The sequence below is a fragment of the Peromyscus maniculatus genome, chromosome 22 (assembly GCF_049852395.1).
Source record: "Peromyscus maniculatus bairdii isolate BWxNUB_F1_BW_parent chromosome 22, HU_Pman_BW_mat_3.1, whole genome shotgun sequence".
In the NCBI taxonomy this organism is placed as follows: Eukaryota; Metazoa; Chordata; class Mammalia; order Rodentia; family Cricetidae; genus Peromyscus; species Peromyscus maniculatus.
This window is the reverse complement of record NC_134873.1, coordinates 195594-1349026: the sequence shown is the minus strand read 5'-3', so window position 1 is coordinate 1349026 and position 1153433 is coordinate 195594. Positions and strand designations below refer to the sequence as shown.

The following is a 1153433-nucleotide window of genomic DNA, read 5'->3' as shown; positions in this document are numbered from 1 at the left end:
CCTGCCTCTGCCTGTGGCCGCCGCTGCACCTGTCTGTCTCTGCCGGCCGCCGCGGGGCATGAATGTCTCTGTTGGCCGCCGTTGGGCCTGTATGTCTCTGCGGGCTGCTGCTGGGCCTGCATCAGTTACATATTTTTATTTCCTCATGTTGAGTTCAGAGTTGAGTACATGCTTTATTTCTCCATTTTAAATCTTTATTACATGGATTCCCTACACTGATACCAAATATGCCTCACTTCCTTTAAAAAGAAATGCACATTGTTATTTCTCTGTAAATTCACCAAATAAACTGAAACATACTAAACTGACTGTCTAGATCTATGCCTACAGAATTGAGAGTGTCTAAGGAAGAGCCCTCAGTGGGCATCATCTCATGGGATATGTCTGTATGAATCATACATAAAATCAAGCAAAAGTATAATGGAAAAATATGGGTCAAATGGGTAAAAATGGTAACAAAAATGTCTGAGAATGAAAAGATGTGGGGAAAATCTATTTTCAATACTTTAAGAAATGATAAAGATATAAAATAGTAGGTAAGAGAAGTTATCTTTTCACTCGGACTATCCTGCACCCAAATCAAAAGCAGCTGACACAGGCAAATCCTATCCTTATAGAACCTGTGGAGGGATTCCAAATTCACTGCTTTCAAGGGCATTATGTCCTCTAATTTGGTATTCCTGAAGTGCTGTGCCAAGCTTGTGCCAGCCACCCTACTACTGCAGAGCTAGGACTGAATGTGCTCAGAGTCTGAGGAATTAACAGAAGCACAAGATACATCCACAAATTGCAAGTGTCAAATATGGAACATAAACCACTGAAACAAAATCTCTTTCTTTGCACTTGAGAGGACAAAAGGAGTAAATGAGAAACAAAATTAAAGAGAGGATTTCGGAAGGACAGATAGGGAGCCTCCTGATAGGATATACATGCAATAATGATGTTCAAGCCACACACATCCTAGGACACATGAATCTTAAAAAATAATGAGTCAATACCAGATATTCTCCACCCAAAGATACCTTTTCTGATCCTATTTTGCTCTTTCTGGGAAATAAAAACAAATAGTGAGAGTGTACCAATGACCATCAACTCACTGTGTAATCGATATTTTTTTTCTGGTAGGCAGGAAGAGGTTGCAGTTGTACACATGAGCATTGGCATCTGCGAAAACCAAGAGATAAATGCCAGTACCCGTGTATTAATAGATGTATCTAGCAAGATGAATGTCTTGGGATTGTGGGACACACAGTGTGTAGCCTGTATATACATAGCTCATGTGCTTGTGTGCATGTATGCTTGTAATGTTGATGACTGAATTTGTCACTCTAATCAGCCTCAGATACTTCCAAGGATCCTTTCCACTACTACTTGAGAGTTCTGTGGTTCTTTCTCCTTCAGGCCATGCATCTGAGGCACCATACTCAGTGATAAACAAGCTGTTGCATTAAGTGACATTTTCTTCTCCAGCCACAATCACAAGTATTTCCTCCAAGACTTTAAGCTCTCTGGGTTGGGCTCTCCTTCTGTATATATGGCCACAAGGGTTTACCAAGGAGGAGTTCATGTGAGAGCCTTGAGGATGATATAAACATGTTACATTAGAGCAAGCTATTTTTGGTGAAAAACAAACAGACAAGGAAAGTCCCATCCTAGCCACTGTTAAGTTAAATTAAAGGGGTACCATAGACCCCAAACTTAATACTATTGATCTTACATTTACTTTTTATTTTCATACTGGTCTAAGGAATCAGAGAGCATTCTGTCTATGGCACATGCATGTCTCCTCATCAATATTATGTCCATCCTCTCCTCCAGACTGTTTGTGTCTCATCCTTGGGAAACCAACTATCCAGTTGAACTTCTCAGTACATATGAGTTACTTAATTTCATTGCAGAAATCTGATTGCATCTTAGCTTTGATAATCTATACTGTTGCTCTCTATTTTTATCCAGGCTGGAACACTGAATCAATATGTATTCTGTGTCCTCCTTCCAGTCTTTGTCACCACTCTTTGTCCTTTTGTGACATGAGAGTATCAGAGAAATCCCACCATTTCTCCAAAGAACATAATAGCTGCTGAAAATCTCAGTGTTCCTACCATGAAATTACTAAACAAACATATCACAAGTAGGGATTATTTCCTAGCACATAATACAATTTTAGGGCAGTGAAAATTTTTTATGCTGTAATGTACACATGGTTGCATTTTCATGTTAATTTGCTCACTATGAAAGCTCTACAGCTGTGTCCTGGCCAAAGAAATGTTTAAGTCAACACACATATGTGATCTAGGCCAGTGTGTTTTTGTTCTGTGCCTTGTAATTATTCTCTCATGTGCTTAAGCCCTCACTTTTAGGATTTCTGGCAGTAAAAACAACTTTTCAAAAAGCAATAGTGGAGTCCTAGGGTAGAGACACTCCTGAGTTACCAGTTCAAGCAAGGATACACTAAAGATTTTTAGGTAACCCATCATTGCCAAGTCAATTGTCACACCCTGACATATCAAAAAGGCTGTCAGATGATGTGTGCACAAAAGTCATTCAAGGAGAGTCCCTATCACAATAAGCACATTCCACCACTGTGAAGCTTCCAAGAACTCACAATTCTTGATAGAAATGGGTAGAAAACCTAAAACTGGGTGGTATGAGTGTTTGATCAATGGGTAAACAGAGAGAGAGAGAGAGAGAGAGAGAGAGAGAGAGAGAGAATATGATTGGAAGAGAGAAAACAGTGTTTCAATTGAAGATTAAATCAGAACACAGTAGAATGTGGTGTAAACATGTAAACACACTTTACATGATGGTGGGTATATGTTTTTAGGATCTGAGTCTCATATATAGAGGTTGACCTCCAAATCAAGTTCCTCCTGCACTGCCTTATTTTGTGATGGGATGGTAGGCTTGTGTTCTGCTGCATCCATGGTGTTTCTCATGAGCTAGAGAGTTAATTTCAGTAATTGGTTAAGTGGATGTGGAACAATGAGAGTGTTACATGATAAGAATTTATGCTCACAGCTGATATATCTGGCCCTGACCCTGTGCTCCTCTGATTTCCAGATCTCCCCTAATCTCCTCTTCCATCTTTAACCTCTCCTGTCCTCCCTTCTTCCACTCAAACAGCAATGCCCACAGGGGTTCTAACTCCTTATTCTGAGTGGATAATTTCTTCCTGTATCTTTGGCAGCCACTCACTGATAGGTGAATCCAACTTCTAGCCTTCTGAGCTTTCACCTACCTTAGAATATGAAATACACGCTATGCTAGGCAGAAGACTGACACCCTAATGACCAGATAAATTATGATGCTTCTGGGTGTTGAAGAGGCATGGGAGAAGAAGGCCCAATGCAAAAGTTTGAAGGTGGACTGACTGACGCAGGGCTTTCAACATTGACATACAAAACACTCAATCTGACTAGTTTTTAGAATAGGCAACAGCTGGTAGTATGTGAGAAGTCTAATGGCCTTCAGTTATCAGTAGTTGCTATATGTCAGTACCATTTTAAAGATTTCTAACTGAAGGTAACTAGGTTTTTAATTAACTTTAACATTCATTGATACTTTACCTGATCAATGACACAGCATTGGGAGCACTGAGAGCCATAACATTTTCCCTACTTTTCAGACTGACTGGTTCCTGCCTCCAGGCAGCCCTATAAGTCTTCCATTATTTATTGAAGTTGTCAAGCAAGAATTTCCACAACTGTCCATTCAATCCCATGGTATCAATCATTCTATGGTTCCCTTGGAACAGGGTTTGGACCAAAACTCACTTATATGTTGAAAATTGGGGGACCCATTGCAGTCCTAGACCATACTAAATCCTGATTTGGGCCAAATCTTCACCCTTTCCCCTTTTATCTGCAGTGTTCCAGCCCCAGCAACAATAAACAAACAAATATTTGTTAAATAAACTCATTATCTAACTTAGTGTGGTGCAATGCTATCTTGATTTGTGGTCTGGCCTATCAGAGAGGGTTGATATCTTTTTGAGAGAAAAGGCTCATGCTCTGAAAGAATTTTTGACTTTTATAATAGTCTTTGGAGATATTAATCCATTTCATTTGCTTTGCCTACTGTTAGTATGTTGAGTTTAGAGGTCACGAAGCTCTATTCCAAGAGCCCAGTAAATCTGAAATTTTGGTGTGTGAGGGATGGGATCTCTGGACACTGGTGAACCTCTATACATTGTCTTTAGGAGCAGTACTATGTATGATTGGTAACCAAAGTCAGGCTACCTTTTGTGTCTTCCTCTACTCACCCACAGCACATTGCTGTGGCAGTTGTTTTTTTTAGGAATTCAGTTCATATGGTGTGAGTGTTGAGACACTGAAAACCCACTCTGTGGTAATATATGTAAACTGATTTCAGATAATCACATATTTCCCTTTCAATATGAAATGAAATTTTCCTTCATTGAAATCATGAATAAAGTGCTCCACCAGGATTTTGAAACTAACACACCGAATTGCATAGAACATCAACATGAGAAATGATATACTGTATTTGAAAGAAGGGAGAATGGGGATTGTGATTGAACTCATTGGAACAGTAAAAGCCTTTCTGAGGACAAACTTCATACACAGGCATTAAAATGAACAGGTTATAAATTGTACCACATGGAAATAAACATACTCTGTACAGCAAAGGACATCGTAATTTCAGCAAAATGGCAGCCAATGGAAAGGGGAAAATGACTTACCAATTATATAACAGTTAGGCAGTTACTTTCTAGAACATATGGAGAACTCAGAAAATTGAACTTCAAGACAACAAACCAATTAAAAATGATCTATACAACTAAACAGAGTTTGTTGCTGGTGGGCTTCTCTCCAGGCTCCACCAAGCCCCGCAGTCCCACAATCCATGTATAAAATAATCACTCAGACACTTATATTATTTATAAACTGCATGGCCATGGCAGGCTTCTTGCTAACTGTTCTTTTATCTTAAATTAACCCATTTCTATAAATCTATACCTTGCCACGTGGCTGGTGGCTTACCGGCGTCTTTATATGCTGCTTGTCCTGGCGGTTGCTGCAATGTCTCTCCCCACTTCTTCCTGTTTCCCCAATTCTCCTCTCTCCTTGTCCTGCCTATACTTCCTGTCTGGTCACTGGCCATCAGTGTTTTATTTATATAGAGCGATATCCACAGCACTTCCCCTTCTTTTCTTTTTTTAAAAAGGAGGGTTTTAACTTTAACATGGTAAAATTACATATAACAAAACAATTACCAAGCAAGAATTACAGTTACAATATTAAAGAAGATATCCTCTTTATCTTATATTTGTGAGTTTAAGGTTTTATATCTAACTTATCTTTTATCATAACTGAGGAAATTACAACTATCTAGTCTTTAACCACATCAAAGAAGAAAGAAGAAATGGAATGGATAGGTATAGGATATTATGGTAGATCATTGTATATACTAGTAAACAAATTTAGAAAAATAGCAACCTTAGATAATTTTCACTGTAACTTGTACTGTTATGGATTCTTATATGTTGAAACAAAAATAAACTATTTTTATATTCCTGTTTAAGATAATTTGTATATTGATACAAATACAGAACTATATTTGTTATAATGTACATATATTTCTACTCTTATTTGAAATATTTTTATATTGATACAAATGTAAATTTATATCTGTCATACTTTATGTATGTTCTACTTCTGTTTAGGATATTCGGTATATTGATACATATTTAAGATTATTGTCACATTGCATATTGCACTATATATTCCTACCTCTGTTATAAATATCTTGTGTATTGTCACAATTTTGAAGTCATCGTTCTTCACCATACATTTGCTTATAGACTGTTTACCTTGTTTACATGAAGCATTAGTCCTTAGGTTATTTCAGTAGATAAGACTTATAGATTTATTGTCACCCATGCCTGTCATCTCTATAGTTACATTAGTTAGGTTATCCAGATTTACAGATACATAGGTCAGATGGACAGGTAATCTTCAAACACTTCATAGACCTAGAGAATATGGCATTTAAATAACTTAGAATTCTGTTGACATGAGACACAATTGCTCCTGGCTGCACCAATTTGATCCCAAGAGAATGTTGGGCTTCTAAGACATTTCCATTTGGAAGTTTGTCTTCTTGGCACAAAATGGCCTACTGGGCAAAGAACTGCCCTTGCCTTGATGGCTGACAGTACGAATGCAATGCTGTCCTTCCTGGACAAGCGGGACACAAGGAAAGTGACCACTGTACTCTGCCAAGACAGGGTAAGATGGTCTTTCAGAATTCCTGCTTCTGATAATGGTCTGTCAGATACTCTAGTCCTGTAGCCAATTTGAATGCACCAACAATGCTGAGAAACATTAGGTGACTGTCCAGGCTGCCAGCTGTCTTGGTCTACTCTTGCAAGACTCCCAAAAGTTGCTTAAATCCATCTTCCATTTCTCAGGTACCATTATGTTCCTTCTCAGGTCTTTGATGGGATTGAAGACTGGCAGTTATAGTTACAACTTAGTATATATAATATCTTAGATAGAACATATTAAGTATTAGATTCAGGTTCTTTAGGATAGGACACCTTTTGGAATGATCTTTGTAACATGCCATTTACCTATGCTCTAGACTTCTCTGGATTTTAGTATGTGTTTCTTGCTTGATATTGTTTGCATTGGTTGTAGTTCCATCTTATCTAGGTTATTATCCCTCATTATTCCTGGACAGTATTTGATAACCATTCCTTTGTATATAGTCTTGTACTAGTTTAGAACCTTCTTATTTAGACAAAAAGGGGGAGATGTAGTGGGTAGCCATTCCAGCTTGGATCTGGAAGTTCCAACCCCCATTGAGACTCTGGCAACTGTCACGCCTATGAGGTGGGGCCAAAGGAGGCATCTGGAGACTCGAGACCTGGATGGGCGCACTGTCTCTGTTCCTGGACCCTAGATGGTGGAGGTTGACTGAGCAGAGCTCCAGAGAACACCGCTGGACTGCGATACACCTTCCCCAGACCCCTGCAATCTACCTATTCCCTCATTTGTAAGTCACCCACTAAATAAATCTCCCTTTTAACTACATGGATTGGCCTTAATAATTTCACCAATAAGAGTTCTCCAAAGATGAAACACAAAGGGCTGAGAAACCCTTAAAATATGTGTCATTTTGATAAATGGAATTTAGAAAAAATAAATGACACTACAATATATTATATTGATGAATATAATTGAGAATCAGAAAAACAAATATAGCACACTCCTTCTCATATGTGAACTTAGCTCTAAATTTTATCTATGCACTTCTGTGTAGAGAGAGAGCGCAGATGACAGCAAACTTCAAAGGAGTTCATGAGTGAGAATGTTTTCTCTTTGCAGCAGAAATTTACCCTATAATTAATACAGAGTAACTAGAATATTTGCTTCTTATAAAACTCAAACGCCTGTGTAAGTAGATTAGTATCTTACCTTTTATGTAAATTTCTAAAAATTGTCTTAGAATTTATGCTTAAATTTCTTACAGATTGACTTTTTCTTCAAGTTTTTAATGTTTGTTGTATATATTGTGATAATCTGTGAGGAAATTTTTTAACATTTCTATGTTTCTACTGAGTTTCAACATTAGTTTAATATTATAATCAATAATGGTAGAATTCACTTTAAAATAATTTGATCATATCCACCTTCCCAGATTCAGCCTTAATCTCTCTAGTGCCCCAGTATTTTATTCTTTGTTTTTCTAAATAACAAAATGTGCTAGATTTGTACTAGCCATTTTTAATGAATGTGGGGTCATCCACTGGAATATGGTCCATAACTAATGACTCCATTCTTGAAGAAAACTGATTCTCCTAACAAGGGAATTAATCTATGAGAATAATTATTTATTAGATATTATTATAAATTATGATACCACAGCATTTTCATTCTAAGAAACATTTACTCACTAACAAATATTTTCCATTTTAATGCAGGTCAGTTACTTTTTCACACCTATAAATTAACCTTTATGATCTTATTTTAAAGAAATATTTATTTTCATCAAGTTCTTAAAAATATCTTCTCTTAACTTTCAGTATTTCTATTAATGTATTTACTTTAGGGTGCATGAAAATGCCAGGATATGCCACTGAAAGGGAAAGCTAAATGTAAATAGAACAGTGATATCTATGGCCTCTTCTCCAGTGGTTGACACTTAAAACCTCCCTGTAGCACCTAGATTTCAGGTAGGTATATAGTCAGAGACTAACATACATATTTGCCATGATGATTCATGCAAAAATTTGCTTAACAAGAATATTTAATGGTTCCCAAATCCCCGCAAAATTCACAGATACATGACCACTGTGACAAATTCATAAATGATAGAAAGCAAAAATGATGAAGTTTGTAAGCATTTTTAATACAATATTTTTATTGATTACTTGGGAACTTCATCCAATGGATCCTGATCCCATTCTTTTCACATTCCTCCCAGGTCCACCCTCCTATACTTGTTTCCCCCGACCCCCAAATACATCAAATGCAATTTGTGTTTCCCATATTGGAGCATGGTCAAATTCCCAGTGGAGAGCCCCTTAAAGATAACAGAGTGCTTCCCCACCCCCTGGCAGAAGCCAACAACTGTAAGGAGGTACACTTCAGCATCTTTATCACAATTTTTAAGGACTTCCCTCAATGGCTGTCTGCCTAGTCTTTTTATTTTTGCAAGGCCCATGAAGTTTATGCAGAAGCTATCAACGTCTCTCATCCTCAATGTTGGGAGTCATTGATAACACTGTAACAGATGTCTACTTGCCCATGATAGCAAGCAGCAGCAAAGATCAATGACTTCCACATGATTTTCCATAATTGCAGGGACCCCAGACAACAATATGTTCTCAACTTCAACAAATGTCTACAGCATACAAATATGTACCAGGTAATTCCAGGTCTTATGAATAATTTTTAAGAGGCAAAACTCATATTTTCTATACCTAAAGAAATATTCATCTGGGCATGGTGGTTCATGTCTTTAATCCCAGCACTGCCAAGGCAGAGGCAGAAAGATCCCTGTGAGTTTGAGGTAACCCTGGTCTACATAGTATATTTTGGGACAACCAGAGCTACAAAAGTGAGACCCTGTCTCAAAAAGTAAACAAAAATATTCAAATCTTCTTATGCTGCACTTCCACACCACCACCAAGAGCAACAAAGAATAGGCCAATGATTGGATCAGCTCTAATCTACACTGAGATTAGATATTGTGCATGCTTTTGAGGAGAAGTTGTTTAAAGCTCTGGGACTCTGCCATGCCCAGATCAAGGCAATATCTGGGAAGTTAGTGTTTGGGTGGGAGTTCCACCTCAAGCCCTGTCATGCTGGGATGATAGATTTTTGCACCCTGAAGGCCTCTCCACTGACATAGCAATCCAAATAAACTGAATCAGACCAAACTGGAAAAACCCAGGTTTAATGGGTAAAGTGTTGCTGGGTGATTCCCTGGCCACTCAGAGAGGAGACCAAGATGAGAGAACAGAAAAACCACTTGTGTGTTTTCTAGGATGCAGATTATATAAATGGTGTTTTGTTGTCTGGTCTGGTAGACACAGGAGCAGATGTTACCATAATTACACCAGAATTTTGGCATGCAACTTGGCCTCTTCAGGAGGTAAACGTTCAATTGTTAGGAATTGGGACATTATCTCAGGTGAAACAGAGTGTGAGATGGCTCGAATGTATAGGTCCTGAAGGACATAGAGGAAAATAAAAACCATATGTGGCTAACATAGTTATGAACCTGTGGGCTTGGGACTTGAAGCAACAATGGAATACTCAGATTAACATCCCTCCAATCTCAGAAACAAATCATAAAGTAGCACATGTTTCTGAGAGAAATATTAGAAGATATTATTCTAATGAGTAGTCATCAGCCATCCATATTATACAAAAGAGGGCACAACAACTGATGATCTTCCAAAGACACCAACAGCTCTACCTTTAAAATGGTTAACACACAAGCCTGTATGGGTTCAGCAATGGCCCTTAACGACAGAGAAACTCCAAGCTTTAGAAGAGCTGGTAGAAGAACAGTTAAATGCTCAGCATATTGAAGAATCAACCAGCCCTTGGAATTCTCCTGTTTTTGTTATTAAAAAGAAATCTGGTAAATGGAGAATGGTAACAGACCTTAGAGCAATTAACAAAGTAATTCAGCCGATGGGCTCTCTAAATCTGGAATTCCTTTGGCTACTCTGTTACCAAAAGGATGGCCTCTCATAGTTATTGATTTAAAAGACTGTTTCTTTTCAATACCCTTACAAAAAAAAAGACAGAGAAAGATTTGCTTTTACAGTGCCTACTTATAATAATTCTCAACTGGTTAAAAGATTTCAATGGAGGGTCCTTCCACAGGGAATGTTGAATAGCTCAACTCTGTGCCAATATTTTGTACAACAGCCATTGGAAGTGATACGTAAAAAATTTCCTAAATCTATAATTTATCATTATATGGATGATATTTTAGTAGCTGACTCAAATGCAGATACTTTAGAAAGAATGTTTGAAGAAGTAAAGAAAATTTTGCCTTGCTGGGATTACAAATTGCTCCTGAAAAGATACAAAGAGGAGATTCTATTAATTATTTAGGATTTAAAATAGAGCTACAAAAAATTAGACCCCAAAAGGTGCAAATTAGGAGAGATAGACTATAGACTCTTAATGACTTTCAAAGATTATTTGGAGATATTTCTCATCTACAAACTATTGTTGGGGTAAAAAATGATGAACTGAATAATTAGCTCAAAACCTTAGAAGGTGATAAGGACTTAAATAGTCCAAGACAATTATCACCTGAAGCTGAGAAAGAATTGACCTTGGAAGAAATGGAAATACATGAAGGTCACACGGATCATATTGACCCAAAGCTAGATTGCATTTTTGTTATTTTACATTCTAGGCATTCCCCTACTGGAATATTAATGCAGAGGGAAGATATTATATTGGAATGGATATTTTTACCAAATAAAAAATTAAAAACTCATGTGGAAAAATTCTCTGATTTGATTTGGAAAGGAAAATTGAGACTTCGTCATTTAGCAGGAATAGACACAGCAGAAATTGTCATACGTTTAACTAAGGAGGACATTGAAAAATTATGGACAGAAAGTGAACCTTGGCAAAGAGCATGCAGTAATTTTTTGGGAGAAATTAACAGCAAATATCCCAAAAGCAATAGAATTGATCTTAAAAGAGAGCTGATTGGATCTTGCCTCAAATGGTATGGGAAAAACGCATATCTGGAGTTCGTACATTTTATACAGATACCAACTAACAAGGAAAGGCAGGTTACAAATCAGAAAATTTAAGTAAAGTGGTTCAAAGTTCTTATAATTCAGTTCAAAAATCAGAATTGTATGCTATTTTGTTGGTATTAATGGATTTTTCAGAACCTCTCAGCATAGTAACTGACTCTCAGTATGCTGAAAGAGTGGTATTACATATTGAGACTCTAGAATTTATCCCTGATGCTTCAAAATTAACTTCACTGTTTATTCAATTACAAGATACAATCAGGAAAAGGAGTCATCCTTTATATATAACTCACATCAGATCCCATACTTGTATGCCAGGCCCTCTAGCACAAGGCAACGATAAGATTGATAAATTATTTGTAAGAAATGTGATAGAGGCCTCAGAATTTCATAAAAAACATCATGTCAATAGTAAAGGTCTAAAAAAGGATTTTTCCATAACCTGGCAACAAGCCAAAGAAATAGTAAAGAAATGTCCTACTTGTTCTTTCTACAATCAAACGCCATTACCAGCAAGATGTAACCCCAAAGGTACTCAAAGGAATGAAATCTGGCAGATGGACGTGTTTCACTTTGCAGAATTTGGAAAATTGAAATATGTACACCACACCAATGATACTTATTCAGGATTTCAATGGGCAACTGCATTGAGTTCTGAAAAAGCTGATTCTGTAATCACTCATTTGCTAGAAGTTATGGCCATCTTGAGTATACCTGCGCAAATCAAAACTGACAATGCTCCATCATATGTCTCTGTTAAAATGAAACAGTTTTTTGCTTATTATAATATAAAGCATATTACGGGAATACCACATAATCCTACAGATCAAGCAGTTATAGAAAGATCAAACAGAACTCTAAAGGATATGCTAAATAAACAGAAAGGGGTAACAAAAACCCCCAGAAAAAGACTGCATAATGCTCTATTAACTTTGAATTTTCTTAATGCCAGTGAGAAGGGAACAACAGCTGCAGAGAGACATTGATAATAGAAAAAACTACAGAATTAAATCAGCCTGTATATGTTAAGGATGTGCTGACCTCAGAATGGAAACGAGGGTATGTATTACATTGGGGACGAGGTTTTGCTTTTGTTTCTACAGGAGAAGATAAGCTGTGGGTACCATCAAAATTGGTAAAGGTTCGATTTGAAAAAGAGAAACCTCTTAATTAGAGGAGGTGATAGTTCATCAACCAGCATGAACATCCAATTTAAACTAACTTATACCAGTAACAAGTTTTATCATTTAATCAGATAATAACTTGCCAAAAAGGAACATCCCCAAAATTAGTCTTGGGGAAAGGTTTTTGTTTTCGTCTTTTAGGAGAATGAAGGTTAAGGAATCTGAAGAACACTGAACAAATGAAACAACTGAAGAAAAGGGACAAATCATCTATCCCAGGAAACAGAGTGAAACGGCGTATGGGTATATATTATCTAAAAAATTTTATGTCTTCCTAAATGTTTGTTTCTGCTTTTCTCTAAAGATTTAACACTATTGGTCTTCTAACAGTCCCAGTTCAATTAAAATTTAAAGCTGACTTTGGAGTTGGAGAATGGCTCTCTCCTTCTTTAAACTCAAGCATGTTGTTAAAAGGAAAATGCAAACTCCCTGTATCATGCCAGAAGAAAAGAGCCATCTTCTGCTATGGGACAGGAGAAAAGCCAAATTAATTAAGGGACTATTCTATTACTAATCTCAACTCTTTGATTCTATTCTGATTCTTTAAACTTTTCTTAAAGTATGAATTTTATATCAAAATTTACAAGATTAATAGATAGATGATAGATAGATAGATAGATAGATAGATAGATAGATAGATAGATAGATAGATAGATACACATTTTAAACTTTGTTAAGATATGAATGGTCATATAGAGTACTAACTAATTCTAGAAAAAAGGCTTCAATTAGCTGCATATATATGTCTTTGTGTTCGAGTCTCTTATCAGTTTCCTGCAGGAAATCATGGCCAGGCCTAACATCAACTGAAGTCTCCAGGAAGAAGATAGGGCCCCACAACAACAATTCCACATGGACAATAATAATATCACTAAGCTGACAAACATCATCTACAGATCAGCTTTGAACTACAAGGTTCTCAGAGCAATTTTGAGATGACTAGCTGAGATGATCCAGTCTCAAAGACTACTTGAATAAGAACTTGAGATAAACCCTGAACTTTGGCATTATACACAGACTGGATAATGAAGGACATAGTTACCTTTCCTAGAATTTGACAATTAACATAAATTTTTCTTTCAGGATAAAGATAACTTCGCCCATACCCAGCAGGAAGCAATTTTAAGAATACGATGCCCACATTCCCAAAGAGGTGGTGTGGAGTGGGTGGTTCTTTTGGTCTTTTTAATGGGCTTTGGGTCTGGGATAATTTTCATTGTTTAGGGGAGTTGGTTACAGGTTGTTGTCAAGGGTTAGGAAAAAGGCTAAGCAAACGATATTAGATTAAGTTTCTTGTTTTAAAAAAGAGAGAAAGAAAGAAAAGAAAAGAAGAAAAAGATAATTACTAGTTTTAAATACTTTACATTGGATTGGATTGTTTTATATTATATACAAATTTGAAATTCATATCATTAGAAAATGCTATATGTATATTTCTAATTGTATTTATACCATTCATTTAACAATGTAATGCAATTTTCTGATCCTTGAGTGTCTTTATTAACAACTATTAGGATATAAAGAAATGAAAGTTAGTAATTAGACATTACAATAGAACTTGTAGTCATATTAGATATGTTTTAAAAATTGAGCAGATATATTTTAGACAGGTCATCTTCAAACCCTTCAGAGATCTACAGAATATGGCATTTAAAATGTCTTAATAACTTAGAAAATTTTTCTTTTTGTTATGACTATGAGACATGTCGGCTCCTGGCAGCACCAATTTACTTCAGAGAAAATATGGGCATTGAAGAAACTGCATATGGATTTAACTTTCATTGTGGCCAAAGTTAGCCACTGGACAACAAAGTAACCTTGAATCAACAGGACAAAATGGACAGACAGAACACACACACACAAAAAAAAAAACGACTACTGATTCTTGCCAAAACAAGTGTGCTTATGGCTTTATCAAAAGGCATCTTCTGAGGGCAGGGCAATATGGCACCATCACTGAAGTGGCCTTTGCAATCCTGAAAAGGTACAGTGCCCTTTTCTTCAAAGGCAGCTGAACAGGCAGTGGGCCGATGGCTTCTGTTATGCAATGGAACAGCAACTGAAACAGTTATTCTTGATGAGTAACTAAGCTCACACCTCTCAATAGTAGACTGGCATTTTATAGAGGGATGTGAAGAAGGAGGGGATGCTGAGATAAAGCCATATATACACAGCCAAGAAGAATGGACAGCTGAATTCAAAAACTGTCAACAATTTCCAGAATTTAAAATCCTGAATCATGACAGGACACTAGTGGAATTCAGGTGTTTCTAGTACATGGACTGCTCTCACCCAATGTGAGGTTGAACTGTTGACCTTGTGTACATCCTACTTCACAAATGAGTCTGTCAGATATGCTAAGCTTATAGGCTGAAGATGATGGCCCAACACTGTGGAGAAACCTCAGTTGACTGTCCAGGCAGCTGGCTGTTTCTATCAACACACAAATTTTTTAGAAGTTGCTTGCATGTACTTCCTGTTTTTATTTTTGTTAGCTAATATTATTTCCTCCTTGGGTCTCTGAGGGATTTGAAGATTAGTTAGTTATAGTTGAAGATTAGTTAGTTATTATTGAAAATTAATTAGGATAGAAAGTGAATTAGATACATTTTGGACTTACCAAAATAGGATAGATAATAGAATTATTTTCTCTGATTTGTCAAATACAAATGGACTAGACATTGTTTAGTTATTTATTTCTTGTATATATTGTATATAGTTATTGTACTTCTGTATATAGTTTTTCTTTTGTTAGTTATAACCTTTTGCTTTTTTTTCTTTTTATTAAAATAGAAAAGGGGAAATATGGTGGTATTTTATTTGTACTGAAATGTGATTTTAATTGTATGTTAATAAATAAAGTTACCCAGGGGTCAGAGCTCTTAGAGCCATAGCAAGAGCATGGCAGTGATGGTGCACACCTTTAATCCCAGCACTTGGTAGACATAGCTAGGTAAGTCTCTGTGTGTTCAGGGATACAGCCAGCATTGGAGACACATGCCTTTAAGACCTGGAGGGCTGTACATACAGGCAATGACGAGGCAGTCATGTGTTTGGGTTTATAACCAATGAGATGGCAGAACAGAAAGACTATATCAAGACAAACACACAGGAAGTAGGTCTCTTTCGGAGAGATAGGACCACCGCAGGAGGAAGGGTAAGGTTTTAGCTCTGAGCTCTGACCTCTTGACTTTCTTCTTTACATTTGTTCTGTGTTTCTTATTTAATAAGATGGTTGGTTATATCTACACTGACTTGAAGATTCAAGTGAGAAGAACTACCACTTTTTTATAAAAGACCTTGAAGCTACAGGGAGAAGAAAAATCAAGAGTAAATAAATTCACAAAAGATGGTTCTTCAACAAATGAAAAGTCAGAATTTCTGAATGGCATATTAGAGTTCAGCTACATGGGTCAGAAGCCGATATACCTTGGAAAAAATCCTGAATGAGAGTTAAGTAGATTAAGAACCCCCATGGGACTTCTGTTAACTTACAAATGGGAAATGGATTAATTAGAAGTTTTTCTTTTGGGTGTAGAACAAACTTTAACAGAAATAACAGCCATTTCTGTGTGCTGCTCCATGTGGACATAAGCCATTTGAAAGAATGTGCTCTTCCATCCAGCAGGACAAGAAAACCCAAGGGCACAGTAGTGGAGATGTTCAAGGAGCAACTATTTCAGGACAAAGAGTCTATGAGGTAAAAGCTCCTCCATGATTGCTCACTTGGCACACGTGCATAGGCCTGAACACAAGTAAATGGTGGCCCCAGCCACCCTAGTCAGTGCAAAATATACATGGGGAGCAGCCACACAGGGAGGGCACCCCACCCTATATCCACCACTATGCGTCTGGGCAAAACAATCTGAGCTCTCTGGTGGAGAGGAGCCTATGAATCTTTCTGCATCTATCTCCTCTCAAGTTTTCCTCCTTTTATCCTAGGAGAGCATAGAAAAGATCTGAAAAAGGAAAGTGCAGTTGGTTCAAGCATCCCTGCCAACTCGTGGACAACTCCACCAAACCAAGCTCCTTAGGAAAGGCTTCCAACACAGGTGGTAGGGCCAGACACTCAGGCTGTACTGAGTCATGCACAAAGCACCCCGCCACCATGCAGATGCTTGGGACTTTGCAACAGTGTATGAAAGCTGAAGGTCAACATGTCTGCATTCAGGGTTTGTGACTCTCACATGTGGTTGCCAATCACCAGCCTAGCTGCTGCCTTGTTCGCTGTATCTCCTGTAAATGAGCACCAGGTCAGTGTTGTGTCTGTATATTTCCTTGAAAATTATTTTGAGATTGAAATCATGAAGGCCTTTAGTACTCTGCCTTGGACAATGTCATCAGATGTATTCATTTCCTATGACTTTTTTTCTTTTTTCTTCTCTGATTATCAAAATTGTCTTTAAATTATGTCACCTACATAGCACGGCCTTGTCCTACTTTATATTCTCTCCATAATTACTGTGAGGCAATTTTTTTCAAAGACTTAAGACCTGCAGTTGTGAAAGAGAGTCCATTGTGAATGATGATCAATGAAATATATTGCTGCCCCACAGTTTCTACAGAGAATGTATCTGTGTCCTTATATATTAGTGATGAAGGAAAGTCTGATGTGCCACAAAGGTTACCCTTCAGGGATGGTCAGGTTTCCAGAACCAAGATTATGTATGTGGCCACGCAAATACATGAAACTATTGTATCACCGAACAATTTATTGAGTAGACTTAGAAGACTCACTGTCTAAATCCTAATACTAATTGTTTCAGCAGTATAGAGTGGGCAGATGATAGATGGAATGGTCTGGCTTGCTCTTGCCATGAAACTGATGTTTCTGTGAAGAGATGCAGATTGCAGTGTACAGGTTTTTCTCATTGGCATTTGTTATCATTCAGTGATGATGTTCCTCTAGGTGTTTGTTTTTCTATTTCAGCTTTTTAATTCTGATTTATATTTTCCTCGCATACAACACATCCCAACCAACTGTGGTTCCCCTCCTGCCACTCCTCCCAGTTTCTTCCCACACTTCCCCACCTCACCCTCTGTATTCCTCCAGTTCCTTTCAGAAATGAACAGGCCTTGTGCTCTGAGGGAGGGACCTCATGGGGATCTCCAATTTGGACTCTCTCTCTCTCTCTCTCTCTCTCTCTCTCTCTCTCTCCCTCCCTCCCTCCCTCCCTCCCTCCCTCCCTCCCTCCCTCCCTCCCTCCTTCCCTCCCTAATGTTTGGCTGTGGTCTCAGTTTCTGCTCCCATAAGCTGCCAGAAAAAGGTTTTGCGATGAGAATTAGGCTAGGCACTGCTCCGTGAGTATAGCAGAATATCATTTGGATCCTTTGGAACACATGTTTTTTTTTTTCTATTGCAGGTCTCTGGGCTTTCCAGCCTCTGATTCCTGATCTTCCTAGCAGTGCTGGGTATGGACTCCCTTTTTGTACAGTGGGCCTCAAATTAGTCCAATCACTGGCTGCCCACTCCCAAGAGTTCTACACTTCCATTGTCCCTGCATATTTGCAGTCAGGATAGACTGTAGGTAGAAGGTTTTGTGGCTGGGTTAATGTCCCAGTCTCAACACTGGAAGGTGTCTGGTTAAAGAATATGGCCAGTTCAGACTCTATTTCCTTCATTACTAGGAGTCTTCCCTAAGGTAATTCTCATAGTATTCTGGAAGTTTCCACTGCACTAGGGTTCCACGTAACCCCTCAAAACCCCTCTCTAATTCCACTAGCCTCTCTCCTGTACTCTTTTCCTCCATCCCTCCCCTGCCATTTGATCCTCCTAATCCATCTGAATAATCGATTTCCCCTTCCCAGGGAGACACATACATCCAGCTTTGAGCCCAGTTTGTTACTTATCCTCTCTGGGTCTGTGGGTTGTAGCATTCTTAACTTTTATTAAAGCTCACTTCTAAGTGAGTATATACCATGTTTCCTATATGGGTTACCTCACTTAGAATAATTTCTTCTAGTTACATCCATTTACCTGCAGATTTCATGATGTGATTATTTTCATCAGCTGAGTAAATACTCCATTGTGTAAATGCCTCACATTTCCTTTATACATTCTTTGGCTTAAGGACATCAGTTACAAGTTTCTGGCTATTGTGAGTAATGCAGCTATGAGTATAGTTGGGCAAGTGCCCTTGTGGTAGGATGGAGCATCCTTTGGGTATATACACAAAAGTATTATAGCCGGGTCTTGAGGTAGATCATTTCTCAGTTGCCACCTCCCCCTAGTCCACTGGCAAAATCTATTTCCTCTTCCCAGGGCAATCCATGCATGGGAATTCTTTCATCCATGTGTTGGATTCTCTTGGTGATGCTTGCGTGTTTTGTTCCTGTTTACTTACCTCCTTTTTTTAATTTTCAGAATTACTTCAGTTTGTGTTTTCTTTATTGTTTCCTTTTCCATTTTTAGGTTTGAAAAGTTTTTATTCATTTCCTTCTACTGTTCTTGTCTTTCTTTAAGGGATTTATTAATTTTCTCCATTTTTTGTTTCTGTTTTTCTTGATTTCTTAAAGGGATTTATTTGTGTTTTCTTTAAGGATTTCTATCACCTTCATAAATATGATTTTATTGTAGTAAGATAGCTGGGCTCTGGTGGTGACGTTGCCTTGGCTGTGGTTGATTGTGTTCTTGGGCTGGCATCTAGGCATCTGTTTGTGGTGATTATAGATGCAGGTGTCAGTTTCTGAGTTTATCTTTGTTGGATGGGTGTTTTTTTGGTTTCTGTATTATCTCTGGTCTCCAGGTTGATGTGGCCTGTGGTTAAGCAAATGTTGAGGGCTGGGTTTCTAGTGGCTGGGGAGGCAAGCAGGATTTTGCCTGAGCTGGAGGTTCAGACATGGTGATGAGGTGTTGTGGGTGAATTGAGAATGGGAAGTGCACTGAGTGTATGAGGTGAATATTGTTGGTGTGTGGCCTACTTGGTCTTATGGTGACCAGCATGGCTTCTGGTCAATCAGGGGGTCTGTGCCTGAGTCAGGGGCTGGGACAGGGCAAGGAGGAGGGTAAAGAATGTTGGGGGTAGGTTGGGTAGGCACTGAGAGAGTGGAGTGGTCTGCAGGTGGGTGACCTATCTAGAGTTCAAGTGGCCAGCATAACATCTTGTCAAGTAGGGGGCCTGCGTCTGAGTTGTGGGCTTGGACATGACACCACGAAGTGAAGATGGGAGGGGTTTGAGAGGAGGGTGGTCAGGCAACTAAAGAGTGAGTGAATGTCCTCTGGCAGATGGCATACCTGCAGTTTTGGTGGCCTGCATGGCCACTGGTCAAGCATGGGGGTCTCTGTTTGAGTTGGGGCCTGAGAACACAGTTTTTGAATATCTGAAATATATTTGTCCCAGGAGATTTCTTGCTCTTATCATTCTCTTGATTCCAATGCTCAGTGGTAAATTCTCAATAGATTAATAAGTTCTCTTTATCTTTCATACATTGTACCACAGTGCATTTTATAAGCAAAGCAGACCCCATATTGATATTGCATCATGTGAAATATGAAGTAAGACTTGTCTAGAAAGTGTTGTCTTCAATTTTCTAGTCTCAGTGAATGCCTTTCTTAAAGATTTTGCTCCCTTTTCTTTTAGGAGGAGGAAATTCCTCCATCCTATGGTTTTGCTTCCCCAAATTTACTGTATTCTCTAGGTGGAGATTCTGAAGTGAGTTTGCAATGGACAGGTTTCCATTTCTTTCTTTTAAATACAGTATATTTGCATATGTGAATGTTTTCTTCATGTTTTTATATGTACTGAATGCCTGCCTGGTGTCCTGAGGTTGGCACCAAACACTTGGCACTGGAATCAGGTACTGTAGTGAGCTGACATGTGTAGATAGAATTAAACTAGGTTTCCCTGCAAAAACAGCAAGTTCTTTCTACCACTGAAGTCTTTCTCTAGCCTCCAGCCTTACATTTCTCATGGACATTTTTGAAAAAGTGAGGATATAACCTTGTGTATTCTTTCTGAAATATGAAAGAACAAAAATAAAGGACAATTTTTCTTGGAATCTAAAATTATCTTAGAGGAGTAAGCTCAAATATTGAAGTAAAGAACAATGTTAGAATGACAAGATTAAAATTTAAATTGAGCTGATCTCATAGGAATCAAAATACTTAATGAAGAATTAGTATAATTCTGACAAACTTTGTATATTCTTGTTGATCTCAGAATATCTTTCTACTTCATATGAATGCATTTTCACATAGGCTATTTATTTATATAAATTCCTCTAACAATTCTATAGTAAAAACATATATGGAACTTCTGAAATTGTTATTCACCTGCATTGGCTTGTGGAATAACAGTATCTATTACTGATTTTTCTATTTATTTCATGGTAGTCAAAGTAGTGTCATAACTTAACATCACAGATTATTTGACTTTGTTGTGTATTTTAGAACATGGGATATATACACACTTACTGATCTTCCTTATCAGTAAAACAACAGTCCTCATTGACTCTGAATTCATCTCTTAATTCTGCCTTCCACATTGTTCTACAAAGGGTGTAGCATGGAACCTGGGCTTCAGTATCCCAACTGAGCATTTTAGAATAGCATCATGCAAAGCCAACATTCAGATTGAGCCAGTATCCACATGAGAGCAGGACTATAGTTGAAGCATTTGCAAACGGTTTTGCTTATCATAACTTTTCCATGTGAGATTAGACATGATGATAATGTTTGATATCAAAATGCCCCTCATAAAAGTACATCTATACTTCAAGTAGTTATTTCATATTCCCTAAAAGTTTAATGTTTGCACATTCTTTATGTCATCCTGTTTTCTTTTATTATTAAGAAATTTTCTATTCACTTTACCTACCAACCACAGATTCCCTCTCTTCCCTCTTCCCATCCCCCAGTCTTCCCCGCCAAACCCACCTCTCATCCTCACATTTTCCAAGTGAAAGTCTCCGATGGCGGGTACTGGTGGCACACGCCTTTAATTCCAGCACTTAGGAGGTAGAAGATAGGCGAATCTCTGTGAGGTCAAGGCCAGCCTGGTCTACTGAGAACAATCCAGGGCAGGCACCAAAACTACATAGAAAAACCTGTCCCCCCCCAAAAAAAACCCAAAACAAAAACAAAACAATAGCAACAACAACAAAAAGAAATGCTGGGATGTAGCTCAGTTATCTGACTGCTTGCCTAGCATGCACAGAGCACTGGATTTGACACCTGGATCTAGGACATGATGGTACATACCTGCAATGCCAGTGCTTAAGAGGTGAAGGTTAGGAGAACAGTTCAAGGTCATACTCAAGTACATCTTATCTCATAAAAAAATAGGAAGGAAAAAGATTGGCCTTTATAGATCTGGGCCACAATCTGTATGTCTTTATACCAAATGTGTCCATCCTCTGTGGTCCTAGCCAAAGGTAATGAAGCTCCTCTCTAAACAAAGGCTCCATTCTTTTGAAGAGACCCACCCCACATAGTGGGGGCTTTCTCCTGGTCCCTGAATTAGGCACAAACCACACCCCAACACTGTTTTCACAGGGAGATCCTTTATTAAGCAGGGAAGCAAATTAAAGTGGCTGCTTTCTGATTTGGGCAGAAAAACAGCAGCAAAGTACCTTGCATGTGTAATATTTAAAGAAGAACAAAATAACACACATTCTATGGTGTGCATCAAAGCAAAGGATATTTGCTAGATCATAAGATCCAAATGAACAATTAAAAGAGCCCTAAAAAAGAAGGCCCAACATTTTGTTAGTTATATAATTTCCCAGAAAAGTAGAGGCGGTTACCGCAACAGGCATTGGATAGGTGGGGCAGGGACTAATGCCCATAGATCTTCAGCCTGAACAATTGTTGGCAGGATCAGTAGCAAGGCTGTCAGCAAAGGGAGAGGTCTTTTGTAAGATTTTCTTGATCTGTAGCATGCCTTATGTCTCTAATTGGCACCCATATTGGCTTAGCTTGATCCTGTAGAAACACACAAGCATATCCTCGCCCACATGTTAATAAGGGAACAGGAGATTGCCAGAGATTAGTATAGTGTACCCCCATCTGACTAGAGGGAGTGGTATTTCTCTGGGAAGAGAGGCCCATGCTTATAGGCTGGACTTAGGCCTTTATTATCAAATGACAATAAGTTCTTCTTAAACAGAGCTTCCACCAGGGCCAAGTGTATATCCCTCTTCATTTCCTTGGGTGTTTTTTGTAAGTCATCCTTTAGTGAGTGGTTTGTTCTTTCTACAATTGCCTGTCCTTGGGGGTTATATGGAATACCTGTGGTATGCTATATTTTCCATTCCCTAAGGAAATTCTTAAACTGTTAAGAGGTATATGTTGGGCCATTATCAGTTTTTATGCTCCAAGGTACTCCAATGACCATCATAGTGGTTTTTAAAGCCTTGATTGCTTGGGGAGGCTTTTCCCCCAGTCTGTGCTAAGGCAAAGGTAAATGAGGAGTATGTATCTACTATTACATGTATATGTTTTAAGTTGCCAAAGGGCAGGTGATGAGTAATATCCATTTCCCAGAGTGCATTTGGGCATTAGGCCCCTGGGGTTAACTCCTGCTCTATTTAGTGGTTCAAGGGGTTGTAGGGGAGCACAGGTGGTATAAGTTCATTAATACCTCACCAGGGACCCTAGGTAAGGCCTGTTGAACATACAACTGGCATAAAACTGGACTGTTTTTTATACCCTGGGGTAATACCTTCCAGTGATAACAGGAAGTAGGCTTTGAACATTGGGCTCCCAGACAGTGAGAGCAAAGTGCTCTCTGTCCTCTGCAGCCAGTGGTATTGAGGAAAAAAAACAACATCTTTAATATCTATTACAAGAATATGCCACCCTGGTAGACAGGCATGGCGGCAGCAATAGGCAGAGACAGACAGGCCCGGTGGCAGCCCACAGAGGTAGACAGGTGTGGCAGCACCGACAGGTAGAGGCAGGAAGGCCAAGCAGCAGCTGGCAGAGACAGACAGGCCTGGTGTTGGCCCGCAGAAGCAGGTAGGCCCGGCAGCGGTTGGCAGAGGAAGGTAGGCCCAGCAGGCGGCGGCTGAAACACAGTCGCAATAAAGACCAGAAACAGAGCTGTTACCCACTGAAGAGCTAGTGAAAACAAGTTCTTAATCAAGAGCTTGGAACAGGGACACCTTTATCCCAACACCCGGGGAAGAAGCTATCTCCGTGGGACGGAAACAGAACGAATCTGAACACTCCATCTGAGGCCAACCCAGGGCTCAGCTGCTGATCCTTCGAAAACCAACAACTTGGAGGTGTTGGTGAGACTACCCTGCTCAGCTGAAATCCATCTGGGAGAGGATTCAGATCCCTACAGTTTGAAGTCTGAAGAAACGAGATCAGCTGAGGAGTTGACGAATGAACAAAATGTGACCTGGGAACACAGAAGAAGGCGATGCCCAGCCACCAAACCAGATCACCAGAATCATAAGTATATACTTCACCAACTGAGATCAGCTCCTGAAGAAACAGCCCAATAGCACCAATTTAACCAAGAACTCCTAGTGAACCAAGACTAAAAATAAGAACAAGAGAGGCACTCTCAGACAAAGACACCAACTGCACCGAGCAGAGGAAGAGATGAGTAGACGCCAGTGCAAAAATACAGGCAACAACATAAAGACCTATATGGCAACATCAGAACCTAGTGATTCTACACGTGCAAGACCTGAACATATCAAGACAGAAGAAACAGAAGAAATCAATCCTAAAAATGACCTTAAGAAGATGATAGAGGCCTTTAAAGAAGAAATAAAAAATTCCCTTAAAGAGGAAATAAAAAATTCCTTTAAAGAGGAAATGAAAAACACCATTAAAGAGGAAATAAAAACTTCCCTTAAAGAGGAAATGAAAAACCCCATTAAAGAGGAAATAAAAACTTCCCTTAAAGAGGAAATGAAAAACTCCATTAAAGAGGAAATAAAAAACTCCCTTAAAGAAATGGAAGAAAAAACGAACAAAAAATGGGAAGAAATCAAATCAAGCCAAGAAAAAGCAATTAAACAGATGAAAGAAACATTCCAAGATCTGAAAAATGAATTTGAGACAATAAAGAAAACACATGCTGAGGGAATACTGGAAATAGAAATCCTGACTAAATGAACAGGAACTACAGAAACAAGCATAACCAACCGATTGCAAGAGATGGGACAGAGAATCTCTGACACTGAAGACACAATAGAGAAAATAGATTCATCAGTCAAAAAAAAAACCCACTAAAAAAAAAAGCCGTAACACAAAACGGCTTTCTTTCCCAAAAGAAATTTGGGACACCATGAAAAGACCAAACCTAAGAATAAGGATAGAAGAAGGAGAAGAATATCAACTCAAAGGCACAGAAAATATATTCAACAAAATCATAGAAGAAAACTTTCCTAACCTAAAGAAAGAAATACCTATGAAGATACAAGAAGCTTACAGAACACCAAATAAAAGTCCCCTTGCCACATAATAATGAAAACACTAAACACACAGAATAAAGAAAAAATATTAAGAGCTGCAAAGGAAAAAGGCCAAATAACATATAAAGGCAAACCCATCAGAATAACACCAGACTTCTCAATAGAGACTATGAAAGCTAGAAGGTCATGGACAAATCTTATGCAGACACTAAGAGACCACGGATGCCAACCCAGACTATTATACCCAGCAAAACTCTCAATCACCATAGGCGGAGTAAACAAAATATTCCAGGATAAAACCAGATTTAATCAATACCTGTCCACAAACCCAGCCCTACAGAAAGCACTAGAAGGGAAAATCCCACCCAAAGAAGCTAAACACATCCATGAAAAATCAAGCAATAGATAATACCACACCAACATACACCAAAGAAGGACAACACAACACAACCACAAAAAATAACAGGAATTAACAATCACTGGTCATTAATATCCATCAATATCAGTGGTCTCAACTCACCTATAAAAAGACACAGGCTAACAGAATGGATAAGAAAACAGGACCCATCCATCTGCTGCATACAAGAAACACACCTTAACTCCAAAGACAGACACTACCTCTGAGTAAAGGGCTGGGAAAAGGCTTTCCAAGCAAATGGACCTAAGAAACAAGCTGGTGTAGCTATCCTAATATCTAATAAAATAGACTTCAAACTAAAATCAATCAAAAGAGATTAGGAAGGACATTACATATTTATTACAGGAAAAATTCACCAAGATGAAGTCTCGATTCTAAACATTTATGCTCCAAATACAAAAGCACCCACATTCATAAAAGAAACACTACTAAAGTTTAAAACACACATCAAACCCCACACATTGGTAGTGGGAGATATTAACACACCACTCTCACCAAAAGACAGATCTACCAAACTGAAACTTAACAAAGAAATAAAGGACCTAACAGATGTTATGACTCAGATGGACTTAATAGATATCTACAGAACATTCCATCCTAACACAAAAGAATATACCTTCTTCTCAGCACCCCATGGAACCTTCTCAAAAATTGTCCACATGCTTGGCCACAAAACAAATCTCAACAGATACAAAAAAATTGTAATAACCTCCTGTATCTTATCAGACCACCATGCCTTAAAGTTAGACCTCAACAACAACAAAAATTATAGAAAACCCACAAACTCATGGAAACTGAATAATGCCCACCTGAAACATCAATGGGTCAAGGAAGAAATAAAGAAAGAAATTAAAGATTTCCTAGAATTCAATGAAAATGAAAGTACAACATGTCCAAACTTATGGGACACTATGAAAGCAGTGCTAAGAGGAAAATTCATAGCTCTAAATGCACACATAAAGAAGATGGAGCAATCCCATACCAATAAATTAATAGCACAACTGAAAGCTCTAGAACAAAAAGAAACAAACTCACCCAGGAGAAATAGACGCCAGAAAATAATCAAATTGAGAGCTGAAATCAACGAAATAGAAAAAAAGAGAACAATACAAAAAATCAATGAAACAAAAAGTTGGTTCTTTGAAAAAATCAACAAGATAGACAAACCACTAGCCAAATTAACCAAAAGGCAAAGAGAGAGCACCCAAATTAACAAAATCAGAAATCAAAAGGGAGACATAACAACAGACAATGAGGAAATCCAGAGAATCATCAGATCATACTTCAAAAACCTGTACTCCCCAGGAGTGGTATAGCTGGATCTTGGGGGAGATTGATTCCCAATTTTCTAAGAAAGCGCCATATTGAAACTTTATGCTGAAGAGGATTGGGACTAGGGGAACTCTCCTACACTGCTGGTGGGAATGCAAGCTTGTCCAACCACTTTGGAAATCAATATGGCACTTTCTTAGAAAATTGGGAATCAATCTCCCCCAAGATCCAGCTATACCACTCTTGGGCACATACCCAAGAAATGCTCAATCATACCACAAGAGCACTTGCTCAGCTATGTTCATATCAGCATTGTTTGTAATAGCCAAAACCTGGAAACAACCTAGATGCCCTTCAACTGAAGAATGGATAAGTAAATTGTGGCACATATACACAATGGAATACTACTCAGCAGAGAAAAACAATGACATCATGAGGTTTGCAGGCAAATGGATGGATCTAGAAAAAATCATCCTGAGTGAGGTAACCCAGACTCAGAAAGACAAATATGGTATGTACTCACTCATAGGAAGATGCTAGATGTGGAACAAGGATGACTAGACTGCTACTCACATCACCAGTGAGGCTACCTGGAAAACAGGACCCCAAAAAAAGACACGGAGAAATGGACGAGATCTACATGAATAGCCTGGTCATGAGTGGGAACAATGAAGGGCGACAGTCGAGGGAAAGAGTGGGAGATCCTAGCTGGATCAAGAAAAGAGAGGGAGAACAAGGAATAGGAGACCATGGCAAATGAAGACCACATGAGAAGGTGAGAAGGGGAGGAAGCAGAGAGCTAGGGAGGCCCACGGAGATCCACAAAGATACCCCCTCAAAAGACTGCTGGCAATGGTCGCGAGACAGCAGGAACTGACCTACTCTGGTGATGGGATGGCCAGACACCCAGATAGTGGTGCCATAAACCCCATCCAAGGACTGAGGAATCTGAAGGCAGACATCCATGGCTGGGCCCCTGGTGGAGCACTGGGAGTCTAATTAGTGAGTACGAAGAGGGTTTATATGAGCGAGAATTGTTGAAGCCAAGGTTGGATAAAGCACCGGGACAAATAACCAAATGAATGGAAGCACAGGATCTATGAACCAAAGGCTGAGGGGCCCCCAACTGGATCAGGCCCCCTGAACGGGTGAGACAGTCATTTGGCTTGATCTGTTTGGGAGGCAGCTGTGCACTGGTGCCAGGTCCTGGGCTCGTTGCATGAATTGGCTGTTTGAATCCTGGGACTTATGCAGGGACACTTGGCTTGGTCTGGGAGGGGGGAATGGACCTGCCTGGACTGAGTCTACCAGGTCAACCCCGGTCCTCGGGGGAGACCTTGATCTGGAGGAGGTGGGAATGGGGGGTGGGCTCTGGGGAGGGGTGGGCGAGAGGGGGAGAACAGGGGAATCTGTGGCTATTATGTTGAACTGAATGGTGTTGTAAAATAATAAAAAAAAAAAGATGTGGACCATCAAGTTTGCACTTTAGAGAGTGATTCCAATCCTCTATTTTATCAGAAATTGAGGTTTTTCTTGCTTTTAGCTGGAAAAAATGACCATCTGCCACTTTTTTTTTACAGTATTTGCTGGTTTTTGACATTCAGAGTACAGCACATGCATTGTGCAAATTGTTGATTCAGCAGGACTAAGAGAAAAAGACAAGGAACTACTGAAGAGCCTAGTAACTACTGTTTCTGTGTGTAGTGTTTAACCTTCCAAGCACATCTTGAGTCTGTTGATTTCTAATTGGCATGCATAGGGTGCTCTGTGACTGAAGACTTGGAGACCAGCTTTACACCCTTCAGGAAGAAGCCCTGTGATTGGACGTTTACTATCTGCCAGAAAGTTCAAGATGGTGGAGCTCCAGTTGTATTTTATGACAGCAACGCCTCCCTTGGTTGGCTTCCTTTTACTCCATCACTTGTACCCCTACTGTTTTATTTTATAAGCATATTTATGATGTTCTTGATTTGTTGACTACAGAAATCAATTTTGTTAAAGTCCAAAGATAAGTCTTTAGGTACATTTTATATCAAATTAAAAAAGCAAAAAAATGTGATTTCATAGATGCTACAAAAATAAATAATGGAGAGATTTGGTGCAAAAAAAAACCAAAAAACCTGTACTCCACAAAAATGGAAAACCAGGAAGAAATGGACAATTTTCTGGATAAATACCACATACCAAAATTAAATCAAGACCTGATAAACCATTTAAATAGACCAATAACCCCTAAAGAAATAGAAACAGTCATCAAAAGTCTCCCAACCAAAAAAAAGCCCAGTACCAGATGGTTTCAGTGCAGAATTCTACCAGACTTTCAAAGAAGAACTAATACCAATACTCTTCAAATTGTTCCACACAATAGAAACAGAAGGAACACTACCAAACTCTTTTTATGAGGCTACACTTACCCTGATACCCAAACCACACAAAGATGCAACAAAGAAAGAGAACTACAGACCAATCTCCCTCATGAACATTGATGCAAAAATACTCAACAAAATATTGGGAAACCGAATCCAAGAACACATCAAAACAATTATCCATCACGACCAAGAGGATTCATCCCAGGGATGCAAGGATGGTTCAACATATGAAAATATAAACAAACTGAAAGGAAAAAAAAACATATGATCATCTCATTAGATGCTGAAAAAGCCTTTGACAAAATCCAACACCCCTTCATGATAAAGGTCTTAGAAAGATCAGGAATACAATGAACATTTCTAAACATAATAAAGGCAATTTATAGCAAGCCAACAGCAAACATCAAATTAAATGGAAAGAAACTCAAAGCGATACCACTAAATTCAGGAACAAGACAAGGCTGTCCACTCTCCCCATATTTATTCAATATAGAACTAGAAGTTCTAGCTAGAGCAATAAGACAACAAAAGGAGATCAAAGGGATACAAATTGGCAAGGAAGAAGTCAAACTTTCACTATTTGCAGATGATATGATAGTATACATAAGTGACCCCAAAAACTCTACCAGGGAAGTCCTACAGCTGATAAACTCCTTCAGTAAAGTGGCAGGATACAAGATCAACTCAAAAAAATCAGTAGCCCTCCTATACACAAATGATAAAAGGGCTGAGAAAGAAGTCAGAGAAACATCACCCTTTACAATAGCCACAAATAATATAAAATACCTTGGGATAACACTAACTAAACAAGTGAAGGACCTTTTTGATAAGAACTTTAAATCTCTAAAGAAAGAAATTGAAGAAGATATCAGAAAATAAAAGGATCTCCCATGCTCATGGATAGGTAGGATTAACATAGTAAAAATGGCAATCTTACCAAAAGCAATCTACAGATTCAATGCAATCCCCATCAAAATCCCAACACAATTCTTCACAGACTTGGAAAGAAAAATACTCAACTTCATATGGAAAAACAAAAGACCCAGGATAGCTAAAAGAATCCTATACGATAAAGCAACCTTTGGAGGCATCACCATCCCTGACCTCGAACTCTGCTATAGAGCTATAGTAATAAAAACAGCTTGGTACTGGTATAAAAACCGACATACAGACTAATGGAATCGAATTGAAGACCCTGACATTAATCCATGCACATATGAACACCTGGTTTTTGACAAATGAGCCAAAACTATACAATGGAAAAAAGGAAGTATCTTCAACAAATGGTGCTGGCATAACTGGATCTCAACATGTAAAAGATTACAAATATATCCATATCTGTCACCATGCACAAAACTCAAGTCCAAGTGGATCAAAGACCTAAACATAAATCCAGTTACACTAAACTTAATAGAAAAGAAAACAGGAAGCACTCTTAAACGCATTGGCACCAGAGACCATTTCCTAAGTAAAACACCAACAGCACAGACCCTGAGCACAACAATTAATAAATGGGACCTCTCAAAATTAAGAATCTTTTGCAGGGCAAAAATCACAGTCAATAAGACAAAAAGACCACCAACAGAATGGGACAACATCTTCACCAACCCCACATCTGACAGAGGGTTGATTTCCACAGTATATAAAGGACTCAAGAAATTAGACATCAAAATACTGAACAGTCCAATTAAAAATGGGTTAAAGAGCTAAACAGAGAATTCACAAAACAAGAATCACATATGACTGAAAGACATTTAAAGAAATGCTCAACATCCTTAATCATCAGAGAAATGCAAATCAAAATGACTCTGAGATACCAACTTACACCTGTCAGAATGGCTATGATCAAAAACACCAATGACAGTCAATGTTGGAGAGTATGTGGAGCAAAGGGAACACTCCTCCACTGTTGGTGGGAATGTAAGCTTGTACAACCACTCTGGAAATCAGTATGGCAGTTTCTTAGAAAATTAGGAATTGAACTACCTAAAGACCCAGCCATCGCACTCTTGGGCATATACCCAAGGAATGCTGATTCATACCATAAAGATACATGCTCAGTTTTGTTCATAGCAGCACTATTTGTAATAGCCAGAACCTGGAAATAACCTAGATGCCCGTCAACGGAAGAATGGATGAAAAAAATGTGGTACATATACACAATGGAGTACTACTCAGCAGAGAAAAACAATGAAACCATGAAATTTTCAGGCAAATGGATGGAACTAGAAAAAATCATCCCGAGTGAGGTAACCCAAACCCAGAAAGACAGTCATGGTATGTACTCACTCATAAGTGGATTCTAGATATAAAATAAAGTACAATCATACTACAAAATAAATGAATAAATCTTTTAAAAATAAGAATATGCCACCCTGATGGAATAACACCTGGGTGTGGTAGCCCCACTTGAGGGGAACCCATTTTTTCCATCTGTGCATTGATTTGCCTTAAGTCTTGCAGAAGGCGATATTTTCCCAACATTTTCTTAATTACAAAATGAGGGTGTTAAATCTACTGTGGAAAGGCTCAATATGGCCCAATGATAATTACTCTTTTTCTCAACTCTGATAGTTTGGGTTCTATAATAGGCCACTGGTTCACCCACACAGGCTTCTGCAATGTTCAATTTAATGATATTGGCCTTGGAATGTTTATATCTTTGGGGGGGCAGTGGCCATTAGAATTGGGATGAAGGCTAGAATTTCTACCAGATTGACCTGTCTTGTCAAGTGTTACTATATCCTCTTAAAAAGGCCTTATCATCTGTGGTAAGCATAGCCCCTATTTCTTCTAATCGGTCACAACCCCAAAATGTATGGGGTGTATCAGGTATAATAGGGTGAATTCACCCCTGATTGCCATCAAGATCCTTCCAGTGAACCAGGTGAAGGGTTGTTTTAAAAGGCTTATCTCCTTCTACCCCAGTGATGGTTGGGCTCTCTTTTAAGTTTCCAATGTGGGAAGGCTTGAGCATCATGAAGAGATTACATTGGCTTCTGCCCCAGTGTTTACCAGACCCTTGGTGGGTCTGCCACCCAAGCAGATGGTCATCATGGGAGATTGTGGGAATATTGGAAAGGCCCAGAACAGTCTGGGTTTGGAGGACTCCCCTCTTACTTGCTGGGCTGAGGGATGCCCCTCCTGGAGTTTAAAGGAACTTGTGAAGAGCTCTTGCAATCATGTGCCCAGTGAAAGCCTTTTTGTCATCTAGGGCATTTAGTCTTGGGCCTAGCTTTGGGACAATTCTATGAAGGTGCCCTGACTGACCACAGCCCCAGCAAGAATGGTCAGGTGGGAGGAGGAGGGGGGAAGACTTCCCACAATTATTGTCTTTGGAAGCTAATAGTTTGTTGAGATCAGGTCAGGATCAACCCATTTCTGCACTGCCATGTTGACTTGGGCTAAGAAGTCAGTAAACATTCCCCTGGCTGCTCTATCAGATTACAAAAGTATGCAGTCGGGTCCTGAGGAGTGCAGGATTTCAAGGCTTTAAATGCAAGGTCAGAGACTTGCTGAAAATAGGCATTTGGGGCTTGGGTCATGGAACTAACATATTGGTCCCTGCCAGTTAGCATGTCTAGGGATATAGCAATGTTATATTGAATATTTAGGCATGCCTGTGTTTTAGCTTGTTCTTCACAAGCTGCATGGCAATTAGGAAAAACTGCCGGGTCTAATACAGCTTTCCTTAAATGCCACCAATCATAATAGGTTTGTAAATGCATTCTCCGTTTGTCATAGTAACTTATTCAAAACACAGTGAGTCAGGACCTGATTTATTAACAGCTTTATGAATCAAAGTCAGATCTGTAAGGGGGGGGGTACCCAGGGCTGGGTGGCAGCATTAGGCCCTACGTTAACTGGAACAGCAAAAGGGTTAGTAGTGTGATATTTAATTGTTGGGGCTTGCATAAGGGGCTCAGGCAATGGAGCAGAGCAGGCCTTAGTTACTGAGGATGGTATGGCCTTAAGGGAATCACAGTGATGCTCTTCAGGGCATGAGGATGAAGACAGTTCTGCCCAAGGATAGATAGTTCCCTATTTGGGAGGAGAGGCAAAAGGGGGTTGTATTGGAGGTTTCTTTGGTAGGTTGTCCTCATCCTCCAAATCTTTTGTGTTTTACAGTGGTCATTAAAAGCTTTAAGAACATCATCTGTGGTACCTCCTTTTGTACAAGGTATAATGCCTAATAAAATAGAAATAAATAATGCATGTGGAGATTTTCCTAATTGAACCTCTCTTTTTCTGGCTAGGAATAAAACACTCACCCAAAGGGCCGGGTCCCAGATATTATAAGGAGATATCCAGGGTGCTATGGCGAAGGTTTCAGCCCAAAAGCTAGCCAAGTTTGCACGCTTGATATGAATATCCCTGGTCTGTAAGAGAGATTCAAGGGCTCAAACTGAGGTTCTTTCACGGTAGCAGAGAAATTACCCATTGTTAAAGGAAGGGTAAAAAATGCACTCTCCTGGGATAAGAGATAGCTGTCAGCAGGAGTTAAAAGCTGCAGCTGTTGAAAGGGACTAGGTGCTTCTGAAGCCCGGAACTGAGAGCCCTACTCTTTCCTGATTGCAGCCTTAGCCACTGGACTGGGTGCTTCCCGCCCTGGGGAGTGAAAAGGCTGCAGCAGCCTGGGGCTGAGAAGCCCTTTTGTGATTGCAGCCACAGCCACAGCCCCCTGAGGCCTGGAGACCTTGTGGGAGGGACCTGCCTACTCTCCTGCCTGCAGACCCGGCGGGCACAAGTGAGTCCTCTGATTTCAGGTGGACCTGCCTTATCTCTGCCCCTGGGCGGGCGGGAGAAAGCGATAGTGCCACCACCTTAGTGGGGAACAGCACATGGGTTTATAGGGGAGAGGGGCCTGGGGGAGAAAGGGCAGGACAGTTACGTGTTTAGTTTGGCTTTAGAGGTGAGCTTATAATCAAAGTGGGCGGGGCCAGGACAGCACGCTTGAGCTGTTGCCTGATGGGCAGGGCAGGACAACACTGTCTGCTGCCTTTGTTATGCCTTGGCCCTGCTGCACCCCTCAGCCATCGTCTGAGTCTTGTTTTCCCTGTGGATCATGCCTCATGCCTCTGGCGCCCTGATGGCGTTGGCTGCAGCTCCCCATGGCTCAGAGTATGGCTGCACTGCTGTATAGGTACCCGGACAGCCACTGCAGCTCCCCGTGGCAGCTGTGCCAGGCTGTGCTGCGTGGCTGGCAGCCACTGTGGCTCCCAGTAGCTCTGGTGCATTCAAAAGCACAGGACACACATGGCTGGCAGCTGCTGTTGCTCCCTGCGGCTTGTGTGTGCCGATCTCACTGTGTCACACCTCCATGCAGACACCCTGCACTTTCTCACCGCAGCAGGGACGGGCTGGCAAAAGCAACAGCTGGCCCTCGCAGGGGTGGGGTGGGGTGGGGGGCCCTGCCTGCAGCCAGCTGAAACAACAAAAGCTTCTCCCAGCGTTCATGCTCATAGAGGGCACCCAGGACAAGCAGGGATGCCACTGTTGCTGGGTGGACCGAAAGCAGCTGGCCATGACAGCAAAAGTGGCTCCCTGTGCTCAGAGGCTATGGGACCAAGACAGAGTGGGGACAAGGCCTGGCTGGGCGAGGGCTAGCAGGGAGAGAGCTGGTGGGGAAGATGGGAGATAACAGGTGAATGATAGGACTAAAGGAACTGGCATACCACAAGAGGAACATTCCCACTCCTCTCTCACTGGAAGGGAGCAGGGGATTCCTGCAGGGGGTAGCCAGAAAGCATCACCTTGAAGATAACAGTCACTGCCCTTATGGTTCTTAAATGGTGGTCACATAACCAAATTCAAGGATAGAGGAATATACCAAGAGCCTTCCACCACACGCCAAAGGGGCTGTCGGGTTCTCTCCATCGGGCAGAGACCTCTTCAGTTTCTCCTGAAGAGTAGCCCCAGGCAAGAAACTTCAGTTGATTCAGAGCCATGGAGGGTCTCTCATGAAGTCCTGGGCTGGAAATGAAAGAAAAGGCTTGTGTTTGTGGTACCGAGTGTAAGTGCTTTGTGGGGGACTTCCCACATGGTGTCTCGGGAGAGAAAAGACTGTTTGGGAGGTCAATTATTGATTCCATTTCCTAGGTGACCAGCCCTTATGTGGAAAAGCTAGGACAAACTGAGAATAAACAGTATGTGCCCTAAAGATGAGTGAGGGGGAGGGAATGAGGATAGAGAGGAGAGGGGGAGGGGAGGGGAGGGGAGAGAAAGAGGGGAGGGAGAGGGGAGGAGGAGAGGAGAGGAGAGGAGAGGAGAGGAGAGGAGAGGAGAGGAGAGGAGAGGACAGGAGAGGACAGGAGAGGACAGGAGAGGACAGGAGAGAAGAGAGGAGAAGAGAGGAGAGGAGAGATTCCCAACACTCACAGGTGGGGAAGAAGAACAAAGAAATGAGAAGGGGGGATCTACTCACCAGGAATCAGCCATAGGGGGCGTATCACAACACCGAGTCAAAATTGGAATCAGGACAGCAAGCCGGCCAGCAAGCAATCAAGAACGCCCAAAAGAGAAAGTTAAAGAGGACCCAGAGAGCGATCCTTAGGAATGGGTCCATATAGTCCACATTGGTGCCAGAATGTTGCTGTCTTTGCAGCTGGGATCCCACAGTCTCTGGTCCCAGGGGCAGGGGGTGAATAGATGCAGAACCAATGCACAGGCTCTGGGAGGTTGTAAGCAATCTCGTTTATTAAACAAAGGACTGAGTTATTCATGTGTGTAGTTTTTGGTGGGCTCTGCTTCCAGCTGCTGTGGTGTTTCCTGGTTGGCTCTGGGTTGTATGTCAGCAGTTGTCATCTTGAAGGTCCAATTTCAGTCTCCTCTGGGTCAGGATACTACTGTGCATGTCAGAGCTCTTTGTTTGCTTACGGCATGGCCCAGTGCTTTCTGCCTTACCTGCCTCACTGCATTATATAAATATACCATATTTTTTCTATCCATTCTTCCATTGAGGAACATCTAGGTTCTTTCGAGTTTTTGGATATTATGAATAAAGCTGCTATGAACATAGTTGTGCCATTGTCCTTGTGGTAGAATGGAGTGTTCTTGGGGTATTTGCCCAGAGTGGTACAGCAAGGTCCTGAGGTAGATCAATTCCCAATTTTCTGAGAACTTGCCATATTGACTTACACAGAGGCTGTAAAAGTTTGCACCTGACCAGCAATGGAGGAGTGTTCCCTTGCTTTATATCCTTTCCAGCATAAGCTGTCATTTGTGTTTTTGATTTTATCCATCTGACAGGTGTAAGATTAAATCTGAGTCATTTTTTATTTGCATTTCCCTAATGACTGACTAAGGGTATTGAATACTTTTTAAGTGCCTCTCAGCCATTTGAGATTCCTGTGTTGACAATCCTCTGTTTATATCTGTACCCAAATTTTTCATTAGATTACTTTTTTTTTATGTCTAGTTTTTTGAGTTCTTTATATACTTCTGTAAGGGACATGTAAGGCCTAGGGTGAACAACCCTGGTGAGGAGTGATAAGCAATAGAATGACATAAGTAAACCACAAATGGAGTAGTGATAAGCTATAAGCTATGTGTGGAAGTAGGGATAAGACTAGAAACCTAGCCAGAAAAGAATATAAAAGATGAAGCCTCAGACCCGACCAACAGAGCTCATTAGGCCCTCGTGTGAGACGACTCTCCTCCACCAGAGATGTGAGATCCTGTCCCCAGTGTAGACGTGGCTGACCTGAGGAAGGCTGACCCAAGATCCAGAGGAACAGACATGGTGAGTCCAGACCTATACACCTGGAGAAGTACTCCTGCTTCCATTTGGAAGACAGGATGAATATTGCTTGTAATCTTGTTATGTGAATAAATGAGTGTTATACCAAGTCTGAATCAAGAGTGATTATTCCTCCCCCCCGTAACCGGGGTATGTGCTCACTACACTTCTTAAATCAGCCCTCTGTTGGATGTGCAGTTGGTGAAGATCTTTTCCCATTTTGTAGGCTTCTCTCTTGTCCTTGTGGTAGTTTGAATATAATTAGTCAAAATAATCTCATATGTTGGAGACCGACTCTGGACAGCTGTGTCTTGAACCTTGTGTTACCTGCCACGATTTATCAAGCCTCGTGTAAATAGGAGGCTTTTAGTCTAACCTAGGAATGTAGGATTAAATAAACCTCTTTAAATCAGCTAGCTACAGGGGCCTGGGACCAAAGCGACCTCCTGCTGACCCTCCTTAGGAATTTTCTTTGTCCTCTCCTCACTCCTGCTCCCCCTCCCTACCTGAAGCCCTGTTTATAAGCTCTAACACCCAGTCAATAAACGAGACCTTGACGCAACTCAGACTGACTTTGTCTTTCTTCACGCGCTTGGTCTCCTGTCCCTCTCACCCCCCATTGATTCACAGGTGGTCCCTCCTCGAGACCCTCGAATAACCTGGCCTGCTGGACGGGTCACTCATAGGGAGTGGCATGATTACAAGGTGTGGCTTTGGTAGAGTGGGTATGATCTTTTTTTTTTTCATTTTTCTTCATTAAGAAATTTTCTACTCACTCCACATGCTATCCCCAGACCCCCCTCCCATCCTCTCACCCCCAGCCCTCTTTCCTGAGCCACCTCACATTCCCAAATCCCCCAAATCGAGGTCTGCCATGGGGAGTCAGCAAAGCCCAGTACACTGAGCCTAGGCAGGTCCAAGCCCCTTCCCACTGCACCAAGGCTGTGCAAGGTGTCACATCATAGGCACTAGTTTCCAGAAGCCTACCCATAGACCAGAGACAGATCCCAATCCCCCTGCCTGGGTACCCCCCATACAGTTTGAGCCAAACAACCATCTCCCATATGCAGAGGGCCTAGTCCAGTCCCATGGGGGCTCCACAGCCACCAGTCCACAGTTCATGGGCTTCCACTAGTGTGGCCAGTCATCTCTGCACGTCCTCCCATTATGATCTCGACGCCCCTTGCCTGCAGTATCTCACCTCTCTCTCATCAATTGGATTCCCAGAGCTCAGCCTGGTACCTGGCCATGGATCTCTGTATCTGCCTCCATCAGTCACTGGACAAAGGCTCTATGATAACAGCTAGGTTACTTGCTATGCTGGTCACCAGAGCAGACTGGTCCAGGCACCCTCTGGACCACTGCCAGCAGACCAAAGTGGGGTCAACCTTGTGGATTCCTGAGAGCCTCCCCAGCACCCTGCCTCTTCCTATTCCCATGATGTCCTCATCTATCATGGTATCTTCCTCCCTGCCCTCCCCCCTGTTCCAGCTTGATCCTCCCATTTCCCTATGTTTTCATCTTGTTGGAGGAAGTATGTCACTATAGGTTTGGGCTTTGAGGTTTCCTATACTGAGGATACTGCCAAGTGTCTCAGTCCATTTCCTGTTGCCTGCAAGATTTAGGACTCTCAGATACAGCTACATTACTACATCTGCCTACACAGTGACATGCTCCACATCATGATGATAATAGATTGAATCTCAGAAACTCTAAATAAGCCACCGCAGTTGAATGTTGCCTTCATAAGTGTTGGTCATGGAGTCTTTCACAGCAATAAAACCCTAACTAAGACAGTCTTTTTAATTGTGACTTTTGCCTTACAGCTTCTTTTTGGTTTCACGAGCTCCAATTTATTGTTGATCTTAGTGCCTTTGTGATTGGTGTCCTGTCCAGGAAGTCATCTCCTGTGCCAATGCATTCAAGGCTATTCTCCACTTTCTTTTCTATCTGGTTAGGTGTATCTGGTTTTATGTCAATGCCTTTTATCCACTTGGTATTGAGTTTTGTGCAGGGTGACTGATATGTATCTGTTTGCAGTCTTTTACCTGCCAGCTAGAACAGCATCATTTCTTGGAGATGCTTTCATTATTCTATTGTATAATTTGGGCTTCTTTGTCAAAAATCAAGTGTCCATAGGTCTGTGAATTTTTTTCTGTGTCTTCACTTTGATTCAATTGGTCAACCTCTCAGTTTTTATGCCAATACCATTTAATTTTTATTACTATAGCTCTATAGGGCAGCTTGAAACCAGGGATGATGGTACTACCTGAATTTCTTTTATTGTAGGATTTTTTTAAAGCTATCCTGGGTTTTCTGTATTTTCATATGAAGTTGATTGTTGTTCTTTCTAGGTCTGCAATGAAATCTGTTGGAATTTTGATGGGGATTGTGTAGAATCTGTGTGTTGCTTTTGGTAAGATGGCCATTTTCTACTCTTAATCCTACCTATTCATGAGCATAGTAGATATTTACATCTTTGCACATCTCCAGTTTCCTTCTTCAAGGACTAGAAGTTTGTCTTTCACTTGCTTGTTTAGAGTTACATCAAGATAGTTTATACTATTTGTGGCTATTATGATTGATGTTGTCTCCATGATTTCTTTCTCAGTCTAATTAACATATGTACAGAAGAAGGTTAATGATTTTTTTGAGTTAATTTTTTATCCAGCCACTTCATTGAAGGTGTTGTAGAAGTCTCCTGGTAGAATATTTGGGGTTGGTTATGTATACTAATTACCATGACATCTGCAAATGACACTTTGGTTTCTTCCTCTGAAATTTGTATCTACTTTATCTTCTTTCATTTTTCTATTGTTCTAGATAAAATTTCAAGTACTATATTGAATAGATATGGAGAGACTGGACAGCCTTACCTTGTTCCTGATTTCAGTGGAATTGCTTTAAGTTTTTCTCCATTTAATTTGAAGTTGGCCATAGGTTTGTTATATATTGCCTTTCTTGTGTTTAGGTATGTCACTTGTATCCTTGTCTCTTCATGACTTTTATCATGAAGGGGGTCAGATTTTGTCAGATATTTTTCTGCATCTGATGAAATGATTATGTGATTTTCTCTTTCAGACTGTATATATGGTGGGTTCTATTGACAAATTTTCATATGTTGAACTATCCCTGCATCTCCGAGATTAACCAGACTTGACTATGTTGGATGATCTTTCTGATGTGATCTTGGATTGGGTTTGCAAGTATTTTATTGAGTTTATGGCATCAAAGTTCATGAGTAAGATGGGTCTGTAATTCTTTTTACTTTTGAGTCTTTTTGTGGTTTTAGGCATCAGGATGACTATGGCCTCACAACATAAATTAGGCAATGTTTATTCTGTTTCTATTTTGTGGAATAATTTGAGGAGTATTGGTATTAGCTCTTTGAAGGTCTGGGAGAATTATGCACTAAACAACCTGGACCTGGGCTTTTTGGTTGGGAGACTTTTAATGACTGCTTCAATTTCCTTGGGGATTATAGTTCTATAGTCTGTTGTTATATCCCCTTTTCTTTTCCTTTTCTTTTTTTTGGGGGTGGGGGGTGGGGGAGCTCAAGACAGGGTTTCTCTGTGTAGTTTTGGTGCCTTTTCCTGGATTTCACTCTGTAGACCAGTCTGGCCTCAAACTCCAGAGGTCAGCCTGCCTCTGCTTCCTGAGTGCTGGGATTAAAGGCATGCACCTTGCCCTCTTTTCTTTTCTGATTTTGTTTTTTAATTAGTCTCTTTGTGCATTTTAATTTGGATAAGGGCTTGTCTATCTTGTTTATTTTCTCTAAGAACCAATTCTTTGTTTCATTGATACTTTGTATTGTACACTTGTTTCTGTTTTGTTGATTTCAGCCTTGGGTTTGATAGTTCGTGCCACCTATTACTTGAGTTCATTTGCTTCTTTTTGTTCTAGCACTTTCAGGTATCCTAAGGCTGTAGTATGAGATTTTTCAATTTTTTTTAATGAATACACTTAGTGCTATTAAATTTCCTCTTTGCACCGCCTTCATTATATCCCATAAATTTGGTTTGTTCATTTATTTTCAATGAATTCTTGGAAGTCTTTAATTTCTTTATTTCTTCCTTTGAGGCAGTTGTAACTCAGTAGAGAATTGTTCAGTTTCCATAAGTTTTCAGGCTTTCTGTTGTTGTTAAAGTCCAACACTGATCCATGATGGTCTGGTAATATACAGGGGTTATTTCAATTTTGTTCTATCTATTAAGATTTGCTTTGGGGTTGAGTATATGGTCAACTTCAATGAAGGTTCCATGGGGTGTTGAAAAGAGGTATATTCTTTTTGGGGGGTAAACTGTTCTGTAGATATCTGTTGTGTCCATTTGATTCGTTCTGTTTTTTTCCCATGATATTCTGTCTAGTTTCTGTCTGGATGACCTGTCAATTGGTGAGAGTAGGAGATTGAAGTCTTCTATTATTTATGTGTGGGTATGATGCATGGTTTATGTTTTGGTATTGTTCCTTTTACAAATGTTGGTACCCTTGCATTTGAGATATAGATGGTCAGAATTGAGATGTCATCTTGGTTGATTTTTTTTTCTCTGATGAATTTGAAGTGTCCCTCTCCGACTATTTTGATTTTATTTGAAAGTCTATTTTGTTACTTATTAGAATGGCTACACTAGTTTACTTCTTGGGTACAGCTGTATTGAGAAATCTTTTTCCAACTCTTTACTCTGAGGTAATATTCATCTTTAATGGTGAGGTGTATTTCCTGTATGCAGCAAAATGATGGATCCTCTAACTGTATCCACTCTGATAGCCTGTATTTTTTAATTTGGAATTGAGTCCATTGATACTGAGTAATATTAATGACTGGTGATTGTTTATTCTTGTCAATTTGATGTTAATAGGAGTGGAGATAGTTTTTGTTTCCCTTGTTTTGGATTTGATGTTGTGAAATTATTTATTTCCTGTGTTTCCTTGGGTGTCATTTACCTCCTTGTGTTGGAGTTTTCCTTCTGTTATCTTCCATAGGGCTGAATTTGTGGATAGATACTGTTTGAATTTGGTTTTTTAAAAACAACAAATACTATTCCATTGCAAATTTTTATAGTAGTAAAAACTCCCATAACAGCAAAAGTCTGTATAACAGAAAATAATACTGCAGAAGAAATCTCTGAGGATTGACATACAGTCCAAAGAAATTAAAATATGAATAAATGAACACATGCATGTAGAGCATCTGAGGTTCATGAACAAAGGCAATGACAGTCATTTGCCATAATTCATTGCTATTTTTAACTCTTGGATTAACTCCAGCTATGAAACTGACAGTGTAAAAGGATGTAAGTAGGACCTTCCCGCACGATTTCTCACTTCTCTAAGTGATATGGTGTGGGGTCCTGCCCCACTGGTAACTTAGGTCACCTGTGAAAAAGTGGCCTGGAACCGAGGAAAGGTAAGTGCGAAGCTCACCCATTTCCCAGCCTTCCTCTTACCTGGAGACAATCAGACTCAGCAGGGAGTCAACAATCAGACCTAGTGGGGAGTCAAGTCAAGCAAGAACTCATTTATTGTTAGGCAGTAAGCCTCTTTTATAGCAAAAACCTCAGAACCCTAGGAGGGTGTAAAGGAAACAACAAATCATTTTAAAGGTCACCCTATACTCATTTTCTTGTTTACGAGTTGTTTATGCCTTGACATCATCTCTTGATTTTAGTATTTTACCTCCACATAAACAACTTGAGCTACTTCCTTTCACACCTTTGTATCTAATCTCCATATAAACAACCCAAGCTAACTTCCTCTCCACACCATCCTCTGTATAAACAGCTTAAACTCTATTTAACTTCCTCTCAGCACCCTCTTTGCAGCCCATGTATGCCCCCACAGTATGGGGTGTAGCTAGAGTTTTCCTACCTTGCCTACAGTCAGGAAAAATCTGTCACCCACCAGTCCCACAGCTGCTCAGACCCAACCAAGTAAACACAGAGACTTATATTGCTTACAAACTATATGGCCATGGCATGCTTCTTGCTAACTGTTCTTATAGCTTAAATTAATCCATTTCCATAAATCTATACCTTGCCATGTGGCTTGGGGCTTACCTGCATCTTCACATACTGCTTGTCATGGCAGTGGCTGGCAGTGACTCCTTCCACCTTCCTGTTCTTTTTATTCTTCTCTCTGTTAGTCCCACCTATACGTCCTGCCTAGCCACTGGCCAATTAGTGTTTTATTTATTGACCAATCAGAGTAATTTGACATACAGACCATCCCACAGCAATGGGGCCCTGTACATAAAGTATATTAGCAGTAGTGAGTAGGTACGGAGGTTCGTTTTAGAGAAGTAAAAATAAGGCAGGTTCATGCATCAGCTAGTATTGGTGAAATTATTAAGACCACTCCACATAGTTCAAAGGGAGATTTATTTAGTGGCATAACTTACAAATGAAGGGATAGATAGGTTGCAGTGTCTGGGAAAGACGGAGCCGCAGTCCAGCAGTATTCTCTGGAGAACTCTGCTTGGTCTACCTCCAGCGTCCAGGGTTCAGGAACCAAGAGGGTTGGTGCATCCGGATCTCGGGCCCTTAGGGTCCTCCTTTGGCCCTGCCTTGTAGACATGACAGTTACTGAAGCCTCAATGGGGGTTGAAACTTCCACACCAAAGCTGGAATGGCTAACCACTACAAGCTAGCTTTTTTTCCTTCTGAAATAAAAACAGGCAGGCCAGAGTATGCAGAAGAACAAGCAACAAACAAAGGTCACTTGGGAGTTTTAATCAAATGTTTCTGTTCCTGTAGTAATAAGAAACAAAACAGGCAGTGAAGATAATATTAAAGCAATTTCTATGCTATAAACATTCCTACAACATAAACAGAATCTGATACAATATTTCCAGGTTTATAAATTAGCTGTAATACATGAATCAAAACAGCAAATTCTACATGTTGAGCTCAGGAAAAAGAAGTATTAATAGATTGGTGAATGTCTGGTTATGAATCCTTCCTAATCCATTAGATGAGCCATAAATAAAATAAGTTTCTGTGGAATGAGAGAAGTTGGACAATTTTGTAATCACCAATTCAGGTCATATGAGAAAACCTCTCTCTTGCCAACAGGATAACAATTTCCTGTCTTTCCAAAGTAATGTGCACATGATTAAGTCCACACAGTTCTTTAAAGCACTTAAATACTGATTGTTCTTTAAGGGATAGATAATACAGCAACAATCAAGTATGTAAAATTTTTGACATTGGGTCCTGCCCTAGTTCAGTAAATGAGCAAGAGAGCCAAGGAAAGGTGATATGGTGTAAATAAGTTCATTTCAAAGTTTTCTCCTCTTGTGCTGTAATACCTATATGAGATGTGGGACATTTACCCACCATCCCCATAGTTCCCCAGAGTTTTCTTGAGTGCAATAAGCAGGAAATATTAGATAGAAGGATTTATTGAGGAGAATATCGCTGAGATAAACAGATAGAAAATAAAGGATAGACTCGAGAGGGCCTGGAACCTATTCCAACGGGCCCCGACTGTCTCTGCCCCAGGGTTTTTATAGAGATGCCAAGGGGTGAAGCAAAAGACCTCCTCCCCCAGCACAGCCAAGTGCAGACCATCTCAGACACCTGCACTCAGGCCTGTGGTCCTGATCATCCTCTATTCAGACCTGCTGGATAAAGCCACGAGGAACCCGAGAACAGGCTCCCACAGGTCCCCCCTTCTTAATATATAAAAAATAACTATTAATGGCTTACAGCAATCTCCATAGCTGTTACACCTCCCAGTATGGGAGTAGAGGATGATATAGATGGCATTTCTCTTTTGAATTAGGTCCAAGGTGACCACAGCAGTCTTAGCTGCCTCAAGCCTTTTCTAAACCAAAAACTCGGTGTCTACAAACTTAAAGAATCCCTTAGCTTCATCATTACCATTAACAGGTTAACATAAATATTGCTATACATAGTCACACTTCTCTCAATCTTACAACTCAAAGCAAACTCTTAACAGAACCATCTAAATTAGTATATATGGTGCTATATATAGTTAACAATTTTCTCTGTCTTACAACTTTAACTCAGTCATTTGAATTTTCTTGTTAACAGAACATAGGAAAAATTTCAATGTATTCACATCAAACTTAAACATTTCCTTAACTCCACAAAACAAGGGTGCATTAATATCAATAGGTTTCTGTGAACATAATTCAGTCTCATAACTCCTCCTCTTTTTTATAATTTTTTAAACAAAAACTCAAACCTAGTTAGAGGAACCCAAACTTATACAGTTCCTATCAACCCATATTGAAATGCAATATTCTCAACCTAACCATTAACGCTTTGAAAACTTTTAGCAAAACATCCAAAAGCAGTTTCTTAATAAAATTCTTTACACACTTTAAAAGTAGTCTCTTAGTATACCCCATTTGCATTTCTTACTAACAAAACATGACATTAATCTACTCAAACAACAATTTAAATTAAATAGACTAAGAACTATTAACTCTCCCTTTTCTTTATAATTTTAAGCAAAATCTCAAGCCTAGTTAGAAAACCCAAACTTTTCTGTTTAAACAGTTCCATAAGTAATTCCATTTTTACATAAACAGTTCCACAAAACAATTCATGAGGGCTTGAGAAATGGCTTAGAGGTTAAGAGTACTGACTGCTCTTCCAAAGGTCCTGAGTTCAATTCCCAGCAACCACATGGTGGCTCACAACCACCTGTAATAAGGTCTGGTGCCCTCTTCTCATCATACATGCTGTATACATAATAAAAAAAAATTCACGAATCACCAGTTAATAAAGCATATATGCACACACAAAATGGCATCTTGATTCTTGGTAGAAATAAATTTCTTCATTTAACCCAATTCCAGAAAACCGTTCCTAGGTCATTACTCAAAATTGTCCCATTGCAATGAAATCTCTATTGTTTATTTCATTTCTTAAGTCTTAAAATTTAAATGATAAATTCTGGTACTAGCCTTCCAAATATGAGAAATACATAACCAAAATCTTTTTGTAATTTTATCTCATTTTAAGTTCAAACAAGAAAAATTCTGGTATCAGGCTTTCACTTCCAAATATGAAGAGACATTTTTTAACCAAAACTTTTTGCAGTTAATAATTTTTGTTCAAACAAGCGTCTCTGAACTTTTATTCTCAAGCCAGAGACCTTTTTAGGTACAGTAGTATTCTAAACTGCACCGTTTTTGATGTTAGCTCAGGTTTTTCTGTGTTGCATCGATTTTCCACAGATCTTAGCTGCGAATGCCTTGTTGTGCTGGTTCTGGCGTCTGCCATTCATAGCTTCTTAGTGGCTTCTGGAGCTTTTGAAACCATTCAGACTGCCTACTTTGTAATCTACTGGGACACTAACCTTCTGTGTCTCAGGTTCTTTCACCATATACATTAAGAATAGATTCACACTTAACATTTACACTTTTTTACAAACTCACATAACATGTGCTTAAGCATAAACTCACTCAACATTTACACATTTTTACAAACTCACATATAACATATTAACATCTACTTATTTATACTTTAAGGAAACTATAGAACTACTTTAGCAAATATATTTCTTATTAATTCTTATATACTTATATTCATTCCATCTTATTTCTTATTTAAACTTACATTTACAACTAGCATCTTTACTTGTTACAAGCTTATTACTACATGTCTTAAGACTACCTTAGATACTTCTTGCAAGCTTATATTCTTAAGGAACTCTATAGATCTATTTTTACAAACTTATATAGGGCTACTATTAGCATATATTTAACTTAACACCTAAAGATTTCTTAACAGAGATCTAATAAGACAGAATAATTTCTACAAACTCACATATTTTATTTTCATCTTTCTACTTCTTACTCTTAATTATTATCACTATCTCTATTATAAAGATTCTCTTAACTAGACAGGAAGTACTTACATCATTTCTAAAGTTTAGAGTTTATAGTCAGCTTTGTTATAAAGCACTGGGATTTAGTGAATGTTGTCATTACAGAGTTGTGATACTTGTTGCTAGGGGACTGTAGCCTTCCCAGGATGATGCCACACTCCAAAGTTGCCATTTCTCTCAGCTGTTCTGGACCGTCAGAGATGCACTGTCAGCGGTAGACAGTTTTTAACTAGAGGCTGTTCCTTCACCCAAATTCATAATAGCTCCCCTAAATACTTTAATTCAGGCAAACGTTTCTATCACAGCAGTACTTTTGGTTTGTTCTACCGAAAAACTTCACTTCACACTGAGGGTGAAATTACTGTATTTAGCTGCTGTAAAGCTTGTCACCAAATACTGCACAGCTATTAGGTGATATAAAGTATTTTTCTAAAGGAGCTAGTAAAGCTAAAAGCAGCACAGCTCCAAACTCTTATTTCCTCACTGTTTGCATTAACCAGTGACAAGACCTCAGAAACACTAATCGAGCCACTTTCATTCTGGTTCCTTTATAGGAACGTCATTGGAGCTGACTTTTCTTAGTTCCACGCTCCTTACCAGATGTTCCGGTAACCACCGAGCTTCATTCTCCTCTTGTGAAAAAACACAAACATGTCCTCCACCCCATATTAACACAGGATAGGGACCCTCCATAATCCCAAGCAGGGATCTTTCCATTTCCCTTGAGTTTCAGGATTTAGTATTTTCACTTCATTAGCTTTAACTCCTGATGTTATTAGCAGCGGTGATATTTAGCATTGATTTCTTTTTTTTTGTGATATATATTTTTTATTTTACAATACCATTCAGTTCTACATATCAGCCATGGGTTCCCCTATTCTCCCCCTCCCACCCCCTCCCCTTACCCCCAGCCCACCCTCCATTCCCACCTCCTCCAGGACAAGTCCTCCCCCGAGGACTGTGATCAACTTGGTAGACTCAGTCCAGGGAGGTCCAGTCCCCTCCTCCCAGACTGAGCCAAGTGTCCCTGCATAAGTTCCAAGTTTCAAACAGCCAACTCATGCAATGAGCACAGGACTTGGTCCCACTGCCTAGTTGCCTCCCAAACTGATCAAGCCAATCAACTGTCTCACCTATTCAGAGGGCCTGATCCAGCTGGGGGCCCCTCAGCCTTTGGTTCATAGTTCATGTGTTTCCATTCATTTGGCTATTTTTTTTTAATAATTGAGTAAAACTGAAATTTATTATATGCCACAGTCGTCCTAGGGACCTCCATGCTATATATATAGCCTCTATGGTTCTATGGGTTGTGGTCTGATTGTTCTTTATTTTATATCTAGAATCCACCAATGAGTGAGTACATACCATAACTGTCTTTCTGGGTTTGGGTTACTTCACTCAGGATGATTTTTTCTAGTTCCATCCATTTGCCTGCAAATTTCATGCTTTCATTGTTTTTCTCTGCTGAGTAGTACTCCATTGTGTATATGTACCACATTTTTTTCATCCATTCTTCCGTTGATGGGCATCTAGGTTGTTTCCAGGTTCTGGCTATTACAAATAGTGCTGCTATGAACATAGCTGAGCATGTATCTTTATGGTATGAATCAGCATTCCTTGGGTATATGCCCAAGAGTGGGATGGCTGGGTCTTGAGGTAGTTCGATTCCTAATTTTCTGAGAAACCGCCATACTGATTTCCACAGTGGTTGTACAAGTTTACATTCCCACCAACAGTGGAGGAGTGTTCCCTTTGCTCCACATCCTCTCCAACATTGGTTGTCATTGGTGTTTTTGATCGTAGACATTCTGACAGGTGTAAGGTGGTATCTCAGAGTCGTTTTGATTTGCATTTCTCTGATGATTAAGGATGTTGAGCATTTCTTTAAATGTCTTTCAGCCATTTGTAGTTCTTGTTTTGTGAATTCTCTGTTTAGCTCTTTAGCCCATTTTTTAATTGGACTGTTCAGTGCTTTGATGTCTAGTTTCTTGAGTTCTTTATATATTGTGGAGATCAATCCTCTGTCAGATGTGGGGTTGGTGAAGATCTTTTCCCAATCTGTTGGCTGACTTTTTGTCTTATTGACTGTGTCTTTTGCCCTGCAAAAGCTTCTCAGTTTCGAGAGGTCCCATTTATTAATGGTTTTGCTCAGGGTCTGTGCTGTCGGTGTTTTATTTAGGAAATGGTCTCCGGTGTCAATGCGTTCAAGAGTGCTTCCTATTTTCTTTTCTATTAAGTTTAGTGTAACTGGATTTATGTTTAGGTCTTTGATCCACTTGGACTTGAATTTTGTGCATGGTGACAGATATGGATCTATTTGTAATATTTTACATATTGACATCCAGTTATGCCAGCACCATTTGTTGAAGATACTTTCTTTTTTCCATTGTATAGTTTTGGCTCCTTTGTCAAAAACCAGGTGTTCATATGTACATGGATTAATGTCAGGGTTTTCAATTCGATTCCATTGGTCCGTATGTCGGTTTTTATACCAGTACCAAGCTGTTTTTATTACTATAGCTCTATAGTAGAGTTTGAGGTCCGGGATGGTGATGCCTCCAAGGGTTGCTTTATCATATAGGATTCTTTTAGCTATCCTGGGTCTTTTGTTTTTCCATATAAAGTTGAGTATTTTTCTTTCCAAGTCTGTGAAGAATTGTGTTGGGATTTTGATGGGGATTGCATTGAATCTGTAGATTGCTTTTGGTAAGATTGCCATTTTTACTATGTTAATCCTACCTGTCCATGAGCATGGGAGATCCTTCCATTTTCTGATATCTTCTTCAATTTCTTTCTTTAGAGATTTAAAGTTCTTATCAAAAAGGTCTTTCACTTGTTTAGTTAGTGTTATCCCAAGGTATTTTATATTATTTGTGGCTATTGTAAAGGGTGATGTTTCTCTGACTTCTTTCTCAGACCTTTTATCATTTGTGTATAGGAGGGCTACTGATTTTTTTAGTTGATCTTGTATCCTGCCACTTTACTGAAGGAGTTTATCAGCTGTAGGAGTTCCCTGGTAGAGTTTTTGGGGTCACTTATGTATACTATCATATCATCTGCAAATAGTGAAAGTTTGACTTCTTCCTTGCCAATTTGTATCCCTTTGATCTCCTTTTGTTGTCTTATTGCTCTAGCTAGAACTTCTAGTACTATATTGAATAAATATGGGGAGAGTGGACAGCCTTGTCTTGTTCCTGAATTTAGTGGTATCGCTTTGAGTTTCTCTCCATTTAATTTGATGTTTGCTGTTGTCTTGCTATAAATTGCTTTTATTATGTTTAGAAATGTTCCTTGTATTCCTAATCTTTCTAAGACCTTTATCATGAAGGGGTGTTGGATTTTGTCAAAGGCTTTTTCAGCATCTAAGGAGATGATCATGTGGTTTTTTTCTTTCAGTTTGTTTATATGGTGTATTACATTGACTGATTTCCGTATGTTGAACCATCCTTGCATCCCTGGGATGAATCCTTCTTGGTCGTGATGGATGATTGTTTTGATGTATTCTTGGATTCGGTTTGCCAATATTTTGTTGAGTATTTTTGCATCAATGTTCATGAGGGAGATTGGTCTGTAGTTCTCTTTCTTTGTTGCATCATTGTGTGGTTTGGGTATCAGGGTAATTGTAGCCTCATAAAAAGAGTTTGGTAGTGTTCCTTCTGTTTCTATTGTGTGGAACACTTTGAAGAGTATTGGTATTAGTTCTTCTTTGAAAGTTTGGTAGAATTCTGCACTGAAACCATCTGGTCCTGGGCTTTTTTTGGTTGGGAGACTTTTGATGACTGTTTCTATTTCTTTAGGGGTTATTGGTCTATTTAAATGGTTTATCTGGTCTTGATTTAATTTTGGTATGTGGTATTTATCGAGAAAATTGTCCATTTCTTCCTGGTTTTCCATTTTTGTAGAGTACAGGTTTTTGAAGTATGATATGATGATTCTCTGGATTTCCTCATTGTCTGTTGTTATGTCTCCCTTTTGATTTCTGATTTTGTGAATTTGGGTGCTCTCTCTTTGCCTTTTGGTTAATTTGGCTAGTGGTTTGTTTATCTTGTTGATTTTTTCAAAGAACCAACTCTTTGTTTCATTGATTTTTTGTATTGTTCTCTTGTTTTCTATTTCGTTGATTTCAGCCCTCAATTTGATTATTTCCTGGCGTCTATTTCTCCTGGGTGAGTTTGTTTCTTTTTGTTCTAGAGCTTTCAGTTGTGCTGTTAATTCATTGGTATGGGATTGCTCCATCTTCTTTATGTGTGCATTTAGAGCTATGAATTATCCTCTTAGCACTGCTTTCATAGTGTCCCATAAGTTTGGTATGTTGTACTTTCATTTTCATTGAATTCTAGGAACTCTTTAATTTCTGTCTTTATTTCTTCCATGACACATTGATGGGCATTATTCAGTTTCTATGAGTTTGTGGGTTTTCTATAATTTTTGTTGTTGTTGAGGTCTAACTTTAAGGCATGGTGGTCTGATAAGATACAGGAGGTTATTCCAATTTTTTTTGTATCTGTTGAGATTTGTTTTGTGTCCAAGCATGTGGTCAATTTTTGAGAAGGTTCCATGGGGTGCTGAGAAGAAGGTATATTCTTTTGTGTTAGGATGGAATATTCTGTAGATATCTATTAGGTCCATTTGAGTCATAACATCTGTTAGGTCCTTTATTTCTTTGTTAAGTTTCAGTCTGGTAGATCTGTCTTTTGGTGAGAGTGGTGTGTTAAAATCTCCCACTACTAATGTGTGGGGTTTGATGTGCATTTTAAACTTTAGTAGTGTTTCTTTTATGAATGTGGGTGCTTTTGTATTTGGAGCATAAATGTTTAGAATCGAGACTTCATCTTGGTGGATTTTTCCCATGATGAATATGTAATGTCCATTCTGGTCTCTTTTGATTGATTTTAGTTTGAAGTCTATTTTATTAGATATTAGGATAGCTACACCAGCTTGTTTCTTAGGTCCATTTGCTTGGAAAGCCTTTTCCCAGCCCTTTACTCAGAGGTAGTGTCTGTCTTTGGAGTTAAGGTGTGTTTCTTGTATGCAGCATATGTATGGGTCCTGTTTTCTTATCCATTCTGTTAGCCTGTGTCTTTTTATAGGTGAGTTGAGACCATTGATATTGATGGATATTAATGACCAGTGATTGTTAATTCCTGTTATTTTTTTTTGGTTGTGTTGTGTTGTCCTTCTGTGGTGTATGTTGGTGTAGGATTATCTATTGCTTGATTTTTCATGGATGTGTTTAACTTCTTTGGGTTGAATTTTCCCTTCTAGTGCTTTCTGTAGGGCTGGGTTTGTGGACAGGTATTGATTAAATCTGGTTTTATCCTGGAATATTTTGTTTACTCCGCCTATGGTGATTGAGAGTTTTGCTGGGTATAATAGTCTGGGTTGGCATCCGTGGTCTCTTAGTGTCTGCATGAGGTTTGTCCATGATCTTCTAGCTTTCATAGTCTCTATTGAGAAGTCTGGTGTTATTCTGATGGGTTTGCCTTTATATGTTACTTGGTCCTTTTCCTTTGCGGCTCTTAATATTTTTTCTTTATTCTGTGTGTTTAGTGTTTTGATTATTATGTGGCGAGGGGACTTTTTTTTCCGATCCAGCCTATTCAGTGTTCTGTAAGCTTCTTGTATCTCTATAGGTATTTCTTTCTTTAGGTTAGGAAAGTTTTCTTCTTTGATTTTGTTGAATATATTTTCTGTGCCTTTGAGTTGGTATTCTTCTCCTTCTTCTACCCCTATTATTCTTAGGTTTGGTCTTTTCATGGTGTCCCAAATTTCCTGGACGTTTTGTGTTAGGACTTTTTTGTCTTTATTGTTTTCTTTGACTGACGAATCTATTTTCTCTATCATGTCTTCAGTGTCAGAGATTCTCTGTCCCATCTCTTGCAATTGGTTGGTTATGCTTGTTTCTGTAGTTCCTGTTCATTTAGTCAGGATTTCTATTTCCAGCATTCCCTCAGCATGTGTTTTCTTTATTGTCTCAAATTCATTTTTCAGATCTTGGAATGTTTCTTTCATCTGTTTAATTGCTTTTTCTTGGCTTGATTTGATTTCTTCCCATTTTTTGTTCATTTTTTCTTCCATTTCTTTAAGGGAGTTTTTTATTTCCTCTTTAATGGAGTTTTTCATTTCCTCTTTAAGGGAAGTTTTTATTTCCTCTTTAAGGGAGTTTTTTATTTCCTCTTTAAGGAAAGTTTTTATTTCCTCTTTAAGGTAGTTTTTCATTTCCTCTTTAAGGAAAGTTTTTATTTCCTCATTGAGGGAATGTTTTATTTCTTCTTTAAGGGCTTCTATCATCTTCTTAAAGTCATTTTTAGGGTTGATTTCTTCTGTTTCTTCTGTCATGGTATGTTTAGGTCTTGCAGGTGTAGAATCACTAGGTTCTGATGTTGCCATATAGGTCTTTGTGTTGTTGCCTGTATTTTTGCACTGGCGTCTACTCATCTCTTCCTCTGTGCGGTGCAGGTGGTGTCTGTGTCTGAGAGTGCCTCTCTTGTTCTAATTTTTAGTCTTGGTTTAGTAGGGATTCTTGGTTAAATTGGTGCTATTGGGCTATTTCTTCAGGGGCAGCTGCTTTCGATCGGTGAATTATATACTTATGATTCTGGTGATCTGGTTTGGTGTCCGGGTAGCGCCTTCTTCTGTGTTCCCAGGTCACGTTTTGTTCATTTGTCAACTCCTCAGCTGATCTTGTTTCTTCAGACTTTAAACTGTAGGCATCTGAATCCTCTCCCAGATGGGTTTCAGCTGAGCAGGGTAGTCTCACCAACACCTCCAAGTTGTTGGGTTTCACAGGATCCGCAGCTGGGCCCTGGGTTGTCCTCAGACGGAGTGTTTAGATTCGTTCTGGTCCTGACCCACGGAGATAGCTTCTTCCCCAGATGTTGGGGTTAGGGGCGTCCCTGTTCCAAGCTGCGTCTGCTTGTCTCCGTCCCTGGGCCTGTCTACCTCTGCGGTCCGCCGCTGGGCCTGTATGTCCCTGTCAGCTGCCGCTGGGTCTGTCTGCCTCTGGGGACCGCCACCGGGCCTGAATGTCTCTGCTGGCTGCAGCCGGGACTGAATGTCCCTGTCGGCCACTGCCGCCGGGCCCGTTTACCTCAGCTGGCTGCCGCTGGGCCCGTCTACCTCTGTGGACCGCCGCTGGGCCTGAATGTCTCTGCTGGCTTCCGCTGGGTCTGAGTATCCCTGTCGGCTGCCGCTGCTGGGCCCGTCTACCTCCGCGGGCCGCCGCCGCAGGCCTACCTGCGTCTGCTTGTCTGCATCTGCTCCCTCTTTTCTCAGTTCTGCCTTGTCATCTTGCTTCCTCTGTGTCTGGCTGGTGACTCCTGACTCCAGCATTGATTTCTTATAGGGAACTTTCAGGTAAAGCAACTCTTTTGTAAGACAGCTAGATTTTCTGAAGTTTGTTTCCCATCTATAAAGCAGTCATTTCTTTTTTGAATGCCTGTTTCCTTGTCTCTTTATTAGATTTGCAAAGGAATTACTCATTGCAGGCAGTTTGTTCAAAAGATAAAGAACTTTTAATTTCAATGTAAGTTTCTTCATATCTAAGACAATGTTCAGTGTATAAACTCTTTTCCCTTGTTTTAAGGATTTTAAAGTGGCTTGTTTGCTCTTATAGGTAGCTTTTTGTCATCCAACTACCATAAAAACTTTGCACAGCTATTAGGGTAAATAAGGCATTTTGCCAACTTAGCCCCAAAACTCGAAGCACCTACTTCCATATCCTTGCAATCTTTCATTGGAACTGATACTTAAACTCTTAGACGACTTTCCTCCTTATTCTTTTAAAGGCTGTATTTTAAGTTTACTATGAACGTATTTTTGAGCTGACAAAAGTGTTTCAGGGCAATGTCGCCATCTTTAGCAGAAAAACTACCTTTCCCAGAATGCATTTCCCTTACATCAGTCCATAATAATATCACTCCCTTATATCAATCCCTTATATCATTTCCCATATTTCTTTTCGGGTCTGAGAGTCAACTGGTTCTCTTTTACTAGACTTGCTTACAAATTCTTGCCCGGGAGGTTTGAACAAAGTCTCTTGCGTTTGCAACCAGAGATTTGAACAAGTATTTTACATTTTCAGCTATGGCACATTGGGAGATTCCTATTCTGTCCTCCTTCAACAGGAGTCTCTCCTTCATTAGACACTGGCCCCCAAGTCAGAACTGCACCTGCCTCCTTAGCTGGCATTGAGGCTGGCATTTCTGATAGCAACTTTCCTCAGGGCTTGTGTTTGTCTTAGCCAGATCCTGAAAAACAGGATCACGTACAACAGCTTTTCCATAGCTCTTTCAGAGAGATTTTCTCCCACTCATCTATCTCATTTCACTTGTTCCTTGCCCCCCAGATGCAGAGCTTCAGGTATCTGTCTGCTGCTCTGTACCTCTGCTAGCTGCCTTTGGAGGTAGGGGCTTTTTTTTTTCTCCCTCCGAATCTGCCTCAAATTCTAGCAGCTTTTTCAGGTCACACATTTTCTGGGGAGGAATCTGTCCCCTCTGTTTCTTCAGAGTATTTCTCCCTGACAGTATCCAGTTTGGTCTCAGTTTATCCCCTCTACCCCAGAAACAGTTTCCGACACTAGAGTGGCAGCTTTCCCTGCTACTGAAGGTAGGGGTTTTTTGTCCGTTTCTGTTTTCGGGGGTCTGTGTGGTTTGCGTAGAGACTGAAAATCTAACAAGGGAGGTTTTTGCCATTTCTAAACTCCCATTAGGACAGGTGTTTTGCCTCATCAGGCCTTCACCTGGCCCAGTCCCCCAGTGGGTTGTTTTTGCTTGTCTGGGTGCTTAAGGACAGAGCTTATGCCAGAGGCAATCACCCCTTAGGGCTACACTCCCTCATCTCACCGGGAGTCAGTTGAAACAAAGCTTTCTCAAAGAGGTGCTTTCTCTGACAGAAAAGAAAGCTTTACTCCTGGATAGTTCTGTTCTGCCCTGACTGGGCTCTTTCCCCAGACAGTGTTCTGACAGGGGAGCACGACTGCTTCAGACACAGTTCAGCTTTACTGTTTTCCCAGAAAGGTCCTTACTCTGATAGGAAAGCTTTTTCTCAGATTTCTTTTTGTAGCTGTGGACCTATCAACCCGGGACTTGTAGGAAAGTGTGCAACTGTGCAGTTCCCACCAGCTTTAGCTTTGTTTGTTCATTAGCAATCTTCCCCTGGGTCCTGCACCTTCCTGCCTCAGCTCTGTGCTCCAGGAAGTTTGCAACTGCAGGAACCCTAGTATCCCCAAAATGCACTCCAACTCAGAGACACTGGCCAGTAACCTCTAGGTTTTTGGTCAGAAGAGAGGATACAATGCTAATAGTTTGCATTGCTTCAGGGGTTCTTTTCATTAGGACGATTAGGAGCACCTTTTCATTCTGAATTGCTCACTCAAAACCTTTGCTGCCTCAGCTAGGCTGTAACTGAAAAGCTTGACTCTTTTGCTTTTCTCAGGTAAAGTTTCCTGCCCTTTTTGGGCTCTCTGTAGCTCTTCACCCTTACTCTCCCCAAGCGTTTCCCTCAGGGTACTCTGACCCACTGTCTTTTACTAGCTTGAAGAGACAGAGCTTAGAAGGGGTTTTTAGAAACTTGTTCCTGCCTCCTGCATTGCAGGGAGGATTGTTAAAACTTGAAACAACTTAGAGAGGTTTTGCTGTCTTAAGTTTGTTGTTTTCCCTTAGAGCTAATCATAGGTGGTCCCCATACTAATATCTTCAGGTGATTCTAATTTTTGTCCTTCTGAGAACGTTAAAGGCTTTAGTTTTTAAGTTTAAGAGCTTTTGAGAAAGATTAAGGCTTTTTAGAGAGATTTTTTCCCCCAAAATTTTCCAAGAAAACCTTTATAGTTTAAGAGAAAGATTTTTTTACCCCCAGGAGAGAGACCAACTTTCCCCAAAACTTCTGAACTTTTAACTTTGACTTCTTACACCCCCATTTTTGCATCAGGGAGAAAACATTTTCTCCTGCCGCTTGGACTTAGAATTTCAGCTGTCCCCAGGTCAAAAGCTTCCATAGGAAACTTTTTCTTCCCCATAAGCTCAGAGAAGAGTTTTACTACCTGTAAAGCCCAAAGAAAGATTTTTTCCCCAGTTTGCTTTCATAGCCCCCAAAGTTAGATAATAGAAGAGTTTTTCTGTCTAGTTGCCTTACTTATTTTTTCCTACACAATCTTACATTTATAAGTTTTTCCTGCACTATATTTCTACCCTATACCTTATACTTATTTTTCACAGATAGAAATTGAGAAAGGGATAGAAGACAGAAAATTTTGACAGAAGAGAATTTCGCTCTACCATCGGACATCCTTCCAGTCCGCTTTCCTTTTCTCTCGAGGATAAAACCCCTGCCTCCCAGAAAAAATATATTTTTTCCATAACACCGGCATGCCTTTCCACTGGCAGGGCTGACAGCACTTTCACGAAAAACTCTGTAATAAAACTATTATTTTCCTTTATCTTTAGTCCCTATTACTTTGTCTTTAGTCCCTGTTCATTTGTCTTTAGTCCCCCCCTTTTTTTTGTTCCCTTTTTTCTTTAGTCCCTTTTTTTTCTTTTTTTCTTTAGTCCCTGTTCATGGCGCCATTCTGTGGGGCACTTACCCACCACCCCCACAGTTCCCCAGAGTTTTCTTGAGTGCAATCAGCAGGAAATATTAAGACAAAAGGATTTATTGAGGAGAATATCGAGGAGATAAACAGATAGAAAATAAAGGATAGCCTCGAGAGGGCCTGGAACCTATTCCAACGGGCCCCAACTGTCTCTGACCCAGGGTTTTTATAGAGATGGCAAGGGGTGAAGCAAAAGACCTCCTCCCCCAGCACAGCCAAGTGCATACCATCTCAGACACCTGCACTCAGGCCCATGGTCCTGATCATCCTCTATTCGGATCTGCTGGGTAAAGCCACGAGGAACCCGAGAACGGGCTCCCACAATGAGATCCTTTAGTGAGGGAAATAAGTGCATTTAAAGGGAGCCAACGATCCACAGGATCCACAAATGCCTCTTGTAGTCTGGATTCAAATACCTGTAGTTCTTACTTTTCCTCTAGAGGTAATATGTGAGGACTAACCAATGATGTCTCGCCTTTTGCAGTTTCAAATAGATTAGTTAGTGCATCATTAGGTACTTCTAAAGGAGGACATAACCAATTAATAACCCCTAACAATTTCTAAAGTCATTGTTTTTCAGTTGTCTTGTCTAATGGACATTTTTGTGTTTGGTTTAACAGCTGTTGTAGTAATTAGTTTTCCTGAATATTGCACAGAGTCTGATCATTGTAACATTTTGGTTCAGTAATAAGGCCACTGTTTTGTTTCTTTGTTTGTTTTCTGGCATATCATGAGTCATATCATATATAAATTGTAGTTCTTCCTCTTTCGAGCAAACCAACAGGATATAAGGCTAAGGGAAGGCCTGCCTCTCAGGCTCTAACATATTTATTATGTAGTACTGACACATAGTAAATGGGTTTGTCATGTCTTGAGACATTACAGTCCATTGATATTGGAGAGAAATTTTATGTTTGAGTGAGGGGATACAAAAGGCAAAATGCATATTATCAGGATGAATACTCTTTAAAAACATTCTTTTAAATCCAAAACTATTGAAGGCCAAGCTTTAGGAATTTCTATGGGCCTGAGTAAACCTGCCATTGGCCAATTTGTATTTTCTGGCTTTTTCTGGCTTAGAAATCCATCTATTCCAAAGGTTTATCCTCTTGTGCTATAATATCTGTGGGTAACAATTCAGTGGGGGTAAATAAGTACTTTTGAAGGCAGCAAAGGATCCACAGGATACACAAATACCTCTTTGGTCTGGATTGAAATAGCTGTAGTTAATTTTTGCCTCTATAGATAGTACGTGAAGATATTCCAATGCCATTTCTCCTTCTAGAGTTTAAGTGGATTGGTTAGTGCATAATTTTGATTTTGCTGAAGTTGCACTGGAAATGCTAATCACACCTCATGAGGTCAGGAAGAAATATGTAAGTAAAGTCAACTTTATGACATCCTCTTCTAAATATTCAACAAAATGGAGAGAATTCAAGATTAGATTGATCATCAAAGTACTCACCCCATGCTTCAGGGTCAATTTCAGAAAATGGAGGATATGTATGTAAAGGAGGCTGTAGTGGCAATGGGACCTGGGAGAATGGAGCTGATAAATAAGGACAATTAAAGTCTCATACAAGAGCCAACTTTATTCATTGCCTGAGATAATTTATACTCTGCAGATCAAGAAAATAACATGAGTGAAGTTCTCATGAGTTAAAGTTAAAGTATACAATGATAGAGCAAGCCACATGGGACAAAAACATGTTTTTCCATTCAGGCATATAAAGGACAGGTCAAACATTTAATTGAGCAACACCACCAAGCAATAATGAGTAACCAAGAGACAAATCACATCTATCTGCACAAAAACACATTTCAAGAACAATTTTTGGATTTGAAGAAACTGAGGTCACAAAACTTTTGTTTCATTTTCTTGGAGTGTTAACATAAGTATTCAGAATTCTCCTCAAATGACTCCTTTCCAAGACCATGTCTGATAAAAAAAAAAATCTAAATTAATTTTACTTTTATTTTAGAATATATATATATATATATATATATATATATATATATATATATATAAAATATACTCATGAAGAAAGTTCTTTTAAAAATATGGAGTCTCACACACACACTTACACAAATAATTGTCTTTGCACCATTTACATACCTGGTGCCCTAGGAAGCCAGAAGAATGCATCCTATCTCCAGGACAAGGCTTTATAAGCAGTTCTGAGCCATCTGATGTGGGTGATTGGAACCAAATTGGGTACCTAACAGCAGCTTTACAACTGAGTCAAATTCTCAACATGCCAATATGTCATGATATTATAGAAGATGAGGTTGTGCCATTACTGTTTCTGTCTTCTATCACTGGGAGGTGATGAAATTTCCTATATGATCACCGAAGGGCTAAATGCTTTCTATCCCTCTGTGAATAGACTCTGACCATCTCTTCTTATTGTAATTGTAAATACAGTTCTCTTAATGTAAATGAAGACAACAAAATATTTAGTAGAGATGAGTCCAGATTATGGAAGGGAAAGTTCCATAATGTGATATATTCTTATTAAAAATAATTTACTTTTACTTTATATTCATCAGTGTTTTGTTAGGATCTAAGTCTGTGTGAGGGTGTTGTGTTTCCTGGAAGAGTACATACAGACAGTTGTGAACTACTTCCCTATTGGTGCTGGGAAATGAAACTGTGTCCTCTGGAAAAACAACCAGTGTGTTTAATTGCTGAGCCATCTGTCCACAACCCTAATTTTCGATTTTTGAGACAAGATGTCTTAGTTAGAATTTCAGCAATGAAACACCATGGCCAAAAAGCATAATGGGGAGGAAAGGGTTTATTTGGCCTAAACTTCCATATTGCTGTTTACCACTGAAGGAAGTCAGGACAGAAACCTAAATGGGGCAGGAACTTGAAGCTGATGCAGAGGCTGTGCAGTGTACCTCTTAACTGGACTGTCCCCCATGGCTTGCTCAGCCTGCTTTCTTATAGAACACAGGACACCTCCCCAGTCAATCATTAATTAAGAAAATGCCTTAGAGCCAGATCTTATGGAGTTTTCTCAATTGAGTTTCCTTCTTTCATAACCACAGCTTGTTTGTGAAGTTGACATAGGACTAGCCAGTGCAATTGACCACTTTTCAACTTGACACACAAACATGGCACTATTAAGCCCCAACCTTTCTTTTCTTATTCATTCACAAGATACTGCATTAAAAACACAAATAGCTTTAACAAAAGCCCAACAATCTTTACAAATTCATACACATTAAAGTTTCTCTTTAAAAATATGCAATCTCACTAAAAATCTAAAATCTCTTTAAAAAATTCAAAGCCTTTCAAATATGGCTCACGAAAAAATCAAAATTAAATTAAATACTGTCTTTGTGCAAGAGGAAGAAGCAAGGCAGTCAAAACCTGAAGAATGAAGTCTGACAGTATAAATTAACTCAACCTCTAGTGACTGGGATCCATGCATAATCTTCAGGGATTCTCCAAAGGGCTTGGGTCACTTCTTTGGCTCTGTGCTCTGCAGTGCACATTACTTCTAGGCTCTTACTGGTTCCACTTTACCACTGTTGATGGTCTTGGTGGACACCGCATGGTACTGGCATCTCCAAAATGATGTATTCTGTGCCTGGTGTTCAAAGCTTTACCTGATTTATAAGGTTCAAGGGATTTTTCTCTAGGATGTATTTTTTCATGCCTGTGAAGATGACTTTATATATAAATGCTCTAACATATTAATAGACCTTCTCTCCAGTATGATTTCTTTCATGTTTTTTAAGAACACTGGGATATTATGTAAAGGCTTTACCACACTGAATACATTGATAGGGTTCTCTCTACTATGAATTATTTCATGCTTGTGAAGATAACTGTTATAAGTGAATGCTTTACAACATTAATTGCATTCATAGACTTTGTCTCCAGTATGATTCTTTTATGAATGCGAAGAAGTCATTTCCATGAAAGTCTCTACCACATTGATTACATCCATAGGGTTTCTCTCCAATGTGATTTCTTTCATGGCTGTGAAGATGACTTTTTCATGTAAATGCTGTACTACGTTGAATGATTGCATTCATAGGGTTCCTCTTCATTATGACTTCTTTCATGACTGTAAAGATGACCTTTACGTGTAAAGGCTTTTCCACATTGATTACATTCATAAGGTTTCTCTCCAGTATGAATTCTTTCATGATTGTGAAGATCACTTTTCCATGCAAATGTTTTACCACACTGATTACATTCATAGGGTTTCTCTCCATTATGAATTCTTTCATGACTGTGAAGATCAGTTTTATATGTAAATGCTTTACCACACTGATTACATTCATAGGGTTTCTCTCCAGTATGAATTCTTTCATGTCTGTGAAGAGGACTTTTCCATGCAAATGCTTTACCACATTGATTACATTCATAGGGTTTCTCTCCACTATGAATTCTTTCATGACTGTGAAGATGACTTTTACTTGCAAAGGCTTTTCCACATTGATTACATTCATAGGGTTTCTCTCCAGTATGACTTCTTTCATGTCTGTGAAGAAGACTTTTCCATTCAAATGCTTTACCACACTGATTACATTCATAGGATTTCTGTCTACTATGAATTCTTTCATGACTGTGAAGATGACTTTTACTTGAAAAGGCTTTACCACATTGATTGCATTCACAGGGTTTATTTCCATAATGACTTTTTTCATGATTGAGAAGATGACTTTTTTGTGCAAATTCTTTACCACATTGAATACATTCATAGGATTTCTCACCAGTATGACTTCTTTCATGTCTATGAAAAGAAATTTTCCATGCAAATGCTTTACCACATTGATTACATTCATACGGTTTCTTTCCAACATGAATTCTTTCATGACTATGAAGATGACCTTTACATGTAAAGGCTTTTCCACATTGATTACATTCGTAAGGTTTCTCTCCAGTATGAATTCTTTCATGATTGTGAAGATCACTTTTCCATGCAAATGTTTTACCACACTGATTACATTCATAGGGTTTCTCTCCAGTATGACTTCTTTTGTGATAGTAAAGATGACTTTTATATGGAAATGTTTTACCACATTGATTACATTCATAGGGTTTCTCTCCATTATGAATTCTTTCATGACTGTGAAGATCAGTTTTATATGTAAATGCTTTACCACACTGATTACATTCATAGGGTTTCTCTCCAGTATGAATTCTTTCATGTCTGTGAAGAGGACTTTTCCATGCAAATGCTTTACCACATTGATTACATTCATAGGGTTTCTCTCCACTATGAATTCTTTCATGACTGTTAAGATGACTTTTACTTGCAAAGGCTTTTCCACATTGATTACATTCATAGGGTTTCTCTCCAGTATGACTTCTTTCATGTCTGTGAAGAAGACTTTTCCATTCAAATGCTTTACCACATTGATTACATTCATAGGGTTTCTCTATACTATGAATTCTTTCATGACTGTGAAGGTGACTTTTACTTGAAAAGGCTTTACCACATTGATTGCATTCATAGGGTTTATTTCCAATATGACTTTTTTCATGATTGAGAAGATGACTTTTTTGTGCAAATTCTTTACCACATTGATTACATTCATAGGATTTCTCACCAGTATGACTTCTTTCATGTTGTTTAATAATACTGGGATATGTAAAAGTTTTACCACATTGCTTATCTTCATACTGTTTTATTTTAGCATTAGTTCTAGGTAATTGAAGATAACTATGACATGCAAAAGCTTTAAAACTTTGATTATATTCATAGGGTTTAATTTTCAAATGTGTTCTTTGCTGTAACTGTAAAGGGCAATCAGATCTAAATGTTTTATCATGTTGTTTACATTCATAAGATTCCTCTTCTTCATGGGTTCTTTTGCATGTTTCAAGATACTTGTGATGGTTCACACCTTTAGTACATGGCTCACATTTATCAGTTCCTTTTTCCATATGAGTACTGGAAGAACTGAGAGCTCTACCACACTGAGTGCATTCATAACATTTTCCTATAGTGGGAGTCACATTACATGTGCAACATGAACCAATACAGACAGAAAAATTTCCAAGTTCTGTGTACTCATAAGGGTTTTCTCCATTGCAAGTATGTTGGTGTATTTCCAGTGAAGTTGGAAATCCAGTTAATTCTATATTTGTTTCACGATCACACTGTCTATTCATAGTGGTAACCACTGCATATCTTTTGATTTTTCTGGGTAAGAAAGAGGTACCTATCTTCTTTCCAGATCCCTTATGCTCACATGGCTTATATCCAGAGTGACAGATGATATACCTGTGAAAGGAACAATAACAAACAAAGGGTTTTCACATTGCATTCATGCAGTTTAACTTTTTGTTCCTCATAGAGATGTAGTGCAGGGATTAAGGTTTTTCCACAACGACAAAACATTCTTGACTCTCATAAACTGCCACTTAAATTAAACTATGGAAACTCTCTTCAAGTATACGAGTACCACAAGCTTAACTAAGGGACAATTTGCTTATGATCGTTTTTGGACATACCCTAATCCCCTAATCAATGTGAATGCCTTTTCAGTAGTTGAATGGATCTCAGGGAGTTACGATTGATATGGTGACATTTGTTAAGGCTTTGTTTCTTTGTCTTGTCTCTTACAGGAACACCTTGTAAACACATATCAGTTATCTGAAAGTGAGGTACATGATATTGTAAGAATTTACAATTATTGTAATAATCATCACAAAGCTGTAATTATTTATATTGTTGGTTTTCATTAAATACCAGAGCACTTTAAAAGTTCTTTAGAGGCATAAATGTATCACTTTGTACATGAAAATTACCTTCCATGTCTTCTAGAACCTTGACAATGTTCTCCAATATTGTGGTCCTCCCATTTGTAGCCTAAAATATAGTACCAGAAATGAATTATATATTATTGGAAACTATGCAAAATTTGAGTTATTATATTAGTGAACCTTAGAACCATGCCTAATTTATGTACCACATTCTTCTTCTTTCACAGTAGAAATCACAGTGGAACAAAAATTCCTAAAAAGCCTTGTAATCGTAAGTTAAAAAGTGAAGGAAAACTCATTCTTACCTATAGCAGTGAGATTATAACATACTTCCAGCATCACATCTCTGTAGAGACTCTTCTGGGAAGGATCCAGCAAAGCCCACTCTTCATGGGTAAAGTTCACTTGCACATCCTCATAGGTCACTGTATCCTAACAATCACATACACATATGAAACAGAAATGGTAAGACTGAATGCTCTGCAAATGTACACTTCACTGGGATTATATTTACATAATTATGTGTGCTTGACAAATTTATTTCATATCACAGAACTTCAAATGAAATCAGCAACCATTTTAGAGGGAATTAGAGAAAGAGGATTATGACTCTCATTTCTGATTCCTATGAATACTATATAGCATTGCAAGCGAAATGCTGACCTATAGAAAGAGAGAGAAAGATTCAAACAAAGCAATAGTATTGAGTAAACAACAGCAAACTTGTTTCAAAATTACTGACATCAAAAATGGATGGACAAGGAGACCAGCCCCCAGGTCCCATCCTGCCCCGGACGTCCCTTCTGGACCAGAGGTGAGTGTCCTGGCTTAGCCTGGACCCAATCCCTGGGCACCAGACACTCTGGGGAAGACCTGCCCAACTTGGCCCCAGGTTCTGGGCACCAGGTAGGTTCCCTTCTAGCCCCACCTGGAAGGATCACCTTCTCCAAGACCCCCGGCAGACCGTGAAATGTCCACTCCCTGCCCCCACGCCCATCCCCCTGAGAACCCAGCCACTGCCTGAGATTTAGAGACTGGGCCCCAGCTCCCATCCTGCCCCGGACTTCCCTTCTGGACAAGAGGTCCCATCCTGGCCGGGACTTCCCTTCTGGACCAGAGAGAGAGCTCCCATCCTGCCCTGGACTTCCCTTCTGGACCAAAGAGAGCTCCCATCCTGCCCTGGACTTCCCTTCTGGACAAGACCTCCCATTCTGCCCCAGAGTTCCTATTTAGACAAGAGAGCTCCCATCTGGACAAGAGAGAGACTTCCTGAATCTGTCAGCTCTGTTTGAACCAAGTGCGCTGATAAGGCCAAGAACAAAATACAAGGAGATGGGCACACGTCAAGGCAGAAGTACATACAACAAAATGAAGAGCAATACAGCATCACCAGAACCTAGCTCTCCTCCAACATCTAGACCTGAACATCAAAAATTGGAAGAAGCAGAAGAAAACAGCCTTATGAATAACATCGTGAAGAAGGTAGAGGCTTGTGTAGAGGAAAATACAAAAAAAAAAAAAAAAAATGGGAAGAATGCTATAAACAACTAGAGAAAAGGGCAAACAAATTAGAAGAAAACAATAAAGTCCTGGAAAAAAAACAATGGTCCTGGAAGAGAACAATGAAGTACTGAAAGAAAATCATGAAAAAGCAATGAAACAAATGAAGGAAACAGTCCAAGACCTGAAAAGGGAAATAGAAAAAATGAAGAAGACACAATCAGAGGGAATGCTGGAAATAGAAAATCTGAGTAAACCATCAGGAACTTCAGATGCAAGTATAACCAACAGAATGCAAGAGATGGAAGAGAGGATCTCTGACGTTGAAAATACAGTAAAGAAATAGATTCATCAGTCAAAGAAAACACTAAAGGCAACAAAGTCATGACCCAAAATGTCCAAGAAATTTGGGACACCATGAAAAGACCAAACCTACGAAGAATACCAATTCAAAGGCACAGAAAATATATTCAACAACATCATAGAAGAAACCTTTCCCAACTAAAGAAGGAAATGTCTATGAAGATACAAGAAGCCTGTCGAACACCAAACAGACTAGACCCCCCCCCCCAAAGTCCCCTCACCACATAATAATTAAACAACTAAACATACAAATAAAGAAAGATTATTAAGAGCAGCTAAGGAAAAAGGCCAAGTGACTTATAAAGGCAAACCCATTAGAATAACACCTGATTTCTCAATGGAGACTTTGAAAGCCAGGAGGACCTGGACAGATATAATGCAGACACTAAGAGACCATGGATGCCAGCCTAGAATAATATACCCAGCAAAACTTTTGATCATCATAGACGGAGTGAACAAGACATTCCAAGACAAAGCCAGATTCAAACAATACTTATCCACAAACCCAGCCCTACAGAAAGCACTAGAAGGAAAATTCCAACCTAAGGAAGTCAGATACACCCTCAAAAACACAGGCAATAGATAAAGCCACATCAGTAAACCCCAAAGAAGAGAAGTAGACACATAATACCACCAAAAAATAACAGGAATGAACAATCACTGGTCATTAATATCCCTTACTATCAATGGACTTAATTCACCTATAAAAAAGACATAGGCTTACAGAATGGATATGAAAGCAGGACACGTCTTGCTGTTGCATACAAGAAACACATCTCAAATTCAAAGATAGACACTACCTAAGAATAAAAGGCTGGTAAAAGAATTTCCAATCAAATGGTCTAAGAAACAAGCGGGTGTAGCTATCCTGGTATCCAGCAAAATAGACTTCAAACTAAAATCAATCAAAAGAGATCAAGAAGGGCATTACATACTCATCACAGGAAAGATCCACCAAGATGAAGTTTCAATTCTGAACATTTATGCCCCAAACACAAGGGCACACACATAGTAAAAGAAACATTACTAAAACTTAAACTACATATAAAACCCCACACATTAATAGTGGGAGATCTCAACACCCCACTTTCAGCACTGGACAGATCTCACAAATAGGAACTTAACAGAGAAATAAAGGACTTAACTGATGGCATGACTCAAATGGACTTAATGGATATCTACAGAACATTCCATCCTAACAAAAAAGAATATACCTTCTTCTCAGCACCCCATGGAACCTTCTCTAAAATTGACCACATACTTGGCCACAAAGCAAATCTCAACAATCCAAAAGAATTGGAATAACCTCCTGTGTTCTATCAGACCACCATGGTTTAAAGTTAGATTTCAACAACAACAACAACTACAGAACACCTAAAATCTCATGGAAACTGAATAATGCTCAACTGAATCACCAATGGGTTAAGGAAGAAATAAAGAAAGAAATTAAAGACTTCCTAGAGATCAACGAAAATGAAGACACTACAAACCCAAACTTATGGGACACTATGAAAGCAGTGCCAAGAGGGAAATTCATAGCACCAAATGTCCACATAGAGAAGTTGGAGAAATCTCACACTAGGGACTTAACAGCACACCTGAAAGCTCTAGAACAAGAAGAAGTAAAGTCTCCCAGGAAGAATAGATGCCAGGAAATTATCAAAGTGAGAGCTGAAAACAATTAAATAGAAACAAAGAGAACAATACAAAAAAATTAATGAAACAAAGAGTTGGTTCTTTGAGAAAATCAACAAGATAGACAAGCCCTTATCCAAACGAACCAAAAGACAAGAGAGAGAGCATCCAAATCAACAAAATCAGAAATGAAAAGGGGGACATAACAACAGACATTGGGGGAAATACAGAGAATCATCAGGTCATACTTCAAAAACCTCTACTCCACAAAACTGGAAAATATAAAAGAAATGGAAAATTTTCTGGATAGGTACCACATACCTAAGTCAAATCAAGACCAGATAAACTATTTAAATAGTCCAATAACCCCTAAGGAAATAGAAACAGTCATTAAAAGTCTCCCAACCAAAAAAAGCCCAGGACCAGATGGTTTCATTGCAGAATTCTACCAGATCTTCAAAGAAGAGTTAATACCAATAATCTTTAAATTGTTCCACACAATAAAAACAGAAGGGACATTACCAAACTCCTTCTATGAGGCTACAATTACCCTGATTCCTAAAGAAAACAAGAATACAACAAAGAAAGAGAACTACAGACCGATCTCTCTCATGAACATTGATGCAAAAATACTGAATAAAATACTAGCAAACAGACTCCAGGAACGCTTGGCTCGGCCTGGGAGGAGGGGACTGGACCCACCTGGACTGAGTCTACAAGGCTGATCTCAATCCTCGGTGGAGGCTTTGCCCTGGAGGAGGTGGGAATGGGGAGTGGGCTGGGGGAAAGGAGAGATGGGCGGGAGGGGGGAGAACAAGGGAATCCGTGGCCAATATGTAGAACTAAATTATATTGTAAAATTAAATTAAAAAAGAAAAGAAAACACAAACCAAGGGAATTCTGGAAATGGAAAATCTGTGTATGTGAACAAGAACTACAGATGCAAGCATCAACAATAGAATACAAGAGATGGAAGAGAGAATCTCAGGTGTTGAACATTCACTAGGGGAAATAGACTCTTCAGTCAAAGAAAATGTTAAATCCAATAAATTCCTAACACAAAGCATCCAGGAAATCTGGGACACCATGAAAAAACCAAACCTAAGAATAATAGGGATAGAAGAGAAGAATCCTAGCTCAAAGGTACAGAAAACATATTCAAGAAAATCATAGAAGAAAACTTTTCTAATCTCAAGATGAACATGCCTATAAAAGTACAATAAGCTTAAAGAACACCAAATAGGCTAGACCAAAAAAAAAAAAAAATCTCTTACTACGTCATAATCAAAACAATAAACATATAGAATAAAGAAAGAATATTAAAGTAGCAAACAGAAAAGGTCAAGTAATGTATAAAGGCAGACCTCACAGAATTACTCCCTACTTCTCAAAGGAGGCTCTAAAGCCAGAGGGTCCTGGACAGACATTCTGCAGACAGGAAGAGACCATGGATGCCAACATAGACTACTATACCCAGCAAAACTTTCCATCACCATAGCTGTAGAAGACAAGATATTTCATGACAAAACCAGATATAAACAATACCTATCCATAAATCCAGGCCTATAGAAAATACTAGAAGGAAAACTCCAACCCAAGGAAGTTAGTTGCCCCCCAAAAAGCAAAGGAAATAGATAACTGCATATCACCAAAACCCAAAGGAAGAAAACATACACACAGGGACAAACATGTACAAGTGCATGCATGCATGCATGAAATACCACCACCACCACCAATTCAAACCCCCCCCAGAAAAACAGGAATTAACAAACACTTGTGATTAATATCTCTAAATATCAATAGACTCAATTCACCCATAAAAAGACACAGGTTAACAGAATGGATATGAAAACAGGATCCATCCTTCTGCTGCACACATGAAACACACCTCAGCTTCAAAGACAGACATTATCTCAGAATAAAGGGTTGGGAAAAGATTTTTCCAATCAAATGGACCTAAGAAGCAAACTTGTATAGCTATCCTAATAGCTAACAAAATAGACTTCAAATCAAAAGAAAAAGAGGACACTGTATATTCATCAAAGGAAAAATCCATCAAGATGAAGTCTTAATTCTGAATATCTATGCCTCAAAACACCAGGTGGCCCACATTTGTAAAAGAAATATTACTAAAGCTTAAATCATACATCAAAACACATACATTAATAATGGGAGACTATATCACCCTACTGGATGGACAGGTTTGCCAGACAGAACCTTAACAGAAAAACAAAGGAACTAACAGATGCTATGACTCAAGTAGACTTAAGACACCTAAAGAACATTTCACCCAAACACAAAAGTATATACCTTCTCAGCAACTCATGGACCTTTCTCGAAAACTAGCCACATACAAAATCTCAACAAATACAAAAAATAGATCTTATTGGATCATTCTGGATTAAATGGACATAAACTCAAAGTGATTCCATAAAAATCAGGAACAAGACAAGGATGTCCACTCTCTCCATATTTATTCAATATAGTATTTGAAGTTACTAGCTAGAGCAATAAGAACAAAAGATGATCAAGGGGATACAAAATGGAAGGGAAGAATTAGAACTTTTGTTATTTGAAGATGATATGATAGTATACATAAGTGACCTCAAAAATACTACCAGGGAACTACTACAGCAGATAAACACCTTCAGTAACGTGGCTGGATTCAAGATTATGTAAAAAAAGAAAATCAGTAGCCCTCCTATATACAAATAATAAACTGGCTGAGAAAGAAATCAGAGAAACAACACTCTTTACAACAGCCACAAATAATATAGAATATCTTGGAGTAACTCTAACCAAATGAATGAAAGACCTGTATGACAAGAAGTTTAAGTCTCTGAAGAAAGAAACCAGAGAAGATATCAGAAAATGGAAAGATCTCCCATGCTCATGCATTGGTAAGATTCACATAGTAAAAATGGCAATCTTATCAAAAGAAATCTACAGATTCAATGCAATCACCATCAAAATTCCAACACAGACTTCAAAAGAACAATACTCAACTTCATAAGGAAAAAAATATCCAGGATAGCTAACTCAATCTTGTATAATAAAGGAGCTCCCAGAGGTATCACGATCTCTCACTTCAAGGTCTACTATAGAGCCATAGTAATAATAATAATTAAAAAAAAAAACAGCATGGTATTGGCATAAAAGCAAACACAAGGATCAATGGAATTGAATCGAAGACCCTGAGGTAAATTCATACACCTGTGAACACCTAATTTTGAAAGAGAAGCCAAAATTATACAATGGAAAAAAGAAATCATCTTCAACAAATGGTGCTGGCATAACTGGATGTCAGCATGAAGAAGAATGCAAATAGATCTATTGCCCTGCACAAAACTCAAGTCCAAGTAGATCAAAGACCTCAACATAAATCCAGTTACACTGCATGATAAAAGAGAAAGTGGGCAGTAGCCTTGAATGCACTGGCAGAGGAGACAAGTTCCTGAATATAACACCAGTAGTACAGACATGGAGAGCAACAATTAATAGAGGGGACCACCTGAAACAGAGATGCCTCTGTAAAGCAAAGGACACTTGTCAATAAGACAAAACGGCAGCCTGCAGAATGGGAAAATATCTTTACTAAGCCCATATCAGAGTGTGGATCTCCAAAATATATAAAGAACTCAAGAAACAAGAGACATCAAAATACCAAATAATCCAATGAAAAATGGGGTACAGATTTAAATAGAGAATTCTCAACAGAAGAATATCAAATGGCTGAGATATACTTAAAGAACTGTTCAACATACTTAGGCATCAGGGAGCTGTAAATCAAAATGACTGAGACACCATCTTACATCTGTCAAAATGGCTAAGATAAAAAACACTAATGACAGCCTATGTTGAAGAGAATATGGAGTAAGGGAAACACTCTTCCATTGTTGCTGGTGGGAGTGCAAGCTTCTACAGCCACTTTGGAAACTGGTATAGTGGTTTATTAGAAACCTGTGAATCAATTTACAAGACCCAGCTACACCAATCTTGTGCATATAACCAAAAGATGCTCAATTATACCATAAGGGCATTTGCTCAACTATATTCACAGGCTATTCATAATAGCCAGAACCTGAAACAACCTAGATGCTCCTCAACTGAAATAGATAAAGAAAATGTAGTACATTTACAAAATGGAGTATTACTCAGCTGTAAAAAACAATGACAGATGAAATTTGCAGGCAAATGGGTGTAACTAGAAAAAAAAAATCCTGACTGAGGTAACCCAGGCCCAGAACAAAAACAGGCTATGTACTCACTCATAAGTGGTACTAGCTGTAAAGGAAATGATAACCAGGTTACAATCCACAGCCCCAGGGCAGCTAGGTAACAAGGAGGACCCAAAGAAAGGTTCAAGGATTTCCTTGAGAAGGGGAAATAGAAAGAGATCTTCTGGGTAAACTGAGGGGGGTGGAGGTACAAGAATATGAGGAATCAGGTTGGGTGTGTTGAGGGTGGGATGGATGAGGAGAATAATGAAAGAGATACCTTGATGGGGGGGGCATTTTGGGACTAGGGAGAAATCTCATGCCAGGTAATCTCCCAGGAATCCATAGGATGAAACCAGCTAAGACTCCTAGCAATAGTGGATAGGGTGCCTGAACTGGCCTTCTCCTGTAATCAGATTGGTGACTATCTTAATTGTCATCGGAGAGCCTTTAACCAGTAACTGATGGAAGCAAATGAAGAGATCCACGGCCAAGCACTGGGCCAAGCTCCAGGACTCCTGTGGAAAAGAGAGAGGAAGGAAATTATGAGGGTGTGTGTGTTTGTGTGTGTGTGTGTGTGTGTGTGTGAAGGTCATGATGGAGGAACCCAAAGAACCAGCTGACCTGGGCTCCTGGGAGCTCCTTGACTCTGGATAGACAGCTAGGAAGCCTGCTTGGGACCACCCTAGGCCCTCTGCATGTGTGTGACAGTTGTGTAGATTGGTCTACTTGTGGGGTTCCTAGCAGTGGGATTAGCAACAATCCTGGTGCTTGAGCTGGCTTTTGGGAGCTCATTCTTGATGCTGGGTTGCCTTGCCCAACCTTGATGCAGGGGGAGGAACTTGGTCCTGCCTCAATTTGATGTGCATGTTTTGTTGACTTTCATCAGAGGCCTGCCCCTTTCTGAATGGAGACAGAGGAGGAGTGAACGGGGGAGAGTAGAAGGGAGGTGGGGGGAGGGAACGGGAGGATAGGAGGGATGGGAAACTGGTTGGCATGTAAAATAAATGAAAAAAAATAATAAAAAAAGAAAAGCAAAAGCAAATGAAAGCTAAAAAAGAAGCATGCAATGAACACCATAATTTACTTGAGATATAGAAGGTGATTATTTTCTTATTAACCCATCAGCTTATAATAGTTTATGTAAATATTACATATGTTATAAATATTGCCAGGTATGGTAGCTTAGGCCTTAATTCCTATATCTCAGGAGATAGAGGCAAATGGATCTGTGAATACTAGGCCTGCTAAAACTACACTGTGTATATATATGGAGTAGAATTGACAACAGTCTTTGCTCTAGGGAGACAACTCTCTTGAATGTAAATTTTGAAGATTAATTGTGTATCATGTTAATTTATTTTTTCGCATATAGATCCTCATAATTGTTTGGATGCTTTTATATTGATAAAAGATTCAACTTTTAAATGTTTGAAAAAGTAAACCTGTGGTTTTAAAATTACAGAGATTTAATACTTGGATTTTTGGTTGGAGAGACGGCTCAGCTGATAAGAGAACATGCTGCTTTTGCAGGGAACTCAAGATTAATTCCACAACCTATACCAGGCAGAAAAGCTTGACTCAAAATAAATAAATAAATAAATAAATAAATAAATAAATAAATAAATAAATAAATAAATAAATAAATAAAACAGACAGACAAAAAGGTACACAGACTTATCTTTCTTTAAGGTTTTTTGAGATGGGCTTTCACTATGCAGCACTAGGTGGCCTAGAAAACACTATGTGCTGTTTCACAAAGAATAAAGATATCAATAGAACATAAGAGAAAACTTATAAAGATACAATTAATATAGAGTCAATTTTGACTCACCAGGCCAGGAAACCCAGCATGCCTGATCTTACTGACACAAGTGACTGGAACACCCTGGCATCTACATGCAAATATATTAATGGCACAGAATTTACGCCCTGCACAGAATTAACTGCAGACCGGTCCTACACCTGAATGTTCAGTGCCAAGTGCAGAACTTCTAGAAGACACTAGTGTGACCAGGGCTCTGTGAGTTAACAACCTGCCTTCCACCAGCAGTAAGGCAAGTGGCGCATGCGTGCGCACAGCTTGCTGATGTCACAATAAGGAAATATCCAGCCACAAGACCCACATCCCTGTGTTCTGTGTAGCCACAGCCGCAGCCGCCGCATATGGAAGTTACTCAGAGGCTGCAGGACTTCGGAGTTGCAGGAACAGCAGGGAACTCAGACCTCGCGGGCCGCCGCCTCCGCCGGTTCCCGCAGCCCCGGGACCCACACCGGCTCCCTCGACTCCTCCCTGCGTGGGGACGGCGGCCCCTCGCTCACCATGGCGGATTCCGAGCTCGCCCCGCTCTCCTCACAGCTCCCGGCAGCGGGTTCAGCGCAGCACACGGAACAAGAGAGTCTCCCTCAGCCTTGGAGCCGCGGAACCTGCAGCATGGAGGACCGGAAATGCCCACCCTATTCTGACTCGGAGGCCCTGATTGGCTAGTGTGTCCTGAGTGACAAGACCAGCTCCCCTAGGGACACAGTAGCAGAGGGACACAGCACAGTGGTTCCCAGCCTTGGCTTCCACCTCGGGCACAGACCTGTCCCAGACAGGCTGAGATTGGCTTTGCTGCAAAACTTGGAACTGGACTGCAAGGTCGTCCCTGCACCTTTCCTGCAGTCAGTAGGCACTTCTTCGTCCTGGACACAGGGTGTTAGGTCTCAAACCAGGGACAAAAGGCTGAGGCGCCTAATTAACATATCCAAGCAAGACATTATTGCCAGATTCTCCCTGCATCCTTCAGCCCCTATCTGTTACAGGGTGCCGTCTATCATACACCTGGGCAGGCCACCCTTTCCTGTGCACTGTACAAGTGAGCTACTCAGGGACCTTCTTTCTGGGCATGTGAAATGATATTTTGCTCCTTTCTCATCCCTAGTATGCTCCTAGACCTGTGTCCCCCGCTCCTGAAATGTTGACTACACAAAATGCAGGCTGACTCAGTGATGGAAGCTTCCACGGGTCCTGCAATCTCAGGAGAAATTCCCTGAACTCAGGTGTTACCCAGTAGGGCCAGAGTAACTGTCGGGTCAGGCACCTCCAACCCTACCCCCAAGCCCTTTGTAGCACCATGGCACCCCACTCTACAGGCTGCAGTGGAAAAAATATGAAGGGCCTGAAAAGGCTGAAAAAAGAAAACAAAATAAAACTCGATATGGCTTTCTAGAAGCCTAGTTCTTGAGAATACAGAGTCAGAGTTCTGCCATAGTGCAAGCACTGGAGCAGCCAGAACATTAAGTTGAAATAGCCTGCTAAGAAAAATCACCTGCTGCAGCACATCACCAAAATCTGGGATGGTTAAATGCATCTCCCAGTTAAATGTAGCTGTCTGGCCAGGCCCACAAATAAGGCTGGCTCTCATGGACCTGAGGATAAGGCAATGCCAGCCACCAGTGCCAGGTGCTAAGTGGAGTCTGGTCAGTTGAGGTTTGGCTCACAAGGTCAGAAAAGACTACAGGCACACAGTAAGGACAGGCCCAGATGGAATAAAAAACCTCTAAACAGATTATATTGTGCATAAAATGTGCTTAAGTGCATGAAAAAGAACATAAAATGGGTATTGTCACTCATATAACAAATAAATAGCTTATAAAAATGTCAAGTCTTTAAAGAGAGAGTAAAGTAATACAAAAGAAAAAAGCCACATGAAGATGGGAAATACACAGGGATTCTGGATCCTGTATGGTGTTGTGTTGACTTTGTGCTGTGGATATTACTCTATATAAATAAAGCACTGATGACCAGTGACCAGGCAGGAGGTATAGGTGGGACAAGGAGAGAGGAGAACTGGGGAAACAGGAAGAAGGAGGGGGAGACACAGCAGCCACCGCCAGGACAAGCAGCATGTAAAGACGCCCGTAATCTACCAGCCACATGGCAAGGTATAGATTTATAAAAATGGGTTAATTTAAGATATAAGAACAGTTAGCAAGAAGCCTGCCATGGCCATACAGTTTGTAAGTAATATAAGTGTCTGAGTGATTATTTTACACGTGGATTGTGGGACTGTGGGGCTTGGTGGAATCTGGAGAGAAGCCCTCCAGCAACAAATGACGCCCAACAGCTCGAGTTTCCACCTTAAACCTGAGAATATTTAATAACCAATTCTAAACAGAGCCAAAACCAGGTTCCTGCTTCTTGTCTCATACGGGCAGCTAGACACCACAAAATGTAGGTTTAAACACTGGCGGGTTGCTGGCATGTGCGTTTGACTGGCAGTATGGTGGGAATGAGGCGTCTGCCAGTGGCACATTACGCTGTGTGGTAGATTTAGTCTTTACTAGTATTTTTTTTTTAAAAAGAGGTTTCTGGGCTACACGCTGCTTTGATAAAAGCATAGACCTACTATTTCTGAGACTTGATGACTCCCAGAGCTGGAGAAAACGTACCACTGCCAAGTTGAAAAGCTAAAGGGGGCGGAGCCAACAGCCACAGCTCCATTTCAGGCTTAGAAGGCTACAGTTTAAAGCAATAGGTTCACAATAAGACTGATTCAGATGAAATAGTTTATAATGCATGTAAAAATGTACGTAGCCTTAAAAGAAATAAAATATATATATCATTATATAAACAAATAGTATCTAAAAATAAAGTGTTTAAAAAAACAGTAAAGATAATAAGCCACATAAAGATGGCTATCACACAAAAAATCTGGATTATGTTGTCTTTGATATTCGTAACTAAAGAAAAACATTTGATTGTAAAAGCTGTTCAGTTATGCCAAAATGTAAATTTTAAAGGTACCTTGACTTCAAAATTTGGATATAAGGATATGTTACTTTGGAAAAGAGGTTCTGCTTTTGTTTCCACAGAAAGCCAGAGGCTATGGATTTGTTCCAGATTAAGATACATCAGGTTTCACCAGCCAAGACCCCCTGAAAGATCTCCGATGACACCATGGCCCAGATGATCCAATATCCAGAACAGTTTCAAGGCAACTGGCTCCCACAATACAGCCTCAAGGACCACCCCATAGGCCTAAAATTTTCTTAGCATCCCCATAAGATACAGCACCCCCGCCCCCCTCCAGCAGGAAGTAGTAAGAGATGCTACGCCCAAATTCCCAAATATACCAAGCTGGCTTTAGAGGTGGAATTGGCTCATGCCCCATCTAAACCCAGACATATTGCTTAAAAAAAAAAAATGGTTAAGAGATTCTTGTGTCCCAAATCAGAAGAGCCCTCTGGTGTTGGACAAAGGAAAACCAATATTTTTATTTAAAACAGGTTGATTATAAATGTGATCTCTTTCTAAAAAAGAAAAGGGGATATGATATAGATATATAGGATATAGAGATGATAAGAAAATGGGTAGATTAATGAACCTACTTTTAAAGAACAACAACTTGTTTAAAATGTTATACATTGGTATAGATTTTAGTTTATGTTTAAAATGTTTTACATTGGTATAAATTTTAGTTTATTGATACAAACTTGAAGTTAATTTTGTTATACTGTATATATATATATATATTTCTATGCTTGTTTGAGGTATTATGTTTATGTAAGTCATTTAAAATTGTAATGGATAATTAAAAATAGATTAATAATTAGTCATCTATGATAATTATATTTGTAGCCATGTTAGTTAAGTCTTCTAGGTATACATAGATATATTTCAGATAGCTAGGTAATCTTCAAACACTTCATAGACCTAGAGAATATGGCATTTAAATAACTTAGAATTCTGTTGAGATGAGACACAATTGCTCCTGGCTGCACCAATTTGATCCCGAGAGAATGTTGGGCTTCTAAGACATTTCCATTTGGAAGTTTGTCTTCTTGGCACAAAATGGCCTACTGGGCAAAGAACTGCCCTTGCCTTGACGGCTGACAATACAAATGCAATGCTGTCCTTTCTGGACAAGCAGGACACAAGGAAAGCGACCACTGTACTCTGCCAAGACAGGGTAAGATGGTCTTTCAAAATTCCTGCTTAGAAAAATGGTCTGTCATATACTCTAGGCCTGTAGCCAATTTGAATGCACCAACAATGCTGAGAAACATTAGGTGACTGTCCAGGCTGCCAGTTGTTTTGGTCTACTCTTACAAGATTCCCGAAAGTTGCTTGCATCCATCTACCATTTTTCAGGTACTATTGTGTTCCTTCTCAGGTCTTTGATTTGGTTAAAGACTACACAGTTGTAATTTCCTCAGTTATAATAAAAGAAAAGTTAGATATAAAACCTTAAACTCACAAATATAAGATAGATAGGACATCTTCTTTAATATTGTAACTGCAATTCTTGCTCGATAATTGTTTTGTTATATGTAATTTTACCATGTTAAAGTTAAAACCTTCCTTTTTAAAAAAAGAAGAAAAGGGGAAGTGCTGTGGATATCGCTCTATATAAATAAAGCACTGATGGCCAGTGACCAGGCAGGAAGTATAGGCGGGACAAGGAGAGAGGAGAATTGGGGAAACAGGAAGGAGGGGGAGACACAGCAGCCACCGCCAGGAACAAGCAGCATATAAAGATGCCAGTAAGCTACCAGCCACATGGCAAGGTATAGATTTATAAAAATGGGTTAATTTAAGATATAAGAACAGTTAGCAAGAAGCCTGCCATGGCCATACAGTTTATAAGTAATATAAGTGATAAGTTTATAAGTGAGTGATTATTTTATATGTGGATTGTGGGACTGTGGGGCTTGGTGGAACCTGGAGAGAAGCCCTCCAGCAACAACTTTGAATTTTTTAAATGCTGATTTGTGAACGACAGCTGCTGTGAGACACTAGATTGTAAAAGAGACTGCTGAGTTAAACCAGCCTAGGTATTTAGGGGATGTCTTAACTTTAAAGTGGAACACGGGAAATGTATTGCATTTTGGGAAAGGTTATATTTTTGTTTCCACAGGAAATGAAAGACTGAGGATTCCTCCAAAACTAATAGAGATCAGGTAGTCAGATAAGCCCTTCACATTTCCATTACACAGAGATTGACAACAAATGTTAGAACTTGTTTTCCTGGGACTTGACCATTATCTCAATATTCTCAGGGTTCCCTAATGATACTGTTACCCTCAAATAGCAAGAAACAGTCTAGAGAACACAATGTCCTCATACCCAAGAGTTTGAGTAGGTGGTTTTTGGTCATTCTGTGGGATATGGATGTTTGTCATCATTTGGGGGAGGTATAGGAATATAGGCTAAAAAGAAAACCATTAATATCAAATAATTTACATTGGTATGATTTTGGTATATTGATACAACTTGAAAATTATTTTTGTTACACTGTTTCTACTCTTCTTTTGGGTATTGTGCTCATGTAGCTCATGTAAAAATATAATTTGTAATTGAGTGCAGGTTAGTATTTAGTCATCAATAACAATCAAACTTGTAGTCATATTATGTATGTTTTCAAGGTTAAACAAGTATATTGAAATAGGTGGTGTTCAAACACTTCAAATACCTACAGAATATGGCATTGAAAATATTTTGTAACACAAGGCTTTTCATGGGAGTGAGACACATCTGCTCCTGGCATCACCAATTTGCTTCAAAAATGTTGATGGGCATTAAAGAACCTTTGTATGGAGTTGGCTTTCAGTGTGTCAAATGTGGCCATTTGGACAAGAAAACTGCCCTTGCCTCGACTTCTAATAGTATACCATCAAAACTGGATATGCAGGACACAAATAAAAGTGACTGTCAAACTTTGTCAAGAAAAGGTGGGACAGTCCTTCAAAGTTCATGATTCATAGAAAAGTCTGCTAGATATACTAGATCTGTAGGCCAAAAGTGAATGTCACAAAGATGTAGGAACCCTGGGTGACTATCCAGGCAGCCAGCTGTTTCTGTCATTTCTGTAGTTTGGAAGTTTCTTGCTCTGCACTTCATGTTTACTCAGGTAATATATACTTCTCAAGTCTTTGATGGTGATAGTGTTTTTTCTGAGTTATGATAGAAGGTAAATTAGGTACAAAACTTTGGACTCAACAAGATTTAATATATAATAATTACTCTGAATTTGCCAAATACAAATGGACTAGACATTTAGAATGTAATCCTTATTTGATAATTATTCTTGTTGTATATAGTTTTGCTGTATTAGAGTTAAAACCTTTCTTTTTCATCTAGAAAAAAAGAGGAAATGTAGTGGGATATTATATCACATGATGATCTGTAGTTTGAAGCTTCTCTGGTGACAAGTGGCCCTGTCATCCTGCAGGCACTTATGAAATAATTACTCAGAGGCTTAATATTAATTACAAACTGTAAGGCCTATGGCTTAGGATTCTTGCTAAATAGCTTGTATAACTTAATTTAAGCCATTACTATTAGTCTATGTATCACCATGTGTTTGTGGCTTTACCTGTATCCAATTTCATGTTGCTCCTTGGACATCAGGCTGGCACTTCCCCACTCTGCCTTTTTTCTCTTACTATCTCTTTTGTATTTTCCCTCCTGGCTCCATCCTGCCCTGCTGTAGGCCAATGAAGCTTTACTTATCCAATGGAAGCCACACATATTCACAGCATACAGAAAGATAACCCACAGTAGTGAACCCCAAGTTTGCATTATTTAACTATGTAAAGATGTGTTGCATTTGTTTTTCTCTCTCTTTTTTTTTAATTTTATTTTATTTTATTTTACAATATAATTTAGTTCTACATATCAGCCATAGATTCCCTTGTTTTCCCTGCTCCCAGTTCCCTCCCCTTCCCTCCCACCACCCCATTCCCTCCTCCTCCAGGGCAAAGCCTTCCCCGAGGATTGAGATCAACCTTGTAGACTCAGTCCAGGCAGGTCCAGTCCCCTCCTCCCAGGCTGAGCCAAGCGTCCCTGCATAAGCCCCAGTTTTTAAACAGCCAACTCATGCAATGAGCACTGGACCCAGTCCCACTGCCTGGATGCCTCCCAAACAGATCAAGCCAATCGACTGTCTCACTTATTCAGAGTGCCTGATCCAGTTGGGGGTCCCTCAGCCATTTGTTCATGATTCATGTGTTTCCATTCATTTGGCTATTTGTCCCTGTGCTTTATCCAATCTTGGTTTCAACAGTTCTCACTCATATAAACCCTCCTCTTTCTCGCTAATTGGACTCGCAGAGCTCTACCTGGGACCTAGCCTTGGATCTCTGCATCCAGTTCCCTCAGTAATTAGATGTGGTTTATAGCATGACAATTAAGGTGTTTGGCCAGAGTAGGTCAGTTCGGGCTGTCTCTTGACCATTGCCAGCAGTCTATTGTGGGGGTATATTTGTGGATTTCTGTGGGCCTCTCTAGCACTTTGCTTTTTCCTATTCTCATGTGGTCTTTATTTACCATGGTCTCTTATCCCTTTTTCTCCCTCTCTGTTCTTGATCCAGCTAGGATCTCCTGCTCCCCCAAGTTCTCTTTCCCTCAACCTTTGCCCTTCATTACCCCTACTCATGTCCAAGCCGTTCATGTAGACCTCATCCTTTTCTCCTTCATTGGGTGATCAACGTGTCTTTCTTGGGGTCCTGTTTTCCAGGTAGCCTCCCTGGTGGTGTGAGTAGCAGTCCAGTCATCCTTATTCCACATCTAGTATCCTCCTATAAGTGAGTACATACCATGTTTGTCTTTCTAAGTCTGAGTTACCTCATTCAGGATGATTTTTTCTAGATCCATCCATTTGCCTGCAATTCTCAGGATGACATTGTTTTTCTCTACTGAGTATTCCATTGTATATATGTACCACATTTTATTTATCCATTCTTCAGTTGAAGTGCATCTAGGTTGTTTCCAGGTTCTGGCTATTACAAACAATGCTGATATGAACATAGCGGAGCAAGTGCCCTTGTGGTATGATTGAGCATTCCTTGGGTATATGCCCAAGAGTGGTATAGCTGGATCTTGGGGGAGATTGATTCCCAATTTTCTAAGAAAGTGCCATATTGATTTGCAAAGTGGTTGTACAAGCTTGCATTCCCACCAGCAGTGGAGGAGAGTTCCCTTAGATCCACATCCTCTGCAGCATAAGGTATCTTCAGTGTTTTTGATCTTAGCCACTATGACAGGCATAAGGTGGTATCTCAGAGTTGTTTTGATTTGCATTTCCCTAAGGATTAGGAATGTTGAGCAATTCCTTAAATGTCTTTCAGCCATTTGAATTTCCTCTATTGAGAATTCTCTGTTTAGTTCTATAGCCCATTTCTTAATTGGACTGTTGGACATTTTGATGTCTAATTTCTTGAGTTCCTTATATATTCTGGATATCGGTCCTCTGTCAGATGTGGGGTTGGTGAAGACCTTTTCCCATTCTGTAGGCTGTCGCTTTGCCTTGTTGACAGTATCCTTTTCTCTAAAAGCTTCTCAGTTTCAAGAGGTCCCATTGATTGATTGTTTCTCTCAGTGTCTGTGCTACTGGTGTTATATTTAGGAAGTGATCTTTTATGCCAATGCGTTCAAGACTACTTCCTACTTTCTCTTCTAGCAGGTCAGAGTAGCTGGATTTATGTTGAGGTCTTTGATCCACTTGGACTTAAGTTTTGTGCACAGTGATAGATATGGATCTATTTGCAGCCTTCTACACATTGATATCCAGTTATGCCAGCACCATTTGTTGAAGATGCTTTTTTTTCCATTGTACACTTTTGGCTTCTTTGTCAATAATTATATGTTCATTAGTGTGGGGATTAATGCCAGGGTCTTCAATTCAATTCCATTGGTCCACATGTCAGTTTTTATGCCAATACCAAGCTGTTTTTATTACTGTAGCTCTATAGTAGAGCTTGAAGTCAGGGATTGTGATGCCTCCAGAGGTTGTTTTATTGTACAGATTCTTTTGGCTATCCTGGGTTTTTTGTTTTTCCATATGAAGTTAAGTATTATTTCTTTAAGGTCTGTGAAGAATTGTGTTGGTATTTTGATGGGGATTACAGTGAATCTGTAGATTGCTTTTGGTTAGCTTGCCATTTTTACTATGTTAGTCCTGCCTATCCATGAGAATGGGAGATCTTTCCATTTTCTGACATCTTCAATTTCTTTTTCAGGGACTTAAAATTCTTGTCATATAGGTCCTTCACGTGCTTGGTTAGTGTTACCCCAAGGTATTTTATGTCATTTGTGGCTATTGTAAAGGGTGGCGTATCTCTAATTTCCTTCTCCGCCTCTTTGTCAATTGTATATAGGAGGGCTACTGATTTTTTTTGAGTTGATCTTATATCCTGCTATGTTGCTGAAGGTGTTTATAAGCTGTATCAGTTCCTTGGTGGAATCTTTGGGGTCACTCAGGTATACTATCATTTTATCTGCAAATAGAAAAAGCTTGACTTCTTCCTTTCCAATTTTTATCCCCTTATTCTCCTTATGTTGTCTTATTGCTCTGGCTAGAACTTCAAATACTATATTGAATAAGTATGGGGAGAGCAGAAAGCCTTGCCTCATTCCTGATTTTAGTGGAATTGCTTTGAGTTTCTCTCCATTTAATTTGATGTTGGCTGTTGGCTTGCTGTAAATTGCCTTTATTATGTTTAGGTATGTTCCCTGTATTCCTGATTGCTCCAAGACCTTTATTATGAAGGGGTGTTGGATTTTGTTAAATGCCTTTTCTGCATCTAGTGAGATGATCATGTGTCCTTTTTCTTTGAGTTTGTTTATATGATGTATTACATTGACGGACTTTCATATATTGAACCACCCTTTGCATCCCTGGGATGAAGCCTACTTGATTATGGTGGATAATTGTTTTGATGTGTTCTTGGAGTCTGTTTGCCAGTATTTTATTGAGTATTTTTGCATCAATGTTCATGAGGGAGATTGGTCTGTAGTTCTCTTTCTTTGTTGTAGCCTTGTTTTCTTTAGGAATCAGGGTAATTGTAGCCTCATAGAAGGAGTTTGGTAATGTTCCTTCTGTTTTTATTGTGTGGAACAATTTAAAGAGAATTGGTATTAACTCTTCTTTGAAGATCTGGTAGAATTCTGTGCTGAAACCATCTGGTCCTGGGCTTTTATTGGTTGGAAGACTTTTAATGAGTGTTTCTATTTCCTTAGGGGTTATTGGACTATTTAAATAGTTTATCTGGTCTTGATTTGACTTAGGTATGTGGTACCTATCCAGAAAATTTTCCATTTCTTTAGATTTTCCAGTTTTGTGGAGTAGAGGCTTTTGAAGTATGACCTGATGATTCTCTGTATTTCCTTAATGTCTGTTGTTATGTCCCCCTTTTCATTTCTGATTTTGTTGATTTGGATGCTCTCTCTCTGTCTTTTGGTTAGTTTGGATAAGGGCTTGTCTATCTTGTTGATTTTCTCAAAGAACCAACTCTTTGTTTCATTAATTCTTTGTATTGTTCTATTTGTTTCTATTTAATTGTTTTCAGCTCTCACTTTGATAATTTCCTGGCATCTATTGTCCCTGGGAGACTTTGCTTCTTCTTGTTCTAGAACTTTCAGGTGTGCTGTTAAGTCCCTAGTGTGAGATTTCTCCAACTTCTCTATGTGCACATTAGTTCTATGAATTTCCCTCTTGGCACTGCTTTCATAGTGTCCCATGAGTTTGGGTTTGTGGTGCCTTTGTTTTCGTTGATCTCTAGGAAGTCTTTAATTTCTTTCTTTATTTCTTCCTTAACCCATTGGTGATTCAGTTGAGCATTATTCAGTTTCCATGAGATTGTAGGTGTTCTGTAGTTTTTGTTGTTGTTGAAATCTAACTTTAAACCATGGTGGTCTGATAGAACACAGGAGGTTATTCCACTTGTTTTGTATCTGTTGAGATTTGCTTTGTGGCCAAGTCTGTGGTCGATTTTAGAGAAGGTTCCATGGGGTGCTGAGAAGAAGGTATATTTTTTTTGTTAGTATGGAATGTTCTGTAGATATCTATTAGGTCCATTTGAGTCATGCCATCAGTTAAGTGCTTTATTTCTCTGTTAAGTTTTGATTTGGGAGATCTGTCCAGTGGTGAAAGCGGGGTGTTGAGATCTCCCACTATTAATGTGTGGGGTTTTATATGTGGTTTAAGCTTTAGTAATGTTTCTTTTACATATGTGGGTGCCCTTGTGTTTGGTGCATAAATGTTCAGAACTGAAACTTCATCTTGGTAGATCTTTCCTGTAATGAGTATGTAATGCCCTTCTTGATCTCTTTTGATTGATTTTCGTTTGAAGTCTATTTTGCTCAATATCAGGATAGCTACACCCACTTGTTTCTTAAGTCCATTTGTTTGGAAAGTCTTTTTCCAGCCTTTTATTCTTAGGTAGTGTCTATCTTTGAATTTGAAATGTGTTTCTTGTATGCAGCAGAAAGACAGGTCCTGCTTTCATATCCATTCTGTAAGCATATGTCTTTTTTATAGGTGAATTAAGTCCATTGATATTAAGGGATATTAATGACCAGTGATTGTTCATTCCTGATATTTTTTATGGTAGTATGTGTCTACTTCTCTTCTTTGGGGTTTACTGATGTGGCTTTATCTATTGCCTGTGTTTTTGAGGGTGTATCTGACTTCCTTAGGTTGGAATTTTCCTTCTAGTGCTTTCTGTAGGGCTGGGTTTTTGTATAAGTATTGTTTAAATCTGGCTTTATTTTGGAATGTCTTGTTCACTCTGTCTATGATGATCAAAAGTTTTGCTGGGTATATTAGTCTAGGCTGGCATCCATGGTCTCTTAGTGTCTGCATTACATCTGTCCAGGTCCTTCTGGCTTTCAAAGTCTCCATTGAGAAATTGAGTGTTATTCTGATGGGTTTGCCTTTATAAGTCACTTGGCCTTTTTCCTTAGCTGCTCTTAATATTCTTTCTTTATTCTGTTCATTCAGTTGTTTAATTATGATGTGGTGAGGGGACTTTTTGTGGGGTCTAGTCTGTTTGGTGTTCTATAGGCTTCTTGTATCTTCATAGGCATATCCTTCTTTAAGTTGGGAAAGTTTTCTTCTATGATCTTGTTGAATATATTTTCTGTGCCTTTGAATTGGTATTCTTCTCCTTCTTCTATCCGTATTATTCATAGGTCTGGTCTTTTCATGGTGTCCCAAATTTCTTGGACATTTTGGTTCATGACTTTGTTGGCTTTAGCGTTTTCTTTGACTGATGAATCTATTTCTTCTACCATATCTTCAACGCCAGAGATCCTCTCTTTCATCTCTTGCATTCTGTTAGTTTTACTTGCATTTGAAGTTCCTGATGGTTTACTCAGATTTTCTATTTCCAGCATTCCCTCTGTTTGTGTCTTCTTCATTTTTTCTATTTCCCTTTTCTGGTCTTGGACTGTTTCCTTCATTTGTTTCATTGATTTTTTTATGATTTTCTTTCAGGGCTTTATTGTTTTCTTCCAGGGCTTTATTGTTTTCTTCTACTTTGTCCTTTCCTCTAGTTTTTTTTTATAGCGTTCTTCCCATTTTTTGTTTGTCTTTTCCTCTATATAAGCCTCTACCTTCTTCATGATATTATTCATAAGGCTATTTTCTTCTGATTCTTCCAATTTTTGATGTTCAGGTCTAGATGTTGGAGGAGGGCTAGGTTCTGGTGATGCTATATTGCTCTTCATTTTGTTGTATGTACTTCTGCCTTGACATCTGCCCATCTCCTTGTGGTTTGTTCTTGGTCTTATCAGCGCACTTGATCCAGACAGAGCTGACAGATTCAGGAAGTCTCTCTCTCTCTTGTCCAGATGGGAGCTCTCTTGTCTAGATGGGAAGTCCGGGGCAGGATGGGTGCTTGGGGCAGCTCTCTAAGTCTCAGGAAGTGGCTGGCAACTAGGGTGGATGGGTTTGGGGGCAGGGCGTTGAGATTGCAGGGTCTGCCGGGGGTCTTTGAGAAGGGGAGCCTTTCCAGTAGGGCTAGAAGGGAACCTGCCTGGTGGCTGGATCCTGGGGCCAAGTTGGGCAGGTCTGCCCAGATTAGCTGTGCCCATGGATGAGGTCTAGGCTGAGCCCAAACACTCACCTCTTGTCCAGAAGGGATGTTGGGGCAGAATGGGAGCTGGGAGCCAGTCTCTAAGTCTCAAGAAGTGGCTGCAGTCTCTGAGGGATGGCGTGGGGCAGGGCATGGAGATTGCAGGGTGTGCCAGGGGGTCTTGGAGAAGGGGAGCCTTCCCGGCAGGGCTAGAAGGGAACATGCCTAGTTGCCAGAACCTGGGGCTAAGTTGGGCAGGTATTTCCTGGAGTAGCTGGTGCCCAGGGATTGGGTCTAGGCTGAGCCCAATCACTCACCTCTTGTCCGGAGGGGAAGTCCAGGGCAGGATGGGAACTAGGGCATGTTGCATTTGTTTATGTTGCATTTGTTAACAATTAAAGATGTGTTGCTTTGCCTACATAAGGTACCTAATTGGTCTAATAATAAGCTGATAAGCCAAATAGCTAGGCAGAGAAAGGATAGGCAGTGCTCTTGGGCAAAGAAAAAGGGGGAAGTAGAAGAAAGGGGAACCATCTAGTCAGACATGTAGGAATCAGGAAAGCAGAATGGATAGTATGTAGATGAGGTAGATGAACCTTGGGGCAGCACACAGATTAATAGAAATATTTTAACAAATCATATCTCCATAATTTCATTGCAATATTAGCCACATTTGGCTTTAAATTTCCTCTCTGTCCTTCTGGCCCTATACATTCAACCCATCTTGTGCTTTGTTTTACCTGAGATATTGTTCCAATCCCTAAAAGCTGGACATTTCCCTCTTTAAGGAGCCAATTTTGATGTCAAGATTGTGGGGCAATTATTGTTACAATTATTGTTTGAAAACCTTGGGCTTTTCCCCTCTAATATTATAACCTAATAGTGACATTGGTTCTCCTTTTCAACTTCTCTGTCTGAGTCTGACTATCCTATGATCTGTCTTAATAAGTTTTTCTAAGTCCTGTATCTTGGCATTTATATCAACCAACCTTTTAAAAGGTAAACCAAGAATTACCAAACTGATAATTAGAATTATCAAAATGAAAATTCACATTATGTCAATCCAGTTAAGTTGACTATCCCTTCATTTAATTGTTCCATTTTTAAACCATTTTGAACAGAAACTTAACTCCCTCCATGATATTAGTGTTTCCTATTTTTTTAGTGTGGGAAAAACTCTCTTTTTTTAAACTTTAAGAATTCCCAATTGTCTTACCAAATCTGCTGATGATGACAGTGAAGATGATGGTGAAGTATGAGCCTGACTGCTGCTGTGTAGAACAGTAGAAGCCTGAGATGGTGTCATGGCAGCTACCTAGTGTGTCAGCAGCTCAAGAAAGGGATCCAGGTAAAGCCTACAACCCACTGGGAGACTGGCTGACTGAAAATTTCACACAGGGGATCTGCAGAAGAAGCACATATAGCAGAAGCTGCCTGAAGGCAGAGCTGGCCAGTGGTAAGGAGCTAACTCTGGTGTTGTTTGGAGCCCAAACACCTGTGGAGTTTGCTGAAGAAAGGCTACAACAGAAAAATCCCATACTCACTCAGAGGGCTTGGGGAAAAAAGAAACACTTAGCCAATGAGACAGTGACTTTGATAGAAACCCTTATGTGCAGCTCTGTCATGTGCTGGTGGCTACAAAGCTACAGGAAAGTGACTTTTTCATGAATTTGTGCTTAAAAAGTTGGACACCAGATGAAGCATGATATTAATTTAATTAGTTAACAACAACAAAAGCAACCTGGAGTCAGATATTGAGAATAAAAGCTGAAAGTTCAGAGAAGCACAGCAACAGCTCCTAAAGACTTCTTACCTCTATGAATCCTCAGACTGAATGAGATTGAGATCCTGTCTCCACCCACCTTATATTCCTGTCTCCACCTCCTGATTGTGCTGGGTTTAAAGGCATGGGCCTTCCCAGTGCTAGGATTAAATGTGTGAGCCACCACTGCCAGATTTCTGTGGTTCACTAGTGGCTGTCTCTGCTTTCTGATATCCAGACAAGCTTATTTGTCAGAACACAAACAAAATATCACACAACAGCTTCCTTTTCTTTAGGTGTTATAGGTCTATTTTGATTGTTTTTCTGGTCTTGATTTACTTTTGGTATGTGGTACCTATCAAGAATATTGTTTGTTTGTTATTTTAATTTTCCAATTTTTTGGGAGTACATGTTTTTGAAGTATGAGCTAATGTTTCCCTGGATTTACCTGGTTTCTGTTGTTATGTCCTCCTTTTCATTTCTGATTTTGTTAATTTGGATATTTTCTGTATGTTTTTTCATTAGTTTGGATAAGGGTTTGTCTATCTTCTTGATTTTCTCAAAGAATCAACTCCTTGTTTCATTAATTCTTTGTATTGTTGTATTTCTATTTTCTTGATTTCAGCCCAGAGTTTGATTATTTCCTGTCATCTCCTCCCCCTGGGTGAGTTTGCTTCTTTTTGTCCTAGAGATTTCATGTGTTCTGTTAAGTCACTAGTGTGAGATTTATCCACTTTATGTAGGCACTTAGTGCTATGAACTTTTCTCTTAGCATTGTTCTCATAGTGTCGCATAAGTTTGGATATGATGTGGATTCATTTTCATTGAATTTTAGGAAGTCTAATTTCTTTATTTCTTCCTTGATCCAGAGGTAAATTAGCTGAGAGTTGCTGTTCTAGGATCACTGGGTTCTGTTGGCACTATATTGCCCTTTTTGTAATTGAATGTATTCTCATACAGGTGCTTATTAATCTGTTCTTCCAACTGGTGTGGGTTGACCCTGTGCCTATGTAGTCTTCTGGGGTTGCAAGGCAGTGTTGGATACCAGAAGGATAACTAGGTGCATGAGTTTGGGTGGAGAAGCATGTCGTGTGGCAACAGAATTCAGGGGGTTGTGTTGGTGGTGGTGCAGCCTGGAGGCAGGTCTGTCAAACCTGCTTAGGATTGTACCAGAGCAGTGGAGTTCCACCAAAGTTGGAGTAGGGCCCAGATGCCTTGCTGGTGCTGAGATGGAAGGGGAAAAGGCACAGGATGTGCCTGGGGTTTAGAGTCTGGTTGGTGGGGCAGTTCTGCTGGGAGACCAGTCACTTACCTGTTCTACCAACTAGAGTGTGATGTGCCTGTGCCTGTGCCTGTGTAGACTCCTGGAGTTGTAGGGGAGGGCTGGCCATGTGAAGATGACCAGGAGTGTGTGTTTGGATGGCAGAGTGGGTCTTGGGGGAATATGACTTTCATGGCTTTCAGAGGTGGTGTTTCAGCTAGGAGGTATGTCTCAAACCTGCCTGCTGAGGACTGCCTTTTCAACATGGTCTGGAGCTTTCCCCATAGGTTTTATTTCAATTTCTGTTAAGGTTCATTTGTTTATTTTGTTTTTATTTGTGCATGCCTGAATGAATGTATATGCTTGCCTACTTCTCTCTGACAGTAGAAGATGGGTCAGATCTGTTGGAGGCTTGTATTGGAATATGTATTGGAAAGAAATTCCATGAATGTAATAAATGTGGTTAAGTGTCTTAAACGTCATGAAAAAAGTCAGACATTTTGCAAGCTTTGAGAATCTGAGTAAGTTATTAAAGGAACAGAAACAATGAAACTGATTCATGATGTATTGTGCATTAAATTTGTCAGTATCAGAGATTAAGTATTTCAAAGATTGGCCAAAATGTATGTCAAATCAAAGTTTATTTAGAAATATCTACTTATAGAAATATTATAAATAGTTAAAAGTTCTAGACATGTGTTTTTCTCATCTTCTGGATATTCAGTAACCATACTTGGAGGCTATTTTAATGTGGTCAGAGGGATTAACAGCAAGAATATTTGCCATTTACACATCAGGGTCAAAGAGGTCCCAGTGGGCTGTGGGCCACTGATCAATGTCCTATTAAGTCTGGAAAATCACAAGTTCTCTTGTATTCAGAGGCAATGTAGAGCTGACTCAAAGAATTTGAAACATTGTCCAGTCTATAAAAAATGACAATGAATGCCAGTTTCAAATGAAGCCACAGTCAGTGAAGCAAAGCCTTTGACTTATACTCACATTGATGAACGACCGTCAAAAAAGTTATAGAAATCTGAGGGCTGTCTTAATCCCATGAGACATCTGAGGATCAGTTGCACAACTTACCTTGATGTAGGGCCCTGATCCTCATTTTGGGTAGCTGTTGCCTTGCTTGGTGACCTTGACCTTGATGTCCTTCCTATGCTGATCCCCTGCCTGTAGATGTAACCAACCTTCTTATTAAATAAGAAACCAATGTAAAAGAGAAAGCCGAGAGGTCAGAGCTCAGAGCTAAAATCTTACCCTCCATCCTGAGAGCTCCTAGCTTCCCAAAAGAGAGCTATTTCCTGTGTGTAAGTCATTTCATAGTCTTTTGTTCTGCCTTCTCATTGGTTGTAAACCCAAACACGTGACTGCCTCATCACTGTCTGTATGTACAGCCCCCCAGGTCTTAAAGGCATATGTCTCCAATGTTGGCTGTATCCCTGAACACACAGAGATCTACCTAGCTCTTCTACCAAGTGTTGGGATTAAAGGTGTGTGCCACCACCGCCACACTCTTGCTATGGCTCTAATAGCTCTGACCCCCCAGGGAACTTTATTTATTAACATACAATCAAAGTCACATTTCAGTACAATTAGAATACCACCACACATTTCCACTTTTCTATTTTAATAAAAAGAAAAAAGCAAAAGGTTATAACTAACATAAGAAAAACTATATACAAAAGTACAATAACTAGATACAATATATACAAGTAATAAATACCTAAACAGGTATTTGACAAATCAGAAAATATAATTCCATTATCTATCCTATTTTTGTAATTTCAAGATGTATCTAATGCACTTTCTATGCTAATTAATTTTCAACTATAACTAACTAATCTTCAACCATAACTAACTAATCTTCAACTCCCTCAGAGACCCAAGAAAGAAATATTAGCTAACAAAAATAAAAACAGAAAGTACATGCAAGCAACTTCCAAAAAATTTGTGAGTTGACAGAAATAGCCAGCTGCCTGGACAGTCAGCTGAGATTTCCGCAGTGTTGGGGCATCATCTTCAGCCTATAGGCTTAGCGTATCTGACAGACTCATTTGTGAAGTAGGATGTACACAAGGTCAACAGTTCAACCTCACATTGGGTGAGAGCAGTCCATGTACCAGAAACACCCGAATTCCACTAGTGTCATGTCATGATTCAGGATTTTAAATTCTGGAAATTTTGACAGTTTTTTAATTCAGCTGTCCATTCTTCTTGGCTGTGTATATATGGCTTCATCTCAGCATCCCCTCCTTCTCCACATCCCTCTATTAAATGCCAGTCTACTATCGAGAGGCATGAGCTTTCAGCTGCTGTTCCATTGCACAACAGAAGCCATCGGCCCTCTGCCTGTTAAGCTGCCTTCAAAGAAAAGGGCACTGTACCTTTTCCAGATTGCAAAGGCCACTTCAGGGATGGGGCCATATTGTCCTGGCCTTAGAAGATGCCTTTTGATAAAGCCATAACCACACTTGTTTTAGCAAGAATCAGTAGTCCTTTGTTTCATGTTCTGTCTGTCCATTTTGTCCTGTTGATTCGAGGATACTGTGCTGTCCAGTGGTTAACTTTTGCCACAATGAAAGTTGACTCCATATGCAGTTTCTTCAATGTCCATATTTTCTCTGAAGGAGATTGGTACTGCCAGGAGCCGACATGTCTCAAAAAAGAAAAATATTCTAAGTTATTAAAACATTTTAAATGCCATATTCTGTAGATCTCTGAAGGGTTTGAAGATGACCTGTATAAAACATCACTGCTCAATTTTTAAAACATATCTAATATGACTACAAGTTCTATTGTAATGCCTAACTACTAACTTTCATTTCTTTATATCCTAATAGTTGGTAATAATAACATTCAAGGATCAGAAAATTGCATTGCATTGTTAAATGAATGGTATGAATACAATTAGAAATATACATATAACATTTTCTAACAATATCAGTTTCAAATTTGTATATAATATAAAACAATCCAAACCAATGTAAAGTATTTAAAACTAGTAATTGTCTTTTTCTTTTCTTTTTTCTCTCTCTCTTTCTCTCTCTCTTTCTTTCTTTTTCTTTCTTTCTTTCTTTCTTTCTTTCTTTCTTTCTTTCTTTCTTTCTTTCTTTCTTTCTTTCTTTCTTTCTTTCTTTCCTTCTCTCTTTTTTAAACAAGAACCTTAAATCTAATCTCCTTTGCTTAGCCTTCTTCCTAACCCTTGAAAACAAATTGTAACCAATCCCCCTAAACAATGAAAATTATCCCAGACCCAAAAACAATTAAAAAGACCAAAAAACTACCCGCCCTACACCACCTCTTTGGGAATGTGGGCATCGTATTCTTAAAATTGCTTCCTGCTGGGTATGGGCAAAGTTTTCTTTATCCTGAAAGAAAAATTTTAGGTTAATTGTCAAATTCTAGGAAAGGTAACTATATCCTTCATTATCCAGTCTGTGTATAATGCCAAAGTTCAGGGTATATCTCAAGTCCTTATTCAAGTAGTCATTGAGACTGGATCATCTCAGCTAGTCATCTCAAAATTGCTCTGAGCACCTTGTAGTTCAAAGTTGATCTGTAGATGAGGTTTTTCAGCTTGGTGATATTTTTATTGTCCACGTGGAATTGTTGTTGTTGTGGGGCCCCATCTTCTTTCTGGAGACTTCAGTTGATGTTAGGCCTGGCCATGATTTCCTGCAGAAAACTGATAAGAGACTCGAACACAAAGATATATATATATGCAGCTAATTGAAGCCTTTTTTCTAGAATTAGTTAGTACTCTATATGACCATTCATATCTTAACAAAGTTTAAAATGTATATATATCTATATATCTATATATGTTAATCTTGTAAATTTTGATATAAAATTCATAATTTAGGAAAAGTTTAAAGAATCAGAATAGAATCAAAAAGTTGAGATTAGTAATAGAATAGTCTCTTACTTAATTTGGCTTTTGTCCGGTCCCATAGCAGAAGATGGCTTTTTTCTTCTGGCATTATACAGGGAGTTTGCATTTTCCTTTTAACAACATGCTTGAGTTTAAAGAAGGAAAGAGCCATTCTCCAACTCCAAAGTCAGCTTTAAATTTTAATTGAACTGGGACTATTAGAAGACCAATAGTGTTAAATCTTTAGAGAAAATCAGAAACAAACATTTAGGAAGACATAAAATTTTTTAGATAATATATACCCATACACCATTTCACTCCGTTTCTTGGGATAGATGATTTGTCCCTTTTCTTCAGTTGTCTCATTTGTCCAGTGTTCTTCAGATTCCTTAACCTTCATTCTCCTAAAAGACAAAAACAAAAACCTTTCTCCAAGACTAATTTTGGGGATGTTCCTTTTTGGCAAGTTATTATCTGATTAAATGAAAAGGCATGTGTTATTGATACAAGTTAGTTTAAATTGGATGCTCATGCTGGTTGAAAAACTATCACCTCCTCTAATTAAGAGGTTTCTCTTGTTCAAATCAAAACTTTATCAATTTTGATGGTACCCACAGCTTATCTTCTCCTGTAGAAACAAAAGCAAAACCTCGTCCCCAATGTAATACATACCCTGGTTTCCATCCTGAGGTCAGCACATCCTTAAAGTATATAGGCTGATTTAATACTGTAGTTTTTTCTATTATCCAGTGTCTCTCTGCAGCTGTTGTTCCTTTCTCATTGGCATTGAGAAAATTCAAAGTTAATAGAGCATTATGCAGTCTATTTCTCGGGGGTTTTGTTACCCCTTTCTGTTTATTTAGCATATCCTTTAGAGTTCTGTTTGATCTTTCTATAACTGCTTGACCTGTAGGATTATGTGGTATACCTGTAATATGGTTTATATTAGAATAAGCAAACACTGTTTCATTTTAACAGAGACATATGATGGAGCATTGTCAGTTTTGATTTGTGCAGGTGTACCCATGATGGCCATAACTTCTAGCAAATGAGTGATTACAGAATCAGCTTTTTCAGAACTCAAAGCAGTTGCCCATTGAAATCCTGAATAAGTATCGATGGTGTGGTGTACATATTTCAATTTTCCAAATTCTGCAAAGTGAAACACATCCATCTGCCAGATTTCATTCCTCTGAGTACCCTTTGGGTTACATCCTGCTGGTAATGGCGTTTGACTGTAGTAGGAACAAGTAGGACATTTCTTTACTATTTCTTTGGCTTGTTGCCATGTTATGGAAAAATCCCTTTTTAAACCTTTACTATTGACATGATGTTTTTTTATGAAATTCTGAGTCCTCCAGCACATTTCCTATCAATAATTTATCAATCTCATCATTGCCTTGTGCTAGAGGGCCTGGCAGACCAGTATGGGATCGAATGTGAGTTATATATAAAGGATGACTCCTTCTCCTGATTGTATCTTGTAATTGCATAAATAGCGAAGTTAATTCTGAAGCATTGGGGATAAATTCTGCAGTCTCAATATGTAATACCACTCTTTCGGCATACTGAGAGACAGTTACTATGTTGAGAGGTTCTGAAAAATCCATTAATACCAACAGAATAGCATACAATTCTGATTTTTGAACTGAATTATACAGACTTTGAACCACTTTACTTAAATTTTCTGATTTGTAACCTGCCTTTCCTTCTTTGTTGGCATCTGTATAAAATGTACAAACTCCAGATATGGGTTTTTGCCGTACAATTAGAGACAAGATCTGATCAGCTCTCTTTATAGGATCATTTCTATCACTTTTGGGATATTTGCTGTTAATTTCTCCCCAAAAATTACTGCAAGCTTTTTGCCAACCTTCACTTTCTGTCCATAATTTTTCAATGTCCTCCTTAGTTAAATGTATGAAAATTTCTGCTGGGTCTATTCCTGCTAATTGATGAAGTCTCAATTTTCCTTTCCAAATCAAGTCAGAGATGTTTTCCACATAAGTTTTTAATTTTTATTTGGTTTATTGGCTAAAAATATGCATTCCAATATAATATCTTTCCTCTGCATTAATATTCCAGTAGGAGAACTCCTAGAAGGTAAAATAACCAAAACGCAGTCCAGCTTTGGATCAATATGATCCACGTGCCCTTCATGTACTTTCTTTTCTACCAAGGCCAATTCTTTCTCAGCTTCAGGTGATAATTCTCTTGGCTTATGTGAGTCCTTGTGACCTTCTAAGGTTTTAAACAAATTAGTCAGTTCATTATTTTTTACCCCAACAATAGTTTGTAGATGAGAAATATCTCCAAATAATCTTTGAAAGTCATTTAGAGTCTGTAGTCTATCTCTCCGAATTTGCACCTTTTGGGGTCTAATTTTTTGTAGCTCTATTTTATATCCTAAATAATTAATAGAATCTCCTCGTTGTATCTTTTCAGGAGTAATTTGTAATCCCCAGCAAGGCAAAATTTTCTTTTCTTCTTCAAACATTCTTTCTAAAGTATCTGCATTTGAGTCAGCTAGTAAAATATCATCCATATAATGATAAATTATAGATTTAGGAAATTTTTATGTTTCACTTCCAATGGCTGTTTTATAAAATATTGGCACAGAGTTGGGCTATTCAACATTCTCTGTGGGAGGACCCTCCATTGAAATATTTTAACAGGTTGAGAATTATTATAAGTAGGCACTGTAAAAGCAAATATTTCTCTGTCTTTTTCTTGTAAGGGTATTGAAAAGAAACAGTCTTTTAAATCAATAACTATGAGAGGCCATCCTTTTTTTAAGAGAGTAAGCAAAGGAATCCCAGATTGTAGAGAGCCCATTGGCTGAATTACTTTGTTAATTGCTCTAAGGTCTGTTACCATTCTCCATTTACCAGATTTATTTTTAATAACAAAAACAGGAGAATTCCAAGGTCTGGTTGATGCTTCAATATGCTGAGCATTTAGCTGTTATTCTACCAGCTCTTCTAAAGCCTGGAGTTTCTCTGTTGGTAAAGGCCATTGCTGGACCCATACAGGCTTGTCTGCTAACCATTTTAAAGGTAGAGCTGTTGGTGTCTTTGGAAGATCATCAGTTGTTGTGCCCTGTTCTTGTATAATATGGTTGGCTGGTGACCACTCATTAGGACAATATCTTCTAATATTTCTCTCAGTAACATGTGCTAGTTTATGATTTGTTTCTGAGATTGGAGGGATGTTAATCTGAGTATTCCATTGTTGCAACAAGTCTCGACCCCACAGGTTCATAGTTATGTTAGCCACATATGGTTTTAATTTTCCTCTCTGTCCTTCTGGACCTATACATTCAAGCCATCTTGTACTCTGTTTTACCTGAGATAATGTCCCAATTCCTAACAGTTGAACATTTACCTCCTGAAGAGGCCAATTTGGATGCCAAAATTCTGGTGCAATTATGGTAACATTCACACCTGTGTCTACCAGACCAGACATCAAAACACCATTTATTTTTATTGTTTATTTTGGTCTTTGTTCATTAATAGAAGCTTGCCAAAAATTTTCTTCATGTTTTTTCCTGAATTTTCTATTCTCTCTGTTTCATCCTCCTGACGAGCATGATTTATTCCAATAGGCATTTGGTTATTTAATCGCTTTGAGCAGTGGTTTCCTCTATGGCTACAGGAAAGGTTTGTACTGGATTTGCTATGGGGTCCTGCATGAGGCCCCTATGGGAATTTCCCAAAGACTGAGGCAAAGGATTACCCTGTCTGTCCTTTGTTGATCTACATTCATTGGTCCAGTGTTTTCCCTTACCACACCTTCTGCATACTCCAGAAGGAAGGGGCATTCTGTTGCCATTGTTCCTTGAAGAAACATTGTTTCTAGGAATGACCTGTTTACAGTCCCTTTTCAAATGTCCTTGCTTTCCACATCAAAAACATCTAACATTCCTCAAATCTTTTGGAATTGCTTTTCCTACCCACATATCATCATGCTCATGAGCCTCAACATTAATTGTGTCTCTAATCCATTCTTCTAAAGGTGCAGATCTTGCCTTTAATGGCCTGATTATTCTTTTGCATGTTACATTCGCATTCTCAAAGGCCAAAGATTCAATTATTGCCTTACTAGCTTCTGAATCGGAGACCATTCTCTTTACTGCTGAAGCCAGTCTTTGTAAAAAAAAAAAATCTGTAAAATATTCTTTTGGGCCTTGCATAACCTTTGTAAATGACTCAGATTCTTTTTCCTGGTTCCTCAACTCTGTCCCATGCATTCAAGGCTGCCGTTTGACATAAAATTAGGGTTTGTACATCATATAAACATTGTGTTTGTACTGAAGCATATTGGCCTTCTCCAATAAGCTGATCCTGGCACACTTGTATTCCTTTATCCATCCATTGTTTTTCTATGTTTTTAGCCTCATCCTTGAACCACGTTAGAAATTGAAGTCTTTGGCTGGGTTCCAGAACAGCTTGTGCAAGGTCCCTCCAGTCCTGTGGTACAATCCTATTATATGTTGACAGAGAGTTTAACATTTGCTTTACATATGGGGAATGCATGCCATAAGATACTATTGCCTCCTTAAGCCTTTTTAAATCCTACATTTCAATTGGAGCCCAAATATTTTGTGTAGTCATTTGATCAGCCATCTGCTGTACGGTTACAGGATAAATTAAGGGTGACTGTGTGAAAACAGGCTTTCTTTCTGTAGCTTTATGATCCAAACTTGAAACTACTTCACTGTTCATTTCTTTTGTCTGAATTTTTACAGGTTTAACAAGTTTTTCTAAAGCTGTTATCCTGGCACTTAAATTGACTATCTTTTTAAATATTAAAATGAGGATAAGTATAGTGATAAACTGCATTATTCCAACAATACTAATCTTCTCATATAGTTGTTCCATTGTCAGACTGCCTATTATTTCGAACAAAACCCAATTTTCTTTCAATGTACACATAAAACCCATTTTTTTTAATGTGGAAAAAATTTCTCTTTTAAATAGTTTCCTTTAAAATATCTGATATGTTATGACTTACCAAATCTGCATAGAACAGTAGAAACCCAAGGAAATTTCAACACAGCCACTTAGTATCCGAGGTGTAAATCCAGAGAGAGAGAGAGAGAGAGAGAGAGAGAGAGAGAGAGAGAGCACGCAAGAGACCATAGCTGGCTAAAGCTTAAATCCAGCCACATGTTCCCTCTTGAGCCGAGTCAAGGCTTGGCTCTACCTTCCTTAAGCTCTGACCACATGCGTTGGCTTTACAGGTAGGGGCCCTGTTCGGCAGCGCAGGCCTGAGTTGTTTGTAGCACTGGCTTTAAGCAAGCAGGCTTTAAGCAAGCAGCCCACAGTTAGTCTGGCCTGAGGCCAAGCAGACCTAGGCCCAGGCTAGGAAGCCAACCGCCCAGCCTGCTGCCATCTCAGGAAAGTGGACCTGCCACCAAGCCAAGTGGTTTTTAATGGATTCTTGTCACGTTGGGCGCCAGATGTAGATGTAACCAACCGTCTTATTAAATAAGAAACACAGAACCAATGTAAAAGAGAAAGCCGAGAGGTCAGAGCTCAGAGCTAAAATCTTACCCTCCATCCTGAGAGCTCCTAGCTTCCCGAAAGAGAGCTATTTCCTGTGTGTAAGTCATTTCATAGTCTTTTGTTCTGCCTTCTCATTGGTTGTAAACCCAAACACGTGACTGCCTCATCACTGTCTGTATGTACAGCCCCCCAGGTCTTAAAGGCATATGTCTCCAATGTTGGCTGTAACCCTGAACACACAGAGATCTACCTAGCTCTTCTACCAAGTGTTGGGATTAAAGGTGTGTGCCACCACCGCCACACTCTTGCTATGGCTCTAATAGCTCTGACCCCCCGGGGAACTTTATTTATTAACATACAATCATAATCATATTTCAGTACAATTAGAATACCACCACACCTGCCAGTTTCCTTTCTCTTGAATGCTTACCAGAAGTTCCTTGTCTGTGTATCCTGTATATTGGGCGTTAACAGCTTAGATGCAAGAATGTAGAACATCGGTAGGGAACTTCTACCCTCCGGGGTTCTCCCATTGTGCTGTAAGCCTGTATTTAAGCCCCCCTCCCTCCTTCAATAAACGGCATTTGGCATTCTGCTGAATGAATGACCTGCTGTCTCTTGTCTCTGTTTTTTGATCCACAGTCCCTGGCTCAGACATGGTGAACAGGTGGTGGTAGCTCAGGCACTAGCGCTACACCTTGAGAGTACAGAGTGAAAAGTTAATTTTAATCATCTACATGGTCTTCAGCACTCAGCAGGATAGTTTAATCAAAGATTAAGATTATTTGTTAAAAACCCAAGGCATCACAGACTCTATATATTAGATGTAAGTTTGAAGGAAATGATCCTTACACAAATATTTCTCACTAATATTTTCTTTTTGATGAAAAAATGTTGCCCATATGTAAGACATCACTCTTTGACTCTCTAAAGCAGCTGCCTCCAGCCAAGGAAGACCAGCCAGTTTTGTTTTAACATAAACATGAAATGATGGTAAATACATATTTTCACCTATCTAGAATCCACATGGGAAGGGCATTATGCTCACTCCTGGCTGATGCAAGAGCCATTGTAGGACATGAATGCAGATTGTGGGATCATCACTCTGGAAAATAACCTTAAAAGTCAAAGGAAAACCAGGAGTTTAATATACAGGGCTCTTGTGAGCCTATTGGGAAAGTGTAATGGATTATGGATATTTTAATCTTTTCAAGACATCAATGAAGACCACCTTTCCTCTCTACATCTGACGGTTGGGATCTTTTAGAGAAGAGCACTGATGAGTTGCCCCAACACTGCCACCTGACATGCCAGCTATAGCAGGAAGACACCAGGTCAGTTGTTGCTCCATTCCAGCAGACCTCTTCAGATGGGGTCGGAGGAGAACAGGAGGCAGAAATTGCATAGGCAGTTTGGCATAAAAAGACCTCAAAGAGAATGAACCAGTTGTTTTCTTAGATAAAACCCAGAAGTGTGACTGGGACTTTTAGCAGCTTCATCCTTGCCAGAGGCCATAGGTGCTAAATGTTGTACAGTTTCCACCAGAGGACACTGCTCAGTCAGCTGTTTAAGTCTACAGTAAGTCATTATTAGCCATCCAGTGACTACCCTGGGCAATCATATCCCAGTGCAGCTCCAGGCCTTTCTCAGTGTGAGTTTTAAGCACAAAGACATGTTATGGCTTGACATATTTCACTTAACAAGAACAATTAGATAAAAGCAGAAGTACAGGAGCCAAAAAACACACTTAGTTCATTCAGAGACTTAGAACTCTGGACTTTTTTGGATTTGGTTTTTACTTTGGTTTTGGCTGGTAGTGCTGTTTACTTGCTGAGTTTTGCACCATGAATGGCCTTCCATCATGGAGTCAATTGTGCTAAGGTGTGGAACATATGAAGATATGTGGCTGTGTTACACTTCCCACTGGTCTTAGTAAATGAATCCAATTGTGGTCTAAAGAGGCGTGATGGGTCTAAGGATGACTAATTTTAATGAACTGATGCATAGTTAGTCACATCATTTAAGACGCTGAGCCCCAATGTTCTGACCAGAATGGGAAGTAAAGAACTAGCTAGAGAGGATAGCAGAGTAGTTAGCCTGAGGCACCAAAAGAACAAAGACTGATACTAATGACCATATTTATGTCTTTGTCACTTTCTCTTTTGAAGTTTTCCTTAGATTAACTAGATTTTTTGCTAATTGCTCCTTATCAAATAGTAGAGAAACAACAGATTTCTCCAAAAGCCATACATAAATTTTTTATCTCATGAGAAATAAATCAATTCCTCTCCAATTTTGTAGGAACAATTCTGCAAATAATCTAATTGTTGCTTTGATTTAGAATTGGAAACATTTCATTCCTCTAGGTCCTCATTACACTGTCAATATAGTTTGGAAAGCATCAGAAGACACACATTTAGTCAATCCCTTAGTACATGCCCACCAAGTAGCCTCAGTGGCTCAGTATATTGCTGTTATGCAGATGAAATAATGCATAAGGCAGAATAGCAGATATCAGCATAAGGGGACCTGCCCAGGAAAAATCTTCAAAAGTTAATGAGGCCAGTATTCAGTCCTGATGAATTTTGTTAATCAATGGGCATACAGTCTGGTTAGTTCCTATACCTATGTAATATAGGGGCCAGGTGTCTAAGAACAACAGCAATATTGGCCACTTTCTAGCTGGGAGTGATTAACTCTGTTCCCAGTGCCCCTTCCTATGTAATAGGGTCTGATTCTCCAGGTTTTTCTTGTTTTTTAAAGGCCAGAATTTTGTAAGGGCTTTTTAAGAAAGTCTCAGTTACAGAACGCCAATTTTTGCAATGGAAATGCTCTTATTGGTGGTAATAAAGGGGCACAGTTAGAGGCATGTATAAAATTGTAAAGTCTGTATTGCCACATCAAAGGAGAAAGAAAGTCCCTACATCTTTCCCATTTGCAATAGAAGCAGATGCGGAAAGTGGGCATGAAGAAGCAAAGGTCAAGATGGAATATGGGTTGCTGGCCTGCAGTCATACTAGCTAATACCTTCTCTCTATCTCTCTTCCTCAATTTCCAGTCCAGGCCTGAGAGCAGTGGGGGTTGGACGATGACTCCATACTCACAACCACAGGAGAAAATACAAGACTCAGGAGGAGATAGAGGGGCAGGGAGTGGAAGGGCCTAGGGCCCAATGAAACCTTAACTTCAATGCATGCATAGTCCAGAGATAGTCCTTTGGTGATCAGTGCCTGTGACTATTGCTTTCTTGACCAGGGTGTGATGGATCCATGGTGTGATGACACCTACATTCACATCCATAGGAGTGGAGAGAATCTCCATACATGGTCCTTTCTGTGTTGGTTCTTGAGCACATTTGACCACACAGTTGACCCAGATTGTATCATTAGATCCCAAGCCAGAGAAAACTGATGGTGGACACAGAGAGTGTCTGAATCTCTTTGGTAGTCAATGAATACCCATGGCGGAGAACTGGAAGGCCTATAGTGACTGGAGACAGGAAGGGTGATACAGATTTGCTCACTGCTGGTCTCTGAGCCTGGGAAGCAGTGGGAGAGATCTCACAAACATACTTCATAGGCAGTGAATCCTTTCCTGTATGGAGGCCAGGATGCCAAGCACAGCAAGAGAAGTAGGCCTAGCCACACTTTGCTGGACTCTAATGAGAGTTGTTAGAGTCTTTGTAACGTCCTGTTCATTTTTCCTACATGCCCAGAACTCTGAGGTCTACATGCACAAGGAAGTTTACAATTTATATCTTAAGCCTTAGCTATTAATTGAGAGGTTTTGGCTATGAAATCCAGGCCATTATCAGATCCCATTTCAAGGGTGAGGCCAAATCAAGGTATCAGGTTCTGGAGGAGCTTTTAAAGCTACTATTCAGGCAGTTTCAGTATGACTATGGAATGTTTCTACCTATACAGAAAGGTATCTCAAAAAACTAGCAATTATTATGTACTGCCCTGGTAGGGTGGATCTTGGTGGAGAATGTTTCCCAGAGCTCACCAGCATGTTGCCCTCACATTTGGACCTCTTTCTGGGTAAAGAATCCTCTTTAGGAATTACTTGAGCACACACCTTGCATCTGGGTGAAACTGCCCCTGCTAGGCTCTCCAGTCTAGGTATAACAAACCTTGGTCTGAGCAACTCAGAATGTTTTGAGGACCCCAGATGTGTACCCTGGTAAAGGCCAGTTACCAGAGTCCTGCCAGCTGTTTCTGAGAGAATGATCTTTCCCGCTGGGTCCTCCATCAACATGTGGCTTTGAGCTGTACCTTTCCTTTTTACCATGGAGTCTTAGGCAGTATCCAGTCAGGATACATTATCAGAATATCAATAGGCCCCACTGGCCCTAGAGCCATTTGTTGGGCAGCCAGGTCAGTGGCCCAGAGAGGAGGATAGCATTTCATAGGGGAAGCCAAGTGGCCTTTAGGAGGACCAAGATTTTTAGTGCCACTTTTCCCAGCTGTGATAATCCATCTTTCTCTGTACTTCATATTGTGGACATGCCAGTAGTAAATGCATAGTTATCATCCAGGTATATGATGGAGGACTTTCCTTTTCCCCATCTGAGAGTTTGGGTCAAATTGATGATTTCTGCTTTTTATGCTGAGGTACCTGGCTTGAGACCAAATAGTTACAGTTAAAGTGGCTATTGCAGGTCTCATGTACCTGGTTTCATCTTTCATCTCATGTTAGTTGAGGCAGAGCACCCATGGGCAGTCAACAGGGAAGAGTAGGTTACATGGTGAAGGGATTCTCAACCCAGACTTGAGGGTGGTGAAGGAGTAGGGCCTCATATTTTGTCATACAGGAAGTAGAGAGACATTATTCTGGTGCTCCTTTAGGAGGGCCTCAACTGCATTATGGGGTGCTGTGAGTATAAGATCATGACCCTGAGTTGTATTTTAATTTTCATTAGACTAGCAGTAGTTGCCACAACTCTTAGACACATGGGCCATCCTGTAGCTCCCAGGTCCAGTCCTTCAGACAGGTATGTCCCAGAGCATTTCCATGGACCAATATTTGAGTTAAAACTCCTTTTCTGTTTTGTTCCATGGAAAATCATACAAAAATGTTTCAAAACATCCTGAAAGCCTCAAATGACTTTTTTGTTGTTTCAGTCCAGATTAGGGGCTCTGTGATAAGAGGCCTTGCTATTTCAGAAACTGTGGTATCCAGAGGGAGCAATACCGAGCTGCACCAAGGAAATTTCCAACTCATCTTTTAGTCTTTAATCTGGTATCTGAAGAAGGGCAGCAATACTATTGAGAGTCTGTATCCTTTGTCTCCCCTCTGGTGGTACCCAGGATAGGTAGCCTCTGATGCACAAAGTTGGATTTTCTGGGCTTAGCCTCTGTAGCCCAAGATCTGTAAGTCTTGCAGCAGTTCCTCAGTGGCCCTTAAATAATCCATTTTCCTGGGGAAAATGACTAAAGGACAGGATCCAGACAAAGAGCTCTCAGCTTCCATGTCTGCCAGCATGATCCCATCCTAGTCACCATGATGACAATGAACTATATCTTGAAACTATAAACAAGCCAAAATAAATGCTTTCCTTTATAAAAGTTTCCATGGACACAGTGCCCTTTCTCAGCAATAGAACACCGACTAAAACAGATACCAATATTTGACTTTTAAAAGAGATGAACATAACTAATATAACACTTAGCTATATTGATTTTAAAGAAGATTAAGCCTTTCCCTGGATGAAGGAATGCCATTAACAAGAGACTGTATAAGCTTGTCTCCCGTAAAACGTTAGCTGCTGAGTGGTGCATGAGACAACCAGGATATAGCCAAATACCCTGTGTCTCAATCCTGTCCCCTGACTGAAGTGAGTCCACTTGCTTTGTATTTAACAGTATAAGAGTGTTTCCTAAATGAAAATTTCATTGGCTCAAGGTAACTCTCCTGCGTTGTATATCCACCAATTTGGTTTGCTGTCATTTGTAGGGTATGAATTAATGCCTGCTGGGAAAGTACACAGAGAGGCCCTTACCTTGTCACATCAGATCCTTATTTGTAACAGAGATTCCTGAAGGTCACTGACTTAAACTTACACAACTTGCTGCTGTTATTTAACTAAATGTTTATGACACCATCAAAAAAACATGTTTGACATTGTAACGTACGAGGTGTTGGAGAGTGATGGACATCAGAGGCCCAGAGTATAGGGAGTGGTGTTATAATGGGGTCAGCTGGTACCAGTGGTAAAGTCACAGTGATTCTTTCTTCCTTGTGACTATAACCTGGGGGTCAAATTTAAAATTTGAGAGTAAATAAGGAAAGTGCATGAATAACTTTTGGGATATGCCCATTTTTAGTATTTAATAACTGCTGTTTGAATGTTCTATGTTGTCTTTCAATTATATCCTGATATATAAGAAATGTGTATCCTGTGATTAGTACTCCATATTTACACGTCTTAAATTTTTATTTATTATTTATTTACTTATTTATTATATCCTGACCATACTTTCCCCTCCTTCATCTTCTCTCAGTAGCTCCAAAATCCACCCCCATGACATCCACTTCTCCATTTCTCTATAGAAAAGGGAAGGCCTCCAATAGATATCGACTACTCAGAGCATATCAAGTTTCAGTGAGAACAGGCACCTCTTTTCCTATTAAGGCTGCATTAGGCAACATGGTAGGAGTAAGGGGGCCAAAAAGAAAACTACTGAATCAGAAAAAACCCATGTTCCCACTTTCAAGAGTCCCACAAGAAGACCAAGCTACACAACTGTAACATATATGCAGTGGGCCTAGGTCATTACCATTAGGCTCCCTGTTTGTGCCGTGCCTGCACAGCAATTGGGCCCAAAACCTGGCGAGGGAAGTCGGGATGAACACAGCACACACCAGTCAAGTTGCAAGCATCAGGACTCGCTTTATTCTTTCTTCCCCATCTTATATACCCTTTCAGGAAGAAACAAATAAAATTGCTTATCAAGCACCCAGGGTCAAGGAACGGTCAGCATGCACCAGGAAGCCATAGCTGCCAAACCACAAATTATACCAAACAGCAAAACATCCTCAGAAGAGCCTGACCTTAGCCCACTCAGAACAGGGGAGGTGGGGGCAATCTTAGAGGGGTCAGAGCCATTCTGATCCCAACAGTTTAGAAGTTGTTTCTTTGTGTCCCTACAAAACTAGGTTAGTTGACTTAATGGGTTTTCTTGTGGTTACCTTTGCTCCTACTACCCTACCTCCCCCTCTTCTCAAGATTTCCCAAGCACTACCTAATATTTTCCTTTGGGTCTCTGCATCTCTTTTCATGAGCTGCTGGGTGAGACCTTCCTGATGACAATTGGGTTGGTACCAATCTATGGGTAGAGTAGAATATCATTAGGAATAATTTCATTGACTTTTTTGTGCCAGTCATGTTTGATTCTACTCTAGATGTCTAGGCTATTCAGCCTCAGGTCCTGGCCCTCAAGGCAGTGTCAGCATATGGGTCGCAAGCTGGAGCAGTCATTCCTTTGTCACTCTCACAATTTCTCTGTGACATTTAAAACAGCATATCCTGTAGGCAAGACAAATCGTAGATTGAAGGTGTTTGTGGCTGGGTTGGTGTTCCAGTCCCTCTTCTGGAAGTCTTCCCAGGTCACAGAAGATGGTCAGTTCAGCTTCCACATACCCTTTGTTAGGAATCTTGTCTAGGGCCACCATCATAGTTTTTTGGGGGAGTTTCCATTGCACTAGGTTTCTAGCACAATTCAGAGATTGTCCCTGACACTAGTTGTCTCATCCGGAGCGCTTTTTCTCTCTCTGTCTCTCTGTCTCTCTCTCTGTCTCTCTCTGTCTCTCTGTCTCTCTGTCTCTCTGTCTCTGTCTCTCTCTCTCTCTCTCTCTCTCTCTCTCTCTCTCTCTCTCTCTCTCTCTCTCTCCACCCCCTCCTCATTCCTTCTGTTTCCATTCCCAACCCCTTCCTGTCCACTGCATCCATACACCAGCAATGGTTATTCTATTTTTTCTTCACAGTGAGATTCATGCCACCACATCTTGTGACCTCCTTGTATCTTACTTTTTCTGGGTCTCTGGATTATAGCATTGTTGTCTTTATGGCTAATATTCACGTACAAGTGCGTACATACTTGTATTTCTTTCTGGGTCTTGGTTCACTCTCTCAGAATGATCTCTCTACTTCCATCCATTTGTCAGAAAATTTCCTGATCTCACTGTTTGTGACAGCTGAGTAATACTGCATTGTATAAATGTACCACAGTTTCTTTACTCATTCTTCCATTGAGGGCCATCTAGGTTCTTTCCAATTTTGGTTATTATAAATAAAGCTGCTATGAACAAGTTGAGCCATTGTCCTTGTGGTAGAATGAAGTGTTCATGGAGTATTTGCCCAGAGTGGTATAGCTGGGTCTTGAAATAGATTGATTCCCAGTTTTCTGAGAACCTGCCATATTGATTTAAACAGAGGCTGTAAAAGTTTACACTCTGACAGCAATGGAGAAATGTTCCCTTTCTCTACATCCTCTCCAGCATAAGCTGTTATTTGTGTTTTTGATTTTATCCATCTGATAGGTGTAAGATTAAATCTCAGAGTCATTTTAATTTGCATTTCCCTAATGGCTAAGGGTGTTGAATATTTCTTTAAGTGCCTCTCAGCCATTTGAGATTCCTGTGTTGACAATCTTCTATTTATATCTGTACCCAAATTTTCATGAAATTACTTGGATTTTTTTGATATCTAGTTTTTTTTAGTTCTTGATATATTTCTTAAATCAGCCCTATTTGGATGTGCAGTTGATGAAGATCTTTTCCTATTTTCCACTTTTGTCCTTGTGGTAGTTTGAATACAACTGGTCCCAATAATCTCACAGGGAGTGGCATGATTACAAGGTGTAGCTTTGGTAGAATGGGTATGTTCTTGTTGGAGAAAGTATGTCAATATAGGTTTGGGCTTTGAGGTTTCCTATACTGAGGATACTGCCAAGTGTTGCCTGAAAGATGTAGAACTCTCAGATACAGCTACATTACTACATCTGCCTACACACTGACATGCTCCTCATCATGATGATAATAGATTGAATCTCAGAAACTCTAAATAAGCCACCGCAGTTGAATGCTGCCTTCATAAGAGTTGGTCATGGTGTCTTTTCACAGCAATAAAACCCTAACTAAGACAGTCTTTTTAATTGTGACTTTTGCCTTACAGGAGTTTTTTTGGTTTCATGAGCTCCAATTTATTGTTGATCTTAGTGCCTTTGTGATTGGTGTTCTGTCCAGGAAGACATCTCCTGTGCCAATTCATTCAAGGCTATTCTCCACTTTCTTTTCTATCTGGTTAGTTGTATCTGGTTTTATGTCGGTGCCTTTTATCCACTTGGTATTGAGTTTTGTGCAGTGTGATATATATCTGTTTGCATTCTTTTACATGCCAACTTCCAGTTAGAACAGCACCATTTGCTGGAGATGCTTTCATTTTTCCATTTTATATTTTGGGCTTCTTTGTCAAAAATCAAATGTCCATAGGTCTGTGGATTTTTGTCTGTGTCTTCACTTTGATTTAATTGGTCAACTCAGTTTCTATGCCAAAACCATCCAATCAGTATAGTTTTATAATACATATTGAAAGCAGGGATGATGATTGTTCCTAAAGTCCTTTTGTTGTCAAGGATTGTTTTAGCTATCCTGGTTTTCTGGTGAAGCTGATTTTTGTTCTTTCCAGGTCTGTAATAAAATGTGTTGAAATTCTGACGGTGATTGTGTAGAGTCTATAGATTGCTTTTGGTAAGATGGCCATTTTTTACTGTGTTAATCCTATCTATTCATGAGTATAGTAGATATGTACATCTTCTGACATATCTAAGTTCCTTATTCAAGGATTAGAAGTTTGTAATATACAGGTCTTTCATTTGCTTTGTTAGAGTTACAGCAAGACAGTTTATATTATTTGTGGCTATTGGGAATGGCATTGTTTCCATTATTTCTTTCTCAGTCTGATTAACCTATGTAGAGAGGGAGGTTAATGAATTTTTTTGAATTAATTTTTTATCCAGCCACTTCACTGAAGGTGTTGCAGAAGTTTCCTGGTAGAATGTTTGGGGTTGGTTATGCATACTGCCATGTCATCTGCAAAGACTGATACTTTTATTTCTTCTCTGAAATGTGTATCTACTTTGTCTTCTTTCATTTTCTATTGTTCTAGATAAAATTTCAAGTACTATATTAAATAGATCTGGAGAGATTGAACAGCTTTATCTTGTTCCTGATTTTAGTGGGATTGCTCTAAGTTTTTCTCCATTTAATTTGAAGTTGGCCATACGCTTATTATATATTGCCTTTCTTATGTTTAGGTATGTCACTTGTATCACTGTCTCTCTAAGACTTTTATCATGAAGGTGTATCAGAAATTTTCAGATATCTTTCTGCATCTGATATGATCACGTGGTTTTTTGCTTTCAGCCTGTTTATAAGGGGGGTTACATTGACAGATTCTCATATATTGAACTATCCCTGTATCTCTGGGATTAACCAGACTTGACCATGGTGGATGATCTTTCTGATGTGATCTTGGTTTGCAAGTATTTTATTGAGTATTTTGGCATTAAAGTTCATGAATGTGATGGGTCTGTAATTCTTTTTATTTTTGACTCTTTCTGTGGTTTACGCATCAGGGTGACTGTGGCCTCACAACATGAATTTGGCAAGGTTCATTTTGTTTCTATTTTGTGGAATAATTTGAGGAGTATTGGCATTAGCTCTTCTTTGAAGGCCTGGTAGAATTATGCATTAAAACCATCTGGACCTTGGGGTTTTTTTGGTAGGAAGACGGAGAATTTTAGTGACTGCTTTAATTTCCTTAGCGATTACAGTTCTACTTGATCTTGATTTCACTTTGGTAAGTGGTATCTATTTCTTTTAGATTTTCCAATTTCATGGAGTACAAGTGTTAGAAATATGACCTAATGATTCTTTGAATTTCTTCAGTGTCTGTTGTTATATCCTTTTCTTTTTTGAATTTGTCAATTCGGTTATTCTCTTGGTGCATTTTAATTTGGAAAAGGGTTTGTCTATCTTGTTGATTTTCTCCAAGAACCAACTCTTTGTTTCACTGATTCTCTGTATTGTACACTTGTTTCTATTTTGTTGATTTCAGCCTTCTGTTTGATTAGTTCTTGCCATCTCCAAGTTCACTTGCTTCTTTTTGTTCTAGCATTTTTCAGATTTCTGTTAAGTCTCTAGTATGAGAACACTCAATTTTTTATGAATACACTAAGTGACATTAACTTTCTTCTTTGTACCACTTTCATTGTATTCCATAAAAATGGGTTGTTTGCCGGGCGGTGGTGGCGCACGCCTTTAATCCCAGCACTCGGGAGGCAGAGCCAGGCGGATCTCTGTGAGTTCGAGGCCAGCCTGGGCTACCAAGTGAGTTCCAGGAAAGGCGCAAAGCTACACAGAGAAACCCTGTCTCGAAAAACCAAAAAAAAAAAAAAATGGGTTGTTCATTCATTTTCATTGAATTCTTAGAAGTCTTTAATTATCTTTCTTTATTTCTTCCTTGAGGCAGTTGTAACTCAGTAGGGAATTGTTCAGTTTCTACAAGTTTTCAGGCTTTCTGTGGCTTCTGTTGTGGAAGTCCAACATTGATCTATGGGAATCTGGTAAGATACAGAGTTTATTTCAGTTTTCATCTATCTATTGAGACTTGCCTTGGGGTTGAGTGTATAATCAACATTATTGAAGGTTCCATGGGGTACTGAGAAAAAGATATATATGTGTGTATATATATGTATATATAAACTATCTTGTAGATATCTTTTAGGTCCATTAGATCACAATTTTTTCCCTATGATTTTTCTGTTCATTTACTGTCTGGATGACCTGTTGATTGGTGAGAGTGGGAGATTGAATTCTACTACTCGTGTGTGGGGTCTGATGCATGGTTTATGTTTTAGTAATGTTTCTATTACAAATGTTGGTGGCCTTGCATTTGTTGGGAAGTCACACTATACCTCCAACTGTCAAGAGAGGTATCCTTGATACCTACATCTGTGAGAAGAAGGGTATCCTGACTTGTGGGAAGTCAAGTTATACCAGGGTGTGTTGCCTTCACTGGCTCTTGGTTCAGGGTCAGGATGCTAGAGTTCATGCTCAAGAATTGCTTGGTTTCCTGCTCAGGAATTGGTTTGGTTTTTTGCTCAGGGATAAGTTGGTCTCATGTTCAGTTGGTCAGGGGCAGAGTTGGCTCTCATTTCAAGGCCCAAGTGAATTTTGTTGACTGGCCCATTTTAGCCTCTTTACTCTAGTTTCAGGGCCAGGGTGTATATCTTTCACTGGCTCTGGTTCCAGGGCCAAAGTGTTTTTCTTTGGCACTTTGGGCCAAAGTGTTTTTCTGGCTTCAGGGTCAGGATGTGTTTCTTTGATTCTGGTTTCAGGACTTAAGTGTTTCTTTCACTAACTCTTTTTTTCAGGGCTAGGGTGTTTCTTTCACTGGCGCTTGGTTTAGGGTCAGGGTGCTAGAGTTCATGCTCAAATGCTGGTTGGTTTCCTGCTCAGGGATTCGTTCATTTTCATGTTCAAGAAGAAGTCAGCTTCATGTTCAGTTGGTCAGGCACAGATTTGGCACTGGTTTCAGAGTCAAACTGTTTCTTTCACTAGCCCTTTTTACCCTTTTAGCTCTAATTTCAGAGCCTGGGTGTATTTCTTTCACTGGCTCTGGTTGCAGGACCAAAGTGTTTCTTCGGTTCTGATTTCAGGGATAAAGTGTTTCTTTTACTAACTGGGTTTTCAGGGCCAGGGTGTGTTTCTTTCACTAACTTCAGTGCAGTGCCTTTGTGGGTTTCTTTGTCTGACCCTTTTACCATATACATAGGTTTGGTCTTTTCATAGTGTTCCAGGTTTCCTGGATGTTTTGTGTAAAAAACATTTTAGATTTAATAATTTCTTTCACCGATGTATCAGTTTCTTCTATGGTATCTTCTATGCCTGATATTCTCTTTTCTATTTCTTGTATTCTGCTGCATCTGTAGTTACCGTTCACATCCCTAGATTATCCATCTCCAGGATCTCCTCATTTTGTGCTTTTCTATTTTCATTTTCAGATTGTCAAATTTCATTCATTTCCTTATTTTATTTGTATTTCCCTGGATTTCTTTAAGTGATTTTTTTCATTTCTCCTTGAAGTTCCTCTATCATCTTCATGAGATTGGATTGGAGGTCATATTCTCTTGCTTCAGCTGTACTGGAATAATCAGGACATGATGTAGTAGAATAGCTGGGCTCTGGTGGTGATATATTACCTTGGTTAATTTTGATTGTGTTCTTACCCTACCTCTACTAAATTGGGTTTGGTGTCATTGCAGGTTTAGGTGCTGATAATGACTTTATCATTGCTAGACAGATATTTTTTGTTAGTTTACCACTTGGTTTCTATTTCCTCTCTGGTGTTTTTCCGTGAGTGGCCTGGCGTTCTGGTGATAGGTCCACCAGGGTATTTTCACTGAGGTTATTACATCTTGCATGACTTTTGTGATTTTGGGTCCAATGTTGCCTCTGGGGTTCCAAATGCCAGTGTGTCTTCTGAGATCCTTAGCAAGGTGTGGCCTCCAGTAAAGTGGAAGGATCTTGCCAAAATTGTGGACTGGGATATGGAGCACAGTTGGGGGCTGTTTGGCTGGCTTTACATGGTGTCAGCTCGAAGTAGGTTCTGACTTATGTGGGGTTCCAGTATTAGCATAGCCTTCAGTAAAGCACAAGTCCTCTGCCAGAGTTCCAGCCAGAACATGAAGCCTGGGGGAGAGGATGCAGTCTGAGGCTCTTTGGCAGGCTGTAAGGAGTGTTAGCTAGTAATGGCTGGTATGTTATCTGGTATTCCTAGTGCCTGCATGGCCTCTGCTAAACAGAAGTATTCTGATAGCATTGTGGCCATGATATGGAACACAGGGAAGGTGGTCTTGGAAGCTGTTAAGTGGGTTTTATAGAGTATTCGTAGGTGGTGGGCAGTGTTTTACCAGGGGTCTCATATATAGGCCTGTCCTCTAGGAAAGCACAAGCCTTTTTCCAGTGTTTCGGGCTGGAATATAAAGCCTAGGAGTGCAGGTGTTTTGAAATCAATAAATTCAATTCCATTGCAAATTTTATAGTAAGAACTCCCATAACAGAAAAAGTTTGTATAAGAGAAGGTCATTTTGCAGAATAATTTTCTGAGGATTGAGGTACAGTCCAAAAATTACAATATGCATAAATGAACACATGCATGTAGGGAAACTGTGGTTCAAGAACGAAGGGAGTGACAGCCATTTGCCATAATTCATTACTATTTTTAACTCTTGGATTAACTCAAGCTATGTAACGCTGACAGTGTAAAAAGCAGTGCCTTCCTGCACAATTTCTCACTTCTCTAAGTGGTATGGGCCCTGTACATAAAGTATATTAGTAGTAGTGGGTAGGTGCTGAAGTTCCTGTTCTAGAGAGGAAAAAATAAGGCAGAGTCATGCATCAGCTGGCTTATTTCCTTCTGCAATAAAAACAGGCAGGCCAGAGTATGCAGAAGAATAAGTAAAAAAGAAAGGATGCCTGAGAGTTTTCATCAAATGTTTCTGTTCCTGTAGTAATAAGAAAACAAAACAGGCAGTGAAGATAACATTAAAGCAATTTCTATAAACAACATAAACAAAATCTGAAACAATATTTTCAGGATTATAAAATAATTGTAAAATACATGAATCAAAACAGCAAGTTCTACCTGTTGAGCTCAGGGAAAACAAGTATTAATAAATTGATGAATATCTGATCTATGAATCCTTCCTAATCCATTAGACAAGCCATAAATAAAATAAGTTTATGCTGGTGGAATGAGAGAAGTTAGATAATTTTTATAATTACAAATTCAGGTCATATGAGTAAAACTCTCTCTTGCCAGCTGGATAATGATTTCCTATCTTTCCACAGTAATATGCACATGATTTAAAAGTCCATACAGTTCTTTAATGCACTTAAACACTGGTGAGGACCAATGATGTCTCTCCTTTTGCAGTTTCAAATAGACTAGTTAGTGCATCATTAGGTACTCCTAAAGGAGGACATAGCCAATTAATACCCCCTAACAATTCCTAAAGTCATTAAGTGTTTTTCAGTTGTCTTGTCTAAAGAATTTTTGTGTTTGTGTGGTTCAGCAGCTGTTCTAGGAACTGGTTTTCCTAAATATTACACAGTGTCTGATCATTGTTGCATTTTTGTACAATAATAAGTCCATTGCTTTATGTTTCTTTGTTTTCTGGCATATCATATGTCATATCATATATGAATTGGAGCTGTTCTTCTCTGGAGCAGGTAGATAGGACATAAGGCTAAGGGAAGGCCTGCTTCTCAGGCTTTAACACATTTCTTATGTAGTATTGACACATAGTAGAGGAGGTTGTCATGCCTTGAGACAATTCAATTCATTGGTATTGGAGCAGAAGTATTTTATGTTTGAGTGAGGGAACACAAAAGGCAAAATGCATGATATCAGGATGAATAAGTATACTTTAAAAGCGATGTTTTAAATCCAAAACTACTGAAGGTCAATCTTTAGGAATATCTGTAGGCCTGAGTAAACCTGCCATTAGCCAATTAGTATTTTCTGGGCTTAGAGTGTATATCCATTCATTCCAACAGTTTACCTCTGGTGATATAATATCTGTGGGTAACAATTCAGTGGGGTAAATAAGTACTTTTGAAGCAGCAAAGGATCTACAGGATACACAAATACCTCTTTGGTCTGGATTGAAATAGCTGTAGTTAATTTTTGCCTCTATAGATAGTATGTGAATATATTCTAATTCCATCTCTCCTACTAGTGTTTAAATGGATTGGTTAGTGCATAATTAGGTGTTAAACTGTTCGATTTTGCTGAAGTTGCATTGAAAATACTAACCATACCTCATGAGGCCAGAAAGAAACTTGTAAGTAAAGTCAACTTTATCATAGACTCTTCTAAATATTCACCAAAATGGAGAGAATTCAAGATTAGACTGATCATTTAATTACTCACCCCATGCTTCAGGGTCAGTTTCAGAATATGGAGGATATGTATGTAAAGTAGCATAAAGTAGCAGTAATGGGACCTGGTTGAATGGAGCTGATAAATAAGGACAATTAAAATCTCATACAAGAGCCAACTTTATTCATTGCCTGAGACAATTTATACTCTGCAGGTTAAGAAAGGTTACATGAGTGAAGTTCTCATGAGTTAAAGTTGTATACAATGATAGAGCAAGCCACATGGGACAAGAGCATGCTTTTCCATTCAGGCATATAAAGGATAGGTCAAACATTTAATTGAGCAACACCACCAAGCAATAATGAGCAACCAAGAGACAAATCACATCTATCTGCACAAAAACACATTTCAAGAACATTTTTTGGATTTGAAGAAACTGAGGTCACAAGACTTTTGTTTCATTTTCTTGGAGTGTTAACATAAGTATTCAGAATTCTCTTCAAATGACTCCTTTCCAAGACCATGTCTGATAATAAATATAATTAATTTTATTTTAGAAAAAGAATGTAACATATACATGAAGAAAGTTCTTTTAAAAATACGGAGGTACACACACACTCACACAAACACATAATTGTCTTTGTACCATTTACATACCTGGTGCCCTAGGAAGCCAGAAGAATTCATCCTATCTCCAGGACAAGCCTTTATTAGCAGTTCTGAGCCATCTCATGTGGATTGGGTACCTAACAGCAGCTTTACAACTGAGCCAAATTCTCAACATGCCAATATTGTAGAAGATGAAGTTGTGCCATTATTGTTTCTGTCTTCTATCACTGGGAGGTGGTGAAATTTCCTATATGATCACTGAAAGATTGAATGTTTTCTATCCCTGTGAATAGACTCTGACCATTGCTTCTTATTGTAATTGTAAACACAGTTCTCTTAATGTAAATGAAGACAAAAGATTTTGTTGTGTAGACATGAGTCCAGGTTGTGCTAGGGGAAGTTCCATAACATGATATATTCTTTTAAACATAATTTATTTTTAATTTATATTTATAGGTGTTTTGTTTGGATCTAAGTCTGTTTGGGGGTATTGTGTTCCCTGGAAGAGGACCCTGGAAGAGGACATACAGACAGTTGTGAACTTCCCTATTGGTACTGGGAATTGAAACTGTGTCCTCTGGAAAAACAGCCAGTGTGTTTAATTGCTGCGCCATCTGTCCACAATCCTTATTTTGGATTTTTGAGACAAGATGTCTTAGTTAGAATTTTGGCAATAAATGGGGAGGAAAGGGTTTAGTTGGCCTAAACTTCTATATTGTTATTTATCACTGAAGGAGGTCAGGACAGAAACCTAAATGGGGCAGGAACTTGGTGCTGTTGCAGAGGCCATGCAGTGTAGCTTCTTAACTGGATTATCCCCTATGGCTTGCTCAGCCTGCTTTTTTATCAAACATAGGACACCTCCCCATCAATCATTAATTAAGAAAATGCCTTAGAGCCAGATGTTATGGAGTTTTCTCAACTGAGTTTCCTTTCTTTCATAACTAGCTTGTTGTGAAGTTGACATAGGACTAGCCAGTGCAATTGACCACTTTTCAATTTGACACACAAACATGGCCTTATTAAGCCCCAACCTTTCTTTTTTCATTCACAAGATACTGCATTAAAACATAAACAGCTTTAATAAAAGTCCAAAAATCTTCACAAATTCATACACATTCAAGTTTCTCTTTAAAAATATGAAATCTTACTAAAAATCTAAAATCTCTTTTAAAAATTCAAAGCCTTTCAAATATGGCTCACGGAAAAATCAAAATTAAATTAAATACTGTCTCTGTACAAGAGGAAGAAGCAAGGCAGTCAGAACCTGAAAAAAAGCAAAAAATGAAGTCTGACTGTATAAATTAACTCAACCTCTAGTGATTAAGATCCACACAGAATCTTCAGGGATTCTCCAAAGGACGTGGGTACACATAATTTCTAGGCTCTTACTGGTTCCACTTTACCACTGCTGATGGTCTTGGTGGACACCACATGGTACTGGCATCTCCAAAATGATGTATTCTGTGCCTGGTGTTCAAAGCTTTACCTGATTTATAAGGTTCAAAGGATTTTTCGCTAGGATGTATTTTTTTCATGCCTATGAAGATGACTTTATATATAAATGCTCTACCACATTAATAGACAATCTCTCTAGTATGATTTCTTTCATGTTTTTTTAAAAACACTGGGAAATTATGTAAAGGCTTTACCACATTGATTACATTGATAGGGTTCTACTATAAATTCTTTCAGTAGGTGTGAAGATGACTGTTATAAGCGAATGCTCTCCAACATTAATTGCATTCACAGACTTTGTCTCCAGCATGATACTTTTATGATTGCAAAGATGTCCTTTCCATGCAAATCTCTACCACATTGATTACATCCATAGGGTTTCTCTCCAATATGATTTCTTTTATGGCTGTGAAGATGACTTTTCCATGTAAATATTGTACCACATTGATTGATTGCATTCATACTGTTTCTCTCCATTATGACTTCTTTCATGACTGTGAAGATCACTTTTATGTGTAAAGGTTTTACCACATTGATTACATTCATAGGCTTTCTCTCCAAAATGAATTCTTTCATGTCTCTGAAAAGAACTTTTCCATGCAAATGTTTTACCACATTGATTACATCCATAAGGTTTCTTTCCAACATGAATTCTTTCATGACTGTGAAGATGACTTTTACGTGTAAAGGCTTTACCACATTGATTACATTCGTAAGGTTTCTCTCCAGTATGAATTCTTTCATGACTGTGAAGATCACTTTTCCATGCAAATGCTTTACCACACTGATTACATTCATAAGGTTTCTCTCCAGTATGATTTCTTTCGTGATAGTAAAGATGACTTTTATGTGGAAATGTTTTACCACATTGATTACATTCATAGGGTTTCTCTCCATTATGAATTCTTTCATGACTGTGAAGATCAGTTTTATATGTAAATGCTTTATCACAGTGATTACATTCATAAGGTTTCTCTCCAGTATGAATTCTTTCATGTCTGTGAAGAAGACTTTTCCATGCAAATGCTTTACCACATTGATTACATTCATAGGGTTTCTCTCCACTATGAATTCTTTCATGACTGTGAAGATGACTTTTACTTGCAAAGGCTTTTCCACATTGATTACATTCATAGGGTTTCTCTCCAGTATGGCTTCTTTCATGTCTGTGAAGAAGACTTTTCCATGCAAATGCTTTACCACACTGATTACATTCATAGGGTTTCTCTCTACTATGAATTCTTTCATGACTATGAAGATGACTTTTACTTGAAAAGGCTTTACCACATTGATTGCATTCATAGGGTTTATTTCCAATATGACTTTTTTCATGATTGAGAAGATGACTTTTTTGTGCAAATGCTTTACCACACTGATTACATTCATAGGATTTCTCACTAGTATGACTTCTTTCATGTTGTTTAATAATACTGGGATATGTAAAAGTTTTACCACATTGCTTATCTTCATACTGTTTCATTATAGAATTAGTTCTGGGTAATTGAAGATAACTATGACATGAAAAAGCTTTAAAACTTTGATTATATTCATAGAGATTCAAATGTGTTCTTTGCTGTAACTGTAAAGGGCAATCAGATCTAAATGTTTTATTGTGTTGTTTACATTCATAGGATTCCTCTTCTTTATGGGTACTTTGGAATATTTCAAGATACCTGTGATGGTTCATGCCTTTAGTACATGGCTCACATTTATCAGTTCCTTTTTCCATATGAGCTTTTACATTTCTTTGAAAAGAACTGGAAGAACCGAGAGCTTTACCACACTGATTGCATTCATAACATTTTCCTATAGTGGGAGTCACATTACATGTGCAACATGAACCAGTACAGACAGAAGAATTTCCAAATTCCTTGTACTCATAAACTTTTTCTCCAGTGTAAGTATGTTGGTGTATTTCTAGTGACGTTGGAAATCCAATTAATTCTACACTTGTTTCACGATCACACTGTCTATTCATAGTGGTAACCACTGCATATCTTTTGATTTTTCTGGGTGAGAGAGAGGTACCTATCTTCTTTCCAGATCCCTTATGCTCACATGGCTTATATCCAGAGTGACAGATGATATACCTGTGAAAGGAACAATAACAAACAAAGGGTTTTCACACTGCATTCACACAGTTTAACATTTTGTTCCTCATAGAGATGTAGTACAGGGATTAAGGTTTCTCCACCATGACAACATTCTTGAATCTCATAAACTGTCCCTTAAACTAAACTATGGAAACTCTCTTCAAGTATACGAGTACCACAAGCTTAACTAAGGGACAATTTGCTTATGAATATTTTTGGACATACCCTAATCCTCTAATCAATGTGAATGCCTTTCCAGTAGTTGAATGGAATGAAACAAAATGGATGCATGGATCTCAGGGAGTTACGATTGATATGGTGACATTTGTGAAGGCATTATTTCTTTGTCTTATCTCTTACAGGAACATTTTGTAAACACATATCAGCTATCTGAAAATGAGGTACATGATATTGTAAGAATTTAATAATCATCACAAAGCTGTAACTATGTATATTGTTAGTTTTCATTAAATATCAGGGCACTTTAAAAGTTCTTTAGAGGCATAAATGATTCTATCACCTTGTACATGAAAATTACCTTCCATGTCTTCTAGAACCTTGACAATGTTCTCCAATATTGTGGTCCTCCCATTTGTAGCCTAAAATATAGTACCAGAAATGAATCATATATTATTGGAAATTATGCAAAATTTGAGTTATTATATCCAGTGAACCTTAGAACCATGCCTAATTTATGTACCACATTCTTTTTCTTTCACAGTAGAAATCACAGTGGAACAAAAATTCCTAAGAAAGGCTTATAATCGTAAGTTAAAAAGTGAAGGAAAACTCATTCTTACCTATAGCAGTGAGATTATCACAGATTTCCAGCATCACATCTCTGTAGAGATTCTTCTGGGAAGGATCCAGCAAAGCCCACTCTTCATGGGTGAAGTTCACTTGCACATCTTCATAAGTCACTGTATCCTAAAAAATCACATACACATATGAAACAGAAATGGTAAGACTGAGTTCTCTGCAAATGAACACTTCACTGGGATTATATTTACATAATTATGTGTGCTTGACAAATTTATTTCATATCACAGAATTTCAAATGTAATCAGCAAACCATTTTAGAGGGAATTAGAGGAAGAGGATTACGACTCTCATTTCTGATCCCTATGAATACTACATGGCATTGCAAGCAAAATGCTGACCTATATATATATAGAGAGAAATTCAAACAAAGTAATAGTATTGAGTAAACAACAGCAAACTTGTTTCAAAATTACTGACATCAAAAATGGATGGACAAGATGGACATGGTAGTGCACACTTTTAATCCCCAAACTCAGGAGGCAGAGACAAGTGAATCTCTGTGATTTTCAGGCCAGCCTGGTCTATGTAGAGATTTCTATGATAGTCAAAGGTACATAGTGAGACCCTGTCAAACAAAGAAAAACATCCAGCACAAGGGGCTCACTCTAAATTCCCTCCGGGAGCTAAACATACATTCTAGAAATGTACATGGCTTTCAGAAAACTGGAGTGCCTCATTTGAACTATACAGCTAATATGATATTCCTATGAAAAAAATGCATTTTTATTAAGTTACTGACAGACATATCAAAATGATTCCCAGAAACATTAGTGAAGGAAAGGCTGATGTTAAACCATAAAAGAAAACAAACAAACAAGCAAAGCTCCCAGTAGAATTTAAATACGGACCAATAGTTAAGATCATCTGGAGGTGGAGAGCTTCTCTCTAGGTCCCACCAAGCCCCTGCATTCCAACAACCCACGTATAAAATAATCACTCAGACGCTTATATTATAAAGTGTATGGCCGTGGCAGGCTTCTTGCTAACTGTTCTTACTCATATCTTAAATTAACCCATTTCTATTAATTTATAAGTTGCCACGTGGCTCATGGCTTATCAGTACCTTATATCTTGCTTGTCTTGGTGGCAACTGGCAGGTCTCCCCCCTGCCTTTCCATTTCCTCTTTTCTCCTCTCTGTTAGTCTTGCCTATACTTCCTGCCTGGCCACTGGCCAACCAGTGTTTATTTATACAGAGCGATATCCACAGCAATCACCTTTTACTTTTGCAGAGGACTTGCATCAGTCCCTAGGACTCAATTATGGCTCCCAACATTTGGAACTCAATTTCAAGACTATCCAGGGCTCTCCTCTGACTTCAGTGAAAGGCAGGCAAACATGGTACACCTGCATATATACAGGAAAAAGACTAATGCATGCATTTCAAAGAGTAAAAAATATTAAAACATGCAAAAAGATATGTAGAATGTTACACATCTGCAATGTAACAATTCAGGAGATCTGTATTAATGTCATGAATGCAGGCCATCCTGCTGGAAGAAAACAAAACCTCTGCCAACATTTAAAATTTAAAAAGTGGGTAAAGCTCACCAAGATCAAATACTTCACATATAGTAAAACCTAATGCTATCAGCCAAAAATATAAACTAAATATATCAGAGCAGAAAAAAATGTCTTATCGAGGAAAAGCATTTGCTTCTATAATACCTTAAGTTATTTAAGGATGGAGTGTGTTATGTTGGAAATGTGGCTGCATGAGAATGAACAGGGCTGCTTAGTTTTAACTACACAAAGATGTGTAGGGGCCCCCAAACAGCTTGACCACACAGCTATCATGACAGGCTTAGAGGCCCGGATACTATTTCTGGAAGGCAATGCCCAGATCCAGGAAAAGCCATAAGCTGACATCAACCAGTAATCCACCCAGGGATGGGGAAATACCTAACATCCCAAACATTCCAACCATTAGATAAGGTGGCCAGAAGTCCCTGAGTCTAGCACACACCTATTTTTGTTTCACAGATACCCATAGACATTATCAACAAATTAGGGTCCTGAACCTTGGAAATCCCCTCACCCCAACCTTTACGATAAAAATCCTACCCTGCCTGGGCTCAGGGCTCTCTGCTCTCACCATTGCATAGGAGAGACAGATCAAGCCTCGGAGCCTGAAAATAAAGGGAGACAGAGAGACCAAGCTCAAAGCTTGAAGAGATTAAAGGCTCTTTGCTTTTACATGAGGGATTTGATCTCCGAGGTGGTCTTTTGGGGTTCCCCATGATCTAGGCATAACATTGATAAGAGTGGTTGGAGTATAAATACTAAATACCCATCCCCAGAGACCAACATACTCATGGAAGGCCCCTGATTCTAGAGATACCATTTGCACCCTAAGGAAACCAGAAATCTCAGACAAAGTCTCCAATACATCTTTGTACTTGGGAGATTTTTCATTCAATCTACTATTTGACACAGATCATGATAGGCTCACATTCAACCCATAATGTTAAATGCCTTTTAGGCTATCCACAAAGATCCTTATATTCTATAACAGTCCCCAAACTGTTAAAATGTACTGTTTCTTCTGACACTGAAGATAGTTTCTAGAATGTGTTATCTTGTAAAATTAAAAATGAAGTTATATCTATGTGCACTAGCTGGTCTCTTATGTCAACATGACCAGGCTAGAATCATCAGAGAGGAAGGAACCTCAGTTGAGGAAATGCTTTTGAAAGTTATAAATTTATAAACTCAAGTTCCATTTGCTTTTGGGATACCATCTTACAAGGACTCCAATTTGCAGTAAGGCTCATTAAGGAAGGGAATGGGTCAGTTGCCTTTAGTCTACTGGCTATGGGTGGGTTAGGACTTCTGTTGGTCTTTTCTATGTCGAACACACAGATTGCAAGCCCAGCACCACTTGAGATCTTTGGTAGCAGTTAATTCTGCAGCTCACACACAATTGAGCGTGTATGATAATGAGTATTCAGAGAAGGGTAATGCCTGGGGGGCGCTCACCAACCTAAGACAGAGTGCCTGTGTGGCCTGGGCAGGTGTCTCCATGATGGGTAAGATGACCTGTTGACGTCCCATGCAACCTAAGTCAGAAGCTCATTTTTTAGAGGGGACCTGTAGGGCCCTGGCCCCCGTTTTGGGTAGCTGTTGCCTTGCTTGCTGACCTTGACCTTGATGTCCTCCCTATGCTAATTCCCTGCTGGGTTCCAACCTCCTGAATGCTTAAGTTAAGTTCCTTGTCTGTGTATCCTGCATATTGGGTATTAACAGCTTAGATACAAGATTGTAAAACATCAGTAGCGAACTTCTGCCCTCCAGGGTTTTTCCATTGTGCTGTAAACCTGTATTTAAGGCCTTCTCCCTCCTTCAATAAACAGCATTCTGCATTCAAAAAAGAAATTAAAAAAAAAAAGAGAGATTATATCTATGTGCACTGGCTGGTTTCTAGTGTCAGCTTGACCAGGCTAGAGTCATCAAAGAAGGAACCTCAGTTAAGGAAATGCCTCCATGAGATCCAGCTCTAAGGCATTTTTCTTTTAGTGATTAATGGGGGAGGGCCCAGTCCATGGTGGGTGGTGCTATCCCTGAGCTGCTGGTCCTAGGTTCTATAAGAAGGTGGACTGAGCAAGCTATGTGAAGAAAGCCTGTAAGCACCTTCCCTCCACTGCCTCTGATTCAGCTTCTGTGACTCTGGGATCCTGCATTTTTAAGTTTCTATCCAGACTTCCTTCATAAACAGCAATGCTGAAGTGTAAGCCAAATAAACCCTTTCCACCCCAATTTGCCTTTTGGTCTCACTGTTTTATCTCAGCAATGGATGATACTACACAACACACAAAGGTACAGAATACACATTCCCTTTTCAAAGAAGTGAGGAAAGATTGGGCCAAGGCAAGACTAAAACCCTGCTGGGCAAACACCACATCCTACAGCTCTGAGACAGAAAGCTGGGGCTTCAGTTTCAAAAGAATTAGATGGCTCTTTCTCTTTGACACTTTTCACACATCTCTACCTTTGGTTACTTCTACTCCCTGTGTGCAGGTGAGTGGAAGTAACCACAGGTAGAGATGAAAGGTGTCTCAGAGCTTGTTCATCTCAACATCTAGTGGTCTCAAAATGCAACCCAGTCTTCATTTTCATACCTTCTACAATGACCTGTCACAGTCTCCACATTAGATCCTTGACTCTGCCAAACAATTGGCTGCAACAGTGCTGAACTGAAAGTATACTGGAAGAATCCATGACCTTTAAATTGTGCATCTTTCCTCTTTTAAGAAAATGTGACACACGGATGATGTGTCAACATGGGGTTCTAGTTCTAGATTGACCCTGCCCCACTGGAACAGATCAGCATTAATTCTGTATGAATTTTTTTTTTTCTGGGACTAGGACTCTTGTTCCCTCTCCCTTTCCTATTGAAACACTTTACTTGGTGGTACAGTACCCATGCAACACCTTTTCTATATTTCCAAAGAAGAGCCTGTGCCTTCTCTTTAATGTCACTAACCTCCCCAATAATTACAGCCTCTGTTCTAGCCATGACTGTCCTCTAACACCACCTAGTACTGTTTTCCTTTCCAAACACACAGGTTTCATTAATATCTGCCCTGATTGTTGCTCCTTTACTCTACTGTTGTAGGAACTTAGCAGAGTCACTGTATCTGTGGTACATATTAGAATGAACAAGCATTCTTTAGAAGTACTTTTACCTTGAAAAATCCTAATAGAGAGCAGTGATTGTTTTGCAGAATGGACTTTGCAGCCATCCTGTCACTATGATTACAAGATGCCTCAGGCACATCTGAAGATCTTGTATTATTATGCATTGCACATAATACATAAAAAAGACTAGAGTCATGGATCCATGTGATGCTCACCTTCAGTAGAACATCTAGATCAAGATTAGGGACTCTGGTGTGAGGAAATACTTTGTCTAACTTTCAATACACCTTTGTATAGCTGTGTAGTGGTATTTGCTAGGTCCATGACCTTGGGCTATATAACCTAAAGGAGATGGTATTTCCTGCAATTGTATGTGACCTCACAAAAGGACAGGAAAGAGGGTTATGGGCTTCCCTCTTCCTTTTTCTTCTTCTTTTTTTTTTTTAATTTTTATCCTGGTGTGACAGGACACCTGATGGCCTGGGAATTGAACAAGGATCCTCTGGAACATCAGTCAGTGCTCTTAACCACTGGGCCTTCTCTCTCCTCTCTTAAATTAAAGATGTCACGTACAATGGCAAGAAGCACAGCCTCACTTGGACTGTAGAGCCCAAGGTCATGGGCAAAGTAAAACAACCACACAGCTGTTTGGGTTCAGTCCATCAGAAGAGGCTAGCTAGACCTTCCTGCTGCCACAAAGGCCTTAAAATTTCTTCTTGGGGGTGCCTCTTTCTTCAACTGACCCACATCACACAGTATACCTGATATTTGGTGACCAACAATATGGGGCAAGGAAAGACCAATAATGTGGTCCAGACACTCCAATACTGGAGGTAACATATGCCAATAGTGGTGGGTGAGACTCCAGCATAGGGCAGGAACTTAGAGAATTTAAATTCTCCATCTCAGCAGTGGCAACAATAAATTAGCTCCTGGGACAAAGGAGAAGTCAAGGAAGAAGAATCTTTCCAGGAGAAAAAGAGAATAGAAATGAAATTTAAAAACATACCTTCACAATAGAGAAAGGTGAAGGAAAGGAAATATGAAAAGGAAATTTCGGGATGGAAAAAGGAAAAATGTTTAATCAAGAAAAGAGGATTTTTCTGGTGGAAGAAGGGAAAATGTTGAATAAAGTCCCTATAAAGGAAAAACAAAGAAAAGAAAAAAAGGCTCTTCACAGGAGAAACAGGGAAAGAAAAAAAAGGCTCTTTCTGACAATAGAAAAAAATTAAAGATTTCTGAAACTGAGAGCTGCACTTTACCTATCACCTCCTTCAGAGACAGGCTCGGTGGGCATTGAAAGGACCAAGCAGATGCCATAACAGGCTGTTCAGTCTTGTCTCAGAGATCAGGCCTCAATTTCAGTTTCCTGAGACTGAGCAAGCAGTCTCTGGGAGGGCTGTGAACAAAAGACATAGTCCTTGCAGTAGCTCCCTTTCTGCGCGTACTCTGACTGCTAAAAGTTCAGCCAGATGTTTACTGTCTGGGGCCCCTCACCAACTTAGAGTTATGTGCATGACGTGCTAGGCCAGCCAGCCCCCATGGTAGCTCAAGGACAAAGCCTGGGACTTGTGCTGGACAGCCCCCAAAGTGATAATTGTAACCACCAACCAGTAAATTCAAAGGTTACATACCCTCACCCAATTAAAAGAGAACAGAGATAAAAATAAACCAATCCGAGTTGCACCCGTGCAAATTCCCCTAACCCCCCTGAAGGGCTTGTGGTTTTTGCCTTTAAATAGCCAGCCACACAAAGAAAGAGGGACTCTTCCCTGCCTCACTGTATTGGGTGTAGGAATGAGTCCCCTGTCTAGACTTGTATCTGCAGAATAAACCTTGCTGTTGCATTCTGGACATCCAAGGTCTTCGATGGTCTCTTTGGGGGCTCACAATCTGGGCATAACAGGCATTACTGATGCAGCCTGAGCAAGCACAGCAAATCCAGTGCTTAGAACTTTCTTGTTTGCTTAACTTTGGTTTAAATGCTTGTTTGTTTTTTCCCCCCTCAGAGCGGGAATAACTCAACATTAAAGGTCCCTTTGTGGCAAATGTTTTGTTTTTCTCTAATAATGGATATAACTCATCAATGGTCTCTTCAAGGAAAAAAGCAAAATTGAAAACAAGCCCAACTTTTAGTAAAAAATAATTGTAGATAGGAGATGAAGTATTAAGTCAATGCTGTTTGAATTTCCAATGGTATTAGTCATTCACTGTATGGAGGTTGTTCTTGTCTCTTGTGTATATAAGTAATGTTTGAATGAATGTTTATTTTTCATAATAAATTAACTAAAAATAAAATTTGTGATTTTAAACCATATTATTATAGGGTCTTGTCTGCTTATAATTACTGATAATTTGGCTCTTCTTACTAAATTTCTTTCTGGAAATGCTTGATTAAATCATTTAAAAATGGAATACTGTAAACAGAACAGGTTGTTAGCTTATTAAATAATGTGGTTACTAAGTTAAAAATTCATAAAATATAATCTCTTACTGATAGCCTAGAAAAGTTGTTTTTCCACTAAATAAAATACAGAAAAATTGTTTGTTCCACAATGGTAATAACTGACAAGTTGCATTATCTTGTTACTTGGGATCTATTAAAAGGATCCTCTTTTCAAAATTTTATAAAAATACTCTGAAAGTATTGCCTAAAGTTACTTAAAATCCTATAGAGATTGTTTTTAATGCTTTTATAGATGGCTTATGTAAAAAAGACTATGCAAATAGAAGCGGTGGTAGAATTCCTCAATTACCTTAACTAAAAAAAATTACAGGCACTTGAGCAACTAATACAGGAACAGTTAGATGCTAGACACAGTGAGGAAAGTATAAGTCCTTGGAATTCTCCTATATTTGTAATAAAAAGAAATCTGGAAAATGTTAACAGACTTGAGAACTTTAAACAGATTAATTCAACCCATATATCCTTTAAAGCCTTGAAATCCTTTACATTCTTCATTACATAAAGCATGGCCTATAATAGTTGTTGACTTAAAAGATTGCTTCTTTACTATTTCTTTACAAGAACAGTACAGAGAAAATTTTGTTTTTACGATTCCTACTTATAATAATGCTTAGCCACTAAGTGATTAATTAAAAGATTCTTCCCCAGGGAATGTTAAATAATCCAACTCTCTGTCAATATTTTGTAAATCAACCACTAGAAGTGGTTTGTAAACAATTTTCTCAGCCTATTATTTATCATTTTATGCATGATACCTTAATAGCTTCCTCTGATATTGATATCCTGGAAAAGGTGTTTGCTGAGGTACAAAGATCTTACTTCATTGGTGGTTGCAAACTGCTTCTAAAAATTCAAACAGGGGATTCTCTTAGGTATCTAGGATTTAAATGAGTAAACAAAAAATTCAGCTTCAAAAGGTATAGATTAGAAGAGATCAATTATACAAACTTAATGATTTTCAGAAATTATTGGGAATATTAATTGGTTGTGGCCTACCATTGGATTGTCTACTTAAGAATTAAGTACTTTGTTTCAAATTATGCAAGGTGACTCAGATTTAAATAGTCCAAGGCATTTAACAATTGAGACAGAAAAGGAGCTGACCCAGGTAAAAGAAAACATACAGTGACTACATAGATGGATTGGTATCACAATTGAGTGTATTTTGGTAATTTTCCTTTTTACCCCTTCCCCTACTGGGCTTATTATGCAAAGGGAAGATAATATTTTTAGCTCATAAACAGAGTAAAAAGTTAAAAACCTATAGAGAAAAGATTTCTGAATTAATTATAAAAAGAAGAAACAGACTTTATCAATGGTGAGGAATAGATCCAGCTGAGATTGTAGTACGTTACACTCATGTTGAAATTATGCAATTATGAGTAATTAAGGATGACTGGCAAATATCCTGTAGTAATTATTTAAGAGAAATTAACAATAAATATCCCCAAAGTAATAGACTTCAGTTCATAAAAACAACTGAATGGGTTCTTCCCAGCATGTTGAGTCGAGCGCCTATTTCTAGGGCTCTTACACTCTGTGCTGACCCAAGTAAATTAGGAATGGCTGGTTATAATGCAGGAAACATCAGTAAAGTAATTCAAAGTCCACATGCTTCAGTTAAAAAATCAGAGTTGTATGCCATTCTAATGGTTTTATTAGACTTCAATAAATCTAAATATAATTATTGATTCTCTGTAGTCAGAAGTTTTCCTGTGTCCCATCTGGCCTAGCGCATGCGTTAAATGTAGCAAATCAAGTCACAGAGTGGGGAAAAAACTGCCTTTCACCTCAACTGCTGCCAAGACCCTGTCCAGACTGTGGAGAAGCAGGACACTGAGTGATGGATTTCCTGCATTGCCAGGACAAGACACCTGCATGTTCCTGGGGAAAGAGTGATGCTACTGTATCAAGGAATCCGGCCTGGTGGAAACTAATATCGAGTCACTCCACAAACTGTCTGAAGAACTTCATCACTATGACCAGGGCCCATCTCCATTGCATTCTTTCTGGCAGTCTTCACTCTTCCCACAGCTAGCCCTGTTCACAGGGTCAGTGGTAATAATCTATTTTTTTTTCTCCTATCAACTTGCTTTTTCCTCTTCCTCCCAGAATGGATTCTTTAGGTTCGATGGTAGTTAATCAGATGCTTCTTCACCCATACCACCCACTGAGCATGAGCCAACCGACTGCCTATTCCCTCTCCCCACATTGTCCCATGCTAAGAGAAAGCAGCCAGATTTAAACCAGCACCCATATACCCAATAAGAATGGGATGTTTGGCTGGAACCTCCATGCCTGGCTATCTAAACCCCGTCCTTTCAGAAAAACCACCAAAAAGCCCAGTTCTGCATTCTTGGCAGCTGGAGGCTCCTCCCCTGAAGCTGCCTGTGGCCCAATCCCAGCATTATACTTGGGCACAAATACAGCTCTTAGAGGAAAAGTCATCACCCTGCACCTACAGAGTATTTAGCCTCCCTCCTTTTGGATTGGCCATGTGATTCCTCTCCTGCTCTCCTGAGAGTCACCAGGGAGCTGCTTTGCTCTGTTCGTTAAACCTGGATTTATTAAATTGACTTCATAAGACTTACTACCTTAGCAGTTAAGGATATCCAATGACCATGGATCCAAAACTCATCAATGGGAATTATTTCATTGACTTCTTTTCATAAAGAAACCTAAATTGCTGAATTTGTTAGCGACTGGCATCAGATTTCTACAAAACTTTGGGCTCAGCAGAATTAAACAGATGGTGATAGTGTTAGTGAAACAGCAGACTTGATGCGAGCTGTGTTACTTTTAGGAGATCAGTTAGAGACTTAAAGGGGACAGATTCTGTTAAAATGTGTTGGTAATGTTAACATTTAATTGTATTTCACCTACTGTATTAAATTTAATGAAAGCAAGTATGATTGGGATAAGGTTAAAATGCTATTGCTGAGTCACCCTAATGGCTCTCAAATGATATATGATTTACAACAAGAAATTAAGGAAATCTTTTCAGTTAAGCTACCTGACGTGTCTGGAATGGATGTCATGGAATGCCTTGCAGACACCATACCTTCATTTAATCCTATGAATCATTTGGATAAGTTTTGTATTCTGGCAATTGTTATACTTGTTTTTGCTATAATAATTTTAACACTTTTCAAATATATTCTGACTTATGTACATGAGACTATGTTCACTGCACAGCTGCATAACCTTCAACGTAATTAGATTAGCTTAAACCAAAGGGGGAAATATAGGAATTTAGCAGAGTCACTGTATTTGGGGTAATATTTGAATGAACAACCAGTTCTCAGAAGTACTTTGACCTTTAAGAATCCTTATGGAAAGCAGTGACTGTTTTCCTGAAAGGGCTTTGCAGCCATCCCCTGACTTTGGTCACAAGATGCCTCAAGTACACCTTGGCCTCTTGTATTATGGGCATTAAACATAGTACATAATAAAGGACTAGAGTCATAGAGGCAAGTGATGGTCTCCTCCATTCAGACATGTAAATTAAGACAGTCTATGACTCTTTAATTTAGCTGTACTTGTTTTCACAGGATACAGGAACAATACATGTAGACAATATGCCAAAATACTACACAAAACATCTATCATAATTACTGCTCTGTTGCTGTGAGGAAACACAATGACCAAAGTGACAGTGATAATGCAAGGCTTTTTATGTTGGGACTGGATTACACAGACAGAGGATTAGTCCATTATCATCATGAATGGCAGCATCAAGGTAGGCAAGCATGGGGCTGAGACCAATCTCCTGATACAGACAGGCAAGCAGAAAGAAACATTGCTTTGGCTTTTGAAACCTCAAAGCACACCTACAGTGACACACCTTAACAAACAAGGAAGGTAAAGGAAGACAATGCTTGGCTTCCATTGTTACAATTTGTGGTAAGACCCATGGATGGATTCAACTTGAGGCCACAGAATTCTTTCTTCTATTACTTTGTTGTATGGAGCCTACATGTCTAAGCCATAGTTACCATCACCTCCTATATTCATGCTAACCTAATTAAAAAGTTCTATTAAGGAACAGGCACAACAGGGCACATTTAAACCTTGAGAAGTGTGGGTCCAAGCAGGCCTTGTGTCTGATGGAGGACGGAAGCGTCATAGCAGAGAGCTGGGCTATCCTTGCCAACAAAGTATCCCTGTGGTTTGCTGCCCTCTTGCCTATTATGTCAATAGTACATTATGAAAACACAGAATTTATAGAGTAAACAGAAGTTGAATATAAAGTCTAATAATTTATGCTATCAACAACATTAAACTGATGACATAAGGACATTATGAATGTAAAAAATGATCAAGATCGAATATATAGCACACTAACGACATCATCTGACTTCAAAAGTTCAAGTGCGACTAACATAAAGATTGTACTGTCTGGGAATGAAGAGATAACAGAACTTCAGAGAAAACAGACATAAGAACACAACTGAAATACAGTCACTGTTGAAAAATGAGACCAGTATACCCAGTATGGCCTTACTAACACAGGTGACTGGAACACTGTGTCATTTATATGCAAATGTATTAGTAACACAGATTGTAATATCTGTGCAAAATTAACTTCAGTAGGATGCTACCACTGCATGTTAAGTGGGAAGAACAGAACTTCAGGAAGCCCCCAGAGAAACTAGGGCTTTGTGAGATAGCAAGTCTGCCTTCCATGGAGACAATAAGATCAGGAGAGTTGTGCTCATGGCATGGTGAGATCAAAAATAAGCATTTTTATTCTCAAGAGCTCCTGCTCCTCATGCTTTGAGGGAAGGCATGACAGGAACTCAAGCAGCCCAAGAACTTGGAAGCAGGAGCTGATGCAGAGGCCATAGAAGGTGCTGCTTACTAACCTGTTCACCATGGCTTGCTCAGCTTGCTTTCTTCTAGAACCCAGGAAAACCAGCCCATGGGGGGCTCATCGACAATGGGCTGGGCACTTCCCAATCAATTACCAATTAAGGAAATGCACTAAGGCTTGCCTACATCTAGATCTTATGGAAATATTTCCTTAATTGAGGCTCTCTCCCCTCAAATGACTATAGTTTGCATCAAGTTGACATAAAACTATCAAGCACCCTGATGATTTACATTAATTGGATTAAATGGGAACACAGATGCATGACCTCTCAAGTTGGGGAGAACAGAAAAGAGCTGCCAGAGCCTAAGTCCTGCTGGATTGAACTCCTGGGACAAGAGGAATGTAAATGCAGTCTGCTGTTAGTACTTCTGTTTGATTAGGCAGTCTTTAGCCCAACTCTTCAGGAGAATTTTAAACAATATATCAAGCTGACTAGTGACACATGCCTGTTATCTCAGCATCCAGACTAGCATGGCTGCACAGGGAGGTACAGGAGATCAGGGCCAGCAAAGCAGAATTCTGTCTCAAGCAAGATGATTTTCTGAGGTGCTAGGATGGGATCCAGAGCTTTCGCATGCTTGGCTAGATATTTTACCCCTGACCTACATACCCAAAACCCTTCTTCCATGCATGGTGGCTTACATGTCACACACATGTGGAAGTCAGAGAATAACTTGTCAGAGTCATTTTTTTTCCATCAGGTGGGTCCTGGGGATTGAACTCAGGCTCAGAAGCAAGCACCTTAATCACTTGTAGCTATCCTACTTTCATAGGTTATGACATCTTCTATGGTTTTGCGTCAGGGACAAAGTCTGCTCATGTAGTCCTGACTGGTCTGGATCTCTATGCAAACTCTAACAAAAATTTGCTTCCCTCCTTCTGCCTCTGCCAACTGAGTCCTGATATTATACTGTGCCCCACCACACACAGCTTGTTTTGTTTGGGGTGGAAATAGTCTCAAGTAGCTCAGGTTGGCCTCAAGTTCAGTAAATAGCTGAGGGTCATCTTCCATTTTCATCTCTACCTAGCTACATTCTCCAGGTAGTGATATTTAAATAGTAAACAATGAGGCTGGGTACAGTGACAAGCACTTTTAATATTAGCACCAGCGAGCCACAGGCAAAGTGCTCTACATAGTAAGTTCCAGGCACGTGAGCATGAGTTAGTAAGACCCTTCCAGAAAGAAAAAAACAGCACTGAGAATAACTTTTAGGCTTGATTGTTCCTCAAATCTTTAATGACATTTCTTTATAGTGTGCCTTCGTGCACATGGATCATAATGTGGGTGAGTTAGTCAACCAAGCACACAGGGCACCACGTTGCTGTTACAATCATTACCTGGCTGTCCCCACAAAAGACCACAATGCCTGTGGTCAGTAAAGGGTAGGGAAAAGAACTCCTCCAGAGATGGTCTCAGGGAACAGCATCTGCTTTACTGCATGTAAGCAACTACTTATATAGTGGAAGCCTATCAACTCTGATTGGTTAGTACATCACATTTGATTAAAAATGAATGCTCATACAACCCACCTGGGTTTCTATGTAGAAGAGGAACATAAAAGAGACATGGTAAGCACACATATGTTAGCAGGCCAGCTATTGGCTACTCATGCTACTTTATAATTCAATCATCTCACTTCAGGGAATATTCAGGAGCATGATGGGCCACGCTTGTTACTTAGACGCACAGTGTATGAAGTAGACTAAGAACCAGGACAGGCCTGCAATTTCCCCCTCTAAATCATTTCATTTTCCTGAGTGCCGAGCCTCATGATCAACAAGCAGGATATGCTAACAGTATTATTACAACTAAAAAGGTAATGACATTAGTTCAAGGAATAACAGCGCCACTGACAACCTCCCTGGAGACAGTTCCTTCCACTCCCTTACTGAAACCTCCTTTAAATACTTAGCCACTTTTGCGTGAAGATGACCTTGAAGCATGTGGTGAGGAATTCTATAATCTATGTAATCTTATATTCCCTCCATTTCCTGATGAGGACTTACGAGAACCTATGAAAATGCTAACTTTACAAACTAGGCAAGCTAGAGCATGACAGGAAAAAGGAATTCATTTGTCAATTCTTTATCAGCCTCATGAGCTCCTCTTGGTATTTAGTGGTATTTCATCAAAATCAAAATGCCTAATACCTAATTTTGCACCAACCAATTTATTTAAAGCTCTACAATGTGGGACAGCATTGAAGAATCCTTGCACATTAAGAGGAATAAAAGAACTAGAGCTATTTGGATCCTGACTAAAAATGGCTACTTAGTTCTACCTGAATGTGGAAAATGGAAGGTAGAATCACATGAGAATGGCGATTATATAATGCCTGGACAATTACTGATAGCTCATGGATGGGTCAGAGTTGCAAGTTCACAGTTGTACACAACTGTTAAAAAGACTAGAATGCAGAAGGCAATCTGTGGCTAAAGATGGCTTTCCCTTACCTAGTGATTTTGCTGGGGCAAAGTATCTTAACATTCCAGCACACAGAGTATCAGGTCATTTCAAAGTATAAGTTTATGTTTCTTCGAAGCATCTTACTTGTGAACATGAATATAGCCATGAGGACTATGGTCAAGAATTCTATAGTGACTCTTGCCCAATTGAGGGTATCAAGTAGCACTAAGGGGTTGCCATTTGACTGCCAGGTTTATGTCATTAAAAACATAAAGTTAAGTGGTGATGATACACGCCTTTAATCCCAGCCCTCAGGAGGCAGAGGCAAGGGGATCTTGGTGAGTTCAATGCCAGCCTAGTCTACAGAGCAAGATCCGGGATAGGCACCAAAACTACAGAGAAATGCTATCTCAAAAAAACAAAAACAACAAACAAAAGTAAAGTTAAGTAAAACCATCTTACAAGGGTACTGGCTCATTAGCTTAAGAAACCTGCAGTGCCTGCAGAGAAGGCTGAATTGTCAAGACTGTGATACTCTCACAGAGGACCTGACCCTGGTTTCCAATACCGAGAATGGTTGTATCACATGCCTACAGCCCCAACAGATCCGATCCTTCTTCTGATGTGAGAGGAAAGGTGGCAAGCATATATATTCATGCAGGAATGCACAAAAAAAAAAAAGATTAACAGAAATTGAAATAAAACATACAGAGAAAGCTCTAGACCATGTTAAAAAGAAGCATGAGGAAGTCCCCAGCAGCCACCAAGCAGGTTAGATTCTGTTCCTCCAAGATCCATTCCGCCGACCAAACCCATGCACTTGGTAATCCTCCCATGGCCAGACGTCCCCAACAACCCCAGTAGATTACATAGGCTAGGCACATCCCATTCCAGTTGGAAGAGCAGGTGAGTGACTGGTCTCGCAGCTGAACTGTCCCATCAACCAGACCCTAAATCCCAGGGCACATCTCATGCCCCTCCCCAACCCATCGCAGCATCAGCAAAGCAGCTGGGCCCTGCACCCATATCTGGTGAAACTCCAATGCTCTGGTGCTGTCCCAACCAGCCAGTAAACAGGTGAGAAAGCTGCTCCAGAATGTACCACTATCACCACAACCCACTGGATTATGTTCCCCTAAGACACACTCCACCACCCAAACCCAAGCACCTGGTCATCCTCCAAGTGGCCAGCCCTCACCTGCAACACTCATAAGCACAGGCACAACCCACACCAGTTGGAAGAACAGAAGAGTAAATGCCTGTTTAACAATACCTTCAACAACAGAAAAAGGGCAATATGGCGCCATCATAACCCAGTAATTGAAAAACAGCAAGACCTGAACCTTCCAACACAACTGAAGCACAAGAAAATGACCTAAAAATAACTTTATGAAGATGATAGAATCCCTTAAAGAGGAAATAAAAAATTATCTTAAAGAAATCAAGGAAAAGACAAAAACTTGGAAGAAATCAATAAATTCCTTAAAGAAAGTCAAGAAAATCAATCAAACAGGTAAAGGAAATGGTTCAAGCTTGAAAACTGAAATTGAAGCAATAAAGAAAACACAGACCAAAGGAATTCTGGAAATGGAAAATCTGTGTATGTGAACAAGAACTATATCACCAACAGAATACAAGAGATGGAAGAGAGAGTCTCAGGTGTTGAAGATACGCTAGGGGAAATAGATTCTTCAGTCAAAGTAAATGTTAAATCCAATAAATTTCTAACACAAAACATCCAGGAAATCTGGGACACCATGAAAAGACCAAACCTAAGAATAATAGGGATAGAAGAAAGAGAAGAATCCTAGCTCAAAGGCACAGAATACATATTCAAGAAAATCTTAGAAGAAAACTGTTCCAACTTAAAGAAGGACATGCCTAAAAGGTACAAGAAGCTGACAGATAGGTCAGATGGTCCAAATAGGCTGGACCAAAAAAAAAAAAAAGGTTCTCTTGTCACATAATAATCAAGACACTAAACATATAGAATAAAGAAAGAATATTAAAAGCAGCAACCAGAAAAGGTCAAGTAACATATAAAGGCAGATCTCTCAGAATTACACTCTACTTCTCAAAGGAGACTCTAAAGCCAGAGGGTCCTGGACAGACATTTTGCAGACAGGAAGAGACCATGGATGCCAACATAGACTACTATACCCAGCAAAACATTCCATCACCATAGATGGAGAAAACAAGATATTTCATGACAAAACCAGATTTAAACAGTACCTATCCATAAAGCCAGCCCTATAGAAAATACTAGAAGGAAAACTCCAACCCAAGGAAGTTACTTGCAGTAAATAGATAACTGCATATCAGTAAAACCCAAAGGAAGGAAACACACACAGGGACAAACCTATGCAAAAGAACACATGCATGCAATACGACCACTACCACCACCACCACCACCACCACCACCACCACCACCACCACCACCACCACCAAAACCAAACCCCAAAAATAACAGGAATTAACAATCACTGGTGATTAATATCTCTAAATATCAATAGACTCAATTCACCCATAAAAAGACACAGGTATACAGAATGGATATGAAAACAGGATCCATCCTTCTACTGCACACAAGACACACACCTCAGCTTAAAAGACAGACACTACCTCAGAGTAAAAGGCTGGGGAAAGCTTTTCTAATCAAATGGACCTAAGAAGCAAAGTTGTAGAGCTATCCTAATAGCTAACAAAATAGACTTCAAATCAAAAGAAATGAAGAACACTGAATATTCATCAAAGGAAAAATCCATCAATATGAAGTCTTAATTCAGAATATCTATGCCCCAAAACACAAGGGGTCCACATTTGTAAAAGAAATATTACTAAAGCTTAAATCACAAATCAAAACCCACACATTAATAATGGGAGACTTCAACACCCCAGTCTCACCAATGGACAGGTCTGCAAGACAGAACCTTAACAGAAAAACAAGGGAACTAACAGATGCTATGACTCAAGCAGACTTAAGACACCTAAAGAACATTTCACCCAAACACAAAAGTATATACATTCTCAGCAACTCATGGACCTTTCTCGAAAACTGGCCACATACAAAATCTCAACAGATACAAAAAAATAGATCTTATTGGATCACCCTGGATTAAATGGACATAAACTCAAAGAGATTCCATAAAAATCAGGAACAAGACAAGGATATCCACTCTCTCCATATTTATTCAATATAGTATTTGAAGTTACTAGCTAGAACAGTAAGAACAAAGATGATCAAGGGGATACAAAATGGAAGGGAAGAATTAGAACTTTTGTTATTTGAAGATGATATGATAGTATACATAAGTGATCTCAAAAATACTACCAGGGAACTACTACAGCAGATAAACACCTTCAGTAACGTGGCTGGATTCAAAATTATGTAAAAAAAAGAAAAGAAAAGAAAAAAAATCAGTAGTCCTCCTATATACAAATGATAAACTGGCTGATAAATCAGAGAAATAACACCCTTTACAATAGCCACAAATAATATAAAATATCTTGGGGTAACTCTAATCAAACGAATGAAAGACCTGTATGACAAGAAGTTTAAGTCTTTGAAGAAAGAAACCAGAGAAGATATCAGAAAATGGAAAGATCTCCCATGCTCATGCATTGGTAAGATTAACATAGTAAAAATGGCAATCTTATCAAAAGAAATCTACAGATTCAATGCAATCACCATCAAAATTCCAACACAATTCTTCACAGACTTCAAAAGAACAATACTCAACTTCATAAGGAACAAAATATCCAGGATAGCTAACACATTCTTGTATAATAAAGGAGCTTCCAGAGGTATCACGATCCCTCACTTCAAGCTCTACTATAGAGCTATAGTAATAAAAACAGCATGGTATTGGCATAAAAACAAACACCAAACACATGGATCAATGGAATCGAATCGAAGACCCTGAAGTAAATCCATACACCTGTGAACACCTAATTTTGAAAGAGAAGCCAAAATTATACAATAGAAAAAAGAAAGCATCTTCAACAAATGGTGTTGGCATAACTGGATGTCAGCATGAAGAAGAATGCAAATAGATCTATTGCCCTACACAAAACTCAAGTCCAAGTAGATCAAAGACCTCAACATAAATCCAGTTACACTGTAGCTGAAAGAAGAGAAAGTAGGAAGTAGCCTTGAATGCACTGGCAAGGAGACTAGTTCCTGAATATAACACCAGTAGTACAGACATGGAGAGCAACAATTAATAGATGTGACCACCTGAAACAGAGATGCCTCTGAAAAGCAAAGGACACCTTGTCAATAAGACAAAATGGCAGCCTGCAGAATAGGAAAATATCTTTACTAAGCCCATATCAGAGTGTGGATCTCCAAAATATATAAAGAACTCAAGAAACTAGAGACATCAAAATACCAAATAATCCAATGAAAAATGGCGTACAGATTTAAATAGAGAATTCTCAACAGAAGAATCTCAAATGGCTGAGATATACTTAAAGAACTGTTCAACATACTTAGGCATCAGGGAGCTGTAAATCAAAATGACTGAGACACCATCTTACATCTGTCAAAATGGCTAAGATAAAAAACACTAATGACAGCCTATGTTGGAGAGAATATGGAGTAAGGGAAACACTCTTCCATTGCTGCTGGTGGGAGTGCAAGCTTCTACAGCCACTTTGGAAACTGGTATAGTGGTTTATTAGAAACCTGTGAATCAATTTACAAGACCCAGCTATACCAATCTTGTGCATATAACCAAAAGATGCTCAATCATACCACAAGGGCATTTGCTCAACTATATTCACAGGCTATTCATAACAGCCAGAACCTGAAAAAACCTAGATGCCCCTCAACTGAAATAGATAAAGAAAATGTAGTGCATTTACAAAATGGAGTATTACTCAGCTGTAAAAAACAATGACAGCATGAAATTTGCAGGCAAATGGATGGAAATAGAAAAAAAAAAATCCTCAGAGGTAACCCAGGCCCAGAACAAAAACAGGCTATGTACTCACTCATAAGTGGTACTAGCTGTAAAGGAAATGATAACCAGGTTACAATCCACAGCCCCAGGGCAGCTAGGTAACAAGGAGGACCCAAAGAAAGGTTCAAGGATTTCCTTGAGAAGGGGAAATAGAAAGAGATCTTCTGGGTAAACTGAGGGGGGTGGAGGTACAGGAATATGAGGAATCAGGTTGGGTGTGTTGAGGGTGGGATGGATGAGGAGAATAATGAAAGAGATACCTTGACGGGGGAGGAGGGCATTTTGGGATTAGGGAGAAATCTCATGCCAGGTAATCTCCCAGGAATCTATAGGATGAAACCAGCTAAGACTCCTAGCAATAGTGGATAGGGTGCCTGAACTGGCCTTCTCCTGTAATCAGATTGGTGACTATCTTAATTGTCATCGGAGAGCCTTTAACCAGTAACTGATGGAAGCAAATGAAGAGATCCATGGCCAAGCACTGGGCCAAGCCCCAGGACTCCTGTGGAAAAGAGAGAGGAAGGAAATTATGAGGGTGTGTGTGTTTGTGTGTGTGTGTGTGTGTGTGTGTGTGTGTGTGTGTGTGTGTGTGTGAAGGTCATGATGGAGGAACCCAAAGAACCAGCTGACCTGGGCTCCTGGGAGCTCCTTGACTCTGGATAGACAGCTAGGAAGCCTGCTTGGGACCACCCTAGGCCCTCTGCATGTGTGTGACAGTTGTGTAGATTGGTCTACTTGTGGGGTTCCTAGCAGTGGGATTAGCAACAATCCTGGTGCTTGAGCTGGCTTTGGGAGCTCATTCTTGATGCTGGGTTGCCTTGCCCAACCTTGATGCAGGGGGAGGAACTTGGTCCTGCCTCAATTTGATGTGCATGTTTTGTTGACTTTCATCAGAGGCCTGCCCCTTTCTGAATGGAGACAGAGGAGGAGTGAATGGGGGGAGAGTAGAAGGGAGGTGTGGGGAGGGAACAGGAGGATAGGAGGGATGGGAAACTGGTTGGCATGTAAAATAAATGAAAAAAAAATAATAAAAAAAAAGAAAAGCAAAAGCAAATGAAAGCTAAAAAAGAAGTATGCAATGAACACCATACATTTACTTGAGATATAGAAGGTAATTATTTTCTTATTAACCCATCAGCTTATAATAGTTTATGTAAATTTACATATATGTTATAAATATTGCCAGGTATGGTAGCTTAGGCCTTAATTCCTATATCTCAGGAGATAGAGGCAAATGGATCTGTGAATACTAGGCCAGATAAAACTACACTGTGTATATATATGGAGTAGAATTGACAACAGTCTTTGCTCTAGGGAGACAAGTCTCTTGAATGTAATTTTTGAAGATTAATTGTGTATCATGTTAATTTATTTTTTCGCATATAGATCCTCATAATTGTTTGGATGCTTTTATATTGATAAAAGATTCAACTTTTAAATGTTTGAAAAAGTAAACCTGTGGTCTTAAAATTACAGAGATTTAATACTTGGATTTTTGGTTGGAGAGATGGCTCAGCTGTTAAGAGAACATGCTGCTTTTGCAGGGAACTCAAGATTAATTCCATAACCTATACCAGGCAGAAAAGCTTGACTCAAAATAAATAAATAAATAAATAAATAAATAAATAAATAAATAAATAAATAAATAAATAAATAAATAAATAAAACAGACAAAAAGGTACACAGACTTATCTTTCTTTAAGGTTTTTTGAGATGGGCTCTCACTATGCAGCACTAGGCGGCCTAGAAAACACTATGTGCTGTTTCACAAAGAAAGATATCAATAGAACATAAGAGAAAACTTATAAAGATACAATTAATATAGAGTCAATTCTGACTCACCAGGCCAGGAAACCCAGCATGCCTGATCTTACTGACACAAGTGACTGGACCACCCTGGCATGTCTACATGCAAATATATTAATGACACAGAATTTACGCCCTGCACAGAATTAACTGCAGACCGGTCCTACACCTGAATGTTCAGTGCCAAGTGCAGAACTTCTAGAAGACACTAGTGTGACCAGGGCTGTGAGTTAACAACCTGCCTTCCACCAGCAGTAACGCAAGTGGCACATGCGTGCGCACAGCTTGCTGATGTCACAATAAGGAAATATCAAGCCACAAGACCCACATCCCTGTGTTCTGTGTAGCCACAGCCGCAGCCGCCGCATATGGAAGTTACTCGGAGGCTGCAGGACTTCGGAGTTGCAGGAACAGCAGGGAACTCAGACTCACGGGCCGCCGCCTCCGCCGGTTCCCACAGCCCCGGGCCCCACCCCCGCTCCCTCGACTCCTCCCTGCGTGGGGATCGGCGCCCCTCGCTCACCATGGCGGATTCCGAGCTCGCCCCGCTCTCCTCACAGCTCCCAGCAGCGGGTTCAGCGCAGCACACGGAACAAGAGAGTCTCCCTCAGCCTTGGAGCCGCGGAACCTGCAGCATGGAGGACCGGAAATGCCCACCCTATTCTGACTCGGAGGCCCTGATTGGCTAGTGTGTCCTGAGTGACAAGACCAGCTCTCCTAGGGACACAGTAGCAGAGGGACACAGCACAGTGGTTCCCAGCCTTGGCTTCCACCTCGGGCACAGACCTGTCCCAGACAGGCTGAGATTGGCTTTGCTGCAAAACTTGGAACTGGACTGCAAGGTCGTCCCTGCACTTTTCCTGCAGTCAGTAGGCACTTCTTCGTCCTGGACACAGGGTGTTAGGTCTCAAACCAGGGACAAATGGCTGAGGCGCCTAATTAACATATCCAAGCAAGACATTATTGCCAGATTCTCCCTGCATCCCTCAGCCCCTACCAGTTACAGGTTATGACTGGCAAGCCCTGCCCACTGCCCTGAACTTCTCTAATCCAGAGACTAGGCTGCCCTTACCACCATAATCCAGCCATCTTGGTAACCTGGCTTTTTCCCCTCTACCCTTTAGCTTCCTGATCTTTCTCTCCTCTCCCCTAGCTCCTCTTCTCACACTGATCACACTCATGTCTGCTCTGGACTCTCCCAAACGTCCTTGCCTTTCCCTGCACTCTGCCTTTTATCTAAAAAGACTTTCTCCTCCACCATACCTAGTAGCAGTCATGTCCTTTCCTTTTTTATTTCTTAGAACCCCCATATTCTTATGTCAGACCCCAGGGCAGGCCACCCCTTCCTGTGGACTGTGCAAGTGAGCTGCTCAGGGACCTTTCTGGGCAGGTGAAATGATATTTTGCTCCTTTCCCATCCCTGTTATGCTCCTAGGCCTGTGTCACCAGCACCTGAAACGCTGACTCAGTGAAATCCGGGCTGACTCAGTGATGGAGGCCTGCATAGTGGGGTGAGGTACCCCCACCTCCCACCCAGAGAGACAACTGTGGTATCTAGAACCTTTGCTGGGACCAGCTACCTACTGAGTCACACCTCAACTCTGTCCAGCTTCTTGGGAGTTCAGGACTCATTTCTGGGGCACTAGTCATGTTTGCTATGAAACTGTAAAAGTACAAAGAAAAACCTGTCAGTTTCAGGGACAACCTTACATCAGGCCAACTGTGGAAAACATACTATGATTTTCACTTTTGTAAAAAGGAAGTTTATTTTAAAAATAAATGTACATTAGTACATTTAAAATGTACTAAAAATCTGCAATCTCTTAAACACCTATTCTATAGAAAAGGTCTGTTGCTGGAGGGCTTCTCTCCAGGTTCCCCAAGCCCCGCAGTCCCACAATCTACATATAAAATAATCACTCAGACGCTTATATCACTTATAAACTGTATGGCCGTGGCAGGCTTCTTGCTAACTGTTCTTTTATCTTAAATTAACTCATTTTTATAAATCTATACCTTGCCACGTGGCTGGTGGCTTACCGGCTGCTTCTCTTGGTGGTGGCTGCAGTGTCTCCCCCTCCTTCTTCCTGTTTCCCCAATTCTCCTCTCTCTTTGTCCTGCCTATACTTCCTGCCTGGGCACTGGCCATCAGTGTTTTATTTATATAGAGTGATATCCACAGCAAGGTCTGTCAATATAAACACAAAATTTTAGTCAACTAAACCCTACAGGATCAAAGTATTTTTACTTAATCACTCCATATTTCCTAGAGAGACTCTTGATATTCTGACAACTAAATATACATATTTTACTGCCTATTTTAATATGAGTCTTCAGATTTACTTTTCTCTCAATTCTGCATCATTACTGAAAATTAGGTAAGCCAAATGAAGAAAAAAATGTTTTCACATCATGCTCCTATTGTTTCATTTTCTTCATCAGGGCCTTACTCGGCCACCCCTCCTGGTCTTGAACCCATTATGCAGACCAGGCTAGCTTTGAGATCATAAAGATCAGTTTGCCTCTTCTGCAGAGTGCTAAGAATAAAAGGCTGTGTCACCATGCCTGACTTGAATTAATTATGCACATTTAGTTTTTAAATAAACAGAACCTAGGTATGATACACAACTGTCCTCTGTACCGAGCACACTGTGGCAGGAGGATCACTGTGACGTTTAGGCAAGACTGGGTTAAAGGAGAGACCCTATCTCAAAAGAGCAAATAGCAAAGCATATGAAGTCTCTGCCACCCCAGCTTTTAGGAACATTGGTGTCAGTCTTTGTCTTGGAGTCAACATGGATCTATGGCACCTTGCCCTTTACACCCCAGTCCACTGTTCACTTTTTAAAATCCCAGCCTGCAATCTGTGACGGTGCTGAAGAAGCAGCCAGCAGCAGTGGCAATGGCATGAAGAATTCCTGTTCAGCTGCTTTATTGCTGTGCTCCACTGCTCTGTGGAGGAATTTTATCCTGCGTCCTGCCTGCAGGCCTTCCGCTGAGGATTCTTTACAGCTACCCTAACACTTGCCTGACATGTTCAATCTGGCTCACTATATGATTTCTAGCTCACGTAATATACTTTCCCAGGGCTTCTCATTTCTACCTCACCTTGGAAAATAGCAGGTGTAGTCACATGCTAATATGGATTGCAGAAGTGTTTGAACAGTCATTGATAGCCCCTTGATGGATCAGAGGTTTGTAGTGGTATATTTGATCACACTGTGTACCCTGAGTTTTCATTTGTTTAACTATGTAAAGATGTGTTGCTTTTGGTATGTTGTGGAATATTTTGTTTACTATGAAAAATGTTTAAATATGTAAAGTTGTGTTGCTGATTTACCTGGCCTGATTATGTCACCTGATTGGGCTAATAAAAAATTTAATGGCCAGTAGATATGCAGAGTAGGGATACATGGGGCTAGTGGGCAGAGAAAAAAGGGGGAAGAAAGAAGGGGAGCCAGCTAGCCAGACATGGAGGAAGCAGGAAAGCAGAATGGACAGTATATAGATGAGGTAAATGAGTCTTGGAGCAGCACATATATTAATAGAAATGGGTTAATGGAACTTAGAAAAGCTGGCTACAAACAAGCCTAAGCTAAGGCTGAACTTTCATAACTAATAGTAAGTCTTTACATCATGCTTTAGTGGTTGACAACTAAGAAAGGCTGCTACATTTGAAGCCCAATGTGTAGCCTGTATTTCCTTGTAGGTACTGAAAAAGCTAAAAAGTGAAAACAAAATAAAACCCAACATGCCTTCTTAGTAGCCTGGTACTGGTACATAAAGGGGCACAGGTCTGCCATACTGCAAGCCCTCGAGCAGCCACAACATTGAGTTGAACCTGCCTGGTAAGCAAAAAACCTGCTGCAGCACGGCATTAAAATCCCAGAGCTGGGGTAGTTAAATGTGTCTCCCAGTTAAATGCAGCTCTCTGCCCAGGCCTGTGAGCATAAGGATGGCTCTCATGGACCTTAGGATGAGGCAGTGCCAGCCACCAGTGCCAGGTGCTAAGTGGAGTCTAGTCAGTTGAGGTTTGGTTCATAAGGTCAAAAAGACTACAGGCATGCAGTAAACACAGGTACAGATGGAAAAAACCTTCTAAACAGTTTATATTGGCATAAAATGTGCTTAAGTGCATAAAAAAGAACATAAAATGGGTATAGTCACTCATAGAATAAATAACTGGCTTATAAATAATGTCAAGTCTTTAAAGAGAGAGTAAAGTAATATAAAAGAAAAAAAGCCACATAAAGATGGGAAATACACAGGGATTCTGGATCCTGTATTGTGTTGTGTTGACTTTGAATTTTTTAAATGCTGATGCGTGAACTACAGCTGCTGTGAGACATTGTATTGTAAAAGAGACTGCTGAATTAAACCAGCCTAGGTATTTAAGGGATGTCTTAACTTTAAAATGGAATATGGGAAATGTATTGCATTTTGGGAGAGGTTATATTTTTGTTTCCACAGGAAATGAAACACTGATGATTCCTCCAAAACTAATAGAGATCAGGTTTGATCAGGAGAGATCCTGATCAAATATTGACCAGTGACATAGAGAAATAAACCAAGAAAAAAACTACAAGGCAATTGACATGTATGCTGATCCCTATACATGGGAAAAGCTCTGAAACTGTATGAGACATGATACAGCTTGTTGGCTACAGAGTTTTCATAATGATTTGGTTATACAGTCCAAACTGACATAAAGATGACAGGTGCCTTCTATCTGCTCAAACATAAAACAAAAAATCATTCATAACTGAGTTGTGCACACTCACATTCCATACTAATATTAATGAAAGCATATGTGTTACCTTTCAACATTTGTGTGCTTTCAGAAAAAAGGACCAAACACCAATAAAGACAAGTAGCCCAGGTGGCCCAGCCTCTAAGAATACCCTTGTTAGAGTTTCCTCAAAAATCTCTAGAACAACTTCAAGGCAGCTAGCTAAGGTTGTCCTACCTCACAGAACACTCCAGCAAGATGTCAGATAATCCCTTCATTTTCCCATTATACAAAGAATGGACAGCAAATGTTAGAACTTGTTTTCCTGGGACTTGACCATTATCTCAATATTCTCAGGGTCCCCTAAAGATACTGTTACCCTCAAATAGCAAGAAACAGTATAGAGAACACGATGCCCTCATATCCAAGAGGTTGGGTAGGGTTGGGGGTGGTCATTCCATGGGATATGGATGTTTGTCATCATTTGGGGGAGGTATAGGAATATAGGCTAAAAAGACAACCATTAGTATCAAATATTTTACATTGGTATGATTTTGGTGTATTGATATAACTTTAAAATTATTTTTGTTACACTGTTTCTCCTCTTGTTTTGGGTATTATGCTTATGCAGCTCATGTAAAAAAGTAATGTGCGGCCAGGCAGTGGTGGCACATGCCTTTAATCCCAGCACTTGGCAGGCAGAGCCAGGCAAATCTCTGTGAGTTCGAAGTCAGCCTGAGCTACAGAGTTAGTTCCAGGAAAGATGCAAATCTACACAGAGAAATCCTGTCTCAAAAAACCAAAAGAAAAAAAAAATGCAATGTGTAACTAAGAAATGCAGGTTAGTGTTTAGTCATCAATAACAATCAAACTTGTAGTCATATTATGTATGTTTTCAAGGTTAAAAAGTATATTGAAATAGACAGGTGGTGTTCAAACACTTCAAATACCTACAGAATATGGCATTGAAAATGCTTTGTAACAATGATTTTTGTGGGAATGAGACACATCTGCTCCTGGTAGCACCAATTTGTTTCAAAAAAAAGATTATGGGCATCAGAGAACCTCTGTATAGAGTTTGCTTTTAAAGTGTCAAACGTACCCATTTGGACAAGACAACTGCCCTTGCCTCAACTGCTAATAGTATACCATCAAAACTGGATATGCAGGACACAAATAAAAGTGACTGTCAAACTTTGCCAAGAAAAGGACAGTCCTTCAAAGATAATGCTTCATAGAAAAGTCTGCTAGATATTCTAGACCTGTAGGCCAAAAGTGAATGTCACAAAGATGTAGGAACCCTGGGTGACTATCCAGGCAGCCAGCTGTTTCTGTCATTTCTGTAATTTGGAAGTTTCTTGCTCTGCACTTCATGTTTACTCAGGTAATATATCCTTCTCAAGTCTTTGATGGTAATAATGTTTTTTTTTCTGAGTTATGATAGAAGGTAAATTAGGTACAAAACTTTGAACTCAATAAGATAGAATATATAATAGTTACTCTGAATTTGCCAAATACAAATGGACTAGACATTTAGAATATAATCCTTATTTGATAATTATTCTTGTTGTATATAGTTTTGCGGTATTAGAGTTAAAACTTTTGTTTTCATATAGGCAAAAATAAGGAAATGTAGTGGGATATTATATCACATGGTGAAGTGTAGTTTGAAGTTTCTCTGATCACAAGTGGCCCTGTCATCCTGAAGCCACTTATGAAATAATTACTCAGAGGCTTAATATTAATTACAAACTGTATGGCCCATGGCTTAGGATTCTTGGTAAATAGCTTGTATAACTTAACTTAACCCATTACTATTAATCTTTATATCACCATGTGTTTTGTGGCTTTACCTGTGTCCCATTTCTTGTTGCTCTTTGGACATCAGGCTGGCATTTCCCAACTCTGCCTTTCTTCTCTTACCATCTGTTTTGGATTTTTCCTCCTGGCTCCATCCTTTACTGCCATAGGCCAATGCAGCTTTACGTATCCATTGGGAGCCACACGTATTCACAGCATACAGAAAGATATCCCACAGTAGTGAATCCAAGTTTGCATTATTTAACTATGTAAAGATGTGTTGCATTTGTTTATGTTGCATTTGTTAACAAAGATGTGTTGCTTTGCCTGCATAAGGTACCTAATTGGTCTAATAATAAGCTGATAAGCCAAATTGCTAAGCAGAGAAAGGATAGGCAGTGCTCTTGGGCAAAGAAAAATGGGGAAGTAGAAGAAAGGGGATCTAGTCACACATGTAGGAATCAGGAAAGCAGAATGGACAGTATGTAGATGAGGTAGATGAACCTTGGGGCAGCACATAGATTAATAGAAATAAGTTAACAAATCATATCCCCAAATTTCATTGCAATATTAGCCACATTTGGCTTTAAATTTCCTCTCTGTCCTTCTGGCCCTATACATTCAACCCATCTTGTGCTTTGTTTTACCCGAGATAATGTTCTAACTCTAAAAGATGAACATTTCCCTCCTGAAGGAGCCAATTTGGTACCAATATTCTGGGGCAATTATTGTTACATCTGCCCCTGTGTCTACACGACCTTCAATTACTATGTCATTCATTTATAACTTTAGCTTTGGTCTTTGATCATTTATAGAAGTCTCCTAAAATATTTGCTTTATTGTTCCTCCTGAAATTTTTGTTTTACCTTCTAAAACTATTCTATCATCTACTATAGGCATCAAGTCGTTTAATTGCTCTGGGCTGGAGTTTCCCCCGTAGGGACAGGGAATGACTGAACAAAATATGACATGGGGGCCTGTGAGAGGTCCCCCCCCCAGGTTTTTTCTGATAGCAAAGGGTTACCCTGTCTGTCCCTTTGTTAATCTGCATTCATTGGTCCAATGTTTGCCCTGCCACACCTTTTGTATACTCCAGAAGGGAGGAGCTTTCTGTTTGGATTAGCCCTACAATCCTTTTTCAGGTGACCTTGTTTGCCACAATTAAAACACCTGTTTTTGATTTTCTTAAAGCCTCTGAAAATCTCCTCTCCTATTCAAGCATCATCACAGTTATGACATTCAATATTGACTGCATCTTGGGATCTATTTCCCTATGGGTGCTGATCTTGCCTTTAAAGGCCTAATTTCCCTTTTTCATTGTGAATAAACATTTTCAAAATCCAAAGATTCCATTGTTATTTGTCTAGCCTCTGAATTTGGTATCATTTTATTTGCAACTGAAATCAATCTTTGTAAAAAACAAAATCAATGAAGATTTCTTTTGGGCCCTGTTTAACTTTAAGAAATGACATAGTTCACTTTCCAATATATTCATTTCTGTTCTGAGCATTCAAAGCTGCTGCACAATATAGTGCCAGGATGTGTTCATCATATAGAGACTGTCTTTGTACTTTGTACTTCTCCAAAAACTTGGTGTTTGAAGATTTGAATACCTCTAGCCCTACCTCATTGTTCAATGATCCTAGCCTCATCTTTCCACCAGGTCATCATTATAATTGAAGATCAGACTCAAATACTGCTGTAACCAAGTCTATCCAGTGTTATGGGACAATTCTATTATTAGGTGACCATGAATTTAACATCTGCTTCACAAAAGGTGAATGATATGAGAGTATCACTTCTGTAAATATCCTAAAATCTGACATTTCCACAGGAATTCAGTCAGCTCTTACACAGCCTTGGGAATATCTGTCATTTGGCAGTTGTTCCTGTGGGTGACTGGATAAATTAAGATTGGTTGTTTGAAAACCTTGGGCTGTTCCTTGCTAATGTTATAATGAGTAGTGATATTGGTTCTTCTTTAAATTCCTCTGTCTGGGTCTGGCTATCTCTATGATCTGTTTTAATAAGTTTCTCTAAGTCCTGTATCTTGGCATTCATATCAACCAACTTTTTAAAGGGTAAACTAAGAATTACCAAACTGATAATTAGAATTATCAAAATGAAAATTAGCATTTTGCCAATCCAGTTAAGTTGATTATCCCTTCATTTAATTGTTCCATTGTTAAACCATTTTAAACAGAGACCAATCTCCCTCCATCATAATAGTGTTTCCCATTTTTAATGTGTGAAAAACTCTCTTTTTTTTTTTAAATCTAACTTTCCCCTTTAAGAACTCCCAATTGTCTCACCAAATCTGCTGATGATGACAGTGAAGATGATGATGAAGTATGAGCCTGACTGCTGCTGTGTAAAACAGTAGAAGCCCAAGATGGTGTCAGGGCAGCTACCTAGTGTGTCAGCAGCTCAAGAAGGGAATCCAGAGAAAGCGCACAACCCACTGGGAGAGGGAGCTGGCTGACTGAAAATTTCACACAGGGGATCTGCAGAAGAAGCACATGTGGCAGAAGCTGCCTGAAGGCAGAGCTGGCCAGTGGTAAGGAGTTCTGGGGTTGTTTGGAGCCAAAACACCTGTGGAGTTTGCTGAAGAAAGGCTGCAACAGAAAAATCCCATACTCAGAGGGCTTGGGGAAAAAAAGAAAAACTTAGCCAAAACTGAGACAGTGACTTTGATGGAAACCCCTATGTGCATCTCTGACATGTGCTGGTGGTGGCAAAGCTACAGGCAAATGACTTTCATAAATTTACACCCCAAAAGTTGGACACCAGATGAAGCATGATCTTAATTAGTCTTAACAAAAAACCCCAAAAATCTGGAATCAGATATTGAGGAGAAAAGATGAAAGATCAGAGAAGCACAGCAACAGCCCCTAAAGACTTTTTACCTCTATGAATCTTTGGACTGAATGAGGCTGAGATACTGTCTCCACCCACCTTATATTCCTGTCTCAATCTCCTAATTGTGCTGGGTTTAAAGGCATGACCCTCCAAGTGCTAGGATTAAAGGCATGGACCTCCCAAGTTCTGGGATTAAATGTGTGAGCCACCACTGTTAGACTTCTATGGTTCACTAGTCTCTGTCTCTGACCTCTGATCTGACAAAGATTTATTTGTCAGAACACAAACAATTATGACACAACAGCTTCCTTTTCTTTAGGTGTTATAGGTCTATTTTGATTGTTTTTCTGGTCTTGATTTACTTTTTACTTCATAGGCAGTGAATCCTTTCCTGTATGGAGGCCAGGATGTCAAGCATAGCAAGGGAAGTAGGCCTAGCCACACTTTGCTGGATTCTAATGAGAGTTTTTAGAGTCTTTGTAATGTCCTGTTCATTTTTCTACATGCCCAGAACTCTGAGGTCTATATGCCCATTTTAATTTTTATTAACTGATGCTTGAATGTTCTATGTTGTTTGTCAATTACATCCTGACATTTAGATGTATAAGAAATGTATATACTGTGATTAATACTCCATATTTATACTTCTTAAATTTTTATTTATTTACTTCTTTATTATATCCTGACCACATTTTCCCTTCTTCATCTTCTCTCAGTATCTCCAAAATCCACCCCACCCCATGACATCCACTCTTTTTCCATTTTGCTATTGAAAAGGGAAGGCCTCCAATAGATATGAATTAGTCATAGCATATGAAGCACCTCCTTTCATATTAAGCCTGCATTAGGCAACATGGTAGGAGTAAGGGGGCCAAAAAGAAAACTACTGAGTAAGAAAAAGCACATGGTCCCACTTTCAAGAGTCACACAAGAAGACCAAGCTACACCACTGTAACATATAGGCAATAGGCCTAGGTCATTACCATTCAGGCTCCCTGTTTAGAAGTTCAGTTTTGTTGGGTCCCTACATAACTAGGTTAGTTGATTTAGTGGGTTTTCTTGTGATTACCTTGAATCCTTTGCTCCTACTATCCTACCTCCCCTTTTTCTCAAGATTTCCCAAGCACTGCCTAATATTTTCCTTTGGGTCTCTGCATCTGTTTTCATCAGCTACTGGGTGAAGCCTTCCTGATGACAATTGGGTTGGTACCAATCTATGTGTAAAGCAGAATATCATTAGGAATACTTTCATTGACTTTTTTGTGCCAGTCATTTTTGATTCTACTCTAGATGTCAAGGCTATTCAGCCTCAGGTCCTGGCTCTCCAGGCAGTGTCAGCATATGGGTCTCAAGCTGGAGCAGTCATTCCTTTGTCACTCCCACAATTTCCCTGTGACATTTACCCCAGCATATTTTGTAGGCAAGACAAATTGTAGGTTGAAGGTGTTTGTGGCTGGGTTGGTGTTCCAGTCCCTCTACTGGAAGTCTTCCCAGGTCACAGGAGGTGGTCAGTTCAGCTTCCATATAACCCTTTGCTAGGAATCTTGTCTAGGACCACCATCATAGTTTTTTGGGAGTTTCCATTGCACTAGGTTTCTAGCTCATTTCAGAGATGGTCCCTGACACTAGTTGTCTCATCTGGAGCACTTTCTCTCTCTCTCTCTTGATCCACCACTTCCTCATTCCTTCTGTTTCCATTCTCAACCCCTTCCAGTCCACTGCACCCATACACCAGCAATGGTTATACTATGTCCTCTTCACAGTGAGACTCATGCCACCACACCTTGTGACCTCCTTGTACTTAGTTTTTTTGGGTCTCTGGATTATAGCATTGTTGTCTTTATGGCTAATATTCATATACAAGTGTGTACATACTTGTATTTCTTTCTGGTTCTTGTTCACCCTCTCAGAATGATCTTCTCTACTTCCATCCATTTGCCAGAAAATTTCCTGATCTCACTGTTTGTGACAGCTGAGTAATACAGCATTGTATAAATGTACCACAGATTCTTTACTCATTCTTCCATTGAGGGCCATCTAGGTTCTTTCCAATTTTGGCTATTATGAATAAAGCTGCTATGAACAAGTTGAGCCATTGTCCTTGTGGTAGAATGAAGTGTTCATGGAGTATTTGCCCAGAGTGGTATAGCTGGGTCTTGAAATAGATTGATTCCCAGTTTTCTGAGAACCTGCCATATTGATTTAAACAGAGGTTGTAAAAGTTTACACTCTGACAGCAATGGAGAAATGTTCCCTTTCTCCACATCCTCTCCAGCATAAGCTGTTATTTGTGTTTTTGATTTTATCCATCTGATAGGTGTAAGATTAAATCTCAGAGTCATTTTAATTTGCATTTCCCTAATGGCTAAGGGTGTTGAATATTTCTTTAAGTGCCTCTCAGCCATTTGAGATTCCCGTGTTGACAATCTTCTATTTATATCTGTACCCAAATTTTCATGAAATTACTTGGATTTTTTTGATATCTAGTTTTTTTTAGTTCTTGATATATTTCTTAAATCAGCCCTATTTGGATGTGCAGTTGGTGAAGATCTTTTCCTATTTTTTAGGCTTCACTTTTGTCCTTGTGGTAGTTTGAATGCAACTGGTCCCAATAATCTCATAGGGAGTGGCATGATTACGAGGTGTAGCTATGGTAGAATGGGTATGTTCTTGTTGAAAAGTATGTCAGAATAGGTTTGGGCTTTGAGGTTTCCTATACTGAGGATACTGCCAAGTGTCTCAGTCCATTTCCTGTTGCCTGAAAGATGTAGGACTCTCAGATACAGCTACATTAGTACATCTGCCTACACACTGACATGCTCCACATCATGATGATAATAGATTGAATCTCTGAAACTCTAAATAAGCCACCGCAGTTGAATGCTGCCTTCATAAGAGTTGGTCATGGTGTCTTTTCACAGCAATAAAACCCTAACTAAGACAGTCTTTTTAATTGTGACTTTTGCCTTACAGGAGTTTTTTTGGTTTCATGAGCTCCAATTTATTGTTGATCTTAGTGCCTTTGTGATTGGTGTTCTGTCCAGGAAGACATCTCCTGTGCCAATTCATTCAAGGCTATTATTCTCCATTTTCTTTTCTATCTGGTTAGTTGTATCTGGTTTTATGTCGGTGCCTTTTATCCACTTGGTATTGAGTTTTGTGCAGTGTGATATATATCTGTTTGCATTCTTTTACATGCCAACTTCCAGTTAGAACAGCACCATTTGCTGGAGATGCTTTCATTTTTCCATTTTATATTTTGGGCTTCTTTGTCAAAAATCAACTGTCCATAGGTCTGTGGATTTTTATCTGTGTCTTCACTTTGATTCAATTGGTCAACCTGTCAGTTTTTATGCGAAAACCATTCAATTTTTATTAGTATAGCTCTGCAGTACATCTTGAAACCAGGGATGATGATTGTTCCTAAAGTTCTTTTATTGTTGAGAATTGTTTTAGCTATCCTGGGTTTTCTGATGAAGTTGATTTTTGTTCTTTCCAGGTCTGTAATAAAATGTGTTGGAATTCTGATGGTGATTGTGTAGAGTCTGTAGATTGCTTTTGGTAAGATGGCCATTTTTTTCCTGTGTTATTCCTACCTATTCATGAGTATAGTAGATATTTACATCTTCTGACATATCCAAGTTCCTTATTCAAGGATTAGAAGTTTGTAATATACAGGTCTTTCATTTGCTTTGTTAGAGTTACAGCAAGACAGTTTATATTATTTGTGGCTATTGGGAATGGCATTGTTTCCATTATTTCTTTCTCAGTCTGATTAACCTATGTAGAGAGGGAGGTTAATGATTTTTTTGAATTAATTTTTTATCCAGCCACTTCATTGAAGGTGTTGCAGAAGTTTACTGGTAGAATGTTTGGGGTTGGTTATGCATACTGCCATGTCATCTGCAAAGACTGATACTTTTATTTCTTCTCTGAAATTTGTATCTACTTTGTCTTCTTTCATTTTCTATTGTTCTAGATAAAATTTCAAGTACTATATTAAATATATCTGGAGAGATTAGACAGCTTTATCTTGTTCCTGATTTTAGTGGGATTGCTCTAAGTTTTACTCCATTTAATTTGAAGTTGGCCATATGCTTATTATATATTGCCTTTCTTATGTTTAGTTATGTCACCTGTATCCTTATCTCTCCAAGACTTTAATCATGAAGGGGTATCAGAAATTTTCAGATGTCTTTCTGCATCTGATGGTATGATCATGTGTTTTCTCTCTTTCAGCCTGTTTATAAGGTGGGTTACATTAACAGATTCTGATATGTTGAACTATCCCAGCATCTCTGGGATTAACCAGACTTGACCATGGTGGATGATCTTTCTAATGTTATCTTGGTTTACAAATATTTTATTGAGAATTTTGGCATTAAAGTTCATGAGTGAGATGGATCTGTAATTCTTTTTATTTTTGACTCTGTGGTTTAGGCATCAGGGTGACTGTGGCCTCACAACATGAATTTGGCAATGTTCATTTTGTTTCTATTTTGTGGAATAATTTGAGGAATATTGATATTAGCTCTTCTTTGAAAGCCTGGTAGAATTATGCACTAAACCATCTGGACCTTGGAGTTTTTTGGTAGGAAGATGGAGAATTTTAGTGACTGCTTCAATTTCCTTAGTGATTATAGTTCTACTTGATCTTGATTTCACTTTGGTAAGTGGTATCTATTTCTTTTAGATTTTCCAATTTCATAGAGTACAAGTGTTAGAAATATGACCTAATGATTCTTTGAATTTCTTCAGTGTCTGTTGTTATACCCTTTTCTTTTTTGAATTTGTTAATTTGGTTATTCTCTTGGTGCATTTTAATTTGGAAAAGGGTTTGTCTATCTTGTTGATTTTCTCCAAGAACCAACTCTTTGTTTCACTGATTCTCTGTATTGTAGACTTGTTTCTATTTTGTTGATTTCAGCCTTCTGTTTGATTAGTTCTTGCCATCTCCAAGTTCACTTGCTTCTTTTTGTTCTAGCATTTTTCAGATTTCTGTTAAGTCTCTAGTATGAGAACATTCAATATTTTATGAATACACTAAGTGCTATTATCTTTCTTGTTTGTACCACTTTCATTGTATTCCATAAATTTGAGTTGTTCGTTCATTTTCATTGAATTCTTAGAAGTCTTTAATTATCTTTCTTTATTTCTTCCTTGAGGTAGTTGTAACTCAGTAGGGAACTGTTCAGTTTCTACAAGTTTTCAGGCTTTCTGTTGCTTCTGTTGTAGAAGTCCAACATTTATCCATGGTGATCTGGTAAGATACAATGTTTATTTCAGTTTTCTTCTATCTATTGAGACTTGCCTTGGGGCTGAGTGTATAATCAACATTATTGAAGTTTCCATGGGGTACTGAGAAAAAGATATATATGTATGTGTATATACATATATACATATACATATACCCATACCCATACACACACACACACACACACACACACACACACACACACACACACACACACACACACATATATATATTAAACTATCTTGTAGATATCTGTTAGGTCCATTAGAGTCATAATGTTTTTTCCCATCATTTTTCTGTTCAGTTACTGTCTGGATGACCTGTTGATTGGTGAGAGTAGGAGATTGAATTTTACTACTCGTGTGTGGGGTCTGATGCATGGTTTGTTTTAGTAATGTTTCTATTACAAATGTTGGTGGCCTTGCATTTGAGGTATAGATGGTCAGAATTGAGATGTCATCTTTATGGATTTTTTCTTTGATTAGTTTAAAGTGTCTCTCCCCAACTATTTTAATTTTTATTCGGAAATCATTTTGTTAAATATTAGAATGGCTACACCAGCTTGCTTCTTAGGCTCAGTTGTATTGAAAAATCTTTTTACAATGCTTTATTCTGATTTAATGTCCATCTTTAGTGGTGAGATATGTTTCCTGTATGCAGCAAAATCATTAATTCTATTTTTTATTCATTTTTTTTCATTTATCAGAATAGTCTTTTTATTTTAATTGGGAATTGAGTCCATTCATACTGAGGATTATTATTGAGTAGTGTTTGTTCATTTTTGTCAGTCATTTTGATGTTGGTAGGGGTAGAGATTGTGTGTGTGTGTGTGTGTGTGTGTGTGTGTGTGTGTGTGTGTGTGTGTGTGTGTTTCCCTTGCTTTTGCATTTGATGTTGCACAATAATTTATTTCCTGTATTTTCTTTGGTGCCATTCACCTCCTTGTTTTGGAGATTTCCTTCTGGTACCTTCCATCGGGCTGAATTTGTGGAGAGATAGTTTAAATTTTGTTTGTCATGGAATATCTTGCTTTTTTCGTTTATGGTGATTGAGCTATTTACTGGGTACAGTAGTCTGGGTTGGCATATGTGGTTTCTCAGAGACTTCAAGACATCTGTCCATGCCCTCTTTATTTAGAGTCTCTGAGAAGTCAGGTGTAATTTTAATAGGTCTGCACTCATATGTTACTTTGCCCTTTTCCCTTGCACATTTTAATGTTCTTTATTTATTTTGGACATTTACTGTCTTGACTATTATGTGGCAGGGGGACTTTATTTATTTGGCCTTCTGGACACTTCAAGTACATGTATAGGCACCTCTTCCTTTTGGCTTGGAAAATTTTATTCTATGATTGTGTTGAAAATATTTTTTGGGACTTTGAGCTGGGATTCTTATTCTTTTTTTTTTTTCTCCCATTTTCCTTGTGCAAGTATTACAGATCCAGAGGAAAAAAAGTATCCTGACTTGTCAAGAAGTCAGGGTATACATGCAAGTGTTAAAACTCCAGAAGGAAAAGTATCCTGTTTTGTTTGGAATTCAGCCTATACTGAAGCTGTGAAGGAAAGGTATACTGGATATCTACAGCTTTGGAGGGAAAAGTATCCTGTTTGTCAGGAAGTCAGGCTATAACTGTAAAGTTGGTATGATAGATACCCACAGCTGTGAGGAGAAAGTTTTCCTGAATTGTTGGGAAGTCAGGCTATACCTACAACTGTCAAGAGAGGTATCCTTGATACCTACATCTGTGAGAAGAAAGGTATCCTGACTTGTGGGAAGTCAGGTTATACCAGGGTGTGTTGCCTTCACTGGCTCTTGGTTCAGGGTCAGGGTGCTAGAGTTCATGCTCAAGAACTGCTTGGTTTCCTGCTCAGGAATTCGTTTGGTTTTTTGCTCAGGGATAAGTTGGTCTCATGTTCAGTTGGTCAGGGGCAGAGTTGGCTCTCATTTCAAGGCCCAAGTGAATTTTGTTGACTGGCCCATTTTAGCCTCTTTGCTCTAGTTTCAGGGCCAGGGTGTATATCTTTCACTGGCTCTGGTTCCAGGGCCAAAGTGTTTTTCTTTGGCTCTGGCTTCAGGGTCAGGATGTGTTTCTTTGGTTCTGGTTTCAGGACTTAAGTGTTTCTTTCACTAACTCTTTTTTTCAGGGCTAGGGTGTGTTTCTTTCACTGGCGCATGGTTTAGGGTCAGGGTGCTAGAGTTCATGCTCAAAAGCTGGTTGGTTTCCTGCTCAGAGATTCATTCATTTTCATGTTCAAGAAGAAGTCAGTTTCATGTTCAGTTGGTCAGGCACAGATTTGGCACTGTTTTCAGAGTCAAACTGTTTCTTTCACTAGCCCTTTTTACCCTTTTAGCTCTAATTTCAGAGCCAGGGTGTATTTCTTTCACTGGCTCTGGTTGCAGGACCAAAGTGTTTCTTCGGTTCTGATTTCAGGGATAAAGTGTTTCTTTTACTGGCTGGGTTTTCAGGGCCACGGTGTGTTTCTTTCACTAACTTCAGTGCAGTGCCTTTGTGGGTTTCTTTGTCTGACCCTTTTACCATATACATAGGTTTGGTCTTTTCATAGTGTTCCAGGTTTCCTGGATGTTTTGTGTAAAAAACATTATAGATTTAATAATTTCGTTCACCGATGTATCAGTTTCTTCTATGGTATCTTCTATGCCTGATATTCTCTTTTCTATTTCTTGTATTCTGCTGCATCTGTAGTTACCGTTCACATCCCTAGATTGTCCATCACCAGGGCCTTCTCATTTTTTGCTTCCTTAATTGCTTCAATTTTCACTTTCATGTTGTCAAATTTCATTCATTTCCTCATTTTATTTGTATTTCTCTGTATTTCTTTAAGTGATTTTTCCCATTTCCCATTGAAGTTCCTCTATCATCTTCATGAGATTGGATTGGAGGTCATATTCTCTTGCTTCAGCTGTGCTGGAATAATCAGGACATGATGTAGTAGAATAGCTGGGCTCTGGTGGTAATATATTGCCTTGGCTAATTTTGATTGTCTTCTTACCCTACCTCTACTAATTGGGTTTGAAGTCATTGCAGGTTTAGGTGCTGATAATGACTTTATCATTGCTAGAAGGAAATTTTTTGTTAGTTTACCACTTGGTTTCTATTTCCTCTCTGGTGTTTTTCCCTGAGAGGTTCTGGTGATAGGTTCACCAGGGTATTTTCACTGAGGTTATTACATCTTGCATGGCTTTTGTGATTTTGGGTCCAATGTTGCCTCTGGGGTTCCAAATGCCAGTGGGTCTTCTGAGATCCTTAGCAAGGTGTGGCCTCCAGTCAAGTGGAAGGATCTTGCCAAAATTGTGGACTGGGATATGGAGCACAGTTGGGGGCTGTTTGGCTGGCTTTACAGGGTGTTAGCTCGAAGTAGGTTCTGACTTACGTGGGGTTCCTAATACTAGCACAGCCTTCAGTAAAGCACAAGTCCTCTGCCAGAGTTCCAGCCAGAACATGAAGCCTGGGAGAGAGGATGCAGTCTGAGGATCTTTGGCAGGCTGCAAGGAGCGTTAGCTGGTAATGGCTGGTATATTATCTGGTATTCCTAGTGCCTGCATGGCCTCTGCTAAACAGAAGTATTCTGATAGCATTGTGGCCAGGATATGGAACACAGGGAAGGTGGTTCTTGGCAGCTGTTAAGTGGGTTTTATAGAGTATTAGTAGGTGGTGGGCAGTGTTTTACTAGGGGTCTCATGTATAGGCCTGGCCTTTGGGAAAGCACAAGCCTTCTTCCAGTGTTTCAGGCTGGAATATGGAGCCTAGGAGTGCAGGTGTTTTGAAATCAATAAATTCTATTCCATTGCAAATTTTATAGTAAGAACTCCCATAACAGAAAAAGTTTGTATAAGAGGTTATTTTGCAGAAGAATTTTCTGAGGATTGAGGTACAGTCCAAAAAAATTACAATATGCATAAATGAACACATGCATATAGGGCAACTGAGGTTCAAGAACAAAGGGAGTGACAGCCATTTGGCATAATTCATTATTATTTTTAACTCTTGGATTAACTCAAGCTATGTAACTCTGACAGTGTAAAAGGATATAAGCAGTGTCTTCCCGTACAATTTCTCCCTTCTCTAAGTGATATGGGCCCTGTACATAAAGTATATTAGCAGTAGTGGGTAGGTGCTGAAGTTCCTGTTCTAGAGAGGAAAAATATAAGGCAGACTCATGCATCAGCTGGCTTATTTCCTTCTGTAATAAAAACAGGCAGGCCAGAGTAAGCAGAAGAATAAGTAACAAAGAAAGGATGCCTGAGAGTTTTCATCAAATGTTTCTGTTCCTGTAGTAATAAGAAACAAAACAGGCAGTGAAGATAACATTAAAGCAATTTCTATAAACAACATAAACAAAATCTGAAACAATATTTTCAGGTTTATAAAATAATTGTAAAATACATGAATCACAACAGCAAGTTCTACCTGTTGAGCTCAGGGAAAACAAGTATTAATAAATTGATGAATATCTTATCTATGAATCCTTCCTAATCCATTAGATAAGCCATAAATAAAATAAGTTTATGCTGGTGGAATGAGAGAAGTTAGATAATTTTTATGATTACAAATTCAGGTCATATGAGAAAACCTCTCTCTTGCCAACTGGATAATGATTTCCTATCTTTCCACAGTAATCTGCACATGATTTAAAAGTCCATACAATTCTTTAATGCACTTAAACACTGGTTTTTCTTCAAGGTTATATAGTATAGCAACATTCAAGTCTGTAAAATTTTTTGACATTAGATATTGTGCTGGTTCAGTAATTGAGCAAGAGAAGCAAGGAAAGCTGATATGGTATGAATAAGTCCATTTCAAAGTTTTCTCCTCTGTGCTGTAATACCTGTATGAGCCAACTTAGTTAGGAAAATAAGTACATTTAAAGGGAGCCAATGATCCACAGGATCCACAAATGCCTCTAGTAGTCTGGATTCAAATACCTGTAGTTCTTACTTTGCCTCTAGAGGTAATATGTGAGGACCAACCAATGATGTCTCTCCTTTTGCAGTTTCAAATAGACTAGTTAGTGCATCATTAGGTACTCCTAAAGGAGGACATAGCCAATTAATACCCTCTAACAATTCCTAAAGTCATTAAGTGTTTTTCAGTTGTCTTGTCTAAAGAATTTTTGTGTTTGTGTGGTTTAGCAGCTGTTCTAGGAAGTGGTTTTCCTAAATATTACACAGTGTCTGATCATTGTTGCATTTTTTTTTTAAAGATTTATTTATTATGTGCATAGAAGAGGTTGCCAGATCTCATTCCGGATGGTTGTGAGCCACCATGTGGTTGCTGGGAACTGAACTCAGGACCTCTTGAAGAGCAGTCGGTGCTCCTAACCTCTGAGCCATCTCTCCAGCCCCTCATTGTTGCATTTTGGTACAATAATAAGTCCATTGCTTTATGTTTGTTTGTTTTCTGGCATATCATATGTCATATAATATATGAATTGGAGCTGTTCTTCTCTGGAGCAGGTAGATAGGACATAAGGCTAAGGGAAGGCCTGCTTCTCAGGCTTTAACACACTTCTTATGTAGTATTGACACATAGTAGAGGAGGTTGTCATGCCTTGAGACAATTCAGTCCATTGGTATTGGAGCAGAAGTATTTTATGTTTGAGTGAGGGAACACAAAAGGCAAAATGCATGATATCAGGATGAATAAGTATACTTTAAAAGCGATGTTTTAAATCCAAAACTACTGAAGGTCAATCTTTAGGAATATCTGTAGGCCTGAGTAAACCTGCCATTAGCCAATTAGTATTTTCTGGGCTTAGAGTGTATATCCATTCATTCCAACAGTTTACCTCTTGTGATATAATATCTGTGGGTAACAATTCAGTGGGGTAAATAAGTACTTTTGAAGCAGCAAAGGATCTACAGGATACACAAATACCTCTTTGGTCTGGATTGAAATAGCTGTAGTTAATTTTTGCCTCTATAGATAGTATGTGAATATATTCTAATTCCATCTCTCCTACTAGTGTTTAAATGGATTGGTTAGTGCATAATTAGGTGTTAAACTGTTCGATTTTGCTGAAGTTGCATTGAAAATACTAACCATACTTCATGAGGCCAGAAAGAAACTTGTAAGTAAAGTCAATTTTATCATAGGCTCTTCTAAATATTCACCAAAACGGAGAGAATTCAAGATTAGACTGATCATTAAATTACTCACCCCATGCTTCAGGGTCAGTTTCAGAATATGGAGCATATGTATGTAAAGGAGGCTGTAGTAATAATGGGACCTGGGAGAATGGAGCTGATAAATAAGGACAATTAAAATCTCATACAAGAGATAACTTTATTCATTGCCTGAGACAATTTACACTCTGCAGGTTAAGAAAGGTTACATGAGTGAAGTTCTCATGAGTTAAAGTTGTATACAATGATAGAGCAAACCACATGGGACAAAAATATGTTTTTCCATTCAGGCATATAAAGGGTAGGTCAAACATTTAATTCAGCAACACCACCAAGCAATAATGAGTAACCAGAACTCCAATCACATCTATCTGCACAAAAACACATTTCAAGAACAATTTCTGGATTTGAAGAAACTGAGGTCACAAGACTTTTGTTTCATTTTCTTGGAGTGTTAATATAAGTATTCAGAATTCTCCTCAAATGACTCCTTTCCAAGACCATGTCCGATAATAAATATAATTAATTTTATTTTCATTTTTAGAAAAAAAATAACATATAAGTGAAGAAAGTTCTTTTAAAAATATGGAGTCTCACAAACACACACACAGACACACAGACACACAGACACACACACACACACACACACACAATTGTCTTTGTACCATTTACATACCTGGTGCCCTAGGAAGCCAGAAGAATGCATCCTCTCTCCAGGACAAGGCTTTATAAGCAGTTCTGAGCCATCTGACGTGGGTGATTAGAACCAAATTGGGTACCCAACCGCAGCTTTACAAATGAGTCAAATTCTCAACATGCCAATATGTTATTATATTGTAGAAGATGAAGTTGTGCTATTATTGTTTCTGTCTTCCATCACTGGGAGGTGATGAAATTTCCTATATGATCTCTGAAGGATTGAATGCTTTTTATCCCTCTGTGAATAGACTCTGACCATTGCTTCTTATTGTAATTGTAAACACAGTTCTCTTAATGTGAATGAAGACAACAAAAGATTTAATTGTGTAGAGATGAGTCCAGATTATGTTAGGGAAAGTTCCATAATGTGATATATTCTTTTAAACATAATTTACTTTTACTTTATATTCATCAGTGTTTTGTTGGGATCTAAGTCTGTGTGAGGGTGTTGTATACCTTGAAAGAGGCCTACAGACAGTTGTGAACTCCCATGTTGATCCTGGGAATTGAAACTGTGTCCTCTGGAAGAACAGCCAGTGTTTCATTGCTGAGCCATCTGTCCACAACCCTAATTTTGGATTTTTCTGATAACATGTCATAGGATTTTGGCAATGAAACACCATGACCAAAAAGCATAATGGGGACAAAAGGGTTTATTTGGCCTAAACTTCCATGTTGCTTTTTATCACTGAAGGAAGTCAGGATAGAAACCTGAATGAGGCAGGAACTTGGAGATGATCCAGATGCCATGCAGGGTGGCTTCTTAACCCCATGGCTTGCTCAGCCTGCTTTCGTATACAACCTAGGATATCTCCCCATCAATCATTAATAAAGAATATGCCTTAGAGCCAGATCTTATAGAGTTTTCTCGATTGAGTTCCCTTTTTTGATAACTGTAGCTTGTTTGTGAAGTTGACATAGGACTAGCCAGTGTAACTGACCACTTTTCAACTTGACACACAAACATGGCACTATTATGCCACAACCTTTCCTTTCTCATTCATTCACAATATACTTCATTAGAAACAGATAACTTTAATAAAAGTCCCACAATCTTTATAAATTCATAGAAATTAAGTTTCTTTTTAAAAACAAGCAATCTAACTAAAAATTGAAAATCTGTTTAAAAATTCTAAGCCTTTCAAATATGGCTCATGGAAAAATCAAAATTAAATTAAATACTGTCTCTATGCAAGAGGAAGAAGCAAGGCAGTCCAAACCTGAAAAAAGCAAAAACAAAGTCTGACTGTATAAATTAACTCAACCTCTAGTGACTGGGATCCACGCAGAATCTTCAGGGATTCTCCAAAGGGCTTGGGTCACTTCTTTGGCTCTGTGCTCTTCAGTACACATAATTTCTAGGCCCTTACTGGTTCCACTTTACTACTGCTGACGGTCTTGGTTGACACCACATGGTACTGGCATCTCCAAAATGATGTATTCTGCGCCTGGTGTTCAAAGCTTTACCTGATTTATAAGGTTCAAGGGATTTTTCTCTACGAAAATCTAGAAAAGATGTATTCTTTCATGCCTGTGAAGATGACTTTATATATGAATGTTCTACCACATTAATAGACCTTCTCTCCTGTGTGATTTCTTTCATGTTGTTTAAGAACACTGAAATATTATATAAAGACTATACCACATTAAATACATTAATAGGTGATCTCCACCATTAATTCTTTCGTGAGTTGAAGATGACTGCTATAAGTGAATGCTTTACAACATTATGTTCACAGCCTTTCTCTCCAGTATGATTCTTTTATGATTGTGAAGAAGTTTTTCACAGCAAATTCTTTACCACATTGATTACATCCATATGGTTTCTCTCCAGGATGAATTCTTTCATGGCTATGACGATGAATTTTCTATGCAAATGCTTTTACAACATTGATTTCATTCAGAGTTTTCTCTCCAATATGACTTCTTTAAGGATTGTGAAGATGATTTTACATGTAAAGGCTTTACTACATTGTTTACATTCATAGGATTTCTCTCTATTATGACTTCTTTCATGACTGTGAAAATCACTTTACCGTGTAAAGGCTTTACCACATTAATTAGATTCATAGGATTTCTCTCCAACATGAATTCTTTCATGTCTATGAAGAGAACTATTCCATGCAAATCCTTTACCACATTGATAACATTCATAGAGTTTCTCTCCAGTATGTTTTCTTTCATGATAATAAAGATAATTTTTATGTACAAATGCTTTGCCACATTGATTACATTCATAGGGTTTCTCTCCAGTATGACTTCTTTCATGACTGTGAAGATGACTTTTACGTGTGAAGGCTTTGGCACATTGATTGCATTCATAGGGTTTCTCTCCACTATGAATTCTTTCATGACTGTGAAGATCACTTTTCCTTGCAAATGTTTTACCACATTGATTACATTTATAGGGTTTCTCTCCAACATGAATTCTTTCATGACTGCGAAGATGACTTTTACGTATAAAAGCTTTGCCACATTGATTACATTCATAGGGTTTCTCTCCATTATGAATTTTTTCATGACTGTGAAGATGACTTTTACATGCAAATGTTTTACCACATTGATTACATTCATAGGGTTTCTCTCCAGTATGATTTCTTTCATGATAGTAAAGATGACTCTTCTGTGCAAATGTTTTACCACATTGATTACACTCAAAGGGTTTCTCTCCATTATGAATTCTTTCATGACTTTGAAGATCACTTTTACGTGCAAAGGCTTTACCACAATGATTACAGTCATAGGGTTTCTCTCCAGTATGAATTCTTTCATGTCTGTGAAGAAGACTTTTCCACGCAAATGCTTTTCCACATTGATTACATTCATAGGGTTTCTCTCCACTATGAATTCTTTCATGACTGTGAAGATGACTTTTACTTGCAAAGACTTTACCACATTGATTACATTCATAGGGTTTCTCTCCAGTATGACATCTTTCATGACTGCGAAGATGACTTTTACGCATAAAAGCTTTACCACATTGATTGCATTCATGGGTTTTCTTTCTTTTATGACTTCTTTCATGAATGTTAAAAGCATTTTTACATGTATAGGATTTACCACACAGATTACATTCATAGGGTTTTTCTCCAGTATGAGTTCTCTCATGACTGAGAAGATGACTTTTTTGTGCAAATGCTCTACCACATTGATAAAATTCACAGGAATTCTCTCCAGTATCACTTCTCTCATGTTGTTTAAGAATACTGGGATATGTAAAATCTTTATCACATTGTTTATGTTCATACTGTTTCATTATAGTATTTGTTCTAGGTAATTGAAGGTATGTATGACATGCAAAGGCTTTATCAGTTCGATTATATTCATAGGGTTTAATTTTCAAATGTGTTCCTTGCTGTAACTGTAATGGGCAATCAGATCTAAATGTTTTATCATGTTGTTTACATTCACAGGATTCCTCCTCTTTATGGGTTCTTTTGCATGTTTCAAGATACCTGTGATGGTTTAACCCTTTAGCACATGAGTTACATTCATCAGTTCCTTTTACCATATGAGTTTTTACACTTCTTTGAAGACAACTGTAAGAACCCCAAGCTTTATGACACTGATTGCATTTGTAACATTTTCCTATAGTGGGAATCATATTACATGTGCAACATGAACCAGTACAGACAGAAGAATTTCCAAATTCCTTGTACTCATAAACCTTTTCTTCAGTGTAAGAATGTTGGTGTATTCCCAGGGATGCTGGAAATCCAATAAATTCTACACTTGATTCACAATCACACTGTCTACTCATAGTGGTAACTACTACATATCTTTTGATTTTTCTGGGTGAGAGAGAGGTACCTATCTTCTTTCCAGATCCCTTATGCTCACATGGCTTATATCCAGAGTGACAGATGATATACCTGTTAAAGGAACAATAACAAAAGGTTTTCACACTGCATTCACACAGTTTAACTTTTTGTTCCTCATAGAGATGTAGTACAGTGATTACGTGCTGTGGGTTGGTCTGTATGCCAAATGTGTTGCTCTGATTGGTCAATAAATGAAACAGATTGTCCAGTAGCCAGGCGGGAAGTATAGGCAGGCTTAACAGAGAGAATTGAGAGAACAGGAAGGTGGAGGGAGACACTGCCAGCCGCTGCCATGACAAGCAGTATGTGAAGATGCCAGTTAGCCACGAGCCATGTGGCAAGGTATAGATGTATAGAAATGGATTAATTTAAGATGTGAGCACTAGATAGCTGAGCCATTAGGCCAAACAGTTTAAATAATATAAGCATCTGTGTGCTTATTTTATTAGTGGGCTGTCGGACTGCCAGGGTTTGGCGAGACTCAGACAGAAAATTCTCCAGCTACAAATGGCACCCAACATGTGGCAAGAGTTTCTACCTAAAACCTGAGAAAAAAGATTCTAAAACAGAGCTAAAAACAGTTTCTAATTGTCTTTCTCAAGTTAGCAGCAGCCTGCGTGTTTGAGGTACTATGGCAGGTTCCTGGCATGTGTGCTTGACCTGCAGTATGGCGGGAATGAGGTCTCTGCAAGTGGCACATTAAGCTGGGCCTCTACAAGTGGCACATTAAGCTGGGCCTCTACAAGTGGCACATTAAGCTGCATGGTGGATTTAGCCTTTGGTAGTACAAAAAAAAAAAAAAAAAAAAAAAAAAAAAAGAGGTTTCTGGGCTATACGCTGCTTTAATAGAAGCATAGACCCACTATTTCTTTTTCTTTTCTTTTTTTTTTTTTTTTTTTGTTTTTTTTGAGACAGGGTTTCTCTGTGTAGCTTTGTGTCTTTCCTGGATCTCGCTCTGTAGACCAGGCTGGCCTCGAACTCACAAAGATCTGCCTGCCTCTGCCTCCTGAGTGCTGGGATTGAAGGCATGAGCCACCACCGCCCGGCTTAGACCCACTATTTCTAAGAGTTGATGGCTCCCAGAGCTGGCGTAAAATGTACCACCGCCATGTTGGGAAGCTGAAGTGGGTGGAACCAGCAGCCACAGCATTGTTTCAGTCCTAGAATGCTGCAGTTTAAAGCAACAGGCTCAATGTAGTAAAAAAATAAGCCACATAAAGATGGCTACCACACAGAGAATCTGGATTATGTTCTCTTTGATATTTATAACTAAAAAAAAAAAAAAATCATTTGATTACAAAAGCTGTTGAGTTATGCCAAAATGTATATTTTAAAGGTACCTTGACTTCAAAATTTGGATTTAAGGATATATTGCTTTGGAAAGGAGCCTCTGCTTTTGTTTCCACAGAAAGCAAGAGGCTATGGATTTGTTCCAGGTTAAGATACATCAGGTTTGACCAGCCAAGACCACCTGAAAGGTCTCCGATGACACCAAGGCCCAGATGATCCAACATTCAGAACCATTTCAAGGCAACTGGCTCAGATGATACACCCTCACGGACTATTCCATAATCCTAAAATTTTCTTTGTGTCCCCATAAGATACAGTGCCCCCTTCCAGCAGGAAGTAGTAAGAGAAGCTATGCCCAAATTCACAAATATACCAAGCTGGCTTTGGAGATGTGTAAAAGTTAAAACCTTTCTTTTTTTTGTTTTAAAAAAGGGGAAGTGCTATGGGATGGTATGTATGTTAAATGTGTTGCTCTGACTGGTCAATACATAAAACACTGATTGGCCAGTAGCCAGGCAGGATGTATAGGCGGGACTAAACAAGAGGAGAATTGAGAAAACAGGAAGATGGAGGGGGACACCAGCCTCTGCCATGACAAGCATCATGTGAAGATGCCGGTAAGCCACAAGCCATGTGGCAAAGTATAGATTTATAGAAATGGATTAATTTAAGATATAAGAACTAGATAGCTAGAAGCCTGAGCCATTAGGTCAAACCGTTTAAATAATATAAGCATCTGTGTGTTTATTTTATAAGTGGGCTGTCGGACTGCCGGGGTTTGGTGGGACCCAGAGAGGAAACGCTCCAGCTACAATTAAGGTTTCTCCACCATGACAACATTCTTGCATCTCATAAACTGACCTTTTAACTAAACTATGGTAACTCTCTACAAGTATAAGAGTAACACAAGCTTAACTAAGGGACAATTTGCTTATGAATGTTTTTGGACATACACTAATACTCTAGTTAATGTGAATACCTTTCCATCAGTTAAATGGAATGAAACTAAATGGAGTCATGGATCTCAAGGAATTATGATTGATAAGGTGACATTTGTTAAGGCATTGTTTCTTTGTCTTCTCTTTGACAGGAACACGTTGCAAGCACAGGTTAGCTATCTGAAATTGAGGTACATGATATTATAAGAATTTAATAATCATCACAAAGCTGTAATTATTTATACTGTTGGTTTTCATTAAATATCAGGGCACTTTAAAAGTTCTTCAGAGGCATTGTATCACCTTGTACATGAAAGGTATCACCTTGTACATGAAAATTACCTTCCATGTCTTCTAGAACTTTGACAATGTTCTCCAATATTCTGGTCTTCCCATTTGTAGCCTAAAATACAGTACCAGAAATGAATGATATATTACTGGAAATCATGCAAAATTTGAGTTATATTCAGTGAACCTTAGAACCATGCCTAATTTATATACCACATTCTTCTTTCACAGTAGAAATCACAGTGAAACAAATATACATAGAAATGCTTGTATCCTTAAGTTAGAAACTGAAGGAAAACTCACATTCTTACCTATAGCAATGAGGTTATCACAGGTTTCCAGCATCACATCTCTGTAGAGACTCTTCTGCCAAGGATCTAGCAAAGCCCACTCTTCCAGACTAAAGTTCACTTGCACATCTTCATAGGTCACTGCATCCTAAAAATCACATACACATGAAACTGAAATGGTAAGACTGAATGCTCTAAAATTATAATTCACTGGGAATATACTTACATAATTATGTGTGCTTGACAAATTTATTTCATATCACAGAATTTCAAATGCAATTAGCAAACCATTTTAGAGGGAATTGGAGAAAGAGGACCATGAATCTCAAGTTTAAGTCCTCTGAACAACATCTGGCATTGCAAGAGAAATGCTGACATATATAGACATTCAAACAAAGCAATAGTATTGAATAAACAACAGCAAACTTGTTTCAAAATTGCTGATATCAAAAAGGATGGACAATATGGGTATGGTGGTGCAAACTCAGGAGGCAGAGAAGTGAATCTCTATGATTTCCAGGCCAGCCTGGTCTATGCAGAGATTTCTAGGACAGTCAGAGCTATATAATGAGACCCTGTGTCAAACAAAGAAAAACATTAAACTCAAGGGGTTTACTCTAAATTCCACCAATGAATTAAACATACATTCCAGAAATGTATTTGGCTTTCAGAAAACTGGATGCCTCATTTAATCTCTAAGGCTAATATATTCCTATGGAATAATGCATTTTTATAAAGTTACTGACAGACATATAAAAATGATTCTCAAAAACTTTGTGAAGGAAAGGCTGATGTTAAACAATAAAAGAAAACAAACAAAAAATCTCAGAATATAAATATGGATCAACAGTTAAGATCAACTTTTGTTTTTGCAGAGGACCTGCATCAATCCCTAGGACTCACTTGTGGCTCCCAATACTTAGAACTCAATTTCAAGAAAATCCAGGGCTCTCTGACTTCAGTGAACACAAGCCACAATGTTACACCTGCATATATGTAGGAAAAATAATCATGCACACATTTCAAAAATTAAAATATATTAAAACAAGCAAAAAGATATGTTACACATCTGCATTGTAGTGATTCAGGAGATCAGTATTAATGTCATGAATGCATGCCATTCTGCTGAAAGAAAATGATACCTTCTGCTAAAGTTTAAAATTTAAAAAGTGGGTAAAGCTCAGCACAAGATCAAATGCTTCATATATACTAAAACCTAATTCTCATAGCCAAAAATATAAAATAAATACATCAGGGCAGAAAAATGTCATATCAAGGAAAAGCATTTGCTTCTATATTACCTTAAGCTATTCAAGGATGGAGTGTGTTTTGTTGGAAATGGAGTGGCTGCATGAGAAAGGCTGCTCAGTTTCAACTACAGAAAGTAGACAAGTGTGGTTGGAGTACAAACACTCAACACCCATCCCCAGAGACTATCATACTCATGGAAAGCTCCTGATCCTAGATATAGCATTTGCATCCTAATGAAAACCAGAAACCTCACACAAAGTCTCAAATATATCTTTGAAATTGGGAGATTTTTCATTCAACCCACCATTTTGACACAGTCCATGATAGGCTCACATTCAACCCACAATGTAAAATGCCTTTATTCTAGCCACAAAGATTCCTATATTCTGTAATACTACCCAAAATGTTAGAATGTACAGTTTAGTCAGGTGGCACACGCCTTTAATCCCAGCAGTCGGGAGGCAGAGGCAGGCGGATCTCTGTAAGTTCGAGGCCAGCCTGGTCTCCAAAGCGAGTTCCAGAAAAGGTGCAAAGCTACACAGAGAAACCCTGTCTCGAACCCCCCCCCCCCCAAAAAAAAAGAATGTAAAAAGTTTCTTCTGACACTGAAGACACTTTCTAGAATGTGTTTTCTTGTGAAATCAAAAAAGAAATTGGATTTTCTACTTAAGAATTAAGTACTTTGTTTTAAATTTTGCAAGGTGACTCAGATTTAAATAGTGCAAGGCATTTAACAGTTGAGGCAGAAAAGGAGCTGACCCAAGTAAGACAAAACATACAGAGTGCCTATATAGATGGATTAGATTTCACAACTGAGTATATTTTGGTAATTTTCTCTTCTACCCATTCCCCTACTGGGCTTATTATGCAAAGGGAAGATAGTGTTTTAGAATGGATATTTTTAGCTCATAAACAGAGTAAAAAGTTAAAAACCTGTAGGGAAAAGATTTCTTAATTATTTATAGAAAGAAGACTTCATCAATTGTGAGGAATGGATCCAGCTGAGATTGTAGTACCTTATACTTATGTTGAAATTATGCAATTATGAGTAGTTAATGATGACTGGCAAATATCCTGTAGTAATTATTTAGGAGAAATTAAGAATAAATATCCCAAAAGTAAAAGAAGTCCGTTCATAAAAATAACTGAATGGGTTCTTCCCAGCATGGTGAGTCGAGTGCCTATTTCTTCAGCTCTTACATTTTGTGCTGACCCAAGTAAATTAGGAATGGCTGGTTATAAAGCAGGAAACATCAGTAAAATAATTCAAAGTCCATATGCTTCAGTTAAAAAATCAGACTTGTATGCCATTCTAATGGTTTTATTAGACTTTAATAAATTTCTTCATATAATTATTGATTCTCTGTAGTCAGAAGTTTTCCTGTGTCCCACCCAGGCCCACAGTCAGGACTAAAGTCTTTCACCCATGTCCTGCAGCCCCTTGGTGGCAAATAAACACACAGAGGCTTACATTATTTACAAACTGTATGGCTTATGGATCAGGCTTCTTGTTAGGTAGCTGTTATAACTTAATCCATTTCTACTAATCTGTATGTTGCCAAATGGCCATGGTGTTACCGATTTGCTGGTATCTTGTTGCTCCTTGGCCAGTTGGCTGGCATCTCTCCACTCTCCTTTCTTGTCTCTCTCCAGTTCGAAAGTAACCTTATTCTGCCTCACCATTGTCCAAACAGCTTTATCAATCACTCAGAGCAACATATATTCACAGTGTACAGAAAGACATCCCACAGTAATTCTCAATATGCAGAAGGGGTTGTATTACATATTGAAACTGCTGAACTTATTCCTGATAATTCAAAATTAACTTTATTATTTATACAACTACAACAGGCAATCTGAGAAAGGAACTGCCCACTTTATTATTACCCATATTTGGTCTCATACTGGATTGCCTGGGCCATTAGCAAAAGGAAATTTTAAAAAATTGATCAACTATTAATAGGAAATGTATTAGAGGTTCAGAATTTTATTTTAAAAATCATGTTCATAGTAAAGGCTTGAAGGATAAAATTTCCATAACCTGGTGACAAGCTAAAGAGATTATAAAAAACTGTCCCAATTGTTCTTTGTATAACCAAATTCCTTTACCTGCAGGAAGTAATCCTAAGGGTGCTCAAAGAAATGAAATTTAGCAAATGGATGTATTTCATTTAGCAGAATGTGAAAAATTAAAATATGTTCATCATACTATTGATACATGCTCTGGATTTCAAAGGGCATCTGACTTAAGTTCTGAAAAGGGTGATTCTGTATTTACACATTTATTCGAGACAATGGTTGTAATGGGTATACCAATACAAACTAAAACTGATAATGCTCCTGCTTATGTTTCCAATGAAATGAAACAATTTTTTGCATATTATAACATAAAACATATTACAGGAATATCATATAATCCTAAAGGACAATCAGCTACTGAAAGATTTAACTGGACTCTAAAAGAGCTTCTTATAAAACAAAAGGGGGATATGAGGACTCTCTGAAGTAAATTACATAATGTTTTACTAACTAAATTTTTTAAATGCTAATGAGACAGGGACAACAGATGCTGAAAAGCATTGGACCATAGAAAAACACTGCTTAAGTAAGTCGGCTTGTGTCCTACAATGATGCCTTGACAGCTATATGGAAAATGGGAAAGGTGTTATGATGAGGCCCGAGGTTATGATTATGTTATGAATACCATCAAAGTTGACAAAAGTTCTAAAAACCTTTTAAATGCTACAACAACTTTGTTCCTTGCTACATAATCTGTGGTAACCGTTGAGGTAACAGGGACTGATCATGCTTACTGGGCCTATTTTCCCAATTCTCCAATTAACAGAGGAATAAGTTGGGGAGATATGGATACTCCTGATGTGGTTAATGAATCCTCTTGGCTACCTGGTTCTTATGACCACAGAGGAGCTGCTAAACCTGAGGAAGAGGGTAAGAAGTTTACAAACTATACTGTGAGGATGCAAGGAATTCCTATTTGTATGGGTAATGGGATTCACCACCTAAATATAACTTTTCAATTTTGGCTATCTTTAGTTAGTCATAGTACTGCCCAGAATTTTCATGATAAATTTTACATGTTTCATCCATCTGCTTTTAGAGGACAGGAGATTAATGCTGCTAGGTCCATAAATCTACCATCTTGTGAGATGTGGCTTACCAACAAGGATTCTGACTGGGTACATTAGCAACAATGTAAAGGTGAGAAACCTCGAGTGCTTATTAATATCTCCCATTGACATATCATTGATTGGAGCCTTTATGGCCTTCCTTGAGGAAAATATTCTCATTCAAAGTTAAGATGACAGAGGTATAGTTTGAATGGAATTGTGGAAATTAGTTCTAACATCAAGTAACCTATCCAATGACAATAGCAACAATGACATGGAGGTGGAATGTCAGGGTCCATGTTACAATTTGGCAATTCAGTTCAGACTAATTTGTGGAAATTGCCAGGTGCCTTACACCTTCTTAAACTTTGGAAAGTTAAATGTTTATGATGGTAAGTATACTTTATCTTTTAGATTGAATCAAAGTCACACCTTAGTAGCATGTGTACCATTACCTTATATATTATTGAAAGAGCTACACAATGGTACCTTAACAACTATAGAATCACTATATACAACAATAGAATATAACTATTTATAAATATATAGTGTAAGTATAGTATTGTATTTTGAATGTTTTACTCTCCATACCTGTATTAATGTTAGCATGTTATTGGATGTTACTTCTGAAAGATATATGTTCTTAGAGCAAGGCCAGCAATCTGGTTATCAGTGAAGTTTTTGAGGCTATGGTAAGACTCACCTGTGCTGATTCTAGTCCAGGAGCTCCCAGAGAGAATGTTAAAAGAACATGTCCGACGACTGGACTGATTATTGCTATAGTTATGAGTGTTGGTGATCTCCTACTTGGGGCCCCATTCTACACTCAGGTCTCACTACTCCCATTCTAGACCCTGCCCCTTCAAAAAGCCCACCAACCAGCAGATCCTCCTCTCAGAAAGCCAGCCAAGGGTCATTTCTTCCCCCTAGGGGTGCTCAAGATCATGCCTGCAGGCTACTTAAGACCTGGTAGCCATATTTACCACATGAATCCACTCTGAGATGATTTTTCACTCTTACATTCTCCCCATCCCCCAATAAACCTCTTACACTAACTCTGTTGTCCCTGGCATGTTTTCTTAGTGGTATACTTTGCAAGGGCCCACAAAAAAGTACCCACTTTGCCTTTTTACTCTCTAAGCTCTCCTGGCATTTGGTCTGGCTATGGTGGGATTCTAGCCACAACAGATGCATGCTCTTTGTGTGTTCCTGTCTACTATCCCACTCTAAACTGCATAAATGTTCCATCCTTACATTTCCTACTATGTGGGAGTCAGAGATACAGAGGCTGGGTGCTTCATACCTAGAACATGCCTGTTCTCCCTTACAATGTTTGATGAGCTGTCCCTCAGTGAGAGACATGCCAGCTCCCGGCAGCACGCCTATTTTCTCTAAAAAGATGGATGGTTGTAAAAGAACTTCCCTTGGGTGCTTGCATTAAATGTAGCAAATCCAGTCATAGAGCAGAAAAAAACTTCCTTTCACCTCAACTGCTGCCAAGACCCTGTCCAGACTGTGGAGAAGCAGGACACTGAGGGACCATGCTTTGCCAAGACAAGACGCCTGCATGTTCCTGGGGAAAGGGTGCTGCTACTGTATCAAGAAATCTGGCCTGGTGGAAACTAACATCGAGTCACTCCACAAACTGTCTGAAGAACTTCATCACTATGACCAGGGCCCATCTCCATTGCATTCTTTCTGGCAGTCTTCATGCTTCCCACAGCTAGCCTTGTTCATAGGGTCAGTGGTAATAAACCTTTTTTTTCCTCCTAGCAATGTGCCTTCTCTTCCTCCCAGAATGGATTCCTGAGGTCTCAGGTGGTGGTTAATCAAGATGCTTCTTCACCTATACATCCCACATGGTCCCATGCCAACAGAAAGTACCCATATTTGAACTGGTGACTCTATACCCCAAAAGATCAGGATGTTTGGCTGGAACCTGCATTCCTGGCTATCCACACCCTGGCCTTTCATAAAAACGACCAAAAGACCAGTAATGCATAGTTGGCAGCTGGAGGCTCCTCCTCTGAAGCTGCCTGTGGCCCAATGCCACCCTAAAGCATTATACTTGGGCACAAATCCAGTTTGTAGGAGAAACATCATCACCCAGCACCTACAGGGTATTTAAGCTCCCTCCTTTTAAATTAGCCATGTGAGTCCTCTCCTGCCCTCCCGAGAGTCACCCAGAAGTTGCATGGCTCTGTTCATTAAACCTGGATTTATTAAATTAGCCTGATCAGACTTCTTATACTGGCGGCAGAGGATATCCAATAACCATGGATCCAAAACTCATCAATGGGAATTATTTCATTGACTGCTACTGTTACAACAGCCTGAGTAGTCCTTCATAAAGAAACTTAAATTGCTGAATTTGTTAGCGACTGGCATCAGATTTCTACAAAACTTTGGGCTCAGCAGAATTAAACAGATGGTGACAGTGTTAGTGAAACAGCAGACTTGATGCAAGCTGTGTTACTTTTAGGAGATCAGTTAGAGACTTAAAGGGGACAGATTCAGTTAAAATGTGTTGGTAATATTAACATTTAATTGTATTTCACCTACTGTATTAAATTTAAAGAAAGCAAGTATGATTGGGATAAGGTTAAAATGCCATTATTGAGTCACCCTAATGGCTCTCAAATGACTTATGATTTACAACAAGAAATTAAGGAAATCTTTTCAGTTAAGCTACCTGACGTGTCTGGAATGGATGTCATAGAATGCCTTGCAGACACCATACCTTCATTTAACCCTATGAATCATTTGGATAAGTTTTGTATTCTGGCAATTGTTATACTTATTTTTGCTATAATAATTTTAACACTTTTCAAATATATTCTGACTTATGTACGTGAGACTATCTTCTGCATAGCTGCATAACCTTCAACGTAATTAAATTAGCTTAAACAAAGGGGGGGGGATATAGGAATTTAGCAGAGTCACTGTATTTGGGGTAATATTTGAATGAACAACCAGTTCTCAGAAGTACTTTGACCTTCAAGAATCCTTATGGAAAGCAGTGACTGTTTTCCTGAAAGGGCTTTGCAGCCATCCCCTGACTTTGGTCACAAGATGCCTCAAGCACACCTGGGCCTCTTATATTATCGAGTATTGCACATAATACAAAACTAGAGTCACAGAGGCAAGTGATGCTTTCCTTCAGTCAGACATGTAAATTAAGATTAGGGACCTTGTATGAGGAAATACTTTGTCTAACTTTCAGTAAATATACCTTTGTATGGCTGTACGGGTTCAGTCTATCAGAAGAGACTGGGCCTTCTTGCTGCAACACGGGTCTTAAAATTTCAGCTTAGGAGTATCTTCTTTCTTCAACCAACATGGGCTACACAGTGTACTCTGACACTCTATATACCTACTTAAGTGGTAAGTAATAACCAAACAACAGACTAAATGTTTGGTCAAGACAGTCTATGAGTCTTTAATTTAGCTGTACTTGTTTTCACAGGATACAGGAACAATACAATGTAGACAATGCCAAAATACTACACAAAACATCTATCATAATTACTGCTCTGCTGCTGTGAGGAAACACAATGACCAAAGTGACAGTGATAATGCAAGGCTTTTTATGTTGGGACTGGATTACACAGACAGAGGATTAGTCCATTATCATCATGAATGGCAGCATCAAGGTAGGCAAGCATGGGGCTGAGACCAATCTCCTGATACAGACAGGCAAGTAGAAAGAAACATTGCTTTGGCTTTTGAAACCTCAAAGCACACCTACAGTGACACACCTTAAACAAAGAAGGTAAAATACCTGGAAGACAATGCTTGGCTTCCATTGTTACAATTTGTGTGAAGACTCATGAATGGACTCAATTTGAGGCCACAGAATTCTTTCCTATATTACCTTGTTGTATGGAGCCTACATGTCTAAGCCATAGTTACCATCACCTCCTATATTCATGCTAACCTAATTAAAAAGTTCTATTAAGGAACAGGCACAACAGTGCACATTTAAACCTTGAGAAGTGTGGGTCCAACCAGGCCTTGTGTCTGATGGAGGACGGAAGCATCATAGCAGAGAGCTGGACTATCCTTGCCAACAAAGTATCCCTGTGGTTTGCTGCCCTCTTGCCTATTATGTCAATAGAACATTATGAAAACACAGAATTTATAGAGTTAACAGAAGTTGAATATAAAGTCTAATAATTTATGCTATCAACAACATTAAACTGATGACATAAGAACATTATGAATTTAAAACATGATCAAGATCGACCATATAGCACACTAAAGACATCATCTGACTTCAAAAGTTCAAGTGCAACTACCATAAAGATTGTACTGTCTGGGAAAGAATAAAGAGATAACAGAACTTTGGAGCAAACAGACAAAAGAACACAACTGAAATACAGTCACTGTTGAAAAATGAGACCAGTATACCCAGTATGGCCTTACTAACACAGGTGACTGGAACACTGTGTCATTTATATGCAAATGTATTAGTAACACAGATTGTAATATCTGTGCAAAATTAACTTCAGTAGGATGCTACCACTGCATGTTAAGTGGGAAGAACAGAACTTCTGGAAGCCCCCAGAGAAACTAGGCCTTTGTGAGATAGCAAGTCTGCCTTCCATGGAGACAATAAGATCAGGAGAGTTGTGCTCATGGCATGGTGAGGTCAAAAATAAGCATTTCTATTCTCAAGGGCTCCTGTTCCTCATGCTTTGAGGGAAGGCATGACAGGAACTCAAGCAGCCCAGGAACCTGGAAGCAGGAGCTGATACAGAGGCCATAGAAGGTGCTGCTTACTAACCTGCTCACCATGGCTTTCTCAGCTTGCTTTCTTGTAGAACCCAGGACCACCAGCCCATGGGGGGCTCATCCACAATAGGCTGGGCACTTCCCAATCAATTACCAATTAAGGAAATGCCCTAAGGCTTGCCTGCATGTAGATCTTATGGAAGTATTTCCTTAATTGAAGCTCTCTCCCCTCAAATGACTATAGTTTGCATCAAGTTGACATAAAACTATCAAGCACTCTGATGATTTACATTAATTGGATTAAATGGGAACACAGATGAGTGACCTCTCAAGTTGGGGAGAACAGAAAGGAGCTGCTAGAGCCTAAGTCCTGCTGGATTGAACTCCTGGGACAAGAGGAATGTAAATGCATTCTGTTGTTAGTACTTCTGTTTGATTAGGCAGTCTTTAGCCCAACTCTTCAGGAGACTTTTAAACAATATATCAAGCCGACTAGTGACACATGCCTGTAATCCCAGCATCCAGACTAGCATGGGCTGCACAGGGAGGTGCAGGAGATCAGGGACAGCAAAGCAGAATTCTGTCTCAAGCAAGATGATTTTCTGAGGTGCTAGGATGGGATCCAGAGCTTTCACATGCTTGGCTAGGTATTTTACCCCTGACCTACATACCCAAAACCCTTCTTCCATGCATGGTGGCTTACATGTCACACACATGTGGAAGTCAGAGAATAACTTGTCAGAGTCATTTTTTTTCCATCAGGTGGGTCCTGGGGATTGAACTCAGGCTCAGAAGCAAGCACCTTAATCACTTGTAGCTATCCTACTTTCATAGGTTATGACATCTTCTGTGGTTTTGCTGTCAGGGACAAAGTCTGCTCATGTAGTCCTGACTGGTCTGGATCTCTATGCAAACTCTAACAAAAATTTGCTTCCCTCCTTCTGCCTCTGCCAACTGAGTCCTGATATTATACTGTGCCCCACCACACACAGCTTGTTATGTTTGGGGTGGAAATAGTCTCAAGTAGCTCAGGTTGGCCTCAAGTTCAGTAAATAGCTGAGGGTCATCTTCCATTTTCATCTCTACCAAGCTACATTCTCCAGGTAGTGATATTTAAATAGCAAACAATGAGGCTGGGTACAGTGACACACACTTTTAATATTAGCACCAGGGAGCCACAGGCAATCGTGCTCTACATAGTAAGTTCCAGGCATGTGAGCATGAATTAGTAAGATCGTTCTAGGAAGAAAAAAAACAGCGCTGATAATAATTTTTAGGATTGATTGTTTCTCAAATATTTAATGACATTTCTTTATAGTGCATATGTGCCTTTGTGAACACAGATTATAATGTAGGTGAGTGAGTTACCCACGTTGGGTACTAAGTTGCTGCTACAATCATTACCTGGCTGTCCCCCCAAAAGACCACAATACCTGTGGTTCAGTAAAGGGTAGGGAGAAGAACTCCTCCAAAGATGGTCTCAGGGAACAGAATCTGCTTTACTGCATGTAAGCAACTACTTATATAGTGGAAGCCTATCAACTCTGATTGGTTAGCACATTACATTCGATTGAAACATGAATGCTCATACATCCCACCTGGGTTTCTATGCAGACGAGGCACATAAAAGAGACATGGACCTTGCAGATATGTTAGCAGGCCAGCTATTGGCTACTCATGCAACTTTATAATTCAATGTACTGACTTCAGGGAATATTCAGAAGCATGATGGGCCATGCTTGTTACTTAGAATCATAGTGTATGAGGTAGGCTAACTACCAGGACATGTCTGCATTTTGTCCTACAATTTCCCCCTCTAAATCATTTCATTTTCTTGAGTGCAGAGCCTCAAGATCAACAAGCATGATATGCCAACAGTGCCACTGACAACTAAGCTGGTGACTGTTCCCTCAGCTCCCTTTAAATATCTATTTTGTATTGCCTAAAAGGGATCATGAAGCATGGGGTGAGGAATTTGATAATCTATCTAATCTTAAATTCCCTAAATTTCCTAGCAAGAACTTATAAGAACCTATGAAAATGCTAACTTTACATACTAGGCAAGCCAGGGCATGACAGGAAAAAGGACTTCATTTGCCAATTCTTTCTCAACCTCATGAGCTGCTCTTGGTATTTCCAGTGGTATTTCATCAAAATCAAAATGCCTAATACCTAAGTTTGCACCAACCAATTTACTTAAAGCTCTACAATGAGACAGCATTGAAGAATCCTTGCACATATCTTAAGAGGAATGAAAGAACTAGAGCTATTTGGATCCTGACTAAAAATCGGCTACTCATTTCTACCTGAATGTGGAAAACAGAAGGTGGAGTCATATGCTATTAATGGTGATTATATAATGCCAGGACAATGATTGACAGCTCATGGATGGGTCAGAGTTGCAAATGGTACCTTTGTTACAACTGTTTACAATTGTATACAATTGATAAAAAGACTAGAATGCAGAAGGTGATCAGTGGCTAAAGATGTCTTTCCCTTCCAAGTTTACCCTGCTGGAGCCAAGTATCTTCACATTCCAGCACACTGAGCATCTGGTAATTTCAAAGCATAAGCTCCTGTTTATTTGCATCATCTTACTTATGAACATGAAGATAGCCATGACAGTTATGACGAGAATTCTATAGTGACCTTTGCTTTTAAGCTTATCAAATATCATTGAGTGAGTACTTTTTGACTGCCAGGTTTATGTCATTAAAAAAATAAAGTTAAGTAAAAACCATCTTCCAAGGGTACTGGCTCATCAGCGTCAGAAATCTACAGTGCCTGCAGAGAAAACTCAGCTGTCAAGACTGTGCTACTTTGTAGAGGACCTGAGCCTGGTTCCCAACACCCAGGATGGTTATATCACAAGCTTACAGCTCCAACACACCTGACCCTTCTTCTTGTGTCAGAGAGAAGCTGGCAAGCATATACATTCATGCAAGCATGCACAATAAAACACACAAAGATTAATTAACAGAAATTGAAATAAAACCTATGGTGAACGCTCCAGATCATGTTAAAAAGAAGCATGAGGCAGACTCCAGCAGCCACCAAGCAGGTTAGATTCTGTTCCCCCAAGATCCACTCTACCGCCCAAACCCATGCACTGTGTTCATCCTCCCATGGCCAGCCGTCCCCTACAACCCCAGTAGACAACATAGGCTAGGCTCAACCTATGCAAGATGGAAGAACAGGTTAGTGACTGACCTCCTCAGCTGAACTGCTCCACCAACCAGACCCTAAACCCCAAGGCACATCCCGTATCTCTCCCCCTTCCATCTCAGTATCAGCAAGGCAGTTGGGCCCTGCCCCCAAATCTGATGGAACTCTACTCCTCTGGTGCTGTCTCAACCAGCCAGTAAGCAGGTAAGAAACCTGCTTCCAGGCTGTATCACCATCACCACAACCCACTGGATTCAGTTCCCCCAAGACCCACTCCACCACCCAAACCCACAAACCTGTTCATCATCTCAGTGGCCAGTCCTCACCTGCAACCCAAGCAGACTCATAAGCACAGGCACAACCCATGCCAGTGGAAGAACAGATGAGTTAACACCAGTTTAAGAATACATTCAACAACAGAAAGGGCAATATGACACTACCAGAACACAGAGATCCTAAAACAGCAAGACCTGAACATTCCAACACAACGGAAGCACAAGAAAATGAGCTAAAAAATAACTTTTTAAAGATGAGAGAGTACCTTAAAGAGGAAATGAAAATTCTCTTAAAGAAATGGAGAGAAAAAAAAACAAAAAAATTAAAAGAAATCAATAAATCCCTTAAAGAAAGACAAGAAAGTCAACCAAAGAGGTAAATGAAATGGATCAAGACATGAATATTGAAATTGAAGCAATAAAGAAAACACAAACTAAGCAAATTCTGGAAATGGAAAATCTGGGTACGTGAACAGGAACTACAGACGCAAGCATCACCAACAGAATACAAGAGATGGAATGGAAAAGAGAATTTCAGGTGTTGAAGATTCGCTAGGAGAAATAGATTCTTCAGTCAAAGTAAATGTTAAATCCAATAAATTCCTCACACAAAACACCCAGGAAATCTGGGACACCATGAAAAGACCAAACCTAAGAATAATAGGGATAGAAGAAAAAGAAGAATCCTAGCTCACCGGCACAGAAAACATATTCAAGAAAATCTTAGAAGAAAACTTTTCCAACTTCAAGAAGGACATGCCTATAAAGGTACAAGAAGCTGGAAGAATGCAAAACAGGCTCGACCAAAAAAAAAAAAAATCCCCTTGCCACATAATAATCAAAACACTAAACATATAGAATAAAGAAAGAATATTAAAAGCTGCAATGGAAAAAGGTAAAGGTCAAGTAACATATAAAGGCAAACCTATCAGAATTACATCCTACTTTTCAATGGAGTTCTAAAAGCCAGAAAGTCCTGGACAGACATTTTGCAGATGGGAAGAGACCATGCATGCAAACCCAGACTACCATACCAAGTAAAACTTTCCATCACCATAGATGGAGAAAACAAGGTATTTCATGACAGAACAAGATTTAAACAATACCTATCATTAAATCCAGCTCTATAGAAAGTAGTAGGAAAATTCCAACCCAAGGAAATTAGCTGCACCCACAAAAACACAGGGAATAGATAATTGCATACCAGCAAAACCCAAAGAAAGAAACACACACAGGGATAAATATGTGCCAAATGTATGCATGCACGCAATACCACCACCACCACCAACAACAACAACACTAAATCCAAAAAATAACAGGAGATAACAATCACTAGAGATTAATATCTCTAAACATAAATGGACTCAATTCACCCATAAAAATACACAGGCTAACAGAATGGATATGAAAACAGGACCCATCCTTCTACTGCACACAAGAAACTCAACTCAACTTCAAAGGCAGACATTAACTCAGAACAAGGATTGGGAAAAGATTTTCCAATCAAATGGACCTAAGAAGCAACCTAATAGCTAACAAAATAGACTTCAAACTAAAATTAATCCAAAGAAATGGAAGACATTGAATATTCATCAAAGGAAAAATCCATCAAGATGAAGTCTTAATTCTGAATATCTATGCCCCAAAACACAAGGGGATCCACATTACTAAAGTTTAAATCACACAACAAACCTCACACATTAATAGTGGAAGATTTACACAACCCACTTCTCAGCAATGGACAGGTCTGCCAGACAGAAACTTAACAAAAAAACAAGGGAATTTGCTATGACTCAAATGGACTTAACAGACAACTAAAAAACATCTCACCCAAACACAAAAGAATATAATTGTAATAAACCCCTGTATCATATCGGATCACCCTGGATTAAAGTTAGAGATCAACAACAACACAAACTAGAGACAAATTTCAAACTCATGGAAACTGAACAACTCTTAACTGAATTACCACTGGGTCAAGGAAGAAATAAAGAAAGAAATTAAAGACTTCTTAGAATTCAATGAAACTGAATCCACATCATATCCAAACTTATGAGACACAATGAAAGCAGTACTAAGAGCAAAGTTTATAGCACTAAGTGCCTACATAAGACTTTGGAGAGATCTCACACTGGTGACTTAACAGCACACCTGAAAGATCTAGAACAAAAAGAAGCAAATTCACCCAAGAGAAGTAGATGGGAGGAAATAATCAAACCCTGGGCTGAAATCAATAAAAATAGAAACAAAGAGAACAGTACAAAGATCAATGAAAAAAAAAAGTTGGTTCTTTGAGAAAATCAACAAGATAGACAAACCCTTTATCCAAACTAATTAAAAGAGAAAAAATATCCAAATAACAAAATTAGAAATGAAAATGGGGACATAACAGACACTGAGAAAATCCAGAGCATATTTAAGTCATACTTAAAATACCTGGACTCCACAAAATTCAAAAATCTAAAAGAAATAGACAATTTTCTGGATACGTATAACATACCAAAATTAAATCAAGACCAGATAAACAATCTAAATAGACCTATAACCCCTAAGGAAATGGAAGTAATCATTAAAAGTCTCCCAACCACAAAAGCCCAGGAACAGATGGTTCCAGTGCAGAATGCTACCAGTATTTCAAAGAACAGCTAATACCAATAGTCAAATTGTTTCACACAATAGAAAAGAAGAAACATTACCAAACTCTTTTTATGAGGCTACAGTTACCCTGACACCCAAACCACACAAAAATGCAACAAAGAAAGAGAATTACAGACCAATCTCCCTCATGAACATTGATGCAAACATACTCAATAAAATACTGGCTAACTGAGTTCAAGAACATATAAAAAAAAATCATCTATCATGATCAAGTAAGCTTCATCTCAGAGATGCAGAGATTGTTCAACATCTGAAAATCTGTTAGTGTAATCCACCATATAAATAGATTGAAATGAAAGAGCCACATGATCATCTCATTAGATGCTAAAAAAGCCTTTGACAAGGTCCAACATCCCTTCACAATAAAGGTCTTGGAGAGATCAGGAATACAAGGAACATTCCTAAACATAATAAAAGCAATATACAGCAAGCTGATAACCAACATCAAATTAAATGGAGAGAGCGATTCCATAAAAATTATGAATAAGACAAGGCTGTCCACTCTCTCCATATCTATTGACTATTATATTTGAAGTTCTAGCTAGAGCAATAAGACAACAAAAGGAGATCAAATGGATGCAAATTGGAAGAGAAGAACTAAAACTTTTGCTATTTGCAGATGATATGATAGTATACATAAAATTCTACTAGGGAACTACTACAGCAGATAAACACCTTCAGTAATGTGGCTGGTTTCAAGATTAAGTTAAAAAAATCAGTAGCCCTTCTATATACAAATGATAAACTGGCTGATAAAGAAATCAGAGAAACAACATCCCTTGCAATAGTCACACATAAAATTTAAGGGGTAACTCTAATCTAACAAGTGAAAGACCTGTATGACAAGAACTTTTAGTCTTTGAAGAAAGAAAGTGAAGAAGATATCAGAAAATGGAAAGAACTTCCATGCTCATGAATTGGTACAATGAACATAGCAAAAATGGCAATCTTACCAAAAGCAATCTACAGATTCAATGCAATCCCAATCAAAATCCCAACACAATTTTTCATAGACTTCAAAAAAACAATACCCAACTTCATATGGAAAAACAAAAAACTCAGGATAGCTAATGCAATCCTATATAATAAAGGAACTTCTGAAGGTATCACCATCTCTGACTTCAATGTCTACTATAGAGTTATAATAATAAAAACAGCATGGTATTGGCATAAAAACAGACACGTGGGTCAATGGAATTGAAGACCTTGAGGTAAATCCACACAGCTGTGAACACCTGATTTTGAAAAAAAAAAGCCAAAATTATATAATGGAAAAAAGAAAGCATCTTCAGCAAATGGTGCTGACATAACTGGATATTGGCTCTCTCATTCTTTAAACTCAAGCATGTTGTTAAAAGGAAAATGCAAACTCCCTGTATCATGCCAGAAGAAAAGAGCCATCTTCTGCTATGGGACAGGAGAAAAGCCAAATTAATTAAGGGACTATTCTATTACTAATCTCAACTCTTTGATTCTATTCTGATTCTTTGAACTTAAAGTATGAATTTTATATCAAAATTTACAAGATTAATATATATATATATATAGATATATGTATATACATTTTAAACTTTGTTAAGATATGAATGGTCATATAAAGTACTAACTAATTCTAGAAAGAACAAAGGCTTCAGTTAGCTGCATATATATGTCTTCATGTTTGTGTCTCTTTATCAGTTTTCTGCAGGTATTCATGACCAGGCCTAACATCAACTGAAGTCTCCAGGAAAAAGATGGGGCCCCACAACAACAATTCCACGTGGACAATAATAACATCACTAAGCTGACAAACATCATCTACAGATCAGCTTTGAACTACAAAGTACTCAGAGCAATTTTGAGAGGGCTAGCTGAGATGATCCATTCTCAAAGACTACTTGAATAAGAACTTGAGATAAACCCTGAACTTTGGCATTATAGACAGACTGGATAACGAAGGATATAGTTACCTTTCCTAGAATTTGACAATTAACCTAAATTTTTTCTTTTCAGGATAAAGATACCTTCGCCCATACCCAGCAGGAAGGAATTTTAAGAATACAATGCCCACATTCCCAAAGAGGTGGAGTGGGGTGGGTGGGTTTTTTTTTTTTTTTTTTTTTTGGTCTTTTAATGGATTTTGGGTCTGGGGTAATTTTCTTTGTTTAGGGGGGTTGGTTACAAGTTGTTGTCAAGGGTTAGGAAAAGGGCTAAGCAAATGAGATTAGATTTAAGGTCCTTGTTTAAAAAAAAGAAAGAAAAAAGACAATTACTAGTTTTAAATAATTTACATGGAATTGGATTGTTTTATATTGTATACAAATTATATGTATATTTCTAATTGTACTTATACCGTTCATTTAACAATGTAATGCAATTTTCTGATTCTTGAATGTTATTATTACCAACTATTAGGATATAAAGAAATGAAAGTTAGTAGTCACATTAGGTATGTTTTCAAGATTGAGCAGATATATTTTAGATAGACAGGTCATCTTCAAACCCTTCAGAGATCTACAGAATATGGCATTTAAAATGTTTTAATAACTTGGAAATTTTTTCTTTTTTGTTATGACTATGAGACAAGTTGGCTCCTGGCAGTACCAATCTACTTCAGAGAAAATATGGGGATTGAAAAAAACTGTATATGGAGTTAACTTTCATTGTGGCAAAAGTCAGCCACTGGACAACAAAGTATCCTCGAATCAACTGCTGACAACAGGACAAAATGGACAGGACATGAAACAAAGGACTACCAATTCTTGCCAAAACAAGTGTGGTTTTGGCTTTATCAAAAGGCATCTTCTGAGGCCAGGACAATATGGCACCATCCCTGAAGTGGCCTTTGCAATCTGGAAAAAGTACAGTGCCCTTTTCTTCTAAGGCAACCGAACAGGCAGTGGGCTGATGGCTTCTGATGTGCAATGGAACAGCAGCTGAAACAGTTATTCTTGAAGAGTAACTAAGCTCACGCCTCTCAATAGTAGAATGGCATTTAATAGAGGGATGTGGAGAAGAATGGGATGCTGAGATGAAGCCACATACACACATAGCCAAGAAGAATGGACAGCTGAATTAAAAAAAACATCAACAATTTCCAGAATTTAAAATCCTGAATCATGACATGACACTAGTGGAATTCAGGTGTTTCTGGTACATGGACTGCTCTCATCCAATGTGAGGTTGAACTGTTGACCTTGTGTAAATCCTATTTCACAATGAGTCTGTCAGATATGCTAAGCCTATAGGCTGAAGATGATGCCCCAACACTGTTGATAAACCTCAGATGACTGTCCAGGCAGCTGGCTGTTTCTGTCAACTCACAAATTTTTGGAAGTTGCTTGCATGTACTTCCTGTTTTTATTTTTGTTAGCTAATATTATTTCCTCCTTGGGTCTCTGAGGGAGTTGAAGATTAGTTAGTTATAGTTGAAGATTAATTAGGATAGAAAGTGAATTAGATACATTTTGGACTTACTCAAATAGGATAGATAAGGGAATTATTTTCTCTGATTTGTCAAATACAAATGGACTAGACATTGTTTAGGTATTTATTACTTGTATATATTGTATATAGTTATTGTACTTTTGTATATAGTTTTCTTATGTTAGTTATAAGCTTTTTCCTTTTTTCTTTTTATTAAAATAGAAAAGGGGGGCCGGGCGGTGGTGGCGCACACCTTTAATCACTGCACTCGGGAGGCAGAGGAAGGCGGATCTCTGTGAGTTCGAGGCCAGCCTGGGCTACCAAGTGAGTCCCAGGAAAGGCGCAAAGCTACGCAGAGAAACCCTGTCTCGAAAAAAACCAAAAAAAAAAAAAAAAAAAAAAAAAAAATAGAAAAGGGGAAATATGGTGACATTTTATTTTATACTAAAATGTTATTTTTATGTTAATAAATAAAGTTGCCCGGGGGTCAGAGCTATTAGCAAGCCATAGGAAAGCTGGGCAGTGGTGGTGCACGCCTTTAATCCAGCACTTGGTAGGCAGAGCTAGGTAGATCTCTGTGCATTCAGGGATACAGCCAGCATTGGAGACACACGCCTTTAATCTCACTACCAACCATAGAAAACCGGGAGGTCTGTACAGATAGGCAGTGCCGAGGCAGTCAAGTGGTTGGGTTTACAACCAATGAGAAGGCAGAAACGAAAGTCTTTATAAAGACTTTAACACAGGAAGTAGGTCTCTTTCTGAGAGGTAGGACCACCGCAGGAGGAAGGGTAAGGTTTTAGCTCTTAGCTCTGACCTCTTGGCTTTCTTCTTTGCATTGGTTCTGTGTTTCTTATTTAATAAGACGGTTGGATACATCTACAGGATGTCAACATGTAGAAGAATGCAAATAAATCTATTGCCTGCACAAAACTCAATTCCAAGTGGATCAAAGACCTCAACATAAATCCAATTACACTGAAGTTGACAGAAGAGAAAGTGGGAACCAGTCTTGAACGCATTGGCAGAGGAGACAACTTCCTGAATATAACACCAGTAGCACAGACACTGAGAGCAACAATTAATAGATGGGACCTCATGAAACTGAGAAGCTTCTGTAAGGCAAAGAATACTGTCAATAAGACAAAATGTCAACCTACAAAATGGGGGAAAAAAATTCACCAACCCCATACCAAACAGAGGGCTGATCTGAATAATATAGAAAGAACTCAAGAAACTAGACAACAAAATACCAAATAATCCAAAGAAAAATGAGGTACAGACTTAAACAGAGAATTCTCAACAGAAGACTCAAATGGCCAAGATATACTTACAGAATAATTCAATATACTTAAGCAAATAAAAATGATTCTAAGATACCATCTTAAATCTGTCAAAATGGCTAAGACCAAAACCACTAGTGACAGCCTCTTTTGGAGAGAATGTGGAGTAAGAAGAAAATTTCTTCACTGCTGGTAGTAGTGCAAACATATACAGCCACTATGAAAATTGGTATGGCAGTTTCTCTGGGCATATACCCAAAGGACGCTCAATACATGTTCATAGCTGTATTAATAGTCCTGGAAACAACCAAAGAATGGATAAAGAAAATGTAGTACATTTACACAATGGAGCATTACTCAGCAGTAAAATACAATGACAGCATGAAACTTGCAGGCAAATGGATGGAACTAGAAAAAAAAAATCATCCTGAGTGAGGTAACCCAAATCCAGAACAAAAACAGGCTATGTACTCACTCAGAAGTGGATACTAGCTGTAAAGGGATAACAAGGTTACAATCCATAGCCCCAAAACAGCTAGGTAACAAAGAGGGCCCAAAGAGAGATGCATGGATTTCCCTGGAAGGGGGAAACGGAAGACATTTTCTGGGAAAACTAAGAGGGGAGGAGGTATGGGAACATGAGGTAGGTTAGGGGTGAGATAGATGGGGAGAATAATGAAAGAGATTTCTTGATGGGGAGCATTTTGGGATTAGGGAGAAATCTCATGCCAGGTAATCTCCCAAGAATCCACAAAGATGACCCCAGCTAAGACTCCTAGCAACAGTGAATATGGTGCTTAAACTGGTCTTCTCCTGTAATCAGATTGGTGACTATCTTAATTGTCTTCAGAGAGCCTTTAACCAGTAACTGATGGACGCAAATTCAGAGATCCAGAGCCAATCACTGAGCAGAGCTCCAGGAGTCCTGTGGAAGAGAGAGAGGAAGGAAATTATGAGGTGTGTGTGTGTGTGTGTGTGTGTGTGTGTGTGTGTGTGTGTGTGTGTGTGAAGGTCTAGATGGAGGAACCCACAGAGCCAGCTGACCTGTGCTCCTGGGAGCTCCTTGACTCTGGATAGGCAGCTAGGAAAGCTGCATGGGACCAACCTAGGACCTCTGCATATGTGTGATAGTGTATAGCTTGGTCTGTTTGTAGAGTTCCTAGCAGTGGGACTAGGACCTGTCCCTGGTGCTTGAGCTGGCTTTGGGAGCCATTCCTGATGCTGGGTTGCCTTGCCCAACATTGATGCAGGGGGAGGAACTTGGTCCTGCCTTAATTGGAGGTGCCATGTTTTCCTCACTCCCATAGAGGCCTGCCCCTTTCTGAATGGAGACAGAGGAGGAGTGGTTGGGGGGAGAGTAGAAGGGAGGTGGGGGTAGGGAACAGGGGGATAGGAATAATGGGAAACTGGTTGATCCGATAATAAATGAAAAAAATAATAAAAAAAGAAAAAGCAAATGAAAGCCAAAAAAAGAAGTATGCAATGAACACCATACATTTACTTGAGATCTAGAAGATAATTATTTTATTAACCCATCAGCTTATAATAGTTTATGTAAATGTTACACACACACACACACACACACACACACACACACACACACACACATACACACACATATATGGAGCAGAGTGGACAACAGTCTTTGCTCTAGGGAGACAAGTCTTTTGAATGTAATTTTTGAAGATTAATAGTGTATCATGTTAATTTATTTTTTCTCATATAGATCCTCATAATTGTTTGAATGCTTTTATATTGATAAAAGATTCAACTTTTAAATGTATAAAAAGTAAACCTGTGGTTTTAAAATTACAGAGATTTAATACTTGGATTTTTGGTTGGAGAGACGGCTCAGCTGTTAAGAGAACATGCTGCTTTTGCAGGGAACTCAAGATTAATTCCATAACCTATACCAGGCAAAAAAGCTTGACTCAAAAAAAATAAATAAATAAACAAAACAGACAAAAAGGTACACAGACTTATCTTTCTTTAAGGTTTTTTGAGATGGGCTCTCACTATGCAGCACTAGGCGGCCTAGAAAACACTATGTGATGTTTCACAAAGAATAGATATCAATAGAACATAAGAGAAAACTTACAAAGATACAATTAATATAGAGTCAATTTTGACTCACCAGGCCAGGAAACCCAGCATGCCTGATCTTACTGACACAAGTGACCACCCTGGTATCTCTACATGCAAATATATTAATAACACATAATTTACGCCCTGCACAGAATTAACTGCAGACCGGTCCTACACCTGAATGTTCAGTGCCAAGTGCGGAACTTCTAGAAGACACTAGTGTGACCAGGGCTCTGTGAGTTAACAACCTGCCTTCCACCAGCAGTAACGCAAGTGGCGCATGCGTGCGCACAGCTTGCTGATGTCACAATAAGGAAATATCCAGCCACAATACCAACACAATACCAATCCCTGTGTTCTGTGTAGCCACAGCCGCAGCCGCCGCATATGGAAGTTACTCAGAGGCTGCAGGACTTCGGAGTTGCAGGAACAGCAGGGAACTCAGACTCACGGGCCGCCGCCTCCGCCGATTCCCACAGCCCCGGGACCCACACCGGCTCCCTCGACTCCTCCCTGCGTGGGGACGGCGGCCCCTCGCTCACCATGGCGGATTCCGAGCTCGCCCCGCTCTCCTCACAGCTCCCAGCAGCGGGTTCAGCGCAGCACACGGAACAAGAGAGTCTCCCTCAGCCCTGGAGCCGCCGAGCCAGAAGAATGGAGGACCGGAAATGCCCACCCTATTCTGACTCGGAGGCCCTGATTGGCTGGTGTGTCCCGAATGACAGGAACAGCTCCTCTAGGGACAGAGTACCGAGGGACACAGCACCGGCGGGACACAGCACAATGGTTCCCAGCCCTGGCTTCCACCTCGGGCACAGACCTGTCCCAGACAGGCTGAGATTGGCTTTGCTGCAAAACTTGGAACTGGACTGCAAGGTCGTCCCTGCACCTTTCCTGCAGTCAGTAGGCACTTCTTCGTCCTGGACACAGGGTGTTAGGTCTCAAACCAGGGACAAATGGCTGAGGCGCCTAATTAATATATCCAAGCAAGACATTATTGCCAGATTCTCCCTGCATCCTTCAGCCCCTACCAGTTACAGGTTATGACTGGCAAGCCCTGAGCAAGACATTGTTGCCAGATTCTCCCTGCATCCCTCAGCCCCTACCAGTTACAGGTTATGACTGGCAAGCCCTGCCCACTGCCCTGAACTTCTCTAGTTCAGAGACTAGGCTGCCCTTACCACCATAATCCAGCCATCTTGGTAACCTGGCTTTTTTCCCCTCTACCCTTTAGCTTCCTGATCTGTCTCTCCTCTCCCCTAGCTCCTCTTCTCACACTGATCACAGTCATGTCTGCTCTGGACTCTCTCAAACGTCCTTGCCTCTCCCTGCACTCTGCCTTTTATCTAAAAAGACTTTCTCCTCCACCATACCTAGTAGCAGTCATGTCCTTTCCTTTTTTTATTTATTAGAACCTCCATATTCTTATGTCAGACCCCAAGGCAGGCCACCCCTTCCTGTGGACTGTGCAAGTGAGCTGCTCAGGGACCTTTCTGGGCAGGTGAAATGATATTTCTGGGCAGGTGAAATGATATTTCTGGGCAGGTGAAATGATATCTTGCTCCTTTCCCATCCCTGTTATGCTCCTAAGCCTGTGTCACCAGCACCTGAAACGCTGACTACAGGAAATCCGAGCTGACTCAGTGATGGAGGCTTCTGCAGGTCCTGCAATCTCAGGAGAAAGTCCCTGAACTCAGGTGTTACCCAGTAGGGCCAGAGTAACTGTCAGGTCAGGCACCTCCAACCCTACCCCCAAGCCCTTCTAGCACCATGGTAGCCTGCAGAGTAGGGTGAGGGATCCCTATCCCACCCAGATGGAGAAGTGTGGTATCTAGAACCTGTGCTGGGACCAGCTACCTACTGAATCACACCTCAACTCTGTCCAGCTTCTTGGGAGTTCAGGACTCATTTCTGGGGCACTAGTCAGGTTTGCTATGAGACTGAGAAAGGACAAAGACAATCTGTCAGTTTCAGGGACAACCATACATCAGGCCAGCTGTGGAAAACGTACTATGATTTTCACTTTTGTAAAAAGAAAGTTTGATTTTTAAAAAAATGTACTAGAAATCTGCAATCTCTTAAACACCTATTCTGTAGAAAAGGCCCATCAATGTAAATATTTTAGTCAACTAAACCCTACAGGATCAAAGTATTTTTACTTAATTACATCATATTTAGTATGGAGCATAGGTGTCTACACATACGTAGGCAAATGCCCATTTTCCATATGAAGGAATATGGGTTACATCCATTTGCCATAAATCACAAGGTCGTAGGCCTCGTGGATTAACCCCCATTGGGAGAGAGTTTGTATTACTCGGACAAATACTACAATTACACACAATGGATCTGGCAGATTCTAGGGGAATTTGAAATTGAAAACAGAGAGCCATGGCATTTTGATGGTGTAAGGCATGACTTTTTAAAGCAGCTTCTGTGGAGTAGGCTATCACTTTTGTTAGAGAGTCAGCCATATGATTCCCATCTTTGATGGGACCTGGAAGCATCATATGTGCATGAACATGAACAATAAAGAAAGATGAGTCCTAGACTGAACTAATTCCTGCAATTTTGAAAGCAAAGTTTAAAATTGTAGAGCGATTAGAAGTGAGGGGGGCAGTCTCTATATGTGGGAATAGTGTAACTATATATTGGGAGTCTTCTGTCCTTGAGTCTCTCAAAGGCAGCAATTACTGCTATCAATTCCACTTTTTGAGCAGAGGTTTCCTGTGTAAGGAAAAACTCTTTAGAACCATCAATAATTAGTGCAGCTCAGCCTGAAGCAGAGCCATCAGTGAATACTAACGCTGCTGGAGGATGCAATGGATCTGATTTAATTCTACATGGAAAAATTGCAGGATACAAGCATATGAAATTTAATAGATAATCGCCAGGCAGTTCATATGAAAAGGTGCCAGTATATCCTATTAGAGCTACCTGCCAATCCACAGACTCACAGGGCAGGATATTGTGCTGTTCAGCTGTATAAGGGAGGATTATCATATGGACATCCTGTCCAAACAATTCTTTACTTTGCTACCTTCCCTTGGTCAATAGAGAGGCAACTAGAGAATTATAAGCTGTTACAACTTTTCTGTGAGTTACAGGTAAGTGTAACCATTCTAAAGGCCCTTCTTGCCACAAACAGGCCATGGGTGTATAAACAGTAGGCAAAATAATCAGACTCCATGGTTTATTGTAATCTATATGAAGGAGTCTTTTAGAGTTAAGTCCTTTTTCTATCAGAGCCAAGGAGGTTTTAGCTTCAGGCATTAACTTTCGTGGTGATCTTGGGTTAAGGTCACCATGAAGGATGTCATATAAGGATCTAAATACCACTGTGGGTAGATCCACATAACTATGTACTCAGGAAATACCCCCAAGCATTTTTTGAAAATCATTTAACGTTCTGAAACAGTCCATTCTTAATTGAAAAGGTTGTGGAGAGATAAAGTCCGTGTGTATGACATCCCAAATGTGAGAAAGGAGGCTGAATTTGTATTTTTTCAGGGGCCACTTGGGAGCACATATAAAGTCAATTGTTGGACCAGAAATTATAGTACCTCCTGCAAATATGCTCTATCAGCATGAGAAATTAATATATCGTCCATATAATGAATAAGATAAACATCAGAATACATTTTACAAACTTGCAAAAGCACTGTATCCACAAATTTTGGACACAAGGTTGAGCTAATTTTGCTTCTTTGGGGTAAGGTTTTCCACTGGTACCTCTGATAAGGTTTGTGAAAATTTGGGTCAAAATGCTGACAATCTTCAGGATGGAGAGATATGCTAGAGAACAATTTTGTAGATCTATAACGATTATATTTTGATTTTTAGGGCTGGCCTTAGGGGATGGCAAGCCAGGCTGTAAGGCCCCCATCAGCTCCATGATTTCATTTAATTTTCTAAGATCTTGTAACAGCCACCATTTGCCTGACTTTTTTCTTAATAATAAATATGGGGGTGTTCCATGAGCTGGTAGACAGTTCTAAATGCCCCTTTTCAAGCAGTTCCTTTATTAGACAGGTAGCAGCTTCAATTTTCTCAATACTTAAGGGCCACTGTTCAGACCAGATGGGAGTGTTGGACTTCCACTTAATGGGGTCGGCAGTTAGGAGAACAGTGACTCCTGTGATAAATTTTTATAACCTATGCTATGTCTGTCATTCTTTATTTCTGGAATACTAGGCTCAATTCTACCTTGGGCCTGTTTACCCAGGCCCTTTTGGGGGTTATAACCCATTGTAGCATTTGAGCTGAAACTATTTCATTAGCAGAGATTAATTAACACACCTATCTGTTGTAATACGTTTCTTTTCCATATTGTGATAGGTATGGAGGGAACAAAATATGGACAGAATTTATATTAATTTTCTCCATCTGACCATCTTAATATTTCTGAGCTTCTGGCAACATTATTTGATTGACCTAGGCCTACTAAAGATGAAGGAGTAATAGCCATTTCCTAGGTATTTGGCCAATCTTTTCCAGAAATGCAAGAAATGTCTGCACCCATGTCTAAAAGATCAGTTATCTTTATTCTCTGTACCTTAAGAGTTTTTGTTGGTATGGAATTTTTAATTTCCTGAATCCAGAAGACCATATCATTAGAACAGAGGCCAGCTTCTTCTCTACGTGGTACAGAGGTGGAGTGTACCACATGACCTGATATGGGAGCAGCAATATTTGCGCTATGCGCTGTCCTGGATGGATCTGAATTGTTTTTGTAGGGGGTTGTACAATAATCTTAATTTCTCCAGTGAAGTCAGGGTCAGTCAGTCATGGGACAATTTTTGTACCCTGTACATCTGAGGAACTACGTTCTGTTATTAACTCCAGCATCCCTTCTGGGGGATGTCTGTACACTCTGGTATTAATGCATATTGTTGGGGATTCAGGAGTTAATATTGTGAAGGTGATGGAGTGCAGGTCCAGTCCTGCGCTCCAGAGGGTGGCTATTTGTAATTGTTCGATTGACCTCTGTTCAAGAAAGGGTTGTTTATTGCTCCCATTATTTCTGGGGCTGGAGATGCCCCATCACCCTGTTTCCCTGAGTATGGGGGGGATGGTCCTGCTATAGTTTGGGAGTTAATAGTATCTTCTAGTGGCGTCCCATTCTGATGGAATTGGGATCTACAATCTTTTTTCCAATGATAGCCTTTTGGCAGCAAGAGCATATTCCCATAGGCCTGTTATAGTTTGCAGCCTGGGTTATAGCTGGGGCATTAGAATCTATATTATTGTTTCTGGGATTTGGCTCTTCCTTGAAAGGGACATTGTTTGCTGATATGTCCCATTTGTCCACATGAAAAACATTTAGGTCCTATATCCCTTTGGTTAAGCTGTTTATGTTGTTGATTTTTTATGAATTCAGTTGTCGTGCATCCCTGTAATGCAGCTGCAATTGCCACACTTTGAAAGTAAGAGGGACCGACATCCACACATGCTCTGATGTAATCAGAGATGCTTCCCAGTTTCTTTACTTGTCTCAGTAGAGATTTGCAAGCAGTAGAGGCATTTTCATAAGCCAATTGTTTTAAAATTATATCTCTTGTTTCAGAGCTGGGAACCATTCTCTGCACAGCTTCCGTCAGCCTGGCAATGAATTCTGTGTATGGATCTTCTGGATTCTATGTTATATTAATAAGCCCTGTGGGATTAGCACCAACAGAGTGTAAGCGTTTCCATGCTGTAAGGGCTGCTGTGGTAATCGCCTTCAAGGCATCTTGTGATAATTTTAATTGTTTGGCTGTATCAGCATATCTCCCTGTGGCAGTGAACATTTCATAAGTTAAACTTCTCCTTGCCAGAGATTTGGCTGTCTGTTGTCTGGCTATTCCTCATATTCAGTCTTCTATAACAAGTAGGTACCTCCTGATAAACAAGCCGTAGTTAGCTACTTGGAACCAATCACAAGGAGTGAGCCACTGGTAGGTTAGACTTTCCACCATGGTGAGCTTATATGGAGAAGTTGGGCCAAAAGCAGCTGTTGCCTATTTTATTTCTTTTAGCATTTTAAAAGGCAGGGAGGGGTTCCCATTGGGCTTCGCCTTCTATGCCAGGATAGATCACAGGGAAACATGCTAGTGTTTCCCCCTTGGAGGCAAACTTATAGGTGATAGGGTAGGGAGAGCCTGTAGGTTACTAAAAGTTAAAACACTTTTTTCCTCTGCTGCTAGTTTCCTGACAGGGTTGGGGAAGAGTACTGATACCTAGTCAATCTGCATCACAGCTTGAAATGCCTGGTAGGAGGAAAACCCTTTTGTTCTAAGAAGTTCTCTGGGGTGGTAAGAGAGCTGGGCAGGAGGCCTTGATTTGCACAAGAAACAAAGCTTGTCCATCTAGTGGGCAGGCACTTAGCCTGTGAGACAAGTTGTCTCAAAAAGGACATTTTATCTTAGTTCAGGGGGTGGGGGAGAGGGGGTTCAGGCGTCTAACAGATGGCTTGGTAGCTATCTGTCCCTTGCTGGTCTTTTAAGGCTTTGTTTGGGGTTGACTCTATCTTAGGAAGTAGCTCATGGAGGTATCTGCAGATACCCAAAACAAATGCTAAAGAGAGGGCCTGGAGCTCAGAGGCAGAAGGTTCTGTCTACATGACTATCCAGGTACCTTGAAATGGAGATTCACACACACATACACATTTTAGGAGAATTATGAGCACAAGGATTTCATAGCAAGGCACAACTGAATATTAAGCTGCACAACACCAATAGACCCTGCTGATTGGCTTCCCACTCGACTGACCCTTGGTTTGGTCAAGGAATAGCTTATAATATACAGCTGGACTTCTATTTCATATTTCTGTGGCTCACCACAGTGCATAGATTATTAGAAATGGGTTAATTGAAGTTAGGAAAGTTAGTACAAACAAGCCTAAGCTAAGGCTGAGCATTCATAACTAATAGTAAGTCTTCAGTTCATGGTTTGGGGGCTGGCAGTACAAGAAAGCCTGCTACATTTGAAGCCCAGTGTGTGGGCTGTATTTCCTTATGGGCCAGAAAAAGCTGGGGGAAAAAAGAAAACAAGATAGAACCCAACATGGCTTTCTAGTAGCCTGGTACTTGTAGCATACACAGGCACAGTTCTGCCATACTGCAAGCACTGGAGCAGCCAGAACATTAAGTTGAAACAGCCTGCTAAGAAAAATCACCTGCTGCAGCACAGCACCAAAATCCCAGAGCTGGGGTGGTTAAATGCACCTCCCAGTTAAATGCAGCTTTCTGGCCAGGCCCACAAATAAGGCTGGCTCTCATGAACCTGAGGAGGAAGCAGAACCAGCTACCAGTGTCAGGTACTAAGTGGAGCCTGGTCAGTTAAGGCTTGGCTCTGGAGTTCAGAAAAGACTACAGACATGCAGTAAAGGCAAATCCAGATGGGAAAAACCTCTAAACAGGTTATAGTGTACATAAAATGTGCTTAAGTGCATAAAAAAAGACACTCATAGAAAAAATAGCTTATAAATAATAATGTAAAGTCTTTAAAGAGAGAATAAAGTAATATAAAAGAAAAAGCCACATAAAGATAGGAAATACACAGAGTCTGGATCCTGTATGGTGTTTTGTTGACTTTGAATTTTTTAAATGCTGATGAGTGAACAACAGCTGCTGGGAGACAGTTGATTTGTAAAAGGGACTGATGAATTAAACCATCCTAGATATTTAAGGGATGCCTTAACTTTAAAATACATGGATATTTTATTCCATAAAATATCTATGGAATGGAGTTGACAAAGTCTTTGCTCTAGAAAGACTACTCTCTTGAATGTAATTTTTGAATATTAATAGTGTATCATGTGAATTTATTATGCTCCAAGAGATGATCCTCATAATTATTTGAATGTTTTTATACTGATAAAAGAATCAACTTTTAAATGTTTGAAAAAGAAATCTGTTGTTTTAAAATTACAGAGATTTAATACTTGGGTTTTAGACTGGAGCTATGGCTCAGGTGTTAAGAGCACATAATGCTTTTGCAGGGAAGTCAAGTTTAATTTTATGACCTATATCAGGTAGAGATAACTTGACTCAAAAAAATGAACACAGATATAATTTAAGATTTTTTGAGATGGGCTCTCACTATGCAACACTAACTCGCCTAGAACTCATGATTTGCTCTTTGGGAAAGAATAAGAAAACAACAGAACTATAGAGAAAACTTAGATTACTGTAATCTAAGTTTTACTTAATTTACATTAATTAAAAAATTAATATAGAATCAATTTTGCCATGTGAGGCCAGGAAGCCCAATATGTATGGCCTTACTGACAGGCTAATGGACCACCTTGACATATACATGCAAATGTGTTAATGACAGAGACTATACACCCTGCACAGAATTAACTGCAGATGAATCTAACACCTAAATGTTCAGTGCCGAGTGTAGAACTTCCAGAAGACACTAGAGAATCCATGCCTCTGCACCTTAACGAATCTGCCTCCAGGGCGATAATGAAAGCATTACATGCTTGCGCCTGAACAGTGTCGTCAGCAATAAGGACAAATCTGCACACAATTCACCCAGGCCCGAGTTCTCTGCAGACACAGACCACAGATGGAAGACATTCAGAGGCTGCCTGGACCAGAGAGTGGCAGGGACAGCAGAGACATCAGGGAACTCATGTGACCTCAAGGGGCTCCTTGTCCAGTTACAGGTTGCCAGGGGCCAGGGATCCCACACTGGCTCCCACAGCTCCTCCCATTTGGAGACTGGCCGCTTGCTCACCATGGCCGGATTGTGATAAGCTCCCCCAAGAAGCTCGCCTGACTTCTCTCACAGCTCCAGGCAACAGGATACAGTTCACCACAGAGAGCAGCAAGTGCCTCACTCAGGGAGTCTGCAGCATGGCCGACTGGAAGTGCCCTCCCACATTCTGACTGGTTAGTGTGGCCTGAGTGACAGGAGAGAGCTCCTATAGGGAGAGAGTGCTGTGAAGGGAGGCAGCACAGTGGTTCCCAGCCCTGGTTTCCACCCCAGGCACAGAACTGCCCCAGACCTGCAGAGACTGGCATTGCAGCAGAACTTCAAAGATGTACATATTATGCAGCAGTTTCAATACTGTTTCAATATCCAAAGTTTCTTCTGAAAATCAAAGCAATGTATTGAATGTGGCATCTTGTAAAACACAAATTATATATGCTCAACACATTAGCACGCTATACACATTTCCTTTTCAAAGAGGTAAGGAATTATTGGACCAAGGCAAAACTTGCAGAGAAATCACCAAATCATGCAACTGTGTATCAGGCACATGGGGCTTCAGTTTCAAAGGTATCAGATGTCTCTTTCTCTCTGTAACTTTTCACACTTCTCTCTTGGCTTCTTCCACTACCTTCATGTATCTATTCTTGGCAGTGTCTCATAGGCTTGGGTCACTCAATATGTTATACTATCCAAATGCAACTCAGGCTTCATCACAGATTCAGCAGCAAACTCTCACAGTCTACTCACTGGGATAAGGATTCTGCCAAACAGGTGACTTAAACAGTGCTAAATTGAAGCACAGAGGAAGAATCCATGAACTTTAAGTGTTGCCCCTTCCTTCTTGCAAGAAAAAGTTACACATAGATTTCACTGCCACACAGGGTTCTAGCTTTGGATGGACCTGGCCCTGTTGTAGGAATTTTACAGAGTCACTCTGTCTGGGGTAGACATTGGACAGCTGTTTTTTAGAAGTACTTTGACCTTAAAGAATCTTCGTGAAAAACAGTGATTCTTTTCCATGATTTGTAGAATTATATTGCTGAAGGGGCATTGCAGCCATCCCATGACTTTGGTCACAAGAGGCCTCAGGCACACCTGAACCTCTTGTATTATTGTGTGTTTAAAATGATACATAATAAAGGAGTAGCGTCATGGGGGCATGCGATACTCTCCATTTGTAAGAAATATAATTAAATTATGGGCCTTGGTTTGAGGAAATACTTTGTGTAACTATCAATAAATACACTTTTGTATAGCTGTTTGGGGTTCAGTCCACCAGAGAGGCTGGCCTTCCTGAGGCCACATAGGCCTTACAATTTCACCTTGGAGTGCCTCCTTTCTTCAACAAAACTGGACAACACAGTGCACCCTGACATGGCCCCATTCAAACAGAGCAGAGCAGATTCTGTGTGAAATTGGTTTTGGGCACTAGGAATTACCTTTCTTTTCTTTCCATGGCTAAATGCTTGGCTGGGTGGACAATGCCCTTACAAAAACATTTCTATATTTCCAGAGAAGAGGAGTTGCCTTCTCTTGAATGGCCCTAACTTGCCTGATAATTACAGCCTCTGTTTCAGCACATGGCTGCCCTCTGAAAGTACCCAGTGTTGTTTTACTTTCCAAACTAAACAGGTTTCATGAACCTCTCCCTACATGGTTGCTTTTTTTCACAATAGGTCTGCATGAGTCATCAGTAATAACCATACCATGGAATAAATGTTTTGTCAAGACAGTCCATTACTCTCTAATTAAGACTTACTCAATTTCACAGGACATAGGCACAATACAGAGAAATAATACTCCAAAATATTAGACAGACTACCTGTATATTGACTGTTCTATTGCTGTGAAGAACCAATATGACCAAGGTGACTCTTACAATGGAAGAACTTTAATTTGGGCTTGATTAGAGTGACAGAGGATAAGTCCACTACAATCATGAATGGAAGAAACACAATGGATAGCCTTGGCACTGAGACTTACATACTGCCAGAAAGGCTGACAGGCAGAAAGAAACATTTATCTTGTACTGGCATTTTGAAACATTAAATCTCACCTACAATGACACACCTTAACAGAAAGGACACAACTACTCTCACAAATATTGTGGAATATTACTAACTCAATAAATATGCATTTCATTTGTTTATGCTGTAGACTATTACTTTAACTATGTAAAGGTGTATTGCATTTGTTTATGTTGATTTGTTTAATTTTGTAAAGACATGTTACTGTTTTACCTTGCCTGCCTAAGACACCTAGTTAGTCTAATAAACAGATGAATGGCCAACAGCTAGCCAGAGGAGGGATAGACAGGTCTGGTGGACAGAGAGAATAAGAAGAGGAGGAATCAAGGCACAAGAGAGAGAAGGGAGGAGAAAGGAGAGGGGCCAGCCAGCCAGGAATCCACCAGCCAGGTATCTGCCAGCCAGCTAGATGTGAAGGAAGCAGGAAGCAGGACATACAGAATGAAGGAAATCTATAGGTTGTTTTCTGAATTAGTGATTGATGAAATAGGGTCCATCTCACTGTGGTTGGTACTACCCTGGGCAGGCAGTCCTGAGTTCTTTATGGAAATAAACTGTGAAAGCCATGATAGCAGGAGGGCAATAGACAGCATTTCTTCAGGCTGACAGCATATGTGGAATGCATAAGCCTATTGTGTATATAAGTAAGCTAATCTGTTCCTGGCCAGTTCTTCTTTGTGTGTAGATAGAGCTGGAGACTTCTAATTACTGAAGTGATTTTTTCTTAATTGATCTCTAAATGTGTGGCATGATTTCTCATTGGGAAGTCATATTAATTCCAAAAGAGTAGCACCTTCAATCTTTCAGAAAATTATTTTGAGAAAAGTTTTGTTCTGTTGGCTCTCTTTACCTTGATCCCTGATTTAGGACTACAGGGCATGGGCTCTGTTGTATACCTGACTCAATCTCCTCAATTCTTGACAAAAAATTTATGACACCAGATAATTAAAAAACTAACCAATTGAAGCGTAGTGCTGACTGTCCATTGCACTAACAGGAAAAATGTTTGTGTGTGGAACATTGCTTCTCCATTGACACCAGAATAGCAAGGAAACACTGTGAGTCCCGAGACTGCATTATTTACTGGAAAACCCTGTTTGTACATGTGGTGTGGCTCAGTTCTTGCACACACCTTTAATGCAAGAGCTTTCTGATTGAATATTTTAACCAGGATTAAATAGTAAACCATAAGTCAAAAGGCAGAGCAAGCAACCACTTGACATGAAGTTAACTATAATGAGTCTTTCTCTGCCCCACCAGCTCCCAGTTAATGACACAGAGACTTATTAATTAGGAAAGGTCAGCCTACGGCTTAGTCTTGTTCCTACCTAGCTCTTATAACTTAAATTAACCCATTTCTATTAATCCACATTCTGACAGTACCACCCATCCTGCTTCCTCTATCATGTTCTGCAGCTCCCTTGAGTGCCTAGATTCACTTCCAGTTCCTCTAATTTTCCAAAAGTCCCACCTAACCTCTCCTGCCTAGCTATTGGCCATTAAGCTTTTTTATTGAACCAATCAGAAGATACCTTCAGCAGAGACACAGCTTGACCATATACATGAATATTCTGCAAAATTTAACATAACATAACATAGAGTAATGGAAATCCAGGAGGATAGATAACTGCATAGAAAATTGAAAGGAGGGACATGGAGTTTAAAGATGGAGTCACTTGAGACAAAAGAGGGAAAGGAGTGTTTCTGGGATGATGACTGAGGAGGAAGGTCAGATGGGTTATTTCTCTGTCTCTCTGAGATAGCAGGCTTTCATGCCAAATCTGGCTCTTAAGGATTTATTGATAAAATCAATTGATTGAGACTTAATTACAAACAATATTTGGAGCTCCAACATGTCACCACCAAATGGACAGATAAATCACACCAGCTGCAGACAGTCTGAAAAGCTATAAGGTTTGGTATGAACCTGGTAAGTCCTCAAGGAGAAAGTTAAGTAATATTAGAAAGAAAAATCATTCTCATGTAAAGGATGGAACATATGGAATTAGGATCATATATAGTGCTATGTTAGATGCATTGAAAATAGAAGAAAAATGAAAAGATAAATGATATTGATATTGTACCAATTATATTTAATATCAATCTGTTAATACATATTTTATCTTTAATAGCCATAATGCTTTTTTGTGCCAAATATGAAAAGTGAATTGACAAGATACAAGCCTTAGAAATACTTATAAATGAAAATAAGAAAAAATACTTAGACCCAGACAGAAGAATGTATACAATAATTTACCATGCTCCCTCATGATGGAATTGAAGAGGGGCAGACCAACGTTGTTAGAAAACCAAACTTAGTTTTTCCAGTTATTATAAAACAACTACCAATAGATGATAGGTATGCCCAATGTTATGAAGATGTTAAATGGAATCCTACAAAAATATTAGAGTTGAGATTGAAGGAAGCAGTCATTTTATATGGTATGCATTAACCCTATATGAAGCAGATATTAAGTTCAGGGGCAAATCAGAACTTTCCTATACTTCTATCCCCTTCAGCCACACCCAGCCTCTGATCTAGCCCCTAGCCTCTGGCACTATGCCTTAGACTCTGCCTACCTTCATAAAGCCATTGGTGTATACTAGGCAGCAGATGGTACTATATTACTCTTATAGCACACATTAATATTCCAGTGCTATGGTCTGTAGCTAGAGTTTTCCTGCCTTGACCACAGTCAGGACAAATCTTTGTCACCCACCAGTCCCATAGCCTGTCAGACCCAACCAAGTAAACACAGAGAGTTATATTGCTTACAAACTGTATGGCCATGGCAGGCCTCTTGCTAACTGTTCTTATAGCTTAAATTAATCCATTTCCATAAATCTATACCTTGCCACATGGCTCATGTTTACTGGCATCTTCACATGTTGCTTGTCCTGGCGGTGGCTGGCAGTGACTACTCCTGCCTTCCTGTTCTTTCTTTTCTCCTCTCTGTTAGTCCTGCCTATACTTCCTGCCTAGCCACTGGCCAATCAGTGTTTTATTTATTGACAAATCAGAGCAACAAATTTGCCATACAGAACATCCCACAGCAATGGTTAATGTTAATCAATTCATATGTTATTTAATCAATAAATATCAATTATATTCTTATACTTTTTTTTACCAGAACCTATTAATTTTCATACATATTCAAGGTGTATGGAGCCTGTAATGGAAGGGGTGGGGAAGGTCAGGAAGAGAGGGGCCACAGCATAGGAAGAGGCAACAGGAGGCAGAGTAGGAGCTGAGCAAGAGAAAGCAATGGGAAAGACCAGGACAAAGTGGGTGGAGATCAGTGCAAGACTGACCTTAGCACACAAGAGCACCATGGTGCATCCATAACGCCCCTGCCTCACCAGTCACCCATAAACCCACACACCTATGAAGACTTCTCCAAAAATGCACACATGCAAAGATTTCAGCCATGTTGACACACACACACATCTCACATACCCCACACATATATCAATCACACACTGCCTACTCAACACAAACATACAATCACATGTTTCTCAAAATGTATGATTTGAGTCAGGGAGATGGATCAGCAGATAATGTGGCTTGATGCCAAGAGTACTGACCTAATTTCATATCCCACATGATGAGAACCAATTTTCAAGTTGTCTTCTGACTGCCACCTATACACTGTGGCATGTGCACCACCTACAGATATGCACAAAATAAATGTGATAAAATATCTTTACTAGCACATAGTTATAGCTGGTGTTCTCTCTCTCCTTTGAGGGATTCAGTACAAATAGACCTTCAGGTCCTACTACAATGAGGGGCTAGGAGGCATGGTCAGATGTGGATCCCCTACCTAGCATTTCTCAGCAAGTAGATGGGTGTGTGCCTCAAGTTGGGAGCCCTGTCACTGCTGTAGAGGCAATGGGACCTGAAAGAATGGAGTTGATAAATGAGACAGACTGAAGTCTCATATAATAGCTTTATTCAGAGACCCAGACAATTTATACTCTGAGGATTGAACAGGTCACATGAGTAAAGTTCTCATGAGTTCAAACTGTATACAATAGTAAGGAGATACATATGCAAATAACAAGTATTCTCATAGAGGTATAAACATTTAAAATAGCAGCAAGAAATAATAAATAATCTAAAGCAAACTCATTCTATCCACTAAATATTTGAGGAGCACAAAACCGCTTTCCAAGAACAATTCTGTGTTTTGAATAAGTTGAGGTTAACATGACCCTTGTCATAATTTCCTGGGGTATAATCACAAGCACTCAGAAATCTCACAGTACTCCATTCCTGAATGGTGTTTCAAGACCTCCCCATTTTTAAATTTTTTAAATGCAGTATATCCAGACTGGTTTTGATTTAAGATTTTATATATAAGTTGAATTCTCATTTGATACATGAGTATTCTGTAAGCAAGCAAATTATAAATATAATGAATAATATTAGAACAGTGAAATCATTGTGTGGAATAATTTGCCACCAAGAAGAAGGAATCATTATATGTTAAGTACTATTGGTTATATTACCATATTGATCAGAAAATCTAGAGAACAGCTTGAAAACAGACACACATGATAGACAATTAGGACATCTTATAGAATATAAGTCCATATTTGCTTTTAATAGGAATATAAATGTTATGATGTTCAATACAGATGGAAGTTATCCAAATCCCCAGGAAAAATTAGATGCAGTTCCTTTTTTAGATGGATGAATGAATGTATTCTGGTCTCAAGATGCAGTTATATACAGAGTCATTAGTAATAATGACAGAGACTGGATAAACATGTTCAGAGGCACTTACAGCAGATGCACAGGACAAAGAAGATAGCATCACCAGAAAGACATTCTGATGAGGCATGGGGCTTTTTGTGTTTCATAGAATATGCTCTCCTTTGGTATATAGGGCCTTAAAGTAACCCTAGGTGGGCAGTCATGAATTCTGATGATATGGTCAATAACTCCATTTGCTCTGTAGCTGGAGATTTGCTATCTTTCTGGCAGTTAACACTGTCTCCCCACACTTCACCCTTGCCCTTAATTGCTCAGAGTTGGAGGAGCCAAAGAGGAACTAATAATGTTTCAGTATTTCTATATGCTGTGAGAGATGTGTACCCCTTCACAACCAACCCAGTTTTCTTCATACAACTGAGCTTCTAGGTCTCAAATTGTTTAAACTACCCAGACCTATTTACTGCAACTTCTTTTATTGTTTATTAAAAATAAAACTCAGGAGTTAAATATTAGGAAAATATTTATCCTGAGAGATCCAAGGAGCACCAGAGAAATGATGGTTACCTGCTCTCCTTTCCATCTCCCCTGACTGAAAAGACCACACATCACTTTAAGTCCCTCCATAATTATTCTGTATGTCCGCCTAGCTTCCTCTGAGTCTACCAGAAAACTCGATGGGCCACTCCCACAAATTTAGTGTGGGCTTCACCCCCTGAACCAAGGTCGAACTCTATTGGCAGTCTTGGAGGGGCAGCACAAACAAATCTTTTTTTTCCTTTTCCCCTTTTCTCTAAATAAAAAGAAAGGGTTTTAACTCTAACATGATAAAACCATATACAAAAAGAACAATTATCAAGTAATAAATACACTCACAATGTCCAGTCCATTAGTATTTTGCAAATTCAAAGAAAATACTCCATTATCTATTCTTAAAGAGTTCAAAATTTTGTACCTGATTTAGTTTCTATGATGACTACAGAAATATGTAACTATATCTAATCTTCAACTCCATTAGAGACCCAAGGATATAATATTACCTGATTGTACAATAAGTGCAGGGCAAACAACTTCCAAATCTAGGAAATGACAGCGACATCTGGCTGTCTGGACAGTCATTCCAAGGTTCCTCTGCAATGATGGGGCATCCATCTTCAGCCTACAGGTATAGAATATCTGAAAGACATCTCTGTGAAGCAAGAATTTTGAAGGATTGCCCTACCTTGTCTTGGCAAATTTGGCAGTTGCCTTCTTTTGTGTCCTGCTTATTGAATTTGGACAGCATACTGTCAGCAGTCAAGGTAAGGTGAATTTCTTGCCTAATGGCTAACTTTTCCACAGATGAAAGCAAACTCCACATGGAGGTTCTTCAATGTTTATCTGTAGCAGGAATCTTAAAAGTTCTTATTAATAAAATCAAACCTGAGGTGAGTTATTGGGGTCCATGCTGGTAGATCAGAGAGACAGAACAAGCCACAGCTATCTCACCTCGCCGGATCCTCAGCTGGTCTTGTCTCCTCAGACTGGAGGCCTCTGAGTCCTCATCCAGAATGGGTCTCAGCTGAATTACTACTCAAAAGCCTGAATGCTTAACCAGCCAAAATCTTTTAGTTTCTGGTCCTCACGCCTTATATATCTTTCTGCTTTCTACCACCACTCCCTGGGATTAAAGGCTGGCTTTCTGGGATTAAAGGCGTGTGTCACCATGCTTGGCTATTTCCAATGTGGCCTTGAACTCACAGAGATCCAGAGGGATTTCTATCTCTGGAATGCTAGGATTAAAGGTGTGAGTGCCACCATTTTCTAGCCTTTGTATTTAGTGGCTGTCTGTTCTCTGACCCCAGATAAATTTATTAGAGTACACAATATTTTGGGGAACACAATACCACATTTCCTCTCTTTTTGTCTAAAATTAAAGAAAGCTTATAACTAATACAAGAAAAACTATCCAATAAGTATATACAATATATACAGCCAAAAATTACATTAATGATGTCTAGTCCATTAACATTTGACAGATTCAGATAAAAACTCCATTATATATATATATTAACAATGTCCAGTCCAGTAACATCTGATAAACTCAGACCAAAAAATTTTCATTACTTATCTTATTTAAAACAAGTAGTTCCTTTTTAAAAGTAGATTCCATAATCTCCCTTTTTATCTTATCATATCCATATTTTCTCTTTTTTCTTTTCATAATAGATTCAGTAGTCTACCTTTTGTCATTTTTATATCTTCCCCTTTTGCTTCAGTGTAGATTCAATGATCCACCTATTTATCCTATTATTTCTTTATCTTTTTTCTCAGAGTAGATTCAATGATCTATCTCATATCTATATTCTCTTTTTCTTTTTGCTTTCTAGGGTGAAGATATCTTTAGGGAATCTTGAAAAGAAAATTTTGGGGTTAATCATCAAGTCCTGTATCGTCTGTCCAGTCTCTGCATAATAGGAAAGTTCAGGGCTTGTTTCAAGTCCTTGTTTGAGTAGTCTATCAGGCTGGATCATCTCAACTAGTCCTCTCGAAATTGTTTTGGCCAGTTTGTAGTCCAAAGTCAATTTTTCCATGGTGTTCATCAGCTTAATGGCTTTATCATAGTCCATGTGGAATCATCGTTGTAGGATCCTGTCATCTTTTTGAAGATTTCAAAGTCACTGTTAGGCATGGTCATGGTTTCCTGCAGACTTTTTTTTTTTTGCCTCCTCTGTGGTTTGGAGCAATCACAGTCTGATAAATTTCTGTCTCTCAGAACCATGAACGTTCTCCCCTAGAACAGAAAATCTTCACAACAATTTCTTCCCACCATTTGTCTTGCCAAACTTTTCCAAACTGACCTTTGCCGATGCTTTCTTGTAACATGATGGTCCTGGCAATTCTTCTCTGAACCAGCAGCAGTAAACCCTTTGTTCCAGGTAGCAGCATCACCGCAGTCACCAACATGATGAGAAGGAGCTGGCAACGTGGAGCAGTAGCCACTGCTTCCATGGTCCCACCACTGTTTTTGGCTCAGTCCGGGCCTAAGCTTCTCCAAAGCCTCCAAGGCCGGCCTCAAACTCGGGATCCTACTGCCTCTGCCTCCTTCAGCAAATCCTACCGGCGTGCGCCACCACAACCGGCTGAGTGTAGCTCGGGCCTGAGCTGGGGCTCACAAGGCCACAAGCAAACAGCTTTTTCATGAATTCGTAACACAAACGTTGGGCGCCAGATGTAGCAGGAATCTTAAAAGTTCTTATTAATAAAATCAAACCTGAGGTGAGTTATTGGGGTCCATGCTGGTAGATCAGAGAGACAGAACAAGCCACAGCTATCTCACCTCGCCGGATCCTCAGCTGGTCTTGTCTCCTCAGACTGGAGGCCTCTGAGTCCTCATCCAGAATGGGTCTCAGCTGAATTACTACTCAAAAGCCTGAATGCTTAACCAGCCAAAATCTTTTAGTTTCTGGTCCTCACGCCTTATATATCTTTCTGCTTTCTACCACCACTCCCTGGGATTAAAGGCTGGCTTTCTGGGATTAAAGGCGTGTGTCACCATGCTTGGCTATTTCCAATGTGGCCTTGAACTCACAGAGATCCAGAGGGATTTCTATCTCTGGAATGCTAGGATTAAAGGTGTGAGTGCCACCATTTTCTAGCCTTTGTATTTAGTGGCTGTCTGTTCTCTGACCCCAGATAAATTTATTAGAGTACACAATATTTTGGGGAACACAATACGACATTTATCATCCTTGTTTACAGTCAATTGGTGCTGCCAGGAGCAGACGGTTCTCACTGTCATGAAAAGCTTTGTGTTATTAAAACATTTTAAATGTCATACTCTATATGTATCTGAAGTATTTGAAGACTGTCTAGCTAAAATATATTTTTATTTGACCTTGAAAACTTACCTATCATGACTATAAGTTTGATTGTTACAGAGGACTAACTACCAACCTATATTTCTTTATTATCCTAAATATCTTTCATAGACTTAAACCTTATATTACATTTTTAAATGAGCTTCATAGGTACAATACCTTAAACAAGAGTGGGAACATATAATACAGTATAACAAAAATAACCTTAAATTGTATCAATGTACAAAAATACCTTAAACATGTATAAAAATTTATGCACAGCATAACAAAAATAACCTCAAAATTGTTATCAGTATACAAAAATCCATGCCAATGTAGAATATTTGATACTAGTAGTTACTTTTTTTAGTTTTAAAGTAGATTCAATACCTTTCTACCCTTTTATTCTATCATTTCTATATCCCCCTTTTTATTTTCAGAAAGAGATCCATGAATCTACTTTTCTTTGCTTAGTTTTCTCCCTGACCATGACCAATGACAACATGTAACCAAACCCCCTAAATGATGCAAACATTAATCTAATGACCAAACACCACCTTCCCCATTTCTTGAGAACATGGACACTGTGTTCTTAAAATTACTTCCTGTTATCTGGGGGGAGATATTGGAGTCTTTAGATGACCCTAAAAATTGAGATAAAGATCAAGTTCTGAGAGAGCTAGATGTTTTTCAGTCTTGGTGTGATGGGAAAGTGCAGGGCTTATGTGAAGTCCTAGCTGGAGTAGTCTATGAGGCTGGACCATCTTAGCTAACTGCTTTGAAGTTGTCCTTAGCAGTTTGTAATCCAAAGCTGACATTTAGGTGGTGTTTTTCAGCTTAATGGAATTACCACAATCCGGGTGGATTCGTAATTGTGAGGCCCCAGCATTCTTTTGGAGATTTCAAAGTCACTATAAGGAATGGTCATGGTTCACTGCAGAAAACTTAAACATTTTAGATGTCATATGTAGCAGATCTCAGAGAGATTATAGAACCATGATCTACTGAATATATCCAGGGTACACAAGCTTAATTCCTAATTACCTGCTTCTGATTCAAACCTGAAATCAGGTACAGGAAGCTAGATGAAGCCTATTTCTGGAATTAGTATTCTATATGACCATTAATACCACAACAGAAAGTTTAAATACATATATATATTAATCTTATAAATTTTGAGATAATATTTATACCTTAAGGAAAGTTTTAAAGAATCAAAATAAATCCAAAGATTATGAGATTAGTGAAATAGAATAGTCCCTTAATTTGGTTTTCTTCTATCCTATACCAGGTAGCTGCTTTGGATTTTCATCTAACAAGCATGCTTGGGTTTAGAGAAGAAGGGGGCCACATTTCAACTCCAATGCTAGCTTTAAATTGTAACTGAGTTGTGAATACATAAAGACCATTACCTTATACATCTGTAGAGAAGAGTAGACAAAAGATTTGGGAAGATTTATGGAGTGTTTTTTCTGTTGGAAATGCATTATACTATTAAGCCAATTTACTCTTTGTTTGGGGACTTTGTTTTCTGGATGGTTTGTCCTTCAAATGTCTCAAGTCCAGTATTCCTCAGATTCTTCAGTTAGGTGCTTTCATTCTTCTGGGAAGACAAAACTAAAACCTTCCACCAACCTTAACTCTAGGAAGTTTCCATTCATGGCAGGTTATATCTGATAAATGAAAGACATTTGTTAGTTTTATAAGTTAATTTAGATGGAATGGCCATGAATTAATAAACTGTCACCTATCCTAATAAAGAAGTCTCTCCTGTTCAAATCTAATCTTTATCAATCTTGATGGTATCCATAGACTTTCTTCTTCTGTAGAAACAAAAGTAAAACCTCTTATGTAACATAACACATATCCTTCTTTACATTCTGAGGTCAACACATTTTGAAGTATATAGGCTTATTTAATTCAGCAGTTTTCCCCATCATCTAATGTCTCTACACAGCTGTTGTTTCTTTCTCATTAATATTTGAAAAAATTTAAAGTTAATAGGGCATGGTGTAATCTACCGCTGGGGATTATTTTTTACTCCTTTCTGTTTATCAAGCTTATCTTTCAAAGTGTGATTAGATCTCTCTATAATTAATTGTTCTGTGGGACTGTGTAGTATACTTGTAATATGCTTTATAATGTAATATACAAAAAACTGTGTCATTTTATTAGGGACATATCCTGGAACATTGTCAATCTTAATTTGTACAGGTATCCTCATAATGGCCATAACTTCTAACAAATGTGTAATTAAAGAATTAGCCTTTTCATAACTAGAAGCAGTTTCCATTGAAATCCTGAATAAATATCTATGGTATGGTGCACATATTTTAATTTTCCAAAGTCTGCAAAATGAAACATACCCATTTGCCAAATTTCATTTTTTAGAGTTCCCTTTGGTAATGGAGGTAATGCAGATAATGGAATTTTTTATACATAAGACAAGAAGAATTTTTTTTTATAATTTCCTTTGCTTGTTGCCGAGTGACAGGAAAATCTTTTTTCAAACCTTTCCTATTAACATATTTCTTATAAAATTCTGAGGCTTCTAGCACATTTCCTGTGAATAGCTGATCAATTTCATCATTACTTTGTTCTAGAGGACATGGTAAATCTCCATGGGATCTGATATGTGTTATATGCAAAGAATGATTTCTATTTCTGATTACATGCTGGAGTTGAACAAATAGCCAAGTTAATACTGAATCATCTGGAAGAACTGCAGGGTTACAATATGTAAAACAGCTCTTTCTGCATATTGTGAGTTATTAACTATAATAAAAGATTCAGGAAACTCTAATTATACCATAGGAATTGCACACAGCTTTGTTTTTTTTAACTGAATAATAAAGGCTTTTATCCATTTTATTTTCCTGCCTTTGCACATTTATTTGCATCAGTAGAGAGTTCTGGGACTCCATAAATTGGTGTCCCTTTTACTATATGAGGGAGAATCCAATTAGTTCTCTTTATAAACTGAAGTCTCTGAGATATTTGTTGTTAATATCTTCCAAAAAATTATTGTAAGCTCTTTGCCAATGTTCATTTTCTGTCCATAATGAGGAAATCTCAGCATCAGAAAAACATAATAATTGCTGCTGAGTCTATTTTTGCTAATTAATGAAGTCTCATTTTTTCTTTCAGAAACATTTTCCCTTCAGAAAACTATTCTGCATGGGTCTTATTTTTTTCAGTCTATTTATGTGCTAAAATTATCCATTCTCATGGATATTAGATATCTAGTATATTCTAAGATATTATCTTCTCTCTGCATAAGAATTACTGGAGGAGAATGAGAAGGCAAAATAATTAAAATATAATCAAGCGTATTCAAGTTATTCACATGTGCATCCTGTCATTCCTTTTCTACCAGAGTAAATTCTCTAAACCTCAGCTGATAATTTTCTCAGACTATTTAAGTACTTACCACCTTGTAAGATTTGAAATAAATTACTTAGCTATTGAGTACATAATCAAATTCTGGGCTTAAGCCAGTTAGTATCTACCAGCAATTTTGAAAATCACTCAGAATTTGTATTTGATCTCTTCTGACTTGTACTTTATGTGGTCAAATTATCTGTAAACCTATCTTATATCCAAGATAATTGATAGAATCTGTTCTTTATATTTTTTTTTCAGGAGCAATTTGTAAACCCCAGCAAGGCAAAATTCTTTTTACTTGATCAATTTTTTAAGGTATCTGGGTCTAAACCAGCTAGTAAGATATAATCCGTATAATGAATAGTCTAAGACTGAAGAAACTGTTTATGAATTAATTCTCACAGCTTTGTACAAAATATTAACACATGGTGGGGCCTTTTAACATTCCATGTGGAAGAATTTTTCACTGAGACCTTTTTAACAGTTTGAACATTTTTATAAGTAGAAACTGTGAAGACAAACTTTTCTCTATCTTTTCATAAAGGTATGGTAAAAAAGTAATCTTTTAAACTAAACACTATAATAGACCATCACTTAGGTAATAAGGCAAGGGAATCTCAGCCTGTAAAGAGTCCATTGGTTGAATCACCTTATTTATGACTCACATCTGTTAACATTCTCCATTTTCCAGATTTTTTTTTTAATGACAAATAGAGCAGAATTCTGAGAGCAGGTCAATTCTTCAGTATTTTGAGCATTTAGCTGCTCCTGTGCCACCTACTCTCACATCTGTATTTTTTCTGACTTAAAAGCCATTGTTCCACCCACACAGGTCTGTCAGTTAACCATTTTAAAGGTAGATCATCTGGTAACTTTGTAAGACCATCAGCTGTTGTGTCCTGCTTATGTACAACTTGAAGAGTCTGTAACTGTTCTTGATAATATCTTTCAAAATTTCTCTCAGAAGCATTTATTTTATGGTTTATTTCAGAGATTGAGAAATGTTAATCTGTGGTTTCTGTTGCTGCAACAAGTCACATCCCCAGGAATTCATGGCTATACTAGCTACAGATGGCTTAAATTTTTATATATGTCCTTCTGGCTCCATACCCTCAATCACTCTTGCACATTATTTTATCCAAGAGAAACTTCTAATACCTAGATGATAAATATTTACCTCATGAAGAGGAAAATCTGGATGACAAGATTTTGGTGAAATTATTGTTAGATCTGCTCTTCTGTCTATTAAACCTTCAATTTCAATGCCATATATTTGTATGTTAAGCTTTTGTCTCTACTCATTTGTGGAAATTTGCCAAAATACTTGTTTTCTGGTCTTTCCTGAAATTTTGTTTTCTCTACCGATGCTGTTCTGTTCTTGATTACATTCAAAACGTTGATGTTTTTAACAACAGGCATTAGGTTTTCTAATTCTTCTTTGGATGAGCTTCTCTGAAGCTGATAGGGAATGACTTTTTTCAAATTTAATATCAGAACCTGGGGGATGCCCATCAAAAAATTTCCCAATGGCAAAGGATTACTCTGCCTGTCCTTCATTGATCTGCATTCATTAGTCAATGCCCAGATTTGCCACACCTTCTACATAATCCAGAATGCTTGGAGCTTCTTTCTGGATTATCTCTTGAAAAAAATTGTTTCTAGTAACACCTTTCTTAAAAATGACCTCACTTACCAAAATTAAAGCATGAGACATTTTGATTTTTCATAAAATTTTTAGTAATTACTTCTCCTAATAGAGTAGCATCATACATATTAGATTCAAATTCAGCCATATTTCTTGTTTCTTCATCTATTGCTGCTGATCTCACCTCTAAAGGTGTAATGACCCTTTTGCATCCTGAGTTGGAATTTTCAAAAGCCAACAATTTGATAAATATTTGTCTGACTTCTCATCTTTTACTATTCTATTTACAGCTGAAGTCAATCTTTGAAAAAAAAAAGTGATGACTTCTATTGGGCCTTGTATAGTTTTAATAAATAACTCAAGACTTCTCCTGATTCTTCAACCTTGTTCCAAGGATTTAAAGCTGCCTCTAGCCTTATTTCATTGTATTCTGGCCCTAGATTCCTCTTTCCACTATGTTCACTATTATACCTGAAGACTAGCTTTTATTATTGCTTTACTAAATCTTTCCAGTCTTGGGAGTTTTTCTTTACTGAGTTCCCATGAATTTAACATCTGCTTCACATATGGTGAATGTGTACCATATGACTGCTACCTTAAATCTCCTCAAATCTAACATTTCTACAAGATTTTGTTTACCTTCTTTATAACCTTGGGGTTGCCTATTATATGCTAGAAGTTATTGTATAGTAACTGGATAAATCAACATTGGTTTTCTAATACCCTTAGGCCTCTCCTCTTCAGTTTCATCAGGCAGTGGCATAATAGGTTCTTGTCTAAATTCCACTGTCTATGTCTGAGTATTTTTCTTATTCTCATTTAAAAGTCTTTCTGAAGCTTGCATCTTATCAATCCACTTTTCATATTTCTCACAAAAAAAACATTATGGCTAGTAAAGATAAAATATGAATTACCAAACTGACGGTAATTATACTCGATATTATATCAATCTCAGTTGAGTTATTTATATTTTTATTTTCTGATTTTATTTTCAAGCCATCTAAATTAGCATTGTAGAGTCCTAATATTCTGGATTACGTTTTCCATTTTTAACATGGGAAAGATTTTTTCCTTTTAATATTAGTTAATTCTCACCTTGAAGACTTTCCAAGTGTCTTACCAAGTCTGATAGCTTCTCAGTTTGTGCACAGCTGGAGTGATTTCTCTGTCCCTCTGGTCTTTTTACCCATTGGAGTACTAAGTGTTGTGTTTGACTAAATCTCAATCATTTAATTTAAATAATAAAGACTCAGGAGCCAGATGCCGGAGAGAAAGTCTGCTCTTTCAGAGAGCCAATGGAAGCAGCAAGCTGACCCTTCCTTCTCTGCTGATGTCCCCTCAAAAGACTCCCTCTTCTCCTCTGCCTTCTCAAACAAACAAACAAAAAACCTAAGTTGAATGTCCCTCTTTTCTACTTTCTGTGCACCTCTCAATATGTTTTCCTGACTCCCTCTTTCTCTCTGTTTATTCTTATTCACTTCTGTCAACTGGTTACTTGCCCCAATTCTTGACCTATGTTTGAATTTATTCAATCTTGTTTACAATAAGCAAAAAGCTCTTGCATTAAAGGTGTGTGCTAGGACTGAGCCACACCATAACTAGAAACAGTTTTTTTTTCAATAAATAATGTAGTCTTGAGATACACTTGAGATACAGTGCGACCAAGTATCCTTCAACACAATTAGAATACCATAAGGGGAGGTGTCCAGGGTGATCACCTGCAATGAGAAGATAAAGATTCAAAGTTTGGGATCAGTAGATTTCCTTTAAGCAGATGGCTCATGTTTGTCTGAACATGGTCCAGGCATGGAGTCATGTTGGAATTCTCAAATGTTGGCTACATTGTCCTAAGTCTCACTATCTGTAGAGAGGTGACAGGGCTCCACAAACAACCATGCCCCCAACCCATCACTGAGAGATTCTATACAAAAGCTTAATGCCTAATCCATTCCCCAAGCTCCTCATTGGAGATTCTAAGCAGAGACTTTATCCCTAAGAAATGTCCCAAGATCTTCATTAGGGTTTTCTAAACAGGGATTTAGTCACAGTAACATTCCATGTTTTTTTTTAAATATTGCATAGCAGTGGTGTTTTTTTGCCATAACTGAGTTTTGGGTCCAGGAGCTCAAACTAACTATCATGGGCTCTCTCCTGCCCCATCCCTGCCATCACCCAGTGTTCCACACTGATTATATTTCCCTTTCACAGTGAGTTTTCCTTTCACAGTGAGCTTATACTTTTTGTTTGGATTGTTGTGATGTGGGTGGTATAACAGAAGTTGTAATACAGTCAGTTGTAGCAGAGTGATAAACATCAGAGGGCCAGAATTGAACCAGTCATGTCATGATGGGGCCAGCTGAGCACCATTGGTAAGGACACAGGCTGGTCTCCTAGTACATAATGAATCCTGTTCATTAACCTGCAAGCTAAGGAAGATGGTCCCTGAGGTGTCAGCTTGTAGAGGTGAAGGATAGAGACTAAACAGCTGCACTGTGTCCTCAACAGCCCTGGGCCTGCAACAGCTGCATCTATAGCAAGACACAACCATACACATCTGCACCTGAATCAAAACCGTACTTTCAGTGGCCATAGATGGCTGAAGCAGGGACATGACCCTGAAGCTCTTCACCCAGGCTGGATCCCGCAAGCTATGCCTCTCTGTACAGCAACTGTCCTCTCTCTATGTCCCATCACTTGACTGTCCTCCACAGAGCCTCCACCCTCTGCAGGAAGTCTATCATTTGGCCTCTTAGTTTCTCTCCCTCCTCAGATCTAGCCAGGATAGCCAGCTGCACCCTCAAAGCCTCCTTTGACATAAGGGCATCTTTGGCAAATTCTGCAATCTGGAGTGGGCAGGAGGCTTCATGGGCAGCCACACTGAACCAGGGAGAAACCAGTGACATTTTCACTTGGCACATTGGTACAGGGTCACAGGTTCAGGACAGGAGGTATTCTATTTGTATACCTAATATGCTGAACATGTCCCTCATATTTTTAAATGTTTAAGAAGGAAAAAACATCTAAAGAAAGAATAATTTTGTGACCCCTGAAGGGATTCCAAATTGCATTTTGATGTTTATCAACAAAGTTTTAATGACTCACTGCCTTCTCTATTCACAGATCACAGAAACCAGTCACTGTGTGGCCTACAGGTCATCAAATACTTTGTCTATTTGGCTTTTAATAGAAAGTCACCATGCCTTCTCTGTTCTAAGGGTCTCTGTTGGCACATCTTGGGGAACACTGGAGTCTGGAGATGTCTGGCCATGCACAATAACCCATAAAGTCAACTTGAATTTTATTAACAATTTATGGGATGCCCAGTGTTGATTTGTGACCTCCACACTTGCACATGCACACACAAAGCACACACAAATGATAAAATTTGGGGTCAGTAAGATGATTCATGGGGTAAAGAAACTTGCTGTCTATCCTGTCTTTTTACCTGAGTTCTATTCCTGGAATGCATTGTGGGAAAATTTTTACACTGTGTAAAGATGTGTTACTGTGATTGATATAATAAAAATCTAAATGGACAATAGCTAGGCAGGAGAGTATAGGCAGGACTTCTATGCTGTGGGATGTTCTGTATGGCAAATGTGTTGCTCTGATTGGTCATTAAATAAAACACTAATTGGACATTGGCTAGGCAGGAAGTATAGGCGGGACTAACAGAGAGAAGAAAAGAAAGAACAGGAAGGCAGAAGGAGACACTGCAAGGTGCCACCATGACAAGCCACATGTGAAGATGCTGGTAAGCCAAGAGAGCCACGTGGCAAGGTATAGATTTATGGAAATGGATTAATTTAAGCTATAAGAACAGTTAGCAAGAAGCCTGCTATGGCCATACAGTTTGTAAGCAATATAAGTCTCAGTGTTTACTTGGTTGGGTCTGAGCGGCTGTGGGACTGGCAGGTGACAAAGACTGGCGGGTGACTGTGGTCAAGGCAGGAAAACTCGAGCTACACTTCTGGGCAGAGAGAAAATTCTGGGAGGTAAAAGAGAGTCAAGTTACCAAGAAGATGCAAAAAAAAGGAAGACATACAGAATGGGATTTAGGTAAAAGCCACATGAAGACATAAATTAATAGAAATGTGTTAATTTAAGTTATAAGAGATAGTTGGAAACAAGCCTAAACTAAGGCCAAGCTTTCATAATTAATATGAAGTTTCCATGTCATTAATTAGGAGCACACTGGAGGGAAAGAGGAAGACTCATTACAGGGACCCACATGAGTGAAGGAGAAAACTGATTTAGATAAGGTTTCCTCTGACCTCCACACATGCACCCTCATACCCCTACTTTAAAAAATACATGCAATTTTTAAAAACTTTGTAAGCGTGTACATGGGAAATGGGTTCAAATTCTGTATTATGATCCATTTACTGACTGTGTGACTGTGAATGGTTTCATCTCCCCATGTGCAAGTGTTACAGCTCTGGAGGGAAAGGCATCCTGACTTGTTAGAAAGTCAGGCTATACCTGCAATTATTACAGCTCTGGAGGGAAAGGCATCCTGACTTATTAGAAAGTCAGGCTATACCTGCAATTATTACAGCTCTGAAGGGAAAGGTACCCTGACTTGTTAGTAAGTCAGGCTATACCTACTGCTATGAAAGGAGGTATCCTGGATACCTATATCTGTGAGGAGAAAGGTATCCTGACTTGTCAGGAAGTCATGCTGGGGTGTGGTGGAGCATGATCTCCCTGCAGGATGTGGCAATCTTGCTTCTCTCCCAGAGAAAGCCATTACAGCTGAGCTCTGATTTATCCCCCTCTGCTTCATTCCCAGCAGAAGTATCCATTTCTTCTCAGCTTCAACCCAAGATGGTACTTCTTCTGCTTTGCTCTGCTAAGGGGAGGAAACCTCTGCAGAAATATAGCAATCTGCTCTGGCTCAAGCAAAAACTTACTTCTGCTCCTTTCTCCAGGGAATTTTCCAGCAGAGGTATCAGTTGCTTCTTCTGCTCCCCCCTGCCCCAAGAGAGCTTCCCAGCAAAGATTCTGCTCTACTCTGATGAAAGAAGGTCTTCACTCAAACTCTTTCAGGAGATTTATTTGGGAAGGAAGAATCCAGGAGAGTGGCTGCTTCTGCCAGGGTGGAGAAGGACAGCTGCCAACTGAACAGGAAGAGGAGCTTATATAGGGCTTCTTAGGGGCAGAGTTTTTCCAGAGAGATTTTCAGGGAGGGAATTGGTCAGATTTCAATTTCCTTGAGCTTGGACAAGCTCAAATTGGCAAGATTTTGTGCTCAGAGACTAGCTGGTTTTCTGCTCAGGGATTGGTTGGTTTTCTTGGTCAGGGGTTTGTTGAATTCCTGTTCAGTTGGTCAGGGGCAGATTTGGCTCTGGTTTCAGGGCCAATGTGTGTTTCTTTCACTGGCCCTTTTCAGCCTTTGACTATAGTTTCAGGGTCAAGGTGAATTTCTTTCACTGGCTCTGGTTCCTAGACCAAAGTGTATTTCTTTGACTCTGATTTCAGGGTCAGAATGTGTTTCTTTGTTTCTGGTTTCATGGCCAAAGTGTTTCTTTAACTAGCTCTGGATTCAGGGTCAGGGTGGGGTTTTTTTTTGTTTTTGTTTTTTTGGTTTTTTGTTTGTTTGTTTGTTTGTTTTTTGGACTGGAACTGGTTTCAGGGACAGGCTGTTACTTTGGCTGGTTCTTTTAATCTATACTTTTTTTGAGACAGAGTCTTTCTCCATTGATAAGGCTGGCCTTGAACTAACACTGTTGCACTTAACCTCCTGTTCCTTTGCCTTAGCCTCCTATATACCTGGAGAACAGGCCTAGACCACCAAGGGAGGATACAGGGCACAGACAGGCTTAACTATGTATACAGGAATACACAGATAGTTGCCAGAGTTGCATGGCAAGATCAGAATGTTCTTAGGGTCTTTTTTTTTTTTAAAAGAGATAGGTAAGCTCTCCAAACTTGTTACCATGGTTACAATAACCAGATGGAGCATCATTACCCAGAATTGCTCTAGCTGAGACTCTCTTCCATCCATGTACCTCAGTTTGCAATATGAGAAGTCAGAGGATTTTGCAATATCTTGACATCTGGGAGGCTCTTTAATTTTGTATAATTACAGCCTAATGTGCCATGACAGCAGAAAGGAACCTTTCTTTCTGCCATTCTCTTTGTCCTTGTCCAGGGACTCCTGGGCACAACTCTGGGCCTTGTATGGCCATGCAGCCTCTCTGTGCCCTGGCTTCCTCACATGGTGGTCCAAGCCTGTTCTTTAGGTACATAGGAGGCTGAGGAAAAGGAACAGGAGGTCAAGGGCTACAGTGTTAGTTCAAGGCCAGCCTAGGCAACTGAGAAGACTCTATCTCAAAAGAACACACAATTTCTTTTAACAAAAATGCTTGTTTGCAGAAAATTGTTTGTTGTTGAGACAGGGTGTCAGTGTGGACCTTTGTATCACCAAGTCAGATACATCAGTGTTTTCAGCTCAGATGGATCTCATTGGGTAGAGCACTAGCCCAGTATGCACCGGGCCTCTGAACAAACATAGCATGGTAGTGAAACCTGTCATCTCAGTAGTTGGAGGTGGATACAATAAGGTCATGATTTCAAAGTCTGCTGAACTTCCTAAGACTCTTTTTGAAACAAAATCCCCAAAACTATGATTAAAAAATATGAGGACTCAGTGGATGCTCTGGCCTGGCTCAGTTGGTAAAGGTGTTTACAGCCAAGACTGATGGACATGGTTTGGTCCTTCGTATACACATGGTAGAAGGAGAAGACAAAGGCTGTCTTCTGACTTTAGAACTATACTATTCATGTGCACACACAAAGACAAGAATGATAAATTAAATCTTAAAAGAAATATAAATAGTGAGAGATGGTTCAGCAGTTTGTTACCTGGCATGGACTGCAAGGTGAAAATTGCATCTTGACAAAGTCCTGGCATTTTAACTTACAGATCACAATTCTCCAGCACCTTTTTACTTCCATTTTTAATAATTCTCACTACTTGTTATGGGAGTTTGCTTATGCATTTTCCTTTGGTAAATTTTGTGAGGGCTTCATTGGAAGATGAGGATGTATACAATGGTAGTCTCTTTAAACAAAATAATTCTTTGGAAAATATCCACATCATCCTGGAATCATGTAGCATGACAACTGTGCCTACTTCTACTCAAGACACCCCATTGTCCATCCTCCACACACATTCCCACCCCTAATTACACCAAGACTAGAAAACTTAAAGATCTACTAACTGGACAATGTCTTCTCAAAGATGGAAGCACAATATGGAGGGAAAACAATGAGCTCACACCTAGATAGGCATTTAGATACTTGCTGAACTTATCACTTTTTGCCTCATGAAAATGCTGTGATAAGGTTGATGGATGCTTTCATCATAGAATCATTAAGTTCTCCTTCAATCTCATTTTTGGCTAAATTATTGTGCAAATATAAAGTATAAGAAGTGTAGCATTGTAGTTGAAAGTTTTCCTGTGTCCTACCTGGTCCACAGCTGCTTAGACCCAAGTATACACACAGAGGCTTATATTAGTTAAGACTGCTTGGCCATTAGCTCAAGCCTACCACTGAATAGCTCTTACATTTAAACTCAGTCCATTTTCATTAATCTATATGTTGCCACATGATCTGTGGCTTGATCTGTGTGCCATCACATGCTGCTCCCTGGATGGTGGGCTGGTGTCTCCTGACTCAGCCTTCCAACCTTCCCACAGTTCTTCTTGTCTTGTCCCACCTATACTTCCTGCCTAGCTACTAGGCATTCAGCATTTTATTTATCAGCCAATCAGAGCAACACATTCATAGCATACAGAGCAATATCACTCATCATTTCCCCTTTTCTTTCTATTTAAAAGAAGGTTTAAACTTCAACATAGTAAAATTACATACAACAAAACAGTTATCTAGCAAGAATTACAGTTGCAATATCTCGTCCATTTGAATTTGGAAAAATTAAAGAAATTATCCTATCTATCCTATATTTGTGAGTCTAAAGTTTCATATCTAATTTATCTGTTATTATAACCTAGGAAAACTACAACTTTCTAGTCTTCAACTACATCAAAGACCCCAGGAGGATATAATATTACCTAAGTAAAAAGGAAAGACATTGTAAGCAACTTCCAAAATTCTGGAAATGACAGAGACAGTTAGCTGCCTGGACAGTCACCCAAAGTTCCTCTGCAATATTAGGGCATCCATTTTTCAGCCTACAGGCCTAGAGTCTCTCAGTTGCTTCTTCCTGCATCCTATAGAATGTCTGGCAATTTCCTCTGTGAAGCAGGAACCTGAAGAACCATTTAGTCTTGTTTTGGCAAACTCAGTGGTCATTTTCCTATGGGTCCTTCATGTCCAGTTTATACAACATATTATCAGCAGTCCAGGAAAGAGCAGTTTATTGCCCAAACGGCTATTTTTGCCAAGAAGAAGATAAACTCTATATGGAGTGTCTTCGATGCCCATCTTTCTCTTTGAAGTAAATCAGTGCTGCCAGGAACAGACATGTCTCACTGTCCAGAAAGTCTAAGTTTTAAAACATTTTAAATGCCATATTCTGTACATCTATGAAGTGTTTAAAGATCACCTACCCAATTGAAATATATCTATGTATACCTAGAAAACTTAACTAACATGACTATAAGTTTGACTATCATAGACTAATGATTAATCTGTATTTCTTAATTATCCATTACAATTTAAATGAGTTACATAAACATAATACCTTAAATGAGAGTAGAAATATATATATACAAGACAGCAAAAATTAAGTTTAAATTTGTAATAAACTAAAATCTATAGCAATGTAAAACACTTATCCTATACTTCTATTTTATATTCCTCTTTCTTCTTTTAGGAAAAAGATTTTATTTATAATCAACCTGCTTTAAATAAAAATAAGCATTCATAAACAATATTTTGGGAATTTGGGCATAGCTTCTCATACTACTTTCTATGGTGGTATTGTTTTCCCCAAAATATTGTGCAACCTAATAAACTTATCTGGGGTCAAAGAACAGAACAGCCACTAGATACAGAGGCTAGAAAATGGTGGCACTCACACCTTTAATCCTAGCATTCCAGAGGCAGAAATCCCTTTGAATCTCTGTGAGTTCAAGGTCACATTGGAAACAGCCAGGCATGGTGACTCATGCCTTTAATCCCAAGAAGTGAGCCTTTAATTCCAGGGAGTGATGGCAGATAGCAGAAAGGTATATAAGGCATGAAGACCAGGAACTAGAATCATTTGGCTGGTTAAGCTTTCAGGCTTTTGAGCAGCAGTTCAGCTGAGATTCATTCTGGATGAGGACTGAGAGGCATCCAGTCTGAGGAAACAGGATCAGCTGAGGAACTGGCAAGGTGAGGTAGCTGTGGCTTCTTCTGCTTCTCTGATCTTCCAGGATTTACCCCAATAACTGTCCTCAGGCTTGTTTTTATTAATAAGAACTTTTAAGATTCCTGCTACAACTTTCTGCTGATAGAGGGGGCTGGTAATCATATGGGGATCCTGAGAATATTAAGAATTATAGTTAAATCTTGGCTGTAGCATCTGTGATGATGGATCATTTCAGTCAGTTGCTTTGAAGCTGGTTTTGGATGTTGGATGATCTGGGCCATGGTGTCATCAGGGACCTTTCAGGGGGTCTTGACTGATCAAACCATGTATGTCTAGAAGCAATCCATATGTTCACATCTTCTGTGGAAACAAAAGCAGAACTTTTTTCCCAAAGCAACATATCATTAGACACAAAATTTGAAGTCAAGATACCTTTAAAATGTACATATTGGTTTAACTTAGAGGCCTTTACAATAAAATGTCTCTATGCAGTTACAAATTCCAAAGACAATATAATCCAGACTCTGTGTGTGATTTTCATCTTTACATGGCTTATTTTTTATATTACTTCTACTGTTTCTTTAAAAGACTTTATTTTTTAAAAGTATTTATTTATATAACTGCATATATTCTGTTTCCTCTCTCTTCTAAGCCTACATACATTTTTACATATAATGTAAACCATTTAAAATCTTATTCCACCTGAATCTGCCTTATTGTGAATCTATTGCTTTAAACTGCAGTGGCTAGTACTGAAGCAGAGTGACTAACTCTGCCCACTTCAGCTTCCCAATATGGCAGTGGTACATTTACCACCAGCTCTGGGAGCCATGCACATGACCAACTCTTGGAAGCAGTGGTTTTATGATTTCATCAAAGCAGCATGTAGCCCAGAAACTTTTTATTTTTTGCCTGTACTAGCAAAAGCTAAATCCACCATACAGCATAAACCTCTGTGTAATTTGGCAGCAATCCACCATGCATGCTGTAGCTCCAACCGGCACACTAAGAACCTGCCACAGCCAGGGACTTGTCACTGTACCTCAGCCCGCCATGAGTGACATGAACTAGGAAGGTACTCTTAGCTACATTTATAATCTCTTCTTAAGCTCTCTCAGGTTTTAAATGGAAACTTGTCACCACATCTGAGCACCATTTGTAGCCAGAAAGTTTCTCTGGTCCCACCAAGCCCCCACAGTCCCACTGGCCTGCTTATAAAATAATAACTCAGAATCTTATATTAATTATAAATGCTTGGCCATTAGCTAAGGCTTATCACTGACTAGCTCTTACACTTAAATTAACCCATAATTCTTATCTATGTTTAGCCATGTGGCTTGGTACCTTTTCTCAATTCTGCCTTGACATGTTGCTTCCTCTCTGTCTGGTTGGTGACTCCTGACACAGGTAAACTTCCAGCTACATAGCATTTTTTCAATAAAGAATTAGTTATCCTGATTCTCCTTCAGATCATGTCACTCTCCTTCCTTCACTGACTCCACATCTCCTCTTTGGGACATCAACTCCACTAGAATTGGACTCTGGCAAGTATCTCTTTGCAGAAAACAAAGCTCAGTTTCCACATGGCACCCACAGCACACATCCGTACTTCCAAAGCTCCAAGGGATTCAACCATCTCTTCTTGCAGAATGGACAGTGACCTTGTGAGTGGACAGACATGCAGATACCCATGCTCACTGTGAAATATACCGTAGTGAGAGTCTAATGGTTGAGGCCACTCATCTGGAAGACCTTTCACTTGTCCTCTCATACCTGGACCCCAGATATACCAGATGCTTTTGTAGCTGGGTTATGTGGTCTGGCAGGGTGCCCAGAACATGTGTCCTAGCATTTACTGGCTTCATCTCAGGTGGAGCAAGGTATGATCAAGGCTTCCACCACTGCCCAAATTGATGAGTATCTCTGTGCATGTTTTTATAGTTATATACTTGGTAAAGCTATTTTATCACATTTTTTTTCTATTGTGTGTATCTGCTGGTAGGTGCATAGATGACACAGAACACAGGTTGCAGTCAGAGGACAGGTAAGAATTGGTTCTCTCCTTTCACCTTGTGGGAAGGAAAGTTAAGTCAGTAGGGTTGGCAGCAAGCCACATTATTGGCTGCTCCATCTTGCTGAGCCTGACTTTGAGCAATATGGGAGTATATTCTTGTGGTATGTATTTGAGAGGGACTGGTATATTTATATTTGTAGGCCATGTGTAATGAATGTGTCAATTTGGCTGCTATCTTTCATGTGTGTTTGGAGAAGTCTTCATGGGTGATTTGGGGTTGTGTGTGGCAAAGGTGTTGTTAAGGCACAATGTTGCCTGTGTGAAGCTCTGGCATGTCAGGTTTGGTCTGGCAATGACAAATTTGGCCAAACTTATTAAGCCAGCCCAGCTATCTTTGTTCCACCCAACTCAGCACTTGTAGTTCCCATTTCTTTCTCTGGCTCAGCCTCTGACATACACACTACTGGACCCTCCTTGGATGTGGCCCTGCCCATCCTGCCACTGCCAGCACTGGATCCACCCACTGTGACAAATTCCCCATTCAACCCTGTCCAAATTCTTCTGCAACTTTCCCCTAACTTCATCCCCCATCCAAGTCTCCAGCCACATTTAGAATCTGTTCCTGATCCCGGCATCTGACCCCACTCTGCCCAATCTGTCTCTGTGCCCACAGATGCACCCCAACATTCTCGTTTCACACTCTGGCCTTAATACTGCCAGGCCCCATACACTTCCCTGAGTAATACTTGGAAACAGAGGGAATTGTAATGGGAGTAGAAACCTTAGGTATATTGGCAACTTCTTTATGTAACTTGCTTGTGCCTTCAAGGACATGCTTAGCCAAATCAAAAATATATCACTTACATTTGATAATAGATTCCTGCTGTGAACATTCTAATTTATGACTTGATAAGTCAGATAGCACCCAGCTCATGATAGGCAAGTTTCATGTGACATTGTGGCCCATTGTCAAATGTTCAGGTTCCACTAAGGCCTAAGAGTATGCAAATAGCTGTCTCTGAAAGAAAGAATAGTCTGTAGATGGTGTTAGAGCCTTGCTCCAAGTTCACAAAGGTTTCATCTTTGATAAAACTATAGGATACAAGCAAAGGCTCCTAAGATCATTCCTATCTGCCATAGACATTGAATCCCATCAAATCTGATGGTCCAAGTGGTAGAGAAGCCTGCATAGCAACCTGGGCCCATTGAAGACCTTCTCCTTTTCCAGGACACATAAAACTTGCAGCTTTCCAAGTCACTTGGTCTATGGGCTGGAATAATACACCCAAGTGCTGCCTTTGGGATCCAAACAGGCACACTAAATGTTGTGCTTCTTTCTTGATGGTGGGAAGGGCATGGTACAATAACTTGCCCATCTTAGAAGAAGTATCTCTGCATGTTCCACATCACTAAACTCATAAGCATTTCAATGAGGTAGAATACCCTTGAATTTTGGTTGGATTTATGTCTCATCCTCTAATGGGCATATGTGTTACCAATGAGTTCAAAGGGGTTGCTGCTTACTGCTCATGTGGTCCAATCAACATAACGCCACAATAATAGTTCACCAATGTGATATTTTCTGAAAGTGTCAGGTGATTGAGATCCCTTCTAACCATGATATGACACAGTGAGGGAGAGGTAACTTAATATGGGTGTTAAACTGTGAAGGAAACAGTTTAATGCCATTTTTCATTACATAGTTTTAAGTAGATTGGTTAGTACATGATTAGATGTTAAAATTTTTGATTTTTCTGAAATTGCACTGGAAATAACAATTGCAATTTATGAGGCCAAAAAGGAATTGGTAAATGAAGTTAGCTTTCCCACAGAATCTCCTTAGTCCTCATCAAAATGGAGAGAACTCAAGATTAGACTGATTAGTAAATTACTAATCATGATTCAGGATCTTTTTCAGAAAATGGAAGATATGTATATAAAGGAGGCTCCAATAAGGAAGCCGAGGGAGCTGTCATCTTCATTTATGTCAATGGTGCTTTACTTTTGATTTTGCCTGAATAAAGAAATTCAACTTTTTTGCTTCTTTTATCAAATATAATATTTGGTCATTAAGTTTATGTTCATTCCAGGAGTATTCCATGAATACCACTTCTTCATGATTAATATCTTCCTTAATTATTGGACCAATAGTCCAAGTTAATGACCAAGTGACCCAAAATCAAACAAGGATCTTTCCCTTGTTAATATGTCTTTTCATTTCCCCTTTGAACTCTGTCACACACTTCATCTGAACTGCCTTCTTCTGGAAACCAGGGCTTATAAACAATTTTCAGGTAATGTAATAGTTGTGCTTTTAATACTGGTGCTCCTCCTTACTTTTAAAATGATGCACCAGCTCAACATAAGTCAAAGGCTCTCCAGGTTCTGCACCATTATTCTCACTCACCTCCTTCTATGAGAGTCCTCATTCTCTTATCTTGTAGCCAATTACTTGTCCCTGTTAAGGAACCACCTGTAATCATTCTAGAAACTCTGGAAGAATTGATCTGATAAATGAGGCACACTACAGTCTTATAAATAGTCCCTTTATTCAAAGCCTGAGATAATTTATTGTCTTAGGGTTAAGAAAGGTCATCTGAGTAAAGTTTTAATGTGTGCAAGCTGTATACAGTGACAAAAACAATCCACATTGAACATAAAGACATATAAAACATAGTTTAATTGAATAACACAATTATAGAGTACAAGTAACATGAAGGAAACTCACACCTAACTGCTGTATTGGGAGGAACACAAAAACATATTCCAATGACAGTTCTGTGTTTTGAAGAAACTGAAGTCACAATTGCTGTGGGATGTTCTGTATGTCAAATGTGTTGCTCTGATTGGTCAATAAATAAAACACTGATTGGCCCATGGCTAGGCAGGAAGTATAGGCGGGACTAACAGAGAGGAGAAAAGAAAGAACAGGAAGGCAGAAAGAGTCACTGCCAGCCTCTGCCAGGACAATCAGCATGTGAAGATGCCAGTAAGCCACAAGCCATGTGGCAATGTGTGGCATTTGTGGAAATGGATTAATTTAAGCTATAAGAACAGTTAGCAAAAGGCCTGCCATGGCCATACAGTTTGTAAGCAATATAAATCTCTGTGTTTACTTGGTTGGGTCTGAGCGGCTGTGGGACTGGTGGGTGACAAAGATTTGTCCTGACTGTGGGCAAGGCAGGAAAACTCTAGCTACAAATGGCACCCAACATGTTGGCAAGAGTTTCCACCTAAAACCTGAGAAAAGATTCTAAAATGGAGCTAAAAATAGCTTCCTAATTGTCTCTCTCAAATGAGCAGCAGCTGCAGGTTTGAGCTACTTGTGGGTTCCAGGCGTGTGTGCTCGACCTGCAGTATGGTGGGAATGAGGCCTCTGCAAGTGGCACATTAAGCTGTGTGGTGGATTTAGCCTTTGCTAGTATAAAACAAAAAAAAAAAAAAAGAGGTTTCCGGGCTACACACTGCTTGGATAAAAGCATAGACCCATGATAGCTCCCAGAGATGGCAGTAAATGTACCACCCCCGTGTTGGGAAGCTGAGGTGGGTGGAGCCAGCAGCCATAGCACCATTTCAGTCTTACAAATGCTGCAGTTTAAAGCAATAGATTCACAATAAGACAGATTCAGATGTAATAGTTTACAATGTGTGTAAAATATACGTAGGCTTGGGCTGGAGAGATGGCTCAGAGGTTAAGAGCACTGACTGCTCTTCCAAAGGTCCTGAGTTCAATTCCCAGAAACCACATGGTGGCTCACAACCATCTGTAATGAGATCTGGCGCCCTCTTCTGTATACATAATAAATAAATAAATCTTAAAAAAAAGAGAGATCTTTCCTCTGTGCATATAAGGAGGGAGATCTCCAATGAAATATACGTAGGCTTGAAAGAGACAAAAAGGTGATATATACAGTTATATAAACAAATACATATGTTTAAAAAATAAAGTCTTTAAAGAGACAGTAAAATTAATATAAAAAAATAAGCCACATAAAGATGAATATTATACAGAGAATCTGGATTGTGTTGTCTTTGGGATTTTTAACTGCAGAAAAACATTTGATCATAAAAGATGTTGAGTTAAACCAATATGTATATTTTAAAGAAACCTTGACTTCAAAATTTGCATATAAGGATGTGTTACTTTGGAAAGGAGACTCTGCTTTTGTTTCCACAGAAAGCAAGAGGTTATGGATTTGTTCCAGATTAAGATACATCAGGTTTTACCAGCCAAATCCCCCCTGAAAGGTCTCTGATGACGCTATGGCCCAGATAATCCAACATCCAGATCTGATTCAAGGAAACTGGCTCAGACAATACAGCCTCATGGACTATTTCATAATCCTAAAATTTTCTTTGTAGTCCCCTTAAGATGCAGTGCCCCCCTCCAGCAGGAAGTATTAAGAGAAGCTACGTCCAAATTCCCAAATTATATGTAATTTTACTTTGTTTTTGAAAAAAAAAGAGTGCTATGGGATGTTCTGTATGGCAAATGTGTTGCTCTGATTGGTCAATAAATAAAACACTGATTAACCATTGGCTAGGCAGGAAGTATAGGCGGGACTAACAGAGAGGAGAAAAGAAAGAACAGGAAGGCAGAAAGAGTCACTGCCAGCCTCTGCCAGGACAATCAGCATGTGAAGATGCCAGTAAGCCACAAGCCATGTGGCAATGTGTGGCATTTGTGGAAATGGATTAATTTAAGCTATAAGAACAGTTAGGAAGAGGCCTGCCACAGCCATGCAGTTTGTAAGCAATATAAGTCTCTGTGTTTACTTGGTTGGGTCTAAGCAGCTATGGGACTGGTGGGTGACAAAGATTTGTCCTGACTGTGGGCAAGGCAGGAAAACTCTAGCTACACACAATTGTCTTGTTTTATTTTCTTGAAGTGTACACACAAACAGTAAAAATTATCTTCACATGACTTCATTCCAGGACAGTGTTCCAAAAATAAACATGAATAAAAGTAACTTTATTTTAAGAAAAAAATAACAAATACATGAAGAAAACTCTTTTCAAAATATGGAGTCTCCTTTTCTCATCTTTTTGCCACACACAAAAATACATATGTATATGTACACATACACATATACATATCTCTGCCTTTATATCATTAACATACCTGGTGCCCAAAGAAAGCATAAAATTGCATACAACCTGCTTGATCAGGATTTATAGGTATTTCTGATCCACCTAATTTGGGTGCTAGGAACCACACTTGCAGCCTAACAGCAGCAATGCTACTGAGTCAACTCTCCAGCTCCCAAAGATGTCATTATAATTCAGAAAATGAAGACATTCCCTTACACCTTCTGCCTTCCATCATTTGCAGGTGACAAAAGTCCCTGCTACCTGATCAATGAAGGATTGAGTGAATTTCCATTCCTTTGTAAATGGTTTCTACACATCGATTATTTTAATTGTTAGTACAATTCTCTTGATGTGAATGACCACAACTAATGATTTAGCTGTGGAGAGATGAGTTCACATTATGCTAGGGAAAGTTCTAGAATGTGGTTTATACTATTAAAATGTGATTTTTTTTAAATTTTAGATGAACAGGTCTTTTGCCTGCATGTATGTCTGTATGAGGGTATTGGATCCCCTAGAACTGGACTTAGAGACAGTTGTGAGCTTCTTTTTGTTTGTTTATTTGTTTGTTTTGCTTGTTTTTGCTTTATATTTTGAGACAAGATTTCTTTGTGTAGCTTTGCAGCCTGTCCTAGAACTCAGTCTGTAGACCAGGCTGGCCTCAAACTCACAGAGATCTACCTGCCTCTGCCTCCTGTGTGCTGGGATTAAAGGCACATGCAACCACCGCCTGGCTCAGTTGTGAGCTTCTAGCTGGGTACTGAGTATTAAACCTGGGTCCTGTGGAAATGTACCCTATTCCACATTACTTTTTTTTTTATTTTTATTTTTATTTTTTTTGTATTTTAGAAAAGGTCTCTAAATATACCCAAGGCCTTCCTGGAACTTAATATCATCTGGCCATCGGGCTTTGCAGCAATGATATTGACCTACTGATAAAATTTTCTGCCATTCACTTGTGTTTGTGAGAATATGTTAAGAACAAGTGTTTAGTCATCAGAATGAAGTAACATGATTCAAAAATAATGGATGAAGCATAAATATTATTTTCCTTTGCAAATGTGCTTTACTATTCAAAGAATCATACGTTTCTATATTCTTGGAGTATAACTTGTAAAGGAGACAATGTTTTAACTGTGACTCTACAAATCCTACATAATCACCAATGAGATAGCTCAGTGGCAAAAATGTATGTGGACTGTAAGGCTTTACATCATTTATTGGGTTCATGGAGATTTTCACAGTGTGAATTTTTCATGATTTTGAAAGTTACTGCAACATGCAAAGACTTTACTACACTGATTACATTCATAGCATTTTCCACCAGAATGTCTTCTTTTATGTATTTGGAGATAACTGGGATGTGCAAATATCCCATTGATATTTATACCTTTTTCTTCTAGTATGAGTTGTATGTATTTAATGAAGAATGTGACAAGCAAACGATCTATAACATTGATTATTCATAGTTTTCATTCCAAGTAAGTTCTTTGGTGCACTCTTAAGGAGGAATCAGATTAGAGTTTATCATGTTGACTACATTCATAGAGATCCTCTTCATTATTGGTTGCTTTGTGTGTTTGAAGATACCCTTAATGGCTAAAGCACTTAGTGCATGGTTGACATTTTTTACTCCCCTTCCCATATGAGTTTTTTTTTGTTTCTTTAAAGAGAACTGGAAGGACTCAGAACTTTGCCACAATGATTGCATTCATAACATTTTCTGAGACTGTGAGTGCAAAGTGATCCAGTATAGACAGACATATTTCCATATTCCCTGTAATCATAAGGGTTTTCTCCAATGTGAGTTTATTGATGTATTCCCACTGAAGTTGGAAAATCAATTCATTGTAAATTTGTGTCACAGTCATCATGCCTTCTCATAGTAGGGACTACTACATATCTTCCAGTTGTTCTGAGAGAGACAGAAGTACAATGTTTTTTTCCATACCCCTTATGCTCACATGGCTTGTATCCAGAGTGACAGACGATGTACCTGGTAAAGTAAGAATAAAAAAAGGTTTTACCCTTGCATTCACATAGTCTAATATCTTGTGCCTCATACAGATGTTGATATTGATTCAGGTTTCTACACCATGACAACCTCATTGTCTCTCATGAAGTGCTCCTCTCACTAAACTATGGTAAGTCACTCACTTCAAGTATATGAGGAACACTACTTCTAGTTTTAAAGATTTGCTTATAAAATGTCTTGGGCATATAGTAATCCCCTTATCATTCATATATATATATATATGAATAACATGATAGGAATTGAATGGACAGTTCTATAACATGCTACTCATAGGGCTATGCTTAAAATTGTGAAATCCTTTATGGCATTGTTTCCTTGTCTTGCCCTTAAAGGAATGCTTTGCAAACAGTGCTCAGCTATTTGCACTTGGAGTACATGGATTTGTGAGAATATAATTATCATCACAAAGCTGTGCTCACGTACACTGATGATTTTCATTAAAAGTTCAGGGTACATTAATATTTCTTCAGAGGTACATATGTATCAGCTTGCACATAAAAATGACCTTCCATTTCTTCCTGAACTTTGACAATGTGCCTCAATATTGTGGTGTTCCAATTTGTACCCTAAAATACAGTATCAGAAACTGTATGCAATGTATTACTGGAAATTGGGCACGGTTGAGTTTACTGTCTTTCGTGAATCTTAGAACCATTCCTGATTTACTCACTAGATTCTCCCTCTTTCATGTTCATAACCACAGAAGAGCACCAATCTCCAAAAAGTCTTGTCTTCTTATATTAAAAAGTGATGGAAAGCTTACATCCTTACCCTTAGATGTGAGGTTCCAGTAGATTTCCAGCATCACATCTTTGTAGAGACTCTTTTGGGAAGGGTCTAACAAAGCCCATTCTTCATAAGTGAAGTTCACATGCATATCCTCATAAAGAATTGCATTGTATCCTAAAATATCCCATATATATGTGCATATATATATACATACATAATAGAAATATTGAGACTGATACACTTCATTGACAATATATTTACATAATTCTTTGTGCTGGATAAGCTCTATGACACGGGTCATTAATAGAAAGTGAAGCCACTACCTCATTTTAAAAGAAAACAGAAAAGGAGAATGACACCTTCCATTTGCATGCTCACCAAATAGAATATGTCATTCCAGGAGAAATGCCTAGTAATATATACAGAGAGACATGCGAAAAGAGTAATACTATTTAGAATACATCCACAAAATTTTATTACAATTGTTAACTTCAAAAAAGTATTGACAATATGGGCAGAACTTTAATCCCAAATCTCAGGAGTCAGAGACAGGTGAAATGCTGTGATTTCCATGATAGCCTGGTCTATGTAGATATTTCTGGGACAGCCTAATGTACATAGTGAGACCCTATATGAAACAAATAAACAAAACTAGCAAGCAAACAAAAAATAGAAAGCACTCAGTGCTCACTCACAATTCCTCCATAGAATTTAACATTCACTCAAATTCTGTACTTTTCTAACATAAACTGCAATGATTCCTTTAAACTACGAGGCTAATAATTCCTAGGAAGGAAAGTATTTTTAAGAAGTTACTGACTGACAGTTCAACAAGTTTTCAAAAAATTAGTAAAGAAAATGCTGATCCTAAAATAGTAAAACAAACAACATCAACAAAGGGATGAAGTATGTAAAGATGGCTCAAAACATAAGATCACCTGTTGCTTTAGAAGAGGTCCTAGATCAGTTCCATTGAGGTTTTCAACTATTCCTGTCATCAGGTCAAGAGAATCCAATGCTCTCTTCTGATTTCTGTAAACAATTGGAAGACAAGCCATAAACACCCGTGTGTGTGTGTGTGTGTGTGTGTGTGTGTGTGTACACACATACATATGCATATATGTGTGTATGTATGTATACACACACACACACATATATATATATATGCAAAAGATTTACACATTTGAAAACAATTTAAAACTTTAAAAGCATACACAAAGTTAGGGACAACAGTAGATACCTGTAATTCAGTGATTAAGGAGATCACTACTAATTTCATGAATGCAAGTATTCTTGGTCTGAAAAATGACACTCAAAAGTCATGAGGTAGATAAAGTTCAGCACCTGCTTGACATGTACAAATACCCAATTAAGTCAATGAAAAATATAAACATAAAATTATCAGACAAGAAAAATTAATTATCAAGGAAAAGCAATTGTTTCTATTTTACATTATTTAGGAATTGGAGTCTCTAATGGTGTTGATGGTGTGGTTACATGAGAAGGAATGGGGCTGCTTATTATCAACCATACAAAGAAGTGTGGTGATGGTATAAACACTCAAAGTCCTTCCCCTGAAAAGACTCTTCCTCCTAAGGGTTTCATAAGTCACCAATGAAGACCACAAACCTAAGACAAATTTTCAAATACAGCACAGTATCTGGAAGTTTTTTCATTCAATCCTCTATATTTGAGACAGATCATGATAGGCTCACAGTCAAATCATGATGCAAAGTTCATTTAGCCTAATTTCAAAGATCCCTATATTTTCTAACTGTCCCAACATTGTTCTAATGTTTAAAGTTTCTTCTGACACTCAACTCAATCTCTGGACTATGATATCTTGTAATGTCAAAACACAAATTTTATATATACCCAACATGTAATGACACAAAATACACATTTCTCTTTCAGTGAATTAAGAAAATACTGGAAGAAGACAAGTATGAAACCCTATAGGGCAAACACCAAATCCTGCAGCTCTATGTCAGCCACCTGGGGTTTTAGTTTCACAGGGCTTAGTTGGTTCTTCCTCACTGCAACACCTCATACATCTCTCTCTTTGGCTACTTCCAAATCCTACATGAATCTTTCATTGCAGGTGTCTCAAAGCTTAGGTATATCAATATATTCTTACCTGAAAATGCAACTCAGACTTCATTTCATGGCTTCATGCAAGGAAGTCTCATAGTCTCCTCACTGAGGTGAGGCCCCCAAGTTCTAGACCCATCACTAAGGCTGTAGGTTATTATTATCGAGACAGGTGTCCTGTAGCCCCAGGTGACATTGAATGCCTTGTTTAACCAAGATAGTCCTGAACTTAACCTTCCTTCCTTCATTTCCAAGTGCTAGGATTATCAGCTTCAGGGCTACAGTTTTTAAAGTGGTTAGAGCAGAGTTACCTCATTAAATGACACAAAGAAAACAGGGATACATGAGATTTGACCATTATTGTCAAAGGGAAAAACAGGTGCAAATGCCCTGAGGTGATAATGTGCTTGACAACCCAAAGCACTGCAACATGATTAAAGCAGTATCAGCAGAGAACCATGAAAAACAATGGACTTGGGAGGACTTGATGTTACAACGAACTTGATTTGTCAGGCCTTTGGTTTTGAGAATAAATAATGTGTATAGTAACATGACCTAATTTGTTGTTTAGATCTCTGGCACATTACACATGGTTCAGTGGTTAAAGAAAACTGCTGGATTTTTCAGAGGACCCAGGTTTGATTACATGCTACCCAATGGACACTCAGTGATCAGTAACTCTAGTTCCAGAGTAATTAATGCCTTTTCTGACATTCTCAGACTGCAGACATATACATGGTACATGGACATACATGCAGGCAAACACCCATACATATACCATAAAACAATAATTTACAAAAATAAAAAAGGTCTGACTGCTGAGTTAAAACATAAATGTTTGAAGAACTAGAGATTTTTGGATGAGATTAGAATAAGTTCAAAAGGGCCATAGGAAAGGCAAAGTGGTTACCAGCACTTGATGCTCCTCTAAAGAACTTGGGTTTGGTTTCCAGTACCCAGGTTGTTACACAAAAACACCCCTATCTCTATATTTCTAGGTCTAGGAGATCTGAAACTTTTCTGGTCTCCATAAGACCAGGTATACCATCTGTACATAGGCATATAAGCATGAAAAACATTTATACATAGCAAAATATTTAAAATTCTATTAAAAAGAAAAAGATTATAGGACCTGAAGATGTAGCTCAGTTGGAAGCATACTTGCCTAGCATGCATGAATCCCTCAGTTCTATTCCTATTCCATAAAGAGGACAAGGATAGTGTGGTGGTTTGAAAGAAAATGGCCCTCAAAGGAAGTGGCAATATAAGGAGGGGTGGCTTTGTTGGAGTAGGTGTCACATTTTTGGTGTGTCATTGTGGTGGTGGGCTTTGAGGTCTCATATATGCTCAAGATACCACCTGGTGTCCCAGATCATTTCCTGTCCCCTGCAAGATATAGGACTCTCATCTACTTCTCCAGTACGATGTCTGCCTGCACACTTCCATGTCTGAGCATGATGATAATGGACTGGCTCTTTGAACTGTAAGTGAGCCATCCCCCAAAAGTGTTTTTCTTTATTAGAATTACCATGGTCATCGTGTCTCTTCACAGCAATAGAAACCCTAAGACAGATAAGGGTGCCTGTCATTCCAGCACTTAAGAGGTGGAGGTAAACTGATCAGATTTTCAAGGTCATTCTTGGGTTCATAGGGAGTTTGAGGTCAGCCTGGGCTATGAGACTCTGCCTCAAGAAAAAAGAACACAAAATGAGTCACAAAAGAATATCCCAGGAAAGAGAAGAACAAAGCATTTAGGATTCATATCAAAAAGGAGTTATGAAAGATCACAAATCTGGAATAAATGTTGATTTCATTCATAGTCAAAAGAATTGGCAATCTGAGGGTGGGAATTGAAATTGGTCCTAAGCAAACTTCATATGCACACTTACCACTGAGCAAACTTTCCAGCCTATTTAAACTGTTCAAGTACAACTACAATGTAGTTTTGGCTTCTGAATGTTATTACCAGAAGACATATACATGTTTATCTTGGAGGAAGAACACTTTTAAAATGTCCCAGCAATGGCTGCATTTAAAGGAATTAGAAATTTATTTTTTCACAAGCAACAGTTAACAATTAAATGAACAATCTTTCTTTGTCAAATTATTTCCATTATATCCCTATATAATTATATATGGCTCTGAAAATAAAATATTGAGTATTAGGCTAAGGACTGTAGCCTGCAGAACAGAGGTCTCACTAAAATTTAGCTTTTAGTGAAATGTCTTTGTCAGGTAGATATGGAATCCTGACATCTGTCATCATTAACAAGGATGTGGAAACAAGAGAATTTGGAGTTCAAGGCCAGTCTTAGCCCATTGAGATCCTACCTAAAAAAGTTTCTCTAAGTGACACATAAAGGTGCCAACTGATTAAAGGGAGTTGTAGGAGAAATAGAGAAATAGTATCACCTAAAAGCATTTCATGCCGGGCGGTGGTGGTGAACGCCTTTAATCCCAGCACTCGGGAGGCAGAGGCAGACAGATCTCTGTGAGTTCGAGGCCAGCATGGTCTCCAAAGCAAGTTCCAGGAAAGGTGCAAAGCTACACAGAGAAACCTCCGTCTCGAAAAAAACCAAAGGAAAAAAAAAAGCATTTCATTTTCATTGTATTAATTATCTCTTAATCATACAAATTCATAAGTTGAGTTATGCATCACTAATTGAACCAGGTTAGCATTAGACTTTTTGTCTCTGACACCAAAATACTAGGATGAGAAGTGTGAGCTCTTATGCTCCATTAAAAAATATACTTATTAAATTCATGTATAATACAGAGATATATGGCAACTTCTAGGAGAAGGACAAAAATAAAGTGAAAGTGACAGATTAGTTTTAAAATATTTTAACACTTGCCAATGGAAAGTCTAACCATGAAACAGTCATCACCATTGGGTCTACTGGAGGCAAGAAAAACTTTGCACTTTATTTCTCAAGGACATACTGTAGAATTTGCACATAGTGTGCCCAGGTGAGATCTTTGTCCTACAATAAGGAAATTGTTTTGTGTTTTTGGACCAAGGTCTCATTCTGTGTTCTAATCTGACCTCTAGCTAGTGGTGATCTTCCTGCTTCAGCTTTTCAAATGCTGGTGTTACAGGTGTTCGCCACCATGATTGACTGAAGGAAATTTGGTGTAAAAACTGACTCAGTAGTACATTATTTGCCTACCATTTGTGAAGCACTTGGGTTTGATCTTTAGCTCACAGGAGCTCATTACTGTGGCTTTATTGCTCATCCAAATGCCCATAAGCATATAAAATGTCTGTTAGTGTCTTCAAACCAAAATTAATCAAAAGAGATGGGGAATGACAGTATATAGTCATCAAAGGAAAAGTCCACCATGATGATGTCTCAATTCCTAACATCAATTCTCCAAACACAAGGGCACCCTCATTTGAAAAAAGAAACACTACTACAGCTTAAATTGAATACTGACCTTCACACACTGATAGTGGAAGATGTCAATACCACACTTTCACTCATGGAAGGCAATATAGACAAAAACTAAAAAGAGAAATACTGAAGCTACCAGACATTATAAACCAAATAGGCCTAAGTAATATTTACAGAACCCTTCACTTAAACACTAAAGAATACACCTTCATCTCAGTCCTGTAACATGTTCCAGACCTTAGAAGGACCCCAGACTTTAGCACAACTGACTTATGATGGAAATATAATACAGGCTGTAAAACTGAGCATATATACAACACCACCTGCCAAAACTAAAAACAAAAACATAGTCTATCAAAGTCCAAATTTATGCCAAAATCTATAAATGAGCTAACTTTGCTGTTTAGGTTCTATAGTTCTGCTTCTGGCTATCTGTTCTTGTTAACTGAAGTATGTCAACTCAGAATGTGATTTTTTTTGCGCATAAAAACTCATCCTGAAAGAGGCATGGGGCTACATTGGGAACACAAACCTTCAGTGTAGTTCCAGGCTGGTTAGTAAAGACATTTTATTGGCTGAAATCCATGCCTGAACAGTATTCTCTCATGAATTTCCACATTTCTGGATATCCTACTGAGTTCACAGAGACCAGACCACAGAACACCAGGTATCTCAGGGAGGAGGAGGAGTGCATGCTCAGGTGACTACTAGGGGGTATCCAACTACAGATATTCCAGGTCCCCAAGGGTCCTAGTTAGGATTTTATTGCTATGAGGAGACACTATGACAAGGTCAACTCTTATAAAAACTTTAATTGGGACTAGCTTACAGTTCAGAACTTTAGTCCATTATCATCACAGCAAGAACCATGATGGCATACAGGCAGATATGGTGCTGGAAAAGGAGCTGAGAGTTGTATGTCTTGATCCACAAGCAGAAGCAGCAGCAGCAGCAGCAGGAGACGGAGACACACAGATCTCAAAACCCACATTTACAGTCATTCATTTCCTCAACCATATCTACATCTACTCCAACAAGGCCACACCCCTAATAGTGCCAGTCCCTATGGGCCAAGCATTCAAACACATGAATCTATGGGGGGCCATTCCTATTCAAACCACCATATCCCATACCTTGGCCCTCACAGGCTTATAATCATAACATAATGCATTCAGTTCACATTCAAAAGTCCCCACAGTCTATAACACTCTCAAACTTGTTTAAAAGTCCACAGTTCAAAATCTCTTCTAAGGTTCATGTGCTCTCTTAACTGTAGCCCCCTGTCAAATCAAAATATAAAAGATCATATACTTCCAACATACAGTGGCACAGGATATACACTACCATTACAAATGGAGGAAAGGGTATCATAGAAAGGAAACACTGGACTAAGCAAGATTGACACCATTTGGGCAAAGTCCAAACTCTGCATCTCCATCTATGATGTCAAAGTGCTCTTCAGAATGCCAACTCCTTTCATCTGTGTTGACTGCAACACACATTTTTCTCTTGGGCTGGTTCCACTCCCTGTTAGCAGCTCTCCTTGGCAGGTATTCCACAGTTCTGCATCTCCAAATCTACAAGGCAATCCAGGCTTCACCTTGATAGCCTCTCTAGGACTCCATTCAAGGACACCTCTGTCACATGCTTGTGGCGCCCAGACATGGGACAAGAATTTCCACCCAAAACATGAAAAAGCTTTTAAAAAGGGTTCTAAAATGGAGCCAAGAGCAGCTTTCTAATTGTGTCTCTCAAAAAAGCTGTGATTCAGAGATGTTGAGACCAGAGGGCTTGAGTTACAGTATGGTGGGTTCGAGGCTTGTTGGCTGAAACACAGCATGGCAGATTCCTGCTGCAGTACACAGAGGCATCTCCAAGCCACACAGTACACTGCATGATGGATTTAGCTTTTGCTAGTACCATTTGAAAAAAAGGTTTCTGGGCTACATGCTGCTGGATGGAGGCATGGACCTACTGCCTCCCAGGGTCAATGAAGAGCATGGCTCCCAGAACTTGTGGTGAATTACCCCTGCCATGCTGGAAAGCTGAGGTGGGCAAAGCCAGCAGCCAACGCTGTTATTGTAGTCCTAATAATGCTGCAGTTTAAAGCAACAGATTCACAATAAAGCAGATTCAGATAAAATAAACCTCTAAATGGTTTACAATTTGTATAAAAAATATACATAGGCTTGAAAGAGAGAGAAAATATATAGACAGTTATATAAAGAAATAGAAAGTTTTAAAAAATAAAGTCTTTAAAAAGAAAGTAAAGGTAATATAAAAAATAAGCCATGTAAAGATAAAAATCACACAGAGAGTCTGGATTATATTGTCTTTGGGACTTTTGGTGCTTTCTTTTTTCTTTTCTTTCTTTCTTTTTTTCTTTTTCTTTCTTTCTTTTTTTTTTTTGGTTTTTCGAGACAGGGTTTCTCTGTGTAGCTTTGCGCCTTTCCTGGAACTCACTCTGCAGACCAGGCTGGCCTCGAACTCACAGAGATCTGCCTGCCTCTGCCTCCTGAGTGCTGGGATTAAAAGCATGCACTGCCACTGCCCAGCTGGGATTTTTAACTGTAGAAAGACATTTGATTGTAAAAGCTATTGAGTTAAGCCAATATATACATTTGTAATGGTATCTGGACTTCAAAGTTTATGTCTAAGGATATGATGCTTTGTAAAGATGTTCTGCTTTTGTTTCCACAGAAGATGAGAACCTGTGGATTGCTTCCAGACTAATATGATTTGACCAGCCAAGACCTTCTGAAAGGTCTCCAATGACACCATGGCCCAGATCATCCAACATCCAAAATCAACTTCAAGGCCACTGGCTCAGAGAATATAGCCTCACAGAATACTCCAGTCAGGACTTGACCATAATTCTAAAATTTTCTTTGTGTCCCCATAAGATTACCAGTACCCTCTATCAGCAGGAAGTAGCCTAGAAAACTATGCTCACATTCCCCAAAAATGGATTATGGATATTTGTCTTTGTTTAGGTTGTTGGTTACAAAATGTTTTTGGTCATAGTCAATCTCCTTCTAAAAGAATAAAGGGGGATATGATATAAAAATATAGGATAAATATTCTACATTGCTATAGGTTTTAGTTTATTGATACAAATTTAGAGTTAATTTTGTTATACTTTAGATGTATTTCTACTCTTGTTTAAGGTATTATGTTTATGTATGTAACTCATTTAAATTGTAATGGATAATTAAAATACAGATTAATAATTAGTCTATGATAGTCAAACTTATAGTCATGTTAAGTTTTCTAGGTATACACAGATATAATTCAATTACTAGGTAATCTTCAAACACTTCAAAGACATACAGAACATGACATTTAAAATCTTTTAAAAACTTAGACTTTCTGGACAGTGAGATATGTCTGTTCCCAGCAGCACTGATTTACTTCAAAGAGAAAGATGGGCATCGAAGACACTCCATATAGAGTTTATCTTCTTCTTGGCAAAAATAGCCATTTGGGCAAGAAACTGTTCTTGCCTGGACTGCTTGACAAAATGTTGTATCAACTGGGCATGCAAGACCCATAGGAAGGCGATCACTGAACTTTACAAGGTGAGATGGTCCTTCAGGTTCCTGCTTTGAAGAAGAAACTGCCAGACATTTCACAGAACACACACACACACACACACACACACACACACACACACACACACACACACACAAAATGATTGAGAGACTAAGCCTATGGGCTAAAGAATGGATGCCCCAACATTGCAGAAAAACTTTGGGTAACTGTCCAGATAGTCAGCTGTCTATGTCTTTCTGAATTTTTGAAGGTTGCTTACAATGCTCCTCTTGTTTACTTAGATAATATTATATTCTTCTGAGGTCTTTGATAAAGTTGAAGACTAGATAGTTATACTTTTCCTTGGTTATGAAGCTTAGCTGAGTGTTATCATGCCCTGAAGTTGCCACTGTCTTTATTCTATTTCTTAATCTGTTTATCTCCCTGAAAATAGGACATAGCCCCATTCTTCTTCCTGGTGCCCCCTTTCTCTTCAAATTGTACATTTTTAATTTTTCATTGTTCACCATGCTCCTTTTCATTATAAATCATCATAAGAGTGAAGACTAGTAACCACGCCACAAAGTCAATCTAGACTGTTTTGGGATTTCCTCTGCCAAAGAAATTAATCCAAAACCTTTCACTTTAGCCACAGGCAGACTCTTAGGACAAGGGCAGAAATCATGCACATTCTTCACCAAAATATAACAAAACCAGTTTCTTGGCAATATACTAACATTCTTCTCTTCTCAAACCTCTTGATCCAGGCACCCACAGTTCAAATCACACCTCATCACCACTGACCTCCATGCTCTAACTATGATGGTCTATTAAGCAGCTCTTAAAGCATTCCATTGCTTCCCTAACTCAAAATCCCAAGGTTCAAATTCCTTCAAACAAAAACACAGTCAGACAAATCACAGCAATAGCCCAATCCCTAGTACCAATGTCTCCATTAACTGGGGTTTTATTACTGTGAAGAGACATCATGACCACAGGAATTCTTGGAAGGGAAAACATTTAATTGTAACATTTAATTATATTTCAGAGGTTTAGTCTATTGTCATCATGAGAAGCATGGAAGCAATATTCTGGATAATGAGCTGAGAGTTCTACATCTTGATCAGCAGGCAGCAGAAGGAGACCAAAGCATATTAGACCTAGATTTAGCATTTGAGACTTGAAAGCCTACTACACATTGACCCACTTCTTCCAACAAGGCTGAAGATGTTTCCTAAACCTCTGTACAAAAATTGGTGAAATGGCTTTTTAATATTTTTAACACCTGAAAGGAGACAGCTGACCCTTCTCAGCAGGTTCAGTTACAACAGAAGGCTGTGCTCCAAGTTCATGCCCTGGCAGCTGCTCTGAGGCCATTGGCACCCCCTCAGAGGGAACAGGGGAAGTCCACAAGGGTCCATCCCACCAGGGCCCAGCTAAAGTCAAGTCCACCAGGGGTCTGCTTCAAATACGGGGTCAGGAAGGCCGTTGGTCCTGATGCTGCCCTAATCCTCAGCTACAAACAAGGACATACCCTGTCTGCCGGCAGCCTGGCCACTGGAAGTTGGAATGCCCCCATGCAGGCTCATCCTATATGCCATGCCACAGAGGTCCAGCTCCATCAGCACAGGCATCTAAGACTCTTCCAGCCTTTGAGCTCCTCAACCTGGCAGAGGACTGATGGCACCCAGACTCAAGGACTCCCATCACCCTTGCCAAGCCAATGGTAATGCTCCAGGTAGCAGATAAGTCCACCATGTTCCTGGTGGGCATGGAGGATAATTTTTCTTTCTATCTTGACCTTTTACTCAATACCACAGTTCCCTTGCCAATTTCTGTCACAGGGGTGGATGGGACTCCCTCCTTTCTGCCTAAGACCCTGCCACTCCCTGGCATTCTTGCAGGATGATTCCTCTTACACTCTTTTATAACCATACCCATTTGTCTGATATATTTATTTGGCTGCTGTATCCTCAGGCAATTTGGGGCCCCCCTCTTCTTGGCCTTCACATTCTCTTTCAACTCCCATCTTCTTTCCTTAATTGCCTCACAGGTCTCTGCAACCCTTCTCCCTATCCCTTCTTCCTCTGATACCCCTTCCAACTTCTGCCTGGAGATCTGTGGGGGCCTTACACTTACCCCGGCCTAGTCTCCTAGACCAGCCTCACACAGATCCCTATTTCACTATCTTTGTTAATGGAAGCTCCTTTATAGACAGATCAGGACACTGCCAGGTGGCTTATGTGTTAGTCACTTCCACTAAAACAGTTGAAACAACCAGCCTGACAGTGGGGATCTCTTCTCAAAAAATTGCCTTAACTAGAGCACTCCAAATAGCTAAGAGTCAATGGGCTAACATGTATACCAATTCTAAATATGCCTTTTTAGTAGCACTTACCCATTCTGTCCTTTGGAAAGAAAGTGTCTTTCTCACTACCAAGGGCACTCACATTGTCAATGGATCCCTTATAGCCAAGCTCTTGGAGACCCTCCAGCTCCCTGCAGAGGTATCCATAATCCACTGCTGGGGACATCAGTGCTCCAAGGACCCATTAGCCTTAGGCAATGCCAGAGCTGACTTGGTAGCCCAGTGACCAGCCTCCAGGCCCACTGGATCAATAGTACATGTATTGTTTTTGAAACCCTCCTATCAGTCCTGTTACCAAACAGAGGAGAGAAACAAACTACTGAATAAAGGGGCCACACAGACATAAGATGGATGGTTCTACATAAACAAATGCCTCATCCTCTCTCAGGATCAGGCACTCTCCATCATTTCAGATATCCACCAAACCTTACATATATATAGGCCCCAAGGCTTTGTTCCACTTCTTAGAGACCCTCTTTTATCCCACACATCTTTGAGCCCATATTTTATCAGTCTACTCCTCCTGACAGATGTGTGCCAATGCTAACCCACAGGGGACCCTCCAGACACACCTGATATAGCACCAGTTCCAAGGACACCAACTGGTTAAGGACTGGCAAGTTGACTTCACCCACAGGCTCATTCACAAAAAACTCCACTGTCTCCTAACTCTTACTGACAATTTTACAGAATGGATAGAGGCATTCCCCACTTCCAGAGAAACAGCAGATGTGGTGGTCCAGGATCATCAAGCTCATGTCTAAAGCCCTCAATATCTCCTGGAAACTCCATATCCCCTACTGCCCACAATCCTGAGGAAAGGTGGACAGGGCCAATGGACTCATCAAACAACAACTCAACAAGCTTTCTATTGAACTCAACTTTTCTTCACCCTCCCTCCTTTCCACTGTACTTACCCAGATCCAGGTCACTCTACACTCTCATATAGGCCTATCTTTTGAGATGCTTTACATAGGGCCATTCTTCCTTAGCCACCATCTCTTGGCCCTCCATTGGCCAAAGACCTACCCTACCTTTCCCTCCTATGATCCTTTCTCCATTCACATGCTGACAGTTATCTCCCTGACTCCATGCCAAGAGAACCAACTGCTCCTGAGCCCACCCCACTCTCCCTGGGGAACCAGGTACTCCTCAAGAAATTATCTTCTAAGTCTCAAGAGCCCTGGCAGGCAGGACCCTACACTGTGATCCTCACTACCCCTTCAGGTGCCAAGATCCTGGGACATCAGTGCTGGTACCATCTTTCCAGGCTCTAGCAGGCACCTACCCATGATGAATGGTTTGTAGAGCAAGTGAGACCCTCCACCCTCTGGTTTTTCAGAATGTCTCAAAGAGAGCCATGATGGTCAGCCTATCTACTCTTCTGTCTTGCTCATTTGCCTTTGTCTATTTTGTCTTATGTGCTATATTTTCCCTCAAAATGTTCATGTTTTTTAACCCAAAGCCATAGCCTTTGCTATGACACCAAGGTGTCAGTCAATCTGTTCCAGCTTGAATAGGCACCTACATATTTCTGGGGAAAGAGTATTGCTACTGTATCAATGAATCTGGCCTGGTGGAATCTAATATTGATTCACTTCAGAAATTGTTTTAAGACCTTTGCCAATACAACCAGGACACATCTCCATTCCATTCTTTCTGGCAATCTTTATTCTTCCCATAGCTATCCCCATTCATATGGCCAGGGGGAATACTCTATTTTTTCCTCTAAGCATCTTGCCTTCTCTGCTTCCTCCCATAATGGATATCTGAGGTCTCCAGAGTGGCAGTTAATGGAATGCTTCTTCACCCCTACCTCCTGCTGAGCACAAGCCCTCTGACTCATGACTCCCCTCCCCACATCATCACAAGTCAGAAGTAGTGAGATTTGAATCAGTACCCATGTCCCCCAAAGTGTTGGGATGTTCAGCTGGAACCTCCAAATCACTCCTGCTTGATTCAGAAAGCACCATTCCTCTCTCTCCAGACTCCACCCTCTCAAAGAATCCGAAAAAAGTAAAGGTGCCAAAAGCCAAGTTCTGTATTCTTGAAGGCTGCAGCAGCTCCTCCCCTAAAGTTGCCAGGAGCCCAAGTCCCTATCTAACGTGCTCAGCTTTTGACCATACTTGGGCACAAACCTGGCTTATGGCAGACATGTCATCACCCCTCGCCTACAGGCTATATAAGTTCCCTACTTTAGTTTGGGTGCACGACTAATCCAGCCCCAATCTCTGGAGCTGAAGGACTCTCCCAGGAGTTGCTTTGCTCAAATATATATATATATTTGCTTTTTCAATTCAGCATGATCTGGCTTACTCTGTCAGTGAAGAAACCTATTATTACAATACAGAAAACCTATTAACCCATATGGTGGGGGACCAAAAAGGGCATAGCAGGGAGAGAGGACACTTACTAAGCAGGGGAGGAGAGATGGATGGTGAAGTAAGGTGGATGGAAGGTGCAGCTGAAGAGGCAGACTCGAGTCAAATGTGAAAGGTGGCATGACAGCAGAAGCAAATGATCCATACATATCTTAGGGGAGTCAAATCAGCAGCTTGGTTCAGAGCCACAGAGTTCCTTGGGGAGGGAACTCATTAAGTCACTCATGGATTTTACTGTTACACTTTGTCTGTTGTGTGCCACAATGAAAGAGATAGAAAGGCAGCCTCATGAAACAGCAAAGTCTTTATGAATCACCACACAATCAGAGTTGATGGTTGATCAGGCCTTCAGGACAATGACTGGGGAGCCTTACTTTTCCTTGACAGCCTTAAGCAGGGCAGAAACAGGGCTTATAAGCATAAAAAACCATAACCATTTGTTGCCACGTTACAATTACAATTTTCACCAATTAGGAGTCAAAGATTAGGGAATTTCCTTGTGTGTACCACCATTGTCAACTGACACAACATGAAAAATTTTAAGTCTAACCAATCATTCAATGTGTTGTTTCTGCTGATAGAAATAGACATAATATTTTAGAGAACTTTGGGGTATAACAGACCATTTCCATTGTCTAAGGAGGAGGTTTTTCAACTATTGTGAAGTTTCCAGCTCCCCTAGGGCTAGGAAACTGAATTTTATTTCACCCTACAGGTAAAATGGAATCTGAAGTCAAAATGGCAGTGCTTAGTACAAGGTGCTTTTGCCTGCTCCCTTGTATGGTGGTATTTTGTTTGTACTGAAATGTGATTTTAATTGTATGTTAATAAATAGAGTTGCTTGGAGGTCAGAGCTAATAGCAAGCCATGGCAGAGCTGAGCATTCGTGGTGCACGCCTTTAATCCCAGCACTTGGTAGAAGAGCTAGGTAGATCTCTGTGTGGTCAAGGATACAGCCAGCATTGGAGACATACACCTTTAATCTCAATACCATAGAAGACCTGAAGGGCTGTACATACAGGCAGTGACGAGGCAGTCATGTGTTTGGGTTTACAACCAATGAGAAGGCAGAACAGAAAGACTATACAAAGACAAATACACAGGAAGTAGGTCTATTTCGGAGAGGTAGGACCACTGCAGGAGGAAGGGTAAGGTTCTAGCTCTGAGCTCTGACCTCTTGGCTTTCTTCTTTACATTGGTTCTGTGTTTCTTATTTAATAAGACGGTTGGTTACATCTATACCCTTGAGCATCAGATGAATGCCAAAAATAAATAAGAAAGAAAATGACATGACTGTTCCTAGGTGTGTTGGAGAAGAAAAAATTTATTGTAAATATGTGGGAGAACTTAGCCATAGACAGGGACATCTGGGAGATTCCAGAGTGGCTATGACCAGACTGAGCAGAGCCATGTGTAGAGGGGGAAGAGGAAGAAAGAGAGAGGGCAGAGGGAATTCAGTTGGAGCAGCCAGGAGGTCATAGGTTCAATGGAAGGGTGGGTGACCAAAATGTTTGGATTATATACTGAAGAGCCTCTTAATGAAGGTAAGCTAAACCCTTGAGATGCAGAGTTCATGGTAGGGGGTGGGGTATGCCAGCCATGTCCTGTAACAGGTAGGAACTGAGGGATGCTGGGAGAACCTGGTGGCCAGGTTTAGCTTTGATACATTAAATAGGCACCTCAGATATTTGTCCAGGGTTTGAAACTTAAAACTACTCTTATCTGTTTATGACTATTGAGTATTTAGATTTTTTTCTAAAATTCTTTTTGGGAAACTCTCAGTTAATTCTATAAAAATGTAACACTTGAAATAGAGCAGGTTATTAGCTTATTAAATAATGTGCCTGCTAAAGCAGTAGCTCATAGAAATGGTTTCTTACTGGTCAGCAGCACACAAAATTCTTGTTGCATTGAATGAAATGCTGGCAAACTGTTTATTCCACACTGGTCATAACTGGTAGGTCACAGTAACATATTACTAAGGAACTTTTAAAAACTAAAGATCTTTGTTCCAAGACAATATAAAAATACTCTGAGTATTGCCTACAGTTACATCTTAAAATACTAATCTGGGTATAGTGATACAAGCCTTTTATGACAGCATTAGGGAGGCAGAGGCAGGCAGACCTCTGAGCTCAAGGCCATCCTGGTCAATAAAGTGAGTTCCAAGACAATCCAGGGCTAAAAAGAGAAACGGTGTCTTGAAAAAGAAACAAAAATTCTATAGTAATTGCTTTTATAGATGGCTCTTGAAAAAGACAAACAGCAAATTTACACCCAGATTCTACATGATCCACAAAAAAGATTGTACCCACTCAGGGTTATAGAGAATAAAAGTATAATATTGCTGTAAACAATCAGTATCAGTTTTATTAGATGTTTCTCAGCCATTGAATATTTTTCTATATTTGTTTGTTGTTATTATTATTTTATATTTTCACTTTTAGAGATGGGGTTTCTCTGTGTACCAGACTGTCTTGGAACTCATAGAAATCCCCCTGCTTCTGCCTTTGCCTCCTGAGTGCTGGAATTAAAGGCATGCACCACCATGCCTGGCTGTCACTGAATCTTTTTACTGACTTTGGTGTTTATTTAAATTTGGATCATAGTTTTTTGGATGGACTGAAAAGAATCAAAGGCTTACAGTCATAATGGATAGCGTTGAAACTTCCGTTTGTGCATCTTTCTCCAAAATGGGTATGCTTCCTCCAAAATGGTTCAACATTAACTGATCTCATATATAAATTAGCACATAAAGGATATAGAGATGCACTAAGAGGAGAAAGTGATCTAACTTGAGAGAAAAAATATTGCAAATGGATTGTGAATGTAGAAAGGATATAGTAGAAGAAAACATTTGGAATGAGGTACTTGAGAATGGAGTCTAGTTCACAGAAAGTTGAAATGGATGGAACATGAGTAGTTTGGAGAGAGAAATGTAAAGGAGACAAAAAGTGGAACAAAGGACTTAATGTACTCTATCTGCTTCCTGCTTAATAATAATAATAAATAAATAAATCCAATCTTACTGAAGCATGAGAGCTGGTAACTCCATCTCTCTAAAAACACTAGCAGGAAAAACCTGCCATGAAGGAAAGCCAGAATCAGCTGAGACTGTTGTTAAAAGGCAGCATCTATAAAATGTATTAGTCTTAATGAGTCCCCTGCTTATTATTTTATCTACCTTTTAAACTATGGAGACAATAACAAATCTCCAAAATATTTTAGATTAGAATGGATTTTGTACAATGATAAATTCCTAAGAATAAAAAGATATATTCAAGTTAACAAAATCTAACTCTGTGTGTGTGTGGGTTTCCTCTTGTGGCAAGTTGTATCTTTTCTAAGGCAAAATTATTTCTGGCAGCATAAAACTACTATCTTTCAATTAGAAACTATCATTGTAATTTTGAAACTAGCTATACCTTAGTATGTATGGATATATATGTACCTATATTCATATATATATATATATATATATATATTCAAGTTTTAATTGTATTTATTTTTAGAACACAAAGGACATTCTCTTTGCATTTCCACCTGCTTTTTGCAAATAGCATTTAAATTTAAATCACTGTAATTCTTATGTGCCTTCCTCTTCCTCTCAAGTGTTGGAATTAAAGGTGTGTGCTTCCCAAGTTCTATTAAAAGAGTGAACTACTACTTGGCTACTAATTCCTTAAAACTGTTATTCTCATAAGATTGTCCTAGTTTAATTTGGTTCTCCATTTCCCCCTATTTTTTAGTATTAGGAGTGAACTTCCAAGTTTTTCCAGTGTGTAATCTATCATTTTTTGCTGATTTATTCTGAATTTATTTCCTGGAAGATTTTAATATTCTAGTCTTAAACACATCACCAATTTGCCCACGATTTCATTATTTTCAGACATTTTGTCTGTCTTGCCTGTATGAGCTAAACAGAATTTGATGTCCTCACTAAGTCTTTCTAAGTTTTGCCATTTCCAGTCATGTCTCCCATGACCAGATATCTTTGCCATTTAGCTGCCAGTTAGTGGTTTTCCAATTTGATGACCATTTAGCTATACCATTGTACATGCCCCATGAATTGGAGAAGATAGTGATTTTCCTATTGTTTTCCTAGTTGTTTGTCTTATAGCCAATAGTGCTGTGCTGATTTTGTGATTCCTTCCTCAGTAATGGCCATTCCATCCCCAGGTCTACAGGTGGCCACTTTCCATTTAGTTTATGTTCCATCTATGGTTGAAGAGTCATCAGTAAAACATGAATTTGCCAACTGTTGTGACCATTTAGTTGGCCCCCACAGTACAATATGTGCTTCTGTTGGGGGAGGGGTAACCAGTTTATAGATGGGGATTATGGGCAGCTGAGCTATTTCCTCAGTGCGGGAAAAGCACGGACTCTTTTGCTACCACATTCTGGTCACAAAGGAATACATTTCCACTGTAATACGTTTCCTTCCATTGCTAAGTCTGGAAAGGACTCTGCCTTCAAATGGATCCAATCCACCATTATAAGCGGCACCCTTATGAGCAAAGGGTAGTTGGCAATGACTGTATATAAGGTTCTCCATTGCTCATAAAATTTCCAGATTTGTTTCTTAAAGACAGAATATTCTCCCAATATGGAAATCATTTGTAATAGAAACCAACAGGCAAATGTTGATGGCTCCTTTTGGCTTTATGAAGAGTCCCCAGTTGCCAATTCACCAATAATTATGACATCCATAATTAGGGTATCATCTTGTTCAATATTGGTCAGGGTTGTGTAATACTGTAGAGGGATTTAAAAAAAATAACCTGTAAAAATGGCATGTGATTTCTTTAGTGCACAATCATACCAATTAGGAGCTATATCTGAGTTTTGTTCTTGGGTGGCAGGAATAAAGGCGTTCACCACCACCTTTTCACTGTAACACTAGAATTTAGAAAACAACTAACTTATAGAGATCTGGGTATCTCTGCTGGGATTAAAGGCATGAACTAAACCCACCCAGCTCAAAAAACTTATCTTAGCTCCAAATCACTCTAACTCTTAGAGATTTGGAAAACTAGTTTGAACTGTAGTAACCATTTGAACTTACTTAAAACATTCTAAAGTTCTTAACTGTGTTTTGAATAACAAACAATAAAATATCCTTTTATTTAAGGAGAAAGTTCAAAAGCTGATGTCCAAGATGGTGTGGGCCACATGACAATTTACAGTCTAGCATTCTAACATGGAATTAATAAAAGTAGTTTAAAAAATTTATATCTTGCCAGTAAGGCAAGAGTGCCCTTGGTAAATTATTGCTAAAAATTATTATTATAGCTTATTTTTAATTATTTCACATCTGATCAAGTGAAAGACATTTGTTAGCCTTTTAAGGTTAGTTTGGTTTGAATGACCTCCCTGTCTGATGAACTATCACCTCTTCTCATTCAGGAGGTCTCTCCTGTTTGAATCTAATCTTTATCAATCTTGATGGTATCCACAGCTTATTTTATCCTGTAGAAACAAAAGCAAAACCTCTTCCCCAATGTAACACATATTCCAGTTTCCATTCTGAGGTCAACACATCTTTAAAATATACAGGCTGTTTGAATTCAGCAGGGTTTTTTTCATATCTAATGTCTCTCTGAAGCTGTTGTTCCTCCCTCATTAGCATTTAAAAAATTAAAATTAAAACAGAGTTGTGTCACCTACTCCTATGTGTTTGACAAGCACATCTTTTCAAGTGCAATTAGATCTTTCTATAACTATTTTGTAGGATTATCTGGTATACCTATGATATGTTTTATGTTGCAATATTTTCATTTTACTAGAGACTTTTGCTGAAGCATTGTCAGTCTTAATTTGGTCAGGTATCCCCATAATGGCCATGACTTCTAATAAATGAGTAATTATGGAATCAGCCTTTTCAGAACTTAAAGCATTTGCCTATTGAAATTCTGTGTATATATATCTATGGTATGGTGCACATACTTTATCCAAACTCTGAAAAAATGAAACACGTTCATTTGCCAAATTTCATTTCCTTGGGCACACTTAGATTACTTCCTGCAAGTAATGGAGTTTGGATATACAGGGAACAAATAAGTCATTTCCTTATAATTTCCTTGTCTATTCCTTTGCTATTAACATGGTGTTTTTTTTTTTTTACAAAATTCTGAGACTTCTAGCACATTTCTTATTAATAGCTGATCAATTTCATCATTACCTCATGCTATAAGGCCAGTAGACCCCTATGGGATCTGATATGTGTTATGTGTTATGCTACTCATAGCAGTTGAATGACTAGCAAAGTTAATATTGAATCACCTGGAATAAATTTAGTTGTTTCAATATGTAAAACAACTCTTTCTGAATATTGAGTGTCAGTAACTATATTAAGAGAGTCAGGAAAATATAATAATAATACTATGAGAATGGCATACAGCTGTGGTTTCTAACTGAATCCTAAGGACATTGAGCCACATATTTTTCCTGAATTACAGCCTGCCTCTCCTAATTTATTTGATTAGTAGAGAACACAGGTGCTCCAGAAATTAGTGTCCTTTTTATTATACAAGTCCCTTATACTATTTACTATTAGTTCTTTTTATAAACTGAAGTCTCTTGCTTTTGGGATATTTGTTGTTAATCTCTCCCAAAAACTTACAGCAAACTCTTTGTCAATGTTCATTTTCTGTCCATAATGAGGAAATTTCAGCATGAGTAAAATCTACCACAATTTCTGTTGGTCCTATTCCTGATCATTGATGAAGTCTCATTTTTCCTTTCAGAATCAATTCAGAAACCTTTTCTACATAGGTCTGTAGTTTTGGACTCTGTGTGCTAAAAATATCCTTTCTAAGATATTATCTTCTCTCTGTGTAAGAATTCCTGTGAGAATGAATAGAAGGCAAAATAACTAAAATTCAGTAAAGCTTTGGGTCCATGTGATCCACATGTGCATCCTGTAATTTCTTTTTTTACAAGAGTCAATTCTCTCTCAGCCTCAGCCGTTAATTTTCTCAGACTATTTAAGTCTTTATCACCTTGTAAGATTTGAAATAAATTACTTAGTTCTTGAGTGGCTATTCTAATTGTAGGCCACAGACTGTTAATACCTTCCAACAATTTTTGAAAATATTAAGATTTCATAATTGATCTCTCCAGATTTTTACTTTGTGTAAACTTATCTTATATCCTAAATAATTCATTGGATCTCCTCTTGGTATTTTTTGGGATTAATTTGTGATCCCCAACAAGGCAAAATTCTGTATAGGAGAGTAAGGCATGTACGCACAGAATATGGAAAGATCCTCGGGAATAGGCATTGTGCTAACTATTGAGAGTAAGTTCTCTGGACACCAATCATATAAAATCAATGATAAGATCTAGTATATTCAAATGGGGGAAATGCAATGTAAAATAATGGATGGAAAGATCTATCTTTTACAATACATAGGAACTTATATTGGTGGAAGAAGTATGGTATCATGAGATGAGGAAAGAGTGCCTTATCAAAGTCTGCCTTTTACAGAGATTGAGACATAAGGGCCTCTTATAGAAAAGAGAACTTTAAGCAATCATATCTTGCAGACATGAAAGAAATGTCTGGGTTTGAAAATTGTTGTCCTTAAAGCATCGTGCCCATGTCTATTACTTTTTAACTTTATAACTGCAAGTAGCTGCCAGGTGACATAAGCACAGCGAGAACAGGATGTGTCTGGTTCAATATTTAGTTAAGCCTGCAAAAATGCTGAACTCTGTGCCTAGACTAAGGTTATATAGGGGGTGGGAAGATGTATTTGGGAAAGCATAAAGGGGAACTATGGAGGCTTTCATAATAATTATGATGCATTCCTTAAAATATACTCTATTTCTTAAAAGTCAAAAATAGGAGGCAATAATAAAAACTGTTTCTGTAAGCCTGGTAGAAAAAAAACACTGTTTAAGTATAAATAAAGATGGTCAAAACTATTTGGGGTCACTTGAGTCAATCTACCTGGTGGTCAGAATTTTTCTTTACATCAATACCCCATCCTTGCCTAAGGACCTGAAACCAAGCTGTAGGTGGGCCCTGGCAGATAGGGAATGATTTAATCAAATTTAATATTGGAGACTGCAGGAGGCCTATCAGGGCATTTCCCAATGGCAAATAGTTTTCCTGACTGTCTTTTGTTGATCTAAATTTATTAGTCCAATGCTGGCTTTTGCCCTACTTTCTGCATATTCCTCAAGACTATGATCTTCCTTGTGGATTATCTCTAGAAAAATCGCTGTTTCTAGGAATACCTTGGCTACAGTCCCTTTTCAAATGACCTTGACATTTTGATAGTTTTTAAACTATTAGAAATTATTTCTCCTTTCAGAGTAGCATCATAAACATTATATCCAACACCAGCCACATTTCTTGTCTCTTCATCTATTGCTACTGATCTTGCCTCTAAAGGTGTAATGACCCTTTTGCATCCTGAATTAGAATTTTCAAAATCCAAAGATTTGATAAATATTTGTTTGGCTTCTCATCTTTTACTATTCTATTTACAGCTAAAAATCTTTGTAAAAAAAAAAGTGATGACTTCTATTGGGCCTTGTATAGTTTTAATAAATAATTCAGACCTCTCTCCTGATTCTTCAACCTTTGTACAAGCATTTAAAGCTGCTAAAGGATGTAACACCAACCTGTAATCACCAAATTCAATCTGCCTTTGTAACTAAACTTATTGACCTTCATCTAAGAACTGATCTTGGGAAACATTAATACCTCTTCACTGTTTTATGACCTTAGCTTCCTCTTTCCATTATCTTCACCACTGTAACTGAGGATCAGCTTTCAAAATTGCTTTTGACAAATCTTTCCAGTTTTGGAGGTTAATTCTTTTCTGAGTTCCCATGAATTTATCTCTGCATCACATAGGGTGAATGCATACCATATGAAATGACTACTACATTAAATCTCCTCAAATTTAATATTTCTATAGGACTTCATTTAACTTCTTCATAATCTTGGGGTTGCCTATCATGTGCTAGAAGTTCTTGTATAGTAACTGGATAAACTAAGGTTGATTTTCTAACAACTTTGGGCCTCTCCTCTTCAGTTTTCTCAAGCAGTGGCATTGTAGGTTCTTGTCTAAATTTCACTGCCTGTGTCTGAATATTTTTTCATATTTTCATTTAAAAGTCTTTCTACAGCATGTATCTTATCAATCCACTTTTCATTTTTGTTACAAAAACAACTATAGATATTAAAGACACAATATGATTCACCAGACTGATAATTACAGTAATTATACTTGTTATTATGTTGATCTCAGTTGTCATTTATTTCATTCAGCTTCTATTTTCAAGCTATCCAAATTAGTGTCCTAATGTTATGTATTGTGACATTTTCCATCTTTAACACTGGAAAGTTTTTTTCTTTTAATATTACTTAACTTTCTCCTTGAACATTTCCCAGGTGTCTTACCAAATTTCATTTGGCCCATAACTAGAGTAATTTCTCTGTCCCTTTGTTCATTCCACCCACTGGAGTGCCAAATATTGTTTTTGACTAAATCTCAATCATTCCATTTAAGCAATAATGACTCAGGAGCCAGATGCTGAGGAAACCTGCTATCTCAGAGAGGCAGAGGAAGCAGCAAGCTGACCTTCCTCCTCAGATGACATCCCACCCAAAGACTCCCCTTTCTCTTCTGCCATCTCAAACAGAAACCTCAAATTGAATGTCCCTCTTTTCTACTTCCTGTTCATCTCTCTATATGTCCTCCTGACTCCCTCTTTCTCTCCATGGTTTTCTCTTGTTCACTTCCTGTCAATTGGTTGCTTGTCCCAATCTTGACCTATGCTTGACTTTATTTAATCCTGTTTACAATAAACAGAAAGCTCTTGGATTAAAGCTGTGTGCTAAGGCTAAGCCACATCATAACTAGAAACAGGATTTTTCAGTGAATAATACAATCTCGGGATTCACAGTATAATCAAGTATCCTTCAACACGATCAGGATCCCAAAAGGGGTGTGTGTGTTCAGGGTGATCACCTGTGATGAGAAGATAAAGAAAGAATGTTTGAGATCAGTAGATCTTGCTTAAGCAGATACTTCATGCTTGTCAGAACATGGTACAGGCATAAAGTCATGTTAGAATATTCAGTTGTTGGCTACATTGTCCCAGGTCTCACTATCTGTAAAGAGTTTACAGGGCTCCACCACCAACTATGTCCACTGCCCATCACTGAGAGAGTCTATACAGGAGCTCAATAATTAACCTATGCCACAAACTCCTCACTGGGGATACTAGGCATTGGCTTCACCCCTAATAAATGCCCCAAAGATATTCATTGGGGTTTTCTAGAAAGGGACTTTACCCCTGAGTCACAGCAATATTTCATGTTTTTTTTTTTAAATATTACATGGCAGTCATTTTTATTGCCATAACTAAGTTTTGCATCCAAAAGCTAAAACTGTCATGGGAGCCCACCTGCCTCATCCCTGCCATCACCCAGTGTTCCACACTGGTTATGTTTCCTTTTCCCAGTGAGATTATACTCTTTGGTGGATTCTTCTGATGTACGTGGCATAACAGAATTTGTAACATGTTGGGTGTAGTAGAGTAATGAGAATCACAGGGACGGAATTTAGGGAGCCATGGCATGACAGGGTTAGCTGAACACCATTGGTAAAGTCCCAAGCTGGTCTCCCAATGCATAATGAGTCCCATTTCTCACTCTGCTGGCTAGGGAAGGTACATAATTAATTCCATTCATCAATATGCTCCACAAGACTTCAGTTTACAGAAGTGAAGGATAGAGACTGAATGGCTGCACTGTGCATCCTCAATAGCTGTGGATATGCATCAACTGCATCTCTATCTACACCTAACCACACACCTCGCCACCTAAATCAGTGGTCATAGATGGCTGAAGCAGGGACCTGTCCCTTATGCACCACACCCTGGCTGGATCTAACAAGCTATCTCTCTCTCTCTCTCTCTCTCTCTCTCTCTCTCTCTCTCTCTCTCTCTCTCTCTCTCTCTCTCTCTCCCATCAACTGACTGTCCTCCACAGAACCAGCATCACCTCCACTCTCTGCAGTAAGACTGTCATTTGGCCTCTCAGTGCCTTCCCCATCCTCAGAGCTAGCCACGAGGGCCTGCTGCACCTTCAATGCCTCATTTAGCATAAAGACTTCTTTGGCAAGTTCTGTAATCTGGAGGTAGCAGGGGCTTCATGAGCGGCCACCCTGAACCATAGAGAACCCAGTGACATCTTCCCTTGGCAGCTTGGTACAGTCTCATTAATTAAAGACAAGAGCTGAGCCTACTCAGAACTTGTATTTTTATATCCCAGGTGCTAAAAATGTTCCTCTTACTTATAAATGTTTGGGACAGGAAAAAATCCAAAGAAAGAATTACTTTGTGACCATTGAAGAGATTCCAAATCACATTATTATGTTTATCAGTAAAGTATTAATGACTCACTGTAAGCCCCTTCAGCCAATGAGTGGCCAAAATCCTCCACTGAGGACCTCTAATTGCCAGGTTCCACCTGCAGAGTACTCTAACTGCTCTAACTGCTAGAATCTGTCTCCACCCTACAATGTAAAATCCCAATCTCTGGATGAAATCCCACCAATCTCCACCCTGGATAGCTCCATCCTGAAAAGTTCCACCCCCTTTCCAAGAAACTCAATATAAGCCACATGTCCACTTCAGTCTGTTGCTGTTTCTCACCCAAGTAGAGGCAGCCACCATCTTTTTTCCCCCTCCCAATAAATCTCTTGTGCGAGGCTTGTTGTTCAATATGACTTCATTGTATTCCTGGCTCTTGACTGCCAGAATACCTTTTCATCTAAGCTTCAATGCTTACATTTGGTGATGTTACTTGGATACTCTCTTCTAGTGCCTGCATTTCCCCTTATGATCTAAGTTGCACTGGCCCCCATCCCTCATTTCCAATCCACCCACAACTGACTCATCTTCTGGCTCACCAATTGCTCAGCACCCCATCTAACAGTGGCAATTAGGTACATTTTCTCTTTGGTTGGTATAAATGTTCCCTGCATCTGAGCAAGTGACCATTGAGTGTCTGACACCACTCTGGTACTCTTGGAAGTGGAAGTACCCTTGCCCATGTTCTTTAAGGCTACAGCTGACTCTCTTCACCTGATCCCATCCCACCCCCTTGGAGCTGCAATCCTGAAATTTCCTTAGGCCAAACCAGGCTGTTGTGCCCCTTCCTGCCCTCTTCTTGAACCTTCCCTCTGGAGCTGCCTGTAATTCCACAACTCCATCAGTCCCTTGCGGCTTCTTTGACCAGTTCCCCAACCCTTTCCTGTGGATGACCCTCCCCTAGAGCTTGGTTTTCTCTTGCTTTCTAGCCTCTGCAGAAGATCTATTACCAGACACTGACTCTCTGCTAGCTTAGCCAGCTAAGCTCCTGAACCCCATTGAATATGGTGATGACCCACTGAATGGCTTGGACCTCATTTGGTCCTCCTTGTGTCCTGGGAATGCCCACAACTATGGGCTGCAGTAACAGTTTCCTTTTCTCTCATTCATGGGAATTTGTCTTCCATACCCTTTAATTCCCCCTTTGTGAAAACCTCTTAGAAAACCTCCAGTCTCTCCACCTGACACTCAACCTGAAGGGCCCTAAATTTATTCACTTTTGCAATAAAATTCAGCTTCAATACCCCTTACATAATCAATCCAAGAGGCCACATAATGACATCTTAGATCATAATATTATTTAGGACCCTTACAGATACTGTGAGCAATTAGGGAAATGGAAAGATTCCCCATTCACTATTTCTCTGCTCCAAACCCTATTTGTTTTTGTCTAGTCTCTCCTCCACACCTCACACACATTGTGTAAATGTCCTGTCTTTTAAGTTAACATAGATGGATCTGTAAGTTTGCTGCAAAGTGGGATCTAGAAATGAGACCTAGCAAAGAGGGGAAGAAAGCAAAAAAGCAGGCCAGCTGCAACATGCACACACCACACACACTCTCTTCACTGACTGGTGCTTCTCTCAGCTCCCTCCTGAAGCATCATTTGCCCATAGTCAGGACTCAAACATTTCCTATCTCTAAGCCTTCTTTGTTTTCAGCTTACTAGATTCAGTTTTATAGGAATCCAGGTGTCTTTTAGGTATGAGTGGCATTAGACTGTTGTTTTATACTGTACCACTTGAAATGAAATCTGATGCTGGAGTAGGGTATGGCTCTCCCTCCTCCAGACCAAACCATGCTTGTTAAAAGGGTTCTTTCAAAAATCTCTGTCCCATATTAGAAGAGCCATCTGCTGTGTGACAGAAAAAGGATACCAAAACAAAATAAAGAGACAGACTATTACCATTATGGACTATTACTACTCATCTCATATTCTCTTGGTTTTGGTTTAACTTTGGCTAAGGTATAAATCTTATCTCAAAATTTATAAAATGTACAAACTTCCTGTATCTCAAGGTTTCTAAGCATATTGGGTCTGATTAAAATCCTGTAAAATCTGTAACAAAATGGTTAATTTAAATCTCATAACAGCATGGTTGATAGCTAAAAATCTATATAAAGGTAATCTTAAAGAAAACATTTGGCTTCCTGGCACCTTAGCTGCTATTATCCCAATGGGATGAAAGTAGCCATGCAACTGACAGCTATTGTTGCTAGAGTTGGAAAGGATGGACTTTGCCATGTGATCTCACTCTCACCTTGATAAAATGACCACATGGCATGAGCCATCCAAGAAAAAACACCTCCTAGCTGTGAGACCCAAAGCATATGATTCTTACACTATTTTCAATCACGGTAAGAAGCCTCAACCCACAGTTCCTTCTCTTCATCTCCAGCCTCTCTGGTTTCCCTTTGTCCCTTCTCAGTGACAGGCTACCCACAGTCAAGGTTGAGGCCCTCCCTGATGAGTACCCTAAATGAAGTTACAACACCCCAGAGAGTATTCTTGCTTGGGATCAGTTTTAACTTGCCTCCTGGCTGGCCACCCTTAAAGAGATAAATTATGAAAACAATCCAAGAGGTCATTCAGGACAAACATGATAACTCATTTCAATTTCTAGACCACCTTACCAAGGCCATCTTACAATATATCAATCTAGATCCCAAAACCACAGATGGAAAACAACTCATTATGACCTACTTCTTCTCCCAGGATTTCCCTGATATTAGGGCCAAATTGAAACATCTAGAGAAAGGATCCCTGACTCTACAGGCAAAAGTCTTAGCAATGGCCTTTAAGGTATGCAATAAGAGAGATGAAAACACCATAGAACAAAAATATCTGATGCTATGTAAAGGCCTTTTGGCTGACCTTAGCAACTGCTCAGGCTTCCTGGCCTCCCAAAGACTGAGAACCTCTGTGTCCTGTTTCAAATGCAGTCAGGAGGGTCACTGGGCCCAGGCCTATCTGATCCCTCATAAACCACCCAGACCATATCCAAGGTCCCATCAGGAAAAGCCTGTGGTGTTGACTGTCCCCATGTCCTTCATGGCATGGGGACATAAAGCCCAGATGGCCCATCAGCTGACCTCTTAGATCTGGTTATGGATTACTGAGGGGACCCTGACTCCGTTGGCCTGACCACTGCCATCTTTCTCTAGGAGCATCTGGTAAACATCACAGTTCAGGGTGCTCTGTCTCTCTCCTTCTGGATATGGGGGCCACCTATTTAGTCCGGATGGAGTTTTAGGGACCCACATTTTCTTTTTCTCCTCTTGTCAGGATAGGGTAACAGCTTTACCAGCTTCATCAAACCCCACCCAATGTATCACCCAGGCTCAATTCTCAGTCTCTGTCCATAGCCTCAGGGGACTTAAGCCTCTTATCTCTGATCTTTTAAAAAAGACTCTTCTATGCCCTTTGGGCTTTCCCCCAAATGGGCATACTCTCTGAAATGCCCTTCAGGGCCACACAACATGTGCATTTCCACTTACTGAGATACTTGCACTTCTCTAGCAATTTTCTCCTCTAACTGCTTTAACCATTTGTCTCTCCCCTTCTACTATGTGTCACTTTGGAGCCCCCTGCTTTGTTTAATTTTACTACAAATGCTACCCAGGTGGACCAAAATACCTTTCTCTTCAGAGCTGTAACACTTACATTTTTGGTGCTGAGTTCGGGGACTATTTCCTTAGGTATTTACCATCAGTCTTCCTCTTGGTTCATCCAGGATCCCCAACAGGTGGCTCCAACCATCCTTATATTCCAGGGTCAAATAGATCACTGAGCCACCATAAGTGCTACAAAATTGGCAACGATTAAATTCACTAACAGGAGAGAGAAGTGGTCTTTGTGTCTTCCTTAGGGAGGAATGTTGCTTCTATGTCAATGAGTCAGGTATAGTAAAAGATAAGACCTGACAACACCAAATGAATCTCCAAAAATGTAAGAAACAGCTCAATGCCTCTGGCTAGTGGCTCATTGATAATCCAATAAGGAATTGTATACTACTCTTCTTAACCCCTTCTCTTGCTTTTCTTAATCCTACTAGTTACAGCCTGCATTATAATCTTGTCTAGAATTCTTAAAAAATCCCTAACTAGACTTTTAATCAGTGGCTATTACAGGGTTACCAGCCCCCAGCTACAGAGCAAAGCCCAGAAACTCCCAATTATACCCTGATTGTGAAGATCAAATTCACCCAAAGGACTTTGACGCCCTGATTCACCAGGAAGTAGCCAAATACCTGGACATGAAATCCCACCAATCTCCACCTTGGAAAGCTCCAATTCAATAAGTTCTACTCCTTGTATCCTGTATCCTGTTCAGTTTGCTGCTGATTCTTCCCTGAGCAGAGGCACCCAACCTTCTGATTTTTTTCTCCCAATAAATCTCTTGTGTGAGGTTTGTTGTGTGGTGTGACTTTGTGGTAGTCTTTGGCTCCCAGCTGCCAGGATTGCTTTCCATCCAAGCTGTAATGCTTACACTCACTGCTCTGCCTACCTACAGCCCAAAGAAACCAGACACCACATCACCTACATGTCATCAAATACTTTGTCTACTTGGCCCTTCATAGAAAACCACCATACCTCCCCTGTCTTAGGGTCTCTGCTAGCACATCTTTGGTAACATTAGAGTCTGGAGATGCCTAGTCATGCCCTGTAACCCTTAAGTCAACTTGGATTTTATTATCAATTTAGGGGATTGACCTGTGACCTCTATACTTGTATATGTACACAAACAGCACACACAAATGATAAAACTGGGCACCACTGAGATGATTCTAGGGGTAAAGACACTTGCTGCCCAGCCTGTCTTTCTACCTGAGTTCCATCGCTGGGGCCTATTTTGGGATAGTCTTTTCACCCTGTGTAAAAATGTGTTGTGATGATTGGTATTTAAAAAGCTAAATGGCAAATAGCTAGGCAGGAGAGTATAGGTAGGACTTCCAGGCAGAGAGAGAACTATGGAAGGAAAAAGAGGTTGAACCACCAGCCAGATGTGAAACAAGTCAGACATAAAGAATAGGAGGGCAAAGCCACATGGCAGAACTTAAGTTAATTGAAATGAGTTAATTTAAGTTATAAGAGCTAGTTGGAAACAAGCATAAGCTAAGGCCAAGATTTCACAATTAATAAGAAGTCTCCATGTCATTATTTGAGGGCAGGCTGCTAGGACAGAGACTCATTATATGGACCCAAATGGTTGAAAGAGAAAATGGATTCATATAACTTGTACTTGACCTCCATACATGCAAGCCTTCACCACTACATTAATAAACACATGCAATATTAAAAACTTTATAAGGGTAGTTGGGAAACTTAGGTTCAAATCCTAGTTTATTATCCATATGCTGGCTGTGTGATTTCTGTATAAGTAGCTTAACCTCCCTTTACAGAAGTAAAGCTTTCCACACTTGTTACCATAGTTACAATAGCCATATGGTATTGTATGGTTATTGTACCCAGAATTGCTCTAGCTGAGACTCTTCCTCCTCTGTGTCTCAGTTTCCTAAATGAGAAGTGGAAGGATTTCATAATACCATGCCATCTGAGAGGCTCTTCAGTTTTGTGCAATAGTTCAGTAGGCCCTGACATTGAGCAGAAGGGAACCCTCTTTTTTTCATTCTCCTTGTCCTTGTCCAGGGACTCCTGGGCACAGCTCTGGCACTGATATTCGCACTTTACCTCTACATAGAACAACTGGAGCTGCTTGGCTATGGTCAGGTGGGCCTCAGTTGTGTACATCTCTCACTTCATAAACAATGCCTCACACTGCGTTTGTGGCTCTAGCCCACATGAAACTCTCAGAACATGTAGACCTGAAAAAGGATAGGACCTCAGCCTGTTCCTATCCTCCCATTCTGAACTGATGACATTCCACCACAAAAAAAGGTACTGGATTCTGACCTGACCCTAAGAACATTCTGATCTTGTCATGCACCTCTGGCAACTAGCTGTGTATTACTGGACACATAGTTAAGCCTCTCTGTTCCTTGACTTCCTCACTCAATAGTACAGACCTATTCTCCAGATACATAGAAGACTGAGGCCAAGTGTCAGGACTTCAAGGACTACCTTGTTATTTTAAGGTTAGCCTAGGCACTGACAGAGATGCTCTCTGAAAACACACACATACACACAATTTTGTTTAACTAATTTTTTGTTTGTTTGCAGTTTCTATTTATTTTTTGGACAGGGTCTCATTGTTGACCTAGGTATCACCAAGTCGGATACATCAATGTTTTCAGCTCAGATGGTACTTATTGGGTAGAGCACTATCCCATTATGCACCAGGCCTCTGCATAAACAGGGCATGTTGGTGAAACCTGTCATCCCAGAGTTGGAGGAGGAAGCAGGAAGGTCATGATTTCATGGTCATCCTGAACTCCATGAGCCTGTTTTAAAAACACCCCCCCACACAATGATTAACAAAAAATATCAGGGCTCAGTGGATATTGTAGCATGGTTCACCAGGTAAAATTGCTTGCAACCAAGACTGATGGACATGGTTTGATCTTTAGGACACACATGATAGAAGGAGAGGACTGGGTCATACAGGCTGTCTTCTGACATTAGAAATATAGTATTCACGTACACATACAAAGACAAGAATGATACATTAAATCTTAATGAAAGAAAAAAGGTAAGAGCTGATTCAACAGTTAAGTACCTGGTGTGGGCCACATGGTGACCATTGCTCCTTGACAATCTTCCAGCATTTTGACTTTGCAGATCACAGTTCTCCAGCATCTTTTTACTTCCATTTTTAATAATTCACACAATGTTTTAAGGGAGTTTCCTTATGCCTTTTCCTATGGGAAATTTTGTGAGGGCTTTGGTGGAAGATGAGGATGCATACACTGGAAGTTTCCTTAAAAAAAATAATTCCTTGGAAAAAAAATCCCCATCAGCAAGGAACCATAAATTGTGATAACCCTGACTACACCCACACAAGAATACCCATTGTCTTGTCCTGATTACATCAAGAATGGAGAAGTTGAAAATTTACTAACTGGACACACCTGGTCCTAAGGATGGAAGCACACTATTAAAGAGAAACAATGGGCTCGTGTCCAGATAGGCATTTAGATACTTGCTGAACTTGTCACTTTTTGCTGTAAGAAAAAATGTTGTAATAAAGTTGATGGCTGCTTTCATCCTGGAATCATTAATTCTGCTTTTAATCTTGCTTGTGGCTAAAGTATTATACAATTTTAGATTATAAAAGGTGAAACTTTTTTTCAATAAAGCGGCAGCTATTCTGATTCACTCAGATCCTGTCAGCCTCCTTCCTTCACTGACAACACACCTCTTTGGAACCTTGAACCCATTGGAGCTGGATTCTGGCAAGTACCTCTTGCAGAAAACCTGGCTCTGTTTTCAGCACCTACATGGGGGTTCACACGTGTAACTTCAAAGTTTCAAGGGATCCAATCACCTCTTCTTGCTAAATGGACAGTGGCCTGTGTGTGGACAGACATGCAGACAGATATCCATGCTCAGGATGAATTATACCTTAAAGATAGCAGGTGGCAGAAGACATTTGTGTGGAAGACCTCACTCATGTCCTCTCATGCTTGGACACCTGCCCTAACAGCTGCCTCTGTAGCCAGGTTATGTGGTCTGGCAGGGAGCCCAGACAATGTGCTCTATCTCTTACTGTCTGCACCCCAGGTAGAACAGATATCCTTAAGGTTCCCACAACCTCCCAAACAGATAAGAATCTTTGCGCATGCGTAATTATGTATTGGTAAAGATATTTTATCACATTGTATTCCTTTTGTGTACATCTGCAGGAAGGTACACACATGCCACAGTGCATTTGGCAGAAAGAGGAAAACTTGAGAATTGGTTCTCTGCTCCCATTATGTGGAAAGCAAACTTAGTTAAGTAGGGTTGGCAACAAGCCACATTATTGGCTGCTTTATCTTGCTGACTCTGAGTATACATTTTGGGAAATATGAAAGTATATGTTTACAGTATGTATCTGAGTGTGACTGGTGTGTTTATATGTGTAGGGCATGTGTGTGTGTCAGCATGGTTGACATATTTGCATGTGTGTGTAGTAGTCTTTAATGGTGTTTGGGTTTGTGGGAGTCTTGTGTGGGAGATGTAAATGCACAAGACTGCCTGTGTGAAGCTCTGGCATGTAAGGCTTGGCTTGGCACTGACAGACTTGGTCTAATTCTACCCACCCATACACTTGTAGCTCCTATTCATCTCTCTGGCTTAGCCTCTGCCCTGCCCACTCCTGAACCCTTCTTGGATGTAGCCCCACCTCTGCCAGTACTGGCTCCACCCACTTTGATGAATGCCCCCCATCAGCCCTGTCGAAATCCTCCAACTTTAGGCAAATTTCAACCCCCTTACAAATCTCCAACCACATCTAGCCTCTTTTCCTACACCAAGCCTCTGACCATACCCTGCCCAGCCTGTCTTTACACCCACACCAACAAACATTCCTGTCCCTACTTTTTCCCTCACCCACCTCCATGAGTCTATAGTCTCTATATATATTTGGCAGCAGAGGGAATGGTAATGGGAGTAGAAACCTTAGGCATTTGTGCAGTTTCTTCATATAACTTGCTTGTGTTTTCAGGACATGCTTAGCTAAATCACAAATATATCACTTCTACTTGATAATAGATTGCTTCTGTGAACATCCTAATTTATGATTTCATGGGCCAGATAACACCTAGCTCATGATGGGCAGGAAGCTCAGGTTGCATTGCAATGTGCTGTCAAATGTTCAGTTTCCAATAAGGCCCAATAGCATGTCAATAGCTGTTTCTAAAAGGGAGAATAGTTGTTGGCAGATGGTGGTAGTCTCACTCCAAGATCCAAAAGTTCTTTTCTTTGATACAACAACAGGGGACCAGCAAAGGCTCCTAAGAGCATCCCTATCTGCCACTGACATTTTGAGTAGCATCCAATTGGGTGGTACAAGTGGTAGAGAAGCCTGCACAGCAGCCTGAACCTGTTGAAGACTCTTGTTCCAGGACCACAAAAAGCTAGTAGCTTATCAAGTCACTTGGTATATGTGCTGGAATAATACTCCCAAGAGAGGAATATGCTGTCTCCAGATTCCAAAGAGCTCCATTAAATGTTGTGCTTCTTTCTTGGTGGTGGGAAGAGACAGGTACACTAACTTGTCTGTCACCTTAGAAGGAATATATCTGCATGCCACACACCAATGAATTCCTAAGAATTTCAATGAAGTAGAAGGTCTTTGAATTTTGGTTGGACTTGTCTCATCCACTGATGAGCATATGTCTTACCAATGAATTCAAAGTGGTTGCTAACTCTTGAACACATGGTCCAATCAACATAATGCCATAAAAGTAGTTTCACCAATGTGTTTTGTGGAAGAGTCAGGCAATCAAGATCCCTTCTAAGTTATGACACAGAAGGGGGAGGTAAAATATTATTGATGTAAAACTGTGAAGGAAGACAGTCCAGTGACATCTATTCTTCTATAGTTTTAAAAAGATTGGTGCATAATTAGACATTAAATATTTTGATTAGGTTGCAATTGCACTAGAAATAACAATCACAGTTCATGAGGCCAGAAAGGAATTGATAAAAGAAGTTAGCTTTCCCATGGACTCTCTTAAGTCCTCATCAAAATGGAGAAGATTCAAGATTCTATATATATTAGATTTATTAATCTAATTAGATTTAATAATAGATTAGATTTCTTAATAAATTACTCACCCCATAATTTAGGATCTTTTTCAGAAAATAGATGATATGTATCGAAAGGAGGCTTCAGTAAGGGAGCTGAGGGGACTGTCACCTGCATCCATGCTTTACTTTTGATTTTACTTGAATAAGAAATTCAACTTTTCTGCCCCTTTTACCAAATTTAAAGTTTGATCATGCAATTTAAAACATGGAGTTTCTCTCTCTCTTACACACACACACGTATACACCATCACCATACCTGGTACCCTAAGAAGGCAGAAAAGTTCCAGTCCTCCTGGACCAATAATTACAGGTACTTCTGAGCTACCTGATGTGGGTGCTAGGAACCAAATTTGGATACTCAACAGCAGCAGTACTACTGGGTTCAGTCTCCAGCTCCCAAAGATGCCATTATAACACAGAAAATGAAGATTCCCTTTACCTCTTCTACCTTCTATTACTTGTAGGTGATCAAAGTCCCAGCTACTTGGTTAATGAAGGACTAAATGGTTTTCAATCCCTTTGTGAAAGGACTACTCACATTGCTTATTTTAATTGTTAACATGATTAATGTGAATGAACTCAATGAGAGATTTAGTTGAGTAGAGAAGAGTCCACATTATGCTAGGAAAAGTTCCATAATGTGATATATACTTTTAAAAAATGTTTACTTTTATTTTATGGGAAAAGTGCTTTGCCTGCATTTATGGCTGTATTAGGGTGTTGGATATCCTGAAACAAACTGTCCTCAAATTCAGAGATATATATCCACTTGCCTATCTCTTCCAAGTGCTGAGATTACAAGAGTGCATCTCTAGATACAGGTGAGATATGTTCTTTAAATGACCTATCTTTGAATCAGATACTGAAAGAATAATATAAGTTAAAAACATAATATAATATAAACAGGAAGAACCTTTTTTAATGAGCAAAAATACTTCTTGGGATTTTTCAATGTATTAATCTGGTAAATTGTATCCTATGTTGTCAATATTTTGGTTAATTCTTTGCATTGTAAATTTCCTTCCTTTAAAAACTTTTTAATGGCTGGATGTTGGTGGCATACACCTTTTATCCCAGCACCTGGGAGGCAGAGGCAGGAAGGGTTCTTTGAGAGTCAGCCTGGTCTACAGAATGAGTTCCAGGATAGCTAGGGCTACTCAGAGAAACTTTGTGTCAAAAAAAAAAAAAAATGAACTGTGTGTATAGTGCCATGCCAGGGTGTGTTGTGGGACTTTCCTCTTTTCAACCAATGGCTTTGGGTTAAAAAGCCCTAGGGCGTGGTCTTGTCTGTGTATGTGACTGCTTAGGAGCTGAGAAGGAGGGGTTATGTACTCTCCTGGGGGTCGAAGCCAGATCAAGCAGTGGAGAGCAGCTTGGGTTTGGTCCTCATCACCCTTGGACAGAATGGCAGCTGGATCAGCAGTGGCACTTACTTGTTCCATATTCATGAGTGTGATCCCCATTTTATTCCTTAATAAATAAGTCTTCTTCCCAGACATCTGCGGATTTCTCGCATTAATGGTGTGCATGTGCCCATCAGAGGACAACTTACCGGTATCTATTCTCTCCTTTCACTATTTGAGTATTAGAGATCAAATTGAGGTAGTCAAGTTTGACAGTAAGTGCCCTAAATTGTTGAATGAACTCATTGGACCTTATTTTACCTTCAAAAATATACATGGTGTGTTGGTGTGTGAGTGTGCATACAACCCAACTGTAGCAATCAGAGAAAAGCTTCTATGATTAATATGTTCATTATCCCAGAGAATGAACTCGGGTCACCAGGCTTAGCAGCAACAACATTCACCCACTGATAAAATTCTCTTCCATTCATGTTTCTGAGAAAACGTTAAGAACAAGTATTTAGTCCTTGGAATTAGTAACATGATTCAAAAATTATGTATGACAACATAAATATGATTTTCATTTGCAAGTAGGTTTTATTATTCAAACTATCGTATGTTCCTGTATTCATCAAATGCAATATGTTTACAACTTGAAAAGGACACATTATGTTAATGGTGGAGTGGCTCTATTAATCGTACTCAAGCACTAGTTGGATATAGCTCAGTGGGATAAATGTAGGTTGAGTGCAAGTCTTTACCTCATTTATTAAGTTCATGGGGATTTTCACCAGTGTGAATTTTTTCATGATTTTGAAGTTTTGGGCAACATGTAAAGACTTTATCACACTGATTGCACTCATATGGTTGTTGTTGAGTCTGATTTCTTTCATGACTGTGAAGACGACTTTTATATGCAAAGGATTTACCACATTGACTCCATTCATAGGGTTTTTCTTCAGTCTGAGTTCTTTCATTAATTTGAAGATGATTGTTACATGCAAAGTCTCTACCACATTGATTATATCCATAGGGTTTCTCTCCAGTGTGACTCCTTCCATGTCTGTTAAAATGACTTTTATATGCAAAAGCTTTACTACATTGATTGCATCCATAGGGTTTCTCTCCAGTATGACTTCTTTCATGCCTATGAAGATCACTTTTACATGCAAAGGCTTTACCACATTGATTACATTCATAGGGTTTTTCTCCAGTATGACTTCTTTCATGTATTTGAAGATGACTGTTCTGTACAAAGGCTTTACCACATTGATTACATTCATAGGGTTTCTCTCCATTATGACTTCTTTCATGCCTGTGAAGACTACTCTTTTGTGCAAAGGCTTTACAACATTGACTACATTCATAGGGTTTCTCTCCTGTATGACTTCTTTCATGCCTGTGAAGATGACTTTTGTATGTAAAGGCTTTACCACATTGATTACATCCATAGGGTTTATCTCCAGTATGATTTCTTTCATGCCTGTGAAGATCACTTTTACATACAAAGGCTTTACTGCATTGACTACATTCATAGGGTTTCTCTCCGGTATGACTTCTTTTATGTATTTGAAGATAACTGTTCTGTGCAAAGACTTTACCACAATGATTACATTTATAGGGTTTCTGTCCAGTATGGATTATTTCATGCCTGTGAAGATTACTCTTCTGTGTAAAGGCTTTACCACACTGATTACATTCATAGGGTTTCTCTCCAGAATGACTTCTTTTATGTCTTTGGAGATAACTGGGACATGCAAAGGCTTTATCACACTGATCATATTCATACCTTTTCTCACTAGTATGAGTTCGACTCACTAAATGAAGACTGTGAAATGTTAAAGCTTGGCCACTTTCACTATATACATAGGGTTTTAATTCCAAATGTGTTCTTTGGTGTACTTTTATAGAGGAATCAGATCTAAAAGATTTATCAAGTTGATTATATTCATAGAGATCCTCTTCATTATTGGTTGTTTTGTATGTTTGAAGATACCTGTAATGGTTAAAGCCTTTAGTAGATGGCTCACACTTATTATTTCCTCTTCCCACATGATTCTTTTTATATCTTTGAAGAGAATTCAGAGTTTTACCATACTGATTGCATGCATAACATTTTCTTAGACTGTGAGTCACACCACATGTGCAAAGCAAACCAGTATAGACAGATAAATTTCCATATTTCTTGTAGTCATAAAGTTTTTCTTCAATGTGTGTTTGTTGATATATTCCCACTGAAGTTGGAAAACCAATTAACTGTAAACTTGTACCACAGTCATATCTTCTCATAGTGGGGACTACTACATATTTTCTAACTGTTCTGAGAGAGACAGAAGAACAATACATTTTTCCACATCCTGTATGCTCACATGGCTTGTATCCAGAGTGACAGATGATATACCTATTAAAGGAAGAATAACAAATAAAAGGTTTACACATTGCAGTCACATAGTCTAATGTTTTGTGTCTCATACAGGTGTGGTACAGTGATTCAGGTTTCTTCACCAAGACAGTCTCCTTGTCTCTCATAAAGTGCTTCACTCACTAAAATATGCTGTCACTCACTTCAAGTACTTGAGGAACACTAGCTTTAATATGAAAAATTTACATATAAAAGTTCTTAGACATACACTAATCCCCTTATCAATGTGAATACCTTTTATGATAATTGAATCATATGAAAATAAGTAGACAGACAGACACCTTACAAGATGACTCTCATAAGACCATGATTTAGTTGTGACATGTTATGGTGTGTTTCCTGGTTTTGTCCTTAAAGAAATGCTTTGCAAACCATGATCAGCTACCTAACACTGGAATATATAATGTTGTGAGAATTTAATAATCATCACAGAGCTGTGCTTATTTACACTGTTATTTTTCATTAAAAGTTAAAGGTAGCTGGGTGGTAGTGGCATATGCCTTTAATCCTAGCACTGAGGAGACAGAGGCAGGTGAATATCTGTGAGTTTGAGGCCAGACTGGTCTACAGAGTGAGCTTTAGGACAAGCTCTAAATCTGCACAGAGAAACCCTGTCACAGAAAAAAAATGATCAGGGTACATTAACATTTCTTCAGAGGTCAATATATATTAGCTTACATATAAAAATTACCTTCCATGTCTTCTAGAACTTTGACCATGTTCTTTAATATTGGTGTCTTCCCATTTATACCCTAAAATACAGTACCAGAAAATATATATTACTAGAAATTAGGAACAAATGAAATTATTATCTTTCATGAACCTTTGAAAAAAATGCATGATTTATTTACCAGATTCTTCCTCTTTAACATTCAAAATTATAGGAGAGTACCAATGTACAAGGAAGAGTTATCCTCTTAAGTTAAAAACTGACAGAAAGCTCACATTCTTACCTATAATAGTGAGGTTCCAGTAGGTTTCTTGCATCACATCTTTGTAGAGTCTCTTCTGGGAAGGATCCAGCAAAGCCCACTCTTCATGAGTGAAGTTCACATGCACATCCTCATACGTCACTGCATCCTAAAGTATCTCATATATATACATAATAGAAATGTTGAGACTGTCCGCATTGCAAACGTACACTTCACTGAGAATATATTTACATAATTCTGTGTGCTTCATACAGTCTATAACATGGGTCATAGAATTTCAAATGCAGTTACCAACCCATTTTAAAAAGAAACAAGCCGGGCGGTGGTGGCGCATGCCTTTAATCCCAGCACTCGGGAGGCAGAGCCAGGCGGATCGCTGTGAGTTTGAGGCCAGCCTGGGCTACCAAGTGAGCTCCAGGGAAGGCGCAAAACTACACAGAGAAACCCTGTCTCGAACCCCCCCCCCCCCCAAAAAAAAGAAACAAAAAAGGATATAGATATCTTCCATTTCGTTGCCCAATGAATAGAATAGGCAATGCAAGAGAAATGCCTATATATATACAGAGAGGCATGGGAACAAAGAGTTTATCAAAATTATTAAGTTCAAAAAAGGGTAGACAATATAGGTGTGGTGGTGCACATCATTAATCCCAAATCTCAGGAGGCAAAGGCTATGTGATTACCAAGCCAGCCTAGTGTATGTAGAGATTTCCAGGACAGCCAAAGGTACATAGTGAGACCCTGTCTCAAAGGAAAAAACAAACAAAAAATAGAAAGCACTCAGGGGCTTACTTGAAATGCCTCCACAGAATTAAACATTCATTCCAATTTTGTACTTATTTATCATAAACTGGAATGACATCTATTAAACTATAAAGCTAATAATTTCTACAAAGAAAAGCATTTTAATAAGTTTTTGACTGACGGATCAAAGAGTTCTCAGCAACATTAGTAAAGTAAATGCTGACCCTAAAATAATAAAGCAATAAAAAGTGATGGCGTATATAAAGTTTAGTTAAGAGGTAATATCACCTCCAGCTTTTGAAGAGGTCCTAGATCAATGCCCATCACTCGGCGTAGGTTAAAAACTATTCTCAACATCAGGTCAAGGGAACCCAGTGCTCTCTTCTGATGTCAGTAAATATCAGACACACAAGTGATACACATCCATATATATGGACAAAAGATTCAGACATTGGAAAAGTTAAAAAATGTAAAAACATACACAAAGTTAGGGACAATGTTACACACCTGCAATTAATTCCCTGACTCAAGACATTACAATTAATTTCATGAATGCATACATTCTTGTTCTGAAAAGTGATACGCTCTGCCAAAGTTTATAAGTCATGATACAGGTAAAATTCAGCACAAGAGCAAATACTTGACATGTACAAAAACCTAATTCAATCAGCCGAAATTATAAACATAAAAATATCACACAAGAAAAATAGATTAACAAGGAAAGGCAATGACTTTTATTTTACCTTACATTATTTAGGAATGGAGTCTCTAATGGTGGTGATGGAATGGCTACATGAGAAGGAAAGGGGGCTGCTCAGTTTCAACCACACAAGGAAGTGTGGTGATGGGTGTAACCACTCAGAACCCTTCCACAGAGACTACATTACTCTGGAAGGGCTCCTCCTTCTAAGGGCTTCATAAGCCACCAACGAAGGTCATACACCAAAGACAAGGGCTCAAATACAGTATGTTTTTATTCCACCCACATTTTGACACAGGACACAATAGGCTCACAGTAAATCCACCATCATGAAAATTGCATTTAATCTAAATCAAGAATCCTATATTATGTAATAGCCCATACACTGTTGGAATGTCTAAAGTTTCTTCTAACACTCAATGCAAACTCTTGAGTGTGACATCATGTAGTGTGAGACACAAGTTATATCTACCCAACACACAATGGTACAGAATATACATTTCCCTTTCAAAGAATTAGTGAAAGAAGACAAGTCTGAAACCCTACAGGGCTAATACCAAACCCTGCAGCTCTGTGTCAGACACCAAGGGCTTCAGGTTCAAAGGGCTTAGATGGCTCTTTATCTCTACAACTTCTCTGCAATCTCTCTCTTTGACTACTTCCACTTCTTACATGCACCCATGACAGGTGTCTCAAAGCTTGGGAATCTCAACATACTGTTACCTAAAACTGCAAGCCAGGCTTTATCTTCATGGCTTCATGAAGGAAGTTTCATAGTCTCCTCACTAGGGCCCAGGAGCTCTAGACCAAACACTAAGAGTGCAGGTTATTATTATGATTGAGACAGGATGTCATATAGCCACAGCTAACCTTGACTGCAATTTGTAATCTAGATAACATTGAACTTGATCTTCTTTCCTTAATTTTCAAGTGTTAGGATTATGGGCAACATCCACTACTCTGGTTAAAGTGGTTGGAGCAGGACTTCCTCATTCATTGACACAAAGGAAATAAGGGATACATGAGAACTGACCATTCCTTGCATAGGAAAAAACAGGTGCAAAGCCCCTGAGGTTATAATGTGCTTGACAACCCACAGGACTGAAGCATGGTTACAGCAGAATGAACAGAGAGCTAGGAAAAACAGTGGATTTGTAAGGAGCTGATTTCCCAAGGACCTTCACCATCAGGCCTTCAGTTGTGAAAATTAATAATGTGTATAGTAACATGATCTAATTTGTTGTTTAGATCTGATACTTTACAGATGGCTCAATGGTAAAGATCACTGTTGACTCTTCTAGAGGATCCAGGTTTGATTCCTTGTAACCCCATGAAGAATCAATGATCAGTAACTCCAGTTCCAGATGCTTCAATGCCCTCTTCCGGCATTCTCAGACTGCAGACATGTACATACTACACGGTCATATATGAAGGTAAAATATCCATACCAAACCATAAAACAATAATTTACAAAAAAAGAAAGATCTGATACTGAGTTAAAAGATAAATGTTTGCAGCAGAGAAAAACAATGAAAGCATGAAATTTGCAGGCAAATGGATGGAACTAGAAAAAATCATCCTGAGTGAGGTAACCCAAACCCAGAAAGACAGTTATGGTATGTACTCACTCATTGGTGGATTCTAGATATAAAATGAACAATCAGACCACAACCCATAGAACCATAGAGGCTATATATATAGCATGGAAGTCCCTAGGACGACTGTGGCATATAATAAATCTCAGTTTTACTCAATTATTGAAAAAAAATAGCCAAATGAATGGAAACACATGAACTATGAACCAAAGACTGAGGGGCTCCCAGCTGGATCAGGCCCTCTGAATAGGTGAGACAGTTGATTGGCTTGATCAGTTTGGGAGGCATCTAGGCAGTGGGACCAAGTCCTGTGCTCATTCCATGAGTTGGCTGTTTGAAACCAGGAACTTATGCAGGGACACTTGGCTTAGTCTGGGAGGAAGGGACTGGACCTCCCTGGACTGATTCTACCAAGTCGATCACAGTCCTCGGGGGAGGACTTGTCCTGGAGGAGGTGGGAATGGAGGGTGGGCTGGGGGTAAGGGGAGGGCGTGGGAGGGGGGAGAATAGGGGAACCCATGGCTGATATGTAGAACTGAATGGTATTGTAAAATAAAAAATATATATCACAAAAAAAAAATAAATAAAAAAAAAAAAAAAGAAAAAAAAAAAAAAAAAAAAAGATAAATGTTTGAAAAATTAGAGAATTTGAGGGTGATTACAATCATACCACCTGGGGCCAAAGTGGTTACCAGCACTTGATGCTCCTCCAAAATGACCTGGGTTTGGTTCCCAGCACCCATGTGGTCACTCACAACCACTTATAACTCCAGTTCTAAGAGATCTGACTCTTTTCTGGTCTCCATGGGCACCGGGTGTACACACTGTACACAGGCATATAAGCAAGAAAACATTCATACATAATAAAATTATAATTTAAGTCCTATTAAAAAGAAAAAGAATAAAGGATCTGAAGCTGTAGCTTAGTTGGTAGCATACTCATCTAGCATGCATGAATCCCTCAGTTCAATTCCTATTCCACAAAGGGGATAAGGATCAGGATGCCTGTAATCATCTGGATAACAATATTACCGAGCACCTGAGACTGCTTGGTGGGCATGTTTCACTAAATGTGACTGTACAGATGCTTTTGAAACTAAATAGACAAGTTGATGAGGCCATGATAGTATTAAAAGTTGTCATTTCTGAATTAAAACAACAGTTAGATTCCCTTATGAAAATGACCCTACAAAACTGAAAAGGCTTAGACTTACTTATCATGACATAAAGGAAACTATGTATGGCTTTGGAAAAATGTGTCATTTCTATGCTAATTGATCAGGAGTGGTTTTTAAAAATATTGCCATGGTTGGGAACATGACTGATAGTCTCTGTTCTCTTGGTCCCTCTGACTAATTACTTTGATATCAGCACTGACTAAGCCTTTTACTTACATTCTGATTGGAATAATGTTGGGGCCCTACATGTTAAACTAAAACAGAATGAGTCCATGATTTGACTCATTAAGTTCATTTGGGAATGTAATAGGCCCCTGATTTTAGTAAGCCCCTATGCCTTAGCACTTCCATGATGGAAGTGCCATTCAGGCTGCAAAACAGCACATAGACATCACCACCTTGAAAAACAAAAAACAAAAAACAAAAAACCCCACAAAGGCCTAATCCATCAAAGTCCATATTTATGGGAAGTCTATGAACACAGCAACCTTACTTTTTAGTCTGTAGTTCTGCTTCTGGCTAACCATTCTTGTTAACTGATGTATGTCAACCCAGAACAGGGATTTTGTGATTAAAAGCTCATTCTGAAAGAGGACTGGGATCTAGAAAACCCATTGTACTAGCAGGCCAGATAATAAAGACCTTCTATTGGCTTACATTCATGTCCCAGCAGTATTCTCTGGTGAATACCCCACCACAAGTACCTCATGGAAGGAACTTTCTCCAAAACTGATCACATATTCAGACACAAAGTAAGTCTCAACATATACAACAAAATTTAAATAACTTCTTGCATCCTGTTAGACCACCACAGATTAAAGTTAAATATCAACAATGGCAGAAGCATCAAAAAGCTTACAAACTCCTAGAACCGGAACACCTCTCCAATGAATGTAAAATGGGTCAAAATAGAAACAAAGAAATTAAAGACTTTCTAGAAATAACTATACAACAGACTGAATGCTTTATCAAGAACTATGTCTATTACTCTTTAATTTAGCTTAACTTGATTTACATAGGATATGTACAGAATGCAGAGAGATAATATGTAAAAATATTACACAAAGAACCTTAGCTCTATTGCTATGAAGAAGCACCGTGACAAAAGCAAATTAAATAATGGAAGGCTTTTGATTTGGGGATTGAGTGTTGTAGAATGATATTTTTGTACACAGTAAATATGTATTACTCTCATCGGCTAATAAAAAGCTGATTGGCCAATGGCTAGACATGATTTTCGGGACAGAGAAAATGCTAAGAAGAGAGTGGAGTCTCAGGAGTGAGGAGGAGACACCATAAGATACAGAGGGAGCAGGATGGAAAATACATACATGTGGTAAATGAGCCACAGGGCAACACAAAGATGAACAACGGGTTAATTTAAGTTATAAGAGGCAGCAAAAGACAAGTGTAAGCTATTGGCTGAGCATTTATTATTAATATTGGGTCTCAGTGTGGTTACTTGAGAACTGACTGGTTGGAAAGAAAAGTCTGCCTACAAATGGTGCCCAGTGTGGGACACCTACATCCACATAAGACCTGAGAAATCTTCACAAAGGTTCTAACCACTCAAAAATGGTGCAAAATGTGGCTTCCTAGTCTCATATCTCTTATGCTTTCCTCAGTACTGAGATGTGTCTCCAAGCTGGTCCCTATGGGTTTGAGCCCCCAGTGCAGGCCCCTCCAGAGCAAGCTCTGCCAGCATGCCATGAACTAAGCCACATGGTGGGTTTAAGTTTTCCTCATGCTGAGAGAAAAGATTACAGTTACATAGTAAAGACAGATCCAGATGGAAAAAACTCTAAATGGGTTAAGGTATGTTTAAAAAGGTACATAGGCTTTGGAGAAAAAAAGAGAAATTATATACAGTCATAGAAAAAATAGTTTAAAAATAAAAAATAGTGTTTATATAAAAAATAAAGTAATATAAAGAAAAAAGCTACATAAAGATGGAAAATACATGGGGAGTCTGGATCCTATATGTTATTGTCTTTTCTTTAAATGTTTTGACTACTGATAAAGGAATGATAGCTGATAATAGACATTTGATTATGAAAGCTGATAGATTAAACCAACCAATTTATTTTAAAAAAATATTGATTTCAAAATGTAAGCGTAAAGTATGTTGTTTTGGGGGAGAGGTTATGCTTTTATTGCCACAGGAAATCAGAGACTATGGATTCATTCCAAGTTGATATGGGTCAGGTTTGATGGGAGAAAACCCCTTAAAAATTCTGGCTACAGACATAAAGAAATAAACTTAGAAAAGCTATAAAACATGTAACATATATTTTACCTGTACAAACATAAAATAAGAAATCATCTTTGGCTACCTTGTGTATAACACAGAGTCTATATGTATTAGTACAGACATGTATGTTACCTTTAAAAGTTTATGAATTTTCAGAACAAGGGGACCAGATATCAGTGAAAACAGATGGCCCACGTGACTCCACATTTCAAAATGCTTCTGTTACAGTCTCCTCAGAATTCTGCCTCCGGAACAGCTTCAAGGCTGCTGTCTGAGATAGTCTACCTCACAAACTACTCCAGCTAAGACATAACCTTTATGCTTAATTTTCAAGGTTCCCCCAAAGATAGCAGTGCCCACAGACAACAGGAAGTAGCCTAGAGAATGATACCCACATTCCCAAGAGATGAGGTATTTGTGGGGTTTGGTTATTCAATGGATTATAAATGTTTGTCATTGCTTAGGGGCATTGGTTACAAGATGTTATTGGTCATAGTCAGGAAAAAAACTAGAGTTAAATTTAAAGAACTCTTTCTAAAGGAAAAGGGGGGAAATGATATAGGCGTGATGAGATAAAAGGATAGATTATTGAATCTATTTTAATCCAAAAAGCAACTATTAATCTTCAATATTTTACATTGGTATGGATACAAATTTAAAGTTTTTTTTTGTTGTTGTTATTTTGTATGTTTCCACTCTGAAGATATTTATGTAAATTGACACACATTATCATGGTATCTCTCATTGCATCCTCCCTCCCTCCCTGTTCCAGCTCAACCATCCTATTCCTTATACTCTCATCCCCTATCTCCTACCCTCCATTGCCAACCCTCATCCCCAGTATACTCATGGAGATCTCATCTATTTCCCTTTCTCAGGGCAGTCCATGAGTCCCTCTTTGGGTCTTCCCTGTTAGTTAGCGTCTCTGGAGTTGTGGGTTATTACCTGATTACCCTTGCTTTATATCTAGCATCCATTTATAAGTGGGTACATACCATGTTTGTCCTTTGAGTCTGGGTTACCTCACTCAGGATGATATTTTCTAGATCTAGCCACGAGAGAGACATCATGGGGATAGAGAGAAACCTGGTGCTAGGGAAATTGCCAGTAATCCCTAAGGATGACTCTAGTTAGGGCTACTAGCAATAGTGGAGAGGGTGCCTTAACTGAACTGGCTTGCCCCAGAGATCAGACTGGTGAATACCCTAACTATCATCACAGAACTTTTCCCCAACGACTGATGGAAGCAGATGCACAGATCCACAACCAATCACTAGATAGAGATCTAGGAGTCCAATCAAAGAGAGAGAAGAGGGATTCTATGAGCAAGTGCATCAGGATCATGATGGGGAAACATTCAGGGATGACCAAACCAAACTAGAGGGACTCATGAAAGTTGGGTCAATGGCTGTAGAGCCTACATGGGACTAGGCCCTTTGCATTGTGAGTCAGTTGTGTAGCTTGATCTGCTTGGGAGCCCCCCTGGCGGTAGGATCAGAATTCATCTCTGTTGCATGACTGGGCTTTGTGGAGCCCACTACCTATGATGGGACACCTCGTGCAGCCTTGAGGCAGGGGGAAGGGCTTGGACTTGCCTCTACTGAAAGTACCTCCCCATGGGAGGCCTTGCCTTCTTGTGGGGGGGGGAGTGGAATGCTGGGAGGGGCAGGAAGAGGGAAGAGGAGGGTCTTTGGTGTGTAAAATGAATGAAAAAATTTTCTTAAAGAAAGGAAAAAAATTGACAGAAATTTAAGGTTATTTTTGTTATATTGTACATATGTTTATACTTTTGTTTAAGGCATTGTACCTATGCAGCTTGTGCTATACATTTCATTTAATTATGCAAGGTAATGTTTTAGTACTTGAAAGATATTTATGGGCTAGAGAGATGGCTCAGTGGTTAAGAGCACTGGCTGCTCTTCTAAAGGTTCTGAGTTCAATTCCCAGCACCCACATGGTAGCTCAGACCATTTGTAATGAGATCTGGTGCCCTCTTCTGGCCTGCAGGCATATATACAGGCAGAACACTGTATGCATAATAAATAAATAAATCTTAAAAAAAAAAGATATTTAGGATAATAAAGAAATACAGGTCAATAGTCACCCATAACTATCAAACTTATAGTCATGTTTGTTGTTTACAATGTTATATAGCGATATATTTTAGATAGATAGGTGACCTTCAAATATGTCAAAGGCCTACAGATAGAATATAGCATTTAAAATATTTTAATAACATAGGCTGTTCTTGACAATGAGACATGTCTGCTCCTGGTGGCACCAATCTACTTAAAATTAAAAAAAAAAAAAAAAAAAAAAAAAAAAAAAGGATGATGAGCACTGAAGAAACTCCATATGGAGTTTGCTTTCTTTGTGGAAAAAACTAGCCATTTGGGCAAGAAATTGCTCATGCCTCAACTGCTGACAGTATGCTGTTCAAATTGGACAAGCAGGATACACAGAACAGTGACTGGTGAACTTTGCCAAGACAGGAGAACAGTCCTTCAAAATTTCCTGCTACACAGAAAAGTCGGTCAGATATTCTAGGCCTGTAGGCCAAAGTTGGATGTCCCAGTGTTACAGAGAAACAATGGGTGACTGTTCAAGCAGCCAGCTGTTTCTGTCATTTCATTTTGCAAGACGTTTGCTCTGTACTTCCTGTTTATTCAGGTAAGAGTATATTATTCTCAGGTCTTTGATGGGGTCAAAGACTAGATAGTTAGTTATAGTTCTCCCTAATCACGGTAGAAAGTCAATTAGGTACAAAACTTTGGACTCTTCAGGAGAGGACAGCTAACGGAGTAATCTCTCTAAATTTTCCAATTACAAATGGATTTGGCATTGAGTATATATTTCTTAATTGATAATTGTTTTCATTCTATGTAGTTTCATTTTGGTTAAGGTTATTATTACCTTTCCTTCCTCTTTGGATATTACCTGATAATCATTCTTATGGTATAGTTTTACTATGTTACAGTTAGAAAGTTTCCCTTTTAATTGGACAAAAAAGGGAAGAAGTTACAGGAATCTTATGTACACTGTGGCCTGATGTCCACTTAGGGTCAGGTGTTGGTTTAAGTGGTGAGGTTTTACATTCAGCTGATCAGGATGGACCATAGTTTCCCCAGACTCAAGAAAAAGTGGCCTCCAGAGAAGGGGAGGCAGAGTTGGAAGGTTGTATGGGTGTGTCATGGCCACAGTGATTGTCTCAGGTTCTTATCTTATATTTGCCCCTGAGTTTTACATTATAATAAACAGTAAAATAAATCACAATAATTGAGTATAGTGACAGAGGATTAGTCTATTATCATCTTGAAAGGAAGCTTCAGTAGGCAGGCATGAAGTGCTGCATCCTGATACACAGGCAGGCAGGAAGAAAGAAGCACTTCCCTTGCCTTGGTCTTTTGAAACCTGAAAGCCCACATACAGTGGCACACCATAACAAACAAAACAAACCCACTCCACAAGGGCATACCACTCAATTTTACACAATTACTTCCACTAATTGGGGACCAAGCATTCAAATATAGGAGTCTCAGGCTGTTGACTAAATATAAACCATGAGAGGAACAAAGCCTAAGAAGAAAGAGCTCTAAAGGAAAAGAGTAAAAAATATTAAAGCAAACAGAGAGAGAGGAAGAGTGAAAGAGACAGAAAGACAGGTAGAGAATAAAGACAACAGGCACAAGCACCTTGGCCTAAGTACAGTCATTCTGACTTCAGACTCCATTTTACCTGTAGGTGAAATGAAGCTCAGGTTCCCAATCCCTAGGAGAGCTGGGACCTTCTCAGAGTGGCTGACCTCATCCCTAAACCATAGAAATAGTAATTATGCACCTTTAGTTCTCTCAAAACACTAGCTGTTCCTAACAACAGAAGGAACAAATGAATCTGACTGGTTACACTGAAAGGCTGACATTGGATGTCAGATGACAAAGCTCTCAAGGACTCTCCTAATCTCTCAATCCTGATTGGTAACAACTCTAACGAACTTGGCAACAAATGTTTGTGGTTTTTGTGCTTAAAAACTCCAGTTCTGCCCTGCCCCCCCAGGGTTGTCAAGAGAAACAAGGCTCCCAAGTCCTTGTCCTGCAGTCCTGATTGATCAGTGACCCACTTATGAGGTGATTTAATAAAATCTTTGGAACACAAAAGTGTTGTCTCTCTCCTTCCTCATAGTGCATAATGAGCTACATGTAATGGGAGGGGGGGGGGAGAGAAGGAAACAGTGTTTCCTTCAAATAGGAGTGAGCCAACTCTGGCTGGGCAATAGGCTTCCTTAATATAACCTTCTCTATCCCATCTAAGGAAAGATTAAATAATTCAAGGCCTCCAAATTTATGTTTAAGTACCTACATTTTCTTTGAGTGCATGCATTCTCCCGTTTCCTGCCCTACTGAGTTCTCTCAGAGAACCTGCGAAACCTTAGACTAGTTCTGGTAGAAGCAATAAAGACAGTTTCTCAGAAGGCAGTCACTTGGTGTGGGAAAATGTGACTGTTGAAGATGATGCCATCTGGAAGCTGCACTTCTAACTGGGTAGAAGTGCCTCACAAGACTATTAGGAATTTAAATTTGATTTAACTAATTTTTTCTGAGACAGGGTTTCTCTGTGTAGCCCTAGCTGTCCTGGAACTCACTCTATAGACAAGGTTGGCCTGGAACTCAGAGATCTGCCTGCCTCTGCTTCCAGAGTGCTGGAATTAATGGTATGCACCACCACTACCCGGTTGATTTAACTACTTTAACAAGTTGTAATCCAAAGGTCTTAAATTCCCGACAACATGGAGAGTCAGATGTGTCTGATCACAGCTCAGACCATACTCAACTGAGATAAAGTGGGGCTAGCAACATCTTATGTCTGAGGACTGAGAAGATGGTGAAACATCTGGATGAAAAATGCTTGGCTTCCACAGTTACAATCTGTGTGGTAAGAAACATGGATGGATTCAACTGTCTCTACTTGATGCCACAGAATTCTTTCCTCTGTTGCTTAGCTGTGTGGGGCCTACCTGCCAAGGCCAAAGGTACCATCTCCTATATTCATGCTAACCTAATTAAAGTGTCTTTTTAAAGGAAAGGGTTTAACTGTGCATATTTAACCTTTGGGAAATGTAGAATCCACCAGGTCTTACCTGATAGAGGATGGGCTCACCTTAGCAGTGAGTTGGGCTTGAGTAGAAATCTACCTTGTGGCTTGCTGCCATCTTGGCTAATATGTTAATATTAAATTACGACAATAGAGAATGAGAGTTATAGATTCAGTAAAATTCCAATAAAAAGTTTGACAATTAAAAGCCAGATGTTGTAACATGTGTCTTTAATCCCAGCACTCAAAGGCAGTGAGTGGCTTTCAGTGAGTTCAAGGCCAGGCTGGTCTACAAAGCAAGTTCCAGGACAGCCATGGTTGTTACACAAAAAAAGTCTGTGTGTGTGTGTTGCAGGGGTGGGTGTCAAAAGTCTAACAATTTATGCTGCCAACAACAGAAATTGGATAAGAAAAGGTCATCATGAATGAAAATTGATCAACACATGAATAAACAGTACACAGAGTGACATCATCTGACTTCAAACTTCCAAATGCACCTGCAATGAAGACTGTACTGTCACTGGGCGGTGGTGGCGCACACCTTTAATCCCAGCATTAGTCAGGAAGAGGCAGGACGATCTCTGAAACCAGCCTGGTCCATAGAGTGAGTTCCATGATAGCCTGGGCTACATAGAAAAACCCTGTCTTGAAAAACAAAACAAAACAAAACAAACAGGGACTGTACTGTCTGTGAAAGAATAAAGAGGTCAACAGAACATGAGAGCAAACTAAGAAAGAAAAGCAAAATTACTATAGAGTAAATTTTGACCCATGAGGCCAGAAAACCCAGTAAGTCTGGCATAACACATGTGACTGGACCACCCTGGCATCTACACCCTGTGTTAATGACACAGACTTTACACCCTGCACAGAATTAACTGCAGAAGGATACTACACCTGAATGTTCAGTGTCACGTGCAGAACTTCTAGAAGAAACCAGAGCTCTGTGACTTAAGGAATCTGCCTTCCCTGGCAACAAGGGCTCCTGTACCCCATGCTTTGTGTAGGCATAGCAGGAAAAGCTAAGTCATTCAGAAGTCCCATTTCTGCCTGGTAGTTGCAGGGACCTCAAGGGACCAGACTGAATCGCTCTAAATACTGAGATTCCAGCCACTGTTTCCCACAGCCCCAGGACAAACCCCAGACGGGCTCCCGCAACTCCATGGCATGGAGACTCCTTACTCACCATATCTGGATTCCTAGCTTGACCCGCTCTCCTCACAACTCCCAGCAGCGGGTCACAGCACAGAACAGATCAAGAAGGTCTCCCTCAGTCTGGAAAGGAAGCCTGGAGTATGGCAGACTGAAAGTGCCTACCCCATTCTGACTGATGTGTACCGCTGGAGGCCATGACTGGCTAGTAAGGTCTGAGTGACGTCTCTTAAGGACAGTGTTGTGAAGTGCCACAGCACAATGTTTCCTAGCTCTGCCTTCCAACCAAGATACAGAACTGTCCCAGACTTGCAGAGAATGGCATTGCAGTGGAACTTGAGCCTGGACTGCAAAATTGACCCTGAAACTTTCCTAAACTCAGTAGGCGCCTCTTCTTTGTACACAGGGGCTCTAGCATATGAAGGCCTTAAAACAACTTTCAATGAAGCAAACCCACTGTCTCACAGCTTAAAGTACACTCAGTCCACCAGTGTCAAATTTAAACCCCCAGATTGATATTCCCCAGGCATTGGCAATTTTAAAAAGACACATCGAGGATTTCTCACTCCTCTCAGCTGCACATTGCTAGCAACAACACTAACAATTTCCAACCTTCTGTGGTGGCACTGACCTAGCACACAGTCTTTTTTGTTTGTTTGTTTTAGTTTTTCAAGACAGGGTGAAGGCCGGACTTCAAAAATTTAAGCCTGATATATAGTGAGAATTCCAATACAGGCAGGGCTACACAAAGAAATGCCATCTTGAGGGAAAAAATTTAAACAAGCTGGGCCTGTGACACCGAACACCAACAGCGAGGGTTCATAAAAGGGTTGTGATCAGAGTGACTGGAATGAGATGTTCAAGATAGAAGGTTTGGGATCAGCATGTCTTGCATAAGCTGATGGCTCATGCTAAGCAAGTTAGTTCATAAAAAGTACAGCCTAGCCAGTCATTGTGGTGCACACCTTTATTCCCAGAACTTGGGGGCAGAGGCAGGCAAATTGTTTTAATTTCAGGGCCAGCCTGGTGTACAAAGAGAGTTCCATGGCATCCAGGGCTGTTACACAGATGGAACCTTCCCTTAAAAAAGGGGGGGGGGTCCCAGCCGTTCCCCGGGAACACCCTGCCAACTTGGCCCCAGTTGCTGGCCAGCAGGCAGGGCTCCTGCTGGAAGGCTCCCTGTTCACCAACACTTCTCAGCAGCAGACCCTGCAATCTACATGCCCTGCCCCCATTCCTATCTGCCTGAGACCCCAGCCACTTCCTGAGACTTGGAAACCAACACCGAGCTCTACTGGGCTTAGAGAGAGAGAGTGCTCTCATTGGACAAAGGGCTGTCATTGGACCAAGAGTAACCTCAGCAGACAGGGAATCTGCTAGCCCTCACTAGACCAAGAATGGTTTTCTGAGAAGTAAAATCTCCCACCTCTCATTGGAACAAGACAGGCTTCCTGAAACATAGAATCAGTCAGCTTTGACTGGACCAAGAGTCCTGAGAAGACCAAGAAAGCATCTGTGACTCACAGAATCAACTAGCTTGGGTTGACCCAAGAGCAGCTCCCTGAGACACAGAATCTGCCTGCTCCAATTAGACCAAGAGCTAAGATTAGATTCAGAAGGGCCCCCTGAGACACAGAAACAACAAGCACAGAGTAGAACAACAGCAACTCACTCAGACACAGGCACCTCATATATCCATTAGAGGAGGAGATGGGCAGACATCAAGGCAGAAGTACACACAACATAAAGAGCAATACACCATCACCAGAACCTAGCTATCCTCCAACAGCAAGACCTGAACATCACAAGACAGAAGAAGCAGAAGAAAGCGACCTTAAGAATAGTATCATGCGCCGGGCGTGGTGGCGCACGCCTTTAATCCCAGCACTCGGGAGGCAGAGCCAGGCGGATCTTTGTGAGTTCGAGGCCAGCCTGGGCTACCAAGTGAGCTCCAGGAAAGGCGCAAAGCTACACAGAGAAACCCTGTCTCGAAAAAACCAAAAAAAAAAAAAAAAAAAAAAAAGAATAGTATCATGAAGATGCTAGAGGCCTTTCAAGAAAAAATGAAAAATGAAATTGAGGAAAAGATAAACAAAAAGTGGAAGAAATCAATAAAGAAATTGAGAAAAAGACAAACAAAAATCGGAAGAAATAGAGGAAAAGACAAATAAATTGGAAGAAAAAAAAATCCCTTAAAGAAAACAATGAAAAAGCAATGAAACAGGTGAGGGAAACAGTTCAAGACCTGAAAAGGGATATAGAAACAATGAACACAAACAGAGGGAATGCTGGAAATAGAAAATCCGAGTAAACGAACAGGAAACACAGATGCAAGCATAACAAACAGAATACAAGAGATGTAAGAGAGAATCTCTGGTGTAGAGGATACAATAGAGGAAATGGATTCGTCAGTAAAAGAAAACACCAAAGCCAAAAAAGTTATAACACAAAACATCCAAGAACTCTGGGACACCATGAAAAGACCAAACCTAAGAATAATAGGGATAGAGGAAGGAGAAGAATACCAACTCAAAAACAAAGAAAATATATTCAACAAGATCATAGAAGAAAACTTTCCCAACTTAAAGAAGGAAATACCTATGAAGATACAAGAAGCCTATAGAACACCAAACAGACTAGACCAACCCAAAAAATCCCCTTGCCACATACCAGATTTAAACAATATCTATCCACAAATCCAGCCCTACAGAAAGCACTAGAAGGAAAATTCCAACCTAAGGAAGTCAAATACACACACGAAAACACAGGCAATAGATAACCCCACAGCAGTAAACCCCAATGAAAAGATGTACACACACACTACCACGAAAAGATAACAGAAACTAACAATCACTGGTCATTAATATCCCTTAATATCAATGGACTTAATTCACCTATAAAAAGACACAGGCTAACAGAATGGATATGAAAGCAGGACCCATCTTTCTTTGCATACAAGAAACACACCTTAATTTCAAAGATAGACACTACCTCAGAATAAAAGGCTGGAAAAAGTCTTTCCAATCAAATGGTCTTAAGAAGCAAGCTGGTGTAGCCATCCTAATATCCAGCAAAATAGACTTCAAACTAAGAGCAATCAAAAGTGATCAAGAAGGACATTACATACTCATCATAGGAAAGAACCACCAAGATGAAGTTTCAATTCTGAACATTTATGCCCCAAACAAAAGGGCACCCACATTTGTAAAAGAAACATTACTAAAGCTTAAATCACACATAAAACCCCACACATTAATAGTGGGAGACTTCAACACCCCACTCTCACGACTGGGCAGATCTGCCAAATCGAAACAACAGAGAAATAAAGGACTTAACTGATGTCATGACTCAAATGGACTTAATAGATATCTACAGAACATTCCATCCTAACCAAAAAGAATATATCTTCTTCTCAGCATCCCATAGAACCTTCTCTAACATCAGCCACGTACTTGGCCACAAAGCAAATCTCAACAGATACAAAAAAACTGGAATAACCTCCTGTTTTCTATCAGACCACCATGGTCTAAAGTTAGATTTCAACAACAACAAAAATTACAGAAATCCTACAATCTCATGGAAACTGAATAATGCTCAACTGAATCACCAATGGCTCAAGGAAGAAATAAAGAAAAAAATTAAAGACTTCCTAGAGATCAATGAAAATGAATATACCACATACCCAAACTTATGGGACACTATGAAAGCAGTACTAAGAGGAAAATTCATAGAACTAAATGCTCACATGAAGAAGTTGGAGAAATTTCACACTAGTGACTTAACAGCACACCTCAAAGCTCTAGAACAAGAAGCAAAGTCACCCAGGAGGAATAGACTCCAGGAAATAATCAAATTAAGAGCTGAAATCAAAAGACTGGAGAGATGGCTCAAAGGTTAAGAGCACCAACTGCTCTTCCAGAGATCCTGAGTTCAATTCCCAGCACTCACAAGCATCTGTAATGAGATCTGACACCCTCTTCTGTGTACATAATAAATAAATAAATGTTAAAAAAAGAACAGTTTTAAAAAGGCTGGGCGGTGGTGGAACACATCTTTAATCCCAGCACTTGGGAGGCAGAGGCAGGCGGATCTCTGTGAGTTCAAGGCCAGCCTGGGCTACAGAGTAAGTTCCAGGAAAGGCACAATGCTGCACAAAGAAACCTTGTCTCAAAAAACAAAACAAAACAAGAAACAAAAAAAAAAAAGCAAAAAAAAAAAAAAAAGAAACAAAAAGAACAAAACAAAGAATCAATGAAACAAAGAGTTGGTTCTTTGAGAAAATCTAAGCCCTATCCAAATTAACCAAAAGGCAGAGAGAGAACATCCAAATTAGCAAAATCAGAAATGATAAGGGAGACATAACAACTAACATTGAGGAAATCCAGAGAATCATCAGGTCATACTTCAAAAACCTCTACTTCACAAAAGTGGAAAATCTAAAAGAAATGGATAATTTTCTGGATAGGTACCACATAGGTAAGTTAAATCAAGACTAGAAAAATATTTAAATAGATCAATAACACCTAAGGAAATAGAAACAGTCATTAAAAGTATCCCAAGCAAAAAAAGCCCAGGACCAGATGGTTTCAGCGCAGAATTCTACCAGATCTTCAAAGAAGAGTTAATACCAATACTCTTTAAATTGTTCCACACAATAGAAACAGAAGGAACATTACCAAACTCCTTCTATGAGGATACAATTACCCTGATTCCCAAGCCAAAAAAAGATGCAACAAAGAAAGAGAACTACAGACCAATCTCCATCATGAACATTGATGCAAAAATACTCAATAAAATATTGGCAAACAGACTCTAAGAACACATCAAAACAATTATCCACCATGATCAAGTAGGCTTTATCCCAGGGATGCAAGGGTGGTTCAACATATGAAAGTCTGTCAATGTAATACACCATATAAACAAACTCAAAGAAAAAAAAAACACATGGTCATTTCACTAGATGCTGAAAAGGCATTTGACAAAATCCAACACCCCTTCATAATAAAGGTCTTGGAGAGATCAGGAATACAGGGAACATACCTGAACATAATAAAGGCAATTTACAGCAAGCCAACAGCCAACATCAAATTAAATGGAGAGACTGTTGGTTATTTTGATGTCTCGTTTCTAGAGTTCTTTATATGTTCTGGATATCAGCCCTCTGTCATATGTGGGGTTGGTGAAGATCTTTTCCCATTCTGTCATTTTGTCTTGTTGACCATGTCCTTTGCCCTACAATAGCTTCTCAGTTTCAAATGGTCCCATTTATTCATTGTTTCTCTCAGTATCTGTGCTACTGGTGTTGCCAGTGCATTCAAGACTACTTACTTTCTCTTCTATCAGGTTCAGAGTAACTGGTTTATGTTGAAGTCTTTGATCCACTTGGACTTAAGTTTTGTGCATGGTGACAGATATTGATCTATTTGCTTTACATCTAGTATTCACCTATGAGTGAGTACATACCATGTTTGTCTTTCTGAGTCTGGGTTACCTCACTCAGGATGATTTTTTTCTATATCCATCCATTTGCCTGGAAACCTCATGATGTCATTGTTTTTCTCTGAGTAGTACTCCACTGTGTATATGTACCACACTTTATTTATCCATTCTTCAGTTGAAGGGCATCTAGGTTGTTTCCAGGTTCTGGCTATTACAAACAACACCAGTAGCAAAGACATTGAAAGAAACAATTACTCAAAGGGACCTCTTGAAACTGAGAAGCTTTTGTAGAGCAAAGGATATTGTCAACAAGACAAAGCAACAGCCTACAGAATGGGAAAAGATCTTCACCAACCCTACATCTGACAGAGGGTTGATATCCAGAATATATAAAGAACTCAAGAAATTAGACATCAAAATGCCCAACAGTCCAATTAAGAAATGGGCTAAGCCGGGCAGTGGTGGCGCACACCTTTAATCCCAGCACTCGGGAGGCAGAGGCAGGTGGATCTCTGTGAGTTCGAGGCCAGCCTGGGCTACCAAGTGAGTTCCAGGAAAGGCGCAAAGCTACACAAGAGAAACCCTGTCTCGGAAAAAAAAAACAACTAAAGCCAAATTCTGGGTAAAATGATTAAGATAGATCTTAGTATACTACTGACATGGGACTAAGAATTCACTGGGACTGAACCTAGCTTGAAATTATAAAGGTATTTAATGAGAATTGGGGGCATCAAAGGGGTGTAAGGGCTGAGTAAAGACAGGAAAGTGAAAATGTGTGCAAAAGAGGATAAATGATGAGATTGGCATCCTCAGATTTGATCTTCCTACCCAGCCTTTTAATGGCTGGGAATTCTTACTTTGTTTGTTCCCCAGGACCCACATGGTAGAAAGAGAGAACCAACTCTCACGACTCTCATAATTTCTTATCTGGGATCCACATAGGACAACAGCATTTGCATGCCCCTCCCCATACAAGCTAGCAAACAGATACATATGATTTAAAAATGGAAATATTTCTATATTCTCATAAGGAAAGCCACTGATTTCCTCAAACTTGGCAAGGATCCTGCCGGTTTCCTTCCCCATGGCAAAGATCAATGGTGTGCTCCACATTACTCCACTCCTACCTTACACTTCAACTTGTTGATCATCTGTCTCATTCAAAGCACCCTATTTCTATAATAGATCCTCAAGAAAGAAATCCAGTTCATCAGCAACATATAGCTTATATCAGAAGGAACCAAACTGAAGCCATTTTGGATAGAACTGCCATTTTGAATGAAGATCAAATAAAGTTTAAGTTCCCAAGACATCTCTAGATCTCCCTGGTTGGCAAGGTGAGACAGGAATGGTGGGCAAGCCATCCTGTCACATGAGTAAACCAACCATGTGGGAGGCCAGCTCCCACCTTTTAAATGGTTCCTATCAGGAGGAGTGAGAGACATAAGAAACTTTTAGGTAGAAAGACAGCAAAGAAGAGAAAGACAGAAACACAGAATAGCTTCAGGAGGATCTAGATCAAGACCCAACAGCACCTTCTGCCTCTTCAAAAGGGCTTTTTATAACAATGCAGGGAGGCAGGACAAAACACCCCCCCCTTGCTAGATCAAAGCACACTGCACAGCCAAGTGTAGACCCTTCCAAACACTTGGTAACCACACCGTGGTCAAATCATCCCCTTATGGAGCCCTGCTGCGTGAAGCAAGCTCAGATTCTTGGACCCTGAGTAAGTTCTCACTAGGAAACCTCTGTTGGTCTCTACATAACCAATGAGAAAAAGATAAGTGTATCACAAAGAAATGTTCCTAGAAAAGTCTCTAATCCCTGAATCCTGATTTATGAAAAGTGTAACTTGGCACAGATATTTGCAGTTTTCAGGGTTAAAGCTCTGTAATATTCTGCCTAGGGGTCAAAGTTCAGCTCCTGAGTCTCTTCTGTGGCTCTAATCAATCAGTAGTAGCTGGATTACAATAGTTTTTTTTTTTTTTTTTCTGCAATGGCTTGGTATCTGAGTTGTGTTGGCTCCAAGTAGACTCCATAATGTTGTTGGGTGGAACCCCCCTAGTAGAGACCACTTTCTACTTGTGTCTGTTTATATCATCAAACATAGAATAAATATATTTCTTTCTTCTTGTGAAATACTCCTTAGATATATTTAGAACTTTGGAAGTGGAGTATGAAAGAATATTGTATGATGAAGCATTTCATTATCAGTTCAAAGTGCTGAGTAATACTGTGAACATAAGAGAACACTGAACCTAGTATATCAGTATCATTTGTGCTAGCTAGTGTTTCAACCTACTTATTAATTTATTTGTTTACTCATTCATTCATTTATTCATTTAAGGGACAAGGTATCATGTATCTCAAGCTTGCCTCAAAAGCCCTATGTAGTCAATGACAACCACAAACATTTGAATGTTTCTATTTCATTGTTTGGTGGTGTGTTGTTTTGTATTTTGTATTTACTTGAAGACCAGTTGTATTACTGTAGTCCATGCTAGCCTGTAATTTGCTCTCCACTTGTCTCAGGCTCCCAAGTGTCATTACAGCTGTTCACCTAGTGTATGCTACACAGAGCACAAATCACAAACTTAGTACAATGCCAAGCCAAAACTCCACATAAAGAGCTTCAAGTCCAGATTTGACGTTTTTTTTTTTTTGTAAAGTATAGATTTTTGTGTTGAGAAAAGGAAAGACATCTTTATGAAGAATGTAGGGCCTCCAAAACCTGTCACATGAGTAAGTGTAAATAAAGTGATTCCCTAATGAAGGCAGGCTTCACCACTACTAATATAAACACCAAGAGCTGTCCTAAAAGTTATGCAGTAGGAGAAGGTCACCAAAACTCACAGTTGGTTTATACTTGGTTGGTCAGCATAAAAGGACAATGGACATCCCAAGTGTGGGCTCTTCTGGTTCTGAACACTTTACTTTGTGAAATCTAATATTTTACAGGTAGTGTCAGAAGTGGATTAAATTATAGACAGCTTGTGCCAAGAGAACTGATGATATGAGGGGGATCATATGCAGTGTCTGAAGTATATGTAGATAAAGTGTGTTTCAGGGGCTGAAGATGTAGCTCATTTGGTAGACTGTTTGTGTAGCATGCAAGAAACATTGGGTTCAATTCCTAGCACTACATAAAATAGATATGATTGTGCATGCCTACAATATTGGCAATTGACACAAAGGAGCAAGAGGATTGGAAGTAAAATGTCATCCTGGAACATATAACAAGTTCTAGGTCACCTAGAAAGACATTAGATCTACCTACTCACACATACCCAATCAACTAGATGGATTTTAAAGAACTTGGGTAAACAAGTCCAAAGCAAAAGTGAGTCCATTATTCCAGAAATTAAAAATGACAATTGGCCTAGGGTATCAAAACTTACCCTAGGGGCCACTATCCACTGCTGACCCCATTAACCAATTGCTTTTAAATGTTGAGAGAATTGTAGTTGCTACCTGTCTGGTGGAGGAAAAACCCAAAAATAGGATATATAAAGCCTCCCACAGGTCCTTGAGTCACCCAAATATTTGTTGTTCAGAAAATATCAGGCTATAGGCTGTTAAAAGGCCTTAAAAAATTAAATTTTTGGAGTCTATGGGAACTTTATAGCCTGGCTTGCCATAAGATATGCTTGTGGTGGTATTGTGTTCCCCAAAATATTGTGTACTCTAATAAATTTATCTGGGGTCAGAGAACAGACAGCCACTAGATACAAAGGCTAGAAAATGGTGGCACTCACACCTTTAATCCTAGCATTCCAGAGATAGAAATCCCTCTGGATCTCTGTGAGTGCAAGGCCACATTGGAAATAGCCAAGCATGGTGACACACGCCTTTAATCCCAGAAAGCCAGCCTTTAATCCCAGGGAGTGGTGGTAGAAAGCAAAAAGATATATAAGGCGTGAGGACCGGAAACTAGAAGATTTTGGCTGGTTAAGCTTTCAGGCTTTGGAGCAACACAGTTCAGCTGAGATTCATTCCGGATGAGGACTCAGAGGCCTCCAGTCTGGGGAAACAGGACCAGCTGAGGAACTGGTGAGGTGAGATAGCTGTGGCTTGTTCTGTCTCTCTGATCTACCAGCATGGACCCCAATAACTGGCCTTGGGTTTGATTTTATTAATAAGAACTTTGAAGATTCCTGCTACATATGCTTGCATATTTCCACAGGATGCTGACTTGCCTTATGGATCATGGATCGCTTGATCACACCATATAACCAGGCTGCTGCAGGACAAAGGCACTCCTAGCTGACAGTCTGATTACAGGCTGTTATTTACCTCTCCATTCCTAATAATTGGGCTTCTACTTTATATATGAATTGATACAATTTCAGATCCTTTTGATGAACTGTTCATCAATGATATCAAAACATATAGATCTGATATATTTATAAATGACACATTTCAGATTTCTTCCTCTAGCTATCTATCCTGCTATTTTGTTGAGACTTGAAGGAGTTGTGGGCAGAGACCTTTGCCAAGACTTTCCCTTAGGAGGGCTGAGCAGAGAAAGTAACAACTTTTCACCAGAACCTGAGTAAATTGCTACATTTCTGCAAGGGATTCCCCTTTAGCAGAGTGTCCCAGAAGAAGTAACATCTTGGGCTGGAGCTGAGAAGAAATGGACACCTCTCTTAGTACATTAACTTAGGAGAACAGAGCAGAAGTGGATAGCTTATCTGCAAAGGCTTTATCACATTGATTACATTCACAGGGTTTCCCTCCAGGATGACTTTTTTCATGCTTATGAAGATGACTCTTCTGTGCAAATTTACCATACTGATCACAGCCATAGTTTCTCACCAGTATGACTTCTTTCATGCATGTGAAGAGGACTATTACATGTAAAAGCTTTACTACATTGAATACATTATAGGGTTTCACTCCAGTATGAATTCCTTCATGACAGAGTAGACTACTTTTATATGCAAAGGCTTTTCCATATTGATTACATTCATAATGTTTCTTTCCTCTATGACTTCTTTCATGACTGTGAAGATTACTTTTCTGTGTAAATACTTCACCACATTGATTACATTCATAGGGATTCTCTCCTGTATGACTTCTTTCATTACTGTGAAGATTGTTCTCTGCAAAGGATATATACTTTTTAACAGTTATTAATTTATATTTTATATGAAAAGTTGTTTTGCATGCACATATAGCTAATGAGGCTGTCAGATCTCCTGAAAAAGGAATTACAGACAGTTGTGAGCTTCTATGTGGATGATAAGAATTGAACCTGGGTCCTGTGGCAATACATCTATCTTTCCAGTTTTTCTTTTTTTGATTTTTTGAGAAAGGACCACTCTATATACCTACAGCCATTGTGAAACAAAATACCAGGTCATCAGGCTTAGCAGGAAACACATTTACCCACTGATAAAATTCTCTGCCATTCATTTGTTTCTGAGAATATGTTAAGAACAAGTATTTAGTCCTTAATAAAGTAACATGATTTAAAAAATAACAGATAACAACTTTGGTTTCTCACTGTGGGGGTGGCCTTTGAGGTTTCCTATGCTCAGGATACTGCTGAGTGTCTGTTGACTTCCCATTGCCTGCAAGGTGCAGCACTCTCAACTCCAGCACCACATCTGCCTACACGCCACCATTCTCCCTGTCATAATGATAATGGACTGAAGCTCTGAAATGATAAGCAAGTCATGCCAACTGAGTGTTTTCTTTATAAGAGTTGCCATGGTCATGGTGTCTCTTCAGAGCAATGAAAACCCAAACTAAACCAACAGAATAAATATCATTTTCATTTGCAAATAGGCTTTATTATTCAAATTATTCTGTGTTCCTGCCTTCTTGAAACACAATGTTTACAACTTGAAAAGGAGACAATAGCCGGGCGGTGGCGGCGGCGGCGGCGGCGGCGGCGGCGGCGGCGGCGGCGGCGGCGCACGCCTTTAATCCCAGCACCCGGGAGGCAGAGCCAGGAGGATCTCTGTGAGTTCGAGGCCAGCCTGGGCTACCAAGTGAGTTCCAGGAAAGGCGCAAAGCTACACAGAGAAACCCTGTCTCGAAAAACAAAACAAGAAAAGGAGACAATAATTTAACAATGACTTGTCTCTATGAATCTTACTCAAGCACTGGTGAGATAGCTCAGTGAGAAAAATGTATGTGGACTGCAAGGCTATACCTCATTTATTAGGTTCATGGGGAATTCTACCACTGTGAAATTTTCCATGATTTTAAATGTTACTGTAATGTGCAAACATTTTACCACACTGACCACATTCGTAGGATTTCTCTCTAGTATGACTTCTTTCATGCCTGTGAATATGACACTTATCTGCAAAGGCTTTATCACATTGATTACACTCATGGGGTTTCTCTCCAGTATGACTTCTTTCATGCATATGAAGAGGACTATTACATGCAAAAGCTTTACTACATTGATTACATTATAGGGTTTCACTCCAGTATGAATTCCTTCATGACAGAGTAGACTACTTTTATATGCAAAGGCTTTTCCATATTAATTACATTCATAGTGTTTCTTTCTTCTATGGCTTCTTTCATGACTGTGAAGATGACTAATACATACAAAGGCTTTACCACATTGATTACATTTATAGGGTTTCACTCCTCTATGACTTCTCTCATTACTGTGAAGATTATTCTCTGCAAAGGCATTACCACACTGATTACATTCATAGAGTTTCTCTCTACTATGACTTCTTTTGTGACTGAGATTAGTCTTCCATGCAAAGGCTTTACCACACTGATTACATTCATAGAGTTTCTCTCTACTATGACTTCTTTTGTGACTGAGACTAGTCTTCCATGCAAAGGCTTTACCACACAAATTACATTCATATGGTTTCTCTCCAGTATGCGTTCTTTCATGACTGAGATGACTTTTATGAGCAAAGGCTTTATAACATTGACTACTACATTCATAGGTTTTCTCTCCCCAACGACTTCTTTCGTGACTGAGAAGATTCTTCTGTGCAAAGGCATTACCACATTGACTACATCCATAGGGTTTCTCTCCAGTATGACTTGTATGTATTTGAAGATAAGGCAGACATACAAAGGCTCTACCACATTGATGATATCCATACCTTTTCTCTCTACCATGAGTTCTATGTACTTGATGAAGACTGTGACATACAAAGGTGTTATTGCTTTGATCATATTCCCAGGGTTTTACTTAAAAATGAGTTATTTGCTGTACTTCTAAAGAGGAATCAGATATAAAGGCTTTATCACATTGATGACATTCATAGAGATCCTTTTCATTATTGGCTGTTTTGTGTGTTTGAAGATAGCCGTAACAGCTGAAGTCTTTAGTAAATGGTTCACATTTACCACTTCCTCTTCCCATATGTATTTTTTCATGTCTTTGAAGAGAACTGGAAGAACTCACAGTTTTACCACACTGACTGCATTCGTAACCATTTCCTATCATGTGAATCATACTACAAGTGCAAAGGGATTTAGTAGAGACAGATAAATTTCCATATTTTTTGAATTCATAAGGTTTTTCTGCAATGTAAGTTTGTTAATGCATTTCCACTGAAGTTGGTATGCCAATTACTTGTAAACTTGTATCACAGTCATCATTTCTGCTCATAGTAGGGACTACTACATATCTTTTAATTGTTCTTAGAGAGACAGAAGAACAATGTTTATTTCCATGTCCCTTATGCTCACATGGCTTGAATCTATAGGGACAGATGATATACCTAATTAAAGGGAAAATAATCAAGAAAAGGTTTTCACATTGCATTCACATTGTCTAATGTTTTATGTCTCATACAGATGTGGTATAGAGATTCAGGTTTCTACACAATGATAAATTTCTTGTCTCTCAGAAACTGCTCTTCTCACTAAACTAAAGTAAGTTACTCATTAAAAGTATATGAGGAATACTAATTTTGATATGGAAGATTTTTTTATAAAAGGTCTTAGACATTCACTAATCCACTTATCAATGTGAATACCTTTTATGATAATTGAATGGTATGAAAGTAAATAGATACACTGTTCTACAACATGCCCCTGATATGGCTATGATTAAAATTGTGACATCTGTTGTGGCATTGTTTCCTTGTCTTGTCCTTAAAGGAATGTTTTGCAAACAATAATCAGCTACCTGACACTGGAGCACAAGTGTTGTGAGAATTCAATAATCATCACAAAGCTGAGCTTATTTGCATTGTTGATTTTCATTAAAACTTCAGGATACATTAACATTTCTTCAGAGGTACATATGTATCAGCTTGCACATGAAAATTACCTTCCATGTCTTCTAAAACTTTGATAATGTTCTTCAATATTGTGGTCTTCCCATTTGTACCCTAAAATACAGTACCAGAAAATGTATGTGATATATTACTGGAAATTAGGCACAAGTGAAATTACTATCTTTCTTGATCCTTTAAACAATGCCTGATTTATTCACCAAATTCTACCTCTTTCACATGCAAAAATCACGACCACAAGTATCCAAGAAAGTCTTATCTCCTTAAGTTAAAAAGTGACAGAAAGCTCACATTCTTACCTATAGCAGAGAGGTTCCAGTCCAGCATCACATTTTTGTAGAGACTCTTCTGGGAAGGATCCAGCAAAGCCCACTCTTCATGAGTGAAGTTCACATGTACATCCTCATAGGTCACCACTTCCTAAAGTATCCCATATATGTACATAATAGAAATATTGAGACTGTCTGCACTGCAAATGTATACTTCATTGAGAATATATTTACATAATGCTTTGTGCTCCATATATTCTACAACATGGGTCATAGAATTTCAAATGCAGTCACCAACTCATTGTATAAGGAAACAGAAAAGGAGAATGATGCCTTCCATTTCTATGCCTGCTGAATAGAATATGGCATTGCAGAAGAAATGCTAGTAATATATACAGAGAAACATGCAAACAGTTTAACACTATTTAGAATACATCAGCAAAATTTTATCCAAATTGTTAACTTCAAAAAAGGGTAGACAATATGGGTGTGGTGGTGCACACCTTTAACACCAAATGCCAGGAGGCAGAGACAGTTGAAACTATTATTCCAGGCCAGCCTGGCTATGTAGAAATTACCAGGACAGCTAAAGTTAGACTAATGTGAGACTCTGTCTGAAACAACAACAAAAAAGAAAGCACTTAAGGGCTCCCTCAAAATTCCTCCATTGTATTAAACATTCACTCCAATTCTGTACTTGTGTATTACAAACTGGATTGATCCCTTGTAAATTATAAGGCTAGTAATTCCTAGGAAGGAAGGAATTTTTAATAAATTACTGACTGCTGAGTAGTGGTGGCACATGCCTTTAATCCTGGCACTCAAGGGCAGAGTCAGGTTCAAGGCCAGTCTGGTCTACAGAGCAAGATTCAGGACAGGCACCAAAACTACACAGAGAAACTGTCTCAAAAAACCAAATGAATGAATGAATGAATGAGTAAATAAATAAATAAGTAATTAACTGACTGATAGATCAAAGCATTCTCAAAAATACTACTAAAGCAATAAAACAACAAACTACAAAAGCAAAAATGATGGAATATATAAAGATGAGCCAACAGATAAGATCACCTTTTGCTTTTAAAGAGGTTCTAGATCAATTCCCAGCACTCACTGGAGGCACACAACTATTCCTATCATCAGGTCACAAGAATCCAATGTGGCTTTCAGTAAATGCTAGGCAGAGAACTAATAGTCACTCACAACCCCCTGTGCAGGATTAGAATCAAACCACATGGGGCCAAAGAGATGAGCAGTGGTTACCAGCACTTGATACTCAAAGTATCTGGTTTTGGTTCCCATCACCCATGTGGTTACTCACAACCACCTGTAATTCCAGTTCTAGGGGATCTGACTTTCTTCTGATCTCCACTGGCACCAGGCATATACATTGTACACAGGCATGTAAGTGGGCAAAGCATTCATATGTAACAAAATTATAATTAAAAATCCAATTAAAATTAAAAAAGAATTAAAAAGGGTGAGGATGTAGATTAATTGATAGCATACCTGTCTAGCATGCATGAAGCCCTGAGTGCAATTTCAGTTACATAAAGGGGGCAAGGATTGGGATGGCTGTAATCACAACACTTGAGTGGTGGAGGTAGAAGGATCAGAAGTTCAAGGGCATTATTGGGGACATAGGAAGTTTGACACCACGACTTAAGAAGGAAGAACACAAACATAACCACACAAGAATATTCCAGGACAAAGAAGAGTAAAGCGTTTGGGATACAAGTTACTAGAGTTATGAAATGACACAAACCTGGAATATGTCATTCATAGTCAAAAGAAATGGCAAATTGGGTGTGGGAACTGAACTCTGTCTTCTGCAAGGCCCATATGCACACTTACCACTGAGCCATCTTTCCAGCCCCTAGAAACTAAGTACAGCATGGCTTTGGTTTCTGAATGTTATTACCAGCAGAAGACATACACATGGTTATCTTGGAGGAAGAAGACATTTAGAATACCCTAGCAATGGGTTGTATCTAAAGAAAACCAGAATTTGCTGTCCACAAGCAAGAGTTCACAGGTTCAAAACAGTCCTTGATTCTCAAGTTACATCCATCACATCCCTATATAATTATGTATGACTCTAAAAATAAAATACTGAGAATTAGGCTAAAGAGTATAGCCTGCAGAATAGGTCTCACTAAAATCAAGCCTTTATTGAAAAGCCCTTTACAGCTGGGCATGGAGACCTGACAGGCCTGATCTCACCAAATGGGAGGTAGAAGCAAGAAAATCGAGACTACAAGGTTAGTCTTAGCCCAGGGAGCTCCTGTAGTTCTACTTTTGGCTAACTGTTCATGCTAACTTAAGCATGTAAATCCCAAACATGCTATTTTTTGTGCTTAAAAGTTTATCCTGAAAAAGGCATGGGGCTACACTGGTATCCTAAACACTCAGTGTAGTACAGGCCAGCTAATAAAGACATTCTATTGGCTTAAACCCATGGCCAAGCAGGCTTTCCTGGTGAATACTCACATTTGGAGATCCCACTGAGTTCCCAGAAACAAGACCTTCAGAAGACTGAGAGGTCTCTGAGCCTCTTGGAGAGGGGAGGAGTGCAATGGTCAGGGGACTACTAGGAGTGTGCAACCTGAGATAATCTAGGTACTCAGGTGTCTAAGCTGGGATTGTACTGTTGTGAAGAGACATCATGACCACAGCAATTCTTATAAAGGTAAACATTTGATTGAGGCTGGCTTACAATTCAGAGGTTTAGTCCATTATTGTCATGATAAGAAGCATGGTGGCATGCAGGCAGATATAGGGCTGAAGAAGCAGGTGCAGAAGACAGAGACACACAGATCTCAAAGCCCACCTCCACAGTCATTCACTTCCTCCAACAAGGGAACATCTACTCCAACAAAGCCAGCCTCCTAATAGTGCTACTCCTTATGAGTCAAGCATGAGTCTATGGGGGCCATTTCTATTTAAACCACAGCAGGGCTCCCTTTGATCAAGTACCGCCTAATGCTTCAGAGGGGTCTGACACCTCCAGCACAAAAGGAAACAAATTAGAAACTCCCCTGTTCCGTCACCTTTGAAGGTTAAGTCTTACTGAAGTGCCTTCTGTTTAGACACAAAGAAGAGGCCAGATATGCATGCTGAACCACCCCAGAAACAATGGGACATATATCACTGGATCCCTTTGTTCAGGTGTATGAATATGAGAGGGCCACCCTGGTTGTTTTTAATGAATGTTTGTCTCTCTCTGTGTGTGTCTCTACATGCCTTTCTATGTGTTTTCATAAGTTTTGTTTCACTGTAATGACCAGAAGCTTTCTCTGGTGTGAAACTCTCTTCCAGCAGGTTAAAGAAGTACACTCTTTCCTGCTGGGGACTCAAATCCTTTTGGCTCTGCCAAGGCACCCACAAGAGAAAATGAACCTCTCCACCTGTCCCACTCTAGAAGCACTTGCTCATTTTGTTGTCTGACTCCTGCTCACATTCAGTGTTGGTCCCTAGGTCGAGGTGGGGAGGGGTTGGGCCTCTACTGCAAGCCCCAAGCCCCCTACCATGTAATTAAAATGCACACAGGGTGGGGGGGGAAATAGTTTCCCTAGGTGAACATCCCCTCCACTTTGTGCTGCTCTAAGTTGTTCCAGGAGAAAGAGAAAACTACTCCTGGACTGAACCAAAATGAAAAGAGAAAGTTCCACTACTTCCTCTTTCATAATTTATATCTCTTTTTCACCAATGATCTGTAAAACCAACCAATCTCTCCGAAAAAAGTAAAAACGCTGCCCCTGGGCTGGGCAAGGGAATTGCTGCCAGGCAATGCAGCCTGGAAAGAACAGATATTCATTCCCTTCTCTCTAAAACTGACCAAGGAGACTTTAAGCAATTTCACAGTGTACTTTTTAGAAAGATTAAAGACAGCTGCTAAAAAGATTTCCTTTGTCGCCGGGCAGTGGTGGCGCACGCCTTTAATCCCAGCACTCGGGAGGCAGAGGCAGGCGGATCTCTGTGAGTTCGAGGCCAGCCTGGTCTCCAAAGCGAGTTCCAGGAAAGGCGCAAAGCTACACAGAGAAACCCTGTCTCGAAAAATCAAAAAAAAAAAAAAAGATTTCCTTTGTCACTCAGCCAGTCAGGGTATTTGAAAAATGTTATAAAAGCATAAAGAAATTTAGAGGTATAAGCAGGTCCAAGTTGCTGTAAGTAGTGCAAAACCTGGTTTAACAACAAAAAAGCGATCAGGACAGGAACTTTTGCATAAATTGAAAGCCACCATCACATTCTTTGATAATGAGACACAGTTGGACTTACAGACACAAAGCAAAAGTTTGGTGTCATCCTCTCTATCAGAAGAATATCTCCTAGCTGAAAGTTCTGTCTACAATCAAAAGATAAACATTACCCATGACCGTGGAAACAAAAGGGGAAATTGAAGTCCATATTGCCTAGCTTGAAGAGAAAAGCATCCTGGTGCCCTGCCAGTCACACTGGAATATGCTTCTCCTGCATATAAAGAAACCTGGGACCTCTAATTCCCAGGAGTCTAGTTCTTCCACAGAAACAGGTATACACTTCTTGGACATCAAAGATGAATTCTTCAGTCTCACACTGGTACAGAGATGAGTCACCCCTTCTTTGCTTTTAAATGGACAGACTCAGGGAGAGGTTACAGTAGGCAATATCCCTGGACAAGGTTGCCCTAGGAGTAAAAGACACTAAATGCAGAGTTCCTGACCTTCCTTTAGAGCTTTCCTGGGAAAGCAGATTATAAAAGGGCCACCGAGGGACTGCTGCAAGAGTTTCAGACCTCGGACTACAAAATGTTGGCTAAGAAAGCCCAACTTTGTAGAAACCTACCTAATTCACTAACAGCTGAAGGAAGGCAAAAGGAGCCTGCATCAGAGGATTGCTTCCATCCTTCAGACATCAATTCCAAAGACTAAGAAACAGGTTCAAGAGTTCCTAGGAGTAGCTGAATATTGCTACCTCTGGATACCAGTTGGTAGAAATTGCAAAGCTTCTACATACCAGCACCAAGGGAGGCACTGAGTCTCTAATCTGGACTGAGAGTAAACAAAAGGAATTTAAGGCTTTAAAAAGTTTTGCCTTACTCCAGCCATAGAATTTCCAGATGTCTCCAAACCTTTTCATCTGTTTCTCCATGAAACAAGACAAAAGGGGTTTTAACCCAAACTTTGGAGCCATGGAAATGACCTGTGACATACATGCACAAAGGATTGAACCTTGTATCCACAAGTTGGCCCACCTTTCTAAGAGCAATGGTAGCTAATGCTAGTGTAATGAATGGAAACAAAACAAGTTGACTCTCAGTCAAGATCTTATACACACAGCACACAACATGGATCATGCCTCCTATGAGGAGCACCAATACACTGGCTGTGTAATGCCTGTGTGATCCAGTACCAGGCCCCACTCCTGGTCCACCCAAAACTCTAATTTGAGTCACCCACCATCATCAATTTGTCTATACTCTTGCGTGTTGACACAGGTGCTCCTCCTCAGGTGATGAAAGATGAAACCAGGTATGTGGGAGCTACAACAGCTCCAGTAACTGAAATAATAAGGACTCACAATAGGTACCTTAGACAAGAGAGCAGAACTGATTGATCTGACCCAGGCTCGCAGGTAGAAAAAAAGGAAAGTCCTCTATCATATACACAATCACTATACTTTTACTGCCGGGTATGTCAACAGTAGGATCTACAGAGAAAGAGGGCTTTTCACTGCTGGGAAAAAGGACATTAAAAAATCTTGGCCTTCCTATGGGCTATTTGGCTTCCCCTACACATTGCTATCTCCCACTGCTAGGCTTCTGACCTGGCTGCCCACCAAACCAGTGGGGTCTGTTGATATTCTGATGACATACCATGACCCTTTACTGCCTGAGACTCCATAGTTTAAAAAAAAAAATGGGCAGCTCAAAACCACAGAATGATGGACACCAGAGGGAAGGACCATTCTCCCCAAAACAATTGATTGAGCTGTTGGTAATTACTCTTCACCAGGATACTTAACTGGGGTCTACAAAACTTCCTGAGGTGCTCAGACCAGGGTATATTTGGATAGCCTAGTGTGGTGGTATTATGTTCCCCAAAATATTGTGCACCCTAATAAACTTATCTGGGGTTGGAGAATAGAACAGCCACTAGATACAGAAAATGGTGGCACTCACACCTTTAATCCTAGCCTTCTGGAGGCATGGATCTCTGTGAGTTCAAGGCTACACTGGAAATAGCCAAGCATGGTGATTCACGCCTCTAATCCCAGAAAGTGAGCCTTTAATCCTAGGGAGTGACGACAGAAAGCAGAAAGGTATATAACGCGTGAAATCCAGAAACTAGAAGCATTTGGCTGGTTAAGCTTTTAGGCTTTGAGCAGCACAGCTCAGCTGAGAGGCTTCCAGTCTGAGGAAACAGTCTGAGGAAATCAGCTGAGGAATTGGCAAGGTGAGGTGGCTGTGGTTTGTTCGGCCTCTCTGATCTTCTAGCATTCACCCCAATAACTGGCCTCAGGTTTGATCTTATTAATAAGACTCTTTAAGATTCATGCTACAGCCTAGCAAGGGATGTCTCAGGCAGATGACAGGTTTGTGCTCAAGTGAATCTAAAACAGAGAGCCCTTACCTAGGAAAGCATCCAAATGACAGAACAAGACCCCAAGATCTCTGGGAAAACTGACTTCACCAAGAGCCACTCTGCTTGGGGAAGTTAAAAGTACTTGCTAGTTTTTATAGATACCATCTCTGGATCAGTAAAAGTGTTCCCGACCCAGACTAAAACTACTCAGATAATACCTAAAAGAGCTCCTTCAGGAAGGGGTCCCCTGATTTGGCCTACCTAGCAAGGAGGTCTAACAATGGCCTGGCTTTCATCATCAAATTTCTCAACTAAGAACTAAAGCTTTAGATACAGAATGAAAACTCCATTGTGAATACAGACCTCAGAGTTCTGGCCAGGTAAAAAGAATAAAAAAGACATTAAAAAAAAAAAACCAAAAAAAAACCACTTTAACAAAACTCTCATTAGACTCTACCAAAAATGGACAGGCCTTCTTCCTGTTCTTTGTTTCTGCCAGCAGCCATCCATACAGGGAGGAATTTAGCCCCCCTCAGAGATGATGTTTGTAAAACCTCCCCCACTGTTTCCAAGGCCTAGAAAACAAACAGTCTGCAAAACTCTTAACCATTAGTTTCTCAAGTCCTACAGGCATCCAGCCCTCCATAATGGCTGTTCACTGGATTATCTTAGAGACCCAGCTGACCTCTGAGTCCACCGCAAGTTTGCCCTTGTTCCAGTTCAATGATACTATTGGGGTCAAGTGAGTAGCCAAAGGAACAGTGGAACTAACCTAGAAAGGACCCAAAAAGGTAATTATCTTCATTCCCTTGGCTGTGAAGAGAGCTCACATTACACCATTTACCTACCACACCGAGGTCCAGAAAGTAGAAGCCAAAGATGCTGCCAAATGGACTGTCTCTGGACTACAGACCCACTAAATTTAGGTTTCATGGGGTACCCAAGACTTTCAAATCCCTGTCCCTCTACCTCCTCCTGAGTCTTACATTTCATTTGGTATGAGTGCAGGGTCAGGGTCCAACCACCACTGCCTGAAGGCCTGAACTTGGGAACTAAGAAGACAGATACACAAAAGTAAGTACAAACCAGCAACCCATATTCATTTTGACCTTTGCTCACCGAAGCCCACTTTAAATGTCTGGCTATATTAGAAAAGGAAGATGGGGGTTTATCTTTTGAGATAGAAATACAGAATTTACAATTCTATGCATGCCCATGTGGCTAGGCTCCATGGTTGCCAGAAACAAGGGAGTTTCCATTAAAAAAAAAAAAATGGGTTTGTAAACTGAAGATTCCTGGCAAAGCTCTTTAAAAAGATTCGGGCCTTTAGGAAATTGAAAAATCAGATTCTATGCCACAGGAAGGGACCATGGGGGTGGAGTTAATCATTCCCAGCCAGAAACTGGCCAGGATTGCTGGCTGTGCTTAGACACCTGGCCCCCAACATACTACATAGGGATAGGAACTAACCAGACTGTGAGCCTTTGACTGACAAAACTTACAGTGACTGACAGCAACCAAATTAATGTTCTCCTTTATGGGTTGATTCATCAGGATAACAACAATATTACTGAGCCACTGAGACTACTTGGTGGGCAGGTACCAAGGGTTTCACTAAATGTGCCTCTCCGGATGCTTTCCAAATTAAGTAGACAGGTTGATCAGGACCTGAGAGTGTTAAAAGTTTGCATTTCTGAATTAAAACAACAGTTAGAGTCCCTTACAAAAAAGATCCTACAAAATTGAAAAGTCTTAGACTTACTTCTCATGATATAAAGGAAACTATGGCTTTGCAAAAAAAAAAAAAAAAAAAAAAAAAAAAGTTGTATCTATACTAATTGATCAAGAGTAATTAGCCGGGCGGTGGTGGCGCACGCCTTTAATCCCAGCACTCGGGAAGCAGAGCCAGGCGGATCTCTGTGAGTTCGAGGCCAGCCTGGGCTACCAAGTGAGCTCCAGGAAAGTCGCAAAGCTACACAGAGAAACCCTGTCTTGAAAAAAAAAAAAAGAGTAATTAAAAAAAATATTGCTGTGGTTGGAAAAATAATTGATACCAGTCTGTTCTCTTGGTTCCCCTAGATAACTACTCCATTATTGTTCTGATTGGAATAATGCAGGGTCCCTGAATCTTAAAATAAAACAGGATGACTCTATGATTTGATTCATTCACTAGGTCCAGTGGGGAATGTAACAGGCCCTGGACCCTCAGACCTCATCACAACTCACTCCATAATGGAAGTAGCATTCAGGATGTAAAACTCAGGAGGTAGACAACACCATCTGCCAAAAATAAAAACAAAGGCCTAATCCATTAAGATTCATATTTATGGAAAGTCTATAAATGTACTAAACTTACTTTTTAGTCTGTAGTTCTGCTTCTGGCTAAACATTTTTGTTAACTGAAATATGTCAACCCAGAACATGGTTTTTCTGCTTAAAAGCACAAACTGAAAAAGGCTCAGGGCTACATTGGGATCCAGAACACTCGGTGTAGCAGGATGGCAAATAAAGATTTTTCTATTGGCATAAATCCATGTCCTAGCAGTCTTCTCTGGTGAATGCCCCACAAGCACCTGGTGGAACTTTCTCCAAAATTGACCATATACATAGACACAAAGCCAAGTCTCAACAGATGTAAGAACACTAAAATAATTCCTTGCATCTTATCAGATCACCACAGATTAGAGCTAGATATCAACCATAGCAGAAGCATCAGAAAGCTTACAAACTCGTAGAACCTGAACATCCCTATAATGAATGAATAAAGGGAAAAAATAAAATAAAGAAATAAAGACATTCTATAAATAACGTACCACAGATGGAATGTTTTCTCAAGAAATCAGTTCTTTACTCTTTCATTTAGCCTTCCTTGAACACAGGACATGAACAGAATACAGAGAGGTAATACGCCAAAATATTACACAAACAACCTGTCTTTCTGACTGTTCTATTGCTGTGAATAAGTACTATGACTAAGGCAACTCTTATAATGGAAGGATTTTAATTTGGGGATTGATTATAGTGATAGAGCATTCATCCATTATCATCTTGAAAGAAAGCATCAGTAGGTAGGCATGGGGCTGAGTGTTATATCCCGATACACAGGAAAACAGGAGAAAGAAATACTTCTCTTTCCCTGGTCTTTTGAAACCTCAAAGCCCACATACACATCTTAACAAACAAGACGCTCCTACCCCCAATAAGGGCATACAACTCAATTTAACACAATTACTTCCATTAATTGGGGACCAAGCATTCAATGACAGAAACCTGGGGGTGTTGAGCAAATATATACAATGACAGGATACAATCTAAGAAGAAAGAGCTCTACAGGAAAAGAGTGAAAGTTATTAAGGCAAACAGAGACAGGAAGAGAGAAGGTGAGAGAAAGAGGAAGAGAGGGAGAGAGGAGACAAAGACAGAGAGAGGGAAGGAAAAAATATTTCCAAATATTACAAGGAGCCAACTTCTCTGGCTGGGTTACAGGCTTCCTTAATATAACCTTCCCTACTCCATCTAAGAGATTAACACATTTCGTACCACACATGCTATCTGTTAGGGGACCTCACAAGTTTCCTCTCTTGTTTTGCATATCGTCTGTTAAGGACCCCCATGAATTTTCTCATGTTTCAAGTGCCATCTGTTATGGATCTTAGATGTAAACACACTGTCTTGTCCACATGGAAAGGAGCGATCTCATGGGTGGAAACTGCAGGTTAATGTATGAAAAATTATATAATTGCAGGAACTCATTAAGCATTGTAGTTACACTGTATTTTGGTCATTCAAACAGTCTTCGTCTTCAAGTTCCTGGCACTTTTGGAAATGCCCTTGCTCAGAATAAGGAGGGAAACCAACAAAACTGATACACTTCTGGAAATATTTAATGATAATTTATCTGATATTCCTAGTGAGGTCAAAGATGTAGATGACTGTTTTGATGATTCCAGAGATGATTCTACGAACAGTGAAATTACTAGCCCTGTAAGGAAGAACAAGGTGGTGGTGTTTTCAAGTGATTCCAACACTGACAAAGCTTCTGTTGGTTTGAAACTGACACACCACCACGCTTACAGATGTTTGTAGGTTATGCTTAGGTCACTGCATTTCTGACTCAGTGTGACTCTGTACCCTCCATTACTAATCTTTTTTTGGTGATGAATTTTTTGAGATGTGCAAAGAGTTGCCCAACTATCATGATCAAATTGTAATGAAATGCAAAACACCATCTAGAACACCAAAGTGGTCTCCAGTTACACAGAAGGACATCAAGAAATTCCTTGGCCTAATTATTCTTATGAGTCAAACAGGAAAAGACAGCTTGAAAGACTACTGGTGAACAGACCCTTTGATATGTACCTCTATATTTCCACAGACCAAGAATCGCTATAGATTTGAGTAAATATGGACATCCTGACATTTCAACGATCATGCCAAAATGGACAGTCACTCGGAGATATTTTCAAGATCCAACCTGTGGTGGATTATTTCCTGCCTAAATTTCACATAATATACAAACCAAAGCAGCTGTTTTCTTTGGACGAGGGAATGATACCATGGAGAGGACATTTAAAATTTCAAATGTACAATCCAGTGAAATAACAGAATACAGTTTACTTGTTCAGATGGTGTATGAGAGTGACACCGGCTGCTGTATCTGCAATATACACTGTTGAAGGAAAGAAACTGCAAGAAACTGCTCTTTCAGTCCGTGGACCCAGTCTTGGCAGATGGCATCATGTTTACCAAGATAACCATTGCAGTGCTACATCTGCTGATGAACTGCTGCTACAGAACCAAGCTAGAGTCCGCGGGACTGTTAGGGAGAGTAGAGGTGTACCAAGAAATTTAAAAATGAAAGTATCAAAAAGGAAGAAAACTGACATTCTTCTCCTAGCATGAAAAGACAAGGGGGTTGATAGCCTGAATGATATCAACAATCCATGACACTTCTGTCTCAACAACAGGAAAAAAACAAAAAACAACAACAACAACAAAAAAAAACAGAAAACAGGAGAGAATATTGTAAACCCACCCGCATCAAGGAATCCAGTGCCCACATGGAAGGCACTAACACTGCAGCTCAATTCCTTTCACGTTGTTCCATTCTAAGAAAAACCATGAAATGGACAAAAAAAAGTAGTGCTGCATCTTATAAACTGTGGACTTTTTGATTCCCTTAGCATGTACAACGTCCTCAATCCACAAGCAAAACTGAAGTACAAACAGTCTCTGCTCTCGGTGGTGAGAGATTGGATAATAGATGACAATAATGAAGGCTCTCCGGAACCAAAGGCAAACCTGTCCAGCCCTTCCCCTGGGGCTCGGGGGAGAGCACTTCATAACAATCCACCGAAAAGGCTGTCAGGTGATATGAAGCAGCATGTACCTACATGTACTTCAGCGAGTGGAAAGAAAAAAATTCCTATGAGACCCTGCAGAATTTGTACTGTCTATGGGAAAAGGAGTGAATCTAGATACTTATGTAAATTTTGTTTGGTCCCTCTTCTTAGAGGAAAATGTTTTTACTCAGTACCACATGTTGTAAAAGTACTAGGAACTTTGTTTAATTAGTTGTTCAATTGTCTTTGTAAATAAAAATGTTATAGCTATTGGAAAACAACACCTAGAGTGCATTATGATCTGTAATATGATGATTTAAATAATGTGCAGTTTGCCCCAAAACATGCGGTTCCAGGCATATGTCTTAAGAGACTTCTATGCAGTACAAAATACATTAAAGATTTCAAGGCCTCCAAACTTAGGTTTAAGTCCATATCTTTTCTCTGAGTGCATGGCATTATCCCTTGTTTCCCTCCCTACCCAGTTCCCTCAGAGAACCTGGGAAACTTTGGATCAGGTTCAGTGTGCTGAAGTGTGACTGCTGTAGATGATGCCATCCAAAGCTGCATTTCTAACTGGGCAGAAGTGCCATACAAGTCTTCGAAGGTTTGAAATTTGATCTTACTATTTTAACAAGTTCAAATCTTAAGGTCATCCATTACAGCCAACACAGGGAGTTAGAAATCTGTCTGATCACAGCCCAGACCAGGCTCAACTGGGATAAGATGGGGCCAAGCAACACCTTGTGTCTGGGGACTGAGAAGGTGAAAAACCTGCATGACAACTGGCTTCCACAGTACAATCTGTGTGGTAAGACACATGGAAGAACTCAACTGTCTGGCTTCCACAGTACAATCTGTGTGGTAAGACACATGGAAGAACTCAACTGTCTCTGCTTGAGGCCATGAAATCTTTCATCTGTTCCTTAGCTGTGTGGGACCCACCTCCCTAGGACAGCAGTACCATCTCATACTAGCCTAATTAAAGTATCTTTTTAATGACTCAGCAGTTAAGAGCACTGGCTGCTCTTCCAGAGGACCGGGGTTCAATTCCCAGCAACTACATGTCTGTAACTCCAGTTCTAGGGGACTCGATACCCTCATACAGATATGCATGCAGGCAAAACACCAATGCTATGTAAAGTAGAAAATAAATAAATAAATAAAGTATCTTTTTAAAGGAAAAGGTGCAATCATGCACAATTAACCTTTGAAAAGTGGGGATCTCACAGGGACTTGTGCCTAATGGAGGATGGGCTCGCTTTAGCAGAAAGCTGGGAAAACCTTGAATATAAAGCACATGCCTTTAATCCCAGTACTCAGGAGGCAGGGGCAGGTGGATCTCTGTGAGTTCAAGGTCAGCCTGGTCTACAAAAGCAAGTTACAGGATAGCAAGAGCTACACCGAGAAACACTCAATAAACAAATAACAGTAACAACAAAAAGACTGTGCTGTCTGGGAAAGAACAGAAATCAACAGAACATGCAAGCAAACTTAGAAAAAAAACACTATTAATAAGACAGGAGACCAGAAAAACCAGTAAGTCTAGCCTTACAGGTGCCTGGACCACTGTGGCAGCTACACGCAAATGTGTTAATGACAGACTTTACACCATGTACACAATTAAATGCAGAGAGATCCTACACCTGAATGTTCATTGCCAAGTGCAGAATTTCTAGAAACACTTGAGAAACTGGGGCTCTGCAAGATGGCAAATCTGCCTTCCACAATGACATAAATAGACTGCAAGCACGTGCTTTGAAACTTAAGATCAACAACAAGGATATTTCCACAACTGGGCTCCAACTCCCCTGGCTCTGCCCGTGGAGTAATGTCATTCAAGTCTGCTGGTTCCTTCAAAGCCGCGGGAGCGACAGTAACAACACTGTTACAGTAACACCTTTCCATTGTAAAGATGAAAAGGGCACATGCTAGCCTTGCATGTTGCCATCAGCAACACGGATGTTTCCACACAAGGGCTCCACTCCCCATGCTCTGCACAGGCGTAGTCAGCAGAGAAATACCATTCAAAAGTCCTGTTTCCCCTTGGAGTTGCAGCTATCTCAGGGAACCTGAGATCTCTGGCGACATTGAGGGTCCAGCCGGTTCCCACTGTCCCGCTCCTGGGACTCCTCCCCGCTCCCCTAGCCCCTCCCCGTGGGAACCCTGGCTCCTCACTCACCATGACACAGACTCCGACCTGGCCCCACTCTTCTCACAGCTCCCTGTAGTGGGTCACAGCACAGCACATGGAAATACACGAGTATCCCTAAGGCACAGAGCCCAGGAACCTGTAGCATGGCAGACCAGAAGTTCCACCCCCATTCTGACTGGCAGTCTATCTGGAGTCGCTGATTGGCTAGTGTTGCCTGAGTGACATGGGCAGCTCCCTTAGAGACAGAGTGCTGTGGTTCCCAGCCCAGGCTTCCACTCCAGGCACAGAACTGTCCCAGACCAGTAGAGATTGGCATTGCAACAGAACTCGCACCTGGACTGCAAAGTCGTCCCTGCACTATACCAGCACTTAGTAGGCACCTCCTCCTGGGAACAGGGTATCTAGCATACGGAGATCATTAAACTATGTACAGTAGTGTGATCGCCCTGCCTCACAGCTGAAAGGGAGACCAGTCCACCCAGGTCAAATATAAACCATCTGACCGATATTCACCAGACAGGCGCAATATCAATAAGGCACATACTTCTCTCAACCGCACACTGGTAATCAAGACTGTAACACTTTCCAGCCTTCTGTGGTGGCACTGGCCTATCATGCCAGTATTTGAGAGGTGGAGGCAGGACATCAAAAGTTTAAACCTGGTCTAGAGAGCTAGTTCTAGGACAGCCAAGGCTACACAAAGAAACCCTGTCTCAAAGAACCAATAAACAAACAAACAAACAAATAAATAAATAAATAAAATTAAACCAGCTTGGTCTGTGACACCAAACACCAACACTTAGGGTCCCCAAAGGGGTGAGAGGTGACCAGGGTGACCACCTGGGATAAGATGTTAAAGATAGAAGGTTTGGGATCAGTATGTTTTGAATAAGCTGTGATGGCTCCTGTACGCAAGTTCATTAAGATGTACAGGGCTGATACAGTATTTGCAGGGAGAGAATGGGACAGTCAACAGAAAGATAACTTAGCAATGATGGCAAGAGCACAGGATACCTCAGACTGAGCTCACAGTGGCCATGAGATTGAAAACCACAGCATCTCAGCCTGAAGAGGCTGGTTCCCTTGAGTCCAAGAGGCTGGCTCAAGCACCTGACCAGACCTTGTCAAGTCAGCCCTTGGGCAAAACACAAAAGTAGTATTCTTAGCACTTTCGTCAGAGCCTCTGAGAAAGTTTCCACAGACCTGGCTCCCAAATGGCCCACCTACAACCTAAACAAACAAACAAACAAACAAAAAAAAGTGAAAATGTTAAAAAAAAAATTAATGCATGGAAAGGTAGGGCATAGAAAGAAAGAATAGTAGAGATTGGAGATGAAATAGACACAATAGGGAATAAGAAAATATTAACAACACCAAAGGTTTATTTTATTTATTTATATATTTATTGGTTTTTCTCTGTGTAACAGTCCTGGCTGTCCTGGAACTTGCTCTGTAGACTAGGCTGACCTTGAACTCAAAGAGTCCTGCCTGCCTCTGCCTCCCAAGTGTTAGGATTAAAGGCACATGCCATAACTGATATGAATTTAGCTCTGTTACTTTTAAAAAGAAGGCAGTCAAATTGCTAATCTCCAAAATGAATTTCGCGCTGAATGTGACCTGGTGCCTGTGACAGTGGCAGAGTGTGTGTAATACCAGGTATCTAAGGGTTTCTATTGCTATGAAGAGACACCATGACCACAGCAACTCTTATAAAGAAAAACATTTCATTTGAGTGGTTCACTTACAGTTCAGAGGTTAAGTCCATTATCATCATAGCAGGGAACATGGAGATGTGCAGGCAGACATGGTGCAGAGAAAATCCTACATTTTGCAGGCAACAGGAAATGGTCTGAGGGTCACACTGAACAACACTTGAGCAAGAGACCTCAAAGCCCGCCTCCACGGTGACACACTTCCTTCAACAAGGCCACACCTACTATAACGAAGCCACACCTCCTAATAGCACACCTCCCTATAAGTTTACAGTGTAAGAAGGCGTCGTGTAGCCTAGTCTCAGATCAGCATATGATTACCTGTCCAATGGGTTTCCTTAGAGCATATGATTACCTGTCCAATGAGTTTCCTCAGAGCAATACACTTGTGGAAATGGACTCTCACTTGGCAAGAACCAGTAGTCCACAGAACAGCATAGGAATTTGCAAAATTCATTCAGCTTGCAGACTCTTTTCTCACATTATACTGGTAATTCTTTGGGCAGTTTTTAGTTTTATTTTGTCACTCACACATGCAACAGCTATAATTTTCCATGGAAATTCTGTTCCTTTTCAAATATTTTCCCCTACGATTCAGCAGGGTGTTAATGCTTCTTAAATCTGGAATTACTAACTGCAGCTCTCAACCCTGGAAACTTTTTTGACTCAATAGAGATATTTAGGTATATATGAGAAAACAACATTGGAACATTAACCATGTTTCATAGTTTGGAAAAGAAGAGCAGGGCATGCATAAACAGACTAGGAATAAAGCATAGTGCTAACTGTTGAGAATAAGTTCTCTGGGCACCAAGCATAGAACTATTGGTAGGATCTGGTATGCTCCAAGAAGAAAAAATACAATGCAAAATGTGGGTTGCATTGATCCATTTTTACAATACATAGGAGTTTATACTGGTGGAAGAAGTATGGTATAGTGAGATGGGAAAAGAGTGTTTTACCAATGTCTGCCTTTTACAGAGAGATTGAGACATGGGACCCTCTTGTAGAAAAGGGAACTGTATAAAAATATATTTTGCAGACATGAAAGAATTGTCTGGGTTTGAATATTGTTGTCCTTATAGCATTGTATCCATGTCCATTACTTCTTCACTTTGTATCCGCAACTAGATGCCAGCTGACATAAGTGCTGTGAGAACAGGATGTGTCTGGCTCGATATTTAGTTAAGCCTGCAAAAATGCTGACTCTATGTCTAGACTAAGGTTATGCAGGGGGTAGGAAGGTGTATTTGGGGAAGCATAAAGGGAACAATGGAGGCTTCCATAATGATCACGATGTATTTCTTAAAGTTAAAAATAGAACCCAATATTAGAGCTGTTCATATAACCCTGGTAAGAAAAACTCTGTTTAAGTATAAATAAAGACAGACTGAGCTATTCGGGGCCACTTGAGTGCAATCCGTTTGGTGGTCAGAAGTTTTCCTTGTGCTGATGCCCCTTCCCCATCTCAGGACCTGAACTAGAGCGGAGGCTGGACTTCAGCATTACAGGGGCCAATTACATACAAATTACCACAGCAGGGAAGCTAGGGAGAATGCTCAATGCTAGAGGCTCTAGTAGCCCTTGTGCCTCAGTCTCCCTAACTACTGGTACTAGATGCATACAATGGGAAACTTCTGGCTCAAAATAACTTATTATCCTCCAGACACTTGATAATAGTCACTCAACACAGAAAACTCTCTGCTACACCATGAAAATGGCACAAATCTATCAGTTCCTTGAAAATTTTCAGAAAGTCAATGCTGTCCTGCCATTTGGTCTCTTTAGAAGACAGCTCTTCCCAGCCCCACCTCTTAAGGTCCCCTTCCTTCATAAGGTCTGTCCTGGACCAGTGATCTCAGTGTCCTGCTGTGCCTCAGTGGAACCTGAATGAAGAGAGACACACTTTCTACAGTCACATGCTTCCTGAATGGGAAAATTTAACCCATTTTAGCAAAGGCCAATGGATAGTTAACTGCACAATTCTGAGCATGACCCCAGGAGGATATGTGCTACCTGCTTTTCTTGCTTTCCTTATACAAATCATATTGCCGGCTGCTCTAGTTTCTTTTTCCTTTTCTTTTCTTTCTTTTTTTTTTTTTTTTTTTTTTTTTTTTTTGGTTTTTCGAGACAGGGTTTCTCTGTGTAGCTTTGCGCCTTTCCTGGGACTCACTTGGTAGCCCAGGCTGGCCTCGAACTCACAGAGATCCGCCTGGCTCTGCCTCCCGAGTGCTGGGATTAAAGGCGTGCGCCACCACCGCCCGGCTTGCCTCTAGTTTCTTACAGCTATGGGTGAAATGGCTATTGCATTAGGAAAACGTCCCCCATGATGCTCCTCTGGGTGAGCCAGAGGGGATGTTGTTAAAAATATAAAGTGGCTCTGATTCAGCTCCTAAAGCCTTTGTGTCATGTGTGACCACGAATTCAAGATTCTTAAGAACAGGATGTTGCCTTTCCAATACATCTTGTGACTAGTCTAAAAGAGTCACAGTAGTTCTTGACATTACAAATTTGCATAACTGTTCTGCAGAGAATGATTTTAACCACAAGAGTCTAGGGGAAATTCAAATAAAGAGATGATATCAAGAGTTAATGGGAACAGCCTAGGAATAGGGAATGAAGCAGAATTATAGGAATCCACAATATCTTCCTTTCTGATAGCTGTGCCAATACTGTAGAAAGTTGAGAGGAAGAGAACATGAGAACAAGAAATAAGCAATGTCAACTATTAAGAGTAAGCTTTTAAGTTTTGTAGTTTACAGGATGATAGGGAAAAACCTGGTATATCCCCCATAGGAGATAGAGTAGTACAGAATGAAGGATGAATTGGTTCAGCTTTGGCTGATGAGTTAATTGTGAGATTTGACTAGAGCTAAACATTAACCACTAGAGGCAAAATGTTCTTTCACTTTGCATGATGCTGTAACTGCAAATGCTGCCAACTGGGCACACTGTTCTACTTGTAGGTGTGCTTAGTTAGAAAAACTTCCTTTGCCACCTGCAACACTGCATATGCTCCTGACATTAAAGCTATGAATCGAGTAGGTAGTGATTACCAGTGGGAAAGTTGGGGATGGAAGGGGAATGAGGTAAAGGAACAAACTGTCAATTACTGTAACCATTATTAGAAACTTGTGTGGAACTACAAACGTTTAATCAAGAACTGAGGAGGTTCAGTCAGGAGGACAACAGGGTCAATGCCCTGTGGACCTAAACTCAGGATCAAAGCAAAGAAAGTCAACATAACAAACCTTGTCTCAAAATATTTCCTGAAACCTTGAAGGTGCAACTGTTCTGGAAATAATGTGCCATCACAATGAGAAGTCATGCCACACACTTAGAGAGTGAGAAAAATCTCTTCAGTAATTACAAGTCCCCAGCTCTACTTAACACACAAAGAGGAGCTGGCTGGGAACAGATCTGCTAACTTGTATACACAATAGGCTTATGCATTCCACATACACTGTCAACTTCAAGAAATGCTGGTTACCATCCCTTCTATCATGGCTTGCTCAGCTGGCTTCCTTATACAATTCAGCATCACCTGCCCAGGGCAGCACCAACCACAGTGGGATGGGCCCTATTACGTCAGTGTGACTCTAGCTTCTGTCAAGCTGACCAAATCTAACCAGCACACCTACTGAGTCATCTCCCAAACCCCAAAGACAGATTGTTAAGCAAACCTCAACTCTCTTAACACTTGTTTTTCAGCATATACTTGTGCGCACACACACATATGAAGTTTGAAAATCAAGTTTAGGACTAGAGGGGTGGCTCAGCAGTTACCACCACTTGTTGCTCTTGTAGAAGTCCTGGATTTGGTTCCCAACTCTAACATGGTGGCACACAATCATCCCTAAATGCTGTTGTAGGGGATCTGATGCCTCCTTCTGTCTTCTGTGGGCACAAAACACATGTAGTGAACATACACATGTGCAAGCAAATTACTCATATGGTGATATATTGTGTAACAAATAAAGCTTGCCTGAGGATCAGAGGACAGAACCAGCCACTAGATTAAACATACAGGCCAGGCAGTGGTAGCACACACCCTTAATCCTAGCACTCAGGAGGCAGAGATCCATCTGGATCTCTGTGAGTTCAAAGCCACCCTGGACTACATGAGAATGACTCAGTCTAGGAAAGAAACAGAGCCAGGCAGTGGTGGCACACACCTTTAATCCTAGCACGTGGTAATCACACACCCTAATCCCAGCACTTGAGATCTCATGCCTTTGCTACCAGTATTTGGGAAGCACACACATCATTAATCCCAGTACTAGGAAGGAAGTGAAATGGCTGGGGGGAGAAAGACATGTAAGGGGATAGGACACAAGAACTAAGGCCTTTTGGCTGAGACCCTTTCAGCTGAGGACCCAGGGGCATTCAGTCTGAGGATTCATGGAGACAGGATCCGCTAAGGAACTGGCGAGGTGAGAAGTGGCTGTGGCTTGTTTCCTCTGATCTTTCAGCATTTACCCTAAAACCTGGCTCCGGGGTTTTTATTAAACCATTTAGGATTTGTACAACACACTCATGCACATGAAATAAAATATTGAAAAATTAAAAACACATACCCTCATATCTCTTATATGTCACCATAGTTAAATAAGCCAGAAATACACACAAATGTGACAAATATCTGTAGCAAAAACTATAATTTTGTAATTAAAAGAATCAAGATACTCAATCAAAGGAGAGAAATTCCATGATTGTAAGACAGGAAGTATTATTCCAGTACGGAATTGAAGCTTTAGATTCAGCAACACTCCAATAAAAAGTCTAACAATTTTTCTATCCATTACAGAAAACTGATGACAAAAGGTCATCATGAACGAAAAAAAAAATGATCAACACAAGATTAGGTAAACAGCACACACTCTGATACCATCTGTCTTTAAAACTTCCCATACAACTGCAATAAAGACTGTACTGTCTGAGAAAGAATTAAGAGATCAACAGATCATGAGAACAAACTTACAAATAAAAACACAATTAATGTAGTCAAAAATTTTAACACAGGAGGCCAGGAAACCCTGTAAGTTTGGCCTTGCTGACACACGTGACTGGACCACCCTGGCATCTACATGCAAATGGGTTTATGACACAGACTTTACACCCTGCACAGAATTAACTGCAGACGGATCTACACCTGAATGTTCGGTGCCAAGTGCAGAACTTCCAGAAGACACGAGAGTGACCGGGGCTCTGCGAGTTAACAAGTCTACCGCCCAGGAGACAATGAAACTCTCACTTGTGGGGCCTGAACAGTGTAGTCAGCAATAGGACAAATCCACACAGTGTCCTGTGTCGCCCCCCGCCCCCGCATCCCCATGTTCGCACAGCCGCAGCCGCAGCCCACAGATAAAAGTCATCCAGAGGCCACAGGGCCCGACAGAGAACGGGAGGGGACTCAGGGAACCCACGGACCTCATGGGGCTCCGCGTCGGCCGCCGGTTCCCGCAGCCCCGGGCCCCACCCCGGCTCCCGCGGCTCCTCCCCGCGTGGGGACGGCGGCCCCGTGCTCACCATGGCGGATTCCGAGCTCGCCCCGCTCTCCTCACAGCTCCCGGCAGCCGGTCAGCACAACAATACTGTAACGGCGTCTCCCTCAGCCCTGGAGGCGCGCAGCGTGCAGCATGGCGGACCGGAAGTGCCCGCCCCTATCCTGAATGGTAGTAAGCTTCGGAGCCCTGATTTGCTAGTGTGGCCTGAGTGACAGGAGCTGATCCCTTAAAGACGCAGTACTGTGAGAGGACACAGCTTAACGGTCCCCAGCCCTGGCTTCCACCCCAGGCTCAGAACTGTCACAGACCTGCAGAGATTGGCATTGCAGCAGAACTTGAGCGTGAACTGCAAAATTGTCCTCCCACGTTCCCTGCTCTCAGTAAGCTCTTCCCCTTCTTCCTCCTGTGCACAGGATGTCAGGTCTCAAACCTGGGACCAACAGCTGAGGTGCCTATTTAACAAAGCAGACACTGGCTGCCAGATTCTCCCAGCATCCCTCAGTCCCTATCTATTGGCTATCTGTATGGCTGGCATACCCTACCTAACCCCTATCCTGAACTTCCCCAGCCCAGGGTCTGGGCTGCCCTTCCCTATAATCCAAACATTTCAGCAACTTGACTTTTTTCCCCCATCTACCCTTTACCTTCCTGGCCTCTTGGTCTGTCTCGGAGACAGACCAAGAGGTCAGAATCTGCTCGCAGTTAATTCTGTGCATGGCGTAAAGTCTATGTCATAAACCCATTTGCATGTAGATGCCAGGGAGGTCCTAGCTCCTCTTCTCACATGGATCAGGCTCATGTCCACTCTGGACTCTCCCAGATGTCCCTGCATTTCCCTACATTCTTCCTTTTATGTACAATAAACGATCTCTTTCACCATACCTAGCAGGAGCCATGTCCTTTCCTCTTATATTTCTTTTCTTTTTTATTAAGAAATTTCCTGTTCATTTTACATACCAACCACAGATCTCCTCCGCTCCTTCCTTCCACCCTCTTGTCTTTCCTCCCATCCCAACCCTCATTCCCACCTGCTCCAAAGCAAGGCCTCCCTTGGGGAGTAAGCAGAGCCTGATACACTTAGTTGAGGCAGGTCCAAGCCCCTCCCCCTGGACCAAGGCTGTGTAAGGTATCCCACCATAGGCAGTGGGCTCTAAAAAGCCCACTCATGCCCTAGGGATGGATCCTGATCCCATTGCCAGGGGACCCCCGTAAGCAGATCAAGCTACACAACTGTCTTGCTTATGCAGAGGGCCTAGTCCAGTCCCATAGAGGCTCCACAGCTATTGGTCCACAGTTCGTGAGTTCCCATTAGTTTGGTTTGGTTGTCTGTGTACGTTTCCCCATCATGATCTTAATGGCCCTTGCTCATAGAATCCTCTCTCTCTCTCTGTCTCTGTCTCTGTCTCTCTCTCTCTCTCTCTCTCTCTCTCTCTCTCTCTCTCTCTCTCTCTCTCTCTCTCTCTCGGAATGGACTCCTGGAGCTTGGCCTAGTGCTTGGCTGTGGATCTCTGCATCTGCTTCATCAGTTACTGGAGAAAGCCTCTATGATGACAGTTAGGGTATTCACTAATCTGATTGCCGGGGTAAGCTACTTCAGGCACCCTCTCCGCTACAGCTAGCAGTCTAAGGTGGGGTCATCTTTGTGGATTTCTGGGAGCTGCCCTAGCACCCATTTTCTCCCTATCCCCATGGTGTCTCCCTCTATCATGGTATCTCTTTCATTGCTCTTTCATTCCATCCCTGTTCCAGCTCAATCATTCCATTCCCTATGTTCTCTTCCACCATCCCCTACCCTCCATTGCCCCCCCCCATCCCCAGTTTACTCATAGAGATCTCAATCGTTTCCTCTTCCCAGGGCTATCCATTTGTCCCACTTGGGGTTCTCCTTGTTAACTAGCCTCTCTGGAGCTGTGGGTTGTAGTCAGGTTATCCTTTGCCTTCCATCTAGTATCCACTTATAAGTGGGTACATACCATGTTTCTCCTTCTGAGTCTGGGTTACCTCACTCAGGATAATATTTTCTAGTTTCATCCATTTGCCTGCAAATTTCATGATGTCATTATTTTTTACTGTTAAGTAGTATTATATTGTATATATGTGCCACATTTTCTTTATCCATTATTCAATTGAAGGGCATTTAGGTTGTTTCCAGATTCTGGCTATTACAAACAATGCTGCTGTGAACATAGGAGAGCATGTGTCCACCTGGTATAATTGAGCGTTCCTTGGGTACATGAGATCTGAGTACATGAGACTCAAATCCCCAAAACATATACCCACCATCATGCAAAGTAATCTTTCTACTATGTTCTAATTTAATTTACAATTGAAACACTATTTTCTCCCTGTTTTCAGTTCATCACACAACCCTCATCAGTGAGGCTTCTGCTTGTACAAATTGGAAATTAATACAGAGACCCACAAATGGATAATATGAAGGGAGTGAGAGACATAAAAACAGAGTTTTGAGTAGTCATCCATAAATGGGATATCAGAGCTAACTCCCTCTCATCAAGGTTAGAGATTGATGGTGAAGAAAGAAGAAAGATTATAAGATCCTAATGTGGTAGGTTACTCTAAGCTGAAGACAGTTTACATGCACAACATGGGTGATTGGCTTCTGAATTCTGAGAGATTGTGACAGGCTGCATAAGGCCTTCCCAAGTTCAACATAGACAAAAATCTGATCATGCAGAAGCAAAGTGGATACAGAGTTCCATCCACAAACAAGAAGTTACTTTTGACTGATAACTGCTAGGAAAGGAAAATCAGTTTTCTCCCATGGAGTGTCACTATGAATATCAACTACATTCCAGAGGGGGCTCAATGACAAGCATAGCTGGTTAACAGAAACTTGACTTGGTGGGGTTTTTTTTAGTTTGTTTGTTTTTTGTTTTTTTTGTTTTTTTGGTTTTTCAAGACAGGATTTCTCCATTTAGTTTTGGTGCCTGTCCTGGATCTTGCTCTGTAGATCAGACTGGCCTTGACCTCACAGATATCCACCTGGTTCTGCCTTCTGAGCACTGGGATTAAAGGCATGCACCACCACCACCCTGCCTGACTCCATGTTTTTTGTGTACTGTTATTTGTTTGGTTTATTTATATTTTTTTCACAACTCCAGAGAAGCTAACTAACAAGGAAGACCCAAAGAGGGATACGTGGATCTCCCTGGGAAGGGGAAATAGATGATATCTCCATGAGTAAATTGGGGATGAGGGGTGGGCAATGGAGAGTAGGGGATAGGGGGTGAGAACATAAGGGAATGGGATGGTTGAGCTGGAACAGGGTGGGAATGGGAAAGCAATGAAAGAGATACCATGATAGAGAGAGATATCATGGGGATAGAGAGAAACCCAGGGCTAGTGAAATTGTGAGGAATCCCCAAAGATGACTCCAGCTTGGACTACTAGAAATAATGAAGAGGGTATCCGAACTGAACTGGCTTACCCCAGTGATCAGACCAGTGAATACCGTAACTGTCATCACAGAGCATTTCTCCAATAACTGATGGAAGCAGAATCAGAGAATCATGGCCAAACACCAGGCCAAGCTCCAAGAGTCCAGTCAGAGTGAGAAAGGAGGGATTCCATGAGCAAGTGCATCAAGATCATGATGGGGAAGCATGCAAAGATGACCAAATCAAACTAGTGGGAAATCATGAAAGTTGGATTAATGGCTGTGGAGCCTACATGGGACTGGACTAGGCCCTTTGCATAGTGAGACAGTTGTGTAGCTTGATTTGCTGGTGGGGTAGGGGGGCCTGGTGGTAGGATTAGAATCCATCTCTAGTGCATGAGGGGGCTTTTTTGAGCCCACTACCTATGATGGAACACCTCATGCAGTCTTGAGACAGGGGAAAAGGCTTGGACTTGCCTCTCCTGGATGTGTGTCCCCATGGGATGCCTTGCCTTCATGTGGGTGAGAGTAGTGGGTGGATTGGAAGGGGGAGGCTGGGGGGCAGGAGAGAAGAGGGGGATCTTTGGTGTGTAAAAATGAATGAAAATTTTTCTTAATAATAAATGTCCTTAAACTGATGAATGCATAATGAAAATGTGGACATGTGCAACCTGGCACTCTATTAAGCTCTAAAGAAAACTGAACTCTTAAAACTTGCAAGTTAATTGACAGAACTGGAACATGTTACACTACATAAAGTAACCCAGTTGCTTTGGCACTCTAATTTTTCTAACTCTGAAATATACAACAGACAGTTTTTCCCCCCAGGAATCCATCCTTCTCCACTCCACAATGCCCCTGTTCAGGAGATGTTGGTCATTTAATTCTCATTATACTGGCATCTTCAAAATAGTGGCGCTTTTGCTGCAAATGTTCTTCTTCATCAACATCATTTTCTGGGTTTACTTCAAGGACTCTGAACATTATCTCCATGACTCCTTCAATATTGGTGCTTTTACTGAAACTAAGGCTTTACCTTCATTAGTAGCCTCTCCTTACCAGTCACATCGCTAAGTCTCAACTACTCTAAATGATCCATTTATGCTTTCAAAATTAGAAAGACCTGGGGGATTTTTATACATTACTGGGCTATATTTTACCAAAAGCTTCTCCTGGTCTCTCTTTATGGTACAAAGCCTCAACTATCTGCAAGAACCCTTCAATCCTGGGACTTCACTGGCTATTGAGACTTAAATTTACCACTTGCGTCTTCTGGCCTCTCAGTACAAAGCTTCAGCTGTTCTCCGTGATCATTTCACATGTTCCAAAAGATTACTGCATGGGAGCATCTTACATAAGCCAAAGCTCAGATGTTAGTATGAAGTACAACCTTGGTCACCACTGGAACTTACCTTAAGTGAGTTGACCATAAGGAAACTCTTCCAAGAAGATGTCACCTTAGCGATGCTGGTCTTTTTTTAGTCACCACTAGTTCACCAGCATCAGTTGTCTGAATAACACAAGGCTTTTTCTTCAGTAGTGCTTCGTTCCTGTCAATCATGCCTTATTCTTCAGACCCAGCTGACCAGAACCCCAATTTTAATTTGAAGCAGCAAATGGTCCCTATACAGTCTTTACACTTCAGAAAATTCTGAATTTAACAAACCAGACCTACATCATCTGCACAACAGTTAGCCTTATATTTCAAGCTCAGAGAGAACAGCCCACTGGGTTCTCAACACTCAATAGCATTCCAGATCAATGTTACAAAATCTTTACCCAATACTTCCCCAAAACAATATGTTTAAGTCTGTCACAGGAATACCAAACAAACTTTATACCAAATTTGATATTAGTTTGGATTATTGTTATCGGGATGAAAAATGATGACCAAAGCAACATGGGGAGGATGAATCATGCTTCTTCATCAGAAAATCCAGAGCAGGAACTCAAGCAGGGCAGTAACTTGGAGGCAGAAGATAAAGTGCAGGCCATGGAGGCTGCTTCGTTATTGGCTTCTTCCTCAGACATTCTTAAGCTTGCTTTCTCACATGACTTAGGACCACCAGCATAAAGGTGGCACCATCTGTCTTAGGCTAGACCCTCCCCACCTAACATTCATTAAGACAATGCCCTTCAAGCTTGCCTGCCATCATTGTCACTATCACAGGGAGGCATTTTCTCAATTGAGGTAATGCCTTGTTTGAGCCTCTGCCTTGGCTTCCCACAATGGACTGATTTGGGATAAATCAAAAGAAAGAATTTCCTTCCTTCTCAAATTGATTTTTTTCTTGTTGTTTCATTACAGCTTTATTAACACTAAGACATCATATCACCCTTGTCAAAATGGCTAAGATCACCTAAATCACTGAAAATGACGTTTAGAGATAGTATGGTGAAAAGGGATTCCACATTCCCTGTTGGTGGAGTTACAAACTGTTGCAGTAACATGAAAATTCAGTGTGGAGGACTCTCAAAATGTAAAAATAAGATTACCACATGACCCATCTATGCTACACCTTGGCATCCTATTGCACATACATTTGCATAGCCATGTGCATTATCACTAATCACAATAGCTAGAAAATGGGAGCAATCTAAATGTTCTTTAACCAAGGTATAGATAATTAAAATATGGTTTAAAAATACTATGGAAAATTATTCTGGTGTAAAGAAAATGAAATCATGAAATTTACAGGTAAATGGATGGTACTAGGTGAAAATAGATTGAGTGAGATACCCCCAACCCCAAAAGACAAAGTTTGAAAATTGGTTTTCTTTTTGTTTGTTTGTTTCTCTGTGTAGCTTTGGTGCCTGTCCTGGATCTCACTCTGTAGACCAAGCTGGCCTCAAACTCATAGACATCCTTCTGGCTCTGCCTCCTGAGAGTTGGGATTAAAGGTGTGTGCCGCCACCACCGCCTGGCTGAAAATGATTATTTTTTAATTCTCCTAGCTCCAAGTCTTCTTAGGTAACTACATACCTAGGAGTATTTGTAGAACCAAAAAAGTAAAAAGAGATTATTTCTGAGGTAGTGAGTCAGAGAGCAATATAGTGGGAAATAGCAGGGTACAAGAATTCTCATTATGGGAATGGGAAAGGTGGTCTCTATGTAGGGAAGAGTGGATGGATATAACTATTAAAGAGGGAGGAGTAAGAAAATTAAATAAATCATAAAGAGTACTACTATTATCTATTTATCTCCCAGTCTATAATATACGTAAGTTTGTATACTCCACACATACAGTTTTTTAAATATTTTTTTTATCTGTGATGAAAATGTACCATCCAATAGCCAAGGACCATTTAATGTAAATTCAAACATATATAAGAAGCCTCCTTTGGAGATTGGAGTCAGAGCTGGCCAAGAGACTCCCAAAACATTACATATTATTGTGATTGCTGTTCTTGACTTCTTCCAAGTGATAGAAGGAAATCCCCTATTTCTGAAAACATCATGTGCTCCAGATGAATGGACCTGATGTTTCTTAGCTTGAACTAACCCAAATATGTCCTCTCTGAGGACCAACCTTCATGATTCCGGATAAAACACACAAATTTCAAAGGAGGGAAGCAGCCAACAGTCCCACCCAGCTGTGATTCCTATCAACCATAAAACAACCATGGTGCCTCCCAAAGGATGCTGTAATGACAAGCATAATTTGGCACTAAATAATAGCTATCTAATTGGACTTAAGACCCCCCCTAAAGAAGAGTAATACCATGTCTGGTACTAGAAACAAATAAATTAAAAGAAAGAGTGAAGTCTTGGATCTTGGAGAAGGACATACAACCACCAGTTTATTAAAACAGCACATTCAGTCACTATATTATAAATATTTATCCTTATACCCTAGACAAATGTAGTTCTCATAAAAGAAACATTATTTGGAAATAGAGTCCAAAACAAATCAAAATGCAAAATTTTGGAAACCAGTCTAAAAAGATACATCTACTAAATGAATCACAGACTTCAGGTTTGGGCAATAATGCAGAGGATTATGTAGAAAAACTGTTAAGATCCAGAAGAACAGAGAGTTTGCTGTGAGTTTGCATTTGGTAGTAATTTATATATACACACACATACATAATACAGTGACAGTCATCTTTGCACTGAAGCTGCAACACTTTCCTCAATATCTCAGTCACATTTTCAGTTACTGTTGGTATCATGGAATACTATTCATATCTGTATCAGCCAAAATGATTTTATCCTAATTTGATTACATCAGCTAACAACAGACTTTCAGATAGAAATTCCCAGGTATCAGTTCGTAAGATTTCATAAGCTGTTGAGAAGACACGATTCAAAGATTTCCTGCAATTTTGCACTATGAAGGTCATGGGCTTCATGTGTCAGTTTATGAAGTAAGTAGCATGTATGTGTTTTACTCCCAACTACCAGGTGTGAGATAATAGTGACCTTTCCACCATGAATAATGATTCTCCATTTTTCAGCAGCCCTTACTTTTCTGTGTCTATGTTGCTACTTGTGGGGTCTTGTGAGATTTACCCCTTTACTCTTTGGGCTATCAACCAGTCTTATGATTGTCAAGGTCTCATTTAGGCAAACTTTTTTTTTTGAAAATTAAAGGGTTATATAAACAGAGTGAAATAAATCTTGTGTCTGGTACTTGAGAGGTATTTGAGCATTTGAATGTTCAAGCTGCTGTTGCAGACAACCTGATGAGCTGTTTCCAGAACATACCTAACTCAGCTCAGCCACCTCATATTTCAGCTCCAAGGATCATGATCCTCCGGCCTTCAGAGGTTCCTGCACTCATATTAGCATATACACTTGTGCATGAACACACACGCAATTAAAAATAAAATAAATATTAGAAATAAGTCGTCAGTTCTTATCATGGGACAGATAAAACTTACAATTGATGTAGAAAGCATTTATTTTCATGGGAAATGAGGAAAATAAGTTCTATAATGTCTACTTACCACTTTTTCTGTTTAGAAGAGATACATTTTAGAGATCCACTGCTAACATGGGATTGAAGTGTTCATGGTGACAATGGGGGTGATTCTGAACTATAACAGTGATGTTCTTATGGCTCTGTCAGAAGTAGAGTAAATATTAAGGAAAACCACTGCTGTTGACAATTTGCCCATATAAAGAGACCCTCCCTTCCTGTATCTCCCTGTATTGACAACTTCCATTTTGGGGGCATGAGTTACAATAATGTACCATAACGCATTTATCATTATCAAAAGAAAGTCATTCCCTATATATTGATTCAAATATTGTGCTGTAGAGCTTTCATGGTGAGCAAATTAACATGAAAATGCAACCATGTGTACATTACAGCATAAAAAATTTTCACTACCCTAAAATTGTCTTATGTGCTAGGAAATAATCCCTATTTGTGATACATTTGTTTAGTAATTTCATGGTAGGAACACAGAGATTTTCAGCAGCTATTATGTTCTTTAGAGAAAAGGTGGGATTTCTCTGATACTCTCATGTCACAAAAGGACAAAGAGTAGTGACAAAGACTGGAAGGAGGATACAGAATACATATTGATTCAGTGTTCCAGCCTGGGTAAAAATAGAGAGCAACAGTATAGAAGATCAAAGCTAAGATACAATCAGAAACTTGATTTCTGCAAAGAAATTAAGTAAATGATCTGTAGTGAGAAGTTCAACTGGATAGTTGGATCCCAAGAATGAGACACAAACTGTCTGGAGCAGAGGATGGACATAATATTGATGAGGAGACATGCATGTATCATAGACAGAATGCTCTCTGATTCCTTAGATCAGTATGAAAATAAAAAGTAAATGTCAGATCAATATTATTAAGTTTGGGGTCTATGATACCCCTTTAATTTAACAGTGGCTAGGATGGGACTTTCCTTGTCTGGTTGTTTTTCACCAAAAATAGCTTGCTCTAATGTAACATGTTTACATCATCCTCAAGGCTCTCACATGAACTCCTCCTTGGTAAACACTTGTGGCCAAATATACAGAAGGAAAGCCCAACCCAGAGAGCTTAAAGTCTTGGAGGAAATACTTGTGATTGTGGCTGAAGAAGAAAATGTCACTTAATGCAATAGCTTGTTTATCACTGAGTATGGTGCCTCAGGTGCATAGCCTGAAGGAGAAAGAACCACAGAACTCTCAAGTGGTAGTGGAAAGGATACTTGGAAATATCTGAGGCTGATTAGACAAATTCAGGCATCAACATTACAAGCATACATGCACACAAGCACATGAACTGTGTATATACACGCTACACACTGTGTGTCACACAATCCCAAGACTTACGTCTTGGCAGATACATCTATTAATGTGCTAGTATCTTGGATTGTTATTTCTTGGTTTCTGCAGATGCCAACTCTCATCTGTACAACCGCCACCTCTTCCTGCCTACCAGAAAAAAATATTACACAATAATGAGTCGATAGTCATTGGTGCATTTTTCCTATTTGTTTTATTTCCCAGAAAGAGCAAAATTAGATTGGAAAAGTTATCATTGGGTGGAGAATATCTGGTATTGTAAGCACATTGTATTGACTCATTATTTTTTAAGATCCATGTGTCCTAGGCTATGTGTGGCTTGAACATCATTATTGCATGTATTTCCCATCATTAGGCTCCCTATCTGTAGTTCCAAAATCCTCCCTTTAATTTTGTTTTCTCATTTACTCCTTTTGTCCTCTCAAATGCAAAGAGAGAGATTTGGTTTCAGTGGTTTATGTTCCATATTTGACAATTGCAATTTGTGGATGTATCTTGTGCTTCTGTTAATTCCTCTGACTCTGAGCACATTCAGTTCTAGCTCTGCAATGGTATGGTGGCTGGCAGAAGCTTGGCACAGCACTTCAGGGAATTGTGGAATATCAAATTAGAGGACATAATGCCCTTGAAAGCAGTGAATTTGGAATCCCTCCACAGGTTCTATAAGGATAGGATTTGCCTGTGTCAGCTCCTTTTGATTTGGGTGCAGGATTGTCCAAATGGAAAGATAAAACCTCCTATCTACTATTTTCTATCTTTAATGTTTCTCAAAGTATTGAAAATAGATTTCCCCCACATCTTTTCATTCTCAGACATTTTTGTTACCATTTTTTACCCATTTGACCCATATTTTTTCCATTATACTTTTGCTTGATTTTATGTATGATTCATACAGACATATCCTATGAGATGATGCCCACTGAGGGCTCTTCCTTAGACACTCTCAATTCTGTAGGCATGGATCTAGACAGTCTGTTTAGTATGTTTCAGTTTATTTGGTGAATTTACAGAGAAATAACAATGTGCATTTCTTTTTAAAGGAAATGAGACATATTTGGTATCATGCAGCTAGGTCTATCAGTGTAGGGAATCCATGTAATAAAGATTTAAATTGGAGAAATAAAGCATGTACTCAACTCTGAACTCAGCATGAGGAAATAAAAATATGGAATTAAGGTCCAGCTTGTCATCGATTGATAGAAAATTTCTGAAAATGTGGGGTGGATTCTGATGTATGTGACAGTGCAACACTTTGCTAGCACCTTGGTATGGTGGTGAGTTATCAGGTCAAGACAGTGGAGAAGGGAAGTAGTTCAGATGTAAAACCTCACTAGACATATGAAAAATATAGACATATTTTTCATATTTTGTCTGATATTGAAGTAGAAAACATGATCAGAGGAATCCAAAAGTTCACAACTAGTTGAAATATTTCATGTGATCTCTACAAGAGATAAGTCTCCCCATAATTCCTCTTTTCCTCTGCTGTCCAGTTTCACCAGCTCAGGTACCACTGTGCATAATGCCCTGTGTCCCTCCAGACAGTACAGCAGTAGCAGTCTTCCTGCAAAGAACACACTGGCAGTAAAATAGACTGAAGTGTCCAGCATGTCAGATATGAACAGAGGGCAATGCCTTGTCATGATTTAACATGTCATGATATAAGGAAACAGAGTTCTGAGATAGAAATTTTTGATTTTCTGTGTATGATAAATATATTTGCCTTATGTAACATAGTCTCAAAATTTCTCTGTTTGTACAAGATAGGCTATACATCAAAGTACACAAAACCTCATTCATGCTTCTGATTAAATCTTTCATATTAATGTTAGGGAGTGCACAGTCATTTGGAAATATGGCTGTTCTGACAGTCATCAGTCCATTCCCCACACATTCTGGTTCTATGTGCACAAGTATAATCATAATTACAATGATCGAACAAAAGATCATGAGCAGTGGGGCTGGTACATTATAGCTCATAATAATGATGTTTGTATTTACCAGCTTGTAATTGAATTTTGTTTTCCTGTTGTTATTCTTCAGAGATGACAAATTACAATTCAACAGACATGAAATATAAAGTAGAAATATTTACTTTCTGATTAATGTAAATTAATTCATAAGAGCACATTATCTTACTTCATGTTTATGAGACTATTAAGCTGTTACTATACTGTACCTTCTTAGATTGCCAATGAAATGCTGTCATGGAGGAAACATTTAGAAACACAGAGGATATTTTCAGTTTACTGACTTTTCCTTTTGGTTGATCTCTAGATTTGGTGCCTATATATGGGTCTACATTTCATTTGTAGGTAAAGTTACATAAATAATCAGATATTAGAGTGCTTCTTCTGGAGTCTTATTTTAGACTTTCTAATCTATTTGTACTAAATTTTAAAGTTTTTAAAGAGATAAAATCCTCAAAAATTGTGCATAATCAAAAAATATTTAGCAAGTTTTAAATAAACCCAGGAGTTTGATATTTTTATTTTTGTTATGTTGGATGATAATCCAGCAGATCATAGAATATTCAATGGTCAAACAATGACACTTAATAAATATCCTCTTTTTAAATAAAATCTTCATTTATTTCATAGTTGTATACATTTATGACATATGATATTTTCTAAGCAGGATTTAAATATAATGCTCAAGTCTGGTTGATTTGTCAACATCCATATCATTGCTTTGTGTTTGGAGATTTGAGGTCCTCACCTATATTTGTTATCCACTATATGTAATAAAGTAGATGATGTACAATGCAGGTCTTTAGATATGGTTATTCCCTCAAATTGTGCTTGCATCACAACTCTCCAGATAAGTTTACCCCTCCAGTCTTCACAGTCCCTCCCATGTAGAAATTGCTAGTCCATCCAGAGTGCTGGGTTAAATGGCAGTTGTATGTATTCTGCTGATCAGGAGACCAAAGTCTATTATATGAATATCATTTTCTTTGATATCCAAAGAAGTGGACTAGCTGGATCTTCCTTGGGTCTCCTTCTCATGAACATGCATGGTTCTTGGTGATGATTTTAATATCTATAGCACTAGCAGCTGTATAAGAGATTCTTCCTCCTCTACGTCATCATCAGTATGTGTGACCTAATCCCTTTAACAGTAACATTGTAACTCATGAGAGATGATTGCTCACACTCGTTATAGAATGTCTTACCATGAAAAATAATGAAATCAGGCAATTTTCTGAAAATATTTTGACCATTGGAGGTACTGTTGTAGTCCATGACTGTGTTTTTGGTTTCTTACAACTTCACACAAACTAGAGTGAACTGAAGAGAAGAAACCACAACTGAAGAATTGCCCACTGTGGACATTGCCAAGAGTTGTCAGGAGCTCCTGGGTTGTATAAAAAAGCAAACTGATCAATCAATAGAGAAATCATCATTACTCCATGCTCTCTACTTTAGGTCCTCCCTTGAGTTCTTGATTTTGCTTCCCTGTGAGATAAAATTAACCATTTCTTGACTATGTTACATTTGATCATGGTGTTTCTCACAGCTGCACAAAGAAACTGTGGTATTATCCTTTCAGATGACACTCTCTGCTTTAAGTGCATTACTTGGGGATTCTGATAACTGGATCCTGTAACTGCATGGTGTATTTTGTGTATTAATTATCTGTTTTGTGAATCATTGCAAAGGCCTCATTCAGCATCTGTTATCTCTGTGACATCTTTTTGTGACTCTCATAATTGTTTTATTTTTCTGTCCTTCTATATATCCAATATTGTTTCTTCTGTTAATTATGAATATAACAAACTGTGCCTTCACAAAGTGCTTGTATGTATTGTATAGCTTGATGTTTTCCTTTTAGATATTTTATATAATTTGAAATGATATTATAAAGGGTAAGAATAACATCAAATGTAACAGTCTTTCACATGTGGCTTTCTGTATTTCCTCTATTTTCACTGAAACTGTGCTCTTTCCAATTTGTTCTTCACATCTACACAAGGAATCCCTTGATTCTAATGCATGGGGTTAGGTGTTCATACTCTATCCTGAACTAGAAATCTGAATGTCTGTTTTAATAGTCAAGACCTGTTATTTGACTGCCTTTTATTTCTACTCCATCTTACAATCATTTAATAGAGTGCCTCTAACTCAGCTATTTTTTATGAATATTGTGTCTAAGAGTATTGCCTATTTTTCATATTTTTTGATATAGGTCATTGTACATCCAGAGATAGCCTGAAACCCATGACATTAAAAAAAACCCGCTGATTCAGAATTCACAGATATGCGTGTATCTGCATTCTTAGTGTTATCATCATAGACACATATCACCACGGCTGACATTACTCAGTTTTTTCACAAGTTGTTGGTTTTCTATTTCTGTGAGCAATGCACTTGGCATATTTATTGACTTCTTTCTTACATTTTTCAAATTTCTGCTTGTGTTGAACACTCTATATGTGAAAGGGATAGCACTTACTTTCATGCATAGAAAACTGGCATTTCATCATGATGCAAAACTTAATAGTTTTCTGTGTCTTTAAACTGTCATAAATACCATTTAAACTAACCTAAACAAACTGTTTCATTTGGATTCCAGTGCATTTGTACATTGTATTGGACAGTATGGATGGGTTAAGGTTTTAAGGCTTCTTTTGAATTGTATTTGTCTTATACTTAATATTAGTAAAGATATAATGATTCTGTTATAATTTTTATTTTTATATTTAAGAGAATTTGTGATCTATCTACATAGCTACTATAGTTATTGTTAGGCTAATATCTTTTCTACAGGAACTTTCTCCATTTACCTGATAGTGTTGCACTGTACTGTAATGAAAATGAATGGATAAGGTTGTATCTTTGACAGCAGAGTACTTTCCAAGCATGCTCAAGGCATAAGTTGTATCCCCTAGCACTGTGTACAGTGGGTTCTGAGTCACATGACTATAATCATAACCCATGTGTGATAAAAAATGGAGATGATCCCTTCAAGTCCTCTTCATCTAAATGGTGATTTTGACAATATTATAATTTAAATGAATCATTGTCCTAAGGGGCAAAAAGAGGTTGACATTAGGAATTTATTTACCTTGTTTGCTTCTGTGGTACTTTGCTTTCTCTTGTAACTCCCAGGACTTTCTATTTTTAACGAGAACAATTTTTGAGCTACAAAATTTGTGCTCTGTTTTCATATTCATCTTTCCTTTTCTTGGAAATAACTATGTATGCAAAAGAATTGGAAGCCAAGGAATATACCAATCATGGTGTTAGAATAAATTGTTATACTCAACATTGTTCTTATGTGACTACTGCTGAGCCAGATTCTTTAGACATCTGTATACTACAGCATACATACACCGTCAGAAACAGTGAGAAGTGGGAAAGATGTGGCAGGATAAAACACTTCATTGTTAGGACGGACTCAAAACAAGTCAGTTACATCTTTTCAAGGGAGTAACGTAGTTGTAAGTCTATGTTTGTATGAATTTTTAATATGAAGATGAGTTGTTTCTCCTAAATCAATTTACTTGCCGTTGAAAAAATATGCATGCATTGAGGAGAGATATCTGGATATGGACCAAGAGCATGTTATTATCATATCTGCTAAGCTTATCCTTCAGTGTACATGTGTTTCCCTATGATCAGGGATAGGATAATTACGTTATTTAAGACATAATATGACTTTGGAATATTTCCTACATAATCTAAAATTTTGTTATAATTTGTGTCTTTCTTTGTAATATTTTATTATAGTCATCATGGAACTTTATCACTTGACTCTTTGTAATCCCCAGCAAAAGTCTCTATTGTTGTACCCTTTTATACCTTCTCACACACCCCCATTAATCCCAGTCAAATGTATGGGATCCTTTTCTTTCTTGCTTTCTTTCTTGCTTTCTTTCTTTCTTTCTTTCTTTCTTTCTTTCTTTCTTTCTTTCTTTCTTTCTTCCTTCCTTCCTTCCTTCCTTCCTTCCTTCCTTTCTTTCTTTCTTTCTTTCTTTCTTTCTTTTTTGAGACAGGGTTTTTCTGTGTAGCTTTGTGCCTCTCCTGGAACTCACTTGGTAGCCCAGGCTGGCCTCAAACTCACAGAGATCTGCCTGGCTCTGCCTCCTGAGTGCTGGTATTAAAGGCATGCACCACCACCGCCCAGCGGGATCCTTTTCTATAGTTATTACTGTTACATACATATGTACAACTATGCAATCACTACCTGTTGAGTCCATTTAATGTTGCTTGTATGTATATTGTTTGGGAGCTGAGTACTTATGGTTGGATAATTGATTAGGTTTTCATCCATAAAAGTTATTATTTCATCCTGTTTTCAGCAGTAATTAGTTGCCTATGGTCCTGTGTCTACCGGTGACTCTTCATGAGAATACATCCCCTGAGGAAGCATGTCTACAGTTGTCATAGTTAAGTTCTTTTATAACCAGTCATAATGTTGGGTTATTGTGTGTGTACCTTCTCTGTTTTTTCTAAGATAAATAATGTCAAATATTTCCAGGTCACCTGACCCTCAGAAACTTTCTGCCCATATTCCACAATGTTCCCTAAGCATATTTGCAAGAAACTTATGGTAGGTTTATCAGTTCTCCTGGGCACCCCTAAAGATTGCTCATTCTACTATGACAACTTCTGTTATTCTTTAGTTATCTTCTGTTGCAGAGTATTTTCTTTTGTTAGGGGTGAGAGCCACACTTATATGTGGGTATAAGGAAAAATATTTAGGATGAAGTTAGGAATGGTTCAGGCTTAAAAAGCTCCACCCTACTTTTAAAAGGCTTAGGAAATAAATAGAAAGATCCTGGTGAGCCATTCTGTATTGAGAACTGTGATGTTTGTTTTCTTTTCACATAAACTTAAATTAATTAATGTCTTTGCCAGTTGGACATTTACAATATAAAAAAGAATAATATTTATTAAGGTCTATGGGGGGCTCTTGCCCCTCAATAGTCCTCTCTCAGAGTCTGGAAAGAGTCTACAACCAGCTAATAATCTAAACTTTGATGATATTAAATGAATATGTACACAAAACTCTTAGTCATTCACTTTATTTTTCTGAGTCAGTTCTCTCTCTACATGGCTTCTGTTCTGTTCTCAGATTCAGCTTCTCTTTGTCCCCTTTCTTCCTGTCCTCTCCTTGTCCTAATTCTAGCTAAGCTCTTTTGCTCTCCTGTAGCTTGAGTTTTTCTGCCTTGCCCACAGTCAGGACAAATCTTTGTCACCCGCCAGTCCCACAGCCGCTTAGACCCAACCAAGTAAACACGGAGACTTATATTGCATACAAACTGTATGGCCGTGGCAGGCTTCTTGCTAACTGTTCTTATAGCTTAAATTAGTCCATTTCCATAAATCTATACCTTGTCACGTTGCTGGTGGCTTACCGGCATCTTCACATGCTGCTGGTCATGGCGGCGGCTGCAGTGTCTCTCTGCCTCAGCCTTCTGCTTCCCAGAATTCTCCTCTCTCCTTGTCCCACCTACTTCCTGCCTGGCCACTGGCCAACCAGTGTTTTATTTATTGACCAATCAGAGCAATTTGACATACAGACCGTCCCACAGCACTCTCCACTTCATCTTTGTCCTCTGATCTTCTTTCCATTATGTTTCTTCTCTTACTCTCTTGATCTGACTCAATTCACCTACAATCTGCAAAAACTCTGCCTTGCTGCTTGCTGGTTGGGTGGAACAACCCTGCTCAGAGATAGGAGTATAGCCTCAATATTTACTTCACCTGGTATACAAAAAACCCTTTTGTTCTGAGTCAATTGCTCTGAAAAGCCACTAGGCCTATATGAGGAAGGAGAGTCTAAGCTTCATTTGCACAAGAAATAAAGCTGTGCAGGTAGCATCAGTCAGTGTCTCCAGAAGGGTATTTACCTTAATTCAGGAGACCATTTGCTCTTATGTGTTGCTGGAGGGCTTCTCTCCAGGTTCCACCAAGCCCCGCAGTCCCACAATCCACATATAAAACAATCACTCAGACACTTACATTACTTATAAACTGTATAGCCGTGGCAGGCTTCTTGCTAACTGTTTTTATATCTTAAATTAACCTATTTCTATAAATCTATACCTTGCCACGTGGCTGGTGGCTTACCGGTGTCTTTACATGCTGCTTGTCCTGGCAGTGGCTGCAGTGTCTCTCCCCCTTCTTCCTGTTTCCCCAATTCTCCTCTCTCCTTGTCCCACCTATACTTCCTGCCTGGTCACTGGCCATCAGTGTTTTATTTATATAGAGTGATATCCACAGCACTTTCCCTTTTCTTCTTTTTTTAAAAAGGAAGGTTTTAACTTTAACATAGTAAAATTACATATAACTAAACAATTATCAAGCAAGAATTACAGTTACAATATTAAAGAAGATGTCCTATCTATCTTATATTTGTGAGTTTAAGGTTTTATATCTAACTTATCTTTTATCATAACTGAGGAAATGACAACTATCTAGTCTTTAACCACATCAAAGACCTGAGAAGGAATATATGGTACCTGAGAAATGGTAGATGGATGCAAGCAACTTTCTGGAATCTTGCAAGAGTAGACCAAGACAGCTGGCAGCCTGGACAGTCACCTAATGTTTCTCAGCATTGTTGGTGCATTTAAATTGGCTACAGGCCTAGAGTATCTGACAGACCATTTTCAGAAGCAGGAATTCTGAAAGACCATCTTACTCTGTCTTGGCAGAGTACAGTGGTCACTTTCTTTGTGTCCTGCTTGTCCAGAAAGGACAGCATTGCATTTGTACTGTCAGCCGTCAAGGCAAGGGTAGTTCTTTGCCCAGTAGGCCATTTTGTGCCAAGAAGACAAAGTTCCAAATGGAAATGTCTTAGAAGCCCAACATTCTCTCGGATCAAATTGGTGCAGCCAGGGGCAATTGTGTCTCACATCAAGAGAATTCTAAGTTATTTAAATGCCATATTCTCTAGGTCTATGAAGTGTTTGAAGATTACCTATCTATCTGAAAGATATCTATGTATACCTAGAAGACTTAACTAACATGGCTACAAATATGATTATCATAGTTGACTAATTATTAATCTATTTTTAATTATCCATTACAATTTTAAATGAGTTAAACATAATACCTCAAACAAGAATATATATATATATATATATATATATATATATATATATATATATATATATATATACAGTATAACAAAATTAACTTCAAGTTTGTATCAATAAACTAAAATTTATACCAATGTAAAACATTTTAAACAAGTTGTTCTTTAAAAGTAGGTTCATTAATCTACCCTTTTATCTTATTATCTCTATAACCTATATATCTATATCGTATGCCCTTTTCTTTTTTAGGAAGAGATCACATTTATAATCAACCTGTTTTAAATAAAAATAATGGTTTTTCTCTGTCCCACACCAGAGGGCTCTTCTGATTTGGGATGCAAGAATATCTTAACCCTTTTTTTTAAACATGTCTGGGTTTAGAGGGAGAGTGAGCCAATTCCACCTCTAAAGCCAGCTTGGTATGTTTGGGAATTTGGGCGTAGCATCTCTTACTACTTCCTGCTGGAGGGGGGCGCTGTATCTTATGGGGACGCAAAGAAAATTTTAGGCCTATGGGGTATTCTGTGAGGCTTTATTGTGTGAGCCAGTTGCCTTGAAACTGCTCTGGATGTTAGATTATCTGGGCCATGCTGTCATCGGAGACCTTTCAGGGGGTCTTGGCTGGTGAAACCTGATGTATCTTAATCTGGAACAAATCCATAGTCTCTGGCTTTTTGTGGAAACAAAAGCAGAACCTCTTTTCCAATGCAACATATCCTTACATCCAAATTTTGAAGAAAAGGTACCTTAAAATATACATATTGGTTTAATTTAACATCTTTTTTGATCAAATTTTTTTTGTAGTTAAAAATCCCAAAGACAACACAATCCAGATTCTCTGTGTAATATTCATCCTTATGTGGCTTTTTATATGAATTTATTTTTTTGTCTCTTTCAAGCCTACGTATATTTTACACACATTGTAAATGATTTTATCTGAATCAGTCTTTTTGTCAGTCTATTGCTTTAAACTGCAGCCTTCTAAGCCTGAAAGGGCACTGTGGCTACTGGCTCCACCCCCTTCAGCTTTTCAACATGGCAGTGGTACGTTTTCTCCAGCTCTGGGAGTCATCAAGTCTCAGAAATAGTAGGTCTATGCTTTTATCAAAGCAGCATGTAGCCCAGAAACATCTTTTTTTTAAAATACTAGTAAAGACTAAATCTACCACACAGCGTAATATGCTGCTGGCAGACACCTCATTCCCGCCATACTGCTGGTCAAACACACACGCCAGGAACCCGCCAGTAGTTCAAACCTGCGTTTTGCAGCGTCTAGCTGCCCTATGAGACATGAAGCAGGAACCTGGTTTTGGCTCTGTTTAGAATTGGTTATTAAATATTCTCAGGTTTAAGGTGGAAACTTGGGCGCCATTTGTTGCTGGAGGGCTTCTCTCCAGGTTCCACCAAGCCCCGCAGTCCCACAATTCACATATAAAACAATCACTCAGACACTTACATTACTTATAAATTGTATAGCCATGGCAGGCTTCTTGCTAACTGTTTTTATATGTTAAATTAACCCATTTCTATAAATCTATACCTTGCCATGTGGCTGGTGGCTTACCGGTGTCTTTATATGCTGCTTGTCCTGGTGGTGGCTGCAGTGTCTCTCCCCCTTCTTCCTATTTCCCCAATTCTCCTCTCTCCTTGTCCTGCCTATACTTCCTGCCTGGTCACTGGCCATCAGTGTTTTATTTATATAGAGTGATATCCATAGCACTTATGGCCTAGAATACTTGAGAATTATTTCAGATAAATATACTGTTAGGAGTTCTTGAAAGTATAGCAAACAAGACAACCATTGCAGAAACTGGCTAATATATACACAAAAGCTAAAGTATCACCAAGACTCCTTAAGCCATGGATTGACCTTTGGAAAAGTCCTTAACCTTCCAGGTAGTAGCTTTTGGCATAGTAGCTGGATTCCATTCCATTTTCCTGTGACTCACAGCAAATATTATATTTTATGAAGCAACTAAAACTGTCTTGATAGAAATAAGCATTTTGGTTCTCCAACTACAGAAAATTTGAAAAATTAACAATAATGAAACTTTGGTTTATGAACATTACATGTTGAAAGTTTGTTTTCCTCCATGTATATTAACCTTCCAAAGTATGTTATCTTCTTCACTACAAGTCATTATTGTAAAGATAAGGGGACAACAGGGAATATGAAGTGGTTACAAAGCAAGTGAGCAACATGAGTTGAGATCCAGAGAATCCACATCATAGTGGGCATGGTAGTGCACTGTTACATTGGAAGTGCTTTCCAGGGAGATGGGAAGATGAAACAAGAAAATTCTCAGAAGTTTATTTTTGCCGTATTATTTGTCATTGGGGAAATCAACAGGAACTCCATCTTTTACTAAACAGCTCTCTGGGAATTGACATTTACAACCTCCCATATGCTGAAATAAAGGTTCTAGGGAGTGTGTTTTATTGACTCACAGATTTGAGCATTCCCATCCCTAAATACTTCTGTATAAAAGAGAGCAAATCAACTGTTTTACTTAGAGGAATATCTTGGAAAACATCTGAACTCTTTGGGACATTGCTGCTTCTTTACAAATTTCCTCGGATGAGTAATAGTGCCATGAGTGATGGACAGGCAGGTCTCTTTCCACACATTATAACTGTGTGCAAAATGAAAGTGAGAGATTTTAATTACTCACTATAAAAGAACAACTACAGAGACAGATAAAGACACATCCATATATTTTTTTTTTAATTTGAAATGCAAGAAAGAGGATGAACCATGGAGAGGGGGATTGAAACCTTGAGACTTATCAGTAATTTTGGGGAAACTTTCAGGGAATGATATATGACTTCAAAAACCGTTGTGCAGATTTACTTTGTTTTATTTATTTGTTTTTTTGAGACAGAATTTCTCTGTGTAGCTTTGGTGCCTATCCTGGATCTTGCACTGTAGACCAGGCTGGCCTTGAATTCACAGAGATCTGCCTGTTTCTACTTCCTGAGTGCTGGGATTAAAGGTGTGTGCCACCACTGCCTTGCTCTTTATTTTTTTATTAAGAAATATTTTTCATTCATTTTATATACCAAGCAAACATCCCCCTCTTCACTCCTCCCACCCTCCAGCATCCCCCTCCCAACTCACCCCTACTACTCCTACAAGAAGGCAAAACCTCCCATGGGGAGGCACATCCAGTAGAGGCAAGTCCTAGCCCTTCCCCCTGCCTCAAGGCTGCACAAGGTGTCCCATTATACGTAGTGGGCTCCAAAAAGCCCCTGCATGCACCAGGGATGGATTCTGATTCCACCACCAGAGGGCACTCAAGCAGATCAAGCTATACAATTGTCTCACCATGTAGAGGGCCTAGTCCAGTCCCATGCAGTCTCCACAGCCATTGATCCAACTTTCATGAGTTCCCATCAGTTGGGTTTAGTCATCTCTGCAGGTTTTCCCATTATGATCCTAATGCACTTGCTCTTAGAAACTCTCTTATGTCTCTCAAATCGGACTCCTAGTGCTCTGGCTGGTGTTTGGCTGGGGATCTCTGCATCTGCCTCCATCAGTCACTGGAGAAATGCTCTGGGATGTCAGGAAGGGTATTCACCTATCTGAGTACTGGGGCAAGCCAGTTCAGTTTGAAAGACCCTAGCTCTTCAGGCTTACACCCCCAAGCCTCAGGAAAGGAGAAACTTCAAGCACCAGGAAATGAGAAACTAAAAATCTAGTTCCAAGGGCAACCTGACTTAGCCATTGTTCAATCTCCCCTGCAACCATATAACAACGTAAAGAGATCTCTATTAAGAGATGTGCTCAACCGTGACTGGGATAGTTGCAGGTGTTCCAGGAAGGACCACAGTGACCTGTGTGTAAACTCCACTCCCGCCTTGATACTCCCCCTTGAGGTTTCAGGGAAAACGTACCTGTTGATGTAACTGTACCGCCTCTATGATCACTCTGTACCCAGATCATGATCTTGTGAAATGAAATTGTATGGGATTTGTAATCTTGTGGTGTTTGTGGGTTTTTCCTTTATAAGCCCTTATGGGGCTGCAGTAAGATGTGACTCTGGCTCTTGGGAGCAGAGAAGCCCTTCTATATAGAAGCTTAATAAATCCTCCTGCTGTTGCATCAACTGGACTGGAGTCTGGGTTTTTGGGGCACCCACTTGAGAACCTAAATTTTGGGGTCCAACAAGTTCAGTCACCCTCTCCACTATTTCTAGTAGTCCAAGCTAGGGTCATCCTTGGGGATTTTTGCCAACTTCCCTAGCACCTGGTTTTTCTCTATCCCCATGATATCTCCCTCTCTCCTGGTATCTCTTTCATTGCTTTCTCTCTCCATCCCAAATCCAGCTCAACCATCTCATTTCCTTATGTTTGCATTCCCTATTCCCTTCCCTCCATTGAACACCCCACAACCCCAGTTTACTCATGGAAATCTCATCTATTTCCCCTTCCCAGGGCTATCCATGCATCCCTCTTTGGGTCCTCCTTGTTACCTAATCTCTCTGGAGTTGTGGGTTGTTTTCTGGTTATCTTTTGCTTTACACCTAGTATCTACTTAAGAGTGGGTACATACCGTGTTTGTTCTTCTGAGTCTGGGTTACCTCACTCAGGATGATATTTTCATCCTTGTCACTTCAGTCTGCTGTTCCATACTAAACTTGTTCACCACAGTGATGCTAATTCTACTACTAAGATACTGTATTTCTTTCAGCTTACTTTTGGGCCTTTTGATCCTGTTCTGACTTAAGGAAACCAGTTTCTATCTGTGTATTAGGTAGCTCCCAAGGATACTTCTCTGTCACATGGCATTGCTTCTTTGATGCTTCATTTCAGCTCATCACAAGTGACCAAAGAGGTGCTCAGATTCTTTCAGACTTGATAAGGGAGCTGAACAGGAATGAAGTCTACATAGCTTTTGTGGAAGCTGTCAGTTTTAGGGGAATCATTATCCTCAATTCCTGTGCATACTTGGTGCCCATACTGGAATCATCAGATGTTCTGACCCGCGGGTAAGTCAACAGAGACCCTAGAGGTGGAGTGAGAATGTGGGAGACAAGAGATACGAGAGATGGAGACAAGACAGGATTCTGATCAAGTCTCGTTTATTCAAGAGCATCTCAGGGTAGATATAGAGCAAATGGGGGTGAGGAAGCTCTAACTCTTGCAAAAATGGGTATCTAAAAACCATCCCACAGCAGAAAGCCCCCTAACCACAGAAGCAGAATGTACTGAATACAGGAAACCATCAAGACATAAGGAAATAATAGTCCTATCTTGAGGTTAATATCTAATGCAGCTAAATTAATCATAAAATGGCTTTAAAAGTGGCAAGTCTCCTACAATCAGCAAACATAACTGTAATATATGGTGACAGTACTTCTTTATTAATTGTAATAGCAAATGAATGGGAAAGCTCATATGTTCGGGTCATGAGCTCAAAAATGGCATGGTGATGGGTTTTACGAGTATATCATGTTAGATTCATTCCATGGGAGTCCATTTTTTCACCCCATCATGGAGAGATTTTGGGTTTCACAAAATTTATTTAGTAAGTCACCTTATAAAGTAACCAGAAGACATGCCTGTTTTAAAAAAAAACCATACTGCCTGGGGTGATAGCTATAGTAGAGAGAACAAAAAATTCAGGAGAAACCATAATGCAAATTTTTTGGCAAAATTCCATGTAGATGTAACTGTCTTTTTAAATAAGAAACACAGCTGATTCAGAGATGAAAGCCAAGAGATCAGAGCAATAGCTAAGAGCTGAGATTAAAAACCTTACCCTTCACTGCCTCTGCTGTCCTACCTCTTCAGAAGAGACCTACTTCCTGTGTGTGCTTTTTATTGACTTTCTATTCTGCCTTCTCACTGGTTGGAAACCCAACCACATGACCTCCTCATCTCTGCTTGTCAGTACAGACCTCCAGATCTTCTATGGTTGGTATTGAGATTAAAGGCGTGTGTATCCATGCTGGCTGTATCCTTGAACACACAGAGATCTGCCTAGCTCTGTCCCAAGAGCTGGGATTAAATGTGTGTGCCACCACCACGCAGTTTCTGCTACGGCTGGCTATTAGCTCTGACCCCCAGAGGGCTTAATCTGGGAGGAGGGGACTGGACCTGCTTTGACTGAGTCTATCAGGTTGATCGCAGTCCTGGGGGAGGCCTTGCCCTGGAGGAGGTGGGAATGGGGGTGGTCTGGGGGGAAGAGAAGGGGGGCAGGAAGGGGGAGAACAAGGGAATCTGTGGCTGTTATGTAGAACTGAATACTATTGTAAAATAAAATAAAATATAAAAAAAACTTAAAAAAAGAAAGTCAATAAAAGCACAAACACACAGGAAGTAGATCTCTTATGAAGAGGTAGGATAGCAGAGGCAGTGAAGGGTAAGGTTTTTAATCTCAGCTCTTAGCTATTGCTCTGATCTCTTCGCTTTCATCTCTGAATCAGCTCTGTGTTTCTTATTTAAAAAGACAGTTACATCTACATGGAATTTTGCCAAAAAATTTGCATTATGGTTTCTCCTGAATTTTTCGTTCTCTCTACTATAGCTATCACCCCAGGCAGTATGTTTTTTTTTTAAAAACAGGCATGTCTTCTGGTTACTTTATAGGGGTGACATTCTGAATAAATTTTGTGAAACCCAAAATCTCTCCATGATGTTTTAGTAACTTAGAAATTATTTTTTTTGTTATGACTATGAGACATGTCGGCTCCTGGCAGTACCAATGTACTTCAGAGAGAATATGGGCATTGAAGAAACTGCATATGGAGTTAACTTTCACTGTGGCAAAAGTAAGTCACTGGACAACAAAGTATCCTTTAATCAACTGCTGACAAGAGGACAAAATGGACAGACAGGACAGGAAACAAAGGACTACTGATTCTTGCCAAAACAAGTGTGCTTATGGCTTTATCAAAAGGAATCTTCTAAGGCCAGGACAATATGGCACCATCTCTGAAGTGGCCTTTGCAATCCGGAAAAGGTACAGTGCCTTTTTCTTCGAAGGCAGCTGAACAGGCATTGGACCGATGGCTTCTGATGTGCAGTGGAATGGACATCATTTTGTTTTTGAAGAGTAACTAAACTCATACCTCAGTAGTAGACTGGCATTTAATAGAAGGGTATAGAGAAGAACAGGATGCTGAGATGAAGCTGCACACACACACATAGCCAAGAAGAATGGACAGCTGAATTAAAAAAAAAAAAAACAAACATCAACAATTTCCAGAATTTAAAATCCTGAATCATGACATGACACTAGTGGAATTCAGGTATTTCTGATACATGGACTGCTCTCACCCAATGTCAGGTCGAACTATTGACCTTGTGTACATTCTACTTCACAAATGAGTCTGTCAGATACGCTAAGCCTATAGGCTGAAGATGATGCCCCAACACCGTGGAGAAACCTCAGGTGACTGTCCAGGCAGCTGGCTGCTTCTGTCAACTCACATTTTTTGAAAGCTGCTTGCATGCACTTACTAATTTTATTTTTTATTAGGTAATATTATTTCCTTCTTGGGTCTCTGAGGGAGTTGAAGATTAGTTAGTTATAGTTGAAGATTAGTTAGTTATAGTTGAAGATTAGTTAGGATAGAAAGTGAATTAGGTATATTTTGGACTTATCAAAATAGGATAGATAATGGAATTATTTTCTCTGAATTTGTCAAATACAAATGGACTAGACATTGTTTAGGTATTTATTACTTGTATGTATTGTATATAGTTATTGTACTTTTGTGTATAGTTTTTCTTATGTTAGTTATATCCTTTATATATCCTGTATAAGTCCCAGGATTCAAAAAGCCACCTCATGCAATGAGCCTAGGACCTGGTACCACTGCCTAGATGCCTCCCAAACAGATCAAGACAATCAACTGTCTCACCTATTCAGAGGGCCTGATCCAGTTGGGGGGCCCTCAGCCTTTGGTTCATAGTTCATGAGTTTCCATTCATTTGGCTATTTGTCCCTGTGCTTTATCCAACGATGGTTTCAACAATTCTCGCTCATATAAACTCTCCTCGTTCTCGCTAATTAGACTCCCAGCGCTCCACCAGGGGCCTAGCCGTGGATGTCTGCATCCAGATTCCTCAGTCCTTGGATGGGGTTTCTGGCACAACTATTAGGGTGTTTGGCCATCCCATCACCAGAGTAGGTTGTGGTGGTATTGTGTTCCCCAAAATATTGTGTACTCTAATAAATTTATCTGGGGTCAGAGAACAGACAGCCACTAAATACAAAGGCTAGAAAATGGTGGCACTCACACCTTTAATCCTAGCATTCCAGAGATAGAAATCCCTCTGGATCTCTGTGAGTTCAAGGCCACATTGGAAATAGCCAAGCATGGTGACACACGCCTTTAATCCCAGAAAGCCAGCCTTTAATCCCAGGGAGTGGTGGTAGAAAGCAGAAAGATATATAAGGCGTGAGGACCAGAAACTAGAAGATTTTGGCTGGTTAAGCATTCAGGCTTTTGAGCAGTAATTCAGCTGAGACCCATTCCGGATGAGGACTCAGAGGCCTCCAGTCTGAGGAGACAAGACCAGCTGAGGATCCAGCGAGGTGAGATAGCTGTGGCTTGTTCTGTCTCTCTGACCATCCAGCATATCACCCCAATACCTGGCCTGGATTTGTTTTTATTAATAAGACTCTTTAAGATTCATGCTACAGTAGGTCAGTCCCGGCTGTCTCTCGGCCATTGCCAGCAGTCTTTTGTGGGGGTATCTTTGTGGATTTCTGTGCGCCTCTTTAGCACTTTGTTTCTTCCTTTTCTCATGTGGCCTTCATTTACCATGGTCTCCTATTCCTTGTTCTCCCTCTCTGTTCTTGATCCAGCTGGGATCTCCTGCTCTCTTTCCCTCGACCCTTGCCCTTCATTGCTCCCACTCATGTCTAGGCTGTTCATGTAGATCTCATCCATTTCTCTGTCAATGGGTGGTCCCAGTGTCTTTCTTGGGGTCCTGTTTTCCAGGAAGCCTCACTGGTGATGTGAGTAGAAGTCCAGTCATCCTTGTTCCACATCTAGTATCCTCCTATAAGTGAGTACATACCATATTTGTCTTTCTGAGTCTGGGTTACCTCACTCAGGATGATTTTTTTCTAGATCCATCCATTTGCCTGCAAACCTCATGATGTCATTGTTTTTCTCTGCTGAGTAGTATTCCATTGTGTATATATGCCACAATTTATTTATCCATTCTTCAGTTGAAGGGCATCTAGGTTGTTTCCAGGTTTTGGCTATTACAAACAATGCTGATATGAACATAGCTGAGCAGGAGCTCTTGTTGTATGATTGAGCATTTCTTGGGTATATGCCCAAGAGTGGTATAGCTGGATCTTGGGGGAGATTGATTCTCAATTTTCTAAGAAAGTGCCATATTGATTTCCAAAGTGGTTGGACAAGCTTGCATTCCCACCAGCAGTGTAGGAGAGTTCCCCTAGTCCCAATCCTCTTCAGCATAAAGTGTCTTCAGTGTTTTTGTTCTTAGCCATTCGGACAGGCTTAAGGTGGTATCTCAGAGTTGTTTTGATTTGCATTTCCCTGATGATTAGGGATGTTGAGCAATTCCTTAAATGTCTTTCAGCCATTTGAGAATCCTCTGTTTAGTTCTATAGACCATTTCCTAATTGGACTGTTGGTTGTTTTGATGCCTAATTTCTTGAGTTCCATATATATTCTGGATATCAGTCCTCTGTCAGATGTGGAGTTGGTTAAACTACTGAATTAAATCAGCCTGTATACTTTAAAAATGTACTGAATGGAAACCAGAATATGTATTACTCTGGGGACGAGATTTTGCTTTTGTTTCTACAGGAGAAGAAAAGCTATGGATACCAACAAAATTTATAAAGGTTCAATTTGAACAAGAGTAACCTCAATTAGAAGAGGTGATAGTTCATCAACAAGCATGACCATTTAATTTATACTCATTTATACCACTAAGAAATGCTTTTAATTTAATAAGATATAAGTTGCCAAGGAGAACCTCCCCAAAGTTAGGGTTGGGGAAGGTTTTTGTTTTTGTCTTTCAGGAAAATGAAGTCTAAGGAATCTGAAGAACACTGGACAAATGAGACATTTGCAGGAAAAGAACAAATCATCCAGAAAAAGTGTGCTAAGAAAAAAAGTAAGTTGGCATATTGTTATATCACATATCTAACAGGATAAAATTTTATAAGTGTTCTTAAATGTTTGCTTCTGCTGTTTTCTACAGACACATAATGCAAATGGTCTTTATGTAGTCCCAGTTCAATTAAAAATTAAAGCTGGTTTTGGAATTGGAACACGGCTCTCTCTTTCAGTAAAAATTCATGCTTGTTAAAAGGAAAAACCAAATTCTCTGTATCATGTCAGAAGAGCCATCTGATATGACAGAATAAAAGCAAAAGTAAGGGACTATTCTATTGCCACTAATCTCATAATTCTTTGATTCTATTTTGACTCTTTAAATCTTTTCTTAAGGTATGAATTTTATATCAAAATTATAAGATATATATATATATACATATATATATATATATATATATATATATATATATATATATATATATATTTCAAACCTTTGTCAAGATATTGATGGTCATATAGAGTACTAACTAATCCTAAAAAGAGGCTTCTTCTACCTCCCTGTACATGATTTTGGGTTTGAGTTTCTATCACTTTTCTCCAGGTAACCATGACTGCATCTAACAGTGACTTTGAAGTCTCCAAAAAGATGATGGGGCCCCACAATGACAATTCCATCAGGATGATGATAATACCACTGAGCTGACAAATACCACCTAAAGATCGGTTTTGGACTACAAACTGCTAAGGACAATTTTGAGATGGCTAGCTGAGATGATCCATTCTCACAGACTACTTGAGCAAGGACATGAAACAAGCCTGCATTTTTGAATTATGCAGAGACTGGGCAAAAAAAGATACAGCAACCTCTCCCAGGACTTGACAACTAACCAAAAGCTCTTCTTTTCAGGATCCCCTAAAGATGCGTTCACCCCCAGACAGCAGGAATTAATTTTAAGAACATGATGCCCACATTCCCAAAAGGTGGGGCTGTTGGTTTTTGGTCATTCAATGGGTTATGGATAATTGTCTTTGCTTAGGATGGTTGGTTACAAGTTGGTAATTGATAATGATCAGTAATAAAGCTAAACAAGAAGATTAGATTCAGGATTTTTGTTTAAAAAAAAGAAAAAGAAAAAATAGAAAATAGATAATAGGTAGATTATTGAATCTACTCTGAATAAAAGATATAGAAATGATGGATAAAGGGTAGATTATTGAACCTATTCTGAAAATAAAAAGAGAGAATATGGATATTATAAGATTAAAAGGTAGATTATTGAATCCACTTTTAAAAGGCAACTACTAATTTTAAATATTTTACATTGGATTTGATTCTTGTATATTATATACAAATTATGTATATTGATATAAATTTGAAATTGATTTTGTTAAAACATATTGTACATATATTTCTAGTCTGGTTCAATGTATTGTACCTATACAGTTTATTTAACAATGTAATGCAAATTGCCAGTCCTAGGAATTTATTATTACCAACTAATTTGGATATAAAGAAATGAAAGATAGTAGTTAATCATTACAATTGAACTTGTAGTCATATTAAGTATGTTTTCAAGTCAAACAGAAATATATTTTAAATAGACAGAACATCTTCAAACACTTCAGAGATCTACAGAATTTAACATTTAAGATGTTTTAATAACATAGTTTCTTCCCTTTATTTTTATGACAATGAGACATGTCTGCTCCTGGCAGCACCAATCTACTTCGGAAAAGATGATGGGCATTGAAGAAACTCCTTATGGAGTTTACTTTCACTGTGGCAATAGTTAGCCACTGGGCAAGAAAATGCCCTTGACTCAACTGCTGACAGAAGGCTGCCCAAATTGAACAAGCAAGACACAAAAGAAAATACTGCTGATCCTTGCCAAGACAATGTAGGAAAGCTCTCTAGAAAATCTTGCTTCACAGATGAGTCTGTCAGGTATGCTAGACTTGTAGGACAAAGATGGATGCCACAACATTGCAGAGGAAACTCAGGTGACTGTCCAGGAAGCCAGCTGTTTCTGTCATTCCTCACATATTTTGGAAGTCACTTGTTTGTGCTTCCTGTTTAACTATGTAATATTATTTCTTTCTTGGGTCTCTGAGGGAGTTGAAGATTAGATAGCTATAGTGATAGTTTTACTTGTTAACAAATTCAGAAAAGAAATGCACTAAAGAGTTGTAAAATGTATAAATTTAGAAGACATCAAATGATTGTTTTTGGTTCGTAATACAAGTTAGGATAGAGAGTAATTTAGGTACATTTTGGCCTCACCAAAATAGGAAAGATAATGGAATATTTTTGCTGAATTTGTCAAATGCAAATGGACTAGACATTGTTGATGTATTTATTGCTTGTATATATTTTATACAGTTATTGTACTTATTGTATATATTTTTTTATATTAGTTATAACTATATTTAGACAAAAAAGGGGGAAATGTCATGATTTTTTTTTGTGCTCTAAAAAAGTTTTCCTGGGGATCTGTGGGGCAAAGCTAGCCACTTTATTAAACATAGAGGTCAGGCAGTGGTAGCACATGCCTTTAATCCTAACAGTCAGGAGGCAGAGATTCATCTGAATCTCTGTGAGTTAACAGCCACACTGGGAACAGAGCCAGGCATGGTACACATACCTTTAATTGCAGCATTAGTTAACCATACAGGTCTGGAGGTCTGTACAAACAGACAGGAAGTGATAGAACTGGGAAGAAAGAGGAAGTAAGGCAATCTCAGATGTTCAGTTAGTGAAAGGAGAATACTGGGTTTATGCATGTTTGTGCCATATGAGTCCAAAGTGAAAACTCAGGGATTTTATGAGACATCAACATTCACTTTGTGAAATAGGAGGGAAGAAAAAAAATATCAGATTGATTTATAGATTGCAGTTTTTCTATATTTTCTTAGAGTTCATTGAATGTGATATGTTATATTATAAATCAGGTAAGATATTTTACCTTAATGGTTTCAGATTGGCACTTAACAAAACTTAGATCTTAGAACCACCTTAATGCCTGTCATTTTCCTCATATGATAGGTTGTATTCTGTTCCCTTCAGCTTCCTGATGGGCCATTTCACTCTATCCTGAGACATCATGAACCATTTCCCAATCTCCATCAACTCTCCCCCAAGACAAATGTCTTACTCTTGCCATGATTATTTTGATGGATTATTTCAGGTGGATCTGGTCACAACAGAAGATGAAAAAGTATTAAATTTTTATCAGAGATAAGAAAATATGCAAATTAACAGAGCCTACTTAGCCTTTGTGAATGTGATTCCAAGAATCACCTTTATACAGTTATACAAGAAACTGGTATATATGTATCATTATCTAGTTATGATATCATCAGCAAAAGTTATCATATGTGGTGGCACTAATTCTCATTAAGTTTTGAAATTTCAAATTTTGAAAAATGAAAAATATAGACACACAGAAAACCTGGGTCACAAATTCACAATTGTCTGTTATTACAAATAACAGAAATGTCATCTCTGCCTTAGTGTATGGGACTTTTTCATTTTCACACAGCCATAGTAAAATTTGTGATTTAGAACTCTTACTCATACTATGAAGTCTTGCAAATACTTAGAAATATGTCCTTTGGAACACTGGGGAGGCTGAATTTGAGCACAAGTTTAACATCTGCTTCAACAAAGGTGAATGCATGACATATGAGACTATCCATTCTTTGAATAGTCTCAGATCTAACATTTGCACAAGAGTCCATTCAGCTCTTACACAGTCTGGGGGATGGGTATCATTTGGTAATTCCTGTAAGGTTACTGGATAATTTAACATTGGCAGTTTGAAACCCTTAGGCTGTTTCTCTGTAACATTTAATGAGATGCTGAAATTTGTTCTTTAAATTCCTCTGTCTGGGTCTGAATATATCTATGATCTTTTATTTATTTATTTATTTATTTATTTATTTATTTATTTATTTATTTATTTATTTATTTATTTTAGGAGCTGAGCACGGAACCCAGGTCCTTGTGTTTGCTAGGCAAGCATGCTACCATTGAGGTAAATCCCCAACCCCCATCTATGATCTTTTTAAACAAGCTTTTCTAAAACTTTTATCTTGGCAAACATATAACAGGCTTTTTAATGATAAAATAAAAATGATCAAACAAATAATATTTATAATTGGCATTACATAAATCCCATCTAAATTAATTATCCTCTCATCTAATTGTTCCATTTTCAAACTATGCATTGTGTAATCATATAAGGACCTAACTCTCTCCATCACAATAGTGTTTTCCATTTTTTAATGTGGGAAAAACTCTCTCTTTTAATTAATTCTATCCTTTAAGAATTCCAAATTGCTCAAACAATCAGATTTTTTTGGGAATTCATGCTCTAAAGTTGGGGAATCAGATATAGCACAAATCCTAACTGGTCTTAAATAATAAAAACCCAGAGCCATATATCAGGGTAACAAGTTGGGGATGCCCTTAAAGATTATTATCAAACATTTGGACCTGAAAATTTTCCAGTAACTGCCTTTTCTTATTGAAAATTAATAGATGAAATTGTATCACAGAGACATCAGGATTCTGTCATTGCAAATGTGATTATAAAAAGGTAGAAAAATTCTTCTGTACAGAAAATTAAGAAAGAATAAAAGAAAAAAAGATTTAGAACAAAAGGATAGGAAAAAGGAGACAGTGTGTGAGGATCTCATGTCCTTTGAGAGTGATGTTGAAGAAGAGAAGAAGGCAGTTAGTAAACTCTCAGAAATAGAAAATAAAAAGGTTGAAATTGAAATTAAAAAACCCACAGAAGGATAAAATATCACACCCTGAGTGAGGGAGATTAAAAAATAATTATAAAAAGGCCAAAAATGGCTGATTTTGGAGTTAAAATCAAGATCATACCATTTGGAAGGAGCTAAACCTAAGATGAAAAAAATATATCCAACTTTGACAGAATTTTTAGATGCCAAGGATGATTTAAGTGATGAAGCTGGGATGGCTTGGGGGAAGAAGCAACTAGATAACACAATCCAGACTGGCCGCTTGTCACTCAGCGTCCTCCACCTTATAGCCCCATCCCCAAGGTCTCATCCTTGGCATGTCCAGTTCTCAACCCTAGAAAAGAGCTTCAAGACAAGATCAAGTTTATCAAAAAACAAATAAAACTAGAAAAAGAGTATCAGGACCTTATAGTTCAACTAGAGGGTTTAAAAACAGGAAAATCCAAGAGTGAGGCCAAACAAGGAAAACCCTGTAACCAAAAACCACCTATGAGGAGGACAGCTCTGAAATTTTTCCCAAAACCAGAATTTACAGCAGAATGAGATGAAATGGAAGCATTCCCAGGAACTGAAACACTGGATGCACAGGGGCAGGCCTGCCTGGTGACATTATTCAGGTTTCATTTTCAAATTAATTAAAGGATTAAAGACAGTGGTGGCACAGTACGCCTATACTACACTACACTATACTGTAGTATACCACAGCTCCCTATACTACAGCAGTTGAGGAGTCAGTGGCCTAGAATTGGCTCACACCTGGAAACTGGCAGACACTTGCTAGAGCAACTCTAGCTGGAGGGGATTATCTTCTGTGAAAGTCTGAGTTTGTTGAGACATGTAAAGATACTGCCTGGTGCAATGTGCAAGCCGACAATGGATGGAATCGAGACATGCTGATAGGAGAAGAGAATTATGCTAGCAGAAAATTTCAAATGCAATATGACACCGGCCTTTTTGCACAAGTCCAAGTGGCCCCAACTAAGGCCTGGAGAAAACTGCCAGTAAAAGGGGACATGAGCTCTTCTCTAACTAACATCAAACAAGGGCCAGATGAGCCTTTTGCAAACTTGGTCCATCGTTTAATAACTGCAGCTGGCAGGATCTTTGCCAATGCTGATGTGGGTATGAACTTTGTCAAACAACTGGCTTTTGAAAATGCCAATGCTGCCTGCCAAGCAGCCATCTACCCATACAAGAAAAAGTTTGATTTGTCAGGTTATATACTCCTCTGCTCAGATATTGCAGCCACTTATGAGCAAGGTCTTGCTATGGTTGTTTCTATGCAAGGGTACACAGTTAGACAATTTCTACCCCAACAAAATAAAAATGTTTTACTTATGGGGAAACTGGAATTTTGCTAAGGATTGTAAGGGACATAAAAATAGAAGTCCAGGGCTTGTAAGCCAGATATAAAAGAAAACATTGGGCTAGTAAATGCAGATCCAAGACAGATGTTCAAGGACAACCCCTGCCTCAGGTTCAGGGAAAGGGGAAGAGGGCCCATCCCTAGGCCCCCAGACCCAAACAAATCTTTGGGGCAGTCAGTTTTGTTCCAACAAACAACAATCCATTTTAAACCTCCTCAGAGCCACAACAGGAAGTGCAGGACTGGACTTCAGTTCCACCACCCACCCAGTATTAGATGGGGATCCAAGCCCTACCCACTGGAATCTTTGGCCTTTTACCTAAGGAAACACTTGGCCTTATAGTGGGACATATCAGTTCCACACTCAATGGCTTAGAGGTATTCCCCGGAGTTATAGATAATGACTACTCTGGAGAAATTAAGGTTAAGGCATCTTCCCCCCAATATATTAATACCATTATGACAGGACAAAGGTTTGTGCAATTGCTACTTCTCCCGTTACTCTTCACCTCTAATTAAGTAGCTACAATCCAAAGGGCTTTGGATCATCAGATATTTACTGGGCAGAAGTAGTATCAGCACAGAAGACTCTCATGACCATATGGCTGGATGGCAAGGAATTCTTGGGACTGGTTGATATAGGTGCAGATGTTACCATTATTAAAAAGGAAGAATGGCCCATAACTTGGTCAATAGATGCAACCTTGACCCCTTTGAAGGGAATAGGACAAAGTCAAAACCATGAAAGGAGTTCAAAATTTTTAAATTGGAAAGATCAGGAAAGTAATCAAGGTACCATACAACCTTATGTTATAGCTGGATTACCAATCAACTTCTTGGCTAGAGACTTGTCTCAACTTGGAATAATCCTGTGTAGTCCTAATGATGTTGAAACCACTCAAATGTTGAAAGATGGGTACTTACCAGGTAGAAACTTAGGAAAACATGGAACAGGAATACTAAAACCTCTGGAGGCCACCCTTAGATCACACAGAGCAGGATTAGGCCATTTTTCATAGGGCCCATTGATACTCCTGTGACTCATGCAGAAAAAATCACCTGGTCATCTGAAGAGCCTGTGTGGGCCGATCAATGGCCTGTTACCCATGAAAAACTATTTATTGACTGTACAACAGCTGGTACAGGAGCAGCTCTAATCTGGCCATATCACCCCTAGTAATTCTCCTTGAAATACTCCTATCTTTGTTATTAAGAAAAAAAATCAGGTAAATGACGGCTATAACAAGATTTAAGGGCAGTGAATAACATGATGGTATTGATGGGAGCCTTTCAACCTGGCCTCCCTTTACCCATCGCCATACCTTTGGGGCATTTCAAAGTTATCATAGACTTGAAAGATTGCTTTTTTACCATCCCCTTTCACCCAGAGGATCAAAAATGCTTTGCATTCAGCCTACCTGCCATCAATTTCAAAGCACCAATGAGTAGATGTTAATGGCATGTCCTCCAGCAAGGCATGGCTAATAGTCCCACTTTATATAAATCTTATGTTGCTCTTGCAATGTAATCAGTAAGAAATCATTGGCCAGAAATGTATATAATCCACTATATGGATGATATTTTGATAGCTGGAAAAGATGGTGTCAAGGTTTTAAAATGTTATGATGAGCTTTAAAATGCTTTGCAAAGTAAGAGACTGGAGATAACATCTGCAAAAGTTCAGGTATCAGATCCATATACTTATCTTGGATTCCACATGATGGGTTCTAAAATTTCCTCTCAGAAATTAGAGTTAAGATTAGGTAATCTAGCCGGGCGGTGGTGGCACACGCCTTTAATCCCAGCACTCGGGAGGCAGAGCCAGGTGGATCTCTGTGAGTTCGAGGCCAGCCTGGGCTACCAAGTGAGCTCCAGGAAAGGCGCAAAGCTATGCAGAGAAACCCTGTCTCGAAAAACCAAAAAAAAAAAAAAAAGATTAGGTAATCTTAAAACCCTAAATGATTTTCAAAAACTTCTTGGAGATATTAATTGGCTTATCCCATATTTAAATCTCGGTAAGAGTGATGTAAAAACTCTTTATGATATATTACCTGGAAATGCTAGTGCCATGTCTCCCTGTGAGCTTACTCTGGAAGGGAGAAAAGCTATTCAAATCATAGAACAAGCCATCTGATCAAAAACTGTCACATTTATGGATTATGATAAACATTTGAAATTTATTATATGTAGAACAGTTATTACACCAACTACTGTTTTTTAGCAGACTGCACCTTTATTTTGGATCCATCTCCCAGCCACACCCAAAAAGGACATTGGACATTATTATCAGGCTGTATCTGATCTTATAATTTTAGGGAGAGAACAAGGAAGGTGCTATTTTGGTAGAGAACCAGATGTTATTACACCAAAGAACAAATTGATTGGCTTATGCAAACTACTGAATTCTAGCCTATTGCTTTGGCCTCATATTGAGGAATCTTAGATAATCATTACCCTCCAGATAAACCTATTAATTTTGCCAATAAGCATGAATTTGTATTCTCTATGTGACATCATTTTTTCCCTTGAGGGATGCCCTATTGGTATTCACCGATGGTTCCTCAACAGGCACCAATGCTTTTGCTTATAATTATGAAGTAGTGCAATTTACTACAAATGGCTCCTTTGCTCAAATAACAGAGCTACATGCTGTCATTGTAGTTTTTTCAGACTTTTCTGATCAATTTCTTAATATCCATACAGATAGTGCTTACATTGCACACTCTGTACCTTTACTGGAAACTACTGGTCATATTAAAAATGTTTCCAACCCTGGGGATTTGTTTAGGCAATTGCAAACACTTATTCAAAGGAGAACTTGCCCTTTCTTCATAGGGCACTTATGTGCTCATTCTGGACTCCCAGGCCCTTTGGCTTAGGGAAATCAGAAAGCTGAACCAGCCACTCGCCCGTGATCCTCTAATCACCTAGTGATTGTGGTCGGTTCTGATAAAACTCCTGAGGGAGTTGTCTGAGCTCAAGAAACTCATCAATTATACCACATCAATGCACAGCTCTTTGGCTTATGTAGTATAACTCTTATTACTAGGGATCAGGCAAGACAAATAGATATAGACTGTCCATCTTGTGCCATACAACTCCCAGTTTCTCATCTTAGAGTTAATCCCAGAGGATTAGTGCCTAATGCACTGTGGCAAATGGATGTCACTCACATCCCCTAATTTGGCAACCTTAACTATGTACATGTAATCATAGATACATTTAGTGGATTTATATATGACTCCCTGCAACCTGGTGAAGCCACCAGGCATGTTATTAGCCATATGCTGATTGCTTTTACAGTCCTAGGATGACCACAACAGATAAAAACAGATAATGGTCCAGGTTACATCAGCTCAGCCTTTTCTCAGTTCTGCAAACGCCTTAATATTCAACATTTTACCAGTATCCCATACAATCCTCAAGACCAAGGAGCAGTTGAAAGAGCACATCTTTCCTTGAAACTTACCATTGATCAAATAAAAAAGGGAGAATGGTATCCTACAAGGGGATCACCTAGAAATATATCATCTCATTCCCCTTTTATAATTAATTTTTAAATTTTGATGCAAATGAACGATCAGCAGCTACTCATTTTTGGCTTATGGATACTCCAAAACAATTTGCATCTGTATAATGGAAAGGCCCCATAAACAATTCTTGGCATAGCCCAGATCCAGTTAACATTTGGGGAAGAGGTTCAGTATGCATTTATTCTAAAGAAATGAAATCTGCAATATGGCTTCCAGAATACCTGGTCAAGCAAATTGATCAAATTAAAAAAAAATGAGGATAACAGTATAAATGACTCCAAAGATGAAGGCTTGTCCTGAGAACATTTTTTGTTTTTCTATTTCAGATAATAAAGCTAAAAGCCTGGACTATGCTACTCCCAGCTGATGATGGATTTGGGCCACCAGTGAATCCCAGAGAACTAATTAGGGCCCTTTTTGGCCCTCTCTGTGAGTGCTGTGGAGGCAATAGAGAGACCAGGCCCACCTAGATCACCCAGACCACAGACTGGGGGCAAAAAGTAGCCTATCCTACCTACTCCCATGGTATTGGGGGAGGGTACAAGCAGCAGTGGGTCTGTGTCAATATACCAAAAATTATACCCATTAACAGTCTACCAGAACCATGCCCTAGTGGTTGGCAATATGCTTCAGAAATGCACCCAACCTGTTATGACCTTGTTCAAGAGTGCAAAGGGACAGAGAGTAAGACATATTTCACTGCCAGTTTGCAAAGGAATTACTGTTGCTCTTTGGAGGCGATTGGTCTGTCACCCCTCAGGTCCTTGGCAATTATAAATATGCCCAAGCCTCATGTATGGGTAACACTAGTTAGGAGGTCTGCTGGAATAAAGTGGCCCCAATTCATCTATCTTGTGGGGGTGGCCCTCAAGATACAACCAGAGAAAACATAGTTCAAAACCAGGTTCAAAAAAATCATAGTTCAAAACCTCACCCCCTTTCCCTATATCTATCCTGAGATGTTCTTGAATGAACAAGACTTGATCAGAATCCTGTCTTGTCTCCATCTTTCCTGTCTCTTGTCTCCCACATTCTCACTTCCCCCCTAGGGTCTCTGTTGACTTACCTGTGGGTTGGAACAGTGAAGGAGAAAGTTTGTTGTATATAAAAGGGAGAGGCTATCCAGTAGCCAAAGGTAGACATACCAGGAAGAATCCAGAATGGTCATGACCCTGAGATGAGCTATGTGAGGACAAGTGGAAGGAGAAGTGGAGGGGAGATAGCGTAACCAGATGCAGCAGCCACAAGGGCCAAAGGTACAAAATGGGTGGGTAACCAAAAGTCTGGATCATATAAGTTTGAGCCTCTGGGGGAAAAGCATTTCAGTCCTTGTGCTGGAGAATTAAAGGTAGAGGGAAAGGCATGCCAGCTTTACTCTATAACAGGTAGGGACTGAGGGATGCTGGGAGAACCTCGAGGCCAAGTCTGCTTTCCTATGTTAATAGGAGCCTCAGATTTTCTCCTGGTTTGAAATGCTTTTTGGTTATTTTGAGACATAGTTTCCTGTGTAACTGTCCTAGCTGTTCTGGAAATTACTCTGTAGACCAAGTAGGCCTCAACTTCCCAGAGATCCTTCTGTCATCTCTCCATCCTGAGTGCTGAGATTAAAAATGTTTACCACAACTGCCCTACAAAACTTTACATTCTGTGGTGATGGGAAAGAAATTGATGAGTTGTGGGCCAGTAGGCAAAAATCCTGCAGGCAGATTTGACCACCACCTCTACATTGAACCTTGTAATTTATAAGTCCCACTTAGTGCCCCAAACCCACCAATGCCCCGAAACCACAGCTGTTCTGTCAGACAGACAGACTCTGCCAGCTCCAATTGTACCAAGAGGTGAGTGACTGTTCTCATAGCCAGTCACCCCAGCCTCTAGGCCTCTAGGCCTTAGGCCCAGGGGCACAACCCATGCCCCCATAGCACCTCCCATCAAAGCCCCAGTTGCAGGCCAGCAGTCAAGTCTCCTACAGGAAGGACTGACCACCACCATGCCCAATCAGACCCTGTAATCTACAAGCATCACTCCATTCCCCCAACCTACCCATCCCCCAAAACCACAGCTGCTCCCTGAGACACAAATACCACCCTTGCCAATTAGACCAAGAGCAGCTTCCTAAGACACAGACACCATTTGCACCAATTGGAGGAAGAGATGGATAGATGCCAATACAAGAATATATTCAAACTGCCCCAGTTGTGGACCAGCAGGGAAGACTCCTCCAGGCAGGTTTTCCCACCAAAACCACACATCAGACCTTGAAATTTATAAGACCCACACCATACCCAGAACCTACCTATCTCCCTGCCATGCCAGTGGATTCCTGAGATATAGAATTCACCAGCTTTGACTGGACCAAGTGGTGAGTGACTCTTCCCACCTCTGGACCTAAGTCCTGCAACACAACCATCCCCAGGAACCCTCACCCATTACTGCCCCAGTTGACAGCCAGCAGGGAAGACTACTGTGGATAGGCTCCCCCATGAAAATCCCCTATTGGAACCTTTATTCTACAGGACATAGTCCTTACCCCAAAACTACCCATCTCCCTATGATGTCAGTGGTTTCCTGAGACACAGCATCTGCTAGCTCTCATTGGACCAAGAGCAGATCCCTGAGACACAGAATCCACCAGCTCCAATTACACCAAGAACTAACATTGGACCCAGAGTGTCCCCATGAGACATAGACACAGAGAGCACAGACTCGATTAAGAGCAGTTCACTCAGACACTGACACCTCTTGCACCTATTGGAGGGAGAGATGGGTAGAGGCCAGTGCAAAAATACATACAACAGAATAAAGATCAATATGGCATCACCAGATCCTAGCAGTTCTACAACAGCAAGACCTGAACATCACAATGTAGAAGCAGGAAAAGCAACCTTGAAATTAACATTATGAAGATGATAGAGGCCTTTAAAGAGGAAATAAAAAATTCTCTTTAAGAAATTGAGGAAAGGAGAAACAAAAAATTAGAAGAAATCAATATATCCCTTAAGGAAGGCCAAGAAAATCATAAGAAAGCAATTAAAAAGGTAAAGGAAACAGTTAAAGAACTGTAAATTGAAATAAAAAAATGAAAAGACACAAACTGAGGGACTGTTGGAAATAGAAAATCTGAGTAAACAAGCAGGAACTATAGATGCAAGCATAACCAACAGAATAGAAGAGATGGAAGAGAGAATCTCTGGCATAGAGGATATAATACAGAAAATAAATTTGTCAGTCAAAGCAAACACCAAAGCCAAAAAGTCATAACACAAAACATCCAAGAAATCTGGCACTCCATGAAAAGGCCAAACCTAACAATATGCCTAATAATAGTGATAGAAGAAGGAGAAGAATACCAACTCAAAGGCACAGAAAATGTATTCAACAAAATCATGGAAGAAAACTTTCCCAACTTGAAGGAAATACCTATGAAAACACAAGAAGCTTATGGAACACCAAATAGACTAAACCCTTCACCACATAATAATTAAACCACCAAACATACAGAATAAAGGAAGAATATTAAGAGCAGCAAAGTAAAAAGGCCAAGTGACTTATAAAAGTAGACCCATCAGAATAACACCTGACTTCTCAATGGAGACTCTGAAAGCCAGAATGTCCTGGACAGAAACCATGGATGCCAGCACATACTACTATACCTAGCAAAACTTTTGATCACCATAGATGGAGTGAAAAAGACATTCTAAGACAAAACCAGATTTAAAGAATACCTATCCACAAATCTGGCCCTAAAGAAAGCACTACAAGGAAAACTCCAACTTAAGGAAGTCAGAAGCACCCACGAAAACACAGGCAATAGATGACCCCAAAGTAGTAAATCCCAAAGAAGGGAAATACACACACAAACTACCACCAAAAGACAAACAGTTCTTGTCATATAGGTCCTTCACTTGCTTGGTTAGTGTTACCCTAAGGTATTTTATGTCATTTATGGCTATTGTAAAGGGTGATGTATCTCTGATTTCCTTCTCAGCTTCTTTGTCCATTGTATATAAAAGGGCTACTGATGTTTTTTTTTTGAGTTGATCTTGTATCCTGCTATGTTGCTGAAGGTGTTTATAAGATTTATCAGTTCCTGGGTAGAATCTTTGGGGTCACTCAAGTATACTATCATGTCATCTGCAAATAGGGAAAGCTTGACTTCTTCCTTTCCAATTTGTATCCCCTTAATCTCCTTATGTTGTCTTATTGCTCTGGCTAGAACTTCAAGTACTATATTGAATAAGTATGGGGAGAGTGGACAGCCTTGCCTCGTTCCTGATTTTAGTGGAATTGCTTTGAGTTTCTCTCCATTTAATTTGATGCTGGCTGTTGGCTTGCTGTAAATTGCCTTTATTATGTTTAGGTTATGTTCCCTGTATTCCTGATCGCTCCAAGACTTTTATCATGAAGGGGTGTTGGATCCTGTCAAATGCCTTTTCTGCATCTAGTGAGATGATCATGTGTTTTTTTCTTTGAGTTTGTTTATATGGTGTATTACATTGACAGACTTTCATATGTTGAACCACTCTTGCATCCCTGGGATGAAGCCTACTTGATCATGGTGGATAATTGTTCTGATGTGTTCTTGGAGTCTGTTTGCCAGTATTTTATTGAGTATTTTTGCATCAATGTTCATGAGGGAGATCAGTCTGTAGTTCTCTTTCTTTGTTGTATCTTTGTTTGGTTCAGGAACCAGGGTAATTGTAGCCTCATAGAAGGAGTTTAGTGAGACAAGACCTTCACTTTCAAAGGCCTCTTAGTCTTGAAAGTCTGACCATTTTTTGAGCTTTAGGGCTCAGAAGGACCTTCCTGCCTTCCCCTTATCTCCAAGGGGTGGCTGTCTTGGCTCATTATATTTGAGAATTGAGGGGACAAAAGGTGAGAGCCATCCATTAACCCTTTACCTTGCAGAGGTTGGAGATCCTGGAAAGGCCACTTTCAGACTAGGTAGCTTAGGAGACAGGCTGAGAGAAGGCCTAGAACCAGAAGAAACCGGAACAACTGGCTCCCTGTACGTGACATACCTGACAGCTCCCGGAGCTCTTCCCAGGTGGAGGATACTTTCACGTCAAGTATTATAAAAGGTTGCTTTAATACATTTATTACATTTTAATAAGCATACAAAGAATTTGTTTTCATTATAGCATTCCCCCAAAGGATTAATGTTAAACAAGAACCTTAAATCTAACCTCCTTTGCTTAGCACTTTTCCTAACCCTTGACAACAACTTTTAACCAACCCCCTTAAACAATCAAAATATCCCAGACCCAAAACCCATTAATAGACCAAAAAACACCTACTCCACACCACCTCTGTGGGAATGTGGGCGTTGTATTCTTAAAATTGCTTCCTGCTGGCTATGGGTGAAGTTATTTTTATTCTGAAAGAAAAATTTTAGGTTAATTGTCAAATTCTAGGAAAGGTAACTATATCCTTCATTATCCAGTCTGTGTATAATGCCAAAGTTCAGGGTTTATCTCAAGTCCTTATTCAAGTAGTCTTTGAGACTGGATCATCTCAGCTAGCCTTCTCAAAATTGCTCTGAGCACTTTGTAGTCTAAAGCTGATCTGTAGATGATGTTTGTCAGCTTAGTGATATTATTATTGTCCATGTGGAATTGTTGTTATGGGGCCCCATCTTCTTCCTGGAGACTTCAGTTGATGTTAGGCCTGGCTGTGATTTCCTGCAGAAAACTGATAAGAGACTCGAACACAAAGACATATATATGCAGCTAATTGAAGCCTTTTTTCTAGAATTAGTTAGTACTCTATATGATCATTCATATATTATCAAAGTTTAAAATGTATATATATGTATATATATATTAATTTTGTAAATTTTGATATAAAATTCATACTTTAAAAAAAGTTTAAAGAATCAGAATAGAACCAAAGAGTTGAGATTAGTAATAGAATAGTCCCTTAATTAATTTTTTTTTCTCCTGTCCCATAGCAGAAGATGGCTCTTTTCTTCTGGCATGATACAGGGAGTTTGCATTTTCCTTTTAACAACATGCTTGAGTTTAAAGAAGGAGAGAGCCATTCTCCAACTCCAAAGTCAGCTTTAAATTTTAATTGAACTGGGACTACAAGAAGACCAATAGTGTTAAATGTCTTTAGAGAAGAGCAGAAACAAACACTTAGGAAGACTCATACAATTTTTTAGATAATATATACCCATATGCCGTTTCACTCTGTTTCCTGGGATACATGATTTGTCCCTTTTCTTCAGTTGTCTCATTTGTCCAGTGTTCTTCAGATTCCTTAATCTTCATTTTCCTAAAAGACAACAACAAAAACCTTTCCCCAAGACTAATTTTGGGGATGTTCCTTTTTGGCAAATTATTATCTGATTAAATGAAAAGGCATGTGTTACTGGTATAAGTTAGTTTAAATTGGATGTTCATGCTGGTTGATGAACTATCACCTCCTCTAATTAAGAGGTTTCTCTTTTTCAAATCAAACCTTTATCAATTTTGATGGTACCCACAGCTTATCTTCTCCTGTAGAAACAAAAGCAAAACCTCCGTCCCAATGTAACACATATCCTGGTTTCCATTCTGAGGTCAGCACATCCTTAAAGTATATATTCTGATTTAATTCTGTAGTTTTTTCTATTATCCAATGTCTCTCTGCAGTTGTTGTTCCTTTCTCATTGGCATTCAGAAATTTCAAAGTTAATAGAGCATTATGAGGTCTGCTTCTGGGGTTTTTTGTTACACCTTTCTGTTTATTTAGCATATAGTTTAGATTTCTGTTTGATCTTTCTATAACTGCTTGACCTGTAGGATTATGTGGTATACCTGTAATATGCGTTATATTGTAATAAGGAAAAAACTGTTTCATTTTAACAGAGACATATGATAGAGCATTGTCAGTTTTGATTTGTGCAGGTATACCCATGATGGCCATAACTTCTAGCAAATGAGTGATTACAGAATTAGCTTTTTCAGAACTCAATGCAGTTGCCCATTGAAATGCTGAATAAATATCGATGGTATGGTGTACATATTTCAATTTTCCAAATTCTGCAAAGTGAAACACGTCTATCTGCCAGATTTCATTCCTCTGAGTACCCTTTGAGTTACATCCTGCTGGTGATGGCGTTTGATTATAGAAGGAACAAGTAGGACATTTCTTTACTATTTCTTTGGCTTGTTGCCAGGTTATGGAAAAATCTATTTTTAAACCTTTACTATAGACATGTTGTTTTTTTTTTTTATGAAATTCTGAAGCCTTCAGCACATTTCCTATCAATAATTTATCTATCTTATCATTGCCTTGTGCTAGAGGGCCTGGCAGAACAGTATGGGATCAGATGTGAGTTATATATAAAGGATGACTCCTATTCCTGATTGTATCTTGTAACTGAATAAATAGTGAAGTTATTTCTGAAGCATCAGGGATAAATTCTGCAGTCTCAATATGTAATACTATGCTTTCAGCATACTGAGAGTCAGTTACTATGTTGAGAGGTTCTGAAAAATCCATAAATACCAACAGAATAACATACAATTCTGATTTTTGAACTGAATTATAAGGGCTTTGAACCACTTTACTTAAATTTTCTGATTTGTAACCTGTCTTTCCTTGTTTGTTGGCACATGTATAAAATGTACGAACTCCAGATATGGGTTTTCCCCTTACAATTCGAGGCACGAACCAATCACCTCTTTTTATAAGATTAATTCTAATGCTTTTGGGATATTTGCTGTTAATTTCTCCTAAAAAAATACTGCAAGCTCTTTGCCAAGGTTCACTTTCTGTCCATAGTTTTTCAATATTCTCCTTAGTTAAAGGTACAACAATTTCTGCTGGGTCTATTCCTGCTAATTGATGAAGTCTCAATTTTCCTTTCCAAATCAAGTCAGAGATTTTTTTCCATACAAGTTTTTAATGTTTTATTTGGTAAAATATCTATTCCAATATAATATCTTCCCTCTGCTTTAATATTCCTGTAGGAGAATGTCTAGAAGGTAAAATAACAAAAATGCAATCCAGCTTTGGATCAATATGATCCACGTGCCCTTCATGTACTCTTTTCTACCAAGGCCAATTTTTTCTCAGCTTCAGGTGATAATTCTCTTAGACTATATAAGTCCTTGTCACTTTCTAAGGTTTTGAACAAATTATTCAGTTCATCATTTTTTACCCCAACAATAGTTCGTAGATGAGAAATGTCTCCAAATAATCTTTGAAAGTCATTAAGAGTCTGTAGTTGATCTCTCCTAATTTGAACCTTTTGGGGTCAAATTTTTTGCAGCTTTATTTTGTTTCCTAAATAATTAATAGAATCTCCTCTTTGTATCTTTTCAGGAGCAATTTGTAATCCCCAGCAAGGCAAAATTTTCTTTACTTCTTCAAACATTCTTTCTAAAGCATCTGCATTTGAGTCAGCTAGTAAATATAATCCATATAATGATAAATTATAGATTTAGGAATTTTTTTACATACCACTTCCAATGGCTGTTGTACAAAATATTGGCACAGGACTGGGCTATTCAACATTCCCTGTGGGAGGACCCTCCATTGAAATCTTTTAACTGGTTTAGAATTACTATAAGTAGGCATTGTGAAAGCAAATCTTTCTCTGTCTTTTTCTTGTAAGGGCATTGAAAAGAAACAGTCTTTTAAATCAATAATTATGAGAGGCCATCCTTTTGGGAACAGAGCAGGCAAAGGAATTCCAGATTGTAGAGAGCCCATTGGCTGAATTACTTTGATAATTGCTCTAAGGTCTGTTACCATTCTCCATTTACCAGATTTCTTTTTAGTAACAAATACAGGAGAATTCCAAGGGCTGGTTGATTCTTCAATATGCTGAGCATTTAACTGTTCTTCTACCAGCTCTTCTAAAGCCTGGAGGTTCTCTGTTGTTAAGGGCCATTGCTGAACCCATACAGGCTTGTCTGTTGACCATTTTAAAGGTAGAACTGTTGGTGTCTTTGGAAGATCATCAGTTGTTGTGCCCTGTTCTTGTACAATATGGATGGCTGGTGACCATTCATTAGAACAATATCTTCTAATATTTCTTTCAGAAACATGTGCTATTTTATGATTAGTTTCTGAGATTGGAGGGATGTTAATCTGAGTATTCCATTGTTGCAACAATTCTCGACCCCACAGGTTCACAGTTATGTGAGCCACATATGGTTTTAATTTTCCTCTATGTCCTTCTGGACCTATACATTTGAGCCATCTTGCACTCTGTTTCACTTGAGATAATGTCCCAATTCTTAACAGTTGAACGTTTACCACCTGAAAAGGCCAAGTTGGATGCCAAAGTTCTGGTGCACTTATAATAACGCCTGCACCTGTGTCTACTAGCCCAGACAATAAAACACTATTTATTTTAATTGTTAATTTTGATATTTGTTCATTAATAGAAGTTTGCCAAAATTTTTTCTTTATGTTTTCTCCTGAATTTTCTATTCTCTCTGTTTCATCATCCCGACCAGCATGATTTATTCCAATAGGCATTTGATTATTTAATTGTTCTGAGTAGGGGTTTCCTCTACAACTGCAGGAAAAGTTTGAACTGGATTTGCTATGGGGGCCTGCCTGAGGCCCCTCTGGGAGTTTCCCGAAGATTGAGGCAAAAGATTATCTTGCCTGTCCCTTGTTGATCTACATTAGTTGGTCCAGTGTTTCCCCTTACCGACACCTTCTGCATATTCCAGAAGGAAGGGGCATTCTCTTGCCATTGTTCCTTGAAGAAACATTGTTTCTAGGAATGACCTGTTTACAGTCCCTTTACAAATGTCCTTGCTTTCCACATCCAAAACATATAACATTCCTCAAACCTTTTGAAATTGCTTCTCCTACCCACATATCATCATGGTCATAAGCCTCAACATTAACCTGTCTCTAATCCAATCTTCCAAGGGTGCAGGTCTTGCCTTTAATGGCTTGATTATTCTTTTGCATGCTGCATTCATGTTATCAAAGGCCAAAGATTCAATTATTATCTGACTAGCTTCTGAATCAGAGACCATTCTCTTTACTGCTGAAGCCAGTCTTTGTAAAAAAATCTGTGAAAGATTCTTTAGGGCCCTGTATAACCTTTGTAAATCACTCAGGTTTCTTTCCTGATTCCTCAACTCTGTCCCATGCATTCAAGGCTGCCATTTGACATAGAATTAAGGTTTGGATATCATATAAATATTGTGTTTGTACTGCAGCATATTGGCCTTTTCCAACAAGCTGATTCTGGAAGACCTGTACACCTTTATCCTTCCACTGTTTTTCTATGTTTTTAGCCTCTTCCTTGCACCACATTTGAGACTGGAGCCATTGAACGGGTTCCAGAGCAGCCTGTGCCAGCTCCTGCCAGTCCTGTGTTATAATCCTATTATATGTTAACCAGGAGTTTAACATTTGCTTTACATATGGGGAATGCATGCCATAAGATACTATTGCTTCCTTAAACCTTCGTAAATCTAACATTTCAATTGGAGTCCAAATATTTTGTGTATTCACTTGATCAGGTAACTGCTGTACAGTTACTGGATAAATTAAAGTTGATTGTGTGAAAACAGGCTTTCTTTCTGTAACCTTATGATCCAATCTTGAAACAACTTCACTGTTACTTTCTTCTCTCTGGATTTGAATTTCTCTATAATTCATTTTAACAGGTTTAACAGATTTTTCTAAAACTTTTATCCTGGCACTTAAATTGACTATTTATTTAAACAGTAAAAAGAGGATAAGAAAAGCAATAAAGTGCATCATTCGATCAATATTAATCTTCTCATATAGTTGTTCCATTGTGAGACTGCCTAAAATTTCAAACAAAGCCCAATTTTCTTCCAGTGTACACATAAAACCCTTTTTTTTAGTGTGGAAAAAAATTGTATAAAGGATTAGAAGACGGGTCCAATGGTCCAGGCTAATGGAGATGAAAGTGCTAAGAAACTTGATCTGGCATCATGGTTTGCCTTCTTGTTCTGAAAGGTTTCACTGTACTCTGTGAGTGTGAGCAATTATCACATGTCCAGTGAGACAAAAGGGAAGAATTAACATAGTGAAAATCACAGCTGTATATGTTTACAGTGATCTGGGCATGGTGAAGGTGTGGAACATAGCCTTGCATTTGAGTTCAACCCTGTACCTTTTGGATTTCTGCTTATTTATTGAATTGTTTTTAATTGTTAATTACTCCCTGCTGGCCCTTCTCTCCCTCTACTTCTATGATGGGGCTCAAGGCCTCCTCTACACTTGATGAATTCTCTACTCCTGAGCAATGCCCTATTAATTCATCACTCATGTATGCTTTTACTAGCCTAAAGTCAGCCTTTTTAAAAAATCGCATTTATTCAGTGTGTGTGTGTGTGTGTGTGTGTGTGTGTGTGTGTGTGTGTGTGTACAAAGCAGTCAGAGGACAATCTGTGGGAGTTAGTTCTCTCCTTTCACAGTGTGGGGCCAGGTTTGAACTCTGGCCATCCAGCTTGGCAGCAATCCTCTTTACCCATCAAACCACCTTGTCTTCCCCACCCCCACTTCTGCAAATAGTTTGTTTTGTGAACTCTTTTCCAGCAACTCACCTTTGCCACCGCAGCTTGAAAGCACCTGCAGAAATACACAGTGAATAAATGCAGCTGTGTGCCAATACCATGATTAAAAAATGCCAACAACACATATATCAGGCCAGATTTGATTCACAGACTATGATGTCAACTCCCACACTATCTTGTTGTTTGTGGGTCTCAGAGAATTTGTGCCAGACACACCCTCCATCCTAGGTAGACTCCAAACCCCTTGTATTTCTAAAGTCTTTTACATAAAATGGCATCATATTTGCACAGAACACATTCCTGTCTTCTTTCATTTTTAAGTCATCTCTATATTACGTTTAACACCTAGCACAGTGGGTAAAGGAGCTTGTCACCAAACTTGAAGTCCTGTGTTCAATCTTTGGGACTTACATGGTAGAGGAGAGAATGGACGCCAAAAAAGTTGTCCTTTGACCACACACATGCAGTAATAAATACAAGAATAACTCCACCTAGCACAACTTCAATACTCTGCATATACTTGCTATGCTATATTGTTTAGGGAATAAGAGGAAAAGTCTGTTCGTGCCCAGTACAGATGCAAATTGAACAACTTTTTATCAATTGATTGATCGATTTTTGGTGCTGAGAATTAAATCCAAGCCTTTGCACATTCTAAACTCACACTACCACTGAATTTTTAAAAAAGATTTATTTTGAGGATGGAGAGATGGTTCAACATTTAAGAGTGCCTGTTGCTTTCACAGAGAACCCAGATTCTGCTCCCAGCACCCACAGGGCTGCTCACAACTCCCTGTAGCTCTTGTTCCAGAGGATCCAATGCCCCTTTCTGGACTCCATGGTCACAGCACACACAGTGCACATATATACATGGAGTCAAACACTCACACACTTAAAATAGAAATTATTTTTATCTTTTTAATTATGTGTATTCACATGTGGCTATGTGCACTTGAGTTCAGGTGACTGCAGAGACAGAAGAAATAGTTGGACCCTGTGGCTCTCAGCCACCCAACCTGGTCCTTTCAAAGAACAGCAAGCATTGTTAACCTCTGAACCATCTATCTCTCCAGCCTAACCAAAAGTTTTAAAAAGTATTCCTTGGTAGTTTCATATATGAGCACATGTATATTTAGATCATGTCTAACTCTCTTCTTTTTCCTCTTTAACTCTTCTTGACTCCTCCTAACTCCTTGTAACTTCATGTTGCTACCTCCTCCTCTTTATTTTCCCCTTCCTCTAAAGAATGCACTGAGTCCATTTAGTGCTTCCCACCAACCACTGGAGCATGGGCAACCTATCATGGGCCACACTACTGAAGAAAACTGCCCTTTCTTCCTCCAGAACCCATCAACTGTCAAGAGCTCTTGAAGCTAGATGTGAGCTGATTGGTTGACTTTCGGGTATGGGGTGTTTCTACTCAACTCAGGCTGGCCTTGAACTCCTGCTTCTGCTGTCTCAGCCTCCTAAATGCCGAGATTATGGGAGTGGAGCACCAGGCTTGACTAACTGAACACTTTATTTCCAGTGTTGGTTTTATCTGAGGAGGTTGATTTGTGGATCTGCAGAGCCAGCTGCTGAAATGTAGGAAAGAGACCAGTGTTCAGGCTCCTGACTGGTTTGGAGTCTGTTGAATGCTCTTGTGATTCATAGGTGATTTCGAGTTATCATTTGGTAACTAGGAACATGATGTCCCAGAGAAGAGAGAGAGAGAGACTGCTCATCTTCTGTGCTGTCCTGTGTCTGTGAGTGTTCAGAGCAAAGTGAGAAGCAACACTGAGGCTTCAGAGGACCAGTTCATTTGGAGCAAAATCCTGAACGGGGCTTCGCACTGAGAAGGAGTTGTAGGATACAGGGCATGGAAAGCCTAGTCAGGCAACCTGTCTTTTTAGAAGCAGGTGGAGAACTCAGGCAGATACAGAGGGCAGCCATCTTAGAAGACATCCACATGGGTAGTGGCATCAAAAAAATGCTGGAAGTGTTCAAGGCTGCGCGTGGTGGTGCATGCCTGCAATCCCAGCTACTTGGGAAGCTGAGGGGATCAGTACTGAGAACTGAACTTGGAGCCTTGAACATAGCAGACAAGTACTCTACCACTAAGCTATATAGTCTGGCCCTCTTTAAATGAGAATTTTATTTTCAGTTTTGGTGTGTGTGTGTGTGTGTGTGTGTGTGTGTGTGTGTGTGTGTGTGTGTTTGTACATGTGAGTGCAGGTGCCAATGAGGCCAGCAGGGGGCAAAGCAGTACTGAGCTGCCTGATGTGGGTGCTGGGAATGGAACTCTGGTCCTCTACAGAAGCAATGTGCACCCTCAATCACTGAGCCATCTCCCACCCCTTGCCCAGTAGCTCTCTTTTTAACTTTAAGACAGGGTCCTACTAAGTTGCAGGTGCTGGCCTTGATCTTGTAAACTGCCTTCCACCACCATCCTCTAGAGTAGCTGATATTACAGGGCTGTCAACGGCTGGATCAAAAGCCACAGTTTCTACTCTGTTTGGTAACTTCCAAATGTTTGGCTGCTAAACAGATTGGCAGGTTTTATATTTACATGCATTTTATTTAATTCATGAAAAACACATCATCCCGTTTTGGTTTTCTTACAAAAAAAAAGTTAATAAGAATAAATAAATACTGACACAGGTAAAAAAAAAAGGGACACAAAGTCTGAGGTTTCACCCCCAAAGAGGGTCATGAACCTCAAGCTGGGACTAGAAGTGTCATCATTTCTTTCCCAGTGATCCCTCCCTTACAATATAGCTGTCCTGGTCACCCATACAGGGCAGCCACATTAGTTAGGTGCCACTGTTTCCCAGGCACCAGCTGATTTTGTCCTTGTGAAAAGTCGACTATGGGCATCTCTGGGCTGGACACCCAACTACTGTGGATAGGGGGACTAGTCTAAAGATGCCCTTTCAAGAGCTCTTATGTAATGGGCATTCAGCAAAGGCCTAGTACTTTAGTTTGAGTGTTGCAGCAGCTCCCAGTTGCTTGAGATGATCTCAGTGAAGGAGGCTGGAGGCAGAAAACCTGAAAGGTGTGCAGTATTTTGTGTTTTTGTTTGTGTGTATGTTTGTTTGTTTTTTTACCCTGTCTCTAACCACCCTCTCTAGTGTTTGGGTCCGAAGACCTTAACCTTTTGTTGCTGGGATTAAAAACTGTATCTCATCCAGGGCAGGCTCTCAGTAGTCTCCACATGGGCTTTGCCCCTCCCCTGACTTCTGAGCTGCAAGTGCCTGCCCCTCCACCTTACCCACTCCTTTCCTGGAATCCTCCCTCACCAGACCTGGTCTCCTCTGTCCCCAGAGAGAGGCGATGAGCAGCCATGGCAACAGTCTGTTCCTGAGGGAGAGCAGCCAGCACCTGGGTGGTGTGGCCTCTCTGCAGGGACCCCAGGACAGTTGGCAGCAGAGAGCACTGCGCATGCACATGTGCATGCGCCTGCAGCCCATGACCAGAGAGCATGTGTGGCACTTTCTGCCTAGAAAAGCTCTCTTCTTGCTCACAGTCAGCGCTGTGATCACTGGTGAGTTCTGCTTCTGTGAGGCGGGACTTCTATTAACTACCCACCCTCTCCGGATCGCACAATCCCTTAGCCCATCAGAGGACTCAGGTAGAGAGGGCACATACATGCACAAACACAGCTGTATGAACACGATGTGATGTCACATGTGTGGGTATGGGCATCCGCAAGTACACTGAACAGACATGCACTTTACGACTACACACAGAGAAGGATAAATATATCTTACATATGAATATATCTTACACATCTTAATTTAGAAATGCAGTCACATAAACTGTGCTAACGTTCATAATAATATGCAGCTATACATCATACCCTTAGGAGATTGGTTCTGCAAACACTACCCCATTTTATTTAAGAAACTTGATTGTCTATTGATTTGGGTATCCACAAGCATTTGTTATCTGTGGATGCTCAAATCCCTTAATAAAGTGGGGTAGTGTTTGCCAGATCTGTGGCTATCTTGCTCTCTAGGTTACTTGTAACAAACAAAGCAATACACCTGCTAGGTAAATAGTTGTTATACTGCATTGTGTAGGAAATATTGATAAGAGAAAAAATCTCTACACGTTCAGCAGACACAACTTAAGGAATTATGAGGTTGTATAAAATAATGGGTTCCTCATGACATCTTCATATCTATATACAATGTGCTTTGATCATATTCTTTTTCCTTTACCCCCTCTTACCTAGTCACCCTCTGCTGGTTCTTTTTCTCTCCCCAAATAGCCCCTTTTCTGCTTTCCACAGATAATTTCCCCCTAAAAATTTCCATGTGTACTTGATTATTTAGACAGTGTGGCTTCCACGGATACCACAGCCAGCTGTCTTGGACTTTGTGAATACTTTCACACACTCATCTATGCATTTACACCTACATGCTTAGAAGCCCAATTTCATATGCACTTCCATATTTGAAAGTGGTAGCATAGAGCTGGAGTGATGATTCAGTGGTTAAGAGCACTGGTTGTTCTTCCAGAGGTACTGAGTTCAGTTCCCACATAGTGGCTCACAACCATCTGTAATGAGGTCTGGTACCTTCTTCTGGCCCACAGGAGAACACTGTATGCATAATCTTAAAAAAAAATAAAAAGAAAATGATAACACAGACAAAAGAGTCACACTTATAGACACACCCAAGAAATGTATGTGCATATCTTTGTATATGATCCTATGTGCATATGAATGTTCACACACACCTATGCACACACAAGTGCATACAATGCACATATATATCCATGTGCACACAACTACATGCACACATTCATTCACACAAATCCTCATCATGCACACATACACATATATACCCATGCTCACACAAATGTACACATACTTACACACATACACACATGCACATACACACCCATGTATACATCTTTTTATACATGCCCATTCATTCACAAACACCCACATCTGTATATACACAAGCACACACACAAATACCCAAGCACACACAAATCCATGTAATACCCATGTACACAAATACACCTCCTAGAATAGTCACTGCTCACCTTACTTTACTCTTTAAGAGATGGATGGACAGTGCTTGGGTTTGAGATTCATAGTTCATTCCATGAACCTTTCCGGGCATTCACCTTGCACCGATACCAGCTCTCCTACCACCAGATCAAGTACTTCTCTTTTCCTGGTGAGCTGCTCATGAGGATGCTGCAGATGCTGGTGCTCCCCCTCGTCGTCTCCAGCCTTGTCACAGGTGAGACCCCAAGCCACTGTGCATCACCAGGACCCATTCCGAGCCCACACTTGAGAAAAGAGCCAGGGCTTCCCCACCAATGGGGGTCCTTTCCAAACACATCAACTCAAGCTGTGCCCAGGTCTTGCTTCAGTCTTGCTGTCACAGGATCCATGTGGCCCAATAACTTCCTTGTACTTGTTCTTGAAGGTAAAATACCATCCTGCCAGAGCTCTGGGCTATCCAGGGGGGAAAGAAAGGCTTTGGAGGGTCAGGGAAGGCAGCTTGGATATGAGGTAGATGATAGATGGAATGTGGTTGAACATGTAGGAGGTGAGTGGGATGGAGGTGCCAGGATGGAGGGTGGAGGAAGGAAAGGAGCTGTGATGTGTTATGTAGCACCTTTTCTTCTGGATAGTAGTTGTTTTCCCTTCAGGGCCATCGGATCTTCATTTTATGGTTCACCTTTGATGCTGGAATAGAAGAGCATATATAGGCAATATGTCAGCAAGGGGACATGGCTGTTGCCCTGGTTTCATTTATGTTGTTACAATAAAATATTTGATAAAAAACAACTTAGGTTTATTTTAGCTCAAAGTCCAGGTTAGAGTCTATCATTCAGGGAAGCCAACATAGGAACTTGAAGCAGTTTATCATAACCCACCCACAACCAAGAGCAGAGAGAAAATAAATGGACACATGCTTATTTGTATCAAGTTACATCTCTACACGTATACAGTCCAAAATCCCTTGCCTAGGGAATGGAGCTACACACAATAATTGTCCTTCCTCCTTCAATCAATGTAATCTGGACCCCCCTCCCCCAGTCATGGCACAGGTCCACCTGATCTATAAAATTCCCCATTGAGCCTCTCTTCCTAGTGGTACTAGATCGTGTTGAGTTAACAACTAAAACTACTCACCAGAGTTGTGTTTCAATACAACTTTACAAAAGCAAATAGTGCACCAGATTTAGGCCATTGGTGATGTTTAGTAACCCTTGGCTTTAGGGACAGAAATAATGATCAAGGCTGGTTTCTTAGGTTGGGCTTCTTTGAAGCCAAGCCTGACATGTAGATCTGGTCACCAGAAACCAGTGTCTCAGTGTGCTCCCACTGGGAAGGGGCTCTGAAGTGTGAGCAACATCATGGAGGTGTCTCTCACCACCAACTCTGTCTTCATCTGAATCCCTGTAAAAGCAATCATTGACTGTTGCTGAACACTGGTGCCTTTCTGGAGGAGGAAGCTCCCTTTCTGCTGAGGATCACTCTCAGGAGAAAAGTGCACATTGTTAGAATCTCAAACTCATAGTATCTGGCCTGGTAGGAGACATATAGGTACGGCATGAACAGTATCCAGGCTAAATGTAGAAATGGGTGGGTTCAAGGGAGTTGGGATTTGTGGGGGACCCTGGGATGAAGACTTCAGTGATTGTGATATTTATGGTGCAGGATAGGGGGAGGCTTGGGTAGAAGTTGAAATGTTGACTTGGAGTAAAGGGGAGGTACTGTGATTGGTAGGGTTACTTGGAATAATAAAATGGAGTGGTATGTGTTCATGTGTGTGTGCTTCCCCACAACATATCTATGGTAGTGAGCAAACTGGTTTTGAGTCAGTTCCAGGGTGCTGGCCCAGTGCGTTCAAGACTACTTCCTACTTTCTCTTCTATCAGGTTCAGAGTATCTGGATTTATGCTGAGGTCCTTGATTCACTTGGACTTAAGTTTTGTGCACGGTGACAGATATGGATCTATTTGCAGCCTTCTACATGTTGACATCCAGTTATGCTAGCACCCTTTGTTGAAGATGCTTTCTTTTTTCCATTGTACACTTTTGGCTTCTTTGTCAAAAATTATATGTTCATAGATGTGTGGATTAATGTCAGGGTATTCAATTCGATTCCACTGGTCCACATGTCAGTTTTTATGCCAATACCAAGCTGTTTTTATTACTGCAGCTCTATAGTAGAGCTCGAAGTCAGGGATTGTGATGCCTCCAGAGGTTGTTTTATTATACAGGATTCTTTTGGCTCTTCTGGGTTTTTTGTTTTTCCATATGAAGTTGAGTATTATTCTTTCCAGGTCTGTGAAGAATTGTGTTGATATATTCATTGGGATTACATTGAATCTGTAGATTTCTTTTGGTAAAATTGCCATTTTTACTATGTTGGTCCTGCCTATCCATGAGCACGGAAGATCTTTCCCTTTTCTGACATCTTCTTCAATTTATTTTTTCAGGGACTTAAAGTTCTTGTCATATAGGTCTTTCACTTGCTTGGTTAGTGTTACCCCAAGGTATTTTATGTCATTTGTGGCTATTGTAAAGGGTGATGTATCCCTGATTTCCTTCTCAGCTTCTTTGTCCATTGTATATAGGAGGGCTACTGATTTTTTTGAGTTGATCTTGTATCTTGCTATGTTGCTGAAGGTGTTTATAAGCTGTATCAGTTCCTTGGTGGAATCTTTGGGGTCACTCAAGTATACTATCATGTCATCTGCAAATAGGGAAAGCTTGACTTCTTCCTTTCCAACTTGTATCCCCTTATTCTCCTTATGTCGTCTTATTGCTCTGGCTAGAACTTCAAGTACTATATTGAATAAGTATGGGGAGAGCAGACAGCCTTGTCTCGTTCCTGATTTTAGTGGAATTACTTTGAGTTTCTCTCCATTTTTCTATGGCCATACCACCCTGAATGCGCCCAATCTCATCTGTATTTGCCTTCTTAATAAACAACTCTCCTTTTCCAGCCGCAGCTTTCTTGAATGACAGCTGACAAAAGTGTAGCTAGAGTTTTCCTGCCTTGCCCACAGTCAGGACAAATCTCTGTCACCCGCCAGTCCCACAGCCGCTCAGACCCAACCAAGCAAACCCAGAGACTTATATTGCTTACAAACTGTATGGCCGTGGCAGGCCTCCTGTTAACTGTTCCTATATCTTTTTTTTTTCCATCACAGGCAATTTATTTTGTTCTATTCATTCACAGTTAATACAGAAAATACTTGGAAACATTTCCATATAATGTTAGACACAGAAATCATCAATAGAAGTATACAATGTTGACAGGAGGCAGTACATTTATAATTTATAGCCCCAAATGTATTTATAAATTAGAAATGGAAAGATCTACAAATGAAATTATGAAGGTTCACCAAAGTCATTTAATCTGTCAGTTTCTCATTCATTTTTATGTCTTAATAATATTCTATTGTATGTATAAGCCACATTTTATTTCTCTCCAGTATTTGATAGCTATTTGAGTTGTTTTAACTTTTTTTTTTTAAAATGCATAATAAAATGGTTTATTTTTTTTTATTTTTTTAATTAATTCATTTATTATTATTATTATTATTATTATTATTTTACAACACCATTCAGTTCAACATAATAGCCACAGAATCCCCTGTTCTCCCCCTCTCGCCCACCCCTCCCCCCAGCCCACCCCCCATTCCCACCTCCTCCAGATCAAGGTCTCCCCCGAGGACCAGGGTTGACCTGGTAGACTCAGTCCAGGCAGGTCCATTCCCCCCTCCCAGACCGAGCCAAGTGTCCCTGCATAAGTCCCAGGATTCAAACAGCCAACTCATGCAACGAGCCCAGGACCTGGCACCAATGCACAGCTGCCTCCGAAACAGATCAAGCCAAATGACTGTCTCACCCGTTCAGGGGGCCTGATCCAGTTGGGGGCCCCTCAGCCTTTGGTTCATAGATCCTGTGCTTCCATTCATTTGGTTATTTGTCCCTGTGCTTTATCCAACCTTGGCTTCAACAATTCTCGCTCATATAAACCCTCTTCTTTCTCACTAATTAGACTCCCAGTGCTCCACCAGGGGCCCAGACGTGGATGTCTGCCTTCAGATTCCTCAGTCCTTGGATGGGGTTTATGGCACCACTATCTGGGTGTCTGGCCATCCCATCACCAGAGTAGGTCAGTTCCTGCCGTCTCGCGACCATTGCCAGCAGTCTTTTGAGGGGGTATCTTTGTGGATCTCCGTGGGCCTCCCTAGCTCTCTGCTTCCTCCCCTTCTCACCTTCTCATGTGGTCTTCATTTACCATGGTCTCCTATTCCTTGTTCTCCCTCTCTTTTCTTGATCCAGCTAGGATCTCCCACTCTTTCCCTCGACTGTCGCCCTTCATTGTTCCCACTCATGACCAGGCTATTCATGTAGATCTCGTCCATTTCTCCGTGTCTTTTTTTGGGGTCCCGTTTTCCAGGTAGCCTCACTGGTGATGTGAGTAGCAGTCTAGTCATCCTTGTTCCACATCTAGCATCTTCCTATGAGTGAGTACATACCATATTTGTCTTTCTGAGTCTGGGTTACCTCACTCAGGATGATTTTTTCTAGATCCATCCATTTGCCTGCAAACCGTGTGATGTCATTGTTTTTCTCTGCTGAGTAGTATTCCATTGTGTATATGTGCCACAATTTATTTATCCATTCTTCAGTTGAAGGGCATCTAGGTTGTTTCCAGGTTTTGGCTATTACAAACAATGCTGATATGAACATAGCTGAGCAAGTGCTCTTGTGGTATGATTGAGCATTTCTTGGGTATATGCCCAAGAGTGGTATAGCTGGATCTTGGGGGAGATTGATTCCCAATTTTCTAAGAAAGCGCCATATTGATTTCCAAAGTGGTTGTACAAGCTTGCATTCCCACCAGCAGTGGAGGAGAGTTCCCCTAGTTCCACATCCTCTCCAGCATAAAGTGTCTTCAGTGTTTTTGATCTTAGCCACTCTGACAGGCGTAAGGTGGTATCTCAGAGTTGTCTTGATTTGCATTTCCCTGATGATTAGGGAAGTTGAGCAATTCCTTAAATGTCTTTCAGCCATTTGGGATTCCTCTGTTGAGAATTCTCTGTTTAGTTCTAAAGCCCATTTCTCAATTGGACTGTTGGTCCTTTTGATGTCTAATTTCTTGAGTTCCTTATATATTCTGTATATCAGTCCTCTGTCAGATGTGGGGTTGGTGAAGATCTTTTCCCATTCTGTAGGCTGTCGCTTTGCCTTGTTGACCGTATCCTTTGCTCTGCAAAAGCTTCTCAGTTTCAAGAGGTCCCATTGATTGATTGTTTGTCTCAGTGTCTGCGCTACTGGTGTTATATTTAGGAAGTGATCTCCTATGCCAAGGCGTTCAAGACTATTTCCTACTTTCTCTTCTAGCAGGTTCAGAGTAGCTGGATTTATGTTGAGGTCTTTGATCCACTTGGACTTAAGTTTTGTGCACGGTGACAGATATGGATCTATTTGCAGCCTTCTACACGCTGATATCCAGTTATGCCAGCACCATTTGTTGAAGATGCTTTCTTTTTTCCATTGTACACTTTTGGCTTCTTTGTCAAAAATTATATGTCCATAGGTGTGTGGGTTAATGTCAGGGTCTTCAATTCAATTCCATTGGTCCACATGTCGGTTTTTATGCCAATACCAGGCTGTTTTTATTACTGTAGCTCTATAGTAGAGCTTGAAGTCGGGGATTGTGATGCCTCCAGAAGTTGTTTTATTGTACAGGTTTCTTTTAGCTATCCTGGGTTTTTTGTTTTTCCATATGAAGTTGAGTATTGTTCTTTCCAGATCTGTGAAGAATTGTGTTGGTATTTTGATGGGGATTGCATTGAATCTGTAAATTGCTTTTGGTAAGATTGTCATTTTTACTATGTTAACCCTGCCTATCCATGAGCATGGGAGGTCTTTCCATTTTCTGAGATCTTCTTCAATTTTTTTTTTCAGGGACTTAAAGTTCTTGTCATATAGGTCCTTCACTTGCTTGGTTAGTGTTACCCCAAGGTATTTTATGTCATTTTTGGCTATTGTAAAGGGTGATATATCTCTAATTGCCTTCTCAGCTTCTTTGTCCATTGTATATAGGAGGGCTACTGATTTTTTTGAGTTGATCTTGTATCCTGCTATGTTGCTGAAGGTGTTTATAAGCTTTATCAATTCCTGGGTGGAATCTTTGGGGTCACTCAAGTATACTATCATGTCGTCTGCAAATAGGGAAAGCTTGACTTCTTCCTTTCCAATTTGAATCCCCTTAATCTCCTTATGTTGTCTTATTGCTCTGGCTAGAACTTCAAGTACTATATTGAATAAGTATGGGGAGAGTGGACAGCCTTGTCTCGTTCCTGATTTTAGTGGAATTGCTTTGAGTTTCTCTCCATTTAATTTGATGTTGGCTGTTGGTTTGCTATATATTGCCTTTACAATGTTTAGGTATGTTCCCTGTATTCCTGATCGCTCCAAGACTTTTATCATGAAGGGGTGTTGGATTTTGTCAAATGCCTTTTCTGCATCTAGTGAGATGATCATGTGGTTTTTTTCTTTGAGTTTGTTTATATGGTGTATTACATTGATGGACTTTCGTATGTTGAACCACCCTTGCATCCCTGGGATGAAGCCTACTTGATCATGGTGGATAATTGTTCTGATGTGTTCTTGGAGTCTGTTTGCCAGTATTTTATTGAGTATTTTTGCATCAATGTTCATGAGGGAGATCGGTCTGTAGTTCTCTTTCTTTGTTGCATCCTTGTTTGGTTTAGGAATCAGGGTAATTGTAGCCTCATAGAAGGAGTTTGGTAATGTCCCTTCTGTTTCTATTATGTGGAACAATTTAGAGAGTATTGGTATTAACTCCTCTTTGAAGATCTGGTAGAATTCTGCGCTGAAACCATCTGGTCCTGGGCTTTTTTTGGTTGGGAGACCTTTAATGACTGTTTCTATTTCCTTAGGGGTTATTGGACTATTTAAATAGTTTATCTGGTCTTGATTAAACTTAGGTATGTGGTATCTATCCAGAAAAATGTCCATTTCTTTTAGTTTTTCCAATTTTGTGGAGTAGAGGTTTTTGAAATATGACCTTATAATTCTCTGGATTTCCTCAATGTCTGTTGTTATGTCCCCCTTTTCATTTCTGATTTTGTTGATTTGGATTCTCTCTCTCTGTCTTTTGGTTAGTTTGGATAAGGGCTTGTCTATCTTGTTGATTTTCTCAAAGAACCAACTCTTTGTTTCATTAATTTTTTGTATTATTCTCTTAGTTTCTAATTTATTAATTTCACCTCTCACTTTGATAATTTCCTGGCGTCTATTCTTCCTGGGAGACTTTGCTTCTTCTTGTTCTAGAGCTTTCAGATGTGCTGTTAATTCACTAGTGTGCGATTTCTCCAACTTCCTTATGTGGGCATTTAGTGCTATGAATTTCCCTCTTAACACTGCTTTCATAGTGTCCCATAAGTTTGGGTATGTGGTGTCTTCATTTTCATTGATCTCTAGGAAATCTTTAATTTCTTTCTTTATTTCTTCCTTAACCCATTGGTGATTCAGTTGAGCATTATTCAGTTTCCATGAGGTTGTAGGTTTTCTGTAGTTTTTGTTGTTGTTGAAATCTAGCTTTAAACCATGGTGATCTGATAGAACACAGGAGGTTATTCTGATTGTTTTGTATCTGTTGAGATTTGCTTTGTGGCCAAGTATGTGGTCGATTTTAGAGAAAGTTCCATGGGGTGCTGAGAAGAAAGTATATTCTTTCTTGTTAGGATGAAATGTTCTGTAGATATCTACTAGGTCCAATTGGGTCATGACATCGGTTAAGGCCTTTATTTCTCTGTTAAGTTTCGATTTGGGAGATCTGTCCAGTGGTGAAAGTGGGGTGTTGAGATCTCCCACTATTAATGTGTGGGGTTTTATATGTGGTTTAAGCTTTAGTATTGTTTCTTTTACATATGTGGGTGCCCTTGTGTTTGGGGCATATATGTTCAGAATTGAAACTTCATCTTGGTCGATCTTTCCTGTGACGAGGATGTAATGTCCTTCTTGATCTCTTTTGATTGATTTTAGTTTGAAGTCTATTTTGTTGGATATCAGGATGGCTACCCCTGCTTGTTTCTTAAGACCATTCTTAAGACCATTTGATTGAAAAGTCTTTTCCCAGCCTTTTATTCTTAGGTAGTGTCTATCTTTGAATTTGAGATGGGGAGGACCTGCCCAACTTGGCACCAGGTTCTGGCCACCGGGCAGCTCCCCTTCTAGCCCCACCGGGTGGGATCCCCTTTTCCAAGCCCCTGGCAGCCCCTGCAGTCTCCGCGCCCTGCCCCCACGCCCATCTGCCCAAGACCCCAGCCACTTCCTGAGACTTAGAGACCGGCCCCCAGCTCCCAGCCTGCCCCCGAAGACTTCCCTTCTGGACCAGAGGTGAGTACCCGGGTCCAACCCGGACCCCATCCCTGGGCACCAGCCACTCCGGGGAGGCCTGCCCAGCTTGGCGCCGGGTTCTGGCCACCGGGCAGCTCCCCTTCTAGCCCCACCGGGAGGAATCCCCTTTTCCAAGCCCCCAGCAGCCCCTGCAGTCTCTGCGCCCTGCCCCCATGCCCATCTGCCCGAGAGCCCAGCCACTTCCTGAGACTTAGAGACTGGCCCCCAGCTCCCAGCCGGCCCCTGACGACTTCCCTTCTGGACCAGAGGTGAGTGCCTGGGTCCAGCCCGGACCCCATCCCTGGCCACCAGCCACCCCGGGAGGACCTGCCCAACTTGGCACCAGGTTCTGGCCACCGGGCAGTTCCTCTTCTAGCCCCACCGGGAGGGATCCCCTTTTCCAAGCCCCCGGCAGCCCCTGCAGTCTCCGCACCCTGCCCCCATGCCCATCTGCCCAAGACCCCAGCCACTTCCTGAGACTTAGAGACCGGCCCCCAGCTCCTAGCCTGTCCCCGACTGCCATTCTGGACCAGAGCTTGCCCCTGACTTCCCTTCTGGACCAAAGAGTTGGACAAGAGAACTCCCTTTTGGACAAGAGAGAGAGTCTTCCTGAGTCTGTCAGCTCTTTGTGAAACAAGTACACTGATAAGACCAAGAAGAAACCACAAGGAGATGGGCAGACGTCAAAGCAGAAGTACATACAGCAAAATGAAGAGCAATACAGCATCACCAGAACCTAGCTCGCCTCCAACATCTAGACCTGAACACCAAAAATTGGAAGAAGCAGAAGAAAGTAGCCTTATGAGTAACTTCATGAAGAAGGTAGAGGCTTGTGTAGAGGAAAAGACAAGAAAATTGGAAGAATGCTGTAAACAACTAGAGGAAAGGGCAAACAAATTAGAAGAAAACAATAAAGCCCTCCAAGAAAACAATAAAGTCCTGGAAGAAAACATTAAAATCCTGGAAGAAAACAATAAAGCACTGAAAGAAAATCATGAAAAAGCAATGAAACAAACAAAGGAAACAGTCCAAGAACTGAAAAGGGAAATTGAAAAAATAAAAAAGACACAAACAGAGGGAATGCTGGAAATAGAAAACCTGAGTAAAAGATCAGGAACTTCGGATGCAAGTATAACCAACAGAATGCAAGAGATGGAAGAGAGGATTTCTGGCATTGAAGATACAGTAGAAGAAATAGTTCCATCAGTCGAAGGAAACACTAAAGCCAACAAAGTCATGAACCAAAATGTCCAAGAAATCTGGGACACCATAAAAAGACCAAACCTACGAATTATAGGGATAGAAGAAGGTGAAGAATACCAACTCAAAGGCACAGAAAATATATTCAACAAAATTATAGAAGAAAACTTTCCCAACTTAAAGAAGGAAATGCCTATGAAGATACAAGAAGCCTATAGAACACCAAACAGACTAGACTCCCAAAAAAAGTCCCCTCGACACATAATAATTAAACAACTAAATGTACAGAATAAAGAAAGAATATTAAGAGCAGCCAAGGAAAAAGGCCAAGTGACCTATAAAGGTAAACCCATCAGAATAACACCCGATTTCTCAATGGAGACTTTGAAAGCCAGAAGGACCTGGACAGATGTAATGCAGACACTAAGAGACCATGGATGTCAGCCCAGACTAATATACCCAGCAAAACTTTCAATCATCATAGACGGAAGGAACAAGACATTCGAAGACAAAGCCAGATTTAAACAATACCTATCCACAAACCCAGCCCTACAGAAAGCACTAGAAGGAAAATTCCAACCGAGGGAAGTCAGATACACACTTGAAAACACAGGCAATAGATAAAGCCACAACAGTAAACCCCAAAGAAGAGAAGTACACACACACACTACCACCAAAAATAACAGGGATGAAGAATCACTGGTCATTAATATCCCTTAATATCAACGGACTTAATTCACCTATAAAAAGACATAGACTTACAGAATGGATACGAAAACTGTTCCTATATCTTAAAGTAACGCATTTCTACAAACCTATACCTTGCCTCGCGGCTCGTGGCTCACCAGCATCTTCACATGCTGCTTGTCCTGGTGGGTGGCTGGCAGCTGGCTGGCGGCGTCTCCTTCTGCCTTCCTGCTCTTTTATCTCTCCTCCCTGTTAGTCCCGCCCATACCTCCTGCCTAGCCACGACCAATCAGGTTTTATTTATTGACCAATCAGAGCAACTTGACATACAGACCATCCCCCAGTACAGCCAAGTGCAGACCATCTCAGACACCTGCACTCAGGCCCATGGTCCTAATCATCCTCTATGCAAACCTGCTGGGTAACGCCACAAGGAACCCAAGAAGGGCTCCCACAGGACATACATTAACATCCCACAGCACAAAAGTTTTGTGTATTTGAAGATATGTTTCATGATGATTTGCTACCTGTGCACTCTGCAGATGATCAGCACAGTCAGGCTGATTATTATATTTGTCTCCTATGGTTTCCTTCCTTCCTTCCCCCACACCCTCTTCTGATGCCTGTGTCTCCTCTCTCCTCTCATTTTCTCATCTCCTCCTTATTTCCCCTCCCTTCCTCTCTCCTCTCTCCTCTCTTCCCTTCCTTCTCTTTTCCTCTCTCTGTCAGTCCTTCTCTTCTCCTCTCCCTCTCTCCCTTCTCTTTCTCATTGCTGATAGTGAGAAGAGACTTCAGGTTTATTCTCTTTGAAATACAAACACAGCATCATTAGCCACACCCTCCACACCATACATTAGATTTCCGGAAACCAGTCATCTGGTATCTAGACATCTTGTACCCTTGGAGAGACATTTCCCCAACTCCCAGCCCATCTGCCCAGCATCACGGTTTCTTCTTTTTGCTTCTGTGACTTCAACTTTTTAAATTTAGTTTCACATCCAAAGTGAGTTCATGGAATATTTTTCTTTCTGTGTTGGCTTGGGAATTTAACTTACGGTGCCCTTCCCTTCCTGATCTTCCAATCTTCAGTTATCTCTTTCCTCCTGAATTCCTACAACATCACAGCCACAACTGCCAGTGTAGGAGCAGCTGGCATCCCCCAGGCAGGACTGGTCACCATGGTGATTGTGCTCATGTCCATCAGCCTGCCCACAGACAACATCATGCTGATGTCACATCATAGCTGTGGATTGGTTCCTGTGAGTGTGACTTGGCTTTGACCCTGGGCTCTTCTCATAACTTTTCCTGAAGGATTCTGCAAGGACATGGTTGTAGGAGTTGAGGGGTTTAGGGAAGCATTAGGATGGTCTGTTAGTGATGGCTGTGGACTCCAAGACCATAGATTTATCTTATCATCTTTGGGACACAGAGTGAGTAGAATTCTGAAAAGGAGGTCTCCATCTATCAGCCCCTCCCCCACTCCTTGTCAGACCATTTCATACAAAAATCATACAAAAGTGTTCAAATATTTTTTAACTCAAAAATTTTAAACAGTTTTTTCCTTAGTGAAATCTTAGTTCTGAAGAATTTTAGAAGTGAAAAGAAAACACAACTTACCTACTGCGTTAAATAGTGAAGAATTTTGACTTATACGATCACCTGTGATGATGGACAAAAGAATTTTGGTGGATTTTTGCACTGAACCCTATGAATGTATATGTTCTCTCTCTTCTCTCCTTCCTGTCTTTCCTCTGTTCTTTTCCACTAATTAAATTTGTTCTTTGACAGGTCAGGCATGTATGCAATGCTTTCTGGTTACTTTGCACACACTCTAACTCCTTCCCACCCTGTCAGCTTTCCTCCCCACAACTCTGCTCCCCACATTTATGTCTTCTGTTTGTGATCTACTGAGCACAGCAGAGCCATTTGTGTGTCTTGCTGTGAGACTGTGCCATGGAGCTTAGTAGGCTTGTGGGAGGGCGCACACCTGAAGACAGTGACTCCTAATCTCTCAGCAGGGAGGAGCCACCCCTACCCTGTTCCTCCCCCTCCTCTCTTGCTCTCTTTCCCTCCTCCCTTTGTTTCCTTCCTTCTCCTCCCTCTGTCCTTTTCTTCTCTTCCATTCTCCCTCCCTTTTCTCCACCTGTCTCATTCCCTCCCTTCTTTTCTCCCTCCCTCCCTCCCTCCCTTCTTTCCTTTCTTCCTTCCTCCGTTCCTTCACTCCCTCCCTCCTCCCTTCTCCCCCTCCCTCTTTCTTTTTTCCTTCTTTCTTTCTCTCCTCTCTCTCTCTTTCTCTTTATACTTCCTACATCACTACCTCCTTTCACCATTTTTCCCTCTCTCATTTCTTTTCTTATCACCTGGAATTTACATAAAATGCTAATTTTCATTCCAATGTAGGTGCTGTGAGCAAGACCTAGTCCCATTTGTACAGAAGGACTAAAGTTCCATTTGAACAATCCCCAGCCTGCCCCACACCTACATAGACTCATGTCAAACAGTCTGTATCAAACATTCATATCTAATAGTCTGCACCAGAGACTTGTACCTAACAAGCCTACACCAGATGCTCATGTTTAATAATCAGTGTCAGATGCTCATTTTTAATAATCAGTGTCAGATGCTCATTTTTAATAATCAGTGTCAGATGCTCATGATTAATAATCTGCATCAGATACTTATGGTGATATTTTATTTGTACTGAAATGTGATTTTATTTGTATGTTAATAAATAGAGTTGCCCAAGAATCAGAGCTATTAGAGCCACTGCATACGATGACCAATGTACTGGGAGACTCAATTGGAGCTGCCGTCATTGAGCATTTGTCCCAACAGGACCTGGAGCTGCAGGAGGCTGAGCTGACCTTTCCCAGCCTGGGGAAGCCCTACAAGTCACTCATGGCACAAGAAAAGGGGGCTCAAGGGGTCAGGGAGGTAATGAGAGTGTCATGTGAGAAGCTTCCAGCTCTGCCCAGAGAGGAGGAAGGGACTGGGAGGGGGGTCCTGGGGACAATTTGTTGCCTAACTGACTGTGGGATGAACATACATGTTCTGTGTGGTTTCTCTGGGAGCTGCTGAGATAAAAGAGAAGGAATGAAAGGTCTCCAAGGTGTACTCATCACTGTGGCATTTGTGTGCTTCAAATATAAGAACAACATAAGGTAGGGAAGATTTATTTGGGCTATGGTTCTAAAGGGCTTTAGTTCTCTATAGTGGGAAGGCATGGAAGAGCAGAGCAGCTCACTTCATGGTGGTCAGTAAACAGAGACATGAGAAATGGGAAGTTACCAGGACGGGACACAGCTCTCCAAGACACACTACTTGTGACTACTTCCTTCAACTATCCCCTGCCTCCTCCTTTTGACCACTTTCCAATACAGCCATCATAGTAGGAACCATCAAGGGACTGATGCATTCATTAGGTCAGGGTCCTCATGATGGAAGTATCTCTGAAAATGCCCTCACAGACACACAGAGGTGCACTGTATACATTTTCTAGACACTTGTTTCAGTCCAGTCAAGTTGACAAAGGCAGTCTTTCATCACAAAGGTCTCTCTCTGTCCATTTCTGAGTAAGGTGAGAACTTGAAGGATGGTGTGAGGATTTGGAATTAGGGGAAGGGAAATCTTCAAATTCAGTAAGAAAGATCAACTGACATTCTTTTGTTGTGTGTTCAAGACAGGGTTTCTCCATGTAGTTCTGGTGCCTGTCCTGGATCTCGCTCTGGAGACCAGGGTTGCCCCAAACTCACAGAGATCTGCCTGGCTCTGCCTCTAGAGTGTTGGAATTAAAGGCATGAACCACCACCACCTTGCTCAACTCACATTCTTTGTGTTCTCCAGGAGTCTGGAACTGACAAGAAAAATACCTATTATTTCTTGTGATTAAGTGATCTGTGGCTTTTGTGTTGAGGTCCCAAAGACCACCTTCAGATTTAATGATTCTTAGTAAGACTCACAAAACTCCAGAAAGCCATTCTCCTCTCAGATATGGTTCATTATGTGAAGGGCACTGATTGAAATGAACAAAGGCTCAACTCGTTGGGACTGGGCTGTGCTAGACCAGATGTGCTCTCAGCTTTTGAGCCTCTCTCCAGCTACTATTTTTTTAAAGATTTAAAAAATTTCATTCTTCAAGTATTTTGTATATTTATTCAATGTATCTTGAACATAACCACTCTCTACTCCCCTTCCAATCCTTCCTAGAACTACCCCTACAAAACCCCTTTTCAACTTCATATCCTCTTTTCACAGCCCACTCTGTCCAATCAATGCTTTCTTGGGTGCATTGATTTGGGATGTTCCACTGGATCATATGCAACCTACCAGGTGCCATTTTCCTGAAAAACACTGACCTCCCATGTCAGCAGCCTTCAGATGCTAGGCTTTTCAGCTAGGGATGAGGCCACGAGTCTCTCTTCCTTATATGCTGGAATTTTGACTAGATTGAAGTTGTACAGGTATTGTGCAAGCAACCACAATGTCTTGCAGCCATTTGAGATACTTCTATTGAGAATTTCTGTTTAGCTCTGTAGCCCATTTTTAAATTAGATTATTTGATATTTTGCTGGCTAGTTTCTTGAGTTCTGTATATATTTTGGAGATCAGCCCTCTGCCAGATGTGGGGGTGGTAAAGATCTTTTCCCATTCTGTAGGTGCCTTTTTATCTTATTGTCTATGTTCTTTGCCTTACAGAAGCTTCTCAGTTTCAGGAAGTCCTATTTATTAATTATTGCTCTCAGTGTCTGTGCTACTGGTATTATATTTAGGAAGTTGTCTGTAGCAGAATCTTAAAGGGTCTTATTAATAAAAAACAAACTTGAGGCCAGTTATTGGGTGAATGCTGGAAGACCAGAGAAGCAGAACAGGCCACAGCTACCTCACTTCACCAATTTCTCAGCTGATCCTGTTTCTTCAGACGGGAAGCCACTCAGTCCTCATCCCGAATGAATCTCAGCTGAACTGCTGCTAGAAGCCTAAAAGCTTAACCAGCCAAATGCGTCTAGTTTCTGGTCCTCACGCCTTATGTATCTTTCTGTTTTCTGCCATCACTCCCTGGAATTAAAAGTGTGTGTCACCATGCCTGGCTGTTTCCAATGTGGCCTTGAACTCACAGAAATCCAGAGGGATTTCTGCCTCTGGAATGTTAGGATTAAAGGCGTGTGCTACTATTGCCTATCCTCTATGTTTAATATTGTGGCTGTCCTGTTCTCTGACCACAGATAAGTTTATTAGGGTGCACAATATTTTGGGGAACAGAGTACCACCACATTTGTCTCCAGGGCCAATGCATTCCCAATTTCTCTTCTTTGAGGTTCAGAGTAAATGGATTTATGTTGAGGTCTTTGATCTACTTGGACTTGAATTTTGTGTATGGTGACAGATATGGATCTATTTATAATCTTCTGTATGTTGACATCCAGTTTTGGGGGGGGGGATTTGGTTGTGTGTGTGGGGTTAGTCATTTTTCGTCTGATTGGTTTTTTGTTTGTTTTGATTACTGGTTTTTTGATGTAGGGATTTTAAAGTTTTAAAAGGAAAGAGAAAAACATGACTTTGAATGGATAGGGAGGTGGAGATGGCCAAAGAAAAGTAAGAGGATGTGCAAAACATTTCATATGAAAAAGTAATTAATAAAAATATTTACGTTGTGATTATGTTCTCTCATGATTCACCTTTAAATTTTCCTCCAAATGAACTTCCACTTCATAATGTTAATTTTTTATATATTGTACTAATCTGTCAATTTTTTTATTCTCTATATTTCCACTGAGATTCAGTTGTAATACAATATATTAATTCTTTGAGAATGCCATCTAATATATTTTCATCATAACCACTCCCAGCCCCTACCAAATCCAGGTTCTACCTCTCCTGTCTTCTCCCCAAGTCTGTGTCCTCTGTTTCTTAAATTGCATACAAGGCAACATTTGTACTACCCTTATACTCATAGTTGTAAGGTGTGATGGTTTGAATGAGAATAGCCCCAATTGGCTCATGTATTTAAATTCTTGCTCATCAGGAAGTATAACTCTTCAAGAAGGATTAGAAGGCATAGCCATGTTGACATAGTATTGACCTTATTGAAAGAAGTGTGTTATTTCTGGTAGGTCTTGAGACTTCAAATGCTATGCCAGGGCCAGTACTTCTGTCTCTCTGTTTGTCTGTCTCTCTATGTCTCTGTCTTTCTGTCTGTCTTTCTTTCTCTCTCCTCTTTCTCTCTGTGTCTCTCCCCCCCACCCTCCCACACATATCTCTATCTCTCTCATCCTCCCCAACTCCCAATGCCTGTGGATCTGGATGTAAAACTATCCACTACAGTTCCAATGCCATGTCTGTCTGCTTTCTGCCATGATGAACATGGACTAACCCTCTAAAACTCTAAGCAATCTCCTAATTAAATGATTTCTTTTATAAGAATTGCCTTAGTTATAGTGTTTCTTTATTGCAATAGAATAGTAACTAAGGCAGAAGTTGGTACCAGGAGAGGGTGTTGCTATGTTAAGTCTCATCATGTTGTGAGGGGACCCTACAAGCATCATGGCAGACAGAGAAAAGAACTGCAGAGAGATGAGAATGAAAACTTGACTCAGGTTGACTTAATCAGTTTTGATCAAACTTTGGAGTCTAATGCCAGGTGGTTTATTGCCTGCATATTTAAACAGCACAATTTGGGGACAAAATATTTTCCTAATGTAATACTACCCCTGGTGTACAATGAAGCATAATTACATTGAAACTCAACTTAAAGTAAATATCATTTCATCCAAGAAGATGAGTTCCAGAGATAGGCTACCTGTATTAGCTTAAGGTCTAGGGAAGGATCTGGCCTGTTCTTCATCATAAAGTTAATGTAGAAGTCATTTGAGCTATTAGGTATCTCAGGTCCTGGTTGTAGAAGCTTGATATGGATTGGACCAATAGATAATGCAGACCACTAGGCTGTTAATTGCCTCCAATTCCCAGATTGCTGGATGGATGGAAGAACTGGAATCAATCCTGTCTTTTGAGAGGACAATCCTGTGGGCTTAACGTTCCTGGTTACCCTGGAGATCTGTGGGTGCAAAAACCTTCAATGTTACTTGTTGGAAAATATGAAAGACTTTGAAATTTCAGAGTACAAAAACAGTTCATTTCTTTAAATGGGGCTTAATGGGCCATTCCAGTAAGAGCAAGGAAGACAGAAGTGCTGAGGGCAATTTTGACTGTGGTGCCCAAACTCCAAAGTTTAGGAGGAAAATATTATAGGCTATCCTAGAGACCATTTTGGGGATACTTTGCCAAAGAATGTGGCTGCTATTTGTCCTTGTCCTAAGTAATAGATTTTCTGCCCCCTCCCCATAATAGATGTTTCTGCCAACATAGAAAGTCAGATCAAGCCAAATTGAAAAAGTACAACATGTTTATTTGAGCAAAGCAACTTCTGGGCAAGTTCTCCAGTCCCAGAGATTGAGGCCAGAAGAGCCACACCTGCATACAAAAGCAGGGAAACTCTATAGGTTGTAGGCGAGGGGTGATGACATGTCTGCCACAAATGGAATTTGTACCCAAGTATGGCAGGGACTTGGGCAGCTGGCAGAAATAAGGGAGGAAGTTGCAGTAGTCACTAAGAAAGCAGAACTGGGCTTTTTAGGCACCTTTTCTTTGTTAGAGACTCCATGAGGGGGTGGAGTTTGGAGGGAGAGAGAGAGGGAGACAGAGAGAGAGACAGAGAGAGACAGAGAGACAGAGAGACAGAGAAAGGGAACTTTCCAGATCATATGGTTATTAGTTATCATTCTAATGTAGATCCACAATTAAAAAGTAGCAAACAGGATAAGGAGAAATACAAAATGTACCATTTGAGGAGAAAAGAAGTACCAGAAAAATGTAATGTTGGGGCCAATTCTTGTGCTCAAGGAGATTAAAAGTTAAAAGTAAAGCACAGTGTTAAATGGAAGAAAGGGAGTGGTAACCTCAGGGCAACAAGTTATTCAGCTAATCCTGAAACCTGTGAAAGGAAAAGGACTGAGGGCTTTCCTAGACCTAAACAAGAGAAAGCTTATGCAAATTGAATTCAAGGAAAAGGCAATGTTTCAGCCCCAGCAAGCAGAAGAACCTGGAAGCATTAGCCATGAGGATTTGGCTTTCAACTCGAGAAGGATACAAAAAGGGGATTATAGACTCTTCTTCTGTGGTTAAGTGATGGGCCAACCTGACTTCATCTTAAGATTAAAAGCCATCTTGTAGCAAGGTCAAAATAAGCTCATTCTTGTGTTGTGGGGTGGGCTTTCTGTATGCTGTGAATATGTGTTGCTACCATTGGTTAACAAAGGAGCTGCTATGTCTATGGCAAGGCAGCATAGTGCTGTGAATATCGCTCTGTATAAATAAACACTGATTGGCCAGTAGCTAGACAGGAAGTATAGGCGGGACTAACAGAGAGGAGAATTGAAGAAACAAGAAGGGAAGGGAGCGACTGCCTGGAGCCCCCTCCATGACAAGAAAAATATATGGTACTAATAAGCCATGAGCCACGTGGCAAAGAATAGATTAATAGAAATGGCTAAATATAAGAGTAAGAGCTAGACAATGATAGGCCTGACCTAATGGCCAAGCAGTTTAAGTAATGTAAGAGTCTGTGTGTATATTTTATAAGTGGGCTCTGGAAATGGCTCGATTTGGTGGGAGCTGGAGAGAAATTCTCAAGCTACAAATGGTGCCCAATATGTTGGCAAGGGTTTCCACCTAAAACCTGAGTAAAAAGATTCTAAAACAGAGCTAAAAACTGTTCCTAGTTGTCTCTTTCAAGTTAGAAGCAACCTGTGTGTTTGAGCTACTATCTACTATGTCGGGTTCCTGGTGTGCACTCTCCACCTACAGTATGGTGGGAATGAGGTTTCTGCAAGTGGCACATTAAGCTGTGTGGTAGATTGAGCCTTTGCTAGTACAAAACAAAAAGAGGTTTCTGGGCTACACACTGCATTGATAGAAGCATAGACCAACTATTTCTGAGAGTTGATGGCTCACAGAGCTGGTGGAAAATGTACCACCCCCATGTTGGGAAGCTGAATTGGGCAGAGCAAGCAGCCATAGTGCTGTTTCAGTCTTAGAATGCTGCAGTTTCAAACAGTAGTTTCACCATAAGACTGATGTAGGTAGGCTTGAGAGAGAGAAAAAAAGGATTATACACAGTTACATAAACAAATAGTTTAAAATATAAAGTCTTTAAAGAAACAGTAAAGGTAATAAGCCACATAAAGCTGACTAACACACGGAGAATCTGGATTGTTGTCTTTGATATTGGTAATTAAGAAAAACATTTGATTGTAAAAGCTGTTGATTTATGCCAAAATGTATACTTTAAAGGTACCTTGACTTCAAAATTTGGATGTAAGAATATGTTGCATTCGAAAGGAGGATCTGCTTTTGTTTCCACAGAAAGCCAGAGGCTATGAATTTGTTTCAGATTAAGATATAACAGGTTTGACCAGCCAAGATTACCTGAATTTTCTCTGATGACACCATGGCCCAGATGATCCAACATCCAGAACCATTTCAAGGCAACTGGCTCAGATGACACACCCTCATGGACTACCCATAATCCTAAAATTTTCTGCTGTGGGATGTTCTGTATGGCAAATGTGTTGCTCTGATTGGTTAGTAAATAAAACATTGATTGTCCTGTAGTCAGGCAGGAGGAAGTATAAGTGGGACAAGGAGGAGAAGAATTCTGGGAAGTGGAAGGCTGAGTCAGAGACACTGCCAGCCGCCACCATGACAAGCCGCATGTGAAGATGCTGGTAAGCCATGAGCCATGTAGCAAGCATAGATTTAAAGAAATGGGTTAAGATATAAGAACAGTTAGCAAGAAGCCTGCCACGGCCATACATTTGTAAGCAATATAAGTCTCTGTGTTTACTTGGTTGGGTCTGAGCGGCTGTGGGACTGGCGGGTGAGAGAGATTTGTCCTGACTGTGGGCCAGGCAGGAAAACTCTAGCTACAATTTACTACAACTCTAGCAGGAAGTAGTAAGAGAAGCAACGTCCCCAAATTCTCAAATATACCATGACCCCTTTGGAGATGGAATTGGCTCATTCCTTCTCTAAACCCAAACATATTTCTAAAATAAAAGGTTAAAAGATTCTCTTGTCCCATATCAGAAGAGCCCTCTGGTGTGCGACAGGAAAAAAACCAATATTTTTATTTAAATCAGGTTTATTATAAATGTGATCTCTTTCTAAAGAAGAAAATGAGATATGATATAGATATGATAGGATGAAAGGGTAGATTAATGAACCTACTTTTAAAGAGCAACTTGTTTAAAATGTTTTACATTGGTATAGGTTTTAGTTCATTGATACAAATTTAAAGTTAATTTTGTTATACTGTATATATATTTCTATTCTCGTTTGAAGTATTATGTTTATGTAACTCATTTACGTTGTAATGGATAGTTTAGACAAGCATATTAATAGTTAGTCATCTATGATAATCATACTTGTAGCCATGTTAGCTAAGTCTTCTAGGTATACATAGATATATTTCAGATAGATAGGTAATCTTCAAATATGTCAAGGACCTACAGAATATGGCATTTAAAATATTTTTTAAAATGTACACTTTCTGGAGAGTGAGACATGTCTGCTCCTGACAGCACCGAATTTACTTCAGAGAGGAGGATGGGCATCGAAATCACTCCATATGGAGTTTATCTTCACCTTGGCAAAAATAGCCATTTGGGCAAGAAACTGTTCTTGCCTGGACTGCTTGATCGACTGGACATACAGAACCCATAGAAAGATGACCACTGAACTTTGCTTGACAAAATGGTCCTTCAGGTTCCGGCTTCACAGAGCAAACTCCTAGACATTTTACAGGACACTGAAAAAAAATGACCAAGAGGGGCTGGAGAGATGGCTCAGAGGTTAAGAGCACTGGCTGTTCTTCCAGAGGTCCTGAGTTCAATTCCCAGCACCCACATGATGGCTCACAACCATCTGTAATGAGAACTGGCTCCCTCTTCTGGCCTGCAGGGATACATGCAAACAGAACACTGTATACATAATAAATAAATCTTAAAAAAAATGACCAAGAGACTCTAGCCCTGTGGACTAAAGACAGATGCCCCAACTTAACAAAGGAATATGAGGTGATTGTCCAGGCTGTCAGCTGTCTCTAAGACTCCCGAAAGTTGCTTGCATCCTCCCATCTCTCAGGTAATATTATATCCTTCTGAGGTCTTTGATGTAGTTGAAGCTAGATAGTTACAATTTTCCTTAGTTATGATAAAAGATAAGTTAGATATAAAACCTTAACCTCACAAATATAAGATAGGTAGAATATTTTCTTTAATATTGTAACTGTAATTCTTGCTTGGTAATTGTTTTGTTATATGCAATTTTACTATGTTAATGTCAAAAACTTCTTTTTGAAAATGAAGAAAAGGGGAAGTGCCGTGGATATCACTCTGTATAAATAAAAGTGATTGGCCAGTAGCCAGACAGGAAGTATAGGCAGGACTAAGAGAGGAGAATTGAAGAAACAGGAAGGGAATGGAGAGACTGCCTGGAGCTGCTGCAAAGACAAGAAAAATGAAAGGTACCAATAAGCCACGAGCCACATGGCAAAGTATAGATTAATAGAAATGGGCTAAATATAAGAATAAGAGCTAGACAATGATAGGCCTGAGCTAATGGCCAAGCAGTTCAAATAATGTAAGAGTCTGTGTGTTTATTTTATAAATGGGCTCAGGGACTGGCGAGACTTGTCGGGAGCTGGAGAGAAATTCTCCAGCTACAGCATGGAGCCAGATGGGGAATCCAGGCAGAAAGACATGGAGAAGAAAGGTGGAGTCAGAGGGATGATGAGCACTGCCAGGGGAGCAAGATGTAATGGAACACAGGTAGTGCCACAAAGACACATGGCAAACAACTTAATTTGAATGGGTTGAGTTAAGTTGTAAGAGTTAGCTAGCAAGAAGCCTAAGCCATAGGCCATTTGATTTGTAATTAATATTAAGCCTCTGACTGGTTATTTGGGTATTGGTGGGCAGGAAAGATTTATCTGTTTACAAATGGCACCTACTATCTGGCGTGAATTCACACAGACCTGAGAAAGCTTAAAATAGATTATGAACACACACAAAAAAAGCCACACTGGGCTTCCTAGTCTTACAATCTCATGCCATCAGCAGCTCATAGATGGACCTGTCCACCAGCTGCCATAGGCTAAGCAGCATGGTAGATTTCCACAGTCTCTCCCACAGGCTGTGATAGAGAGAGGATTCTCCTAGCCTCTCCTTGTGGGCTTGAGAGCACAGCTGTAGACTTAAGGACACAGCTCTACACATACTGCTTCCCAGAGTTGGGAAGGTAGGCTTAACTCATTGTGGTGCCTTGTTGAAAAGCTGAATGGGGCAGAACCAGCAGTCAAAAATGTGTAGCTTAGCGATTTAAAAACTCTTCCAGTAAGGAAAGAATTAAAGGTACAAAATAAAACATATTCAGATGGGAAAATCCTCTAAGTAGGTAACAATGTGTTTAAAAATATAGGTAAGCTTGGGAGAGAAAAAAAAAACGGTAGAAAAAGTCCTTTAAAATTTTTTTTTTAAAAGCCATGTAAAGATGGAAATTATACAGAGAGTCTGCATACTGTATAATATTGCATTGTCTTTGGGATTTTTTTTAACTGCAAAGAGTCATTTGATTGTAGAGGTTACAAAGTTAAACCAATATGTGTATTTTAAAGGTTTCTTGACTTAAAAATTTGGGTCTAAGGATATGTTGCTTTGGAAAAGAGCTCTGCTTTTGTTTCCACAGAAGATGAGGAGCTGTGAATTTTTCCAAGTTAATATAGTTCCATAAGGGAAGACCCCTTGAGAGGTCTTCAGATGATTCAATATCCAGAACAGCTTCAAGGCAACTGGCTGAGATGATGAAGACTCACAGACTATTCCACTCAGGACTTGACTATAATTCTAAATTGTCTCAGGATACACATAAGGTTACCAGTGGCCCCAATCAGCAGGAAGTAGTATAGAAAACTATAGCCAAATTACAAAACTATGCCCAAATATTACAAAAATTGTAAATATTTATTTTCATTGAAGGGGAGTTGGTTACAAACTATTATTGGTCATAGTTTTAAAAAAAAGGCTAACCAAAGGAGTTAAATTGAGAGATCTCTTTCTTTCTTTCTTTCTTTCTTTCTTTCTTTCTTTCTTTCTTTCTTTCTTTCTTTCTTTTTTTTTTTTTTTTGGTTTTTCGAGACAGGGTTTCTCTGCGTTACTTTGTGCCTTTCCTGGAGCTCACTTGGTAGCCCAGGTTGGCCTCGAACTCACAGAGATCCGCCTGGCTCTGCCTCCCGAGTGCTGGGATTAAAGGCGTGCGCCATCACCACCCCGTGAGAGATCTCTTTCTAAAAGGAGAAGAGAGGATATGATAGAGAAATGATAAAATAAAAGAGTAGATGATTGAATCTACTTTAATCCAAAAAACCCAGAACTAATCTTAGATATTTTACATTAGTATGAGTTTTGGCTTATTGATGTAAATTTAATGTTAATTTTGTTATACTATATGTATATTTCTACTCTTGTTTAAGGTATTATGATTTTAGAGTTCATTTAAAAATATAATGTATAGTTAAGAAATATACATTAATAGTCATTTATAATAATCAAACTTATATTCATGTTAGTTAGGTTTGATAGATATGCAAACATATTTCAATCACATAGGTAATCTTCAAACACTTCAAAACTTACAAAACATGGCATTTAAAATATTTTAAGAACTTAGACTTTTGAGGACAGTGAGACATGTCTGTTCTTGGCAGCATCAATTACTTCAAAGAGGATGATGGGCATTGTTAAGAAACTCATTATGGAGTTTGCTTATAATATGGAAAAGATTGGGGCAAGAAACTGCTCTTGCCTGAAGTGCTTGAGAGTATGTTGTATAAACTGCACATGCAGGACCCATAGGAAAGTGACCACTGAACTTTGCCAAAACAATGAGGGGTGATCCTCCAGGATCATGCTTTGCAGAAGAAACTGTGAGACATTCTGCAGAACACAGGAAAGTGAATGATGAACTTTGCAATTAGGCAGAACAGTCCTTGAAATTTCCTGCTTCACTGAAAAGTATGCCAGAGACTCTTAGGCCTGTGGGCTGAAGATACATTCCCCAATGATACAGAGGAACTTTGGGTGACTGTCCAGACAGCCAGATGTCTCTGTTATTTCTAGAATTTTGGAACTTGCTTACAATATACTTCCCATTTACTCAGATAATATTATATTCTTCTGAGGTCTTTGAGGGAGTTTTTAAAGACTAGATAGTTATAATAACAGTTTTCCTTGTTTAGGATAAAAGGTAAATTAGATGTGAAACTTTACACTCACAAATATAGGATAAATGATAGAATATTTTCTTTAATTTTGCCAAATAGACTAGATATTGTAACTGTAATTCTTGCTTGATAACTGTTTTGTTATATGTAATTTTACTAAGATAAAATGAAAAAAAGTTTCCTTTTGATTAGACAGAAAAGGGAAAGGGCTGTGGGGTGGTCTTTCTGTATGCCGTGAATTCATGTTGCTACCATTGGTTAATAAAGAATCCACTATGCCCTATGGCAAGGCAGAATAGAGCCAGGTAGGGAATCCAAGCAAAGAAACAAAAAGAAGAAAGGTGGAGTCAGAGGGATGATGAGCACTGCCAGGGGAGCAAGATGTAATGCAAGACAGGTAATGCCGCAAAGACACATGGCAAACAGCTTAATTTGAATGGGTTGAGTTAAGTTGTAAGAGTTAGCTAGCAAGAAGCCTGAGCCATAGGCCATTTGGTTTGTAATTAATATAAGCCTCTGTGTGTTTACTTAGGACTTAGTGGCTGCAAGACTGGGCAGAACACAGGAAAACTTCTGGCTATATTCCCTTTTTCTGTAAAACTTGAAATTGACCAGGTTTTGATACATTTTCTGAAATTTGTCATTTTCCACACCCTGTACCCTGTTCCAGTCAATCCTGGTATACTCTACCCACTGCCTCTCAGACATTATGAGGCACACCTCTCTCGTCCTCTTTGGGCAATCACAGGTCCAAGTCTTTCACTTACTCTTTCTAGAAAGCCCCTCTAATTATCGTGACCTTCATCCTTGCCCTAAACCCTGCAAGCCTCCTTTCTGTTGCTTCTTCCTTTGGTACTTCCTCTCACTCCTGCTCGGAGGCTGTAGAGGTCTTATGTTTATCCTGGCCTGGTCTCTTACACCAACCCCTTGCAAACACCCAGCTTACCATCTTTGTTGAGGGAAGCTCTCTTATAGACAGATCAAGAAACCACCAGTCAGCATATGCAGTGTTCACTTACACTAAAACATTTGAAGTGACCTACCAGCCAATAGGGACATCTTCACAAAAGGCCAAATTAATGTCCTTCAATAGAGCACTCCAAGAAGCCAAGGGTCAATGGGCTAACATATATACTGACTCTAAATAGGCCTTTTTAATAGCCCATACCCATCTGTCCTTTGGAGGGAAAGGGACTTCCTCACTACCAAGGGCACTCCCATAGTTAATGGTCCCCCTATCGCCAAGCTACTGGAGGCCCTCCAGCTCACTGGACAAGTAGCCATAATTCACTCCAGGGGAAACCAGTTCTCTAAGGACCCAGAGGCCTTAGTCAATGCCAAGGCAAACTCAGTAGGCCACCGACAGGCCTCCAGCGCCTCTGGATCAACAGAATATATTTTGTTCTTGGTACCCTCCTACCAGCCCTGTTATCAACCAGAGGAAACTGACAAACTCCTGAAAATTGGGGTCATGCAGACAAAGAATGGATGGTTTTACTTCAATAACTGCCTCATCCTCCCTCACAAGCTGGCACTGTCCATCATTTCAGACATTCACCAGACTTTATATGTAGGTCCCAAAACTTTGTTCCATTTCTTAGAGCCCCTCTTTGACTTCACCCATCTTTAAGGTTGTATTTCACAGGTTCATTCCTCCTGCCATACTTGTGGCAAGGCCAACCTGCAGGGGGCTTCCAGATATATCATTGTCTATAGCAACTTTGAGGACACCAATGAAGTAACAACTGGCAGATTGATTTCAGCCAAACGCCATTACCTCCTGACTCTTGTTGAGACCTTCACAGAATGGATAGAAGCCTTCTCCACATCCAGGGAAACAGCAGATGTGGTAGCTCAAGTACTCCTGGAACACATCATTCCTTGATTTGTCCTGCCAAGACCATATAAATGGACAATAGGCCAGCCTTCCATTCCAGGGTCATGGAGCTCATGTTGTAAGCTCTCAACATTTCCTGGAAACTCCACATCCCCTATTATCCACAATCCTCAGGAAATGTTGAGAGGGTCAACGGATTCATCAAATAACCCCTCACCAAGCTCCCCATTGGACTCAGGTTATCTTGGCTTGGCCAAGGGCATCTCCTCATTGCCTTTACCTGCCTCTGAGCCAATCCATGCTCTGCTACAGGCCTAAGCCCTTCTGAGCTCCTTTTATGGAAGGTCCTTCCTCCTCAGTCACCTACCTTCCAACCCAAACTCTTTCACTGGCTGAGTACCTCCCCTACCTTGAGCTTCAAAGGTCCCTTCCCATTCTCATGCTGGTAGCTATCTCCTTGCCCCCATACCAATAGATCTAACTGCCCCTGAGCCTGCCCCATGCTCCCTGGGGGAACCAAGTACTCCTCAAAATCCTAGCACTTAAGTCTCTTGAGACCAGGTGGACAAAATCCTACACTGTGATCCTCAGCATCCCTTTGACTGTCAGGCTCCTAGGACAACAAAGCTGGTACCATCTCTGCAGGCTCAAGCGGCCAACTATGCAGGATACATGGTCTGTTTAGCAGCTGGGACTCTCCACCCTCCAGTTTCCCAAGATGTCCAAATGAAGGTTGTATCTGTTCTTCTGCCGTGTGCATTTAACTTTGTCGGTACAACCAGCATTTTTTCTGGCAGTCACAGTGCAGGTGTTAATAATCTATTTTTTCCTTGCAACTTGCCTTCTCTCCTCCCTCAAGAAACAGATGCCTGGGGGCTCCAGAATGGCAGTAAACCAGATGCTTCTTCACCCACACCTCCCACTGACTGTGAGCCCTACTTTGTACACAAACTGAATGTTAAACCCACTATAAAGAGAACAATGTAACAATCACCATTACTTTCCTTGGACTTCCCACATAATCAACTTTTACAACCTAAACTAATACTTAACTGCAATCTTATTATGTTCTCTTCTATGGCCTGATCCAGAACAATTCATGTGTATCATTTGCAGGATATAGCAAACATAGAGATTGAAAACACTCTTCTTCAATGAATATCCACCCAAACTATTGAACACAGCAGCATTGCTGGTTAAACATTGGAGTTTAAAATACTGCTTGTTGTCTGGGTGAGTTGCTGTCAGTTGAAGTTATTGGCTTAATCCCTTGTAAGACTCCATGATTTCTGTAAAGTATCCCACTCCTTCCCAATGTGATTCTTCCTGGGAAGTCAATAAAAGAGAGCACAACAAAAGGGGCACTCACATTCACACACAGGGACAGCCACAGGGACAGATGGACACAGACACAGGGCAGGCACAGACTCAGATTAAAAAAAAAAAACAGAGACAGGGACAGACAGATTTCTTCACACAGGCACAGACTCAGAGTCATGCACCAGACAGATAGGAGAAGACAGGGAGCATGAAGTAGAAAATCCAAACCTGGACTTGCTCTTGGTTGAAGGACTCCAAGTAGAAGTGCTTTTATTTCTTTCCTTAATGCAGCCCTGATGTAGTATTGTGACTCCGAGTTAATGGCTGATGTGTTGATTCCACACAATAGGCTCCATTGTTTTGTCAAAACTACATGGCATCAAGCTGCCTTCTAAATATTCAGGCTTGTACCTGTCCATTAGGGCAATTATCATCCCTCATCAGGGAAATTTATTTATGCAGTGGGCTGTGGTGAATGTGCAGGCTCACACCTGGCCAAACTTTAGAGAATGCATAACTATGAATTGCTCAGACCTCAACAGGATGTCTGAATCACTCCCTCCAAGGCTTTGGAAGACAGAGGCAGAGGTTGTAGATGATTACTGTAAAAGTGTGTCCAGGACACCTGCATACACAGTGAGGAACTCATAAGCCCCACCCTTCAGTGAGGGATTTTGTGCAGTTAATGTGTGCTGGGGATGGGATGTCATAAAATTTCTTGTATAACATTAGAGGGACCAGCCTTAATATTATATACCCCAGGGGCTCAGGAGAGAGAACTATGAATGGCAAGGGTTATTTTTGAAAATAGAATCTCAACACACAGAGCTCTTAGTCCAGTCTTTTATTCATCCTTATCTTCTCCTTGATCCTCCTGTGCCCTGAGAGTCCCAGTATATATACACTTACAGGCAGTAATCTTTTGGCACTGCAAAGCCAGGCTTCCAGGGTCAAATGGAGGGGTGATAAGAATCACATAGAGGGGCAGTAATTGTTAATAATCATTTGCAACCCAAAAAGAAAGTGACTAATGGGGAAATGAATTAACTAAGGGCTTAATTCAGGTAATGTCTAAGAAGAGGGATTTAATGTGCTCAACTATAATCTTAAACATGATTGGTAGAAAATGTAAAGAATCTATAAGTTGCTAGGTCAATGGGAGAAAATAAAACTGCCTTCTTTTTTTCCTGTGGCTCCTATCTGTCCAAGCTATCTGCTGTCTTTTTCTGCAGGGCAGGGCAAAGTGTGCTTGGTTGCTAGGAAACCTGTGATTCCTCTGGTGATAGTAAAAGGGAGATCTGGAATTAGAGGTAAGTTTTGGGAAAGGAGGAAGTTAAGCTTAATTGGCACATCTGCCAGGCCTTCACATATGGGTAGTCTGGATGCTTAAGTCTGTTCATAGAGAGTAAAGAGGTATCTCTGATAAGGTACTTTCCTCCATCTGGGGATGGACCTGGCCAGATGTTGCCAGTGATGATAATTACAGGGAGGCTTAAACTGGGGTTCTGGCTGTGCATAGCTGTCAGTGCATGAGGTTATCTAAACATTCCTTTAGTAGAGGGGAAATGGTGCCCAATAAATGATGGAAAAGCTACAATAGCACACAAGAAACTCATAGCAGGAAAAGGCTGATAATCAAAAGCCAAATATTACCATGGCTCCTTGAGCCTCTCGAAGGCCCTTGGCTTCTTCCAGGTATTAGCTTTGTTATCATCAGCTGAAATCCTCCTTTGTATATTTTTGCAGCTTGTAGCATCAAATTAAAGGAAAAGGAAATGCAGGTAAGCAACCACACTCGAACTCTATGGCTGTTAAGGACAATATGGCACATTGGGGGTGTTTTTACTTGTGTTTGAGCAGTTTGAATATGTGAACCTCAACAAGGCTGATTTGTGACTTGCAAAATCCACTAAAATTCATTGATGCCTGTTATGTCCAAAGAAAACTGCAATTCCCAAAACTCCAACTGCAGGCCCAGATATCTGGAAATGGGCACAACCTGGACTTTAGGAGGATTTCTGGAAGGTAGATAGAAGTCAACATTCCTCAAAAACTTGTGAATCTCTACCCAAAGGTGTCATTTCCCTTATGACTGGCAGTAGAGAAAATAAAGCTGCCTGTGGTGCATATTACCATAATGAGGCCCATGCTAGCCTCCAGGCTCCTTCAGTGTCACAAGTACTTGTTATGCATTTCAAAGTCTATGCTAGTGTCCTAGGTCCTCTCCCCTCCTCCCCTACCCTAAACTCCTTCTAGTTCAGAAGCATCCCTTCTCACACCTTCTCAGTGTCTTTATAAAGCTCTCTCTTTGGGTCTCTCTCTCCTCCTGTCTCCATGTTCCTCTCCCTCTCTCTGTCTCCTCCTCTGTCTCATTCTCTCTCTCTGCCTCTCTGGCTGTTTCAGCTTCTAACATTAGCCAGGTCCTGTTGGCTGACTATGGACTATGGACTATGGACTATGTTCAGCCAACATCTCCTTCTGCTTTGAACATTCCAGATCTCTCTATCTGTTCAAACTCTGGTATCTATAATAAAAATCCTTCCCCTTAAACATATCACTGAGAGGTCAGGTGATCAGTTTGTACAATACCAAGAAACAGCTTAAAATATTTGCATAATGCATTTTAATGGGAAAATATTTCAAACATATACAGAATTCAATATATACTATGTCTTCTGCCAGAAAATAGTTAACCATGTCAATTTTTTATAAAATCTTCCTGACAGATTGTCATTTGTTGTGTTCTTTCAGAGAATTATCAGCTTCCGTAGCAACTAAAAAGAAAAGAAAGAACTATCAGTTGCATCATCAAGAACATCACTGGTGACATACATCTCAGGATCAGGAGTAGCAGTGGCATCATCAGTAGAATCTTATGGAGTGACATTAGTATCATTGTGTTTGAGAAGGTGTGAGAATGTGGAGCCTCATTTTGTTGGTTCTATTCTCAGATGTTGCTTCTTCTGAAATATTTGTTTCTAAGAAGATGCTATACTCATAAGTCACAATGTATGCACACAGAAAAATAGAAACTAATATTTAACAGTTATATATCTCTGCTTAGCCATTCAGAAAAACACAAGGTTCACATTAGGAGTGAAAGAAATTCCCTTGTTCCAGAATAGGAGACAACTGTGAACCTACCAGCTTTACTTGGGCACTTTCATTGGATTAAACTGTTATTTTTATGTGATATATTTTTAATATTATTGGGAAAAAAAGAATCAATTTTTTTTCTGGTGCTAGGAAATGCCTAAAAGTTCTATATAAAGCATGAAATTTATTAATCTTACATACTAGTGCCCAAAAAATTAGATTTCTACTACAAAAATCTTCATCTATTTTAAACCATTTCTGTGGTCTCATCTTGTCCAACGTTTTGGTTCCTTTAATCTCTCAAATGACTTCGTCTGCGGAATATTATATTACTTATGTGTCTTATCATCATCATAATTGAAACCAGGAACCACATTACTGTTGTTATCAGGAGCAGCAGCATGTCTTCTGCCAGAGAAGGAATAGATTTAATAGAGGTGTTCATTGTATAGCTGGTGTGGTCAGCTGTATTTACAGAACCAAAAATTTTGTTGCTATCCTGTGTAGGTTCTGGAGTGTCACATGGCACATGAACAAGAGAAGATTCCCGATCAGTAGTGAATCTACTACACTTGTGTTCTGCTCTAAGACACGCTTCAAGAACTGGGTCAGTGTTTGAAAAGGGTCCATGGTGTCACTAGTGTGGTGACCAAGAGCAGGCTCAGGGTCAGTATATGTCTCACCTTGCATGCCCAGTGCAAATACCTAAATAATTGTGGGATCCAGAACAGTGTCCTGGGCTGAATGCGCACCTTTTTTATTATCAACCGGGTCAACTCCTTCTCCATCCCATGTAGGTGGTAAATGGACCAAATGGTGCCCAATGGTATTATGGGGATCACAAGGTGCCTTCTTTTCAACCTTTAAGGAAAATGTGAGACGTTAGTTTTCATTAACATTTTCACTGATTTTATTCACTTTAAGACTTATCTGTTAATGTCAGGGTCTTGATTTATAGCCCCCAAATGTTTCTTTTCTCAGTCTAATTTTATCACAACAGCCATTGATATTCAGTACTTTCTGCTTCCTTTCTGTTTGAGTAACAGGCCCAGAGTTTTGAGAAATTTAAAAGGGGACCTGCTCAGCTTTATGCCTTCTTTCCTTCTTTTCTTTACTACCTGACACTGTCATTCTCTGTATAATGGGAAGTTGTAAAAAGAAAAGGACAAAATGTGTCCTTTCCTGTCTGTATGACTGGGATTTTGCATTCTGGCCAGATTAAGAAAATGTGACAATGAGGAGCTTTGGGAACAAAAGGAACCTCTCTCTTCTGCACTGCATTAATGCTTTCCCCACAACCTTTCACAATTGCACATTTGGTTCCTGGAACAGCAGAACAGTGAGGGTGATTTTGAAACGCATGAGCAAAATGTGTCACTACCCAGAGCAGAGGGGAGCTGTGGAGCTGCAAGTAAGGATTCTGGGAGATGTCTTCCAAGTTCTTACTCCTTAACTATGACTATTGTTATACATGGAGGATAGCTATAATGGCCTGCCCCAGCACCTCTCTGGAGGCTTGAGTGAGAACAGCCCCCATGGGCTCATATATTTGAATGCTTGGCCACCAGTTGGTGGAACTATCTGGGGGAGGATTAGGAGGTGTGGCCTTTTCAGAGGAGTTGTGTCATTATTGGTTCACCTGGAGGTTTCAGAAGACTTGTGCTATTTTCAGGGAGCTCTCTGCTTCTTGTGTGAGTCAGGTGTAGCTCTCAGCTGCTGCTCCAGCACCATGCCTGCCTGCCTGTTCTATGATGGTGATGGATCTGTATGCATCCCATTGGAACCATATATTGCCCCACTCCAAACAAACCCTTCCTTCTAGGAGTTGCCTTGGGCATGGCAATAGAAAGTAATAGAACCATTGTCTAATTACAGTATGATTGATATGAACAAAGCCTGAAGGATACATTGGAGGCACTGAAGGGGTGTTACCCAGAGGATTATGGCAAAAACAGGTGAAGTAATTCTATAATGTTGGCTTAGATAGCATACAAAGAAGACCAGTTGATTTAATCAGGTACATTTATGAAGTATGAGTTTTGAAAATGTATTTGATGCTGCTTGACAGATGGAAACCCTCACTGACTTTTATTCCACAACAAATAATGACTCCAGGTCTTTGTCATTCATGTCATCTCAGTGACATGCCTAATTTAGCAGTCTACTTTTACCTTTTGGTATCAGGGTTGAGGAGGTATGTGCTATTTATGTGAAAAACTCACACATTCAAAAACTTACCCAGCATCGTCAACATAACACAGAGACGATTAAAGCTTCAGAAACATTATTGGTCAAAGAAAAAAAGAGGGAATATACATCGCACATATATGTCTAAACACTTCAAATGAATCATGTGAAAATTTTTGGTTCAGTGGTTTCATTGAGAATTGGACCCATCAAAGCATGTAATACTTGTCAGACTTAGACACATCTTCTTTTTCTTTCTTTTTTTATAATTTATTTATTTATATTTTATTTGCATTGGTGCTTTTGCCTGCATGTATGTCTATGTAAAGGTTCAGATCTTAGAGTTACAGACAGTTGTGAGCTGCCATGTGGGTGCTGGGAATTGAACCCGTGTCCTCTGGAAGAGCAGTCAATGCCCTTAACCACTGAGCCATCTCTCCAGCACCCAGGACACATTTTCATATGTCACATGTTTCATTCATTGCTTCTTCCTCATTAACTAAGTATGCTTAAGTCAGTTATAAAAAGGGAATGCATAGGCCACATGGTATAAGGATAGTTTTCCAGGACACATGCCACAAGAAAAACAGAAACACTGAAAATGAGTGAGAAGATATTTTCCTGAACTCTTTTACAACAGGAGTACTAATGAGTTTATACAGACCATTTGTTTACCAGAGTAGATAGTTTCACATGATTCTAAAAATTATTTACCAATGGGGTGCGTGCAGTTCTATGCTTGTTTGTACAATACTAGTGTGTGTGTGTGTGAATGTGTTTGTGTGTCTGTGTGTGTGTCTGTGTGTGTGTGTGTGTGTGTGTGTGTGTGTGTGTGTGTGTGTGTGTGCATGTATACATATGTGAAGTTCAAAGTATAACCCTACAGGAGGGGTTCTCTCCTTTATTAGGTGAGACAGGGTCCTTTACTATTTCTACTGATTTGTGTGTTCTACTCTGGCTGGCATATAGGTATTACAGCTGTTCTACTCTCAACCTCCAATATGGATAAAGGTGTGCTGGGATTGTGTACGTGAGATGCTTGCTGTTAGTTATGGATTGGAACCAAGGTACTTAGGCTAGCAAGGGAAGTACTCAGCATGTGATGAAGTGAGTGTGTAGTTTTCTTTTCTTGTGTGTATTAGTGTAAAATATTTTTTGTCAAAATATAAGTGAGAGGGCTAAGCTGATAAAGGCCTAATATAATATCACATACACATCTAGACAGTGATTGTCAACCGGAGGGTAGTGACCCATTAGGCAATCATAGGACTCTCATTCAGAAAGGTCACCTAAGAACTTTTGAATACATACATACTGACATTATAATTCACAACAATAGGATAATAACAGTTATGAAGTAGCAAGGGAAATAATTTCCTGTGCAGGTTCACCACAACATGAGGAAGTGCAGCAGATGGTCACAGTCCTAGCAAGGTTGAGAACTAGTGCCTTACAGGGTGATTAGCTTGTGGGCTCCCAGAAGGGAGGATATGAAGGAGGTGAAGGAATGGGCCAGGCTGGGTCCCTCTTCTCTGACACTATTTGAAATACTGCAGACATAGGAACACAGAGACATCGTTCCTCTCACAAGCAAATATATTACATGTCAAATTAGTGGGAATTACCAGTAAATATATTTCTTTTTCTTTGCAGCTATCAGTTATTACCTCAAGAGTAGACAGGTTCATTGTACTTTTGATGACTTTAAAGTGGAGATCTCACTATCTGAGAAAAGCTGTTTCTTGCTTTTCTTCAAGAGGATGAACTTTTTTGGTTTTGAAAATTAACTCTTTTGTTTGGTTGTGTATGTGAAGTGTATGTGAGCACCATTCGTACATTTGTTGTTTTTTTTTTTCAAATGAAGCCGACTTCTGAAACAAAATATGCTGTGCTCTGTTCCTTTAAACTATGTATACCACGATTAAAAACAGACTAGGAGAAAAGTGTTTTACTCTGTTTTGCTCAGTTTCATTGGGTCTGCTTGAGTTTTGTCATGTGATCAGTGGATCTGAGTTTCATTGCTGGAAGTACAATGGGGATGATGTTCAATGATCTTTCCCTGAGTTTTTCTTCAACATGTGGGTTGTACTCAAGCAGTTTGCTGGCAATTGTGTTTTTTGGGATGGATCCCAGGTCATTATGCCTGCAAACAGAGTGATCTGCTGGCACTGGACTCTTTGTGTGTGGTTTCATTTTCATTTGTTTGTTCTCTTTCTTTTTTCTTTTTTGGTGTGTGGGCATGTATGTGTTTATATTAATGCTAATATATTTACTGTCAAAGCATACATCTAAGGGCCACTGAGAGGGCTAATCTGATAAAGGCACTTGCCAGCATGACTGACAAGTCCACTTTGAACCCTGAGACTGAAATGGTGAGAGGTGAGAAACATCTCCTATAAATTATCCTTGGACCTCCACACTTCTGCTGTGGCAAACAGTTTCTTGCCTTTTCCCATTCACCAAATAAATTGAGACCAGATTGTCCTTGAACTCAAAGAGACCAACTGGCATCTGCGTCATGAGTGCAGGGATTAGAGGAGTGTACCAACATGCCCAGTCTCTCATTCATGTTCTTCCTGCCTATAAGTTCCTGCATTTAAATATGTCAAACTGGCAGGCCAATGAGGCCTAGGGTCCAGGAAGTTAGCAAACACCCTGAGGCTGGCTAATTATTTCTACTAACGATATCTTGGCCTATGCTTATGGTCATGTGCATAACAAACATATTCTTTCTATGGTTTGAAAAGATGACTCAGCAGTGTATACCACTTTTTGCTCTGGCAGAAGACCTGGGTTTGATTCACAGAACCCAAAGTATAGAAAAGGGGCTGGCTAGAGAAACCCACCCTGACCCTGGAGCCTAGTATTAGGGAAGGATGGCTCAGATAAAGCCAGTGAGAGAAACACATTTTAGCTCAGATCAGAGCCATCCCTGCCCCTGTCCAACTGACTTGTGAAATCGACCAATCACAGAACAGGACAGCAGAATCCTGGCCCTAGGGCCCAGGACCAGGGAAAGAAACACAGCCTGTGTTTGGGACCTGAGCCAGAGAAATGAACACTTTATCCCCAAACCCAGAACCCAGGAAATACGCCCTGACTCTGAAACTAGTACCAGAATAACACTCTTGGCCCCTAGAATCATAGTCAGTGAAAGAAATGTGCCCTGGCCTTAGATGTAGTGTCAAAAAGCCAAGAAAGGACAGTGAAAGAAACACAGTTTGGGCTTGAAATCAGGGCCATCTCTGCTCATGGCTCATACTGGCCAATCCCTGGGCAGAAAATAAACTAACCAATCACAGTTGACTCTGCCCCCTAGACATTCTATATCAACTGCCCTTCGCAGTCAGTTGTGAGCTGTTCTCTCCACTCTAGTAGAGGCAGCTACTCTCCTGAACTCCTCCTTCCCAAATAAACCTCTTTCTCAAACGAGTTTTGGGTGAAGACCTTCATTGACTGGTGAACAGAAGAACCTTGCTGGGGATGTCTTATAGTGGAACAGGCAAGGGGGAGCTGAAGAGAAGAACCTTGCAGGGACTTCCAGTAGTGGACTGACAAAGAAAGAGCTGGTAACACTGATCCTGAGATTGTGGCAATCCAGGATAGGAGCAGGATTGCTGTGTCCTGTGGGAAGATTATACCCCATCACACCAGGTATATCCTGACATTCCTGAAGAGACAGGATACCCTTCCTTGCTGAAGTAGTTCCAGGCCTGACTCTCCAGAGAGGTCAGAAAAAATTCCTTTCCAAGGTTGTGTTGTTTCTTTGCAGTCCCAGCCATCACAGCTGTGCTACACAGCTTCAGGTGTCCAGGACACATTCAGGGCAGAGCTCTTGTTCTAAGTAGCCCCAGGGGTCCAGGATACGTTGCCCTCAAGGGCTAAACTTTTTCCAGCTCAGCCATCACAGCTGTGCTAAAGAGCTTCAGGAGTCCAGGACACCTACAGGGCAGAGCTCTTGTTCAGAGTAGCTCCAGTTATCCTTGATCCCTCACCCTCTAGGTCTAAACTGTTTCCTTGCAGTTAAATCCATCGATTTACTAACATTCTGGTGTTAAAACCTGGAACACCAAACCCACAGTTTTTGCAGTTTACTCACACCCACATCTTGGCTCACAACGATCTGGAACTGCAATTCCAGGGGATCCAAAGCCCTCTTGGGTGTCTGTGGCCAGCCTCCACACAAGGTACACAGAAAGAATCCATGCAAAATATTTAAACATCTAAAATAATTAATTGAAGACATGTTGGGTACATTCCTGTTGACATTAGCTACTGCACGATTCTCTAATATTTATTCTCTTGATTTGTTTGTGTTCTTGTCTCTCTGATGCAAGTAGCTCACTTTCTGATTTTTGTCTCCATAGTCTAATTTACTATCACATACCCATGAAAACAGTGTTTTTCAACCTGTGGGTAGTGACCCATTTGGTAATCCTAGGACTCTCTTTCACAGAGATCACCTAAAAACTTATGAAAATATAGATATTGACAGTATAATTCATAACACTCACAAAATGACAGTTATGAAGTAGCAAGGAAAATAATTTTATGTGGAGGGTCACCACAACATGAGGATGTGCATCAGATGGTCACAGCCTGAGGAAGGTTGAGAACTAGTGCCTTAGAAGGTGATTAGCTTGTGTGTTCCAAGAAGTGAGGGTATGAAGGAGGTGAAGGAATGGGCCAGGCTGGGGTCCTCTTCTCTATTTGCAATACTGCAGACATAGGAACACAAAGACATCGTTCCTCTCACAGGCAAATATGTTACATGTCAAATTAGTGGGAATTACCAGTAAATATATTTCTCTTTCTTTGCAGGTATCAGTTATCAGTCAAGAGAATACAGGTCCATTGCATTTTTGATCTTTAAAGTGGAGATCTCATTACCAGGAGAAAAGCTGTTTTTCACTTTCCTGCAATGGAAAGGTAGAAGATGAACTTCCAGGTTTGGAAATGAATTCTTTCCTTTGGTGTGTATGTGAAGTGTGTGTGAGCCCCCAAACCTCTACTTGTTTGATTTTCAAACGAAGCTGACTTCTGAAACAAAATAGGCTGTGCTGTGTTCCTTTAAACTATGTATACCAAGATTAACAACAGACTTGGACAAAAGTGTTTTTACTCTGAACAGTTTCATTGAGACAGCTTGAGCTTTGATTTGTGATAGGTGGATCTGAGTTTCATTGCTGGAAGTACAATGGGAACCATGTTTAATGATCTTTCCCTGAGTTTTGCTTGAACACATGGGTTGTAGTCAAGCAGTTTGCTGGCAATTGTGTTTTCTGGGATGGATCCCAGGTCATTATGCCTGCATGCAGAGTGATCTGCTGGCATTGGTGTGCTAGTGTATTGTATCAATTTCTTTTGTATTTTGTGGAGTGTGTGTGAGTGTGTATTAATGCTGATACATTTACAGTCAAAACATACATCGCAGAACCTACATACTGAGAGGGCTAATGTCATAAAGGCACTTTCCAGCACGACTGACAACTCCAATTTGATCCCTGAGACTGAAATGGTGAGAGGAGAGAACCAACTCCTATAAAATATCCTTGGACCAGGCCTGGAGAGATGGCTCAGAGGTTAAGAACACTGGCTGTTCTTCCAGAGGTCCTGAGTTCAATTCCCAGCACTTACATCGTGGCTCACAACCATCTATAATGAGATCTGGCTCCCCGTTCTGGCCTGCAGGGATACATGCAAACAGAACACTGTATACATAATAAGTAAATAAATTAAAAAAAATATCCTTGGACCTCCACACTTCTGCTTGGCACATATATTTATTGCCTTCCCAGAGACCAGGTTGTCCTTGAACTCACAGAGACCAGCCTGCCTCTTCTTCATGAGTACAGTGAGTAGAGGATTGTATAAATATTCCCTGCCTCCTGTTCATGTTCTTCCTGCCTATAAGTTCTCTGCATTTCAATGTGCCAAACTGGCAGACTGATGAGGCCTAGGGTCCAGGAAGTTAGCAAACACCCTGATACTTGCTAATTATCTCTACTAATGATATCTTGGTGTATGCTTATGATCAGGTGCATAACAAACATATCATTTTGGGGTCAGAAAAGATGACTCAGCAGTGTATACCACTCTTTGCTCTGTCAGAAGACCTGATTTGACTCACAGCACCCACATCTTAGCTGACAGCAATCTGGAACTCCAATCTAGGTTATCAAATGCCCTCTTGGATGTTTGTGGGCAGGCCACACACAAGGTACACAGAAAGAATTTGTGCAAAACATTTAAACACCTAAAAAAATCAATTGACAACACATAAGCATGTTGGGCACATTCCTGTTGATATTAGCTACTACAGGATTATCTAATATTTATTATCTTCATTTGTATGTGTTCTTGTCTTTCTGATGCAAGTAGCTCACTCTCTGATTTTTGTCTCCGTAGTCTAATTTACTATCACATACCCATGAAAACAGTGGTTCTCAAATCTGTGGGTAGTGACCCATTTGGAAATCCTAGGACTCTTTAGAGAAGTCACTTAAGACCTTCTGAAAATATATATAGATATTGACTTATAATTCATAACACTCGCAAATTGACAGTTATGAAGTAGCGAGGAAAATAATTTTATGTGGAGGGTCACCACAACATAAGGAAGTGCATGAGATGGTCACAGCCTGAAGAAGTTGGAGAACTAGTGCCTTAGAAGGTGATTAGCTTGTGGGTTCCCAGAAGTGAGGGTATGAAGGAGGTGAAGGAATGTTCCAGGCTGGGTTCCTCTTCTCTGACACTATTTGCAATCCTGCAGACATAGGAATACAGAGACATTGTTCCTCTCACAAGCCAATATGTTACATTTCATATTAGTTGGCATTACCAATGAATATATGTTTTTTCTTTGCAGCTATCAGTTATTACCTCATCTAGGGAAGACAGGTCCATCTCACATTTGATGTTCTTTAAAGTGGAGACCTCAGTACTGGAGAAAATCAGTTTCTCACTTTTCTGCAATGGAAAGGTAGAGGATGAACTTTCTTGGTTTAGGAAAATAATTCTTAGGTTTGGTGTGTTTGTCAAGTGTGAGTGGGCCCAAAACCTTTATTTGTTTGATTTTCAAATGAAGCCATCTTCTGAAACAAAGGAGGCTGTGCTGTGTCCCTTTAAATTGTGTATACCATATTAAAAACAGACTTAGAGAAAAGTGTTTCACTGTGAACACTTTCATGGAGATGCTTGAGCTTTGGTATGTGATAGGTGGATCTCAGTCTCACTGATGGAAGTACAATGGGGACGATGGTCAAGGATCTTTCCCTGGGTTTTGCTTCAACATGTCTGTTGTAGTCAAGCAGTTTGCTGGCAATTATGTTTTCTGGGGTGGATCCCAGGTCATTATGCCTGCAAGCAGAGTGATCTGCTGGCACAGGAGTGTTTGTGTATGGTTTCAATTTCATTTGTGTGTTTTCTACTTTGGTGTGAGGGTGTGTGTGTATGTGTGTGTGTGTGTGTGTTAATGCTAATATATTCTCAGTCAAAGCATACATCAGAGGGCCACTGAGAGGGCTAATCTATAAAGGCACTTGCCAGCATGACTGACAACTCCAATTTGATCCCTGAGACCTAAATGGTGAGAAGAGAGAACCGACTCCTATAAATTATCCTTGGACCTCCACACTTCTGCTGTGGCACACATGTTTCTTGCCTTCCCCCATGCACCAAATAATTGAGATCAGAGCCCAGCCCGCCTCTGCTTCATGAGTGCCGGGAGTATAGAAGTGTACCAACATGCCCAGTCTCTCATTCATGTTTTTCTTGCCTATAAGTTCTTTGTGTTTCAACATGTCAAACTGGGAGCCTGATGAGGCCTAGGGTCTAGGAATTTAGCAAACATCCTGAGGCTGGCTAATTATTTCTACTAATGATATCTTGTCCCATGCTTATGGTCATGTGCATAACAAACATATTCATTCTGGGGTATGGAAAGATGATTCAGCAGTATATACCACTTTTTGCCCTGACAGAGGACCTTGGTTTGATTCACAGCATGCAACGAGGGAAAACGGGCTGGCTAGAGAAACCCACCTTGACCCTGGAGCCTAGAATTAGGGAAGGATTGCTCATATAAGGCCAGTGAGAAAAACACAGTTTATCTCAGATCAGAGCCATCCCTGCCCCTGTCCAACTGACATGTGAAATCGACCAATCACAGAGCAGGACATTAGAATTCTGGCCCTAAGACCCAGGACCAGGGAAAGAAACAGCCTGTGTTTGGGACCTGAGCCAGAGAAATGAACATTTTATCTCCAAACCCAGAACCCAGGAAATATGTCCTGACTCTGAAACTAGTACCAAAATAACACTCTTGGCCCCTAGAATCATAGTCAGTGAAAGAAATGTGCCCTGGCCTTAGAGGTAGTGTCAAAAAGCCAAGAAAGGACAGTGAAAGAAACACAGTTTGAGCCGGGCGGTGGTGGTGCACGTCTTTAATCCCAGCACTTGGGAGGCAGAGCCAGGAGGATCGCTGTGTGTTCGAGGCCAGCCTGGGCTACCAAGTGAGCTCCAGGAAAGGCGAAAAACTATGCAGAGAAACCCTGTCTCGAAAAAACCAAAAAAAAAAAAAAAAAAAAAAAAGCGGTGGTGGCACACGCCTTTAATCCCAGCACTCGGGAGGCAGAGCCAGGCGGATGGATCTCTGTGAGTTCGAGGCCAGCCTGGTCTCCAAAGCGAGTTCCAGGAAAGGCGCAAAGCTACACAGAGAAACCCTGTCTCGAAAAAACCAAAAAAAAAAAAAAAAAAAGAAAGAAAGAAAGAGAGAAGAAAGAAAGAAAGAAAGAAAGAAAGAAAGAAAGAAAGAAAGAAAGAAAGAAAGAAAGAAAGAAAGAAAGAAAGAAAGAAAGAAAAAGAAACACAGTTTGGCCCTGAAATCAGGGCCATCTCTGCCCCTTACTCACAATACTGGCCAATCCCAGGGCAGAAAATAAACTAACCAATCACAGTTGACTCCTCCCCTTGACATCTTATATAAACAACCCTGCCTGGTCAGTTGTGAGCTGTTCACTCCACCCTGGTGGAGGCAGCTACTCTCCTGAACTCCTCCTTCCCAAATAAACCTCTTTCTCAAAAGAGTTTTGGGTGAAGACCTTCACTGACTGGTGAACAGAAGAACCTTGCTGGTGACCCGTCCAGCAGGTCAGGTTATTAGGTAGGACCCGAGGAGGCACCTCCTGAAAGACCAATGGGGGCGAGAGAGAAAGGAGACCAGGCACATAAAAAGGACAGAGTCAGTCTGAGTCGCATCAAGGTCTCGTTTATTGCAAGGCAAGGCAGGCTTATATGTACTGGGGGATAGGAGAAGTGAATAGGGGAAGGGGGAGTGATGGAAAATGTCTGAAGAATAGGATCAGGGTGAGGTCTCTTTGGTCCAAAGCTTGTGCAACTGACCAACCTGAACATGTTTCAGGAAGTTATTCTAAAAGTACATTTTGTGGTTTTTCCAGGAACAAGTGTTTTTGTAAGTTAGTGATGAACGGGTGTTTTTGTAAGTTAGTGACGATTATCAAGGGTGTAGTCATGCCAGATCATCCATATTTTGGTTCCCAACATGCTGGGACATCCCATGGTGGACTGAGCAAAAGAGAGCTGTTAACACTTAACCTGAGATTGTAGCTCTTCAGGATAGGAGCAGAATTGCTGTGTCCTGTGGGGAGACCATCCCCCATCACACCAGGTATATCCTGACATTCCTGAAGAGTCAGGATACCCTTTCTTGCTAAAGCCGTTTTAGGCCTGACTCTCCGGAGAGATCAGAAAAATTTCCTTTCCAAGGTTAGTCTGTTTCTTTGCAGTCCCAGCCATCACAGCTGTGTTAAACAGCTCCAGGTGTCCGGGACACCTTCAGGGCAGACTTCTTGTTCTGAGTAGCTCGAGGCGTCAGAGATCCCTCCCCGTCTAGGGCTGAACTGTCTCCTTGCAGTTTCAGCCATCAGTTTGCTAACATTTTAGTGCTGAAACCTGGGACACCAAACCCAGAGTTTTTGAAGTTTACTTACACCAACATCTTGACTGACAACCATCTGAAACAGCAGTTCCTGGGGATCCAAAGCCTTCTTGGATGTCTGTGGACAGGCCACGCACAAAGAACACAGAAAGAAAACATGAAAAACATTTAAACACATAAAATAATCAGTTGAAGACATACAAGTAAGTTGGGTACATTCCTGTTGACGTGAGCTACTGCATGATTCTCTAACATTTATTCTCTTCATTTGTTTGTGTTTGTGTCTCTCTGATTCAAGTAGCTCACTTTCTGATTTTTATCTCCATAGTCTAATTTACTATCACATACCCATGAAAGAAGTGGTTCTCTTCAGGTATGTAGTGACCCATTTGGGAATCCCAGGACTGTCTTTCACAGAGGTCACCTAATACCTTCTGAAAATATAGATATAGACATTATAATTCATAACACTCACAAAATGACAGTTATGAAGTAGCAAGGAAAATAATTTTCTGTGCACTGTCACCACAAGATGAGGAAGTGCATCAGATGGTCACAGCCTGAGGAAGGTTGAGAACTAGTGCCTTAGAAGGTGATTATCTTGTGTGTTCCCAGATGTGAGGGTATGAAGGAGATGAAGGAATGGGCCAGGCTAGGTTCCACTTCTCTGAAACTATATAAAATACTGCAGACATAGGAACACAGAGACATCGTTCCTCTCACAAACAAATATGTTACATGTCAAATTAGTGGGAATTAAAGGTAAATATATTTCTTTTTCTTTGCAGCTATCAGTTATTACCTCATCTAGGGAAGACAGGTCCATGACACACGGGATGGTCTTGACAGTGGAGAACCTACTTCCAGAGACAATCTGGAATCCTCACGCTTCTGCAAAGGAAAGGTAGAGGATGAACTTTCTCGGGTAAGGAAATCAATTCTTTTGTTTGATGTGTATGTGAAGTGTGTGTGAACCCCAAACCTTTATTTGCTTGATTTTCAAATGAAGCCGTCTTCTGACACAAAATAGGCTGTGCTGGGTTCCTTTAAATTATGAATACCAAAATTCAAAACAGAACAGGAGAAAAGTGTTTCACTCTCTTTTGCTCAGTTTCTTTGAGGTCGCCTGAGTTCTGGCATGTGATAGGTGGGAGGGGGGAATGGACCTGCCTGGACTGAGTCTACCAGGTCAACCCCGGTCCTCGGGGGAGACCTTGATCTGGAGGAGGTGGGAATGGGGGGTGGGCTGGGGGGAGGGGTGGGCGAGAGGGGGAGAACAGGGGATTCTGTGGCTATTATGTTGAACTGAATGGTGTTGTAAAATAATAATAATAATTATAATAATAAAAAAAATTAAAAAAAAATAAAATAAAAAAAAAATTAAAAAAAAAATTATGCAAACCAAGATTTAAAACAGACCAGGAGAAAAGTGTTTCACTCTCTTTTGCTCAGTTTCATTGAGTCCACCTGAGTTCTGGCATGTGATAGGTGGATCTGAGTTTCATTGCTAGAAGTAAAATGTTAACCATGTCTAATGATCTTTCCCTGAGTTTTTCTTCAACACATGGGTTGTAGTCAAGCAGTTTCCTGGCAATTGTGTTTTCTGGGATGGATCCTGCGTCATTATGCCTGCATGCAGAGTGATCTGCTGGCACTGGAGTGCTGGGGTATGCTTTCATTTTCATTTGTATTTTGTGGAGTGTGTGTGTGTGTATATTAATGCTGATATATTTACATTCAAAGCATATATATTAAGGCCACCAAATGGCTAATGTCATAAAGGCACTTGCCAGCATGACTGACACTTCCAATTGAACCCTGAGATTGAAATGGTGAGAGGATAGAAACAACTCCTAAAAATTATCTTTGGATCTCCACACTTCTGCTGTGGCAAACATGTTTCTTGCCTTTTCCCATTCACCAAATAAATTGAGACCAGATTATCCTTGAACTCAAAGAGACCAGCAGGCCTCTACATCATAAGTGCAGCGATTAGAGGAGTGTACCAACATGCCCAGCCTCCTATTCATGTTCTTCCTGCCTATAAGTTCTCTGCATTTCAATGTGCCAAACTGGCAGGCTGATGAGGCCTAGGGTCCAAAATCTTAGCAAACACCTTGAGGCTGACTCATTGTTTCTACTAAGGACATCTTGGCCTTTGCTTATGATCATGTGAATAAGAAACATATTCATTCTGGGGTCTTGAAAGATGACTCAGCTGTGCATACCACTTTTTGCTCTGGCAGAGGCTCTGGGTTTGATTCACAGCACCCACATCTTGGCTGAGAACCATCTGGAACTCAGTGCCAGGGGATCCAAAGTACACCTAGGTGTCTATGGGTAGGCCACACACAGAGTGCACAGAAAGAATGCATTCAAAACATTTCCACCCCTAAAATAAATCCACTAAAGTCATACAAGTATGTTGGGTAGGTTCCTGTTGACATTAGCTACTGCATGATTCTCTAACATTTATTCTCTTCATTTGTTTGTGTTTGTGTCTCTCTGATTCAAGTAGCTCCTTTTCTGATTTTTGTCTCCATAGTCTAATTTACTATCACATACCCATGAAAACAGTGGTTCTCAACAAGTGGGTAGTGACCCATTTGGGAATCCTAGGACTTTCTTTCACAGGGTTCACCTAACACCTTCTCAAAACATAGATATAGACATTATAGTTCATAAGACACAAAAAATGACAGTTATGAAGTAGCAAGGGAAATAATTTCCTGTGCAGGTTCACCACAACATGAGATAGGTCATCAGATGGTCACTGGCTGAGGAAGGTTGAGAACTAGTGCCTTAGAGGATGATTAGCTTGTGTGTTCCCAGAAGTGAGGATATGAAGGAGGTGAAGTAATGGGCCAGGCTGGGATCCTCTTTTCTGACACTATTTGCAATACTGCAGACATAGGAACACAGAGACATCGTTCCTCTCACAAGCAAATATGTTACATGTCAAATTAGTGGGAATTATCAGTAAATATATTTCTTTTTCTTTGCAGCTATCAGTTATTACCTCATCATGAGAAGACAGGTCCATCTCACTTTTGATGTTCTTTAAAGTGGAGATCTCACTACCAGGAGAAATGCTGTTTTTTACTTTTTTGTTGATATGAGTGTCATTGTTAGAAGTATGATGGGGATGATGTTGAATGATCTTTCCCTGAGTTTTGCTTCAACACGTGGGTTGTAGTCAAGGAGTTTGCTGGAAATTGTGTTTCCTGGGATGGATCCCAGATCATTATGGAAGCAGAGTGATCTGCTGGCACTGGAGTGCTTGGGTATGCTTTCATTTTCATTTGTTTGTTTTCTTTTATTCATGTGCTGTCAAGTGTGTGTGTGTGTGTATGTTTGTGTATATTAATGCTAATAGATTTTCAGTCAAAACATACATCAGTGGGCCACTGAGAGGGCTAAACTGATAAATATTCTTGCCAGCATGACTGACAACTCCAATTTGATCCCTCAGACTGAAATGGTGAGAGGAGAGAACCGATGTCTATAAATTATCCTTGGTCTTGTCTCCTTTGCCCCAACCCTATCACATGGCATCACAGTCAAATTTGATCAAAGCTTGAGCTTTGGCATGTGATAGGTGGATCTGAGCGTCCTATCCTGGAAGTACATTGGGGATGAGGTTGAATGATGTTTACCTCAGTTTTTGCTTCTATGTCAGACTTATATTCTAGCAGTTTGCTGGCAATTTTTGTGTTGTCCCTGGAAACGGTACGGTGCAGGACTGTATTTCCACTTAAATCACTCAGGTGGGAATTAGCACCCTGAATCAGTAATATAGTTATGCATTCTACATTGCCCCTCTGTGTGGCCTGTTGGTATTGTATAAAGAAAGAGACATTCAATTCAAGAAAGTCAAGATAAATATTTCTAAAATTGCATTGAATAGTTACACTTAGATCAGAGAAATTGCTCAGCTTATGCATATTTCTCTCTCTTTTTAAGACAGGGTCTTCTTAAGTACCCTAGTCTTGCCTAAATTCATAATCTCCCCACCAAAGCTTTCCAAGTGACAGAATTTCAGGAGTGTGCCAATACACCTAGATATTAAAGCATCTCATCAGCACTAGTTGGTTGCTGTTATAGTGAGGGAGGTTGCTTGTTCATTTGTTTTGCTAACTTGACACAGGCTGAAGATCCCTGGAAAGAGGGATCCTCACTTGAGGAATTGCCTCTATCAGACTGGGCTGTGGGAAAGTCTGTGGAGCATTTTCTTGATTGAGGTTGATGTGGGAGGGCACCTCTTCCAAGAGGTGGTTGCACAGCTTGGCAGGTAGTCCAGAGTATTCTAAGAAAGCTGCAAGCCTTGGAAAAAGCCATGGAAAAGCAGCATTGCCCCCATGATCTCTGCTTCAGTTCCTGCCTCTGGTTCCTGACTTGAGCTCCTGCCCTGGTTTCCCTTCATGATGGACTGTGATGTGGAATTGTGCACCAAATAAACATTTTCTTTCCCAAGTTGGTTTTGGTCAGGTTTATCATAGCAACATAAAAACAAACAAGGACAAGATCTAATGCAATTCATATTAAAACTGCTGTCTAAGAGCTACCTTAATCAAGGGTGTGTAGTCTTCATCATCCTGGATGTCAATAGAGGCCTTTTTGGATAATAACAATGTTACCATGTCTGGATGATTGTGTGCCCAGGCGTATTGGAGTGACATCCTACAAATTGAAAGGATATTTTAGGAAATTACAGATTATCATATAAAGGCACATTCAACTGTAAGTACTAGATAGCAAACTTCATTTCCTTCTGATGTAAGAGAAGTAACTGGAGTTTTATTATTTACTTATTTCTCTACTCAAGTGTTCATTTGCTGTGCTAGGGATATAGTGCATGGCCATCCCATTTAAGGTAAGTGTTCTATCACAAGTTTCAGTCTTCCTTAGAGCAGCGCATCTGCATAACAGAACACCCAACAGACTGAATTCAGCTTGGATTTAAATCCTACTTTAATTGCTGTTATAAACTAGTTATATATTATATATAGTAGTATTCAATAGGTAGGATTGTAGACCAGAGCCACTGTGCCTACTTTTTCTTTATTTCACGTTTTAGCATCACTGACATCTCTGCCACTTATAATTCATGATATTTTATGACTATTATTGGCAATATTACATGTTATATATTAGGCTTTCTATGAGCTCCATAACTCAATTTTCCCATGCACAGGATGGGGATTCAACACTGTAGCTATCTTACATTGTCCTACTGTGATGCTTCAATTCACATCTTCAAGAGCATGGACAAGTGCTTCCAGCACCTGACATTCAGTGTTTGGTGGATACAATAATGATTAGTCTTCCTACTGACAACAAACACAATATTCCAATAAAGAGAAATAACAGAATTATACCTACTCTTAAGGCACATTTTTTTATTCAAATATGTTTACAATATTTTAAAACAATATTCCCCAAGATGACCTTGAACTTGGTAATCCTCCCAGTAGGCAGGATTGCAGGTCAGTGCCACTGTGCCTACCTTACTCTTTATTTCACATTTTAGCATTGCTAAAATCTCTGCCATGATATTTTATGACTATAATTGGCAATATTTTTAACTCTGCCACTATAAAAAATAAAAGGTTATCTTGCAGTCCACTGTGCCTTATATAAAATGAAATATGATATAGTACACAGGCCCATGGCAATTCTACAGGTCACTTGTATCTATGTAAATTTTAGCTCTTAAAACTATGAAAGGCAAACAAGATGAAAATAGCAGTAACAAAAATCTAAATCCTCAGTCATTGATACTTTGATTTTTTTCACTTCTCAATGCCCAAAAGTAATATTTCTATATTTGCTGCCAACAGGGACACAGCCTAGTCCTCAGACAATAGACAGAGTGTCCCTGATAATCCAGACACCAAATGGTAGCAAAGCAGGCCATAGTGCTTTGCCTTGCAACCTCCAATGAGTTCATAACTCCAAAAATGGCAAATATAAGGAGATAACCCACTGCATCATAGCTCCCTTGCTTTTATTTTCAAAAAGCTTTAAACCAAAAGAAAATTAGGATTCAAATGAGCATGAGTCTTTGTAGTCAATATTTAAATTTATGGAATGTAAGGAAAGCTGACTGGGCTTTATGTGTATGCTGTATAGGAGATACCTAAGTTCCATGTGGGGAATAAATGGATTGACAGAATGGATAAATACAGTTGAGAAATTTAGTATTTTTAAAGAATGTGTTTATTAAGCAAAGACAATTTTGAAAATATAATTTATTGTTCTATTATTTGTATAAAGCAAAGCACTGTCAATTGGAATTTTGGAATAGAGGTACCTGCAGGGCCTCCAAAGCAAAACACTGGGGGAGTTGGGTGATGTGTCAGGTCCTTACAGTCCTGCAGCCATGAGAAAATACCTCCCTAAGACTGGCTTGATGGAGATAGAAAAAAATCCATCTGGAGTGGGCCAATCCAGACCCAAAAAAGACAAATACTGTTTTTGATTTGTACTTTTTTTCCTTTAAAAGTCTGATATGGGAACTACAATCTGAATAACCACAGAGGTTTGGTACTTGGTAAAGGACCAGAAGGGAGGAGAGTATCTCTCAAGGAAGGGGAAAGTCTATAGTGTGTTGAAGATATACATGAGCACTAGATTAGGAGGGTTTAATTAGAGGAAGATGGGAGAGAAGGATAAAGGAGGGAATATGAGCAGGGACAATCAACACTGCAGACCCTTTGAAAAACTATATGGGAACTGACTACCCCAGAAGCTTCCTATACATAAGTGATAGGAATCTAAACGGGCTCAAAACATAATAGGTTTGACAAGGCTCCAATTAGACATCTTATGCCACTATCTTAAACCTCCTGTGCCAGGAACAAGGTACAGCCTGTTGAGTCCTTAACCAAAGGGACCCTCAGAAACCCCCAAATAGCACAGGGTATTTCCAAGGCTGTTGGTGTCTCTGCACAACCTGATGTGAAGGTCTTGTTTCTGAAAGTAACACTTCTGTCATTGAACATGGAGAAGTTCAGCTGACGTCTAACTAGATTCTTCACCTACTAACCAGAGTTCATGGTACTGGAAGGCAGTCTGTACTGGAGAGAAAGGTAATCCTCAATATCTCTCAGCTACAAACCCTGGGACCCACAACAGCACCCACATGGAGCTCACAACCATCTGTAAATGCAGTTCTAGGGAATCCAGCACCCTCTTTTATCTTCACAGGCACCAGACATGCACACAGTGTACCATATGCATGCAGGCAAAACATAATACACGTGAAATAAATGTAAACTTTAAATAATAATGTAATGCACTTATCTAGTAAGTTCACTCTATTAAAGTATACAATCCAGTATGGTTTTCTTAGTATGTTCTTAAAAGTATGCAATCATCATCCTATTTGATTTTAAAATATTTTTGTCATTGGAGAAGAAACCATTTATTCACTAGTAGTTATTCTTCATCCTCCAGACCCCACCCCCTATCAGCTACCAATCTAACTTTCTGCTTCAGGTTTATCACTCTGGGTGTTTAATAGAATTCAAACCAGCTAATAGGAAACTATCCCATTCTTCTGTCATTTTGCTTCTTTCACTGAGTTTAATGTCTGTGATGTTTATTCATGTTATAGGATGTAGCAGTACTCTACCCCTTTTCAGGGCTAGATACTTGACCATTGTATTAACACAGCACCCTTTGTTTACCCATTCATCAAGCAGTAGTTATCTGGGGTTTCTACCTTTTCTCTATTATAAATGCTGTGCATACTCTGGTGCTAGTGGCTGCATCATTGTATAGCTATACTTCCAGCAGTTATGTAGCAGGTTCCTGTACCTTGGTTCCTCCACTCTCTCTTATGAGCCCCAGCACCTGTACATGCTAGACAAGTGCTCTACCCCTAACCTCAATCCTCAGCATGCAACATGTACACTTCAAAGTTTCCTTTTTTTTCATTATTTTATAGTGATTACATGTTGAAGAGACAAATAAAATGAAAGCAAAATGCTAGCAAAATTAATTTCACTTGCTTAGTTTTACATTTACGGTAATTTATAAAGGTATTCAAAATTCAGAATATGCAGCCAGAAGTGGTGATACATTTCCTATAATCCTAGCATTCAGTGGGTGGATGCAGGAGCATCTTCACTTAAATGAGACCAGCCAGAGATACATGAGATCCTGCCTTAAAAAAAAAACAAAATAATAACAACAAAAAACAAAAACAAACAAAAACAAAAAACCCACAAATTAACCCCCCAATGAGCATATAGTTGACTTTGTATCTCTACAATTAGAGGTGGCATGCAGTTTTGTAGTATAGAGAATGCTTAAGATTCCAGCTTAGAGAGATGTTGAGACCATGGTTGGAGGAAGCACAGGGACAAATAGCCAAACTGGTGGAAATGCATGAACTGAGAACCAATGGTGGAGGAACCCCCATGGAACTGGACCAGGCCCTCTGGATAAGTGAGACAGTTGATTAGCTTGATCTGTTTGGGAGGTCCCCAAGCAGTGGAGCCAGGACCTGTCCTTGGTGCATGGGTTGACTTTTTGGAGCCTGGGGCCTATGCTGAGGCACTTTGCTCAGCCTTGGTGTAGGGAGGAGGGGACTGGACCTGCCTTGGCTGAGTCTTCCAGGCTGGGCTGACTCACCAGGGGAGACCTTGCCATGGAGGAGGTGGGAGTGGGGAGTCAATTGGGAGGGGAGGGCTGAGAGGTGGGAGGAGGGAAGATGGGGGAATCTGTGGCTGATATGTGAAATTAAGTTAATTATAAAATAAAAATATTATAAAAAAAAGATTCACGCTTACTCTGAGTCACAACAGAACCCACCCTACTTTTAACCACCCCCTGCCATTTATCTATCCAGAGGCTGCTTTTTGCCTCTGCTTGGCTTCAAACTGGGGGTGAGAGTATAATGAGATGTCTGAAAGGCCCACCCTATGCAAAAAGTAAATCAGGCAAAGAATTTGTATGTGTGGCAAGCCTATTTTCTGAGGCCCTCACACTGTCTCCCCACCCACTCACAACCCTTTCCAGGAAAAGATCAAACATCACCATGTATAGCTTCTCAGTGAGTATTTAGTTTGGCGATCTGAGTTATCTTGGGCATTTTTGTTCTCTATTTAATCTCAACAACCACCATGAAAGATGGAGAATGGAGTCCCGGGAGGAGGTAAAGGAGCATATGGAACTCAAGTTTATAACCCAGACCCAACACCCTGGTTCCATCCCAGTTTTTCCCACAACCTCTGTTTCTGTTTCTGGAAGGACTGTCACTGTGGTCCTTTTCCATCTTCTAATTGCCTTATGGTGGAAAAGGTGACCTGGGTGTGATGGGCTTGGCGGGGTCAAGAGGACCAATGGTCACTGAGTTCAGTGTGTGGTCCAGAGGGACATTCCCAGGCCCTCTCACTAAGACTGGGGAGCAGCAGTTGTCCACAAAGATGGGGAGGGCAGGACTGGAGGACTGTCACCCTGTGCTGGGGAGTCAGGCCTTTGGGGGACATCATGCCCTGGGCTACAGGGACACAGGGATCATGTTCCTGTTGTTCTCTTTGGCTATCAGGGTTTTGCCTCTGGATTAGGCTTTTGAGGGCTGAGAAAAGCTACATTGTTTTTAAGCCTTGTATAAACACAAACCCCCAGGACATCTTCCTGTTTACTACTGCATGCCCCTTAAAACTCACAGTAGAGTCCAGAGACCTAAGCAGCACATTCAGGAGTCCTTCCATTCTTACTGCACACCCAGCTGTCTTGGAGGCTGATTATAAGCAGTCTGATTTCTTTTAGGGCTTCCCAGGATCCAGAGTAGAAAAGGTCAATCCTTGTCTCTCCTGCCAGACCAGATCCTAGAGTTGGTGGTGGGTAGCATCCCAGATTTTGGTCTGGGTACATTACTGGAGTTGGAGGTGAGTAGAAGACAGGCCCAGCTCTCTCTTGAGATATCAACTGCAGCCATCATTCCTGGCTACTCCTCTGTCTTTCCAGAGACTGATTTTTGGGCTGAGAGAGAAGAGCAGGTCTCCTGAGGCAGGGCAATTCTGGTATAAAGGACCTCCCAGTGAGGTTCCTGTTCCTCACAGGGAGTAGGGAAACAAATGAGAACCAGGTAGGGAGTCATCCTCAGTCATCATAGGGGTGCAGGAAGAGAGGACTTAGGCTAAGGCCAGGTTTCTATCACACAGCCTTCTCTTCTACCAAAATAAAACAAACACCAACAAGCACCTGCAGACACATGCCCTGTGTGATGAGGGGATCTGAGAGTCAGGACTTTCTTTGTTTCCTTTTACTACCTAACTTGAAGAGATCTTAGGGGTGCCAGGCAGTGGTGGTGTACACCTTTAATCCCAGCACAAGGGAGGCAGAGCCAGTCAGATTTCTGTGAGTTCCAGGCCAGCCTGGACTACACAGCAAAAGTCAGGACAGGCACCAAAACTACATGGAGAAACCCTGTCTTGAAAAACAAAACAAACAAACAAACAAAACAACAACAAAAATCAAAAGAAAAAAAAAAGACTTAGTGGGTCTAACCAGAAAGCAAACTACATATTATCTGAGCCTGGAGCTTTGCAAAAATGAGGGAGTTGGCCTAGGATATATCAGTTTGACATGCTCCTCCCTAACTACCCCTCACCACACACACAGAGAAGTACAATATTAGTGCATTGACCCTCTCTTTTGGTTTTCTCCTAGGGATCCAGAGGTGAAAGGGGTGACTAGGATCACAAAGGAGAAAAGTTAATGGCAAATCTGTCCAAGTGATGTGCTGCAATAGAAGTGGGAGCTCCCCCACCTGTGGATTGAGGGATAGTCATCATAAAAATGGCTGACCAAATGTATCCACAGCCAGTTCCAAGTGGCATTTCAAAACAGTCACAGTATTTGTTGTTCTTTCACAGGGTTTCCCTGGATTTCCTGGAATGCTGGGGCAGAAAGTAAGTGTCTAGAAGTAGAGATGACAGACTTAGGTCCACCAAACAGCAAATGGAGCCTCGTTTTGGTCCTTCAGGCAGAATCATTGATTTTAACTAGAAATTAAAGTTTAAGTGGAAACTATTTAATGCTATCCATTTCAAATCCATAGGAGGAAAAATATTCTAATGAAAGTGATTTTTTGAATAATATTAAGATTGTCTTACCTTTGAGGCCACCATTAATGAACAAGAAATTTAAGGAATATCATGTGATAACATATCCATTTTGAAATTGACAAAATTTTTTTTAGAAGTAATATCAGGAACAAATTTATTTTTTCTTTTTATTTATTATTCTTTCATACAACTCATACCAACATAATTTTCCCTCCCTCCATTCCCACTCTCATGCTCCTATACCTCTGTTCTTCCCACTTCCTCACCACATCCCCCTTTTCTCCCAGATCTGTTAACAACTCCTCTGTTTCCCTTCAGAAAATAGAAGGCTACTCAGGTATATCAACCAAACATTTCATAACAAATGCAATAAGACTAGGCGCAAGCCCTAAAGTTCAGGCTAGACAAGGCAACTGAGTAGGAGGAAAGGGGGCCCCAAAACAGTTTAAAGAATCAGGCACACTAACATGTACACTGTTAGGAGTTCCACAAAAGTGCCCAAGCCAAAAACTCATAGCATATATGCAGAGGACTTAGCAGAGATCCATGCAGGCTTTGCGATTGCTGCTTCAGTTTCTGTGAACCACTATGACTCCTCCTTAGTTGATTTTGTGGGCCATGTTCTCCTGGTGTCCTTGACCCTCTCGTTCCTGGGATCCTTTCTCTACCTGTTCTTCAGGGTTCCATGAGCTCTGCCTAATGATTTGGCATGGAAATCTGCATCTGCATCCATCAGCTGCTGGAAAAAGCCACTCCGATGATGAGTGGGATAGGCACTGACCTATGAGTATAGCAGAATGTTGTGAGGAAGAATTTCACATTTTTGTTCTATTCGAGGTCTCTGAGTGACCCAGCTTCTGGTTCCAGGTCATGCCTGCCTGAAGACCAGACAAACACCCCCTGTCCAACCCTAGGCCATACCTGCCAGAAGACCAGGTGGGCCAGCTGCCTGTGGATCTCCCTCTGTAATTAATTTTGAACTCTAATTTGATAATCTCTTATATAAATTGCTACAATACTACAAAAGGTACAGAACATATTCCAGTAGAAACACAATAAAAACATAAAATATTTTATTATATGCCAGGAAAAGCAATGGAAACAATGGTGGCTGTGTCCTGGCTGGTTTTTTTTAAATCAACTTGACACAAGTTAGAGATACATATGACCGGGGAATCCATGACTGAGAAAATCCCTCCCAAGTCTGGCCTGTAGTAAAGCATATAAGACATTTCTTTAATTAGTGATTAATGTGCACAAGGTTATGCAGGTTTCTGTGAATGTTTGAAGCTGACTATGCTAAGAGCATGTCCAACAGGAGAGCTTCCTCCTCCTATTAGTTCAACACCACATTGGTTTGTTTTCTCTAGCCTTTTATGAATGCTTGAGGAAAAGAACAGGAACCTTCTTACCTTCCTTCAACCTGTAGGATATCTGAGAACAATTTCAACTTAGCTTTAACCTTTGCCTCTCTGTTTGTTTACAATTGAGACATTTTTTCTCTGTGGGACAATCCTGGCTGTTCTGGAATTTGTTTTGTAGACCAGGCTGGCCTTGAACACACAGACATCCACCTGCCTCTGCCTCCCAAGTGCTGAGATTGAAGGTGTGTGACACTAAGGCTTCATGCACCTTAGCCTCTTTAGGACTTTCTGTAACAGAATAAAGAAAAGATCCCCTCTCCTAAGCTTCACGAGCGTGCTTTGAATTGAGAGTAAGATTTTGAGAGGGAGCTGCCTCGTCCCTGGTAGAGAATTCCTCATTCTATTTAGCCTTGTGGGCAGTGAGGAAGTAATTAATCATATCCTCATCTAATACTCTATTTTTTATTTTCTATTCTTTTTAACTTTTGTTGATTCTTTGTGGATTTCATTTCATACATTCAGAGCCTACATTTTTCCACATCTCCTCACATCTGCCCTCTGCTTTTGCAACCTCCCTCACAAATCATAACCAAATTTAAAATTAAAAAACAAAACAAAACAAAACAAAAAACCCAAACAAACAAAACAAAGAAACAAGACAAAACAAAAGCAAAAGCAGCCAAAAAAGAAAAATCTGGTGGAAGTTGTAGTGTGGTCCTTTGAGGCACAGTTTACCCTTTAGTCCATTCATGTTTACTTGCAAGTGTTCATTGCCATGAGTCATTGTTCTAGCTCCAGGCCAATGGTTTCTGCTACACCATGGATAATGAGGCTCAGTGGGGCTCCTCATGTATATACTGTTATCCTGTGTCGTGGAGATCCTGCTATTTTGGATCTCTATGTTCATCCTCTTCACATGCTCCAACAGTTCATAAATGATTTGGATGTCGGGTTGGGTTAACTCATAGCCCTGATTCTGGGCCTGGATGGTAGCTGGGCTAATCAGTTCTCTAGCTTTCCCTCATCATCTCTACCTGGAAGAGCTACCCAGCACTGTCTTGCCTAGCTCACCAAAGGCACCTGTAGCAAGGAGCAGGGCCAGTTCTCCTGTTCAAGGCCCTGACACTGAAGTCTCCCTCATTCATTTTGCCAGGGCCAGCTCTATTTTTTTTTTCCAGGGAAAGGTGCAGGGCCCTGTTTCCTGATTGCTGTAGGGGGCATGAAAAGGGGTGCTGGGTCAACACTCATGCTCTTATGCACTCAGGACTGGGGCACCTGTGACCTCAATAACATGGTCATCCATCTCTAGTGTGCTGCCCAAGTGGAGTGTAGGTCCCACTCCCCTGTGTGCTATTTCTGGTGTAGGGAAGGGCTAGTTTTCTCACTCTTGCATTCCCAGGGCCAGCTCTCTCACCTGCCATTGGTAGCAAGGGACAGAGGGGAAGGACATCTTTCCCTTCCCCATGCCAACACATGGAAGATGGGGGTGGGGAAGGGGCCAGCTCTGTTGCTCCCATATCTTAGGCCTGACTCACCTGCATCTACAACAGAGGCAGCTCTAGTGTGCTTCACAGATGGGAAGCAGAAGCTGCTTTGTCAAATTTCACATCTGGTGAGGGTTAGGGCAAGCTATCGTACACTTGTGATCTCAGTGCCATTACACTCACCTGTCACAGGTAGTAATGGAGGAAGGAGGGAGTACATCTTTCCCTCACCATGGCTGATCGGGGAGCAAGGTGGAGTCTCCTGTTCTCATGCCTTCAGTGTCAGCTTACCTGACAACTGAGTCAGCTGTAGTCTGCTTCTCAGGTGAGGTATATGCCTAGAGTGAGTTGTGGGGCCATCTTTCCCAAGTCTAGCAGCAAGCTCTCCCTTTCATAAGGCCAGCTTACCTGCTACAGTATTCAGCAAGGGGCAGGGCCAGCCATCCCAGTGCCAGTGAAAAGTGGGACTGACTCGGTACAAACTATTTCCAATGACCCCCTTGCTAACACAGGCCATAGACATCACCGCAGATCCCAGCTGTAACAGTACTATGAACCCAGACATGATCCTTGGCAGCAGCTTGGGCCCAGGCACCATCACAACTCCAGTGGCAGAACAGGCCACTCAAATTGGTGGCTGACTCGGTCACAGCAATGGCTCCTGGGCACTACCATCTACAGAGCCCTTTGTGGCAACTAGATTCACAGACACCACTACAGACCCCAGCCTGAACATGGACATGGACTTAGACATGACCCTACACAGAGGTCCATGCTAGGACATGTCCTTGGATCTAGGTAGCAGCACCAACCACCCAGATCAGCATGGCCTGGGCATACCATGGTCCTCAGACACCAACATGTTCTGAGGTAGCAGATCATACCCTATGGCACTCAGTGATAATTATACTTTCATTGATTTGTGAGCTATCATGTTGACTTTATTTTCAGTTTGACTATTCTTTACTGGTTTTGTTTAGTTAAATTCTGTAATTATTATTTCATTCAACTGTTTCTTTTGTTCTGTCTTTAATAAATCATTTATTTGTATCTCTAATGTCCTTGATCATATCTCTACCTAATATTAGGAACTCCTTGGCTTATGTTTCATCTAAATTGCCTTTCTTGGGGCATATTACAATACAGTTTCTCGCTTCAAGAGGAGGCATATTGTCTTAGTTTTTCATGTTTGTGTATGTTCCCAGTGGTCTGGACAACTAGGGTTTGAATTGTTTATTAGATGAGATATCTGATCTCATCTTTGATGTATGGTATTCCTATCATGAGTTACTCTTGCCCCAGTCTGGTGGCAGACACTGGTTCTCTGAGAGGAAAAAGTTCTGTGGAACAATGGATAGCCCCATGGAATAGAGATGGATTTGAATCCTTACCTGGGACCAAACTGTATTTGGTGACACTAGGTCCCTAGTACACAGTGGTTCTATGGATCAGTGGGAAGTAATAAATATATGGATATTGCATAGAAGGAATGGGATAAAAGTGGGGGAAAGAGTGTGATGTTCATTTGTTTCCTGGTTTGAGGTAAGGTCTTCTTCAGTGGTACCAGCTGGCCAAGAACTCACTTTGTAGACCAGCCTAGCCTTGAACTCAGAGATCTGCCTCACTCTGCCTTGAAGTGCAGGGATGAAATGAAGTTTAAATGTCTATGACACAACGTTTGGCTTTCTTTTTGAGTTTTTACTTAGTTTAGTTTTTATATTTGGGATAATAATGCTCTGTCAGATGTACGTCTGGCAAGGATCTTCCCCTACTCTGTCATATTACTTTCCATGGGTTTGATCATTTCCTTATGTATACGACAGCTTAGTAGTTTCATAAGGGCACAATTATTAGTTGTTGGTCTTGATTTCTGAAAAATTAGAGTCATGTTAGCCATACTTCCATACACCTACACAATACAGGATAGTCTGTTTCCTTCCAGCAGAGTCATAATTTAAGGTTTTATATTAAGGAATTTTATCTATTTGGATTTTACTTATGCAGAGTAATAGAGATGAGTTTAACTTATTTCCTCTGCATTAGAATAACCACTTTCACACACTATCTTGTGAATAGAGTATCTATTCTCAAGTGTTTGTTCTGGCATCTCATCTTTGTTCAATATGAGATGTCTTTACTTGTGGTATCCATCATTGGTTCTATTTCCTGGGGTGTGTCATACTAGGCTTACCATTCCTTTCCTATTTCACAGATTCTTGGTGTACCTTATTATTTCTTGGCAAGATCACTAATTTCAATGACAACAATCAGAGGTACAATATTTCCCCATATCACTGCTATTCAAGTGTCCCTGTGGTTTCTGTAGGCTGTGTTCTCATTCATGTAAGGAAACTTTATTTTCCTCTCTAATTTCTCAAATTCCCTTCTGCTTGTTAGAAAAACACACTGAGGGCATGAAGTGAGGTCTTAACTTTTCAGATTGCATAAATTTCTGGCAGAGGACTTCAGTTCCATTTTCAGTATTAACTTTCAGTAACTCATTTTCAATTGTAACTTCAGTGCTGTGGCATCCAATGCTCTCCTCTTCCCGAAACGGGCATGGCATGCATAAATATAAACTCACACAAACACAGACACATAATTTTTAAAAATGGATTTTGAGATATTTTTACATATTTACTCAGTTCCTGATGTTTTACTTATCATTAATTTGTATTTTAATATAATTTTAAATTATGTATGTTGGTGTGTGTGTAGAGCATGTTTTTGTTGGAGTATATTATTATGAACATAGATGCCCTTGGAGGAAAAACAGGCCTGATCTTTATATAATTAGAGTTGCTGGGTTTGGGAGACACAGGACATTGGAAAGGTACTAGGCTTTTTCTCAGCCTGTTCTATGCTTCTCAGCTTGTCTGAAAGTGTCTGTCAGATATTTTTAGAATAATGAATGTGCTCAGGTTCAAGAATTCCTGAAACTAATATGAGTGTTTCCTTACTGAGTGAGCTTAAAGAAGTTCTCTGGGTGATAGGATGTTTCCTTTCCCTTTAGAACAAATTGTTTATCTTTCTTTAAACATTCTGTGTCTTAATGGGTCCCATTTATATAGAAGGGTTTATCCTCAGAGGAAATAATTAAATAAAGAATGTTTGAAGATGACATAAACAGATCTACTGCTCTGAAAACGAATTGAAATGTACATAAATTTAGAAAATGTGTGTGAGTGGAGTTTTCCCTAATTCCAATCATTTGAGTATGTGAGCTGAGGGATAAAGTAATAGGTTCATAAATGGAATCATCTCACATTGTTAGTACATGACTAAACACCATATTTTCACCCTTATATATTCATATTGAATACATATATTATTTTGTCAAAAACAAATAAACTGAATTAAAATAAATAAAGCCTTAAAAAAATAAAAGATCATGCAAATGTTCAGTAAACCTGTGAGACTAAGGTGGGATCACATTCTGGCTCCATCACAGGAACAAACTGAACTGTCCCAATTCTACTTCCCCAGTTCCACTATATCTGGGTTCACAATTTCTGTGAACCACACTATGGATGTTGTGTGTTTCGTTTATGTATTAAAATGATGATACCTGCAGAATTTCTGGCTGAGAGGTATTCAGTTTTTAATCAAAATTAGTATAAAATTTATTCTGAAAGTCTAATAGTTTCATGTATTTCTATAGTTTCATATATTTACTGCCAATTCTAGTAACCAAGGCCCAGTACTGAGCTGTAATGTTGCAAGCCCATTACAAAAAGAGGCTAAAAGCATCTCTCTTACTTCAACAGACAGTGATTCCTGTAAGTCAGGACAACCTCAGGTTCACTAAGTGACTAATGATATTCTTAAATTGATCATCATTTTATGTGCATTTCCACATCTAGTGTAGCACAGTTTATGCAATGATGGGAAAAAAAGCTCATGCCTTGAATATGCCAGGCAGGTGCCCTACTATCTTAGCTATAATCTCACTCATGTCACTATCACCATAAAGGAAATCAACCACATAATATGAGTGTACTATGTAATTTATAGAATAGATTTTAATAACAACTGTAGTGGCCACCTGGAAAACTAGAATCATATAAAAAAACCCATATTTGAACTGAACAAGAGCAAATTCAATGGACCTGTGAAAGTGGACAGGAAAAATCCCATGAAGCATAAATCTTACACAATGAAGTATAGAGAACTGAAGAAAATGGGTGCAGGAGAGGTCTTCCTCACCAGGGAAGAGCACATCAATTGGTTTCCCAATGTCAAATGATAAGGAACAAAAGCATACATACAGGTATTAGTAGACAGAGGGAATATGTTATACTCGTGAATACATATGTATTTACATATGTAAATGCAATAACAATTAGTGAAAAAGAGGTCACAGATATGAAGGAAAGCAGGGAGGGTTTAAGGAAAGTTTAGAGAAAACTGAACAGAGGAAGAAATGTTTTAATTGTATTAAAATCTCAGAAATAAAAATAAAAGCATCAAAATGTGTTATACCATGTATATATGCATATTTGCCATTTTGATTGCAAGATTAATATAACTTAAATGATTTCCATGATTTCCCATAGTATTTAGAAATTCAGTACAAATGAAAGAAAATATCAAGGCATTTTAAAGAGATAGAAACTGAATATTCAATCATTAGATCATGAAGCATTCAAAAAATCATATAATTTCTTTACTTTTAAATTTGGTGCTGGGCAATGAAAGAGATACCATGATAGAGGGAGACTTCATGTGGATAGGGAGAAACCTGGTGCTAGGGAAGTTCCCAGGAATCTACAGGTTGACCCCAGCTTAGACTACTAGCAATAGTGGAGAGGGCACCTGAACTGAACTGGCTTACCCAAGTAATCAGATTGGTGAATACCCTAACTGTCGTCATAGAACCTTTCTTCAGTAATTGATGGAGGAAGATGCAGAGATCCACAGCCAAACACCAGGCTGAGCTCCAGGAGTTCAGTCTGAGAGAGAGAGAGAGAGAGAGAGAGAGAGAGAGAGAGAGAGAGAGAGAGAGAGAGGAGGGAGAGGGAGAGAGGGAGAGAAGAGAGATTCAATGAGCAAAGAGCATCAAGATCATGATGAACAAGCCTACAGACAACCAAACAAAACTAGTGGGAACTCATGACATTTAGACCAACACCTGTGGAGCCTCCATGGTACTGAGCTAGGCCCTCTGCATAATTCAGACAGTTGTATAGCTTGATTTGCGTAAGGGGACCCCTGGCATAAGGATCAAGATCCATTGCTGGTAAATGAACTGGCTTTTTGGAGCCCACTCCTTATGGTTGGACACTTTGCACAACCTTTAGGCAGGGAGAAGGGCTTGGACCTGCCTCTACTGAATGCACCAGGCTCTGCTAACTCTACATGGGGGGTCTTACCTTATTGTAGGAGGGAATGGAGGGGGAAGGAGGAGGGAAGAGAGAGATCTGTAATTGGTATGTAAAATGAATAAAACATTTTTTAAGAAAAGAAAGTAAATACAAAACAAATTTGGTGCTGTGTAAATGTACCAAAACATTTGCAAATATAATTAGTAATTTATGAAAATAAAGTAATGCTTGAAACACTAAAAATAAATCTACTATATGACCCAGCTGCACCCCAACTGGCATATGTTCAAATGAATCAACATCCTACTTCAGAGATACTGGTTCCAAAGTCTTCATAGACTCCCTTTTCACAAGAACTAGGATATTGAAATAACCTAAATATCCATTGAAAATATTATAGCTCTGAGTCCAGAGGCTTCAGCAAAGTGTTATAAATCTGAAAATCAAGGAATGCTGGCAGTCAGGAGGCAGGGAATACCAGAAAATCGTACTATGCAATGCTCATACAAGAGATTTATTTGAAGGGAAAAATCTAGAAGGGTGTCTGCCTCTGCTCTTATGAGAAGCAGCAGAGAACTTAGCAGAATATAGGGCTTACATAGTGTTTCCTGCGAGTCAGAGTGTCCCATAGTAGGGACTGGTGGGAATTCATGTTCAGATCTTGGGGTGAACTCAGGGATTGGTGGTATTTCAAGTTCTGAGCATTGGCACTTTATTCTTTAGAGCAGAGACTGGACCCAACCTTCAGAGCACTTAGAGTGTTCTGTGTGTGGACCCTGGTGGTTAGAGGTCCTCAGGGGAGGGGCCTGACTACTCATTTGCCTCGAGGGGCTTGCATCATTGAGCAGATTAATGTACCAATGATAAAGTGGCACATAAACGTTATACAACACTATCAAGCTATAAAGAGTAATGAAACATTATAGCAGGCAACTGGATGGGTATTTTTTTAGAAAAAAAATCATATTAAGTGGAACAACCCAGGCACAGAGAATGCAAACATTGAATGTTCTCTTACACCTGACCCTCTGATTCAAAATCTTCTTTTATGATTACATATCCAGAAGTAACTGCAGAAACCAATAACGTAAAAAAGGTTTTGGTGTGTATAACACTGTGAAAATGATCTAATCAGGGAAATAACTCTGTAAACTTCACACTATTGGTTGCTTTAATTGTGTCTCTTAGGTTTGATTATACTGGTTTTCATTTTCAATAAATTCTAGAAGTTTTACAATATCCTTTTCATTTCTTCCTTCACTCAATTTTGTTTGAATTGTATGCTATTTAACTTCTATGAATTTAAGTATTTTGATATGGTATATACATTTAATAAATAGTGGTCATATATAATGCAGAATGTAATTTCATTATTTCTGTCTTTGTTGGCATTTGCTTTGTCATAATAAGAATTCACGTTTCAAGAATGCCCCATGTGCTGTCGAGAAAAGTCATGTATTCTTTAATGTTTTCTTGGAATATTTTGTACATTTCCGTAAAATCCATTTGTTTGGACAGAATTTAAAAAAAAACACATGTCATAAAATAATCATAACTGTTAATAGTAAATATACATAAACAAGAAACTATGTGCAAATTTTCAAAAGAGATATTCAAATCCCTTTCAATGGGAGGCTCCTCTAAATAAGAGAACCACTTCAATGAAAATTCTGAAAACTAGAAAGGATTTGAGTGATATTCTACAAGTTGTGAAAGAGAATAGATAGTACCCCCAACCTCAAAAAGTTACCATTCTTACTTGTAGGGAAAAGGGGCTGGTTCGAGAAATCCACCCAGAACCTAGATTGCAGAATTAGGGAAGGATGGCTCAGATAAAGCCAGTGAGAGAAACACAGTTTAGCTCAAATCAGAACCATTTCTGCCGCTGTCCAACTGACTTGTGAAATCAACCAATCACAGAGCAGGACAGTAGAATCCTGGCCCTAGGGAACAGGACCAGGGAAAGAAACACAGCCTGTGTTTGGGACCTGAGCCAGAGAAGTGAACACTTTATCCCCAAACCCAGAACCCAGGAAATATGTCCTGACTCTGAGACCAGTACCAAAATAACACTCTTGGACCCTAGAATCAGAGTAAATGAAAGAAATGTGCCCTGGCCTTAGAGGTAGTGTCAAAAAGCCAAGAAAGGACAGTGAAAGAAATACAGTTTAGCCTTGAAATCGGGGCCATCTCTGCCCCTTGCTCACAAAACTGGCCAATCCCTGGGCAGAAAATAAACTAACCAATCACAGTTGACTCTGAGCCCTAGACATCCTAAATAAACCGCCCTGCCTGGTCAGTTGTGAGCTGTTCACTCCATCCTGGTAGAGGCAGATACTCTCCTGGACTCCTCCTTCCCAAATAAACCTCTTTCTCAAAAGAGTATTGTGTGAAGACCTTCATTGACTGGTGAACAGAAGAGCCTTACTGGGACGTCCCATGGTGGACTGAGCAAGGGGGAGCTGAACAGAAGAACCTTGCTGGGAAGTCCCTTACTGGACTAAGCGAGAAAGAGCTGGTAACACTGAGCCAGACATTGTGGCTCTCCAGGAGAGGAGCAGGATTGCTGTTTCCTGTGGGGAAACCATCCCCCATCATACCATCATACCAGGTAAATCCTGACCTTCCTGAAGAGTCAGGATACCCTGACTTTCCCGAAGAGTCAGGGTACCCTTCCTTGCTGAAGCAGTTCCAGTCCTGACTCTCCCGAGAAGTCAGAAAACCTTCCTCTCCAAGGTTGGACTGTTTCTTTGCAGTCCAAGCCACCAGACTGTGCAAAACAGCTCCAGGTGTCCGGGCCACCTTCAGGGCAGAACTCTTGTTCTGAGTAGCTCGAGGTGTCTGGGATACCTCGCCTTCCAGGGCTGAATTGTCTCCTTGCAGTTTCAGCCATCAATTTACTAATATTTTGGTGCCAAAACCCTGGTCACCAAACCCAGAGTTTTTGCACTTTACTTACATTTGGTGCTGAAACCTGGGACACCAAACCCAGAGTTTTTGCACTTTACTTACATTTGGTGCTGAAACCTGGGTCACCAAACCCAGAGTTTCTGTGGTTTACGGACATGTGGTGCCAAAACCCAGGACACCAAACCCAGAGTTTTTGCGGTTTACTTACATTTGGTGTCGAAACCCGGGATAGACTCCCTTGGTGCCTGTGCTCTCCCCTTATGGTCTGAGCCACACTAAGACTCTATCCCTCATCTCCTGTCCATCTGCAACAGACCAAACTTCCAGCTCACCGATCGCTCAGCATTCCATCCAACAGCGGCAATTAGGTGAGTTCCCCTTTTGGTTGGTGTAAACCTTTTCCTGGGTCTGAGGAAGTGACCTTTGAATGTCCAGCACCCCTCTAGTACTCTTGGAAGTGGAGGTATCCCCAGACAGTGTCTTTAAGGCTAAGGCTGGCCCTCTTCACCTGACCACACCCCCATCCTAAGAGATGCAATCAGGCAGTTATAAGCATCCCTTCCTGTGCTCTCCCATCTTCTCACAAAAGGAGCCACAAAAGTCTACCATTTCAGCCTTTCCTCTGGATGATTCCTTCCCCCTAGAGCTCGGTTTTCTCTCGCCCTCTGGCTTCTACTAAAGCCCTGCTACCAGGCACCTGAGTCTCTCTGATGGCTTAGTCGGGCTAAGCAGGACCCCAGTTGAGTTGGGTGATGACCCTCTGAATGGCTTGGTCCCTGGCCGGTCCTCCCTGAGTCAGGAGATGCCCATGACTACAGGCTGCAGTGAATGATTCCCTCCCCTCTCATCCATGGGAGCCCTGCACTCCATACCTTCTCACACCCCCTTGGGATGCCTCCTAGAAAATCTCAAGCCTTCACACCTGGCTCCTGATTTGAAAGGCCCTAAACTTGTTCGCTTGTGCAATACAGTTTGGCCTCATTATCCTTTAGATAATCAATCTAAATGGCCACATAATGACACACTAGATCCCAATATTATATGGGACCTTTACAACTATTGTGAGTGATCGGGGAAATGGAAAGAGACCCTATATGTCAAAGCCTTCTCTTACCTTCTCTCTAAGCCTTCTCTCTGTTCCCCCACCCAGCTATTACTAGCTATGAAGTCAGAACAGGATGAAACATTTTCTTTTGAGCCAGCTAATGAGCAACCACTCTATAAACCAAAGCCAAAGTCCACATCTTCTTCTCTTGCCACACCAACTCCAGTGTCGTCCGTGTGACATGAACAATTATGTCAATTATAGCGTACGGGAGATACGTGTCCCATGGGACTAAGCTCCCTGGAGGTCCCTGCCAGAGTGCCTGTGTTATGTCTCCTTCTCGAAGGACACATACTTCACAGATCATGAGTTCTCAGGGCTATGGGTTCTGTATAACTGCTTTTCTGATAATGTTCTAATTAATCGATAAAACACAGCCAAAATTAATGAATGCTTGGGTTGTGAACTGTGGAGGAAAGGGGAAGCTGGACATGGACCTTAATTAGATATAGCAGAATGAACTATTCCTTAAAAACCTCAAGCCTCAAGCCGCTAGATAATAGAAAGTATAATAGTTCAGGCATTTCTAGGGAATGAACACTCACCCACTAGGAATCCTTTAGGAATCCCAACTAAAGTGATTTATGGCAGAAAACATTATCTCATAGGAGGCAGATGGTGGGCCCCTCTGTTGAGAAAGTTCAGCATGGAAAACTTAAGGACTACAGCAGAACTCCTTCCCCTTACAGGTGTAAAAGTACAAGAGTCCATATTCCAGCAGGTAAAAAGGTTTTATATTAGAAGAGATATGTGGTAAAGAACTGAAGAAAGACTTAGGGAGGATCTGCAGCATCCAAATTGGCTAAATGGGTCATGAGAACCAGAAAAGTAGAAGTACATAATAAACTAGCAAGCGGCTGAGATAAAGATGAAGGACACAGCTGCAAGAAGCCTACACAAGTCTAGGAACTGTACTAAGTTTAAAAAACACAGACTGCTCTTTGGGTCATCAAGTTCTTGTGAGTGAAGGCATACGTCTAGCACCAATTAGTAACTGTGTGCTTGATTTTTTTAAAGATGATGTAATTGAATTATTGCCAAGCTCTTGTTCCTTGTATGACTTGATAGTTTTCTTTTCTGTATATAAACTACTGATTTGCAGAAGTAAAATTGCAGCAGATTCAAACCGCTTTTGAGTGTGTTGTCTGTCTGTCAGTCGCCGAATCCTTGCCTTCCTGACTACCCAAGCCCTGATTCTCCTATGGTCGTGGTACTCCCAGGAGGCAGTCCGTGGCACTCTCTTCCAGTCCCCTCAGTTTCCCTTTCTCCATCCTCAGAAACAGGTCATCCACCAGGTCAACCCTCCCTGGCATCCACTTTTAATACACAAACAGCCCCTAGTCCTCCTGTTCATTGTTCCTGCTCTACCTTGGGACCTCCTATACCTCCTCAATCTAGACCAGCCCCAGTTCTTCGTTTGCGAGTGGTTGCTGGGGTGGATGGTCTAGTCAGGGTAAATGTCCCCTTTTCATTATCTGAGCTCTCCCAAATATAAAATAGGTTGGGGTCCTATACGGTCAATTCTTCCACTTTTTTATTAAATAATTCCAGTACATTACCCAATCCTATGATCTTACCTTTCATGATGTCTATATGATTGTTTGTACAAACAATCTTGCCCCAGAGGAGCTTAGGTGAGTCTGGGATCAGGCTAGGGTCCATGCAGGCAAACTCCATCCAACAGATAACACCTACCCAGTGGGGGCTAGGGCAGTCCCAGACCAGGAGCCTGGATGGGATTACAATAACCCAGGGGACATTCTAGCTAGAAATAGGTTTGAACCTGCCTCCTAGCTGGCTTCTGCAAGACTGTCCTTAAGTCAATAAATCATGAAAAACTCCAAGAGGTCATACAGGGGAAAAATGAAAACTCATCTGAATTCCTTAACTGCTTTACAAAGGCCCTCTCACAATGTATCAACCTGGATCCTGAGACTCCAGATGGAAAGCACCTCCTTATGAAGCCAACCTTTGAGTCACCCATTACTGTCCTTTCTCTTCACCATCTGTCACACCTTTTAACATATAAGGGCCTTCTAACATTACCTCCCTCTCAAATTCTCTCCCTTCAGGTGGCACTGGTTGAGAACACAGCACTGACTTTTCAACCATGTCCACCTCTTTACATCTCAAATCTTCTCTCCCAACCAGTCCTGGAATACTCCCCTTCACACTCACACATTGAGACCCTAAGAGAGTTACCACCCCATCTGATACATATGCAGAAATGAGCATTACTTCAGGCCACTTATACATGGTATACAGATGGCAGCATCTTCCTATATAAAGGAGTACATGGAGTGGAATATGCAATTGTCTCAGATACCATAGTGGTCAAAACGCAAGCTCTTCCAGCCCATACCACAAATCAGCAGGCTGAACTGGTAGTTCTAACCCATGCTTCTCAAATAGCAGACAATCCTCAAAACTATATACAGACCACCTTAAATAATAACTAAAAGTGTTATTGGTCTTAACTGCCTAAGGAAGAGATAGAGACAAGTAGAATGGGTAAGAAAAGCAGGTCGATGTTTTTTTTTTGTTTGTTTGTTTTTTTTTGCTTCTGTGAAACAGATTTGACTACCAGTGAGAGACATAAACTAAGGGTGACAAGTTGGAAAAATATTTTCCATATAGATGTAAGTAAAAATAAGAAAGCATGGCTATTCTAATATCTCATCATTTTGATTTCAAACCAGACCTAGTCTGAAGAGACTGGAAGAAAATGCTATACTCCTAAAAGAGATACTACAATCCTAACTATATATTCACTCAACACAGAGACACCAGATTTCATAAAATAGTTTTAGTTTAAAACTACAGAACAATGTCAACAAAGTGATATTGTACCTCATTCTCACTGATAGGCAAGTCATCTGGAAAAAGACTAAATAAAGAAATTGTAAAGTAAAATTATGTAGAATGTTAATTCTACTTCTATATTTAGCAAAATTGAGCATGTCTGAATTTCTAGATAGATTACATGTTTACATTAAGGAGAGGTGGTTCAGTATGAAAAAAGCAACTTTCAGTAAACTGTGCTCATATAAAAATAACTTTAAAATTTCTTCAAAATATGAGCATCATGGTCAAGAATTCATTTGTTTCCTAACAACTAGTGGCCTATAATGCTCAAAACTTTGACAAGACAATCATTTTTATGAATTTTAATACAAAATATACAAAAACTAGAACAATTCTGGTAATTCTTTTGTCACACACTGACAAGACCTTCCATGTCTATGGAGACAAGGTGATGTAACTTAAGACTCATTTGTCCTCTAAATGCAAAGTCCATACAGCAATGAAAAACAACATTGGATATTGGTCTTCTTCAAAACTCTGAGCACATAGACTTACAGCCTGCATTTCCTTCTCTGAGAATCAGGACATAAAAAATTATGGGGACATCATAGAGGGTCTAGCTATCCTCCAAAACTGATATTTCATTTGAATTTTGGAAAAAGTTAATGACACAGTATGCTAATTTACTAATTCTACTTATTAAGCCCATTGTAACTTTAGAATATCTGGAAAGTCTAGACGTCTCTACCAATGAATGTAGTCTCACTATGTATATCTGTGTAGAGTAGAACTGTCTTTGTAGACCAGGCTGGCCTTGAACTGAGACATATCTGACAGCTTCTGCCTCCCAAGTGCTGGGATTGTATCTGTGCCTGTTCTACACATGTGCCAAAATACCTGTTTTCAGAAAAAAGTCAAATCACTGTAAGAACTAATTTTTGCTAAAGGAGGGTTCTAAAGTATGGTGGTATTTTATTTGTACTGAAATGTGATTTTATTTGTATGTTAATAAATAAAGTTGCCCGAGGGACAGAGCTAATAGCAAGCCATAGCAGAGCTAGGCATTCGTGGTGCACGCGTTTAATCCCAGCACTTGGTAGAAGAGCTAGGCAGATCTCCGTGTGGTCAAGGATACAGTCAGTGTTGGAGACACATGCCTGTAATCTCAATACCATAGAAGACCTGGAGGGCTGTACATACAGGTAGTGATGAGGCAGTCATGTGTTTAGGTTTACAACCAATGAGAAGGCAGAACAGAAAGACTATATAAAGACAGACACACAGGAAGTAGGTCTCTTTCAGAGAGGTAGGACCACCACAGGAGGAAGGGTAAGGTTTTAGCTCTGAGCTCTGACCTCTTGGCTTTCTTCTTTACATTGGTTCTGTGTTTCTTATTTAATAAGTTGGTTGGTTACATCTACACTAAAGTATTAAGTGTAAGTGTATTTTCTATAATTTAAATTGATGACATATGGAAGAAGGAAGAATAAATAAAACTTCACAGATTTGAACAAGCCAAAGTTCATGTTATATTATACCTTCAACATGAACTGTAGCTGGAGGGCTTCTCTCCAGGTTCCCCAAGCCCCGCAGTCCCACAATCCAGTTACAAAATAATCACTCAGATGCTTATATCACTTATAAACTGTATGGCCGTGGCAGGCTTCCCGCCAACTGCTCTTTCATCTCAAACTAACCCATTTCTATAAATCCATACCCTGCCACGTGGCTGGTGGCTTACCAGCATCCTCACAGGCTGCCTCTCCTCGCGGTGGCTGTAGTGTCTCTCCCCTCAGCCTTCCGCTTCCCAGAATTCTCCTCTCTCCTTGTCCCACCTACTTCCTGCCTGGCAACTGGCCATCAGTGTTTTATTTATATAGAGTGATATCCACAGCAATGAACTATCAAAATCATCTAAGGTACACAAACATGTATCACATAGTATCATGTTTTCAAACTACTGTGAGAAATATTTTGTCATTTAATGTGAAAAATACTAATTAAAAGGAAAATATGTACATTTGGGCAGTAGTAGTATCAGAAGTAGCACAAAAAACTCTCATGACCCTATGGCTGGCTGGCAAGGAATTATCGGATCTGGTTGACACAGGTGCAGATGTTACCATTATTAGAAAGGAGGAATGGTCCATAACTTGGTCATTAGATGCTACCTTGACCCCTTTGAAGGGAATAGGACAAAGTCAAAACCATGAAAGGAGTTCAAAAATTTTAAATTGGAAAGATCAGGACAGTTATCAAGGTATCATACAACCTTGTGTTATAGCCAGATTACCAATCATCTTCTTGGGTAGAGACTTATCTCAACTTGGAATAATCATGTGCAGTACTAATGATGTTATTACCACTCAAATGTTGAAAAATGGGTACTTACCAGGTAAAAACTTAGGAAAACATGGAACAGGAATACTAAAACCTCTAGAGGCCACCCCTAGTCAAAAAGAGCAGGATTAGACCATTTTTTCCATGGGGGTCATTGATACTCCTGTGACTCATGCAGAAAAAATCAGCCTGTGTGGGTCAATCAATGGCCTGTTACCCATGAAAAATTATTGACTGCACAGCAGCTGGTACAGAAGTAGCTTGAAGCTGGCCATATCACCCCTAGTAATTCTCATTAGAATACTCCTATCTTTGTTATTAAGGAAAAAATCAGGTAAATAGCGGCTATTACAAGTTTTAAGGGCAGTGAATAAAATGATGGTATTGATGGGAGACTTTCAACCTGGCCTCCCTTCACCCATCACCATACCTTTGGGACATTTCAAAGTTATCATAGACTTGAAAGATTGCTTTTTTTTACCATCCCCTTTCACCCAGAGGATCAAAAATGCTTTGCCATTCAGCCTACCTGCCATCAATTTTAAAGCACCAGTGAGGAGATGTCAATGGCATGTCCTCCCACAGGACATGGCTAATAATCCCACTTTATATAAATCTTATGTTGCTCTTGCAATGTAATCAGTAAGAAATCATTGGCCAGTCATGCTGCACACTAATTTCATTTCCATCATTTTCCTTTTGTTTCTATCTCCCCCACTGCTAAAAGCAAGCAAACAAACAAACAAACAAACACCACAGTTACAGCTTTGGTCAGATGGCTTAGTGGGTGAAGGTGCTTCCTGCCAAAGCTCATCATATGAGTTAAATTCCTGGGACCCACGTGGAGAAAGGGGTGACCTGACTCTAGCAAGTTCTCATCTGACCCTCACACACGTACCATGGCGTGTTTGTGTATACACGCACATCCCTGCACATACATACATACATACATACATACATACATACACATACATACATGCAATAGATTATGCTGAGTGTGAGGACTCCTCAGAAGCTTACCTTCAACAACCCAAAAGCTTGACTAAGCACACAAGTATTATAATTCACTATGCAACAGTCTCTAGTTTTATATACATTTAAAGCATTTTGTTAAGAATGTAAAATGAGCAGTTTTTAAAACCATGTTTAGATATAGGCTTGGTAGTGCAGGCCTCTAAGCTTAATTACTTAGGAAACTGGGGCAGAAGAATGCTGAGTTCAAGGCCATCCTGCTATAGAGTGAGTTCAAAACCAGCCTGGGCAACTGAATGAGACTCTGTCTCAAAATGAATAAAAATTTAAAAGGTGCTTGAGACCCAGGTGGGTGGTAGAGTACATGCACAGCAGTGGTGAAACCTCAGTGCAGTATCAGTCCAGTCAAACAAACAAACAAACAAACCAGCCAACGCTTAATAAATACAAATAAATTTATAAATCATTTCCATTCAGATAAAAATTTTAAGTCACAGTAATTCTAAAGCTAGGGAACATTATTTTATTCAAATTGAGGTATTTTATGAAATATCCAACATCTTCAGGAAGTTTTCTTCTAATATGGAAGCTACCTGAAATAATGACAAGGTTAATTAATACCTTAATTTTTACTTATGCCACATTCTGAATGCAGGATATTTAGAAAAGATTATTTTTACCAAACTATTACCTACTTTCTTTTTCCAGTTTATGTAACTCATAATAACTCTGGATTTAGTCACATCCCAAGTGGATTTTAAACAAACTTCTTGTCATCAATTGTCATATGTATCCTGATATGTTCAACAACTGGTAAATGTAGTTTGTTTCATGAAATAAAATTTAGTGAGTCCATGGTTCAAAATAAATATTTGCACCGGGCGTGGTGGCACACACCTTTAATCCCAGCACTCGGGAGGCAGAGCCAGGCAGATTTCTGTGAGTTCAAGGCCAGCCTGGGCTACCAAGTGAGCTCCAGGAAAGGCGCAAAGCTACACAGAGAAACCCTGTCTCGAAAAAAACAAAAAAAAAATTTGCTCATATTCTTAAAAAGTATTATATTGGAGTGGAGAGGCAGGAATGATATAGATGCAGTGGTCATATATGAAGTTCTCAAGCAAAAATTTAAAATAAAAAACTACTATCTTGCACTGATGAGGCAACATTTTGCCCTTTGTATAGATTCTCAAATATCTTAGTAAAACTATATGTTACCTTGTAATACAGTTGTGCTGTGGGATGGTCTGTATGTCAAATCTGTTGCTCTGACTGGTCAATAAATAAAACACTGATTGGCCAGTGGCCAGGCAGGAGGAAGTATAGGCAGGACAAGGAGGAGAAGAATTCTGGGAAGTGGAAGACTGAGTCAGAGAAACTGCCAGAAATTAGTAACTGACATTTGCCTAATATAAACAAGTCCTGGGGTTCATCCTCTTCACCAAAGAAAAGAAATGAGTAACCGAATAGTGAGGATGTTAAAAACCAAGCATAGAAAATGGATATATAGTCTGCATCTTTATGTCTAGCCATCAATAAAGGGGTTGCTATGCACCCCCTGCTGGCCAAAATCATTCCACTACTTGCTTCTGTAAATACAGTTTTATAGGAAAGTGTAAGTCCTCTTCACATGTTGCCTGTGGCTGCTTTTCTACTATGAACCCCAAGCTGATGCTCAGACAGATTTTTAGCACATCTGTGATCAGAAGTCTCAGAACCTCGACCCCAGCATCCTAGCCTCCATGAGTTCCATAACCTGGCCACCCTTTGCATCACCATCATAGCCATGGGCAGTACACATATTCTCCCAGAATCCTCTCCAAGGTCCCCCGACTCAGGCCCTTCTTCCCACCCTTCTCCTTGGGAAGTAAGCTCCCTCCACCCTCCACCCTCCACCCCTCCTTCATTAAACCATGGGCTTCCTCCTAACCTGTTTGAAGCAGCTCTCCACAAGGTTAGGTGGAAACATATTTCTGCACAAAAACATCAGAGAAGGGAAAGTGGTTAGAGTTTGGGAGTGAGCCAAAGGTCATTCCTGCACTGATAGCCATGGAAACAGTAGCAGCAGGCAATGTAGAAATGCATGGTGTGGGCCCAGTGTTGAGCAAAGTACCTGCCCTCCATCATCTGACATAAATCCTGCAATGACCCTAGAAGTAAACACTGTAAACATCTCTAGCTTCCACAGGAGGTAACCGAAGGCCAGAGGAGATCGCCCAGACCCATAGAGCTGCTCAGAGGTGCAGATGTACTTACCATGGATTGATTATAGTTAGGCGGCTCCCAAAGTCATGGAATCTGATTGCCATAACGGTGATGGTGGAGCCTTGGACTAAAGAAGTTTACAGAGTAATAGGAAGTGGCCTTGTTTTTGATATGCTTACTCTGGATAACCATCATGTGCTCTTTGCCGTTTTAGGATGCAGCTAGAAGGTCCTCACTAGATGCTTGTGCAAATATTCTTTTGGGCCCTGTATAACCTTTGTAAATGACTCAGTTTTCTTTCCGGATTCCTCAACTCTGTCCCATGCATTCAAGGCTGCCATTTGACATAGAATTAAGGGTTGGATATCATATAAACATTGTGTTTGTACTGCAGCATATTGGCCTTCTCCAACAAGCTGATCCTGGAAGACTTGAATTCCTTTATCCCTCCATTGTTTTTCTATGTTTTTAGCCTCTTCCGTGAACCACATTTGCCACTGGAGCCATTGACCAGGTTCCAGAACAGCCTGTGCCATTTCCTGCCAGTCCTGTGGTATAATCCTATTATATGTTCACCAGGAGTTTAACATTTGCTTTACATATGGGGAATGCATGCCATAAGATACTATTGCTTCCTTAAACCTTCATAAATCTAACATTTCCATTGGAGTCCAAATATTTTGTGTATTCACTTGATCAGGTAACTGCTGTACAGTTACTGTATAAATTAAGGTTGATTGTGTGAAAACAGGCATTCTTTCTGTAACCTTATGATCCAATCTTGAAACAACTTCACTGTTACTTTCTTCTCGCTGAATTTGAATTTCTCTATAATTCATTTTAACAGGTTTAACAGGTTTTTCTAAAACTTTTATCCTGGCACTTAAATTGACTATCTTTTTAAATATTAAAATAGCATAAGAAAAGCAATAAAGTGCATCATTCGATCAATATTAATCTTCTTGTATAGTTGTTCCATTGTCAGACTGCCTAAAATTTCAAACAATGCCCAATTTTCTTCCAGTGTACACATAAAACCCATTTTTGTGTGTGTGTGTGTGTGGAAAAATTGTATAAAGGATTAGAAGACAGGGGTTCAATATTCCATGCTAATGGGGATGAAAGTGCTAAGAAACTTGATCTGGCATCATGGTTTGCCTTCTTGTTCTGAAAGGTTTCACTGTACTCTGTGAGTGTGAGCAGTTATCACATGTCCAGTGAGACAAAAGGAAAGAATTAACATAGTGAAAATCACAGCTGTATACATTTACAGTGATCTAGGCAGGCATGGTGAAGGTGTGGTACATAGACTTGCATTTGAGTTCAACCCTGTACCTTTTGGACTTCTGCTTATTTATTGAATTGTTTTTAATGGTTAATTACTCCCTGCTGGACCTTCTCTCCCTTTAGTTCTAGGATGGGACTCAGGGCCTCTTGTACACTTGATGAATTCTCTACTCCTGAGCCATGCCCTCTTACTCCATCACTCATGTATGCTTTTACTAGCCTACAGTCAGCCTTTAAAAAAAATCACATTTATTCAGTGTGTGTATGTGTGTGTGTGAGAGAGAGAGTGTGTGTGTGTGTGAGTGTGTACAAAGTAGTCAGAGGGCAATCTGTGGGAGTTAGTTCTCTCCTTTCATCGTGTGGGGCCAGGACTAAACTCAGGCCATCCAGCTTGGCAGCAATCCTCTTTACCCATCAAACCACCTTGTCCTCTCCACCCCCACTTCTGCAAATAGTTTGTTTTGTGAACTCCTTTCCAGCAACTCACCTTTGCCACCGCAGCTTGAAAGCACCTGCAGAACTACACAGTGAATAAATGCAGCTGTGTGCTAACACCATGATTAAAAAATGCCAACAACACAGATATCAGGCCATATTTGATTCACAGACTAAAATGTCAACTCCCACACAATCTTGTTGTTTCTGGGTCATAGAGAATTTGTTCCAGACACACCCTCCATCCTAGGTAGACTCCAAACCCCTTGTATTTCTAAAGTCTTTTACATAAAATGGCATCATATTTGCACAAAACACATTCCTGTCTTCTTTCATTTTTAACTCATCTCTATATTACGTTTAACACCTAGCACAGTGGGTAAAGGAGCTTGTCACCAAACTTGAAGTCCTGTGTTCAATCTCTGGGACTTACATGGTAGAGGAGAGAATGGACGCCAAAAAAGTTGTCCTCTGACCACACACATGCAGTAATAAATACAAGAATAACTCCACCTACCACAACTTCAATACTCTGCATATACTTGCAATGCTATATTGTTTAGGGAATAAGAAGAAAAGTCTGTTTGTGCCCAGTACAGATGCAAATTGAACAACTTTTTATCAATTGATTGATCGATTTTTGGTGTTGAGAATTAAATCCAAGCCTTTGCACATTCTAAACTCACACTACCACTGATTTTTTTAAAAAAGATTTATTTTGAGGATGGAGAGATGGCTCAACATTTAAGAGTGCCTGTTGCTCTCACAGAGAACCCAGATTCTGCTCCCAGCACCCACAGGGCTGCTCACAACTCCCTGTAGCTCTTGTTCCAGAGGATCCAAGGCCCCTTTCCGGACTCCATGGTCACAGCACACACAGTGCACATATATACATGGAGTCAAACACTCACACACATAAAATAGAAATTATTTTTATCTTTTTAATTATGTGTATTCACATGTGGCTATGTGCACTTGAGTTCAGGTGACTGCAGAGACAGAAGAAAGAGTTGGACCCTCTGGTTCTGAGCCACCTGACCTGGTCCTTTCAAAGAACAGCAAGCATTGTTAACCTCTGAACCATCTCTCCAGCCTTTCCATAGAGTTTTAAAAAGTATTCCTTGGTAGTTTCATATATGAGCACATGTATATTTAGATCATGTCTAACTCTCTTCTTTTTCCTCTTCAACTCTTCTTGACTCCTCCTAACTCCTTTTAACTTCATGTTGCTACCTCCTCCTCTTTATCCACGGAGTCCATTTAGTGCTGCCCACCAACCACTGGAGCATGGGCAACCTATCATGGGCCACACTACTGAAGAAAACTGCCCTTTCTTCCTCCAGAACCCATCAACTGTCAAGAGCTCTTGAAGCTAGATGTGAGCTGATTGATTGACTTTCTGATACGGGGTGTTTCTACTCAACTCAGGCTGGCCTTGAACTCCTGCTTCTTCTGTCTCAGCCTCCTAAATGCCGAGATAATTGGAGTGCAGCTCTAGGCTTGACTAACTGAACACTTTATATCCAGTGTTGGTTTTATTGAGGAGGTTGATTTGTGGATCTGCAGAGCCAGCTGCTGGACTGTAGGAAAGAGACAAGTGTTCAGGATCCTGACTGGTTTGGACTCTGTTGAATGCTCTTGGGATTTTAGGTGATTTCAAGTTATCATTTAGTAACTAGGAACTTGATGTCCCACAGAAGAGAGAGAGACTGCTCATCTTCTGTGCTGTCCTGTGTCTGTGAGTGTTCAGAGCAAAGTGAGAAGCAACACTGAGGCTTCAGAGGACCAGTTCATTTGGAGCAAAATACTGAAAGGGGCTTCGTTCGCACTGAGAAGGAGTTGCAGGATGCAGGGCATGGAAAGCCTAGTCAGGCAACTTGTCTTTTGGAAGCAGGTGGAGAACTCAGACAGATACAGAGGGCAGCCATCTTAGAAGACAGCCACGTGGGTAGTGGCATCCAAACAATGCTGGAACAGTTCAACATGGTGGTGCATGCCTGCAATCCCAGCTACTTGGGAAGCTGAGGGGATCAGTACTGAGAACTGAACTTGGAGCCTTGAACATAGTAGGCAAGTACTCTACCACTGAGCTATATAGTCTGTCCCTCTTTAAATGAGAATTTTATTTTTGGTTTTGGTGTGTGTGTGTGTGTGTGTGTGTGTGTGTGTGTGTGTGTGTGTGTGTGTTTGTACATGTGAGTGCAGGTGCCAATGAGGCCAGCAGGGGGCATAGCAGTTCTGAGCTGCCTGATGTGGGTGCTGGGAATGGAACTCTGGTCCTCTACAGAAGCAATATGCACCCTCAATCACTGAGCCATCTCCCACCCCTTGCCCAGTAGCTCTCTTTTTAACTTTTTATTTTAAGACATGGTCCTACTAAGTTGCAGGTGCTGGTCCTGATCTTGTAAACAGCCTTCCACCACCATCCTCTAGAGTAGCTGATATTACAGGGCTGTCAATGGCTGGGTCAAAAGCCACGGTTTCTAAGCTGTTTGGTAACTTCCAAATGTTTGGCTGCTAAACAGATTGGCAGGTTTTATATTCACGAACATTTTATTTAATTCATGGAAAACACATCATCCCGTTTTGGATATCTTAGCAAAAATAAGTAAGTTAATAAGAAAAAATAAATACGGACACAGGTAAAAAAAAAAGGGGGGGCACAAAGTCTGAGGTCTCACCCCAAAAGAGGGTCATGAACCTCAAGCTGGGACTAGAAGTGTCATCATTTCTTTCCCAGCGACCCCTCCCTTACAGCATTACTGTCCTGGTCACGCACACTGGGCAGCCACATTAGTTGCGTACCACTGTTTCCCAGGCACCTGCTGATTTTGTCCTTGTGAAAAGTCGACTATGGGCGTCTTAGGGCTGGACACCCAACTACTGTGGATAGGGGGACTAGCCTAAAGTGCCCTTTCAAGAGCTCTTATGCAATGGGTATTCAGCAAAGGCCTGGCACTTTAGTTTGAGAGCTGCAGCAGCTCCCAGTTGCTTGAGATGATCTCAGTGAAGGAGGCTGGAGGCAGAAAACCTGAAAGGTGTGCAGTATTTTGTGTGTTTTGTTTGTGTGTGTGTGTTTGTTTGTTTGTTTTTCTACCCTGTCTCTAACCACCCTCTCTAGTGTTTGGGTCCGAAGACCTTAACCTTTTGCTGCTGGGATTAAAAACTGTATCTCATCCAGGGCAGGCTCTCAGTAGTCTCCACATGGGCATCGCCCCTCCCCTGACTTCTGAGCTGCAAGTGCCTGCCCCTCCACCTTACCCACTCCTTTCCTGGAATCCTCCCTCACCAGACCTGGTCTCCTCTGTCCCCAGAGAGAGGTGATGAGCAGCCATGGCAACAGTCTGTTCCTGAGGCAGAGCAGCCAGCACCTGGGTAGTGTGGGCTCTCCTGGTGACCTCAGGACAGTTGGCAGCAGAGAGCACTGCGCATGCGCATGCGCCTGCAGTCCATGATCAGAGAGCATGTGTGGCACTTTCTGCGCAGAAATGCCTTCATCTTGCTCACAGTCAGCGCTGTGATCATTGGTGAGCTCTGCTTCTGGGAGGCGGGACTTCTATTAACTACCCATCCTCTCTGGTGCACTCATCGCACAATCCCTTAGCCCATCAGAGGACTCAGGTAGAGAGGGCACATACATGCACAAACACAGCTGTATGAACACGATGTGATGTCACATGTGTGGGTATGGGCATCCGCAAGTACACTCAACAGACATGCACTTTACGACTACACACAGAGAAGGATAAATATATCTTACATATGAATATATCTTACATATCTTAATTGAGAAGTGCAGTCACATAAACTGTGCTAACATTCATAAAAAGATGCAGCTATCCATCATACCCTTAAGAGATTGGTTCTGCAAACACTACCCCATTTTATTTAAGGAACTTGATTGTCTATTGGTTTGGATGTCCACAAGCATTTGTTATCTGTGGATGCTCAAGTCCCTTAAATAAAATGGGGTAGTGTTTGCCAGATCTGTGGCTATCTTGGTCTCTAGGTTATTTGTAACACCCAAAGCAATGTAACTGCTAGGTAAATAGTTGTTATACTGTATTGTCTAGGAAATATTGATAAGAAAAATAAATCTCTACACGTTCAACAGACACAACTTAAGGAATTATGAGGTTGTATAAAATAATGGGTTCCTCATGACATCTTCATATCTGTATACAATGTGCTTTGATCATATTCTTTTTCCTTTACCCCCTCTTACCTAGTCACCCTCTGCTGGTTCCTTTTCTCTCCCCAAATAGCCCCTTTTCTGCTTTCCACAGATAATTTCCCCCTAAAAATTTCCATGTGTACTTGATTATTTAGACAGTGTGGATTCCAAGGATACCACAGCCAGCTGTCTTGGACTTTGTGAATACTTTCACACACTCATCTATGCATTTACATCTACATGCTTAGAAGCCCAATTTCATATGCACTTCCATATTTGAAAGTGGTAGCATAGAGCTGGAGTGATGATTCAGTGGTTAAGAGCACTGGTTGTTCTTCCAGAGGTACTGAGTTCAATTCCCACATAGTGGCTCACAACCATCTGTAATGAGGTCGGGTACCTTCTTCTGGCCCACAGGAGAACACTGTATGCATAATCTGAAAAAAAAAGAAAATGATAACACAGAAAAAAGAGTCATACTTATAGACACACCCAAGAAATGCATGTGCATATCTTTATATATGATCCTATGTACATATGAATGTGCACACACACCTATGCACACACAAATGCATACAATGCACATATATATATATATATATATATATATATATATCCATGTGCACACAACTACATGCACACATTCATTCACACAAATTCTCATCATGCACACACATATATATGCCCATGCTCACACAAATGTACACATACTTACACACATGCACATATATACCCATATATACATCTTTTTATACATGCCCATTCATTCACAAACACCCACATTTGTCTATAACACAAGCACACACACACACATACACATACCCATGCACAAATGTATCCATGCACACACAAATCCATGTAATACCCATGTACACAAATGCACCTCCTAGAATAGTCACTGCTCACCTTACTATACTCTTTTAGAGATGGATGGACAGTGCTTGGGGTTGAGATTCATAGTTCATTCCATGAACCTTTCCTGGCATTGCCTTGCGCCCACACCAGCTCTTCTACCACCAGATCAAGTACTTCTCTTTTCCTGGTGAGCTGCTCATGAGGATGCTGCAGATGCTGGTGCTCCCCCTCATCGTCTCCAGCCTTGTCCCAGGTGAGACCCCAAGCCACTGTGCATCTACAGGACCCATTCCAAGCCCACACTTGAGAAAAGAGCCAGGGCTTCCCCACCAATGGGGGCCCTTTCCAAACACATCAACTCAAGCTGTGCCCAGATCTTGCTTCAGTCTTGCTGTCACAGGATCCTTGTGTCCCAATAACTTCCTTGTACTTGTTGTTGAAGGTAAAATCCCATCCTGCCAGAGCTCTGGTCTCTCCAGGGGGGGAAGAAAGGCTTTGGAGGGTCAGGGGAGTTAGCTTGGATATGGGGTAGATGATAAATGGAATATGGTTGAACATGGAGGAAGTGAGTGGGATGGAGGTTCCAGGATGGAGGGTGGAGGAAGGAAAGGAGCTTTGATGTGTTATGTAGCACCTTTTCTTCTGGATAGTAGTTGTTTTCGCTTCAGGGCCATCGGATCTTCATTTTATGGTTCACCTTTGATGCTGGAGTAGAAGAGCATGTATAGGCAATATGTCAGCAAGTGAGCATGGCTGTTGCCCTGGTTTCATTTATGTTGTTACAATAAAATATTTGACACAAAACAACTTAGGGGAGAAAGGGTTTATTTTAGCTCACAGTTCCAGGTTAGAGTCTATCACTCAGGGAAGACAACATAGGAACTTGAAGCAGTTCATCATAACCCATCCACAACCAAGAGCAGAGAGAAAATAAATGGACACATGCTTATTTGTATCAAGTTACATCTCTACATGTATACAGTCCAGAATCCCTTTCCTAGGGAATGGTGCTACACACAATGATTGTCCTTCCTCCTTCAATGTAATCTGGACCCCCCAGTCATGCCACAGGTCCACCTGATTTATAAAATTCCCCATTGAGCCTCTCTTCCTAGTGGTACTTGCTCGTGTTGAGTTAACAACTAAAACTACTCACCAGAGTTGTGTTTCAATACAACTTTACAAAAGTAAATAGTGCACCAGATTTAGGCCATAGGTGATGTTTAGTAAGCCTTGGGTTTAGGGACAGAAATAATGATCAAGGCTGGTTTCTTAGGTTGGGCTTCTTTGAAGCCAAGCCTGACATGTAGATCTGGTCACCAGAAACTCACCAAGGGAGAAACACATGAAGAAGTGAAGATAGAAGGACAGGATGGGAAAGGAAGCTAAGCAAAGGCATGTTTTCAGAAGAAGGCTGGTGTCTCAGTGTGCTCCCACTGGGCAGGGGCTCTGAAGTGTGAGCAACATCATGGAGGTGTCTCTCACCACCAATTCTGTCTTCATCTGAATCCCTGCACCAGCAATCATTGACTGTTGCAGAACAATGGGACCTTTCTGGAGGAGGAAGCTCCCATTCTGCTGAGGATCACTCTCAGGAGAAAAGTGCAGATTGTTAGTATCTCAAACTCATAGCAACTGGATGGTTGCATGGCCTGGTAAGAGACATATAGGTACAGCATGAACAGTATCCAGGCTAAATGTAGAAAGGGGTGGGTTCAAGTGAGGTGGGAGTTGTGGTGGACCCTGGGATGAAGACTTCAATGATTGTGATATTTATGGTGCAGGATAAGGAGAGGGTTGGGTGGAAGTTGAAAGGTTAACTTAGAGTAAAGGGGAGGTATTGTGATTGGTGCAGTTATTTGGAGTAATAAAATGGAGTGGTATGTGTCCATTTGTTTTTAGCTTGAGAATCAAAAACTGAATCATCCCTGGGTTGAAACACCAGTGGATTGGTTTCAAGATCCCTATAAACACCAATACCTGAGGATGCTGAAGCCCTTTCTGTAAATTGATGTAGTGTTTGCAGATGACCTATGCCTCTCCTCTCGTGTTCTTTCAGATCATCTCTAGGTGGTGGGTATACACTGTACACTGTAAAACTTTATTTCAAAGTGACACAAAACTTTTATTTACTTTTATATACTTATTTTGTTATTATTATTTAATCATGTGTCTATGTGGGTATGTACACATGAATGCATGTGCCCATGGAGGTCAGAAATGGGCATCAGATACCCTGGAGCTGGAATTACAAGTGGTAGTGAGCCACAGAATATTTGTGTTGATACTGGAATTTGGGTTCCCTGTAAGAGCAGTATGTGTTCTTAACACTGAGTAATCTTACCAGCTCCCTTTATTAACTTAATAAACTATAATCAAATTATATTTTGCCTGATAATATATTTATTTGTGATAGCATAAAATTTGTTGTGTAGATAACTCTCAGCATTAGAAGGTGAACCATGTTTTTTGTGGACATCTTCAGTTAAGGGATGTGCAATGAGTTTGAGCTGATGGCATGGAATGGGTGGACCAGATGGAGGCTAAAAGGAATGGGTGCTGTTGCACGAACTGAATTATCTCTTTTCTAGGTATGGCATCCCTGGACAACAAGGCAACAGGGAGGATGGGAATGCGGGCAGCTGTGCACTACATGGTGACCACAGTCATTGTGGTTTTCACTGGGATCCTAATGGTCACCATCATCCATCTTGGGAAAGGCTCCAAGGAGGGGCTGCACCATGAGAGTCAAATTCAGACTGTCCCAACAGCTCATGCATTCATGGACCTGGTCAGGTGACATTCTCATTTTGTTGGGACTTCCAGATATGCATGCAGCAATTCTTTTCTATGAGAGACTACAGGAAAAGGTGGATCTAGTTTGGAAAAGGAAGCAACTATTGGTTGCCATTTCTGCCCTGGATCCTTGCATATCCTTAAGAAAGCTAAGTCTAGGTCTGATCTTTGAGCTCTGAGGCTGGAGAGGACACTGTTGTAGTATCCCAGGACGGAGTAAGAGGAGCTGCTGCTGTTCAATAGGTGTTCATAACCTCTTTGGTGAGCAAATGATTCTCTTTTTTTTTTTCTGGAGCTGAGGACTGAACCCAGGGTCTTTCACTTGCTAGGCAAGTGATCTACCACTGAGCTAAAACCCCAACCCGTGCAAATGATTCTCTCAGTCCAATAAGATTTTGCCTGTCAGAAGTAATGTCAAATCCAGTCATACTGTTCCTATGGTACTGACTTGGCACCGGAAGAGTTTAGGAACTCTTACGGTGTTCTCTGCTGCTATTATACACTAGCTGAGGTCCAATGAGATGGCTTAGTGAATAAAGGTATTTGCTGCCAAGCCTGACCACCCGAGTTCAATCCTCTGGACCATCCTCATGGTGGAAGGAGAGAACAGAGTCCTGTAAGTTGTCCTCCCAACTCCATGTACATGCTGTGGCATATGTGTACACACACACACACACACACACACACACACACACACACACAAACACACACACACACACACACACACACAGACACACAGACACACACACACACACACACACACACACACACACGCCTAAATAAATAAAAGTTAGGGCCAGTGAAATGATTTAGTGGGTAAAGACACTTATCACCATGCCTGACAACCTGACAGGATCCACATGGTGGAATGAGAGAACCGACTCCTACAAGTTGTCTACCTTTTATCTGTATACCATGGCACTGTGCCTCTGAATAAGTGTATTAAAATTTAAATGAAAAGTATACTTGAAACTGAGTTAGTTGTAAAATGAAAACAAAAGCAAAGAACCAAAAGACAAAGGTTTATTTAGCTCATGTTCAGGGATCTAGGATGCCCAACAACTTTGCACCAGCATCTAGTGAGGATCTTCTAGCTGCATCATAACACGGCAGAGAGCACAAGATGGTTATCAAGAGCAAGCATATCAAAAACAAGGCCACTTCCTATTACTCTGTAAACTTCTTTAGTCCAAGGCTCCACCATCAACTTTATGGCACTCAGATTCCATGACTTTGGGTGGGGCCTAATTATAATCAATCCATGGTAAGTTACATCTGCAACTCTGAGCAGCTCTATGGGTCTGGGCGATCTCCTCTGGCCTTCGGTTACCTCCTGTGGAAGCTAGAGATGTTTACAGTGTTTACTTCTAGGGTCATTGCAGGGTTTATGTCAGATGATGAAGGGCAGGTACTTTGCTCAACCCTGGGCCCACACCATGCATTTCTATATTGCCTGCTGCTACGGTTGCCATGGTTATCAGTGCAGGAATGCCCTTTGGCTCACTCCCAAACTCTAACCACTTTCCCTTCTCTGATGTTTTTGTGCAGAAATATGTTTCCACCTAACTTGTGGAGGCCTGCTTCAAACAGGTTAGGAGAAGCACATGGTTTAATGAAGGAGGGATGGAGGGTGGAGGGAGCTTACTTCCCAAGGAGAAGGGTGGGAAGAAGGGCCTGAGTGGGGGGACCTTGGGGACGATTCTGGGAGAATATGTGTACCACACATGGCTATGTTGGTGATGCAAAGGGTGGCCAGGTTATGGAATTCATGAAGGCTAGGATGCTGGGGTCGAGGTTCTGAGACTTCTGATCACAGATGTGCTAAAATCTGTCTGAGCATGAGCTTGGGGTTCATAGTAGAAAAGCAGACACAGGCAACATGTGAAGAGGACTTACACTTTCCTGTAAAACTATATTTACAGAAGCAAGTAGTGGACTGAATTTGGCCAGCAGGAGGCGCATAGCAACCCCTTTACTGAAGGCTAGACATAAAGATGTAGACTATATATCCATTTTCTATGCTTGGTTTTTAACATCCTCACTATTTGGTTACTCATTTCTTTTCTTTGGTGAAGAGGATGAAAGCCAGGACTTGTTTATATTAGGCAAATGCCAGTTACTAATTTCTTTTTTTATTATCATTATCGTTATATTTTCAGTGTGTGTGTGTGTGTGTGTGTGTGTGTGTGTGTGTGTGTGTGTGTGTTCGTGCAAATGAGATGTATGGAACACAGGGCCTCACAGGCCTAACTCCAGTTTTTTTATATTTTTTTTTGTGATATTTATGAAAGAGCTAACCACCATACTGAATCTGGTATCAGTTTCTCTGCATTTCAGTTTAAGATGCAGTACAGCACACGAGTGGTAACCAGGATGATTGTAAGGACAGAGAATGGGTCAGAACTGGGGGCCTCCATGTCTCCCCCATCCTCAGTGGAGAATGAAACCAGCATCCTGGAAAATGTCACCCAAGCCTTGGGCACCCTGCAGGAGGTGATAAACTTTGAGGAGACTGTGCCTGTGCCTGGTTCAGCCAGTGGCATCAATACCTTGGGCCTTGTGGTCTTCTCTTGGCCTTCGGGTTGGTCATTGGTGGCATGAAGCACAAAGGCCATGTCCTGAGGGACTTCTTTGACAGCCTCAATGAGGCTATTATGAGGCTGGTGGGCATCAGCATCTGGTGAGTAGTTGGTGGGTGCATGTGCCTGGGTGAGGCAGTGGTGGTGGTTCCTGGGGGTGACGGTGACCAGGCTGATGGGACTGTTGGAGACATTTGGCCCCTCATTCATCTGTGTGTTAGTTAATTGAATCATCAAATCATCAGTTCATTCATATCTTTCTGTAGTGAGTTATTCAGCAGTTCATAACTCCATTAATCTATTTACTCACTCACTCATTTGTGCATTCACTCTGTGATTCATTCACTCATTCATCTATGTTCATCCTCCCACACATTGGGTCACCCACTTTCCTCCCATTTTTGTGTAATAAAAATATGTTCTTAGATAATTTCATACATGTATAAAAAGTGTCTTGATAATACCCATATTCCTATTCTCCCTCAACTTCTCTCAGACTCTCATGTTCCCCTTCCAACTCTATATCATCATATGCATGTGTTTGTATATATCTCCCATTGATTCCAATGAGAACTGTCTGTGTGAACATGGATGAGGGCATGGCCACTGATTTGGGCAACCTACAGGATGCCTCATCCAGGAAAAATTTTGGCTTTCCATTCCCCAGAAGCCATTAACTCTCAAAATAGTTTCTCAGCTAGGAGCAGGGCTTGTGAGTCTCTCCTCAGTCCATGTTGGAATATTGACTGGCTTGATCCTGTGTCAATTTGTGCAGACAACTACAGTTGCTGTGAGGTCATTGTGCTGTTTTTGAGACAGGTCTTACTATGTAGCCCGGGATTGTCTGGAACCTGCCAACCTTTTCTGTCAGCCTCCTGATTAGTGGGATTACAGGCATGCACCACCACATTTCTGCATTTGTTAATTCAATCATCAACTCACTGATTCACTTCCTCATTCTTTTCTGCAGTGATTCAATTCAGTAACCTTTTCTTTCATTCATTCCCTCATCTATTTCTTGTATTCACTCATTCATTCTCATTTTTCTAGCACTGGCCCACTCACTTATCTTCTTTTAAAGTCTTTTTCTATTTATCAGTTAAATAATTTCTTCATGTATCTATTCACTGATAAATATGTTCATTAGTTAAATTACTTCACAATTATCACTCTATTACATTTATCTATCTATCTATCTATCTATCTATCTATCTATCTATCTATCTATCTATTGTGTCAGAGTACATGTGTATGGATATGCAAACCACAGCATGCATGTGGACATAGAGGATAAAGTTGTGAGAGTTAGTGCTCTCTTCCTACCATGTGGATTTCAGGATCCAACTCAGGCCTTCAGGCTTGGCACAACGTATCTTTACCTGGGGAGCCATCTTTCTGGCCCCTGTAATTATTTTTAAGTGCTAGGGTTGAACCAAGGCCTTATGTCTACTAGATAATCAATCACTCTACCACTGAGCTGTACCTTCAGTTTCCTAAATAATAATCTTTTTTCCCTGGTGCTCAGGATGGAACCTAGGGCCTTGAGTAAGCTAGGCAATAACTGTGACACTGAGCTGTAGTATTAACACCATTAGTTAAGACATTGACTGCATTTGTGTATTTACTCACCCAAACCAGCACACTTGGATTCACTCCCAAACCTGTTGATTTATGTATGCATTTGCCATTTTCTCATTTACTCCCTCAGATATTCCATTTATCTCTTCACTTTCATACTTACTCATGCCCTGTTTTATTTTCCTTTCTACATTTGGGTATGGTGTGATGTGCATGCGAATGTATGTTATTTTTGAATGAGCGGGGGGAAGTATGTGTGTGGTGGCCCAAGGGCATGTTGGGTATCATTTTCCATAGCTCTTATACCATGGCAACTCTTATAAAGGAAAAAATTTAATTAGGGCTGGTTTCCATAGCTCTTATTCATTAAGGAAGGATCCCTCAGTCAAATCTGGAGCTCAAGGAAGTGGCTCATCTTGCTAGCCAAATTGACCTGACTTCCCTTCTGAGGCTGGGTTGGCCTAGCCTATCAAGCATTACATAGGTTTTGGAGGGTCTACACTCTGGTCCTCATGCTTACATGATAAGTGTTTTAACCACTACTCCATCTTCCAACACCCATGTCCCCTTTTCACATTAATTTTTTTCAAAATTATTTCACACTTCACTAGCTCATTCGTCTAGCAGACAGTTTCCCAGGCTTGAGACACAGTGATACACTGAAGTCATACTTTATCTTGAAGAAGTTTGTAAAATCCAGGGGGAGACAGATGTAGACCACTATGTGTAACACAAAGCCATAGGTGCCATAGCAAAGCTCCAGGAGTGGTGGATGGACCCATATGCAGTGGATGCTCCCTGGGAAGATGAGGAGTGAGCCATACATCTGGGCTTGAAAGGAGAGTAAGAACCTAACTAGATATGAAGAGGAGAGAGGTACATCACCAACAAGGGAGAGAACAGGCAAAGCCTTAAGAAACGCCGAGTGACTGGACAAGAAGGACTCTAGTTTCATTTTGGTTGCTGTGATAAAATTCTGACATAAAGAGCAAATGATTATTTATAGCCTCACATTTCTAGGTTACAGTCCATTATTGTAGAGAAGACAAAACAGGAACTTCAAACATCACATCACAGTGAAGAGTAGAGAGAATCAACACATGAATCCCTGCTTGCTTGCTTGCTTAGTTTCAGCCAGCTTCTTCCATTATTACACAGTCCAGGGCCAAGCCCATTAAATAGTGCTGCCCACAGTGGACTATCTCTTTCTACAACAATTTGCACTTAAGAGAGTCTCCCAAGCACATTCCCATAAGCCAACCTACTCTAGATAATTCCTCATTGAAACTGTCTTCTCAGGTGATTTTAGGTTGTGTCAAGTTGAAACTTCAAACTAACTAGCACAAAAAACAATTTGTGGAAGTTTAGAAGGCCAGAGATAGGGGATGTTTTAGTGTCTTGGTTAGGGTTTCTATAGCTGTGAAGAGACACCATGAGCATGGCAACTCTTATAAAGGAAAACATTTAATTAGGGCTGTTTTACAGTTCAGTGATTTAGTTCATTAATTTCATGGTAGGAAGTGTGGTGGCATGCAAGCAGGCATGGTGCTAGAGAAGGAGCAAAGAGTTCTACATCTGGACCTGCAGGCAGCCGAAAGAGAGAAACACACTGGGCCTGGCTCGAGCATCTGAAACATCAAAGCCTGCCCCCAATAACACACTTCCTCCAACAATACCACATGTAGTCCAGTGAGGCCATACCTCCCAAAAGTGCCACTCCTTATGAGCCTAGGGGAACCATTTTCATTCAAACTGCCATACTTAGTAATTAATGCCTAAGGACCGAATTCTGAAGGGAATAGTCATCTGGAGTTGAGCTGAAAGGGGCTTGAATGAGAGAATGAGATAAAGATTCCAGAAGGCTCAATGCTGATGTTGTAGGAACTTTTCTGCTTATCAGATGAGCAGTGAGTAACCAATGTGAGGTGGGTACATTCATAGAATCCAATTGTATTAATTAGCTTTTCTGTTGCTATGACAAAATGCCCGGGAAAACCAATTTAAAGAGGGAAGGTTTATTTTTGCCTCACAGGTTTGCAGGAAACAGTGCATGGTTGGCTGGCTCCATTGCGTTTGGGCCATGATGGTGAATGGATATAGCCAATGCAGCTGCTAACTTCACTGCATCTAGGAAAAAGAGAGGGAGAGAGGGAGAGACTGCGGAGAAGACTTGTCCTTCAAGGGTATACCCCCAATGATCTACTGCCTTTTACGAGGCCTTTCCTATAGTTTGCTCCCAATAGCTCATTCAGCTATGATTCCATCAATTGATAACCCATAGCAGAGATTGGAACTCTCATGAACAGTTAGCTTCTACAGGTCCCACCTCAGAGCACTGGCCTTCAACATATGAGCCTCTGGGGAAATATTTTGGGAGAAAACCCTAACAACAATGCTATTAAAAATATTTTATTTTATATATGTGTGTGGATGTGTAAGTGGGTGTGCAGGTGTTTCTGTGGGTACCCATAGAGACCAGAAAGTGGTGCCATATCCCTTGAGCTGGAGTTAGAAGTGTTTTTGAGCTGTCCAGTGTGGATGATGTGTCCAAAATGAGAATTTCATCATTGAACAGCAAGTACTCCTAACCACAGGGCCATTTCCCCTGTGTCCCAGTGCTGGCTTTGATACTCGGGAAAGGTTGGGGTGGAGTTGTGGTTTCATGGTAGGTACTGTCTGGCTCCTTGAATCTATTTGGGCAAAGTTTGGGGAATGCCAGCTCCAGACCTGTGAGGAAGATCATCCTAATACATATGTGCCTTGCCCAGGTATGCACCTGTGGGCATCCTGTTCCTGATTGCTGGGAAGATTCTGGAAATGGAAGACATGGCTGCCCTTGGAGGTCAGCTGGGCATGTATACTCTGACTGTCATCATTGGATTGTTCCTCCGTGCTGGTGGTGTTTTGCCCCTCATCTGCCTTCTTGTCACCCATCAGAACCCCCTCCCATTCATTGGGGGCCCGCTACAGGCCCTCATCACAGCCATAGGTACCTCTTCCAGGTATGGCCTTTCCCGGAACTCTCCCTGAGTCCATTCTTCATCTTTCATAGGTTCTTTTAGGTACTCTCCTCTCCACCACTCCAAACACCTCTTCTGGTTATACAATAGTATTGGGTAACTCTTGAAGCTTTCTACCGGTGGCCTATACTTGGGGATATAGTCTTTGTCTTGTGATGACTCTCATAACCTCCTTGTCTCTTTTGTTTCTCTAGGTTATAAGGAGGAGAGACAGATGCCAGTTCTTTGTTTAAGGTGGTACTGGGGGTGAAACACAAGCTCAGAGAGTCTTGGCTTCTTAGGCTTTCCTCTCCTGTTTGTGCTTTTAGGGGCTTAAAAAAGTGATCCTTATCTCTCACCATCCAAATTTAAAACAGCTTGACAAAGTATCCCAAGATCCAAACAGATAGGAGAAAATATTTTTTATTTTATTTTTTAATAATTTTTAATAATTTAATATATTTTATTATATTTTATTAGTCCTCATGATGATTGGAGAATGTGCCTTTTGATCTTTGATCTGGGGCTAAATAGGATTGATACTATTGTACATAGAATTAAACCAATCTGATCAGTATGGAGCTAATCAGCCCCTGCTCCCACCTCCAGTGCTGTTTCTGATGCTTGGCAAAGGTTGAAATTGAATTGGGTGCTTTGCAGTAGGCAATGTCTTGTTCTAGGGCCAAAGACTTGAGTCCAAGCTTTAAGTTTCATAGCATAAAGCTGACCACACAGGGGTCAGTTCTTGCAGACAACCTGACCCCAAATGAGATGCCTACTCTTTCTACTAAGTTGCCAGTCAAATGAAAGTATACTCTGTGAAGTAGTTGGGGAGAGCCCTAGCTGCTGTAGATTGGGTTGTTTCTTGTGCAGAAAAACACTCTGTCTTTTACTGTTCTACTTTCATTTCTGTTGCTGTGACAAAATACCCTGATGAAGGGTAGTTTAGTGTGTGAGGAAGAAATTTATTTGGCTTACAATTACAGGTTATAGCCCATTACTGTGGGGAAATCTAAACAGGAACTTGAGGCAGCTAGTCACATCACACTCAGGCACAGAGAATAAATGCATGTTTACTGCTTTCTTGCATATGCTCAGCTTGGTTTCTCCACTGTTAAATAGTTCAGGACCCCCTGCCTAGGGAATAGCACCACTCATCGTTGGCTGGGTTTTCTCATATGAATTAGTTAAGACAATCCCACATAGATGATTCCCATAGGATGACCAAACATAGTGACCCATGGAGACTCTCTTCTTAGGTAGTTCCTGGTTCAGTTCTTGATAATTGAAGTTAGCCATCATCTTTAGGCTTCGGTGTGGAAGTCATCAATCTGGAATAGACTGTCATAAAATCTTGGTGTGAAATGTCAAGAGACATTCCTCTGGGAATGTCTACCTCTGAGTTCTCTCTGCATTAGGAGTCCCACTCCCCCATGCACAACTGTAATTCCCACTTTCTACTCCTTGCTCACATTCCAACCTGTTCTCCATGTGCTAGAGGGGAGCCCTCCTTTGGCCCTTTGCTGCTACTGCCCTCTCCCCATCCTTCAACTCCCTATTCTCAGCCTCCAGAGCTCTCTTCCCCCAGCTCTGCAACCCTGCCTATCACTTTCTGATGCCTGGAGGAGGGCCTGGGTGTGGACTGACCCATCACCAGGTTCCTGCTGCCTGTGGATCCACTGTCAACATGGATGGCACTGTACTCTATGAGGCCTTGGCAGCCATCTTTTTGCTCAAGTTAACAACTATGAGCTCAACCTGGGCCAGATTACCACAATCAGGTGAGACGATGAATATCAACTGAATAGGACAGGCTGGGTGTACAAGGTCTACTGACAAATTTCCTGTTTATAGTTGCATCTCATTCCTAACTAAGATATAAAATTATGTATATGCAAATATCAAAAAATTTGAAAAACAGCAAAGCAACATGTGCAATATTTCTGATTTCCAGTATTTTGGATGAAGGATGTAGGATGTTCCACAGCATTTGTATCCATGGGGGATTTTTTACTCATCCATGTTGCTTATTGTCTGCCTATCATACAAGAATGAAAATGTAAACTCTGTGAAGGAAAGTATTTTCTTCGTTGGAAATTTCTTCCATAGACACATCCTGACTTAAGATGGTTTGACTTATGATCTTTCTTTCCCTCCCTCCCTCCCTCCCTCCCTCCCTCTCTCCCTCTCTCCCTTTCTCCCTCCCCCTCTCTCTCTGACCTGGCTAATTGGGACTGTAGGCATGTGCCATCATTCCTGGTAATGGAATAATATTTTGGCTTATAAGGATGTGAGTGTGATACATGGTCAGTAGAAACTACACTTCACATTTTTTTCTATTTTGTATGTGTCTCCCTGAGTCTGTGTTCACCTCTTGTGTGAAGGTGTTTTCTAAGATGAGAAGAGGGCTTCAAGTTCCCTGGAACTGGAGTTATAGGCAGCTGCCTGATACGGGTTCCAGGAATAGAGCTTGGGTCCTCTGCAAGAGCTGTAAGTGCTCCTAGCTGCTGAACTATCTCCAGCCACTTGGTTTAAAAGAGCTTAAAAATTACATTTGTGCCTGTGCACCTGCACGTGTGTGTGCTCGTGTGTGTGTGTGTGTGTGTGTGTGTGTGTGTGTGTGTGTGTGTGTGTGTCACAGTGCACATGTGGAGGTCCGAGGACCACTCACAGGATTCAGTTTTCCTCTTCTGCTATGCGGGTCCTGGGGACTGAACTCAGTTTGTCAGAACTGGCAGCACAGCATCTTTACCCACTGAGCCATCTCTCAGGGCCCTACACTTCTTTTTCTAATGGAATCTTTTCCTCCACTAGTGATGTGGTGGTTTGTTTTAATTGTACATTTGGCAGAATCTGGAATCACCTGAGGAGATAATCTCAAGAAGGGCCCATTGTCCTTTGGGTATGTTTGTTGGAGATCAACGTGGGAAGGTTCAGCCTAAAAGTGGGCAGTACTTCTTCCCTTGATTTGGTTCCTGAGTTGTTTAAAAGTTGAGAGAGACCAGACCCATAGGTATGCACACATTTTCTCTGCTCTTGACTGTGGATGTGTTGTGGCTAACGGCTTCAAGTTCCTTCCTTGACTTCTCTACAATGATGGACTATAACCTGGAATTGTGAGCTAAAATAAAACCCTTTCTCCCAAAGTTTCTTCTGGGCACATTTTTTTTAAATCTGAGTAACAGAGGAGAAGCCTAGACAGGCACTGTCCTTGGCTCTTTTCTGTCACAATGAGAAGATAGGCATGTGTCTGCCATTCTCCTGATGAGACAGGATAGGCTCTGAGTTCATGTCAAGGTATAAAGCTCATGAATGGAGTCTTCTCCCTCGAAGTCCCATTCTTCAATACCAGTCTGAGTATTTGCTCAACCACCATTCTGATAGAGTTGTCCTCTGTGCTAATCATCTCCCCTTGTTCTGTGTGTATGGCTATAGAAGCTAGAAAGGGGTTTCCTCAACTACTGAGGAGAGAGCTGGCATCTCGAGGGCACTACTGCCTTTGCTGGGAAACTCAGGGGCCTTCACAATACATATTACATTTTTTTGGGGGGTAATTGGAGTTAATTCTGGAGTTTTAACATAGGCCACCTGTGACCCCATAGATCCTACTTTCAATTTCATATTAATTTGCGGGACTAGAAGTGGAAACAAGGATTTATACCTGCTAGACAGGTATTCTACCACTGACATAGATCGTTAGCTTTTTAATTTTTAAAAAAGATTACCTGAGCAAGAAATGGTCTTCCGTGGGCCAGAGAGATGGCTCAGGAGTTAAGAGAACTTGCTGCTCTTACAGAGGACCTAGTTTTGTTCCCACTTCTTACATAACTGATGTTTATCACCCCAATTCCAGGAGACCCAATGCTCTTTTATGGACTCCATGACCACCAGGCACACATGCAGTATACAACATACATGCAGGTAAACATTTATACATATGAGAATAAAAAAACAAAACAAACAACTTAAATCAAGAAAGAAATAGGCTTCAAAACCAAGAGGGGCCGGAATGTCCTGGCCTTCAACGTAGTGAGCTCTATGTGCCTTTTTTTCCCTTTTATTTTATTTTACAATACAATTCAGTTCTACCTATCAGCCACGGATTCTCTTGTTCTCCCCCCTCCTGCATCCCTCTCCTTCCCCCCAGCCCATCCCCTATTCCCACCTCCTCCAGGGCAAATCCTCCCCAGATCCCCCAGTACTGAGATCAACCTGGTAGACTCAGTCCAGACAGGTCCAGTCCCCTCCTCCCAGACTGAGCCAAGTGTCCCTGCATAAGCCCTAGGTTTCAAACAGCCAACTCATGCAATGAGCACAGGACCCAGTACCACTGCCTGGATGCCTGCCAAACAGACCAAGCTAATCAACTGTCTCACCTATTCAGAGGGCCTGATCCAGTTGGGGGCCCCTCAGCCTTTGGTTCATAGTTCATGTGTTTCCATTCATTTGGCTATTTGTCCCTGTGCTTTATCCAACCTTGGTTTCAACAATTCTCACTCATATAAACCCTCCTCTTTCTCACTAATTAGAATCCCGGAACTCCACGCGGGGCCTAGCCATGGATCTCTGCATCCAGATCCGTCAGTCGTTGGATGGGGTTTCTGGCACGACTATTAGGGTATTTGGCCATCCCATCACCAGAGTAGGTCAGTTCCGGCTGTCTCTCAACCATTGCCAGCAGTCTATTGTGGGGGTATCTTTGTGGATTTCTTTGGGCCTCTCTAGCACTTTGTTTCTTCCTATTCTCATGTGGTCTTCATTTACCATGGTCTCTTACTCCTTGTTTTCCCTCTCTGTTCTTGATTCAGGTGGGATCTCCCATTCCCACAGGCTCTCTTTCCCTTGACCCTTTCCCTTCATCACTCCCACTCATGTCCAGGTTGTTCATTTAGATCTCAGCCATTTCTCTGTAATTGGGTGATTCTCGTGTCTTTCTTAGGGCCCTGTTTTCCAGGTAGCCTCCCTGGTGATGTAAGCAGCAGTCCAGTCATCCTTGTTCCACATTTAGGATCCTCCTATGAGTGAGTACATACCATATTTGTCTTTCTGAGTCTGGGTTACCTCACTCAGGATGATTTTTTCTAGATCCATCAATTTGCCTGCAAACCTCAGGATGTCATTGTTTTTCTCTACTGAGTAGTATTCCATTGTGTATATGTGCCACAATTTATTTATCCATTCTTTAGTTGAAGTACACCTAGGTTATGTCCAGGTTCTGGCTATTACAAACAATGCTGATATGAAAATAGATGAGCAGGTGCTCTTGTGGTATGATTGAGCATTTCTTGGGTATATGCCCAAGAGTGGTATAGCTGGATCTTGGGGGAGATTGATTCCCAATTTTCTAAGAAAGTGCCATATTGATTTCCAAAGTGGTTGTACAAGCTTGCATTCCCACCAGCAGTGTAGGAGAGTTCCACTGGTTCCACATCCTCTCCAACATAAGGTGTCTTCAGTGTTTTTGATCTTAGCCATTCTGACAGGCGTAAGGTGGTATCTCAGAGTTGTTTTGATTTGCATTTCTCTGATGATTAGGGATGTTGAGCATTTCTTTAAATGTCTTTCAGCCATTTGAGATTCCTCTGTTGAGAATTCTCTGTTTAGTTCTATAGACCATTTTTTAATTGGACTGTTGGTTGTTTGGATGCCTAATTTCTTGAGTTCCTTATATATTCTGGATATCAGTGCTCTGTCAGATGTGAGGTTGGTTAAGACCTTTTCCCATTCTGTAGGCTGTTGCTTTGCTTTGTTGACCGTATCCTTTGCTCTACAAAAGCTTCTCAGTTTCATGAGGTCCCATTGATTGCTTGTTTCTTTCATTGTCTGTTCTACTGGTGTTATATTTAGGAAGTGATCTCCTATGCCAATGTGTTCAAGACTACTTCCTACTTTCTCTTCTAGCAGGTTCAGAGCAGCTGGATTTATGTTGAGGTCCTTGATCCACTTGGACTTAAGTTTTGTGCATGGTGACAGATATGAATCTATTTGCAGCCTTCTACACGTTGATATCCTGTTATGCCAGCACCATTTGTTGAAGATGCTTTCTTTGTTCCATTGTACACTTTTGGCTTCTTTGTCAAAAATTATATGTTCATAGGTGTGCGGATTAATGTCAGGGTCTTCAATTCGATTCCATTGGTCCACATGTAGGTTTTTGTGCCAATACCAAGCTGTTTTTATTACTGTAGCTCTATAGTAGAGCTCGAAGTCAGGGATCGTGATGCCTCCAGAGGTTGTTTTATTGTACAGGATTATGTTGGCTATCCTGGGTTTTTTGTTTTTCCATATGAAGTTGAGTATTATTTTTTCCAGGTCTGTGAAGAATTGTGTTGATATTTTCATTGGGATTGCATTGAATCTGTAGATTTCTTTTGGTAAAATTGCCATTTTTACTATGTTGGTCCTGCCTATCCATGAGCATGGGAGATCTTTCCCTTTTCTGACATCTTCTTCAATTTCTTTTTTCAGGGACTTAAAGTTCTTGTCATATAGGTCCTTCACTTGCTTGGTTAGTGTTACCCCAAGGTATTTTATGTCATTTGTGGCTATTGTAAAGGGTGATGTTTCCCTGATTTCCTTCTCAGCTTCTTTGTCCATTGTTTATAGGAGGGATATTGATGTTTTTGAGTTGATCTTGTATCTTGCTATGTTGCTGAAGGTGTTTATAAGCTGTATCAGTTCCTTGGTGGAATTTTTGGCGTCACCTAAGTATACGATCATGTCATCTGCAAATAGGGAAAGCTTGACTTCTTCCTTTCCAATTTGTATCCCCTTAATCTCCTTATGTTGTCTTATTGCTCTGGCTAGAACTTCAAGAATTATATTGAATAAGTATGGGGAAAGCGGACAGACGTGACTCGTTCCTGAATTTAGTGGAATTGCGTTGAGTTTCTCTCCATTTGCCTATGGTCATACCACCCTGAATGCACCCTATCTCATCTGTATTTGCCTTCTTAATAAACAACTCTCCTTTTCCAGCCGCAGCTTTATTGAATGACAGCTGACAAAAGTTGTGTGTATTTGAAGATGTGTTTCATGATGATTTGCTACCTGTGCACTCTGCAGATGATCAAAACAGTCAGGCTGATTATTTCATTTGTCTCCTATGGTTTCCTTCCTTCCCCCACACCCTCTTCTGCTGCCTGTGTCTCCTCTCTCCTCTTATTTTCTCATCTCCTCCTTATTTTCCCCTCCCTTCCTCTCTCCTCTCTCCTTTCTTCCCTTCCTTCTCTTTTTCTCTCTCTGTCAGTCCTCCTCTTCTCCTCTCCCTTTCTCGGTTCTCTTTCTCTTTGCTGATAGTGAGAAGAGACTTCAGGTTTATTCTCTTTGAAATACAAACACAGCATCATTAGCCACACCCTCCACACCATACATTAGATTTCCGGAAGCCATTCATGTGGTATCTAGACATCTTGTACCCTTTGAGAGACATTTCCCCTACTCCCAGCCCATCTGCCCAGCATCACGGTTTCTTCTTTTTGCTTCTGTGACTTCAACTTTTTAAATTTAGTTTCACATCCAAAGAGAGTTCATGGAATATTTTTCTTTCTGTGTTAGCTTGGGAATTTAACTTAAGGTGCCCTTCCCTTCCTGATCTTCCAATCTTCTGTTCTCTCTTTCCTCCTGAATTCCCGCAACATCACAGCCACAACTGCTAGTGTAGGAGCACCTGGCATCCCCCAGGCAGGACTGGTCACCATGGTGATTGTGATCCATCAGCCTGCCCACAGACGACATCATGCTGATCATAGCTGTGGATTGGTTCCTGTGAGTGTGACTTGGCTTTGACCCTTGGCTCTTCTCATAACTTTTATGAAGGATTCTGCAAGGACATGGTTGTAGAATTTGAGGGGTTTAGGGAGGCATTGGGATGGTCTGTTAGTGATGGCTTTGGACTCCAAGCCCATAGATTTATTATCTTTGGGACACAGAGTGAGTAGAATTCTGAAAAGGTGGTCTCCATCTATCAGCCCCTCCCCCACTCCTTGTCAGACCATTTCATACAAAAATCATACAAAAGTGTTCAAATATTTTTTAACTCAAAAATTTTAAACGTTTTTTTCCTTAGTGAAATCTTACTTCTGAAGAATTTTAGAAGTGAAAAGAAAACACAAGTTACCTGCTGCATTAAATAGTGAAGAATTTTGACTTATACGATCACCTGTGATGATGGACAAAAGAATTTTGGTGGATTTTTGCACTGAACCCTATGAATGCATATGTTCTCTCTCTTCTCTCCTTCCTGTCTTTCCTCTGTTCTTTTTCACTAATTAAATTTGTTCTTTGACAGGTCAGGCATGTATGCAATGCTTTCTGGTTACTTTGCACACTCTCTAACTCCTTCCCACCCGGTCAGCTTTCCTCCCTACAACTCTGCTCCCCACATTCATGTCTTCTGTTTGTGATCCACTGAGCACAGCAGAGCCATTTGTGTGTCTTGCTGTGAGACTGTGCCATGGAGCTTAGTAGGCTTGTGGGAGGGCGCACACCTGAAGACAGTGACTCCTAATCTATAAGCAGGGAGGAGCCACCCCTACCCTGTTCCTCCCCCTCCTCTCTTGCTTTCTTTCCTTCCTCCCTTTGTTTCCTTCCTTCTCCTCCCTCTGTCCTTTTCTTCTCTTCCATTCTCCCTCCCTTTTCTCCACCTGTCTCATTCCCTCCCTTCTTTTCTCCCTCCCTGTCTCCCTCCCTCCCTTCTTTCCTGCCTTCCTTCCTTCCTTCACTCCCTCCCTCCTCCCTCCTCCCCCTCTCCCTCTTTCTTTTTTCCTTCTTTCTTTCTCTCCTCTCTCTTTCTTCCTCTTTATACTTCCTACATCACTACCTCCTTTCACCATTTTTTCCCTCTCTCATTTCTTTTCTTATAACATGGAATTTACATAAAATGCTAATTTTCATTCCGATGTAGGTACTGTGAGCAAGACTAAGTCCCATTTGTACAGAAGGACTAAAGTTCCATTTGAACAATCCCAGCCTGCCCCACACCTACATAGATTCATGTCAAACAGTCTGTATCAAACAGTCATATCTAATAGTCTGCACCAGACACTTGTACCTAATAAGCCTACACCAGATGCTCATGTAAAGTACTCTGCATCAGATACTCATGTTTAATACACTGCGTCAGATGCTCATGTTTAATAATCAGTGTCAGATGCTCATGTTTAATAATGTGCAACAGATGCTTATGGTGATATTTTATTTGTACTGAAATGTGATTTTATTTGTATGTTAATAAATAAAGTTGCCCAAGAGTCAGAGCTATTAGAACCATAGCAAAAGCCGGGCAGTAGTGGCACACACCTTTAATCCCAGCACTTGGTAGGCAGAGCTAGGTAGATCTCTGTGTGTTCAAGGATACATCCAGCATTGGAGACACACGCCTTTCATCTCAGTACCAACCATAGAAGGCCTGGAGTTCTGTACAGACAGGCAGTGACTAGGAGGTCATGTGGTTGGGTTTACAACCAATGAGAAGGCAGAACAAAAACTCTATAAAAAAAAGACAGACATAGGGAGTAGGTCTCTTTTGGAGAGGTAGGACCACTGCGAGAGGAAGGGTAAGGTTTTTAGCTCTTAGCTCTGACCTCTTGACTTTCTTCTTTGCATTGGTTCTGTGTTTCTTATTTAATAAGACTGTTGGTTACATCTACAGATGCTCATGTTTAATACTTTGCATCAGATGCACATGTATAACAGTCTGAATCAGATCCGAATGTCTAACACTCTAGATCAGATTCTAATCTCTAACCATCTACATCAGGCTCTCATATCTAATCATTTTTAGGTTAGTCATATTTAGAAACAAGAGTCACAAATTAAAGAAGAGTTCTGAGGATATAAGGAATGATGTTGTTAGGAAGGAAATCTGAGGAAGATCAGGGCCTGTTCTAGATCATGTGGTTGTGAATTAGCCTGGAAGCCCTTCTAGTCTACTCTGGGTTCTTGAAGGAGCCTTTCACCCCCTCCCATTGATCTATTTTTCCTCCACCAGTGACTGGCTGCATACTCTGACCAATGTACTGGGAGACTCAATTGAAGTGGCCGTCATTGAGCATTTGTACCAACAGGAGCTGGAGCTGAACAAGGCTGAGCTGACACTTCCCAGCCTGGGGAAGCCCTACAAGTCACTCATGGCACAAGAAAAGGGGGCATCAAGGGGTCGGGGAGGTAATGAGAGTGTCATGTGAGAAGCTTCCAGCTCCGCCCAGGGAGGAGAGAAGGGACTGGGAGGGGGGTCCTGGGGACAATTTGTTGCCTAACTGACTGTGGGATGAACATACATGTTCTGTGTGGTTTCTCGAGGGGCTGCTGAGATAAAAGAGAAGGAATGAAAGGTCTCCAAGGTGTACTCATCACTGTTGCATTTGTGTGCTTCAAATGCAAGAACAACCTAAGGGAGGGAAGAATTACTTGGGATATGGTTCTAAAGGGCTTTAGTTCTCTATAGTGGGAAGGCATGGAAGAGCAGAGCAGCTCACTTCATGGTGGTCAGTAAACAGAGACATGAGAAATGGGAAGTTACTAGGACGGGACACAGCTCTCCAAGACACACTACTTGTGACTACTTCCTTCAACTATCCCCTGCCTCCTCCTTTTGACCACTTTCCAATACAGCCGTCATAGTAGGAACCGTCAAGGGACTGATGCATTCATTAGGTTAGGGTCCTCATGATGGAATTATCTCTGAAAATGTGCTCACAGACACACAGAGGTGTGCTGTATACATTTTCTAGGCACTTGTTTCAGTCCAGTCAAGTTGACAAAGACAGTCTGTTATCACAAAGGTCTCTCTCTGTCCATTTCTGAGTATGGTGAGAACTTGAAGGATGGTGTGAGGATTTGGAATTAGGGGAAGAAAAATCTTCAAATTCAATAAGAAAGATCAGCTGACATTCTTTTGTTGTGTGTTCAAGACAGGGTTTCTCCATGTAGTTCTAGTGCCTGTCCTGGATCTCGCTCTGTGGACCAGGCTTGCCCCGAACTCACAGAGATCTGTCTGGCTCTGCCTCCAGAGTGTTGGGATTAAAGGCGTGAACCACCACCACCTGGCTCAACTCACATTCTTTGTGTTCTCCAGGAGAGGTTGAACTGACAAGAAAAATACCTATTATTTCTTGTGATTAAGTGATCTGTGGCTTTTGTGTTGAGGTCCCAAAGACCACCTTCAGATTTAATGATTCTTAATAAGACACACAAAACTCCAGAAAGCCATTCTCCTCTCAGATATGGTTCATTATGTGAAGGGCACTGATTGAAATGAACAAAGGCAAACTCGTTGGGACTGGGCTGTGCCAGACCAGATGTGCTCTCAGCTTTTGAGCCCTCGCTCCAGCTACTATTTTTTTTTTTTTTTTTTTTTGGTTTTTCGAGACAGGGTTTCTCTGCATAGCTTTGCGCCTTTCCTGGAGCTCACTTGGTAGCCCAGGCTGGCCTCGAACTCACAGAGATCCGCCCGGCTCTGCCTCCCGAGTGCTGGGATTAAAGGCGTGCGCCACCACCGCCCGGCTCAGCTACTATTTTTTTTTTAAAGATTTAAAAAATTTCATTCTTCAAGAATTTTGTATATTTATTCAATGTATCTTGAACATAACCACTCTCTACTCCCCTTCCAATCCTTCTTAGAACTACCCCTACAAAACCCCTTCTCAAGTTCTTGTCCTCTTTTCGCATCCCACTCTGTCCAATCAATGCTTTCTTGGGTGCATTGATTTGGGATGTTCCACTGGATCATAGTCAACGTACCAGGTGCCAATTTCCTGAAAAACACTGACCTCCCATGTCACCAGCCTTCAGATGCTAGGCTTTTCAGCTAGGGATGAGGCCACGAGTCTCTCTTCCATATATGCTGGAATTTGACTGGATTGATGTTGTACAGGTATTGTGCAAACAACCACAATGCCTTTCAGCCATTTGAAATACTTCTATTGAGAATTTCTGTTTAGCTCTGTAGCCCATTTTTAAATTAGATTATTTGATATTTTGCTGGCTAGTTTCTTGAGTTCTGTATATATTTTGGAGATCAGCCCTCTGTCAGATGTGGGGTTGGTATAGATCTTTTCCCATTCTGTAGGTGCCTTTTATCTTATTGTCTATGTCCTTTGCCTTACAGAAGCTTCTCAGTTTCAGGAAGTCCTATTTATTAATTGTTGCTCTCAGTGTCTGTGCTACTGGTGTTTTATTTAGGAAGTTGTCTGTAGCAGAATCTTAAAGGGTCTTATTAATAAAAAACAAACTTGAGGCCAGTTATTGGGTGAATGCTGGATGCCAGAGAAGCAGAACAAGTCACAGCTACCTCACTTCACCAATTTCTCAGCTGATCCTGTTTCCTCAGACTGGAAGCCTGTCAGTCCTCATCCCAAATGAATCTCAGCTGAACTGCTGCTAGAAGCCTAAAAGCTAAACCAGCCAAATGTGTATAGTTTCTGGTCCTCGAGCCTTATATATCTTTCTGTTTTCTGCCATCACTCCCTGGAATAAAGATGTGTGTCACCATGCCTGGCTGTGTCCAATGTGGCCTTGAACTCACAGAAATCCAGAGGGATTTCTGCCTCTGGAATGTTAGGGTTAAAGGCGTGTGCTACCATTGCCTATCCTCTATGTTTGATATTGTTGCTGTCCTGTTCTCTGACCACAGATAAGTTTATTAGCGTGCACAATATTTTGGGGAATACAGTACCACCACATTTGTCTCCGGTGCCAATGCATTCCCACTTTCTCTTCTATCAGGTTCAGAGTAAATGGATTTATGTTGAGGTCTTTGATCTACTTGGACTTGAATTTTGTGTATGGTGACAGATATGGATCTATTTATAATCTTCTATATGTTGACATCCAGTTTTGGGTGGGATTTGATTGTGTGTGTGGGGGGTTAGTCACTTTTCATCTGATTGGATTTTTTTGTTTGTTGTGATTACTGGTTTTTTGATGTAGGGATTTTAAAGTTTTAAAAAGAAACAGAAAAAAAAGACTATGAATGGATAGGGAGGTGGAGATGGCCAAAGAAAAGTAAGAGGATGTGCAAAACATTTCATATGAAAAAGTAATTAATAAAAATTTTTAGGTTGTGATTATGTTCTCTCATGATTCACCTTTAAATTTTCCTCCAAATAAACTTCCTCTTCCACTTCATAATGTTAATTTTTTATATATTGTACTAATCTGGCAATTTTTTATTCTCTATATTTCCACTGAGATTCAGTTGTAATGCAATATATTAATTCTTTGAGAATGCCATCTAGTATATTTTCATCATAACCACTCCCAGACCCTACCAAATCCAGCTTCTACCTCTTCTGTCTTCTCCACAAGTCTGTGTCCTCTGTTTCTTAAATAGGATACAAGGCAACAATTGTACTACCCTTACACTCATAGTTGTAGGGTGTGATGGTTTGAATGAGAATAGCCCCAATTGGCTCATGTATTTACATTCTTGCTCATCAGGAAGTATAACTCTTCAAGAAGGATTAGAAGGCATAGCCATGTTGACATAGTATTGACCTTATTGGAAGAAGTGTGTTATTTCTGGTAGGTCTTGAGAGGTCAAATGCTATGCCAGGGCCAGTATTTCTGTCTCTCTGTTTGTCTGTCTCTCTCTGTCTCTGTTTGTCTTTCTTTCTCTCTCCTCTTTCTCTCTCTGTCTCTCTCCCCACCCTCCCACACATATCTCTATCTCTCTCATCCTCCCCAACGCCCAATGCCTGTGGATCTGGATGTAAATCTATCCACTACAGTTCCAATGCCATGTCTGTCTGCTTTCTGCCATGATGAACATGGACTAACCCTCTAAAACTCTAAGCAATCTCCTAATTAAATGATTTCTTTTATAAGAATTGCCTTAGTTATAGTGTCTCTTTATTGCAATAGAATAGTAACTAAGGCAGAAGTTGGTACCAGGAGAGGGTATTGCTATGTTAAGTCTCATCATGCTGTGAGGGGACCCTGCAAGCATCATGGCAGACAGAGAAAAGAACTGCAGAGAGATGAGAATGAAAACTTGGCTCAGGTTGACTTAATCAGTTTTGATCAAACTTTGGAGTCTAATGTCAGGTGGTTTATTGCCTGCATGTTTAAACAGCGCAATTTGGGGACAAAATATTTTCCCAATGTAATACTATCCCTGGTGTATAATGAGGCATAATTACATTGAAACTCAACTTAAAGTAAATGTCATTTCATCCAAGAAGACGAGTTCCAGAGATAGGCTACCTGTATTAGCTTAAGGTCTAGGGAAGGATCTGGCCTGTTCTTGGTCATAAAGGTAATGTTGGAGTCATTTGCGCTATTAGGTATCTCAGGTCCTGGTTGTAGAAGCTTGATATGGATTGGACCAATAGATAATGCAGACCACTAGGCTGTTAATTGCCTCCAATTCCCAGATTTCTGGATGGAAGAACTGGAATCAATCCTGTCTTTTGAGAGGACAATCTTGTGGGCTTAACGTTCCTGGTTACCCTAGAGATCTGTGGGTGCAAAAACCTTCAATGTTACTTGTTGGAAGAATATGAAAGACTTTGGGATTTCAGAGTACAAAAACAGTTCAGTTCTTTAAATGGGGCTTAATGGGCCATTCTAGTAAGAGCATGGAAGACAGAAGTGCTAAGGGCAATTTTGACTGTGGTGTCCAAACTCCAAAGTTTAGGAGGAAAATATTATAGGCTATGCTAGAGACCATTCTTGGGGTACTTTGCTAAAGAATGTGGCTGCTTTTTGTCCTTGTCCTAAGTAACAGATTTTCTGCCCCCTCCCCATAATAGGTTTCTCTGCCAACATAGAAAGTCAGATCAAGCCAAATTGAAAAAGTATAACATGTTTACTTGAGCAAAGCAACATCTGTGCAAGTTCTCCAGTTCCAGACATTGAGGCCAGAGGAAGCACATCTACATACAAAAGCAGGGAAACTTTATAGGTTGTAGGCAAGGGGTGATGACATGTCTGCCACAAATGGAATTTGTGCCTAAATGTGGCAGGGACTTTGGCAGCTGGCAGAAATAAGGGAAGAAGTTGCAGTAGTCACTAAGAAAGCAGAACTGGGCTTTTTGGGCACTTTATTTATTAGAGACTCAATGAGGGGGTAGAGTTTGAAGGGAGAGAGAGAGAGACAGAGAGAGGAGGGACAGAGAGAGAGAGACACAGAGAGACACAGAGAGAGATAGAGAGGGGACTTTCCAGATCATATGGTTATTAGTTATCATTCTAATGTAGATCCACAATTAAAAAGTAGCAAACAGGATAAGGAGAAATACAAAATGTACCATTTGAGGAGAAAAGAAGTACCAGAAAAATGTAATGTTGGGGCCAAGTCTTGTGCTCAAGGAGATTAAAAGTTAAAAGTAAAGCACAGTGTTAAATGGAAGAAAGGGAGTGGTAACCTCAGGGCAAGACGTTATTCAGCTAATCCTGAAACCTGTGAAAGGAAAAGGACTGAGGGCTTTCCTAGACCTAAACAAGAGAAAGCTTATGCAAATTGAATTCAAGGAAAAGGCAATATTTCAGCCCCAGCAAGCAGAAGAACCTGGAAGCGTTAGCCATGAGGATTTGGCTTTCAACTCGAGAAGGATACAAAAAGGGGGTTATAGACTCTTCTTCTGTGGTTAAGTGATGGGCCAACCTGACTTCATCTTAAGATTAAAAGCCATCTTGTAGCAAGGTCAAAATAAGCTCATTCTTGTGTTGTGGGGTGGTCTTTCTATATGCTGTGAATATGTGTTGCTACCATTGGTTAACAAAGAAGCTGCTATGTCTTATGGCAAGGCAGCATAGTGCTGTGGATATCCCTCTGTATAAATAAACACTGATTGGCGAGTAGCTAGACAGAAAGTATAGGCAGGACTAACAGAGAGGAGAATTGAAGAAACAAGAAGGGAAGGGAGAGACTTCCTGGAGCCCCCTCCATGACAAGAAAAATGTATGGTACTAATAAGCCATGAGCCACGTGGCGAAGGATAGATTAATAGAAATGGCTAAATATAAGAGTAAGGGCTAAAGAATGATAGGCCTAAGCTAATGGCCAAGCAGTTTAAATAATGTAAGAGTCTGTGTGTATATTTTATAAGTGGGCTCTGGAACTGGCTGGAATTGGTGGGAGCTGGAGAAAAATTCTCAAGCTACAAATGGTGCCCAATGGGTTGGCAAGAGTTTCCACCTAAAACCTGAGTAAAAAGATTCCAAAACAGAGCTAAAAACTGTTTCTAGTTGTCTCTTTCAAGGTAGAGGCAACCTGCGTGTTTGAGCTACTATCTACTATGTCGGGTTCCTGGTGTGCACTCTCCACCTGCAGTATGGTGGGAATGAGGCCTCTGCAAGTGGCACATTAAGCTGCGTGGCAGATTTAGCCTTTGCTAGTACAAAACAAAAAGAGGTTTCTGGGCTACACACTGCTTTGTTAGAAGCATAGACCCACTATTTCTGAGAGTTGATGGCTCTCAGAGCTGGTGGAAAATGTACCACCCCCATGTTGGGAAGCTGAATTGGGCAGAGCAAGCAGCAATAATGCTGTTTCAGTCTTAGAATGCTGTAGTTTCAAGCAATAGGTTCACCATAAGACTGATGTAGGTAGGCTTGAAAGAGTGAGAAAAAGGATTATACAGAGTTACATAAACAAATAGTTTAAAAAATAGTCTTTAAAGAAACAGAAAAGGTAATAAGCCACATAAAGCTGACTATCACACAGAGAATCTAGATTATGTTGTCTTTGATATTGGTAACTAAAGAAAAACATTTGATTGTAAAAGCTGTTGATTTATGCCAAAATGTATACTTTAATGGTACCTTGAATTCAAAATTTGGATGTAAGGATATGTTGCATTGGAAAGGAGTATCTGCTTTTGTTTCCACAGAAAGCCAGAGGCTATGAATTTGTTTCAGATTAAGATATAACAGGTTTGACCAGCCAAGATTACCTGAATTTTCTCTGATGACACCATGGCCCAGATGATCCAACATCCAGAACCATTTCAAGGCAACTGGCTCAGATGACACACCCTCATGGACTACCCATAATCCTAAAATTTTCTGCTGTGGGATGTTCTGTATGGCAAATGTGTTGCTCTGATTGGTTAGTAAATAAAACACTGATTGTCCTGTAGTCAGGCAGGAGGAAGTATAAGTGGGACAAGGAGGAGAAGAATTCTGGGAAGTGGAAGGCTGAGTCAGAGACACTGCCAGCCGCCACCATGACAAGCCGCATGTGAAGATGCTGGTAAGCCACGAGCCATGTAGCAAGCATAGATTTATAGAAATGGGTTAAGATATAAGAACAGTTAGTAAGAAGCCTGCCACGGCCATACAGTTTGTAAGCAATATAAGTCTCTGTGTTTACTTGGTTGGGTCTGAGCGGCTGTGGGACTGGAGGGTGAGAGAGATTTGTCCTGACTGTGGGCCAGGCAAGAAAACTCTAGCTACAATTTACTACAACTCTAGCAGGAAGTAGTAAGAGAAGCAACGTCCCCAAATTCTCAAATATACCATGACCCCTTTGGAGATGGAATTGGCTCATTCCTTCTCTAAACCCAAACATATTTCTAAAATAAAAGGTTAAAAGATTCTTTTGTCCCATATCAGAAGAGCCCTCTGGTGTGGGACAGGAAAAAACCAATATTTTTATTTAAATCAGGTTTATTATAAATGTGATCTCTTTCTAAAGAAGAAAAGGAGATATGATATAGATATGATAGGATGAAAGGGTAGATTAATGAACCTAATTTTAAAGAGCAACTTGTTTGAAATGTTTTACATTGGTATAGATTTTAGTTCATTGATAAAATTTTAAAGTTAATTTTGTTATACTGTATATATATTTCTATTCTCGTTTGAGGTATTATGTTTATGTAACTCATTTAGGTAGTAATGGATAGTTTAGACAAACAGATTAATAGTTAGTCATCTATGATAATCATACTTGTAGCCATGTTAGCTAAGTCTTCTAGGTATACAAAGATATATTTCAGAGAGACAGGTAATCTTCAAATACGTCAAAGACCTACAGAATATGGCATTTAAAATTTTTTTTTAAATGTGAACTTTCTGGACAGTGAGACATGTCTGCTCCTGACAGCACCAGATTTACTTCAGAGAGGAGGATGGGATTTGAAAACACTCCATATGGAATTTATATTCACCTTGGCAAAAATAGCCATTTGGGCAAGAAACTGTTCTTGCCTGGACTGCTTGATCGACTGGACCTACAGGACCCATAGAAAGATGACCACTGAACTTTGCTTGACAATATGGTCCTTCAGGTGCCTGCTTCACAGAGAAAACTCCTAGAAATTTTACAGGACACTGAAAAAAATGACCAAGAGACACTAGCCCTGTGGACTAAATACAGATGCCCCAACTTAACAAAGGAACATGAGGTGACTGTCCAGGCTGTCAGCTGTCTCTGTCTACACTGGAAGACTCCTAAAAGTTGCTTGCATCCTCCCATCTCTCAGGTAATATTATATCCTTCTGAGGTCTTTGATATAGTTGAAGCTAGAGAGTTACACATTTCCTTAGTTATGATAAAAGATAAGTTAGATATAAAACCTTAACCTCACAAATATATGATAGGTAGAATATTTTCTTTAATATTGTAACTGCAATTCTTGCTTGATAATTGTTTTGTTATTTGCAATTTTACTATGTTAATGTCAAAAACTTCCTTTTTGAAAATGAAGAAAAGGGGAAGTGCGGTGGATATCACTCTGTATAAATAAAAAGTGATTGGCCGGTAGCCAGACAGAAAGTATAGGCAGGACTAACAGAGAGGAGAATTGAGGAAACAGGAAGGGAAGGAAGAGACTGCCTGGAGCCCCCTCCAGGACCAGAAAAATATATGGTACTAATAAGCCACAAAGCACGCGGCAAAGTATAGATTAATAGAAATGGGCTAAATATAAGAATAAGAGCTAGACAATGATAGGCCTGAGCTAATGGCCAAGCAGTTCAAATAATGTAAGAGTCTGTGTGTTTATTTTATAAGTGGGCTCAGGGACTGACGGGACTTGCTGGGAGCTGGAGAGAAATTCTCCATCTACAGCATGGAGTCAGATGGGGAATCCAAGCAGAAAGACAAGGAGAAGAAAAGTGGAGTCAGAGGGATGATGAGCACTGCCAGGGGAGCAAGATGTAATGGAACACAGGTAATGCCACAAAGACACATGGCAAACAGCTTAATTTGAATGGGTTGAGTTAAGTTGTAAGAGTTAGCTAGCAAGAAGCCTGAGCCATAGGCCATTTGATTTGTAATTAATATTAAGCCTCTGACTGGTTATTTGGGTATTGAGGGGCAGGAAAGATTATTCTGTTTACAAATGCCACCTACTATCTGTCGTGAATTCACACAGACCTGAGAAAGCTTAAAATAGATTCTGAATACACAAAAACAAAGCCACACTGGGCTTCCTAGTCTTACAATCTCATGCCATCAGCAGCTCAGAAAAGGACCTGTCCACCAGCTGCCATAGGCTAAGCAGCATGGTGGATTTTTACAGTCTCTCCCACAGGTCATGATAGAGAGAGGATTCTCCTAGCCTCTCCCTGTTGGCTTGAGAGCACAGCTGCAGACTTAAGGACACAGCTCTACACATACTGCTTCCCAGAATTGGGGAGGTAAGCTTAACTCATTGTCGTGCCTTGTTGAAAAGATGAATGGGGCAGAACCAGCAGTCAAAGATGTGCAGCTTAGCAATTTAAAAACTCTTCCAGTAAGGAAAGAATTAAAGGTGCAAAATAAAACAGATTCAGATGGGAAAATCCTCTAAGTAGGTAACAGTGTGTTTAAAAATATAGGTAAGCTTGGGAGAGAAAAAAAAACGGTAGAAAAAGTCTTTTGAAACATTTTTTTAAAAAGCCATGTAAAGATGGAAATTATACAGAGAGTCTGCATACTGTACAATATTGCATTGTCTTTGGGATTTTTTTTAACTGCAAAGAGTCATTTGATTGTAGAGGTTACAAAGTTAAACCAATATGTGTATTTTAAAGGTATCTTGACTTAAAAATTTGGGTCTAAGGATATGTTGCTTTGGAAAAGAGCTCTGCTTTTGTTTCCACAGAAGATGAGGAGCTGTGAATTTTTTCCAAGTTAATATGGTTCCATAAGGGAAGACCCCTTGAGAGGTCTTCAGATGATTCAATATCCAGAACAGCTTCAAGGCAACTGGCTGAGATGATGAAGACTCACAGACTATTCCACTCAGGACTTGACTATAATTCTAAATTGTCTCAGGAGCCACATAAGGTTACCAGTGGCCCCAATCATCAGGATGTAGTATAGAAAACTATGGCCAAATTACAAAACTATGCCCAAATATTACAAAAATTGTAAATATTTATTTTCATTTAAGGGGAGTTGGTTACAAACTGTTATTGGTCATAGGTTAAAAAAAAGACTAAACAAAGGAGTTAAATTGAGAGATCTCTTTCTAAAAGGAGAAGAGAGGATATGATAGAGAAATGATAAAAGAGTAGATTATTGAATCTACTTTAATCCAAAAAACCCAGAACTATTCTTAGATATTTTTCATTAGTATGAATTTTGGCTTATTGATGTAAATTTAATGTTAGTTTTGTTATATTATATGTATATTTCTAGTCTTGGTTAAGGTTATGATTTTAGAGTTCATTTAAAAATATAATGTATAGTTAAGAAATATAAATTAATAGTCATTTATAATAATCAAACTTATATTCATGTTAGTTAGGTTTGATAGATATGCAAACATATTTCAATCACATAGGTAATCTTCAAACACTTCAAAACTTACAAAACATGGCATTTAAAATATTTTAAGAACTTAGACTTTTGAGGACAGTGAGACATGTCTGTTCTTGGCAGCATCAATTACTTCAAAGAGGATGATGGGCATTGTTAAGAAACTCATTATGGAGTTTGCTTATAATATGGAAAAGATTGGGGCAAGAAACTGCTCTTGCCTGAAGTGCTTGAGAGTATATTGTATAAACTGCACATGCAGGACCCATAGGAAAGTGACCACTGAACTTTGCCAAAACAAGGAGGGATGATCCTCCAGGACCATGCTTTGCAGAAGAAACTGTGAGACATTCTGCAGAACACAGGAAAGTGACTGATGAACTTTGCAATTAGGCAGACAAGTCCTTGAAATTTCCTGCTTCACTGAAAAATATGCCAGAGACTCTTAGGCCTGTGGGCTGAAGATACATTCCCCAATGATACAGAGGAACTTTGGGTGACTGTCCAGACAGCCAGATGTCTCTGTTATTTCTAGAATTTTGGAACTTGCTTACAATATACTTCCCATTTACTCAGATAATATTATATTCTTCTGAGGTCTTTGAGGGAGTTTTTAAAGACTAGATAGTTATAATAACAGTTTTCCTTGTTTAGGATAAAAGGAAAATTAGATATGAAACTTTACACTCACAAATATAGGATAAATGATGCCAGGGTAGCAAGATGTAACGGAAGACAGGTAATGCCACAATGACACATGGCAAACAGCTCAATTAGAATGGGTTGAGTTAAGTTGTAAGAGTTAGCTAGCAAGAAGCCTGAGCCATAGGCCATTTGGTTTCTAATTAATATAAGCCTCTGTGTGTTTACTTAGGACCTAGTGGATGCAAGACTGGGCAGAACACAGGAAAACTTCAGGCTACATTCCCGTCTTCTGTAAAATTTGAAATTGACCAGGTTTTGACACATTTTCTGAAATGTATCATTTTCCACACCTTGTACCCTGTTCCAGTCAATCCTGGTATACTCCCCCCACTGCCTCTCAGACATTATGAGGCACCTCTCTCTCATTCTCTTTGGACAATCACAGGTCCAAATCTTTCACTTACTGTTTCTAGACCCCCCCCCCCAGTTATATTGACCTTCATCCTTGCCCTAAACGCTGCAAGCCTCCTTTCTGTCACTTCTTCCTTTGGTACTTCCTCTCACTCCTGCTCAGAGGCTGTAGAGGTCTTATGTTTATCCTGGCCTGGTCTCTTACACCAACCCCTTGCAAACACCCAACTTACCATCTTTGTTGAGGGAAGCTCTCTTATAGACAGATCAAGAAACCACCAGTCAGCATATGCAGTGATCACTTCCACTAAAACATTTGAAGTGACCCACCAAGGGTCAATGGGCTAACATATATACTGACTCTAAATATGCCTTTTTAATAGCCCATGCCCATCTGTCCTTTGGAGGGAAAGTGACTTCCTCACTACCAAGGGCACTCCCATAGTTAATGGTCCCCTTATTGCCAAGCTAACTGGAGAAGTAGCCATAATTCACTGCAGGGGAAACCAGTCCTCTAAGGACCCAGTGGCCTTAGTCAATGCCAAGGCAAACTCATTAGCCCACCGACAGGCCTCCAGCACCTCTGGATCAACAGAATATATTTTGTTTTTGGTACTCTCCTACCAGCCCTGTTATCAACCAGAGGAGACTGACAAACTCCTGAAAATTGGGGTCATGCAGACAAAGGATGGATGGTTTTACTTCAATAACTGCCTCATCCTCCCTTAGGAGCTGGCATTGTCCATCATTTCAGACATTCACCAGACTTTATATGTAGGCCCAAAACTTTGTTCCATTTCTTAGAGCCCCTCATTGACACCACCCATCTTTAAGCTTGTATTTCACAGGTTCATTCCTCCTGCCAGACTTTTGGCACGGCCAACCTGCAGGGGTCTTCCAGACACATCATTGTCTACAGCAACTTTGAGGACACCACTGAAGTGACAACTGGCAGATTGATTTCAGCCAAACGCCATTATCTCCTAACTCTCGTTGAGACCTTCACAGGATGGATAGAAGCCTTCTTCACATCCAGGGAAACAGCAGATGTGGTAGCTCAAGTACTCCTGGAACACATCATCCCTTGAATTGGCGTGCCAAGACCATACAAATGGACAATAGGCCAGCCTTCTCTTCAAGGGTCATGGAGCTCATGTTGTAAGCTCTCAACATTTCCTGGAACATCCGTATCCCCTATTATCCACAATCCTCATGAAATGTGGAGGGGGCCCATGGATTCACCAAATAACCCCTCACCAAGCTCTCCAATGAACTCAGGTTATCTTGGCTTTGACAAGGGCATCTCCTCATTGCCTTTACCTTCCTCTGAGCCACCCCATGCTCTCCTACAGGTCTAAGCCCTTCTGAGCTCCTTTTATAGAAGATCCATCCTCCCCAATCACCGACCTTCCAGCCCAAACTCCTTCACTGGCTGGGTACCTCCCTTACCTTGTCCTTCTAAGGTCCCTTCCCATTCACATGCTGATAGCTATCTCCTTGCCCCCATACCAATAGATCTAACTGCCCCTGAGCCTGCCCCATGCACCCTGGGGGAACCAAGTACTCCTCAAACTCCTAGCACTTAAGTCTCTTGAGACCAGGTGGACAAAATCCTACACTGTGATCCTCAGCATCCCTTTGACTGTCAGGCTCCTAGGACAACAAAGCTGGTATCATCTCTTCAGGCTCAAGCAGCCACCTATGCAGGATACATGATCTGTTCAGCTTTGGGGACTCTCCACCCTCCAGTTTCCCAAGATGTCCAATTGAAGGGTGTATCTGTTCTTCTGCCTTGTGCATTCTACTTTGTCAGTACAACCAAGATTTTTTCTGGCAGTCACAGTACAGGTGTTAATAATTTATTTTTTCCTTGCAACTTGCCTTCTCTGCTCCCTCAAGAAACAGATGCCTGGGGACTCCAGAATGGCAGTAAACCAGATGCTTCTTTCCCCACACCTCCCACTGACTGTGAGCCCTACTGTGTACACAAACTGATCGCTAAACCCACTTTTAAGAGAACGATGTAACAATCACCTTTACTTTCCTTGGACTTCCCACATAATCAACTTTTACAACCTAAACTAATACTTAACTGCAATCCTATTATGTTCTCTTCTATGGCCCAATCCAGAACAATTCATGTGTGTCATTTGAGGGATATAGCAAACATAGAGGTTGAAAACACTCTTCTTCAATGAATATCCACCCAAACTATTGAACACAGCAGCATTGCTGGTTAAACATTGGAGTTTAAAATACTGCTTGTTGTCTGGGTGAGTTGCTGTCAGTTGAAGTTATTGGCTTAATCCCTTGTAAGACTCCATGATTTCTGTAAAGTATCCCACTCCTTCCCAATGTGATTCTTCCTGGGAAGTCAATAAAAGAGAGCACAACAAAAGGGGCACTCACATTCACACACAGGGACAGCCACAGGGACAGATGGACACAGACATAGGGCAGGCACAGACTCAGATTAAAAAAAAAACAGAGACAGCAACAGACAGATTTCTTCACACAGGCACAGACTCAGAGTCATGCACCAGACAGATGGGAGAAGATAGGGAGCATGAAGTAGAAAATCCAAACCTGGACTTGCTCTTGGTTGAAGGACTCCAATTAGAAGTGCTTTTATTTCTTTCCTTAATGCAGCCCTGATACAGTATTGTGACTCTGAGTTAATGGCTGATGTGTTGATTCCACACAATAGGCTCCATTGTTTTGTCAAAACTACATGACATCAAGCTGCCTTCTAAATATTCAGGCTTGTACCTGTCCATTAGGACAACTATCATCCCTCATCAGAGACATTTATTTATGCAATGGGCTGTGGTGAATGTGCAGACTCACACCTGGCCAAACTTTAGAGAATGCATAACTATGAATTGCTCAGACCTCAACAGGATGTCTGAATCACTCCCTCCAAGGCTCAGGGACTACTTTGGAAGACAGAGGCAGAGGTTGTAGATGATTACTGTAAAAGTGTGTCCAGGACACCTTCATACACAGTGAGGAACTCATAAGCCCCACCCCTCAGTGAGGGATTTTGTGCAGTTAATGTGTGCTGGGGATGGGATGTCATAAAATTTCTTGTATAACATTAGAGGGACCAGCCTTAATATTATATACCCCAGGGGCTCAGGAGAGAGAACTATGAGTGGCAAGGGTTATTTTTGAAAACAGAATCGTAGCACACAGAGCTCTTAGTCCAGTCTTTTATTCTTCCATATCTTCTCCTTGGTCTTCCTGTGCCCTGGGAGTCCCAGTATATATACACTTACAGGCAGTAATCTTTTGGCACTGCAAAGCCAGGCTTCCAGGGTCAAATGGAGGGTTGATAAGAATCACATAGAGGGGCAGTAATTGTTAATAATCATTTGCAACCCAAAAAGAAAGTGACTAATGGGGAAATGAATTAACAAAGGGCTTAATTCAGGTAATGTCTAAGAAGAGGGATTTAATGTACTCAATTATAATCTTAAACATGATTGGTAGAAAATATAAAGAATCTATAAGTTGCTAGGTCAATGGGAGAAAATAAAACTGTCTTCTTTTTTCCTGTAGTTCCTATCTGTCCAAGCTATCTGCTGTTTTATTTTTTTTCTGCAGGGCGGGGGAAAGTATGCTTGGTTGCTAGGCAACCTGTGATTCCTCTGGTGATAGTTAAAGGGAGATCTGGAATTAGAGGTAAGTTTTGGGAAAGGAGGAAGTTAAGCTTAATTGGCACATCTGCCAGGCCTTCACATATGGGTAGTCTGGATGCTTAAGTCTGTTCTTAGAGAGTACAGAGGTATCTCTGATAAGGTACTTTCCTCCATCTGTGGATGGACCTGGCCAGATGTTGCCAGTGATGATAATTACAGACAGGCTTAAACTGGGGTTCTGGCTGTGCATAGCTGTCAGTGCATGAGGTTATCTAAATATTCCTTTAGGAGAGGGGAAATGGTGTGCAATAAATGATGGAAAAGCTACAATAGCACACAAGAAACACATAGCAGGAAAAGGCTGATAATCAAAAGCCACATATTACCATGGCTTCTTCCAGGTATTAGCTTTGTCATCATCAGCTGAAATCCTCCTTTGTATATTTTTGCAGCTTGTAGCATCAAATTAAAGGAAAAGGAAATGCAGGTAAGCAACCACACTTGAACTCTATGGATGTTAAGGACAATATGGCATTTTGGTGGTGTTTACTTGTGTTTGAGCAGTTTGAGTATGTAAACCTCAACAAGGCTGATTTGTGACTTGCAAAATCCACTAAAATTCATTGATGCCTGTTATGTCCAAAGAAAACTGCAATTCCCAAAACTCCAAGGGCAGGCTCAGATATCCGGAAATGGGCTCAACCTGGACTTTAAGAGGATTTCTGGAAGGTAGATAGAAGTCAACATTCCTCAAAAACTTGTGAATCTCTACCCAAAGGTGTCATTTCCCTTATGACTGGCAGTAGAGAAAATGGCTGCCTGTGGTGCATATTACCATAATGAGGCCCATGCTAGCCTCCAGGCTGCTTCAGGGTCACAAGTACTTGTTATGCATTTCAAAGTCTATGCTAGTGTCCTAGGTCCTCTCCCCTCCTCCCCTACCCTAAACTCCCTCTAGTTCAGAAGCATCCCTTCTCACACCTTCTCAGTGTCTTTATGAATCTCTCTCTTTGTGTCTCTCTCTCCTCCTGTCTCCATGTTCCTCTCCCTCTCTCTGTCTCCTCCTCTGTCTCATTCTCTCTCTCTCTGCCTCTCTGGCTGTTTCTGCTTCTATCATTAGCCAGGTCCAGTTGGCTGACTATGTTCAGCCAACATCTCCTTCTGCTTTGAACATTCCAGATCACTCTATCTGTTCAAACTCTGGTATCTATAATAAAAATCCTTCCCCTTAAACATATCACTGAGAGGTCAGGTGATCAGTTTGTACAATACCAAGAAACAGCTTAAAATATTTGCATAATGCATTTTAATGGGAAAATATTTCAAACATATACAGAATTCAATATATACTATGTCTTCTGCCAGAAAATAGTTAACCATGTCTATTTTTTATAAAATCTTCCTGACAGATTGTCATTTGTTTTGTTCTTTCAGAGAATTATCAGCTTCGGTAGCAACTAAAAAGAAAAGAAAGAACTATCAGTTGCATCATCAAGAACATCACTGGTGACATATATCTCAGGATCAGGAGTAGCAGTGGCATCATCAGTAGAATCTTATGGAGTGACATTAGTATCATTGTGTTTGAGAAGGTGTGAGAATGTGGAGCCTCATTTTGTTGGTTCTATTCTCAGATGTTGCTTCTTCTGAAATATTTGTTTCTAAGAAGATGCTATACTCATAAGTCACAATGTATGCACACAGAAAAATAGAAACTAATATTTAACAGTTATATATCTCTGCTTAGCCATTCAGAAAAACACAAGGTTCACATTAGGAGTGAAAGAAATTCCCTTGTTCCAGAATAGGAGACAACTGTGAACCTACCAGCTTTACGTGGGCACTTTCGTTGGACTAAACTGTTATTTTTATGTGATATATTTTTAATATTATTGGGAAAAAAAGAATCAAATTTTTTCTGGTGCTAGGAAATGCCCAAAAGTTCTATATAAAGCATGAAATTTATTAATCTTACATACTAGTTGCCAAAAAATTAGATTTCTACTACAAAAATCTTCATCTATTTTAAACCATTTCTGTGGTCTCACCTTGTCCAACGTTTTGGTTCCTGTAATCTCTCAAATTACTTCGTCTGCGGAATATTATATTGCTTATGTGTCTTATCATCATCATAATCGAAACCAGGAACCACATTGCTGGAGTTATAAGGAGCAGCAGCATGTCTTCTGCCAGAGGAGGAATAGATTTAATAGAGGTGTTCATTGTATAGCTGGTGTGGTCAGCTGTATTTACAGAACCAAAAATTTTGTTGCTACCCTGTGTAGGTTCTGGAGTGTCACATGGCACATGAACAAGAGAAGATTCCCGATCAGTAGTGAATCTACTACACTTGTGTTCTGCTCTAAGACACGCTTCAAGAACTGGGTCAGTGTTTGAAAAGGGTTCATGGTGTCATTAGTGTGGTGACCAAGAGCAGGCTCAGGGTCAGTATATGGTCTCCCCCTTGCATGCCCAGTGCAAATACCTAAATAATTGTGGGATCCAGAACAGTGTCCTGGGCTGAATGCGCACCTTTTTTATTATCAACTGGGTCAACTCCTTCTCCATCCCATGTAGGTGGTAAATGGACCAAATTGTGCCGAACGGTAATATGGGGATCACAAGGTGCCTTCTTTTCAACCTTTAAGGAAAATGTGAGACGTTAGTTTTCATTAACATTTTCACTGATTTTATTCATTTTAAGACTTATCTGTTATGTCAGGGTCTTGATTTATAGCCCCCAAATGTCTCTTTTCTCAGTCTAATTTTATCACAACAGCCATTGATATTCAGTACTTTCTGCTTCCTTTCTGTTTGAGTAACAGGCCCAGAGTTTTGAGAAATTTAAAAGGGGACCTGCTCAGCTTTATGCCTTCTTTCCTTCTTTTCTTTACTACCTGACACTGTCATTCTCTGTATAATGGGAAGTTGTAAAAGGAAAAGGACAAAATGTATCCTTTCCTGTCTGTATGACTGGGATTTTGCATTCTGGCCAGATTAAGAAAATGTGACAATGAGGAGCTTTTGGAACAAAAGGAACCTCTCTCTTCTGCACTGCATTAATGCTTTCCCCACAACCTTTCACAATTGCCATTAGGTTCCTTGGACAGTAGAACAGTGAGGGTGATTTTGAAATGCATGAGCAGAGGAGAGCTGTGGAGCTGCAAGTTAGGATTCTGGGAGATGCCTTCCAAGTTCTTACTCCTTAACTATGACTATTGTCATACATGGAGGATAGTTATAATGGCCTACGCCAGCACCTCTCTGGAGGCTTGAGTGAGAACAGCCCCCATGGGCTCATATATTTGAATGCTTGGCCACCAGTTGGTGGAACTATCTGGGGGAGGATAAGGAGGTGTGGCCTTTTCAGAGGAGTTGTGTCATTATTGGTTCACCTTGAGGTTTCAGAAGACTTGTGCTATTTTCAGGGAGCTCTCTGTTTCTTGTGTGAGTCAGTGTAGCTCTCAGCTGCTGCTTCAGCACCATGCCTGCCTGCCTGAATTATGATGGTGATGGAACTGTATGCATCCCATTGGAACCATAAGCCCCACTCCAAACAAACCCTTCCTTCTAGAAGTTGCCTTGGGCATGGCAATAGAAAGTAATAGAACTAACATCTAATTACAGTATGAGTGACATGAACAAAGACTGAAGGATACATTGGAGGCACTGAAGGGGTGTTACCCAGAGGATTATGGCAAAAACAGGTGAAGTAATTCTATAATGTTGGCTTAGACAGCATACAAAGAAGACCAGATTATTTAATAAGGTACATTTATGAAATATGAGTTTTGAAAATGTATTTGATGATGCTTGGCAGATGGAAAACCTCACAAATTTATTCCACAACAAATAATGACTCCAGGTCTTTGTCATTCATGACATGTCAGTGACATGCCTAACTTAGCAGTCTCATTGTTTATACTAAGGACATATTGGTCTTTTGAATTTTGTGGAGTGTGTTTGAGTGTGTATTAATGCTGATATATTTACATTCAAAGCATATATATTAAGGCCACCAAATGGCTAATGTCATAAAGGCACTTGCCAGCATGACTGACACTTCCAATTGAACCCTGAGATTGAAATGGTGAGAGGATAGAAACAACTCCTAAAAATTATCCTTGCACCTGCACACTTCTGCTGTGGCAAACAGTTTCTTGCCTTTTCCCATTCACCAAATAAATTGAGAACAGGTTATACTTGAACTCAAAGAGACCAGTGTCCTCTGCATTATGAGTGCACAGATTAGAGGAGTGTACCAACAAGACCACCTCCTACTCATGTTCTTCCTGCCTATAAGTTCTCTGCATTTCAATGTTTCATACCAGCAGGCTGATGAGGCCTAGGGTATAAAATTTTGGCAACCACCCTGAAAGCTGACTCATCATTTATACTAAGGACATATTGGTCTTTGCTTATGAACAGGTGCATAAGAAACATATTGATTCTGAGGTCTGGAAAGATGACTCACCAGGGTTTACCACTTTTTGCTGGGGCAGAGGCTCTGGCTTTGATTCACAGAACCAACATCTTGGCTGAGAAACTTCTGGAACTGCAGTGCCAGGGGATCCAAAGCACCCCTGGATGTCAGTGGGCAGACCACAAACAGAGTGCACAGAAAGAATGCATTCAAAACATTTCCACCCCTAAAATAAATCCACTGAAGTCATACAAGAGTGTTTGGTAGGTTCCTGTTGACATTATCTACTGCATGATTCTCTACGTTTACTCTCTTTATTTGTGTGTGGTTTCTTTTCTGAATCAAAGAGCTCCCTTTCTGATTTTTGTCTCCATAGTCTAATTTACTATCACATACCCATGAAAATAGTGGTTCTCAACAGGTGGTTAGTGACCCATTTGGAAAACCTAAGACTGTCTTTCACGGGGTTCACCTAACACCTTCTGAAAACATAGATATAGACATGATAATTCATAAGACGTGAAAAATGACAGTTATCAAATAGGAAGGGAAAAAATTTCCTGTGCAGGTTCACCACAACATGAGATAGGTCATCAGATGGCCACACCCTTAGGAAGGTTGAGAACTAGTGCCTCACAGGGTGATTAGATTGTGGGCTCCCAGAAGGGAGGATATGAAGGAGGTGAAGAAATGGGCCAGGCTGGCTTCCTCTTCTCTGACACTATTTGAAATACTGCAGACATAGGAACACAGAGACATCGTTCCTTACACAAACAAATATATTACATGTCAAATTAGTGGGAATTAAAGGAAAATATATTTCTTTTTCTTTGCAGCTATCAGTTATTACCTCATCTAGCGGAGACAGTTCCAGGTCCCCCAAGATGGTCTTGATGCTGGAGGACCTTATTGCAGAGCCAATATGTTCATCGCTCTTCTGCAAAGGCAAGGTAGAGGATGAACCTTCTCAGTTAAGGAAATCAATTCTTTTGTTTGGTCTGTATGTGAAGTGTGTGTGAGACCCAAAACCGTTATTTGCTTCGTTTTCAAATGAAGCCGTCTTCTGACACAAAAGAGGCTGTGCTGGGTTCCTTTAAATTATGAATACCAAAATTCAAAACAGAACAGGAGAAAAGTGTTTCACTCTCTTTTGCTCAGTTTCTTTGAGGTCGCCTGAGTTCTGGCATGTGATAGGTGGATCTGAGTTTCATTGCTGGAAGTAAAATGGGAACCATGTCTAATGATCTTTAACCGAGTATTTTCAACACATGGTTCGTAGTCAAGCAGTTTGCTGGTAATTGTGTTTTCTGGGATGGATCCCGGGTCATTATGCCTGCATGCAGAGTGATCTGCTGGCATTGGTGTGCTAGTGTATTGTATCAATTTCTTTTGTATTTTGTGGAGTGTGTGAGAGTGTGTATTAATGCTGATATATTTACATTCAAAGCATATATATTAAGGCCACCAAATGGCTAATGTCATAATGGCACTTGCCAGCATGACTGACACTTCCAATTGAACCCTGAGATTGAAATGGTGAGAGGATAGAAACAACTCCTAAAAATTATCCTTGCACCTGCACACTTCTGCTGTGGCAAATATTTACTTGCCTTTTCCCATTAACCAAATAAATTGAAAACAGATTAGCCTTGAACTCAAAGAGACCAGTGTCCTCTGCATTATGAATGCACAGATTAGAGGAGTATACCAACAAGACCACCTTCTATTCATGTTCTTCCTGCCTATAAGTTCTCTGCATTTCAATGTTTCATACCAGCAGGCTGATGAGGCCTAGGGTATAAAATTTTGGCAACCACCCTGAAAGCTGACTCATTGTTTATACTAAGGACATATTGGTCTTTGCTTATGAACAGGTGCATAAGAAACATATTGATTCTGGGGTCTGGAAAGATGGCTCAGCAGGGTTTACCACTTTTTGCTGGGGCCTCTAGAGGCTCTGGCTTTGATTCAGAGAACCAACATCTTGGCTGAGAACCTTCTGGAACTGCAGTGCCAGGGGATCCAAAGCGCCCCTGGATGTCAGTGGGCAGACCACAAACAGAGTGCACAGAAAGAATGCATTCAAAACATTTCCACCCCTAAAATAAATCCACTGAAGTCATACAAGAGTGTTTGGTAGGTTCCTGTTGACATTATCTACTGCATGATTCTCTAACGTTTACTCTCTTTATTTGTGTGTGGTTTCTTTTCTGATTCAAAGAGCTCCCTTTCTGATTTTTGTCTCCATATTCTAATTAACTATCACATACCCATGAATATAGTGGTTCTCAACAGGTGGTTAGTGACCCATTTGGAAAACCTAAGACTTTCTTTCACAGGGTTCACCTAACACCTTCTGAAAATATAGATATATACATGATAATTCATAAGACGTGAAAAATGACAGTTATCACATAGCAAGGGAAAAAATTTCCTGTGCAGGTTCACCACAACATGAGATAGGTCATCAGATGGCCACACCATTAAGAAGGTTGAGAACTAGTGCCTTACAGGGTGATTAGATTGTGGGCTCCCAGAGGATATGAAGGAGGTGAAGAAATGGGCCAGGCTGGCTTCCTCTTCTCTGACACTATTTGAAATACTGCAGACATAGGAACACAGAGACATCGTTCCTTACACAAACAAATATATTACATGTCAAATTAGTGGGAATTAAAGGTAAATATATTTCTTTTTCTTTGCAGCTATCAGTTATTACCTCATCTAGCAGAGACAGTTCCAGGTCCCCCAAGATGGTCTTGACGCTGGAGGACCTTATTTCAGAGGAATATGTTCCTCGCTCTTCTGCAAAGGAAAGGTAGAGGATGAACCTTCTCAGTTAAGGAAATCAATTCTTTTGTTTGGTCTGTATGTGAAGTGTGTGTGAGACCCAAAACCGTTATTTGCTTCGTTTTCAAATGAAGCCGTCTTCTGACACAAAAGAGGCTGTGCTGGGTTCCTTTAAATTATGAATACCAAAATTCAAAACAGAACAGGAGAAAAGTGTTTCACTCTCTTTTGCTCAGTTTCTTTGAGGTCGCCTGAGTTCTGGCATGTGATAGGTGGATCTGAGTTTCATTGCTGGAAGTAAAATGGGAACCATGTCTAATGATCTTTAACCGAGTATTTTCAACACATGGTTCGTAGTCAAGCACTTTGCTGGTAATTGTGTTTTCTGGGATGGATCCCGGGTCATTATGCCTGCATGCAGAGTGATCTGCTGGCATTGGTGTGCTAGTGTATTGTATCAATTTCTTTTGTATTTTGAGGAGTGTGTGTGAGTGTGTATTAATGCTGATATATTTACATTCAAAGCATATATATTAAGGCCACCAAATGGCTAATGTAATAAAGGCACTTGCCAGCATGACTGACACTTCCAATTGAACCCTGAGATTGAAATGGTGAGAGGATAGAAACAACTCCTAAAAATTATCCTTGCACCAGCACACTTCTGCTGTGGCAAACATTTTCTTGCCTTTTCCCATTAACCAAATAAATTGAAAACAGATTAGCCTTGAACTCAAAGAGACCAGTGTTCTCTGCATTATGAGTGCACAGATTAGAGGAGTGTTCCAACAAGACCACCTCCTATTCATGTTCTTCCTGCCTATAAGTTCTCTGCATTTCAATGTTTCATACTAGCAGTCTGATGAGGCCTAGGGTATAAAATTTTGGCAACCACCCTGAAAGCTGACTCATTGTTTATACTAAGGACATATTGGTCTTTGCTTATGAACAGGTGCATAAGAAACATATTGATTCTGGGGTCTGGAAAGATGACTCAGCAGGGTTTACCACTTTTTGCTGGGGCAGCGGCTCTGGCTTTGATTCAGAGAACCAACATCTTGGCTGAGAACCTTCTGGAACTGCAGTGCCAGGGGATCCAAAGCGCCCCTGGATGTCAGTGGGCAGACCACAAACAGAGTGCACAGAAAGAATGCATTCAAAACATTTCCACCCCTAAAATAAATCCACTGAAGTCATACAAGAGTGTTTGGTAGGTTCCTGTTGACATTATCTACTGCATGATTCTCTAACGTTTACTCTCTTTATTTGTGTGTGGTTTCTTTTCTGATTCAAAGAGCTCCCTTTCTGATTTTTGTCTCCATAGTCTAATTTACTATCACATACCCATGAAAATAGTGGTTCTCAACAGGTGGTTAGTGACCCATTTGGAAAACCTAAGACTTTCTTTCACGGGGTTTACCTAACACCTTCTGAAAACATAGATATATACATGATAATTCATAAGACGTGAAAAATGACAGTTATCACATAGCAAGGGAAAAAATTTCCTGTGCAGGTTCACCACAACATGAGATAGGTCATCAGATGGCCACACCCTTAAGAAGGTTGAGAACTAGTGCCTCACAGGGTGATTAGATTGTGGGCTCCCAGAAGGGAGGATATGAAGGAGGTGAAGAAATGGGCCAGGCTGGCTTCCTCTTCAATGACACTATTTGAAATACTGCAGACATAGGAACACAGAGACATCGTTCCTTACACAAACAAATATATTACATGTCAAATTAGTGGGAATTAAAGGAAAATATATTTCTTTTTCTTTGCAGCTATCAGTTATTACCTCATCTAGCGGAGACAGTTCCAGGTCCCCCAAGATGGTCTTGACGCTGGAGGACCTTATTGCAGAGCCAATATGTTCCTCGCTCTTCTGCAAAGGAAATGTAGAGGATGAACCTTCTCAGGTAAGGAAATCAATTCTTTTGTTTGGTCTGTATGTGAAGTGTGTGTGAGACCCAAAACCGTTATTTGCTTCGTTTTCAAATGAAGCCGTCTTCTGAAACAAAAGAGGCTGTGCTGGGTTCCTTCAAATTATGAATACCAAAATTCAAAACAGAACAGGAGAAAAGTGTTTCACTCTCTTTTGCTCAGTTTCTTTGAGGTCGCCTGAGTTCTGGCATGTGATAGGTGGATCTGAGTTTCATTGCTGGAAGTAAAATGGGAACCATGTCTAATGATCTTTAACCGAGTATTTTCAACACATGGTTCGTAGTCAAGCAGTTTGCTGGTAATTGTGTTTTCTGGGATGGATCCCGGGTCATTATGCCTGCATGCAGAGTGATCTGCTGGCATTGGTGTGCTAGTGTATTGTATCAATTTCTTTTGTATTTTGTGGAGTGTGTGAGAGTGTGTATTAATGCTGATATATTTACATTCAAAGCATATATATTAAGGCCACCAAATGGCTAATGTCATAATGGCACTTGCCAGCATGACTGACACTTCCAATTGAACCCTGAGATTGAAATGGTGAGAGGATAGAAACAACTCCTAAAAATTATCCTTGCACCTGCACACTTCTGCTGTGGCAAATATTTACTTGCCTTTTCCCATTAACCAAATAAATTGAAAACAGATTAGCCTTGAACTCAAAGAGACCAGTGTCCTCTGCATTATGAGTGCACAGATTAGAGGAGTGTACCAACAAGACCACCTTCTATTCATGTTCTTCCTGCCTATAAGTTCTCTGCATTTCAATGTTTCATACCAGCAGGCTGATGAGGCCTAGGGTATAAAATTTTGGCAACCACCCTGAAAGCTGACTCATTGTTTATACTAAGGACATATTGGTCTTTGCTTATGAACAGGTGCATAAGAAACATATTGATTCTGGGGTCTGGAAAGATGACTCAGCAGGGTTTACCACTTTTTGCTGGGGCCTCTAGAGGCTCTGGCTTTGATTCACAGAACCAACATCTTGGCTGAGAACCTTCTGGAAATGCAGTGCCATGGGATCCAAAGCGACCCTGGATGTCAGTGGGCAGACCACAAACAGAGTGCACAGAAAGAATGCATTCAAAACATTTCCACCCCTAAAATAAATCCACTGAAGTCATACAAGAGTGTTTGGTAGGTTCCTGTTGACATTATCTACTGCATGATTCTCTAACGTTTACTCTCTTTATTTGTGTGTGGTTTCTTTTCTGATTCAAAGAGCTCCCTTTCTGATTTTTGTCTCCATAGTCTAATTTACTATCACATACCCATGAATATAGTGGTTCTCAACAGGTGGTTAGTGACCCATTTGGAAAACCTAAGACTTTCTTTCACAGGGTTCACCTAACACCTTCTGAAAATATAGATATATACATGATAATTCATAAGACGTGAAAAATGACAGTTATCACATAGCAAGGGAAAAAATTTCCTGTGCAGGTTCACCACAACATGAGATAGGTCATCAGATGGCCACACACTTAAGAAGGTTGAGAACTAGTGCCTCACAGGGTGATTAGATTGTGGGCTCCCAGAAGGGAGGATATGAAGGAGGTGAAGAAATGGGCCAGGCTGGCTTCCTCTTCTCTGACACTATTTGAAATACTGCAGACATAGGAACACAGAGACATCGTTCCTTACACAAACAAATATATTACATGTCAAATTAGTGGGAATTAAAGGAAAATATATTTCTTTTTCTTTGCAGCTATCAGTTATTACCTCATCTAGCGGAGACAGTTCCAGGTCCCCCAAGATGGTCTTGACGCTGGAGGACCTTATTGCAGAGCCAATATGTTCCTCGCTCTTCTGCAAAGGAAATGTAGAGGATGAACCTTCTCAGGTAAGGAAATCAATTCTTTTGTTTGGTCTGTATGTGAAGTGTGTGTGAGACCCAAAACCGTTATTTGCTTCGTTTTCAAATGAAGCCGTCTTCTGACACAAAAGAGGCTGTGCTGGGTTCCTTTAAATTATGAATACCAAAATTCAAAACAGAACAGGAGAAAAGTGTTTCACTCTCTTTTGCTCAGTTTCTTTGAGGTCGCCTGAGTTCTGGCATGTGATAGGTGGATCTGAGTTTCATTGCTGGAAGTAAAATGGGAACCATGTCTAATGATCTTTAACCGAGTATTTTCAACACATGGTTCGTAGTCAAGCAGTTTGCTGGTAATTGTGTTTTCTGGGATGGATCCCAGGTCATTATGCCTGCATGCAGAGTGATCTGCTGGCATTGGTGTGCTAGTGTATTGTATCAATTTCTTTTGTATTTTGTGGAGTGTGTGAGAGTGTGTATTAATGCTGATATATTTACATTCAAAGCATATATATTAAGGCCACCAAATGGCTAATGTAATAAAGGCACTTGCCAGCATGACTGACACTTCCAATTGAACCCTGAGATTGAAATGGTGAGAGGATAGAAACAACTCCTAAAAATTATCCTTGCACCTGCACACTTCTGCTGTGGCAAATATTTACTTGCCTTTTCCCATTAACCAAATAAATTGAAAACAGATTAGCCTTGAACTCAAAGAGACCAGTGTCCTCTGCATTATGAGTGCACAGATTAGAGGAGTGTACCAACAAGACCACCTTCTATTCATGTTCTTCCTGCCTATAAGTTCTCTGCATTTCAATGTTTCATACCAGCAGGCTGATGAGGCCTAGGGTATAAAATTTTGGCAACCACCCTGAAAGCTGACTCATTGTTTATACTAAGGACATATTGGTCTTTGCTTATGAACAGGTGCATAAGAAACATATTGATTCTGGGGTCTGGAAAGATGACTCAGCAGGGTTTACCACTTTTTGCTGGGGCAGAGGCTCTGGCTTTGATTCACAGAACCAACATCTTGGCTGAGAACCTTCTGGAACTGCAGTGCCAGGGGATCCAAAGCGCCCCTGGATGTCAGTGGGCAGACCACAAACAGAGTGCACAGAAAGAATGCATTCAAAACATTTGCACCCCTAAAATAAATCCACTGAATTCATACAAGAGTGTTTGGTAGGTTCCTGTTGACATTATCTACTGCATGATTCTCTAATGTTTACTCTTTTAATTTGTGTGTGGTTTCTTTTCTGATTCAAAGAGCTCCCTTTCTGATTTTTGTCTCCATAGTCTAATTTACTATCACATACCCATGAAAATAGTGGTTCTCAACAGGTGGTTAGTGACCCATTTGGAAAACCTAAGACTGTCTTTCTCGGGGTTCACCTAACACCTTCTGAAAACATAGATATAGACATGATAATTCATAAGAGGTGAAAAATGACAGTTATCACATAGCAAGGGAAAAAATTTCCTGTGCAGGTTCACCACAACATGAGATAGGTCATCAGATGGCCACACCCTTAAGAAGGTTGAGAACTAGTGCCTCACAGGGTGATTAGATTGTGGGCTCCCAGAAGGGAGGATATGAAGGAGGTGAAGAAATGGGCCAGGCTGGCTTCCTCTTCAATGACACTATTTGAAATACTGCAGACATAGGAACACAGAGACATCGTTCCTTACACAAACAAATATATTACATGTCAAATTAGTGGGAATTAAAGGAAAATATATTTCTTTTTCTTTGCAGCTATCAGTTATTACCTCATCTAGCAGAGACAGTTCCAGGTCCCCCAAGATGGTCTTGACGCTGGAGGACCTTATTGCAGAGGAATATGTTCCTCGCTCTTCTGCAAAGGAAATGTAGAGGATGAACTTTCTCAGTTAAGGAAATCAATTCTTTTGTTTGGTCTGTATGTGAAGTGTGTGTGAGACCCAAAACCGTTATTTGTTTCTTTTCAAAAGAAGCTGTCTTCTGACACAAAAGAGGCTGTGCTGGGTTCCTTTAAATTATGAATACCAAAATTCAAAACAGAACAGGAGAAAAGTGTTTCACTCTCTTTTGCTCAGTTTCTTTGAGGTCGCCTTAGTTCTGGCATGTGATAGGTGGATCTGAGTTTCATTGCTGGAAGTAAAATGGGAACCATGTCTAATGATCTTTAACCGAGTATTTTCAACACATGGTTCGTAGTCAAGCAGTTTGCTGGTAATTGTGTTTTCTGGGATGGATCCCGGGTCATTATGCCTGCATGCAGAGTGATCTGCTGGCATTGGTGTGCTAATGTATTGTATCAATTTCTTTTGTATTTTGAGGAGTGTGTGTGAGTGTGTATTAATGCTGATATATTTACATTCAAAGCATATATATTAAGGCCACCAAATGGTTAATGTCATAAAGGCACTTGCCAGCATGACTGACACTTCCAATTGAACCCTGAGATTGAAATGGTGAGAGGATAGAAACAACTCCTAAAAATTATCCTTGCACCTGCACACTTCTGCTGTGGCAAACAGTTTCTTGCCTTTTCCCATTAACCAAATAAATTGAGAACAGGTTATCCTTGAACTCAAAGAGACCAGTGTTCTGTGCATTATGAGTGCACAGATTAGAGCAGTGTACCAACAATACCACCTCCTATTCATATTCTTCCTGCCTATAAGTTCTCTGCATTTCAATGTTTCATACCAGCAGGCTGATGAGGCCTAGGGTATAAAATTTTGGCAACCACCCTGAAAGCTGACTCATTGTTTATACTAAGGACATATTGGCCTTTGCTTATGAACAGGTGCATAAGAAACATATTGATTCTGGGGTCTGGAAAGATGACTCAGCAGGGTTTACCACTTTTTGCTGGGGCAGAGGCTCTGGCTTTGATTCACAGAACCAACATCTTGGCTGAGAACCTTCTGGAAATGCAGTGCCAGGGGATCCAAAGCACCCATGGATGTCAGTGGGCAGACCACAAACAGAGTGCACAGAAAGAATGCATTCAAAACATTTGCACCCCTAAAATAAATCCACTGAAGTCATACAAGAGTGTTTGGTAGGTTCCTGTTGACATTATCTACTGCATGATTCTCTAACATTTACTCTTTTAATTTGTGTGTGGTTTCTTTTCTGATTCAAAGAGCTCCCTTTCTGATTTTTGTCTCCATAGTCTAATTTACTATCACATACCCATGAAAATAGTGGTTCTCAACAGGTGGTTAGTGACCCATTTGGAAAACAAAAGACTGTCTTGTGGTGATATTTTATTTGTACTGAAATGTTATTTTAATTTTATGTTAATAAATAAAGTTGCCCTGGGGTCAGAGCTATTAGAGCCATAGTAAGAACATGGTGGTTAGAAGAGCTAGGTAGATTTCTGTGTGTTCAGGGATACAGCCAGTATTGGAGACATACGCCTTTAAGACCTGGAGGGCGGTACTTACAGGCAGTGATGAGGCAGTCATGTGGTTGGGTTTACCACCAATGAGAAGGCAGAACAGAAAGATTATTTAAACAGGGACACAGGAAGTACCTCCCTCTCTCGGGGAAGCTAGGAGCACTGCAGGAGGTAAGATTTTATCTCTGAGCTCTGACCTCTCGGCTTTTCTCTTTTACCTTGGCTCTGTGTTTCTTATTTTAATAATACGATTGGTTACATCTACCTCTGGCGCCCAACGTGACAAGAATCCATTAAAAACTGCTTGGGGCCGGCTCCCTAGCCGGAGCAGCCGGCTCCCTAGCCCCAGCCCAGGTCTGCTTGGGCTCAGGCCGGACTGTGAGCTGCTTGCTTAAAGCCAGTGCTACAAACAGCTCAGGCCTGCCCTGCTAAACAGGGCCCCTGGCTGTAAAGCCAAGCCTTGACTCGGCTCAGAGGGAACAAGTGGCTGGCTTTAAGCTTTAGCCGGCTACCCCTTCGCTTTCACTTTCACTTTCACTTTCACTTTCGCTTTCGCTTTTGCTTTCTCTCTGTCTCTCTGTTTCTCTCTCTCTCTCTCTCTCTCTCTCTCTCTCTCTCTCTCTCTGGATTTACACCTAGGACTCTAGGTGGCTGTTTTGAAATTCGCTCGGATTTCTACTGTTCTACGCAGATTTGGTAAGTCATAAAGGAAACTATTTAAAAGACAAATTTTTTCCACATTTAAAAAAATGGGTTTCCTGTGTACATTGGAAGAAAATTGGGTTTTGTTTGAAATTTTAGGCAGTCTGACAATGGAACAACTATATGAAAAGATTAGTATTATGGGAATTATGCAGTTAATCACCATGCTTATTCTCATTTTACTATTTAAAAAGATAGTCGATTTAAGTGCCAGGATAACAGCTTTAGAAAAACCTGTTAATTTTAACAGTGAAGTTGGTTCAAGTTTGGATCATAAGGTTACAGAAAGAAAGCCTGTTTTCACACAATCATCCTTAATTTATCCTGTAACCGTACAGCAGATGCCTGATCAAATGGCTACACAAAATATCTGGGCTCCAATTGAACTGATGGATTTTAAAAGGTTTAAGGAGGCAATAGTATCTTATGGCATGCATTCCCCATATGTAAAGCAAATGTTAAACTCTTGGTCAACATATAATAGGATTATACCACAGGACTGGCGGGACCTTGCACAAGCTGTTCTGGAACCCAGCCAGAGAATTCAATTTCTGACTTGGTTTAAGGAGGAAGCTAGAAACGTAGATACACAATGGAGGGATAAAGGAATACAAGTTTGTCAGGATCAGCTTATTGGAGAAGGCCAATATGCTTCAATACAAACACAATGTTTATATGATGTTCAAACCGTAATTTTATGTCGAATGGCAGCCTTGAATGCATGGGACAGAGTTGATGAACCAGGAAAAAAACATGAGTCATTCACAAAGGTTATGCAAGGCCCTAAAGAATCTTTCACAGATTTTTTAGAAAGACTGGCTTCAGCAGTAAACAGAATGGTCTCAGGATCAGAAGCTAGTAAGGCAATAATTGAAGCTTTGGCATTTGAGAATGCGAATGCAGCATGCAAAAGAATAATCAGGCCGTTAAGGGCAAGATCTGCACCTTTGGAAGATTGGATTAGAGAAACAATTAATGTTGAGGTTGATGAGCATGATACGTGGGTAGGAGAAGTAATTTCAAAAGGTTTGAGGAGTGTTAGATGTTTTGGGTGTGGAAAGCAAGGACATTTTAAAAGGGACTGTAAACAGGTCAATCCTAGAAGCAATGTTTCTTCAAGGAACAATGGCAACAGAATGCCCCTTCCTTCTGGAGTATGCAGAAGGTGTGGTAAGGGAAAACACTGGACCAACGAATGTAGATCAACAAAGGACAGACAGGGTAATCCTTTGCCTCAGTTTTCGGGAAACTCCCGGAGGGGCCTCATGCAGGCCCCCATAGCAAAACCAGTTCAAACCTTTCCTGCAGCTGTAGAGGAAATGCCTGCTCTGGAGAGCGATTAAATAACCAAATGACTATTGGAATAAATCATGCTGGTCAGGATGATGAAACAGAGAGAATAGAAAATTCAGGAGAAAACATAAAGAAAATTTTTTGGCAAACTTCTATTAATGAACAGAGACCAAAATTAACCATAAAAATAAATGGTGTTTTGTTGTCTGGTCTGGTAGACACAGGTGCGGACATTACCATAATTGCACCAGAATTTTGGCATCCAGCTTGGCCTCTTCAGGAGGTAAACGTTCAATTGTTAGGAATTGGGACATTATCTGGAGTGAAACAGAGTGCAAGATGGCTCGAATGTATAGGTCCAGAAGGACAGAGAGGAAAATTAAAACCATATGTCGCTAACATAGCTATGAACCTGTGGGGTCGAGACTTGTTGCAACAATGGAATACTCAGATTAAAATCCCTCCAATCTCAGAAACAAATCATAAACTAGCACATGTTTCTGAGAGAAATATTAGAAGGCATTATTTTGAGTGGTCACCAGCCATCCATATTATACAGGAACAGGGCACAACAACTGATAATCTTCCAAAAATACCAACAGCTCTACCTTTAAAATGGTTAACAGACAAGCCTGTATGGGTTCAGCAATGGCCTTTAACAACAGAGAAACTCCAGGCTTTAGAAGAGCTGGTAGAAGAACAGTTAAATGCTCAGCATATTGAACAGTCAACCAGCCCTTGGAATTCTCCTGTATTTGTTATTAAAAAGAAATCTGGTAAATGGAGAATGGTAACAGACCTTAGAGCAATTAACAAAGTAATTCAGCCGATGGGCTCTCTACAATCTGGAATTCCTTTGCCTACTCTGTTACCAAAAGGATGGCCTCTCATAGTTATTGATTTAAAAGACTGTTTCTTTTCAATACCCTTACAAGAAAAGGACAAAGAAAGATTTGCTTTCACAGTGCCTACTTATAATAATTCTCAACCGGTTAAAAGATTTCAATGGAGGGTCCTCCCACAGGGAATGTTAAATAGCCCAACTCTGTGCCAATATTTTGTACAACAGCCATTGGAAGTGATACGTAAAAAATTTCCTAAATCTATAATTTATCATTATATGGATGATATTTTACTAGCTGACTCAAATGCAGATACTTTAGAAAGAATGTTTGAAGAAGTAAAGAAAATTTTGCCTTGCTGGGGATTACAAATTGCTCCTGAAAAAATACAAAGAGGAGATTCTATTAATTATTTAGGATATAAAATAGACCTACAAAAAATTAGACCCCAAAAGGTGCAAATTAGGAGAGATAGACTACAGACACTTAATGACTTTCAAAGATTATTTGGAGATATTTCTCATCTACGAACTATTGTTGGGGTAAAAAATGATGAACTGACTAATTTGTTCAAAACCTTAGAAGGTGACAAGGACTTAAATAGTCCAAGAGAATTATCACCTGAAGCTGAGAAAGAATTGGCCTTGGTAGAAAAGAAAGTGCATGAAGGGCACGTGGATCGTATTGATCCAAAGCTGGATTGCATTTTGGTTATTTTACCTTCTAGGCATTCCCCTACTGGAATATTAATGCAGAGGGAAGATATTATATTGGAATGGATATTTTTACCAAATAAACCAAATAAAAAATTAAAAACTTATGTGGAAAAAATCTCTGACTTGATTTGGAAAGGAAAATTGAGACTTCGTCAGTTAGCAGGAATAGACCCAGCAGAAATTGTCGTACCTTTAACTAAGGAGGACATTGAAAAATTATGGACAGAAAGTGAACCTTGGCAAAGAGCTTGCAGTAATTTTTTGGGAGAAATTAACAGCAAATATCCCAAAAGCAACAGAATTGATTTTATAAAGAGAGCTGATTGGATCTTGCCTCGAATTGTACGGCAAAAACCCATATCTGGAGTTCGTACATTTTATACAGATGCCAACAAACAAGGAAAGGCAGGTTACAAATCAGAAAATTTAAGTAAAGTGGTACAAAGTCCTTATAATTCAGTGCAAAAATCAGAATTGTATGCTATTCTGTTGGTATTAATGGATTTTTCAGAACCTCTCAACATAGTAACTGACTCTCAGTATGCTGAAAGAGTGGTATTACATATTGAGACTGCAGAATTTATCCCTGATGCTTCAGAATTAACTTCACTATTTATTCAATTACAAGATACAATCAGGAAAAGGAGTCATCCTTTATATATAACTCACATCCGATCTCATACTGGTTTGCCAGGCCCTCTAGCACAAGGCAATGATGAGATTGATAAATTATTGATAGGAAATGTGCTGGAGGCCTCAGACTTTCATAAAAAACATCACGTCAATAGTAAAGGTTTAAAAAAGGATTTTTCCATAACCTGGCAACAAGCCAAAGAAATAGTAAAGAAATGTCCTACTTGTTCCTTCTATAATCAAACGCCATTACCAGCAGGATGTAACCCAAAGGGTACTCAGAGGAATGAAATCTGGCAGATGGATGTGTTTCACTTTGCAGAATTTGGAAAACTGAAATATGTACACCACACTATCGATACTTATTCAGGATTTCAATGGGCAACTGCTTTGAGTTCTGAAAAAGCTGATTCTGTAATCACTCATTTGCTAGAAGTTATGGCCATTATGGGTATACCTGCACAAATCAAAACTGACAATGCTCCATCATATGTCTCTGTTAAAATGAAACAGTTTTTTGCTTATTACAATATAAAGCATATTACAGGTATACCACATAATCCTACAGGTCAAGCAGTTATAGAAAGGTCAAACAGAACTCTAAAGGATATGCTAAATAAACAGAAAGGAGTAACAAAAACCCCCAGAAATAGACTGCATAATGCTCTATTAACTTTGAATTTTCTGAATGCCAATGAGAAAGGAACAACAGCTGCAGAGAGACATTGGGTAATAGAAAAAACTACAGAATTAAATCAGCCTATATACTTTAAGGATGTGCTGACCTCAGAATGGAAACCAGGGTATGTATTACGTTGGGGACGAGGTTTTGCTTTTGTTTCTACAGGAGAAGATAAGCTGTGGGTACCATCAAAATTGATAAAGGTTCGATTTGAACAAGAGAAACCTCTTAATTAGAGGAGGTGATAGTTCATCAACCAGCATAAACATCCAATTTAAACTAACTTGTACCTGTAACACATGTCTTTTCATTTAATCAGATAATAACTTGCCAAAAAGGAACATCCCCAAAATTAGTCTTGGGGGAAGGTTTTTGTTTTTGTCTTTTAGGAGAATGAATGTTAAGGAATCTGAAGGACACAAGACAAATGAGACAACTGAAGAAAAGGGACAAATCATCTATCCCAGGAAACAGAGTATATGGGAGTATATGGCATATGGGTATATATAATCTAAAAAAATTTATGTCTTCTTAAATGTTTGTTTCTGCTTTTCTCTAAAGATTTAACACTATTGGTTTTCTAATAGTCCCAGTTCAATTAAAATTTAAAGCTGACTTTGGAGTTGGAGAATGGCTCTCTCCTTCTTTAAACTCAAGCATGTTGTTAAAATGAAAATACAAACTCCCTGTATCATGCCAGAATAAAAGAGCCATTTTCTGCTATGGGACAGGACAAAAGCCAAATTAATTAAGGGACTATTCTATTACTAATCTCAACTCTTTGATTCTATTCTGATTCTTTAAACTTTTCTTAAAGTATAAATTTTATATCGAAATTTACAAGATTAATATATACATTTTAAACTTGGTTAAGATATGAATGGTCATATAGAGTACTAACTAATTCTAGAAAAAAGGCTTCAGTTAGCTGCATATATATGTCTTTGTGTTCGAGTCTCTTATCAGTTTTCTGCAGGAAATCACGGCCAGGCCTAACATCAACTGAAGTCTCCGGAAAGAAGATGGGGCCCCACAACAACAACAACAACAACAATTCCACGTGGACAATAATAATATCACTAAGCTGACAAACATCATCTACAGATCAGCTTTGAACTACAAGGTGCTCAGAACAATTTTGAGATGACTAGCTGAGATGATCCAGTCTCAAAGACTACTTGAATAAGGACTTGAGATAAACCCTGAACTTTGGCTTTATACACAGACTGGATAATAATGAAGGATATAGTTACCTTTCCTAGAATTTGACAATTAACCTAAATTTTTCTTTCAGGATAAAGATAACTTCACCCATACCCAGCAGGAAGCAATTTTAAGAATATGACACCCACATTGCCAAAGAAGTGGTGTGGGGCGGGTGGTTTTTTGGTTCTTTTTAACGGGTTTTGGGTCTGGGATAATTTTCATTATTTAGGGGGGTAGGTTACAAGTTGTTGTCAAGGGTTAGGAAAAAGGCTAAGCAAAGGAGATTAGATTTAAGGTTCTTGTTTAAAAAAAAAAAAAGAAAGAAAGAAAGAAAAGAAAAGAAAAAGATAATTACTAGTTTTAAATACTTTACATTATTACCAACTATTAGGATATAAAGAAATGAAAGTAGTTAGACATTACAATAGAAATTGTAGTCATATTAGATATGTTTTAAAAATTGAGCAGATATATTTTAGACAGGTCATCTTCAAACCCTTCAGAGATCTACCGAATATGGCATTTAAAATGTTTTAATAACTTAGAAATTTTTCTTTTTTGAGACATGTCGGCTCCTGGCAGTACCAATCTACTTCAGAGAAAATATGGGCATTGAAGAAACTGCATATGGAGTTAATTTTCATTGTGGCAAAAGTTAGCCACTGGACAACAAAGTATCCTCAAATCAACAGGACAAAATGGACAGACAGAACACGAAACAAAGGACTACCGATTCCTGCCAAAACAAGTATGGTTATGGCTTTATCAGAAGGCATCTTCTGAGGCCAGGACAATATGGCACTATCCCTGAAGTGGCCTTCACAATCTGGAAAAGGTACAGTGTCCTTTTCTTAGAAGGCAGCTGAACAGGCAGTGGGCCGATGGCTTCTGTTGTGCAATGGAACAGCAACTGAAAGCTCACGCCTCTCAATAGTAGACTGGCATTTAATAGAGGGATGTGGAGAAGGGCATGCTTAGATGAAGCCATATATACACAGCCAAGAAGAATGGACAGCTGAATTCAAAAACCATCAACAATTTCCAGAATTTAAAATCCTGAATCATGACATGACACTAGTGGAATTCAGGTGTTTCTGGTACATGGACTGCTCTCACCCAGTGTGAGGTTGAACTGTTGACCTTGTGTACAACCTACTTCACAAATGAGTCTGTCAGATACACTAAGCCTATAGGCTGAAGATGATGCCCCAACACTGTGGAGAAACCTCAGGTGACTGTCCAGGCAGCTGGCTGTTTCTGTCAACTCACAAAATTTTTGGAAGTTGCTTTTGTGCACTTCTTGTTTTTATTTTTGTTAGCTAATATTATTTCCTTCTTGGGTCTCTGAGGGAGTTGAAGATTAGTTAGTTATAGTTGAAGATTAATTAGGATAGAAAGTGAATTAGATACATTTTGGACTTACTAAAATAGGATAGATAAGGGAATTATTTTCTCTGATTTGTCAAATACAAATGGACTAGACATCGTTTAGGTATTTGTTACTTGTATATATTGTATATAGTTATTGTACTTTTGTATATAGTCTTTCTTTTGTTAGTTATAACCTTTTGCCTTTTTTCTTTTAATTAAAATAGAAAAGGGGAAATGTGGTGATATTTTATTTGTACTGAAATGTTATTTTAATTTTATGTTAATAAATAAAGTTGCCCTGGGGTCAGAGCTATTAGAGCCATAGTAAGAACGTGGTGGTTAGAAGAGCTAGGTAGATTTCTGTGTGTTCAGGGATACAGCCAGTATTGGAGACATACGCCTTTAAGACCTGGAGGGCGGTACTTACAGGCAGTGATGAGGCAGTCATGTGGTTGGGTTTACAACCAATGAGAAGGCAGAACAGAAAGATTATTTAAACAGGGACACAGGAAGTACCTCCCTCTCTCGGGGAAGCTAGGAGCACTGCAGGAGGTAAGATTTTATCTCTGAGCTCTGACCTCTCGGCTTTTCTCTTTTACCTTGGCTCTGTGTTTCTTATTTTAATAATACGATTGGTTACATCTACACTGTCTTTCACGGGGTTCACCTAACTCCTTCTGAAAACATAGATACAGACATGATAATTCATAAGACGTGAAAAATGACAGTTATCACATAGCAAGGGAAAAAATTTCCTGTGCAGGTTCACCACAACATGAGATAGGTCATCAGATGGCCACACCCTTAAGAAGGTTGAGAACTAGTGCCTCACAGGGTGATTAGATTGTAGGCTCCCAGAAGGGAGGATATGAAGGAGGTGAAGAAATGGGCCAGGCTGGCTTCCTCTTCAATGACACTATTTGAAATACTGCAGACATAGGAACACAGAGACATCGTTCCTTACACAAACAAATATATTACATGTCAAATTAGTGGGAATTAAAGGTAAATATATTTCTTTTTCTTTGCAGCTATCAGTTATTACCTCATCTAGCAGAGACATTTCCAGGTCCCCCAAGATGGTCTTGACGCTGGAGGACCTTATTGCAGAGGAATATGTTCCTCGCTCTTCTACAAAGGAAATGTAGAGGATGAACCTTCTCAGTTAAGGAAATCAATTCTTTGGTTTGGTCTGTATGTGAAGTGTGTGTGAGACCCAAAACCGTTATTTGCTTCGTTTTCAAAAGAAGCCGTCTTCTGACACAAAAGAGGCTGTGCTGGGTTCCTTTAAATTATGAATACCAAAATTCAAAACAGAACAGGAGAAAAGTGTTTCACTCTCTTTTGCTCAGTTTCTTTGAGGTCGCCTGAGTTCTGGCATGTGATAGGTGGATCTGAGTTTCATTGCTGGAAGTAAAATGGGAACCATGTCTAATGATCTTTAACCGAGTATTTTCAACACATGGTTCGTAGTCAAGCAGTTTGCTGGTAATTGTGTTTTCTGGGATGGATCCCGGGTCATTATGCCTGCATGCAGAGTGATCTGCTGGCATTGGTGTGCTAGTGTATTGTATCAATTTCTTTTGTATTTTGAGGAGTGTGTGTGAGTGTGTATTAATGCTGATATATTTACATTCAAAGCATATATATTAAGGCCACCAAATGGCTAATGTCATAAAGGCACTTGCCAGCATGACTGACACTTCCAATTGAACCCTGAGATTGAAATGGTGAGAGGATAGAAACAACTCCTAAAAATTATCCTTGCACCTGCACACTTCTGCTGTGGCAAACATTTTCTTGCCTTTTCCCATTAACCAAATAAATTGAAAACAGATTAGCCTTGAACTCAAAGAGACCAGTGTCCTCTGCATTATGAGTGCACAGATTAGAGGAGTGTTCCAACAAGACCACCTCCTATTCATGTTCTTCCTGCCTATAAGTTCTCTGCATTTCAATGTTTCATACCAGCAGGCTGATGAGGCCTAGGGTATAAAATTTTGGCAACCACCCTGAAAGCTGACTCATCGTTTATTCTAAGGATATATTGGTCTTTGCTTATGAACAGGTGCATAAGAAACATATTGATTCTGGGGTCTGGAAAGATGACTCAGCAGGGTTTACCACTTTTTGCTGGGGCAGAGGCTCTGGCTTTGATTCACAGAACCAACATCTTGGCTGAGAACCTTCTGGAACTGCAGGGCCAAGGGATCCAAAGCGCCCCTGGATGTCAGTGGGCAGACCACAAACAGAGTGCACAGAAAGAATGCATTCAAAACATTTGCACCCCTAAAATAAATCCACTGAAGTCATACAAGAGTGTTTGGTAGGTTCCTGTTGACATTATCTACTGCATGATTCTCTAATGTTTACTCTTTTAATTTGTGTGTGGTTTCTTTTCTGATTCAAAGAGCTCCCTTTCTGATTTTTGTCTCCATATTCTAATTTACTATCACATACCCATGAAAATAGTGGTTCTCAACAGGTGGTTAGTGACCCATTTGGAAAACCTAAGACTGTCTTTCACCGGGTTCACCTAACACCTTCTGAAAACATAGATATAGACATGATAATTCATAAGACGTGAAAAATGACAGTTATCAAATAGCAATGGAAAAAATTTCCTGTGCAGGTTCACCACAACATGAGAAAGGTCATCAGATGGCCACACCCTTAGGAAGGTTGAGAACTAGTGCCTTACAGGGTGATTAGATTGTGGGCTCCCAGAAGGGAGGATATGAAGGAGGTGAAGAAATGGGCCAGGCTGGCTTCCTCTTCTCTGACACTATTTGAAATACTGCAGACATAGGAACACAGAGACATCGTTCATTACACAAACAAATATATTACATGTCAAATTAGTGGGAAGTAAAGGAAAATATATTTGTTTTTCTTTGCAGCTATCAGTTATTACCTCATCTAGCGGACACAGTTCCAGGTCCCCCAAGATGGTCTTGATGCTGGAGGACCTTATTGCACAGCCAATATGTTCCTCGCTCTTCTGCAAAGGAAAGGTAGAGGATGAACCTTCTCAGTTAAGGAAATCAATTCTTTGGTTTGGTCTGTATGTGAAGTGTGTGTGAGACCCAAAACCGTTTTTTGCTTCGTTTTCAAATGAAGCCGTCTTCTGACACAAAAGAGGCTGTGCTGGGTTCCTTTAAATTATGAATACCAAAATTCAAAACAGAACAGGAGAAAAGTGTTTCACTCTCTTTTGCTCAGTTTCTTTGAGGTCGCCTGAGTTCTGGCATGTGATAGGTGGATCTGAGTTTCATTGCTGGAAGTAAAATGGGAACCATGTCTAATGATCTTTAACCGAGTATTTTCAACACATGGTTCGTAGTCAAGCAGTTTGCTGGTAATTGTGTTTTCTGGGATGGATCCCGGGTCATTATGCCTGCATGCAGAGTGATCTGTTGGCATTGGTGTGCTAGTGTATTGTATCAATTTCTTTTGTATTTTGTGGAGTGTGTGAGAGTGTGTATTAATGCTGATATATTTACATTCAAAGCATATATATTAAGGCCACCAAATGGCTAATGTCATAAAGGCACTTGCCAGCATGACTGACACTTCCAATTGAACCCTGAGATTGAAATGGTGAGAGGATAGAAACAACTCCTAAAAATTATCCTTGCACCTGCACACTTCTGCTGTGGCAAACAGTTTCTTGCCTTTTTCCCATTCACCAAATAAATTGAGAACAGGTTATCCTTGAACTCAAAGAGACCAGTGTCCTCTGCATTATGAGTGCACAGATTAGAGGAGTGTACCAACAAGACCACCTCCTATTCATGTTCTTCCTGCCTATAAGTTCTCTGCATTTCAATGTTTCATACCAGCAGGCTGATGAGGCCTAGGGTATAAAATTTTGGCAACCACCCTGAAAGCTGACTCATCGTTTATACTAAGGACATATTGGTCTTTGCTTATGAACAGGTGCATGAGAAACATATTGATTCTGGGGTCTGGAAAGATGACTCAGCAGGGTTTACCACTTTTTGCTGGGGCCTCTAGAGGCTCTGGCTTTGATTCAGAGAACCAACATCTTGGCTGAGAACCTTCTGGAACTGCAGTGCCAGGGGATCCAAAGCGCCCCTGGATGTCAGTGGGCAGACCACAAACAGAGTGCACAGAAAGAATGCATTCAAAACATTTGCACCCCTAAAATAAATCCACTGAAGTCATACAAGAGTGTTTGGTAGGTTCCTGTTGACATTATCTACTGCATGATTCTCTAACGTTTACTCTCTTTATTTGTGTGTGGTTTCTTTTCTGATTCAAAGAGCTCCCTTTCTGATATTTGTCAACATAGTCTAATTTACTATCACATACCCATGAAAATAGTGGTTCTCAACAGGTGGTTAGTGACCCATTTGGAAAACCTAAGACTTTCTTTCACAGGGTTCACCTAACACCTTCTGAAAACATAGATATATACATGATAATTCATAAGACGTGAAAAATGACAGTTATCACATAGCAAGGGAAAAAATTTCCTGTGCAGGTTCACCACAACATGAGATAAGGTCATCAGATGGCCACACCCTTAAGAAGGTTGAGAACTAGTGCCTTACAGGGTGATTAGATTGTGGGCTCCCAGAAGGGAGGATATGAAGGAGGTGAAGAAATGGGCCAGGCTGGCTTCCTCTTCTCTGACACTATTTGAAATACTGCAGACATAGGAACACAGAGACATCGTTCCTTACACAAACAAATATATTACATGTCAAATTAGTGGGAATTAAAGGTAAATATATTTCTTTTTCTTTGCAGCTATCAGTTATTACCTCATCTAGCGGAGACATTTCCAGGTCCCCCAAGATGGTCTTGATGCTGGAGGACCTTATTGCAGAGCCAATATGTTCCTCGCTCTTCTGCAAAGCAAAGGTAGAGGATGAACCGTCGCAGTTAAGGAAATCAATTCTTTTGTTTTGTCTGTATGTGAAGTGTTTGTGAGACCCAAAACCGTTATTTGCTTCGTTTTCAAATGAAGCCGTCTTCTGACACAAAAGAGGCTGTGCTGGGTTCCTTTAAATTATGAATATGAAAATTCAAACAGAACAGGAGAAAAGTGTTTCACTCTCTTTTGCTCAGTTTCTTTGAGGTCGCCTGAGTTCTGGCATGTGATAGGTGGATCTGAGTTTCATTGCTGGAAGTAAAATGGAACCATGTCTAATGATCTTTAACCGAGTATTTTCAACACATGGTTCGTAGTCAAGCAGTTTGCTGGTAATTGTGTTTTCTGGGATGGATCCCGGGTCATTATGCCTGCATGCAGAGTGATCTGCTGGCATTGGTGTGCTAGTGTATTGTATCAATTTCTTTTGTATTTTGTGGAGTGTGTGAGAGTGTGTATTAATGCTGATATATTTACATTCAAAGCATATATATTAAGGCCACCAAATGGCTAATGTCATAAAGGCTCTTGCCAGCATGACTGACACTTCCAATTGAACCCTGAGATTGAAATGGTGAGAGGATAGAAACAACTCCTAAAAATTATCCTTGCACCTGCACACTTCTGCTGTGGCAAACAGTTTCTTGCCTTTTCCCATTAACCAAATAAATTGAAAACAGATTAGCCTTGAACTCAAAGAGACCAGTGTCCTCTGCATTATGAGTGCACAGATTAGAGGAGTCTTCCAACAAGACCACCTCCTATTCATGTTCTTCCTGCCTATAAGTTCTCTGCATTTCAATGTTTCATACCAGCAGGCTGATGAGGCCTAGGGTATAAAATTTTGGCAACCACCCTGAAAGTTGACTCATTGTTTATACTAAGGACATATTGGTCTTTGCTTATGAACAGGTGCATAAGAAACATATTGATTCTGGGGTCTGGAAAGATGACTCAGCAGGGTTTACCACTTTTTGCTGGGGCAACCGCTCTGGCTTTGATTCAGAGAACCAACATCTTGGCTGAGAACCTTCTGGAACAGCAGTGCCAGGGGATCCAAAGCGCCCCTGGATGTCAGTGGGCAGACCACAAACAGAGTGCACAGAAAGAATGCATTCAAAACATTTCCACCCCTAAAATAAACCCACTGAAGTCATACAAGAGTGTGTGGTAGGTTCCTGTTGACATTATCTACTGCATGATTCTCTAACGTTTACTCTCTTTATTTGTGTGTGGTTTCTTTTCTGATTCAAAGAGCTCCCTTTCTGATTTTTGTCTCCATAGTCTAATTTACTATCACATACCCATGAAAATAGTGGTTCTCAACAGGTGGTTAGTGACCCATTTGGAAAACCTAAGACTTTCTTTCACGGGGTTCACCTAACACTTTCTGAAAACATAGAAATATACATGATAATTCATAAGATGTGAAAAATGACAGTTATCACATAGCAAGGGAAAAAATTTCCTGTGCACGTTCACCACAACATGAGATAGGTCATCAGATGGCCACACTCTTAAGAAGGTTGAGAACTAGTGCCTTACAGGGTGATTAGATTGTGGGCTCCCAGAAGGGAGGATATGAAGGAGGTGAAGAAATGGGCCAGGCTGGCTTCCTCTTCTCTGACACTATTTGAAATACTGCAGACATAGGAACACAGAGACATCGTTCCTTACACAAACAAATATATTACATGTCAAATTAGTGGGAATTAAAGGTAAATATATTTCTTTTTCTTTGCAGCTATCAGTTATTACCTCATCTAGCGGAGACATTTCCAGGTCCCCCAAGATGGTCTTGATGCTGGAGGACCTTATTGCACAGCCAATATGTTCCTCGCTCTTCTGCAAAGGAAAGGTAGAGGATGAACCTTCGCAGTTAAGGAAATCAATTCTTTTGTTTGGTCTGTATGTGAAGTGTTTGTGAGACCCAAAACCGTTATTTGCTTCGTTTTCAAATGAAGCCGTCTTCTGACACAAAAGAGGCTGTGCTGGGTTCCTTTAAATTATGAATATGAAAATTCAAACAGAACAGGAGAAAAGTGTTTCACTCTCTTTTGCTCAGTTTCTTTGAGGTCGCCTGAGTTCTGGCATGTGATAGGTGGATCTGAGTTTCATTGCTGGAAGTAAAATGGGAACCATGTCTAATGATCTTTAACCGAGTATTTTCAACACATGGTTCGTAGTCAAGCACTTTGCTGGTAATTGTGTTTTCTGGGATGGATCCCGGGTCATTATGCCTGCATGCAGAGTGATCTGCTGGCATTGGTGTGCTAGTGTATTGTATCAATTTCTTTTGTATTTTGTGGAGTGTGTGAGAGTGTGTATTAATGCTGATATATTTACATTCAAAGCATATATATTAAGGCCACCAAATGGCTAATGTCATAAAGGCTCTTGCCAGCATGACTGACACTTCCAATTGAACCCTGAGATTGAAATAGTGAGAGGATAGAAACAACTCCTAAAAATTATCCTTGCACCTGCACACTTCTGCTGTGGCAAACATTTTCTTGCCTTTTCCCACTCACCAAATAAATTGAAAACAGATTAGCCTTGAACTCAAAGAGACCAGTGTCCTCTGCATTATGAGTGCACAGATTAGAGGAGTCTTCCAACAAGACCACCTCCTATTCATGTTCTTCCTGACTATAAGTTCTCTGCATTTCAATGTTTCATACCAGCAGGCTGATGAGGCCTAGGGTCTAAAATTTTGGCAACCACCCTGAAAGCTGACTCATTGTTTATACTAAGGACATATTGGTCTTTGCTTATGAACAGGTGCATAAGAAACATATTGATTCTAGGGTCTGGAAAGATGACTCAGGAGGGTTTACCACTTTTTGCTGGGGCCTCTAGAGGCTCTGGCTTTGATTCAGAGAACCAACATCTTGGCTGAGAACCTTCTGGAACTGCAGTGCCAGGGGATCCAAAGCGCCCCTGGATGTCAGTGGGCAGACCACAAACAGAGTGCACAGAAAGAATGCATTCAAAACATTTCCACCCCTAAAATAAATCCACTGAAGTCATACAAGAGTGTTTGGTAGGTTCCTGTTGACATTATCTACTGCATGATTCTCTAACGTTTACTCTCTTTATTTGTGTGTGGTTTCTTTTCATATTCAAAGAGCTCTCTTTCGATTTTTGTCTCCATAGTCTAATTTACTATCACATACCCATGAAAATAGTGGTTCTCAACAGGTGGTTAGTGACCCATTTGGAAAACCTAAGACTTTCTTTCACGGGGTTCACCTAACACTTTCTGAAAACATAGATATATACATGATAATTCATAAGACGTGAAAAATGACAGTTATCACATAGCAAGGGAAAAAATTTCCTGTGCAGGTTCACCACAACATGAGATAGGTCATCAGATGGCCACACCCTTAAGAAGGTTGAGAACTAGTGCCTCACAGGGTGATTAGATTGTGGGCTCCCAGAAGGGAGGATATGAAGGAGGTGAAGAAATGGGCCAGGCTGGCTTCCTCTTCAATGACACTATTTGAAATACTGCAGACATAGGAACACAGAGACATCGTTCCTTACAAAAACAAATATATTACATGTCAAATTAGTGGGAATTAAAGGAAAATATATTTCTTTTTCTTTGCAGCTATCAGTTATTACCTCATCTAGCAGAGACAGTTCCAGGTCCCCCAAGATGGTCTTGACGCTGGAGGACCTTATTGCAGAGCCAATATGTTCCTCACTCTTCTGCAAAGGAAAGGTAGAGGATGAACCTTCGCAGTTAAGGAAATCAATTCTTTTGTTTGGTCTGTATATGAAGTGTGTGTGAGACCCAAAACCGTTATTTGCTTCATTTTCAAATGAAGCCTTCTTCTGACACGAAAGAGGCTGTGCTGGGTTCCTTTAAATTATGAATACCAAAATTCAAAACAGAACAGGAGAAAAGTGTTTCACTCTCTTTTGCTCAGTTTCTTTGAGGTCGCCTGAGTTCTGGCATGTGATAGGTGGATCTGAGTTTCATTGCTGAAGTAAAATGGGAACCATGTCTAATGATCTTTAACCGAGTATTTTCAACACATGGTTCGTAGTCAAGCAGTTTGCTGGTAATTGTGTTTTCTGGGATGGATCCCGGGTCATTATGCCTGCATGCAGAGTGATCTGCTGGCATTGGTGTGCTAGTGTATTGTATCAATTTCTTTTGTATTTTGTGGAGTGTGTGTGAGTGTGTATTAATGCTGATATATTTACATTCAAAGCATATATATTAAGGCCACCAAATGGCTAATGTCATAAAGGCACTTGCCAGCATGACTGACACTTCCAATTGAACCCTGAGATTGAAATGGTGAGAGGATAGAAACAACTCCTAAAAATTATCCTTGCACCTGCACACTTCTGCTGTGGCAAACAGTTTCGTGCCTTTTCCCATTTACCAAATAAATTGAGAACAGGTTATCATTGAACTCAAAGAGACCAGTGTCCTCTGCATTATGAGTGCACAGATTAGAGGAGTGTACCAAAAAGACCACCTCCTATTCATGTTCTTACTGCCTATAAGTTCTCTGCATTTCAATGTTTCATACCAGCAGGCTGATGAGGCCTACGGTATAAAATTTTGGCAACCACCCCGAAAGCTGACTCATCGTTTATACTAAGGACATATTGGTCTTTGCTTATGAACAGGTGCATGAGAAACATATTGATTCTGGGGTCTGGAGAGATGACTCAGCAGGGTTTACCACTTTTTGCTGGGGCAGAGGCTCTGGCTTTGATTCAGAGAACCAACATCTTGGCTGAGAACCTTCTGGAACTGCAGTGCCAGGGGATCGAAATTGCCCCTGGATGTCAGTGGGCAGACCACAAACAGAGTGCACAGAAAGAATGCATTCAAAACATTTCCACCCCTAAAATAAATCCACTGAAGTCATACAAGAGTGTTTGGTAGGTTCCTGTTGACATTATCTACTGCATGATTCTCTAACGTTTACTCTCTTTATTTGTGGGTGGTTTCTTTTCTGACTCAAAGACCTCCCTTTCTGAATTTTGTCTCCATAGTCTAATTTACTATCACATACCCATGAAAATAGTGGTTCTCAACAGGTAGTTAGTGACCCATTTGGAAAACCTAAGACTGTCTTTCACGGGGTTCACCTAACACCTTCTGAAAACATTGATATAGACATGATAATTCATAAGACGTGAAAAATGACAGTTATCAAATAGCAAGGGAAAAAATTTCCTGTGCAGGTTCACCACAACATGAGATAGGTCATCAGATGGCCACATCCTTAGGAAGGTTGAGAACTAGTGCCTTACAGGGTGATTAGATTGTGGGCTCCCAGAAGGGAGGATATGAACGAGGGGAAGAAATGGGTCAGGCTGGCTTCCTCTTCTCTGACACTATTTGAAATACTGCAGACATAGGAACACAGAGACATCGTTCCTTACACAAACAAATATATTACATGTCAAATTAGTGGGAATTAAAGGTAAATATATTTCTTTTTCTTTGCAGCTATCAGTTATTACCTCATCTAGCGGAGACAGTTCCAGGTCCCCCAAGATGGTCTTGAGGCTGGAGGACCTTATTGCACAGCCAATATGTTCCTCGCTCTTCTACAAAGGAAAGGTAGAGGATGAACCTTCGCAGTTAAGGAAATCAATTCTTTTGTTTGGTCTGTATGTGAAGTGTGTGTGAGACCCAAAACCGTTATTTGCTTTGTTTTCAAATGAAGCCGTCTTCTGACACAAAAGAGGCTGTGCTGGGTTCCTTTAAATTATGAATACCAAAATTCAAAACAGAACAGGAGAAAAGTGTTTCACTCTCTTTTGCTCAGTTTCTTTGAGGTCGCCTGAGTTCTGGCTTGTGATAGGTGGAACTGAGTTTCATTGCTGGAAGTAAAATGGGAACCATGTCTAATGATCTTTAACCAAGTATTTTCAACACATGGTTCGTAGTCAAGCAGTTTGCTGGTAATTGTGTTTTCTGGGATGGATCCCGGGTCACTATGCCTGCATACAGAGTGATCTGCTGGCATTGGTGTGCTAGTGTATTGTATCAATTTCTTTTGTATTTTGTGGAGTGTGTGTGAGTGTGTATTAATGCTGATATATTTACATTCAAAGCATATATATTAAGGCCACCAAATGGCTAATGTCATAAAGGCACTTGCCAGCATGACTGACACTTCCAATTGAACCCTGAGATTGAAATGGTGAGAGGATAGAAACAACTCCTAAAAATTATCCTTGCACCTGCACACTTCTGCTGTGGCAAACAGTTTCTTGCCTTTTCCCATTCACCAAATAAATTGAGAACAGGTTATCATTGAACTCAAAGAGACCAGTGTCCTCTTCATTATGAGTGCACAGATTAGAGGTGTGTACCAACCATACCACCTCCTATTCATGTTCTTACTGCCTATAAGTTCTCTGCATTTCAATGTTTCATACCAGCAGGCTGATGAGGCCTAGGGTATAAAATTTTGGCCACCACCCTGAAAGCTGACTCATCGTTTATACTAAGGACATATTGGTCTTTGCTTATGAACAGGTGCATGAGAAACATATTGATTCTGGGGTCTGGAAAGATGACTCAGCAGGGTTTACCACTTTTTGCTGGGGCAGAGGCTCTGGCTTTGATTCACAGAACCAACATCTTGGCTGAGAACCTTCTGAAACTGCAGTGCCAGGGGATCCAAAGCGCCCCTGGATGTCAGTGGGAAGACCACAAACAGAGTGCCCAGAAAGAATGCATTCAAAACATTTCCACCCCTAAAATAAATCCACTGAAGTCATACAAGAGTGTTTGGTAGGTTCCTGTTGACATTATCTACTGCATGATTCTCTAAGGTTTACTCTTTATTTGTGGGTGGTTTCTTTTCTGATTCAAAGAGCTCCCTTTCTGATTTTTGTCTCCATAGTCTAATTTACTATCACATACCCATGAAAATAGTGGTTCTCAACAGGTGGTTAGTGACCCATTTTAAAACCTAAGACTGTCTTTCACGGGGTTCACCTAACACCTTCTGAAAACATAGATATAGACATGATAATTCATAAGACATGAAAAATGACAGTTATCAAATAGCAAGGGAAAAAATTTCCTGTGCAGGTTCACCACAACATGAGATAGGTCATCAGATGGCCACACACTTAGGAAGGTTGAGAACTAGTTCCTTACAGGGTGATTAGATTGTGGGCTCCCAGAAGGGAGAATATGGAGGAGGTGAAGAAATGGGCCAGGCTGGCTTCCTCTTCTCTGACACTATTTGAAGTACTGCAGACATAGGAACACAGAGACATCGTTCCTTACACAAACAAATATATTATATGTCAAATTAGTGGGAATTAAAGGTAAATATATTTCTTTTTCTTTGCAGCTATCAGTTATTACCTCATCTAGCGGAGACAGTTCCAGGTCCCCCAAGATGGTCTTGACGCTGGAGGACCTTATTGCACAGCCAATATGTTCCTCGCTCTTCTGCAAAGGAAAGGTAGATGATGAACCTTCGCAGTTAAGGAAATCAATTCTTTTGTTTGGTCTGTATGTGAAGTGTGTGTGAGACCCAAAACCGTTATTTGCTTCGTTTTCAAATGAAGCCGGCTTCTGACAAAAAAGAGGCTGTGCTGGGTTCCTTTAAATTATGAATACCAAAATTCAAAACAGAACAGGAGAAAAGTGTTTCACTCTCTTTTGTTCAGTTTATTTGAGGTCGCCTGAGTTCTGGCATGTGATAGGTGGATCTGAGTTTCATTGCTGGAAGTAAAATTGGAACCATGTCTAATGATCTAACCGAGTATTTTCAACACATGGTTCGTAGTCAAGCACTTTGCTGGTAATTGTGTTTTCTGGGATGGATCCCGGGTCATTATGCCTGCATGCAGAGTGATCTGCTGGCATTGGTGTGCTAGTGTATTGTATCAATTTCTTTTGTATTTTGTGGAGTGTGTGTGAGTGTGTATTAATGCTGATATATTTACATTCAAAGCATATATATATTAAGGCCACCAAATGGCTAATGTCATAAAGGCACTTGCCAGCATGACTGACACTTCCAATTGAACCCTGAGATTGAAATGGTGAGAGGATAGAAACAACTCCTAAAAATTATCCTTGCACCTGCACACTTCTGCTGTGGCAAATAGTTTCTTGCCTTTTCCCATTCACCAAATAAATTGAGAACAGGTTATCCTTGAACTCAAAGAGACCAGTGTCCTCTGCATTATGAGAGCACAGATTAGAGGAGTGTACCAACAAGACCACCTCCTATTCATGTTCTTCCTGCCTATAAGTTCTCTGCATTTCAATGTTTCATACCAGCAGGCTGATGAGGCCTAGGGTATAAAATTTTGGCCACCACCCTGAAAGCTGACTCATCGTTTATACTAAGGACATATTGGTCTTTGCTTATGAACAGGTGCATGAGAAACATATTGATTCTGGGGTCTGGAGAGATGACTCAGCAGGGTTTACCACTTTTTGCTGGGGCAGAGTCTCTGGCTTTGATTCACAGAACCAACATCTTGGCTGAGAACCTTCTGGAACTGCAGTGCCAGGGGATCCAAAGCGCCCCTGGATGTCAGTGGGCAGACCACAAACAGAGTGCACAGAAAGAATGCATTCAAAACATTTCCACCCCTAAAATAAATCCACTGAAGTCATACAAGAGTGTTTGGTAGGTTCCTGTTGACATTATCTACTGCATGATTCTCTAACGTTTACTCTCTTTATTTGTGTGTGGTTTCTTTTCTGATTCAAAGAGCTCCCTTTCTGATTTTTGTCTCCATAGTCTAATTTACTATCACATACCCATGAAAATAGTGGTTCTCAACAGGTGGTTAGTGACCCATTTGGAAAACCTAAGACTGTCTTTCACGGGGTTCACCTAACACCTTCTGAAAACATAGATATAGACATGATAAATCATAAGAGGTGAAAAATGACAGTTATCAAATAGCAAGGGAAAAAATTTCCTGTGCAGGTTCACCACAACATGAGATAGGTCATCAGATGGCCACACTCTTAGGAAGGTTGAGAACTAGTGCCTTACAGGGTGATTAGATTGTGGGCTCCCAGAAGGGAGGATATGAAGGCGGTGAAGAAATGGGCCAGGCTGGCTTCCTCTTCTCTGACACTATTTGAAGTACTGCAGACATAGGAACACAGAGACATCGTTCCTTACACAAACAAATATATTACATGTCAAATTAGTGGAAATTAAAGGTAAATATATTTCTTTTTCTTTGCAGCTATCAGTTATTACCTCATCTAGCGGAGACAGTTCCAGGTCCCCCAAGATGGTCTTGACGCTGGAGGACCTTATTGCACAGCCAATATGTTCCTCGCTCTTCTGCAATGGAAAGGTAGAGGATGAACCTTCGCAGTTAAGGAAATCAATTCTTTTGTTTGGTCTGTATGTGAAGTGTGTGTGAGACCCAAAACCGTTATTTGCTTCGTTTTCAAATGAAGCCGTCTTCTGACACAAAAGAGGCTGTGCTGGGTTCCTTTAAATTATGAATACCAAAACTCAAAACAGAACAGGAGAAAAGTGTTTCACTCTCTTTTGCTCAGTTTCTTTGAGGTCGCCTGAGTTCTGGCATGTGATAGGTGGATCTGAGTTTCATTGCTGGAAGTAAAATGGGAACCATGTCTAATGATCTTTAACCGAGTATTTTCAACACATGGTTCGTAGTCAAGCAGTTTGCTGGTAATTGTGTTTTCTGGGATGGATCCCGGGTCATTATGCCTGCATGCAGAGTGATCTGCTGGCATTGGTGTGCTAGTGTATTGTATCAATTTCTTTTGTATTTTGTGGAGTGTGTGTGAGTGTGTATTAATGCTGATATATTTACATTCAAAGCATATATATTAAGGCCACCAAATGGCTAATGTCATAAAGGCACTTGCCAGCATGACTGACACTTCCAATTGAACCCTGAGATTGAAATGGTGAGAGGATAGAAACAACTCTTAAAAATTATCCTTGCACCTGCACACTTATGCTGTGGCAAACAGTTTCTTGCCTGTTCCCATTCACCAAATAAATTGAGAACAGGTTATCCTTGAACTCAAAGAGACCAGTGTCCTCTGCATTATGAGTGCACAGATTAGAGGAGTGTACCAACAAGACCACCTCCTATTCATGTTCTTCCTGCCTATAAGTTCTCTGCATTTCAATGTTTCATAACAGCAGGCTGATGAGGCCTAGGGTATAAAATTTTGGCAACCACCCTGAAAGCTGACTCATCGTTTATACTAAGAACATATTGGTCTTTGCTTATGAACAGGTGCATAAGAAACTTATTGATTCTGGGTTCTGGAAAGATGACTCAGCAGGGTTTACCACTTTTTGCTGGGGCAGAGGCTCTGGCTTTGATTCACAGAACCAACATCTTGGCTGAGAACCTTCTGGAACTGCAGTGCCAGGGGATCCAAAGCGCCCCTGGATGTCAGTGGGCAGACCACAAACAGAGTGCACAGAAAGAATGCATTCAAAACATTTCCACCCCTAAAATAAATCCACTGAAGTCATACAAGAGTGTTTGGTAGGTTCCTGTTGACATTATCTACTGCATGATTCTCTAACGTTTACTCTCTTTATTTGTGTGTGGTTTCTTTTCTGATTCAAAGAGCTCCCTTTCTGATTTTTGTCTCCATAGTCTAATTTACTATCCAATACCCATGAAAATTGTGGTTCTCAACAGGTGGTTAGTGACCCATTTGGAAAACCTAAGACTGTCTTTCACGGGTTCACCTAACACCTTCTGAAAACATTGATATAGACATGATAATTCATAAGACGTGAAAAATGACAGTTATCCAATAGCAAGGGAAAAAATTTCCTGTGCAGGTTCACCACAACATGAGATAGGTCTCAGATAGACACACCCTTAGGAAGGTTGAGAACTAGAGGGTGAAATGCTTGTGTGTTTCCAGAAATGAGGGTATCAAGGTGGTGAAGAACATTTTATTTATTTATTTATTTTTTTGTTTTTTTTGTTTGTTTTTATGTTTTGGTTTTTTCGAGACAGGGTTTCTTTGTGTAGCTTTGTGACTTTTCCTGGAAATCGCTTGCTAGTCCAGGCTGGCTCGAACTCACAGAGATCTGCCTGGCTCTTCCTTCCGAGTGCTGGGATTAAAGGCTTGGGCCACCACTGCCCAGTGGTGAAGGACATTTTAAAATCTTGGTTTCTCTCTCTGACACTATTTGCAATACTGCAGACATGGCGATGCAGAGGCATCATTCCTCTCACAAGCAAATATGTTACTTTTCATATTAGGTGCAATTATCAGTTAATAAATTTTTTTCTTTGTAATTGTCAGTTATTACCTTTTCCAGTGATGACAGGTTGATTTCAGTCTTCATCTTTTTCAAATTGCAGATGTTAGTAAAGTAAAATAGTTGTGTTTTGCTTTTCTGTAATAGAAATTTAGAGGTTTCACTTTCTTTGTTTTTTTCTGAATTTAATTCTTTTTTGTGTGTGTGTGTCCACACAAATTAAAACTCCTTTATTCCTGAAAGGTTCAGTGTATTGAATCATAAAATGTAGAAACTCTTACTTAAACCTGAAATATCTCAAAATATGCTCATCTATTTACAAATTACTACTTTGTCATCAAGTACTAACCTGTATTTATGCTAGCCAAGTATAAGAGAACATCATGAACTGAGAAACTTGACCTTGCCCTGTGGCTGAGACTACACTGAATTCCCAGTGTTTCAAAATTTCTGATCTTATGTGAGATGATTATTAATTTTAATTGACCTCCTTTCATCAGTGTTTCTCTATCCTGGTGGGGATTCCAAGGTGTGTATTATTTTTCATTTGTAAATAAACACTGATTTAATCACTAATGTGTGTTCTCCATATCATAGTACCCATGAAACAGCTTTTGTCCATTGATTCACATTCAGAAGTCATTAATATGCAACTTATGATTCACTCTAAGGCTCCAGGATACAATTAAACCAGTTTCCTTACCTCCAGCAGCTCACAGTGATAAAGTCGCTTTAATATGAATAGATCAATATCTAATTAAAACCCACCACTATTTTAAATGTTCAAATGTGGCACAGAGAATGTAAGGGTCTATTATTTTAAAACACAAAACAAAAATTCCAGACATTAAAATGTTACTATATGGTAATTGAATCTTCGCTTCTAGAACTGCTGGCTAATTGGGGAATACAAACCTATTATGTAACTAAAGGAAGACTTTTCCACATACTCCTAGGGAATCAAAGAAAAAAACATGCTATAATCTCTTCATAATGAACAATTTGGATGAACAGATTACAAGTGGCTAAATTTCCACAAGTTCCTGCTAGTGTAAATAAGAAGCAAAGACAGAAAAGAGGAGATGCTCTCACATGTGATCCTGAAGTAGGAGTGTCCATAGGAAGATAAAAGCTGCCTGCACTTATGCCAAAGGTAAAGGCACCTGGGCAATTCCTAGAAACTGAAATCACTGGACCTATTAAAATGTATTCAGGTGTATTAACACAGTCATGTTTTAAAATCACTCTAAGGTATATTTGTATCTGCAAACCATCCTTGGTCAAACATGAAGCATGTATTATGTGAGGACTGTTCTCAATCTTCCACTCACTGTGTTTCCAGTCCATTCCTTTATTGGGCCACCACTATCTGCAAGGACTTATTACTCACTTACAATTTATAGAAATGACAATTCACACCAACAGAATGTTTTTCTCTGGCCAAATTTCCATGCAAAACTGTGATAGGTAAACTATTGCTGCATTTTAACAAAATTCATATGAAAATGAATTTCACAAAGGATCACTTTACCGTAACAACATACGTAGTGTCTTCTTTCCCTGGTGTGGATGCAGGGCCGTCAGGTTTTTCAGAGACCCTTCAGAATAAAAACATGCTATAATGAGTTGGTTTGGTCCTTTGATCAACTCTGTTGAAAGATTGGTTACCTGTATATTAAGTGACATTTTTGCATTTATGTAATGCAACCTTGACCTGTGTTTTATGGAGTTTTTTTTTCTGGTTGCTTTTGGGAGTTTCAACTTAATCTATAAAACATTCAGTTAAGACTTACTTCTATTTAAAAATAAAAGTTAAAACAGTCGATGGCTTGGGAGATAGCTCAGTCAATAAGAGTGTTTGCTGCCCACACACAACAGCCGGAGTTTGAATCTTCAGCAACCACATAAAAGTCTTGGCATGGACGTATGCACTTGTAACCCCAGTACTGTGGGTGGGATTTACAGGGTATCATTTGGGCTTGGTGGCTGCTAGCTGCTCCAGGTTAAGTCACAGATCTTATGTCAAGTAGATAAGCTAGAGAATGACACAAAACACTGATATCCTCCTCTTCCCTTCATGACTGCACAGACACATGCATCACATGCAACATCCACATATTCAGACACACTAGAGGGAGGATGGTGGTTTTTGCACACACTTTGTTCTGATGGTTGCAGTAACTGATGGCTTTGTGTTTGTGTGCTCAAAGCACCTAGTGCTCCTATTTCATTCTTCTTCCTCTACCCCTAAGGCACCATGACCCCTTTCTTGTCAAGAAACTTTTTAGGCAGTTCCTTGAGTCTCATGCTCTCTCCCAAGAAGTTGGTTTGGTAGAACACGAAATATACCCTATCTCTAAGCATCAAGCTGCCAACAATCGCAGAAGTCACTGCATTTGGGGTGCTTTGAAGTTGTTTTTTCACCACCACCACCACCACCACCACCACCACACAGGCATGCACACAGGGACAAGGAAGAGGGCTTCTTCCACATCCTTTGCTTTAATGGCTGCTGTAAGTATATTTTACAGTTGCACATGTATATGACCAGTTCAATTATTACTCCTGGTTCATCCCTCCTCTCCTGAACCTCTAGCACACAGTCTCTTCTCTGTTCTCCCAAGAGATGGACATGGTGGAACAGGAAAGCAACCCTTGTCTTTACTCTCTCCAGCCAACATATTTTTGACAGTCTATAGATGGCATTGTATTTGTTGTTGTTGTAGTTACCTGTTTTCTAGTAGACACCAAACCATCACCAAATATTGCCTTGTAATGTTAAGTCACAGCCTGTTCTAAAACTCATGGGAGGGGAGCACCGTCTCTCCATCTCCTTTCTTTACTGGCTATGGCTAAGCTCTAGGTGCCTGGGGTTTGTAGTTGGTGAATGCTGATGCAATAGCTGTGTTTTTCTTGCTTCTATGTTGGGCTTCATTCAGTTGTGGGAAACTTCTCTACAGAACCATGTTCAAAGGCTACTGCTGATAGGAACCCAGCAAAGCCCAAAAACTTGAGTCTCAGTTCTTTATACTCATTGTGGATAACTGTCTCTAACAATGATAGCTGTTTCAGGAGTGTGGGTGAACAGACTCACATCTGACCAACACAGCATGAAGACATTTCAGACAGGACAGGAAAAAAAAAATAAAAGAATAGGGCCGGGCCTTGGTGGCACACGCCTTTAATCCCAGCACTCGGGAGGCAGAGCCAGGCGGATCTCTGTGAGTTCGAGGCCAGCCTGGGCTACCAAGTGAGCTCCAGGAAAGGCGCAAAGCTACACAGAGAAACCCTGTCTCAAAAAATCAAAAAAAAAAGAATAGGATCTGGTAATAGAATTTCATTGTCATGATTTCCCAAAAGCCATTTAAAGCAGAATGAGTGATCAAAGAGTCAACATGATTTTCAAAAACTATGCTGAACATAGCATTTTAAAGGAAAACATATAAGAAACAATAAAAATACTGGAATGTTTACCAATTTCACACAGAATTCTACCTACTCTGAAGACACAATTTTTTATTCAAATATGTTTACAATATTTTAAAACTATATTCCCCAAGATGGGCTTGAACTTGGTAATCCTCCCAGTAGGCAGGATTGCAGGTCAGTGTCACTGCCTACCTTACTCTTTATTTCACATTTTAGCATTGCTAAAATCTCTGCCATGATATTTTATGACTATAATAGGCAATATTTTTAACTTTGCCACTATACAAAATAAAAGGTTATCATGCAGTCCACTGTGCCTTACATAAAATGATATATGATACAATCCACAGGCCCATGGCAATTCTACAGGTCACATGTATCTATGTAAATTTTAGCTCTTAAAACTATGAAAGGCAAACAAGATGAAAATAGCAGTAACAAAAATCTAAATCCTCAGTCATTGATACTTTGATTTTTTTCACTTCTCAATGCCCAAAAGTAATATTTCTATATTTGCTGCCAACAGGCACACAGCCTAGTCCTCAGACAATAGACATAGTGTCCCTGATAATCCAGACACCAAATGGTAGCAAAGCAAGCCATAGTGCTTTGCCTTGAACCCCCAATGTGTCCAACACATCAAAATTGAGCAAATATCTCTATAAGGAGATAACCCACTGTATCATAGCTCCCTTGCTTTGATTTTCATAAAGCTTTAAGCCAAAAGAAAAGCAGGATTCAAATGAGCATGGGTCTTTGTATTCACTATTTAAATGTATAGAATGTAAGGAAAGCTGACTGGGCAGATAAACATAAACATTTTAAGAATGAGAGGGTCTTGAGAGATAGTAGAATGTGTATGCTGTATAGGAGATGTCTAAGTTCCATGTGGGGAATAAATGGATTGACAGAATGGATAAATACAGTTGGAAAGTTCAGTGTTTTAAAAGAATGTGTTTGTTAAGCAAAGCATATTTTGAAAATATAATTTATTGTTCTATTATTTGTATAAAGTTCACATTTTGAAGACTAAGTAACCACTCAGAACTACAGAGATTACCAAGAAGCATACGGGCTATGGAAAAATCTACTGTTGAGTGTCCCTGGTTCCCCTTTAGAACATAGTGTGAAATAAGAAATAGAAAACAAGGGCTGGGGATGATTGGAAGAGCTCAGTTGGTAAAGTTCTTGCCAGGCAAGCCTGAGGGCCTGAGTTCAGAACTCCCAACACCTTGAAAATCTAGTGCTGGGGATGTGGATACAGGAGGATCCCCAAAGCTTGTTTGCCTGCAAGTTAAGCTGAATCAGTATACTGCAAGACAATAAATCACACCTAGTAGGGATTTGAGTGAGAGAACCTGCCTCAAAAAATGAGGAGTAGGGACCACAAGGTGGTTCATCAGGTGGTGGGACCTGCCAGCAGACCTGATGGCCTGAGTTCAACCCCCAGAACCCACAATATGGCAGAATACAACTCTCAAATATAGCTTTCTTCTGACCTTCACATACTTAACTGCAGGTGTATGGGATATATGTGCACACACACATACCACTCTGTTAATGAGATGAAAAGCAACTGAGGAAGATAATGTCAACCTATAGCCTTCACATATGTACCAACACACATACAACATGTACTCAAAGGAGTGGGGGTCAGAGTCATAGTTCCAACTGAAAATTTCCTTATATGATCCCTCAGCAAACAGGGATCCCACTAATGTAAGATTTCTTAGTGATTCTTTGGGGGGGGGCTTAAAGTTGACATTTTATGTAAAAATTTATCTCATGTTACAGTTTTCTGTGTTGTATATAACATAGTATTAAAAAATATCCGTTATGGGCTGGAGAGACGGCTTTGTGTTTACAAACTCTAGTTTTGCTTGTAGAGGACCTGGGTTTGATTTCTATCACTGACAACTGTCCGTAACTCCCGTTCCAGGGAATCCAACACGTTCTTTTGCACGTGGTGCATTGGAATTACATGCAGGCAAAACACTCATATACATAAATCTAAAAAAAATTAAGTATACACATAAAAATAAAATGTATGTAGTTTCATTAGCTAAATCACTTTAAAGCACCCAATAAAGTGCTCTAAAAGAGACAATGTAAAAGGATTTGTAAACTAACTGAAGTTCTTTGTTTTGCTTCTCTTAAAAAAGGCCTAGGAGCTGCCCTTCCAAGTTGGGCAGGTCCCAGATGCCTGGAAGGCTAAAGCAGGCACAAACCCCACTGGGCTCAGTGAAAGAAGAGCCTAAGCATGACCTCTCCCCTCCCTCAGGTTACAGTCCTGGAAGGTGTGTTTCTCCTTAGTTGCCTTGACTGTCACCAACAGTTCCTGTCCCTCCTGTCCCTCTCCCCTCTCCAGGTCCCATTACCTGCTCCTTGTGTCCTGGCCATTCACGAGGGGAAATTTGCTTCGTCGTTTGCGACAACAGCACCCATGACCCAGGCATGAGGGCCACAGGCAGGTGTACCAGCGAGCCCGCTTTGGGGCTTGAATACTAAGGGCATCTGGGTCAATGTCTTCCTGCATGTTCAGCCCTAAGGCTGTGCAGGCCCTCCCTGCCTCCCCCCCCCCGCCCCGCCCTTTTACCCACCCGCACCCTCACAAACCCTACAGTAAAAAATAGAACACTGGTAGAATACAAATTTAAAACACTGGTAAATTTTCGCCACTGACACACGGGACCGTCCTGCAAGCGCAGATCCTTGGTTCAGTGTGAGCCAAACTCGGCTTTACCCTTAGCAACACAGCTACCCTGGCATTGTGATGCGCTGTGAGCACACAATGGTGCTCAGCAGTTGTGAACCCCGTGCACGTGCTCTGCGCATGCCCATGTCAGACTCCAGTGACGAAAGCCTACCATGCTCAGAGCATGTGCAAAGCACTGTCAATTGGAATTTTGGAGTAGAGCTACCTGCAGAGCTTCCAAGGCAAAACACTGGGGGAGTTGGTTGGTGGGTCAGGTCCTTATAGTCCTGCAGCCATGAGAAAATACCTCCCTAAGACTGGCCTGATGGAGATAGAAAAAAATCCATCAGGATTGGGCCAAACCAGATCCAAAAAGACAAATACTGGTTTTGATTTTTTTTTCTTTTAAAAGTTCTGATATGAGAACTACAATCTGAATAACCACAGAGGTTTGGTACTTGGTAAGGGAGAAGAAGGGAGTAGAGTATCTCTCAAGGAAGGGAATAGTCTATAGTGTTATGAAAATATAAGTGAACACTAGATTAGGAAGGTTTAATTAGAGGAAGATGGGAGAGAAGGATAAAGGAGGGAATATGAGCAGGGACAATCAACACTGCAGACCCTTTGAAAAACTATATGGGAACTGACTACCCCAGAAGCTTCCTATACATAAGTGAAAGGAATCTAAACGGGCTCAAAACATAATAGGTTTGACAAGGCTCCAATTAGACATCTTATGCCGCTATCTTAAACCTCCTGTGCCAGGAACAATGTACAGCCTGTTGAGTCCTTAACCAAAGGGACCCACAGAACCCTCCAAATAGCACAGGGTATTTCCAAGTCTGTTGGTGTCTCTGCACAACCTGATGTTAAGGTCTTGTTTCTGAAGGTAACACTTCTGTCATTGAACATGGAGAAATTCAGCTGACGTCTAACTAGATTCTTCACCTACTAACCAGAGTTCCTGGTACTGGAAGGCAGTCTGTACTGGAGAGAAAGGTAATCCTCAATATCTCTCAGCTACAAACCCTGTGACCCACAACAGCACCCACATGGAGCTCACAACCATCTGTAAATGCAGTTCTAGGGAATCCACCATCCTCTTGTATCTTCACAGGCAGCAGACATACATACAATGTACAATATGCATGCAGGCAAACATAGTACACATGAAATAAATATAATCTTTAAATAATAATGTAATGCACTTATCTAGTAAGTTCACTCTATTAAAGTATACAATCCAGTAGGGTTTTCTTAGTATGTTCTTAAAAGTATGCATTCATCACCCTGTTTGATTTTAAAATATTTTTGTCATTGGAGAAGAAACCATTTATTCACTAGTAGTTACTCTTCACTCCTCCAGACTCTACCCCCTATCAGCTACCAATCTAACTTTCTGCTTCAGGTTTCTCACTCTGGGTGTTTAATAGAAATCAAACCAGCTAATAGGGAACTATCCCATTCTTCTGTCATTTTGCTTCTTTCACTGAGTTTAATGTCTGTGATGTTTATTCATGTTATAGGATGTAGCAGTACTCTACCCCTTTTCAGGGCTAGATACTTGACCATTGTATTAACACAGCACCCTTTGTTTACCCATTCATCAAGCAGTAGTTATCTGGGGTTTCTACCTTTTCTCTATTATAAATGCTGTGCATACTCTGGTGCTAGTGGCTGCATCATTGTATAGCTATACTTCCAGCAGTTATGTAGCAGGTTCCTGTACCTTGGTTCCTCCACTCTCTCTTATGAGCCCCAGCACCTGTACATGCTAGACAAGTGCACTACCCCTAACCTCGATCCTCAGCATGCAACATGTACACTTCAAAGTTTCCTTTTTTCCCATTATTTAACAGTGATTACATGTTGAAGAGACAAATTAAATGAAAGCAAAATGCTAGCAAAATTAATTTCACTTGCTTAGTTTTACATTTAAGGTAATTTGTAAAGGTATTCAAAATTCAGAATATGCAGCCAGAAGTGGTGATACATTTCCTATAATCCTAGCATTCAGTGGGTGGATGCAGGAGCATCTGTCCAAGGCCATCTTCACTTAAATGAGACCAGCCAGGGACACATGAGATCCTGCCCTAAAAAACAAAATAATAACAAAAAAAAAAACAAACAAAAACAAAAAACCCACAAATTAACCCACCAATGAGCATATAGTTGACTTTGTATCTCTAATAATTAGAGGTGGCATGCAGTTTTGTAGTATAGAGAATGCTTAAGATTCCAGCTTAGAGAGATGTTGAGACCATGGTTGGAGGAAGCACAGAAACAAATAGCCAAACTAGTGGAAATGCATGAACGGAGAACCAATGGTGGAGGAACCCCCATGGAACTGGACCAGGCCCTCTGGATAAGTGAGACAGTTGATTAGCTTGATCTGTTTGGGAGGGCCCCAGGCAGTAGAGCCAGGACCTGTCCTTGGTGCATGGGTTGACTTTTTGGAGCCTGGGGCCTATGCTGAGGCACTTTGCTCATCCTTGGTGTAAGGGGAGGAGGGGACTGGACCTGCCTTGGCTGAGTCTGCCAGGCTGGGCTGACTCACCAGGGGAGACCTTGCCTTGGAGGAGGTGGGAGTGTGGAGTCAATTGGGAGGGGAGGACTGAGAGGTGGGAGGAGGGAAGATGGGGGAATCCGTGGCTGATATGTGAAATTAAGTTAATTATAAAATAAAAATACTATAAAAACGATTCACGCTTACTCTGAGTCACAACAGAACCCACCCTACTTTTAACCACCCCCTGCCATTTATCTATCCAGAGGCTGCTTTTTGCCTCTGCTTGGCTTCAAACTGGGGGTGAGAGTATAATGAGATGTCTGAAAGGCCCACCCTATGCAAAAAGTAAATCAGGCAAAGAATTTGTATGTGTGGCAAGCCTATTTTCTGAGGCCCTCACACTGTCTCCCCACCCTCTCACAACCCTTTCCAGGAAAAGATCAAACATCACCATGTATAGCTTCTCAGTGAGTATTTAGTTTGGCGATCTGTATTATCTTGGACATTTTTGATGGATTCACCACAACAATCCCCCATGGTTGGGCATGTTTACACAAACCTGGCAGACCTAGACACTTCTGCCTAGCCAGTTCCAGGTCAAAATAGCCATTTCCGGGTCAAGGCGTCTCCCGTGACCAGGATCCTGTGACTTTTCATGGTTGCATAAGAGCACACAATGCCCATGCATGGAGTAGTTACATTGACCTGAGTACGCACATGAGCCACCCAGCCTTTATGAGCCTACGCCATATTCCCAGCTCCTCCTCCTCCTCCTCCTCCTCCTCCTCCTCCTCCTCCTCCTCTTCTTCTTTTCTCCACACAGGTGTCTCTTCCACAAGCCTGAGCACTTGTCTGTCCCTTTTATCTTAATAAAAGTCTTGTTAGTGGATTCTGTCGTGTTTAGTGACATTTCCTTGCAGGGTAGGAGCGCTGCAAAATAACTAACATCTGGTGCTGAAACCCGGGACTGCTTCACACAAACCAGGGACTCTGCTCTGTTCATGACAGACCACTCTCTATTTTGCCTGGCCGCACTAAACTACATCCAACACTGCTTCTCTGATTGGAGAGCCCCCCTCTTTTTGGCCAGTGTAAATGGTTTCCTGAATCTGTAAGAATGACTGTGAGCATCCAGCAGCTCACTAAGTATTCTTGAAACCGGGTGAACCCCTGGCCATGGTCTTTATTGGCTACAGTGGGCCCCCTATCACAGGCCTAAATTTCTAGCCATCTCCCATGTCTGCAGCCTGAGATATTCCTCACAGTGGGACCACCGCCACTGGGTGCGTCCTGGGGACCGCATGAAGGAGACATGTTCTTCCGGCTTGATGAAGCGGTAGATGCTGTCCAGATTCCTGGGGAATCCTTGCCTCACGTGGTGGTACCCCACTTCTCTGGCTGACCAGCCAATTAGCGGCCTGTGCCTGGTATCCGTCCTTGGCTTTGGGGACACCTGGGGCCTTGGCTCTGGATCACGTTTGTTTTTTTTATTTTATTTTTTTTTATTTTCCTGTCTCTCTGCTGCAGACATGGCAAACAAGGCTTTCAACCCTATAAGTCCTTCCTCTCCATTAGGCTGTCTTCTTGAAGCTTTAAAACCTCTCAGGTTAATGCCTTACACAAAGATTCCTAAGCTGATCCGTCTCTGTACTAAGAAATGGCCCAAATATACTTTAAAAAACAAGAAAAAGTGGCCGCCGAGCAGCTCCTTAGATCCTGATATTTTGTTTGTTTGTTTGTTTTTGTTTTTTCGAGACAGGGTTTCTCTGTGTAGCTTTGTGCCTTTTCCTGGAACTCACTTGGTAGTCCAGGCTGACCTCGAACTCACAGAGATCCGCCTGCCTCTGCCTCCCGAGTGCTGGGATTAAAGGCGTGCGCCACCACCGCCCAGCTAGATCCTGATATTTTAAGGGAGTTATCTAATTTCTGTCAGGAAGCAGACAAATGGAAAGAGTTGCTTTCTTCTTTCTCAATGCTAAACCGTCTTTTCTGGATTCCTTCTCTCCTGCTCATATATTCCTAGCTATGCCTAAAACGGTAAGAGCACCACAAAATAACTAACAATTTTTGTTCTCTATTTAATTTCAAGGGCCACAATGAAAAATGGAGAGTGGCGCCCCGGAAGGAGGCAAAAGGCCATATAGGAATTCAAGTTTACAACCCAGACCCAACACCCTGGTTCCATCCCAGATTTTCCCACAAGCCCTGTTTCTGTTTCTGGAAGAACTGACACTGTGGTCCTTTTCCATCTTCTACTTGCCTTTGGGTGGAAAAGGTGACCTGGGTGTGATGGGCTTGGCGAGGTCAAGAGGACCAATGGGCACTGAGTTCAGTGTGTGGTCCAGAGGGACATTCCCAGGCCCTCTCACTAAGACTGGGGAGCAGCAGTTGTCCACAAAGATGGGGAGGGCAGGACTGGAGGACTGTCACCCTGTGCTGGGGAGTCAGGCCTTTGGGGGACATCATGCCCTGGGCTACAGGGACACAGGGATCATGTTCCTGTTGTTCTCTTTGGCTATCAGGGTTTTGCCTCTGGATTAGGCTTTTGAGGGCTGAGAAAAGCTACATTGTTTTTAAGCCTTGTATAAACACAAACCCCCAGGACATCTTCCTGTTTACTACTGCATGCCCCTTAAAACTCACAGTAGAGTCCAGAGACCTAAGCAGCACATTCAGGAGTCCTTCCATTCTTACTGCACACCCAGCTGTCTTGGAGGCTGATTATAAGCAGTCTGATTTCTTTTAGGGCTTCCCAGGATCCAGAGTAGAAAAGGTCAATCCTTGTCTCTCCTGCCAGACCAGATCCTAGAGTTGGTGGTGGGTAGCATCCCAGATTTTGGTCTGGGTACATTACTGGAGTTGGAGGTGAGTAGAAGACAGGCCCAGCTCTCTCTTGAGATATCAACTGCAGCCATCATTCCTGGCTACTCCTCTGTCTTTCCAGAGACTGATTTTTGGGCTGAGAGAGAAGAGCAGGTCTCCTGAGGCAGGGCAATTCTGGTATAAAGGACCTCCCAGTGAGGTTCCTGTTCCTCACAGGGAGTAGGGAAACAAATGAGAGCCAGGTAGGGAGTCATCCTCAGTCATCATAGGGGTGCAGGAAGAGAGGACTTAGGCTAAGGCCAGGTTTCTATCACACAGCCTTCTCTTCTACCAAAATAAAACAAACACCAACAAGCACCTGCAGACACATGCCCTGTGTGATGAGGGGATCTGAGAGTCAGGACTTTCTTTGTTTCCTTTTACTACCTAACTTGAAGAGATCTTAGGGGTGCCAGGCAGTGGTGGTGTACACCTTTAATCCCAGCACAAGGGAGGCAGAGCCAGTCAGATTTCTGTGAGTTCCAGGCCAGCCTGGACTACACAGCAAAAGTCAGGACAGGCACCAAAACTACATGGAGAAACCCTGTCTTGAAAAACAAAACAAACAAACAAACAAAACAACAACAAAAATCAAAAGAAAAAAAAAAGACTTAGTGGGTCTAACCAGAAAGCAAGCTACATAATATCTGAGCCTGGAGCTTTGCAAAAATGAGGGAGTTGGCCTAGGATATATCAGTTTGACATGCTCCTCCCTAACTACCCCTCACCACACACACAGAGAAGTACAATATTAGTGCATTGACCCTCTCTGTTGGTTTTCTCCTAGGGATCCAGAGGTGAAAGGGGTGACTAGGATCACAAAGGAGAAAAGTTAATGGCAAATCTGTCCAAGTGATGTGCTGCAATAGAAGTGGGAGCTCCCCCACCTGTGGATTGAGGGATAGTCATCATAAAAATGGCTGACCAAATGTATCCACAGCCAGTTCCAAGTGGCATTTCAAAACAGTCACAGTATTTGTTGTTCTTTCACAGGGTTTCCCTGGATTTCCTGGAATGCTGGGGCAGAAAGTAAGTGTCTAGAAGTAGAGATGACAGACTTAGGTCCACCAAACAGCAAATGGAGCCTCCTTTTGGTCCTTCAGGCAGAATCATTGATTTTAACTAGAAATTAAAGTTTAAGTGGAAACTATTTAATGCTATCCATTTCAAATCCATAGGAGGAAAAATATTCTAATGAAAGTGATTTTTTGAATAATATTAAGATTGTCTTACCTTTGAGGCCACCATTAATGAACAAGAAATTTAAGGAATATCATGTGATAACATATCCATTTTGAAATTGACAAAATTTTTTTTAGAAGTAATATCAGGAACAAATTTATTTTTTCTTTTTATTTATTATTCTTTCATACAACTCATACCAACATAATTTTCCCTCCCTCCATTCCCACTCTCGTGCTCCTATACCTCTGTTCTTCCCACTTCCTCACCACATCCCCCTTTTCTCCCAGATCTGTTACTCCTCTGTTTCCCTTCAGAAAATAGAAGGCTACTCAGGTATATCAACCAAACATTTCATAACAAATGCAATAAGACTAGGCGCAAGCCCTAAAGTTCAGGCTAGACAAGGCAACTGAGTAGGAGGAAAGGGGGCCCCAAAACAGTTGAAAGAATCAGGCACACTAACATGCACACTGTTAGGAGTTCCACAAAAGTGCCCAAGCCAAAAACTCATAGCATATATGCAGAGGACTTAGCAGAGATCCATGCAGGCTTTGCGATTGCTGCTTCAGTTTCTGTGAACCACTATGACTCCTCCTTAGTTGATTTTGTGGGCCATGTTCTCCTGGTGTCCTTGACCCTCTCGTTCCTGGGATCCTTTCTCTACCTGTTCTTCAGGGTTCCATGAGCTCTGCCTAATGATTTGGCATGGAAATCTGCATCTGCATCCATCAGCTGCTGGAAAAAGCCACTCCGATGATGAGTGGGATAGGCACTGACCTATGAGTATAGCAGAATATTGTGAGGAAGAATTTCACATTTTTGTTCTATTCGAGGTCTCTGAGTGACCCAGCTTCTGGTTCCAGGTCATGCCTGCCTGAAGACCAGACAAACACCCCCTGTCCAACCCTAGGCCATACCTGCCAGAAGACCAGGTGGGCCAGCTGCCTGTGGATCTCCCTCTGTAATTAATTTTGAACTCTAATTTGATAATCTCTTATATAAATTGCTACAATACTACAAAAGGTACAGCACATATTCCAGTAGAAACACAATAAAAACATAAAATATTTTATTATATGCCAGGAAAAGCAAAGGAAACAATGGTGGCTGTGTCCTGACTGTTTTTTTTTTAAATCAACTTGACACAAGTTAGAGATACATATGACCGGGGAATCCATGACTGAGAAAATCCCTCCCAAGTCTGGCCTGTAGTAAAGCATATAAGACATTTCTTTAATTAGTGATTAATGTGCACAAGGTTATGCAGGTTTCTGTGAATGTTTGAAGCTGACTATGCTAAGAGCATGTCCAACAGGAGAGCTTCCTCCTCCTATTAGTTCAACACCACATTGGTTTGTTTTCTCTAGCCTTTTATGAATGCTTGAGGAAAAGAACAGGAACCTTCTTACCTTCCTTCAACCTGTAGGATATCTGAGAACAATTTCAACTTAGCTTTAACCTTTGCCTCTCTGTTTGTTTACAATTGAGACATTTTTTCTCTGTGGGACAATCCTGGCTGTTCTGGAATTTGTTTTGTAGACCAGGCTGGCCTTGAACACACAGACATCCACCTGCCTCTGCCTCCCAAGTGCTGAGATTGAAGGTGTGTGACACTAAGGCTTCATGCACCTTAGCCTCTTTAGGACTTTCTGTAACAGAATAAAGAAAAGATCCCCTCTCCTAAGCTTCATGAGCGTGCTTTGAATTGAGAGTAAGATTTTGAGAGGGAGCTGCCTCATCCCTGGTAGAGAATTCCTCATTCTATTTAGCCTTGTGGGCAGTGAGGAAGTAATTAATCATATCCTCATCTAATACTCTATTTTTTATTTTCTATTCTTTTGAACTTTTGTTGATTCTTTGTGGATTTCATTTCATACATTCAGAGCCTACATTTTTCCACATCTCCTCACATCTGCCCTCTGCTTTTGCAAACTCCCTCACAAATCATAACCAAATTTAAAATTAAAAAACAAAACAAAACAAAACAAAAAACCCAAACAAACAAAACAAAGAAACAAGACAAAACAAAAGCAAAATCAGCCAAAAAAGAAAAATCTGGTGGAAGTTGCAGTGTGGTCCTTTGAGGCACAGTTTACCCTTTAGTCCATTTATGTTTACTTGCAAGTGTTCATTGCCATGAGTCATTGTTCTAGCTCCAGGCCAATGGTTTCTGCTACACCATGGATAATGAGGCTCAGTGGGGCTCCTCATGTATATACTGTTATCCTGTGTCGTGGAGATCCTGCTATTTTGGGTCTCTATGTTCATCCTCTTCACATGCTCCAACAGTTCATAAATGATTTGGATGTCGGGTTGGGTTAACTCATAGCCCTGATTCTGGGCCTGGATGGTAGCTGGGCTAATCAGTTCTCTAGCTTTCCCTCATCATCTCTACCTGGAAGAGCTACCCAGCACTGTCTTGCCTAGCTCACCAAAGGCACCTGTAGCAAGGAGCAGGGCCAGTTCTCCTGTTCAAGGCCCTGACACTGAAGTCTCCCTCATTCATTTTGCCAGGGCCAGCTCTATTTTTTTTTTGGCCAGGGCAAGGTGCAGGGCCCTGTTTCCTGATTGCTGTAGGGGGCATGAAAAGGGGTGCTGGGTCCACACTCATGCTCTTATGCACTCAGGACTGGGTTACCTGTGACCTCAATAACATGGTCATCTCTAGTGTGCTGCCCAAGTGGAGTGGAGGTCCCACTCCCCTGTGTGCTATTTCTGGTGTAGGGAAGGGCTAGTTTTCTCACTCTTGCATTCCCAGGGCCAGCTCTCTCACCTGCCATTGGTAGCAAGGGACAAAGGGGAAGGACATCTTTCCCTTCCCCATGCCAACACATGGAAGATGGGGGTGGGGAAGAGGCCAGCTCTGTTGCTCCCATATCTTAGGCCTGACTCACCTGCATTTACAACAGAGGCAGCTCTATTGTGCTTCACAGATGGGAAGCAGAAGCTGCTTTGTCAAATTCCACATCTGGTGAGGGTTTAGCCAACCTATCGTACACTTGTGATCTCAGTGCCATTACACTCACCTGTCACAGGTAGTAATGGATGAAGGAGGGAGGACATCTTTCCCTCACCATGGCTGATTGGGGAGCAAGGTGGAGTCTCCTGTTCTCATGCCTTCAGTGTCAGCCTACCTGACAACTGAGTCAGCTGTAGTCTGCTTCTCAGGTGAGGTATATGCCTAGAGTGAGTTGTGGGGCCATCTTTCCCAAGTCTAGCAGCAAGCTCTCCCTTTCATAAGGCCAGCTTACCTGCTACAGTATTCAGCAAGGGGCAGGGCCAGCCATCCCAGTGCCAGTGAAAAGTGGGACTGACTCGGTACAAACTATTTCCAATGACCCCCTTGCTAACACAGGCCATAGACATCACCGCAGATCCCAGCTGTAACAGTACTATGAACCCAGACATGATCCTTGGCAGCAGCTTGGGCCCAGGCAACATCACAACTCCAGTGGCAGAACAGGCCACTCAAATTGGTGGCTGACTCGGTCACAGCAATGGCTCCTGGGCACTACCATCTACAGAGCCCTTTGTGGCAACTAGATTCACAGACACCACTACAGACCCCAGCCTGAACATGGACATGGACTTAGACATGACCCTACACAGAGGTCCATGCTAGGACATGTCCTTGGATCTAGGTAGCAGCACCAACCACCCAGATCAGCATGGCCTGGGCATACCATGGTCCTCAGACACCAACATGTTCTGAGGTAGCAGATCATACCCTATGGCACTCAGTGATAATTATACTTTCATTGATTTGTGAGCTATCATGTTGACTTTATTTTCAGTTTGACTATTCTTTACTGGTTTTGTTTAGTTAAATTCTGTAATTATTATTTCATTCAACTGTTTCTTTTGTTCTGTCTTTAATAAATCATTTATTTGTATCTCTAATGTCCTTGATCATATCTCTACCTAATATTAGGAACTCCTTGGCTTATGTTTCATCTAAATTGCCTTTCTTGGGGCATATTACAATACAGTTTCTCGCTTCAAGAGGAGGCATATTGTCTTAGTTTTTCATGTTTGTGTATGTTCCCAGTGGTCTGGACAACTAGGGTTTTGAATTGTTTATTAGATGAGATATCTGTTCTCATCTTTGATGTATGGTATTCCTATCATGAGTTACTCTTGCCCCAGTCTGGTGGCAGACACTGGTTCTCTGAGAGGAAAAAGTTCTGTGGAACAATGGATAGCCCCATGGAATAGAGATGGATTTGAATCCTTACCTGGGACCAAACTGTATTTGGTGACACTAGGCCCCTAGTACACAGTGGTTCTATGGATCAGTGGGAAGTAATAAATATATGGATATTGGATAGAAGGAATGGGATAAAAGTGGGGGAAAGAGTGTGATGTTCATTTGTTTCCTGGTTTGAGGTAAGGTCTTCTTCAGTGGTACCAGCTGGCCAAGAACTCACTTTGTAGACCAGCCTAGCCTTGAACTCAGAGATCTGCCTCACTCTGCCTTGAAGTGCAGGGATGAAATGAAGTTTAAATGTCTATGACACAACGTTTAGCTCTCTTTTTGAGTTTTTACTTAGTTTAGTTTTTATATTTGGGATAATAATGCTCTGTCAGATGTACGTCTGGCAAGGATCTTCCCCTACTCTGTCATATTACTTTCCATGGGTTTGATCATTTCCTTATGTATACGACAGCTTAGTAGTTTCATAAGGGCACAATTATTAGTTGTTGGTCTTGATTTCTGAAAAATTAGAGTCATGTTAGCCATACTTCCATACACCTACACAATACAGGATAGTCTGTTTCCTTCCAGCAGAGTCATAATTTAAGGTTTTATATTAAGGAATTTTATCTATTTGGATTTTACTTATGCAGAGTAATAGAGATGAGTTTAACTTATTTCCTCTGCATTAGAATAACCACTTTCACACACTATCTTGTGAATAGAGTATCTATTCTCAAGTGTTTGTTCTGGCATCTCATCTTTGTTCAATATGAGATGTCTTTACTTGTGGTATCCATCATTGGTTCTATTTCCTGGGGTGTGTCATACTAGGCTAACCATTCCTTTCCTATTTCACAGATTCTTGGTGTACCTTATTATTTCTTGGCAAGATCACTAATTTCAATGACAACAATTAGAGGTACAATATTTCCCCATATCACTGCTATTCAAGTGTCCCTGTGGTTTCTGTAGGCTGTGTTCTCATTCATGTAAGGAAACTTTATTTTCCTCTCTAATTTCTCAAATTCCCTTCTGCTTGTTAGAAAAACACACTGAGGGCATGAAGTGAGGTCTTAACTTTTCAGATTGCATAAATTTCTGGCAGAGGACTTCAGTTCCATTTTCAGTATTAACTTTCAGTAACTCATTTTCAATTGTAACTTCAGTGCTGTGGCATCCAATGCTCTCCTCTTCCCGAAACGGGCATGGCATGCATAAATATAAACTCACACAAACACAGACACATAATTTTTAAAAATGGATTTTGAGATATTTTTACATATTTACTCAGTTCCTGATGTTTTACTTATCATTAATTTGTATTTTAATATAATTTTAAATTATGTATGTTGGTGTGTGTGTAGAGCATGTTTTTGTTGGAGTATATTATTATGAACATAGATGCCCTTGGAGGAAAAACAGGCCTGATCTTTATATAATTAGAGTTGCTGGGTTTGGGAGACACAGGACATTGGAAAGGTACTAGGCTTTTTCTCAGCCTGTTCTATGCTTCTCAGCTTGTCTGAAAGTGTCTGTCAGATATTTTTAGAATAATGAATGTGCTCAGGTTCAAGAATTCCTGAAACTAATATGAGTGTTTCCTTACTGAGTGAGCTTAAAGAAGTTCTCTGGGTGATAGGATGTTTCCTTTCCCTTTAGAACAAATTGTTTATCTTTCTTTAAACATTCTGTGTCTTAATGGGTCCCATTTACATAGAAGGGTTTAACCTCAGAGGAAATAATTAAATAAAGAATGTTTGAAGATGACATAAACAGATCTACTGCTCTGAAAACGAATTGAAATGTACATAAATTTAGAAAATGTGTGTGAGTGGAGTTTTCCCTAATTCCAATCATTTGAGTATGTGAGCTGAGGGATAAAGTAATAGGTTCATAAATGGAATCATCTCACATTGTTAGTACATGACTAAACACCATATTTTCACCCTTATATATTCATATTGAATACATATATTATTTTGTCAAAAACAAATAAACTGAATTAAAATAAATAAAGCCTTAAAAAATAAAAGATCATGCAAATGTTCAGTAAACCTGTGAGACTAAGGTGGGATCACATTCTGGCTCCATCACAGGAACAAACTGAACTGTCCCAATTCTACTTCCCCAGTTCCACTACATCTGGGTTTACAATTTCTATGAACCACACTATGGATGTTGTGTGTTTCGTTTATGTATTAAAATGATGATACCTGCAGAATTTCTGGCTGAGAGGTATTCAGTTTTTAATCAAAATTAGTATAAAATTTATTCTGAAAGTCTAATAGTTTCATGTATTTCTATGGTTTCATATATTTATTGCCAATTCTAGTAACCAAGGCCCAGTACTGAGCTGTAATGATGCAAGCCCAGTGGTACAGTAGTGTTCAAGGGTAAAATAAATATCTGGCTAAAAGCATCTCTCTTACTTCAACAGACAGTGATTCCTGTAAGTCAGGACAACCTCAGGTTCACTAAGTGACTAATGATATTCTTAAATTGATCATCATTTTATGTGCATTTCCACATCTAGTGTAGCACAGTTTATGCAATGATGGGAAAAAACTCATGCCTTGAATATACCAGGCAGGTGCCCTACTATCTTAGCTATAATCTCACTCATGTCACTATCACCATAAAGGAAATCAACCACATAATATGAGTGTACTACGTAATTTATAGAATAGATTTTAATAACAACTGTAGTGGCCACCTGGAAAACTAGAATCATATAAAAAAACCATATTTGAACTGAACAAGAGCAAATTCAATGGACCTGTGAACGTGGACAGGAAAAATCCCATGAAGCATAAATCCTACACAATGAAGTATAGAGAACTGAAGAAAATGGGTGCAGGAGAGGTCTTCCTCACCAAGGAAGAGCACATCAATTGGTTTCCCAATGTTAAATGATAAGGAACAAAAGCATACATACAGGTATTAGTAGACAGAGTGAATATGTTATACTCGTGAATATATATGTATTTACATATGTAAATGCAATAACAATTAGTGAAAAAGAGGTCACAAATATGAAGGAAAGCAGGGAGGGTTTAAGGAAAGTTTAGAGAAAACTGAACAGAGGAAGAAATGTTTTAATTGTATTAAAATCTCAGAAATAAAAATAAAAGCATCAAAAAGTGTTATACCATGTATATATGCATATTTGTCATTTTGATTGCAAGATTAATATAACTTAAATGATTTCCATGATTTCCCATAGTATTTAGAAATTCAGTACAAATGAAAGAAAATATCAAGGCACTTTAAAGAGATAGAAGCTGAATATTCAATCATTAGATCATGAAGCATTCAAAAAATCATATAATTTCTTTACTTTTAAATTTGGTGCTGGGCAATGAAAGAGATACCATGATAGAGGGAGACTTCATGTGGATAGGGAGAAACCTGGTGCTAGGGAAGTTCCCAGGAATCTACAGGTTGACCCCAGCTTAGACTACTAGCAATAGTGGAGAGGGCACCTGAACTGAACTGGCTTACCCAAGTAATCAGATTGGTGAATACCCTAACTGTCGTCATAGAACCTTTCTTCAGTAATTGATGGAGGAAGATGCAGAGATCCACAACCAAACACCAGGCTGAGCTCCAGGAGTTCAGTCAGAGAGAGAGAGAGAGAGAGAGAGAGAGAGAGAGAGAAGAAAGATTCAATGAGCAAAGAGCATCAAGATCATGATGAGCAACCCTACAGACAACCAAACCAAACTAGTGGGAACTCATGACATTTAGACCAACACCTGTGGAGCCTCCATGGTACTGAGCTAGGCCCTCTGCATAATTCAGACAGTTGTATAGCTTGATTTGCTTAAGGGGACCCCTGGCAGTAGGATCAAGATCCATCGCTGGTAAATGAACTGGCTTTTTGGAGCCCACTCCTTATGGTGGGACACTTTGCACAACCTTTAGCCAGGGAGAAGGGCTTGGACCTGCCTCTACTGAATGCAACCAGGCTCTGCTGACTCTACATGGGGGGCCTTACCTTATTGTAGGAGGGAATGGAGGGGGAAGGAGGAGGGAAGAGAGAGATCTCTAATTGGTATGTAAAATGAATAAAACATTTCTTAAGAAAAGAAAGTAAATAAAAAATAAATTTGGTGCTGTGTAAATGTACCAAAACATTTGCAAATATAATTAGCAATTTATGAAAATAAAGGAATGCTTGAAACACTAAAAATAAATCTACTATATGACCCAGCTGCACCCCAACTGGCATATGTTCAAATGAATCAACATCCTACTTCAGAGATACTGGTTCCAAAGTCTTCATAGACTCCCTTTTCACAAGAACTAGGATATTGAAATAACCTAAATATCCATTGAAAATATTATAGCTCTGAGTTCAGAGGCTTCAGCAAAGTGTTATAAATCTGAAAATCAAGGAATGCTGGCAGTCAGGAGGCAGGGAATACCAGAAAATCGTACTATGCAATGCTCATACAAGAGATTTATTTGAAGGGAAAAATCTAGAAGGGTGTCTGCCTCTGCTCTTATGAGAAGCAGCAGAGAACTTTGCAGAATATAGGGCTTACATAGTGTTTCCTGCGAGTCAGAGTGTCCCATAGTAGGGACTGGTGGGAATTCATGTTCAGATCTTGGGGTGAACTCAGAGATTGGTGGTATTTCAAGTTCTGAGCATTGGCACTTTATTCTTTAGAGCAGAGATTGGATCCAACCTTCAGAGCACTTAGAGTGTTCTGTGTGTGGACCCTGGTGGTTAGAGGTCCTCAGGGGAGGGGCCTGACCACTCATTTGCCTCAAGGGGCTTGCATCATTGAGCAGATCAATGTACCAATGATAATGTGGCACATAAACATTATACAACACTATCAAGCTATAAAGAGTAATGAAATATTATAGCAGGCAACTGGATGGGTATTTTTTTAGAAAAAAAATCATATTAAGTGGAAAAACCCAGGCACAGAGAATGCAAACATTGAATGTTCTCTTACACCTGACCCTCTGATTCAAAATCTTCTTTAATGATTACATATCCAGAAGTAACTGCAGAAACCAATAAAGTGAAAAAGGGTTTGGTGTGTATACCACTGTGAAAACACTGTGAAAATGATCTATTCAGGGAAATAACTCTGTAAACTTCACTCTACTGGTTGGTTTAATTGTGTCCCTTAGGTTTGATTATCCTGGTTTCATCTTCAATAAATTCTAGAAGTTTTACAATATCCTTTTCATTTCTTCCTTCACTCAATTTTGTTTGAATTGTATGCTATTTAGCTTCTATGAATTTGAGTATTTTGATATGGTATATACTTTTAATAAATAGTGGTCATATATAATGCAGAATGTAATTTCATTATTTCTGTCTTTGTTGGCATTTGCTTTGTCATAATAAGAATTCACGTTTCAAGAATGCCCCATGTGCTGTCGAGAAAAGTCATGTATTCTTTAATGTTTTATTGGAATATTCTGTACATTTCTGTAAAATCCATTTGTTTGGACAGAATTTAAAAAAAAACACATATCATAAAATAGTCATAACTGTTAATAGTAAATATACATAAACAAGAAATTATATGCAAATTTTCAAAAGAGATATTCAAATGCTTTTCAATGGGAGGCTCCTCTAAATAAGAGAACAACTTCAATGAAAATTATGAAAACTAGAAAGGATTTGAGTGATGTTCTACAAGTTGTGAAAGAGAATAGATAGTACCTCCAACCTCAAAAAGTTACCATTCTTACTTGTAGGGAAAAGGGGCTGGTTAGAGAAATCGACCCAGAACCTAGAGCGTAGAATTAGGGAAGGATGGCTCAAATAAAGCCAGTGAGAGAAACACAGTTTAGCTCAAATCAGAACCATTTCTGCCGCTGTCCAACTGACTTGTGAAATCAACCAATCACAGAGCAGGAGAGTAGAATCCTGGCCCTAGGGCCCAGGACCAGGGAAAGAAACACAGCCTGTGTTTGGGACCTGAGCCAGAGAAATGAACACTTTATCCCCAAACCCAGAACCCAGGAAATATGTCCTGACTCTGAGACCAGTACCAAAATAACACTCTTGGACCCTAGAATCAGAGTAAATGAAAGAAATGTGCCCTGGCCTTAGAGGTAGTGTCAAAAAGCCAAGAAAGGACAGTGAAAGAAATACAGTTTAGCCTTGAAATCAGGGCCATCTCTGCCCCTTTCTCACAAAACTGGCCAATCCCTGGGCAGAAAATAAACTAACCAATCACAGTTGACTCTGAGCCCTAGACATCCTATATAAACTGCCCTGCCTGGTCAGTTGCCAGCTGTTCACTCCATCCTGGTAGAGGCAGCTACTCTCCTGGACTCCTCCTTCCCAAATAAACCTCTTTCTCAAAAGAGTATTGGGTGAAGACCTTCATTGACTGGTGAACAGAAGAGCCTTACTGGGACGTCCCATGGTGGACTGAGCAAGGGGGAGCTGAACAGAAGAACCTTGCTGGGAAGTCCCTTACTGGACTAAGCGAGAAAGAGCTGGTAACACTGAGCCAGACATTGTGGCTCTCCAGGAGAGGAGCAGGATTGCTGTTTCCTGTGGGGAAACCATCCCCCATCATACCATCATACCAGGTAAATCCTGACCTTCCCGAAGAGTCAGGATACCCTGACTTTCCCGAAGAGTCAGGGTACCCTTCCTTGCTGAAGCAGTTCCAGTCCTGACTCTCCCGAGAAGTCAGAAAACCTTCCTCTCCAAGGTTGGACTGTTTCTTTGCAGTCCAAGCCATCAGACTGTGCAAAACAGCTCCAGGTGTCCGGGCCACCTTCAGGGCAGAACTCTTGTTCTGAGTAGCTCGAGGTGTCTGGGATACCTCGCCTTCCAGGGCTGAATTGTCTCCTTGCAGTTTCAGCCATCAATTTACTAATATTTTGGTGCCAAAACCCTGGTCACCAAACCCAGAGTTTTTGCACTTTACTTACATTTGGTGCTGAAACCTGGGACACCAAACCCAGAGTTTCTGTGCTTTACTAACATTTGGTGCCAAAACCCGGGTCACCAAACCCAGAGTTTCTGTGGTTTACGGACATTTGGTGCCAAAACCCAGGACACCAAACCCAGAGTTTTTGCGGTTTACTTACATTTGGTGTCGAAACCCGGGATAGACTCCCTTGGTGCCTGTGCTCTCCCCTTATGGTCTGAGCCACACTAAGACTCTATCCCTCATCTCCTGTCCATCTGCAACAGACCAAACTTCCAGCTCACCGATCGCTCAGCATTCCATCCAACAGCGGCAATTAGGTGAGTTCCCCTTTTGGTTGGTGTAAACCTTTTCCTGGGTCTGAGGAAGTGACCTTTGAATGTCCAGCACCCCTCTAGTACTCTTGGAAGTGGAGGTATCCCCAGACAGTGTCTTTAAGGCTAAGGCTGGCCCTCTTCACCTGACCACACCCCCATCCTAAGAGATGCAATCAGGCAGTTATAAGCATCCCTTCCTGTGCTCTCCTGTGGAACCAAAATAAGACCAAAATGCTCTCACCCCAAAAACTAAAGGCATAAGACTGTAAAGGCCTAAGACTGCTCCTTTTAGCTACAGGCCATAAGTTACTGGAACAGGCCAGAAGTTACTGAGACCAGTCAGTTCAGATTCCAGAAACCAGGAAGTGTAAAAGTACAGAGTCACAAGGTAGTCAGGAGGTAATGGCTGCCGGACTATGGAATGTCCTCTCCCTAGCCCCCTAGGCAACTGCTTGACCATAGAATGTCCCAACCCTAGTTTCCATAGTGACTGGGTAATCACCAGATGCCCCCATCTGGGGGCAGCCAATGAAAAATGGTGGTGGGCAACTACTTCCTTAGAAGGAAAACTGAATTGTGATTTCTGGAATTCCTAGACACAAGCCAATCAGAATTGTACCCGTACTAGCACCCCCTAAATGATGTAACCTTGTGATTTTTCCCTTTAAAAACTGAGCTTGCAGACAGGTGGGCACTTCCTCCAGCTTCCACTGCGTTGGATCTGTTGGACGAAGTCCCTGCCTAGGCTTGTATTGCTTTTGGATATCCACGATTAAACCTTGCTTTTGCATTCCGGCTTGCTCGTCCTTGGTGGTCTCTCTGGGGGTCGCGATCTGGGCACAACATTTGGGGGCTCGTCCGGGATCCCCAGAGACCCCCCCGCCGGGACACCTAAGAGCTCTGGAGGTCCATCTGCACCGATCGGTAAGAGCGCTCTGTTTTCTCGTCTTTGCTTTCCTTTTCTTATCCGAAGCCGGCAGTTGAATCTGACAGGCTCACCTTGGCGGACGCGCCTGTAAGGTGACCCTGGAGGAGTCGAGAGACGTCTCGGCCCCTCGTCAGGACGTGGGGGGGGCCTCAGAGGACCCCTCCTCCGTCAGAGGACTCCTGTGTGGAGTCCATCCGTTTAAGGGGACCAGGAACCAATCTTAGAGTTCTGTGGCCCCGTCTGTATGGTTTTTGGATCCGTGTACATCAACACGGGTTCCAGAGACCCTCTGTTGCACCCGGGAATCTGTTAATCTGTTAAGGCCTTGTCATTTTTTATTGTCTGTTCTTGTGTTTGTTTTTTGTTTCTCTTCCCTTTGTTCATTAGCTTTCCAAACTAACCATGGGGACAACTCCATCTTCCCCCTTGGATTTAACCCTTGCTCACTGGCAGGACGTGCAAGACACGGCGAACAACAACAGTGTGAATGTCAGGAAGCGTAAGTGGGTGAGATTTTGCTCCGCAGAGTGGCCAACTCTTAATGTTGGCTGGCCGGCGGAGGGCACGTTTGATCTGGCCATTATCCAGAAAGTAGAGGAAATAGTTTTTAGACCCCGTTCGGGATACCCGGACCAGATTCCATATGTAGTTACCTGGCGGGGCCTGATTGATCGGCTTGAAGGTCCCCTGCCATGGGTCAAACCTTTCCTCCCTGCTAGGAAAGCCAAACAGACAGGTGGCATGCCTGAGGTCCTGCAGGGAGGGACTGATGAAACTGAACTTTTCCCTCCACCATACTCCCCTAGGGCACAACCGACAGTGCAGCCGACAGCGCCACCACCAGAGCCAGCTTTGGCCCCACAACCCTCACGGGGTCCCGCACAGGCAACGAGAAGCCGCCGAGGGGCGATCCCTCAACCTGACACCACAGTTGCCCTCCCTCTGAGGCCGGCGGGACCCCCAGATGAGGACGGGAATCAGCCCTTCCATTACTGGCCATTTGCCACTAGTGATCTCTATAATTGGAAGGCACAGAATGCCCCTTTCTCTAAAGACCCCCAGGACTTAATTAACCTTTTAGAGACTGTTCTTTTCACGCACCAGCCCACCTTTGACGATTGCCAGCAACTCCTGGGCATCCTCTTCACCATTGAAGAGAGGGGACGGATCCTGGAACACGCCCGAAAGCTTGTCCCCGGGCCTACTGGAGACCCCCTGACTGATCCGGCTGTTATAACTGCTGCTTTCCCTTCTACCCGCCCCAACTGGGACTATAACGCGGCGGAAGGTAAGGAGAGTCTCCGAGTTTATCGCCAGGCTCTGTTGGCGGGTCTCAAAGCAGCGGCACGAAAGCCGACAAATATGGCCAAAGTCTATGATATAAGACAGGGAGTGGACGAGAGTCCGGCTGCCTATTTAGAAAGGTTAATGACCGCCTTTAAACAATACACCCCGTATGATCCTGAGTCACCGATGACAACACAGGCGGTCATACTAGCCTACATAAACCAGGCAGCACCAGATATTAGAAAAAAGTTGCAGTCATTAGACAGACTAGGAGAAAGAAACCTCAGGGAACTAGTAGCGGTGGCGGAAAAGGTATATAACAAGAGAGAGACAGAGGAGCAGAAGGAAGAAAGGAAAGAGAAACAAAGACAACAAAGAGAGGATAGACGAGATATGAGGCAGGAAAGGAATCTAACTAAACTGTTAGAACAACAGCAGGCACAATTGGAGAGAGTCCTGTTGGCAACTGAGAAAGGAATTCTCCGAGGAGCCGGAACGCCCCGACCCAAGCCAAAACCCAAGGTAGGAAGGAACCAATGTGCGTATTGCAGGGAAGAAGGACACTGGGTCAGGAATTGCCCCAAGAAGAAAAAGGTACCGCATGTCCCAACCCTAGCAACCACTCTGGAAGAAGAAAGTGACTAGGGGGGACGGGGCTCAGCACCCCTCCCTGAGCCCAGGGTAACCTTAAAGGTGGAGGGGAAGCCAATCCAATTTATGGTAGACACAGGAGCTGAGAGTTCGGTCCTCCTGGCCCCTGCCGGACCCCTGTCCTCAAAACGAACCTGGGTACAGGGAGCCACAGGAACTAAGTCATATTCATGGACTACTCAAAGAACTGTGGACTTAGGCATGGGGAAAGTAACCCATTCCTTTCTGGTGATACCAGAATGCCCATATCCCTTGCTTGGGAGAGATCTCCTGTCTAAAATGAGAGCTCAAATTCATTTCTCGGACGAGGGAGCTTGGCTAATGGACCAAAAAGGGAGGCCGATACAAGTACTCCTGACAACTGACCTAGTCGAGGAATACAGGCTCCACCTAGAACCTGAGGCTCCTGGGCAAGAAATTCAGGCTTGGCTCCAAAAATTTCCCCTAGCTTGGGCAGAAACTGGGGGAATGGGACTGGCGAAGCATAGGCCTCCGGTCTATGTAGAGATCAAATCAGATGCTGATCCAGTCAAAGTCCGCCAGTACCCCATGTCCCTAGAAGCAAAGAAGGGAATAACACCTCATATAAGGAGGCTTCTGAGTTTGGGAGTCCTGCGACCAATTCAGTCCGCATGGAATACTCCTTTGTTGCCAGTCAAGAAACCCCACACAGGGGACTACAGGCCAGTCCAGGACTTAAGGGAAGTGAACAAGAGAGTGGTGGATATTCACCCCACTGTGCCTAACCCATATACCCTGCTGAGCTCACTACCTCCAGACCGGCAGTGGTACTCGGTTCTGGACTTGAAGGATGCCTTTTTCAGCCTCCCTTTAGCCCCCAAAAGTCAACCGTATTTTGCCTTTGAGTGGCACGACCCTGAGATCGGGATCAGCGGGCAGCTGACATGGACTAGACTCCCTCAAGGGTTCAAAAATTCTCCAACCATATTTGATGAGGCTCTTCATGAAGATCTGGGTGAGTATCGCACCCAAAATCCAGACATCAGCTTGTTACAATATGTAGATGACTTGTTGATTGCTGCAGTTGATAGAGCAGCCTGCCTTAAAGGGACTGAGAACTTGCTGCTGACCCTAGGACGCCTAGGGTACCGAGCCTCGGCCAAAAAGGCCCAAATTTGTAAGAGGCAGGTCGGGTATCTGGGGTATGTCCTTAAGGAGGGTAAAAGGTGGCTGTCGGATGCCAGGAAGGAGACGGTCTTGAAAATACCCGCTCCTACAACACCAAGACAGGTGAGAGAGTTTCTGGGGACAGCGGGATTCTGCCGCCTCTGGATTCCCGGATTCGCTGAACTGGCTAAGCCCCTATATGAGGTCACTAGAAACACAACAGATTTTGTCTGGACAGAGAGGGAACAACGAGCATTTGAGGAACTGAAACGGAAACTGCTGGAGGCCCCAGCACTTGGCCTACCAGACATCAACAAACCCTTCCACCTTTATGTGGATGAGAGTAGGGGCATTGCCAAAGGGGTCCTCACCCAGACCTTGGGACCCTGGAAAAGACCGGTGGCATATCTGTCAAAAAGGTTTGACCCAGTGGCTGCGGGGTGGCCTCCATGCCTAAGAATAATTGCGGCCGTAGCTCTGCTAGTTAAAGATGCAGACAAACTGACTCTTGGTCAAAGACTGACTATTGCAACCCCGCATGCCCTGGAGGGAATCCTTAAACAGCCACCAGATCGATGGATCAGTAATGCAAGGCTCACTCACTACCAGGCCCTCCTTCTTAACCCAGCCAGATTGACTTATCAAGTCCCAACAGCTCTGAACCCAGCCACCCTACTGCCTGATCCCGACCTGGAGGCTCCACTTCATGACTGTGCTGGGATCCTGGCTCAGGCACACTGCATACGCCCAGACCTGCGAGATGTCCCACTACCAGATGCAGAGGAAAACTGGTTCACGGATGGGAGCAGCTACATGCGTGATGGACAAAGGTATGCGGGGGCAGCAGTGACTACCAGTGAAACCGTCGTGTGGGCCACTGCATTGCTGCCAGGGACTTCAGCACAAAAGGCCGAATTAATAGCCTTAACAAACGCCCTCCAACTCGGGAAGGACAAGAAGCTGAACATTTACACTGACAGCAGGTATGCATTTGCCACTGCACATATCCATGGGGCTATATACTTGGAGAGGGGGCTGTTAACTGCAGAGGGAAAGACTATTAAAAATAAACAAGAAATCCTAGAGCTACTAAAGGCCCTCTGGGCCCCCAAGAAACTAGCAATCATGCACTGCCCGGGGCACCAGAAAGGAGAAGGGCCGATTCAACGAGGAAACAATTTGGCTGACCAGACAGCCAGGCAGGTGGCCATGACGGCCACTATAACTCCTATGCTTGTGGACCCTGGGGCCCGTGACCTTCCCCCTTTACCCCGGTACACGGATAAAGATGAGGCATGGGCGAGATCTCTACCCATGACGCACATGGTAGAGGGATGGTGGCGGACAGCTGACAATAAGATCATTCTGCCTCAAGAACTGGGACGAACAATGCTCCGAAAAATACATCGGGCATCCCACCTAGGAATCAGGAAAATGCAAGATCTCCTCAGACACTCTGCAGTGAAAATTAAGGAGGGAAACCAGATTATAGAGGACATTGTGGCTAGTTGTCGTGCTTGCCGCCTGACTAACACCAACCCACACCCTGCAAACCCAGGGAGTCGCCTCCGGGGCACCCGGCCAGGTACGTACTGGGAAGTGGACTTCACTGAAATCAAGACAGGAAAGTTTGGCTATAAATATCTATTAGTTTTTATAGACACATTCTCAGGATGGACTGAAGCGTACCCCACTAAATATGAAACTGCAAATGTGGTGGCTAAGAAGATACTGGAAGAAATTCTACCCAGGTTTGGCTTTCCAGTTATGATAGGATCAGATAATGGTCCAGCCTTCATTTCCCAGGTAAGTCAGGGAGTAGCCACCGCATTGGGGACAGATTGGAAATTACACTGTGCTTATAGACCCCAAAGCTCAGGGCAAGCAGAAAGGATGAACAGGACACTAAAAGAGACCCTAACTAAATTGGCCTTGGAGACTGGCGGTGACTGGGTGACCCTTCTTCCCTTTGCCCTTTTTCGGGTTCGGAATTCCCCTTACCAACTGGGATTAACACCCTTTGAAATCATGTATGGGTACCCACCTCCCATTATACCTAGTCTTCACACTGATTTAGTGACACAGTTGGAGGACCAGGACCTCCTGGATGCACTTCGCGGACTCCGCCAGGCCCATAAAGAAATATGGCCCAAGCTCCAGGCTATTTACCAGGCCGCTTCTCCTCCTACTCCCCACAGGTTCAGACCGGGAGACTGGGTCCTGATCCAAAGGCACCAGCGCAAGTCACTGGAGCCCAGGTGGAAAGGACCTTACATGGTGATCCTGACCACCCCAACAGCTCTGAAGGTGGACGGAGTCACAGCCTGGGTCCATTACTCACACGCGCGACTCGCTGACCCCTTCGCGCTTCCTGAGGAGTACCAAGGCGAGGCGTGGGAAGCTACTCAACATCCCTCTAATCCACTGAGGCTCAAGTTACGCCGTGCCAGGAAAAATGATCAGCCTCTACCTGACTCTCCTACTTCTGCCTGGTGCCACCACGGAGATCAGCCAACCTGATAATCCCCATACACCTTGGAACCAAACCTGGATCATCATCTCTGGAGGGTCCAACCCTAACAGGATAATTAGCAGAATCTCGTCTGTGGCCCCACGAGACACCTGGTTCCCCGATCTATATGCAGACCTTTGTGATCTAGGGGGGCGGATGTGGGGACCTTCTGGAAACGAACCTGACATTCTCCCAAACGGCAAGGAGCTCTCAGCATTCGCTGTAGGATGTGACACACCTGGAGGACGCGCCAAAGCAAGGCAACTGCAATTTTATGTTTGTCCTGGCCACTCTATGACCAAAGAACGGCGTCAGAAATGCGGAGGAGAAAACTACGCTTTCTGTGGCAGTTGGGGATGTGAGTCAACTGGATCAATAAGCTGGGACCCCCCGACAAAAGGAGACTTTATCACGGTACAGCGGGTAGGAGATATGTCCATTCCAGGGATTGGGTGGTGTGGAAATCAGCGCTGTGGAAATTGCTATGATATAGAACGCTTTTCCGCTTATGCTGGGGCTAGACGCGGTGGGCACTGCAACCCCCTAATCATTCGGTTTACAGAGGCCGGTAAGCAGGCAGATTGGACCACTGGAAAGACATGGGGACTGCATTTACACCCAGGGTCAGGCCAGCTAACTTTTACCATAAAGCGTACCCTCACACCAGTGGAAACAGTAGCAGTGGGACCCGACCGAGTACTTAACCCCACAATAACACCAAGTCTAACCAAACCTGCCCTGATTTCTGCCAAAGGTCTAACTGTTGCACCTAAGAAACCTGCAGAACAGCTCCTCTCCCCTCCGATTCCATCGGATGAGAGTCCCCTGTACACCCTCCTTCAGAAATCTTTCTTGCTTTTGAATGCTTCCAAGCCTGAATTAACTGTTTCATGTTGGCTTTGTTACGATGCACGACCCCCTTTTTACGAGGGCACTGCAGTAGTGGGCAATTATACAATGACCAGCAAACCTCAGGAATGCCGATGGCAGGCTAAGGCCTCACTAACTATCCAGCAGGTACAGGGCCAAGGCGTCTGCATAGGGACAGTGCCAACCAAGTACCAGGCCCATTGTAATAATACCCGACCCCTCCCTGACCAGGACGTTTACCTGCAGCCTCCTGATAATACTTGGTGGGCATGTTCCACGGGACTAACTCCCTGTGCACATGTTCTGGTCCTCAATAGAACTAAGGGCTTTTGTATAATGATCCGGCTTCTGCCACGGCTGATATACTATTCTGAGGAAGAGCTAGAAAGTCTTGCCGGACCAGTAAGCCTCCGCAGGTCAAAGAGAGAGCCCTTAACCGCCCTCACATTAAGCATACTGTTAGGGACCAGTATTGCTGGGCTAGGAACAGGGGCTGCCGCCTTGGTCCAACAACAACAACACTACTCTAGTTTACGTGAGTCTATAGACGAGGACATAGAAAAACTAGAATTTCAGATAACTCACCTCCAAGAGTCCCTGACCTCCCTAGCGGAAGTCATCTTACAAAATAGGAGAGGACTAGACTTAATATTCTTAAAAGAAAAAGGACTATGTGCTGCTTTAGGTGAAGAATGTTGCTTCTATATAGACCACTCGGGAGTAATAAAGGACTCAGTAGCCAAGGTCCGAGAGGGTATAGCCCAACGAAAGAGGGAACGAGAGGCCAACCAGGGATGGTTCGAGGCCTGGTATTCTAAATCTCCTTGGTTCACTACCTTAATTTCCAGTATCCTTGGTCCCCTTATTCTTCTGATACTGCTGTTGATATTTGGGCCTTGTATTATAAACATGTTAGTACGGTTCATGAAACAAAGGTTGGGGACCATTCAACTCATGGTACAACGTGGCTATACACCTATTAGCCTCACTGAACCTTATAGAGCATCAGAGGAGTTAGGACAAGAATCTTATGAGCTAATCGAGGCCCAAGATTGAGCCTCCTTAGGACCATGAGAAGGGGGAAATGTGGAACCAAAATAAGACCAAAATGCTCTCACCCCAAAAACTAAAGGCCTAAGACTGTAAAGGCCTAAGACTGCTCCTTTTAGCTACAGGCCATAAGTTACTGGAACAGGCCAGAAGTTACTGAGACCAGTCAGTTCAGATTCCAGAAACCAGGAAGTGTAAAAGTACAGAGTCACAAGGTAGTCAGGAGGTAATGGCTGCCGGACTATGGAATGTCCTCTCCCTAGCCCCCTAGGCAACTGCTTGACCATAGAATGTCCCAACCCTAGTTTCCATAGTGACTGGGTAATCACCAGATGCCCCCATCTGGGGGCAGCCAATGAAAAATGGTGGTGGGCAACTACTTCCTTAGAAGGAAAACTGAATTGTGATTTCTGGAATTCCTAGACACAAGCCAATCAGAATTGTACCCGTACTAGCACCCCCTAAATGATGTAACCTTGTGATTTTTCCCTTTAAAAACTGAGCTTGCAGACAGGTGGGCACTTCCTCCAGCTTCCACTGCGTTGGATCTGTTGGACGAAGTCCCTGCCTAGGCTTGTATTGCTTTTGGATATCCACGATTAAACCTTGCTTTTGCATTCCGGCTTGCTCGTCCTTGGTGGTCTCTCTGGGGGTCGCGATCTGGGCACAACACTCCCATCTTCTCACAAAAGGAGCCACAAAAGTCTACCATTTCAGCCTTTCCTCTGGATGATTCCTTCCCCCTAGAGCTCGGTTTTCTCTCGCCCTCTGGCTTCTACTAAAGCCCTGCTACCAGGCACCTGAGTCTCTCTGTTGGCTTAGCCGGGCTAAGCAGGACCCCAGTTGAGTTGGGTGATGACCCTCTGAATGACTTGGTCCCTGGCCGGTCCTCCCTGAGTCAGGAGATGCCCATGACTACAGGCTGCAGTGAATGATTCCCTCCCCTCTCATCCATGGGAGCCCTGCACTCCATACCTTCTCACACCCCCTTGGGATGCCTCCTAGAAAATCTCAAGCCTTCACACCTGGCTCCTGATTTGAAAGGCCCTAAACTTGTTCGCTTGTGCAATAAAGTTTGGCCTCATTATCCTTTAGATAATCAATCTAAATGGCCACATAATGGCACACTAGATCCCAATATTATATGGGACCTTTACAACTATTGTGAGTGATCGGGGAAATGGAAAGAGACCCTATATGTCAAAGCCTTCTCTTACCTTCTCTCTAAGCCTTCTCTCTGTTCCCCCTGTTCCCCCACCCAGCTATTACTAGCTATGAAGTCAGAACAGGATGAAACATTTTCTTTTGAGCCAGCTAATGAGCAACCACTCTATAAACCAAAGCCAAAGTCCACATCTTCCTCTCTTGCCACACCAACTCCAGTGTCGTCTGTGTGACATGAACAATTATGTCAATTATAGCGTATGGGAGATACGTGTCCCATGGGACTAAGCTCCCTGGAGGTCCCTGCCAGAGTGCCTGTGTTATGTCTCCTTCTCGAAGGACACACACTTCACAGATCATGAGTTCTCAGGGCTATGTGTTCTGTATAACTGCTTTTCTGATAATGTTCTAATTAATCGATAAAACACAGCCAAAATTAATGAATGCTTGGGTTGTGAACTGTGGAGGAAAGGGGAAGCTGGACATGGACCTTAATTAGATATAGCAGAATGAACTATTCCTTAAAAACCTCAAGCCTCAAGCTGCTAGATAATAGAAAGTATAATAGTTCAGGCACTTCTAGGGAATGAACACTCACCCACTAGGAATCCTTTAGGAATCCCAACTAAAGTGATTTATGGCAGAAAACATTATCTCATAGGAGGCAGATGGTGGGCCCCTCTGTTGAGAAAGTTCAGCATGGAAAACTTAAGGACTACAGCAGAACTCCTTCCCCTTACAGGTGTAAAAGTACAAGAGTCCATATTCCAGCAGGTTAAAAGGTTTTATATTAGAAGAGATATGTGGTAAAGAATTGAAGAAAGACTTAGGGAGGATCTGCAGCATCCAAATTGGCTAAATGGGTCATGAGAACCAGAAAAGTAGAAGTACATAATAAACTAGCAAGCGGCTGAGATAAAGATGAAGGACACAGCTGCAAGAAGCCTACACAAGTCTAGGAACTGTACTAAGTTTAAAAAACACAGACTGCTCTTTGGGTCATAAAGTTCTTGTGAGTGAAGGCATATGTCTAGCACCAATTAGTAACTGTGTGCTTGATTTTTTTAAAGATGATGTAATTGAATTATTGCCAAGCTCTTGTTCCTTGTATGACTTGATAGTTTTCTTTTCTGTATATAAACTACTGATTTGCAGAAGTAAAATTGCAGCAGATTCAAACCGCTTTTGAGTGTGTTGTCTGTCTGTCAGTCGCCGAATCCTCGCCTTCCTGACTACCCAAGCCCTGATTCTCCTACGGTCGTGGTACTCCCAGTGGGGCAGTCCGTGGCACTCTCTTCCAGTCCCCTCAGTTTCCCTTTCTCCATCCTCAGAAACAGGTCATCCACCAGGTCAACCCTCCCTGGCATCCACTTTTAATACACAAACAGCCCCTAGTCCTCCTGTTCATTGTTCCTGCTCTACCTTGGGACCTCCTATACCTCCTCAATCTAGACCAGCCCCAGTTCTTCGTTTGTGAGTGGTTGCTGGGGTGGATGGTCTAGTCAGGGTAAATGTCCCCTTTTCATTATCTGAGCTCTCCCAAATATAAAATAGGTTGGGGTCCTATACGGTCAATTCTTCCACTTTTTTATTAAATAATTCCAGTACATTACCCAATCCTATGATCTTACCTTTCATGATGTCTATATGATTGTTTGTACAAACAATCTTGCCCCAGAGGAGCTTAGGTGAGTCTGGGATCAGGCTAGGGTCCATGCAGGCAAACTCCATCCAACAGATAACACCTACCCAGTGGGGGCTAGGGCAGTCCCAGACCAGGAGCCTGGATGGGATTACAATAACCCAGGGGACATTCTAGCTAGAAATAGGTTTGAACCTGCCTCCTAGTTGGCTTCTGCAAGACTGTCCTTAAGTCAATAAATCATGAAAAAGTCCAAGAGGTCATACAGGGGAAAAATGAAAACTCATCTGAATTCCTTAACTGCTTTACAAAGGCCCTCTCACAATGTATCAACCTGGATCCTGAGACTCCAGATGGAAAGCACCTCCTTATGAAGCCAACCTTTGAGTCACCCATTACTGTCCTTTCTCTTCACCCTCTGTCACACCTTTTAACATATAAGGGCCTTCTAACATTACCTCCCTCTCAAGTTCTCTCCCTTCAGGTGGCACTGGTTGAGAACACAGCACTGACTTTTCAACCATGTCCACCTCTTTACATCTCAAATCTTCTCTCCCAACCAGTCCTGGAATACTCCCCATCACACTCACACATTGAGACCCTAAGAGAGTTACCACCCCATCTGATACATATGCAGAAATGAGCATTACTTCAGGCCACTTATACATGGTATACAGATGGCAGCATCTTCCTATATAAAGGAGTACATGGAGTGGAATATGCAATTGTCTCAGATACCATAGTGGTCAAAACGCAAGCTCTTCCAGCCCATACCACAAATCAGCAGGCTGAACTGGTAGTTCTAACCCATGCTTCTCAAATAGCAGACAACCCTCAAAACTATATACAGACCACCTTAAATAATAACTAAAAGTGTTAATGGTCTTAACTGCCTAAGGAAGAGATAGAGACAAGTAGAATGGGTAAGAAAAGCAGGTCGATGTTTTTTTTTGTTTGTTTGTTTGTTTTGCTTCTGTGAAACAGATTTGACTACCAGTGAGAGACATAAACTAAGGGTGACAAGTTGGAAAAATATTTTCCATATAGATGTAAGTAAAAATAAGAAAGCATGGCTATTCTAATATCTCATCATTTTGATTTCAAACCAGACCTAGTCTGAAGAGACTGGAAGAAAATGCTATACTCCTAAAAGAGATACTACAATCCTAACTATATATTCACTCAACACAGAGACACCAGATTTCATAAAATAGTTTTAGTTTAAAACTACAGAACAATGTCAACAAAGTGATATTGTACCTCATTCTCACTGATAGGCAAGTCATCTGGAAAAAGACTAAATAAAGAAATTGTAAAGTAAAATTATGTAGAATGTTAATTCTACTTCTATATTTAGCAAAATTGAGCATGTCTGAATTTCTAGATAGATTACATGTTTACATTAAGGAGAGGTGGTTCAGTATGAAAAAAGCAACTTTCAGTAAACTGTGCTCATATAAAAATAACTTTAAGAGCCGGGCGGTGGTGGCGCACGCCTTTAATCCCAGCACTCGGGAGGCAGAGCCAGGAGGATCTCTGTGAGTTCGAGGCCAGCCTGGGCTACCAAGTGAGTCCCAGGAAAGGCGCAAAGCTACACAGAGAAACCCTGTCTCGAAAAACCAAAAAAAAAAAAAAAAAAACTTTAAAATTTCTTCAAAATATGAGCATCATGGTCAAGAATTCATTTGTTTCCTAACAACTAGTGGCCTATAATGCTCAAAACTTTGACAAGACAATCATTTTTATGAATTTTAATACAAAATATACAAAAACTAGAACAATTCTGGTAATTCTTTTGTCACACACTGACAAGACCTTCCATGTCTATGGAGACAAGGTGATGTAACTTAAGACTCATTTGTCCTCAAAATGCAAAGTCCATACAGCAATGAAAAACAACATTGGATATTGGTCTTCTTCAAAACTCTGAGCACATAGACTTACAGCCTGCATTTCCTTCTCTGAGAATCAGGACATAAAAAATTATGGGGACATCATAGAGGGTCTAGCTATCCTCCAAAACTGATACTTCATTTGAATTTTGGAAAAAGTTAATGACACAGTATGCTAATTTACTAATTCTACTTATTAAGCCCATTGTAACTTTAGAATATCTGGAAAGTCTAGACGTCTCTACCAATGAATGTAGTCTCACTATGTATATCTGTGTAGAGTAGAACTGTCTTTGTAGACCAGGCTGGCCTTGAACTGAGACATATCTGACAGCTTCTGCCTCCCAAGTGCTGGGATTGTATCTGTGCCTGTTCTACACATGTGCCAAAATACCTGTTTTCAGAAAAAAGTCAAATCACTGTAAGAACTAATTTTTGCTAAAGGAGGGTTCTAAAGTATGGTGGTATTTTATTTGTACTGAAATGTGATTTTATTTGTATGTTAATAAATAAAGTTGCCCGAGGGACAGAGCTAATAGCAAGCCATAGCAGAGCTAGGCATTCGTGGTGCACGCCTTTAATCCCAGCACTTGGTAGAAGAGCTAGGCAGATCTCCGTGTGGTCAAGGATACAGTCAGTGTTGGAGACACATGCCTGTAATCTCAATACCATAGAAGACCTGGAGGGCTGTACATACAGGCAGTGATGAGGCAGTCATGTGTTTGGGTTTACAACCAATGAGAAGGCAGAACAGAAAGACTATATAAAGACAGACACACAGGAAGTAGGTCTCTTTCAGAGAGGTAGGACCACCACAGGAGGAAGGGTAAGGTTTTAGCTCTGAGCTCTGACCTCTTGGCTTTCTTCTTTACATTGGTTCTGTGTTTCTTATTTAATAAGATGGTTGGTTACATCTACACTAAAGTATTAAGTATAAGTATATTTTCTATAATTTAAATTGATGACACATGGAAAGAAGGAAGAATAAATAAAACTTCACAGATTTGAACAAGCCAAAGTTCATGTTATATTATACCTTCAACATGAACTATCAAAATCATCTAAGGTACACAAACATGTATCACATAGTATCATGTTTTCAAACTACTGTGAGAAATATTTTGTCATTTAATGTGAAAGATACTAATTAAAAGGAAAATATGTACATTTGGGCAGTAGTAGTATCAGAAGTAGCACAGAAAACTCTCATGACCCTATGGCTGGCTGGCAAGGAATTATCGGATCTGGTTGATACAGGTGCAGATGTTACCATTATTAGAAAGGAGGAATGGCCCATAACTTGGTCATTAGATGCTACCTTGACCCCTTTGAAGGGAATAGGACAAAGTCAAAACCATGAAAGGAGTTCAAAAATTTTAAATTGGAAAGATCAGGACAGTTATCAAGGTATCATACAACCTTGTGTTATAGCCAGATTACCAATCATCTTCTTGGGTAGAGACTTATCTCAACTTGGAATAATCATGTGCAGTACTAATGATGTTATTACCACTCAAATGTTGAAAAATGGGTACTTACCAGGTAAAAACTTAGGAAAACATGGAACAGGAATACTAAAACCTCTAGAGGCCACCCCTAGTCAAAAAGAGCAGGATTAGACCATTTTTTCCATGGGGGTCATTGATACTCCTGTGACTCATGCAGAAAAAATCAGCCTGTGTGGGTCAATCAATGGCCTGTTACCCATGAAAAATTATTGACTGCACAGCAGCTGGTACAGAAGTAGCTTGAAGCTGGCCATATCACCCCTAGTAATTCTCATTAGAATACTCCTATCTTTGTTATTAAGGAAAAAATCAGGTAAATAGCGGCTATTACAAGTTTTAAGGGCAGTGAATAAAATGATGGTATTGATGGGAGACTTTCAACCTGGCCTCCCTTCACCCATCACCATACCTTTGGGACATTTCAAAGTTATCATAGACTTGAAAGAGTGCTTTTTTTTACCATCCCCTTTCACCCAGAGGATCAAAAATGCTTTGCCATTCAGCCTACCTGCCATCAATTTTAAAGCACCAGTGAGGAGATGTCAATGGCATGTCCTCCCACAGGACATGGCTAATAATCCCACTTTATATAAATCTTATGTTGCTCTTACAATGTAATCAGTAAGAAATCATTGGCCAGTCATGCTGCACACTAATTTCATTTCCATCATTTTCCTTTTGTTTCTATCTCCCCCACTTCTAAAAGCAAGCAAACAAACAAACAAAGAAACAAACACCACAGTTACGGCTTTGGTCAGATGGCTTAGTGGGTGAAGGTGCTTCCTGCCAAAGCTCATCATATGAGTTAAATTCCTGGGACCCACGTGGAGAAAGGGGTGACCTGACTCTAGCAAGTTCTCATCTGACCCTCACACACGTACCATGGCGTGTCTGTGTATACACGCACATCCCTGCACATACATACATACATACATACATACATACATGCAATAGATTATGCTGAGTGTGAGGACTCCTCAGAAACTTACCTTCAACAACCCAAAAGCTTGACTAAGCACACAAGTATTATAATTCACTATGCAACAGTCTCTAGTTTTATATACATTTAAAGCATTTTGTTAAGAATGTAAAATGAGCAGTTTTTAAAACCATGTTTAGATATAGGCTTGGTAGTGCAGGCCTCTAAGCTTAATTACTTAGGAAACTGGGGCAGAAGAATGCTGAGTTCAAGGCCATCCTGCTATAGAGTGAGTTCAAAACCATCCTGGGCAACTGAATGAGACTCTGTCTCAAAATGAATAAAAATTTAAAAGGTGCTTGAGACCCAGGTGGGTGGTAGAGTACATGCACAGCAGTGGTGAAACCTCAGTCCAGTATCAGTCCAGTCAAACAAACAAACAAACAAACCAGCCAAGGCTTAATAAATCAAATAAATTTATAAATCATTTCCATTCAGATAAAAATTTTAAGTCACAGTAATTCTAAAGCTAGGGAACATTATTTTATTCAAATTGAGGTATTTTATGAAATATCCAACATCTTCAGGAAGTTTTCTTCTAATATGGAAGCTACCTGAAATAATGACAAGGTTAATTAATACCTTAATTTTTACTTATGCCACATTCTGAATGCAGGATATTTAGAAAAGATTATTTTTACCAAACTATTACCTACTGTCTTTTTCCAGTTTATGTAACTCATAATAACTCTGGATTTAGTCACATCCCAAGTGGATTTTGAACAAACTTCTTGTCATCAATTGTCATATGTATCCTGATATGTTCAACAACTGGTAAATGTAGTTTGTTTCATGAAATAAAATTTAGTGAGTCCTTGGTTCAAAATAAATATTTGCGCCGGGCGTGGTGGCACACGCCTTTAATCCCAGCACTCGGGAGGCAGAGCCAGGCGGATTTCTGTGAGTTCAAGGCCAGCCTGGGCTACCAAGTGAGCTCCAGGAAAGGTGCAAAGCTACACAGAGAAACCCTGTCTCGAAAAAACAAAAAAAAAAATTGCTCATATTCTTTAGAAAGTATTATATTGGAGTGGAGAGGCAGGAATGATATAGATGCAGTGGTCATATATAAAGTTCTCAAAAAAAAATTTAAAATAAAAAACTACTATCTTGCACTGATGAGGCAACATTTTGCCCTTTGTATAGATTCTCACATATCTTAGTAAAACTATTTGTTAACCTTGTAATACAGTTGTGCTGTGGGATGGTCTGTATGTCAAATCTGTTGCTCTGATTGGTCAATAAAGAAAACACTGATTGTCCAGTGGCCAGGCAGGAGGAAGTATAGGCAGGACAAGGAGGAGAAGAATTCTGGGAAGTGGAAGGCTGAGTCAGAGAAACTGCCAGCCACCACCATGACAAACCGCATGTGAAGACACTGGTAAGCCACAAGCCACGTGGCAAGGTATAGAGTTATAGAAATGGATTAATTTAAGCTATAAGAACAGTTGGCAAGAAGCCTGCCACAGCCATACAGTTTGTAAGTAAAAAAAAAAAAGAAGAAAGAAATCATTGGCCAGAAATGTATATAATCCACTATATGGATGATATTTTGATAGCTGGAAAAGATGGTGGCAAGGTTTTAAAATGTTATGATGAACCTAATAATGCCTTGCAAAGTAAGGGACTGGAGATAGCACTTGATAAAGTTCAGCTAAAGGTTCTATATACTTATCATGGATTCCAAATGATGGCGTCTAAAATTTCCTCTCAGAAATTAGAGTTAAGATTAGGTAAATTTAAAACCTTAAATGATTTTTAAAAACTTCTTGGAGATATTAATTGACTTATCCCATATTTGAATCTCAGTAAGAGTGATGTAAAAACTCTTTATGATATATTACCTGGAAATGCTAGTGCCATGTCTCCCTGTGAGCTTACTCTGGCAGGGAGAAAAGCATTTCAAATCATAGAACAAGCCATACGATCACAAGCTGCCACATTTATGGATTATGATAAACCTTTGAAATTTATTATATGTAGAACAGTTCTTTCATCAACTGCTGTTTTTTGGCAGACTGCACCTTTAATGTGGATGCATCTCCCGGCCACACATAAAAGGGACATTGGACCATATTATGAGGCTGTATCTCATCTTATAATTTTAGGGAGAGAACAAGGAAGGTGCTATTTTGGTAGAGAACCAGATGTTATTATACATACTTATACCAAAGAACAAATTGATTGGCTTATGCAAACTACTGAATTCTGGCTTATTGCTTTGGCCTCATATTTGGGAATCTTAGATAATCATTACCCTCCAGATAAACTTATTGATTTTGCCAATAAGCATGAATTTGTATTTTCTATGTGACATCATTTGTTCCCTTGACGTATGCCCTATTGATATTCACTGATGGCTCCTCAACAGGCACCAATGCTTTTGCTTATAATTATGAAGTAGTACAATTTACTACAAATGGCTCCTTTGCATAAATAACAGAGCTACATGCTGTCATTGCAGTTTTTCAGCATTTTCTGATCAATTTCTTAATATCCATACAGATAGTGCTTACATTACACACTCTGTGACTTTGCTGGAAACTACCAGTCAAAATAAAAATGTTGCCAACACTGGGGATTTGTTTAGGAAATTACAAACACTTATTCAAAGGAGAACTTGTCCTTTCTTCATAAGGCACTTATGTGCTTATTCTGGACACCCAGGGCCTTTGGCTGAGGGAAATCAGAAAGCTCAACCAGCTGCTTGCCCATGATCCTCTAATGCACCAAAATTGGAAAGTTTTTAAAGATTTATTTGTGTGTGTGTGTGTGTGTGTGTGTGTGTGTGTATGCCTTTTTCTGATTGTTTAATTGGAACGATTTGGACATTTCACCATATATATGTATTTCATATATATTTATGTATTTTGCATTTATACATGAAATATATGCATTTATCATACATAATGAATCATATATGAATATATATACATGTTTCATATGTGTTTTATATATCATATTTATATGACATATCTGCATGTATATATTTCAAAGTTCCATAAAGACTTATAGCATATTGTCCTGTTGTACAGCAGCTTCCTCTAAATTGAAAAATTCACTCATGTAGGGAGCTGGAAAATTCATGAAATTCAGGAAGTAAACATACTTCCCATTTGAGAAATCTGAAGCTTACAAGATTTGTGAAGTCCCTTCCCTGTCTTTATAAAAACATTAGATAAATGGAGGAGACTCTGACCTGCCAAACTGCCTAGAGGAGATTTTGGACCTGGTGAGCTGCTTGCAAATTGCACAGAGAGCTCATCCAGGAATACAGCTTTCAACACTTGCCACCCACGCTGGGATGGACTTTTCTGGTGATGCAACTGCTTTTGAGTCACGCCTGCTCCTGTAAGTAACCCCTCACCTACACTCCAATTAAAAAGCCTGCCAAGAAGTCATTAGCTCACCAAATTGGTGCAATCATGACTTTGGTCTCTCATTGGGTGACAGACCTGTGTGTTTTATCTTCCCAGAAAAAGTTTAGATACAACTCCTCAACATGTATAAATTCCATGTCCATAGATACAAGCAACCATGGATTGAAAATGCTGGAAAAAACCATTTGTGTAGTGAACACATGCAGACCTTTGGTTGTCATTAGTTTCTAAACCAGCAGTTCTCAACCTGTTGGTCATGGCTGTCAGAAAACACGTATTTCGTATCATCTTAGGAACTGTGACACCACTCAGTGACAAAATTACAGTTACGAAGTAGCAACAATAATACTGTTATAGTTGTGGCTCACCACAACATGAGGAACTGCATTGCAGAGCCACAGCGTTAGGAAGGTTGAGAACCACTGCTCTAAATGGTTCTAATTCAGAACAGCTGTCTGCAGATCATTTACGTGTGTTAGCTGTCCTTCATCACCTAGACGTGATCTAGAGGTCATCTGCAAATTCTACCCTAGATAGAAGAGACTTGAGCAGCAAAGATTTTGTGTACAATCTTTGTTAATGCCAAAGAATAGTACAATTTTTTGTATCTCTATTTTAAATTTCTTAATAAAACTTATAACTAAAGAAATGAATAATTGTGCCAGCAAGACAGCTCACAGCAGGTCAAAGAATTTCCTGAGCACAGGCCTGATGATCTGAGTTAGATCTTCAGACCCATAGTGGGAGGAGAGAACCAAGCCCCAAAAGTTGTCATGTGAGCTCCACACCCACACCTGACATGCATTCACACACACACACACACACACACACACACACACACACACACACACACACATACACACACACATACACACATACACACACACACACACTGAAAATAATATCGATAATGATAATAATAATAATAATAATAATAATAATAATAAAAGAAATTAGTAACTGACATTTGCCTAATATAAACAAGTCCTGGGGTTCATCCTCTTCACCAAAGAAAAGAAATGAGTAACCGAATAGTGAGGATGTTAAAAACCAAGCATAGAAAATGGATATATAGTCTGCATCTTTATGTCTAGCCATCAATAAAGGGGTTGCTATGCACCCCCTGCTGGCCAAAATCATTCCACTACTTGCTTCTGTAAATACAGTTTTATAGGAAAGTGTAAGTCCTCTTCACATGTTGCCTGTGGCTGCTTTTCTACTATGAACCCCAAACTGATGCTCAGACAGATTTTTAGCACATCTGTGATCAGAAGTCTCAGAACCTCTACCCCAGCATCCTAGCCTCCATGAGTTCCATAACCTGGCCACCCTTTGCATCACCATCATAGCCATGGGCAGTACACATATTCTCCCAGAATCCTCTCCAAGGTCCCCCGACTCAGGCCCTTCTTCCCACCCTTCTCCTTGGGAAGTAAGCTCCCTCCACCCTCCACCCTCCACCCCTCCTTCATTAAACCATGGGCTTCCTCCTAACCTGTTTGAAGCAGCTCTCCACAAGGTTAGGTGGAAACATATTTCTGCACAAAAACATCAGAGAAGGGAAAGTGGTTAGAGTTTGGGAGTGAGCCAAAGGTCATTCCTGCACTGATAGCCATGGAAACAGTAGCAGCAGGCAATGTAGAAATGCATGGTGTGGGCCCAGTGTTGAGCAAAGTACCTGCCCTCCATCATCTGACATAAATCCTGCAATGGCCCTAGAAGTAAACACTGTAAACATCTCTAGCTTCCACAGGAGGTAACCGAAGGCCAGAGGAGATCGCCCAGACCCATAGAGCTGCTCAGAGGTGCAGATATACTTACCATGGATTGATTATAGTTAGGCCGCTCCCAAAGTCATGGAATCTGATTGCCATAACAGTGATGGTGGAGCCTTGGACTAAAGAAGTTTACAGAGTAATAGGAAGTGGCCTTGTTTTTGATATGCTTACTCTGGATAACCATCATGTGCTCTTTGCCGTGTTAGGATGCAGCTAGAAGGTCCTCACTAGATGCTTGTGCAAAGATTCTTTTGGGCCCTGTATAACCTTTGTAAATGACTCAGTTTTCTTTCCTGATTCCTCAACTCTGTTCCTTGCATTCAAGGCTGCCATTTGACATAGAATTAAGGGTTGGATATCATATAAACATTGTGTTTGTACTACAGCATATTGGCCTTCTCCAACAAGCTGATCCTGGAAGACTTGTATTCCTTTATCCCTCCATTGTTTTTCTATGTTTTTAGCCTCTTCCGTGAACCACATTTGCCACTGGAGCTGTTGACCATGTTCCAGAACAGCCTGTGCCATCTCCTGCCAGTCCTGTGGTATAATCCTATTATATGTTCACCAGGAGTTTAACATTTGCTTTACATATGGGGAATGCATGCCATAAGATACTATTGCTTCCTTAAACCTTCATAAATCTAACATTTCCATTGGAGTCCAAATATTTTGTGTATTCACTTGATCAGGTAACTGCTGTACAGTTACTGTATAAATTAAGGTTGATTGTGTGAAAACAGGCATTCTTTCTGTAACCTTATGATCCAATCTTGAAACAACTTCACTGTTACTTTCTTCTCGCTGAATTTGAATTTCTCTATAATTCATTTTAACAGGTTTAACAGGTTTTTCTAAAACTTTTATCCTGGCACTTAAATTGACTATCTTTTTAAATATTAAAATAGCATAAGAAAAGCAATAAAGTGCATCATTCGATCAATATTAATCTTCTTGTATAGTTGTTCCATTGTCAGACTGCCTAAAATTTCAAACAATGCCCAATTTTCTTCCAGTGTACACATAAAACCCATTTTTTTTTGTGTGTGGAAAAATTGTATAAAGGATTAGAAGACAGGGGTTCAATATTCCAGGCTAATGGGGATGAAAGTGCTAAGAAACTTGATCTGGCATCATGGTTTGCCTTCTTGTTCTGAAAGGTTTCACTGTACTCTGTGAGTGCGAGCAGTTATCACATGTCCAGTGAGACAAAAGGAAAGAATTAACATAGTGAAAATCACAGCTGTATACATTTACAGTGATCTAGGCAGGCATGGTGAAGGTGTGGTACATAGACTTGCATTTGAGTTCAACCCTGTACCTTTTGGATTTCTGCTTATTTATTGAATTGTTTTTAATGGTTAATTACTCCCTGCTGGACCTTCTCTCCCTCTAGTTCTAGGATGGGACTCAGGGCCTCTTGTACACTTGATGAAAGCTCTACTCCTGAGCCATGCCCTCTTACTCCATCACTCATGTATGCTTTTACTAGCCTACAGTCAGCCTTTAAAAAAATCACATTTATTCAGTGTGTGTATGTGTGTGTGTGAGAGAGAGAGAGAGTGTGTGTGTGTGTGAGTGTGTACAAAGCAGTCAGAGGACAGTCTGTGGGAGTTAGTTCTCTCCTTTCACCGTGTGGAACCAGGACTGAACTCAGGCCATCCAGCTTGGCAGCAATCCTCTTTACCCATCAAACCACCTTGTCCTCCCCACCCCCACTTCTGCAAATAGTTTGTTTTGTGAACTCTATTCCAGCAACTCACCTTTGCCACCGCAGCTTGAAAGCACCTGCAGAACTACACAGTGAATAAATGCAGCTGTGTGCTAACACCATGATTAAAAAATGCCAACAACACAGATATCAGGCCATATTTGATTCACAGACTAAAATGTCAACTCCCACACAATCTTGTTGTTTCTGGGTCTTAGAGAATTTGTTCCAGACACACCCTCCATCCTAGGTAGACTCCAAACCCCTTGTATTTCTAAAGTCTTTTACATAAAATGGCATCATATTTGCACAGAACACATTCCTGTCTTCTTTCATTTTTAACTCATCTCTATATTACGTTTAACACCTAGCACAGTGGGTAAAGGAGCTTGTCACCAAACTTGAAGTCCTGTGTTCAATCTCTGGGACTTACATGGTAGAGGAGAGAATGGACGCCAAAAAAGTTGTCCTCTGACCACACACATGCAGTAATAAATACAAGAATAACTCCACCTACCACAACTTCAATACTCTGCATATACTTGCAATGCTATATTGTTTAGGGAATAAGAAGAAAAGTCTGTTTGTGCCCAGTACAGATGCAAATTGAACAACTTTTTATCAATTGATTGATCGATTTTTGGTGCTGAGAATTAAATCCAATCCTTTGCACATTCTAAACTCACACTACCACTGATTTTTTAAAAAAGATTTATTTTGAGGATGGAGAGATGGCTCAACATTTAAGAGTGCCTGTTGCTCTCACAGAGAACCCAGATTCTGCTCCCAGCACCCACAGGGCTGCTCACAACTCCCTGTAGCTCTTGTTCCAGAGGATCCAAGGCCTCTTTCTGGACTCCATGGTCACAGCACACACAGTGCACATATATACATGGAGTCAAACACTCACACACATAAAATAGAAATTATTTTTATCTTTTTAATTATGTGTATTCACATGTGGCTATGTGCACTTGAGTTCAGGTGACTGCAGAGACAGAAGAAAGAGTTGGACCCTCTGGTTCTGAGCCACCTGACCTGGTCCTTTCAAAGAACAGCAAGCATTGTTAACCTCTGAACCATCTCTCCAGCCTTACCATAGAGTTTTAAAAAGTATTCCTTGGTAGTTTCATATATGAGCACATGTATATTTAGATCATGTCTAACTCTCTTCTTTTTCCTCTTCAACTCTTCTTGACTCCTCCTAACTCCTTTTAACTTCATGTTGCTACCTCCTCCTCTTTATCCACGGAGTCCATTTAGTGCTGCCCACCAACCACTGGAGCATGGGCAACCTATCATGGGCCACACTACTGAAGAAAACTGCCCTTTCTTCCTCCAGAACCCATCAACTGTCAAGAGCTCTTGAAGCTAGATGTGAGCTGATTGATTGACTTTCTGATACGGGGTGTTTCTACTCAACTCAGGCTGGCCTTGAACTCCTGCTTCTTCTGTCTCAGCCTCCTAAATGCCGAGATAATTGGAGTGCAGCTCTAGGCTTGACTAACTGAACACTTTATATCCAGTGTTGGTTTTATTGAGGAGGTTGATTTGTGGATCTGCAGAGCCAGCTGCTGGACTGTAGGAAAGAGACAAATGTTCAGGATCCTGACTGGTTTGGACTCTGTTGAATGCTCTTGGGATTTTAGGTGATTTCAAGTTATCATTTAGTAACTAGGAACTTGATGTCCCAGAGAAGAGAGAGAGACTGCTCATCTTCTGTGCTGTCCTGTGTCTGTGAGTGTTCAGAGCAAAGTGAGAAGCAACACTGAGGCTTCAGAGGACCAGTTCATTTGGAGCAAAATCCTGAAAGGGGCTTCGTTCGCACTGAGAAGGAGTTGCAGGATGCAGGGCATGGAAAGCCTAGTCAGGCAACTTGTCTTTTGGAAGCAGGTGGAGAACTCAGACAGATACAGAGGGCAGCCATCTTAGAAGACAGCCACGTGGGTAGTGGCATCCAAACAATGCTGGAACAGTTCAACATGGTGGTGCATGCCTGCAATCCCAGCTACTTGGGAAGCTGAGGGGATCAGTACTGAGAACTGAACTTGGAGCCTTGAACATAGTAGGCAAGTACTCTACCACTGAGCTATATAGTCTGTCCCTCTTTAAATGAGAATTTTATTTTCGGTTTTGGTGTGTGTGTGTGTGTGTGTGTGTGTGTGTGTGTGTGTGTGTGTGTTTGTACATGTGAGTGCAGGTGCCAATGAGGCCAGCAGGGGGCATAGCAGTTCTGAGCTGCCTGATGTGGGTGCTGGGAATGGAACTCTGGTCCTCTACAGAAGCAATATGCACCCTCAATCACTGAGCCATCTCCCACCCCTTGCCCAGTAGCTCTCTTTTTAACTTTTTATTTTAAGACAGGGTTCTACTAAGTTGCAGGTGCTGGACTTGATCTTGTAAACAGCCTTCCACCACCATCCTCTAGAGTAGCTGATATTACAGGGCTGTCAACGGCTGGGTCAAAAGCCACGGTTTCTAAGCTGTTTGGTAACTTCCAAATGTTTGGCTGCTAAACAGATTGGCAGGTTTTATATTTATGAGCATTTTATTTAATTCATGAAAAACACATCATCCCGTTTTGGTTATCTTAGCAAATAAAGTAAGTTAATAAGAAAAAATAAATACGGACACAGGTAAAAAAAAGGGGGGGGGCACAAAGTCTGAGGTCTCACCCCAAAAGAGGGTCATGAACCTCCAGCTGGGACTAGAAGTGTCATCATTTCTTTCCCAGTGACCCCTCCCTTACAGCATTACTGTCCTGGTCACGCACACTGGGCAGCCATATTAGTTGCTTACCACTGTTTCCCAGGCACCTGCTGATTTTGTCCTTGTGAAAAGTCGACTATGGGCGTCTTAGGGCTGGACACCCAACTACTGTGGATAGGGGGACTAGCCTAAAGTGCCCTTTCAAGAGCTCTTATGCAATGGGTATTCAGCAAAGGCCTGGCACTTTAGTTTGAGAGCTGCAGCAGCTCCCAGTTGCTTGAGATGATCTCAGTGAAGGAGGCTGGAGGCAGAAAACCTGAAAGGTGTGCAGTATTTTGTGTGTTTTGTTTGTGTGTGTGTGTTTGTTTGTTTGTTTTTCTACCCTGTCTCTAACCACCCTCTCTAGTGTTTGGGTCCGAAGACCTTAACCTTTTGCTGCTGGGATTAAAAACTGTATCTCATCCAGGGCAGGCTCTCAGTAGTCTCCACATGGGCATCGCCCCTCCCCTGACTTCTGAGCTGCAAGTGCCTGCCCCTCCACCTTACCCTCTCCTTTCCTGGAATCCTCCCTCACCAGACCTGGTCTCCTCTGTCCCCAGAGAGAGGTGATGAGCAGCCATGGCAACAGTCTGTTCCTGAGGCAGAGCAGCCAGCACCTGGGTGGTGTGGGCTCTCCTGGTGACCTCAGGACAGTTGGCAGCAGAGAGCACTGCGCATGCGCATGCGCCTGCAGTCCATGATCAGAGAGCATGTGTGGCGCTTTCTGTGCAGAAATGCCTTCATCTTGCTCACAGTCAGCGCTGTGATCATTGGTGAGCTCTGCTTCTGGGAGGCGGGACTTCTATTAACTACCCACCCTCTCTGGTGCACTCATCGCACAATCCCTTAGCCCATCAGAGGACTCAGGTAGAGAGGGCACATACATGCACAAAAACAGCTGTATGAACACGATGTGATGTCACATGTGTGGGTATGGGCATCCGCAAGTACACTCAACAGACATGCACTTTACGACTACACACAGAGAAGGATAAATATATCTTACATATGAATATATCTTACATATCTTAATTGAGAAGTGCAGTCACATAAACTGTGCTAACGTTCATAAAAAGATGCAGCTATCCATCATACCCTTAAGAGATTGGTTCTGCAAACACTACCCCATTTTATTTAAGGAACTTGATTGTCTATTGGTTTGGATGTCCACAAGCATTTGTTATCTGTGGATGCTCAAGTCCCTTAAATAAAATGGGGTAGTGTTTGCCAGATCTGTGGCTATCTTGGTCTCTAGGTTATTTGTAACACCCAAAGCAATGTAACTGCTAGGTAAATAGTTGTTATACTGTATTGTCTAGGAAATATTGATAAGAGAAAAAAATCTCTACACGTTCAACAGACACAACTTAAGGAATTATGAGGTTGTATAAAATAATGGGTTCCTCATGACATCTTCATATCTGTATACAATGTGCTTTGATCATATTCTTTTTCCTTTACCCCCTCTTACCTAGTCACCCTCTGCTGGTTCCTTTTCTCTCCCCAAATAGCCCCTTTTCTGCTTTCCACAGATAATTTCCCCTTAAAAATTTCCATGTGTACTTGATTATTTAGACAGTGTGGATTCCAAGGGTACCACAGCCAGCTGTCTTGGACTTTGTGAATACTTTCACATACTCATCTATGCATTTACATCTACATGCTTAGAAGCCCAATTTCATATGCACTTCCATATTTGAAAGTGGTAGCATAGAGCTGGAGTGATGATTCAGTGGTTAAGAGCACTGGTTGTTCTTCCAGAGGTACTGAGTTCAATTCCCACATAGTGGCTCACAACCATCTGTAATGAGGTCCGGTACCTTCTTCTGGCCCACAGGAGAACACTGTATGCATAATCTGAAAAAAAAAAGAAAATGATAACACAGACAAAAGAGTCATACTTATAGACACACCCAAGAAATGCATGTGCATATCTTTATATATGATCCAATGTACATATGAATGTGCACACACACCTATGCACACACAAATGCATAAAATGCACACACACACATATATATATATATATCCATGTGCACACAACTACATGCACACATTCATTCACACAAATCCTCATCATGCACACACATATATATGCCCATGCTCACACAAATGTACACATACTTACACACATGCACATACATACCCATATATACATCTTTTTATACATGCCCATTCATTCACAAACACCCACATTTGTCTATAACACAAGCACACACACACACATACACATACCCATGCACAAATGTATCCATGCACACACAAATCCATGTAATACCCATGTACACAAATGCACCTCCTAGAATAGTCACTGCTCACCTTACTATACTCTTTTAGAGATGGATGGACAGTGCTTGGGGTTGAGATTCATAGTTCATTCCATGAACTTTTCCTGGCATTGCCTTGTGCCCACACCAGCTCTTCTACCACCAGATCAAGTACTTCTCTTTTCCTGGTGAGCTGCTCATGAGGATGCTGCAGATGCTGGTGCTCCCCCTCATCGTCTCCAGCCTTGTCCCAGGTGAGACCCCAAGCCACTGTGCATCTACAGGACCCATTCCAAGCCCACACTTGAGAAAAGAGCCAGGGCTTCCTCACCAGTGGGGGCCCTTTCCAAACACATCAACTCAAGCTGTGCCCAGATCTTGCTTCAGTCTTGCTGTCACAGGATCCTTGTGTCCCAATAACTTCCTTGTACTTGTTGTTGAAGGTAAAATCCCATCCTGCCAGAGCTCTGGTCTCTCCAGGGGGGGAAGAAAGGCTTTGGAGGGTCAGGGGAGTTAGCTTGGATATGGGGTAGATGATAAATGGAATGTGGTTGAACATGGAGGAAGTGAGTGGGATGGAGGTGCCAGGATGGAGGGTGGAGGAAGGAAAGGAGCTTTGATGTGTTATGTAGCACCTTTTCTTCTGGATAGTAGTTGTTTTTGCTTCATGGCCATAGGATCTTCATTTTATGGTTCACCTTTGATGCTGGAGTAGAAGAGCATGTATAGGCAATATGTCGGCAAGTGTGCATGGCTGTTGCCCTGGTTTCATTTATGTTGTTACAATAAAATATTTGACACAAAACAACTTAGGGGAGAAAGGGTTTATTTTAGCTCACAGTTCCAGGTTAGAGTCTATCACTCAGGGAAGACAACATAGGAACTTGAAGCAGTTCATCATAACCCATCCACAACCAAGAGCAGAGAGAAAATAAATGGACACATGCTTATTTGTATCAAGTTACATCTCTACATGTATACAGTCCAGAATCCCTTTCCTAGGGAATGGTGCTACACACAATGATTGTCCTTCCTCCTTCAATGTAATCTGGACCCCCCAGTCATGCCACAGGTCCACCTGATTTATAAAATTCCCCATTGAGCCTCTCTTCCTAGTGGTACTTGCTCGTGTTGAGTTAACAACTAAAACTACTCACCAGAGTTGTGTTTCAATACAACTTTACAAAAGTAAATAGTGCACCAGATTTAGGCCATAGGTGATGTTTAGTAAGCCTTGGGTTTAGGGACAGAAATAATGATCAAGGCTGGTTTCTTAGGTTGGGCTTCTTTGAAGCCAAGCCTGACATATAGATCTGGTCACCAGAAACTCACCAAGGGAGAAACACATGAAGAAGTGAAGATAGAAGGACAGGATGGGAAAGGAAGCTAAGCAAAGGCATGTTTTCAGAAGAAGGCTGGTGTCTCAGTGTGCTCCCACTGGGCAGGGGCTCTGAAGTGTGAGCAACATCATGGAGGTGTCTCTCACCACCAATTCTGTCTTCATCTGAATCCCTGCACCAGCAATCATTGACTGTTGCAGAACAATGGGACCTTTCTGGAGGAGGAAGCTCCCATTCTGCTGAGGATCACTCTCAGGAGAAAAGTGCAGATTGTTAGTATCTCAAACTCATAGCAACTGGATGGTTGCATGGCCTGGTAAGAGACATATAGGTACAGCATGAACAGTATCCAGGCTAAATGTAGAAAGGGGTGGGTTCAAGTGAAGTGGGAGTTGTGATGGACCCTGGGATGAAGACTTCAATGATTGTGATATTTATGGTGCAGGATAAGGAGAGGGTTGGGTGGAAGTTGAAAGGTTAACTTAGAGTAAAGGGGAGGTACTGTGATTGGTGCAGTTATTTGTAGTAATAAAATGGAGTGGTATGTGTCCATTTGTTTTTAGCCTAAGAATCAAAAACTGAATCATCCCTGGGTTGAACCACCAGTGGATTGGTTTCAAGATCCGTATAAACACCAATACCTGAGGATGCTGAAGCCCTTTCTGTAAATTGATGTAGTGTTTGCAGATGACCTATGCCTCTCCTCTCGTGTTCTTTCAGATCATCTCTAGGTGGTGGGTATACACTGTACACTGTAAAACTTTATTTCAAAGTGACACAAAACTTTTATTTACTTTTATATACTTATTTTGTTATTATTATTTAATCATGTGTCTATGTGGGTATGTACACATGAATGCATGTGCCCATGGAGGTCAGAAATGGGCATCAGATACCCTGGAGCTGGAATTACAAGTGGTAGTGAGCCACAGAATATTTGTGTTGATACTGGAATTTGGGTTCCCTGTAAGAGCAGTATGTGTTCTTAATACCGAGTAATCTTACCAGCTCCCTTTATTAACTTAATAAACTATAATCAAATTATATTTTGCCTGATAATATATTTATTTGTGATAGCATAAAATTTGTTGTGTAGATAACTCTCAGCATTAGAAGGTGAACCATGTTTTTTGTGGACATCTTCAGTTAAGGGATGTGCAATGAGTTTGAGCTGATGGTATGGAATGGGTGGACCAGATGGAGGCTAAAAGGAATGGGTGCTGTTGCACGAACTGCATTATCTCTTTTCTAGGTATGGCATCCCTGGACAACAAGGCAACAGAGAGGATGGGAATGCGGGCAGCTGTGCACTACATGGTGACCACAGTCATTGTGGTTTTCACTGGGATCCTAATGGTCACCATCATCCATCTTGGGAAAGGCTCCAAGGAGGGGCTGCACCATGTGAGTCAAATTCAGACTGTCCCAACAGCTCATGCATTCATGGACCTGGTCAGGTGACATTCTCATTTTGTTGGGACTTCCAGATATGCATGCAGCAATTCTTTTCTATGAGAGACTACAGGAAAAGGTAGATCTAGTTTGGAAAAGGAAGCAACTATTGGTTGCCATTTCTGCCCTGGATCCTTGCATATCCTTAAGAAAGCTAAGTCTAGGTCTGATCTTTGAGCTCTGAGGCTGGAGAGGACACTGTTGTAGTATCCCAGGACGGAGTAAGAGGAGCTGCTGCTGTTCAATAGGTGTTCATAACCTCTTTGGTGAGCAAATGATTCTCTTTTTTTTTCTGGAGCTGAGGACTGAACCCAGGGTCTTTCACTTGCTAGGCAAGTGATCTACCACTGAGCTAAAACCCCAACCCGTGCAAATGATTCTCTTAGTCCAATAAGATTTTGCCTGTCAGAAGTAATGTCAAATCCAGTCATACTGTTCCTATGGTACTGACTTGGCACCGGAAGAGTTTAGGAACTCTTACGGTGTTCTCTGCTGCTATTATACACTAGCTGAGGTCCAATGAGATGGCTTAGTGAATAAAGGTATTTGCTGACAATCCTGACCACCCGAGTTCAATCCTCTGGACCATCCTCATGGTGGAAGGAGAGAACAGAGTCCTGTAAGTTGTCCTCCCAACTCCATGTACATGCTGTGGCATATGTGTACACACACACACACACACACACACACACACACACACACACACACACAAACACACACACACACACACACACACACACACACACACACACACACACACACGCCTAAATAAATAAAAGTTAGGGCCAGTGAAATGATTTAGTGGGTAAAGACACTTATCACCATGCCTGACAACCTGACAGGATCCACATGGTGGAATGAGAGAACCGACTCCTACAAGTTGTCTACCTTTTATCTGTATACCATGGCACTGTGCCTCTGAATAAGTGTATTAAAATTTAAATGAAAAGTATACTTGAAACTGAGTTAGTTGTAAAATGAAAACAAAAGCAAAGAACCAAAAGACAAAGGTTTATTTAGCTCATGTTCAGGGATCTAGGATGCCCAACAACTTTGCACCAGCATCTAGTGAGGATCTTCTAGCTGCATCATAACACGGCAGAGAGCACAAGATGGTTATCAAGAGCAAGCATATCAAAAACAAGGCCACTTCCTATTACTCTGTAAACTTCTTTAGTCCAAGGCTCCACCATCAACTTTATGGCACTCAGATTCCATGACTTTGGGTGGGGCCTAATTATAATCAATCCATGGTAAGTTACATCTGCAACTCTGAGCAGCTCTATGGGTCTGGGCGATCTCCTCTGGCCTTTGGTTACCTCCTGTGGAAGCTAGAGATGTTTACAGTGTTTACTTCTAGGGTCATTGCAGGGTTTATGTCAGATGATGAAGGGCAGGTACTTTGCTCAACCCTGGGCCCACACCATGCATTTCTATATTGTCTGCTGCTACGGTTGCCATGGTTATCAGTGCAGGAATGCCCTTTGGCTCACTCCCAAACTCTAACCACTTTCCCTTCTCTGATGTTTTTGTGCAGAAATATGTTTCCACCTAACTTGTGGAGGCCTGCTTCAAACAGGTTAGGAGAAGCACATGGTTTAATGAAGGAGGAATGGAGGGTGGAGGGAGCTTACTTCCCAAGGAGAAGGGTGGGAAGAAGGGCCTGAGTGGGGGGACCTTGGGGACGATTCTGGGAGAATATGTGTACCACACATGGCTATGTTGGTGATGCAAAGGGTGGCCAGGTTATGGAATTCATGGAGGCTAGGATGCTGGGGTCGAGGTTCTGAGACTTCTGATCACAGATGTGCTAAAATCTGTCTGAGCATGAGCTTGGGGTTCATAGTAGAAAAGCAGTCACAGGCAACATGTGAAGAGGACTTACACTTTCCTGTAAAACTATATTTACAGAAGCAAGTAGTGGACTGAATTTGGCCAGCAGGGGGCGCATAGCAACCCCTTCACTGAAGGCTAGACATAAAGATGTAGACTATATATCCATTTTCTATGCTTGGTTTTTAACATCCTCACTATTTGGTTACTCATTTCTTTTCTTTGGTGAAGAGGATGAAAGCCAGGACTTGTTTATATTAGGCAAATGCCAGTTACTAATTTCTTTTTTTATTATCATTATCGTTATATTTTCAGTGTGTGTGTGTGTGTGTGTGTGTGTGTGTGTGTGTGTGTGTTCGTGCAAATGAGATGTATGGAACACAGGGCCTCACAGGCCTAACTCCAGTTTTTTTATATTTTTTTTGTGATATTTATGAAAGAGCTAACCACCATACTGAATCTGGTATCAATTTCTCTGCATTTCAGTTTAAGATGCAGTACAGCACACGAGTGGTAACCAGGATGACTGTAAGGACAGAGAATGGGTCAGAACTGGGGGCCTCCATGTCTCCCCCATCCTCAGTGGAGAATGAAACCAGCATCCTGGAAAATGTCACCCAAGCCTTGGGCACCCTGCAGGAGGTGATAAACTTTGAGGAGACTGTGCCTGTGCCTGGTTCAGCCAGTGGCATCAATACCTTGGGCCTTGTGGTCTTCTCTTGGCCTTCGGGTTGGTCATTGGTGGCATGAAGCACAAAGGCCATGTCCTGAGGGACTTCTTTGACAGCCTCAATGAGGCTATTATGAGGCTGGTGGGCATCAGCATCTGGTGAGTAGTTGGTGGGTGCATGTGCCTGGGTGAGGCAGTGGTGGTGGTTCCTGGGGGTGACGGTGACCAGGCTGATGGGACTGTTGGAGACATTTGGCCCCTCATTCATCTGTGTGTTAGTTAATTTAATCATCAAATCATCAGTTCATTCATATCTTTCTGTAGTGAGTTATTCAGCAGTTCATAACTCCATTAATCTATTTACTCACTCACTCATTTGTGCATTCACTCTGTGATTCATTCACTCATTCATCTATGTTCATCCTCCCACACATTGGGTCACCCACTTTCCTCCCATTTTTGTGTAATAAAAATATGTTCTTAGATAATTTCATACATGTATAAAAAGTGTCTTGATAATACCCATATTCCCATTCTCCCTCGACTTCTCTCAGACTCTCATGTTCCCCTTCCAACTCTATATCATCATATGCATGTATTTGTATATATCTCCCATTGATTCCAATGAGAACTGTCTGTGTGAACATGGATGAGGGCATGGCCACTGATTTGGGCAACCTACAGGATGCCTCATCCAGGAAAAATTTTGGCTTTCCATTCCCCAGAAGCCATTAACTCTCAAAATAGTTTCTCAGCTAGGAGCAGGGCTTGTGAGTCTCTCCTCAGTCCATGTTGGAATATTGACTGGCTTGATCCTGTGTCAATTTGTGCAGACAACTACAGTTGCTGTGAGGTCATTGTGCTGTTTTTGAGACAGGTCTTACTATGTAGCCCGGGATTGTCTGGAACCTGCCAACCTTTTCTGTCAGCCTCCTGATTAGTGGGATTACAGGCATGCACCACCACATTTCTGCATTTGTTAATTCAATCATCAACTCACTGATTCACTTCCTCATTCTTTTCTGCAGTGATTCAATTCAGTAACTTTTTCTTTCATTAATTCCCTCATCTATTTCTTGTATTCACTCATTCATTCTCATTTTTCTAGCACTGGCCCACTCACTTATCTTCTTTTAAAGTCTTTTTCTATTTATCAGTTAAATAATTTCTTCATGTATCTATTCACTGATAAATATGTTCATTAGTTAAATTACTTCACAATTATCACTCTATTACATTTTTCTATCTATCTATCTATCTATCTATCTATCTATCTATCTATCTATCTATCTATCTATTGTGTCAGAGTACATGTGTATGGATATGCAAACCATAGCATGCATGTGGACATAGAGGATAAAGTTGTGAGAGTTAGTGCTCTCTTCCTACCATGTGGATTTCAGGATCCAACTCAGGCCTTCAGGCTTGGCACAACGTATCTTTACCTGGGGAGCCATCTTTCTGGCCCCTGTAATTATTTTTAAGTGCTAGGGTTGAACCAAGGCCTTATGTCTACTAGATAATCAATCACTCTACCACTGAGCTGTACCTTCAGTTTCCTAAATAATAATCTTTTTTCCCTGGTGCTCAGGATGGAACCTAGGGCCTTGAGTAAGCTAGGCAATAACTGTGACACTGAGCTGTAGTATTAACACCATTAGTTAAGACATTGACTGCATTTGTGTATTTACTCACCCAAACCAGCACACTTGGATTCACTCCCAAACCTGTTGATTTATGTATGCATTTGCCATTTTCTCATTTACTCCCTCAGATATTCCATTTATCTCTTCACTTTCATACTTACTCATGCCCTGTTTTATTTTCCTTTCTACATTTGGGTATGGTGTGATGTGCATGCGAATGTATGTTATTTTTGAATGAGTGGGGGGAAGTATGTGTGTGGTGGCCCAAGGGCATGTTGGGTATCATTTTCCATAGCTCTTATACCATGGCAACTCTTATAAAGGAAAAAATTTAATTAGGGCTGGTTTCCATAGCTCTTATTCATTAAGGAAGGATCCCTCAGTCAAATCTGGAGCTCAAGGAAGTGGCTCATCTTGCTAGCCAAATTGACCTGACTCCCCTTCTGAGGCTGGGTTGGCCTAGCCTATCAAGCATTACATAGGTTTTGGAGGGTCTACACTCTGGTCCTCATGCTTACATGATAAGTGTTTTAACCACTACTCCATCTTCCAACACCCATGTCCCCTTTTCACATTAATTTTTTTCAAAATTATTTCACTCTTCACTAGCTCATTCGTCTAGCAGACAGTTTCCCAGGCTTGAGACACAGTGATACACTGAAGTCATACTTTATCTTGAAGAAGTTTGTAAAATCCATGGGGAGACAGATGTAGACCACTATGTGTAACACAAAGCCATAGGTGCCATAGCAAAGCTCCAGCAGTGGTGGATGGACCCATATGCAGTGGATGCTCCCTGGGAAGATGAGGAGTGAGCCATACATCTGGGCTTGAAAGGAGAGTAAGAACCTAACTAGATGTGAAGAGGAGAGAGGTACATCACCAACAAGGGAGAGAACAGGCAAAGCCTGAGAAACGCCGAGTGACTGGACAAGAAGGACTCTAGTTTCATTTTGGTTGCTGTGATAAAATTCTGACATAAAGAGCAAATGATTATTTATAGCCTCACATTTCTAGGTTACAGTCCATTATTATAGAGAAGACAAAACAGGAACTTCAAACATCACATCACAGTGAAGAGTAGAGAGAATCAACACATGAATCCCTGCTTGCTTGCTTGCTTGCTTAGTTTCAGCCAGCTTCTTCTATTATTACGCAGTCCAGGGCCAAGCCCATTAAATAGTGCTGCCCACAGTGGACTACCTCTTTCTACAACAATTTGCAATTAAGAGAGTCTCCCAAGCACATTCCCATAAGCCAACCTACTCTAGATAATTCCTCATTGAAACTGTCTTCTCAGGTGATTTTAGGTTGTGTCAAGTTGAAACTTCAAACTAACTAGCACAAAAAGCAATTTGTGGAAATTTAGAAGGCCAGAGATAGGGGATGTTTTAGTGTCTTGGTTAGGGTTTCTATAGCTATGAAGAGACACCATGAGCATGGCAACTCTTATAAAGGAAAACATTTAATTAGGGCTGTTTTACAGTTCAGTGATTTAGTTCATTAATTTCATGGTAGGAAGTGTGGTGGCATGCAAGCAGGCATGGTGCTAGAGAAGGAGCAAAGAGTTCTACATCTGGACCTGCAGGCAGCCGAAAGAGAGAAACACACTGGGCCTGGCTCGAGCATCTGAAACATCAAAGCCTGCCCCCAATAACACACTTCCTCCAACAATACCACATGTAGTCCAATGAGGCCATACCTCCCAAAAGTGCCACTCCTTATGAGCCTAGGGGTACCATTTTCATTCAAACTGCCATACTTAGTAATTAATGCCTAAGGACCGAATTCTGAAGGGAATAGTCATCTGGAGTTGAGCTGAAAGGGGCTTGAATGAGAGAATGAGATAAAGATTCCAGAAGGCTCAATGCTGATGTTGTAGGAACTTTTCTGCTTATCAGATGAGCAGTGAGTAACCAATGTGAGGTGGTACATTCATAGAATCCAATTGTATTAATTAGCTTTTCTGTTGCTATGACAAAATGCCCGGGAAAACCAATTTAAAGAGGGAAGGTTTATTTTTGCCTCACAGGTTTGCAGGAAACAGTGCATGGTTGGCTGGCTCCATTGCGTTTGGGCCATGATGGTGAATGGATATAGCCAATGCAGCTGCTAACTTCACTGCATCTAGGAAAAAGAGAGGGAGAGAGGGAGAGACTGCGGAGAAGACATGTCCTTCAAGGGTATACCCCCAATGATCTACTGCCTTTTACGAGGCCTTTCCTATAGTTTGCTCCCAATAGCTCATTCAGCTATGATTCCATCAATTGATAACCCATAGCAGAGATTGGAACTCTCATGAACAGTTAGCTTCTACAGGTCCCACCTCAGAGCACTGGCCTTCAACATATGAGCCTCTGGGGAAATATTTTGGGAGAAAACCCTAACAACAATGCTATTAAAATATTTTATTTTATATATGTGTGTGGATGTGTAAGTGGGTGTGCAGGTGTTTCTGTGGGTACCCATAGAGACCAGAAAGTGGTGCCATATCCCTTGAGCTGGAGTTAGAAGTGTTTTTGAGCTGTCCAGTGTGGATGATGTGTCCAAAATGAGAATTTCATCATTGAACAGCAAGTACTCCTAACCACAGGGCCATTTCCCCTGTGTCCCAGTGCTGGCTTTGATACTCAGGAAAGGTTGGGGTGGAGTTGTGGTTTCATGGTAGGTACTGTCTGGCTCCTTGAATCTATTTGGGCAAAGTTTGGGGAATGCCAGCTCCAGACCTGTGAGGAAGATCATCCTAATACATATGTGCCTTGCCCAGGTATGCACCTGTGGGCATCCTGTTCCTGATTGCTGGGAAGATTCTGGAAATGAAAGACATGGCTGCCCTTGGAGGTCAGCTGGGCATGTATACTCTGACTGTCATCATTGGATTGTTCCTCCGTGCTGGTGGTGTTTTGCCCCTCATCTGCCTTCTTGTCACCCATCAGAACCCCCTCCCATTCATTGGGGGCCCGCTACAGGCCCTCATCACAGCCATAGGTACCTCTTCCAGGTATGGCCTTTCCCGGAACTCTCCCTGAGTCCATTCTTCATCTTTCATAGGTTCTTTTAGGTACTCTCCTCTCCACCTCTCCAAACACCTCTTCTGGTTATACAATAGTATTGGGTAACTCTTGAAGCTTTCTACCGGTGGCCTATACTTGGGGATATAGTCTTTGTCTTGTGATGACTCTCATAACCTCCTTGTCTCTTTTGTTTCTCTAGGTTATAAGGAGGAGAGACAGATGCCAGTTCTTTGTTTAAGGTGGTACTGGGGGTGAAACACAAGCTCAGAGAGTCTTGGCTTCTTAGGCTTTCCTCTCCTGTTTGTGCTTTTAGGGGCTTAAAAAGTGATCCTTATCTCTCACCATCCAAATTTAAAACAGCTTGACCAAGTATCCCAACATCCAAACAGATAGGAGAAAATATTTTTTATTGTCCTCATGATGATTGGAGAATGTGCCTTTTGATCTTTGATCTGGGGCTAAATAGGATTGATACTATTGTACATAGAATTAAACCAATCTGATCAGTATGGAGCTAATCAGCCCCTGCTCCCACCTCCAGTGCTGTTTCTGATGCTTGGCAAAGGTTGAAATTGAATTGGGTGCTTTGCAGTAGGCAATGTCTTGTTCTAGGGCCACAGACTTGAGTCCAAGCTTTAAGTTTCATAGCATAAAGCTGACCACACAGGGGTCAGTTCTTGCAGACAACCTGACCCCAAATGAGATGCCTACTCTTTCTACTAAGTTGCCAGTCAAATGAAAGTATACTCTGTGAAGTAGTTGGGGAGAGCCCTAGCTGCTGTAGATTGGGTTGTTTCTTGTGCAGAAAAACACTCTGTCTTTTACTGTTCTACTTTCATTTCTGTTGCTGTGACAAAATACCCTGATGAAGGGTAGTTTAGTGTGTGAGGAAGAAATTTATTTGGCTTACAATTACAGGTTATAGCCCATTTCTGTGGGGAAATCTAAACAGGAACTTGAGGCAGCTAGTCACATCACACTCAGGCACAGAGAATAAATGCATGTTTGCTGCTTTCTTGCATATGCTCAGCTTGGTTTCTCCACTGTTAAATAGTTCAGGACCCCCTGCCTAGGGAATAGCACCACTCATCGTTGGCTGGGTTTTCTCATATGAATTAGTTAAGACAATCCCACATAGATGATTCCCATAGGATGACCAAACATAGTGACCCATGGAGACTCTCTTCTTAGGTAGTTCCTGGTTCAGTTCTTGATAATTGAAGTTAGCCATCATCGTTAGGCTTCGGTGTGGAAGTCAGCAATCTGGAATAGACTGTCATAAAATCTTGGTGTGAATGGGTCAAGAGACATTCCTCTGGGAATGTCTACCTCTGAGTTCTCTCTGCATTAGGAGTCCCACTCCCCCATGCACAACTGTAATTCCCACTTTCTACTCCTTGCTCACATTCCAACCTGTTCTCCATGTGCTAGAGGGGAGCCCTCCTTTGGCCCTTTGCTGCTACTGCCCTCTCCCCATCCTTCAACTCCCTATTCTCAGCCTCCAGAGCTCTCTTCCCCCAGCTCTGCAACCCTGCCTATCACTTTCTGATGCCTGGAGGAGGGCCTGGATGTGGACTGACCCATCACCAGGTTCCTGCTGCCTGTGGATCCACTGTCAACATGGATGGCACTGTACTCTATGAGGCCTTGGCAGCCATCTTTTTTGCTCAAGTCAACAACTATGAGCTCAACCTGGGCCAGATTACCACAATCAGGTGAGACGATGAATATCAACTGAATAGGACAGGCTGTGTGAACAAGGTCTACTGAGAAATTTCCTGTTTATAGTTGCATCTCATTCCTAACTAAGATATAAAATTATGTATATGCAAATATCAAAAAATCTGAAAAACAGCAAAGCAACATGTGCAATATTTCTGATTTCCAGTATTTTGGATGAAGGATGTAGGATGCTCCACAGCATTTGTATCCATGGGGGATTTTTTACTCATCCATGTTGCTTATTGTCTGCCTATCATACAAGAATGAAAATGTAAACTCTGTGAAGGAAAGTATTTTCTTCGTTGGAAATTTCTTCCATAGACACATCCTGACTTAAGATGGTTTGACTTATGATCTTTCTTTCCCTCCCTCCCTCCCTCCCTCCCTCCCTCCCTCCCTCCCTCCCTCCCTCTCTCCCTCCCTCCCTCTCTCCCTCTCTCCCTTTCTCCCTCCCCCTCTCTCTCTGACCTGGCTAATTGGGACTGTAGGCATGTGCCATCATTCCTGGTAATGGAATAATATTTTGGCTTATAAGGATGTGAGTGTGATACATGGTCAGTAGAAACTACACTTCACATTTTTTTCTATTTTGTATGTGTCTCCCTGAGTCTGTGTTCACCTCTTGTGTGAAGGTGTTTTCTAAGATGAGAAGAGGGCTTCAAGTTCCCTGGAACTGGAGTTATAGGCAGCTGCCTGATACGGGTTCCAGGAATAGAGCTTGGGTCCTCTGCAAGAGCTGTAAGTGCTCCTAGCTGCTGAACTATCTCCAGCCACTTGGTTTAAAAGAGCTTAAAAATTACATTTGTGCCTGTGCACCTGCACGTGTGTGTGCTCGTGTGTGTGTGTGTGTGTGTGTGTGTGTGTGTGTGTGTGTGTGTGTGTGTCACAGTGCACATGTGGAGGTCCGAGGACCACTCACAGGATTCAGTTTTCCTCTTCTGCTATGCGGGTCCTGGGGACTGAACTCAGTTTGTCAGACTTGGCAGCACAGCATCTTTACCCACTGAGCCATCTCTCAGGGCCCTACACTTCTTTTTCGAATGGAATCTTTTCCTCCACTAGTGATGTGGTGGTTTGTTTTAATTGTACATTTGGCAGAATCTGGATTCACCTGAGGAGATAATCTCAAGAAGGGCCCATTGTCCTTTGGGTATGTTTGTTGGAGATCAACATGGGAAGGTTCAGCCTAAAAGTGGGCAGTACTTCTTCCCTTGATTTGGTTCCCGAGTTGTTTAAAAGTTGAGAGAGACCAGACCCATAGGTATGCACACATTTTCTCTGCTCTTGACTGCGGATGTGTTGTGGCTAACGGCTTCAAGTTCCTTCCTTGACTTCTCTACAATGATGGACTATAACCTGGAATTGTGAGCTAAAATAAAACCCTTTCTCCCAAAGTTTCTTCTGGGCACATTTTCTTAAATCTGAGTAACAGAGGAGAAGCGTAGACAGGCACTGTCCTTGGCTCTTTTCTGTCACAATGAGAAGATAGGCACGTGTCTGCCATTCTCCTGATGAGGCAGGATAGGCTCTGAGTTCATGTCAAGGTATAAAGCTCATGAATGGAGTCTTCTCCCTTGAAGTCCCATTCTTCAATACCAGTCTGAGTATTTGCTCAACCACCATTCTGATAGAGTTGTCCTCTGTGCTAATCATCTCCCCTTGTTCTGTGTGTATGGCTATAGAAGCTAGAAAGGGGTTTCCTCGACTACTGAGGAGAGAGCTGGCATCTCGAGGGCACTACTGCCTTTGCTGGGAAACTCAGGGGCCTTCACAATACATATTACATTTTTTGGGGGGTAATTGGAGTTAATTCTGGAGTTTTAACATAGGCCACCTGTGACCCCATAGATCCTACTTTCAATTTCATATTAATTTGCGGGACTAGAAGTGGAAACAAGGATTTATACCTGCTAGACAGGTATTCTACCACTGACATAGATCGTTAGCTTTTTAATTTTTAAAAAAGATTACCTGAGCAAGAAATGGTCTTCCGTGGGCCAGAGAGATGGCTCAGGAGTTAAGAGAACTTGCTGCTCTTACAGAGGACCTAGTTTTGTTCCCACTACTTACATAACTGATGTTTATCACCCCAATTCCAGGAGACCCAATGCTCTTTTATGGACTCCATGACCACCAGGCACACATGCAGTATACAACATACATGCAGGTAAACATTTATACATATGAGAATAAAAAAACAAAACAAACAACTTAAATCAAGAAAGAAATATGCTTCAAAACCAAGAGGGGCCGGAATGTCCTGGCCTTCAACGTAGTAAGCTCTATGTGCCTTTTTTTTCTTTTATTTTATTTTACAATACAATTCAGTTCTACCTATCAGCCACGGATTCTCTTGTTCTCCCCCCTCCTGCATCCCTCTCCTTCCCCCCAGCCCATCCCCTATTCCCACCTCCTCCAGGGCAAATCCTCCCCAGAGCCCCCAGGACTGAGATCAACCTGGTAGACTCAGTCCAGACAGGTCCCGTCCCCTCCTCCCAGACTGAGCCAAGTGTCCCTGCATAAGCCCTAGGTTTCAAACAGCCAACTCATGCAATGAGCACAGGACCCAGTACCACTGCCTGGATGCCTGCCAAACAGACCAAGCTAATCAACTGTCTCACCTATTCAGAGGGCCTGATCCAGTTGGGGGCCCCTCAGCCTTTGGTTCATAGTTCATGTGTTTCCATTCATTTGGCTATTTGTCCCTGTGCTTTATCCAACCTTGGTTTCAACAATTCTCACTCATATAAACCCTCCTCTTTCTCACTAATTAGAATCCCGGAACTCCACGCGGGGCCTAGCCATGGATCTCTGCATCCAGATCCGTCAGTCGTTGGATGGGGTTTCTGGCACGACTATTAGGGTATTTGGCCATCCCATCACCAGAGTAGGTCAGTTCCGGCTGTCTCTCAACCATTGCCAGCAGTCTATTGTGGGGGTATCTTTGTGGATTTCTTTGGGCCTCTCTAGCACTTTGTTTCTTCCTATTCTCATGTGGTCTTCATTTACCATGGTCTCTTACTCCTTGTTTTCCCTCTCTGTTCTTGATTCAGGTGGGATCTCCCATTCCCACAGGCTCTCTTTCCTTTGACCCTTTCCCTTCATCACTCCCACTCATGTCCAGGTTGTTCATTTAGATCTCAGCCATTTCTCTGTAATTGGGTGATTCTCGTGTCTTTCTTAGGGCCCTGTTTTCCAGGTAGCCTCCCTGGTGATGTAAGCAGCAGTCCAGTCATCCTTGTTCCACATTTAGGATCCTCCTATGAGTGAGTACATACCATATTTGTCTTTCTGAGTCTGGGTTACCTCACTCAGGATGATTTTTTTCTAGATCCATCAATTTGCCTGCAAACCTCAGGATGTCATTTTTTTTCTCTGCTGAGTAGTATTCCATTGTGTATATGTGCCACAATTTATTTATCCATTCTTTAGTTGAAGTACACCTAGGTTATGTCCAGGTTCTGGCTATTACAAACAATGCTGATATGAAAATAGATGAGTAGGTGCTCTTGTGGTATGACTGAGCATTTCTTGGGTATATGCCCAAGAGTGGTATAGCTGGATCTTGGGGGAGATTGATTCCCAATTTTCTAAGAAAGTGCCATATTGATTTCCAAAGTGGTTGTACAAGCTTGCATTCCCACCAGCAGTGTAGGAGAGTTCCACTAGTTCCACATCCTCTCCAACATAAGGTGTCTTCAGTGTTTTTGATCTTAGCCATTCTGACAGGCGTAAGGTGGTATCTCAGAGTTGTTTTGATTTGCATTTCTCTGATGATTAGGGATGTTGAGCATTTCTTTAAATGTCTTTCAGCCATTTGAGATTCCTCTGTTGAGAATTCTCTGTTTAGTTCTATAGACCATTTCTTAATTGGACTGTTGGTTGTTTGGATGCCTAATTTCTTGAGTTCCTTATATATTCTGGATATCAGTGCTCTGTCAGATGTGGGGTTGGTTAAGACCTTTTCCCATTCTGTAGGCTGTTGCTTTGCTTTGTTGACCGTATCTTTTGCTCTACAAAAGCTTCTCAGTTTCATGAGGTCCCATTGATTGCTTGTTTCTTTCATTGTCTGTTCTACTGGTGTTATATTTAGGAAGTGATCTCCTATGCCAATGTGTTCAAGACTACTTCCTACTTTGTCTTCTAGCAGGTTCAGAGCAGCTGGATTTATGTTGAGGTCCTTGATCCACTTGAACTTAAGTTTTGTGCACGGTGACAGATATGGATCTATTTGCAGCCTTCTACACGTTGATATCCTGTTATGCCAGCACCATTTGTTGAAGGTGCTTTCTTTGTTCCATTGTACACTTTTGGCTTCTTTGTCAAAAATTATATGTTCATAGGTGTGCGGATTAATGTCAGGGTCTTCAATTCGATTCCATTGGTCCACATGTAGGTGTTTGTGCCAATACCAAGCTGTTTTTATTACTGTAGCTCTATAGTAGAGCTTGAAGTCAGGGATCGTGATGCCTCCAGAGGTTGTTTTATTGTACAGGATTATTTTGGCTATCCTGGGTTTTTTGTTTTTCCATATGAAGTTGAGTATTATTTTTTCCAGGTCTGTGAAGAATTGTGTTGATATTTTCATTGGGATTGCATTGAATCTGTAGATTTCTTTTGGTAAAATTGCCATTTTTACTATGTTGGTCCTGCCTATCCATGAGCCTGGGAGATCTTTCCCTGTTCTGACATCTTCTTCAATTTCTTTTTTCAGGGACTTAAAGTTCTTGTCATATAGGTCCTTCACTTGCTTGGTTAGTGTTACCCCAAGGTATTTTATGTCATTTGTGGCTATTGTAAAGGGTGATGTTTCCCTGATTTCCTTCTCAGCTTCTTTGTCCATTGTTTATAGGAGGGATATTGATTTTTTTGAGTTGATCTTGTATCTTCCTATGTTGCTGAAGGTGTTTATAAGGTGTATCAGTTCCTTGGTGGAATTTTTGGCGTCACCTAAGTATACTATCATGTCATCTGTAAATAGGGAAGGCTTGAAATCTTCCTTTCCAATTTGTATCCCCTTAATCTCCTTATGTTGTCTTATTGCTCTGGCTAGAACTTCAAGAATTATATTGAATAAGTATGGGGAAAGCGGACAGACATGACTCGTTCCTGAATTTAGTGGAATTGTGTTGAGTTTCTCTCCATTTGTCTATGGTCATACCACCCTGAATGCACCCTATCTCGTCTGTATTTGCCTTCTTAATAAACAACTCTCCTTTTCCAGCCGCAGCTTTCTTGAATGACAGCTGACAAAAGTTGTGTGTATTTGAAGATGTGTTTCTTGATGATTTGCTACCTGTGCACTCTGCAGATGATCAAAACAGTCAGGCTGATTATTTTATTTGTCTCCTATGGTTTCCTTCCTTCTCCCACACCCTCTTCTGCTGCCTGTTTCTCCTCTCTCCTCTTATTTTCTCATCTCCTCCTTATTTTCCCCTCCCTTCCTCTCTCCTCTCTCCTTTCTTCCCTTCCTTCTCTTTTTCTCTCTCTGTCAGTCCTCCTCTTCTCCTCTCCCTTTCTCGGTTCTCTTTCTCTTTGCTGATAGTGAGAAGAGACTTCAGGTTTATTCTCTTTGAAATACAAACACAGCATCATTAGCCACACCCTCCACACCATACATTAGATTTCCGGAAGCCATTTATGTGGTATCTAGACATCTTGTACCCTTTGAGAGACATTTCCCCAACTCCCAGCCCATCTGACCAGCATCACGGTTTCTTCTTTTTGCTTCTGTGACTTCAACTTTTTAAATTTAGTTTCACATCCAAAGAGAGTTCATGGAATATTTTTCTTTCTGTGTTGGCTTGGGAATTTAACTTAAGGTGCCCTTCCCTTCCTGATCTTCCAATCTTCTGTTCTCTCTTTCCTCCTGAATTCCCGCAACATCACAGCCACAACTGCTAGTGTAGGAGCACCTGGCATCCCCCAGGCAGGACTGGTCACCATGGTGATTGTGTTCACATCCATCAGCCTGCCCACAGACGACATCATGCTGATCATAGCTGTGGATTGTTTCCTGTGAGTGTGACTTGGCTTTGACCCTGGGCTCTTCTCATAACTTTTATGAAGGATTCTGCAAGGACATGGTTGTAGAATTTGAGGGGTTTAGGGAGGCATTGGGATGGTCTGTTAGTGATGGCTTTGGACTCCAAGCCCATAGATTTATTATCTTTGGGACACAGAGTGAGTAGAATTCTGAAAAGGGGGTCTCCATCTATCAGCCCCTCCCCCACTCCTTGTCAGACCATTTCATACAAAAATCATACAAAAGTGTTCAAATATTTTTTAACTCAAAAATTTTAAACAGTTTTTTCCTTAGTGAAATCTTACTTCTGAAGAATTTTAGAAGTGAAAAGAAAACACAAGTTACCTGCTGCGTTAAATAGTGAAGAATTTTGACTTATACGATCACCTGTGATGATGGACAAAAGAATTTTGGTGGATTTTTGCACTGAACCCTATGAATGCATATGTTCTCTCTCTTCTCTCCTTCCTGTCTTTCCTCTGTTCTTTTTCACTAATTAAATTTGTTCTTTGACAGGTCAGGCATGTATGCAATGCTTTCTGGTTACTTTGCACACTCTCTAACTCCTTCCCACCCGGTCAGCTTTCCTCCCCACAACTCTGCTCCCCACATTCATGTCTTCTGTTTGTGATCCACTGAGCACAGAAGAGCCATTTGTGTGTCTTGCTGTGAGACTGTGCCATGGAGCTTAGTAGGCTTGTGGGAGGGCGCACACCTGAAGACAGTGACTCCTAATCTATAAGAAGGGAGGAGCCACCCCTACCCTGTTCCTCCCCCTCCTCTCTTGCTTTCTTTCCTTCCTCCCTTTGTTTCCTTCCTTCTCCTCCCTCTGTCCTTTTCTTCTCTTCCATTCTCCCTCCCTTTTCTCCACCTGTCTCATTCCCTCCCTTCTTTTCTCCCTCCCTGCCTCCCTCCCTCCCTTCTTTCCTGCCTTCTTTCCTTCCTTCACTCCCTCCCTCCTCCCCCTCTCCCTCTTTCTTTTTTCCTTCTTTCTTTCTCTCCTCTCTCTTTCTTCCTCTTTATACTTCCTACATCACTACCTCCTTTCACCATTTTTTCCCTCTCTCATTTCTTTTCTTATAACATGGAATTTACATAAAATGCCAATTTTTATTCCAATGTAGGTACTGTGAGCAAGACTAAGTCCCATTTGTACAGAAGGACTAAAGTTCCATTTGAACAATCCCAGCCTGCTCCACACCTACATAGATTCATGTCAAACAGTCTGTATCAAACAGTCATATCTAATAGTCTGCACCAGACACTTGTACCTAATAAGCCTACACCAGATGCTCATGTTAAATACTCTGCATCAGATGCTCATGTTTAATACACTGCATCAGATGCTCATGTTTAATAATCAGTGTCAGATGCTCATGTTTAATAATCTGCAACAGATGCTTATGGTGATATTTTATTTGTACTGAAATGTGATTTTATTTGTATGTTAATAAATAAAGTTGCCCAAGAGTCAGAGCTATTAGAGCCATAGCAAAAGCCGGGCAGTAGTGGCACACACCTTTAATCCCAGCACTTGGTAGGCAGAGCTAGGTAGATCTCTGTGTGTTCAAGGATACATCCAGCATTGGAGACACACGCCTTTCATCTCAATACCAACCATAGAAGGCCTGGAGTTCTGTACAGACAGGCAGTGACTAGGAGGTCATGTGGTTGGGTTTACAACCAATGAGAAGGCAGAACAAAAACTCTATAAAAAAAGACAGACATAGGAAGTAGGTCTCTTTTGGAGAGGTAGGACTACTGCGAGAGGAAGGGTAAGGTTTTTAGCTCTTAGCTCTGACCTCTTGACTTTCTTCTTTGCATTGGTTCTGTGTTTCTTATTTAATAAGACTGTTGGTTACATCTACAGATGCTCATGTTTAATACTTTGCATTAGATGCACATGTATAACAGTCTGAATCAGATCCGAATGTCTAACACTCTAGATCAGATTCTAATCTCTAACCATCTACATCAGGCTCTCATATCTAATCATTTTTAGGTTAGTCATATGTAGAAACAAGAATCACAAATTAAAGAAGAGTTCTGAGGATATAAGGAATGTTGTTAGGAAGGAAATCTGAGGAAGAGCAGGGCCTGTTCTAGATCATGTGGTTGTGAATTAGCCTGGAAGCCCTTCTAGTCTACTCTGGGTTCTTGAAGGAGCCTTTCACCCCCTCCCATTAATCTATTTTTCCTTCACCAGTGACTGGCTGCATACTATGACCAATGTACTGGGAGACTCAATTGAAGTGGCCGTCATTGAGCATTTGTACCAACAGGAGCTGGAGCTGAACAAGGCTGAGCTGACCCTTCCCAGCCTGGGGAAGCCCTACAAGTCACTCATGGCACAAGAAAAGGGGGCATCAAGGGGTCGGGGAGGTAATGAGAGTGTCATGTGAGAAGCTTCCAGCTCCGCCCAGGGAGGAGAGAAGGGACTGGGAGGGGGGTCCTGGGGACAATTTGTTGCCTAACTGACTGTGGGCTGAACATACATGTTCTGTGTGGTTTCTCGAGGGGCTGCTGAGATAAAAGAGAAGGAATGAAAGGTCTCCAAGGTGTACTCATCACTGTTGCATTTGTGTGCTTCAAATGCAAGAACAACCTAAGGGAGGGAAGAATTACTTGGGATATGGTTCTAAAGGGCTTTAGTTCTCTATAGTGGGAAGGCATGGAAGAGCAGAGCAGCTCACTTCATGGTGGTCAGTAAACAGAGACATGAGAAATGGGAAGTTACTAGGACGGGACACAGCTCTCCAAGACACACTACTTGTGACTACTTCCTTCAACTATCCCCTGCCTCCTCCTTTTGACCACTTTCCAATACAGCCGTCATAGTAGGAACCGTCAAGGGACTGATGCATTCATTAGGTTAGGGTCCTCATGATGGAATTATCTCTGAAAATGTGCTCACAGACACACAGAGGTGTGCTGTATACATTTTCTAGGTACTTGTTTCAGTCCAGTCAAGTTGACAAAGACAGTCTGTTATCACAAAGGTCTCTCTCTGTCCATTTCTGATTATGGTGAGAACTTGAAGGATGGTGTGAGGATTTGGAATTAGGGGAAGGGAAATCTTCAAATTCAATAAGAAAGATCAACTGACATTCTTTTTTTGTGTGTTCAAGACAGGGTTTCTCCATGTAGTTCTAGTGCCTGTCCTGGATCTCGCTCTGTGGACCAGGCTTGCCCCGAACTCACAGAGATCTGTCTGGCTCTGCCTCCAGAGTGTTGGGATTAAAGGCGTGAACCACCACCACCTGGCTCAACTCACATTCTTTGTGTTCTCCAGGAGAGGTTGAACTGACAAGAAAAATACCTATTATTTCTTGTGATTAAGTGATCTGTGGCTTTTGTGTTGAGGTCCCAAAGACCACCTTCAGATTTAATGATTCTTAATAAGACACACAAAACTCCAGAAAGCCATTCTCCTCTCAGATATGGTTCATTATGTGAAGGGCACTGATTGAAATGAACAAAGGCAAACTCGTTGGGACTGGGCTGTGCCAGACCAGATGTGCTCTCAGCTTTTGAGCCCTCGCTCCAGCTACTATTTTATTTTTAAGATTTAAAAAATTTCATTCTTCAAGAATTTTGTATATTTATTCAATGTATCTTGAACATAACCACTCTCTACTCCCCTTCCAATCCTTCTTAGAACTACCCCTACAAAACCCCTTCTCAAGATCTTGTCCTCTTTTCGCATCCCACTCTGTCCAATCAATGCTTTCTTGGGTGCATTGATTTGGGATGTTCCACTGGATCATAGTCAACCTGCCAGGTGCCAATTTCCTGAAAAACACTGACCTCCCATGTCACCAGCATTCAGATGCTAGGCTTTTCAGCTAGGGATGAGGCCACGAGTCTCTCTTCCATATATGCTGGAATTTGACTGGATTGATGTTGTACAGGTATTGTGCAAACAACCACAATGTCTTTCAGCCATTTGAAATACTTCTATTGAGAATTTCTGTTTAGCTCTGTAGCCCATTTTTAAATTAGATTATTTGATATTTTGCTGGCTAGTTTCTTGAGTTCTGTATATATTTTGGAGATCAGCCCTCTGTCAGATGTGGGGTTGGTATAGATCTTTTCCCATTCTGTAGGTGCCTTTTATCTTATTGTCTATGTCCTTTGCCTTACAGAAGCTTCTCAGTTTCAGGAAGTCCTATTTATTAATTGTTGCTCTCAGTGTCTGTGCTACTGGTGTTATATTTAGGAAGTTGTCTGTAGCAGAATCTTAAAGGGTCTTATTAATAAAAAACAAACTTGAGGCCAGTTATTGGGTGAATGCTGGATGCCAGAGAAGCAGAACAAGTCACAGCTACCTCACTTCACCAATTTCTCAGCTGATCCTGTTTCCTCAGACTGGAAGCCTGTCAGTCCTCATCCCAAATGAATCTCAGCTGAACTGCTGCTAGAAGCCTAAAAGCTAAACCAGCCAAATGTGTATAGTTTCTGGTCCTCGAGCCTTATATATCTTTCTGTTTTCTGCCATCACTCCCTGGAATAAAGATGTGTGTCACCATGCCTGGCTGTGTCCAATGTGGCCTTGAACTCACAGAAATCCAGAGGGATTTCTGCCTCTGGAATGTTAGGGTTAAAGGCGTGTGCTACCATTGCCTATCCTCTATGTTTGATATTGTTGCTGTCCTGTTCTCTGACCACAGATAAGTTATTAGCGTGCACAATATTTTGGGGAATACAGTACCACCACATTTGTCTCCGGTGCCAATGCATTCCCACTTTCTCTTCTATCAGGTTCAGAGTAAATGGATTTATGTTGAGGTCTTTGATCTACTTGGACTTGAATTTTGTGTATGGTGACAGATATGGATCTATTTATAATCTTCTATATGTTGACATCCAGTTTTGGGTGGGATTTGATTGTGTGTGGGGGGGGTTAGTCACTTTTCATCTGATTGGATTTTTTTGTTTGTTTTGATTACTGGTTTTTTGATGTAGGGATTTTAAAGTTTTAAAAAGAAACAGAAAAACATGACTATGAATGGATAGGGAGGTGGAGATGGCCAAAGAAAAGTAAGAGGACGTGCAAAACATTTCATATGAAAAAGTAATTAATAAAAATATTTAAGTTGTGATTATGTTCTCTCATGATTCACCTTTAAATTTTCCTCCAAATAAACTTCCTCTTCCACTTCATAATGTTAATTTTTTATATATTGTACTTATCTGGCAATTTTTATTCTCTGTATTTCCACTTAGATTCAGTTGTAATGCAATATATTAATTCTTTGAGAATGCCATCTAGTATATTTTCATCATAACCACTCCCAGACCCTACCAAATCCAGCTTCTACCTCTTCTGTCTTCTCCACAAGTCTGTGTCCTCTGTTTCTTAAATAGGATACAAGGCAACAATTGTACTACCCTTACACTCATAGTTGTAGGGTGTGATGGTTTGAATGAGAATAGCCCCAATTGGCTCATGTATTTACATTCTTGCTCATCAGGAAGTATAACTCTTCAAGAAGGATTAGAAGGCATAGCCATGTTGACATAGTATTGACCTTATTGGAAGAAGTGTGTTATTTCTGGTAGGTCTTGAGAGGTCAAATGCTATGCCAGGGCCAGTATTTCTGTCTCTCTGTTTGTCTGTCTCTCTCTGTCTCTGTTTGTCTTTCTTTCTCTCTCCTCTTTCTCTCTCTGTCTCTCTCCCCACCCTCCCACATATATCTCTATCTCTCTCATCCTCCCCAACGCCCAATGCCTATGGATCTGGATGTAAAGCTATCCACTACAGTTCCAATGCCATGTCTGTCTGCTTTCTGCCATGATGAACATGGACTAACCCTCAAAAACTCTAAGCAATCTCCTAATTAAATGATTTCTTTTATAAGAATTGCCTTAGTTATAGTGTCTCTTTATTGCAATAGAATAGTAACTAAGTCAGAAGTTGGTACCAGGAGAGGGTATTGCTATGTTAAGTCTCATCATGCTGTGAGGGGACCCTGCAAGCATCATGGCAGACAGAGAAAAGAACTGCAGAGAGATGAGAATGAAAACTTGGCTCAGGTTGACTTAATCAGTTTTGATCAAACTTTGGAGTCTAATGCCAGGTGGTTTATTGCCTGCATGTTTAAACAGCGCAATTTGGGGACAAAATATTTTCCCAATGTAATACTATCCCTGGTGTATAATGAGGCATAATTACATTGAAACTCAACTTAAAGTAAATGTCATTTCATCCAAGAAGACGAGTTCCAGAGATAGGCTACCTGTATTAGCTTAAGGTCTATGGAAGGATCTGGCCTGTTCCTGGTCATAAAGGTAATGTTGAAGTCATTTGCGCTATTAGGTATCTCAGGTCCTGGATGTAGAAGCTTGATATGGATTGGACCAATAGATAATGCAGACCACTAGGCTGTTAATTGCCTCCAATTCCCAGATTTCTGGATGGAAGAACTGGAATCAATCCTGTCTTTTGAGAGGACAATCTTGTGGGCTTAACATTCCTGGTTACCCTAGAGATCTGTGGGTGCAAAAACCTTCAATGTTACTTGTTGGAAGAATATGAAAGACTTTGGGATTTCAGAGTACAAAAACAGTTCAGTTCTTTAAATGGGGCTTAATGGGCCATTCTAGTAAGAGCATGGAAGACAGAAGTGCTAAGGGCAATTTTGACTGTGGTGTCCAAACTCCAAAGTTTAGGAGGAAAATATTATAGGCTATCCTAGAGACCATTCTTGGGATACTTTGCTAAAGAATGTGGCTGCTTTTTGTCCTTGTCCTAAGTAACAGATTTTCTGCCCCCTCCCCATAATAGGATTCTCTGCCAACATAGAAAGTCAGATCAAGCCAAATTGAAAAAGTATAACATGTTTACTTGAGCAAAGCAACATCTGGGCAAGTTCTCCAGTTCCAGTCATTGAGGCCATAGGAAGCACATCTACATACAAAAGCAGGGAAACTTTATAGGTTGTAGGCAAGGGGTGATGACATGTCTGCCACAAATGGAATTTGTGCCTAAATGTGGCAGGGACTTTGGCAGCTGGCAGAAATAAGGGAGGAAGTTGCAGTAGTCACTAAGAAAGCAGAACTGGGCTTTTTGGGCACTTTATTTGTTAGAGACTCAATGAGGGGGTAGAGTTTGAAGGGAGAGAGAGAGACAGAGAGAGGAGGGACAGAGAGAGAGAGACAGAGAGAGACACAGAGAGAGACACAGAGAGAGATAGAGAGGGAACTTTCCAGATCATATGTTTATTAGTTATCATTCTAATGTAGATCCACAATTAAAAAGTAGCAAACAGGATAAGGAGAAATACAAAATGTACCATTTGAGGAGAAAAGAAGTACCAGAAAAATGTAATGTTGGGGCCAAGTCTTGTGCTCAAGGAGATTAAAAGTTAAAAGTAAAGCACAGTGTTAAATGGAAGAAAGGGAGTGGTAACCTCAGGACAAGATGTTATTCAGCTAATCCTGAATCCTGTGAAAGGAAAAGGACTGAGGGCTTTCCTAGACCTAAACAAGAGAAAGCTTATGCAAATTGAATTCAAGGAAAAGGCAATATTTCAGCCCCAGCAAGCAGAAGAACCTGGAAGCGTTAGCCATGAGGATTTGGCTTTCAAATCGAGAAGGATACAAAAAGGGGGTTATAGACTCTTCTTCTGTGGTTAAGTGATGGGCCAACCTGACTTCATCTTAAGATTAAAAGCCATCTTGTAGCAAGGTCAAAATAAGCTCATTCTTGTGTTGTGGGGTGGTCTTTCTATATGCTGTGAATATGTGTTGCTACCATTGGTTAACAAAGAAGCTGCTATGTCTTATGGCAAGGCAGCATAGTGCTGTGGATATCCCTCTGTATAAATAAACACTGATTGGCGAGTAGCTAGACAGAAAGTATAGGCAGGACTAACAGAGAGGAGAATTGAAGAAACAAGAAGGGAAGGGAGAGACTGCCTGGAGCCCCCTCCATGACAAGAAAAATATATGGTACTAATAAGCCATGAGCCACTTGGCAAAGGATAGATTAATAGAAATGGCTAAATATAAGAGTAAGAGCTAAAGAATGATAGGCCTAAGCTAATGGCCAAGCAGTTTAAATAATGTAAGAGTCTGTGTGTATATTTTATAAGTGGGCTCTGGAACTGGCTGGATTTGTTGGGAGCTGGAGAGAAATTCTCAAGCTACAAATGGTGCCCAATGGGTTGGCAAGAGTTTCCACCTAAAACCTGAGTAAAAAGATTCCAAAACAGAGCTAAAAACTGTTTCTAGTTGTCTCTTTCAAGGTAGAGGCAACCTGCGTGTTTGAGCTACTATCTACTATGTCGGGTTCCTGGTGTGCACTCTCCACCTGCAGTATGGTGGGAATGAGGCCTCTGCAAGTGGCACATTAAGCTGCGTGGCAGATTTAGCCTTTGCTAGTACAAAACAAAAAGAGGTTTCTGGGCTACACACTGCTTTGATAGAAGCATAGACCCACTATTTCTGAGAGTTGATGGCTCTCAGAGCTGGTGGAAAATGTACCACCCCCATGTTGGGAAGCTGAATTGGGCAGAGCAAGCAGCAATAATGCTGTTTCAGTCTTAGAATGCTGTAGTTTCAAGCAATAGGTTCACCATAAGACTGATGTAGGTAGGCTTGAAAGAGTGAGAAAAAGGATTATACAGAGTTACATAAACAAATAGTTTAAAAAATAGTCTTTAAAGAAACAGAAAAGGTAATAAGCCACATAAAGCTGACTATCACACAGAGAATCTGGATTATGTTGTCTTTGATATTGGTAACTAAAGAAAAACATTTGATTGTAAAAGCTGATGATTTATGCCAAAATGTATACTTTAATGGTACCTTGAATTCAAAATTTGGATGTAAGGATATGTTGCATTGGAAAGGAGTATCTGCTTTTGTTTCCACAGAAAGCCAGAGGCTATGAATTTGTTTCAGATTAAGATATAACAGGTTTGACCAGCCAAGATTACCTGAATTTTCTCTGGTGACACCATGGCCCAGATGATCCAACATCCAGAACCATTTCAAGGCAACTGGCTCAGACGATACACCCTCATGGACTACCCATAATCCTAAAATTTTCTGCTGTGGGATGTTCTGTATGGCAAATGTGTTGCTCTGATTGGTTAGTAAATAAAACACTGATTGTCCTGTAGTCAGGCAGGAGGAAGTATAAGTGGGACAAGGAGGAGAAGAATTCTGGGAAGTGGAAGGCTGAGTCAGAGACACTGCCAGCCGCCACCATGACAAGCCGCAAGTGAAGATGCTGGTAAGCCACGAGCCATGTAGCAAGCATAGATTTATAGAAATGGGTTAAGATATAAGAACAGTTAGTAAGAAGCCTGCCACGGCCATACAGTTTGTAAGCAATATAAGTCTCTGTGTTTACTTGGTTGGGTCTGAGCAGCTGTGGGACTGGCGGGTGAGAGAGATTTGTCCTGACTGTGGGCCAGGCAGGAAAACTCTAGCTACAATTTACTACAACTCTAGCAGGAAGTAGTAAGAGAATCAACATCCCCAAATTCTCAAATATATCATGACCCCTTTGGAGATGGAATTGGCTCATTCCTTCTCTAAACCCAAACATATTTCTAAAATAAAAGGTTAAAAGATTCTTTTGTCCCATATCAGAAGAGCCCTCTGGTGTGGGACAGGAAAAAACCAATATTTTTATTTAAATCAGGTTTATTATAAATGTGATCTCTTTCTAAAGACGAAAAGGAGATATGATATAGATATGATAAGATGAAAGGGTAGATTAATGAACCTAATTTTAAAGAGCAACTTGTTTGAAATGTTTTACATTGGTATAGATTTTAGTTCATTGATAAAATTTTAAAGTTAATTTTCTTATACTGTATATATATTTCTATTCTCGTTTGAGGTATTATGTTTATGTAACTCATTTAGGTAGTAATGGATAGTTTAGACAAACAGATTAATAGTTAGTCATCTATGATAATCATACTTGTAGCCATGTTAGCTAAGTCTTCTAGGTATACATAGATATATTTCAGAGAGACAGGTAATCTTCAAATACGTCAAAGACCTACAGAATATGGCATTTAAAATTTTTTTTAAAATGTGAACTTTCTGGACAGTGAGACATGTCTGCTCCTGACAGCACCAGATTTACTTCAGAGAGGAGGATGGGCATTGAAAACACTCCATATGGAATTTATATTCACCTTGGCAAAAATAGCCATTTGGGCAAGAAACTGTTCTTGCCTGGACTGCTTGATCGACTGGACCTACAGGACCCATAGAAAGATGACCACTGAACTTTGCTTGACAAAATGGTCCTTCAGGTGCCTGCTTCACAGAAAAAACTCCTAGAAATTTTACAGGACACTGAAAAAAATGACCAAGAATCTCTAGCCCTGTGGACTAAATACAGATGCCCCAACTTAACAAAGGAACATGAGGTGACTACCAGGCTGTCAGCTGTCTCTATCTACCCTGCAAGACTCCTGAAAGTTGCTTGCATCCTCCCATCTCTTAGGTAATATTATATCCTTCTGAGGTCTTTGATATAGTTGAAGCTAGAGAGTTACACATTTCCTTAGTTATGATAAAAGATAAGTTATTCTGTGTGTTTAGTGTTTTGATTATTATGTGGCGAGGGGACTTTTTTTTTGGATCCAGCCTATTCGGTGTTCTGTAAGCTTCTTGTATCTTCATATGTATTTCTTTCTTTAGGTTAGGAAAGTTTTCTTCTATAATTTTGTTGAATATATTTTCTGTGCCTTTGAGTTGGTATTCTTCTCCTTCTTCTATCCCTATTATTCTTAGGTTTGGTCTTTTCATGGTGTCCCAAATTTCCTGGACGTTTTGTGTTATGACTTTTTTGTCTTCAGTGTTTTCTTTGACTGACGAATCTATTTTCTCTATCATGTCTTCAGTGTCAGAGATTCTCTGTTCCATCTCTTGCAATTGGTTGGTTATGCTCGTTTCTGTAGTTCCTGTTCGTTTTGTCAGGATTTCTATTTCCAGCATTCCCTCAGCATGTGTTTTCTTTATTGTCTCAAATTCATTTTTCAGATCTTGGAATGTTTCTTTCATCTGTTTAATTGCTTTTTCTTGGCTTGATTTGATTTCTTCCCATTTTTTGTTCGTTTTTTCTTCTTTTTTTTTAAAAAAGCCATGTAAAGATGGAAATTATACAGAGTCTGCATACTGTATAATATTGCATTGTCTTTGGGATTTTTTTAACTGCAAAGAGTCATTTGATTGTAGAGGTTACAAAGTTAAACCAATATGTGTATTTTAAAGGTATCTTGACTTAAAAATTTAGGTCTAAGGATATGTTGCTTTGGAAAAGAGCTCTGCTTTTGTTTCCACAGAAGATGAGGAGCTGTGAATTTTTTCCAAGTTAATATGGTTCCATAAGGGAAGACCCCTTGAGAGGTCTTCAGATGATTCAATATCCAGAACAGCTTCAAGGCAACTGGCTGAGATGATGAAGACTCACAGACTATTCCACTCAGGACTTGACTATAATTCTAAATTGTCTCAGGAGCCACATAAGGTTACCAGTGGCCCCAATCAGCAGGATGTAGTATAGAAAACTATGGCCAAATTACAAAACTATGCCCAAATATTAAAAAATTGTAAATATTTATTTTCATTTAAGGGGAGTTGGTTACAAACTGTTATTGGTCATAGGTAAAAAAAAGACTAAACAAAGGAGTTAAATTGAGAGATCTCTTTCTAAAAGGAGAAGAGAGGATATGATAGAGAAATGATAAAAGAGTAGATTATTGAATCTACTTTAATCCAAAAAACCCAGAACTATTCTTTTTTTTTTTATTTTAATGCTTGTTTTTTATTTAATTTTTTTATATTTTTTTAATTTAATTTTTTTTTGTAAATTTATTTTACAACATCATTGAGTTCAACATAATAGCCACAGAGTCCCCTGTTCTCCCACTCTCGCCCCCTTCCCCCTCCCCCCACCCTACCCCCCATTCCCACCTCTGCCAGATCAAGGTCTCCCCCGAGGACCGGGATCGACCTGGTAGACTCAGTCCAGCCAGGTCCAGTCCCCCCTCCCAGACCGAGCCAAGCCTCCCTGCATAGGTCCCAGGATTCAAACAGCCAACTCATGCAACGAGCCCAGGACCCGGCACCAACACACAGCTGCCTCCCAAACAGATCAAGCCAAATGACTGTCTCACCCGTTCAGGGGGCCTGATCCAGTTGGGGGCCCCTCAGCCCTTGGTTCATAGATCCTGTGCTTCCATTCATTTGGTTATTTGTCCCTGTGCTTTATCCAACCTTGGCTTCAACAATTCTCTCTCATATAAACCCTCTTCTTTCTCACTAATTAGAATTCCAGTGCTCCACCAGGGGCCCAGCCGTGGATGTCTGCATCCAGATTCCTCAGACATTGGATGGGGTTTATGGCACAACTAACAGGGTGTCTGGCCATCCCATCACCAGAGTAGGTCAGTTCCTGCCGTCTCTCGACCATTGCCAGCAGTCTTTTGTGGGGGTATCTTTGTGGATCTCCGTGGGCCTCCCTAGCTCTCTGCTTCCTCCCCTTCTCATGTGGTCTTCATTTAACATGGTCTCCTATTTCTTGTTCTCCCTCTCTTTTCTTGATCCAGCTAGGATCTCCCACTCTCTTTCCCTCGACCGTTGCCTTTCATTGTTCCCACTCATGACCAGGTTGTTCATGTAGATCTCATCCATTTCTCCGTGTTTTTTTTTTGGGGGTCTCGTTTTCCGGGTAGCCTCACTGGTGATGTGAGTAGCAGTCCAGTCATCCTTGTTCCACATCTAGCATCTTCCTATGAGTATTTTTCATTAGTATGAATTTTGGCTTATTGATGTAAATTTAATGTTAGTTTTGTTATATTATATGTATATTTCTAGTCTTGCTTAAGGTTATGATTTTAGAGTTCATTTAAAAATATAATGTATAGTTAAGAAATATAAATTAATAGTCATTTATAATAATCAAACTTATATTCATGTTAGTTAGGTTTGATAGATATGCAAACATATTTCAATCACATAGGTAATCTTCAAACACTTCAAAACTTACAAAACATGGCATTTAAAATATTTTAAGAACTTAGACTTTTGAGGACAGTGAGACATGTTTGTTCTTGGCAGCATCAATTACTTCAAAGAGGATGATGGGCATTGTTAAGAAACTCAATATGGAGTTTGCTTATAATATGGAAAAGATTGGGGCAAGAAACTGCTCTTGCCTGAAGTGCTTGAGAGTATATTGTATAAACTGCACATGCAGGACCCATAGGAAAGTGACCACTGAACTTTGCCAAAACAAGGAGGGATGATCCTCCAGGACCATGCTTTGCAGAAGAAACTGTGAGACATTCTGCAGAACACAGGAAAGTGACTGATGAACTTTGCAATTAGGCAGACAAGTCCTTGAAATTTCCTGCTTCACTGAAAAATATGCCAGAGACTCTTAGGCCTGTGGGCTGAAGATACATTCCCCAATGATACAGAGGAACTTTGGGTGACTGTCCAGACAGCCAGATGTCTCTGTTATTTCTAGAATTTTGGAACTTGCTTACAATATACTTCCCATTTACTCAGATAATATTATATTCTTCTGAGGTCTTTGAGGGAGTTTTTAAAGACTAGATAGTTATAATATCAGTTTTCCTTGTTTAGGATAAAAGAAAAATTAGATATGAAACTTTACACTCACAAATATAGGATAAATGATGCCAGGGTAGCAAGATGTAATGGAAGACAGGTAATGCCACAATGACACATGGCAAACAGCTCAATTAGAATGGGTTGAGTTAAGTTGTAAGAGTTAGCTAGCAAGAAGCCTGAGCCATAGGCCATTTGGTTTCTAATTAATATAAGCCTCTGTGTGTTTACTTAGGACCTAGTGGATGCAAGACTGGGCAGAATACAGGAAAACTTCAGGCTACATTCCCGTCTTCTGTAAAACTTGAAATTGACCAGGTTTTGACACATTTTCTGAAATGTATCATTTTCCACACCTTGTACCCTGTTCCAGTCAATCCTGGTATACTCCCCCCACTGCCTCTCAGACATTATGAGGCACCCCTCTCTCATTCTCTTTGGACAATCACAGGTCCAAATCTTTCACTTACTGTTTCTAGACCCCCCCCCCAGTTATATTGACCTTCATCCTTGCCCTAAACGCTGCAAGCCTCCTTTCTGTTGCTTCTTCCTTTGGTACTTCCTCTCACTCCTGCTCAGAGGCTGTAGAGGTCTTATGTTTATCCTGGCCTGGTCTCTTACACCAACCCCTTGCAAACACCCAACTTACCATCTTTGTTGAGGGAAGCTCTCTTATAGACAGATCAAGAAACCACCAGTCAGCATATGCAGTGATCACTTCCACTAAAACATTTGAAGTGACCCACCAATGGTCAATGGGCTAACATATATACTGACTCTAAATATGCCTTTTTAATAGCCCATGCCCATCTGTCCTTTGGAGGGAAAGTGACTTCCTCACTACCAAGGGCACTCCCATAGTTAATGGTCCCCTTATTGCCAAGCTAACTGGAGAAGTAGCCATAATTCACTGCAGGGGAAACCAGTCCTCTAAGGACCCAGTGGCCTTAGTCAATGCCAAGGCAAACTCATTAGCCCACCGACAGGCCTCCAGCACCTCTGGATCAACAGAATATATTTTGTTTTTGGTACTCTCCTACCAGCCCTGTTATCAACCAGAGGAGAATGACAAACTCCTGAAAATTGGGGTCATGCAGACAAAGGATGGATGGTTTTACTTCAATAACTGCCTCATCCTCCCTCAGGAGCTGGCATTGTCCATCATTTCAGACATTCACCAGACTTTATATGTAGGCCCAAAACACTGTTCCATTTCTTAGAGCCCCTCTTTGACCCCACCCATCTTTAAGCTTGTATTTCACAGGTTCATTCCTCCTGCCAGACTTTTGGCACGGCCAACCTGCAGGGGTCTTCCAGACACATCATTGTCTACAGCAACTTTGAGGACACCAATGAAGTGACAACTGGCAGATTGATTTCAGCCAAACGCCATTATCTCCTAACTCTCGTTGAGACCTTCACAGGATGGATAGAAGCTTTCTTCACATCCAGGGAAACAGCAGATGTGGTAGCTCAAGTACTCCTGGAACACATCATCCCTTGAATTGGCGTGCCAAGACCATACAAATGGACAATATGCCAGCCTTCTCTTCCAGGGTCATAGAGCTCATGTTGTAAGCTCTCAACATTTCCTGGAACATCCGCATCCCCTATTATCCACAATCCTCATGAAATGTGGAGGGGGCCCATGGATTCACCAAATAACCCCTCACCAAGCTCTCCAATGAACTCAGGTTATCTTGGCTTTGACAAGGGCATCTCCTCATTGCCTTTACCTTCCTCTGAGCCACCCCATGCTCTCCTACAGGTCTAAGCCCTTCTGAGCTCCTTTTATGGAAGATCCATCCTCCCCAATCACCGACCTTCCAGCCCAAACTCCTTCACTGGCTGGGTACCTCCCTTACCTTGTCCTTCTAAGGTCCCTTCCCATTCACATGCTGGTAGCTATCTCCTTGCCCCCAAACCAATAGATCTAACTGCCCCTGAGCCTGCCCCATGCACCCTGGGGGAAGCAAGTACTCCTCAAACTCCTAGCACTTAAGTCTCTTGAGACCAGGTGGACAAAATCCTACACTGTGATCCTCAGCATCCCTTTGATTGCCAGGCTCCTAGGACAACAAAGCTGCTACCATCTCTTCAGGCTCAAGCAGCCACCTATGCAGGATACATGATCTGTTCAGCAGTGGGGACTCTCCACCCTCCAGTTTCCCAAGATGTCCAATTGAAGGGTGTATCTGTTCTTCTGCCTTGTGCATTCTACTTTGTCAGTACAACCAAGATTTTTTCTGGCAGTCACAGTGCAGGTGTTAATAATCTATTTTTTCCTTGCAACTTGCCTTCTCTGCTCCCTCAAGAAACAGATGCCTGGGGACTCCAGAATAGCAGTAAACCAGATGCTTCTTTCCCCACACCTCCCACTGACTGTGAGCCCTACTGTGTACACAAACTGATTGCTAAACCCACTTTTAAGAGAACGATGTAACAATCACCTTTACTTTCCTTGGACTTCCCACATAATCAACTTTTACAACCTAAACTAATACTTAACTGCAATCCTATTATGTTCTCTTCTATGGCCCAATCCAGAACAATTCATGTGTGTCATTTGCGGGATATAGCAAACATAGAGGTTGAAAACACTCTTCTTCAATGAATATCCACCCAAACTATTGAACACAGCAGCATTGCTGGGTAAACATTGGAGTTTAAAATACTGCTTGTTGTCTGGGTGAGTTGCTGTCAGTTGAAGTTATTGGCTTAATCCCTTGTAAGGCTCCATGATTTCTGTAAAGTATCCCACTCCTTCCCAATGTGATTCTTCCTGGGAAGTCAATAAAAGAGAGCACAACAAAAGGGGCACTCACATTCACACACAGGGACAGCCACAGGGACAGATGGACACAGACATAGGGCAGGCACAGACTCAGATTAAAAAAAATAAACAGAGAGAGCAACAGACGGATTTCTTCACACAGGCACAGACTCAGAGTCATGCACCAGACAGATGGGAGAAGATAGGGAGCATGAAGTAGAAAATCCAAACCTGGACTTGCTCTTGGTTGAAGGACTCCAAGTAGAAGTGCTTTTATTTCTTTCCTTAATGCAGCTCTGATACAGTATTGTGACTCTGAGTTAATGGCTGATGTGTTGATTCCACACAATAGGCTCCATTGTTTTGTCAAAACTACATGGCATCAAGCTGCCTTCTAAATATTCAGGCTTGTACCTGTCCATTAGGACAACTATCATCCCTCATCAGAGACATTTATTTATGCAATGGGCTGTGGTGAATGCGCAGACTCACACCTGGCCAAACTTTAGAGAATGCATAACTATGAATTGCTCAGACCTCAACAGGATGTCTGAATCACTCCCTCCAAGGCTCAGGGACTACTTTGGAAGACAGAGGCAGAGGTTGTAGATGATTACTGTAAAAGTGTGTCCAGGACACCTTCATACACAGTGAGGAACTCATAAGCCCCACCCCTCAGTGAGGGATTTTGTGCAGTTAATGTGTGCTGGGGATGGGATGTCATAAAATTTCTTGTATAACATTAGAGGGACCAGCCTTAATATTATATACCCCAGGGGCTCAGGAGAGAGAACTATGAATGGCAAGGGTTATTTTTGAAAACAGAATCGTAGCACACAGAGCTCTTAGTCCAGTCTTTTATTCTTCCATATCTTCTCCTTGGTCTTCCTGTGCCCTGGGAGTCCCAGTATATATACACTTACAGGCAATAATCTTTTGGCACTGCAAAGCCAGGCTTCCAGGGTCAAATGGAGGGGTGATAAGAATCACATAGAGGGGCAGTAATTGTTAATAATCATTTGCAACCCAAAAAGAAAGTGACTAATGGGGAAATGAATTAACTAAGGGCTTAATTCAGGTAATGTCTAAGAAGAGGGATTTAATGTGCTCAATTATAATCTTAAACATGATTGGTAGAAAATATAAAGAATCTATAAGCTGCTAGGTCAATGGGACAAAATAAAACTGTCTTCTTTTTTTCCTGTAGCTCCTATCTGTCCAAGCTATCTGCTGTTTAATTTTTTTTCTGCAGGGCGGGGGAAAGTATGCTTGGTTGCTAGGCAACCTGTGATTCCTCTGGTGATAGTTAAAGGGAGATCTGGAATTAGAAGTAAGTTTTGGGAAAGGAGGAAGTTAAGCTTAATTGGCACATCTGCCAGGCCTTCACATATGGGTAGTCTGGATGCTTAAGTCTGTTCTTAGAGAGTACAGAGGTATCTCTGATAAGGTACTTTCCTCCATCTGTGGATGGACCTGGCCAGATGTTGCCAGTGATGATAATTACAGACAGGCTTAAACTGGGGTTCTGGCTGTGCATAGCTGTCAGTGCATGAGGTTATCTAAATATTCCTTTAGGAGAGGGGAAATGGTGTGCAATAAATGATGGAAAAGCTACAATAGCACACAAGAAACTCATAGCAGGAAAAGGCTGATAATCAAAAGCCAAATATTACCATGGCTCCTTGAGCCTCTCGAAGGCCCTTGGCTTCTTCCAGGTATTAGCTTTGTCATCATCAGCTGAAATCCTCCTTTGTATATTTTTGCAGCTTGTAGCATCAAATTAAAGGAAAAGGAAATGCAGGTAAGCAACCACACTTGAACTCTATGGATGTTAAGGACAATATGGCATTTTGGTGGTGTTTACTTGTGTTTGAGCAGTTTGAGTATGTAAACCTCAACAAGGCTGATTTGTGACTTGCAAAATCCACTAAAATTCATTGATGCCTGTTATGTCCAAAGAAAACTGCAATTCCCAAAACTCCAAGGGCAGGCTCAGATATCCGGAAATGGGCTCAACCTGGACTTGAGGAGGATTTCTGGAAGGTAGATAGAAGTCAACATTCCTCAAAAACTTGTGAATCTCTACCCAAAGGTGTCATTTCCCTTATGACTGGCAGTAGAGAAAATGGCTGCCTGTGGTGCATATTACCATAATGAGGCCCATGCTAGCCTCCATGCTGCTTCAGGGTCACAAGTACTTGTTATGCATTTCAAAGTCTATGCTAGTGTCCTAGGTCCTCTCCCCTCCTCCCCTACCCTAAACTCCCTCTAGTTCAGAAGCATCCTTTCTCACACAATCTCAGTCTCTTTATAAATCTCTCTCTTTGTGTCTCTCTCTCCTCCTGTCTCCATGTTCCTCTCCCTCTCTCTGTCTCCTCCTCTGTCTCATTCTCTCTCTCTCTCTGCCTCTCTGGCTGTTTCTGCTTCTATCATTAGCCAGGTCCAGTTGGCTGACTATGTTCAGCCAACATCTCCTTCTGCTTTGAACATTCCAGATCACTCTATCTGTTCAAACTCTGGTATCTATAATATAAATCCTTCCCCTTAAACATATCACTGAGTGGTCAGGTGATCAGTTTGTACAATACCAAGAAACAGCTTAAAATATTTGCATAATGCATTTTAATGGGAAAATATTTCAAACATATACAGAATTCAATATATACTATGTCTTCTGCCAGAAAATAGTTAACCATGTCTATTTTTGATAAAATCTTCCTGACAGATTGTCATTTGTTGTGTTCTTTCAGAGAATTATCAGCTTCGGTAGCAACTAAAAAGAAAAGAAAGACCTATCAGTTGCATCACCAAGAACATCACTGGTGACATACATCTCAGGATCAGGAGTAGCAGTGGCATCATCAGTAGAATCTTATGGAGTGACATTAGTATCATTGTGTTTGAAAAGGTGTGAGAATGTGGAGCCTCATTTTGTTGGTTCTATTCTCAGATGTTGCTTCTTCTGAAATATTTGTTTCTAAGAAGATGCTATACTCATAAGTCACAATGTATGCACACAGAAAAATAGAAACTAATATTTAACAGTTATATATCTCTGCTTAGCCATTCAGAAAAACACAAGGTTCACATTAGGAGTGAAAGAAATTCCCTTGTTCCAGAATAGGAGACAACTGTGAACCTACCAGCTTTACGTGGGCACTTTCGTTGGACTAAACTGTTATTTTTATGTGATATATTTTTAATATTATTGGGAAAAAAAGAATCAAATTTTTTCTGGTGCTAGGAAATGCCCAAAAGTTCTATATAAAGCATGAAATTTATTAATCTTACATACTAGTGCCCAAAAAATTAGATTTCTACTACAAAAATCTTCATCTATTTTAAACCATTTCTGTGGTCTCACCTTGTCCAATGTTTTGGTTCCTGTAATCTCTCAAATTACTTTGTCTGCGGAATATTATATTGCTTATGTATCTTATCATCATCATAATCGAAACCAGGAACCACATTGCTGGAGTTATAAGGAGTAGCAGCATGTCTTCTGCCAGAGGAGGAATAGATTTAATAGAGGTGTTCATTGTATAGCTGGTGTGGTCAGCTGTATTTACAGAACCAAAAATTTTGTTGCTACCCTGTGTAGGTTCTGGAGTGTCACATGGCACATGAACAAGAGAAGATTCCCGATCAGTAGTGAATCTACTACACTTGTGTTCTGCTCTAAGACACGCTTCAAGAACTGGGTCAGTGTTTGAAAAGGGTCCATGGTGTCATTAGTGTGGTGACCAAGAGCAGGCTCAGGGTCAGTATATGGTCTCCCCCTTGCATGCCCAGTGCAAATACCTAAATAATTGTGGGATCCAGAACAGTGTCCTGGCCTGAATGTGCACCTTTTTTATTATCAACCGGGTCAACTCCTTCTCCATCCCATGTAGGTGGTAAATGGACCAAATTGTGCCGAACGGTAATATGGGGATCACAAGGTGCCTTCTTTTCAACCTTTAAGGAAAATGTGAGACGTTAGTTTTCATTAACATTTTCACTGATTTTATTCATTTTAGGACTTATCTGTTATGTCAGGGTCTTGATTTATAGCCCCCAAATGTCTCTTTTCTCAGTCTAATTTTATCACAACAGCCATTGATATTCAGTACTTTCTGCTTCCTTTCTGTTTGAGTAAAAGGCCCAGAGTTTTGAGAAATTTAAAAGGGGACCTGCTCAGCTTTATGCCTTCTTTCCTTCTTTTCTTTACTACCTGACACTGTCATTCTCTGTATAATGGGATGTTGTAAAAGGAAAAGGACAAAATGTGTCCTTTCCTGTCTGTATGACTGGGATTTTGCATTCTGGCCAGATTAAGAAAATGTGACAATGAGGAGCTTTTGGAACAAAAGGAACCTCTCTCCTCTGCACTGCATTAATGCTTTCCCCACAACCTTTCACAATTGCCATTAGGTTCCTTGGACAGTAGAACAGTGAGGGTGATTTTGAAATGCATGAGCAGAGGGGAGCTGTGGAGCTGCAAGTTAGGATTCTGGGAGATGCCTTCCAAGTTCTTACTCCTTAACTATGACTATTGTCATACATGGAGGATAGCTATAATGGCCTGCCCCAGCACCTCTCTGGAGACTTGAGTGAGAACAGCCCCCATGGGCTCATATATTTGAATGCTTGGCCACCAGTTGGTGGAACTATCTGGGGGAGGATTAGGAGGTGTGGCCTTTTCAGAGGAGTTGTGTCATTATTGGTTCAACTTGAGGTTTCAGAAGACTTGAGCTATATTCAGACAGCTCTCTGTTTCTTGTGTGAGTCAGTGTAGCTCTCAGCTGCTGCTTCAGCGCCATGCCTGCCTGCTTGAATTATGATGGTGATGGAACTGTATGCATCCAATTGGAACCATAAGCCCCACTCCAAACAAACCCTTCCTTCTAGAAGTTGCCTTGGGCATGGCAATAGAAAGTAATAGAACTAACATCTAATTACAGTATGAGTGACATGAACAAAGCCTGAAGGATACATTGGAGTCACTGAACGGGTGTTACCCAGAGTAATATGGCAAAAACAGATGAAGTAATTCTATAATGTTGGCTTAGACAGCATACAAAGAAGACCAGATTATTTAATAAGGTACATTTATGAAATATGAGTTTTGAAAATGTATTTGATGATGCTTGGCAGATGGAAAACCTCACTGAATTTTATTCCACAACAAATAATGACTCCAGGTCTTTGTCATTCAAGACATGTCAGTGACATGCCTAACTTAGCAGTCTCATTGTTTATACTAAGGACATATTGGTCTTTGCTTATGAACAGGTGCATAAGAAACATATTGATTCTGGGGTCTGGAAAGATGACTCAGCAGGGTTTACCACTTTTTGCTGGACCAGAGGCTCTGGCTTTGATTCACAGAACCAACATCTTGGCTGAGAACCTTCTGGAACTGCAGTGACAGGGGATCCAAAGCACCCCTGGAGGTCAGTGGGCAGACCACAAACAGAGTGCACAGAAAGAATGCATTCAAAACATTTCCACCCCTAAAATAAATCCACTGAAGTCATACAAGAGTGTTTGGTAGGTTCGTGTTGACATTATCTACTGCATGATTCTCTACCGTTTACTCTCTTTATTTGTGTGTGGTTTCTTTTCTGATTCAAAGAGCTCCCTTTCTGATTTTTGTCTCCATAGTCTAATTTACTATCACATACCCATGAAAATAGTGGTTCTCAACAGGTGGTTAGTGACCCATTTGGAAAACCTAAGACTGTCTTTCACGGGGTTCACCTAACACCGTCTGAAAACATAGATATAGACATGATAATTCATAAGACGTGAAAAATGACAGTTATCAAATAGCAAGGGAAAAAATTTCCTGTGCAGGTTCACCACAACATGAGATAGGTCATCAGATGGCCACACCCTTAGGAAGGTTGAGAACTAGTGCCTTACAGGGTGATTAGATTGTGGGCTCCCAGAAGGGAGGATATGAAGGAGGTGAAGAAATGGGCCAGGCTGGCTTCCTCTTCTCTGACACTATGTGAAATACTGCAGACATAGGAACACAGAGACATCGTTCCTTACACAAAAAAATATATTACATGTCAAATTAGTGGGAATTAAAGGTAAATATATTTCTTTTTCTTTGCAGCTATCAGTTATTACCTCATCTAGTGGAGACAGTTCCAGGTCCCCCAAGATGGTCTTGACACTGGAGGACCTTATTGCACAGCCAATATGTTCCTCGCTCTTCTGCAAATGAAAGGTAGAGGATGAACCTTCTCAGTTAAGGAAATCAATTCTTTTGTTTGGTCTGTATGTGAAGTGTGTGTGAGACCCAAAACCGTTATTTGCTTCGTTTCAAATGAAGCCCTTTTCTGACACAAAAGAGGCTGTGCTGGGTTCCTTTAAATTATGAATACCAAAATTCAAAACAGAACAGGAGAAAAGTGTTTCACTCTCTTTTGCTCAGTTTCTTTGAGGTCGCCTGAGTTCTGGCATGTGATAGGTGCATCTGAGTTTCATTGCTGGAAGTAAAATGGGAACCATGTCTAATGATCTTTAACCGAGTATTTTCAACACATGGTTCGTAGTCAAGCAGTTTGCTGGTAAATGTGTTTTCTGGGATGGATCCCGGGTCATTATGCCTGCATGCAGAGTGATCTGCTGGCATTGGTGTGCTAGTGTATTGTATCAATTTCTTTTGTATTTTGTGGAGTGTGTATTAATGCTGATATATTTACATTCAAAGCATATATATTAAGGCCACCAAATGGCTAATGTCATAAAGGCACTTGCCAGCATGACTGACACTTCCAATTGAACCCTGAGATTGAAATGGTGAGAGGATAGAAACAACTCCTAAAAATTATCCTTGCACCTGCACTCTTCTGCTGTGGCAAACAGTTTCTTGCCTTTTCCCATTCACCAAATAAATTGAGAACAGGTTATCCTTGAACTCAAAGAGACCAGTGTCCTCTGCATTATGAGTGCACAGATTAGAGGAGTGTACCAACAAGACCCCCTCCTATTCATGTTCTTCCTGCCTATAAGTTCTCAGCATTTCAATGTTTCATACCAGCAGGCTGATGAGGCCTAGGGTATAACATTTTAGCAACCACCCTGAAAGCTGACTCATCCTTTATACTAAGGACATATTGGTCTTTGCTTATGAACAGGTGCATAAGAAACATATTGATACTGGGGTCTGGAAAGATGACTCAGCAGGGTTTACCACTTTTTGCTGGGGCAGAGGCTCTGGCTTTGATTCACAGAACCAACATCTTGGCTGAGAAACTTCTGGAAATGCAGTGCCAGGGGATCGAAAGCGCCCCTGGATGTCAGTGGGCAGACCACAAACAGAGTGCACAGAAAGAATGCATTCAAAACATTTCCACCCCTAAAATAAATCCACTGAAGTCATACAAGAGTGTTTGGTAGGTTCCTGTTGACATTATCTATTGCATGATTCTCTAACTTTTACTCTCTTTATTTGTGTGTGGTTTCTTTTCTGATTCAAAGAGCTCCCTTTCTGATTTTTGTTTCCATTGTCTAATTTACTATCACATACCCATGAAAATAGTGGTTCTCAACAGGTGGTTAGTGACCCATTTGGAAAACCTAAGAATGTCTTTCACGGTATTCACCTAACACCTTCTGAAAACATTGATATGGACATGATAATTCATAAGACATGAAAAATGACAGTTATCAAATAGGAAGGGAAAAAATTTCCTGTGCAGGTTCACAAAAACATGGTCATCAGATGGCCACACCCTTAGGAAGGTTGAGAACTAGTGCCTTACAGGGTGATTAGATTGTGGGCTCCCAGAGGGAGGATATGAAGGAGGTGAAGAAATGGGCCAGGCTGGCTTCCTCTTCTCTGACAATATTTGAAATACTGCAGACATAGGAACACAGAGACATCGTTCCTTACACAAACAAATATATTACATGTCAAATTAGTGGGAATTAAAGGTAAATATATTTCTTTTTCTTTGCAGCTATCAGTTATTACATCATCTAGCGGAGACAGTTCCAGGTCCCCCAAGATGGTCTTGACGCTGGAGGACCTTATTGCACAGCCAATATGTTCCTCGCTCTTCTGCAAAGGAAAGGTAGAGGATGAACCTTCGCAGTTAAGGAAATCAATTCTTTTGTTTGGTCTGTATGTGAAGTGTGTGTGAGACCCAAAACCGTTATTTGCTTTGTTTTCAAATGAAGCCATCTTCTGACACAAAAGAGGCTGTGCTGGATTCCTTTAAATTATGAATACCAAAATTCAAAACAGAACAGGAGAAAAGTGTTTCACTCTCTTTTCCTCAGTTTCTTTGTGGTCGCCTGAGTTCTGGCATGTCATAGGTGGATCTGAGTTTTATTGCTGGAAGTAAAATGGGAACCATGTCTAATGATCTTTAACCGAGTATTTTCAACACATGGTTCATAGTCAAGCAGTTTGCTGGTAATTGTGTTTTCTGGGATGGATCCCGGGTCATTATGCCTGCATGCAGAGTGATCTGCTGGCATTGGTGTGCTAGTGTATTGTATCAATTTCTTTTGTATTTTGTGGAGTGTGTGTGAGTGTGTATTAATGCTGATATACTTACATTCAAAGCATATATATTAAGGCCACCAAACGGCTAATGTCATACAGGTACTTGCCAGCATGACTGACACTTCCAATTGAACCCTGAGATTGAAATGGTGAGAGGATAGAAACAACTCTAAAAATTATCCTTGCACCTGCACACTTCTGCTGTGGCAAACAGTTTCTTGCCTTTTCCCATTCACCAAATAAATTGAGACCAGGTTATCCTTGAACTCAAAGAGACCAGTGTCCTCTGCATTATGAGTGCACAGATTAGAGGAGTGTACCAACAAGACCACCTCCTATTCATGTTCTTCCTGCCTATAAGTTCTCTGCATTTCAATATTTCATACCAGCAGGCTGATGAGGCCTAGGGTATAAAATTTTGGCAACCACCCTGAAAGCTGACTCATCGTTTATACTAAGGACATATTGGTCTTTGCTTATGAACAGGTGCATGAGAAATATATTGATTCTGGGGTCTAGAAAGATGACTCAGCAGGGTTTACCACTTTTTGCTGGGGCAGAGGCTCTGGCTTTGATTCACAGAACCAACATCTTGGCTGAGAACCTTCTGGAACTGCAGTGACAGGGGATCCAAAGAGCCCCTGGATGTCAGTGGGCAGACCACAAACAGAGTGCACAGAAAGAATGCATTCAAAACATTTCCACCCCAAAAATAAATCCACTGAAGTCATACAAGAGTGTTTGGTAGGTTCCTGTTGACATTATCTACTGCATGATTCTCTAACGTATACTTTCTTTATTTGTGTGTGGTTTCTTTTCTGATTCAAAGAGCTCCCTTTCTGATTTTTGTCTCCATAGTCTAATTTACTATCACATACCCATGAAAAGAGTGGTTCTCAACAGGTGGTTAGTGACCCATTTGGAAAACCTAAGACTGTCTTTCACGGGGTTCACCTAACACCTTCTGAAAACATAGATATAGACATGATAATTCATAAGACGTGAAAAATGACAGTTATCAAATAGCAAGGGATAAAATTTCCTGTGCAGGTTCACCACAACATGAGATAGGTCATCAGATGGCCACACCCTTAGGAAGGTTGAGAACTAGTGCCTTACAGGGTGATTAGATTGTGGGCTCCCAGAAGGGAGGATATGAAGGAGGTGAAGAAATGGGCCAGGCTGGCTTCCTCTTCTCTGACACTATTTGAAATACTGCAGACATAGGAACACAGAGACATCGTTCCTTACACAGACAAATATATTACATGTCAAATGAGTGGGAATTAAAGGTAAATATATTTCTTTTTCTTTGCAGCTATCAGTTATATCCTCATCTAGCGGAGACAGTTCCAGGTCCCCCAAGATGGTCTTGACGCTGGAGGACCTTATTGCACAGCCAATATGTTCCTCGCTCTTCTGCAAAGAAAAGGTAGAGATTGAACCTTCGCAGTTAAGGAAATCAATTCTTTTGTTTGGTCTGTATGTGAAGTGTGTGTGAGACCCAAAACCGTTATTTGCTTCGTTTTCAAATGAAGCCGTCTTCTGACACAAAAGAGGCTGTGCTGGGTTCCTTTAAATTATGAATACCAAAATTCAAAACAGAACAGGAGAAAAGTGTTTCACTCTCTTTTGCTCAGTTTCTTTGAGGTCGCCTGAGTTCTGGCATGTGATAGGTGGATCTGAGTTTTATTGCTGGAAGCAAAATGGGAACCATGTCTAATGATCTTTAACGGAGTATTTTGAACACATGGTTCGTAGTCAAGCAGTTTGCTGGTAATTGTGTTTTCTGGGATGGATCCCAGGTCATTATGCCTGCATGCAGAGTGATCTGCTGGCATTGGTGTGCTAGTGTATTGTATCAATTTCTTTTGTATTTTGTGGAGTGTGTGAGAGTGTGTATTAATGCTGATATATTTACATTCAAAGCATATATATTAAGGCCACCAAATGGTTAATGTCATAAAGGCACTTGCCAGCATGACTGACACTTCCAATTGAACCCTGAGATTGAAATGGTGAGAGGATAGAAACAACTCCTAAAAATTATCCTTGCACCTGCACACTTCTGCTGTGGCAAACAGTTTCTTGCCTTTTCCCATTCACCAAATAAATTGAGAACAGGTTATCCTTGAACTCAAAGAGACCAGTGTCCTCTGCATTATGACTGCACAGATTAGAGGAGTGTACCAACAAGACTACCTCCTATTCATGTTCTTCCTGCCTATAAGTTCTCTGCATTTCAATGTTTCATACCAGCAGGCTGATGAGGCCTAGGGTATAAAAATTTGGCACCAACCCTGAAAGCTGACTCATCGTTTATACTAAGGACATATTCGTCTTTCCTTATGAACAGGTGCATAAGAAACATATTGATTCTGGGGTCTGGAAAGATGACTCAGCAGGGTTTACCACTTTTTGCTGGGGCAGAGGCTCTGGCTTTGATTCACAGAACCAACATCTTGGCTGAGAACCTTCTGGAACTGCAGTGCCAGGGGATCCAAAGTGCCCCTGGATGTCAGTGGGCAGACCACAAACAGAGTGCACAGAAAGAATGCATTCAAAACATTTCCACCCCTAAAATAAATCCACTGAAGTCATACAAGAGTGTTTGGTAGGTTCCTGTTGACATTATCTACTGCATGATTCTCTAACGTATACTCTCTTTATTTGTGTGTGGTTTATTTTCTGACTCAAAGAGCTCCCTTTCTGATTTTTTTCTCCATAGTCTAATTTACTATCACATACCCATGAAAATAGTGGTTCTCAACAGTTGGTTAGTGACCCATTTGGAAAACCTAAGACTGTCTTTCACGTGGTTCACCTAACACCTTCTGAAAACATTGATATAGACATGATAATTCATAAGACGTGAAAAATGACAGTTATCAAATAGCAAGGGAAAAAATTTCCTGTGCAGGTTCACCACAACATGAGATAGGTCATCAGATGGCCACAACCTTAGGAAGGTTGAGAACTAGTGCCTTACAGGGTGATTAGATTGTGGGCACCCAGAAGGGAGGATATGAAGGAGGTGAAGAAATGGGCCTGGCTGGCTTCCTCTTCTCTGACACTATTTGAAATACTGCAGACATAGGAACACAGAGACATCGTTCCTTACACAAACAAATATATTACATGTCAAATTAGTGGGAATTAAAGGTAAATATATTTCTTTTTCTTTGCAGCTATCAGTTATTACCTCATCTAGCGGAGACAGTTCCAGGTCCCCCAAGATGGTCTTGACGCTGGAGGACCTTATTGCACAGCCAATATGTTCCTCGCTCTTCTGCAAAGGAAAGGTAGAGGATGAACCTTCTCAGTTAAGGAAATCAATTCTTTTGTTTGGTCTGTATGTGAAGTGTGTGTGAGACCCAAAACCGTTATTTGCTTCGTTTTCAAATGAAGCCGTCTTCTGACACAAAAGAGGCTGTGCTGGGTTCCTTTAAATTATGAATACCAAAATTCAAAACAGAACAGGAGAAAAGTGTTTCACTCTCTTTTGCTCAGTTTCTTTGAGGTGGCCTGAATTCTGGCATGTGATAGGTGGATCTGAGTTTCATTGCTGGAAGTAAAATGGGAACCATGTCTAATGATCTTTAACCGAGTATTTTCAACACATGGTTCGTAGTCAAGCAGTTTGCTGGTAATTGTGTTTTCTGAGATGGATCCCGGGTCATTATGCCTGCATGCAGAGTGATCTGCTGGCATTGGTGTGCTAGTGTATTGTATCAATTTCTTTTGTATTTTGTGGAGTGTGTGTGAGTGTGTTTTAATGCTGATATATTTACATTCAAAGCATATATATTAAGGCCACCAAATGGCTAATGTCATAAAGGCACTTGCCAGCATGACTGACACTTCCAATTAAACCCTGAGATTGAAATGGTGAGAGGATAGAAACAGCTCCTAAAACTTATCCTTGCACATGCACACTTCTACTGTGGCAAACAGTTTCTTGCCTTTTCCCATTCACCAAATAAATTGAGAACAGGTTATGTTGAACTCAAAGAAATCAGTGTCCTCTGCATTATGAGTGCACAGATTAGAGGAGTGTACCAACAAGACCACCTCCTATTCATGTTCTTCCTGCCTATAAGTTCTCTGCATTTCAATGTTTCATACCAGCAGGCTGATGAGGCCTAGGGTATAAAATTTTGGCAACCACCCTGAAAGCTGACTCATCGTTTATACTAAGGACATATTGGTCTTTGCTTTTGAACAGGTGCATAAGAAACATATTGATTCTGGGGTCTGGAAAGACGACTCAGCAGGGTTTACCACTTTTTGCTGGGGCAGAGGCTCTGGCTTTGATTCACAGAACCAACATCTTGGCTGAGAACCTTCTGGAACTGCAGTGCCAGGGGATCCAAAGAGCCCCTGGATGTCAGTGGGCAGACCACAAACAGAGTGCACAGAAAGAATGCATTCAAAACATTTCCACCCCTAAAATAAATCCACTGAAGTCATACAAGAGTGTTTGGTAGGTTCCTGTTGACATTATCTACTGCATGATTCTCTAACGTTTACTCTCTTTATTTGTGTGTGGTTTGTTTTCTGATTCAAAGAGCTCCCTTTCTGATTTTTGTCTCCATAGTCTAATTTACTATCACATACCCATGAAAATAGTGGTTCTCAACAGGTGGTTAGTGACCCATTTGGAAAACCTAAGACTGTCTTTCACGGGGTTCACCTAACACCTTCTGAAAACATTGATATAGACATGATAATTCATAAGACGTGAAAAATGACAGTTATCAAATAGCAAGGGAAAAAATTTCCTGTGCAGGTTCACCACAACATGAGATAGGTCATCAGATGGCCACACCCTTAGGAGGGTTGAGAACTAGTGCCTTACAGGGTGATTAGATTGTGGGCTCCCAGAAGGGAGGATATGAAGGAGGTGAAGAAATGGGCCAGGCTGGCTTTCTCTTCTCTGACACTATTTGAAATACTGAAGACATAGGAACACAGAGACATCGTTCCTTACACAAACAAATATATTACATGTCAAATTAGTGGGAATTAAAGGTAAATATATTTCTTTTTCTTTGCAGCTATCAGTTATTACCTCATCTAGCGGAGACAGTTCCAGGTCCCCCAAGATGGTATTGACGATGGGGGACCTTATTGCACAGCCAATATGTTCCTCGCTCTTCTGCAAAGGAAAGGTAGATGATGAACCTTCTCAGTTAAGGAAATCAATTCTTTTGTTTGGTCTGTATGTGAAGTGTGTGTGAGACCCAAAACCGTTATTTGCTTCGTTTTCAAATGAAGCCGTCTTCTGACACAAAAGAGGCTGTGCTGGGTTCCTTTAAATTATGAATACCAAAATTCAAAACAGAACAGGAGAAAAGTGTTTCACTCTCTTTTGCTCAGTTTCTTTGTGGTCGCCTGAGTTCTGGCATGTCATAGGTGGATCTGACTTACATTGCTGGAAGTAAAATGGGAACCATGTCTAATGATCTTTAACCGAGTATTTTCAACACATGGTTCAGTCAAGCAGTTTGCTGGTAATTGTGTTTTCTGGGATGGATCCCGGGTCATTATGCCTGCATGCAGAGTGATCTGCTGGCATTGGTGTGCTAGTGTATTGTATCAATTACTTTTGTATTTTGTGGAGTGTGTGTGAGTGTGTATTAATGCTGATATATTTACATTCAAAGCATATATATTAAGACCACCAAATGGCTAATGTCATAAAGGCACTTGCCAGCATGACTGACACTTCCAATTGAACCCTGAGATTGAAATGGTGAGAGGATAGAAACAACTCCTAAAACTTATCCTTGCACCTGCACACTTCTACTGTGGCAAACAGTTTCTTGCCTTTTCCCATTCACCAAATATATTGAGAACAGGTTATCCTTGAACTCAAAGAGACCAGTGTCCTCTGCATTATGAGTGCACAGATTAGAGGAGTGTACCAACAAGACCACCTCCTATTCATGTTCTTCCTGCCTATAAGTTCTCTGCATTTCAATGTTTCATACCAGCAGGCTGATGAGGCCTAGGGTATAAAATTTTGGCAACCACCCTGAAAGCTGACTCATCGTTTATACTAAGGACATATTGGTCTTTGATTTGAACAGGTGCATAAGAAACATATTGATTCTGGGGTCTGGAAAGATGACTCAGCAGGGTTTACCACTTTTTGCTGGGGCAGAGGCTCTGGCTTTGATTCACAGAACCAACATCTTGGCTGAGAACCTTCTGGAACTGCAGTGCCAGGGAATCCAAAGAGCCCCTGGATGTCAGTGGGCAGACCACAAACAGAGTGCACAGAAAGAATGCATTCAAAACATTTCCACCCCTAAAATAAATCCACTGAAGTCATACAAGAGTGTTTGGTAGGTTCCTGTTGACATTATCTACTGCATGATTCTCTAACGTTTACTCTCTTTATTTGTGTGTGGTTTGTTTTCTGATTCAAAGAGCTCCCTTTCTGATTTTTGTCTCCATAGTCTAATTTACTATCACATACCCATGAAAATAGTGGTTCTCAACAGGTGGTTAGTGACCCATTTGGAAAACCTAAGACTGTCTTTCACGTGGTTCACCTAACACCTTCTGAAAACATTGATATAGACATGATAATTCATAAGACGTGAAAAATGACAGTTATCAAATAGCAAGGGAAAAAATTTCCTGTGCAGGTTCACCACAACATGAGATAGGTCATCAGATGGACACAACCTTAGGAAGGTTGAGAACTAGTGCCTTACAGGGTGATTAGATTGTGGGCACCCAGAAGGGAGGATATGAAGGAGGTGAAGAAATGGGCCAGGCTGGCTTCCTCTTCTCTGACACTATTTCAAATACTGCAGACATAGGAACACAGAGACATCGTTCCTTACACAAACAAATATATTACATGTCAAATTAGTGGGAAAATATATTTCTTTTTCTGTGCAGCTATCAGTTATTACCTCATCTAGCGTAGACAGTTCCAGGTCCCCCAAGATGGTCTTGACGATGGGGGAACTTATTGCACAGCCAATATGTTCCTCGCTCTTCTGCAAAGGAAATATAGAGGATGAACCTTCTCAGTTAAGGAAATCAATTCTTTTGTTTGGTCTGTATGTGAAGTGTGTGTGAGACCCAAAACCGTTATTTGCTTCGTTTTCAAATGAAGCCGTCTTCTGACACAAAAGAGGCTGTGCTGGGTTCCTTTAAATTATGAATACCAAAATTCAAAACAGAACAGGAGAAAAGTGTTTCACTCTCTTTTGCTCAGTTTCTTTGAGGTCGCCTGAGTTCTGGCATGAGATAGGTGGATCTGAGTTTCATTGCTGGAAGTAAAATGGGAACCATGTCTAATGATCTTTAACCGAGTATTTTCAACACATGGTTCGTAGTCAAGCAGTTTGCTGGTAATTGTGTTTTCTGGGATGGATCCCGGGTCATTATGCCTGCATGCAGAGTGATCTGCTGGCATTGGTGTGCTAGTGTATTGTATCAATTTCTTTTGTATTTTGTGGAGTGTGTGTGAGTGTGTATTAATGCTGATATATTTACATTCAAAGCATATATATTAAGGCCACCAAATGGCTAATGTCATAAAGGCACTTGCCAGCATGACTGACACTTCCAATTGAACCCTGAGATTGAAATGGTGAGAGGATAGAAACAACTCCTAAAACTTATCCTTGCATCTGCACACTTCTACTGTGGCAAACAGTTTCTTGCTTTTTCCCATTCACCAAATATATTGAGAACAGGTTATCCTTGAACTCAAAGAGACCAGTGTCCTCTGCATTATGAGTGCACAGATTAGAGGAGTGTACCAACAAGACCACCTCCTATTCATGTTCTTCCTGCCTATAAGTTCTCTGCATTTCAATGTTTCATACCAGCAGGCTGATGAGGCCTAGGGTATAAAATTTTGGCAACCACCCTGAAAGCTGACTCATCGTTTATACTAAGGACATATTGGTCTTTGCTTTTGAACAGGTGCATAAGAAACATATTGATTCTGGGGTCTGGAAAGATGACTCAGCAGGGTTTACCACTTTTTGCTGGGGCAGAGGCTCTGGCTTTGATTCACAGAACCAACATCTTGGCTGAGAACCTTCTGGAACTGCAGTGCCAGGGGATCCAAAGAGCCCCTGGATGTCAGTGGGCAGACCACAAACAGAGTGCACAGAAAGAATGCATTCAAAACATTTCCACCCCTAAAATAAATCCACTGAGGTCATACAAGAGTGTTTGGTAGGTTCCTGTTGACATTATCTACTGCATGATTCTCTAACGTTTACTCTCTTTATTTGTCTGTGGTTTGTTTTCTGATTCAAAGAGCTCCCTTTCTGATTTTTGTCTCCATAGTCTAATTTACTATCACATACCCATGAAAATAGTGGTTCTCAACAGGTGGTTAGTGACCCATTTGGAAAACCTAAGACTGTCTTTCACGGGGTTCACCTAACACCTTCTGAAAACATTGATATAGACATGATAATTCATAAGACGTGAAAAATGACAGTTATCAAATAGCAAGGGAAAAAATTTCCTGTGCAGGTTCACCACAACATGAGATAGGTCATCAGATGGACACAACCTTAGGAAGGTTGAGAACTAGTGCCTTACAGGGTGATTAGATTGTGGGCACCCAGAAGGGAGGATATGAAGGAGGTGAAGAAATGGGCCAGGCTGGCTTCCTCTTCTCTGACACTATTTGAAATACTGCAGACATAGGAACACAGAGACATCGTTCCTTACACACACAAATATATTACATGTCAAATTAGTGGGAATTAAAGGTAAATATATTTCTTTTTCTTTGCAGCTATCAGTTATTACCTCATCTAGCGGAGACAGTTCCAGGTCCCCCAAGATGGTCTTGACGCTGGAGGACCTTATTGCACAGCCAATATGTTCCTCGCTCTTCTGCAAAGGAAAGGTAGAGGATGAAGCTTCTCAGTTAAGGAAATCAATTCTTTTGTTTGGTCTGTATGTGAAGTGTGTGTGAGACCCAAAACCGTTATTTGCTTCGTTTTCAAATGAAGCCGTCTTCTGACACAAAAGAGGCTGTACTGGGTTCCTTTAAATTATGAATACCAAAATTCAAAACAGAACAGGAGAAAAGTGTTTCACTCTCTTTTGCTCAGTTTCTTTGAGGTCGCCTGAGTTCTGGCATGAGATAGGTGGATCTGAGTTTCATTGCTGGAAGTAAAATGGGAACCATGTCTAATGATCTTTAACCGAGTATTTTCAACACATGGTTCGTAGTCAAGCAGTTTGTTGGTAATTGTGTTTTCTGGGATGGATCCCGGGTCATTATGCCTGCATGCAGAGTGATCTGCTGGCATTGGTGTGCTAGTGTATTGTATCAATTTCTTTTGTATTTTGTGGAGTGTGTGTGAGTGTGTATTAATGCTGATATATTTACATTCAAAGCATATATATTAAGGCCACCAAATGGCTAATGTCATAAAGGCACTTGCCAGCATGACTGACACTTCCAATTGAACCCTGAGATTGAAATGGTGAGAGGATAGAAACAACTCCTAAAACTTATCCTTGCACCTGCACACTTCTACTGTGGCAAACAGTTTCTTGCCTTTTCCCATTCACCAAATATATTGAGAACAGGTTATCCTTGAACTCAAAGAGACCAGTGTCCTCTGCATTATGAGTGCACAGATTAGAGGAGTGTACCAACAAGACCACCTCCTATTCATGTTCTTCCTGCCTATAAGTTCTCTGCATTTCAATGTTTCATACCAGCAGGCTGATGAGGCCTAGGGTATAAAATTTTGGCAACCACCCTGAAAGCTGACTCATCGTTTATACTAAGGACATATTGGTCTTTGATTTGAACAGGTGCATAAGAAACATATTGATTCTGGGGTCTGGAAAGATGACTCAGCAGGGTTTACCACTTTTTACTGGGGCAGAGGCTCTGGCTTTGATTCACAGAACCAACATCTTGGCTGAGAACCTTCTGGAACTGCAGTGCCAGGGAATCCAAAGAGCCCCTGGATGTCAGTGGGCAGACCACAAACAGAGTGCACAGAAAGAATGCATTCAAAACATTTCCACCCCTAAAATAAATCCACTGAAGTCATACAAGAGTGTTTGGTAGGTTCCTGTTGACATTATCTACTGCATGATTCTCTAACGTTTACTCTCTTTATTTGTGTGTGGTTTGTTTTCTGATTCAAAGAGCTCCCTTTCTGATTTTTGTCTCCATAGTCTAATTTACTATCACATACCCATGAAAATAGTGGTTCTCAACAGGTGGTTAGTGACCCATTTGGAAAACCTAAGACTGTCTTTCACGTGGTTCACCTAACACCTTCTGAAAACATTGATATAGACATGATAATTCATAAGACGTGAAAAATGACAGTTATCAAATAGCAAGGGAAAAAATTTCCTGTGCAGGTTCACCACAACATGAGATAGGTCATCAGATGGACACAACCTTAGGAAGGTTGAGAACTAGTGCCTTACAGGGTGATTAGATTGTGGGCACCCAGAAGGGAGGATATGAAGGAGGTGAAGAAATGGGCCAGGCTGGCTTCCTCTTCTCTGACACTATTTCAAATACTGCAGACATAGGAACACAGAGACATCGTTCCTTACACAAACAAATATATTACATGTCAAATTAGTGGGAAAATATATTTCATTTTCTGTGCAGCTATCAGTTATTACCTCATCTAGCGTAGACAGTTCCAGGTCCCCCAAGATGGTCTTGACGATGGGGGAACTTATTGCACAGCCAATATGTTCCTCGCTCTTCTGCAAAGGAAATATAGAGGATGAACCTTCTCAGTTAAGGAAATCAATTCTTTTGTTTGGTCTGTATGTGAAGTGTGTGTGAGACCCAAAACCGTTATTTGCTTCGTTTTCAAATGAAGCCGTCTTCTGACACAAAAGAGGCTGTGCTGGGTTCCTTTAAATTATGAATACCAAAATTCAAAACAGAACAGGAGAAAAGTGTTTCACTCTCTTTTGCTCAGTTTCTTTGAGGTCGCCTGAGTTCTGGCATGAGATAGGTGGATCTGAGTTTCATTGCTGGAAGTAAAATGGGAACCATGTCTAATGATCTTTAACCGAGTATTTTCAACACATGGTTCGTAGTCAAGCAGTTTGCTGGTAATTGTGTTTTCTGGGATGGATCCCGGGTCATTATGCCTGCATGCAGAGTGATCTGCTGGCATTGGTGTGCTAGTGTATTGTATCAATTTCTTTTGTATTTTGTGGAGTGTGTGTGAGTGTGTATTAATGCTGATATATTTACATTCAAAGCATATATATTAAGGCCACCAAATGGCTAATGTCATAAAGGCACTTGCCAGCATGACTGACACTTCCAATTGAACCCTGAGATTGAAATGGTGAGAGGATAGAAACAACTCCTAAAACTTATCCTTGCATCTGCACACTTCTACTGTGGCAAACAGTTTCTTGCTTTTTCCCATTCACCAAATATATTGAGAACAGGTTATCCTTGAACTCAAAGAGACCAGTGTCCTCTGCATTATGAGTGCACAGATTAGAGGAGTGTACCAACAAGACCACCTCCTATTCATGTTCTTCCTGCCTATAAGTTCTCTGCATTTCAATGTTTCATACCAGCAGGCTGATGAGGCCTAGGGTATAAAATTTTGGCAACCACCCTGAAAGCTGACTCATCGTTTATACTAAGGACATATTGGTCTTTGCTTTTGAACAGGTGCATAAGAAACATATTGATTCTGGGGTCTGGAAAGATGACTCAGCAGGGTTTACCACTTTTTGCTGGGGCAGAGGCTCTGGCTTTGATTCACAGAACCAACATCTTGGCTGAGAACCTTCTGGAACTGCAGTGCCAGGGGATCCAAAGAGCCCCTGGATGTCAGTGGGCAGACCACAAACAGAGTGCACAGAAAGAATGCATTCAAAACATTTCCACCCCTAAAATAAATCCACTGAAGTCATACAAGAGTGTTTGGTAGGTTCCTGTTGACATTATCTACTGCATGATTCTCTAACGTTTACTCTCTTTATTTGTCTGTGGTTTGTTTTCTGATTCAAAGAGCTCCCTTTCTGATTTTTGTCTCCATAGTCTAATTTACTATCACATACCCATGAAAATAGTGGTTCTCAACAGGTGGTTAGTGACCCATTTGGAAAACCTAAGACTGTCTTTCACGGGGTTCACCTAACACCTTCTGAAAACATTGATATAGACATGATAATTCATAAGACGTGAAAAATGACAGTTATCAAATAGCAAGGGAAAAAATTTCCTGTGCAGGTTCACCACAACATGAGATAGGTCATCAGATGGACACAACCTTAGGAAGGTTGAGAACTAGTGCCTTACAGGGTGATTAGATTGTGGGCACCCAGAAGGGAGGATATGAAGGAGGTGAAGAAATGGGCCAGGCTGGCTTCCTCTTCTCTGACACTATTTGAAATACTGCAGACATAGGAACACAGAGACATCGTTCCTTACACACACAAATATATTACATGTCAAATTAGTGGGAATTAAAGGTAAATATATTTCTTTTTCTTTGCAGCTATCAGTTATTACCTCATCTAGCGGAGACAGTTCCAGGTCCCCCAAGATGGTCTTGACGCTGGAGGACCTTATTGCACAGCCAATATGTTCCTCGCTCTTCTGCAAAGGAAAGGTAGAGGATGAAGCTTCTCAGTTAAGGAAATCAATTCTTTTGTTTGGTCTGTATGTGAAGTGTGTGTGAGACCCAAAACCGTTATTTGCTTCGTTTTCAAATGAAGCCGTCTTCTGACACAAAAGAGGCTGTGCTGGGTTCCTTTAAATTATGAATACCAAAATTCAAAACAGAACAGGAGAAAAGTGTTTCACTCTCTTTTGCTCAGTTTCTTTGAGGTCGCCTGAGTTCTGGCATGAGATAGGTGGATCTGAGTTTCATTGCTGGAAGTAAAATGGGAACCATGTCTAATGATCTTTAACCGAGTATTTTCAACACATGGTTCGTAGTCAAGCAGTTTGTTGGTAATTGTGTTTTCTGGGATGGATCCCGGGTCATTATGCCTGCATGCAGAGTGATCTGCTGGCATTGGTGTGCTAGTGTATTGTATCAATTTCTTTTGTATTTTGTGGAGTGTGTGTGAGTGTGTATTAATGCTGATATATTTACATTCAAAGCATATATATTAAGGCCACCAAATGGCTAATGTCATAAAGGCACTTGCCAGCATGACTGACACTTCCAATTGAACCCTGAGATTGAAATGGTGAGAGGATAGAAACAACTCCTAAAACTTATCCTTGCACCTGCACACTTCTACTGTGGCAAACAGTTTCTTGCCTTTTCCCATTCACCAAATATATTGAGAACAGGTTATCCTTGAACTCAAAGAGACCAGTGTCCTCTGCATTATGAGTGCACAGATTAGAGGAGTGTACCAACAAGACCACCTCCTATTCATGTTCTTCCTGCCTATAAGTTCTCTGCATTTCAATGTTTCATACCAGCAGGCTGATGAGGCCTAGGGTATAAAATTTTGGCAACCACCCTGAAAGCTGACTCATCGTTTATACTAAGGACATATTGGTCTTTGCTTATGAACAGGTGCATAAGAAACATATTGATTCTGGGGTCTGGAAAGATGACTCAGCAGGGTTTACCACTTTTTGCTGGGGCAGAGGCTCTGGCTTTGATTCACAGAACCAACATCTTGGCTGAGAACCTTCTGGAACTGCAGTGCCAGGGGATCCAAAGCACCCCTGGATGTCAGTGGGCAGAAAACAATGAGAGTGCACAGAAAGAATGCATTCAAAACATTTCCACCCCTAAAATAAATACACTGAAGTCACACAAGAGTGTTTGGTAGGTTCCTGTTGATATTATATACTGCATGATTCTCTAACGTTTACTCTCTTTATTTGTGTGTGGTATCTTTTCTGATTAAAAGTGCTCCCTTTCTGATTTTTGTCTCCATAGTCTAATTTACTATCACGTACCCATGAAATTAGTGGTTCTCAACAGGTGGTTAGTGACCCATTTGGAAAACCTAAGACTGTCTTTCACGGGGTTCACCTAACACCTTCTGAAAACATAGATATAGACATGATAATTCATAAGACGTGAAAAATGACAGTTATCAAATAGCAAGGGAAAAAATTTCCTGTGCAGGTTCACCACAACATGAGATAGGTCATCAGATGGCCACACCCTTAGGAAGGTTGAGAACTAGTGCCTTACAGGGTGATTAGATTGTGGGCTCCCAGAAGGGAGGATATGAAGGAGGTGAAGAAATGGGCCAGGCTGGCTTCCTCTTCTCTGACACTATTTGAAATACTGCAGACATAGGAACACAGAGACATCGTTCCTTACACAAACAAATATATTACATGTCAAATTAGTGGGAAAATATATTTCTTTTTCTTTGCAGCTATCAGTTATTACCTCATCTAGCGGAGACAGTTCCAGGTCCCCCAAGATGGTCTTGACGATGGGGGAAATTATTGCACAGCCAATATGTTCCTCGCTCTTCTGCAAAGGAAATATAGAGGATGAACCTTCTCAGTTAAGGAATTCAATTCTTTTGTTTGGTCTGTATGTGAAGTGTGTGTGAGACCCCAAACCCTTATTTGCTTCGTTTTCAAATGAAGCCATCTTCTGACACAAAAGAGGCTGTGCTGGGTTCCTTTAAATTATGAATACCAAAATTCAAAACAGAACAGGAGAAAAGTGTTTCACTCTCTTTTGCTCAGTTTCTTTGAGGTCGCCTGAGTTCTGGCATGTGATAGGTGGATCTGAGTTTCATTGCTGGAAGTAAAATGGGAACCATGTCTAATGATCTTTAACCGAGTATTTTCAACACATGTTTCTTAGTCAAGCAGTTTGCTGGTAATTGTGTTTTCTGGGATGGATCCCGGGTCATTATGCCTGCATGCAGAGTGATCTGCTGGCATTGGTGTGCTTGTGTATTGTATCAATTTCTTTTGTATTTTGTGGAGTGTGTGTGAGTGTGTATTAATGCTGATATATTTACATTCAAAGCATATGTATTAAGGCCACCAAATGGCTAATGTCATAAAGGCACTTGCCAGAATGACTGACACTTCCAATTGAACCCTGAGATTGAAATGGTGAGAGGATAGAAACAACTCCTAAAAATTATCCTTGCACCTGCACACTTCTGCTGTGGCAAACAGTTTCTTGCCTTTTCCCATTCACCAAATAAATTGAGAACAGGTTATCCTTGAACTCAAAGAGACCAGTGTCCTCTGCATTATGAGTGCACAGATTAGAGGAGTGTACCAAAAAGACCACCTCCTATTCATGTTCTTCCTGCCTATAAGTTCTCTGCATTTCAATGTTTCATACCAGCAGGCTGATGAGGCCTAGGGTATAAAATTTTGGCAACCACCCTGAAAGCTGACTCATCGTTTATACTAAGGACATATTGGTCTTTGCTTATGAACAGGTGCATGAGAAACATATTGATTCTGGGGTCTGGAAAGATGACTCAGCAGGGTTTACCACTTTTTGCTGGGGCAGAGGCTCTGGCTTTGATTCACAGAACCAACATCTTGGCTGAGAACCTTCTGGAACTGAAGTGCCAGGGGATCCAAAGCGCCCCTGGATGTCAGTGGGCAGACCACAAACAGAGTGCACAGAAAGAATGCATTCAAAACATTTCCACCCCTAAAATAAATCCACTGAAGTCATACAGGAGTGTTTGGTAGGTTCCTGTTGACATAAACTACTGCATGATTCTCTAACGTATACTCTCTTTATTTGTGTGTGGCATCTTTTCTGATTCAAAGAGCTCCCTTTCTGATTTTTGTCTCCATAGTCTAATTTACTATCACATACCCATGAAAAGAGTGGTTTCAACAGGTGGTTAGTGACCCATTTGGAAAACCTAAGACTGTATTTCACGGGGTTCACCTAACCCCTTCTGAAAACATAGATATAGACATGATAATTCATAAGACGTGAAAAATGACAGTTATCAAGTAGAAAGGGAAAAAATTTCCTGTGCAGGTTCACAACAACATGAGATAGGTCATCAGATGGCCACACCCTTAGGAAGGTTGAGAACTAGTGCCTTACAGGGTGATTAGATTGTGGGCACCCAGAAGGGAGGTTATGAAGGAGGTGAAGAAATGGGCCAGGCTGGCTTCCACTTCTCTGACACTATTTGAAATACTGCAGACATAGGAACACAGAGACATCGTTCCTTACACAAACAAATATATTACATGTCAAATTAGTGGGAATTAAAGGAAAATATATTTCTTTTTCTTTGCAGCTATCAGTTATTACCTCATCTAGCGGAGACAGTTCCAGGTCCCCCAAGATGGTCTTGACGCTTGAGGACCTTATTGCACAGCCAATATGTTCCTCGCTCTTCTGCAAAGGAAAGGTAGAGGATGAACCTTCTCAGTTAAGGAAATCAATTCTTTTGTTTGGTCTGTATGTGAAGTGTGTGTGAGACCCAAAACCGTTATTTGCTTCGTTTTCAAATGAAGCCGTCTTCTGACACAAAAGAGGCTGTGCTGGGTTCCTTTAAATTATGAATACCAAAATTCAAAACAGAACAGGAGAAAAGTGTTTCACTCTCTTTTGCTCAGTTTCTTTGAGGTCGCCTGAGTTCTGGCATGTGATAGGTGGATCTGAGTTTCATTGCTGAAAGTAAAATGGGAACCATGTCTAATGATCTTTAACCGAGTATTTTCAACACATGGTAGTCAAGCAGTTTGCTGGTAATTGTGTTTTCTGGGATGGATCCCGGGTCATTATGCCTGCATGCAGAGTGATCTGCTGGCATTGGTGTGCTAGTGTATTGTATCAATTTCTTTTGTATTTTGTGGAGTGTGTGTGAGTGTGTATTAATGCTGATATATTTACATTCAAAGCATATATATTAAGGCCACCAAATGGCTAATGTCATACAGGCACTTGCCAGCATGACTGACACTTCCAATTGAACCCTGAGATTGAAATGGTGAGAGGATAGAAACAACTCCTAAAAATTATCCTTGCACCTGCACACTTCTGCTGTGGCAAACAGTTTCTTGCCTTTTCCCATTCACCAAATAAATTGAGAACAGGTTATCCTTGAACTCAAAGAGACCACTGTCCTCTGCATTATGAGTGCACAGATTAGAGGAGTGTACCAAAAAGACCACCTCCTATTCATGTTCTTCCTGCCTATAAGTTCTCTGCATTTCAATGTTTCATACCAGCAGGCTGATGAGGCCTAGGGAATAAAATTTTGGCAACCACCCTGAAAGCTGACTCATCGTTTATACTAAGGACATATTGGTCTTTGCTTATGAACAGGTGCATGAGAAACATATTGATGCTGGGGTCTGGAAAGATGACTCAGCAGGGTTTACCACTTTTTGCTGGGGCAGAGGCTCTGGCTTTGATTCACAGAACCAACATCTTGGCTGAGAACCTTCTGGAACTGCAGTGCCAGGGGATCCAAAGCGCCCCTGGATGTCAGTGGGCAGACCACAAACAGAGTGCACAGAAAGAATGCATTCAAAACATTTCCACCCCTAAAATAAATCCACTGAAGTCATACAAGAGTGTTTGGTAGGTTCCTGTTGACATTATCTACTGCATGATTCTCTAACGTTTACTCTCTTTATTTGTGTGTGGTTTCTTTTCTGATTCAAAGAGCTCCCTTTCTGATTTTTGTCTCCATAGTCTAATTTACTATCACATACCCATGAAAAGAGTGGTTCTCAACAGGTGGTTAGTGACCCATTTGGAAAACCTAAGACTGTCTTTCACGGGGTTCACCTAACACCTTCTGAAAACATAGATATAGACATGATAATTAATAAGACGTGAAAAATGACAGTTATCAAATAGCAAGGGAAAAAATTTCCTGTGCAGGTTCACCACAACATGAGATAGGTCATCAGATGGCCACACCCTTATGAAGGCTGAGAACTAGTGCCTTACAGGGTGATTAGATTGTGGGCTCCCAGAAGGGAGGATATGAAGGAGGTGAAGAAATGGGCCAGGCTGGCTTCCTCTTCTCTGACACTATTTGTAATACTGCAGACATAGGAACACAGAGATATCGTTCCTTACACAAACAAATATATTACATGTCAAATTAGTGGGAATTAAAGGTAAATATATTTCTTTTTCTTTGCAGCTATCAGTTATTACCTCATCTAGCAGAGACAGTTCCAGGTCCCCCAAGATGGTCTTGACGCTGGAGGACCTTATTGCACAGCCAATATGTTCCTCGCTCTTCTGCAAAGGAAAGGTAGAGGATGATTCTTCCCAGTTAAGGAAATCAATTCTTTTGTTTGGTCTGTATGTGAAGTGTGTGTGAGACCCAAAACCCTTATTTGCTTCGTTTTCAAATGAAGCCATCTTCTGACACAAAAGAGGCTGTGCTAGGTTCCTTTAAATTATGAATACCAAAATTCAAAACAGAACAGGAGAAAAGTGTTTCACTCTCTTTTGCTCAGTTTCTTTGAGGTTGCCTGAGTTCTGGCATGTGATAGGTGGATCTGAGTTTCATTGCTGGAAGTAAAATGGGAACCATGTCTAATGATCTTTAACCGAGTATTTTCAACACATGGTTCGTAGTCAAGCAGTTTGCTGGTAATTGTGTTTTCTGGGATGGATCCCGGGTCATTATGCCTGCATGCAGAGTGATCTGCTGGCATTGGTGTGCTAGTGTATTGTATCAATTTCTTTTGTATTTTGTGGAGTGTGTGTGAGTGTGTATTAATGCTGATATATTTACATTCAAAGCATATATATTAAGGCCACCAAATGGCTAATGTCATAAAGGCACTTGCCAGCATGACTGACACTTCCAATTGAACCCTGAGATTGAAATGGTGAGAGGATAGAAACAACTCCTAAAAATTATCCTTGCACCTGCACACTTCTGCTGTGGCAAACAGTTTCTTGCCTTTTCCCATTCACCAAATAAATTGAGAACAGTTTATCCTTGAACTCAAAGAGACCAGTGTCCTCTGCATTATGAGTGCACAGATTAGAGGAGTGTACCAACAAGACCACCTCCTATTCATGTTCTTCCTGCCTATAAGTTCTCTGCATTTCAATGTTTCATACCAGCAGGCTGATGAGGCCTAGGGTATAAAATTTTGGCAACCACCCTGAAAGCTGACTCATCGTTTATACTAAGGACATATTGGTCTTTGCTTATGAACAGGTGCATAAGAAACATATTGATTCTGGTGTCTGGAAAGATGACTCAGCAGGGTTTACCACTTTTTGCTGGGGCAGAGGCTCTGGCTTTGATTCACAGGACCAACATCTTGGCTGAGAACCTTCTGGAACTGCAGTGCCAGGGGATCCAAGGCGACCCTGGATGTCAGTGGGCAGACCACAAACAGAGTGCACAGAAAGAATGCATTCAAAGCATTTCCACCCCTAAAATAAATCCACTGAAGTCATACAAGAGTGTTTGGTAGGTTCCTGTTGACATTATCTACTGCATGATTCTCTAACGTTTACTCTCTTTATTTGTGTGTGGCGTCTTTTCTGATTCAAAGAGCTCCCTTTCTGATTTTTGTCTCCATAGTCTAATTTACTATCACATACCCATGAAAATAGTGGTTCTCAACAGGTGGTTAGTGACCCATTTGGAAAACCTAAGACTGTCTTTCACGGGGTTCACCTAACACCTTCTGAAAACATAGATATAGACATGATAATTCATAAGACGTGAAAAATGACAGTTATCAAATAGCAAGGGAAAAAATTTCCTGTGCAGGTTCACCACAACATGAGATAGGTCATCAGATGGACACACCCTTAGGAAGGTTGAGAACTAGAGGGTGAAATGCTTGTGTGTTTCCAGAAATGAGGGTATCAAGGTGGTGAAGAACATTTTATTTATTTATTTATTTATTTATTTATTTATTTATTTATTTATTTATTTGTTTGTTTGTTTTTTTGTTTTGGTTTTTCGAGACAGGGTTTCTTTGTGTAGCTTTGTGCCTTTTCCTGGAAATCACTTGCTAGTCCAGGCTCGCCTCTAAATCACAGAGATCTGCCTGGCTCTTCCTCCCGAGTGCTGGGATTAAAGGCTTGGGCCACCACTGCCCGGTGGTGAAGGACATTTTAAAAGCTTGGTTTCTCTCTCTGACACTATTTGCAATACTGCAGATATGGCGATGCAGAGGCATCATTCCTCTCACAAGCAAATATGTTACTTTTCATATTAGGTGCAATTATCAGTTAATAAATTTTTTTCTTTGTAATTTTCAGTTATTACCTTTTCCAGTGATGATAGGTTTATTTCAGTCTTCATCTTTTTCAAATTGCAGATGTTAGTAAAGTAAAATAGTTGTTTTTTGCTTTTCTGTAATAGAAATTTAGAGGTTTCACTTTCTTTGTTTTTTTCTGAATTTAATTCTTTTTTGTGTGTGTGTGTCCACACAAATTAAAACTCCTTTATTCCTGAAAGGTTCAGTGTATTGAATCATAAAATGTAGAAACTCTTACTTAAACCTGAAATATCTCAAAATATGCTCATCTATTTACAAATTACTACTTTGTCATCAAGTACTAACCTGTATTTATGCTAGCCAAGTATAAGAGAACATCATGAACTTAGAAACTTGACCTTGCCCTGTGGCTGAGACTACACTGAATTCCCAGTGTTTCAAAATTTCTGATCTTATATGAGATGATTATTAATTTTAATTGACCTCCTTTCATCAGTGTTTCTCTATCCTCGTGGGGAGTCCAAGGTGTGTATTATTTTTCATTTGTAAATAAACACTGATTTAATCACTAATGTGTGTTCTCCATATCATAGTACCCATGAAACAGCTTTTGTCCATTGATTCACATTCAGAAGTCATTAATATGCAACTTATGATTCACTCTAAGGCTCCAGGATACAATTAAACCAGTTTCCTTACCTCCAGCAGCTCACAGTGATAAAGTCGCTTTAATATGAATAGATCAATATCTAATTAAAACCCACCACTATTTTAAATGTTCAAATGTGGCACAGAGAATGTAAGGGTCTATTATTTTAAAACACAAAACAAAAATTCCAGACATTAAAATGTTACTATATGGTAATTGAATCTTCGCTTCTAGAACTGCTGGCTATTTGGGGAATACAAACCTATTATGTAAGTAAAGGAAGACTTTTCCACATACTCCTAGGGAATCAAAGAAAAAAACATGCTATAATCTCTTCATAATGAACAATTTGGATGAACAGATTACAAGTGGCTAAATTTCCACAAGTTCCTGCTAGTGTAAATAAGAAGCAAAGACAGAAAAGAGGAGATGCTCTCACATGTGATCCTGAAGTAGGAGTGTCCATAGGAAGATAAAAGCTGCCTGCACTTATGCCAAAGGTAAAGGCACCTGGGCAATTCCTAGAAACTGAAATCACTGGACCTATTAAAATGTATTCAGGTGTATTAACACAGTCATGTTTTAAAATCACTCTAAGGTGTATTTGTATCTGCAAACCATCCTTGGTCAAACATGAAGCATGTATTATGTGAGGACTGTTCTCAATCTTCCACTCACTGTGTTTCCAGTCCATTTCTTTATTGGGCCACCACTATCTGCAAGGACTTATTACTCACAATTTATAGAAATGACAATTCACACCAACAGAATGTTTTTCTCTGGCCAAATTTCCATGCAAAACTGTGATAGGTAAACTATTGCTGCATTTTAACAAAATTCATATGAAAATGAATTTCACAAAGGATCACTTTACCGTAACAACATACGTAGTGTCTTCTTTCCCTGGTGTGGATGCAGGGCCGTCAGGTTTTTCAGAGAGCCTTCAGAATAAAAACATGCTATAATGAGTTGGTTTGGTCCTTTGATCAACTCTGTTGAAAGATTGGTTACCTGTATATTAAGTGACATTTTTGCATTTATGTAATGCAACCTTGACCTGTGTTTTATGGAGTTTTTTTTTCTGGTTGCTTTTGGGAGTTTCAACTTAATCTATAAAACATTCAGTTAAGACTTACTTCTATTTTAAAATAAAAGTTAAAACAGTCGATGGCTTGGGAGATAGCTCAGTCAATAAGAGTGTTTGCTGCCCACACACAACAGCCGGAGTTTGAATCTTCAGCAACCACATAAAAGTCTTGGCATGGACGTATGCACTTGTAACCCCAGTACTGTGGGTGGGATTTACAGGGTATCATTTGGGCTTGGTGGCTGATAGCTGCTCCAGGTTAAGTCACAGACCTTATGTCAAGTAGATAAGCTAGAGAATGACACAAAACACTGATATCCTCCTCTTCCCTTCATGACTGCACAGACACATGCATCACATGCAACATCCACATATTCAGACACACTAGAGGGAGGATGGTGGTTTTTGCACACACTTTGTTCTGATGGTTGCAGTAACTGATGGCTTTGTGTTTGTGTGCTCAAAGCACCTTGTGCTCCTATTTCATTCTTCTTCCTCTACCCCTAAGGCACCATGACCCCTTTCTTGTCAAGAAACTTTTTAGGCAGTTCCTTGAGTCTCATGCTCTCTCCCAAGAAGTTGGTTTGGTAGAACACGAAATATACCCTATCTCTAAGCATCAAGCTGCCAACAATCACAGAAGTCACTGCATTTGGGGTGCTTTGAAGTTGTTTTTTCACCACCACCACCACCACACAGGCATGCACACAGGGACAAGGAAGAGGGCTTCTTCCACATCCTTTGCTTTAATGGCTGCTGTAAGTATATTTTACAGTTGCACATGTATATGACCAGTTCAATTATTACTCCTGGTTCATCCCTCCTCTCCTGAACCTATAGCACACAGTCTCTTCTCTGTTCTCCCAAGAGATGGACATGGTGGAACAGGAAAGCAACCCTTGTCTTTACTCTCTCCAGCCAACATATTTTTGACAGTCTATAGATGGCATTGTATTTGTTGTTGTTGTAGTTACCTGTTTTCTAGTAGACACCAAACCATCACCAAATATTGCCTTGTAATGTTAAGTCACAGCCTGTTCTAAAACTCATGGGAGGGGAGCACCGTCTCTCCATCTCCTTTCTTTACTGGCTATGGCTAAGCTCTAGGTGCCTGGGGTTTGTAGTTGGTGAATGCTGATGCAATAGCTGTGTTTTTCTTGCTTCTATGTTGGGCTTCATTCAGTTGTGGGAAACTTCTCTACAGAACCATGTTCAAAGGCTACTGCTGATGGGAACCCAGCAAAGCCCAAAAACTTGAGTCTCAGTTCTTTATACTCATTGTGGATAACTGTCTCTAACCATGATAGCTGTTTCAGGAGTGTGGGTAAACAGACTCATATCTGACCAACACAGCATGAAGACATTTCAGACAGGACAGGAAAAAAAAAATAAAAGAATAGGGCCGGGCCTTGGTGGCGCACGCCTTTAATCCCAGCACTCGGGAGGCAGAGCCAGGTGGATCTCTGTGAGTTCGAGGCCAGCCTGGGCTACCAAGTGAGCTCCAGGAAAGGCGCAAAGCTACACAGAGAAACCCTGTCTCAAAAAATCAAAAAAAAAAAAGAATAGGATCTGGTAATAGAATTTCATTGTCATGATTTCCCAAAAGCCATTTAAAGCAGAATGAGTGATCAAAGAGTCAACATGATTTTCAAAAACTATGCTGAACATAGCATTTTAAAGGAAAACATATAAGAAACAATAAAAATACTGGAATGTTTACCAATTTCACACAGAATTCTACCTACTCTGAAGACACAATTTTTTATTCAAATATGTTTACAATATTTTAAAACTATATTCCCCAAGATGGGCTTGAACTTGGTAATCCTCCCAGTAGGCAGGATTGCAGGTCAGTGTCACTGCCTACCTTACTCTTTATTTCACATTTTAGCATTGCTAAAATCTCTGCCATGATATTTTATGACTATAATAGGCAATATTTTTAACTTTGCCACTATACAAAATAAAAGGTTATCATGCAGTCCACTGTGCCTTACATAAAATGATATATGATACAATCCACAGGCCCATGGCAATTCTACAGGTCACATGTATCTATGTAAATTTTAGCTCTTAAAACTATGAAAGGCAAACAAGATGAAAATAGCAGTAACAAAAATCTAAATCCTCAGTCATTGATACTTTGATTTTTTTCACTTCTCAATGCCCAAAAGTAATATTTCTATATTTGCTGCCAACAGGCACACAGCCTAGTCCTCAGACAATAGACATAGTGTCCCTGATAATCCAGACACCAAATGGTAGCAAAGCAAGCCATAGTGCTTTGCCTGGAACCCCCAATGTGTCCAACACATCAAAATTGAGCAAATATCTCTATAAGGAGATAACCCACTGTATCATAGCTCCCTTGCTTTGATTTTCATAAAGCTTTAAGCCAAAAGAAAATCAGGATTCAAATGAGCATGGGTCTTTGTATTCACTATTTAAATGTATAGAATGTAAGGAAAGCTGACTGTGCAGATAAACATAAACATTTTAAGAATGAGAGGGTCTTGAGAGATAGTAGAATGTGTATGCTGTATAGGAGATGTCTAAGTTCCATGTGGGGAATAAATGGATTGACAGAATGGATAAATACAGTTGGAAAGTTCAGTGTTTTAAAAGAATGTGTTTGTTAAGCAAAGCATATTTTGAAAATATAATTTATTGTTCTATTATTTGTATAAAGCTCACATTTTGAAGACTAAGTAACCACTCAGAACTACAGAGATTACCAAGAAGCATACGGGCTATGGAAAAATCTGTTGAGTGTCCCTGGTTCCCCTTTAGAACATAGTGTGAAATTAGAAATAGAAAACAAGGGCTGGGGATGATTGGAAGAGCTCAGTTGGTAAAGTTCTTGCCAGGCAAGCCTGAGGGCCTGAGTTCAGAACTCCCAACACCTTGAAAATCTAGTGCTGGGGATGTGGATACAGGAGGATCCCCAAAGCTTGTTTGCCTGCAAGTTAAGCTGAATCAGTATACTGCAAGACAATAAATCACACCTAGTAGGGATTTGAGTGAGAGAACCTGCCTCAAAAAATGAGTAGGGACCACAAGGTGGTTCATCAGGTGGTGGGACCTGCCAGCAGACCTGATGGCCTGAGTTCAACCCCCAGAACCCACAATATGGCAGAATACAACTCTCAAATATAGCTTTCTTCTGACCTTCACATACTTAACTGCAGGTGTATGGGATATATGTGCACACACACATACCACTCTGTTAATGAGATGAAAAGCAACTGAGGAAGATAATGTCAACCTATAGCCTTCACATATGTACCAACACACATACAACATGTACTCAAAGGAGTGGGGGTCAGAGTCATAGTTCCAACTGAAAATTTCCTTATATGATCCCTCAGCAAACAGGGATCCCACTAATGTAAGATTTCTTAGTGATTCTTTGGGGGGGGGGCTTAAAGTTGACATTTTATGTAAAAATTTATCTCATGTTACAGTTTTCTGTGTTGTATATAACATAGTATTAAAAAATATCCGTTATGGGCTGGAGAGACGGCTTTGTGTTTACAAACTCTAGTTTTGCTTGTAGAGGACCTGGGTTTGATTTCTAGCACTGACAACTGTCCGTAACTCCCGTTCCAGGGGATCCAACACGTTCTTTTGCACGTGGTGCATTGGAAATACATGCAGGCAAAACACTCATATACATAAATCTAAAAAAAATTAAGTATACACATAAAAATAAAATGTATGTAGTTTCATTAGCTAAATCACTTTAAAGCACCCAATAAAGTGCTCTAAAAGAGACAATGTAAAAGGATTTGTAAACTAACTGAAGTTCTTTGTTTTGCTTCTCTTAAAAAAGGCCTAGGAGTTACCCTTCCAAGTTGGGCAGGTCCCAGATGCCTGGAAGCCTAAAGCAGGCACAAACCCCACTGGGCTCAGTGAAAGAAGAGCCTAAGCATGACCTCTCCCCTCCCTCAGGTTACAGTCCTGGAAGGTGTGTTTCTCCTTAGTTGCCTTGACTGTCACCAACAGTTCCTGTCCCTCCTGTCCCTCTCCCCTCTCCAGGTCCCATTACCTGCTCCTTGTGTCCTGGCCATTCACGAGGGGAAATTTGCTTCGTCGTTTGCGACAACAGCACCCATGACCCAGGCATGAGGGCCACAGGCAGGTGTACCAGCGAGCCCGCTTTGGGGCTTGAATACTAAGGGCATCTGGGTCAATGTCTTCCTGCATGTTCAGCCCTAAGGCTGTGCAGGCCCTCCCTGCCTCCCCCCCCCGCCCCGCCCTTTTACCCACCCGCACCCTCACAAACCCTACAGTAAAAAATAGAACACTGGTAGAATACAAATTTAAAACACTGGTAAATTTTCGCCACTGACACACAGGACCGTCCTGCAAGCGCAGATCCTTGGTTCAGTGTGAGCCAAACTCGGCTTTACCCTTAGCAACACAGCTACCCTGGCATTGTGATGCGCTGTGAGCACACAATGGTGCTCAGCAGTTGTGAACCCCGTGCACGTGCTCTGCGCATGCCCATGTCAGACTCCAGTGACGAAAGCCTACCATGCTCAGAGCATGTGCAAAGCACTGTCAATTGGAATTTTGGAGTAGAGCTACCTGCAGAGCTTCCAAGGCAAAACACTGGGGGAGTTGGTTGGTGGGTCAGGTCCTTAGAGTCCTGCAGCCATGAGAAAATACCTCCCTAAGACTGGCCTGATGGAGATAGAAAAAAATCCATCAGGATTGGGCCAAACCAGATCCAAAAAGACAAATACTGGTTTTGATTTTTTTTTTCTTTTAAAAGTTCTGATATGAGAACTACAATCTGAATAACCACAGAGGTTTGGTACTTGGTAAGGGAGAAGAAGGGAGGAGAGTATCTCTCAAGGAAGGGAATAGTCTATAGTGTTATGAAAATATAAGTGAACACTAGATTAGGAAGGTTTAATTAGAGGAAGATGGGAGAGAAGGATAAAGGAGGGAATATGAGCAGGGACAATCAACACTGCAGACCCTTTGAAAAACTATATGGGAACTGACTACCCCAGAAGCTTCCTATACATAAGTGAAAGGAATCTAAACGGGCTCAAAACATAATAGGTTTGACAAGGCTCCAATTAGACATCTTATGCCGCTATCTTAAACCTCCTGTGCCAGGAACAATGTACAGCCTGTTGAGTCCTTAACCAAAGGGACCCACAGAACCCTCCAAATAGCACAGGGTATTTCCAAGTCTGTTGGTGTCTCTGCACAACCTGATGTTAAGGTCTTGTTTCTGAAGGTAACACTTCTGTCATTGAACATGGAGAAATTCAGCTGACGTCTAACTAGATTCTTCACCTACTAACCAGAGTTCCTGGTACTGGAAGGCAGTCTGTACTGGAGAGAAAGGTAATCCTCAATATCTCTCAGCTACAAACCCTGGGACCCACAACAGCACCCACATGGAGCTCACAACCATCTGTAAATGCAGTTCTAGGGAATCCACCATCCTCTTGTATCTTCACAGGCAGCAGACATACATACAATGTACAATATGCATGCAGGCAAACATAGTACACATGAAATAAATATAATCTTTAAATAATAATGTAATGCACTTATCTAGTAAGTTCACTCTATTAAAGTATACAATCCAGTAGGGTTTTCTTAGTATGTTCTTAAAAGTATGCATTCATCACCCTGTTTGATTTTAAAATATTTTTGTCATTGGAGAAGAAACCATTTATTCACTAGTAGTTACTCTTCACTCCTCCAGACTCTACCCCCTATCAGCTACCAATCTAACTTCCTGCTTCAGGTTTCTCACTCTGGGTGTTTAATAGAAATCAAACCAGCTAATAGGGAACTATCCCATTCTTCTGTCATTTTGCTTCTTTCACTGAGTTTAATGTCTGTGATGTTTATTCATGTTATAGGATGTAGCAGTACTCTACCCCTTTTCAGGGCTAGATACTTGACCATTGTATTAACACAGCACCCTTTGTTTACCCATTCATCAAGCAGTAGTTATCTGGGGTTTCTACCTTTTCTCTATTATAAATGCTGTGCATACTCTGGTGCTAGTGGCTGCATCATTGTATAGCTATACTTCCAGCAGTTATGTAGCAGGTTCCTGTACCTTGGTTCCTCCACTCTCTCTTATGAGCCCCAGCACCTGTACATGCTAGACAAGTGCACTACCCCTAACCTCGATCCTCAGCATGCAACATGTACACTTCAAAGTTTCCTTTTTTCCCATTATTTTACAGTGATTACATGTTGAAGAGACAAATTAAATGAAAGCAAAATGCTAGCAAAATTAATTTCACTTGCTTAGTTTTACATTTAAGGTAATTTGTAAAGGTATTCAAAATTCAGAATATGCAGCCAGAAGTGGTGATACATTTCCTATAATCCTAGCATTCAGTGGGTGGATGCAGGAGCATCTGTCCAAGGCCATCTTCACTTAAATGAGACCAGCCAGGGACACATGAGATCCTGTCCTAAAAAACAAAATAATAACAAAAAAAAAAAACAAAAACAAACAAACAAAAACAAAAAACCCACAAATTAACCCACCAATGAGCATATAGTTGACTTTGTATCTCTAATAATTAGAGGTGGCATGCAGTTTTGTAGTATAGAGAATGCTTAAGATTCCAGCTTAGAGAGATGTTGAGACCATGGTTGGAGGAAGCACAGAAACAAATAGCCAAACTAGTGGAAATGCATGAACGGAGAACCAATGGTGGAGGAACCCCCATGGAACTGGACCAGGCCCTCTGGATAAGTGAGACAGTTGATTAGCTTGATCTGTTTGGGAGGGCCCCAGGCAGTAGAGCCAGGACCTGTCCTTGGTGCATGGGTTGACTTTTTGGAGCCTGGGGCCTATGCTGAGGCACTTTGCTCAGCCTTGGTGTAAGGGGAGGAGGGGACTGGACCTGCCTTGGCTGAGTCTGCCAGGCTGGGCTGACTCACCAGGGGAGACCTTGCCTTGGAGGAGGTGGGAGTGTGGAGTCAATTGGGAGGGGAGGACTGAGAGGTGGGAGGAGGGAAGATGGGGGAATCCGTGGCTGATATGTGAAATTAAGTTAATTATAAAATAAAAATACTATAAAAAAGATTCACGCTTACTCTGAGTCACAACAGAACCCACCCTACTTGTTAACCACCCCCTGCCATTTATCTATTCAGAGGCTGCTTTTTGCCTCTGCTTGGCTTCAAACTGGGGGTGAGAGTATAATGAGATGTCTGAAAGGCCCACCCTATGCAAAAAGTAAATCAGGCAAAGAATTTGTATGTGTGGCAAGCCTATTTTCCGAGGCCCTCCCACTGTCTCCCCACCCTCTCACAACCCTTTCCAGGAAAAGATCAAACATCACCATGTATAGCTTCTCAGTGAGTATTTAGTTTGGCGATCTGTATTATCTTGGACATTTTTGATGGATTCACCACAACAATCCCCCATGGTTGGGCATGTTTACACAAACCTGGCAGACCTAGACACTTCTGCCTAGCCAGTTCCAGGTCAAAATAGCCATTTCCGGGTCAAGGCGTCTCCCGTGACCAGGATCCTGTGACTTTTCATGGTTGCATAAGAGCACACAATGCCCATGCATGGAGTAGTTACATTGACCTGAGTACGCACATGAGCCACCCAGCCTTTATGAGCCTACGCCATATTCCCAGCTCCTCCTCCTCCTCCTCCTCCTCCTCCTCCTCCTCTTCTTCTTTTCTCCATACAGGTGTCTCTTCCACAAGCCTGAGCACTTGTCTGTCCCTTTTATCTTAATAAAAGTCTTGTTAGTGGATTCTGTCGTGTTTAGTGACATTTCCTCGCAGGGTAGGAGCGCTGCAAAATAACTAACATCTGGTGCTGAAACCCGGGACTGCTTCACACAAACCAGGGACTCTGCTCTGTTCATGACAGACCACTCTCTATTTTGCCTGGCCGCACTAAACTACATCCAACACTGCTTCTCTGATTGGAGAGCCCCCCTCTTTTTGGCCAGCGTAAATGGTTTCCTGAATCTGTAAGAATGACTGTTGAGCATCCAGCAGCTCACTAAGTATTCTTGAAACCGGGTGAACCCCTGGCCATGGTCTTTATTGGCTACAGTGGGCCCCTATCACAGGCCTAAATTTCTAGCCATCTCCCATGTCTGCAGCCTGAGATATTCCTCACAGTGGGACCACCGCCACTGGGTGCGTCCTGGGGACCGCATGAAGGAGACATGTTCTTCCGGCTTGATGAAGCGGTAGATGCTGTCCAGATTCCTGGGGAATCCTTGCCTCACGTGGTGGTACCCCACTTCTCTGGCTGACCAGCCAATTAGCGGCCTGTGCCTGGTATCCGTCCTTGGCTTTGGGGACACCTGGGGCCTTGGCTCTGGATCACGTTTGTTTTTTTATTTTATTTTTTTTTTATTTTCCTGGCTCTCTGCTGCAGACATGGGAAACAAGGCTTTCAACCCTATAAGTCCTTCCTCTCCATTAGGCTGTCTTCTTGAAGCTTTAAAACCTCTCAGGTTAATGCCTTACACAAAGATTCCTAAGCTGATCCGTCTCTGTACTAAGAAATGGCCCAAATATACTTTAAAAAACAAGAAAAAGTGGCCGCCGAGCAGCTCCTTAGATCCTGATATTTTAAGGGAGTTATCTAATTTTTGTCAGGAAGCAGACAAATGGAAAGAGTTGCTTTCTTCTTTCTCAATGCTAAACCGTCTTTTCTGGATTCCTTCTCTCCTGCTCATATATTCCTAGCTATGCCTAAAACGGTAAGAGCACCACAAAATAACTAACAATTTTTGTTCTCTATTTAATCTCAAGGGCCACAATGAAAAATGGAGAGTGGAGCCCCGGAAGGAGGCAAAAGGCCATATAGGAATTCAAGTTTACAACCCAGACCCAACACCCTGGTTCCATCCCAGATTTTCCCACAAGCCCTGTTTCTGTTTCTGGAAGAACTGACACTGTGGTCCTTTTCCATCTTCTACTTGCCTTAGGGTGGAAAAGGTGACCTGGGTGTGATGGGCTTGGCGGGGTCAAGAGGACCAATGGGCACTGAGTTCAGTGTGTGGTCCAGAGGGACATTCCCAGGCCCTCTCACTAAGACTGGGGAGCAGCAGTTGTCCACAAAGATGGGGAGGGCAGGACTGGAGGACTGTCACCCTGTGCTGGGGAGTCAGGCCTTTGGGGGACATCATGCCCTGGGCTACAGGGACACAGGGATCATGTTCCTGTTGTTCTCTTTGGCTATCAGGGTTTTGCCTCTGGATTAGGCTTTTGAGGGCTGAGAAAAGCTACATTGTTTTTAAGCCTTGTATAAACACAAACCCCCAGGACATCTTCCTGTTTACTACTGCATGCCCCTTAAAACTCACAGTAGAGTCCAGAGACCTAAGCAGCACATTCAGGAGTCCTTCCATTCTTACTGCACACCCAGCTGTCTTGGAGGCTGATTATAAGCAGTCTGCTTTCTTTTAGGGCTTCCCAGGATCCAGAGTAGAAAAGGTCAATCCTTGTCTCTCCTGCCAGACCAGATCCTAGAGTTGGTGGTGGGTAGCATCCCAGATTTTGGTCTGGGTACATTACTGGAGTTGGAGGTGAGTAGAAGACAGGCCCAGCTCTCTCTTGAGATATCAACTGCAGCCATCATTCCTGGCTACTCCTCTGTCTTTCCAGAGACTGATTTTTGGGCTGAGAGAGAAGAGCAGGTCTCCTGAGGCAGGGCAATTCTGGTATAAAGGACCACCCAGTGAGGTTCCTGTTCCTCACAGGGAGTAGGGAAACAAATGAGAGCCAGGTAGGGAGTCATCCTCAGTCATCATAGGGGTGCAGGAAGAGAGGACTTAGCCTAAGGCCAGGTTTCTATCACACAGCCTTCCCTTCTACCAAAATAAGACAAACACCAACAAGCACCTGCAGACACATGCCCTGTGTGATGAGGGGATCTGAGAGTCAGGACTTTCTTTGTTTCCTTTTACTACCTAACTTGAAGAGATCTTAGGGGTGCCAGGCAGTGGTGGTGTACACCTTTAATCCCAGCACAAGGGAGGCAGAGCCAGTCAGATTTCTGTGAGTTCCAGGCCAGCCTGGACTACACAGCAAAAGTCAGGACAGGCACCAAAACTACATGGAGAAACCCTGTCTTGAAAAACAAAACAAACAAACAAACAAAACAACAACAAAAATCAAAAGAAAAAAAAAGACTTAGTGGGTCTAACCAGAAAGCAAGCTACATAATATCTGAGCCTGGAGCTTTGCAAAAATGAGGGAGTTGGCCTAGGATATATCAGTTTGACATGCTCCTCCCTAACTACCCCTCACCACACACACAGAGAAGTACAATATTAGTGCATTGACCCTCTCTTTTGGTTTTCTCCTAGGGATCCAGAGGTGAAAGGGGTGACTAGGATCACAAAGGAGAAAAATTAATGGCAAATCTGTACAAGTGATGTGCTGCAATAGAAGTGGGAGCTCCCCCACCTGTGGATTGAGGGATAGTCATCATAAAAATGGCTGACCAAATGTATCCACAGCCAGTTCCAAGTGGCATTTCAAAACAGTCACAGTATTTGTTGTTCTTTCACAGGGTTTCCCTGGATTTCCTGGAGTGCTGGGGCAGAAAGTAAGTGTCTAGAAGTAGAGATGACAGACTTAGGTCCACCAAACAGCAAATGGAGCCTCCTTTTGGTCCTTCAGGCAGAATCATTGATTTTTACCAGAAATTAAAGTTTAAGTGGAAACTATTTAATGCTATCCATTTCAAATCCATAGGAGGAAAAATATTCTAATGAAAGTGATTTTTTGAATAATATTAAGATTGTCTTACCTTTGAGGCCACCATTAATGAACAAGAAATTTAAGGAATATCATGTGATAACATATCCATTTTGAAATTGACAAAAATTTTTTTAGAAGTAATATCAGGAACAAATTTATTTTTTCTTTTTATTTATTATTCTTTCATACAACTCATCCCAACATAATTTTCCCTCCCTCCATTCCCACTCTCATGCTCCTATACCTCGGTTCTTCCCACTTCCTCACCACATCCCCCTTTTCTCCCAGATCTGTTACTCCTCTGTTTCCCTTCAGAAAATAGAAGGCTACTCAGGTATATCAACCAAACATTTCATAACAAATGCAATAAGACTAGGCGGAAGCCCTAAAGTTCAGGCTGGACAAGGCAACTGAGTAGGAGGAAAGGGGGCCCCAAAACAGTTGAAAGAATCAGGCACACTAACATGCACACTGTTAGGAGTTCCACAAAAGTGCCCAAGCCAAAAACTCATAGCATATATGCAGAGGACTTAGCAGAGATCCATGCAGGCTTTGCGATTGCTGCTTCAGTTTCTGTGAACCACTATGACTCCTCCTTAGTTGATTTTGTGGGCCATGTTCTCCTGGTGTCCTTGACCCTCTCGTTCCTGGGATCCTTTCTCTACCTGTTCTTCAGGGTTCCATGAGCTCTGCCTAATGATTTGGCATGGAAATCTGCATCTGCATCCATCAGCTGCTGGAAAAAGCCACTCCGATGATGAGTGGGATAGGCACTGACCTATGAGTATAGCAGAATGTTGTGAGGAAGAGTTTCACATTTTTGTTCTATTCTAGGTCTCTGAGTGACCCAGCTTCTGGTTCCAGGTCATGCCTGCCTGAAGACCAGACAAACACCCCCTGTCCAACCCTAGGCCATACCTGCCAGAAGACCAGGTGGGCCAGCTGCCTGTGGATCTCCCTCTGTAATTAATTTTGAACTCTAATTTGATAATCTCTTATATAAATTGCTACAATACTACAAAAGGTACAGCACATATTCCAGTAGAAACACAATAAAAACATAAAATATTTTATTATATGCCAGGAAAAGCAATGGAAACAATGGTGGCTGTGTCCTGACTGTTTTTTTTTTTAAATCAACTTGACACAAGTTAGAGATACATATGACCGGGGAATCCATGACTGAGAAAATCCCTCCCAAGTCTGGCCTGTAATAAAGCATATAAGACATTTCTTTAATTAGTGATTAATGTGCACAAGGTTATGCAGGTTTCTGTGAATGTTTGAAGCTGACTATGCTTAGAGCATGTCCAACAGGAGAGCTTCCTCCTCCTATTAGTTCAACACCACAATGGTTTGTTTTCTCTAGCCTTTTATGAATGCTTGAGGAAAAGAACAGGAACCTTCTTACCTTCCTTCAACCTGTAGGATATCTGAGAACAATTTCAACTTAGCTTTAACCTTTGCCTCTCTGTTTGTTTACAATTGAGACATTTTTTCTCTGTGGGACAATCCTGGCTGTTCTGGAATTTGTTTTGTAGACCAGGCTGGCCTTGAACACACAGACATCCACCTGCCTCTGCCTCCCAAGTGCTGAGATTGAAGGTGTGTGACACTAAGGCTTCATGCACCTTAGCCTCTTTAGGACTTTCTATAACAGAATAAAGAAAAGATCCCCTCTCCTAAGCTTCACGAGCGTGCTTTGAATTGAGAGTAAGATTTTGAGAGGGAGCTGCCTCGTCCCTGGTAGAGAATTCCTCATTCTATTTAGCCTTGTGGGCAGTGAGGAAGTAATTAATCATATCCTCATCTAATACTCTATTTTTTATTTTCTATTCTTTTGAACTTTTGTTGATTCTTTGTGGATTTCATTTCATACATTCAGAGCCTACATTTTTCCACATCTCCTCACATCTGCCCTCTGCTTTTGCAACCTCCCTCACAAATCATAACCAAATTTAAAATTAAAAAACAAAACAAAACAAAACAAAAAACCCAAACAAACAAAACAAAGAAACAAGACAAAACAAAAGCAAAATCAGCCAAAAAAGAAAAATCTGGTGGAAGTTGTAGTGTGGTCCTTTGAGGCACAGTTTACCCTTTAGTCCATTCATGTTTACTTGCAAGTGTTCATTGCCATGAGTCATTGTTCTAGCTCCAGGCCAATGGTTTCTGCTACACCATGGATAATGAGGCTCAGTGGGGCTCCTCATGTATATACTGTTATCCTGTGTCGTGGAGATCCTGCTATTTTGGATCTCTATGTTCATCCTCTTCACATGCTCCAACAGTTCATAAATGATTTGGATGTCGGGTTGGGTTAACTCATAGCCCTGATTCTGGGCCTGGATGGTAGCTGGGCTAATCAGTTCTCTAGCTTTCCCTCATCATCTCTACCTGGAAGAGCTACCCAGCACTGTCTTGCCTAGCTCACCAAAGGCACCTGTAGCAAGGAGCAGGGCCAGTTCTCCTGTTCAAGGCCCTGACACTGAAGTCTCCCTCATTCATTTTGCCAGGGCCAGCTCTATTTTTTTTTTGCCAGGGCAAGGTGCAGGGCCCTGTTTCCTGATTGCTGTAGGGAGCATGAAAAGGGGTGCTGGGTCCACACTCATGCTCTTATGCACTCAGGACTGGGTCACCTGTGACCTCAATAACATGGTCATCTCTAGTGTGCTGCCCAAGAGGAGTGTAGGTCCCACTCCCCTGTGTGCTATTTCTGGTGTAGGGAAGGGCTAGTTTTCTCACTCTTGCATTCCCAGGGCCAGCTCTCTCACCTGCCATTGGTAGCAAGGGACAAAGGGGAAGGACATCTTTCCCTTCCCCATGCCAACACATGGAAGATGGGGGTGGGGAAGGGGCCAGCTCTGTTGCTCCCATATCTTAGGCCTGACTCACCTGCATCTACAACAGAGGCAGCTCTATTGTGCTTCACAGATGGGAAGCAGAAGCTGCTTTGTCAAATTCCACATCTGGTGAGGGTTAGGGCAAGCTATCGTACACTTGTGATCTCAGTGCCATTACACTCACCTGTCACAGGTAGTAATGGATGAAGGAGGGAGGACATCTTTCCCTCACCATGGCTGATCGGGGAGCAAGGTGGAGTCTCCTGTTCTCATGCCTTCAGTGTCAGCTTACCTGACAACTGAGTCAGCTGTAGTCTGCTTCTCAGGTGAGGTATATGCCTAGAGTGAGTTGTGGGGCCATCTTTCCCAAGTCTAGCAGCAAGCTCTCCCTTTCATAAGGCCAGCTTACCTGCTACAGTATTCAGCAAGGGGCAGGGCCAGCCATCCCAGTGCCAGTGAAAAGTGGGACTGACTCGGTACAAACTATTTCCAATGACCCCCTTGGTAACACAGGCCATAGACATCACCGCAGATCCCAGCTGTAACAGTACTATGAACCCAGACATGATCCTTGGCAGCAGCTTGGGCCCAGGCACCATCACAACTCCAGTGGCAGAACAGGCCACTCAAATTGGTGGCTGACTCGGTCACAGCAATGGCTCCTGGGCACTACCATCTACAGAGCCCTTTGTGGCAACTAGATTCACAGACACCACTACAGACCCCAGCCTGAACATGGACATGGACTTAGACATGACCCTACACAGAGGTCCAGGCTAGGACATGTCCTTGGATCTAGGTAGCAGCACCAACCACCTAGATCAGCATGGCCTGGGCATACCATGGTCCTCAGACACCAACATGTTCTGAGGTAGCAGATCACACCCTATGGCACTCAGTGATAATTATACTTTCATTGATTTGTGAGCTATCATGTTGACTTTATTTTCAGTTTGACTATTCTTTACTGGTTTTGTTTAGTTAAATTCTGTAATTATTATTTCATTCAACTGTTTCTTTTGTTCTGTCTTTAATAAATCATTTATTTGTATCTCTAATGTCCTTGATCATATCTCTACCTAATATTAGGAACTCCTTGGCTTATGTTTCATCTAAATTGCCTTTCTTGGGGCATATTACAATACAGTTTCTCGCTTCAAGAGGAGGCATAGTGTCTTAGTTTTTCATGTTTGTGTATGTTCCCAGTGGTCTGGACAACTAGGGTTTTGAATTGTTTATTAGATGAGATATCTGTTCTCATCTTTGATGTATGGTATTCCTATCATGAGTTACTCTTGCCCCAGTCTGGTGGCAGACACTGGTTCTCTGAGAGGAAAAAGTTCTGTGGAACAATGGATAGCCCCATGGAATAGAGATGGATTTGAATCCTTACCTGGGACCAAACTGTATTTGGTGACACTAGGTCCCTAGTACACAGTGGTTCTATGGATCAGTGGGAAGTAATAAATATATGGATATTGGATAGAAGGAATGGGATAAAAGTGGGGGAAAGAGTGTGATGTTCATTTGTTTCCTGGTTTGAGGTAAGGTCTTCTTCAGTGGTACCAGCTGGCCAAGAACTCACTTTGTAGACCAGCCTAGCCTTGAACTCAGAGATCTGCCTCACTCTGCCTTGAAGTGCAGGGATGAAATGAAGTTTAAATGTCTATGACACAACGTTTGGCTCTCTTTTTGAGTTTTTACTTAGTTTAGTTTTTATATTTGGGATAATAATGCTCTGTCAGATGTACGTCTGGCAAGGATCTTCCCCTACTCTGTCATATTACTTTCCATGGGTTTGATCATTTCCTTATGTATACGACAGCTTAGTAGTTTCATAAGGGCACAATTATTAGTTGTTGGTCTTGATTTCTGAAAAATTAGAGTCATGTTAGCCATACTTCCATACACCTACACAATACAGGATAGTCTGTTTCCTTCCAGCAGAGTCATAATTTAAGGTTTTATATTAAGGAATTTTATCTATTTGGATTTTACTTATGCAGAGTAATAGAGATGAGTTTAACTTATTTCCTCTGCATTAGAATAACCACTTTCACACACTATCTTGTGAATAGAGTATCTATTCTCAAGTGTTTGTTCTGGCATCTCATCTTTGTTCAATATGAGATGTCTTTACTTGTGGTATCCATCATTGGTTCTATTTCCTGGGGTGTGTCATACTAGGCTAACCATTCCTTTCCTATTTCACAGATTCTTGGTGTACCTTATTATTTCTTGGCAAGATCACTAATTTCAATGACAACAATTGGAGGTACAATATTTCCCCATATCACTGCTATTCAAGTGTCCCTGTGGTTTCTGTAGGCTGTGTTCTCATTCATGTAAGGAAACTTTATTTTCCTCTCTAATTTCTCAAATTCCCTTCTGCTTGTTAGAAAAACACACTGAGGGCATGAAGTGAGGTCTTAACTTTTCAGATTGCATAAATTTCTGGCAGAGGACTTCAGTTCCATTTTCAGTATTAACTTTCAGTAACTCATTTTCCATTGTAACTTCAGTGCTGTGGCATCCAATGCTCTCCTCTTCCTGAAACGGGCATGGCATGCATAAATATAAACTCACACAAACACAGACACATAATTTTTAAAAATGGATTTTGAGATATTTTTACATATTTACTCAGTTTCTGATGTTTTACTTATCATTAATTTGTATTTTAATATAATTTTAAATTATGTATGTTGGTGTGTGTGTAGAGCATGTTTTTGTTGGCGTATATTATTATGAACATATATGCCCTTGGAAGAAAAACAGGCCTGATCTTTATATAATTAGAGTTGCTGGGTTTGGGAGACACAGGACATTGGAAAGGTACTAGGCTTTTTCTCAGCCTGTTCTATGCTTCTCAGCTTGTCTGAAAGTGTCTGTCAGATATTTTTAGAATAATGAATGTGCTCAGGTTCAAGAATTCCTGAAACTAATATGAGTGTTTCCTTACTGAGTGAGCTTAAAGAAGTTCTCTGGGTGATAGGATGTTTCCTTTCCCTTTAGAACAAATTGTTTATCTTTCTTTAAACATTCTGTGTCTTAATGGGTCCCATTTACATAGAAGGGTTTAACCTCAGAGGAAATAATTAAATAAAGAATGTTTGAAGATGACATAAACAAATCTACTGCTCTGAAAACGAATTGAAATGTACATAAATTTAGAAAATGTGTGTGAGTGGAGTTTTCCCTAATTCCAATCATTTGAGTATGTGAGCTGAGGGATAAAGTAATAGGTTCATAAATGGAATCATCTCACATTGTTAGTACATGACTAAACACCATATTTTCACCCTTATATATTCATATTGAATACATATATTATTTTGTCAAAAACAAATAAACTGAATTAAAATAAATAAAGCCTTAAAAAAATAAAAGATCATGCAAATGTTCAGTAAACCTGTGAGACTAAGGTGGGATCACATTCTGGCTCCATCACAGGAACAAACTGAACTGTCCCAATTCTACTTCCCCAGTTCCACTACATCTGGGTTCACAATTTCTGTGAACCACACTATGGATGTTGTGTGTTTCGTTTATGTATTAAAATGATGATACCTACAGAATTTCTGGCTGAGAGGTATTCAGTTTTTAATCAAATTAGTATAAAATTTATTCTGAAAGTCTAATAGTTTCATGTATTTCTATAGTTTCATATATTTACTGCCAATTCTAGTAACCAAGGCCGAGTACTGAGCTGTAATGTTGCAAGCCCAGTGGTACAGTAGTGTTCAAGGGTAAAATATCTGGCTAAAAGTATCTTTCTTAATTCAACAGACAGTGATTCCTGTAAGTCAGGACAACCTCAGGTTCACTAAGTGACTAATGATATTCTTAAATTGATCATCATTTTATGTGCATTTCCACATCTAGTGTAGCACAGTTTATGCAATGATGGGAAAAAAAGCTCATGCCTTGAATATGCCAGGCAGGTGCCCTACTATCTTAGCTATAATCTCACTCATGTCACTATCACCATAAAGGAAATCAACCACATAATATGAGTGTACTATGTAATTTATAGAATAGATTTTAATAACAACTGTAGTGGCCACCTGGAAAACTAGAATAATATAAAAAAAACATATTTGAACTGAACAAGAGCAAATTCAATGGACCTGTGAAAGTGGACAGGAAAAATCCCATGAAGCATAAATCCTACACAATGAAGTATAGAGAACTGAAGAAAATGGGTGCAGAAGAGGTCTTCCTCACCAGGGAAGAGCACATCAATTGGTTTCCCAATGTCAAATGATAAGGAACAAAAGCATACATACAGGTATTAGTAGACAGAGGGAATATGTTATATTCGTGAATATATATATGTATTTACATATGTAAATGCAATAACAATTAGTGAAAAAGAGGTCACAGATATGAAGGAAAGCAGGGAGGGTTTAAGGAAAGTTTAGAGAAAACTGAACAGAGGAAGAAATGTTTTAATTGTATTAAAATCTCAGAAATAAAAATAAAAGCATCAAAATATGTTATACCATGTATATATGCATATTTGCCATTTTGATTGCAAGATTAATATAACTTAAATGATTTCCCATAGTATTTAGAAATTCAGTACAAATGAAAGAAAATATCAAGGCACTTTAAAGAGATAGAAGCTGAATATTCAATCATTAGATCATGAAGCATTAAAAAAATCATATAATTTCTTTACTTTTAAATTTCGTCCTGGGCAATGAAAGAGATACCATGATAGAGGGAGACTTCATGTGGATAGGGAGAAACCTGGTGCTAGGGAAGTTCCCAGGAATCTACAGGTTGACCCCAGCTTAGACTACTAGCAATAGTGGAGAGGGCACCTGAACTGAACTGGCTTACCCAAGTAATCAGATTGGTGAATACCCTAACTGTCTTCATAGAACCTTTCTTCAGTAATTGATGGAGGAAGATGCAGAGATCCACAGCCAAACACCAGGTTGAGCTCCAGGAGTTCAGTCTGAGAGAGAGAGAGAGAGAGAGAGAGAGAGAGAGAGAGAGAGAGAGAGAGAGAGGGAGAGAGGGAGAGAGGGAGAGAAGAGAGATTCAATGAGCAAAGAGCATCAAGATCATGATGAACAAGCCTACAGACAACCAAACAAAACTAGTGGGAACTCATGACATTTAGACCAACACCTGTGGAGCCTCCATGGTACTGAGCTAGGCCCTCTGCATAATTCAGACAGTTGTATAGCTTGATTTGCGTAAGGGGACCCCTGGCAGTAGGATCAAGATCCATCGCTGGTAAATGAACTGGCTTTTTGGAGCCCACTCCTTATGGTTGGACACTTTGCACAACCTTTAGGCAGGGAGAAGGGCTTGGACCTGCCTCTACTGAAAGCACCAGGCTCTGCTGACTCTACATGGGGGGTCTTACCTTATTGTAGAAGGGAATGGAGGGGGAAGGAGGAGGGAAGAGAGAGATCTGTAATTGGTATGTAAAATGAATAAAACATTTCTTAAGAAAAGAAAGTAAATACAAAACAAATTTGGTGCTGTGTAAATGTACCAAAACATTTGTAAATATAATTAGTAATTTATGAAAATAAAGTAATGCTTGAAACACTAAAAATAAATCTACTATATGACCCAGCTGCACCCCAACTGGCATATGTTCAAATGAATCAACATCCTACTTCAGAGATACTGGTTCCAAAGTCTTCATAGACTCCCTTTTCACAAGAACTAGGATATTGAAATAACCTAAATATCCATTGAAAATATTATAGCTCTGAGTCCAGAGGCTTCAGCAAAGTGTTATAAATCTGAAAATCAAGGAATGCTGGCAGTCAGGATGCAGGGAATACCAGAAAATCGTACTATGCAATGCTCATACAAGAGATTTATTTGAAGGGAAAAATCTAGAAGGGTGTCTGCCTCTGCTCTTATGAGAAGCAGCAGAGAACTTAGCAGAATATAGATAGGGCTTACATAGTGTTTCCTGCAAGTCAGAGTGTCCCATAGTAGGGACTGGTGGGAATTCATGTTCAGATCTTGGGGTGAACTCAGGGATTGGTGGTATTTCAAGTTATGAGCATTGGCACTTTATTCTTTAGAGCAGAGACTGGACCCAACCTTCAGAGCACTTAGAGTGTTCTGTGTGTGGACCCTGGTGGTTAGAGGTCCTCAGGGGAGGGGCCTGACTACTCATTTGCCTCGAGGGGCTTGCATCATTGAGCAGATTAATGTACCAATGATAATGTGGCACATAAACGTTATACAACACTATCAAGCTATAAAGAGTAATGAAACATTATAGCAGGCAACTGGATGGGTATTTTTTTAGAAAAAAATCATATTAAGTGGAACAACCCAGGCACAGAGAATGCAAACATTGAATGTTCTCTTACACCTGACCCTCTGATTCAAAATCTTCTTTTATGATTACATATCCAGAAGTAACTGCAGAAACCAATAACGTAAAAAAGGTTTTGGTGTGTATACCACTGTGAAAATGATCTAATCAGGGAAATAACTCTGTAAACTTCACACTATTGGTTGCTTTAATTGTGTCTCTTAGGTTTGATTATACTGGTTTTCATTTTCAATAAATTCTAGAAGTTTTACAATATCCTTTTCATTTCTTCCTTCACTCAATTTTGTTTGAATTGTATGCTATTTAACTTCTATGAATTTAAGTATTTTGATATGGTATATACATTTAATAAATAGTGGTCATATATAATGCAGAATGTAATTTCATTATTTCTGTCTTTGTTGGCATTTGCTTTGTCATAATAAGAATTCACGTTTCAAGAATGCCCCATGTGCTGTCGAGAAAAGTCATGTATTCTTTAATGTTTTCTTGGAATATTTTGTACATTTCTGTAAAATCCATTTGTTTGGACAGAATTTAAAAAAAAACACATGTCATAAAATAATCATAACTGTTAATAGTAAATATACATAAACAAGAAACTATGTGCAAAATTTCAAAAGAGATATTCAAATCCCTTTCAATGGGAGGCTCCTCTAAATAAGAGAACCACTTCAATGAAAATTCTGAAAACTAGAAAGGATTTGAGTGATATTCTACAAGTTGTGAAAGAGAATAGATAGTACCCCCAACCTCAAAAAGTTACCATTCTTACTTGTAGGGAAAAGGGGCTGGTTCGAGAAATCCACCCAGAACCTAGATTGCAGAATTAGGGAAGGATGGCTCAGATAAAGCCAGTGAGAGAAACACAGTTTAGCTCAAATCAGAACCATTTCTGCTGCTGTCCAACTGATTTGTGAAATCAACCAATCACAGAGCAGGACAGTAGAATCCTGGCCCTAGGGAACAGGACCAGGGAAAGAAACACAGCCTGTGTTTGGGACCTGAGCCAGAGACGTGAACACTTTATCCCCAAACCCAGAACCCAGGAAATATGTCCTGACTCTGAGACCAGTACCAAAATAACACTCTTGGCCCCTAGAATCAGAGTAAATGAAAGAAATGTGCCCTGGCCTTAGAGGTAGTGTCAAAAAGCCAAGAAAGGACAGTGAAAGAAATACAGTTTAGCCTTGAAATCGGGGCCATCTCTGCCCCTTGCTCACAAAACTGGCCAATCCCTGGGCAGAAAATAAACTAACCAATCACAGTTGACTCTGAGCCCTAGACATCCTAAATAAACCGCCCTGCCTGGTCAGTTGTGAGCTGTTCACTCCATCCTGGTAGAGGCAGATACTCTCCTGGACTCCTCCTTCCCAAATAAACCTCTTTCTCAAAAGAGTATTGTGTGAAGACCTTCATTGACTGGTGAAGAGAAGAGCCTTACTGGGACGTCCCATGGTGGACTGAGCAAGGGGGAGCTGAACAGAAGAACCTTGCTGGGAAGTCCCTTACTGGACTAAGCGAGAAAGAGCTGGTAACACTGAGCCAGACATTGTGGCTCTCCAGGAGAGGAGCAGGATTGCTGTTTCCTGTGGGGAAACCATCCCCCATCATACCATCATACCAGGTAAATCCTGACCTTCCCAAAGAGTCAGGATACCCTGACTTTCCCGAAGAGTCAGGGTACCCTTCCTTGCTGAAGCAGTTCCAGTCCTGACTCTCCCAAGAAGTCAGAAAACCTTCCTCTCCAAGGTTGGACTGTTTCTTTGCAGTCCAAGCCATCAGACTGTGCAAAACAGCTCCAGGTGTCTGGGCCACCTTCAGGGCAGAACTCTTGTTGTGAGTAGCTCGAGGTGTCTGGGATACCTCGCCTTCCAGGGTTGAATTGTCTCCTTGCAGTTTCAGCCATCAATTTACTAATATTTTGGTGCCAAAACCCTGGTCACCAAACCCAGAGTTTTTGCACTTTACTTACATTTGGTGCTGAAACCTGGGACACCAAACCCAGAGTTTCTGTGGTTTACTAACATTTGGTGCCAAAACCTGGGTCACCAAACCCAGAGTTTCTGTGGTTTACGGACATTTGGTGCCAAAACCCAGGACACCAAACCCAGAGTTTTTGCGGTTTACTTACATTTGGTGTCGAAACCCGGGATAGACTCCCTTGGTGCCTGTGCTCTCCCCTTATGGTCTGAGCCACACTAAGACTCTATCCCTCATCTCCTGTCCATCTGCAACAGACCAAACTTCCAGCTCACCGATCGCTCAGCATTCCATCCAACAGCGGCAATTAGGTGAGTTCCCCTTTTGGTTGGTGTAAACCTTTTCCTGGGTCTGAGGAAGTGACCTTTGAATGTCCAGCACCCCTCTAGTACTCTTGGAAGTGGAGGTATCCCCAGACAGTGTCTTTAAGGCTAAGACTGGCCCTCTTCACCTGACCACACCCCCATCCTAAGAGATGCAATCAGGCAGTTATAAGCATCCCTTCCTGTGCTCTCCTATCTTCTCACAAAAGGAGCCACAAAAGTCTACCATTTCAGCCTTTCCTCTGGATGATTCCTTCCCCCTAGAGCTCGGTTTTCTCTCGCCCTCTGGCTTCTACTAAAGCCCTGCTACCAGGCACCTGAGTCTCTCTGTTGGCTTAGCCGGGCTAAGCAGGACCCCAGTTGAGTTGGGTGATGACCCTCTGAATGGCTTGGTCCCTGGCCGGTCCTCCCTGAGTCAGGAGATGCCCATGACTACAGGCTGCAGTGAATGATTCCCTCCCCTCTCATCCATGGGAGCCCTGCACTCCATACCTTCTCACACCCCCTTGTGATGCCTCCTAGAAAATCTCAAGCCTTCACACATGGCTCCTGATTTGAAAGGCCCTAAACTTGTTCGCTTGTGCAATACAGTTTGGCCTCATTATCCTTTAGATAATCAATCTAAATGGCCACATAATGGCACACTAGATCCCAATATTATATGGGACCTTTACAACTATTGTGAGTGATCGGGGAAATGGAAAGAGACCCTATATGTCAAAGCCTTCTCTTACCTTCTCTCTAAGCCTTCTCTCTGTTCCCCCACCCAGCTCTTACTAGCTATGAAGTCAGAACAGGATGAAACATTTTCTTTTGAGCCAGCTAATGAGCAACCACTCTATAAACCAAAGCCAAAGTCCACATCTTCTTCTCTTGCCACACCAACTCCAGTGTCATCCGTGTGACATGAACAATTATGTCAATTATAGCGTACGGGAGATACGTGTCCCATGGGACTAAGCTCCCTGGAGGTCCCTGCCAGAGTGCCTGTGTTATGTCTCCTTCTCGAAGGACACATACTTCACAGATCATGAGTTCTCAGGGCTATGGGTTCTGTATAACTGCTTTTCTGATAATGTTCTAATTAATCGATAAAACACAGCCAAAATTAATGAATGCTTGGGTTGTGAACTGTGGAGGAAAGGGGAAGCTGGACATGGACCTTAATTAGATATAGCAGAATGAACTATTCCTTAAAAACCTCAAGCCTCGAGGCCTGCGGCAGGGGCCCGTGGAGGTAGACGGGCCCAGCGGCGGCAGCCGACAGGGATATTCAGACCCGGCGGCAGCCGGCAGAGACATTCAGACCCAGCGACAGCCCACAGAGGTAGACGGGCCCAGCGGCGGCCCGCTGAGGTAAACGGGCCCAGCGACAGCAGCCAACAGGGACATTCAGGCCCGGCGGCGGCCCACAGAGGTAGACAGGCCCGGTGGCAGAGACAAGCAGACGCAGGTAGGCCTGCGGCGGCGGCCCGCGGAGGTAGACGGGCCCAGCAACAGCCCGCTGAGGTAGACATGCCCAGCGGCAGCAGCCGACAGGAATATTCAGGCCCGAAGGCAGCCGGCAGAGACATTCAGGCCCAGCGGCGGCCCACAGAGGTAGACAGGCCCGGTGGCAGAGACAAGCAGACACAGGTAGGCCTGCGGCGGCGGCCCGCGGAGGTAGACGGGCCCAGCAACAGCCCGCTGAGGTAGACATGCCCAGCGGCAGCAGCCGACAGGAATATTCAGGCCCGAAGGCAGCCGGCAGAGACATTCAGGCCCAGCGGCGGCCCACAGAGGGTAGACAGGCCCTGTGGCAGAGACAAGCAGACGCAGGTAGGCCTGCGGCGGTGTCCCGAGGAGGTAGACGGGCCCAGCAGCAGCCCGCTGAGGTAGACGGGCCCAGCGGAGGCAGCCCACAGGGACATTCAGGCCCGGCGGCAGCTGGCAGAGACATTCAGGCCCAGCGGCGGTCCACAGAGGTAGACAGGCCCGGCGGCGGAGACAAGCAGACACAGGTAGGCCTGCGGCAGCGGCAGCCTGTGGAGGTAGACGGGCCCAGCGGCAGCCCGCTGAGGTAGACGTGCCCGGCGGCAGCGGCCGACAGGGACATTCAGGCCCGGTGGCGGCCCCCAGAGGCAGACAGACCCAGCGGCAGCTGACAGGGACATACAGGCCCGGCTGCAGACCGCAGAGGTAAACAGGCCCAGGGACGGAGATAAGCAGCTTGGAACATGGACGCCCCTAACCCCAACATCTTGGGAAGAAGCTATCTCCGTGGGTCAGAACCAGAACGAATCTGAACACTCCTTCTGAGGACAACCCAGGGCCCAGCTGCTGATCCTGTGAAACCCAACAACTTGGAGGTGTTGGTGAGACTACCCTGCTCAGCTGAAACCCATCTGGGAGAGGATTCAGATGCCTACAGTTTAAAGTCTGAAGAAACAAGATCAGCTGAGGAGTTGACAAATGAACAAAAAGTGACCTGAGAACACAGAAGAAGGCGCTACCCAGACACCAAACCAGATCACCAGAATCATAAGTATATAATTCACCGATCGAAATCAGCTGCCCCTGAAGAAATAGCCCAATAGCACCAATTTAACCAAGAACCACTACTAAACCAAGACTAAAAATTAGAACAAGAGAGGCACTCTCAGACACAGACACCACCTGCACCTCACAGAGGAAGAGATGAGTAGATGCCAGTGCAAAAATACAGGCAACAACATAAAGACCTATATGGCAACATCAGAACCTAGTGATTCTACACCTGCAAGACCTAAACATACCATGACAGAAGAAACAGAAGAAATCAACCCTAAAAATGACATTAAGAAGATGATAGAGGCCCTTAAAGAAGAAATAAAACATTCCCTCAATGAGGAAATAAAAACTTTCCTTAAAGAGGAATTGAAAAACTACCTTAAAGAGGAAATAAAAACTTTCCTTAAAGAGGAAATAAAAAACACCCTTAAAGAGGAAATAAAAACTTCCCTTAAAGAGGAAATGAAAAACTCCATTAAAGAGGAAATAAAAAACTCCCTTAAAGAAATGGAAGAAAAAACGAACAAAAATGGGAAGAAATCAAAGAAAGCCAAGAAAAAGCAATTAAACAGATGAAAGAAACATTCCAAGATCTGAAAAATGAATTTGAGACAATAAAGAAAACACATGCTGAGGGAATGCTGGAAATAGAAATCCTGACAAAACGAACAGGAACTACAGAAACAAGCATAACCAACCGATTGCAAGAGATGGAACAGAGAATCTCTGACACTGAAGACACGATAGAGAAAATAGATTCGTCAGTCAAAGAAAACAATAAAGACAAAAAAGTCCTAACACAAAACGTCCAGGAAATTTGGGACACCATGAAAAGACCAAACCTAAGAATAATAGGGATAGAAGAAGGAGAAGAATACCAACTCAAAGGCACAGAAAATATATTCAACAAAATCATAGAAGAAAACTTTCCTAACCTAAAGAAAGAAATACCTATGAAGATACAAGAAGCTTACAGAACACCGAATAGGCTGGATCCAAAAAAAAAGTCCCCTCGCCACATAATAATCAAAACACTAAACACACAGAATAAAGAAAAAAATATTGAGAGCTGCAAAGGAAAAGGACCAAGTAACATATAAAGGCAAACCCATCAGAATAACACCAGACTACTCAATAGAGACTATGAAAGATAGAAGATCATGGACAAACCTCATGCAGACACTAAGAGACCATGGATGCCAACCCAGACTATTATACCCAGCAAAACTCTTAATCACCATAGGCGGAGTAAACAAAATATTCCAGGATAAAACCAGATTTAATCAATACCTGTCCACAAACCCAGCCCTACAGAAAGCACTAGAAGGGAAAATTCAACCCAAAGAAGCTAAACACATCCATGAAAAATCAAGCAATAGATAATCCTACACCAACATACACCACAGAAGGACAACACAACACAACCAAAAAATAACAGGAATTAACAATCACTGGTCATTAATATCCATCAATATCAATGGTCTCAACTCACCTATAAAAAGACACTGGCTAACAGAATGGATTAGAAAACAGGACCCATCCATATGCTGCATACAAGAAACACACCTTAACTCCAAAGACAGACACTACCTCCGAGTAAAGGGCTGGGAAAAGGTTTTCCAAGCAAATGGACCTAAGAAACAAGCTGGTGTAGCTATCCTAATATCTAATAAAATAGACTTCAAACTAAAATCAATCAAAAGACACCAGGATGGACATTACATATTCATCACAGGAAAAATCCACCAAGATGAAGTCTCGATTCTAAACATTTATGCTCCAAATACAAAAGCACCCACATTCATAAAAGAAACACTACTAAAGTTTAAAACGCACATCAAACCCCACACATTAGTAGTGGGAGATTTTAACACACCACTCTCACCAAAAGATAGATCTACCAGACTGAAACTTAACAAAGAAATAAAGGACCTAACAGATGTTATGACTCAAATGGACCTAACAGATATCTACAGAATATTCCATCCTAACACAAAAGAATATACCTTCTTCTCAGCACCCCATGGAACCTTCTCAAAAATTGACCACATGCTTGGACACAAAACAAATCTCAACAGATACAAAAAAATTGGAATAACCTCCTGTATTTTATCAGACCACCATGCCTTAAAGTTAGAAGTCAATAACAACAAAAATTATAGAAAACCCACAAACTCATGGAAACTGAATAATACCCACCTGAAACATCAATGGGTCAAGGAAGAAATAAAGACAGAAATTAAAGAGTTCCTAGAATTCAATGAAAATGAAAGTACAACATACCCAAACTTATGGGACACTATGAAAGCAGTGCTAAGAGGAAAATTCATAGCTCTAAATGCACACATAAAGAAGATGGAGCAATCCCATACCAATGAATTAACAGCACAACTGAAAGCTCTAGAACAAAAAGAAACAAACTCACCCAGGAGAAATAGACGCCAGGAAATAATCAAATTGAGGGCTGAAATAAACGAAATAGAAAACAAGAGAACAATACAAAAAATCAATGAAACAAAGAGTTGGTTCTTTGAAAAAATCAACAAGATAGACAAACCACTAGCCAAATTAACCAAAAGGCAAAGAGAGAACACCCAAATTCACAAAATCAGAAATGAAAAGGGAGACATAACAACAGACAATGAGGAAATCCAGAGAATCATCAGATCATACTTCAAAAACCTGTACTCCACAAAAATGGAAAACCAGGAAGAAATGGACAATTTTCTGGATAAATACCAAATACCAAAATTAAATCAAGACCAGATAAACCATTTAAACAGACCAATAACCCCTAAAGAAATAGAAACAGTCATCAAAAGTCTCCCAACTAAAAAAAGCCCAGGACCAGATGGTTTCAGTGCAGAATTCTACCAGACCTTCAAAGAAGAACTAATACCAATCCTCTTCAAAGTGTTCCACACAATAGAAACAGAAGGAACACTACCAAACTCTTTTTATGAGGCTACAATTACCCTGATACCCAAACCACACAAAGATGCAACAAAGAAAGAGAACTACAGACCAATCTCCCTCATGAACATTGATGTAAAAATACTCAACAAAATATTGGCAAACCGAATCCAAGAATACATCAAAACAATCATCCATCACGACCAAGTAGGATTCATCCCAGGGATGCAAGGATGGTTCAACATACGGAAATCAGTCAATGTAATACACCATATAAACGAACTGAAAGAAAAAAACCACATGATCATCTCCCTAGATGCTGAAAAAGCCTTTGACAAAATCCAACACCCCTTCATGATAAAGGTCTTAGAAAGAATAGGAATACAAGGAACATTTCTAAACATAATAAAAGCAATTTATAGCAAGCCAACAGCAAACATCAAATTAAATGGAGAGAAACTCAAAGCGATACCACTAAAGTCAGGAACAAGACAAGGCTGTCCACTCTCCCCATATTTATTCAATATAGTACTAGAAGTTCTAGCTAGAGCAATAAGACAACAAAAGGAGATCAAAGGGATACAAATTGGCAAGGAAGAAGTAAAACTTTCACTATTTGCAGATGATATGATAGTATACATAAGTGACCCCAAAAACTCTACCAGGGAACTTCTACGGCTGATAAACTCCTTCAGTAAAGTGGCAGGATACAAGATCAACTCAAAAAAATCAGTAGCCCTCCTATACACAAATGATAAAAGGGCTGAGAAAGAAGTCAGAGAAACATCACCCTTTACAATAGCCACAAATAATATAAAATACCTTGGGATAACACTAACTAAACAAGTGAAAGACCTTTTTGATAAGAACTTTAAATCTCTAAAGAAAGAAATTGAAGAAGATATCAGAAAATGGAAGGATCTCCCATGCTCATGGATAGGTAGGATTAACATAGTAAAAATGGCAATCTTACCAAAAGCAATCTACAGATTCAATGCAATCCCCATCAAAATCCCAACACAATTCTTCACAGACTTGGAAAGAAAAATACTCAACTTTATATGGAAAAACAAAAGACCCAGGATAGCTAAAAGAATCCTATACGATAAAGCAACCCTTGGAGGCATCACCATCCCGGACCTCAAACTCTACTATAGAGCTATAGTAATAAAAACAGCTTGGTACTGGTATAAAAACCGACATATGGACCAATGGAATCGAATTGAAGACCCTGACATTAATCCATGCACATATGAACACCTGGTTTTTGACAAAGGAGCCAAAACTATACAATGGAACAAAGAAAGTATCTTCAACAAATGGTGCTGGCATAACTGGATGTCAATATGTAAAAGATTACAAATAGATCCATATCTGTCACCATGCACAAAACTCAAGTCCAAGTGGATCAAAGACCTAAACATAAATCCAGTTACACTAAACTTAATAGAAAAGAAGATAGGAAGCACTCTTGAACGCATTGGCACTGGAGACCATTTCCTAAATAAAACACCGACAGCACAGACCCTGAGCACAACCATTAATAAATGGGACCTCTCAAAACTGAGAAGCTTTTGCAGGGCAAAAGACACAGTCAATAAGACAAAAAGACACCCAACAGATTGGGAAAAGATCTTCACCAACCCCACATCTGACAGAGGATTGATCTCCACAATATATAAAGAACTCAAGAAACTAGACATCAAAGCACTGAACAGTCCAATTAAAAAATGGGCTAAAGAGCTAAACAGAGAATTCACAAAACAAGAACTACAAATGGCTGAAAGACATTTAAAGAAATGCTCAACATCCTTAATCATCAGAGAAATGCAAATCAAAACGACTCTGAGATACCACCTTACACCTGTTAGAATGGCTAAGATCAAAAACACCAATGACAACCAATGTTGGAGAGGCTGTGGAGCAAAGGGAACACTCCTCCACTGTTGGTGGGAATGTAAACTTGTACAACCACTATGGAAATCAGTATGGCGGTTTCTCAGAAAATTAGGAATCGAACTACCTCAAGACCCAGCCATCCCACTCTTGGGCATATACCCAAAGAATGCTGATACATACCATAAAGATACATGCTCAGCTATGTTCATAGCAGCACTATTTGTAATAGCCAGAACCTGGAAACAACCTAGATGCCCATCAACGGAAGAATGGATGCAAAAAATGTGGTACATATACACAATGGAGTACTACTCAGCAGAGAAAAACAATGAAAGCATGAAATTTGCAGGCAAATGGATGGAACTAGAAAAAATCATCCTGAGTGAGGTAACCCAAACCCAGAAAGACAGTTATGGTATGTACTCACTCATTGGTGGATTCTAGATATAAAATGAACAATTAGACAACAACCCATAGAACCATAGAGGCTATATATATAGCATGGAGGTCCCTAGGACGACTGTGGCATATAATAAATTTCAGTTTTACTCAATTATTGAAAAAAATAGCCAAATGAATGGAAACACATGAACTATAAACCAAAGGCTGAGGGGCTCCCAGCTGGATCAGGCCCTCTGAATAGGTGAGACAGTTGATTGGCTTGATCAGTTTGGGAGGCATCTAGGCAGTGGGACCAAGTCCTGTGCTCATTCCATGAGTTGGCTGTTTGAAACCAGGAACTTATGCAGGGACACTTGGCTTAGTCTGGGAGGAAGGGACTGGACCTCCCTGGACTGAGTCTACCAAGTTGATCACAGTCCTCGGGGGAGGACTTGTCCTGGAGGAGGAGGGAATGGAGGGTGGGCTGGGGGTAAGGGGAGGGCGTGGGAGGGGGGAGAATAGGGGAACCCATGGCTGATATGTAGAACTGAATGGTATTGTAAAGTAAAAAATATATATCACAAAATAAAAGAATAAAGGATGTTGTCTTGCCCATCAAAAAAAAACCTCAAGCCTCAAGCGGCTAGATAATAGAAAGTATAATAGTTCAGGCACTTCTAGGGAATGAACACTCACCCACTAGGAATCCTTTAGGAATCCCAACTAAAGTGATTTATGGCAGAAAACATTATCTCATAGGAGGCAGATGGTGGGCCCCTCTGTTGAGAAAGTTCAGCATGGAAAACTTAAGGACTACAGCAGAACTCCTTCCCCTTACAGGTGTAAAAGTACAAGAGTCCATATTCCAGCAGGTAAAAAGGTTTTATATTAGAAGAGATATGTGGTAAAGAACTGAAGAAAGACTTAGGGAGGATCTGCAGCATCCAAATTGGCTAAATGGGTCATGAGAACCAGAAAAGTAGAAGTACATAATAAACTAGCAAGCGGCTGAGATAAAGATGAAGGACACAGCTGCAAGAAGCCTACACAAGTCTAGGAACTGTACTAAGTTTAAAAAAACACAGACTGCTCTTTGGGTCATCAAGTTCTTGTGAGTGAAGGCATACGTCTAGCACCAATTAGTAACTGTGTGCTTGATTTTTTTAAAGATGATGTAATTGAATTATTGCCAAGCTCTTGTTCCTTGTATGACTTGATAGTTTTCTTTTCTGTATATAAACTACTGATTTGCAGAAGTAAAATTGCAGCAGATTCAAACCGCTTTTGAGTGTGTTGTCTGTCTGTCAGTCGCCGAATCCTTGCCTTCCTGACTACCCAAGCCCTGATTCTCCTACGGTCGTGGTACTCCCAGTGGGGCAGTCCGTGGCACTCTCTTCCAGTCCCCTCAGTTTCCCTTTCTCCATCCTCAGAAACAGGTCATCCACCAGGTCAACCCTCCCTGGCATCCACTTTTAATACACAAACAGCCCCTAGTCCTCCTGTTCATTGTTCCTGCTCTACCTTGGGACCTCCTATACCTCCTCAATCTAGACCAGCCCCACTTCTTCGTTTGCGAGTGGTTGCTGGGGTGGATGGTCTAGTCAGGGTAAATGTCCCCTTTTCATTATCTGAGCTCTCCCAAATATAAAATAGGTTGGGGTCCTATACGGTCAATTCTTCCACTTTTTTATTAAATAATTCCAGTACATTACCCAATCCTATGATCTTACCTTTCATGATGTCTATATGATTGTTTGTACAAACAATCTTGCCCCAGAGGAGCTTAGGTGAGTCTGGTGATCAGGCTAGGTTCCATGCAGGCAAACTCCAGCCAACAGATAACACCTACCCAGTGAGGGCTAGGGCAGTCCCAGACCAGGAGCCGGGATGGGATTACAATAACCCAGGGGACATTCTAGCTAGAAATAGGTTTGAACCTGCCTCCTAGCTGGCTTCTGCAAGACTGTCCTTAAGTCAATAAATCATGAAAAAGTCCAAGAGGTCATACAGGGGAAAAATGAAAACTCATCTGAATTCCTCAACTGCTTTACAAAGGCCCTCTCACAATGTATCAACCTGGATCCTGAGACTCCAGATGGAAAGCACCTCCTTATGAAGCCAACCTTTGAGTCACCCATTACTGTCCTTTCTCTTCACCATCTGTCACACCTTTTAACATATAAGGGCCTTCTAACATTACCTCCCTCTCAAGTTCTCTCCCTTCAGGTGGCACTGGTTGAGAACACAGCACTGACTTTTCAACCATGTCCACCTCTTTACATCTCAAATCTTCTCTCCCAACCAGTCCTGGAATACTCCCCATCACACTCACACGTTGAGACCCTAAGAGAGTCACCACCCCATCTGATACATATGCAGAAATGAGCATTACTTCAGGCCACTTATACATGGTATACAGATGGCAGCATCTTCCTATATAAAGGAGTACATGGAGTGGAATATGCAATTGTCTCAGATACCATAGTGGTCAAAACGCAAGCTCTTCCAGCCCATACCACAAATCAGCAGGCTGAACTGGTAGTTCTAACCCATGCTTCTCAAATAGCAGACAACCCTCAAAACTATATACAGACCACCTTAAATAATAACTAAAAGTGTTAATGGTCTTAACTGCCTAAGGAAGAGATAGAGACAAGTAGAATGGGTAAGAAAAGCAGGTCGATGTTTTTTTTTTGTTTGTTTGTTTTTTTTTGCTTCTGTGAAACAGATTTGACTACCAGTGAGAGACATAAACTAAGGTTGACAAGTTGGAAAAATATTTTCCATATAGATGTAAGTAAAAATAAGAAAGCATGGCTATTCTAATATCTCATCATTTTGATTTCAAACCAGACCTAGTCTGAAGAGACTGGAAGAAAATGCTATACTCCTAAAAGAGATACTACAATCCTAACTATATATTCACTCAACACAGAGACACCAGATTTCATAAAATAGTTTTAGTTTAAAACTACAGAACAATGTCAACAAAGTGATATTGTACCTCATTCTCACTGATAGGCAAGTCATCTGGAAAAAGACTAAATAAAGAAATTGTAAAGTAAAATTATGTAGAATGTTAATTCTACTTCTATATTTAGCAAAATTGAGCATGTCTGAATTTCTAGATAGATTACATGTTTACATTAAGGAGAGGTGGTTCAGTATGAAAAAAGCAACTTTCAGTAAACTGTGCTCATATAAAAATAACTTTAAAATTTCTTCAAAATATGAGCATCATGGTCAAGAATTCATTTGTTTCCTAACAACTAGTGGCCTATAATGCTCAAAACTTTGACAAGACAATCATTTTTATGAATTTTAATACAAAATATACAAAAACTAGAACAATTCTGGTAATTCTTTTGTCACACACTGACAAGACCTTCCATGTCTATGGAGACAAGGTGATGTAACTTAAGACTCATTTGTCCTCTAAATGCAAAGTCCATACAGCAATGAAAAACAACATTGGATATTGGTCTTCTTCAAATCTCTGAGCACATAGACTTACAGCCTGCATTTCCTTCTCTGAGAATCAGGACATAAAAAATTATGGGGACATCATAGAGGGTCTAGCTATCCTCCAAAACTGATATTTCATTTGAATTTTGGAAAAAGTTAATGACACAGTATGCTAATTTACTAATTCTACCTATTAAGCCCATTGTAACTTTAGAATATCTGGAAAGTCTAGATGTCTCTACCAATGAATGTAGTCTCACTATGTATATCTGTGTAGAGTAGAACTGTCTTTGTAGACCAGGCTGGCCTTGAACTGAGACATATCTGACAGCTTCTGCCTCCCAAGTGCTGGGATTGTATCTGTGCCTGTTCTACACATGTGCCAAAATACCTGTTTTCAGAAAAAAGTCAAATCACTGTAAGAACTAATTTTTGCTAAAGGAGGGTTCTAAAGTATGGTGGTATTTTATTTGTACTGAAATGTGATTTTATTTGTATGTTAATAAATAAAGTTGCCCGAGGGACAGAGCTAATAGCAAGCCATAGCAGAGCTAGGCATTCGTGGTGCACGCGTTTAATCCCAGCACTTGGTAGAAGAGCTAGGCAGATCTCCGTGTGGTCAACGATACAGTCAGTGTTGGAGACACATGCCTGTAATCTCAATACCATAGAAGACCTGGAGGGCTGTACATACAGGCAGTGATGAGGCAGTCATGTGTTTAGGTTTACAACCAATGAGAAGGCAGAACAGAAAGACTATATAAAGACAGACACACAGGAAGTAGGTCTCTTTCAGAGAGGTAGGACCACCACAGGAGGAAGGGTAAGGTTTTAGCTCTGAGCTCTGACCTCTTGGCTTTCTTCTTTACATTGGTTCTGTGTTTCTTATTTAATAAGATGGTTGGTTACATCTACACTAAAGTATTAAGTGTAAGTGTATTTTCTATAATTTAAATTGATGACACATGGAAAGAAGGAAGAATAAATAAAACTTCACAAATTTGAACAAGCCAAAGTTCATGTTATATTATACCTTCAACATGAACTATCAAAATCATCTAAGGTACACAAACATGTATCACATAGTATCATGTTTTCAAACTACTGTGAGAAATATTTTGTCATTTAATGTGGAAAATACTAATTAAAAGGAAAATATGTACATTTGGGCAGTAGTAGTATCAGAAGTAGCACAGAAAACTCTCATGACCCTATGGCTGGCTGGCAAGGAATTATCGGATCTGGTTGACACAGGTGCAGATGTTACCATTATTAGAAAGGAGGAATGGCCCATAACTTGGTCATTAGATGCTACCTTGACCCCTTTGAAGGGAATAGGACAAAGTCAAAACCATGAAAGGAGTTCAAAAATTTTAAATTGGAAAGATCAGGACAGTTATCAAGGTATCATACAACCTTGTGTTATAGCCAGATTACCAATCATCTTCTTGGGTAGAGACTTATCTCAACTTGGAATAATCATGTGCAGTACTAATGATGTTATTACCACTCAAATGTTGAAAAATGGGTACTTACCAGGTAAAAACTTAGGAAAACATGGAACAGGAATACTAAAACCTCTAGAGGCCACCCCTAGTCAAAAAGAGCAGGATTAGACCATTTTTTCCATGGGGGTCATTGATACTCCTGTGACTCATGCAGAAAAAATCAGCCTGTGTGGGTCAATCAATGGCCTGTTACCCATGAAAAATTATTGACTGCACAGCAGCTGGTACAGAAGTAGCTTGAAGCTGGCCATATCACCCCTAGTAATTCTCATTAGAATACTCCTATCTTTGTTATTAAGGAAAAAATCAGGTAAATAGCGGCTATTACAAGTTTTAAGGGCAGTGAATAAAATGATGGTATTGATGGGAGACTTTCAACCTGGCCTCCCTTCACCCATCACCATACCTTTGGGACATTTCAAAGTTATCATAGACTTGAAAGATTGCTTTGTTTTACCATCCCCTTTCACCCAGAGGATCAAAAATGCTTTGCCATTCAGCCTACCTGCCATCAATTTTAAAGCACCAGTGAGGAGATGTCAATGGCATGTCCTCCCACAGGACATGGCTAATAATCCCACTTTATATAAATCTTATGTTGCTCTTGCAATATAATCAGTAAGAAATCATTGGCCAATCATGCTGCACACTAATTTCATTTCCATCATTTTCCTTTTGTTTCTATCTCCCCCACTGCTAAAAGCAAGCAAACAAACAAACAAACAAACACCACAGTTACGGCTTTGGTCAGATGGCTTAGTGGGTGAAGGTGCTTCCTGCCAAAGCTCATCATATGAGTTAAATTCCTGGGACCCACGTGGAGAAAGGGGTGACCTGACTCTAGCAAGTTCTCATCTGACCCTCACACACGTACCATGGCGTGTCTGTGTATACACGCACATCCCTGCACATATATACATACATACATACATACATACATACATACATACATACATGCAATAGATTATGCTGAGTGTGAGGACTCCTCAGAAGCTTACCTTCAACAACCCAAAAGCTTGACTAAGCACACAAGTATTATAATTCACTATGCAACAGTCTCTAGTTTTATATACATTTAAAGCATTTTGTTAAGAATGTAAAATGAGCAGTTTTTAAAACCATGTTTAGATATAGGCTTGGTAGTGCAGGCCTCTAAGCTTAATTACTTAGGAAACTGGGGCAGAAGAATGCTGAGTTCAAGGCCATCCTGCTATAGAGTGAGTTCAAAACCAGCCTGGGCAACTGAATGAGACTCTGTCTCAAAATGAATAAAAACTTAAAAGGTGCTTGAGACCCAGGTGGGTGGTAGAGTACATGCACAGCAGTGGTGAAACCTCAGTCCAGTCAAACAAACAAACAAACAAACGAGCCAACGCTTAATAAATACAAATAAATTTATAAATCATTTCCATTCAGATAAAAATTTTAAGTCACAGTAATTCTAAAGCTAGGGAACATTATTTTATTCAAATTGAGGTATTTTATGAAATATCCAACATCTTCAGGAAGTTTTCTTCTAATATGGAAGCTACCTGAAATAATGACAAGGTTAATTAATACCTTAATTTTTACTTATGCCACATTCTGAATGCAGGATATTTAGAAAAGATTATTTTTACCAAACTATTACCTACTTTCTTTTTCCAGTTTATGTAACTCATAATAACTCTGGATTTAGTCACATCCCAAGTGGATTTTAAACAAACTTCTTGTCATCAATTGTCATATGTATCCTGATATGTTCAACAACTGGTAAATGTAGTTTGTTTCATGAAATAAAATTTAGTGAGTCCATGGTTCAAAATAAATATTTGCGCCGGGCGTGGTGGCACACGCCTTTAATCCCAGCACTCGGGAGGCAGAGCCAGGCAGATTTCTGTGAGTTCAAGGCCAGCCTGGGCTACCAAGTGAGCTCCAGGAAAGGTGCAAAGCTACACAGAGAAACCCTGTCTCGAAAAAACCAAAAAAAAAAAATTTGCTCATATTCTTAAAAAGTATTATATTGGAGTGGAGAGGCAGGAATGGTATAGATGCAGTGGTCATATATGAAGTTCTCAAAAAAAATTTAAAATAAAAAACTACTATCTTGCACTGATGAGGCAACATTTTGTCCTTTGTATAGATTCTCACATATCTTAGTAAAACTATATGTTACCTTGTAATACAGTTGTGCTGTGGGATGGTCTGTCTGTCAAATCTGTTGCTCTGATTGGTCAATAAATAAAACACTGATTGGCCAGTGGCCAGGCAGGAGGAAGTATAGGCAGGACAAGGAGGAGAAGAATTCTGGGAAGTGGAAGACTGAGTCAGAGAAACTGCCAGCCACCACCATGACAAACCGCATGTGAAGACACTGGTAAGCCACAAGCCACGTGGCAAGGTATAGAGTTATAGAAATGGATTAATTTAAGCTATAAGAACAGTTAGCAAGAAGCCTGCCACAGCCATACAGTTTGTAAGCAAAAAAAAAAAAGAAAGAAAAGAAATCATTGGCCAGAAATGTAAATAATCCACTATATGGATGATATTTTGATAGCTGGAAAAGATGGTGGCAAGGTTTTAAAATGTTATGATGAACTTAATAATGCCTTGCAAAGTAAGGGACTGGAGGTAGCACTTGATAAAGTTCAGCTAAAGGTTCTATATACTTATCATGGATTCCAAATGATGGCATCTAAAATTTCCTCTCAGAAATTAGAGTTAAGATTAGGTAAATTTAAAACCTTAAATGATTTTTAAAAACTTCTTGGAGATATTAATTGACTTATCCCATATTTGAATCTCAGTAAGAGTGATGTAAAAACCTTTATGATATATTACCTGGAAATGCTAATGCCATGTCTCCCTGTGAGCTTACTCTGGCAGGGAGAAAAGCATTTCAAATCATAGAACAAGCCATACGATCACAAGCTGCCACATTTATGGATTATGATAAACTTTTGAAATTTATTATATGTAGAACAGTTCTTTCATCAACTGCTGTTTTTTGGCAGACTGCACCTTTAATGTGGATGCATCTCCTGGCCACACATAAAAGGGACATTGGACCATATTATGAGGCTGTATCTCATCTTATAATTTTAGGGAGAGAACAAGGAAGGTGCTATTTTGGTAGAGAACCAGATGTTATTATACAACCTTATACCAAAGAACAAATTGATTGGCTTATGCAAACTACTGAATTCTGGCCTATTGCCTTGGCCTCATATTTGGGAATCTTAGATAATCATTACCCTCCAGATAAACTTATTGATTTTGCCAATAAGCATGAATTTGTATTTTCTATGTGACATCATTTGTTCCCTTGAGGTATGCCCTATTGATATTCACTGATGGCTCCTCAACCGGCACCAATGCTTTTGCTTATAATTATGAAGTAGTACAATTTACTACAAATGGCTCCTTTGCATAAATAACAGAGCTACATGCTGTCATTGCAGTTTTTCAGCATTTTCTGATCAATTTCTTAATATCCATACAGATAGTGCTTACATTACACACTCTGTGACTTTGCTGGAAACTGCCAGTCAAAATAAAAATGTTGCCAACACTGGGGATTTGTTTAGGAAATTACAAACACTTATTCAAAGGAGAAATTGTCCTTTCTTCATAAGGCACTTATGTGCTTATTCTGGACACCCAGGGCCTTTGGCTGAGGGAAATCAGAAAGCTCAACCAGCTGCTTGCCCATGATCCTATAATGCACCAAAATTGGAAAGTTTTTAAAGATTTATTTGTGTGTGTGTGTGTGTGTGTGTGTGTGTGTGTGTGTGTGTGTGTGCCTTTTTCTGATTGTTTAATTGGAACGATTTGGACATTTCACCATATATATGTATTTCATATATATTTATGTATTTTGCATTTATACATGAAATATATGCATTTATCGTATATAATGAATCATATATGAATATATATACATGTTTCATATGTGTTTAATATATCATATTTATATGACATATCTGCATGTATATATTTCAAATTTCCATAAAGACTTATAGCATATTGTCCTGCTGTACAGCAGCTTCCTCTAAATTGAAAAATTCACTCATGTAGGGAGCTGGAAAATTCATGAAATTCAGGAAGTAAACATACTTCCCATTTGAGAAATCTGAAGCTTACAAGATTTGTGAAGTCCCTTCCCTGTCTTTATAAAAACATTAGATAAATGGAGGAGACTCTGACCTGCCAAACTGCCTAGAGGAGATTTTGGACCTGGTGAGCTGCTTGCAAATTGCACAGAGAGCTCATCCAGCAATACAGCTTTCAACAGTTGCCACCCATGCTGGGATGGACTTTTCTGGTGATGCAACTGCTTTTGAGTCACGCCTGCTCCTGTAAGTAACCCCTCACCTACACTCCAATTAAAAAGCCTGCCAAGAAGTCATTAGCTCACCAAATTGGTGCAATCATGACTTTGGTCTCTCATTGGGTGACAGACCTGTGTGTTTTATCTTCCCAGAAAAAGTTTAGATACAACTCCTCAACATGTATAAATTCCATGATCATAGATACAAGCAACCATGGATTGAAAATGCTGGAAAAAACCATTTGTGTAGTGAACACATGCAGATCTTTGGTTGTCATTAGTTTCTAAACCAGCAGTTCTCAATCTGTTGGTCATGGCTGTCAGAAAACACGTATTTCGTATCATCTTAGGAACTGTGACACCACTCAGTGGCAAAATTACAGTTACGAAGTAGCAACAATAATACTGTTATAGTTGTGGCTCACCACAACATGAGGAACTGCATTGCAGAGCCACAGCGTTAGGAAGTTTGAGAACCACTGCTCTAAATGGTTCTAATGCAGAACAGCTGTCTGCAGATCATTTACGTGTGTTAGCTGTCCTGCATCACCTAGACGTGATCTAGAGGTCATCTGCAAATTCTACCCTAGATAGAAGAGACTTGAGCAGCAAAGATTTTGTGTACAATCTTTGTTAATGCCAAAGAATAGTACAATTTTTTTGTATCTCTATTTTAAATTTCTTAATAAAACTTATAACTAAAGAAATGAATAATTGTGCCAGCAAGACAGCTCACAGCAGGTCAAAGAATTTCCTGAGCATAGGCCTGATGATCTGAGTTAGATCTTCAGACCCATAGTGGGAGGAGAGAACCAAGCCCCAAAAGTTGTCAAAAGTTGAGCTCCACACCCACACCTGACATGCATTCACACACACACACACACACACACACACACACACACACACACACACACACATATACACACACACATACACACATACACACACACACTGAAAATAATATCGATAATGATAATGATAATGATAATAATAATAATAATAATAATAAAAGAAATTAGTAACTGACATTTGCCTAATATAAACAAGTCCTGGGGTTCATCCTCTTCACCAAAGAAAAGAAATGAGTAACCGAATAGTGAGGATGTTAAAAACCAAGCATAGAAAATGGATATATAGTCTGCATCTTTATGTCTAGCCATCAATAAAGGGGTTGCTATGCACCTCCTGCTGGCCAAAATCATTCCACTACTTGCTTCTGTAAATACAGTTTTATAGGAAAGTATAAGTCCTCTTCACATGTTGCCTGTGGCTGCTTTTCTACTATGAACCCCAAGCTGATGCTCAGACAGATTTTTAGCACATCTGTGATCAGAAGTCTCAGAACCTCTACCCCACCATCCTAGCCTCCATGAGTTCCATAACCTGGCCACCCTTTGCATCACCATCATAGCCATGGGCAGTACACATATTCTCCCAGAATCCTCTCCAAGGTCCCCCGACTCAGGCCCTTCTTCCCTCCCTTCTCCTTGGGAAGTAAGCTCCCTCCACCCTCCACCCTCCACCCCTCCTTCATTAAACCATGGGCTTCCTCCTAACCTGTTTGAAGCAGCTCTCCACAAGGTTAGGTGGAAACATATTTCTGCACAAAAACATCAGAGAAGGGAAAGTGGTTAGAGTTTGGGAGTGAGCCAAAGGTCATTCCTGCACTGATAGCCATGGAAACAGTAGCAGCAGGCAATGTAGAAATGCATGGTGTGGGCCCAGTGTTGAGCAAAGTACCTGCCCTCCATCATCTGACATAAATCCTGCAATGACCCTAGAAGTAAACACTGTAAACATCTCTAGCTTCCACAGGAGGTAACCGAAGGCCAGAGGAGATCGCCCAGACCCATAGAGCTGCTCAGAGGTGCAGATGTACTTAACATGGATTGATTATAGTTAGGCGGCTCCCAAAGTCATGGAATCTGATTGCCATAATGGTGATGGTGGAGCCTTGGACTAAAGAAGTTTACAGAGTAATAGGAAGTGGCCTTGTTTTTGATATGCTTACTCTGGATAACCATCATGTGCTCTTTGCCTGTTAGGATGCAGCTAGAAGGTCCTCACTAGATGCTTGTGCAAAGATTCTTTTGGGCCCTGTATAACCTTTGTAAATGACTCAGTTTTCTTTCCTGATTCCTCAACTCTGTCCCATGCATTCAAGGCTACCATTTGACATAGAATTAAGGGTTAGATATCATATAAACATTGTGTTTGTACTACAGCATATTGGCCTTCTCCAACAAGCTGATCCTGGAAGACTTGTATTCCTTTATCCCTCCACTGTTTTTCTATGTTTTTAGCCTCTTCCGTGAACCACATTTGCCACTGGAGCCATTGACCAGGTTCCAGAACAGCCTGTGCCATTTCCTGCCAGTCCTGTGGTATAATCCTATTATATGTTCACCAGGAGTTTAACATTTGCTTTACATATGGGGAATGCATGCCATAAGATACTATTGCTTCCTTAAACCTTCATAAATTTAACATTTCCATTGGAGTCCAAATATTTTGTGTATTCACTTGATCACGTAACTGCTGTACAGTTACTGTATAAATTAAGGTTGATTGTGTGAAAACAGGCATTCTTTCTGTAACCTTATGATCCAATCTTGAAACAACTTCACTGTTACTTTCTTCTCGCTGAATTTGAATTTCTCTATAATTCATTTTAACAGGTTTAACAGGTTTTTCTAAAACTTTTATCCTGGCACTTAAATTGACTATCTTTTTAAATATTAAAATAGCATAAGAAAAGCAATAAAGTGCATCATTCGATCAATATTAATCTTCTTGTATAGTTGTTCCATTGTCAGACTGCCTAAAATTTCAAACAATGCCCAATTTTCTTCCAGTGTACACATAAAACCCATTTTTGTGTGTGTGTGTGTGTGGAAAAATTGTATAAAGGATTAGAAGACAGGGGTTCAATATTCCAGGCTAATGGGGATGAAAGTGCTAAGAAACTTGATCTGGCATCATGGTTTGCCTTCTTGTTCTGAAAGGTTTCACTGTACTCTGTGAGTGTGAGCAGTTATCACATGTCCAGTGAGACAAAAGGAAAGAATTAACATAGTGAAAATCACAGCTGTATACATTTACAGTGATCTAGGCAGGCATGGTGAAGGTGTGGTACATAGACTTGCATTTGAGTTCAACCCTGTACCTTTTGGATTTCTGCTTATTTATTGAATTGTTTTTAATGGTTAATTACTCCCTGCTGGACCTTCTCTCCCTTTAGTTCTAGGATGGGACTCAGGGCCTCTTGTACACTTGATGAAAGCTCTACTCCTGAGCCATGCCCTCTTACTCCATCACTCATGTATGCTTTTACTAGCCTACAGTCAGCCTTTAAAAAAAATCACATTTATTCAGTGTGTGTATGTGTGTGTGTGAGAGAGAGAGTGTGTGTGTGTGTGTGTGAGTGTGTACAAAGTAGTCAGAGGACAATCTGTGGGAGTTAGTTCTCTCCTTTCATCGTGTGGGGCCAGGACTAAACTCAGGCCATCCAGCTTGGCAGCAATCCTCTTTACCCATCAAACCACCTTGTCCTCCCCACCCCCACTTCTGCAAATAGTTTGTTTTGTGAACTCCTTTCCAGCAACTCACCTTTGCCACCGCAGCTTGAAAGCACCTGCAGAACTACACAGTGAATAAATGCAGCTGTGTGCTAACACCATGATTAAAAAATGCCAACAACACAGATATCAGGCCATATTTGATTCACAGACTAAAATGTCAACTCCCACACAATCTTGTTGTTTCTGGGTCTTAGAGAATTTGTTCCAGACACACCCCCCATCCTAGGTAGACTCCAAACCCCTTGTATTTCTAAAGTCTTTTACATAAAATGGCATCATATTTGCACAAAACACATTCCTGTCTTCTTTCATTTTTAACTCATCTCTATATTACGTTTAACACCTAGCACAGTGGGTAAAGGAGCTTGTCACCAAACTTGAAGTCCTGTGTTCAATCTCTGGGACTTACATGGTAGAGGAGAGAATGGACGCCAAAAAAGTTGTCCTCTGACCACACACATGCAGTAATAAATACAAGAATAACTCCACCTACCACAACTTCAATACTCTGCGTATACTTGCAATGCTATATTGTTTAGGGAATAAGAAGAAAAGTCTGTTTGTGCCCAGTACAGATGCAAATTGAACAACTTTTTATCAATTGATTGATCGATTTTTGGTGCTGAGAATTAAATCCAAGCCTTTGCACATTCTAAACTCACACTACCACTGATTTTTTAAAAAAAGATTTATTTTGAGGATGGAGAGATGGCTCAACATTTAAGAGTGCCTGTTGCTCTCACAGAGAACCCAGATTCTGCTCCCAGCACCCACAGGGCTGCTCACAACTCCCTGTAGCTCTTGTTCCAGAGGATCCAAGGCCCCTTTCCGGACTCCATGGTCACAGCACACATAGTGCACATATATACATGGAGTCAAACACTCACACACATAAAATAGAAATTATTTTTATCTTTTTAATTATGTGTATTCACATGTGGCTATGTGCACTTGAGTTCAGGTGACTGCAGAGACAGAAGAAAGAGTTGGACCCTCTGGTTCTGAGCCACCTGACCTGGTCCTTTCAAAGAACAGCAAGCATTGTTAACCTCTGAACCATCTCTCCAGCCTTACCATAGAGTTTTAAAAAGTATTCCTTGGTAGTTTCATATATGAGCACATGTATATTTAGATCATGTCTAACTCTCTTCTTTTTTCTCTTCAACTCTTCTTGACTCCTCCTAACTCCTTTTAACTTCATGTTGCTACCTCCTCCTCTTTATCCACGGAGTCCATTTAGTGCTGCCCACCAACCACTGGAGCATGGGCAACCTATCATGGGCCACACTACTGTCAAGAGCTCTTGAAGCTAGATGTGAGCTGATTGATTGACTTTCTGATACGGGGTGTTTCTACTCAACTCAGGCTGGCCTTGAACTCCTGCTTCTTCTGTCTCAGCCTCCTAAATGCCGAGATAATTGGAGTGCAGCTCTAGGCTTGACTAACTGAACACTTTATATCCAGTGTTGGTTTTATTGAGGAGGTTGATTTGTGGATCTGCAGAGCCAGCTGCTGGACTGTAGGAAAGAGACAAGTGTTCAGGATCCTGACTGGTTTGGACTCTGTTGAATGCTCTTGGGATTTTAGGTGATTTCAAGTTATCATTTAGTAACTAGGAACTTGATGTCCCAGAGAAGAGAGAGAGACTGCTCATCTTCTGTGCTGTCCTGTGTCTGTGAGTGTTCAGAGCAAAGTGAGAAGCAACACTGAGGCTTCAGAGGACCAGTTCATTTGGAGCAAAATCCTGAAAGGGGCTTCGCACTGAGAAGGAGTTGCAGGATGCAGGGCATGGAAAGCCTAGTCAGGCAACTTGTCTTTTGGAAGCAGGTGGAGAACTCAGACAGATACAGAGGGCAGCCATCTTAGAAGACAGCCACGTGGGTAGTGGCATCCAAACAATGCTGGAACAGTTCAACATGGTGGTGCATGCCTGCAATCCCAGCTACTTGGGAAGCTGAGGGGATCAGTACTGAGAACTGAACTTGGAGCCTTGAACATAGTAGGCAAGTACTCTACCACTGAGCTATATAGTCTGTCCCTCTTTAAATGAGAATTTTATTTTCGGTTTTGGTGTGTGTGTGTGTGTGTGTGTGTGTGTGTGTGTGTGTGTGTGTGTGTGTGTGTGTTTGTACATGTGAGTGCAGGTGCCAATGAGGCCAGCAGGGGGCATAGCAGTTCTGAGCTGCCTGATGTGGGTGCTGGGAATGGAACTCTGGTCCTCTACAGAAGCAATATGCACCCTCAATCACTGAGCCATCTCCCACCCCTTGCCCAGTAGCTCTCTTTTTAACTTTTTATTTTAAGACAGGGTCCTACTAAGTTGCAGGTGCTGGTCCTGATCTTTTAAACAGCCTTCCACCACCATCCTCTAGAGTAGCTGATATTACAGGGCTGTCAACGGCTGGGTCAAAAGCCACGGTTTCTAAGCTGTTTGGTAACTTCCAAATGTTTGGCTGCTAAACAGATTGGCAGGTTTTATATTCACGAGCATTTTATTTAATTCATGGAAAACACATCATCCCGTTTTGGATATCTTAGCAAAAATAAGTAAGTTAATAAGAAAAAATAAATACGGACACAGGTAAAAAAAAAGGGGGGGGCACAAAGTCTGAGGTCTCACCCCAAAAGAGGGTCATGAACCTCAAGCTGGGACTAGAAGTGTCATCATTTCTTTCCCAGTGACCCCTCCCTTACAGCATTACTGTCCTGGTCACGCACACTGGGCAGCCACATTAGTTGCGTACCACTGTTTCCCAGGCACCTGCTGATTTTGTCCTTGTGAAAAGTCGACTATGGGCGTCTTAGGGCTGGACACCCAACTACTGTGGATAGGGGGACTAGCCTAAAGTGCCCTTTCAAGAGCTCTTATGCAATGGGTATTCATCAAAGGCCTGGCACTTTAGTTTGAGAGCTGCAGCAGCTCCCAGTTGCTTGAGATGATCTCAGTGAAGGAGGCTGGAGGCAGAAAATCTGAAAGGTGTGCAGTATTTTGTGTTTCTTGTTTGTGTGTGTGTGTTTGTTTGTTTGTTTTTCTACCCTGTCTCTAACCACCCTCTCTAGTGTTTGGGTCCGAAGACCTTAACCTTTTGTTGTTGGGATTAAAAACTGTATCTCATCCAGGGCAGGCTCTCAGTAGTCTCCACATGGGCATTGCCCCTCCCCTGACTTCTGAGCTGCAAGTGCCTGCCCCTCCAACTTACCCACTCCTTTCCTGGAATCCTCCCTCACCAGACCTGGTCTCCTCTGTCCCCAGAGAGAGGCGATGAGCAGTCATGGCAACAGTCTGTTCCTGAGGCAGAGCAGCCAGCACCTGGGTGGTGTGGGCTCTCTGCAGGGACCTCAGGACAGTTGGCAGCAGAGAGCACTGCGCATGCGCATGAGCCTGCAGCCCATGATCAGAGAGCATGTGTGGCGCTTTCTGCCTAGAAAAGCTTTCTTCTTGCTCACAGTCAGCAATGTGATCATTGGTGAGCTCTGCTTCTGTGAGGCGGGACTTCTATTAACTACCCACCCTCTCAGGTGCACTCATCACACAATCCCTTAGCCCATCAGAGGACTCAGGTAGAGAGGGCACATACATGCACAAACATAGCTGTATGAACACGATGTGATGTCACATGTGTGGGTATGGGCATCCGCAAGTACACTGAACAGACATGCACTTTATGACTACACACGGAGAAGGATAAAAATATCTTACATATGAATATATCTTACATATCTTAATTGAGAAGTGCAGTAACATAAACTGTGCTAATGTTCATAAAAAATATACAGCTATCCATCATACCCTTAAGAGATTGGTTCTTCAAACACTACCTCATTTTATTTAAGGAACTTTATTGTCTATTGGTTTGGGTATCCACAAGCATTTGTTATCTGTGGGTGCTCAAGTCCCTTAAATAAAATGAGGTAGTGTTTGCCAGTTCTGTGGCTATCTTGCTCTCTAGGTTACTTGTAACACCCAAAGCAATGTAACTGCTAGGTAAATAGTTGTTATACTGTATTGTGTAGGAAATATTGATAAGAGAAAATATCTGTACAAGTTCAACAGACACAACTTAAGGAATTATGAGGTTGTATAAAATAATGGGTTCCTCATGACATCTTCATATCTGTATACAATGTGCTTTGATCATATTCTTTTTCCTTTATCCCCTCTTACCTAGTCACCCTCTGCTGGTTCCTTTTCTCTCCCCAAATAGCCCCTTTTCTGCTTTCCACAGATAATTTCCCCCTAAAAATTTCCATGTGTACTTGATTATTTAGACAGTGTGGATTCCAAGGATACCACAGCCAGCTGTCTTGGACTTTGTGAATACTTTCACACACTCATCTATGCATTTACATCTACCTGCTTAGAAGCCCAATTTCATATGCACTTCCATATTTGAAAGTGGTAGCATAGAGCTGGAGTGATGACTCAGTGGTTAAGAGCACTGGTTGTTCTTCCAGAGGTACTGAGTTCAATTCCGACATAGTGGCTCACAACCATCTGTAATGAGGTCTGGTACCTTCTTCTGGCCCACAGGAGAACACTGTATGCATAATCTGAAAAAAAAAGAAAATGATAACACAGACAAAAGAGTCATACTTATAGACAAACCCAAGAAATGCATGTGCATATCTTTGTATATGATTCTATGTACATATGAATGTGCACACACACCTATGCACACACAAATGCACACAATGCACATATATATATCCATATGCACAAAACTACATGCACACATTCATTCACACAAATCCTCATCATGCACACACACATATATACCCATGCTCACACAAATGTACACATACTTACACACATACACACATGCACATACATACCCATATATACATCTTTTTATACATGCCCATTCATTCACAAACACCCACATTTGTATATAACACAAGCACACACACACACACACACACACACACATACACATACCAATGCACAAATGTATCCATGCACACACAAATCCATGTAATACCCATGTACACAAATGCACCTCCTAGAATAGTCACTGCCCACCTTACTATACTCTTTTAGAGATGTATGGACAGTGCTTGGGGTTGAGATTCATAGTTCATTCCATGAACCTTTCCTGGCATTGCCTTGCACCCACACCAGCTCTTCTACCACCAGATCAAGTACTTCTCTTTTCCTGGTTAGCTGCTCATGAGGATGCTGCAGATGCTGGTGCTCCCCCTCATCGTCTCCAGCCTTGTCACAGGTGAGACCCCAAGCCACTGTGCATCTACAGGACCCATTCCAAGCCCACACTTGAGAAAAGAGCCAGGGCTTCCCCACCAATGGGGGCCCTTTCCAAACACATCAACTCAAGCTGTTCCCAGATCTTGCTTCAGTCTTGCTGTCACAGGATCCTTGTGTCCCAATAACTTCCTTGTACTTGTTGTTGAAGGTAAAATCCCATCCTGCCAGAGCTCTGGTCTCTCCAGGGGGGAAAGAAATGCTTTGGAGGGTCAGGGGAGTTAGCTTGGATATGGGGTAGATGATAAATGGAATGTGGTTGAACATGGAGGAAGTGAGTGGGATGGAGGTGCCAGGATGGAGGGTGGAGGAAGGAAAGGAGCTTTGATGTGTTATGTAGCACCTTTTCTTCTGGATAGTAGTTGTTTTTGCTTCATGGCCATAGGATCTTCATTTTATGGTTCACCTTTGATGCTGGAGTAGAAGAGCATGTATAGGCAATATGTCAACAAGTGTGCATGGCTGTTGCCCTGGTTTCATTTATGTTGTTACAATAAAATATTTGACACAAAACAACTTAGGGGAGAAAGGGTTTATTTTAGCTCACAGTTCCAGGTTAGAGTCTATCACTCAGGGAAGACAACATAGGAACTTGAAGCAGTTCATCATAACCCATCCACAACCAAGAGCAGAGAGAAAATTAATGGACACATGCTTATTTGTATCAAGTTACATCTCTACATGTATACAGTCCAGAATCCCTTTCCTAGGGAATGGTGCTACACACAATGATTGTCCTTCCTCCTTCAATGTAATCTGGACCCCCCAGTCATGCCACAGGTCCACCTGATTTATAAAATTCCCCATTGAGCCTCTCTTCCTAGTGGTACTAGATCGTGTTGAGTTAACAACTAAAACTACTCACCAGAGTTGTGTTTCAATACAACTTTACAAAAGTAAATAGTGCACCAGATTTAGGCCATAGGTGATGTTTAGTAAGCCTTGGGTTTAGGGACAGAAATAATGATCAAGACTGGTTTCTTAGGTTGGGCTTCTTTGAAGCCAAGCCTGACATGTAGATCTGGTCACCAGAAACTCACCAAGGGAGAAACACATGAAGAAGTAAAGATAGGAGGACAGGATGAGAAAGGAAGTTAAGCAAAGGCATGTGTTCAGAAGAAGGCTGGTGTCTCAGTGTGCTCCCACTGGGCAGGGGCTCTGAAGTGTGAGCAACACCATGGAGGTGTCTCTCACCACCAATTCTGTCTTCATCTGAATCCCTGCACCAGCAATCATTGACTGTTGCAGAACAATGGGACCTTTCTGGAGGAGGAAGCTCCCATTCTGCTGAGGATCACTCTCAGGAGAAAAGTGCAGATTGTTAGTATCTCAAACTCATAGCAACTGGATGGTTGCATGGCCTGGTAGGAGATATATAGGTACAGCATGAACAGTATCCAGGCTAAATGTAGAAAGGGGTGGGTTCAAGTGAGGTGGGAGTTGTGGTGGACCCTGGGATGAAGACTTCAATGATTGTGATATTTATGGTGCAGGATAAGGAGAGGGTTGGGTGGAAGTTGAAAGGTTAACTTAGAGTAAAGGGGAGGTATTGTGATTGGTGCAGTTATTTGGAGTAATAAAATGGAGTGGTATGTGTCCATTTGTTTTTAGCTTGAGAATCAAAAACTGAATCATCCCTGGGTTGAACCACCAGTGGATTGGTTTCAAGATCCCTATAAACACCAATACCTGAGGATGCTGAAGCCCTTTCTGTAAATTGATGTAGTGTTTGCAGATGACCTATGCCTCTCCTCTCGTGTTCTTTCAGATCATCTCTAGGTGGTGGGTATACACTGTACACTGTAAAACTTTATTTCAAAGTGACACAAAACTTTTATTTACTTTTATATACTTATTTTGTTATTATTATGTAATCATGTGTCTATGTGGGTATGTACACATGAATGCATGTGCCCATGGAGGTCAGAAATGGGCATCAGATACCCTGGAGCTGGAATTACAAGTGGTAGTGAGCCACAGAATATTTGTGTTGATACTGGAATTTGGGTTCCCTGTAAGAGCAGTATGTGTTCTTAACACTGAGTAATCTTACCAGCTCCCTTTATTAACTTAATAAACTATAATCAAATTATATTTTGCCTGATAATATATTTATTTGTGATAGCATAAAATTTGTTGTGTAGATAACTCTCAGCATTAGAAGGTGAACCATGTTTTTTGTGGACATCTTCAGTTAAGGGATGTGCAATGAGTTTGAGCTGATGGTATGGAATGGGTGGACCAGATGGAGGCTAAAAGGAATGGGTGCTGTTGCACGAACTGCATTATCTCTTTTCTAGGTATGGCATCCCTGGACAAAAAGGCAACAGGGAGGATGGGAATGCGGGCAGCTGTGCACTACATGGTGACCACAGTCATTGTGGTTTTCACTGGGATCCTAATGGTCACCATCATCCATCTTGGGAAAGGCTCCAAGGAGGGGCTGCACCATGAGAGCCAAATTCAGACTGTCCCAACAGCTCATGCATTCATGGACCTGGTCAGGTGACATTCTCATTTTGTTGGGAGTTCCAGATATGCATGCACCAATTCTTTTCTATGAGAGACTACAGGAAAAGGTGGATCTAGTTTGGAAAAGGAAGCAACTATTGGTTGCCATTTCTGCCCTGGATCCTTGCATATCCTTAAGAAAGCTAAGTCTAGGTCTGATCTTTGAGCTCTGAGGCTGGAGAGGACACTGTTGTAGTATCCCAGGACGGAGTAAGAGGAGCTGCTGCTGTTCAATAGGTGTTCATAACCTCTTTGGTGAGCAAATGATTCTCTTTTTTTTCCTGGAGCTGAGGACTGAACCCAGGGTCTTTCACTTGCTAGGCAAGTGATCTACCACTGAGCTAAAACCCCAACCCGTGCAAATGATTCTCTTAGTCCAATAAGATTTTGCCTGTCAGAAGTAATGTCAAATCCAGTCATACTGTTCCTATGGTACTGACTTGGCACCGGAAGAGTTTAGGAACTCTTACGGTGTTCTCTGCTGCTATTATACACTAGCTGAGGTCCAATGAGATGGCTTAGTGAATAAAGGTATTTGCTGCCAAGCCTGACCACCCGAGTTCAATCCTCTGGACCATCCTCGTGGTGGAAGGAGAGAACAGAGTCCTGTAAGTTGTCCTCCCAACTCCATGTACATGCTGTGGCATATGTGTAAACACACACACACACACAAACACACAAACACACACACACACACACACACACACACACACACACACACACACGCCTAAATAAATAAAAGTTAGGGCCAGTGAAATGATTTAGTGGGTAAAGACACTTATTACCATGCCTGACAACCTGACAGGATCCACATGGTGGAATGAGAGAACCGACTCCTACAAGTTGTCTACCTTTTATCTGTATACCATGGCACTGTGCCTCCGAATAAGTGTATTAAAATTTAAATGAAAAGTATACTTGAAACTGAGTTAGTTGTAAAATGAAAACAAAACCAAAGAACCAAAAGACAAAGGTTTATTTAGCTCATGTTCGGGATCTAGGATGTCCAACAACTTTGCACCAGCATCTAGTGAGGATCTTCTAGCTGCATCATAACACAGCAGAGAGCACAAGATGGTTATCAAGAGCAAGCATATCAAAAATAAGGCCACTTTCTATTACTCTGTAAACTTCTTTAGTCCAAGGCTCCACCATCACCTTTATGGCACTCAGATTCCATGACTTTGGGTGCGGCCTAATTATAATCAATCCATGGTAAGTTGCATCTGCAACTCTGAGCAGCTCTATGGGTCTGGGCGATCTCCTCTGGCCTTTGGTTACCTCCTGTGGAAGCTAGAGATGTTTACAGTGTTTACTTCTAGGGTCATTGCAGGGTTTATGTCAGATGATGAAGGGCAGGTACTTTGCTCAACCCTGGGCCCACACCATGCATTTTTATATTGTCTGCTGCTACGGTTGCCATGGTTATCAGTGCAGGAATGCCCTTTGGCTCACTCCCAAACTCTAACCACTTTCCCTTCTCTGATGTTTTTGTGCAGAAATATGTTTCCACCTAACCTTGTGGAGGCCTGCTTCAAACAGGTTAGGAGAAGCACATGGTTTAATGAAGGAGGGATGGATGGTGGAGGGAGCTTACTTCCCAAGGAGAAGGGTGGGAAGAAGGGCCTGAGTGGGGGGACCTTGGGGACGATTCTGGGAGAATATGTGTACCACACATGACTATGTTGGTGATGCAAAGGGTGGCCAGGTTATGGAATTCATGGAGGCTAGGATGCTGGGGTCGAGGTTCTGAGACTTCTGATCACAGATGTGCTAAAATCTGTCTGAGCATGAGCTTGGGGTTCATAGTAGAAAAGCAGACACAGGCAACATGTGAAGAGGACTTACACTTTCCTGTAAAACTATATTTACAGAAGCAAGTAGTGGACTGAATTTGGCCAGCAGGGGGCGCATAGCAACCCCTTTACTGAAGGCTAGACATAAAGATGCAGACTATATATCCATTTTCTATGCTTGGTTTTTAACATCCTCACTATTTGGTTACTCATTTCTTTTCTTTGGTGAAGAGGATGAACCCCAGGACTTGTTTATATTAGGCAAATGCCAGTTACTAATTTCTTTTTTTATTATCATTATCGTTATATTTTCAGTGTGTGTGTGTGTGTGTGTGTGTGTGTGTGTGTTCGTGCAAATGAGAAGTATGGAACACAGGGCCTCACAGGCCTAACTCCAGTTTTTTATATTTGTTTTTTTGTGATATTTATGAAAGAGTTAACCACCATACTGAATCTGGTATCAATTTCTCTGCATTTCAGTTTAAGATGCAGTACAGCACACGAGTGGTAACCAGGATGATTGTAAGGACAGAGAATGGGTCAGAACTGGGGGCCTCCATGTCTCCCCCATCCTCAGTGGAGAATGAAACCAGCATCCTGGAAAATGTCACCCAAGCCTTGGGCACCCTGCAGGAGGTGATAAACTTTGAGGAGTCTGTGCCTGTGCCTGGTTCAGCCAGTGGCATCAATACCTTGGGCCTTGTGGTCTTCTCTTGGCCTTCGGGTTGGTCATTGGTGGCATGAAGCACAAAGGCCATGTCCTGAGGGACTTCTTTGACAGCCTCAATGAGGCTATTATGAGGCTGGTGGGCATCAGCATCTGGTGAGTAGTTGGTGGGTGCATGTGCCTGGGTGAGGCAGTGGTGGTGGTTCCTGGGGGTGACGGTGACCAGGCTGATGGGACTGTTGGAGACATTTGGCCCCTCATTCATCTGTGTGTTAGTTAATTGAATCATCAAATCATCAGTTCATTCATATCTTTCTGTAGTGAGTTATTCAGCAGTTCATAACTCCATTAATCTATTTACTCACTCACTCATTTGTGCATTCACTCTGTGATTCATTCACTCATTCATCTATGTTCATCCTCCCACACATTGGGTCACCCACTTTCCTCCCATTTTTGTGTAATAAAAATATGTTCTTAGATAATTTCATACATGTATAAAAAGTGTCTTGATAATACCCATATTCCCATTCTCCCTCGACTTCTCTCAGACTCTCATGTTCCCCTTCCAACTCTATATCATCATATGCATGTGTTTGTATATATCTCCCATTGATTCCAATGAGAACTGTCTGTATGAACATGGATGAGGGCATAGCCACTGATTTGGGCAACCTACAGAATGCCTCATCCAGGAAAAAATTTGGCTTTCCATTCCCCAGAAGCCATTAACTCTCAAAATAGTTTCTCAGCTAAGAGCAGGGCTTGTGAGTCTCTCCTCAGTCCATGTTGGAATATTGACTGGCTTGATCCTGTGTCAATTTGTGCAGACAACTACAGTTGCTGTGAGGTCATTGTGCTGTTTTTGAGACAGGTCTTACTATGTAGCCCGGGATTGTCTGGAACCTGCCAACCTTTTCTGTCAGCCTCCTGATTAGTGGGATTACAGGCATGCACCACCACATTTCTGCATTTGTTAATTCAATCATCAACTCACTGATTCACTTCCTCATTCTTTTCTGCAGTGATTCAATTCAGTAACTTTTTCTTTCATTCATTCCCTCATCTATTTCTTGTATTCACTCATTCATTCTCATTTTTCTAGCACTGGCCCACTCACTTATCTTCTTTTAAAGTCTTTTTCTATTTATCAGTTAAATAATTTCTTCATGTATCTATTCACTGATAAATATGTTCATTAGTTAAATTACTTCACAATTATCACTCTATTACATTTAACTATCTATCTATCTATCTATCTATCTATCTATCTATCTATCTATCTATCTATTGTGTCAGAGTACATGTGTATGGATATGCAAACCACAGCATGCATGTGGACATAGAGGATAAATTTGTGAGAGTTAGTGCTCTCTTCCTACCATGTGGATTTCAGGATCCAACTCAGGCCTTCAGGCTTGGCACAACGTATCTTTACCTGGGGAGCCATCTTTCTGGCCCCTGTAATTATTTTTAAGTGCTAGGGTTGAACCAAGGCCTTATGTCTACTAGATAATCAATCACTCTACCACTGAGGTGTACCTTCAGTTTCCTAAATAATAATCTTTTTTCCCTGGTGCTCAGGATGGAACCTAGGGCCTTGAGTAAGCTAGGCAGTAACTGTGACACTGAGCTGTAGTATTAACACCATTAGTTAAGACATTGACTGCATTTGTGTATTTACTCACCCAAACCAGTACACTTGGATTCACTCCCAAAACTGTTGATTTATGTATGCATTTGCCATTTTCTCATTTACTCCCTCAGATATTCCATTTATCTCTTCACTTTCATACTTACTCATGCCCTGTTTTATTTTCCTTTCTACATTTGGGTATGGTGTGATGTGCATGCGAATGTATGTTATTTTTGAATGAGTGGGGGGAAGTATGTGTGTGGTGGCCCAAGGGCATGTTGGGTATCATTTTCCATAGCTCTTATACCATGGCAACTCTTATAAAGGAAAAAATTTAATTAGGGCTGGTTTCCATAGCTCTTATTCATTAAGGAAGGATCCCTCAGTCAAATCTGGAGCTCAAGGAAGTGGCTCAACTTGCTAGCCAAATTGACCTGACTTCCCTTCTGAGGCTGGGTTGGCCTAGCCTATCAAGCATTACATAGGTTTTGGAGGGTCTACACTCTGGTCCTCATGCTTACATGATAAGTGTTTTAACCACTACTCCATCTTCCAACACCCATGTCCCCTTTTCACATTAATTTTTTTCAAAATTATTTCACTCTTCACTAGCTCATTCGTCTAGCAGACAGTTTCCCAGGCTTGAGACACAGTGATACACTGAAGTCATACTTTATCTTGAAGAAGTTTGTAAAATCCAGGGGGAGACAGATGTAGACCACTATGTGTAACACAAAGCCATAGGTGCCATAGCAAAGCTCCAGCAGTGGTGGATGGACCCATATGCAGTGGATGCTCCCTGGGAAGATGAGGAGTGAGCCATACATCTGGGCTTGAAAGGAGAGTAAGAACCTAACTAGATGTGAAGAGGAGAGAGGTACATCACCAACAAGGGAGAGAACAGGCAAAGCCTGAGAAACGCCGAGTGACTGGACAAAAAGGACTCTAGTTTCATTTTGGTTGCTGTGATAAAATTCTGACATAAAGAGCAAATGATTATTTATAGCCTCACATTTCTAGGTTACAGTCCATTATTGTAGAGAAGACAAAACAGGAACTTCAAACATCACATCACAGTGAAGAGTAGAGAGAATCAACACATGAATCCCTGCTTGCTTGCTTGCTTAGTTTCAGCCAGCTTCTTCTATTATTACACAGTCCAGGGCCAAGCCCATTAAATAGTGCTGCCCACAGTGGACTATCTCTTTCTACAACAATTTGCAATTAAGAGAGTCTCCCAAGCACATTCCCATAAGCCAACCTACTCTAGATAATTCCTCATTGAAACTGTCTTCTCAGGTGATTTTAGGTTGTGTCAAGTTGAAACTTCAAACTAACTAGCACAAAAAGCAATTTGTGGAAATTTAGAAGGTCAGAGATAGGGGATGTTTTAGTGTCTTGGTTAGGGTTTCTATAGCTATGAAGAGACACCATGAGCATGGCAACTCTTATAAAGGAAAACATTTAATTAGGGCTGTTTTACAGTTCAGTGATTTAGTTCATTAATTTCATGGTAGGAAGTGTGGTGGCATGCAAGCAGGCATGGTGCTAGAGAAGGAGCAAAGAGTTCTACATCTGGACCTGCAGGCAGCCGAAAGAGAGAAACACACTGGGCCTGGCTCAAGCATCTGAAACATCAAAGCCTGCCCCCAATAACACACTTCCTCCAACAATACCACATGTAGTCCAATGAGGCCATACCTCCCAAAAGTGCCACTCCTTATGAGCCTAGGGGTACCATTTTCATTCAAACTGCCATACTTAGTAATTAATGCCTAAGGACCGAATTCTGAAGGGAATAGTCATCTGGAGTTGAGCTGAAAGGGGCTTGAATGAGAGAATGAGATAAAGATTCCAGAAGGCTCAATGCTGATGTTGTAGGAACTTTTCTGCTTATCAGATGAGCAGTGAGTAACCAATGTGAGGTGGGTACATTCATAGAATCCAATTGTATTAATTAGCTTTTCTGTTGCTATGACAAAATGCCCGGGAAAACCAATTTAAAGAGGGAAGGTTTATTTTTGCCTCACAGGTTTGCAGGAAACAGTGCATGGTTGGCTGGCTCCATTGCGTTTGGGCCATGATGGTGAATGGATATAGCCAATGCAGCTGCTAACTTCACTGCATCTAGGAAAAAGAGAGGGAGAGAGGGAGAGACTGCGGAGAAGATATGTCCTTCAAGGGTATACCCCCAATGATCTACTGCCTTTTATGAGGCCTTTCCTATAGTTTGCTCCCAATAGCTCATTCAGCTATGATTCCATCAATTGATAACCCATAGCAGAGATTGGAACTCTCATGAACAGTTAGCTTCTACAGGTCCCACCTCAGAGCACTGGCCTTCAACATATGAGCCTCTGGGGAAATATTTTGGGAGAAAACCCTAACAACAATGCTATTAAAAATATTTTATTTTATATATGTGTGTGGATGTGTAAGTGGGTGTGCAGGTGTTTCTGTGGGTACCCATAGAGACCAGAAAGTGGTGCCATATCCCTTGAGCTGGAGTTAGAAGTGTTTTTGAGCTGTCCAGTGTGGATGATGTGTCCAAAATGAGAATTTCATCATTGAACAGCAAGTACTCCTAACCACAGGGCCATTTCCCCTGTGTCCCAGTGCTGGCTTTGATACTCAGGAAAGGTTGGGGTGGAGTTGTGGTTTCATGGTAGGTACTGTCTGGCTCCTTGAATCTATTTGGGCAAAGTTTGGGGAATGCCAGCTCCAGACCTGTGAGGAAGATCATCCTAATACATATGTGCCTTGCCCAGGTATGCACCTGTGGGCATCCTGTTCCTGATTGCTGGGAAGATTCTGGAAATGAAAGACATGGCTGCCCTTGGAGGTCAGCTGGGCATGTATACTCTGACTGTCATCATTGGATTGTTCCTCCGTGCTGGTGGTGTTTTGCCCCTCATCTGCCTTCTTGTCACCCATCAGAACCCCCTCCCATTCATTGGGGGCCCGCTACAGGCCCTCATCACAGCCATAGGTACCTCTTCCAGGTATGGCCTTTCCCGGAACTCTCCCTGAGTCCATTCTTCATCTTTCATAGGTTCTTTTAGGTACTCTCCTCTCCACCTCTCCAAACACCTCTTCTGGTTATACAATAGTATTGGGTAACTCTTGAAGCTTTCTACCGGTGGCCTATACTTGGGGATATAGTCTTTGTCTTGTGATGACTCTCATAACCTCCTTGTCTCTTTTGTTTCTCTAGGTTATAAGGAGGAGAGACAGATGCCAGTTCTTTGTTTAAGGTGGTACTGGGGGTGAAACACAAGCTCAGAGAGTCTTGGCTTCTTAGGCTTTCCTCTCCTGTTTGTGCTTTTAGGGGCTTAAAAAGTGATCCTTATCTCTCACCATCCAAATTTAAAACAGCTTGACAAAGTATCCCAAGATCCAAACAGATAGGAGAAAATATTTTTTATTGTCCTCATGATGATTGGAGAATGTGCCTTTTGATCTTTGATCTGGGGCTAAATAGGATTGATACTATTGTACATAGAATTAAACCAATCTGATCAGTATGGAGCTAATCAGCCCCTGCTCCCACCTCCAGTGCTGTTTCTGATGCTTGGCAAAGGTTGAAATTGAATTGGGTGCTTTGCAGTAGGCAATGTCTTGTTCTAGGGCCAAAGACTTGAGTCCAAGCTTTAAGTTTCATAGCATAAAGCTGACCGCACAGGGGTCAGTTCTTGCAGACAACCTGACCCCAAATGAGATGCCTACTCTTTCTACTAAGTTGCCAGTCAAATGAAAGTATACTCTGTGAAGTAGTTGGGGAGAGCCCTAGCTGCTGTAGATTGGGTTGTTTCTTGTGCAGAAAAACACTCTGTCTTTTACTGTTCTACTTTCATTTCTGTTGCTGTGACAAAATACCCTGATGAAGGGTAGTTTAGTGTGTGAGGAAGAAATTTATTTGGCTTACAATTACAGGTTATAGCCCATTTCTGTGGGGAAATCTAAACAGGAACTTGAGGCAGCTAGTCACATCACACTCAGGCACAGAGAATAAATGCATGTTTGCTGCTTTCTTGCATATGCTCAGCTTGGTTTCTCCACTGTTAAATAGTTCAGGACCCCCTGCCTAGGGAATAGCACCACTCATCATTGGCTGGGTTTTCTCATATGAATTAGTTAAGACAATCCCACATAGATGATTCCCATAGGATGACCAAACATAGTGACCCATGGAGACTCTCTTCTTAGGTAGTTCCTGGTTCAGTTCTTGATAATTGAAGTTAGCCATCATCTTTAGGCTTCGGTGTGGAAGTCAGCAATCTGGAATAGACTGTCATAAAATCTTGGTGTGAATGGGTCAAGAGACATTCCTCTGGGAATGTCTACCTCTGAGTTCTCTCTGCATTAGGAGTCCCACTCCCCCATGCACAACTGTAATTCCCACTTTCTACTCCTTGCTCACATTCCAACCTGTTCTCCATGTGCTAGAGGGGAGCCCTCCTTTGGCCCTTTGCTGCTACTGCCCTCTCCCCATCCTTCAACTCCCTATTCTCAGCCTCCAGAGCTCTCTTCCCCCAGCTCTGCAACCCTGCCTATCACTTTCTGATGCCTGGAGGAGGGCCTGGGTGTGGACTGACCCATCACCAGGTTCCTGCTGCCTGTGGATCCACTGTCAACATGGATGGCACTGTACTCTATGAGGCCTTGGCAGCCATCTTTTTTGCTCAAGTCAACAACTATGAGCTCAACCTGGGCCAGATTACCACAATCAGGTGAGACGATGAATATCAACTGAATAGGACAGGCTGGGTGAACAAGGTCTACTGACAAATTTCCTGTTTATAGTTGCATCTCATTCCTAACTAAGATATAAAATTATGTATATGCAAATATCAAAAAATCTGAAAAACAACAAAGCAACATGTGCAATATTTCTGATTTCCAGTATTTTGGATGAAGGATGTAGGATGATCCACAGCATTTGTATCCATGGGGGATTTTTTACTCATCCATGTTACTTATTGTCTGCCTATCATACAAGAATGAAAATGTAAACACTGTGAAGGAAAGTATTTTCTTCGTTGGAAATTTCTTCCATAGACACATCCTGACTTAAGATGGTTTGACTTATGATCTTTCTTTCCCTCCCTCCCTCCCTCCCTCCCTCCCTCCCTCCCTCCCTCCCTCCCTCCCTCCCTCTCTCCCTCTCTCCCTTTCTCCATCCTCCTCTCTCTCTGACCTGGCTAATTGGGACTGTAGGCATGTGCCATCATTCCTGGTAATGGAATAATATTTTGGCTTATAAGGATGTGAGTGTGATACATGGTCAGTAGAAACTACACTTCACATTTTTTTCTATTTTGTATGTGTCTCCCTGAGTCTGTGTTCACCTCTTGTGTGAAGGTGTTTTCTAAGATGAGAAGAGGGCTTCAAGTTCCCTGGAACTGGAGTTATAGGCAGCTGCCTGATACGGGTTCCAGGAATAGAGCTTGGGTCCTCTGCAAGAGCTGTAAGTGCTCCTAGCTGCTGAACTATCTCCAGCCACTTGGTTTAAAAGAGCTTAAAATTACATTTGTGCCTGTGCACCTGCACGTGTGTGTGCTCGTGTGTGTGTGTGTGTGTGTGTGTGTGTGTGTGTGTGTGTGTGTGTGTCACAGTGCACATGTGGAGGTCTGAGGACCACTCACAGGATTCAGTTTTCCTCTTCTGCTATGCGGGTCCTGGGGACTGAACTCAGTTTGTCAGAACTGGCAGCACAGCATCTTTACCCACTGAGCCATCTCTCAGGGCCCTACACTTCTTTTTCTAATGGAATCTTTTCCTCCACTAGTGATGTGGTGGTTTGTTTTAATTGTACATTTGGCAGAATCTGGAATCACCTGAGGAGATAATCTCAAGAAGGGCCCATTGTCCTTTGGGTATGTTTGTTGGAGATCAACGTGGGAAGGTTCAGCCTAAAAGTGGGCAGTACTTCTTCCCTTGATTTGGTTCCTGAGTTGTTTAAAAGTTGAGAGAGACCAGACCCATAGGTATGCACACATTTTCTCTGCTCTTGACTGCGGATGTGTTGTGGCTAACGGCTTCAAGTTCCTTCCTTGACTTCTCTACAATGATGGACTATAACCTGGAATTGTGAGCTAAAATAAAACCCTTTCTCCCCAAGTTTCTTCTGGGCACATTTTTTTAAATCTGAGTAACAGAGGAGAAGCCTAGACAGGCACTGTCCTTGGCTCTTTTCTGTCACAATGAGAAGATAGGCATGTGTCTGCCATTCTCCTGATGAGGCAGGATAGGCTCTGAGTTCATGTCAAGGTATAAAGCTCATGAATGGAGTCTTCTCCCTTGAAGTCCCATTCTTCAATACCAGTCTGAGTATTTGCTCAACCACCATTCTGATAGAGTTGTCCTCTGTGCTAATCATCTCCCCTTGTTCTGTGTGTATGGCTATAGAAGCTAGAAAGGGGTTTCCTCAACTACTGAGGAGAGAGCTGGCATCTCGAGGGCACTACTGCCTTTGCTGGGAAACTCAGGGGCCTTCACAATACATATTACATTTTTTGGGGGGGGGTAATTGGAGTTAATTCTGGAGTTTTAACATAGGCCACCTGTGACCCCATAGATCCTACTTTCAATTTCATATTAATTTGCGGGACTAGAAGTGGAAACAAGGATTTATACCTGCTAGACAAGTATTCTACCACTGACATAGATCGTTAGCTTTTTAATTTTTAAAAAAGATTACCTGAGCAAGAAATGGTCTTCCGTGGGCCAGAGAGATGGCTCAGGAGTTAAGAGAACTTGCTGCTCTTACAGAGGACCTAGTTTTGTTCCCACTACTTACATAACTGATGTTTATCACCCCAATTCCAGGAGACCCAATGTTCTTTTATGGACTCCATGACCACCAGGCACACATGCAGTATACAACATACATGCAGGTAAACATTTATACATATGAGAATAAAAAAACAAAACAAACAACTTAAATCAAGAAAGAAATAGGCTTCAAACCCAAGAGGGGCCGGAATGTCCTGGCCTTCAACCTAGTGAGCTCTATGTGCCTTTTTTTCCCTTTTATTTTATTTTACAATACAATTCAGTTCTACATATCAGCCACGGATTCTCTTGTTCTCCCCCCTCCTGCATCCCTCTCCTTCCCCCCAGCCCATCCCCTATTCCCACCTCCTCCAGGGCAAATCCTCCCCAGAGCCCCCAGGACTGAGATCAACCTGGTAGACTCAGTCCAGACAGGTCCAGTCCCCTCCTCCCAGACTGAGCCAAGTGTCCCTGCATAAGCCCTAGGTTTCAAACAGCCAACTCATGCAATGAGCACAGGACCCAGTACCACTGCCTGGATGCCTGCCAAACAGACCAAGCTAATCAACTGTCTCACCTATTCAGAGGGCCTGATCCAGTTGGGGGCCCCTCAGCCTTTGGTTCATAGTTCATGTGTTTCCATTCATTTGGCTATTTGTCCCTGTGCTTTATCCAACCTTGGTTTCAACAATTCTCACTCATATAAACCCTCCTCTTTCTCACTAATTAGAATCCCGGAACTCCACGCGGGGCCTAGCCATGGATCTCTGCATCCAGATCTGTCAGTCGTTGGATGGGGTTTCTGGCACGACTATTAGGGTATTTGGCCATCCCATCACCAGAGTAGGTCAGTTCCGGCTGTCTCTCAACCATTGCCAGCAGTCTATTGTGGGGGTATCTTTGTGGATTTCTTTTTTTTTTTTTTTTTTTTTTTTTTTTTTTTTTTTTGGTTTTTCGAGACAAGGTTTCTCTGTGTAGCTTTGCGCCTTTCCTGGAACTCGCTTTGGAGACCAGGCTGGCCTCGAACTCACAGAGATCCGCCTGCCTCTGCCTCCCGAGTGCTGGGATTAAAGGCGTGCGCCACCACCGCCCGGCCAAACCTGTCAGATTTTTTTTTTTGTTTGTTTTTTGAGACAGGATTTCTCTGTGTAGCTTTACTGTGTAGCTTTACTGTAGTCTTTCCTGAAACTCACTTGGTAGTCCAGGCTGGCCTCGAACTCACAGAGATCCACCTGCCTCTGCCTCCCAAGTGCTGGGATTAAAGGCGTGCGCCACCACCGCCCGGCTTCTTTGTGGATTTCTTTGGGCCTCTCTAGCACTTTGTTTCTTCCTATTCTCATGTGGTCTTCATTTACCATGGTCTCTTACTCCTTGTTTTCCCTCTCTGTTCTTGATTCAGGTGGGATCTCCCATTCCCACAGGCTCTCTTTCCCTTGACCCTTTCCCTTCATCACTCCCACTCATGTCCAGGTTGTTCATTTAGATCTCAGCCATTTCTCTGTAATTGGGTGATTCTCGTGTCTTTCTTAGGGCCCTGTTTTCCAGGTAGCCTCCCTGGTGATGTAAGCAGCAGTCCAGTCATCCTTGTTCCACATTTAGGATCCTCCTATGAGTGAGTACATACCATATTTGTCTTTCTGAGTCTGGGTTACCTCACTCAGGATGATTTTTTCTAGATCCATCAATTTGCCTGCAAACCTCAGGATGTCATTGTTTTTCTCTGCTGAGTAGTATTCCATTGTGTATATGTGCCACAATTTATTTATCCATTCTTTAGTTGAAGTACACCTAGGTTATGTCCAGGTTCTGGCTATTACAAACAATGCTGATATGAAAATAGATGAGCAGGTGCTCTTGTGGTATGATTGAGCATTTCTTGGGTATATGCCCAAGAGTGGTATAGCTGGATCTTGGGGGAGATTGATTCCCAATTTTCTAAGAAAGTGCCATATTGATTTCCAAAGTGGTTGTACAAGCTTGCATTCCCACCAGCAGTGTAGGAGAGTTCCACTGGTTCCACATCCTCTCCAACATAAGGTGTCTTCAGTGTTTTTGATCTTAGCCATTCTGACAGGCGTAAGGTGGTATCTCAGAGTTGTTTTGATTTGCATTTCTCTGATGATTAGGGATGTTGAGCATTTCTTTAAATGTCTTTCAGCCATTTGAGATTCCTCTGTTGAGAATTCTCTGTTTAGTTCTATAGACCATTTCTTAATTGGACTGTTGGTTGTTTGGATGCCTAATTTCTTGAGTTCCTTATATATTCTGGATATCAGTGCTCTGTCAGATGTGGGGTTGGTTAAGACCTTTTCCCATTCTGTAGGCTGTTGCTTTGCTTTGTTGACCGTATCCTTTGCTCTACAAAAGCTTCTCAGTTTCATGAGGTCCCATTGATTGCTTGTTTCTTTCATTGTCTGTTCTACTGGTGTTATATTTAGGAAGTGATCTCCTATGCCAATGTGTTCAAGACTACTTCCTACTTTCTCTTCTAGCAGGTTCAGAGCAGCTGGATTTATGTTGAGGTCCTTGATCCACTTGGACTTAAGTTTTGTGCACAGTGACAGATATGGATCTATTTGCAGCCTTCTACACGTTGATATCCTGTTATGCCAGCACCATTTGTTGAAGATGCTTTCTTTGTTCCATTGTATACTTTTGGCTTCTTTGTCAAAAATTATATGTTCATAGGTGTGCGGATTAATGTCAGGGTCTTCAATTCGATTCCATTGGTCCACATGTAGGTTTTTGTGCCAATACCAAGCTGTTTTTATTACTGTAGCTCTATAGTAGAGCTCGAAGTCAGGGATCGTGATGCCTCCAGAGGTTGTTTTATTGTACAGGATTATGTTGGCTATCCTGGGTTTTTTGTTTTTCCATATGAAGTTGAGTATTATTTTTTCCAGGTCTGTGAAGAATTGTGTTGATATATTCATTGGGATTGCATTGAATCTGTAGATTTCTTTTGGTAAAATTGCCATTTTTACTATGTTGGTCCTGCCTATCCATGAGCATGGGAGATCTTTCCCTTTTCTGACATCTTCTTCAATTTCTTTTTTCAGGGACTTAAAGTTCTTGTCATATAGGTCCTTCACTTGCTTGGTTAGTGTTACCCCAAGGTATTTTATGTCATTTGTGGCTATTGTAAAGGGTGATGTTTCCCTGATTTCCTTCTCAGCTTCTTTGTCCATTGTTTATAGGAGGGATATTGATTTTTTTGAGTTGATCTTGTATCTTGCTATGTTGCTGAAGGTGTTTATAAGCTGTATCAGTTCCTTGGTGGAATTTTTGGCGTCACCTAAGTATACGATCATGTCATCTGCAAATAGGGAAAGCTTGACTTCTTCCTTTCCAATTTGTATCCCCTTAATCTCCTTATGTTGTCTTATTGCTCTGGCTAGAACTTCAAGAATTATATTGAATAAGTATGGGGAAAGCGGACAGACATGACTCGTTCCTGAATTTAGTGGAATTGCATTGAGTTTCTCTCCATTTGCCTATGGTCATACCACCCTGAATGCACCGTATCTCATCTGTATTTGCCTTCTTAATAAACAACTCTCCTTTTCCAGGCGCAGCTTTCTTGAATGACAGCTGACAAAAGTTGTGTGTATTTGAAGATGTGTTTCATGATGATTTGCTACCTGTGCACTCTGCAGATGATCAAAACAGTCAGGCTGATTATTTCATTTGTCTCCTATGGTTTCCTTCCTTCCCCCACACCCTCTTCTGCTGCCTGTGTCTCCTCTCTCCTCTTATTTTCTCATCTCCTCCTTATTTTCCCCTCCCTTCCTCTCTCCTCTCTCCTTTCTTCCCTTCCTTCTCTTTTTCTCTCTCTGTCAGTCCTCCTCTTCTCCTCTCCCTTTCTCGGTTCTCTTTCTCTTTGCTGATAGTGAGAAGAGACTTCAGGTTTATTCTCTTTGAAATACAAACACGGCATCATTAGCCACACCCTCCACACCATACATTAGATTTCTGGAAGCCATTCATGTGGTATCTAGACATCTTGTACCCTTTGAGAGACATTTCCCCAACTCCCAGCCCATCTGCCCAGCATCACAGTTTCTTCTTTTTGCTTCTGTGACTTCAACTTTTTAAATTTAGTTTCACATCCAAAGAGAGCTCATGGAATATTTTTCTTTCTGTGTTGGCTTGGGAATTTAACTTAAGGTGCCCTTCCCTTCCCGATCTTCCAATCTTCTGTTCTCTCTTTCCTCCTGAATTCCCGCAACATCACAGCCACAACTGCTAGTGTAGGAGCACCTGGCATCCCCCAGGCAGGACTGGTCACCATGGTGATTGTGTTCACATCCATCAGCCTGCCCACAGACGACATCATGCTGATCATAGCTGTGGATTGGTTCCTGTGAGTGTGACTTGGCTTTGACCCTGGGCTCTTCTCATAACTTTTATGAAGGATTCTGCAAGGACATGGTTGTAGGATTTGAGGGGTTTAGGGAGGCATTGGGATGGTATGTTAGTGATGGCTTTGGACTCCAAGCCCATAGATTTATTATCTTTGGGACACAGGGTGAGGAGAATTCTGAAAAGGTGGTCTCCATCTATCAGCCCCTCCCCCACTCCTTGTCAGACCATTTCATACAAAAATCATACAAAAGTGTTCAAATATTTTTTAACTCAAAAATTTTAAACGGTTTTTTCCTTAGTGAAATCTTACTTCTGAAGAATTTTAGAAGTGAAAAGAAAACACAAGTTACCTGATGCGTTAAATAGTGAAGAATTTTGACTTATACGATCACCTGTGATGATGGACAACAGAATTTTGGTGGATTTTTGCACTGAACCCTATGAATGCATATGTTCTCTCTCTTCTCTCCTTCCTGTCTTTCCTCTGTTCTTTTTCACTAATTAAATTTGTTCTTTGACAGGTCAGGCATGTATGCAATGCTTTCTGGTTACTTTGCACTCTCTCTAACTCCTTCCCACCCGGTCAGCTTTCCTCCCTACAACTCTGCTCCCCACATTCATGTCTTCTGTTTGTGATCCACTGAGCACAGCAGAGCCATTTGTGTGTCTTGCTGTGAGACTGTGCCATGGAGCTTAGTAGGCTTGTGGGAGGGCGCACACCTGAAGACAGTGACTCCTAATCTATAAGCAGGGAGGAGCCACCCCTACCCTGTTCCTCCCCCTCCTCTCTTGCTTTCTTTCCTTCCTCCCTTTGTTTCCTTCCTTCTCCTCCCTCTGTCCTTTTCTTCTCTTCTATTCTCCCTCCCTTTTCTCCACCTGTCTCATTCCCTCCCTTCTTTTCTCCCTCCCTGCCTCCCTCCCTCTCTTCTTTCCTGCCTTCCTTCCTTCCTTCACTCCCTCCCTCCTCCCTCCTCCCCCTCTCCCTCTTTCTTTTTTCCTTCTTTCTTTCTCTCCTCTCTCTTTCTTCCTCTTTATACTTCCTACATCACTACCCCCTTTCACCATTTTTCCCTCTCTCATTTCTTTTCTTATAACATGGAATTTACATAAAATGCTAATTTTCATTCCAATGTAGGTACTGTGAGCAAGACTAAGTCCCATTTGTACAGAAGGACTAAAGTTCCATTTGAACAATCCCAGCCTGCTCCACACCTACATAGATTCATGTCAAACAGTCTGTATCAAACAGTCATATCTAATAGTCTGCACCAGACACTTGTACCTAATAAGCCTACACCAGATGCTCATGTTAAATACTCTGCATCAGATGCTCATGTTTAATACACTGCATCAGATGCTCATGTTTAATAATCAGTGTCAGATGCTCATGTTTAATAATCTGCAAGAGATGCTTATGGTGATATTTTATTTGTACTGAAATGTGATTTTATTTGTATGTTAATAAATAAAGTTGCCCAAGAGTCAGAGCTATTAGAGCCATAGCAAAAGCCGGGCAGTAGTGGCACACACCTTTAATCCTAGCACTTGGTAGGCAGAGCTAGGTAGATCTCTGTGTGTTCAAGGATACATCCAGCATTGGAGACACACGCCTTTCATCTCAATACCAACCATAGAAGACCTGGAGTTCTGTACAGACAGGCAGTGACTAGGAGGTCATGTGGTTGTGTTTACAACCAATGAGAAGGCAGAACAAAAACTCTATAAAAAAAGACAGACATAGGAAGTAGGTCTCTTTTGGAGAGGTAGGACCACTGCGAGAGGAAGGGTAAGGTTTTTAGCTCTTAGCTCTGACCTCTTGACTTTCTTCTTTGCATTGGTTCTGTGTTTCTTATTTAATAAGACTGTTGGTTACATCTACAGATGCTCATGTTTAATACTTTACATTAGATGCACATGTATAACAGTCTGAATCAGATCCGAATGTCTAACACTCTAGATCAGATTCTAATCTCTAACCATCTACATCAGGCTCTCATATCTAATCATTTTTAGGTTAGTCATATTTAGAAACACGAGTCACAAATTAAAGAAGAGTTCTGAGGATATAAGGAATGATGTTGTTAGGAAGGAAATCTGAGGAAGAGCAGGGCCTGTTCTAGATCATGTGGTTGTGAATTAGCCTAGAAGCCCTTCTAGTCTACTCTGGGTTCTTGAAGGAGCCTTTCACCCCCTCCCATTAATCTATTTTTCCTCCACCAGTGACTGGCTGCATACTATGACCAATGTACTAGGAGACTCAATTGAAGTGGCCGTCATTGAGCATTTGTACCAACAGGAGCTGGAGCTGAACAAGGCTGAGCTGACCCTTCCCAGCCTGGGGAAGCCCTACAAGTCACTCATGGCACAAGAAAAGGGGGCATCAAGGGGTCGGGGAGGTAATGAGAGTGTCATGTGAGAAGCTTCCAGCTCCGCCCAGGGAGGAGAGAAGGGACTGGGAGGGGGGTCCTGGGGACAATTTGTTGCCTAACTGACTGTGGGATGAACATACATGTTCTGTGTGGTTTCTCGAGGGGCTGCTGAGATAAAAGAGAAGGAATGAAAGGTCTCCAAGGTGTACTCATCACTGTTGCATTTGTGTGCTTCAAATGCAAGAACAACCTAAGGGAGGGAAGAATTACTTGGGATATGGTTCTAAAGGGCTTTAGTTCTCTATAGTGGGAAGGCATGGAAGAGCAGAGCAGCTCACTTCATGGTGGTCAGTAAACAGAGTCATGAGAAATGGGAAGTTACTAGGACGGGACACAGCTCTCCAAGACACACTACTTGTGACTACTTCCTTCAACTATCCCCTGCCTCCTCCTTTTGACCACTTTCCAATACAGCCGTCATAGTAGGAACCGTCAAGGGACTGATGCATTCATTAGGTTAGGGTCCTCATGATGGAATTATCTCTGAAAATGCGCTCACAGACACACAGAGGTGTGCTGTATACATTTTCTAGGCACTTGTTTCAGTCCAGTCAAGTTGACAAAGACAGTCTGTTATCACAAAGGTATCTCTCTGTCCATTTCTGAGGATGGTGAGAACTTGAAGGATGGTGTGAGGATTTGGAATTAGGGGAAGGGAAATCTTCAAATTCAATAAGAAAGATCAACTGACATTCTTTTGTTGTGTGTTCAAGACAGGGTTTCTCCATGTAGTTCTGGTGCCTGTCCTGGATCTCGCTCTGTGGACCAGGCTTGCCCCGAACTCACAGAGATCTGTCTGGCTCTGCCTCCAGAGTGTTGGGAGTAAAGGCGTGAACCACCACCACCTGGCTCAACTCACATTCTTTGTGTTCTCCAGGAGAGGTTGAACTGACAAGAAAAATACCTATTATTTCTTGTGATTAAGTGATCTGTGGCTTTTGTGTTGAGGTCCCAAAGACCACCTTCAGATTTAATGATTCTTATTAAGACACACAAAACTCCAGAAAGCCATTCTCCTCTCAGATATGGTTCATTATGTGAAGGGCACTGATTGAAATGAACAAAGGCAAACTCGTTGGGACTGGGCTGTGCCAGACCAGATGTGCTCTCAGCTTTTGAGCCCTCGCTCCAGCTACTATTTTTTTTAAAGATTTAAAAAATTTCATTCTTCAAGAATTTTGTATATTTATTCAATGTATCTTGAACATAACCACTCTCTACTCCCCTTCCAATCCTTCTTAGAACTACCCCTACAAAACCCCTTCTCAAGTTCTTGTCCTCTTTTCGCATCCCACTCTGTCCAATCAATGCTTTCTTGGGTGCATTGATTTGGGATGTTCCACTGGATCATAGTCAACGTACCAGGTGCCAATTTCCTGAAAAACACTGACCTCCCATGTCAGCAGCCTTCAGATGCTAGGCTTTTCAGCTAGGGATGAGGCCACGAGTCTCTCTTCCATATATGCTGGAATTTGACTGGATTGATGTTGTACAGGTATTGTGCAAACAACCACAATGCCTTTCAGCCATTTGAAATACTTCTATTGAGAATTTCTGTTTAGCTCTGTAGCCCATGTTTAAATTAGATTATTTGATATTTTGCAGGCTAGTTTCTTGAGTTCTGTATATATTTTGGAGATCAGCCCTCTGTCAGATGTGGGGTTGGTATAGATCTTTTCCCATTCTGTAGGTGCCTTTTATCTTATTGTCTATGTCCTTTGCCTTACAGAAGCTTCTCAGTTTCAGGAAGTCCTATTTATTAATTGTTGCTCTCAGTGTCTGTGCTACTGGTGTTATATTTAGGAAGTTGTCTGTAGCAGAATCTTAAAGGGTCTTATTAATAAAAAACAAACTTGAGGCCAGTTATTGGGTGAATGCTGGATGCCAGAGAAGCAGAACAAGTCACAGCTACCTCACTTCACCAATTTCTCAGCTGATCCTGTTTCCTCAGACTGGAAGCCTGTCAGTCCTCATCCCAAATGAATCTCAGCTGAACTGCTGCTAGAAGCCTAAAAGCTAAACCAGCCAAATGTGTATAGTTTCTGGTCCTCGAGCCGTATATATCTTTCTGTTTTCTGCCATCACTCCCTGGAATAAAGATGTGTGTCACCATGCCTGGCTGTGTCCAATGTGGCCTTGAACTCACAGAAATCCAGAGGGATTTCTGCCTCTGGAATGTTAGGGTTAAAGGCGTGTGCTACCATTGCCTATCCTCTATGTTTGATATTGTTGCTGTCCTGTTCTCTGACCACAGATAAGTTTATTAGCGTGCACAATATTTTGGGGAATACAGTACCACCACATTTGTCTCCGGTGCCAATGCATTCCCACTTTCTCTTCTATCAGGTTCAGAGTAAATGGATTTATGTTGAGGTCTTTGATCTACTTGGACTTGAATTTTGTGTATGGTGACAGATATGGATCTATTTATAATCTTCTGTATGTTGACATCCAGTTTTGGGTGGGGTTTGATTGTGTGTGGGGGGTTAGTCACTTTTCATCTGATTGGATTTTTTTGTTTGTTTTGATTACTGGTTTTTTGATGTAGGGATTTTAAAGTTTTAAAAAGAAACAGAAAAAAAGACTATGAATGGATAGGGAGGTGGAGATGGCCAAAGAAAAGTAAGAGGATGTGCAAAACATTTCATATGAAAAAGTAATTAATAAAAATATTTAGGTTGTGATTATGTTCTCTCATGATTCACCTTTAAATTTTCCTCCAAATAAACTTCCTCTTCCACTTCATAATGTTAATGTTTTATATATTGTACTAATCTGGCAATTTTTTATTCTCTATATTTCCACTGAGATTCAGTTGTAATGCAATATATTAATTCTTTGAGAATGCCATCTAGTATATTTTCATCATAACCACTCCCAGACCCTACCAAATCCAGCTTCTACCTCTTCTGTCTTCTCCACAAGTCTGTGTCCTCTGTTTCTTAAATAGGATACAAGGCAACAATTGTACTACCCTTACACTCATAGTTGTAGGGTGTGATGGTTTGAATGAGAATAGCCCCAATTGGCTCATGTATTTACATTCTTGCTCATCAGGAAGTATAACTCTTCAAGAAGGATTAGAAGGCATAGCCATGTTGACATAGTATTGACCTTATTGGAAGAAGTGTGTTATTTCTGGTAGGTCTTGAGAGGTCAAATGCTATGCCAGGGCCAGTATTTCTGTCTCTCTGTTTGTCTGTCTCTCTCTGTCTCTGTTTGTCTTTCTTTCTCTCTCCTCTTTCTCTCTCTGTCTCTCTCCCCACCCTCCCACACATATCTCTATCTCTCTCATCCTCCCCAATGCCCAATGCCTGTGGATCTGGATGTAAATCTATCCACTACAGTTCCAATGCCATGTCTGTCTGCTTTCTGCCATGATGAACATGGACTAACCCTCTAAAACTCTAAGCAATCTCCTAATTAAATGATTTCTTTTATAAGAATTGCCTTAGTTATAGTGTCTCTTTATTGCAATAGAATAGTAACTAAGGCAGAAGTTGGTACCAGGAGAGGGTATTGCTATGTTAAGTCTCATCATGCTGTGAGGGGACCCTGCAAGCATCATGGCAGACAGAGAAAAGAACTGCAGAGAGATGAGAATGAAAACTTGGCTCAGGTTGACTTAATCAGTTTTGATCAAACTTTGGAGTCTAATGTCAGGTGGTTTATTGCCTGCATGTTTAAACAGCACAATTTGGGGACAAAATATTTGCCCAATGTAATACTATCCCTGGTGTATAATGAGGCATAATTACATTGAAACTCAACTTAAAGTAAATGTCATTTCATCCAAGAAGACGAGTTCCAGAGATAGGCTACCTGTATTAGCTTAAGGTCTAGGGAAGGATCTGGCCTGTTCTTGGTCATAAAGGTAATGTTGAAGTCATTTGCGCTATTAGGTATCTCAGGTCCTGGTTGTAGAAGCTTGATATGGATTGGACCAATAGATAATGCAGACCACTAGGCTGTTAATTGCCTCCAATTCCCAGATTTCTGGATGGAAGAACTGGAATCAATCCTGTCTTTTGAGAGGACAATCTTGTGGGCTTAACGTTCCTGGTTACCCTAGAGATCTGTGGGTGCAAAAACCTTCAATGTTACTTGTTGGAAGAATATGAAAGACTTTGGGATTTCAGAGTACAAAAACAGTTCAGTTCTTTAAATGGGGCTTAATGGGCCATTCTAGTAAGAGCATGGAAGACAGAAGTGCTAAGGGCAATTTTGACTGTGGTGTCCAAGCTCCAAAGTTTAGGAGGAAAATATTATAGGCTATCCTAGAGACCATTCTTGGGATACTTTGCTAAAGAATGTGGCTGCTTTTTGTCCTTGTCCTAAGTAACAGATTTTTCTGCCCCCTCCCCATAATAGGTTTCTCTGCCAACATAGAAAGTCAGATCAAGCCAAATTGAAAAATTATAAGATGTTTTCTTGAGCAAAGCAACATCTGGGCAAGTTCTCCAGTTCCAGACATTGAGGCCAGAGGAAGCACATCTACATACAAAAGCAGGGAAACTTTATAGGTTGTAGGCATGATGACATGTCTGCCACAATGGAATTTGTGCCTAAATGTGGCAGGGACTTTGGCAGCTGGCAGAAATAAGGGAGGAAGTTGCAGTAGTCACTAAGAAAGCAGAACTGGGCTTTTTGGGCACTTTATTTGTTAGAGACTCAATGAGGGGGTAGAGTTTGAAGGGAGAGAGAGACAGAGAGAGGAGGGACAGAGAGAGAGACAGAGAGAGACACAGAGAGAGACACAGAGAGAGATAGATAGGGAACTTTCCAGATCATATGGTTATTAGTTATCATTCTAATGTAGATCCACAATTAAAAAGTAGCAAACAGGATAAGGAGAAATACAAAATGTACCATTTGAGGAGAAAAGAAGTACCAGAAAAATGTAATGTTGGGGCCAAGTCTTGTGCTCAAGGAGATTAAATGTTAAAAGTAAAGCACAGTGTTAAATGGAAGAAAGGGAGTGGTAACCTCAGGGCAAGACGTTATTCAGCTAATCCTGAAACCTGTGAAAGGAAAAGGACTGAGGGCTTTCCTAGACCTAAACAAGAGAAAGCTTATGCAAATTGAATTCAAGGAAAAGGCAATATTTCAGCCCCAGCAAGCAGAAGAACCTGGAAGCGTTAGCCATGAGGATTTGGCTTTCAACTCGAGAAGGAACAAAAAGGGGGTTATAGCCTCTTCTTCTGTGGTTCAGTGATGGGCCAACCTGACTTCATCTTAAGATTAAAAGCCATCTTGTAGCAAGGTCAAAATAAGCTCATTCTTGTTTTGTGGGGTGGTCTTTCTATATGTTGTGAATATGTGTTGCTACCATTGGTTAACAAAGAAGCTGCTATGTCTTATGGCAAGGCAGCATAGTGCTGTGGATATCCCTCTGTATAAATAAACACTGATTGGTGAGTAGCTAGACAGAAAGTATAGGCAGGACTAACAGAGAGGAGAATTGAAGAAACAAGAAGGGAAGGGAGAGACTGCCTGGAGCCCCCTCCATGACAAGAAAAATATATGGTACTAATAATCCATGAGCCACGTGGCAAAGGATAGATTAATAGAAATGGCTAAATATAAGAGTAAGAATGATAGGCCTAAGCTAATGGCCAAGCAGTTTAAATAATGTAAGAGTCTGTGTGTATATTTTATAAGTGGGCTCTGGAACTGGCTGGATTTGGTGGGAGCTGGAGAGAAATTCTCAAGCTACAAATGGTGCCCAATGGGTTGGCAAGAGTTTCCACCTAAAACCTGAGTAAAAAGATTCCAAAACAGAGCTAAAAACTGTTTCTAGTTGTCTCTTTCAAGGTAGAGGCAACCTGCGTGTTTGAGCTACTATCTACTATGTCGGGTTCCTGGTGTGCACTCTCCACCTGCAGTATGGTGGGAATGAGGCCTCTGCAAGTGGCACATTAAGCTGCGTGGCAGATTTAGCCTTTGCTAGTACAAAACAAAAAGAGGTTTCTGGGCTACACACTGCTTTGATAGAAGCATAGACCCACTATTTCTGAGAGTTGATGGCTCTCAGAGCTGGTGGAAAATGTACCACCCCCATGTTGGGAAGCTGAATTGGGCAGAGCAAGCAGCAATAATGCTGTTTCAGTCTTGGAATGCTGCAGTTTCAAGCAATAGGTTCACCATAAGACTGATGTAGGTAGGCTTGAAAGAGTGAGAAAAAGGATTATACAGAGTTACATAAACAAATAGTTTAAAAAATAGTCTTTAAAGACACAGAAAAGGTAATAAGCCACATAAAGCTGACTATCACACAGAGAATCTGGATTATGTTGTCTTTGATATTGGTAACTAAAGAAAAACATTTGATTGTAAAAGCTGTTGATTTATGCCAAAATGTATACTTTAATGGTACCTTGAATTCAAAATTTGGATGTAAGGATATGTTGCATTGGAAAGGAGTATCTGCTTTTGTTTCCACAGAAAGCCAGAGGCTATGAATTTGTTTCAGATTAAGATATAACAGGTTTGACCAGCCAAGATTACCTGAATTTTCTCTGATGACACCATGGCCCAGATGATCCAACATCCAGAACCATTTCAAGGCAACTGGCTCAGATGACACACCCTCATGGACTACCCATAATCCTAAAAATTTCTGCTGGGGGATGTTCTGTATGGCAAATGTGTTGCTCTGATTGGTTAGTAAATAAAACATTGATTGTCCTGTAGTCAGGCAGGAGGAAGTATAAGTGGGACAAGGAGGAGAAGAATTCTGGGAAGTGGAAGGCTGAGTCAGAGACACTGCCAGCCGCCACCATGACAAGCCGCATGTGAAGATGCTGGTAAGCCATGAGCCATGTAGCAAGCATAGATTTATAGAAATGGGTTAAGATATAAGAACAGTTAGCAAGAAGCCTGCCACGGCCATACATTTGTAAGCAATATAAGTCTCTGTGTTTACTTGGTTGGGTCTGAGCGGCTGTGGGACTGGCGGGTGAGAGAGATTTGTCCTGACTGTGGGCCAGGCAGGAAAACTCTAGCTACAATTTACTACAACTCTAGCAGGAAGTAGTAAGAGAAGCAACGTCCCCAAATTCTCAAATATACCATGACCCCTTTGGAGATGGAATTGGCTCATTCCTTCTCTAAACCCAAACATATTTCTAAAATAAAAGGTTAAAAGATTCTTTTGTCCCATATCAGAAGAGCCCTCTGGTGTGGGACAGGAAAAAAACAATATTTTTATTTAAATCAGGTTTATTATAAATGTGATCTCTTTCTAAAGAAGAAAAGGAGATATGATATAGATATGATAGGATGAAAGGGTAGATTAATGAACCTAATTTTAAAGAGCAACTTGTTTGAAATGTTTTACATTGGTATAGATTTTAGTTCACTGATAAAATTTTAAAGTTAATTTTGTTATACTGTATATATATATTTCTATTCTCGTTTGAGGTATTATGTTTATGTAACTCATTTAGGTAGTAATGGATAGTTTAGACAAACAGATTAATAGTTAGTCATCTATGATAATCATACTTATAGCCATGTTAGCTAAGTCTTCTAGGTATACATAGATATATTTCAGAGAGACAGATAATCTTCAAATACGTCAAAGACCTACAGAATATGGCATTTAAAATTTTTTTTAAAATGTGAACTTTCTGGACAGTGAGACATGTCTGCTCCTGACAGCACCAGATTTACTTCAGAGAGGAGGATGGGATTTGAAAACACTCCATATGGAATTTATATTCACCTTGGCAAAAATAGCCATTTGGGCAAGAAACTGTTCTTGCCTGGACTGCTTGATCGAATGGACCTACAGGACCCATAGAAAGATGACCACTGAACTTTGCTTGACAAAATGGTCCTTCAGGTGCCTGCTTCACAGAGAAAACTCCTAGAAATTTTACAGGACACTGAAAAAAATGACCAAGAGACTCTAGCCCTGTGGACTAAATACAGATGCCCAAACTTAACAAAGGAACATGAGGTGACTGTCTAGGCTGTCAGCTGTCTCTGTCTACACTGCAAGACTCCTGAAAGTTGCTTGCATCCTCCCATCTCTCAGGTAATATTATATCCTTCTGAGGTCTTTGATATAGTTGAAGCTAGAGAGTTACACATTTCCTTAGTTATGATAAAAGATAAGTTAGATATAAAACCTTAACCTCACAAATATATGATAGGTAGAATATTTTCTTTAATATTGTAACTGCAATTCTTGCTTGATAATTGTTTTGTTATTTGCAATTTTACTATGTTAATGTCAAAAACTTCCTTTTTGAAAATGAAGAAAAGGGGAAGTGCGGTGGATATCACTCTGTATAAATAAAAAGTGATTGGCCGGTAGCCAGACAGAAAGTATAGGCAGGACTAACAGAGAGGAGAATTGAGGAAACAGGAAGGGAAGGAAGAGACTGCCTGGAGCCCCCTCCAGGACCAGAAAAATATATGGTACTAATAAGCCACAAAGCACGCGGCAAAGTATAGATTAATAGAAATGGGCTAAATATAAGAATAAGAGCTAGACAATGATAGGCCTGAGCTAATGGCCAAGCAGTTCAAATAATGTAAGAGTCTGTGTGTTTATTTTATAAGTGGGCTCAGGGACTGACGGGACTTGCTGGGAGCTGGAGAGAAATTCTCCATCTACAGCATGGAGCCAGATGGGGAATCCAAGCAGAAAGACAAGGAGAAGAAAAGTGGAGTCAGAGGGATGATGAGCACTGCCAGGGGAGCAAGATGTAATGGAACACAGGTAATGCCACAAAGACACATGGCAAACAGCTTAATTTGAATGGGATGAGTTAAGTTGTAAGAGTTAGCTAGCAAGAAGCCTGAGCCATAGGCCATTTGATTTGTAATTAATATTAAGTCTCTGACTGGTTATTTGGGTATTGAGGGGCAGGAAAGATTATTCTGTTTACGAATGGCACCTACTATCTGTCGTGAATTCACACAGACCTGAGAAAGCTTAAAATAGATTCTGAATACACAAAAACAAAGCCACACTGGGCTTCCTAGTCTTACAATCTAATGCCATCAACAGCTCAGAAATGGACCTGTCCACCAGCTGCCATAGGCTAAGCAGCATGGTGGATTTTTACAGTCTCTCCCACAGGTCATGATAGAGAGAGGATTCTCCTAGCCTCTCCCTGTGGGCTTGAGAGCACAGCTGCAGACTTAAGGACACAGCTCTACACATACTGCTTCCCAGAATTGGGGAGGTAAGCTTAACTCATTGTCGTGCCTTGTTGAAAAGATGAATGGGGCAGAACCAGCAGTCAAAGATGTGCAGCTTAGCAATTTAAAAACTCTTCCAGTAAGGAAAGAATTAAAGGTGCAAAATAAAACAGATTCAGATGGGAAAATCCTCTAAGTAGGTAACAGTGTGTTTAAAAATATAGGTAAGCTTGGGAGAGAAAAAAAAAACGGTAGAAAAAGTCCTTTGAAACATTTTTTAAAAAAGCCATGTAAAGATGGAAATTATACAGAGAGTCTGCATACTGTATAATATTGCATTGTCTTTGGGATTTTTTTTAACTGCAAAGAGTCATTTGATTGTAGAGGTTACAAAGTTAAACCAATATGTGTACTTTAAAGGTATCTTGACTTAAAAATTTGGGTCTAAGGATATGTTGCTTTGGAAAAGAGCTCTGCTTTTGTTTCCACAGAAGATGAGGAGCTGTGAATTTTTTCCAAGTTAATATGGTTCCATAAGGGAAGACCCCTTGAGAGGTCTTCAGATGATTCAATATCCAGAACAGCTTCAAGGCAACTGGCTGAGATGATGAAGACTCACAGACTATTCCACTCAGGACTTGACTATAATTCTAAATTGTCTCAGGAGCCACATAAGGTTACCAGTGGCCCCAATCAGCAGGATGTAGTATAGAAAACTATGGCCAAATTACAAAACTATGCCCAAATATTACAAAAATTGTAAATATTTATTTTCACTTAAGGGGAGTTGGTTACAAACTGTTATTGGTCATAGGTAAAAAAAAGAATAAACAAAGGAGTTAAATTGAGAGATCTCTTTCTAAAAGGAGAAGAGAGGATATGATAGAGAAATGATAAAAGAGTAGATTATTGAATCTACTTTAATACAAAAAACCCAGAACTATTCTTAGATATTTTTCATTAGTATGAATTTTGGCTTATTGATGTAAATTTAATGTTAGTTTTGTTATATTATATGTATATTTCTACTCTTGCTTAAGGTTATGATTTTAGAGTTCATTTAAAAATATAATGTATAGTTAAGAAATATAAATTAATAGTCATTTATAATAATCAAACTTATATTCATGTTAGTTAGGTTTGATAGATATGCAAACATATTTCAATCACATAGGTAATCTTCAAACACTTCAAAACTTACAAAACATGGCATTTAAAATATTTTAAGAACTTAGACTTTTGAGGACAGTGAGACGTCTGTTCTTGGCAGCATCAATTACTTCAAAGAGGATGATGGGCATTGTTAAGAAACTCATTATGGAGTTTGCTTATAATATGGAAAAGATTGGGGCAAGAAACTGCTCTTGCCTGAAGTGCTTGAGAGTATATTGTATAAACTGCACATGCAGGACCCATAGGAATGTGACCACTGAACTTTGCCAAAACAAGGAGGGATGATCCTCCAGGACCATGCTTTGCAGAAGAAACTGTGAGACATTCTGCAGAACACAGGAAAGTGACTGATGAACTTTGCAATTAGGCAGACAAGTCCTTGAAATTTCCTGCTTCACTGAAAAATATGCCAGAGACTCTTAGGCCTGTGGGCTGAAGATACATTCCCCAATGATACAGAGGAACTTTGGGTGACTGTCCAGACAGCCAGATGTCTCTGTTATTTCTAGAATTTTGGAACTTGCTTACAATATACTTCCCATTTACTCAGATAATATTATATTCTTCTGAGGTCTTTGAGGGAGTTTTTAAAGACTAGATAGTTATAATAACAGTTTTCCTTGTTTAGGATAAAAGGAAAATTAGATATGAAACTTTACACTCACAAATATAGGATAAATGATGCCAGGGTAGCAAGATGTAACGGAAGACAGGTAATGCCACAATGACACATGGCAAACAGCTCAATTAGAATGGGTTGAGTTAAGTTGTAAGAGTTAGCTAGCAAGAAGCCTGAGCCATAGGCCATTTGGTTTGTAATTAATATAAGCCTCTGTGTGTTTACTTAGGACCTAGTGGATGCAAGACTGGGCAGAATACAGGAAAACTTCAGGCTACATTCCCTTCTTCTTTAAAACTTGAAATTGACCAGGTTTTGACACATTTTCTGAAATGTATCATTTTCCACACCTTGTACCCTGTTCCAGTCAATCCTGGTATACTCCCCCCACTGCCTCTCAGACATTATGAGGCACCCCTCTCTCATTCTCTTTGGACAATCACAGGTCCAAATCTTTCACTTACTGTTTCTAGACCCCCCCAGTTATATTGACCTTCATCCTTGCCCTAAACGCTGCAAGCCTCCTTTCTGTTGCTTCTTCCTTTGGTACTTCCTCTCACTCCTGCTCAGAGGCTGTAGAGGTCTTATGTTTATCCTGGCCTGGTCTCTTACACCAACCCCTTGCAAACACCCAACTTACCATCTTTGTTGAGGGAAGCTCTCTTATAGACAGATCAAGAAACCACCAGTCAGCATATGCAGTGATCACTTCCACTAAAACATTTGAAGTGACCCACCAAGGGTCAATGGGCTAACATATATACTGACTCTAAATATGCCTTTTTAATAGCCCATGCCCATCTGTCCTTTGGAGGGAAAGTGACTTCCTCACTACCAAGGGCACTCCCATAGTTAATGGTCCCCTTATTGCCAAGCTAACTGGAGAAGTAGCCATAATTCACTGCAGGGGAAACCAGTCCTCTAAGGACCCAGTGGCCTTAGTCAATGCCAAGGCAAACTCATTAGCCCACCGACAGGCCTCCAGCACCTCTGGATCAACAGAATATATTTTGTTTTTGGTACTCTCCTACCAGCCCTGTTATCAACCAGAGGAGAATGACAAACTCCTGAAAATTGGGGTCATGCAGACAAAGGATGGATGGTTTTACTTCAATAACTGCCTCATCCTCCCTCAGGAGCTGGCATTGTCCATCATTTCAGACATTCACCAGACTTTATATGTAGGCCCAAAACACTGTTCCATTTCTTAGAGCCCCTCTTTGACCCCACCCATCTTTAAGCTTGTATTTCACAGGTTCATTCCTCCTGCCAGACTTTTGGCACGGCCAACCTGCAGGGGTCTTCCAGACACATCATTGTCTACAGCAACTTTGAGGACACCAATGAAGTGACAACTGGCAGATTGATTTCAGCCAAACGCCATTATCTCCTAACTCTCGTTGAGACCTTCACAGGATGGATAGAAGCCTTCTTCACATCCAGGGAAACAGCAGATGTGGTAGCTCAAGTACTCCTGGAACACATCATCCCTTGAATTGGCGTGCCAAGACCATACAAATGGACAATAGGCCAGCCTTCTCTTCCAGGGTCATGGAGCTCATGTTGTAAGCTCTCAACATTTCCTGGAACATCCGCATCCCCTATTATCCAAAATCCTCATGAAATGTGGAGGGGGCCCATGGATTCACCAAATAACCCCTCACCAAGCTCTCCAATGAACTCAGGTTATCTTGGCTTTGACAAGGGCATCTCCTCATTGCCTTTACCTTCCTCTGAGCCACCCCATGCTCTCCTACAGGTCTAAGCCCTTCTGAGCTCCTTTTATGGAAGATCCATCCTCCCCAATCACCGACCTTCCAGCCCAAACTCCTTCACTGGCTGGGTACCTCCCTTACCTTGTCCTTCTAAGGTCCCTTCCCATTCACATGCTGGTAGCTATCTCCTTGCCCCCATACCAATAGATCTAACTGCCCCTGAGCCTGCCCCATGCACCCTGGGGGAACCAAGTACTCCTCAAACTCCTAGCACTTAAGTCTCTTGAGACCAGGTGGACAAAATCCTACACTGTGATCCTCAGCATCCCTTTGATTGCCAGGCTCCTAGGACAACAAAGCTGGTACCATCTCTTCAGGCTCAAGCAGCCACCTATGCAGGATACATGATCTGTTCAGCAGTGGGGACTCTCCACCCTCCAGTTTCCCAAGATGTCCAATTGAAGGGTGTATCTGTTCTTCTGCCTTGTGCATTCTACTTTGTCAGTACAACCAAGATTTTTTCTGGCAGTCACAGTGCAGGTGTTAATAATCTATTTTTTCCTTGCAACTTGCCTTCTCTGCTCCCTCAAGAAACAGATGCCTGGGGGCTCCAGAATGGCAGTAAACCAGATGCTTCTTTCCCCACACCTCCCACTGACTGTGAGCCCTACTGTGTACACAAACTGATCGCTAAACCCACTTTTAAGAGAACGATGTAACAATCACCTTTACTTTCCTTGGACTTCCCACATAATCAACTTTTACAACCTAAACTAATACTTAACTGCAATCCTATTATGTTCTCTTCTATGGCCCAATCCAGAACAATTCATGTGTGTCATTTGCGGGATATAGCAAACATAGAGGTTGAAAACACTCTTCTTCAATGAATATCCACCCAAACTATTGAACACAGCAGCATTGCTGGTTAAACATTGGAGTTTAAAATACTGCTTGTTGTCTGGGTGAGTTGCTGTCAGTTGAAGTTATTGGCTTAATCCCTTGTAAGACTCCATGATTTCTGTAAAGTATCCCACTCCTTCCCAATGTGATTCTTCCTGGGAAGTCAATAAAATAGAGCACAACAAAAGGGGCACTCACATTCACACACAGGGACAGCCACAGGGACAGATGGACACAGACATAGGGCAGGCACAGACTCAGATTAAAAAAAAAAAAACAGAGACAGCAACAGACAGATTTCTTCACACAGGCACAGACTGAGAGTCATGCACCAGACAGATGGGAGAAGATAGGGAGCATGAAGTAGAAAATCCAAACCTGGACTTGCTCTTGGTTGAAGGACTCCAAGTAGAAGTGCTTTTATTTCTTTCCTTAATGCAGCCCTGATACAGTATTGTGACTCTGAGTTAATGGCTGATGTGTTGATTCCACACAATAGGCTCCATTGTTTTGTCAAAACTACATGGCATCAAGCTGCCTTCTAAATATTCAGGCTTGTACCTGTCCATTAGGACAACTATCATCCCTCATCAGAGACATTTATTTATGCAATGGGCTGTGGTGAATGCGCAGACTCACACCTGGCCAAACTTTAGAGAATGCATAACTATGAATTGCTCAGACCTCAACAGGATGTCTGAATCACTCCCTCCAAGGCTCAGGGACTACTTTGGAAGACAGAGGCAGAGGTTGTAGATGATTACTGTAAAAATGTGTCCAGGACACCTTCATACACAGTGAGGAACTCATAAGCCCCACCCCTCAGTGAGGGATTTTGTGCAGTTAATGTGTGCTGGGGATGGGATGTCATAAAATTTCTTGTATAACATTAGAGGGACCAGCCTTAATATTATATACCCCAGGGGCTCAGGAGAGAGAACTATGAATGGCAAGGGTTATTTTTGAAAACAGAATCGTAGCACACAGAGCTCTTAGTCCAGTCTTTTATTCTTCCATATCTTCTCCTTGGTCTTCCTGTGCCCTGGGAGTCCCAGTATATATACACTTACAGGCAGTAATCTTTTGGCACTGCAAAGCCAGGCTTCCAGGGTCAAATGGAGGGGTGATAAGAATCACATAGAGGGGCAGTAATTGTTAATAATCATTTGCAACCCAAAAAGAAAGTGACTAATGGGGAACTTAATTAACTAAGGGCTTAATTCAGGTAATGTCTAAGAAGAGGGATTTAATGTGCTCAATTATAATCTTAAACATGATTGGTAGAAAATATAAAGAATCTATAAGTTGCTAGGTCAATGGGAGAAAATAAAACTGTCTTCTTTTTTCCTGTAGCTCCTATCTGTCCAAGCTATCTGCTGTTTTATTTTTTTTCTGCAGGGCGGGGGAAAGTATGCTTGGTTGCTAGGCAACCTGTGATTCCTCTGGTGATAGTTAAAGGGAGATCTGGAATTAGAAGTAAGTTTTGGGAAAGGAGGAAGTTAAGCTTAATTGGCACATCTGCCAGGCCTTCACATATGGGTAGTCTGGATGCTTAAGTCTGTTCTTAGAGAGTACAGAGGTATCTCTGATAAGGTACTTTCCTCCATCTGTGGATGGACCTGGCCAGATGTTGCCAGTGATGATAATTACAGACAGGCTTAAACTGGGGTTCTGGCTGTGCATAGCTGTCAGTGCATGAGGTTATCTAAATATTCCTTTAGGAGAGGGGAAATGGTGTGCAATAAATGATGGAAAAGCTACAATAGCACAAAAGAAACTCATAGCAGGAAAAGGCTGATAAGCAAAAGCCAAATATTACCATGGCTCCTTGAGCCTCTCGAAGGCCCTTGGCTTCTTCCATGTATTAGCTTTGTCATCATCAGCTGAAATCCTCCTTTGTATATTTTTGCAGCTTGTAGCATCAAATTAAAGGAAAAGGAAATGCAGGTAAGCAACCACACATGAACTCTATGGATGTTAAGGACAATATGGCATTTTGGTGGTGTTTACTTGTGTTTGAGCAGTTTGAGTATGTAAACCTCAACAAGGCTGATTTGTGACTTGCAAAATCCACTAAAATTCATTGATGCCTGTTATGTCCAAAGAAAACTGCAATTCCCAAAACTCCAAGGGCAGGCTCAGATATCCGGAAATGGGCTCAACCTGGACTTTAGGAGGATTTCTGGAAGGTAGATAGAAGTCAACATTCCTCAAAAACTTGTGAATCTCTACCCAAAGGTGTCATTTCCCTTATGACTGGCAGTAGAGAAAATGGCTGCCTGTGGTGCATATTACCATAATGAGGCCCATGCTAGCCTCCAGGCTGCTTCAGGGTCACAAGTACTTGTTATGCATTTCAAAGTCTATGCTAGTGTCCTAGGTCCTCTCCCCTCCTCCCCTACCCTAAACTCCCTCTAGTTCAGAAGCATCCCTTCTCACACCTTCTCAGTCTCTTTATAAATCTCTCTCTTTGTGTCTCTCTCTCCTCCTGTCTCCATGTTCCTCTCCCTCTCTCTGTCTCCTCCTCTGTCTCATTCTCTCTCTCTCTCTGCCTCTCTGGCTGTTTCTGCTTCTATCATTAGCCAGGTCCAGTTGGCTGACTATGTTCAGCCAACATCTCCTTCTGCTTTGAACATTCCAGATCACTCTATCTGTTCAAACTCTGGTATCTATAATAAAAATCCTTCCCCTTAAACATATCACTGAGTGGTCAGGTGATCAGTTTGTACAATACCAAGAAACAACTTAAAATATTTGCATAATGCATTTTAATGGGAAAATATTTCAAACATATACAGAATTCAATATATACTATGTCTTCTGCCAGAAAATAGTTAACCACGTCTATTTTTTATAAAATCTTCCTGACAGATTGTCATTTGTTGTGTTCTTTCAGAGAATTATCAGCTTCGGTAGCAACTAAAAAGAAAAGAAAGAACTATCAGTTGCATCATCAAGAACATCACTGGTGACATACATCTCAGGATCAGGAGTAGCAGTGGCATCATCAGTAGAATCTTATGGAGTGACATTAGTATCATTGTGTTTGAAAAGGTGTGAGAATGTGGAGCCTCATTTTGTTGGTTCTATTCTCAGATGTTGCTTCTTCTGAAATATTTGTTTCTAAGAAGATGCTATACTCATAAGTCACAATGTATGCACACAGAAAAATAGAAACTAATATTTAACAGTTATATATCTCTGCTTAGCCATTCAGAAAAACACAAGGTTCACATTAGGAGTGAAAGAAATTCCCTTGTTCCAGAATAGGAGACAACTGTGAACCTACCAGCTTTACTTGGGCACTTTCGTTGGACTAAACTGTTATTTTTATGTGATATATTTTTAATATTATTGGGAAAAAAAGAATCAAATTTTTTCTGGTGCTAGGAAATGCCCAAAAGTTCTATATAAAGCATGAAATTTATTAATCTTACATACTAGTGCCCAAAAAATTAGATTTCTACTACAAAAATCTTCATCTATTTTAAACCATTTCTGTGGTCTCACCTTGTCCAACGTTTTGGTTCCTGTAATCTCTCAAATTACTTCGTCTGCGGAATATTATATTGCTTATGTATCTTATCATCATCATAATCGAAACCAGGAACCACATTGCTGGAGTTATAAGGAGTAGCAGCATGTCTTCTGCCAGAGGAGGAATAGATTTAATAGAGGTGTTCATTGTATAGCTGGTGTGGTCAGCTGTATTTACAGAACCAAAAATTTTGTTGCTACCCTGTGTAGGTTCTGGAGTGTCACATGGCACATGAACAAGAGAAGATTCCCGATCAGTAGTGAATCTACTACACTTGTGTTCTGCTCTAAGACACGCTTCAAGAACTGGGTCAGTGTTTGAAAAGGGTCCATGGTGTCATTAGTGTGGTGACCAAGAGCAGGCTCAGGGTCAGTATATGGTCTCCCCCTTGCATGCCCAGTGCAAATACCTAAATAATTGTGGGATCCAGAACAGTGTCCTGGGCTGAATGCGCACCTTTTTTATTATCAACCGGGTCAACTCCTTCTCCATCCCATGTAGGTGGTAAATGGGCCAAATTGTGCCGAACGGTAATATGGGGATCACAAGGTGCCTTCTTTTCAACCTTTAAGGAAAATGTGAGACGTTAGTTTTCATTAACATTTTCACTGATTTTATTCATTTTAAGACTTATCTGTTATGTCAGGGTCTTGATTTATAGCCCCCAAATGTCTCTTTTCTCAGTCTAATTTTATCACAACAGCCATTGATATTCAGTACTTTCTGCTTCCTTTCTGTTTGAGTAAAAGGCCCAGAGTTTTGAGAAATTTAAAAGGGGACCTGCTCAGCTTTATGCCTTCTTTCCTTCTTTTCTTTACTACCTGACACTGTCATTCTCTGTATAATGGGAAGTTGTAAAAGGAAAAGGACAAAATGTGTCCTTTCCTGTCTGTATGACTGGGATTTTGCATTCTGGCCAGATTAAGAAAATGTGACAATGAGGAGCTTTTGGAACAAAAGGAACCTCTCTCCTCTGCACTGCATTAATGCTTTCCCCACAACCTTTCACAATTGCCATTAGGTTCCTTGGATAGTAGAACAGTGAGGGTGATTTTGATATGCATGAGCAGAGGGGAGCTGTGGAGCTGCAAGTTAGGATTCTGGGAGATGCCTTCCAAGTTCTTACTACTTAACTATGACTATTGTCATACATGGAGGATAGCTATAATGGCCTGCCCCAGCACCTCTCTGGAGACTTGAGTGAGAACAGCCCCCATGGGCTCATATATTTGAATGCTTGGCCACCAGTTGGTGGAACTATCTGGGGGAGGATTAGGAGGTGTGGCCTTTTCAGAGGAGTTGTGTCATTATTGGTTCACCTTGAGGTTTCAGAAGACTTGTGCTATTTTCAGAGAGCTCTCTGTTTCTTGTGTGAGTCAGTGTAGCTCTAAGCTGCTGCTTCAGCGCCATGCCTGCCTGCCTGAATTATGATGGTGATGGAAGTGTATGCATCCCATTGGAACCATAAAACCCACTCCAAACAAACCCTTCCTTCTAGAAGTTGTCTTGGGCATGGCAATAGAAAGTAATAGAACTAACATCTAAATACAGTACGAGTGACATGAACAAAGCCTGAAGGATATATTGGAGTCACTGAAGGGGTGTTACCCAGAGTAATATGGCAAAAACAGATGAAGTAATTCTATAATGTTGGCTTAGATAGCATACAAAGAAGACCAGATTATTTAATAAGGTACATATATGAAATATGAGTTTTGAAAATGTATTTGATGATGCTTGGAAGATGAAAAATCTCACTTAATTTTATTCCAAAACAAATAATGACTCCAGGTCTTTCTCATTCAAGACATGTCAGTGACATGCCTAACTTAGCAGTCTCATTGTTTATACTAAGGACATATTGATCTTTGCTTATGAACAGGTGCATAAGAAACATATTGATTCTGGGGTCTGGAAAGATGACTCAGCAGGGTTTACCACTTTTTGCTGGACCAGAGGCTCTGGCTTTGATTCACAGAACCAACATCTTGACTGAGAACCTTCTGGAACTGCAGTGCCAGGGGATCCAAAGTGCCCCTGGATGTCAGTGGGCAGACCACAAACAGAGTGCACAGAAAGAATGCATTCAAAACATTTCCACCCCTAAAATAAATCCACTGAAGTCATACAAGAGTGTTTGGTAGGTTCCTGTTGACATTATCTACTGCATGATTCTCTAACGTTTACTCTCTTTATTTGTGTGTGGTTTCTTTTCTGATTCAAAGAGCTCCCTTTCTGATTTTTGTCTCCAGAGTCTAATTTACTATCACATACCCATGAAAAGAGTGGTTCTCAACAGGTGGTTAGTGACCCATTTGGAAAACCTAAGACTGTCTTTCACAGGGTTCACCTAACACCTTCTGAAAACATAGATATAGACATGATAATTCATAAGACGTGAAAAATGACAGTTATTAAATAGCAAGGGAAAAAATTTTCCTGTGAAGGATCACCACATCATGAGATAGGTCATCAGATGGACACAGCCCTAGGAAGGTTGAGAACTAGTGCCTTACAGGGTGATTAGATTGTGGGCTCCCAGAAGGGAGGATATGAAGGAGGAGAAGAAATGGGCCAGGCTGGCTTCCTCTTCTCTGACACTCTTTGAAATACTGCAGACATAGGAACACAGAGACATCGTTCCTCTCACAAACAAATATATTACATGTCAAATTAGTGAGAATTAAAGGTAAATATATTTCTTTTTCTTTGTAGCTATCAGTTATTACCTCATCTAGCGGAGACAGTTCAAGGTCCCCCAAGATGGTATTGACACTGGAGGACCTTATTCCAGAGCCAATATGTTCCTCGCTCTTCTGCAAAGGAAAGGTAGAGGATGAACCTTCTCAGTTAAGGAAATTAAGTCTTTTGTTTGGTGTGAAAGTGAAGTCTGTGTGAGACCAAAAACTGTTATTTGCTTCATTTTCAAATGAAGCCGTCTTCTGACACAAAAGAGGCTTGCTGGGTACCTTTAAATTATGAATATCAAAATTCAAAACAGAACAGGAGAAAAGTGTTTCACTCTCTTTTGCTCAGTTTCATTGAGGTCGCCTGAGTTCTGGCATGTGATAGGTGGATCTGAGTTTCATTGCTGGAAGTAAAATGGGAACCATGTCTAATGATCTTTAACGGAGTATTTTCCACACATGGTTGGTAGTCAAGCAGTTTGCGGTAATTGTGTTTTCTGGAATGGATCCCGTGTAATAATGCCTGCATGCAGAGTGATATGATGGCATTGGTGTGCTAGTGTATTGTATCAATTTCTTTTGTATTTTGTGGAGTGTGTGTGTGTGTGTGAGTGTGTGTGTGTGTGTGTGTGTATTAATGCTGATATATTTACATTCAAAGCATATATATTAAGGCCACCAAATGGCTAATGTCATAAAGGCACTTGCCAGCATGTCTGACACTTCCAATTGAACCCTGAGATTGAAATGGTGAGAGGATAGAAACAACTCCTAAAAATTATCCTTGCACCTGCACACTTCTGCTGTGGCAAACAGTTTCTTGCCTTTTCCCATTCACCAAATAAATTGAGAACAGGTTATCCTTGAACTCAAATAGACCAGTGTCCTCTGCATTATGAGTACACAGATTAGAGGAGTGTACCAACAAGACCACCTCCTATTCATGTTCTTCCTGCCTATAAGTTCTCTGCATTTCAATGTTTCATACCAGCAGGCTGATGAGGCCTAGGGTATAAAATTTTGGCAACCACCCTGAAAGCTGACTCATCGTTTATACAAAGGACATATTGGTCTTTGCTTATGAACAGGTGCATAAGAAACATATTGATTCTGGGGTCTGGAAAGATGACTCAGCAGGGTTTACCACTTTTTGCTGGGGCAGAGGCTCTGGCTTTGATTCACAGAACCAACATCTTGGCTGAGAACCTTCTGGAACTGCAGTGCCAGGGGATCCAAAGCGCCCCTGGATGTCAGTGGGCAGACCACAAACAGAGTGCACAGAAAGAATGCATTCAACATTTCCACCCCTAAAATAAATCCACTGAAGTCATACAAGAGTGTTTGGTAGGTTCCTGTTGACATTATCTACTGCATGATTCTCTAACGTTTACTCTCTTTATTTGTGTGTGGTTTCTTTTCTGATTCAAAGAGCTCCCTTTCTGATTTTTGTCTCCGTAGTCTCATTTACTACCACATACCCATGAAATTAGTCGTTCTCAACAGGCTGTTAGTGACCCATTTGGAAAACCTAAGACTGTCTTTCACGGGGTTCACCTAACACCTTCTGAAAACATAGATATAGACATGATAATTCATAAGACGTGAAAAATGACAGTTATCAAATAGCAAGGGAAAAAATTTCCTGTGCAGGTTCACCACAACATGAGATAGGTCATCTGATGGCCACACCCTTAGGAAGGTTGAGAACTAGTGCCTTACAGGGTGATTAGATTGTGGGCTCCCAGAAGGGAGGATATGAAGGAAGTGAAGAAATGGGCCAGGCTGGCTTCCTCTTCTCTGACACTATTTGAAATACTGCAGACATAGGAACACAGAGACATCGTTCCTTACACAAACAAATATATTACATGTCAAATTAGTGGGAATTAAAGGTAAATATATTTCTTTTTCTTTGCAGCTATCAGTTATTACCTCATCTAGCGGAGACAGTTCCGGGTCCCCCAAGATGGTCTCGACGCTGGAGGATCTTATTGCACAGCCAATATGTTCCTCGCTCTTCTGCAAAGGAAAGGTAGAGGATGAACCTTCTCAGTTAAGGAAATCAATTCTTTTGTTTGGTCTGTATGTGAAGTGTGTGTGAGACCCAAAACCGTTATTTGCTTCGTTTTCAAATGAAGCCGTCTTCTGACACAAAAGAGGCTGTGCTGGGTTCCTTTTAATTATATACACCAAAATTCAAAACAGAACAGGGGAAAAGTGTTTCACTCTCTTTTGCTCAGTTTCTTTGAGGTCCCCGGAGTTCTGGCATGTGATAGGTGGATCTGAGTTTCATTGCTGGAAGTAAAATGCGAAAAATGTCTAATGATCTTTCACCGTGTATTTTCAACACATCGTTCGTAGTCAAGCAATTTGCTGGTAATTGTGTTTTCTGGGATGGATCCCGGGTCATTATGCCTGCATGCAGAGTGATCTGCTGGCATTGGTGTGCTAGTGTATTGTATCAATTTCTTTTGTATTTTGTGGAGTGTGTATTAATGCTGATATATTTACATTCAAAGCATATATATTAAGGCCACCAAATGGCTAATGTCATAAAGGCACTTGCCAGCATGACTGACACTTCCAATTGAACCCTGAGATTGAAATGGTGAGAGGATAGAAACAACTCCTAAAAATTATCCTTGCACCTGCACACTTCTGCTGTGGCAAACAGTTTCTTGCCTTTTCCCATTCACCAAATAAATTGAGAACAGGTAATCCTTGAACTCAAAGAGACCAGTGTCCTCTGCATTATGAGTGCACAGATTAGAGGAGTGTACCAACAAGACCACCTCCTATTCATGTTCTTCCTGCCTATAAGTTCTCTGCATTTCAATGTTTCATACCAGCAGGCTGATGAGGCCTAGGGTATAAAATTTTGGCAACCACCCTGAAAGCTGACTCATCGTTTATACAAAGGACATATTGGTGTTTGCTTATGAACAGGTTCATAAGAAACATATTGATTCTGGGGTCTGGAAAGATGACTCAGCAGGGTTTACCACTTTTTGCTGGGGCAGAGGCTCTGGCTTTGATTCACAGAACCAACATCTTGGCTGAGAACCTTCTGGAACTGCAGTGGCAGGGGATCCAAAGCGCCCCTGGATGTCAGTGGGCAGACCACAAACAGAGTGCACAGAAAGAATGCATTCAAAACATTTCCACCCCTAAAATAAATCCACTGAAGTCATACAAGAGTGTTTGGTAGGTTCCTGTTGACATTATCTACTGCATGATTCTCTAACATATACTCTCTTTATTTGTGTGTGGTTTCTTTTCTGATTCAAAGAGCTCCCTTTCTGTTTTTTGTCTCCATAGTCTAATTTACTATCACATACCCATGAAAATAGTGGTTCTCAACAGGTGGTTAGTGACCCATTTGGAAAACCTAAGACTGTCTTTCACGGGGTTCACCTAACACCTTCTGAAAACATAGATATAGACATGATAATTCATAAGACGTGAAAAATGACAGTTATCAAATAGCAAGGGAAATAATTTCCTGTGCAGGTTCACCACAACATGAGATAGGTCATCAGATGGCCACACCCTTAGGAAAGTTGAGAACTAGTGCCTTACAGGGTGATTAGATTGTGGGCTCCCAGAAGGGAGGATATGAAGGAGGTGAAGAAATGGGCCAGGCTGGCTTCCTCTTCTCTGACACTCTTTGAAATACTGCAGACATAGGAACACAGAGACATCGTTCCTTACACAAACAAATATATTACATGTCAAATTAGTGGGAATTAAAGGTAAATATATTTCTTTTTCTTTGCAGCTATCAGTTATTACCTCATCTAGCGGAGACAGCTCCGGGTCCCCAGAGATGGTCTCAAAGCTGGAGGACCTTATTGCAGAGCCAATATGTTCCTCGCTCTTCTGCAAAGGAAAGGTAGAGGATGAACCTTCTCAGTTAAGGAAATTAAGTCTTTTGTTTGGTGTGTAAGTGAAGTCTGTGTGAGACCAAAAACTGTTATTTGCTTCATTTTCAAATGAAGCCGTCTTCTGACACAAAAGAGGCTTGCTGGGTACCTTTAAATTATGAATATCAAAATTCAAAACAGAACAGGAGAAAAGTGTTTCACTCTCTTTTGCTCAGTTTCATTGAGGTCGCCTGAGTTCTGGCATGTGATAGGTGGATCTGAGTTTCATTGCTGGAAGTAAAATGGGAACCATGTCTAATGATCTTTAACGGAGTATTTTCCACACATGGTTGGTAGTCAAGCAGTTTGCGGTAATTGTGTTTTCTGGAATGGATCCCGTGTAATAATGCCTGCATGCAGAGTGATCTGCTGGCATTGGTGTGCTAGTGTATTGTATCAATTTCTTTTGTATTTTGTGGAGTGTGTGTGTGTGTGAGTGTGTGTGTGTGTGTGTGTGTGTGTGTATTAATGCTGATATATTTACATTCAAAGCATATATATTAAGGCCACCAAATGGCTAATGTCATAAAGGCACTTGCCAGCATGTCTGACACTTCAATTGAACCCTGAGATTGAAATGGTGAGAGGATAGAAACAACTCCTAAAAATTATCCTTGCACCTGCACACTGCTGCTGTGGCAAACAGTTTCTTGCCTTTTCCCATTCACGAAATAAATTGAGAACAGGTTATCCTTGAACTCAAATAGACCAGTGTCCTCTGCATTATGAGTACACAGATTTGAGGAGTGTACCAACAAGACCACCTCCTATTCATGTTCTTCCTGCCTATAAGTTCTCTGCATTTCAATGTTTCATACCAGCAGGCTGATGAGGCCTAGGGTATAAAATTTTGGCAACCACCCTGAAAGCTGACTCATCGTTTATACAAAGGACATATTGGTCTTTGCTTATGAACAGGTGCATGAGAAACATATTGATTCTGGGGTCTGTAAAGATGACTCAGCAGGGTTTACCACTTTTTGCTGGGGCAGAGTCTCTGGCTTTGATTCACAGAACCAACATCTTGGCTGAGAACCTTCTGGAACTGCAGTGCCAGGGGATCCAAAGCGCCCCTGGATGTCAGTGGGCAGACCACAAACAGAGTGCACAGAAAGAATGCATTCAAAACATTTCCACCCCTAAAATAAATCCACTGAAGTCATACAAGAGTGTTTGGTAGGTTCCTGTTGACATTATCTACTGCATGATTCTCTAACGTTTACTCTCTTTATTTGTGTGTGGTTTCTTTTCTGATTCAAAGAGCTCCCTTTCTGATTTTTGTCTCCAGAGTCTAATTTACTATCACATACCCATGAAAATAGTGGTTCTCAACAGGTGGTTAGTGACCCATTTGGAAAACCTAAGACTGTCTTTCACGGGGTTCACCTAACACCTTCTGAAAACATAGATATAGACATGATAATTCATAAGACGTGAAAAATGACAGTTATCAAATAGCAAGGGAAAAAATGTCCTGTGCAGGTTCACCACAACATGAGATAGGTCATCAGATGGCCACACCCTTAGGAAGGTTGAGAACTAGTGCCTTACAGGGTGATTAGATTGTGGGCTCCCAGAAGGGAGGATATGAAGGAGGTGAAGAAATGGGCCAGGCTGGCTTCCTCTTCTCTGACACTCTTTGAAATACTGCAGACATAGGAACACAGAGACATCGTTCCTTACACAAACAAATATATTACATGTCAAATTAGTGGGAATTAAAGGTAAATATATTTCTTTTTCTTTGCAGCTATCAGTTATTACCTCATCTAGCAGAGACAGCTCCGGGTCCCCAGAGATGGTCTCAAAGCTGGAGGACCTTATTGCAGAGCCAATATCTTCCTCGCTCTTCTGCAAAGGAAAGGTAGAGGATGAACCTTCTCAGTTAAGGAAATCAATTCTTTTGTTTGGTCTGTATGTGAAGTGTGTGTGAGAACCAAAACCGTTATTTGCTTTTTTTTCAAATGAAGCCGTCTTCTGACACAAAAGAGGCTGTGCTGGGTTCCTTTAAATTATGAATACCAAAATTCAAAACAGAACAGGAGAAAAGTGTTTCACTCTCTTTTGCTCAGTTTCTTTGAGGTCGCTTTTGTTCTGGCATGTGATAGGTGGATCTGAGTTTCATTGCTGGAAGTAAAATGCGAAAAATGTCTAATGATCTTTTACCGTGTATTTTCAACACATCGTTCGTAGTCAAGCAGTTTGCTGGTAATTGTGTTTTCTGGGATGGATCCCGGGTCATTATGCCTGCATGCAGAGTGATCTGCTGGCATTGGTGTGCTAGTGTATTGTATCAATTTCTTTTGTATTTTGTGGAGTGTGTATTAATGCTGATATATTTACATTCAAAGCATATATATTAAGGCCACCAAATGGCTAATGTCATAAAGGCACTTGCCAGCATGACTGACACTTCCAATTGAACCCTGAGATTGAAATGGTGAGAGGATAGAAACAACTCCTAAAAATTATCCTTGCACCTGCACACTTCTGCTGTGGCAAACAGTTTCTTGCCTTTTCCCATTCACCAAATAAATTGAGAACAGGTTATCCTTGAACTCAAAGAGACCAGTGTCCTCTGCGTTATGAGTGCACAGATTAGAGGAGTGTACCAACAAGACCACCTCCTATTCATGTTCTTCCTGCCTATAAGTTCTCTGCATTTCAATGTTTCATACCAGCAGGCTGATGAGGCCTAGGGTATAAAATTTTGGCAACCACCCTGAAAGCTGACTCATCGTTTATACAAAGGACATATTGGTCTTTGCTTATGAACAGGTGCATAAGAAACATATTGATTCTGGGGTCTGGAAAGATGACTCAGCAGGGTTTACCACTTTTTGCTGGGGCAGAGGCTCTGGCTTTGATTCACAGAACCAACATCTTGGCTGAGAACCTTCTGGAACTGCAGTGGCAGGGGATCCAAAGCGCCCCTGGATGTCAGTGGGCAGACCACAAACAGAGTGCACAGAAAGAATGCATTCAAAACATTTCCACCCCTAAAATAAATCCACTGAAGTCATACAAGAGTGTTTGGTAGGTTCCTGTTGACATTATCTACTGCATGATTCTCTAACGTTTACTCTCTTTATTTGTGTGTGGTTTCTTTTCTGATTCAAAGAGCTCCCTTTCTGATTTTTGTCTCCAGAGTCTAATTTACTATCACATACCCATGAAAATAGTGGTTCTCAACAGGTGGTTAGTGACCCATTTGGAAAACCTAAGACTGTCTTTCACGGGGTTCACCTAACACCTTCTGAAAACATAGATATAGACATGATAATTCATAAGACGTGAAAAATGACAGTTATCAAATAGCAAGGGAAAAAATGTCCTGTGCAGGTTCACCACAACATGAGATAGGTCATCAGATGGCCACACCCTTAGGAAGGTTGAGAACTAGTGCCTTACAGGGTGATTAGATTGTGGGCTCCCAGAAGGGAGGATATGAAGGAGGTGAAGAAATGGGCCAGGCTGGCTTCCTCTTCTCTGACACTCTTTGAAATACTGCAGACATAGGAACACAGAGACATCGTTCCTTACACAAACAAATATATTACATGTCAAATTAGTGGGAATTAAAGGTAAATATATTTCTTTTTCTTTGCAGCTATCAGTTATTACCTCATCTAGCAGAGACAGCTCCGGGTCCCCAGAGATGGTCTCAAAGCTGGAGGACCTTATTGCAGAGCCAATATCTTCCTCGCTCTTCTGCAAAGGAAAGGTAGAGGATGAACCTTCTCAGTTAAGGAAATCAATTCTTTTGTTTGGTCTGTATGTGAAGTGTGTGTGAGAACCAAAACCGTTATTTGCTTTTTTTTCAAATGAAGCCGTCTTCTGACACAAAAGAGGCTGTGCTGGGTTCCTTTAAATTATGAATACCAAAATTCAAAACAGAACAGGAGAAAAGTGTTTCACTCTCTTTTGCTCAGTTTCTTTGAGGTCGCTTTTGTTCTGGCATGTGATAGGTGGATCTGAGTTTCATTGCTGGAAGTAAAATGCGAAAAATGTCTAATGATCTTTTACCGTGTATTTTCAACACATCGTTCGTAGTCAAGCAGTTTGCTGGTAATTGTGTTTTCTGGGATGGATCCCGGGTCATTATGCCTGCATGCAGAGTGATCTGCTGGCATTGGTGTGCTAGTGTATTGTATCAATTTCTTTTGTATTTTGTGGAGTGTGTATTAATGCTGATATATTTACATTCAAAGCATATATATTAAGGCCACCAAATGGCTAATGTCATAAAGGCACTTGCCAGCATGACTGACACTTCCAATTGAACCCTGAGATTGAAATGGTGAGAGGATAGAAACAACTCCTAAAAATTATCCTTGCACCTGCACACTTCTGCTGTGGCAAACAGTTTCTTGCCTTTTCCCATTCACCAAATAAATTGAGAACGGGTTATCCTTGAACTCAAAGAGACCAGTGTCCTCTGCGTTATGAGTGCACAGATTAGAGGAGTGTACCAACAAGACCACCTCCTATTCATGTTCTTCCTGCCTATAAGTTCTCTGCATTTCAATGTTTCATACCAGCAGGCTGATGAGGCCTAGGGTATAAAATTTTGGCAACCACCCTGAAAGCTGACTCATCGTTTATACAAAGGACATATTGGTCTTTGCTTATGAACAGGTGCATAAGAAACATATTGATTCTGGGGTCTGGAAAGATGACTCAGCAGGGTTTACCACTTTTTGCTGGGGCAGAGGCTCTGGCTTTGATTCACAGAACCAACATCTTGGCTGAGAACCTTCTGGAACTGCAGTGCCAGGGGATCCAAAGCGCCCCTGGATGTCAGTGGGCAGACCACAAACAGAGTGCACAGAAAGAATGCATTCAAAACATTTCCACCCCTAAAATAAATCCACTGAAGTCATACAAGAGTGTTTGGTAGGTTCCTGTTGACATTATCTACTGCATGATTCTCTAACGTTTACTCTCTTTATTTGTGTGTGGTTTCTTTTCTGATTCAAAGAGCTCCCTTTCTGATTTTTGTCTCCAGAGTCTAATTTACTATCACATACCCATGAAAATAGTGGTTCTCAACAGGTGGTTAGTGACCCATTTGGAAAACCTAAGACTGTCTTTCACGGGGTTCACCTAACACCTTCTGAAAACATAGATATAGACATGATAATTCATAAGACGTGAAAAATGACAGTTATCAAATAGCAAGGGAAAAAATGTCCTGTGCAGGTTCACCACAACATGAGATAGGTCATCAGATGGCCACACCCTTAGGAAGGTTGAGAACTAGTGCCTTACAGGGTGATTAGATTGTGGGCTCCCAGAAGGGAGGATATGAAGGAGGTGAAGAAATGGGCCAGGCTGGCTTCCTCTTCTCTGACACTCTTTGAAATACTGCAGACATAGGAACACAGAGACATCGTTCCTTACACAAACAAATATATTACATGTCAAATTAGTGGGAATTAAAGGTAAATATATTTCTTTTTCTTTGCAGCTATCAGTTATTACCTCATCTAGCAGAGACAGCTCCGGGTCCCCAGAGATGGTCTCAAAGCTGGAGGACCTTATTGCAGAGCCAATATCTTCCTCGCTCTTCTGCAAAGGAAAGGTAGAGGATGAACCTTCTCAGTTAAGGAAATCAATTCTTTTGTTTGGTCTGTATGTGAAGTGTGTGTGAGAACCAAAACCGTTATTTGCTTTTTTTTCAAATGAAGCCGTCTTCTGACACAAAAGAGGCTGTGCTGGGTTCCTTTAAATTATGAATACCAAAATTCAAAACAGAACAGGAGAAAAGTGTTTCACTCTCTTTTGCTCAGTTTCTTTGAGGTCGCTTTTGTTCTGGCATGTGATAGGTGGATCTGAGTTTCATTGCTGGAAGTAAAATGCGAAAAATGTCTAATGATCTTTTACCGTGTATTTTCAACACATCGTTCGTAGTCAAGCAGTTTGCTGGTAATTGTGTTTTCTGGGATGGATCCCGGGTCATTATGCCTGCATGCAGAGTGATCTGCTGGCATTGGTGTGCTAGTGTATTGTATCAATTTCTTTTGTATTTTGTGGAGTGTGTATTAATGCTGATATATTTACATTCAAAGCATATATATTAAGGCCACCAAATGGCTAATGTCATAAAGGCACTTGCCAGCATGACTGACACTTCCAATTGAACCCTGAGATTGAAATGGTGAGAGGATAGAAACAACTCCTAAAAATTATCCTTGCACCTGCACACTTCTGCTGTGGCAAACAGTTTCTTGCCTTTTCCCATTCACCAAATAAATTGAGAACAGGTTATCCTTGAACTCAAAGAGACCAGTGTCCTCTGACTTATGAGTGCACAGATTAGAGGAGTGTACCAACAAGACCACCTCCTATTCATGTTCTTCCTGCCTATAAGTTCTCTGCATTTCAATGTTTCATACCAGCAGGCTGATGAGGCCTAGGGTATAAAATTTTGGCAACCACCCTGAAAGCTGACTCATCGTTTATACAAAGGACATATTGGTCTTTGCTTATGAACAGGTGCATAAGAAACATATTGATTCTGGGGTCTGGAAAGATGACTCAGCAGGGTTTACCACTTTTTGCTGGGGCAGAGGCTCTGGCTTTGATTCACAGAACCAACATCTTGGCTGAGAACCTTCTGGAACTGCAGTGCCAGGGGATCCAAAGCGCCCCTGGATGTCAGTGGGCAGACCACAAACAGAGTGCACAGAAAGAATGCATTCAAAACATTTCCACCCCTAAAATAAATCCACTGAAGTCATACAAGAGTGTTTGGTAGGTTCCTGTTGACATTATCTACTGCATGATTCTCTAACGTTTACTCTCTTTATTTGTGTGTGGTTTCTTTTCTGATTCAAAGAGCTCCCTTTCTGATTTTTGTCTCCAGAGTCTAATTTACTATCACATACCCATGAAAATAGTGGTTCTCAACAGGTGGTTAGTGACCCATTTGGAAAACCTAAGACTGTCTTTCACGGGGTTCACCTAACACCTTCTGAAAACATAGATATAGACATGATAATTCATAAGACGTGAAAAATGACAGTTATCAAATAGCAAGGGAAAAAATGTCCTGTGCAGGTTCACCACAACATGAGATAGGTCATCAGATGGCCACACCCTTAGGAAGGTTGAGAACTAGTGCCTTACAGGGTGATTAGATTGTGGGCTCCCAGAAGGGAGGATATGAAGGAGGTGAAGAAATGGGCCAGGCTGGCTTCCTCTTCTCTGACACTCTTTGAAATACTGCAGACATAGGAACACAGAGACATCATTCCTTACACAAACAAATATATTACATGTCAAATTAGTGGGAATTAAAGGTAAATATATTTCTTTTTCTTTGCAGCTATCAGTTATTACCTCATCTAGCAGAGACAGCTCCGGGTCCCGAGAGATGGTCTCAAAGCTGGAGGACCTTATTGCAGAGCCAATATCTTCCTCGCTCTTCTGCAAAGGAAAGGTAGAGGATGAACCTTCTCAGTTAAGGAAATCAATTCTTTTGTTTGGTCTGTATGTGAAGTGTGTGTGAGAACCAAAACCGTTATTTGCTTTTTTTTCAAATGAAGCCGTCTTCTGACACAAAAGAGGCTGTGCTGGGTTCCTTTAAATTATGAATACCAAAATTCAAAACAGAACAGAAGAAAAGTGTTTCACTCTCTTTTGCTCAGTTTCTTTGAGGTCGCTTTTGTTCTGGCATGTGATAGGTGGATCTGAGTTTCATTGCTGGAAGTAAAATGCGAAAAATGTCTAATGATCTTTTACCGTGTATTTTCAACACATCGTTCGTAGTCAAGCAATTTGCTGGTAATTGTGTTTTCTGGGATGGATCCCGGGTCATTATGCCTGCATGCAGAGTGATCTGCTGGCATTGGTGTGCTAGTGTATTGTATCAATTTCTTTTGTATTTTGTGGAGTGTGTATTAATGCTGATATATTTACATTCAAAGCATATATATTAAGGCCACCAAATGGCTAATGTCATAAAGGCACTTGCCAGCATGACTGACACTTCCAATTGAACCCTGAGATTGAAATGGTGAGAGGATAGAAACAACTCCTAAAAATTATCCTTGCACCTGCACACTTCTGCTGTGGCAAACAGTTTCTTGCCTTTTCCCATTCAACAAATAAATTGAGAACAGGTTATCCTTGAACTCAAAGAGACCAGTGTCCTCGGCGTAATGAGTGCACAGACTAGAGGAGTGTACCAACAAGACCACCTCCTATTCATGTTCTTCCTGCATATAAGTTCTCTGCATTTCAATGTTTCATACCAGCAGGCTGATGAGGCCTAGGGTATAAAATTTTGGCAACCACCCTGAAAGCTGACTCATCGTTTATACAAAGGACATATTGGTCTTTGCTTATGAACAGGTGCATAAGAAACATATTGATTCTGGGGTCTGGAAAGATGACTCAGCAGGGTTTACCACTTTTTGCTGGGGCAGAGGCTCTGGCTTTGATTCACAGAACCAACATCTTGGCTGAGAACCTTCTGGAACTGCAGTGCCAGGGGATCCAAAGCGCCCCTGGATGTCAGTGGGCAGACCACAAACAGAGTGCACAGAAAGAATGCATTCAAAACATTTCCACCCCTAAAATAAATCCACTGAAGTCATACAAGAGTGTTTGGTAGGTTCCTGTTGACATTATCTACTGCATGATTCTCTTACGTTTACTCTCTTTATTTGTGTGTGGTTTCTTTTCTGATTCAAAGAGCTCCCTTTCTGATTTTTGTCTCCAGAGTCTAATTTACTATCACACCCATGAAAATAGTGGTTCTCAACAGGTGGTTAGTGACCCATTTGGAAAACCTAAGACTGTCTTTCACGGGGTTCACCTAACACCTTCTGAAAACATAGATATAGACATGATAATTCATAAGACGTGAAAAATGACAGTTATCAAATAGCAAGGGAAAAAATGTCCTGTGCAGGTTCACCACAACATGAGATAGGTCATCAGATGGCCACACCCTTAGGAAGGTTGAGAACTAGTGCCTTACAGGGTGATTAGATTGTGGGCTCCCAGAAGGGAGGATATGAAGGAGGTGAAGAAATGGGCCAGGCTGGCTTCCTCTTCTCTGACACTATTTGAAATACTGCAGACATAGGAACACAGAGACATCGTTCCTTACACAAACAAATATATTACATGTCAAATTAGTGGGAATTAAAGGTAAATATATTTCTTTTTCTTTGCAGCTATCAGTTATTACCTCATCTAGCAGAGACAGCTCCGGGTCCCCAGAGATGGTCTCAAAGCTGGAGGACCTTATTGCAGAGCCAATATCTTCCTCGCTCTTCTGCAAAGGAAAGGTAGAGGATGAACCTTCTCAGTTAAGGAAATCAATTCTTTTGTTTGGTCTGTATGTGAAGTGTGTGTGAGAACCAAAACCGTTATTTGCTTTTTTTTCAAATGAAGCCGTCTTCTGACACAAAAGAGGCTGTGCTGGGTTCCTTTAAATTATGAATACCAAAATTCAAAACAGAACAGGAGAAAAGTGTTTCACTCTCTTTTGCTCAGTTTCTTTGAGGTCGCTTTTGTTCTGGCATGTGATAGGTGGATCTGAGTTTCATTGCTGGAAGTAAAATGCGAAAAATGTCTAATGATCTTTTACCGTGTATTTTCAACACATCGTTCGTAGTCAAGCAATTTGCTGGTAATTGTGTTTTCTGGGATGGATCCCGGGTCATTATGCCTGCATGCAGAGTGATCTGCTGGCATTGGTGTGCTAGTGTATTGTATCAATTTCTTTTGTATTTTGTGGAGTGTGTATTAATGCTGATATATTTACATTCAAAGCATATATATTAAGGCCACCAAATGGCTAATGTCATAAAGGCACTTGCCAGCATGACTGACACTTCCAATTGAACCCTGAGATTGAAAGGGTGAGAGGATAGAAACAACTCCTAAAAATTATCCTTGCACCTGCACACTTCTGCTGTGGCAAACAGTTTCTTGCCTTTTCCCATTCACCAAATAAATTGAGAACAGGTTATCCTTGAACTCAAAGAGACCAGTGTCCTCTGACTTATGAGTGCACAGATTAGAGGAGTGTACCAACAAGACCACCTCCTATTCATGTTCTTCCTGCCTATAAGTTCTCTGCATTTCAATGTTTCATACCAGCAGGCTGATGAGGCCTAGGGTATAAAATTTTGGCAACCACCCTGAAAGCTGACTCATCGTTTATACAAAGGACATATTGGTCTTTGCTTATGAACAGGTGCATAAGAAACATATTGATTCTGGGGTCTGGAAAGATGACTCAGCAGGGTTTACCACTTTTTGCTGGGGCAGAGGCTCTGGCTTTGATTCACAGAACCAACATCTTGGCTGAGAACCTTCTGGAACTGCAGTGCCAGGGGATCCAAAGCGCCCCTGGATGTCAGTGGGCAGACCACAAACAGAGTGCACAGAAAGAATGCATTCAAAACATTTCCACCCCTAAAATAAATCCACTGAAGTCATACAAGAGTGTTTGGTAGGTTCCTGTTGACATTATCTACTGCATGATTCTCTAACGTTTACTCTCTTTATTTGTGTGTGGTTTCTTTTCTGATTCAAAGAGCTCCCTTTCTGATTTTTGTCTCCAGAGTCTAATTTACTATCACATACCCATGAAAATAGTGGTTCTCAACAGGCGGTTAGTGACCCATTTGGAAAACCTAAGACTGTCTTTCACGGGGTTCACCTAACACCTTCTGAAAACATAGATATAGACATGATAATTCATAAGACGTGAAAAATGACAGTTATCAAATAGCAAGGGAAAAAATGTCCTGTGCAGGTTCACCACAACATGAGATAGGTCATCAGATGGCCACACCCTTAGGAAGGTTGAGAACTAGTGCCTTACAGGGTGATTAGATTGTGGGCTCCCAGAAGGGAGGATATGAAGGAGGTGAAGAAATGGGCCAGGCTGGCTTCCTCTTCTCTGACACTATTTGAAATACTGCAGACATAGGAACACAGAGACATCGTTCCTTACACAAACAAATATATTACATGTCAATTTAGTGGGAATTAAAGGTAAATATATTTCTTTTTCTTTGCAGCTATCAGTTATTACCTCATCTAGCAGAGACAGCTCCGGGTCCCCAGAGATGGTCTCAAAGCTGGAGGACCTTATTGCAGAGCCAATATCTTCCTCGCTCTTCTGCAAAGGAAAGGTAGAGGATGAACCTTCTCAGTTAAGGAAATCAATTCTTTTGTTTGGTCTGTATGTGAAGTGTGTGTGAGAACCAAAACCGTTATTTGCTTTTTTTTCAAATGAAGCCGTCTTCTGACACAAAAGAGGCTGTGCTGGGTTCCTTTAAATTATGAATACCAAAATTCAAAACAGAACAGGAGAAAAGTGTTTCACTCTCTTTTGCTCAGTTTCTTTGAGGTCGCTTTTGTTCTGGCATGTGATAGGTGGATCTGAGTTTCATTGCTGGAAGTAAAATGCGAAAAATGTCTAATGATCTTTTACCGTGTATTTTCAACACATCGTTCGTAGTCAAGCAATTTGCTGGTAATTGTGTTTTCTGGGATGGATCCCGGGTCATTATGCCTGCATGCAGAGTGATCTGCTGGCATTGGTGTGCTAGTGTATTGTATCAATTTCTTTTGTATTTTGTGGAGTGTGTATTAATGCTGATATATTTACATTCAAAGCATATATATTAAGGCCACCAAATGGCTAATGTCATAAAGGCACTTGCCAGCATGACTGACACTTCCAATTGAACCCTGAGATTGAAATGGTGAGAGGATAGAAACAACTCCTAAAAATTATCCTTGCACCTGCACACTTCTGCTGTGGCAAACAGTTTCTTGCCTTTTCCCATTCACCAAATAAATTGAGAACAGGTTATCCTTGAACTCAAAGAGACCAGTGTCCTCTGACTTATGAGTGCACAGATTAGAGGAGTGTACCAACAAGACCACCTCCTATTCATGTTCTTCCTGCCTATAAGTTCTCTGCATTTCAATGTTTCATACCAGCAGGCTGATGAGGCCTAGGGTATAAAATTTTGGCAACCACCCTGAAAGCTGACTCATCGTTTATACAAAGGACATATTGGTCTTTGCTTATGAACAGGTGCATAAGAAACATATTGATTCTGGGGTCTGGAAAGATGACTCAGCAGGGTTTACCACTTTTTGCTGGGGCAGAGGCTCTGGCTTTGATTCACAGAACCAACATCTTGGCTGAGAACCTTCTGGAACTGCAGTGCCAGGGGATCCAAAGCGCCCCTGGATGTCAGTGGGCAGACCACAAACAGAGTGCACAGAAAGAATGCATTCAAAACATTTCCACCCCTAAAATAAATCCACTGAAGTCATACAAGAGTGTTTGGTAGGTTCCTGTTGACATTATCTACTGCATGATTCTCTAACGTTTACTCTCTTTATTTGTGTGTGGTTTCTTTTCTGATTCAAAGAGCTCCCTTTCTGATTTTTGTCTCCATAGTCTAATTTACTATCACATACCCATGAAAATAGTGGTTCTCAACAGGCGGTTAGTGACCCATTTGGAAAACCTAAGACTGTCTTTCACGGGGTTCACCTAACACCTTCTGAAAACATAGATATAGACATGATAATTCATAAGACGTGAAAAATGACAGTTATCAAATAGCAAGGGAAAAAATGTCCTGTGCAGGTTCACCACAACATGAGATAGGTCATCAGATGGCCACACCCTTAGGAAGGTTGAGAACTAGTGCCTTACAGGGTGATTAGATTGTGGGCTCCCAGAAGGGAGGATATGAAGGAGGTGAAGAAATGGGCCAGGCTGGCTTCCTCTTCTCTGACACTCTTTGAAATACTGCAGACATGGGAACACAGAGACATCGTTCCTTACACAAACAAATATATTACATGTCAAATTAGTGGGAATTAAAGGTAAATATATTTCTTTTTCTTTGCAGCTATCAGTTATTACCTCATCTAGCAGAGACAGCTCCGGGTCCCCAGAGATGGTCTCAAAGCTGGAGGACCTTATTGCAGAGCCAATATCTTCCTCGCTCTTCTGCAAAGGAAAGGTAGAGGATGAACCTTCTCAGTTAAGGAAATCAATTCTTTTGTTTGGTCTGTATGTGAAGTGTGTGTGAGAACCAAAACCGTTATTTGCTTTTTTTTCAAATGAAGCCGTCTTCTGACACAAAAGAGGCTGTGCTGGGTTCCTTTAAATTATGAATACCAAAATTCAAAACAGAACAGGAGAAAAGTGTTTCACTCTCTTTTGCTCAGTTTCTTTGAGGTCGCTTTTGTTCTGGCATGTGATAGGTGGATCTGAGTTTCATTGCTGGAAGTAAAATGCGAAAAATGTCTAATGATCTTTTACCGTGTATTTTCAACACATCGTTCGTAGTCAAGCAATTTGCTGGTAATTGTGTTTTCTGGGATGGATCCCGGGTCATTATGCCTGCATGCAGAGTGATCTGCTGGCATTGGTGTGCTAGTGTATTGTATCAATTTCTTTTGTATTTTGTGGAGTGTGTATTAATGCTGATATATTTACATTCAAAGCATATATATTAAGGCCACCAAATGGCTAATGTCATAAAGGCACTTGCCAGCATGACTGACACTTCCAATTGAACCCTGAGATTGAAATGGTGAGAGGATAGAAACAACTCCTAAAAATTATCCTTGCACCTGCACACTTCTGCTGTGGCAAACAGTTTCTTGCCTTTTCCCATTCACCAAATAAATTGAGAACAGGTTATCCTTGAACTCAAAGAGACCAGTGTCCTCTGACTTATGAGTGCACAGATTAGAGGAGTGTACCAACAAGACCACCTCCTATTCATGTTCTTCCTGCCTATAAGTTCTCTGCATTTCAATGTTTCATACCAGCAGGCTGATGAGGCCTAGGGTATAAAATTTTGGCAACCACCCTGAAAGCTGACTCATCGTTTATACAAAGGACATATTGGTCTTTGCTTATGAACAGGTGCATAAGAAACATATTGATTCTGGGGTCTGGAAAGATGACTCAGCAGGGTTTACCACTTTTTGCTGGGGCAGAGGCTCTGGCTTTGATTCACAGAACCAACATCTTGGCTGAGAACCTTCTGGAACTGCAGTGCCAGGGGATCCAAAGCGCCCCTGGATGTCAGTGGGCAGACCACAAACAGAGTGCACAGAAAGAATGCATTCAAAACATTTCCACCCCTAAAATAAATCCACTGAAGTCATACAAGAGTGTTTGGTAGGTTCCTGTTGACATTATCTACTGCATGATTCTCTAACGTTTACTCTCTTTATTTGTGTGTGGTTTCTTTTCTGATTCAAAGAGCTCCCTTTCTGATTTTTGTCTCCATAGTCTAATTTACTATCACATACCCATGAAAATAGTGGTTCTCAACAGGCGGTTAGTGACCCATTTGGAAAACCTAAGACTGTCTTTCACGGGGTTCACCTAACACCTTCTGAAAACATAGATATAGACATGATAATTCATAAGACGTGAAAAATGACAGTTATCAAATAGCAAGGGAAAAAATGTCCTGTGCAGGTTCACCACAACATGAGATAGGTCATCAGATGGCCACACCCTTAGGAAGGTTGAGAACTAGTGCCTTACAGGGTGATTAGATTGTGGGCTCCCAGAAGGGAGGATATGAAGGAGGTGAAGAAATGGGCCAGGCTGGCTTCCTCTTCTCTGACACTCTTTGAAATACTGCAGACATGGGAACACAGAGACATCGTTCCTTACACAAACAAATATATTACATGTCAAATTAGTGGGAATTAAAGGTAAATATATTTCTTTTTCTTTGCAGCTATCAGTTATTACCTCATCTAGCAGAGACAGCTCCGGGTCCCCAGAGATGGTCTCAAAGCTGGAGGACCTTATTGCAGAGCCAATATCTTCCTCGCTCTTCTGCAAAGGAAAGGTAGAGGATGAACCTTCTCAGTTAAGGAAATCAATTCTTTTGTTTGGTCTGTATGTGAAGTGTGTGTGAGAACCAAAACCGTTATTTGCTTTTTTTTCAAATGAAGCCGTCTTCTGACACAAAAGAGGCTGTGCTGGGTTCCTTTAAATTATGAATACCAAAATTCAAAACAGAACAGAAGAAAAGTGTTTCACTCTCTTTTGCTCAGTTTCTTTGAGGTCGCTTTTGTTCTGGCATGTGATAGGTGGATCTGAGTTTCATTGCTGGAAGTAAAATGCGAAAAATGTCTAATGATCTTTTACCGTGTATTTTCAACACATCGTTCGTAGTCAAGCAGTTTGCTGGTAATTGTGTTTTCTGGGATGGATCCCGGGTCATTATGCCTGCATGCAGAGTGATCTGCTGGCATTGGTGTGCTAGTGTATTGTATCAATTTCTTTTGTATTTTGTGGAGTGTGTATTAATGCTGATATATTTACATTCAAAGCATATATATTAAGGCCACCAAATGGCTAATGTCATAAAGGCACTTGCCAGCATGACTGACACTTCCAATTGAACCCTGAGATTGAAATGGTGAGAGGATAGAAACAACTCCTAAAAATTATCCTTGCACCTGCACACTTCTGCTGTGGCAAACAGTTTCTTGCCTTTTCCCATTCACCAAATAAATTGAGAACAGGTTATCCTTGAACTCAAAGAGACCAGTGTCCTCTGACTTATGAGTGCACAGATTAGAGGAGTGTACCAACAAGACCACCTCCTATTCATGTTCTTCCTGCCTATAAGTTCTCTGCATTTCAATGTTTCATACCAGCAGGCTGATGAGGCCTAGGGTATAAAATTTTGGCAACCACCCTGAAAGCTGACTCATCGTTTATACAAAGGACATATTGGTCTTTGCTTATGAACAGGTGCATAAGAAACATATTGATTCTGGGGTCTGGAAAGATGACTCAGCAGGGTTTACCACTTTTTGCTGGGGCAGAGGCTCTGGCTTTGATTCACAGAACCAACATCTTGGCTGAGAACCTTCTGGAACTGCAGTGCCAGGGGATCCAAAGCGCCCCTGGATGTCAGTGGGCAGACCACAAACAGAGTGCACAGAAAGAATGCATTCAAAACATTTCCACCCCTAAAATAAATCCACTGAAGTCATACAAGAGTGTTTGGTAGGTTCCTGTTGACATTATCTACTGCATGATTCTCTAACGTTTACTCTCTTTATTTGTGTGTGGTTTCTTTTCTGATTCAAAGAGCTCCCTTTCTGATTTTTGTCTCCAGAGTCTAATTTACTATCACATACCCATGAAAATAGTGGTTCTCAACAGGTGGTTAGTGACCCATTTGGAAAACCTAAGACTGTCTTTCACGGGGTTCACCTAACACCTTCTGAAAACATAGATATAGACATGATAATTCATAAGACGTGAAAAATGACAGTTATCAAATAGCAAGGGAAAAAATGTCCTGTGCAGGTTCACCACAACATGAGATAGGTCATCAGATGGCCACACCCTTAGGAAGGTTGAGAACTAGTGCCTTACAGGGTGATTAGATTGTGGGCTCCCAGAAGGGAGGATATGAAGGAGGTGAAGAAATGGGCCAGGCTGGCTTCCTCTTCTCTGACACTCTTTGAAATACTGCAGACATAGGAACACAGAGACATCGTTCCTTACACAAACAAATATATTACATGTCAAATTAGTGGGAATTAAAGGTAAATATATTTCTTTTTCTTTGCAGCTATCAGTTATTACCTCATCTAGCAGAGACAGCTCCGGGTCCCCAGAGATGGTCTCAAAGCTGGAGGACCTTATTGCAGAGCCAATATCTTCCTCGCTCTTCTGCAAAGGAAAGGTAGAGGATGAACCTTCTCAGTTAAGGAAATCAATTCTTTTGTTTGGTCTGTATGTGAAGTGTGTGTGAGAACCAAAACCGTTATTTGCTTTTTTTTCAAATGAAGCCGTCTTCTGACACAAAAGAGGCTGTGCTGGGTTCCTTTAAATTATGAATACCAAAATTCAAAACAGAACAGAAGAAAAGTGTTTCACTCTCTTTTGCTCAGTTTCTTTGAGGTCGCTTTTGTTCTGGCATGTGATAGGTGGATCTGAGTTTCATTGCTGGAAGTAAAATGCGAAAAATGTCTAATGATCTTTTACCGTGTATTTTCAACACATCGTTCGTAGTCAAGCAGTTTGCTGGTAATTGTGTTTTCTGGGATGGATCCCGGGTCATTATGCCTGCATGCAGAGTGATCTGCTGGCATTGGTGTGCTAGTGTATTGTATCAATTTCTTTTGTATTTTGTGGAGTGTGTATTAATGCTGATATATTTACATTCAAAGCATATATATTAAGGCCACCAAATGGCTAATGTCATAAAGGCACTTGCCAGCATGACTGACACTTCCAATTGAACCCTGAGATTGAAAGGGTGAGAGGATAGAAACAACTCCTAAAAATTATCCTTGCACCTGCACACTTCTGCTGTGGCAAACAGTTTCTTGCCTTTTCCCATTCACCAAATAAATTGAGAACAGGTTATCCTTGAACTCAAAGAGACCAGTGTCCTCTGCGTTATGAGTGCACAGATTAGAGGAGTGTACCAACAAGACCACCTCCTATTCATGTTCTTCCTGCCTATAAGTTCTCTGCATTTCAATGTTTCATACCAGCAGGCTGATGAGGCCTAGGGTATAAAATTTTGGCAACCACCCTGAAAGCTGACTCATCGTTTATACAAAGGACATATTGGTCTTTGCTTATGAACAGGTGCATAAGAAACATATTGATTCTGGGGTCTGGAAAGATGACTCAGCAGGGTTTACCACTTTTTGCTGGGGCAGAGGCTCTGGCTTTGATTCACAGAACCAACATCTTGGCTGAGAACCTTCTGGAACTGCAGTGCCAGGGGATCCAAAGCGCCCCTGGATGTCAGTGGGCAGACCACAAACAGAGTGCACAGAAAGAATGCATTCAAAACATTTCCACCCCTAAAATAAATCCACTGAAGTCATACAAGAGTGTTTGGTAGGTTCCTGTTGACATTATCTACTGCATGATTCTCTAACGTTTACTCTCTTTATTTGTGTGTGGTTTCTTTTCTGATTCAAAGAGCTCCCTTTCTGATTTTTGTCTCCAGAGTCTAATTTACTATCACATACCCATGAAAATAGTGGTTCTCAACAGGTGGTTAGTGACCCATTTGGAAAACCTAAGACTGTCTTTCACGGGGTTCACCTAACACCTTCTGAAAACATAGATATAGACATGATAATTCATAAGACGTGAAAAATGACAGTTATCAAATAGCAAGGGAAAAAATGTCCTGTGCAGGTTCACCACAACATGAGATAGGTCATCAGATGGCCACACCCTTAGGAAGGTTGAGAACTAGTGCCTTACAGGGTGATTAGATTGTGGGCTCCCAGAAGGGAGGATATGAAGGAGGTGAAGAAATGGGCCAGGCTGGCTTCCTCTTCTCTGACACTCTTTGAAATACTGCAGACATAGGAACACAGAGACATCGTTCCTTACACAAACAAATATATTACATGTCAAATTAGTGGGAATTAAAGGTAAATATATTTCTTTTTCTTTGCAGCTATCAGTTATTACCTCATCTAGCAGAGACAGCTCCGGGTCCCCAGAGATGGTCTCAAAGCTGGAGGACCTTATTGCAGAGCCAATATCTTCCTCGCTCTTCTGCAAAGGAAAGGTAGAGGATGAACCTTCTCAGTTAAGGAAATCAATTCTTTTGTTTGGTCTGTATGTGAAGTGTGTGTGAGAACCAAAACCGTTATTTGCTTTTTTTTCAAATGAAGCCGTCTTCTGACACAAAAGAGGCTGTGCTGGGTTCCTTTAAATTATGAATACCAAAATTCAAAACAGAACAGAAGAAAAGTGTTTCACTCTCTTTTGCTCAGTTTCTTTGAGGTCGCTTTTGTTCTGGCATGTGATAGGTGGATCTGAGTTTCATTGCTGGAAGTAAAATGCGAAAAATGTCTAATGATCTTTTACCGTGTATTTTCAACACATCGTTCGTAGTCAAGCAATTTGCTGGTAATTGTGTTTTCTGGGATGGATCCCGGGTCATTATGCCTGCATGCAGAGTGATCTGCTGGCATTGGTGTGCTAGTGTATTGTATCAATTTCTTTTGTATTTTGTGGAGTGTGTATTAATGCTGATATATTTACATTCAAAGCATATATATTAAGGCCACCAAATGGCTAATGTCATAAAGGCACTTGCCAGCATGACTGACACTTCCAATTGAACCCTGAGATTGAAATGGTGAGAGGATAGAAACAACTCCTAAAAATTATCCTTGCACCTGCACACTTCTGCTGTGGCAAACAGTTTCTTGCCTTTTCCCATTCACCAAATAAATTGAGAACAGGTTATCCTTGAACTCAAAGAGACCAGTGTCCTCTGACTTATGAGTGCACAGATTAGAGGAGTGTACCAACAAGACCACCTCCTATTCATGTTCTTCCTGCCTATAAGTTCTCTGCATTTCAATGTTTCATACCAGCAGGCTGATGAGGCCTAGGGTATAAAATTTTGGCAACCACCCTGAAAGCTGACTCATCGTTTATACAAAGGACATATTGGTCTTTGCTTATGAACAGGTGCATAAGAAACATATTGATTCTGGGGTCTGGAAAGATGACTCAGCAGGGTTTACCACTTTTTGCTGGGGCAGAGGCTCTGGCTTTGATTCACAGAACCAACATCTTGGCTGAGAACCTTCTGGAACTGCAGTGCCAGGGGATCCAAAGCGCCCCTGGATGTCAGTGGGCAGACCACAAACAGAGTGCACAGAAAGAATGCATTCAAAACATTTCCACCCCTAAAATAAATCCACTGAAGTCATACAAGAGTGTTTGGTAGGTTCCTGTTGACATTATCTACTGCATGATTCTCTAACGTTTACTCTCTTTATTTGTGTGTGGTTTCTTTTCTGATTCAAAGAGCTCCCTTTCTGATTTTTGTCTCCAGAGTCTAATTTACTATCACATACCCATGAAAATAGTGGTTCTCAACAGGTGGTTAGTGACCCATTTGGAAAACCTAAGACTGTCTTTCACGGGGTTCACCTAACACCTTCTGAAAACATAGATATAGACATGATAATTCATAAGACGTGAAAAATGACAGTTATCAAATAGCAAGGGAAAAAATGTCCTGTGCAGGTTCACCACAACATGAGATAGGTCATCAGATGGCCACACCCTTAGGAAGGTTGAGAACTAGTGCCTTACAGGGTGATTAGATTGTGGGCTCCCAGAAGGGAGGATATGAAGGAGGTGAAGAAATGGGCCAGGCTGGCTTCCTCTTCTCTGACACTCTTTGAAATACTGCAGACATGGGAACACAGAGACATCGTTCCTTACACAAACAAATATATTACATGTCAAATTAGTGGGAATTAAAGGTAAATATATTTCTTTTTCTTTGCAGCTATCAGTTATTACCTCATCTAGCAGAGACAGCTCCGGGTCCCCAGAGATGGTCTCAAAGCTGGAGGACCTTATTGCAGAGCCAATATCTTCCTCGCTCTTCTGCAAAGGAAAGGTAGAGGATGAACCTTCTCAGTTAAGGAAATCAATTCTTTTGTTTGGTCTGTATGTGAAGTGTGTGTGAGAACCAAAACCGTTATTTGCTTTTTTTTCAAATGAAGCCGTCTTCTGACACAAAAGAGGCTGTGCTGGGTTCCTTTAAATTATGAATACCAAAATTCAAAACAGAACAGAAGAAAAGTGTTTCACTCTCTTTTGCTCAGTTTCTTTGAGGTCGCTTTTGTTCTGGCATGTGATAGGTGGATCTGAGTTTCATTGCTGGAAGTAAAATGCGAAAAATGTCTAATGATCTTTTACCGTGTATTTTCAACACATCGTTAGTAGTCAAGCAGTTTGCTGGTAATTGTGTTTTCTGGGATGGATCCCGGGTCATTATGCCTGCATGCAGAGTGATCTGCTGGCATTGGTGTGCTAGTGTATTGTATCAATTTCTTTTGTATTTTGTGGAGTGTGTATTAATGCTGATATATTTACATTCAAAGCATATATATTAAGGCCACCAAATGGCTAATGTCATAAAGGCACTTGCCAGCATGACTGACACTTCCAATTGAACCCTGAGATTGAAATGGTGAGAGGATAGAAACAACTCCTAAAAATTATCCTTGCACCTGCACACTTCTGCTGTGGCAAACAGTTTCTTGCCTTTTCCCATTCACCAAATAAATTGAGAACAGGTTATCCTTGAACTCAAAGAGACCAGTGTCCTCTGCGTTATGAGTGCACAGATTAGAGGAGTGTACCAACAAGACCACCTCCTATTCATGTTCTTCCTGCCTATAAGTTCTCTGCATTTCAATGTTTCATACCAGCAGGCTGATGAGGCCTAGGGTATAAAATTTTGGCAACCACCCTGAAAGCTGACTCATCGTTTATACAAAGGACATATCGGTCTTTGCTTATGAACAGGTGCATAAGAAACATATTGATTCTGGGGTCTGGAAAGATGACTCAGCAGGGTTTACCACTTTTTGCTGGGGCAGAGGCTCTGGCTTTGATTCACAGAACCAACATCTTGGCTGAGAACCTTCTGGAACTGCAGTGCCAGGGGATCCAAAGCGCCCCTGGATGTCAGTGGGCAGACCACAAACAGAGTGCACAGAAAGAATGCATTCAAAACATTTCCACCCCTAAAATAAATCCACTGAAGTCATACAAGAGTGTTTGGTAGGTTCCTGTTGACATTATCTACTGCATGATTCTCTAACGTTTACTCTCTTTATTTGTGTGTGGTTTCTTTTCTGATTCAAAGAGCTCCCTTTCTGATTTTTGTCTCCAGAGTCTAATTTACTATCACATACCCATGAAAATAGTGGTTCTCAACAGGTGGTTAGTGACCCATTTGGAAAACCTAAGACTGTCTTTCACGGGGTTCACCTAACACCTTCTGAAAACATAGATATAGACATGATAATTCATAAGACGTGAAAAATGACAGTTATCAAATAGCAAGGGAAAAAATGTCCTGTGCAGGTTCACCACAACATGAGATAGGTCATCAGATGGCCACACCCTTAGGAAGGTTGAGAACTAGTGCCTTACAGGGTGATTAGATTGTGGGCTCCCAGAAGGGAGGATATGAAGGAGGTGAAGAAATGGGCCAGGCTGGCTTCCTCTTCTCTGACACTCTTTGAAATACTGCAGACATAGGAACACAGAGACATCGTTCCTTACACAAACAAATATATTACATGTCAAATTAGTGGGAATTAAAGGTAAATATATTTCTTTTTCTTTGCAGCTATCAGTTATTACCTCATCTAGCAGAGACAGCTCCGGGTCCCCAGAGATGGTCTCAAAGCTGGAGGACCTTATTGCAGAGCCAATATCTTCCTTGCTCTTCTGCAAAGGAAAGGTAGAGGATGAACCTTCTCAGTTAAGGAAATCAATTCTTTTGTTTGGTCTGTATGTGAAGTGTGTGTGAGAACCAAAACCGTTATTTGATTTTTTTTCTAATGAAGCCGTCTTCTGACACAAAAGAGGCTGTGCTGGGTTCCTTTAAATTATGAATACCAAAATTCAAAACAGAACAGAAGAAAAGTGTTTCACTCTCTTTTGCTCAGTTTCTTTGAGGTCGCTTTTGTTCTGGCATGTGATAGGTGGATCTGAGTTTCATTGCTGGAAGTAAAATGCGAAAAATGTCTAATGATCTTTTACCGTGTATTTTCAACACATCGTTCGTAGTCAAGCAATTTGCTGGTAATTGTGTTTTCTGGGATGGATCCCGGGTCATTATGCCTGCATGCAGAGTGATCTGCTGGCATTGGTGTGCTAGTGTATTGTATCAATTTCTTTTGTATTTTGTGGAGTGTGTATTAATGCTGATATATTTACATTCAAAGCATATATATTAAGGCCACCTAATGGCTAATGTCATAAAGGCACTTGCCAGCATGACTGACACTTCCAATTGAACCCTGAGATTGAAATGGTGAGAGGATAGAAACAACTCCTAAAAATTATCCTTGCACCTGCACACTTCTGCTGTGGCAAACAGTTTCTTGCCTTTTCCCATTCACCAAATAAATTGAGAACAGGTTATCCTTGAACTCAAAGAGACCAGTGTCCTCTGACTTATGAGTGCACAGATTAGAGGAGTGTACCAACAAGACCACCTCCTATTCATGTTCTTCCTGCCTATAAGTTCTCTGCATTTCAATGTTTCATACCAGCAGGCTGATGAGGCCTAGGGTATAAAATTTTGGCAACCACCCTGAAAGCTGACTCATCGTTTATACAAAGGACATATCGGTCTTTGCTTATGAACAGGTGCATAAGAAACATATTGATTCTGGGGTCTGGAAAGATGACTCAGCAGGGTTTACCACTTTTTGCTGGGGCAGAGGCTCTGGCTTTGATTCACAGAACCAACATCTTGGCTGAGAACCTTCTGGAACTGCAGTGCCAGGGGATCCAAAGCGCCCCTGGATGTCAGTGGGCAGACCACAAACAGAGTGCACAGAAAGAATGCATTCAAAACATTTCCACCCCTAAAATAAATCCACTGAAGTCATACAAGAGTGTTTGGTAGGTTCCTGTTGACATTATCTACTGCATGATTCTCTAACGTTTACTCTCTTTATTTGTGTGTGGTTTCTTTTCTGATTCAAAGAGCTCCCTTTCTGATTTTTGTCTCCAGAGTCTAATTTACTATCACATACCCATGAAAATAGTGGTTCTCAACAGGTGGTTAGTGACCCATTTGGAAAACCTAAGACTGTCTTTCACGGGGTTCACCTAACACCTTCTGAAAACATAGATATAGACATGATAATTCATAAGACGTGAAAAATGACAGTTATCAAATAGCAAGGGAAAAAATGTCCTGTGCAGGTTCACCACAACATGAGATAGGTCAACAGATGGCCACACCCTTAGAAAGGTTGAGAACTAGTGCCTTACAGGGTGATTAGATTGTGGGCTCCCAGAAGGGAGGATATGAAGGAGGTGAAGAAATGGGCCAGGCTGGCTTCCTCTTCTCTGACACTCTTTGAAATACTGCAGACATAGGAACACAGAGACATCGTTCCTTACACAAACAAATATATTACATGTCAAATTAGTGGGAATTAAAGGTAAATATATTTCTTTTTCTTTGCAGCTATCAGTTATTACCTCATCTAGCAGAGACAGCTCCGGGTCCCCAGAGATGGTCTCAAAGCTGGAGGACCTTATTGCAGAGCCAATATCTTCCTCGCTCTTCTGCAAAGGAAAGGTAGAGGATGAACCTTCTCAGTTAAGGAAATCAATTCTTTTGTTTGGTCTGTATGTGAAGTGTGTGTGAGAACCAAAACCGTTATTTGCTTTTTTTTCAAATGAAGCCGTCTTCTGACACAAAAGAGGCTGTGCTGGGTTCCTTTAAATTATGAATACCAAAATTCAAAACAGAACAGAAGAAAAGTGTTTCACTCTCTTTTGCTCAGTTTCTTTGAGGTCGCTTTTGTTCTGGCATGTGATAGGTGGATCTGAGTTTCATTGCTGGAAGTAAAATGCGAAAAATGTCTAATGATCTTTTACCGTGTATTTTCAACACATCGTTCGTAGTCAAGCAGTTTGCTGGTAATTGTGTTTTCTGGGATGGATCCCGGGTCATTATGCCTGCATGCAGAGTGATCTGCTGGCATTGGTGTGCTAGTGTATTGTATCAATTTCTTTTGTATTTTGTGGAGTGTGTATTAATGCTGATATATTTACATTCAAAGCATATATATTAAGGCCACCAAATGGCTAATGTCATAAAGGCACTTGCCAGCATGACTGACACTTCCAATTGAACCCTGAGATTGAAATGGTGAGAGGATAGAAACAACTCCTAAAAATTATCCTTGCACCTGCACACTTCTGCTGTGGCAAACAGTTTCTTGCCTTTTCCCATTCACCAAATAAATTGAGAACAGGTTATCCTTGAACTCAAAGAGACCAGTGTCCTCTGCGTTATGAGTGCACAGATTAGAGGAGTGTACCAACAAGACCACCTCCTATTCATGTTCTTCCTGCCTATAAGTTCTCTGCATTTCAATGTTTCATACCAGCAGGCTGATGAGGCCTAGGGTATAAAATTTTGGCAACCACCCTGAAAGCTGACTCATCGTTTATACAAAGGACATATTGGTCTTTGCTTATGAACAGGTGCATAAGAAACATATTGATTCTGGGGTCTGGAAAGATGACTCAGCAGGGTTTACCACTTTTTGCTGGGGCAGAGGCTCTGGCTTTGATTCACAGAACCAACATCTTGGCTGAGAACCTTCTGGAACTGCAGTGCCAGGGGATCCAAAGCGCCCCTGGATGTCAGTGGGCAGACCACAAACAGAGTGCACAGAAAGAATGCATTCAAAACATTTCCACCCCTAAAATAAATCCACTGAAGTCATACAAGAGTGTTTGGTAGGTTCCTGTTGACATTATCTACTGCATGATTCTCTAACGTTTACTCTCTTTATTTGTGTGTGGTTTCTTTTCTGATTCAAAGAGCTCCCTTTCTGATTTTTGTCTCCAGAGTCTAATTTACTATCACATACCCATGAAAATAGTGGTTCTCAACAGGTGGTTAGTGACCCATTTGGAAAACCTAAGACTGTCTTTCACGGGGTTCACCTAACACCTTCTGAAAACATAGATATAGACATGATAATTCATAAGACGTGAAAAATGACAGTTATCAAATAGCAAGGGAAAAAATGTCCTGTGCAGGTTCACCACAACATGAGATAGGTCATCAGATGGCCACACCCTTAGGAAGGTTGAGAACTAGTGCCTTACAGGGTGATTAGATTGTGGGCTCCCAGAAGGGAGGATATGAAGGAGGTGAAGAAATGGGCCAGGCTGGCTTCCTCTTCTCTGACACTCTTTGAAATACTGCAGACATAGGAACACAGAGACATCGTTCCTTACACAAACAAATATATTACATGTCAAATTAGTGGGAATTAAAGGTAAATATATTTCTTTTTCTTTGCAGCTATCAGTTATTACCTCATCTAGCAGAGACAGCTCCGGGTCCCCAGAGATGGTCTCAAAGCTGGAGGACCTTATTGCAGAGCCAATATCTTCCTCGCTCTTCTGCAAAGGAAAGGTAGAGGATGAACCTTCTCAGTTAAGGAAATCAATTCTTTTGTTTGGTCTGTATGTGAAGTGTGTGTGAGAACCAAAACCGTTATTTGCTTTTTTTTCAAATGAAGCCGTCTTCTGACACAAAAGAGGCTGTGCTGGGTTCCTTTAAATTATGAATACCAAAATTCAAAACAGAACAGAAGAAAAGTGTTTCACTCTCTTTTGCTCAGTTTCTTTGAGGTCGCTTTTGTTCTGGCATGTGATAGGTGGATCTGAGTTTCATTGCTGGAAGTAAAATGCGAAAAATGTCTAATGATCTTTTACCGTGTATTTTCAACACATCGTTCGTAGTCAAGCAGTTTGCTGGTAATTGTGTTTTCTGGGATGGATCCCGGGTCATTATGCCTGCATGCAGAGTGATCTGCTGGCATTGGTGTGCTAGTGTATTGTATCAATTTCTTTTGTATTTTGTGGAGTGTGTATTAATGCTGATATATTTACATTCAAAGCATATATATTAAGGCCACCTAATGGCTAATGTCATAAAGGCACTTGCCAGCATGACTGACACTTCCAATTGAACCCTGAGATTGAAAGGGTGAGAGGATAGAAACAACTCCTAAAAATTATCCTTGCACCTGCACACTTCTGCTGTGGCAAACAGTTTCTTGCCTTTTCCCATTCAACAAATAAATTGAGAACAGGTTATCCTTGAACTCAAAGAGACCAGTGTCCTCTGCGTTATGAGTGCACAGATTAGAGGAGTGTACCAACAAGACCACCTCCTATTCATGTTCTTCCTGCCTATAAGTTCTCTGCATTTCAATGTTTCATACCAGCAGGCTGATGAGGCCTAGGGTATAAAATTTTGGCAACCACCCTGAAAGCTGACTCATCGTATATACAAAGGACATATCGGTCTTTGCTTATGAACAGGTGCATAAGAAACATATTGATTCTGGGGTCTGGAAAGATGACTCAGCAGGGTTTACCACTTTTTGCTGGGGCAGAGGCTCTGGCTTTGATTCACAGAACCAACATCTTGGCTGAGAACCTTCTGGAACTGCAGTGCCAGGGGATCCAAAGCGCCCCTGGATGTCAGTGGGCAGACCACAAACAGAGTGCACAGAAAGAATGCATTCAAAACATTTCCACCCCTAAAATAAATCCACTGAAGTCATACAAGAGTGTTTGGTAGGTTCCTGTTGACATTATCTACTGCATGATTCTCTAACGTTTACTCTCTTTATTTGTGTGTGGTTTCTTTTCTGATTCAAAGAGCTCCCTTTCTGATTTTTGTCTCCAGAGTCTAATTTACTATCACATACCCATGAAAATAGTGGTTCTCAACAGGTGGTTAGTGACCCATTTGGAAAACCTAAGACTGTCTTTCACGGGGTTCACCTAACACCTTCTGAAAACATAGATATAGACATGATAATTCATAAGACGTGAAAAATGACAGTTATCAAATAGCAAGGGAAAAAATGTCCTGTGCAGGTTCACCACAACATGAGATAGGTCAACAGATGGCCACACCCTTAGAAAGGTTGAGAACTAGTGCCTTACAGGGTGATTAGATTGTGGGCTCCCAGAAGGGAGGATATGAAGGAGGTGAAGAAATGGGCCAGGCTGGCTTCCTCTTCTCTGACACTCTTTGAAATACTGCAGACATAGGAACACAGAGACATCGTTCCTTACACAAACAAATATATTACATGTCAAATTAGTGGGAATTAAAGGTAAATATATTTCTTTTTCTTTGCAGCTATCAGTTATTACCTCATCTAGCAGAGACAGCTCCGGGTCCCCAGAGATGGTCTCAAAGCTGGAGGACCTTATTGCAGAGCCAATATCTTCCTCGCTCTTCTGCAAAGGAAAGGTAGAGGATGAACCTTCTCAGTTAAGGAAATCAATTCTTTTGTTTGGTCTGTATGTGAAGTGTGTGTGAGAACCAAAACCGTTATTTGCTTTTTTTTCAAATGAAGCCGTCTTCTGACACAAAAGAGGCTGTGCTGGGTTCCTTTAAATTATGAATACCAAAATTCAAAACAGAACAGAAGAAAAGTGTTTCACTCTCTTTTGCTCAGTTTCTTTGAGGTCGCTTTTGTTCTGGCATGTGATAGGTGGATCTGAGTTTCATTGCTGGAAGTAAAATGCGAAAAATGTCTAATGATCTTTTACCGTGTATTTTCAACACATCGTTCGTAGTCAAGCAATTTGCTGGTAATTGTGTTTTCTGGGATGGATCCCGGGTCATTATGCCTGCATGCAGAGTGATCTGCTGGCATTGGTGTGCTAGTGTATTGTATCAATTTCTTTTGTATTTTGTGGAGTGTGTATTAATGCTGATATATTTACATTCAAAGCATATATATTAAGGCCACCAAATGGCTAATGTCATAAAGGCACTTGCCAGCATGACTGACACTTCCAATTGAACCCCGAGATTGAAATGGTGAGAGGATCGAAACAACTCCTAAAAATTATCCTTGCACCTGCACACTTCTGCTGTGGCAAACAGTTTCTTGCCTTTTCCCATTCACCAAATAAATTGAGAGCAGGTTATCCTTGAACTCAAAGAGACCAGTGTCCTCTGCGTTATGAGTGCACAGATTAGAGGAGTGTACCAACAAGACCACCTCCTATTCATGTTCTTCCTGCCTATAAGTTCTCTGCATTTCAATGTTTCATACCAGCAGGCTGATGAGGCCTAGGGTATAAAATTTTGGCAACCACCCTGAAAGCTGACTCATCGTTTATACAAAGGACATATCGGTCTTTGCTTATGAACAGGTGCATAAGAAACATATTGATTCTGGGGTCTGGAAAGATGACTCAGCAGGGTTTACCACTTTTTGCTGGGGCAGAGGCTCTGGCTTTGATTCACAGAACCAACATCTTGGCTGAGAACCTTCTGGAACTGCAGTGCCAGGGGATCCAAAGCGCCCCTGGATGTCAGTGGGCAGACCACAAACAGAGTGCACAGAAAGAATGCATTCAAAACATTTCCACCCCTAAAATAAATCCACTGAAGTCATACAAGAGTGTTTGGTAGGTTCCTGTTGACATTATCTACTGCATGATTCTCTTACGTTTACTCTCTTTATTTGTGTGTGGTTTCTTTTCTGATTCAAAGAGCTCCCTTTCTGATTTTTGTCTCCATAGTCTAATTTACTATCACATACCCATGAAAATAGTGGTTCTCAACAGGTGGTTAGTGACCCATTTGGAAAACCTAAGACTGTCTTTCACGGGGTTCACCTAACACCTTCTGAAAACATAGATATAGACATGATAATTCATAAGACGTGAAAAATGACAGTTATCAAATAGCAAGGGAAAAAATGTCCTGTGCAGGTTCACCACAACATGAGATAGGTCATCAGATGGCCACACCCTTAGGAAGGTTGAGAACTAGTGCCTTACAGGGTGATTAGATTGTGGGCTCCCAGAAGGGAGGATATGAAGGAGGTGAAGAAATGGGCCAGGCTGGCTTCCTCTTCTCTGACACTCTTTGAAATACTGCAGACATAGGAACACAGAGACATCGTTCCTTACACAAACAAATATATTACATGTCAAATTAGTGGGAATTAAAGGTAAATATATTTCTTTTTCTTTGCAGCTATCAGTTATTACCTCATCTAGCAGAGACAGCTCCGGGTCCCCAGAGATGGTCTCAAAGCTGGAGGACCTTATTGCAGAGCCAATATCTTCCTCGCTCTTCTGCAAAGGAAAGGTAGAGGATGAACCTTCTCAGTTAAGGAAATCAATTCTTTTGTTTGGTCTGTATGTGAAGTGTGTGTGAGAACCAAAACCGTTATTTGCTTTTTTTTCAACTGAAGCCGTCTTCTGACACAAAAGAGGCTGTGCTGGGTTCCTTTAAATTATGAATACCAAAATTCAAAACAGAACAGAAGAAAAGTGTTTCACTCTCTTTTGCTCAGTTTCTTTGAGGTCGCTTTTGTTCTGGCATGTGATAGGTGGATCTGAGTTTCATTGCTGGAAGTAAAATGCGAAAAATGTCTAATGATCTTTTACCGTGTATTTTCAACACATCGTTCGTAGTCAAGCAATTTGCTGGTAATTGTGTTTTCTGGGATGGATCCCGGGTCATTATGCCTGCATGCAGAGTGATCTGCTGGCATTGGTGTGCTAGTGTATTGTATCAATTTCTTTTGTATTTTGTGGAGTGTGTATTAATGCTGATATATTTACATTCAAAGCATATATATTAAGGCCACCTAATGGCTAATGTCATAAAGGCACTTGCCAGCATGACTGACACTTCCAATTGAACCCCGAGATTGAAATGGTGAGAGGATTGAAACAACTCCTAAAAATTATCCTTGCACCTGCACACTTCTGCTGTGGCAAACAGTTTCTTGCCTTTTCCCATTCACCAAATAAATTGAGAGCAGGTTATCCTTGAACTCAAAGAGACCAGTGTCCTCTGCGTTATGAGTGCACAGATTAGAGGAGTGTACCAACAAGACCACCTCCTATTCATGTTCTTCCTGCCTATAAGTTCTCTGCATTTCAATGTTTCATACCAGCAGGCTGATGAGGCCTAGGGTATAAAATTTTGGCAACCACCCTGAAAGCTGACTCATCGTTTATACAAAGGACATATTGGTCTTTGCTTATGAACAGGTGCATAAGAAACATATTGATTCTGGGTTCTGGAAAGATGACTCAGCAGGGTTTACCACTTTTTGCTGGGGCAGAGGCTCTGGCTTTGATTCACAGAACCAACATCTTGGCTGAGAACCTTCTGGAACTGCAGTGCCAGGGGATCCAAAGCGCCCCTGGATGTCAGTGGGCAGACCACAAACAGAGTGCACAGAAAGAATGCATTCAAAACATTTCCACCCCTAAAATAAATCCACTGAAGTCATACAAGAGTGTTTGGTAGGTTCCTGTTGACATTATCTACTGCATGATTCTCTAACGTTTACTCTCTTTATTTGTGTGTGGTTTCTTTTCTGATTCAAAGAGCTCCCTTTCTGATTTTTGTCTCCATAGTCTAATTTACTATCACATACCCATGAAAATAGTGGTTCTCAACAGGTGGTTAGTGACCCATTTGGAAAACCTAAGACTGTCTTTCACGGGGTTCACCTAACACCTTCTGAAAACATAGATATAGACATGATAATTCATAAGACGTGAAAAATGACAGTTATCAAATAGCAAGGGAAAAAATGTCCTGTGCAGGTTCACCACAACATGAGATAGGTCATCAGATGGCCACACCCTTAGGAAGGTTGAGAACTAGTGCCTTACAGGGTGATTAGATTGTGGGCTCCCAGAAGGGAGGATATGAAGGAGGTGAAGAAATGGGCCAGGCTGGCTTCCTCTTCTCTGACACTCTTTGAAATACTGCAGACATAGGAACACAGAGACATCGTTCCTTACACAAACAAATATATTACATGTCAAATTAGTGGGAATTAAAGGTAAATATATTTCTTTTTCTTTGCAGCTATCAGTTATTACCTCATCTAGCAGAGACAGCTCCGGGTCCCCAGAGATGGTCTCAAAGCTGGAGGACCTTATTGCAGAGCCAATATCTTCCTCGCTCTTCTGCAAAGGAAAGGTAGAGGATGAACCTTCTCAGTTAAGGAAATCAATTCTTTTGTTTGGTCTGTATGTGAAGTGTGTGTGAGAACCAAAACCGTTATTTGCTTTTTTTTCAAATGAAGCCGTCTTCTGACACAAAAGAGGCTGTGCTGGGTTCCTTTAATTTATGAATACCAAAATTCAAAACAGAACAGAAGAAAAGTGTTTCACTCTCTTTTGCTCAGTTTCTTTGAGGTCGCTTTTGTTCTGGCATGTGATAGGTGGATCTGAGTTTCATTGCTGGAAGTAAAATTGGAAAAATGTCTAATGATCTTTTACCGTGTATTTTCAACACATCGTTCGTAGTCAAGCAATTTGCTGGTAATTGTGTTTTCTGGGATGGATCCCGGGTCATTATGCCTGCATGCAGAGTGATCTGCTGGCATTGGTGTGCTAGTGTATTGTATCAATTTCTTTTGTATTTTGTGGAGTGTGTATTAATGCTGATATATTTACATTCAAAGCATATATATTAAGGCCACCTAATGGCTAATGTCATAAAGGCACTTGCCAGCATGACTGACACTTCCAATTGAACCCTGAGATTGAACGGTTGAGAGGATAGAAACAACTCCTAAAAATTATCCTTGCACCTGCACACTTCTGCTGTGGCAAACAGTTTCTTGCCTTTTCCCATTCACCAAATAAATTGAGAACAGGTTATCCTTGAACTCAAAGAGACCAGTGTCCTCTGCGTTATGAGTGCACAGATTAGAGGAGTGTACCAACAAGACCACCTCCTATTCATGTTCTTCCTGCCTATAAGTTCTCTGCATTTCAATGTTTCATACCAGCAGGCTGATGAGGCCTAGGGTATAAAATTTTGGCAACCACCCTGAAAGCTGACTCATCGTTTATACAAAGGACATATTGGTCTTTGCTTATGAACAGGTGCATAAGAAACATATTGATTCTGGGGTCTGGAAAGATGACTCAGCAGGGTTTACCACTTTTTGCTGGGGCAGAGGCTCTGGCTTTGATTCACAGAACCAACATCTTGGCTGAGAACCTTCTGGAACTGCAGTGCCAGGGGATCCAAAGCGCCCCTGGATGTCAGTGGGCAGACCACAAACAGAGTGCACAGAAAGAATGCATTCAAAACATTTCCACCCCTAAAATAAATCCACTGAAGTCATACAAGAGTGTTTGGTAGGTTCCTGTTGACATTATCTACTGCATGATTCTCTAACGTTTACTCTCTTTATTTGTGTGTGGTTTCTTTTCTGATTCAAAGAGCTCCCTTTCTGATTTTTGTCTCCAGAGTCTAATTTACTATCACATACCCATGAAAATAGTGGTTCTCAACAGGTGGTTAGTGACCCATTTGGAAAACCTAAGACTGTCTTTCACGGGGTTCACCTAACACCTTCTGAAAACATAGATATAGACATGATAATTCATAAGACGTGAAAAATGACAGTTATCAAATAGCAAGGGAAAAAATGTCCTGTGCAGGTTCACCACAACATGAGATAGGTCATCAGATGGCCACACCCTTAGGAAGGTTGAGAACTAGTGCCTTACAGGGTGATTAGATTGTGGGCTCCCAGAAGGGAGGATATGAAGGAGGTGAAGAAATGGGCCAGGCTGGCTTCCTCTTCTCTGACACTCTTTGAAATACTGCAGACATAGGAACACAGAGACATCGTTCCTTACACAAACAAATATATTACATGTCAAATTAGTGGGAATTAAAGGTAAATATATTTCTTTTTCTTTGCAGCTATCAGTTATTACCTCATCTAGCAGAGACAGCTCCGGGTCCCCAGAGATGGTCTCAAAGCTGGAGGACCTTATTGCAGAGCCAATATCTTCCTCGCTCTTCTGCAAAGGAAAGGTAGAGGATGAACCTTCTCAGTTAAGGAAATCAATTCTTTTGTTTGGTCTGTATGTGAAGTGTGTGTGAGAACCAAAACCGTTATTTGCTTTTTTTTCAACTGAAGCCGTCTTCTGACACAAAAGAGGCTGTGCTGGGTTCCTTTAAATTATGAATACCAAAATTCAAATCAGAACAGAAGAAAAGTGTTTCACTCTCTTTTGCTCAGTTTCTTTGAGGTCGCTTTTGTTCTGGCATGTGATAGGTGGATCTGAGTTTCATTGCTGGAAGTAAAATGCGAAAAATGTCTAATGATCTTTTACCGTGTATTTTCAACACATCGTTCGTAGTCAAGCAATTTGCTGGTAATTGTGTTTTCTGGGATGGATCCCGGGTCATTATGCCTGCATGCAGAGTGATCTGCTGGCATTGGTGTGCTAGTGTATTGTATCAATTTCTTTTGTATTTTGTGGAGTGTGTATTAATGCTGATATATTTACATTCAAAGCATATATATTAAGGCCACCTAATGGCTAATGTCATAAAGGCACTTGCCAGCATGACTGACACTTCCAATTGAACCCCGAGATTGAAATGGTGAGAGGATTGAAACAACTCCTAAAAATTATCCTTGCACCTGCACACTTCTGCTGTGGCAAACAGTTTCTTGCCTTTTCCCATTCACCAAATAAATTGAGAGCAGGTTATCCTTGAACTCAAAGAGACCAGTGTCCTCTGCGTTATGAGTGCACAGATTAGAGGAGTGTACCAACAAGACCACCTCCTATTCATGTTCTTCCTGCCTATAAGTTCTCTGCATTTCAATGTTTCATACCAGCAGGCTGATGAGGCCTAGGGTATAAAATTTTGGCAACCACCCTGAAAGCTGACTCATCGTTTATACAAAGGACATATTGGTCTTTGCTTATGAACAGGTGCATAAGAAACATATTGATTCTGGGTTCTGGAAAGATGACTCAGCAGGGTTTACCACTTTTTGCTGGGGCAGAGGCTCTGGCTTTGATTCACAGAACCAACATCTTGGCTGAGAACCTTCTGGAACTGCAGTGCCAGGGGATCCAAAGCGCCCCTGGATGTCAGTGGGCAGACCACAAACAGAGTGCACAGAAAGAATGCATTCAAAACATTTCCACCCCTAAAATAAATCCACTGAAGTCATACAAGAGTGTTTGGTAGGTTCCTGTTGACATTATCTACTGCATGATTCTCTAACGTTTACTCTCTTTATTTGTGTGTGGTTTCTTTTCTGATTCAAAGAGCTCCCTTTCTGATTTTTGTCTCCATAGTCTAATTTACTATCACATACCCATGAAAATAGTGGTTCTCAACAGGTGGTTAGTGACCCATTTGGAAAACCTAAGACTGTCTTTCACGGGGTTCACCTAACACCTTCTGAAAACATAGATATAGACATGATAATTCATAAGACGTGAAAAATGACAGTTATCAAATAGCAAGGGAAAAAATGTCCTGTGCAGGTTCACCACAACATGAGATAGGTCATCAGATGGCCACACCCTTAGGAAGGTTGAGAACTAGTGCCTTACAGGGTGATTAGATTGTGGGCTCCCAGAAGGGAGGATATGAAGGAGGTGAAGAAATGGGCCAGGCTGGCTTCCTCTTCTCTGACACTCTTTGAAATACTGCAGACATAGGAACACAGAGACATCGTTCCTTACACAAACAAATATATTACATGTCAAATTAGTGGGAATTAAAGGTAAATATATTTCTTTTTCTTTGCAGCTATCAGTTATTACCTCATCTAGCAGAGACAGCTCCGGGTCCCCAGAGATGGTCTCAAAGCTGGAGGACCTTATTGCAGAGCCAATATCTTCCTCGCTCTTCTGCAAAGGAAAGGTAGAGGATGAACCTTCTCAGTTAAGGAAATCAATTCTTTTGTTTGGTCTGTATGTGAAGTGTGTGTGAGAACCAAAACCGTTATTTGCTTTTTTTTTTCAAATGAAGCCGTCTTCTGACACAAAAGAGGCTGTGCTGGGTTCCTTTAATTTATGAATACCAAAATTCAAAACAGAACAGAAGAAAAGTGTTTCACTCTCTTTTGCTCAGTTTCTTTGAGGTCGCTTTTGTTCTGGCATGTGATAGGTGGATCTGAGTTTCATTGCTGGAAGTAAAATTGGAAAAATGTCTAATGATCTTTTACCGTGTATTTTCAACACATCGTTCGTAGTCAAGCAATTTGCTGGTAATTGTGTTTTCTGGGATGGATCCCGGGTCATTATGCCTGCATGCAGAGTGATCTGCTGGCATTGGTGTGCTAGTGTATTGTATCAATTTCTTTTGTATTTTGTGGAGTGTGTATTAATGCTGATATATTTACATTCAAAGCATATATATTAAGGCCACCTAATGGCTAATGTCATAAAGGCACTTGCCAGCATGACTGACACTTCCAATTGAACCCTGAGATTGAACGGTTGAGAGGATAGAAACAACTCCTAAAAATTATCCTTGCACCTGCACACTTCTGCTGTGGCAAACAGTTTCTTGCCTTTTCCCATTCACCAAATAAATTGAGAACAGGTTATCCTTGAACTCAAAGAGACCAGTGTCCTCTGCGTTATGAGTGCACAGATTAGAGGAGTGTACCAACAAGACCACCTCCTATTCATGTTCTTCCTGCCTATAAGTTCTCTGCATTTCAATGTTTCATACCAGCAGGCTGATGAGGCCTAGGGTATAAAATTTTGGCAACCACCCTGAAAGCTGACTCATCGTTTATACAAAGGACATATTGGTCTTTGCTTATGAACAGGTGCATAAGAAACATATTGATTCTGGGGTCTGGAAAGATGACTCAGCAGGGTTTACCACTTTTTGCTGGGGCAGAGGCTCTGGCTTTGATTCACAGAACCAACATCTTGGCTGAGAACCTTCTGGAACTGCAGTGCCAGGGGATCCAAAGCGCCCCTGGATGTCAGTGGGCAGACCACAAACAGAGTGCACAGAAAGAATGCATTCAAAACATTTCCACCCCTAAAATAAATCCACTGAAGTCATACAAGAGTGTTTGGTAGGTTCCTGTTGACATTATCTACTGCATGATTCTCTAACGTTTACTCTCTTTATTTGTGTGTGGTTTCTTTTCTGATTCAAAGAGCTCCCTTTCTGATTTTTGTCTCCAGAGTCTAATTTACTATCACATACCCATGAAAATAGTGGTTCTCAACAGGTGGTTAGTGACCCATTTGGAAAACCTAAGACTGTCTTTCACGGGGTTCACCTAACACCTTCTGAAAACATAGATATAGACATGATAATTCATAAGACGTGAAAAATGACAGTTATCAAATAGCAAGGGAAAAAATGTCCTGTGCAGGTTCACCACAACATGAGATAGGTCATCAGATGGCCACACCCTTAGGAAGGTTGAGAACTAGTGCCTTACAGGGTGATTAGATTGTGGGCTCCCAGAAGGGAGGATATGAAGGAGGTGAAGAAATGGGCCAGGCTGGCTTCCTCTTCTCTGACACTCTTTGAAATACTGCAGACATAGGAACACAGAGACATCGTTCCTTACACAAACAAATATATTACATGTCAAATTAGTGGGAATTAAAGGTAAATATATTTCTTTTTCTTTGCAGCTATCAGTTATTACCTCATCTAGCAGAGACAGCTCCGGGTCCCCAGAGATGGTCTCAAAGCTGGAGGACCTTATTGCAGAGCCAATATCTTCCTCGCTCTTCTGCAAAGGAAAGGTAGAGGATGAACCTTCTCAGTTAAGGAAATCAATTCTTTTGTTTGGTCTGTATGTGAAGTGTGTGTGAGAACCAAAACCGTTATTTGCTTTTTTTTCAAATGAAGCCGTCTTCTGACACAAAAGAGGCTGTGCTGGGTTCCTTTAAATTATGAATACCAAAATTCAAAACAGAACAGAAGAAAAGTGTTTCACTCTCTTTTGCTCAGTTTCTTTGAGGTCGCTTTTGTTCTGGCATGTGATAGGTGGATCTGAGTTTCATTGCTGGAAGTAAAATGCGAAAAATGTCTAATGATCTTTTACCGTGTATTTTCAACACATCGTTCGTAGTCAAGCAATTTGCTGGTAATTGTGTTTTCTGGGATGGATCCCGGGTCATTATGCCTGCATGCAGAGTGATCTGCTGGCATTGGTGTGCTAGTGTATTGTATCAATTTCTTTTGTATTTTGTGGAGTGTGTATTAATGCTGATATATTTACATTCAAAGCATATATATTAAGGCCACCTAATGGCTAATGTCATAAAGGCACTTGCCAGCATGACTGACACTTCCAATTGAACCCCGAGATTTAAATGGTGAGAGGATCGAAACAACTCCTAAAAATTATCCTTGCACCTGCACACTTCTGCTGTGGCAAACAGTTTCTTGCCTTTTCCCATTCACCAAATAAATTGAGAGCAGGTTATCCTTGAACTCAAAGAGACCAGTGTCCTCTGCGTTATGAGTGCACAGATTAGAGGAGTGTACCAACAAGACCACCTCCTATTCATGTTCTTCCTGCCTATAAGTTCTCTGCATTTCAATGTTTCATACCAGCAGGCTGATGAGGCCTAGGGTATAAAATTTTGGCAACCACCCTGAAAGCTGACTCATCGTTTATACAAAGGACATATTGGTCTTTGCTTATGAACAGGTGCATAAGAAACATATTGATTCTGGGTTCTGGAAAGATGACTCATCAGGGTTTACCACTTTTTGCTGGGGCAGAGGCTCTGGCTTTGATTCACAGAACCAACATCTTGGCTGAGAACCTTCTGGAACTGCAGTGCCAGGGGATCCAAAGCGCCCCTGGATGTCAGTGGGCAGACCACAAACAGAGTGCACAGAAAGAATGCATTCAAAACATTTCCACCCCTAAAATAAATCCACTGAAGTCATACAAGAGTGTTTGGTAGGTTCCTGTTGACATTATCTACTGCATGATTCTCTAACGTTTACTCTCTTTATTTGTGTGTGGTTTCTTTTCTGATTCAAAGAGCTCCCTTTCTGATTTTTGTCTCCATAGTCTAATTTACTATCACATACCCATGAAAATAGTGGTTCTCAACAGGTGGTTAGTGACCCATTTGGAAAACCTAAGACTGTCTTTCACGGGGTTCACCTAACACCTTCTGAAAACATAGATATAGACATGATAATTCATAAGACGTGAAAAATGACAGTTATCAAATAGCAAGGGAAAAAATGTCCTGTGCAGGTTCACCACAACATGAGATAGGTCATCAGATGGCCACACCCTTAGGAAGGTTGAGAACTAGTGCCTTACAGGGTGATTAGATTGTGGGCTCCCAGAAGGGAGGATATGAAGGAGGTGAAGAAATGGGCCAGGCTGGCTTCCTCTTCTCTGACACTCTTTGAAATACTGCAGACATAGGAACACAGAGACATCGTTCCTTACACAAACAAATATATTACATGTCAAATTAGTGGGAATTAAAGGTAAATATATTTCTTTTTCTTTGCAGCTATCAGTTATTACCTCATCTAGCAGAGACAGCTCCGGGTCCCCAGAGATGGTCTCAAAGCTGGAGGACCTTATTGCAGAGCCAATATCTTCCTCGCTCTTCTGCAAAGGAAAGGTAGAGGATGAACCTTCTCAGTTAAGGAAATCAATTCTTTTGTTTGGTCTGTATGTGAAGTGTGTGTGAGAACCAAAACCGTTATTTGCTTTTTTTTCAAATGAAGCCGTCTTCTGACACAAAAGAGGCTGTGCTGGGTTCCTTTAATTTATGAATACCAAAATTCAAAACAGAACAGAAGAAAAGTGTTTCACTCTCTTTTGCTCAGTTTCTTTGAGGTCGCTTTTGTTCTGGCATGTGATAGGTGGATCTGAGTTTCATTGCTGGAAGTAAAATTGGAAAAATGTCTAATGATCTTTTACCGTGTATTTTCAACACATCGTTCGTAGTCAAGCAATTTGCTGGTAATTGTGTTTTCTGGGATGGATCCCGGGTCATTATGCCTGCATGCAGAGTGATCTGCTGGCATTGGTGTGCTAGTGTATTGTATCAATTTCTTTTGTATTTTGTGGAGTGTGTATTAATGCTGATATATTTACATTCAAAGCATATATATTAAGGCCACCTAATGGCTAATGTCATAAAGGCACTTGCCAGCATGACTGACACTTCCAATTGAACCCTGAGATTGAACGGTTGAGAGGATAGAAACAACTCCTAAAAATTATCCTTGCACCTGCACACTTCTGCTGTGGCAAACAGTTTCTTGCCTTTTCCCATTCACCAAATAAATTGAGAACAGGTTATCCTTGAACTCAAAGAGACCAGTGTCCTCTGCGTTATGAGTGCACAGATTAGAGGAGTGTACCAACAAGACCACCTCCTATTCATGTTCTTCCTGCCTATAAGTTCTCTGCATTTCAATGTTTCATACCAGCAGGCTGATGAGGCCTAGGGTATAAAATTTTGGCAACCACCCTGAAAGCTGACTCATCGTTTATACAAAGGACATATTGGTCTTTGCTTATGAACAGGTGCATAAGAAACATATTGATTCTGGGGTCTGGAAAGATGACTCAGCAGGGTTTACCACTTTTTGCTGGGGCAGAGGCTCTGGCTTTGATTCACAGAACCAACATCTTGGCTGAGAACCTTCTGGAACTGCAGTGCCAGGGGATCCAAAGTGCCCCTGGATGTCAGTGGGCAGACCACAAACAGAGTGCACAGAAAGAATGCATTCAAAACATTTCCACCCCTAAAATAAATCCACTGAAGTCATACAAGAGTGTTTGGTAGGTTCCTGTTGACATTATCTACTGCATGATTCTCTAACGTTTACTCTCTTTATTTGTGTGTGGTTTCTTTTCTGATTCAAAGAGCTCCCTTTCTGATTTTTGTCTCCAGAGTCTAATTTACTATCACATACCCATGAAAATAGTGGTTCTCAACAGGTGGTTAGTGACCCATTTGGAAAACCTAAGACTGTCTTTCACGGGGTTCACCTAACACCTTCTGAAAACATAGATATAGACATGATAATTCATAAGACGTGAAAAATGACAGTTATCAAATAGCAAGGGAAAAAATGTCCTGTGCAGGTTCACCACAACATGAGATAGGTCATCAGATGGCCACACCCTTAGGAAGGTTGAGAACTAGTGCCTTACAGGGTGATTAGATTGTGGGCTCCCAGAAGGGAGGATATGAAGGAGGTGAAGAAATGGGCCAGGCTGGCTTCCTCTTCTCTGACACTCTTTGAAATACTGCAGACATAGGAACACAGAGACATCGTTCCTTACACAAACAAATATATTACATGTCAAATTAGTGGGAATTAAAGGTAAATATATTTCTTTTTCTTTGCAGCTATCAGTTATTACCTCATCTAGCAGAGACAGCTCCGGGTCCCCAGAGATGGTCTCAAAGCTGGAGGACCTTATTGCAGAGCCAATATCTTCCTCGCTCTTCTGCAAAGGAAAGGTAGAGGATGAACCTTCTCAGTTAAGGAAATCAATTCTTTTGTTTGGTCTGTATGTGAAGTGTGTGTGAGAACCAAAACCGTTATTTGCTTTTTTTTCAAATGAAGCCGTCTTCTGACACAAAAGAGGCTGTGCTGGGTTCCTTTAAATTATGAATACCAAAATTCAAAACAGAACAGAAGAAAAGTGTTTCACTCTCTTTTGCTCAGTTTCTTTGAGGTCGCTTTTGTTCTGGCATGTGATAGGTGGATCTGAGTTTCATTGCTGGAAGTAAAATGCGAAAAATGTCTAATGATCTTTTACCGTGTATTTTCAACACATCGTTCGTAGTCAAGCAATTTGCTGGTAATTGTGTTTTCTGGGATGGATCCCGGGTCATTATGCCTGCATGCAGAGTGATCTGCTGGCATTGGTGTGCTAGTGTATTGTATCAATTTCTTTTGTATTTTGTGGAGTGTGTATTAATGCTGATATATTTACATTCAAAGCATATATATTAAGGCCACCTAATGGCTAATGTCATAAAGGCACTTGCCAGCATGACTGACACTTCCAATTGAACCCTGAGATTGAAAGGGTGAGAGGATAGAAACAACTCCTAAAAATTATCCTTGCACCTGCACACTTCTGCTGTGGCAAACAGTTTCTTGCCTTTTCCCATTCACCAAATAAATTGAGAACAGGTTATCCTTGAACTCAAAGAGACCAGTGTCCTCTGCGTTATGAGTGCACAGATTAGAGGAGTGTACCAACAAGACCACCTCCTATTCATGTTCTTCCTGCCTATAAGTTCTCTGCATTTCAATGTTTCATACCAGCAGGCTGATGAGGCCTAGGGTATAAAATTTTGGCAACCACCCTGAAAGCTGACTCATCGTTTATACAAAGGACATATTGGTCTTTGCTTATGAACAGGTGCATAAGAAACATATTGATTCTGGGGTCTGGAAAGATGACTCAGCAGGGTTTACCACTTTTTGCTGGGGCAGAGGCTCTGGCTTTGATTCACAGAACCAACATCTTGGCTGAGAACCTTCTGGAACTGCAGTGCCAGGGGATCCAAAGCGCCCCTGGATGTCAGTGGGCAGACCACAAACAGAGTGCACAGAAAGAATGCAATCAAAACATTTCCACCCCTAAAATAAATCCACTGAAGTCATACAAGAGTGTTTGGTAGGTTCCTGTTGACATTATCTACTGCATGATTCTCTAACGTTTACTCTCTTTATTTGTGTGTGGTTTCTTTTCTGATTCAAATAGCTCCCTTTCTGATTTTTGTCTCCATAGTCTAATTTACTATCACATACCCATGAAAATAGTGGTTCTCAACAGGTGGTTAGTGACCCATTTGGAAAACCTAAGACTGTCTTTCACGGGGTTCACCTAACACCTTCTGAAAACATAGATATAGACATGATAATTCATAAGACGTGAAAAATGACAGTTATCAAATAGCAAGGGAAAAAATGTCCTGTGCAGGTTCACCACAACATGAGATAGGTCATCAGATGGCCACACCCTTAGGAAGGTTGAGAACTAGTGCCTTACAGGGTGATTAGATTGTGGGCTCCCAGAAGGGAGGATATGAAGGAGGTGAAGAAATGGGCCAGGCTGGCTTCCTCTTCTCTGACACTCTTTGAAATACTGCAGACATAGGAACACAGAGACATCGTTCCTTACACAAACAAATATATTACATGTCAAATTAGTGGGAATTAAAGGTAAATATATTTCTTTTTCTTTGCAGCTATCAGTTATTACCTCATCTAGCAGAGACAGCTCCGGGTCCCCAGAGATGGTCTCAAAGCTGGAGGACCTTATTGCAGAGCCAATATCTTCCTCGCTCTTCTGCAAAGGAAAGGTAGAGGATGAACCTTCTCAGTTAAGGAAATCAATTCTTTTGTTTGGTCTGTATGTGAAGTGTGTGTGAGAACCAAAACCGTTATTTGCTTTTTTTTCAAATGAAGCCGTCTTCTGACACAAAAGAGGCTGTGCTGGGTTCCTTTAAATTATGAATACCAAAATTCAAAACAGAACAGAAGAAAAGTGTTTCACTCTCTTTTGCTCAGTTTCTTTGAGGTCGCTTTTGTTCTGGCATGTGATAGGTGGATCTGAGTTTCATTGCTGGAAGTAAAATGCGAAAAATGTCTAATGATCTTTTACCGTGTATTTTCAACACATCGTTCGTAGTCAAGCAATTTGCTGGTAATTGTGTTTTCTGGGATGGATCCCGGGTCATTATGCCTGCATGCAGAGTGATCTGCTGGCATTGGTGTGCTAGTGTATTGTATCAATTTCTTTTGTATTTTGTGGAGTGTGTATTAATGCTGATATATTTACATTCAAAGCATATATATTAAGGCCACCTAATGGCTAATGTCATAAAGGCACTTGCCAGCATGACTGACACTTCCAATTGAACCCTGAGATTGAAAGGGTGAGAGGATAGAAACAACTCCTAAAAATTATCCTTGCACCTGCACACTTCTGCTGTGGCAAACAGTTTCTTGCCTTTTCCCATTCACCAAATAAATTGAGAACAGGTTATCCTTGAACTCAAAGAGACCAGTGTCCTCTGCGTTATGAGTGCACAGATTAGAGGAGTGTACCAACAAGACCACCTCCTATTCATGTTCTTCCTGCCTATAAGTTCTCTGTATTTCAATGTTTCATACCAGCAGGCTGATGAGGCCTAGGGTATAAAATTTTGGCAACCACCCTGAAAGCTGACTCATCGTTTATACAAAGGACATATTGGTCTTTGCTTATGAACAGGTGCATAAGAAACATATTGATTCTGGGGTCTGGAAAGATGACTCAGCAGGGTTTACCACTTTTTGCTGGGGCAGAGGCTCTGGCTTTGATTCACAGAACCAACATCTTGGCTGAGAACCTTCTGGAACTGCAGTGCCAGGGGATCCAAAGCGCCCCTGGATGTCAGTGGGCAGACCACAAACAGAGTGCACAGAAAGAATGCATTCAAAACATTTCCACCACTAAAATAAATCCACTGAAGTCATACAAGAGTGTTTGGTAGGTTCCTGTTGACATTATCTACTGCATGATTCTCTAACGTTTACTCTCTTTATTTGTGTGTGGTTTCTTTTCTGATTCAAAGAGCTCCCTTTCTGATTTTTGTCTCCAGAGTCTAATTTACTATCACATACCCATGAAAATAGTGGTTCTCAACAGGTGGTTAGTGACCCATTTGGAAAACCTAAGACTGTCTTTCACGGGGTTCACCTAACACCTTCTGAAAACATAGATATAGACATGATAATTCATAAGACGTGAAAAATGACAGTTATCAAATAGCAAGGGAAAAAATGTCCTGTGCAGGTTCACCACAACATGAGATAGGTCATCAGATGGCCACACCCTTAGGAAGGTTGAGAACTAGTGCCTTACAGGGTGATTAGATTGTGGGCTCCCAGAAGGGAGGATATGAAGGAGGTGAAGAAATGGGCCAGGCTGGCTTCCTCTTCTCTGACACTCTTTGAAATACTGCAGACATAGGAACACAGAGACATCGTTCCTTACACAAACAAATATATTACATGTCAAATTAGTGGGAATTAAAGGTAAATATATTTCTTTTTCTTTGCAGCTATCAGTTATTACCTCATCTAGCAGAGACAGCTCCGGGTCCCCAGAGATGGTCTCAAAGCTGGAGGACCTTATTGCAGAGCCAATATCTTCCTCGCTCTTCTGCAAAGGAAAGGTAGAGGATGAACCTTCTCAGTTAAGGAAATCAATTCTTTTGTTTGGTCTGTATGTGAAGTGTGTGTGAGAACCAAAACCGTTATTTGCTTTTTTTTCAAATGAAGCCGTCTTCTGACACAAAAGAGGCTGTGCTGGGTTCCTTTAAATTATGAATACCAAAATTCAAAACAGAACAGAAGAAAAGTGTTTCACTCTCTTTTGCTCAGTTTCTTTGAGGTCGCTTTTGTTCTGGCATGTGATAGGTGGATCTGAGTTTCATTGCTGGAAGTAAAATGCGAAAAATGTCTAATGATCTTTTACCGTGTATTTTCAACACATCGTTCGTAGTCAAGCAATTTGCTGGTAATTGTGTTTTCTGGGATGGATCCCGGGTCATTATGCCTGCATGCAGAGTGATCTGCTGGCATTGGTGTGCTAGTGTATTGTATCAATTTCTTTTGTATTTTGTGGAGTGTGTATTAATGCTGATATATTTACATTCAAAGCATATATATTAAGGCCACCTAATGGCTAATGTCATAAAGGCACTTGCCAGCATGACTGACACTTCCAATTGAACCCTGAGATTGAAAGGGTGAGAGGATAGAAACAACTCCTAAAAATTATCCTTGCACCTGCACACTTCTGCTGTGGCAAACAGTTTCTTGCCTTTTCCCATTCACCAAATAAATTGAGAACAGGTTATCCTTGAACTCAAAGAGACCAGTTTCCTCTGCGTTATGAGTGCACAGATTAGAGGAGTGTACCAACAAGACCACCTCCTATTCATGTTCTTCCTGCCTATAAGTTCTCTGCATTTCAATGTTTCATACCAGCAGGCTGATGAGGCCTAGGGTATAAAATTTTGGCAACCACACTGAAAGCTGACTCATCGTTTATACAAAGGACATATTGGTCTTTGCTTATGAACAGGTGCATAAGAAACATATTGATTCTGGGGTCTGGAAAGATGACTCAGCAGGGTTTACCACTTTTTGCTGGGGCAGAGGCTCTGGCTTTGATTCACAGAACCAACATCTTGGCTGAGAACCTTCTGGAACTGCAGTGCCAGGGGATCCAAAGCGCCCCTGGATGTCAGTGGGCAGACCACAAACAGAGTGCACAGAAAGAATGCATTCAAAACATTTCCACCACTAAAATAAATCCACTGAAGTCATACAAGAGTGTTTGGTAGGTTCCTGTTGACATTATCTACTGCATGATTCTCTAACGTTTACTCTCTTTATTTGTGTGTGGTTTCTTTTCTGATTCAAAGAGCTCCCTTTCTGATTTTTGTCTCCAGAGTCTAATTTACTATCACATACCCATGAAAATAGTGGTTCTCAACAGGTGGTTAGTGACCCATTTGGAAAACCTAAGACTGTCTTTCACGGGGTTCACCTAACACCTTCTGAAAACATAGATATAGACATGATAATTCATAAGACGTGAAAAATGACAGTTATCAAATAGCAAGGGAAAAAATGTCCTGTGCAGGTTCACCACAACATGAGATAGGTCATCAGATGGCCACACCCTTAGGAAGGTTGAGAACTAGTGCCTTACAGGGTGATTAGATTGTGGGCTCCCAGAAGGGAGGATATGAAGGAGGTGAAGAAATGGGCCAGGCTGGCTTCCTCTTCTCTGACACTCTTTGAAATACTGCAGACATAGGAACACAGAGACATCGTTCCTTACACAAACAAATATATTACATGTCAAATTAGTGGGAATTAAAGGTAAATATATTTCTTTTTCTTTGCAGCTATCAGTTATTACCTCATCTAGCAGAGACAGCTCCGGGTCCCCAGAGATGGTCTCAAAGCTGGAGGACCTTATTGCAGAGCCAATATCTTCCTCGCTCTTCTGCAAAGGAAAGGTAGAGGATGAACCTTCTCAGTTAAGGAAATCAATTCTTTTGTTTGGTCTGTATGTGAAGTGTGTGTGAGAACCAAAACCGTTATTTGCTTTTTTTTCAAATGAAGCCGTCTTCTGACACAAAAGAGGCTGTGCTGGGTTCCTTTAAATTATGAATACCAAAATTCAAAACAGAACAGAAGAAAAGTGTTTCACTCTCTTTTGCTCAGTTTCTTTGAGGTCGCTTTTGTTCTGGCATGTGATAGGTGGATCTGAGTTTCATTGCTGGAAGTAAAATGCGAAAAATGTCTAATGATCTTTTACCGTGTATTTTCAACACATCGTTCGTAGTCAAGCAATTTGCTGGTAATTGTGTTTTCTGGGATGGATCCCGGGTCATTATGCCTGCATGCAGAGTGATCTGCTGGCATTGGTGTGCTAGTGTATTGTATCAATTTCTTTTGTATTTTGTGGAGTGTGTATTAATGCTGATATATTTACATTCAAAGCATATATATTAAGGCCACCTAATGGCTAATGTCATAAAGGCACTTGCCAGCATGACTGACACTTCCAATTGAACCCTGAGATTGAAAGGGTGAGAGGATAGAAACAACTCCTAAAAATTATCCTTGCACCTGCACACTTCTGCTGTGGCAAACAGTTTCTTGCCTTTTCCCATTCACCAAATAAATTGAGAACAGGTTATCCTTGAACTCAAAGAGACCAGTTTCCTCTGCGTTATGAGTGCACAGATTAGAGGAGTGTACCAACAAGACCACCTCCTATTCATGTTCTTCCTGCCTATAAGTTCTCTGCATTTCAATGTTTCATACCAGCAGGCTGATGAGGCCTAGGGTATAAAATTTTGGCAACCACACTGAAAGCTGACTCATCGTTTATACAAAGGACATATTGGTCTTTGCTTATGAACAGGTGCATAAGAAACATATTGATTCTGGGGTCTGGAAAGATGACTCAGCAGGGTTTACCACTTTTTGCTGGGGCAGAGGCTCTGGCTTTGATTCACAGAACCAACATCTTGGCTGAGAACCTTCTGGAACTGCAGTGCCAGGGGATCCAAAGCGCCCCTGGATGTCAGTGGGCAGACCACAAACAGAGTGCACAGAAAGAATGCATTCAAAACATTTCCACCACTAAAATAAATCCACTGAAGTCATACAAGAGTGTTTGGTAGGTTCCTGTTGACATTATCTACTGCATGATTCTCTAACGTTTACTCTCTTTATTTGTGTGTGGTTTCTTTTCTGATTCAAAGAGCTCCCTTTCTGATTTTTGTCTCCAGAGTCTAATTTACTATCACATACCCATGAAAATAGTGGTTCTCAACAGGTGGTTAGTGACCCATTTGGAAAACCTAAGACTGTCTTTCACGGGGTTCACCTAACACCTTCTGAAAACATAGATATAGACATGATAATTCATAAGACGTGAAAAATGACAGTTATCAAATAGCAAGGGAAAAAATGTCCTGTGCAGGTTCACCACAACATGAGATAGGTCATCAGATGGCCACACCCTTAGGAAGGTTGAGAACTAGTGCCTTACAGGGTGATTAGATTGTGGGCTCCCAGAAGGGAGGATATGAAGGAGGTGAAGAAATGGGCCAGGCTGGCTTCCTCTTCTCTGACACTCTTTGAAATACTGCAGACATAGGAACACAGAGACATCGTTCCTTACACAAACAAATATATTACATGTCAAATTAGTGGGAATTAAAGGTAAATATATTTCTTTTTCTTTGCAGCTATCAGTTATTACCTCATCTAGCAGAGACAGCTCCGGGTCCCCAGAGATGGTCTCAAAGCTGGAGGACCTTATTGCAGAGCCAATATCTTCCTCGCTCTTCTGCAAAGGAAAGGTAGAGGATGAACCTTCTCAGTTAAGGAAATCAATTCTTTTGTTTGGTCTGTATGTGAAGTGTGTGTGAGAACCAAAACCGTTATTTGCTTTTTTTTCAAATGAAGCCGTCTTCTGACACAAAAGAGGCTGTGCTGGGTTCCTTTAAATTATGAATACCAAAATTCAAAACAGAACAGAAGAAAAGTGTTTCACTCTCTTTTGCTCAGTTTCTTTGAGGTCGCTTTTGTTCTGGCATGTGATAGGTGGATCTGAGTTTCATTGCTGGAAGTAAAATGCGAAAAATGTCTAATGATCTTTTACCGTGTATTTTCAACACATCGTTCGTAGTCAAGCAATTTGCTGGTAATTGTGTTTTCTGGGATGGATCCCGGGTCATTATGCCTGCATGCAGAGTGATCTGCTGGCATTGGTGTGCTAGTGTATTGTATCAATTTCTTTTGTATTTTGTGGAGTGTGTATTAATGCTGATATATTTACATTCAAAGCATATATATTAAGGCCACCTAATGGCTAATGTCATAAAGGCACTTGCCAGCATGACTGACACTTCCAATTGAACCCTGAGATTGAAAGGGTGAGAGGATAGAAACAACTCCTAAAAATTATCCTTGCACCTGCACACTTCTGCTGTGGCAAACAGTTTCTTGCCTTTTCCCATTCACCAAATAAATTGAGAACAGGTTATCCTTGAACTCAAAGAGACCAGTTTCCTCTGCGTTATGAGTGCACAGATTAGAGGAGTGTACCAACAAGACCACCTCCTATTCATGTTCTTCCTGCCTATAAGTTCTCTGCATTTCAATGTTTCATACCAGCAGGCTGATGAGGCCTAGGGTATAAAATTTTGGCAACCACACTGAAAGCTGACTCATCGTTTATACAAAGGACATATTGGTCTTTGCTTATGAACAGGTGCATAAGAAACATATTGATTCTGGGGTCTGGAAAGATGACTCAGCAGGGTTTACCACTTTTTGCTGGGGCAGAGGCTCTGGCTTTGATTCACAGAACCAACATCTTGGCTGAGAACCTTCTGGAACTGCAGTGCCAGGGGATCCAAAGCGCCCCTGGATGTCAGTGGGCAGACCACAAACAGAGTGCACAGAAAGAATGCATTCAAAACATTTCCACCACTAAAATAAATCCACTGAAGTCATACAAGAGTGTTTGGTAGGTTCCTGTTGACATTATCTACTGCATGATTCTCTAACGTTTACTCTCTTTATTTGTGTGTGGTTTCTTTTCTGATTCAAAGAGCTCCCTTTCTGATTTTTGTCTCCAGAGTCTAATTTACTATCACATACCCATGAAAATAGTGGTTCTCAACAGGTGGTTAGTGACCCATTTGGAAAACCTAAGACTGTCTTTCACGGGGTTCACCTAACACCTTCTGAAAACATAGATATAGACATGATAATTCATAAGACGTGAAAAATGACAGTTATCAAATAGCAAGGGAAAAAATGTCCTGTGCAGGTTCACCACAACATGAGATAGGTCATCAGATGGCCACACCCTTAGGAAGGTTGAGAACTAGTGCCTTACAGGGTGATTAGATTGTGGGCTCCCAGAAGGGAGGATATGAAGGAGGTGAAGAAATGGGCCAGGCTGGCTTCCTCTTCTCTGACACTCTTTGAAATACTGCAGACATAGGAACACAGAGACATCGTTCCTTACACAAACAAATATATTACATGTCAAATTAGTGGGAATTAAAGGTAAATATATTTCTTTTTCTTTGCAGCTATCAGTTATTACCTCATCTAGCAGAGACAGCTCCGGGTCCCCAGAGATGGTCTCAAAGCTGGAGGACCTTATTGCAGAGCCAATATCTTCCTCGCTCTTCTGCAAAGGAAAGGTAGAGGATGAACCTTCTCAGTTAAGGAAATCAATTCTTTTGTTTGGTCTGTATGTGAAGTGTGTGTGAGAACCAAAACCGTTATTTGCTTTTTTTTCAAATGAAGCCGTCTTCTGACACAAAAGAGGCTGTGCTGGGTTCCTTTAAATTATGAATACCAAAATTCAAAACAGAACAGAAGAAAAGTGTTTCACTCTCTTTTGCTCAGTTTCTTTGAGGTCGCTTTTGTTCTGGCATGTGATAGGTGGATCTGAGTTTCATTGCTGGAAGTAAAATGCGAAAAATGTCTAATGATCTTTTACCGTGTATTTTCAACACATCGTTCGTAGTCAAGCAATTTGCTGGTAATTGTGTTTTCTGGGATGGATCCCGGGTCATTATGCCTGCATGCAGAGTGATCTGCTGGCATTGGTGTGCTAGTGTATTGTATCAATTTCTTTTGTATTTTGTGGAGTGTGTATTAATGCTGATATATTTACATTCAAAGCATATATATTAAGGCCACCTAATGGCTAATGTCATAAAGGCACTTGCCAGCATGACTGACACTTCCAATTGAACCCTGAGATTGAAAGGGTGAGAGGATAGAAACAACTCCTAAAAATTATCCTTGCACCTGCACACTTCTGCTGTGGCAAACAGTTTCTTGCCTTTTCCCATTCACCAAATAAATTGAGAACAGGTTATCCTTGAACTCAAAGAGACCAGTTTCCTCTGCGTTATGAGTGCACAGATTAGAGGAGTGTACCAACAAGACCACCTCCTATTCATGTTCTTCCTGCCTATAAGTTCTCTGCATTTCAATGTTTCATACCAGCAGGCTGATGAGGCCTAGGGTATAAAATTTTGGCAACCACACTGAAAGCTGACTCATCGTTTATACAAAGGACATATTGGTCTTTGCTTATGAACAGGTGCATAAGAAACATATTGATTCTGGGGTCTGGAAAGATGACTCAGCAGGGTTTACCACTTTTTGCTGGGGCAGAGGCTCTGGCTTTGATTCACAGAACCAACATCTTGGCTGAGAACCTTCTGGAACTGCAGTGCCAGGGGATCCAAAGCGCCCCTGGATGTCAGTGGGCAGACCACAAACAGAGTGCACAGAAAGAATGCATTCAAAACATTTCCACCCCTAAAATAAATCCACTGAAGTCATACAAGAGTGTTTGGTAGGTTCCTGTTGACATTATCTACTGCATGATTCTCTAACGTTTACTCTCTTTATTTGTGTGTGGTTTCTTTTCTGATTCAAAGAGCTCCCTTTCTGATTTTTGTCTCCATAGTCTAATTTACTATCACATACCCATGAAAATAGTGGTTCTCAACAGGTGGTTAGTGACCCATTTGGAAAACCTAAGACTGTCTTTCACGGGGTTCACCTAACACCGACTGAAAACATAGATATAGACATGATAATTCATAAGACGTGAAAAATGACAGTTATCAAATAGCAAGGGAAAAAATGTCCTGTGCAGGTTCACCACAACATGAGATAGGTCATCAGATGGCCACACCCTTAGGAAGGTTGAGAACTAGTGCCTTACAGGGTGATTAGATTGTGGGCTCCCAGAAGGGAGGATATGAAGGAGGTGAAGAAATGGGCCAGGCTGGCTTCCTCTTCTCTGACACTCTTTGAAATACTGCAGACATAGGAACACAGAGACATCGTTCCTTACACAAACAAATATATTACATGTCAAATTAGTGGGAATTAAAGGTAAATATATTTCTTTTTCTTTGCAGCTATCAGTTATTACCTCATCTAGCAGAGACAGCTCCGGGTCCCCAGAGATGGTCTCAAAGCTGGAGGACCTTATTGCAGAGCCAATATCTTCCTCGCTCTTCTGCAAAGGAAAGGTAGAGGATGAACCTTCTCAGTTAAGGAAATCAATTCTTTTGTTTGGTCTGTATGTGAAGTGTGTGTGAGAACCAAAACCGTTATTTGCTTTTTTTTCAAATGAAGCCGTCTTCTGACACAAAAGAGGCTGTGCTGGGTTCCTTTAAATTATGAATACCAAAATTCAAAACAGAACAGAAGAAAAGTGTTTCACTCTCTTTTGCTCAGTTTCTTTGAGGTCGCTTTTGTTCTGGCATGTGATAGGTGGATCTGAGTTTCATTGCTGGAAGTAAAATGCGAAAAATGTCTAATGATCTTTTACCGTGTATTTTCAACACATCGTTCGTAGTCAAGCAATTTGCTGGTAATTGTGTTTTCTGGGATGGATCCCGGGTCATTATGCCTGCATGCAGAGTGATCTGCTGGCATTGGTGTGCTAGTGTATTGTATCAATTTCTTTTGTATTTTGTGGAGTGTGTATTAATGCTGATATATTTACATTCAAAGCATATATATTAAGGCCACCTAATGGCTAATGTCATAAAGGCACTTGCCAGCATGACTGACACTTCCAATTGAACCCTGAGATTGAAAGGGTGAGAGGATAGAAACAACTCCTAAAAATTATCCTTGCACCTGCACACTTCTGCTGTGGCAAACAGTTTCTTGCCTTTTCCCATTCACCAAATAAATTGAGAACAGGTTATCCTTGAACTCAAAGAGACCAGTGTCCTCTGCGTTATGAGTGCACAGATTAGAGGAGTGTACCAACAAGACCACCTCCTATTCATGTTCTTCCTGCCTATAAGTTCTCTGCATTTCAATGTTTCATACCAGCAGGCTGATGAGGCCTAGGGTATAAAATTTTGGCAACCACCCTGAAAGCTGACTCATCGTTTATACAAAGGACATATTGGTCTTTGCTTATGAACAGGTGCATAAGAAACATATTGATTCTGGGGTCTGGAAAGATGACTCAGCAGGGTTTACCACTTTTTGCTGGGGCAGAGGCTCTGGCTTTGATTCACAGAACCAACATCTTGGCTGAGAACCTTCTGGAACTGCAGTGCCAGGGGATCCAAAGCGCCCCTGGATGTCAGTGGGCAGACCACAAACAGAGTGCACAGAAAGAATGCATTCAAAACATTTCCACCCCTAAAATAAATCCACTGAAGTCATACAAGAGTGTTTGGTAGGTTCCTGTTGACATTATCTACTGCATGATTCTCTAACGTTTACTCTCTTTATTTGTGTGTGGTTTCTTTTCTGATTCAAAGAGCTCCCTTTCTGATTTTTGTCTCCATAGTCTAATTTACTATCACATACCCATGAAAATAGTGGTTCTCAACAGGTGGTTAGTGACCCATTTGGAAAACCTAAGACTGTCTTTCACGGGGTTCACCTAACACCTTCTGAAAACATAGATATAGACATGATAATTCATAAGACGTGAAAAATGACAGTTATCAAATAGCAAGGGAAAAAATGTCCTGTGCAGGTTCACCACAACATGAGATAGGTCATCAGATGGCCACACCCTTAGGAAGGTTGAGAACTAGTGCCTTACAGGGTGATTAGATTGTGGGCTCCCAGAAGGGAGGATATGAAGGAGGTGAAGAAATGGGCCAGGCTGGCTTCCTCTTCTCTGACACTCTTTGAAATACTGCAGACATAGGAACACAGAGACATCGTTCCTTACACAAACAAATATATTACATGTCAAATTAGTGGGAATTAAAGGTAAATATATTTCTTTTTCTTTGCAGCTATCAGTTATTACCTCATCTAGCAGAGACAGCTCCGGGTCCCCAGAGATGGTCTCAAAGCTGGAGGACCTTATTGCAGAGCCAATATCTTCCTCGCTCTTCTGCAAAGGAAAGGTAGAGGATGAACCTTCTCAGTTAAGGAAATCAATTCTTTTGTTTGGTCTGTATGTGAAGTGTGTGTGAGAACCAAAACCGTTATTTGCTTTTTTTTCAAATGAAGCCGTCTTCTGACACAAAAGAGGCTGTGCTGGGTTCCTTTAAATTATGAATACCAAAATTCAAAACAGAACAGAAGAAAAGTGTTTCACTCTCTTTTGCTCAGTTTCTTTGAGGTCGCTTTTGTTCTGGCATGTGATAGGTGGATCTGAGTTTCATTGCTGGAAGTAAAATGCGAAAAATGTCTAATGATCTTTTACCGTGTATTTTCAACACATCGTTCGTAGTCAAGCAATTTGCTGGTAATTGTGTTTTCTGGGATGGATCCCGGGTCATTATGCCTGCATGCAGAGTGATCTGCTGGCATTGGTGTGCTAGTGTATTGTATCAATTTCTTTTGTATTTTGTGGAGTGTGTATTAATGCTGATATATTTACATTCAAAGCATATATATTAAGGCCACCTAATGGCTAATGTCATAAAGGCACTTGCCAGCATGACTGACACTTCCAATTGAACCCTGAGATTGAAAGGGTGAGAGGATAGAAACAACTCCTAAAAATTATCCTTGCACCTGCACACTTCTGCTGTGGCAAACAGTTTCTTGCCTTTTCCCATTCACCAAATAAATTGAGAACAGGTTATCCTTGAACTCAAAGAGACCAGTGTCCTCTGCGTTATGAGTGCACAGATTAGAGGAGTGTACCAACAAGACCACCTCCTATTCATGTTCTTCCTGCCTATAAGTTCTCTGCATTTCAATGTTTCATACCAGCAGGCTGATGAGGCCTAGGGTATAAAATTTTGGCAACCACCCTGAAAGCTGACTCATCGTTTATACAAAGGACATATTGGTCTTTGCTTATGAACAGGTGCATAAGAAACATATTGATTCTGGGGTCTGGAAAGATGACTCAGCAGGGTTTACCACTTTTTGCTGGGGCAGAGGCTCTGGCTTTGATTCACAGAACCAACATCTTGGCTGAGAACCTTCTGGAACTGCAGTGCCAGGGGATCCAAAGCGCCCCTGGATGTCAGTGGGCAGACCACAAACAGAGTGCACAGAAAGAATGCATTCAAAACATTTCCACCACTAAAATAAATCCACTGAAGTCATACAAGAGTGTTTGGTAGGTTCCTGTTGACATTATCTACTGCATGATTCTCTAACGTTTACTCTCTTTATTTGTGTGTGGTTTCTTTTCTGATTCAAAGAGCTCCCTTTCTGATTTTTGTCTCCAGAGTCTAATTTACTATCACATACCCATGAAAATAGTGGTTCTCAACAGGTGGTTAGTGACCCATTTGGAAAACCTAAGACTGTCTTTCACGGGGTTCACCTAACACCTTCTGAAAACATAGATATAGACATGATAATTCATAAGACGTGAAAAATGACAGTTATCAAATAGCAAGGGAAAAAATGTCCTGTGCAGGTTCACCACAACATGAGATAGGTCATCAGATGGCCACACCATTAGGAAGGTTGAGAACTAGTGCCTTACAGGGTGATTAGATTGTGGGCTCCCAGAAGGGAGGATATGAAGGAGGTGAAGAAATGGGCCAGGCTGGCTTCCTCTTCTCTGACACTCTTTGAAATACTGCAGACATAGGAACACAGAGACATCGTTCCTTACACAAACAAATATATTACATGTCAAATTAGTGGGAATTAAAGGTAAATATATTTCTTTTTGTTTGCAGCTATCAGTTATTACCTCATCTAGCAGAGACAGCTCCGGGTCCCCAGAGATGGTCTCAAAGCTGGAGGACCTTATTGCAGAGCCAATATCTTCCTCGCTCTTCTGCAAAGGAAAGGTAGAGGATGAACCTTCTCAGTTAAGGAAATCAATTCTTTTGTTTGGTCTGTATGTGAAGTGTGTGTGAGAACCAAAACCGTTATTTGCTTTTTTTTCAAATGAAGCCGTCTTCTGACACAAAAGAGGCTGTGCTGGGTTCCTTTAAATTATGAATACCAAAATTCAAAACAGAACAGAAGAAAAGTGTTTCACTCTCTTTTGCTCAGTTTCTTTGAGGTCGCTTTTGTTCTGGCATGTGATAGGTGGATCTGAGTTTCATTGCTGGAAGTAAAATGCGAAAAATGTCTAATGATCTTTTACCGTGTATTTTCAACACATCGTTCGTAGTCAAGCAATTTGCTGGTAATTGTGTTTTCTGGGATGGATCCCGGGTCATTATGCCTGCATGCAGAGTGATCTGCTGGCATTGGTGTGCTAGTGTATTGTATCAATTTCTTTTGTATTTTGTGGAGTGTGTATTAATGCTGATATATTTACATTCAAAGCATATATATTAAGGCCACCTAATGGCTAATGTCATAAAGGCACTTGCCAGCATGACTGACACTTCCAATTGAACCCTGAGATTGAAAGGGTGAGAGGATAGAAACAACTCCTAAAAATTATCCTTGCACCTGCACACTTCTGCTGTGGCAAACAGTTTCTTGCCTTTTCCCATTCACCAAATAAATTGAGAACAGGTTATCCTTGAACTCAAAGAGACCAGTTTCCTCTGCGTTATGAGTGCACAGATTAGAGGAGTGTACCAACAAGACCACCTCCTATTCATGTTCTTCCTGCCTATAAGTTCTCTGCATTTCAATGTTTCATACCAGCAGGCTGATGAGGCCTAGGGTATAAAATTTTGGCAACCACACTGAAAGCTGACTCATCGTTTATACAAAGGACATATTGGTCTTTGCTTATGAACAGGTGCATAAGAAACATATTGATTCTGGGGTCTGGAAAGATGACTCAGCAGGGTTTACCACTTTTTGCTGGGGCAGAGGCTCTGGCTTTGATTCACAGAACCAACATCTTGGCTGAGAACCTTCTGGAACTGCAGTGCCAGGGGATCCAAAGCGCCCCTGGATGTCAGTGGGCAGACCACAAACAGAGTGCACAGAAAGAATGCATTCAAAACATTTCCACCCCTAAAATAAATCCACTGAAGTCATACAAGAGTGTTTGGTAGGTTCCTGTTGACATTATCTACTGCATGATTCTCTAACGTTTACTCTCTTTATTTGTGTGTGGTTTCTTTTCTGATTCAAAGAGCTCCCTTTCTGATTTTTGTCTCCATAGTCTAATTTACTATCACATACCCATGAAAATAGTGGTTCTCAACAGGTGGTTAGTGACCCATTTGGAAAACCTAAGACTGTCTTTCACGGGGTTCACCTAACACCTTCTGAAAACATAGATATAGACATGATAATTCATAAGACGTGAAAAATGACAGTTATCAAATAGCAAGGGAAAAAATGTCCTGTGCAGGTTCACCACAACATGAGATAGGTCATCAGATGGCCACACCCTTAGGAAGGTTGAGAACTAGTGCCTTACAGGGTGATTAGATTAGATTGTGGGCTCCCAGAAGGGAGGATATGAAGGAGGTGAAGAAATGGGCCAGGCTGGCTTCCTCTTCTCTGACACTCTTTGAAATACTGCAGACATAGGAACACAGAGACATCGTTCCTTACACAAACAAATATATTACATGTCAAATTAGTGGGAATTAAAGGTAAATATATTTCTTTTTCTTTGCAGCTATCAGTTATTACCTCATCTAGCAGAGACAGCTCCGGGTCCCCAGAGATGGTCTCAAAGCTGGAGGACCTTATTGCAGAGCCAATATCTTCCTCGCTCTTCTGCAAAGGAAAGGTAGAGGATGAACCTTCTCAGTTAAGGAAATCAATTCTTTTGTTTGGTCTGTATGTGAAGTGTGTGTGAGAACCAAAACCGTTATTTGCTTTTTTTTCAAATGAAGCCGTCTTCTGACACAAAAGAGGCTGTGCTGGGTTCCTTTAAATTATGAATACCAAAATTCAAAACAGAACAGAAGAAAAGTGTTTCACTCTCTTTTGCTCAGTTTCTTTGAGGTCGCTTTTGTTCTGGCATGTGATAGGTGGATCTGAGTTTCATTGCTGGAAGTAAAATGCGAAAAATGTCTAATGATCTTTTACCTTGTATTTTCAAAACATCGTTCGTAGTCAAGCAATTTGCTGGTAATTGTGTTTTCTGGGATGGATCCCGGGTCATTATGCCTGCATGCAGAGTGATCTGCTGGCATTGGTGTGCTAGTGTATTGTATCAATTTCTTTTGTATTTTGTAGAGTGTGTATTAATGCTGATATATTTACATTCAAAGCATATATATTAAGGCCACCTAATGGCTAATGTCATAAAGGCACTTGCCGGCATGACTGACACTTCCAATTGAACCCTGAGATTGAAATGGTGAGAGGATAGAAACAACTCCTAAAAATTATCCTTGCACCTGCACACTTCTGCTGTGGCAAACAGTTTCTTGCCTTTTCCCATTCACCAAATAAATTGAGAACAGGTTATCCTTGAACTCAAAGAGACCAGTGTCCTCTGCGTTATGAGTGCACAGATTAGAGGAGTGTACCAACAAGACCACCTCCTATTCATGTTCTTCCTGCCTATAAGTTCTCTGCATTTCAATGTTTCATACCAGCAGGCTGATGAGGCCTAGGGTATAAAATTTTGGCAACCACCCTGAAAGCTGACTCATCGTTTATACAAAGGACATATTGGTCTTTGCTTATGAACAGGTGCATAAGAAACATATTGATTCTGGGGTCTGGAAAGATGACTCAGCAGGGTTTACCACTTTTTGCTGGGGCAGAGGCTCTGGCTTTGATTCACAGAACCAACATCTTGGCTGAGAATCTTCTGGAACTGCAGTGCCAGGGGATCCAAAGCGCCCCTGGATGTCAGTGGGCAGACCACAAACAGAGTGCACAGAAAGAATGCATTCAAAACATTTCCACCCCTAAAATAAATCCACTGAAGTCATACAAGAGTGCTTGGTAGGTTCCTGTTGACATTATCTACTGCATGATTCTCTAACGTTTACTCTCTTTATTTGTGTGTGGTTTCTTTTCTGATTCAAAGAGCTCCCTTTCTGATTTTTGTCTCCATAGTCTAATTTACTATCACATACCCATGAAAATAGTGGTTCTCAACAGGTGGTTAGTGACCCATTTGGAAAACCTAAGACTGTCTTTCACGGGGTTCACCTAACACCTTCTGAAAACATAGATATAGACATGATAATTCATAAGACGTGAAAAATGACAGTTATCAAATAGCAAGGGAAAAAATGTCCTGTGCAGGTTCACCACAACATGAGATAGGTCATCAGATGGCCACACCCTTAGGAAGGTTGAGAACTAGTGCCTTACAGGGTGATTAGATTGTGGGCTCCCAGAAGGGAGGATATGAAGGAGGTGAAGAAATGGGCCAGGCTGGCTTCCTCTTCTCTGACACTCTTTGAAATACTGCAGACATAGGAACACAGAGACATCGTTCCTTACACAAACAAATATATTACATGTCAAATTAGTGGGAATTAAAGGTAAATATATTTCTTTTTCTTTGCAGCTATCAGTTATTACCTCATCTAGCAGAGACAGCTCCGGGTCCCCAGAGATGGTCTCAAAGCTGGAGGACCTTATTGCAGAGCCAATATCTTCCTCGCTCTTCTGCAAAGGAAAGGTAGAGGATGAACCTTCTCAGTTAAGGAAATCAATTCTTTTGTTTGGTCTGTATGTGAAGTGTGTGTGAGAACCAAAACCGTTATTTGCTTTTTTTTCAAATGAAGCCGTCTTCTGACACAAAAGAGGCTGTGCTGGGTTCCTTTAATTTATGAATACCAAAATTCAAAACAGAACAGAAGAAAAGTGTTTCACTCTCTTTTGCTCAGTTTCTTTGAGGTCGCTTTTGTTCTGGCATGTGATAGGTGGATCTGAGTTTCATTGCTGGAAGTAAAATTGGAAAAATGTCTAATGATCTTTTCCCGTGTATTTTCAACACATCGTTCGTAGTCAAGCAATTTGCTGGTAATTGTGTTTTCTGGGATGGATCCCGGGTCATTATGCCTGCATGCAGAGTGATCTGCTGGCATTGGTGTGCTAGTGTATTGTATCAATTTCTTTTGTATTTTGTGGAGTGTGTATTAATGCTGATATATTTACATTCAAAGCATATATATTAAGGCCACCTAATGGCTAATGTCATAAAGGCACTTGCCAGCATGACTGACACTTCCAATTGAACCCTGAGATTGAAAGGGTGAGAGGATAGAAACAACTCCTAAAAATTATCCTTGCACCTGCACACTTCTGCTGTGGCAAACAGTTTCTTGCCTTTTCCCATTCACCAAATAAATTGAGAACAGGTTATCCTTGAACTCAAAGAGACCAGTGTCCTCTGCGTTATGAGTGCACAGATTAGAGGAGTGTACCAACAAGACCACCTCCTATTCATGTTCTTCCTGCCTATAAGTTCTCTGCATTTCAATGTTTCATACCAGCAGGCTGATGAGGCCTAGGGTATAAAATTTTGGCAACCACCCTGAAAGCTGACTCATCGTTTATACAAAGGACATATTGGTCTTTGCTTATGAACAGGTGCATAAGAAACATATTGATTCTGGGGTCTGGAAAGATGACTCAGCAGGGTTTACCACTTTTTGCTGGGGCAGAGGCTCTGGCTTTGATTCACAGAACCAACATCTTGGCTGAGAACCTTCTGGAACTGCAGTGCCAGGGGATCCAAAGCGCCCCTGGATGTCAGTGGGCAGACCACAAACAGAGTGCACAGAAAGAATGCATTCAAAACATTTCCACCCCTAAAATAAATCCACTGAAGTCATACAAGAGTGTTTGGTAGGTTCCTGTTGACATTATCTACTGCATGATTCTCTAACGTTTACTCTCTTTATTTGTGTCTGGTTTCTTTTCTGATTCAAAGAGCTCCCTTTCTGATTTTTGTCTCCATAGTCTAATTTACTATCACATACCCATGAAAATAGTGGTTCTCAACAGGTGGTTAGTGACCCATTTGGAAAACCTAAGACTGTCTTTCACGGGGTTCACCTAACACCTTCTGAAAACATAGATATAGACATGATAATTCATAAGACGTGAAAAATGACAGTTATCAAATAGCAAGGGAAAAAATGTCCTGTGCAGGTTCACCACAACATGAGATAGGTCATCAGATGGCCACACCCTTAGGAAGGTTGAGAACTAGTGCCTTACAGGGTGATTAAATTGTGGGCTCCCAGAAGGGAGGATATGAAGGAGGTGAAGAAATGGGCCAGGCTGGCTTCCTCTTCTCTGACACTCTTTGAAATACTGCAGACATAGGAACACAGAGACATCGTTCCTTACACAAACAAATATATTACATGTCAAATTAGTGGGAATTAAAGGTAAATATATTTCTTTTTCTTTGCAGCTATCAGTTATTACCTCATCTAGCAGAGACAGCTCCGGGTCCCCAGAGATGGTCTCAAAGCTGGAGGACCTTATTGCAGAGCCAATATCTTCCTCGCTCTTCTGCAAAGGAAAGGTAGAGGATGAACCTTCTCAGTTAAGGAAATCAATTCTTTTGTTTGGTCTGTATGTGAAGTGTGTGTGAGAACCAAAACCGTTATTTGCTTTTTTTTCAAATGAAGCCGTCTTCTGACACAAAAGAGGCTGTGCTGGGTTCCTTTAAATTATGAATACCAAAATTCAAAACAGAACAGAAGAAAAGTGTTTCACTCTCTTTTGCTCAGTTTCTTTGAGGTCGCTTTTGTTCTGGCATGTGATAGGTGGATCTGAGTTTCATTGCTGGAAGTAAAATGCGAAAAATGTCTAATGATCTTTTACCGTGTATTTTCAACACATCGTTCGTAGTCAAGCAATTTGCTGGTAATTGTGTTTTCTGGGATGGATCCCGGGTCATTATGCCTGCATGCAGAGTGATCTGCTGGCATTGGTGTGCTAGTGTATTGTATCAATTTCTTTTGTATTTTGTGGAGTGTGTATTAATGCTGATATATTTACATTCAAAGCATATATATTAAGGCCACCAAATGGCTAATGTCATAAAGGCACTTGCCAGCATGACTGACACTTCCAATTGAACCCTGAGATTGAAATGGTGAGAGGATAGAAACAACTCCTAAAAATTATCCTTGCACCTGCACACTTCTGCTGTGGCAAACAGTTTCTTGCCTTTTCCCATTCACCAAATAAATTGAGAACAGGTTATCCTTGAACTCAAAGAGACCAGTGTCCTCTGCATTATGAGTGCACAGATTAGAGGAGTGTACCAACAAGACCACCTCCTATTCATGTTCTTCCTGCCTATTAGTTCTCTGCATTTCAATGTTTCATACCAGCAGGCTGATGAGGCCTAGGGTATAAAATTTTGGCAACCACCCTGAAAGCTGTCTCATCGTTTATACTAAGGACATATTGGTCTTTGCTTATGAACAGGTGCATAAGAAACATATTGATTCTGGGGTCTGGAAAGATGACTCAGCAGGGTTTACCACTTTTTGCTGGGGCAGAGGCTCTGGCTTTGATTCACAGAACCAACATCTTGGCTGAGAACCTTCTGGAACTGCAGTGCCAGGGGATCCAAAGCGCCCCTGGATGTCAGTGGGCAGACCACAAACAGAGTGCACAGAAAGAATGCATTCAAAACATTTCCACCCCTAAAATAAATCCACTGAAGTCATACAAGAGTGTTTGGTAGGTTCCTGTTGACATTATCTACTGCATGATTCTCTAACGTTTACTCTCTTTATTTGTGTCTGGTTTCTTTTCTGATTCAAAGAGCTCCCTTTCTGATTTTTGTCTCCATAGTCTAATTTACTATCACATACCCATGAAAATAGTGGTTCTCAACAGGTGGTTAGTGACCCATTTGGAAAACCTAAGACTGTCTTTCACGGGGTTCACCTAACACCTTCTGAAAACATAGATATAGACATGATAATTCATAAGACGTGAAAAATGACAGTTATCAAATAGCAAGGGAAAAAATGTCCTGTGCAGGTTCACCACAACATGAGATAGGTCATCAGATGGACACACCCTTAGGAAGGTTGAGAACTAGAGGGTGAAATGCTTGTGTGTTTCCAGAAATGAGGGTATCAAGGTGGTGAAGAACATTTTATTTATTTGTTTGTTTGTTTGTTTGTTTGTTTTTATGTTTTTTTTTTTCGAGACAGGGTTTCTTTGTGTAGCTTTGTGACTTTTCCTGGAAATCGCTTGCTAGTCCAGGCTGTCCTCGAACTCACAGAGATCTGCCTGGCTCTTCATTCCGAGTGCTGGGATTTAAGGCTTGGGCCACCACTGCCCGGTGGTGAAGGACATTTTAAAATCTTGGTTTCTCTCTCTGACACTATTTGCAATACTGCAGACATGGCGATGCAGCGGCATCATTCCTCTCACAAGCAAATATGTTACTTTTCATATTAGGTGCAATTATCAGTTAATAAATATTTTTCTTTGTAATTGTCAGTTATTACCTTTTCCAGTGATGACAGGTTTATTTCAGTCTTCATCTTTTTCAAATTAGAGATGTTAGTAAAGTAAAATAGTTGTTTTTTGCTTTTCTGTAATAGAAATTTAGAGGTTTCACTTTCTTTGTTTTTTTCTGAATTTAATTCTTTTTTGTGTGTGTGTGTCCACACAAATTAAAACTCCTTTATTCCTGAAAGGTTCAGTGTATTGAATCATAAAATGTAGAAACTCTTACTTAAACCTGAAATATCTCAAAATATGCTCATCTATTTACAAATTACTACTTTGTCATCAAGTACTAACCTGTATTTATGCTAGCCAAGTATAAGAGAACATCATGAACTGAGAAACTTGACCTTGCCCTGTGGCTGAGACTACACTGAATTCCCAGTGTTTCAAAATTTCTGATCTTATATGAGATGATTATTAATTTTAATTGACCTCCTTTCATCAGTGTTTCTCTATCCTGGTGGGGATTCCAAGGTGTGTATTATTTTTCATTTGTAAATAAACACTGATTTAATCACTAATGTGTGTTCTCCATATCATAGTACCCATGAAACAGCTTTTGTCCATTGATTCACATGCAGAAGTCATTAATATGCAACTTATGATTCACTCTAAGGCTCCAGGATACAATTAAACCAGTTTCCTTACCTCCAGCAGCTCACAGTGATAAAGTCGCTTTAATATGAATAGATCAATATCTAATTAAAACCCACCACTATTTTAAATGTTCAAATGTGGCACAGAGAATGTAAGGGTCTATTATTTTAAAACACAAAACAAAAATTCCAGACATTAAAATGTTACTATATGGTAATTGAATCTTCGCTTCTAGAACTGCTGGCTAATTGGGGAATACAAACCTATTATGTAACTAAAGGAAGACTTTTCCACATACTCCTAGGGAATCAAAGAAAAAAACATGCTATAATCTCTTCATAATGAACAATTTGGATGAACAGATTATAAGTGGCTAAATTTCCACAAGTTCCTGCTAGTGTAAATAAGAAGCAAAGACAGAAAAGAGGAGATGCTCTCACATGTGATCCTGAAGTAGGAGTGTCCATAGGAAGATAAAAGCTGCCTGCACTTATGCCAAAGGTAAAGGCACCTGGGCAATTCCTAGAAACTGAAATCACTGGACCTATTAAAATGTATTCAGGTGTATTAACACAGTCATGTTTTAAAATCACTCTAAGGTGTATTTGTATCTGCAAACCATCCTTGGTCAAACATTAAGCATGTATTATGTGAGGACTGTTCTCAATCTTCCACTCACTGTGTTTCCAGTCCATTCCTTTATTGGGCCACCACTATCTGCAAGGACTTATTACTCACTTACAATTTATAGAAATGACAATTCACACCAACAGAATGTTTTTCTCTGGCCAAATTTCCATGCAAAACTGTGATAGGTAAACTATTGCTGCATTTTAACAAAATTCATATGAAAATGAATTTCACAAAGGATCACTTTACCGTAATAACATACGTAGTGTCTTCTTTCCCTGGTGTGGATGCAGGGCCATCAGGTTTTTCAGAGACCCTTCAGAATAAAAACATGCTATAATGAGTTGGTTTGGTCCTTTGATCAACTCTGTTGAAAGATTGGTTACCTGTATATTAAGTGACATTTTTGCATTTATGTAATGCAACCTTGACCTGTGTTTTATGGAGTTTTTTTTCTGGTTGCTTTTGGGAGTTTCAACTTAATCTATAAAACATTCAGTTAAGACTTACTTCTATTTAAAAATAAAAGTTAAAACAGTCGATGGCTTGGGAGATAGCTCAGTCAATAAGAGTGTTTGCTGCCCACACACAACAGCCGGAGTTTGAATCTTCAGCAACCACATAAAAGTCTTGGCATGGACGTATGCACTTGTAACCCCAGTACTGTGGGTGGGATTTACAGGGTATCATTTGGGCTTGGTGGCTGCTAGCTGCTCCAGGTTAAGTCACAGACCTTATGTCAAGTAGATAAGCTAGAGAATGACACAAAACACTGATATCCTCCTCTTCCCTTCATGACTGCACAGACACATGCATCACATGCAACATCCACATATTCAGACACACTAGAGGGAGGATGGTGGTTTTTGCACACACTTTGTTCTGATGGTTGCAGTAACTGATGGCTTTGTGTTTGTGTGCTCAAAGCACCTAGTGCTCCTATTTCATTCTTCTTCCTCTACCCCTAAGGCACCATGACCCCTTTCTTGTCAAGAAACTTTTTAGGCAGTTCCTTGAGTCTCATGCTCTCTCCCAAGAAGTTGGTTTGGTAGAACACGAAATATACCCTATCTCTAAGCATCAAGCTGCCAACAATCGCAGAAGTCACTGCATTTGGGGTGCTTTGAAGTTGTTTTTTCACCACCACCACCACCACCACCACCACCACACAGGCATGCACACAGGGACAAGGAAGAGGGCTTCTTCCACATCCTTTGCTTTAATGGCTGCTGTAAGTATATTTTACAGTTGCACATGTATATGACCAGTTCAATTATTACTCCTGGTTCATCCCTCCTCTCCTGAACCTCTAGCACACAGTCTCTTCTCTGTTCTCCCAAGAGATGGACATGGTGGAACAGGAAAGCAACCCTTGTCTTTACTCTCTCCAGCCAACATATTTTTGACAGTCTATAGATGGCATTGTATTTGTTGTTGTTGTAGTTACCTGTTTTCTAGTAGACACCAAACCATCACCAAATATTGCCTTGTAATGTTAAGTCACAGCCTGTTCTAAAACTCATGGGAGGGGAGCACCGTCTCTCCATCTCCTTTCTTTACTGGCTATGGCTAAGCTCTAGGTGCCTGGGGTTTGTAGTTGGTGAATGCTGATGCAATAGCTGTGTTTTTCTTGCTTCTATGTTGGGCTTCATTCAGTTGTGGGAAACTTCTCTACAGAACCATGTTCAAAGGCTACTGCTGATAGGAACCCAGCAAAGCCCAAAAACTTGAGTCTCAGTTCTTTATACTCATTGTGGATAACTGTCTCTAACAATGATAGCTGTTTCAGGAGTGTGGGTGAACAGACTCACATCTGACCAACACAGCATGAAGACATTTCAGACAGGACAGGAAAAAAAATATAAAAGAATAGGGCCGGGCCTTGGTGGCGCACGCCTTTAATCCCAGCACTCGGGAGGCAGAGCCAGGCGGATCTCTGTGAGTTCGAGGCCAGCCTGGGCTACCAAGTGAGCTCCAGGAAAGGCGCAAAGCTACACAGAGAAACCCTGTCTCAAAAAATCAAAAAAAAAAAGAATAGGATCTGGTAATAGAATTTCATTGTCATGATTTCCCAAAAGCCATTTAAAGCAGAATGAGTGATCAAAGAGTCAACATGATTTTCAAAAACTATGCTGAACATAGCATTTTAAAGGAAAACATATAAGAAACAATAAAAATACTGGAATGTTTACCAATTTCACACAGAATTCTACCTACTCTGAAGACACAATTTTTTATTCAAATATGTTTACAATATTTTAAAACTATATTCCCCAAGATGGGCTTGAACTTGGTAATCCTCCCAGTAGGCAGGATTGCAGGTCAGTGTCACTGCCTACCTTACTCTTTATTTCACATTTTAGCATTGCTAAAATCTCTGCCATGATATTTTATGACTATAATAGGCAATATTTTTAACTTTGCCACTATACAAAATAAAAGGTTATCATGCAGTCCACTGTGCCTTACATAAAATGATATATGATACAATCCACAGGCCCATGGCAATTCTACAGGTCACATGTATCTATGTAAATTTTAGCTCTTAAAACTATGAAAGGCAAACAAGATGAAAATAGCAGTAACAAAAATCTAAATCCTCAGTCATTGATACTTTGATTTTTTTCACTTCTCAATGCCCAAAAGTAATATTTCTATATTTGCTGCCAACAGGCACACAGCCTAGTCCTCAGACAATAGACATAGTGTCCCTGATAATCCAGACACCAAATGGTAGCAAAGCAAGCCATAGTGCTTTGCCTTGAACCCCCAATGTGTCCAACACATCAAAATTGAGCAAATATCTCTATAAGGAGATAACCCACTGTATCATAGCTCCCTTGCTTTGATTTTCATAAAGCTTTAAGCCAAAAGAAAAGCAGGATTCAAATGAGCATGGGTCTTTGTATTCACTATTTAAATGTATAGAATGTAAGGAAAGCTGACTGGGCAGATAAACATAAACATTTTAAGAATGAGAGGGTCTTGAGAGATAGTAGAATGTGTATGCTGTATAGGAGATGTCTAAGTTCCATGTGGGGAATAAATGGATTGACAGAATGGATAAATACAGTTGGAAAGTTCAGTGTTTTAAAAGAATGTGTTTGTTAAGCAAAGCATATTTTGAAAATATAATTTATTGTTCTATTATTTGTATAAAGCTCACATTTTGAAGACTAAGTAACCACTCAGAACTACAGAGATTACCAAGAAGCATACGGGCTATGGAAAAATATACTGTTGAGTGTCCCTGGTTCCCCTTTAGAACATAGTGTGAAATAAGAAATAGAAAACAAGGGCTGGGGATGATTGGAAGAGCTCAGTTGGTAAAGTACTTGCCAGGCAAGCCTGAGGGCTTGAGTTCAGAACTCCCAACAGCTTGAAAATCTAGTGCTGGGGATGTGGATACAGGAGGATCCCCAAAGCTTGTTTGCCTGCAAGTTAAGCTGAATCAGTATACTGCAAGACAATAAATCACACCTAGTAGGGATTTGAGTGAGAGAACCTGCCTCAAAAAATGAGGAGTAGGGACCACAAGGTGGTTCATCAGGTGGTGGGACCTGCCAGCAGACCTGATGGCCTGAGTGCAACCCCCAGAACCCACAATATGGCAGAATACAACTCTCAAATATAGCTTTCTTCTGACCTTCACATACTTAACTGCAGGTGTATGGGATATATGTGCACACACACATACCACTCTGTTAATGAGATGAAAAGCAACTGAGGAAGATAATGTCAACCTATAGCCTTCACATATGTACCAACACACATACAACATGTACTCAAAGGAGTGGGGGTCAGAGTCATAGTTCCAACTGAAAATTTCCTTATATGATCCCTCAGCAAACAGGGATCCCACTAATGTACGATTTCTTAGTGATTCTTTGGGGGGGGGCTTAAAGTTGACATTTTATGTAAAAATTTATCTCATGTTACAGTTTTTTGTGTTGTATATAACATAGTATTAAAAAATATCCGTTATGGGCTGGAGAGACGGCTTTGTGTTTACAAACTCTAGTTTTGCTTGTAGAGGACCTGGGTTTGATTTCTAGCACTGACAACTGTCCGTAACTCCCGTTCCAGGGAATCCAACACGTTCTTTTGCACGTGGTGCATTGGAAATACATGCAGGCAAAACACTCATATACATAAATCTAAAAAAAAATTAAGTATACACATAAAAATAAAATATGTAGTTTCATTAGCTAAATCACTTTAAAGCACCCAATAAAGTGCTCTAAAAGAGACAATGTAAAAGGATTTGTAAACTAACTGAAGTTCTTTGTTTTGCTTCTCTTAAAAAAGGCCTAGGAGCTGCCCTTCCAAGTTGGGCAGGTCCCAGATGCCTGGAAGGCTAAAGCAGGCACAAACCCCACTGGGCTCAGTGAAAGAAGAGCCTAAGCATGACCTCTCCCCTCCCTCAGGTTACAGTCCTGGAAGGTGTGTTTCTCCTTAGTTGCCTTGACTGTCACCAACAGTTCCTGTCCCTCCTGTCCCTCTCCCCTCTCCAGGTCCCATTACCTGCTCCTTGTGTCCTGGCCATTCACGAGGGGAAATTTGCTTCGTCGTTTGCGACAACAGCACCCATGACCCAGGCATGAGGGCCACAGGCAGGTGTACCAGCGAGCCCGCTTTGGGGCTTGAATACTAAGGGCATCTGGGTCAATGTCTTCCTGCATGTTCAGCCCTAAGGCTGTGCAGGCCCTCCCTGCCTCCCCCCCCCCCCGCCCCGCCCTTTTACCCACCCGCACCCTCACAAACCCTACAGTAAAAAATAGAACACTGGTAGAATACAAATTTAAAACACTGGTAAATTTTCGCCACTGACACACGGGACCGTCCTGCAAGCGCAGATCCTTGGTTCAGTGTGAGCCAAACTCGGCTTTACCCTTAGCAACACAGCTACCCTGGCATTGTGATGCGCTGTGAGCACACAATGGTGCTCAGCAGTTGTGAACCCCGTGCACGTGCTCTGCGCATGCCCATGTCAGACTCCAGTGACGAAAGCCTACCATGCTCAGAGCATGTGCAAAGCACTGTCAATTGGAATTTTGGAGTAGAGCTACCTGCAGAGCTTCCAAGGCAAAACACTGGGGGAGTTGGTTGGTGGGTCAGGTCCTTATAGTCCTGCAGCCATGAGAAAATACTTCCCTAAGACTGGCCTGATGGAGATAGAAAAAAATCCATCAGGATTGGGCCAAACCAGATCCAAAAAGACAAATACTGGTTTTGATTTTTTTTTCTTTTAAAAGTTCTGATATGAGAACTACAATCTGAATAACCACAGAGGTTTGGTACTTGGTAAGGGAGAAGAAGGGAGGAGAGTATCTCTCAAGGAAGGGAATAGTCTATAGTGTTATGAAAATATAAGTGAACACTAGATTAGGAAGGTTTAATTAGAGGAAGATGGGAGAGAAGGATAAAGGAGGGAATATGAGCAGGGACAATCAACACTGCAGACCCTTTGAAAAACTATATGGGAACTGACTACCCCAGAAGCTTCCTATACATAAGTGAAAGGAATCTAAACGGGCTCAAAACATAATAGGTTTGACAAGGCTCCAATTAGACATCTTATGCCGCTATCTTAAACCTCCTGTGCCAGGAACAATGTACAGCCTGTTGAGTCCTTAACCAAAGCGACCCACAGAACCCTCCAAATAGCACAGGGTATTTCCAAGTCTGTTGGTGTCTCTGCACAACCTGATGTTAAGGTCTTGTTTCTGAAGGTAACACTTCTGTCATTGAACATGGAGAAATTCAGCTGACGTCTAACTAGATTCTTCACCTACTAACCAGAGTTCCTGGTACTGGAAGGCAGTCTGTACTGGAGAGAAAGGTAATCCTCAATATCTCTCAGCTACAAACCCTGTGACCCACAACAGCACCCACATGGAGCTCACAACCATCTGTAAATGCAGTTCTAGGGAATCCACCATCCTCTTGTATCTTCACAGGCAGCAGACATACATACAATGTACAATATGCATGCAGGCAAACATAGTACACATGAAATAAATATAATCTTTAAATAATAATGTAATGCACTTATCTAGTAAGTTCACTCTATTAAAGTATACAATCCAGTAGGGTTTTCTTAGTATGTTCTTAAAAGTATGCATTCATCACCCTGTTTGATTTTAAAATATTTTTGTCATTGGAGAAGAAACCATTTATTCACTAGTAGTTACTCTTCACTCCTCCAGACTCTACCCCCTATCAGCTACCAATCTAACTTTCTGCTTCAGGTTTCTCACTCTGGGTGTTTAATAGAAATCAAACCAGCTAATAGGGAACTATCCCATTCTTCTGTCATTTTGCTTCTTTCACTGAGTTTAATGTCTGTGATGTTTATTCATGTTATAGGATGTAGCAGTACTCTACCCCTTTTCAGGGCTAGATACTTGACCATTGTATTAACACAGCACCCTTTGTTTACCCATTCATCAAGCAGTAGTTATCTGGGGTTTCTACCTTTTCTCTATTATAAATGCTGTGCATACTCTGGTGCTAGTGGCTGCATCATTGTATAGCTATACTTCCAGCAGTTATGTAGCAGGTTCCTGTACCTTGGTTCCTCCACTCTCTCTTATGAGCCCCAGCACCTGTACATGCTAGACAAGTGCACTACCCCTAACCTCGATCCTCAGCATGCAACATGTACACTTCAAAGTTTCCTTTTTTCCCATTATTTTACAGTGATTACATGTTGAAGAGACAAATTAAATGAAAGCAAAATGCTAGCAAAATTAATTTCACTTGCTTAGTTTTACATTTAAGGTAATTTGTAAAGGTATTCAAAATTCAGAATATGCAGCCAGAAGTGGTGATACATTTCCTATAATCCTAGCATTCAGTGGGTGGATGCAGGAGCATCTGTCCAAGGCCATCTTCACTTAAATGAGACCAGCCAGGGACACATGAGATCCTGCCCTAAAAAACAAAATAATAACAAAAAAAACAAACAAACAAAAAAAAAAACCCACAAATTAACCCACCAATGAGCATATAGTTGACTTTGTATCTCTAATAATTAGAGGTGGCATGCAGTTTTGTAGTATAGAGAATGCTTAAGATTCCAGCTTAGAGAGATGTTGAGACCATGGTTGGAGGAAGCACAGAAACAAATAGCCAAACTAGTGGAAATGCATGAACGGAGAACCAATGGTGGAGGAACCCCCATGGAACTGGACCAGGCCCTCTGGATAAGTGAGACAGTTGATTAGCTTGATCTGTTTGGGAGGGCCCCAGGCAGTAGAGCCAGGACCTGTCCTTGGTGCATGGGTTGACTTTTTGGAGCCTGGGGCCTATGCTGAGGCACTTTGCTCAGCCTTGGTGTAAGGGGAGGAGGGGACTGGACCTGCCTTGGCTGAGTCTGCCAGGCTGGGCTGACTCACCAGGGGAGACCTTGCCTTGGAGGAGGTGGGAGTGTGGAGTCAATTGGGAGGGGAGGACTGAGAGGTGGGAGGAGGGAAGATGGGGGAATCCGTGGCTGATATGTGAAATTAAGTTAATTATAAAATAAAAATACTATAAAAACGATTCACGCTTACTCTGAGTCACAACAGAACCCACCCTACTTTTAACCACCCCCTGGCATTTATCTATCCAGAGGCTGCTTTTTGCCTCTGCTTGGCTTCAAACTGGGGGTGAGAGTATAATGAGATGTCTGAAAGGCCCACCCTATGCAAAAAGTAAATCAGGCAAAGAATTTGTATGTGTGGCAAGCCTATTTTCTGAGGCCCTCACACTGTCTCCCCACCCACTCACAACCCTTTCCAGGAAAAGATCAAACATCACCATGTATAGCTTCTCAGTGAGTATTTAGTTTGGCGATCTGTATTATCTTGGACATTTTTGATGGATTCACCACAACAATCCCCCATGGTTGGGCATGTTTACACAAACCTGGCAGACCTAGACACTTCTGCCTAGCCAGTTCCAGGTCAAAATAGCCATTTCCGGGTCAAGGCGTCTCCCGTGACCAGGATCCTGTGACTTTTCATGGTTGCATAAGAGCACACAATGCCCATGCATGGAGTAGTTACATTGACCTGAGTACGCACATGAGCCACCCAGCCTTTATGAGCCTACGCCATATTCCCAGCTCCTCCTCCTCCTCCTCCTCCTCCTCCTCCTCCTCTTCTTCTTTTCTCCATACAGGTGTCTCTTCCACAAGCCTGAGCACTTGTCTGTCCCTTTTATCTTAATAAAAGTCTTGTTAGTGGATTCTGTCGTGTTTAGTGACATTTCCTCGCAGGGTAGGAGCACTGCAAAATAACTAACATCTGGTGCTGAAACCCGGGACTGCTTCACACAAACCAGGGACTCTGCTCTGTTCATGACAGACCACTCTCTATTTTGCCTGGCCGCACTAAACTACATCCAACACTGCTTCTCTGATTGGAGAGCCCCCCTCTTTTTGGCCAGTGTAAATGGTTTCCTGAATCTGTAAGAATGACTGTTGAGCATCCAGCAGCTCACTAAGTATTCTTGAAACCGGGTGAACCCCTGGCCATGGTCTTTATTGGCTACAGTGGGCCCCCTATCACAGGCCTAAATTTCTAGCCATCTCCCATGTCTGCAGCCTGAGATATTCCTCACAGTGGGACCACCGCCACTGGGTGCGTCCTGGGGACCGCATGAAGGAGACATGTTCTTCCGGCTTGATGAAGCGGTAGATGCTGTCCAGATTCCTGGGGAATCCTTGCCTCACGTGGTGGTACCCCACTTCTCTGGCTGACCAGCCAATTAGCGGCCTGTGCCTGGTATCCGTCCTTGGCTTTGGGGACACCTGGGGCCTTGGCTCTGGATCACGTTTGTTTTTTTTATTTTATTTTTTTTTATTTTCCTGGCTCTCTGCTGCAGACATGGCAAACAAGGCTTTCAACCCTATAAGTCCTTCCTCTCCATTAGGCTGTCTTCTTGAAGCTTTAAAACCTCTCAGGTTAATGCCTTACACAAAGATTCCTAAGCTGATCCGTCTCTGTACTAAGAAATGGCCCAAATATACTTTAAAAAACAAGAAAAAGTGGCCGCCGAGCAGCTCCTTAGATCCTGATATTTTGTTTGTTTGTTTGTTTTTGTTTTTTCGAGACAGGGTTTCTCTGTGTAGCTTTGTGCCTTTTCCTGGAACTCACTTGGTAGTCCAGGCTGACCTCGAACTCACAGAGATCCGCCTGCCTCTGCCTCCCGAGTGCTGGGATTAAAGGCGTGCGCCACCACCGCCCAGCTAGATCCTGATATTTTAAGGGAGTTATCTAATTTCTGTCAGGAAGCAGACAAATGGAAAGAGTTGCTTTCTTCTTTCTCAATGCTAAACCGTCTTTTCTGGATTCCTTCTCTCCTGCTCATATATTCCTAGCTATGCCTAAAACGGTAAGAGCACCACAAAATAACTAACAATTTTTGTTCTCTATTTAATTTCAAGGGCCACAATGAAAAATGGAGAGTGGCGCCCCGGAAGGAGGCAAAAGGCCATATAGGAATTCAAGTTTACAACCCAGACCCAACACCCTGGTTCCATCCCAGATTTTCCCACAAGCCCTGTTTCTGTTTCTGGAAGAACTGACACTGTGGTCCTTTTCCATCTTCTACTTGCCTTTGGGTGGAAAAGGTGACCTGGGTGTGATGGGCTTGGCGAGGTCAAGAGGACCAATGGGCACTGAGTTCAGTGTGTGGTCCAGAGGGACATTCCCAGGCCCTCTCACTAAGACTGGGGAGCAGCAGTTGTCCACAAAGATGGGGAGGGCAGGACTGGAGGACTGTCACCCTGTGCTGGGGAGTCAGGCCTTTGGGAGACATCATGCCCTGGGCTACAGGGACACAGGGATCATGTTCCTGTTGTTCTCTTTGGCTATCAGGGTTTTGCCTCTGGATTAGGCTTTTGAGGGCTGAGAAAAGCTACATTGTTTTTAAGCCTTGTATAAACACAAACCCCCAGGACATCTTCCTGTTTACTACTGCATGCCCCTTAAAACTCACAGTAGAGTCCAGAGACCTAAGCAGCACATTCAGGAGTCCTTCCATTCTTACTGCACACCCAGCTGTCTTGGAGGCTGATTATAAGCAGTCTGATTTCTTTTAGGGCTTCCCAGGATCCAGAGTAGAAAAGGTCAATCCTTGTCTCTCCTGCCAGACCAGATCCTAGAGTTGGTGGTGGGTAGCATCCCAGATTTTGGTCTGGGTACATTACTGGAGTTGGAGGTGAGTAGAAGACAGGCCCAGCTCTCTCTTGAGATATCAACTGCAGCCATCATTCCTGGCTACTCCTCTGTCTTTCCAGAGACTGATTTTTGGGCTGAGAGAGAAGAGCAGGTCTCCTGAGGCAGGGCAATTCTGGTATAAAGGACCTCCCAGTGAGGTTCCTGTTCCTCACAGGGAGTAGGGAAACAAATGAGAGCCAGGTAGGGAGTCATCCTCAGTCATCATAGGGGTGCAGGAAGAGAGGACTTAGGCTAAGGCCAGGTTTCTATCACACAGCCTTCTCTTCTACCAAAATAAAACAAACACCAACAAGCACCTGCAGACACATGCCCTGTGTGATGAGGGGATCTGAGAGTCAGGACTTTCTTTGTTTCCTTTTACTACCTAACTTGAAGAGATCTTAGGGGTGCCAGGCAGTGGTGGTGTACACCTTTAATCCCAGCACAAGGGAGGCAGAGCCAGTCAGATTTCTGTGAGTTCCAGGCCAGCCTGGACTACACAGCAAAAGTCAGGACAGGCACCAAAACTACATGGAGAAACCCTGTCTTGAAAAACAAAACAAACAAACAAACAAAACAACAACAAAAATCAAAAGAAAAAAAAAGACTTAGTGGGTCTAACCAGAAAGCAAGCTACATAATATCTGAGCCTGGAGCTTTGCAAAAATGAGGGAGTTGGCCTAGGATATATCAGTTTGACATGCTCCTCCCTAACTACCCCTCACCACACACACAGAGAAGTACAATATTAGTGCATTGACCCTCTCTGTTGGTTTTCTCCTAGGGATCCAGAGGTGAAAGGGGTGACTAGGATCACAAAGGAGAAAAGTTAATGGCAAATCTGTACAAGTGATGTGCTGCAATAGAAGTGGGAGCTCCCCCACCTGTGGATTGAGGGATAGTCATCATAAAAATGGCTGACCAAATGTATCCACAGCCAGTTCCAAGTGGCATTTCAAAACAGTCACAGTATTTGTTGTTCTTTCACAGGGTTTCCCTGGATTTCCTGGAATGCTGGGGCAGAAAGTAAGTGTCTAGAAGTAGAGATGACAGACTTAGGTCCACCAAACAGCAAATGGAGCCTCCTTTTGGTCCTTCAGGCAGAATCATTGATTTTAACTAGAAATTAAAGTTTAAGTGGAAACTATTTAATGCTATCCATTTCAAATCCATAGGAGGAAAAATATTCTAATGAAAGTGATTTTTTGAATAATATTAAGATTGTCTTACCTTTGAGGCCACCATTAATGAACAAGAAATTTAAGGAATATCATGTGATAACATATCCATTTTGAAATTGACAAAATTTTTTTTAGAAGTAATATCAGGAACAAATTTATTTTTTCTTTTTATTTATTATTCTTTCATACAACTCATACCAACATAATTTTCCCTCCCTCCATTCCCACTCTCATGCTCCTATACCTCTGTTCTTCCCACTTCCTCACCACATCCCCCTTTTCTCCCAGATCTGTTACTCCTCTGTTTCCCTTCAGAAAATAGAAGGCTACTCAGGTATATCAACCAAACATTTCATAACAAATGCAATAAGACTAGGCGCAAGCCCTAAAGTTCAGGCTAGACAAGGCAACTGAGTAGGAGGAAAGGGGGCCCCAAAACAGTTGAAAGAATCAGGCACACTAACATGCACACTGTTAGGAGTTCCACAAAAGTGCCCAAGCCAAAAACTCATAGCATATATGCAGAGGACTTAGCAGAGATCCATGCAGGCTTTGCGATTGCTGCTTCCGTTTCTGTGAACCACTATGACTCCTCCTTAGTTGATTTTGTGGGCCATGTTCTCCTGGTGTCCTTGACCCTCTCGTTCCTGGGATCCTTTCTCTACCTGTTCTTCAGGGTTCCATGAGCTCTGCCTAATGATTTGGCATGGAAATCTGCATCTGCATCCATCAGCTGAGTGGGATAGGCACTGACCTATGAGTATAGCAGAATGTTGTGAGGAAGAATTTCACATTTTTGTTCTATTCTAGGTCTCTGAGTGACCCAGCTTCTGGTTCCAGGTCATGCCTGCCTGAAGACCAGACAAACACCCCCTGTCCAACCCTAGGCCATACCTGCCAGAAGACCAGGTGGGCCAGCTGCCTGTGGATCTCCCTCTGTAATTAATTTTGAACTCTAATTTGATAATCTCTTATATAAATTGCTACAATACTACAAAAGGTACAGCGCATATTCCAGTAGAAACACAATAAAAACATAAAATATTTTATTATATGCCAGGAAAAGCAAAGGAAACAATGGTGGCTGTGTCCTGACTGTTTTTTTTTTAAATCAACTTGACACAAGTTAGAGATACATATGACCGGGGAATCCATGACTGAGAAAATCCCTCCCAAGTCTGGCCTGTAGTAAAGCATATAAGACATTTCTTTAATTAGTGATTAATGTGCACAAGGTTATGCAGGTTTCTGTGAATGTTTGAAGCTGACTATGCTAAGAGCATGTCCAACAGGAGAGCTTCCTCCTCCTATTAGTTCAACACCACATTGGTTTGTTTTCTCTAGCCTTTTATGAATGCTTGAGGAAAAGAACAGGAACCTTCTTACCTTCCTTCAACCTGTAGGATATCTGAGAACAATTTCAACTTAGCTTTAACCTTTGCCTCTCTGTTTGTTTACAATTGAGACATTTTTTCTCTGTGGGACAATCCTGGCTGTTCTGGAATTTGTTTTGTAGACCAGGCTGGCCTTGAACACACAGACATCCACCTGCCTCTGCCTCCCAAGTGCTAGATTGAAGGTGTGTGACACTAAGGCTTCATGCACCTTAGCCTCTTTAGGACTTTCTGTAACAGAATAAAGAAAAGATCCCCTCTCCTAAGCTTCATGAGCGTGCTTTGAATTGAGAGTAAGATTTTGAGAGGGAGCTGCCTCGTCCCTGGTAGAGAATTCCTCATTCTATTTAGCCTTGTGGGCAGTGAGGAAGTAATTAATCATATCCTCATCTAATACTCTATTTTTTATTTTCTATTCTTTTGAACTTTTGTTGATTCTTTGTGGATTTCATTTCATACATTCAGAGCCTACATTTTTCCACATCTCCTCACATCTGCCCTCTGCTTTTGCAAACTCCCTCACAAATCATAACCAAATTTAAAATTAAAAAACAAAACAAAACAAAACAAAAAACCCAAACAAACAAAACAAAGAAACAAGACAAAACAAAAGCAAAATCAGCCAAAAAAGAAAAATCTGGTGGAAGTTGTAGTGTGGTCCTTTGAGGCACAGTTTACCCTTTAGTCCATTTATGTTTACTTGCAAGTGTTCATTGCCATGAGTCATTGTTCTAGCTCCAGGCCAATGGTTTCTGCTACACCATGGATAATGAGGCTCAGTGGGGCTCCTCATGTATATACTGTTATCCTGTGTCGTGGAGATCCTGCTATTTTGGGTCTCTATGTTCATCCTCTTCACATGCTCCAACAGTTCATAAATGATTTGGATGTCGGGTTGGGTTAACTCATAGCCCTGATTCTGGGCCTGGATGGTAGCTGGGTTAATCAGTTCTCTAGCTTTCCCTCATCATCTCTACCTGGAAGAGCTACCCAGCACTGTCTTGCCTAGCTCACCAAAGGCACCTGTAGCAAGGAGCAGGGCCAGTTCTCCTGTTCAAGGCCCTGACACTGAAGTCTCCCTCATTCATTTTGCCAGGGCCAGCTCTATTTTTTTTTTGGCCAGGGCAAGGTGCAGGGCCCTGTTTCCTGATTGCTGTAGGGGGCATGAAAAGGGGTGCTGGGTCCACACTCATGCTCTTATGCACTCAGGACTGGGTTACCTGTGACCTCAATAACATGGTCATCTCTAGTGTGCTGCCCAAGTGGAGTGGAGGTCCCACTCCCCTGTGTGCTATTTCTGGTGTAGGGAAGGGCTAGTTTTCTCACTCTTGCATTCCCAGGGCCAGCTCTCTCACTTGCCATTGGTAGCAAGGGACAAAGGGGAAGGACATCTTTCCCTTCCCCATGCCAACACATGGAAGATGGGGGTGGGGAAGGGGCCAGCTCTGTTGCTCTCATATCTTAGGCCTGACTCACCTGCATCTACAACAGAGGCAGCTCTATTGTGCTTCACAGATGGGAAGCAGAAGCTGCTTTGTCAAATTCCACATCTGGTGAGGGTTTAGCCAAGCTATCGTACACTTGTGATCTCAGTGCCATTACACTCACCTGTCACAGGTAGTAATGGATGAAGGAGGGAGGACATCTTTCCCTCACCATGGCTGATCGGGGAGCAAGGTGGAGTCTCCTGTTCTCATGCCTTCAGTGTCAGCCTACCTGACAACTGAGTCAGCTGTAGTCTGCTTCTCAGGTGAGGTATATGCCTAGAGTGAGTTGTGGGGCCATCTTTCCCAAGTCTAGCAGCAAGCTCTCCCTTTCATAAGGCCAGCTTACCTGCTACAGTATTCAGCAAGGGGCAGGGCCAGCCATCCCAGTGCCAGTGAAAAGTGGGACTGACTCGGTACAAACTATTTCCAATGACCCCCTTGCTAACACAGGCCATAGACATCACCGCAGATCCCAGCTGTAATAGTACTATGAACCCAGACATGATCCTTGGCAGCAGCTTGGGCCCAGGCACCATCACAACTCCAGTGGCAGAACAGGCCACTCAAATTGGTGGCTGACTCGGTCACAGCAATGGCTCCTGGGCACTACCATCTACAGAGCCCTTTGTGGCAACTAGATTCACAGACACCACTACAGACCCCAGCCTGAACATGGACATGGACTTAGACATGACCCTACACAGAGGTCCATGCTAGGACATGTCCTTGGATCTAGGTAGCAGCACCAACCACCCAGATCAGCATGGCCTGGGCATACCATGGTCCTCAGACACCAACATGTTCTGAGGTAGCAGATCATACCCTATGGCACTCAGTGATAATTATACTTTCATTGATTTGTGAGCTATCATGTTGACTTTATTTTCAGTTTGACTATTCTTTACTGGTTTTGTTTAGTTAAATTCTGTAATTATTATTTCATTCAACTGTTTCTTTTGTTCTGTCTTTAATAAATCATTTATTTGTATCTCTAATGTCCTTGATCATATCTCTACCTAATATTAGGAACTCCTTGGCTTATGTTTCATCTAAATTGCCTTTCTTGGGGCATATTACAATACAGTTTCTCGCTTCAAGAGGAGGCATATTGTCTTAGTTTTTCATGTTTGTGTATGTTCCCAGTGGTCTGGACAACTAGGGTTTTGAATTGTTTATTAGATGAGATATCTGTTCTCATCTTTGATGTATGGTATTCCTATCATGAGTTACTCTTGCCCCAGTCTGGTGGCAGACACTGGTTCTCTGAGAGGAAAAAGTTCTGTGGAACAATGGATAGCCCCATGGAATAGAGATGGATTTGAATCCTTACCTGGGACCAAACTGTATTTGGTGACACTAGGTCCCTAGTACACAGTGGTTCTATGGATCAGTGGGAAGTAATAAATATATGGATATTGGATAGAAGGAATGGGATAAAAGTTGGGGAAAGAGTGTGATGTTCATTTGTTTCCTGGTTTGAGGTAAGGTCTTCTTCAGTGGTACCAGCTGGCCAAGAACTCACTTTGTAGACCAGCCTAGCCTTGAACTCAGAGATCTGCCTCACTCTGCCTTGAAGTGCAGGGATGAAATGAAGTTTAAATGTCTATGACACAACGTTTGGCTCTCTTTTTGAGTTTTTACTTAGTTTAGTTTTTATATTTGGGATAATAATGCTCTGTCAGATGTACGTCTGGCAAGGATCTTCCCCTACTCTGTCATATTACTTTCCATGGGTTTGATCATTTCCTTATGTATACGACAGCTTAGTAGTTTCATAAGGGCACAATTATTAGTTGTTGGTCTTGATTTCTGAAAAATTAGAGTCATGTTAGCCATACTTCCATACACCTACACAATACAGGATAGTCTGTTTCCTTCCAGCAGAGTCATAATTTAAGGTTTTATATTAAGGAATTTTATCTATTTGGATTTTACTTATGCAGAGTAATAGAGATGAGTTTAACTTATTTCCTCTGCATTAGAATAACCACTTTCACACACTATCTTGTGAATAGAGTATCTATTCTCAAGTGTTTGTTCTGGCATCTCATCTTTGTTCAATATGAGATGTCTTTACTTGTGGTATCCATCATTGGTTCTATTTCCTGGGGTGTGTCATACTAGGCTAACCATTCCTTTCCTATTTCACAGATTCTTGGTGTACCTTATTATTTCTTGGCAAGATCACTAATTTCAATGACAACAATTAGAGGTACAATATTTCCCCATATCACTGCTATTCAAGTGTCCCTGTGGTTTCTGTAGGCTGTGTTCTCATTCATGTAAGGAAACTTTATTTTCCTCTCTAATTTCTCAAATTCCCTTCTGCTTGTTAGAAAAACACACTGAGGGCATGAAGTGAGGTCTTAACTTTTCAGATTGCATAAATTTCTGGCAGAGGACTTCAGTTCCATTTTCAGTATTAACTTTCAGTAACTCATTTTCAATTGTAACTTCAGTGCTGTGGCATCCAATGCTCTCCTCTTCCCGAAACGGGCATGGCATGCATAAATATAAACTCACACAAACACAGACACATAATTTTTAAAAATGGATTTTGAGATATTTTTACATATTTACTCAGTTCCTGATGTTTTACTTATCATTAATTTGTATTTTAATATAATTTTAAATTATGTATGTTGGTGTGTGTGTAGAGCATGTTTTTGTTGGAGTATATTATTATGAACATAGATGCCCTTGGAGGAAAAACAGGCCTGGTCTTTATATAATTAGAGTTGCTGGGTTTGGGAGACACAGGACATTGGAAAGGTACTAGGCTTTTTCTCAGCCTGTTCTATGCTTCTCAGCTTGTCTGAAAGTGTCTGTCAGATATTTTTAGAATAATGAATGTGCTCAGGTTCAAGAATTCCTGAAACTAATATGAGTGTTTCCTTACTGAGTGAGCTTAAAGAAGTTCTCTGGGTGATAGGATGTTTCCTTTCCCTTTAGAACAAATTGTTTATCTTTCTTTAAACATTCTGTGTCTTAATGGGTCCCATTTACATAGAAGGGTTTAACCTCAGAGGAAATAATTAAATAAAGAATGTTTGAAGATGACATAAACAGATCTACTGCTCTGAAAACGAATTGAAATGTACATAAATTTAGAAAATGTGTGTGAGTGGAGTTTTCCCTAATTCCAATCATTTGAGTATGTGAGCTGAGGGATAAAGTAATAGGTTCATAAATGGAATCATCTCACATTGTTAGTACATGACTAAACACCATATTTTCACCCTTATATATTCATATTGAATACATATATTATTTTGTCAAAAACAAATAAACTGAATTAAAATAAATAAAGCCTTAAAAAATAAAAGATCATGCAAATGTTCAGTAAACCTGTGAGACTAAGGTGGGATCACATTCTGGCTCCATCACAGGAACAAACTGAACTGTCCCAATTCTACTTCCCCAGTTCCACTACATCTGGGTTTACAATTTCTATGAACCACACTATGGATGTTGTGTGTTTCGTTTATGTATTAAAATGATGATACCTGCAGAATTTCTGGCTGAGAGGTATTCAGTTTTTAATCAAAATTAGTATAAAATTTATTCTGAAAGTCTAATAGTTTCATGTATTTCTATGGTTTCATATATTTATTGCCAATTCTAGTAACCAAGGCCCAGTACTGAGCTGTAATGATGCAAGCCCAGTGGTACAGTAGTGTTCAAGGGTAAAATAAATATCTGGCTAAAAGCATCTCTCTTACTTCAACAGACAGTGATTCCTGTAAGTCAGGACAACCTCAGGTTCACTAAGTGACTAATGATATTCTTAAATTGATCATCATTTTATGTGCATTTCCACATCTAGTGTAGCACAGTTTATGCAATGATGGGAAAAAACTCATGCCTTGAATATACCAGGCAGGTGCCCTACTATCTTAGCTATAATCTCACTCATGTCACTATCACCATAAAGGAAATCAACCACATAATATGAGTGTACTACGTAATTTATAGAATAGATTTTAATAACAACTGTAGTGGCCACCTGGAAAACTAGAATCATATAAAAAAACCATATTTGAACTGAACAAGAGCAAATTCAATGGACCTGTGAACGTGGACAGGAAAAATCCCATGAAGCATAAATCCTACACAATGAAGTATAGAGAACTGAAGAAAATGGGTGCAGGAGAGGTCTTCCTCACCAAGGAAGAGCACATCAATTGGTTTCCCAATGTTAAATGATAAGGAACAAAAGCATACATACAGGTATTAGTAGACAGAGTGAATATGTTATACTCGTGAATATATATGTATTTACATATGTAAATGCAATAACAATTAGTGAAAAAGAGGTCACAAATATGAAGGAAAGCAGGGAGGGTTTAAGGAAAGTTTAGAGAAAACTGAACAGAGGAAGAAATGTTTTAATTGTATTAAAATCTCAGAAATAAAAATAAAAGCATCAAAAAGTGTTATACCATGTATATATGCATATTTGTCATTTTGATTGCAAGATTAATATAACTTAAATGATTTCCATGATTTCCCATAGTATTTAGAAATTCAGTACAAATGAAAGAAAATATCAAGGCACTTTAAAGAGATAGAAGCTGAATATTCAATCATTAGATCATGAAGCATTCAAAAAATCATATAATTTCTTTACTTTTAAATTTAGTGCTGGGCAATGAAAGAGATACCATGATAGAGGGAGACTTCATGTGGATAGGGAGAAACCTGGTGCTAGGGAAGTTCCCAGGAATCTACAGGTTGACCCCAGCTTAGACTACTAGCAATAGTGGAGAGGGCACCTGAACTGAACTGGCTTACCCAAGTAATCAGATTGGTGAATACCCTAACTGTCGTCATAGAACCTTTCTTCAGTAATTGATGGAGGAAGATGCAGAGATCCACAACCAAACACCAGGCTGAGCTCCAGGAGTTCAGTCAGAGAGAGAGAGAGAGAGAGAGAGAGAGAGAGAGAGAGAGAGAGAGAGAGAGAGAGAGAGAGAGAAGAAAGATTCAATGAGCAAAGAGCATCAAGATCATGATGAGCAACCCTACAGACAACCAAACCAAACTAGTGGGAACTCATGACATTTAGACCAACACCTGTGGAGCCTCCATGGTACTGAGCTAGGCCCTCTGCATAATTCAGACAGTTGTATAGCTTGATTTGCTTAAGGGGACCCCTGGCAGTAGGATCAAGATCCATCGCTGGTAAATGAACTGGCTTTTTGGAGCCCACTCCTTATGGTGGGACACTTTGCACAACCTTTAGCCAGGGAGAAGGGCTTGGACCTGCCTCTACTGAATGCAACCAGGCTCTGCTGACTCTACATGGGGGGCCTTACCTTATTGTAGGAGGGAATGGAGGGGGAAGGAGGAGGGAAGAGAGAGATCTCTAATTGGTATGTAAAATGAATAAAACATTTCTTAAGAAAAGAAAGTAAATAAAAAATAAATTTGGTGCTGTGTAAATGTACCAAAACATTTGCAAATATAATTAGCAATTTATGAAAATAAAGGAATGCTTGAAACACTAAAAATAAATCTACTATATGACCCAGCTGCACCCCAACTGGCATATGTTCAAATGAATCAACATCCTACTTCAGAGATACTGGTTCCAAAGTCTTCATAGACTCCCTTTTCACAAGAACTAGGATATTGAAATAACCTAAATATCCATTGAAAATATTATAGCTCTGAGTTCAGAGGCTTCAGCAAAGTGTTATAAATCTGAAAATCAAGGAATGCTGGCAGTCAGGAGGCAGGGAATACCAGAAAATCGTACTATGCAATGCTCATACAAGAGATTTATTTGAAGGGAAAAATCTAGAAGGGTGTCTGCCTCTGCTCTTATGAGAAGCAGCAGAGAACTTTGCAGAATATAGGGCTTACATAGTGTTTCCTGCGAGTCAGAGTGTCCCATAGTAGGGACTGGTGGGAATTCATGTTCAGATCTTGGGGTGAACTCAGAGATTGGTGGTATTTCAAGTTCTGAGCATTGGCACTTTATTCTTTAGAGCAGAGATTGGATCCAACCTTCAGAGCACTTAGAGTGTTCTGTGTGTGGACCCTGGTGGTTAGAGGTCCTCAGGGGAGGGGCCTGACCACTCATTTGCCTCAAGGGGCTTGCATCATTGAGCAGATCAATGTACCAATGATAATGTGGCACATAAACATTATACAACACTATCAAGCTATAAAGAGTAATGAAATATTATAGCAGGCAACTGGATGGGTATTTTTTTAGAAAAAAAATCATATTAAGTGGAAAAACCCAGGCACAGAGAATGCAAACATTGAATGTTCTCTTACACCTGACCCTCTGATTCAAAATCTTCTTTAATGATTACATATCCAGAAGTAACTGCAGAAACCAATAAAGTGAAAAAGGGTTTGGTGTGTATACCACTGTGAAAACACTGTGAAAATGATCTATTCAGGGAAATAACTCTGTAAACTTCACTCTACTGGTTGGTTTAATTGTGTCCCTTAGGTTTGATTATCCTGGTTTCATCTTCAATAAATTCTAGAAGTTTTACAATATCCTTTTCATTTCTTCCTTCACTCAATTTTGTTTGAATTGTATGCTATTTAGCTTCTATGAATTTGAGTATTTTGATATGGTATATACTTTTAATAAATAGTGGTCATATATAATGCAGAATGTAATTTCATTATTTCTGTCTTTGTTGGCATTTGCTTTGTCATAATAAGAATTCACGTTTCAAGAATGCCCCATGTGCTGTCGAGAAAAGTCATGTATTCTTTAATGTTTTATTGGAATATTCTGTACATTTCTGTAAAATCCATTTGTTTGGACAGAATTTAAAAAAAAACACATATCATAAAATAGTCATAACTGTTAATAGTAAATATACATAAACAAGAAATTATATGCAAATTTTCAAAAGAGATATTCAAATGCTTTTCAATGGGAGGCTCCTCTAAATAAGAGAACAACTTCAATGAAAATTATGAAAACTAGAAAGGATTTGAGTGATGTTCTACAAGTTGTGAAAGAGAATAGATAGTACCCCCAACCTCAAAAAGTTACCATTCTTACTTGTAGGGAAAAGGGGCTGGTTAGAGAAATCGACCCAGAACCTAGAGCGTAGAATTAGGGAAGGATGGCTCAAATAAAGCCAGTGAGAGAAACACAGTTTAGCTCAAATCAGAACCATTTCTGCCGCTGTCCAACTGACTTGTGAAATCAACCAATCACAGAGCAGGAGAGTAGAATCCTGGCCCTAGGGCCCAGGACCAGGGAAAGAAACACAGCCTGTGTTTGGGACCTGAGCCAGAGAAATGAACACTTTATCCCCAAACCCAGAACCCAGGAAATATGTCCTGACTCTGAGACCAGTACCAAAATAACACTCTTGGACCCTAGAATCAGAGTAAATGAAAGAAATGTGCCCTGGCCTTAGAGGTAGTGTCAAAAAGCCAAGAAAGGACAGTGAAAGAAATACAGTTTAGCCTTGAAATCAGGGCCATCTCTGCCCCTTTCTCACAAAACTGGCCAATCCCTGGGCAGAAAATAAACTAACCAATCACAGTTGACTCTGAGCCCTAGACATCCTATATAAACTGCCCTGCCTGGTCAGTTGCCAGCTGTTCACTCCATCCTGGTAGAGGCAGCTACTCTCCTGGACTCCTCCTTCCCAAATAAACCTCTTTCTCAAAAGAGTATTGGGTGAAGACCTTCATTGACTGGTGAACAGAAGAGCCTTACTGGGACGTCCCATGGTGGACTGAGCAAGGGGGAGCTGAACAGAAGAACCTTGCTGGGAAGTCCCTTACTGGACTAAGCGAGAAAGAGCTGGTAACACTGAGCCAGACATTGTGGCTCTCCAGGAGAGGAGCAGGATTGCTGTTTCCTGTGGGGAAACCATCCCCCATCATACCATCATACCAGGTAAATCCTGACCTTCCCGAAGAGTCAGGATACCCTGACTTTCCCGAAGAGTCAGGGTACCCTTCCTTGCTGAAGCAGTTCCAGTCCTGACTCTCCCGAGAAGTCAGAAAACCTTCCTCTCCAAGGTTGGACTGTTTCTTTGCAGTCCAAGCCATCAGACTGTGCAAAACAGCTCCAGGTGTCCGGGCCACCTTCAGGGCAGAACTCTTGTTCTGAGTAGCTCGAGGTGTCTGGGATACCTCGCCTTCCAGGGCTGAATTGTCTCCTTGCAGTTTCAGCCATCAATTTACTAATATTTTGGTGCCAAAACCCTGGTCACCAAACCCAGAGTTTTTGCACTTTACTTACATTTGGTGCTGAAACCTGGGACACCAAACCCAGAGTTTCTGTGCTTTACTAACATTTGGTGCCAAAACCCGGGTCACCAAACCCAGAGTTTCTGTGGTTTACGGACATTTGGTGCCAAAACCCAGGACACCAAACCCAGAGTTTTTGCGGTTTACTTACATTTGGTGTCGAAACCCGGGATAGACTACCTTGGTGCCTGTGCTCTCCCCTTATGGTCTGAGCCACACTAAGACTCTATCCCTCATCTCCTGTCCATCTGCAACAGACCAAACTTCCAGCTCACCGATCGCTCAGCATTCCATCCAACAGCGGCAATTAGGTGAGTTCCCCTTTTGGTTGGTGTAAACCTTTTCCTGGGTCTGAGGAAGTGACCTTTGAATGTCCAGCACCCCTCTAGTACTCTTGGAAGTGGAGGTATCCCCAGACAGTGTCTTTAAGGCTAAGGCTGGCCCTCTTCACCTGACCACACCCCCATCCTAAGAGATGCAATCAGGCAGTTATAAGCATCCCTTCCTGTGCTCTCCCATCTTCTCACAAAAGGAGCCACAAAAGTCTACCATTTCAGCCTTTCCTCTGGATGATTCCTTCCCCCTAGAGCTCGGTTTTCTCTCGCCCTCTGGCTTCTACTAAAGCCCTGCTACCAGGCACCTGAGTCTCTCTGTTGGCTTAGCCGGGCTAAGCAGGACCCCAGTTGAGTTGGGTGATGACCCTCTGAATGGCTTGGTCCCTGGCCGGTCCTCCCTGAGTCAGGAGATGCCCATGACTACAGGCTGCAGTGAATGATTCCCTCCCCTCTCATCCATGGGAGCCCTGCACTCCATACCTTCTCACACCCCCTTGGGATGCCTCCTAGAAAATCTCAAGCCTTCACACCTGGCTCCTGATTTGAAAGGCCCTAAACTTGTTCGCTTGTGCAATAAAGTTTGGCCTCATTATCCTTTAGATAATCAATCTAAATGGCCACATAATGGCACACTAGATCCCAATAATATATGGGACCTTTACAACTATTGTGAGTGATCGGGGAAATGGAAAGAGACCCTATATGTCAAAGCCTTCTCTTACCTTCTCTCTAAGCCTTCTCTCTGTTCCCCCTGTTCCCCCACCCAGCTATTACTAGCTATGAAGTCAGAACAGGATGAAACATTTTCTTTTGAGCCAGCTAATGAGCAACCACTCTATAAACCAAAGCCAAAGTCCACATCTTCCTCTCTTGCCACACCAACTCCAGTGTCGTCTGTGTGACATGAACAATCATGTCAATTATAGCGTACGGGAGATACGTGTCCCATGGGACTAAGCTCCCTGGAGGTCCCTGCCAGAGTGCCTGTGTTATGTCTCCTTCTCGAAGGACACATACTTCACAGATCATGAGTTCTCAGGGCTATGTGTTCTGTATAACTGTTTTTCTGATAATGTTCTAATTAATCGATAAAACACAGCCAAAATTAATGAATGCTTGGGTTGTGAACTGTGGAGGAAAGGGGAAGCTGGACATGGACCTTAATTAGATATAGCAGAATGAACTATTCCTTAAAAACCTCAAGCCTCAAGCTGCTAGATAATAGAAAGTATAATAGTTCAGGCAATTCTAGGGAATGAACACTCACCCACTAGGAATCCTTTAGGAATCCCAACTAAAGTGATTTATGGCAGAAAACATTATCTCATAGGAGGCAGATGGTGGGCCCCTCTGTTGAGAAAGTTCAGCATGGAAAACTTAAGGACTACAGCAGAACTCCTTCCCCTTACAGGTGTAAAAGTACAAGAGTCCATATTCCAGCAGGTTAAAAGGTTTTATATTAGAAGAGATATGTGGTAAAGAACTGAAGAAAGACTTAGGGAGGATCTGCAGCATCCAAATTGGCTAAATGGGTCATGAGAACCAGAAAAGTAGAAGTACATAATAAACTAGCAAGCGGCTGAGATAAAGATGAAGGACACAGCTGCAAGAAGCCTACACAAGTCTAGGAACTGTACTAAGTTTAAAAAACACAGACTGCTCTTTGGGTCATAAAGTTCTTGTGAGTGAAGGCATATGTCTAGCACCAATTAGTAACTGTGTGCTTGATTTTTTTAAAGATGATGTAATTGAATTATTGCCAAGCTCTTGTTCCTTGTATGACTTGATAGTTTTCTTTTCTGTATATAAACTACTGATTTGCAGAAGTAAAATTGCAGCAGATTCAAACCGCTTTTGAGTGTGTTGTCTGTCTGTCAGTCGCCGAATCCTCGCCTTCCTGACTACCCAAGCCCTGATTCTCCTACGGTCGTGGTACTCCCAGTGGGGCAGTCCGTGGCACTCTCTTCCAGTCCCCTCAATTTCCCTTTCTCCATCCTCAGAAACAGGTCATCCACCAGGTCAACCCTCCCTGGCATCCACTTTTAATACACAAACAGCCCCTAGTCCTCCTGTTCATTGTTCCTGCTCTACCTTGGGACCTCCTATACCTCCTCAATCTAGACCAGCCCCAGTTCTTCGTTTGTGAGTGGTTGCTGGGGTGGATGGTCTAGTCAGGGTAAATGTCCCCTTTTCATTATCTGAGCTCTCCCAAATATAAAATAGGTTGGGGTCCTATACGGTCAATTCTTCCACTTTTTTATTAAATAATTCCAGTACATTACCCAATCCTATGATCTTACCTTTCATGATGTCTATATGATTGTTTGTACAAACAATCTTGCCCCAGAGGAGCTTAGGTGAGTCTGGGATCAGGCTAGGGTCCATGCAGGCAAACTCCATCCAACAGATAACACCTACCCAGTGGGGGCTAGGGCAGTCCCAGACCAGGAGCCTGGATGGGATTACAATAACCCAGGGGACATTCTAGCTAGAAATAGGTTTGAACCTGCCTCCTAGTTGGCTTCTGCAAGACTGTCCTTAAGTCAATAAATCATGAAAAAGTCCAAGAGGTCATACAGGGGAAAAATGAAAACTCATCTGAATTCCTTAACTGCTTTACAAAGGCCCTCTCACAATGTATCAACCTGGATCCTGAGACTCCAGATGGAAAGCACCTCCTTATGAAGCCAACCTTTGAGTCACCCATTACTGTCCTTTCTCTTCACCCTCTGTCACACCTTTTAACATATAAGGCCCTTCTAACATTACCTCCCTCTCAAGTTCTCTCCCTTCAGGTGGCACTGGTTGAGAACACAGCACTGACTTTTCAACCATGTCCACCTCTTTACATCTCAAATCTTCTCTCCCAACCAGTCCTGGAATACTCCCCATCACACTCACACATTGAGACCCTAAGAGAGTTACCACCCCATCTGATACATATGCAGAAATGAGCATTACTTCAGGCCACTTACATGGTATACAGATGGCAGCATCTTCCTATATAAAGGAGTACATGGAGTGGAATATGCAATTGTCTCAGATACCATAGTGGTCAAAACGCAAGCTCTTCCAGCCCATACCACAAATCAGCAGGCTGAACTGGTAGTTCTAACCCATGCTTCTCAAATAGCAGACAACCCTCAAAACTATATACAGACCACCTTAAATAATAACTAAAAGTGTTAATGGTCTTAACTGCCTAAGGAAGAGATAGAGACAAGTAGAATGGGTAAGAAAAGCAGGTCGATGTTTTTTTTTGTTTGTTTGTTTGTTTTGCTTCTGTGAAACAGATTTGACTACCAGTGAGAGACATAAACTAAGGGTGACAAGTTGGAAAAATATTTTCCATATAGATGTAAGTAAAAATAAGAAAGCATGGCTATTCTAATATCTCATCATTTTGATTTCAAACCAGACCTAGTCTGAAGAGACTGGAAGAAAATGCTATACTCCTAAAAGAGATACTACAATCCTAACTATATATTCACTCAACACAGAGACACCAGATTTCATAAAATAGTTTTAGTTTAAAACTACAGAACAATGTCAACAAAGTGATATTGTACCTCATTCTCACTGATAGGCAAGTCATCTGGAAAAAGACTAAATAAAGAAATTGTAAAGTAAAATTATGTAGAATGTTAATTCTACTTCTATATTTAGCAAAATTGAGCATGTCTGAATTTCTAGATAGATTACATGTTTACATTAAGGAGAGGTGGTTCAGTATGAAAAAAGCAACTTTCAGTAAACTGTGCTCATATAAAAATAACTTTAAGAGCCGGGCGGTGGTGGCGCACGCCTTTAATCCCAGCACTCGGGAGGCAGAGCCAGGAGGATCTCTGTGAGTTCGAGGCCAGCCTGGGCTACCAAGTGAGTCCCAGGAAAGGCGCAAAGCTACACAGAGAAACCCTGTCTCGAAAAACCAAAAAAAAAAAAAAATAACTTTAAAATTTCTTCAAAATATGAGCATCATGGTCAAGAATTCATTTGTTTCCTAACAACTAGTGGCCTATAATGCTCAAAACTTTGACAAGACAATCATTTTTATGAATTTTAATACAAAATATACAAAAACTAGAACAATTCTGGTAATTCTTTTGTCACACACTGACAAGACCTTCCATGTCTATGGAGACAAGGTGATGTAACTTAAGACTCATTTGTCCTCAAAATGCAAAGTCCATACAGCAATGAAAAACAACATTGGATATTGGTCTTCTTCAAAACTCTGAGCACATAGACTTACAGCCTGCATTTCCTTCTCTGAGAATCAGGACATAAAAAATTATGGGGACATCATAGAGGGTCTAGCTATCCTCCAAAACTGATACTTCATTTGAATTTTGGAAAAAGTTAATGACACAGTATGCTAATTTACTAATTCTACTTATTAAGCCCATTGTAACTTTAGAATATCTGGAAAGTCTAGACGTCTCTACCAATGAATGTAGTCTCACTATGTATATCTGTGTAGAGTAGAACTGTCTTTGTAGACCAGGCTGGCCTTGAACTGAGACATATCTGACAGCTTCTGCCTCCCAAGTGCTGGGATTGTATCTGTGCCTGTTCTACACATGTGCCAAAATACCTGTTTTCAGAAAAAAGTCAAATCACTGTAAGAACTAATTTTTGCTAAAGGAGGGTTCTAAAGTATGGTGGTATTTTATTTGTACTGAAATGTGATTTTATTTGTATGTTAATAAATAAAGTTGCCCGAGGGACAGAGCTAATAGCAAGCCATAGCAGAGCTAGGCATTCGTGGTGCACGCCTTTAATCCCAGCACTTGGTAGAAGAGCTAGGCAGATCTCCGTGTGGTCAAGGATACAGTCAGTGTTGGAGACACATGCCTGTAATCTCAATACCATAGAAGACCTGGAGGGCTGTACATACAGGCAGTGATGAGGCAGTCATGTGTTTGGGTTTACAACCAATGAGAAGGCAGAACAGAAAGACTATATAAAGACAGACACACAGGAAGTAGGTCTCTTTCAGAGAGGTAGGACCACCACAGGAGGAAGGGTAAGGTTTTAGCTCTGAGCTCTGACCTCTTGGCTTTCTTCTTTACATTGGTTCTGTGTTTCTTATTTAATAAGATGGTTGGTTACATCTACACTAAAGTATTAAGTATAAGTATATTTTCTATAATTTAAATTGATGACACATGGAAAGAAGGAAGAATAAATAAAACTTCACAGATTTGAACAAGCCAAAGTTCATGTTATATTATACCTTCAACATGAACTATCAAAATCATCTAAGGTACACAAACATGTATCACATAGTATCATGTTTTCAAACTACTGTGAGAAATATTTTGTCATTTAATGTGAAAGATACTAATTAAAAGGAAAATATGTACATTTGGGCAGTAGTAGTATCAGAAGTAGCACAGAAAACTCTCATGACCCTATGGCTGGCTGGCAAGGAATTATCGGATCTGGTTGATACAGGTGCAGATGTTACCATTATTAGAAAGGAGGAATGGCCCATAACTTGGTCATTAGATGCTACCTTGACCCCTTTGAAGGGAATAGGACAAAGTCAAAACCATGAAAGGAGTTCAAAAATTTTAAATTGGAAAGATCAGGACAGTTATCAAGGTATCATACAACCTTGTGTTATAGCCAGATTACCAATCATCTTCTTGGGTAGAGACTTATCTCAACTTGGAATAATCATGTGCAGTACTAATGATGTTATTACCACTCAAATGTTGAAAAATGGGTACTTACCAGGTAAAAACTTAGGAAAACATGGAACAGGAATACTAAAACCTCTAGAGGCCACCCCTAGTCAAAAAGAGCAGGATTAGACCATTTTTTCCATGGGGGTCATTGATACTCCTGTGACTCATGCAGAAAAAATCAGCCTGTGTGGGTCAATCAATGGCCTGTTACCCATGAAAAATTATTGACTGCACAGCAGCTGGTACAGAAGTAGCTTGAAGCTGGCCATATCACCCCTAGTAATTCTCATTAGAATACTCCTATCTTTGTTATTAAGGAAAAAATCAGGTAAATAGCGGCTATTACAAGTTTTAAGGGCAGTGAATAAAATGATGGTATTGATGGGAGACTTTCAACCTGGCCTCCCTTCACCCATCACCATACCTTTGGGACATTTCAAAGTTATCATAGACTTGAAAGATTGCTTTTTTTTACCATCCCCTTTCACCCAGAGGATCAAAAATGCTTTGCCATTCAGCCTACCTGCCATCAATTTTAAAGCACCAGTGAGGAGATGTCAATGGCATGTCCTCCCACAGGACATGGCTAATAATCCCACTTTATATAAATCTTATGTTGCTCTTGCAATGTAATCAGTAAGAAATCATTGGCCAGTCATGCTGCACACTAATTTCATTTCCATCATTTTCCTTTTGTTTCTATCTCCCCCACTTCTAAAAGCAAGCAAACAAACAAACAAAGAAACAAACACCACAGTTACAGCTTTGGTCAGATGGCTTAGTGGGTGAAGGTGCTTCCTGCCAAAGCTCATCATATGAGTTAAATTCCTGGGACCCACGTGGAGAAAGGGGTGACCTGACTCTAGCAAGTTCTCATCTGACCCTCACACACGTACCATGGCGTGTCTGTGTATACACGCACATCCCTGCACATACATACATACATACATACATACATACATACATGCAATAGATTATGCTGAGTGTGAGGACTCCTCAGAAACTTACCTTCAACAACCCAAAAGCTTGACTAAGCACACAAGTATTATAATTCACTATGCAACAGTCTCTAGTTTTATATACATTTAAAGCATTTTGTTAAGAATGTAAAATGAGCAGTTTTTAAAACCATGTTTAGATATAGGCTTGGTAGTGCAGGCCTCTAAGCTTAATTACTTAGGAAACTGGGGCAGAAGAATGCTGAGTTCAAGGCCATCCTGCTATAGAGTGAGTTCAAAACCATCCTGGGCAACTGAATGAGACTCTGTCTCAAAATGAATAAAAATTTAAAAGGTGCTTGAGACCCAGGTGGGTGGTAGAGTACATGCACAGCAGTGGTGAAACCTCAGTCCAGTATCAGTCCAGTCAAACAAACAAACAAACAAACCAGCCAAGGCTTAATAAATCAAATAAATTTATAAATCATTTCCATTCAGATAAAAATTTTAAGTCACAGTAATTCTAAAGCTAGGGAACATTATTTTATTCAAATTGAGGTATTTTATGAAATATCCAACATCTTCAGGAAGTTTTCTTCTAATATGGAAGCTACCTGAAATAATGACAAGGTTAATTAATACCTTAATTTTTACTTATGCCACATTCTGAATGCAGGATATTTAGAAAAGATTATTTTTACCAAACTATTACCTACTGTCTTTTTCCAGTTTATGTAACTCATAATAACTCTGGATTTAGTCACATCCCAAGTGGATTTTGAACAAACTTCTTGTCATCAATTGTCATATGTATCCTGATATGTTCAACAACTGGTAAATGTAGTTTGTTTCATGAAATAAAATTTAGTGAGTCCTTGGTTCAAAATAAATATTTGCGCCGGGCGTGGTGGCACACGCCTTTAATCCCAGCACTCGGGAGGCAGAGCCAGGCGGATTTCTGTGAGTTCAAGGCCAGCCTGGGCTACCAAGTGAGCTCCAGGAAAGGTGCAAAGCTACACAGAGAAACCCTGTCTCGAAAAAACAAAAAAAAAAATTGCTCATATTCTTTAGAAAGTATTATATTGGAGTGGAGAGGCAGGAATGATATAGATGCAGTGGTCATATATAAAGTTCTCAAAAAAAAATTTAAAATAAAAAACTACTATCTTGCACTGATGAGGCAACATTTTGCCCTTTGTATAGATTCTCACATATCTTAGTAAAACTATTTGTTAACCTTGTAATACAGTTGTGCTGTGGGATGGTCTGTATGTCAAATCTGTTGCTCTGATTGGTCAATAAAGAAAACACTGATTGTCCAGTGGCCAGGCAGGAGGAAGTATAGGCAGGACAAGGAGGAGAAGAATTCTGGGAAGTGGAAGGCTGAGTCAGAGAAACTGCCAGCCACCACCATGACAAACCGCATGTGAAGACACTGGTAAGCCACAAGCCACGTGGCAAGGTATAGAGTTATAGAAATGGATTAATTTAAGCTATAAGAACAGTTGGCAAGAAGCCTGCCACAGCCATACAGTTTGTAAGTAAAAAAAAAAAAGAAGAAAGAAATCATTGGCCAGAAATGTATATAATCCACTATATGGATGATATTTTGATAGCTGGAAAAGATGGTGGCAAGGTTTTAAAATGTTATGATGAACCTAATAATGCCTTGCAAAGTAAGGGACTGGAGATAGCACTTGATAAAGTTCAGCTAAAGGTTCTATATACTTATCATGGATTCCAAATGATGGCGTCTAAAATTTCCTCTCAGAAATTAGAGTTAAGATTAGGTAAATTTAAAACCTTAAATGATTTTTAAAAACTTCTTGGAGATATTAATTGACTTATCCCATATTTGAATCTCAGTAAGAGTGATGTAAAAACTCTTTATGATATATTACCTGGAAATGCTAGTGCCATGTCTCCCTGTGAGCTTACTCTGGCAGGGAGAAAAGCATTTCAAATCATAGAACAAGCCATACGATCACAAGCTGCCACATTTATGGATTATGATAAACCTTTGAAATTTATTATATGTAGAACAGTTCTTTCATCAACTGCTGTTTTTTGGCAGACTGCACCTTTAATGTGGATGCATCTCCCGGCCACACATAAAAGGGACATTGGACCATATTATGAGGCTGTATCTCATCTTATAATTTTAGGGAGAGAACAAGGAAGGTGCTATTTTGGTAGAGAACCAGATGTTATTATACATACTTATACCAAAGAACAAATTGATTGGCTTATGCAAACTACTGAATTCTGGCTTATTGCTTTGGCCTCATATTTGGGAATCTTAGATAATCATTACCCTCCAGATAAACTTATTGATTTTGCCAATAAGCATGAATTTGTATTTTCTATGTGACATCATTTGTTCCCTTGACGTATGCCCTATTGATATTCACTGATGGCTCCTCAACAGGCACCAATGCTTTTGCTTATAATTATGAAGTAGTACAATTTACTACAAATGGCTCCTTTGCATAAATAACAGAGCTACATGCTGTCATTGCAGTTTTTCAGCATTTTCTGATCAATTTCTTAATATCCATACAGATAGTGCTTACATTACACACTCTGTGACTTTGCTGGAAACTACCAGTCAAAATAAAAATGTTGCCAACACTGGGGATTTGTTTAGGAAATTACAAACACTTATTCAAAGGAGAACTTGTCCTTTCTTCATAAGGCACTTATGTGCTTATTCTGGACACCCAGGGCCTTTGGCTGAGGGAAATCAGAAAGCTCAACCAGCTGCTTGCCCATGATCCTCTAATGCACCAAAATTGGAAAGTTTTTAAAGATTTATTTGTGTGTGTGTGTGTGTGTGTGTGTGTGTGTGTGTGTGTGTGTGTATGCCTTTTTCTGATTGTTTAATTGGAACGATTTGGACATTTCACCATATATATGTATTTCATATATATTTATGTATTTTGCATTTATACATGAAATATATGCATTTATCATACATAATGAATCATATATGAATATATATACATGTTTCATATGTGTTTTATATATCATATTTATATGACATATCTGCATGTATATATTTCAAAGTTCCATAAAGACTTATAGCATATTGTCCTGTTGTACAGCAGCTTCCTCTAAATTGAAAAATTCACTCATGTAGGGAGCTGGAAAATTCATGAAATTCAGGAAGTAAACATACTTCCCATTTGAGAAATCTGAAGCTTACAAGATTTGTGAAGTCCCTTCCCTGTCTTTATAAAAACATTAGATAAATGGAGGAGACTCTGACCTGCCAAACTGCCTAGAGGAGATTTTGGACCTGGTGAGCTGCTTGCAAATTGCACAGAGAGCTCATCCAGGAATACAGCTTTCAACACTTGCCACCCACGCTGGGATGGACTTTTCTGGTGATGCAACTGCTTTTGAGTCACGCCTGCTCCTGTAAGTAACCCCTCACCTACACTCCAATTAAAAAGCCTGCCAAGAAGTCATTAGCTCACCAAATTGGTGCAATCATGACTTTGGTCTCTCATTGGGTGACAGACCTGTGTGTTTTATCTTCCCAGAAAAAGTTTAGATACAACTCCTCAACATGTATAAATTCCATGTCCATAGATACAAGCAACCATGGATTGAAAATGCTGGAAAAAACCATTTGTGTAGTGAACACATGCAGACCTTTGGTTGTCATTAGTTTCTAAACCAGCAGTTCTCAACCTGTTGGTCATGGCTGTCAGAAAACAGGTATTTCGTATCATCTTAGGAACTGTGACACCACTCAGTGACAAAATTACAGTTACGAAGTAGCAACAATAATACTGTTATAGTTGTGGCTCACCACAACATGAGGAACTGCATTGCAGAGCCACAGCGTTAGGAAGGTTGAGAACCACTGCTCTAAATGGTTCTAATTCAGAACAGCTGTCTGCAGATCATTTACGTGTGTTAGCTGTCCTTCATCACCTAGACGTGATCTAGAGGTCATCTGCAAATTCTACCCTAGATAGAAGAGACTTGAGCAGCAAAGATTTTGTGTACAATCTTTGTTAATGCCAAAGAATAGTACAATTTTTTGTATCTCTATTTTAAATTTCTTAATAAAACTTATAACTAAAGAAATGAATAATTGTGCCAGCAAGACAGCTCACAGCAGGTCAAAGAATTTCCTGAGCACAGGCCTGATGATCTGAGTTAGATCTTCAGACCCATAGTGGGAGGAGAGAACCAAGCCCCAAAAGTTGTCATGTGAGCTCCACACCCACACCTGACATGCATTCACACACACACACACACACACACACACACACACACACACACACACACATATACACACACACACATACACACACACACACACACACTGAAAATAATATCGATAATGATAATAATAATAATAATAATAATAATAATAATAATAAAAGAAATTAGTAACTGACATTTGCCTAATATAAACAAGTCCTGGGGTTCATCCTCTTCACCAAAGAAAAGAAATGAGTAACCGAATAGTGAGGCTGTTAAAAACCAAGCATAGAAAATGGATATATAGTCTGCATCTTTATGTCTAGCCATCAATAAAGGGGTTGCTATGCACCCCCTGCTGGCCAAAATCATTCCACTACTTGCTTCTGTAAATACAGTTTTATAGGAAAGTGTAAGTCCTCTTCACATGTTGCCTGTGGCTGCTTTTCTACTATGAACCCCAAGCTGATGCTCAGACAGATTTTTAGCACATCTGTGATCAGAAGTCTCAGAACCTCTACCCCAGCATCCTAGCCTCCATGAGTTCCATAACCTGGCCACCCTTTGCATCACCATCATAGCCATGGGCAGTACACATATTCTCCAAGAATCCTCTCCAAGGTCCCCCGACTCAGGCCCTTCTTCCCACCCTTCTCCTTGGGAAGTAAGCTCCCTCCACCCTCCACCCTCCACCCCTCCTTCATTAAACCATGGGCTTCCTCCTAACCTGTTTGAAGCAGCTCTCCACAAGGTTAGGTGGAAACATATTTCTGCACAAAAACATCAGAGAAGGGAAAGTGGTTAGAGTTTGGGAGTGAGCCAAAGGTCATTCCTGCACTGATAGCCATGGAAACAGTAGCAGCAGGCAATGTAGAAATGCATGGTGTGGGCCCAGTGTTGAGCAAAGTACCTGCCCTCCATCATCTGACATAAATCCTGCAATGACCCTAGAAGTAAACACTGTAAACATCTCTAGCTTCCACAGGAGGTAACCGAAGGCCAGAGGAGATCGCCCAGACCCATAGAGCTGCTCAGAGGTGCAGATATACTTACCATGGATTGATTATAGTTAGGCCGCTCCCAAAGTCATGGAATCTGATTGCCATAACAGTGATGGTGGAGCCTTGGACTAAAGAAGTTTACAGAGTAATAGGAAGTGGCCTTGTTTTTGATATGCTTACTCTGGATAACCATCATGTGCTCTTTGCCGTGTTAGGATGCAGCTAGAAGGTCCTCACTAGATGCTTGTGCAAAGATTCTTTTGGGCCCTGTATAACCTTTGTAAATGACTCAGTTTTCTTTCCTGATTCCTCAACTCTGTTCCTTGCATTCAAGCCTGCCATTTGACATAGAATTAAGGGTTGGATATCATATAAACATTGTATTTGTACTACAGCATATTGGCCTTCTCCAACAAGCTGATCCTGGAAGACTTGTATTCCTTTATCCCTCCATTGTTTTTCTATGTTTTTAGCCTCTTCCGTGAACCACATTTGCCACTGGAGCTGTTGACCATGTTCCAGAACAGCCTGTGCCATCTCCTGCCAGTCCTGTGGTATAATCCTATTATATGTTCACCAGGAGTTTAACATTTGCTTTACATATGGGGAATGCATGCCATAAGATACTATTGCTTCCTTAAACCTTCATAAATCTAACATTTCCATTGGAGTCCAAATATTTTGTGTATTCACTTGATCAGGTAACTGCTGTACAGTTACTGTATAAATTAAGGTTGATTGTGTGAAAACAGGCATTCTTTCTGTAACCTTATGATCCAATCTTGAAACAACTTCACTGTTACTTTCTTCTCGCTGAATTTGAATTTCTCTATAATTCATTTTAACAGGTTTAACAGGTTTTTCTAAAACTTTTATCCTGGCACTTAAATTGACTATCTTTTTAAATATTAAAATAGCATAAGAAAAGCAATAAAGTGCATCATTCGATCAATATTAATCTTCTTGTATAGTTGTTCCATTGTCAGACTGCCTAAAATTTCAAACAATGCCCAATTTTCTTCCAGTGTACACATAAAACCCATTTTTTTTTGTGTGTGGAAAAATTGTATAAAGGATTAGAAGACAGGGGTTCAATATTCCAGGCTAATGGGGATGAAAGTGCTAAGAAACTTGATCTGGCATCATGGTTTGCCTTCTTGTTCTGAAAGGTTTCACTGTACTCTGTGAGTGCGAGCAGTTATCACATGTCCAGTGAGACAAAAGGAAAGAATTAACATAGTGAAAATCACAGCTGTATACATTTACAGTGATCTAGGCAGGCATGGTGAAGGTGTGGTACATAGACTTGCATTTGAGTTCAACCCTGTACCTTTTGGATTTCTGCTTATTTATTGAATTGTTTTTAATGGTTAATTACTCCCTGCTGGATCTTCTCTCCCTCTAGTTCTAGGATGGGACTCAGGGTCTCTTGTACACTTGATGAAAGCTCTACTCCTGAGCCATGCCCTCTTACTCCATCACTCATGTATGCTTTTACTAGCCTACAGTCAGCCTTTAAAAAAGATCACATTTATTCAGTGTGTGTATGTGTGTGTGAGAGAGAGAGAGAGAGTGTGTGTGTGTGTGAGTGTGTACAAAGCAGTCAGAGGACAGTCTGTGGGAGTTAGTTCTCTCCTTTCACCGTGTGGGACCAGGACTGAACTCAGGCCATCCAGCTTGGCAGCAATCCTCTTTACCCATCAAACCACCTTGTCCTCCCCACCCCCACTTCTGCAAATAGTTTGTTTTGTGAACTCTATTCCAGCAACTCACCTTTGCCACCGCAGCTTGAAAGCACCTGCAGAACTACACAGTGAATAAATGCAGCTGTGTTTTAACACCATGATTAAAAAATGCCAACAACACAGATATCAGGCCATATTTGATTCACAGACTAAAATGTCAACTCCCACACAATCTTGTTGTTTCTGGGTCTTAGAGAATTTGTTCCAGACACACCCTCCATCCTAGGTAGACTCCAAACCCCTTGTATTTCTAAAGTCTTTTACATAAAATGGCATCATATTTGCACAGAACACATTCCTGTCTTCTTTCATTTTTAACTCATCTCTATATTACGTTTAACACCTAGCACAGTGGGTAAAGGAGCTTGTCACCAAACTTGAAGTCCTGTGTTCAATCTCTGGGACTTACATGGTAGAGGAGAGAATGGACGCCAAAAAAGTTGTCCTCTGACCACACACATGCAGTAATAAATACAAGAATAACTCCACCTAGCACAACTTCAATACTCTGCATATACTTGCAATGCTATATTGTTTAGGGAATAAGAAGAAAAGTCTGTTTGTGCCCAGTACAGATGCAAATTGAACAACTTTTTATCAATTGATTGATCGATTTTTGGTGCTGAGAATTAAATCCAATCCTTTGCACATTCTAAACTCACACTACCACTGATTTTTTAAAAAAGATTTATTTTGAGGATGGAGAGATGGCTCAACATTTAAGAGTGCCTGTTGCTCTCACAGAGAACCCAGATTCTGCTCCCAGCACCCACAGGGCTGCTCACAACTCCCTGTAGCTCTTGTTCCAGAGGATTCAAGGCCTCTTTCTGGACTCCATGGTCACAGCACACACAGTGCACATATATACATGGAGTCAAACACTCACACACATAAAATAGAAATTATTTTTATCTTTTTAATTATGTGTATTCACATGTGGCTATGTGCACTTGAGTTCAGGTGACTGCAGAGACAGAAGAAAGAGTTGGACCCTCTGGTTCTGAGCCACCTGACCTGGTCCTTTCAAAGAACAGCAAGCATTGTTAACCTCTGAACCATCTCTCCAGCCTTACCATAGAGTTTTAAAAAGTATTCCTTGGTAGTTTCATATATGAGCACATGTATATTTAGATCATGTCTAACTCTCTTCTTTTTCCTCTTCAACTCTTCTTGACTCCTCCTAACTCCTTTTAACTTCATGTTGCTACCTCCTCCTCTTTATCCACGGAGTCCATTTAGTGCTGCCCACCAACCACTGGAGCATGGGCAACCTATCATGGGCCACACTACTGAAGAAAACTGCCCTTTCTTCCTCCAGAACCCATCAACTGTCAAGAGCTCTTGAAGCTAGATGTGAGCTGATTGATTGACTTTCTGATACGGGGTGTTTCTACTCAACTCAGGCTGGCCTTGAACTCCTGCTTCTTCTGTCTCAGCCTCCTAAATGCCGAGATAATTGGAGTGCAGCTCTAGGCTTGACTAACTGAACACTTTATATCCAGTGTTGGTTTTATTGAGGAGGTTGATTTGTGGATCTGCAGAGCCAGCTGCTGGACTGTAGGAAAGAGACAAATGTTCAGGATCCTGACTGGTTTGGACTCTGTTGAATGCTCTTGGGATTTTAGGTGATTTCAAGTTATCATTTAGTAACTAGGAACTTGATGTCCCAGAGAAGAGAGAGAGACTGCTCATCTTCTGTGCTGTCCTGTGTCTGTGAGTGTTCAGAGCAAAGTGAGAAGCAACACTGAGGCTTCAGAGGACCAGTTCATTTGGAGCAAAATACTGAAAGGGGCTTCGTTCGCACTGAGAAGGAGTTGCAGGATGCAGGGCATGGAAAGCCTAGTCAGGCAACTTGTCTTTTGGAAGCAGGTGGAGAACTCAGACAGATACAGAGGGCAGCCATCTTAGAAGACAGCCACGTGGGTAGTGGCATCCAAACAATGCTGGAACAGTTCAACATGGTGGTGCATGCCTGCAATCCCAGCTACTTGGGAAGCTGAGGGGATCAGTACTGAGAACTGAACTTGGAGCCTTGAACATAGTAGGCAAGTACTCTACCACTGAGCTATATAGTCTGTCCCTCTTTAAATGAGAAATTTATTTTCGGTTTTGGTGTGTGTGTGTGTGTGTGTGTGTGTGTGTGTGTGTGTGTGTGTGTGTTTGTACATGTGAGTGCAGGTGCCAATGAGGCCAGCAGGGCGCATAGCAGTTCTGAGCTGCCTGATGTGGGTGCTGGGAATGGAACTCTGGTCCTCTACAGAAGCAATATGCACCCTCAATCACTGAGCCATCTCCCACCCCTTGCCCAGTAGCTCTCTTTTTAACTTTTTATTTTAAGACAGGGTTCTACTAAGTTGCAGGTGCTGGACTTGATCTTGTAAACAGCCTTCCACCACCATCCTCTAGAGTAGCTGATATTACAGGGCTGTCAACGGCTGGGTCAAAAGCCACGGTTTCTAAGCTGTTTGGTAACTTCCAAATGTTTGGCTGCTAAACAGATTGGCAGGTTTTATATTTATGAGCATTTTATTTAATTCATGAAAAACACATCATCCCGTTTTGGTTATCTTAGCAAATAAAGTAAGTTAATAAGAAAAAATAAATACGGACACAGGTAAAAAAAAGGGGGGGGGCACAAAGTCTGAGGTCTCACCCCAAAAGAGGGTCATGAACCTCCAGCTGGGACTAGAAGTGTCATCATTTCTTTCCCAGTGACCCCTCCCTTACAGCATTACTGTCCTGGTCACGCACACTGGGCAGCCATATTAGTTGCTTACCACTGTTTCCCAGGCACCTGCTGATTTTGTCCTTGTGAAAAGTCGACTATGGGCGTCTTAGGGCTGGACACCCAACTACTGTGGATAGGGGGACTAGCCTAAAGTGCCCTTTCAAGAGCTCTTATGCAATGGGTATTCAGCAAAGGCCTGGCACTTTAGTTTGAGAGCTGCAGCAGCTCCCAGTTGCTTGAGATGATCTCAGTGAAGGAGGCTGGAGGCAGAAAACCTGAAAGGTGTGCAGTATTTTGTGTGTTTTGTTTGTGTGTGTGTGTTTGTTTGTTTGTTTTTCTACCCTGTCTCTAACCACCCTCTCTAGTGTTTGGGTCCGAAGACCTTAACCTTTTGCTGCTGGGATTAAAAACTGTATCTCATCCAGGGCAGGCTCTCAGTAGTCTCCACATGGGCATCGCCCCTCCCCTGACTTCTGAGCTGCAAGTGCCTGCCCCTCCACCTTACCTTCTCCTTTCCTGGAATCCTCCCTCACCAGACCTGGTCTCCTCTGTCCCCAGAGAGAGGTGATGAGCAGCCATGGCAACAGTCTGTTCCTGAGGCAGAGCAGCCAGCACCTGGGTGGTGTGGGCTCTCCTGGTGACCTCAGGACAGTTGGCAGCAGAGAGCACTGCGCATGCGCATGCGCCTGCAGTCCATGATCAGAGAGCATGTGTGGCGCTTTCTGTGCAGAAATGCCTTCATCTTGCTCACAGTCAGCGCTGTGATCATTGGTGAGCTCTGCTTCTGGGAGGCGGGACTTCTATTAATTACCCACCCTCTCTGGTGCACTCATCGCACAATCCCTTAGCCCATCAGAGGACTCAGGTAGAGAGGGCACATACATGCACAAAAACAGCTGTATGAACACGATGTGATGTCACATGTGTGGGTATGGGCATCCGCAAGTACACTCAACAGACATGCACTTTACGACTACACACAGAGAAGGATAAATATATCTTACATATGAATATATCTTACATATCTTAATTGAGAAGTGCAGTCACATAAACTGTGCTAACGTTCATAAAAATATGCAGCTATCCATCATACCCTTAAGAGATTGGTTCTGCAAACACTACCCCATTTTATTTAAGGAACTTGATTGTCTATTGGTTTGGATGTCCACAAGCATTTGTTATCTGTGGATGCTCAAGTCCCTTAAATAAAATGGGGTAGTGTTTGCCAGATCTGTGGCTATCTTGGTCTCTAGGTTATTTGTAACACCCAAAGCAATGTAACTGCTAGGTAAATAGTTGTTATACTGTATTGTCTAGGAAATATTGATAAGAGAAAAAAATCTCTACACGTTCAACAGACACAACTTAAGGAATTATGAGGTTGTATAAAATAATGGGTTCCTCATGACATCTTCATATCTGTATACAATGTGCTTTGATCATATTCTTTTTCCTTTACCCCCTCTTACCTAGTCACCCTCTGCTGGTTCCTTTTCTCTCCCCAAATAGCCCCTTTTCTGCTTTCCACAGATAATTTCCCCTTAAAAATTTCCATGTGTACTTGATTATTTAGACAGTGTGGATTCCAAGGGTACCACAGCCAGCTGTCTTGGACTTTGTGAATACTTTCACACACTCATCTATGCATTTACATCTACATGCTTAGAAGCCCAATTTCATATGCACTTCCATATTTGAAAGTGGTAGCATAGAGCTGGAGTGATGATTCAGTGGTTAAGAGCACTGGTTGTTCTTCCAGAGGTACTGAGTTCAATTCCCACATAGTGGCTCACAACCATCTGTAATGAGGTCCGGTACCTTCTTCTGGCCCACAGGAGAACACTGTATGCATAATCTGAAAAAAAAAAGAAAATGATAACACAGACAAAAGAGTCATACTTATAGACACACCCAAGAAATGCATGTGCATATCTTTATATATGATCCAATGTACATATGAATGTGCACACACACCTATGCACACACAAATGCATACAATGCACACACACATATATATATATATATATATATATATATATATATATATCCATGTGCACACAACTACATGCACACATTCATTCACACAAATCCTCATCATGCACACACATATATATGCCCATGCTCACACAAATGTACACATACTTACACACATGCACATACATACCCATATATACATCTTTTTATACATGCCCATTCATTCACAAACACCCACATTTGTCTATAACACAAGCACACACACACACATACACATACCCATGCACAAATGTATCCATGCACACACAAATCCATGTAATACCCATGTACACAAATGCACCTCCTAGAATAGTCACTGCTCACCTTACTATACTCTTTTAGAGATGGATGGACAGTGCTTGGGGTTGAGATTCATAGTTCATTCCATGAACTTTTCCTGGCATTGCCTTGTGCCCACACCAGCTCTTCTACCACCAGATCAAGTACTTCTCTTTTCCTGGTGAGCTGCTCATGAGGATGCTGCAGATGCTGGTGCTCCCCCTCATCGTCTCCAGCCTTGTCCCAGGTGAGACCCCAAGCCACTGTGCATCTACAGGACCCATTCCAAGCCCACACTTGAGAAAAGAGCCAGGGCTTCCTCACCAGTGGGGGCCCTTTCCAAACACATCAACTCAAGCTGTGCCCAGATCTTGCTTCAGTCTTGCTGTCACAGGATCCTTGTGTCCCAATAACTTCCTTGTACTTGTTGTTGAAGGTAAAATCCCATCCTGCCAGAGCTCTGGTCTCTCCAGGGGGGGAAGAAAGGCTTTGGAGGGTCAGGGGAGTTAGCTTGGATATGGGGTAGATGATAAATGGAATGTGGTTGAACATGGAGGAAGTGAGTGGGATGGAGGTGCCAGGATGGAGGGTGGAGGAAGGAAAGGAGCTTTGATGTGTTATGTAGCACCTTTTCTTCTGGATAGTAGTTGTTTTTGCTTCAGGGCCATCGGATCTTCATTTTATGGTTCACCTTTGATGCTGGAGTAGAAGAGCATGTATAGGCAATATGTCGGCAAGTGTGCATGGCTGTTGCCCTGGTTTCATTTATGTTGTTACAATAAAATATTTGACACAAAACAACTTAGGGGAGAAAGGGTTTATTTTAGCTCACAGTTCCAGGTTAGAGTCTATCACTCAGGGAAGACAACATAGGAACTTGAAGCAGTTCATCATAACCCATCCACAACCAAGAGCAGAGAGAAAATAAATGGACACATGCTTATTTGTATCAAGTTACATCTCTACATGTATACAGTCCAGAATCCCTTTCCTAGGGAATGGTGCTACACACAATGATTGTCCTTCCTCCTTCAATGTAATCTGGACCCCCCAGTCATGCCACAGGTCCACCTGATTTATAAAATTCCCCATTGAGCCTCTCTTCCTAGTGGTACTTGCTCGTGTTGAGTTAACAACTAAAACTACTCACCAGAGTTGTGTTTCAATACAACTTTACAAAAGTAAATAGTGCACCAGATTTAGGCCATAGGTGATGTTTAGTAAGCCTTGGGTTTAGGGACAGAAATAATGATCAAGGCTGGTTTCTTAGGTTGGGCTTCTTTGAAGCCAAGCCTGACATGTAGATCTGGTCACCAGAAACTCACCAAGGGAGAAACACATGAAGAAGTGAAGATAGAAGGACAGGATGGGAAAGGAAGCTAAGCAAAGGCATGTTTTCAGAAGAAGGCTGGTGTCTCAGTGTGCTCCCACTGGGCAGGGGCTCTGAAGTGTGAGCAACATCATGGAGGTGTCTCTCACCACCAATTCTGTCTTCATCTGAATCCCTGCACCAGCAATCATTGACTGTTGCAGAACAATGGGACCTTTCTGGAGGAGGAAGCTCCCATTCTGCTGAGGATCACTCTCAGGAGAAAAGTGCAGATTGTTAGTATCTCAAACTCATAGCAACTGGATGGTTGCATGGCCTGGTAAGAGACATATAGGTACAGCATGAACAGTATCCAGGCTAAATGTAGAAAGGGGTGGGTTCAAGTGAAGTGGGAGTTGTGATGGACCCTGGGATGAAGACTTCAATGATTGTGATATTTATGGTGCAGGATAAGGAGAGGGTTGGGTGGAAGTTGAAAGGTTAACTTAGAGTAAAGGGGAGGTACTGTGATTGGTGCAGTTATTTGTAGTAATAAAATGGAGTGGTATGTGTCCATTTGTTTTTAGCCTAAGAATCAAAAACTGAATCATCCCTGGGTTGAACCACCAGTGGATTGGTTTCAAGATCCGTATAAATACCAATACCTGAGGATGCTGAAGCCCTTTCTGTAAATTGATGTAGTGTTTGCAGATGACCTATGCCTCTCCTCTCGTGTTCTTTCAGATCATCTCTAGGTGGTGGGTATACACTGTACACTGTAAAACTTTATTTCAAAGTGACACAAAACTTTTATTTACTTTTATATACTTATTTTGTTATTATTATTTAATCATGTGTCTATGTGGGTATGTACACATGAATGCATGTGCCCATGGAGGTCAGAAATGGGCATCAGATACCCTGGAGCTGGAATTACAAGTGGTAGTGAGCCACAGAATATTTGTGTTGATACTGGAATTTGGGTTCCCTGTAAGAGCAGTATGTGTTCTTAATACCGAGTAATCTTACCAGCTCCCTTTATTAACTTAATAAACTATAATCAAATTATATTTTGCCTGATAATATATTTATTTGTGATAGCATAAAATTTGTTGTGTAGATAACTCTCAGCATTAGAAGGTGAACCATGTTTTTTGTGGACATCTTCAGTTAAGGGATGTGCAATGAGTTTGAGCTGATGGTATGGAATGGGTGGACCAGATGGAGGCTAAAAGGAATGGGTGCTGTTGCACGAACTGCATTATCTCTTTTCTAGGTATGGCATCCCTGGACAACAAGGCAACAGGGAGGATGGGAATGCGGGCAGCTGTGCACTACATGGTGACCACAGTCATTGTGGTTTTCACTGGGATCCTAATGGTCACCATCATCCATCTTGGGAAAGGCTCCAAGGAGGGGCTGCACCATGAGAGTCAAATTCAGACTGTCCCAACAGCTCATGCATTCATGGACCTGGTCAGGTGACATTCTCATTTTGTTGGGACTTCCAGATATGCATGCAGCAATTCTTTTCTATGAGAGACTACAGGAAAAGGTAGATCTAGTTTGGAAAAGGAAGCAACTATTGGTTGCCATTTCTGCCCTGGATCCTTGCATATCCTTAAGAAAGCTAAGTCTAGGTCTGATCTTTGAGCTCTGAGGCTGGAGAGGACACTGTTGTAGTATCCCAGGACGGAGTAAGAGGAGCTGCTGCTGTTCAATAGGTGTTCATAACCTCTTTGGTGAGCAAATGATTCTCTTTTTTTTTCTGGAGCTGAGGACTGAACCCAGGGTCTTTCACTTGCTAGGCAAGTGATCTACCACTGAGCTAAAACCCCAACCCGTGCAAATGATTCTCTTAGTCCAATAAGATTTTGCCTGTCAGAAGTAATGTCAAATCCAGTCATACTGTTCCTATGGTACTGACTTGGCACCGGAAGAGTTTAGGAACTCTTACGGTGTTCTCTGCTGCTATTATACACTAGCTGAGGTCCAATGAGATGGCTTAGTGAATAAACGTATTTGCTGCCAAGCCTGACCACCCGAGTTCAATCCTCTGGACCATCCTCATGGTGGAAGGAGAGAACAGAGTCCTGTAAGTTGTCCTCCCAACTCCATGTACATGCTGTGGCATATGTGTACACACACACACACACACACACACACACACACACACACAAACACACACACACACACACACACACACACACACACACACACACACACACACACACACGCCTAAATAAATAAAAGCTAGGGCCAGTGAAATGATTTAGTGGGTAAAGACACTTATCACCATGCCTGACAACCTGACAGGATCCACATGGTGGAATGAGAGAACCGACTCCTACAAGTTGTCTACCTTTTATCTGTATACCATGGCACTGTGCCTCCGAATAAGTGTATTAAAATTTAAATGAAAAGTATACTTGAAACTGAGTTAGTTGTAAAATGAAAACAAAAGCAAAGAACCAAAAGACAAAGGTTTATTTAGCTCATGTTCAGGGATCTAGGATGCCCAACAACTTTGCACCAGCATCTAGTGAGGATCTTCTAGCTGCATCATAACACGGCAGAGAGCACAAGATGGTTATCAAGAGCAAGCATATCAAAAACAAGGCCACTTCCTATTACTCTGTAAACTTCTTTAGTCCAAGGCTCCACCATCAACTTTATGGCACTCAGATTCCATGGCTTTGGGTGGGGCCTAATTATAATCAATCCATGGTAAGTTACATCTGCAACTCTGAGCAGCTCTATGGGTCTGGGCGATCTCCTCTGGCCTTTGGTTACCTCCTGTGGAAGCTAGAGATGTTTACAGTGTTTACTTCTAGGGTCATTGCAGGGTTTATGTCAGATGATGAAGGGCAGGTACTTTGCTCAACCCTGGGCCCACACCATGCATTTCTATATTGTCTGCTGCTACGGTTGCCATGGTTATCAGTGCAGGAATGCCCTTTGGCTCACTCCCAAACTCTAACCACTTTCCCTTCTCTGATGTTTTTGTGCAGAAATATGTTTCCACCTAACTTGTGGAGGCCTGCTTCAAACAGGTTAGGAGAAGCACATGGTTTAATGAAGGAGGGATGGAGGGTGGAGGGAGCTTACTTCCCAAGGAGAAGGGTGGGAAGAAGGGCCTGAGTGGGGGGACCTTGGGGACGATTCTGGGAGAATATGTGTACCACACATGGCTATGTTGGTGATGCAAAGGGTGGCCAGGTTATGGAATTCATGGAGGCTAGGATGCTGGGGTCGAGGTTCTGAGACTTCTGATCACAGATGTGCTAAAATCTGTCTGAGCATGAGCTTGGGGTTCATAGTAGAAAAGCAGACACAGGCAACATGTGAAGAGGACTTACACTTTCCTGTAAAACTATATTTACAGAAGCAAGTAGTGGACTGAATTTGGCCAGCAGGGGGCGCATAGCAACCTTTTCACTGAAGGCTAGACATAAAGATGTAGACTATATATCCATTTTCTATGCTTGGTTTTTAACATCCTCACTATTTGGTTACTCATTTCTTTTCTTTGGTGAAGAGGATGAAAGCCAGGACTTGTTTATATTAGGCAAATGCCAGTTACTAATTTCTTTTTTTATTATCATTATCGTTATATTTTCAGTGTGTGGTGTGTGTGTGTGTGTGTGTGTGTGTGTGTGTGTGTGTGTGTGTGTGTTCGTGCAAATGAGATGTATGGAACACAGGGCCTCACAGGCCTAACTCCAGTTTTTTTATATTTTTTTTTGTGATATTTATGAAAGAGCTAACCACCATACTGAATCTGGTATCAATTTCTCTGCATTTCAGTTTAAGATGCAGTACAGCACACGAGTGGTAACCAGGATGACTGTAAGGACAGAGAATGGGTCAGAACTGGGGGCCTCCATGTCTCCCCCATCCTCAGTGGAGAATGAAACCAGCATCCTGGAAAATGTCACCCAAGCCTTGGGCACCCTGCAGGAGGTGATAAACTTTGAGGAGACTGTGCCTGTGCCTGGTTCAGCCAGTGGCATCAATACCTTGGGCCTTGTGGTCTTCTCTTGGCCTTCGGGTTGGTCATTGGTGGCATGAAGCACAAAGGCCATGTCCTGAGGGACTTCTTTGACAGCCTCAATGAGGCTATTATGAGGCTGGTGGGCATCAGCATCTGGTGAGTAGTTGGTGGGTGCATGTGCCTGGGTGAGGCAGTGGTGGTGGTTCCTGGGGGTGACGGTGACCAGGCTGATGGGACTGTTGGAGACATTTGGCCCCTCATTCATCTGTGTGTTAGTTAATTTAATCATCAAATCATCAGTTCATTCATATCTTTCTGTAGTGAGTTATTCAGCAGTTCATAACTCCATTAATCTATTTACTCACTCACTCATTTGTGCATTCACTCTGTGATTCATTCACTCATTCATCTATGTTCATCCTCCCACACATTGGGTCACCCACTTTCCTCCCATTTTTGTGTAATAAAAATATGTTCTTAGATAATTTCATACATGTATAAAAAGTGTCTTGATAATACCCATATTCCCATTCTCCCTCGACTTCTCTCAGACTCTCATGTTCCCCTTCCAACTCTATATCATCATATGCATGTATTTGTATATATCTCCCATTGATTCCAATGAGAACTGTCTGTGTGAACATGGATGAGGGCATGGCCACTGATTTGGGCAACCTACAGGATGCCTCATCCAGGAAAAATTTTGGCTTTCCATTCCCCAGAAGCCATTAACTCTCAAAATAGTTTCTCAGCTAGGAGCAGGGCTTGTGAGTCTCTCCTCAGTCCATGTTGGAATATTGACTGGCTTGATCCTGTGTCAATTTGTGCAGACAACTACAGTTGCTGTGAGGTCATTGTGCTGTTTTTGAGACAGGTCTTACTATGTAGCCCGGGATTGTCTGGAACCTGCCAACCTTTTCTGTCAGCCTCCTGATTAGTGGGATTACAGGCATGCACCACCACATTTCTGCATTTGTTAATTCAATCATCAACTCACTGATTCACTTCCTCATTCTTTTCTGCAGTGATTCAATTCAGTAACTTTTTCTTTCATTCATTCCCTCATCTATTTCTTGTATTCACTCATTCATTCTCATTTTTCTAGCACTGGCCCACTCACTTATCTTCTTTTAAAGTCTTTTTCTATTTATCAGTTAAATAATTTCTTCATGTATCTATTCACTGATAAATATGTTCATTAGTTAAATTACTTCACAATTATCACTCTATTACATTTATCTATCTATCTATCTATCTATCTATCTATCTATCTATCTCTCTATCTATCTATCTATCTATTGTGTCAGAGTACATGTGTATGGATATGCAAACCATAGCATGCATGTGGACATAGAGGATAAAGTTGTGAGAGTTAGTGCTCTCTTCCTACCATGTGGATTTCAGGATCCAACTCAGGCCTTCAGGCTTGGCACAACGTATCTTTACCTGGGGAGCCATCTTTCTGGCCCCTGTAATTATTTTTAAGTGCTAGGGTTGAACCAAGGCCTTATGTCTACTAGATAATCAATCACTCTACCACTGAGCTGTACCTTCAGTTTCCTAAATAATAATCTTTTTTCCCTGGTGCTCAGGATGGAACCTAGGGCCTTGAGTAAGCTAGGCAATAACTGTGACACTGAGCTGTAGTATTAACACCATTAGTTAAGACATTGACTGCATTTGTGTATTTACTCACCCAAACCAGCACACTTGGATTCACTCCCAAACCTGTTGATTTATGTATGCATTTGCCATTTTCTCATTTACTCCCTCAGATATTCCATTTATCTCTTCACTTTCATACTTACTCATGCCCTGTTTTATTTTCCTTTCTACATTTGGGTATGGTGTGATGTGCATGCGAATGTATGTTATTTTTGAATGAGTGGGGGGAAGTATGTGTGTGGTGGCCCAAGGGCATGTTGGGTATCATTTTCCATAGCTCTTATACCATGGCAACTCTTATAAAGGAAAAAATTTAATTAGGGCTGGTTTCCATAGCTCTTATTCATTAAGGAAGGATCCCTCAGTCAAATCTGGAGCTCAAGGAAGTGGCTCATCTTGCTAGCCAAATTGACCTGACTCCCCTTCTGAGGCTGGGTTGGCCTAGCCTATCAAGCATTACATAGGTTTTGGAGGGTCTACACTCTGGTCCTCATGCTTACATGATAAGTGTTTTAACCACTACTCCATCTTCCAACACCCATGTCCCCTTTTCACATTAATTTTTTTCAAAATTATTTCACTCTTCACTAGCTCATTCGTCTAGCAGACAGTTTCCCAGGCTTGAGACACAGTGATACACTGAAGTCATACTTTATCTTGAAGAAGTTTGTAAAATCCATGGGGAGACAGATGTAGACCACTATGTGTAACACAAAGCCATAGGTGCCATAGCAAAGCTCCAGCAGTGGTGGATGGACCCATATGCAGTGGATGCTCCCTGGGAAGATGAGGAGTGAGCCATACATCTGGGCTTGAAAGGAGAGTAAGAACCTAACTAGATGTGAAGAGGAGAGAGGTACATCACCAACAAGGGAGAGAACAGGCAAAGCCTGAGAAACGCCGAGTGACTGGACAAGAAGGACTCTAGTTTCATTTTGGTTGCTGTGATAAAATTCTGACATAAAGAGCAAATGATTATTTATAGCCTCACATTTCTAGGTTACAGTCCATTATTATAGAGAAGACAAAACAGGAACTTCAAACATCACATCACAGTGAAGAGTAGAGAGAATCAACACATGAATCCCTGCTTGCTTGCTTGCTTGCTTAGTTTCAGCCAGCTTCTTCTATTATTACGCAGTCCAGGGCCAAGCCCATTAAATAGTGCTGCCCACAGTGGACTATCTCTTTCTACAACAATTTGCAATTAAGAGAGTCTCCCAAGCACATTCCCATAAGCCAACCTACTCTAGATAATTCCTCATTGAAACTGTCTTCTCAGGTGATTTTAGGTTGTGTCAAGTTGAAACTTCAAACTAACTAGCACAAAAAGCAATTTGTGGAAATTTAGAAGGCCAGAGATAGGGGATGTTTTAGTGTCTTGGTTAGGGTTTCTATAGCTATGAAGAGACACCATGAGCATGGCAACTCTTATAAAGGAAAACATTTAATTAGGGCTGTTTTACAGTTCAGTGATTTAGTTCATTAATTTCATGGTAGGAAGTGTGGTGGCATGCAAGCAGGCATGGTGCTAGAGAAGGAGCAAAGAGTTCTACATCTGGACCTGCAGGCAGCCGAAAGAGAGAAACACACTGGGCCTGGCTCGAGCATCTGAAACATCAAAGCCTGCCCCCAATAACACACTTCCTCCAACAATACCACATGTAGTCCAATGAGGCCATACCTCCCAAAAGTGCCACTCCTTATGAGCCTAGGGGTACCATTTTCATTCAAACTGCCATACTTAGTAATTAATGCCTAAGGACCGAATTCTGAAGGGAATAGTCATCTGGAGTTGAGCTGAAAGGGGCTTGAATGAGAGAATGAGATAAAGATTCCAGAAGGCTCAATGCTGATGTTGTAGGAACTTTTCTGCTTATCAGATGAGCAGTGAGTAACCAATGTGAGGTGGTACATTCATAGAATCCAATTGTATTAATTAGCTTTTCTGTTGCTATGACAAAATGCCCGGGAAAACCAATTTAAAGAGGGAAGGTTTATTTTTGCCTCACAGGTTTGCAGGAAACAGTGCATGGTTGGCTGGCTCCATTGCGTTTGGGCCATGATGGTGAATGGATATAGCCAATGCAGCTGCTAACTTCACTGCATCTAGGAAAAAGAGAGGGAGAGAGGGAGAGACTGCGGAGAAGACATGTCCTTCAAGGGTATACCCCCAATGATCTACTGCCTTTTACGAGGCCTTTCCTATAGTTTGCTCCCAATAGCTCATTCAGCTATGATTCCATCAATTGATAACCCATAGCAGAGATTGGAACTCTCATGAACAGTTAGCTTCTACAGGTCCCACCTCAGAGCACTGGCCTTCAACATATGAGCCTCTGGGGAAATATTTTGGGAGAAAACCCTAACAACAATGCTATTAAAATATTTTATTTTATATATGTGTGTGGATGTGTAAGTGGGTGTGCAGGTGTTTCTGTGGGTACCCATAGAGACCAGAAAGTGGTGCCATATCCCTTGAGCTGGAGTTAGAAGTGTTTTTGAGCTGTCCAGTGTGGATGATGTGTCCAAAATGAGAATTTCATCATTGAACAGCAAGTACTCCTAACCACAGGGCCATTTCCCCTGTGTCCCAGTGCTGGCTTTGATACTCGGGAAAGGTTGGGGTGGAGTTGTGGTTTCATGGTAGGTACTGTCTGGCTCCTTGAATCTATTTGGGCAAAGTTTGGGGAATGCCAGCTCCAGACCTGTGAGGAAGATCATCCTAATACATATGTGCCTTGCCCAGGTATGCACCTGTGGGCATCCTGTTCCTGATTGCTGGGAAGATTCTGGAGGTCAGCTGGGCATGTATACTCTGACTGTCATCATTGGATTGTTCCTCCGTGCTGGTGGTGTTTTGCCCCTCATCTGCCTTCTTGTCACCCATCAGAACCCCCTCCCATTCATTGGGGGCCCGCTACAGGCCCTCATCACAGCCATAGGTACCTCTTCCAGGTATGGCCTTTCCCGGAACTCTCCCTGAGTCCATTCTTCATCTTTCATAGGTTCTTTTAGGTACTCTCCTCTCCACCTCTCCAAACACCTCTTCTGGTTATACAATAGTATTGGGTAACTCTTGAAGCTTTCTACCGGTGGCCTATACTTGGGGATATAGTCTTTGTCTTGTGATGACTCTCATAACCTCCTTGTCTCTTTTGTTTCTCTAGGTTATAAGGAGGAGAGACAGATGCCAGTTCTTTGTTTAAGGTGGTACTGGGGGTGAAACACAAGCTCAGAGAGTCTTGGCTTCTTAGGCTTTCCTCTCCTGTTTGTGCTTTTAGGGGCTTAAAAAGTGATCCTTATCTCTCACCATCCAAATTTAAAACAGCTTGACCAAGTATCCCAACATCCAAACAGATAGGAGAAAATATTTTTTATTGTCCTCATGATGATTGGAGAATGTGCCTTTTGATCTTTGATCTGGGGCTAAATAGGATTGATACTATTGTACATAGAATTAAACCAATCTGATCAGTATGGAGCTAATCAGCCCCTGCTCCCACCTCCAGTGCTGTTTCTGATGCTTGGCAAAGGTTGAAATTGAATTGGGTGCTTTGCAGTAGGCAATGTCTTGTTCTAGGGCCACAGACTTGAGTCCAAGCTTTAAGTTTCATAGCATAAAGCTGACCACACAGGGGTCAGTTCTTGCAGACAACCTGACCCCAAATGAGCTGCCTACTCTTTCTACTAAGTTGCCAGTCAAATGAAAGTATACTCTGTGAAGTAGTTGGGGAGAGCCCTAGCTGCTGTAGATTGGGTTGTTTCTTGTGCAGAAAAACACTCTGTCTTTTACTGTTCTACTTTCATTTCTGTTGCTGTGACAAAATACCCTGATGAAGGGTAGTTTAGTGTGTGAGGAAGAAATTTATTTGGCTTACAATTACAGGTTATAGCCCATTTCTGTGGGGAAATCTAAACAGGAACTTGAGGCAGCTAGTCACATCACACTCAGGCACAGAGAATAAATGCATGTTTGCTGCTTTCTTGCATATGCTCAGCTTGGTTTCTCCACTGTTAAATAGTTCAGGACCCCCTGCCTAGGGAATAGCACCACTCATCGTTGGCTGGGTTTTCTCATATGAATTAGTTAAGACAATCCCACATAGATGATTCCCATAGGATGACCAAACATAGTGACCCATGGAGACTCTCTTCTTAGGTAGTTCCTGGTTCAGTTCTTGATAATTGAAGTTAGCCATCATCGTTAGGCTTCGGTGTGGAAGTCAGCAATCTGGAATAGACTGTCATAAAATCTTGGTGTGAATGGGTCAAGAGACATTCCTCTGGGAATGTCTACCTCTGAGTTCTCTCTGCATTAGGAGTCCCACTCCCCCATGCACAACTGTAATTCCCACTTTCTACTCCTTGCTCACATTCCAACCTGTTCTCCATGTGCTAGAGGGGAGCCCTCCTTTGGCCCTTTGCTGCTACTGCCCTCTCCCCATCCTTCAACTCCCTATTCTCAGCCTCCAGAGCTCTCTTCCCCCAGCTCTGCAACCCTGCCTATCACTTTCTGATGCCTGGAGGAGGGCCTGGATGTGGACTGACCCATCACCAGGTTCCTGCTGCCTGTGGATCCACTGTCAACATGGATGGCACTGTACTCTATGAGGCCTTGGCAGCCATCTTTTTTGCTCAAGTCAACAACTATGAGCTCAACCTGGGCCAGATTACCACAATCAGGTGAGACGATGAATATCAACTGAATAGGACAGGCTGTGTGAACAAGGTCTACTGAGAAATTTCCTGTTTATAGTTGCATCTCATTCCTAACTAAGATATAAAATTATGTATATGCAAATATCAAAAAATCTGAAAAACAGCAAAGCAACATGTGCAATATTTCTGATTTCCAGTATTTTGGATGAAGGATGTAGGATGCTCCACAGCATTTGTATCCATGGGGGATTTTTTACTCATCCATGTTGCTTATTGTCTGCCTATCATACAAGAATGAAAATGTAAACTCTGTGAAGGAAAGTATTTTCTTCGTTGGAAATTTCTTCCATAGACACATCCTGACTTAAGATGGTTTGACTTATGATCTTTCTTTCCCTCCCTCCCTCCCTCCCTCCCTCCCTCCCTCCCTCCCTCCCTCCCTCCCTCCCTCCCTCTCTCCCTCTCTCCCTTTCTCCCTCCCCCTCTCTCTCTGACCTGGCTAATTGGGACTGTAGGCATGTGCCATCATTCCTGGTAATGGAATAATATTTTGGCTTATAAGGATGTGAGTGTGATACATGGTCAGTAGAAACTACACTTCACATTTTTTTCTATTTTGTATGTGTCTCCCTGAGTCTGTGTTCACCTCTTGTGTGAAGGTGTTTTCTAAAATGAGAAGAGGGCTTCAAGTTCCCTGGAACTGGAGTTATAGGCAGCTGCCTGATACGGGTTCCAGGAATAGAGCTTGGGTCCTCTGCAAGAGCTGTAAGTGCTCCTAGCTGCTGAACTATCTCCAGCCACTTGGTTTAAAAGAGCTTAAAAATTACATTTGTGCCTGTGCACCTGCACGTGTGTGTGCTCGTGTGTGTGTGTGTGTGTGTGTGTGTGTGTGTGTGTGTGTGTGTGTCACAGTGCACATGTGGAGGTCTGAGGACCACTCACAGGATTCAGTTTTCCTCTTCTGCTATGCGGGTCCTGGGGACTGAACTCAGTTTGTCAGACTTGGCAGCACAGCATCTTTACCCACTGAGCCATCTCTCAGGGCCCTACACTTCTTTTTCGAATGGAATCTTTTCCTCCACTAGTGATGTGGTGGTTTGTTTTAATTGTACATTTGGCAGAATCTGGATTCACCTGAGGAGATAATCTCAAGAAGGGCCCATTGTCCTTTGGGTATGTTTGTTGGAGATCAACATGGGAAGGTTCAGCCTAAAAGTGGGCAGTACTTCTTCCCTTGATTTGGTTCCCGAGTTGTTTAAAAGTTGAGAGAGACCAGACCCATAGGTATGCACACATTTTCTCTGCTCTTGACTGCGGATGTGTTGTGGCTAACGGCTTCAAGTTCCTTCCTTGACTTCTCTACAATGATGGACTATAACCTGGAATTGTGAGCTAAAATAAAACCCTTTCTCCCAAAGTTTCTTCTGGGCACATTTTCTTAAATCTGAGTAACAGAGGAGAAGCGTAGACAGGCACTGTCCTTGGCTCTTTTCTGTCACAATGAGAAGATAGGCACGTGTCTGCCATTCTCCTGATGAGGCAGGATAGGCTCTGAGTTCATGTCAAGGTATAAAGCTCATGAATGGAGTCTTCTCCCTTGAAGTCCCATTCTTCAATACCAGTCTGAGTATTTGCTCAACCACCATTCTGATAGAGTTGTCCTCTGTGCTAATCATCTCCCCTTGTTCTGTGTGTATGGCTATAGAAGCTAGAAAGGGGTTTCCTCGACTACTGAGGAGAGAGCTGGCATCTCGAGGGCACTACTGCCTTTGCTGGGAAACTCAGGGGCCTTCACAATACATATTACATTTTTTGGGGGGTAATTGGAGTTAATTCTGGAGTTTTAACATAGGCCACCTGTGACCCCATAGATCCTACTTTCAATTTCATATTAATTTGCGGGACTAGAAGTGGAAACAAGGATTTATACCTGCTAGACAGGTATTCTACCACTGACATAGATCGTTAGCTTTTTAATTTTTAAAAAAGATTACCTGAGCAAGAAATGGTCTTCCGTGGGCCAGAGAGATGGCTCAGGAGTTAAGAGAACTTGCTGCTCTTACAGAGGACCTAGTTTTGTTCCCACTACTTACATAACTGATGTTTATCACCCCAATTCCAGGAGACCCAATGCTCTTTTATGGACTCCATGACCACCAGGCACACATGCAGTATACAACATACATGCAGGTAAACATTTATACATATGAGAATAAAAAAACAAAACAAACAACTTAAATCAAGAAAGAAATATGCTTCAAAACCAAGAGGGGCCGGAATGTCCTGGCCTTCAACGTAGTAAGCTCTATGTGCCTTTTTTTTCTTTTATTTTATTTTACAATACAATTCAGTTCTACCTATCAGCCACGGATTCTCTTGTTCTCCCCCCTCCTGCATCCCTCTCCTTCCCCCCAGCCCATCCCCTATTCCCACCTCCTCCAGGGCAAATCCTCCCCAGAGCCCCCAGGACTGAGATCAACCTGGTAGACTCAGTCCAGACAGGTCCCGTCCCCTCCTCCCAGACTGAGCCAAGTGTCCCTGCATAAGTCCGAGGTTTCAAACAGCCAACTCATGCAATGAGCACAGGACCCAGTACCACTGCCTGGATGCCTGCCAAACAGACCAAGCTAATCAACTGTCTCACCTATTCAGAGGGCCTGATCCAGTTGGGGGCCCCTCAGCCTTTGGTTCATAGTTCATGTGTTTCCATTCATTTGGCTATTTGTCCCTGTGCTTTATCCAACCTTGGTTTCAACAATTCTCACTCATATAAACCCTCCTCTTTCTCACTAATTAGAATCCCGGAACTCCACGCGGGGCCTAGCCATGGATCTCTGCATCCAGATCCGTCAGTCGTTGGATGGGGTTTCTGGCACGACTATTAGGGTATTTGGCCATCCCATCACCAGAGTAGGTCAGTTCCGGCTGTCTCTCAACCATTGCCAGCAGTCTATTGTGGGGGTATCTTTGTGGATTTCTTTGGGCCTCTCTAGCACTTTGTTTCTTCCTATTCTCATGTGGTCTTCATTTACCATGGTCTCTTACTCCTTGTTTTCCCTCTCTGTTCTTGATTCAGGTGGGATCTCCCATTCCCACAGGCTCTCTTTCCTTTGACCCTTTCCCTTCATCACTCCCACTCATGTCCAGGTTGTTCATTTAGATCTCAGCCATTTCTCTGTAATTGGGTGATTCTCGTGTCTTTCTTAGGGCCCTGTTTTCCAGGTAGCCTCCCTGGTGATGTAAGCAGCAGTCCAGTCATCCTTGTTCCACATTTAGGATCCTCCTATGAGTGAGTACATACCATATTTGTCTTTCTGAGTCTGGGTTACCTCACTCAGGATGATTTTTTTCTAGATCCATCAATTTGCCTGCAAACCTCAGGATGTCATTTTTTTTCTCTGCTGAGTAGTATTCCATTGTGTATATGTGCCACAATTTATTTATCCATTCTTTAGTTGAAGTACACCTAGGTTATGTCCAGGTTCTGGCTATTACAACAATGCTGATATGAAAATAGATGAGTAGGTGCTCTTGTGGTATGACTGAGCATTTCTTGGGTATATGCCCAAGAGTGGTATAGCTGGATCTTGGGGGAGATTGATTCCCAATTTTCTAAGAAAGTGCCATATTGATTTCCAAAGTGGTTGTACAAGCTTGCATTCCCACCAGCAGTGTAGGAGAGTTCCACTAGTTCCACATCCTCTCCAACATAAGGTGTCTTCAGTGTTTTTGATCTTAGCCATTCTGACAGGCGTAAGGTGGTATCTCAGAGTTGTTTTGATTTGCATTTCTCTGATGATTAGGGATGTTGAGCATTTCTTTAAATGTCTTTCAGCCATTTGAGATTCCTCTGTTGAGAATTCTCTGTTTAGTTCTATAGACCATTTCTTAATTGGACTGTTGGTTGTTTGGATGCCTAATTTCTTGAGTTCCTTATATATTCTGGATATCAGTGCTCTGTCAGATGTGGGGTTGGTTAAGACCTTTTCCCATTCTGTAGGCTGTTGCTTTGCTTTGTTGACCGTATCTTTTGCTCTACAAAAGCTTCTCAGTTTCATGAGGTCCCATTGATTGCTTGTTTCTTTCATTGTCTGTTCTACTGGTGTTATATTTAGGAAGTGATCTCCTATGCCAATGTGTTCAAGACTACTTCCTACTTTGTCTTCTAGCAGGTTCAGAGCAGCTGGATTTATGTTGAGGTCCTTGATCCACTTGAACTTAAGTTTTGTGCACGGTGACAGATATGGATCTATTTGCAGCCTTCTACACGTTGATATCCTGTTATGCCAGCACCATTTGTTGAAGGTGCTTTCTTTGTTCCATTGTACACTTTTGGCTTCTTTGTCAAAAATTATATGTTCATAGGTGTGCGGATTAATGTCAGGGTCTTCAATTCGATTCCATTGGTCCACATGTAGGTGTTTGTGCCAATACCAAGCTGTTTTTATTACTGTAGCTCTATAGTAGAGCTTGAAGTCAGGGATCGTGATGCCTCCAGAGGTTGTTTTATTGTACAGGATTATTTTGGCTATCCTGGGTTTTTTGTTTTTCCATATGAAGTTGAGTATTATTTTTTCCAGGTCTGTGAAGAATTGTGTTGATATTTTCATTGGGATTGCATTGAATCTGTAGATTTCTTTTGGTAAAATTGCCATTTTTACTATGTTGGTCCTGCCTATCCATGAGCGTGGGAGATCTTTCCCTGTTCTGACATCTTCTTCAATTTCTTTTTTCAGGGACTTAAAGTTCTTGTCATATAGGTCCTTCACTTGCTTGGTTAGTGTTACCCCAAGGTATTTTATGTCATTTGTGGCTATTGTAAAGGGTGATGTTTCCCTGATTTCCTTCTCAGCTTCTTTGTCCATTGTTTATAGGAGGGATATTGATTTTTTTGAGTTGATCTTGTATCTTCCTATGTTGCTGAAGGTGTTTATAAGGTGTATCAGTTCCTTGGTGGAATTTTTGGCGTCACCTAAGTATACTATCATGTCATCTGCAAATAGGGAAGGCTTGAAATCTTCCTTTCCAATTTGTATCCCCTTAATCTCCTTATGTTGTCTTATTGCTCTGGCTAGAACTTCAAGAATTATATTGAATAAGTATGGGGAAAGCGGACAGACATGACTCGTTCCTGAATTTAGTGGAATTGTGTTGAGTTTCTCTCCATTTGTCTATGGTCATACCACCCTGAATGCACCCTATCTCGTCTGTATTTGCCTTCTTAATAAACAACTCTCCTTTTCCAGCCGCAGCTTTCTTGAATGACAGCTGACAAAAGTTGTGTGTATTTGAAGATGTGTTTCTTGATGATTTGCTACCTGTGCACTCTGCAGATGATCAAAACAGTCAGGCTGATTATTTTATTTGTCTCCTATGGTTTCCTTCCTTCTCCCACACCCTCTTCTGCTGCCTGTTTCTCCTCTCTCCTCTTATTTTCTCATCTCCTCCTTATTTTCCCCTCCCTTCCTCTCTCCTCTCTCCTTTCTTCCCTTCCTTCTCTTTTTCTCTCTCTGTCAGTCCTCCTCTTCTCCTCTCCCTTTCTCGGTTCTCTTTCTCTTTGCTGATAGTGAGAAGAGACTTCAGGTTTATTCTCTTTGAAATACAAACACAGCATCATTAGCCACACCCTCCACACCATACATTAGATTTCCGGAAGCCATTTATGTGGTATCTAGACATCTTGTACCCTTTGAGAGACATTTCCCCAACTCCCAGCCCATCTGCCCAGCATCACGGTTTCTTCTTTTTGCTTCTGTGACTTCAACTTTTTAAATTTAGTTTCACATCCAAAGAGAGTTCATGGAATATTTTTCTTTCTGTGTTGGCTTGGGAATTTAACTTAAGGTGCCCTTCCCTTCCTGATCTTCCAATCTTCTGTTCTCTCTTTCCTCCTGAATTCCCGCAACATCACAGCCACAACTGCTAGTGTAGGAGCACCTGGCATCCCCCAGGCAGGACTGGTCACCATGGTGATTGTGTTCACATCCATCAGCCTGCCCACAGACGACATCATGCTGATCATAGCTGTGGATTGTTTCCTGTGAGTGTGACTTGGCTTTGACCCTGGGCTCTTCTCATAACTTTTATGAAGGATTCTGCAAGGACATGGTTGTAGAATTTGAGGGGTTTAGGGAGGCATTGGGATGGTCTGTTAGTGATGGCTTTGGACTCCAAGCCCATAGATTTATTATCTTTGGGACACAGAGTGAGTAGAATTCTGAAAAGGGGGTCTCCATCTATCAGCCCCTCCCCCACTCCTTGTCAGACCATTTCATACAAAAATCATACAAAAGTGTTCAAATATTTTTTAACTCAAAAATTTTAAACGGTTTTTTCCTTAGTGAAATCTTACTTCTGAAGAATTTTAGAAGTGAAAAGAAAATCCAAGTTACCTGCTGCATTAAATAGTGAAGAATTTTAACTTATACGATCACCTGTGATGATGGACAAAAGAATTTTGGTGGATTTTTGCACTGAACCCTATGAATGCATATGTTCTCTCTCTTCTCTCCTTCCTGTCTTTCCTCTGTTCTTTTTCACTAATTAAATTTGTTCTTTGACAGGTCAGGCATGTATGCAATGCTTTCTGGTTACTTTGCACACTCTCTAACTCCTTCCCACCCGGTCAGCTTTCCTCCCCACAACTCTGCTCCCCACATTCATGTCTTCTGTTTGTGATCCACTGAGCACAGAAGAGCCATTTGTGTGTCTTGCTGTGAGACTGTGCCATGGAGCTTAGTAGGCTTGTGGGAGGGCGCACACCTGAAGACAGTGACTCCTAATCTATAAGAAGGGAGGAGCCACCCCTACCCTGTTCCTCCCCCTCCTCTCTTGCTTTCTTTCCTTCCTCCCTTTGTTTCCTTCCTTCTCCTCCCTCTGTCCTTTTCTTCTCTTCCATTCTCCCTCCCTTTTCTCCACCTGTCTCATTCCCTCCCTTCTTTTCTCCCTCCCTGCCTCCCTCCCTCCCTTCTTTCCTGCCTTCTTTCCTTCCTTCACTCCCTCCCTCCTCCCCCTCTCCCTCTTTCTTTTTTCCTTCTTTCTTTCTCTCCTCTCTCTTTCTTCCTCTTTATACTTCCTACATCACTACCTCCTTTCACCATTTTTTCCCTCTCTCATTTCTTTTCTTATAACATGGAATTTACATAAAATGCCAATTTTCATTCCAATGTAGGTACTGTGAGCAAGACTAAGTCCCATTTGTACAGAAGGACTAAAGTTCCATTTGAACAATCCCAGCCTGCTCCACACCTACATAGATTCATGTCAAACAGTCTGTATCAAACAGTCATATCTAATAGTCTGCACCAGACACTTGTACCTAATAAGCCTACACCAGATGCTCATGTTAAATACTCTGCATCAGATGCTCATGTTTAATACACTGCATCAGATGCTCATGTTTAATAATCAGTGTCAGATGCTCATGTTTAATAATCTGCAACAGATGCTTATGGTGATATTTTATTTGTACTGAAATGTGATTTTATTTGTATGTTAATAAATAAAGTTGCCCAAGAGTCAGAGCTATTAGAGCCATAGCAAAAGCCGGGCAGTAGTGGCACACACCTTTAATCCCAGCACTTGGTAGGCAGAGCTAGGTAGATCTCTGTGTGTTCAAGGATACATCCAGCATTGGAGACACACGCCTTTCATCTCAATACCAACCATAGAAGGCCTGGAGTTCTGTACAGACAGGCAGTGACTAGGAGGTCATGTGGTTGGGTTTACAACCAATGAGAAGGCAGAACAAAAACTCTATAAAAAAAGACAGACATAGGAAGTAGGTCTCTTTTGGAGAGGTAGGACTACTGCGAGAGGAAGGGTAAGGTTTTTAGCTCTTAGCTCTGACCTCTTGACTTTCTTCTTTGCATTGGTTCTGTGTTTCTTATTTAATAAGACTGTTGGTTACATCTACAGATGCTCATGTTTAATACTTTGCATTAGATGCACATGTATAACAGTCTGAATCAGATCCGAATGTCTAACACTCTAGATCAGATTCTAATCTCTAACCATCTACATCAGGCTCTCATATCTAATCATTTTTAGGTTAGTCATATGTAGAAACAAGAATCACAAATTAAAGAAGAGTTCTGAGGATATAAGGAATGATGTTGTTAGGAAGGAAATCTGAGGAAGAGCAGGGCCTGTTCTAGATCATGTGGTTGTGAATTAGCCTGGAAGCCCTTCTAGTCTACTCTGGGTTCTTGAAGGAGCCTTTCACCCCCTCCCATTAATCTATTTTTCCTTCACCAGTGACTGGCTGCATACTATGACCAATGTACTGGGAGACTCAATTGAAGTGGCCGTCATTGAGCATTTGTACCAACAGGAGCTGGAGCTGAACAAGGCTGAGCTGACCCTTCCCAGCCTGGGGAAGCCCTACAAGTCACTCATGGCACAAGAAAAGGGGGCATCAAGGGGTCGGGGAGGTAATGAGAGTGTCATGTGAGAAGCTTCCAGCTCCGCCCAGGGAGGAGAGAAGGGACTGGGAGGGGGGTCCTGGGGACAATTTGTTGCCTAACTGACTGTGGGCTGAACATACATGTTCTGTGTGGTTTCTCGAGGGGCTGCTGAGATAAAAGAGAAGGAATGAAAGGTCTCCAAGGTGTACTCATCACTGTTGCATTTGTGTGCTTCAAATGCAAGAACAACCTAAGGGAGGGAAGAATTACTTGGGATATGGTTCTAAAGGGCTTTAGTTCTCTATAGTGGGAAGGCATGGAAGAGCAGAGCAGCTCACTTCATGGTGGTCAGTAAACAGAGACATGAGAAATGGGAAGTTACTAGGACGGGACACAGCTCTCCAAGACACACTACTTGTGACTACTTCCTTCAACTATCCCCTGCCTCCTCCTTTTGACCACTTTCCAATACAGCCGTCATAGTAGGAACCGTCAAGGGACTGATGCATTCATTAGGTTAGGGTCCTCATGATGGAATTATCTCTGAAAATGTGCTCACAGACACACAGAGGTGTGCTGTATACATTTTCTAGGTACTTGTTTCAGTCCAGTCAAGTTGACAAAGACAGTCTGTTATCACAAAGGTCTCTCTCTGTCCATTTCTGATTATGGTGAGAACTTGAAGGATGGTGTGAGGATTTGGAATTAGGGGAAGGGAAATCTTCAAATTCAATAAGAAAGATCAACTGACATTCTTTTGTTGTGTGTTCAAGACAGGGTTTCTCCATGTAGTTCTAGTGCCTGTCCTGGATCTCGCTCTGTGGACCAGGCTTGCCCCGAACTCACAGAGATCTGTCTGGCTCTGCCTCCAGAGTGTTGGGATTAAAGGCGTGAACCACCACCACCTGGCTCAACTCACATTCTTTGTGTTCTCCAGGAGAGGTTGAACTGACAAGAAAAATACCTATTATTTCTTGTGATTAAGTGATCTGTGGCTTTTGTGTTGAGGTCCCAAAGACCACCTTCAGATTTAATGATTCTTAATAAGACACACAAAACTCCAGAAAGCCATTCTCCTCTCAGATATGGTTCATTATGTGAAGGGCACTGATTGAAATGAACAAAGGCAAACTCGTTGGGACTGGGCTGTGCCAGACCAGATGTGCTCTCAGCTTTTGAGCCCTCGCTCCAGCTACTATTTTATTTTTAAGATTTAAAAAATTTCATTCTTCAAGAATTTTGTATATTTATTCAATGTATCTTGAACATAACCACTCTCTACTCCCCTTCCAATCCTTCTTAGAACTACCCCTACAAAACCCCTTCTCAAGATCTTGTCCTCTTTTCGCATCCCACTCTGTCCAATCAATGCTTTCTTGGGTGCATTGATTTGGGATGTTCCACTGGATCATAGTCAACCTGCCAGGTGCCAATTTCCTGAAAAACACTGACCTCCCATGTCACCAGCATTCAGATGCTAGGCTTTTCAGCTAGGGATGAGGCCACGAGTCTCTCTTCCATATATGCTGGAATTTGACTGGATTGATGTTGTACAGGTATTGTGCAAACAACCACAATGTCTTTCAGCCATTTGAAATACTTCTATTGAGAATTTCTGTTTAGCTCTGTAGCCCATTTTTAAATTAGATTATTTGATATTTTGCTGGCTAGTTTCTTGAGTTCTGTATATATTTTGGAGATCAGCCCTCTGTCAGATGTGGGGTTGGTATAGATCTTTTCCCATTCTGTAGGTGCCTTTTATCTTATTGTCTATGTCCTTTGCCTTACAGAAGCTTCTCAGTTTCAGGAAGTCCTATTTATTAATTGTTGCTCTCAGTGTCTGTGCTACTGGTGTTATATTTAGGAAGTTGTCTGTAGCAGAATCTTAAAGGGTCTTATTAATAAAAAACAAACTTGAGGCCAGTTATTGGGTGAATGCTGGATGCCAGAGAAGCAGAACAAGTCACAGCTACCTCACTTCACCAATTTCTCAGCTGATCCTGTTTCCTCAGACTGGAAGCCTGTCAGTCCTCATCCCAAATGAATCTCAGCTGAACTGCTGCTAGAAGCCTAAAAGCTAAACCAGCCAAATGTGTATAGTTTCTGGTCCTCGAGCCTTATATATCTTTCTGTTTTCTGCCATCACTCCCTGGAATAAAGATGTGTGTCACCATGCCTGGCTGTGTCCAATGTGGCCTTGAACTCACAGAAATCCAGAGGGATTTCTGCCTCTGGAATGTTAGGGTTAAAGGCGTGTGCTACCATTGCCTATCCTCTATGTTTGATATTGTTGCTGTCCTGTTCTCTGACCACAGATAAGTTATTAGCGTGCACAATATTTTGGGGAATACAGTACCACCACATTTGTCTCCGGTGCCAATGCATTCCCACTTTCTCTTCTATCAGGTTCAGAGTAAATGGATTTATGTTGAGGTCTTTGATCTACTTGGACTTGAATTTTGTGTATGGTGACAGATATGGATCTATTTATAATCTTCTATATGTTGACATCCAGTTTTGGGTGGGATTTGATTGTGTGTGGGGGGGGTTAGTCACTTTTCATCTGATTGGATTTTTTTGTTTGTTTTGATTACTGGTTTTTTGATGTAGGGATTTTAAAGTTTTAAAAAGAAACAGAAAAACATGACTATGAATGGATAGGGAGGTGGAGATGGCCAAAGAAAAGTAAGAGGACGTGCAAAACATTTCATATGAAAAAGTAATTAATAAAAATATTTAAGTTGTGATTATGTTCTCTCATGATTCACCTTTAAATTTTCCTCCAAATAAACTTCCTCTTCCACTTCATAATGTTAATTTTTTATATATTGTACTTATCTGGCAATTTTTATTCTCTGTATTTCCACTGAGATTCAGTTGTAATGCAATATATTAATTCTTTGAGAATGCCATCTAGTATATTTTCATCATAACCACTCCCAGACCCTACCAAATCCAGCTTCTACCTCTTCTGTCTTCTCCACAAGTCTGTGTCCTCTGTTTCTTAAATAGGATACAAGGCAACAATTGTACTACCCTTACACTCATAGTTGTAGGGTGTGATGGTTTGAATGAGAATAGCCCCAATTGGCTCATGTATTTACATTCTTGCTCATCAGGAAGTATAACTCTTCAAGAAGGATTAGAAGGCATAGCCATGTTGACATAGTATTGACCTTATTGGAAGAAGTGTGTTATTTCTGGTAGGTCTTGAGAGGTCAAATGCTATGCCAGGGCCAGTATTTCTGTCTCTCTGTTTGTCTGTCTCTCTCTGTCTCTGTTTGTCTTTCTTTCTCTCTCCTCTTTCTCTCTCTGTCTCTCTCCCCACCCTCCCACATATATCTCTATCTCTCTCATCCTCCCCAACGCCCAATGCCTATGGATCTGGATGTAAAGCTATCCACTACAGTTCCAATGCCATGTCTGTCTGCTTTCTGCCATGATGAACATGGACTAACCCTCAAAAACTCTAAGCAATCTCCTAATTAAATGATTTCTTTTATAAGAATTGCCTTAGTTATAGTGTCTCTTTATTGCAATAGAATAGTAACTAAGTCAGAAGTTGGTACCAGGAGAGGGTATTGCTATGTTAAGTCTCATCATGCTGTGAGGGGACCCTGCAAGCATCATGGCAGACAGAGAAAAGAACTGCAGAGAGATGAGAATGAAAACTTGGCTCAGGTTGACTTAATCAGTTTTGATCAAACTTTGGAGTCTAATGCCAGGTGGTTTATTGCCTGCATGTTTAAACAGCGCAATTTGGGGACAAAATATTTTCCCAATGTAATACTATCCCTGGTGTATAATGAGGCATAATTACATTGAAACTCAACTTAAAGTAAATGTCATTTCATCCAAGAAGACGAGTTCCAGAGATAGGCTACCTGTATTAGCTTAAGGTCTATGGAAGGATCTGGCCTGTTCCTGGTCATAAAGGTAATGTTGAAGTCATTTGCGCTATTAGGTATCTCAGGTCCTGGTTGTAGAAGCTTGATATGGATTGGACCAATAGATAATGCAGACCACTAGGCTGTTAATTGCCTCCAATTCCCAGATTTCTGGATGGAAGAACTGGAATCAATCCTGTCTTTTGAGAGGACAATCTTGTGGGCTTAACATTCCTGGTTACCCTAGAGATCTGTGGGTGCAAAAACCTTCAATGTTACTTGTTGGAAGAATATGAAAGACTTTGGGATTTCAGAGTACAAAAACAGTTCAGTTCTTTAAATGGGGCTTAATGGGCCATTCTAGTAAGAGCATGGAAGACAGAAGTGCTAAGGGCAATTTTGACTGTGGTGTCCAAACTCCAAAGTTTAGGAGGAAAATATTATAGGCTATCCTAGAGACCATTCTTGGGATACTTTGCTAAAGAATGTGGCTGCTTTTTGTCCTTGTCCTAAGTAACAGATTTTCTGCCCCCTCCCCATAATAGGATTCTCTGCCAACATAGAAAGTCAGATCAAGCCAAATTGAAAAAGTATAACATGTTTACTTGAGCAAAGCAACATCTGGGCAAGTTCTCCAGTTCCAGTCATTGAGGCCATAGGAAGCACATCTACATACAAAAGCAGGGAAACTTTATAGGTTGTAGGCAAGGGGTGATGACATGTCTGCCACAAATGGAATTTGTGCCTAAATGTGGCAGGGACTTTGGCAGCTGGCAGAAATAAGGGAGGAAGTTGCAGTAGTCACTAAGAAAGCAGAACTGGGCTTTTTGGGCACTTTATTTGTTAGAGACTCAATGAGGGGGTAGAGTTTGAAGGGAGAGAGAGAGACAGAGAGAGGAGGGACAGAGAGAGAGACAGAGAGAGACACAGAGAGAGACACAGAGAGAGATAGAGAGGGAACTTTCCAGATCATATGTTTATTAGTTATCATTCTAATGTAGATCCACAATTAAAAAGTAGCAAACAGGATAAGGAGAAATACAAAATGTACCATTTGAGGAGAAAAGAAGTACCAGAAAAATGTAATGTTGGGGCCAAGTCTTGTGCTCAAGGAGATTAAAAGTTAAAAGTAAAGCACAGTGTTAAATGGAAGAAAGGGAGTGGTAACCTCAGGACAAGATGTTATTCAGCTAATCCTGAATCCTGTGAAAGGAAAAGGACTGAGGGCTTTCCTAGACCTAAACAAGAGAAAGCTTATGCAAATTGAATTCAAGGAAAAGGCAATATTTCAGCCCCAGCAAGCAGAAGAACCTGGAAGCGTTAGCCATGAGGATTTGGCTTTCAAATCGAGAAGGATACAAAAAGGGGGTTATAGACTCTTCTTCTGTGGTTAAGTGATGGGCCAACCTGACTTCATCTTAAGATTAAAAGCCATCTTGTAGCAAGGTCAAAATAAGCTCATTCTTGTGTTGTGGAGTGGTCTTTCTATATGCTGTGAATATGTGTTGCTACCATTGGTTAACAAAGAAGCTGCTATGTCTTATGGCAAGGCAGCATAGTGCTGTGGATATCCCTCTGTATAAATAAACACTGATTGGCGAGTAGCTAGACAGAAAGTATAGGCAGGACTAACAGAGAGGAGAATTGAAGAAACAAGAAGGGAAGGGAGAGACTGCCTGGAGCCCCCTCCATGACAAGAAAAATATATGGTACTAATAAGCCATGAGCCACTTGGCAAAGGATAGATTAATAGAAATGGCTAAATATAAGAGTAAGAGCTAAAGAATGATAGGCCTAAGCTAATGGCCAAGCAGTTTAAATAATGTAAGAGTCTGTGTGTATATTTTATAAGTGGGCTCTGGAACTGGCTGGATTTGTTGGGAGCTGGAGAGAAATTCTCAAGCTACAAATGGTGCCCAATGGGTTGGCAAGAGTTTCCACCTAAAACCTGAGTAAAAAGATTCCAAAACAGAGCTAAAAACTGTTTCTAGTTGTCTCTTTCAAGGTAGAGGCAACCTGCGTGTTTGAGCTACTATCTACTATGTCGGGTTCCTGGTGTGCACTCTCCACCTGCAGTATGGTGGGAATGAGGCCTCTGCAAGTGGCACATTAAGCTGCGTGGCAGATTTAGCCTTTGCTAGTACAAAACAAAAAGAGGTTTCTGGGCTACACACTGCTTTGATAGAAGCATAGACCCACTATTTCTGAGAGTTGATGGCTCTCAGAGCTGGTGGAAAATGTACCACCCCCATGTTGGGAAGCTGAATTGGGCAGAGCAAGCAGCAATAATGCTGTTTCAGTCTTAGAATGCTGTAGTTTCAAGCAATAGGTTCACCATAAGACTGATGTAGGTAGGCTTGAAAGAGTGAGAAAAAGGATTATACAGAGTTACATAAACAAATAGTTTAAAAAATAGTCTTTAAAGAAACAGAAAAGGTAATAAGCCACATAAAGCTGACTATCACACAGAGAATCTGGATTATGTTGTCTTTGATATTGGTAACTAAAGAAAAACATTTGATTGTAAAAGCTGTTGATTTATGCCAAAATGTATACTTTAATGGTACCTTGAATTCAAAATTTGGATGTAAGGATATGTTGCATTGGAAAGGAGTATCTGCTTTTGTTTCCACAGAAAGCCAGAGGCTATGAATTTGTTTCAGATTAAGATATAACAGGTTTGACCAGCCAAGATTACCTGAATTTTCTCTGGTGACACCATGGCCCAGATGATCCAACATCCAGAACCATTTCAAGGCAACTGGCTCAGACGATACACCCTCATGGACTACCCATAATCCTAAAATTTTCTGCTGTGGGATGTTCTGTATGGCAAATGTGTTGCTCTGATTGGTTAGTAAATAAAACACTGATTGTCCTGTAGTCAGGCAGGAGGAAGTATAAGTGGGACAAGGAGGAGAAGAATTCTGGGAAGTGGAAGGCTGAGTCAGAGACACTGCCAGCCGCCACCATGACAAGCCGCAAGTGAAGATGCTGGTAAGCCACGAGCCATGTAGCAAGCATAGATTTATAGAAATGGGTTAAGATATAAGAACAGTTAGTAAGAAGCCTGCCACGGCCATACAGTTTGTAAGCAATATAAGTCTCTGTGTTTACTTGGTTGGGTCTGAGCAGCTGTGGGACTGGCGGATGAGAGAGATTTGTCCTGACTGTGGGCCAGGCAGGAAAACTCTAGCTACAATTTACTACAACTCTAGCAGGAAGTAGTAAGAGAATCAACATCCCCAAATTCTCAAATATATCATGACCCCTTTGGAGATGGAATTGGCTCATTCCTTCTCTAAACCCAAACATATTTCTAAAATAAAAGGTTAAAAGATTCTTTTGTCCCATATCAGAAGAGCCCTCTGGTGTGGGACAGGAAAAAACCAATATTTTTATTTAAATCAGGTTTATTATAAATGTGATCTCTTTCTAAAGACGAAAAGGAGATATGATATAGATATGATAAGATGAAAGGGTAGATTAATGAACCTAATTTTAAAGAGCAACTTGTTTGAAATGTTTTACATTGGTATAGATTTTAGTTCATTGATAAAATTTTAAAGTTAATTTTCTTATACTGTATATATATTTCTATTCTCGTTTGAGGTATTATGTTTATGTAACTCATTTAGGTAGTAATGGATAGTTTAGACAAACAGATTAATAGTTAGTCATCTATGATAATCATACTTGTAGCCATGTTAGCTAAGTCTTCTAGGTATACATAGATATATTTCAGAGAGACAGGTAATCTTCAAATACGTCAAAGACCTACAGAATATGGCATTTAAAATTTTTTTTAAAATGTGAACTTTCTGGACAGTGAGACATGTCTGCTCCTGACAGCACCAGATTTACTTCAGAGAGGAGGATGGGCATTGAAAACACTCCATATGGAATTTATATTCACCTTGGCAAAAATAGCCATTTGGGCAAGAAACTGTTCTTGCCTGGACTGCTTGATCGACTGGACCTACAGGACCCATAGAAAGATGACCACTGAACTTTGCTTGACAAAATGGTCCTTCAGGTGCCTGCTTCACAGAGAAAACTCCTAGAAATTTTACAGGACACTGAAAAAAATGACCAAGAATCTCTAGCCCTGTGGACTAAATACAGATGCCCCAACTTAACAAAGGAACATGAGGTGACTACCAGGCTGTCAGCTGTCTCTATCTACCCTGCAAGACTCCTGAAAGTTGCTTGCATCCTCCCATCTCTTAGGTAATATTATATCCTTCTGAGGTCTTTGATATAGTTGAAGCTAGAGAGTTACACATTTCCTTAGTTATGATAAAAGATAAGTTATTCTGTGTGTTTAGTGTTTTGATTATTATGTGGCGAGGGGACTTTTTTTTTGGATCCAGCCTATTCGGTGTTCTGTAAGCTTCTTGTATCTTCATATGTATTTCTTTCTTCAGGTTAGGAAAGTTTTCTTCTATAATTTTGTTGAATATATTTTCTGTGCCTTTGAGTTGGTATTCTTCTCCTTCTTCTATCCCTATTATTCTTAGGTTTGGTCTTTTCATGGTGTCCCAAATTTCCTGGACGTTTTGTGTTATGACTTTTTTGTCTTCAGTGTTTTCTTTGACTGACGAATCTATTTTCTCTATCATGTCTTCAGTGTCAGAGATTCTCTGTTCCATCTCTTGCAATTGGTTGGTTATGCTCGTTTCTGTAGTTCCTGTTCGTTTTGTCAGGATTTCTATTTCCAGCATTCCCTCAGCATGTGTTTTCTTTATTGTCTCAAATTCATTTTTCAGATCTTGGAATGTTTCTTTCATCTGTTTAATTGCTTTTTCTTGGCTTGATTTGATTTCTTCCCATTTTTTGTTCGTTTTTTCTTCTTTTTTTTTAAAAAAGCCATGTAAAGATGGAAATTATACAGAGTCTGCATACTGTATAATATTGCATTGTCTTTGGGATTTTTTTAACTGCAAAGAGTCATTTGATTGTAGAGGTTACAAAGTTAAACCAATATGTGTATTTTAAAGGTATCTTGACTTAAAAATTTAGGTCTAAGGATATGTTGCTTTGGAAAAGAGCTCTGCTTTTGTTTCCACAGAAGATGAGGAGCTGTGAATTTTTTCCAAGTTAATATGGTTCCATAAGGGAAGACCCCTTGAGAGGTCTTCAGATGATTCAATATCCAGAACAGCTTCAAGGCAACTGGCTGAGATGATGAAGACTCACAGACTATTCCACTCAGGACTTGACTATAATTCTAAATTGTCTCAGGAGCCACATAAGGTTACCAGTGGCCCCAATCAGCAGGATGTAGTATAGAAAACTATGGCCAAATTACAAAACTATGCCCAAATATTAAAAAATTGTAAATATTTATTTTCATTTAAGGGGAGTTGGTTACAAACTGTTATTGGTCATAGGTAAAAAAAAGACTAAACAAAGGAGTTAAATTGAGAGATCTCTTTCTAAAAGGAGAAGAGAGGATATGATAGAGAAATGATAAAAGAGTAGATTATTGAATCTACTTTAATCCAAAAAACCCAGAACTATTCTTTTTTTTTTTATTTTAATGCTTGTTTTTTATTTAATTTTTTTATATTTTTTTAATTTAATTTTTTTTTGTAAATTTATTTTACAACATCATTGAGTTCAACATAATAGCCACAGAGTCCCCTGTTCTCCCACTCTCGCCCCCTTCCCCCTCCCCCCACCCTACCCCCCATTCCCACCTCTGCCAGATCAAGGTCTCCCCCGAGGACCGGGATCGACCTGGTAGACTCAGTCCAGCCAGGTCCAGTCCCCCCTCCCAGACCGAGCCAAGCCTCCCTGCATAGGTCCCAGGATTCAAACAGCCAACTCATGCAACGAGCCCAGGACCCGGCACCAACACACAGCTGCCTCCCAAACAGATCAAGCCAAATGACTGTCTCACCCGTTCAGGGGGCCTGATCCAGTTGGGGGCCCCTCAGCCCTTGGTTCATAGATCCTGTGCTTCCATTCATTTGGTTATTTGTCCCTGTGCTTTATCCAACCTTGGCTTCAACAATTCTCTCTCATATAAACCCTCTTCTTTCTCACTAATTAGAATTCCAGTGCTCCACCAGGGGCCCAGCCGTGGATGTCTGCATCCAGATTCCTCAGACATTGGATGGGGTTTATGGCACAACTAACAGGGTGTCTGGCCATCCCATCACCAGAGTAGGTCAGTTCCTGCCGTCTCTCGACCATTGCCAGCAGTCTTTTGTGGGGGTATCTTTGTGGATCTCCGTGGGCCTCCCTAGCTCTCTGCTTCCTCCCCTTCTCATGTGGTCTTCATTTAACATGGTCTCCTATTTCTTGTTCTCCCTCTCTTTTCTTGATCCAGCTAGGATCTCCCACTCTCTTTCCCTCGACCGTTGCCTTTCATTGTTCCCACTCATGACCAGGTTGTTCATGTAGATCTCATCCATTTCTCCGTGTTTTTTTTTGGGGGGTCTCGTTTTCCGGGTAGCCTCACTGGTGATGTGAGTAGCAGTCCAGTCATCCTTGTTCCACATCTAGCATCTTCCTATGAGTATTTTTCATTAGTATGAATTTTGGCTTATTGATGTAAATTTAATGTTAGTTTTGTTATATTATATGTATATTTCTAGTCTTGCTTAAGGTTATGATTTTAGAGTTCATTTAAAAATATAATGTATAGTTAAGAAATATAAATTAATAGTCATTTATAATAATCAAACTTATATTCATGTTAGTTAGGTTTGATAGATATGCAAACATATTTCAATCACATAGGTAATCTTCAAACACTTCAAAACTTACAAAACATGGCATTTAAAATATTTTAAGAACTTAGACTTTTGAGGACAGTGAGACATGTTTGTTCTTGGCAGCATCAATTACTTCAAAGAGGATGATGGGCATTGTTAAGAAACTCAATATGGAGTTTGCTTATAATATGGAAAAGATTGGGGCAAGAAACTGCTCTTGCCTGAAGTGCTTGAGAGTATATTGTATAAACTGCACATGCAGGACCCATAGGAAAGTGACCACTGAACTTTGCCAAAACAAGGAGGGATGATCCTCCAGGACCATGCTTTGCAGAAGAAACTGTGAGACATTCTGCAGAACACAGGAAAGTGACTGATGAACTTTGCAATTAGGCAGACAAGTCCTTGAAATTTCCTGCTTCACTGAAAAATATGCCAGAGACTCTTAGGCCTGTGGGCTGAAGATACATTCCCCAATGATACAGAGGAACTTTGGGTGACTGTCCAGACAGCCAGATGTCTCTGTTATTTCTAGAATTTTGGAACTTGCTTACAATATACTTCCCATTTACTCAGATAATATTATATTCTTCTGAGGTCTTTGAGGGAGTTTTTAAAGACTAGATAGTTATAATATCAGTTTTCCTTGTTTAGGATAAAAGAAAAATTAGATATGAAACTTTACACTCACAAATATAGGATAAATGATGCCAGGGTAGCAAGATGTAATGGAAGACAGGTAATGCCACAATGACACATGGCAAACAGCTCAATTAGAATGGGTTGAGTTAAGTTGTAAGAGTTAGCTAGCAAGAAGCCTGAGCCATAGGCCATTTGGTTTCTAATTAATATAAGCCTCTGTGTGTTTACTTAGGACCTAGTGGATGCAAGACTGGGCAGAATACAGGAAAACTTCAGGCTACATTCCCGTCTTCTGTAAAACTTGAAATTGACCAGGTTTTGACACATTTTCTGAAATGTATCATTTTCCACACCTTGTACCCTGTTCCAGTCAATCCTGGTATACTCCCCCCACTGCCTCTCAGACATTATGAGGCACCCCTCTCTCATTCTCTTTGGACAATCACAGGTCCAAATCTTTCACTTACTGTTTCTAGACCCCCCCCCCCAGTTATATTGACCTTCATCCTTGCCCTAAACGCTGCAAGCCTCCTTTCTGTTGCTTCTTCCTTTGGTACTTCCTCTCACTCCTGCTCAGAGGCTGTAGAGGTCTTATGTTTATCCTGGCCTGGTCTCTTACACCAACCCCTTGCAAACACCCAACTTACCATCTTTGTTGAGGGAAGCTCTCTTATAGACAGATCAAGAAACCACCAGTCAGCATATGCAGTGATCACTTCCACTAAAACATTTGAAGTGACCCACCAATGGTCAATGGGCTAACATATATACTGACTCTAAATATGCCTTTTTAATAGCCCATGCCCATCTGTCCTTTGGAGGGAAAGTGACTTCCTCACTACCAAGGGCACTCCCATAGTTAATGGTCCCCTTATTGCCAAGCTAACTGGAGAAGTAGCCATAATTCACTGCAGGGGAAACCAGTCCTCTAAGGACCCAGTGGCCTTAGTCAATGCCAAGGCAAACTCATTAGCCCACCGACAGGCCTCCAGCACCTCTGGATCAACAGAATATATTTTGTTTTTGGTACTCTCCTACCAGCCCTGTTATCAACCAGAGGAGAATGACAAACTCCTGAAAATTGGGGTCATGCAGACAAAGGATGGATGGTTTTACTTCAATAACTGCCTCATCCTCCCTCAGGAGCTGGCATTGTCCATCATTTCAGACATTCACCAGACTTTATATGTAGGCCCAAAACACTGTTCCATTTCTTAGAGCCCCTCTTTGACCCCACCCATCTTTAAGCTTGTATTTCACAGGTTCATTCCTCCTGCCAGACTTTTGGCACGGCCAACCTGCAGGGGTCTTCCAGACACATCATTGTCTACAGCAACTTTGAGGACACCAATGAAGTGACAACTGGCAGATTGATTTCAGCCAAACGCCATTATCTCCTAACTCTCGTTGAGACCTTCACAGGATGGATAGAAGCTTTCTTCACATCCAGGGAAACAGCAGATGTGGTAGCTCAAGTACTCCTGGAACACATCATCCCTTGAATTGGCGTGCCAAGACCATACAAATGGACAATAGGCCAGCCTTCTCTTCCAGGGTCATAGAGCTCATGTTGTAAGCTCTCAACATTTCCTGGAACATCCGCATCCCCTATTATCCACAATCCTCATGAAATGTGGAGGGGGCCCATGGATTCACCAAATAACCCCTCACCAAGCTCTCCAATGAACTCAGGTTATCTTGGCTTTGACAAGGGCATCTCCTCATTGCCTTTACCTTCCTCTGAGCCACCCCATGCTCTCCTACAGGTCTAAGCCCTTCTGAGCTCCTTTTATGGAAGATCCATCCTCCCCAATCACCGACCTTCCAGCCCAAACTCCTTCACTGGCTGGGTACCTCCCTTACCTTGTCCTTCTAAGGTCCCTTCCCATTCACATGCTGGTAGCTATCTCCTTGCCCCCAAACCAATAGATCTAACTGCCCCTGAGCCTGCCCCATGCACCCTGGGGGAAGCAAGTACTCCTCAAACTCCTAGCACTTAAGTCTCTTGAGACCAGGTGGACAAAATCCTACACTGTGATCCTCAGCATCCCTTTGATTGCCAGGCTCCTAGGACAACAAAGCTGCTACCATCTCTTCAGGCTCAAGCAGCCACCTATGCAGGATACATGATCTGTTCAGCAGTGGGGACTCTCCACCCTCCAGTTTCCCAAGATGTCCAATTGAAGGGTGTATCTGTTCTTCTGCCTTGTGCATTCTACTTTGTCAGTACAACCAAGATTTTTTCTGGCAGTCACAGTGCAGGTGTTAATAATCTATTTTTTCCTTGCAACTTGCCTTCTCTGCTCCCTCAAGAAACAGATGCCTGGGGACTCCAGAATAGCAGTAAACCAGATGCTTCTTTCCCCACACCTCCCACTGACTGTGAGCCCTACTGTGTACACAAACTGATTGCTAAACCCACTTTTAAGAGAACGATGTAACAATCACCTTTACTTTCCTTGGACTTCCCACATAATCAACTTTTACAACCTAAACTAATACTTAACTGCAATCCTATTATGTTCTCTTCTATGGCCCAATCCAGAACAATTCATGTGTGTCATTTGCGGGATATAGCAAACATAGAGGTTGAAAACACTCTTCTTCAATGAATATCCACCCAAACTATTGAACACAGCAGCATTGCTGGGTAAACATTGGAGTTTAAAATACTGCTTGTTGTCTGGGTGAGTTGCTGTCAGTTGAAGTTATTGGCTTAATCCCTTGTAAGGCTCCATGATTTCTGTAAAGTATCCCACTCCTTCCCAATGTGATTCTTCCTGGGAAGTCAATAAAAGAGAGCACAACAAAAGGGGCACTCACATTCACACACAGGGACAGCCACAGGGACAGATGGACACAGACATAGGGCAGGCACAGACTCAGATTAAAAAAAATAAACAGAGAGAGTAACAGACGGATTTCTTCACACAGGCACAGACTCAGAGTCATGCACCAGACAGATGGGAGAAGATAGGGAGCATGAAGTAGAAAATCCAAACCTGGACTTGCTCTTGGTTGAAGGACTCCAAGTAGAAGTGCTTTTATTTCTTTCCTTAATGCAGCCCTGATACAGTATTGTGACTCTGAGTTAATGGCTGATGTGTTGATTCCACACAATAGGCTCCATTGTTTTGTCAAAACTACATGGCATCAAGCTGCCTTCTAAATATTCAGGCTTGTACCTGTCCATTAGGACAACTATCATCCCTCATCAGAGACATTTATTTATGCAATGGGCTGTGGTGAATGCGCAGACTCACACCTGGCCAAACTTTAGAGAATGCATAACTATGAATTGCTCAGACCTCAACAGGATGTCTGAATCACTCCCTCCAAGGCTCAGGGACTACTTTGGAAGACAGAGGCAGAGGTTGTAGATGATTACTGTAAAAGTGTGTCCAGGACACCTTCATACACAGTGAGGAACTCATAAGCCCCACCCCTCAGTGAGGGATTTTGTGCAGTTAATGTGTGCTGGGGATGGGATGTCATAAAATTTCTTGTATAACATTAGAGGGACCAGCCTTAATATTATATACCCCAGGGGCTCAGGAGAGAGAACTATGAATGGCAAGGGTTATTTTTGAAAACAGAATCGTAGCACACAGAGCTCTTAGTCCAGTCTTTTATTCTTCCATATCTTCTCCTTGGTCTTCCTGTGCCCTGGGAGTCCCAGTATATATACACTTACAGGCAATAATCTTTTGGCACTGCAAAGCCAGGCTTCCAGGGTCAAATGGAGGGGTGATAAGAATCACATAGAGGGGCAGTAATTGTTAATAATCATTTGCAACCCAAAAAGAAAGTGACTAATGGGGAAATGAATTAACTAAGGGCTTAATTCAGGTAATGTCTAAGAAGAGGGATTTAATGTGCTCAATTATAATCTTAAACATGATTGGTAGAAAATATAAAGAATCTATAAGCTGCTAGGTCAATGGGACAAAATAAAACTGTCTTCTTTTTTTCCTGTAGCTCCTATCTGTCCAAGCTATCTGCTGTTTAATTTTTTTTCTGCAGGGCGGGGGAAAGTATGCTTGGTTGCTAGGCAACCTGTGATTCCTCTGGTGATAGTTAAAGGGAGATCTGGAATTAGAAGTAAGTTTTGGGAAAGGAGGAAGTTAAGCTTAATTGGCACATCTGCCAGGCCTTCACATATGGGTAGTCTGGATGCTTAAGTCTGTTCTTAGAGAGTACAGAGGTATCTCTGATAAGGTACTTTCCTCCATCTGTGGATGGACCTGGCCAGATGTTGCCAGTGATGATAATTACAGACAGGCTTAAACTGGGGTTCTGGCTGTGCATAGCTGTCAGTGCATGAGGTTATCTAAATATTCCTTTAGGAGAGGGGAAATGGTGTGCAATAAATGATGGAAAAGCTACAATAGCACACAAGAAACTCATAGCAGGAAAAGGCTGATAATCAAAAGCCAAATATTACCATGGCTCCTTGAGCCTCTCGAAGGCCCTTGGCTTCTTCCAGGTATTAGCTTTGTCATCATCAGCTGAAATCCTCCTTTGTATATTTTTGCAGCTTGTAGCATCAAATTAAAGGAAAAGGAAATGCAGGTAAGCAACCACACTTGAACTCTATGGATGTTAAGGACAATATGGCATTTTGGTGGTGTTTACTTGTGTTTGAGCAGTTTGAGTATGTAAACCTCAACAAGGCTGATTTGTGACTTGCAAAATCCACTAAAATTCATTGATGCCTGTTATGTCCAAAGAAAACTGCAATTCCCAAAACTCCAAGGGCAGGCTCAGATATCCGGAAATGGGCTCAACCTGGACTTGAGGAGGATTTCTGGAAGGTAGATAGAAGTCAACATTCCTCAAAAACTTGTGAATCTCTACCCAAAGGTGTCATTTCCCTTATGACTGGCAGTAGAGAAAATGGCTGCCTGTGGTGCATATTACCATAATGAGGCCCATGCTAGCCTCCATGCTGCTTCAGGGTCACAAGTACTTGTTATGCATTTCAAAGTCTATGCTAGTGTCCTAGGTCCTCTCCCCTCCTCCCCTACCCTAAACTCCCTCTAGTTCAGAAGCATCCTTTCTCACACAATCTCAGTCTCTTTATAAATCTCTCTCTTTGTGTCTCTCTCTCCTCCTGTCTCCATGTTCCTCTCCCTCTCTCTGTCTCCTCCTCTGTCTCATTCTCTCTCTCTCTCTGCCTCTCTGGCTGTTTCTGCTTCTATCATTAGCCAGGTCCAGTTGGCTGACTATGTTCAGCCAACATCTCCTTCTGCTTTGAACATTCCAGATCACTCTATCTGTTCAAACTCTGGTATCTATAATATAAATCCTTCCCCTTAAACATATCACTGAGTGGTCAGGTGATCAGTTTGTACAATACCAAGAAACAGCTTAAAATATTTGCATAATGCATTTTAATGGGAAAATATTTCAAACATATACAGAATTCAATATATACTATGTCTTCTGCCAGAAAATAGTTAACCATGTCTATTTTTGATAAAATCTTCCTGACAGATTGTCATTTGTTGTGTTCTTTCAGAGAATTATCAGCTTCGGTAGCAACTAAAAAGAAAAGAAAGACCTATCAGTTGCATCACCAAGAACATCACTGGTGACATACATCTCAGGATCAGGAGTAGCAGTGGCATCATCAGTAGAATCTTATGGAGTGACATTAGTATCATTGTGTTTGAAAAGGTGTGAGAATGTGGAGCCTCATTTTGTTGGTTCTATTCTCAGATGTTGCTTCTTCTGAAATATTTGTTTCTAAGAAGATGCTATACTCATAAGTCACAATGTATGCACACAGAAAAATAGAAACTAATATTTAACAGTTATATATCTCTGCTTAGCCATTCAGAAAAACACAAGGTTCACATTAGGAGTGAAAGAAATTCCCTTGTTCCAGAATAGGAGACAACTGTGAACCTACCAGCTTTACGTGGGCACTTTCGTTGGACTAAACTGTTATTTTTATGTGATATATTTTTAATATTATTGGGAAAAAAAGAATCAAATTTTTTCTGGTGCTAGGAAATGCCCAAAAGTTCTATATAAAGCATGAAATTTATTAATCTTACATACTAGTGCCCAAAAAATTAGATTTCTACTACAAAAATCTTCATCTATTTTAAACCATTTCTGTGGTCTCACCTTGTCCAATGTTTTGGTTCCTGTAATCTCTCAAATTACTTTGTCTGCGGAATATTATATTGCTTATGTATCTTATCATCATCATAATCGAAACCAGGAACCACATTGCTGGAGTTATAAGGAGTAGCAGCATGTCTTCTGCCAGAGGAGGAATAGATTTAATAGAGGTGTTCATTGTATAGCTGGTGTGGTCAGCTGTATTTACAGAACCAAAAATTTTGTTGCTACCCTGTGTAGGTTCTGGAGTGTCACATGGCACATGAACAAGAGAAGATTCCCGATCAGTAGTGAATCTACTACACTTGTGTTCTGCTCTAAGACACGCTTCAAGAACTGGGTCAGTGTTTGAAAAGGGTCCATGGTGTCATTAGTGTGGTGACCAAGAGCAGGCTCAGGGTCAGTATATGGTCTCCCCCTTGCATGCCCAGTGCAAATACCTAAATAATTGTGGGATCCAGAACAGTGTCCTGGCCTGAATGTGCACCTTTTTTATTATCAACCGGGTCAACTCCTTCTCCATCCCATGTAGGTGGTAAATGGACCAAATTGTGCCGAACGGTAATATGGGGATCACAAGGTGCCTTCTTTTCAACCTTTAAGGAAAATGTGAGACGTTAGTTTTCATTAACATTTTCACTGATTTTATTCATTTTAAGACTTATCTGTTATGTCAGGGTCTTGATTTATAGCCCCCAAATGTCTCTTTTCTCAGTCTAATTTTATCACAACAGCCATTGATATTCAGTACTTTCTGCTTCCTTTCTGTTTGAGTAAAAGGCCCAGAGTTTTGAGAAATTTAAAAGGGGACCTGCTCAGCTTTATGCCTTCTTTCCTTCTTTTCTTTACTACCTGACACTGTCATTCTCTGTATAATGGGATGTTGTAAAAGGAAAAGGACAAAATGTGTCCTTTCCTGTCTGTATGACTGGGATTTTGCATTCTGGCCAGATTAAGAAAATGTGACAATGAGGAGCTTTTGGAACAAAAGGAACCTCTCTCCTCTGCACTGCATTAATGCTTTCCCCACAACCTTTCACAATTGCCATTAGGTTCCTTGGACAGTAGAACAGTGAGGGTGATTTTGAAATGCATGAGCAGAGGGGAGCTGTGGAGCTGCAAGTTAGGATTCTGGGAGATGCCTTCCAAGTTCTTACTCCTTAACTATGACTATTGTCATACATGGAGGATAGCTATAATGGCCTGCCCCAGCACCTCTCTGGAGACTTGAGTGAGAACAGCCCCCATGGGCTCATATATTTGAATGCTTGGCCACCAGTTGGTGGAACTATCTGGGGGAGGATTAGGAGGTGTGGCCTTTTCAGAGGAGTTGTGTCATTATTGGTTCAACTTGAGGTTTCAGAAGACTTGAGCTATATTCAGACAGCTCTCTGTTTCTTGTGTGAGTCAGTGTAGCTCTCAGCTGCTGCTTCAGCGCCATGCCTGCCTGCTTGAATTATGATGGTGATGGAACTGTATGCATCCAATTGGAACCATAAGCCCCACTCCAAACAAACCCTTCCTTCTAGAAGTTGCCTTGGGCATGGCAATAGAAAGTAATAGAACTAACATCTAATTACAGTATGAGTGACATGAACAAAGCCTGAAGGATACATTGGAGTCACTGAACGGGTGTTACCCAGAGTAATATGGCAAAAACAGATGAAGTAATTCTATAATGTTGGCTTAGACAGCATACAAAGAAGACCAGATTATTTAATAAGGTACATTTATGAAATATGAGTTTTGAAAATGTATTTGATGATGCTTGGCAGATGGAAAACCTCACTGAATTTTATTCCACAACAAATAATGACTCCAGGTCTTTGTCATTCAAGACATGTCAGTGACATGCCTAACTTAGCAGTCTCATTGTTTATACTAAGGACATATTGGTCTTTGCTTATGAACAGGTGAATAAGAAACATATTGATTCTGGGGTCTGGAAAGATGACTCAGCAGGGTTTACCACTTTTTGCTGGACCAGAGGCTCTGGCTTTGATTCACAGAACCAACATCTTGGCTGAGAACCTTCTGGAACTGCAGTGACAGGGGATCCAAAGCACCCCTGGAGGTCAGTGGGCAGACCACAAACAGAGTGCACAGAAAGAATGCATTCAAAACATTTCCACCCCTAAAATAAATCCACTGAAGTCATACAAGAGTGTTTGGTAGGTTCGTGTTGACATTATCTACTGCATGATTCTCTACCGTTTACTCTCTTTATTTGTGTGTGGTTTCTTTTCTGATTCAAAGAGCTCCCTTTCTGATTTTTGTCTCCATAGTCTAATTTACTATCACATACCCATGAAAATAGTGGTTCTCAACAGGTGGTTAGTGACCCATTTGGAAAACCTAAGACTGTCTTTCACGGGGTTCACCTAACACCGTCTGAAAACATAGATATAGACATGATAATTCATAAGACGTGAAAAATGACAGTTATCAAATAGCAAGGGAAAAAATTTCCTGTGCAGGTTCACCACAACATGAGATAGGTCATCAGATGGCCACACCCTTAGGAAGGTTGAGAACTAGTGCCTTACAGGGTGATTAGATTGTGGGCTCCCAGAAGGGAGGATATGAAGGAGGTGAAGAAATGGGCCAGGCTGGCTTCCTCTTCTCTGACACTATGTGAAATACTGCAGACATAGGAACACAGAGACATCGTTCCTTACACAAAAAAATATATTACATGTCAAATTAGTGGGAATTAAAGGTAAATATATTTCTTTTTCTTTGCAGCTATCAGTTATTACCTCATCTAGTGGAGACAGTTCCAGGTCCCCCAAGATGGTCTTGACACTGGAGGACCTTATTGCACAGCCAATATGTTCCTCGCTCTTCTGCAAATGAAAGGTAGAGGATGAACCTTCTCAGTTAAGGAAATCAATTCTTTTGTTTGGTCTGTATGTGAAGTGTGTGTGAGACCCAAAACCGTTATTTGCTTCGTTTCAAATGAAGCCCTTTTCTGACACAAAAGAGGCTGTGCTGGGTTCCTTTAAATTATGAATACCAAAATTCAAAACAGAACAGGAGAAAAGTGTTTCACTCTCTTTTGCTCAGTTTCTTTGAGGTCGCCTGAGTTCTGGCATGTGATAGGTGCATCTGAGTTTCATTGCTGGAAGTAAAATGGGAACCATGTCTAATGATCTTTAACCGAGTATTTTCAACACATGGTTCGTAGTCAAGCAGTTTGCTGGTAAATGTGTTTTCTGGGATGGATCCCGGGTCATTATGCCTGCATGCAGAGTGATCTGCTGGCATTGGTGTGCTAGTGTATTGTATCAATTTCTTTTGTATTTTGTGGAGTGTGTATTAATGCTGATATATTTACATTCAAAGCATATATATTAAGGCCACCAAATGGCTAATGTCATAAAGGCACTTGCCAGCATGACTGACACTTCCAATTGAACCCTGAGATTGAAATGGTGAGAGGATAGAAACAACTCCTAAAAATTATCCTTGCACCTGCACTCTTCTGCTGTGGCAAACAGTTTCTTGCCTTTTCCCATTCACCAAATAAATTGAGAACAGGTTATCCTTGAACTCAAAGAGACCAGTGTCCTCTGCATTATGAGTGCACAGATTAGAGGAGTGTACCAACAAGACCCCCTCCTATTCATGTTCTTCCTGCCTATAAGTTCTCAGCATTTCAATGTTTCATACCAGCAGGCTGATGAGGCCTAGGGTATAACATTTTAGCAACCACCCTGAAAGCTGACTCATCCTTTATACTAAGGACATATTGGTCTTTGCTTATGAACAGGTGCATAAGAAACATATTGATACTGGGGTCTGGAAAGATGACTCAGCAGGGTTTACCACTTTTTGCTGGGGCAGAGGCTCTGGCTTTGATTCACAGAACCAACATCTTGGCTGAGAAACTTCTGGAAATGCAGTGCCAGGGGATCGAAAGCGCCCCTGGATGTCAGTGGGCAGACCACAAACAGAGTGCACAGAAAGAATGCATTCAAAACATTTCCACCCCTAAAATAAATCCACTGAAGTCATACAAGAGTGTTTGGTAGGTTCCTGTTGACATTATCTATTGCATGATTCTCTAACTTTTACTCTCTTTATTTGTGTGTGGTTTCTTTTCTGATTCAAAGAGCTCCCTTTCTGATTTTTGTTTCCATTGTCTAATTTACTATCACATACCCATGAAAATAGTGGTTCTCAACAGGTGGTTAGTGACCCATTTGGAAAACCTAAGAATGTCTTTCACGGTATTCACCTAACACCTTCTGAAAACATTGATATGGACATGATAATTCATAAGACATGAAAAATGACAGTTATCAAATAGGAAGGGAAAAAATTTCCTGTGCAGGTTCACAAAAACATGGTCATCAGATGGCCACACCCTTAGGAAGGTTGAGAACTAGTGCCTTACAGGGTGATTAGATTGTGGGCTCCCAGAGGGAGGATATGAAGGAGGTGAAGAAATGGGCCAGGCTGGCTTCCTCTTCTCTGACAATATTTGAAATACTGCAGACATAGGAACACAGAGACATCGTTCCTTACACAAACAAATATATTACATGTCAAATTAGTGGGAATTAAAGGTAAATATATTTCTTTTTCTTTGCAGCTATCAGTTATTACATCATCTAGCGGAGACAGTTCCAGGTGCCCCAAGATGGTCTTGACGCTGGAGGACCTTATTGCACAGCCAATATGTTCCTCGCTCTTCTGCAAAGGAAAGGTAGGGGATGAACCTTCTCAGTTAAGAAATCAATTCTTTTGTTTGGTCTGTATGTGAAGTGTGTGTGAGACCCAAAACCGTTATTTGCTTTGTTTTCAAATGAAGCCATCTTCTGACACAAAAGAGGCTGTGCTGGATTCCTTTAAATTATGAATACCAAAATTCAAAACAGAACAGGAGAAAAGTGTTTCACTCTCTTTTCCTCAGTTTCTTTGTGGTCGCCTGAGTTCTGGCATGTCATAGGTGGATCTGAGTTTTATTGCTGGAAGTAAAATGGGAACCATGTCTAATGATCTTTAACCGAGTATTTTCAACACATGGTTCATAGTCAAGCAGTTTGCTGGTAATTGTGTTTTCTGGGATGGTTCCCGGGTCATTATGCCTGCATGCAGAGTGATCTGCTGGCATTGGTGTGCTAGTGTATTGTATCAATTTCTTTTGTATTTTGTGGAGTGTGTGTGAGTGTGTATTAATGCTGATATACTTACATTCAAAGCATATATATTAAGGCCACCAAACGGCTAATGTCATACAGGTACTTGCCAGCATGACTGACACTTCCAATTGAACCCTGAGATTGAAATGGTGAGAGGATAGAAACAACTCTAAAAATTATCCTTGCACCTGCACACTTCTGCTGTGGCAAACAGTTTCTTGCCTTTTCCCATTCACCAAATAAATTGAGACCAGGTTATCCTTGAACTCAAAGAGACCAGTGTCCTCTGCATTATGAGTGCACAGATTAGAGGAGTGTACCAACAAGACCACCTCCTATTCATGTTCTTCCTGCCTATAAGTTCTCTGCATTTCAATATTTCATACCAGCAGGCTGATGAGGCCTAGGGTATAAAATTTTGGCAACCACCCTGAAAGCTGACTCATCGTTTATACTAAGGACATATTGGTCTTTGCTTATGAACAGGTGCATGAGAAATATATTGATTCTGGGGTCTAGAAAGATGACTCAGCAGGGTTTACCACTTTTTGCTGGGGCAGAGGCTCTGGCTTTGATTCACAGAACCAACATCTTGGCTGAGAACCTTCTGGAACTGCAGTGACAGGGGATCCAAAGAGCCCCTGGATGTCAGTGGGCAGACCACAAACAGAGTGCACAGAAAGAATGCATTCAAAACATTTCCACCCCAAAAATAAATCCACTGAAGTCATACAAGAGTGTTTGGTAGGTTCCTGTTGACATTATCTACTGCATGATTCTCTAACGTATACTTTCTTTATTTGTGTGTGGTTTCTTTTCTGATTCAAAGAGCTCCCTTTCTGATTTTTGTCTCCATAGTCTAATTTACTATCACATACCCATGAAAAGAGTGGTTCTCAACAGGTGGTTAGTGACCCATTTGGAAAACCTAAGACTGTCTTTCACGGGGTTCACCTAACACCTTCTGAAAACATAGATATAGACATGATAATTCATAAGACGTGAAAAATGACAGTTATCAAATAGCAAGGGAAAAAATTTCCTGTGCAGGTTCACCACAACATGAGATAGGTCATCAGATGGCCACACCCTTAGGAAGGTTGAGAACTAGTGCCTTACAGGGTGATTAGATTGTGGGCTCCCAGAAGGGAGGATATGAAGGAGGTGAAGAAATGGGCCAGGCTGGCTTCCTCTTCTCTGACACTATTTGAAATACTGCAGACATAGGAACACAGAGACATCGTTCCTTACACAGACAAATGTATTACATGTCAAATGAGTGGGAATTAAAGGTAAATATATTTCTTTTTCTTTGCAGCTATCAGTTATTACCTCATCTAGCGGAGACAGTTCCAGGTCCCCCAAGATGGTCTTGACGCTGGAGGACCTTATTGCACAGCCAATATGTTCCTCGCTCTTCTGCAAAGAAAAGGTAGAGATTGAACCTTCGCAGTTAAGGAAATCAATTCTTTTGTTTGGTCTGTATGTGAAGTGTGTGTGAGACCCAAAACCGTTATTTGCTTCGTTTTCAAATGAAGCCGTCTTCTGACACAAAAGAGGCTGTGCTGGGTTCCTTTAAATTATGAATACCAAAATTCAAAACAGAACAGGAGAAAAGTGTTTCACTCTCTTTTGCTCAGTTTCTTTGAGGTCGCCTGAGTTCTGGCATGTGATAGGTGGATCTGAGTTTCATTGCTGGAAGTAAAATGGGAACCATGTCTAATGATCTTTAACCGAGTATTTTCAACACATGGTTCGTAGTCAAGCAGTTTGCTGGTAATTGTGTTTTCTGGGATGGATCCCGGGTCATTATGCCTGCATGCAGAGTGATCTGCTGGCATTGGTGTGCTAGTGTATTTTATCAATTTCTTTTGTATTGTGTGGAGTGTATGTGAGTGTGTTTTAATGCTGATATACTTACATTCAAAGCATATATATGAAGGCCACCAAATGGCTAATGTCATACAGGCACTTGCCAGCATGACTGACACTTCCAATTGAACCCTGAGATTGAAATGGTGAGAGGATAGAAACAACTCCTAAAAATTATCCTTGCACCTGCACACTTCTGCTGTGGCAAACAGTTTCTTGCCTTTTCCCATTCACCAAATAAATTGAGAACAGGTTATCCTTGAACTCAAAGAGACCAGTGTCTCTGCATTATGAGTGCACAGATTAGAGGAGTGTACCAAGAAGACCACCTCCTATTCATGTTCTTCCTGCCTATAAGTTCTCTGCATTTCAATGTTTCATACCAGCAGGCTGATGAGGCCTAGGGTATAACATTTTGGCAACCACCCTGAAAGCTGACTCATCATTTATACTGAGGACAAATTGGTCTTTGCTGATGAACAGGTGCATGAGAAACATATTGATTCTGGGGTCTGGAAAGATGACTCAGCAGGGTTTACCACTTTTTGCTGGGGCAGAGGCTCTGGCTTTGATTCACAGAACCAACATCTTGGCTGAGAACCTTCTGGAACTGCAGTGCCAGGGGATCCAAAGCGCCCCTGGATGTCAGTGGGCAGACCACAAACAGAGTGCACAGAAAGAATGCATTCAAAACATTTCCACCCCTAAAATAAATCCACTGAAGTCATACAAGAGTGTTTGGTAGGTTCCTGTTGACATTATCTACTGCATGATTCTCTAACGTATACTCTCTTTATTTGTGTGTGGTTTGTTTTCTGATTCAAAGAGCTCCCTTTCTGATTTTTGTCTCCATAGTCTAATTTACTATCACACACCCATGAAAATAGTGGTTCTCAACAGGTGGTTAGTGACGCATTTGGAAAACCCAAGACTGTCTTTCACGGGGTTCACCTAACACCTTCTGAAAACATTGATATAGACATGATAATTCATAAGATGTGAAAAATGACAGTTATCAAATAGCAAGGGAAAAAATTTCCTGTGCAGGTTCACCACAACATGAGATAGGTCATCAGATGGCCACACCCTTAGGAAGGTTGAGAACTAGTGCTTTACAGGATGATTAGATTGTGGGCTCCCAGAAGGGAGGATATGAAGGAGGTGAAGAAATGGGCCAGGCTGGCTTCCTCTTCTCTGACACTATTTGAAATACTGCAGACATAGGAACACAGAGACATCGTTTCTTACACAAACAAATATATTACATGTCAAATTAGTGGGAAAATATATTTCTTTTTCTGTGCAGCTATCAGTTATTACCTCATCTAGCATAGACAGTTCCAGGTCCCCCAAGATGGTCTTGACGATGGGGGAACTTATTGCACAGCCAATATGTTCCTCGCTCTTCTGCAAAGGAAATATAGAGGATGAACCTTCTCAGTTAAGGAAATCAATTCTTTTGTTTGGTCTGTATGTGAAGTGTGTGTGAGACCCAAAACCGTTATTTGCTTCGTTTTCAAATGAAGCCGTCTTCTGACACAAAAGAGGCTGTGCTGGGTTCCTTTAAATTATGAATACCAAAATTCAAAACAGAACAGGAGAAAAGTGTTTCACTCTCTTTTGCTCAGTTTCTTTGAGGTCGCCTGAGTTCTGGCATGAGATAGGTGGATCTGAGTTTCATTGCTGGAAGTAAAATGGGAACCATGTCTAATGATCTTTAACCGAGTATTTTCAACACATGGTTCGTAGTCAAGCAGTTTGCTGGTAATTGTGTTTTCTGGGATGGATCCCGGGTCATTATGCCTGCATGCAGAGTGATCTGCTGGCATTGGTGTGCTAGTGTATTGTATCAATTTCTTTTGTATTTTGTGGAGTGTGTGTGAGTGTGTATTAATGCTGATATATTTACATTCAAAGCATATATATTAAGGCCACCAAATGGCTAATGTCATAAAGGCACTTGCCAGCATGACTGACACTTCCAATTGAACCCTGAGATTGAAATGGTGAGAGGATAGAAACAACTCCTAAAACTTATCCTTGCATCTGCACACTTCTACTGTGGCAAACAGTTTCTTGCCTTTTCCCATTCACCAAATATATTGAGAACAGGTTATCCTTGAACTCAAAGAGACCAGTGTCCTCTGCATTATGAGTGCACAGATTAGAGGAGTGTACCAACAAGACCACCTCCTATTCATGTTCTTCCTGCCTATAAGTTCTCTGCATTTCAATGTTTCATACCAAAAGGCTGATGAGGCCTAGGGTATAAAATTTTGGCAACCACCCTGAAAGCTGACTCATCGTTTATACTAAGGACATATTGGTCTTTGCTTTTGAACAGGTGCATAAGAAACATATTGATTCTGGGGTCTGGAAAGATGACTCAGCAGGGTTTACCACTTTTTGCTGGGGTAGAGGCTCTGGCTTTGATTCACAGAACCAACATCTTGGCTGAGAACCTTCTGGAACTGCAGTGCCAGGGGATCCAAAGAGCCCCTGGATGTCAGTGGGCAGACCACAAACAGAGTGCACAGAAGGAATGCATTCAAAACATTTCCACCCCTAAAATAAATCCACTGAAGTCATACAGGAGTGTTTGGTAGGTTCCTGTTGACATTATCTACTGCATGATTCTCTAACGTTTACTCTCTTTATTTGTGTGTGGTTTGTTTTCTGATTCAAAGAGCTCCCTTTCTGATTTTTGTCTCCATAGTCTAATTTACTATCACATACCCATGAAAATAGTGGTTCTCAACAGGTGGTTAGTGACCCATTTGGAAAACCTAAGACTGTCTTTCACGGGGTTCACCTAACACCTTCTGAAAACATTGATATAGACATGATAATTCATAAGACGTGAAAAATGACAGTTATCAAATAGCAAGGGAAAAAATTTCCTGTGCAGGTTCACCACAACATGAGATAGGTCATCAGATGGACACAACCTTAGGAAGGTTGAGAACTAGTGCCTTACAGGGTGATTAGATTGTGGGCACCCAGAAGGGAGGATATGAAGGAGGTGAAGAAATGGGCCAGGCTGGCTTCCTCTTCTCTGACACTATTTGAAATACTGCAGACATAGGAACACAGAGACATCGTTCCTTACACACACAAATATATTACATGTCAAATTAGTGGGAATTAAAGGTAAATATATTTCTTTTTCTTTGCAGCTATCAGTTATTACCTCATCTGGCGGAGACAGTTCCAGGTCCCCCAAGATGGTCTTGACGCTGGAGGACCTTATTGCACAGCCAATATGTTCCTCGCTCTTCTGCAAAGGAAAGGTAGAGGATGAACCTTCTCAGTTAAGGAAATCAATTCTTTTATTTGGTCTGTATGTGAAGTGTGTGTGAGACCCAAAACCGTTATTTGCTTCGTTTTCAAATGAAGCCGTCTTCTGACACAAAAGAGGCTGTGCTGGGTTCCTTTAAATTATGAATACCAAAATTCAAAACAGAACAGGAGAAAAGTGTTTCACTCTCTTTTGCTCAGTTTCTTTGAGGTCGCCTGAGTTCTGGCATGAGATAGGTGGATCTGAGTTTCATTGCTGGAAGTAAAATGGGAACCATGTCTAATGATCTTTAACCGAGTATTTTCAACACAAGGTTCGTAGTCAAGCAGTTTGCTGGTAATTGTGTTTTCTGGGATGGATCCCGGGTCATTATGCCTGCATGCAGAGTGATCTGCTGGCATTGGTGTGCTAGTGTATTGTATCAATTTCTTTTGTATTTTGTGGAGTGTGTGTGAGTGTGTATTAATGCTGATATATTTACATTCAAAGCATATATATTAAGGCCACCAAATGGCTAATGTCATAAAGGCACTTGCCAGCATGACTGACACTTCCAATTGAACCCTGAGATTGAAATGGTGAGAGGATAGAAACAACTCCTAAAACTTATCCTTGCATCTGCACACTTCTACTGTGGCAAACAGTTTCTTGCCTTTTCCCATTCACCAAATATATTGAGAACAGGTTATCCTTGAACTCAAAGAGACCAGTGTCCTCTGCATTATGAGTGCACAGATTAGAGGAGTGTACCAACAAGACCACCTCCTATTCATGTTCTTCCTGCCTATAAGTTCTCTGCATTTCAATGTTTCATACCAGCAGGCTGATGAGGCCTAGGGTATAAAATTTTGGCAACCACCCTGAAAGCTGACTCATCGTTTATACTAAGGACATATTGGTCTTTGCTTTTGAACAGGTGCATAAGAAACATATTGATTCTGGGGTCTGGAAAGATGACTCAGCAGGGTTTACCACTTTTTGCTGGGGTAGAGGCTCTGGCTTTGATTCACAGAACCAACATCTTGGCTGAGAACCTTCTGGAACTGCAGTGCCAGGGGATCCAAAGAGCCCCTGGATGTCAGTGGGCAGACCACAAACAGAGTGCACAGAAGGAATGCATTCAAAACATTTCCACCCCTAAAATAAATCCACTGAAGTCATACAGGAGTGTTTGGTAGGTTCCTGTTGACATTATCTACTGCATGATTCTCTAACGTTTACTCTCTTTATTTGTGTGTGGTTTGTTTTCTGATTCAAAGAGCTCCCTTTCTGATTTTTGTCTCCATAGTCTAATTTACTATCACATACCCATGAAAATAGTGGTTCTCAACAGGTGGTTAGTGACCCATTTGGAAAACCTAAGACTGTCTTTCACGGGGTTCACCTAACACCTTCTGAAAACATTGATATAGACATGATAATTCATAAGACGTGAAAAATGACAGTTATCAAATAGCAAGGGAAAAAATTTCCTGTGCAGGTTCACCACAACATGAGATAGGTCATCAGATGGACACAACCTTAGGAAGGTTGAGAACTAGTGCCTTACAGGGTGATTAGATTGTGGGCACCCAGAAGGGAGGATATGAAGGAGGTGAAGAAATGGGCCAGGCTGGCTTCCTCTTCTCTGACACTATTTGAAATACTGCAGACATAGGAACACAGAGACATCGTTCCTTACACACACAAATATATTACATGTCAAATTAGTGGGAATTAAAGGTAAATATATTTCTTTTTCTTTGCAGCTATCAGTTATTACCTCATCTGGCGGAGACAGTTCCAGGTCCCCCAAGATGGTCTTGACGCTGGAGGACCTTATTGCACAGCCAATATGTTCCTCGCTCTTCTGCAAAGGAAAGGTAGAGGATGAACCTTCTCAGTTAAGGAAATCAATTCTTTTATTTGGTCTGTATGTGAAGTGTGTGTGAGACCCAAAACCGTTATTTGCTTCGTTTTCAAATGAAGCCGTCTTCTGACACAAAAGAGGCTGTGCTGGGTTCCTTTAAATTATGAATACCAAAATTCAAAACAGAACAGGAGAAAAGTGTTTCACTCTCTTTTGCTCAGTTTCTTTGAGGTCGCCTGAGTTCTGGCATGAGATAGGTGGATCTGAGTTTCATTGCTGGAAGTAAAATGGGAACCATGTCTAATGATCTTTAACCGAGTATTTTCAACACAAGGTTCGTAGTCAAGCAGTTTGCTGGTAATTGTGTTTTCTGGGATGGATCCCGGGTCATTATGCCTGCATGCAGAGTGATCTGCTGGCATTGGTGTGCTAGTGTATTGTATCAATTTCTTTTGTATTTTGTGGAGTGTGTGTGAGTGTGTATTAATGCTGATATATTTACATTCAAAGCATATATATTAAGGCCACCAAATGGCTAATGTCATAAAGGCACTTGCCAGCATGACTGACACTTCCAATTGAACCCTGAGATTGAAATGGTGAGAGGATAGAAACAACTCCTAAAACTTATCCTTGCACCTGCACACTTCTACTGTGGCAAACAGTTTCTTGCCTTTTCCCATTCACCAAATATATTGAGAACAGGTTATCCTTGAACTCAAAGAGACCAGTGTCCTCTGCATTATGAGTGCACAGATTAGAGGAGTGTACCAACAAGACCACCTCCTATTCATGTTCTTCCTGCCTATAAGTTCTCTGCATTTCAATGTTTCATACCAGCAGGCTGATGAGGCCTAGGGTATAAAATTTTGGCAACCACCCTGAAAGCTGACTCATCGTTTATACTAAGGACATATTGGTCTTTGCTTTTGAACAGGTGCATAAGAAACATATTGATTCTGGGGTCTGGAAAGATGACTCAGCAGGGTTTACCACTTTTTGCTGGGGCAGAGGCTCTGGCTTTGATTCACAGAACCAACATCTTGGCTGAGAACCTTCTGGAACTGCAGTGCCAGGGGATCCAAAGCGCCCCTGGATGTCAGTGGGCAGACCACAAACAGAGTGCACAGAAAGAATGCATTCAAAACATTTCCACCCCTAAAATAAATCCACTGAAGTCATACAGGAGTGTTTGGTAGGTTCCTGTTGACATTATCTACTGCATGATTCTCTAACGTTTACTCTCTTTATTTGTGTGTGGTTTGTTTTCTGATTCAAAGAGCTCCCTTTCTGATTTTTGTCTCCATAGTCTAATTTACTATCACATACCCATGAAAATAGTGGTTCTCAACAGATGGTTAGTGACCCATTTGGAAAACCTAAGACTGTCTTTCACGGGGTTCACCTAACACCTTCTGAAAACATTGATATAGACATGATAATTCATAAGACGTGAAAAATGACAGTTATCAAATAGCAAGGGAAAAAATTTCCTGTGCAGGTTCACCACAACATGAGATAGGTCATCAGATGGCCACAACCTTACGAAGGTTGAGAACTAGTGCCTTACAGGGTGATTAGATTGTGGGCACCCAGAAAGGAGGATATGAAGGAGGTGAAGAAATGGGCCAGGCTGGCTTCCTCTTCTCTGACAATATTTCAAATACTGCAGACATAGGAATACAGAGACATCGTTCCTTACACACACAAATATATTACATGTCAAATTAGTGGGAATTAAAGGTAAATATATTTCTTTTTCTTTGCAGCTATCAGTTATTACCTCATCTAGCGGAGACAGTTCCAGGTCCCCCACGATGGTCTTGACGCTGGAGGACCTTATTGCACAGCCAATATGTTCCTCGCTCTTCTGCAAAGGAAAGGTAGAGGATGAACCTTCTCAGTTAAGGAAATCAATTCTTTTGTTTGGTCTGTATGTGAAGTGTGTGTGAGACCCAAAACCGTTATTTGCTTCGTTTTCAAATGAAGCCGTCTTCTGACACAAAAGAGGCTGTGCTGGGTTCCTTTAAATTATGAATACCAAAATTCAAAACAGAACAGGAGAAAAGTGTTTCACTCTCTTTTGCTCAGTTTCTTTGAGGTGGCCTGAATTCTGGCATGTGATAGGTGGATCTGAGTTTCATTGCTGGAAGTAAAATGGGAACCATGTCTAATGATCTTTAACCGAGTATTTTCAACACATGGTTCGTAGTCAAGCAGTTTGCTGGTAATTGTGTTTTCTGAGATGGATCCCGGGTCATTATGCCTGCATGCAGAGTGATCTGCTGGTATTGGTGTGCTAGTGTATTGTATCAATTTCTTTTGTATTTTGTGGAGTGTGTGTGAGTGTGTTTTAATGCTGATATATTTACATTCAAAGCATATATATTAAGGCCACCAAATGGCTAATGTCATAAAGGCACTTGAAAGCATGACTGACACTTCCAATTGAACCCTGAGATTGAAATGGTGAGAGGATAGAAACAACTCCTAAAACTTATCCTTGCACCTGCACACTTCTACTGTGGCAAACAGTTTCTTGCCTTTTCCCATTCACCAAATAAATTGAGAACAGGTTATGTTGAACTCAAAGAAATCAGTGTCCTCTGCATTATGAGTGCACAGATTAGAGGAGTGTACCAACAAGACCACCTCCTATTCATGTTCTTCCTGCCTATAAGTTCTCTGCATTTCAATGTTTCATACCAGCAGGCTGATGAGGCCTAGGGTATAAAATTTTGGCAACCACCCTGAAAGCTGACTCATCGTTTATACTAAGGACATATTGGTCTTTGCTTTTGAACAGGTGCATAAGAAACATATTGATTCTGGGGTCTGGAAAGATGACTCAGCAGGGTTTACCACTTTTTGCTGGGGCAGAGGCTCTGGCTTTGATTCACAGAACCAACATCTTGGCTGAGAACCTTCTGGAACTGCATTGCCAGGGGATCCAAAGAGCCCCTGGATGTCAGTGGGCAGACCACAAACAGAGTGCACAGAAAGAATGCATTCAAAACATTTCCACCCCTAAAATAAATCCACTGAAGTCATACAAGAGTGTTTGGTAGGTTCCTGTTGACATTATCTACTGCATGATTCTCTAACGTTTACTCTCTTTATTTGTGTGTGGTTTGTTTTCTGATTCAAAGAGCTCCCTTTCTGATTTTTGTCTCCATAGTCTAATTTACTATCACATACCCATGAAAATAGTGGTTCTCAACAGGTGGTTAGTGACCCATTTGGAAAACCTAAGACTGTCTTTCACGGGGTTCACCTAACACCTTCTGAAAACATTGATATAGACATGATAATTCATAAGACGTGAAAAATGACAGTTATCAAATAGCAAGGGAAAAAAATTTCCTGTGCAGGTTCACCACAACATGAGATAGGTCATCAGATGGCCACACCCTTAGGAGGGTTGAGAACTAGTGCCTTACAGGGTGATTAGATTGTGGGCTCCCAGAAGGGAGGATATGAAGGAGGTGAAGAAATGGGCCAGGCTGGCTTCCTCTTCTCTGACACTATTTGAAATACTGCAGACATAGGAACACAGAGACATCGTTCCTTACACAAACAAATATATTACATGTCAAATTAGTGGGAATTAAAGGTAAATATATTTCTTTTTCTTTGCAGCTATCAGTTATTACCTCATCTAGCGGAGACAGTTCCAGGTCCCCCAAGATGGTATTGACGATGGGGGACCTTATTGCACAGCCAATATATTCCTCGCTCTTCTGCAAACGAAAGGTAGATGATGAACCTTCTCAGTTAAGGAAATCAATTCTTTTGTTTGGTCTGTATGTGAAGTGTGTGTGAGACCCAAAACCGTTATTTGCTTCGTTTTCAAATGAAGCCGTCTTCTGACACAAAAGAGGCTGTGCTGGGTTCCTTTAAATTATGAATACCAAAATTCAAAACAGAACAGGAGAAAAGTGTTTCACTCTTTTTTGCTCAGTTTCTTTGAGGTGGCCTGAATTCTGGCATGTGATAGGTGGATCTGAGTTTCATTGCTGGAAGTAAAATGGGAACCATGTCTAATGATCTTTAACCGAGTATTTTCAACACATGGTTCGTAGTCAAGCAGTTTGCTGGTAATTGTGTTTTCTGGGATGGATCCCGGGTCATTATGCCTGCATGCAGAGTGATCTGCTGGCATTGGTGTGCTAGTGTATTGTATCAATTTCTTTTGTATTTTGTGGAGTGTGTGTGAGCGTGTATTAATGCTGATATATTTACATTCAAAGCATATATATTAAGGCCACCAAATGGCTAATGTCATAAAGGCACTTGCCAGCATGACTGACACTTCCAATTGAACCCTGAGATTGAAATGGTGAGAGGATAGAAACAACTCCTAAAAATTATCCTTGCACCTGCACACTTCTGCTGGGGCAAACAGTTTCTTGCCTTTTCCCATTCACCAAATAATTGAGAACAGGTTATCCTTGAACTCAAAGAGACCAGTGTCCTCTGCATTATGAGTGCACAGATTAGAGGAGTGTACCAACAAGACCACCTCCTATTCATGTTCTTCCTGCCTATAAGTTCTCTGCATTTCAATGTTTCATAGCAGCAGGTGATGAGGCCTAGGGTATAAAATTTTGGCAACCACCCTGAAAGCTGACTCATCGTTTATACTAAGGACATATTGGTCTTTGCTTGTGAACAGGTTCATGAGAAACATATTGATTCTGGGGTCTGGAAAGATGACTCAGCAGGGTTTACCACTTTTTGCTGGGGCAGAGGCTCTGGCTTTGATTCACAGAACCAACATCTTGGCTGAGAACCTTCTGGAACTGCAGTGCCAGGGGATCCAAAGCGCCCCTGGATGTCAGTTGGCAGACCACAAACAGAGTGCACAGAAAGAATGCATTCAAAACATTTCCACTACTAAAATAAATCCACTGAAGTCATACAGGAGTGTTTGGTAGGTTCCTGTTGACATTATCTACTGCATGATTCTCTAACGTTTACTCTCTTTATTTGTGTGTGGTTTGTTTTCTGATTCAAAGAGCTCCCTTTCTGATTTTTGTCTCCATAGTCTAATTTACTATCACATACCCATGAAAATAGTGGTTCTCAACAGGTGGTTTGTGACCCATTTGGAAAACCTAAGACTGTCTTTCACGGGGTTCACCTAACACCTTCTGTAAACATTGATATAGACATGATAATTCATAAGACGTGAAAAATGACAGTTATCAAATAGCAAGGGAAAAAATTTCCTGTGCAGGTTCACCACAACATGAGATAGGTCATCAGATGGCCACACCCTTAGGAGGGTTGAGAACTAGTGCCTTACAGGGTGATTAGATTGTGGGCTCCCAGAAGGGAGGATATGAAGGAGGTGAAGAAATGGGCCAGGCTGGCTTCCTTTCTCTGACACTATTTGAAATACTGCAGACATAGGAACACAGAGACATCGTTCCTTACACAAACAAATATATTACATGTCAAATTAGTGGGAATTAAAGGTAAATATATTTCTTTTTCTTTGCAGCTATCAGTTATTACCTCATCTAGCGGAGACAGTTCCAGGTCCCCCAAGATGGTCTTGACGCTGGAGGACCTTATTGCACAGCCAATATGTTCCTCGCTCTTCTGCAAAGGAAAGGTAGGGGATGAACCTTCTCAGTTAAGAAATCAATTCTTTTGTTTGGTCTGTATGTGAAGTGTGTGTGAGATCCAAAACCGTTATTTGCTTCGTTTTCAAATGAAGCCGTCTTCTGACACAAAAGAGGCTGTGCTGGGTTCCTTTAAATTACGAATACCAAAATTCAAAACAGAACAGGAGAAAAGTGTTTCACTCTCTTTTGCTCAGTTTCTTTGAGGTCGCCTGAGTTCTGGCATGTGATAGGTGGATCTGAGTTTCATTGCTGGAAGTAAAATGGGAACCATGTCTAATGATCTTTAACCGAGTATTTTCAACACAATGTTCATAGTCAAGCAGTTTGCTGGTAATTGTGTTTTCTGGGATGGATCCCGGGTCATTATGCCTGCATGCAGAGTGATCTGCTGGCATTGGTGTGCTAGTGTATTGTATCAATTTCTTTTGTATTTTGTGGAGTGTGTGTGAGTGTGTATTAATGCTGATATATTTACATTCAAAGCATATATATTAAGGCCACCAAATGGCTAACGTCATAAAGGCACTTGCCAGCATGACTGACACTTCCAATTGAACCCTGAGATTGAAATGGTGAGAGGATAGAAACAACTCCTAAAAATTATCCTTGCACCTGCACACTTCTGCTGGGGCAAACAGTTTCTTGCCTTTTCCCATTCACCAAATAAATTGAGAACAGGTTATCCTTGAACTCAAAGAGACCAGTGTCCTCTGCATTATGAGTGCACAGATTAGAGGAGTGTACCAACAAGACCACCTCCTATTCATGTTCTTCCTGCCTATAAGTTCTCTGCATTTCAATGTTTCATACCAGCAGGTGATGAGGCCTAGGGTATAAAATTTTGGCAACCACCCTGAAAGCTGACTCATCGTTTATACTAAGGACATATTGGTCTTTGCTTGTGAACAGGTTCATGAGAAACATATTGATTCTGGGGTCTGGAAAGATGACTCAGCAGGGTTTACCACTTTTTGCTGGGGCAGAGGCTCTGGCTTTGATTCACAGAACCAACATCTTGGCTGAGAACCTTCTGGAACTGCAGTGCCAGGGGATCCAAAGCGCCCCTGGATGTCAGTTGGCAGACCACAAACAGAGTGCACAGAAAGAATGCATTCAAAACATTTCCACTACTAAAATAAATCCACTGAAGTCATACAGGAGTGTTTGGTAGGTTCCTGTTGACATTATCTACTGCATGATTCTCTAACGTTTACTCTCTTTATTTGTGTGTGGTTTGTTTTCTGATTCAAAGAGCTCCCTTTCTGATTTTTGTCTCCATAGTCTAATTTACTATCACATACCCATGAAAATAGTGGTTCTCAACAGGTGGTTTGTGACCCATTTGGAAAACCTAAGACTGTCTTTCACGGGGTTCACCTAACACCTTCTGTAAACATTGATATAGACATGATAATTCATAAGACGTGAAAAATGACAGTTATCAAATAGCAAGGGAAAAAATTTCCTGTGCAGGTTCACCACAACATGAGATAGGTCATCAGATGGCCACACCCTTAGGAGGGTTGAGAACTAGTGCCTTACAGGGTGATTAGATTGTGGGCTCCCAGAAGGGAGGATATGAAGGAGGTGAAGAAATGGGCCAGGCTGGCTTCCTTTCTCTGACACTATTTGAAATACTGCAGACATAGGAACACAGAGACATCGTTCCTTACACACACAAATATATTACATGTCAAATTAGTGGGAATTAAAGGTAAATATATTTCTTTTTCTTTGCAGCTATCAGTTATTACCTCATCTAGCGGAGACAGTTCCAGGTCCCCCAAGATGGTCTTGACGCTGGAGGACCTTATTGGACAGCCAATATGTTCCTCGCTCTTCTGCAAAGGAAAGGTAGAGGATGAACCTTCTCAGCTAAGGAAATCAATTCTTTTGTTTGGTCTGTATGTGAAGTGTGTGTGAGACCCAAAACCGTTATTTGCTTCGTTTTCAAATGAAGCCGTCTTCTGACACAAAAGAGGCTGTGCTGGGTTCCTTTAAATTATGAATACCAAAATTCAAAACAGAACAGGAGAAAAGTGTTTCACTCTCTTTTGCTCAGTTTCTTTGAGGTGGCCTGAATTCTGGCATGTGATAGGTGGATCTGAGTTTCATTGCTGGAAGTAAAATGGGAACCATGTCTAATGATCTTTAACCGAGTATTTTCAACACATGGTTCGTAGTCAAGCAGTTTGCTGGTAATTGTGTTTTCTGAGATGGATCCCGGGTCATTATGCCTGCATGCAGAGTGATCTGCTGGTATTGGTGTGCTAGTGTATTGTATCAATTTCTTTTGTATTTTGTGGAGTGTGTGTGAGTGTGTTTTAATGCTGATATATTTACATTCAAAGCATATATATTAAGGCCACCAAATGGCTAATGTCATAAAGGCACTTGAAAGCATGACTGACACTTCCAATTGAACCCTGAGATTGAAATGGTGAGAGGATAGAAACAACTCCTAAAACTTATCCTTGCACCTGCACACTTCTACTGTGGCAAACAGTTTCTTGCCTTTTCCCATTCACCAAATAAATTGAGAACAGGTTATGTTGAACTCAAAGAAATCAGTGTCCTCTGCATTATGAGTGCACAGATTAGAGGAGTGTACCAACAAGACCACCTCCTATTCATGTTCTTCCTGCCTATAAGTTCTCTGCATTTCAATGTTTCATACCAGCAGGCTGATGAGGCCTAGGGTATAAAATTTTGGCAACCACCCTGAAAGCTGACTCATCGTTTATACTAAGGACATATTGGTCTTTGCTTTTGAACAGGTGCATAAGAAACATATTGATTCTGGGGTCTGGAAAGATGACTCAGCAGGGTTTACCACTTTTTGCTGGGGCAGAGGCTCTGGCTTTGATTCACAGAACCAACATCTTGGCTGAGAACCTTCTGGAACTGCATTGCCAGGGGATCCAAAGAGCCCCTGGATGTCAGTGGGCAGACCACAAACAGAGTGCACAGAAAGAATGCATTCAAAACATTTCCACCCCTAAAATAAATCCACTGAAGTCATACAAGAGTGTTTGGTAGGTTCCTGTTGACATTATCTACTGCATGATTCTCTAACGTTTACTCTCTTTATTTGTGTGTGGTTTGTTTTCTGATTCAAAGAGCTCCCTTTCTGATTTTTGTCTCCATAGTCTAATTTACTATCACATACCCATGAAAATAGTGGTTCTCAACAGGTGGTTAGTGACCCATTTGGAAAACCTAAGACTGTCTTTCACGGGGTTCACCTAACACCTTCTGAAAACATTGATATAGACATGATAATTCATAAGACGTGAAAAATGACAGTTATCAAATAGCAAGGGAAAAAAATTTCCTGTGCAGGTTCACCACAACATGAGATAGGTCATCAGATGGCCACACCCTTAGGAGGGTTGAGAACTAGTGCCTTACAGGGTGATTAGATTGTGGGCTCCCAGAAGGGAGGATATGAAGGAGGTGAAGAAATGGGCCAGGCTGGCTTCCTCTTCTCTGACACTATTTGAAATACTGCAGACATAGGAACACAGAGACATCGTTCCTTACACAAACAAATATATTACATGTCAAATTAGTGGGAATTAAAGGTAAATATATTTCTTTTTCTTTGCAGCTATCAGTTATTACCTCATCTAGCGGAGACAGTTCCAGGTCCCCCAAGATGGTATTGACGATGGGGGACCTTATTGCACAGCCAATATGTTCCTCGCTCTTCTGCAAACGAAAGGTAGATGATGAACCTTCTCAGTTAAGGAAATCAATTCTTTTGTTTGGTCTGTATGTGAAGTGTGTGTGAGACCCAAAACCGTTATTTGCTTCGTTTTCAAATGAAGCCGTCTTCTGACACAAAAGAGGCTGTGCTGGGTTCCTTTAAATTATGAATACCAAAATTCAAAACAGAACAGGAGAAAAGTGTTTCACTCTCTTTTGCTCAGTTTCTTTGAGGTGGCCTGAATTCTGGCATGTGATAGGTGGATCTGAGTTTCATTGCTGGAAGTAAAATGGGAACCATGTCTAATGATCTTTAACCGAGTATTTTCAACACATTGTTCGTAGTCAAGCAGTTTGCTGGTAATTGTGTTTTCTGGGATGGATCCCGGGTCATTATGCCTGCATGCAGAGTGATCTGCTGGCATTGGTGTGCTAGTGTATTGTATCAATTTCTTTTGTATTTTGTGGAGTGTGTGTGAGTGTGTATTAATGCTGATATATTTACATTCAAAGCATATATATTAAGGCCACCAAATGGCTAATGTCATAAAGGCACTTGCCAGCATGACTGACACTTCCAATTGAACCCTGAGATTGAAATGGTGAGAGGATAGAAACAACTCCTAAAAATTATCCTTGCACCTGCACACTTCTGCTGGGGCAAACAGTTTCTTGCCTTTTCCCATTCACCAAATAAATTGAGAACGGGTTATCCTTGAACTCAAAGAGACCAGTGTCCTCTGCATTATGAGTGCACAGATTAGAGGAGTGTACCAACAAGACCACCTCCTATTCATGTTCTTCCTGCCTATAAGTTCTCTGCATTTCAATGTTTCATACCAGCAGGCTGATGAGGCCTAGGGTATAAAATTTTGGCAACCACCCTGAAAGCTGACTCATCGTTTATACTAAGGACATATTGGTCTTTGCTTGTGAACAGGTTCATGAGAAACATATTGATTCTGGGGTCTGGAAAGATGACTCAGCAGGGTTTACCACTTTTTGCTGGGGCAGAGGCTCTGGCTTTGATTCACAGAACCAACATCTTGGCTGAGAACCTTCTGGAACTGCAGTGCCAGGGGATCCAAAGCGCCCCTGGATGTCAGTTGGCAGACCACAAACAGAGTGCACAGAAAGAATGCATTCAAAACATTTCCACTACTAAAATAAATCCACTGAAGTCATACAGGAGTGTTTGGTAGGTTCCTGTTGACATTATCTACTGCATGATTCTCTAACGTTTACTCTCTTTATTTGTGTGTGGTTTGTTTTCTGATTCAAAGAGCTCCCTTTCTGATTTTTGTCTCCATAGTCTAATTTACTATCACATACCCATGAAAATAGTGGTTCTCAACAGGTGGTTTGTGACCCATTTGGAAAACCTAAGACTGTCTTTCACGGGGTTCACCTAACACCTTCTGTAAACATTGATATAGACATGATAATTCATAAGACGTGAAAAATGACAGTTATCAAATAGCAAGGGAAAAAATTTCCTGTGCAGGTTCACCACAACATGAGATAGGTCATCAGATGGCCACACCCTTAGGAGGGTTGAGAACTAGTGCCTTACAGGGTGATTAGATTGTGGGCTCCCAGAAGGGAGGATATGAAGGAGGTGAAGAAATGGGCCAGGCTGGCTTCCTTTCTCTGACACTATTTGAAATACTGCAGACATAGGAACACAGAGACATCGTTCCTTACACAAACAAATATATTACATGTCAAATTAGTGGGAATTAAAGGAAAATATATTTCTTTTTCTTTGCAGCTATCAGTTATTACCTCATCTAGCGGAGACAGTTCCAGGTCCCCCAAGATGGTCTTGACGCTTGAGGACCTTATTGCACAGCCAATATGTTCCTCGCTCTTCTGCAAAGGAAAGGTAGAGGATGAACCTTCTCAGTTAAGGAAATCAATTCTTTTGTTTGGTCTGTATGTGAAGTGTGTGTGAGACCCAAAACCGTTATTTGCTTCGTTTTCAAATGAAGCCGTCTTCTGACACAAAAGAGGCTGTGCTGGGTTCCTTTAAATTATGAATACCAAAATTCAAAACAGAACAGGAGAAAAGTGTTTCACTCTCTTTTGCTCAGTTTCTTTGAGGTCGCCTGAGTTCTGGCATGTGATAGGTGGATCTGAGTTTCATTGCTGAAAGTAAAATGGGAACCATGTCTAATGATCTTTAACCGAGTATTTTCAACACATGGTAGTCAAGCAGTTTGCTGGTAATTGTGTTTTCTGGGATGGATCCCGGGTCATTATGCCTGCATGCAGAGTGATCTGCTGGCATTGGTGTGCTAGTGTATTGTATCAATTTCTTTTGTATTTTGTGGAGTGTGTGTGAGTGTGTATTAATGCTGATATATTTACATTCAAAGCATATATATTAAGGCCACCAAATGGCTAATGTCATACAGGCACTTGCCAGCATGACTGACACTTCCAATTGAACCCTGAGATTGAAATGGTGAGAGGATAGAAACAACTCCTAAAAATTATCCTTGCACCTGCACACTTCTGCTGTGGCAAACAGTTTCTTGCCTTTTCCCATTCACCAAATAAATTGAGAACAGGTTATCCTTGAACTCAAAGAGACCACTGTCCTCTGCATTATGAGTGCACAGATTAGAGGAATGTACCAAAAAGACCACCTCCTATTCATGTTCTTCCTGCCTATAAGTTCTCTGCATTTCAATGTTTCATACCAGCAGGCTGATGAGGCCTAGGGAATAAAATTTTGGCAACCACCCTGAAAGCTGACTCATCGTTTATACTAAGGACATATTGGTCTTTGCTTATGAACAGGTGCATGAGAAACATATTGATTCTGGGGTCTGGAAAGATGACTCAGCAGGGTTTACCACTTTTTGCTGGGGCAGAGGCTCTGGCTTTGATTCACAGGACCAACATCTTGGCTGAGAACCTTCTGGAACTGCAGTGCCAGGGGATCCAAGGCGACCCTGGATGTCAGTGGGCAGACCACAAACAGAGTGCACGGAAAGAATGCATTCAAAGCATTTCCACCCCTAAAATAAATCCACTGAAGTCATACAAGAGTGTTTGGTAGGTTCCTGTTGACATTATCTACTGCTTGATTCTCTAACGTTTACTCTCTTTATTTGTGTGTGGCGTCTTTTCTGATTCAAAGAGCTCCCTTTCTGATTTTTGTCTCCATAGTCTAATTTACTATCACATACCCATGAAAATAGTGGTTCTCAACAGGTGGTTAGTGACCCATTTGGAAAACCTAAGACTGTCTTTCACGGGGTTCACCTAACACCTTCTGAAAACATAGATATAGACATGATAATTCATAAGACGTGAAAAATGACAGTTATCAAATAGCAAGGGAAAAAATTTCCTGTGCAGGTTCACCACAACATGAGATAGGTCATCAGATGGACACACCCTTAGGAAGGTTGAGAACTAGAGGGTGAAATGCTTGTGTGTTTCCAGAAATGAGGGTATCAAGGTGGTGAAGAACATTTTATTTATTTATTTATTTATTTATTTATTTATTTGTTTGTTTGTTTGTTTTTTTGTTTTGGTTTTTCGAGACAGGGTTTCTTTGTGTAGCTTTGTGCCTTTTCCTGGAAATCACTTGCTAGTCCAGGCTGGCCTCTAACTCACAGAGATCTGCCTGGCTCTTCCTCCCGAGTGCTGGGATTAAAGGCTTGGGCCACCACTGCCCGGTGGTGAAGGACATTTTAAAAGCTTGGTTTCTCTCTCTGACACTATTTGCAATACTGCAGATATGGTGATGCAGAGGCATCATTCCTCTCACAAGCAAATATGTTACTTTTCATATTAGGTGCAATTATCAGTTAATAAATTTTTTTCTTTGTAATTTTCAGTTATTACCTTTTCCAGTGATGATAGGTTTATTTCAGTCTTCATCTTTTTCAAATTGCAGATGTTAGTAAAGTAAAATAGTTGTTTTTTGCTTTTCTGTAATAGAAATTTAGAGGTTTCACTTTCTTTGTTTTTTTCTGAATTTAATTCTTTTTTGTGTGTGTGTGTCCACACAAATTAAAACTCCTTTATTCCTGAAAGGTTCAGTGTATTGAATCATAAAATGTAGAAACTCTTACTTAAACCTGAAATATCTCAAAATATGCTCATCTATTTACAAATTACTACTTTGTCATCAAGTACTAACCTGTATTTATGCTAGCCAAGTATAAGAGAACATCATGAACTTAGAAACTTGACCTTGCCCTGTGGCTGAGACTACACTGAATTCCCAGTGTTTCAAAATTTCTGATCTTATATGAGATGATTATTAATTTTAATTGACCTCCTTTCATCAGTGTTTCTCTATCCTCGTGGGGAGTCCAAGGTGTGTATTATTTTTCATTTGTAAATAAACACTGATTTAATCACTAATGTGTGTTCTCCATATCATAGTACCCATGAAACAGCTTTTGTCCATTGATTCACATTCAGAAGTCATTAATATGCAACTTATGATTCACTCTAAGGCTCCAGGATACAATTAAACCAGTTTCCTTACCTCCAGCAGCTCACAGTGATAAAGTCGCTTTAATATGAATAGATCAATATCTAATTAAAACCCACCACTATTTTAAATGTTCAAATGTGGCACAGAGAATGTAAGGGTCTATTATTTTAAAACACAAAACAAAAATTCCAGACATTAAAATGTTACTATATGGTAATTGAATCTTCGCTTCTAGAACTGCTGGCTATTTGGGGAATACAAACCTATTATGTAAGTAAAGGAAGACTTTTCCACATACTCCTAGGGAATCAAAGAAAAAAACATGCTATAATCTCTTCATAATGAACAATTTGGATGAACAGATTACAAGTGGCTAAATTTCCACAAGTTCCTGCTAGTGTAAATAAGAAGCAAAGACAGAAAAGAGGAGATGCTCTCACATGTGATCCTGAAGTAGGAGTGTCCATAGGAAGATAAAAGCTGCCTGCACTTATGCCAAAGGTAAAGGCACCTGGGCAATTCCTAGAAACTGAAATCACTGGACCTATTAAAATGTATTCAGGTGTATTAACACAGTCATGTTTTAAAATCACTCTAAGGTGTATTTGTATCTGCAAACCATCCTTGGTCAAACATGAAGCATGTATTATGTGAGGACTGTTCTCAATCTTCCACTCACTGTGTTTCCAGTCCATTTCTTTATTGGGCCACCACTATCTGCAAGGACTTATTACTCACAATTTATAGAAATGACAATTCACACCAACAGAATGTTTTTCTCTGGCCAAATTTCCATGCAAAACTGTGATAGGTAAACTATTGCTGCATTTTAACAAAATTCATATGAAAATGAATTTCACAAAGGATCACTTTACCGTAACAACATACGTAGTGTCTTCTTTCCCTGGTGTGGATGCAGGGCCGTCAGGTTTTTCAGAGAGCCTTCAGAATAAAAACATGCTATAATGAGTTGGTTTGGTCCTTTGATCAACTCTGTTGAAAGATTGGTTACCTGTATATTAAGTGACATTTTTGCATTTATGTAATGCAACCTTGACCTGTGTTTTATGGAGTTTTTTTTTTCTGGTTGCTTTTGGGAGTTTCAACTTAATCTATAAAACATTCAGTTAAGACTTACTTCTATTTTAAAATAAAAGTTAAAACAGTCGATGGCTTGGGAGATAGCTCAGTCAATAAGAGTGTTTGCTGCCCACACACAACAGCCGGAGTTTGAATCTTCAGCAACCACATAAAAGTCTTGGCATGGACGTATGCACTTGTAACCCCAGTACTGTGGGTGGGATTTACAGGGTATCATTTGGGCTTGGTGGCTGATAGCTGCTCCAGGTTAAGTCACAGACCTTATGTCAAGTAGATAAGCTAGAGAATGACACAAAACACTGATATCCTCCTCTTCCCTTCATGACTGCACAGACACATGCATCACATGCAACATCCACATATTCAGACACACTAGAGGGAGGATGGTGGTTTTTGCACACACTTTGTTCTGATGGTTGCAGTAACTGATGGCTTTGTGTTTGTGTGCTCAAAGCACCTTGTGCTCCTATTTCATTCTTCTTCCTCTACCCCTAAGGCACCATGACCCCTTTCTTGTCAAGAAACTTTTTAGGCAGTTCCTTGAGTCTCATGCTCTCTCCCAAGAAGTTGGTTTGGTAGAACACGAAATATACCCTATCTCTAAGCATCAAGCTGCCAACAATCGCAGAAGTCACTGCATTTGGGGTGCTTTGAAGTTGTTTTTTCACCACCACCACCACCACCACCACACAGGCATGCACACAGGGACAAGGAAGAGGGCTTCTTCCACATCCTTTGCTTTAATGGCTGCTGTAAGTATATTTTACAGTTGCACATGTATATGACCAGTTCAATTATTACTCCTGGTTCATCCCTCCTCTCCTGAACCTATAGCACACAGTCTCTTCTCTGTTCTCCCAAGAGATGGACATGGTGGAACAGGAAAGCAACCCTTGTCTTTACTCTCTCCAGCCAACATATTTTTGACAGTCTATAGATGGCATTGTATTTGTTGTTGTTGTAGTTACCTGTTTTCTAGTAGACACCAAACCATCACCAAATATTGCCTTGTAATGTTAAGTCACAGCCTGTTCTAAAACTCATGGGAGGGGAGCACCGTCTCTCCATCTCCTTTCTTTACTGGCTATGGCTAAGCTCTAGGTGCCTGGGGTTTGTAGTTGGTGAATGCTGATGCAATAGCTGTGTTTTTCTTGCTTCTATGTTGGGCTTCATTCAGTTGTGGGAAACTTCTCTACAGAACCATGTTCAAAGGCTACTGCTGATGGGAACCCAGCAAAGCCCAAAAACTTGAGTCTCAGTTCTTTATACTCATTGTGGATAACTGTCTCTAACCATGATAGCTGTTTCAGGAGTGTGGGTAAACAGACTCATATCTGACCAACACAGCATGAAGACATTTCAGACAGGACAGGAAAAAAAAATAAAAGAATAGGGCCGGGCCTTGGTGGCGCACGCCTTTAATCCCAGCACTCGGGAGGCAGAGCCAGGCGGATCTCTGTGAGTTCGAGGCCAGCCTGGGCTACCAAGTGAGCTCCAGGAAAGGCGCAAAGCTACACAGAGAAACCCTGTCTCAAAAAATCAAAAAAAAAAAAAGAATAGGATCTGGTAATAGAATTTCATTGTCATGATTTCCCAAAAGCCATTTAAAGCAGAATGAGTGATCAAAGAGTCAACATGATTTTCAAAAACTATGCTGAACATAGCATTTTAAAGGAAAACATATAAGAAACAATAAAAATACTGGAATGTTTACCAATTTCACACAGAATTCTACCTACTCTGAAGACACAATTTTTTATTCAAATATGTTTACAATATTTTAAAACTATATTCCCCAAGATGGGCTTGAACTTGGTAATCCTCCCAGTAGGCAGGATTGCAGGTCAGTGTCACTGCCTACCTTACTCTTTATTTCACATTTTAGCATTGCTAAAATCTCTGCCATGATATTTTATGACTATAATAGGCAATATTTTTAACTTTGCCACTATACAAAATAAAAGGTTATCATGCAGTCCACTGTGCCTTACATAAAATGATATATGATACAATCCACAGGCCCATGGCAATTCTACAGGTCACATGTATCTATGTAAATTTTAGCTCTTAAAACTATGAAAGGCAAACAAGATGAAAATAGCAGTAACAAAAATCTAAATCCTCAGTCATTGATACTTTGATTTTTTTCACTTCTCAATGCCCAAAAGTAATATTTCTATATTTGCTGCCAACAGGCACACAGCCTAGTCCTCAGACAATAGACATAGTGTCCCTGATAATCCAGACACCAAATGGTAGCAAAGCAAGCCATAGTGCTTTGCCTGGAACCCCCAATGTGTCCAACACATCAAAATTGAGCAAATATCTCTATAAGGAGATAACCCACTGTATCATAGCTCCCTTGCTTTGATTTTCATAAAGCTTTAAGCCAAAAGAAAATCAGGATTCAAATGAGCATGGGTCTTTGTATTCACTATTTAAATGTATAGAATGTAAGGAAAGCTGACTGGGCAGATAAACATAAACATTTTAAGAATGAGAGGGTCTTGAGAGATAGTAGAATGTGTATGCTGTATAGGAGATGTCTAAGTTCCATGTGGGGAATAAATGGATTGACAGAATGGATAAATACAGTTGGAAAGTTCAGTGTTTTAAAAGAATGTGTTTGTTAAGCAAAGCATATTTTGAAAATATAATTTATTGTTCTATTATTTGTATAAAGCTCACATTTTGAAGACTAAGTAACCACTCAGAACTACAGAGATTACCAAGAAGCATACGGGCTATGGAAAAATCTGTTGAGTGTCCCTGGTTCCCCTTTAGAACATAGTGTGAAATTAGAAATAGAAAACAAGGGCTGGGGATGATTGGAAGAGCTCAGTTGGTAAAGTTCTTGCCAGGCAAGCCTGAGGGCCTGAGTTCAGAACTCCCAACACCTTGAAAATCTAGTGCTGGGGATGTGGATACAGGAGGATCCCCAAAGCTTGTTTGCCTGCAAGTTAAGCTGAATCAGTATACTGCAAGACAATAAATCACACCTAGTAGGGATTTGAGTGAGAGAACCTGCCTCAAAAAATGAGTAGGGACCACAAGGTGGTTCATCAGGTGGTGGGACCTGCCAGCAGACCTGATGGCCTGAGTTCAACCCCCAGAACCCACAATATGGCAGAATACAACTCTCAAATATAGCTTTCTTCTGACCTTCACATACTTAACTGCAGGTGTATGGGATATATGTGCACACACACATACCACTCTGTTAATGAGATGAAAAGCAACTGAGGAAGATAATGTCAACCTATAGCCTTCACATATGTACCAACACACATACAACATGTACTCAAAGGAGTGGGGGTCAGAGTCATAGTTCCAACTGAAAATTTCCTTATATGATCCCTCAGCAAACAGGGATCCCACTAATGTAAGATTTCTTAGTGATTCTTTGGGGGGGGGGGGCTTAAAGTTGACATTTTATGTAAAAATTTATCTCATGTTACAGTTTTCTGTGTTGTATATAACATAGTATTAAAAAATATCCGTTATGGGCTGGAGAGACGGCTTTGTGTTTACAAACTCTAGTTTTGCTTGTAGAGGACCTGGGTTTGATTTCTAGCACTGACAACTGTCCGTAACTCCCGTTCCAGGGGATCCAACACGTTCTTTTGCACGTGGTGCATTGGAAATACATGCAGGCAAAACACTCATATACATAAATCTAAAAAAAATTAAGTATACACATAAAAATAAAATGTATGTAGTTTCATTAGCTAAATCACTTTAAAGCACCCAATAAAGTGCTCTAAAAGAGACAATGTAAAAGGATTTGTAAACTAACTGAAGTTCTTTGTTTTGCTTCTCTTAAAAAAGGCCTAGGAGTTACCCTTCCAAGTTGGGCAGGTCCCAGATGCCTGGAAGCCTAAAGCAGGCACAAACCCCACTGGGCTCAGTGAAAGAAGAGCCTAAGCATGACCTCTCCCCTCCCTCAGGTTACAGTCCTGGAAGGTGTGTTTCTCCTTAGTTGCCTTGACTGTCACCAACAGTTCCTGTCCCTCCTGTCCCTCTCCCCTCCCCAGGTCCCATTACCTGCTCCTTGTGTCCTGGCCATTCACGAGGGGAAATTTGCTTCGTCGTTTGCGACAACAGCACCCATGACCCAGGCATGAGGGCCACAGGCAGGTGTACCAGCGAGCCCGCTTTGGGGCTTGAATACTAAGGGCATCTGGGTCAATGTCTTCCTGCATGTTCAGCCCTAAGGCTGTGCAGGCCCTCCCTGCCTCCCCCCCCCGCCCCGCCCTTTTACCCACCCGCACCCTCACAAACCCTACAGTAAAAAATAGAACACTGGTAGAATACAAATTTAAAACACTGGTAAATTTTCGCCACTGACACACAGGACCGTCCTGCAAGCGCAGATCCTTGGTTCAGTGTGAGCCAAACTCGGCTTTACCCTTAGCAACACAGCTACCCTGGCATTGTGATGCGCTGTGAGCACACAATGGTGCTCAGCAGTTGTGAACCCCGTGCACGTGCTCTGCGCATGCCCATGTCAGACTCCAGTGACGAAAGCCTACCATGCTCAGAGCATGTGCAAAGCACTGTCAATTGGAATTTTGGAGTAGAGCTACCTGCAGAGCTTCCAAGGCAAAACACTGGGGGAGTTGGTTGGTGGGTCAGGTCCTTAGAGTCCTGCAGCCATGAGAAAATACCTCCCTAAGACTGGCCTGATGGAGATAGAAAAAAATCCATCAGGATTGGGCCAAACCAGATCCAAAAAGACAAATACTGGTTTTGATTTTTTTTTTCTTTTAAAAGTTCTGATATGAGAACTACAATCTGAATAACCACAGAGGTTTGGTACTTGGTAAGGGAGAAGAAGGGAGGAGAGTATCTCTCAAGGAAGGGAATAGTCTATAGTGTTATGAAAATATAAGTGAACACTAGATTAGGAAGGTTTAATTAGAGGAAGATGGGAGAGAAGGATAAAGGAGGGAATATGAGCAGGGACAATCAACACTGCAGACCCTTTGAAAAACTATATGGGAACTGACTACCCCAGAAGCTTCCTATACATAAGTGAAAGGAATCTAAACGGGCTCAAAACATAATAGGTTTGACAAGGCTCCAATTAGACATCTTATGCCGCTATCTTAAACCTCCTGTGCCAGGAACAATGTACAGCCTGTTGAGTCCTTAACCAAAGGGACCCACAGAACCCTCCAAATAGCACAGGGTATTTCCAAGTCTGTTGGTGTCTCTGCACAACCTGATGTTAAGGTCTTGTTTCTGAAGGTAACACTTCTGTCATTGAACATGGAGAAATTCAGCTGACGTCTAACTAGATTCTTCACCTACTAACCAGAGTTCCTGGTACTGGAAGGCAGTCTGTACTGGAGAGAAAGGTAATCCTCAATATCTCTCAGCTACAAACCCTGGGACCCACAACAGCACCCACATGGAGCTCACAACCATCTGTAAATGCAGTTCTAGGGAATCCACCATCCTCTTGTATCTTCACAGGCAGCAGACATACATACAATGTACAATATGCATGCAGGCAAACATAGTACACATGAAATAAATATAATCTTTAAATAATAATGTAATGCACTTATCTAGTAAGTTCACTCTATTAAAGTATACAATCCAGTAGGGTTTTCTTAGTATGTTCTTAAAAGTATGCATTCATCACCCTGTTTGATTTTAAAATATTTTTGTCATTGGAGAAGAAACCATTTATTCACTAGTAGTTACTCTTCACTCCTCCAGACTCTACCCCCTATCAGCTACCAATCTAACTTCCTGCTTCAGGTTTCTCACTCTGGGTGTTTAATAGAAATCAAACCAGCTAATAGGGAACTATCCCATTCTTCTGTCATTTTGCTTCTTTCACTGAGTTTAATGTCTGTGATGTTTATTCATGTTATAGGATGTAGCAGTACTCTACCCCTTTTCAGGGCTAGATACTTGACCATTGTATTAACACAGCACCCTTTGTTTACCCATTCATCAAGCAGTAGTTATCTGGGGTTTCTACCTTTTCTCTATTATAAATGCTGTGCATACTCTGGTGCTAGTGGCTGCATCATTGTATAGCTATACTTCCAGCAGTTATGTAACAGGTTCCTGTACCTTGGTTCCTCCACTCTCTCTTATGAGCCCCAGCACCTGTACATGCTAGACAAGTGCACTACCCCTAACCTCGATCCTCAGCATGCAACATGTACACTTCAAAGTTTCCTTTTTTCCCATTATTTTACAGTGATTACATGTTGAAGAGACAAATTAAATGAAAGCAAAATGCTAGCAAAATTAATTTCACTTGCTTAGTTTTACATTTAAGGTAATTTGTAAAGGTATTCAAAATTCAGAATATGCAGCCAGAAGTGGTGATACATTTCCTATAATCCTAGCATTCAGTGGGTGGATGCAGGAGCATCTGTCCAAGGCCATCTTCACTTAAATGAGACCAGCCAGGGACACATGAGATCCTGCCCTAAAAAACAAAATAATAACAAAAAAAAACAAACAAACAAAAACAAAAAACCCACAAATTAACCCACCAATGAGCATATAGTTGACTTTGTATCTCTAATAATTAGAGGTGGCATGCAGTTTTGTAGTATAGAGAATGCTTAAGATTCCAGCTTAGAGAGATGTTGAGACCATGGTTGGAGGAAGCACAGAAACAAATAGCCAAACTAGTGGAAATGCATGAACGGAGAACCAATGGTGGAGGAACCCCCATGGAACTGGACCAGGCCCTCTGGATAAGTGAGACAGTTGATTAGCTTGATCTGTTTGGGAGGGCCCCAGGCAGTAGAGCCAGGACCTGTCCTTGGTGCATGGGTTGACTTTTTGGAGCCTGGGGCCTATGCTGAGGCACTTTGCTCAGCCTTGGTGTAAGGGGAGGAGGGGACTGGACCTGCCTTGGCTGAGTCTGCCAGGCTGGGCTGACTCACCAGGGGAGACCTTGCCTTGGAGGAGGTGGGAGTGTGGAGTCAATTGGGAGGGGAGGACTGAGAGGTGGGAGGAGGGAAGATGGGGGAATCCGTGGCTGATATGTGAAATTAAGTTAATTATAAAATAAAAATACTATAAAAAAGATTCACGCTTACTCTGAGTCACAACAGAACCCACCCTACTTGTTAACCACCCCCTGCCATTTATCTATTCAGAGGCTGCTTTTTGCCTCTGCTTGGCTTCAAACTGGGGGTGAGAGTATAATGAGATGTCTGAAAGGCCCACCCTATGCAAAAAGTAAATCAGGCAAAGAATTTGTATGTGTGGCAAGCCTATTTTCCGAGGCCCTCCCACTGTCTCCCCACCCTCTCACAACCCTTTCCAGGAAAAGATCAAACATCACCATGTATAGCTTCTCAGTGAGTATTTAGTTTGGCGATCTGTATTATCTTGGACATTTTTGATGGATTCACCACAACAATCCCCCATGGTTGGGCATGTTTACACAAACCTGGCAGACCTAGACACTTCTGCCTAGCCAGTTCCAGGTCAAAATAGCCATTTCCGGGTCAAGGCGTCTCCCGTGACCAGGATCCTGTGACTTTTCATGGTTGCATAAGAGCACACAATGCCCATGCATGGAGTAGTTACATTGACCTGAGTACGCACATGAGCCACCCAGCCTTTATGAGCCTACGCCATATTCCCAGCTCCTCCTCCTCCTCCTCTTCCTCCTCATCCTCCTCCTCTTCTTCTTTTCTCCACACAGGTGTCTCTTCCACAAGCCTGAGCACTTGTCTGTCCCTTTTATCTTAATAAAAGTCTTGTTAGTGGATTCTGTCGTGTTTAGTGACATTTCCTCGCAGGGTAGGAGCGCTGCAAAATAACTAACATCTGGTGCTGAAACCCGGCACTGCTTCACACAAACCAGGGACTCTGCTCTGTTCATGACAGACCACTCTCTATTTTGCCTGGCCGCACTAAACTACATCCAACACTGCTTCTCTGATTGGAGAGCCCCCCTCTTTTTGGCCAGCGTAAATGGTTTCCTGAATCTGTAAGAATGACTGTTGAGCATCCAGCAGCTCACTAAGTATTCTTGAAACCGGGTGAACCCCTGGCCATGGTCTTTATTGGCTACAGTGGGCCCCTATCACAGGCCTAAATTTCTAGCCATCTCCCATGTCTGCAGCCTGAGATATTCCTCACAGTGGGACCACCGCCACTGGGTGCGTCCTGGGGACCGCATGAAGGAGACATGTTCTTCCGGCTTGATGAAGCGGTAGATGCTGTCCAGATTCCTGGGGAATCCTTGCCTCACGTGGTGGTACCCCACTTCTCTGGCTGACCAGCCAATTAGCGGCCTGTGCCTGGTATCCGTCCTTGGCTTTGGGGACACCTGGGGCCTTGGCTCTGGATCACGTTTGTTTTTTTATTTTATTTTTTTTTATTTTCCTGGCTCTCTGCTGCAGACATGGGAAACAAGGCTTTCAACCCTATAAGTCCTTCCTCTCCATTAGGCTGTCTTCTTGAAGCTTTAAAACCTCTCAGGTTAATGCCTTACACAAAGATTCCTAAGCTGATCCGTCTCTGTACTAAGAAATGGCCCAAATATACTTTAAAAAACAAGAAAAAGTGGCCGCCGAGCAGCTCCTTAGATCCTGATATTTTAAGGGAGTTATCTAATTTTTGTCAGGAAGCAGACAAATGGAAAGAGTTGCTTTCTTCTTTCTCAATGCTAAACCGTCTTTTCTGGATTCCTTCTCTCCTGCTCATATATTCCTAGCTATGCCTAAAACGGTAAGAGCACCACAAAATAACTAACAATTTTTGTTCTCTATTTAATCTCAAGGGCCACAATGAAAAATGGAGAGTGGAGCCCCGGAAGGAGGCAAAAGGCCATATAGGAATTCAAGTTTACAACCCAGACCCAACACCCTGGTTCCATCCCAGATTTTCCCACAAGCCCTGTTTCTGTTTCTGGAAGAACTGACACTGTGGTCCTTTTCCATCTTCTACTTGCCTTAGGGTGGAAAAGGTGACCTGGGTGTGATGGGCTTGGCGGGGTCAAGAGGACCAATGGGCACTGAGTTCAGTGTGTGGTCCAGAGGGACATTCCCAGGCCCTCTCACTAAGACTGGGGAGCAGCAGTTGTCCACAAAGATGGGGAGGGCAGGACTGGAGGACTGTCACCCTGTGCTGGGGAGTCAGGCCTTTGGGAGACATCATGCCCTGGGCTACAGGGACACAGGGATCATGTTCCTGTTGTTCTCTTTGGCTATCAGGGTTTTGCCTCTGGATTAGGCTTTTGAGGGCTGAGAAAAGCTACATTGTTTTTAAGCCTTGTATAAACACAAACCCCCAGGACATCTTCCTGTTTACTACTGCATGCCCCTTAAAACTCACAGTAGAGTCCAGAGACCTAAGCAGCACATTCAGGAGTCCTTCCATTCTTACTGCACACCCAGCTGTCTTGGAGGCTGATTATAAGCAGTCTGCTTTCTTTTAGGGCTTCCCAGGATCCAGAGTAGAAAAGGTCAATCCTTGTCTCTCCTGCCAGACCAGATCCTAGAGTTGGTGGTGGGTAGCATCCCAGATTTTGGTCTGGGTACATTACTGGAGTTGGAGGTGAGTAGAAGACAGGCCCAGCTCTCTCTTGAGATATCAACTGCAGCCATCATTCCTGGCTACTCCTCTGTCTTTCCAGAGACTGATTTTTGGGCTGAGAGAGAAGAGCAGGTCTCCTGAGGCAGGGCAATTCTGGTATAAAGGACCACCCAGTGAGGTTCCTGTTCCTCACAGGGAGTAGGGAAACAAATGAGAGCCAGGTAGGGAGTCATCCTCAGTCATCATAGGGGTGCAGGAAGAGAGGACTTAGCCTAAGGCCAGGTTTCTATCACACAGCCTTCCCTTCTACCAAAATAAGACAAACACCAACAAGCACCTGCAGACACATGCCCTGTGTGATGAGGGGATCTGAGAGTCAGGACTTTCTTTGTTTCCTTTTACTACCTAACTTGAAGAGATCTTAGGGGTGCCAGGCAGTGGTGGTGTACACCTTTAATCCCAGCACAAGGGAGGCAGAGCCAGTCAGATTTCTGTGAGTTCCAGGCCAGCCTGGACTACACAGCAAAAGTCAGGACAGGCACCAAAACTACATGGAGAAACCCTGTCTTGAAAAACAAAACAAACAAACAAACAAAACAACAACAAAAATCAAAAGAAAAAAAAAGACTTAGTGGGTCTAACCAGAAAGCAAGCTACATAATATCTGAGCCTGGAGCTTTGCAAAAATGAGGGAGTTGGCCTAGGATATATCAGTTTGACATGCTCCTCCCTAACTACCCCTCACCACACACACAGAGAAGTACAATATTAGTGCATTGACCCTCTCTTTTGGTTTTCTCCTAGGGATCCAGAGGTGAAAGGGGTGACTAGGATCACAAAGGAGAAAAGTTAATGGCAAATCTGTACAAGTGATGTGCTGCAATAGAAGTGGGAGCTCCCCCACCTGTGGATTGAGGGATAGTCATCATAAAAATGGCTGACCAAATGTATCCACAGCCAGTTCCAAGTGGCATTTCAAAACAGTCACAGTATTTGTTGTTCTTTCACAGGGTTTCCCTGGATTTCCTGGAGTGCTGGGGCAGAAAGTAAGTGTCTAGAAGTAGAGATGACAGACTTAGGTCCACCAAACAGCAAATGGAGCCTCCTTTTGGTCCTTCAGGCAGAATCATTGATTTTTACCAGAAATTAAAGTTTAAGTGGAAACTATTTAATGCTATCCATTTCAAATCCATAGGAGGAAAAATATTCTAATGAAAGTGATTTTTTGAATAATATTAAGATTGTCTTACCTTTGAGGCCACCATTAATGAACAAGAAATTTAAGGAATATCATGTGATAACATATCCATTTTGAAATTGACAAAAATTTTTTTAGAAGTAATATCAGGAACAAATTTATTTTTTCTTTTTATTTATTATTCTTTCATACAACTCATCCCAACATAATTTTCCCTCCCTCCATTCCCACTCTCATGCTCCTATACCTCGGTTCTTCCCACTTCCTCACCACATCCCCCTTTTCTCCCAGATCTGTTACTCCTCTGTTTCCCTTCAGAAAATAGAAGGCTACTCAGGTATATCAACCAAACATTTCATAACAAATGCAATAAGACTAGGCGGAAGCCCTAAAGTTCAGGCTGGACAAGGCAACTGAGTAGGAGGAAAGGGGGCCCCAAAACAGTTGAAAGAATCAGGCACACTAACATGCACACTGTTAGGAGTTCCACAAAAGTGCCCAAGCCAAAAACTCATAGCATATATGCAGAGGACTTAGCAGAGATCCATGCAGGCTTTGCGATTGCTGCTTCAGTTTCTGTGAACCACTATGACTCCTCCTTAGTTGATTTTGTGGGCCATGTTCTCCTGGTGTCCTTGACCCTCTCGTTCCTGGGATCCTTTCTCTACCTGTTCTTCAGGGTTCCATGAGCTCTGCCTAATGATTTGGCATGGAAATCTGCATCTGCATCCATCAGCTGCTGGAAAAAGCCACTCCGATGATGAGTGGGATAGGCACTGACCTATGAGTATAGCAGAATGTTGTGAGGAAGAGTTTCACATTTTTGTTCTATTCTAGGTCTCTGAGTGACCCAGCTTCTGGTTCCAGGTCATGCCTGCCTGAAGACCAGACAAACACCCCCTGTCCAACCCTAGGCCATACCTGCCAGAAGACCAGGTGGGCCAGCTGCCTGTGGATCTCCCTCTGTAATTAATTTTGAACTCTAATTTGATAATCTCTTATATAAATTGCTACAATACTACAAAAGGTACAGCACATATTCCAGTAGAAACACAATAAAAACATAAAATATTTTATTATATGCCAGGAAAAGCAATGGAAACAATGGTGGCTGTGTCCTGACTGTTTTTTTTTTTTAAATCAACTTGACACAAGTTAGAGATACATATGACCGGGGAATCCATGACTGAGAAAATCCCTCCCAAGTCTGGCCTGTAGTAAAGCATATAAGACATTTCTTTAATTAGTGATTAATGTGCACAAGGTTATGCAGGTTTCTGTGAATGTTTGAAGCTGACTATGCTAAGAGCATGTCCAACAGGAGAGCTTCCTCCTCCTATTAGTTCAACACCACAATGGTTTGTTTTCTCTAGCCTTTTATGAATGCTTGAGGAAAAGAACAGGAACCTTCTTACCTTCCTTCAACCTGTAGGATATCTGAGAACAATTTCAACTTAGCTTTAACCTTTGCCTCTCTGTTTGTTTACAATTGAGACATTTTTTCTCTGTGGGACAATCCTGGCTGTTCTGGAATTTGTTTTGTAGACCAGGCTGGCCTTGAACACACAGACATCCACCTGCCTCTGCCTCCCAAGTGCTGAGATTGAAGGTGTGTGACACTAAGGCTTCATGCACCTTAGCCTCTTTAGGACTTTCTATAACAGAATAAAGAAAAGATCCCCTCTCCTAAGCTTCACGAGCGTGCTTTGAATTGAGAGTAAGATTTTGAGAGGGAGCTGCCTCGTCCCTGGTAGAGAATTCCTCATTCTATTTAGCCTTGTGGGCAGTGAGGAAGTAATTAATCATATCCTCATCTAATACTCTATTTTTTATTTTCTATTCTTTTGAACTTTTGTTGATTCTTTGTGGATTTCATTTCATACATTCAGAGCCTACATTTTTCCACATCTCCTCACATCTGCCCTCTGCTTTTGCAACCTCCCTCACAAATCATAACCAAATTTAAAATTAAAAAACAAAACAAAACAAAACAAAAAACCCAAACAAACAAAACAAAGAAACAAGACAAAACAAAAGCAAAATCAGCCAAAAAAGAAAAATCTGGTGGAAGTTGTAGTGTGGTCCTTTGAGGCACAGTTTACCCTTTAGTCCATTCATGTTTACTTGCAAGTGTTCATTGCCATGAGTCATTGTTCTAGCTCCAGGCCAATGGTTTCTGCTACACCATGGATAATGAGGCTCAGTGGGGCTCCTCATGTATATACTGTTATCCTGTGTCGTGGAGATCCTGCTATTTTGGATCTCTATGTTCATCCTCTTCACATGCTCCAACAGTTCATAAATGATTTGGATGTCGGGTTGGGTTAACTCATAGCCCTGATTCTGGGCCTGGATGGTAGCTGGGCTAATCAGTTCTCTAGCTTTCCCTCGTCATCTCTACCTGGAAGAGCTACCCAGCACTGTCTTGCCTAGCTCACCAAAGGCACCTGTAGCAAGGAGCAGGGCCAGTTCTCCTGTTCAAGGCCCTGACACTGAAGTCTCCCTCATTCATTTTGCCAGGGCCAGCTCTATTTTTTTTTTGCCAGGGCAAGGTGCAGGGCCCTGTTTCCTGATTGCTGTAGGGAGCATGAAAAGGGGTGCTGGGTCCACACTCATGCTCTTATGCACTCAGGACTGGGTCACCTGTGACCTCAATAACATGGTCATCTCTAGTGTGCTGCCCAAGAGGAGTGTAGGTCCCACTCCCCTGTGTGCTATTTCTGGTGTAGGGAAGGGCTAGTTTTCTCACTCTTGCATTCCCAGGGCCAGCTCTCTCACCTGCCATTGGTAGCAAGGGACAAAGGGGAAGGACATCTTTCCCTTCCCCATGCCAACACATGGAAGATGGGGGTGGGGAAGGGGCCAGCTCTGTTGCTCCCATATCTTAGGCCTGACTCACCTGCATCTACAACAGAGGCAGCTCTATTGTGCTTCACAGATGGGAAGCAGAAGCTGCTTTGTCAAATTCCACATCTGGTGAGGGTTAGGGCAAGCTATCGTACACTTGTGATCTCAGTGCCATTACACTCACCTGTCACAGGTAGTAATGGATGAAGGAGGGAGGACATCTTTCCCTCACCATGGCTGATCGGGGAGCAAGGTGGAGTCTCCTGTTCTCATGCCTTCAGTGTCAGCTTACCTGACAACTGAGTCAGCTGTAGTCTGCTTCTCAGGTGAGGTATATGCCTAGAGTGAGTTGTGGGGCCATCTTTCCCAAGTCTAGCAGCAAGCTCTCCCTTTCATAAGGCCAGCTTACCTGCTACAGTATTCAGCAAGGGGCAGGGCCAGCCATCCCAGTGCCAGTGAAAAGTGGGACTGACTCGGTACAAACTATTTCCAATGACCCCCTTGCTAACACAGGCCATAGACATCACCGCAGATCCCAGCTGTAACAGTACTATGAACCCAGACATGATCCTTGGCAGCAGCTTGGGCCCAGGCACCATCACAACTCCAGTGGCAGAACAGGCCACTCAAATTGGTGGCTGACTCGGTCACAGCAATGGCTCCTGGGCACACCATCTACAGAGCCCTTTGTGGCAACTAGATTCACAGACACCACTACAGACCCCAGCCTGAACATGGACATGGACTTAGACATGACCCTACACAGAGGTCCAGGCTAGGACATGTCCTTGGATCTAGGTAGCAGCACCAACCACCTAGATCAGCATGGCCTGGGCATACCATGGTCCTCAGACACCAACATGTTCTGAGGTAGCAGATCACACCCTATGGCACTCAGTGATAATTATACTTTCATTGATTTGTGAGCTATCATGTTGACTTTATTTTCAGTTTGACTATTCTTTACTGGTTTTGTTTAGTTAAATTCTGTAATTATTATTTCATTCAACTGTTTCTTTTGTTCTGTCTTTAATAAATCATTTATTTGTATCTCTAATGTCCTTGATCATATCTCTACCTAATATTAGGAACTCCTTGGCTTATGTTTCATCTAAATTGCCTTTCTTGGGGCATATTACAATACAGTTTCTCGCTTCAAGAGGAGGCATAGTGTCTTAGTTTTTCATGTTTGTGTATGTTCCCAGTGGTCTGGACAACTAGGGTTTTGAATTGTTTATTAGATGAGATATCTGTTCTCATCTTTGATGTATGGTATTCCTATCATGAGTTACTCTTGCCCCAGTCTGGTGGCAGACACTGGTTCTCTGAGAGGAAAAAGTTCTGTGGAACAATGGATAGCCCCATGGAATAGAGATGGATTTGAATCCTTACCTGGGACCAAACTGTATTTGGTGACACTAGGTCCCTAGTACACAGTGGTTCTATGGATCAGTGGGAAGTAATAAATATATGGATATTGGATAGAAGGAATGGGATAAAAGTGGGGGAAAGAGTGTGATGTTCATTTGTTTCCTGCTTTGAGGTAAGGTCTTCTTCAGTGGTACCAGCTGGCCAAGAACTCACTTTGTAGACCAGCCTAGCCTTGAACTCAGAGATCTGCCTCACTCTGCCTTGAAGTGCAGGGATGAAATGAAGTTTAAATGTCTATGACACAACGTTTGGCTCTCTTTTTGAGTTTTTACTTAGTTTAGTTTTTATATTTGGGATAATAATGCTCTGTCAGATGTACGTCTGGCAAGGATCTTCCCCTACTCTGTCATATTACTTTCCATGGGTTTGATCATTTCCTTATGTATACGACAGCTTAGTAGTTTCATAAGGGCACAATTATTAGTTGTTGGTCTTGATTTCTGAAAAATTAGAGTCATGTTAGCCATACTTCCATACACCTACACAATACAGGATAGTCTGTTTCCTTCCAGCAGAGTCATAATTTAAGGTTTTATATTAAGGAATTTTATCTATTTGGATTTTACTTATGCAGAGTAATAGAGATGAGTTTAACTTATTTCCTCTGCATTAGAATAACCACTTTCACACACTATCTTGTGAATAGAGTATCTATTCTCAAGTGTTTGTTCTGGCATCTCATCTTTGTTCAATATGAGATGTCTTTACTTGTGGTATCCATCATTGGTTCTATTTCCTGGGGTGTGTCATACTAGGCTAACCATTCCTTTCCTATTTCACAGATTCTTGGTGTACCTTATTATTTCTTGGCAAGATCACTAATTTCAATGACAACAATTGGAGGTACAATATTTCCCCATATCACTGCTATTCAAGTGTCCCTGTGGTTTCTGTAGGCTGTGTTCTCATTCATGTAAGGAAACTTTATTTTCCTCTCTAATTTCTCAAATTCCCTTCTGCTTGTTAGAAAAACACACTGAGGGCATGAAGTGAGGTCTTAACTTTTCAGATTGCATAAATTTCTGGCAGAGGACTTCAGTTCCATTTTCAGTATTAACTTTCAGTAACTCATTTTCCATTGTAACTTCAGTGCTGTGGCATCCAATGCTCTCCTCTTCCCGAAACGGGCATGTCATGCATAAATATAAACTCACACAAACACAGACACATAATTTTTAAAAATGGATTTTGAGATATTTTTACATATTTACTCAGTTTCTGATGTTTTACTTATCATTAATTTGTATTTTAATATAATTTTAAATTATGTATGTTGGTGTGTGTGTAGAGCATGTTTTTGTTGGCGTATATTATTATGAACATAGATGCCCTTGGAAGAAAAACAGGCCTGATCTTTATATAATTAGAGTTGCTGGGTTTGGGAGACACAGGACATTGGAAAGGTACTAGGCTTTTTCTCAGCCTGTTCTATGCTTCTCAGCTTGTCTGAAAGTGTCTGTCAGATATTTTTAGAATAATGAATGTGCTCAGGTTCAAGAATTCCTGAAACTAATATGAGTGTTTCCTTACTGAGTGAGCTTAAAGAAGTTCTCTGGGTGATAGGATGTTTCCTTTCCCTTTAGAACAAATTGTTTATCTTTCTTTAAACATTCTGTGTCTTAATGGGTCCCATTTACATAGAAGGGTTTAACCTCAGAGGAAATAATTAAATAAAGAATGTTTGAAGATGACATAAACAAATCTACTGCTCTGAAAACGAATTGAAATGTACATAAATTTAGAAAATGTGTGTGAGTGGAGTTTTCCCTAATTCCAATCATTTGAGTATGTGAGCTGAGGGATAAAGTAATAGGTTCATAAATGGAATCATCTCACATTGTTAGTACATGACTAAACACCATATTTTCACCCTTATATATTCATATTGAATACATATATTATTTTGTCAAAAACAAATAAACTGAATTAAAATAAATAAAGCCTTAAAAAAATAAAAGATCATGCAAATGTTCAGTAAACCTGTGAGACTAAGGTGGGATCACATTCTGGCTCCATCACAGGAACAAACTGAACTGTCCCAATTCTACTTCCCCAGTTCCACTACATCTGGGTTCACAATTTCTGTGAACCACACTATGGATGTTGTGTGTTTCGTTTATGTATTAAAATGATGATACCTACAGAATTTCTGGCTGAGAGGTATTCAGTTTTTAATCAAATTAGTATAAAATTTATTCTGAAAGTCTAATAGTTTCATGTATTTCTATAGTTTCATATATTTACTGCCAATTCTAGTAACCAAGGCCCAGTACTGAGCTGTAATGTTGCAAGCCCAGTGGTACAGTAGTGTTCAAGGGTAAAATATCTGGCTAAAAGTATCTTTCTTAATTCAACAGACAGTGATTCCTGTAAGTCAGGACAACCTCAGGTTCACTAAGTGACTAATGATATTCTTAAATTGATCATCATTTTATGTGCATTTCCACATCTAGTGTAGCACAGTTTATGCAATGATGGGAAAAAAAGCTCATGCCTTGAATATGCCAGGCAGGTGCCCTACTATCTTAGCTATAATCTCACTCATGTCACTATCACCATAAAGGAAATCAACCACATAATATGAGTGTACTATGTAATTTATAGAATAGATTTTAATAACAACTGTAGTGGCCACCTGGAAAACTAGAATAATATAAAAAAAACATATTTGAACTGAACAAGAGCAAATTCAATGGACCTGTGAAAGTGGACAGGAAAAATCCCATGAAGCATAAATCCTACACAATGAAGTATAGAGAACTGAAGAAAATGGGTGCAGAAGAGGTCTTCCTCACCAGGGAAGAGCACATCAATTGGTTTCCCAATGTCAAATGATAAGGAACAAAAGCATACATACAGGTATTAGTAGACAGAGGGAATATGTTATATTCGTGAATATATATATGTATTTACATATGTAAATGCAATAACAATTAGTGAAAAAGAGGTCACAGATATGAAGGAAAGCAGGGAGGGTTTAAGGAAAGTTTAGAGAAAACTGAACAGAGGAAGAAATGTTTTAATTGTATTAAAATCTCAGAAATAAAAATAAAAGCATCAAAATATGTTATACCATGTATATATGCATATTTGCCATTTTGATTGCAAGATTAATATAACTTAAATGATTTCCCATAGTATTTAGAAATTCAGTACAAATGAAAGAAAATATCAAGGCACTTTAAAGAGATAGAAGCTGAATATTCAATCATTAGATCATGAAGCATTAAAAAAATCATATAATTTCTTTACTTTTAAATTTCGTCCTGGGCAATGAAAGAGATACCATGATAGAGGGAGACTTCATGTGGATAGGGAGAAACCTGGTGCTAGGGAAGTTCCCAGGAATCTACAGGTTGACCCCAGCTTAGACTACTAGCAATAGTGGAGAGGGCACCTGAACTGAACTGGCTTACCCAAGTAATCAGATTGGTGAATACCCTAACTGTCTTCATAGAACCTTTCTTCAGTAATTGATGGAGGAAGATGCAGAGATCCACAGCCAAACACCAGGTTAAGCTCCAGGAGTTCAGTCTGAGAGAGAGAGAGAGAGAGAGAGAGAGAGAGAGAGAGAGAGAGAGAGAGGGAGAGAGGGAGAGAGGGAGAGAAGAGAGATTCAATGAGCAAAGAGCATCAAGATCATGATGAACAAGCCTACAGACAACCAAACAAAACTAGTGGGAACTCATGACATTTAGACCAACACCTGTGGAGCCTCCATGGTACTGAGCTAGGCCCTCTGCATAATTCAGACAGTTGTATAGCTTGATTTGCGTAAGGGGACCCCTGGCAGTAGGATCAAGATCCATCGCTGGTAAATGAACTGGCTTTTTGGAGCCCACTCCTTATGGTTGGACACTTTGCACAACCTTTAGGCAGGGAGAAGGGCTTGGACCTGCCTCTACTGAAAGCACCAGGCTCTGCTGACTCTACATGGGGGGTCTTACCTTATTGTAGAAGGGAATGGAGGGGGAAGGAGGAGGGAAGAGAGAGATCTGTAATTGGTATGTAAAATGAATAAAACATTTCTTAAGAAAAGAAAGTAAATACAAAACAAATTTGGTGCTGTGTAAATGTACCAAAACATTTGTAAATATAATTAGTAATTTATGAAAATAAAGTAATGCTTGAAACACTAAAAATAAATCTACTATATGACCCAGCTGCACCCCAACTGGCATATGTTCAAATGAATCAACATCCTACTTCAGAGATACTGGTTCCAAAGTCTTCATAGACTCCCTTTTCACAAGAACTAGGATATTGAAATAACCTAAATATCCATTGAAAATATTATAGCTCTGAGTCCAGAGGCTTCAGCAAAGTGTTATAAATCTGAAAATCAAGGAATGCTGGCAGTCAGGATGCAGGGAATACCAGAAAATCGTACTATGCAATGCTCATACAAGAGATTTATTTGAAGGGAAAAATCTAGAAGGGTGTCTGCCTCTGCTCTTATGAGAAGCAGCAGAGAACTTAGCAGAATATAGATAGGGCTTACATAGTGTTTCCTGCAAGTCAGAGTGTCCCATAGTAGGGACTGGTGGGAATTCATGTTCAGATCTTGGGGTGAACTCAGGGATTGGTGGTATTTCAAGTTATGAGCATTGGCACTTTATTCTTTAGAGCAGAGACTGGACCCAACCTTCAGAGCACTTAGAGTGTTCTGTGTGTGGACCCTGGTGGTTAGAGGTCCTCAGGGGAGGGGCCTGACTACTCATTTGCCTCGAGGGGCTTGCATCATTGAGCAGATTAATGTACCAATGATAATGTGGCACATAAACGTTATACAACACTATCAAGCTATAAAGAGTAATGAAACATTATAGCAGGCAACTGGATGGGTATTTTTTTAGAAAAAAATCATATTAAGTGGAACAACCCAGGCACAGAGAATGCAAACATTGAATGTTCTCTTACACCTGACCCTCTGATTCAAAATCTTCTTTTATGATTACATATCCAGAAGTAACTGCAGAAACCAATAACGTAAAAAAGGTTTTGGTGTGTATACCACTGTGAAAATGATCTAATCAGGGAAATAACTCTGTAAACTTCACACTATTGGTTGCTTTAATTGTGTCTCTTAGGTTTGATTATACTGGTTTTCATTTTCAATAAATTCTAGAAGTTTTACAATATCCTTTTCATTTCTTCCTTCACTCAATTTTGTTTGAATTGTATGCTATTTAACTTCTATGAATTTAAGTATTTTGATATGGTATATACATTTAATAAATAGTGGTCATATATAATGCAGAATGTAATTTCATTATTTCTGTCTTTGTTGGCATTTGCTTTGTCATAATAAGAATTCACGTTTCAAGAATGCCCCATGTGCTGTCGAGAAAAGTCATGTATTCTTTAATGTTTTCTTGGAATATTTTGTACATTTCTGTAAAATCCATTTGTTTGGACAGAATTTAAAAAAAAACACATGTCATAAAATAATCATAACTGTTAATAGTAAATATACATAAACAAGAAACTATGTGCAAAATTTCAAAAGAGATATTCAAATGCCTTTCAATGGGAGGCTCCTCTAAATAAGAGAACCACTTCAATGAAAATTCTGAAAACTAGAAAGGATTTGAGTGATATTCTACAAGTTGTGAAAGAGAATAGATAGTACCCCCAACCTCAAAAAGTTACCATTCTTACTTGTAGGGAAAAGGGGCTGGTTCGAGAAATCCACCCAGAACCTAGATTGCAGAATTAGGGAAGGATGGCTCAGATAATGCCAGTGAGAGAAACACAGTTTAGCTCAAATCAGAACCATTTCTGCTGCTGTCCAACTGATTTGTGAAATCAACCAATCACAGAGCAGGACAGTAGAATCCTGGCCCTAGGGAACAGGACCAGGGAAAGAAACACAGCCTGTGTTTGGGACCTGAGCCAGAGACGTGAACACTTTATCCCCAAACCCAGAACCCAGGAAATATGTCCTGACTCTGAGACCAGTACCAAAATAACACTCTTGGCCCCTAGAATCAGAGTAAATGAAAGAAATGTGCCCTGGCCTTAGAGGTAGTGTCAAAAAGCCAAGAAAGGACAGTGAAAGAAATACAGTTTAGCCTTGAAATCGGGGCCATCTCTGCCCCTTGCTCACAAAACTGGCCAATCCCTGGGCAGAAAATAAACTAACCAATCACAGTTGACTCTGAGCCCTAGACATCCTAAATAAACCGCCCTGCCTGGTCAGTTGTGAGCTGTTCACTCCATCCTGGTAGAGGCAGATACTCTCCTGGACTCCTCCTTCCCAAATAAACCTCTTTCTCAAAAGAGTATTGTGTGAAGACCTTCATTGACTGGTGAAGAGAAGAGCCTTACTGGGACGTCCCATGGTGGACTGAGCAAGGGGGAGCTGAACAGAAGAACCTTGCTGGGAAGTCCCTTACTGGACTAAGCGAGAAAGAGCTGGTAACACTGAGCCAGACATTGTGGCTCTCCAGGAGAGGAGCAGGATTGCTGTTTCCTGTGGGGAAACCATCCCCCATCATACCATCATACCAGGTAAATCCTGACCTTCCCAAAGAGTCAGGATACCCTGACTTTCCCGAAGAGTCAGGGTACCCTTCCTTGCTGAAGCAGTTCCAGTCCTGACTCTCCCAAGAAGTCAGAAAACCTTCCTCTCCAAGGTTGGACTGTTTCTTTGCAGTCCAAGCCATCAGACTGTGCAAAACAGCTCCAGGTGTCTGGGCCACCTTCAGGGCAGAACTCTTGTTCTGAGTAGCTCGAGGTGTCTGGGATACCTCGCCTTCCAGGGTTGAATTGTCTCCTTGCAGTTTCAGCCATCAATTTACTAATATTTTGGTGCCAAAACCCTGGTCACCAAACCCAGAGTTTTTGCACTTTACTTACATTTGGTGCTGAAACCTGGGACACCAAACCCAGAGTTTCTGTGGTTTACTAACATTTGGTGCCAAAACCTGGGTCACCAAACCCAGAGTTTCTGTGGTTTACGGACATTTGGTGCCAAAACCCAGGACACCAAACCCAGAGTTTTTGCGGTTTACTTACATTTGGTGTCGAAACCCGGGATAGACTCCCTTGGTGCCTGTGCTCTCCCCTTATGGTCTGAGCCACACTAAGACTCTATCCCTCATCTCCTGTCCATCTGCAACAGACCAAACTTCCAGCTCACCGATCGCTCAGCATTCCATCCAACAGCGGCAATTAGGTGAGTTCCCCTTTTGGTTGGTGTAAACCTTTTCCTGGGTCTGAGGAAGTGACCTTTGAATGTCCAGCACCCCTCTAGTACTCTTGGAAGTGGAGGTATCCCCAGACAGTGTCTTTAAGGCTAAGACTGGCCCTCTTCACCTGACCACACCCCCATCCTAAGAGATGCAATCAGGCAGTTATAAGCATCCCTTCCTGTGCTCTCCTATCTTCTCACAAAAGGAGCCACAAAAGTCTACCATTTCAGCCTTTCCTCTGGATGATTCCTTCCCCCTAGAGCTCGGTTTTCTCTCGCCCTCTGGCTTCTACTAAAGCCCTGCTACCAGGCACCTGAGTCTCTCTGTTGGCTTAGCCGGGCTAAGCAGGACCCCAGTTGAGTTGGGTGATGACCCTCTGAATGGCTTGGTCCCTGGCCGGTCCTCCCTGAGTCAGGAGATGCCCATGACTACAGGCTGCAGTGAATGATTCCCTCCCCTCTCATCCATGGGAGCCCTGCACTCCATACCTTCTCACACCCCCTTGTGATGCCTCCTAGAAAATCTCAAGCCTTCACACATGGCTCCTGATTTGAAAGGCCCTAAACTTGTTCGCTTGTGCAATACAGTTTGGCCTCATTATCCTTTAGATAATCAATCTAAATGGCCACATAATGGCACACTAGATCCCAATATTATATGGGACCTTTACAACTATTGTGAGTGATCGGGGAAATGGAAAGAGACCCTATATGTCAAAGCCTTCTCTTACCTTCTCTCTAAGCCTTCTCTCTGTTCCCCCACCCAGCTCTTACTAGCTATGAAGTCAGAACAGGATGAAACATTTTCTTTTGAGCCAGCTAATGAGCAACCACTCTATAAACCAAAGCCAAAGTCCACATCTTCTTCTCTTGCCACACCAACTCCAGTGTCATCCGTGTGACATGAACAATTATGTCAATTATAGCGTACGGGAGATACGTGTCCCATGGGACTAAGCTCCCTGGAGGTCCCTGCCAGAGTGCCTGTGTTATGTCTCCTTCTCGAAGGACACATACTTCACAGATCATGAGTTCTCAGGGCTATGGGTTCTGTATAACTGCTTTTCTGATAATGTTCTAATTAATCGATAAAACACAGCCAAAATTAATGAATGCTTGGGTTGTGAACTGTGGAGGAAAGGGGAAGCTGGACATGGACCTTAATTAGATATAGCAGAATGAACTATTCCTTAAAAACCTCAAGCCTCGAGGCCTGCGGCAGGGGCCCGTGGAGGTAGACGGGCCCAGCGGCGGCAGCCGACAGGGATATTCAGACCCGGCGGCAGCCGGCAGAGACATTCAGACCCAGCGACGGCCCACAGAGGTAGACGGGCCCAGCGGCGGCCCGCTGAGGTAAACGGGCCCAGCGACAGCAGCCAATAGGGACATTCAGGCCCGGCGGCGGCCCACAGAGGTAGACAGGCCCGGTGGCAGAGACAAGCAGACGCAGGTAGGCCTGCGGCGGCGGCCCGCGGAGGTAGACGGGCCCAGCAACAGCCCGCTGAGGTAGACATGCCCAGCGGCAGCAGCCGACAGGAATATTCAGGCCCGAAGGCAGCCGGCAGAGACATTCAGGCCCAGCGGCGGCCCACAGAGGTAGACAGGCCCGGTGGCAGAGACAAGCAGACACAGGTAGGCCTGCGGCGGTGGCCCGCGGAGGTAGACGGGCCCAGCAACAGCCCGCTGAGGTAGACATGCCCAGCGGCAGCAGCCGACAGGAATATTCAGGCCCGAAGGCAGCCGGCAGAGACATTCAGGCCCAGCGGCGGCCCACAGAGGGTAGACAGGCCCTGTGGCAGAGACAAGCAGACGCAGGTAGGCCTGCGGCGGTGTCCCGAGGAGGTAGACGGGCCCAGCAGCAGCCCGCTGAGGTAGACGGGCCCAGCGGAGGCAGCCCACAGGGACATTCAGGCCCGGCGGCAGCTGGCAGAGACATTCAGGCCCAGCGGCGGTCCACAGAGGTAGACAGGCCCGGCGGCGGAGACAAGCAGACGCAGGTAGGCCTGCGGCAGCGGCAGCCTGTGGAGGTAGACGGGCCCAGCGGCAGCCCGCTGAGGTAGACGTGCCCGGCGGCAGCGGCCGACAGGGACATTCAGGCCCGGTGGCGGCCCCCAGAGGCAGACAGACCCAGCGGCAGCTGACAGGGACATACAGGCCCGGCTGCAGACCGCAGAGGTAAACAGGCCCAGGGACGGAGATAAGCAGCTTGGAACATGGACGCCCCTAACCCCAACATCTTGGGAAGAAGCTATCTCCGTGGGTCAGAACCAGAACGAATCTGAACACTCCTTCTGAGGACAACCCAGGGCCCAGCTGCTGATCCTGTGAAACCCAACAACTTGGAGGTGTTGGTGAGACTACCCTGCTCAGCTGAAACCCATCTGGGAGAGGATTCAGATGCCTACAGTTTAAAGTCTGAAGAAACAAGATCAGCTGAGGAGTTGACAAATGAACAAAAAGTGACCTGAGAACACAGAAGAAGGCGCTACCCAGACACCAAACCAGATCACCAGAATCATAAGTATATAATTCACCGATCGAAATCAGCTGCCCCTGAAGAAATAGCCCAATAGCACCAATTTAACCAAGAACCACTACTAAACCAAGACTAAAAATTAGAACAAGAGAGGCACTCTCAGACACAGACACCACCTGCACCTCACAGAGGAAGAGATGAGTAGATGCCAGTGCAAAAATACAGGCAACAACATAAAGACCTATATGGCAACATCAGAACCTAGTGATTCTACACCTGCAAGACCTAAACATACCATGACAGAAGAAACAGAAGAAATCAACCCTAAAAATGACATTAAGAAGATGATAGAGGCCCTTAAAGAAGAAATAAAACATTCCCTCAATGAGGAAATAAAAACTTTCCTTAAAGAGGAATTGAAAAACTACCTTAAAGAGGAAATAAAAACTTTCCTTAAAGAGGAAATAAAAAACACCCTTAAAGAGGAAATAAAAACTTCCCTTAAAGAGGAAATGAAAAACTCCATTAAAGAGGAAATAAAAAACTCCCTTAAAGAAATGGAAGAAAAAACGAACAAAAATGGGAAGAAATCAAAGAAAGCCAAGAAAAAGCAATTAAACAGATGAAAGAAACATTCCAAGATCTGAAAAATGAATTTGAGACAATAAAGAAAACACATGCTGAGGGAATGCTGGAAATAGAAATCCTGACAAAACGAACAGGAACTACAGAAACAAGCATAACCAACCGATTGCAAGAGATGGAACAGAGAATCTCTGACACTGAAGACACGATAGAGAAAATAGATTCGTCAGTCAAAGAAAACAATAAAGACAAAAAAGTCCTAACACAAAACGTCCAGGAAATTTGGGACACCATGAAAAGACCAAACCTAAGAATAATAGGGATAGAAGAAGGAGAAGAATACCAACTCAAAGGCACAGAAAATATATTCAACAAAATCATAGAAGAAAACTTTCCTAACCTAAAGAAAGAAATACCTATGAAGATACAAGAAGCTTACAGAACACCGAATAGGCTGGATCCAAAAAAAAAGTCCCCTCGCCACATAATAATCAAAACACTAAACACACAGAATAAAGAAAAAAATATTGAGAGCTGCAAAGGAAAAGGACCAAGTAACATATAAAGGCAAACCCATCAGAATAACACCAGACTACTCAATAGAGACTATGAAAGATAGAAGATCATGGACAAACCTCATGCAGACACTAAGAGACCATGGATGCCAACCCAGACTATTATACCCAGCAAAACTCTTAATCACCATAGGCGGAGTAAACAAAATATTCCAGGATAAAACCAGATTTAATCAATACCTGTCCACAAACCCAGCCCTACAGAAAGCACTAGAAGGGAAAATTCAACCCAAAGAAGCTAAACACATCCATGAAAAATCAAGCAATAGATAATCCTACACCAACATACACCACAGAAGGACAACACAACACAACCAAAAAATAACAGGAATTAACAATCACTGGTCATTAATATCCATCAATATCAATGGTCTCAACTCACCTATAAAAAGACACTGGCTAACAGAATGGATTAGAAAACAGGACCCATCCATATGCTGCATACAAGAAACACACCTTAACTCCAAAGACAGACACTACCTCCGAGTAAAGGGCTGGGAAAAGGTTTTCCAAGCAAATGGACCTAAGAAACAAGTTGGTGTAGCTATCCTAATATCTAATAAAATAGACTTCAAACTAAAATCAATCAAAAGACACCAGGATGGACATTACATATTCATCACAGGAAAAATCCACCAAGATGAAGTCTCGATTCTAAACATTTATGCTCCAAATACAAAAGCACCCACATTCATAAAAGAAACACTACTAAAGTTTAAAACGCACATCAAACCCCACACATTAGTAGTGGGAGATTTTAACACACCACTCTCACCAAAAGATAGATCTACCAGACTGAAACTTAACAAAGAAATAAAGGACCTAACAGATGTTATGACTCAAATGGACCTAACAGATATCTACAGAATATTCCATCCTAACACAAAAGAATATACCTTCTTCTCAGCACCCCATGGAACCTTCTCAAAAATTGACCACATGCTTGGACACAAAACAAATCTCAACAGATACAAAAAAATTGGAATAACCTCCTGTATTTTATCAGACCACCATGCCTTAAAGTTAGAACTCAATAACAACAAAAATTATAGAAAACTCACAAACTCATGGAAACTGAATAATACCCACCTGAAACATCAATGGGTCAAGGAAGAAATAAAGACAGAAATTAAAGAGTTCCTAGAATTCAATGAAAATGAAAGTACAACATACCCAAACTTATGGGACACTATGAAAGCAGTGCTAAGAGGAAAATTCATAGCTCTAAATGCACACATAAAGAAGATGGAGCAATCCCATACCAATGAATTAACAGCACAACTGAAAGCTCTAGAACAAAAAGAAACAAACTCACCCAGGAGAAATAGACGCCAGGAAATAATCAAATTGAGGGCTGAAATAAACGAAATAGAAAACAAGAGAACAATACAAAAAATCAATGAAACAAAGAGTTGGTTCTTTGAAAAAATCAACAAGATAGACAAACCACTAGCCAAATTAACCAAAAGGCAAAGAGAGAACACCCAAATTCACAAAATCAGAAATGAAAAGGGAGACATAACAACAGACAATGAGGAAATCCAGAGAATCATCAGATCATACTTCAAAAACCTGTACTCCACAAAAATGGAAAACCAGGAAGAAATGGACAATTTTCTGGATAAATACCAAATACCAAAATTAAATCAAGACCAGATAAACCATTTAAACAGACCAATAACCCCTAAAGAAATAGAAACAGTCATCAAAAGTCTCCCAACTAAAAAAAGCCCAGGACCAGATGGTTTCAGTGCAGAATTCTACCAGACCTTCAAAGAAGAACTAATACCAATCCTCTTCAAAGTGTTCCACACAATAGAAACAGAAGGAACACTACCAAACTCTTTTTATGAGGCTACAATTACCCTGATACCCAAACCACACAAAGATGCAACAAAGAAAGAGAACTACAGACCAATCTCCCTCATGAACATTGATGTAAAAATACTCAACAAAATATTGGCAAACCGAATCCAAGAATACATCAAAACAATCATCCATCACGACCAAGTAGGATTCATCCCAGGGATGCAAGGATGGTTCAACATACGGAAATCAGTCAATGTAATACACCATATAAACGAACTGAAAGAAAAAAACCACATGATCATCTCCCTAGATGCTGAAAAAGCCTTTGACAAAATCCAACACCCCTTCATGATAAAGGTCTTAGAAAGAATAGGAATACAAGGAACATTTCTAAACATAATAAAAGCAATTTATAGCAAGCCAACAGCAAACATAAAATTAAATGGAGAGAAACTCAAAGCGATACCACTAAAGTCAGGAACAAGACAAGGCTGTCCACTCTCCCCATATTTATTCAATATAGTACTAGAAGTTCTAGCTAGAGCAATAAGACAACAAAAGGAGATCAAAGGGATACAAATTGGCAAGGAAGAAGTCAAACTTTCACTATTTGCAGATGATATGATAGTATACATAAGTGACCCCAAAAACTCTACCAGGGAACTTCTACGGCTGATAAACTCCTTCAGTAAAGTGGCAGGATACAAGATCAACTCAAAAAAATCAGTAGCCCTCCTATACACAAATGATAAAAGGGCTGAGAAAGAAGTCAGAGAAACATCACCCTTTACAATAGCCACAAATAATATAAAATACCTTGGGATAACACTAACTAAACAAGTGAAAGACCTTTTTGATAAGAACTTTAAATCTCTAAAGAAAGAAATTGAAGAAGATATCAGAAAATGGAAGGATCTCCCATGCTCATGGATAGGTAGGATTAACATAGTAAAAATGGCAATCTTACCAAAAGCAATCTACAGATTCAATGCAATCCCCATCAAAATCCCAACACAATTCTTCACAGACTTGGAAAGAAAAATACTCAACTTTATATGGAAAAACAAAAGACCCAGGATAGCTAAAAGAATCCTATACGATAAAGCAACCCTTGGAGGCATCACCATCCCGGACCTCAAACTCTACTATAGAGCTATAGTAATAAAAACAGCTTGGTACTGGTATAAAAACCGACATATGGACCAATGGAATCGAATTGAAGACCCTGACATTAATCCATGCACATATGAACACCTGGTTTTTGACAAAGGAGCCAAAACTATACAATGGAACAAAGAAAGTATCTTCAACAAATGGTGCTGGCATAACTGGATGTCAATATGTAAAAGATTACAAATAGATCCATATCTGTCACCATGCACAAAACTCAAGTCCAAGTGGATCAAAGACCTAAACATAAATCCAGTTACACTAAACTTAATAGAAAAGAAGATAGGAAGCACTCTTGAACGCATTGGCACTGGAGACCATTTCCTAAATAAAACACCGACAGCACAGACCCTGAGCACAACCATTAATAAATGGGACCTCTCAAAACTGAGAAGCTTTTGCAGGGCAAAAGACACAGTCAATAAGACAAAAAGACACCCAACAGATTGGGAAAAGATCTTCACCAACCCCACATCTGACAGAGGATTGATCTCCACAATATATAAAGAACTCAAGAAACTAGACATCAAAGCACTGAACAGTCCAATTAAAAAATGGGCTAAAGAGCTAAACAGAGAATTCACAAAACAAGAACTACAAATGGCTGAAAGACATTTAAAGAAATGCTCAACATCCTTAATCATCAGAGAAATGCAAATCAAAACGACTCTGAGATACCACCTTACACCTGTTAGAATGGCTAAGATCAAAAACACCAATGACAACCAATGTTGGAGAGGATGTGGAGCAAAGGGAACACTCCTCCACTGTTGGTGGGAATGTAAACTTGTACAACCACTATGGAAATCAGTATGGCGGTTTCTCAGAAAATTAGGAATCGAACTACCTCAAGACCCAGCCATCCCACTCTTGGGCATATACCCAAAGAATGCTGATACATACCATAAAGATACATGCTCAGCTATGTTCATAGCAGCACTATTTGTAATAGCCAGAACCTGGAAACAACCTAGATGCCCATCAACGGAAGAATGGATGCAAAAAATGTGGTACATATACACAATGGAGTACTACTCAGCAGAGAAAAACAATGAAAGCATGAAATTTGCAGGCAAATGGATGGAACTAGAAAAAATCATCCTGAGTGAGGTAACCCAAACCCAGAAAGACAGTTATGGTATGTACTCACTCATTGGTGGATTCTAGATATAAAATGAACAATTAGACAACAACCCATAGAACCATAGAGGCTATATATATAGCATGGAGGTCCCTAGGACGACTGTGGCATATAATAAATTTCAGTTTTACTCAATTATTGAAAAAAATAGCCAAATGAATGGAAACACATGAACTATAAACCAAAGGCTGAGGGGCTCCCAGCTGGATCAGGCCCTCTGAATAGGTGAGACAGTTGATTGGCTTGATCAGTTTGGGAGGCATCTAGGCAGTGGGACCAAGTCCTGTGCTCATTCCATGAGTTGGCTGTTTGAAACCAGGAACTTATGCAGGGACACTTGGCTTAGTCTGGGAGGAAGGGACTGGACCTCCCTGGACTGAGTCTACCAAGTTGATCACAGTCCTCGGGGGAGGACTTGTCCTGGAGGAGGAGGGAATGGAGGGTGGGCTGGGGGTAAGGGGAGGGCGTGGGAGGGGGGAGAATAGGGGAACCCATGGCTGATATGTAGAACTGAATGGTATTGTAAAGTAAAAAATATATATCACAAAATAAAAGAATAAAGGATGTTGTCTTGCCCATCAAAAAAAAACCTCAAGCCTCAAGCCGCTAGATAATAGAAAGTATAATAGTTCAGGCACTTCTAGGGAATGAACACTCACCCACTAGGAATCCTTTAGGAATCCCAACTAAAGTGATTTATGGCAGAAAACATTATCTCATAGGAGGCAGATGGTGGGCCCCTCTGTTGAGAAAGTTCAGCATGGAAAACTTAAGGACTACAGCAGAACTCCTTCCCCTTACAGGTGTAAAAGTACAAGAGTCCATATTCCAGCAGGTAAAAAGGTTTTATATTAGAAGAGATATGTGGTAAAGAACTGAAGAAAGACTTAGGGAGGATCTGCAGCATCCAAATTGGCTAAATGGGTCATGAGAACCAGAAAAGTAGAAGTACATAATAAACTAGCAAGCGGCTGAGATAAAGATGAAGGACACAGCTGCAAGAAGCCTACACAAGTCTAGGAACTGTACTAAGTTTAAAAAAACACAGACTGCTCTTTGGGTCATCAAGTTCTTGTGAGTGAAGGCATACGTCTAGCACCAATTAGTAACTGTGTGCTTGATTTTTTTAAAGATGATGTAATTGAATTATTGCCAAGCTCTTGTTCCTTGTATGACTTGATAGTTTTCTTTTCTGTATATAAACTACTGATTTGCAGAAGTAAAATTGCAGCAGATTCAAACCGCTTTTGAGTGTGTTGTCTGTCTGTCAGTCGCCGAATCCTTGCCTTCCTGACTACCCAAGCCCTGATTCTCCTACGGTCGTGGTACTCCCAGTGGGGCAGTCCGTGGCACTCTCTTCCAGTCCCCTCAGTTTCCCTTTCTCCATCCTCAGAAACAGGTCATCCACCAGGTCAACCCTCCCTGGCATCCACTTTTAATACACAAACAGCCCCTAGTCCTCCTGTTCATTGTTCCTGCTCTACCTTGGGACCTCCTATACCTCCTCAATCTAGACCAGCCCCAGTTCTTCGTTTGCGAGTGGTTGCTGGGGTGGATGGTCTAGTCAGGGTAAATGTCCCCTTTTCATTATCTGAGCTCTCCCAAATATAAAATAGGTTGGGGTCCTATACGGTCAATTCTTCCACTTTTTTATTAAATAATTCCAGTACATTACCCAATCCTATGATCTTACCTTTCATGATGTCTATATGATTGTTTGTACAAACAATCTTGCCCCAGAGGAGCTTAGGTGAGTCTGGTGATCAGGCTAGGTTCCATGCAGGCAAACTCCAGCCAACAGATAACACCTACCCAGTGAGGGCTAGGGCAGTCCCAGACCAGGAGCCGGGATGGGATTACAATAACCCAGGGGACATTCTAGCTAGAAATAGGTTTGAACCTGCCTCCTAGCTGGCTTCTGCAAGACTGTCCTTAAGTCAATAAATCATGAAAAAGTCCAAGAGGTCATACAGGGGAAAAATGAAAACTCATCTGAATTCCTCAACTGCTTTACAAAGGCCCTCTCACAATGTATCAACCTGGATCCTGAGACTCCAGATGGAAAGCACCTCCTTATGAAGCCAACCTTTGAGTCACCCATTACTGTCCTTTCTCTTCACCATCTGTCACACCTTTTAACATATAAGGGCCTTCTAACATTACCTCCCTCTCAAGTTCTCTCCCTTCAGGTGGCACTGGTTGAGAACACAGCACTGACTTTTCAACCATGTCCACCTCTTTACATCTCAAATCTTCTCTCCCAACCAGTCCTGGAATACTCCCCATCACACTCACACGTTGAGACCCTAAGAGAGTCACCACCCCATCTGATACATATGCAGAAATGAGCATTACTTCAGGCCACTTATACATGGTATACAGATGGCAGCATCTTCCTATATAAAGGAGTACATGGAGTGGAATATGCAATTGTCTCAGATACCATAGTGGTCAAAACGCAAGCTCTTCCAGCCCATACCACAAATCAGCAGGCTGAACTGGTAGTTCTAACCCATGCTTCTCAAATAGCAGACAACCCTCAAAACTATATACAGACCACCTTAAATAATAACTAAAAGTGTTAATGGTCTTAACTGCCTAAGGAAGAGATAGAGACAAGTAGAATGGGTAAGAAAAGCAGGTCGATGTTTTTTTTTTGTTTGTTTGTTTTTTTTTGCTTCTGTGAAACAGATTTGACTACCAGTGAGAGACATAAACTAAGGTTGACAAGTTGGAAAAATATTTTCCATATAGATGTAAGTAAAAATAAGAAAGCATGGCTATTCTAATATCTCATCATTTTGATTTCAAACCAGACCTAGTCTGAAGAGACTGGAAGAAAATGCTATACTCCTAAAAGAGATACTACAATCCTAACTATATATTCACTCAACACAGAGACACCAGATTTCATAAAATAGTTTTAGTTTAAAACTACAGAACAATGTCAACAAAGTGATATTGTACCTCATTCTCACTGATAGGCAAGTCATCTGGAAAAAGACTAAATAAAGAAATTGTAAAGTAAAATTATGTAGAATGTTAATTCTACTTCTATATTTAGCAAAATTGAGCATGTCTGAATTTCTAGATAGATTACATGTTTACATTAAGGAGAGGTGGTTCAGTATGAAAAAAGCAACTTTCAGTAAACTGTGCTCATATAAAAATAACTTTAAAATTTCTTCAAAATATGAGCATCATGGTCAAGAATTCATTTGTTTCCTAACAACTAGTGGCCTATAATGCTCAAAACTTTGACAAGACAATCATTTTTATGAATTTTAATACAAAATATACAAAAACTAGAACAATTCTGGTAATTCTTTTGTCACACACTGACAAGACCTTCCATGTCTATGGAGACAAGGTGATGTAACTTAAGACTCATTTGTCCTCTAAATGCAAAGTCCATACAGCAATGAAAAACAACATTGGATATTGGTCTTCTTCAAAACTCTGAGCACATAGACTTACAGCCTGCATTTCCTTCTCTGAGAATCAGGACATAAAAAATTATGGGGACATCATAGAGGGTCTAGCTATCCTCCAAAACTGATATTTCATTTGAATTTTGGAAAAAGTTAATGACACAGTATGCTAATTTACTAATTCTACCTATTAAGCCCATTGTAACTTTAGAATATCTGGAAAGTCTAGATGTCTCTACCAATGAATGTAGTCTCACTATGTATATCTGTGTAGAGTAGAACTGTCTTTGTAGACCAGGCTGGCCTTGAACTGAGACATATCTGACAGCTTCTGCCTCCCAAGTGCTGGGATTGTATCTGTGCCTGTTCTACACATGTGCCAAAATACCTGTTTTCAGAAAAAAGTCAAATCACTGTAAGAACTAATTTTTGCTAAAGGAGGGTTCTAAAGTATGGTGGTATTTTATTTGTACTGAAATGTGATTTTATTTGTATGTTAATAAATAAAGTTGCCCGAGGGACAGAGCTAATAGCAAGCCATAGCAGAGCTAGGCATTCGTGGTGCACGCGTTTAATCCCAGCACTTGGTAGAAGAGCTAGGCAGATCTCCGTGTGGTCAAGGATACAGTCAGTGTTGGAGACACATGCCTGTAATCTCAATACCATAGAAGACCTGGAGGGCTGTACATACAGGCAGTGATGAGGCAGTCATGTGTTTAGGTTTACAACCAATGAGAAGGCAGAACAGAAAGACTATATAAAGACAGACACACAGGAAGTAGGTCTCTTTCAGAGAGGTAGGACCACCACAGGAGGAAGGGTAAGGTTTTAGCTCTGAGCTCTGACCTCTTGGCTTTCTTCTTTACATTGGTTCTGTGTTTCTTATTTAATAAGATGGTTGGTTACATCTACACTAAAGTATTAAGTGTAAGTGTATTTTCTATAATTTAAATTGATGACACATGGAAAGAAGGAAGAATAAATAAAACTTCACAAATTTGAACAAGCCAAAGTTCATGTTATATTATACCTTCAACATGAACTATCAAAATCATCTAAGGTACACAAACATGTATCACATAGTATCATGTTTTCAAACTACTGTGAGAAATATTTTGTCATTTAATGTGGAAAATACTAATTAAAAGGAAAATATGTACATTTGGGCAGTAGTAGTATCAGAAGTAGCACAAAAAACTCTCATGACCCTATGGCTGGCTGGCAAGGAATTATCGGATCTGGTTGACACAGGTGCAGATGTTACCATTATTAGAAAGGAGGAATGGCCCATAACTTGGTCATTAGATGCTACCTTGACCCCTTTGAAGGGAATAGGACAAAGTCAAAACCATGAAAGGAGTTCAAAAATTTTAAATTGGAAAGATCAGGACAGTTATCAAGGTATCATACAACCTTGTGTTATAGCCAGATTACCAATCATCTTCTTGGGTAGAGACTTATCTCAACTTGGAATAATCATGTGCAGTACTAATGATGTTATTACCACTCAAATGTTGAAAAATGGGTACTTACCAGGTAAAAACTTAGGAAAACATGGAACAGGAATACTAAAACCTCTAGAGGCCACCCCTAGTCAAAAAGAGCAGGATTAGACCATTTTTTCCATGGGGGTCATTGATACTCCTGTGACTCATGCAGAAAAAATCAGCCTGTGTGGGTCAATCAATGGCCTGTTACCCATGAAAAATTATTGACTGCACAGCAGCTGGTACAGAAGTAGCTTGAAGCTGGCCATATCACCCCTAGTAATTCTCATTAGAATACTCCTATCTTTGTTATTAAGGAAAAAATCAGGTAAATAGCGGCTATTACAAGTTTTAAGGGCAGTGAATAAAATGATGGTATTGATGGGAGACTTTCAACCTGGCCTCCCTTCACCCATCACCATACCTTTGGGACATTTCAAAGTTATCATAGACTTGAAAGATTGCTTTGTTTTACCATCCCCTTTCACCCAGAGGATCAAAAATGCTTTGCCATTCAGCCTACCTGCCATCAATTTTAAAGCACCAGTGAGGAGATGTCAATGGCATGTCCTCCCACAGGACATGGCTAATAATCCCACTTTATATAAATCTTATGTTGCTCTTGCAATATAATCAGTAAGAAATCATTGGCCAATCATGCTGCACACTAATTTCATTTCCATCATTTTCCTTTTGTTTCTATCTCCCCCACTGCTAAAAGCAAGCAAACAAACAAACAAACAAACACCACAGTTACGGCTTTGGTCAGATGGCTTAGTGGGTGAAGGTGCTTCCTGCCAAAGCTCATCATATGAGTTAAATTCCTGGGACCCACGTGGAGAAAGGGGTGACCTGACTCTAGCAAGTTCTCATCTGACCCTCACACACGTACCATGGCGTGTCTGTGTATACACGCACATCCCTGCACATATATACATACATACATACATACATACATACATACATGCAATAGATTATGCTGAGTGTGAGGACTCCTCAGAAGCTTACCTTCAACAACCCAAAAGCTTGACTAAGCACACAAGTATTATAATTCACTATGCAACAGTCTCTAGTTTTATATACATTTAAAGCATTTTGTTAAGAATGTAAAATGAGCAGTTTTTAAAACCATGTTTAGATATAGGCTTGGTAGTGCAGGCCTCTAAGCTTAATTACTTAGGAAACTGGGGCAGAAGAATGCTGAGTTCAAGGCCATCCTGCTATAGAGTGAGTTCAAAACCAGCCTGGGCAACTGAATGAGACTCTGTCTCAAAATGAATAAAAACTTAAAAGGTGCTTGAGACCCAGGTGGGTGGTAGAGTACATGCACAGCAGTGGTGAAACCTCAGTCCAGTCAAACAAACAAACAAACAAACCAGCCAACGCTTAATAAATACAAATAAATTTATAAATCATTTCCATTCAGATAAAAATTTTAAGTCACAGTAATTCTAATGCTAGGGAACATTATTTTATTCAAATTGAGGTATTTTATGAAATATCCAACATCTTCAGGAAGTTTTCTTCTAATATGGAAGCTACCTGAAATAATGACAAGGTTAATTAATACCTTAATTTTTACTTATGCCACATTCTGAATGCAGGATATTTAGAAAAGATTATTTTTACCAAACTATTACCTACTTTCTTTTTCCAGTTTATGTAACTCATAATAACTCTGGATTTAGTCACATCCCAAGTGGATTTTAAACAAACTTCTTGTCATCAATTGTCATATGTATCCTGATATGTTCAACAACTGGTAAATGTAGTTTGTTTCATGAAATAAAATTTAGTGAGTCCATGGTTCAAAATAAATATTTGCGCCGGGCGTGGTGGCACACGCCTTTAATCCCAGCACTCGGGAGGCAGAGCCAGGCAGATTTCTGTGAGTTCAAGGCCAGCCTGGGCTACCAAGTGAGCTCCAGGAAAGGTGCAAAGCTACACAGAGAAACCCTGTCTCGAAAAAACCAAAAAAAAAAAAAATTTGCTCATATTCTTAAAAAGTATTATATTGGAGTGGAGAGGCAGGAATGGTATAGATGCAGTGGTCATATATGAAGTTCTCAAAAAAAATTTAAAATAAAAAACTACTATCTTGCACTGATGAGGCAACATTTTGTCCTTTGTATAGATTCTCACATATCTTAGTAAAACTATATGTTACCTTGTAATACAGTTGTGCTGTGGGATGGTCTGTCTGTCAAATCTGTTGCTCTGATTGGTCAATAAATAAAACACTGATTGGCCAGTGGCCAGGCAGGAGGAAGTATAGGCAGGACAAGGAGGAGAAGAATTCTGGGAAGTGGAAGACTGAGTCAGAGAAACTGCCAGCCACCACCATGACAAACCGCATGTGAAGACACTGGTAAGCCACAAGCCACGTGGCAAGGTATAGAGTTATAGAAATGGATTAATTTAAGCTATAAGAACAGTTAGCAAGAAGCCTGCCACAGCCATACAGTTTGTAAGCAAAAAAAAAAAAAGAAAGAAAAGAAATCATTGGCCAGAAATGTAAATAATCCACTATATGGATGATATTTTGATAGCTGGAAAAGATGGTGGCAAGGTTTTAAAATGTTATGATGAACTTAATAATGCCTTGCAAAGTAAGGGACTGGAGGTAGCACTTGATAAAGTTCAGCTAAAGGTTCTATATACTTATCATGGATTCCAAATGATGGCATCTAAAATTTCCTCTCAGAAATTAGAGTTAAGATTAGGTAAATTTAAAACCTTAAATGATTTTTAAAAACTTCTTGGAGATATTAATTGACTTATCCCATATTTGAATCTCAGTAAGAGTGATGTAAAAACCTTTATGATATATTACCTGGAAATGCTAATGCCATGTCTCCCTGTGAGCTTACTCTGGCAGGGAGAAAAGCATTTCAAATCATAGAACAAGCCATACGATCACAAGCTGCCACATTTATGGATTATGATAAACTTTTGAAATTTATTATATGTAGAACAGTTCTTTCATCAACTGCTGTTTTTTGGCAGACTGCACCTTTAATGTGGATGCATCTCCTGGCCACACATAAAAGGGACATTGGACCATATTATGAGGCTGTATCTCATCTTATAATTTTAGGGAGAGAACAAGGAAGGTGCTATTTTGGTAGAGAACCAGATGTTATTATACAACCTTATACCAAAGAACAAATTGATTGGCTTATGCAAACTACTGAATTCTGGCCTATTGCCTTGGCCTCATATTTGGGAATCTTAGATAATCATTACCCTCCAGATAAACTTATTGATTTTGCCAATAAGCATGAATTTGTATTTTCTATGTGACATCATTTGTTCCCTTGAGGTATGCCCTATTGATATTCACTGATGGCTCCTCAACCGGCACCAATGCTTTTGCTTATAATTATGAAGTAGTACAATTTACTACAAATGGCTCCTTTGCATAAATAACAGAGCTACATGCTGTCATTGCAGTTTTTCAGCATTTTCTGATCAATTTCTTAATATCCATACAGATAGTGCTTACATTACACACTCTGTGACTTTGCTGGAAACTGCCAGTCAAAATAAAAATGTTGCCAACACTGGGGATTTGTTTAGGAAATTACAAACACTTATTCAAAGGAGAACTTGTCCTTTCTTCATAAGGCACTTATGTGCTTATTCTGGACACCCAGGGCCTTTGGCTGAGGGAAATCAGAAAGCTCAACCAGCTGCTTGCCCATGATCCTATAATGCACCAAAATTGGAAAGTTTTTAAAGATTTATTTGTGTGTGTGTGTGTGTGTGTGTGTGTGTGTGTGTGTGTGTGTGTGCCTTTTTCTGATTGTTTAATTGGAACGATTTGGACATTTCACCATATATATGTATTTCATATATATTTATGTATTTTGCATTTATACATGAAATATATGCATTTATCGTATATAATGAATCATATATGAATATATATACATGTTTCATATGTGTTTAATATATCATATTTATATGACATATCTGCATGTATATATTTCAAATTTCCATAAAGACTTATAGCATATTGTCCTGCTGTACAGCAGCTTCCTCTAAATTGAAAAATTCACTCATGTAGGGAGCTGGAAAATTCATGAAATTCAGGAAGTAAACATACTTCCCATTTGAGAAATCTGAAGCTTACAAGATTTGTGAAGTCCCTTCCCTGTCTTTATAAAAACATTAGATAAATGGAGGAGACTCTGACCTGCCAAACTGCCTAGAGGAGATTTTGGACCTGGTGAGCTGCTTGCAAATTGCACAGAGAGCTCATCCAGCAATACAGCTTTCAACAGTTGCCACCCATGCTGGGATGGACTTTTCTGGTGATGCAACTGCTTTTGAGTCACGCCTGCTCCTGTAAGTAACCCCTCACCTACACTCCAATTAAAAAGCCTGCCAAGAAGTCATTAGCTCACCAAATTGGTGCAATCATGACTTTGGTCTCTCATTGGGTGACAGACCTGTGTGTTTTATCTTCCCAGAAAAAGTTTAGATACAACTCCTCAACATGTATAAATTCCATGATCATAGATACAAGCAACCATGGATTGAAAATGCTGGAAAAAACCATTTGTGTAGTGAACACATGCAGATCTTTGGTTGTCATTAGTTTCTAAACCAGCAGTTCTCAATCTGTTGGTCATGGCTGTCAGAAAACACGTATTTCGTATCATCTTAGGAACTGTGACACCACTCAGTGGCAAAATTACAGTTACGAAGTAGCAACAATAATACTGTTATAGTTGTGGCTCACCACAACATGAGGAACTGCATTGCAGAGCCACAGCGTTAGGAAGTTTGAGAACCACTGCTCTAAATGGTTCTAATGCAGAACAGCTGTCTGCAGATCATTTACGTGTGTTAGCTGTCCTGCATCACCTAGACGTGATCTAGAGGTCATCTGCAAATTCTACCCTAGATAGAAGAGACTTGAGCAGCAAAGATTTTGTGTACAATCTTTGTTAATGCCAAAGAATAGTACAATTTTTTTGTATCTCTATTTTAAATTTCTTAATAAAACTTATAACTAAAGAAATGAATAATTGTGCCAGCAAGACAGCTCACAGCAGGTCAAAGAATTTCCTGAGCATAGGCCTGATGATCTGAGTTAGATCTTCAGACCCATAGTGGGAGGAGAGAACCAAGCCCCAAAAGTTGTCAAAAGTTGAGCTCCACACCCACACCTGACATGCATTCACACACACACACACACACACACACACACACACACACACACACACACACACATATACACACACACATACACACATACACACACACACTGAAAATAATATCGATAATGATAATGATAATAATAATAATAATAATAATAAAAGAAATTAGTAACTGACATTTGCCTAATATAAACAAGTCCTGGGGTTCATCCTCTTCACCAAAGAAAAGAAATGAGTAACCGAATAGTGAGGATGTTAAAAACCAAGCATAGAAAATGGATATATAGTCTGCATCTTTATGTCTAGCCATCAATAAAGGGGTTGCTATGCACCTCCTGCTGGCCAAAATCATTCCACTACTTGCTTCTGTAAATACAGTTTTATAGGAAAGTATAAGTCCTCTTCACATGTTGCCTGTGGCTGCTTTTCTACTATGAACCCCAAGCTGATGCTCAGACAGATTTTTAGCACATCTGTGATCAGAAGTCTCAGAACCTCTACCCCACCATCCTAGCCTCCATGAGTTCCATAACCTGGCCACCCTTTGCATCACCATCATAGCCATGGGCAGTACACATATTCTCCCAGAATCCTCTCCAAGGTCCCCCGACTCAGGCCCTTCTTCCCTCCCTTCTCCTTGGGAAGTAAGCTCCCTCCAACCTCCACCCTCCACCCCTCCTTCATTAAACCATGGGCTTCCTCCTAACCTGTTTGAAGCAGCTCTCCACAAGGTTAGGTGGAAACATATTTCTGCACAAAAACATCAGAGAAGGGAAAGTGGTTAGAGTTTGGGAGTGAGCCAAAGGTCATTCCTGCACTGATAGCCATGGAAACAGTAGCAGCAGGCAATGTAGAAATGCATGGTGTGGGCCCAGTGTTGAGCAAAGTACCTGCCCTCCATCATCTGACATAAATCCTGCAATGACCCTAGAAGTAAACACTGTAAACATCTCTAGCTTCCACAGGAGGTAACCGAAGGCCAGAGGAGATCGCCCAGACCCATAGAGCTGCTCAGAGGTGCAGATGTACTTAACATGGATTGATTATAGTTAGGCGGCTCCCAAAGTCATGGAATCTGATTGCCATAATGGTGATGGTGGAGCCTTGGACTAAAGAAGTTTACAGAGTAATAGGAAGTGGCCTTGTTTTTGATATGCTTACTCTGGATAACCATCATGTGCTCTTTGCCTGTTAGGATGCAGCTAGAAGGTCGTCACTAGATGCTTGTGCAAAGATTCTTTTGGGCCCTGTATAACCTTTGTAAATGACTCAGTTTTCTTTCCTGATTCCTCAACTCTGTCCCATGCATTCAAGGCTACCATTTGACATAGAATTAAGGGTTAGATATCATATAAACATTGTGTTTGTACTACAGCATATTGGCCTTCTCCAACAAGCTGATCCTGGAAGACTTGTATTCCTTTATCCCTCCACTGTTTTTCTATGTTTTTAGCCTCTTCCGTGAACCACATTTGCCACTGGAGCCATTGACCAGGTTCCAGAACAGCCTGTGCCATTTCCTGCCAGTCCTGTGGTATAATCCTATTATATGTTCACCAGGAGTTTAACATTTGCTTTACATATGGGGAATGCATGCCATAAGATACTATTGCTTCCTTAAACCTTCATAAATTTAACATTTCCATTGGAGTCCAAATATTTTGTGTATTCACTTGATCAGGTAACTGCTGTACAGTTACTGTATAAATTAAGGTTGATTGTGTGAAAACAGGCATTCTTTCTGTAACCTTATGATCCAATCTTGAAACAACTTCACTGTTACTTTCTTCTCGCTGAATTTGAATTTCTCTATAATTCATTTTAACAGGTTTAACAGGTTTTTCTAAAACTTTTATCCTGGCACTTAAATTGACTATCTTTTTAAATATTAAAATAGCATAAGAAAAGCAATAAAGTGCATCATTCGATCAATATTAATCTTCTTGTATAGTTGTTCCATTGTCAGACTGCCTAAAATTTCAAACAATGCCCAATTTTCTTCCAGTGTACACATAAAACCCATTTTTGTGTGTGTGTGTGTGTGTGGAAAAATTGTATAAAGGATTAGAAGACAGGGGTTCAATATTCCAGGCTAATGGGGATGAAAGTGCTAAGAAACTTGATCTGGCATCATGGTTTGCCTTCTTGTTCTGAAAGGTTTCACTGTACTCTGTGAGTGTGAGCAGTTATCACATGTCCAGTGAGACAAAAGGAAAGAATTAACATAGTGAAAATCACAGCTGTATACATTTACAGTGATCTAGGCAGGCATGGTGAAGGTGTGGTACATAGACTTGCATTTGAGTTCAACCCTGTACCTTTTGGATTTCTGCTTATTTATTGAATTGTTTTTAATGGTTAATTACTCCCTGCTGGACCTTCTCTCCCTTTAGTTCTAGGATGGGACTCAGGGCCTCTTGTACACTTGATGAAAGCTCTACTCCTGAGCCATGCCCTCTTACTCCATCACTCATGTATGCTTTTACTAGCCTACAGTCAGCCTTTAAAAAAAATCACATTTATTCAGTGTGTGTATGTGTGTGTGTGTGAGAGAGAGTGTGTGTGTGTGTGAGTGTGTACAAAGTAGTCAGAGGACAATCTGTGGGAGTTAGTTCTCTCCTTTCATCGTGTGGGGCCAGGACTAAACTCAGGCCATCCAGCTTGGCAGCAATCCTCTTTACCCATCAAACCACCTTGTCCTCCCCACCCCCACTTCTGCAAATAGTTTGTTTTGTGAACTCCTTTCCAGCAACTCACCTTTGCCACCGCAGCTTGAAAGCACCTGCAGAACTACACAGTGAATAAATGCAGCTGTGTGCTAACACCATGATTAAAAAATGCCAACAACACAGATATCAGGCCATATTTGATTCACAGACTAAAATGTCAACTCCCACACAATCTTGTTGTTTCTGGGTCTTAGAGAATTTGTTCCAGACACACCCCCCATCCTAGGTAGACTCCAAACCCCTTGTATTTCTGAAGTCTTTTACATAAAATGGCATCATATTTGCACAAAACACATTCCTGTCTTCTTTCATTTTTAACTCATCTCTATATTACGTTTAACACCTAGCACAGTGGGTAAAGGAGCTTGTCACCAAACTTGAAGTCCTGTGTTCAATCTCTGGGACTTACATGGTAGAGGAGAGAATGGACGCCAAAAAAGTTGTCCTCTGACCACACACATGCAGTAATAAATACAAGAATAACTCCACCTACCACAACTTCAATACTCTGCGTATACTTGCAATGCTATATTGTTTAGGGAATAAGAAGAAAAGTCTGTTTGTGCCCAGTACAGATGCAAATTGAACAACTTTTTATCAATTGATTGATCGATTTTTGGTGCTGAGAATTAAATCCAAGCCTTTGCACATTCTAAACTCACACTACCACTGATTTTTTAAAAAAAGATTTATTTTGAGGATGGAGAGATGGCTCAACATTTAAGAGTGCCTGTTGCTCTCACAGAGAACCCAGATTCTGCTCCCAGCACCCACAGGGCTGCTCACAACTCCCTGTAGCTCTTGTTCCAGAGGATCCAAGGCCCCTTTCCGGACTCCATGGTCACAGCACACATAGTGCACATATATACATGGAGTCAAACACTCACACACATAAAATAGAAATTATTTTTATCTTTTTAATTATGTGTATTCACATGTGGCTATGTGCACTTGAGTTCAGGTAACTGCAGAGACAGAAGAAAGAGTTGGACCCTCTGGTTCTGAGCCACCTGACCTGGTCCTTTCAAAGAACAGCAAGCATTGTTAACCTCTGAACCATCTCTCCAGCCTTACCATAGAGTTTTAAAAAGTATTCCTTGGTAGTTTCATATATGAGCACATGTATATTTAGATCATGTCTAACTCTCTTCTTTTTTCTCTTCAACTCTTCTTGACTCCTCCTAACTCCTTTTAACTTCATGTTGCTACCTCCTCCTCTTTATCCACGGAGTCCATTTAGTGCTGCCCACCAACCACTGGAGCATGGGCAACCTATCATGGGCCACACTACTGTCAAGAGCTCTTGAAGCTAGATGTGAGCTGATTGATTGACTTTCTGATACGGGGTGTTTCTACTCAACTCAGGCTGGCCTTGAACTCCTGCTTCTTCTGTCTCAGCCTCCTAAATGCCGAGATAATTGGAGTGCAGCTCTAGGCTTGACTAACTGAACACTTTATATCCAGTGTTGGTTTTATTGAGGAGGTTGATTTGTGGATCTGCAGAGCCAGCTGCTGGACTGTAGGAAAGAGACAAGTGTTCAGGATCCTGACTGGTTTGGACTCTGTTGAATGCTCTTGGGATTTTAGGTGATTTCAAGTTATCATTTAGTAACTAGGAACTTGATGTCCCAGAGAAGAGAGAGAGACTGCTCATCTTCTGTGCTGTCCTGTGTCTGTGAGTGTTCAGAGCAAAGTGAGAAGCAACACTGAGGCTTCAGAGGACCAGTTCATTTGGAGCAAAATCCTGAAAGGGGCTTCGCACTGAGAAGGAGTTGCAGGATGCAGGGCATGGAAAGCCTAGTCAGGCAACTTGTCTTTTGGAAGCAGGTGGAGAACTCAGACAGATACAGAGGGCAGCCATCTTAGAAGACAGCCACGTGGGTAGTGGCATCCAAACAATGCTGGAACAGTTCAACATGGTGGTGCATGCCTGCAATCCCAGCTACTTGGGAAGCTGAGGGGATCAGTACTGAGAACTGAACTTGGAGCCTTGAACATAGTAGGCAAGTACTCTACCACTGAGCTATATAGTCTGTCCCTCTTTAAATGAGAATTTTATTTTCGGTTTTGGTGTGTGTGTGTGTGTGTGTGTGTGTGTGTGTGTGTGTGTGTGTGTGTTTGTACATGTGAGTGCAGGTGCCAATGAGGCCAGCAGGGGGCATAGCAGTTCTGAGCTGCCTGATGTGGGTGCTGGGAATGGAACTCTGGTCCTCTACAGAAGCAATATGCACCCTCAATCACTGAGCCATCTCCCACCCCTTGCCCAGTAGCTCTCTTTTTAACTTTTTATTTTAAGACAGGGTCCTACTAAGTTGCAGGTGCTGGTCCTGATCTTTTAAACAGCCTTCCACCACCATCCTCTAGAGTAGCTGATATTACAGGGCTGTCAACGGCTGGGTCAAAAGCCACGGTTTCTAAGCTGTTTGGTAACTTCCAAATGTTTGGCTGCTAAACAGATTGGCAGGTTTTATATTCACGAGCATTTTATTTAATTCATGGAAAACACATCATCCCGTTTTGGATATCTTAGCAAAAATAAGTAAGTTAATAAGAAAAAATAAATACGGACACAGGTAAAAAAAAAGGGGGGGGCACAAAGTCTGAGGTCTCACCCCAAAAGAGGGTCATGAACCTCAAGCTGGGACTAGAAGTGTCATCATTTCTTTCCCAGTGACCCCTCCCTTACAGCATTACTGTCCTGGTCACGCACACTGGGCAGCCACATTAGTTGCGTACCACTGTTTCCCAGGCACCTGCTGATTTTGTCCTTGTGAAAAGTCGACTATGGGCGTCTTAGGGCTGGACACCCAACTACTGTGGATAGGGGGACTAGTCTAAAGATGCCCTTTCAAGAGCTCTTATGCAATGGGTATTCATCAAAGGCCTGGCACTTTAGTTTGAGAGCTGCAGCAGCTCCCAGTTGCTTGAGATGATCTCAGTGAAGGAGGCTGGAGGCAGAAAATCTGAAAGGTGTGCAGTATTTTGTGTTTCTTGTTTGTGTGTGTGTGTTTGTTTGTTTGTTTTTCTACCCTGTCTCTAACCACCCTCTCTAGTGTTTGGGTCCGAAGACCTTAACCTTTTGTTGTTGGGATTAAAAACTGTATCTCATCCAGGGCAGGCTCTCAGTAGTCTCCACATGGGCATTGCCCCTCCCCTGACTTCTGAGCTGCAAGTGCCTGCCCCTCCAACTTACCCACTCCTTTCCTGGAATCCTCCCTCACCAGACCTGGTCTCCTCTGTCCCCAGAGAGAGGCGATGAGCAGTCATGGCAACAGTCTGTTCCTGAGGCAGAGCAGCCAGCACCTGGGTGGTGTGGGCTCTCTGCAGGGACCTCAGGACAGTTGGCAGCAGAGAGCACTGCGCATGCGCATGAGCCTGCAGCCCATGATCAGAGAGCATGTGTGGCGCTTTCTGCCTAGAAAAGCTTTCTTCTTGCTCACAGTCAGCAATGTGATCATTGGTGAGCTCTGCTTCTGTGAGGCGGGACTTCTATTAACTACCCACCCTCTCAGGTGCACTCATCACACAATCCCTTAGCCCATCAGAGGACTCAGGTAGAGAGGGCACATACATGCACAAACATAGCTGTATGAACACGATGTGATGTCACATGTGTGGGTATGGGCATCCGCAAGTACACTGAACAGACATGCACTTTATGACTACACACGGAGAAGGATAAAAATATCTTACATATGAATATATCTTACATATCTTAATTGAGAAGTGCAGTAACATAAACTGTGCTAATGTTCATAAAAAATATACAGCTATCCATCATACCCTTAAGAGATTGGTTCTTCAAACACTACCTCATTTTATTTAAGGAACTTTATTGTCTATTGGTTTGGGTATCCACAAGCATTTGTTATCTGTGGGTGCTCAAGTCCCTTAAATAAAATGAGGTAGTGTTTGCCAGTTCTGTGGCTATCTTGCTCTCTAGGTTACTTGTAACACCCAAAGCAATGTAACTGCTAGGTAAATAGTTGTTATACTGTATTGTGTAGGAAATATTGATAAGAGAAAATATCTGTACAAGTTCAACAGACACAACTTAAGGAATTATGAGGTTGTATAAAATAATGGGTTCCTCATGACATCTTCATATCTGTATACAATGTGCTTTGATCATATTCTTTTTCCTTTATCCCCTCTTACCTAGTCACCCTCTGCTGGTTCCTTTTCTCTCCCCAAATAGCCCCTTTTCTGCTTTCCACAGATAATTTCCCCCTAAAAATTTCCATGTGTACTTGATTATTTAGACAGTGTGGATTCCAAGGATACCACAGCCAGCTGTCTTGGACTTTGTGAATACTTTCACACACTCATCTATGCATTTACATCTACATGCTTAGAAGCCCAATTTCATATGCACTTCCATATTTGAAAGTGGTAGCATAGAGCTGGAGTGATGACTCAGTGGTTAAGAGCACTGGTTGTTCTTCCAGAGGTACTGAGTTCAATTCCGACATAGTGGCTCACAACCATCTGTAATGAGGTCTGGTACCTTCTTCTGGCCCACAGGAGAACACTGTATGTATAATCTGAAAAAAAAAGAAAATGATAACACAAACAAAAGAGTCATACTTATAGACAAACCCAAGAAATGCATGTGCATATCTTTGTATATGATTCTATGTACATATGAATGTGCACACACACCTATGCACACACAAATGCACACAATGCACATATATATATCCATATGCACAAAACTACATGCACACATTCATTCACACAAATGCTCATCATGCACACACACATATATACCCATGCTCACACAAATGTACACATACTTACACACATACACACATGCACATACATACCCATATATACATCTTTTTATACATGCCCATTCATTCACAAACACCCACATTTGTATATAACACAAGCACACACACACACACACACACACACATACACATACCAATGCACAAATGTATCCATGCACACACAAATCCATGTAATACCCATGTACACAAATGCACCTCCTAGAATAGTCACTGCCCACCTTACTATACTCTTTTAGAGATGTATGGACAGTGCTTGGGGTTGAGATTCATAGTTCATTCCATGAACCTTTCCTGGCATTGCCTTGCACCCACACCAGCTCTTCTACCACCAGATCAAGTACTTCTCTTTTCCTGGTTAGCTGCTCATGAGGATGCTGCAGATGCTGGTGCTCCCCCTCATCGTCTCCAGCCTTGTCACAGGTGAGACCCCAAGCCACTGTGCATCTACAGGACCCATTCCAAGCCCACACTTGAGAAAAGAGCCAGGGCTTCCCCACCAATGGGGGTCCTTTCCAAACACATCAACTCAAGCTGTGCCCAGGTCTTGCTTCAGTCTTGCTGTCACAGGATCCTTGTGTCCCAATAACTTCCTTGTACTTGTTGTTGAAGGTAAAATCCCATCCTGCCAGAGCTCTGGTCTCTCCAGGGGGGAAAGAAATGCTTTGGAGGGTCAGGGGAGTTAGCTTGGATATGGGGTAGATGATAAATGGAATGTGGTTGAACATGGAGGAAGTGAGTGGGATGGAGGTGCCAGGATGGAGGGTGGAGGAAGGAAAGGAGCTTTGATGTGTTATGTAGCACCTTTTCTTCTGGATAGTAGTTGTTTTTGCTTCATGGCCATCGGATCTTCATTTTATGGTTCACCTTTGATGCTGGAGTAGAAGAGCATGTATAGGCAATATGTCAACAAGTGTGCATGGCTGTTGCCCTGGTTTCATTTATGTTGTTACAATAAAATATTTGACACAAAACAACTTAGGGGAGAAAGGGTTTATTTTAGCTCACAGTTCCAGGTTAGAGTCTATCACTCAGGGAAGACAACATAGGAACTTGAAGCAGTTCATCATAACCCATCCACAACCAAGAGCAGAGAGAAAATAAATGGACACATGCTTATTTGTATCAAGTTACATCTCTACATGTATACAGTCCAGAATCCCTTTCCTAGGGAATGGTGCTACACACAATGATTGTCCTTCCTCCTTCAATGTAATCTGGACCCCCCAGTCATGCCACAGGTCCACCTGATTTATAAAATTCCCCATTGAGCCTCTCTTCCTAGTGGTACTTGCTCGTGTTGAGTTAACAACTAAAACTACTCACCAGAGTTGTGTTTCAATACAACTTTACAAAAGTAAATAGTGCACCAGATTTAGGCCATAGGTGATGTTTAGTAAGCCTTGGGTTTAGGGACAGAAATAATGATCAAGACTGGTTTCTTAGGTTGGGCTTCTTTGAAGCCAAGCCTGACATGTAGATCTGGTCACCAGAAACTCACCAAGGGAGAAACACATGAAGAAGTAAAGATAGGAGGACACGATGAGAAAGGAAGTTAAGCAAAGGCATGTGTTCAGAAGAAGGCTGGTGTCTCAGTGTGCTCCCACTGGGCAGGGGCTCTGAAGTGTGAGCAACACCATGGAGGTGTCTCTCACCACCAATTCTGTCTTCATCTGAATCCCTGCACCAGCAATCATTGACTGTTGCAGAACAATGGGACCTTTCTGGAGGAGGAAGCTCCCATTCTGCTGAGGATCACTCTCAGGAGAAAAGTGCAGATTGTTAGTATCTCAAACTCATAGCAACTGGATGGTTGCATGGCCTGGTAGGAGATATATAGGTACAGCATGAACAGTATCCAGGCTAAATGTAGAAAGGGGTGGGTTCAAGTGAGGTGGGAGTTGTGGTGGACCCTGGGATGAAGACTTCAATGATTGTGATATTTATGGTGCAGGATAAGGAGAGGGTTGGGTGGAAGTTGAAAGGTTAACTTAGAGTAAAGGGGAGGTATTGTGATTGGTGCAGTTATTTGGAGTAATAAAATGGAGTGGTATGTGTCCATTTGTTTTTAGCTTGAGAATCAAAAACTGAATCATCCCTGGGTTGAACCACCAGTGGATTGGTTTCAAGATCCCTATAAACACCAATACCTGAGGATGCTGAAGCCCTTTCTGTAAATTGATGTAGTGTTTGCAGATGACCTATGCCTCTCCTCTCGTGTTCTTTCAGATCATCTCTAGGTGGTGGGTATACACTGTACACTGTAAAACTTTATTTCAAAGTGACACAAAACTTTTATTTACTTTTATATACTTATTTTGTTATTATTATGTAATCATGTGTCTATGTGGGTATGTACACATGAATGCATGTGCCCATGGAGGTCAGAAATGGGCATCAGATACCCTGGAGCTGGAATTACAAGTGGTAGTGAGCCACAGAATATTTGTGTTGATACTGGAATTTGGGTTCCCTGTAAGAGCAGTATGTGTTCTTAACACTGAGTAATCTTACCAGCTCCCTTTATTAACTTAATAAACTATAATCAAATTATATTTTGCCTGATAATATATTTATTTGTGATAGCATAAAATTTGTTGTGTAGATAACTCTCAGCATTAGAAGGTGAACCATGTTTTTTGTGGACATCTTCAGTTAAGGGATGTGCAATGAGTTTGAGCTGATGGTATGGAATGGGTGGACCAGATGGAGGCTAAAAGGAATGGGTGCTGTTGCACGAACTGCATTATCTCTTTTCTAGGTATGGCATCCCTGGACAAAAAGGCAACAGGGAGGATGGGAATGCGGGCAGCTGTGCACTACATGGTGACCACAGTCATTGTGGTTTTCACTGGGATCCTAATGGTCACCATCATCCATCTTGGGAAAGGCTCCAAGGAGGGGCTGCACCATGAGAGCCAAATTCAGACTGTCCCAACAGCTCATGCATTCATGGACCTGGTCAGGTGACATTCTCATTTTGTTGGGAGTTCCAGATATGCATGCACCAATTCTTTTCTATGAGAGACTACAGGAAAAGGTGGATCTAGTTTGGAAAAGGAAGCAACTATTGGTTGCCATTTCTGCCCTGGATCCTTGCATATCCTTAAGAAAGCTAAGTCTAGGTCTGATCTTTGAGCTCTGAGGCTGGAGAGGACACTGTTGTAGTATCCCAGGACGGAGTAAGAGGAGCTGCTGCTGTTCAATAGGTGTTCATAACCTCTTTGGTGAGCAAATGATTCTCTTTTTTTTCCTGGAGCTGAGGACTGAACCCAGGGTCTTTCACTTGCTAGGCAAGTGATCTACCACTGAGCTAAAACCCCAACCCGTGCAAATGATTCTCTTAGTCCAATAAGATTTTGCCTGTCAGAAGTAATGTCAAATCCAGTCATACTGTTCCTATGGTACTGACTTGGCACCGGAAGAGTTTAGGAACTCTTACGGTGTTCTCTGCTGCTATTATACACTAGCTGAGGTCCAATGAGATGGCTTAGTGAATAAAGGTATTTGCTGCCAAGCCTGACCACCCGAGTTCAATCCTCTGGACCATCCTCGTGGTGGAAGGAGAGAACAGAGTCCTGTAAGTTGTCCTCCCAACTCCATGTACATGCTGTGGCATATGTGTAAACACACACACACACACAAACACACACACACACACACACACACACACACACACACACACGCCTAAATAAATAAAAGTTAGGGCCAGTGAAATGATTTAGTGGGTAAAGACACTTATTACCATGCCTGACAACCTGACAGGATCCACATGGTGGAATGAGAGAACCGACTCCTACAAGTTGTCTACCTTTTATCTGTATACCATGGCACTGTGCCTCCGAATAAGTGTATTAAAATTTAAATGAAAAGTATACTTGAAACTGAGTTAGTTGTAAAATGAAAACAAAACCAAAGAACCAAAAGACAAAGGTTTATTTAGCTCATGTTCGGGATCTAGGATGTCCAACAACTTTGCACCAGCATCTAGTGAGGATCTTCTAGCTGCATCATAACACAGCAGAGAGCACAAGATGGTTATCAAGAGCAAGCATATCAAAAATAAGGCCACTTTCTATTACTCTGTAAACTTCTTTAGTCCAAGGCTCCACCATCACCTTTATGGCACTCAGATTCCATGACTTTGGGTGCGGCCTAATTATAATCAATCCATGGTAAGTTGCATCTGCAACTCTGAGCAGCTCTATGGGTCTGGGCGATCTCCTCTGGCCTTTGGTTACCTCCTGTGGAAGCTAGAGATGTTTACAGTGTTTACTTCTAGGGTCATTGCAGGGTTTATGTCAGATGATGAAGGGCAGGTACTTTGCTCAACCCTGGGCCCACACCATGCATTTTTATATTGTCTGCTGCTACGGTTGCCATGGTTATCAGTGCAGGAATGCCCTTTGGCTCACTCCCAAACTCTAACCACTTTCCCTTCTCTGATGTTTTTGTGCAGAAATATGTTTCCACCTAACCTTGTGGAGGCCTGCTTCAAACAGGTTAGGAGAAGCACATGGTTTAATGAAGGAGGGATGGATGGTGGAGGGAGCTTACTTCCCAAGGAGAAGGGTGGGAAGAAGGGCCTGAGTGGGGGGACCTTGGGGACGATTCTGGGAGAATATATGTACCACACATGACTATGTTGGTGATGCAAAGGGTGGCCAGGTTATGGAATTCATGGAGGCTAGGATGCTGGGGTCGAGGTTCTGAGACTTCTGATCACAGATGTGCTAAAATCTGTCTGAGCATGAGCTTGGGGTTCATAGTAGAAAAGCAGACACAGGCAACATGTGAAGAGGACTTACACTTTCCTGTAAAACTATATTTACAGAAGCAAGTAGTGGACTGAATTTGGCCAGCAGGGGGCGCATAGCAACCCCTTTACTGAAGGCTAGACATAAAGATGCAGACTATATATCCATTTTCTATGCTTGGTTTTTAACATCCTCACTATTTGGTTACTCATTTCTTTTCTTTGGTGAAGAGGATGAACCCCAGGACTTGTTTATATTAGGCAAATGCCAGTTACTAATTTCTTTTTTTATTATCATTATCGTTATATTTTCAGTGTGTGTGTGTGTGTGTGTGTGTGTGTGTGTGTTCGTGCAAATGAGAAGTATGGAACACAGGGCCTCACAGGCCTAACTCCAGTTTTTTATATTTGTTTTTTTGTGATATTTATGAAAGAGTTAACCACCATACTGAATCTGGTATCAATTTCTCTGCATTTCAGTTTAAGATGCAGTACAGCACACGAGTGGTAACCAGGATGATTGTAAGGACAGAGAATGGGTCAGAACTGGGGGCCTCCATGTCTCCCCCATCCTCAGTGGAGAATGAAACCAGCATCCTGGAAAATGTCACCCAAGCCTTGGGCACCCTGCAGGAGGTGATAAACTTTGAGGAGTCTGTGCCTGTGCCTGGTTCAGCCAGTGGCATCAATACCTTGGGCCTTGTGGTCTTCTCTTGGCCTTCGGGTTGGTCATTGGTGGCATGAAGCACAAAGGCCATGTCCTGAGGGACTTCTTTGACAGCCTCAATGAGGCTATTATGAGGCTGGTGGGCATCAGCATCTGGTGAGTAGTTGGTGGGTGCATGTGCCTGGGTGAGGCAGTGGTGGTGGTTCCTGGGGGTGACGGTGACCAGGCTGATGGGACTGTTGGAGACATTTGGCCCCTCATTCATCTGTGTGTTAGTTAATTGAATCATCAAATCATCAGTTCATTCATATCTTTCTGTAGTGAGTTATTCAGCAGTTCATAACTCCATTAATCTATTTACTCACTCACTCATTTGTGCATTCACTCTGTGATTCATTCACTCATTCATCTATGTTCATCCTCCCACACATTGGGTCACCCACTTTCCTCCCATTTTTGTGTAATAAAAATATGTTCTTAGATAATTTCATACATGTATAAAAAGTGTCTTGATAATACCCATATTCCCATTCTCCCTCGACTTCTCTCAGACTCTCATGTTCCCCTTCCAACTCTATATCATCATATGCATGTGTTTGTATATATCTCCCATTGATTCCAATGAGAACTGTCTGTATGAACATGGATGAGGGCATAGCCACTGATTTGGGCAACCTCCAGAATGCCTCATCCAGGAAAAAATTTGGCTTTCCATTCCCCAGAAGCCATTAACTCTCAAAATAGTTTCTCAGCTAAGAGCAGGGCTTGTGAGTCTCTCCTCAGTCCATGTTGGAATATTGACTGGCTTGATCCTGTGTCAATTTGTGCAGACAACTACAGTTGCTGTGAGGTCATTGTGCTGTTTTTGAGACAGGTCTTACTATGTAGCCCGGGATTGTCTGGAACCTGCCAACCTTTTCTGTCAGCCTCCTGATTAGTGGGATTACAGGCATGCACCACCACATTTCTGCATTTGTTAATTCAATCATCAACTCACTGATTCACTTCCTCATTCTTTTCTGCAGTGATTCAATTCAGTAACTTTTTCTTTCATTCATTCCCTCATCTATTTCTTGTATTCACTCATTCATTCTCATTTTTCTAGCACTGGCCCACTCACTTATCTTCTTTTGACCCGTCCAGCAGGCCAGGTTATTCGAGGGTCTCGAGGAGGGACCACCTGTGAATCAATGGGGGGCGAGAGGGAAAGGAGACCAAGCGCGTGAAGAAAGACAAAGCAGTCTGAGTTGCGTCAAGGCCTCGTTTATTGACTGGGTGTTAGAGCTTATAAACAGGGCTTCAGGTAGGGAGGGGGAGCAGGAGTGAGGAGAGGACAAAGGAAATTCCTAAGGAGGGTCAGCAGGAGGTCTCTTTGGTCCCAGGCCCCTGCAGCTAGCTGATTTAAAGAGGTTTATTTAATCCTACATTCCTAGGTTAGACTAAAAGCCTCTTATTTACACGAGGCTTGATAAATCGTGGCAGGTAACACAAGGTTCAAGACACAGCTGTCCAGAGTCGGTCTCCAACATATCCTCCTCTTTTCTCAAAAATGGACCAAGTCCATGTGATGGGGGTTGTGGAGGTCCGAGAGAGCCTCTGTCTTAGGCTATACAGGGGGACTCCCACGCATGGCAGGTGCCATGTTGAGCCGGTCTCAACGACCTCTGTACACTGTTGTCTCCTGCGTGGGCCCTGTACTATTCCCGTCATTGAGTACTCTCTAGCAAGACCGTGGGGACGTTAGGGCTTTAGGACACTGAATCTGAGTCCTTGATGGGGCTCCTGGCCAGCCTCCTTGGAATCTACTCTGTGATAATGAATCGAGACGTGTCGAGGTAAGGCCGAATCAATCTGATTTTTGATAAACCGAGTCAACTGCTGAAAGGCCCAGGGACCAAAGGTAATGAGAAGGAGAAGGAAAATAATCAGGGGGACCAGGAGGGTGGGGATCAGGGTAGAAAGCCAAGGGGATTCTTTAAAGCTTTTGTATAGAAGAGCAAACCCTGCTCCTAAGAGCAAGAGCCGCATCTTACTGAAGCCCCATAAAGGCTAATAAAGGAAAAACCCATAAGATTACAATTCCCATACAATTTCATTTCACAAGATCATGGTCTGGGTACAGAGTGATCACAGGCGGGTAATTTGTGTCAACAGGTACATTTTTCCTGAAACCTCAAGGGGGGGGGGTATCAAGGTGGGAGTGGAGTTTACACAAAGGTCACAGTGGTCCTTCCTGGAACACTTGCAACTATCCCAGTCACAGTTGAGCACATCTCTTAACAGAAATCTCTTTACATTGTTATATGGTTGCAGGGGAGATTGAACAATGGCTAAGTCAGGTTGCTCTTGGAACTAGATTTTTAGTTTCTCATTTCTTGGTGCTTGAAGTTTTCTCTTTTCCTTAGGCTTGGGGGTGTAAGCCTGAAGGGCTAGGGTCTTTCACTCCCCCATTTTTTTTTGGCAAATTTTAATCTTAAAATTATGTATGGCATTACATTTGGTACCTCATGGCCTATTTTAGTAACTCATGGCCTGTAATGGCCATGCATAGTTCATGTATAATTAGCCATCTTGTCTCTATGCCAGGGAGTTTTCTTTTGACCCAGCATTTCAGCCTTTTTTGAACAAGGAAAATGGGACGATGTATTCTCTTCTGGAACTGCTTCAAGCTGGCATTGGGGCGTCGGTATCAGGGCCCCTCCCCTAAAAGGCTGAAAAGCTGGTCAAAGACTGGGCAGGGGGCATTTGTCAGTAGCATGTAGCTGCCTGACACCATCGGGACAGAGAAGAATCATGTTAGCTGGGCTGGTCCACGTTAGCCTTTAGCACATCTGGAGCCCACAGTCATCTGGAGCAGTTGAGTCAGGAACTGAAACTTGGAGGTGTCTGCCAGCCAAGTAGAAATCTGTTGAGACAGATTTAAACTAGGAACAGAGGTTAAAATTTATGAACTTATTTGAAACCTTAGGTCCATACCCTTAGTAATGGGGAAAGCACTAATCCCAAGACCAGGAGAGAGGAAAAATACCATCTTTAGGAATACTTATCTGGGGTTCTTTCGACCTCTGTGGAGTGGGTCTATGTTTTTATGACTCTTTTGATCCTTTGAGGCCTTTTTGCAGAATGACATAAAAGTTTTAGATACATTAGTATTACCAATCTGTACTGAAATCCATATTGTAGACAAAGCAGATAATGGGTATCTGTAAAACAGCAGAAGTAGACTTATACCTTTGAGTCCCAACAAGAACTACAGATTTGGGCATTTTACTTCTGTCTAGAAAGCCAGGTGTAAGTTGGACAGAGATTTTAAGCCTGGTGAAAAGCACTTTTAGGTTTACATTTAGACATATCTAGATGACATCTAAAACAAATCCAAAATGTTGAGCTTGTGACTGGACAGTAAGTGGTCATTGCTCTATCAGCTCATCAGGACTCCTAAATGTTAAGCTCTGAACCATAAAACAGAGAGTAATCTGAAGCATATCTTATTTTAGACTAATATCTGAACCTTTATGATTATTTAAATCTTTACATCTTAGAACATTTTCTTAAAAGTGAGCTTACAAGCTAGCTATGGCCTTGCAGAAAGATCTGGTTGATGCTGCCATGCTGACAAAGTTAGAGCTAGCCTAGCCATCAGTACTGTCAGAAATCTGAGAAGGATAAACTATATCTGAGTGCAGACCAAGAAGCTTCCAATCCTATAAATTACAGTGATCAATCCCTACCCAGGTCTCTATAGCGTTGGAGGTACCAGTCAGAACAACATCAATCATCTACCACCATCAAGCCCATAAGGCAGAGTACCTTTTCTGTGGAATAGGGACACGGAAGACTGACAGTGTCCTACTACTTGTCCATAATCTGGGCTGGGTCCTGGAGGCAGGCGTTGCATTGGGACATCTTGCCCTGTGGTCAGTGTCGTTCACAATTTAGGTGGCATCTTCTTGTCATTCCATATCTTCTTTGGAGACCTTGGGAACCATTGCTAGGAGCTGGGGAGCTAGGAGTCTCTGTTTCTGATAGTAAGTTTTTAATCAAATAATTTAAATGTCATATTCATCAGATCATTGACAGGATTGAGGACCATTATCTATTAAATGTATCTGAGCCAAACAAATCTAGGCCTAATCTTGAAAATATCTCTAAGTTTGGTAATAATGACCAGGCTAATTTGTTTTCCTATAGATATATTAGTCAAATATACCTCTTAGTTTGTTTTATTTTAAATAGAACCGTTTATGTTTTAAACTAGTATCTGGATAGCCAGATGACTAGTATTAACTTGTATTCCTTGACACAGAAGGACATGCATGCAAACTCAGACATTCAAAACCAAACATACATGTGGCCACATTTTCATTCATACCTGCAGAATAGACAGACATTTTTAAAACTATGACCCTTTGGAGTCTCCATGTAACAGCAGAATAGCAAGAGAAAGAAATCTGAAACATGTTTACTTAAACTTTAAAGTTAGACCTTAAAGTTTCATTATATTTTTTTAAACTGTCATGACATGCTTAAGCCTTTAAATTTTTATATCTTAAACTGCTTCCTCAAGTCAAAAATTCATTTATTTAAACTTTTATTTTAACCAACAATAATTTGAAACCAATTTTCTTAAATGATGGCAAGTATTTGTAACACATTCAACTCAAATGACCAAAACCCATGTAAATTTTTATTTTTCCTGTGGAAACAAAAGCATAATTTTTCTAGTATCTTGACCTGGTAATTTAACATTTCTTTTTTAAGCAATATCATTGTTATGCCCAGGTCTCCGTCTCCTCCCCAAAGAAGCCATCAGAGACCTCAGGTACAGAATGCAAAAGCAAGGTTTATACAAATGAAGTTTACAAGCCTCGGCAGGGGGGCTAGTTCCAAACTTCTCACACACAGCAGGGAGGTTGGAAGGAGCACATGTCTTTCTTTGTGAGGCTAGCACAGACCACATAATTCATCTCCCACCGCCCACATCCCTCTTTAGGTTCATATCAGTAGTTTTTCATGTTATCTTTATTTCTCATTTGTTTAGCAACCGTGTTTAGGAGTTTTATGAGCTGTCTCCCGGGTTTGGGGAGTTTGGGGAGTTTGGGATGTTTTATGACCACTTAGTCTCTGTCAGATGGTCATATATCCTAACTCTGTGTTTTCTTAAGTTTCTGTAGTTGATAAAGCCACCTGGAAAAAGGCGTCTAAGTTCTTATCTACATTTAAGAATCCTGGTTTTAGCTTCTCTTTGTCTGTAGGGGATGAAGTTGGGGGGGGGAGGTTACTGAGGTTTCACAATCAGGACAGAGAAGGGTTAACAAGAGAAATTCCTAGCTGGCAGAAGAGACTTTGAAGTTATCACAGTAAAGGAAGGGAGGGGGAGCAGTGGTCATAAAGTATGTCCTTGGCTGCCAGTGTTCCTGAAAAAAAGTTTTTGTTAACTCCTCTGACTAAAGTCAGATTCTCTGTTCAGTGTTCACACAGTTTTGTCAGTTGCAGGCAGCCATTGCCCTGTCCAGAGCAGGACATGAGAATCTTAGCCCGCCTGTACCGAGAGCACGCACCCCCACCCTCGTGAGAGCAGCCAGCTGCCTGTAGTCCAGATAGCAAGATAGCTAGGAAGGGAGGGAGGTGGCCCTCGCTGTGCCTCTCTCTCCTTCTCCCCAGGGAAAATAAGGGAGATGAGTAGCAGAAACAGATGACAATTACACAGGCAATCCAAGTACCAGCACATCAGCACTGAGATGATGATGGCCTCACTCACAGCAAGCAAGCCCCTCGATTGTGGCTCGCACATCCTTCTGGTGGGCTAGGCAAAGGTCTAGTGGAGAAGAAGGGGACTGTCCCATAGCGTCCGTCACAGTCAAGTCAACAATGAGAACAGTTAACACACTACACACAAGACAAAGGGCACACGAAAAAAAAACTTTGCCCCAACGAGACAACCAACAAAGCTCCAGGAACAATGACAGCCTGTGGAGAGTGACCCTCCAGGCTCAATCACACCAAAAACAATCCAGATCAAACAGACATCAGGGGGCTTTCACATCCCTGTCAGTCAGACATGTACCTTATTTCTTGGAAGAGAAACAGAGTGTAAAGTAACAATGACCACAATAAAACATACAAAAAAAAAATCCCCCACAAAATGGCTCTAACAATTTCCCGGAACAAAATACATAGTGGCACTTCCTCCCACCATGGGGAAAGGTACCCAAAAATGCTCCTCTCCTGAGCACTCCCTGGAGGAGACTCCTAAAATCAAATGGTCACCTCTGAGGTGGCCCCAAATGGCTCGGGACTAGGGGGTCCCTTGCCCAAATCAGGGAATGAGACGTCTCTCTTTCCCTCCCAGGATCACTGTCCGGACACGTCTGTCCCAGTGAGAGCCTGCAAAGTACAAATCAGTCGACTGGCACAAAACTTAACGAGACAAGACAGAGACAGAGACAAGACAGAGAGCGCTCTTACCGATAGATGTCAATAAACCTCTGGACCCTTGAGGGTCCCGGTGGGTCTTTTGGTCTTTTGTTCAATGTGATTTGTGACAACCTCACTCTTACCGTCTTCTGGGATGGACACATCGTTTAATAGGTCCTCAGCAAGTGCCAGAAGATGTGACACCCTACTATCCTTTTCTGAATCCTTTAAAACATCTCTGATTACTCCATAGAAACTAAAGAATGCATCGGGGACGTACTCTCCGTCCTTAAGCAAGTTATTGATAGCCTTTCCAACTTTATTCCACGTCAAAGGGTAGATGCCCGGGCCATTAATAACCAGCCAGGGACATTTTTCTTCCACAAAATAGAAAAACTTAATTAAATCTTTTTTTTCTTTCTTTTTGACTCTTATTCCCCTCTCCCTGAAATCTTCATTTCCTAAATGAAGAGAGCCTCTTTAGAGAGTGCTTTACCCATTGATTGATGAACGGCACTTACCTCAAGGCTGCCCGCGGCGCACGAGTGATGCTGTTGGGGCACCTCTACCCTAGTGAGTCTGGCCAGACCCCGTTTTCTCTTTGCCGTCCAGTAGTGAGCCACCGTGCCTCGAGCCCCACGTTCGGGCGCCACTTGACCCGTCCAGCAGGCCAGGTTATTCGAGGGTCTCGAGGAGGGACCACCTGTGAATCAATGGGGGGCGAGAGGGAAAGGAGACCAAGCGCGTGAAGAAAGACAAAGCAGTCTGAGTTGCGTCAAGGCCTCGTTTATTGACTGGGTGTTAGAGCTTATAAACAGGGCTTCAGGTAGGGAGGGGGAGCAGGAGTGAGGAGAGGACAAAGAAAATTCCTAAGGAGGGTCAGCAGGAGGTCTCTTTGGTCCCAGGCCCCTGCAGCTAGCTGATTTAAAGAGGTTTATTTAATCCTACATTCCTAGGTTAGACTAAAAGCCTCTTATTTACACGAGGCTTGATAAATCGTGGCAGGTAACACAAGGTTCAAGACACAGCTGTCCAGAGTCGGTCTCCAACATTCTTTTAAAGTCTTTTTCTATTTATCAGTTAAATAATTTCTTCATGTATCTATTCACTGATAAATATGTTCATTAGTTAAATTACTTCACAATTATCACTCTATTACATTTAACTATCTATCTATCTATCTATCTATCTATCTATCTATCTATCTATTGTGTCAGAGTACATGTGTATGGATATGCAAACCACAGCATGCATGTGGACATAGAGGATAAATTTGTGAGAGTTAGTGCTCTCTTCCTACCATGTGGATTTCAGGATCCAACTCAGGCCTTCAGGCTTGGCACAACGTATCTTTACCTGGGGAGCCATCTTTCTGGCCCCTGTAATTATTTTTAAGTGCTAGGGTTGAACCAAGGCCTTATGTCTACTAGATAATCAATCACTCTACCACTGAGGTGTACCTTCAGTTTCCTAAATAATAATCTTTTTTCCCTGGTGCTCAGGATGGAACCTAGGGCCTTGAGTAAGCTAGGCAGTAACTGTGACACTGAGCTGTAGTATTAACACCATTAGTTAAGACATTGACTGCATTTGTGTATTTACTCACCCAAACCAGTACACTTGGATTCACTCCCAAAACTGTTGATTTATGTATGCATTTGCCATTTTCTCATTTACTCCCTCAGATATTCCATTTATCTCTTCACTTTCATACTTACTCATGCCCTGTTTTATTTTCCTTTCTACATTTGGGTATGGTGTGATGTGCATGCGAATGTATGTTATTTTTGAATGAGTGGGGGGAAGTATGTGTGTGGTGGCCCAAGGGCATGTTGGGTATCATTTTCCATAGCTCTTATACCATGGCAACTCTTATAAAGGAAAAAATTTAATTAGGGCTGGTTTCCATAGCTCTTATTCATTAAGGAAGGATCCCTCAGTCAAATCTGGAGCTCAAGGAAGTGGCTCAACTTGCTAGCCAAATTGACCTGACTTCCCTTCTGAGGCTGGGTTGGCCTAGCCTATCAAGCATTACATAGGTTTTGGAGGGTCTACACTCTGGTCCTCATGCTTACATGATAAGTGTTTTAACCACTACTCCATCTTCCAACACCCATGTCCCCTTTTCACATTAATTTTTTTCAAAATTATTTCACTCTTCACTAGCTCATTCGTCTAGCAGACAGTTTCCCAGGCTTGAGACACAGTGATACACTGAAGTCATACTTTATCTTGAAGAAGTTTGTAAAATCCAGGGGGAGACAGATGTAGACCACTATGTGTAACACAAAGCCATAGGTGCCATAGCAAAGCTCCAGCAGTGGTGGATGGACCCATATGCAGTGGATGCTCCCTGGGAAGATGAGGAGTGAGCCATACATCTGGGCTTGAAAGGAGAGTAAGAACCTAACTAGATGTGAAGAGGAGAGAGGTACATCACCAACAAGGGAGAGAACAGGCAAAGCCTGAGAAACGCCGAGTGACTGGACAAAAAGGACTCTAGTTTCATTTTGGTTGCTGTGATAAAATTCTGACATAAAGAGCAAATGATTATTTATAGCCTCACATTTCTAGGTTACAGTCCATTATTGTAGAGAAGACAAAACAGGAACTTCAAACATCACATCACAGTGAAGAGTAGAGAGAATCAACACATGAATCCCTGCTTGCTTGCTTGCTTAGTTTCAGCCAGCTTCTTCTATTATTACACAGTCCAGGGCCAAGCCCATTAAATAGTGCTGCCCACAGTGGACTATCTCTTTCTACAACAATTTGCAATTAAGAGAGTCTCCCAAGCACATTCCCATAAGCCAACCTACTCTAGATAATTCCTCATTGAAACTGTCTTCTCAGGTGATTTTAGGTTGTGTCAAGTTGAAACTTCAAACTAACTAGCACAAAAAGCAATTTGTGGAAATTTAGAAGGTCAGAGATGGGGATGTTTTAGTGTCTTGGTTAGGGTTTCTATAGCTGTGAAGAGACACCATGAGCATGGCAACTCTTATAAAGGAAAACATTTAATTAGGGCTGTTTTACAGTTCAGTGATTTAGTTCATTAATTTCATGGTAGGAAGTGTGGTGGCATGCAAGCAGGCATGGTGCTAGAGAAGGAGCAAAGAGTTCTACATCTGGACCTGCAGGCAGCCGAAAGAGAGAAACACACTGGGCCTGGCTCAAGCATCTGAAACATCAAAGCCTGCCCCCAATAACACACTTCCTCCAACAATACCACATGTAGTCCAATGAGGCCATACCTCCCAAAAGTGCCACTCCTTATGAGCCTAGGGGTACCATTTTCATTCAAACTGCCATACTTAGTAATTAATGCCTAAGGACCGAATTCTGAAGGGAATAGTCATCTGGAGTTGAGCTGAAAGGGGCTTGAATGAGAGAATGAGATAAAGATTCCAGAAGGCTCAATGCTGATGTTGTAGGAACTTTTCTGCTTATCAGATGAGCAGTGAGTAACCAATGTGAGGTGGGTACATTCATAGAATCCAATTGTATTAATTAGCTTTTCTGTTGCTATGACAAAATGCCCGGGAAAACCAATTTAAAGAGGGAAGGTTTATTTTTGCCTCACAGGTTTGCAGGAAACAGTGCATGGTTGGCTGGCTCCATTGCGTTTGGGCCATGATGGTGAATGGATATAGCCAATGCAGCTGCTAACTTCACTGCATCTAGGAAAAAGAGAGGGAGAGAGGGAGAGACTGCGGAGAAGATATGTCCTTCAAGGGTATACCCCCAATGATCTACTGCCTTTTATGAGGCCTTTCCTATAGTTTGCTCCCAATAGCTCATTCAGCTATGATTCCATCAATTGATAACCCATAGCAGAGATTGGAACTCTCATGAACAGTTAGCTTCTACAGGTCCCACCTCAGAGCACTGGCCTTCAACATATGAGCCTCTGGGGAAATATTTTGGGAGAAAACCCTAACAACAATGCTATTAAAAATATTTTATTTTATATATGTGTGTGGATGTGTAAGTGGGTGTGCAGGTGTTTCTGTGGGTACCCATAGAGACCAGAAAGTGGTGCCATATCCCTTGAGCTGGAGTTAGAAGTGTTTTTGAGCTGTCCAGTGTGGATGATGTGTCCAAAATGAGAATTTCATCATTGAACAGCAAGTACTCCTAACCACAGGGCCATTTCCCCTGTGTCCCAGTGCTGGCTTTGATACTCGGGAAAGGTTGGGGTGGAGTTGTGGTTTCGTGGTAGGTACTGTCTGGCTCCTTGAATCTATTTGGGCAAAGTTTGGGGAATGCCAGCTCCAGACCTGTGAGGAAGATCATCCTAATACATATGTGCCTTGCCCAGGTATGCACCTGTGGGCATCCTGTTCCTGATTGCTGGGAAGATTCTGGAAATGGAAGACATGGCTGCCCTTGGAGGTCAGCTGGGCATGTATACTCTGACTGTCATCATTGGATTGTTCCTCCGTGCTGGTGGTGTTTTGCCCCTCATCTGCCTTCTTGTCACCCATCAGAACCCCCTCCCATTCATTGGGGGCCCGCTACAGGCCCTCATCACAGCCATAGGTACCTCTTCCAGGTATGGCCTTTCCAGGAACTCTCCCTGAGTCCATTCTTCATCTTTCATAGGTTCTTTTAGGTACTCTCCTCTCCACCTCTCCAAACACCTCTTCTGGTTATACAATAGTATTGGGTAACTCTTGAAGCTTTCTACTGGTGGCCTATACTTGGGGATATAGTCTTTGTCTTGTGATGACTCTCATAACCTCCTTGTCTCTTTTGTTTCTCTAGGTTATAAGGAGGAGAGACAGATGCCAGTTCTTTGTTTAAGGTGGTACTGGGGGTGAAACACAAGCTCAGAGAGTCTTGGCTTCTTAGGCTTTCCTCTCCTGTTTGTGCTTTTAGGGGCTTAAAAAGTGATCCTTATCTCTCACCATCCAAATTTAAAACAGCTTGACAAAGTATCCTAACATCCAAACAGATAGGAGAAAATATTTTTTATTGTCCTCATGATGATTGGAGAATGTGCCTTTTGATCTTTGATCTGGGGCTAAATAGGATTGATACTATTGTACATAGAATTAAACCAATCTGATCAGTATGGAGCTAATCAGCCCCTGCTCCCACCTCCAGTGCTGTTTCTGATGCTTGGCAAAGGTTGAAATTGAATTGGGTGCTTTGCAGTAGGCAATGTCTTGTTCTAGGGCCACAGACTTGAGTCCAAGCTTTAAGTTTCATAGCATAAAGCTGACCACACAGGGGTCAGTTCTTGCAGACAACCTGACCCCAAATGAGCTGCCTACTCTTTCTACTAAGTTGCCAGTCAAATGAAAGTATACTCTGTGAAGTAGTTGGGGAGAGCCCTAGCTGCTGTAGATTGGGTTGTTTCTTGTGCAGAAAAACACTCTGTCTTTTACTGTTCTACTTTCATTTCTGTTGCTGTGACAAAATACCCTGATGAAGGGTAGTTTAGTGTGTGAGGAAGAAATTTATTTGGCTTACAATTACAGGTTATAGCCCATTTCTGTGGGGAAATCTAAACAGGAACTTGAGGCAGCTAGTCACATCACACTCAGGCACAGAGAATAAATGCATGTTTGCTGCTTTCTTGCATATGCTCAGCTTGGTTTCTCCACTGTTAAATAGTTCAGGACCCCCTGCCTAGGGAATAGCACCACTCATCGTTGGCTGGGTTTTCTCATATGAATTAGTTAAGACAATCCCACATAGATGATTCCCATAGGATGACCAAACATAGTGACCCATGGAGACTCTCTTCTTAGGTAGTTCCTGGTTCAGTTCTTGATAATTGAAGTTAGCCATCATCGTTAGGCTTCGGTGTGGAAGTCAGCAATCTGGAATAGACTGTCATAAAATCTTGGTGTGAATGGGTCAAGAGACATTCCTCTGGGAATGTCTACCTCTGAGTTCTCTCTGCATTAGGAGTCCCACTCCCCCATGCACAACTGTAATTCCCACTTTCTACTCCTTGCTCACATTCCAACCTGTTCTCCATGTGGTAGAGGGGAGCCCTCCTTTGGCCCTTTGCTGCTACTGCCCTCTCCCCATCCTTCAACTCCCTATTCTCAGCCTCCAGAGCTCTCTTCCCCCAGCTCTGCAACCCTGCCTATCACTTTCTGATGCCTGGAGGAGGGCCTGGATGTGGACTGACCCATCACCAGGTTCCTGCTGCCTGTGGATCCACTGTCAACATGGATGGCACTGTACTCTATGAGGCCTTGGCAGCCATCTTTTTTGCTCAAGTCAACAACTATGAGCTCAACCTGGGCCAGATTACCACAATCAGGTGAGACGATGAATATCAACTGAATAGGACAGGCTGTGTGAACAAGGTCTACTGAGAAATTTCCTGTTTATAGTTGCATCTCATTCCTAACTAAGATATAAAATTATGTATATGCAAATATCAAAAAATCTGAAAAACAGCAAAGCAACATGTGCAATATTTCTGATTTCCAGTATTTTGGATGAAGGATGTAGGATGCTCCACAGCATTTGTATCCATGGGGGATTTTTTACTCATCCATGTTGCTTATTGTCTGCCTATCATACAAGAATGAAAATGTAAACTCTGTGAAGGAAAGTATTTTCTTCGTTGGAAATTTCTTCCATAGACACATCCTGACTTAAGATGGTTTGACTTATGATCTTTCTTTCCCTCCCTCCCTCCCTCCCTCCCTCCCTCCCTCCCTCCCTCCCTCCCTCCCTCTCTCCCTCTCTCCCTTTCTCCCTCCCCCTCTCTCTCTGACCTGGCTAATTGGGACTGTAGGCATGTGCCATCATTCCTGGTAATGGAATAATATTTTGGCTTATAAGGATGTGAGTGTGATACATGGTCAGTAGAAACTACACTTCACATTTTTTTCTATTTTGTATGTGTCTCCCTGAGTCTGTGTTCACCTCTTGTGTGAAGGTGTTTTCTAAGATGAGAAGAGGGCTTCAAGTTCCCTGGAACTGGAGTTATAGGCAGCTGCCTGATACGGGTTCCAGGAATAGAGCTTGGGTCCTCTGTAAGAGCTGTAAGTGCTCCTAGCTGCTGAACTATCTCCAGCCACTTGGTTTAAAAGAGCTTAAAAATTACATTTGTGCCTGTGCACCTGCACGTGTGTGTGCTCGTGTGTGTGTGTGTGTGTGTGTGTGTGTGTGTGTGTGTGTGTGTGTGTCACAGTGCACATGTGGAGGTCTGAGGACCACTCACAGGATTCAGTTTTCCTCTTCTGCTATGCGGGTCCTGGGGACTGAACTCAGTTTGTCAGACTTGGCAGCACAGCATCTTTACCCACTGAGCCATCTCTCAGGGCCCTACACTTCTTTTTCGAATGGAATCTTTTCCTCCACTAGTGATGTGGTGGTTTGTTTTAATTGTACATTTGGCAGAATCTGGATTCACCTGAGGAGATAATCTCAAGAAGGGCCCATTGTCCTTTGGGTATGTTTGTTGGAGATCAACATGGGAAGGTTCAGCCTAAAAGTGGGCAGTACTTCTTCCCTTGATTTGGTTCCCGAGTTGTTTAAAAGTTGAGAGAGACCAGACCCATAGGTATGCACACATTTTCTCTGCTCTTGACTGCGGATGTGTTGTGGCTAATGGCTTCAAGTTCCTTCCTTGACTTCTCTACAATGATGGACTATAACCTGGAATTGTGAGCTAAAATAAAACCCTTTCTCCCAAAGTTTCTTCTGGGCACATTTTCTTAAATCTGAGTAACAGAGGAGAAGCCTAGACAGGCACTGTCCTTGGCTCTTTTCTGTCACAATGAGAAGATAGGCATGTGTCTGCCATTCTCCTGATGAGGCAGGATAGGCTCTGAGTTCATGTCAAGGTATAAAGCTCATGAATGGAGTCTTCTCCCTTGAAGTCCCATTCTTCAATACCAGTCTGAGTATTTGCTCAACCACCATTCTGATAGAGTTGTCCTCTGTGCTAATCATCTCCCCTTGTTCTGTGTGTATGGCTATAGAAGCTAGAAAGGGGTTTCCTCGACTACTGAGGAGAGAGCTGGCATCTCGAGGGCACTACTGCCTTTGCTGGGAAACTCAGGGGCCTTCACAATACATATTACATTTTTTGGGGGGTAATTGGAGTTAATTCTGGAGTTTTAACATAGGCCACCTGTGACCCCATAGATCCTACTTTCAATTTCATATTAATTTGCGGGACTAGAAGTGGAAACAAGGATTTATACCTGCTAGACAGGTATTCTACCACTGACATAGATCGTTAGCTTTTTAATTTTTAAAAAAGATTACCTGAGCAAGAAATGGTCTTCCGTGGGCCAGAGAGATGGCTCAGGAGTTAAGAGAACTTGCTGCTCTTACAGAGGACCTAGTTTTGTTCCCACTACTTACATAACTGATGTTTATCACCCCAATTCCAGGAGACCCAATGCTCTTTTATGGACTCCATGACCACCAGGCACACATGCAGTATACAACATACATGCAGGTAAACATTTATACATATGAGAATAAAAAAACAAAACAAACAACTTAAATCAAGAAAGAAATATGCTTCAAAACCAAGAGGGGCCGGAATGTCCTGGCCTTCAACGTAGTAAGCTCTATGTGCCTTTTTTTCCTTTTATTTTATTTTACAATACAATTCAGTTCTACCTATCAGCCACGGATTCTCTTGTTCTCCCCCCTCCTGCATCCCTCTCCTTCCCCCCAGCCCATCCCCTATTCCCACCTCCTCCAGGGCAAATCCTCCCCAGAGCCCCCAGGACTGAGATCAACCTGGTAGACTCAGTCCAGACAGGTCCCGTCCCCTCCTCCCAGACTGAGCCAAGTGTCCCTGCATAAGCCCTAGGTTTCAAACAGCCAACTCATGCAATGAGCACAGGACCCAGTACCACTGCCTGGATGCCTGCCAAACAGACCAAGCTAATCAACTGTCTCACCTATTCAGAGGGCCTGATCCAGTTGGGGGCCCCTCAGCCTTTGGTTCATAGTTCATGTGTTTCCATTCATTTGGCTATTTGTCCCTGTGCTTTATCCAACCTTGGTTTCAACAATTCTCACTCATATAAACCCTCCTCTTTCTCACTAATTAGAATCCCGGAACTCCACGCGGGGCCTAGCCATGGATCTCTGCATCCAGATCCGTCAGTCGTTGGATGGGGTTTCTGGCACGACTATTAGGGTATTTGGCCATCCCATCACCAGAGTAGGTCAGTTCCGGCTGTCTCTCAACCATTGCCAGCAGTCTATTGTGGGGGTATCTTTGTGGATTTCTTTGGGCCTCTCTAGCACTTTGTTTCTTCCTATTCTCATGTGGTCTTCATTTACCATGGTCTCTTACTCCTTGTTTTCCCTCTCTGTTCTTGATTCAGGTGGGATCTCCCATTCCCACAGGCTCTCTTTCCCTTGACCCTTTCCCTTCATCACTCCCACTCATGTCCAGGTTGTTCATTTAGATCTCAGCCATTTCTCTGTAATTGGGTGATTCTCGTGTCTTTCTTAGGGCCCTGTTTTCCAGGTAGCCTCTCTGGTGATGTAAGCAGCAGTCCAGTCATCCTTGTTCCACATTTAGGATCCTCCTATGAGTGAGTACATACCATATTTGTCTTTCTGAGTCTGGGTTACCTCACTCAGGATGATTTTTTCTAGATCCATCAATTTGCCTGCAAACCTCAGGATGTCATTTTTTTTCTCTGCTGAGTAGTATTCCATTGTGTATATGTGCCACAATTTATTTATCCATTCTTTAGTTGAAGTACACCTAGGTTATGTCCAGGTTCTGGCTATTACAAACAATGCTGATATGAAAATAGATGAGTAGTTGCTCTTGTGGTATGACTGAGCATTTCTTGGGTATATGCCCAAGAGTGGTATAGCTGGATCTTGGGGGAGATTGATTCCCAATTTTCTAAGAAAGTGCCATATTGATTTCCAAAGTGGTTGTACAAGCTTGCATTCCCACCAGCAGTGTAGGAGAGTTCCACTAGTTCCACATCCTCTCCAACATAAGGTGTCTTCAGTGTTTTTGATCTTAGCCATTCTGACAGGCGTAAGGTGGTATCTCAGAGTTGTTTTGATTTGCATTTCTCTGATGATTAGGGATGTTGAGCATTTCTTTAAATGTCTTTCAGCCATTTGAGATTCCTCTGTTGAGAATTCTCTGTTTAGTTCTATAGACCATTTCTTAATTGGACTGTTGGTTGTTTGGATGCCTAATTTCTTGAGTTCCTTATATATTCTGGATATCAGTGCTCTGTCAGATGTGGGGTTGGTTAAGACCTTTTCCCATTCTGTAGGCTGTTGCTTTGCTTTGTTGACCGTATCTTTTGCTCTACAAAAGCTTCTCAGTTTCATGAGGTCCCATTGATTGCTTGTTTCTTTCATTGTCTGTTCTACTGGTGTTATATTTAGGAAGTGATCTCCTATGCCAATGTGTTCAAGACTACTTCCTACTTTGTCTTCTAGCAGGTTCAGAGCAGCTGGATTTATGTTGAGGTCCTTGATCCACTTGAACTTAAGTTTTGTGCACGGTGACAGATATGGATCTATTTGCAGCCTTCTACACGTTGATATCCTGTTATGCCAGCACCATTTGTTGAAGGTGCTTTCTTTGTTCCATTGTACACTTTTGGCTTCTTTGTCAAAAATTATATGTTCATAGGTGTGCGGATTAATGTCAGGGTCTTCAATTCGATTCAATTGGTCCACATGTAGGTGTTTGTGCCAATACCAAGCTGTTTTTATTACTGTAGCTCTATAGTAGAGCTCGAAGTCAGGGATCGTGATGCCTCCAGAGGTTGTTTTATTGTACAGGATTATTTTGGCTATCCTGGGTTTTTTGTTTTTCCATATGAAGTTGAGTATTATTTTTTCCAGGTCTGTGAAGAATTGTGTTGATATTTTCATTGGGATTGCATTGAATCTGTAGATTTCTTTTGGTAAAATTGCCATTTTTACTATGTTGGTCCTGCCTATCCATGAGCGTGGGAGATCTTTCCCTGTTCTGACATCTTCTTCAATTTCTTTTTTCAGGGACTTAAAGTTCTTGTCATATAGGTCCTTCACTTGCTTGGTTAGTGTTACCCCAAGGTATTTTATGTCATTTGTGGCTATTGTAAAGGGTGATGTTTCCCTGATTTCCTTCTCAGCTTCTTTGTCCATTGTTTATAGGAGGGATATTGATTTTTTTGAGTTGATCTTGTATCTTCCTATGTTGCTGAAGGTGTTTATAAGGTGTATCAGTTCCTTGGTGGAATTTTTGGCGTCACCTAAGTATACTATCATGTCATCTGCAAATAGGGAAGGCTTGAAATCTTCCTTTCCAATTTGTATCCCCTTAATCTCCTTATGTTGTCTTATTGCTCTGGCTAGAACTTCAAGAATTATATTGAATAAGTATGGGGAAAGCGGACAGACATGACTCGTTCCTGAATTTAGTGGAATTGTGTTGAGTTTCTCTCCATTTGTCTATGGTCATACCACCCTGAATGCACCCTATCTCGTCTGTATTTGCCTTCTTAATAAACAACTCTCCTTTTCCAGCCGCAGCTTTCTTGAATGACAGCTGACAAAAGTTGTGTGTATTTGAAGATGTGTTTCATGATGATTTGCTACCTGTGCACTCTGCAGATGATCAAAACAGTCAGGCTGATTATTTTATTTGTCTCCTATGGTTTCCTTCCTTCTCCCACACCCTCTTCTGCTGCCTGTGTCTCCTCTCTCCTCTTATTTTCTCATCTCCTCCTTATTTTCCCCTCCCTTCCTCTCTCCTCTCTCCTTTCTTCCCTTCCTTCTCTTTTTCTCTCTCTGTCAGTCCTCCTCTTCTCCTCTCCCTTTCTCGGTTCTCTTTCTCTTTGCTGATAGTGAGAAGAGACTTCAGGTTTATTCTCTTTGAAATACAAACACAGCATCATTAGCCACACCCTCCACACCATACATTAGATTTCTGGAAGCCATTTATGTGGTATCTAGACATCTTGTACCCTTTGAGAGACATTTCCCCAACTCCCAGCCCATCTGCCCAGCATCACGGTTTCTTCTTTTTGCTTCTGTGACTTCAACTTTTTAAATTTAGTTTCACATCCAAAGAGAGTTCATGGAATATTTTTCTTTCTGTGTTGGCTTGGGAATTTAACTTAAGGTGCCCTTCCCTTCCTGATCTTCCAATCTTCTGTTCTCTCTTTCCTCCTGAATTCCCGCAACATCACAGCCACAACTGCTAGTGTAGGAGCACCTGGCATCCCCCAGGCAGGACTGGTCACCATGGTGATTGTGTTCACATCCATCAGCCTGCCCACAGACGACATCATGCTGATCATAGCTGTGGATTGTTTCCTGTGAGTGTGACTTGGCTTTGACCCTGGGCTCTTCTCATAACTTTTATGAAGGATTCTGCAAGGACATGGTTGTAGAATTTGAGGGGTTTAGGGAGGCATTGGGATGGTCTGTTAGTGATGGCTTTGGACTCCAAGCCCATAGATTTATTATCTTTGGGACACAGAGTGAGTAGAATTCTGAAAAGGGGGTCTCCATCTATCAGCCCCTCCCCCACTCCTTGTCAGACCATTTCATACAAAAATCATACAAAAGTGTTCAAATATTTTTTAACTCAAAAATTTTAAACGGTTTTTTCCTTAGTGAAATCTTACTTCTGAAGAATTTTAGAAGTGAAAAGAAAATCCAAGTTACCTGCTGCATTAAATAGTGAAGAATTTTAACTTATACGATCACCTGTGATGATGGACAAAAGAATTTTGGTGGATTTTTGCACTGAACCCTATGAATGCATATGTTCTCTCTCTTCTCTCCTTCCTGTCTTTCCTCTGTTCTTTTTCACTAATTAAATTTGTTCTTTGACAGGTCAGGCATGTATGCAATGCTTTCTGGTTACTTTGCACACTCTCTAACTCCTTCCCACCCGGTCAGCTTTCCTCCCCACAACTCTGCTCCCCACATTCATGTCTTCTGTTTGTGATCCACTGAGCACAGAAGAGCCATTTGTGTGTCTTGCTGTGAGACTGTGCCATGGAGCTTAGTAGGCTTGTGGGAGGGCGCACACCTGAAGACAGTGACTCCTAATCTATAAGCAGGGAGGAGCCACCCCTACCCTGTTCCTCCCCCTCCTCTCTTGCTTTCTTTCCTTCCTCCCTTTGTTTCCTTCCTTCTCCTCCCTCTGTCCTTTTCTTCTCTTCCATTCTCCCTCCCTTTTCTCCACCTGTCTCATTCCCTCCCTTCTTTTCTCCCTCCCTGCCTCCCTCCCTCCCTTCTTTCCTGCCTTCTTTCCTTCCTTCACTCCCTCCCTCCTCCCCCTCTCCCTCTTTCTTTTTTCCTTCTTTCTTTCTCTCCTCTCTCTTTCTTCCTCTTTATACTTCCTACATCACTACCTCCTTTCACCATTTTTTCCCTCTCTCATTTCTTTTCTTATAACATGGAATTTACATAAAATGCTAATTTTCATTCCAATGTAGGTACTGTGAGCAAGACTAAGTCCCATTTGTACAGAAGGACTAAAGTTCCATTTGAACAATCCCAGCCTGCTCCACACCTACATAGATTCATGTCAAACAGTCTGTATCAAACAGTCATATCTAATAGTCTGCACCAGACACTTGTACCTAATAAGCCTACACCAGATGCTCATGTTAAATACTGTGCATCAGATGCTCATGTTTAATACACTGCGTCAGATGCTCATGTTTAATAATCAGTGTCAGATGCTCATGTTTAATAATCTGCAACAGATGCTTATGGTGATATTTTATTTGTACTGAAATGTGATTTTATTTGTATGTTAATAAATAAAGTTGCCCAAGAGTCAGAGCTATTAGAGCCATAGCAAAAGCCGGGCAGTAGTGGCACACACCTTTAATCCCAGCACTTGGTAGGCAGAGCTAGGTAGATCTCTGTGTGTTCAAGGATACATCCAGCATTGGAGACACACGCCTTTCATCTCAATACCAACCATAGAAGGCCTGGAGTTCTGTACAGACAGGCAGTGACTAGGAGGTCATGTGGTTGGGTTTACAACCAATGAGAAGGCAGAACAAAAACTCTATAAAAAAAGACAGACATAGGAAGTAGGTCTCTTTTGGAGAGGTAGGACCACTGCGAGAGGAAGGGTAAGGTTTTTAGCTCTTAGCTCTGACCTCTTGACTTTCTTCTTTGCATTGGTTCTGTGTTTCTTATTTAATAAGACTGTTGGTTGCATCTACAGATGCTCATGTTTAATACTTTGCATTAGATGCACATGTATAACAGTCTGAATCAGATCCGAATGTCTAACACTCTAGATCAGATTCTAATCTCTAACCATCTACATCAGGCTCTCATATCTAATCATTTTTAGGTTAGTCATATGTAGAAACAAGAGTCACAAATTAAAGAAGAGTTCTGAGGATATAAGGAATGATGTTGTTAGGAAGGAAATCTGAGGAAGAGCAGGGCCTGTTCTAGATCATGTGGTTGTGAATTAGCCTGGAAGCCCTTCTAGTCTACTCTGGGTTCTTGAAGGAGCCTTTCACCCCCTCCCATTAATCTATTTTTCCTTCACCAGTGACTGGCTGCATACTATGACCAATGTACTGGGAGACTCAATTGAAGTGGCCGTCATTGAGCATTTGTACCAACAGGAGCTGGAGCTGAACAAGGCTGAGCTGACCCTTCCCAGCCTGGGGAAGCCCTACAAGTCACTCATGGCACAAGAAAAGGGGGCATCAAGGGGTCGGGGAGGTAATGAGAGTGTCATGTGAGAAGCTTCCAGCTCCGCCCAGGGAGGAGAGAAGGGACTGGGAGGGGGGTCCTGGGGACAATTTGTTGCCTAACTGACTGTGGGCTGAACATACATGTTCTGTGTGGTTTCTCGAGGGGCTGCTGAGATAAAAGAGAAGGAATGAAAGGTCTCCAAGGTGTACTCATCACTGTTGCATTTGTGTGCTTCAAATGCAAGAACAACCTAAGGGAGGGAAGAATTACTTGGGATATGGTTCTAAAGGGCTTTAGTTCTCTATAGTGGGAAGGCATGGAAGAGCAGAGCAGCTCACTTCATGGTGGTCAGTAAACAGAGACATGAGAAATGGGAAGTTACTAGGACGGGACACAGCTCTCCAAGACACACTACTTGTGACTACTTCCTTCAACTATCCCCTGCCTCCTCCTTTTGACCACTTTCCAATACAGCCGTCATAGTAGGAACCGTCAAGGGACTGATGCATTCATTAGGTTAGGGTCCTCATGATGGAATTATCTCTGAAAATGCGCTCACAGACACACAGAGGTGTGCTGTATACATTTTCTAGGTACTTGTTTCAGTCCAGTCAAGTTGACAAAGACAGTCTGTTATCACAAAGGTCTCTCTCTGTCCATTTCTGATTATGGTGAGAACTTGAAGGATGGTGTGAGGATTTGGAATTAGGGGAAGGGAAATCTTCAAATTCAATAAGAAAGATCAACTGACATTCTTTTGTTGTGTGTTCAAGACAGGGTTTCTCCATGTAGTTCTAGTGCCTGTCCTGGATCTCGCTCTGTGGACCAGGCTTGCCCCGAACTCACAGAGATCTGTCTGGCTCTGCCTCCAGAGTGTTGGGATTAAAGGCGTGAACCACCACCACCTGGCTCAACTCACATTCTTTGTGTTCTCCAGGAGAGGTTGAACTGACAAGAAAAATACCTATTATTTCTTGTGATTAAGTGATCTGTGGCTTTTGTGTTGAGGTCCCAAAGACCACCTTCAGATTTAATGATTCTTAATAAGACACACAAAACTCCAGAAAGCCATTCTCCTCTCAGATATGGTTCATTATGTGAAGGGCACTGATTGAAATGAACAAAGGCAAACTCGTTGGGACTGGGCTGTGCCAGACCAGATGTGCTCTCAGCTTTTGAGCCCTCGCTCCAGCTACTATTTTTTTTTAAGATTTAAAAAATTTCATTCTTCAAGAATTTTGTATATTTATTCAATGTATCTTGAACATATCCACTCTCTACTCCCCTTCCAATCCTTCTTAGAACTACCCCTACAAAACCCCTTCTCAAGATCTTGTCCTCTTTTCGCATCCCACTCTGTCCAATCAATGCTTTCTTGGGTGCATTGATTTGGGATGTTCCACTGGATCATAGTCAACCTGCCAGGTGCCAATTTCCTGAAAAACACTGACCTCCCATGTCACCAGCATTCAGATGCTAGGCTTTTCAGCTAGGGATGAGGCCACGAGTCTCTCTTCCATATATGCTGGAATTTGACTGGATTGATGTTGTACAGGTATTGTGCAAACAACCACAATGTCTTTCAGCCATTTGAAATACTTCTATTGAGAATTTCTGTTTAGCTCTGTAGCCCATTTTTAAATTAGATTATTTGATATTTTGCTGGCTAGTTTCTTGAGTTCTGTATATATTTTGGAGATCAGCCCTCTGTCAGATGTGGGGTTGGTATAGATCTTTTCCCATTCTGTAGGTGCCTTTTATCTTATTGTCTATGTCCTTTGCCTTACAGAAGCTTCTCAGTTTCAGGAAGTCCTATTTATTAATTGTTGCTCTCAGTGTCTGTGCTACTGGTGTTATATTTAGGAAGTTGTCTGTAGCAGAATCTTAAAGGGTCTTATTAATAAAAAACAAACTTGAGGCCAGTTATTGGGTGAATGCTGGATGCCAGAGAAGCAGAACAAGTCACAGCTACCTCACTTCACCAATTTCTCAGCTGATCCTGTTTCCTCAGACTGGAAGCCTGTCAGTCCTCATCCCAAATGAATCTCAGCTGAACTGCTGCTAGAAGCCTAAAAGCTAAAGCAGCCAAATGTGTATAGTTTCTGGTCCTCGAGCCTTATATATCTTTCTGTTTTCTGCCATCACTCCCTGGAATAAAGATGTGTGTCACCATGCCTGGCTGTGTCCAATGTGGCCTTGAACTCACAGAAATCCAGAGGGATTTCTGCCTCTGGAATGTTAGGGTTAAAGGCGTGTGCTACCATTGCCTATCCTCTATGTTTGATATTGTTGCTGTCCTGTTCTCTGACCACAGATAAGTTATTAGCGTACACAAAATTTTGGGGAATACAGTACCACCACATTTGTCTCCGGTGCCAATGCATTCCCACTTTCTCTTCTATCAGGTTCAGAGTAAATGGATTTATGTTGAGGTCTTTGATCTACTTGGACTTGAATTTTGTGTATGGTGACAGATATGGATCTATTTATAATCTTCTATATGTTGACATCCAGTTTTGGGTGGGATTTGATTGTGTGTGGGGGGGGTTAGTCACTTTTCATCTGATTGGATTTTTTTGTTTGTTTTGATTACTGGTTTTTTGATGTAGGGATTTTAAAGTTTTAAAAAGAAACAGAAAAACATGACTATGAATGGATAGGGAGGTGGAGATGGCCAAAGAAAAGTAAGAGGACGTGCAAAACATTTCATATGAAAAAGTAATTAATAAAAATATTTAAGTTGTGATTATGTTCTCTCATGATTCACCTTTAAATTTTCCTCCAAATAAACTTCCTCTTCCACTTCATAATGTTAATTTTTTATATATTGTACTAATCTGGCAATTTTTTATTCTCTATATTTCCACTGAGATTCAGTTGTAATGCAATATATTAATTCTTTGAGAATGCCATCTAGTATATTTTCATCATAACCACTCCCAGACCCTACCAAATCCAGCTTTTACCTCTTCTGTCTTCTCCACAAGTCTGTGTCCTCTGTTTCTTAAATAGGATACAAGGCAACAATTGTACTACCCTTACACTCATAGTTGTAGGGTGTGATGGTTTGAATGAGAATAGCCCCAATTGGCTCATGTATTTACATTCTTGCTCATCAGGAAGTATAACTCTTCAAGAAGGATTAGAAGGCATAGCCATGTTGAAATAGTATTGACCTTATTGGAAGAAGTGTGTTATTTCTGGTAGGTCTTGAGAGGTCAAATGCTATGCCAGGGCCAGTATTTCTGTCTCTCTGTTTGTCTGTCTCTCTCTGTCTCTGTTTGTCTTTCTTTCTCTCTCCTCTTTCTCTCTCTGTCTCTCTCCCCACCCTCCCACATATATCTCTATCTCTCTCATCCTCCCCAACGCCCAATGCCTATGGATCTGGATGTAAAGCTATCCACTACAGTTCCAATGCCATGTCTGTCTGCTTTCTGCCATGATGAACATGGACTAACCCTCAAAAACTCTAAGCAATCTCCTAATTAAATGATTTCTTTTATAAGAATTGCCTTAGTTATAGTGTCTCTTTATTGCAATAGAATAGTAACTAAGGCAGAAGTTGGTACCAGGAGAGGGTATTGCTATGTTAAGTCTCATCATGCTGTGAGGGGACCCTGCAAGCATCATGGCAGACAGAGAAAAGAACTGCAGAGAGATGAGAATGAAAACTTGGCTCAGGTTGACTTAATCAGTTTTGATCAAACTTTGGAGTCTAATGCCAGGTGGTTTATTGCCTGCATGTTTAAACAGCGCAATTTGGGGACAAAATATTTTCCCAATGTAATACTATCCCTGGTGTATAATGAGGCATAATTACATTGAAACTCAACTTAAAGTAAATGTCATTTCATCCAAGAAGACGAGTTCCAGAGATAGGCTACCTGTATTAGCTTAAGGTCTATGGAAGGATCTGGCCTGTTCCTGGTCATAAAGGTAATGTTGAAGTCATTTGCGCTATTAGGTATCTCAGGTCCTGGTTGTAGAAGCTTGATATGGATTGGACCAATAGATAATGCAGACCACTAGGCTGTTAATTGCCTCCAATTCCCAGATTTCTGGATGGAAGAACTGGAATCAATCCTGTCTTTTGAGAGGACAATCTTGTGGGCTTAACATTCCTGGTTACCCTAGAGATCTGTGGGTGCAAAAACCTTCAATGTTACTTGTTGGAAGAATATGAAAGACTTTGGGATTTCAGAGTACAAAAACAGTTCAGTTCTTTAAATGGGGCTTAATGGGCCATTCTAGTAAGAGCATGGAAGACAGAAGTGCTAAGGGCAATTTTGACTGTGGTGTCCAAACTCCAAAGTTTAGGAGGAAAATATTATAGGCTATCCTAGAGACCATTCTTGGGATACTTTGCTAAAGAATGTGGCTGCTTTTTGTCCTTGTCCTAAGTAACAGATTTTCTGCCCCCTCCCCATAATAGGATTCTCTGCCAACATAGAAAGTCAGATCAAGCCAAATTGAAAAAGTATAACATGTTTACTTGAGCAAAGCAACATCTGGGCAAGTTCTCCAGTTCCAGTCATTGAGGCCATAGGAAGCACATCTACATACAAAAGCAGGGAAACTTTATAGGTTGTAGGCAAGGGGTGATGACATGTCTGCCACAAATGGAATTTGTGCCTAAATGTGGCAGGGACTTTGGCAGCTGGCAGAAATAAGGGAGGAAGTTGCAGTAGTCACTAAGAAAGCAGAACTGGGCATTTTGGGCACTTTATTTGTTAGAGACTCAATGAGGGGGTAGAGTTTGAAGGGAGAGAGAGAGACAGAGAGAGGAGGGACAGAGAGAGAGAGACAGAGAGAGACACAGAGAGAGACACAGAGAGAGATAGAGAGGGAACTTTCCAGATCATATGTTTATTAGTTATCATTCTAATGTAGATCCACAATTAAAAAGTAGCAAACAGGATAAGGAGAAATACAAAATGTACCATTTGAGGAGAAAAGAAGTACCAGAAAAATGTAATGTTGGGGCCAAGTCTTGTGCTCAAGGAGATTAAAAGTTAAAAGTAAAGCACAGTGTTAAATGGAAGAAAGGGAGTGGTAACCTCAGGACAAGATGTTATTCAGCTAATCCTGAATCCTGTGAAAGGAAAAGGACTGAGGGCTTTCCTAGACCTAAACAAGAGAAAGCTTATGCAAATTGAATTCAAGGAAAAGGCAATATTTCAGCCCCAGCAAGCAGAAGAACCTGGAAGCGTTAGCCATGAGGATTTGGCTTTCAACTGGAGAAGGATACAAAAAGGGGGTTATAGACTCTTCTTCTGTGGTTAAGTGATGGGCCAACCTGACTTCATCTTAAGATTAAAAGCCATCTTGTAGCAAGGTCAAAATAAGCTCATTCTTGTGTTGTGGGGTGGTCTTTCTATATGCTGTGAATATGTGTTGCTACCATTGGTTAACAAAGAAGCTGCTATGTCTTATGGCAAGGCAGCATAGTGCTGTGGATATCCCTCTGTATAAATAAACACTGATTGGCGAGTAGCTAGACAGAAAGTATAGGCAGGACTAACAGAGAGGAGAATTGAAGAAACAAGAAGGGAAGGGAGAGACTGCCTGGAGCCCCCTCCATGACAAGAAAAATATATGGTACTAATAAGCCATGAGCCACTTGGCAAAGGATAGATTAATAGAAATGGCTAAATATAAGAGTAAGAGCTAAAGAATGATAGGCCTAAGCTAATGGCCAAGCAGTTTAAATAATGTAAGAGTCTGTGTGTATATTTTATAAGTGGGCTCTGGAACTGGCTGGATTTGTTGGGAGCTGGAGAGAAATTCTCAAGCTACAAATGGTGCCCAATGGGTTGGCAAGAGTTTCCACCTAAAACCTGAGTAAAAAGATTCCAAAACAGAGCTAAAAACTGTTTCTAGTTGTCTCTTTCAAGGTAGAGGCAACCTGCGTGTTTGAGCTACTATCTACTATGTCGGGTTCCTGGTGTGCACTCTCCACCTGCAGTATGGTGGGAATGAGGCCTCTGCAAGTGGCACATTAAGCTGCGTGGCAGATTTAGCCTTTGCTAGTACAAAACAAAAAGAGGTTTCTGGGCTACACACTGCTTTGATAGAAGCATAGACCCACTATTTCTGAGAGTTGATGGCTCTCAGAGCTGGTGGAAAATGTACCACCCCCATGTTGGGAAGCTGAATTGGGCAGAGCAAGCAGCAATAATGCTGTTTCAGTCTTAGAATGCTGTAGTTTCAAGCAATAGGTTCACCATAAGACTGATGTAGGTAGGCTTGAAAGAGTGAGAAAAAGGATTATACAGAGTTACATAAACAAATAGTTTAAAAAATAGTCTTTAAAGAAACAGAAAAGGTAATAAGCCACATAAAGCTGACTATCACACAGAGAATCTGGATTATGTTGTCTTTGATATTGGTAACTAAAGAAAAACATTTGATTGTAAAAGCTGTTGATTTATGCCAAAATGTATACTTTAATGGTACCTTGAATTCAAAATTTGGATGTAAGGATATGTTGCATTGGAAAGGAGTATCTGCTTTTGTTTCCACAGAAAGCCAGAGGCTATGAATTTGTTTCAGATTAAGATATAACAGGTTTGACCAGCCAAGATTACCTGAATTTTCTCTGGTGACACCATGGCCCAGATGATCCAACATCCAGAACCATTTCAAGGCAACTGGCTCAGACGATACACCCTCATGGACTACCCATAATCCTAAAATTTTCTGCTGTGGGATGTTCTGTATGGCAAATGTGTTGCTCTGATTGGTTAGTAAATAAAACACTGATTGTCCTGTAGTCAGGCAGGAGGAAGTATAAGTGGGACAAGGAGGAGAAGAATTCTGGGAAGTGGAAGGCTGAGTCAGAGACACTGCCAGCCACCACCATGACAAGCCGCAAGTGAAGATGCTGGTAAGCCACGAGCCATGTAGCAAGCATAGATTTATAGAAATGGGTTAAGATATAAGAACAGTTAGTAAGAAGCCTGCCACGGCCATACAGTTTGTAAGCAATATAAGTCTCTGTGTTTACTTGGTTGGGTCTGAGCAGCTGTGGGACTGGCGGGTGAGAGAGATTTGTCCTGACTGTGGGCCAGGCAGGAAAACTCTAGCTACAATTTACTACAACTCTAGCAGGAAGTAGTAAGAGAAGCAACGTCCCCAAATTCTCAAATATACCATGACCCCTTTGGAGATGGAATTGGCTCATTCCTTCTCTAAACCCAAACATATTTCTAAAATAAAAGGTTAAAAGATTCTTTTGTCCCATATCAGAAGAGCCCTCTGGTGTGGGACAGGAAAAAACCAATATTTTTATTTAAATCAGGTTTATTATAAATGTGATCTCTTTCTAAAGACGAAAAGGAGATATGATATAGATATGATAAGATGAAAGGGTAGATTAATGAACCTAATTTTAAAGAGCAACTTGTTTGAAATGTTTTACATTGGTATAGATTTTAGTTCATTGATAAAATTTTAAAGTTAATTTTCTTATACTGTATATATATATTTCTATTCTCGTTTGAGGTATTATGTTTATGTAACTCATTTAGGTAGTAATGGATAGTTTAGACAAACAGATTAATAGTTAGTCATCTATGATAATCATACTTGTAGCCATGTTAGCTAAGTCTTCTAGGTATACATAGATATATTTCAGAGAGACAGGTAATCTTCAAATACGTCAAAGACCTACAGAATATGGCATTTAAAATTTTTTTTAAAATGTGAACTTTCTGGACAGTGAGACATGTCTGCTCCTGACAGCACCAGATTTACTTCAGAGAGGAGGATGGGCATTGAAAACACTCCATATGGAATTTATATTCACCTTGGCAAAAATAGCCATTTGGGCAAGAAACTGTTCTTGCCTGGACTGCTTGATCGACTGGACCTACAGGACCCATAGAAAGATGACCACTGAACTTTGCTTGACAAAATGGTCCTTCAGGTGCCTGCTTCACAGAGAAAACTCCTAGAAATTTTACAGGACACTGAAAAAAATGACCAAGAATCTCTAGCCCTGTGGACTAAATACAGATGCCCCAACTTAACAAAGGAACATGAGGTGACTACCAGGCTGTCAGCTGTCTCTATCTACCCTGCAAGACTCCTGAAAGTTGCTTGCATCCTCCCATCTCTTAGGTAATATTATATCCTTCTGAGGTCTTTGATATAGTTGAAGCTAGAGAGTTACACATTTCCTTAGTTATGATAAAAGATAAGTTAGATATAAAACCTTAACCTCACAAATATATGATAGGTAGAATATTTTCTTTAATATTGTAACTGCAATTCTTGCTTGATAATTGTTTTGTTATTTGCAATTTTACTATGTTAATGTCAAAAACTTCCTTTTTGAAAATGAAGAAAAGGGGAAGTGCGGTGGATATCACTCTGTATAAATAAAAAGTGATTGGCCAGTAGCCAGACAGAAAGTATAGGCAGGACTAACAGAGAGGAGAATTGAGGAAACAGGAAGGGAAGGGAGAGACTGCCTGGAGCCCCCTCCAGGACCAGAAAAATATATGGTACTAATAAGCCACAAAGCACGCGGCAAAGGATAGATTAATAGAAATGGGCTAAATATAAGAATAAGAGCTAGACAATGATAGGCCAGAGCTAATGGCCAAGCAGTTCAAATAATGTAAGAGTCTGTGTGTTTATTTTATAAGTGGGCTCAGGGACTGACGGGACTTGCTGGGAGCTGGAGAGAAATTCTCCATCTACACCATGGAGCCAGATGGGGAATCCAAGCAGAAAGACAAGGAGAAGAAAAGTGGAGTCAGAGGGATGATGAGCACTGCCAGGGGAACAAGATGTAATGGAACACAGGTAATGCCACAAAGACACATGGCAAACAGCTTAATTTGAATGGGTTGAGCTAAGTTGTAAGAGTTAGCTAGCAAGAAGCCTGAGCCATAGGCCATTTGATTTGTAATTAATATTAAGCCTCTGACTGGTTATTTGGGTATTGAGGGGCAGGAAAGATTATTCTGTTTACAAATGACACCTACTATCTGTCGTGAATTCACACAGACCTGAGAAAGCTTAAAATAGATTCTGAATACACAAAAACAAAGCCACACTGGGCTTCCTAGTCTTACAATCTCATGCCATCAGCAGCTCAGAAATGGACCTGTCCACCAGCTGCCATAGGCTAAGCAGCATGGTGGATTTTTACAGTCTCTCCCACAGGTCATGATAGAGAGAGGATTCTCCTAGCCTCTCCCTGTGGGCTTGAGAGCACAGCTGCAGACTTAAGGACACAGCTCTACACATACTGCTTCCCAGAATTGGGGAGGTAAGCTTAACTCATTGTCGTGCCTTGTTGAAAAGATGAATGGGGCAGAACCAGCAGTCAAAGATGTGCAGCTTAGCAATTTAAAAACTCTTCCAGTAAGGAAAGAATTAAAGGTGCAAAATAAAACAGATTCAGATGGGAAAATCCTCTAAGTAGGTAACAGTGTGTTTAAAAATATAGGTAAGCTTGGGAGAGAAAAAAAAAACGGTAGAAAAAGTCCTTTGAAACATTTTTTAAAAAAGCCATGTAAAGATGGAAATTATACAGAGTCTGCATACTGTATACTATTGCATTGTCTTTGGGATTTTTTTAACTGCAAAGAGTCATTTGATTGTAGAGGTTACAAAGTTAAACCAATATGTGTATTTTAAAGGTATCTTGACTTAAAAATTTGGGTCTAAGGATATGTTGCTTTGGAAAAGAGCTCTGCTTTTGTTTCCACAGAAGATGAGGAGCTGTGAATTTTTTCCAAGTTAATATGGTTCCATAAGGGAAGACCCCTTGAGAGGTCTTCAGATGATTCAATATCCAGAACAGCTTCAAGGCAACTGGCTGAGATGATGAAGACTCACAGACTATTCCACTCAGGACTTGACTATAATTCTAAATTGTCTCAGGAGCCACATAAGGTTACCAGTGGCCCCAATCAGCAGGATGTAGTATAGAAAACTATGGCCAAATTACAAAACTATGCCCAAATATTACAAAAATTGTAAATATTTATTTTCATTTAAGGGGAGTTGGTTACAAACTGTTATTGGTCATAGGTAAAAAAAAAGACTAAACAAAGGAGTTAAATTGAGAGATCTCTTTCTAAAAGGAGAAGAGAGGATATGATAGAGAAATGATAAAAGAGTAGATTATTGAATCTACTTTAATCCAAAAAACCCAGAACTATTGTTTTTTTTTTATTTTAATGCTTGTTTTTTATTTAATTTTTTTATTTTTTTTTAATTTAATTTGTTTTGTAAATTTATTTTACAACATCATTGAGTTCAACATAATAGCCACAGAGTCCCCTGTTCTCCCACTCTCGCCCCCTTCCCCCTCCCCCCACCCCACCCCCCATTCCCACCTCTGCCAGATCAAGGTCTCCCCCGAGGACCGGGATCGACCTGGTAGACTCAGTCCAGCCAGGTCCAGTCCCCCCCTCCCAGACCGAGCCAAGCCTCCCTGCATAGGTCCCAGGATTCAAACAGCCAACTCATGCAACGAGCCCAGGACCCGGCACCAACACACAGCTGCCTCCCAAACAGATCAAGCCAAATGACTGTCTCACCCGTTCAGGGGGCCTGATCCAGTTGGGGGCCCCTCAGCCCTTGGTTCATAGATCCTGTGCTTCCATTCATTTGGTTATTTGTCCCTGTGCTTTATCCAACCTTGGCTTCAACAATTCTCTCTCATATAAACCCTCTTCTTTCTCACTAATTAGAATTCCAGTGCTCCACCAGGGGCCCAGCCGTGGATGTCTGCATCCAGATTCCTCAGACATTGGATGGGGTTTATGGCACAACTAACAGGGTGTCTGGCCATCCCATCACCAGAGTAGGTCAGTTCCTGCCGTCTCTCGACCATTGCCAGCAGTCTTTTGTGGGGGTATCTTTGTGGATCTCCGTGGGCCTCCCTAGCTCTCTGCTTCCTCCCCTTCTCATGTGGTCTTCATTTAACATGGTCTCCTATTTCTTGTTCTCCCTCTCTTTTCTTGATCCAGCTAGGATCTCCCACTCTCTTTCCCTCGACCGTTGCCTTTCATTGTTCCCACTCATGACCAGGTTGTTCATGTAGATCTCATCCATTTCTCCGTGTTTTTTTTGGGGGGTCTCGTTTTCCGGGTAGCCTCACTGGTGATGTGAGTAGCAGTCCAGTCATCCTTGTTCCACATCTAGCATCTTCCTATGAGTATTTTTCATTAGTATGAATTTTGGCTTATTGATGTAAATTTAATGTTAGTTTTGTTATATTATATGTATATTTCTAGTCTTGCTTAAGGTTATGATTTTAGAGTTCATTTAAAAATATAATGTATATTTAAGAAATATAAATTAATAGTCATTTATAATAATCAAACTTATATTCATGTTAGTTAGGTTTGATAGATATGCAAACATATTTCAATCACATAGGTAATCTTCAAACACTTCAAAACTTACAAAACATGGCATTTAAAATATTTTAAGAACTTAGACTTTTGAGGACAGTGAGACATGTTTGTTCTTGGCAGCATCAATTACTTCAAAGAGGATGATGGGCATTGTTAAGAAACTCATTATGGAGTTTGCTTATAATATGGAAAAGATTGGGGCAAGAAACTGCTCTTGCCTGAAGTGCTTGAGAGTATATTGTATAAACTGCACATGCAGGACCCATAGGAAAGTGACCACTGAACTTTGCCAAAACAAGGAGGGATGATCCTCCAGGACCATGCTTTGCAGAAGAAACTGTGAGACATTCTGCAGAACACAGGAAAGTGACTGATGAACTTTGCAATTAGGCAGACAAGTCCTTGAAATTTCCTGCTTCACTGAAAAATATGCCAGAGACTCTTAGGCCTGTGGGCTGAAGATACATTCCCCAATGATACAGAGGAACTTTGGGTGACTGTCCAGACAGCCAGATGTCTCTGTTATTTCTAGAATTTTGGAACTTGCTTACAATATACTTCCCATTTACTCAGATAATATTATATTCTTCTGAGGTCTTTGAGGGAGTTTTTAAAGACTAGATAGTTATAATATCAGTTTTCCTTGTTTAGGATAAAAGGAAAATTAGATATGAAACTTTACACTCACAAATATAGGATAAATGATGCCAGGGTAGCAAGATGTAACGGAAGACAGGTAATGCCACAATGACACATGGCAAACAGCTCAATTAGAATGGGTTGAGTTAAGTTGTAAGAGTTAGCTAGCAAGAAGCCTGAGCCATAGGCCATTTGGGTTGTAATTAATATAAGCCTCTGTGTGTTTACTTAGGACCTAGTGGATGCAAGACTGGGCAGAACACAGGAAAACTTCAGGCTACATTCCCGTCTTCTGTAAAACTTGAAATTGACCAGGTTTTGACACATTTTCTGAAATGTATCATTTTCCACACCTTGTACCCTGTTCCAGTCAATCCTGGTATACTCCCCCCACTGCCTCTCAGACATTATGAGGCACCCCTCTCTCATTCTCTTTGGACAATCACAGGTCCAAATCTTTCACTTACTGTTTCTAGCTCCCCCCCCCCAGTTATATTGACCTTCATCCTTGCCCTAAACGCTGCAAGCCTCCTTTCTGTTGCTTCTTCCTTTGGTACTTCCTCTCACTCCTGCTCAGAGGCTGTAGAGGTCTTATGTTTATCCTGGCCTGGTCTCTTACACCAACCCCTTGCAAACACCCAACTTACCATCTTTGTTGAGGGAAGCTCTCTTATAGACAGATCAAGAAACCACCAGTCAGCATATGCAGTGATCACTTCCACTAAAACATTTGAAGTGACCCACCAATGGTCAATGGGCTAACATATATACTGACTCTAAATATGCCTTTTTAATAGCCCATGCCCATCTGTCCTTTGGAGGGAAAGTGACTTCCTCACTACCAAGGGCACTCCCATAGTTAATGGTCCCCTTATTGCCAAGCTAACTGGAGAAGTAGCCATAATTCACTGCAGGGGAAACCAGTCCTCTAAGGACCCAGTGGCCTTAGTCAATGCCAAGGCAAACTCATTAGCCCACCGACAGGCCTCCAGCACCTCTGGATCAACAGAATATATTTTGTTTTTGGTACTCTCCTACCAGCCCTGTTATCAACCAGAGGAGAATGACAAACTCCTGAAAATTGGGGTCATGCAGACAAAGGATGGATGGTTTTACTTCAATAACTGCCTCATCCTCCCTCAGGAGCTGGCATTGTCCATCATTTCAGACATTCACCAGACTTTATATGTAGGCCCAAAACACTGTTCCATTTCTTAGAGCCCCTCTTTGACCCCACCCATCTTTAAGCTTGTATTTCACAGGTTCATTCCTCCTGCCAGACTTTTGGCACGGCCAACCTGCAGGGGTCCTCCAGACACATCATTGTCTACAGCAACTTTGAGGACACCAATGAAGTGACAACTGGCAGATTGATTTCAGCCAAACGCCATTATCTCCTAACTCTCGTTGAGACCTTCACAGGATGGATAGAAGCTTTCTTCACATCCAGGGAAACAGCAGATGTGGTAGCTCAAGTACTCCTGGAACACATCATCCCTTGAATTGGCGTGCCAAGACCATACAAATGGACAATAGGCCAGCCTTCTTTTCCAGGGTCATGGAGCTCATGTTGTAAGCTCTCAACATTTCCTGGAACATCCGCATCCCCTATTATCCACAATCCTCATGAAATGTGGAGGGGGCCCATGGATTCACCAAATAACCCCTCACCAAGCTCTCCAATGAACTCAGGTTATCTTGGCTTTGACAAGGGCATCTCCTCATTGCCTTTACCTTCCTCTGAGCCACCCCATGCTCTCCTACAGGTCTAAGCCCTTCTGAGCTCCTTTTATGGAAGATCCATCCTCCCCAATCACCGACCTTCCAGCCCAAACTCCTTCACTGGCTGGGTACCTCCCTTACCTTGTCCTTCTAAGGTCCCTTCCCATTCACATGCTGGTAGCTATCTCCTTGCCCCCATACCAATAGATCTAACTGCCCCTGAGCCTGCCCCATGCACCCTGGGGGAACCAAGTACTCCTCAAACTCCTAGCACTTAAGTCTCTTGAGACCAGGTGGACAAAATCCTACACTGTGATCCTCAGCATCCCTTTGATTGCCAGGCTCCTAGGACAACAAAGCTGCTACCATCTCTTCAGGCTCAAGCAGCCACCTATGCAGGATACATGATCTGTTCAGCAGTGGGGACTCTCCACCCTCCAGTTTCCCAAGATGTCCAATTGAAGGGTGTATCTGTTCTTCTGCCTTGTGCATTCTACTTTGTCAGTACAACCAAGATTTTTTTCTGGCAGTCACAGTGCAGGTGTTAATAATCTATTTTTTCCTTGCAACTTGCCTTCTCTGCTCCCTCAAGAAACAGATGCCTGGGGACTCCAGAATGGCAGTAAACCAGATGCTTCTTTCCCCACACCTCTATCTGGGGGAGGATTAGGAGGTGTGGCCTTTTCAGAGGAGTTGTGTCATTATTGATTCACCTTGAGGTTTCAGAAGACTTGGGCTATATTCAGACAGCTCTCTGTTTCTTGTGTGAGTCAGTGTAGCTCTCAGCTGCTGCTTCAGCGCCATGCCTGCCTGCCTGAATTATGATGGTGATGGAACTGTATGCATCCAATTGGAACCATAAGCCCCACTCCAAACAAACCCTTCCTTCTAGAAGTGGCCTTGGGCATGGCAATAGAAAGTAATAGAACTAACATCTAATTACAGTATGAGTGACATGAACAAAGCCTGAAGGATACATTGGAGTCACTGAAGGGGTGTTACCCAGAGTAATATGGCAAAAACAGAAGAAGTAATTCTATAATGTTGGCTTAGACAGCATACAAAGAAGACCAGATTATTTAATAAGGTACATTTATGAAATATGAGTTTTGAAAATGTATTTGATGATGCTTGGCAGATGGAAAACCTCACTGAATTTTATTCCACAACAAATAATGACTCCAGGTCTTTGTCATTCAACATGTCAGTGACATGCCTAACTTAGCAGTCTCATTGTTTATACTAAGGACATATCGGTCTTTGCTTATGAACAGGTGCATAAGAAACATATTGATTCTGGGGTCTGGAAAGATGACTCAGCAGGGTTTACCACTTTTTGCTGGGGCAGAGGCTCTGGCTTTGATTCACAGAACCAACATCTTGGCTGAGAACCTTCTAGAACTGCAGTGCCAGGGGATCCAAAGGGCCCCTGGATGTCAGTGAGCAGACCACAAACAGAGTGCACAGAAAGAATGCATTCAAAACATTTCCACCCCTAAAATAAATCCACTGAAGTCATACAAGAGTGTTTGGTAGGTTCCTGTTGACATTATCTACTGCATGATTCTCTAACGTATACTCTGTTTATTTGTGTGTGGTTTCTTTTCTGATTCAAAGAGCTCCCTTTCTGATTTTTGTCTCCATAGTCTAATTTACTATCACGTACCCATGAAAATAGTGGTTCTCAACAGGTGGTTAGTGACCCATTTGGAAAACCTAAGACTGTCTTTCACGGGGTTCACCTAACACCTTCTGAAAACATTGATATAGACATGATAATTCATAAGACGTGAAAAATGACAGTTATCAAATAGCAAGGGAAAAAATTTCCTGTGCAGGTTCACCACAACATGAGATAGGTCATCAGATGGCCACACCCTTAGGAAGGTTGAGAACTAGTGCCTTACAGGGTGATTAGATTGTGGGCTCCCAGAAGGGAGGATATGAAGGAGGTGAAGAAATGGGCCAGGCTGGCTTCCTCTTCTCTGACACTATTTGAAATACTGCAGACATAGGAACACAGAGACATCGTTCCTTACACAAACAAATATATTACATGTCAAATGAGTGGGAATTAAAGGTAAATATATTTCTTTTTCTTTGCAGCTATCAGTTATTACCTCATCTAGCGGAGACAGTTCCAGGTCCCCCAAGATGGTCTTGACGCTGGAGGACCTTATTGCACAGCCAATATGTTCCTCGCTCTTCTGCAAAGGAAAGGTAGAGGATGAACCTTCGCAGTTAAGGAAATCAATTCTTTTGTTTGGTCTGTATGTGAAGTGTGTGTGAGACCCAAAACTGTTATTTCCTTCGTTTTCAAATGAAGCCGTCTTCTGACACAAAAGAGGCTGTGCTGGGTTCCTTTAAATTATGAATACCAAAATTCAAAACAGAACAGGAGAAAAGTGTTTCACTCTCTTTTGCTCAGTTTCTTTGAGGTCGCCTGAGTTCTGGCATGTGATAGGTGGATCTGAGTTTCATTGCTGGAAGTAAAATGGGAACCATGTCTAATGATCTTTAACCGAGTATTTTCAACACATGGTTCGTAGTCAAGCAGTTTGCTGGTAATTGTGTTTTCTGGAATGGATCCCGGGTCATTATGCCTGCATGCAGAGTGATCTGCTGGCATTGGTGTGCTAGTGTATTGTATCAATTTCTTTTGTATTTTGTGGAGTGTGTGTGAGTGTGTTTTAATGCTGATATACTTACATTCAAAGCATAAATATGAAGGCCACCAAATGGCTAATGTCATACAGGCACTTGCCAGCATGACTGACACTTCCAATTGAACCCTGAGATTGAAATGGTGAGAGGATAGAAACTACTCCTAAAAATTATCCTTGCACCTGCACACTTCTGCTGTGGCAAACAGTTTCTTGCCTTTTCCCATTCACCAAATAAATTGAGAGCAGGTTATCCTTGAACTCAAAGAGACCAGTGTCCTCTGCATTATGAGTGCACAGGTTAGAGGAGTGTACCAACAAGACCACCTCCTATTCATGTTCTTCCTGCCTATAAGTTCTCTGCATTTCAATGTTTCATACCAGCAGGCTGATGAGGCCTAGGGTATAACATTTTGGCAACCACCCTGAAAGCTGACTCATCGTTTATACTAAGGACATATTGGTCTTTGCTTATGAACAGGTGCATGAGAAACATATTGATTCTGGGGTCTGGAAAGATGACTCAGCAGGGTTTACCACTTTTTGCTGGGGCAGAGGCTCTGGCTTTGATTCACAGAACCAACACCTTGGCTGAGAACCTTCTGGAACTGCAGTGCCAGGGGATCCAATGCGCCCATGGATGTCAGTGAGCAGACCACAAACAGAGTGCACAGAAAGAATGCATTCAAAACATTTCCACCCCTAAAATAAATCCACTGAAGTCATACAAGAGTGTTTGGTAGGTTCCTGTTGACATTATCTACTGCATGATTCTCTAATGTATACTCTGTTTATTTGTGTGTGGTTTCTTTTCTGATTCAAAGAGCTCCCTTTCTGATTTTTGTCTCCATAGTCTAATTTACTATCACGTACCCATGAAAATAGTGGTTCTCAACAGGTGGTTAGTGACCCATTTGGAAATCCTAAGACTGTCTTTCACGGGGTTCACCTAACACCTTCTGAAAACATAGATATAGACATGATAATTCATAAGACGTGAAAAATGACAGTTATCAAATAGCAAGGGAAAAAATTTCCTGTGCAGGTTCACCACAACATGAGATAGGTCATCAGATGGCCACACCCTTAGGAAGGTTGAGAACTAGTGCCTTACAGGGTGATTAGATTGTGGGCTCCCAGAAGGGAGGATATGAAGGAGGTGAAGAAATGGGCCAGGCTGGCTTCCTCTTCTCTGACACTATTTGAAATACTGCAGACATAGGAACACAGAGACATCGTTCCTTACACAAACAAATATATTACATGTCAAATAAGTGGGACTTAAAGGTAAATATATTTCTTTTTCTTTGCAGCTATCAGTTATTACCTCATCTAGCAGAGACAGTTCCAGGTCCCCCAAGATGGTCTTGACGCTGGAGGACCTAATTGCACAGCCAATATGTTCCTCGCTCCTCTGCAAAGGAAAGGTAGAGGATGAACCTCCTCAGTTAAGGAAATCAATTCTTTTGTTTGGTCTGTATGTGAAGTGTGTATGAGACCCAAAACCGTTATTTGCTTCGTTTTCAAATGAAGCCGTCTTCTGACACAAAAGAGGCTGTGCTGGGTTCCTTTAAATTATGAATACCAAAATTCAAAACGCAACTGGAGAAAAGTATTTCACTCTCTTTTACTCAGTTTCTTTGAGGTCGCCTGAGTTCTGGCATGTGATAGGTGGATCTGAGTTTCATTGCTGGAAGTAAAATGGGTATCATGTCTAATGATCTTTAACCGAGTATTTTCAACACATGGTTCGTAGTCAAGCAGTTTGCTGGTAATTGTGTTTTCTGAGATGGATCCCGGGTCATTATGCCTGCATGGAGAGTGATCTGCTGGCATTGGTGTGCTAGTGTATTGTATCAATTTCTTTTGTATTTTGTGGAGTGTGTGTGAGTGTGTATTAATGCTGATATATTTACATTCAAAGCACATATATTAAGGCCACCAAATGGCTAATGTCATACAGGCACTTGAAAGCATGACTGACACTTCCAATTGAACCCTGAGTTTGAAATGGTGAGAGGATAGAAACAATTCCTAAAAATTAACCTTGCACCTGCACACTTCTGCTGTGGCAAACAGTTTCTTGCCTTTTCCCATTCACCAAATAAATTGAGAACAGGTTATCCTTGAACTCAAAGAGACCAGTGTCCTCTGCATTATGAGTGCACAGATTAGAGGAGTGTACCAACAAGACCACCTCATATTCTTGTTCTTCCTGCCTATAAGTTCTCTGCATTTCAATGTTTCATACCAGCAGGCTGATGAGGCCAAGGGTATAAAATTTTGGCAACCACCCTGAAAGCTGACTCATCGTTTATACTAAGGACATATTGGTCTTTGCTTATGAACAGGTGCATAAGAAACATATTGATTCTGGGGTCTGGAAAGATGACTCAGCAGGGTTTACCACTTTTTGCTGGGGCAGAGGCTCTGGCTTTGATTCACAGAACCAACATCTTGGCTGAGAACCTTCTAGAACTGCAGTGCCAGGGGATCCAAAGGGCCCCTGGATGTCAGTGAGCAGACCACAAACAGAGTGCACAGAAAGAATGCATTCAAAACATTTCCACCCCTAAAATAAATCCACTGAAGTCATACAAGAGTGTTTGGTAGGTTCCTGTTGACATTATCTACTGCATGATTCTCTAACGTATACTCTGTTTATTTGTGTGTGGTTTCTTTTCTGATTCAAAGAGCTCCCTTTCTGATTTTTGTCTCCATAGTCTAATTTACTATCACGTACCCATGAAAATAGTGGTTCTCAACAGGTGGTTAGTGACCCATTTGGAAAACCTAAGACTGTCTTTCACGGGGTTCACCTAACACCTTCTGAAAACATTGATATAGACATGATAATTCATAAGACGTGAAAAATGACAGTTATCAAATAGCAAGGGAAAAAATTTCCTGTGCAGGTTCACCACAACATGAGATAGGTCATCAGATGGCCACACCCTTAGGAAGGTTGAGAACTAGTGCCTTACAGGGTGATTAGATTGTGGGCTCCCAGAAGGGAGGATATGAAGGAGGTGAAGAAATGGGCCAGGCTGGCTTCCTCTTCTCTGACACTATTTGAAATACTGCAGACATAGGAACACAGAGACATCGTTCCTTACACAAACAAATATATTACATGTCAAATGAGTGGGAAGTAAAGGTAAATATATTTCTTTTTCTTTGCAGCTATCAGTTATTACCTCATCTAGCGGAGACAGTTCCAGGTCCCCCAAGATGGTCTTGACGCTGGAGGACCTTATTGCACAGCCAATATGTTCCTCGCTCTTCTGCAAAGGAAAGGTAGAGGATGAACCTTCGCAGTTAAGGAAATCAATTCTTTTGTTTGGTCTGTATGTGAAGTGTGTGTGAGACCCAAAACTGTTATTTCCTTCGTTTTCAAATGAAGCCGTCTTCTGACACAAAAGAGGCTGTACTGGGTTCCTTTAAATTATGAATACCAAAATTCAAAACAGAACAGGAGAAAAGTGTTTCACTCTCTTTTGCTCAGTTTCTTTGAGGTCGCCTGAGTTCTGGCATGTGATAGGTGGATCTGAGTTTCATTGCTGGAAGTAAAATGGGAACCATGTCTAATGATCTTTAACCGAGTATTTTCAACACATGGTTCGTAGTCAAGCAGTTTGCTGGTAATTGTGTTTTCTGGGATGGATCCCGGGTCATTATGCCTGCATGCAGAGTGATCTGCTGGCATTGGTGTGCTAGTGTATTGTATCAATTTCTTTTGTATTTTGTGGAGTGTGTGTGAGTGTGTTTTAATGCTGATATACTTACATTCAAAGCATATATATGAAGGCCACCAAATGGCTAATGTCATACAGGCACTTGCCAGCATGACTGACACTTCCAATTGAACCCTGAGATTGAAATGGTGAGAGGATAGAAACAACTCCTAAAAATTATCCTTGCACCTGCACACTTCTGCTGTGGCAAACAGTTTCTTGCCTTTTCCCATTCACCAAATAAATTGAGAACAGGTTATCCTTGAACTCAAAGAGACCAGTGTCCTCTACATTATGAGTGCACAGGTTAGAGGAGTGTACCAACAAGACCACCTCCTATTCATGTTCTTCCTGCCTATAAGTTCTCTGCATTTCAATGTTTCATACCAGCAGGCTGATGAGGCCTAGGGTATAACATTTTGGCAACCACCCTGAAAGCTGACTCATCGTTTATACTAAGGACATATTGGTCTTTGCTTATGAACAGGTGCATAAGAAACATATTGATTCTGGGGTCTGGAAAGATGACTCAGCAGGGTTTACCACTTTTTGCTGGGGCAGAGGCTCTGGCTTTGATTCACAGAACCAACATCTTGGCTGAGAACCTTCTGGAACTGCAGTGCCAGGGGATCCAAAGCGCCCCTGGATATCAGTGGGCAGACCACAAACAGAGTGCACAGAAAGAATGCATTCAAAACATTTCCACCCCTAAAATAAATCCACTGAAGTCATACAAGAGTGTTTGGTAGGTTCCTGTTGACATTATCTACTGCATGATTCTCTAACGTATACTCTCTTTATTTGTGTGTGGTTTCTTTTCTGATTCAAAGAGCTCCCTTTCTGATTTTTGTCTCCATAGTCTAATTTACTATCACATACCCATGAAAATAGTGGTTCTCAACAGGTGGTTAGTGACCCATTTGGAAAACCTAAGACTGTCTTTCACGGGGTTCACCTAACACCTTCTGAAAACATTGATATAGACATGATAATTCATAAGACGTGAAAAATGACAGTTATCAAATAGTAAGGGAAAAAATTTCCTGTGCAGGTTCACCACAACATGAGATAGGTCATCAGATGGCCACACCCTTAGGAAGGTTGAGAACTAGTGCCTTACAGGGTGATTAGATTGTGGGCTCCCAGAAGGGAGGATATGAAGGAGGTGAAGAAATGGGCCAGGCTGGCTTCCTCTTCTCTGACACTATTTGAAATACTGCAGACATAGGAACACAGAGACATCGTTCCTTACACAAACAAATATATTACATGTCAAATTAGTGGGAATTAAAGGTAAATATATTTCTTTTTCTTTGCAGCTATCAGTTATTACCTCATCTAGCGGAGACAGTTCCAGGTCCCCCAAGATGGTCTTGACGCTGGAGGACCTTATTGCACAGCCAATATGTTCCTCGCTCTTCTGCAAAGGAAAGGTAGAGGATGAACCTTCGCAGTTAAGGAAATCAATTCTTTTGTTTGGTCTGTATGTGAAGTGTGTGTGAGACCCAAAACCGTTATTTGCTTCGTTTTCAAATGAAGCCGTCTTCTGACACAAAAGAGGCTGTGCTGGGTTCCTTTAAATTATGAATACCAAAATTCAAAACAGAACAGGAGAAAAGTGTTTCACTCTCTTTTGCTCAGTTTCTTTGAGGTCGCCTGAGTTCTGGCATGTGATAGGTGGATCTGAGTTTCACAGCTGGAAGTAAAATGGGAACCATGTCTAAGGATCTTTAACCGAGTATTTTCAACACATGGTTCGTAGTCAAGCAGTTTGCTGGTAATTGTGTTTTCTGGGATGGATCCCGGGTCATTATGCCTGCATGCAGAGTGATCTGCTGGCATTGGTGTGCTAGTGTATTGTATCAATTTCTTTTGTATTGTGTGGAGTGTGTGTGAGTGTGTTTTAATGCTGATATACTTACATTCAAAGCATATATATGAAGGCCACCAAATGGCTAATGTCATACAGGCACTTGCCAGCATGACTGACACTTCCAATTGAACCCTGAGATTGAAATGGTGAGAGGATAGAAACAACTCCTAAAAATTATCCTTGCACCTGCACACTTCTGCTGTGGCAAACAGTTTCTTGCCTTTTCCCATTCACCAAATAAATTGAGAACAGGTTATCCTTGAACTCAAAGAGACCAGTGTCCTCTGCATTATGAGTGCACAGATTAGAGGAGTGTACCAACAAGACCACCTCCTATACATGTTCTTCCTGCCTATAAGTTCTCTGCATTTCAATGTTTCATATGAGCAGGCTGATGAGGACTAGGGTATAACATTTTGGCAACCACCCTGAAAGCTGACTCATCGTTTATACTAAGGACATATTGGTCTTTGCTTATGAACAGGTGCATGAGAAACATATTGATTCTGGGGTCTGGAAAGATGACTCAGCAGGGTTTACCACTTTTTGCTGGGGCAGAGGCTCTGGCTTTGATTCACAGAACCAACATCTTGGCTGAGAACCTTCTGGAACTGCAGTGCCAGGGGATCCAAAGCGCCCCTGGATGTCAGTGGGCAGACCACATACAGAGTGCACAGAAAGAATGCATTCAAAACATTTACACCCCTAAAATAAATCCACTGAAGTCATACAAGAGTGTTTGGTAGGTTCCTGTTGACATTATCTACTGCATGATTCTCTAACGTATACTCTCTTTATTTGTGTGTGGTTTCTTTTCTGATTCAAAGAGCTCCCTTTCTGATTTTTGTCTCCATAGTCTAATTTACTATCACATACCCATGAAAATAGTGGTTCTCAACAGGTGGTTAGTGACCCATTTGGAAATCCTAAGACTGTCTTTCACGGGGTTCACCTAACACCTTCTGAAAACATAGATATAGACATGATAATTCATAAGATGTGAAAAATGACAGTTATCAAATAGCAAGGGAAAAAATTTCCTGTGCAGGTTCACCACAACATGAGATAGGTCATCAGATGGCAACACCCTTAGGAAGGTTGAGAACTAGTGCCTTACAGGGTGATTAGATTGTGGGCTCCCAGAAGGGAGGATATGAAGGAGGTGAAGAAATGGGCCAGGCTGGCTTCCTCTTCTCTGACACTATTTGAAATACTGCAGACATAGGAACACAGAGACATCGTTCCTTACACAAACAAATATATTACATGTCAAATTAGTGGGACTTAAAGGTAAATATATTTCTTTTTCTTTGCAGCTATCAGTTATTACCTCATCTAGCGGAGACAGTTCCAGGTCCCCCAAGATGGTCTTGACGCTGGAGGACCTTATTGCACAGCCAATATGTTCCTCGCTCCTCTGCAAAGGAAAGGTAGAGGATGAACCTCCTCAGTTAAGGAAATCAATTCTTTTGTTTGGTCTGTATGTGAAGTATGTGTGAGACCCAAAACCGTTATTTGCTTCGTTTTCAAATGAAGCCGTCTTCTGACACAAAAGAGGCTGTGCTGGGTTCCTTTAAATTATGAATACCAAAATTCAAAACGCAACTGGAGAAAAGTATTTCACTCTCTTTTACTCAGTTTCTTTGAGGTCGCCTGAGTTCTGGCATGTGATAGGTGGATCTGAGTTTCATTGCTGGAAGTAAAATGGGTATCATGTCTAATGATCTTTAACCGAGTATTTTCAACACATGGTTCGTAGTCAAGCAGTTTGCTGGTAATTGTGTTTTCTGAGATGGATCCCGGGTCATTATGCCTGCATGGAGAGTGATCTGCTGGCATTGGTGTGCTAGTGTATTGTATCAATTTCTTTTGTATTTTGTGGAGTGTGTGTGAGTGTGTATTAATGCTGATATATTTACATTCAAAGCACATATATTAAGGCCACCAAATGGCTAATGTCATACAGGCACTTGAAAGCATGACTGACACTTCCAATTGAACCCTGAGTTTGAAATGGTGAGAGGATAGAAACAATTCCTAAAAATTAACCTTGCACCTGCACACTTCTGCTGTGGCAAACAGTTTCTTGCCTTTTCCCATTCACCAAATAAATTGAGAACAGGTTATCCTTGAACTCAAAGAGACCAGTGTCCTCTGCATTATGAGTGCACAGATTAGAGGAGTGTACCAACAAGACCACCTCCTATTCATGTTCTTCCTGCCTATAAGTTCTCTGCATTTCAATGTTTCATACCAGCAGGCTGATGAGGCCAAGGGTATAAAATTTTGGCAACCACCCTGAAAGCTGACTCATCGTTTATACTAAGGACATATTGGTCTTTGCTTATGAACAGGTGCATAAGAAACATATTGATTCTGGGGTCTGGAAAGATGACTCAGCAGGGTTTACCACTTTTTGCTGGGGCAGAGGCTCTGGCTTTGATTCACAGAACCAACATCTTGGCTGAGAACCTTCTGGAACTGCAGTGCCAGGGGATCCAAAGCGCCCCTGGATGTCAGTGGGCAGACCACAAACAGAGTGCACAGAAAGAATGCATTCAAAACATTTCCACCCCTAAAATAAATCCACTGAAGTCATACAAGAGTGTTTGGTAGGTTCCTGTTGACATTATCTACTGCATGATTCTCTAACGTATACTCTCTTTAGTTGTGTGTGGTTTGTTTTCTGATTCAAAGAGCTCCCTTTCTGATTTTTGTCTCCATAGTCTAATTTACTATCACATACCCATGAAAATAGTGGTTCTCAACAGGTGCTAGTGACCCATTTGGAAAACCTAAGACTGTCTTTCACGGAGTTCACCTAACACCTTCTGAAAACATTGATATAGAGATGATAATTCATAAGACGTGAAAAATGACAGTTATCAAATAGCAAGGGAAAAAATTTCCTGTGCATGTTCACCACAACATGAGATAGGTCATCAGATGGCCAAACCCTTAGGAGGGTTGAGAACTAGTGCCTTACAGGGTGATTAGGTTGTGGGCTCCCAGAAGGGAGGATATGAAGGAGGTGAAGAAATGGGCCAGGCTGGCTTCCTCTTCTCTGACACTATTTGAATTACTGCAGACATAGGAACACAGAGACATCGTTCCTTACACAAACAAATATATTACATGTCAAATTAGTGGGAATTAAAAGTAAATATATTTCATTTTCTTTGCAGCTATCAGTTATTACCTCATCTAGCGGAGACAGTTCCAGGTCCCCCAAGATGGTCTTGACGATGGGGGTCCTTATTGCACAACCAATATGTTCCTCGCTCTTCTGCAAAGGAAAGGTAGAGGATGAACCTTCTCAGTTAAGGAAATCAATTCTTTTGTTTGGTCTGTATGTGAAGTGTGTGTGAGACCCAAAACCGTTATTTGCTTCGTTTTCAAATGAAGCCGTCTTCTGACACAAAAGAGGCTGTGCTGGGTTCCTTTAAATTATGAATACCAAAATTCAAAACAGAACAGGAGAAAAGTGTTTCACTCTCTTTTGCTCAGTTTCTTTGAGGTCGCCTGAGTTCTGGCATGTGATAGGTGGATCTGAGTTTCATTGCTGGAAGTAAAATGGGAACCATGTCTAAGGATCTTTAACCGAGTATTTTCAACACATGGTTCGTAGTCAAGCAGTTTGCTGGTAATTGTGTTTTCTGAGATGGATCCCGGGTCATTATGCCTGCATGCAGAGTGATCTGCTGGCATTGGTGTGCTAGTGTATTGTATCAATTTCTTTTGTATTTTGTGGAGTGTGTGTGAGTGTGTTTTAATGCTGATATATTTACATTCAAAGCACATATATTAAGGCCACCAAATGGCTAATGTCATACAGGCACTTGAAAGCATGACTGACACTTCCAATTGAACCCTGAGTTTGAAATGGTGAGAGGATAGAAACAATTCCTAAAAATTAACCTTGCACCTGCACACTTCTGCTGTGGCAAACAGTTTCTTGCCTTTTCCCATTCACCAAATAAATTGAGAACAGGTTATCCTTGAACTCAAAGAGACCAGTGTCCTCTGCATTATGAGTGCACAGATTAGAGGAGTGTACCAACAAGACCACCTCCTATTCATGTTCTTCCTGCCTATAAGTTCTCTGCATTTCAATGTTTCATACCAGCAGGCTGATGAGGCCTAGGGTATAAAATTTTGGCAACCACCCTGAAAGCTGACTCATCGTTTATACTAAGGACATATTGGTCTTTGCTTATGAACAGGTGCATAAGAAACATATTGATTCTGGGGTCTGGAAAGATGACTCAGCAGGGTTTACCACTTTTTGCTGGGGCAGAGGCTCTGGCTTTGATTCACAGAACCAACATCTTGGCTGAGAACCTTCTGGAACTTCTGTGCCAGGGGATCCAAAGCGCCCCTGGATGTCAGTGTGCAGACCACAAACAGAGTGCACAGAAAGAATGCATTCAAAACATTTCCACCCCTAAAATAAATCCACTGAAGTCATACAAGAGTGTTTGGTAGGTTCCTGTTGACATTATCTACTGCATGATTCTCTAACGTATACTCTCTTTATTTGTGTGTGGTTTGTTTTCTGATTCAAAGAGCTCCCTTTCTGATTTTTGTCTCCATAGTCTAATTTACTATCACATACCCATGAAAATAGTGGTTCTCAACAGGTAGTTAGTGACCCATTTGGAAAACCTAAGACTGTCTTTCACGGGGTTCACCTAGCACTTTCTGAAAACATTGATATAGACATGATAATTCATAAGACGTGAAAAATGACAGTTATCAAATAGCAAGGGAAAAAATTTCCTGTGCAGGTTCACCACAACATGAGATAGGTCATCAGATGGCCACACCCTTAGGAAGGTTGAGAACTAGTGCCTTACAGGGTGATTAGATTGTGGGCTCCCAGAAGGGAGGATATGAAGGAGGTGAAGAAATGGGCCAGGCTGGCTTCCTCTTCTCTGACACTATTTGAAATACTGCAGACATCGGAACACAGAGACATCTTTCCTTACACAAACAAATACATTACATGTCAAATTAGTGGGAATTAAAGGTAAATATATTTCTTTTTCTTTGCAGCTATCAGTTATTACCTCATCTAGCAGAGACAGTTCCAGGTCCCCCAAGATGGTCTTGACGCTGGAGGACCTTATTGAACAGCCAATATGTTCCTCGCTCTTCTGCAAAGGAAAGGTAGAGGATGAACCTTGGCAGTTAAGGAAATCAATTCCTTTGTTTGGTCTGTATGTGAAGTGTGTGTGAGACCCAAAACCGTTATTGCATCGTTTTCAAATGAAGCCGTCTTCTGACACAAAAGAGGCTGTGCTGGGTTCCTTTAAATTATGAATACCAAAATTCAAAACAGAACAGGAGAAAAGTGTTTCACTCTCTTTTGCTCAGTTTCTTTGCGGTCGCCTGAGTTCTGGCATGTGATATGTGGATCTGAGTTTCATTGCTGTAAGTAAAATGGGAACCATGTCTAAGGATCTTTAACCGAGTATTTTCAACACATGGTTCGTAGTCAAGCAGTTTGCTGGTAATTGTGTTTCTGAGATGGATCCCGGGTCATTATGCCTGCATGGAGAGTGATCTGCTTGCATTGGTGTGCTAGTGTATTGTATCAATTTCTTTTGTATTTTGTGGAGTGTGTGTGAGTGTGTTTTAATGCTGATATATTTACATTCAAAGCATATATATTAAGGCCACCAAATGGCTAATGTCATAAAGGCACTTGAAATCATGACTGACACTTCCAATTGAACCCTGAGACGGAAATGGTGAGAGGATAGAAACAACTCCTAAAAATTATCCTTGCACCTGCACACTTCTACTGTGGCGAACAGTTTCTTGCCTTTTCCCATTCACCAAATAAATTGAGAACAGTTTATCCTTGAACTCAAAGAGACCAGTGTCCTCTGCATTATGAGTGCACAGATTAGAGGAGTGTACCAACAAGACCACCTCCTATTCATGTTCTTCCTGCCTATAAGTTCTCTGCATTTCAATGTTTCATACCAGCAGGCTGATGAGGCCTAGGGTATAAAATTTTGGCAACCACCCTGAAAGCTGACTCATCGTTTATACTAAGGACATATTGGTCTTTGCTTATGAACAGGTACATAAGAAACATATTGATTCTGGGGTCTGGAAAGATGACTCAGCAGGGTTTACCACTTTTTGCTGGGGCAGAGGCACTGGCTTTGATTCACAGAACCAACATCTTGGCTGAGAACCTTCTGGAACTGCAGTGCCAGGGGATCCAAAGCGCCCCTGGATGTCAGTGTGCAGACCACAAACAGAGTGCACAGAAAGAATGCATTCAAAACATTTCCACCCCTAAAATAAATCCACTGAAGTCATACAAGAGTGTTTGGTAGGTTCCTGTTGACATTATCTACTACATGATTCTCTAACGTATACTCTCTTTATTTGTGTGTGGTTTCTTTTCTGATTCAAAGAGCTCCCTTTCTGATTTTTGTCTCTATAGTCTAATTTACTATCACATACCCATGAAAATAGTGGTTCTCAACAGGTAGTTAGTGACCCATTTGGAAAACCTAAGACTGTCTTTCACGGGGTTCACCTAACACCTTCTGAAAACATTGATATAGACATGATAATTCATAAGACGTGAAAAATGACAGTTATCAAATAGCAAGGGAAAAAATTTCCTGTGCAGGTTCACCACAACATGAGATAGGTCATCAGATGGCCACACCCTTAGGAAGGTTGAGAACTAGTGCCTTACAGGGTGATGAGGTTGTGGGCTCCCAGAAGGGAGGATATGAAGGAGGTGAAGAAATGGGCCAGGCTGGCTTCCTCTTCTCTGACAATATTTGAATTACTGCAGACATAGGAACACAGAGACATCGTTCCTTACACAAACAAATATATTACATGTCAAATTAGTGGGAACTAAAGGTAAATATATTTCATTTTCTTTGCAGCTATCAGTTATTACCTCATCTAGCGGAGACTGTTCCAGGTCCCCCAAGATGGTCTTGACGATGGGGGTCCTTATTGCACAACCAATATGTTCCTCGCTCTTCTGCAAAGGAAAGGTAGAGGATGAACCTTCTCAGTTAAGGAAATCAATTCTTTTGTTTGGTCTGTATGTGAAGTGTGTGTGAGACCCAAAACCGTTATTTGCTTCGTTTTCAAATGAAGCTGTCTTCTGACACAAAAGAGGCTGTGCTGGGTTCCTTTAAATTATGAATACCAAAATTCAAAACAGAACAGGAGAAAAGTGTTTCACTCTCTTTTGCTCAGTTTCTTTGAGGTCGCCTGAGTTCTGGCATGTGATAGGTGGATCTGAGTTTCATTGCTGGAAGTAAAATGGGAACCATGTCTAAGGATCTTTAACCGAGTATTTTCAACACATGGTTCGTAGTCAAGCAGTTTCCTGGTAATTGTGTTTTCTGAGATGGATCCCGGGTCATTATGCCTGCATGCAGAGTGATCTGCTGGCATTGGTGTGCTAGTGTATTGTATCAATTTCTTTTGTATTTTGTGGAGTGTGTGTGAGTGTGTTTTAATGCTGATATATTTACATTCAAAGCATATATATTAAGGCCACCAAATGGCTAATGTCATAAAGGCACTTGAAATCATGACTGACACTTCCAATTGAACCCTGAGATTGAAATGGTGAGAGGATAGAAACAACTCCTAAAAATTATCCTTGCACCTGCACACTTCTACTGTGGCAAAGAGTTTCTTGGCTTTTCCCATTCACCAAATAAATTGAGAACAGGTTATCCTTGAACTCAAAGAGACCAGTGTCCTCTGCATTATGAGTGCACAGATTAGAGGAGTGTACCAACAAGACCACCTCCTATTCATGTTCTTCCTGCCTATAAGTTCTCTACATTTCAAAGTTTCATACCAGCAGGCTGATGAGGCCTAGGGTATAAAATTTTGGCAACCACCCTGAAAGCTGACTCATCGTTTATACTAAGGACATATTGGTCTTTGCTTATGAACAGGTGCATAAGAAACATATTGATTCTGGGGTCTGGAAAGATGACTCAGCAGGGTTTACCACTTTTTGCTGGGGCAGAGGCTCTGGCTTTGATTCACAGAACCAACATCTTGGCTGAGAACCTTCTGGAACTTCTGTGCCAGGGGATCCAAAGCGCCCCTGGATGTCAGTGGGCAGACCACAAACAGAGTGCACAGAAAGAATGCATTCAAAACATTTCCACCCCTAAAATAAATCCACTGAAGTCATACAAGAGTGTTTGGTAGGTTCCTGTTGACATTATCTACTGCATGATTCTCTAACGTATACTCTCTTTATTTGTGTGTGGTTTGTTTTCTGATTCAAAGAGCTCCCTTTCTGATTTTTGTCTCCATAGTCTAATTTACTATCACATACCCATGAAAATAGTGGTTCTCAACAGGTAGTTAGTGACCCATTTGGAAAACCTAAGACTGTCTTTCACGGAGTTCACCTAGCACTTTCTGAAAACATTGATATAGACATGATAATTCATAAGACGTGAAAAATGACAGTTATCAAATAGCAAGGGAAAAAATTTCCTGTGCAGGTTCACCACAACATGAGATAGGTCATCAGATGGCCACACCCTTAGGAAGGTTGAGAACTAGTGCCTTACAGGGTGATTAGATTGTGGGCTCCCAGAAGGGAGGATATGAAGGAGGTGAAGAAATGGGCCAGGCTGGCTTCCTCTTCTCTGACACTATTTGAAATACTGCAGACATAGGAACACAGAGACATCTTTCCTTACACAAACAAATAGATTACATGTCAAATTAGTGGGAATTAAAGGTAAATATATTTCTTTTTCTTTGCAGCTATCAGTTATTACCTCATCTAGCAGAGACAGTTCCAGGTCCCCCAAGATGGTCTTTACGCTGGAGGACCTTATTGCACAGCCAATATGTTCCTCGCTCTTCTGCAAAGGAAAGGTAGAGGATGAACCTTCGCAGTTAAGGAAATCAATTCTTTTGTTTGGTCTGTATGTGAAGTGTGTGTGAGACCCAAAACCGTTATTTGCTTCGTTTTCAAATGAAGCCGTCTTCTGACACAAAAGAGGCTTTGCTGGGTTCCTTTAAATTATGAATACCAAAATTCAAAACAGAACAGGAGAAAAGTGTTTCACTCTCTTTTGCTCAGTTTCCTTGCGGTCGCCTGAGTTCTGGCATGTGATATGTGGATCTGAGTTTCATTGCTGTAAGTAAAATGGGAACCATGTCTAAGGATCTTTAACCGAGTATTTTCAACACATGGTTCGTAGTCAAGCAGTTTGCTGGTAATTGTGTTTCTGAGATGGATCCCGGGTCATTATGCCTGCATGCAGAGTGATCTGCTGGCATTGGTGTGCTAGTGTATTGTATCAATTTCTTTTGTATTTTGTGGAGTGTGTGTGAGTGTGTTTTAATGCTGATATATTTACATTCAAAGCATATATATTAAGGCCACCAAATGGCTAATGTCATAAAGGCACTTGAAATCATGACTGACACTTCCAATTGAACCCTGAGATTGAAATGGTGAGAGGATAGAAACAACTCCTAAAAATTATCCTTGCACACTTCTACTGTGGCAAACAGTTTCTTGCCTTTTCCCATTCACCAAATAAATTGAGAACAGGTTATCCTTGAACTCAAAGAGACCAGTGTCCTCTGCATTATGAGTGCACAGATTAGAGGAGTGTACCAACAAGACCACCTCCTATTCATGTTCTTCCTGCCTATAAGTTCTCTGCATTTCAATGTTTCATACCAGCAGGCTGATGAGGCCTAGGGTATAAAATTTTGGCAACCACCCTGAAAGCTGACTCATCGTTTATACTAAGGACATATTGGTCTTTGCTTATGAACAGGTACATAAGAAACATATTGATTCTGGGGGCTGGAAAGATGACTCAGCAGGGTTTACCACTTTTTGCTGGGGCAGAGGCTCTGGCTTTGATTCACAGAACCAACATCTTGGCTGAGAACCTTCTGGAACTGCAGTGCCAGGGGATCCAAAGCGCCCCTGGATGTCAGTGTGCAGACCACAAACAGAGTGCACAGAAAGAATGCATTCAAAACATTTCCACCCCTAAAATAAATCCACTGAAGTCATACAAGAGTGTTTGGTAGGTTCCTGTTGACATTATCTACTACATGATTCTCTAACGTATACTCTCTTTATTTGTGTGTGGTTTCTTTTCTGATTCAAAGAGCTCCCTTTCTGATTTTTGTCTCCATAGTCTAATTTACTATCACATACCCATGAAAATAGTGGTTCTCAACAGGTGGTTAGTGACCCATTTGGAGAACCTAAGACTGTCTTTCACGGGGTTCACCTAACACCTTCTGAAAACATTGATATAGACATGATAATTCATAAGACGTGAAAAATGACAGTTATCAAATAGCAAGGGAAAAAATTTCCTGTGCAGGTTCACCACAACATGAGATAGGTCATCAGATGGCCAAACCCTTAGGAGGGTTGAGAACTAGTGCCTTACAGGGTGATTAGATTGTGGGCTCCCAGAAGGGAGGATATGAAGGAGGTGAAGATATGGGCCAGGCTGGCTTCCTCTTCTCTGACACTATTTGAAATACTGCAGACATAGGAACACAGAGACATCTTTCCTTACACAAACAAATATATTACATGTCAAATTAGTGGGAATTAAAGGTAAATATATTTCATTTCCTTTGCAGCTATCAGTTATTACCTCATCTAGCGGAGACAGTTCCAGATCCCCCAAGATGGTCTGTAGATGTAACCAATCATATTATTAAAATAAGAAACACAGAGCCAAGGTAAAAGAGAAAAGCCGAGAGGTCAGAGCTCAGAGATAAAATCTTACCTCCTGCAGTGCTCCTAGCTTCCCCGAGAGAGGGAGGTACTTCCTGTGTCCCTGTTTAAATATCTTTCTGTTCTGCCTTCTCATTGGTTGTAAACCCAACCACATGACTGCCTCATCACTGCCTGTAAGTACCGCCCTCCAGGTCTTAAAGGCGTATGTCTCCAATACTGGCTGTATCCCTGAACACACAGAAATCTACCTAGCTCTTCTAACCACCACGCTCTCACTATGGCTCTAATAGCTCTGACCCCAGGGCAACTTTATTTATTAACATAAAATTAAAATAACATTTCAGTACAAATAAAATATCACCACATTTCCCCTTTTCTATTTTAATAAAAAGAAAAAAGGCAAAAGGTTATAACTAACAAAAGAAAAACTATATACAAAAGTACAATAACTATATACAATATATACAAGTAACAAATACCTAAACGATGTCTAGTCCATTTGTATTTGACAAATCAGAGAAAATAATTCCCTTATCTATCCTATTTTAGTAAGTCCAAAATGTATCTAATTCACTTTCTATCCTAATTAATCTTCAACTATAACTAACTAATCTTCAACTCCCTCAGAGACCCAAGAAGGAAATAATATTAGCTAACAAAAATAAAAACAGGAAGTGCACAAAAGCAACTTCCAAAAATTTTGTGAGTTGACAGAAACAGCCAGCTGCCTGGACAGTCACCTGAGGTTTCTCCACAGTGTTGGGGCATCATCTTCAGCCTATAGGCTTAGCGTATCTGACAGACTCATTTGTGAAGTAGGTTGTACACAAGGTCAACAGTTCAACCTCACACTGGGTGAGAGCAGTCCATGTACCAGAAACACCTGAATTCCACTAGTGTCATGTCATGATTCAGGATTTTAAATTCTGGAAATTGTTGATGGTTTTTGAATTCAGCTGTCCATTCTTCTTGGCTGTGTATATATGGCTTCATCTAAGCATGCCCTTCTCCACATCCCTCTATTAAATGCCAGTCTACTATTGAGAGGCGTGAGCTTTCAGTTGCTGTTCCATTGCACAACAGAAGCCATCGGCCCACTGCCTGTTCAGCTGCCTTCAAAGAAAAGGGCACTGTACCTTTTCCAGATTGTGAAGGCCACTTCAGGGATGGTGCCATATTGTCCTGGCCTCAGAAGATGCCTTCTGATAAAGCCATAACCATACTTGTTTTGGCAGGAATCGGTAGTCCTTTGTTTCGTGTTCTGTCTGTCCATTTTGTCCTGTTGATTTGAGGATACTTTGTTGTCCAGTGGCTAACTTTTGCCACAATGAAAATTAACTCCATATGCAGTTTCTTCAATGCCCATATTTTCTCTGAAGTAGATTGGTACTGCCAGGAGCTGACATGTCTCAAAAAAGAAAAATTTCTAAGTTATTAAAATATTTTAAATGCCATATTCGTTAGATCTCTGAAGGGTTTGAAGATGACCTGTCTAAAATATATCTGCTCAATTTTTAAAACATATCTAATATGACTACAATTTCTATTGTAATGTCTAACTACTAACTTTCATTTCTTTATATCCTAATAGTTGGTAATAATGTAAAGTATTTAAAACTACTAATTGTCTTTTTCTTTTCTTTTCTTTTTTTTTTTAAACAAGAACCTTAAATCTAATCTCCTTTGCTTAGCCTTTTTCCTAACCCTTGACAACAACTTGTAACCAACCCCCCTAAACAATTGAAAATTATCCCAGACCCAAAACCCATTAAAAGAACCAAAAAACCACCTGCCCCACACCACTTCTTTGGCAATGTGGGTGTCATATTCTTAAAATTGCTTCCTGCTGGGTATGGGTGAAGTTATCTTTATCCTGAAAGAAAAATTTAGGTTAATTGTCAAATTCTAGGAAAGGTAACTATATCCTTCATTATTATCCAGTCTGTGTATAAAGCCAAAGTTCAGGGTTTATCTCAAGTCCTTATTCAAGTAGTCTTTGAGACTGGATCATCTCAGCTAGTCATCTCAAAATTGTTCTGAGCACCTTGTAGTTCAAAGCTGATCTGTAGATGATGTTTGTCAGCTTAGTGATATTATTATTGTCCACGTGGAATTGTTGTTGTTGTTGTTGTTGTGGGGCCCCATCTTCTTTCCGGAGACTTCAGTTGATGTTAGGCCTGGCCGTGATTTCCTGCAGAAAACTGATAAGAGACTCGAACACAAAGACATATATATGCAGCTAACTGAAGCCTTTTTTCTAGAATTAGTTAGTACTCTATATGACCATTCATATCTTAACAAAGTTTAAAATGTATATATATATTAATCTTGTAAATTTTGATATAAATTTTATACTTTAAGAAAAGTTTAAAGAATCAGAATAGAATCAAAGAGTTGAGATTAGTAATAGAATAGTCCCTTAATTAATTTGGCTTTTGTCCTGTCCCATAGCAGAAAATGGCTCTTTTATTCTGTCATGATACAGGGAGTTTGTATTTTCATTTTAACAACATGCTTGAGTTTAAAGAAGGAGAGAGCCATTCTCCAACTCCAAAGTCAGCTTTAAATTTTAATTGAACTGGGACTATTAGAAAACCAATAGTGTTAAATCTTTAGAGAAAAGCAGAAACAAACATTTAAGAAGACATAAAATTTTTTAGATAATATATACCCATATGCCATATACTCCAATATACTCTGTTTCCTGGGATAGATGATTTGTCCCTTTTCTTCAGTTGTCTCATTTGTCTTGTGTCCTTCAGATTCCTTAACCTTCATTCTCCTAAAAGACAAAAACAAAAACCTTCCCCCAAGACTAATTTTGGGGATGTTCCTTTTTGGCAAGTTATTATCTGATTAAATGAAAAGACATGTGTTACAGGTACAAGTTAGTTTAAATTGGATGTTCATGCTGGTTGATGAACTATCACCTCCTCTAATTAAGAGGTTTCTCTTGTTCAAATCGAACCTTTATCAATTTTGATGGTACCCACAGCTTATCTTCTCCTATAGAAACAAAAGCAAAACCTCGTCCCCAACGTAATACATACCCTGGCTTCCATTCTGAGGTCAGCACATCCTTAAAGTATATAGGCTGATTTAATTCTGTAGTTTTTTCTATTATCCAATGTCTCTCTGCAGCTGTTGTTCCTTTCTCATTGGCATTCAGAAAATTCAAAGTTAATAGAGCATTATGCAGTCTATTTCTGGGGGGTTTTGTTACTCCTTTCTGTTTATTTAGCATATCCTTTAGAGTTCTGTTTGACCTTTCTATAACTGCTTGACCTGTAGGATTATGTGGTATACCTGTAATATGCTTTATTTTGTAATAATCAAAAAACTGTTTCATTTTAACAGAGACATATGATGGAGCATTGTCAGTTTTGATTTGTGCAGGTATACCCATGATGGCCATAACTTCTAGCAAATGAGTGATTACAGAATCAGCTTTTTCAGAACTCAAAGCAGTTGCCCATTGAAATCCTGAATAAGTATCGATAGTGTGGTGTACATATTTCAGTTTTCCAAATTCTGCAAAGTGAAACACGTCCATCTGCCAAATTTCATTCCTCTGAGTACCCTTTGGGTTACATCCTGCTGGTAATGGTGTTTGATTATAGAAGGAACAAGTAGGACATTTCTTTACTATTTCTTTGGCTTGTTGCCAGGTTATGGGAAAATCCTTTTTTAAACCTTTACTATTGACATGATGTTTTTTATGAAATTCTGAGGCCTCCAGCACATTTCCTATCAATAATTTATCAATCTCATCATTGCCTTGTGCTAGAGGGCCTGGCAGACCAGTATGGGATCGGATGTGAGTTATATATAAAGGATGACTCCTTTTCCTGATTGTATCTTGTAATTGAATAAATAGTGAAGTTAATTCTGAAGCATCAGGGATAAATTCTGCAGTCTCAATATGTAATACCACTCTTTCAGCATACTGAGAGTCAGTTACTATGTTGAGAGGTTCTGAAAAATCCATTAATACCAACAGAATAGCATACAATTCTGATTTTTGCACTGAATTATAAGGACTTTGTACCACTTTACTTAAATTTTCTGATTTGTAACCTGCCTTTCCTTGTTTGTTGGCATCTGTATAAAATGTACGAACTCCAGATATGGGTTTTTGCCGTACAATTCGAGGCAAGATCCAATCAGCTCTCTTTATAAAATCAATTCTGTTGCTTTTGGGATATTTGCTGTTAATTTCTCCCAAAAAATTACTGCAAGCTCTTTGCCAAGGTTCACTTTCTGTCCATAATTTTTCAATGTCCTCCTTAGTTAAAGGTACGACAATTTCTGCTGGGTCTATTCCTGCTAATTGACGAAGTCTCAATTTTCCTTTCCAAATCAAGTCAGAGATTTTTTTCCCATAAGTTTTTAATTTTTTATTTGGTTTATTTGGTAAAAATATCCATTCCAATATAATATCTTCCCTCTGCATTAATATTCCAGTAGGGGAATGCCTAGAAGGTAAAATAACCAAAATGCAATCCAGCTTTGGATCAATACGATCCACGTGCCCTTCATGTACTTTCTTTTCTACCAAGGCCAATTCTTTCTCAGCTTCAGGTGATAATTCTCTTGGACTATTTAAGTCCTTGTCACCTTCTAAGGTTTTGAACAAATTAGTCAGTTCATCATTTTTTACCCCAACAATAGTTCGTAGATGAGAAATATCTCCAAATAATCTTTGAAAGTCATTAAGAGTCTGTAGTCTATCTCTCCTAATTTGCACCTTTTGGGGTCTAATTTTTTGTAGCTCTATTTTATATCCTAAATAATTAATAGAATCTCCTCTTTGTATCTTTTCAGGAGCAATTTGTAATCCCCAGCAAGGCAAAATTTTCTTTACTTCTTCAAACATTCTTTCTAAAGTATCTGCATTTGAGTCAGCTAGTAAAATATCATCCATATAATGATAAATTATAGATTTAGGAAATTTTTTACGTATCACTTCCAATGGCTGTTGTACAAAATATTGGCACAGAGTTGGGCTATTTAACATTCCCTGTGGGAGGACCCTCCATTGAAATCTTTTAACCGGTTGAGAATTATTATAAGTAGGCACTGTAAAAGCAAATCTTTCTTTGTCCTTTTCTTGTAAGGGTATTGAAAAGAAACAGTCTTTTAAATCAATAACTATGAGAGGCCATCCTTTTGGTAACAGAGTAGGCAAAGGAATTCCAGATTGTAGAGAGCCCATCGGCTGAATTACTTTGTTAATTGCTCTAAGGTCTGTTACCATTCTCCATTTACCAGATTTCTTTTTAATAACAAATACAGGAGAATTCCAAGGGCTGGTTGACTGTTCAATATGCTGAGCATTTAACTGTTCTTCTACCAGCTCTTCTAAAGCTTGGAGTTTCTCTGTTGTTAAAGGCCATTGCTGAACCCATACAGGCTTGTCTGTTAACCATTTTAAAGGTAGAGCTGTTGGTATTTTTGGAAGATTATCAGTTGTTGTGCCCTGTTCTTGTATAATATGGATGGCTGGTGACCACTCAAAATAATGCCTTCTAATATTTCTCTCAGAAACATGTGCTAGTTTATGATTTGTTTCTGAGATTGGAGGGATTTTAATCTGAGTATTCCATTGTTGCAACAAGTCTCGACCCCACAGGTTCATAGCTATGTTAGCGACATATGGTTTTAATTTTCCTCTCTGTCCTTCTGGACCTATACATTCCAGCCATCTTGCACTCTGTTTCACTCCAGATAATGTCCCAATTCCTAACAGTTGAACGTTTACCTCCTGAAGAGGCCAAGCTGGATGCCAAAATTCTGGTGCAATTATGGTAATGTCCGCACCTGTGTCTACCAGACCAGACAACAAAACACCATTTATTTTTATCGTTAATTTTGGTCTCTGTTCATTAATAGAAGTTTGCCAAAAAATTTTCTTTATGTTTTCTCCTGAATTTTCTATTCTCTCTTTTTCATCATCCTGACCAGCATGATTTATTCCAATAGTCATTTGGTTATTTAATCGCTCAGAGCAGGGATTTCCTCTACAGCTGCAGGAAAGGTTTGAACTGGTTTTGCTATGGGGGCCTGCATGAGGCCCCTCCGGGAGTTTCCCGAAAACTGAGGCAAAGGATTACCCTGTCTGTCCTTTGTTGATCTACATTCGTTGGTCCAGTGTTTTCCCTTACCACACCTTCTGCATACTCCAGAAGGAAGGGGCATTCTGTTGCCATTGTTCCTTGAAGAAACATTGCTTCTAGGATTGACCTGTTTACAGTCCCTTTTAAAATGTCCTTGCTTTCCACACCCAAAACATCTAACACTCCTCAAACCTTTTGAAATTACTTCTCCTACCCACGTATCATGCTCATCAACCTCAACATTAATTGTTTCTCTAATCCAATCTTCCAAAGGTGCAGATCTTGCCCTTAACGGCCTGATTATTCTTTTGCATGCTGCATTCGCATTCTCAAATGCCAAAGCTTCAATTATTGCCTTACTAGCTTCTGATCCTGAGACCATTCTGTTTACTGCTGAAGCCAGTCTTTCTAAAAAATCTGTGAAAGATTCTTTAGGGCCTTGCATAACCTTTGTGAATGACTCATGTTTTTTTCCTGGTTCATCAACTCTGTCCCATGCATTCAAGGCTGCCATTCGACATAAAATTACGGTTTGAACATCATATAAACATTGTGTTTGTATTGAAGCATATTGGCCTTCTCCAATAAGCTGATCCTGACAAACTTGTATTCCTTTATCCCTCCATTGTGTTTCTACGTTTCTAGCTTCCTCCTTAAACCAAGTCAGAAATTGAATTCTCTGGCTGGGTTCCAGAACAGCTTGTGCAAGGTCCCGCCAGTCCTGTGGTATAATCCTATTATATGTTGACCAAGAGTTTAACATTTGCTTTACATATGGGGAATGCATGCCATAAGATACTATTGCCTCCTTAAACCTTTTAAAATCCATCAGTTCAATTGGAGCCCAGATATTTTGTGTAGCCATTTGATCAGGCATCTGCTGTACGGTTACAGGATAAATTAAGGATGATTGTGTGAAAACAGGCTTTCTTTCTGTAACCTTATGATCCAAACTTGAACCAACTTCACTGTTAAAATTAACAGGTTTTTCTAAAGCTGTTATCCTGGCACTTAAATCGACTATCTTTTTAAATAGTAAAATGAGAATAAGCATGGTGATTAACTGCATAATTCCCATAATACTAATCTTTTCATATAGTTGTTCCATTGTCAGACTGCCTAAAATTTCAAACAAAACCCAATTTTCTTCCAATGTACACAGGAAACCCATTTTTTTTAAATGTGGAAAAAATTTGTCTTTTAAATAGTTTCCTTTATGACTTACCAAATCTGCGTAGAACAGTAGAAATCCGAGCGAATTTCAAAACAGCCACCTAGAGTCCTAGGTGTAAATCCAGAGAGAGAGAGAGAGAGAGAGAGAGAGAGAGAGAGAGAGAGAGAGAGAGAAACAGAGAGACAGAGAGAAAGCAAGAGAGAAAGCAAAAGCGAAAGTGAAAGTGAAAGTGAAAGTGAAAGTGAAAGTGAAAGCGAAGGGGTAGCCGGCTAAAGCTTAAAGCCAGCCACTTGTTCCCTCTGAGCCGAGTCAAGGCTTGGCTTTACAGCCAGGGGCCCTGTTTAGCAGGGCAGGCCTGAGCTGTTTGTAGCACTGGCTTTAAGCAAGCAGCTCACAGTCCGGCCTGAGCCCAAGCAGACCTGGGCTGGGGCTAGGGAGCCGGCTGCTCCGGCTAGGGAGCCGGCCCCAAGCAGTTTTTAATGGATTCTTGTCACGTTGGGCGCCAGATGTAGATGTAACCAATCATATTATTAAAATAAGAAACACAGAGCCAAGGTAAAAGAGAAAAGCCGAGAGGTCAGAGCTCAGAGATAAAATCTTACCTCCTGCAGTGCTCCTAGCTTCCCCGAGAGAGGGAGGTACTTCCTGTGTCCCTGTTTAAATATCTTTCTGTTCTGCCTTCTCATTGGTTGTAAACCCAACCACATGACTGCCTCATCACTGCCTGTAAGTACCGCCCTCCAGGTCTTAAAGGCGTATGTCTCCAATACTGGCTGTATCCCTGAACACACAGAAATCTACCTAGCTCTTCTAACCACCACACTCTCACTATGGCTCTAATAGCTCTGACCCCAGGGCAACTTTATTTATTAACATAAAATTAAATTAACATTTCAGTACAAATAAAATATCACCACAATGGTCTTGACGATGGGGGACCTTATTGCACAGCCAATATGTTCCTCGCTCTTCTGCAAAGGAATGGTAGAGGATGAACCTTCGCAGTTAAGGAAATCAATTCTTTTGTTTGGTCTGTATGTGAAGTGTGTGTGAGACCCAAAACCGTTATTTGCTTCGTTTTCAAATGAAGCCGTCTTCTGACACAAAAGAGGCTGTGCTGGGTTCCTTTAAATTATGAATACCAAAATTCAAAACAGAACAGGAGAAAAGTGTTTCACTCTCTTTTGCTCAGTTTCTTTGCGGTCGCCTGAGTTCTGGCATGTGATATGTGGATCTGAGTTTCATTGCTGTAAGTAAAATGGGAACCATGTCTAAGGATCTTTAACCGAGTATTTTCAACACATGGTTCGTAGTCAAGCAGTTTGCTGGTAATTGTGTTTCTGAGATGGATCCCGGGTCATTATGCCTGCATGCAGAGTGATCTGCTGGCATTGGTGTGCTAGTGTATTGTATCAATTTCTTTTGTATTTTGTGGAGTGTGTGTGAGTGTGTTTTAATACTGATATATTTACATTCAAAGCATATATATTAAGGCCACCAAATGGCTAATGTCATAAAGGCACTTGAAATCATGACTGACACTTCCAATTGAACCCTGAGATTGAAATGGTGAGAGGATAGAAACAACTCCTAAAAATTATCCTTGCACCTGCACACTTCTACTGTGGCAAACAGTTTCTTGCCTTTTCCCATTCACCAAATAAATTGAGAACAGGTTATCCTTGAACTCAAAGAGACCAGTGTCCTCTGCATTATGAGTGCACAGATTAGAGGAGTGTACCAACAAGACCACCTCCTATTCATGTTCTTCCTGCCTATAAGTTCTCTGCATTTCAATGTTTCATACCAGCAGGGTGATGAGGCCTACGGTATAAAATTTTGGCAACAACCCTGAAAGCTGACTCATCGTTTATACTAAGGACATATTGGTCTTTGCTTATGAACAGGTACATAAGAAACATATTGATTCTGGGGGCTGGAAAGATGACTCAGCAGGGTTTACCACTTTTTGCTGGGGCAGAGGCTCTGGCTTTGATTCACAGAACCAACATCTTGGCTGAGAACCTTCTGGAACTGCAGTGCCAGGGGATCCAAAGCGCCCCTGGATGTCAGTGTGCAGACCACAAACAGAGTGCACAGAAAGAATGCATTCAAAACATTTCCACCCCTAAAATAAATCCACTGAAGTCATATAAGAGTGTTTGGTAGGTTCCTGTTGACATTATCTACTACATGATTCTCTAACGTATACTCTCTTTATTTGTGTGTGGTTTCTTTTCTGATTCAAAGAGCTCCCTTTCTGATTTTTGTCTCCATAGTCTAATTTACTATCACATACCCATGAAAATAGTGGTTCTCAACAGGTGGTTAGTGACCCATTTGGAGAACCTAAGACTGTCTTTCACGGGGTTCACCTAACACCTTCTGAAAACATTGATATAGACATGATAATTCATAAGACGTGAAAAATGACAGTTATCAAATAGCAAGGGAAAAAATTTCCTGTGCAGGTTCACCACAACATGAGATAGGTCATCAGATGGCCACACCCTTAGGAGGGTTGAGAACTAGTGCCTTACAGGGTGATTAGATTGTGGGCTCCCAGAAGGGAGGATATGAAGGAGGTGAAGATATGGGCCAGGCTGGCTTCCTCTTCTCTGACACTATTTGAAATACTGCAGACATAGGAACACAGAGACATCGTTCCTTACACAAACAAATATATTACATGTCAAATTAGTGGGAATTAAAGGTAAATATATTTCATTTCTTTGCAGCTATCAGTTATAACCTCATCTAGCGGAGACAGTTCCAGATCCCCCAAGATGGTCTTGACGATGGGGGACCTTATTGCACAGCCAATATGTTCCTCGCTCTTCTGCAAAGGAAAGGTAGAGGATGAACCTTCTCAGTTAAGGAAATCAATTCTTTTGTTTGGTCTGTATGTGAAGTGTGTGTGAGACCCAAAACCGTTATTTGCTTCGTTTTCAAATGAAGCCGTCTTCTGACACAAAAGAGGCTGTGCTGGGTTCCTTTAAATTATGAATAACAAAATTCAAAACAGAACAGGAGAAAAGTGTTTCACTCTTTTTTGCTCAGTTTCTTTGAGGTCGCCTGAGTTCTGGCATGTGATAGGTGGATCTGAGTTTCATTGCTGGAAGTAAAATGGGAACCATGTCTAAGGATCTTTAACCGAGTATTTTCAACACATGGTTCGTAGTCAAGCAGTTTGCTGGTAATTGTGTTTTCTGAGATGGATCCCGGGTCATTATGCCTGCATGCAGAGTGATCTGCTGGCATTGGTGTGCTAGTGTATTGTATCAATTTCTTTTGTATTTTGTGGAGTGTGTGTGAGTGTGTTTTAATGCTGATATATTTACATTCAAAGCATATATATTAAGGCCACCAAATGGCTATGTCATAAAGGCACTTGAAATCATGACTGACACTTCCAATTGAACCCTGAGATTGAAATGGTGAGAGGATAGAAACAACTCCTAAAAATTATCCTTGCACCTGCACACTTCTACTGTGGCAAAGAGTTTCTTGGCTTTTCCCATTCACCAAATAAATTGAGAACAGGTTATCCTTGAACTCAAAGAGACCAGTGTCCTCTGCATTATGAGTGCACAGATTAGAGGAGTGTACCAACAAGACCACCTCCTATTCATGTTCTTCCTGCCTATAAGTTCTCTACATTTCAAAGTTTCATACCAGCAGGCTGATGAGGCCTAGGGTATAAAATTTTGGCAACCACCCTGAAAGCTGACTCATCGTTTATACTAAGGACATATTGGTCTTTGCTTATGAACAGGTGCATAAGAAACATATTGATTCTGGGGTCTGGAAAGATGACTCAGCAGGGTTTACCACTTTTTGCTGGGGCAGAGGCTCTGGCTTTGATTCACAGAACCAACATCTTGGCTGAGAACCTTCTGGAACTGCAGTGCCAGGGGATCCAAAGCGCCCCTGGATGTCAGTGGGCAGACCACAAACAGAGTGCACAGAAAGAATGCATTCAAAACATTTCCACCCCTAAAATAAATCCACTGAAGTCATACAAGAGTGTTTGGTAGGTTCCTGTTGACATTATCTACTGCATGATTCTCTAACGTATACTCTCTTTATTTGTGTGTGGTTTGTTTTCTGATTCAAAGAGCTCCCTTTCTGATTTTTGTCTCCATAGTCTAATTTACTATCACATACCCATGAAAATAGTGGTTCTCAACAGGTAGTTAGTGACCCATTTGGAAAACCTAAGACTGTCTTTCACGGGGTTCACCTAGCACTTTCTGAAAACATTGATATAGACATGATAATTCATAAGACGTGAAAAATGACAGTTATCAAATAGCAAGGGAAAAAATTTCCTGTGCAGGTTCATCACAACATGAGATAGGTCATCAGATGGCCACACCCTTAGGAAGGTTGAGAACTAGTGCCTTACAGGGTGATTAGATTGTGGGCTCCCAGAAGGGAGGATATGAAGGAGGTGAAGAAATGGGCCAGGCTGGCTTCCTCTTCTCTGACACTATTTGAAATACTGCAGACATAGGAACACAGAGACATCTTTCCTTACACAAACAAATACATTACATGTCAAATTAGTGGGAATTAAAGGTAAATATATTTCTTTTTCTTTGCAGCTATCAGTTATTACCTCATCTAGCAGAGACAGTTCCAGGTCCCCCAAGATGGTCTTTACGCTGGAGGACCTTATTGCACAGCCAATATGTTCCTCGCTCTTCTGCAAAGGAAAGGTAGAGGATGAACCTTGGCAGTTAAGGAAATCAATTCTTTTGTTTGGTCTGTATGTGAAGTGTGTGTGAGACCCAAAACCGTTATTTGCTTCGTTTTCAAATGAAGCCGTCTTCTGACACAAAAGAGGCTGTGCTGGGTTCCTTTAAATTATGAATACCAAAATTCAAAACAGAACAGGAGAAAAGTGTTTCACTCTCTTTTGCTCAGTTTCTTTGCGGTCGCCTGAGTTCTGGCATGTGATATGTGGATCTGAGTTTCATTGCTGTAAGTAAAATGGGAACCATGTCTAAGGATCTTTAACCGAGTATTTTCAACACATGGTTCGTAGTCAAGCAGTTTGCTGGTAATTGTGTTTCTGAGATGGATCCCGGGTCATTATGCCTGCATGCAGAGTGATCTGCTGGCATTGGTGTGCTAGTGTATTGTATCAATTTCTTTTGTATTTTGTGGAGTGTGTGTGAGTGTGTTTTAATGCTGATATATTTACATTCAAAGCATATATATTAAGGCCACCAAATGGCTAATGTCATAAAGGCACTTGAAATCATGACTGACACTTCCAATTGAACCCTGAGATTGAAATGGTGAGAGGATAGAAACAACTCCTAAAAATTATCCTTGCACCTGCACACTTCTACTGTGGCAAACAGTTTCTTGCCTTTTCCCATTCACCAAATAAATTGAGAACAGGTTATCCTTGAACTCAAAGAGACCAGTGTCCTCTGCATTATGAGTGCACAGATTAGAGGAGTGTACCAACAAGACCACCTCCTATTCATGTTCTTCCTGCCTATAAGTTCTCTGCATTTCAATGTTTCATACCAGCAGGCTGATGAGGCCTAGGGTATAAAATTTTGGCAACCACCCTGAAAGCTGACTCATCGTTTATACTAAGGACATATTGGTCTTTGCTTATGAACAGGTACATAAGAAACATATTGATTCTGGGGGCTGGAAAGATGACTCAGCAGGGTTTACCACTTTTTGCTGGGGCAGAGGCACTGGCTTTGATTCACAGAACCAACATCTTGGCTGAGAACCTTCTGGAACTGCAGTGCCAGGGGATCCAAAGCGCCCCTGGATGTCAGTGGGCAGACCACAAACAGAGTGCACAGAAAGAATGCATTCAAAACATTTCCACCCCTAAAATAAATCCACTGAAGTCATACAAGAGTGTTTGGTAGGTTCCTGTTGACATTATCTACTACATGATTCTCTAACGTTTACTCTCTTTATTTGTGTGTGGTTTCTTTTCTGATTCAAAGAGCTCCCTTTCTAATTTTTGTCTCCATAGTCTAATTTACTATCACATACCCATGAAAATAGTGGTTCTCAACAGGTGGTTAGTGACCCATTTGGAGAACCTAAGACTGTCTTTCACGGGGTTCACCTAACACCTTCTGAAAACATTGATATAGACATGATAATTCATAAGATGTGAAAAATGACAGTTATCAAATAGCAAGGGAAAAAATTTCCTGTGCAGGTTCACCACAACATGAGATAGGTCATCAGATGGCCAAACCCTTAGGAGGGTTGAGAACTAGTGCCTTACAGGGTGATTAGATTGTGGGCTCCCAGAAGGGAGGATATGAAGGAGGTGAAGATATGGGCCAGGCTGGCCTCCTCTTCTCTGACACTATTTGAAATACTGCAGACATAGGAACACAGAGACATCGTTCCTTACACAAACAAATATATTACATGTCAAATTAGTGGGAATTAAAGGTAAATATATTTCATTTCCTTTGCAGCTATCAGTTATTACCTCATCTAGCGGAGACAGTTCCAGATCCCCCAAGATGGTCTTGACGATGGGGGACCTTATTGCACAGCCAATATGTTCCTCGCTCTTCTGCAAAGGAAAGGTAGAGGATGAACCTTCGCAGTTAAGGAAATCAATTCTTTTGTTTGGTCTGTATGTGAAGTGTGTGTGAGACCCAAAACCGTTATTTGCTTCGTTTTCAAATGAAGCCGTCTTCTGACACAAAAGAGGCTGTGCTGGGTTCCTTTAAATTATGAATACCAAAATTCAAAACAGAACAGGAGAAAAGTGTTTCACTCTTTTTTGCTCAGTTTCTTTGAGGTCGCCTGAGTTCTGGCATGTGATAGGTGGATCTGAGTTTCATTGCTGGAAGTAAAATGGGAACCATGTCTAAGGATCTTTAACCGAGTATTTTCAACACATGGTTCGTAGTCAAGCAGTTTGCTGGTAATTGTGTTTTCTGAGATGGATCCCGGGTCATTATGCCTGCATGCAGAGTGATCTGCTGGCATTGGTGTGCTAGTGTATTGTATCAATTTCTTTTGTATTTTGTGGAGTGTGTGTGAGTGTGTTTTAATGCTGATATATTTACATTCAAAGCATATATATTAAGGCCACCAAATGGCTAATGTCATAAAGGCACTTGAAAGCATGACTGACACTTCCAATTGAACCCTGAGATTGAAATGGTGAGAGGATAGAAACAACTCCTAAAAATTATACTTGCACCGGCACACTTCTACTGTGGCAAACAGTTTCTTGCCTTTTCCCATTCACCAAATAAATTGAGAACAGGTTATCCTTGAACTCAAAGAGACCAGTGTCCTCTGCATTATGAGTGTACAGATTAGAGGAGTGTACCAATAAGACCACCTCCTATTCATGTTCTTCCTGCCTATAAGTTCTCTGCATTTCAATGTTTCATACCAGCAGGCTGATGAGGCCTAGGGTATAAAATTTTGGCAACCACCCTGAAAGCTGACTCATCGTTTATACTAAGGACATATTGGTCTTTGCTTATGAACAGGTGCATAAGAAACATATTGATTCTGGGGGCTGGAAAGAAGACTCAGCAGGGTTTACCACTTTTTGCTGGGGCAGAGGTTAGGGCTTTGATTCACAGAACCAACATCTTGGCTGAGAACCTTCTGGAACTGCAGTGCCAGGGGATCCAAAGCGCCCCTGGATGTCAGTGGGCAGACCACAAACAGAGTGCACAGAAAGAATGCATTCAAAACATTTCCACCCCTAAAATAAATACACTGAAGTCATACAAGAGTGTTTGGTAGGTTCCTGTTGACATTATCTACTGCATGATTCTATAACGTTTACTCTCTTTATTTGTGTGTGGTTTGTTTTCTGATTCAAAGAGCTCCCTTTCTGATTTTTGTCTCCATAGTCTAATTTACTATCACATACCCATGAAAATAGTGGTTCTCAACAGGTGCTAGTGACCCATTTGGAAAACCTAAGACTGTCTTTCACGGGGTTCACCTAACACCTTCTGAAAACATTGATATAGAGATGATAATTCATAAGACGTGAAAAATGACAGTTATCAAATAGCAAGGGAAAAAATTTCCTGTGCAGGTTCACCACAACATGAGATAGGTCATCAGATGGCCACACCCTTAGGAAGGTTGAGAACTAGTGCCTTACAGGGTGATTAGATTGTGGGCTCCCAGAAGGGAGGATATGAAGAAGGTGAAGAAATGGGCCAGGCTGGCTTCCTCTTCTCTGACACTATTTGAAATACTGCAGACATAGGAACACAGAGACATCGTTCCTTACACAAACAAATATATTACATGTCAAATTATTGGGAATTAAAGGTAAATATATTTCTTTTTCTTTGCAGCTATCAGTTATTACCTCATCTAGCGGAGACAGTTCCAGGTCCCCCAAGATGGTCTTGACGCTGGAGGACCTTATTGCACAGCCAATATGTTCCTTCCTCTTCTGCAAAGGAAAGGTAGAGGATGAACCTTCTCAGTTAAGGAAATCAATTCTTTTGTTTGGTCTGTATGTGAAGTGTGTGTGAGACCCAAAACCGTTATTTGCTTCGTTTTCAAATGAAGCCGTCTTCTGACACAAAAGAGGCTGTGCTGGGTTCCTTTAAATTATGAAAACCAAAATTCAAAACAGAACAGGAGAAAAGTGTTTCACTCTCTTTTGCTCAGTTTCTTTGAGGTCGCCTGAGTTCTGGCATGTGATAGGTGGATCTGAGTTTCATTGCTGGAAGTAAAATGGGAACCATGTCTAAGGATCTTTAACCGAGTATTTTCAACACATGGTTCGTAGTCAAGCAGTTTGCTGGTAATTGTGTTTTCTGAGATGGATCCCGGGTCATTATGCCTGCATGCAGAGTGATCTGCTGGCATTGGTGTGCTAGTGTATTGTATCAATTTCTTTTGTATTTTGTGGAGTGTGTGTGAGTGTGTTTTAATGCTGATATATTTACATTCAAAGCATATATATTAAGGCCACCAAATGGCTAATGTCATAAAGGCACTTGAAAGCATGACTGACACTTCCAATTGAACCCTGAGATTGAAATGGTGAGAGGATAGAAACAACTCCTAAAAATTATACTTGCACCGGCACACTTCTACTGTGGCAAACAGTTTCTTGCCTTTTCCCATTCACCAAATAAATTGAGAACAGGTTATCCTTGAACTCAAAGAGACCAGTGTCCTCTGCATTATGAGTGTACAGATTAGAGGAGTGTACCAATAAGACCACCTCCTATTCATGTTCTTCCTGCCTATAAGTTCTCTGCATTTCAATGTTTCATACCAGCAGGCTGATGAGGCCTAGGGTATAAAATTTTGGCAACCACCCTGAAAGCTGACTCATCGTTTATACTAAGGACATATTGGTCTTTGCTTATGAACAGGTACATAAGAAACATATTGATTCTGGGGGCTGGAAAGATGACTCAGCAGGGTTTACCACTTTTTGCTGGGGCAGAGGCACTGGCTTTGATTCACAGAACCAACATCTTGGCTGAGAACCTTCTGGAACTGCAGTGCCAGGGGATCCAAAGCGCCCCTGGATGTCAGTGTGCAGACCACAAACAGAGTGCACAGAAAGAATGCATTCAAAACATTTCCACCCCTAAAATAAATCCACTGAAGTCATACAAGAGTGTTTGGTAGGTTCCTGTTGACATTATCTACTACATGATTCTCTAACGTTTACTCTCTTTATTTGTGTGTGGTTTCTTTTCTGATTCAAAGAGCTCCCTTTCTAATTTTTGTCTCCATAGTCTAATTTACTATCACATACCCATGAAAATAGTGGTTCTCAACAGGTGGTTAGTGACCCATTTGGAGAACCTAAGACTGTCTTTCACGGGGTTCACCTAACACCTTCTGAAAACATTGATATAGACATGATAATTCATAAGACGTGAAAAATGACAGTTATCAAATAGCAAGGGAAAAAATTTCCTGTGCAGGTTCACCACAACATGAGATAGGTCATCAGATGGCCAAACCCTTAGGAGGGTTGAGAACTAGTGCCTTACAGGGTGATTAGATTGTGGGCTCCCAGAAGGGAGGATATGAAGGAGGTGAAGATATGGGCCAGGCTGGCTTCCTCTTCTCTGACACTATTTGAAATACTGCAGACATAGGAACACAGAGACATCGTTCCTTACACAAACAAATATATTACATGTCAAATTAGTGGGAATTAAAGGTAAATATATTTCATTTCCTTTGCAGCTATCAGTTATTACCTCATCTAGCGGAGACAGTTCCAGATCCCCCAAGATGGTCTTGACGATGGGGGTCCTTATTGCACAGCCAATATGTTCCTCGCTCTTCTGCAAAGGAAAGGTAGAGGATGAACCTTCGCAGTTAAGGAAATCAATTCTTTTGTTTGGTCTGTATGTGAAGTGTGTGTGAGACCCAAAACTGTTATTTGCTTCGTTTTCAAATGAAGCCGTCTTCTGACACAAAAGAGGCTGTGCTGGGTTCCTTTAAATTATGAATACCAAAATTCAAAACAGAACAGGAGAAAAGTGTTTCACTCTTTTTTGCTCAGTTTCTTTGAGGTCGCCTGAGTTCTGGCATGTGATAGGTGGATCTGAGTTTCATTGCTGGAAGTAAAATGGGAACCATGTCTAAGGATCTTTAACCGAGTATTTTCAACACATGGTTCGTAGTCAAGCAGTTTGCTGGTAATTGTGTTTTCTGAGATGGATCCCGGGTCATTATGCCTGCATGCAGAGTGATCTGCTGGCATTGGTGTGCTAGTGTATTGTATCAATTTCTTTTGTATTTTGTGGAGTGTGTGTGAGTGTGTTTTAATGCTGATATATTTACATTCAAAGCATATATATTAAGGCCACCAAATGGCTAATGTCATAAAGGCACTTGAAAGCATGACTGACACTTCCAATTGAACCCTGAGATTGAAATGGTGAGAGGATAGAAACAACTCCTAAAAATTATACTTGCACCGGCACACTTCTACTGTGGCAAACAGTTTCTTGCCTTTTCCCATTCACCAAATAAATTGAGAACAGGTTATCCTTGAACTCAAAGAGACCAGTGTCCTCTGCATTATGAGTGTACAGATTAGAGGAGTGTACCAATAAGACCACCTCCTATTCATGTTCTTCCTGCCTATAAGTTCTCTGCATTTCAATGTTTCATACCAGCAGGCTGATGAGGCCTAGGGTATAAAATTTTGGCAACCACCCTGAAAGCTGACTCATCGTTTATACTAAGGACATATTGGTCTTTGCTTATGAACAGGTGCATAAGAAACATATTGATTCTGGGGGCTGGAAAGAACACTCAGCAGGGTTTACCACTTTTTGCTGGGGCAGAGGTTAGGGCTTTGATTCACAGAACCAACATCTTGGCTGAGAACCTTCTGGAACTGCAGTGCCAGGGGATCCAAAGCGCCCCTGGATGTCAGTGGGCAGACCACAAACAGAGTGCACAGAAAGAATGCATTCAAAACATTTCCACCCCTAAAATAAATACACTGAAGTCATACAAGAGTGTTTGGTAGGTTCCTGTTGACATTATCTACTGCATGATTCTATAACGTTTACTCTCTTTATTTGTGTGTGGTTTCTTTTCTGATTCAAAGAGCTCCCTTTCTGATTTTTGTCTCCATAGTCTAATTTACTATCACATACCCATGAAAATAGTGGTTCTCAACAGGTGGTTAGTGACCCATTTGGAAAACCTAAGACTGTCTTTCACGGGGTTCACCTAACACCTTCTGAAAACATTGATATAGAGATGATAATTCATAAGACGTGAAAAATGACAGTTATCAAATAGCAAGGGAAAAAATTTCCTGTGCAGGTTCAACACAACATGAGATAGGTCATCAGATGGCCACAACCTTAGGAAGGTTGAGAACTAGTGCCTTACAGGGTGATTAGATTGTGGGCACCCAGAAGGGAGGATATGAAGGAGGTGAAGAAATGGGCCAGGCTGGCTTCCTCTTCTCTGACACTATTTGAAATACTGCAGACATAGGAACACAGAAACATCGTTCCTTACACAAACAAATATATTACATGTCAAATTATTGGGAATTAAAGGTAAATATATTTCTTTTTCTTTGCAGCTATCAGTTATTATCTCATCTAGCGGAGACAGTTCCAGGTCCCCCAAGATGGTCTTGACGCTGGAGGACCTTATTGCACAGCCAATATGTTCCTCGCTCTTCTGCAAAGGAAAGGTAGAGGATGAACCTTCTCAGTTAAGGAAATCAATTCTTTTGTTTGGTCTGTATGTGAAGTGTGTGTGAGACCCAAAACCGTTATTTGCTTCGTTTTCAAATGAAGCCGTCTTCTGACACAAAAGAGGCTGTGCTGGGTTCCTTTAAATTATGAATACCAAAATTCAAAACAGAACAGGAGAAAAGTGTTTCACTCTCTTTTGCTCAGTTTCTTTGAGGTCGCCTGAGTTCTGGCATGTGATAGGTGGATCTGACTTTCATTGCTGGAAGCAAAATGGGAACCATGTCTAAGGATCTTTAACCGAGTATTTTCAACACATGGTTCGTAGTCAAGCAGTTTGCTGGTAATTGTGTTTTCTGGGATGGATCCCAGGTCATTATGCCTGCATGCAGAGTGATCTGCTGGCATTGGTGTGCTAGTGTATTGTATCAATTTCTTTTGTATTTTGTGGAGTGTGTGTGAGTGTGTATTAATGCTGATATATTTACATTCAAAGCATATGTATTAAGGCCACCAAATGGCTAATGTCATAAAGGCACTTGCCAGCATGACTGACACTTCCAATTGAACCCTGAGATTGAAATGGTGAGAGGATAGAAACAACTCCTAAAAATTATCCTTGCACCTGCACACTTCTGCTGTGGCAAACAGTTTCTTGCCTTTTCCCATTCACCAAATAAATTGAGAACAGGTTATCCTTGAACTCAAAGAGACCAGTGTCCTCTGCATTATGAGTGCACAGATTAGAGGAGTGTACCAACAAGACCACCTCCTATACATGTTCTTCCTGCCTACAAGTTCTCTGCATTTCAATGTTTCATACGAGCAGGCTGATGAGGACTAGGGTATAACATTTTGGCAACCACCCTGAAAGCTGACTCATCGTTTATACTAAGGACATATTGGTCTTTGCTTATGAACAGGTGCATGAGAAACATATTGATTCTGGGGTCTGGAAAGATGACTCAGCAGGGTTTACCACTTTTTGCTGGGGCAGAGGCTCTGGCTTTGATTCACAGAACCAACATCTTGGCTGAGAACCTTCTGGAACTGCAGTGCCAGGGGATCCAAAGCGCCCCTGGATGTCAGTGGGCAGACCACATACAGAGTGCACAGAAAGAATGCATTCAAAACATTTCCACCCCTAAAATAAATCCACTGAAGTCATACAAGAGTGTTTGGTAGGTTCCTGTTGACATTATCTACTGCATGATTCTCTAACGTATACTCTCTTTATTTGTGTGTGGTTTCTTTTCTGATTCAAAGAGCTCCCTTTCTGATTTTTGTCTCCATAGTCTAATTTACTATCACATACCCATGAAAATAGTGGTTCTCAACAGGTGGTTAGTGACCCATTTGGAAATCCTAAGACTGTCTTTCACGGGGTTCACCTAACACCTTCTGAAAACATAGATATAGACATGATAATTCATAAGATGTGAAAAATGACAGTTATCAAATAGCAAGGGAAAAAATTTCCTGTGCAGGTTCACCACAACATGAGATAGGTCATCAGATGGCAACACCCTTAGGAAGGTTGAGAACTAGTGCCTTACAGGGTGATTAGATTGTGGGCTCCCAGAAGGGAGGATATGAAGGAGGTGAAGAAATGGGCCAGGCTGGCTTCCTCTTCTCTGACACTATTTGAAATACTGCAGACATAGGAACACAGAGACATCGTTCCTTACACAAACAAATATATTACATGTCAAATTAGTGGGACTTAAAGGTAAATATATTTCTTTTTCTTTGCAGCTATCAGTTATTACCTCATCTAGCGGAGACAGTTCCAGGTCCCCCAAGATGGTCTTGACGCTGGAGGACCTTATTGCACAGCCAATATGTTCCTCGCTCCTCTGCAAAGGAAAGGTAGAGGATGAACCTCCTCAGTTAAGGAAATCAATTCTTTTGTTTGGTCTGTATGTGAAGTGTGTGTGAGACCCAAAACCGTTATTTGCTTCGTTTTCAAATGAAGCCGTCTTCTGACACAAAAGAGGCTGTGCTGGGTTCCTTTAAATTATGAATACCAAAATTCAAAACGCAACTGGAGAAAAGTATTTCACTCTCTTTTACTCAGTTTCTTTGAGGTCGCCTGAGTTCTGGCATGTGATAGGTGGATCTGAGTTTCATTGCTGGAAGTAAAATGGGTATCATGTCTAATGATCTTTAACCGAGTATTTTCAACACATGGTTCGTAGTCAAGCAGTTTGCTGGTAATTGTGTTTTCTGAGATGGATCCCGGGTCATTATGCCTGCATGCAGAGTGATCTGCTGGCATTGGTGTGCTAGTGTATTGTATCAATTTCTTTTGTATTTTGTGGAGTGTGTGTGAGTGTGTATTAATGCTGATATATTTACATTCAAAGCACATATATTAAGGCCACCAAATGGCTAATGTCATACAGGCACTTGAAAGCATGACTGACACTTCCAATTGAACCCTGAGTTTGAAATGGTGAGAGGATAGAAACAATTCCTAAAAATTAACCTTGCACCTGCACACTTCTGCTGTGGCAAACAGTTTCTTGCCTTTTCCCATTTACCAAATAAATTGAGAACAGGTTATCCTTGAACTCAAAGAGACCAGTGTCCTCTGCATTATGAGTGCACAGATTAGAGGAGTGTACCAACAAGACCACCTCCTATTCATGTTCTTCCTGCCTATAAGTTCTCTGCATTTCAATGTTTCATACCAGCAGGCTGATGAGGCCAAGGGTATAAAATTTTGGCAACCACCCTGAAAGCTGACTCATCGTTTATACTAAGGACATATTGGTCTTTGCTTATGAACAGGTGCATAAGAAACATATTGATTCTGGGGTCTGGAAAGATGACTCAGCAGGGTTTACCACTTTTTGCTGGGGCAGAGGCTCTGGCTTTGATTCACAGAACCAACATCTTGGCTGAGAACCTTCTGGAACTGCAGTGCCAGGGGATCCAAAGCGCCCCTGGATGTCAGTGGGCAGACCACAAACAGAGTGCACAGAAAGAATGCATTCAAAACATTTCCACCCCTAAAATAAATCCACTGAAGTCATACAAGAGTGTTTGGTAGGTTCCTGTTGACATTATCTACTGCATGATTCTCTAACGTATACTCTCTTTATTTGTGTGTGGTTTGTTTTCTGATTCAAAGAGCTCCCTTTCTGATTTTTGTCTCCATAGTCTAATTTACTATCACATACCCATGAAAATAGTGGTTCTCAACAGGTGCTAGTGACCCATTTGGAAAACCTAAGACTGTCTTTCACGGGGTTCACCTAACACCTTCTGAAAACATTGATATAGAGATGATAATTCATAAGACGTGAAAAATGACAGTTATCAAATAGCAAGGGAAAAAATTTCCTGTGCAGGTTCACCACAACATGAGATAGGTCATCAGATGGCCACACCCTTAGGAGGGTTGAGAACTAGTGCCTTACAGGGTGATTAGGTTGTGGGCTCCCAGAAGGGAGGATATGAAGGAGGTGAAGAAATGGGCCAGGCTGGCTTCCTCTTCTCTGACACTATTTGAATTACTGCAGACATAGGAACACAGAGACATCGTTCCTTACACAAACAAATATATTACATGTCAAATTAGTGGGAATTAAAAGTAAATATATTTCATTTTCTTTGCAGCTATCAGTTATTACCTCATCTAGCGGAGACAGTTCCAGGTCCCCCAAGATGGTCTTGACGATGGGGGTCCTTATTGCACAACCAATATGTTCCTCGCTCTTCTGCAAAGGAAAGGTAGAGGATGAACCTTCTCAGTTAAGGAAATCAATTCTTTTGTTTGGTCTGTATGTGAAGTGTGTGTGAGACCCAAAACCGTTATTTGCTTCGTTTTCAAATGAAGCCGTCTTCTGACACAAAAGAGGCTGTGCTGGGTTCCTTTAAATTATGAATACCAAAATTCAAAACAGAACAGGAGAAAAGTGTTTCACTCTCTTTTGCTCAGTTTCTTTGAGGTCGCCTGAGTTCTGGCATGTGATAGGTGGATCTGAGTTTCATTGCTGGAAGTAAAATGGGAACCATGTCTAAGGATCTTTAACCGAGTATTTTCAACACATGGTTCGTAGTCAAGCAGTTTGCTGGTAATTGTGTTTTCTGAGATGGATCCCGGGTCATTATGCCTGCATGCAGAGTGATCTGCTGGCATTGGTGTGCTAGTGTATTGTATCAATTTCTTTTGTATTTTGTGGAGTGTGTGTGAGTGTGTTTTAATGCTGATATATTTACATTCAAAGCACATATATTAAGGCCACCAAATGGCTAATGTCATACAGGCACTTGAAAGCATGACTGACACTTCCAATTGAACCCTGAGTTTGAAATGGTGAGAGGATAGAAACAATTCCTAAAAATTAACCTTGCACCTGCACACTTCTGCTGTGGCAAACAGTTTCTTGCCTTTTCCCATTCACCAAATAAATTGAGAACAGGTTATCCTTGAACTCAAAGAGACCAGTGTCCTCTGCATTATGAGTGCACAGATTAGAGGAGTGTACCAACAAGACCACCTCCTATTCATGTTCTTCCTGCCTATAAGTTCTCTGCATTTCAATGTTTCATACCAGCAGGCTGATGAGGCCTAGGGTATAAAATTTTGGCAACCACCCTGAAAGCTGACTCATCGTTTATACTAAGGACATATTGGTCTTTGCTTATGAACAGGTGCATAAGAAACATATTGATTCTGGGGTCTGGAAAGATGACTCAGCAGGGTTTACCACTTTTTGCTGGGGCAGAGGCTCTGGCTTTGATTCACAGAACCAACATCTTGGCTGAGAACCTTCTGGAACTGCAGTGCCAGGGGATCCAAAGCGCCCCTGGATGTCAGTGGGCAGACCACAAACAGAGTGCACAGAAAGAATGCATTCAAAACATTTCCACCCCTAAAATAAATCCACTGAAGTCATACAAGAGTGTTTGGTAGGTTCCTGTTGACATTATCTACTGCATGATTCTCTAACGTATACTCTCTTTATTTGTGTGTGGTTTGTTTTCTGATTCAAAGAGCTCCCTTTCTGATTTTTGTCTCCATAGTCTAATTTACTATCACATACCCATGAAAATAGTGGTTCTCAACAGGTGCTAGTGACCCATTTGGAAAACCTAAGACTGTCTTTCACGGGGTTCACCTAACACCTTCTGAAAACATTGATATAGAGATGATAATTCATAAGACGTGAAAAATGACAGTTATCAAATAGCAAGGGAAAAAATTTCCTGTGCAGGTTCACCACAACATGAGATAGGTCATCAGATGGCCACACCCTTAGGAAGGTTGAGAACTAGTGCCTTACAGGGTGATTAGATTGTGGGCTCCCAGAAGGGAGGATATGAAGAAGGTGAAGAAATGGGCCAGGCTGGCTTCCTCTTCTCTGACACTATTTGAAATACTGCAGACATAGGAACACAGAGACATCGTTCCTTACACAAACAAATATATTACATGTCAAATTATTGGGAATTAAAGGTAAATATATTTCTTTTTCTTTGCAGCTATCAGTTATTACCTCATCTAGCGGAGACAGTTCCAGGTCCCCCAAGATGGTCTTGACGCTGGAGGACCTTATTGCACAGCTAATATGTTCCTTCCTCTTCTGCAAAGGAAAGGTAGAGGATGAACCTTGGCAGTTAAGGAAATCAATTCTTTTGTTTGGTCTGTATGTGAAGTGTGTGTGAGACCCAAAACCGTTATTTGCTTCGTTTTCAAATGAAGCCGTCTTCTGACACAAAAGAGGCTGTGCTGGGTTCCTTTAAATTATGAATAACAAAATTCAAAACAGAACAGGAGAAAAGTGTTTCACTCTCTTTTGCTCAGTTTCTTTGAGGTCGCCTGAGTTCTGGCATGTGATAGGTGGATCTGAGTTTCATTGCTGGAAGTAAAATGGGAACCATGTCTAAGGATCTTTAACCGAGTATTTTCAACACATGGTTCGTAGTCAAGCAGTTTGCTGGTAATTGTGTTTTCTGAGATGGATCCCGGGTCATTATGCCTGCATGCAGAGTGATCTGCTGGCATTGGTGTGCTAGTGTATTGTATCAATTTCTTTTGTATTTTGTGGAGTGTGTGTGAGTGTGTTTTAATGCTGATATATTTACATTCAAAGCATATATATTAAGGCCACCAAATGGCTAATGTCATAAAGGCACTTGAAATCATGACTGACACTTCCAATTGAACCCTGAGATTGAAATGGTGAGAGGATAGAAACAACTCCTAAAAATTATCCTTGCACCTGCACACTTCTACTGTGGCAAAGAGTTTCTTGGCTTTTCCCATTCACCAAATAAATTGAGAACAGGTTATCCTTGAACTCAAAGAGACCAGTATCCTATGCATTATGAGTGCACAGATTAGAGGAGTGTACCAACAAGACCACCTCCTATTCATGTTCTTCCTGCCTATAAGTTCTCTACATTTCAAAGTTTCATACCAGCAGGCTGATGAGGCCTAGGGTATAAAATTTTGGCAACCACCCTGAAAGCTGACTCATCGTTTATACTAAGGACATATTGGTCTTTGCTTATGAACAGGTGCATAAGAAACATATTGATTCTGGGGTCTGGAAAGATGACTCAGCAGGGTTTACCACTTTTTGCTGGGGCAGAGGCTCTGGCTTTGATTCACAGAACCAACATCTTGGCTGAGAACCTTCTGGAACTGCAGTGCCAGGGGATCCAAAGCGCCCCTGGATGTCAGTGGGCAGACCACAAACAGAGTGCACAGAAAGAATGCATTCAAAACATTTCCACCCCTAAAATAAATCCACTGAAGTCATACAAGAGTGTTTGGTAGGTTCCTGTTGACATTATCTACTGCATGATTCTCTAACGTATACTCTCTTTATTTGTGTGTGGTTTGTTTTCTGATTCAAAGAGCTCCCTTTCTGATTTTTGTCTCCATAGTCTAATTTACTATCACATACCCATGAAAATAGTGGTTCTCAACAGGTAGTTAGTGACCCTTTTGGAAAACCTAAGACTGTCTTTCACGGGGTTCACCTAACACCTTCTGAAAACATTGATATAGAGATGATAATTCATAAGACGTGAAAAATGACAGTTATCAAATAGCAAGGGAAAAAATTTCCTGTGCAGGTTCACCACAACATGAGATAGGTCATCAGATGGCCACACCCTTAGGAAGGTTGAGAACTAGTGCCTTACAGGGTGATTAGGTTGTGGGCTCCCAGAAGGGAGGATATGAAGGAGGTGAAGAAATGGGCCAGGCTGGCTTCCTCTCCTCTGACAATATTTGAATTACTGCAGACATAGGAACACAGAGACATCGTTCCTTACACAAACAAATATATTACATGTCAAATTAGTGGGAATTAAAGGTAAATATATTTTATTTTCTTTGCAGCTATCAGTTATTACCTCATCTAGCGGAGACAGTTCCAGGTCCCCCAAGATGGTCTTGACGATGGGGGTCCTTATTGCACAACCAATATGTTCCTCGCTCTTCTGCAAAGGAAAGGTAGAGGATGAACCTTCTCAGTTAAGGAAATCAATTCTTTTGTTTGGTCTGTATGTGAAGTGTGTGTGAGACCCAAAACCGTTATTTGCTTCGTTTTCAAATGAAGCCGTCTTCTGACACAAAAGAGGCTGTGCTGGGTTCCTTTAAATTATGAATACCAAAATTCAAAACAGAACAGGAGAAAAGTGTTTCACTCTCTTTTGCTCAGTTTCTTTGAGGTCGCCTGAGTTCTGGCATGTGATAGGTGGATCTGAGTTTCATTGCTGGAAGTAAAATGGGAACCATGTCTAAGGATCTTTAACCGAGTATTTTCAACACATGGTTCGTAGTCAAGCAGTTTGCTGGTAATTGTGTTTCTGAGATGGATCCCGGGTCATTATGCCTGCATGCAGAGTGATCTGCTGGCATTGGTGTGCTAGTGTATTGTATCAATTTCTTTTGTATTTTGTGGAGTGTGTGTGAGTGTGTTTTAATGCTGATATATTTACATTCAAAGCATATATATTAAGGCCACCAAATGGCTAATGTCATAAAGGCACTTGAAATCATGACTGACACTTCCAATTGAACCCTTAGATTGAAATGGTGAGAGGATAGAAACAACTCCTAAAAATTATCCTTGCACCTGCACACTTCTACTGTGGCAAACAGTTTCTTGCCTTTTCCCATTCACCAAATAAATTGAGAACAGGTTATCCTTGAACTCAAAGAGACCAGTGTCCTCTGCATTATGAGTGCACAGATTAGAGGAGTGTACCAACAAGACCACCTCCTATTCATGTTCTTCCTGCCTATAAGTTCTCTGCATTTCAATGTTTCATACCAGCAGGCTGATGAGGCCTAGGGTATAAAATTTTGGCAACCACCCTGAAAGCTGACTCATCGTTTATACTAAGGACATATTGGTCTTTGCTTATGAACAGGTACATAAGAAACATATTGATTCTGGGGGCTGGAAAGATGACTCAGCAGGGTTTACCACTTTTTGCTGGGGCAGAGGCTCTGGCTTTGATTCACAGAACCAACATCTTGGCTGAGAACCTTCTGGAACTGCAGTGCCAGGGGATCCAAAGCGCCCCTGGATGTCAGTGTGCAGACCACAAACAGAGTGCACAGAAAGAATGCATTCAAAACATTTCCACCCCTAAAATAAATCCACTGAAGTCATACAAGAGTGTTTGGTAGGTTCCTGTTGACATTATCTACTACATGATTCTCTAACGTATACTCTCTTTATTTGTGTGTGGTTTCTTTTCTGATTCAAAGAGCTCCCTTTCTGATTTTTGCCTCCATAGTCTAATTTACTATCACATACCCATGAAAATAGTGGTTCTCAACAGGTGGTTAGTGACCCATTTGGAGAACCTAAGACTGTCTTTCACGGGGTTCACCTAACACCTTCTGAAAACATTGATATAGAGATGATAATTCATAAGACGTGAAAAATGACAGTTATCAAATAGCAAGGGAAAAAATTTCCTGTGCAGGTTCACCACAACATGAGATAGGTCATCAGATGGCCAAACCCTTAGGAGGGTTGAGAACTAGTGCCTTACAGGGTGATTAGATTGTGGGCTCCCAGAAGGGAGGATATGAAGGAGGTGAAGATATGGGCCAGGCTGGCTTCCTCTTCTCTGACACTATTTGAAATACTGCAGACATAGGAACACAGAGACATCGTTCCTTACACAAACAAATATATTACATGTCAAATTAGTGGGAATTAAAGGTAAATATATTTCATTTCCTTTGCAGCTATCAGTTATTACCTCATCTAGCGGAGACAGTTCCAGATCCCCCAAGATGGTCTTGACGATGGGGGACCTTATTGCACAGCCAATGTGTTCCTCGCTCTTCTGCAAAGGAAAGGTAGAGGATGAACCTTCGCAGTTAAGGAAATCAATTCTTTTGTTTGGTCTGTATGTGAAGTGTGTGTGAGACCCAAAACCGTTATTTGCTTCGTTTTCAAATGAAGCCGTCTTCTGACACAAAAGAGGCTGTGCTGGGTTCCTTTAAATTATGAATACCAAAATTCAAAACAGAACAGGAGAAAAGTGTTTCACTCTCTTTTGCTCAGTTTCCTTGCGGTCGCCTGAGTTCTGGCATGTGATATGTGGATCTGAGTTTCATTGCTGTAAGTAAAATGGGAACCATGTCTAAGGATCTTTAACCGAGTATTTTCAACACATGGTTCGTAGTCAAGCAGTTTGCTGGTAATTGTGTTTTCTGAGATGGATCCCGGGTCATTATGCCTGCATGCAGAGTGATCTGCTGGCATTGGTGTGCTAGTGTATTGTATCAATTTCTTTTGTATTTTGTGGAGTGTGTGTGAGTGTGTTTTAATGCTGATATATTTACATTCAAAGCATATATATTAAGGCCACCAAATGGCTATGTCATAAAGGCACTTGAAATCATGACTGACACTTCCAATTGAACCCTGAGATTGAAATGGTGAGAGGATAGAAACAACTCCTAAAAATTATCCTTGCACCTGCACACTTCTACTGTGGCAAAGAGTTTCTTGGCTTTTCCCATTCACCAAATAAATTGAGAACAGGTTATCCTTGAACTCAAAGAGAGGAGTGTCCTCTGCATTATGAGTGCACAGATTAGAGGAGTGTACCAACAAGACCACCTCCTATTCATGTTCTTCCTGCCTATAAGTTCTCTACATTTCAAAGTTTCATACCAGCAGGCTGATGAGGCCTAGGGTATAAAATTTTGGCAACAACCCTGAAAGCTGACTCAACGTTTATACTAAGGACATATTGGTCTTTGCTTATGAACAGGTGCATAAGAAACATATTGATTCTGGGGTCTGGAAAGATGACTCAGCAGGGTTTACCACTTTTTGCTGTCGGCAGAGGCTCTGGCTTTGATTCACAGAACCAACATCTTGGCTGAGAACCTTCTGGAACTGCAGTGCCAGGGGATCCAAAGCGCCCCTGGATGTCAGTGGGCAGACCACAAACAGAGTGCACAGAAAGAATGCATTCAAAACATTTCCACCCCTAAAATAAATCCACTGAAGTCATACAAGAGTGTTTGGTAGGTTCCTGTTGACATTTTCTACTGCATGATTCTCTAACGTATACTCTCTTTATTTGTGTGTGGTTTGTTTTCTGATTCAAAGAGCTCCCTTTCTGATTTTTGTCTCCATAGTCTAATTTACTATCACATACCCATGAAAATAGTGGTTCTCAACAGGTGGTTAGTGACCCATTTGGAGAACCTAAGACTGTCTTTCACGGGGTTCACCTAACACCTTCTGAAAACATTGATATAGACATGATAATTCATAAGACGTGAAAAATGACAGTTATCAAATAGCAAGGGAAAAAATTTCCTGTGCAGGTTCACCACAACATGAGATAGGTCATCAGATGGCCACACCCTTAGGAGGGTTGAGAACTAGTGCCTTACAGGGTGATTAGATTGTGGGCTCCCAGAAGGGAGGATATGAAGGAGGTGAAGATATGGGCCAGGCTGGCTTCCTCTTCTCTGACACTATTTGAAATACTGCAGACATAGGAACACAGAGACATCGTTCCTTACACAAACAAATATATTACATGTCAAATTAGTGGGAATTAAAGGTAAATATATTTCATTTCCTTTGCAGCTATCAGTTATTACCTCATCTAGCGGAGACAGTTCCAGATCCCCCAAGATGGTCTTGACGATGGGGGACCTTATTGCACAGCCAATATGTTCCTCGCTCTTCTGCAAAGGAAAGGTAGAGGATGAACCTTCGCAGTTAAGGAAATCAATTCTTTTGTTTGGTCTGTATGTGAAGTGTGTGTGAGACCCAAAACCGTTATTTGCTTCGTTTTCAAATGAAGCCGTCTTCTGACACAAAAGAGGCTGTGCTGGGTTCCTTTAAATTATGAATACCAAAATTCAAAACAGAACAGGAGAAAAGTGTTTCACTCTTTTTTGCTCAGTTTCTTTGAGGTCGCCTGAGTTCTGGCATGTGATAGGTGGATCTGAGTTTCATTGCTGGAAGTAAAATGGGAACCATGTCTAAGGATCTTTAACCGAGTATTTTCAACACATGGTTCGTAGTCAAGCAGTTTGCTGGTAATTGTGTTTTCTGAGATGGATCCCGGGTCATTATGCCTGCATGCAGAGTGATCTGCTGGCATTGGTGTGCTAGTGTATTGTATCAATTTCTTTTGTATTTTGTGGAGTGTGTGTGAGTGTGTTTTAATGCTGATATATTTACATTCAAAGCATATATATTAAGGCCACCAAATGGCTATGTCATAAAGGCACTTGAAATCATGACTGACACTTCCAATTGAACCCTGAGATTGAAATGGTGAGAGGATAGAAACAACTCCTAAAAATTATCCTTGCACCTGCACACTTCTACTGTGGCAAAGAGTTTCTTGGCTTTTCCCATTCACCAAATAAATTGAGAACAGGTTATCCTTGAACTCAAAGAGACCAGTGTCCTCTGCATTATGAGTGCACAGATTAGAGGAGTGTACCAACAAGACCACCTCCTATTCATGTTCTTCCTGCCTATAAGTTCTCTACATTTCAAAGTTTCATACCAGCAGGCTGATGAGGCCTAGGGTATAAAATTTTGGCAACCACCCTGAAAGCTGACTCATCGTTTATACTAAGGACATATTGGTCTTTGCTTATGAACAGGTGCATAAGAAACATATTGATTCTCTGGTCTGGAAAGATGACTCAGCAGGGTTTACCACTTTTTGCTGGGGCAGAGGCTCTGGCTTTGATTCACAGAACCAACATCTTGGCTGAGAACCTTCTGGAACTGCAGTGCCAGGGGATCCAAAGCGCCCCTGGATGTCAGTGGGCAGACCACAAACAGAGTGCACAGAAAGAATGCATTCAAAACATTTCCACCCCTAAAATAAATCCACTGAAGTCATACAAGAGTGTTTGGTAGGTTCCTGTTGACATTTTCTACTGCATGATTCTCTAACGTATACTCTCTTTATTTGTGTGTGGTTTGTTTTCTGATTCAAAGAGCTCCCTTTCTGATTTTTGTCTCCATAGTCTAATTTACTATCACATACCCATGAAAATAGTGGTTCTCAACAGGTAGTTAGTGACCCATTTGGAAAACCTAAGACTGTCTTTCACGGGGTTCACCTAGCACTTTCTGAAAACATTGATATAGACATGATAATTCATAAGACGTGAAAAATGACAGTTATCAAATAGCAAGGGAAAAAATTTCCTGTGCAGGTTCACCACAACATGAGATAGGTCATCAGATGGCCACACCCTTAGGAAGGTTGAGAACTAGTGCCTTACAGGGTGATTAGATTGTGGGCTCCCATAAGGGAGGATATGAAGGAGGTGAAGAAATGGGCCAGGCTGGCTTCCTCTTCTCTGACACTATTTGAAATACTGCAGACATAGGAACACAGAGACATCTTTCCTTACACAAACAAATACATTACATGTCAAATTAGTGGGAATTAAAGGTAAATATATTTCATTTCCTTTGCAGCTATCAGTTATTACCTCATCTAGCAGAGACAGTTCCAGGTCCCCCAAGATGGTCTTTACGCTGGAGGACCTTATTGCACAGCCAATATGTTCCTCGCTCTTCTGCAAAGGAAAGGTAGAGGATGAACCTTGGCAGTTAAGGAAATCAATTCTTTTGTTTGGTCTGTATGTGAAGTGTGTGTGAGACCCAAAACCGTTATTTGCTTCGTTTTCAAATGAAGCCGTCTTCTGACACAAAAGAGGCTGTGCTGGGTTCCTTTAAATTATGAATACCAAAATTCAAAACAGAACAGGAGAAAAGTGTTTCACTCTCTTTTGCTCAGTTTCTTTGCGGTCGCCTGAGTTCTGGCATGTGATATGTGGATCTGAGTTTCATTGCTGTAAGTAAAATGGGAACCATGTCTAAGGATCTTTAACCGAGTATTTTCAACACATGGTTCGTAGTCAAGCAGTTTGCTGGTAATTGTGTTTCTGAGATGGATCCCGGGTCATTATGCCTGCATGCAGAGTGATCTGCTGGCATTGGTGTGCTAGTGTATTGTATCAATTTCTTTTGTATTTTGTGGAGTGTGTGTGAGTGTGTTTTAATGCTGATATATTTACATTCAAAGCATATATATTAAGGCCACCAAATGGCTAATGTCATAAAGGCACTTGAAATCATGACTGACACTTCCAATTGAACCCTTAGATTGAAATGGTGAGAGGATAGAAACAACTCCTAAAAATTATCCTTGCACCTGCACACTTCTACTGTGGCAAACAGTTTCTTGCCTTTTCCCATTCACCAAATAAATTGAGAACAGGTTATCCTTGAACTCAAAGAGACCAGTGTCCTCTGCATTATGAGTGCACAGATTAGAGGAGTGTACCAACAAGACCACCTCCTATTCATGTTCTTCCTGCCTATAAGTTCTCTGCATTTCAATGTTTCATACCAGCAGGCTGATGAGGCCTAGGGTATAAAATTTTGGCAACCACCCTGAAAGCTGACTCATCGTTTATACTAAGGACATATTGGTCTTTGCTTATGAACAGGTACATAAGAAACATATTGATTCTGGGGTCTGGAAAGATGACTCAGCAGGGTTTACCACTTTTTGCTGGGGCAGAGGCTCTGGCTTTGATTCACAGAACCAACATCTTGGCTGAGAACCTTCTGGAACTGCAGTGCCAGGGGATCCAAAGCGCCCCTGGATGTCAGTGTGCAGACCACAAACAGAGTGCACAGAAAGAATGCATTCAAAACATTTCCACCCCTAAAATAAATCCACTGAAGTCATACAAGAGTGTTTGGTAGGTTCCTGTTGACATTATCTACTACATGATTCTCTAACGTATACTCTCTTTATTTGTGTGTGGTTTCTTTTCTGATTCAAAGAGGTCCCTTTCTGATTTTTGCCTCCATAGTCTAATTTACTATCACATACCCATGAAAATAGTGGTTCTCAACAGGTGGTTAGTGACCCATTTGGAGAACCTAAGACTGTCTTTCACGGGGTTCACCTAACACCTTCTGAAAACATTGATATAGACATGATAATTCATAAGACGTGAAAAATGACAGTTATCAAATAGCAAGGGAAAAAATTTCCTGTGCAGGTTCACCACAACATGAGATAGGTCATCAGATGGCCACACCCTTAGGAGGGTTGAGAACTAGTGCCTTACAGGGTGATTAGATTGTGGGCTCCCAGAAGGGAGGATATGAAGGAGGTGAAGATATGGGCCAGGCTGGCTTCCTCTTCTCTGACACTATTTGAAATACTGCAGACATAGGAACACAGAGACATCGTTCCTTACACAAACAAATATATTACATGTCAAATTAGTGGGAATTAAAGGTAAATATATTTCATTTCCTTTGCAGCTATCAGTTATTACCTCATCTAGCAGAGACAGTTCCAGATCCCCCAAGATGGTCTTGACGATGGGGGACCTTATTGCACAGCCAATATGTTCCTCGCTCTTCTGCAAAGGAAAGGTAGAGGATGAACCTTCGCAGTTAAGGAAATCAATTCTTTTGTTTGGTCTGTATGTGAAGTGTGTGTGAGACCCAAAACCGTTATTTGCTTCGTTTTCAAATGAAGCCGTCTTCTGACACAAAAGAGGCTGTGCTGGGTTCCTTTAAATTATGAATACCAAAATTCAAAACAGAACAGGAGAAAAGTGTTTCACTCTTTTTTGCTCAGTTTCTTTGAGGTCGCCTGAGTTCTGGCATGTGATAGGTGGATCTGAGTTTCATTGCTGGAAGTAAAATGGGAACCATGTCTAAGGATCTTTAACCGAGTATTTTCAACACATGGTTCGTAGTCAAGCAGTTTGCTGGTAATTGTGTTTTCTGAGATGGATCCCGGGTCATTATGCCTGCATGCAGAGTGATCTGCTGGCATTGGTGTGCTAGTGTATTGTATCAATTTCTTTTGTATTTTGTGGAGTGTGTGTGAGTGTGTTTTAATGCTGATATATTTACATTCAAAGCATATATATTAAGGCCACCAAATGGCTATGTCATAAAGGCACTTGAAATCATGACTGACACTTCCAATTGAACCCTGAGATTGAAATGGTGAGAGGATAGAAACAACTCCTAAAAATTATCCTTGCACCTGCACACTTCTACTGTGGCAAAGAGTTTCTTGGCTTTTCCCATTCACCAAATAAATTGAGAACAGGTTATCCTTGAACTCAAAGAGACCAGTGTCCTCTGCATTATGAGTGCACAGATTAGAGGAGTGTACCAACAAGACCACCTCCTATTCATGTTCTTCCTGCCTATAAGTTCTCTACATTTCAAAGTTTCATACCAGCAGGCTGATGAGGCCTAGGGTATAAAATTTTGGCAACCACCCTGAAAGCTGACTCATCGTTTATACTAAGGACATATTGGTCTTTGCTTATGAACAGGTGCATAAGAAACATATTGATTCTGGGGTCTGGAAAGATGACTCAGCAGGGTTTACCACTTTTTGCTGGGGCAGAGGCTCTGGCTTTGATTCACAGAACCAACATCTTGGCTGAGAACCTTCTGGAACTGCAGTGCCAGGGGATCCAAAGCGCCCCTGGATGTCAGTGGGCAGACCACAAACAGAGTGCACAGAAAGAATGCATTCAAAACATTTCCACCCCTAAAATAAATCCACTGAAGTCATACAAGAGTGTTTGGTAGGTTCCTGTTGACATTTTCTACTGCATGATTCTCTAACGTATACTCTCTTTATTTGTGTGTGGTTTGTTTTCTGATTCAAAGAGCTCCCTTTCTGATTTTTGTCTCCATAGTCTAATTTACTATCACATACCCATGAAAATAGTGGTTCTCAACAGGTAGTTAGTGACCCATTTGGAAAACCTAAGACTGTCTTTCACGGGGTTCACCTAGCACTTTCTGAAAACATTGATATAGACATGATAATTCATAAGACGTGAAAAATGACAGTTATCAAATAGCAAGGGAAAAAATTTCCTGTGCAGGTTCACCACAACATGAGATAGGTCATCAGATGGCCACACCCTTAGGAAGGTTGAGAACTAGTGCCTTACAGGGTGATTAGATTGTGGGCTCCCATAAGGGAGGATATGAAGGAGGTGAAGAAATGGGCCAGGCTGGCTTCCTCTTCTCTGACACTATTTGAAATACTGCAGACATAGGAACACAGAGACATCTTTCCTTACACAAACAAATACATTACATGTCAAATTAGTGGGAATTAAAGGTAAATATATTTCATTTCCTTTGCAGCTATCAGTTATTACCTCATCTAGCAGAGACAGTTCCAGGTCCCCCAAGATGGTCTTTACGCTGGAGGACCTTATTGCACAGCCAATATGTTCCTCGCTCTTCTGCAAAGGAAAGGTAGAGGATGAACCTTGGCAGTTAAGGAAATCAATTCTTTTGTTTGGTCTGTATGTGAAGTGTGTGTGAGACCCAAAACCGTTATTTGCTTCGTTTTCAAATGAAGCCGTCTTCTGACACAAAAGAGGCTGTGCTGGGTTCCTTTAAATTATGAATACCAAAATTCAAAACAGAACAGGAGAAAAGTGTTTCACTCTCTTTTGCTCAGTTTCTTTGCGGTCGCCTGAGTTCTGGCATGTGATATGTGGATCTGAGTTTCATTGCTGTAAGTAAAATGGGAACCATGTCTAAGGATCTTTAACCGAGTATTTTCAACACATGGTTCGTAGTCAAGCAATTTGCTGGTAATTGTGTTTCTGAGATGGATCCCGGGTCATTATGCCTGCATGCAGAGTGATCTGCTGGCATTGGTGTGCTAGTGTATTGTATCAATTTCTTTTGTATTTTGTGGAGTGTGTGTGAGTGTGTTTTAATGCTGATATATTTACATTCAAAGCATATATATTAAGGCCACCAAATGGCTAATGTCATAAAGGCACTTGAAATCATGACTGACACTTCCAATTGAACCCTGAGATTGAAATGTTGAGAGGATAGAAACAACTCCTAAAAATTATCCTTGCACCTGCACACTTCTACTGTTGCAAACAGTTTCTTGCCTTTTCCCATTCACCAAATAAATTGAGAACAGGTTATCCTTGAACTCAAAGAGACCAGTGTCCTCTGCATTATGAGTGCACAGATTAGAGGAGTGTACCAACAAGACCACCTCCTATTCATGTTCTTCCTGCCTATAAGTTCTCTGCATTTCAATGTTTCATACCAGCAGGCTGATGAGGCCTAGGGTATAAAATTTTGGCAACCACCCTGAAAGCTGACTCATCGTTTATACTAAGGACATATTGGTCTTTGCTTATGAACAGGTACATAAGAAACATATTGATTCTGGGGGCTGGAAAGATGACTCAGCAGGGTTTACCACTTTTTGCTGGGGCAGAGGCACTGGCTTTGATTCACAGAACCAACATCTTGGCTGAGAACCTTCTGGAACTGCAGTGCCAGGGGATCCAAAGCGCCCCTGGATGTCAGTGTGCAGACCACAGAGTGCACAGAAAGAATGCATTCAAAACATTTCCACCCCTAAAATAAATACACTGAAGTCATACAAGAGTGTTTGGTAGGTTCCTGTTGACATTATCTACTGCATGATTCTATAACGTTTACTCTCTTTATTTGTGTGTGGTTTCTTTTCTGATTCAAAGAGCTCCCTTTCTGATTTTTGTCTCCATAGTCTAATTTACTATCACATACCCATGAAAATAGTGGTTCTCAACAGGTGGTTAGTGACCCATTTGGAAAACCTAAGACTGTCTTTCACGGGGTTCACCTAACACCTTCTGAAAACATTGATATAGACATGATAATTCATAAGACGTGAAAAATGACAGTTATCAAATAGCAAGGGAAAAAATTTCCTGTGCAGGTTCAACACAACATGAGATAGGTCATCAGATGGCCACAACCTTAGGAAGGTTGAGAACTAGTGCCTTACAGGGTGATTAGATTGTGGGCACCCAGAAGGGAGGATATGAAGGAGGTGAAGAAATGGGCCAGGCTGGCTTCCTCTTCTCTGACACTATTTGAAATACTGCAGACATAGGAACACAGAAACATCGTTCCTTACACAAACAAATATATTACATGTCAAATTAGTGGGAATTAAAGGTAAATATATTTCATTTTCTTTGCAGCTATCAGTTATTACCTCATCTAGCGGAGACAGTTCCAGATCCCCCAAGATGGTCTTGACGATGGGGGTCCTTATTGCACAACCAATATGTTCCTCGCTCTTCTGCAAAGGAAAGGTAGAGGATGAACCTTCTCAGTTAAGGAAATCAATTCTTTTGTTTGGTCTGTATGTGAAGTGTGTGTGAGACCCAAAACCGGTATTTGCTTCGTTTTCAAATGAAGCCGTCTTCTGACACAAAAGAGGCTGTGCTGGGTTCCTTTAAATTATGAATACCAAAATTCAAAACAGAACAGGAGAAAAGTGTTTCACTCTCTTTTGCTCAGTTTCTTTGAGGTCGCCTGAGTTCTGGCATGTGATAGGTGGATCTGAGTTTCATTGCTGGAAGTAAAATGGGAACCATGTCTAAGGATCTTTAACCGAGTATTTTCAACACATGGTTCGTAGTCAAGCAGTTTGCTGGTAATTGTGTTTTCTGAGATGGATCCCGGGTCATTATGCCTGCATGCAGAGTGATCTGCTGGCATTGGTGTGCTAGTGTATTGTATCAATTTCTTTTGTATTTTGTGGAGTGTGTGTGAGTGTGTTTTAATGCTGATATATTTACATTCAAAGCATATATATTAAGGCCACCAAATGGCTAATGTCATAAAGGCACTTGAAAGCATGACTGACACTTCCAATTGAACCCTGAGATTGAAATGGTGAGAGGATAGAAACAACTCCTAAAAATTATACTTGCACCGGCACACTTCTACTGTGGCAAACAGTTTCTTGCCTTTTCCCATTCACCAAATAAATTGAGAACAGGTTATCCTTGAACTCAAAGAGACCAGTGTCCTCTGCATTATGAGTGTACAGATTAGAGGAGTGTACCAATAAGACCACCTCCTATTCATGTTCTTCCTGCCTATAAGTTCTCTGCATTTCAATGTTTCATACCAGCAGGCTGATGAGGCCTAGGGTATAAAATTTTGGCAACCACCCTGAAAGCTGACTCATCGTTTATACTAAGGACATATTGGTCTTTGCTTATGAACAGGTGCATAAGAAACATATTGATTCTGGGGGCTGGAAAGAAGACTCAGCAGGGTTTACCACTTTTTGCTGGGGCAGAGGTTAGGGCTTTGATTCACAGAACCAACATCTTGGCTGAGAACCTTCTGGAACTGCAGTGCCAGGGGATCCAAAGCGCCCCTGGATGTCAGTGGGCAGACCACAAACAGAGTGCACAGAAAGAATGCATTCAAAACATTTCCACCCCTAAAATAAATACACTGAAGTCATACAAGAGTGTTTGGTAGGTTCCTGTTGACATTATCTACTGCATGATTCTATAACGTTTACTCTCTTTATTTGTGTGTGGTTTCTTTTCTGATTCAAAGAGCTCCCTTTCTGATTTTTGTCTCCATAGTCTAATTTACTATCACATACCCATGAAAATAGTGGTTCTCAACAGGTGGTTAGTGACCCATTTGGAAAACCTAAGACTGTCTTTCATGTGGTTCACCTAACACCTTCTGAAAACATTGATATAGACATGATAATTCATAAGACGTGAAAAATGACAGTTATCAAATAGCAAGGGAAAAAATTTCCTGTGCAGGTTCAACACAACATGAGATAGGTCATCAGATGGCCACAACCTTAGGAAGGTTGAGAACTAGTGCCTTACAGGGTGATTAGATTATGGGCACCCAGAAGGGAGGATATGAAGGAGGTGAAGAAATGGGCCAGGCTGGCTTCCTCTTCTCTGACACTATTTGAAATACTGCAGACATAGGAACACAGAAACATCGTTCCTTACACAAACAATTATATTACATGTCAAATTATTGGGAATTAAAGGTAAATATATTTCTTTTTCTTTGCAGCTATCAGTTATTATCTCATCTAGCGGAGACAGTTCCAGGTCCCCCAAAATGGTCTTGACGCTGGAGGACCTTATTGCACAGCCAATATGTTCCTCGCTCTTCTGCAAAGGAAAGGTAGAGGATGAACCTTCTCAGTTAAGGAAATCAATTCTTTTGTTTGGTCTGTATGTGAAGTGTGTGTGAGACCCAAAACCGTTATTTGCTTCGTTTTCAAATGAAGCCGTCTTCTGACACAAAAGAGGCTGTGCTGGGTTCCTTTAAATTATGAATACCAAAATTCAAAACAGAACAGGAGAAAAGTGTTTCACTCTCTTTTGCTCAGTTTCTTTGAGGTCGCCTGAGTTCTGGCATGTGATAGGTGGATCTGACTTTCATTGCTGGAAGCAAAATGGGAACCATGTCTAAGGATCTTTAACCGAGTATTTTCAACACATGGTTCGTAGTCAAGCAGTTTGCTGGTAATTGTGTTTTCTGGGATGGATCCCAGGTCATTATGCCTGCATGCAGAATGATCTGCTGGCATTGGTGTGCTAGTGTATTGTATCAATTTCTTTTGTATTTTGTGGAGTGTGTGTGAGTGTGTATTAATGCTGATATATTTACATTCAAAGCATATATATTAAGGCCACCAAATGGCTAAAGTCATAAAGGCACTTGCCAGCATGACTGACACTTCCAATTGAACCCTGAGATTGAAATGGTGAGAGGATAGAAACAACTCCTAAAAATTATCCTTGCACCTGCACACTTCTGCTGTGGCAAACAGTTTCTTGCCTTTTCCCATTCACCAAATAAATTGAGAACAGGTTATCCTTGAACTCAAAGAGACCAGTGTCCTCTGCATTATGAGTGTACAGATTAGAGGAGTGTACCAACAAGACCACCTCCTATTCATGTTCTTCCTGCCTATAAGTTCTCTGCATTTCAATGTTTCATACCAGCAGGCTGATGAGGCCTAGGGTATAAAAATTTGGCAACCACCCTGAAAGCTGACTCATCGTTTATACTAAGGACATATTGGTCTTTGCTTATGAACAGGTGCATAAGAAACATATTGATTCTGGGGTCTGGAAAGATGACTCAGCAGGGTTTACCACTTTTTGCTGGGGCAGAGGCTCTGGCTTTGATTCACAGAACCAACATCTTGGCTGAGAACCTTCTGGAACTGCAGTGCCAGGGGATCCAAAGCGCCCCTGGATGTCAGTGGGCAGACCACAAACAGAGTGCACAGAAAGAATGCATTCAAAACATTTCCACCCCTAAAATAAATACACTGAAGTCATACAAGAGTGTTTGGTAGGTTCCTGTTGACATTATCTACTGCATGATTCTATAACGTTTACTCTCTTTATTTGTGTGTGGTTTCTTTTCTGATTCAAAGAGCTCCCTTTCTGATTTTTGTCTCCATAGTCTAATTTACTATCACATACCCATGAAAATAGTGGTTCTCAACAGGTGGTTAGTGACCCATTTGGAAAACCTAAGACTGTCTTTCACGGGGTTCACATAACACCTTCTGAAAACATTGACATAGACATGATAATTCATAAGACGTGAAAAATGAGAGTTATCAAATAGCAAGGGAAAAAATTTCCTGTGCAGGTTCACGACAACATGGGATAGGTCATCAGATGGCCACACCCTTAGGAGGGTTGAGAACTAGTGCCTTACAGGGTGATTAGGTTGTGGGCTCCCAGAAGGGAGGATATGAAGGAGGTGAAGAATTGGGCCAGGCTGGCTTCCTCTTCTCTGACACTATTTGAAATACTGTAGACATAGGAACACAGAGACATCGTTCCTTACACAAACAAATATATTACATGTCAAATTAGTGGGAATTAAAGGTAAATATATTTCATTTTCTTTGCAGCTATCAGTTATTACCTCATCTAGCGGAGACAGTTCCAGGTCCCCCAAGATGGTCTTGACGATGGGGGTCCTTATTGCACAACCAATATGTTCCTCGCTCTTCTGCAAAGGAAAGGTAGAGGATGAACCTTCTCAGTTAAGGAAATCAATTCTTTTGTTTGGTCTGTATGTGAAGTGTGTGTGAGACCCAAAACCGGTATTTGCTTCGTTTTCAAATGAAGCCGTCTTCTGACACAAAAGAGGCTGTGCTGGGTTCCTTTAAATTATGAATACCAAAATTCAAAACAGAACAGGAGAAAAGTGTTTCACTCTCTTTTGCTCAGTTTCTTTGAGGTCGCCTGAGTTCTGGCATGTGATAGGTGGATCTGAGTTTCATTGCTGGAAGCAAAATGGGAACCATGTCTAAGGATCTTTAACCGAGTATTTTCAACACATGGTTCGTAGTCAAGCAGTTTGCTGGTAATTGTGTTTTCTGGGATGGATCCCAGGTCATTATGCCTGCATGCAGAATGATCTGCTGGCATTGGTGTGCTAGTGTATTGTATCAATTTCTTTTGTATTTTGTGGAGTGTGTGTGAGTGTGTATTAATGCTGATATATTTACATTCAAAGCATATATATTAAGGCCACCAAATGGCTAAAGTCATAAAGGCAATTGCCAGCATGACTGACACTTCCAATTGAACCCTGAGATTGAAATGGTGAGAGGATAGAAACAACTCCTAAAAATTATACTTGCACCTGCACACTTCTACTGTGGCAAACAGTTTCTTGCCTTTTCCCATTCACCAAATAAATTGAGAACAGGTTATCCTTGAACTCAAAGAGACCAGTGTCCTCTGCATTATGAGTGCACAGATTAGAGGAGTGTACCAACAAGACCACCTCCTATTCATGTTCTTCCTGCCTATAAGTTCTCTGCATTTCAATGTTTCATACCAGCAGGCTGATGAGGCCTAGGGTATAAAATTTTGGCAACCACCCTGAAAGCTGACTCATCGTTTATACTAAGGACATATTGGTCTTTGCTTATGAACAGGTGCATAAGAAACATATTGATTCTGGGGGCTGGAAAGAAGACTCAGCAGGGTTTACCACTTTTTGTTGGGGCAGAGGTTAGGGCTTTGATTCACAGAACCAACATCTTGGCTGAGAACCTTCTGGAACTGCAGTGCCAGGGGATCCAAAGCGCCCCTGGATGTCAGTGGGCAGACCACAAACAGAGTGCACAGAAAGAATGCATTCAAAACATTTCCACCCCTAAAATAAATACACTGAAGTCATACAAGAGTGTTTGGTAGGTTCCTGTTGACATTATCTACTGCATGATTCTATAACGTTTACTCTCTTTATTTGTGTGTGGTTTCTTTTCTGATTCAAAGAGCTCCCTTTCTGATTTTTGTCTCCATAGTCTAATTTACTATCACATACCCATGAAAATAGTGGTTCTCAACAGGTGGTTAGTGACCCATTTGGAGAACCTAAGACTGTCTTTCACGGGGTTCACCTAACACCTTGTGAAAACATTGATATAGACATGATAATTCATAAGACGTGAAAAATGACAGTTATCAAATAGCAAGGGAAAAAATTTCCTGTGCAGGTTCACCACAACATGAGATAGGTCATCAGATGGCCAAACCCTTAGGAGGGTTGAGAACTAGTGCCTTACAGGGTGATTAGATTGTGGGCTCCCAGAAGGGAGGATATGAAGGAGGTGAAGATATGGGCCAGGCTCGCTTCCTCTTCTCTGACACTATTTGAAATACTGCAGACATAGGAACACAGAGACATCGATCCTTACACAAACAAATATATTACATGTCAAATTAGTGGGAATTAAAGGTAAATATATTTCATTTCCTTTGCAGCTATCAGTTATTACCTCATCTAGCGGAGACAGTTCCAGATCCCCCAAGATGGTCTTGACGATGGGGGACTTTATTTCACAGCCAATATGTTCCTCGCTCTTCTGCAAAGGAAAGGTAGAGGATGAACCTTCTCAGTTAAGGAAATCAATTCTTTTGTTTGGTCTGTATGTGAAGTGTGTGTGAGACCCAAAACCGTTATTTGCTTCGTTTTCAAATGAAGCCGTCTTCTGACACAAAAGAGGCTGTGCTGGGTTCCTTTAAATTATGAATACCAAAATTCAAAACAGAACAGGAGAAAAGTGTTTCACTCTCTTTTGCTCAGTTTCTTTGAGGTCGCCTGAGTTCTGGCATGTGATAGGTGGATCTGACTTTCATTGCTGGAAGCAAAATGGGAACCATGTCTAATGATCTTTAACCGAGTATTTTCAACACATGGTTCGTAGTCAAGCAGTTTGCTGGTAATTGTGTTTTCTGAGATGGATCCCGGGTCATTATGCCTGCATGCAGAGTGATCTGCTGGCATTGGTGTGCTAGTGTATTGTATCAATTTCTTTTGTATTTTGTGGAGTGTGTGTGAGTGTGTTTTAATGCTGATATATTTACATTCAAAGCATATATATTAAGGCCACCAAATGGCTAATGTCATAAAGGCACTTGAAAGCATGACTGACACTTCCAATTGAACCCTGAGATTGAAATGGTGAGAGGATAGAAACAACTCCTAAAAATTATACTTGCACCTGCACACTTCTGCTGTGGCAAACAGTTTCTTGCCTTTTCCCATTCACCAAATAAATTGAGAACAGGTTATCCTTGAACTCAAAGAGACCAGTGTCCTCTGCATTATGAGTGTACAGATTAGAGGAGTGTACCAACAAGACCACCTCCTATTCATGTTCTTCCTGCCTATAAGTTCTCTGCATTTCAATGTTTCATACCAGCAGGCTGATGAGGCCTAGGGTATAAAATTTTGGCAACCACCCTGAAAGCTGACTCATCGTTTATACTAAGGACATATTGGTCTTTGCTTATGAACAGGTGCATAAGAAACATATTGATTCTGGGGTCTGTAAAGATGACTCAGCAGGGTTTACCACTTTTTGCTGGGGCAGAGGCTCTGGCTTTGATTCACAGAACCAACATCTTGGCTGAGAACCTTCTGGAACTGCAGTGCCAGGGGATCCAAAGGGCGCCTGGATGTCAGTGGGCAGACCACAAACAGAGTGCACAGAAAGAATGCATTCAAAACATTTCCACCCCTAAAATAAATCCACTGAAGTCATACAAGAGTGTTTGGTAGGTTCCTGTTGACATTATCTACTGCATGATTCTCTAACGTTTACTCTCTTTATTTGTGTGTGGTTTCTTTTCTGATTCAAAGAGCTCCCTTTCTGATTTTTGTCTCCATAGTCTAATTTACTATCACATACCCATGAAAATAGTGGTTCTCAACAGGTGGTTAGTGACCAATTTGGAAAACCTAAGACTGTCTTTCACGGGGTTCACCTAACACCTTCTGAAAACATTGATATAGACATGATAATTCATAAGACGTGAAAAATGAGAGTTATCAAATAGCAAGGGAAAAAATTTCCTGTGCAGGTTCACCACAACATGAGATAGGTCATCAGATGGCCACACCCTTAGGAGGGTTGAGAACTAGTGCCTTACAGGGTGATTAGATTGTGGGCTCCCAGAAGGGAGGATATGAAGGAGGTGAAGAAATGGGCCAGGCTGGCTTCCTCTTCTCTGACACTATTTGAAATACTGCAGACATAGGAACACAGAGACATCGTTCCTTACAGAAACAAATATATTACATGTCAAATTAGTGGGAATTAAAGGTAAATATATTTCATTTTCTTTGCAGCTATCAGTTATTACCTCATCTAGCGGAGACAGTTCCAGGTCCCCCAAGATGGTCTTGACGATGGGGGTCCTTATTGCACAACCAATATGTTCCTCGCTCTTCTGCAAAGGAAAGGTAGAGGATGAACCTTCTCAGTTAAGGAAATCAATTCTTTTGTTTGGTCTGTATGTGAAGTGTGTGTGAGACCCAAAACCGGTATTTGCTTCGTTTTCAAATGAAGCCGTCTTCTGACACAAAAGAGGCTGTGCTGGGTTCCTTTAAATTATGAATACCAAAATTCAAAACAGAACAGGAGAAAAGTGTTTCACTCTCTTTTGCTCAGTTTCTTTGAGGTCGCCTGAGTTCTGGCATGTGATAGGTGGATCTGACTTTCATTGCTGGAAGTAAAATGGGAACCATGTCTAAGGATCTTTAACCGAGTATTTTCAATACATGGTTCATAGTCAAGCAGTTTGCTGGTAATTGTTTTTTCTGAGATGGATCCCGGGTCATTATGCCTGCATGCAGAGTGATCTGCTGGCATTGGTGTGCTAGTGTATTGTATCAATTTCTTTTGTATTTTGTGGAGTGTGTGTGAGTGTGTTTTAATGCTGATATATTTACATTCAAAGCATATATATTAAGGCCACCAAATGGCTAATGTCATAAAGGCACTTGAAAGCATGACTGACACTTCCAATTGATCCCTGAGATTGAAATGGTGAGAGGATAGAAACAACTCCTAAAACTTATCCTTGCACTTGCACACTTCTACTGTGGCAAACAGTTTCTTGCCTTTTCCCATTCACCAAATAAATTGAGAACAGGTTATCCTTGAACTCAAAGAGACCAGTGTCCTCTGCATTATGAGTGCACAGATTAGAGGAGTGTACCAACAAGACCACCTCCTATTCATGTTCTTCCTGCCTATAAGTTCTCTGCATTTCAATGTTTCATACCAGCAGGCTGATGAGGCCTAGGGTATAAAAATTTGGCAACCACCCTGAAAGCTGACTCATCGTTTATACTAAGGACATATTGGTCTTTGCTTATGAACAGGTGCATAAGAAACATATTGATTCTGGGGTCTGGAAAGATGACTCAGCAGGGTTTACCACTTTTTGCTGGGGCAGAGGCTCTGGCTTTGATTCACAGAACCAACATCTTGGCTGAGAACCTTCTGGAACTGCAGTGTCAGGGGATCCAAAGCGCCCCTGGATGTCAGTGGGCAGACCACAAACAGAGTGCACAGAAAGAATGCATTCAAAACATTTCCACCCCTAAAATAAATCCACTGTAGTCATACAAGAGTTTTTGGTAGGTTCCTGTTGACATTATCTACTGAATGATTCTCTAACGTTTACTCTCTTTATTTGTGTGTGGTTTCTTTTCTGATTCAAAGAGCTCCCTTTCTGATTTTTGTCTCCGTAGTCTAATTTACTATCACATACCCATGAAAATAGTGGTTCTCAACAGGTGGTTAATGACCCATTTGGAAAACCTAAGACTGTCTTTCACGGGGTTCACCTAACACCTTTTGAAAACATAGATATAGACATGATAATTCATAAGACGTGAAAAATGACAGTTATCAAATAGCAAGGGAAAAAATTTCCTGTGCAGGTTCACCACAACATGAGATAGGTCATCAGATGGCCACACCCTTAGGAAGGTTGAGAACTAGTGCCTTACAGGGTGATTAGATTGTGGGCACCCAGAAGGGAGGATATGAAGGAGGTGAAGAAATGGGCCAGGCTGGCTTCCTCTTCTCTGACACTATTTGAAATACTGCAGACATAGGAACACAGAAACATCGTTCCTTACCCAAACAAATATATTACATGTCAAATTATTGGGAATTAAAGGTAAATATATTTCTTTTTCTTTGCAGCTATCAGTTATTACCTCATCTAGCGGAGACAGTTCCAGGTCCCCCAAGATGGTCTTGACGCTGGAGGACCTTATTGCACAGCCAATATGTTCCTCGCTCTTCTGCAAAGGAAAGGTAGAGGATGAACCTTCTCAGTTAAGGAAATCTATTCTTTTGTTTGGTCTGTATGTGAAGTGTGTGTGAGACCCAAAACCGGTATTTGCTTCGTTTTCAAATGAAGCCGTCTTCTGACACAAAAGAGGCTGTGCTGGGTTCCTTTAAATTATGAATACCAAAATTCAAAACAGAACAGGAGAAAAGTGTTTCACTCTCTTTTGCTCAGTTTCTTTGAGGTTGCCTGAGTTCTGGCATGTGATAGGTGGATCTGACTTTCATTGCTGGAAGTAAAATGGGAACCATGTCTAAGGATCTTTAACCGAGTATTTTCAACACATGGTTCGTAGTCAAGCAGTTTGCTGGTAATTGTGTTTTCTGAGATGGATCCCGGGTCATTATGCCTGCATGCAGAGTGATCTGCTGGCATTGGTGTGCTAGTGTATTGTATCAATTTTATTTGTATTTTGTGGAGTGTGTGTGAGTGTGTTTTAATGCTGATATATTTACATTCAAAGCATATATATTAAGGCCACCAAATGGCTAATGTCATAAAGGCACTTACCAGCATGACTGACACTTCCAATTGAACCCAGAGATTGAAATGGTGAGAGGATAGAAACAACTCCTAAAAATTATACTTGCACCTGCACACTTCTGCTGTGGCAAACAGTTTCTTGCCTTTTCCCATTCACCAAATAAATTGAGAACAGGTTATCCTTGAACTCAAAGAGACCAGTGTCCTCTGCATTATGAGTGCACAGATTAGAGGAGTGTACCAACAAGACCACCTCCTATTCATGTTCTTCCTGCCTATAAGTTCTCTGCATTTCTATGTTTCATACAAGCAGGCTGATGAGGCCTAGGGTATAAAATTTTGGCAACCACCCTGAAAGCTGACTCATCGTTTATACTAAGGACATATTGGTCTTTGCTTATGAACAGGTGCATAAGAAACATATTGACTCTGGGGTCTGGAAAGATGACTCAGCAGGGTTTACCACTTTTTGCTGGGGCAGAGGCTCTGGCTTTGATTCACAGAACCAACATCTTGGCTGAGAACCTTCTGGAACTGCAGTGCCAGGTGATCCAAAGCGCCCCTGGATGTCAGTGGGCAGACCACAAACAGAGTGCACAGAAAGAATGCATTCAAAACATTTCCACCCCTAAAATAAATCCACTGAAGTCAAACAAGAGTGTTTGGTAGGTTCCTGTTGACATTATCTACTGCATGATTCTCTAATGTTTACTCTCTTTATTTGTGTGTGGTTTCTTTTCTGATTCAAAGAGCTCCCTTTCTGATTTTTGTCTCCGTAGTCTAATTTACTATCACATACCCATGAAAATAGTGGTTCTCAACAGGTGGTTAATGACCCATTTGGAAAACCTAAGACTGTCTTTCACGGGGTTCACCTAACACCTTCTGAAAACATTGATATAGACATGATAATTCATAAGACGTGAAAAATGACAGTTATCAAATAGCAAGGGGAAAAATTTCCTGTGCAGGTTCACCACAACATGAGATAGGTCACCAGAGGGCCACAACCTTAGGAAGGTTGAGAACTATTGCCTTACAGGGTGATTAGATTGTGGGCACCCAGAAGGGAGGATATGAAGGAGGTGAAGAAATGGGCCAGGCTGGTTTCCTCTTCTCTGACAGTATTTGAAATACTGCAGACATAGGAACACAGACACATCGTTCCTTACACAAACAAATATATTACATGTCAAATTAGTGGGAATTAAAGGTAAATATATTTCTTTTTCTTTGCAGCTATCAGTTATTACCTCATCTAGCGGAGACAGTTCCAGGTCCCCCAAGATGGTCTTGATGCTGGAGGACCTTATTGCACAGCCAATATGTTCCTCGCTCTTCTGCAAAGGAAAGGTAGAGGATGAACCTTCGCAGTTAAGGAAATCAATTCTTTTGTTTGGTCTGTATGTGAAGTGTGTGTGAGACCCAAAACCGTTATTTGCTTCGTTTTCAAATGAAGCCGTCTTCTGACACAAAAGAGGCTGTGCTGTGTTCCTTTAAATTATGAATACCAAAATTCAAAACAGAACAGGAGAAAAGTGTTTCACTCTCTTTTGCTCAGTTTCTTTGAGGTCGCCTGAGTTCTGGCATGTGATAGGTGGATCTGAGTTTCATTGCTGGAAGTAAAATGGGAACCATGTCTAATGATCTTTAACCGAGTATTTTCAACACATGGTTCGTAGTCAAGCAGTTTGCTGGTAATTGTGTTTTCTGAGATGGATCCCGGGTCATTATGCCTGCATGCAGAGTGATCTGCTGGCATTGGTGTGCTAGTGTATTGTATCAATTTCTTTTGTATTTTGTGGAGTGTGTGTGAGTGTGTATTAATGCTGATATATTTACATTCAAAGCATATATATTAAGGCCACCAAATGGCTAATGTCATAAACGCACTTGCCAGCATGACTGACACTTCCAATTGAACCCTGAGATTGAAATGGTGAGAGGATAGAAACAACTCCTAAAACTTATCCTTGCACCTGCACACTTCTACTGTGGCAAACAGTTTCTTGCCTTTTCCCATTCACCAAATAAATTGAGAACAGGTTATCCTTGAACTCAAAGAGACCAGTGTCCTCTGCATTATGAGTGCACAGATTAGAGGAATGTACCAACAAGACCACCTCCTATTCATGTTCTTCCTGCCTATAAGTTCTCTGCATTTCAATTATTCATACCAGCAGGCTGATGAGGCCTAGGGTATAAAATTTTGGCAACCACCCTGAAAGCTGACTCATCGTTTATACTAAGGACATATTGGTCTTTGCTTATGAACAGGTGCATAAGAAACATATTGATTCTGGGGTCTGGAAAGATGACTCAGCAGGGTTTACCACTTTTTGCTGGGGCAGAGGCTCTGGCTTTGATTCACAGAACCAACATCTTGGCTGAGAACCTTCTGGAACAGCAGTGCCAGGGGATCGAAAGCGCCCCTGGATGTCAGTGGGCAGACCACAAACAGAGTGCACAGAAAGAATGCATTCAAAACATTTCCACCCCTAAAATAAATCCACTGTAGTCATACAAGAGTTTTTGGTAGGTTCCTGTTGACATTATCTACTGCATGATTCTCTAACGTTTACTCTCTTTATTTGTGTGTGGTTTCTTTTCTGATTCAAAGAGCTCCCTTTCTGATTTTTGTCTCCATAGTCTAATTTACTATCACATACCCATGAAAATAGTGGTTCTCAACAGGTGGTTAGTGACCCATTTGGAAAACCTATGACTGTCTTTCACGGGGTTCACCTAACACCTTTTGAAAACATAGATATAGACATGATAATTCATAAGACGTGAAAAATGACAGTTATCAAATAGCAAGGGAAAAAATTTCCTGTGCAGGTTCACCACAACATGAGATAGGTCATCAGATGGCCACACCCTTAGGAAGGTTGAGAACTAGTGCCTTACAGGGTGATTAGATTGTGGGCACCCAGAAGGGAGGATATGAAGGAGGTGAAGAAATGGGCCAGGCTGGCTACCACTTCTCTGACACTATTTGAAATGCTGCAGACATAGGAACACAGAGACATCGTTCCTTACAGAAACAAATATATTACATGTCAAATTAGTGGGAATTAAAGGAAAATATATTTCTTTTTCTTTGCAGCTATCAGTTATTACCTCATCTAGCGGAGACGGTTCCAGGTCTCCCAAGATGGTCTTGACGCTGGAGGACCTTTTTGCACAGCCAATATGTTCCTCGCTCTTCTGCAAAGGAAAGGTAGATGATGAACCTTCTCAGTTAAGGAAATCAATTGTTTTGTTTGGTCTGTATATGAAGTGTGTGTGAGACCCAAAACCGTTATTTGCTTCGTTTTCAAATGAAGCCGTCTTCTGACACAAAGAGGCTGTGCTGGGTTCCTTTAAATTATGAATACCAAAATTCAAAACAGAACAGGAGAAAAGTGTTTCACTCTCTTTTGCTCATTTTCTTTGAGGTCGCCTGAGTTCTGGCATGTGATAGGTGGATCTGAGTTTCATTGCTGAAAGTAAAATGGGAACCATGTCTAATGATCTGTAACCGATTATTTTCAACACATGGTTCGTAGTCAAGCAGTTTGCTGGTAATTGTGTTTTCTGGGATGGATCCCGGGTCATTATGCCTGCATGCAGATTGATCTGCTGGCATTGGTGTGCTAGTGTATTGTATCAATTTCTTTTGTATTTTGTGGAGTGTGTGTGAGTGTGTATTAATGCTGATATATTTACATTCAAAGCATATATATTAAGGCCACCAAATGGCTAATGTCATACAGGCACTTGCCAGCATGACTGACACTTCCAATTGAACCCTGAGATTGAAATGTTGAGAGGATAGAAACAACTCCTAAAAATTATCCTTGCACCTGCACACTTCTGCTGTGGCAAACAGTTTCTTGCCTTTTCCCATTCACCAAATAAATTGAGAACAGGTTATCCTTGAACTCAAAGAGACCAGTGTCCTCTGCATTATGAGTGCACAGATTAGAGGAGTGTACCAAAAAGACCACCTCCTATTCATGTTCTTCCTGCCTATAATTTCTCTGCATTTCAATGTTTCATACCAGCAGGCTGATGAGGCCTAGGGTATAAAATTTTGGCAACCACCCTGAAAGCTGACTCATCGTTTATACTAAGGACATATAGGTCTTTGCTTATGAACAGGTGCATAAGAAACATATTGATTCTGGGGTCTGGAAAGATGACTCAGCAGGGTTTACCACTTTTTGCTGGGGCAGAGGCTCTGGCTTTGAATCACAGAACCAACATCTTGGCTGAGAACCTTCTGGAACTGCAGTGCCAGGGGATCCAAAGAGCCCCTGGATGTCAGTGGGCAGAACACAATCAGAGTGCACAGAACGAATGCATTCAAAACATTTCCACCCCTAAAATAAATCCACTGAAGTCATACAAGAGTATTTGGTAGGTTCCTGTTGACATTATCTACTGCATGATTCTCTAACGTTTACTCTCTTTATTTGTGTGTGGTTTCTTTTCTGATTCAAAGAGCTCCCTTTCTGATTTTTGTCTCCATAGTCTAATTTACTATCACATACCCATGAAAAGAGTGGTTCTCAACATGTGGTTAGTGACCCATTTGGAAAACCTAAGACTGTCTTTCACGGGGTTCACCTAACACCTTCTGAAAACATAGATATAGACATGATTATTCATAAGACGTGAAAAATGACAGTTATCAAATAGCAGGGGAAAAAATTTCCTGTGCAGGTTCACCACAACATGAGATAGGTCATCAGATGGCCACACCCTTAGGAAGGTTGAGAACTAGTGCCTTACAGGGTGATTAGATTGTGGGCTCCCAGAAGGGAGGATATGAAGGAGGTGAAGAAATGGGCCAGGCTGGCTTCCTCTTCTCTGACACTATTTGAAATTCTGCAGACATAGGAACACAGAGACATCGTTCCTTACACAAACAAATATATTACATGTCAAATTAGTGGGAAGTAAAGGTAAATATATTTCTTTTTCTTTGCAGCTATCAGTTATTACCTCATCTAGCGGAGACAGTTCCAGGTCCCCCAAGATGGTCTTGACGCTGGAGGACCTTATTGCACAGCCAATATGTTCCTCGCTCTTCTGCAAAGGAAAGGTAGAGGATGAACCTTCTCAGTTAAGGAAATCAATTCTTTTGTTTGGTCTGTATGTGAAGTGTGTGTGAGACCCAAAGCCGGTATTTGCTTCGTTTTCAAATGAAGCCGTCTTCTGACACAAAAGAGGCTGTGCTGGGTTCCTTTAAATTATGAATACCAAAATTCAAAACAGAACAGGAGAAAAGTGTTTCACTCTCTTTTGCTCAGTTTCTTTGAGGTCGCCTGAGTTCTGGCATGTGATAGGTGGATCTGAGTTTCATTGCTGGAAGTATAATGGGAACCATGTCTAATGATCTTTAACAGAGTATTTTCAACACATGGTTCGTAGTCAAGCAGTTTGCTGGTAATTGTGTTTTCTGGGATGGATCCCGGGTCATTATGCCTGCATGCAGAGTGATCTGCTGGCATTGGTGTGCTAGTGTATTGTATCAATTTCTTTTGTATTTTGTGGAGTGTGTGTGAGTGTGTATTAATGCTGATATATTTACATTCAAAGCATATATATTAAGGCCACGAAATGGCTAATGTCATAAAGGCACTTGCCAGCATGACTGACACTTCCAATTGAACCCTGAGATTGAAATGGTGAGAGGATAGAAACAACTCCTAAAAATTATCCTTGCACCTGCACACTTCTGCTGTGGCAAACAGTTTCTTGCCTTTTCCCATTCACCAAATAAATTCAGAACAGGTTATCCTTGAACTCAAAGAGACCAGTGTCCTCTGCATTATGAGTGCACAGATTAGAGGAGTGTACCAACAAGACCACCTCCTATTCATGTTCTTCCTGCCTATAAGTTCTCTGCATTTCAATGTTTCATACCAGCAGGCTGATGAGGCCTAGGGTATAAAATTTTGGCAACCACCCTGAAAGCTGACTCATCGTTTATACTAAGGACATATAGGTCATTGCTTATGAACAAGTGCATAAGAAACATATTGATTCTGGGGTCTGGAAAGATGACTCAGCAGGGTTTACCACTTTTTGCTGGGGCAGAGGCTCTGGCTTTGAATCACAGAACCAACATCTTGGCTGAGAACCTTCTGGAACTGCAGTGCCAGGGGATCCAAAGAGCCCCTGGATGTCAGTGGGCAGACCACAATCAGAGTGCACAGAAAGAATGCATTCAAAACATTTCCACCCCTAAAATAAATCCACTGAAGTCATACAAGAGTATTTGGTAGGTTCCTGTTGACATTATCTACTGCATGATTCTCTAACGTTTACTCTCTTTATTTGTGTGTGGTTTCTTTTCTGATTCAAAGAGCTCCCTTTCTGATTTTTGTCTCCATAGTCTAATTTACTATCACATACCCATGAAAAGAGTGGTTCTCAACATGTGGTTAGTGACCCATTTGGAAAACCTAAGACTGTCTTTCACGGGGTTCACCTAACACCTTCTGAAAACATAGATATAGACATGATAATTCATAAGACGTGAAAAATGACAGTTATCAAATAGCAAGGGAAAAAATTTCCTGTGCAGGTTCACCACAACATGAGATAGGTCATCAGATGGCCACACCCTTGGGAAGGTTGAGAACTAGTGCCTTACAGGGTGATTAGTTTGTGGGCTCCCAGAAGGGAGGATATGAAGGAGGTGAAGAAATGGGCCAGGCTGGCTTCCTCTTCTCTGACACTATTTGAAATACTGCAGACATAGGAACACAGAGACATCGTTCCTTACACAAACAAATATATTACATGTCAAATTAGTGGGAAGTAAAGGTAAATATATTTCTTTTTCTTTGCAGCTATCAGTTATTACCTCATCTAGCGGAGACAGTTCCAGGTCCCCCAAGATGGTCTTGACGCTGGAGGACCTTATTGCACAGCCAATATGTTCCTCGCTCTTCTGCAAAGGAAAGGTAGAGGATGAACCTTCTCAGTTAAGGAAATCAATTCTTTTGTTTGGTCTGTATGTGAAGTGTGTGTGAGACCCAAAACCGGTATTTGCTTCGTTTTCAAATGAAGCCGTCTTCTGACACAAAAGAGGCTGTGCTGGGTTCCTTTAAATTATGAATACCAAAATTCAAAACAGAACAAGAGAAAAGTGTTTCACTCTCTTTTGCTCAGTTTCTTTGAGGTCGCCTGAGTTCTGGCATGTGATAGGTGGATCTGAGTTTCATTGCTGGAAGTATAATGGGAACCATGTCTAATGATCTATAACCGAGTATTTTCAACACATGGTTCGTAGTCAAGCAGTTTGCTGGTAATTGTGTTTTCTGGGATGGATCCCGGGTCATTATGCCTGCATGCAGAGTGATCTGCTGGCATTGGTGTGCTAGTGTATTGTATCAATTTCTTTTGTATTTTGTGGAGTGTGTGTGAGTGTGTATTAATGCTGATATATTTACATTCAAAGCATATATATTAAGGCCACGAAATGGCTAATGTCATAAAGGCACTTGCCAGCATGACTGACACTTCCAATTGAACCCTGAGATTGAAATGGTGAGAGGATAGAAACAACTCCTAAAAATTATCCTTGCACCTGCACACTTCTGCTGTGGCAAACAGTTTCTTGCCTTTTCCCATTCACCAAATAAATTGAGAACAGGTTATCCTTGAACTCAAAGAGACCAGTGTCCTCTGCATTATGAGTGCACAGATTAGAGGAGTGTACCAACAAGACCACCTCCTATTCATGTTCTTCCTGCCTATAAGTTCTCTGCATTTCAATGTTTCATACCAGCAGGCTGATGAGGCCTAGGGTATAAAATTTTGGCAACCACCCTGAAAGCTGACTCATCGTTTATACTAAGGACATATTGGTCTTTGCTTATGAATAGGTGCATGAGAAACCTATTGATTCTGGGTTCTGGAAAGATGACTCAGCAGGGTTTACCACATTTTGCTGGGGCAGAGGCTCTGGCTTTGATTCACAGAACCAACATCTTGGCTGAGAACCTTCTGGAACTGCAGTGCCAGGGGATCCAAAGAGCCCCTGGATGTCAGTGGGCAGACCACAAACAGAGTGCACAGAAAGAATGCATTCAAAACATTTCCACCCCTAAAATAAATCCACTGAAGTCATACAAGAGTGTTTTGTAGGTTCCTGTTGACATTATCTACTGCATGATTCTCTAACGTATACTCTCTTTATTTGTGTGTGGTTTCTTTTCTGATTCAAAGAGTTCCCTTTCTGATTTTTGTCTCCATAGTCTAATTTACTATCACATACCCATGAAAATAGTGGTTCTCAACAGGTGGTTAGTGACCCATTTGGAAAAACTAAGACTGTCTTTCACGGGGTTCACCTAACACCTTCTGAAAACATAGATATAGACATGATAATTCATAAGACGTGAAAAATGACAGTTATAAAATAGCAAGGGAAAAAATTTCCTGTGCAGGTTCACCACAACATGAGATAGGTCATCAGATGGCCACACCCTTAGGAAGGTTGAGAACTAGTGCCTTACAGGGTGATTAGATTGTGGGCTCCCAGAAGGGAGGATATGAAGGAGGTGAAGAAATGGGCCAGGCTGGCTTCCTCTTCTCTGACACTATTTGAAATTCTGCAGACATAGGAACACAGAGACATCGTTCCTTACACAAACAAATATATTACATGTCAAATTAGTGGGAATTAAAGGTAAATATATTTCTTTATCTTTGCAGCTATCAGTTATTACCTCATCTAGCAGTATCAGTTCCAGGTCCCCCAAGATGGTCTTGACGCTGGAGGACCTTATTGCACAGCCAATATGTTCCTCGCTCTTCTGCAAAGGAAAGGTAGAGGATGAACCTTCGCAGTTAAGGAAATCTATTCTTTTGTTTGGTCTGTATGTGAAGTGTGTGTGACCCAAAACCGTTATTTGCTTCGTTTTCAAATGAAGCCGTCTTCTGACACAAAAGAGGCTGTGCTGGGTTCCTTTAAATTATGAATACCAAAATTCAAAACAGAACAGGAGAAAAGTGTTTCACTCTCTTTTGCTCAGTTTCTTTGAGGTCGCCTGAATTCTGGCATGTGATAGGTGGATCTGAGTTTCATTGCTGGAAGTAAAATGGGAACCATGTCTAATGATCTTTAACCGAGTATTTTCAACACATGGTTTGTAGTCAAGCAGTTTGCTGGTAATTGTGTTTTCTGGGATGGATCCCGGGTCATTATGCCTGCATGCAGAGTGATCTGCTGGCATTGGTGTGCTAGTGTATTGTATCAATTTCTTTTGTATTTTGTGGAGTGTGTGTGAGTGTGTATTAATGCTGATATATTTACATTCAAAGCATATATATTAAGGCCACGAAATGGCTAATGTCATAAAGGCACTTGCCAGCATGACTGACACTTCCAATTGAACCCTGAGATTGAAATGGTGAGAGGATAGAAACAACTCCTAAAAATTATCCTTGCACCTGCACACTTCTGCTGTGGCAAACAGTTTCTTGCCTTTTCCCATTCACCAAATAAATTCAGAACAGGTTATCCTTGAACTCAAAGAGACCAGTGTCCTCTGCATTATGAGTGCACAGATTAGAGGAGTGTACCAACAAGACCACCTCCTATTCATGTTCTTCCTGCCTATAAGTTCTCTGCATTTCAATGTTTCATACCAGCAGGCTGATGAGGCCTAGGGTATAAAATTTTGGCAACCACCCTGAAAGCTGACTCATCGTTTATACTAAGGACATATTGGTCTTTGCTTATGAACAGGTGCATGAGAAACCTATTGATTCTGGGGTCTGGAAAGATGACTCAGCAGGGTTTACCACATTTTGCTGGGGCAGAGGCTCTGGCTTTGATTCACAGAACCAACATCTTGGCTGAGAACCTTTTGGAACTGCAGTGCCAGGGGATCCAAAGAGCCCCTGGATGTCAGTGGGCAGACCACAAACAGAGTGCACAGAAAGAATGCATTCAAAACATTTCCACCCCTAAAATAAATCCACTGAAGTCATACAAGAGTGTTTTGTAGGTTCCTGTTGACATTATCTACTGCATGATTCTCTAACGTATACTCTCTTTATTTGTGTGTGGTTTCTTTTCTGATTCAAAGAGCTCCCTTTCTGATTTTTGTCTCCATAGTCTAATTTACTATCACATACCCATGAAAAGAGTGGTTCTCAACAGGTGGTTAGTGACCCATTTGGAAAAACTAAGACTGTCTTTCACGGGGTTCACCTAACACCTTCTGAAAACATAGATATAGACATGATAATTCATAAGACGTGAAAAATGACAGTTATAAAATAGCAAGGGAAAAAATTTCCTGTGCAGGTTCACCACAACATGAGATAGGTCATCAGATGGCCACACCCTTAGGAAGGTTGAGAACTAGTGCCTTACAGGGTGATTAGATTGTGGGCTCCCAGAAGGGAGGATATGAAGGAGGTGAAGAAATGGGCCAGGCTGGCTTCCTCTTCTCTGACACTATTTGAAATTCTGCAGACATAGGAACACAGAGACATCGTTCCTTACACAAACAAATATATTACATGTCAAATTAGTGGGAATTAAAGGTAAATATATTTCTTTATCTTTGCAGCTATCAGTTATTACCTCATCTAGCAGTATCAGTTCCAGGTCCCCCAAGATGGTCTTGACGCTGGAGGACCTTATTGCACAGCCAATATGTTCCTCGCTGTTCTGCAAAGGAAAGGTAGAGGATGAACCTTCGCAGTTAAGGAAATCTATTCTTTTGTTTGGTCTGTATGTGAAGTGTGTGTGACCCAAAACCGTTATTTGCTTCGTTTTCAAATGAAGCCGTCTTCTGACACAAAAGAGGCTGTGCTGGGTTCCTTTAAATTATGAATACCAAAATTCAAAACAGAACAGGAGAAAAGTGTTTCACTCTCTTTTGCTCAGTTTCTTTGAGGTCGCCTGAATTCTGGCATGTGATAGGTGGATCTGAGTTTCATTGCTGGAAGTAAAATGGGAACCATGTCTAATGATCTTTAACCGAGTATTTTCAACACATGGTTTGTAGTCAAGCAGTTTGCTGGTAATTGTGTTTTCTGGGATGGATCCCGGGTCATTATGCCTGCATGCAGAGTGATCTGCTGGCATTGGTGTGCTAGTGTATTGTATCAATTTCTTTTGTATTTTGTGGAGTGTGTGTGAGTGTGTATTAATGCTGATATATTTACATTCAAAGCATATATATTAAGGCCACCAAATGGCTAATGTCATAAAGGCACTTGCCAGCATGACTGACACTTCCAATTGAACCCTGAGATTGAAATGGTGAGAGGATAGAAACAACTCCTAAAAATTATCCTTGCACCTGCACACTTCTACTGTGGCAAACAGTTTCTTGCCTTTTCCCATTCACCAAATAAATTGAGAACAGGTTATCCTTGAACTCAAAGAGACCAGTGTCCTCTGCATTATGAGTGCACAGATTAGAGGAGTGTACCAACAAGACCACCTCCTATTCATGTTCTTCCTGCCTATAAGTTCTCTGCATTTCAATGTTTCATACCAGCAGGCTGATGAGGCCTAGGGTATAAAATTTTGGCAACCACCCTGAAAGCTGACTCATCGTTTATACTAAGGACATATTGGTCTTTGCTTATGAAAAGGTGCATAAGAAACATATTGATTCTGGGGTCTGGAAAGATGACTCAGCAGGGTTTACCACTTTTTGCTGGGGCAGAGGCTCTGGCTTTGATTCACAGAACCAACATCTTGGCTGAGAACCTTCTGGAACTGCAGTGCCAGGGGATCCAAAGCACCCCTGGATGTCAGTGGGCAGACCACAAACAGAGTGCACAGAAAGAATGCATTCAAAACATTTCCACCCCTAAAATAAATCCACTGAAGTCATACAAGAGTGTTTTGTAGGTTCCTGTTGACATTATCTACTGCATGATTCTCTAACGTTTACTCTCTTTATTTGTGTGTGGTTTCTTTTCTGATTCAAAGAGCTCCCTTTCTGATTTTTGTCTCCATAGTCTAATTTACTATCACATACCCATGAAAAGAGTGGTTCTCAACATGTGGTTAGTGACCCATTTGGAAAACCTAAGACTGTCTTTCACGGGGTTCACCTAACACCTTCTGAAAACATAGATATAGACATGATAATTCATAAGACGTGAAAAATGACAGTTATAAAATAGCAAGGGAAAAAATTTCCTGTGCAGGTTCACCACAACATGAGATAGGTCATCAGATGGCCACACCCTTAGGAAGGTTGAGAACTAGTGCCTTACAGGGTGATTAGATTGTGGGCTTCCAGAAGGGAGGATATGAAGGAGGTGAAGAAATGGGCCAGGCTGGCTTCCTCTTCTCTGACACTATTTGAAATACTGCAGACATAGGAACACAGAGACATCGTTCCTTACACAAACAAATATATTACATGTCAAATTAGTGGGAATTAAAGGTAAATATATTTCTTTATCTTTGCAGCTATCAGTTATTACCTCATCTAGCGGAGACAGTTCCAGGTCCCCCAAGATGGTCTTGACGCTGGAGGACCTTATTGCACAGCCAATATGTTCCTCGCTCTTCTGCAAAGGAAAGGTAGAGGATGAACCTTCCCAGTTAATTAAATCAATTCTTTTGTTTGGTCTGTATGTGAAGTGTGTGTGAGACCCAAAACCCTTATTTGCTTCGTTTTCAAATGAAGCCATCTTCTGACACAAAAGAGGCTGTGCTGGGTTCCTTTAAATTATGAATACCAAAATTCAAAACAGAACAGGAGAAAAGTGTTTCACTCTCTTTTGCTCAGTTTCTTTGAGGTCGCCTGAGTTCTAGCATGTGATAGGTGGATCTGAGTTTCATTGCTGGAAGTAAAATGGGAACCATGTCTAATGATCTTTAACCGAGTATTTTCAACACATGGTTCGTAGTCAAGCAGTTTGCTGGTAATTGTGTTTTCTGGGATGGATCCCGGGTCATTATGCCTGCATGCAGAGTGATCTGCTGGCATTGGTGTGCTAGTGTATTGTATCAATTTCTTTTGTATTTTGTGGAGTGTGTGTGAGTGTGTATTAATGCTGATATATTTACATTCAAAGCATATATATTAAGGCCACGAAATGGCTAATGTCATAAAGGCACTTGCCAGCATGACTGACACTTCCAATTGAACCCTGAGATTGAAATGGTGAGAGGATAGAAACAACTCCTAAAAATTATCCTTGCACCTGCACACTTCTGCTGTGGCAAACAGTTTCTTGCCTTTTCCCATTCACCAAATAAATTCAGAACAGGTTATCCTTGAACTCAAAGAGACCAGTGTCCTCTGCATTATGAGTGCACAGATTAGAGGAGTGTACCAACAAGACCACCTCCTATTCATGTTCTTCCTGCCTATAAGTTCTCTGCATTTCAATGTTTCATACCAGCAGGCTGATGAGGCCTAGGGTATAAAATTTTGGCAACCACCCTGAAAGCTGACTCATCGTTTATACTAAGGACATATTGGTCTTTGCTTATGAACAGGTGCATGAGAAACATATTGATTCTGGGGTCTGGAAAGATGACTCAGCAGGGTTTACCACATTTTGCTGGGGCAGAGGCTCTGACTTTGATTCACAGAACCAACATCTTGGCTGAGAACCTTCTGGAACTGCAGTGACAGGGGATCCAAAGAGCCCCTGGATGTCAGTGGGCAGACCACAAACAGAGTGCACAGAAAGAATGCATTCAAAACATTTCCACCCCTAAAATAAATCCACTGAAGTCATACAAGAGTGTTTTGTAGGTTCCTGTTGAAATTATCTACTGCATGATTCTCTAACGTTTACTCTCTTTATTTGTGTGTGGTTTCTTTTCTGATTCAAAGAGCTCCCTTTCTGATTTTTGTCTCCATAGTCTAATTTACTATCACATACCCATGAAAAGAGTGGTTCTCAACAGGTGGTTAGTGACCCATTTGGAAAACCTAAGACTGTCTTTCACGGGGTTCACCTAACACCTTCTGAAAACATAGATATAGACATGATAATTCATAAGACGTGAAAAATGACAGTTATCAAATAGCAAGGGAAAAAATTTCCTGTGCAGGTTCACCACAACATGAGATAGGTCATCAGATGGCCACACCCTTAGGAAGGTTGAGAACTAGTGCCTTACAGGGTGATTAGATTGTGGGCTCCCAGAAGGGAGGATATGAAGGAGGTGAAGAAATGGGCCAGGCTGGCTTCCTCTTCTCTGACACTATTTGAAATACTGCAGACATAGGAACACAGAGACATCGTTCCTTACACAAACAAATATATTACATGTCAAATTAGTGGGAATTAAAGGTAAATATATTTCTTTATCTTTGCAGCTATCAGTTATTACCTCATCTAGCAGAGACAGTTCCAGGTCCCCCAAGATGGTCTTGACGCTGGAGGACCTTATTGCACAGCCAATATGTTCCTCGCTCTTCTGCAAAGGAAAGGTAGAGGATGAACCTTCGCAGTTAAGGAAATCTATTCTTTTGTTTGGTCTGTATGTGAAGTGTGTGTGAGACCCAAAACCGTTATTTGCTTCGTTTTCAAATGAAGCCGTCTTCTGACACAAAAGAGGCTGTGCTGGGTTCCTTTAAATTATGAATACCAAAATTCAAAACAGAACAGGAGAAAAGTGTTTCACTCTCTTTTGCTCAGTTTCTTTGAGGTCGCCTGAGTTCTGGCATGTGATAGGTGGATCTGAGTTTCATTGCTGGAAGTAAAATGGGAACCATGTCTAATGATCTTTAACCGAGTATTTTCAACATATGGTTTGTAGTCAAGCAGTTTGCTGGTAATTGTGTTTTCTGGGATGGATCCCGGGTCATTATGCCTGCATGCAGAGTGATCTGCTGGCATTGGTGTGCTAGTGTATTGTATCAATTTCTTTTGTATTTTGTGGAGTGTGTGTGTGTGTGTATTAATGCTGATATATTTACATTCAAAGCATATATATTAAGGCCACCAAATGGCTAATGTCATAAAGGCACTTGCCAGCATGACTGACACTTCCAATTGAACCCTGAGATTGAAATGGTGAGAGGATAGAAACAACTCCTAAAAATTATCCTTGCACCTGCACACTTCTGCTGTGGCAAACAGTTTCTTGCCTTTTCCCATTCACCAAATAAATTGAGAACAGGTTATCCTTGAACTCAAAGAGACCAGTGTCCTCTGCATTATGAGTGCACAGATTAGAGGAGTGTACCAACAAGACCACCTCCTATTCATGTTCTTCCTGCCTATAAGTTCTCTGCATTTCAATGTTTCATACCAGCAGGCTGATGAGGCCTAGGGTATAAAATTTTGGCAACCACCCTGAAAGCTGACTCATCGTTTATACTAAGGACATATTGGTCTTTGCTTATGAACAGGTGCATGAGAGACATATTGATTCTGGGGTCTGGAAAGATGAATCAGCAGGGTTTACCACTTTTTGCTGGGGCAGAGGCTCTGGCTTTGATTCACAGGACCAACATCTTGGCTGAGAACCTTCTGGAACTGCAGTGCCAGGGGATCCAAAGAGCCCCTGGATGTCAGTGGGCAGACCACAATCAGAGTGCACAGAAAGAATGCATTCAAAACATTTCCACCCCTAAAATAAATCCACTGAAGTCATACAAGAGTGTTTGGTAGGTTCCTGTTGACATTATCTACTGCATGATTCTCTAACGTTTACTCTCTTTATTTGTGTGTGGTTTCTTTTCTGATTCAAAGAGCTCCCTTTCTGATTTTTGTCTCCATAGTCTAATTTACTATCACATACCCATGAAAAGAGTGGTTCTCAACATGTGGTTAGTGACCCATATGGAAAACCTAAGACTGTCTTTCACGGTGTTCACCTAACATCTTCTGAAAACATAGATATAGACATGATAATTCATAAGACGTGAAAAATGACAGTTATCAAATAGCAAGGGAAAAAATTTCCTGTGCAGGTTCACCACAACATGAGATAGGTCATCAGATGGCCACACCCTTAGGAAGGTTGAGAACTAGAGGGTGAAATGCTTGTGTGTTTCCAGAAATGAGGGTATCAAGGTGGTGAAGAACATTTTATTTATTTATTTATTTATTTATTTATTTATTTATTTATTTATTTATTTATTTGTTTGTTTTTTTGTTTTGGTTTTTCGAGACAGGGTTTCTTTGTGTAGCTTTGTGCATTTTCCTGGAAATCACATGCTAGTCCAGGCTGGCCTCTAACTCACAGAGTTCTGCCTGGCTCTTCCTGCAGGTGCTGGGATTAAAGGCTTGGGCCACCACTGCCCGGTGGTGAAGGACATTTTAAAAGCTTGGTTTCTCTCTCTGACACTATTTGCAATACTGCAGATATGGCGATGCAGAGGCATCATTCCTCTCACAAGCAAATATGTTACTTTTCATATTAGGTGCAATTATCAGTTAATAAATTTTTTTCTTTGTAATTGTCAGTTATTACCTTTTCCAGTGATGATAGGTTTATTTCAGTCTTCATCTTTTTCAAATTGCAGATGTTAGTAAAGTAAAATAGTTGTTTTTTGCTTTTCTGGAATAGAAATTTAGAGGTTTCACTTTCTTTGTTTTTTTCTGAATTTAATTCTTTTTTTTGTGTGTGTGTCCACACAAATTAAAACTCCTTTATTCCTGAAAGGTTCAGTGTATTGAATCATAAAATGTAGAAACTCTTACTTAAACCTGAAATATCTCAAAATATGCTCATCTATTTACAAATTACTACTTTGTCATCAAGTACTAACCTGTATTTATGCTAGCCAAGTATAAGAGAACATCATGAACTTAGAAACTTGACCTTGCCCTGTGGCTGAGACTACACTGAATTCCCAGTGTTTCAAAATTTCTGATCTTATATGAGATGATTATTAATTTTAATTGACCTCCTTTCATCAGTGTTTCTCTATCCTCGTGGGGAGACCAAGGTGTGTATTATTTATCATTTGTAAATAAACACTGATTTAATCACTAATGTGTGTTCTCCATATCATAGTACCCATGAAACAGCTTTTATCCATTGATTCACATTCAGAAGTCATTAATATGCAACTTATGATTCACTCTAAGGCTCCAGGATACAATTAAACCAGTTTCCTTACCTCCAGCAGCTCACAGTGATAAAGTCGCTTTAATATGAATAGATCAATATCTAATTAAAACCCACCACTATTTTAAATGTTCAAATGTGGCACAGAGAATGTAAGGGTCTATTATTTTAAAACACAAAACAAAAATTCCAGACATTAAAATGTTACTATATGGTAACTGAATCTTCGCTTCTAGAACTGCTGGCTATTTGGGGAATACAAACCTATTATGTAAGTAAAGGAAGACTTTTCCACATACTCCTAGGGAATCAAAGAAAAAAACATGCTATAATCTCTTCATAATGAACAATTTGGATGAACAGATTACAAGTGGCTAAATTTCCACAAGTTCCTGCTAGTGTAAATAAGAAGCAAAGACAGAAAAGAGGAGATGCTCTCACATGTGATCCTGAAGTAGGAGTGTCCATAGGAAGATAAAAGCTGCCTGCACTTATGCCAAAGGTAAAGGCACCTGGGCAATTCCTAGAAACTGAAATCACTGGACCTATTAAAATGTATTCAGGTGTATTAACACAGTCATGTTTTAAAATCACTCTAAGGTGTATTTGTATCTGCAAACCATCCTTGGTCAAACATGAAGCATGTATTATGTGAGGACTGTTCTCAATCTTCCACTCACTGTGTTTCCAGTCCATTCCTTTATTGGGCCACCACTATCTGCAAGGACTTATTACTCACTTACAATTTATAGAAATGACAATTCACACCAACAGAATGTTTTTCTCTGGCCAAATTTCCATGCAAAACTGTGATAGGTAAACTATTGCTGCATTTTAACAAAATTCATATGAAAATGAATTTCACAAAGGATCACTTTACCGTAAAAACATACGTAGTGTCTTCTTTCCCTGGTGTGGATGCAGGGCTGTCAGGTTTTTCAGAGAGCCTTCAGAATAAAAACATGCTATAATGAGTTGGTTTGGTCCTTTGATCAACTCTGTTGAAAGATTGGTTACCTGTATATTAAGTGACATTTTTGCATTTATGTAATGCAACCTTGACCTGTGTTTTATGGAGTTTTTTTTTCTGGTTGCTTTTGGGAGTTTCAACTTAATCTATAAAACATTCAGTTAAGACTTACTTCTATTTTAAAATAAAAGTTAAAACAGTCGATGGCTTGGGAGATAGCTCAGTCAATAAGAGTGTTTGCTGCCCACACACAACAGCCGGAGTTTGAATCTTCAGCAACCACATAAAAGTCTTGGCATGGACGTATGCACTTGTAACCCCAGTACTGTGGGTGGGATTTACAGGGTATCATTTGGGCTTGGTGGCTGATAGCTGCTCCAGGTTAAGTCACAGACCTTATGTCAAGTAGATAAGCTAGAGAATGACACAAAACACTGATATCCTCCTCTTCCCTTCATGACTGCACAGACACATGCATCACATGCAACATCCACATATTCAGACACACTAGAGGGAGGATGGTGGTTTTTGCACACACTTTGTTCTGATGGTTGCAGTAACTGATGGCTTTGTGTTTGTGTGCTCAAAGCACCTAGTGCTCCTATTTCATTCTTCTTCCTCTACCCCTAAGGCACCATGACCCCTTTCTTGTCAAGAAACTTTTTAGGCAGTTCCTTGAGTCTCATGCTCTCTCCCAAGAAGTTGGTTTGGTAGAACACGAAATATACCCTATCTCTAAGCATCAAGCTGCCAACAATCGCAGAAGTCACTGCATTTGGGGTGCTTTGAAGTTGTTTTTTCACCACCACCACCACCACCACCACACAGGCATGCACACAGGGACAAGGAAGAGGGCTTCTTCCACATCCTTTGCTTTAATGGCTGCTGTAAGTATATTTTACAGTTGCACATGTATATGACCAGTTCAATTATTACTCCTGGTTCATCCCTCCTCTCCTGAACCTATAGCACACAGTCTCTTCTCTGTTCTCCCAAGAGATGGACATGGTGGAACAGGAAAGCAACCCTTGTCTTTACTCTCTCCAGACAACATATTTTTGACAGTCTATAGATGGCATTGTATTTGTTGTTGTTGTAGTTACCTGTTTTCTAGTAGACACCAAACCATCACCAAATATTGCCTTGTAATGTTAAGTCACAGCCTGTTCTAAAACTCATGGGAGGGGAGCACCGTCTCTCCATCTCCTTTCTTTACTGGCTATGGCTAAGCTCTAGGTGCCTGGGGTTTGTAGTTGGTGAATGCTGATGCAATAGCTGTGTTTTTCTTGCTTCTATGTTGGGCTTCATTCAGTTGTGGGAAACTTCTCTACAGAACCATGTTCAAAGGCTACTGCTGATGGGAACCCAGCAAAGCCCAAAAACTTGAGTCTCAGTTCTTTATACTCATTGTGGATAACTGTCTCTAACCATGATAGCTGTTTCAGGAGTGTGGGTAAACAGACTCATATCTGACCAACACAGCATGAAGACATTTCAGACAGGACAGGAAAAAAAAATAAAAGAATAGGGCCGGGCCTTGGTGGCGCATGCCTTTAATCCCAGCACTCGGGAGGCAGAGCCAGGCGGATCTCTGTGAGTTCGAGGCCAGCCTGGGCTACCAAGTGAGCTCCAGGAAAGGCGCAAAGCTACACAGAGAAACCCTGTCTCAAAAAATCAAAAAAAAAAAAGAATAGGATCTGGTAATAGAATTTCATTGTCATGATTTCCCAAAAGCCATTTAAAGCAGAATGAGTGATCAAAGAGTCAACATGATTTTCAAAAACTATGCTGAACATAGCATTTTAAAGGAAAACATATAAGAAACAATAAAAATACTGGAATGTTTACCAATTTCACACAGAATTCTACCTACTCTGAAGACACAATTTTTTATTCAAATATGTTTACAATATTTTAAAACTATATTCCCCAAGATGGGCTTGAACTTGGTAATCCTCCCAGTAGGCAGGATTGCAGGTCAGTGTCACTGCCTACCTTACTCTTTATTTCACATTTTAGCATTGCTAAAATCTCTGCCATGATATTTTATGACTATAATAGGCAATATTTTTAACTTTGCCACTATACAAAATAAAAGGTTATCATGCAGTCCACTGTGCCTTACATAAAATGATATATGATACAATCCACAGGCCCATGGCAATTCTACAGGTCACATGTATCTATGTAAATTTTAGCTCTTAAAACTATGAAAGGCAAACAAGATGAAAATAGCAGTAACAAAAATCTAAATCCTCAGTCATTGATACTTTGATTTTTTTCACTTCTCAATGCCCAAAAGTAATATTTGTATATTTGCTGCCAACAGGCACACAGCCTAGTCCTCAGACAATAGACATAGTGTCCCTGATAATCCAGACACCAAATGGTAGCAAAGCAAGCCATTGTGCTTTGCCTGGAACCCCCAATGTGTCCAACACATCAAAATTGAGCAAATATCTCTATAAGGAGATAACCCACTGTATCATAGCTCCCTTGCTTTGATTTTCATAAAGCTTTAAGCCAAAAGAAAATCAGGATTCAAATGAGCATGGGTCTTTGTATTCACTATTTAAATGTATAGAATGTAAGGAAAGCTGACTGTGCAGATAAACATAAACATTTTAAGAATGAGAGGGTCTTGAGAGATAGTAGAATGTGTATGCTGTATAGGAGATGTCTAAGTTCCATGTGGGGAATAAATGGATTGACAGAATGGATAAATACAGTTGGAAAGTTCAGTGTTTTAAAAGAATGTGTTTGTTAAGCAAAGCATATTTTGAAAATATAATTTATTGTTCTATTATTTGTATAAAGCTCACATTTTGAAGACTAAGTAACCACTCAGAACTACAGAGATTACCAAGAAGCATACGGGCTATGGAAAAATCTACTGTTGAGTGTCCCTGGTTCCCCTTTAGAACATAGTGTGAAATAAGAAATAGAAAACAAGGGCTGGGGATGATTGGAAGAGCTCAGTTGGTAAAGTTCTTGCCAGGCAAGCCTGAGGGCCTGAGTTCAGAACTCCCAACACCTTGAAAATCTAGTGCTGGGGATGTGGATACAGGAGGATCCCCAAAGCTTGTTTGCCTGCAAGTTAAGCTGAATCAGTATACTGCAAGACAATAAATCACACCTAGTAGGGATTTGAGTGAGAGAACCTGCCTCAAAAAATGAGGAGTAGGGACCACAAGGTGGTTCATCAGGTGGTGGGACCTGCCAGCAGACCTGATGGCCTGAGTTCAACCCCCAGAACCCACAATATGGCAGAATACAACTCTCAAATATAGCTTTCTTCTGACCTTCACATACTTAACTGCAGGTGTATGGGATATATGTGCACACACACATACCACTCTGTTAATGAGATGAAAAGCAACTGAGGAAGATAATGTCAACCTATAGCCTTCACATATGTACCAACACACATACAACATGTACTCAAAGGAGTGGGGGTCAGAGTCATAGTTCCAACTGAAAATTTCCTTATATGATCCCTCAGCAAACAGGGATCCCACTAATGTAAGATTTCTTAGTGATTCTTTGGGGAGGGGCTTAAAGTTGACATTTTATGTAAAAATTTATCTCATGTTACAGTTTTCTGTGTTGTATATAACATAGTATTAAAAAATATCCGTTATGGGCTGGAGAGACGGCTTTGTGTTTACAAACTCTAGTTTTGCTTGTAGAGGACCTGGGTTTGATTTCTAGCACTGACAACTGTCCGTAACTCCCGTTCCAGGGGATCCAACACGTTCTTTTGCACGTGGTGCATTGGAAATACATGCAGGCAAAACACTCATATACATAAATCTAAAAAAAATTAAGTATACACATAAAAATAAAATGTATGTAGTTTCATTAGCTAAATCACTTTAAAGCACCCAATAAAGTGCTCTAAAAGAGACAATGTAAAAGGATTTGTAAACTAACTGAAGTTCTTTGTTTTGCTTCTCTTAAAAAAGGCCTAGGAGCTACCCTTCCAAGTTGGGCAGGTCCCAGATGCCTGGAAGCCTAAAGCAGGCACAAACCCCACTGGGCTCAGTGAAAGAAGAGCCTAAGCATGACCTCTCCCCTCCCTCAGGTTACAGTCCTGGAAGGTGTGTTTCTCCTTAGTTGCCTTGACTGTCACCAACAGTTCCTGTCCCTCCTGTCCCTCTCCCCTCCCCAGGTCCCATTACCTGCTCCTTGTGTCCTGGCCATTCACGAGGGGAAATTTGCTTCGTCGTTTGCGACAACAGCACCCATGACCCAGGCATGAGGGCCACAGGCAGGTGTACCAGCGAGCCCGCTTTGGGGCTTGAATACTAAGGGCATCTGGGTCAATGTCTTCCTGCATGTTCAGCCCTAAGGCTGTGCAGGCCCTCCCTGCCTCCCCCCCCCCCGCCCCGCCCTTTTACCCACCCGCACCCTCACAAACCCTACAGTAAAAAATAGAACACTGGTAGAATACAAATTTAAAACACTGGTAAATTTTCGCCACTGACACACAGGACCGTCCTGCAAGCGCAGATCCTTGGTTCAGTGTGAGCCAAACTCGGCTTTACCCTTAGCAACACAGCTACCCTGGCATTGTGATGCGCTGTGAGCACACAATGGTGCTCAGCAGTTGTGAACCCCGTGCACGTGCTCTGCGCATGCCCATGTCAGACTCCAGTGACGAAAGCCTACCATGCTCAGAGCATGTGCAAAGCACTGTCAATTGGAATTTTGGAGTAGAGCTACCTGCAGAGCTACCAAGGCAAAACACTGGGGGAGTTGGTTGGTGGGTCAGGTCCTTATAGTCCTGCAGCCATGAGAAAATACCTCCCTAAGACTGGCCTGATGGAGATAGAAAAAAATCCATCAGGATTGGGCCAAACCAGATCCAAAAAGACAAATACTGGTTTTGATTTTTTTTTCTTTTAAAAGTTCTGATATGAGAACTACAATCTGAATAACCACAGAGGTTTGGTACTTGGTAAGGGAGAAGAAGGGAGGAGAGTATCTCTCAAGGAAGGGAATAGTCTATAGTGTTATGAAAATATAAGTGAACACTAGATTAGGAAGGTTTAATTAGAGGAAGATGGGAGAGAAGGATAAAGGAGGGAATATGAGCAGGGACAATCAACACTGCAGACCCTTTGAAAAACTATATGGGAACTGACTACCCCAGAAGCTTCCTATACATAAGTGAAAGGAATCTAAACGGGCTCAAAACATAATAGGTTTGACAAGGCTCCAATTAGACATCTTATGCCGCTATCTTAAACCTCCTGTGCCAGGAACAATGTACAGCCTGTTGAGTCCTTAACCAAAGGGACCCACAGAACCCTCCAAATAGCACAGGGTATTTCCAAGTCTGTTGGTGTCTCTGCACAACCTGATGTTAAGGTCTTGTTTCTGAAGGTAACACTTCTGTCATTGAACATGGAGAAATTCAGCTGACGTCTAACTAGATTCTTCACCTACTAACCAGAGTTCCTGGTACTGGAAGGCAGTCTGTACTGGAGAGAAAGGTAATCCTCAATATCTCTCAGCTACAAACCCTGGGACCCACAACAGCACCCACATGGAGCTCACAACCATCTGTAAATGCAGTTCTAGGGAATCCACCATCCTCTTGTATCTTCACAGGCAGCAGACATACATACAATGTACAATATGCATGCAGGCAAACATAGTACACATGAAATAAATATAATCTTTAAATAATAATGTAATGTACTTATCTAGTAAGTTCACTCTATTAAAGTATACAATCCAGTAGGGTTTTCTTAGTATGTTCTTAAAAGTATGCATTCATCACCCTGTTTGATTTTAAAATATTTTTGTCATTGGAGAAGAAACCATTTATTCACTAGTAGTTACTCTTCACTCCTCCAGACTCTACCCCCTATCAGCTACCAATCTAACTTCCTGCTTCAGGTTTCTCACTCTGGGTGTTTAATAGAAATCAAACCAGCTAATAGGGAACTATCCCATTCTTCTGTCATTTTGCTTCTTTCACTGAGTTTAATGTCTGTGATGTTTATTCATGTTATAGGATGTAGCAGTACTCTACCCCTTTTCAGGGCTAGATACTTGACCATTGTATTAACACAGCACCCTTTGTTTACCCATTCATCAAGCAGTAGTTATCTGGGGTTTCTACCTTTTCTCTATTATAAATGCTGTGCATACTCTGGTGCTAGTGGCTGCATCATTGTATAGCTATACTTCCAGCAGTTATGTAGCAGGTTCCTGTACCTTGGTTCCTCCACTCTCTCTTATGAGCCCCAGCACCTGTACATGCTAGACAAGTGCACTACCCCTAACCTCGATCCTCAGCATGCAACAAGTACACTTCAAAGTTTCCTTTTTTCCCATTATTTTACAGTGATTACATGTTGAAGAGACAAATTAAATGAAAGCAAAATGCTAGCAAAATTAATTTCACTTGCTTAGTTTTACATTTAAGGTAATTTGTAAAGGTATTCAAAATTCAGAATATGCAGCCAGAAGTGGTGATACATTTCCTATAATCCTAGCATTCAGTGGGTGGATGCAGGAGCATCTGTCCAAGGCCATCTTCACTTAAATGAGACCAGCCAGGGACACATGAGATCCTGCCCTAAAAAACAAAATAATAACAAAAAAAAAACAAAAACAAACAAACAAAAACAAAAAACCCACAAATTAACCCACCAATGAGCATATAGTTGACTTTGTATCTCTAATAATTAGAGGTGGCATGCAGTTTTGTAGTATAGAGAATGCTTAAGATTCCAGCTTAGAGAGATGTTGAGACCATGGTTGGAGGAAGCACAGAAACAAATAGCCAAACTAGTGGAAATGCATGAACGGAGAACCAATGGTGGAGGAACCCCCATGGAACTGGACCAGGCCCTCTGGATAAGTGAGACAGTTGATTAGCTTGATCTGTTTGGGAGGGCCCCAGGCAGTAGAGCCAGGACCTGTCCTTGGTGCATGGGTTGACTTTTTGGAGCCTGGGGCCTATGCTGAGGATCTTTGCTCAGCCTTGGTGTAAGGGGAGGAGGGGACTGGAACTGCCTTGGCTGAGTCTGCCAGGCTGGGCTGACTCACCAGGGGAGACCTTGCCTTGGAGGAGGTGGGAGTGTGGAGTCAATTGGGAGGGGAGGACTGAGAGGTGGGAGGAGGGAATATGGGGGAATCCGTGGCTGATATGTGAAATTAAGTTAATTATAAAATAAAAATACTATAAAAAAGATTCACGCTTACTCTGAGTCACAACAGAACCAACCCTACTTGTTAACCACCCCCTGCCATTTATCTATTCAGAGGCTGCTTTTTGCCTCTGCTTGGCTTCAAACTGGGGGTGAGAGTATAATGAGATGTCTGAAAGGCCCACCCTATGCAAAAAGTAAATCAGGCAAAGAATTTGTATGTGTGGCAAGCCTATTTTCTGAGGCACTCACACTGTCTCCCCACCCTCTCACAACCCTTTCCAGGAAAAGATCAAACATCACCATGTATAGCTTCTCAGTGAGTATTTAGTTTGGCGATCTGTATTATCTTGGACATTTTTGATGGATTCACCACAACAATCCCCCATGGTTGGGCATGTTTACACAAACCTGGCAGACCTAGACACTTCTGCCTAGCCAGTTCCAGGTCAAAATAGCCATTTCCGGGTCAAGGCGTCTCCCGTGACCAGGATCCTGTGACTTTTCATGGTTGCATAAGAGCACACAATGCCCATGCATGGAGTAGTTACATTGACCTGAGTACGCACATGAGCCACCCAGCCTTTATGAGCCTACGCCATATTCCCAGCTCCTCCTCCTCCTCCTCCTCCTCCTCCTCCTCTTCTTCTTTTCTCCACACAGGTGTCTCTTCCACAAGCCTGAGCACTTGTCTGTCCCTTTTATCTTAATAAAAGTCTTGTTAGTGGATTCTGTCGTGTTTAGTGACATTTCCTCGCAGGGTAGGAGCGCTGCAAAATAACTAACATCTGGTGCTGAAACCCGGCACTGCTTCACACAAACCAGGGACTCTGCTCTGTTCATGACAGACCACTCTCTATTTTGCCTGGCCGCACTAAACTACATTCAACACTGCTTCTCTGATTGGAGAGCCCCCCTCTTTTTGGCCAGCATAAATGGTTTCCTGAATCTGTAAGAATGACTGTTGAGCATCCAGCAGCTCACTAAGTATTCTTGAAACCGGGTGAACCCCTGGCCATGGTCTTTATTGGCTACAGTGGGCCCCTATCACAGGCCTAAATTTCTAGCCATCTCCCATGTCTGCAGCCTGAGATATTCCTCACAGTGGGACCACCGCCACTGGGTGCGTCCTGGGGACCGCATGAAGGAGACATGTTCTTCCGGCTTGATGAAGCGGTAGATGCTGTCCAGATTCCTGGGGAATCCTTGCCTCACGTGGTGGTACCCCACTTCTCTGGCTGACCAGCCAATTAGCGGCCTGTGCCTGGTATCCGTCCTTGGCTTTGGGGACACCTGGGGCCTTGGCTCTGGATCACGTTTGTTTTTTTATTTTATTTTTTTTTATTTTCCTGGCTCTCTGCTGCAGACATGGGAAACAAGGCTTTCAACCCTATAAGTCCTTCCTCTCCATTAGGCTGTCTTCTTGAAGCTTTAAAACCTCTCAGGTTAATGCCTTACACAAAGATTCCTAAGCTGATCCGTCTCTGTACTAAGAAATGGCCCAAATATACTTTAAAAAACAAGAAAAAGTGGCCGCCGAGCAGCTCCTTAGATCCTGATATTTTAAGGGAGTTATCTAATTTCTGTCAGGAAGCAGACAAATGGAAAGAGTTGCTTTCTTCTTTCTCAATGCTAAACCGTCTTTTCCGGATTCCTTCTCTCCTGCTCATATATTCCTAGCTATGCCTAAAACGGTAAGAGCACCACAAAATAACTAACAATTTTTGTTCTCTATTTAATCTCAAGGGCCACAATGAAAAATGGAGAGTGGAGCCCCGGAAGGAGGCAAAAGGCCATATAGGAATTCAAGTTTACAACCCAGAACCAACACCCTGGTTCCATCCCAGATTTTCCCACAAGCCCTGTTTCTGTTTCTGGAAGAACTGACACTGTGGTCCTTTTCCATCTTCTACTTGCCTTAGGGTGGAAAAGGTGACCTGGGTGTGATGGGCTTGGCGGGGTCAAGAGGACCAATGGGCACTGAGTTCAGTGTGTGGTCCAGAGGGACATTCCCAGGCCCTCTCACTAAGACTGGGGAGCAGCAGTTGTCCACAAAGATGGGGAGGGCAGGGCTGGAGGACTGTCACCCTGTGCTGGGGAGTCAGGCCTTTGGGGGACATCATGCCCTGGGCTACAGGGACACAGGGATCATGTTCCTGTTGTTCTCTTTGGCTATCAGGGTTTTGCCTCTGGATTAGGCTTTTGAGGGCTGAGAAAAGCTACATTGTTTTTAAGCCTTGTATAAACACAAACCCCCAGGACATCTTCCTGTTTACTACTGCATGCCCCTTAAAACTCACAGTAGAGTCCAGAGACCTAAGCAGCACATTCAGGAGTCCTTCCATTCTTACTGCACACCCACCTGTCTTGGAGGCTGATTATAAGCAGTCTGCTTTCTTTTAGGGCTTCCCAGGATCCAGAGTAGAAAAGGTCAATCCTTGTCTCTCCTGCCAGACCAGATCCTAGAGTTGGTGGTGGGTAGCATCCCAGATTTTGGTCTGGGTACATTACTGGAGTTGGAGGTGAGTAGAAGACAGGCCCAGCTCTCTCTTGAGATATCAACTGCAGCCATCATTCCTGGCTACTCCTCTGTCTTTCCAGAGACTGATTTTTGGGCTGAGAGAGAAGAGCAGGTCTCCTGAGGCAGGGCAATTCTGGTATAAAGGACCACCCAGTGAGGTTCCTGTTCCTCACAGGGAGTAGGGAAACAAATGAGAGCCAGGTAGGGAGTCATCCTCAGTCATCATAGGGGTGCAGGAAGAGAGGACTTAGCCTAAGGCCAGGTTTCTATCACACAGCCTTCCCTTCTACCAAAATAAAACAAACACCAACAAGCACCTGCAGACACATGCCCTGTGTGATGAGGGGATCTGAGAGTCAGGACTTTCTTTGTTTCCTTTTACTACCTAACTTGAAGAGATCTTAGGGGTGCCAGGCAGTGGTGGTGTACATATTTAATCCCAGCACAAGGGAGGCAGAGCCAGTCAGATTTCTGTGAGTTCCAGGCCAGCCTGGACTACACAGCAAAAGTCAGGACAGGCACCAAAACTACATGGAGAAACCCTGTCTTGAAAAACAAAACAAACAAACAAACAAAACAACAACAAAAATCAAAAGAAAAAAAAAGACTTAGTGGGTCTAACCAGAAAGCAAGCTACATAATATCTGAGCCTGGAGCTTTGCAAAAATGAGGGAGTTGGCCTAGGATATATCAGTTTGACATGCTCCTCCCTAACTACCCCTCACCACACACACAGAGAAGTACAATATTAGTGCATTGACCCTCTCTTTTGGTTTTCTCCTAGGGATCCAGAGGTGAAAGGGGTGACTAGGATCACAAAGGAGAAAAGTTAATGGCAAATCTGTACAAGTGATGTGCTGCAATAGAAGTGGGAGCTCCCCCACCTGTGGATTGAGGGATAGTCATCATAAAAATGGCTGACCAAATGTATCCACAGCCAGTTCCAAGTGGCATTTCAAAACAGTCACAGTATTTGTTGTTCTTTCACAGGGTTTCCCTGGATTTCCTGGAATGCTGGGGCAGAAAGTAAGTGTCTAGAAGTAGAGATGACAGACTTAGGTCCACCAAACAGCAAATGGAGCCTCCTTTTGGTCCTTCAGGCAGAATCATTGATTTTAACTAGAAATTAAAGTTTAAGTGGAAACTATTTAATGCTATCCATTTCAAATCCATAGGAGGAAAAATATTCTAATGAAAGTGATTTTTTGAATAATATTAAGATTGTCTTACCTTTGAGGCCACCATTAATGAACAAGAAATTTAAGGAATATCATGTGATAACATATCCATTTTGAAATTGACAAAAATTTTTTTAGAAGTAATATCAGGAACAAATTTATTTTTTCTTTTTATTTATTATTCTTTCATACAACTCATCCCAACATAATTTTCCCTCCCTCCATTCCCACTCTCATGCTCCTATACCTCTGTTCTTCCCACTTCCTCACCACATCCCCCTTTTCTCCCAGATCTGTTACTCCTCTGTTTCCCTTCAGAAAATAGAAGGCTACTCAGGTATATCAACCAAACATTTCATAACAAATGCAATAAGACTAGGCGGAAGCCCTAAAGTTCAGGCTGGACAAGGCAACTGAGTAGGAGGAAAGGGGGCCCCAAAACAGTTGAAAGAATCAGGCACACTAACATGCACACTGTTAGGAGTTCCACAAAAGTGCCCAAGCCAAAAACTCATAGCATATATGCAGAGGACTTAGCAGAGATCCATGCAGGCTTTGCGATTGCTGCTTCAGTTTCTGTGAACCACTATGACTCCTCCTTAGTTGATTTTGTGGGCCATGTTCTCCTGGTGTCCTTGACCCTCTCGTTCCTGGGATCCTTTCTCTACCTGTTCTTCAGGGTTCCATGAGCTCTGCCTAATGATTTGGCATGGAAATCTGCATCTGCATCCATCAGCTGCTGGAAAAAGCCACTCCGATGATGAGTGGGATAGGCCCTGACCTATGAGTATAGCAGAATGTTGTGAGGAAGAGTTTCACATTTTTGTTCTATTCTAGGTCTCTGAGTGACCCAGCTTCTGGTTCCAGGTCATGCCTGCCTGAAGACCAGACAAACACCCCCTGTCCAACCCTAGGCCATACCTGCCAGAAGACCAGGTGGGCCAGCTGCCTGTGGATCTCCCTCTGTAATTAATTTTGAACTCTAATTTGATAATCTCTTATATAAATTGCTACAATACTACAAAAGGTACAGCACATATTCCAGTAGAAACACAATAAAAACATAAAATATTTTATTATATGCCAGGAAAAGCAATGGAAACAATGGTGGCTGTGTCCTGACTGTTTTTTTTTTTTAAATCAACTTGACACAAGTTAGAGATACATATGACCAGGGAATCCATGACTGAGAAAATCCCTCCCAAGTCTGGCCTGTAGTAAAGCATATAAGACATTTCTTTAATTAGTGATTAATGTGCACAAGGTTATGCAGGTTTCTGTGAATGTTTGAAGCTGACTATGCTAAGAGCATGTCCAACAGGAGAGCTTCCTCCTCCTATTAGTTCAACACCACAATGGTTTGTTTTCTCTAGCCTTTTATGAATGCTTGAGGAAAAGAACAGGAACCTTCTTACCTTCCTTCAACCTGTAGGATATCTGAGAACAATTTCAACTTAGCTTTAACCTTTGCCTCTCTGCTTGTTTACAATTGAGACATTTTTTCTCTGTGGGACAATCCTGGCTGTTCTGGAATTTGTTTTGTAGACCAGGCTGGCCTTGAACACACAGACATCCACCTGCCTCTGCCTCCCAAGTGCTGAGATTGAAGGTGTGTGACACTAAGGCTTCATGCACCTTAGCCTCTTTAGGACTTTCTATAACAGAATAAAGAAAAGATCCCCTCTCCTAAGCTTCACGAGCGTGCTTTGAATTGAGAGTAAGATTTTGAGAGGGAGCTGCCTCGTCCCTGGTAGAGAATTCCTCATTCTATTTAGCCTTGTGGGCAGTGAGGAAGTAATTAATCATATCCTCATCTAATACTCTATTTTTTATTTTCTATTCTTTTGAACTTTTGTTGATTCTTTGTGGATTTCATTTCATACATTCAGAGCCTACATTTTTCCACATCTCCTCACATCTGCCCTCTGCTTTTGCAACCTCCCTCACAAATCATAACCAAATTTAAAATTAAAAAACAAAACAAAACAAAACAAAAAACCCAAACAAACAAAACAAAGAAACAAGACAAAACAAAAGCAAAATCAGCCAAAAAAGAAAAATCTGGTGGAAGTTGTAGTGTGGTCCTTTGAGGCACAGTTTACCCTTTAGTCCATTCATGTTTACTTGCAAGTGTTCATTGCCATGAGTCATTGTTCTAGCTCCAGGCCAATGGTTTCTGCTACACCATGGATAATGAGGCTCAGTGGGGCTCCTCATGTATATACTGTTATCCTGTGTCGTGGAGATCCTGCTATTTTGGATCTCTATGTTCATCCTCTTCACATGCTCCAACAGTTCATAAATGATTTGGATGTCGGGTTGGGTTAACTCATAGCCCTGATTCTGGGCCTGGATGGTAGCTGGGCTAATCAGTTCTCTAGCTTTCCCTCATCATCTCTACCTGGAAGAGCTACCCAGCACTGTCTTGCCTAGCTCACCAAAGGCACCTGTAGCAAGGAGCAGGGCCAGTTCTCCTGTTCAAGGCCCTGACACTGAAGTCTCCCTCATTCATTTTGCCAGGGCCAGCTCTATTTTTTTTTGCCAGGGCAAGGTGCAGGGCCCTGTTTCCTGATTGCTGTAGGGAGCATGAAAAGGGGTGCTGGGTCCACACTCATGCTCTTATGCACTCAGGACTGGGTCACCTGTGACCTCAATAACATGGTCATCTCTAGTGTGCTGCCCAAGAGGAGTGTAGGTCCCACTCCCCTGTGTGCTATTTCTGGTGTAGGGAAGGGCTAGTTTTCTCACTCTTGCATTCCCAGGGCCAGCTCTCTCACCTGCCATTGGTAGCAAGGGACAAAGGGGAAGGACATCTTTCCCTTCCCCATGCCAACACATGGAAGATGGGGGTGGGGAAGGGGCCAGCTCTGTTGCTCCCATATCTTAGGCCTGACTCACCTGCATCTACAACAGAGGCAGCTCTATTGTGCTTCACAGATGGGAAGCAGAAGCTGCTTTGTCAAATTCCACATCTGGTGAGGGTTAGGGCAAGCTATCGTACACTTGTGATCTCAGTGCCATTACACTCACCTGTCACACGTAGTAATGGATGAAGGAGGGAGGACATCTTTCCCTCACCATGGCTGATCGGGGAGCAAGGTGGAGTCTCCTGTTCTCATGCCTTCAGTGTCAGCTTACCTGACAACTGAGTCAGCTGTAGTCTGCTTCTCAGGTGAGGTATATGCCTAGAGTGAGTTGTGGGGCCATCTTTCCCAAGTCTAGCAGCAAGCTCTCCCTTTCATAAGGCCAGCTTACCTGCTACAGTATTCAGCAAGGGGCAGGGCCAGCCATCCCAGTGCCAGTGAAAAGTGGGACTGACTCGGTACAAACTATTTCCAATGACCCCCTTGCTAACACAGGCCATAGACATCACCGCAGATCCCAGCTGTAACAGTACTATGAACCCAGACATGATCCTTGGCAGCAGCTTGGGCCCAGGCACCATCACAACTCCAGTGGCAGAACAGGCCACTCAAATTGGTGGCTGACTCGGTCACAGCAATGGCTCCTGGGCACTACCATCTACAGAGCCCTTTGTGGCAACTAGATTCACAGACACCACTACAGACCCCAGCCTGAACATGGACATGGACTTAGACATGACCCTACACAGAGGTCCATGCTAGGACATGTCCTTGGATCTAGGTAGCAGCACCAACCACCCAGATCAGCATGGCCTGGGCATACCATGGTCCTCAGACACCAACATGTTCTGAGGTAGCAGATCATACCCTATGGCACTCAGTGATAATTATACTTTCATTGATTTGTGAGCTATCATGTTGACTTTATTTTCAGTTTGACTATTCTTTACTGGTTTTGTTTAGTTAAATTCTGTAATTATTATTTCATTCAACTGTTTCTTTTGTTCTGTCTTTAATAAATCATTTTTTTGTATCTCTAATGTCCTTGATCATATCTCTACCTAATATTAGGAACTCCTTGGCTTATGTTTCATCTAAATTGCCTTTCTTGGGGCATATTACAATACAGTTTCTCGCTTCAAGAGGAGGCATATTGTCTTAGTTTTTCATGTTTGTGTATGTTCCCAGTGGTCTGGACAACTAGGGTTTTGAATTGTTTATTAGATGAGATATCTGTTCTCATCTTTGATGTATGGTATTCCTATCATGAGTTACTCTTGCCCCAGTCTGGTGGCAGACACTGGTTCTCTGAGAGGAAAAAGTTCTGTGGAACAATGGATAGCCCCATGGAATAGAGATGGATTTGAATCCTTACCTGGGACCAAACTGTATTTGGTGACACTAGGTCCCTAGTACACAGTGGTTCTATGGATCAGTGGGAAGTAATAAATATATGGATATTGGATAGAAGGAATGGGATAAAAGTGGGGGAAAGAGTGTGATGTTCATTTGTTTCCTGCTTTGAGGTAAGGTCTTCTTCAGTGGTACCAGCTGGCCAAGAACTCACTTTGTAGACCAGCCTAGCCTTGAACTCAGAGATCTGCCTCACTCTGCCTTGAAGTGCAGGGATGAAATGAAGTTTAAATGTCTATGACACAACGTTTGGCTCTCTTTTTGAGTTTTTACTTAGTTTAGTTTTTATATTTGGGATAATAATGCTCTGTCAGATGTACGTCTGGCAAGGATCTTCCCCTACTCTGTCATATTACTCTCCATGGGTTTGATCATTTCCTTATGTATACGACAGCTTAGTAGTTTCATAAGGGCACAATTATTAGTTGTTGGTCTTGATTTCTGAAAAATTAGAGTCATGTTAGCCATACTTCCATACACCTACACAATACAGGATAGTCTGTTTCCTTCCAGCAGAGTCATAATTTAAGGTTTTATATTAAGGAATTTTATCTATTTGGATTTTACTTTATGCAGAGTAATAGAGATGAGTTTAACTTATTTCCTCTGCATTAGAATAACCACTTTCACACACTATCTTGTGAATAGAGTATCTATTCTCAAGTGTTTGTTCTGGCATCTTTGTTCAATATGAGATGTCTTTACTTGTGGTATCCATCATTGGTTCTATTTCCTGGGGTGTGTCATACTAGGCTTACCATTCCTTTCCTATTTCACAGATTCTTGGTGTACCTTATTATTTCTTGGCAAGATCACTAATTTCAATGACAACAATTAGAGGTACAATATTTCCCCATATCACTGCTATTCAAGTGTCCCTGTGGTTTCTGTAGGCTGTGTTCTCATTCATGTAAGGAAACTATTTTCCTTTCTAATTTCTCAAATTCCCTTCTGCTTGTTAGAAAAACACACTGAGGGCATGAAGTGAGGTCTTAATTTTTCAGATTGCATAAATTTCTGGCAGAGGACTTTAGTTCCATTTTCAGTATTAACTTTCAGTAACTCATTTTCAATTGTAACTTCAGTGCTGTGGCATCCAATGCTCTCCTCTTCCCGAAACGGGCATGGCATGCATAAATATAAACTCACACAAACACAGACACATAATTTTTAAAAATGGATTTTGAGATATTTTTACACATTTACTCAGTTTCTGATGTTTTACTTATCATTAATTTGTATTTTAATATAATTTTAAATTATGTATGTTGGTGTGTGTGTAGAGCATGTTTTTGTTGGCGTATATTATTATGAACATAGATGCCCTTGGAGGAAAAACAGGCCTGATCTTTATATAATTAGAGTTGCTGGGTTTGGGAGACACAGGACATTGGAAAGGTACTAGGCTTTTTCTCAGCCTGTTCTATGCTTCTCAGCTTGTCTGAAAGTGTCTGTCAGATATTTTTAGAATAATGAATGTGCTCAGGTTCAAGAATTCCTGAAACTAATATGAGTGTTTCCTTACTGAGTGAGCTTAAAGAAGTTCTCTGGGTGATAGGATGTTTCCTTTCCCTTTAGAACAAATTGTTTATCTTTCTTTAAACATTCTGTGTCTTAATGGGTCCCATTTACATAGAAGGGTTTAACCTCAGAGGAAATAATTAAATAAAGAATGTTTGAAGATGACATAAACAGATCTACTGCTCTGAAAACGAATTGAAATGTACATAAATTTAGAAAATGTGTGTGAGTGGAGTTTTCCCTAATTCCAATCATTTGAGTATGTGAGCTGAGGGATAAAGTAATAGGTTCATAAATGGAATCATCTCACATTGTTAGTACATGACTAAACACCATATTTTCACCCTTATATATTCATATTGAATACATATATTATTTTGTCAAAAACAAATAAACTGAATTAAAATAAATAAAGCCCTAAAAAAAATAAAAGATCATGCAAATGTTCAGTAAACCTGTGAGACTAAGGTGGGATCACATTCTGGCTCCATCACAGGAACAAACTGAACTGTCCCAATTCTACTTCCCCAGTTCCACTACATCTGGGTTCACAATTTCTGTGAACCACACTATGGATGTTGTGTGTTTCGTTTATGTATTAAAATGATGATACCTACAGAATTTCTGGCTGAGAGGTATTCAGTTTTTAATCAAAATTAGTATAAAATTTATTCTGAAAGTCTAATAGTTTCATGTATTTCTATGGTTTCATATATATTACTGCCAATTCTAGTAACCAAGGCCCAGTACTGAGCTGTAATGTTGCAAGCCCAGTGGTACAGTAGTGTTCAAGGGTAAAATAAATATCTGGCTAAAAGTATCTTTCTTAATTCAACAGACAGTGATTCCTGTAAGTCAGGACAACCTCAGGTTCACTAAGTGACTAATGATATTCTTAAATTGATCATCATTTTATGTGCATTTCCACATCTAGTGTAGCACAGTTTATGCAATGATGGGAAAAAAAGCTCATGCCTTGAATATGCCAGGCAGGTGCCCTACTATCTTAGCTATAATCTCACTCATGTCACTATCACCATAAAGGAAATCAACCACATAATATGAGTGTACTATGTAATTTATAGAATAGATTTTAATAACAACTGTAGTGGCCACCTGGAAAACTAGAATCATATAAAAAAAAACCATATTTGAACTGAACAAGAGCAAATTCAATGGACCTGTGAAAGTGGACAGGAAAAATACCATGAAGCATAAATCCTACACAATGAAGTATAGAGAACTGAAGAAAATGGGTGCAGAAGAGGTCTTCCTCACCAGGGAAGAGCACATCAATTGGTTTCCCAATGTCAAATGATAAGGAACAAAAGCATACATACAGGTATTAGTAGACAGAGGGAATATGTTATATTCGTGAATATATATATATGTATTTACATATGTAAATGCAATAACAATTAGTGAAAAAGAGGTCACAGATATGAAGGAAAGCAGGGAGGGTTTAAGGAAAGTTTAGAGAAAACTGAACAGAGGAAGAAATGTTTTAATTGTATTAAAATCTCAGAAATAAAAATAAAAGCATCAAAATATGTTATACCATGTATATATGCATATTTGCCATTTTGATTGCAAGATTAATATAACTTAAATGATTTCCATGATTTCCCATAGTATTTAGAAATTCAGTACAAATGAAAGAAAATATCAAGGCACTTTAAAGAGATAGAAGCTGAATATTCAATCATTAGATCATGAAGCATTCAAAAAATCATATAATTTCTTTACTTTTAAATTTGGTGCTGGGCAATGAAAGAGATACCATGATAGAGGGAGACTTCATGTGTATAGGGAGAAACCTGGTGCTAGGCAAGTTCCCAGGAATCTACAGGTTGACCCCAGCTTAGACTACTAGCAATAGTGGAGAGGGCACCTGAACTGAACTGGCTTACCCAAGTAATCAGATTGGTGAATACCCTAACTGTCTTCATAGAACCTTTCTTCAGTAATTGATGGAGGAAGATGCAGAGATCCACAGCCAAACACCAGGCTGAGCTCCAGGAGTTCAGTCTTAGAGAGAGAGAGAGAGAGAGAGAGAGAGAGAGAGAGAGAGAGAGAGAGAGGGAGGGAGGGAGGGAGAGAGGGAGAGAAGAGAGATTCAATGAGCAAAGAGCATTAAGATCATGATGAACAAGCCTACAGACAACCAAACAAAACTAGTGGGAACTCATGACATTTAGACCAACACCTGTGGAGCCTCCATGGTACTGAGCTAGGCCCTCTGCATAATTCAGACAGTTGTATAGCTTGATTTGCGTAAGGGGACCCCTGGCAGTAGGATCAAGATCCATCGCTGGTAAATGAACTGGCTTTTTGGAGCCCACTCCTTATGGTTGGACACTTTGCACAACCTTTAGGCAGGGAGAAGGGCTTGGACCTGCCTCTACTGAATGCACCAGGCTCTGCTGACTCTACATGGGGGGTCTTACCTTATTGTAGAAGGGAATGGAGGGGGAAGGAGGAGGGAAGAGAGAGATCTGTAATTGGTATGTAAAATGAATAAAACATTTCTTAAGAAAAGAAAGTAAATACAAAACAAATTTGGTGCTGTGTAAATGTACCAAAACATTTGTAAATATAATTAGTAATTTATGAAAATAAAGTAATGCTTGAAACACTAAAAATAAATCTACTATATGACCCAGCTGCACCCCAACTGGCATATGTTCAAATGAATCAACATCCTACTTCAGAGATACTGGTTCCAAAGTCTTCATAGACTCCCTTTTCACAAGAACTAGGATATTGAAATAACCTAAATATCCATTGAAAATATTATAGCTCTGAGTCCAGAGGCTTCAGCAAAGTGTTATAAATCTGAAAATCAAGGAATGCTGGCAGTCAGGATGCAGGGAATACCAGAAAATCGTACTATGCAATGCTCATACAAGAGATTTATTTGAAGGGAAAAATCTAGAAGGGTGTCTGCCTCTGCTATTATGAGAAGCAGCAGAGAACTTAGCAGAATATAGGGCTTACATAGTGTTTCCTGCAAGTCAGAGTGTCCCATAGTAGGGACTGGTGGGAATTCATGTTCAGATCTTGGGGTGAACTCAGGGATTGGTGGTATTTCAAGTTATGAGCATTGGCACTTTATTCTTTAGAGCAGAGACTGGACCCAACCTTCAGAGCACTTAGAGTGTTCTGTGTGTGGACCCTGGTGGTTAGAGGTCCTCAGGGGAGGGGCCTGACTACTCATTTGCCTCGAGGGGCTTGCATCATTGAGCAGATTAATGTACCAATGATAATGTGGCACATAAACGTTATACAACACTATCAAGCTATAAAGAGTAATGAAACATTATAGCAGGCAACTGGATGGGTATTTTTTTTAGAAAAAAAATCATATTAAGTGGAACAACCCAGGCACAGAGAATGCAAACATTGAATGTTCTCTTACACCTGACCCTCTGATTCAAAATCTTCTTTTATGATTACATATCCAGAAGTAACTGCAGAAACCAATAACGTAAAAAAGGTTTTGGTGTGTATACCACTGTGAAAATGATCTAATCAGGGAAATAACTCTGTAAACTTCACACTATTGGTTGCTTTAATTGTGTCTCTTAGGTTTGATTATACTGGTTTTCATTTTCAATAAATTCTAGAAGTTTTACAATATCCTTTTCATTTCTTCCTTCACTCAATTTTGTTTGAATTGTATGCTATTTAACTTCTATGAATTTAAGTATTTTGATATGGTATATACATTTAATAAATAGTGGTCATATATAATGCAGAATGTAATTTCATTATTTCTGTCTTTGTTGGCATTTGCTTTGTCATAATAAGAATTCACGTTTCAAGAATGCCCCATGTGCTGTCGAGAAAAGTCATGTATTCTTTAATGTTTTCTTGGAATATTTTGTACATTTCTGTAAAAATCCATTTGTTTGGACAGAATTTAAAAAAAAACACATGTCATAAAATAATCATAACTGTTAATAGTAAATATACATAAACAAGAAACTATGTGCAAATTTTCAAAAGAGATATTCAAATCCCTTTCAATGGGAGGCTCCTCTAAATAAGAGAACCACTTCAATGAAAATTCTGAAAACTAGAAAGGATTTGAGTGATATTCTACAAGTTGTGAAAGAGAATAGATAGTACCCCCAACCTCAAAAAGTTACCATTCTTACTTGTAGGGAAAAGGGGCTGGTTTGAGAAATCCACCCAGAACCTAGATTGCAGAATTAGGGAAGGATGGCTCAGATAAAGCCAGTGAGAGAAACACAGTTTAGCTCAAATCAGAACCATTTCTGCCACTGTCCAACTGATTTGTGAAATCAACCAATCACAGAGCAGGACAGTAGAATCCTGGCCCTAGGGACCAGGACCAGGGAAAGAAACACAGCCTGTGTTTGGGACCTGAGCCAGAGACGTGAACACTTTATCCCCAAACCCAGAACCCAGGAAATATGTCCTGACTCTGAGACCAGTACCAAAATAACACTCTTGGCCTCTAGAATCAGAGTAAATGAAAGAAATGTGCCCTGGCCTTAGAGGTAGTGTCAAAAAGCCAAGAAAGGACAGTGAAAGAAATACAGTTTAGCCTTGAAATCGGGGCCATCTCTGCCCCTTGCTCACAAAACTGGCCAATCCCTGGGCAGAAAATAAACTAACCAATCACAGTTGACTCTGAGCCCTAGACATCCTAAATAAACCGCCCTGCCTGGTCAGTTGTGAGCTGTTCACTCCATCCTGGTAGAGGCAGATACTCTCCTGGACTCCTCCTTCCCAAATAAACCTCTTTCTCAAAAGAGTATTGTGTGAAGACCTTCATTGACTGGTGAACAGAAGAGCCTTACTGGGACATCCCATGGTGGACTGAGCAAGGGGGAGCTGAACAGAAGAACCTTGCTGGGAAGTCCCTTACTGGACTAAGTGAGAAAGAGCTAGTAACACTGAGCCAGACATTGTGGCTCTCCAGGAGAGGAGCAGGATTGCTGTTTCCTGTGGGGAAACCATCCCCCATCATACCATCATACCAGGTAAATCCTGACCTTCCCGAAGAGTCAGGATACCCTGACTTTCCCGAAGAGTCAGGGTACCCTTCCTTGCTGAAGCAGTCAGAAAACCTTCCTCTCCAAGGTTGGACTGTTTCTTTGCAGTCCAAGCCATCAGACTGTGCAAAACAGCTCCAGGTGTCCGGGCCACCTTCAGGGCAGAACTCTTGTTCTGAGTAGCTCGAGGTGTCTGGGATACCTCACCTTCCAGGGCTGAATTGTCTCCTTGCAGTTTCAGCCATCAATTTACTAATATTTTGGTGCCAAAACCCTGGTCACCAAACCCAGAGTTTTTGCACTTTACTTACATTTGGTGCTGAAACCTGGGACACCAAACCCAGAGTTTCTGTGGTTTACTAACATTTGGTGCCAAAACCTGGGTCACCAAACCCAGAGTTTCTGTGGTTTACGGACATTTGGTGCCAAAACCCAGGACACCAAACCCAGAGTTTTTGCGGTTTACTTACATTTGGTGTCGAAACCCGGGATAGACTCCCTTGGTGCCTGTGCTCTCCCCTTATGGTCTGAGCCACACTAAGACTCTATCCCTCATCTCCTGTCCATCTGCAACAGACCAAACTTCCAGCTCACCGATCGCTCAGCATTCCATCCAACAGCGGCAATTAGGTGAGTTCCCCTTTTGGTTGGTGTAAACCTTTTCCTGGGTCTGAGGAAGTGACCTTTGAATGTCCAGCACCCCTCTAGTACTCTTGGAAGTGGAGGTATCCCCAGACAGTGTCTTTAAGGCTAAGGCTGGCCCTCTTCACCTGACCACACCCCCATCCTAAGAGATGCAATCAGGCAGTTATAAGCATCCCTTCCTGTGCTCTCCCATCTTCTCACAAAAGGAGCCACAAAAGTCTACCATTTCAGCCTTTCCTCTGGATGATTCCTTCCCCCTAGAGCTCGGTTTTCTCTCGCCCTCTGGCTTCTACTAAAGCCCTGCTACCAGGCACCTGAGTCTCTCTGTTGGCTTAGCCGGGCTAAGCAGGACCCCAGTTGAGTTGGGTGATGACCCTCTGAATGGCTTGGTCCCTGGCCGGTCCTCCCTGAGTCAGGAGATGCCCATGACTACAGGCTGCAGTGAATGATTCCCTCCCCTCTCATCCATGGGAGCCCTGCACTCCATACCTTCTCACACCCCCTTGTGATGCCTCCTAGAAAATCTCAAGCCTTCACACCTGGCTCCTGATTTGAAAGGCCCTAAACTTGTTCGCTTGTGCAATACAGTTTGGCCTCATTATCCTTTAGATAATCAATCTAAATGGCCACATAATGGCACACTAGATCCCAATATTATATGGGACCTTTACAACTATTGTGAGTGATCGGGGAAATGGAAAGAGACCCTATATGTCAAAGCCTTCTCTTACCTTCTCTCTAACCCTTCTCTCTGCTCCCCCACCCAGCTATTACTAGCTATGAAGTCAGAACAGGATGAAACATTTTCTTTTGAGCCAGCTAATGAGCAACCACTCTATAAACCAAAGCCAAAGTCCACATCTTCTTCTCTTGCCACACCAACTCCAGTGTCATCCATGTGACATGAACAATTATGTCAATTATAGCATACGGGAGATACGTGTCCCATGGGACTAAGCTCCCTGGAGGTCCCTGCCAGAGTGCCTGTGTTATGTCTCCTTCTCGAAGGACACATACTTCACAGATCATGAGTTCTCAGGGCTATGGGTTCTGTATAACTGCTTTTCTGATAATGTTCTAATTAATCGATAAAACACAGCCAAAATTAATGAATGCTTGGGTTGTGAACTGTGGAGGAAAGGGGAAGCTGGACATGGACCTTAATTAGATATAGCAGAATGAACTATTCCTTAAAAACCTCAAGCCTCGAGGCCTGCGGCAGGGGCCCGTGGAGGTAGACGGGCCCAGCGGCAGCGGCCAACAGGGACATTCAGGCCCGGTGGCGGCCCCCAGAGGCAGACAGACCCAGCGGCAGCTGACAGGGACATACAGGCCCGGCTGCAGACCACAGAGGTAAACAGGCCCAGGGACGGAGATAAGCAGCTTGGAACAGGGACGCCCCTAACCCCAACATCTGGGGAAGAAGCTATCTCCGTGGGTCAGAACCAGAACGAATCTGAACACTCCGTCTGAGGACAACCCAGGGCCCAGCTGCTGATCCTGTGAAACCCAACAACTTGGAGGTGTTGGTGACACTACCCTGCTCAGCTGAAACCCATCTGGGAGAGGATTCAGATGCCTACAGTTTAAAGTCTGAAGAAACAAGATCAGCTGAGGAGTTGACAAATGAACAAAAAGTGACCTGAGAACACAGAAGAAGGCGCTACCCAGACACCAAACCAGATCACCAGAATCATAAGTATATAATTCACCGATCGAAATCAGCTGCCCCTGAAGAAATAGCCCAATAGCACCAATTTAACCAAGAACCACTACTAAACCAAGACTAAAAATTAGAACAAGAGAGGCACTCTCAGACACAGACACCACCTGCACCTCACAGAGGAAGAGATGAGTAGACGCCAGTGCAAAAATACAGGCAACAACATAAAGACCTATATGGCAACATCAGAACCTAGTGATTCTACACCTGCAAGACCTAAACATACCATGACAGAAGAAACAGAAGAAATCAACCCTAAAAATGACATTAAGAAGATGATAGAGGCCCTTAAAGAAGAAATAAAACATTCCCTCAATGAGGAAATAAAAACTTTCCTTAAAGAGGAATTGAAAAACTACCTTAAAGAGGAAATAAAAACTTTCCTTAAAGAGGAAATAAAAAACACCCTTAAAGAGGAAATAAAAACTTCCCTTAAAGAGGAAATGAAAAACTCCATTAAAGAGGAAATAAAAAACTCCTTTAAGAAATGGAAGAAAAAACGAACAAAAATGGGAAGAAATCAAAGAAAGCCAAGAAAAAGCAATTAAACAGATGAAAGAAACATTCCAAGATCTGAAAAATGAATTTGAGACAATAAAGAAAACACATGCTGAGGGAATGCTGGAAATAGAAATCCTGACAAAACGAACAGGAACTACAGAAACAAGCATAACCAACCGATTGCAAGAGATGGAACAGAGAATCTCTGACACTGAAGACACGATAGAGAAAATAGATTCGTCAGTCAAAGAAAACAATAAAGACAAAAAAGTCCTAACACAAAACGTCCAGGAAATTTGGGACACCATGAAAAGACCAAACCTAAGAATAATAGGGATAGAAGAAGGAGAAGAATACCAACTCAAAGGCACAGAAAATATATTCAACAAAATCATAGAAGAAAACTTTCCTAACCTAAAGAAAGAAATACCTATGAAGATACAAGAAGCTTACAGAACACCGAATAGGCTGGATCCAAAAAAAAAGTCCCCTCGCCACATAATAATCAAAACACTAAACACACAGAATAAAGAAAAAATATTGAGAGCTGCAAAGGAAAAGGACCAAGTAACATATAAAGGCAAACCCATCAGAATGACACCAGACTACTCAATAGAGACTATGAAAGATAGAAGATCATGGACAAACCTCATGCAGACACTAAGAGACCATGGATGCCAACCCAGACTATTATACCCAGCAAAACTCTTAATCACCATAGGCGGAGTAAACAAAATATTCCAGGATAAAACCAGATTTAATCAATACCTGTCCACAAACCCAGCCCTACAGAAAGCACTAGAAGGGAAAATTCAACCCAAAGAAGCTAAACACATCCATGAAAAATCAAGCAATAGATAATCCTACACCAACATACACCACAGAAGGACAACACAACACAACCAAAAAATAACAGGAATTAACAATCACTGGTCATTAATATCCATCAATATCAATGGTCTCAACTCACCTATAAAAAGACACTGGCTAACAGAATGGATTAGAAAACAGGACCCATCCATATGCTGCATACAAGAAACACACCTTAACTCCAAAGACAGACACTACCTCCAAGTAAAGGGCTGGGAAAAGGTTTTCCAAGCAAATGGACCTAAGAAACAAGCTGGTGTAGCTATCCTAATATCTAATAAAATAGACTTCAAACTAAAATCAATCAAAAGACACCAGGATGGACATTACATATTCATCACAGGAAAAATCCACCAAGATGAAGTCTCGATTCTAAACATTTATGCTCCAAATACAAAAGCACCCACATTCATAAAAGAAACACTACTAAAGTTTAAAACGCACATCAAACCCCACACATTAGTAGTGGGAGATTTTAACACACCACTCTCACCAAAAGATAGATCTACCAGACTGAAACTTAACAAAGAAATAAAGGACCTAACAGATGTTATGACTCAAATGGACCTAACAGATATCTACAGAATATTCCATCCTAACACAAAAGAATATACTTTCTTCTCAGCACCCCATGGAACCTTCTCAAAAATTGACCACATGCTTGGACACAAAACAAATCTCAACAGATACAAAAAAATTGGAATAACCTCCTGTATTTTATCAGACCACCATGCCTTAAAGTTAGAACTCAATAACAACAAAAATTATAGAAAACCCACAAACTCATGGAAACTGAATAATACCCACCTGAAACATCAATGGGTCAAGGAAGAAATAAAGACAGAAATTAAAGAGTTCCTAGAATTCAATGAAAATGAAAGTACAACATACCCAAACTTATGGGACACTATGAAAGCAGTGCTAAGAGGAAAATTCATAGCTCTAAATGCACACATAAAGAAGATGGAGCAATCCCATACCAATGAATTAACAGCACAACTGAAAGCTCTAGAACAAAAAGAAACAAACCCACCCAGGAGAAATAGACGCCAGGAAATAATCAAATTGAGGGCTGAAATAAACGAAATAGAAAACAAGAGAACAATACAAAAAATCAATGAAACAAAGAGTTGGTTCTTTGAAAAAATCAACAAGATAGACAAACCACTAGCCAAATTAACCAAAAGGCAAAGAGAGAACACCCAAATTCACAAAATCAGAAATGAAAAGGGAGACATAACAACAGACAATGAGGAAATCCAGAGAATCATCAGATCATACTTCAAAAACCTGTACTCCACAAAAATGGAAAACCAGGAAGAAATGGACAATTTTCTGGATAAATACCAAATACCAAAATTAAATCAAGACCAGATAAACCATTTAAACAGACCAATAACCCCTAAAGAAATAGAAACAGTCATCAAAAGTCTCCCAACTAAAAAAAGCCCAGGACCAGATGGTTTCAGTGCAGAATTCTACCAGACCTTCAAAGAAGAACTAATACCAATCCTCTTCAAAGTGTTCCACACAATAGAAACAGAAGGAACACTACCAAACTCTTTTTATGAGGCTACAATTACCCTGATACCCAAACCACACAAAGATGCAACAAAGAAAGAGAACTACAGACCAATCTCCCTCATGAACATTGATGCAAAAATACTCAACAAAATATTGGCAAACCGAATCCAAGAATACATCAAAACAATCATCCATCACGACCAAGTAGGATTCATCCCAGGGATGTAAGGATGGTTCAACATACGGAAATCAGTCAATGTAATACACCATATAAACGAACTGAAAGAAAAAAACCACATGATCATCTCCCTAGATGCTGAAAAAGCCTTTGACAAAATCCAACACCCCTTCATGATAAAGGTCTTAGAAAGAATAGGAATACAAGGAACATTTCTAAACATAATAAAAGCAATTTATAGCAAGCCAACAGCAAACATCAAATTAAATGGAGAGAAACTCAAAGCGATACCACTAAAGTCAGGAACAAGACAAGGCTGTCCACTCTCCCCATATTTATTCAATATAGTACTAGAAGTTCTAGCTAGAGCAATAAGACAACAAAAGGAGATCAAAGGGATACAAATTGGCAAGGAAGAAGTAAAACTTTCACTATTTGCAGATGATATGATAGTATACATAAGTGACCCCAAAAACTCTACCAGGGAACTTCTACGGCTGATAAACTCCTTCAGTAAAGTGGCAGGATACAAGATCAACTCAAAAAAATCAGTAGCCCTCCTATACACAAATGATAAAAGGGCTGAGAAAGAAGTCAGAGAAACATCACCCTTTACAATAGCCACAAATAATATAAAATACCTTGGGATAACACTAACTAAACAAGTGAAAGACCTTTTTGATAAGAACTTTAAATCTCTAAAGAAAGAAATTGAAGAAGATATCAGAAAATGGAAGGATCTCCCATGCTCATGGATAGGTAGGATTAACATAGTAAAAATGGCAATCTTACCAAAAGCAATCTACAGATTCAATGCAATCCCCATCAAAATCCCAACACAATTCTTCACAGACTTGGAAAGAAAAATACTCAACTTTATATGGAAAAACAAAAGACCCAGGATAGCTAAAAGAATCCTATACGATAAAGCAACCCTTGGAGGCATCACCATCCCGGACCTCAAACTCTACTATAGAGCTATAGTAATAAAAACAGCTTGGTACTGGTATAAAAACCGACATATGGACCAATAGAATCGAATTGAAGACCCTGACATTAATCCATGCACATATGAACACCTGGTTTTTGACAAAGGAGCCAAAACTATACAATGGAACAAAGAAAGTATCTTCAACAAATGGTGCTGGCATAACTGGATGTCAATATGTAAAAGATTACAAATAGATCCATATCTGTCACCATGCACAAAACTCAAGTCCAAGTGGATTAAAGACCTAAACATAAATCCAGTTACACTAAACTTAATAGAAAAGAAGATAGGAAGCACTCTTGAACGCATTGGCACTGGAGACCATTTCCTAAATAAAACACCGACAGCACAGACCCTGAGCACAACCATTAATAAATGGGACCTCTCAAAACTGAGAAGCTTTTGCAGGGCAAAAGACACAGTCAATAAGACAAAAAGACACCCAACAGATTGGGAAAAGATCTTCACCAACCCCACATCTGACAGAGGATTGATCTCCACAATATATAAAGAACTCAAGAAACTAGACATCAAAGCACTGAACAGTCCAATTAAAAAATGGGCTAAAGAGCTAAACAGAGAATTCACAAAATAAGAACTACAAATGGCTGAAAGACATTTAAAGAAATGCTCAACATCCTTAATCATCAGAGAAATGCAAATCAAAACGACTCTGAGATACCACCTTACACCTGTTAGAATGGCTAAGATCAAAAACACCAATGACAACCAATGTTGGAGAGGATGTGGAGCAAAGGGAACACTCCTCCACTGTTGATGGGAATGTAAACTTGTACAACCACTATGGAAATCAGTATGGCGGTTTCTCAGAAAATTAGGAATCGAACTACCTCAAGACCCAGCCATCCCACTCTTGGGCATATACCCAAAGAATGCTGATACATACCATAAAGATACATGCTCAGCTATGTTCATAGCAGCACTATTTGTAATAGCCAGAACCTGGAAACAACCTAGATGCCCATCAACGGAAGAATGGATGAAAAAAATGTGGTACATATACACAATGGAGTACTACTCAGCAGAGAAAAACAATGAAAGCATGAAATTTGCAGGCAAATGGATGGAACTAGAAAAAATCATCCTGAGTGAGGTAACCCAAACCCAGAAAGACAGTTATGGTATGTACTCACTCATTGGTGGATTCTAGATATAAAATGAACAATTAGACAATAACCCATAGAACCATAGAGGCTATATATATAGCATGGAGGTCCCTAGGACGACTGTGGCATATAATAAATTTCAGTTTTACTCAATTATTGAAAAAAAATAGCCAAATGAATGGAAACACATGAACTATAAACCAAAGGCTGAGGGGCTCCCAGCTGGATCAGGCCCTCTGAATAGGTGAGACAGTTGATTGGCTTGATCAGTTTGGGAGGCATCTAGGCAGTGGGACCAAGTCCTGTGCTCATTCCATGAGTTGGCTGTTTGAAACCAGGAACTTATGCAGGGACACTTGGCTTAGTCTGGGAGGAAGGGACTGGACCTCCCTGGACTGAGTCTACCAAGTTGATCACAGTCCTCGGGGGAGGACTTGTCCTGGAGGAGGAGGGAATGGAGGGTGGGCTGGGGGTAAGGGGAGGGCGTGGGAGGGGGGAGAATAGGGGAACCCATGGCTGATATGTAGAACTGAATGGTATTGTAAAGTAAAAAATATATATCACAAAATAAAAGAATAAAGGATGTTGTCTTGCCCATCAAAAAAAAAAAAAAAACCTCAAGCCTCAAGCCGCTAGATAATAGAAAGTATAATAGTTCAGGCACTTCTAGGGAATGAACACTCACCCACTAGGAATCCTTTAGGAATCCCAACTAAAGTGATTTATGGCAGAAAACATTATCTCATAGGAGGCAGATGGTGGGCCCCTCTGTTGAGAAAGTTCAGCATGGAAAACTTAAGGACTACAGCAGAACTCCTTCCCCTTACAGGTGTAAAAGTACAATAGTCCATATTCCAGCAGGTAAAAAGGTTTTATATTAGAAGAGATATGTGGTAAAGAACTGAAGAAAGACTTAGGGAGGATCTGCAGCATCCAAATTGGCTAAATGGGTCATGAGAACCAGAAAAGTAGAAGTACATAATAAACTAGCAAGCGGCTGAGATAAAGATGAAGGACACAGCTGCAAGAAGCCTACACAAGTCTAGGAACTGTACTAAGTTTAAAAAACACAGACTGCTCTTTGGGTCATCAAGTTCTTGTGAGTGAAGGCATACGTCTAGCAAAAATTAGTAACTGTGTCCTTGATTTTTTTTAAAGATGATGTAATTGAATTATTGCCAAGCTCTTGTTCCTTGTATGACTTGAAGGTTTTCTTTTCTGTATATAAACTACTGATTTGCAGAAGTAAAATTGCAGCAGATTCAAACCGCTTTTGAGTGTGTTGTCTGTCTGTCAGTCGCCGAATCCTTGCCTTCCTGACTACCCAAGCCCTGATTCTCCTACGGTCGTGGTACTCCCAGTGGGGCAGTCCATGGCACTCTCTTCCAGTCCCCTCAGTTTCCCTTTCTCCATCCTCAGAAACAGGTCATCCACCAGGTCAACCCTCCCTGGCATCCACTTTTAATACACAAACAGCCCCTAGTCCTCCTGTTCATTGTTCCTGCTCTACCTTGGGACCTCCTATACCTCCTCAATCTAGACCAGCCCCAGTTCTTCGTTTGCGAGTGGTTGCTGGGGTGGATGGTCTAGTCAGGGTAAATGTCCCCTTTTCATTATCTGAGCTCTCCCAAATATAAAATAGGTTGGGGTCCTATACGGTCAATTCTTCCACTTTTTTATTAAATAATTCCAGTACATTACCCAATCCTATGATCTTACCTTTCATGATGTCTATATGATTGTTTGTACAAACAATCTTGCCCCAGAGGAGCTTAGGTGAGTCTGGTGATCAGGCTAGGTTCCATGCAGGCAAACTCCAGCCAACAGATAACACCTACCCAGTGAAGGCTAGGGCAGTCCCAGACCAGGAGCCGGGATGGGATTACAATAACCCAGGGGACATTCTAGCTAGAAATAGGTTTGAACCTGCCTCCTAGCTGGCTTCTGCAAGACTGTCCTTAAGTCAATAAATCATGAAAAAGTCCAAGAGGTCATACAGGGGAAAAATGAAAACTCATCTGAATTCCTCAACTGCTTTACAAAGGCCCTCTCACAATGTATCAACCTGGATCCTGAGACTCCAGATGGAAAGCACCTCCTTATGAAGCCAACCTTTGAGTCACCCATTACTGTCCTTTCTCTTCACCATCTGTCACACCTTTTAACATATAAGGGCCTTCTAACATTACCTCCCTCTCAAGTTCTCTCCCTTCAGGTGGCACTGGTTGAGAACACAGCACTGACTTTTCAACCATGTCCACCTCTTTACATCTCAAATCTTCTCTCCCAACCAGTCCTGGAATACTCCCCATCACACTCACACGTTGAGACCCTAAGAGAGTCACCACCCCATCTGATACATATGCAGAAATGAGCATTACTTCAGGCTACTTATACATGGTATACAGATGGCAGCATCTTCCTATATAAAGGAGTACATGGAGTGGAATATGCAATTGTCTCAGATACCATAGTGGTCAAAACGCAAGCTCTTCCAGCCCATACCACAAATCAGCAGGCTGAACTGGTAGTTCTAACCCATGCTTCTCAAATAGCAGACAACCCTCAAAACTATATACAGACCACCTTAAATAATAACTAAAAGTGTTAATGGTCTTAACTGCCTAAGGAAGAGATAGAGACAAGTAGAATGGGTAAGAAAAGCAGGTCGATGGTTTTTTTTTGTTTGTTTGTTTTTTTTGCTTCTGTGAAACAGATTTGACTACCAGTGAGAGACATAAACTAAGGTTGACAAGTTGGAAAAATATTTTCCATATAGATGTAAGTAAAAATAAGAAAGCATGGCTATTCTAATATCTCATCATTTTGATTTTAAACCAGACCTAGTCTTAAGAGACTGGAAGAAAATGCTATACTCCTAAAAGAGATACTACAATCCTAACTATATATTCACTCAACACAGAGACACCAGATTTCATAAAATAGTTTTAGTTTAAAACTACAGAACAATGTCAACAAAGTGATATTGTACCTCATTCTCACTGATAGGCAAGTCATCTGGAAAAAGACTAAATAAAGAAATTGTAAAGTAAAATTATGTAGAATGTTAATTCTACTTCTATATTTAGCAAAATTGAGCATGTCTGAATTTCTAGATAGATTACATGTTTACATTAAGGAGAGGTGGTTCAGTATGAAAAAAGCAACTTTCAGTAAACTGTGCTCATATTAAAATAACTTTAAAATTTCTTCAAAATATGAGCATCATGGTCAAGAATTCATTTGTTTCCTAACAACTAGTGGCCTATAATGCTCAAAACTTTGACAAGACAATCATTTTTATGAATTTTAATACAAAATATACAAAAACTAGAACAATTCTGGTAATTCTTTTGTCACACACTGACAAGACCTTCCATGTCTATGGAGACAAGGTGATGTAACTTAAGACTCATTTGTCCTCTAAATGCAAGTCCATACAGCAATGAAAAACAACATTGGATATTGGTCTTCTTCAAAACTCTGAGCACATAGACTTACAGCCTGCATTTCCTTCTCTGAGAATCAGGACATAAAAAATTATGGGGACATCATAGAGGGTCTAGCTATCCTCCAAAACTGATATTTCATTTGAATTTTGGAAAAAGTTAATGACACAGTATGCTAATTTACTAATTCTACCTATTAAGCCCATTGTAACTTTAGAATATCTGGAAAGTCTAGATGTCTCTACCAATGAATGTAGTCTCACTATGTATATCTGTGTAGAGTAGAACTGTCTTTGTAGACCAGGCTGGCCTTGAACTGAGACATATCTGACAGCTTCTGCCTCCCAAGTGCTGGGATTGTATCTGTGCCTGTTCTACACATGTGCCAAAATACCTGTTTTCAGAAAAAAGTCAAATCACTGTAAGAACTAATTTTTGCTAAAGGAGGGTTCTAAAGTATGGTGGTATTTTATTTGTACTGAAATGTGATTTTATTTGTATGTTAATAAATAAAGTTGCCCGAGGGACAGAGCTAATAGCAAGCCATAGCAGAGCTAGGCATTCGTGGTGCACGCGTTTAATCCCAGCACTTGGTAGAAGAGCTAGGCAGATCTCCGTGTGGTCAAGGATACAGTCAGTGTTGGAGACACATGCCTGTAATCTCAATACCATAGAAGACCTGGAGGGCTGTACATACAGGCAGTGATGAGGCAGTCATGTGTTTAGGTTTACAACCAATGAGAAGGCAGAACAGAAAGACTATATAAAGACAGACACACAGGAAGTAGGTCTCTTTCAGAGAGGTAGGACCACCACAGGAGGAAGGGTAAGGTTTTAGCTCTGAGCTCTGACCTCTTGGTTTTCTTCTTTACATTGGTTCTGTGTTTCTTATTTAATAAGATGGTTGGTTACATCTACACTAAAGTATTAAGTGTATGTGTATTTTCTATAATTTAAATTGATGACACATGGAAAGAAGGAAGAATAAATAAAACTTCACAAATTTGAACAAGCCAAAGTTCATGTTATATTATACCTTCAACATGAACTATCAAAATCATCTAAGGTACACAAACATGTATCACATAGTATCATGTTTTCAAACTACTGTGAGAAATATTTTGTCATTTAATGTGAAAAATACTAATTAAAAGGAAAATATGTACATTTGGGCAGTAGTAGTATCAGAAGTAGCACAGAAAACTCTCATGACCCTATGGCTGGCTGGCAAGGAATTATCGGATCTGGTTGACACAGGTGCAGATGTTACCATTATTAGAAAGGAGGAATGGCCCATAACTTGGTCATTAGATGCTACCTTGACCCCTTTGAAGGGAATAGGACAAAGTCAAAACCATGAAAGGAGTTCAAAAATTTTAAATTGGAAAGATCAGGACAGTTATCAAGGTATCATACAACCTTGTGTTATAGCCAGATTACCAATCATCTTCTTGGGTAGAGACTTATCTCAACTTGGAATAATCATGTGCAGTACTAATGATGTTATTACCACTCAAATGTTGAAAAATGGGTACTTACCAGGTAAAAACTTAGGAAAACATGGAACAGGAATACTAAAACCTCTAGAGGCCACCCCTAGTCAAAAAGAGCAGGATTAGACCATTTTTTCCATGGGGGTCATTGATACTCCTGTGACTCATGCAGAAAAAATCAGCCTGTGTGGGTCAATCAATGGCCTGTTACCCATGAAAAATTATTGACTGCACAGCAGCTGGTACAGAAGTAGCTTGAAGCTGGCCATATCACCCCTAGTAATTCTCATTAGAATACTCCTATCTTTGTTATTAAGGAAAAAATCAGGTAAATAGCGGCTATTACAAGTTTTAAGGGCAGTGAATAAAATGATGGTATTGATGGGAGACTTTCAACCTGGCCTCCCTTCACCCATCACCATACCTTTGGGACATTTCAAAGTTATCATAGACTTGAAAGATTGCTTTTTTTTACCATCCCCTTTCACCCAGAGGATCAAAAATGCTTTGCCATTCAGCCTACCTGCCATCAATTTTAAAGCACCAGTGAGGAGATGTCAATGGCATGTCCTCCCACAGGACATGGCTAATAATCCCACTTTATATAAATCTTATGTTGCTCTTGCAATGTAATCAGTAAGAAATCATTGGCCAATCATGCTGCACATTAATTTCATTTCCATCATTTTCCTTTTGTTTCTATCTCCCCCACTGCTAAAAGCAAGCAAACAAACAAACAAACAAACACCACAGTTACGGCTTTGGTCAGATGGCTTAGTGGGTGAAGGTGCTTCCTGCCAAAGCTCATCATATGAGTTAAATTCCTGGGACCCACGTGGAGAAAGGGGTGACCTGACTCTAGCAAATTCTCATCTGACCCTCACACACGTACCATGGCGTGTCTGTGTATACACGCACATCCCTGCACATATATACATACATACATACATACATACATACATACATGCAATAGATTATGCTGAGTGTGAGGACTCCTCAGAAGCTTACCTTCAACAACCCAAAAGCTTGACTAAGCACACAAGTATTATAATTCACTATGCAACAGTCTCTAGTTTTATATACATTTAAAGCATTTTGTTAAGAATGTAAAATGAGCAGTTTTTAAAACCATGTTTAGATATAGGCTTGGTAGTGCAGGCCTGTAAGCTTAATTACTTAGGAAACTGGGGCAGAAGAATGCTGAGTTCAAGGCCATCCTGCTATAGAGTGAGTTCAAAACCAGCCTGGGCAACTGAATGAGACTCTGTCTCAAAATGAATAAAAACTTAAAAGGTGCTTGAGACCCAGGTGGGTGGTAGAGTACATGCACAGCAGTGGTGAAACCTCAGTCCAGTATCAGTCCAGTCAAACAAACAAACAAACAAACCAGCCAACGCTTAATAAATACAAATAAATTTATAAATCATTTCCATTCAGATAAAAATTTTAAGTCACAGTAATTCTAAAGCTAGGGAACATTATTTTATTCAAATTGAGGTATTTTATGAAATATCCAACATCTTCAGGAAGTCTTCTTCTAATATGGAAGCTACCTGAAATAATGACAAGGTTAATTAATACCTTAATTTTTACTTATGCCACATTCTGAATGCAGGATATTTAGAAAAGATTATTTTTACCAAACTATTACCTACTTTCTTTTTCCAGTTTATGTAACTCATAATAACTCTGGATTTAGTCACATCCCAAGTGGATTTTAAACAAACTTCTTGTCATCAATTGTCATATGTATCCTGATATGTTCAACAACTGGTAAATGTAGTTTGTTTCATGAAATAAAATTTAGTGAGTCCATGGTTCAAAATAAATATTTGCACCGGGCGTGGTGGCACACCCCTTTAATCCCAGCACTCGGGAGGCAGAGCCAGGCAGATTTCTATGAGTTCAAGGCCAGCCTGGGCTACCAAGTGAGCTCCAGGAAAGGTGCAAAGCTACACAGAGAAACCCTGTCTCGAAAAAACCAAAAAAAAAAATTTGCTCATATTCTTAAAAAGTATTATATTGGAGTGGAGAGGCAGGAATGGTATAGATGCAGTGGTCATATATGAAGTTCTCAAAAAAAATTTAAAATAAAAAACTACTATCTTGCACTGATGAGGCAACATTTTGTCCTTTGTATAGATTCTCACATATCTTAGTAAAACTATATGTTACCTTGTAATACAGTTGTGCTGTGGGATGGTCTGTATGTCAAATCTGTTGCTCTGATTGGTCAATAAATAAAACACTGATTGGCCAGTGGCCAGGCAGGAGGAAGTATAGGCAGGACAAGGAGGAGAAGAATTCTGGGAAGTGGAAGACTGAGTCAGAGAAACTGCCAGCCACCACCATGACAAACCGCATGTGAAGACACTGGTAAGCCACAAGCCACGTGGCAAGGTATAGAGTTATAGAAATGGATTAATTTAAGCTATAAGAACAGTTAGCAAGAAGCCTGCCACAGCCATACAGTTTGTAAGCAAAAAAAAAAAAAAGAAAAGAAATCATTGGCCAGAAATGTAAATAATCCACTATATGGATGATATTTTGATAGCTGGAAAAGATGGTGGCAAGGTTTTAAAATGTTATGATGAACTTAATAATGCCTTGCAAAGTAAGGGACTGGAGGTAGCACTTGATAAAGTTCAGCTAAAGGTTCTATATACTTATCATGGATTCCAAATGATGGCATCTAAAATTTCCTCTCAGAAATTAGAGTTAAGATTAGGTAAATTTAAAACCTTAAATGATTTTTAAAAACTTCTTGGAGATATTAATTGACTTATCCCATATTTGAATCTCAGTAAGAGTGATGTAAAAACTCTTTATGATATATTACCTGGAAATGCTAATGCCATGTCTCCCTGTGAGCTTACTCTGGCAGGGAGAAAAGCATTTCAAATCATAGAACAAGCCATACGATCACAAGCTGCCACATTTATGGATTATGATAAACTTTTGAAATTTATTATATGTAGAACAGTTCTTTCATCAACTGCTGTTTTTTGGCAGACTGCACCTTTAATGTGGATGCATCTCCCGGCCACACATAAAAGGGACATTGGACCATATTATGAGGCTGCATCTCATCTTATAATTTTAGGGAGAGAACAAGGAAGGTGCTATTTTGGTAGAGAACCAGATGTTATTATACAACCTTAAACCAAAGAACAAATTGATTGGCTTATGCAAACTACTGAATTCTGGCCTATTGCCTTGGCCTCATATTTGGGAATCTTAGATAATCATTACCCTCCAGATAAACTTATTGATTTTGCCAATAAGCATGAATTTGTATTTTCTATGTGACATCATTTGTTCCCTTGAGGTATGCCCTATTGATATTCACTGATGGCTCCTCAACAGGCACCAATGCTTTTGCTTATAATTATGAAGTAGTACAATTTACTACAAATGGCTCCTTTGCATAAATAACAGAGCTACATGCTGTCATTGCTGTTTTTCAGCATTTTCTGATCAATTTCTTAATATCCATACAGATAGTGCTTACATTACACACTCTGTGACTTTGCTGGAAACTGCCAGTCAAAATAAAAATGTTGCCAACACTGGGGATTTGTTTAGGAAATTACAAACACTTATTGAAAGGAGAACTTGTCCTTTCTTCATAAGGCACTTATGTGCTTATTCTGGACACCCAGGGCCTTTGGCTGAGGGAAATCAGAAAGCTCAACCAGCTGCTTGCCCATGATCCTCTAATGCACCAAAATTGGAAAGTTTTTAAAGATTTATTTGTGTGTGTGTGTGTGTGTGTGTGTGTGTGTGTGTGTGTGTGTGTGTGCCTTTTTCTGATTGTTTAATTGGAATGATTTGGACATTTCACCATATATATGTATTTCATATATATTTATGTATTTTGCATTTATACATGAAATATATGCATTTATCGTATATAATGAATCATATATGAATATATATACATGTTTCATATGTGTTTTATATATCATATTTATATGACATATCTGCATGTATATATTTCAAATTTCCATAAAGACTTATAGCATATTGTCCTGTTGTACAGCAGCTTCCTCTAAATTGAAAAATTCACTCATGTAGGGAGCTGGAAAATTCATGAAATTCAGGAAGTAAACATACTTCCCATTTGAGAAATCTGAAGCTTACAAGATTTGTGAAGTCCCTTCCCTGTCTTTATAAAAACATTAGATAAATGGAGGAGACTCTGACCTGCCAAACTGCCTAGAGGAGATTTTGGACCTGGTGAGCTGCTTGCAAATTGCACAGAGAGCTCATCCAGGAATACAGCTTTCAACAGTTGCCACCCACGCTGGGATGGACTTTTCTGGTGATGCAACTGCTTTTGAGTCACGCCTGCTCCTGTAAGTAACCCCTCACCTACACTCCAATTAAAAAGCCTGCCAAGAAGTCATTAGCTCACCAAATTGGTGCAATCATGACTTTGGTCTCTCATTGGGTGACAGACCTGTGTGTTTTATCTTCCCAGAAAAAGTTTAGATACAACTCCTCAACATGTATAAATTCCATGTCCATAGATACAAGCAACCATGGATTGAAAATGCTGGAAAAAACCATTTGTGTAGTGAACACATGCAGATCTTTGGTTGTCATTAGTTTCTAAACCAGCAGTTCTCAATCTGTTGGTCATGGCTGTCAGAAAACACGTATTTCGTATCATCTTAGGAACTGTGACACCACTCAGTGGCAAAATTACAGTTACGAAGTAGCAACAATAATACTGTTATAGTTGTGGCTCACCACAACATGAGGAACTGCATTGCAGAGCCACAGCGTTAGGAAGGCTGAGAACCACTGCTCTAAATGGTTCTAATGCAGAACAGCTGTCTGCAGATCATTTACGTGTGTTAGCTGTCCTGCATCACCTAGACGTGATCTAGAGGTCATCTGCAAATTCTACCCTAGATAGAAGAGACTTGAGCAGCAAAGATTTTGTGTACAATCTTTGTTAATGCCAAAGAATAGTACAATTTTTTTGTATCTCTATTTTAAATTTCTTAATAAAACTTATAACTAAAGAAATGAATAATTGTGCCAGCAAGACAGCTCACAGCAGGTCAAAGAATTTCCTGAGCATAGGCCTGATGATCTGAGTTAGATCTTCAGACCCATAGTGGGAGGAGAGAACCAAGCCCCAAAAGTTGTCAAAAGTTGAGCTCCACACCCACACCTGACATGCATTCACACACACACACACACACACACACACACACACACACACATATACACACACACACATATACACACACACACATACACACATACACACACACACTGAAAATAATATCGATAATGATAATAATAATAATAATAAAAGAAATTAGTAACTGACATTTGCCTAATATAAACAAGTCCTGGGGTTCATCCTCTTCACCAAAGAAAAGAAATGAGTAACCGAATAGTGAGGATGTTAAAAACCAAGCATAGAAAATGGATATATAGTCTGCATCTTTATGTCTAGCCATCAATAAAGGGGTTGCTATGCACCTCCTGCTGGCCAAAATCATTCCACTACTTGCTTCTGTAAATACAGTTTTATAGGAAAGTATAAGTCCTCTTCACATGTTGCCTGTGGCTGCTTTTCTACTATGAACCCCAAGCTGATGCTCAGACAGATTTTTAGCACATCTGTGATCAGAAGTCTCAGAACCTCTACCCCAGCATCCTAGCCTCCATGAGTTCCATAACCTGGCCACCCTTTGCATCACCATCATAGCCATGGGCAGTACACATATTCTCCCAGAATCCTCTCCAAGGTCCCCTGACTCAGGCCCTTCTTCCCACCCTTCTCCTTGGGAAGTAAGCTCCCTCCACCCTCCACCCTCCACCCCTCCTTCATTAAACCATGGGCTTCCTCCTAACCTGTTTGAAGCAGCTCTCCACAAGGTTAGGTGGAAACATATTTCTGCACAAAAACATCAGAGAAGGGAAAGTGGTTAGAGTTTGGGAGTGAGCCAAAGGTCATTCCTGCACTGATAGCCATGGAAACAGTAGCAGCAGGCAATGTAGAAATGCATGGTGTGGGCCCAGTGTTGAGCAAAGTACCTGCCCTCCATCATCTGACATAAATCCTGCAATGACCCTAGAAGTAAACACTGTAAACATCTCTAGCTTCCACAGGAGGTAACCGAAGGCCAGAGGAGATCGCCCAGACCCATAGAGCTGCTCAGAGGTGCAGATGTACTTACCATGGATTGATTATAGTTAGGCGGCTCCCAAAGTCATGGAATCTGATTGCCATAACGGTGATGGTGGAGCCTTGGACTAAAGAAGTTTACAGAGTAATAGGAAGTGGCCTTGTTTTTGATATGCTTACTCTGGATAACCATCATGTGCTCTTTGCCTGTTAGGATGCAGCTAGAAGGTCCTCACTAGATGCTTGTGCAAAGATTCTTTTGGGCCCTGTATAACCTTTGTAAATGACTCAGTTTTCTTTCCTGATTCCTCAACTCTGTCCCATGCATTCAAGGCTACCATTTGACATAGAATTAAGGGTTAGATATCATATAAACATTGTGTTTGTACTACAGCATATTGGCCTTCTCCAACAAGCTGATCCTGGAAGACTTGTATTCCTTTATCCCTCCATTGTTTTTCTATGTTTTTAGCCTCTTCCGTGAACCACATTTGCCACTGGAGCCATTGACCAGGTTCCAGAACAGCCTGTGCCATTTCCTGCCAGTCCTGTGGTTTAATCCTATTATATGTTCACCAGGAGTTTAACATTTGCTTTACATATGGGGAATGCATGCCATAAGATACTATTGCTTCCTTAAACCTTCATAAATCTAACATTTCCATTGGAGTCCAAATATTTTGTGTATTCACTTGATCAGGTAACTGCTGTACAGTTACTGTATAAATTAAGGTTGATTGTGTGAAAACAGGCATTCTTTCTGTAACCTTATGATCCAATCTTGAAACAACTTCACTGTTACTTTCTTCTCGCTGAATTTGAATTTCTCTATAATTCATTTTAACAGGTTTAACAGGTTTTTCTAAAACTTTTATCCTGGCACTTAAATTGACTATCTTTTTAAATATTAAAATAGCATAAGAAAAGCAATAAAGTGCATCATTCGATCAATATTAATCTTCTTGTATAGTTGTTCCATTGTCAGACTGCCTAAAATTTCAAACAATGCCCAATTTTCTTCCAGTGTACACATAAAACCCATTTTTTTGTGTGTGTGTGGAAAAATTGTATAAAGGATTAGAAGACAGGGGTTCAATATTCCAGGCTAATGGGGATGAAAGTGCTAAGAAACTTGATCTGGCATCATGGTTTGCCTTCTTGTTCTGAAAGGTTTCACTGTACTCTGTGAGTGTGAGCAGTTATCACATGTCCAGTGAGACAAAAGGAAAGAATTAACATAGTGAAAATCACAGCTGTATACATTTACAGTGATCTAGGCAGGCATGGTGAAGGTGTGGTACATAGACTTGCATTTGAGTTCAACCCTGTACCTTTTGGATTTCTGCTTATTTATTGAATTGTTTTTAATGGTTAATTACTCCCTGCTGGACCTTCTCTCCCTTTAGTTCTAGGATGGGACTCAGGGCCTCTTGTACACTTGATGAAAGCTCTACTCCTGAGCCATGCCCTCTTACTCCATCACTCATGTATGCTTTTACTAGCCTACAGTCAGCCTTTAAAAAAAATCACATTTATTCAGTGTGTGTATGTGTGTGTGTGAGAGAGAGTGTGTGTGTGTGTGTGTGTGAGTGTGTACAAAGTAGTCAGAGGACAATCTGTGGGAGTTAGTTCTCTCCTTTCATCGTGTGGGGCCAGGACTAAATTCAGGCCATCCAGCTTGGCAGCAATCCTCTTTACCCATCAAACCACCTTGTCCTCCCCACCCCCACTTCTGCAAATAGTTTGTTTTGTGAACTCCTTTCCAGCAACTCACCTTTGCCACCGCAGCTTGAAAGCACCTGCAGAACTACACAGTGAATAAATGCAGCTGTGTGCTAACACCATGATTAAAAAATGCCAACAACACAGATATCAGGCCATATTTGATTCACAGACTAAAATGTCAACTCCCACACAATCTTGTTGTTTCTGGGTCTTAGAGAATTTGTTCCAGACACACCCCCCATCCTAGGTAGACTCCAAACCCCTTGTATTTCTAAAGTCTTTTACATAAAATGGCATCATATTTGCACAAAACACATTCCTGTCTTCTTTCATTTTTAACTCATCTCTATATTACGTTTAACACCTAGCACAGTGGGTAAAGGAGCTTGTCACCAAACTTGAAGTCCTGTGTTCAATCTCTGGGACTTACATGGTAGAGGAGAGAATGGACGCCAAAAAAGTTGTCCTCTGACCACACACATGCAGTAATAAATACAAGAATAACTCCACCTACCACAACTCCAATACTCTGCATATACTTGCAATGCTATATTGTTTAGGGAATAAGAAGAAAAGTCTGTTTGTGCCCAGTACAGATGCAAATTGAACAACTTTTTATCAATTGATTGATCGATTTTTGGTGCTGAGAATTAAATCCAAGCCTTTGCACATTCTAAACTCACACTACCACTGATTTTTTTAAAAAAGATTTATTTTGAGGATGGAGAGATGGCTCAACATTTAAGAGTGCCTGTTGCTCTCACAGAGAACCCAGATTCTGCTCCCAGCACCCACAGGGCTGCTCACAACTCCCTGTAGCTCTTGTTCCAGAGGATCCAAGGCCCCTTTCTGGACTCCATGGTCACAGCACATACAGTGCACATATATACATGGAGTCAAACACTCACACACATAAAATAGAAATTATTTTTATCTTTTTAATTATGTGTATTCACATGTGGCTATGTGCACTTGAGTTCAGGTGACTGCAGAGACAGAAGAAAGAGTTGGACCCTCTGGTTCTGAGCCACCTGACCTGGTCCTTTCAAAGAACAGCAAGCATTGTTAACCTCTGAACCATCTCTCCAGCCTTACCATAGAGTTTTAAAAAGTATTCCTTGGTAGTTTCATATATGAGCACATGTATATTTAGATCATGTCTAACTCTCTTCTTTTTTCTCTTCAACTCTTCTTGACTCCTCCTAACTCCTTTTAACTTCATGTTGCTACCTCCTCCTCTTTATCCACGGAGTCCATTTAGTGCTGCCCACCAACCACTGGAGCATGGGCAACCTATCATGGGCCACACTACTGTCAAGAGCTCTTGAAGCTAGATGTGAGCTGATTGATTGACTTTCTGATACGGGGTGTTTCTACTCAACTCAGGCTGGCCTTGAACTCCTGCTTCTTCTGTCTCAGCCTCCTAAATGCCGAGATAATTGGAGTGCAGCTCTAGGCTTGACTAACTGAACACTTTATATCCAGTGTTGGTTTTATTGAGGAGGTTGATTTGTGGATCTGCAGAGCCAGCTGCTGGACTGTAGGAAAGAGACAAGTGTTCAGGATCCTGACTGGTTTGGACTCTGTTGAATGCTCTTGGGATTTTAGGTGATTTCAAGTTATCATTTAGTAACTAGGAACTTGATGTCCCAGAGAAGAGAGAGAGACTGCTCATCTTCTGTGCTGTCCTGTGTCTGTGAGTGTTCAGAGCAAAGTGAGAAGCAACACTGAGGCTTCAGAGGACCAGTTCATTTGGAGCAAAATCCTGAAAGGGGCTTCGCACTGAGAAGGAGTTGCAGGATGCAGGGCATGGAAAGCCTAGTCAGGCAACTTGTCTTTTGGAAGCAGGTGGAGAACTCAGACAGATACAGAGGGCAGCCATCTTAGAAGACAGCCACGTGGGTAGTAGCATCCAAACAATGCTGGAACAGTTCAACATGGTGGTGCATGCCTGCAATCCCAGCTACTTGGGAAGCTGAGGGGATCAGTACTGAGAACTGAACTTGGGGCCTTGAACATAGTAGGCAAGTACTCTACCACTGAGCTATATAGTCTGTCCCTCTTTACATGAGAATTTTATTTTCGGTTTTGGTGTGTGTGTGTGTGTGTGTGTGTGTGTGTGTGTGTGTGTGTGTGTGTTTGTACATGTGAGTGCAGGTGCCAATGAGGCCAGCAGGGCGCATAGCAGTTCTGAGCTGCCTGATGTGGGTGCTGGGAATGGAACTCTGGTCCTCTACAGAAGCAATATGCACCCTCAATCACTGAGCCATCTCCCACCCCTTGCCCAGTAGCTCTCTTTTTAACTTTTTATTTTAAGACAGGGTCCTACTAAGTTGCAGGTGCTGGTCCTGATCTTGTAAACAGCCTTCCACCACCATCCTCTAGAGTAGCTGATATTACAGGGCTGTCAACGGCTGGGTCAAAAGCCACGGTTTCTAAGCTGTTTGGTAACTTCCAAATGTTTGGCTGCTAAACAGATTGGCAGGTTTTATATTCACGAGCATTTTATTTAATTCATGGAAAACACATCATCCCGTTTTGGATATCTTAGCAAAAATAAGTAAGTTAATAAGAAAAAATAAATACGGACATAGGTTAAAAAAAAGGGGGGGGCACAAAGTCTGAGGTCTCACCCCAAAAGAGGGTCATGAACCTCAAGCTGGGACTAGAAGTGTCATCATTTCTTTCCCAGTGACCCCTCCCTTACAGCATTACTGTCCTGGTCACGCACACTGGGCAGCCACATTAGTTGCGTACCACTGTTTCCCAGGCACCTGCTGATTTTGTCCTTGTGAAAAGTCGACTATGGGCGTCTTAGGGCTGGACACCCAACTACTGTGGATAGGGGGACTAGCCTAAAGTGCCCTTTCAAGAGCTCTTATGCAATGGGTATTCAGCAAAGGCCTGGCACTTTAGTTTGAGAGCTGCAGCAGCTCCCAGTTGCTTGAGATGATCTCAGTGAAGGAGGCTGGAGGCAGAAAACCTGAAAGGTGTGCAGTATTTTGTGTGTTTTGTTTGTGTGTGTGTGTTTGTTTGTTTGTTTTTCTACCCTGTCTCTAACCACCCTCTCTAGTGTTTGGGTCCGAAGACCTTAACCTTTTGCTGCTGGGATTAAAAACTGTATCTCATCCAGGGCAGGCTCTCAGTAGTCTCCACATGGGCATCGCCCCTCCCCTGACTTCTGAGCTGCAAGTGCCTGCCCCTCCACCTTACCCACTCCTTTCCTGGAATCCTCCCTCACCAGACCTGGTCTCCTCTGTCCCCAGAGAGAGGTGATGAGCAGCCATGGCAACAGTCTGTTCCTGAGGCAGAGCAGCCAGCACCTGGGTGGTGTGGGCTCTCCTGGTGACCTCAGGACAGTTGGCAGCAGAGAGCACTGCGCATGCGCATGCGCCTGCAGTCCATGATCAGAGAGCATGTGTGGCGCTTTCTGCGCAGAAATGCCTTCATCTTGCTCACGGTCAGCGCTGTGATCATTGGTGAGCTCTGCTTCTGGGAGGCGGGACTTCTATTAACTACCCACCCTCTCTGGTGCACTCATCGCACAATCCCTTAGCCCATCAGAGGACTCAGGTAGAGAGGGCACATACATGCACAAAAACAGCTGTATGAACACGATGTGATGTCACATGTGTGGGTATGGGCATCCGCAAGTACACTGAACAGACATGCACTTTACGACTACACACAGAGAAGGATAAATATATCTTACATATGAATATATCTTACATATCTTAATTGAGAAGTGCAGTCACATAAACTGTGCTAACGTTCATAAAAAGATGCAGCTATCCATCATACTCTTAAGAGACTGGTTCTGCAAACACTACCCCATTTTATTTAAGGAACTTGATTGTCTATTGGTTTGGATGTCCACAAGCATTTGTTATCTGTGGATGCTCAAGTCCCTTAAATAAAATGGGGTAGTGTTTGCCAGATCTGTGGCTATCTTGGTCTCTAGGTTATTTGTAACACCCAAAGCAATGTAACTGCTAGGTAAATAGTTGTTATACTGTATTGTCTAGGAAATATTGATAAGAGAAAAAAATCTCTACACGTTCAACAGACACAACTTAAGGAATTATGAGGTTGTATAAAATAATGGGTTCCTCATGACATCTTCATATCTGTATACAATGTGCTTTGATCATATTCTTTTTCCTTTACCCCCTCTTACCTAGTCACCCTCTGCTGGTTCCTTTTCTCTCCCCAAATAGCCCCTTTTCTGCTTTCCACAGATAATTTCCCCCTAAAAATTTCCATGTGTACTTGATTATTTAGACAGTATGGATTCCAAGGATACCACAGCCAGCTGTCTTGGACTTTGTGAATACTTTCACACACTCATCTATGCATTTACATCTACATGCTTAGAAGCCCAATTTCATATGCACTTCCATATTTGAAAGTGGTAGCATAGAGCTGGAGTGATGATTCAGTGGTTAAGAGCACTGGTTGTTCTTCCAGAGGTACTGAGTTCAATTCCCACATAGTGGCTCACAACCATCTGTAATGAGGTCTGGTACCTTCTTCTGGCCCACAGGAGAACACTGTATGCATAATCTGAAAAAAAAAGAAAATGATAACACAGAAAAAAGAGTCATACTTATAGACACACCCAAGAAATGCATGTGCATATCTTTATATATGATCCTATGTACATATGAATGTGCACACACACCTATGCACACACAAATGCATACAATGCATATATATATATATATATATATATATATATATATATCCATGTGCACACAACTACATGCACACATTCATTCATACAAATTCTCATCATGCACACACATATATATGCCCATGCTCACACAAATGTACACATACTTACACACATGCACATACATACCCATATATACATCTTTTTATACATGCCCATTCATTCACAAACACCCACATTTGTATATAACACAAGCACACACACACACATACACATACCCATGCACAAATGTATCCATGCACACACAAATCCATGTAATACCCATGTACACAAATGCACCTCCTAGAATAGTCACTGCTCACCTTACTATACTCTTTTAGAGATGGATGGACAGTTCTTGGGGTTGAGATTCATAGTTCATTCCATGAACCTTTCCTGGCATTGCCTTGTGCCCACACCAGCTCTTCTACCACCAGATCAAGTACTTCTCTTTTCCTGGTGAGCTGCTCATGAGGATGCTGCAGATGCTGGTACTCCCCCTCATCGTCTCCAGCCTTGTCCCAGGTGAGACCCCAAGCCACTGTGCATCTACAGGACCCATTCCAAGCCCACACTTGAGAAAAGAGCCAGGGCTTCCCCACCAATGGGGGCCCTTTCCAAACACATCAACTCAAGCTGTGCCCAGATCTTGCTTCAGTCTTGCTGTCACAGGATCCTTGTGTCCCAATAACTTCCTTGTACTTGTTGTTGAAGGTAAAATCCCATCCTGCCAGAGCTCTGGTCTCTCCAGGGGGGGAAGAAAGGCTTTGGAGGGTCAGGGGAGTTAGCTTGGATATGGGGTAGATGATAAATGGAATGTGGTTGAACATGGAGGAAGTGAGTGGGATGGAGGTGCCAGGATGGAGGGTGGAGGAAGGAAAGGAGCTTTGATGTGTTATGTAGCACCTTTTCTTCTGGATAGTAGTTGTTTTCGCTTCAGGGCCATCGGATCTTCATTTTATGGTTCACCTTTGATGCTGGAGTAGAAGAGCATGTATAGGCATTATGTCAGCAAGTGTGCATGACTGTTGCCCTGGTTTCATTTATGTTGTTACAATAAAATATTTGACACAAAACAACTTAGGGGAGAAAGGGTTTATTTTAGCTCACAGTTCCAGGTTAGAGTCTATCACTCAGGGAAGACAACATAGGAACTTGAAGCAGTTCATCATAACCCATCCACAACCAAGAGCAGAGAGAAAATAAATGGACACATGCTTATTTGTATCAAGTTACATCTCTACATGTATACAGTCCAGAATCCCTTTCCTAGGGAATGGTGCTACACACAATGATTGTCCTTCCTCCTTCAATGTAATCTGGACCCCCCAGTCATGCCACAGGTCCACCTGATTTATAAAATTCCCCATTGAGCGTCTCTCCCTAGTGGTACTTGCTCGTGTTGAGTTAACAACTAAAACTACTCACCAGAGTTGTGTTTCAATACAACTTTACAAAAGTAAATAGTGCACCAGATTTAGGCCATAGGTGATGTTTAGTAAGCCTTGGGTTTAGGGACAGAAATAATGATCAAGGCTGGTTTCTTAGGTTGGGCTTCTTTGAAGCCAAGCCTGACATGTAGATCTGGTCACCAGAAACTCACCAAGGGAGAAACACATGAAGAAGTGAAGATAGAAGGACAGGATGGGAAAGGAAGCTAAGCAAAGGCATGTGTTCAGAAGAAGGCTGGTGTCTCAGTGTGCTCCCACTGGGCAGGGGCTCTGAAGTGTGAGCAACATCATGGAGGTGTCTCTCACCACCAATTCTGTCTTCATCTGAATCCCTGCACCAGCAATCATTGACTGTTGCAGAACAATGGGACCTTTCTGGAGGAGGAAGCTCCCATTCTGCTGAGGATCACTCTCAGGAGAAAAGTGCAGATTGTTAGTATCTCAAACTCATAGCAACTGGATGGTTGCATGGCCTGGTAAGAGACATATAGGTACAGCATGAACAGTATCCAGGCTAAATGTAGAAAGGGGTGGGTTCAAGTGAGGTGGGAGTTGTGATGGACCCTGGGATGAAGACTACAATGACTGTGATATTTATGGTGCAGGATAAGGAGAGGGTTGGGTGGAAGTTGAAAGGTTAACTTAGAGTAAAGGGGAGGTATTGTGATTGGTGCAGTTATTTGGAGTAATAAAATGGAGTGGTATGTGTCCATTTGTTTTTAGCTTGAGAATCAAAAACTGAATCATCCCTGGGTTGAAACACCAGTGGATTGGTTTCAAGATCCCTATAAACACCAATACCTGAGGATGCTGAAGCCCTTTCTGTAAATTGATGTAGTGTTTGCAGATGACCTATGCCTCTCCTCTCGTGTTCTTTCAGATCATCTCTAGGTGGTGGGTATACACTGTACACTGTAAAACTTTATTTCAAAGTGACACAAAACTTTTATTTACTTTTATATAGTTATTTTGTTATTATTATTTAATCATGTGTCTATGTGGGTATGTACACATGAATGCATGTGCCCATGGAGGTCAGAAATGGGCATCAGATACCCTGGAGCTGGAATTACAAGTGGTAGTGAGCCACAGAATATTTGTGTTGATACTGGAATTTGGGTTCCCTGTAAGAGCAGTATGTGTTCTTAACACTGAGTAATCTTACCAGCTCCCTTTATTAACTTAATAAACTATAATCAAATTATATTTTGCCTGATAATATATTTATTTGTGATAGCATAAAATTTGTTGTGTAGATAACTCTCAGCATTAGAAGGTGAACCATGTTTTTTGTGGACATCTTCAGTTAAGGGATGTGCAATGAGTTTGAGCTGATGGTATGGAATGGGTGGACCAGATGGAGGCTAAAAGGAATGGGTGCTGTTGCACGAAATGCATTATCTCTTTTCTAGGTATGGCATCCCTGGACAAAAAGGCAACAGGGAGGATGGGAATGCGGGCAGCTGTGCACTACATGGTGACCACAGTCATTGTGGTTTTCACTGGGATCCTAATGGTCACCATCATCCATCTTGGGAAAGGCTCCAAGGAGGGGCTGCACCATGAGAGCCAAATTCAGACTGTCCCAACAGCTCATGCATTCATGGACCTGGTCAGGTGACATTCTCATTTTGTTGGGACTTCCAGATATGCATGCAGCAATTCTTTTCTATGAGAGACTACAGGAAAAGGTGGATCTAGTTTGGAAAAGGAAGCAACTATCGGTTGCCATTTCTGCCCTGGATCCTTGCATATCCTTAAGAAAGCTAAGTCTAGGTCTGATCTTTGAGCTCTGAGGCTGGAGAGGACACTGTTGTAGTATCCCAGGACGGAGTAAGAAGAGCTGCTGCTGTTCAATAGTTGTTCATAACCTCTTTGGTGAGCAAATGATTCTCTTTTATTTTTCTGGAGCTGAGGACTGAACCTAGGGTCTTTCACTTGCTAGGCAAGTGATCTACCACTGAGCTAAAACCCCAACCCGTGCAAATGATTCTCTTAGTCCAATAAGATTTTGCCTGTCAGAAGTAATGTCAAATCCAGTCATACTGTTCCTATGGTACTGACTTGGCACCGGAAGAGTTTAGGAACTCTTACGGTGTTCTCTGCTGCTATTATACACTAGCTGAGGTCCAATGAGATGGCTTAGTGAATAAAGGTATTTGCTGCCAAGCCTGACCACCCGAGTTCAATCCTCTGGACCATCCTCGTGGTGGAAGGAGAGAACAGAGTCCTGTAAGTTGTCCTCCCAACTCCATGTACATGCTGTGGCATATGTGTACACACACACACACACACACACACACACACACACACACACACACGCCTAAATAAATAAAAGTTAGGGCCAGTGAAATGATTTAGTTGGTAAAGACACTTATCACCATGCCTGACAACCTGACAGGATCCACATGGTGGAATGAGAGAACCGACTCCTACAAGTTGTCTACCTTTTATCTGTATACCATGGCACTGTGCCTCCAAATAAGTGTATTAAAATTTAAATGAAAAGTATACTTGAAACTGAGTTAGTTGTAAAATGCAAACAAAACCAAAGAACCAAAAGACAAAGGTTTATTTAGCTCATGTTCAGGGATCTAGGATGCCCAACAACTTTTCACCAGCATCTAGTGAGGATCTTCTAGCTGCATCATAACACGGCAGAGAGCACAAGATGGTTATCAAGAGCAAGCATATCAAAAACAAGGCCACTTCCTATTACTCTGTAAACTTCTTTAGTCCAAGGCTCCACCATCAACTTTATGGCACTCAGATTCCATGACTTTGGGTGGGGCCTAATTATAATCAATCCATGGTAAGTTACATCTGCAACTCTGAGCAGCTCTATGGGTCTGGGCGATCTCCTCTGGCCTTTGGTTACCTCCTGTGGAAGCTAGAGATGTTTACAGTGTTTACTTCTAGGGTCATTGCAGGGTTTATGTCAGATGATGAAGGGCAGGTACTTTGCTCAACCCTGGGCCCACACCATGCATTTCTATATTGTCTGCTGCTACGGTTGCCATGGTTATCAGTGCAGGAATGCCCTTTGGCTCACTCCCAAACTCTAACCACTTTCCCTTCTCTGATGTTTTTGTGCAGAAATATGTTTCCACCTAACTTGTGGAGGCCTGCTTCAAACAGGTTAGGAGAAGCACATGGTTTAATGAAGGAGGGATGGAGGGTGGAGGGAGCTTACTTCCCAAGGAGAAGGGTGGGAAGAAGGGCCTGAGTGGGGGGACCTTGGGGATGATTCTGGGAGAATATGTGTACCACACATGGCTATGTTGGTGATGCAAAGGGTGGCCAGGTTATGGAAATCATGAAGGCTAGGATGCTGGGGTCGAGGTTCTGAGACTTCTGATCACAGATGTGCTAAAATCTGTCTGAGCATGAGCTTGGGGTTCATAGTAGAAAAGCAGACACAGGCAACATGTGAAGAGGACTTACACTTTCCTGTAAAACTATATTTACAGAAGCAAGTAGTGGACTGAATTTGGCCAGCAGGAGGCGCATAGCAACCCCTTTACTGAAGGCTAGACATAAAGATGTAGACTATATATCCATTTTCTATGCTTGGTTTTTAACATCCTCACTATTTGGTTACTCATTTCTTTTCTTTGGTGAAGAGGATGAAAGCCAGGACTTGTTTATATTAGGCAAATGCCAGTTACTAATTTCTTTTTTTATTATCATTATCGTTATATTTTCAGTGTGTGTGTGTGTGTGTGTGTGTGTGTGTGTGTGTGTGTGTGTGTTCGTGCAAATGAGATGTATGGAACACAGGGCCTCACAGGCCTAACTCCAGTTTTTTTATATTTTTTTTGTGATATTTATGAAAGAGCTAACCACCATACTGAATCTGGTATCAATTTCTCTGCATTTCAGTTTAAGATGCAGTACAGCACACGAGTGGTAACCAGGATGATTGTAAGGACAGAGAATGGGTCAGAACTGAGGGCCTCCATGTCTCCCCCATCCTCAGTGGAGAATGAAACCAGCATCCTGGAAAATGTCACCCAAGCCTTGGGCACCCTGCAGGAGGTGATAAACTTTGAGGAGACTGTGCCTGTGCCTGGTTCAGCCAGTGGCATCAATTCCTTGGGCCTTGTGGTCTTCTCTTGGCCTTCGGGTTGGTCATTGGTGGCATGAAGCACAAAGGCCATGTCCTGAGGGACTTCTTTGACAGCCTCAATGAGGCTATTATGAGGCTGGTGGGCATCAGCATCTGGTGAGTAGTTGGTGGGTGCATGTGCCTGGGTGAGGCAGTGGTGGTGGTTCCTGGGGGTGACGGTGACCAGGCTGATGGGACTGTTGGAGACATTTGGCCCCTCATTCATCTGTGTGTTAGTTAATTTAATCATCAAATCATCAGTTCATTCATATCTTTCTGTAGTGAGTTATTCAGCAGTTCATAACTCCATTAATCTATTTACTCACTCACTCATTTGTGCATTCACTCTGTGATTCATTCACTCATTCATCTATGTTCATCCTCCCACACATTGGGTCACCCACTTTCCTCCCATTTTTGTGTAATAAAAATATGTTCTTAGATAATTTCATACATGTATAAAAAGTGTCTTGATAATACCCTTATTCCCATTCTCCCTCGACTTCTCTCAGACTCTCATGTTCCCCTTCCAACTCTATATCATCATATGCATGTGTTTGTATATATCTCCCATTGATTCCAATGAGAACTGTCTGTGTGAACATGGATGAGGGCATGGCCACTGATTTGGGCAACCTACAGGATGCCTCATCCAGGAAAAATTTTGGCTTTCCATTCCCCAGAAGCCATTAACTCTCAAAATAGTTTCTCAGCTAGGAGCAGGGCTTGTGAGTCTCTCCTCAGTCCATGTTGGAATATTGACTGGCTTGATCCTGTGTCAATTTGTGCAGACAACTACAGTTGCTGTGAGGTCATTGTGCTGTTTTTGAGAAAGGTCTTACTATGTAGCCCGGGATTGTCTGGAACCTGCCAACCTTTTCTGTCAGCCTCCTGATTAGTGGGATTACAGGCATGCACCACCACATTTCTGCATTTGTTAATTCAATCATCAACTCACTGATTCACTTCCTCATTCTTTTCTGCAGTGATTCAATTCAGTAACTTTTTCTTTCATTCATTCCCTCATCTATTTCTTGTATTCACTCATTCATTCTCATTTTTCTAGCACTGGCCCACTCACTTATCTTCTTTTAAAGTCTTTTTCTATTTATCAGTTAAATAATTTCTTCATGTATCTATTCACTGATAAATATGTTCATTAGTTAAATTACTTCACAATTATCACTCTATTACATTTATCTATCTATCTATCTATCTATCTATCTATCTATCTATCTATCTATCTATCTATTGTGTCAGAGTACATGTGTATGGATATGCAAACCACAGCATGCATGTGGACATAGAGGATAAAGTTGTAAGAGTTAGTGCTCTCTTCCTACCATGTGGATTTCAGGATCCAACTCAGGCCTTCAGGCTTGGCACAACGTATCTTCACCTGGGGAGCCATCTTTCTGGCCCCTGTAATTATTTTTAAGTGCTAGGGTTGAACCAAGGCCTTATGTCTACTAGATAATCAATCACTCTACCACTGAGCTGTACCTTCAGTTTCCTAAATAATAATCTTTTTTCCCTGGTGCTCAGGATGGAACCTAGGGCCTTGAGTAAGCTAGGCAATAACTGTGACACTGAGCTGTAGTATTAACACCATTAGTTAAGACATTGACTGCATTTGTGTATTTACTCACCCAAACCAGCACACTTGGATTCACTCCCAAACCTGTTGATTTATGTATGCATTTGCCATTTTCTCATTTATTCCCTCAGATATTCCATTTATCTCTTCACTTTCATACTTACTCATGCCCTGTTTTATTTTCCTTTCTACATTTGGGTATGGTGTGATGTGCATGCGAATGTATGTTATTTTTGAATGAGTGGGGGGAAGTATGTGTGTGGTGGCCCAAGGGCATGTTGGGTATCATTTTCCATAGCTCTTATACCATGGCAACTCTTATAAAGGAAAAAATTTAATTAGGGCTGGTTTCCATAGCTCTTATTCATTAAGGAAGGATCCCTCAGTCAAATCTGGAGCTCAAGGAAGTGGCTCATCTTGCTAGCCAAATTGACCTGACTTCCCTTCTGAGGCTGGGTTGGCCTAGCCTATCAAGCATTACATAGGTTTTGGAGGGTCTACACTCTGGTCCTCATGCTTACATGATAAGTGTTTTAACCACTACTCCATCTTCCAACACCCATGTCCCCTTTTCACATTAATTTTTTTCAAAATTATTTCACTCTTCACTAGCTCATTCGTCTAGCAGACAGTTTCCCAGGCTTGAGACACAGTGATACACTGAAGTCATACTTTATCTTGAAGAAGTTTGTAAAATCCAGGGGGAGACAGATGTAGACCACTATGTGTAACACAAAGCCATAGGTGCCATAGCAAAGCTCCAGCAGTGGTGGATGGACCCATATGCAGTGGATGCTCCCTGGGAAGATGAGGAGTGAGCCATACATCTGGGCTTGAAAGGAGAGTAAGAACCTAACTAGATATGAAGAGGAGATTGGTACATCACCAACAAGGGAGAGAACAGGCAAAGCCTTAAGAAACGCCGAGTGATTGGACAAGAAGGACTCTAGTTTCATTTTGGTTGCTGTGATAAAATTCTGACATAAAGAGCAAATGATTATTTATAGCCTCACATTTCTAGGTTACAGTCCATTATTGTAGAGAAGACAAAACAGGAACTTCAAACATCACATCACAGTGAAGAGTAGAGAGAATCAACACATGAATCCCTGCTTGCTTGCTTGCTTAGTTTCAGCCAGCTTCTTCTATTATTACACAGTCCAGGGCCAAGCCCATTAAATAGTGCTGCCCACAGTGGACTATCTCTTTCTACAACAATTTGCAATTAAGAGAGTCTCCCAAGCACATTCCCATAAGCCAACCTACTCTAGATAATTCCTCATTGAAACTGTCTTCTCAGGTGATTTTAGGTTGTGTCAAGTTGAAACTTCAAACTAACTAGCACAAAAAGCAATTTGTGGAAATTTAGAAGGCCAGAGATAGGGGATGTTTTAGTGTCTTGGTTAGGGTTTCTATAGCTGTGAAGAGACACCATGAGCATGGCAACTCTTATAAAGGAAAACATTTAATTAGGGCTGTTTTACAGTTCAGTGATTTAGTTCATTAATTTCATGGTAGGAAGTGTGGTGGCATGCAAGCAGGCATGGTGCTAGAGAAGGAGCAAAGAGTTCTACATCTGGACCTGCAGGCAGCCGAAAGAGAGAAACACACTGGGCCTGGCTCGAGCATCTGAAACATCAAAGCCTGCCCCCAATAACACACTTCCTCCAACAATACCACATGTAGTCCAATGAGGCCATACCTCCCAAAAGTGCCACTCCTTATGAGCCTAGGGGAACCATTTTCATTCAAACTGCCATACTTAGTAATTAATGCCTAAGGACCGAATTCTGAAGGGAATAGTCATCTGGAGTTGAGCTGAAAGGGGCTTGAATGAGAGAATGAGATAAAGATTCCAGAAGGCTCAATGCTGATGTTGTAGGAACTTTTCTGCTTATCAGATGAGCAGTGAGTAACCAATGTGAGGTGGGTACATTCATAGAATCCAATTGTATTAATTAGCTTTTCTGTTGCTATGACAAATTGCCCGGGAAAACCAATTTAAAGAGGGAAGGTTTATTTTTGCCTCACAGGTTTGCAGGAAACAGTGCGTGGTTGGCTGGCTCCATTGCGTTTGGGCCATGATGGTGAATGGATATAGCCAATGCAGCTGCTAACTTCACTGCATCTAGGAAAAAGAGAGGGAGAGAGGGAGACACTGCGGAGAAGACTTGTCCTTCAAGGGTATACCCCCAATGATCTACTGCCTTTTACGAGGCCTTTCCTCTAGTTTGCTCCCAATAGCTCATTCAGCTATGATTCCATCAATTGATAACCCATAGCAGAGATTGGAACTCTCATGAACAGTTAGCTTCTCTACAGGTCCCACCTCAGAGCACTGGCCTTCAACATATGAGCCTCTGGGGAAATATTTTGGGAGAAAGCCCTAACAACAATGCTATTAAAAATATTTTATTTTATATATGTGTGTGGATGTGTAAGTGGGTGTGCAGGTGTTTCTGTGGGTACCCATAGAGACCAGAAAGTGGTGCCATATCCCTTGAGCTGGAGTTAGAAGTGTTTTTGAGCTGTCCAGTGTGGATGATGTGTCCAAAATGAGAATTTCATCATTGAACAGCAAGTACTCCTAACCACAGGGCCATTTCCCCTGTGTCCCAATGCTGGCTTTGATACTCGGGAAAGGTTGGGGTGGAGTTGTGGTTTCGTGGTAGGTACTGTCTGGCTCCTTGAATCTATTTGGGCAAAGTTTGGGGAATGCCAGCTCCAGACCTGTGAGGAAGATCATCCTAATACATATGTGCCTTGCCCAGGTATGCACCTGTGGGCATCCTGTTCCTGATTGCTGGGAAGATTCTGGAAATGAAAGACATGGCTGCCCTTGGAGGTCAGCTGGGCATGTATACTCTGACTGTCATCATTGGATTGTTCCTCCGTGCTGGTGGTGTTTTGCCCTTCATCTGCCTTCTTGTCACCCATCAGAACCCCCTCCCATTCATTGGGGGCCCGCTACAGGCCCTCATCACAGCCATAGGTACCTCTTCCAGGTATGGCCTTTCCCGGAACTCTCCCTGAGTCCATTCTTCATCTTTCATAGGTTCTTTTAGGTACTCTCCTCTCCACCACTCCAAACACCTCTTCTGGTTATACAATAGTATTGGGTAACTCTTGAAGCTTTTTACCGGTGGCCTATACTTGGGGATATAGTCTTTGTCTTGTGATGACTCTCATAACCTCCTTGTCTCTTTTGTTTCTCTAGGTTATAAGGAGGAGAGACAGATGCCAGTTCTTTGTTTAAGGTGGTACTGGGGGTGAAACACAAGCTCAGAGTGTCTTGGCTTCTTAGGCTTTCCTCTCCTGTTTGTGCTTTTAGGGGCTTAAAAAAGTGATCCTTATCTCTCACCATCCAAATTTAAAACAGCTTGACAAAGTATCCCAAGATCCAAACAGATAGGAGAAAATATTTTTTATTGTCCTCATGATGATTGGAGAATGTGCCTTTTGATCTTTGATCTGGGGCTAAATAGGATTGATACTATTGTACATAGAATTAAACCAATCTGATCAGTATGGAGCTAATCAGCCCCTGCTCCCACCTCCAGTGCTGTTTCTGATCCTTGGCAAAGGTTGAAATTGAATTGGGTGCTTTGCAGTAGGCAATGTCTTGTTCTAGGGCCAAAGACTTGAGTCCAAGCTTTAAGTTTCATAGCATAAAGCTGACCACACAGGGGTCAGTTCTTGCAGACAACCTGACCCCAAATGAGCTGCCTACTCTTTCTACTAAGTTGCCAGTCAAATGAAAGTATACTCTGTGAAGTAGTTGGGGAGAGCCCTAGCTGCTGTAGATTGGGTTGTTTCTTGTGCAGAAAAACACTCTGTCTTTTACTGTTCTACTTTCATTTCTGTTGCTGTGACAAAATACCCTGATGAAGGGTAGTTTAGTGTGTGAGGAAGAAATTTATTTGGCTTACAATTACAGGTTATAGCCCATTACTGTGGGGAAATCTAAACAGGAACTTGAGGTAGCTAGTCACATCACACTCAGGCACAGAGAATAAATGCATGTTTACTGCTTTCTTGCATATGCTCAGCTTGGTTTCTCCACTGTTAAATAGTTCAGGACCCCCTGCCTAGGGAATAGCACCACTCATCGTTGGCTGGGTTTTCTCATATGAATTAGTTAAGACAATCCCACATAGATGATTCCCATAGGATGACCAAACATAGTGACCCATGGAGACTCTCTTCTTAGGTAGTTCCTGGTTCAGTTCTTGATAATTGAAGTTAGCCATCATCTTTAGGCTTCGGTGTGGAAGTCAGCAATCTGGAATAGACTGTCATAAAATCTTGGTGTGAATGGGTCAAGAGACATTCCTCTGGGAATGTCTACCTCTGAGTTCTCTCTGCATTAGGAGTCCCACTCCCCCATGCACAACTGTAATTCCCACTTTCTACTCCTTGCTCACATTCCAACCTGTTCTCCATGTGCTAGAGGGGAGCCCTCCTTTGGCCCTTTGCTGCTACTGCCCTCTCCCCATCCTTCAACTCCCTATTCTCAGCCTCCAGAGCTCTCTTCCCCCAGCTCTGCAACCCTGCCTATCACTTTCTGATGCCTGGAGGAGGGCCTGGGTGTGGACTGACCCATCACCAGGTTCCTGCTGCCTGTGGATCCACTGTCAACATGGATGGCACTGTACTCTATGAGGCCTTGGCAGCCATCTTTTTTGCTCAAGTCAACAACTATGAGCTCAAACTGGGCCAGATTACCACAATCAAGTGAGACGATGAATATCAACTGAATAGGAGAGGCTGGGTGTACAAGGTCTACTGACAAATTTCCTGTTTATAGTTGCATCTCATTCCTAACTAAGATATAAAATTATGTATATGCAAATATCAAAAAATTTGAAAAACAGCAAAGCAACATGTGCAATATTTCTGATTTCCAGTATTTTGGATGAAGGATGTAGGATGCTCCACAGCATTTGTATCCATGGGGGATTTTTTACTCATCCATGTTGCTTATTGTCTGCCTATCATACAAGAATGAAAATGTAAACTCTGTGAAGGAAAGTATTTTCTTCGTTGGAAATTTCTTCCATAGACACATCCTGACTTAAGATGGTTTGACTTATGATCTTTCTTTCCCTCCCTCCCTCCCTCCCTCCCTCCCTCCCTCCCTCCCTCTCTCCCTCTCTCCCTTTCTCCCTCCCCCTCTCTCTCTGACCTGGCTAATTGGGACTGTAGGCATGTGCCATCATTCCTGGTAATGGAATAATATTTTGGCTTATAAGGATGTGAGTGTGATACATGGTCAGTAGAAACTACACTTCACATTTTTTTCTATTTTGTATGTGTCTCCCTGAGTCTGTGTTCACCTCTTGTGTGAAGGTGTTTTCTAAGATGAGAAGAGGGCTTCAAGTTCCCTGGAACTGGAGTTATAGGCAGCTGCCTGATACGGGTTCCAGGAATAGAGCTTGGGTCCTCTGCAAGAGCTGTAAGTGCTCCTAGCTGCTGAACTATCTCCAGCCACTTGGTTTAAAAGAGCTTAAAAATTACATTTGTGCCTGTGCACCTGCACGTGTGTGTGCTCGTGTGTGTGTGTGTGTGTGTGTGTGTGTGTGTGTGTGTGTGTGTGTGTGTGTCACAGTGCACATGTGGAGGTCTGAGGACCACTCACAGGATTCAGTTTTCCTCTTCTGCTATGCGGGTCCTGGGGACTGAACTCAGTTTGTCAGACTTGGCAGCACAGCATCTTTACCCACTGAGCCATCTCTCAGGGCCCTACACTTCTTTTTCGAATGGAATCTTTTCCTCCACTAGTAATGTGGTGGTTTGTTTTAATTTTACATTTGGCAGAATCTGGAATCACCTGAGGAGATAATCTCAAGAAGGGCCCATTGTCCTTTGGGTATGTTTGTTGGAGATCAACGTGGGAAGGTTCAGCCTAAAAGTGGGCAGTACTTCTTCCCTTGATTTGGTTCCCGAGTTGTTTAAAAGTTGAGAGAGACCAGACCCATAGGTATGCACACATTTTCTCTGCTCTTGACTGTGGATGTGTTGTGGCTAACGGCTTCAAGTTCCTTCCTTGACTTCTCTACAATGATGGACTATAACCTGGAATTGTGAGCTAAAATAAAACCCTTTCTCCCAAAGTTTCTTCTGGGCACATTTTTTTAAATCTGAGTAACAGAGGAGAAGCCTAGACAGGCACTGTCCTTGGCTCTTTTCTGTCACAATGAGAAGATAGGCATGTGTCTGCCATTCTCCTGATGAGACAGGATAGGATCTGAGTTCATGTCAAGGTATAAAGCTCATGAATGGAGTCTTCTCCCTCGAAGTCCCATTCTTCAATACCAGTCTGAGTATTTGCTCAACCACCATTCTGATAGAGTTGTCCTCTGTGCTAATCATCTCCCCTTGTTCTGTGTGTATGGCTATAGAAGCTAGAAAGGGGTTTCCTCAACTACTGAGGAGAGAGCTGGCATCTCGAGGGCACTACTGCCTTTGCTGGGAAACTCAGGGGCCTTCACAATACATATTACATTTTTGGGGGGGTAATTGGAGTTAATTCTGGAGTTTTAACATAGGCCACCTGTGACCCGATAGATCCTACTTTCAATTTCATATTAATTTGCGGGACTAGAAGTGGAAACAAGGATTTATACCTGCTAGACAGGTATTCTACCACTGACATAGATCATTAGCTTTTTAATTTTTAAAAAAGATTACCTGAGCAAGAAATGGTCTTCCGTGGGCCAGAGAGATGGCTCAGGAGTTAAGAGAACTTGCTGCTCTTACAGAGGACCTAGTTTTGTTCCCACTACTTACATAACTGATGTTTATCACCCCAATTCCAGGAGACCCAATGTTCTTTTATGGACTCCATGACCACCAGGCACACATGCAGTATACAACATACATGCAGGTAAACATTTATACATATGAGAATAAAAAAACAAAACAAACAACTTAAATCAAGAAAGAAATAGGCTTCAAACCCAAGAGGGGCCAGAATGTCCTGGCCTTCAACGTAGTGAGCTCTATGTGCCTTTTTTTCCCTTTTATTTTATTTTACAATACAATTCAGTTCTACATATCAGCCACGGATTCTCTTGTTCTCCCCCCTCCTGCATCCCTCTCCTTCCCCCCAGCCCATCCCCTATTCCCACCTCCTCCAGGGCAAATCCTCCCCAGAGCCCCCAGGACTGAGATCAACCTGGTAGACTCAGTCCAGACAGGTCCAGTCCCCTCCTCCCAGACTGAGCCAAGTGTCCCTGCATAAGCCCTAGGTTTCAAACAGCCAACTCATGCAATGAGCACAGGACCCAGTACCACTGCCTGGATGCCTGCCAAACAGACCAAGCTAATCAACTGTCTCACCTATTCAGAGGGCCTGATCCAGTTGGGGGCCCCTCAGCCTTTGGTTCATAGTTCATGTGTTTCCATTCATTTGGCTATTTGTCCCTGTGCTTTATCCAACCTTGGTTTCAACAATTCTCACTCATATAAACCCTCCTCTTTCTCACTAATTAGAATCCCGGAACTCCACGCGGGGCCTAGCCATGGATCTCTGCATCCAGATCCGTCAGTCGTTGGATGGGGTTTCTGGCACGACTATTAGGGTATTTGGCCATCCCATCACCAGAGTAGGTCAGTTCCGGCTGTCTCTCAACCATTGCCAGCAGTCTATTGTGGGGGTATCTTTGTGGATTTCTTTGGGCCTCTCTAGCACTTTGTTTCTTCCTATTCTCATGTGGTCTTCATTTACCATGGTCTCTTACTCCTTGTTTTCCCTCTCTGTTCTTGATTCAGGTGGGATCTCCCATTCCCACAGGCTCTCTTTCCCTTGACCCTTTCCCTTCATCACTCCCACTCATGTCCAGGTTGTTCATTTAGATCTCAGCCATTTCTCTGTAATTGGGTGATTCTCGTGTCTTTCTTAGGGCCCTGTTTTCCAGGTAGCCTCCCTGGTGATGTAAGCAGCAGTCCAGTCATCCTTGTTCCACATTTAGGATCCTCCTATGAGTGAGTACATACCATATTTGTCTTTCTGAGTCTGGGTTACCTCATTTAGGATGATTTTTTCTAGATCCATCAATTTGCCTGCAAACCTCAGGATGTCATTGTTTTTCTGTGCTGAGTAGTATTCCATTGTGTATATGTGCCACAATTTATTTATCCATTCTTTAGTTGAAGTACACCTAGGTTATGTCCAGGTTCTGGCTATTACAAACAATGCTGATATGAAAATAGATGAGCAGGTGCTCTTGTGGTATGATTGAGCATTTCTTGGGTATATGCCCAAGAGTGGTATAGCTGGATCTTGGGGGAGATTGATTCCCAATTTTCTAAGAAAGTGCCATATTGATTTCCAAAGTGGTTGTACAAGCTTGCATTCCTACCAGCAGTGTAGGAGAGTTCCACTGGTTCCACATCCTCTCCAACATAAGGTGTCTTCAGTGTTTTTGATCTTAGCCATTCTGACAGGCGTAAGGTGGTATCTCAGAGTTGTTTTGATTTGCATTTCTCTGATGATTAGGGATGTTGAGCATTTCTTTAAATGTCTTTCAGCCATTTGAGATTCCTCTGTTGAGAATTCTCTGTTTAGTTCTATAGACCATTTCTTAATTGGACTGTTGGTTGTTTGGATGCCTAATTTCTTGAGTTCCTTATATATTCTGGATATCAGTGCTCTGTCAGATGTGAGGTTGGTTAAGACCTTTTCCCATTCTGTAGGCTGTTGCTTTGCTTTGTTGACCGTATCCTTTGCTCTACAAAAGCTTCTCAGTTTCATGAGGTCCCATTGATTGCTTGTTTCTTTCATTGTCTGTTCTACTGGTGTTATATTTAGGAAGTGATCTCCTATGCCAATGTGTTCAAGACTACTTCCTACTTTCTCTTCTAGCAGGTTCAGAGCAGCTGGATTTATGTTGAGGTCCTTGATCCACTTGGACTTAAGTTTTGTGCACGGTGACAGATATGAATCTATTTGCAGCCTTCTACACGTTGATATCCTGTTATGCCAGCACCATTTGTTGAAGATGCTTTCTTTGTTCCATTGTACACTTTTGGCTTCTTTGTCAAAAATTATATGTTCATAGGTGTGCGGATTAATGTCAGGGTCTTCAATTCGATTCCATTGGTCCACATGTAGGTTTTTGTGCCAATACCAAGCTGTTTTTAGTACTGTAGCTCTATAGTAGAGCTTGAAGTCAGGGATCGTGATGCCTCCAGAGGTTGTTTTATTGTACAGGATTATGTTGGCTATCCTGGGTTTTTTGTTTTTCCATATGAAGTTGAGTATTATTTTTTCCAGGTCTGTGAAGAATTGTGTTGATATTTTCATTGGGATTGCATTGAATCTGTAGATTTCTTTTGGTAAAATTGCCATTTTTACTATGTTGGTCCTGCCTATCCATGAGCATGGGAGATCTTTCCCTTTTCTGACATCTTCTTCAATTTCTTTTTTCAGGGACTTAAAGTTCTTGTCATATAGGTCCTTCACTTGCTTGGTTAGTGTTACCCCAAGGTATTTTATGTCATTTGTGGCTATTGTAAAGGGTGATGTTTCCCTGATTTCCTTCTCAGCTTCTTTGTCCATTGTTTATAGGAGGGATATTGATTTTTTTGAGTTGATCTTGTATCTTGCTATGTTGCTGAAGGTGTTTATAAGCTGTATCAGTTCCTTGGTGGAATTTTTGGCGTCACCTAAGTATAGTATCATGTCATCTGCAAATAGGGAAAGCTTGAGTTCTTCCTTTCCAATTTGTATCCCCTTAATCTCCTTATGTTGTCTTATTGCTCTGGCTAGAACTTCAAGAATTATATTGAATAAGTATGGGGAAAGCGGACAGACATGACTCGTTCCTGAATTTAGTGGAATTGCGTTGAGTTTCTCTCCATTTGCCTATGGTCATACCACCCTGAATGCACCCTATCTCATCTGTATTTGCCTTCTTAATAAACAACTCTCCTTTTCCAGCCGCAGCTTTCTTGAATGACAGCTGACAAAAGTTGTGTGTATTTGAAGATGTGTTTCATGATGATTTGCTACCTGTGCACTCTGTAGATGATCAAAACAGTCAGGCTGATTATTTCATTTGTCTCCTATGTTTTCCTTCCTTCCCCCACACCCTCTTCTGCTGCCTGTGTCTCCTCTCTCCTCTTATTTTCTCATGTCCTCCTTATTTTCCCCTCCCTTCCTCTCTCCTCTCTCCTTTCTTCCCTTCCTTCTCTTTTTCTCTCTCTGTCAGTCCTCCTCTTCTCCTCTCCCTTTCTCGGTTCTCTTTCTCTTTGCTGATAGTGAGAAGAGACTTCAGGTTTATTCTCTTTGAAATACAAACACAGCATCATTAGCCACACCCTCCACACCATACATTAGATTTCCGGAAGCCATTCATGTGGTATCTAGACATCTTGTACCCTTTGAGAGACATTTCCCCTACTCCCAGCCCATCTGCCCAGCATCACGGTTTCTTCTTTTTGCTTCTGTGACTTCAACTTTTTAAATTTAGTTTCACATCCAAAGAGAGTTCATGGAATATTTTTCTTTCTGTGTTGGCTTGGGAATTTAACTTAAGGTGCCCTTCCCTTCCTGATCTTCCAATCTTCTGTTCTCTCTTTCCTCCTGAATTCCCGCAACATCACAGCCACAACTGCTAGTGTAGGAGCACCTGGCATCCCCCAGGCAGGACTGGTCACCATGGTGATTGTGTTCACATCCATCAGCCTGCCCACAGACGACATCATGCTGATCATAGCTGTGGATTGGTTCCTGTGAGTGTGACTTGGCTTTGACCCTGGGCTCTTCTCATAACTTTTATGAAGGATTCTGCAAGGACATGGTTGTAGAATTTGAGGGGTTTAGGGAGGCATTGGGATGGTCTGTTAGTGATGGCTTTGGACTCCAAGCCCATAGATTTATTATCTTTGGGACACAGAGTGAGTAGAATTCTGAAAAGGGGGTCTCCATCTATCAGCCCCTCCCCCACTCCTTGTCAGACCATTTCATACAAAAATCATACAAAAGTGTTCAAATATTTTTTAACTCAAAAATTTTAAACGGTTTTTTCCTTAGTGAAATCTTACTTCTGAAGAATTTTAGAAGTGAAAAGAAAACACAAGTTACCTGCTGCGTTAAATAGTGAAGAATTTTGACTTATACGATCACCTGTGATGATGGACAAAAGAATTTTGGTGGATTTTTGCACTGAACCCTATGAATGCATATGTTCTCTCCTTCTTGTCTTTCCTCTGTTCTTTTTCACTAATTAAATTTGTTCTTTGACAGGTCAGGCATGTATGCAATGCTTTCTGGTTACTTTGCACACTCTCTAACTCCTTCCCACCAGGTCAGCTTTCCTCCCTACAACTCTGCTCCCCACATTCATGTCTTCTGTTTGTGATCCACTGAGCACAGCAGAGCCATTTGTGTGTCTTGCTGTGAGACTGTGCCATGGAGCTTAGTAGGCTTGTGGGAGGGCGCACACCTGAAGACAGTGACTCCTAATCTATAGGCAGGGAGGAGCCACCCCTACCCTGTTCCTCCCCCTCCTCTCTTGCTTTCTTTCCTTCCTCCCTTTGTTTACTTCCTTCTCCTTCCTCTGTCCTTTTCTTCTCTTCCATTCTCCCTCCCTTTTCTCCACCTGTCTCATTCCCTCCCTTCTTTTCTCCCTCCCTGCCTCCCTCCCTCCCTTCTTTCCTGCCTTCCTTCCTTCCTTCACTCCCTCCCTCCTCCCTCCTCCCCCTCTCCCTCTTTCTTTTTTCCTTCTTTCTTTCTCTCCTCTCTCTTTCTTCCTCTTTATACTTCCTACATCACTACCTCCTTTCACCATTTTTCCCTCTCTCATTTCTTTTCTTATAACATGGAATTTACATAAAATGCTAATTTTCATTCCGATGTAGGTACTGTGAGCAAGACTAAGTCCCATTTGTACAGAAGGACTAAAGTTCCATTTGAACAATCCCAGCCTGCTCCACACCTACATAGATTCATGTCAAACAGTCTGTATCAAACAGTCATATCTAATAGTCTGCACCAGACACTTGTACCTAATAAGCCTACACCAGATGCTCATGTTAAGTACTCTGCATCAGATGCTCATGTTTAATACACTGCGTCAGATGCTCATGTTTAATAATCAGTGTCAGATGCTCATGTTTAATAATCTGCAACAGATGCTTATGGTGATATTTTATTTGTACTGAAATGTGATTTTATTTGTATGTTAATAAATAAAGTTGCCCAAGAGTCAGAGCTATTAGAGCCATAGCAAAAGCCGGGCAGTAGTGGCACACACCTTTAATCCCAGCACTTGGTAGGCAGAGCTAGGTAGATCTCTGTGTGTTCAAGGATACATCCAGCATTGGAGACACACGCCTTTCATCTCAATACCAACCATAGAAGGCCTGGAATTCTGTACAGACAGGCAGTGACTAGGAGGTCATGTGGTTGGGTTTACAACCAATGAGAAGGCAGAACAAAAACTCTATAAAAAAAGACAGACATAGGGAGTAGGTCTCTTTTGGAGAGGTAGGACCACTGCGAGAGGAAGGGTAAGGTTTTTAGCTCTTAGCTCTGACCTCTTGACTTTCTTCTTTGCATTGGTTCTGTGTTTCTTATTTAATAAGACTGTTGGTTACATCTACAGATGCTCATGTTTAATACTTTGCATTAGATGCACATGTATAACAGTCTGAATCAGATCCGAATGTCTAACACTCTAGATCAGATTCTAATCTCTAACCATCTACATCAGGCTCTCATATCTAATCATTTTTAGGTTAGTCATATTTAGAAACAAGAGTCACAAATTAAAGAAGAGTTCTGAGGATATAAGGAATGATGTTGTTAGGAAGGAAATCTGAGGAAGAGCAGGGCCTGTTCTAGATCATGTGGTTGTGAATTAGCCTGGAAGCCCTTCTAGTCTACTCTGGGTTCTTGAAGGAGCCTTTCACCCCCTCCCATTAATCTATTTTTCCTCCACCAGTGACTGGCTGCATACTCTGACCAATGTACTGGGAGACTCAATTGAAGTGGCCGTCATTGAGCATTTGTACCAACAGGAGCTGGAGCTGAACAAGGCTGAGCTGACCCTTCCCAGCCTGGGGAAGCCCTACAAGTCACTCATGGCACAAGAAAAGGGGGCATCAAGGGGTCGGGGAGGTAATGAGAGTGTCATGTGAGAAGCTTCCAGCTCCGCCCAGGGAGGAGAGAAGGGACTGGGAGGGGGTTCCTGGGGACAATTTGTTGCCTAACTGACTGTGGGATGAACATACATGTTCTGTGTGGTTTCTCGAGGGGCTGCTGAGATAAAAGAGAAGGAATGAAAGGTCTCCAAGGTGTACTCATCACTGTTGCATTTGTGTGCTTCAAATGCAAGAACAACCTAAGGGAGGGAAGAATTACTTGGGATATGGTTCTAAAGGGCTTTAGTTCTCTATAGTGGGAAGGCATGGAAGAGCAGAGCAGCTCACTTCATGGTGGTCAGTAAACAGAGACATGAGAAATGGGAAGTTACTAGGACGGGACACAGCTCTCCAAGACACACTACTTGTGACTACTTCCTTCAACTATCCCCTGCCTCCTCCTTTTGACCACTTTCCAATACAGCTGTCATAGTAGGAACTGTCAAGGGACTGATGCATTCATTAGGTTAGGGTCCTCATGATGGAATTATCTCTGAAAATGCGCTCACAGACACACAGAGGTGTGCTGTATACATTTTCTAGGCACTTGTTTCAGTCCAGTCAAGTTGACAAAGACAGTCTGTTATCACAAAGGTCTCTCTCTGTCCAATTCTGAGTATGGTGAGAACTTGAAGGATGGTGTGAGGATTTGGAATTAGGGGAAGTAAAATCTTCAAATTCAATAAGAAAGATCAACTGACATTCTTTTGTTGTGTGTTCAAGACAGGGTTTCTCCATGTAGTTCTAGTGCCTGTCCTGGATCTCGCTCTGTGGACCAGGCTTGCCCCGAACTCACAGAGATCTGTCTGGCTCTGTCTCCAGAGTGTTGGGATTAAAGGCGTGAACCACCACCACCTGGCTCAACTCACATTCTTTGTGTTCTCCAGGAGAGGTTGAACTGACAAGAAAAATACCTATTATTTCTTGTGATTAAGTGATCTGTGGCTTTTGTGTTGAGGTCCCAAAGACCACCTTCAGATTTAATGATTCTTAATAAGACACACAAAACTCCAGAAAGCCATTCTCCTCTCAGATATGGTTCATTATGTGAAGGGCACTGATTGAAATGAACAAAGGCAAACTCGTTGGGACTGGGCTGTGCCAGACCAGATGTGCTCTCAGCTTTTGAGCCCTCGCTCCAGCTACTATTTTTTTTAAAGATTTAAAAAATTTCATTCTTCAAGAATTTTGTATATTTATTCAATGTATCTTGAACATAACCACTCTCTACTCCCCTTCCAATCCTTCTTAGAACTACCCCTACAAAACCCCTTCTCAAGTTCTTGTCCTCTTTTCGCATCCCACTCTGTCCAATCAATGCTTTCTTGGGTGCATTGATTTGGGATGTTCCACTGGATCATAGTCAACGTACCAGGTGCCAATTTCCTGAAAAACACTGACCTCCCATGTCACCAGCCTTCAGATGCTAGGCTTTTCAGCTAGGGATGAGGCCACGAGTCTCTCTTCCATATATGCTGGAATTTGACTGGATTGATGTTGTACAGGTATTGTGCAAACAACCACAATGCCTTTCAGCCATTTGAAATACTTCTATTGAGAATTTCTGTTTAGCTCTGTAGCCCATTTTTAAATTAGATTATTTGATATTTTGCTGGCTAGTTTCTTGAGTTCTGTATATATTTTGGAGATCAGCCCTCTGTCAGATGTGGGGTTGGTATAGATCTTTTCCCATTCTGTAGGTGCCTTTTATCTTAGTGTCTATGTCCTTTGCCTTACAGAAGCTTCTCAGTTTCAGGAAGTCCTATTTATTAATTGTTGCTCTCAGTGTCTGTGCTACTGGTGTTATATTTAGGAAGTTGTCTGTAGCAGAATCTTAAAGGGTCTTATTAATAAAAAACAAACTTGAGGCCAGTTATTGGGTGAATGCTGGATGCCAGAGAAGCAGAACAAGTCACAGCTACCTCACTTCACCAATTTCTCAGCTGATCCTGTTTCCTCAGACTGGAAGCCTGTCAGTCCTCATCCCAAATGAATCTCAGCTGAACTGCTGCTAGAAGCCTAAAAGCTAAACCAGCCAAATGTGTATAGTTTCTGGTCCTCGAGCCTTATATATCTTTCTGTTTTCTGCCATCACTCCCTGGAATAAAGATGTGTGTCACCATGCCAGGCTGTGTCCAATGTGGCCTTGAACTCACAGAAATCCAGAGGGATTTCTGCCTCTGGAATGTTAGGGTTAAAGGCGTGTGCTACCATTGCCTATCCTCTATGTTTGATATTGTTGCTGTCCTGTTCTAAACAGATAAGTTTATTAGCGTGCACAATATTTTGGGGAATACAGTACCACCACATTTGTCTCCGGTGCCAATGCATTCCCACTTTCTCTTCTATCAGGTTCAGAGTAAATGGATTTATGTTGAGGTCTTTGATCTACTTGGACTTGAATTTTGTGTATGGTGACAGATATGAATCTATTTATAATCTTCTATATGTTGACATCCAGTTTTGGGTGGGATTTGATTGTGTGTGGGGGGGGTTAGTCACTTTTCATCTGATTGGATTTTTTTGTTTGTTTTGATTACTGGTTTTTTGATGTAGGGATTTTAAAGTTTTAAAAAGAAACAGAAAAACATGACTACGAATGGATAGGGAGGTGGAGATGGCCAAAGAAAAGTAAGAGGATGTGCAAAACATTTCATATGAAAAAGTAATTAATAAAAATATTTAGGTTGTGATTATGTTCTCTCATGATTCACCTTTAAATTTTCCTCCAAATAAACTTCCTCTTCCACTTCATAATGTTAATTTTTTATATATTGTACTAATCTGGCAATTTTTTATTCTCTATATTTCCACTGAGATTCAGTTGTAATGCAATATATTAATTCTTTGAGAATGCCATCTAGTATATTTTCATCATAACCACTCCCAGACCCTACCAAATCCAGCTTCTACCTCTTCTGTCTTCTCCACAAGTCTGTGTCCTCTGTTTCTTAAATAGGATACAAGGCAACAATTGTACTACCCTTACACTCATAGTTGTAGGGTGTGATGGTTTGAATGAGAATAGCCCCAATTGGCTCATGTATTTACATTCTTGCTCATCAGGAAGTATAACTCTTCAAGAAGGATTAGAAGGCATAGCCATGTTGACATAGTATTGACCTTATTGGAAGAAGTGTGTTATTTCTGGTAGGTCTTGAGAGGTCAAATGCTATGCCAGGGCCAGTATTTCTGTCTCTCTGTTTGTCTGTCTCTCTCTGTCTCTGTTTGTCTTTCTTTCTCTCTCCTCTTTCTCTCTCTGTCTCTCTCCCCACCCTCCCACACATATCTCTATCTCTCTCATCCTCCCCAACGCCCAATGCCTGTGGATCTGGATGTAAAGCTATCCACTACAGT

General features: G+C 40.8%; 10 protein-coding genes, 14 long non-coding RNA genes and 6 pseudogenes across 48 annotated transcripts; 14 read left to right on the top strand and 16 right to left on the bottom strand.

Moving 5' to 3' along the window:
• Positions 1–58640: 58640 nt before the first annotated feature.
• Positions 58641–73962, bottom strand: LOC102909800 (uncharacterized). The gene is made up of 4 exons (XM_076559002.1): positions 73839–73962; positions 64107–64233; positions 63847–63907; positions 58641–63319 (listed from the first exon to the last, which is right to left on the bottom strand). Exons 1-4 carry the CDS (start codon positions 73839–73841, stop codon positions 61096–61098), a joined length of 2415 nt encoding a protein of 804 aa, XP_076415117.1. The 5' UTR covers positions 73842–73962; the 3' UTR covers positions 58641–61095.
• Positions 73963–114874: 40912 nt separating this feature from the next.
• On the bottom strand, positions 114875–141520 carry LOC102910128 (uncharacterized). 3 transcript variants are annotated; one of them, XM_076559004.1, is made up of 5 exons: positions 141373–141494; positions 127555–127675; positions 119674–119800; positions 119412–119472; positions 114875–118870 (listed from the first exon to the last, which is right to left on the bottom strand). In XM_076559004.1, exons 3-5 carry the CDS (start codon positions 119705–119707, stop codon positions 117181–117183), a joined length of 1785 nt encoding a protein of 594 aa, XP_076415119.1. In that variant the 5' UTR covers positions 119708–119800; positions 127555–127675; positions 141373–141494; the 3' UTR covers positions 114875–117180. The 3 variants fall into 3 exon arrangements, with proteins under 3 accessions (XP_076415119.1, XP_015846438.3, XP_076415120.1); XM_015990952.3 differs by lacking the exon at positions 127555–127675 and having other exon boundaries at positions 141373–141520; XM_076559005.1 differs by lacking the exons at positions 119412–119472; positions 127555–127675; positions 141373–141494.
• A 20256-nt stretch (positions 141521–161776) lies between these two features.
• LOC121826015 (uncharacterized) lies at positions 161777–191643 on the bottom strand. The gene is made up of 4 exons (XM_076558675.1): positions 191488–191643; positions 168983–169109; positions 168726–168786; positions 161777–166206 (listed from the first exon to the last, which is right to left on the bottom strand). Exons 1-4 carry the CDS (start codon positions 191488–191490, stop codon positions 164391–164393), a joined length of 2007 nt encoding a protein of 668 aa, XP_076414790.1. The 5' UTR covers positions 191491–191643; the 3' UTR covers positions 161777–164390.
• Positions 191644–233485: 41842 nt separating this feature from the next.
• LOC102921033 (zinc finger protein 431) lies at positions 233486–322655 on the bottom strand. Of its 7 annotated transcripts, XR_013046944.1 has the most exons (6): positions 321962–322626; positions 300691–300811; positions 300427–300487; positions 235396–235489; positions 234500–234631; positions 233486–233689 (listed from the first exon to the last, which is right to left on the bottom strand). XR_013046944.1 is itself a non-coding variant. In XM_042269779.2 (5 exons), the coding sequence occupies exons 1-5, from the start codon at positions 321962–321964 to the stop codon at positions 233654–233656; spliced, it is 315 nt and encodes a 104-aa protein (XP_042125713.1). In that variant the 5' UTR covers positions 321965–322625; the 3' UTR covers positions 233486–233653. The 7 variants fall into 7 exon arrangements, 6 of the variants coding, with proteins under 6 accessions (XP_042125713.1, XP_076414791.1, XP_015846859.3 ...); XM_042269779.2 differs by lacking the exon at positions 234500–234631 and having other exon boundaries at positions 321962–322625; XM_076558676.1 differs by lacking the exons at positions 233486–233689; positions 234500–234631; positions 235396–235489; positions 300427–300487; positions 300691–300811 and adding exons at positions 271231–273057; positions 273770–273830; positions 274032–274158 and having other exon boundaries at positions 321962–322655.
• On the bottom strand, positions 294622–299337 carry LOC143270064 (uncharacterized; the record flags this gene model as incomplete). Its single annotated transcript, XM_076558678.1, has 1 exon — positions 294622–299337. A coding segment is annotated over one exon (678 nt), but the record flags the coding sequence as incomplete, so codon positions are not given.
• A 24202-nt stretch (positions 322656–346857) lies between the features above and the next one.
• Positions 346858–361969, top strand: LOC143270063 (uncharacterized). The gene is made up of 5 exons (XR_013046943.1): positions 346858–350745; positions 351289–351668; positions 353752–353902; positions 354665–354721; positions 360683–361969. It is a non-coding gene; the product is annotated as an uncharacterized LOC143270063 (long non-coding RNA).
• Positions 361970–413278: 51309 nt separating this feature from the next.
• LOC143270148 (uncharacterized) lies at positions 413279–434874 on the top strand. Of its 6 annotated transcripts, none has more exons than XR_013047122.1 (6): positions 413291–413659; positions 414752–414878; positions 416799–416912; positions 420684–420813; positions 430572–430813; positions 431807–434874. It is a non-coding gene; the product is annotated as an uncharacterized LOC143270148 (long non-coding RNA). The 6 variants fall into 6 exon arrangements; XR_013047121.1 differs by having other exon boundaries at positions 420677–420813; XR_013047124.1 differs by lacking the exon at positions 416799–416912 and having other exon boundaries at positions 413279–413659; positions 420677–420813.
• A 14836-nt stretch (positions 434875–449710) lies between these two features.
• LOC143270119 (uncharacterized) lies at positions 449711–456606 on the bottom strand. The gene is made up of 3 exons (XR_013047066.1): positions 456492–456606; positions 451201–451243; positions 449711–449866 (listed from the first exon to the last, which is right to left on the bottom strand). It is a non-coding gene; the product is annotated as an uncharacterized LOC143270119 (long non-coding RNA).
• On the top strand, positions 456009–478790 carry LOC143270118 (excitatory amino acid transporter 4-like; annotated as a pseudogene).
• A 16069-nt stretch (positions 478791–494859) lies between these two features.
• On the bottom strand, positions 494860–502223 carry LOC143270294 (uncharacterized). The gene is made up of 6 exons (XM_076559692.1): positions 502204–502223; positions 500713–500824; positions 498844–498930; positions 496103–496211; positions 495619–495756; positions 494860–495027 (listed from the first exon to the last, which is right to left on the bottom strand). Exons 1-6 carry the CDS (start codon positions 502221–502223, stop codon positions 494984–494986), a joined length of 510 nt encoding a protein of 169 aa, XP_076415807.1. The 3' UTR covers positions 494860–494983.
• Positions 502224–518105: 15882 nt separating this feature from the next.
• Positions 518106–1057285, bottom strand: LOC143270293 (uncharacterized). Its single transcript, XM_076559691.1, has 54 exons — positions 1057256–1057285; positions 1053166–1053252; positions 1049428–1049514; positions 1028864–1028950; positions 1015004–1015090; positions 1011185–1011352; positions 1009396–1009482; positions 1007527–1007613; positions 1005657–1005743; positions 1003787–1003873; positions 1001917–1002003; positions 1000047–1000133; positions 906349–906435; positions 904480–904566; positions 902610–902696; positions 900743–900829; positions 898876–898962; positions 897006–897092; positions 895136–895222; positions 893266–893352; positions 891396–891482; positions 889536–889622; positions 887668–887754; positions 885816–885902; positions 785999–786085; positions 784139–784225; positions 782279–782365; positions 780419–780505; positions 778559–778645; positions 776699–776785; positions 774837–774923; positions 772977–773063; positions 771117–771203; positions 769257–769343; positions 767397–767483; positions 765537–765623; positions 763677–763763; positions 761817–761903; positions 759957–760043; positions 758097–758183; positions 756237–756323; positions 754377–754463; positions 752517–752603; positions 750657–750743; positions 748797–748883; positions 746939–747025; positions 745079–745165; positions 743219–743305; positions 741359–741445; positions 739464–739550; positions 643866–643952; positions 523923–524009; positions 520183–520269; positions 518106–518393 (listed from the first exon to the last, which is right to left on the bottom strand). The coding sequence occupies exons 1-54, from the start codon at positions 1057283–1057285 to the stop codon at positions 518178–518180; spliced, it is 4851 nt and encodes a 1616-aa protein (XP_076415806.1). The 3' UTR covers positions 518106–518177.
• On the bottom strand, positions 531444–538133 carry LOC143270146 (uncharacterized). The gene is made up of 3 exons (XR_013047118.1): positions 537352–538133; positions 533076–533142; positions 531444–531682 (listed from the first exon to the last, which is right to left on the bottom strand). It is a non-coding gene; the product is annotated as an uncharacterized LOC143270146 (long non-coding RNA).
• On the top strand, positions 537783–548124 carry LOC143270140 (uncharacterized). 3 transcript variants are annotated; one of them, XR_013047108.1, is made up of 5 exons: positions 537783–537910; positions 538558–538667; positions 542924–543042; positions 543827–544068; positions 545058–548124. It is a non-coding gene; the product is annotated as an uncharacterized LOC143270140 (long non-coding RNA). The 3 variants fall into 3 exon arrangements; XR_013047110.1 differs by lacking the exon at positions 537783–537910 and adding an exon at positions 537941–538129; XR_013047109.1 differs by lacking the exon at positions 542924–543042.
• On the bottom strand, positions 571667–581541 carry LOC143270141 (uncharacterized). Its single transcript, XR_013047111.1, has 3 exons — positions 581389–581541; positions 576140–576182; positions 571667–571821 (listed from the first exon to the last, which is right to left on the bottom strand). It is a non-coding gene; the product is annotated as an uncharacterized LOC143270141 (long non-coding RNA).
• On the top strand, positions 580939–603677 carry LOC143270134 (excitatory amino acid transporter 4-like; annotated as a pseudogene).
• LOC143270137 (uncharacterized) lies at positions 643969–652227 on the bottom strand. Its single transcript, XM_076558997.1, has 4 exons — positions 651695–652227; positions 647434–647500; positions 645958–646044; positions 643969–645044 (listed from the first exon to the last, which is right to left on the bottom strand). The coding sequence occupies exons 1-4, from the start codon at positions 651850–651852 to the stop codon at positions 644880–644882; spliced, it is 477 nt and encodes a 158-aa protein (XP_076415112.1). The 5' UTR covers positions 651853–652227; the 3' UTR covers positions 643969–644879.
• On the top strand, positions 651959–657983 carry LOC143270142 (uncharacterized). 2 transcript variants are annotated; one of them, XR_013047113.1, is made up of 3 exons: positions 652106–652252; positions 652901–653010; positions 657088–657983. It is a non-coding gene; the product is annotated as an uncharacterized LOC143270142 (long non-coding RNA). The 2 variants fall into 2 exon arrangements; XR_013047112.1 differs by lacking the exon at positions 657088–657983 and having other exon boundaries at positions 651959–652252; positions 652901–654241.
• LOC143270147 (uncharacterized) lies at positions 658043–659488 on the top strand. The gene is made up of 2 exons (XR_013047119.1): positions 658043–658231; positions 659221–659488. It is a non-coding gene; the product is annotated as an uncharacterized LOC143270147 (long non-coding RNA).
• Positions 683989–693787, bottom strand: LOC143270144 (uncharacterized). The gene is made up of 3 exons (XR_013047116.1): positions 693643–693787; positions 688419–688461; positions 683989–684084 (listed from the first exon to the last, which is right to left on the bottom strand). It is a non-coding gene; the product is annotated as an uncharacterized LOC143270144 (long non-coding RNA).
• LOC143270133 (excitatory amino acid transporter 4-like) lies at positions 693705–721007 on the top strand (annotated as a pseudogene).
• Positions 802193–844004, bottom strand: LOC143270139 (uncharacterized). The gene is made up of 4 exons (XR_013047107.1): positions 843849–844004; positions 838597–838639; positions 804418–804484; positions 802193–803024 (listed from the first exon to the last, which is right to left on the bottom strand). It is a non-coding gene; the product is annotated as an uncharacterized LOC143270139 (long non-coding RNA).
• On the top strand, positions 809126–816635 carry LOC143270138 (uncharacterized). 4 transcript variants are annotated; one of them, XR_013047104.1, is made up of 5 exons: positions 809126–809253; positions 809901–810010; positions 814259–814377; positions 815161–815402; positions 816368–816635. It is a non-coding gene; the product is annotated as an uncharacterized LOC143270138 (long non-coding RNA). The 4 variants fall into 4 exon arrangements; XR_013047106.1 differs by lacking the exon at positions 814259–814377; XR_013047103.1 differs by having other exon boundaries at positions 814259–815402.
• On the top strand, positions 843399–866147 carry LOC143270135 (excitatory amino acid transporter 4-like; annotated as a pseudogene).
• On the bottom strand, positions 907292–914703 carry LOC143270136 (uncharacterized). The gene is made up of 4 exons (XM_076558996.1): positions 914171–914703; positions 909901–909967; positions 908425–908511; positions 907292–907523 (listed from the first exon to the last, which is right to left on the bottom strand). Exons 1-4 carry the CDS (start codon positions 914326–914328, stop codon positions 907359–907361), a joined length of 477 nt encoding a protein of 158 aa, XP_076415111.1. The 5' UTR covers positions 914329–914703; the 3' UTR covers positions 907292–907358.
• LOC143270143 (uncharacterized) lies at positions 914435–921957 on the top strand. 2 transcript variants are annotated; one of them, XR_013047115.1, is made up of 5 exons: positions 914582–914728; positions 915377–915486; positions 919557–919675; positions 920459–920700; positions 921690–921957. It is a non-coding gene; the product is annotated as an uncharacterized LOC143270143 (long non-coding RNA). The 2 variants fall into 2 exon arrangements; XR_013047114.1 differs by lacking the exons at positions 919557–919675; positions 920459–920700; positions 921690–921957 and having other exon boundaries at positions 914435–914728; positions 915377–915685.
• On the bottom strand, positions 946458–956239 carry LOC143270145 (uncharacterized). Its single transcript, XR_013047117.1, has 3 exons — positions 956090–956239; positions 950875–950917; positions 946458–946541 (listed from the first exon to the last, which is right to left on the bottom strand). It is a non-coding gene; the product is annotated as an uncharacterized LOC143270145 (long non-coding RNA).
• Positions 956152–984742, top strand: LOC143270132 (excitatory amino acid transporter 4-like; annotated as a pseudogene).
• Positions 1057286–1058929: 1644 nt separating the features above from the next.
• Positions 1058930–1128432, bottom strand: LOC143270127 (uncharacterized). Of its 2 annotated transcripts, XM_076558991.1 has the most exons (12): positions 1087178–1087711; positions 1082907–1082973; positions 1081427–1081513; positions 1079336–1079422; positions 1077466–1077552; positions 1075598–1075684; positions 1073730–1073816; positions 1071860–1071946; positions 1069990–1070076; positions 1068121–1068207; positions 1066251–1066337; positions 1058930–1064467 (listed from the first exon to the last, which is right to left on the bottom strand). In XM_076558991.1, the coding sequence occupies exons 1-12, from the start codon at positions 1087333–1087335 to the stop codon at positions 1064252–1064254; spliced, it is 1224 nt and encodes a 407-aa protein (XP_076415106.1). In that variant the 5' UTR covers positions 1087336–1087711; the 3' UTR covers positions 1058930–1064251. The 2 variants fall into 2 exon arrangements, 1 of the variants encoding a protein (XP_076415106.1); XR_013047093.1 differs by lacking the exons at positions 1058930–1064467; positions 1066251–1066337; positions 1068121–1068207; ... (5 more) ...; positions 1079336–1079422; positions 1087178–1087711 and adding exons at positions 1123062–1123104; positions 1128307–1128432 and having other exon boundaries at positions 1080581–1081513.
• On the top strand, positions 1087733–1094966 carry LOC121825025 (uncharacterized). 4 transcript variants are annotated; one of them, XR_013047098.1, is made up of 5 exons: positions 1087733–1087761; positions 1088385–1088494; positions 1092566–1092684; positions 1093468–1093709; positions 1094699–1094966. It is a non-coding gene; the product is annotated as an uncharacterized LOC121825025 (long non-coding RNA). The 4 variants fall into 4 exon arrangements; XR_013047096.1 differs by lacking the exon at positions 1087733–1087761 and adding an exon at positions 1087768–1087956; XR_013047099.1 differs by lacking the exon at positions 1092566–1092684.
• LOC143270125 (excitatory amino acid transporter 4-like) lies at positions 1127824–1150147 on the top strand (annotated as a pseudogene).
• The last annotated feature ends 3286 nt before the right edge of the window (positions 1150148–1153433 follow it).

Coding starts and splice junctions, on each gene's coding strand:
- LOC102909800 (XM_076559002.1), bottom strand. Junction 63,908..64,106: donor TTATAATCTCACTGCTATAG/GTAAGAATGAGT, acceptor ACTATATTTTAG/GCTACAAATGGGAGGACCAC. Junction 63,320..63,846: donor GGTTCTAGAAGACATGGAAG/GTAATTTTCATG, acceptor TTCCTTTCACAG/GTATATCATCTGTCACTCTG.
- LOC102910128 (XM_015990952.3), bottom strand. Junction 119,473..119,673: donor TGATAATCTCACTGCTATAG/GTAAGAATGAGT, acceptor ACTATATTTTAG/GCTACAAATGGGAGGACCAC. Junction 118,871..119,411: donor GGTTCTAGAAGACATGGAAG/GTAATTTTCATG, acceptor TTCCTTTCACAG/GTATATCATCTGTCACTCTG.
- LOC121826015 (XM_076558675.1), bottom strand. Junction 168,787..168,982: donor TGATAACCTCATTGCTATAG/GTAAGAATGTGA, acceptor ACTGTATTTTAG/GCTACAAATGGGAAGACCAG. Junction 166,207..168,725: donor AGTTCTAGAAGACATGGAAG/GTAATTTTCATG, acceptor TTCCTTTAACAG/GTATATCATCTGTCACTCTG.
- LOC102921033 (XM_076558676.1), bottom strand. Junction 273,831..274,031: donor CTGGAACCTCACTATTATAG/GTAAGAATGTGA, acceptor ACTGTATTTTAG/GGTATAAATGGGAAGACACC. Junction 273,058..273,769: donor AGTTCTAGAAGACATGGAAG/GTAATTTTTATA, acceptor TTCCTTTAATAG/GTATATCATCTGTCACTCTG.
- LOC143270294 (XM_076559692.1), bottom strand. CDS start 502,223: ATGTTTTCAGAAGGTGTTAG. Junction 495,757..496,102: donor CCCAGTTGATAATAAAAAAG/GTGCGCATTCAG, acceptor CTCCTCTGGCAG/AAGACATGCTGCTGCTCCTT. Junction 495,028..495,618: donor GAACCAAAACGTTGGACAAG/GTGAGACCACAG, acceptor TTTTCTTTTTAG/TTGCTACCGAAGCTGATAAT.
- LOC143270137 (XM_076558997.1), bottom strand. CDS start 651,852: ATGCAGGAAGACATTGACCCAGATGCCCTTAGTATTCAAGCCCCAAAG. Junction 647,501..651,694: donor GGCCAGGACACAAGGAGCAG/GTAATGGGACCT, acceptor TTTATTCTGAAG/GCTCTCTGAAAAACCTGACG. Junction 645,045..645,957: donor ACCTATCATCACTGGAAAAG/GTAATAACTGAA, acceptor ACTGACATCCAG/GGTCGCCTTGGATCCCCTGG.
- LOC143270136 (XM_076558996.1), bottom strand. CDS start 914,328: ATGCAGGAAGACATTGACCCAGATGCCCTTAGTATTCAAGCCCCAAAG. Junction 909,968..914,170: donor GGCCAGGACACAAGGAGCAG/GTAATGGGACCT, acceptor TTTATTCTGAAG/GCTCTCTGAAAAACCTGACG. Junction 908,512..909,900: donor ACACTACGTATGTTGTTACG/GTAAAGTGATCC, acceptor TTTCTATTACAG/AAAAGCAAAAAACAACTATT.
- LOC143270293 (XM_076559691.1), bottom strand. CDS start 1,057,285: ATGGTTCCCATTTTGCTTCCAGCAATGAAA. Junction 1,009,483..1,011,184: donor CATGTAATGTATTTGTTTGT/GTAAGGAAAGAT, acceptor TTTCCTTTGCAG/AAGAGCGAGGAACATATTGG. Junction 754,464..756,236: donor AGCTGTCTCTGCTAGATGAG/GTAATAACTGAT, acceptor TTTCCTTTGCAG/AAGAGCGAGGAAGATATTGG.
- LOC143270127 (XM_076558991.1), bottom strand. CDS start 1,087,335: ATGCAGGAAGACATTGACCCAGATGCCCTTAGTATTCAAGCCCCAAAG. Junction 1,073,817..1,075,597: donor AACTGATACTGCTAGATGAG/GTAATAACTGAT, acceptor TTTCCTTTGCAG/AAGAGCGAGGAACATATTGG. Junction 1,071,947..1,073,729: donor AACTGATACTGCTAGATGAG/GTAATAACTGAT, acceptor TTTCCTTTGCAG/AAGAGCGAGGAACATATTGG.